At 41.9% G+C, this 1,153,433-nt stretch overlaps 2 protein-coding genes, 2 long non-coding RNA genes, 1 other non-coding gene and 9 pseudogenes across 10 annotated transcripts; 6 read left to right on the top strand and 8 right to left on the bottom strand.

Moving 5' to 3' along the window:
- Positions 1–257,136: 257,136 nt before the first annotated feature.
- On the top strand, positions 257,137–259,614 carry LOC147826991 (52 kDa repressor of the inhibitor of the protein kinase-like; annotated as a pseudogene).
- A 406-nt stretch (positions 259,615–260,020) lies between these two features.
- On the bottom strand, positions 260,021–500,347 carry Srbd1 (S1 RNA binding domain 1). 3 transcript variants are annotated; one of them, XM_087216429.1, is made up of 21 exons: positions 500,271–500,347; positions 494,556–494,632; positions 489,904–490,084; positions 487,924–488,289; positions 472,535–472,701; positions 468,244–468,361; positions 466,686–466,824; positions 455,401–455,497; positions 453,933–454,068; positions 449,121–449,224; positions 441,371–441,478; positions 434,121–434,278; positions 429,256–429,346; positions 427,921–428,028; positions 361,617–361,708; positions 352,640–352,722; positions 300,478–300,584; positions 299,097–299,273; positions 295,747–295,929; positions 265,943–266,127; positions 260,021–262,203 (listed from the first exon to the last, which is right to left on the bottom strand). In XM_087216429.1, the coding sequence occupies exons 2-21, from the start codon at positions 494,630–494,632 to the stop codon at positions 261,914–261,916; spliced, it is 2,967 nt and encodes a 988-aa protein (XP_087072555.1). In that variant the 5' UTR covers positions 500,271–500,347; the 3' UTR covers positions 260,021–261,913. The 3 variants fall into 3 exon arrangements, with proteins under 3 accessions (XP_087072555.1, XP_021109474.2, XP_087072556.1); XM_021253815.2 differs by having other exon boundaries at positions 295,747–295,926; XM_087216430.1 differs by lacking the exons at positions 494,556–494,632; positions 500,271–500,347 and having other exon boundaries at positions 487,924–488,284; positions 489,904–490,037.
- LOC147826990 (large ribosomal subunit protein uL16-like) lies at positions 276,093–288,189 on the bottom strand (annotated as a pseudogene).
- On the top strand, positions 428,361–428,999 carry LOC110347966 (large ribosomal subunit protein uL24 pseudogene; annotated as a pseudogene).
- On the bottom strand, positions 434,285–440,742 carry LOC147826989 (N-acyl-phosphatidylethanolamine-hydrolyzing phospholipase D pseudogene; annotated as a pseudogene).
- Positions 449,245–451,327, bottom strand: LOC110348008 (small nuclear ribonucleoprotein G pseudogene; annotated as a pseudogene).
- A 31,202-nt stretch (positions 500,348–531,549) lies between the features above and the next one.
- Positions 531,550–539,390, bottom strand: LOC147826988 (iron-sulfur cluster co-chaperone protein HscB pseudogene; annotated as a pseudogene). Its single transcript, XR_015452985.1, has one exon. The product of XR_015452985.1 is annotated as an iron-sulfur cluster co-chaperone protein HscB pseudogene (transcript).
- A 963-nt stretch (positions 539,391–540,353) lies between these two features.
- On the top strand, positions 540,354–1,051,538 carry Prkce (protein kinase C epsilon). Of its 3 annotated transcripts, none has more exons than XM_087216080.1 (16): positions 540,354–540,716; positions 540,905–541,445; positions 726,775–726,838; positions 865,872–866,031; positions 868,666–868,700; positions 870,544–870,629; positions 874,429–874,558; positions 885,573–885,715; positions 888,469–888,565; positions 891,032–891,228; positions 895,794–895,967; positions 962,400–962,554; positions 1,014,828–1,014,966; positions 1,019,399–1,019,587; positions 1,026,433–1,026,579; positions 1,048,265–1,051,538. In XM_087216080.1, the coding sequence occupies exons 2-16, from the start codon at positions 541,098–541,100 to the stop codon at positions 1,048,409–1,048,411; spliced, it is 2,211 nt and encodes a 736-aa protein (XP_087072206.1). In that variant the 5' UTR covers positions 540,354–540,716; positions 540,905–541,097; the 3' UTR covers positions 1,048,412–1,051,538. The 3 variants fall into 3 exon arrangements, with proteins under 3 accessions (XP_087072206.1, XP_004839449.1, XP_004839450.1); XM_004839393.4 differs by adding an exon at positions 1,031,624–1,031,653 and having other exon boundaries at positions 540,379–541,445; XM_004839392.4 differs by having other exon boundaries at positions 540,354–541,445.
- LOC147826987 (U2 spliceosomal RNA) lies at positions 877,482–877,670 on the top strand. Its single transcript, XR_015453319.1, has one exon. It is a non-coding gene; the product is annotated as a U2 spliceosomal RNA (small nuclear RNA).
- LOC147826986 (large ribosomal subunit protein uL24 pseudogene) lies at positions 956,122–962,403 on the bottom strand (annotated as a pseudogene).
- LOC147826985 (uncharacterized) lies at positions 1,007,276–1,021,588 on the bottom strand. Its single transcript, XR_015452986.1, has 3 exons — positions 1,021,021–1,021,588; positions 1,012,908–1,013,021; positions 1,007,276–1,009,415 (listed from the first exon to the last, which is right to left on the bottom strand). It is a non-coding gene; the product is annotated as an uncharacterized LOC147826985 (long non-coding RNA).
- Positions 1,051,539–1,098,243: 46,705 nt separating the features above from the next.
- On the top strand, positions 1,098,244–1,121,501 carry LOC101713037 (serine/threonine-protein kinase PAK 2 pseudogene; annotated as a pseudogene).
- Positions 1,121,502–1,130,177: 8,676 nt separating this feature from the next.
- On the bottom strand, positions 1,130,178–1,139,454 carry LOC101713403 (tetraspanin-3 pseudogene; annotated as a pseudogene).
- A 7,009-nt stretch (positions 1,139,455–1,146,463) lies between these two features.
- Positions 1,146,464–1,150,750, top strand: LOC147826984 (uncharacterized). The gene is made up of 3 exons (XR_015453138.1): positions 1,146,464–1,146,565; positions 1,147,971–1,148,092; positions 1,149,187–1,150,750. It is a non-coding gene; the product is annotated as an uncharacterized LOC147826984 (long non-coding RNA).
- Positions 1,150,751–1,153,433: the final 2,683 nt, after the last annotated feature.

The raw sequence follows: 1,153,433 nt of genomic DNA, 5'->3' as shown, positions 1-1,153,433 counted from the left end.
GGTTGAAATCCAGTTTTTCAACACCATTTATTAAATTGGCTATCTTTCCTCCAGTGAGTGTGGTTGGCTCCTTTGTCAAAGATGAGGTGACAGAGTATGTCTGGAGTTGTTTCTGCATCTTCTAATCTATTCCACTCATCCTTGGGTTTGTTTCTTTGTCAGTACCATGCTGTTTTTATCACAGTAGCTTTGTAGTATAGCTTCAAGTTAAGTAGTGTGATACCCCCTGCCATGTCTCTGTTTCCCAGAATTGCTTTTGCTATTCTTGGTCTCTTCTGGTTCCAAATGAATTTTTGAATTGTTTTCGCTAGTTCTGTGAAGTATATTGTTAGAATTTCAATCAGCATTGCATTAAATTTATATAGCAGTTTTGGAAGTATGGTCATTTTCACTATATTGGTTCTTCCTACCCAGGAACAAGGGATGTCTTTCCATTTTCTTATATCCTCCTCAATCTCCTTTTTCAGGGTGCTGTAGTTTTCAGTGTAGAGGTCTTTTGCTTCCTTTGTTAGATTGATTCCTAGATATTTCATTTTTTTGGATGCTATTAGTTGTAGTTTTTTTTTTTATCATGCCTAGTTGGAGTTCTATATGCCTCACTTACGTGTATGTCCAATTCTCTATCTCTATCTGGGTAGTTTTCTACTACTACTTATGTGAACAGTTTTTTTATGTCTATCATACTTTCTCCTGCTTTTTCATTGACTCTTATCAGTTTTATGTTATTCTTCTTTGCATCATCTAGCAGCTGCTGGATTGATTTCTCGTAAATCTCTGTTTTCATGGTCACTAACCACAATCTTGTCTTCTATATCTGATATTCTTTGTTCACATTTGTTCAATGGAGTTTTTAGTCTCCTGGATATCTGTTTGAATCTGTTTTGTGGATTCCATTTCTTTCTTTTTCTGGGCATTTATGGCTTCCAGCATGGTTCTGAGTTCATCTATTTTTTTTAATCTGTTTCTGTTCTAGAGCCTCTAATCATGTCTTTCACTCTGCTCACCATCTCTGTAGTTAACTAGGAAATTATTTCTGTTTTGAATTTTTCTAAAGCCTCATTCATCTGTTTTGTTACTTCCTGTGCTATCAGTTCAGGGTGTTCAGATGGTTGATGATCAGACTTTTCCACCTCATTTCCCCCAGAATTTGCCTTTGGTGAGGTGGAAGTCTGAGTTTGTGCCTTGCTTAAATGTCTTCTCATTTTTGTTTTTGGTAGTGTCCTTGGTTTAATTCCTGGGTTGATATTTCAAAATTGCTTATTGTGAGTATCTTTGTTGCTTGTATTTAGAACCCTTAGCGAATGACTGCTTTTCAGAGGTGTCTTCCAAATATGGCTGGTCTTTAGGTTTTAAGTCTCTAATGACTCTGAGGCTATCTTATTTTCATTATACAGGAAGGACAACTGATTAGATCAATCACAACACCTTAGCCCAAGTGATACAATCAGCAATATCATAGCATCAAGCACAGCTTAGAAAATGACAATTTGTGGAAGTTATTAATCTATCACCTTTAACTGTGTGAATTAAATCAAAATTGAGGACCAGCCCAACATATGCTTATAGTGAATAAACTCTTCAATATAGCAATTTTACCCTTTGGGATGGGGAATTCGAAGGAGTTGGGGAGGGAGGGATAGATAGGTAGAAGGATAGGGAAAGGTTAGCAGTGAGACCAGAGGACACCCTGGCCTAACTCTAAGAAACTGTTGAAGATAAGAGGAAAAGACAGAATGAAAGAACAAAGATGAGAACAGAACAACCTAACAGCAAGAGGCAGGCTAGAAACTGTATTTACTTTCCTTTAAAACTAATGACAATTGAGAGAAGGAAGAAGAGAAGAAAAGAAAAACAAAGAGGACATCCAAATTAGGGCCAGAACAGGAACAAAAAGGGAGATGAAGAACAATGTGGTACAGTGAGAGAATGAGAGAGGGAGAGGGAGAGAGAGAGAGAGAATGAAAAGAGAGAAGAAAAGAAGAGGAAAAACATTTGAAAAGAGTAGAAAAAGCATAAAAATTAAAAATTAAAAATAAGAGTAAAAAAAATAATTTTGAAAATAAAAATGAAGGGCCTCCTTCAGGGTATGTCTCTGCTGTCACAATAGACACTGTGGGCAGCAGTGTGCAGATACAAGTCAATGAGTCTCAGCAAGCCAGTAGCAGACCATGAGATTCAGGCAGATTTCTGGCTGCAAGTCCCATGTTGAGCTCCCTGTCCAGAAAAACTGGTTATGTCATGAACCAGAGAGCAAAGGAAAAAAGCAAGGGGCCAGGGTCCCCCCATCCCTTTCAAGGGCACACTATCCATTGATCTAAGGATTTCCCATAAGGCCCCACCTTCTAAACATACCAGCATCTCCCAATAGTACCACCCCAGGGACCTTACCTTTACAATACATGAGCCGGGATGGTAAGGACCTTGGCCTAGTGGAGCGGGGCTCTGTCCCACCTGCACCCTGTTCCCTAGACACCAGCTTATCTGCCCGGGCACCAGTTTTGCTGTGTCACATGACTCCCACCAATGAGACCAAGCCATCACAGACAGGAACCAGCCAAACTGTGAGTTAAAATAAACTTTTCTTCTTTATAAGTTATTATCTCAGATATTTCATGGAAAGCTGACTAACACAGGTTACAATCTCTACTTCTCTTAAAACTTAACTCTAGGGGAAGATAGCCCTTCTTTATCCCAACCATGCCTTAGGCTATGTCAGTGCAAGCATTACCTGCACACCTGTATTCAGCATATTCTGGACCCCATGATTCCAGTTCAGCAGATGTTCTCAGGCATAGCAGAGGGGCCCTGGAAATTTGAACATACAATTTAGGATTAGGTTTGGCTACTAGCAATAGATATCCAAATAGCAGCAGATTGGCAGAGATGTTTGTTTCTTTCCCAAGCAAAAATTCAGAAGAACATAGTGTTTTTGCTATGTTCATTCCACTGAGATCTTCAGTTCTCAGGTATAGTTCCCTTCCTCCTATAGTCTAGGATAGAGCTCCACTTACCACATCTTTGCTTCAGACAGCAAGAAGGAGGAAAGAGGAAAGAAGTGGCACAGGGCATGCACCAACCATGTCTTCAGGAAGGTCTACAGAATCAGCCATATGAACTTCTGCATACATCCCACTTGTCAGTTTAGTTCCATGCCACACATAACTACAACAGAAGCTGGGAAAGTCAGTCTTTATTCCAGATGGCCATTTGCCAGTTAAAATTTTTCTTACTAGGACCAGGGAATTAGCTCAGCGGTTTTGCCCCCTGCCTTGCAAGTGCAAGGTCCTGAGTTCAATCCTTGGTACCAAAAAAAAAAAATTTCTCTTACTATATGTAAGAGTCAGGGTTCTCTAGAGAAATGGAATCAATAGGTGTGTATGTATAGAAAAATATTTATTTTGTGGAATTGCTCATACAATTATAAAGGTTAGTAAGTCCTGATATCAGCAAGATGGGCTGGCAGGCTGGAAAATTCCCTTGTTTTGGAGAGGCCAATCTTTTTGTTGTGTTTAGGCCTTCAATTGATTGGACAAGGTCCACCCACATTATGGAGGGCAATGTTTTAGCAAAAGTCCACTGATTTAAATCTTAATCTCTTCTAAAAATATCCTCATAGAAACACTCAGAATGTTTGACCAAATATCTGGGCAACCCCTGGCCCACACAAAATTAACATCATACTATGACAAAACCAAAGCCAGCTATTGGGGGATAACAGCAGTTTGGATCACACTGGAGATCAGAAGTACTGAACAGGGATGTAAAATCCCTGAGGGCCATGACTGTCACCATTGCTTTAGCACTCTTCATGATACTTTGCACAGAACTGGTAACTGCTGAGCCCACATTTTCCCTCTTTACAGAAAGTTTTATCTAAACCAGGTTTCCACAACTTCCCTGCCTGGCCTCTGTTTTGTTAAACTGTTGGGAGTCTTTCCCTTTCTTGTTTGGGGGAAATGGGAGGAAGAGACTGTGGCAATCTCAACAGAGCCTGCCATGGAGTAGGGACACACTAAGATTTAAGCAGGAAGATTCCTGAACCAGGACTCTGATAGCTGGGACTTGGCCCTGATTTTGTGGCAGTCATGAGCACAGCAGTTAGTACAAGATGACTTTGATCAAGCAATTTCACCTTCTGGTTTTCAGTGAGAAGAATTGTCCTCTCCCTCCTCTAGGGATACTTGAAATTAAGAATTAACATCTAAGGAGAACTTGAGAAAATTAAAAAAACAATTCCAATGTTAAATAATTTGCATTCACAAAATTTAGGGCTTCTGCTCTGTGCTCCCCTCTCTGTATTCATTTAGGAAATGCAAAAGCTGAGTGCCTGCTTTGTGGGGTTAACCTTGGCTTCCCTGTGCACCACACCAAGGCTGCCTTACTTGAGCTCACTCCACCTCCTTACTCCACTAGGGTACGGATGGCTCGAGGTTCACTCTTTCCTCCCACAACAGTGGTTTATCCAACTTCCTCTTCATCCTGAGTCTCCATGAATCTCTGAGGAAGAAATCAGCTCATACACTGTTTCAGATGCACTGTTCCTTCCACATGATGAAATGTACACAGAGCCCCTCAAAATTGGTGTTAAAAGCACATAAACCTCTTGAGTTGTTGAGATTCTAGCCCAAGCAGGGTGTGTGTGTAATATCACTAAAAGCAGGTATGATGGATAAAAATGAACGATGGCCCCTTCCAAACATAAACTGAGCTGCTCATCCCCCAGGGTTGTTTATAAATAGAGGGGGCTCCATTTACTCGGGATCCCAGCAACTCCATTTAGATAACGACCACAGTTCGTGCCCAGCCATCACTCTCTTGTTCACCAGCGGCCATTAATCAAACGGTGTTTTGGTTTCTCCTGATATACATCTAGTCCTTCCGGCTGTGAGTGAGCTGAAGATGCATGCCTTCAAGAGGTTATAGAACAGCCAAGCTGTACATTAGAAGGCAGGCCGGACATGTCAGGCTGGATGGGGCAGTGGGAACACTCAGTTGGAAGCAGCTGCAGGGGGTGGGGATTCCGGAAGTCCCCAATCTTAACCATGTCCCCAAATCCCCTGGATCTCATGTTCCGTGTAAGCAGAGTCCTAGGGGTATGAACTGCAATGCAGCAGGCATGATTACAGAGTGGGAAGAGGAAACTAAGAATGTGAGAGGGTTGCATTCATTGGTCATAGGAGAGTTAGATGGGGTGAGTGTCTGGGATAATTGGAGGACAAGGTCATCTGAAGGAGTGGTGGCCAAGGAATTGAGACATCTGGCTGTTGAAGTAGCTTTTTTTGCATAATTGTGGAACTATATCACATACAGGGGAAATGTTTATCTAACTCATTTGCCATGGACTAACCCCAGCTTTGATTTGGCCCCACTGGAGCCTACAATTTGCGAGCGGCTACCTTTCCAATCTCCATCACCCCCTTCATGTCCTTTTCTCCTATCCCATCTTAGATTTTGTGTTCCATGATTATACGCCCTTCTTTGCACACATCTTCAACTCCCTATCCCCTTTCTCCATTGTATCCACCTGGCAAAATCCTAATACTTTTAAAAATGGAACTTGCAGCTACTTTATGCCTACACCCAGGGAGTGGAGTACAGCCAGAATAACATAGATATATTTCCCATTCCTGTTCCTGACCACTAATTCTACCCTCAGTTCTGCCTGATAACCCTAGTCTAGCTGCTGTCCCACTTCCTAGATACTACCCTACTGTGTACACCGGGCAGAGGCCAGCTTCCTTCTTCTTTGAGAGAATTCAAGCAATCAAAGGGGATGTTTTCATGCTCCTACTCCCCTATTTACCCATTTACCTGTGCCTGCGCCTACACTCTGCCTTCCCTCCTGACACTGGGGAGGAACTGGCCCTGCTCTTATCTAAAGCCAAGCCCCCTTGTTCTCTTTACATTAGATAATTTATCTTAGCATATCAATGAGTTATAATATTGTCTCTGCTTAAAAACCTCTCTCCTGACCCCATGACCCCTCCACCTACCACTCTCCTTCCGCTATAGGAAAATCTCTGGGCTATCCCAGCTGCCTGATCCCTTGCTACCTCCTGAATTCACTCTAAGAAGCCTATCATTCTTATCATACCATCCAAACTTTTCTTGTCAGCTTACCAATGATCCCTATATTGGAAAGTCTGATGGCTAATTCTCCATCCTCATCTTACTTGCCCTACAGTAGCCTTTGACATGGCCAATCACTCTGTCCTCACTTGGCTTCCAGGCTTCTGTTCTGTTGCATCTTCTGGTAACAAATTGGCTACAGCTACGCCCTGGTAGACACCTTTGCTGGTTCTTTCTTATCTTCTCAGGCTGTGCACATGGACACAACCCTGGACAGTCCTTAGACCCCTTTTCTCTTGCCTACACTTACTCCCTCCATGATCTCATCTTCTCTCTTAGCTGGCAACTCTCATGTTTCTATCACTAGCCCTTGAATTCTAAATTCACTCAGCTAGCTACAAACAAAGACTTTCCACTTGGATATGGTATGCAAATTTAATGTGCCCAAAGAAGAGTTCCTTGTTCCAATCTCCATCCCAGCTTCCCTATCCTCTGTCCTTCCTCATCCCACAAAATAGCAACTCCTTCCTTCTAGTACTTAACCCAAAAGCCAAGACATCATCCATGACACCTTTTTCTCTCCTCTTCTCTTCTTTCTCTTCTCTTCTCTTCTCTTCTCTCTCTTCCCTTCCCTTCCCTCCCTTCCTCCCCCTTCTTCTCTCCTCCTTTTCTCTATCTCCCAATCATTAGCAGTCTCTGAGTTCTGTTCTCAAAATTCATCCAGAATCTAGCTACTCTTTACCATCTTCATTGCCAATACTGAGGTCCAAGTCTCTATACTCTCTCACCTGGTATATTACAGTAGCCCCAATTGGAGACCTCAGAACACCAACATGTAGCCACTTTATAATGTCCTGTGCTTTGTGACTAGGTTTAAGGCCAAGTGGATAGACAGAGAGGGAGAAGGAGAGGGGGAGAAGGAGAGATGAGGGGCAGGTACCACACTGAGGCACTGAGAACACTCAAGAAGTAGTCCTTGGGTCCAAAAGAGTTTATCAAGAGGAAGGAGAGGCAGAGAAGGAAACTGCACGTATGAGGACCCCAAGTTCTAGGCACTATCACAAAGTAAGCAGAGGGAACCTTGGGAATGAGTGGAACTTGTTGAGCAGAAAGGGGTTGGGGTTGTCTCTGAAGGGCCAGCGGGAATTGCACCATGAAGGAGAGGGGGTTCCACCCAAAGAGAACCACACAAAGGCAAGAGGGTAAAGGGCACAGTGAGGTCAGCAGCTGACAGACCAGGAAAGGGGTAGTAAACTGACTTCCCACAGATTCAAATCCTGCATCTTCCACTAACTAATTACACTTGGAGAAACTAGGTCATCTCTCTGAACCTGTTCTCATTTTATGAATGGGAATTACTTTCAGTCTTAAGAAAACTATCACAATGTGTGACGCTTAACAAACACTTATCTACTTTAAAATTATTTGATTTAAATTGCCCAATACAGGTATTTTTTTAAGTTTTAAAAGATAGGTCCAAACAATCTTCAGAAGTTTTTGTTTTGTTTTGTACTTCCAGAGTTTTAATCTAAGAAACAAAAGGAGAACTATTGAGAGCACGGAAGCAGAAAGGTTCATTTCCCCCCAGCCTGCCTTGAATCAAAGCTGAACAGCCTGTCTTGTTATACCTTTTCATCCCTATTTTCAACACAAAAATTCATTGCAGCAGGCCATGTGTGGATTCTGGAGCTAATCTAAGAAAGCTGTCCCACAAGTGGCCTGGTAGAGGCCAAAGTTCCTAGGTCCTGTTACCTTCTGAGATGGAGAGAGTAGAGGGAAAATAAAATGGAAATAAAAGTGTTTTTTTTTCTAACAAAGTTTAAAGTCTATACTGTTAGGGACGGTCCATATAATACCTGAGACCTGCCTTCAAGATGCTTACAACATGTAAAGGGCCTAGACTTAGAGGTCTAGACCGGAGTTGGACTCATAGGATGCAATCAAGCATTTCTAAGGTCAGAACAGGAGCTGGGATGTTGGATCAAGTTTTAGGACCAGCAGCCCCTTCCTGGCTGTCATGGTCTGAAGAGTCCAGGCTCTCTTACCAAGTCTGGTGCTGCTGAGGCAGATGGTGTCTCTCCTTAATCGCCTACTTCTTTTTCAGCTGTTCATTTCAAAATTGCAAGTTTCTGCAAAGGAAGTGTTTACTAGATCCTACAGTCATTAGGCCAGATCCATCCAAAGGCCTGTCCCACATGCTTCGAGGATTAGCATTGGTCTTACTTAACAATCTAATTAATGTTTCCATAATTTAGCAATTTTGTATGCTTTTGGAGGGCTTACAGGGCAGCAACCCTGACAGACAAGCCACGTTTTCTTTGTCTTAGAGAGATGCCTCTTCTGATCCCATCAATGAGAAACACCCTGTTGGTGCTGAGCCACATAAGGAGGAGCAGCTTCCCTGCTGCTGGGGCAGGGAGACCCCCAGCAGTGGGACCAGCGAGGTGTGGGAAGGTACGGGCTGAGCAAAGCAGAGCAGTGGCTGTCACACCAATGTCCGGGCACGGCCTTGTCCAGGTTTTATACTGTAGCCCCATCAGACTGTGCGGCACTGGGAAAGGCACTCTGGGTGCCAGATACAATCACCAACTTGCTGGGCTGCCCTGGACCAGGCTTTCCTTCCCCAAGGTTCAGTTTCTTCCTATTTCAAATGAACATGATAACCCTTATCTTACTGTTTCCATGGCTGATAAACAACCCATCCATCCACAGTGGAGGAGGGATTCCCAGATCACTGGGCAGTGGTGAGAGAAATTAAAATTAGGCCTCATTTGAAGATCCCAGGGAAGCCCAAGGACCAGGACTGTGATGAGGCTGCAAATGGCCCTCTGCATGGTGAGATGTGTCTTCCCAGAAAGGCACAACTAACTTCTTCAATTCGAACCAAACTCTACAGAGCAGGACTAGCCATGGGATGGACAAGGCTCCATCAGTGTCCTACTGTGTACCCTGGGTGCCAGCCAGTTGGCTTCCTTGAGCCTCTTCATCTGTAAGTGAGTGTAATTACAAACAAGCTGCCCTTCCTTTGCATCATCCAAAGTACACATTTTGGTTATTACAGCTCAATAACTCATATCCTCAACAATGTGGTCCAAATGTCAGTTACCATGGGTATTTACCATGACTAATTTCATAAAATACAGTCTTCTCTGCTAGCTCTTGAGTCCACGAGAGTCTGTGTGAACCACAGAGGCACATCATGATCAGCGGCCAATCACACCTCTGCTTTCAGTGCCTCTCTGCCCACCGGATACTCAGCCCATGCACACATGGCAAAGCAGGCAGCTCTGTTGCCTCCACGTCTTCAAGTGATAAATTCAGGATATTTTCACAAGGAAGATATTCATAAGAGCAACTGGCCAAGAAAGATGAAAGTGGAGCATCTTTAAATACTTGGTATTTGGTGAAAATCTTTCAAATTCCACTTAACTTGACTGACAGTAGAAAAGACACAGTTTCTAGGTGGGCTCAGGACCCTGAATAGACTTCTACTCTCAGAAAGATGTCAGCAGAAGATGGTCAAAGGCCCAGAGCCCAGACCACTTTCCCTGTCCCTCATTTCTCTAGTGAACCATGGATCTAAAGCACTGATTTTATAATCAACCCCAGGCAACATGGAAGGAGCAGTCAGGGTGGGAAATAAGGATTGCAAACAGTTTAGAAGACAAGCTCTATGCCAAACTGTTGCCTCCTACCTAAGAGACTTTCAGCAAATTACATACCCTCTTTAGACCTCAGTTTCCTCTTTTGTAAATTAAAGATAATGTCTACATACACAGTTTAGAGGTCCACATGCGATAATCTATATAAGACCTTTGCAGAGTCTCTGGCATATTGAGACTGCTCTATGATGTTTGTTACTAAGAAGCAATTATTCTTTTAATAAGGAGTATTCATATTCATGTAGAAAGTTCCAGAACATCAGGTTTTCATCACTATCCAAATAAAGGAATTCGGTCTTGAATTGCGCAGTACAAAGGATTTGTGTTGTTGGTACACACACAAACACCACACTTATTGTTGGTAAGCAGCTGTCTGTGCCAGGCAGAAACTTTAGAGCCCCTCCCACTGTGGGCTCCCACGACCTCCTCCCCCGAATTCATCATCCACCTCTGGAATGAGATGCTGCTGAGCTTATGATTTGCAATAAAGAGGAGCTTGCCTTCACCCATCTTCAATAGGTCCCACATTGGCAGGTGTTTTATTTCAGATTCTCTCCTAATGCTCCTTGCCCTTCCTTTTCATCACTGGCTAAGTCTTGTGAGGGGACCGGCAAAGGCTGAGGGCTGGTCTGTGGGAAGAAATGACTCTGAGGTTCTGACCACCCTGGGCCCTGTAAGTTCTTCCTCCTTGGCCTCTCTTTTACCACTGACCCTTGCTGGCACTGGGCATGTATCACAGCTTGGTTACCAACAGTTGTGTCCCCAGGCAGATGGTACATCCATGAGGGGACAGGGTCACCCATGATCTGCTCCTCTCTCCTGGAGCAGCTCCCAGTAGCTGTAAGCACTGTAAGTACCAGCTGATCTGTTGAGAGGAGGGACTGACCTCTCAAGGAAGTGCAATAGGAGATCTGGACTGGGAATGGCCCAGAGGTGAGGACAAAGCTTACATGCCCGAGTCCACATCTATATCATTTTTATCCCTTCAGCTGGCAGACAGAGTTTGCCACCTCTAATCAACCCTACCAAACAGGACACACCTGAAGGTGTCTCAGGAGCCTTCTTGGTTCTAAGAAATGGCGAAGTTGTGCTTTCTGGAGGCAGTGAGAGGGAAGGGGCTGATTCCTTTAAGGACCACAAGGCAAACTGGCCAGCTGCATACTTTACAGGTCCCAGCACAAAACGAAAATGAGGAGGGGGCTCTTTGTGTAAAAATTGTTACAAATTCTGAGATAGTGACTACAGAGCATTAAACCAAGTGTCAGCCCATTTTCACATGGGGGCCATTGAAGCTTAGAGTCCTGTACTGGCCGGGCCTCGGGCCCATGAAGCAGGCCATGCAGTGAATCCAGAAGCTGCCCCTAGCTTGAGCATATGCAGTCACTCACCATTCTACCTCTCCATGCCTCAACAGGCTTGAGATTCAGGCCCAGAGAAAAGGCAGCATCAGACTCCTTCTACCCTGCCTGAGGGTAGGGATGGGAACAAAAGGAATACTAGCAGGACTAGTGTGGTGTGCCCTCCACAAAGGCCCCAGCAGCCCTGCAGATGGAAATGTCAAACACAGGCTCAGGCTCTGTGTTTACCTGCATGAGGAAGGCAATTCCCTGCTAAACGGGCTTGGGAGTCACAGCCTCTCCTGCAACAATATTCACTCACTGTTGCCCTAAGCTCTGAATTCCTGGTGGTTTCTTTATAATATTCACCTTCAGAAGCAGCACAACCAGCTTGAGTCAATAGTGAGGCGCAAGTTGCTCTGGAGGAAAACTCAGGGACATCATGGCCAACACTCAGGTCCCTCTGCCCACTAGCATTTAGCTCTGAGAGACTATGTCTCCTCTAAGCTCTGTGAGATGACAGCAGCATCTCTTCCATGTATCATCTCTGCCCCTTGGTGGTAGGGCCATGCGAAGTTTCCCAGAAGGAGGGAGGGAGGAAGAGGACCAGGCCTGTCTCCTCTGCTGAATGTGCCAGGCTCTGCAAGTGGGGCTGGAGCACTGGGAGGGCTGGGGGGCCTCTGTTCTCCCCAAGATCCATGCATCCTGTCTCCCCAAGGCAGACTGGGCTGGCTGCAGTTCACATGTTGACTGTGGCCAAACACTTAGAGAGGATGAGTACTTGCCAACTTTATGGAGTTCCCCATGAAGGTGCCAAAGTTTTCCTAAGGATTTGGCTTGTCATGAGTGCATAACACCTAAGAAAACTCTGCATTTGAGAGTGACGTCCCAGAAAAGCCAGGTAATACAGGGAGATGAGCCTTCTGTCTACAGGAGCCAAATAAACACAATGTCCTTGTACTTCTCATAGATGCTTCTTCCATTCTGTTTACATTTGTGACAATACACTTCCTCTGGCTTGGCTTCTTCGTGTCATACCATCAACCTGCATTATTGGAATTAATGCACAGGTAATAAAAATTGATGTCTAACTAACATAGAGGTGACATAAAAGGAAAGAAATTTGTTATAAATTGAAATACTGTTTTATTCTATGTAATAGGCTATATTATGTATATGTACTATATATTTTATGGCACGTGTTATATGTGTGCTATATGACATATGCCAACGTTTTATATATATATCATATATAATATACCTCAGCTGTAATATAATAATATATAATTATATTCCATTGATTTCAGTTACTTAGAGATAATTTAGGTTTCCTTTTTCCAGACTTCCCAATACTTTCTGTCCTGATGGGTCCAGACATCATTGTCAAGTGATGGGTCACTTGACATCACATGAATCTACTGAAGAAGAGAGGTTTAATCTTTCACCTTGTGGCTTTATCAGACTGCTAGCCACTCTGCTCCTTTTTAATGAGATCCAATTACATAATAGTATATGTCAATAAATTTTCATTTTCTCTCTGTCTGAACAAGTAACTTATTATTACCCATTTCACTGGTAAGCAAGCCTGGCTGCAAACTCTCCTGTGTCTTTATGTACCAGGCAGTAATGGGACACATTACCCAGTATCTCAGGGATGACCACGATGGTCGCAGCTTTGTGCAGATGCAGGAGCCAATTTACAAAACTGAGTAGTAAACCACGCTTGCTACAGGACCAACTTGATTGCTCTCTCTGGTCATTTTACCTACAAGTTTTCAGGCATGGACAGTTTGGAGGGATTTTTTCAAATGAGGCACTCAATATCCATAATTCCCAGCCTATCCCCTCACCCTAAAACTTCTGAAATTTGTTTTGATCCACTGTTATCACTCACTTCATATTAGAAACGTCTTCTACACAAAGAAAAGGCAGAGAGTCTTGGTGACCTCTCCAACGTTCACCTCCTCCATTGTGTCCTAGTTAATGGACCTACCTCCCATCACAGAGTTTCAAAATGGTGGCTCAGGCCTTTGTGCATGACCCAATCCTAGACAATGTAACCTGAGAAAAAGTAAGCTGGAACTCCTGAGTAAGGGCTTCCTTCTCAAAAGAAGAGCAAGGGGAAATGACACTTCCTGTGTTTGGATGTGGAGCACGGTAAGTAAGAAAATCCACAGGCTGAGTTTGATGAAGCAGAGAACTTGAATGAGCCTGGGTCCTTCCTGTAGTCAGAGTCTCTGACTGAGCATTCCTACTTCTGCCCTGCCTCTCATTTTCTTGCTATGTGAGCTAATAAACAAATGCCCATGCTGCTCACACTTTGGACTTTGCATTTTGTTTTGCATTCTTCCCAACTAATAGCATTTACTGGCTAACAATGTACAGGGTACATGAAGGACCTACTATTAGGTACTAGAGGATGAATTCAAAAGAAATAGAAAATGTGTTTATTTCCTTCAGTGAGAGTATAACCTAATTGAGGGAAATAAAATACACCCACGAAGAGGAAATGGGAATCACCACCACATGTTCACCTGCAAAATCACACATTCACCTGCAAGATACTCTAGTGTAAGCTAAATACCATAGCAATAGCAAAAATCTCCGCAATGTTTCTTTAGTTTCCTCTTTTCAGCAGTATGTCTTCACACTGTTAAGAAAGCACCAAAGAAAAAGTAAATATAGAACATGGTTCTCTTTTATGAATCTGCTCGGAGGCTGACATTGCTATCTTTGAGAGTCATATAGTCTGACACTGTTTCAGAAAGTGCTGGAACATAAAATAGTTCTCAGACATAGACATTCCCCCAGAGAGCCTGCTGAACACACTTTCCTGTTGTTTTTTTTTTTAATTCTATTTGTTGCTTAGCAGTTGCCCATTATTAGCACAAATGCCAATTTCATGATTTAAAAAAAAACCCAGTAATTTTGTAGACTTCAGTTTACCTAGAGGTCACTTTTGTCAGGGGTGTTTTGAAGACGATAGTAGAGTACACTCATAGGTTGGTTTTTTACAGCAGTAATTATGATAGCAGCTTTGATCCTAATTTTCAGTGTTTGGTGAGCTAAGCCTCATTTGAAAGGGAAATGGTTGGTTGGCCATTACATTGCCTTCCCAGAAATACCATGAAATAATACCACCACCTTAACCCCCCTAGAAGAATTGCATGGGGTCTGGTAGCTGTAACCCAAAGAACACATGACCTGCATGAACTCTAGAACCTTCCACAGGTCCCTCTGTCTGCTACCTCAAGTCCTAGCCCTTCCCCACAGCCTTCCATCTGCCACCCTCAGTCCCACTTTGCCCCGGTTACCCCCTGAAATGGTACATCGTTCCTGCTTCCTGCCAATACTTGTGGAAGGCTACCCTTGGAGCGCCTGCCCTCCTCTACTCTCTGCCTATTCATTACAGCCTACTTCAAGCCTCAACACTAGCAGGCCCATCTCAGCCCTCACTGAGCTCTCTCTTCTTATCATAATAGTAATTAGCATGTACTAGCCAGAGTATGACAGGTAATTCACACACGTGATTGGTCATCCTCGCAATGCTCTTTTCGGGGAGGTAATTTGAGGAAATTGAGGTCCCATGGAATTTTAAGTGACTTGTAATAACCTATATAAATCAAACATCACTGAGCCCAGAGTCTCACCTGGTCTTCCTAGCTCTAGCTGTTCCCCCTCAGTGCTTCATACTCAAACAGCTCTGTCTGCTTAAAAGGAGAAGCAATAAGGTTTCAGCTCCCCAGAGTGCTCAGTGTGTGTCCCCAAGTACTAGGCACAGCATGAGGTGGAAGTGTGCTCTGGAAATGAAAGTCCACAAGGATGCAGTGCAATTTTGCTTTGCTTATACACTGGTCCCATTCCTCCTGGCCATAGGACCTGGTACGCAGCGCAAGGGTGTTTGGTAATGCAAGGAAGAAGAGCTACTCCTGAATCTCCACTGTGCTTTAGACTCTGGATGAAAGCTTTACCTGAAATAAGAAGGGCTGACTGTTCTAAGTGTATGGGGGGGACAAGGGCTGCCTCTCCCAATGTTTCAGTCAGTGCCTTGTTCTCAGCCAATGGACTTTCCGATTTTAGACTTTTGCAAGAAGTTTCCCTATAGACATCTTCCACCTTCTAACTTCCCTCTGCCAAATCCAATTTCTTGTTTTTTATCCATCCTGTTTCCCATATTAGGTAAAAAGGAAATCTGGCTCTTGAAGTACAGACCAAAAGAGGAACGGCTTGCACAAAGTAGGCATTTATTCATCTCTGTCTAACAGCTGAGCACAGTGTATGGCTATGGGGCAACTTCATATCTGGGAGCCCAGACTGTCTTGTTCCTCTGTGGTTCTCAATGCACAGCTCCCTTCTGTGATATGGGAGAGAGTTGCTCCAGCTCTCCTGCAATCACATCTACAGTCCAGCAGTGGCAAAGGAGATCAAAGAAGATAGGGAGACCATACTCTGCCCTTCTAGAGTCATGACCCAGAAACCAGATAAAGCAAAGGCCCAGTTAAAATTCAGGGATCTGTGATGAAAGCAAGAAAAGAGATGCATATTGGGAGATAACCTCTTCTTCAAGTCCTTGAGTCAGGTGCCTCTATTCTCAACGGCTTCCCCTTCCAGGACAGTGAGGAGATTCTGCAGTTTAGTACCCATTCCCTGCAAAACTTGGGCCAGACTCCCACACAAGGTTTCTTCTGTCCTTTCAGCCACTTCTGTGGGACAACTGTGCTCTGCCCTTATCAGGGTGAATGTGGTTTCTCCAATTCCAGTTCAATCTGTTTACGAGGAAGAAAGAAAGAAAGAAAGAAAGAAAGAAAGAAAGAAAGAAAGAAAGAAAGAAAGAAAGAAAGAAAGAGAGAAAGAAAGAAAGAAAAAAAAAGAGAGAAAGAGAGAGAGAGAGAGAAAGTGACTATCTTAGCAAAAGTAAACACATTTAACCAAAGCAACTCCTTACAATGAAGGTAACACAGTGCACTCTCTCCTGGTAGCGTGACTGTTTCTCCTGTTTTGTCTCTGCCTATTTGGAGTCAGAAGGCCTTGTCACACATGCCAAGGCACACTGGACTCCATCTTGTCCCACCTAAGCGGCTGGTATTATCCTCTCTTTGCCACCCAGGAGGGATGGCACCAACTCCTCTCCCCATTTTTTTTAATTCCAGGAAATGGGGTGTTCATGACAATGATGATAACAACTAGAATTTAGGTTCTCCTCTGAGTTCTTTTTTCTTTTTTTTTTTCTGGTTCTGAGGATTGAACTCGGACCTTGTGCTTGTGAGGCAGGCAGCGGCACCACTGAGCTAAATCCCTGGCCCTACTCTCTGAGTTCTTTACCTGGTTTACTTAATTTATTTCTCACAACAGCCCTCTGAGGTTGGCAGTTCTTTTCATCTTACAGATGGGAAAACCAAAACTTAAAAAAAAGGTTAACTTGCCCAAGATGATACAAGTTCCATGGTTTAGAGCACAAAAGGACAAAAGGACATTGGTTTGTATGTTTGTTTTTGTGGTACTGAATTAAACCCATGAGCTATGTCCCCAGCCTTTTAATTTTTTTTTTTTTGAGACAGGGTCTTGCTTAAGTTGTTAAATTGCCCAGGAAGGACTCAATGTTGCAATCCTCCTGCCTCAGCATCACAGAGTCCTAGAATTACAGACATTCATTACTATACCAAACTTTTGTGTTATTTTTAAATTAACAGTTATTGGGGGTTTGCCTAATTATCAATTTCACTACATAAAGGTATAAGGAAAAAATAGAAATCACCCATCATATCATTTTCACAAAGACAGCTGCTATAAACACACTGCTATATTTCCCGGTAGTCTTTTGCCTCAACAGGTGTATCTCTGTATTTATTCCTGGTTTGCTTTAATATCTAATGACACAGTTCTCCACAGAAACGCCACTCCCACCTTGTAGGCACAGTATGCTCTCCTCACTTTTTAAGTAGCTTCTTCAAAACTTTCAGTATGGCATGACCTTCAGAAATCACTCAGGTTGGAAGTAGCTCTGCAGGACGTGGCCCTTGCTGCCTAATATTCACACGGGGATCTGCCAGGAGAAGTTCTTCAGGAAAGAACAGTACTGCTTGGATGTTTTAAAGATGTCATGTGCACTCTTCAGTTGTAACTCAAATCCTCCCTGGTGACTGCCACTTGAACCCCAGGGCTTCAAGGAAGACAGGACATGTGGCTTTGGGCTCCATCTGAAGGCCTTAGCTATCAACAAGAAATTCCCTCAGAGACAATCTCAGGCTTTTAAAGGCAGGAGCCAAGAAATTGAATCACATGATGACATTCAATAATTGTTAAAAAAAAAAAAAAATGAAGCACACTCAGAAGGATAAAGTCCCAGGGCCTTGCATCACCAGGCAGTAGCTGTCCCCTGCTCTCCATGGTGTCAGGACCTACAGACCTGGGGAGGAAAAACACCTCAATAGGTTAAAGATGCCCACTTTCCCTGAAGCCAGTCGAGTCAGGAAATGTTTCCTCAAATGGTCTAGGCAGGTAGGTTAAACATCCTGTGGCTGTTCTCAATCAGACACATTCTGCCAGACTTTTGGGGTGCAAGAAATATTTCCAGGATGCTAAAGAGAACAAGAAGAATATTTTCAAAGTCTCTTTTCTCTCTGAAAGAATCTCTCATCCATTATTTATTGCTCATTCTTCTCTCTTCTGAACTGTTCTTAACATTAATTGATTCTTGGCAAAAGTTGCCTTGGCCTGTTAGTTATCTTTGAGCATGTTGGTGGCTGGTCCTTAGCACTTAATTGTGTATTCATGGAGGCCTTTCTTATGCTCCCATTGTCACCCTCATGGCCACCCTAGTGGCTGATCAATAGATATTTTTATTTGTTCCAGCACTAACTGAGAGGAGGCATAGCTGAATCCAGATATTCCCAAGTTCTCTGGACTGGCCTCCAGGGGCCCTCTTACCCCTGTTTCCTTCCTCCAATCCTCACAGTCCACAGTGAGGTAGCATTGCCCCTTTACCAAGGAGAAAGTTGCAACTCAGAGGAACTCAGTGATTTGCTGGGGCTCCCTCAGAGTGCATGGGGCACAACCAAAGCTGGAAGGACAATTTTCTGACCCCAAAGTCTCACTGTTCTTGCCAATGTGACAGCTGTCTTGCTTCTGGCACAATCGACTGCGCTGTGGGAAAACCTCAGCAGTGTAAGGAGGGGATGGAAGGGGCCCTTTGCACACTCACGTCTGCCTTCCTTGTCCATGGGTCCACGTGGGCCTCGGACAAGGCTCTTCATTTTCCTACTGATTCTTTCATTCCTTTCTCCCTGCCCCCTCACTTCCCTACCAAATACAGAAAGGACCCCAGGAATAAAATGTAACTGCTCAACCAACAGAAAGCAAAGGTTAGAAATTGAACGCCAGCCCTCCCGAAGCCAGGAAATTCCAGAGACATGGTTCTCATGGCAAGGGGACTTCAAGTTACATATTTTGCAGTCTGGCTCACTGGCTGTACTTTTCAGTGTGAGGCTTAAGACGGGGTCTGCCTGTGCCACGAGGGTGCCTCTGAGCTCTGAGACCCATATTGGATTGCATGCAGGCTGTACTGTGGATTAGCTGCGAGATTTGCAAATGTATAGTTTACAATGTGGTAAGAGCCTCGAGGCCTGAGCAGGCAGCTCTGAGGGCGGCTCCTGTGGTGTCTTGGGGAAGGGGGAATCTGTTACTTGGCCTTCCAGGCCACATTAGCACAGCTGGGGCCTGTGGGGCTCTCTTGCTGTAACAATCGGTCTACAGTACACCTAATACGATTTTCAGGGTCCTTCCTCCTCCCAGTGTAGTTGGGTGAGTTCCCTGGATAAAGCCTGCAATGTCTCACAAGTCCAGACAGGCAGGATGCCCAACACTTTAGAATCGGAGGCTGGGCTCCAGGAGAAGTAGTTTGTTCATCAGCTCTGAGCTAAATATGGAGTCCTGTGTCCCCCTCACCCACATCTTTAGCTTCCCAGCAAGTGGGCAAAGCACCTGTTCCAAATGTCAGGCTGAGCACCGCCCTCCCCACTCTTCCTCTGGCCCCAAAGCAGGACCTAGAGAGTTTACCAGCCCTCTGCCAGACACAAATCCTCACCCCAACCTGTAGAATGGCACTGAGGGAACCCTGAGCTTTTCTCCAAAAGTCACTGGAGACTTCTCTTTCCTGTTTTAAGCTGTCCTGTGGCCTCGTAGAGCAAGCCAAGGCCTCCACACATCCTTTCTCAGGCACCTTCTGTACTCTGCATTTTAGCAAGGGAAGCAAAACTGAATCTCAGACCTGAGCTTCCTTCTGCCAAGTTCTAGAGGACAAAGCTGGGGAAGCAGGCATTTTTCCAGATGATTCTGAGCAGTAAGCTGGCCTGTAGGCCAGAGATTGCGAACCTTTTAGAGCTTTCAATGATAGTAAACACCACGCTGTGGCACGTGTGCTATAGGTCCGCCACTACTGCATAGGCTCTTCTCCTTTGCTTCCTCCTCTCTTCCATTCCGGGAGTTAGTTGTTTGCCATGAGGCAGAGAAGTCGATCTGAAAGATCTGATTGCTAAAAGCAGGCCAGGAGCTGTAGTACCCTTCCCACATTTCCCCAGAGAGCGCTCATTCCCTCTCCCCTATGTGTTGCATGAATGAATGAATGAATGAGTGCTGCTCTCTTTGTTCACAGAGTGACCCACACCACTCACTCATGAGGATGGGGCCTTTGGAGCTTAATAAGAGCTAATTCATTGCTGGAGCAAGGTTCAATTAAGAAAGAAGGAAAGAAAGAAAGAAAGAAAGAAAGAAAGAAAGAAAGAAAGAAAGAAAGAAAGAAAGAAAGAAAGAAAGAGGGAGAGAGAGAGGAGAGAGAGAGAGAAACATAAGGTCCTATGGCTCGTGGTTGGAGAAAGCAACTTGCCAGAAGTCATTTTCGTTGACAGGCAAATCCTGCATGCAGAGGAAAATCAACACAGGCTGCCTTCTCCATAATTGGACTGGATGTGCCCTTTTGATGTAACTGGAGAGGGGCTGGAATAGGTCTTTTTCCCTGAGTATCACTCATATCAGTTTGTCTCTGACAGGGATTCCCCTATTAGAGATGCGGGACTTTGCAGTCTTAGGAGCCTTTTGGACAAGCATTGTCAACAGTTCTGTGTGTGATTGGCATGACACTATTAAGATACACTCATCTCTGTGATTGGGGTTGTGTGAAGATAGCATCATTATACTAATCAAATTAAAGAAAGTCTGTACAGGATGAGAGTCACATGCTTCTCATTTTCTGAAACTGAAGGCACTTTGCTAACTCAGGTCCCCACCCCACCCCACCTCACCATATTACCCTCTACATCAGCATACGGCTCAAAAGCACTTTCCACTGTTTAGGGCTCCAGCAGGGGAAAGTCAAACCCATGGCTTCTGAGACCAAAGCCAAGGAAAGGAAGGGAAGGTGTTTGAAGAAAAAATGGTGAAAACAGAAAGAGTAGGAGACAGAGGAAACAAACAAAGAGTAGGAAATAATAGGTAAAGAAAGAGGTGCTGGAGGTAGAGACAGGAAAGAGAATCATGGTGCCCACTTCCTAGAGTGAGGCAATGCTTCCTCCCTCCTTGATTCAGGCTCTGAAATATTTCCTCTGGACTCACCTTTCTCGGGGTCTGGAATCCCACTTTTAGGGATGCGCTCTCTTGTACACTAAACCTGTTAGCCAACTTCACAGCTTAGCCTGGGGCTGGTTCCCTGTGGCTCCCAGTCTGCAGGCCTCTTCTGCTACTCAAATTGAAGATCATAGTGCAGCAGCCCTGTGTAGACCAGGCCACTTATGTACATATTCTGTTCACATCTTCACAACCATAATGAAGTTTTAGGAAGAATTAAATGTGTGACTTGCGTCCAATCACACTGCTCAGTGAGACTGGCCATCCCATATATAGGGAAGCTGGTGTTAAAGTCCAGGAATTTGTTCAGTAGTGAAGACGCAATGTAGTTCCTCATGTATAGCATCCAGCTCACAGGCCTTCATCCTTCAGCATTTAGAGACCAGGGATAAACTGAGTGAGCCACTCTGGAGAACCAGGATGATGAGCAGTTGGTGCTTTGGCCATGTTCTTTTTTAGAATCAAATCCATACATAGATATTGGGTGTTTGGAGAACAGCCCAGACCCAGTGTCCGCCAATGTTAGGGGATGCAGCGTCCACCCAGATAGTGTTTCCTGAAGTGTTGACTCTCCAGGGCAAATGAGGATCTCAGTCAACATAGCCATAGGCTCTCAGTCTCCATAGCTGCTTCCCTAATATACCATTTGCAAAGTGTGCTTCACACGAACTGCCAGGGATTTGGGCCGCAGGAGTGGGGAAAGATTAAAAGTGATGCTTCTGGCTGGCCTGTAGCTCAGTGGCAGGGCACTTGCCTAGCATAAGCAAGGGGCCCTGTGTTCAATTCCCAGTACCGCTCTCCTCCCCAAAGCTACTTGACACATTTTCAGTACATTCTTTGTGGTTCCAAGAAGCTCTCTCCTTTCAGCGCTCTCCAAAAGAATCTTATTTCACCTGATGTGGATCTTTGAAAATGCTAACAAAAACTCAACAAAATGACTTACACCTTTAGCTTTCAACCTTCTTTCTTGCCGAGTTCCAACACATTTCAGCAGTAGCTCTTAAACTGTTTGGTCCAGAGTTCCTTTTCATATCCTAGCACTATTGGAGATTCCAAAAAGCTTTGGTTTCTATGAACTATACCTAGGAACAACTTCCATATTAGCAATTAAAACTGAGAAAATTTAAAATATTTATTACATCATTAAAATAACACTTCTAGGAACATAACTACATATTACAAAACAATGAGAAACCTGGCATTGTTTTCCGATATTTCCAATATTTTGAAAATATTTTCAATGTCTGATGGATTAGAAGTCAGTTTGATTTCCATATAGCCTTCTCTATCAAGTCTGTTGTAATGTTACATGCTAAAAATTCTAAAGCTCATAAGAGAATGGGAATGAAAAAAAGCAATAAATGTGTTATATATTTTTAGTGAAATAATTTTGGCTGTTAACCACTTTGTGAACCACTGCTTTATACAATTAGAGCTATTAGGCTTCCCAATACCATTTGCCTTCTCTTACACCTGTGAATGAGCACACACACACACACACACTCACACACACACACACGTGCACTCTTGAATGTGCTTGTCTATTCATTTTGTTTTGGTAACATGATGTTGTTGGGATAACTGGAGACTGTGTGTGGAGAATCAGCACCATGCATCAATAGCTAGTAACAGAATAGAAGTCATGGCTCCCATTTTAGAGTCACATAGTTCCAAGCTTGGATGCTGGCTCTGACAGTGACAAACTCTGGGGTCTGGGAAAATTATATAATCTCTTTAAAGTGTTGATTTCTTCTTCTGTAAAGTGGGAACAATAATAACTTCTCTCTACATGTTTGTTGGGAAGATGAAAGAACACAATGTATGTAAAATAAACATTGCACAATTTATAAACTGTAAATAATTATGATATCTGGTAGAAAAAGAATAGATGCTCAATTCATAATAGATACTGTTGTTATTATTAAAATACCTTTGTTATTCCTATTACTTGTAAGCTCCATTTTAGGGGCTCCAAGTCCAGGGGATTTTGTTCACTGCTATAACTTCAGACCTCTAGTTAGTGCTCTGGAAATGTGACTGCATGAATTTTATACAAATTTCACTTCCTTCAGAATCCATTAGCCTAACTCAAAGTTTAGTTCGGCATAGGAGAGAACAGGTAAGCCCCAACCCTGAGGGAAGAAAGACTCGAACATGAAAAACAGCAGTGACCAAAGGTGTGTGTAAAGAGTCAAGCAAGCAGAGCTGCCAGTTGCTCACAGATGGGAAATTCTACCTCCTGGCAGGGGGACTGGTGTTGCTTCCAAAGTCTATTTGCCTGCTGTTGGTATTTTAATCCCTCGGCAAATTACGTCCACAACGATGAAACAATGAGGAAATGGAGTAGATCATCCTCAAAAATAGTGACCATCAGAATCCTCTTTTGTGCATCCTCCTGTTCCCAGTAAGAGATCTATTTTATCTGGGCCAGCTCTGTGACTTGCTTTGATCAACAGAATGCTGTGGAAGTGATATTCTGGAGCTCTCAAACTCAGACCTTCTTAAGGAAGTTTCAGTTTCCTTCTTTTTGGATGCCAGAAGCCATGAGAGAAGTTCGACCACCCTAAACCCATCCACTGGGGAGAAAGCACACCAGGAGGAAAGGCCACATGGAGAAGCACATGGCACCAAACACAGCATGAAGCCTTTCTTGGCCTTCCAGCACAGCCCACCTAGCTGCCAAATGCCACTACACACAGACTCTGTGGACACTATGTGGAACAGAACAGAAACAAATAAATTGGTGACTTTTGACTTATTTTGTTTGTTTGAGACAGGGTCTCACTATGTAGTTCAGACTAGGCTTGAATTTACTATATAGGCCAAGCTGGCCTCAAACTCGCAGTGATCCTCCTGCCTCAGCCTCCTGAGTGCTGGGATTACAGGTGTGCACTACCACACTCAGCTTATTTTGTTTTGTCATTAAATGTTGTTATAGAGCAATAGAAAACTCAAACAAGAGGGCAGGGGCTGGGTAAGAAGAGAGAAAGAAGTCACTATACTCAAAAACCTTAATGTCTGGTAGGTGGAATCCTTCCCCTCCAGCTTCTAGCAGGAAGGAGATAGTCAGCATCCCTCTGTTAACTTATATCATCAAAGAAATCTCATAAACAATCATCAAGTAGGAAAAACATTTAAGTAACAGATACCAGAGCTGCCAGAACAGAGATGCTTCAAGTTGTCTTTAGTAAATTCATATACCCCCTGGTGGTAATCTCCACTACTCTGGTTTCTCCTGAATATTTGTACTTTGCATCACTATTTCACTCCCACTGGGACCCATATATCCCTGCTGCTGGGGCTTTACTCATGTTTTCCTCTCTCTCTCAAGACTGCCCCTTCTCTCTTTCTCTTCCAATCTAATCATCCTTCAAGATCCCATTTAACCATAGACTCTACTGCAGGATTTCGCTAACTCCAGTTCATGTCAGTCCCCCTCTCTCCTGAAGGCCCACAACACTGGTGTTCTGTAATATATGCTTTTCCACTTACAATCCAACCATCAAAGGTGGTGGGAGGTGACTGGATTTTGGGGGCACATTCTAGGGTAAGGAAGCTCAGGGAAAGCGACTTGTCCAATGTTCTTGTCATTAGTGGAGCATAGAATATCAATTCTGCAACTGTATAGTTTTGGTAATCCAAATTCACTAAATGTCTGAGGCCAGAGCTCATTGAGAAGCAGCAATTGCAAAATAAGCTTATACCTGCTGTTATATGAAAGGCAGATGCTAAGAGGAGGCAGTTCAGAGTTGACTTCTGTCAGACTGTACTGTCAATAAAGTAAGATATGCAGAACAAGCACCATTTGAGAAAAAAGATTAAGATAAAAACCAAATGGTATATGTGGTCAGAGCTTATAACCTGGACAGTTCTGCTGTAATGAATAGTATCCACATGTCTAAATCCCTAGTAGGCAATACAGGGCCCTTGAGTAGCACAAGCTTGGAAAATATTCTTCAGTGGCTTATCCTTGTCCCAAATGACAGCCGCCCACCTGTATTTGCCAGCTTAGCTATCTGAGAAAGGAACTCTGACTCATTAGGGCAGATGAGTGAAAAATCATACCCCACACAAAGAACTGAGAAATGCATTATTAGTATTAAAACAAAGAAAAAGAAGAATCACATTTAAGCATGTGATATTGGCTTTTTCGAAACCAAACTTAGTGTAAGTGAACTGATGAGTTTTATAATCCTCAAATTATTGTCAATTTATTTGTTAAGGCACTGAAAGCAATTAGGAGAATTTGTTATATTGGAATTGCGAAGATTTTAATTGCTCAAGTGTACAACAAATGTTTACTTGTTGGAGGGGAATCCAATTAGTTGACATTTTTCAGTTATTAGTTATTCAGTAGTATGTGAAGATTTTCTAAAGGTTAATTTGCTAAATGTTAATTGGATATCAATCCGAGTAGAAATCATTATGATCCCTCTCTCCATCTCCTGGAGCCCCTCAGACGTGACAAGCCTTGACTTCTCCCAGGGGAGGGTGCTCTCAAAGTCTGGTCACCCTCCAGCCCCTCCACTTCTTCCACCTCACAGATCTTACGTAACTATCTGTATTTATTTTCCATCACGGGAGCAGAGAGGCTATATCAATGATAGGGAAGCTTTCAGAGCTTTCAATGATATAAACAGCCCACTGTAGCACATGTGCCATAGGTTCACCACCCCTGGGCTTGTTCTTTCACTCTTCAGGGCAACCTCAAATTGCCTTATATTTTGTATTAATTGCATTTAACAAAATTGAATGGGACTTGTATTAGTCAACTTTCCATTCTATGAGACACAATACCTGATACCAACAACTTAAAGGAGGAAATGTTTAATTTAGCTCATGATTTGGGGGATTCAGTCCATAGTCAGCTGGCTCCAAGGCAGGAACACCATGCGGACGATCATGGCAGAGCAAAGCACCCAGTTCATGATGGCTGGGAGCAGAGCGAGGGAACCATGCCAGAGAGGAACAGGTGAGAAGCCATATACAGTAGCAAAGTCACACCTCCATGGCTCATCCAGACACGCCCAGGATCGTATTCTACTAATCTGCTAGGCATTTCTTAATCCAATGAAGTTGACATATCAAGACTAATGGTCCCAGGACTTTTAATTTAATGATAGCCATAGGCCAGGTTCTGTAAAGAACTGAATCAGGCACAGCCCTTGTCAAGAAACATCCCTGAGCGTAGGACACAGAAGGAAGTAGAGGGGAAATAGCACATAGCAGGAGAGGGAAAAGTGTGACAGGCCCATGTGGAATGAATGTTTCATGCCTTTGGATGGTGCTTGATAGGCGGGTTTTCCAGAAATGACTTTTCTTCACTTATAATTTACCATTTTCTCACTTACAATTTGGGCAGTTCTGATAGGTTCTGGCAGGCTCCTGAACTATCTTTTTTTTTTTTTTTTTGTACTGGGGATCGAACTCGGAACCTTGCATTTGTGAGGCAGGTAGCAGAACCACTGAACTAAATCCCTGGCCTCCTGAACTATCTTAAGGAGGAAGTTGTGATGAACCAATGTGGCAGGAATCATGGCTCTCACCTCTCCTTCCCCACCCCCAGCAGCCACTCACCCTTCAAGTAGGGACACGTGAGCCTTAGAGGGGAGGAAAGCCCAAGAAGAGAGGCAGAGCAAAGGTCAAGCAGACAGTAAGCTTGATGTGGGCAATAAGGCAAGGGGAGAGATGTGGGGAAGGCTGGCTGTGAAGGACGCGCTTTCAGGATTGCTAATGCTTACCAACTATGCTTCTAAACCCAGCTGGCAGGAACGCTCATGGTAAGGAAGGAAGAAAGAAAAAGGAAGAAAAAAGGAGTAGGGTGGGCCATAGGAAGAAAGCTGTCGCGTCCACGGAGAAATGAAGGTTCTGTGTCCTGAAGCGCAACAGGGGATCCAGAGTGGTGGACAGAAAAGAACAGAGCTCTGGAATGAAAAGTGGAAAATTGCTGGAGGAAGAAGGAGAAGGGGTCCTTTGGCCAGGGGACGACTCAGATGCAGCCTAGGAGACTGCCTGGCCTGGGGACTTGCCTAAGGTGAGAAAAATCATTTGAGTCATTTGCATGGCACCATGAAAACTGCAAGGTCGTGTTTTCCAGGATGGTGACATTTGGGACCAAACATTGTGAAGTCTTGCAAACCCAAGAAGGGTTTCTACAACCACTGCGAGACCTTTAAAAGTTAGTCCTTCTCTAGCGGATAAAGCCATCCCTTTATTTAAACAATCTGTTATTTTACTCTTTGGGGAAAACACAGCAATATGAGTCATTCTGTGAATCAGGTTGCCCTGGGAGAGCCAGTAGACACAACAGCAGCAAGCGTTTACAAAGCAGCTTACTGCAGTATTTCCAAACAAAGTCATTTCATCCAGGGAATCCACAGATAGCAACCCCAGAAGGACTAACTGATGTGCGAGGGCGAGCTGACTGCACAGAGAGAGTGCATACCATGGCCTTCAGCACTTCCCATGCACCATGTCATTTAATCCTCCTGACAAGGTCTTGGGAGATACTGCTATTTTATTCACAAGGAAGGAGCCTCAGCTCAGACCCAGCAGTGCTGAGGGAATAATGCAGCTTTTCAGATGCCAGCACTGAAGGGGACAAGTGACAGATCAGTAAGATTGTCAGGTAGGTGAGACCCGCGGGAGGACCACAGTGCCAAGGTTGGGCCTGAAACCATGGTGTGCACCTTGATTACTTAAGGAAAGGAAGAGCAATGTGCATGTTAGCAGCTAAGCCACTTACTGACTACTCGGGGTGTCCTGTTTTTCTCTGTTATTTACATTTTCGGGTATTTATTCAATAAGACCCACAGCTTCCAAAGATAGGCACTGTCTTGTGGGTCACTGACTCCTGCTTCGTACCTATAACCTGGGAAGCCCTTCAGTGAAGACAGCTGATTATCTCAATCCTCCTTGTGAATGAAGGACAATCAGACCCCCAATATTTAAAAAATATGATTAAAAATTATGTAAACAAGAGCCAGAGATTTAGCTCAGTGGTGCCGCCGCCTACCTTGCAAGCGCAAGGTCCCGAGTTTGATCCCCAGTACCAAAAAACAAACATGCAAACAATTCATTGGGGATTTTCTAAATGCTCTACCAGTATGAATTTAAAGATGTCTCAGGTTTTAATGGAACTTCTTTTATGCTGTTTTAAGGTCTATGTTTGATTTAAGTTTACATCATAGTTGGGCGTGGTGGCACATGCCTGTAATCCCAGCACTCTGGGAGGTTGAGGTAAGAATACGCCAAATTCAAGCCCAGCCTGAGCAACTGAATGACTTTGCAACACCTTGTCTCAAAATAAAAAATCAGAAGGGCTGTAGATATAGTTCAGTGGGAAGGTCCTGTGTTCATTCCCCAGTACTGGAGGAAATAAATGTTTCACCACACTTCTTATCAAATTTTCTTTTATATTTCAGTTGTTCTTTTATTGAGGTGATTAAAATATACATTCCAACTATCAAAATACCTTCTTGGTGCCATGCTACTATTCTAAAAGTTATGTTTTGATTCAAAGAAAAAGGTGTCTGTCCTTTAGGTTTTCTAATGGAAAAACTGTTGATATAATGTGGAAAGTATAGTCAGAGAGAAAGAGAAGAAAAAACCTTCACGTGCAGGATGCCACTCCTCCCGACACACACCTGGGAGCAGAGAGCTGACCTACCAGAGTTTGGAGTAGTTGAAGTACTGACATGTTCATGACTTTTTTTGATAAGATTCCATTTGTTACATTTTCTTAGCATCAAAATGGATAAAAGAAAATAAATCGTACTAGCTTCAGCAATAATTAGAATGACATTTTTCCTGTTGATGGAAAATTCTCCCTTCCGTGTGATGCCACGTGGGAAATTATGAAACTGCCTTGGGCTCATCAGAGAAGGAGTTAGTCTGGGCATTGTGTAGTCTCAGGAGAAAAAATAAAAATGTTTTCCTGAGGGAGAATTGAGCAGTGGTGAATCAACTATTGTCGTAGCTGACTGCAGGGAAGTCCAGCCTTAGGAAGGCCCCCATTTTGTGCAAACTGATCAAATACAGATGTTCCCAGGGGGTGACCTTATCGACTGAGACTTCACTGGGGATTGCATAGCAGACAGTCGCCAGTAGTGGTTTGAAGGCGTGTTTTGGTTGGAAAGTGTAAATGTATATACGAGGACAGGATGTGGATGGCACTTGACAAACATCTGTTTTACTGATAAATACATGTTTACTTCCACAAAGTTTTCTACCAGGAAGATATAGTGAAAAATAAATGTAGTTTGAGGCTTTGATAGGTGTTTCATGTGCACATCAAACTCTGAAAGAAATGAAGGGCAAAAAAATTATTAAAAATGTGTCCAACCTTCAGTCTTCCTGAAATATCAGATTTCATATAAAACTCATCAGCTGAGCTAAGTATTAGGTTTGATCAATGGCAGGAAACTAGGGGATCAAATGCTAATAAATCAGAAACAGATATCCCTTCTCGAGCAGAAACTGTATCACAAAACTGAAAACAAGGAAATCACCTGATGATTTTTTAATGCATGTTGCACGAAGAAAACTAGTTTTGGGGGTGCTAGATCTTATACAAGGACAAAGATTAAGACTCATACACACCCTAATCAGTCTTCAAGTTTAACAATACAACAAGCAAAAAAACAAAAAAGACCTATTTGGTGAATGGATACTGAAGTGTGATCTATAAGTGTTTGTGGGTGTGCAGTATTAAATGGCAAAGTGGACAGATTCAAACCTTGTTTTGTATTTTGCTAGATGATTCCTGCATTTTCTCTCTTTCAGAATTATGCCCTCAGCCCCAACCCTTCTGTCTTTTAAAAATGTACTGAATCAAAATTCTACTTTTTGGCTTCTTAGTACTTTTTCTCTTATTCATTTTCATTTTGAAAAGTAAATATTTAATTGAAATTAAAACTTATATCCAGAAAATGTACAAATCTTAAGTTCACAAATTCATAAATGCAATCAAGTTGCATTACCTGTGAAACCAGTGCCCAGCTCAACAAACAGACCACTTACAGCATCCAGAAATCCTCCCCCAGTGCTCCTCTGAGGGCAACCACTGTCCTGTCAGGTAACACTATAGATTAGTCTTTCTTGAGCTTTCTCCAAATGGAGCCATAAAGTATGTATTGCTGCCTCTGGTTTCTTTTGCTCAATATTACAATTGTGCAATTCATCCATGGTGGTTACTTGTATACTTGTTAAAATTTAAAATTGTATTATTTTGAATAGAATCGAATGTATTCATGTCATCATTGCCGTCTTATATGTACAAAATGTCTTTTTATTTTAGCAGGGTGATCATTCTCGGCACTCAGAGGAGAGTTCAAAAAAGCAACCACCAGCAAGAATCACAAAGAATCCACTGAGCTGAGTGATAAAGTTCTCCAACTGGCATGTGTATAAGTAAAAGCACATTCTTGAAAACACCTTTAAAACTTATTTGGTTCCCATTCATTTTTCTTTAAAAATGCAATGCTATTATTATTTTCTTTCTTTTATCCACCTTAAATAAGAACCCCGGGAGTGTAGTGCTGCTTTCTGAACGGAAACTGTGTGCTTCTGTGAAAACAAAGAGCTAAATTAAATTAGAAAATCCTGGTATTCAGTAGGACAGAATTTCCCTTCCTTCTTATTTTCCCATTCCACAATCTATCACCTAGAGTAATTAAGACCAGCGAGGTATCATCTTCATTGGATTAACCTTAACTAAATTGTGCTCATTCAACATGTGCCCTTTTGATTAGTCCGAGCAGGGCCTGCTGTCTCGGATACACCCACCTTGTAATTCTACACACTTAATTAATTTCAGATGAATAGAGAGGGGGATAAGCTAAATTCTCCAATTAATAAACTCTTAAGTCCTTCTGTGTATCAGAGTGGCTCCAGATTTTTATCCTCTTTTTATTTCTTTTCCTTGTGAAAGCTAAATGGAGATTGGAAGAAAAAAAAAAAGCAACACACAACACATACACACAGCTGCAATCATAGGAGATGGTTAAGAGGGGTCACAGAAACTTCATCATCATAAAGGACAGACTTTAAGAATTGTTGGAAAAATAGATTATTTTTCTGCCAAACATAATTTTTAATGTCTTTTTCCACCTGGACCTTGGTATTTAATTTTTACTGGCATCTATTTTCTGTTCTATGTACAGATTTTTGGTTATTAAAGTTCAATATTAATGTCACTAATTCTGTTTTTTTAAATGCATTTCTCAGAAGTAAAATATTATGAGTGGTCTGAGAACTAATGGTTTGAAATTACTTGTTTAGTCATCAAATTTAACACCTCTCAAAAATATAATAAAAATGTGCCCTGACAGCAAATAATTATTTCCTTATAATAAAACAGATCCCAAGAATGTTTATATGTTATATTTTATCTCACATTAAAAACGGGCTAGAAAATCATGGAAGATAGATTTATAGTCTCTCCTTCAACACACAAAATTTATATATGTACTTATTACTGACTTAAAAACTACTACTGATCTATATACTTGCATAAAAAGAGTTTCTCCAGTAGCTTTTATATCCTATGATTCAACTTCATAAGGTCAATTATATTTGGGAAATTTAAATTACTGATATTTAGGGGGAGACCAACATGGCTTTTAGTTTCTTATGTTGGTTTGCAAGGAATTCTAGTTACATAAGACAAACTATCTTTCTTAATACAGTCCTTTTTACATGTTTTAGCATGGTTTTTTTAAACATCCACTGAGTTTTTATGCAGAGAATCATTTAAGAACCAGCTCACCATTATCTTCAGATACATTGGTTAGGTTAAGCTATTGGTTAGGACTGTTCTGATTTTGTTTCCTAAATTTCGTCCTTTGTTTCAAAATGATCCTTTTAAAAAAATATTTTTTGAGTAATTCTGCTAGTATTTCCTACTAGTTTAGAAAAAATTAACTGTGAAATTCTTGCATGTCATTTTTAGCCACACTACAAATTCCCTAGTTATTATGTTTCTACAAATACTATATTCCTATAAATACTGAATAAATTCAATAAGGATAATGCTGCTTGATAATTTACCATTAAATGAGGAAGAGACTGCAGAAGATTTTACTGATTATCTCACTAATTGCTTACTTGTGAAAATTCTCAAGATGGTGTAGTCATTCAACTAACCGAATGAAAATATGAAAAAATTTTTGATTGATGACAGGCATGTGATAGGCACATCATTTTCCAGGTTTCTTCCTGGTCAGGTTTGCATTATCTCCTCGGCTGAGGCTGTACACACAAGAATTTTTCACTCCGGAAATCTTATTCTCTCTGCCCACCCTAAAATCAGATCCTACATCTGACCCTTAAAACACACACACACACACACACACACACACACACACACACACACACACACCCCAAGTAATTCAAATCAGCCCACACTTGCAGTCTTTTAAAATACTCTCATACATATGCTTAGCACATCCCACTCCTGAGCATTTCAGGTGCCTCAAAAGGACAGTTTATTCCCCTTAATGCACAAAATACTGACTTTGCGGTTTGTCTTTTTGGCGGGGTGGGATGGAGGGTCTGAGGAAAGCTGAGATAGTCTTCATGAAAGAGCAGCTATGCATGGCCCTGTATGATTTAGATTACTATGCAAACCAACAACTATTTTTGGACGATGGAATTAATTATTTACACAGGGGGAATTTGCCATTCTTTAGCTTGGTTCTGTCCTGCTGTTTATGTTACACAATCACAAACCGTGTGAATACTGTTTTAGGCATACATCACCAAGAATTCTTACATCAGGAAAGTAATCATATTATCTAGGATTGTTGGCTCCAGGGAAACTTGTTTAGCCAAATTCTCGCACTTTAAAAAATAACTGAAAAATTCATGGGAACGGCTCCCCATTGTCCATTCCAGTCTTCTCATTACCCTGCATTTAATCGCCATGGGTCTCCTACATCTGCGTTGGTCTCTTAACAGGGCTAATAGTAATAAATTCAAGTTTTGGTTTTTTGCTTACAACTGCCATTTCCAAGTCCTGCCGTGTCTGCAGAAAGAAATTAAGGGGTTGGATAGTTTTCCGATATTATTCAAAGCTGTTCATAATTCTGTCGTTGAGAATCGCTCCCTTCAGCACACCCATTGCTGCCGCCTCTCGGCTGGGTAAAAGAGTCTCCGGGCCAAGCCAGGTTGCTCAGGGCCAGTTCGCGCTCTTGTGCCTTGGCGCTCGGATTGTCCTAGCCCTCTCGTCGGTTTCCAGTAGGTCTCCGAAAATTTTTGATTGCGTGAAGCCGGTGGCATTTCCGCGCGCCGATGGAAAGGCAAGTGGAAGAGGTGGGCGCAGGTGCGGGTTGGGTGTGCGGCGCCTGCCGGGCTCACGTGGTCCTCAGCCCGCGGCCGGCGACAGCGCAGGGCTCAGAGGACCTCCATGCCGCCCGCGGCTCCCGCCTGGAGCGCTTCGCGCAGCGCGGCCCGGAGGAGAGGAGGGACGCCCGGGCCGGCGGCGGCTCAGAGTAGCGCTCGCAGCCCTGCGGCCCCGGTGCGGACCCTGCGGAGCTCTGTGCCCCCTCGGGCGAGGGGTGTCCGGCGGCTCGGGTGCGGTGGGTGCAGGGTGAGCGCCAAGGCGGGCGTCTGCAGCTCACCCGAAGGCGACCTACAGACCTTGCACCGGCCCTTCCCGGCTCTCGCGTCCCGGAGGGAGGCTGCTCCGGGAGCGGCGAGGGCCAGAACCAGGCGCGAAGGGAACGCCCCGGGCCGGGAGTGGCTCGGGGCCAGGCGTCAGGTCGGGCGGCGACCTTGGCCACTTCCAAGCGGTCCCCAGCTCCGAGCTCCGCGCAGCACCCACGGAGACCGGCAGCGGGATGGGCACGAGGGAAGGGTTCCCCGCGCCCGAAGGCCCGGGTCGGAGGCCGGCCGCGGGCCTGGGATTCCGAGCCGAGTGGGGCCGCCCTGGGAGAGGGGAGCGAGGATGGGCGTGAATGTAGCGGGAACCAGGCTCCGGCTCGACCCGACGCGGCGAGGACGCCAGTCTCCTTCCTTCTGTCTCCGCTTCCCCCCTCCCCCCGACCTTCAGCCGCGGGCCCGAGTCTGGCGGTTCCGCGGGCGCTCATCTGCCCCGAGCGCACGGTGCGGCCCGAAGGTCTCCACGCCGCGCTCGGGAGGGGCGGGGAAGGTGCGCGTCTACGTGGAGTGCGGGGACTCGCGGTCACAGGACCTTCCTTCGCTACTGTAGGAAGGCGAGGACGCCCAGGCCAGCCGGGTTCCCGACTTCATCGAGGCCCGACGGTCGGCGAGGGTGGCCCTCTCCCGGCCTCTTTAGAGAAGCAGCAGCGAGGGCGAAGGGGTTCACATCATTCCCGCGCTGCCCTTAAACTCAGGGCCTCCCTGACCTTCACTGTCACTTGGTGCGCACCTAGTCCTCGGAGACATTTCAGCCGGCGAGCGCACCGGCCCGGGCAGAGGGAGGTGAGGGGTGCAGAGGCCGCCCTCCTCGGGTGTCCCCCGCCTGGCCTGTCACATCTGTACTTATTTAAAGCTCGGCTGGTGGTCCTCGCTCTCTGGAATGCCAGTTGCGGGCCTGGCCTCCTACGACATTTGCATTGATCAGGGAGCCAGTCCTGGGGACGGTGGGAGCAGTGAGGGAGGCAGGAGGTTCACGGTACTCTGCCTGCCGCCTTCCCTCCAGCCTAGCCAGGAGCCCAGCGCATCGCACCGCCACCAGACTGCTGAGTGCATCAGGGAACGCAGACCTAACCCTAGAGAACGTTGGCTGTGTATGGGAACCGGCCATTGTTGTCAGTAGATTGTGATCCGGTGCACTCACAAGCCTAAGTCCCTGCAGTTCCCAAGTTCCCGCGTCTCTGTATCATGCCGAGAAGTAACATGCTATTACCCCAGTTCTAAAAGTGTGCGCAGTGTTGAATTTGCAGCTTCCTCAGTGTGAAACTCTTAAAAACTGTTTTCTGGTGCAAGTCCATAAAAAATGAAATTGACTTGCCTTGCTTAAAATACTGCACGCAAAGCACAGAAAAGGCACCAGCTACCTGCATCAGAGACGCCACCACAAGCAAAGAAGCTGGGTGCAAATTATTGTATTGGTGAAAAACAAGCTTCTGTAATCCTCTTGGGCACAGGGCAGGGTCCTTGGGAGCAGAAGAGAAGGGGAACTTTTTAAAAAGTTGCGTAAGCCTCAAAGAGTTTGGTCAAATTTTTGTATTTGCCTTTGGATTTGCCATAATTAAGGGTGAAAATAAGGCCCCTCTGTATTTCTATGTGCCTTTCCTCCTCTGCAAAGCTTTTACCCCGGAGGAAAGTTGTTTCAGTAATATGGGAAAGAGAAACCGTGTGCTGAGTCAGCAAAAGTGCAGCACCAGGCCAGTTCAGTTCAATAATACTGCTGTGTGTAATGTACACACTCTATATGCCTTTGTGGAAATAATGAAAAATATATTGGGATTTTCATGGCATAAGAAATACCCACAAAGCCTGTTGGCAGTGGAGAGGCCTGACTGAATAGGTGCTGTGTCTTCTAATACAAGAAAACAGGCTTTGAACATGTCTTCAAATGAGTGTTAGATACCATGTCACTTACTGTGGAGCAGACAAGAAAATACATTTCTCAAAACAACATAAAATATTATTTTAAAGCAGTTGTGTTGCAGAATATTTAAATGTTTCTCTCTGTGTTCTTGTGACAAGTGTTCAAGGTGTCTCTAGTGAACGGAATTCCTTTTTTCATTTTGCATCAATAAAAACGTTTCTCAAAAAATGTATTTTTAAATAGTCTGAAAATTCTTGCAAATCCCATTAGACCCTTGTTAGCCTATTGATCACACATTCACATTTATGTGGAAGGAGTAAATGTATTCAGAGTCATTTAGAATAAAACTCCTAAGCTGTTGAGCAATTGCTGATCAGAAAGATCGCTTTCCACCGTCCTAGTATTGACTTCAATTTGCAAAATCTGAGCATTTCAACTGTTGAACAACACAGTCCAAACTGTATTTTCAGTGACAGACACTCAGTATTAGGAAATTTCTTCCTGGTTCTTTTAATTCTTATAGTTTAGGCGCAAAAAGACACGTGTAGCTTTTTTCTTTCTAACTAGCACAATGCATAGAGAAACAACCAAAAGCTTACTTCTGTTTCGTTTGTCAATTATGCCTCAAAATTTAAATAAAATTAGTAGACCTTTTATGCTTCTACTATTTAAATTCTTTAAAATATAGCTGACTTCTTTAGGTTGTTTCAACATAATGCAAAAACATCTGGATGTGAAGTGAAAAATTCAATCTGTCACACAGATTCCAGATGTTTGGTACTACATAGACAAAACATCAGAATGAATGACTGAATTTTTTTTTCTCTACAACCCAGATGGTGTAGTGTCTGGTGCATCTATAAGGAAGCATATTTTCCTTTCTCCAAACATCACATCCTACTGTATCCCATGTAAGGCATGATTTACACTGTTTCAGTTGCAAAATGTTAGGCCATTTGGAGTGCGGTAATGCAATCAGTACTCTAAGTATATGTTTTGGTTAATGTAGTCCAAGTGTTAGAGTGTGCTTAGGAGGGGAGTCTGGAAGAAAATGGGATGGTAAGAGAGATCCTTGTTCAATGGCAGAACAGCATGGCTGAAAAGACACAGCCTCCAAAACTCCATCTATGGCATCTCATAATCTTAATAGGTGAAATGTAGCAGCAGCTTGGACAGGTCTGCTTTTTGCCTGAGATGCAACTGGACTACGGAATGTCATTATGCACTGTGATGCCCTGTTTTCCTGCTGTTCCTTCTTGGAGCATTATCAAACCAAACAGATGAATGTAATACAGCATTACAACATGGTTAGGACTCAAGCTTTGTATGGGGAGGGGGATTCTATGCCTGAAAGTAAGAGGGCAATATGGTAGATATTTTAATCACTCAAAAAGTACAGTGATGACTAATAGATTTCTCTTCGTGTGAAGTCTTACCGCATTTTACAGTTGTTAGACTGTGAAGACATTGAACAACATTTTTTCCTTCCCTCGAATCACGGTGATTCAAGGTCATAGCAGAGTCAGAGCTTTCTCAAGTCTTTTTGCTTTACCCATATTTTTGGGAAAGGAGGAACAGACAGGAGAGGCCCTTCCACTAGAATCAGTAGATGAAATCAAACCCAGAATGAATTCCAGTCTACTTATTAACCTCACATTCACTGGATTATAGGAGACTGTTTAGATAATGAATACAATGAATATTAAAACATCACAAAACCTACCACTTAACAATTGCTGCAGGAAAAACATGCCATTTTAAACAGGTCTTCTTACAACTCAGAATCTGAGCTTCGAATAATAAGACACAGGATTGTATACTAGCCCAAAATCAATTTTAAAAAATAGTTTATGGGAATCTGGTAGAATTTCAGGGAAACACATATTGAATAGGTAAGAAGCTCATAGGTCAAGTGGGACGCTTTAATACCATGTAAAGCAGAATCACAGTTATTTTTCAGGATTGCTATAATTGAATATTTTCATGACTTCTTGTGATACATTTACTAGAATAATAAAATGATAGAGCTGAAAGGGACTTTGAGCTCATCCATGGCTCCTCTGCCCTTTATAGATGAGTAAACTGGGGACCAAAAATATGAAAGAACCAATCCAAGGCCACACATGAGTTAGAGGAAGGGTCAGAAGTCGAATCACTGAGTTCCACTTGTGAATCACAGAATCCATCCCTCTATCCAGCACAGCTTGGCTTTGAATTATTGGAACAACACTCAGAGTTACAGATTTCCTGGTAGAATCCAAGGAACTGACACCCCTTACTACAAGTTGGAAATAGCTCCAAACCATTCATTTGTGTTACACATCTAAGAACCATAAAACAAAGCTAGTGTGAAGGAAGAGTTTTCCCATTTGTCTGCAGAGGAAGTCAGACTATTGCAAAAACAGAACTAATAAAACTCCATCATCACCAACAATTTGGCTAGAGATCTTGTTAATAGCAAATGACAGTTTAGCTTTTTATAGAGAACTTACTGCACCTCAAAAGAATGTCTTCAACAGAATCTGCTATGGCCTCTTTACTCCGAAGATGACACATCTGGGCATTCAAAGTAAGTAACTTTGGTGGAAAGAAGGGAGAGATGGCTGTAGTAACCCCTACTCCACTCTTTCTTTTCTTTTTCTTTTTTTTGCTGTACCAGGGATCAAACTCAGGACCTTGTGCTTGCCAGGTAGGCATGGTGCCACTGAGCTACATCCCCAGCCCACCCCTACTCCACTCTTTACAAATGACGTGAGTGCCAGTGGTCCTTCACCCAACTCAGAACCATTTCCACCTACTACCCCACTTGGTTTCAGGATGTATGGGGAACCCAGGTCAGAGAGAAACACCTGTTTAAGGACCTTTAGATAATAATTTGAAATGTGCATTCCTGATTTTAAGGACTAGGGCATCTCACTAGTCCCTCATGGCATGAGCCAAGGAAATGGACACACGCACAATGTCACCAAGTCTCTTCCATTTAATATTTTATTCAATACTAAATGAGAACTTTAGAAGCATTACAGTATTTCTAGGAAGGGAGGACAACTGCTTCTTCATGCGTGTTCTGGTTCAAGAGACACAAGGAAGGTTAACAATTAGGAGAGATGGGGGTGGGAGGAGTGGGTGAAATCAAGACCCAATATTAGCAACTGTGAGAAAAGAATACTTATGTTTTGATTGGCCTGAGGAGAGAGGAGATCCTAGTAAGGCCTTCTCTTCAAGATAATTCCTCAGAGAGGCAGGATCTGCCCAGAATTTGGGAATGGGGGGGGGGGAGTCTGACAAACTATATTCTTTTGAGATGCTTAGGGGAGCAGCTAAACCAGCAGACATTAAACCAAATAAAGTCCGTGTGCCCACTTACCTCTTTAATTTACTCTCCCAAATAGATCATCATTTGGGCTATTCCCCTCAAGTCAAGCATGAAATCTAGTTAGCTGGATAGCTACCCATTTCCTCTGACCTGCAAAATAGATGCTCTATTCTTTGAGAATCCCCAGGATGCCAGAATCCAGTGAAAACTTGAGCCACATGAGTAGGTGTACTGAGATTTTCCTACCCCTGTCCCGATGCCAGAAGAGCACATTAACAAAGATGGAGCAGACATATAGTACCACTCGCCCAGAACAGTAGCCACAGATCCATCAGCATGAGTCACTGAATGATTTTAAATTGCTATGGGTTGAAGAGGATCCTTTAGTTGACTGCAAGTTTTTAACCTTTGTTTTGCATAGGACCTTTTGGCAATTTTGCAAACCTATGAACTGCTTCTTAGAATAAAGTGTTTTAAAGCATAAATTATATTAAAATAGTTGCCAAGATATTTTTAAGAAAAAAGTTTGTAATATAGTGCCTGTATTATGTTTGCTTCCTTATTAGCACATCAGATGTAAGATCTAGAGACGATTGTAACTTCTGGATTACTGAAGTAATGATAAATGTGAATAATAATTCAAAATAACATCAACAACAATGTGATATGAAGATATCAGTGATTTCTATTAATGACAAAGTCACAGGTATTGCTATGCAACTGTATTTTGCTGTTTGTCTCCATAATTAAAAGAAATGCTAATTTTTAATTGGAGGTGTGTAGAAATGAAGATGTAAAATTTTCACAACCAGGCTTATGGACTTTTGTGATTACTTGATTGTACTTCCAAATGAATGATTCCACTTCCACATGAAGGACCTATTTGGAGGATGAACAGAGGATGAAAGTTCTGGTAATACTTTAAAGATATGCAATGAGATGGTCATAGCCATTTGACTGGGTTACACTGGACCCAAATTTTGAGTGTAAATGTTGAGCCTGCAATATAAGACCTTGTTTCTGGGGTGAGCTGTAACTTTATATTGTAATCCTGGAGAGCTGAGATCTTGAGAACCATTCCCTAGCTGAGAGGACACTGAAGGAGGTGTCAGGATCACCTGTCACAGCAGGTAACTGGAGCCAGGAAGGACTTGATAAGGATAAGTGAACTCCTCTGGTTGGTGAACATGTTCTTTGGTGGGAATCTGAATTGTAGAGGGAACTAGGGTAGTAGTACTGGCTGCCGACCACAGGCAGGGGACCCCCAGAAGGTTGTTATAGTTCCAGGCTTCCCATCCTGTGGTCTCAAGGAAAGGTCCAGGCATGAGCCAGGTAAAAAGAACTCCGTTTCTCCAAAGAGAAGTAGCAGCCTCAGTTTCCCTCTGGAATCTAGAGCAAGTGAATTGAGCAGGTATCCACAGCAGAAGAGCCCCGCAAGAAGGGTGGAGGAGGCATCTGGGACCAAAGACCCTGGGGCCAACAGACAGCAGAGAAAGAGCCCAAGGAAAGAGTGTCTTCCTGAAGAGCAACCAAAGAAATACTTGGTAATTGGAATTTCATTCCAACTGAGAACTTTCATTCCTCAACAGATAATCATTAAGTAAATGAAAAGGCAAACCACAGACTGGGGAGAGAAATATTCACAACACATACATCTGACAGGGGATGAGTATCCATAATATATAAATAATTCTTATAAATCAAAAAGAAAAATATGAACAACCTGAAGTTTATACATGTACAAAAGAGTCAATAAGTGCTTCATAAAAGAAGGTATCCAAATGGCTGATAAGCACATAAAAAAGGTGCTCAATGTACTTTCCTATCAGTAAAATGCAACTTAAAACTTCACTAAAAAAAAAAAAAACCAACAACACTGAGATGCACACATTGCAGGAAGCTAAATTTTTAAAAAACGGGAAATATCAAGTGTTGGAGAAAACATGGAGCAACTGAAACGCACACATGCGTGCACGCACACACACACACAAAGTGGATGGGAGTATATACTAGTACCACCATTTTGGAAAGCTTTCAGTATCTGCTAAAACAAAACACAAATTCATACCCCAAGACCCAGCAACTCCATTCCTAGGTAGAGGGCCCAGATTACATTCATCTATCAAAAGACATGGACAAGAATAAAGCTTAAATTTTTAGAAATATAAATAGTATATTCATTTAAACATTTATCATCCATATCCATTACATCACCAACTCAGACACAACCCAAGTTGCAACATATTTATAAAGTGGAACATCATATAGCAATTAAAAATAATAAACTACTGCTACACACAAAGTTGATGAATCTCATGGACATAATGCAGAGCAAATGGAGCCAGACACAAGAGTATATGTGTGCTTCCACTTGTATGAAGGATGGGAGCATGCAGGACAAATGTGTGGTGACAGAGGTCAGGAAAGAATTTAATTTTGTAGGGGGTATATTGACTGGGAGGGGACACAAGGGCACCTTCTGTGGTGCTGAATTATAAATATTATTGACTGTGTGAAAAGTGATTTTGGAAATGCAATCAAGTAAAAGCAGCCTGCCATACTGTGGACCCCTCCTCCTAACTCTGTGGTTTGATGTGACCAAAAGATTTCACTGGGGCCATATGAGCATGAAGAGAGTGCAAGGGAAAGCTGCAAAGCAGGAGAAGATTCTTAGAGAAGATATATCAGGATACCAACTGTAGCCAGTTAAAAATGTGCAAAGGATTCTAAATGCACTTTACAAGAGGATAACCAAAGGAAAGCTGCTTATTATCACTATTACTTTTTAGGAAAATGCAAATTAAAATTATCAAGTGATACCAGTATATACCCAACGAGAATGGCTGAAATCAAAAAGACAGGCAGTACCAAAGGGCAGCAAAGGAACTCTGAGTGGTGGAACCCCCTACACTGCTGATGGATGAGAGCTGCTTCAGCCACACTGGACCCCACCAGTGTCCACTACAGCAAAACTTGTGCCTCCCAGGTTAGGGCTCTGCAGGAAACATGTTAAATAAGAAGAAGGAGAGGGTCTGCCAGGCTTAGGAAACCCTGTTCCAAATGTTTGGGTTTTCCCTTAGGTTTCTAGTAACGTTCCTTATGCAAAACCCTAGCATTATCTAGCTTTAATTAAAGAGGGAAGGAAGAATTTATTGTTCATTATGGTAATGATAGTTAATAACAATATATTGTATACTTGAAAATTGCTGAGAGTAGATTTTAAGAGTTCTCATCACCAAAAGAGAGAGAGAAATACAAGGCAACGCACATGTTAAATAGCTTGATTTAGACATTCTACAGTGTATACATTTATCAAAACAGCATGTTGTACCAAACAAAAAATACAATTATACTTGTCAATTAAAACATTTTCAACGGGAGGTGGGAAGGAAGGGGGCGTCCCCATGCTTAGTTTGGAATATTGAGGAGGAAGAGAGGAAGGTGCACTGGTGGAAGTGGCTGAGCCTGTCAGTAGCACTGGGGAGGACCCTGGAATGAGTGGGCAAGTCTGGATGGCAAAGGTTCCCTACTAGGGGCTCCAAAGGAGAAGATGGAGAAAGCCACTCACCTCCTTCCACTGCTGTCCCCTGGGAGAACTCAGCTACTCGTGGGTGGCAGAAAGCACGTGGATGCCCAGAGCAGAAGTGCTCTGCAGCCTCTGTCCCCTGCATGTGACCAGCCAGTGTTGCAGGAAAGGACATGGGAGCCCAGCAAGAGAGTTGAGAATCCAGCTCGAAAAAGGAGGATGAAAGTGGTTCAGGAGAGCTGTGGGGGGAGGGAACAAAGTGACTGAAGAAGCAAAGAAGGCAGGGGCCAGCGCAAGCCTGAGGCCCAGCCTCCCAGCTCTCCTCTGGTGAGCCCATCCATCAGCACGTACTTCTGGCCACTCATCGAAGCTTCCCATGAAAATCAGTGCCCGGATGGACGAGCTCCAGGGTGACTCATAACAAACAGCAAATAGCAGAAGTATGGCTGGGGATTTGATATCTGTTCTGCAGCCCATAATTAAAACCTCTTTCCCCTAACTATGGAGGATGGTGATTGTAAGTGCCAGCCTTTGTGTATCACTGTTACAGTATTTCTTTTCCTGGTTTGAGAATTTTCTCAGGAGAAGCAACTTCCAGGTCACGTGTCAGAGTCCCGAGTTTTCATTATCTTATGGCACCTCGGTTCTTGAACAAAATATGAAGTGCAAGACACTAGCCCTCTCTCAAATGAAAGCTCTTTGTAAAAAGACACTATTCAACTTAGACCTGTTTACATGCCTTGTTTTGCTCATTTGGCTTTGAAATTTGGGGGCCTGATTTTTCAACCTCATCCTCATTGTTGTCATCATCAAGTGACATGTATTAGGCCTACTATGTAAAATGCAGAGTTTATTATCATAAAAAGGATGTGTATAAACTCATAAAAGGTATCAGTGGAATGATACAGGTCTTGTTACCAATCCCAAGATACCATAATGCTTTCAGAGGATGTTTAGTCAGCCTCCACCAGGTGCCTGGCACTATGTAGTTGTTGGTGACACCACAGAGAGCAGTGGAACAGAAACACTCTCTGCCCTAAGAACCCAAGAGGCCAGAGAGGGAGGAAGATTTTATTTTTCAAAAATCACTCCTCTCTACACAATTCACCTCTTCCCAACCCTAAACTACCTAAAGAACATCCCTGCCTAGCTTAAAACATCAGAGAAATCAGCTGAGTGGGCTGCGCCTCATAGGTTCATCCTGCATTGAAAGGAGTTTGGAGGTGTTTGAAAGGCGGGAGCTGTGGCATCCTCCAAACTAAGGGACAGAGTCCTGGAGGAGGGACTGCAGGGTGTCCTTGGCTGTGACAGGCAGTGCCCCCACATGGTTGGGAATTCCCAGAGCTGGCTCCAAAGAGGAAGTGGAATCTAGGATGAGGAGTGGGCAGTGGCTGCTCAGGGCAGGCAGAGACCCTGAGTGAAAGAAGGAGAACTTGGTTTAGTTTATCTCCACCTTGACCCCCCATCCCCAACCACATCTCCACAAGGAACAAAGGACAGAATTCAGCTAGCGTTGCTTCCCACCCAGGAAGGAAGAATAGACAATGTATTTGCAGCTATGGTTCAGCTCACAAACACCTTCACATGTTTGATCACATTTGGTTCTCTTAATAGTCTTCAAGGTAGGCAACACACAGGGTACTGAGGCTTCTGTCTAAAATAATTTTCACAATAACACACAAGCTATTAAGTGGCAGAGAGGAGATTAGAAGCCATGTTCTTTCCAGGGCATAAATTTTGTTTACATTTGCAGAGCCTAGATCATGGATGAGCCCCCCCACCAGGGAGCCCAGAATCTCCCAAGGTGAAAGTTTACATCTAATGTGACAAGTAACATTGAAGATGCTGCCGGGAAAGAATCTTGCCTTTGTGGGAACACGTCCCAGGGAGGCTTGTCTCAGTGTGCTGAAGACAGAACCGATGTTATGGACAGGCTCTCAGTCTCCACATCCAGTCCACTTTATGATTCTTTTCCACAGGCAGAATGAGAAAGTGGGATTCGTTCTTGTCAGACTGGGCCAGCTTATGCACATGGAAAATCAATGTCTGTCTCTGCCACTTGATTCTAGAGCTGAGATCAGCAAACTTTCTATAAAGGGACAGGCAGTAAATGTAGTAAGCTTTGGGGGCCACATGGAATATGTTACAGCTACTTAAATCTGCCACTGAGGTGTGATAGCAGCCATGGACAATGTGTAAATGTATGGGTGTGGCCGTGTTCCAATAAAGCTTTACGAACACTGAAATGAGTAGCTCATATAATTTTCGCATATCACAAAATAATCTTTCACTGATTTGTTTCAACCTCTAAAAAACATGTGCACAGCAGCAAGCTGTGGTGGCACTCACCTGTAATCACAGCAATCTGGGAGGCTGAGGCAGGAGAATGGCAAGCTTGGGCCCAGTCTGGGCAATGTGGTGACCCTGTCTCAAAATAAATAAATAAATAAATAAATAAATAAATAAATAAATAAATAAATAAATGACTGGGCATGTAGCTCAGTGCAAAGGCCCTAGGTTCAATCCCGCAGTACTGCAAAAAAAAAGAAAGAAAGAAAAGAAAAAGAAGAAAGAAAGAAAGAAAGAAGGAAAGAAAGAAAGAAAGAAGGAAAGAAAGAAAAAGAAAGAAAGGAAGGAAGGTGTACAGCATTCTTAGCTTATAGAACATACAAAACAGGCCTTGCTGACCCACTGTTGTAGAAGAGCTAAGAGGTCTCTCAGTCCCAAATATTGCCCTCACAGACATCAGGAATAGCATTACAGAGCTGGGAAGAGGAGCATATTAAATTCCTAACCCCTTCATTTTAAAGGTTGATGAATTTAGAAGGTAAGTCCTGTGAGTACCGGGCTTGGGCTTTTGTTTGTTTGTTTTGTTCACTGTCAAATTCACTGCTCTGTGCCTAGAACAAGAAATGGAGCTGTATAACTATGAACTGAATGGATGCACGTGCTTTCCATTCTAACCTGAAAGATTGGAGCCACCAGCAGGGATGGCCGGCACCCAGGATGACGCTGAAGCAACCACTGACTCATCTGCTGTGGGCCCTCGGCCTGTGTGGCACTGAAGTCTGCTGCTTCAGAAAGCCAGTGTGGATGCCCTACCGAGGTCCGGAGTTGCGCGGAAGATACCAAATCACCCCGCTGCAGACAGGCAGGGCTGCCCATACCTTACCGAGGTCCCGAGTCGCACAGAACACGCCGAATCAGCCTGCTGCAGACAGGGAGGTCTGTGCACGCCCTACCAAGGTCCCGAGTCACATGGAAGATGCTGAATCATCCCGCTGCAGACCGGCAGGTCTGCCCACACTCTACCGAGGTCCCGAGTGGCACGGAACGCGATGAATCAGCCCGCTGCAGACAGGCAGGTCTGTGCACGCCTTACCGAGGTCCTGAATCACACAGAACACGCCCAATCAGCCTGCTGCAGACAGGCAGATCTGTGCATGCCCTACCGAGGTCCCGAATCCCAAGGAAGACACTGAATCACCCGGCTGCAGACAGGCAGCCACCTGGTTCCACACTACAAAGACGCAGAGGACACCAGACCACCAGACCAAGGTACTGAGTCCCGCTGCTCCCAGCCCAGAGGTAGGGGCTTTTGAGCCACCGTCCCACTGTTCCTGGTCCAAAGGAAGGAGCTTCCCAGTCACCATCCCTCCTGCTGCTCCCAGCCCAGGGGAAAGGGCTTTTGGGCCACCTTCTGTCGCATTGCTCCTGGTCCAGAGGAAGGGGCTTCCCAGCCACCATCCCTCCCACTGCTCCCAGCCCACAACAAAGGGCTTTTGGGTCACCATCCCTACCGCTACTCCCGGCCCCTGTCCCACCTCTCCCAGCTCAGAGGAGGTAATCCGTGCAGGCGCTAACAGCTCCCCGCCCCAGTCAAAATGAGAAAACATGTAAATAAGTCTCAAAACCAGACTTCCAGATCACCTACACCAACCCCAAAGGGAAATGAGATGGAACACTCTGATACTCAACCACCTGGACCCACTCAACTGGCAACAAAAGGGGATCTGGAAAAAATGAAATCAGAAATAATTTCTCAGATAACAGGAGAAATTGTGCCCCTAGTGCAAGACATGGTTAATAAATCTAGAGAGGAGCTCAGGAACATGATGGAATCCCAACATAAGAAACAAATGGAATCCATAAAACAGATGCAAATAGATTTCCAGGACATGAAAAACTCCACTGAAAGTCTACACAGCAGAATGAGCCAATGTGAGGACAGAATAACAGATATAGTAGATAAGATTGCAATTAGTGACCAGGAAAAGAAACATTGCTTCAAAATTATAAGGGAACATGAGAAATCAATCCAGCAGCTGCTAGATGATCCAAAGAAGAATAACATAAGACTGATTGGGCTCAATGAAGAAACAGGAGAGAGTGGAGATGACATTAAAAAATCTCTTCACAGAAATAATGGCAGAAAACTTCCCAAGCAGGGGAAAAGACCTTGACATACAGATAAGTGAGGCATACAGGACTCCAAATAGTCTTGATCAAAAAAACCTACACATAGGCATATAATTGTTAAGATTCCAGAAACACAACAGAAGAAAAAAGTTCTCCAAGCACTCAGAGAAAAGAAACAAATCACATACAAAGGAAAGCCCATCAGAATCACAGCACACTTCTCAACACAAACCATCAAGGCAAGAAGAGCTTGGAGTGACATATTCCAAGCCCTAAAAGAAAACAGCCTCCAACCCAGATTGATGTACCTTGCAAAACTATCTTTCAAAATGGATGGAGAAATAAGATACTTTCATGACAAAGAGCACCTCAGGAACTTCATGAATACCAAACCAGCACTCCAAAGAATTTTACACATGATCCTAGGAACAGACATTAAGGATCACAACCCCAGGAAGCAAAGCAGAATGAACCCATCTGGCATGACAAGAAATTAAATGGAAAGGGGGAGAACCCAACAAAAAGAAAAAGTCATGGCAATGACAAGTCAATACATTTCAGTTATAACCATCAATGTTAATGGTCTCAATTCACCAATCAAAAGGAATAGACTGGCAGAATGGGTCAAGAAGCAAAATCCAACAATATGCTGCATACAAGAAACACACTTAATTCAAAAGGAAACTCATAGACTGAAAGTTAAAGGGTGGAAAACAATACTCCATGCAACAGGAGCCTGAAAAAAAGCAGGAGTAGCTCTCCTCTTGGAAGATCAAGTAGATTTCAAACCAACACTGATTAAGAGAGATAAAGAAGGACACTACATCCTTGTAAAGGGAAGAATCCAAGAGGAAGAGATGACAATCATAAATTTCTATGCACCAAACACTAGTGCACCCAACTATATGAAACAAATACTAACGGCCATGAAAAGTCATATATGCACTAATACAATTGTAGTGGGGGACCTCAACACCCCACTGTCACAAATAGATAGATCAACTAGACTAAAAATAAGTATTGAAATACTGGAACTCAATCAAACTCTTGAACAAAAGAACTTAACAGATGTTTACAGAGTCTTCCACCACACAAAATCAGAATACACATTCTTCTCAGCTGCACATGGGTCATTCTCAAAAATAGACCACATACTCACACATAAAACATGTTTAAGTAAGTGCAAAGGAATTGAAGTTGTCCCCTGTACATTATCAGACCATAGTGCGATGAAATTGGAGATCCATAGCAAAAGAAACTCAAAAAATTTCATAAACATGTGGAAATTGAACAACACACTTCTGAATAACCAATGGGGCACAGAGGAAATTAAAGAAGAAATCAGACAGTTCCTTCAATTAAATGACAATGACAATACAACATATCGGAATCTATGGGACACAATGAAAGCAGTCTTACGAGGGAAATTCATAGCAGTGAATACGCATATTAGGAAAACAGAACAAGCCTAATTAAACAACCTGATGCTGAACCTCAAGCTTCTAGAAAAAGAAGAGCAGGACAACCCCAAAGCTCATACAAGGGAGGACATTATAAAGATCAGAGAAGAAATCAATGCAATGGAGACTAAGAGAATGATACAAAAAATCAATGAAGTCAAGAGTTGGTTCTTCGAAAGAATCAACAAAATTGACAAACCCTTAGCCAATCTTATCAGAAAAAGGAAAGAAAAGGCCCAAATCCATGCAATTAGGAATGAAAAGGGTGAAATTACAACAGACCCAGCAGAAATCCAAAGGATCATCAATACTTACTTCCAAAACCTATACGCCAATAAGATGGACAACACAGAAGAAATGGACAGATTCCTAGATACATATGAATTACCAAAGTTGAACAAAGAAGACCTAAAAATTCTGAACAACCCAATATCAACCAATGAAATTGAAAATGTAATTAAAAACTTATCAACGAAGAAAAGCCCGGGCCCTGATGGCTTCACTGTTGAATTCTACAAGACATTTAGAGAGGAACTACTGCCACTACTCTTTAAACTCTTCAATGAAATTGAAAGAGAAGCAATACTCCCAAATTCATTCCTGGAAGCAAGCATCACCTTGATCCCCAAAACAGAGAAAGACCCAACTGAAAAAGAGAACTATAGGCCAATCTCACTAATAAACATAGATGCAAAAATCCTTAATAAGATACTGGCAAACAGAATGCAGAAGATCATCAAGAAGATCATACACCCTGATCAAGTGGGATTCATCCCAGGGATGCAGGGATGGTTCAATATATGCAAATCAATCAATGTAATACACTATATCAATAGAGCCAAGGACAAAAACCATAGGATTATCTCCATAGACACAGAAAAAGCATTTGACAAAATACAACATGCATTTATGATAAAAACCCTACAAAAAATTGGAATAGATGGTCTCTACCTCAAACTGATAGAAGCCATCTGTGAAAAACCAACAGGCAATATCATACTAAATGGTCAAAAACTGAAATCCTTCACACTCAAATCAGGAACAAGACAAGGATGTCCACTATCACCATTCTTGTTCCATATAGTTCTGGAAACATTAGCCACGGCAATTAGACAAGAGAAAGAAATAAAAGGAATAAAGATAGGAAATGAAGAAGTCAAATTGTCATTATTTGCAGATGACATGATACTCTATATAGAAGACCCCAAGAACTCCACACCAAAAGTCTTCTAGATTTAATAACCAAATTCAGTCAAGTAGCGGGTTACAAGGTCAACACACAAAAATCAATAGCTTTCCTCTACACCAATGACAGACTCACTGAGAGAGAAATAGGGCAAATAATTCCTTTCACAATAGCATCCAAAAAACTGAAATACCTAGGAATCAACCTAATGAAAGAAATCAATGACCTCTTCTCTGAAAACTATGGCACTCTGAAAAGAGAGATAGAAGATGATATCAGAAAATGGACAGACATCCCCTGCTCCTGGGTAGGAAGGATTAATATAGTGAAAATGGCCATACTTCCAAAACTGATATATAGATTTAATGCAATTCCAATTGAGACCCCAGCAGCATACTTCATGGACCTTGAGAAAACAATCCAAAAATTCATTTGGAACAAGAAGAGACCCAGAATAGCAAAAGCAATTCTAGGTAACAGAGACATGGCAGGGGCTATCACAATCCCCAACCTGCAACTCTACTACAAAGCTACTGTGATAAAAACAGCATAGTACTGGCAAAGAAACAGACTTGAGGACCAGTGGAACAGATTAGAAGATGCAGAAACAATGCCAGACACACTCAGCCATCTCATCTTTGATAAAGGAGCCAAACACCCTCACTGGAGGAAAGATAGCCTCTTTAATAAATGGTGCTGGAAAAATTAGGCTTCAACGTGCCAAAGATTAAAACTAGACCTGTATCTGTCACCATGCACTAAACTAAAATCAAAATGGATTAAAGTTCTAAATATTCAAATAGAAACTCTGAACCAGTTGGAACAGAGGTTAGGTAGAACCCTTGAAGACATCGGTGTAGGAAAAGATTTCATGAACAAAACCTCAGTTGACTGTGAACTAGCACAAACAATCAACAAGTGGGATCTCTTCTTATTAAAAGGCTTCTGCACAGCAAGAGAAACCATCAGCAGTGTGAAGAGACAACCCACAATGTGGGAAAATATCTTCACCTGCTCTTCCTCAGACAAAGGTCTACTATCTCGAATCTATAGAGAACTTAAAAAGATCAGACCTCCCAAATTTAAAGACCCAATCCAAAAATGGGCATCTGAAATGAACAGACATTTCTCAGACAAAGAAGTAGAAATAGCAAATAAATACATGAAAAAATGTTCAACATCACTGGTCATTTGAGAGATGCAAATGAAAACAATGCTGAGATTCCACTTCACTCCAGAAAGAATGGCTGCTATCATGAAATCAACCAATAACAAATGCTGGCAGGGCTGTGGGGAAAGAGGAACCCTGCTCCACTGCTGGTGGGAGTGTAGACTGGTGCAACCACTGTGGAAATCAGTATGGAGATACCTCAAAGAACTAGGACTGGAAGTCCCATTTGACCCAGCTATTCCACTGCTGGGGATCTTCCCCAAAGAATTAAAAGAATCATACCACAGTGATATATGTGTGCCCATGTTCATAGCAGCACAGTTTGTAATAGCTAAAACTTGGAAACAGTCCAAATGCCCATCAACTGGAGACTGGATAAAGAAAATGTGGGTTTTTTAAATAAAATGGAGTACTACTCAGCCATAAAGATGAGAAATTAGAGACATTTGTAGCTAGGTGGATGCACATTGAGGCGATACTCTTAAATGAAATAAATTGGACACACATGTATAAATACCAAATAGTTTCTCTGGTGTGAGAAACTGAAAGTGTAAATAAGGACTAAATGTATAATAGGTAATGTGAAATAGGAAGAAAAGGGGCAAAGGGGAAGGAAGTGGGAGGGCTAGGGGAAAGGATAGAAGGGAATGGGATTAATATGAGAAAATGGAAAAATAGGAACAAAATCTTTGTAAATAGGGAGGAGTGGAGGGGTTGAAGGGAGGGCTGGGCAAGGGTGAAAAATAAGAACCAAGAGAGACTATGTAAAGGTGCAAATTTCCAATGATGAATGTCATTATGTTGTATACCTAAAATGTACCAATGATTAGAATGAATAATCGAAAATGTAAAATAGGAAGAAAAGGTCCAAAGGGGTAGGGGTAGTGGGAGGGGCAGGGGAAAGGAAAGAAGGGAAAGGAAAAATGGTGAGAAATGGAAAAAATGGAAATAAATTCTTTGTAAATAGGGAAGGGTGGAGGGCGTGAAGGGAGGGCTAGGAATGGGGAAAAAATAAGAACCAAGATGCATTATGTAAAGGTACAATTCCCAGTGAGAAATGTAATTGTGTTGTATACCTACAATGTACCAATAAAAGAATTTAATACAAAAAAAAAAAAAAAAAGAAAGCCAGTGTGCTCAGAAGAGGCAGGACAGAAGGCCAACCAGAGTCCTTGGAGCCTGGGAAGGGACCCAGTGCCTTTGTACTGTGCCCAGAGAAGCAGCACCCAGGTCCAATCAACTCACCAGATCCATTTCAGTGGAAAGGCAAGATCTCTGCCAAGGAAAGCATTTGGACTTGACGAGATTTGGCAAGACCTTGAGACATGAGTCTGTGCAGTGTAAAGTTAGAAGGGCTTCTGGGAGATGAGACCAATCCGAACAGACGGTGGAGAAGTGTGCATAGGGTGCTCAAACCCACACCCTCTTCAGGGAAGTGCTGATGAAAGGCAAGAGAGGGCAGGAAAGGAGGAACCTCTCTTTCCTCCAGTCCCCAAGACTGGTCACAATTTTCCTGGGTCATACATGTCATAAAATGCTGTAGGGTTGAATGAATGCAATGAATGTGACCTATATTCTTATTTAAAAAAATGAGGATTTGGCACTGCAACAATGATGAAAAATATCAACTAGTTGCTTCCCAGATGGAAAAGTTCTTGTAGATAAACTGGCCCAGCAAGGGGGCTCTAGACTTAATTTCTCAGCCTGAGTTTTCCTTGTGTAGATCAAAATTAACAGCACTTGCTTATGGAAATTTGGAGCTGACTTGGTGATTCCCAAACTTGAACAGGGATGGAGACCAGATCAGCCATTTTATCACTGATTAGGTAAGTCCCACTAGGCCCTGTGAAACCTTTCAGATGTTGGGATGGGGTGAAGTTTCCACATACCTGTGCTACGAGCCCCAGGATGGGGAGATGTCACTGGGACATGCTGAGCTCTCCATTTGAGCTAGAGTCTGTACCTGCAGTTGTGGAGGACAATATTTGCACCAACCCAAGAATCACTTTTAGGAAGAGCCTGGATAGGCACATCTGCTACATGTCTCTTCCTTAAGATGCCCTCGGCGTCGTGCCACAGTAGCTAATAGTCTCCCAGACCTGGGATTGGATCTCAGACCTTGACCTTACTCACTTTGGACTTGAGGAAGTTATTTTACCTCACCTGGATTGATTGCACCAGCTGTAACAGGGGAGCGATATTTACTTAGTTGACTTATTATGAGGGTTGATTGAAATGAAATGTGTAATCTTATTATTAATGCCTGACTTGTAGGAAATAGGTGATAAATAGTATTCACCATTGTTATTTTGAACTCCAGTTTAATTAAAACAATTTCCATTTGCTCCTAGTTCTCAAGGCTTCCACTCCCCCATTCCCAGCATCTATGAGGAAAGGAGCCCTCCTGCCCCTCCTGCTGTCTTATCACCTGCTTCTCTAACTCATCTACCCAAGTTCCCCAGCATAGGAGAGCAAGAGGTAACCAGCTGGTTACGACTCAAAGTGGCTCTCCATTTTCATGAAATGTCCCTGAAGCTTCAGCATTAATTTAAACATCCCTACCAATTTTGTACTTTACTCCATAAAATGTTGTAATGTATTAAGCCTTATACATTTGTTCTCACAGAAGCTTTGAGTAATTCAAGGCTCTGAAAGACCAGTGTTCATCCTAAGCACATATCTCTGTTGCATGAGATAACATCCTTTTGCTTAGGGTAAGTCAGAGGTCAGAGTGGGGACACCCAAGGTAGACATCAGGTAGACTTCATGACCATGGCAAGACCCACGCTGGCCTGGTGGGCTTTGGATACATAGGGAGAAGGAAGAAATGTCATAAGCAAAGGTCTGGAGGTGGGGAACACAGCTGAAACTCTCAAGGAGCCATATAAAGAAACTTTATGCCAGAAACCAGGAATGAGGGCTTTTTCTCACCTGAAAGTTACTAATCTTTGTGTCTCCTTCCAGTAAAACCTGACCCCACAGGAGCCAGAGTTGCTGTCCCAAGGCCATCAGTCACCTTCAGCAGTCCAAAGTCTCTTCCCACCCTCCTACCTCACTTCTTGGACAGAAGCCCTGTACAAGCTAGGCCAGCGCCAGGCGGTGCTCATATCCCTCCCTCAGGACTTAGGCTCATTGAGAAAGTCTCACAACTAGCTCTTTGGCCCTGAAGCACCCAGCCTCCCCGCCCCTCTCAGGGGGCAGCCCTCCCTGAGGCAGGCACCTTCTCACACCCACCTGGGAACGGTCCTGGCTCCCCTCCCTTTGCCCTTCCTTCCTCCATGAGGATTCCTCTGTGGTGCTTCCTTCTGGGCCATCTTAACAAGGACTGGAGGCCAAAGGATGCATGGATTACAATCCTCCATCAGCTTCTGCTACATAAAATGTGCACTGCCACAAAACGCTGAGCTCCTATCATCAGACCAGCCTAATTTTTTTCTTCCAATTTTAGCCATCTTCCTTCAGGTCCAAGGGCAGATTTCCAGGAAACCAAGCGAGGCGATAATGTATCAGTTGGGAGATCTAACAATACCTTCTTCCCTCTGGATATTCACCTACCACCACTGAGGAAGCCTCGAGAGGACTCATTGGTGCAGGCTGCTGCTGCAGTAAGGGGCCCCTCTGTGCTCACTGGGTCCTTAGAGTTATTTCTTGGTGTTGGTTCTGTGTCTTAAAGTGACAGCCTGAACCTCTGGGGCTTGGCTGCAAGGAGGACAAGGCAAGTGGACATGTTCTCCCATATATTCCATAGCCAGTAGCTGCAGAGGGATCTCTCTCTTTCTACTTGCTCTCTACAGTGCTGGGTTATAATAACACTTGTTGATTTACAGCTAAGATGTTTAGAAATGTAGTCCTCTTCCACACGGACACCAACACCGAGCATCAAAACAGGAGCACCAACCCTTTAACTTGGAGAGACCGAATAGGGCAGCATGTGTTGGTATTTTAGACTGGAAAGTTGATGAAAAACAGAGAAGAGGCTTAGACTTGAATCCAGATCTTATAGCCTAACTCTCCATCTTCCAAATGAGGATAAATTACCTAAATGACAAGTATGCTGTGAAACAATTTCACAAAGTGAATATTTACCAAAGGGTTTATAGTAGGTTCCCCACCCTAATCATTTACTTCTCCCTGTCTTTGGTTAGTCATTAAATTCAACTGAGGAAATTCCAAATGGCTCTTTTGGAAGCTTAGGAAACAAGGAAGTGTCCATTGAAGACAGTGGAAAGCTGAGCTATGAAATTCATTCTTTGTAGAGGTGGCCCTGACAGAAATGCAAAGAGCACACAGGAGCATCCAGGTGTATGGTGATAGGTCTCTTGCTGGGTACATGGAGGCAGCTGTTCCTTGGATGCCCAGTCCATGCTCTGCCTTCTGAGGCTGTGCAGGGTGCTCCCTATTGCCACTTCTCCAAACTGTGCCTGGTGTCTGAGCAGTCCTGAGAGTCTATGCCAGATAGACCCTGGGGCTGCTGACACCACACAGGCCTTTCTTGGACTCTGATCTTCTTGTCCTCACTCTGACCAGCTAATTGCACAGGACTGGGCTTACAGGTAATAGGGCATAAAGAATGACTCCAGAGTCTCCATAGGGCTTTGGGGAGGATTGTAGAGATGCTTGAAGAGACAGAAGAGAACAGAGCCCACGGAATCCCATCTCTCCATGGTAAGGTGGGTCACAGTGGATAGTGACGATGGTACCACTGTTTCCCCACTATCAGGAAACTCAGGTGTTCCCTCTCACAAAATATTAAGTGCTGGAGGCAATTTTAGCCGATGCCAGGATTCTCCATCCGAGTGCACAGCATTCACCTGACCGCAGCTCTGACCGTGTTTAAGTTTCAGAGCTACACTGGCTAGAACTTTTCAGTATCTATTTAGCTTTGACAATCCCATTGAACATCAAGAGCAAGTCAAAAAGCAAGGAAATTGCAACTAGACTAGTTTTGTTTGGTTTTACTGCTGCAAGGAGAAGGCAAGAAACTACAGAATTTTGTAATCAATCCCATGTTTTGCTGAGGTTACCTTCATTTAAACAGCACCTTCTTTGCAGGAAGCTGGACTAGAATGTTCCCTGAGAAAGATGGACAGGAGGACCAGGGTGAAAAGTCTGGGTTTTCTGCCCAGATCACAGCAAAGGAAAGTACTAGGCAATGGAGAATCTGCCAGGGTGGGGGGCGGGATTTTCTGACTCCTACTTCCCCGTTCTCTCTGGCAGAAGTTATGTATTTCTTATTGAAACTTTTTCAAATTCAGCCTCAAATTTCAGCCCAAGACAAGTCTTGAAGACAAAGTCCACAATGTCAAAGCCCCCAGCTGCAAATTTCTCCCCAGTTTGTCCTTCTTGTCCTTTGCCTCTAGCTTCCCACAGCAGCCTCGGTGCTATCTGTGCCAGAGAAATTCCAGCACCACATTCTCTGCTTCTGTCTCTGCTTCCAGACAAACTTGAAAGGTTCAAGCAGTGTCATGACCAGGAAGACAGGACTGTTGCCAGGCCAAGCATCCGTCTTCTGCAGGTTTCTCAGGGCAGCTGAGCATGCTGAACATTGCATCCCTTTCCCTGCCTGCCTCACATCTCCCATCCCACTGCTTTCCATTATCTTCATCCCTACCCCTCACTGGTGCTCAGCACAGGAGCTCATTGTTCTTCCCTGAGAGGCAGCCAACACTCTCACCTCCCCTTACCACTACCTCAGGGGTTCTCAGCCATCATGCTTTCTTCCAGCTGTGTCCCAAGGCCAAGCCCTTTCTGCCTTTCCCAGGGCCTTGCTCCATCAGAGTCCCTCTATGGCACCTTTTCCGTGCCCCTTTACTGATTCCTACTTGATTATCGTTCAAGAGCCCATCTCCCAAGAAAGCTTTCCTTCCACCCATCACTGTGACACCTCGTGAAAGCCATGTCCAGCATTCCTCCTGCTGCCTCTGTCTCCCACATCCCTCCCAACCTCTCTTTCACTAGGAATCTTCCCCAGGAATAGCCACTGCCCTTCCCTTCATTGTCTAAGCTAATCACCTCGAGACCACTGTTCTTGGGTCTTCTCAAAGCACAGAAATATGTTCTGGCCTTTCTTTTCAGATCTCTCCTTCCTTCTCTCAGCTCATCTCCTGAGCCTGCAGATCCCTCTTGTCTGATGCAGTGGCTCCTCTTCATGTTCTGTCTTCCTCCTCCTTTGGTTGATTTCTGTGCCCTGCATAGTCCCTCATGAAAGTCACTGGGAACTCTAAGTCATGTACCGTATTGGAACTGTTGATTTTCTCCCTCCCCCAAACCCACTCCCCACCTTGGAGTTCCCGATCTCTGCCATGACCACAGTCATCTTCTGAGATACCCTGAGGTAAACCACTGGCTGGCAGCCCTCTTCCTCCTACCACATCAGACTGGTTGCCCAGCATCCATCCATCCTCGGCCTTGCAGCCTGCTTGCTCCCTTACCCAGGCCACTGAAGTAGCCTCTTGTCTACTGCCTGCAATGTCTTCTCTCCTTAGCTTGCCCTTGTTACGGCTCATATTAATGATCAGAGTGGGGAGGGGGAGAGCACAGAATCACCCCTTGTCCCTCAGCCCCATCCTCAAGGCCCCTACACCTTCACAATGTACCTGTTGTTTACAAAACAAAGCATGGCCTCTGGCCTGCTGATCAAGGCCCTCAGTGTAGCCCTACCTGAACCCTTTAATTCCATTCTCACCACCTTTCTCACCCTTGCCAACGCCCATACACACACACATCCCCTACCCAGATATACCCCACGGGCCGGGCTCTTACCTTACCCACTCATCATTCTATGGAGACAACTTTTACTTTCATACTTCCCTGTGATGCTGGCCCCTTACCTTGGAATGTCTCCCCTTTTGAAATTCTACTCCTCTTTCCGGGCTCAGCTCTTCCCTGAAACTTCCTCCTGCTCCTCCTGGCATAGCTCACTCTGTGCTGTGAAGTCACACAGCACATATTTCATCCTGGAGAGGGCAGCCCTTGCCTTTGTTATCCCTGAACCCAGAAAGAGTTCTGGCCCACAGTGGGACTCACTGATGACAGTTTCTACTGTCATACAGGGAAGTAGCTAGCAGAACCTTAGTGGGAGGCAGAATGCTGCTGTTGGGACTTGCACCTTGGTATCTCGCTTTCCTCAGGATCCCAGTGGAGACTCAGTGGAGGCCCTGACTCATGGCCTCTTTATTCTTCCTTCTGGGACATGAGTCTCTCTGCCCCCTTGCCCTGGGTGAAATTCTGCATTTCTTCTATAAATCTACTAGCTGTTATTTAGTCAAGAGCCTTCCTACATCTTCATAGGGTTGCAGCAAAGGTCCCTGTTGGCTCTAACACTAGTCTCCCACTTCTTCCCCCCACCCCAAGATTTCTCTCCTGACATTCAGACCCTAGTTAACTCCACTTCTTTCTTTATCACTCTCATGAAAAACTTGACCTTGCCCTTCATTGACACATGGGTGGAGATCCCAACCCTGGGTCTTCTTCCCGGAGACTTTTTCATCCAAGCCCCTTCCCTAGTGAAGAAATGAAAGATTTTGTCTTCTGTTACAGGCAATTGAGATTTAGGAAATGGGTGGGGGATTTCTGAGGGGCTGGGATCCTTCCTTAGGCTCCTGGAGTCCCACATGCAGTCATCTCCAGTCTCCCACTGCCCTAAATTCATGGAGGCCTAGAGCACACAGAGCCTTTCCCCTCCACCCTGTCCTGGGCCAAAGCAAGAGAGAGCCAGGCCAGACAGGACAGCTTGTAATCCTGGCTGCCCTGGTGGGTGAGTCAGCATTTACTCCGTCAGCCCCCTGGCGCCTCTCCACCAGCCTGGGAGAAAGTGCTGAGTCATGTACCTTGTGGGCAGCCATGGAACCAGAGGCTCCGAGTTGTTCTCCATCTCTCCAGGCCCAGTCAGCTTGTGAGCCTGGTATCCATGTCTTGCCTTTGGGGGCCCTGCAGGCTCCAGAGCAGCTGCCCACTTGGAAGGCCTCCATCCCTCTAGTGCTCAGGCCTTTGGGAAGAACCAAGCCATGGCTCTTGAGGCCAGGTCCTATAACTGTTCCCTTCCCAGGCAAAGCAGTGCCAGCAAGGACCATGTTCTCCAATTCAGGTTTCCATCCATGAACCTTCTAGAAATGTGAGGCTCAAAGGTCGGTAGCCTCCTTCATTAGGGCTTGAAGTAGTTTGTACACAGCAAGGCCAGATATATAATAGCAGCTCTCTATTTTCTATGAGAAGATTTATTTAAAAATGGATTACCTAAAGGGAAAAAGTTTAAAATAAGAAAAAAGAAAATGGAGGGACAGCTTTTCTTGTTGACTGGCTGCCAGAGATTGAAACATTAAGGCGGTCAGTCCCTTCGGAGGAGAGAGAGACAGCTGCACCATTTCAGGTGGAAAGTCAGCGAATTTCCACAGGCCTGCCTGCCAGAGACCACAAGATGGTTTCAAACAACGGCTCACTTCATGGTATTTGTGTGCGCATGCATGCATCTCTCCCTCTCCCTCTCCCTCTCTCTCTCTCTCTCTGTCTCTCTCTCTGTCTGTGTTTCTTAGAAAAAGACTAAGGGTGGGGGGTGGCACAGGGAAAGCTAAAAAGTGTCCTCATGCGGCCAGCAGAGTGGGCAGGGGCACACTGAGCAGATTAATGAAAATGTTTCCCTGGCACGAGGGGTTTGATTGCCCCACTGCAAAATTGCTTGCAGATTCGAAAACAGCATGTTTCATTTCAAACTCATTCTCTTGCCATACATTAGCACTTGTCAATGTAACCATTAAGCAAGGCAGTGCAGAAATTTAATTACAAAACCATTTATTTTATTGAAAGAAAAATAAACCCAAGCTACCTCAAATGCATTAGGTAGGTTCAAAACATGTTCAGCTGATAACACCCAAGGGTAAGAAGGCTGCTACAAGAATAAATGCGTCTTTCATGTGTGGTGGGGACTTGATATTAGAAACAGCTGCCTATAGGTTGCTCTTTACTTAAGTTCAATTATGAATTTAAAAACAACTGATTTAATGAAGGAACTTTTTATATCTGAAGTTACTGGGCTGCGCCAGCCATTCTTCTCTTTCCATTTTCACCTCCCCTTTTGAACAGTTGAATTTAAAAATGCTAACAAGGCAAACAGAACTTTTTATTGAATGGATCTCCCTCCCCATCCACTCCCTCCCATCCTATGCTTGTCTTTTGTTCTCATAATGGTGGAAGAATGCAAGGGCTGTGGTATTAAAGGAAGTCACAAAAATGTGCTAAACACATCAAAAAGTCTCCAATCTGTATCTTATTTATGCCTTCTTTCCTCTCTCCCCCATGTATGTCTTCTGCACTGTTGGAAAGCAGGCAGCACAAGGCTTTGGTGAAATACTAGATTTGGGTCAAGCGGTGGACTGATGTCATGCTGGAGACGGCCTCTCCTTAGCACTAATGGGCTGCCAATAACGAGTCTGTTTTACTATTCTACTGGAAAGGAAAGAGGAAAAAAAAGAGTTATAACCTTAGTGGTTTGGACTGATGGGTCAATTTAAAGCGCATTTTTTTTCCTGTCTGAGATATTTACCCACAATTTCTTACAGACATCTCCTCATGCAGTCCACTCAAAGGAGGGATCTGGAAAGGGAAGGTCTTATTTTTTATTTTTAATTTCTCCAGTGACAACATGATCTCCGAAATTTCAGGGAGGCATCATTTGATCATTTTCCTGGATGGAGTAAGGAACAAGAAGGGTAGGGGGATCTTCTACTGAAAGTTCATTTTTAGCTCTTGTAATTAAACTCATTCACTGTAGCAGACCTTTATGTCACTGACCCAATGATAACTTTGCCCTTGTCCTTACTTCCCAGGGTAAGACCCAAGAGAGGCTTCCTGGGCTGTTTCAGAGGGTCTTCAGACCCCTGCTGCCCTTGGCATTACCATTGCTGATGTCCCTGGGGGCACTCACAACCCTAACTGGGCTGAGACCCCTGTGGGAGCAAAACCTGAGCAGCCATACTGTCCCCATGGCTTGGAAATGGTGCTGCTCCCTACCTGGCTAGATGGCTGCCTCTGACCTGGACATCTGTTCCAAGACCCAGGGAGCCCGAGGCAGGAAAAACACATTCAGAAACAGAGGAACTGGCCTTTCCAGGTGGCAGATTCTTTGCCAATGGACTTTTAGATAATCAGTTGCTTGGAGAAGAGGAAAAAGAATGGAAGGAAACAGGATGGGAGAGTTGGGGAGAGATGTATGGGTAATAATTAAATATTCGAAAGGAATTGCCATTTAAATTGAGCTCTACAAACTGAGAAAGCCCCAGAGTACAGTGGGCCCCCATTTTGTTATCACAAGTGTTCCAGCAGAGAAAATAGCAAAGCATGACAAACATTCACTCAGGGGACTAAGAAGGTGACTCCCTCATCCTGACCCCACCATGAGAGATGCTCTTCCTCTATGACTATGTGTAATAAAGAGCAAGAGTGAGAAAGAAGACTGTGGGAAGAGAGGGTAGGATTGGTTAATGCCCTGTTACTGAAAGAATTTCTATTGGGGAATGTTCTGTAGACTTTCTGGTCCATAAAACCCCAGGCCAATGCCATGTGCTTCTACTGAACAGTCTTTCTATCCAGTATTTGGGATAGGAAGGCACTCCCCTAGGCTTCCAACTCCAGGTAAGTGAACATTTTCTAATTATGCTATGTTTCCCAGTCTGAGGTCCAGGCAGAAGCACACCAAAAATATATTCCAATTTTAGAAACAGGATTTTTTTTTTAATAAGGCAACTTGACAAAGTATTCAGGAATGACTTTTCTCTTACTCTCATTTTCAGGAGTAAGAAGTGAATTCACAGGAAACAAAATAAGTTCCTTTGGGATGGCAGAGTGGATGGAGTAAGCTCTTCAAAATCAACTTGGGACAAGGAAGCAAGAGGAGAGAAGGGTGGAATGATCTTGCATATGCACTGGTCTGCAGGGAAACGTGGAAGTCCCAGCCCTGAAGTGCACACAGCAGAGCATGTCTAAGGAAAGAGGGAGCTGGATGTGTTGGCCAAAGCCTCATTCTCACAGACAAAGCTGCTCCTCCCTAAGGAGCCACAGAAGCCATGGGAAGATGACGAGGGGCTCTCCTTTCAGATGGGCTAATGGCAACTGGAATGCCCTTTCCAATAGGGTTTTCTCTCCCCTCCTATGACCCTTCATCCCTCCTCACCTCCCTAAAGTTGATAAGTTTTAGCATTTAGTTATACTATTTGTTGGCATGTATTCATCCAATATCTATCATATATTGGGCACTATACTTGCAAGAACAATCAAGAAAAGGTTAGGTTTGTATCATGTTATGTTTGAAATCATGGTACAATATGGTTAATATCAATAAATCTTATCATCATGGATGTCTATTGTTCTTTAAATCCTGAGCTGTGGCCTCAAGTTTAAATAGAAAACAGTCCTGGTAGAATATGAACACATTATCCTAATGAATAACTGAGTAAACTGAAAGACTGACCAGCAGAAATTATCCAATCTGAAGACAAGAAAGGGAAAACATTGAAAAAATAAACAAGCTCCAGGTACATACGGTACAACAACCAAACATACACCGTTAATTAGAATTCCAGATAGAGAGGATAGAAATAACAGGACAGAAAGTATATTTGAAAAAATACTGGCTGAAGATTTCCCAAATTTGTTGAATGACATAAGTTATAGATCCAAAAGTACAGTGAATCCCAGACAGAGCCATTATGAATAAAACTACATCATAATTAAACTAGTGAAAATTATAGATAAAGATAAAATCTTGCAAGTAGTCAAAGAAGAATGAAATATTACATACCAGATGATAAGGCTTCAAACAGCTGTGGACTTAACAGTGGGGATGGGAGAGTGGTAAAATGGGCCAATGCTGTTTCTAAGTTTCTACATTTTATGTAATAAAACACACTCATGCCTTGGTATTTGAATGCTTTGAAACTCATTGAATTTGGTACTTGATGCATTTTGACATGGAAATTTTGTCTTAGTACTTGACATGTGTGTGATACTCAACTCAAAAGCTAGAACTTATTGGTGGTAATTGCCTTGTGGCTTGCTACCCCTTCCCCTCAAAACAATTTGTTTGACACTTGTTGTTTTGGGGGTTTTTTTTGCCTCTGGAACCAATTAATAATGAGTACTAAAGTACTACTGTACAATATTAACTCTAACCACACTGTGAAACACCTAAGGATGTTTATTGTAATCACCAGTTCAACAATTTAAAAATGAAATAAAAAATGATGTAGCTAAAAATCTACTAAGTTAAAACAAAATCATCAAATATATTCAAGCAATCCAAATGAAGGCAAGAAAGGATGAGTAGAGGAATTAGAAAATAGTATACGACAGAAAAATACAATCATAATATAGTTACATCAATAATTATATTAAATGTTAATGAAGAAAATACTCCAATTAAAGAGCAGAGATCACCAGAAATGGTATTTTTAAATGCAAGGCCCAAATACATACTCACCAGAAGATATTAACTTTAAATATAGCCAATTAACAAGGCAAACATAATAATAACCAATGCATACATGCCTAACAATAGAGCTTCAAGTTAAATGAAACAATAGTTTATGGAATAAAACAGGAAGCAGAAAACATTACAGTTGTAACAGGATATTTGAATATCTTCTCAGCAATTGATAGAACACAAGACAAGAAATTCAGTAAAACCATACAGGATCTCAGCAACTATATCAGCATCTTAATCAAATTGGCATTTACAGTTTTATTAGTAAATAAAACATCCATTTGTAAACAACCCATAGTGAAAAAGAAATCTTGTGGACATTATAAAATATTTAAAATTTAATCATAGTGAAAATACAATGAAAATTGTAGGATGTAACTAAAACTACTTATAAGGAATTTTATGGCCTTGAATTCTTACTTTAGAAAAGAAGAAATGTCTAACTAAAGTCAATGACTTAAGATTTCACCTGAAATTCAGAGTAATCAAATGGAACAAATAATCAAGATAAGAAAAAAAATCATTGTAACAAGAAACAGATAAGCAATAAAGAAAACTAACAAAGAACCCCCTCAAAATGACAAATTTTTTTATTAGATTGCTCAAGTGTGGCACAGCATAGGGTCCAAAGCAGGGGAGAGTGGTGGGAGATGAAGAAAGATGACGAAGAGACCAAGATCACTCTAGAAGTTTGGGACCAGGTGGAATCATAGCCTGATGAGCTAATGGCTGCCTGGCATCCAGTGCACTTTTTATTTATAGTGTAGGAAGGCGGGGTTACTAGTGCCATGTGGTCCATGTGGCCTAGGCTGAAGTGATTGTCTCATGATAGGGGCATGCACAGAAAAGAAACAAGGATACATAATGTAACTGTCTCCTGGGGCTGTGCCATCCAGGATCTACAATCTTAGACTATGTCTGTCTATCTTATCTAGGAGGAGAAAGGGAGTAGGGATTAGGCAAAAGACCATCTTCAGGCTTGGCCAGCAGCACTCAAGAAAAATGGAAAACACAAATTTGCATTATTAAGAATGAAGAGGAGATATCACTACACATTTTACCAACCTTAAAATGATGAGGGAATTTTAAAATGTTATAAAACACTTTGTTAATTATTTTTGCAAATTGATGATATGGAATATATATGCATTATATATATGTATATGTATACATAATGACTAATATTTACCGAAGATGAAAAAGGAAAACCTAAATTCGAGACTGCAAGTAATTTCACTGGCAAGTTTTATCAAACATCCAAAGAACAAATATAAAGTCTTCTTTAAAAATTAGGGGAACAGAAGAACAAGATACATTTTCTGCTTTGGTTTATATCATTAAAACCCTAATACTAAAACATGACAAACACATTATGATGAAAGAACACTATAGGTTAATATCCCTTATAAACACAAATACAAAAATCTTTAATAAAATATTATCAGATTAAATCTAACATTATATAAAAATATATATATCATGACCAAAGAGAGTTTATCCCCAGAATGCAAGGTTGGTTATTATTCAAAACTTCTTTTTTTTTTAATGTATTAAATTCTTTTATTGGTACATTGTAGGTATACAACACAATTACATTTCTCATTGGGAACTGTACCTTTACATAATGCATCTTGGTTCTTATTTTTTCCCCATGCTTAGCCCTCCCTTCACCCCCTCCACCCTTCCCTATTTACAAAGAATTTATTTCCATTTTTTCCATTTCTCACCATTTTTTCCTTTCCCTTCTTTCCTTTCCCCTGCCCCTCCCACTACCCCTACCCCCTTGGACCTTTTCTTCCTATTTTACATTATCGATTATTCATTCTAATCATTGGTACATTTTAGGTATACAACATAATGACATTCATCATTGGAAATTTGCACCTTTACATAGTCTCTCTTGGTTCTTATTTTTCACCCTTGCCCAGCCCTCCCTTCAACCCCTGCAGTCCTCCCTATTTACAAAGATTTTCTTCCTATATTTCCATTTTCTCATATTAATCCCATTCCCTTCTATCCTTTCCCCTAGCCCTCCCACTTCCTTCCCCTTTGCCCCTTTTCTTCCTATTTCACATTACCTATTATACATTTAGTCCTTATTTACCCTTTCAGTTTCTCACACCAGAGAAACTATTCGGTATTTACACATCTGTGTCCTATTTATTTCACTTAAGAGTATTCCCTCAATGTGCATCCACTTAGCTATAAATGTCTCTAATTTCTCATTTTTTATGGCTGAGTAGTACTCCATTTTATTTAAAAAACCACATTTTCTTTATCCAGTCTCCAGTTGATGGGCATTTGGGCTGTTTCCAAGTTTTAGCTATTACAAACTGTGCTGCTATGAACATGGGTGGACATATATCACTGTGGTATGATTCTTTTAATTCTTTGGGGAAGATCCCCAGCAGTGGAATAGCTGGGTCAAATGGGACTTCCAGTCCTAGTTCTTTGAGGTATCTCCATACTGATTTCCACAGTGGTTGCACCAGTCTACACTCCCACCAGCAGTGGAGCAGGGTTCCTCTTTCCTCACAGTCCCACCAGCATTTGTTATTGGTTGATTTCATGATAGCAGCCATTCTTTCTGGAGTGAAGTGGAATTTCAGTGTTGTTTTCATTTGCATCTCTCGAATGACCAGAGATGTTGAGCATTTTTTCATGTATTTATTTGCTATTTCTACTTCTTTGTCTGAGAAATGTCTGTTCATTTCAGATGCCCATTTTTGGATTGGGTCTTTAAATTTGGGAGGTCTGATCTTTTTAAGTTCTTTATAGATTCGAGATAGTAGACCTTTGAGGAAGAGCAGGTGAAGGTTTTTTCCCACATTGTGGGTTGTCTCTTCACACTGTTGGTGGTTTCTCTTGCTGTGCAGAAGCTTTTTAATAAGAAGAGATCCCATTTGTTGATTGTTTGTGCTAGTTCATGGGCAACTGAGGTTTTGTTCATAAAATCTTTTCCTACACCGATGTCTTCAAGGGTTCTACCTAACCTCTGTTCCAACTGGTTCAGAGTTTCTATTTTAATATTTAGAACTTTAATCCATTTTGATTTTAGCTTAGTGCATGGTGAGAGATATAGGTCTAGTTTTAATCTTTGGCAAGTTGAAGCCCAAGTTTTCCAGCACCATTTATTAAAGAGGCTATCTTTCCTCCAGTGAGGGTGTTTGGCTCCTTTGTCGAAGATGAGATGGCTGAGTGTGTCTGGCGTTGTTTCTGCATCTTCTAATCTGTTCCACTGGTTCTCAGGTCTGTTTCTTTGCAAGTACCATGCTGTTTTTATCACAGTAGCTTTGTAGTAGAGTTGCAGGTTGGGGATTGTGATAGCCCCTGCCATGTCTCTGTTACCTAGAATTGCTTTTGCTATTCTGGATCTCTTCTTGCTCCAAATGAATTTTTGGATTGTTTTCTCAAGGTCCATGAAGTGTGCTGCTGGGATCTCAATTAGAATTGCATTAAATCTATATATCAGTTTTGGAAGTATGGCCATTTTCACTATATTAATCCTTCCTACCCAGGAGCAGGGGATGTCTGTCCATTTTCTGATATCATCTTCTATCTCTCTTTTCAGAGTGCCATAGTTTTCAGAGAAGAGGTCATTGATTTCTTTCATTAGGTTGATTCCTAGGTATTTCAGTTTTTTGGATGCTATTGTGAAAGGAATTATTTGCCCTATTTCTCTCTCAGTGAGTCTGTCATTGGTGTAGAGGAAAGCTATTGATTTTTGTGTGTTGACCTTGTAACCAGCTACTTGACTGAATTTGGTTATTAAGTCTAGAAGACTTTTGGTGTGGAGTTCTTGGGGTCTTCTATATAGAGTATCATGTCATCTGCAAATAATGACAATTTGACTTCTTCATTTCCTATCTTTATTCCTTTTATTTCTTTCTCTTGTCTAATTGCCGTGGCTAATGTTTCCAGAACTATATGGAACAAGAATGGTGATAGTGGACATCCTTGTCTTGTTCCTGATTTGAGTGTGAAGGATTTCAGCTTTTGACCATTTAGTATGATATTGCCTGTTGGTTTTTCATAGATGGCTTCTATCAGTTTGAGGTAGAGACCATCTATTCCAATTTTTTGTAGGGTTTTTATCATAAATGCATGTTGGATTTTGTCAAATGCTTTTTCTGTGTCTATGGAGATAATCATATGGTTTTTGTCCTTGGCTCTATTGATATAGTGTATTACATTGATTGATTTGCATATATTGAACCAACCCTGCATCCCTGGGATGAATCCCACTTGATCAGGGTGTATGATCTTCTTGATGATCTTCTGCATTCTGTTTGCCAGTATCTTATTAAGGATTTTTGCATCTATGTTTATTAGTGAGATTGGCCTATAGTTCTCTTTTTTGGTTGGGTCTTTCTCTGCTTTGGGGATCAAGGTGATGCTTGCTTCCAGGAATGAATTTGGGACTATTGCTTCCCTTTCAATTTCATTGAAGAGTTTAAACAGTAGTGGCAGTAGTTCCTCTCTAAATGTCTTGTAGAATTCAGCAGTGAAGCCATCAGGGCCCGGGCTTTTCTTAGTTGACAAGTTTCTAATTACATTTTCAATTTCATTGGTTGATATTGGGTTGTTCAGAATTTTTAGGTCTTCTTTGTTCAACTTTGGTAATTCATATGTATCTAGGAATCTGTCCATTTCTTCTGTGTTGTCCATCTTATTGGCGTATAGGTTTTGGAAGTAGGTATTGATGATCCTCTGGATTTCTGCTGGATCTGTTGTAATTTCACCCTTTTCATTCCTAATTGCATGGATTTGGGCCTTTTCTTTCCTTTTTCTGATAAGGTTGGCTAAAGGTTTGTCAATTTTGTTGATTCTTTCGAAGAACCAACTCTTGGCTTCATTGATTTTTTTGTATCATTTTCTTAGTCTCCATTGCATTGATTTCTCCTCTGATCTTTATAATTTCCTCCCTTGTATGAGCTTTGGGGTTGTCCTGCTCTTCTTTTTCTAGAAGCTTGAGGTTCAGCATCAGGTTGTTTAATTGGGCTTGTTCTGTTTTCCTAATATGAGTATTCACTGCTATGAATTTCCCTCGTAAGACTGCTTTCATTGTGTCCCATAGATTCTGATATGTTGTATTGTCATTGTCATTTAATTGAAGGAACTGTTTGATTTCTTCTTTAATTTCCTCTGTGACCCATTGGTTATTCAGAAGTGTGTTGTTCAATTTCCACATGTTTATGAAATTTTTTGAGTTTCTTTTGCTATGGATCTCCAATTTCATCGCACTATGGTCTGATAATATACAGGGGATAACTTCAATTCCTTTGCAATTACTTAAACATGCTCTGTGTGTGAGTATGTGGTCTATTTTTGAGAATGACCCATGTGCAGCTGAGAAGAATGTGTATTCTGATTTAGTGGGGTGGAAGACTCTGTAAACATCTGTTAAGTTCATTTGTTCAAGAGTTTGATTGAGTTCTAGTATTTCATTACTTATTTTTAGTCTAGTTGATCTATCTATTTGTGACAGTGGGGTGTTGAGGTCCCCCACTACAATTGTATTAGTGCATATATGACTTTTCATGGCCGTTAGTATTTGTTTCATATAGTTGGGTGCACTAGTGTTTGGTGTATAGATATTTATGATTGTCGTCTCTTCCTCTTGGATTCTTCCCTTTATAAGGATGTAGTGTCCTTCTTCACCTCTCTTAATCAGTGTTGGTTTGAAATCTACTTGATCTTCCAAGAGGATAGCTACTCCTGCTTTTTTTCAGGTTCCTGTTGCATGGAGTATTGTTTTCCACCCTTTAACTTTCAGTCTATGAGTTTCCTTTTGAATTAAGTGTGTTTCTTGTATGCAGCATATTGTTGGATTTTGCTTCTTGACCCATTCTGCCAGTCTATTCCTTTTGATTGGTGAATTGAGACCATTAACATTGATGGTTATAACTGAAATGTATTGAGTTGTCATTGCCATGACTTTTTCTTTTTGTTGGGTTCTCCCCCTTTCCATTTAATTTCTTGTCATGCCAGATGGGTTCATTCTGCTTTGCTTCCTGGGGTTGTGATCCTCAATGTCTGTTCCTAGGATATGTGTAAAATTCTTTGGAGTGCTGGTTTGGTATTCACAAAGTTCCTAAGGTGCTCTTTGTCATGAAAGTATCTTATTTCTCCATCCATTTTGAAAGATAGTTTTGCAAGGTACATCAATCTGGGTTGGAGGCTGTTTTCTTTTAGGGCTTGGAATATGTCACTCCAAGCTCTTCTTGCCTTGATGGTTTGTGTTGAGAAGTGTGCTGTGATTCTGATGGGCTTTCCTTTGTATGTGATTTGTTTCTTTTCTCTGAGTGCTTGGAGAACTTTTTTCTTCTGTTGTGTTTCTGGAATCTTAACAATTATATGCCTATGTGTAGATTTTTTTTGATCAAGACTATTTGGAGTCCTATATGCCTCACTTATCTGTATGTCATGGTCTTTTCCCTTGCTTGGGAAGTTTTCTGCCATTATTTCTGTGAAGAGATTTTTTATGTCATCTCCACTCTCTCCTGTTTCTTCATTGAGTCCAATCAGTCTTCTCTTATTCTTCTTTGCATCATCTAGCAGCTGCTGGATTGATTTCTCATGTTCCCTTATAATTTTGAAGCAATTTTTCTTTTCCTGGTTACTAATTGCAATCTTATCTTCTATATCAGAAATTCTGTCCTCACATTGGCTCATTCTGCTGTGTGGACTTTCAATGGAGTTTTTCATGTCCTGGAAATCTATGTGCATCTGTTTTATGGATTCCATTTGTTTCTTATGTTGGGATTCCATCATGTTCCTGAGCTCCTCTCTAGATTTATTAACCATGTCTTGCACTAGGGGCACAATTTCTCCTGTTATCTGAGAAATTATTTCTGATTTCATGTTTTCCAGATCCCCTTTTGTTGCCAGTTGAGTGGGTCCAGGTGGTTGAGTATCAGAGTGTTCCATCTCATTTCCCTTTGGGGTTGGTGTAGGTGATCTGGAAGTCTGGTTTTGAGACTTATTTATGTGTTTTCTCATTTTGACTGGGGCGGGGAGCTGTTAGCGCCTGCACGGATTACCTCCTCTGAGCTGGATGAAGTGGGACAGGGGCCGGGAGCAGCGGTAGGGATGGTGACCCAAAAGCCCTTTCCTGTGGGCTGGGAGCATCCGGAAGAATGGTGGCTGGGAAACCCCTTCCTCTGGACCAGGAGCAGTATGATGGTGGCTCAGAAGCCCCTTCCTCTGGGCCAGGAGCAGCGGGACAGAAGGTGGCCCAAAAGCCCTTTCCTCTGGGCTGGGAGCAGCAGGAGGGATGGTGACCGGGAAGCCCCTTCCTCTGGACCAGGAGCAGTGGGATGACGGCTCAGAAGCCCCAACCTCTGGGCCGGGAACAGTGGGACTCAGTACCTTGGTCTGGTGGTCTGGTGTCCTCTGCGTCTTTGTAGTGTGGAATCAGGTGGCTCCCTGTCTGCAGCGGGGTGATTCGGCGTGTTCTGTGTGACTCAGGACCTCTGTAGGGCATGGGCAGACCTGCCTGTCTGCAGCGGGCTGATTAGGCATCTTCCGCGTGACTCAGGACCTTGGTAGGGTGTGCACACACCTGCCTGTCTGCAGGGGGCTGATTCGGCGTGTCTATTATTCAAAACTTAATCAGTATGAATTCATCACATATAAAGAATAAAAGAGAAAAACCACCAATCATTTCATGAGACAGAGAAAAAGCATTTGATACAATTTAACATGAATTCATATTTAACATTGCCAGCAATCTAGCAAAGAAGTTCTTCAATCTGATAAGGGCCATCTTTAATGATGGAATATTGAAAATTGCAATTTTCCTTGCAAGTTTAGAAACAAGGCAAGGGTGTCCACCCTCATCACTTCTTTTTTTTTTTTTTTTTACTTAATTTATTTTATTGGTACATGTTAGGTATACAATACATTTACATTTATCATTGGGTACTTGTACTTATACATGATGTATCTTGTTTCTTATTTTTTTCCCCATTCCCTGTCCTCCCTTCCCCACTCCATCCTTCCCTATTTACAAATACTTTGCCTCCATTTTTTCCCTTTCTCATAATTTTTCCTTTCCCTTCTTTCTTTTCCCCTTCCCCTCCCACTTTCCCTACCCCTTTGGACCTTTTCTTCCTATTTCAAATTATCAATTATTTATTTTAATCATTTTAATCCTTATTTATACTTTCAGTTTCTCACACCAGAGAAACCATTTGGTATTTATCATATTTGTCCTTTTTATTTCACTCAAGAGTATGGCTTCAATATGCATCCATTTAGCTATAAATGTCTCTAGTTTCTCTTTTTTATGGCTGAGTAGTACTCCATTTTATGAAAAAAAAAAACCCCACATTTTCTTTATCCAGTTTCCAGTTGATGGGCACTTGGGCTGTTTCCAAGCTTTAGCTATTACAAACTGTGCTGCTATAAACATGGGTGCACATATATCTCTGTGGTATGATTCTTTTAATTCTTTGGGGAAGATACCCAGCAGGGGGATAGCTGGGTCAAATGGGACCTCTACCCCTAGTTCTTTGAGGTATCTCCATACTGATTTCCACAGTGGTTGCACAAGTCTACACTCCCAGCCACAATGGAGAAGGGTTCCTTTCTCCCCACACCTCCGCCAGCATTTGTTACTGGTTGATTTCTTGATAGCAGCTATTCTTTCTGGGGTGAGGTGGAATCTCAGGGTTGTTTTCATCTGCATCTCTTGAATGACCAGTGATATTGAACATTTTTTCATGTGCTTACATGCTGCTTTTACTTCTTTGTCTGAGAAATGTCTGTTCATTTCAGATGCGCATTTTTGAATTGGGTCTTTAAATTTGGGGGGGGTCTAATGTTTTTCAGTTCTTTATATATTCTAGATAGTAGTCCTTTGTCTGAGGTACAGCTGCTAAAATTTTTTTCCCATATTGTAGGTTGTCTGTTAGCTCTGTTGGTGGTTTCTCTTGCAGTGCAGAAGCTTTTTAATATGATGAGATCCCAGTTGTTGATTCTTTGTGCTATTTCCCCTGCTACTGAGGTTTTGTTCATAAAGTCTTTTCCTATGTCCATGTCTTCAAGAGTTCTACCTAACTTATCTTCCAACAAATTTAGTGTTTCTGTCTTAATATTTAGATCTTTAATCCATTTTGATCTTAGTTTAGTGCATGGTGATAGGTATGGGTCTAGTTTTAATCTTTGGCAGGCTGAAATCCAGTTTTTCCAACATGATTTGTTAAACAGACTATCTTTCCTCCAATGATGGTGGTTGGCTCCTTTGTCAAAGATGAGGTGGCTGAGTATGTCTGGAGTTGTTTCTGCATCTTCTAATCTATTCCACTGATCCTCAAGTCTGTTTCTTTGCCAGTACCATGCTGTTTTTATCACAGTAGCTTTGTAGTATAGTTTCAAGTTGGGGCATGTGATAACCCCAGCCATGTCTCTGTTGCTTAGAATTGCTTTTGCTATTCTAGGTCTCTTCTAATTCCAAATGAATTTTTGGATTATTTTCTCTAGTTCTGTGAAATAGATTGCTGGAATTTTCAATTGGGATTGCATTAAATCTATATAGCAGTTTTGGAAGTATGGCCATATTCACTCTATTGGTTCTTCCTACCTAGGAACAAGGGATGTCTTTCCATTTTCTGATATCCTCTTCAATTTCTTTTTTCAGAGTGGTGTAGTTTTCAGTGTAGAGGTCTTTTGCTTCCTTTGTTAGATTGATTCCTAGATATTTCATTTTTTTGGATGCTATTGTAAAAGGAATTGTTTCCCTAATTTATCTCTCAGTGAGTCTGTTATTTGTGTACAAGAAGGCTATTGCTTTTTGAGTGTTGACCTTGTATCCAGCTACTCCACTGAATCGGTCAATTAAGTCTAGAAGCCTTTTGGCAGAGTTTTTTTGGTCTTCTATATAAAGTATCATATCATCAGCAAATAATGACAGTTTAACTTCTTCCTTTCCTATCTTTATTCCCTTCATTTCTTTCTCTTTTCTAATTGCTGTGGCTAATGTTTCCAGATCTATACTGAGCAGGAGTGGTGTTAGTGGGCATCGCTGTCGTGTTCCTGATTTTAGCATGAAAGTTTTCAGTTTTTGACCATTTAGTATAATGTTGGTTGTTGGTTTTTCATAGATAGCCTTAATCAGATTGAGATAAAGGCCTTCTATTGCAATTTTCTGTAGGATTTTTATCATGAATGGGTGTTGGATTTTGTCAAATGCTTTTTCTGCATCTATGATCATTTGGTTTTTGTCCTTGACTCTGTTAATATAGTGTATTACATTTATTGATTTATGAATGTTGAACCAACCTTGCATCCGTGGGATAAATCCAACTTGGTCAGGGAGTATGATCTTCTTGATGACTCTCTGTATTCTGTTTGCCAGTATCTTGTTGAGGATTTTTGCATCTATGTTCATTAGGGAGAATGGCCTATAGTTCTCATTTTTGGTTGGGTCTTTCCCTGGTTTTGGAATCAAAGTCACCCTTGCTTCCAGGAATGAATTTGGAAGTATTGCTTCCTTTTCAATTTCATTGATGAGTTTAAAGAGTAATGATGATAGTTCTTCTCTAAATGCCTTGTAGAATTCAGCAGTGAAGCCATCAGGACCTGGGCTTTTCTTTATTGGTAAATTTTTAATTACATTTTCAATTTCACTCATTGTAATTGGGGTGTTTAGAATTTTTATATCTTCTTCATTTAACTTTGGCAATTTGTATGTATCTAGGAATCTGCCCATTTCTTCTGTGTTTTCCATTTTATTAGAGTACAGGTTCTCAAAGTAGGTATTGGTGATCCTCTGGATTTCTGCTGGATCTGTTGTGACTTCACCATTTTTGTTCTTCATTGATGGATTTGAGCCTTTTCTTTCCTTTTTTTGATAAGGTTGCCTAAAGGTTTATCAATTTTATTTATTCTTTCAAAAAGCAACCCTTTGATTCATTGATATTTTGTATCATTCTCTTAGTCTCCATTGCATTGATTTCTGCTCTGATCTTTATAATTTCCTCTTTTATGAGCTTTGGGTTTGTCATGCTCTTCTTTTTCTGGGAACTTGAGCTTCAGCATTAGATTGTTTATTTGAGCTCTGTTTGTTTTCCTAATATAGGCATTCACTGCTATGAATTTCCCTCATAGAACTGCTTTCATTGTATCCCATAGATTCCCGTATGTTGTACTGGCATTATCATTTACTTGTAGAAAGTGTATAATTTCTTCTTTAATTTACTCTGTGACCCATTGGTTGTTCAGGAGAGTGTTATTCAATTTCCATGGGGGGAAATTGAAGCGGGGATTTGCAGTTTCTTATGTTATTGATCTCCAATTTTATTGCACTATGGTCTGATAAAATACAGGGGGTAACTTCAGTTCTTTTACATTTACTTAGACATGTCTTATGAGCTAGCATGTGGTCTATTTTGGAGAATGACTTGTGTGCAGCTGAAAAGAATGTGTACTCTGATTTTGTGGGTTGGAACACTCTGTAAACATCTATTAAATCCCTTTGTTCAGTGGCATGGTTCAGTTCTAGAATTTTGTTGTTGACTTTTTGTCTAGGTGATCTGTCTATTTGTGATAGTGGGGTATTGACGTCCCCCACTACAATTATGTTAGTGTTTATTTGGTTTTTCATGTCCATTAATATTTGGTTTGTATAGTTGGGGGCATTCGTATTTGGTGCATATATATTTAGGATTATCATCTCTTCCTCTTGGATTGTTCCCTTCACAAGGATGTAGTGACCATCTTTGTCTCTCTTAACTAGTTTTGGTTTGAAATCTGCTTTGTCTGCAAATAAGATTGCTACCCCTGCTTTTTTCTGGGTTCCTGTGGCTTGGAGAACTGTTTTCCATCCTTTTACTTTCAGTCTATGAGTTTCTTTTTGAATTAGGTCTGTTTCTTGTATACAGCATGTTGTTGCATTTTGCTTCTTAATCCATTCCGCCAGTCTATTTCTTTTGATTGGTGAATTGAGGCCATTAACATTGATGGCTACAATTGATAGATATTGATTCATCCTGGTCATGATGTTTTACTTTTGTTGGCTCTTTTATTTTTTATTTTTCCCCCTTTCCCTTTAGTGTCTTACCTTGCCTGGTGGTTTCCCTCTGTTGGGCCTCATGGAGTTGTGACCTTCATTTTCTTTTTCTAGGATATTGTTTAGAATTGCTTGTAGTGCTGGTTTGGTGTTCATGAAATTTCTCAGGTGTTCTTTGTTGTGGAAGTATCTAATTTCCCCATCAATTTTGAAAGATAATTTTTCAGGATACAACAGTCTAGGTTGGAAGTTATTTTCTTTTAGGGATTGAAATACTTCAGTCCAGAGTCTCCTTGACTTGAGGGTTTGTGTTGAGAAGTCTGCTGTGATTCTGATGGGCTTTCCTTTGTAGGTGATTTGTTTCTTTTCTCTAAGTGCTTGTAGGATTTTGTTCTTCTGTTGGGTTTCTGGGATCTTGACTATTATATGTCTATGTGTAGATTTTTTTTAATCGTGGCTAGTTGGAGTTCTATTTGCCTCACTTATCTGTATGTCCAATTCTCTATGTCTATCCGGGAAGTTTTCTACTATTACTTCTGTGAACAGTTTTTTTTTTATGTCAATTGTGCTTTGTCCTGTTTTTTCATGGACTGCTATCAGTCTTACGTTATTCTTCTTTGCATCATCTAGCAGCTGCTGGATTGATTTCTGGTGGTCCCTTACTATTTTTAAGAAATTTCTGTTTTCATGGTCTAACCGCAATCCTGTCTTCTATATCTGATATTCTATCTTCAGATTCCCTTAATCTGCTGTGGATACTTTCAACAGAGTTTTTAATCTCCTGAATATCTGTTTGAATCTGTTTCATAAATTCCATTTCTTTCTTATGTTGGGTGATCATGGTTTCCATTTCTTTCTTATGCTGGGTATTCATGGCTTCCAGCATATTTCTGAGCTCATCTATTTTTTTATCTGTTTCTGTTCTAGAGCTTCCAATCATGTCTTTCACTCTGCTCACCATCTCTGCAGATATCTGGAAGATTATTTCTGCTTTAAATTTTTCTATAGCCTCATTCATCTGTTTTATTTCCTGTGCTATCAGTTCAGAGTGTCCAGGTGGTTGGTTATCAGACTTCTCCACTTCATTTCCCCTGGGGTTTACCCTTGGTGGGGTGGAAGTCTGAGTTTGTGCCTTGCTTAAATGTCTTTTCATTTTTGTTTTTGATACTGTCCTTGGTTTAACTCCTGGGTTGATACTTTGAAATTGCTTATTGTAAGTATCTTTGTTGCTTGTAATTGGAACCCTTATGGAATGATTGCTTCTCAGAGGTGACTTCCAGATATAGCTGGTCTTTAAGTTTTGAGTCTCTAATGACTCTGAGGCTATCTCATTTTCATTATAGTAGGAAGGATCACTGACTAGATCAATAACAACACCTTAGCCCAAGTGATACAATCAGCAACACCATAGCATCAAGTACATCTTAGAAAATGACATTTTGTGGTAGTTATTAAACTGTCACCTTTAACTGTGTGAATTAAATCAAGGTCGATGACCAAGCCAACATATGTTTATAGTGAATAAACTCTTCAATATAACAAATTTACCCTTCAGGATGGGGAGTTAGAAGGAGTTGAGGAGGGAGGTACAGATAGGTAGAAGGATAGGGGGAGGTTAGCAGTGAGGCCAGAGGACACAGGCAAGAAGGAAAAAGAGAATAATAGAAAAATAAAGAACTCCAAATGAGGGCCAGAACAGGGACAAAAAGGGAGATGAACAATATTTGACAGCAAGAGAGTGAGTGTAAGAGAGAGAGTAGGGAAAGAGAAAAGAAAGGAGAAAAAAAGGAGAGAAAAACAAAAATTTGCAAAGAGTAGGAAAAAAATTAAAGATAAGAGGGAAAAAAGAAAAGAGGAAAAAACCCAAACCAATAATACTAATTTTGGAAATAAAAAATATATATAAAAATGAAGGGTCTCTTTCAGGGTATGTCTCTGTTGTCACAATGGACAACGTGGGTAGCAGTGTGCAGATATAAGTCAATGAGTCTCATCAAGCCAGTCACAGACCTGTGAGATTCAGGCAAATTTCTAGCTGCAAGGCCCAAGTTGAGCTCCCTGCCCTCCTGTAGGTTTGAACTCTGCAGGATTGTACTGCAGGTTCCAGCTGCCCTTCCCCTGAAGATAGTCCCAATTCTGATGGGAGGTGATGATCGCTCCAACTTACCCAGTACAGTGGTCTGGTGGTCCAGTGTCCTCTGTGTCTTTGTAGTGTGGAATCAGATGTCAGTACAGCCAAGAGGCCAGAGGAGTGGGGGGTGGGGGGGATGATCCAGTGGATTGCTGCTGGGGCATAGGCTGGATCAGCGTGTTCCGCATGGGCAGGGACCCTCCAACTGGGTCTGCAGAGGTGGGAGAGACTATGTTTTTAATAAGCTTCCCAGTAACGCTGAGGCTGGCCATGGACTGCACTGTGACTGGCAAGGATGGAGAACATAAACTCCCAGATGCAGTTTCTCTCTTCCCTTTCAACCAAGAGAGGGTTCAAGAAGAATAATACCTCTCCATCATTTTCTTCCTGGGAAGAAAAGCTTCAGTTCATCTCAATTCTCCTTGTGCATTCATTTATTTTAAAAATATCAATTAAGAATATTCTCTATTTATGGGAGTTTCCAGGCCAGCTGAAGGATTACAAGGGCCAGCTCAAGCTCATTGTTTGGTACCTGGCACCATATGACTGTTTTCATCTCCTTAAAATTCACTTGCTGAAATCTCCAAGGTGATGGTTTTAAGAGATGGGACATTTGACAGGTGGGTGGGACATGATGGGGACAAAGCTCTGAGCATTATTTCTTAATAGAAGAGGCCTGAGAAAGACCCCTTGTCCCCTCTGCCGTTTGAGGACACACCAAGAAGGCACTATTCTGACAAAAAGACAGCCCACACCACACACCAAAGATGCTAACGCCTTGATCTAGGACTTCCAAGCCTCTAGGACTGTGAGAAGTCAGTTACTGTTCTTTATAAGTAACCCAGTTTATGGTATTTTTTTTACAAAAACCCGAATATACTACCAAGTGTACTTCAAAAAAATTTGGGCACATGTATTTAAAGGTCATACCAAATTTTGTCTAGTGAAGGTAGGCAAGTAGCCCACCTCTTCTGTCTTCCTGGCCAGTTTGACTCTGGGCTAAAATTGCAAACCCTTAAAAAAGAACATGAAACAACTATCTGTTAAATGTCCTCCAGGGTCTCTCCTGATCATATTCACATGATCTGAGAGGAACCCAGAAAACACAAGGTTTTCATTTTGACATTGATACTAGATCAGCATTTTGGGGAAAGGCCATGTCCACCCCATCTTTTCATCAGTGTGATTGTATTCCATTTGCCCATACTGTCTACTAAGCTCAGTACTGAGAAGATATCCTGCCTCCAGCAGGTTTTCAATCAACACAAGGATAGAAGGCTTGCAGCTAAGCAATGGCAGTGCCTGGCTAAACCCTGGGTTGTGCTGCTCATAGCCTGACCACTGTGTGAGCAGAGACCAGGCACTGGCAGAACTTCGTGGAAAGGGGTGGGCCAGGCCTCAGGAACAGCAACATAATGTGAAACCAGACAGCATGAACCAAAGCCAGGGAGGAAAAGCTGCAGTCTGGAGAAAGGCACACAGGATCAATCCTGCAGGTGATCAGGAGCCAGCTCCTCCAGGTTTTCAGGGCCTCTCTAGCCTGAAGTTCCACAGACCTTTCCATCTTGCAGGCAGCCAGGTTGGGATATGTCATTCCACCAAAGAGAGGACCCAGAGTCTTTGATCTGAGTGCAAAAGACAGTGGAAAAACAATGTCTGAAATATTTCTAGAGAAAAAGAATGCAACCACCAATAATCTAGAAATTCTTAACAGGGCAGCCATTTAGGACACAGCTGAAATGACTTTACAGGGAGATAAACACCTTCCCGGAACTGTGATTATGGCCCCGTTGCTCTTCAGACAAAGAGAGCAGAGAACACTGCCCTGCAATCTTAAGTCTTTAAGGGACCAATTCTGCCTGCACCATCTGATGCTAAGTAAGTGGGGGCTTCTTCCCCATGGCAGCACAGCAACGCCAATTCCGTGTGTTCCTGCCATTTTTCTGCCTTGCCAAGCTTCAGGTCAGAGTAGTTGCAAGATTGTGTTCGTTTGTGATGTGTTTATGGAATAAAATACCTTCAGTTTGTCAGAGGATTGGGGAAAGATGAAACTAGGATGGCTGGAGCCCTGCTACTTGTAGGAATGCTCTTTGCAAGAGCAGAAGAAAGCAACTGCAGTGAGGCAGGGGGAAGCGTAGACCTCTCAGGGTCAGTTCCCAACTTGAGGCAGTTGCCCAGAGCCCCCTAGCTGCTAGGCGAAACCCTTTGGCAGGCAGGTGGGCCATGGTGTTTACAACTGTAGACTGAGTCACAACATGGGCAGGCTGCAAGTTCAGATGGCCAAGCGTTCCTGCCCCCACTGCTTGGGGCTCCTGCTCAAGAGGGCTTTGAGCCCCTTGGCTGCCTGGACATTCAGATTTGGGTGAGGAGAGACAATGGCAGGGACAATATTGCAGTCACTTCCCATAGATCCTATCAACCCTTAATGAACAGAAATTCACAGCCTTTACAATATGGGCCTAAGCCATGTGACCAACCCTGCTGTTCCCTTGCACATCACAACCTGAACTTCAGCAAGGCAGTGTTCTTAGTCCCTCACTGTTCCTTGATCTGGGTGTACCCTACCCCTTCCCTACCCTTTCTTAATCCTTCTGTCTTCAAGACCTGTGAAGCCTTCTGACTCTACAGACCCTCAGTAAGCTCTCCTTTCTCGAGGGCTCAGTTACCCAAATCCAGACTATGTGAGCGGGGCATGGGTAACTAAAAGCATTGTTTGAAAAGAATTTGTTTTCAGAAATTTTTCTTTTTAAAAACATCAAAACAATCATAATAGTTAAAATATGAACTTTCTTATACCTCTCTTATCTTATTGTTTATAGCATTGCATATATCTTAATTTTTGAGGATGTCATGGCTTATATCCAGATGTTCCCCCAAAGCCTCATGCACTCATAGGTGGGTTTTTTCAGAGGTGGCTGGATCTAAGGTGTGTAAACATGGATTAAGGGTATGTGATAACTAAATTAGTCCACTGATTGGTTCAGCATAGTTCTGGGTGTGGATAGTGGGAAGACCCACACTGGGTGTGGGTAGCCTGAATGGAATGAAGAGGGAAAGGGAGGCTCACTGCTGCTGCTTCATTGCCTCTGGCCTGCCACACCATGGACTATTTCTCCTCTGCCATGCTTCTCTACCATGCTGCCCTGCCTTGGAGCCAGCTGACTATGGACTGAAACCTCTACAAACTGTGTGATAAAATAACCATTTTCTCCTTTAAATTGTGGGTATCAGGCATTTTGTCCCAGCAGTAAGAAAAGTAACTAAGACAGAGGGAGACCCTACAATTTTTTCAAGGTTTAAATTCTTTGTACCTAAACTTAGCCTAAACCTCTCTATTTGCTCAGTGACTGCTGTCCCTCACATCAGGGACTTTAATCATATGTATCTTATCTATAGTTATGCAACTATTTGCTGTTTCACTTCTGAGGCAGGCACTTTTTCCCCTCTGCATGATTAAAGAACATGATGCTGTCAGAAACAGAGCCAGTCACACAGTATAAGCTTAATGCATGTCAGATATTGCTGGTATTATTATATGATTTTACTTCTTTGCATCACTCCAGAGAAAAGACTTTTATTTCCTTAAAATATGAAATATAAGCAACTGATTAAAAGCCTAATAAATAACTGCTAATTTTTGTTCCAATGATATAGTAAAAACTAAATTAAATGGTGGGTTGGAGACCATCATAGCTTAATGGTTAGAAGTAAAGTATCTGTCAGCATGGTATTTGGGTCCCAAATTCTGGCATTACTGTAAGAGCAGATTGCTAGATCAGGGATCTCTGTTTTCTTGACTGTTGTACCTATTTTATATGTTTATGATGAAAATTAAATGGATCGATATTTCCACAGTGCTTCCAACCATGCCTGGAGCAGAGAAGATCTTATGTAGGTGTCTTAAATAAAAACATTACTAAGGAGAGCTGGATAGAGCTTTACTTTAGAGAAAACATTTTCTAAGCAGTATCAAGAAAATTGGTGCTGTTTTATGGATCTGAGATGCTGAATTGCTCTTTTTGGCAGTATCATTTGCATATAAGCATCCAGTATGTTAATTTCATTGATTTCCAGTTCTCCTTCCAAACAAATGCAATAGCATCTGTGGCAGAAATTGACTAAGGACTGATTTTAAGGTCCGTATCTTCATAGATCCTTTGTATTCAAGCTCCCCTACCCCTGAGCATAGCAGCCACTGTGATATGCCAACATGTCCCCCATCAGGAGTGTTAGGCATGCTGCCAGCTTCCAGTGCTCCTCAGAAATCTGCCCCTAGTTGGAGAGAGCTCTCAGGGACAGTTACATTCAATGGCTGTAGATATGGAGAATCAAAGCCTGTCCCACTCACCCCAACTTGGGACACCTCTGAAGGTCATTCCAGCCCCAGATTCCCCTGTATAATCAGCTGAGGCCCTGGTGAGGTAGTGTGCAGTCCAGCTACACCCTCTGCCTGACCCTGCTCTCCTTGCTTCCCTCCCTAGGTGTGGATCCCAAGAACGCTCCCTAGTAAATGTGCTGCCCACTCACCTCCATCCCCAAATCCACTTTCAAGGCACACAGCATGGGACACTGGACAGGGCAAACTCTTTTGTTTTTTTGTTCGTTTGGTTGTTTTTTGATACCAGGGATCGAACTCGGGACCTTGCAGTTGCGAGGCAGGCGCCGGAACCATTGAGCTAAATCCCCAGCCCTGTTTTTTTATTAATTCTGATTTGACCTTTAATTTTAACTTCCTGGACTCCATCTGTAACTAAGGTGACTGTATGGCCTGGTTTGCCAGGGACAATGCATTTAGGACTTTAATTCCTAAAAAGTTTAATTGCTCATAGCAATGCCTTTTCCTTTCAAAATGTTCCCAGTTTGAACAATAAATTATACAGCCACCCTATCAGACTGATGTAGTCAGAATTGCCCAACTGTGAAGCTCAGCCTTTCTGCAGGGCTCTGTCTCCTGGCCCCACCTGCTTCCTCCCCAGGATACCTGAGGGACCATCGCAAATCCACACACACTGAATGGCTCAGCCCCACTCTCAACCCCTTTCTGAGTGAGCTGCTGCTCATGCCCCAGTGTTAATGGCTTCCTCCCTGCCCTCGGGGACCATGTCTCCCACCAGCCCTGTAGCTCTTGGCCATCAGATGGCCTCTGGCTGCTTTACCATTGGAATAGGCCCAGATGGCCCAGGAGACCCATGGATGCTCAGCCTAGACCAAGGCTTGAATCTCCATCCTGGTTGTTATTTATATGTTGCTGTCCTGTGAAGTAAGAAAAGAATCATGTTTCCTTTGCTAGTACACATTCTTGTAGCCAGATCCCTCCGCATAAGGGTGACCTTACGTGGCTGCAGTGGGTCTCACTTTTCCCACAAAACTCTTTCCCACTCAGGGAGACACGCAAGTGATCAAGTGGCCAGATCAGGTTAGGGTTCAATAACAGCATCCAAACTATACCTGGAACCCTTACTCCTACCTAATCTTAATGGTTCAGGGGTTTTTTTTCCCCAAAGATTTCCTCATAGTCTGTGTGAATTGGCACAAACAGATGTGAGGAAATTGTAATCTAACACCACATAAACCAGGTATGCATGCAGGCAGTCCTTACCTAGTGCCATAGTGCAGGGCCATAAAAATGATGGGTAAGTTGAAACCATGCTAAGTGATCTTAATAATCAAGAGGGGATTACAATCACTCTGTGACCTTTAAACATCTTTATTAAAATGCTAAAAGCTTTTACTGTTTGTTATAATTGCATAGGAAGATGAAAAATTAGTAAAAATAATATTTATTAAACCATAATTTAAAACATTAGAATTGATATGGTAGTGTTTTATTTCTGTGCAGAAAACTATCAAAAGTAATTACAGTAGTCCTTGCCCTCTTTCTCTTCTTGTATAACCTGCGATGTAGCCCAAACATCTTTTCCATTTAAAGTATGGTGGATGGCCGTACTTTAAATCTGGATCAGCTTTTGATAGTTTGTTCTTTGCTCTTGTGATGTCATCAAGTATCTGTAAGAGATTCTTGAAATTGAAGTTTTCTGCAGGCATCGCTTGGGATCTGGGTGCAAATTTCACAGCAGCATTCTTATCTGGACCAGTAGCTTGACCAATATCTTGATATCAGTTCAATTCTGAAAATATGAGAACAGCCTTCACAAGGTTCTTCTTCAGTCTTCTTATGACCACCATTTTCTTTCAATGTGATAACTAATTTCAGTGCTTTGACCTGAGTGCTAGCCAAACTAGTTAAGATTTTAAAGTACTAGTCTTTGATTCAAACTAGAAGAAAGGACTCCATTTCAACCACAAGCAGCCTTCTGTTTCTAGTGATTTCAACTAAAAAGACATTGATGTGACTTTATCTTGTTTTCTGTACTCATTGGACTTTTCCAATATGCTTGATATTGTAGCTTCCTGTAGGTCTATCTGTCTTTGCTCTGATACTACCATTTTCAAGTCTTCTAATCATGCCCACTTTCATTTGCAGTGCTACTGCTTTGTTGCACTTTTATTTTTGTTATCTTAATCTCTGTGGATTACCCATTTCTGTAAAACCTCACATAGGTTTATCCCTGGGAGACAACGCAGCAACAAAACTCCCCACTTTTCTGCCTGAGCATGAGCAGAATAATGATGTTTAGTGACGAACCACAGACAGACACTGAAAGAAGTGACCTGATCAGTCATGTCCTGACGTGTATCTGACACTCATGTAGTACAATAATACAGTGCCTCAGTTTACGAACACTTTTGCTCTCAAATAATTCGGTTTGCAAACAGAAGCATTTGGCAAAAATTTGCTTCTGTTCACAAACCCATATCAGGTGACAAGCACAACCACATCCATCTTCCCTGCATGAACATGAACGCAGCCATCTCCCCCAGAATCGTGGAATGAATTAAGTTCCTGAACTGAGGATTAAGTTCATAATTTGTGGATGACAGTGAAGTATGTGATATGCAGCATTAATAAAGCAGTCTTTGCTTTGCATGTCACTGACATGCATAAGTTTCCATTTAGTTAAATACTACAGGTCCCCAACAACCTGGTTCCAATCCCAATGAAGTTGGTATTTTGTTGCAATTATAGTTAATATACTTTGGTGATTAAAATTTGAAGCAGGTTATTGGAGAGTGGTAGTATTTATCTAACCAAAAACTGTGCACATCAGTGCTATGCCATGCAGAATCACCTTTATTAATGTTGTTTACCAAACAGTTGTGAGCACATTCACAGTGTTGCCAGCATCCTCCTTCTGGATAGGTAGATTCCATGTGACCAGCCTGGCCAGTGGATCCTGAACAGTTCAATTCCGAATGAGGATATCTATGGCATTTCTGGGTCCCTAAGCTATGAGTAGAGGCCCCTGCAGAGGTATAATAACATGTAGCTTAAGCAAGAAGTAACCCTTTGTTTTAAGCCCATAAGATCTTGGGCTGTTTGTTTCTGCAGCATGAGAGCCCATTTTGATTATTCAAAATGTACCTAGGGAGGAGTCTAGGAAGAGGAAATGAGGGAGTTGACAGAATTCAGAACACAGAAATTGGCAGCTTGTAGTCAAAAGGGCTCCAAATCAGAGGTTGTGGGGCTTAGCAAAAGAATCAGGGGCAATGTACTGAAAACGAACACAAAATCTTTGTATGGTTAAAAATAAAAGCCTGAATAGAGAAAATAGATGTATAATGCAATAAATTATTAAAGGGGAAACTCTTGCAAACTCTACCTAAATCAAGAAACAGAGCCCAGTTAGTACCCAGAAGCCCCCAGCATGCCCTATCCCACTAGATCCCACCTCTCTGCCTGCAATCCTTTAGGAGAATATTCTTCTTCCTTTCTTAGGCACATTGTCAATTCACAGGCACATCCCTCAGCATTGTGGTTTAGTTTACTTTTAAAATATTTTTGTCTCTCTTATTGTACAAACTCCACACACACACACTTTACACACCCTTTGTTTTATTTATTTATTTATTTATTTATTTATTTATTTATTTATTGAGTCATTTGTAGAGTTTCCCACGATGTAGATTTTGTATTTGCATTCTCGTGTGTTGTGTGTTCCTTTGACCAACGCTTATATCTCATAAATTGCTAATTGGATCTATACGTTTGATCCTATTGGGATTTGCTCATTTTTGGCAAGACAAATTCACAGATGGTGGTGGATTTGTTTACCCAAAGGTATTTAACCATCTACAAAATATATAGTATTATGAATAATCACCAATGTTCAATTCCAAGATTCTGCCTAGACCCATTCATTTCCTTGAAGTTTCAGAATGATGACATTCTAATTCAAAATATCTCCTGTTCTATTATTTGATTACCAGTAGTATAATTCAGACTGGAAAACTAGGATAAATTGATGGGCAAATTCTTGATATCCACTATCACCCTACCCCATCCTCCAGCCAGGGCTCAAAACTCTGTTACATCCAGGTAAGTTGCTAAGGTTTGAATTTGGCAAAACTGTTGTCAAGGCTAACATGGCCTCCATCATCCCAGCCTTCTCTTGCTCGGTCCTCTGACTCCCTGAGAGGTCACCCCAGGCTCTATGCATCCTCAGGGTCTTTCCCTACCTCACTATCTCATCAGAGTCCACCCTCACTTCCTCCCACCTTTTAAGATGTGAATGCTATAGCCCCCACACACACACAGTCTCTCGCTCCATCCTCTTAGAGTTGAATGCAAGTTTCCTCAAGCCCAAACCCACCCTGCAGATGTGTTTAGTTTTGCTTTTGCTTGTTATTTTGTCTTGTTTCTAAGCTGAAGGAGACCACACTAGGCAGGGGGCATACTATCTCCAGTTCACTCAGAGCCCACACCCCCTTATGTATTATATCCATCCTACACTCTGAGTTCCCTTTGCACTTGCCACCTCTGTGTTACAGCAGAGGTAGGTAGGGGTCATTGGCCACTGTAAAGAGACATGAACAGGAACTGGAGGATGCTGTGAAGGGTCTTTGGAAGGCACCAATAGGTAGGGGACAGACATCAAATGCTGGCAAGGACACCACAAGGCCAAAGCGGAGTCCCCAGTGGGAAGAACCTGTCCCAGGGCCTCTCCAGTCAGCCTGGCACAAGCTAAAACCCATATGCCTTTTTCTTCCCGTGCACAGAGACAGCTCAAGGAAGCATGACAAAATGAGGCCTAAGATAATATTTGGGGAGAAAGTTTATTTTTTTATGGTCTGTTTGCATTATACTGTCGGGCAAAGAGAGGCGGAGAAAGACTTGTCCCAAAAGGCAGGGTGGGAGAAGCACAAGTCCAATGTCAATAGTTAGAAATACAAGTGTTTGGTTTCAATAACTTCTTAAAAAACATTTCTTCTTTCCTTTTCCTGAGGCAATCCAAGAAAAGGAGCATGGGAGTGGAAGGAGACAGGGAGGGAGGTGAAAGCCAGCGTGGCCGGCAAGGGGACTTGTCTGGAGGAACTTGTGTCTTCAGTCAGGCCAGGAGGTTGGCAGGCCTACCTGCGAGCTGTGACAGCTGGCTGAAGTCACCTGGTTCCAGTGACTATGCTAATCACAGGCGGGAGAGGCAGTTTCAGCATTTATCCATGAACAAACTCGGTGACAAACTGAGTGAAAATGGACGAATAGTCAAATGAGGGCCAGCCTAGGGAAAATGATTTGTCTTCTGTGTTCTCCTTTGACCCCATTTGGTGACAGCTGTCCCCTTTCCCTCCCCTGCCACCATGCTGGTCTACCCCCAGGCAGAGGCCATATTGCAGAGGTAGAAGAGAGTGGGTTTATGTTGTTTGTTTTGTGTTTTGTTTTGTTGCAATACTAGGGATTAAACTCAGGGCCTTCACACTGAGATACATGCCCAGGCCTTTTTGTTATTTTTATTTTGAGACAGGGTCTCACTAAATTACCTGGGCTCAGCTTGAACTTGCCATCTTCCTGCCTCAGCCTCCCAAAGTGCTGGTACCATAGACATGGCACCATCACACCTGGCTGAGGGTAGGTCAGGAATCCTGGCTGCAGTTATGCAGCCTGGGTTTTCAGGTTCAAATCCCAGCTCTGGCATTTATTAACTGAGTCACCTTGGGCAAATTCTTTGTCCCTTAGTTTCTTATCTGGAAGTGGAGAAATGGTATCTTATGGGCTGTTCAGAAGATTCAATGGGAAAAACGCTTACAGTACCCAGCATGTAGTAAGTGTTCAGAACTCTATGATTTTTAGAGCTCTCTTTTTGCCACCCTTGTCCTTTCATTACACACCACTCCTCAGCAATCCCACTGGATTTGTCCAAACAGGTACATTACACAAAGAAATGAAATTGTGGGCTGGGGATTTAGCTCAGTGGTTCCGCTGCCTGCCTTGCAAGCACAAGGACCTGAGTTCGATCCCCGGTACAAAAAGAAAATGAAAATGCATTTTTTTTTGCAGGGCATTTTGCGCACTGTGCCTGCAGACCTTCTTACCCACTCAGTTTCTGCACTGCTTCATGGATACCATTTCCTCATCCTCATCAACACAGCTTACTTCATCTGGTACCGATACTCAAACTGCACTATTAATTCACCACCCAATCTGTTGCCCACCTTGCAACAGGATGCTTTCTGTTCCTAGAGAATGAATCCAAGTTAACATAAGAAAAAAGGAAATGCATTGGCTGCACAGTTGAAAAAGCTCAGAGGTAGGTCTGTCTTCAGTGATGGCTCAATGTAGGGTCTCACACAAAGTCATTGGGACCTGGTTTGTGTCTTGATCTTGCTTCCTGCTTATTGTCTCTACTCTTAGAGTCTATACTCCTGGTGGCAAGAGGTTTGTGTGCAGAATGGACCCCTGGTCCAAGCCCAATGAGAAAGAGAATTGCTTCTTTCCTAAGCCCTAGCAGATGTTGCATTTGTTACTTGTTTGTAATTGAGTCACAAGCCTATCCTTGGAGCAATCTTGTCATTTGGGTGTTGCAGGGACAAATGCGATACTTGCACCTGTAACTCTGTATGCTATTCATGGGCCAATGAGAGAAAAAGGGATGCTTCCTATAAGGAAATCGATGTAGTTTCCAAAATAAGGGAGAATGGATGCAGGGTATCTAAACTCCAGAAAATACAGAATACATGTTACTACCCATTCTATTCTCTTCCTGCGACTCCTGACCTAATTCTTTATTAAGCCACTAATTCTGATAAGGCCTTTCTCTTTTGTATCCTTGTGTTGGAAGGAAGTCTTGCCATGTCACCTATTCTGTGAGCCACTTTCACATGAAAACTATTCCTGTGTCCTTCACTTGGCAGTGAATCATGTACTGCCTTCCCGGGTGGCACTGCTATATATCTCTTATGGATACTGTATGATCGCTTACTGATATTCTTACTGATCCTATATCTGTATGCCTTCCTTTCATACAGATTGCAAACTTTTCCAGGAAAAGAGACAAGGATACATCTTGCCTAGCACCTTGCATATAAATGCTCATTACATGCTCTTGCTTAATCAAGAATTGAATACTACTTTTCTTATGTTCCACTGGTTGAATGTCTAGCAGATGGGCAAGTAGGCCTCATCCAATCCAAACCGAGCTCTGGGCAAGGCCAAAGTGAACCTTGTCCCAACTGGTTTCCAGGCCAATATTGGTCGGTTCTCAGCCCAGAAGGGCTTGGACTGCACAGTCTTTTCAGCTCTCCTCAGTCCTCTTTACTAGATGGAGAGGTTCCTGGGAGTCAGACCCAAGGCAGAAGCTCTGGTAATGAAGTCAACACAGCCCATTCCTCACAATAAACCCCCAACAGACATGTGCCACCTCCCACCTGTGCCTTCCAGGGGCCTTGGGCTGGGTTAGGGGTGGGGAGAAATATGGCTGTCTTTTTTTCTTAGGAAAATATAGAACACTTGAAAAGCTCCTGTCAAGAGACCTTGGGTCACATTCTCATCTTGTTGTGTTCCAGGTGCGTGATTCCACATGACTTCTCCAGGCCCAGCTGCATTTACCTAGGAGGGTATCAAATTAGAAATCTCCCTCCCAGCTCAAAGTTAGGGGATGATCAGTTCTGTTGATATGCTGTCAGTTGGGCCAATGAACAGCCATGGGCCACATCTCTAAGATATTTGAGTCCCTCAGGAGACAATTCTAACCAAACTCCAACTTTGGCTCATGCTATGGAGTAAAATGACAGTGTTGCCCAGCAGTGAAGGGCACCACCCTGGGGTCAAACTGCTGTTAGTGTTATAGTTTAAATCTAAAATGGTCCCCAGGTCTCAAGAAAACCAGTGGACTATAGGGAAGTCATAGCTGACTTTCTATGGGGGGGGGGGTTGTCCAGTCAGAAGAGATAGGTCAGTGGTGGCATGACCTAAAAGGGCATATCTCCCTCCCTGAGTCCTTCTTTGACACCCTGCTTCTTGATTGCCATGATGTGACCAGCTTTCCCCTACTAAATCCCTCCTACCATGCCATCCTGCCTTGGAGCCAGCCAACTATGAACTGAAAACATTAATCAAAATAAACTCCTCCTCCTTTTGTCATATATTTTGTCCCAGTGATGAGGAAAGTGACCTACACACATTTTGGTACCCAAGAAGTGGAGTCATCACTGTGACTAAACTTGGCCATGTGGTTTAGACACCTATGGAATGGTTTGCAGGAGGAATTTGGAAAGGTTTGGAGATGCCAGCTGGAGAAGCAGCCCTAGAATGCTTTAAGCTGAGCTTGATGGAAGATTCTGGTTGGAGCTCAGATGACCATAATGGTGATTAAAAAGCAGATGGAGGGCCGGGGATTTAGCTCAGTGGTTCCACCACCAGCCTCAAAAGCTCATGGTCCAAAGTTTGATCCATGGTACAAAAAAAAAAAAAAATCAGGTGGAAAAGATCAGGCTCAGGAGGTTTCAGTTGGGAACAAGGACTTCATTGGCTGTTGGATTCCAGGCCATATGTGTTATACTCTGGCAGAAAATTTGTCTACATTTTATTCACATCCTGAGACTGCAGGAGACATATTAAGCTTGGTGGATTAATTCATCTGGTGGAGGAAATTTCAAGGCAGCCCAATGTTGAGGCTGTTACATGAGTCTATTAGGGGCTTTTAGCCAGTTCTACATTAAGAATCAAGTATGAACAGCATAGCTAAGTGATTTTAAAAGTTTTGAGTTTCGGGCCAGGGATTTAGCTTAGTGGTTCCAGTGCCTGCCTCCCAAGTGCAAGGTCCTGAGTTCAATCCCCGGTACCAGAAAAAAAAAATAGTGGTACCCACTGAGGTTGTTAGGAGGACTAAATGAGTTAGTTTTTGGCTGGGGATTTAGCTCAGTGGCACTGTGCCTGCCTTGCAAGCACAAGGTCCTGAGTTCAATCCCTGGTACCACCAAAAAAACAAAAACAAAAACTGAGGGCCGAGGATTTAGCTCAGTGGTTCCGCCACCTGCCTTGCAAGCGCAAGGTCCCAAGTTCAATCCCAGGTACAAAAAAAAAAAAAAAAAGTTTTGAGTTTCACCAGAAAGGAAGTTCTTACAAAGTTGGAGCCTGTAAAGTTTTGGCCAAGGGGAGTTCAGTTACTGAAAAGATTAAAAAGAAGGCAAGTACTTTGAGTTAAAATAGCAGGAAGGATGCCTTGTATGACACAGCAAGACCCAACCCTTCACCCCCCACAAACGTGAAAGACATTGCTTTGAGAACAGAGCTCCAGGGCAACTTGGAGGAGAACAGCAACCCAGGGAATTGGTTCCCTGGGATTTAGTTCACAGTACTCAGCCACCTAGGCACTCAGAGACCTCTGCAGGCATAATTCAAGGAAACATGACTTCTGCTTGAGCTGGCAGCAGACCTTGGCATCATCCACATGGTGATAGTTTTACAGGCATGCAGAATACAAGGGTTGTGGAGTGGCACACCCTACCGAGGCCCCGAGCCATGTGGAACATGCCAAATCAGCCCACTGCAGACAGGCAGGTCTGTGCATGCCCTACCGAGGTCCCGAGTCATGCAGAAGATGCCGAATCAGCCCGCTGCAGACAGACAGGTCTGTGCATGCCCTACCCAGGTCCAGAGCCACACAGAAGACACCGAATCAGCCCGCTGCAGACAAGCAGGTCTGTGCACACCCTACCGAGGTCCCGAGCCACGTGGAAGACGCCAAATCAGCCCACTTCAGACAGGCAGGTCTGTGCATGCCCTACCCAGGTCCCGAGCCACGTGGAACATGCCAAATCAGCCCACTGCAGACAGGCAGGTCTGTGCATGCCCTACCAAGGTCCTAGGCCACACAGAACACGCCAAATCAGACCACTTCAGACAGGCAGGTCTATGCATGCCCTACCGAGATCCTGAGCCACCTGGAACATGCCGAATCAGCCCGCTGCAGACAGACAGGTCTGTGCCTGCCCTACCGAGGTCCCAGGCCATACAGAACACGCCGAATCAGCCTGCTTCAGACAGGCAGGTCTGTGCACGCCCTACCGAGGTCCCAAGTTGTGTGGAAGATGCCGAATCAGCCTGCTGCAGACAGGCAGGTCTGTGCATGCCCTACCGAGGTTCTGAGCTGCCTGGAACGTGCCAAATCAGCCTGCTGCAGACAGGCAGGTCTGCGCACGCCCTACCGAGGTCCTGAGTCATGCAGAAGATGCCGAATCAGCCTGCTGCAGACAGGCAGGTCTGTGCATGCCCTACCCAGGTCCCAAGCCGCCTGGAACATGCTGAATCAGCCCGCTGCAGACAGGCAGGTCTGTGCATGCCCTACCGAGGTCCCGGGCCACACAGAACATGCTGAATCAGGCTGCTTCAGACAGGCAGGTCTGTGCATGACCTACCAAGGTTCCGAGTCATGTGGAAGATGCCAAATCAGCCTGCTGCAGACAGGCAGGTCTGTGCATGCCCTACCGAGGTCCTGGGCCACACAGAACATACCAAATCAGCAACAATCCACTGGTCCCCCCCCTCGCCCGCTCATCTGTACAGCCACCTGGTTCCACACTACAAAGGCACAGAGGACATCAGACCACCAGACCATGGTACTGAGTCCCGCTGCTCCTGGACCAGAGGTAGGGGCTTCCGACCAACATCCCTCCTACCGCTCCTGACCCAGAGGTAGGAGCTGCTGAGCTGCAATCCCACTGCTCCTCGACCAGAGGAAGGGGCTTCCCAGCCACCATCCCTCCCACTGCTCCCAGCCCACAGGAAAGGGCTTTTGGGTCACCATCCGTACCGCTGCTCCTGGCCACTATCGCACCTCTCCCAGCTCAGAGGAGGTAATCCGTGCAAGTGCTACCAGCCCCCCCACCCCAGTCGAAATGAGAAAACACGTAAATAAGTCTCAAAACCAGACTTCCAGATCACCTACACCAACCCCAAAGGGAAATGAGATGGAACACTCTGATACTCAACCACCTGGACCCACTCAACTGGCAACAAAGGGGATATGGAAAAAATGAAATCAGAAATAATTTCTCAGATAACAGGAGAAATTGTGCCCCTACTGTAAGACATGATTAATAAATCTAGAGAGGAGCTCAGGATCATGATGGAATCCCAACATAGGAAACAAATGGAATGCATAAAACAGATACAAATAGATTTCCAGGACATGGAAAACTCCACTGGAAGTCTACACAGCAGAATGAGCCAATGTGAGGACAGAATTTCAGATATAGAAGATAAGATTGCAATTAGTAACCAGGAAAAGAAAAATTGCTTCAAAATTATAAGGGAACATGAGAAATCAATCCAGCAGCTGCTAGATGATGCAAAGAAGAATAAGAGAAGACTGATTGGACTCAATGAAGAAACAGGAGAGAGTGGCGATGACATAAAAAATCTCTTCACAGAAATAATGGCAGAAAACTTCCCAAGCAGGGGAAAAGACCTTGACATACAGATAAGTGAGGCATACAGGACTCCAAATAGCCTTGATCAAAAAAAATCTACACATAGGCATGTAATTGTTAAGATTCCAGAAACACAACAGAAGAACAAAGTTCTCCAAGCACTCAGAGAAAAGAAACAAATCACATACAAAGGAAAGCCCATCAGAATCACAGCACACTTCTCAACACAAACCATCAAGGCAAGAAGAGCTTGGAGTGACATATTCCAAGCCCTAAAAGAGAACAGCCTCCAACCCAGATTGATGTACCCTGCAAAACTAGCTTTCAAAATGGATGGAGAAATAAGACACTTTCATGACAAAGAGCACCTTAGGAACTTCGTGAATACCAAACCAGCACTCCAAAGAATTTTACACAATATCCTAGGAACAGACATTGAGGATCACAACCCCAGGAAGCAAAGCAGAATGAACCCATCTGGCATGACAAGAAATTAAATGTAAAGGGGGACAAACTAACAAAAAGAAAAAGTCATAGCAATGACAAGTCAATACATTTCAGTTATAACCATCAATGTTAATGGTCTCAATTCACCAATCAAAAGACATAGACTGGCAGAATGGGTCAAGAAGCAAAATCCAACAATATGCTGCATACAAGAAACACACTTAATTCAAAAGGAAACTCATAGACTGAAAGTTAAAGGGTGGAAAACAATACTCCATGCGACAGGAACCCGTACAAAAGCAGGAGTAGCTATCTTCTTTGCAGATCAAGTAGATTTCAAACCAACACTGATTGAGACGGAGAAGGACACTACATCCTTGTAAAGGGAAGAATCCAAGAGGAAGAGATGACAATCATAAATATCTATGCACCAAACACTAGTGCACCCAACTATATAAAACAAATACTAACGGCCATGAAAGGTCATATATTTACTAATACAATTGTAGTGGGGGACCTCAACACCCCACTGTCACAAATAGATAGATCAACTAGACTAAAAATAAGTAACGAAATACTAGAATTCAATAGAACTCTTGAACAAATGAACTTAACAGATGTTTACAGAGTCTTCCACCCCACTAAATCAGAATACACATTCTTCTCAGCTGCACATGGGTCATTCTCAAAAATAGACCACATACTCACACATAGAACATGTTTAAGTAAGTGCAAAGGAATTGAAGTTATCCCCTGTATATTATCAGACCATAGTGCGATGAAATTGGAGATCCATAGCAAAAGAAACTCAAAACATTTCATAAACACATGGAAATTGAACAACACACTTCTGAATAACCAATGGGGCACAGAGGAAATTAAAGAAGAAATCAGTTCCTTCAATTAAATGACAATGACAATACAACATATCGGAATCTATGGGACATAATGAAAGCAGTCTTATGAGGGAAATTCATAGCAGTGAATACGCATATTAGGAAAACAGAACGAGCCCAATTACACAACCTGATGCTGAACCTCAAGCTTCTAGAAAAGGAAGAACAGGACAACCCCAGAGCTCATACAAGGGAGGAAATTATAAAGATCAGATGAAAAATCAATGCAATGGAGACTAAGAGAACAATACAAAAAATCAATGAAGCCAAGAGTTGGTTCTTCGAAAGAATCAACAAAATTGACAAACCCTTAGCCAAACTTGTCAGAAAAAGGAAAGAAAAGGCCCAAATCCATGCAATTAGGAATGAAAAGGGTGAAATGACAACAGACCCAGCAGAAATCCAGAGGATCATCAATACCTACTTCCAGAATCTATACGCCAATAAGATGGACAACACAGAAGAAATGGACAGATTCCTAGATACATATGAATTACCAAAGTTGAACGAAGAGGACCTAAAAATTCTGAACAACCCAATATCAACCAATGAAGTTGAAAATGTAATTAAAAACTTATCAACGAAGAAAAGCCCAGGCCCTGATGGCTTCACTGCTGGATTCTACAAGACATTTAGAGAGGAATTACTGCCACTATTGTTTGAACTCTTCAATGAAATTGAAAGGGAAGCAATACTCCCAAATTCATTCCTGGAAGCAAGCATCACCTTGATCCCCAAAGCAGAGAAAGACCCAACTGAAAAAGAGAACTATAGGCCAATCTCACTAATGAACATAGATGCAAAAATCCTTAATAAGATAATGGCAAACAGAATGCAGAAGATCATCAAGAAGATCATACACCCTGATCAAGTGGGATTCATCCCAGGGATGCAGGGATGTTTCAATATATGCAAATCAATCAATGTAATACACTATATCAATAGAGCCAAGGACAAAAACCATAGGATTATCTCCATAGACACAGAAAAAGCATTTGACAAAATCCAACATGCATTTATGATAAAAATCCTACAAAAAATTGGAATAGATGGTCTCTACCTCAAACTGATAGAAGCCATTCATGAAAAACCAACAGGCAATATCATACTAAATGGTCAAAAGCTGAAATCCTTCACACTCAAATCAGGAACAAGACAAGGATGTCCACTATCACCACTCTTGTTCAATATAGTTCTGGAAACATTAGCCATGGCAATTAGACAAGAGAAAGAAATAAAAGGAATAAAGATAGGAAATGAAGAAGTCAAATTGTCATTATTTGCAGATGACATGATACTCTATATAGAAGACCCCAAGAACTCCACCAAAAGTCTTCTAGACTTAATAACCAAATTCAGTCAAGTAGCTGGTTACAAGCTCAACACACAAAAATCAATAGCTTTCCTCTACACCAATGACAGACTCACTGAGAGAGAAATAGGGCAAATAATTCCTTTCACAATAGCATCCAAAAAACTGAAATACCTAGGAATCAACCTAATGAAAGAAATCAACGACCTCTTCTCTGAAAACTATGGCACTCTGAAAAGACAGATTGAAGATGATATCAGAAAATGGACAGACATCCCCTGCTCCTGAGTAGGAAGGATTAATATAGTGAAAATGGCCATACTTCCAAAACTGATATATAGATTTAATGCAATTCCAATTGAGATCCCAGCAGCACACTTCATGGACCTTGAGAAAACAATCCAAATATTCATTTGGAGCAAGAAGAGACCCAGAATAGCAAAAGCAATTCTAGGTAACAGAGACATGGCAGGGGGTATCACAATCCCCAACCTGCAACTCTACTACAAAGCTACTGTGATAAAAACAGCATGGTACTGGCAAAGAAACAGACCTGAGGACAAGTGGAACAGATTAGAAGATGCAGAAACAATGCCAGACACACTCAGCCATCTCATCTTCGATAAAGGAGCCAAACACCCTCACTGGAGGAAAGATAGCCTCTTTAATAAATGGTGCTGGAAAAATTGGGCTTCAACTTGCCAAAGATTCAAACTAGACCTATATCTCTCACCATGCACTAAACTAAAATCAAAATGGATTAAAGTTCTAAATATTCAAATAGAAACTCTGAACCAGTTGGAACAGAGGTTAGGTAGAACCCTTGAAGACATTGGTGTAGGAAAAGATTTTATGAACAAAACCTCAGTTGCCCATGAACTAGCACAAACAATCAACAAGTGGGATCTCTTCTTATTAAAAGGCTTCTGCACAGCAAGAGAAACCACCAACAGTGTGAAGAGACAACACACAATGTGGGAAAAAATCTTCACCTGCTCTTCTTCAGACAAAGGCCTATTATCTCGAATCTATAAAGAATTTAAGAAGATCAGACCTCCCAAATTGAAAAACCCAATCCAAAAATGGGCATCTGAAATGAACAGACATTTCTCAGAAAAAGAAGTAGAAATAGCAAATAAATACATGAAAAAATGCTCAACATCTCTGGTCATTCGAGAGATGCAAATGAAAACAACACTGAGATTCCACTTCACTCCAGAAAGAATGGCTGCTATCATGAAATCAACCAATAACAAATACTGGTGGGGCTGTGGGGAAAGAGGAACCCTGCTCCACTGCTGGTGGGAGTGTAGACTGGTGCAACCACTGTGGAAATCAGTATGGAGATACCTCAAAGAACTAGGACTGGAAGTCCCATTTGACCCCGCTATTCCACTGCTGGGGATTTTCCCCAAAGAATTAAAAGAATCATACCACAGTGATATATGTGCGCCCATGTTCATAGCAGCATAGTTTGTAATAGCTAAAACTTGGAAACAGCCCAAATGCCCATCAACTGGAGACTGGATAAAGAAAATGTGTTTTTTTAATAAAATGGAGTAGTACTCAGCCATAAAAAATGAGAAATTAGAGACATTTATAGCTAAGTGGATGCACATTGAGGCGATACTCTTAAGTGAAATAAATAGCACACACATGTATAAATACCAAATAGTTTCTCTGGTGTGAGAAACTGAAAGTGTCAATAAGGACTAAATGTATAATAGGTAATGTGAAATAGGAAGAAAAAGGGCAAAGGGGAAGGAAGTGGGAGGGCTAGGGGAAAGGATAGAAGGGAATGGGATTAATATGAGAAAATGGAAAAATAGGAACAAAATCTTTGTAAATAGGGAGGAATGGAGGGGTTGAAGGGAGGGCTGGGCCAGGGTGAAAAATAAGAACCAAGAGAGACTATGTAAAGGTGCAAATTTCCAATGATGAATGTCATTATATTGTATACCTAAAATGTACCAATGATTAGAATGAATAATCGATAATGCAAAATAGGAAGAAAAGGTCCAAAGGGGTAGGGGTAGTGGGAGGGGCAGGGGAAAGGAAAGAAGGGAAAGGAAAAATGATGAGAAATGGAAAAAATGGAAATAAAGTCTTTGTAAATAGGGAGGAGTGGAGGGGGTGAAGGGAGGGCTAGGAATGGGGAAAAAATAAGAACCAAGATGCATTATGTAAAGGTACAATTCCCAATGAGAAGTGTAATTGTGTTGTATACCTACAAGGTACCAATAAAAGAATTTAATAAAAAAAGAGTTGTGGAGTCAGGGTGGTTTCCATCCAGATTTCAGAAGAAGGCCTGGGATGCCAAGCAGTGTGCCCATGTCAGGACAGTGCATGAAGCTGTGAGAGTGAAGCCAAAAGTGCAGTGGAGACCCCAGGAAGTTGGAGAAGCCAGGAATGTGGACGTCTGAGAACAGCCACAGGCAGTAAGAAAAGCTTATGGCAGGCAGTGCCGTAGGGACCGTGCCATTAAAGGCATTCGGAGTTCACATCTCACCACAACTTGCTCTGGATGCTAGACACAGAACTACTGGATTTAATGTTTGCCCTGCTGGTTTTCAGTATTGCTTTTGTCCCATTCCCATCTATCCATACTTTCCTCTGTTCTGGAATGGGGATGTTTACCCTGTGCCATTGTATGCTGACAGTGTGTAACTTCTTTTTGATATTTGTAGAATCTCATACTTAAGAGTTTGCCTTAAGTGAGAGGAAACGTCAGACTTTTTTGAAACTGTTAAAACTTTGTCAACTCTTAGAGATGGACTAAATGCATTTTGCCTAAAGAGATGTACATGAGTCTTTTGGGGTCTATAGGGGCAGAATATTATGGTCTAGATTTAAAATGTCCCCCAAAGTGGCCCTCATGTGTTTGGAAGATGACTGGATTATGGGGGCAATATAGCTGACTTGTTAGGAAGTTGAGTCTGGTTAGAAGAAGCAAGACACTAGAGGCATCTTCCTTCCCAGATCCTCCCTCGACTCTCTCCTTTCTGGCTACTATGATATGAACAGCTCTTCTCCACCCAGACCCTTCCACCACGACTTCCTGCCTTTTGGAGCTAGTCAATTATGGACTAAAAACATGAGCCCAAATAAGCCTCTCCTCCTTTAAGTCTCAGGTGTCAGGTATTTGACCCAGTGATGAGGAAAGTGACTAAGACAGAACCCCAGCTCTGGCCCCTTCCATGCGCCAGTCTCCCCAGCAATAAAATGCAGGTAGTTACTATCTTGTACACAGGGTATGAGATGAGTTAGGCAAAAACCTCTCTGAACAGGGTCTAGCACTTGGTAAATTCAGTATAAGGGTTGGCTGTCATTACCATTAATGCTCAGGAGTCCCCAAAGCTCTCAAAACCACCATTGGAACTGACAAAAAACCCTGGTTATGCCCCCTGCCCAGGTTTCAACTTGGAGAAAGCTGAATTCTGAGCAGACCCAGGCCAGGAGAAGTGGCTTTGATGTTCTCACTCTTACCTTGGAAGGTGAGAATTGGTCTCCCATCCCCACCCCTAGCTCCAGTGGGCAGCTGGGGATGTGCTGTTGACCCTGGACAGCTACACCCCACATTTGCACAGCACAGCCTGGGAGGCCAGATGTGGCCTCTTTTCCCAGCCAGACATGGCTCCATTACCCTCGGGTGCATTTCAGGCCTGCTCACTATTATCAGCTTCTCACTTTCAGCTGTTGGATCCTTCCCTTCCTCCCTTGGCCCCCAACCAGGTGTTTGTTGTCACACTGCCTGGACTACAGAGGTGAGCTGTCACCTGTTCCAGTGAGGAACCTGCTCATTGCCCCTCATCTCTGAAGTGGGAGTCTGACTCTCTCCTTCAAGCCCCAAGTGATTCCATCTTAAGTGATGCTGGGAAGTAAGGAAAGGGCTCGTCAAGCTATCCATCCCAGGCCTCCAGCAGTGCCAGGTCTCTGAGAGAAGCATCTTTTTCTGACAACAGCCAGGAAAGAGAGGAGTAACTGGTAAAATTATAGACATTAGAGTCACCATGTTTTCCGTCTGCCCTCTGCTCCTTCACTCCACTGCCTTCTGCCTGCTGCACCCATCCCTAAACAAATGGTGGGCACAAGTTGAGAGTCCCCCCTACACCAGGTCAGAAAACTTCCTTGTGCTAGATTAAGTCCTTAGAGGAGTGAGGGCAAATTCCATCTTTGAACAAACAATTCTTTCACCCAAGAACTCCACAGAGGGCCTTCCATGGGGAGGTGCCTATTTGGCAGCAGGTACATTCTCCTCCCCTGGGTCTTTTGTCCCCACTGGCACCACTCTGCTGCTCTCACTGCCATCAGGTCACTTTATCTGCCTCATTCCCCTGCCCAGGTATGGGCTGTACCCCCACTGTCTCACTTTGCAGAGCTCAGACAGGCTGGAATTCTCCAAAAATAACCTCAGAGAGAATAAATGAAATGAACAAATAGAACAGAAACACCTGAACATCAGACATGCTTAGGGCAGATGTCTAATCCTAAAACAACTAGTCTCACTGCCGCCACCACCACTGCCACTGGAGGGCCAGCCAAGTCTAGGCTCCTCCTGCCTACTCCTTGGACTTGCCAGAAAGAGCTTCTCAGGTCAAGCTTTCTGACACTCCCACCACCTCTGAGACAGGCAGAAGTGGGTAAGAGAAAGGGAAGGTGTCGTGCAGAGCACAGCAAGCAGCTGGCATAGTGTCAGCACTAAGACTGAAGGGCAGGAGGACCCCTAAAGTCTCTATGGGGAGCAGAAGCCTCCACACACACACCCCAGCCACTTGGCGTGACCTTTGCAGAGAGGGTCCTCACAGGCGGAGGGGAAGTGGTGAAGCCAATCTTTGAGCTGAGGCCAGGGTCAAGAGGTTGGGCACAGGTGCCTGGCACTAGCTCTGCATGCCACTCAGTCTCCCTGCTGATAAAAGGAAGAAGTTTGAGTAGATGATCTTCAGAGTCTCTTTCATCTCTAACACTTTCTACTTTTGCAATTCTCCATCTCCCTGGCCACCAGTTCGCAGAGATTTTGAACTCAAGTCAACTCAGACAGGTGTCATTGTGTGTAGTAAATGAATAAAGCACAAACTCCAACACAATAACAGCAAACCTTCCTGAATGCCAACCAGGCACCAGAAATTGTCAACTCATTTCCTTTTTGCAACAGCATGAAGCCTGGTGTCTCCATTTCACAGGTGACACACAGAAATACAAAGCCATTGAGTCGTGCACAGATATCCCCAGGTGACAACAATGATGGGCCCTTGGGCTTTGTGGTTGCTGAGGCTGGGCTTTGAACTCAGAGACCAAATTACCTTTTCACAGATGAGAATCTATGAAGTCCATACCAGACACAATAGTCCAAGCCAAATATCTGCCAACAGACAAATACATAAACAAAATGTGGTCCATTGCAACCCAGGTTTGGTGGCACATGCCTGAAATCCCAACACTCAGGAGGCTAAGGCTAGAGGATCGCCATGAGTTCGAGGCCAGCCTAGTCTATATAATGAGTTCAAGGCCAGCCTGAACTACACAGCAAGACCCTCAAAAAATATGGTCTATGCATTTGGTGGAATATTATTCTGCCTAAAAAAGGATGAAAATTCTGACACGTGCTACACCATGGATGACTTTTGAAGATGTTATGTTAACTGAAATAAGCCAAACACGAAAGGACAAATACTGTATGATTCCATTATGTCAAGCACCTAAAAGAGCCCAATTTATCAACACAGAAATAGGTTAGGAGTATCTAGGAGCTGGAGCAAGGGGATGGTGGGCATTGTATTGCTTAATGGGGACAGAGTTTCTGTTAGGATGATGCAAAAGTTGTAGAAATGCATAGTGGTGATGGCTGTACATTCCTAATGTACTTAACGCCATTGAATCATATACTTACCAACAGTTGAAGTGGCAGATTTTATGTTATGTTAAAAATAAGTGCTAAAAATATGTATAATAGAATACATAGAATTTATTGAGCACCTCCAAGACCCTATTGTACCATGTGCTTTCTTTGTCTCTTTATTTAACCTTTAGGACCATTTCAGTGGGGCAGGCTACCCCAGCATAATATTTGCTTCATAGCAAAGAACCCAAGACTCTGAGAATACACTCCCTAAGGGCCCACAAGCACCAAGTGGCAGAGCTGATGCAGACACTCATGTAACTCTGAGACAGAACCAGAGCAGAGGCTACTGGGGAATGTGAGACAGCTCAGAACAAGCCAAGGCGAAGCAGGGTGCAGGGCCACCTACACCCCTACCTGGCCTGCCAGGTTCCACAAATTCCTTATTTGCCTCATCTCACATTTCTCCCTGCATTTTTTAGGGTTTTGTCCCTCTGTTTCACATCACATCAGCACCTTCTTGCCCCACTTTTCCACTGACCCCACTACCTCACCCTGGACACCTCCTCTCCATGCCAGCCTGTGGGATTTGGGGCTGGGGAAGCTCATTCTGCACCAACGGAGAGAGGCTCAGTTCTCTACTAAAGGAGACCTGGAGCAAGCAACTCTCCTACATTCTCTGGGGTCCCACCAGGAATAGGGGTGGCTGGCTGAGGCTGGCCAAAGACCCCGTGGCTGCCAGGACTAGGTGTGTTCCTTGTTTATCTCAGTCTCAGCTGGCTGGTCACTGGTGTGAGCAGAGTCAGAGTGGCGAGTTTCTTCTGCTTCTTCAATAACTAAGACGTGCCCATCCCCAGTGAGGCATGAACATTTTGTGCTCTGTCACCCAGGAACACCAAGTGCATCTCCATCCAGGCCATTTGACCCATAACCCAGGAGGTGCTTGGAAACTCTGCACTCAGAAGAGGACCACATAATGTTCTAGTTGGGGATGGGGGAGAGTTATGCACGTGCTCTACAGCTTACCCTCCCTAGCCCTCTTTCTCAGGGATTCTGTTCCTTGTACCAAGATAGTGACTATAAATCCCCAGAAGATAACCATCAATGTGTTGTGACTCCTCTCAGGGGACTCTCAACAGCAAGCATCAACCCAAGAAATGATCCATGTGGGAATTCCATATCACAGGAATAGTGAAGGGGACAGTTTTAAACAAACATCCCTTTAATAATAGCCAGGAAAGGGGAGTCTCTACAAGAGGGTAGGATTAAAGCATAGGTTCCCCATACCCTTGGGAGAGTCACTAGTGCCCAATGGGGAGCTCTCTCATGTCCATTCCCATCCTTTGTTTATTTTTGATTGAATTATTTGTCTTTTACTATTGAGATATAAGAATTCTTTATGTATTCTAGATGCAAGTCCCTTTCAGATATATAATTTCCAAAATTTTCTCCCATTCTATATATTCCTTTGCACAGTTTTTCCTTTTCAGTTTTTTCCTGTTCAGTTTTTAATGGAATACTTTGAAGTAAAAAGTTTTTAATTTTGATTCCATTCCAAAATTTTTTACTTGTGGTATAAAAATTAGAAACAAAAAGATCATAATTTATACATAATATGACTGTATATCATGAAAATCCAAGAGGATATACCTACTGAAAAACTGTTGCAAACAAGAGAATTCAGTAAAGAACTAATAAAATTAATATCATAAAAATAGTCTTTATACATATAAATAAGGACCAGTTGGAAGATATGTGGAAGAAAAGACCCTAATTTCAATGATAACTAAAATATAAGACAGCTGGAAATAATCCTTATAGTACGTGTGAAGAAAACTTTAAAACACTTTTGAGGATCTAAAGGGAGTCTTGAGAAATGGAAAGTTATGCTATATTCTTGGACAGAAAGATTCATTGTCATGAAAATATCAATTCTCTACTCAGTAATTTTATAAATCCAAAACTATCTCAATAGGAAGACCTTTGGAAATTTCTGTAGAACTAGAAATGTTGATTCTGAAATTCATACAGAAAAATAAACAAGCAAGTATGGCCATGAAAACCAAGGAAAGAAGAGTAATAAGCAAGCTTTGTGATAGGAATGTAGAATTAAGGACTTTTTTGGCCCAGCTCTGCACTGACGAACTGAGGAGCTTTTATCATTCTGTTGGAGTTAGAGCTGCTTATCTAGCTTCCAGTCTAGAGGATGTCTACCTTTCCTTCTGCTTTAGAGTTTTAAGGTTGATTCTGTTATAAGACTGTTAGCTCAAACATTCCAGAGTTGGTTGGTACCATGTCTACTCAACAAGTCCAGGACAGCTCCACCTGGAAAAGTAACAAGAATGATGGCTAAGGAGGTGAACTTCTGGGACACTGAGAAGTCCCTTGCTGAAAAGTGGTCATGCGCTTACTGCAATTCTGTCTTGTATTGCTCTGTAGGCTTTCATCAATAGTTTGACCTGGCTTCTCTCTCCATCACTTGTCCGCTGAAGAAGCAATGTAATTGGATCTGGGGAAGCCCATTTTTTAGGAGGCAATCTAAATATGGGAAGAGAGAAGACAGAGACAGAGGCCCCAGAGAGGGAAGGTGAATCACCCAGGACAAAGAGAAGAGAAAGTGGAGACACAGAAAATAGTATCCCTAAATAATAGAACATCTCAGCCCAGGAAGTGCATTCTGAGAGGATCACCCCCATTAGCTGATCTAGAAAAACACATGCTAAAGCAGAGAACCCAGAGGAATGTTCAAGACCTAATCCTAGAGTAAAGTAAAATTAATGAATCAATATCTTTAGGTATGAAGGAGCAAGTGTGTCACAGCCGGGGCTCAGGACTTACCACTTTCACCAAAGCAGAATAATTGCACAAGGAAAAGGGAAAACCATCTTTCTCCCTCTACTCAGTCAGAAAGGACTTTCTGAAGAAGGCAAGATTTGAAAGAGTTCCTAGAAGAGAAGGGAAGAAGATGCTCTGCAAAGCTTCTTAGGTTTTGCTTTCTCCAAAATCTTGAGAAGTCAAAAGATAAAGAGATAGGGCTATTGCCAGAGAGCAAGTAAGAAATGAGCCTTCGCTTAAAAAGAGGCCAGGATCAAAGAACTGAGGAAGAAGTAACAGCCCAGGATTTTTAAGCACAATGGGAAATTCTACAATTGCACTGACAACTTGAAGTATATTGAACAACTTTTTCTACAGTGGGTGGAACAGTTAATTCCTCAGTCCTAGGCCCCTGCCTGGGAGTTTCAGAAGTAACTCCCTAGGACTGGTATAACTCTCTATGGTATGATATTGTAGGTCTGGGGAGACAGAGCCTGACCACCTTCCAGCATCCTTCACCTACCCTTGGAAATGTAAATCAAGCTATGGTATTACTAGCGGTCAAGCAATGGCTCAAATCCAAGTGACTTCACATCATCACTCAACTCCTACAATGAGTCCAGCCTCATGCTAAAGGCTATGGTGAACCAAGAGGAAGCCAGAGTCGGATCAATCCTGCTAAAGAGTTTATAGTTGGAAAAAGAATTCAGTATTGGAAAATTGTGTGATTTATATAATCTTCAGACATCTATAATTAAATATAAACATAAGGAGAAGAGTGAAGGAAGCAGGAATTGGTGGGGGGGGCGGGTTGCTCCACAGGGCAGATGGAATTCAGCCCCACTACATACCTACACAGGTAAGGCCAGCTCTCCTCCTCCCTGCTGCAGGCACAAGAGGACCGACCATGCAGGGGCCAGGGATGGAATGAATAGTGAATCTTCTGCAAGCTCAGCAGCAAAGCTCTAAATGAGAACCTTCTCCTGTCCTATCTTTTTCAGTATTGCTTGTTTGAAAAGGGAACAGATTTTCCTGTGACAACAGCCAGAAAAACAGAAAATAAATCATGAAAGGAGTGGCAGGGATGAGCCTGGAAATGAAGTTAAAATATCCAGGCTTGGAGAAGACACCATGGCCTGGTTTTCTCCTCATGGCAGCTGCTCAGCTTAGGAAGATGGCAGACTCAGCTGCACTAATGGGTCTGGGGACATATTCTTCCCTCTGACAGCCCCACCCACCACTCTTCCCACCCGTTTCCTCCAAAAGCCTTTTGCAGATGGTGCCTCTCAGTTCTGAGAACCAGTCTGGAGCAATGATTTAAAAACCAAAATTCCAGGAATCATTTTTTTCTTGTACATTTTGGCAAATACTTAAGCTACACTAAGACCGAGCGAATTATTTAAGAGTGACAATCAAGATACTGGAGAAAAATTAAGGATTTCCACCAGGCATAGGGCCAGTTCTCAAAAAGTAGTTTCTGGGGAAACGTAGGATTCTTTGGATGCTCTTTTTGCAAAAATTTCATCCCCACCGGGGCTCAGGCCTCCCTCCTGCCTCACTGGTTCCTTCCTTCCTTTCCCCTTCCCAGAGACAAGAACCATTTCCTTTTCTACCAGTGATCTACATACATATTACAGTTATAACCCGAAAAAAAGAAATAATGAGAGGCTCAGGAACTTATGGGATCAGGTAACCCTGAGGAGTCCTCACACGAAATGTTCCTTTGAAAGGAAATCGAGTAACCCAGTAATCTTTATCTTTAGTGATCATTCCTGATTATTTGAGAAGCTCTGTCAGAATGCAGTGGGAAAGGACAAAAAGATGAAAACAAGACAGATATAAAGATATGAAAGACAGAAAATAGAAATCATACTTGCAAATTATTGGTGATTTGAAGAAGAAACTTGAACAACAATCAAAACACAAGACTAAGAAAAAGATTGTAAATTGAGAGGACTCCTGCACTGCAGTCTATATTAGTTTCCTACAGCTGCAGTAACAAAGGACCATAAACTGGATGACTCGACAGAAATTTGTTCTCTTACCATTTGGAGGGCTGGAAATACAAAGTCAACGCGACAGCAGGGCTATGCTCCCTCCAAAGTTTCTAGCAAAGAATATTTCTTAGCCTTTTCCAGCTTCTAGTGGCCCCAAACGACCCTTGGTTTGTGGCAGGTGGCAGGTAACAGCAGGGTCTGTCACTTGGTCTTCTCTCTGTATCTCTCTCTGTATTCTTTCCTCTCCTTAGAAGGACATCAGTAATTGGATTTAAGGCCCACCCTAAATCAAGGACAATTTCAACTCTTAATCTCACATGCAAAGAACTGATTTTCAAATAAGGCCACATTATACGGCTCCAGGTATAATGAATATAGGGAAGACATTATTTAACCTTCTTCACAGATGAAATAAATTAAGAGACCAATACATAAGTAGACAAATCCTAGAATTTGCCAGTTCAAGTGCCTTCAGTTCAAAATAATCAATATATTGATGCAGCATATTTCCTGAACTCGTACAACTTGGGCACAATATACTTTCCCCCGTAGTATACCCTATGGCCAGCTCTCAAAGAATATTTGCTGAATGACATTAGATATGAGAGGTGAGGGCCAACATGGTCTTCCTGCAAGTTTAGCCACACTTCCTGTAAGTTTGGATTAGGTCAGTGGTCTTCACACCGGGGCATGATGGATGGCCAGGGGTAACCCAAGAACTTCCAAAAGATATGTGGGCACCGCTTGTTTTAAGGGAATCTGATTCTAGATGTTCAAATTCCATGCCTATTTTTCCCAAAACGCCTGCCTGAGACTGTCTTATGGTTAAAGCTCCTATGAGTCCTCCTTTCCCTTTCACAATCCCAATTAATTAAAAAAAAAAGGATTCCACTCATCCATGCTGAACCTTAATTAGTACAGTGCCTTGTTCCCAGGAGACTAAAGCCTGTGAGGCATCAGACAAAGAAAAAATTTAAATTGTATTTCACTTAACCATCTCAACTCTTCTATCCCTGTAATATTACTGTCAGAATGATCCTCTCTGTGGAGAGCAGAGCAGTGCAGGGAGAGTGCCAGAAGAAATACCAAAGGTGGCAGGCAGTCTCTTATTTCTCACAAGTGACAAACACACAGCCTCTGTTCCTTATCTTTCACTCGACCAGAGTCAGCACTCATAAATGAGGCTGTCTCTAGTGTGCATGTTGACATGTTTAGTTCAATTTAAAAATGGAGTCTGTCTGATTTGGCCATTTGGTTTGACAGTGAGCTTAGGCTGTAGTCATTGGTTAAAAGGTAAACAAAAATCCAAAAACTGAGCTTAATCAGCAGCTTCAAGAGTGTATGTTTATATATCTAAGTTTTTGTTGAGGAAAAACTTTGTTTTTGCAAGGTATATTAACAATATTTTGCTTTTTCTAACTCAGCCAGAATACATCAAGTTAAACAAGGCACTTTTATGTGGAAAAGCAACCACTTAAAGTCATATTTGAATCTTTGTGATATACTTCCTAGAAATTTGAAATCTGGATGAGTGTAATGACTAATAATTAATTTTCCTGATCAGGTAATTCTCCATACTTTGTATTCATCTAAATTGATGAAGAACCCACTTGAACTGTCAGCTGATACATCATTAAAATGACTTTTATGTGATTTTGATAACAACTTGGAAGAAGTTAAAAGAATTGAGTATTATTGCTATAACAAAACTCTCTGCCCATTATATTTTTTTTCCATTAAGTTTATTGGTACATTTTAGGTATACAATACAGTTATATTCATCATTGGGATCTTGTACCTGTACATGATGCATCTTGGTTCTTATTTTTTCCCCATTCCCCTGCCCTCCCTTCACCCCCTCCACCCTTCCCTATTTACAAAGACTTTGTTTCCATTTTTTTCCTTTTCTCATATTTTTTCTTTTCCCTTCTTTCCTTTCCCCTACCCCTCCCACTTCTCCTACTCCTTTAGACCTTTTCTTCCTATTACACAATATCAATTATACATCTTTTAATTACAATATCAAGATTTAGAGGACATTAACCACAGATTTTACATAATTTAAAAGGATACAGAAAGCATATTACAAAAATCTTTTTTGAAATAAATTTGACAACTTCTATGAAGTTCCTTGGAAGACAAATTAATGAAAGATTCTGGAAGAAATATAAAATTTGTATAGCACCTATTAAAGAAAGTGTATTCCTAGCTTGAAAACCTACCTATTTGACAACAGGCTCATACACATTTTAACTGATGAATTGTATCAAACACTTAAAGCAGAAAAAAGAAGGAACACTTCTCTCATTTTAGGAAATCAACATACTAAAACTGGATAAAGATAATAGAAGAAAAAGTATGAACATAAATAAAAGTTTATTTAACAAAACAAACTATTGGAAGTCAGATCTGGCAGTGTGTAGAAAGTGGTTTTATTATAGGGATGGCAGTGTTGGTTCAGCATTGGAAGATGCATCCCCATAAGTCATCATGTTAACAGAAGAAAAGAAAAAGCCATATGATCCTGTCAGTAGTTGCAGAAGAAGTATTGGACTAAATTCTGCAGCTGTTCATGGTAAAAGCTATCAGGAGTCTAGAAAGTACAACAGAACCTTCTCAACAGATAAAAGACATGTATACTCCATACTTCCACCAAAAATGCCTTATATGAATGGAAAAGATACAATGCTTTCTCCCTAAGGCGGGGAACAAGGGCAGATATGCCTACTCTTCATCTGTCCACTAAACTTTGAAACATAGACCCAAACCAAAATAGTCTGGCAATAAAAAGAAACAAATAGCATAGGATTGGCAAGGCAGAAGTAAAATCTTTATATGTAGATGAAATGATCATCTACAGAGAAAATACAAAGAAATCTCTAGAAGCCCCTAGAACTTGTATTAGAATTTAGCAGGATTAGAAAACACAAAGTATATATAAAAATTCAGGTCTATGTATACTTGCTATAAATGAAGAAGTGGATATTGAAATTTAAAAGTTATGTAGGAGTAAAAGGACTAGAAAAGTAAAAAGAAAAAAAATAACAGTGTTGGATAGCATTTATTACCTAATTTTAAGACTTCCTCTAAAGCTACAGTAATCAAGGCAGTGTTGGCATAAGGAAAGACATATAGATCAATGGAATAAAACAGAGAATCTAGAAATAGAACCACACATATATGATCCACTGAGTTTTGAAAGATTATTTAACATTAACATTTTATAGAACATAAACTCAACTCAAGAGCAGAGGAAAAGATAGTGTTTTCAGCAAATGGCACTAGAACACCTGGTATCCGTATGTAAAAAATTAACCTCAACCCTTTATTTCCATACATAAAAATAACTTGAAAGGATCTATGAACCTAAATATTAACGACTAACACTATAAAACTTTTAAGAAGAAATTATAAGGGAAAATGTTCATGAAATTAGGGTAGGCAAGAATTTCCTAGGATACAAAAAACATAATGTATAAAAGAAAAAAATTAATAAATGAGATTTCATCAAAATTTAGAACTTTGAAAGACATTTTTTTTTGGTACCGGGGATTGAACTCAGGTCCTTGCGCTTTTGAGGCAGGTGGTGGAACCACTGAGCTAAATCCCCAGCCCTCTAAAAGACATTGTTAAGAAAATAAAAAGTAGTCCTTAAACAGAACATATTTATAACACATATAACCTATGACCAGAATATATAAAGAACCCTTACAGTTCATTAATAGATATCCCAATTAAAAAGTAGACACATCAGGGGCCGGGGATTTATCTCAGTTGTTCCACCGCCTGCCTCGCAAGCCAAGGACCCAAGTTCGATCCTCAGTACCAAAAAAAAAAAAAAAGTAGACACAAGAAGATGATAAATAGCCAGTACATCACAAGGAAATGTGTACAATACTAGAATCAGAAAAATACTAATCAGTACAATAACAAGATTGTATTATACACTCATTTGAGAGATTAAGTTACAAGTTTTAAAAGAACAAATGTCAGCTTAGGTGTGAACCAGTTAGAACTTTCTGTTACTGCTAATGTGAATGTAAAATGATAAAACCATTTTGGAAAACAATATAGAAATTTCTTGTATTACTGTTAAGAACCAACAGTTCTTTTCTTAAGTTTTTACTTAAGAGAAATGAAAACACGTGTTTACAATAGATTTCTACATATAAATTGACTATCCCTTATCTGAAATTCTTGGGACCAGAAGTGTTTCAGATTTGGGGTTGAAATCCACTTGATCTGCAAAGAGGATGGCTACTTCTGCTTTTTTTCAGGATCCTGTCACATGGAGTATTGTTTTCTACCCTTTAAGTTTCAGTCTATGAGTTTCTTTTTGAATTAAGGGTGTTTCTTGTATACAACATATTGTTGGATCTTGCTTCTTGACCCATTCTGCTAGTCTATTTCTCGTGATTGGTGAATTGAGACCATTAACATTGACGGTTATAACCGATATGTATTGACTTATCAATTGTCGTAACTTTTTTGATTTTGTTGGATTCTCCCCCTTCACATTTAATTTCTTGTCCCGCCCAGTGGATTCATTCTGCTGTGCTTCCTGAGGTTGTGATTCTCATTGTCTTTTCCTAGGATATTGTCTAAAATATTTTGGAGTGCTGGTTTGGTATTCATGAAGTTCCTAAGGTGCTCTTTGTCATGAAAATATCTTATTTCTCCCTCAATTTTGAAAGATAGTTTTGCAGGGTACATCAGTCTGGGTTGGAGGCTGTTTTCCTTTACGCTTGGAATATGACACTCCAAGCTCTTCTTGCCTTAAGGGTTTGCATTGAGAAGTCTGCTGTGATTGTGATAAGCTTTCCTTTGTATGTGATTTGTTTCTCTTCTCTAACTGCTTGTAGAATTTTGTTCTTCTGTTGGGTTTTTGTAATCTTAACTATTATATGCCTATGTGTAGATTTTTTTTGATCAAGGCTAACTGCCTCACTTATCTGTATGTTAAGTTCTTTTCCCCTGCTTGGGAAGTTTTCTGTTATCACTTCTGTGAACAGTTATTTTATGTCATCTGCACTCTCTCCTGTTTCTTCTTTGACTCTGATCAGTCTTACGTTATTCTACTTTGCATCGTCTAGCAGCTGCTGGATTGATTTCTCATGGTCCCTTACAATTTTAAAGAAATTTTTCTTTTCCTAGTCACTAATTGCAATATTATCTTCTATATTTGAAATTCTGTCCTCACATTGGCTTATTCTGCTGTGAAAACTTTCAATGGAGTTTTTAATCTCCTGGAAATCTGCTTGCGTCTGTTTTATGGATTCCATTTGTTTCATGTGTTGGGATTCCATCATGTTCATCAGCTCCTCTATTTTTTTATCTGTGTCTTCTCTAGATTTATTAATCATGTCTTGCACTATGGGCACAATCTCTGCTGTTATCTGAAAAATTATTTCTGATTTCATTTTTTCCAGATCCTCTTTTGTTGACAGTTCAGGGAGTCCAGGTGGTTGAGTATCAGATTGTTCCATCTTGTTTCCCTTTAGGGTTGCTTTAGGTGATCCAGAAGTCTAGTTTTGAGACTTGTTTACATGTCTTCTCATTTCAACGGGGTGGGGGGAAATGTGTGCTGCTGGCACCCGAGTGGCTCACCTCCTTGGTGCTGGGGCAGTGGTATGGCAGCCTGGAAGGTTCACCTCCTCTGTGCTGGGGGCACCTCTGCTCCTTGGCACTGGGGGTGGTATTATGGTGGCCGGAAGGTTCACCTCCTCTGTGCCAGGGGCAACTCTGCTTCTCAGCACTGGAGGCAGTGGTACGGTGACCCAGAAGATTCAGCTCCCCTGTGCCAGGGGTAGCTCTGCTCCTCAACACTGGGGGCTGTCTGCCCATCATATTTTTGTAAATATATCTCTACCAGAACCATCTCTACCAGAAAAGAAAATAAGGGATAGAATTGAAGATGAACACTGAGCCAGTCTAATAATAAGTAATATTCATCCATGGATAGATAGAACAAACTGAGAAAAAGAAACTTTTCCCATGTTATTGAGATACATTTCCTATAATGCTGTATTTTGTCATTTATTAAATTCTGCACTATACTTATAGTATCTTCATCAACTATATAATAAAATTATTTTAATGGATAATCTAGAAAAATTTTAATATTTAGAACTATTGATCAAAAGTGGTTTGCAAAGTTAATTTTGCATTTTTATTACAAGGGATATAATAAACACAAATATACATTAGGATAAAATTTTATAGGGAAGTGGAATGAAAATGTAGACTCGAGGAGAAATACAATGTGAAATTTCTAAAGACTTAATAACAGCTTGTTCATATGATTTTAAACAGGTGATGGTAGCTATCAAATTGCTGTGGTATTTATATTCCATTGGGTATATTAAGAGAGTAATGTTACAGCTTTATTCCTGCTGAATTTTCAACATGGCAGAAATTGCACCCTTTGCAATTACTACATCAGTTTGTTATGACAGTATGTAGCTGGCTTAGCCCTACCCCTTATGGATACTACTCATCTCTCCTGGCCAGGGCAGCAAATACAGAAGGGCACAGGACTGGTGTGGCCCAACAAGACTAGCACTCAGAAGGACATGTGTAATGCGTATGGTGGGGTGGGAGTGAAGTGATGAGAGTTCACTGTTTGCCAGTGCAGCACCTGCCTACCCTCCAAGAGCCAAGCAGAGAGGAGTCTGAGCTGAGTCCTCTGAGCTGAGAACAGCAACAGGTAGTATCTGCAGGTCACAAACTCCTGCAGGTCCCTGCCTTAGTCAGTGATGCTCAGATTCCTTCTGGCAAGTGGGCGGAGGCAGGGGCACATGTGTGCCCTTGTGAACTCTGTCCACCCACCTACCACTCAACCCACCCTTCCCTCTAGTAAGGTTGGATAAGCGCTCTGGAGAGAAAAGGAGGGAGGATGGATCCACCCAGGTTGCTAGAGGAGACAGTTCTCATACAGAAGCTACAGGGTACAGCAGAATCTTACGCCATTCCCCATACACACATGGGTAAAGGAGAAAAATATTCACAATGTTTCTTTAGGGCCAGCTACAACACAAGAGAACCACCATATAATTGCAAAGCCATAATAAAAGAAGCAAAATCTTAGTGACAGGAAACACAAAAACACAGGAAGGAGAGAGAGTTAAACTAGTTTTTAAAGGTGATTTGAATCTCACAGAGGCTACCAATGTTTATTGTCCTCCCCCCACCCCACCCCAAATGTTCTCTCTGTGGTTAGGAGGTGTAACCTTGAAAATGTCAGAGATCAGCTGGAGACAGATAAGTCAAAAATTTGAGGGAAAGGAAGTGAGAAGAGTTGAGTGGAAAGAGGGGGAAAAATTCTATCTCAAATCCAGTAACACTGCCCTAATTCATTTCATTACCAGGGATAGACAGGGCTTATAAATGATGACATTATGAGCTGAAAGGCAATCCCCTGGGAAAAACTTATGAGCTGCCTCAGTAATTACAGATCGGCTTCCTTCTGCCCCTGATGCTGATGTGTGCAAGCACCTGGAACAACAAGCAGTGCCTTCCACCAAGACTGGTGACACTGTGACTGTAAACAGCACAACACCCACAGCACTTGCCTTTTTGCATAGCACTGGAATGGAGACTTGGCCCAGAGAGTCAGAAGACCTGGGTCCAGACACAGCTCCATGGCATGGCTGAGGTTCAGCTAGGCCCATGGTTCAGCTGTCCTTTCAGTGGGCATAGAGCTGTGGCATCCACCCACCTTCCAGCCCTCTTCTAGGCACTTGGGCCCCAGCCTAATTAAGCTGCTTGCTCCAGTCCCACACCTCCCTCCTCTGGGTTCTCCTACCCAGGCCACTTCTCTCCCGATACCCCCAGTCTACCTTCTACCATTCCTTCAAGTTCTGCCTCTCAAAGGCCTCTCTGATTTCCCATCACACTACCTTGTCCTTGGGCTGCAGATCATCTGCCCTCTTCTGAGCTGCAACACCTGAGCCTTTGACCTGTGATTTGCTCATGGTTATTTATATGGGCTGATCCCCCTGCCCAGGCTGGAGCAAGGATTACCAGCCCCTCTTTACTTCAATTCCACACACATGAACTTAGCACCCCCAGGGTACCACATACTGTGTAGATTGAAGTAATGAGGGAGAAGACACTACCCTACACCCAAAAGCTCCCATCCCAATAGGAGATCCAAGAGTTGAATGGCCAAGCCAAGGTGGCCAAGAATGTGACTTCCATGGCCAAGCTCAGTGTTCTTTCTACAACTTCAGCCCCTGGAGTGTGACTTAGTACCAGATGGTGGGAATAATTTCTTTAGTTGAATGCAGGCCAACCTGTGACTAGGTGACAGTTCACGGAGCAGTGGTTAGAAGGAGGTCTAGCAAATGCCTTTCTGGGCACTGAGTCACTGGGTGTGGGCTTCCAAGGAAAGGTGAACACACCCTCTGTCCTGGTATTTTATCTATCTGGAGGCCTGGAAGGGACCCTGAGAACAAGGATTCCTGCTGGCGCCCACACAGTTCAAAGAGAACATTCAGTTCACAAGCAGCAGGTGGTTTCTAATGTTCTGAGAAGCTAATGAAAGTTCAGAGTGTTCTGCCCAGAAGTACCCAAAGATACATGTGATGTGAGTCTGCTTCACACACAGTTTCAGGGATCACCTACTCACAGAAGCTGTCCATGGAGCCTTGCATCAGCAGTGTCTTGGTCTAAAGAGTAGGTTCTAAAATGTGGTTGCTGTGGAACACTAGAGAGAAAAGTACTCACTACAAGTGAATTGAATTAATAGATGACCTTGAACTTAATCAGGCCAATATCCCTAATTATGTTGCCTGATACCTCTCTCTGGTACTCTGGTTGAGCCAGCTCAAGACCTTAAGCCAGAATTCACCCATTGTGAAGGTAGGATAGGCAACCCCTGCATAGTGGCATTTGTGGGGTTGGGGGAACACCCTACTTCTCAAAACATCTTCCCCCAATAGTCTTCCTTTGGTTCCCCTGAGTTCTACCCTAACACAACCAGTAATATAACATCCCTTTGAGGCAAGAGTTCAGAATGCCTGGATTTAGAGAACCCCTATCCTCTCTCCAGGAGGAACCCAGGGGTTAAGGACAGAAGCTAAATAGAGGTGTAAAAAAGAGGAAGGGGCTTGGCGTAAAGCATGGGCTCTGCCTCCCCGCAAAATGAAATTTATACTATGAAGGACTGTAGGGACCTTACGACTTGACACCCTACAAGCACTAAAATATTCTGGAAATTTTTTGTAAGTTAATAAGAACTCTTTAAAAGCCCTCAGCTCTAGAAAGTTTCAATTTATCCAAACAGAAAAGGGTTCCCTAAAAGGGGTGTAAGGGACAAGTTTGAACATTCATTTGGTTTCTACTATGTGTAGATGGTCTCAGTAAATTATCTCATTTGATGCTCACAGTATCATTGAAAGTATGATTTTCCCCACTTACAAGTGCAGAAACTGAAGCAAACACGCTCAAAGTTACAGAGCTAGTAGGCTGCAGAGTCCAGATTCAAACTCGAGGTTGTTAATTTTCATAAGCCCATGAACTTTCCTACTGTAAAATAAATTGAGGGATTTTTGTTGTTGTTACTGTTGTTTTATCTCTGGACAGAATATAGACCAGCCCTGTGCCCATTTCAGCTCAGAAATCAGGGACAGTTGGAGGAGACAAATATTGTCCTGAATGACATCAACTTAAAAAATTTGGAGATAAGCCCAAACTCCACCATTTCCCATAAAATCAGTGCTGGTTTTAAGTGACACTGATATGATCTAATCACTTTTCTTTTTCAATATACATACACTGAAGACCCTAGGGCCTTGTAAGATCTGACAATTGGGATATGTTTCCTAGTGGCCTGGGCCCAAAGCTTCCAGGGGCCATGCCAATGTTAACACACACAGTTCTTCAGGGATGCCTGGTCTGGGGTCCAGAGAAGCTCGAAAAGGCCAATCCCTATGACTCCAGGTGAATGTGACCAGCAACTACACTATCTACACAATTTCTGGTATAAGAAAATCACCAAGTTGGGAAAATATTCATTTCCAGTACCCTCATTATTTCAATAATGTGTTTTTCTTTTTTAAAATTATCTTTATTTATTTTGCCTCCTTGGCATCTCCTTTTATTTACATGAACAAGTGCACCTCTATACATGTGATAGTCGTCATCACAGCTGACATCATCACAGCTGACATCATAACAGCTGACACCCAGGAATTCACATGCAGTCTAAAAGGCGCTTTCCAGTAAATGGCAAAGCATGATTAGAAGCCATCATCAAGGCCTGTAAGACAGTGTTGAGAGGAAGATAATGTTTTTCTTTTGCAATAAGCAACTTTTGGTATGTTTATTAATTTTCACTTCCATATTTTTCCTCCTCCTCATCTCATAAAACTTATTTTTAACTAGATTTTAAAAATAAATCGTCTCATACTGACTCCATTAGACAGAGAAATAAAGACTAGCCAAGGTACCAGTATCTACATGCAAATAATTTTTTGCACACCAATATTTTCAAACTGATGACTTTTGAGGTCTAGTTGGAAAGATTTACCAGCAAAAAAAAAAAAAAAAACATTCCAATAACTTTTTTTAAAATTCACTAATCAGAAAAAAATTCACTTATTAGAAGGTTCTGAAGAAAACATTTTGGGCACCTAAGTTGTCTTATTGCCAATCAGCTATTATTACAGAGGTTCACACCAGAACCATTTTCCAAAAGCTCTTTATCTAAGTTACATAAGCAGAATGGCATTTCAAAACCTTATTTTTAAAAGGCATTAGTCACCACTATAACAAAACACACGCTCTGAAGCAATAAAATTTAATGTTCAAATAAAAAATGCTTGTTTACATGCATTTTTATTTGCCTCTCTATATAAAAGAAACCATGTTTTCATAAGATACTCTTGTAATTGGTGGACACTCCCTCTCATTTCTCTGCCTGCTATGAAACCAGCCCATCCCACTACCACCAGCCCCAGAGAGAAGGGAGACCCCCAAGAGGGAGGAGCAGACTTGCTAGTTAAGACTTTATGATATGAAATTAACAGTAAGTAGCTCTACCTCCCCACGCTCCTGACTCATCTGGTATAAGAACTACTTCTACAGGCAGGTAGTTGTCTGAGTGAGTTTTTTCACAGATCTTTTCCCAGAATTCACCCACTTTGAGGACTCTGCAAGAGGGTCCTTCCTCTCTATGCCAGCAGTACCAGCAGTAAAGAGAGAACCTGGTACATGTATTATAACAAGAACAATAACGGACAGACTTTCTCTTTCTTTCTTTCTTTCTTTCTTTCTTTCTTTCCTTCCTTCCTTCCTTCCTTCTTTCTTTCTTTCTTTCTCTCTCTTCTAGAGATAGAACCCAGGGCTTCCTACATGCTAAGTACACACTCTGCAACTGAGCTCCATCCCAGCCTGCCTCCTTTTAACACTTTTCTACCCAAGTCCAGAGGAACTTTCCATCCAAACAACTGCTTGTTAAATTTAACTTTTTACTTCATCCAAGGTAACAGAACCCTATGAAGTGGGGCAATTGTTCGCTTTAAGCCATGCAAATTCAATTTGATATTTTCAGACTAAAAGTCCTCTTCCATTTAATCTAAATGTTCTAATTGAAGTTTTATGGACAAGCAGTATCCAATTTTTTGTCTGCTACTATGTTTGACTTATCCCTTCCACAATTCATTATTAACATGGCATACCGTTATAAACATAAATAAGGTCATTCATGGGCTTGTCTATGTGCTTAGCCACCATGGGAAAGGGTATCCAGAGTTAAGGATGGAGTTTCTCCTAGGAAATATTTTTCTTTCTTCACTATAAACCAAAGTAAGAATCGTATCAAGTAATATTTTCTTTTTCTAAGAGGTTAAAATTTTATTCAATAGCAGGTTAAATGATTCATTAAGCCTTTTTTTTTCTTTTGGGACCAGGGATTGAACTCAGGACCTCGTGCTTCTGAGGCAGGCAGCGACACCCCTGAGCTAAATCCCCAGCCCATATTAGGCTTTTTAATTAGACACTAAAGCCCTAACAAATAAAAAAAATTAAGCCTAATAATAACCAGGAGGGACTATAAGGGTAAATAAATATGTCTTGGACACTATTTTGTGTGTGCAAACAAGTACAGCTACCACTAAATCTTCCTTTACCTTGCCTGAAAGCCTTGCAAATTCTAGACAAACTACTTCTCTGTCAGAGTTCAGAAAGAGAATGAGAAAACAAAACTAAGCTGACACCATTTTTTGCCCATGATGTCATTTTCTGTCTTTCAAAGCCCGTGGGTCTGATTTTGATGTCAGGGTGTGTAACTCCACAGTGACAGCCCCAAATGTATTTGAAGAGGGAAATAACCTTTCAGCTCCATGGCACTCATTTTCCCCAAGAAGACAAATATAGCCCAGGCTGAAATCACTTAGTGTCAATCAAGGTAACCGGATCAGCTCAGTGTTAATAATGAATTTGGTCACGTGCCCCCATGGAGAGAAAAGTGTGAGATAGCTGAGCACTTGTTCCACGTGACACCCACTGGCTTCTATGTCAGGCCACAGTTCTCCCAGCTGGGAAGCAACAGAGTAATTTAATCTGTCACCCACTCTAATTGCTAAACTGAGAGAATTATCAAGGTTGCCAGAAAAGGGTTTCCAGAGCACTGGGTCCAGGCTCAGGAGCCAACATGCAAAGCTACACTTGAGGTCTTCATGAGGGGTACACACAGGTTTTGAGGGGTCTAAAGCTTATACAACTTGAGATCTCTCTTTAAGGATAAGAGTACAAAAATTATAAATACACATGCATGAAAGGGGCCCAGGCAAGTAAGAGGCCTAGAAGCTTAAGCTTAATTAGCATAATGGGGAAGCCATCTCTGGGTGTCATGGAAACTGAAAGTTCATTAACTCTTGTCTGTATCCTGGATTCTGGGTTGTCTGACTGCATGGCAATGCATTCTCTCTACCCTTATCATTTGCAATCATTTGTAATTTTCCATATTTTCTTACATAAAGATGAACTGTATAATACGAATCCTTCAGTCTATCTCAAATACATGTAGGAAAGTATTTTTGACAGGCACCGATTGCCAGTTGGTATGCCCTAGTTGTCCTCTATGATGTCAACTCTGAAAATTTTAAGGATATATTCCAAATACCCATAGTTTCCCCTATATAATCTTCAATAAAACCTCTGAAAAGAATGATCATAGCTTCCAGCAAAAGAAGCAAAATAGTAGAACAATAAAATAAGGGAGGCCCATAAAGCAGTCAGTTTTTCACAAGCACTACATGTCCTTATTAGTATTTATAAGCAAACCAGAAGTACTATTACCTTAAATGAGAAAAATTAAATAGAATTTATTCCCTACAATTTCATGTTCATTCAACATTTTAAAACAATGTTACATAGACTAAAAGAAAAAAATTGTACAATCATCTCAACAGGAGCAGAAAAATTATTTCATGACACTTCATACCCATTGTCAACAAATACCTACAGAGTTGGAAATAGAAGAAAACTTTCTTTTCTTAAAGAATTCCAGCTAGAAACTTGAGCAAATATCATACTTAAGGATGAAATAAGAATTATTTCTAATGATTCTAAGAATAAGATAATGATACCATCATGACTAATCCACATTGAACTAGAAGTCTTAGAAAAGTAAATGATGAGGAAAATAAATAAGATATAAAGGTTTAAAGGAAGAAACCAAACTTTCATTTTTTGCATAAAACAGAATTGTGTACCTAAAAATTCTGAAAGAACCTTCTGGAATAAATAACAGAATCATAGAGTTCATTCAATTAGGAGGTCAAGCACAAAATCAACATATGAAAACTATATTTTGGCCTCTATTCTACAGTAACTACCTCAAAATGTCATGAAAAATGATTTATAAAAATCCTAAATCTATAAAATACCTAAAATAAATATATGCAATATATCTTGCATACAAGAAAAATGTGCAAGATCTAATAGAAGAAAAATGATAAATTTTTACTAAAAGACGTAAAGAAAAACCCAGATAAGAGGGGAAAATGTTCACGTATCTTGTTGAAAAAACTTGGCACTGTAAAGATACTCATTCTCCCCAGCTCGATCTATAAATTCAGTGAAATCATACTCAAATTCCCAGTGGGATTTTTCAAAGCACTTATAAACTTATTCTAAAATTCCCCTAGAAGAGAAATGTGAAAGAACATCCAAGGAAATTTTTTAAAAAGAGGCTCTAAAGGAAAGATTATGCTGTTCTGAATTTCTGAAGTAATCCAGCCAAGGCCAACTGGAGGATGAGTGAGAAGGCCCCGCAGATGCAGTGTATGCAAATGGCATGTCACTCCCTGACCTTGAAGGATGTGAGGTTGCATTAAGTAGAGATGAGATAGGCTTCAGTGCTGGCCACTGTCAACCTGCAAGGATAAACCACCAGGTGATGAGAAGTCCTGAACAGCATTTTCTGGAGCATGGAGATCCCCAGCCACAATACCACAAAACTCCAGAATGGTTTGACAAAACCACTTTTGGCAAGCCACATTATCCAGACCTATTATCATGTTCAATTTCTGCCATATTGCTATCATGCCACACTAAACACCAATGAAATGAAAATAGACAGGCATCTCACATGCCTGGCTGCATGAAGACAATACAACAGGCCACATGGGGTGCCTGGTTATCATCATCATTCATCCCTAAGCCCGTCCTCTACTTCAGAAATGAAGAGAGCATGTTCTCTCTTTTAGAACTCCCTTTTCAAAATTTCAGGTAGGCACGTCATTTCCTTACTAGGAGGAATTAAGCAGGACAAGTTGGCCATTGCCTATCACAATATCAAAATATAACACAAAGCAATGGGAAACAAAGCATTGTGATATTGGTGCAAAGACTTTTAAAATAGCTCAATTGAACATAAAAGGGAACTTACATGTATTGCCATGAAGATATGGGAATGTATTATATGATAAATGTGACATTTCAAATCAATGGAAAAGATCAATTGATTACTCAAAAAATGGTATTGAATTCAGCAGTATATTGCTCATTTGGGAAAATTTTTTCCACTACTGGCAATTGAACCCAGGGCCTTCACAATGAGCTACATTCCCATCACTTTTTATTTTTTGAGGTAGGTTCTTGCTAAGTCTCTAAGTTACCCTGACTGGGCTCAAACTTAAAATCCACCTGTTTGTCTCCCAAATGGGACATCATTACTTTCAACTATTTGAAAATATAAGTTTCAGAAGGATTGAAGACTTAAATATAATTCAAAACCATAAACCATTGGAAGAAAATGTAATATAGGAAAAGCCTTTGCAAAAACTATAGAGGAAAAAATGGTTAAGTTTCACTTAACCATTATATAAAATTATAAAACTCTGCCACAAGAAATCACCATAAACACATTAAAAGAAATGGAAAAGATCAGAAAATATAGATTTGCATCATTTTTAACAAAGAATTGATATTAAAAACATAGAAGAAACTCCTTTAAGAAAAAGACAACTGGTCCAATAGAAAAATACGTGAAAGACAGGAATTGGTAATTCATAGACAAACTACAAGTTAGTATTATCAACAAAAAAGGTAGCCTCACTGCTCACTAGTAGTAGATTAATTAATACTGAGATATCATTTTTTATCATTTGCGTTCAACAGTACTTTTGTTTCTGAGGAAGTCTTTATTTCTTCCTTCATTTCTGGAAAATATTTCCACAGGGTAAAAAATTCCGACCTGACAGGTATTTCCTCCCAGTGCTTTAAAGATGTCTCCATCATCTTTGGTTACAAGCTTTCTGACAAGAAGTCTGCTGTAACTTTTATCTTTGTTTCTCTGTTTATAATGTCTTTTTCTTCCTACTCCTTTCAAACTTTTATCTTTATCTTCAGTTTTTAACAGTTTAAATATGATGGGCATGTGTTATTTTGGTGGGGTTTTTTTGTATTAATTTTCCTTAGTATTCACTGGACTTCTAAGATCCATGGTATAATGTTTGTAATTAACTTTGGAAAATGCTCAACCATATTTTTTCTTGAAATGTTATACCTCCCCTTTTCTCTCTGTCTTCTTCTGAGATTGTAATTAATATGTATGTTAGGTTATTTGATGTTGTCCCTCAGATTTTGCATCTCTGCTCTGTTTTTCTTTCTTGTGCTTTGTGTATATGTCCTTCAGTTTGGGTAACTTCTATTGCTCTGTCTCCATGTTCATTTATACTTTCATCGGCAGTACCAAGTCTACTAACGAGCCCACTGAAAGCACTCTTTTTCTCTGTTGCCACATCTTTTATTTCCAACATTTCCATTTGTTTTCTATCTTTCCATCGCTCTGCTTTGGTAACTCATCTGCTGTTTTACATTGTCTTTTCCATTAGAGACTTCAATATATAAACCACATTTATTTAAAATTCTCTGATAATTCAAACATTGCGTGTCATATCTGAGTCTAATTGTGTTGATTCTTTTGTCTCCTGATAGTATTTTTTCCCTTGTTTTTTTTGGCATCTTTCATAATTTTCTGATGAAAGCCAGGCATCTTATATATAATGAAAATGGAGGCAAATAGCCTTCATGTCTGGAAATAAATATGCCTTTCTCTCTGCCAGGCCTTTGCTATGGGATTTGAGTTCATTTAGGAGATGCTTTGGGCAGATATTGTTTGTTGTCTCTCCTTTCTTCCTTGCTAAGAAACTCCAATTATTCAAGTATGGAGTATGATGCTTTAGAAGCAAAGACAGCCTTCCTCCAATTTCAGAGCACGAGTCATATTTGGTTTAGGTTAATAATGGAAATCTGATTCTCCTTTCCTAGCGATTGGTTTAAAAGTAGGCATGTGACTAAGTTTACACCAATGATATGTAGAATGAAGAGTACAGGTAGGGACCTAGGAAAGATTCTCTCACACAATTAAAATAGAGGGTCATGGAAGAGACTCCACCCCCTTCCACCCTCTCCACCTTCCTGCCACATGAGGATATGATGTCTGAAGCTGTGATGCCAACTGTGACCATAAAGGGAAAACCAAGGGAGCCCAAGAGAAACCGATCTAAGACCCTGATGTGATGACCTGCTAAATCAATCAACCATTAAATCACCTGTCTTAAGATTTTGTCATTTGATAAAGTGAAAAAGTCTCTATCTCTAGTTTCTTTTCTGATAGGGGACTATAATGCATCCAAGAGAATAGAGTGCTTAAAAGTCATCCATTGACAGAGTAAACACAAGGCTCAGGGTAAGAGCTCTGCTTACCCTCAAAACGTTTCTCATCACTTCCTCCCCTCTGCTCTGTGCCCCAGCCATCCTCACCTCTGACCGATTTCTGTGCTCCTGATTTATACATGCTCTTCTCCCTGCCAGAAACTATCCTCTCCAACACCTTGGCCTTGCTAATTCCTACCTATCCTTTCAGCCTCACTTAGGGAACTGCTTTTTCTAGGAGGATTTTCTGGTCCTCGGGTACAGTTAAATGGCCATCCCCTAAACAGTACTTGTCACACTCGCTAGGCTGGAAGCTCTGTATGGCAGGGACCATGTCTGTTTCATTCACTGCAGTATTCTGGCATGGAATTCATGACCTCATACATGGTTAGTCTACAGTAAATATTTGTTCAATAAATGAATGAAATCTTACCATCTAGAAAGGAAAATAACCATACATATAGAACAGAAATAAAAGTACAAGTCAGGATATGCTAAGTGTCAAGTAATTCCCACTAACACTCAGAGCAACTGGATGGAGTAGCTAGGAGGTAAGAGAAAGCTGGACGTTGTAGGAATCCTATCAGGGGGAGAAGGACATCACGCCCAGCATGAGAGTCAAGTTTCAAGAAATGGGAACAGGAGGGAATAAAGCACTATGAATGGATCTAAGGTTCACGTTGGGTGAGTGCAAGTGACAAAGTTGGAACAGACTATGGAAGGTCTTGAACACCAGGTTACAGGGTTTGAGCTTTCTTCAGTATGCCAAAGGGAAGCCCTTAATGATTTTGAGTGGAACAGTGGCATATGAAGAGCTGAGTTTCTGACTATTAATAAATCATAGGCAGCATGGGATGGGCAGAAGCAGCAGAGATGGAGCCAGGGCGAAGCCACTGTGGTTCTCAGTGTGGGTGCCAGGGGATGGAGCTTGTGTTGAGTAACCCTCTACCAGCTTCAGCCTATCATTATGGAACAAAAACTGTGATTAGCATGAAAAGAAAATACAAGAGATGCTTTTTAGAAGACCAATGATAGAACCATTCTGGCAAAAATTATTCCCCACAACAACCCTGTACACCCAGGAAAAGAAGAAAGGAAGGTCTTATGGCAACTCCCTTGCCAACCAGAATGCGCTCTTTGAAGTCCTCCAGTTCTGCTAAGGCTGTAAGGAGAAACTCAGTTCGTTTTTGCAAAGTCTGGTGTCATTCATGGTGGATAGTATTTTCAATCACAAGACAATATTCCTGTTATCACTAAAAGCTGCAACTTTTCTTCAAACTATACAGTGAAGATCAAAATGATAACCAAAGTAGGTGAATGTGTTTTTCTCCACAAATGCCTTTCATAAAGGAGTGGGAGGAAAGATATTTAAGTAAGATTTTTTTTTCATCCCAGAGTACTCTAATTAAGGTAACTGTTTGAAAATTCCTAACACCTTTCATGTGAGGTGATCAAAAGCAATTTTATCGCACTCATGGTTTTATTTATATGCAGAAAATCTCTTCAGATTTCAGTAAAGAGGTGAGATTTATTATATATTTGCATCAAAGCTACCAACTCATATACCTGACAGCAAGTCATATTTTACCCAAAATGAAGCCTTAAAATTTTACTGTCATAAGGTTCCCAGTTCCCTCGTTGTGTTTTAGCATTCCTGCCAAGCTTGCCAAGAGGGAAGGCGCCTTGAACTCTTCTGACCTTATTGTGTCAAAAACATCTCTCAGGCACTTCCTACCTTGTCTCAGCTCCTTTTGACAGTCAGGTCTTAGGCTTAAGAAATTTTCCACAGGAAACCCCTCAACACACGGAACATACTTTCCATTCACATCTGGAGCCAGACACCAGAAACTGCCCTCCCAGCCTGGCTGCTGGCTTCTCCTGACAGAAAGAAAGGGATGGTAAACCCCTGACTGAGGAGCTGGCTCCCCTGGGTCCCATCCTCTCCTTGTCTCTCACCTGAATCCTTATTTGCCCTTTAGGAACCCCCCTTTCCCTTCTGGTGCTCAGAGTCCTTGGATATCTGCCCCTATTCTCCCAGCAACCCCACAAATATTTCTTCAATGAAACTGGCCTCCCCAGCAGTGCTCAGCTGGCTGTGGCCCATGCCTTCTGGAGTCAGGTGTCTTCACTACTAAGGAAAATGTACAAGAGCTGATCAAAAATTATACTTAGGAGGGCTGGGGATTTAGCTCAGTGGTTCTGCTGCCTGCCTCCCAAGAGCAAGGCCCCGAGTTCTATCCCCCATACCAAAAAAAAAAAAAAATTATAATTAGGAGAAGACACATTTCCATTCACCCCCCTCATTTTGAACACAGTTATTCTACCATTCTTTTCATTTTCTGGAGTAGTTCTTAAAGTCCTCCTTTGTGTCTTTACAAAGAGTGGTCAAAAATACAGTGAATGCTGCTATTGAGGGCTATTCACTGGCAAAGTTAGGCTCATGAAAACATTACAGTGTTTCTTCATCCACCTTATTGACTGAATCTGGCACTATGCAACTTCTGGCCCTTTTCCAAAGTCAAAATGACCATGAAAACAAATGTTTTGAATCAATTCAGGACATCAGGCAGCCATCCAGAACTGCTTCAGAAAACAACAAGAATGATGGGAGAAGTGTGTTTAAGGGAAAGGGAAGGATTTTCAGGGGGGTGGTCCCTCCAGCAAGTTATCTAGGCTTCCTAACTTGGTGGCTCAAGGCTGTAAGAGATTGAAAGTGGAAGCTGTCAGACATCTTAAAGGTCTCTTACAAGTGAAATTCTCTTGGCCAAAGCAAGTCAGGAGGTTGGCCAGGTTCAAGGAGGAGGAGAAATAGATTCCACTTGATAGGAGGCTCAAGAAGCACATCCAAAGTTGGGAAGAATCACTGGATGCCTCCACTGCAGATAATTTCCAGGCAGGCCCATCTGATGGCCCTATATTGTGTGTCTATTGACCTGAAAATCATATTATAAAATAGGTAGAGGGAATATGTTTATACTCCTGATTATCAATTCCTAATTTAAATTATTTAAATATTAACATAACCTCACACATATGCACATGAGTATATTTGTAAATAGATATTGTCGAATGTGATTGTTTTTTAGATATCTACACTAGTGACCATCAGCAAGAGATAAGGTTGTTGAATTTTAACCCTACAATTCCTTGGAGAGATTGTATTTATTGTATTTAAGATATAACTAGAAATAGGAAATAAGTGATACAATAGAAAAATAGCAGTTTTCCTCCATGGTGTCCTCACCCTGAGCCCATGGGCAGTCACCCAGTGCAGAGTGATGCATTTAAGGGCAGGAAGTGAAATGAGGGGTTCGAACCTACTTCGCCCAGGAAATTCCAACCCCAGTCACACTCAGACCTCCCCTTTCTGCTGCCTTGCCTTAGCATATCCGTTCCTTTCTAGGGGCTCTGCTTACTTTCCTAAGTCATTTGTACCCAATCACATCCTATGAGTTCAATGACTAGAGAAAGGGATTATCTTCTGTTTGTAAATTACTCTTCAAATAGAACTCAGGCTGGAATCTTTTTCTTGAAACCATGTCAAGAACAGTGTGACTAGAACCACAACTCCAAGTGGAAAGATTTGTTAACAATGGAGCTTCATTTGTTTTCACATTGTAATTTTACTGGTTAAAATTCCAGGACAACTGTGTGTATTTAAAAACCAGAAGCCAATCCATAAGAAGCCCCGAGAGGTAGTTAACAGACTTCTGGTCCTATAAAGTTTATAGGGGGAAATTGACATGAATGATGTCATAGGCACCACCATGTAGACTATACCCAGTCATTTACCCATCAAACAATTATTGAGCACTTACTACCTCCCTGATATGGTGTCAAACACTGAGAAGACAGACAAATAGGACTGCACTCTGGATCTAGTAGGCTTAGCAGGGGAGGCAGATTTATAATCCATTATATATATTACATTGCATACTATATAGTAAGTACTAATATATAATAATATAAAATATTTATGTAACATTTATGAATCAGACATTGTTCTAAATGCTGTCACTTATATTAACTCACTCCTCAGAATAACCCTATGTTATAGATTCTTTTATGATCACCATTTTATCAATGAGCAAACTAGGGCACAGACAGGCCAAACCATCTGCCCTATACAGGGTATAGGGCGAGAGCTGGGATTTATTCTCACATGGTCTGGCTGTAGTTGCCGCCACACAGAGGGAACAGTAACTGTGTACCTGAGGGCAGGCATTCTGGAAGATTGATGAGAAAGGCCAGTGAGGCCGTGTAGCCGGGGGTGTGGTGAAAAGCCCTTTGTCCCCTGACCTCACCCAGGGTGCCTCAGTAGATCCATTTAGGGACACCCAGCTCCCCCTTATACCCTGTTCAGAGGCCTCACCCCTAATTCAGAACCAGGTACTCACAATGACATGCTGGAATCTGGGAAAGAGAGATGGAAAATAATGCTCATAAAATCTGCATCCCTAGTTTCAAGTATGTCCTTCCACACACTTTCTCTTACCTATCCTTCGTGTTTTGAACTTGGGAAAACAGAAGAATAAATATCACTTGGTAAACAAGTACAGAGCCAGTCCTCAGATCCAGGTCTTGGAATTCCTTATCCAGTGTTCTTTCCACTGTGACTTACACCATCTAGCTCCATCACTGGACCCAAAAACCCCCAAGGGTCCACTCTGCTAGTCCTGTGTCTAGAGGGCCACTGTCACACGCACAAAAAGAATAGCAAGGACATTTACTGAGCCTCCAAAGGAGGCAAATGTATTCCAGGTGTAGTGAGATCCAGGAAACTTAGGTCTCATCAATGTCACAAAGTCGCAGTGTGGCCTGCAGGCCTTTATGTTCTCACCTGTAAAATAAGGCAAGATGATTTCCAAAGGCCCTGTCCAGCTCTATCTTTCTGCACTTTCATCACTGTCTTCATATAACTTCATTATTTTAGTCAACTGCTGGTTTTGGCCACCAGTGAGAGCCCAGTTCCATTCAAAACAGAGCTTAATTGAGAGACTGTATCATGAGAGCCAGGAGTTGGGTGGCTGGTACACAGCTGGGGCATGTCAGCATTCAAGCTGTGTTCCTCTCTTTGGTTAAAGCTAACCTAGAAGCAAGTAGCATTTCCATGGGCCACTGTGGGATCTGCTTTGTAGCCTGAAATGAGACATTTGTCTCCCTATTAATATCCTCACACCATTTGAATGAATTTTAAAAGCTCACAATGCTGGGCAACCCATGGGCCTGTTTTTGTTATTACTGGTTGGAGTCTTCCATACTTGCCTTAAAAATTAGCACCAAATCCAGGTTTATCTGATTGGGAAAGCACGAAATAGAGGGAATAGACAAATTTCCTTTGCAAAAACAGACACCCCTGGATGTGTTTTTCATGCTGGAGATTGGCAGCTACTTGAATGAATGGTAGCACTGGTTCTCATCAGGCAAGGTGAGTGCCAACGAGGTCACAGGGAGAGCAATGACTGAGGTCACCACCCATGGAAAGTGGTACAAGACAATGACCATGTTAACTGAATTTCCTAATCCATTCCCATCTATGCAGTGCTCTTTGGTTTTCAAAGAGTCTTTATATCCCTTGTTTCATTCAATCACCATGGCACGGAGAAGGTAAGCAGGGCATAGATCCAGTGAACAGAAGTGTAGAGACTAGCCAAGATAAAATGGAAAAGCAGGACTAGAACTCAGGATTCCTGAACCCTAGCCCAGTGCTCCCTCCTCTGCACACGCTGCCACAAACACTTGGATTCAAATGTGAACTTCACGAGGGCAGAGACTGCCTTGCTCATTGATGTGTCCCCAAGCCTTAGCATACAAATTCAAGAAATATTTGTTGAATTTCTTGAATTCTAGCTTGACTAATGAAGAAGACTCAAATGGGGACAGAAAAATGTCAAAGTCCTACATAATCTGTTCCTTGCGATGTCTTTGGCTTCACTTCCTTCTATATCGCTCAGTGGCTCATTTCACCCTGGTCTCTCTGTTCTTGCTGTTCCTTAAACGTGCCAGACACACTAAAGCCACAGGGCCTGCGTCCTGGTTGTTCCTCTTCCGGGAACACCTTTTCCCTAAAAGGCTAACTTCCTCTTCTCCTTCAAGTCTATGTTCAGATTCTACCTTCTCCATAAGCTCTGCCCCAAGTGTCTTATTTGCACTCATAACCCATTGCCTACTCCACTGTTTCCAATCACTCTCACCTTCTCTCTTCTATTCAATAACATTTTTTTGCCTTCTGTAGATATTTTTGTTTTACGATTCTTATTCAATGTTTTCCTATACCTATTAAAATGTAAAGTCTATAAAGGCAGGGATTTTTAATTCATTGATGTACCCCAAGGACCTAAACAGTGACACATAGTACACGCCCCATGAATGTTGTCAAATAAGCGAATGAATGAACGAATGGTTGAATAGGTTTGCAAAGTTACAACATACTTTTATTTCATGAAGAAATTTACTTTCTGGTCTATTGAAGGTATCTAAGGTAAAATGTCATATAACTAACTGGCCACTTGGTTCTATAGGGTTGTCAGGGAGCACCAAGTCTGTTACCTTTACAAGGGAAGAAGGAGTATCTATCTCCTCCCATTAGGCATGGCCCCTCTGCCTCTAGGTGGCATCTCTACAAGCAAGAATAGAGGGGCAGATGGCAAAACTTGGAAGACTCATCCCTCATCGTAGATAATCAGAAGGGCTCTCCCCTCACAGAATCAGGGTGCTACGTAGAGCAATTCTGGATACCGTGGTAGGGTCAGGATGTGGCACCAGACTCCCAAAACGAGCAGCACAGAGGCAGGATGGGGGTTTGGGACCATTCTGATGGGCAGGCATTTAGTCCCTCGGACGTGACTTCTGCCCCAGGCTGAGCAAGCACTGAGCAGGGGCAGGGGCAGAGGAAGGATGTTTCCAGAAGTTGTGTTAAGCCCAGGAACAAGCAAGCTGGAGAGCGGGTTTCGAACACTCTAATGTTGGTTTAGAGCAAGCTGGAGCTTGCTGTTGGAGGTCGAGGTCCTAGCTTGGTCAGTGGACAGGACTCAGCAGGCAAAGGAGCCAGAGCTCAGAACCAGGCTAGCACCATGCTCAGTGATCAGATGGGCAGCTGAGGACTCAGCACATAGCTCCAGAGCACCCAGCATCTCCTACCTTAGTTCATTCCTAGACTGAGAATTGGAGACCAGCTGAGCCAAGGTGGGAGGCAGCATGGACCATCCCCAGCTGTGGAGAGAAAGGGATGAAGGCAGGGCAGCTGGGCAAGGCTGACCCAAGTATTGAAAGGCCTCTTCCCATTTAGGGACAGCTAAGTCCAGTTCCTTTGTATTTGGCAAGGCACTGGAGAAAGAGAGAGAGAGATACTGTCCATGGGCTCTGGAGTGAGGGGCAAAGCCCCAGCTCAAATAGTTGGACAAACCCTTCCTATGGCAGAATTTAATTTGCTCACTCTCCTCTTAGGGCTGCTGGGGAAACCGAAGGAGAGTGTACAGGAGCCTGAAGCACGTGCCTTGGCCTCGTGTACACACTGAGGGATGCTGGGGCAGAGGGGATCCTTCCCAGCCCTCTGCGGAGGGACCGGGTGTCTGACTTCCTCCTCCTTGCCCCAACTGTGGCCCAAGCCTAGGCAGGTTGGAGAGAAGGAGACAGCAGCAAGCTGGGCCCTCCAGCTGACTCCCTCCCTCCCTGTACCCAGCCAGAGCAGTTTATTTGAATTAAAATTTAAATGTAAATATGCAACATCCCTTCCCTTCTTCTTCCACTCAGCAGGAGAGAGCGTGTGTCCACCCAGTTAGCCACAGCAAGAGTGCCTTGAGTGCCAAGATCCTATCTGCATTGAAGAGTGCAGAAATATTAAACGCAGCTAAATAAGAAAACACAGATTATTGCTGGAGACCCCTAAGGCCTACTTTGTCTGTGCAATAGTTTGTTTTACTTTTCACAGAATTTATTTTGGCTGCAGGCAGATTGATGGTGATTATATCTGAAATCCCTCCCACATATCTGTCACATAAACACTTCGTTTAATTCAGGTTTGTAAAAATCTACAGGCCAACAGGGAGCCGGCTTTCAGATTAATTAGCAGACACTAATGGCGGGCATTTTGTCACAGGGTCCAACGTGGCCCCCTTCTCAGGAGTCTGAGCCTTTGAGCTGGACAAGGAAAACCAAGGAAGGATTGGAACGAGGAAGAAGAAAGTGGCTCACTGTCTAGTCTGGTGGGGGGAAACGGATTCCAGGCTGCTGAGTGGGCCAAAGTCGCCCATCCGGGCCGGCCAGAGGGGAGATATTCATAGGCGTTTTGAAGTCGATACAAAATAAACCCCCAGCTTCCTCAGAGTTTCTGTTGATAGCATCACTGGATCCGACACCTCCTGGGAAGGGGAAGGGCCTTAGGGGCCAGGTGGGGAGAAAGGCCCCTGTTCAGGCAGCCAAAGGAGGATACAAGGCTGGAGTCTTGACAGCAGCTGCTCTGATTCCTGAGACCCCCAGATACCTGCTCCCCAGTTTGGGCCCTGGCTGTGCCTGCACTGGGCAGGATTTCCTTCTGTAGGATGGGAGCGAGCCCTGAACAGACTGCACATGCCTGCCAGCTGCTGCTCCCCCACCACAGCAGGCAGAGACAAGAAGAGCAGTATGTCCAGGGTCACAGGCCTGATCTGGGCACCTGCACCAGGGCTTCTCTGGGGCATGTTCCCTTATGCTCACAAAGGTCTTTTCTCTTCTTCCTATCCATTCATTTTCCTTTTGGCATGAGATTCCTCTACTGGGAGGCTGTGCTGAGAGTGTGTGGGGCTTCAATGTGGATATTTGGTTCCTAGGGGCTTTCTTACAACCTTACTCCTTTGGGAGAGGCCTTCCATCTACAGGAATGGTCCCAAACGTAGGAGAATCTCTGCTACGCCTAGAATGCATATTTTTGGAGAGCCAAAACCTCCAATCTTTATAGATTATACTGTCCCATGGAGTACAAAGTTCCAGGCACAGAGCCAGTTTTGAGCCCCATTTTACAGATGAGGAATGTAACAGAGAGGGAGAGTGATTTGCAGGCAGTAACCCAACTAGGAAGCAGGAACAATGTGGGCTCCACCTCTGCTGGAGCCGCATCTACAGCCCACCCCATGCTTTCTAGAAGGGGCAGTGGGCCTGGATGCCAAATTGCCCCTCCCTTGTCTTTGCTGTACATCTAACCAGGATGACCAGAATCGGGTCCCCTCCCCTAGGCTGGAGGCTCAGTTTCCTCTGTGTAAAGGCGAGTAGGCAGCACCTCCCCTGGCCCTGGCTCCCAGAGCTGCCTGCCTCAATTTCACCTCCAAATACCACCACCAGAACTGGGCCATCCCCAACTGCTCAACCTCCAGAGACACCGGAGGCCAAAACCCAGCTCCAGCCATATCCAGTTACTAACCAAACACTTGTCTTTCTTTCCTGCTGAAACTGAACGTGCCTGTCTGTTGCTTGGGGTTCTTGACCAAGAATAGCTCATTTTTAACCCTTTCAAAACAGCTATTTTTTTCTGCAGTGCATAAAACATAAGGCAATGAACTGTCAGACATAATCCACTCAGACCTCAGCTGGGGACGCCCTGTAAAGGAGAGAGACCTGCAGGAGCCCACAAAGGACACACCATTGTTAGCTTAGCCCGTCCTAATTTTTCACTCAGGGCCTTTTGGTAAATGTCACCTTGGAAGTGTGATTATTTCACCCTCCTTTTAAAACAAAGGGTGCCATTGTTCAGAGGATGGAAAAGCAAGGCTGGTTTGGAGAGGAGAAGGAGGGTGGACAGGGTACAGGCCTGTGTGTTCCTCAAGGGGAAGCTAGGAGGACCTGGGCTCCTGGGAAGTCCCCCACTTCGAGTTCCCACTTGAAACACCCCAAGTCGGTGGGGAGCTCCAATCTAAACACTTCACAGGGCCTCAGGACCATTAGTTCCTCATTCCTCTGACACTCTTCTAGCCACTGGCTAAGAGTTTTGTTCTTCTCTGCTGATTTTTATTGGCTTCCAAGACTTTTAAAGCGCTATCTCCAGCACCCAAACCAACCAAACAAAATAAAGCAACCTCAGGGGACAGGACTGTAGAAACAATGAGAATCCAAATTCCCAACCTCTTGGGTTCACCCTGGGATGAAGGACGTGACAGTCAAAGCCAGGAAAGCACGAGCTCGAGCACTGGCCTCCTGGCTCAGAGGCCTGATTGTCAAGCAGTGTTTCCAGATGCAAACTTCCTGCCTTTGCCACAGACTTCTTCTATAACAAACCTACACTGGGGTCATCCATCAATATATAAATGCACACCTGGGAGGTGGGGGACAAGCCCCCATTTTTCTGGCTTTATAAATACGGAACTCACATTTCTCCAATTGCTGTTTGCAGAGGAATGATCAATTAGAGCACCTTCCATCATGAAGCAATTTCAAATAAACGAGAGTGGGCTGATGCAGGATCTGCTCCCCACACTCCCTGCTAAGGGAGTTAGTCTCCCTCCAGCCTCTTGCTTCTCAGAGAACAAAAGCCCAAGCCTGGAGGAGCATTCCAGCTTCCAGTTTTCTACCCAACGAAGTGGGAAGGACAGTTCAAACTAAGTTCCATTTACCCTTCAGTACATGGAGGGACACGGAAGTGAGGGAGACTCATTGCTAGGTGAGTCCCTGGTGTCACTGGCCACAGGGACAAAGGGCAGCCTCTATATGCTGGCTGAGCAGGTAGCTGCCCAAACAGCAAGAAATGTGAAAATCACTGGTATTGTTTCGGTCCCAAAATGTCATCTGCACCTGGCCCCCAACAGGATGCTGTACGAGCCTTGTCCCTGTGAGTTATGTTGGCCTTACTTAGACATCTCTTTCTTTTCTTTTTGGTACGGGAGATCGAACTCAGGACCTTGGGCTTGCGAGGCAGACAGAACCACTGAGCTAAATCCTAGCCTGACATTTCTTTCTTGAGTAAATGCTTCAAGTGGGAAAATCCACGTGGCTCCTCACTCTACAAAGCAAAGAAACCCCTCAGATCCCTTTCCAAACAAGACCAGAAGAGACCTGCGCATTCCCACCTTCATTCTGTGTGCACTGGATAAATCTGAGCTCCTGCATGCCAGGGGCAGTGCTGGCCCCTCTGTGAGACAACCCTGAGCCAAAGCTGACGTGGCTCTTGCCTCTGTGAGCTTACAGTCTATGCAGGAAGACAGTCACACAATTGCCCAAAGACCAGGAAATGATGATGGTGACAGAACAAAGCAGGCACATGGGAGCCCATGACAAGGTGAGGAAGGCAGCGTGCATGGGCAAGGGGCAGCGCTGACGGGTGACAGGAGGCAAGTGTGGCTGCCCACCCCCTCCTGGGGGAGACACACCAGTCTCACATCCAAGGGGCACAAGTGATGACAACCCATGGGCAGTGCTCCTGCAAAGGGCTGAAAGCACGAAAGGACGAAAGTGCTAACCAGTGTTGGGGACCACGAGGCTGAGCCTGGAGCAAAATGAGGTCAGGAGGGCCTGGGGCTCCACAAGCTCCCCAGGGTGGCTGTGCACTGCTAAAGCCCCTGGGGACTAGCTGGCATCCTCACTGGATGAAGGGTCCTGGCTCAGAGCTCTCTTCATTTCATTTGTGGCTCAGAAACCAGCAGAGCAAAGCCCATACCTGGAATTACTGTGCTGATGGCCCCATTCATCCACCCACCATGAATAGTGGGCCAGACACAGCACACTTCCCATCTGACAAGCTGTCATGGCCTCCCACTTAATTATATTGTCACAGAAGCTTTCAGGGATCCAAGAAGACAGCTTTCTTCAGGGAAACTTAATTCTCCTTCCAGACAGTTCACTGGCTCCAATGCCCTCGCTGTAACACCCTAGTCTAAAAGCCCAAGGGAAAGTTCACAAAGTGCCAGAGGCCAGTTTGGTGCTGAAAGAAGCTAGGAAGGAGGAGAAGTCAACCTGCAGCCACCTCCACCTCAGACCTTTCTCTCCCAAGCACTCAGGGCTATGTCAAGGGTAGCGGTGAAGAAGCCACCATTACTAAGAGGATCCAAGAAGCAACAGGGCCAGAAAGATAAAGGCCACCCCATAGCTAGCAGGAGGGGCTCAGGCCTGTCCTGTCCCTGGTGGCAGCACCCCACTACCACCAGCTAATCCTCAGGACCCAAAACCCTTCATCTACATGGATCTCTACTGTTTTGAAGGCACTGCCACATGCCGTATATTGTATATCGTATTTCAGCTGCCAAAATAGTCTATGAGCCTCCCCAAAATTCTTCATGTACTCGCCTCACCTGGCAGTGGTTTTAGCTCTCTCACCATTTCTTGAATCCCAAACTATTGACAAAAGAAGACTCCACACACCGCCTTCACTTCATGACTCACAACCCTCCTCTACAGGGAGAGGAGCTACCTCCCCTAAGGGGACAACGCCTGTCCAGCTTCTAATCCCAAGGCCCTCTCTGGGTTCCCACTGGTTCTGTTCCTCTTGTTCCTGTCACCAGCTTCCAGTTAGCTTCCACCAAATTCCAGTCCACTTCCACCTTCACCTTCTTCCATCCACTTCTACATCCACCCATCCACCTCTACCTTCCCCTATCTACCTCAACCTCTACCTCCTCCTCCAACTTCACCTCCACTTTCACCCCTTCTCCACCTCCTTACATCTACCTCCTCCCAGCCACCTCCACCTCCCTGTTCTCCTCCCCTTCCAATTCTTCTCTACTCTTCCCCATCTTCCTGAGCCACCATGACCCCACAGCTGTTTCAAGCTCCAATCGGAACCACACTTTGATGTGAAAAACATTGCTGAATAGCTGCTGTGACCCTTTAAACAAATGTCATTACCACAGACAAAGACACCAACACACATATGTAGAGATAAACATGTGTGTTCTGTCCTCAAATCATTTTAAATAAATATTTCCACAACACAGCTCAGTTATGTAGACTTTTTTTTTTCAATCAATACTGCCTTGGGCTAGCAAATAAGGAAGGAAATCACTGGGAAATGCATTATTCATGAGCTCGCCAGGGCGCTGACTGATGCCTGGCAGTGATAAGAATCCCCGCGTGAGGGAGCGCAGGCTGATGGCTCCCTATCAGGTCAATCTACCCAGCTCGCTTCCTGTTTTTGGGAGCAGGAGATCGGCTCTCATCACTCTTCTCTTCTCCCTCACTGAGGAGAGGGGGCCATGCACCTGTGGGAACTGAACTTGTCTTTTGCTGGGGTCATGACACATGGGGAACAGGATGGAGCAGGGGAAGGAGAGAAGCAGGTTCCCTCGGGGGACAGTGTGATGGGAATTAATTACAGTTCTGGCCTCACAGTTCTTTAGCTCCTGCTTTCTTGGGAGCGGGGAGAATCTCTCTTAGCTTTTCAGAATTGTACCCAGCAAAGAGAAACAACCATCAATACAAAGCCCTTTTCTAATGAAGGTTTGGGAAGGGCTCTCAGAAACCCAAGCACAGAGCAAAGTTAGGAATACCTTGGGTCCTATGCACTGACCCAATTTGTTGCTGGGGGGGGGGGGGGAAGAAAGGAAGAGGAAAGCTGGGGTGGGGGCGGGGAATCCTAGGGCTACTCAGGATCCTCTACCGGCTCACTGAGCTACCTTGGGCAAGGAGTCTCACTCCCTCCTGGGCTCCTGAGCACACCTGCCCCTGCTAAAGTAAAAAGTCAGTGCAAGGGAAGAGGCCCAGATTGCTGCTCAAATGCTGCATGGCATAGAGGGGAGAGAGAAAGTTTTGGAATAAGAAAAATTCTGGTGTTCAAATTAAATTCCACGAGCAACAGAACCTTGTGTACGATGTATATCCACGTGAGAAATGTGTTATGCAAATGAACACAAAGTTCCAAGAGCATGAGTTCACAAGCACCACCACCACCACCACCACGAATATAGTGGTTGTGAGTTCCAGTACTGTCCATGAGGATCATTAACCTAAATGGGAGTCCTGTCTAGCCCTGGTGAAATAGTCGCAACTGTGTTTCCTGAGCTTCGGGAGGAAACTAAGAGTAGCTATAGAGTTTGTTCTAGGCCTGAACTCCCAGCAGGCCGGGTGGCCCATGTCTACACAGCAGTGTCTACATCAGGAATCACTGGATGCAGATTTGAAGGGAGGGGTGAGCAGAACAAGGTCCTAAGGTCTGATCTTTCAGCTGCTCAGGAAGGATACAGAAGAAAGCCGAAGCAGTCTTTTAGCCCTGGCTGGACAGGGCTCCCAGATGGGCACAGAGCATGGCCATGCTCAGTCTTCATCCAGCTGAGAGCGAATCAGCACAAGCAACGAAACCCCAACCACCCCTGTGAAAAGCCTGAGTTGCAGATTTCTTTCTTTTTCATGCTGTTCTGATATTTTCATATGCATACAGGGCTTGGACTATGGCTAACAAAGATCAAAACATAGAAAGAAATCTCATTGTCCCACTTACCCATTGCTTAGCATTCACACAGTTGATTGTATTCAGGTACATGGCCCTAAAGTATGACATCTGTTTCCTTAACCTAGCTACCTTTCCTCCTGTAGTCCTATCCACATGGCAGTAGTTAACCAAAAGACCTACAGAAATCTCAAGCACTCAGAATTAAATAATATCCAGTGGACAGTGACAAGAATATCTGAGGACAAATAACTTTCTCAAAGCTCAGGCACTGTACTCTTCAAAAGACTCTGCCCTTAGTCTCTTGCCCACATATGGCATTTAATCCAGCGGCTGGCAGCAAAAAGGGCAGCCAGCATAGACCTGTGACTAGCAGAGAGCCCAGGAAGTCTGAGCAAGTGGTTCTGCTGTCTGTGTTCTTTCTGGATCATGAATTAGGTTCATTTCAGGAAGGAATGGAAAACAAAAACAACAAATGCCCTCCCCTCCCCTTAATCATCTCAGGATGCATCCTGTGTTGTAAAGCATCATGAACAACAGAACACGGTACAGTATTAAAAGTCACTCTAAAAATCATCTGGTCCAATACTTCCAAAATTTGGGTTTCCCAGAACATTTTTTCTAAGAAATATTAATAGATGGGCAATATAAAAAGAATTCTATTCTCAAATTAGTTTTGAGATATATTAATAGATCCCTCATATATTCAATGCACATTGAAACATTAAAAGCACTGGGAAGTACTGCAACCGGTGAATTTAATTAATTAATTTAATTTGGCTTATTTAGCACCTAACAAATTTATTTAAGGCTGGAACAATGTTTTCATTAGCACAGCCAAAAGCTGCAGAATGATGTTATTTATCACCAAGATCTTAAAAAGTTCAGGTGGATGCTCAGATAAGGCTCTTAGAACACCTGCTTGAATAAGACAGGTTGTTGTTTATGGCTGATATTTTAATGGCCTCCATTCTTTACTCTGCCCTGTGTCCTCGCCCTTTGCCACATGATTTTGCAGTTCCTTTTCTCATCCCTTGAGTCTGAGCTCAACCATGTGGCTTGGTCTGATCAATAGAAGTACAGAGTGCTAGTGCCCAGGCTGCCAGGGGAGGGGTGTATGATTCCTCTGCTCTCTCCCTCCTGTGCCATTGCCATGAGAATATGCTCAGGTTACCCTGCTACATCACAGAAGGCACATGGAGCAGAACTGAGTCACCCCTGTTACCCTTCCTGAGGCCAGCCTAGATCAGCCGATGGCCAGCTGGCCACAGACATGTGAGTGAACCTGCCAAGAACAGCAGAAGTGGCTGGTGACAGTCACCTGACCCCAAAATGCTGAGCAATAGGCACTTCATGTTTGGTGCCACTGAGGTTTTGTGGTGTGTGTCATGTACCCTGCAGCACTATGGAGACAACAGGTAACTGGTATCAAGTAGTAGAAAAGACATGGGCTTTGGAGTCAGTGTTAGTTGTATTCAGTTCTAGTTCCACTGTCTGTCAGATGTGACCCTGAGCAGTCATGTAACTCCTAGCTTAGCTTCCTTATCCATTGAACAAGGTTAATCCCCAGCATGACTATCAGGATTAATAGACAACACAGAAAAGAGTCTAAATAGAATCTGGCACTTGATAGGTGATCAGGGAAAATGACTTCCTTTGTCTGCAATCTGTTTGTTGCAAGTACACAGAACTTACAATTAAGGCTAAATACTTTGGGCATCTTCGTTCACAGGCTGGAAGACTCTGGAATCAGTACTCACTGATTTCCTATGGATAGGGGCCACTTCGATGTCCACTTGGTGGTTTACTTGCATCCCTTAGCAGCAGAGCACAAATTTCCTTTCAGAGTTCTAATTTCTATCTCAATAGTCTCCCACACCATTTCTCAAAGCCACACAGCAGCCTACTTAGTGAACACAGCGTCTTATTTTACCATTTGGAATGTTTCCATCACCTTTTTCTCCACCAAATAAAGAGTAAGTGTACATTAAATACACAGATAGAAAAGGGGATGTAATTGTAAAATAGCATATAATGAAAAAAAGGATATCAAAGAGAAGACGAAGGCTTTAAAACTGAAGCGCAACATAATGGCTCTGCATCAACAAACATTTCATATCTCTGCAACAATTCTGTTGAAGAAGAGGCAGCTTAAAAATTGTCCCTCCTGAATGATTGATTACAATAGAAACTTTGAAGCCAGAAGTGGTGGTACACACTTACAGTATAATCTCAGCACTTTGGGGACTCGGGCAGGAGGATCACAAGGTCAAGCCCAGCCTGAGCAACTTAGCAACTTAGCAAGATCCTGTTGCAAAGTAAAATAAATAAATAAATAGGTCTGGGGATGTAGTTCATTGTGAAGGCCCTGGGTTCAATCCCTAATACTACAAAAAATAAAAATTAAAAATTAAAAATAAATTAAAAATGAAATCTTTGATGTCTAAAGGAAAAAATGCCTCAATATTCTGAAAAATCTCACTTCTGAGACACATGAAAGCCAGATAACTTAAATTTACTTGCACATTCTCATAGGAGAGGATGACAATACAGCCCAACCTTTTCAGATTGCAAGAGTTCAGACTGGTGGGACTGATCACCATGATGCTCACCCTTACAGACCTATTTCTAATCCTGGCCTTTTCAGGATGTTTGATAAACAAAGCAGCTGCCTTGATCCTGGTGAGAGACAGAGAGACAGAGAGAGATATCTGCCTTTCCCACCCACTCTGAGCAACCAGTCCTCTAAGCAAGCCATTTCCCCATTTCTGAACCATCTCATGGAGAGAGAGCTAATTCTGAACCTGCTGCTGCCAACTGGGCAGCAGGGCAGCCACAGGCCCTCCACGTCTCCCTCATTGCTGCAGGAAGTCATGCAGGCCTACAGCGGAAGTCCATTTCCAGTTATTACCGCTAGACAAATGGCTTTTAAATTACATCCTAAAAGGCTAACAGGCCATTTGTCTTTGTAAGTAATGGCACAGAAATACAGTATGACTGCCACTCTAGCCCTTCAGAGGGGGAATGTGGGAGGCTGGGTAAGAAAAAGGAACGGAAGCAAAAACATCCTGGCTAGGCGAGGATTGGACTTACAAAAGTTGGAGGCTCTGCTGGAGCCAGATAGGGACATGCACACTCACTAGACCTCCAAGAAAGCAGGGCTCAGCCACTAGGCTAGAGAATCTGGACTTCATCCTCAGAGATGCAACTTTGTGAGTCATGGACTTCCAATAAAGTGGCCTGCTGCCTGGCTGGCAGAGAGAGCTGCACTGACTCCATGCTCAGCCCTGGGGCTCCAAGCTTCCCTTCTCACCATCCCTGGGAGATCTTAAAAGCCAGGAACTGCTTTCTCTGCTGGGCCAGGCGTTACATCTGTGACATGTTATGAATAGGGAGACATTAAAGAAAGAATGCCAGCATTCCTCCTCTGTTCGCTAAAGCCTTTGTTTGCCTTATTAGTCGAGGCCTGTCAGTCCCCTGTGAGCTGACAGGTCTGGAGGTGAAGGAAGCTGTCACCGCATGGTTTCCACGCTGACAGTCTGTCTCGCCGGCCTCGAGGCACCAAGTCACGCTCCGTCTTTCAGATCTATGGTCTCCCTGGGGCATGGCGGGACCAGACCCCCAGTCTGGAGCCCAAAGAGTCCACAGAGGGGCCTCTGCATCTGCTGAACAAAAAGCTGCCCGCTTTCAGGGATAGAGACATCGTCTCATGTTGCTGGCCTCACCTCCTTCCTAGGGAGGAGGTACTGCTTATGGGGAGCCTTTTCCCTCCTGCTTTATTTCCTATAAGGATCTGAAGTCCATCCTTCATGGGAGCAGTGAGCAGCCTGCTATTTAGGAGGCTCCATATAGTAACTTCCTGTCCTTCAACTGCACTCACAGACTTACAGATACGCACACTGTACAACGCATAAATCCCATGTATATCCAGGAGAGTGGTGTTATAAAGGTAAAAGGTTTCTATACTTGAACAAGCAGAGATACATTAAAAAATAGGATGCAAAATTTTCATGCATTTTCAAAGATAACACAAAAGTCCAAAGTGCTTGACTCTTGTCGAAGAAGCTAAGCCCCTAGATTCCTGTGGTTCATGTTTCTACTCTTGTCTGCTAGGAGGAATGCTTTGGCAAAAGTTTAAGAACCACTTTACTAATAAGACAAGTTACAAAATAGCTTCCAGCAAGTCTACAGAATATGTCTGTGTCTCCAGTTCATTTATAGCAATAATAAATGAATATTTATATGCCCAGCTCCACTCTAAGCACTTTATGTGGATTATCTTCTTTAAACATGGCTGCCACCCAATGAAACAAGAACTATTATTATAACTGCTCAAAGCATTTAAGTGACATGCCCAAGGTCATGCTGCTTCAACTTGGAGACATTAAGATTTAAACCCGTAAATAACTTTCCAGATCCTGCTTTTTCAGCCGTCTATCTACACTGACTATAAAATGAAGGGGCAAGATCAAATGATTTCAAAGGTCTCTTCAGCTATGAACTTCGAAAGACAAAACCAAGGGAATATACTCAAATCAAGAGAATTGGTCATCCTTGGTTTACTCAACTCCAGTTTTGGGTCAGTGAGACTTTTGAGCTAGGTTTCCTATTACAGTCACATTATGCAAAATGGAATCTGGGGAGGTTTCTGGAGGAAGCCTGGAGCAGACTCAGAAGACATGGATCTCATGGGTTTCTAAAGCTTACACAGAGCAACAGAAGGAGCCACTTCTTTAAACTGGAAGTGGCTATTTAGTAGCCATACTTAACTAGAAAGCAAATGGAGAAGATGACTATCAAGTGATGATCAAGCTGGAGATTTAGCTCAGTGGTTCCGCCAGCTGCCTCAAGTGATGATCATGTGATCTGAAAGGAGCCAGCATAGCTAAGGAGTGGACCTAAGAGGAATGCCTGTCTTCCTATGGGCTCCTGTAGGGCTCTGTGCAAAGTGGTTTGGAAGAACAGGAACATCTGGTACCCGAGCTCCACTGCCCTTCCTCTTCCAAACCCTATTTTCTCATCCACGATGCTGACCCCAAGATCTTGTCCTTTAGGGCTTTCCTTATACAAATCACAATATTGGGAAGTTTGATCTATAAACTCAAGGGAAGAAGAAAATGTCCATGTAAGAGGCCCAAGGGAAGAGAAGACGGAGAGGGGTCATTACACCAGACACATGGACTTGGTGAGAAGTTATGTGCAAGGGAGGAGAGACCCCTGGACTTCTGCAGATGGCAGCAGGAACCAGACCTGGAACATCTGAGAACATGGAGATTTTTATTAGCATCAACCTGGAACTTTTCTTCACTCCCTGTTGCCGAACGCCCACCATACCACCAGTAGTTCCTGAGCTTCAGCTGCTTTCTCCCTGTAGTGGCCTAGAGTTTCCCGAGTGCAGGCTTAACACCTCCAAAGTCCACAGCACTACTTGGCCAAAGATGTGACTCAGGGAAGACTTCCAAAATACATAACTATTTATGATTTAGGCACCAACCAATCAGAACAGGATTCTCACTAAAGACAACTTTCTGTATTGACTCCCCTCTGGCCTTTTAGTTTTAGCCTGTAGTGACTTTCTCCCATATGGAGCAGGAAGTCACCCTTGAACTTACCTGCTGAGGATTCCCCCACGGGTAGCACCAAGCCCTCTTCCCTGAGTCTCTCCCCACACTTCACATGTTTCCCAGCTCCTGGCTCTGTCCAGCACAGGCCACCAAGCACATGACATGAACATCACTCATTCCACCTCCAAGGTGTAACTCAACTCAAGCTTGTCCCCTTGAAAGTGTCCTTTCTTCTCCTTCACTAGCAACATCTCCTCATCCTGAGCTCTGCTTCCAACTTCCTGACTATAATCATGATTCCCTCTACTCCACTGTGCTGTCTGTGTCTCTCCCAGGACACTTTAGCCTGGAACTGGGATTTGATGTTGTGAAGCCCAGCTCTGGTCTGGCTGTTGCTCTTTGGTGCTCCTTTAACTTTGTCACCCATTAGCTGTCCCCACACCCACCCTCTGAGACAGGATGCTCCCTTCTTCGGGGAAGGGAGCAGCCTTCAGGTTCTTCTTGTAACCATCACCCCAGGGTAGGACTGATCACTTTGCAAGTATTCAACCAAGTAGAACTATGCCTGGAATTGAGTCCCACCCTGATACTACCAGTCACCTCCATCTTGAGGCCTCAGTTTCCTCATCTATAAAACGAGAGGCTGAGCTATGGTTCCCTTGCAGAGAACCTAGAAAAAGTATCAATAGCCAGGCCCTGCCCCAGGAATGCTGCTGAATGATAGTAGGTGGGAGTCAACAATTCTGGTCCTTTTACAAAAGCATTCCAGGTGATTCTAAGGTGAACCACTGAATTAGATCATCAAAACAATCCCGTGCAACTCTATGATTTCCTAAACAGAACTGAATTGAACAGTATATATTCCAAGTGAGATCATCCCCCAGAGAAGGTCTGGTTTACAGCTCTTGTGATGCTGGCAGGGAAGGGGGCAGCCGGTGGGGGATGCAGCAACAGCTCACTGTCTGAGCTCAGTCCTGGCCATCACCAATGCCCAAGCAGGTCCTCCTCAGACCCATTTTTCAGTGATGTGTGTCTCCAAAGGACTCTTAGTCCTGAATGAAGGAGTTAAGGCTTCCTCCACACCTGACCCTTCCCCCAACATATTACGTGCTCTTTAAAGTGTCAAGAAAAGTTCAGGATTGCTGTTGGCAGTTAGTGCCAAAATTCTTGCCTGAACATATTGGATTCTAAAATATGTGGATATGACAAGCATATCTGACAGATCAAATGCCTTGTACTAAGATGATGTTTAAAAGAAAGGCATGTTTTTACACTGTTGTGGTTTAGGGTTTGGGGTTGTTTTGTGTGTTTCCTGTATGTTTTCATTTTTTTCACTTTCTTAAAATATGGTCCTGACATCAATTAAAAACTAAGCTAATAAAAAGCTAAACCCATGAGAGCACATTAAAGGCCCCTTAGGAAAGTTGGTTCCTGCTCCTTTTCAAAGCCAAATCTTGGACACCAAAATTATGCTCAATTACAGACCTTCACTATTCCTGGGGTATAAAAGTCTTTTTGTAACCCTCTCTCATATTGTGGGGCTGCATCAATGGGGCATATTCATATTCTCTCTTTCTTCCCTTCCCTCCCACCTGTCCCCTCCTCACTTGTTGAAACAAGCACAATAATTGCATTACCAGATTTCCAGGGTTAACTGTGGGCTCAAGGCAAAGAGCTTGGTTTGTGCGTGTATCTGTAATTAGAGGTGGAAGGCTAATTAGCTGTGCACAGCTAGCGGTGTCTACAAGGGGCCTAGAAGACAGGTCTATTTGTTCTGTTCCATCAAACAATTTAATCAAACAGGGAGTGCCTGGCATGCAGGCCTCGCAAAGCAAATATTTGCTGATTGATTGATTCATCAAACAACTGGTCAATTCAGTTAAACCAGCTCTTTGCTGTCCAGTAAGCCAAGGAAAGAAAACTAATTGAGCTAAGTCTTGTGCTTTTCAGATGGCTGCTTTGCTGCCTGACAGGAATGACTGCAGAGGAACACCAGGAAGGTGCTGAAAGCCACTCCTTGTTTCTTCTTCAACCTCTCTGCAAAATAAATGGTACTTAAGGACCAATTGCTCCACGCTGAAGCCCAAGGGCCAAATCTACAAGAGACAGTCATCGCTTGTCTAGTGAAGGCCAGCTTTGCAGCAGCCTGGGGGTCACGTACCTCCCTTCACTGAGAGGCCCCAAGTCAGTGCCCCTGCCTCCGAGCTCCTGACCTGGAGCCATCTCCACCACCCGAAATGCAGGTGCAGAGGCCATGAGAACAACACAGTCACATCGCAGGCTGTAGACAGGATGCCAAGATCCAGCTGCAAAGGCAGCACAGAGACCAGACACTCCTATGGCCCTTGCCCCCAGCAATCCCTTTGCTCTCTTTACCCCTCCTGAGCAGACTATAATTGCCTGCCTGCAACCCCCACTCCGCCCTCTGGCAGAAATTCCCAGTGGGGAGGGAAGTGTTTCAACAGCTCTATTTTCCATTCTGGAGCCACTGACCAGAGGCTGTTTGTCTGTGTTGGGCCCAGAATAAAGAAGTTCACCCCACAGCAGTGCAGGGCTCCGGCTGTGCCCAGAAATGCTGGCCTGCAGGCTCCCTCCCCAGGCTGAGGAACGCAGGGAGGCAGCTTTCCAGGGCAAGCAACTTACAGTGACACAATGTTGAAGGCCAGGAGTCCAGAAAAGGCAGACTGCCCATCACCTGTGAGTGATCCCCTGAGCTTGGGCACATTTAAAAAAATATCCATCCCACAAATTGTCCAGTGTTTAACCTGAAGTCCATTTGCTAATTTGGTAAATGCGGATGTGATATTGACAATGTGCCTCTAAGCCAGGCAGGAAGGAAGTATCAGGTGTCAGGCAGCTTCATGCCCTCTCCAGGCCCCCTCACCTGAAGGCCTGGGGTGCATAGGGGGGTAGGTGCGGGAGGGGAGGGACAGCTCAGACAGCAGGTGGAAGAGCAGTGGGGCCAGAAGGTCCTTAACCCTCCATGTGCCAGGAAATACCCCCTTAGGGTGGGGGAGCAATCTGCAGAGCTTCACTCACTGCCCTTAGCAAGATACAGCGGTTTGCAGTTTACCAAACACTTCTCATATTTCCTAACTAATTAAACCTGCAAGCCTGTCGTACAAGACCAGCTGTGATGGTTAATTTAGCTGGACTATGGTCCCCAGATATTTGGTCAAACAGTATTCTGGATGTCTCTGTGGTGTTTTTCAGATAAGATTAACATTCACAGAAATGGACTTTGAGTAAAACAGATTAACTTCCATGACATGGAATAGTGGACCTCATCCAATCAGTTGAAGGCCTTAATGGAACAAAGACTCAAGCAAGAAAGAATTCCACAGGTTGGCTGCCTTTGGAATTAGCTATCACACTTCCCTGAATCTTCTGCCTGCTGGCCTACCCTGCTGATTGTGAACTTGGACTTTCACAGTTGTATAACCAATTCTTTACATTTTTCTCTATCTCCCATCTCCTCCTATTTCTCACAAACACACACACACACACACACACACACACTCCCCATTGGTTCTATTTCTCTAGAAAAATTCTTCATACTACCCTGACAATGTTATTAACTCCATTTTATGGATGATGTATTAGTTAGCTTTTTCATTGCTGAGACACAATACCCAACACTCACAACTTAAAGGAGGAGAGGTTTAATTTGACTCACAGCTTTGGGGGATGCAATCCATGGCCAGGCTCCTCAGTTCATGGCAGCTGGGAAGCAGAGCAGGAAAACAGTGCTAGAGAGGAAGGTGCCAGGGATAAGCTATCGATCCCAAGGCCACACCTTATAATCCACCCAGACATACCCAGAAGTGTGCTTTACCAATTCCTAGGACAGATTCCGAAGCTAATCCAATTGACACTGCACCCTAACTGCTACAAATGGGGGAAAAGGCTTAGTGGGAATAGGAGCCAAGAAGATTGGATCACTGTGGTGTAATCCGGTCACTCAGAGGCAGGGTGTTGAAGCACATTTATACTTGATGATATCATCATTTAGAAACACAAAAGGCCAAGGCTGGGAGGTCAGGGCTTTAGTCCTGATGTCATACAAGCAGGTCTTGATCATATCACTTCTGCTCTTGATGACGTGGGGTACAGACCTGAGGTCCCACCCCCTCACCACTACCCCCTACTTCTCATTGCTCCTCCTCTCTCAGTTTTCCTTACTGCTGTCACTCACACTGCAAGAAAAGGTCTCACTGCAAAGCTTCCAGCAGGAGACTTCTGTGAACTAAATTACAATTTAGTGGCACAATCCTCAGAACACAAGAGATTTGCAGAATACACCAAAGAAATGTGCCAGCAGTACCTTTCGAAGGTGACCTGGGTTTTATAAGCCGAAAGCATTCTGCCGAGGTAAGGTGCCATCATCATCGTCACTATTGTTTCTGGGGATGTGGAAAGAACACACCATTTCCCAGATGTAAGAAGCAGAAGGCAAAATCTCCAAGTCCAAGTTTGCAACTGTGCTGTGCTAAAACTTAGTTTAAGTAAGATGTAATGAGATTTAAGACCCTGAATTTAAGAAAATAAATTCCCCTGGTTCAATCACCTTACTTTCCAAACCTTTTCATAGTAAAATAAATAGGTTCCCTTCTTTGTTAAGGAGAACTGTTTAGGCTGCAAGAAACAGAAACCAACTCAAGGCAGCGTACACAGCAGGGGTCTCATCGAATCTGAGGGTGAGAGCAGCTGAGTCTACAGGAACCAATCAGAAAATGGACCTTCTTTCTTCCTCTTGAAATGACTTTATTCTTATTTATTAAGTCAGTCCACCTGGTGAAGAAAAAAACCACCTCCTCATTTGTCCTACTTTTATGTTTCTCCTCTGTTCAAACATCTAACCAAGAATGAGATCACTGAGTACTTATTACAGATTTAAGGTAATTCTGATGGCGCCAGTTGAAGCCTCAGGCCAACTCCTATCCAATCAGCTGTGTCTGGGGCTGGTGTCAATACCACCAACATGGCAGGCAGGGGCCTCCTCCTGTGGCCCACGGCCGCAGGATAGCGATAGGAACACCCCTCACTAATCATAAACTCCACTAGTATTCCTCAGACCCGATTGGGAATCAAAATGACCTGGAAGTTTTGGAAACATACAAATTCCCTAAGCCTACACCAGGTCAGAGACCTTGCACTAATAGCCTCCAGCTGCAAATAACCTGTTTACTTTTCCTAGAATGTTCTGAGATTAGAATAATCAGTACATTTAGCAGTAGCCTCCGCCCTCTCCTCCATCCCTAATTCCTCCACATTAGCACCACCACCAAATGATTCTACACAACTGTTGGAAGAATACTTCTTGGGAAATCACCGTAGAATCATCACCAGATAATGAATAGGAAGATGGGCAATAACAATCTACTGACCCTGTGCAAACCTTTCACTGTCTATCAAGGGTTTTCCCTTTAAGTGCTTCTTAAAAGGTCACTGTGCTCAGCTGTTGGATAACAATCACATCATTCCATCCTCACAACAACCCTGTAAGGTTGTAGATGCTTTTGACTCCTATGGGACAGATGAAGAAAGTGAAGCTCAGAGAGGTTAAGTGACTTATCCATGTCACCCAGTAAGTGACAGACCACTTACTCTCACTTCTGTCTCTTTTACTTCCGTGAGGCCAGGGGGATACAGGCCCGCTTACCCACCAGGGCATCCCCAGCACTGACATGATACCTGACACAGAGCAGTCCTCCAACAGTGTTTGTGGGGTGAATGTCAAGTAACATGGCAGCTGAAGGTCTTCAGGCTAGGCCATTCTGTGTGTTCCCCCCACCGCTTTCCAGCCAGCTGGCCTTCTGCACCTTGCCAAGCCCCTACTGGTTACAAGTAGACCGAGCTATGTACCCCCTTGGCTGCTAGGGCCTCCAACTGTGAGCAATCTTAGCTCCTTCCCTTAGGAGGCCAATTATTATGTGGCTGTGTGTTATCGTTTGAGAAAGTGTGGGAAGTAATAACACAGTCTTATTTAAAGAATAAAGATGTACCCTACTGATTAAAAGTTGGGAGAAAGTGGGCTATACCCCATCGTAACCATCTTTGGTCTTCCAAACACCATTCTGCAATATTTGGAAAATATTCTGTGTCTGTCTTGGGGGAGTTACTGGATAATAATCTTCAAAAACCAATGGCCTCCCCCCTCCTCCCAGAGCACCTCAAGGCCTCTTTCCCCCTACTCCAGATTTAAACACAGATCCCAGCAGTGCGGGATCGGTAGATGTCTGCTTCCTCCAGTGTGGAGGTGCTGACCAAGGAGGAAGCCAAGGCCGACAGCATCTGGCATTCCTCATGTGGAACCCAGAGGCTCCGAGCATGATGCCAGGACTCTGAAATGCCTTTCCTGCCAGGGGATTATGTTCATTTGCACAGGATCTGAGACAGAAATTCCAAAGAGATGATACTGGAAACCAAAGGCCTATATCATATTAATAAGACAGACAGGAAGGCTCCCTCAGCAGCTGGTAGCAAACATATATTAAATAAAGGGACCTGGCCCCAGCCCAAGCCCCAGCAATCCAGCCAGGTCATTTCAGATTACAAATAGAAACAATTAAACCTTGTTAGGTTTATTGTAGACTTTGTCTCTGGTTGGCTATTGGGTTTCTGCACTTACATGCTAATTTCTGAGTCAAGGAATCAAAGATCTCCCCAGATTAGGTATCCACTACAGCTCAGCAGGCTGCAAAACTCAAGCTGGATTTACACTTTGCAGAGGATTCCCTGCCCATCTTGGGTGCTGCAGTGAGAGGAAGCCAGCATCAGCTGTGGGCCAGGTTACAAGTCACAGCAGAGAAAGTCAAGGCTACATTCAGAGGGCTCGGGCTGCTCCACAGCTCCACCACTGACCAGATGGGTGACCACAGGAGAGGTGGGCTGCATACTAGAGCACTTCTAACTTCAGTCTGCCCGGTTGCTCTAGCCCTCACCTTCCCCAAACACCAAATCCGGGGCCTCCTTCCTATACTCACCACTTCTCAGCCAATGAGGACCAAATGATCCCATCTTTAAACAGTACTGGTTCTGATGGAGACAGAACTTTAGCTTTCTCATCTATAAAATAAATGATAAGGACCCCTGCCTGGATTCTGGGCCCACTTGGGTTCCTACTCTTGCTCAGATCACTAGTTGTGTAATTTAACTTCTTGTGGCCTCCATTTCCTTATCCACAAACTAGGGATTAGCTCCTGGAGAGAAGGAATGAGATGAGTGTAATTTCTTTTCTGTACTTCTAACTCTTATCCTTTGCCAATTTATCTTTTGGGACACTTATCTTTTATTGATTTCTAAGAGCTTTTTATATATTATAAACTTTAACTCTCATAAATGCCATACTTTTTCTTAATTTATCATTTGTCTACAGTTACAAAGTGCTTAGAACCATGACTAATACATTGGCAGCACTTTTATTATTGGGAAAAGTCTTCTAAATGGGACTGTTTTAAATTAAGCTATCATTATTTGATTATTATCAACAGCTCCAAGACTGGAGGTGGAACTCCGCCTTCCTGGAGAACTGAAGCAGAGGGTGGTGTGGAGACAGGGTGGGCCTGGCTGCCACTGGAGACCAGGAGTCTTCAGGCGAGACAGACCCGTGGGGTCCAAACTAAGATCTTAAAACTGAAGGGCTGTGCTTGAATGAGACCACACCCCCACCACACCCCACACACTTGGAGAGGATAAGAAGGTTGTCAGTAGAGACCAGGCTGCATCACGCCACTGGAGGAAACAAGAGAGCTGCTCAGCTGAAGAGTCAGCCCTGGCTGGAACAGAAGTGGGTCTGAGAGGGTGGGATGCTTTCATCCAAATGAGGGTCATGGATGGTGCTTAAGGGGCAGGAAGGGGCTCTGAGAATGACAGGAAACTGGTAACATGACTTCCTGTCTGGAGGTAACACACGTTTTCATCCCTCTCTCTTGATTCTCAGAGCAGCCTCCAAAGGCATTCAGGATGGGTTTTTGCCAGGCCATTTCACAGAAGAAGAAACTGAGGCTCAACATTTCCATGCTTTCTTTAAAAACTTATTAACTGACAGCACCAGGGAAAAGATCTGGGTCTCTTGATTCCTATCAAATTATCCACTTGCCAAATCCGTACTCAGACACCTCCTCCACCCCGATGCGAGGCTCTTAAGTGGCAGGTCTGTGCTAGCCCTGGTCCCCAAGCTGTCAGGGTTTGGCACCCTGTCATTCCCAGGACCAGTCTCAGCTGGAAGAGTCCTGCAAAAGCCCCCTGGCCGGATGGCACGCCTCGGGGTCCTGTGAATGTCCTGTACTGTATGCCTAAGTAAACAGAACATTGTTCTATGGGCGACTCTGCCTAACCACTGAGTGTGCAGCTCTGATAAAGCCCCAGCTTTGGGTCACACAGCCCTCCGGTTTACTTGGTAGCTTTGGGGATTGTGAGTCTACGAAATATCTTTGGTTGTACTGCCCCAGTTGAAACCTCTTTTAAATTTTAGTTTCTGCTAACTCATCAAGATGAATGTGGCTTGGATGTAGGGGCTGGTGGGAGCAAGATACTGCTTGTCCCCAAACCCGGTTCACTGGCAGCCAAAGCAGCCCCTAGTGGGGTTCATCTCACTTCATTCTTCCAACACCCCCCACCACCAGCACCAGAGGAACTGCGCAGGGATCCATGAAGTCCAAGGCGGGCCAGGGCTCACTACCAGGAGGAGCTGGCCACTCTCTGGCCCTCCCTCTCCCCCTCCTTCCCTTCCTCCGGCCCCTCCCTCTCCCTCTCCTTCTTGTCTTCTTCTTCAATCTTCCTCCACTTTGGCATCCTCTCCCTGGAGAATGGCTCCCCTTTCAGGAGTCCAGTCAGCTGAGCAGGCTAGACCTGCAGTAACTGAGCTCAGACACTGGATCAGATGTCTGGAGGCCCCACTGTAAACTACAGGTCACATAATTCAACCTGATCACTTGCTCCATCCTACACTTTATGTGCTTCAGGGGATGCTGCTGATGGTGAGAGAGATAAGTCCCTGCTATGGGGCTGTGAGAGGAAGGACTACTCTAAAATAGAAATGTTACTCAGGTCCAACATGGAATGGCTAGTTTAAGACCTCCCAGAGGGGAGGGGAAAGGTACCATGGCAGGGGGGGTCCCCATTGCCAGTCTGCATTTATTTCCCTCTCTGACCCCATGAGGAAGCCACTAGCCTTCTCTTGCTTGTGCTCCAGGCAAGCCCCTCAGAACTGTGTCTGGGGATCATCTGTACCAGGGGACTGGCTCTCTACTGAGGAACGAGCTACAACATCAGAACATCAGTCCTGGGGAAGGACAGCCCCTGAGGTGACGGAGAAGGTTATTCTCCCACCTGGAAACCCTCTGACTGTAGAGAAAACACTCCATTGTATTTCCTAGTGCTGACACTGCTGCATGGGGACAGTGGTGGCCCAGGATGTTTTACCAAAGGGATATGTGGTGGTCATCTAAGAGGACAAAGTCCTCCACAGCCTTTCAGAGAGGGTGAAACCCTGGCAGCTTCTGTTTTCACAGGAAGGAGTCGGAGGGCCTTCCTTCTCTGACCCAGTGCCCTGGGAACCAATGGGCAGGACCCCTGCCCTCTTGTTCTCATCTGCTCATCTGTCTTGGGGATGAGCCAGCAGCCCACTCTGCTAGCAAGACTTTCTGCTTGAGGGCCTCAGACTGTCACCCTTGGGCCTGGCTTTCTGCTGGAGCAAACCTCTCTGGCCCAACAGTCATGGCTGGACAGGCCCAATGGAGGGGCTTCTGCACAACAACATCTAGACACATTGCTAAATGTTTCCAGCTGCTCCCGTGACCTGAATACTATATGAGGTGCGATTCTGCAAGGTTCCACCACAGAGGCGAGGACAGCCAAAGGGCAATCCCTGAACTTTTTTCTCCTGTCCTCCATTTGATGAAAGAGTTGTAGTTAAACCTTTATCTTCCATAAACACTGAAAATGTGGTTACCTTGATTTCCATGTCTCATTTTCATTTTATGAAAAAAATGGGTTCCTTGCCGTAAAACATCTGATACTCTGGATGCTCTGCAGAAAACAGATGTTTCTCCATGTAATAGACGTCGGCAGGCCTCTGTGTACCCACCAGGCCTCACATGCACACTCAAGACACACGTGCATACACATGAAACTCATGAAGGGCCCAGGCAGGGCTGGCCCTGCTGAGGGCAAAGAGTCTGAGCAGCCACAAGCCATAGGACTGCAGTCCCTACAGCTGTGAGACCTTTAGACTATGAGGCCAGAGGAAATGCAAAAGCATCAGCAAGAGGATAGGAGGCCTGAGACCGCAGATTCTGAGTCCCTGCTCTGTGCACCCTCATTGCTCATGCTCCTTGGGGCCTCTTCACTGCAAGGGGAGCTGGATGGCACATCTAAGCACCCTGGCTCTCTGTCTCTGTGAGGGACAGGACAGGGCTTAAAACCCAGCAGGTGTGATCTTCCTCAAGGGCACATGGAAAAACCTTGAAGACTCTGCAGAGTTCGCTTTGGGCAAAGTTCAAAGTGTGTCCCTTTCCCCTCCTTCTCCCCTCTTTCCCTGTCACAGTCCTAAGCTGGAGGGAGCCCCCACTGGCCTTGGGTCTTAGGAGAAGCCACAGCATTTAGTATCTCCACCCCAGGCACATAAACACTTGCCAGCTTTATGGCTTGGGCACTGTGACGGCCAGACTATTATCCCATGAATTTGACTCCCCATACCTCCTGAAGAGCTCTCCTCGAACTAGCTAAGATATCTGAGGCCTTCTGCTTTAGCAGGGATATTTGTTCTTCCACTGAGATCCTGAAAAATGAAGAGTTACCAAGACTCAAAGAAATTAATTCCCAACTGTTGATAGCCATGGTTTCCAGGAAAGCTTTTGTTGGACAGAAGGGGGCTCTGCCTGCTAGAGCCCCACATACACATTGGTCCCACCCACAGCCTGAGGGAAAAGCTAAAGAATTTCCCCTATATTGGGACACCTAGCTCCCTCTCAGCCTGCTTCTCTGGGCCCTGGGGTCCAGGCTCACCACTCCTCCTCACTGGGAGGAAGCTGCTTGCTGCTTCTATGAGCTCCTGCAGTTCCCAAAGCTGAAACTGTGCACCAGTGACTCTGCAAAACTACTTCCCTAGAATTATCTTTATTTATGTCCACCTCATCTTATTCCAAATGGGATTTGTGGGCGCTTATAGAAATGCACATTAAATGAAAACGAAAGGATGTTATAGCGAATGACTTAAAACTAGGGTAGAAAAATAAAAAGAATCGCAAATCTTTGATAAGGAAAACTAGACATTTGGCTCTGGGGTTCCCAGAAGCAAGAGCAAAAAGTAATACTATCAGTTGCAAGACTCTGGTCCCACTAAGGTAAATTACACAATGCTGCTTGGAAGAATCACAGCTATCCCTAGAGGGAGGACTTCAAAGCAATTTCTCAGATGGGTTTGCAAAGAGGATATTGAGGTATATAGTTTTCCAGTGGTTTTCATCTTGAAAATAACAACAACAAAAAAACCTTCAAACACCTGAAAAATTCTTTTTCAAACTAGTTCATAAAAATATAAAGAAATGAAATAGATAAAAGAATTGCTCTGGCTGAAGGGAAAAAGGGATCTAAATTGTGCTTAGGACACCAAAATAATCTATAACATTATTCATGGCTCAGTCAGATGGACTCAGCAGTGTACAAATCTGTTTCCAAACTTGGCCAGAGCCTTGAGTCCCCTGGAGAGCTTACTTAAGCAGAGGAACCCAAGATCCCACAGCAATCTGTAGCAGAATCTTGGGGAAGGAGACAGTGACAGGTGTGTGACCCCAGATGATCTTTGTCCAGGTAGGCTATGGAAATCTTGTCGCAGACAAATACCTCAGTCATCTGGCTGAGCCAGATGGTTAAAGCCTCATCCTGGATACGTGGCATTCATTGTTAGTGCTAGGAGAAACATGTGGGGAGACAGCAGGGCTGCAATGAGCCTCAGCTCCAGTAGCATCTCCCCTACCTCCATACCAGCTTCCCCTTCCCATCTTGCCCTCCCTACCCCAGCGGAAGTAGTTCTTGTTGTCCTCTCCTGTTATGCTTTTGATCAAAAATGTCCCCCCAAAAGTCTAATATTTTGGGAGTAGAAAACATAGGAGGCAAGTCACTGCGGGCATGACTTGGCAGGGTGCATTTGTGTATTCTTGTCCTTCTCCCTAGTTCCTCACTCTCTCTCTCTCTTTCTCTCTCCCCCCACTCCCCCTCCCCCTCCCCCCCTCTTTATCCTTTATCACCCCTTGCTGCTTTGAAGCTGGCCAACTATGGGCTGAAAACACTGGAACTATGAGACAAAACAAACCTCTCTTTCATTGCATTACAGGTGTTGGGTATTTTTTCCTAGTGACAGGAAAATGACTAATACAGAAAATTGGTACCAAAAGTAGGGTCGTTGCTGTGACCATACCTGACCATGTGGTTTGGAAGCCTTTGGAATTGGTTTTCAGGAGAAGCTTAGAAAGGTTTGGAGATGCAGACTATGTTCAATGTTGGGAGCAGTGCTTGATGTACAGTACTGGTTGGAGCTCAGAAGACCAGAGTATAATAGGAAAGGGGACAGGACAGTAAAGGCCAAGCTCTGAGGTTTCAGTTGGGAACAAGGACTCCATTGGCAGTTGGACTAGAAGCCATGTGTGTTACACTGTGGCAAAAAAAAAAAAATTGTCTTCATCTTGCCTGCGTCCTGACACCTTGCAGAAGATTGAGATTAAGGGCAGAAGGCTAATTAATCTGGCAGAGGAAATTTCAAGGTAGCCCAGTATTCAACCCTACTGTCCCTACCTCAGGGAAAGCAGTCTTACTTTCCTCTCCTCAGAGACCTGCCAATATCCGTAGCAAGAAAGTGGCAATCGGGAGACACACCATACCTCAGGTAAACTGGTGGGCATGGACATTGCTCTGCATCCCCTTTCCAGCCCACTCCTCAAATATAAGCCAGTGCAGGGTCCCCCAAACCCTGCTCTTATCAGGTTACCACCACCCAGAAAAGTCCTTTAATGACTTCTCACTGACCATGACTTCTATCAAAGCATGTCATAGTTAAGAGCAAGAGCTGTGGAGCCATATCCTGGGCTCATATTCTAGACTCAAATTTATGATCTATATATGCCTATTCAGAGCCTTGAATTTCCTCATTTGTAAGACAAGAGTACAGCAGAATATGCTACACTGTGCTGCAATAACAAAGAACTCCAAACAGTCAGTAGCTGAAAGCAGCAAAGGTTTATTTTTCATTCAAGCAAAGTCAGCTACCAGGGACTTTCCCAAAGTAATGGTCCTCCATATGGAAGTTCCATAATCCAGGTTGTTTCAATCATGTGTCACCCTATCTACAACATGCTTCCACAATTGGAAGAGGATTCAGGAGAGCCTCACAGAGACTACTAAAAGCATTGGCTCATATCACTTCCATATGCCAATCATTGATCAAAAGCAGCCATATGGTCCACCCTCCAGCAAGGATGTGTCAAAGGGTAATCATCATCCCAATGTCTGGAAAAGACCAAGATATGAGGAGCAACTAAACACGGTGATAATATTTAACTGAGTTCCAATGATAATGAAAGAAAATAATCCATATAAACCCTGACCGGAGATTTAGCTCAGTGGCACTGCACCTGCCTCGCAAGGGCAAGGTCCTGAGTTCGATCCCCGGTACCAAAAAAAAAAAAAGAAAAAAAAAAAAGAATCCATATAAACCCTTAGCAAAGTTTCCTCTACATAGAAAATGTTGAATAAATATTTATCTTTTGCTTTTTTATCCATTCTGGCTCTAAGTCCTTTAAGAAGCAGTTGCCCATTTCCTAGCTTGCAACTTCTTTTACCATCAGGCTCAGTTTTTGTAGCTTCTGATTTCCACGAAGTCCAGCATTCATCATAAAACTTGCATCAGACATTGCGAAGAACATTTGATGCTACCGTGGCAAGAGACCAAGGATGATCGATCATATAGCATGCAATCACCCATACACAGCACACACACTTGTTAAAGCATGTGTATTCCAGAGGTTGGTAATTAATATTTTATCTGCACTATCATTCTTGATGAATGCAGCTACTCAGGATCAAGGTACAGGAAAGGCCACCAAACACAGAGGAAAGAGCATTCTTGGGAAAAGAAAGACAATTCTAAACCAAAATGTCCACATGTGCAAAATGGGACTAATGCACTTGCCAGGTTCCCTGGGCTATTGACAGACTCCAACAAGGCAGGATCCTGGTCCACTGTGCCATACCATCTAAATGCAGAGTGGTACTCTCTGCCAGGTACCAGATCTTTTGGTCTCTGCCTCTGGGAAAACTCCTTTGAAGACCTGAAGTGCCACTCTCTGTCTCCTGGGGTTTCTCTCCTCAGTGGTCCCTGTGATTCTTATTCTCTTGGTTACTGACTGGCCATCAGACTACACAGCCTAGTGTTCTCTGTCCTGCAGCTCACCACGGAGGGGCTGTCTCGTTGTATCTGGGAGTGTACAAGGCTTCCTGAGGCTTTCCCACTGAGGCCAGCTCTAGGGAACAGCTCACTGCTGGCCTAATCATGACAAGGCTTCCTCCACCATTACACCACTGTAATGCCAGATTTTACGTGGGCATCTGGGGATATGTGTGCTTATGAGCAATCTGTAATGAAAAAAAAAAAAGACCAACCTGCAGCAGCCTGGAAAGAGAGGGCCCCCAAGCACCAGGGAAGACTCTTCACATGGGCTGCTCCAGCCTCTGGGGACAGGCCTGTTGCCCTGGGATGTTTAAGGCACTATTCGATCTCTTGTTAAGTCCCACATGGCTTCAATTTCCACGTACTCTGAAAGAGAATGGGATTAGAGTCAAAAGATCCATCCTGTCTTTCACAAGGCTGTGTTCCTAATCAAGAAAGAGGAGAAGAAAAGGGGATCCCCATTCATAGAAAGCCCACTATGTTACGGGACAATGTCAAGAGCTTTGTTATCTCATATGAGCCTCACAATAAGTCACAAAGGAAGATTTTGTTATTACCTTTGTGACAGATTGAAGAATATAGTCACAATGTTTTATAGCACATCCCATCAGGAAGTAGAGCCTATTTCTCCATTCTTTAGATCAGGTATTGACCATCTTCTTGCTTTGGCCAATGGGGCATTTGAAAACACAACGTAAGCAGGGACTTGAAATGTAATTTCACATCAGGGTTGCTCCATCTCTTGTTGCTTCAAATCCTTTGCCACCAAAGAAACAAGTGCAGGCTGGCTTCCTAGAGAATGGACCACATGGAGGAAGGCTCCAGCTCTTCCAGCTATTCCAGTTGGGGCCACCAGCATGGCAGTGAAGCCAGCCTAGACCATCAAGCCTAGTTGAGGCAGCCTAGGCCTGAAAACCTGCCCCCTCCACCTACAGATTGTGAGGAAAAGTCAATGTTTGTTGCCTTAAGCCATTATTTTGGACATTTGTTCTACCCTCAAGGAAACAGCACTATTAAATGGGTACCATATCTCTAAACTTCAAACACACACAAATTGTTTGCATCCTAACCTAGCCCACGAACAGGTGACCTGACCCTAGGAATACACATCCTAGATCATCTCGAGGACACCTTCCCAAAACACATAAATGCCCCGAAACATATACCCCTTGACCATTCAACCACTTCTCTAAGTACTTCTTTACTCTGCCTAATAAATCTGTTCTTCTCTCTCACCCCTGAAATGCTTTTCTGTGGCATTAGTTTGTGAACCATAGATGGGGTGACATGAGGTCTCCATCTCTTCTTTGGGGAAACCTCTTCAGACTCCCTATGGTGACATTCCTTGGTAAACCATCAGGAGGTAAACTGAGACACTGACTTTGCTAAGTTCAGCCAAATGCTTTGCTGTGACATAAATCGGTGAACCTGCTACATACTCCATGGGTAGAGGTGAGTTGAGATCTCCACCTCCTCTTTGGAGGAACCTTGTCGGACACCATACAGCACATTAATAGTCAGTTCATGAGTACAGATCTCCTTGGCAAAAATCCCATTATGCTTGCCAGTATCACCTTGTCTCCCCATAATAAAGTCAGGAGAGCACATCAGTTCTAGGTCCTAGGGCAATCCTCCTGCAGGATTGATTTAAGCAGAATTTGGAAACAACCACTGTTATCTGTTAGCACTTCTAGGCTTCTCTTAAAGCCCCTGGCTTCCTCACTTTGGAATAAGCCCCACCTTCCCCCCTTTACTCTTCTCTCTTCTAATCTACTTCCATCTTCCACTCTCATTGCCACCTAGCTGGGCCAGACCTCCATGGAGGCTTCCTTCTGTTGTCTCTATTTTGTTTCATTTTAACTACTTCCCATCTTCCATTCACATCATGCAGAAGCACCAGATATTTTTCACCTTGTCTCTCCCCTAGAAATGGCAGCGGATAGTCTATCAACAAGATCAAATCAGTTCTAGTCACATCTGGCATTTCAGATATAAACTCTCTCGTCTACAGTAAGGAGGGAGTTTGTACTTTGGTGTCCTTCATTACTTGAAGGCTAAACTCAGAACCTATTTAAAAATAAAAATGTATAAGGAGAAAGAAGTCTTCATATGATTTATGGGCTACTATATGGAATCTGGAATTTATTCTCAAAAGCAATTGTGTGCAAAGAAATTAGCAGATACTAATTGCTTGCAGGAGAAAATTGCATCTCATTACAAACTATTGAATTTTTTAAATGAGCTCCTTCCCAGCAGTGCGAACATCTGGATTCCCAGGGGCCACAGACAATGCCAGAGCCTCCCTTGCAGCCAAGACAGACACAGGTTTTGCAGGTTGCTGAGGAGATGCTGCATGGGATTCTGCATGAGAAACGCTGCAGCATGGGGAAGTGTCCAGTGTTGCTTTTTGCATCACAATATATTTTAAAACAGAGGGCTTTCAGTAACAAGCAGTTGTTTAAAATCTCTGCTTCAGGTTCAAACTCAACATAGCATTCAAGGCTCTCTAAATCCTGGGTCCTGCAGGCCTCTTTTCTTACCATCTTTTTTCCAACCCATCCCTCAATCTATTCCAGTATACAAAGAAATCTGCCACCCTTGAACAACTTTCCTCTTTCTCCACTGATCCAATCCCTCGGCCTTCAAGCCCCACCTCCTGCCTGCTCCTCCCTGGCCAGCCTCGGCCCTTCCCCAGGACCAGTGTAAAAGAAGTCTGCTGTTAGCTGGGTCTCCACCAGCCTGCCTCCTGCCACTGAGCCCCCAGTGAGAGTGAGGGTGAGGCTGGGAGAGTCTGAAAGATCAGACCCCTTCCACATAGGCAGCACCTATGCATATTCGGGAAGCATGCATATTCAAGATGGCCAGCCTGGCAACCCAGCACCTGAACCTGAAAGTGAAAGTGGACAAGAGACTGAGCAACACTCTGCCAAGATGGAGAACAGCCTGTGGCCCTCAACTCCCCCAGGCCTCTGTAGATGGAATGAGATCTTTGATAGCAGGAGGGGGTGGAGCAGGAGCCATCAAGGGTCATTCTCAAGAAACAAGGAACAGTCTCTAAACTGCATTTAAGGGCCCAATTAGCTTTAGGGTTTGGGTTTTACTGAGAAGGGAACATAAATTGGAACCTGAGCAGAATTAACTGCGTACAACCAAAGGAGAAACTACTGCTACCATGGAAGGTTCTCCCTCTGTGCCCCTCTCCCCACACAGCTCCACCTCTCCTCCAGATGAGAAGCAAATCTGTTAAAACAGTATCAGTCTTAGCAGTCCACCCCTGCTACCTACTGCCTGCAGCCGGGGCCCTGTTGACACAGAGGCCTTTGTTCCTCCTCCACTCAAGGACCACCAGGGCACACCCAGCCAAGTCACTTGCTCATGGGGAGAGACAGGAACTAATTCAAGCCTCAGTAGGAGATGCTCACCTGGGGCCTTCAAAGTGCACATCAACCAGGCCAGGGAGCTCAGTTCCCGGGCATTGTTGCTCAGATTCCCTCTTGCTGCTGGCAGCTTACAATGACCAGGTCACACCCATGCCCCTAGAAACTTCCCACCACATTGTGAGTGTCAGTTCTGGACTCTTCTAGTTCCTCCCGGATGCAGAGGAATAGGGGGTCAGGAGCTTCACTGAAGGACCTACTTCTGAGCCCAGCCAAAGGCAGAGCTGATTCCAGGATGGTCAATGCAGAAACAGAATTGATGTTAGTACCGTTTCTTTCCTGACCCCCAAGTTTTCCTAAGGAATTCAGGCCTTTGGGTTACTCCGGGAAGCCATTCTATTCTTAGTAGTGCTACCACACCAAACTGTAGCTGTAACCTTGAGCCCAGGGACCTATATGAAGGCCTGGCCTCCATGGAGGATGAACTAGAGCCTGGCATCTACTCCCCCAAAGAGCCTGCCATGCTCTGACAGAAGCAGCACCTCCCTACCACATGTTCCAACTCCAACCACTAACATTCTCCCAAAATGCTTGTATTTCCAGGTACCTAAAAGACTCTGGTTTGGTCCCTCAATTCTGGGCTTCGTATTTCCTGTCGCAAACACTGACTTTTGTGCAAGTCCTGCCTCCTCCAACGTTTCTTACCAACTCATGGTCACCTAAAAAAGTCCAATCTCTTGCACTATGTCAAAAATTCTATGCATCAAAGGACACAATCAACAGAATGAATGATAACCTACAGGATGAGACAATCTATTTGGAAATCATATACATCTGCAAAGCAGGGCTCAGTCCCTGGGAACTGTTGCTCAGATTCCCTTTAGTAAGTAATATGCAGAATATATAAATAACTCCTATAACTCAAAAACAATAAAACAAACAACCCAATTGAAAAATGGCAGAGGACTTGGAATAGACATTTCTCCGAAGAAGATATATAGATGGTCAGTAAGCACGTGAAAATTTGCTCAATGTTACTAATGCAAAACAAAATCATAAGATACCAGCTCATACCCATTAAGATGGCAGCTGTGAAAAAGAAATAAAAAAATAACAAGTGTTGGGAAGGGTGTGGAGAAATTGGAACACTTGTCCACCATTGGCAGGGATGTAAAATGGTATAAATGAATGATGAATAAGCAAAATGCAGTATTGCTACGGTCTAAATATTTATGTCACCCCAAAATTTATATGTTGAATTCCTAACTCCCAAGATGATGGTATTGTAAGGCAAAGACTTTAGAAGGTTATTAAATCATGATGGCAGAACCCACATGTGTGGAATTAGTACTCATAAAAGAAATGCCTAAGGGAGCTCATTTATTCCTTCTATTGTGTGAAGAAACAGTGAAAAAGAGCTGTCTATACACCAGGGAATTGGCCTTCACCCACCACACTTTAAAATCTTCTGGCACCTTGATTTTGGACTTCCCAGCCTCCAGAACTGTCAGAAATACATTTTTTTGTTATAATCCATCCAATTTACAGTATATTGTTATAGCAGTCCAAGTGGATTAAGATATACATATACACAAATGAATATTACTCAACTTTAAAAAGGAAAGACATCTTGATACCTGCTACAACACATGGATGAATGCTGAGGATATTATGTTGTGGAAAATAACCTAGTTCCAAGAAGACAAATACAGTATGATTCTACATATATGAGGTGCCTGGACTTGTAAAACTAATAGAAACAAAGTGGAATGGTGGTTTCCAGGGTGCTGAGGGAATTGCCATTTAATGTGTACTGAGTTTCAGTTTTGCTAGATGACAAAATTTCTGGTGATTAGATATACCTAATGCTACTGAACTGTACTCTTAAAACAGGATGGTAAAATGTATTTTACCATTTTTTTCAAAGAGAAAAAAAAAAAACCTTCAGATTTGAGTTTTCACAGAATGAGTTCCTGACTGCAGTGCTCTCAATAAAAAGGAAAGATACCCTTTCAAGGGTTCAGCCACCTGTGTTTCATCTACCAAGAACAAATATTTAAGAATGGTCACCTATTAAGTCATCTCCACGCCTGACTTGGGCACCACTCGGGCACCATGATATGTCTCCAGTATACCATCAACTAGTTATCAAAATACCATTTATGTAAACACATCAGATTGAGCACAGCACCGAAATGTTCCTAACAACTAGTAAAATGGCCAAAGGGTAATTGTGTTCTATCTAATACCCTATAATCCCTGGGTATGCTCTACCTTGGAAATTCTCATTTTTTGTCAGTTCTGACATACACATTGGGTTTAAGATGGCTGTTTAATCAAAGGAAGAAGATCACTTACTGGGGACATTTGAATTTCAAACAAATCATGAATAATTTTATAGTATAAGCCAGTGTAGCAAATATCTCAAGGGCAACCCCTATCCCTGACACAGCCTGGGAACACTAGGATTCCATGGAGCTCTGGCTGAAGCCACAATTGTGGACAATGTCAGTACCAGGTAAGGGATCAGAGTTGCTGAATACTGAGAGTCTTTCATCTAAGGATCCTGTGATTCCTACATAGGACACGGGTTGGGCACGGTCCCTGCCTGCAAAGGAACTCTTCTTATTTACTTCAGCTTAGGAGCCTCAAGCCCTGACTCTTACTACCTCCGAGCCAGCACTTTCAAGTGGCCACCATGACTTGATAATGGGCTTTGCCTCCATATCTGCATTACCTACCCTCAAGTCTGGAGCCTCCGATAGTTTTCTAGACCCATCATTCAAATGCTTCTGGTGGCAGCCAGGGCTCTGCAAGGCATTAAGCTTCCCTCAGAGACACCACAGACCAAGCTTGACTTGTAGCAGGAAGGCCTCAGGCTCCCAGAACCAGAATCCTTGTTGGGAAAGTAAGTGAGGGCATCCTTTCCTAAAAACAGTGAGCCAAGATCACCAGATGAGAGAGAAGACTGTTTAGTTTGGCCAAAGTCAGGACCAATGGGGAGTGTGTGTGATGACCATCTGAAGGTTCAGTTAGGGGATACAGACCAAGGAGGAAAGAGGAGCTGGGCTGTGGACTCATGCAATCAGGATGTGACAGAAGAGGGGAAATACAGTCTGAATCACAGGAATGTTCCTGGTTCACCAAATGGGTTGAAGTAGGCATGCAGATAAAAAGATAATAATGCTGACTGTAATGCAAGAGTCATCCTCCCCCCTCATCTTCTCTCCAACTTAAAAACAAAAGGACTAGAAACACAAAAAGTAACTTCTCTCCATTTCTGTCTCCTCTTAAAATGGAGGATAGTATCACTCTCATATCACTCCCAGGCACAGAGCATCTACCTAGATTAACTAGTGAGCAAATTGCTAGTCAAATAAATGAAGGCTACTGTCCTGTTAGAATTCTGTCACACTTGGAACTAGAATATTTGGGTTCAAATTCCCGCTCTGCCCTACTGACTCTATGGTCTTGAGTAAGCACTTGCTCTCAAAACCCTCAGTCTCTTTAACTATAAAACAGTATTCACAACTGTTTCAACCTCATCAGCCCATAGTAAGGGTTGAATGATGTGACATAGCAGAAAAAACTTGTAACTTCTAAAGTTACCTCCAAATATTAAACACCTCAAAATGTAATCCCACGGGTAAGTAGCTTATGCTCCAGCATTGTACTGTCCACAATGGTGGCCACTGGCCACATGTCGTTCTTGAACACTTGTCACTTGGCTGATACGAAGAAGTGACGTGTGCTACGTAAGGATAAAATACACACTGGGAGTGTGTGTGTTTAATATAAAATATGTTAAAATAGCTTGTTAATATGTTTTATATTAAAAAAGAGCATATTTTGATATATTGTTTTATGCTAAAAAGAGCATATTTTGATATATTGGGTTGAATAAAACATATTCTTAAACTTTCTCCTGTTTCTTTCTACTTCTTTTAATGTGGCTACTAGAAAATTTTAAATTACACATATAGCTCAAATTATATTTTCATTGGATAATGTTCGACTAGATGGACCACAAGACATGGGCACTCAGGTAGGAAATCAAGAATAATGCAAGAACCAACAATAAAATGTCAAGAAGCTCAATGTTAAGAGGGCTTCCCTACACTTCATTAATGTTCCCTGGTTGACCGTGAGAGTGATTTATTGGCACACAAATACTGACCTACCAGTGTTCCTTGAAATACAAACTAATTGTGTGTGTGTGTGTGTGTGTGTGTGTGTGTGTGTGTTTCTTTGGACCTCTTCTGATCAGAAAAGTAAACAAACACTTAGAACTCTAAGCAATATTCAGGACAATCCAATCCAACAATTATTTTTTTTAAATGAAGAATGTAAGGTCTAGAGAGGGTTGGGATTTAACCAACATCACACAGCCTATGAATCACCCCAGATATTTTCCATTACACTATAGTGTGGTTTTTAGAGTTTGTCAACTTTTTTTTTGTTTTTTTTTGTTTTGGGGGAGTTGCTTTGTTTTTTTTTTTAAATGAAGATTGTCCAAATCAAGTCTCCCAATAATTCTGGAAAATAGTAACCGTACCCACATTTGGCAGGTGAGAAAACTGTGGCCCTGAATGACTAAACACATGCAAATAGTTGCATCATTGACACAACCTCCCCCCACCCCCTCCCGTGCTCTCCCTTCACCACAGGCTCCCTCTCCAGAACCACAGGATGGTGCAGTGACACAGAGTATCCCCCTCATTCGTGGTGCCCCCTCCTTTCTCAGGAAGAATGCCCATGAGCATTCTTCCGCCTAATTAAATAATGGACCCACACTGATCTTTTCTTCCAAGGTCTGGGACACTGTTTCCTCTCCACCCCAGTTCTGCTTGGGAATGTTGATTTTGGAAAACAGAACTAAAAATACTCCAGCTCCAAATCAGAAACAGCCTCCAAATCCTTATTCAGCAAAGAGCAACAGGCTTGGAAGGGCTATGAAAGCCTAGAACCTCTTCTGCAGAGCTTTCAGAGACAAAATAGGTCATCAATCAGCTCAGCTGCACAGATGGATCCCAGCCTGATGTCCCAGTATTCAGAGAGGAATGAAATAAAAGTCCTACTTCCTTGTCACACACCTGGTCCAGTGAAGGGGACTGACATATTATTACTTGGAGGCAGAAGGTCGTGGGTAACTATGCTATGGGGACTCAGAATAAGGAGCCATGATCCAGCTAGGTTTCCCAGAGGAGTGGGGTCAGACCAAGTTCTCAGAGAATCAGAAGGACACTGTAGGCAGAGAAAGGAGGGAAAGACTTTCTGGGCAGAGAGGACGGAGATTGAGGAAATGCCTGTGTTGGAGGCTATGTGACGTGGGCAGGCTGTTCCCTTCTAGTGTCCTCCGGGGTCTACTGAGCGAGATTGTCTCCATAGCATTTGTGATAACTCCTTACCTCTCTGTAATATTGGATTCCTCACCTGATCCTACAGATCCTCACCAGCAACCCAGGAGACAGGCAGAGAAACTGTCATGAAGTCCATTCTCCAGATCGGGAAGCTAGCCTGCTGTCTGGTGTCACACAGTAATTTCAAGGGGCAGAGTCCAAGCACAGCGAGTGTTTTTGTCACCGCCATCTCTTCCCTCCCCGCTTCTGCACAATTCGGCAGCTGGAAATCATGATGCTCTGTAGTTTTCCCAACCTCCTCTATCTTAATGGAAACAGTTACTACCAAGGATAACTTATGGGGCACTTTGCGTGTGGCCTCACCCTGCAGCACTTCCTTCAGGTCTGTATCTTACCTCCAAGGTACGTCTTTTACCACTCCCAAAACCTGGAATTGTACTGGGCACATAGTAGGTGCTCTGTTGACTTATGGATTCACGGATCAGTAGACTAAGTGCATGGATGGTGTCACAAAGGGAAGAATGTGCTAGAAAAGGATTTTAAATACTACTGTCACTGTCCCAATTCATAGACACTGTCCTCAGAGAGCTTCAAAAAAAATAGAGCTCACTCCTAGCATTGTCTCCTCTAGCTTTATGCCCCTCCCCTGTCCATAAACATCGTCCTACTGGCTACATGTACCACTGTAGTCCCATGAAACTCACTTGCCTCCCTGAGATTTTGACTTTCAGGCTGGTGCATAAACAATGATCCATAAATCTATTTAACATTTTTACTTTGTGCACTAAGACAAACAATGGGTTGTGGGAGATGCAAAGGAGACATATAGACTTGTACTGCCCATTAAGCCACAGGTGGCTGTTGAACACTTGGGATTTGCCTAGTCTGAATCAAGATGAACAGGTATAAAATACGCACTGGGTTTCAAGGACTTAGTACAGAAGAAAGAATGTAAAATAGCTTGTTAAAAGTGAATGCATGTTGAAATGATATTTTAGATATACTAGGTTAAATAAAATGCAGTATTAAAATAATTCAACTGTTTCTTTTTACTTTCATAAACATGGCTATCAGAAAATTTTAAGATATACCTGTGGCTCACATTGTACTTCTGTCACACAGACCAACCTGTAGAGGGGTCTGATCTGGAAAGGAAACAGACATATGAACAATGCATTTGTATGGGGCCTGGAATATACAGAATGATGTCTCCTTCTACGTCTTGGTGTTGCAAATCTTAATTTCTTTCTTCATATTTTCCACACTTGGCCCCTTAGTCTGTCAGCCCAATAACAAATTATTTATATCTCCCACTCTCACCAGTCCAAACTCATGTGTTTCAGAATATAACTCAAGGGCATCAGTTACCCGCACCTGCCTGTACATATGTCCTCTGTCTGATTCCCTTTGCTGCTTACTGCTTATTTTGCACAACTGTTGCCTTACTAACCCCAGCACAAGGTCTGAGGATACAGCTTAGTTGTAGAGCACTTGCCTTGCATGTTCAAGGCCCTGGATTCAGTCCTCAGTCCCATACAAAAGAAAAAGAGACAAAAAACCCAATCAAATAATCTATGATTTAGGAAACCCCAGGACAAAGTGCCTGCCATAGGGTAATCCCTCAACACTAACATGAACGCATGGTTGAAAAAAAACAGAATAAATGAATAAAGAGTGTATAATGAAACACACACACAGATTTGTCTGTACATATGCCTTGTGTGTGCTACAAGCTGTTGACTTCTGCCTCATGACGTTAGTTAAGCTGTAGTGGCATGGTTTCTATATCAGATACTCAATATATTCTTGTTGACTAAGTCCTTTTTTTTTTTTCAGGGCAAAACCAGAGTCTCACTTTCTTCCTAAAGTCTCCATGACCTCATTCCACACAACTTTTCCTCCCAGTTCCCAGGCTGTCCCATACAGTGTGACAAATATGTCTTGGGTTTTCCTTTTACTTATTGCATGAGATTCCTGCATGCCCTTTAGCCCCCTGCTAACCTTTGTGTCTAGAATATCTCCAGAGGCCCCCATGTTAAAGGCTCAGTCTTCTGCTTTGGCACTATTGGGAGCTGGTGAAAACCTGAAGAGGTGGGCCTAGTAGGAGGTCTTCAGGTCATTGGGGCTGTGCCTTTCCACTTTCTTTTTTTTTTTTTTGCCATCTGGCCATATTCTATTACATGCTCCTGCCATAATGTGCTGCCTTGGTACTGCCCTAAAAACAACAGGGCAAACTGACCATGGACTGGGACCTCTAAAACTATGAACCAAAACAAATGTTTTTTTCTTTATATATTGATTATCTTGAGTATTTGTTACAATGATGCAAAGCTGACTAACACAGCCTCCCTCCACCTACAACCCCAGGGGACTATAAACTTCTTTAAAGCCTGAAAGTATCTTCTTTTAAAGCCCTACTATAAGGTAATTTTTCAATAACTTGCTGACTGGATGCTTAAAAGATGGGGTGGTCTACTCCTAAAGGTCTTCAAAAGGGATATTATTTTTGAAGATTAATATCACATTCCTAACTCCTCCCTTCTCCTAGCATTCAACTATGTCCCATTAAAAATTAAAATCAGCCAAATAAAAGCAACTTCAAAGGATGATCCACTGGAGTTTTGGCTACTGACTGTCTATGAGTTTTTCTTTGTTACACTCTCCCTAAAAACAAAGGAAGTGGTCTGCACGGTAACCAAGCACATTCAGCCTGAGGCTTCTGCCAAGAATTTCAGCCAAATCAGGTGCTGATTTCTCTATCCCTAAACTATACCAGCTCCTACCCTAGTGAGAATGGTGGCAAAAAGGCTTAGCAAGGGCCAAGAAGGCAGACGGGTCTCTGCAGAGTGGTGAGCTCCCAAACTCAGGCAGAAAACCCAGGGAAGATAGACTTCAGAACACCTGCAATACCACTCTCTCTACCCACCCAGAGCTCACCAGAAAAATCCCACAGACAGCAAAACTAGGTCACTCAGGTTCACAAAGCCAGCAGCTAGGACAATATAACCTGAGGACTGCACATCCTGTGGCCCAGTGAGTGGCCCTGCCTCTGGCTTCCGTGTGTCCATGAGAGCACAGTGGGACTTCCCTCTGAGGAGCAACACGCTGTCCTCTTAGCACCAGGCTGGCCGGGGTCTGCCCTCCATGCTCTGTGACAGCACCTTCTCCTCAGCCTGGATGGCCCTTGGGGCTGGGGCTTGGTCCCTGAGAGTCTTCAGTGTGTTCCCTATCCTGCCTTGGCCTAGGGGTACTAAAGAAACCCATCCCTGCAGTCTGCCCATCTCCTGGGGTAGCTGGAGAGTCCTGTGGCATCCTGCTCAGGGTGAGCTCGAAAGCACAGCCACCTGCTTTGTTTTTCCAGTCCCCTCGAGTAATAAGAGACAACAAGGAGCCAGAGAGAGAGAGTTGGCATGGCGGGCCACTGGGAGTGAAGGGAGGAGAGAGGATGGCTGTCTGGTAAGTTGAGGTTCGTGGCCCTCATGGCTTTTGTGAGTCTGACTCTGCCCCCCTGAGTGTCTCCACTGGATTGTAACAGAGTGGGTGTGTCATTAATAAGAATTTGCTTGAAAGTTTCAGAATAGAGCACTTTTGGAAGGGAGAATAGTTGAAAAGATAACAATGGTAGAAGCAGTGGTACTGCAAAGCTTGGTTAGTCTTGCTCACTAAACACCTTAGTCTGTTTTGTGTTTCCATGACTAAATGTGTGAGGCTAGGTAATTCTCAGAGAACAAAGCCTTATTCAGCTTGCCAAGGGGCTGAGAGGTCCATGGGTGAGGGGCCAGGTCTGGTGAGGCCTTTCTTGCTGGTGAGGACTCTGCAGAGTCCCAAAGGAGCACAGGGCATTACTTGGCAAGAGGGGAACATACAAGAGGCAGAGCCAAACTGACTTTTATGACACACACTCAATCTCAAAATCTCATTAATCCATGAATGAAGGAGGGCAAAACACCATGACCTAATCACCGCTAAAGACCCCATTTCTTATTACAATGGGAATTAAATTTTAACACAAGTTTGGTAGAAACATTCAAACTGTAGCATTGAGTTATCTCTGGTCATTAAGAGCCCAATAAGCTATTTCCCCAAACAATCATAGTCTTCCCTGCTGTGCAAACTCCAAGACCCACAAGGGACAGCGTACAGTAGGAGGCAGACATGGGGTGGAAGGGTAAGGCAGTCTTGGAGCAGAAGTGGCTCCAGCAGAGGACTGGAGTGCTGGCAGGTTTCCACTCGCTGAACATGTGAGAGGACATCAGCTTAGACGACTGTGCATAGGTAAGAATGGGCATCAAGAATGACTAAGCCATCCTGCGGCCCCCCAGCACCCGAGCCAGTGGGGCAGCCTGCGTGTGATCCCAGCCTCCTGCAGGGCCATTAACTGCAGCACAGGAAACACCTGCTACTGGCCCACGCCAGGTTTTTTATGCTGTCTTCATTGCTTTGTGCTTATCTCATTTATGATTATAGAAAAGATTCTTGGAAACTGTCATCAAATCTTGACAGTGTCTTTAATGTCCCTCATATATCCTGAATGTGTCAGCAATTCCATGCTGTACGTTTATGCATTTCTTTCACCAGAAATAAAATCTTAGAAAAATGTAACTAAGAACAGTAAAGAGCATAACACACACACACACACACACACACACACACACACACACACTTCTAATGCTTGTGGTAGGTGTGTGAGCAGGACTACTCCAGTGGGTCTGGGCTTCCTGAAATCAGGGGCTTGAGGAGATCCAGGCTGTGGGCATGGAGAGGTTCCCCAAGCAGGACAGGTGTCTGAGGTGTTGCAGGGCATTGGAGATGGCCTGGTGGGCCTTTCTCAGGGTTATGGACAAGGGAACATCATAGGTCATAAGCTCACTTATGGGCCTCTCTTAGTGTTAGTCACTGCTCTGTGGCTTCTACTTGGCTGTAGAAAGAACATGCTGAGGTCCTGACTCTGTCTCCCTAGCACCTTCCTGTTAGGGCCATGACCAGTCTCTTAAACTTGGTTATCTTTGGATTCGCCTTCTACAACTGGGGGGCTCTGGACAAGCATTTCAGCCCCAAGCCATTGACTCTGAGGTTGTCCCAGGACTTGGCCTAGCTTGTCCCCTGTGCTTCAGTCTCTGCACTGCTCCCCTAGTGGAGGGTCCAATTCATTTGAAACCTTGTTCTGGGTATGCTACCTAGTCTCCCAGGAATGGAGGTGTGCTCCTGGACTACTCTGCCCCCCTGTTTTGTGTGAGGGGCCTCTCTGATAGGGGCTCCATGGCTGCCTGGATCTGCCCCTGGCTTTACCAGCCTTCCAGATCATACGGGATGCCTGTTTCCCAACAGCCCTCCTTCTAGACCTTCTAACAAACACACAGTGGGTGCATGCTTTGTTGTTGGTTTGGCCTGTTCTCTGGGACCCTGGATGCCCAAATGTGGCCCATCTCATGGCCAACAGAGGTCTGTTGGTGAATGTACCTGTACCAAGGTCAGCCATTAATAAACTCATTTTGGGTGGATGCATTACCAGTTAGCCATTCTGGGAACCACAAGGAGGCATGGTGAGCAGAAAGCTTCTCCCAGCTTCTCTATCACTAACATTCCCTGCCCTCATACCAGACTATGGATTCAATGAGCTGAGCTGGCCCACAGGAAGCGCCTAAGGCACCAGCTGGTGTTTCTTTAGTGGACATCATTCTGCTTAGCCTGGAAGAGCTCTGGGTTTTCCACCAGCAGCTACCCAGGACCCTGATGGGCTGGAGCCAGGTAGGAGGATCTGGGACCCGGGAGCACGCAGCTCTTCATATTGCTACTGAGACCCCCGCTGACAACTCTGCACACTAAGTCCTCTGAGTGAGGGCTTCTGCATGGAGTTCTCAAATATTATGCATCTAGGAATCTCAGAGATCTAAGCACAGAACCCAGGCCACACCCCCAGAGTCCCTGAGTGCCTGGCACCTTGTGCAGGTTTCCAGGTGCTACTGTCCAGAACCACACCAAGCCATCACTGTGGAGTCAAGCAGGGACTCTTCTACTGTCACTGTGTATCCCCAGCAGCTTGCACAGTGCTTGGCACACAGGAGGTGTTGAAGAACCCTGACTTGTGCTTGATGTATGCCTCTCTGCTTCTGTGACCCCTTGGGCAGGCTCCCTCCTGGCTGCCTCTTGTAAAAGAAGCCTTCACTCTGACCTACCCTGGAGGCTGGGAGCACTCTCCCTGGGACCCCTCCCATACACTGACAGCCAGAGGACAGCCTGAGTACAGCTTCCAGCCCCGTCACACCCAGCACAGGCTCTACACAGCTATCTGTCACAACCACACCAGACATGTCCCATATTATTACCTGGCCTGAGACAGGAAGGAGCCAGAGGTATAAGCAGGTGGAGAGGGTGGGGAAGGAGGCAGTCTAAGCCCCAAATGGCCCGCTGGGCCTTCTTACCAAATTTTCAGCTTTTTCTTTTCTTTTCGTCTCCCTTCTCCTTCCCCATCTCTTCCCTGTCTTTTCTTTTTCTTTTATTTTTTTTTTTTGATACCAGGGATCGAACTCGGGACCTTGTGCTTGCAAGGCAGGCGCCAGAACCACTGAGCTAAATCCCCGGCCCCTTCCCTGTCTTTTCTTCATCTCTTTCTTCTATCGTTAGCCTTTTCCTTCCAGGTTTTTGTTTTGTTTTGTTTTCTGTATAGGGTCTTGAAGCCAGGGCTTCGCATATGCTAAGCCAGTGCTCTAGTAGGGCTGGGCTATATCTCCAGTCCTTTAAAAAAAAAATTTTTTTTTTTTTTTAATTTTGAGAGAAGGTCTGGTTAAGTTGTTTGGGCTGGCCCCAAACTTGGGATCACCTTGCCTCAGCCGCTCAAGTAGCTAGAATTACAAGCATGAGCCACCACAGCCAGCTTATTCATATTTATCTTCTTAAATATTTTTAACAAAGACAGGCACTCTTCAAAAGCCACTGAGGAGCTGTAGGGATTCTTTTGTTTCAGAGAAAGTTTTTTCAGACCCTTAGAGGGCATAATTCCTCCCAACATGTGACCTCTATCATAGCTTCTCAGACTGGGGAAGAAGCCTCTTGAGTCTTCCTTCGAAACCTGACTCCATTCTACACCCCAAACATGAGGCTCCTTTAGACACAGCACCCCCACCCCCCAGGCTGGGCTTATTTTTGTGGTGAGACACCTCTCGAGAGGTGTCTACTCCACTGTCCCTGCTGGAGCAAGCCTTCAGGAGAAAATGCCTGGACAGCAGGCTAGAATTATGTTGTTATTCTTTTCTTAAGGGAAAAGCATGGGGTAGATAAGGAAGACCAGATTTAGGCAGATAGAGTAAGCAGCTGGTGCTGAAAAAATTCTACCAAATATCTTTTTAGCTTTTTATTTTAGAATAATTCTAGATTTATAGAAGTTGCAAAGATAATGAAGAGAGTTCCTCTATACCCTTCATTCAGTTTCCCTAATGCTAACATTTTATATAACCAGCATATATATGCCAAAATTCAGAAATTCACATTGGTACATTATAATTAATTAAACTTCTTATTTTATTTGGATTGCACCAGTTTTTCCACTATGGTCACTCTTCTGTTCCAAAATCCAATTTGGCAAATAAATGGTTCTGTAATTCAACAAATTTGTATGAAGTGCTTTGGGTGCTGGAAACCGCCATTAAGGAGTCATGCCCCTGGATCTCTGCAGGGAAAGTGCTTTTGAGAACAGTCAATGACAGCAACTTTGGAGTAACTTTAAGGCTGTCCAAGAAGTGTTGTCCTTCTGCTTGGAACGACAACACTTTACTGTTAGTCCTAAAGGGTTTTTCCCCCCTCTTTCCTTAAACACTGTATATAGTCCAATCTCCTGGTGCATTTCTCTAATTTTTTTTAAATTCTAAATTAAAAGATTTGGGGCTTGTGTGTATTCAGGAAAAACATACTGTTTCTCTCTATACTTTCAATGTTTTTGACACCAAATGAATGGGAGGTTTTCCACACTAACAGTTCTTCAGCTTTATGCAGACACCAAACAGTTGTCTTACATTCAGTTCAGTTCTCATGCTACCTGAAGTTAGTGAGAGTTAAAGGCTCAGTTGTACAAGGCTTTCCGCCTTTCACCTGCCAATCACAAGTCCCACATTTTCACCTGTACTTTGGACCAACTGACTAAAAATTGGAGTTCCTGTGATCCCCCGCTCAAGTTCAGTAATTTGCTAACAGCTCACAGAAATCAGGGAAACATTCTCATTTTGCAGTTTATTACATAATAATGGATACAGATGAGGAACCAGATGAAGAACTAGGAAGGACAGAGTCTGGAAGGGTCCCAAGCCCAGGACCTTTTGCCTGGTGGGGTAGGGAATCCCATCTCCTACATAGGGCTGCATCCATCACCTAGAAACTCTCCAAGTCCCATATTTCGGGGATGTTTATGGAGACTTCATCACAGAGCCATGACTGATTGCTGATTCCATCTCCATCTCTTCTCCCCTCCCCAGAAGATGGGCAGTGGGGCTGAAAGGTCCAAGTTTCTGACTATGACTTGGTCTTTCTAATGACCAACTCCCAACCAGGAGCCCACCTGGAGTCACTTTATTAGAACAAACAACATGCCTATCACCAGAAAACTCCAAAGGACTTAGGACCTCTGTGTGAAGAATCAAGGTCAAAGATCAACTATTAGAATGAAAGATGATCCTAATACCTCTGTCAGTTAGGATATCACAGAAGTTTTAGGAGCCCTGCACCTGGAACTGGGAGTGTCACACTGCACCGCACCGACTCCTCTGTGTAATGAGAACCACAGGTATGTATCTGTCACTTTGTGTTGAAGGCTGTTTCATTCTTCTTTTGCACCTCCCCACAGTACGTGGGAAGGATTTCTACCCTCTGAATGAATGATGCTCAATCATTTCTCCTCACGGGTTCAGTTGATAGTGGTGGAAAAAGCCGTCACCTAGTAGGAAGAAGAGTCTGAGACTCCAAACAGCAGGGCCCCACCACAGGGACACAGTCATCTCACTGAGAGGAATGGTTGGCAGAGTATGCTGAACAGAAAGCTGGACAATAAGCACAGTGCCATAACGCCTCTATGAGATCAAGAAAAGGTGTGTGTGTGTGTGTGTGAGTGTGTGTTTTCTGGCCTTCAGTGAAAATTCAAAAGAGATGGAGAAAACAAGACAAAAGTCCCATTTTCTCTTGAGCTTGAGCAGCCAAAAACTTTGAATCCTTGACTGCAAATTTACAAAATGTTTCTGCTTGAATAATTCCCTTATGAAAAGAATAAGCTACTTCTCTCCATCTATTTATTGTACTGATGATCACTAACAGCCTTTCTGGGACTGTCCACAACCACTGGACTCTTGATGTTCATTAGCTCCAGCAAAAAAGGGTTCAAGCTGAAATCACTGTATAGGATGAATAAGGTTGGCAAAATGACCCTTGGATAGCAGTGCGCATAGTCGGTCATGTTTATTTGGGAAGGAGGGACAGGGGGTCAGGTCATACCACATACCACTGAGGAGCAGCTCAAATAGATACCTGTGGTGTATTAATCAATAACAGCACATCAGTGTCTTGCAGAATTGACTGGTCCAGACAGGCAGACCTCTTGAACTCTTTAAAAGAAAACTAGAAAGATTTTCTTCTTTCTTTCTTTCATTCTTTTCTTTTCTTTCTTTTTTATTTTTCTCCAAGCCTCAGAATATAACCTAGCAAATTTTAGGGGAACAAGATCAAGAAAATATACTGCTTGTTACCAATAATCAGCTTAAACTTCAGCCAAGCAGACTAATTGGTGGTTTACAAAGTGGATGCTGATGCCAGACTGCCAGCTTCTGATCCCCCACGACCACTTACTATGTAACCTTAAAGTCAGACTCCCTTTCTGAACCTCAGTTTCTCCATCTATAAAAAGGTTAAAAATAGTACCTGCCTCACTGGATGGTTGTGAAGAGGCAGTTAGGTAATTTGTGTTCAGTGCTGAGAACATTCCCCAGTCCAGAATGCTGCAGAAATGTGAATTTTGTTATTACTGGGTCCAATGTTCTCAAAACTGCCAGACATTCTTAGGCACCAGGCCCTGAAAAATCAAAATCTAAGGGGCCATCCCAAGACCCTTGAGGGCCAACAGCAAGATGAAGACTCTCTCCTCTTCCAGCCCTTCAGAGATTTTGATCTTGGAGGAAGATTGCGCTAGGAAGAATTTGGATTGAGAGATTAAATGCATTGTGATACATTCATATGATGGAATATGATATGGACATTAGAAGTAACCACGAGTAGAAGGAAATTCATGATATTGGGATGAGTGAAATAAACAGGTACTAGAACAGGACAGTCCATTTCTGTTCAAAGTAGACACGTGCAGCATGTAGAAAGGACACTCAGATATGTAAGAAACATTACGTCATTATTTTCTTTAAATCTACTCAAATCTGACTCCAAGTTTTATCCTGCTGAGCTAGTAGGAAGTTCACTCTCAGGCATCACTGGGGTTACTTCCCCTACCCGGAGCCACTAAGATCCTGCACCCTTGCAAGGTGTCCAGGAAACCAAGGCTGGCCTCCAGCCTCCTGGCCCACTAACATCCTCATGGAGGAGCACACAGGCTTCCTGTAGGCACCAGGCTGCTCTTGAGTGGGAGCTCGGGTCCACAGCCTGTCCCCTCAAGGCAGTCTTTCTCTGCAGGTATCTTTTCCTCTCTTTGGGGGCTTCTAGGATAGGTCTTACCTCTCTACAACTTGGGACTCACTGACTGTCTCTGTTCCTGACCACAGGTGGGTACTATGTTGTCCCCTCTCCCAGACCTCAAAGGCATCTCCCATGCACACCTGCCCTAGTTTGTAGCTTTGGGAACTGGGACTCTCCTAACAGACAGAGACTGCTCCTGCCTTTCCTCTCTCCAAACAACTCAGGCTAGAAATGGATAGGCTTGGAATAGGATAGAGAAGGAATCAGGAGAACCCAGCCCAGTAGGCATCCACTGTAAAGCACACGTGGATGTGTGTCACAGGGCCAGGTCTGGCTGGGTATGTGATCCTCTGTAGTTATCTCTGACGGAGGCAGACAGATTATGGGTGATTGTAGCTCCTCTCCTCTTAATTTCTCCACACTTTCTGTAATAAATATGAATCCTTGGTATCAAAAATGTTTAAATTTAAGGAAGAAAATGGTAAGGAAGCTAGGACTGTAGTGCATGTCCTAAGAATTAAACTCTTCCGGTCTACACGGAAATGGCTACACAGGGTAGGAGGCTGCTCAGAGCTCTATGTGGAGAGGTCAAGTAGTGGAGAGCTACTGCCTCCTCCAAGGCTCCATTCACCATCAGGAACCAGCTTGCTAGCAGCCCTGAGCCCTGACCACTGACTGCCCTGCAGGTGTGTGTGTGTGTGTGTGTGTGTGTGTGTGTGTGTGTGTGTGTGTGTGTGTGTGTGTGTGTGTGTGGAGGGCTGCATTTCCAATCTGCCTCCTTCCCAGAGTGCTTTAGTCTATCCTGTCCCCAGATGCAACAACACCCACAGATGTGGTTTTGTGTGTCACCACCTTCTGTCACCACCTTCTGTCACACCTTCACTGGATGACAAAACAAAGAGAAGCAAGAGGGGCTAACTAAGTCTTGCTCCTTCTGGCCTGCTCTTTGCGGGAGGCCTGGTTTGTTTGTTTTGGTGAGCTGGCCAGCTGTGAGCAGTTTCGTTTGGGGTTGTAGGATTAGGACTGTTTGCCTCCCTTTGTTTAATGGAGTCAGGTGAGAGAAAGGCTCCAGGCCTGAGAATGCCCAGCTCTCACTGCACTGCTTGGGGTTCCCCCCCACCCCGCCCTCCCAACAAATGTGAGGTTGCTGCCCTACAGGGCAGGACAGTTTGCCAGATGTGGACAGCTAGATGGTCCCCCAGGCCTGGGGGGAAATGCTCCGGGCCTTGGGACTTTCCCCAGGAGTAAGTAGGGTAGGAAAGTGCCTCTCTCAGCTCAGGTTCCCCAGTTTAGGCTGCTGAGATCCTAGGGCTGTCAAAGGCCATTTCCTCTACTTTCCAGCAGATTCTCAGCATCTCCAGGACCTGCAGTAAACAGGGTCTTCAAAGGCTCTTTGATCTGAAATCTACTGGCATGCCAGCCCAAAATGTCATTCTACCACCCCTGTCATTAGCCCTCCTGTGTGACAGTGTCTATGCTTTTAATTCTGACTTAGAGTAACAGTAGTTATATTCAGTGATTCCTCTGTCTGGGCTTTTACCTTTAACCTGATCGAAAGTTCTTTTAGAGTAGACACCATTTTGATTTTTATGTGTTGACCTTGTATCCAGCTACACTACTGAATTTGGTTATTAAGTCTAGAAGACTTTTGGTGAAGTTCTTGGGGTCTTCTATATTAAGTATCATGTCATCTGCAAAAAATGACAATTTGACTTCTTCATTTCCTATCTTTATTCCTTTTATTTCTTTCTCTTGTCTAATTGCCATGGCTAATGTTTCCAAAACTATATTGAACAGGAATGGTGATAGTGGACATCCTTGTCTTGTTCCTGATTTGAGTGTGAAGGATTTCAGTTTTTGACCATTTAGTATGATATTGGCTGTTGGTTTTTCATACATGGCTTTTATCAGATTGAGGTAGAGACTGTCTATTCCAATTTTTTGTAGGGTTTTTATCATAAATGGATGTTGGATTTTGTCAAATGTTTTTCTGCACCTATGGAGATGATCATATAGTTTTTGTCCTTGGCTCTATTGATATAGTGTATTACATTGATTGATTTGCATATGTTGAACCATCCCTGCATCCCTGGGATGAATTCCACTTGGTCAGAGTGTATGATCTTCTTGATGATCTTGTGCATTCTGTTTGCCATTATCTTATTAAGGAGTTTTGCATCTATGTTCATTAGTGAGATGAGCCTATAGTCCTCTTTTTCAGTTGGGTCTTTCTCTGCTTTTGGGATCAAGGTGATACTTGCTTCCAGGAATGAATTTGGGAATATTGCTTCCCTTTCAATTTCATTGAAGAGTTTAAACAGTAGTGGCAGCAGTTCCTTTCTAAATGTCTTGTAGAATTCAGTGGTGAAGTCATCAGGACCCAGGCTTTTCTTAGTTGGTAAGTTTTAAATTACATTTTCAATTTCATTGATTGATATTGGGTTGTTTAGAATTTTTAGGTCTTCTTCATACAACTTTGGTAAGTCTTATGTATCTAGGAATCTGTCCATTTCTTCTGTGTTTTCCATCTTATTGGCGTATAGGTTCTGAAAGTGGGTGTTGATGATCCTCTGGATTTCTGCTGGGTCCGTTGTAATTTCACTGTTTTCATTCCTAATTGCATGGATTTGGGCCTTTTCTTTCCTTTTTCTGATAAGGTTGGCTAAGGGTTTGTCAATTTTGTTGATTCTTTCAAAGAACCAAGTCTTGGTTTCATTGATCTTTTGTATCATTCTCTTAGTCTCCATTGAATTGATTTCTGCTCTGATCTTTATAATTTCCTCCCTTGTATGAGCTTTGAGTTTGTCCTGCTCTTCTTTTTCTAGAAGCTTGAGGTTCAGCATCAGGTTGTTTAATTGGGCTCACTCTGTTTTCCTAATATGAGTATTCACTGCTATGAATTTCCCTCATAAGACTGCTTTCATTGTGTCCCATAGATTCCAATATGTTGTATTGCCATTGTCATTTAATTGAAGGAACTGTCTGTTTTCTTCTTTAATTTCCTGGTGACCCACTGGTTATTCAGAAGTGTGCTGTTCAATTTCCATGTGTTTATGAAATTTTTGCGGTTTCTTTTGCTGTTGATCTCCAATTTCATCACACTATGGTCTGATAATGTACAGGGGATAACTTCAATTCCTTTGCACTTACTTAAATATGTTTTATGAGTGAATATGTGGTCTATTTTGGAGAACAACCCATGTGCAGCTGAGAAGAATGTGTATTCTGATTTTGTGGGGTGGAACACTCTATAAACATCTGTTAAGTTCATTTGTTCAAGAGTTTGACTGAGTTCTAGTGTTTCATTGCTTGTTTTTTGTCTAGTTGATCTATCTATTTGTGACAGCAGGGTACTGAGGTCTCCCACTACTATTGCATTAGTGCATATATAACTTTTCATGTCCATTAGTATTTGTTTTATATAGTTGGGCACACTAGCATTTGGTGCATATATATTTAGGATTGTCATCTCTTCCTCTTGGATTGTTCCCTTTACAAGGATGTAGTGTCCTTCTTTGTCTCTCCTAATCAGTGTTGGTTTGCAGTCCACTTGATCTGCAAAGAGGATAGCTACTCCTGCTTTTTGGGGGGTTCCTGTCTCATGGAGCATTGTTTTCCACCCTTGAACTTTCAGTCTATGAGTTTCTTTTTGAATTAGGTGTGTTTCTTGTATGGAGCATATTGTTGGATCTTGCTTCTTGACCCATTCTGTCAATCTATTTCTTGTGATTGGTGAATTGAGACCATTAACATTGATAGTTATAACTGATACGTATTGACTTATCATTGTCTATCATTGTCATGACTTTTCCTTTTCGTTAGATTCTCCCCCTTTGCATTTAATTTCTTGTTGCACCTGACGGATTCATTCTACTGTGCTTCCTGGGGTTGTTATCTTCATTGTCTTTTCCTAGGATATTGTCTAAAATTTTTTGGAGTGCTGGTTTGGCATTCATGAAGTTTCTAAGGTGCTCTTTGTCATGAAACTATCTTATTTCTCCATCAATTTTGAAAGATAGTTTTGCCCGGTACATCAATCTGGGTTGGATGCTGTTTTCCTTTAGGGCTTGGAATACATCACTTCAAGCTCTTCTTTCTTTGAGGGTTTGCGTTGAGACCTCTGCTGTGATTTTCATGGGCTTTCCTTTGTATGTGATTTGTTTCTTTTCTCTAACTGTCTGTAGAACTTTGTTCTTCTGTTGAGTTTCTGGAATCTTAACAATTATATGCCTATGTGTAGATTTTTTTTGATCGAGGCTAATTGCCTCACTTTTCTGTATGTCAAGTTCTTTTCCCCTCCTTGGGAAGTTTTCTGCCATTATTTCTTTGAAGAAATTTTTTTTATGTCATCTCCACTCTCTCCTATTTCTTCATTGACTCCAATCAGTCTTATGTTATTCTTCTTTCCATCATCTAGCAGCTGCTGGATTGATTTCTCGTGATCTCTTACAATTTTAAAGCAGTTTTTCTTTTCCTGGTCACTTATTGCAGTCTTATGTTTTATATCTGAAATTCTGTCTTCACATTGGCTCATTCTGCTGTGTAGACTTTCAATGGAGTTTTTAATCTCCTGGAAATCTGTTTGCATCTGTTTTATGGATTCCATTTGTTTCCTATGTTCAGATTCCATCATGTTCCTCAGCTCCTTTCTAGATTTATTAGTCATGTCTTGCACTATGAGCACAATCTCTGATGTTACCTGAGAAATTATTTTATTTCATTTTTTCCAGATACTCTTTCATTGCCAGTTCAGGGATTCCAGTTGGTTGAGCATCAGAGTGTTCCATCTTGTTTCCCTTTGTGGTTGCTGTAGGTGATCTGGAAGGCTGGTTTTGAGACTTGTTTATGTGTCTTTTCATTTCAATGTGGCGGAGGGGGCAGGATGCTGCTGGTGCCCATGTGGCTCACCTCCTCTGTGCTGTGAACCATGGCATGGCAGCCCAGAAGCCTCCTCTGTGCTGGGAGTGGTGGTACAGTGGCCCAGAAGCCTTCTCTATTACTGACACCATTTTCCCACAAGCCAAACATAGGTTCAAAACTATCTAGGTGCTTAAGTCACACTTATGGAGTGACCAGGCTAGGAGATGGACAGACAAGTGAATGGATGGAGGAATGGAGAGATAGAGGGATGGATAGATGCCAGACATCTTTAATTGAGGTCTTCCCTTAGCAGGAATAGCTTTTCTGTGTAATCATCCAGGAAATATTTCCTTACTATGTGTCAGCCATGATTCCAGGTCCTTGGGATTTATCAGTGAACAAAAATCCCTGACTTAAGAAACTAATTGGGGATGGGGACCCATAAGTAACAAACATTTTAACATAAGGACATGTATAGGATGTTAGGAAAGAATACTATAGAAGCAACAAAAAGTTAGAAGTAGAAAGGGTGAGGAGGGTTGGAATTGGGAAGGAAGGCAGGTTGCTGCATATAGGGGAGTCATAGCAGATCTCCTTGAGATCATCACATCTGAAGAAAGACATAAAGGAGATGTGGAAGTGGATCACAGGGACATTTGGGCAAGGTGCATTCAGAAGAGTGAACAGACAGAGCAAAGTTTGCCAAGTGGAGGGTGTCAAGGAACTATAGTGGGGTCAGTGGCTGGAGTGGAGTGGATACTGATGGAAGATGAATTCAGAGAGGTGAGGTAGGGACATCCTGGCAGATCCTGTAGGGCCTTTGGAAGTGGGGAGGCAATGAAGAGCCTTGAGAGGAGGAATGACATGATCCAATTTAAATATAAAAGTCTCCCTTTAGCTCTGTTTTGAGAATAGACTGCAAAGAGACAAACATGGAAGTCTACTGCAATGGCCTAGTTAAGAAATGATGAAGGGTCCAACCAGATGTTAGCTATGGAGATGACAAGCCTGAGCAACTGTAAAGATGAGACTGCCCTCAAACAAGAATAACCCCATGTTGATTCAGTAGGAAATGAACAACTGAAGATGACAGAAATGGCAACGTTGTGGAAGTGATGTCCTTGAGTGGGTGATGGGATGGGCTGCACTGTGTAGGTGGAGGTGCTGGGCACATTCATCCCCATTACAGTCAAGGAAACAGAGGGCAGATGCTGTTGGGAGTGGAGATGTGGCATCTGTGTGGAGAAGGAAACAGGGTCACCAGCCAGGAGTGATACAGGAGGAAGGTGTAGGGATCTGAAGAAAGGCATGATGGTACAAAGCTCTTATCTAGGACCGTGGGAGAGTGATGGACTCAGGACATGGTATATGATAACAGAGCAGCAACTAAAGCATCCTTGGAAACTGTGGGCATGAATTGAAAATGGGATCAGTCGCCATGGTTGTATTTTTCCCCCAAAACAACCTTGGAGTAAATGGAGAGCTGGATTTAACCATGGCTGTGGTTTTGCCAAGAGAGTACAAAGAAATGAGAGGGACACAGGTGTCAAAGGGATCATCAGGGAGTGATTATAATGATTGACCATGGAATTTCAGTTGCATTCTAGAAGGAAGGGTTTCCATTTTAGTAAATGGGAACATGTGAGGTCTTTCACTTTGCCAAGAGTGAGCTGTGGATGGAATAAGTCTGAGACGCCCTGCCTGGAGCCATCATTAACTCAGTGACACCCTGACAATTTAATGGAGGTGACCTGTCTCCTGAACTTGCTCTCATAATCAGCTTGCCAAGAGAAGGGATGTAGTACAGGGGCTGGCGGTGGAACAGGGAGGTAAGGAGGTGTCACATTTTACTAAACTTCCCATTAGATTGCCCTGAAGCCCTCCATTCACCACAAACCACAGTCCTTCCTACCAGTCAGCCAGTGTGTCCTCACTGGAGGTAGCTCCAGCAGTGACCTCTGATCTCAGCCAGGCCTCTCAGCTCCTCCAATCAGGGCTGAAGGAGCTGCACCTAACACTGCCTGTCCTCCTGCCTTCCTTCTTCTGGTTGATATTTTCCTGCCCACTTTACAGCTCACCTCACTTCATGGCCTCTGAATTCCCAGAGACGTGTGACCCTCTGGGCCTGGATTATCCACTCAAGTCCTTGGCTGTTTGCTTCAGTAAGCCCTCAACCCTTCCCTGGACCTCACCAGCCAGCCTCATTCCTACACACGCAATCCCAGGGTCTGTCGGCTCAGCCTTGCCTACTCACTAGCAGTCAATCTTGGGGCCCATTTCCAGAGTCATCCTGATGATAACCACAGCAGAAAGTACCACAAGATAATCACTAAGAACCTGATCTACCTCGCTCACCACTATGCACCTGTTCCCAGAACCTAGCACAAAGCCTTGCACATAGCAAGTACTCAATAAATATCTGAGGAAGGAAGAAATATATAAGTCCATCAAGTGCTTATTAGGGCCCAGGGATGGTCTGTCTTTTCTACATATTACTTAATTTTACAGAAGAGGAAACTGAGATGCTAAGGAATCAAACAGCTTATAAATGGCAGCAGATTTAGAACTTAGGTCTGTCTGCCTTTTAAATCCACTACTCGTACAGATCTAGCTTAGAGACTCCCCATGATCACTCTAGACATGCTGAGGACAGAACATGATATTACAAATCAGAGCCCCTCACAGGTCAAACTACAACTCATGACATATGGCATAGAAATGGAAGCCCATGGCTCCAGAAATGTCTTTGTCCTCACCCCACCCCCAGCTCTGGGAGGCCAGACTCCAATGCTTGATGGCCCAGCCCTCTTAGCCCTGCCCATGAAGTAACAAGGACTCCAGAGAGTCCTCTCACTGGTGACCACCCTCAGCCCCTCCCTCTGTAGACCTTCCCGCTGTGTGTTCCAGCCAGAGATCTCAGATGTGAGACAGAACTTCAGTAAGCTACCAGTCCAAATTCCTGAGGCAGATGCAGGTTACCAGTTGTTCCTGTTTTCTTTAGTAACAGAAATCCTAAGTGTTAGATGAGTATGTGGCTGCCCGGCTAAGTCTTGGGCAATAGTTTAACTCCAGAAGGAATGCGTGCTTTATCAACATCAGTGATTCTTAACTGAGGATGATTTTGCCTCCCAGGAAACATTTAACTATATCTAGAGACATTCCTCATCATCAGAGCTGGGGGCTATTACTGTTATCTTGTGGGAAGAAGCCAGAGATCCTAAACATGCTACAATGCACAAAACAGCCCCTCACAAAAAAAGAGTTACTTGACCCAAAATGCCAATAGTCTTAAAGTTGAGAAATTATATTCAAGATCATGCTCTTAAAAGGGATATGCATGAGTTCCTCTGATCCTTTCCACCTCTTCTCCAGCTACAAGTTGAGGAAACCTGAAACAATCTCTTTGGACTTAGAAATGCATGCTTGGGGATGGCAGAACCACCATGACAGTCCAGGACTACCTACCTCTAACGTTACCATGACAGAGAAACAATCTTCTCTCTTATCGAAGTCATTGTATCTAGGGGTCTTTCTGACATAGCAGCTTTGCCCACATGCTAAGGTGAGTCTACCTTGAAAAGTCAGTTTGCAATAAATTCCCAGACCTAATTGCTCTTTTATTTCCTTTTCTTAGGAATGTATGTCTGATACAACAGATTTTAAGAGGGTAGCAACCTGGAACCCCTGAAATTTCGTCCATAGTCATCAAGCACCATGCCTCTACCCTTCAACCCACTCCCCCCAGACCATCAACTAGTGCTTGTCTGAAATGATCTCTAATCCCAGGATAAACAGGGTTTCAATTTAGTTTCTATAATTCCTTTTCGCCTATCCTCTTTTCCTCATGTCCATTCTTTCTTTTTCCAGTACCCAATGGCAGGCAGAACAATGCCCCTAGCCAAAATGTCTATATCCTAATCTCTAAAACTTGTGAATAAGTTAAGTTATATCCCAAGGGGGAATTAAGGTTGCAGATGACATTAGGGTGGTTAATGAGCTGACAAACTGAAGAGTTTGGCCTGGCTTCTCCAGCCGGGCCCAGTGTAATTACAAAGGCACTTACAAGTGACAGAGTGAGGCAAGAAAGGGAGAGCCAAGGTGACTCATTATGAGAAAGACTTGACCAGCCACTGCTGGTTTTGAGGATGGAAGGGACCCCAAACCAGGGAATGTGGGCAACTTCTGGAAGGTGGAAAAGGTGAGGAAGCTTATTGTCCCAGAGACTCCTGAAGGAATGCATTCCTGTCCACACCTTAGTTTAAGCCCCAGGAAACCCATTTAGGACTTCTGACTTCCAGAACTACAAAATAACAAATGTTCCCTCAAGGACAAAGTGTGTGGTAATTTGTTATAGCAGCCATAGAAAAAGATCATTCATCCTTTTCTTCCTTTCTCTTCCTCTTTCCTTATATCCCTTTTTCCAATTTAGCTTTCAGGGACCTATTTTTTTGTCTATGAAAGTCTAAGCCAGCATGAAGGAGAGAACTAGGCCCCCAGTCGTCTTATATCTGGGCCTCCACAAAAGCTCCCCCCAGCAGGCTAGAAAGAACACCCAAGAGAAGAAACACTTGGGCTAGGTCCAGAGAGTCATGGATTCAGGGGTCATTCCTCTTAAGAGAAACTTGCTTTCAAAAACACATTCCATGGCACCCAGGGTCCTAAAGCAAGTTGCCCAGTCTCCTCCATATGAAATTCAGGTCATCAGTAGGATGATCTACTTTTCCCAAAGTGCTTTGTCCAAAACCAAGGGACCAGTAGGCAATAGCCATACCCAATGGAGGCAGAATTAGCCAACCCTCTAATTCCAAAGTGTTTAGCTTTGGAGCACAAAAAGTTAAACACCTTCTTGCAACACATTGTAAACATGTCAGTGTGTTTAACATGTTAACCGTGTTCTGTTCTCCTGCCCATGTGTTTAGAAAAGAAACAGGTTATGATGTTTAACTACTAAATGGATGTATGTGCTCATAGCAGCTAACACTTTTTAAACACTTGTGGATGCTTAAAATTATGATGTGTTTAAGATTCGAACACGTTTGCTTTTCTACACTCTTAATCCAATGAGTGCTAGCTGTACTTTTTTCTGATCATAAGGGTTTGTCCCCCTTGCAAAGCCTAGTCTGCAGTGACAAGTTCCTAGAGCTGCCAGTGGCTCTTTTTCATTTTTTTCTTAGCATTTTCTTTCACATTATGGACACCCTTCTCTGGTGAAAATACTGACCAGGTGAGTGTAAATAATAGACATTTTCTACAGGATGTCCAGAGCCCTGTTCAAATGGGTTTTACTGGCATCGACTGAAAGGCTTTACCAGTTCCAATATAAGGTTCAGAAAATGAAAACCAAGGCGACTCTAAGCCTTCGCAGACTGCACAGAAGTGTATTCAGGGAGTCGGAGGTGAAGTCAGGGCTCCCCATGCTATCTAGGGCTAGCTACTCATCTTCTCTATCCAGCCTTTCCAAGGCAGTAGCAGCAGAAGGCCTTGCTTCCTCCAGCATGGGCTCACGGTCTGCAGTCGCTGGAGAAGGTAAAGGTTGGGAAGTTCCTCTGGCTTTCCTCGGTGCCCTCCTCTCTCCTCTGGTCTTCCTCTTCTCTTATCTGATGACACCAATCATCTCCCTTCTAATCTCCTCACCTCCTCTTGCTTTCTCCCACTTCTGCAGACTGCACTTCTGATCCCAGCCCCTCTTGTAAGTGGCCTCTAAATGACCTAAAATTCTCTGCCATCACACACCTGTCCTCCCACTCTTATTTCTTACAAATTTCCCCCTCCATCCTTGTTCCAGCCATGCTGGCCTTTTTTTAGTCCTTAATACTTCCTGTCCTGAGACATTTAAAGATGCCATTCCCTGTGCCTGAAAGCCATCCTTTCTTGGTTATTCTCTTCAACTGATGATTTTAAACAGCAGTACCTCAGAAAAGCTTTTAGTCCAAGCCATATCCTTTCCTATACTTTTAGGTCCCCCCCCACACACCCCGTAGCACCTAATTACCATTTATTTAGGTTTGTCTTCCCTTACCAGGCTTAATTTCCAATGAGGGCATTGTCTCTGACCTGGCTGGTTCTCCATTGCATCCCGGCACCCAATGCCTGGCACATAGTTAGCACCTAATGAATGTTTGCTCCCTGGCCAGTGTGACTGCAGGCTCTCCAGCCAATCTTGAAGGGTTGGAAAGAAAAGTTGCATTATGAGTCGGGGCTGTAAGGGTAGTTTCTCACTTGGTGCAAGCTGTTTAATTTCTCTGCCTCTCCACCTGGCCACGTGCCAGATGGGAACTGGCTCAATTTAGCAAATGTTTATTGAGCTAGCAGTGTATAAGGGCTCTGCTGGGCTCTCTTGGTGCCTACAGAAATGAAAATCACAGTCCTTACCCTCAAGGGGCTTGTAGTTTAGTAGGCAGGAGAAGACTTCAACATAAATCACCACAACATAAGGCAAATGACAATGCTCCAGGACGATTGAAAGGATTAGAGAATGCATAGACTAACCCACTGCCAAGTGACAGACTAAGAAGGCTTCGTGGAGGAGGGGACATCTGGGCAACTTTTAGACAAGCAGGACTTCAAGGGTGGGGAAAATGAGAGAGAGTCCTCTCAGTAATGCAGGGACATTAAAGACACAGAGGTAGAGAGGCCTGGGACATGCTTGAGGAGCTTCTAGGATCCAGCTTAGCTTCCATGTAGGATAAAGAGGAGGAGATGAAAGTGGAAAGGCTGGAATCACATCAAGAGATTTAGTCCAAATCCTTGATGCTCCCAGGGAGCTCCTGGGAGCTATGAGCAGGGGAGGGACTGATGAGAGTTACATTGAAGGGTGGTTAATCTAGCAACTGGATTAGGGAGGGGTGATCAGTTGGGAGGCAGCAGGAGGGGCTGAAGGAAGGAGAAGGTACATACAGTGAGACAGGTGAGAGAGGAGGAGGGGCTGAAGTCAGGGAAAATAAAACAGCTGCAGTGAGGGGTGACTAGGTGTAAAGGACAAGGGAAAGCATGGAGCCCCGTAAGAATGTCAAGGTTGCAGGCCTGGACCATTAGGAACGTGATGCTGAAATGAACAGAGATGGCAATGAGAAGTAGGTGAGGAGCAGATAGCATATTTCAGACATGCTCAATGCAAGGCACTGATGAAGCCACCATGCAAACCTTTGCCGGCAATGGAAATGGTCTTAAAACTAGAACATTTTCTTACCTGGGAAAAGTCAAAGAAGATGATGAAACAACAGGTACTCTTGTATAAAGAAATCATGGAGTACAGGTAAGGCATAATGATTTTATAATAAAATATATATTTTAATGTTTCAGAATGAAACGGGAAATACATTGTGTCTCCTTTTAAAATTTAATTTTAGGGCAACTCATTCGGGAACCCTCCTGTCTCTCAGGAGCTATTCTTATTCCCCATTCCTATTCCCCAATAAATTCTCCTACTCTTAAAAAAAAAAATTTAATTTTATTTATTTTTAATTAAAATTTTTTTTTAATTTTTAAATTTTTTTGGTACTAGGGATCAAGCTCAGGACCTTGTACTTATAGGGCAGATGGGGTGACACTGAGCTAAGTCCCCAGCTAAAATTTTTATTTTTATTAGTATATATTCACAACACATAATGATTACATTCATAATGGGGGTTTGGTACATGTACAAACTAAATTTTAATATTTTTTCATTCCCTTCCTCTCTCCTCCTTCCCCTTCCCTCCATATCTTGATCCCTTCCCTTTTGCAAAAGATCTATCTCCTTCTTCCCTGTTATCTATCTTTTATTTTGTCCTTTAAATTATATATATTTTGGGTTTCTCATATAAGCACAATCCTGTGATATTTAAGCTTATGTGTCTGATATATTTTACTTAACATTATGGTCTCAATTGCAAATATGGAAATTAAACAACACACTCTTGGATAGTCAATGGATTATAGAAGAAATTAAGGGAGAAATAAGGCGGGTCCTAGAATTAAATGATAAGGCCAGTACAACATACCAGAACTTATGGAACACAATAAAAGCAATCTTACGAGGAAGTTTACGGCTGTGAATGCCCACATCAGAAAACAGAACAAGCCCAAATAAATAACCTAATGATGCACCTCAAGGTCCTAGAAAAACAAGAACAATCCAAATCCAGAGCTTGTACAAAGAAGGAAATTAGAAAGATCAGAGCAGAAATCAATGAATTGGAGACTAAAAAAGCAATACAAAGAATCTATTAATTGAAGAGCTGGTTCTTAGAAAGAATAATAAAATAGACAGACTCTTAGCCAATTTTACCCAAAAAAGGAAAGAAAAGTCACAATCAATGCAATTAGAAAGGAAAAAGGTGAAATCACAATGGACATCACGGAACTCCAGAAGATTATTAGCAGTTGCTTCACAGAACTGTAAGCTAAAAAGCTGGAGAATTCAGAAGAAATGGAGAGATTTCTAGATACATATGAAGTACCAAAGCTGAACCAGGGAGACTTAAAAAATCCCAAATAATACAGTATAACCAATGACATTGAAGCAATAATAAAACACCTACTAAGAAAAGTCCAGGACCTGATGAATTCACTGCCAAATTCTACAAAAACTTCAGGGAAGATCCAACTCTTCAAACTCTTCAATGAAATCAAGAGAGAAGGAGTGCTCTCAAAATCATTCTTGGAAGCTAGCATTACCCTGATCCCAAAACTAGACAAGGATCCAACCAAAAAAGAGAACCACAAGCCAATCTCTCTAATGAACATAGATGCAAAAATGCTCAAGATACTGGCAAATAGAGTGCAACGAATCATCAAAAAGATCATACACCATGACCAAGTAGTCTTCATCCCAGGGATGCAGGGATGGTTCAACATATGCAAATCAATAAATGTAATTCATCACATGCACAGAAACAAAGTCAAAAATCACATGAGCATCTTAATAGATACAGAAAAAGCTTTTGACAAAATCCAACAGCCATTTATGATAAAAACCTTGACAAGGGGCCAGGGATTTAGTTCAGCGGCACCATGCCTGCCTCGCAAGCATGAGGTCCTGAGTTCAATCCCTGGTACAGAAAAAAAAAAAAACCTTACCACACCATTTATCTCAATCTGATAAAAGCCATTTATGACCAACCTACTGTCAACATCATAGTAAATGAGGAAAAACTGAAAGCTTTCCCTCTAAAATCAAGAACAAGAAAATGATATCCACTATCAGCACTCCTGTTCAGCATAGTCCTGGAGGCTTTAGACAGAGCAATCAGGCAAGAGGAAGAAATACAAAGAAGTCAAAGTATCTTTATTTGGAGCTGACATGATCTCTTACCTACAAGACCTGAAAAATTCCACTAAAAGACTCCTAGAATTAATAACCAAATTCAGCAATGTAGCAGGATACAAAATAAACACAAGATAATCAATACCATACCTATACACTAGTAAGGAATTTGCAGAGAAAAAATATTTGGAAAAAAATACAATTCACAATAGCATCAGGAAAAATTAAATACTTAGGAATTAACCTAACCAAGGACATGAAAGACCTCTTCAACAAAAATTATATCACTCTGAAAAAGGAAATTAAGGAGGATATCAGGATATGGAAAGATATCCCCTGTTCCTGGATAGGGAGAACCAATAGAATCAAAGTGGCCATAACTTTCAAAACTAATATATAAATTTAACACAATCCCAATCAAAATAGCAACAGCATTTTTCACAGAACTAAAGAAAACAATCCTAAAATTCATATGGAACCAGAAGAGACCCAGAATAGCAAAAGCAATCTTGGGCAACAAGAGCAAAGCAGGAGATATCACAATCCCAGATCTGAAGTTATATTACAAAGCTACTGTGATTAAAACAGTATGGTACTGACCATGCATGGTGGCACACTCAGGAGGCCGAGGTAGGAGAATCATTACAAGTTTGAGTTCAGCCTGAGCTACATAGTGAGTTCAAAGCCACCCTGAACTTTCTGAGCCATCCTGAACTGTTTGAGTCTCTGATACTGGCACAAAAACACCCTGGTACTGGCACAAAAACAGGCATGTAGATCAATGGAACAGAAGAGAGGAAGCAGAAACAACCCCAGGAACATTAAGCTATTTGATCTTTGACAGAGCGGCCAAAAACATGCATGGAGGAAAGATAGCCTCTTTAATAAATGGTGCTGGGGAAAAATGGATATCCCCATGCAGAAGATTGAGTAAAGACCCATATATCTCCTCATGTAAAAGAAACAACCAACAGAGTGGAGAGACAACGCACAGAATGGGAAAAACCTTTGCTAGCTATTCCTCGGACAAAAGACTAACAACTAGAATATATAAAGAATTCAAAAAAAAATTAGACCTCCCAAAATAAAAGACCCAATGAAAAAATGGGCAAACCAAAATGAATAGATACTTCTCAGAAGAAAAAGTACAATTGCCCATAAATATGTGAAAAACTGTTCAGCAGTTCTGGCCATTCAAGAAATGCAAATTAAAACGATGCTGAGATTCCATTTTATTCCGGATAGAATGGCTGTTATCAAGAAATAAAATAACAAATGCTGGTGAAGCTGTGGGAGAAAAGAAATACTTCTGCATTATTGGTGGGAATGTAAACTAGTATAACCACACTGGAAATTAGTGTGGAGATTCCTCAAAAAACTAAAAGTAGAATTTCTGTTTGATCCAACTATTCCCTTTCTAGGTATCTTTCTGAAAGAATTAAATGCATCATATTAACAGGGATACATGCATGCCCATGTTTATAGTGGCAGCAGCACATTTTATAATAGTTACATCTTGGAAGCAGCTTATATGCCCATCAATGCAAGAATGGATAAAGAAAATGTGATATTTATACACAATGGAGTAGTACTTTTCCATACAGAAAGATAAACTTGAGGCATTTGATGGTAAAAGGTTGCAACTTGAGACCATAATGTTGAGTAAAATAAGTCAGCCATACAGGCTTAAATACCACTTGGTTTCTCTCATATGAGAAACTGATGAAATACATATATAAATAAAGAGCAAAATAGAAGATACATAACAAGGAGGTAGAGAGATTCTTTTCAAATGAATGGAGGAACAAGAGTTGGAGGAGAGGGAAAGAGGGTAGAAAAACATGATGAAAACAGAGCTTTTGCAAATAGGTAGGAGACTAACAACTGGAAGGAGCAGGGAGGGAGAAGGGCAGGTGATGAAAAACAAAAAAATGGAGAGAGAAAAAAGAATAAAGATGTATTTTGCCCATGTACCAACTCTCCATGATAATTTTAATCATTATGTACTGCAAACATGTACTAATAAAAATTAATTCATTCAGGGGTGAGGATTTAGCTCAGTGGCACCACGCCTGCCTGGGAAGAGCAAGGTCCTGAGTTCAATCCCTGGTACCAAATAATAATAATAATAATAATTCATTCATTTAAAAATTTGTGCCCCCATTTTCCTACAAATGACTCAAGTTGATTCTTCTAGATATTAGTCCTCTGTCCAAGGAATAGGTGAAGATTAGAAACTCAAAAGCTACAAGCTGCCAGGATTCTTGAAGGTTAAAACCAACACAGAAAGGACCACACTGGAGATCCTTGAAAAACACAGAACAGCTTCAAGTTCAGCAGAGAGTGGTGAAGGGGCTGAATAGGAGAAGGGGAGAGAGTGGTGAGGCATGACTGGCCTCATCCACCCAAGTCTTGCCTAGAGGTCCAGAGGCAGAAGGATTCCCATCTCCTTGGTGATGATCCCCATCACCTATGTACACACACACACACACACACACAACTAATGTCTAGGTTCTACCTGCAGAGCTCCAGGCTGTAAGTTTGGTTACTGTGAGTTCTGCCTGAGGAGAGTGCACTCACAAAGCAAGGCTGAGCCTTCGACCCACCATTAAGGAATTTGCCAAGTGAATGCCACCTGGTGGAGACCCAGGTCAAAGAGAAATGCATGTGGTCCTGAAGGGAGTCTTGGAGCATAAACAATCGCAGGCTTTCAAAACCAATATTTTTAAAACTATTTAACTCTTACTTAGAAAAATAAAGAAGAAACTTGTTTTCCAACAATAACACTCAGCCTATTTTCATTAATAAAAGCTATTCTAATGAAAATAGAACTGCAGACCCTGAATATGCCACTAATACTTTAGTGCATTTGGAACAGGCTCTCATTTTCCAGTTTCTTCATCACTCCAAAATGGACACCACTGGCCCTTTGCACTACAGTCTGAGTCACCTCTGTGGGCTGAGTTACAGTCACACTAGGAACATGATTAAATGCTTTTTATCCAGGCTTTCCATTCTCTGTAATGCCTTTGGCCTCAGTTCCCTGTAGGCCAGTTCCCCAGGAAGGAGCTGGAATTCTGCAGAGATACACAGTTCCTCTGCAGTTTTCTGAAGCAGGTAACTCCTTGGGAGGTATATTAAAATATTTAAGTTTTATATCATAAAATAAATCACTCATTTTCTGAGAATAGCATTACTTGCTGTGCAATTCAGTTCCAGAACTCCAGCCTTGGGCATTTGTCAGCTGACCAGTCTCGGGCCTGGCACACACGCTGTCAACCTACACCATGCAACTTTCACTTGGTAGTCACAGGGCCTAGAGACTGTTCCGCACCTCTTGAAGGCACCATGTCTGTGAGAACATGGTTGTTATGGTTTATATCTAGATGTTCCCACAAAGCTGCTGCACTCATAGGAGGGCATTTAGGAGGTGATTGGATTGTTGGGGTGCTATACTCATCAGTGGCTTAGTAAACTGAAGAGTTCATAGCTGAATGTGTTGTAAGGAGATGGAGTCAGAAGAGCAGGGTCACTGTGGGCATGACCTGGAAGGATGCATCTCCCTCCCCACTCCTCCTTTTCCCTTCACTGTCTGCTTCCTATCCACCATGACACAAGCAGCTTTCCTCCACCCACGCCTGTCCACCATGCTTTCCTGCCTTGTAGCTGACCAACTACGGGCTAAAAATGTGAACCAAAATAAACCTCTCCTCCTTTAAGTCATGGGTGTCAGGCATTGTGTCTCAGTGACAAGAAGCTGACTAAGACAATGGTAGGCTTTCTGTGGGTCCTCATGTCATCAGTTCTCATCCCCTTGCTGGCACACCTCTGTACAAGTACAAGTCTGTACTTCTCCAGCCCTTAGAGTAGAGCAGAGCCATGCATGGGCTCTGGCCATGGGTTGACAGAGGAGGGACTCCCAGGAAGCAGTACAGCCCACAGGGGGTTTTCCTCTCTCTTCCTCTGCCTTGTTTACTAAGGAAGCCCCATGTTTCAGCAATACAGCCCTCATGGCTCCCCAAGCTATTATATGGGAAACACCTGCCTCTCAGAGCCTCAGGACCAGTGTGAGAGAAAACTAAACCTGTGTGTTATAAACTAGGATATCTGAAGATTGTATACAGAAAGGTGATCATAGTTGGTTTTCCATTCCTTTTAGTTCCAATAATAGATTGGTGACTATGTTGATTTCCTATTGCTGCTATACCAAATTACCACAAACTTAGTGGTGTGAAACAACACAAATTTATTATTTTATTGTTGTAGAGGTCAGAAGTCCAAACTCAGTCTTACCAAGCAAAGGTCAACATGTTGACAAGACTGGGTTTTGTTGTTTGGTTTGGTTTTGGTTTTTTGGAGGCCTTAAAGAAAAATCCATTTCCTTACATTTTCAAGCTTTCAGAGGCTGCCCACATTCCTTGGCTTGTGACCTCTTCCTCTGTCTTCAAAACCAACAATGTAGCATTCTCAAATCTCCCTCTCTACTGTTGCTTCTACATTCCCCTTTATCAGCTCTCTTGCCTCTCCCTTATAAGGACCTCTGTGATTACAGTGGGCTCAGCTGGACAACCCTAGGTCACTTCTCAGCTCAAAATCTTTAATCAAGTCATATCTGCAACATCCCTTTTGCCTTGAAAGGTAAATATTCACAGGTTCAGAGAATTCAATCAGAGACACCCTTCCATGGTCACCTGTACAGTTGTTTATCCAATTGATCCTTAATCCCAGCCTGGCAGAATTTGGCCAGCATGATATGGTCTTCCCCAAGTAATATTCCTCCATATTGCCTGTTGCTCTGCATCTTTTCTTTTGAAATGTATACAGCTCTGCATGTGGGAAATGATTATGGGAAAAAAATCCAAAAGAATAAAAACTTTACTCATAAAGATGTTTATGAAGGGTTACAGATTTTTGTTTTTGTTTTTGTTTTGGTACCGGGGATCGAACTTGGGACCTTGTGCTTTCGAGGCAGGCACCAGAACCACTGAACTAAATCCCCGGCCCAGTTACAGATTTTTATAAGAAAACTTAAAAACACCTAAATGTGTAATACTAAGGAAATGTGCAAAGAAGTTCTATAATAACCCATGTGTGACTATTATGCAGCTATTATGAATGTTTATAAAAACTTTTTACAATTAAACTTTTTATGATTATTTTTAAAGCAAATTACATATGTGTGTTATCTGAACTCTGAGAAAACTCTGGACACATTTTTCCCAAACTGTGAACAGTGGGGGGTTTTTTTCCCTGAAGGTTACAAATTACTTTTTTTTTTTTCATTCTTTCACTTTTTAAAATCTGTTCAATGACTAGTTTTATGATGAGAAATCTCTACTGGTGGCCACAGCAGATCACCAGAGTGGGCAAGAGTGATCTGGAAGTCCCAGAAAATTCTTTTGCACCAGAGAAGGTGCTGCAGCTGCTCTCTGTAAGCACTCAAAGCCTGACAGCTGGGTGATTCCTGCTTCCTTATGAGCTCAGATCCTAAGTGTCCCCTCTTATTGTATTGGGAGAAGCTGGGATGGTGGTGGCAAATCTTTTAGAGCTTTCAATGATAACAAACAGCCAGCAGCACACATGCCATAGCCTTGCCACCACTGAGCTAGGATTTCCACAGAAGGTAGAGGCCCACTGGGGTACAGAGTTAAGAGATGTCACACCGTTACCCTCAGGCTCCTGTTCAGTTCAGCAAGATGATAAAAGGAAGGTTTTCAGCGTGGATATGAAAAGGTACACTGTCTTCCAAGGTGGCCAGAGGACAGATTTAAAACAAAACAAAACAAAAACAAAAAACAGTGAATCTCAAGCAACAGCTCTATGGTGCTGAAACAATGCTGGTCTGAGACCACCTCATGTACAAGCTGAAAATGAGTGACAGCCATGTAGCAGAGGGTGGGGGAAATGGCACAATGAAAGATAGCTAGAAGAAGTGCAGACTAGTTATGCTGGACTGCAGTCGAGAGTCTGGAACAAATCACAAAAATGTCTGTGTCCTGTGGCCCAGGATTTCCACTTGATGGAATTTATCCTAAGATAGGAAAGATAATAATCTAAATGTCCAGCTTTTTGAATTCCACACAGTGGAATACTATGTAGCCACTAAAACCACAGTTAAGAACACTTAAGAAAGAGATGATATTCATAGTATATTGATAAATTTTAAAAGCAGGATATAAAATTGTAGATACAGCATAATCTAATTTCAAAGCAATTAAATATATACAAATAAGGAAATAGATAAATAGATGCCCTAAAGAAAAGCCTGCTTACACTAATAGCATAAAATGTGGTAGAGTAACCGATGACTGGCAGGTTTGAGGTGAAGCTGGGTGTGGACAGATGTTTATCTGTTTTCCAAGATTTGTTTATAACACGTGTGTTGCTCTCAACATGGAGAAACCGCTTCTGAAATCCTTACTCCAAAGCTGCTTGTGCCTCTGGGCCCCCACTCTTCTCCTCTGTTCCCTGTCCTCCCTGGCCAAATCCGAGTGCTCACTGGAGACCAGGGACTCTGTGAGGACCAGAGCTCTTGCAGGCCCCGCCTCCAGGTGCAAGGCTGAGAGCCTATGGATGAATTTAAGGGTTGAATGGGATCTTTTAGGCCAGAGTTAGGGTTCCTTTGATCAAATAACATCTTCAAACACTTCTGAAATACTTTTGCTTCTGGTCACAAAATGTGTTAAAAACTACCACTGAAGTTCTTACATATTCCTAATTTTCTAGCCTACAAACTGTTCCTTCACCCTGACTGCTGACTTTGCCAATACTCCTAGTTCAGCAGCAACTGCTTGAGGCCATCTGAAATCACAGGCTTGGGTGGGAAGGCAGCTCCCTGAGGCCGCCTAGCCCAGCAGGTTCACCACCACTGTGGGGCAGAACAGGAATCGGCATCTGCTGTGTCAATGGCTGCTCAAACACCACTTACCCTCTGCTTCAGGTACAGGTACAGAAATACAATAGTTGGCCTTTCCAACCCAACAAGGTTCCAAATTACTGAACTCCCACTCAGTTGAGATCTAAGGCTTCGGTCAGGAGAGCAGGGCAAAGCCATACTCCCTCCCATCTGTGCTCACAGACCAGCAAATGCTAGCCTGGTTTCACTTTCCTCCTAAAAGATTTAGCAAATCCAACAAGACACAACTCAGCACATACTAACGATTTGACTCTTTCTCACCAACTCCCCTACTGCCACAGCCTCGGGCAGCAGAAAATCAGACACAGCTTGATCAGGTGTTTTGCCACACCACCAAAGGTCAGTCACTCAACAATAACTGAGTTTTACTTACTGGTTCCTCAAATTCTTTTCAGAGTAAGGCAGAGTCTGTAGCAAAACATCCACATGCCAGAGAATGTTGGCCTTGCTGGGTGACTACTTTGAAGGGGACTACCCTCACTTGGCTGTGTACATTTTGTAAATTTAGTTTTTAAGATGCCAACCTCATTATCAGATTAGTCATACTTAATAATCTCTTGCTCCATGTCTCTGTAGGGGGCTTTCACCGCATTTAATTGCTTTCCTCAAGAATTGCTGACAAGTGAACATGGGCTTGGCTGGGTTGATTATATCATGTATTAAGGTGTCTACACACAGCAGGTAGGCCCATCAATTCTTTCTTACATCACAATGAGGTGTCTAAGGCTGATTTGAGGTCCAGGATCAATTAGAATAATGTCCCTACCTCATTCCCTGACTTCTGTGCCTCAGGAAGAGTGTGGTGAGTCAGGTAATGTCTGGGGGTCTCATCCAGGTTCCCTGGCTTCGTCTCCTTCCCTCTTCTTATGGGTACACCTGGAAGGAAGAGCTTCTTTCTGGTACAGCCATAGGGAAGAGTCTGCTGTTTCCAAGAGAAATGATGGCAGTGGGGACCATAGCTTTGCAAGCGTGGAGGAGCTAATTCCAATGACCACTTTCATCTCCCTGGTCAGGAAAGTCTTTGCTAAAAGTCCAATGGCGGATGAACAAGTTGCCCGTGCAGTGTGACCTGAGTGCAGTTCAGGTCACACTGAAGTTCCCTGGTCTCCAGACTCTCATGCCCCCCTGAGGATCCCACCATCCCCATGAAGCCTCCTGTTCCTTACTCAGAAACATAAATCAGTTTCCTCTGTTAAGTGCCTATGTGCAAGTGGGACAGCTGCTTGTGTTTGAGGCTGCCCTGCAGTGAGGACCCTGGCCACAGACCCATCCCCAGCCTCTCCTCCCGCCTCCCCCAGCCTCCTTCCTCCCATCCTTTCACCCTTTCCCATGTATGTGCACCTTCTATGCCAGCTCCCTGGTCCGGCTTTGATTTCCAGCTCATGGATCTCCCTATTCAACCCAATCCCAGGGCCCTCTTGCTTCCTACCCTTTAAAGGAGTGAATTCACTCATTGCCAAACATCTCAAAAGAGCCCAGGCAACAGCTACTTCTCAAGGGAAAGGAGGCAGTGGCCCAAGGGAGACTCTGGGCAGGGGTAGAATGATGCCAAAGCCCTGCTCTGTCCTGCTTCAGGGCCATAATGGTGCCCACTGGGTTCCCTTGTCAATGACCTTCTTCCATCAGGTTCTAATCCTAAAAGTCCACTGGCAAGGACACTGCCTAGCTCAGACCAACATCTCCTTAGAAGGAAAAACCTGGCCACCTTCGGCACTAGACCAGACACAAACAGCAGTTTAATGTCTATAAGGAAAGGAGGGAGAGAGGAAGAAGGAGAAGGAGAGTACCCTCCTCACCCCAGCCTCCAGGCCTTCCTTCATGCTGACGCCAACAGAGGTGGCCACATATGAACCCTGGCCATGACCTCTCCCGCCATCACTGCTGTCCTCTCCCCCAGCCCCTCTTCCTGGTTGTGCCTTCACCACCCAGCCTGGCCTCACAGCCTACTGCACTGTGGCTGCTTGCTGCCTGCACCTCCGTCTTGGTCCACAACTCCACTGTAAGCTGTCCCTCTCACCTCTTTGTGATGACTAATGGACCCTGGCTGTAGCCTTGATTGATTGGGTGACAGAGTAGCCAAGGTCTGAGGCACTGTAGTGGCTCTTTGCAGAGGAAAAGGGAGTACAGGGCACATTCCAAGCCCTGTCAGTGCTGGCTGAGCCCCACGTGGTGTAAAATCTCACACCTGGAGCCCTGCACACTCCTGGTGCCAGCTGAAATTTTATTGGTGATCTGTGACTTCAAAGGCCTCTCTTTCTGCATGGCCAGGCCAGGAAGACTGCAAAGCAGAAGGCACATGCCCAGGGCACTGGGGAGCTCCCTGGAGACCTGGACCCATCCGCCTCTCCAGCCTGCCTTGTTTCCATCTTTCATAGCCACAAAAGCCATTCTGTGGCTTAAGATACTATTTCCATGGACTTGTATGCACAGGTTGGTAGGAAGACACTTCTGACTAAATATCTGTTCACTGTCCCAGTGAGAGAAGTTTTTTTTTCCCCCCTATAGAAAGCCCTGCTGCATCTGGACAGGAAGTGGGGGTATGGTCTGAGTAACCACTTTCTGACATCTCTCTGCCTCATCTGTCAAAGAGGGTGACACTAAGGTCTGGCCACATCCTCACAATTCTTTGGAGGTTCAAAGAGGTCAAGTGTGGGAGAAGAGGTGGCAGTCTCAGCAGAGGGCTCAGTCCACACCACTGGTGTCCCTCCCTGGCGGGCCTGAAACTTAACTCTGATGTGTCCCAGCTGTGCTCCTTTGGGAGCGTGACCCAACACCTCTGTGCTTCAGTTTCCTCATGGGGATTAGTCCATATTGATGAAGCACTTGAACAGTCCTTGGTATCCAGGAAGTGTTAAGGAAATATTCACTACTATTATTATGGCCACCCCTATGCCTCATCTTAGTTATTCATTCCACATGAGTACCTATTACCTGCCAATGAATGAGACAACATGCTTCCAATCTTTCATTTCTTTGCTTGCTTGCTCTTTCTTTTTCTCTTTCTTTCTTTCTTTCCCTCCTTCCCTCCTTCCTTTTATCTCTCCCCTCTCCTCTCTCTCCCTCTTTCCCTTTCTCCCTCTCTCCCTCCCTCCCCCGCTTTCTCTCTCATTTCTTTCCCCCAGAACACAACCCAGCCCAGCCTATGTGGTGGCGGGGACAGTCCAGCTCCTGTTCTGCCTTTGGACAAGTTAGGAAACCCCTGCAGTGTACTCATGAGTAAAGGGGATCTAAGAATAACCTGCTTCATTAAGCAGTAGAGAACACTCACAAAGTTTAAGTAAAACCACCAGGAAATATGAACAGAGCTGAGTGCCTCGCTGTCACAGGCATTTAGTGATTGTTTGTTTTCCCCAGTGCTAGGTTCACAAGAGCTAAAAAAAATGCTTGGTAGGCTGAGGTTCTTTCTGAACAGCATGTGTCAAACTGGGCAGTGGCATGAATCACTGTCTACCGCTGGACACACCTGCCATAGTGGTCTCACTTAGAACACAGTTGGCCCAATAGACATGAACTTGAGAACAATGACTGCATCCTCTCCCTCACGCTAGCCAACATCTGGTATGGTTCCATCCAAACCCCACAACATATGACACTAGCAGAAGTGGCCCTGGTTGTCTGAAATCTCATCCAGGGGAAAAGTAAGAGAAGCCAAAGAAGGACAAACTGCCTTCCAACCTACCCAGAACCTTGCTGGAGATGGAAACTAACATGGATGGAAACATGACAGCAAAAAAAAATACACACGTTTTGAATTCTGCCCACCTGGGAGTCAAGCCACATTGAAAATCAATAAGGCATCAAGGCCGGGAGCTCAGAGAGCTGACTGGATACCTGCATGGGTCTCATTTAAAGAAGGGGAAACCTTTGAAGTTGCAGATGACCAATAAAAATACAGCTGGCATTTACAGCTTCAACCCTCCTGCCTTTGCCTTTCCCTCCATTGCTAAAGCTGCAGACAAAGCTTCTCCATGCAGGAATCTTGGCCCAGGACCAGCGGGACAAGGCTAATGGCTCCCAGCATCCACTGCCTAGGGATTGATTAACTGTAGGCACACTGGTGCCTTCTCAGGACAAGCATGCCTTGGGCTCTAGCCATCAGAGATAATGGCTAAGGACCTCCAAAACACAAAGAGGCCACAGGAAGCTCCTGTCCTTGAGGAAGACCCCCCACTTTATTTAGTATGCTTTCCCATACACTACCTCAAAAGTGCTGACCTGTGGGAATGGCTCCCTCCCCTAAAAGAGGGAGCAATTGAAATATAAGTCCAGTAGGGTTAAGAGACTAGTGTGGAAGGCAGCAAAGGTCACCGTGAATGGGCACTAGCCCCTGACTCCCAGCCCAGTGCCTGGGGTTAAAGGCCCCTACATTGAGGCTCTTCTTAGTGCTCTTACATTTCTATTCACCATTCATAGAAAGCTCCACAACCTCACTTTTCATTCGTTAAGCATGTAACAGGTTCTCAGAACAGGCCTCCTGGTCAAGTCAGGGAGACAAGTCTTAGAGACAAAACATTCAGGAAAACCTGTCTCTGAATGAATGGGAGATCGTATACTATATAATACATATGAGCAATGTCAGGCCTAATGACCAAACTGAGCTAATGTCAATAAACAGAGAACTATTAGGAAATTCATTCATCAGGGTCTTGTTTATACTCCTATTTGTCAACCAAATTATTTGTTTGACTTGTGGCCTCATTGGTTTATTATGGTCATTTCTGTCATCAGCAGAGTGGGGCTGCTGGAATTCACACATAGAGAGGGCCACACATGGCATTGCTCTGCGTCCTCATGATCCTGCCTTCTCACAGAATCAGCACTCAGCAGCTTAAGGTCTGTCTTCCGCTAACAGTCACTCTTTATAATCCAATAGCGCACTGGACCCTAATTGATTTGCTAATCACAGCTTCCTGTTTCCAGGAATAAGCTGGGGAAGTTGACCTCTTGCTCTTAAGGGAATCTCATTAGGAAGCAACTCCCAGCTGAAAACCCAACAGGAGGACAACAGCTTTCCGAGGACACCTGAGGTCCTGCCCCACTGAGTCTGGTCTCCACAGTGGCTTCTCTCTCTGTCCTCACACCTCCCACCTCTATCTTTGCACCACCTGTCTCCTCACTTACCTCACACACGCTTCCCCATCCCTGTCCCAGCCCCAGCCCCAGCCCCAGCCCCAAAGCCGGTGGGAAGCTCTTCCTGTCTATGTAAGTCAGAAAGGACTCGTCTTGGCCCTAGCTTCCCAACTGCAAAGTCCAAACCACTATCTCTGCTCTGAAGTCACCATTCACACAGAATTGTGTAAGCTGTGCCCTTCACATGGGACACGGTGTGTACTTTGTTGAGGGTTGGTTGAACTTGTATGCCTTCTTCACTTTCATCTCCTACATTACACTAATTTCGGAGATTTCCACCTTCTCTACGCCTGTGCTTCCTGTTTTGAGAAATAAATGTGAAATGATTTCTCCATTAGCAGTGACAGATCACAGTGGGTTTCTGAGTAGAAGGCAGGGGATCATACCTCATAAAAAGTAGACATCCTTTATTACTTTGAAAGGAAAAGGGTGAAGAAGCTTGTAAGGAGTGGAACCGAGGATTGAATTTCTCCAGAATCACGCAGAGTAGTATCTATCCTCAGCGGCTGCCCTATGGATTCTGACACATCTCAAAAAAAAATAGGAGTCTGGAAAAAGCAGTCAGAGTCTGTTGCCTTCTGCAAAAAGCTACTGTGCAGTCTGTTCCTTTGTACTTGGGTTTTTTAAAACAGTCAAGCCATCTTGGAAAAATCAGAAAGCAGATGAGCCCATAATTGAACTTGGCAAGGGCAATAGAAACCTTGTTATGTGTGTTACAGGCACTCACACCTCAATTAACAGTGTGTGTGTGGGGGGTGTCTCTGCACAGCTGTCTGGGGAAGAGATTCTTCTAGGCAAAAGATTTAGGTGCCCTGAAAACTCTCCAGAAGCTAAAGGCCCAGGACCCCCACCAAGCTTCTGCAGCTGTCAGAGATGCACATCCAAGGGAGTTCCTGGACTCAGGGCCATCTCTGGTGAACCCCTGGCTACCCAGGCCACCAGGCCCACCCCAGCGTGGACCAGTGGAGCATAGCCCAAGGCTGGGCTGCTCTGACAGCCGTGACTTGGTGCTGAATTTTACTATCCACCGTTTACCATTCTGACGGGGAAAACAAATTTAAAACACCTGGAAATTTATGTCTCTGATGGGTTGAGTTGCACTGTTCCCTTATATTAAATAATCCAGGCTGTGCGCTTCAAAGGCTGCCAGGCTCCAGGAGGCCATGGGGTGTAGGGCCTTTGTCAGCCCCACCTGCACCTGAATACACTCTGCTGAGCTGGGTGCCTGGGGCCCTGGGTCCGTAGGCCCAGGACTGAGTGCCAGGCCAGAGACTGGGGCTAGGGGACAGGGCAGCCTTCAGACTCAGCCTCTTAGTGCTTTTGATTCTTTGGGACTTTGCCTTTCCTTGGCACACCCCCTCTGCTCACTCTCCACCTGGGCAGGTACGATGTCACTACGTGCATGGGCTTGGGTTCAGAAAGTTGGGGTTTTACTTCTTACCATGGTGCTTACTGACTCCACAACACAGAGATGTGGCATCCTCACCTGTGTTCACAGGATGTTGGTGGCAGGCAGCCTACCTCCTCCCCGGCCAGGCACTAACCTCAGTGTGCACTGTCCACCAGACTTACTCAGGGGCCAGAACCTAGAAATAGAAAAAAGAAAGGAAGAAAGAAAGAAAGAGAGGGGGGGAGGGAGGGAGGAAGGAAGGAAGGAAGGAAGGAAGGAAGGAAGGAAGGAAGGGAGGAAGGAAGGAAAAGACTCAGAACTTAGAAGGCCCTGAAATGCAATTTGTCTCTTCAAAGGATGGCACTGAAGGTAAACCAGCAGTAGTATATATGTCATAAGTGGGTCCAGTTGGTGTGGGTTTAATTCATTGGCCACAGAAATACTTAACTGAACTATCCTCAGGCAACTCACTGCCTTATCAAAACCTGAAAGTTGGGGTGGCCTCTTAAGCCTCCCTGCCATCTCCATGACACCTGACAGGTGGTGTCTCCCTGCATGTGTAGCCAACCATCCCTCCAAGCCCAAAGGTGCCCTTAGAGCTCTGACCTGGTTTTCTCTGCCCGTGAGCACATGAGAGAATACACCCGAAAGTCACTCCTCTGTGCACCAGAGTGGGAAGGATCATGAGGAGCAGCCAAAAAGTTCCCTATCTGAGTGCTTAGAAGAAATCCTGTGTTAACCCTTTAAGGACACTAAATGGCAGATGATGGAGCTTGAAGAGACCTTCAAGGAATCTGTGATTCAAGTCCAACCTGCAGGCAGGAAAGGTGCTCATCACCCTGTTACCTCGGCAGTAAGAACCCAAAGGAAGGGCTGAGCACGGGCAGCCCACCTGGTCTGCTCTGCTGAACTAGGGTACTTGTAATTAACCAGACTTTAGCCAAAGATGTGCAACTGACATGTATGGAAAGCTTTCCTTTCTTAAGTAAGAATGATAATACTTTCCCTTACAACATGCTCATCTCTACTGTGTTTTCATGGTGTGGCACTGTATGACCTCTTGAGATAGATAAGTGAGACAGGTATTAATATTGTTGTTTTACAGAATTGGCACCTAGTACAAGTTAATGCCAGGGTGAAACTGTACCGTAAGCCAGTCTTTTGAGTATTTGCCATCGGCTATTAATGAGTTCTCTCCCCAGGTTACAGGTATGCCATTTGCTTGCTCAAAGTTTTTATTTTTACTAAAAGGCATATGCTGTGTTCCCAGTCATGATGATAAAAAAAGACATAAAGTTATGTTTAAAGTATGATCCCAACTTCGAAGAAGTGCATGTGTTTATACTCCATAGAATAAAATAACCAAAATAAAATACATCAAAATATTAACCACAAGTGGTAAGAATGTGGTTGACTTTCACTGTCTTCCTTTTACCTTTCTATATATTTTAAGACCATTAAAATGAGCATGTGTTAAAATTTTGAATTTTAAAACAAGGCATTTTAAGGAGTGCACTTTAGCTCAGCAGACTACAAGAGTAAGCTTCAGTTTCACCCCATCTGCATCATTGTGAATTTTAAAATGGCACCAATCCAGTTGGGAAGGGCAATTACCAAGGAAGAGCTTGTAGTTTAGTACCCCAACCAAAGCCCTAAATTAATGGCTGTTAGCCATCACAATGGCCGATTTCTCAGGGATCACTCCAATTAGGATCTTCTCTATGGCTTACAACACCAGCCTGCTGACTTCAGACAAGGAGCATCTGTGGCACAGCTGGAGCAGCTGGATTGGAAAAATCAATCACTGCCCAACAACTGTGCAACTGATGGCCCATCAATCAGAAACATAAGGCGTTTGCTCCATTTATAAAACACATACATTTGCTTGCAAATCTGGAAATGCAATAAGCAGCCGAGCACCTCCAGCCCTGGAGAAAAGGCAGCGCCAGTCACTTTTGCCTCTAAAAATCACAGACTGGCACCTGGACCCAAAGCACTGCCACTTCAAGAGTCTGGGATGATCCCTGGACCCACACCCACAGGCCCCAAAGCTTCTGCAATCTATAGAGACCCTGAGTCTTCTTACTGCACTCAAGTCCAGCTTTGAGATTTTTATTGACCCTGACAACTGTCATGTTATAATAACTCTGTGAGAACACATGAGGGCTTGGAGAATTTCTTTGAGATCTTTTAAAATGCCCTTCCTGCCTGCCTGCTTCCTTCCTTCTAAAATCCAAACAATAAATAAGAAATGTCTTTTCTGCAGATCATGATCAAGTGAAGACCGAACTTGGGGAACTTAAAGTCTCACTCACATATGAACTAGTTGCTGAGGTGAACATAATTTTCTCAGTATCCACAAGACTTTGCTACCAGTCCCACATGAGATGCTCCTTCACACAGCATTTCACCGAATAAATGTATGAACAAAAGTCCTCACAGCCAAATCTGTCTACTTAAGATAAACACTTTTGTTCCCTCCTGGGAGACCTGATTCTGTAGGATAGTTAAGTGTCACCAGTCTCTGGAGAAGGCAGACAATCATCTAGCTTTGGATCCCCTCTGGAATAGAAAAATAGCCCAGCCAATATCCCCGATCCCTACAAAGACCATTTAATAAGTTCCTCTCTGAATAGCAGAGTGACAGTGACAGAATACACTCTTTGCAATTTATAGATTCTCATTTGATTCTAAGAATGCTGTGAAATAAGCATTGTCATCACCAGAAAAGGTGAGGAAAATGGAAGGGCACTAAGGGAAAAGAATATGGAATAGGAATCTATCAATGATGTGGTCAACATTGTGCCAAGCAATTTTCAAATGTGATATCATTTATTCTTTAGGACAACCCTGAAAAATGCAACATGTGTGTATTATTATGCCTCTTTTAAACATAAGGGATTAAGACTCAAAAAATGAAAAAAAGCCAAGTGTGGTGGTGCATCCTTATAACCTCAGCACTCTGGGAGGCTGAGGCAGGAGGATCATAAGTTTGAGCTGAGCCTGGGTAACTTAGTGAGACTCTGTATCAAAATATAAAATAAGACAGGGATGGAGGTGTAGCTAGCTCAGGGCAAAGGTCATGAGTTCAGTCCCCAGTACCATGAAAAAAAAAAAGAAGTATCAGAGAGGTTGTAAGACAAACCAAGGTCACATAGTAGTGATGAGGTTTAAATGTGAGAGACATTTGATTGCAAATCTTCAAAACTGCCCAACTACAGTTTTATTTTTAAATTGATATATAATAGTCATACATATTTATGGATACACATGTATACAGCATGTCCTGATCAAATCAGTGTAATTCTGAAAATAGCTCTATCTGTCAAAGTACGTTAGGGGGTGGTTCTTAAAGTCCTGTGTGCTTGGTTGGTTGATCCCTTTTCTGGAGGAGAAGACTGGACCAGGAATATCCCATCCTGGCCCAGCCTGAAGTCCAAACTCACTCCTGGGAATAGTTTCTCATGACCCACCTTAGCCCAACTCAGCACCAAGGCTGGAACTCAGGGTTCTGGGGTCCCATTATCTGCATACCATATACGCCACTAGATCACCTCCTCTTGGTCCTGCCCACTCAGGCTGTTTCCTGCAGAGGGGATGCTCCCCGAAACCCCAGCATCCCCGCCTGCACTGGTTTGGAGGGGAAAGGCTGAACTGTGTCTCCCAGTGGCTTTAGCAGCCTTTGGCCCAGTGGGCAAGGAGCTCATGCCATTAGGTGGCCGGAAGGGAGTGTGCACTGCTCCCTCCTGTTCAGAGGAACTAGCCATTATATTACACCACTATCAGAAGACTCTAGCGGCAGAAGCACACAGCTAAACCACACTATGCCTGGGGGCAAGCTGTGAAGCAACAGGGCTCGAAGTGCACAGGGAGCGTGGCTGGGTTAATGGTGTTCAGAAATAATAATTGTAGAGAGTAGTGGTTGAGCATTCACGTGTGCCAAGTGGAAGAGTGACTGAGCTTTTCCATACGGTTCCAAGAGGACACTGGGGAAGAAGCTAAGGGAGACAAACTTCAGATTGTCAAGGGAAGAACAAAACTGTGCAGAGATTAAAAAATAAAAGGCACTGTTGGTGGGTAGGGGGTTCTCATTTCTGGAAGTGTTCCTTCATAGGGTGGACAAGCCTTTGGTGTGATGTTGGAGACAGAATCATAGGATAGAGGAGCAGAGGGTAAGACTTGGAAATCTTTCATGTTCCTTTCAACAATGAGGTTCCTATGATTCTGCTTCTATGTTTTAGCTACCTGCCTCCTCTCTTTTCTCCTTCAAACCAAACATTTGCTGATATTTTCCAGCAATTCTTGGCAACTACCATGTCCTGGAATTCCTGGAGGGGCAGGAACATGAGGACTCCTTTTCCCTATGTCTTCCCACAGAGATTTAAGACTGTGCCCAGAACTCCCCATCAACATGGTGTCATTGGTTTATGGTTGGAGGCCTCCCTGCACTCCAAAACATGGATGAGAATGTTATAAAGACAGAGCTCTAGTAGCTCAACGCTGAATAAACACCTCTGAGAACTTGAAACCAGTTAGAAAGACAAGCTAGCGAACAGCAGCTTAGCTCTTGCAGGATGGTGAGCCCTAAAAGTGGGTCCTACAGAGGCCAAAAGCTAAACTCAGACCCATGGTCTACAGAGGTAGGGCTAGGGCTTCCCTCCCTTTGAAATGAGATGGAAAATAGCCCTGACTCCTTCTGTAGGCTCTGGGTGACCTGGAAAGGCAGGTGAAATATTGTTATCTCAAAGTCAGGACCCAGGCCCAGCTCCCATGGGCTCAGGATGGGAGACCCAAGCCATAGACACCGAGTCCAGGCTAGAGGGGGACACCTGAGACACAGGATCCAGAACCCCTGCAAATGCCAAAAGAGGAGGAGAGAGAGACAAAGAGCAAAACACCATTCAAAATGAGCTTCCAAGCGAAAATCCCAGAACACATGGGAAATCTAACCCTCAGTAATGAATTTACTCCAAATAAAATTCAAAAACTAGAGAAATATGAAAGCAAACTTAGAATAAGTATGTTTAGGTAAAGGAAGTAAAGGAATAAATAACATTTACATTTTAAAAACCATGTGACAGAAATTAAATACATTAGAAAAAGGAAGATATAAAAACAAAGACAACCAAAGGTCTTGGATATGAAATACAGAGTTAATGAAGCAAAAAATTAGAAGAATAGCTTGTACATGAGATAGTTTAAGAGCAAAGGCTGAGGCAGGAGGATCACGTTTGAGCCCATCCTGGGCAACTTATGGAGACACTATCTCAAAATGAAATTAAAAGGGCTACAGTGTGCTCAATGATGGGGTGCTGCCTAGCATGTATGAGGCCCTGGGTTCAATCCTCACTACTGCAGAAGAAGGAGAAAGACAAGGACAAGGACAAGACAAGGAGAAAGAGAAGGGAGACTGGCTCCAGTACCAGGGAGGAGCAAGGGCCCTGCTGCCACCATTCTTGGGGTGCAGGGGAGGTGCCCACGGAAGTGGCCCCATGCAGTAGCTCTGGGAAGCTGCATCAATAAGGCTCACCTGCTGCCCCAGCCCCACAAGCTCCTTATGCAGACTTTCAGAGCCATGGTAGCTCTTTCTGGTACAGTGGACCCTGGAGTTATGACCTGCCTGACATACGAACAACTTGGATTATGATTGGAATCTTAATTTTAACCTTCAACTAAAGTCTTGAGTTAAGACCTGAATGCCAGCTGCTTGTGCTTCCAGATGGTCTCAGATACAGATTTAACCCTTAAAAAGTTCTGGAAGGAACATTACAACATCCTTTCCTGTGTAGGGTTAATTGAGAAATCCTGAGCCAATGTCTCTCTAAGGACACTGAGATCTGCCTGTACACAGGAGAGAGACATTGAAGGCTGTGTAGAGGAGCCTGAGCCTTCAATTGGCCAACTTGAATTACAACCAGCCCTCCCAAATGAATTGAGTTCATAAGTCAAGGGTCCACTGTATTTGTGAGGAACACAGAATCCAGAACTGCTGTCACCAAAATCAACCCTGATTCTCACAGAAATGGGTCTTTTGGAAGGTGCTGGGTTCTTTTCCTTCCATTGCCAATTGCTGTTTTTCTTTACTTTTTAACTTTAAATTTTTCCCACAGTTTGTCACTCTGGAAAAAATGTGGAAATGGGGCTTGCACATTTGAGATGGAGAACAAACTCCTGTTGGAAAAAATGAAATATCCTACCTGGAGCCCCAAGCATGCGTCAAAGTTTCCACAGAATCAAGATCTCTACTTGCAACTTGAGAGGCAAAATTAAGTTGTAATATTCCAGCAAATAGCTGCAGCCATTCAGAATGCTACCCCTGGCTCCTCAGCTGGATCACAAACCAATGCAGAGGCAAATTTAATTACCTGTCAGGAACTAAATAAAAGGTTTGCTTCATCTAATACTCCCAGTGTGTGGGACAGCTATGAAAACAAGTCTGGCACTCAATCGATTTGCTGTTTACAGAGGCCCAAAGAGGCACTGAGACACTCAAGAGGGCTACGTGAAGCTTTTGGAAGTTTAAATATTGTTTAATGCATTTGTCAACTGCTTCTCCTTCCTGAGCTTGACTCAAAACCACTGCCTATCCCAAGAAGTCTTGTAGTCCATAGTTTTCCCTTTCAGAGGTCAGAAGTGGCTGGTAAGGTGAGTCCCAGTGCATCCGGTCATCCCCAAGCAGCACACTGACCTCTCCCAGAGAGAATCCTGCTTTCTGAATTCAGTCAGCTGCTCACCTAAACCTCCAGGCTACTGCTACCCCCAGCACCACCAGCTATCGGTAAGTCATGGTGGCAAGAATATTCGGACAGGGCCAGGGATTTAGCTCAGTGGTTCCGGTGCCTGCCTTGCAAGCCCAAGGTCCCGAGTTTGATCCCTGGTAACAACAACAAAAAAAAGAATATTTGGACACCAGGAGACTTTGACAGACAAGACTAAGTTTACATCCATTACTCTAAACCTCAGTTTCCCCAACTCCCACTGGGGGAGATGGGTCACATGCTAATTAATACCTACAGAGTGACTTCATTGCTTGGGGTTGGAGGCCCAGAGGCCAGCAAAGGAGCAATTTCTTTCTTCATGACAATGGAGATGGCACTATGCGCTGCCCACTGAGAGCAGGACTGTGGCGAGCATTTGCTGTGGGCTGGGCAGGAGGTGGCCAGTTTCCCGCCCACACTGAACCTGCCCATGCCAGCTGTTCCTCCAAGGCTTTGCAGAAAGCAGAGTCGGCCCACAGGCCACCTTGGCTTCAGGAGATTCTGGAGGGGCTACAGAAGTAGCAGTTGATTGAAAACAAAAGGCAAATCAGGATGGGGGTGAGGAAATCTATTTTTTAAAATCTTTTTTTCCTGGTCCTAAAGTCAGCAGTGTTGGCTTTCAGAGCCAGGACTCTGTGTTGCTGTATCACCTGGATGCACTCCTTACCTTCCCTGAGCCTCAGTTTCCTTATTTTTAAAACAGATGTTGAAAAAGTAAATAACTTTTAAAAATGAAACTCATTATGGGTACAATTCTTATTCCATTGCAGTTTCTGCCACTTTTCACCCAGGAGGGTTTCAGCGAATGAACAGACTCATTTGATTCCTTCTATGCTTAGGATGTTACAGAAAGGGCAGCTGGGGCCACAGGACATAGTTCAGAGCCATCTCAGTCACGTCAGCCCTGGCTCACTGGCCATACACTGTAGTGTATGGAATGGACTGAAGCAGGCTCTCTCCATCTTCCCCCAACCCTGCCACCACCCCCAGCACAGTTGAGCTTGCAAGACCTGAGGGGTCTCACACCCCTCACCCAACACAGCCCACCCAGACAGGCCTCAGCCAGTGCTTGACACAGCTGGACAGGGACCCAAGTCTGTGGCTCAGTCACCTCTGCTGGCCCTCTTGTGATTATCAGGGCCACAGCGAGCTCTACCCACATCGCCACCTCCTTGCCCTCATGACCAGCCTGAAGTGCGCCTCCTCTGGGCACAAGAGTGTCCTACTCCACAATCTGTCTTCACCCAGCCAGGCACAGCAGGCACAGGTTTCCCCAGCACAGCTGGCCCTGAACTGAGGGTGGAATAGACGTGGCCTTCTAGAGGACCTCTGACTCCCTTTTCTAGGAGCAGCGCAAAGAAAGATACTACTGTGCATCTTTAAGGATCTGATGATCAGGAAGACATGGCATTTAAATTTCTCTGCTTGGTGCTGTTTTCCTAAGCTGTGCTAATAAAATCCTAACCCACTCCACAGCCCCAGTGCTCATAAACTATTAGCTGCCCTCAGGCTGCACCAGTCTGTTTATATGATAACTAAGGGCTGGGATATGCAGCTTGCTCCTCTTGCAGGCTCCTTGGGGGCAGTAGGAGTGGAGCCAACCCCTCCCTGCTCCCTGCCACCCCCAGCTGGGGGAGGGCTGGCCAACCAAGCCTTTGCCTGAAGCCAGCTCCTTTGGACATTAACAAACCACTACAAGCACCCACCATGCATCTGTGGAATCCTGGTTTAATTATTTAGGAGGAAGAGCGCTTTTGGCCCCCTCCCCAGGTCTGCAGGCCCCCAGAGCCCACAGAATCATTGTTCAATGCTTATTACCGCCCCAGGCCCCCAGGCACGGCGTTGCAGGGACCTCATTTCAATATTTACCACTTAGATCACTTAAGGGCTGTCAGCTTTAATAACATTTTATCAATTGGATACTTATATTATTCACGGCTTCATAAAAATAACAAGACCTGCCTTGGCATTTCAATCATAGCCAGGCTAATTTTGGTGACTGCTCAGGGATTTCGTTTTTATTAACATTTAGATCCGCTGTGACTGATTCTCTGCCTGGATGTGCGGAGCGGGAAGTGGCCACACGGGGAGGTTGTGGCGAGTGATTGTGGGACTGGTCTCTTTCCTGCTCATCCCTGGGCTCAGCCACAACGGACTCTCTTCCGGGATCTGAAGGGCAGCACTTTCCTGCATGGCTGGGTGTAGAAACCTCTACCCTGTCCTCCAGAAGCCCAGGGTCACCTCTGCTGTGTAGCCCTCTGCTGCTCCCCAAAAGCCTGGCCATGGTCAGAGCACAGCGTGTGGATATGGGAGTGGCACCCCCGCTCCTCCGGGCCCCTTCCCACACAGATTCCAGTGTCTGCTTTTCCCTCAGGTGCCAGAGCTCTGGCCTTTCTCAAAGCCACCACGGTGCTTCCTCCTACTGCACCCCCTGCTGCCTAGAAGCTGTGGTCCATGGGCTGCCTGATTTTCCCCGTATTGTGCTGTCTAAAGGAAAAACTTGCAGACCTCTTCCTGCAGCGTCCCCAGAGATGATTTCCTTTGGAGGAAACGTCTCCGAGTGCCATGGCTCCCATCACTAACTCTCTTCTTTCTGCTCCCAGGCCTCCCATCCTCCTGCAGTCCCCTCTGGTGCCCCAGTAATGCTGCAGGCTCAACCCTCTCATGGGTCTGGCCTCTCCCCTTGGCCCTTCCCATCCATTCTCCTCACACAGGCCATGGCTTAAACCCTTCTATGGACTTTTATTGCTTTCACAGAATTCACTCGGGTCTTGCCTCTGCCCTCCATTTCTGGCCTCACCCCCAGCCCTCTCAGAGCCTTTGGGGTTCCCTCCTGGGGTGCCTTTTCCCCTGCTCAACACAGCCGGTGCTAGTCTTGACTTTAATGTCACTTAGAAAAGTCCTTTTCCTGTGCTCTCTCTCACACTGCTTTCTCCTTCCTGTCTTTGTTTGGTACCTCCTTGGGGCTAATCAAAACTTGCTATTTTTTAAACATCTTTGTTAATTTGTTTCGCTCTGTGAACTCAGACTATAGCTGGTTCATAGTACTTGCTAATAGAAAAATGTTGAATGAATGAACTTTTCCATTCCCTTGTTCTTTCTCCTTTGTGAGGATCCCCCATACTCAGCCATCTTCCTCTCACATCATTTTGAACACACAAATAAAGGGAATTGGGCTCATACAAATATTCACATGGCTGCAAAATGCCAGGCTGGTGCCCCCAGTTCGCAGATCGCATGCACAGGGGTTAGGGACAAGGGCTCAGGAGGCAGACTAGTCGGTCACCAACTGTGAGCTCTCTGGCAAGTTACTCCATCTTTCTGTTCCTCAGTCTGTTCACCTGCAAGTTAGGGTTAGTAACACCTATTTCACAGGGTCATTGCAAGAATGAAGGGGGTTAATATGGGTATGATGCTTAGAACAGGGCCTGGCACAGAGCAAGTGCTCCGAAAAGGCCACTTAGTATTGTGAATTTAGAACAGGCTCTCTGTTTCCCACAGAGAGAGTTGCACCCTTCCTGCCCCACCCGCAAAGCCTTAGAAGACTGGTTGTCATTTCCTGTTGAGCCCAGAGAGGACCCCAGTGAAGAGGGGACCCACTGATTCCCTGCCTTTGCTATGAGGCCAAGGGATGGGAATGGGGATGGGTGGAGTCGTGAACCTTCCCAGCAAGGTCCAAAGGCAGACTCTATACTGAGAGAGTAGTTCTCTCATAAAAAGCTGCTTCTTGCTCCTGTCTGCTCTGTAGAGGCAGACTCCCAAGTCTCTGCAGAAAGAGCACATTCCTTGAAAAAGGGCATGAAGGGAAGTTTCTCAGCCATCATTGCTCCAGAAAAGGGTTGCCACCTCCTCGTGCCCCATGGGGCAACCTGTGTTTGGCAGACAGTGGCTTTTGTGGTCACTGCAGGAGGAAGGGGAAAGCCTGGCCTCCAGCCTGTCTTCTGTCTGGAATCCTTGGAACAGAGCAGATTCTCCAAGACTGCCAGGTTCCATCTGTGCCCATAAGTGGCGCTGATTCTGTCACTTAGCTTGTCTATTCCCCAACCTTCTATGTGGATTACAGAGATGTTAAATGCCTCCCTGGCGATGAGCCACAAGGTTTCCAGCTCCCTGGCGCTGTGTGCATGGGCATGGGTGTGTGGGAGAGCTAAGGGAAGTAAGATCTATCTCTTTGACATCCCGGGTCACCTGGGTTCTGTGCTCCCAAGCGGTCCAAATTGAGGGAGAAATCACCCTGACAAAACCCCCCACTGACAGATAGTGTCTTTTGTTAGAGGTGAAGGTGTTGATCCTTCTCTAATCAACAGCTTAATTAAGTCTGTTGAGATGAGTCATTTTTACTTTGGGAGCTAATATTTATAGACAACCCTCTCCCCGGCCCCTGCACTGGAGGTGTTAACAACTTGAGAGCTAAATCAAATAAAAATTATAAAACTCATTTCTTCACTCTACAAAAATCACTGGCAAACTCAGGCCAAACTCTGCAGACTGTGAGCAGTTTTGTTCATGCCGTAGAGCCTCGTATGGGTTTTGGCATATGGTGAGTGCTCTGGAAGCATTTGTTGAATTTTGAGAGAGTGCAGAGTCTCTTTAGGTGGCTTTCTTCTCTGGCAGAGATCTCTATGGCATTGTGGTTAAGAGATTGGTTTAGGAATTACATCCTAGGAGTCCCACCACTCAGCTCTACGACCTTGGGCAAACTGATTAATCTCTCTGCCTCAGCTTCTATACCTACAAAATGGGTCCACAAAACCACCTGTCTTAAGGCCCGCAGTGCGGCCTTTGGCACAGGAAGCACGGTGGTCCTAGGTACTGAGAACAGACATGGTAGCAGTAGAAGTGATGAGTCAATCTCAGTCTCTGCTCCTACAGAAAGATCTTCTGGGTAGCTCTAAAGATGTCTTGTTTCCTAGCCTGCTCAGTTTCACTGGGGAAATGAAAATCAAAACCACAGTGAGATGCCACTTCATATCCACTAGGCCAGCCATCACAAAGAAGTCTGGAAAATCAGTGTTGGTGAGGATGATGAGAAAATCAGTGTTGGTGAGGGTGATGTTCAGTGGTACAGCCACTTGTGGGAAACAATTTGGTGGTTCCTCAAAAAGTTAAACATGGTGATGCAGGCCCATCATATCAGCTACTTGGGAGGCTGAGGCAGGAGAATCTCAAGTTTGAGGCCAGCCCGGGCAACTTTGTGAGACTGCATTTCAAAATGAAAAATAAAAGGGGCTGGGGTTGTTGCATTACTGAAAAGAAAATGCTAAACACAGTACCAGACATCTGGGAATTCTACTCGTAGGTATACATCTTAGTTTATTCAGGCTGCTGTAACAAAAATACTTTAGACTGAGTAACTATAAACAATAGAAATCTATTGCTCACAGTTCTCAGGGCTGGAAAATCCAACATGAAGGAGTTGGCAGATTCCATGTCTATTCATGGCTCTGACAGGTCCTCATATGGTGGGAGGAGCAAGGAGCTCCCTCAAGCCTCTAAGGGCACAATCCCATTCTTAAGGGCAGAGCCCTCATGTGCTACAGGCCCCACCTTTTAACATCACCACGATGGAGATCAGGTTTCAACAATGTTGAAAAGACACATTCAGACAATAGCCAAAATAATTGAAAAATGGACTGAGACAGATACTGTACATCAGTGTTCATAAGGCAGCATTATTCACAATAGTAAAAATGTAGGAACAACCCAAATATTAGTCAACTGATGAACTAAAAACAATGAAGTATATTCATACAATAGAATATTACTCAGCCATAAAGAGGAATGGACCTCTAATAATGCTACAACTTGGATGAATCTTAAAAACATGCTAAATTGGGCTGGGGATTTAGCTTAGTGGTTCCAGAGCCTGCCTTGCAAGCACAAGGTCCTGAGTTTGATCCTTGGTACCAAAAAAAAAAAAGCTAAATAAGAGAAGTCAGGCACAAAAATGCCACATAGTATATTATTCCATTTATAGAACATGTCTATGTATTGGTCAAAAGAGGTTTACTTTGATTCACGGTGTTTTTGTGTATGGTTATCTGGATCTAAGGCAGAAATATTATGACAGAGGAGCACAATAGAGAAAAGCTGTTCGCTTCACGATGGCCAGAAGCAGAGAGCAGGAGAAAAATCAGAGAGGAAGGGACCAAGGAACAGATACAGTCCCCAAGGCCATATTCCCATGACCCACTTCCTGTGACCAGGCCCATTCAGCTGTGAGCTCATCAAGGTGTTAACCCATGGATTTGGATAGTGCCTTAACAATCCAATCACCTATGCATGCACATTCCTGCCTGACCCAAGACATGGGCCTCCAGAGCGCATGCCCCCCAGGTCAGAGGGACAGAGTGCATGACACATCTTGAGAAATGGGTCACCTGATTTCCATTTCACCCAAGCAAAGAGTTCACCTCCAAAACAAGCTGCCCTGCTGATCTTGACACTGACTGACACCTCAAACACAAAAGAGACAGTCAGAAGTCCCTGGTTTCCCTTCCTGTCCTATATAAGTTTTGCTCCACTTGGAAGAAGGCTGGTTATGAAGTTCAGAGGCATCCAATCAGTTGGGTCAAGAAGAAAAGGCTAGCTGTACAGAAGCTGAGGAGAGTAAGGAGGGTTTCCTGTTCCAGGTGTTGGGAGGAAGGATGGAAGAAGGGAGGAAGGAAAAAACCAAGGAAGAGGGTGGAGAACATGCAATATGTGGAAGAACCCATGAGGAGTCCAAGCCTTCCTGGAACAAAAAAGGTAGTGATGAGGTGACAAGAGCAGAGGGCACGAGAATTACAAGGCCTTGGGCAGAAGGCAAAGGAGTCCTACTCTAGCAGGTCATGGGAAGTCACCAGGACTTCTTGAGTCAGGAACTGATAGCAGAAGTCTCCAATGTGAAATGTCCATGTGAAAAAGCCACTAAAATAAAAACATTTGCTCCTGGTCCTCAGATATTGCTTCTTTGGGAGGTCGTGAAAGGCTGTGTAGGTAGTCAAGTGGAGGTTATTTCATGTGGAATGGAACCAGTGGTGCGTATGCAGAAGTTTATGTAAAAACGTCTCACTGTGAGATGCTGGGAAAAGGTCCCAAAATCCTACTGCTTTTTTTCATAGGATCCCCCTAGTACCTCAATGGAATAGAATGAGCCTCGTCTGAACTGGTCAGATTCAGTATGCCCCAAAATAATAGCCTTTTTACTTATTCCCGTGGTCACCTTCACTGTTATCCTATCCAGGCTACACAACTTCTAGGTGGTGTCACCCACACCCCGGGTGGGCCTCCCCATTATTCATACCCAGAACTATACTAAATCATTCAGTGGTCTAGTTTTAGTACCACACACCCTTAATCCCAGTATCATACACCCTGGATCCAGGGAGCTCCAAAAAGCCTCACCTATGAGAACATGAAGCTTTGGGGGAACAAAAGCCATAACATTAAGTGTAACTGAAGAATGTGACATCTGATGGCCATGAAAACAAACAGCAGCCCAAGGAGTCAGTCCAGCAATTAGGGTCTTCCCACAGGCCCAGTATTGGACATGCAGGAGCAAGTGACACCAGGGACTTTGCAGCAAGCCTTCCTCATTCTCCATGGCTTCTTTACATTTCGCCTTTTCTTCTTAACCGGCTGATTGGATATCCCCAACTCTGCGTTCATCTAGATTTTAGGATTCTAGGACAAAATGCTAAGACTGTCTCCAGGAAGGAGTTTCGTGGTTGATTAGCAAAGTCATTCCAGACATAGGTAGGAAGAGTACTGACATAAATATTGAATATTTACGCACTAGCAACAAGGACCTGAGGACAGGGTCAGAATGGAAAGAGCACTGATGATACTTAAAGCTGTTCAGAAGCCAGGTGTAGTGGTACATACCTGTAATCCAATATTCAGGAGGCTGAGGTGGAGCATCTTGAGTTTGAGGCTGGCCTGAGCTACACAGTGAGTTCAGGGCCTGGACTCTTATAGAGAGATGCTATCTTAAAAAAAAAATCTGTTGAGTCCCAAGTTTGCACCAGAGCTGCCCTTGTCCCTCCTGTTGAATGACAGGCCCAAGCTCATAAGTAGGATGGGGAGAAAGACTGCCAAGACTGCTCCAGGTGGGACCCAGCCACAATCTCCAGGACAACAGGCTCTGGCCATTTATAAGCCCTCCAAACTGTGCTGATCCTTGGTTTTCCTCAGTTTAGGTGGTGAAGTTATGCAATCAGAAAGCATTCTCCAGAAGCAATTTTTACAGTGAACAAAAGGAGAAATCCATCTGTTTCAGGTCTCCAAACCCAACAGAATTGAGGGGTGGGGAGTCGGAAAAGGTGATGGTACGAGGATGGAAATAGTTAATAGGGAGATTGACTTCTATAATAAATAACTAGCAAAACATGTGAAGTGCCACTGTGTACATTTAAACGGGTCCCATCACTACTTGGAAGGTTATCCTGCATGTGAATCCTGTAATGGAAACTGGCAGGGTTTTGTCCAAGTGGTTTTACTGTAAAGAATCCACATTCTTAATAAAGCATGGGAAAGACAAGGGAGGCCACCAGGATGAACCACACCAAGGAGGAGGGCTGAGTATCTTGAAATGTTTGGAGCCTGTCAAGACATTTGAGTAGAATTTTATGTAAATTTAATCAGCTCCAAAATCAAATCACAATTATTTAACCCATTATCCCTGGTCCAGAGTAATGTCAGGTGCATTTTTCTCACCAGCCCCTCACCCTGTCGAGAGGAGGACAAAATAGGAGTGTTTACTTTCATTATTATGCATCCTGTTACAAACCCCACAGTCGCTAAGTACGTACAGCACCTTTAACTAAAGAAACTAATTGCAAGCCACTTTCAATATCGCTTGTTTTTTAATTTAATGCCCTCAGAGAGATATAATTGGGCTGGAGGGAAGAATTTTCACTGAAGTCATGAATTTGCTATATAAATACAAACAAGAAAGAAAGCTAATACAGTAAGGGAATATGGGATTAATTTTGAAATTGTCTGATTAGTGGATTGCTGCCCATCAATAATTGCCTTATATTTTCCCAAGGCCCTCTCTTTATTGGAGTTTGGCACCACATCTGCCCACAGTCTGTCAATCAGCTCATGCAGCTAGGAGGGTCTGGAGACACCACAATTGGAAGCCTGCTGGGGCGCCTTGTTAGACAAAGCAATATATCCCAGAAGTGAAAACACTCCCATTTTAACTCAGCTGCTAACGTCTTTACACTCAATCCTCCCACACTGGAACCCGGCCTCCATGGGACTAGGCCTGATTTTTAAAAAGAAAAGGAGAAAAAATCACAGTTGCCTGTTTACATGTATTTTACAGGTCTAGGCGCTGCTAGAGACTGAGGTCAGAAACACCTTCCCCTCACAGAGGCTCAGTTGCCCAGTAATGTTGTTGAGATGAGCTTGGCCACAGCTGGAATTTCTAAAGCAACATTAGCGTCATGGAGGGTGCTGAAACATACTTCATACATCCAAAAATGAAGAAAGATGATCAGAAGGGTACGGGCAAGTGTGCAGATGGTGGGTTTCTAAATGAATGCTTAAAATCTGGAATGTTCCTTAAGCCCTGAGAACATTTCCTGTCACTCCTCTCCAGGCCTGACGCTCTCAACTCCTTAAAGACTCTTGATCAGAGAAAAGAGAGAAGGATTTGTTGACTGAACTCTCCATAAACATCTTTGCAAACCACACACACTCGCACACATGCACACAAAGTTGCGGCCTGGCTAATGATATGTTTATGTTATGTCCATTTCCAGAAATATTTATGTCTATCGTGCCAGCAATCAGTCAAAATATACAAGAATGGATTTGCATGTGAAGATGTTGCATTTGGAAGACAAAATATAATGGGGCAAAGATGGCTCAGAGCATGCTCTTTTTGTTTAGTTATCATCTGCTGTTTGCCTTTCCTGTTTGGTAAACTGAGCATTTATTTTCAATGAGGATTTTATTCTTATGAGGTAGGAAATACAATGACCTGGAGCAAGGTCCCCGTAGAATGGTTTAGTAGCTACCAAAGGCCAGTTTCCTCCCAAAGGCCAGGTCTCTGTTCTGTCCCATGGCCAGAGCCAGTTTTGGTGCCATCCTCCATTCTGCACTGCAGACACTTGTGTGTGGCTCTCTGGGGCACCAGCAGCCCACTGGGCACCGAGGTCAACGTCAACAAGACACAGCTGGTGTCGAGCTCAGGGTGGCTCATGTCCAGTCTCAGCTCAGAAATCTCAGAAACCTACCCCCAACCTTCCCTCTACTTTCCACTGGGTCTTGGAGTTGCAGTTTGTTGTGCCACCCTATGTCTCTCCCAACAAGAGAGACAGGGGGCATTGGGTGCTGGTGCTTGGCCACCAAAACACCCCAGGTGGATGCACCAGTGACCTGAGCACACACTGCTACGGCCTTGACCACGAGCAGGCTGAGGCCAGTCTGAAAATGTATGTGCATCCAGTGGGAAAGGAGTACTTATGCCACAGAGGTGTTGTGACAAGCAGAGCTAGAAGGTTGGTAGAGACACTTAAAGCTCTAGTCTCAGGCCTTCCATGAAAGAAAGGGGACATTTTGTTATTGCTAATACTAGTAAACCTTGTCATGACTGTTCATTATAGCAGTAATCAAGGCAGCTGCCTTGGCTGCTTACTTTGCTTTGGAGGAACTGAGGCCACAGGTACGTGGCATTTGTAACAGTCACCTCCCCAGGTATAGGGCTTGTAGGCCCAGGGTGGCAGTGGGTCTTCCTCACATCTTTCTCTTTTCCAATGTGCCACCCCTCCAGTGACCCTCAGACACTGAACCACTTTCTGCTCCAACTTGAAGGAAATCACAATTTCTTTTCTTTGTGAGTTAAATCCCCCAAAAGGCAAAGCAGTGACTGCCAAAGGCCATCTCTCCAGGTCCTAAATGGGCTTTCAAGACCTCCACAGTGTGCTTTTGCTGCTCCCCAAATGCTTTCCCCCTTCCTCCCAGGCTGATCTCCTCACCTCCTGAGCAGGGCTAAGGTTCCCATTTGTTCTTGCTCATCCCTCACCTGCAATGCTTCTCTTTTTCCTCCGCTGCCCCAGACGGGTCTTTCTGTAAAGCCAGACACTGACTTCGTGGCTTTCCACTGCTCGCCCTCCCCTCTCCCCAATCTCACCAGCATTGCTCATCTCTTCCCCTCTGAGTCTTGTGGCATTTGTGGGTGTTAGATGTCACCAGGCAATGCGTTTAGTAGCTACTGAAGGGCGGTTTCCTCCCAAAGGCCAGGTCTCTGCTCTGTCCCATGGCCATTCCTTTCACATTTGTGGAGATTCTTCTGGTTCTAAGCACTGTGCCAGTGCAGAGCCACACCAGAATATACACATTTATATCACTTGCTGTTGTATCCCCAGTGCTTGAATGATGCTTGGTACATAAGAGCTACTCAAAGAATATTTGTTGAATGAGTAAATTAGCATGGATAAATGAATAAGGTCTAAGCTAATGTAATATTATTATCCTCATTATCATGTAAATCTTAACTCTAATGGAATAATTTAAAAAAACTGGGGTTCTTTGTGGGAAAAAACAATAGGTCCCCAAAAGAAAGAAAAACACTAAGACTGATATCACAGATTATAAAAAGAACTCCTAGCTCCTTTTTTTTTGTACCAGAGATGGAACTCAGAATCTTACGAGGTGGGCACAGTGCCACTGAGCTAAATCTCTGGCCTCTCTAGCTCCTTTAATAAAGCAAAAGTTGGGTCCTGCAGAACTTGGGAAAGCATGTCACAGAGGGAGGAGTGGCCAGACCAGGTGCCTGGTTCCAGCACCAAAGGCTCCCTCCCCTCTTCACAGTCTGTTACTGCCTTCGTTTCCTGCATCAGAGCTGAGACAAGTGTCCAGGGACACTGATGAAAGGCTCAGTTGGTAGTGAGTGCAGCCCCAGGTGTTGTGCAAGGAGCACAGAGGAAAGAGAGAAAAAAGTCCCAGGTTGCCCTCCACTGAGGGCCAGTTATCACTCACATTACAAGAGGGTTACTTTAGGAAAGAGAGAGTAAGATCCAGAAGGTGGAAGGAGGACACAGAAACAGAGCCAGGGAACAGATTTGTATTCTCATTCATTCATATCAATCTCCCTCACCGGTAACACAAGATAGAAATGGGAATCTATCTTTTATGAGTAAACACTGTGCTTACAGAATTGCAATCAGGTCTGTGAGACAGGAAAGCAGGAGTCTTTTGAAACACCTTGGATCTCCATCGACCTGAATCCTTTCTCTAGCTACAACCTACAAAAGACTGCCTGAGTTTACTTACATCACAGACACATGCACTGGCTTAAAAAAAAATAGTATCACCCTTGATTCCCCAAGATTCTCACACCAAAATGAAAGTGAGAGGAAAGAAAGTTCTGAAGCAAAACTACTCCCTAAACATTAAGGCCAAAACCTTGCTAGAAATGTGACTGATGATGTGATAAGAGGGTGCCCAAACCATACCGAATGCAAAACAGGAATCCCAAGGTAACTGACTACATATAAAGAACTAGGTAACTGATTGCATATTAGAAACAGTTTCCATTTACCTACTTGGGATGGAATAATCTGTAGCATAAAAGGAGGGTAAATTTGGCAGGGCTCACTGTGAGCTCGTGAGGAGGCATGAGTGGAGAGAATTCCTGAAAGGGATCCTAACTTAATCAATCACTTCAAGCAGGAGGCAAAAGCTGCCTTCAGAAATAGATCAAAGGGGTTGTATTGGCCCAGGCCTGCACACACTGTATCAATCTCTGGCCCTGGCCATGCAAGGCTCCAGGCTCACCTCACAAGCTGTGCCTACAGCAGCCTTGTAAATGCACAGGAATGGCCTGAAACACAATCCCAGGCGAGGCTGATGGGGTTGGGGCCATGTGGAGTAGGGGTCAGGACCAAATGGAAATTCCCTTGGATTGATTTTCCTACTGATTCCATTCCTATGGAATATACACTAAATTCATCTTCAAATGGATAATTGATGAGGCCCCATCTAAGAGATGGAAAAGGACCCAAGTCAAGACAGAAAGACCATAGCTGGCTTGTGCCACAGACAGGGGACCTGCCACTCTGGCCTGTATCTGCATGAATGTGACCCTTAGTAACAGAGGCCTTTCCTATCTCCCAGCTTTACTGCTCAAGGCTCTGGGCCCAGAAGCCAGCCTCAGCTCACCTATTTGTCTCTGCATATAAGCAGTTACATTAATAGCTTTTTTTAATACAAAAGGGATTAACTGTATATCTTGCTAGTTGTCCATCTTCTCACTTTAAAACGTTTTTTCACTTTATATCTTGACAATATTTCTCTATCAACTCAGGATGCTCTAAAGCAACAATCAATGTCTTGAATTAACTTCTGTGCATTCAGAATAGCACTAGTAATGTGCAATCCTTGGGAGAACTGAGAAAATAGCCTTTCAAATTACTCTTGATTTTCTAGGGTTCCAGTGAGAACCCTGCACTGCAGCTGAGTAAGTACTGTACTTAACATCCCATAATTCTTAAACAGCAGAGCTGAGCTTGGATCTGGCTTTAATTCTGCTCTCTTCCCTTTGCTCCCAGGAGTGAAATTATCTTGATGCTCAAACTTCAGGCCCATATTGGCACTATGACTTCCAAGATCTGGGATGGGGATATGAGAGTTAGAGTCATGTATTTTTGTAAAATACCAGGTGTAGAATATTGAACAATAGTTAAAAACCACTGTCCTTTGCATTCCAACTTTCCTCTTGTTGGGTGGCCTTTGAGTGGCTGAGAGCAATTTTAGGATCTTGCTAAAAGAAGGTTGAGTTAGGGGGTCATTTAGTTTAGATTTGGTAAGATATGATTTTATGATTTGCAATTACTGCCATGTAGAGCTAAGTTATTGCTGTCTGTGTGTAAAAACCAAATAAAACCAACAAAAGCCCAATTTTACTAACATAATATATGCATATAATGACAAATAAAATAGTACAGCTGCCTTAGAGAAAAACTGGATAGAACTAATAAAACGTATAACCAACACCAGTCCTTCCCAACTCTCTGAGATAATTATTTTCAATGATCTTGGTAATTATGTTCAATTTATTTCCATGTTTTTAAACAAAGTTCTAATACTTCATTTTTTAAGTAAAGAAAAACTTATGGATGTATAAAACTTTCCTGACATAAGTTCTTTAAAGCAATTTGACTTTGGTACATAAAAATATCTAAATCTGTTCTGAGTATTATAAAAATTAAATATCAAAGTAAGCTTTATAATATTTTATGATACTCTTTTAATATGAGAACAATTAGTTTCTTTTTATTATCTATAAAAGATAATACTCTTGACATTATCTATTGATTTCTTATATCCAGTGATAAAGCTATAACTCTCATGGACCTATTTACTTTCTCTCTCTCATTTTGTTTTTATAATTATGTTATAATTTTTGTTAAATCAAAAGAATTCACATTTTATATGACAGAGTTAATATTTTTGCAAACATAAAGTTACTGTATTTTGGTTTTCCTCAAATAATTATTCCCAGCAGAAAATGAGGCATAAGTTCACCAAGAAGACAAGTTCAAAAATGTTCCTAGCAGAATTATTCATAGTAGCCTTTTACTAAAACTGACCCAAATGCCCATCATCAGGAAATAAGTTGTGATATATACATATAACCAAGTACTCTATAAATGATAGTGAATGAACTACTGTTACATGCAACATGAATGAATCTTAAAAACATAATGTTGAATAAAAGAAACCAGACACATCATAGCACATAAATACTATTTATAACATACAAAGATAACTAATCTATTAAGTTAGAAATTAATATTAAATATTAAGTTAATATTAATTCAGTTGGATGCTCTTGGGGAAGTATAGTGACTACAAAGAAGCAAGAGAGAGGCTTCTAAGTGCTGGTAATGTTCTGTTTCTTGATGTGGGTTCTTCTGTAGGTGCATTCATATGTTCACAATGTGATTTCAGAATGCATCCCTTGCAATTTTTGTATTTTTCTGTTTTGCATCCACAGAAAGACATTTAAATCTCTATTATTAAATGATATCTTTTGACTTTCCAGCTTTTGAAGATTTTGTTTCACTTGAAAGATTTGTGTCTTTATCCCTTCTCTTCCCAACTTTCATTACTTTTATTTTTATAATATCTTGGTTTATAGTATTTACATTCTTTTCTGTAATCAAAAACTCCACATTTATTTCTGACATTAGATTCAGTGCTTACCACCAGATTATTATACTGTAGTTTTCCCAGTTTCTAAGTAATTAAAATACATGCTCTTATTCATCAAAAAGATTTTACAAAACAGTATTTCCTCCACTATGTTCTTGCATATTCAACACAGTTTGTTGATGGTTCTACTATAGTATTAGGATGATAGTTTGGCTGGGAATAAAATTCTTGAATCATACTTTCTCAAGAAAATATGTTCTATTGTCTTTTAGTCACTTTAAGTCTTGTCTGACAAGCCTCATACTTTACCTTCCATAACTAACTCATTTTTTATTTGCCTTCTTTCCCAAAGAATTCTTTGAATGTCAGTAATTCTATGAAGATATATTTCTAAGTTGACCATTTTGGCTCAGTATTTCCTAGCTGTGCTCTTTCCTCACAGAGATGTATATCATTCTTTTATTTCAGGAAAGTTTTCTTGAATTCTACCTTTACATATTTGTTCTGCTCATTATTCGATATTGCCATCTTTGAAGACCTACATTAAACTCCTTGGCTTGTCTTTTGTAACCATAATTTCTTTTCTGAGCTGTTCTACTCATCTGTTGCTTTCACTCTGCTATCTTTTCTCATTTCTGTCCTCTCTGCTACTAGCCTTAAATGAAGATTGCATATGCAGGCCAAAGACTTTCTAAAAGATATCCAAACATAGATAGTTTTAAGAACATCAATTTAGACTACTTTCAATTTCCACATGTATTCTTTCAAAAAAAATGTTCTGCTAGAAAATACACCTCAGGTTGATGTTGCATGAATTCTATTTCCCATAAAGCTTTCACAGTCATGTACTACTCATGTTGGTGAAGCCTCATTTAAAAAAGGTACCATAAGCCCGCAGCCTAGCTTATGTCTTCTCTTCTCTCATATACATTTATGTTAGGATTGGCTTTCCTCACTACAACCATAGTGCTTGGTGCTTTGTAGGATACTAAAGCCTCATTGGAGTGAGGCTCTTACTTCACTCAGGGACTAGCATAGTACTTGACTATGCCAGTCTTATATTCACCTGCACCACGGCCTTTGTCTCCCAGCTTGCCTGCTTCTACTCTGCCCTTATCTTGAACAACAAATAGGTGAGCTTCACAGAGGAAAAGATCAATTCCCTGATTACAGTACCTGGTATAAATTTTTAATCTCTCTGGCCTAGCTTGTTTGCAAAGGCCCTAGCCAAGTTCAACCTTGGGAGCCTTGCCTCTGATATCAGAGCTGATGGACCTGCTCTAGCAACTAACACTGCACCAACAGGAGGTCCTGCCTCCTCCACTACTTTTGTCCAGGTGCAGAGAAGAAAATGGAAGAAACAAGAATCTGACAAGTCTGATGATGACACGTGTATTAGTCAGCTTTCTATTACTGTGACATCATATCTGAGGAAATCGACTCTGAGGAAGAAGCTTTATTTTGGCTCATAGTCTCAAAAGTTTCAATCCATGGTCAGTTTGCCCCATTATTTTGAGCCTGAAATGATGCAGAACATTATGGTGGAAGTGCATGATGGAGAAAAATTCTTCACCTCATGGTAACTGGGAAGCAAAGAGAGATGGGAAGAGCCAGAGAGGAGGGGACTAGGGACAAATCACTCTTCAAAGCCACACCCTAGTGACTTTCTTCATACAATTAGGCTGCATCTCCTAATAAACCCATTGATCTATAAACTTAGCATTGTATTAATCTATTTGATAAACTTAGAGCTCTCATGAGCCAAACTTCCCAAAAGACCATTAGTTAGCAACCAAGCCTTCCAAACAATGAGCCTTTTGGGGAACATTTTGGATCTCAACTATAACAACATGGCTTTGATCTTTTTGATTAAACCTCTTTTGTAATATGTTCAATAAAACGTTGAACTCTGAAAAAAGAAAAAACACTGAATGAAGTAAGGCACCAGAAACTGAGAATTTTTCCAGTATTGCCATGTTGCAAATTCATTACAGGGTTGGGATAGCAAGAAAGATTTTATATTTTGTTTATTAATCTCACTTCTAATCCATAACTTTTGTCAGAATACATGACCCCTGTGGGAGGGTCTTATGAACGCATGCAGGGGAAAATTTATGACAAGCTCTGATTATTTTTTATCTTATCCGCAAATCCATAAATCTAAGAATATGAGTATTAAAACGATGTATTAATCTACCATAAGTTGTTCTTTCTGAATTTCCACCAATCTCAGAGAGGAGCTTGAAGAATATTCTCATTTACCCATGCCTTGGTCTATATCTGCATGATTTTGAAAAGGAAGAAGTGAGCAATTCTACACTAATTTCCAGTGCTCACAGTTAAGATTTTATATTTTCTTAAACATTTATTCAAATTGGTAGGAGAAACATTTTCATTAACTTTTGCCAACTCTGTATAAACTCTGACTTGAGCATATGTCTCCTTCTCATTGCCGCTAGTAATCCACATACTGCTCAATTATTCTTCTTCACCATGCAATTATTAGATTTATATTATTCTAACAGGACTATATTGTAGATTCCACTGTAAATAATACACATAGCAATACTTATTAATGGTTTTTATAAGCCCTCTGCTTACTGTTGACCCAGCACTTTCCTCTTGCCATTACTCTTCACAAAGTAGTTTAAATTGCATTCTAAAAAACTGGAACACCTTCCTCTGCACAGGTGTAGGATAAAATGTTCCCAAAACATATACTAGAACACAATATCCTGAACTTGACATAACCAATTTTATGTAATTAGGGATAATTCCTCCCTCTCATGTTGATGTGCTTTTATAATATCAAATACATAATTATAAACATGTTCCTTTTCAACCATTAAGTGAATTACTAGCTTATCTCTGTCAAGTATCAAAGTCTGTCCACCTGTCTGACCTTTTTAAGATATTTCATGATGTTGTAGAAAATTGAAATTCAACATGATTATACTTTGTTAATAAATACACAATTTCTAATTTTATGTTGTTCTTTTACAAAAATCTTTAAATAGGGCCAGGGATTTAGCTCAGTCGTTCTACCACCTGCCTCACAAGTGCAAGGTCCTGAGTTCGATCCCTGGTCCCAAAATAAATCAACAAAAAAATCTTTAAATAATTTGACCTATAACAATAAGGTCCCACTAAAATATTAAGAGTAATTAATAGTAATTTAGTAAGTCTTGAAAAGAATTTTTGGGCAAAATTACCAGAAATTGAGAAACTGAATGGCTCTACCAACTAGGAAATAAAGTCTTTTCCAAGTTGGGTAAGTTCTAATTCAGGGGTTTTGACAAATTGAAATAATCTTTGATTATCATTATATGAGTTTGGCATATACCCAGAAAGGATTTTCAAGACTTTAGTTATAATTTTTTAAAAGATTCATTTTAATGCACTTATTTATGTGAAGGTTTTCTACTTTTACAACTATAAATACTAAATAGAATTGATGCTAAACCTGTCTCAATTTGAAAATAAGTCATATGTATAGTTAACTATGAATACTTGAACAAACCAAAAAGTGCTTCACTAATTATTACTGAGTGATCATTTTCTAATAAACTTACTTTATAATTTAATCCTTATCAAAATTTATAACATCTGTTTAGTGTAATTATACATTGCTAATAATGCAATAACTCATTCAGAAGTAAAAACTGAATAATTAGGAGACTCAAAGATCCAAGAAGTTAAAAAAATTAAATTTTAGGTATGTTTTTTGTTGCAGAGAAATACAATAAGGTAACTAATAACATCTTTTGAACATAAAGATATTGTGTTGGGATAAAAATTACTTGGAAGAAGTGGAAAGGAAAAAGGAATACAAGGAAAACAGAGGGTGTACATAAAATAATTTGTCTACTAAAAAGAGCTAACATGTATATGTTGGTATTCAAATCTGAATGGGTAAGTTCAAAGTTATTCAAACCATTAAATGGCTCCTGGTTTGGAGTTTGCTGGTCCCAGGTCTAGACCTAAGAAAGTGATGGAGAAAAACTGTGAATCATGCAGATGAAACAAACATTTGTTCTGTCTTTAGCCATTTTATTGTGAATAGGAAAAGAGAAAACAAGAGAGAAAACAGTTTTCTCCCGGTTTTCAAAACTTAATCCATTTCAGCAAAGAAATTATTCAGGCTATTGGTGGCTGACGAGCAGCAGTTAAGTTGCACTTATGTCCTCATTATTTCACATTCATCTCACTTATTAGTGTAAAATAAAAAGTGTCAATCAACATTCCTATGGGACATATACTTGGCCAGCACTTGTTAAACTTTTCTCAGCAGCACACACTACTGGACTTCAATGTGTGAGTACCTTCCTTAATTCATCTCCCTTTGTAAACCAAATTTGGTCTTTTCTGCCATCAGTTATGCATTTTCTTCTTGCCATTGTGCCAGGGCTTACACTCAAAGTATCCCTCACCTCTGAGAAACATACTTGCTGGGCTAAAGTCTGCAGCAGTGAATTATCTTTGTGGTTTTCTGCATGTCTCCTGCTTGGGTTCCACAGCTTTCATTTTTGTTTTTGTCCAGTCTGAAAAATTACTTTCTAATCAAAGTATATTTAAATAACTACTGAGCTACTGGGATTTAAATTTTCCACCTTACTGTTTGTTTTCTATTTGTCCCATTTGTTTGGTGATTTTTTTTCTCCTTTCTTGCATTTTAAAAAAACTAATTAAATATATTTTATCACTGTACTTCCCCTATAAAGAGATTGTTAATTATACATTATTTTACTATTCTTTTTGTGGTTACCCTAGAGATTGTACCATACATCTTGATTGGCTAAAATCTGACATAAATTGGCATTTTCACTGATGCAAGGGTTATAAAATATTTTATTTCCCTTTAGACTCCTCTTGCTTCGTGTGCTATTATCATGAATTTTATTTCTACATGTCTTTTTAAATTAATTTTATTGGTACATTTTAGGCATACAATATAATGACATTCATCATTGGAAATTTGCGCCTTTACATAATCTCTCTTGGTCCTTATTTTTTCCCCATACCCCTGCCCTCCCTTCAACCCTTCCATCTCTCCCTATTTACAAAGACTTTGTTTCTAGTTTTTCATTTTTTCATATTAATTCCATTCCCTTCTTTCCTTTCCTCTACCCCTCCAACTTCCCTTTCCTCTTTGCCCCTTTTCTTCCTATTTCACGTTATTTATTATACCTTTTAGTCCCTGTTTACACTTTCAGTTTCTCACACTAGAGAAACTATTTGGTATTTATACGTGTGTCCTATTTATGTCACTTGAGTATCACATCAGTGTGCATCCATTTAGCTATAAATATCTCTAATTTCTCATTTTTTATGTCTGAGTAATACTCCATTTTATTTAAAAAAACACATTTGCTTTATCCAGTTTCCAGTTGATGGGCAATTGGGCTGCTTCCAAGTTTTAGCTATTACAAACTATGAACATGGCTGCTATGAACATGGGCGCACATATATCACTGTGGTATGATTCTTTGGGGTAGATACCCAGCAGGGGAATAGCTGAGTCAAATGAGACCTCAAGTCCTAGTTCTTTGAGGTATCTCCATACTGATTTCCACAGTGGTTGCACCAGTCGACACTCCCATCAGCAGTGGAACAGTGTTCCTCTTTCCCCACAGCCCCACCAGCATTTGTTATTGGTTGATTTCATGATAGCAGCCATTCTTTCTGGGGTGAGGTGGAATCTCAGCATTGTTTTCATTTGCATCTCTCAAATGACCAGTGATGTTGAACATTTTTTCATAGGTTTATTTGCTATTTCTACTTCTTTGTCTGAGAAATGTCTGTTCATTTCAGACGCCCATTTTTGGATTGGGTCTTTCAATTTGGGAGGTCTGATTTTTTTTAAGTTCTTAATAGATTCTAGATAGTAGACCTTTGTTTGAGGGACAGCTGGTGAAAATTTTTTCCTACATTATGGGTTGTCTCCTCACACTGCTGGTAGTTTCTCTTGCTGTGCAGAAGCTTTTTAGTAAGAAGAGATCTCACTTGTTGATTGTTTGTGCTAATTCATGGGCAACTGAGGTTTTGTTCATAAAATCTTTTCCTACACCAACATCTTCAAGAATTCTTCCTAAACTCTCTTCCAGCTGGTTTAGTGTTTTGGTTTTAATATTTAGATCTTTAATCCATTTCGATTTTAGTTTAGTGCATGGTGAGAGATATAGGTCTAGTTTTAATCTTTGGCAAATTGAAACCAAATTTTTCCAGCAACATTTATTAAAGAGGCTATCTTTCTTCCAGTGAGGGTGTTTGGCTCCTTTGTCAAAGATGAGGTGGCTGAGTGTGACTGGAGTTGTTTCTACATCTTCTAATCTGTTCCACTGGTCCTCAGGTCTGTTTCTTTGCCAGTACCATGCTGTTTTTCTCATAGTAGCTTTGTAGGATAGTTTCAAGTTGGTGGTTGTAATACCCCCTGCCATGTCGCTGTTACCTAGAATTGCTTTTGCTATTCTGGGTCTCTTCTTGTTCCAAATGAATTTTGGGGGTTGTTTTTTCAAGGTCTGTGAAGTATGCTGCTGGGATTTCAAGTGGGATTGCATTGAATCTATACAGCAATTTTGGAAGTATTTTCACTATGTTGATCCTTCCTACCCAGGAGCAAAGGATGTCTTTCCATTTTCTAATATCACCTTCAATCTCTCTTATCAGAGTGCTATAGTTTTCAGAGAAGTGGTCTTTGATCTCTTTTGTTAGGTTGATTCCTAGGTATTTCAGTTTTTTGTATGTTATTGTGAAAGGAACTGTTTACTCTGTTTCTCTCTCAGTGAGTCCATTGTTTGTGTACAAAAAAGCTACTGATTTTTGTTTGTTGACTTTGTATCCAGCTACACTACTGAATTTGGTTATTAAGTGTAGAACATTTTGGTGGAGTTCTTGGGGTCTTCTATACAGAGTATCATGTCACCTGCAAATAATGACAATTTGATGTCTTCATTTCCTATCTTTTTTCCTTTTCTTTCTCTTGTCTAATTGCCATGCCTATATTGAACAGGAATGGTGATAGTGAACATCCTTGTCTTGTTCCTGATTTTAGTGTGAAGGATTTCAGTTTTTGATCATTTAGTATGATATTGGCTGTTGGTTTTTCATACATGGCTTTTATCAGATTGAGGTAGAGATCATCTATTCCAATTTTTTGTAGGGTTTTTATCATAAATGCATGTTCGATTTTGTCAAATGCTTTTTCTGCATCTATGGAGATGGTCATATGGTTTTTGTCCTTGGCTCTATTGATACAGTGTATTACATTGATTGATTTGCATATGTTGAACCATCCCTGCATCCCTGGGGTGAATCCCACTTGATCAGGGTGTATGATCTTCTTGATGATCTTCTGCATTCTGTTTGCCAGTATCTTATTAAGGATTTTTGCATCTATGTTCATTAGTGAGATGGGCCTATAGTTCTCTTTTTCAGTTGGGTCTTTCTCTGCTTTGGGGATCAAGGTGATGCCTGTTTCCAGTAATGAATTTGAGAGTATTGCTTCCCTTTCAATTTCATTGAAGAGTTTAAACAGTAGTGGCAGTAGTTCCTCTCTAAATGTCTTGTAGAATTCAGTGGTGAAGTCATCAGGACCCGGGCTTTTCTTAGTTGGTAAGTTTTTAATCACATTTTCAATTTCATTGATTTTTCTTGATACCAGGGATCAAATTCAGGACCTTGCACTTGTGAGGCAGGTGGCAGAACCACTGAGCTAAATCTCCAGCCCTCAATTTCATTGATATTGGGTTGTTTAGAATTTTTAGGTCTTCTTCATTCAACTTTGGTAATTCATACATATCTAGGAATCTATCCATTTCTTCTGTGTTTTCAGTCTTATTGCCATATAGGTTCTCGAAATAGGTATTGGTCCTCCGGATTTCTGCTGGGTCTGTTGGAATTTCATCCTTCTCATTCCTAATTGCATGGATTTGGGCCTTTTCTTTCCTTTTTCTGATAAGGTTGGCTCAGGGTTTGTCAATTTTGTTGATTCTTTCAAAGAACCAACTCTTTGCTTCATTGATTTTTTTTGTATCTTTCTCTTAGTCTCCATTGAATTGATTTCTGTACTGATCTTTATAATTTCCTCCCTTGTATGAGCTTTGGGTTTGTCCTCCCCTTCTTTTTCTAGAAGCTTGAGGTTCAGCATCAGGTTGCTTAATTGGGCTTGCTCTTTTTCCTAATGTAAGTATTCACTGCTACGAATTTCCCTCATAAGACTGCTTTCATTGTGTCCCATAGCTTCCAATATGTTGTATTGGCATTGTCTTTTAATTGAAGAAACTTTCTGACTTCTTTAATTTCCTCTGTGACCCATTGGTTATTTAGAAGTGGGTTATTCAATTTCCATGTGTTTATGAAATTTTTGTGGTTTCTTTTGTGTGTGTGTGGTTTCTTTTGCTACTGATCTCCAATTTCATCACACTATGTCTGATAATATACAGGGGATAACTTCAATTCATTTGTACTTACTTAAACATGTTCTATGAGTGAGTATGTGGTCTATTTTAGAGAACAACCCATGTGCAGCTGAAAAGATTGTGTGGAGTGGAGCACTCTGTAAACATCTGTTAAATTCATTTCTTCAAGAGTTTGGTTTAATTCTAGTATTATGTTGTTTATTTTTTTGTCTAGTTGATCTATCTATTTGTGACAGTGGGATATTGAGGTCCCTCACTACTATTGTATTAGTGCTTATATGATTTTTCATGTCTGTTAGTATTTGTTTTATATAGTTGGGCACACTAGTGTTTGGTGCATATATATTTATTATTGTTATCTCTTCCTTTTGGATTGTTCCCTTTACAAGGATGTAGTGTCCCTCTTTGTCTCTCTTAATCAGTGTTAGTTTGAAATCCAGTTGTTCTGCAAAGAGGATAGCTACTCCTGCTTTTTTTTCAGGTTGCTGTCACATGGAGTATTGTTTTCCACCCTTTAACTTTCAGTCTATTTTTGAATTAGGTGTGTTTCCTGTATGCAGCATATTGTTGGATCTTGCTTCTTGACCCATTCTGCCAGTCTATTAGATTGGTGAATTGAGACCATTAACATTTATGGTTATAACTGATATGAATTGACTTGTCATTGCCATGACTTTTTCTTTTTGTTGGATTTGTATTTAATTTGTATTTAATTTCTTGTCATGCCCAATGGATTCATTGTGCTGGGCTTCCTGGGGTTGTGATCCTCATTGTCTTTTCCTAGGATATTGTCTAAAATTTTTTGGATTGCTGGTTTGGTATTCATGAAGTTCCTAAGGTGCTCTGTGTCATGAAACTATCTTATTTCTCCATCAATTTTGAAAGACAGTTTTGCAGGGTACATCAATCTGGTTTGGAGGCTGTTTTCCTTTAGGGCTTGGAATACATCACTTCAAGCTCTTCTTGCCTTGAGGGTTTGCATTGAGAAGTCTGCTGTGATTGTGATGGGCTTTCCTTTATATATGATTTGTTTCTTTAACTGCTTGTAGTATTTTGTTCTTCTGTTGGTATTTTGGAATCTTAACAATTATATGCCTATGTGTAGATTTTTTTTTGATCAAGGATAGTTGGAGTCCTATATGCCTCACTTATCTGTATGTCAAGTTCTTTTCCCCTGCTTGGGAAGTTTTCTGCCATCACTTCTGTGAACAGTTTTTTTATGTCACCTGTACTCTCAACTGTTTCTTCATTGACTCCAATCAGTCTTATGTTACTCTTCTTTGTATCATCTAGCAGCTGCTAGATTGATTTCTTGTTGTCCCTTACAATTTTAAAGCAATTTTTCTTTTCCTGGTCACTAATTGCAATCTTATCTTCTATATCTGAAATTCTGTCCTCACATTGGCTCATTCTACCCTCACATTGGCTCATTCTGCTGTGTAGACTTTAAGTGGAGTTTATAATCTCCTGGAAATCTATTTGCATCTGTTTTATGGATTCCATTTGTTTCCTCTGTTGGGATTCCATCATGTTCCTCAGCTCCTCTATTTTTTTATCTGTGTCCTCTCTAGATTTATTAATCATGCCTTGTACTATGGACACAATCTCTGCTGTTATCTGAGAAATTATTTCTGATTTCATTTTTACCATATCCTCTTTCATTGACAGTTTAGGGAATTCAGGTGGCTCAGTATCAGATTGTTCCATCTCATTCCCCTTTGGGGTTGCTTTAGGTGTTCTGGAAGTCCAGTTTTTAGTCTTGTTTACATGTCTTCTCATTTCAATGAGTGGGGGAGGGAGTGACTGCTGGCACCTGTGCGGCTCACATCCTCTGCACTGGGAGCAGTGCTACAGTCACCCAGAAGTCTCCTCCTCTGCACTGGGAGCAGTGGCACCTGGAGACGGTGGTGGCTGGCAAGGTCCCACAGGGTGAAGGCAGTCCCAGCCCAGGTGTCCCCTGTGCTACCAGCACAGTTTGCTGGCAGTGCCTGGCTGGGGCAGGAGCACAAGAGGCTGCCCCCTTGCTCCTGTGTATTGTTGTGACTCCAGCTATTTTCTGCTTGGAGGTTTGGGAGAAAGAAAAAGTACTGTACAAGTAACTAGAGTGGGGAAAGGAGTCACTGGGTGGTGGCGAGCCAGGGAGCCATGGCCCAGAAAGGAAGGGTGTGGCCCAAGGCTGTCACCTGCTTCTGCCAGGTGCTGACAACCAGGTGAAAAAGAGTATTTTAAAAAATAACCAATGTAGATCTGATAAGGGTCTAAATTAATAGTTGGAAATTTAAAACAATATAGGCTTTTCCATAAAAAATAAAAATTTTTCATTTTTTCCTTTTCTCTAAGTCTTTGTAAATAGGGAAGGGTGGAGGGGGTGAAGGGAGGACAGGGGAATGGGCAAAAACTAAGAACCAAGATACATCATGTAAAGGCACAAGAACCCAATGATGAATGTAACTGTGTTGTACACCTAAAATGTACCAATAAACTTAATGGAAAAAAAATAAAAATAAAAATTTTTATAAAATCAAATATGTAATTCCTGTTACTTTTATGTTTGTTTTTTCACTTATCTAGAATTTGTTTTGTGTATGAATAAAATAATTTCACATTTTCCAGATGGCTACCTTCTTATACTATTTATCAAATATATAATTTTATAGATTGAAATCACCTTTATCAGAAACTAGACCCCAATACATATTTGTATCTATTTCTGGGATGTCTGTTCATTTCCATAGAGCTTCCTGTTTATTGCTGGTACCAAACTATTTTAATTAATGTTTATAATACTTTTTAGTATGTAGTAAGGCTCGTTCTCCCTCATTACTCTTTTCTTGCTTTATTCCCAAAAGAATGGGGTTGATATTTTATTGAGAAAGTTATTTTTAGACTTAATTAGAGAGGATTGTCATTGTATTACCATCAACTCCATATTTAAGAATATGATAACATCCTAGTGCTTATGAAAGTCTGTTAATACAAATTATATCATATTTCTTTAGTATAAATTGAATATTTTCTTCCATTATATATTTCAGATGATTGTTGCTTATACAATGAACTATTAGTTTCAATTTTGTCTCAACTGCCTTACTAAATTATCTTACTCTTGATTTTTTTTTAGTTGATTTCCCTAGATGTCATGCCTTTGTATCATCTCTTCAGCAAATAATGTTTTCTTTCTTTTCCTTTCTAATCTCACATGTTTTTCCTTTCTCTTTTCTAATAACATGGGCTAGTATTGTCCAAATGATATTAAGAAATAGTGATAATAATATGCACACTAGTTTTTTTTTTTTTTATTTTAATAGGACTCAGTGTTTCACTGTATAGTTTCTGGACTTTGAAATGATATGTTTACTTTTCATGTCAAAAAATGACATATATTTGTATTTTACTGATATATTTTTTTAATTTAGAAGGGATAGCAAATGTTATTAGATACCTTTTCAGCATCTTCAGGAATATTCATGCAGTATTTCTCCTTAGATCTATATGCAAGTTGTATTATAATAATAAGAGATTTAAAAATATAACATCATCTTTGCAGTCTTAGTGTGTTTTTGCTTGTTCATGATATATATTTGACTAATGTGCTACTAGAGTTCTCTAATATTTTATTTACAATGTTTATGGATTAAACTGTTCCAGTGTTAAGTTGATGTGATGTTGGAGACTTTGGAAACATTTAAATAACAGCAGAATTATGTGTTTCATAAAGATTTGATGGAATTCACTTGTAAATTTTTTAGAAATTGATCAGTGTATATTTTGTCCTTTTCTGGGGTTAATTTTGATCATTTATATTTCCCTAGCTAATCATTACATATGTAATCATCCCTTTGTATCCATGGCTTTTACATCTGAATTCAAAGAACAGATCCAAAATACTTGGGAAAAATTTTTCTTCCGTAATAAATATGTAGGGACGTTTTTGTTTTCATTATTCCTAAAGAATTTTATGTAACAGTGTTGAGATAGTATTTGCATTATATTAGATATCATAAGTAATCTAGAGATGGATTAAGATATACAGAATGCTGACTAGATCGTACGCAAATCTATGACACTTTATATAAGGAATTTGAGCATCCACACATGTTGGTAGCCATGGAGGTCCTGAAACCAGTTTCCCACCAATACTTGAGGGGTGGCTGTATTTCCATAAGCTGAAAATGTATTTTCTTATAATTTAATTTTCTCAGTATTTATGCTTCTTTTTCCATAGTCATATTAATTTTTTAAAGAACATTCTCTGGGATATACTCATGTCCTACAATTCTCTTTTCTTCTAATTTTGTACTTGTTGCTTTTATCTTCATTAGTATCTCCCATCTTTTTTTGTTAAGGTTATTGTACTGTCCCCTTTCTAATTTATTGAATTGAACACTTAATTATTTTTATTTTCCATTTGTCTTTCAATAAATGGAGCTTTGTTAAAGTAGTTTTTTCAAGAAAGATTCCAAGGAACTGTGCTCTTTGAATATTTGTATGTTTGAAATCATCTCCATGTTGCTTTAATGCTTGAACTACACTTTGGCTGGAAATAAAATTCTTTAGTCATAGTTTTCCTAAGGTTTTTGAAGAGAGTGAATTTGTACAGTGTTGAATGTTGCTTTAGAGAAGTTTAAAGCCAACCTGATTTCTTGCCCTTTCCCTTGAGGCAATTTGATTTTCTGTCTGAATGATCATATCTTTGAAAACCAGTAACTTTATTTGCGTATTTTCTAGTGCTGAATAATCTTTGTTAGTTCTCCTGGAAGATGATGTGCTTGTTTAAAGATTCCGGTCTTTTATCTCAGAAGAATTTTCCTGAATTATACTTTTATTTTTTTTCATTTGATTAGTCTGATTTCCCAAAGAATTATGTAGCTGAATGTAAATTTTTCCTTATCTCTTTCATAAATATAATTCTTTAAAGCTCTTTAATTTTTATTTTATTTTGCTAAATTTTTCTTGTACATTTAAGAATATTGATATATCATTTTCTGTGCTTTTTAAAGTCTATATGTTCATTCTATAAACTGAAAAAATTTACATTTGGTTAAATTAGTATTGATAGCAATAATGATGAATTGTGGCTTCAAATAATGTTCTTGGAAACTCAAAAAAGGGAACATAATCCTGTGTTTTTAATTCAAGTACAATGTTCCAAGCATCAGTGTAACTCTTAAACCCTAAGAAAATTTTTTTAGGTTTTAATTGTTCAAATTTCTTATACAGTGTCCTGCACCCCAGGCTCATTTTTCTGGAACTAGAGATTAAACCCAGGGCCTCATACATGGTAGACAAATGTTCTACCACAGAAACATATCCTTAGGCCCTTGTTAAGAATGTTATTTTTGAGACAAAGTCTCACTAAGTTACCTAGGCTGGCCTCAAACTTGTCATCTTACTACCTTAGCCTCTTGAACAGCTGAGATTTCAGGCGTGGACCACCACAGGGTTTTAATGATGAGACAGGAGAGACAGGCCCAGTGCTCCACAAGAAGTTTTGGGTTTCTTGTTTTGTTTTTTTTTTACTTCCAGAGCTGCTCTGAAATGCCTTGCTGCCAGCCCAGCTATATCAGGCACCCCATGGCTGTTCCAGGAGACATTTGCTTTGGTGCTGCAAGCTTCCTTCACAGACCTATCCCAGATGACTACCCTGCAGTCACCCAGATGATTCTGCCTCTCTGCAACCACCTCAGTTAAGTCCAAGAAGGGCTCTGCCTCTACTCATGACCAAACTGAAAGTCTGATACTGCACATATGCAATCTCAACTTCTTTACTCCCACACTCTTAGCAGCTATGGCACGTAGCAGTGTCCCATACCCTTACCAGATTCAACCCATGCACTGTTTGCCTTTATGTTGCAGCATAAATCCTAATGAAGCCTCTTTCTGAATGGTATATTCTTGATTATTATTCATGATTTCTATCTCAAATAGTTCATACTAAACTGTTGCACACAAAGCTAGTAACACCAAGGTTGCTGGTGTCAAAAGTGCCAGTAGCTGGGGCTGGTAACACCAAAGGCCACTGGTATCAAGAGCAGCTGGAAGCCAGAGTTGGCAACACTAAAGATGTTTGGCAAACAGAAAGCAGTGGAGAGCAAGAAAGAATAGTCAGGAGCCATTGTCTCAAGCTGTCTGAAGAGCTTCCCAGCCTACCAGTATCTGCTTACGGGGGGGGGGGGGCACTAACACTGAAGGAGCTGATAGCTGTTGGCATCCAACATTTTGCCAATTCATTATTTCTGTACAAACTGAACAAGAACCCTCAGCTGATTGTCAACATCTTGGGAGTATATACTTGGTTTCTCCCCTTTAGAGGACCCTTAAGAAGAATGTGAGCAACAGCAATGGTCCTCAACAGGCTCAAGAACTAGTCCACATCTGATTTCCATCTTGTATGTGGCTAAGAATTCACAATATATAGATTATAAACATTATTTATAATATATACATTCACCATAGCATTAAAGTAGCTATATCCTTAACCATACTACCTTTTGATAAAATCTATTTCCTTTTGGAAGGTAGACTTCCTATGGCCTGACTGGAGCTAGCTGCTTTTGAAGCCTACCTCTCATGAGTTAACCTTGGATTTCTTTTTATGATGTTCAACTTGAAGTTTCAGTTTATTTCTTACATTTTTTTAGTGAAAAGAAATCTGATGATACTTTGATTCTTGATCTATTATGGCTATTTTTATTTAGGAATAATCAACATACAGTAAGTTACATATGTTGAAGGTGTACAACTGGATAATTTTGACATTGTATGTATTCATGAAATCATAATTTTCCCTTCTCTGCTTCACTCTGGAAACCTTCTAATGACTTATCATTTAGTCCTATCTATTCAGTTTTAATCTCTAATGAATTTTTTTATTTTAGTTGTTTTTAGTTCACAAACTCATATTTGATTTTTTTTCATCATTATTATTAATTCTAGTTCTCAATTAATCATGGTTATATTAAATTTATGCCTGGTAACTCCAATATCTGTATCATCTTTGAGGGGTTTCTGAAGTGTGTTCTATTCCTTGGTTTTGGTCATTTGATCCTATCTCTTAGCATGCTGGGTAATTCCTTGATGCCAAACCCTATAAATGAAAATTATAGATGTAATTTGAAACTCTGGCTAATGTGTTTTTCCAAAGAGTGCTCACTGCCATTTAGCAGGGAGTAGAGTTGGGATGGGTCATTTTAATCCTATCTGCAATGAGCTCATTTAAAGCTGGGCTTCAGTCTTTTGTGGCTGCTGTTCTGTTTCCATTGTCCCCATTTACCTGTAGGGTTTCTCTTCCAGAATCTTAACTGGAAGCCCAGTATGTATAACAGGACCCATCCTCATTGCTAGATACTGACCTTTAATTCTTGGCCCTAGCCTGAGAAGTTGCTGAAAGATCCCACTGGATTCCCAGTCTCCAAGCTGCTCCTCTTTGTTTTGTTTCTTCAACTGTGGTACCAAATCCATTTAGGACCAGCAGATTTACTGAAAGGAAAAGTTGCACAAAGTCTTTGTAAGTCTTAATTCCCAAGCTGTCAGTGACCTCTGCTTCCACCTTAAGGAATAGGAAGACAGCAGCAAATGTAGCCAAAGTAAGTGGAAGAAAGAAAATGATACAAAGGGCAAAAAGTGAAATAAAAAACAGAAAAATAGGGAAAATCCATGAAACGTAAAACATTTAAGGGAGAAACAAAAACAAAAGTAAATTTCTACCTAGACTGCTCAGGAAATACAAAAAGAAAACACAAGTTTTCTTTACAAGGAATAAGAGAAATAATATAACTACACAGTTTATTTATATTTAAAGGATTTTTAAAAGAGTAAATATTATGGTAATCAATCCAAAATTTCAGGACAATTCCTTGAAAGCACAAACAACCAAAGTTCACTGTAGGAGACATAACTTGAATTGTGCTATATTTTCTAAAGAGATTGAGTTATACTTTAAAATCTTCATGCAGAGAAACTTCAGTCTCACTGGAGAATTTTAACAACATTTAAGGAAAAATACTAATTCTACAGAATAATTCTAAGAATATTGAAGAGGAGACTATTTCCCAACTCATTATATGAAGTGAATATTAGTCTGATACCAAACCAAAATATATATGGATAAATATAATGAACATTGACTGTGTATATTATCTCAAGGTGTTTAAGATATTCCCCTGCTGGGTATCTTCCCCAAAGAATTAAAAGAATCATACCACAGTGATATATGTGCACCCATGTTCATAGCAGCACAATTTGTAACAGCCAAAACTTGGAAACAGCCCAAATGCCCATCAACTGGAGACTGGATAAAGAAAATGTGGTTTTTTAATAAAATGGAGTACTACTCAGACATAAAAAATGAGAAATTAGAGATATTTATAGCTATGATGCACATTGAGGTGACACACAAGTGAAATAAATAGGACACACATGTAAATACTGAATAGTTTCTCTAGTGTGAGAAACAGAAAGTGTAAATAAGGACTAAAAGGTATAATAGATAATGTGAAATAGGAAGAAAAGGGGCAAAGGGGAAAGGGAAGTGGGAGGGGTAGAGGAAAGGAAAGAAGGGAATGGAATTAATATGAGAAAATGAAAAACTGGAAACAAAGTCTTTGTAAATAGGGAGAGATGGAGGGGTTGAAGGGAGGGCAGGGGAAGGGGAAAAAATAAGAACCAAGAGAGAGTATGTAAAGGTGCAAATTTCCAATGATGAATGTCATATTGTATGCCTAAAATGTACCAATAAAATTAAATTTTAAAAAGTATTCTTTTTCTCCTCATACAAAGGATTTATGTGTTCAATCCCTTCTTTCATTTAAACATCTCAAATATATTTATTTTGTAATTTCTGTCTAATAATTCCACTATCCAAGGCCTTCAGGGTCTCCTTCAGCTCTGGCTTTTTCTGCTAGATCATACTTAGGGTGGCTCATTTCTTGTTTTGTTTTTTTGTTTTTGAATTCTTGACTGTGTTATATTTTTTGTAACTTCTCTGAGTGCATTCTCTTTTGGGAATCTGTGTTCACGTCAGCACATACCAAGGAGCATAGTCATTTTAAATAATAATCATGACTTGAGGATTTGAGGCTCACTCAGGTAATACAAAATCAGCAGTGCTAAACCAGTATTTTGATAGATTGTATTTTTTCTTGTTCTTAAAGTTACAATTTTAAATTATCAGTTTATTTTCAGCTTTGATTGATGGATTTTTAAACTTTCAAATATTAGCGGTTGACTTTTCCTACACTTGATCACCTACATGAGCTTTCCTCCAGGGAACGCTCACCATTTCTGCCTTATTCAGGTGCTGATTACCTCTTGCTCGTAGTAGAATAACCACTGCGCACTCTATTAACACCAATGTTATCTCCACACTTAGGGAAGAATGCTCATTGTCCGTTTTACTTTGTGTTTTATTTTAACTGTATATAGTGACCAGTCTAATCCAGATCTTACAAAAGTATTCCAGAGAAAAATTCACAGACAAAACCTCCTGGCGAGGGTATCAGTGGTGAATTGAGTCACCTGAATTCACCTGAAACAATAGAGCCCATTGAATCAGGGCAGTCAAACATGTTTCCTCTGAGGACACGGAATTGATTTGTTTAATTTCTGAAAGGTCAACTGCCCTGGGAAAAGGAAGGGGAACTCTGCATTCTCTGTAACCTCATCCTTGACAGCTGCAGGGACACGTGCCTGAGAAGAATCCCCCTGATCTCCTCGCTCCCCCAGCCCTCGGGTCCTCTGCTACTCACAAGGAACTTCTTGGCAATTTACTTTCATCACCAAATCCTGGGGTGGGCTTTACTTGCTGGACATTATGCTCTTCTCAGAGGCTTGCCATGGCACAGAGTCTCTTTCTGAGTCCCTCAAGTCACCACCCAGCATTCTTCTTTGGGTCCAACCTCAGACTGACCTCAGTTCACCAAATCCTGTTTAGTGTAGCTCTCCATGCCTGACTGTGCCAGTTCCTAACCACACTGACTTACACACTCCAGGTCCACAGCTGAAACAAAGAGCAACACGGGGCCAGGGATTTACCTCAGTGGTTCCCGCGCCTGCCTCGCGAGTGCAAGGACCAGAGTTTGATTCCTGGTACCAAAAAAAACCCCAAACCCCCAAAAGGAACACAGCCAGAAGGAAGCCAAATCCAGGCTCCCACTAACTTTTACCCTGACTACAGTAACAGCTTATCTCCCTGATTTCTATCCCTCCCTCCACCCCCAAAGCATTTACACATTTACACATCTGCCACAGAAATTGTCCTCAAATATCACATATATTTAAATGTCCCTCAATTTCTTTCTTCCACCCAATACTTTAGTGGACCCTCTTTGCTTAGAAAACAAGGCACAAATGAAGAGAACCAGAAATGACAGATAAAAAAGATAAAAAGTTTAATAAAACAAACTCTACAGATATATTCTTTTCTTTCTTAGTGTCTCCCCCACCCCACCATCAAATCAGGGGCACTCTGTCACTAAGCTACATCTTCAGCCCTTTTTAAAATTAAATTAAATTTAATTTTGAGACAGGGTTTCACTAAATTGCTCAGGCTGGACTGGAACTTGTGATCCTCCTGCCTCAGCCTCCGAAGCAGCTGAGATTACAGGAATGTGCCATCATGCCCACCTTCTTAGTTTCTTTAGTGGACATAAAACTACATAAAATAATAATCACACCAATATGTTGCTGGGTTTGTAATACTTTGAGATGGAACAACAATATGATATGATTTAACATAACAATAATATATAAAAAGAGGGTGAGAGAGTGGAGTAGTTATATAGGAATGATGCTTCTATACCTCACTGGGAATAAGCTAGTATAAATCTGAAGTAGGTTCTTCTAAGTTAAGATGTGGGGCCAGGGATTTAGCTCAGTGGTTCCACCACCTGCCTTGCAAGCTCAAGGTCCTGAGTTCAATCCCTGGTACCAAAAAAAAAAAAGATGTATACAGTAAGCCTAGAAGAACACTAGAATACAAATCCAAAGATATCAAAAGGAAAACAGAGACCAATATCTGTTATGAATACTGGTATGAAATCCTCAGCAAAATAACTAACACAACAAATCTAGTAACTAAAAGGATTATATAAGTATTCTAGGACTGCTATAACAACAAAGTACCAAAAAATGGGAGGCTTAAATAACAAAGTTTATTGTCTTATAGTTCTGGAAGCTACAAGATTGGGGTCAATGTGTTGGCAGAGTTGTTCCTTCCAAGTGCAACAGGAAAGGTTCTGTTCCAGAACTTTCTTCTATCTTCTGGTAGTTCCTTGGTTTGCACCAGCAAAACTCCAGGGTTTACAGGACATTTGCCTTGTACATATATGTGTTTAAGTTTCCCTTGTATTTATTCCCCTTTTAAAATATTTTTTATTTTCGAGAGAGAGCCTCGCTATGTAGTTCAGGCTGGACTTGAACTCACTATGCAGCCCAGGCTGACCTCAAACTTGTAGCAATCCTCCTGCCTCGGCCTCCTGAGTTCTGGGAGTATAAGTGTGCATCACCATGCCTGGCTAAGTTTTCCCTTTTTATGAGAACACTAGTCACATTGGATTAGGACTCACCTCAATGCAATATAACCTCACTGTAACTAATTACATCTGCAATGATGTTATTTGCAATTGAGATCTGATTCTGAGGTTCTGGGGGTTAGGACTTCAACATATGAATTTTTACAGGGTATGATTCAACCCACAACACCAAGTGGAATTAAGATTTGAAAATTAATGAATGCAACACACCATATTATAGAGGACAAAAACTTACATTATCATATTAATAGATGCAGAAAAAGAATTGGACAAAATTCAATACCCTTTGATGATAATGCTAAAAAAATTAGGAATAGAAGGGAACTTCAACCTCATAAAGGCTACACACACACACACACACACACACACACACACACACACACACCATGGCTAACATCAAACTTAATGATGGAGAACTGCTTTCCCCTCAAGATCAGGAACATGACAGTTCTTGACCATTCTATAAGAATTCTACCTGTTTTATCTATCAGCAGGTTCAGTATTTCTGTTTTAATATTTAGATCTTTGATTCATTTTTATTTTACCTTAGTACACACTAAGAGATACAGGTCTAGATTCAATCTTCTGCATTTGGATAGCCAGTTTTCCAGTAACATTTGCTAAAGAGGCTATCATTCCTCTGGAGTATGTTTTTGGTCCATTTGTCAAAGATCAGATGGCTGAGTGTAGCTAGAGTTGTTTCTGCATCATCTATCTGTCCCACTGACAGGTCTGCTTTTGTGCCAATACTGTTCTGCTTTTATCACTGTCGCTTTGCAATATAGCTTGAAATCTGGGATTGTGACACCTCCTGCTTTGCTCAGGACTGTTTTTCTGTTCTGTGTCTCTTCTAGCTTCATATGAATTTTAGGACTGTTTCCTCTAATTCTGTAAAGAATGCTGTAGGTATTTTGATCGAGATTGCTTTAAATTTATGTATCAGTTTTGGAAGTATGGACATTTGACAATAGTGGTTCTGCCTATCAAGGAACAAGGGATATCTTTCCATTTTCTGATGTCTTTTTCAAAATATTATAGTTTTCATTATAGAGGTCTTCTATTTCCTTTGATAGGTTAATTCATAATATTTAATTTTTCTGAATGCAATTGTGAATGGTATTGATTTTCTAATTTCTTTCTTATTGAGTTCATTATTGGTGTACAGGAATGCTATTGATTTTTGTGTAGTGATTTTGTGTCCTGCTAAATTTAGTTCTTAACTCTAAGCGTCTTCTAGTGGAATTTTTGGGCCTTCTACATAAAAGATCATGTCGTCTACAAATAATGATAATTTGACTTCCTCCTTTTCTATATATCCTTTTCTTTCTTTTTCTTCCCTGATTGCTCTAGCTAAAGTTTCAAGTAATATACAGAAGTGGTGATAGTGGAATCCATCCTTGTGTTGTTCTTGATTTTACAGGGAAGGCATTCAGCATTCATTCATTTAATATCATGTTGGCCATTGCTTTGTCATAAATGGTCTTTATCAGAATGACATGAGGTCCTTCTATACCTACCTTCTTCGGCTTTTTATCATACACAGATGTTGGATTTTTTTCAAAGACTTTTTCTGCATCTATTAAAATAATTATGTGATTTTTGTCCTTGCTTCTGTTTATGTCATGTATTATATTTACTCATTTGTGTATGTTAAACCACCCTGGCATCCCTAGGATGAAAATTACTTGGCCTTTTTGATGATTTGCTGCATTGTTTGCCAGTATCTTATTGAGGATTTTTGCATCTATATTCATTAAAGAGATTGACATAAAGTCTTTTTATTGTTGTTGTTGAGTCCTTGACTGGTTTTGGAATCAGTTGATTGTAGCTTCTAGGAATGAGTTTGGGAGTACTCTTTCCCTTTCAATTTCATTAAAGTGTTTGAGAAGTATTGCTGTTAGCCCTTCCCTGAAGATCTCATAGAATTCAATGGTAAATCCATTGGTTCCTGGGCTTTTTTAGTTGGTAGATTTTTTATTATTGCTTCAATTTCATGGCCTGTTATCAAATTATTTGGGATTTTTATATCTTCTTGATTCAGTTTTAATAATTCATATGTATCTAGAAATCTAACCAACTTCTGGGTTCTCCAATTTATTGGAGTATAGGTCCTCAGAGTCATAATAATCTTCTGGATTTTGGTGGTGTCTGTTGACATTTCACCATTTTCATTTTTAATTGTCTTGATTTTCATCTTCTTTTTCTTTCTTTGGTAAGATTGGCTAGTGGTTTGTTATTTTGTTTATTCTTTCAAAGAACCAGTTCCTTGGTTCTTTGTATTTTTTAAGACTCAATTTCATTAATCCTTGGTTTGATCTTCATAATTTCCCTCCTTGTACTATCTTTGGATTTGGATTGTTCTTATTTTTCAGGACTTGAGATGCATCATTAGGTAATTATTTGGGTTAATGGTTTTTCTGATGTGACCATTCACAGCTATAAACTTCTCTCATTTTGTCTTAATCAACACTTACTCAAAATGGCTCCCAATTAAACTGTTATATATGGCAGGCACTTTGCTGGATTTCTTACCAACTGTAGCCTGCCATGTGGAAGGAGTCACTTGCTGTTTTAGCAATTTACAATAACCATGGGCTTTTCTTGGGGCTATTGCTGCTGGCCTGGTCTTTTGTTTCTCCTTGGGACTTCCAACCCTCTCTGGGATTAACATGTCAGCACAGTCAGGTTTCCCTCCCTGGAAGCCAAGGTTTCTTCCCTGACTGCTTTGTTCTTTTCTCTGCATTACTCCATTTGTCCAGCCTCTCTGTATTTTCTAGTTTTCCTGTCAGCTCCCTCCTTATTCCCAGAGATCTACTTAATTTTTTTTCTCTCTTCATCAAGTTGTTGTTTTCCAGGTGTCTTGATTCCAGGTCCAAGAGATGTTACATTTTGCTGCTGGTCTTTATTCTACCATTTTTAATCCTCTCTAGCAGAATAATTAATAATGGGCAATGAGTGGAAACAATACAATGTCCATGAACTGACAAATGGATAAATAGGATGTACATCTATACAGCAGATTACTAAGCAATAAAAACAAATGAAGTACTAATACATGTTACAACATGGCTGAACCTTGAAAAGCTTATGGCAAGTGAAAGAAAATTGTCATAAAAGACCACATATTATATGATTCTATTTATTTCAAATGTCTAGAAGAGGCATGTATTAGTTACAGTTCTCTAAAGAACAGAATCAATAGAAAATATATGTATAATTATGCTCAGCATAATGGGATTTATTTAGGTAGTATTATAGGGTCAAGGGCAGAAGAACCCACAATGGGTATCTGTGGTACTGGAGAGCCAGAGGACCCAGTAGCCCACAAACCTATTCGTTGATGCTGCCCACACTCAGGGTGGGTCTTCCCTCAGTTTGCTGGCCTACATGTCAACCATCTAAAGAAACACCTAGAACCATGCTTTACTAATTTGCTAAGCATTTCTTAACTCATTCAAGTTAACATATCATGATTGCCAATCACAGGGCAAATTGAGAAAGACAGAAAGGAGATTAGTGGTTGCTTAGGGCTAGGATTGAGGTGGGATGTGGACCAACTGCTAATGAGTACAGCATCTCTTGTTAGGGTGATGAAAATGCTCCAAAATTTATTGTGGTGGTAGTTGTAGAACTCTGAGAATACACTAAAACCCATGGGTCTATACCCTTTAAGTGGGTAAGTAGTAGCATGAGAATTACATCTCAAAAAAACTGTTATTTTTTTAAAAAGAGCACGATAACATTTCTAAAGGTGAACTTTTGATCACAGACTATTTTCTTTGGTCATGGCCCTATTTACTGGGGCCAGCAGGCTGTAGAAATGAATAGTTGGCCAAAGCCCAAAGGAACTCTCTTGCTTTCTGCTTTGCTTTGAGCAATTTATTTTAAAATAACCCTTTGTGAAATTAGCTACACAGGGTTTAGTTTTGCATATCCTCTCCTAAGGCTTTTGATGTTTTTATCTTGCGGATGGGGCAAGACATGGAGAGTATGTCTGTTTCTTTGAAAGATGTGGTAGGTTAAGGGCCAGTTGTCAGCTTTGGTTTTTTTGGCCCCTGACTCATGTCCATGTTCGATTCCAACAGCTTCCAGTATCAATCACACAGCAGCCAAACACTCCATGGGCCGCAGAGATCTCCCCACAGCTCTGAATGTCTAAAGTTCTTTCTTGAATGGATGTGCAGCCACTGCTCAGTGTTTTTGGAGGACTGCAAAGGAGGGAAGAGATCCAAGGGAACCTTGTAAACAATGAGGAAATAGAGGCTTTTTGGCTTCTTAGTTACTGGATGTTGCTGCAAATTGCAACGCCAGTAGGTCCTGGGGCTCCTTTGCCTGGGGGCCATTTGGGTGCCCTGATAGGGTTTATTTCCATGAGTAAAGAATAAGAGCAAGGGATGACTATGAGAAAAACTGGGGTGGTAAGAGGAAGCTTATCTTAGGAAAGTTAAGTGTACTGAAAGAACATCAATCCTAATGCCCCAGAGGCTGTACTGGTCCTGTTTACAGGGCTCCCTGGATTTATTTCACCTCATATATAGCATCCCCAGCCCTATCCTCAGCCAATTGTTCCAAGGGAACCCTGGCTATTACTGTAGTAGTGCTGTTGGTTGTCTATGCTCACCTGAGCACAGGGTTGGGAGGCAAAGACCAGACTTCAGCGTGGCATCTATCACACTTGCTGGTGTGGGATCCAAAGTAGCCCATGCATAAAGATCTAATGTAACTGGACCAAGAAGCCAAGAAGAGGCCAAAAAATGAAACCTGGAAGTATGGAGAAATCAGTGCCTAGTAAGGGAAATCTTGACCAGTAAGAGACAAACAGGAGACAGAAGGCACCAAATAAACAAATATCTCTCTTACCTCCCTTCCACCCTTCCATTGTTTTCAGCCAGTATCATTCCACATGGCTTAAGACAACCTGGTGACTAAGAAACTGGCAAGGTTTTCTTACAAGGTTGTGACCGGTTCAGTAACACTGCCCTTTGTATTTGCTTTCTGTTTTTGTTTTTTTTTCCCCTTCCTTTTTTTTCCTGGGGTTATAATCCCCAATAAAACGTGAGTATGTAAGCTTTTCTCTGGCTCCATTTTCTAGAGGAAGTGAGCTAAGACAGAGACCAAAACAAACACTAAATCTGGAAGAATCAAAGTAGAAAGATGGAAAACTCAGAAGGCCTGATGAAGATGGGGTCAAAACTTTAAGGTAGACACATACATGCTGATAAGGAAAGATGTAAAGAGAAAAAGGTAGAACACTATATATAATATGATCCTAGTTTACTAAAACTTTATATATGAAGGAGAATTTGTACAGAAAAGAGCTGAGATATATAAAACTATAGAAGTGGCTACTGTTCAAATTACAAGAGATTTTTGTATTTTGTTATTTGTCTTTTTTATACCATATGTATATTTTTTCAATCAGAAAAAGGGTCACAAAGTTATAATGAAATGGCCAAAAATAATTTTGGTTGTTTCTCATGGGTCTTATTACAGGTAAACTTACAATATACCTTACTAGGAATTCAGCTGATTTGGTTATTGAAGTATCAAATTACATAAAATTGACTAAACTGGGTGTTATGGTTTAGATCTAAAATGTCTCCCAAAAGTCTCATGTGTCTAGAGGTTGGCTTTTATAACATTATTGGATCATGGGGGCACTATATTCATCAGTAGAAAAATCTGAAGGTACTTTTGGGAGATGACACTTGGAGGAGACAGATCACTGGGAGCATGTCTTTGGAGGGTGTTTCTCCCTTCCCAGGATTTCTCCATCTCTCTGCTTCCTGGTGGCCATGATGCGAAAAGCTGTCCTCCACCACACCCTTCTACCATGTGGTTGATACCTTGGTCCACCAGTCAGCCATGGACTGAACCCACTGAAACTGTAAGCCAAAATAAACCTCTCCTCCTTTTGAGTAGCTGGTGTTGGGCATTTTGTCCTGGCAACAGGAAAGTAAATAATACACTGGAATTTTGCATTTTAGCTTCATGGAATCACTTTAAACTTGTGAAGCAAAGAATTTGAGAAAACTTTAGGTTTTGACTTTCACTGGTGCCATCTCCTTCACTGCCAAGAGACTCAAATCTGGAAAAGACGTGGCAACGTCAAACGATCAAAGGCCAATCCTTGCACTCAGAGAAAAATATCCAAAGGTATGCATTCTTGGGCGAAATTTCCCTCATTATTTCAGGGCTATAAAGAGGCAAAGTTCTATCAGAATTTAAAAGCTTTCAGTAGCTGGCATTTTTCTATCTGTTACTTGATTGCTTTTACAACAGTAAAGCTGGAGACTTATCTTTGGCCAAATTGCCTGGATAAAATAAGATTCTCAAAACTTGTTTTTCCAACACAGCCTGTTACATTGCTCTCTCTCCTTCTCCCATCTTACTTTCCTCCATAATTCCCATAAGTTTAGCTTTTTCTGCTAGTATTGGGCTGCATAACATTTTAGGCCTGTTGATGGGCCATACTGTTATGAAAAACTCTCTGACACTGGACAGGTTCTCCTATGGTATTTAGATTAATAATTTATTTTCTTTCTTCAGTGTGAGACTTTTCTCCCCCAAAATATTTTAGGGGTGGCATGAGGCAAGAAAATAGCAAATCTTTTCTGGGGGTGGTTTTTAAATTAATTTTAGTGTTGATGGGCCCAGAGTCTGCTAATTTTGCTCTCTCCTAAATAAGAAACCCAGCCTGTGCAAAAAAATCATCCTCACTGTCTAGGATGGGTGAGTGAGGAGAAATCTCATCTTTCTTCCTGTGGAACAGGCTGCTTTGGCAATGAGCCCAGTCATTCAAGAGTTCTCCATGATCTGTTATTTAAATCCAACTCATAATTATGACTGGCTTTAGGCAGGAGGCCAAAATGAAAAGATTGACTATGTCTTTGGTTTTTCCATCCTATCCTTTCTTGGCATCTCCTATTTTAACACAAGCACTAACTCAGAGGTCAAGGTTAGAAATGTAGACACCCTAACACAAGTACTCCATTAATCCAAGGCTAAGCTTTCCAGAGTTCTGTGGCTTCAAGTGATATGGGATGCCTTAATATTCTGAAGAGGACAGTGGGCAGGTTAAACTTCAAAATGCCCATGATATTGAACTTAAAATATATTTGGCTGCAGCTTAAATTTCAACTCTCTAGAATGCAGACATCCTCCAAAGATGCCTTATTTATCTTTTGTCTCTAGCAGCTGGCACAGTCTCACAGATGTCTAGGAGAGTTCTCCTGAATAGAATTTTTAAGGTTATGGGCCCATGTTTTCAATATTTTTTCTTGCATTCTACAACCATAGCTACTTCGCAAAGCCCGACTATGGTGTTTTTTTGTAATATTTTATTTATGTATAATCCACCCGGAATTTATTTTATGTGTAGCATGGCAATATAATTTTGCCCCAATCTGAAATACTTTTAAACATATATTGAATTCTCATTGATTTTGAATTGTTTTATTCTATTCCTGTATTAATAATAAACTGTTTAAATGAAAGCAGCTTTAGAACATACTTTAAATATTGGATAGAGCTATTTTCCTCATAACTTCCAACTCAATTATTCTTTTAAAGTATTGATTTGACATTTTTACACATACTATTCCAAGTAAATTTAAATTTAAATAACAAAACCAAAGCTCATTGGAATTTTGGGATGTGTTATGTATTTCCTTTTTATAGATATTCATTTTTGAAGAACTGGTCTTTCTGTAATGCCATGTCTTCCTATCCAGGAACAAGGTATACCTTAATGTATTCTACTCTTATTTTATATTCATTAACAACATTTTATAATTTTTCATTTCAATCTTTTATGTTACTTGTTAGATTTTCTCTAGGTTTTTATAGTGTATTATAATAAACAGGAATCTTTAGTATGATCATCTACCATGATTTCCTGGGTATTTATGTTCAAGCACTTTACTGATCTCTCAATAGATATCCATTCATTTATTTATTCATCCACTTAATCAACCTTCCTTGAGTACCTATCACAGGTGGAGCACTTTTGTACGTACAGGGCATACAGTAGGGAATAACACAAATGTATATCAGGAAATGTGACTTGCTGCAAACCCCATCCTCTTGCTCCCAACTGAATGAGGAGTTATGTCTTTCACATATAATGTAAAGTAAAAAGGAGGCAGTCCAGGGCTGTTTTGGTTACTCCACAATGTCAATGTGAATTCAGGATCTTCTGTCTTTCTGTTTAGCAGTCCCTATTGTGTACCTGTCATTGTCTGACCTCCAGCACACCCAGAATTCTATCTGTATTCCAAGTAGGAAAGACAGCAAGGACAAAGAACAAGAAAAGCATGATAGCTGTGACTAATCTCCCCACCCTTTCTAACTCTCTAAAACCTTACCTCATGAGTTTTGCCTGTACTTAACTAGCCAGAACTGTATTATGTGGCCACATTAATCACCATTAGCCACTTTATTGTTCCCTTCAAGTAAGAATTCTCTTAGTTAGGAAAAAGGGGAGAAATAAAATACCTGCCCTTATGGAGAGATTCAAAGAATTTACGGCTGAATGTCTTAGATTTTCATTAACTCTTTTCTACTTTTTTTTCATCCATTCCACTGGTGATCTCATTCAGTCTCATGCCTGTGACTGCTAAATTTTGTTACAGTTCTCAAATGTACATTTCTAGTGTAGCACCTTGCCCTGAACTTTTAAAGTATGTAAATGCCTATTTGGCATCTCCACTTAGATGTCTAATGAGTATCTCTATTTAACTTGTCCAAAATGACCTTCTTCATCAAAACTGTTCCTCCTGCATCTTTGATTGCTCAGGCCAAAAACCTTGGAGTCATCCTAAACTCATATCTGTCTTACTTTTTTTTTTTTTTTTTTTTGAGACAGGATCTTGCTACGTAGTTCAGGGTGGCTTTGAACTCATGACAATCCTCTTGCCTCCTGTCTTACATCCTATGCCAGTAAATCCTGTTTGCCTCTACCCTCACCTTCCAACTATATCCAGAATCCCTCTATTTGTCATCATTTCTATCACTAAATTCTGATCCAAGCTACTAAGTCGCCTAAAATTATTCACATAGATCACCCTTTCTGAATTGTCTGTTCTTGACTTTCTCTTATGATCTTATCCTCTTCCTCTACTTCTGCTATGTATCCCATCATCATTCCCTATACTGTCATTAACAGAAACTGCAAACTCTCTAGCATCAGGGCCATGCATGTCACATTTGACAATCATCCTTGTCTCCCCATTGTTTTCTCCCTCATTCCCACTCTAATATCCCTCCAACTCCATCAGGACCCACAATTCCTTAATATTACAATTTTCTACTGCCCTTCACTTTGCCCTTACATTCCCACTTTTCTTCATACTAAGCTTAAATTTCAGTCAATAATTTGTCTATATGCCTTCAACTTCCTTGCTCTTCTCTCTATTGTACTCATTTGGCAAACTCGCAAGTCTGATTAGATTATCCCTCCACCTACTCTGAGCCTGTATCCACACAGTTGATATGTTTGGAGGAAAATATGTAATTGAGCTGCCTGATCCTACAGTCAAGTCATGATCAATGGCCTCAAATGGAACATTAAACACAGCCGAGAAATCATACTCAGTTTTCCTGACTTTTTCGTTTTCATTCTTTTCTCGTGTTTTCCTTTTTTCTCAATTCTCCTATGCTCAGTCTCATACAATGACATTCCTTCACATTTCAATGAGAAAAATGGAAGGAATCCAAGGAGTCCTTCAAAAAGGTCCCACATTTACCCACTACCTCTGTGCCTATACACTCAATTTTTTCTCCTGTTAATATGAACTCTTTATGTTCCTATCTTAAACCAACTCCTTGTGTGCTAGATTCCATCTGATCTCATCCAAAGATATCATTCTAGTAAGTCTTCTCTTACTAGATCGTTTCCATTTGTACACTCTTTTGTCTTAAAAAAATATAAAAATCCTTCCTTGACTCCACTTCCCTCTTCCAGCTATCATGTTATTTTTCTTCTTTTATGGCCAAACCCTGAAAGAATTGTTTATAGTCACTGTTTCTAACCTAACTCTTCTGTCCTCTCTTATATCCACTTCAATAAGGTTTACTCCCATTGTTTACTGAAAAACAGCTTTTCTTAAGGTCAACAGATCATTTGTTCTAGTTAATTTCTCATCATCTTTCATATCTCAGTCAAACTTCACCGAAACATTTTCTGGCTTTTCTAAGTTCATCAATACACTGTCACTGTTGTATCACTTGTGATGGCTGTAATTTTATATTTTATATATCTTAAATGATTCTTTTTTTCTCCCTCAATAGACTAAGTTCCATAAGGGCAGTCTATTTTTCTATCACAATTGTATGGTCAGTGTCTAGCACAATGTCTGGTACATGAGAATTCACCAATAAATATTTAGGGGGATAGTTTATTATCATCAACTTCATCTTAAATTTGGGATTGGAGACCCAAAGAAGCAAAGATACCAGCCCAAAGCCACATTGTGGATTATTGGTAGAAAGCTTAGTTACCAAGTCAATAAAACTTTACACTGTGACATGCTCTGGTTCCTGAGTCTGAAGTGCCTAGGAAGAAGAGCTCCTTCCCAAAAACATTTGTTAAGATTATATCACACTGGGGCAGATCACTCATCACTGACCTACAAATTATGAACCATGAAGAATATTGGGAAAAGTAAGTAGGAAGATGAATGTGAAGTTATAACATCATGATTCATTGTCAGCTGAAGACAAGTAAGAAACAGAGAAAAAGCAGTTCAAGAGTAAACTGCCAGAGGCTGGCCAGCCTGGCTCCCCTCCCTGGCCTGATGGGTGGGCGGGCTGCCCTGAGGAGGTGGGGAGGGGAGGACTGGGCCGGCGGGCGGGCAATGATGCTGAAATTCTGCGCGGCCCCCAACTGCACGCGGAAGAGCACGCAGTCCCACCTGGCCTTCTTCAGGTTTCCAAGGGATCCGGCCAGATGCCAGAAGTGGGTGGAGAATTGTAGGAGAGCAGACTTAGAAGATAAAACACCTGATCAGCTAAATAAACATGACTGATTGTGTGCCAAACACTTCGAGACCTCTATGATCTGTAGAACTATGCATTTTGCAGAGGCATCAGAAAACTAAAGAATGATTGAGTTATTTTATTTCTCAAAATTAATTGAAGCAGATACTTGTGAAGTCATTGGGAGAGTCCTTGTAGGACCGTTCTTCGAGACAATGCAATACCAACAATATTTGATCTCACCAGTCATTTGAACAATGCACACAGAAGACGCAGAAAACGAATAAAAGAACTGAGTGAAGATGAAATCAGGACACTGAAACAGAAAGAAATTGATGAAAATTCTGAACAGGATGAAGACATTTTACCTTTAACCCTTGAAGAGAAGGAAAACAAAGAATACTTAAAGTCTCTATTTGAAATTTTGATTCTTATGGGAAAACAAAACATACCTCTGGATGGGCATGAGACCTAGGAAATCCTGCAAGTTCTCTTTACACCTGATAACTTCAAAGCTTTGTTGGAGTGCAGGATAAATTCTGGTGAAGAAGTTCTGAGAAAGCACTCTGAGACCACAGCCGTTAACATTGTTCTGTTCAAAAACACAGCAGAAACAGATGCTAGAGATCTGTGAGAGCTGTATTAGGGAAGAAACCCTCAGGGAAGTGAGACATTCACTCTTCTTTTCCATGTCACTGATAATGTGGTGAACATGGGCGGGGCGGCGGGGGGGGGGGGAGCACTTACCTGTCCTGGTGAGGTTTGCTGATGAATCCCATTAACCTGAGAGAGGAGTTTGTGGGCTTCCTGCCTTGTGAAGCTGATGCGGAAATTTTGGCTGTGAAATTTCACACTACAATAACTGAGAAGTGGGGACTAAATATGGAGTATTGTCATGGCCAGGCTTATATTGTGTCCAGTGGATTTTCTTCTAAAATGAAAGTTGTTGCTTCTAGACTTCTAGAAAAATATGCCCAAGCTATCTACACACTGTGCTCTTCCTGTGCCTTAAACATGTGGTTGGCAAAATCAGTGCCCATGGTGGGGCTATCAGTTGCATTGGGAACAACTGAGGAAGTTTGTTCTTTTTTCCATTGATCACCACAACTACTTTTAGAACTTGACAATGTAATTTCAGTTCTTTTCCAGAACAGTGAAGAAAGGGGTAAAGAACTTAAGGAAATATGTCATTCTCAGCGGACAGGCAGGCATGATGCTTTTGAAGTTTTAGTGGACCTCCTGCAAGCACTTGTTTTATGTTTAGATGGTATAAATAGTGACACAAATATTAGGTGGAATAACTGTATAGCTGGCCGAGCATTTGTACTCTGTAGTGCAGTAACAGATTTTGATTTTATTGTTACCATTGTTGTTCTTAAAAATGTCTTATCTTTTACAAAGGCCTTTGGGAAAAATCTCCAGGGACAAACTTCTGATGTTTTCTTTGCAGCCAATAGTTTAACTGCTGTATTATACTCACTCAATGAAGTGGTGGAAAATATTGAAGTTTATCATGAGTTTTGGTTTGAGGAACCCACAAATTTGGCAACCAAACTTGATATTCAAATGAAACTCCCTGGTAAGTTTCGTAGGGCTCGACAAGGTAACCTGGAATCTCAATTAACCTCTGAGAGTTACTATAAAGAAACCCTGAGTGTCCCAACAGTAGACCACATTATTCAGGAACTTAAAGATATATTCTCAGAACAGCATCTCAAAGCTCTTAAGTGCTTATCTCTGGTACTCTCAGTCATGGGACAGCTCAAATTCAACACATCAGAGGAACATCATGCTGACATGTACAGAAGTGACTTACCCAATCCCGATACACTCTCAGCTGAACTTCATTGTTGGAGAATCAAATGGAAACACAGAGGGAAAGACACAGAGCTTCCATCTACCATTTATGAAGCCCTGCATCTGCCTGACATTAAGTTTTCTCCTAATGTGTATGCCTTGCTGAAGGTCCTGTGTATTCTTCCTGTGATGAAAGTTGAGAATGAGGGCTATGAAAATGGACGAAAGCGTCTCAAAGCATACTTGAGGAATACTTTGACAGACCAAAGGTCAAGTAACTTGGCTTTGCTTAACATAAACTTTGATATAAAGCATGATCTGGATTTAATGGTGGACACATATATCAAACTATATACAACTAAATCAGAGCTTCCTACAGATAATTCAGAAACTGTTGAAAATACCTAAGAGACTTTTACAGTGGGCTTTTTCTTATATTTGCTGTTTGAAAGAAAAGCTATAAGGGGTATGTAGGCCCCTAATCACTGAATATGTTAGCCCACAGGCCTGTCATTGAATATATTAGCCATTGATAATCTCCATATTTAAATGGCCCCTCTGAATCCTCGTGCACCTGAGACCTGTCTGTTCTTCTCCATGGTTCCACCGCCTGCCTCCCAAGCACAAGGTCCCGAGTTCGATCTCTGATACTAAAAAAAAAAAAAGAATGGCAGAAGATGGCATTGTAAGTGCCACACTTCTCTTTGGTGTGACCTCTGCTGGTGGCATTATGGAATTGTTTTAAGTCATTTTAGACAACACACTGTCATTGTGGATCCGCTTTCAAGTATTGAGTTGTCAGTTTTTGAAGAAATGAATTTTGAGGTGATGTGGGAGAAAATGCATCTTATAAAATGTTATGGTAAAGGACATCATTGACCTGTGATTAGTAGGAGTTTTAAGTATGTTATTAAAAACCTAATGGGCAGTTAAGGGAATTACTAAAGAGAAGTTTATGAGCCTACCAGATTTCAATGTAGAGTTTGTCTTCATTAAATGAGCTTAAAAGAAGAGGTTACAGTTTAAGCTTGAATAGAAGAGCTTGCCATTGTTATTCCACATCTGGTTATTGCTGTTTACATTCCTTTGTGGAACCTACATCTTCATAAACTTCTTAGCAGGTAAATGTTGAACACTTCTGCTTCATCGTCAAGGCAGAATCAGAGACCATCTATACAGGCAACTGACTTGTCTGTTTTCTTATCTTTTTCCATGACTCTTATCTACTGCCTCATCTTGATTTATAAGCAAACCTGAAAACCTACAAAATGAATGTTTTGTGGTTTATCTAGAAATAATACAGAAAATAATTGCTGTTATTTTTGGTGAAGAAAATTTTGTACAGTTTATTTCAATCTAAATAAAATGTGAATTGTTTAAAAAAAAAAAAAGAGTAAATTGCCAGAATTACAATGGGACTTGAACAGGATGTGACTTACACAACTTTTAAGGAGCCTGCTTCATTAAAATGATCTACAAACACAATCTGTAAGCCTGTATTTTTTGAGAATAGCAAACTGCCAGGTAGCACTGTCATGAGACATACAGTCAGTCACTATTTTTAAGTGACTACTATTAGCAGATGGGGATATGACCCCAAATAGAAGACTTGGAAGATAAAAAGAGGCACTATTAAAAAAGATGCCAGGACAATGGGTTTTACTAGTACTGTCTCAGACAAATAAATAGGAGTGATGACACTTCAGTTACCATTTTCCAGAAAAGCAGTACTCAATCATGCAAATAACTTCATTAGACAAATCAACAACAGCACCAGAAGTCAGGATAAGCTACCAGTCCAGTAGGAGCTTCACATCCCTTTGACACTAAATAGTCACACTAATACCATCTCTACTAAATAAACAGAGTTAAGAGTCACTTCCTTTATCTACTTGTTTTTCTTGCCCTTTCTCAGGCAAAAAAGACCTATATTCAATCTTCAGGGTGGTCATTTTTAATCCTCATTTGAAGTTAATCCTGATGGTTAAGAAGTAATATATCCTTCTATGACAAGCTAAGTCAAATAAAGTCACTCTTCAGATTTTCAGAGGCTTCCTTCTTCCCCAAAGGAATACTTCCGTGAACCATATCTTCTTTAATCAAGACTGACTTCTGGGTCATTCACTGAATCAACATAGCAAGTCACTAGCCACAAAACTTTATTGCAGAGATCAATACATATATATTTCAGAGTAATGTTCTGAACCATTCATTGGACAGCTACAAACACATCTGTTTCACTAGTGTATTTTTTGTTTGCGTGGCAAGGGAAAACAAAGATTGCAAAAATAATGTATCATGGCCAAAAGGCCTGATAATAACAAAAAAATCTATTAAATGGAAGTACTGTCATCTCTACTGTGTCAGCAAACATTGTATAATTCAAATCAAGAAGACAATCCCATATAAGTCCAACAAGGCAGATGCTGGCAAGCAGAACTGAGGCAATTTGTTGTAAAAAATGTAGTCAATGATGAATTACAAAAAATAAAAAATAAAGTTTTGATCAGAAAACTTACTACAAAAATGCCACATAAGGATGTCTACCAGTTATTTTCTTTAAAGGGAAAAGAAACCAAACATTTGGTTTTCTATTTACTCATAAGAGAAGAAGGAAAATGTTCAGAAAATACTTTTGATATTAAGCGATTTCTTTCTCATATGCTACCTAAAATTCAGGAATATCTTACTTATGCTTGTCAATCTGTAGAAATAGGGAAATAAAGGGCCGAGGATTTAGCTCAGTGGTTCTGCTGCCTGCTTTGCAAGCTCAAGGACCCAAGTTCGATCCCCGGTACCAAACAAACAAACAAACAAAAGAAATAGGGAAATAAAATCAGTGTCTGGCCTTCAGCAGAACACTCACAACACTCGAATAAGGTCCAGAGTAATCCTGGATCGGGGGATGTCAATGTTGAGGACCTGGACTTCCACTCTTTCTCCGGGGCCCAGTCCAAGACTCCTTCTCTTCTTTGTTTTAGAAAGTTTTGCTTCTGTTACATTTCGTATGGGAATCAGCCCTGATCGTCCCACTCCTATATCCACAAAAATCCCAAACAGAGTGGCATTCTCAACTTTGCCTGTCAGAATCATGCCAACCTGCAGATCTTCCAGGCATACTATGCTTCTCTTGAAATCAGGTTTATCAAAATCTGTAAGCAAAGAGGAAGTCAGTGTAACTAATAAGGCACTGTATTTTGTAGACACAACAGAACTTAGTGGATTAGCATTTATTGTGTGGATTATATGTGCAGACCAATATTAAGGTTTGAGGGGAATATAGAAGAAGCTGGAGACACAGGCCTGCCTTCAGAGAAAATGGGTCCTACAAGAAATAGCACTCATACAGTGGAAATAACTCAAGAAAATTCAACACTTTCTTCTCAATCTCTATTTCAATAACACGAACATTAGTACTATCTGAGAGGATAAAGAATGACAGATGACGAGAATGTATCTTTGATCAATGAATATACAAGGCTAAATCACAAACACTGAGAAGTTGAGACCCATGGAGACAGGAGAGTAGTTTTATTTTCAGTACCTGGATTCTTAAGTTAAAGGTGGTAGAAAGTACATTGACTTTTGGTCAAATGTGGATTTTGTTCCCACAACACTGGAAATTTTTTTTTTTTGTAGCATGAGTGCTGCGGCCAGCTCTTTATTCAGGTCCTCCCGGGCAGCGAGTGCACACGCACACACATGTCTGTGGCAGCCCATACACCCGCCAGGCACCGCTGGTGCACAAGCTGAGTGCAGGGCCTGAGCCCTCTGCTGCCACCGGGCTGCCATCCCAGGCCTAGGACCCCAAGGTGTGGGCTGCACTGTAACAAGTGCCTGGCCGGGAGAGGGGTGGGTAGGAGGGGAGGCCTGTGTCCTGTGCACCCCAGGCTGCCCTGAGGCTGGCATGGGGTCTGTGGTGCCACACTCAGTGGCCACCGAGTGCTGGGCGGCCTGGCAGCGCGAGCAGTCGCGTGCTCGGTGTGTGGCCTGGAGCCTGTCCTAAGTGTTTGCTGCTGTAAGCTGCTCTGCCCATGCAGGAAAGAACTGTGGGGCCTGTTGCCCCCTGTGGGTCCCAACAGCTCAAGTCACCGCTGCCCTCAGCACCTGTGGCTGGCAAACCAGGAGAAGTCCATTTCAAATATATTTATCCAAACAAAATGCATGGATTCTTGATTATCTGTGGCTCAGAAACCCAGAGCAGCTAGAATCTAACCTTCCTTCTTTTCTTTTAATTCAATGCTTCAAACATTTATAAATTCCTATCATTACCTCCTGGGGAGGCACTCTGCTGGGTCCCAGAGACACAAAGATGATCTTCGGACTTTGTTCTCAAGTTCCTTACAGCTCCTTCCCTTGCTCATCCCCCTACACAACTCTCTGCTCACTGACACTGTCCCCTAGAAGGTGGGCATAAAGCATGCCAAGGAGTCATTATGACTCTAGTTAAAAACAAAACAACAAACGTTTCATGAGGTAGTGAGAACTAACAGTTTTAATGGGGCTTGTGAATTATCTGTGGCCTTCATTTATCCACAGTCTTCTTGGCCCCCTTTCCTAGGATTACTGAGTGTTGACTCTGATAACAAAGAACACATTCTATGCTTGGATCTCTTTTTACTAAGACCTCATTTTCCCCCCGCCACCCAGCCCATTTCCTTTTCCTCCACAGCTGTTGGCTTTATCCTGATTACTTGTTAGAGCTATCCTTTACATTTGTATTAACAACTGGCCACCTCTTTTCTCCCCTCCCCCAGTCCAAGTATGTATACTAAAACCAGGATCTTTGAAAATACTAAACTCTTTCCTATAAAACAAAACAAAACTTCCTTTAAACCCTAACTCTCACTTTCTTCCTAAAAAAAGAATATGCTAAAATTGGAATTGATTCTGTAGAATTTCACCTGATGCTGAAGTCGTGAATTCCAAAAGCAAGAAACCTACTGTAACATAATACTACACTGGGCAAGGACTGTGTCAAAGCACAGTGAAATTAAGTCGTTGATCAGGGCCAGAGGTAGGATGGTCTCTGAGGCCCTATAAGGCATTGTTTTTATGCTTGGCAACTTTTTTCCCCCTCTTTTTCTTGCAGAGGTCCAGCTGCTGCAGATTCCCCAAGGGGTTCTGATCAGCTGCTTAGTTTAATTTTGCATGGAAAATCAGAGCCAGAAACTACTTCACATGTTCCTGAAGACAGTTTAGGCCACTGAGAAATCAGGAAATCCTCCATGCACGGTGGAAACTTGAACACTTTGATAACCATGGCTGTGTATTCTGTCCACTGTCACCAGAATGCTTCTGAGGAACTGCTCAATTCTGGAAACTCACTTGCAACCCAAGTGTTAATAAAAATGGAATCGATTATGTCATTGAGAAAACAGAAGACAGGATATGAGGAAAGAATGAGGCATTAAGAAAAGAAATACTTTCTTTTCTTAAAATGAAGGAAGAGATTAACATACCCTTATGTAGAAACATCTAAAATACCATCTACACTCTCAAAAGCATAACTTGCCTGCCTTCCCCCTTGGGGATATGTTTAATAGTAAAATGATGGGTCTCAGATATCTTGAAAATTATGACTTACACTAGGGCAAAGGTTAGTTCCAAAGTTTGCTTAAAGACACCTACTTGAAATTTCACTTGTCACACTGATAAACACTGTGGTAACTGGAAAGCTTGGTACAGAGTCCAGTGCCATTTGTGTTTTTGTTCAACAAAGGGCATCTCAGGTAAGGCCCTCTTCTTAGTGAGGTTGGTAACCTTGACCATATAATTTGTGTGTTGAGCTGAGTCTACAGTTTAACTAGATAATGAAGTAGTCAACAGTATAACAGAGAAAGGTAGACAAGAATATTCAGTACATCTAACATCTATTCGTCAATCCTCTAATGTAGTTGCATAGGGATATCACCCGAAATCTCACCCTATTTGGAAACTGTTCTGTTTAGTATTCTTCCTAGATATATCCCTGAAATTCACACAAAAGACTTCCAAAAGGAGATGCTGAAACAGCCATTTTGTGTGAAGGACCACCTGGATGCTTTCACTGTCACATTTTTGCCATAGGTCTTACTGGCTGTTTTATTTTTTCCCACTTTTATTTTTAACTCAAAATCTATAGACTAGTTGAAGACATAGTACAATGAACTTGCTGGGTGGTTAAATTCCCTTAAACTTTTTTAAGGAAGCATATCTAACCACTTCAGCACAGCCTAACAGAATGAAATGAGATAGGCTCTAAATATGGAATCATTAAAACTGGTCATGAGACAAGTGTACAGATTCTTTTAAATCTCAGGGGTTCCTACTCAAACTTCCTTAGGAAGTAGGTTATTTGATACCTTAATTCTCTTTCACTGGGTCATTGCTCTCAACAACTACAACTATTATACTACTCTCACCCTCTACCTGTGCTGCAAGCCGAGAGCACTTTTAATTAGAAGGAAAATCAACAGAAAGATATCATCTTATTTGTTCAATGTGCTCATTGACACAGAATCCAAAAACTTGGATAGCTGTAATTTAGAAAAAAGATTCACTTTTTAGCATGTGAATGGAATGCTTTACCTTGGACTCCTGGTTCTTAGAACACAAAAACAGCTTACAAAGGAATCGCGAAAATATAGCTGCTTTCATGCATAAGCAGTATATAGATGATGAATTTTAGTATAGTATAACAGCAAATAAATAGTGAAGGAGTTCAGAGACCTGGCTTCCAGTTTTAGCTCTGAACACTAATTATAATGACACTGAAGATTACTAAGCTTCAATTATACCATATATAGAATGAGAGAATCTGTCTTGCATATGGCATGGAGTTGTAGGAGAATCAAGAGGTAATATTAGCTATGCAAATCAGACACTGTATGTAATTCAAGTTCAACTTACCTGTTCGAAAGTCAAAGCTTTCAGGTTGGCTGAGACCATCTATGATGATCTGTAAGGTTTGTACTGTTGTTGTCAATCTTTCTGCAGCTTTCTCTATTCCTTCCTTCTCAAGAGATGAATTTATTTTTTGCTTCATTTCAGGTTTTCCAATCTCACACAGTGTCCCTCCAATGAATGATAAAAATCTTCAATGGAGAGAAAAGTCCAACATTTATTAATAACGTTACCTCTTTTCCAATCTCCTTACATAGATCATCCTAGAATTCATTCATCTCAGATTTATAAATCAATCATCTCAGATTGCTACATCATTATGGTCAGTCAATTAGTCTTTACTGAGAATCTACTATGTGTGCCACACGCTAATAGGCAATTACTGGGGGGAACAAGGCAGTGGGAGGAGAGGGAGTTAACTTAGAGTCATGTACTATTTTACAAATGAACCACCTGCCTCAGAGTCAGCACCAGGAGCATTTTGCAGTGTAATGCTCATCATTCCCTTCCTCTAATAAGGTTATCTATATTTACTCACGTTTCCTAAAATTTTAGTTAGGAAAACATTTAAATTTAAACCAGCTAACAGTCAAAAAATTAACTGATGACAGAAAAATCCAACAAAGTATGCATCAGGCACTGGCAACTTCTGAGAAATGATGTACTCTACCCATGTGTTATATCATTACTTCTGTGCATTATGATGGGAGTGGCACTTGTGCACCACACTTTCAGCCTAATAACTCAAATCCCAACAAGTCTCACAAAAACCAAGTTATATCAAGAACATGGAATATTCAGTCAGTAGGAAAAAAACATGGCAAGGGATCTGGGGGTGTAGCTCAGTGGTAGAGCATGTGCTTAGCATGAAGCCTTAGGTTCAATCTCCAGTACCAAAAACAAAAATAACAAAAAACGGGGAGGTGGGGGATATCTGAAAGAAAAAGTAACTTTCTTTCGAAATAGAAGCAAGGCCTCAATTATATTACTTAACGATGAACATTATCTTTATACACTTTATACATTACATAGCTGCAATATTTGCAAAATAAAAACAGCTAACTTCAAAATTTTCCTTCTGCAATAATGAAAATAGAACTTTTGCAAATGGGCAGAGGACCAAGAGTTGGAAGAAGAGGAGATTAAAAAAAAGAAAGAAAGGAGATGTATTATGTACATGTACCAATTCCCCACAATACATGTAATCATTATCTACAAACATACACTAATAACTTTTTTTTCCTTTTGCTATGTTCCCTTGCTTTCATAGCTGCCTCTCAGTTATGAAGTTTTGGCATTCAGAAATGAGTTAAGAAAGAAACAAGGAAAGGGTTAAGATGCATTTCCCTTCAATTTCATGTGAATACTGGGCTGTACCTTACTTTCTTGACATTCCTTGGCTGGGTATTTTTCTAGATCATTAAGTTCCATTTCCTATGATTAATGGCACTTTAAAAATGTCAACACAGTAATCGGACAGATAGTGATACTAATGCCTTCAAATCCTTTCCTCTAAGGATGTCTCTTGAATACAAGAAGAGAAAAAGGAAACTGTTGGAGGTTAGTCTAATGAGAATTAGGATATATCCCATTTGGCAGGTTGCTGGATCATCACAAAAGGAATGCTTGTGATTCCAAGTCTCTTTGTGGCCAGAAAAGGCCTCTTCAGTGATACTCTGGTATCTAGTGGAGAAAGCTCCTTCTCATTTCTCATTTAGCTAGGGCATCTCTCTGGGATTCAAATGTGTGATCCTCCTATATTTGCATAGCCATATGTTTTGTAAGAAAAAAAAAGACTCTCCAGCATCCAACTATTTCTCTAAAGAATATATTTTGATGCTTAGTATCCTTGTTTGGAAATGAGCTTCCATCTAAACCAGAGACCAGGGCATTGTCTCCGTGTGTCTGTGTGTTCATAGCTTCCCCAGCAGGCAGAGAGCCAGCTGGTTTTTGTCAGGACTGACGGGCAGCAGCACACCAGGGCCCTGGTGACAGGGCACAGCTGTTGGAGCTGTGACTAAAAGGGAAGATGACACATGACAACCTCTGCCCACAGCCAACTTCCTTATACAACATTTAAATAATTCATGCCCTGCTGACCAGGCTTCCCTGGTATTCACTGTCTTGGCTTTATTGATCTGCAATGGTTAAACAGAGTATCCTTGAAATCCTCAAGATTCTGGCTTATAAACATCTGTTAAAAAGCCAAAAAATGTATTCATGGGCTGTAAATACATAACCTTGAATAGCATTTCACAATTAACATAAGCGACTAAGTGGCAGAAACTTCCTAGAAGACTGTGACAAAAACACCCACTCAGCAAGCCACTAGGAGTCTTAAGACTGTGTGTGTGTATGTGTGTGTGTGTGCGTGCATGCTTGTGTGTGTAAGAAAGGAACTAACTGATACAAAAGTCACTTTCACACATAGAATTCTACTCCTATTGATTGCAGAAGAAAAAACTTGGCCTGTTTACCCTGAGTGCTTCTTACATCATTTTCATTCTTACTAGTAACTAAAACCAGTAAAAAATCAACAAGTTGTGCTCCTAGCTTAATGCTTCGTATTGATCAACCTTATTTTTAAATAACCATGGAACAAAGTTAAGTGCTTTTTTATTTTGAAAACTTTCTTAAAGTTAACAAAGTCACAGAGGGCATGGGGACTGACTGCTTCTTATTGGATTTCAAATATACTAACTGCATAGGGCAAGAAAAAAGGCTTTATGCTTAGTAGTTGCTCAATAGACATATGCTCCTTAAATGTCCTAAGAAAACTTTATTCTACATGTTCCAAATTTTTACTTTAGAATTGAAAAGCAATAATATTCAATATGAAGTACTTCCTAGTTCAAAAGTACCAAATAAAAACATACTTTAAGAAGCTTGGAACACAGATTATAAGTGAACATGTACTAATAAATACGTGCTGGGAATCATGCTAGGAAGATTTTCTCACTGAATCATGATAGTAATCCTAAAAGATAGGTATAATATTACACAGAAAAGGAAAATCGAGCTTCAGGGAGTTTAGATTACTTGCCCAGGGCCGTGCAGCTATTCCCACTAGCTGGAGTTTCATGCCACACACAAGGTATCTGTGCAACTTAAGGCATGTAAAAATTAATGTGTTATATTTGGTGAAGATAGAAAACAATACTTTTGGTAATATTTTACCAACACAATTTAATGGGAGATTACTTTTAAACATTAGACAGTTAGGGCCAGGGATTTAGCTCAGTGGTTTCGCTGCGTGCTGCACAAGCGCAAGGACCCGAGTTCGATCCCTGGTACCAAAAAAAATAAAACAAACAAACAAACAAAAAACATCAGACAGTTAACAATAAATCCCACAAATACACAAGCTTTTAAGTAGACAATTCTCTCCAAAGTCAATGAGTTAATAAAATCATATCTCACTCCACTGTCTCTGGAAGGCTTTTGCAGTTTGCTAAGGACTGCTGTTGGAGCTGCTGTTTTTATTTAATATGTAATTTCATCCATCTTACATAAAGTAAGAAAGTAGCATAAACGCAACAAATAAGCACATCATGTTCTTTAAGCACACATCTGCACAAAGTTAAAATACAGATCTTGCAGCAGAGATAATGCTTATTTTTCAAACAGATAGCTATATAACCTAAAGTAGGCTGATATTTTCAACAGAAACTTGTCATAAATGAAGGGCTTTTCCCCTCAAAATATAAGAAAAGTCTTTGTAGGATTTTTTTTCTCCCAAAGAAGAAGAAATTCTCAAGATTCGTAAGACTTTGGGCATAGCCATTCAGTTTTATGTAATCATTTCCAGCATGGAGATTTAGGGGCTGAGGGCTTGGTTCATTACATTAAAGCAACATGATACCCTACAGAGCACAGAAGAGCCATGGGGATGCAACACAATCACTTTAAAAACAGCTTAATATTAGCATGTGCTGTGTGGGCAAAACATATGATTTATAACTCCACCAAGAACCTAAAGGGCAAAGTACTTCTTGCTTACCCACTCTTGACACTTTCATACTTGTTTATTTTTATCCATTGCTTTTACTCAGTTTTACAGTAATTTCATCAATAAGCAAAAACTTAAATGCAGGAGCACAGACATCTTGGAAATGAATAGGAACAGACAGCTCAGGTCAAAATTTGAAATACAGGGAGCAATTCGGCGATTTAAAAAGAGATCTTATACCCTAAGAGGAAATCTGTCCTTTTAAACTGATTTGTAGGGTTAGTAGTGGGACACAAAAGAAAAGTTCAGCAATAATATTTTACTCTAAAAAACCCTTGATATTATTTGTATTTTCAAATCTACTGCTTTTAACATGAAAGACTATAAATTCAAATGTAGCAAAGCAGAAGAACCTGCTCCTCCTGGGAGGCTCTGCAGGGGAGCTGAATGGTACCGGTATATGGCAGCAGAGCGCTCTTCACCTTCAAGCAAGACAGCTGGCTTTACCACAGCTGCCATTCCAGCGGCCAAATCAAAGCAATAACAATGTAACTAGGCTTTAATCGCCATCAAAGAATCTTTACAACTTCTAATTTCCTTGTTAAGCCAAGACACTGGACTGGGCCAAAATTCTTCAAAATCTGTGCTGGTGCAAAATCCACAAGTAATTCTAAGTTCAAATAGAGTGTATTTATAGGAAGGCTCCACGAAGTTAGCACACAGATAATGAAAGTAATATCTAAATGGCTTTTCTTAGCATTTAATCTACCACAGAAAGAGCAAATAACTCTTCCTAAGAACTTATAGTGAACTGAAAAAAAAAAAAAGAACTTACAGTGAACTGGCTTTTAAAATTGAATACACTACAGGTAAGTATTTTCAAAATGTAACCATTTCCAAGAGAGTGATGTGCTTGTTCTAAAAGCTCTTCCAGAATGATATGGGAGTAGTTTTACATGGTGTGCAGCTATCTAGGCTAGGGTGGGGCACTTTAATGTCGTTACTTGGTTACTTGGTACCATGTGGAATGTCTTATACTGATTAATAGCAGAAAGTAACCAAGAAGATCCAACAGGAAGATGCTGTGGTGGATCAAAGAATGTGGGCTTTTCTTCCAAGAGACTTGCTTTATAAGCATTAGACTGGTACCTGGTTTTAACTTCTGAAGGGCTTGCTGAATGTTTTCCAGGGGTCTGTTATATATGCACAGAAACTGGATACTTGCTGCATGTTGCATTAATTGCATGTAGAAGAACACGTCCTTAGTTTTATTTCAACCTTTATACTCTTTAGCAATTTGGTACAGGGAATCAATTTTGTTTTAAAAACAAAAAGTGCCAGTTAAAAATGTCCTTCCATAGAAATCTTCTAAAAGTTTAAGATTTAGGATGATTTTCTCTTAGAAATAGCTGAAGCCAGTGCTCATAAAGTTACATCAGTGCATATAAGATCAGTATGATAACCAATGTCATAAGTAGCAATGATTATTTCCAAATTCACAATGTATTATATACTGTGTAATTATCACAATCTTAAAAACAAATGAGTAGGAATGTGCAAAAATGAAGGTATCTGGTGCTGAAATGCTGCTGTTGCTCTAAAGGTTTCTAAATTCCTGTTCTAGGAACTGCCTTAGAAATAAATTTACAAGTGACATTTTAAAAATCTGTTTTCTCACATTTTAAAACAACCCCTCCACCCCCCCTACACACACACAAGAGGAGGGGTGTCAACAACCCAATAGTACTCAAGTTGATCACCTTTCCAGTGAGTCTGGTTGTTTTTACATACACATCCCCCTACCTCAAGAAGGATTCAGATTTGCTGAAATCAAAGCTCTTCAAAGGAATGTAACAAAACGCTGAGTCTGATTAAAAATAATTTGGAAAAGCATGTGCTGCTTTATTCGATAAATATTTGACTCTTTGCCTTGAATGAACTACAGTGTAATGTTAGGTAATGACACTATAATTGAAATAAAGAGTTTCTATTTATATTTTTGCATTTTTAGAAGCAGCATTTTATGTTCAGATGAATAGATGTTATGAAAGTACTCAATAAAGATGATTTCATTTAATTCTCTCAAAAATTTATTGTAGATAAAGATTTGAAGAAAAGGGAACCAAACTTCAGAGAAGTTAAGTAGCCAGCCCAAAGTCACACAGCTGAGACCACAGTGCTGTGGCTAAGGCAAAAGTGATAATACATCACATCTTCATTAGCACCTCTACCTCGTTTTGGAAGACTTTCAATGCAGACAGAAGATTTAGATCTCAGATAAAATTTGGCACCCAGAACCACTGCCTGGGAGGAATTTATTACTACTTTTTAAACTAAATTTGCAAGAAAAAAACTTTGGTTCTTTTGAGTTACTAAGAGTTGGGCAAAATTAAGTTAGTGGTTTCAAAGGCTGCAGACTCTACAACTCAAAAACACTGTGTTTAGAATTAATATAATTTAATTTACTGCCTGTAAAGCCATAACGTGGATTAGTGCCTGTGACTATTTGAAAGAGAAGGGCAAATAAAGTATTCAGAAACACACAGGCTGGTGATAGAAGGGCTGAAATCAAACAATTCTGGCACTGCTAAGGATAAAGGCCACGTATTAGAGATAAAGGCCCATTTTTCCTTAGGAAACAGTGTTTTTATAACAAATGCCAATTTGTCAAAAAATACAAAAATGCTTAACATCTGCCATTTCATTATGTCCCTAGGTGTCCTCTGAATGGGCAGATACTGTTACTCCATTTAAAAAGTGGGCAACTGAGGTCAAGGTAACTTGCTTATGGCAACTCGAGAGAATCAGAAGATAGGCTAAGGCTAAAATCTATAGCTGGGTTGGGGACAGGAAGGGAAGGACAAGATAATGGGAGACTAAATCAATACCCTCCTGAGTTTCTGGCTCCACACAGAATAATCTAAACATGAGAAAGAGAAGACAAGCAGAAGGGCAGGCAAATAAATACACTGGAGATGGAAGAGACTGAGCGGCTGGCAACTTCCTCTCACTCCTCCTCCACTGAGTACCAACAGGTTCCTCTAGATCGGCAGGACAGAAACCAGCAAGTTCTCGTTTCCACAGCCATCAACTGAACATCAACTGCGAATGTTAAATGCTCCAAGTTACATCAAGATCACAAGGTGAGACAGCACATTTTTCCTTGGAGAAGATGTAACTTTTCTTTTATGGCTCAGCCTGCCAGCCCCTTATCACAACCAAAATAGCAGCAATAATGATAGTAGCTACGCTGTTCCAGGAGCTGAGTTTTCCACATACATTAACTCCTGTACTCATGAGATAGACAAGAAAACTGAGGTTTGTATGGGGAGTTCCGAGGTCAAACAGCCATGATCTGAGCCTAGGCAGTCAACAATGCACACTGCCTCTAGACTGAGCTAGCAGACACTTAAGTATAGTCTCGGGTCCTTGAACTTCCTAGAGTCCTCTACTAGTTTTGTCAGAAACTTGGTGTGGGCTGTGTTTGAACAGAGCATAAGACATTAAATGACAATCAAGTCCTGAGAACCCAATAGCCCGGTCATCTAATTCTCAAGTGGGTGGATTCTCATTTATCATTTTGCTCTTTTGTGAGAGCACTGCTGAGAATATGATGAATGCCACTTCCTGAGAACTACAGTAAGATGTCCAGGTTTTAACTATTAATAAGAAAAACAAAAATAAAAATCACTTTTAGTAATCTGTCTAGTTAACATTAGATTTGGCCTCTCTTGTATGATGCTACACCTCCATGAAAAAGCAATCTAATATTGTCTAATCATATCTCTAGTAGAAGTTAATGTAGGATAATTAACTGATACATATCCTAAGTTAGCTGATTATCAAAAGCCAGCAATGATTGTACCTTAATTTTTTGTCCAAATACTGGGAGTTCTTGTGAGTCAAGTCCAGAAAAATTTGAGATCTTGCAAATTTGTAAATAATCTCTTTGTTCTATCTACCGAATCATTGTTTATTTTACAGCATTTGCAGTTGGATTTCTTTTCAGGCACAATCCCCACAAAGAAACATGTTTTTAGCACCACCATAGTCAGGTGGCATGCCACTGCAGAAGACAGCTGTGGTGAATTTTACATGTGGGGAGTGTGCTCCACATATTCAGTAAACTAAGGGACACACACTCAGAAAAAATACAAATGACAGGGCTGGGGATTTAGTTCAGTGTCATCATGCCTGCCTCACAAAGCGCAAGGTCCTGAGTTAGATCCCTGGTACCGGGGGAAAAAAATACAAATGACAAGTCCTGGCTCTCTGGTGTTCACAGTTTAAACTATGAATATCATAGGTTTACTGTTGCCTTTTTTCTCTCCTTAAACAAAGCTAATTGAAATTCTGCTCTTACTACATCTGCTTATTAGCTAGAAAATGTCTTTCCCTGCTGGGCAGCAAAGTAAGGTTGAAGATAAGGTAGCAAAACTTCTAAAGACAATTTTAAAAGAGGAGTTTGGGGATGCTAAGTCCTTGCGCGGGAATGGGCAAGAGTAAAAAGCTAGAATGTGCTCTCTCACTCAGGGTTTTCAGTATTAGCTATTCATCACTATCCCATTTGACTTATTTTAAAGCTCCATGCTAGGGACCTGAAAGACAGGACCTCCTAGAGCCACCCCAAAATCAACCACCTCTAGGTAAGAGGGACTAGTCAGGATTCTTTTATTCATTTGTCTCATCAGGGAATCCTTGTATATCAGGTGGGTTAATTCTAATTTTGGTCTTAAAATTTTGACACAAATCCTTAGTAAATTAAAGATGTACTGCTTGGCTTTGGTACTGAAATTTATCTATTCCCTAAGTAAAAGTTTTGCCAGATTTATGTGATTATTCCTGTCTTAGAACTGAATTTTAAATTTATAGTTGCTACTTTCTAAAAACACACATTGCATTGATTCTAAGAGTCAAAAAGAGGCATGTTAGTAATACTAAGGGAAATACCCCAGCACTAATACTCAGTAGAGTAATGATACCAATTGTTCCTTGCTATACATTTATGTAGTCCATTAGAATGGCACTGCATGCCACATTCTTGCTTCACAGGCTGTTAACCACTTTTAGAAACTAGTCCTTACAAAAATGTCTCCCTAATGGCCAAAATAGAAGCAACAAATGCTAGCTAATGCTTTAACAAAATGAGTGCTGAGTGACAGTCTTGACATTAAATTTCTTGGCATTTTCCAAGTTAAATCAAGAGCACAATGACTTTCAAGCTTAACTATCTGGAGTGAACCAAATTCTCAATGCAGCAGATTCTTTGGGAGAGTGCCAGGTCTCACCGTGACACATACAAATCAGCATCATCTGCAGCACAAAACACTACCTCCTGGCACCTTATTCATAAAAAGGGAAATTGGATACATGCCTTGGCTCTCTAGATCAACCAAAATAGGAGAGCAAAAAGACAGGAGGCCTGGTGTGGGGGAGTCTACTTGTAGTATAGCAGTAATTTTATTCACAGCTTATAGGAAATCACTCACATGGGGACACACAATGATTTCTGGATAACAACAGAAAATGGGGAGAACTCCTCGTTCATGAACTGTCTTTGCTTTTCCTGCCTGAACACTAGGAGGCCTGAGTACTAGATACTCTGTGAAAGCCGATGGGATTCAATTTTAAGAAGTCCTAAAAATCCTTTCATTGCACTCAGGATTCTGAAAGTACCCATGATCTAGAATCTAGATATTCCAGACAGTCTAGATATTCCATCACCAGTGTTGCTTATGTGACTGTATTAATCTCAGCCAGTTTAGGCTACATAAAAAAATTTTTTTGGGATTAAACATTTAATTTTATTCTATTAAAGTTTCAATTCTTTACCTTTTCCTATGTTCTTCCATACAGTAATCTTTCATCTTCTATTTCTATCATTTATTCTTTCAAATATTACCATATCAGTCTTTGTTAGGTGCTGGAAATACAGAGGTAAACCTGATTCTTGTGATCACTGCCCTATTAAATTTAAATTTAATTGTCACTAGCACAGCAAATTGGGTGCCAAATTTTCAGATGCATTATTTATTTACAAGGATAAGGATAATCAGAAAGGTTCAGAGATTTACTTTAACTATGACACCTACTATGTCATAATTTTTTTTTAAGTGGGGCAGAGATAAGATTTATTGATGAACTTGTTAGAGGGGAGGAGCGGCACAGTGGAAGCCTTCGGGAGTGCAAGGCCAGCCACTTGTCCAGGGGACCTCGGTTCAGGATGTATTTCACCCCGCAGCCATCAGGGATGAGGCGCTTCTCAGCCATGTCTTCAAATTCCTCTGCACTAAACTTGGTGAAGCCCCACTTCTTGGGGATTTGAGTCTTCTGGCGGCTACGGAACTTGAACTTGACCCTGCGTAAGGCCTCGAACACATGTTCCTTCTTCTGCAGCTTGGTGGAGATGGACATGATGACCTGTCCAATGTAAACCCTTGCCACTGTGCCCTGGGGCTTCCCGAAGGCACCTCGCATGCCTGTCTGGAGCCTGTCAGCCCCAGTACTGGACAACATCTTGTTGACGTGGATGACGTGGAAAGGGTGGAGCCGCACGCGGATATGGGATATGGAAGCCATCTTGGCGGCAGCTTTTTACCATGTTCTTGTTGGCACAAATCCGGGCAGCCTCCAGTGCTTCCAGGAGAGCTGCTCATATTCGTCGGACACCATGTGGCCACACAGTGGGAACTCATCCACTTTTGCCTTCTTCTCCTCCAGGTCAAAGATGTGGCCCTTGGCATCAGGGACACCTCGGCAGAAGCAGGACTTTGGGTACGGCTTGTTCTTACAGTACCGGTAACCCCAGGAGGGCCGGTGTCCCATGACCACACCAAGGGTCTTCGCCGGCAAGCCGAAGGAAAAGAGCCTATGGCATAATTCTTTTGATCATTTAAGTCTACTATGGATATGTGGGATAGAGTACTAAGAGTAACATTAAAAGAAGGCTGTTCATTAAACAATCTTAACCTATTATTCTTTTTATTGACTTCATGCAAGATGGATCCCTGACCTCTAAGATCAGTTCAGTGTTCCTTAACTTTCTGTATTTTTTATGGTTCCAGTATTATAGATTCTGTTGGTGATGGCTTTATTCATGTAGAGCACTGTGGTAGGAACCAAAGAACATAAAAACAAATAGATGATTTATGCCTCAAGGAGCCAACCAGAAGTCTGAAGGATAAACTTACACTCCCAGATACTACAACAGAGGTAAATACTTACTTACTGCACTTTGTGAGGTATAAAGGTTGTTCATGGAGAAAGAGTTCATCACTAATGGAGGTATCATATCTTCAAGTCAAACTATCCTTATTCGAAGACGACACAATCCGTAACCCAGAAGCCCCAAAAAACTCAACCAAAGGATCCCTAGAACTAATAAACAAATTCAACAAAGTACAATACAAAATAAATACACAAAAATCAACAGTGTTTTGGCATACCAACAATGAAGTCACTGAGAAAGAAGTTAGGAAAACAATCCCATTCACAACCACCCCCCAAAATACTTAGGAATCAACCTAACTGAAAAATAAAGACCTCTATAATGAAAACTATACTATCTTTAAAAAAAAAATGTTTTTAAAGAGATACCAGAAAATGGAAAGATATCCTCCCTTCTTGGATAGGGAGAACTGATAGTCAAAATGGCCACATTACCAAACCTGAATATACATAATGCAATCCCAATAAAAATACCAGTATTCTTCACAGAACACACACAAAATTCTAAAATTTATGTAGAACCTGAAGAGATGCAGAGTAGCTAAAGTAATCCTGGGTAAAAGAGCATAGGAGGGGGCATCACAATCCCAGATTTCAAGTTATATCACAAAGCCACAATCTTAAAAGCAGCAAGGTATTGGGACATAAACAGACATGTGGATCAATGGAACAGAAGAGAGGATGCAGAAGGAACCTCAGGCATATCTAGTCACCTGATCTTTGACAAATGAGCCAAAAACATATGCTGGGGAAAAAAAACCCTCTTTAACAAATGTTGCTGGGAAAACTGGCTATACACATGCAGAAGATTGAATCTAGACTTGTATCTCTTACTCTGTACTGAAATAAAATCAATATGGATCAAAAACCTGAATATTAAAACAAACATTGACTCTGCTTGAAGATAAAAGTTAAAACTCTTAAAGACAGAGGCATAGACAACGACTCTGAATAGGACTCCAACTGCACAAGATATATCAAGAAAAAACAAATGGGATTATATCAAATTAAGAAGTTTCTGCCGGCAAGCGCAAGGACCTGAGTTTGATCCCCGGTACCAAAAAAAAAAAAAAAGAAGTTTCTGTACGGCAAAGGAAATAACCAACAGAGTGAAGAGACAACCTACAGAACGAGAAAAAATTCTGCCAGCTACTCCTCAAAAAAAGCATTAATATCTAGAATATATAAAGAACTCAAAAATTTAGACTCCTCAAAAAAAGACCCAATCAAAAATTAAGCCACTGAAATGAATAGATACTTCTCTGATGAAGAAGTACAAAAGGCTAATAAACACATGAATAAATGTTTAGCACTTTTGGCCATTACAGAAATACAAATTAAATGCAAATTCCATCTCACTCCACAAAGAATGGCTATATCACATATTCAATAAATAAGAAATGTTGGGAAGGTTGTGAGGAAAAGGAACCCTTTTACATTTTGGTGGCAATGTAAACTTGTACAACCATTATGGAAATCAGTACAGAGATTCCTCAAAAAAACTAAAAACAGAAATACCATTCAACACAGCTATGCCTCTTGTGAATATGTTCCCCAAAGAGTTAGACAGAATGTTACAGCGATAGATGCATACCCATGTTTATAGCAGCACAACTCACAATAGCTAAACCTTGGAAATAGCCTAAATGTCCACAAACAGATAAATGGATAAAGAAAATATAGTATATACATACAATGAAGTATTGCTCAGCCATAAAGAAGGATAAACTTGAATAATCTGTAGGAAAATAGATACTCCTTGAGACCATAATGCAAAGCAAAATAAATTAGGCACAGAAAGCTAAATATCACACAGCTTCTCTTATATGAGACTCAAAGTATAAATGAAGAGCAAAATAAAAGACAGATGACAGGAAACAGGGAGGTAGGCCTTTTACATATGGGAAGAGATCCTAGGGTTGGAGAGAGAAGGAAGAGATAGGAGGGGAATTAAAAAGGACTAAGATGCAATATGTATATTTTAACTCCCCATGATGAATGTATTTATTATGTATCTCAAGCATATTCTCATGGCTTGGGTTAAGGGTATAACACACTTAGGAGTCCGGTGCTTATGACAGTCCTTAAAGCCATGAGACTGGAAGAGATCAGCAGAGGAGGGATCACTGTTTAGTTCTTTAACTACTCTTTTCCCCTATCCTCTTCCAACACAGGGAAATTCAACTTCATCTTCTACAATGTCTCTGGTATTCATACTATTTTTTGCCATTCATAAACACTGTTCCTGTTTTTCATAACCTTCATCCAATCCAGACTGTCAGTATAACTGACTGTCTTCACTTTCAAAACACATAGAGAATCTGTATGCTCCTCACCACTTCTGCTATCATGTGAGTATCAGCCATCATGATCTTTCACTTGAATGGCTGCAGTTAATCTAACTGGTCTCCCTGCTTCTTCCATGGTTTCTTCTAGTCTGTTTTAACATAGCAGACAATGAGATTCTTTTAATATATACATCAACCCATGTCACTCTTCAGTTCAAAACCCAGCTATGGTTCCTAATTTCACTCAAAATTAGGGCCAAGTCCCTGTAACAGCTTCCCAGCAGGTTGAGGACGTCAAATGTAGCAGCATGGGTAAGTGATTTAAGAACGGAAAGAGGTCACTGGTTTTGACAGTCAGGAGGTCATTAGTTGAGAGTAATTTCATAAGAGGGGCAAGGATGGAAACCACATCTAAAAGAAAAGCAGGCAGTAAGAATTTGAGGAAGTCCTGAGAATTTTGCCAATAAGAAAGAACAATGGGCTAGAAGTTCTGGGGAAAAGTCACATAAGAAGTGGTTACTGTTTTTACCTTTCAAGGAGTAGGGAAGAGGGTATCACAGCAATAATTATGGGCCAAAATGATAAAATATGTGGTAAGGATACAGGAGATGGTCATAAAACTTTATAAAGCTAAAAGTATCTTATTCATTTAGCTGCTATTTTCCACCTTGCTTTTAGAGGTGGGACAATTATGACACAGATATCATGATAATAGCCAAGGTAAGAGTGCTCAGCAGAAGCCTGGGAGAAGTGAGGGTAGGGAGGGGAACCGAGCAGTAAGAACTTAGAAGGGAGGTTAGAGAATGATTGGACAGAATAAGGAAAGATGAGGAGACAATCTGAGCAAGGGGACTGCAGTGTAGTCTGAACTTTTCAGTGAGGTAGGAAGTGAAGTCACCAGGTAAGAGTGAGAAGACCATGAGACAAGTAAAAGGGACTTAGACTAAAAGGCCTTTGAAGGATTATCAAAGGAAAACTCATGTATTTCCCTTGTATCTTCTACAATATGGGTTCTTGCTTGTTCATCCTAGAGGCAGAACAGGTAGGTAAGTATAGGGGAGATTCCCTATCTCTTTCATCCTTATCTTCCTCATCCCCTAAAATGAGGAGAGAGCAAATGTGGGCACTATCAAGCTGCTGCTTACGTGGAAATACACATGCCTCAACACAAACAACAGAACAGGGAGGATTATTTTTAGTGCAATATTCAGGAAACACCGTATCTTTAGTCAAAAAGCATAAAATTCTACACACTCTGAAGAAAAATTCATTTCCTACAGATCCCTCACTAAGGAGAGTTTCGTTTATTGAAGGAGGTAACTTTTTTTTGAGAGTAAGGGCAGTCTAATTTCAGCCAGGTGATGATAGAGACTAATACTTAAGCCACTACAGTCCAGGTACAACACTCATTTTTCCCCCTTAAGGAGCACGTGGCACAAGGCATGTTTCTTTCCCATGCTGAACAACACATACTGTCTTTAAGAGTCTGAGAGACCATAATGATTACATTCGAATCTGCTGCTCAGCTAGTTGCTTTTTTACTCAGAATTGAGCTGGATGGTGGTGGTGCATTCCTGTCTTCCCAGCTCTTTAGGAGGCTGAGAAAGAAGGGTTGCAAGTTAAAGGCCAGAAAGACCCTTTTGCAAAAATTGGCTGGGGATGTAGCTCAGTGGTAGAGCACACATCACACATGGTCTCAATACCCACTACTGCAACAATAATGACAGCACAAAGAGCTCAGGTTTTGAAGTGACAGATCTGGTTAACATTTTAGTTCTACCAGCTCATTTGTCCTTAGGCAATTTACTTACCCTAGCTGAGACTTTGCCTAGCTAAGGAAATAAATATAACAATAGCTCCAATCTCATGAAGATTACTGTTAAGATTTAGACAGGACAGTGCTTCTAACGTGACTGTCAATGAGGAAATACTGGATACATGCCCGTTGCTTTTACTGGACTCTACCATGCCTCAAACTGACCTAAGCTACACCTTTCTTTCTCCGACCTTTTAAATAACTCTTTTCCTCTTCTGACTGAAATTCTTATAGATCTAAGCTCCTGTATGAAACCTTACAAGATTCCTCTGTCTAGACATGAGCTTTCTCTCCCTGAACAAGCTTTGTGCTTTCCTCAGGGCACTTACTATGATGATATTGAGGAGCACAGGTTTGGTCCTCCCTCCTTAGTTGGCTCCTTGAGGGCACAAACCAACTCTACTCTTTTCTGTGTTCTGCAGGAACACAATGCGCTCTGTGTATTCTAAGTGATGAATAAAATTATCACCAACAAAATTCATACAGTATTACTGGAACCATATAGAATACAAAAACTTTGGGACACTGGAATGCTCTGAGAGATGAAGATTTTAAGAGAAGACACATCTTATATAAAAGCAAGAAAAGAATAGATTTTACTTCATAAAAATTAAACATTTACATTTTAAAACATGGCAATATTACAAGCAAATATAAAGATAAACTAGAAAAATTTAAGCCATATAACAAGAGGGCTTTAATACATAAAGAAGCCTTATACATAAATAAGATTTTTTTAAAATATATATATTTTATAATAGAAATATAGTTGGGCCTCTGTTGTATCCATAGGTACCACATGCAAAGACTCAACCAACTGTTGATACAAAATATTTGGTGAAAAAAACTGCATCTGTATTGAACAAGTACAGACTTTTTTTTCTTGTTATTACTTAACCAAACATAACTATTTACATAGCACTTACCTTGCATTAGATATTACAAATAACCTACAGATGATCTGAATTGTATGAAAGCATATATGTAGGTTATATCCAAACATGAAACCATTTTATATGAGGAACTTGAGCACCACAGATTTTGGCATTCATGGGGAATCCTGGAACCATTTCCCTATAGGTAACTAGGAATAACTATAGTAATACATACATACATACTTCCTTCCTTTTTTTAAACCACTGAGTGACTAACACATAAGCTCAATTTTCCAAAACATGAATATGAGAGTACCATAAATGCAAAAGTAAGAAGACATAATCATTTCACATTCTGGTGCATTTCTGTGGGTGACATTATGGTAGAGTGACATTAAAGCCATTTAGTACCCAGCTGGGTGTGGTGGTGCACGCCTATAATACCAGCTACTCCAAAGCTTGAAGCAGAAGAATCACTTGAGCCCAGGAGTTCAAGACCAGCCTGGACAACACAATGAGACTTCCTTTCAAAACAAAGAAACAAGCAACTCACATACAAAAAAATTACTTTTCTATTACTTTTCTGATAAAACTAAAATACAATTTACTGCAACAGAACTTATTTTTACAGAACTGAAGTCAAACAAATGGTGATCTAATCACATCCTTAAATGGGACTTTGGGGGCTTTTTTCTCTTCCCTGGGAAGAGACTTGCGTGACACTATATGGGAGTATAAATTATCTGTGATGGGTGATGTCTAGACTAAATGTACTTGAAAGCCAAAAATTAATAGCTCCTAACCGTATAATGGGGATGGTAAGCTCAGTTAGGTATACTTCCAATTTTATCTCCAGGTTTTAAAGGTTGAGAGTTGAACTGTACATGCAAGAAATTTCCTATGAAATAATCTACAATTACCTTGCATCTGAGAGACCAGAATTCTCCCAAAGGAAGTACAGAGAGGGGTAAAATTATTAGGAGGGCATTTATGTTCCATATGTAGAAAATAGTCCACACAAAACTAGCAGAGAAGACCTAACAGGAAGAATTAAAGATTCCTAGGGCTTGAACACTGAGATGGCATTAAAACGAAAGCATTACATGGTGGTGTATGGCAAGAGCCACAAAAACTTTTAAATCTTTGGCAGAGTAATACTACTTCTAGAAATCCATCATAAGGAACCACTACTAGAATTACTATTACTAAGTTACAGTTCAACCACTTGATGAAATATTATCTAGCCTTTTAATAAAAAGGATATGTAGAAACAACAACAAAATGTGTGCTTACAATAGAAAGCAAATTGAAAATGTATAAACCATAGTACAACTGCATTATGGAAAGAAACAAAAATGTATACTAAAAGTGACACTGTTTTGCCCAGAATAAAATGTTAAGTTAGTTCCCATAGAGACCTTGGAATTATTACAAGAAATCTATGAATCCACGAGCACATATGCATCTTCCCAAACAATAAACACTAAAAAGTACAATTATTCTAAGAGTCTACATTTTTTGCATTAAAAAAATGGGAACCATGTCCTAAAGTTTAGAACAAGGTAAGAATGCCTACTCTTACCCCTCCTTTCAACACTACATAGAATATTGTGGCCACGGCAATAGGCAAGAAAAATAAATAAAAAGTATGATGATTAAAATGGAAGGAAACCTTTATTTGCTGGCGACATAACTGCTTAGATAGAAAAAGTAACAAATCTACAAACACTGAATCTAGTAAGTAAATTTAGAAAATCTGCAGGATATAGATTATTACATGAAAATCAATTATATTTTTATACACTAGGAAGAAATAAGTAGCCACAAACAAAAAATTCCATTTATGGAAATCAGAAATAATTACTCAGATAACAGCAAAGATTTTGCTCATGGTGCAAGACATGATTAATAAATCTAGAGAGGACACAGATAAAAAAATAGAGGATCTGAGGAACATGATGGAATCCCAACATAGGAAACCATGAAATGGAATCCATAAACCAGATACAAACAGATTTCCAAAAGATTAAAAACTCCATCAAAAGTCTGTGCAGCAGAATGAACCAATGTGAGGATAGAATTTCACATATAGAAGATAAGATTGCAATTAGTGAGGAGGAAAAGAAAAATTGCTTTAAAATTGCAAGGCAACATGAGAAATCAATCCACCAGCTGCTAGACGATGCAAAGAAGAATAACATAAGACAGAGTAGAGTCAAGGAAGAAAGAGGAGAGTGCAGACAACATAAAAAAACTGTTCACAGTCGTGCGGAAGACACCGAATCACCCCTCTGCAGACAGGCAGGTCTGTGCATGCCCTACCGAGGTCCCGAGTCATGCAGAAGACTCTGAATCACCCCGCTGGAGACAGGCAGCCACCTGGTTCCACACTACAAAGATGCAGAGGACACCAGACCAGCAGACCAAGGTATTGAGTCCCGCTGCTCCCAGCCCAGAGGTAGGGGCTTATGAGCCGCCATCCCACTGCTCCTGGTCCAGAGGAAGGGGCTTCCCAGCCACCATCCTTCCTGCTGCTCCCAGACCAGAGGAAAGGGCTTTTGGGCCACCTTCTGTCCCGCTGCTCCTGGCCGAGAGGAAGGGGCTTCCGGGACACCATCCCTCCCACCACTCCCAGCCCAGAGGGAGGGGCTGCTGAGCCGCCACCCCACTGCTCCTGGTCCAGAGGAAGGGGCTTCCTGACCACCATCCCTCCCACTGCTCCCATCCCACAGGAAAGGGGTTTTGGGCCACCATCCCTACAGCTGCTCCCAGCCCCTGTCCCACCTCTCCCAGCTCAGACGAGGGAATACGTGCAGGCACCAACAGCCCCCCCGCCCCAGTCAAAATGAGAAAACACATAAATAAGTCTCCAAACCAGACTTCCAGATCACCTACACCAATCCCAAAGGGAAATGAGATGGAACACTCTGATACTCAACCACCTGGACCCACTCAACTGGCAACAAAAGGGGATCTGGAAAAAATGAAATCAGAAATAATTTCTCAGATAACAGGAGAAATTGTGCCCCTAGTGCAAGACATGATTAACAAATCTAGAGAGGAGCTCAGGAACATCATGGAATCCCAACATAAGAAAAAAATGGAATCCATAAAACAGATGCAAATAGATTTCCAGGACATGAAAAAGTCCACTGAAAGTCTACACAGCAGAATGAGCCAATGTGAGGACAGAATTTCAGATATAGAAGACAAGATTGCAATTAGTGACCAGGAAAAGAAACATTGCTTCAAAATTATAAGGGAACATGAGAAATCAATCCAGCAGCTGCTAGATGATGCAAAGAAGAATAACATAAGACTGATTGGGCTCAATGAAGAAACAGGAGAGACTGGAGATGACATAAAAAATCTCTTCACAGAAATAATGGCAGAAAACTTCCCAAGCAGGGGAAAAGAGCTTGACATACACATAAGTGAGGCATATAGGACCCCCAAATAGCCTTGATCAAAAAAAATCTACACATAGGCATATAATTGTTAAGATTCCAGAAACACAACAGAAGAACAAAGTTCTACAAGCAGTCAGAGAAAAGAAACAAATCACATACAAAGGAAAGCCCATCAGAATCACAGCAGACTTCTCAACACAAACCATCAAGGCAAGAAGAGCTTGGAGTGACATATTCCAAGCCCTAAGAGAAAACAGCCTCCAACCCAGATTGATGTACCCTGCAAAACTATCTTTCAAAATGAATGGAGAAATAAGATACTTTCATGACAAAGAGGACCTTAGGAACTTCCTGAATACCAAACCAGCACTCCAAAGAATTTTACACAATAGCCTAGGAACAGATATTGAGGATCACAACCCCAGGAAGCAAAGCAGAATGAACCCATCTGGCATGACAAGAAATTAAATGGAAAGGGGGAGAACCCAACAAAAAGAAAAAGTCATGGCAATGACAAGTCAATACGTTTCAGTTATAACCATCAAAGTTAATGGTCTCAATTCACCAATCACAAGAAATAGACTGGCAGAATGGGTCAAGAAGCAAAATCCAACAATATGCTGCATACAAGAAACACACTTCATTCAAAAGGAAACTCATAGACTGAAAGTTAAAGAGTGGAAAACAATACTGCATGCAACAGGAGCCTGGAAAAAAGCAGGAGTACCTATCCTCATGGCAGATCAAGTAGATTTCAAACCAACACTGATTAAGAGAGATAAAGAAGGACACTACATCCTTGTAAAGGGAACAATCCAAGAGAAAGAGATGACAATCATAAATATCTATGCACCAAACACTAGTGCACCCAACTATATAAAACAAATACTAACGGACATGAAAAGCCATATATGCACTAATACAATTGTAGTGGGGGACCTCAACACCCCACTGTCACAAATAGATAGATCAACTAGACTAAAAATAAGTAATGAAATACTAGAACTCAATCAAACTCTTGAACAAAAGAACTTAACAGATGTTTACAGAGTCTTCCACCCCACTAAATCAGAATACACATTCTTCTCAGCTGCACATGGGTCATTCTCAAAAATAAACCACATACTCACAAATAGAACATGTTTAAGTAAGTGCAAAGGAATTGAAATTATCCCCTGTATATTATCAGACCATAGTGCAATGAAATTGGAGATCCATAGCAAAAGAAACTCAAAAAATTTCATAAACACATGGAAATTGAACAACACACTTCTCAATAACCAATGGGTCACAGAGGAAATTAAAGAAGAAATCAGTCAGTTCCTTCAATTAAATGACAATGACAATACAACATATTGGAATCTATGGGACACAATGAAATCAGTCTTATGAGGGAAATTCATAGCAGTGAATACGCATATTAGGAAAACAGAGTGAGCCCAATTAAACAACCTGATGCTGAACCTCAAGCTTCTAGAAAAAGAAGAGCAGGACAACCCCAAAGCTCATACAAGGGAGGAAATTATAAACATCAGAGGAGAAATCAATGCAATGGAGACTAAGAGAACAATACAAAAAAATCAATGAAGCCAAGAGTTGGTTCCTCGAATCAACAAAATTGACAAACCTTTAGCCAAACTTGTCAGAAAAAGGAAAGAAAAGGCCCAAATCCATGCAATTAGGAATGAAAAGGGTGAAATGACAACAGACCCAGCAGAAATCCAGAGGATCATCAATACCTACTTCCAGAATCTATACGCCAATAAGATGGACAACACAGAAGAAATGGACAGATTCCTAGATACATATGAATTACCAAAGTTGAACGAAGAGGACCTAAAAATTCTGAACAACCCAATATCAACCAATGAAATAGAAAATGTGATTAAAAACTTATCAACTAAGAAAAGCCCATGCCTTGATGACTTCAATGCTGAATTCTACAAAACATTTAGAGAGAAACTGCTGCCACTACTGTTTAAATTCTTCAATGAAATTGAAAGGGAAGCAATACTCCCAAATTCATTCCTGGAAGCAAGCATCACCTTGAGCCCCAAAACAGAGAAAGACCCAACTGAAAAAGAGAACTATAGGCCAATCTCACTAATGAACATAGATGCAAAAATCCTTAATAAGATACTGGCAAACAGAATGCAGAAGACCATCAAGAAGATCATACACCCTGATCAAGTGAGATTCATCCCAGGGATGCAGGGATGGTTCAATATATGAAAATCAATCAATTTAATACACTATATCAATAGAGCCAAGGACAAAAACCATAGGATTATCTCCATAGACACAGAAAAAGCATTTGACAAAATCCAACATGCATTTATGATAAAAACCCTACAAAAAATTGGAATAGATGGTCTCTACCTCAAACTGATAGAAGCCATCTATACAAAACCAACAGCCAATATCATACTAAATGGTCAAAAACTGAAATCCTTCACACTCAAATCAGGAACAAGACAAGGATGTCCACTATCACCACTCTTGTTCAATATAGTTCTGGAAACATTAGCCATGGCAATTAGACAAGAGAAAGAAATGAAAGGAATAAAGATAGGTAATGAAGAAGTCAAATTGTCATTATTTGCAGATGACATGATACTCTATATAGAAGACCCCAAGAACTCCACCAAAAGTCTTCTAGACTTAATAACCAAATTCAGTCAAGTAGCTGGTTACAAGGTCAACACACAAAAATCAATAGCTTTCCTCTACACCAATGACAGACTCACTGAGAGAAAAATAGGGCAAATAATTCCTTTCACAATAGCATCCAAAAAACTGAAATACCTAGGCATCATCCTAACGAAAGAAATCAACGACCTCTTCTCTGAAAACGATGGCACTCTGAAAAGAGAGATAGAAGATGATAGCAGAAAATGGACAGACATCCCCTGCTCCTGGGTAGGAAGGCTTAATATGGTGAAAATGGCCATACTTCCAAAACTGATATATAGATTTAATGCAATTCCAATTGAGATCCCAGCAGCATACTTCATAGACCTTGAGAAAACAATCCAAAAATTCATTTGGAGCAAGAACAGACCCAGAATAGCAAAAGCAATTCCAGGTAACAGAGACATGGCAGGGGCTATCACAATCCTCAACCTGCAACTCTACTACAAAGCTACTGTGATAAAAACAGTATGGTACTGGCAAAGAAACAGACCTGAGGACCAGTGGAACAGATTAGAAGATGCAGAAATAATGCCAGACACACTCAGCCATCTCATCTTTGATAAAGGAGCCAAACACCCTCACTGGAGGAAAGATAGCCTCTTTAATAAATGGTGCTGGAAAAATTGGACTTCAACTTGCCAAAGATTCAAACTAGACCTACATCTCTCACCACGCACTAAACTAAAATCAAAATGGATTAAAGATCTAAATATTAAAATAGAAACTCTGAACCAGTTGGAACAGAGGTTAGGTAGAACCCTTGAAGACATCGGTGTAGGAAAAGATTTCATGAACAAAACCTCAGTTGCCTGTGAACTAGCACAAACAATCAACAAGTGGGATCTCTTCTTATTAAAAAGCTTCTGCAGAGCAAGAGAAACCACCAGCAGTGTGAAGAGACAACACACAATGTGGGAAAAAATCTTCACCTGCTCTTCCTCAGACAAAGGTCTACTATCTCAAATCTATAAAGAACTTAAAAAGATCAGACCTCCCAAATTTAAAGACCCAATCCAAAAATGGGCATCTGAAATGAACAGACATTTCTCAGACAAAGAAGTAGAAATAGCAAATAAATACATGAAAAAATGTTCAACGTCACTGGTCATTTGAGAGATTCCAATGAAAACAACGCTGAGATTCCACTTCACTCCAGAAACAATGGCTGCTATCGTGAAATCAACCAATAACAAATGCTGGTGGGGCTGTGGGGAAAGAGGAACCCTGCTCCACTGCTGGTGGGAGTGTCGACTGGTGCAACCACTGTGGAAATCAGTATGGAGATACCTCAAAGAACTAGGACTGGAAGTCCCATTTGACCCTGCTATTCCACTGCTGGGGATCTTCCCCAAAGAATTAAAAGAATCATACCACAGTGATATATGTGCATCCATGTTCATAGCAGCACAGTTTGTAATAGCTAAAACTTGGAAACAGCCCAAATGCCCATCAACTGGAGACTGGATCAAGAAAATGTGGTTTTTTATAAAATGGAGTACTACTCAGCCATAAAAAATGAGAAATTAGAGACATTTATAACTAAATGGATGCACATTGAGGCAATACTCTTAAGTGAAATAAATAGGACACACATGTGTAAATACCAAATAGTTTCTCTGGTGTGAGAAACTGAAAGTGTCAATAAGGACTAAATGTATAATAGGTAATGTGAAATAGGAAGAAAAGGGGCAAAGGGGAAGGAAGTGGGAGGGCTAGGGGAAAGGATAGAAGGGAATGGGATTAATATGAGAAAATGGAAAAATAGGAACAAAATCTTTGTAAATAGGGAGGAATGGAGGGGTTGAAGGGAGGGCTGGGCAAGGGTGAAAAATAAGAACCAAGAGAGACTATGTAAAGGTGCAAATTTCCAATGATGAATGTCATTATATTGTATACCTAAAATGTACCAATGATTAGAATGAATAATCAATAATGTAAAATAGGAAGAAAAGGTCCAAAGGGGTAGGGGTAGTGGGAGGGGCAGGGGAAAGGAAAGAAGGGAAAGGAAAAAATGATGAGAAATGGAAAAAATGGAAACAAAGTCTTTGTAAATAGGGAAGTGTGGAGGCGTGAATGGAGGGCTAGGAATGGGGAAAAAATAAGAACCAAGATGTATTATGTAAAGGTACAATTCCCAATGAGAAATGTAATTGTGTTGTATACCTACAATGTACCAATAAAAGAATTTAATAAAAAAAAACCTGTTCACAGAAGTGATGGCAGAAAACTTTCCACGGAGGGGAAAAGAATTTGACAAACAGATAAGTGAGGCATATAGGACTCCAGCTAGCCTTAATCAAAAAAAATCTACACATAGGCATGTAATAGTTAGGATTCCAGAAATCCAACAGAAGAACAAAATTCTACAAGCAGTGAGAGAAAAGAAACAAATCACCTACAAAGGAAAGCCCATCAGAATCACAGCACACTTCTCAATGCAAACCCTCAAGGCAGGAAGAGCTTGGACTGATGTATTTCAAGCCCTAAAGGAAAACAGCCCCCAACGCAGATTGATGTACCCTGTACAACTATCTTTCAAAATTGATGGAGAAATAAGATACTTTCATGACAAAGAGCACCTCAGGAACTTCATGAATACCAAACCGGCCCTCCAAACAATTTTAGACAATACCCTAGGAAAAGACAATGAGGATCACAACCCCAGGAAACCCAGCAGAAGGAATCCATTGGGCGTGACAAATTAAACACAAAGGGGGGAGAATCCAGCAAAAAGAAAAAGTCATGACAAGGCTTTGAAAACTTTTAACTTCATCTCCCTAATGAGTGTATAATTCAATCTTATTATTGTACTGATTAGTATTTTTCTGATTCTAGAGTTGCACACCATTCCTTGTGCTATACCGGCTATTTATCATCTTCTTATGTCTACATTTTAATTGGGTTGTCTATTAATGAGCTCTAAGAATTCTTTATATATTCTGGTCCTAGGTTATATGCATTGTAAATATGGTCTGTTTAAGGACTACTTTTCATTTTAATGATGTCATTTAAAGTTCTAAATTTTGATGGAATCTCATTTATCAATTTTTTTTCTGTTATACATCGTGGTTTTTTTGTATCCTAGGTAGTTCTTGCCTACCCTGAATTCATAAATATTTTCCCTTATAATTTCTTCTTAAAGTTTTATACTTTTAAGCTTTCTTATTTAGGTTCATAGATCCGTTCAAGTTATTTTCATGTATTGCAAAAAGGGTTGAGGTTAATTTTTTATATATGGATACCAGGTGTTCTAGTGCTGTTTGCTGAAGACACTATCTCTTCCTCGGCTCTTGAACTGAGTTTATATTCTATAAAATGCTAATGTTAAATAATCTTTCAAAACTCAGTGGACCATGTATGTGTGGTTCTATTTCTAGACTCTCTGTTTTATTCCAATGATCTATATGTCTTTCCTTACACCAACACTGCCTTGATTGCTGTAGCTTTAGAGGAAGTCTTAAAATTAGGTATTGTCTTCCAACACTGTTTTTGTTTTTTACTTTTCTATGTCCTTTGTACTCCTACATAACTTTTAAATTTCAATATCCAATTCTTTATTTATAGCAAGTATACACAGAACTAAATTTTTATATATACCTTGTGTTTTCTAATCCTGCTAAATTCAAGTACAAGTTCTAGGGGCTCTTAGAGATTTCTTAGTATTTTCTCTGTAGATGATCATTTCATCTACATATTAAGATTTTGCTTCTGCCATGCCAATCCTATCCTAGTTGTGTCATTTTATTGCCAGACTATTTTGGTGGGGACTAGGTTTCAAAGTTTAATGGACAGATAAAGAGTAAGCATATCTGCCCTTGTTCCCCACCTTAAGGAGACAGCATTGTATCTGCTCCATTTATATAAGGCGCTCCTGCTGGAAGTATGGAGTACATGTCTTTAATCTGTTGAGAAGGTTCTGTTCTACTTCTAGTCTCCTGATAGCTTTTACCATGAACAGCTGTAGAATTTAGTCCAATACTTTTTCTCCAACTACTGACAGGATCATGTGGCTTTTTCCTTTCCTCTGTTTAAATGATTACTTTTGGGGGTGGATCTTCCAATGCTGAACCAACACTGCCATCCCTATAACAAAACCACTTTCTACATCCTGCCAGATCTGACTTCTAATAGTTTGTTTTGTTAAACAAATTTCTATCTATGTTCATACTTTTTTCTTCTATTATCTCTATCCAGTTTTAGGATTAGCACAATGTTGAGTTCCTAAAATGAGGGGAGAAGTGTTCCTTCTTTTTTCTGCTTTAATTGTTTGATATAATTTATCAGTTAAAATGTTTATGAGCCTGCTGTTGTCATATAGGTAGGTTTTCAAGCTAGGAATATACTTTCTTTAATAGGTGCTATTCAAATTTTATATTTCCTCCAGAGTTAGTTTCTTTAATTTGTCTTCCAAGTTATTTCTTAGAAGCTGTCAAATTTATTTCAAAAAAGATTTTTGTAATATGCTTTCTATATCCTTTTAAATTCTGTAAAATCTGTGGTAATGTCTCCTAGATCTTAATACTGTAATTTAAAAAATGTATAACTGATATTGTGTAACAGGAAGAAAAGGTCTAAAAGAGCAAGGGAATTGGGAGGGGTAGGGGAAGGGAAAGGAAAAAATATGAGAAGAGGAAAAAAAATGGAAACAAGGCCTTTGCAAATAGGGAACGGTGAAGGGAGTGAAGGGAGGGCAAGGGAAGGGGAAAAAAAAACAGAACCAAGAGACTCATGTAATGGTACAAGATCCCAATGATGAATGTAACTGTTATTTTATACCAAAAATGTACCAATAAACTCAATGGGGAAAAAAAATTCCATTTATGATAGTATTAAAAACCACAATGCATTTAGTAAAATACATGTAAGACCTGTACACTGAAAACTAAAGCATTAGAGAAATAAAAGGATACCTACATAAATGGAGAGACAGAGTAAGTCAATAGACCAAAAGGACTCAATAATATTAAGATATTAATTGTCCCTAAGTTTACCTACAGACTCAATACAATCCCAATCATAATCCTTACCTTTTTTTTTTTAATGGAAATGCAAAAGCTGATTACAGAATAAGTGCTAACCACCTGGAACATACAAAGCAATCTTAAAACTGGGAGAACTTACACTATCTAACATTAAAACTTAATAGAGAACTACCGTGATCAAGAGAGTGTGGTACAGACAATAAGAACTGAAAATCAGACCCATGAGGGCTGGGAATGTAGCTCTGTGGTACTGTGGTTGCCTAGTATGAGTTCAATTCGTAGTACTACCAAAAAGAAAAGAAGCTCGAAACAGTTCGATGAAACAATATAGTTAGAAATAGACTCACACTTACACAATCATTTGGTTTTCAACAAAGATACCAAAGTAGTAGGTAAAGAAAAGTTGGTTCATTTTTGTTTTTCTTTTTAAACATGGTGCTAGAAAGCAGAATGTTCATGATGGAGCAAGAAAATGAACCTGGACTTCAAATGAAATAAAAAAAGAATTTCAGAAGTATCACAGACCTAACTATAATGGTCAAAACCACCAAGCTTTTAGAAAAAAAATACTGAAGAATGTATCATGACTTGAGGTAGACAGAGGTGTCTTTAACAGAAAATGGAAAGCAAAAACAATCAGAGCAAAAAAAAAAAAAAAGATATATTAGGGCCGGGGATTTAGCTCAGTGGTTCCGCCACCTGCCTCACAGGTGCAAGGTCCCGAGTTTGATCCCTGGTACCAAAAATAAACAATTTTTTTAAAAAAAGATACCATTAAAGAAGAAGTGAGTCACAAACTGGGAGAAAGTATTTTGAAACATATTTGACAAAGGACTTTGTATTCAGAGTATATTTTTTAAAACTCCCAAAATTCATTAGTAAAACAGCAAACAAGTCAATCACAAAAAGTCTAAATGATATGAACTGATATTATTCAAAAGAAGATACATAAATGACTAGTATATAAGAAAGTTATCAATGCCATCAAGGAAATACAAATTAAAACTGTGAATGGCTAAAATAAAAATGACTAACATTAAATGGTGGTGGAAGTGTAAAATATAAAATGGTACAACCGAAGTTTCTAAGAAAATGTCACATTCATCCTATGATCAGCAATTCCTTTCCTAGGTATTTTCTAAGATAAGTGAAACCCAGTCCCGACAGCAACAAAAAACTGCAGGTGAATATTCTAGTAGTTTTACTCATAAAAGCCCAAAACTGAAAATACCCAAGGTTCCATGTGGTACTGAGAAATTTATATTTGGTCCTCATGGTGTTTCCCAGTGAAAAGCTCTTAAAGTCCTTGTAATCTCAGGATATGATTATCTTTCTTATGCTAATGAGATGTCTGGTGGTTTGGGGGCCCCTAAACAGCTTCAAGACAGTGATTGGTTACCTGAAAAGCCAACTCTGTGATTAGAGTTGGAATTTCCAGCCCCACACCTCTAAGTGAATTGATCACCAACAGCCAATATAATTGATCATGTATCCAAAAAAACAAACAAACATACAAAACCCCCAAATCCTGCAAAAACTATTGAATTGTAGTTAGTTGTGTGCATGTTAAAGACTTTAGGAGTCCAATAAAATCTGTAATTTTCTTTGAAAATGCAATGGTAAGATAAACTGAAGGACAAATTAGATGGATAGATATGTGGAAAACAGGTATAGTAAAATGTTAATGATAACATCTGGATATGGAAATAGAGGAATTTACCATAGGTTATTTTTTCAATTTTTCTGTTTTAATTTTTTCTCATAATAAAGTGTTGAGAAAAGAGAGAAACACTGTTTTGATGTTGCTAAAATATTATTTTTTACTTCTTTTCCCCATTTTCTAAGTTTTTATAATACAGTATACCTTTATAATTTTAAACATTTTAAAACAAATAAATAACAAGCAAATATAAATGATTTCAAAAAAGTTAAATACATTATTTTAGATTCAACAAAAGTTAAGCTATTCGGTATTTTAAAATCTACTTGTCATAATTTAGGAAGAGCCTTATAAAATTTTGATTACATAGCAAATCACTAGATTTGAGCCAATTAAAAATTTTAAAACTAAGTGTGCTATTAAAACATTTTTTTTAATGGCACACATTAAATTTCCCTTGTACTGAAAAGCCTCCCTGTATCATTCTATGTTAATGTGTGATTACCAAAAGTACACTATTTCTTAGACTCCCCAAGAACCTAGGAAACATGAGTTGGCTGTTTACTTTCAAATGGGCTTTATCTTTCTGCAACCACAAGGTTGTGCCAGGTGCTAGCCAATTGTATCTTGTTAATTTCCAAAATAAACAGAGAGTGCCATGCAATTTCCATTACACACACTGCACCATTAGAACCTGGGTTTACTAGCTTGATACTGCTCCAGGAATAATGGTTTCATTCCTCACTGAAATAAAATAATGTACCACATAACTCAGCAATGCGGAACTTCCAAAAAATGTTGTCATGTTAAACACGGTCATATTTTTCCAACCCCATTATGCCGAAACAAAGGCTGTTTGCTGTGACTCACCATGGGCATGGAGAATTCTTGCATGGGTCTCCGACTTACCTCATTGCTATGTCGTATGATTCTGGATGAATACAAGTCTGGTCCAGAGGATTTGGCTTTAGCATAGCATCCACTGAGGTTTTGTTCTTCTTTTTGCCCTGCTTCTCATGTGTGACCTCGACACCTGCTGAAGGTGTCACAGCAATTCCTTGAATATGGCTTAAAGATTCAGTTTGCTGACTACTGTAGTCATTTAAAACCAGGATAAAGAAAAAAGAAAAAAAAAGTTTTTAAAAAGAGAAGTTGGGGAGAAAAGAAATACACACAAACAACAAACATTCATTTCATAGAGACTACCATTCACTACACTAGTAGTACAATCCACTACTAACTGGACTGTTATTTAAAGCCAAAGAATTCTTTACTGATTCAATGTGTGTATTTGTTATTCTAGGAGAGAACAGAGAAAAATGCAGAGGAAAAGGAGGAGGAGGAGGAAAGCAAAGAGGAAGAGGAGGGGGAGGAAGAGCGGGAGAAAGAAAAGGGAGTAGGGGAAGAAGGGGGTACAGAAAAAGGAAGGGGGAGAAGGAAAAGATTATTTTTGAGAGCTGATGAAAAACCCAAGTTCTCAAAAGAACCTACTAAGTGCAGAATAGAATGAATGGGAAAACACTCATAGTTAACATATCATGGAGCACTTTAGAGTAGAAATAACTTTTTTTAAATCCCAAAAGGTAAGAGACTCAAACAGATTACTACAAAAGGAACTTGAACCAGACTGGTATCAGATTTCTTATTGGCAAACATCAAACATCAGAACAATACTTCAAAAGTTCAGAGAAAAAAATGACTTTGAATCTAGACTCATACATGTAGCCAAAATAGCATTAATTTAGGAGGGCAAATTTAAATCTATACCTGTAATTGCTTGGTGGAAAGAATTTAAGAATAAATTCCAGAAAAATAATGAAAGAGAAAATTAGAATATGGACTACATAGTGACAAGCACAGAAACCCATACAAAGATACTATGTTAAAAAACTGTTTGAAAGGAGAAGTTAAAAAGAATCAATATGTACATGTACCAAAACCCCATTATGTATTACAAACATGTACTAATAAACAATAAATAAAAGAAAAAATGAATAGCTGCTTTTAAATAATTTCACCCACACACACACAACCTACATAAAAATCTAAAAATCCCAGGTCATCTCATGACACAGGCATGAAGAGAGGAAGGTTGAGAAAAGTCCAAAGTTTCAAGTCTTGTCTGCAAGGATAGACACTTAATAACTCCACAGGTCAGTCCAAAACAAAATTAAAGATAATCATTAGAAAAATAGAAGATGTCCAACTTTGAAATTACCAAAGAGGTTTAAGGGTGTGATGGGAAAACAAGGAGAAAACCCGGTAAGTGATAAATCTAACAAACAGCAAAACAAAAAATCAGAAAGCATGATGGAGAGAAAGTATTTAAGAAGACTTAGTCCAAACAGATCAATATATACACTAAATATAAATATATTAATGTTAAATTAAGCAAAACCATAACATCCAACTATATGTTTATAAGACATAAAAATTACTCATAGAAAGTATGAAAATTAAAAATATCCAAGCATATTCTGAAAAGGCAAATACAGCAACAATGCAAGCAATCAAAATACATTTCAAAGGAAAATCATTAAATGAGAGCACTTAGAATAGTTCATAAGGGTATGAATTATCAAGATACAACAGTCACGAATCTTTAAGTATCTGATTACTAGTTGAAAAAATTAGGCTTTAAAACAACCAGAATGTTCATCAATAGGCACTGATTACACTAAATTATGGCTTATTCATGTAATTAAGTATTATGCAGACATTATAAAGAATAATAGATAAAAAGAGTAAAATTTTCTAATAATTTGAAGAGTCTAGGTATCAAATAGTTGTAAAGCATAATCCCTACTGCATGTATTTTAAAAACAATAAATACAGGGCCGGGGATTTAGCTCAGTGGTTCCGGCACCTGCCTCGCAAGCATAAGGTTCTGAGTTCGATCCCCAGGACCCCCCCCCCCAAAAAGACAATAAATACCTATATACAAGGGTATAAAAAACGGTTTTGAAGTAGGAGACTTAGGCACTTTTTGTTTCTTATTTCTTTTTAAATATTGTTTATAAAAAATACTGTTTGAATTTTTTAACCAGGTATTAAAAAACATAACCTGACTTTTATCCTCATTTTGTAGCTTCTCGGTTTCGTGATCTACTTGGAAATAATTTTCACCACTCCATTGTTCTGCAAGACTTTCTCATGTTTTCTTCTTGTACTTTTACAGTTTTACCTTTTACTTTTATGTCTACGATCCAACTGAAATTTACTTGGGTGTAAGGAATGAGGTGGGTCTATCACATCCTTCACATATATAACACTCCTAACAATTGTCAAACACTATGTATTGGATAATTATCAGCTGAAATGTAACCTTTATTAGAACCTAAATTCCAAGTATGTTTTGGTGGATTTCAGACACTATTCTGGTTTATTTATTTCTATATCAAAACCAAACTGCTTAATTATATGCCTGTTATTAAGTTTTACAATGCATTCACTGTACTATCTTGTGGGACTAGGTTTCCCTTACTTTAGTCTAAGAATAAGATTATTTTTCATATGACCTTTATTATAATTTTGTGGAAAAATAATTTATCAATGAATCAGGTAGTCCCAAACAGCAGATACATATAAGCTCTTCTTTCATGCTTATACAATGCTAGTATATTTATCCAATTTCTTTGTTTTTGTGCTGAGGACTCAAACATTAAGAATTTAGCTCTTTATCTACATGACTGAAAATTAATGCTAAGGAAAGAGCCACACCAGTATGAAGTGGTCATTTCTAAGTCACATTTGTCACCTCATCTCGTACCTTTCCCATTTACTATGCTCTAGTCATGCTGTTCTCCACCTTGCCTCTTGAATACATTGAAGTTGGTCCTACTGTGCACAGTTTGTTTTCCCTTCAATCCTTGTGTGGCTGGCCCCTTCATTTCATACAAAACTTTGCTAAAATAACTCTTTAATAAATAAATAACTCACCTAAAGCAGTTGCACTGCTCCCCAACACAGTGTTACATCTCCCTGTCTTAATTTATACAGCACTATTTACCATCTGAAACTACTTATTTTACTAGTTTATTGTCTACATCAAACATTAAAAATATAACTCCACAAGAACAGGAAATTTGCTGACTTGTTGACTGTTGCATTCCCAGTGCGTAGCAAAGAATAGACAGTCAACACATACTGAACGAAGGCAAGAACACTGGGCACCTACAATTTATGCCACTAAGCGGACTGGCTAATGGTTATGAGAGAGGAGGATGACAATACTACCAGCAGTGCACTTTTATAATCACCTGCAAAATGTTCGAATATAATCTTGGTTGATTCTGATAAAGCCAGCACACTGCTGGAAAGATTTTGGACCTAGCCCTTTCACTTTCTTCAGCTGTTCTCGGTTGATGAAGGGACCATTTTTCTCTCTCCATTCAATAATATTTTTGGCTCTGTTGGTATTCAGTCCCGCAATATGCCTAAAATAATAATAATAAAGTAAAATGAGCAAAGAGAAAGATCTCATCCACATAAAACACCTGGACCATAAAAATCAACCATGATTACATATTACTATTATGTCTAAGATAAATTAATCCAAAAGGGAGTTAAATCAAAAGGACAAAGAGAAAAGAACTGTCCATGAGGAAAGAAGGAAAACAATAAAAAATAATGACAAAACTACTTTCTGTCAAAGATGCTGGTTAACACTGATGCAAGAGAAAGAACTGACTCTCACACTGTCTCTACTCACATTCCTTATATTTCTGAATCAAAAGATAATGCTGTCTATTTCTGTTCAATAGCTACATTTGTGCTGTACTACCCTTTTTGCCTGCTTGTTTTCATTAATGTGAAGAGTTGAACTGTAGGGAGGTACTTATCCATGAATGTCGAAGTTAGAATAAAACTAGGAAAAATTATCATTAGCTTGATGTTAATTAAATGATTATTTTTTCATAGAATCTTAAGTCTACTATGGACCTAAGGATTTATAAGTAGACTTAAATTTACTCCTCTATATTTGGAATAATGAAATGTTTATAGCTAGGACAAAAAAGCAAACCTTATTTTTCATGATACCAGTTTTGGTGAAAAAGGTTCAGATCAGAGAATTTCACGCTGCATCAAAAGACTTGTGTAATAAAGGCAAATTACGAACATAAAAAAAGCAGCTCTTCTATAACTACAGGGAAAAAAAGACAAAGTACTGTATACAAGGTGCAATTGTACAATGGAAATTTTGATAGGTCACTTGTAAAATCATGGTAAAAGTGTGGTAACCACACCTTGAACTTTCACTATTTATGTTTTGGTTACAGCTGGTTTTGACAGACAGATGCAAGACACTGAACTAGTGAAAAATATCTACTGTCACGTGGCGGGAAACAGCTCTTTTCCATGTTAACCTTATTTAAATTCTATTAGCGACACTAATAGATTCAATGGTTACCATATGTTCTTCACTTTAGATTTGCAGTATTAAAAACGATAATGTGGACTGTTACAATTCTTTCCTTAAATGATGTCTTCCTTTCTAAATGACTGTCTACAGCAATGTATAAACCCATAGATTTTCTACACTGTGATTTTCTACTCACGTCCCCTTTTCTGGCAGGGTTTGAGCTAGACAGCCAGTTACTCAAAATTCTGTGATCTTCAGCCACAAATTTCTTTTCTTACCTTAACAAAACTTCTGAACAGATGTTAATATCCACTCCCACAAAGCTGACACATTCTTCTACAACACTGTCCAGTGTTGCCTTGAGTAAAGTCTGGGATACATCATGCTGAAAAGACAAAGATCAAGTATCAACCCAAAGTGAAGGATATGCAGTTTTTGGACTATTTCATTATTCTTCCTACACTACCAGTAACTGGCTAACAAACACCATGGTAAATTTCTTCATTTCTCTTAAACACACTGTAGAAGATATAATTGAGCTGAACTTAAGGAATCTGTGTTTTCTTAAACTCTAGGCTACTCCTACATTTGATTTGAAAATAATACCACCAGTATTTTTTCCTTGTTTGAAATAATTCTGCCTGGAGTAACAATTCATAAACTTTACCTTGCATTAAAATCACCTTTAGGGATTATTAAAAGATGTCCAAAGTTTTGATTCAGTATGTCTGGGGTAGAGCCTGAGAATGTGCATTCTAACAAGTACCCATGTGGTATTACGGCTGATGCACTGTGCTTTAAAGCATACTGGTTTCTATTACTCATGCATTGCCTTGTAGTGTTATCATCACTACATCAGATGTTCAAGAAAACATCAAGTTATAATAGGAAGCAATACAATAATAGTAAGTTGCATAGTAAATCAAACTATCATATTTTATCAAATTGGAGACAATGTTGCTTATATAAAACACCATTACTTTATATACCACTAAGAAAGAAAATATGCTGTCAAACCACCTCAAAATGCTTTATTGCTTAGAATTTTTAAATACTGAAGGAACCTTTCTAGACCTATTTAGAAAAATTTTAAAACATATATCATGCATAATAGTTATAAGCAATCTAACCTGGCTGAGGTATTCCTAACAACTCCTCACATGCATCATTTCACTCCTCTGAATCACTCTTACACTCAGAGCTGCAGGGGATCAAGGTTTTCCAAGCAGTATTGTCTTTTATGCTATCAAGACCCTTGGCAACATAGCATTTCTTTGTTTTGTTTTGTTTGAGACAGGGTATCACTATGCAGTTCAGGCTGGCCTCGAACTCACAGTGATCCTCCTGACTCAACTTTCTCAGTCCTGGGATAAAAGGTGTGCACCACCCTACCCAGCTTGCAATATAGCATTTCTTCACAGAGCTGTTCTCTTGAATTTCCTTTCAAGCTTTTGATAGTTATTCTTGAAAACTTTGATTGATAATAGTTGCCATATCTTAACAGAAGATATAAAAAGAAGAGATTTGGGGCCACTTTAAAATTCCCATTCCTTCCTTAAATGGTTTATCGTCCAAGGATAGTCAATTAAAACAGTAAAGGGTTTGGAGTTCAGTCATATCTTCAGGATTAACAAGCACATTCACACAGAAAGTTCACTAAGATTGACCACAAGGTCAATAGCAACTATAGGACACCATTGACTGTAAGACGTATCTTGATTTCAGAAATATTAAGAGATGAGAAAACTGTATCTTACAGTTATGAAATGCACTATTTCAGAGTAAATTTTGTTTACTAATTGAAGGTATGTTACTACAATGAATACACTTGATGTTAGTCATAATTCTAAAATTAATGATTTTCTACTTCTTGTTTTCAGTTATGAACTGTAGGTCAGCAAATTTCTCCAAATGTCCCAAGGAAACGAGGAAGGCAATATAGCAGAGTCCTCAGGTATTCTGATTACACTGTTATCATTTAATAACATAAATGTTTGCTCTGGAAGACTGAGAGTACAGAAGTACTTCTGTACTTTGGAGATAACTCAGTTGGTGATTATCCAGGCCACAGCTCAAAAGTTTGGATTATAATATTTAACAAGTAACCATAATCATGAAAAACACCATAAAGTAAAGCCTCAGGCTTCACTGAGAACTTGATTACTTCTGAACTGTAGCTTTTACGAAGCTAGTCTTTTCTGAGTAGAAGCGGAAGAATGAAAGGAGGACCTTTAAAATGACAGGATAACAATGTAAAGACAAGCACAATAATAGCAATAAGAAAATATAGCTGAGGGAAAGGCAAAACTATAAATAAGTTGGAAAAAGAAAGAGTAAATTTTGGAACTATTAAAATAAGGAAAAACAACTCTATATAATTCAAAGCACACCAGAAGTTGAGGCTAGCTAAACAAATAAGCTATGGTCCTATTGAAGACAACTTAGTTGTCTCTCCTACCTCTTATCTCCCAACCCCTTCTCCTTTCAAACTGAAGCCTGACTGTGTTTCATGGATCTACCCCACTTTTGTGCAGCTGTGTTCTTTGCAGAAGCTGCCCCACATCCACGAGATACGAGGCAACCTCAAACTGAGGGTTGGGTCAATTACTGGGTCATAAAATTAATTTAGTAACTTCCCATCAACATAGAAGATCAAGAAAGAAATAGAATGCACCACATACAGTATGTTTCACATATCTTTAATATGGAATGAGCAGCACAAGTCATATAGACAACTGAGATTAACATGTGAGAAAAAGAAAACAAGTTAGCCAGGAATAGGTATATGGTTCAAGGATATATCATCTGATATTCTGAAACATTATAGACAAATGAATCACTGTTTGATGGAGAGGTTTACAGTTATGAAGCAAAGTAAGTGAGAAATACATTTCAAGTTTAGTTAGAAACTGTGTATTTCAGAAAAGAGGTTCCTGATTATAACAGTTTTCAAAATTGCAGCAATTGTAATATGTTAACTAAGTACAAGTTGCCCTTAAAATGAATCATTTAAGCTTAGAAGAAAAAAGAATAATGCAGTAAGACTTCTAAAAGCAAGCTCAACTACCAGATTTAGGTTAATAGAAGGGTTAATAGAGAAAAGATTCAGAGAAAAATCTGACTCTAATTTAGTAATCTTTGGCATAACTGGAGACATTTTAAATAGAAAGGGGTAATTCTAAGACTTTAAAATAAACTTTATTTTCTAAAAAGTTTTACAAATACAGAAAATTTAATAAAAATGACAGATCCCAGATGTTTGTTGGTAATGATGTTCTTGTAGGTAACAACTTAACACCTGCAAAATTACACAACAAAAAATGACAGTTGCAAAATACTACCTCTCCAGGACCTGGAATTGAGACACCTGGAAAACAACAATTTAGTGAAGAAAAAAAAAGAAGTAGATCTCCAGGAATCAAGAAAGATCCAAGAGGAATGCACATTCTCAGACTTTTCCCAAAAGGAACTCAGGTGAGGAAAAGCCAACTCACTGGATGGCAGCTGGCATATAGTGAGATTGTTCTTCATGACACCTGGGCTTTGAGATTAACCAGTTCTACACTACCATTTCCTCTGGGTTTCTCGCAGTGACACTTTCTTACTGTTCCAAAAAGAGCCATAGATGTCCTTATTGTTCAAGACACTATGACCTGGGATCTCTGATGTTTTTCTAACTGAAACAGTCACTTTCACTAGTGGGAAGGTAGAAGCCATAAAAACAATAACCTATGTTACCAAAAGCCCTTGAAATTTTGTCAGCCTTGGAAAGCTTTACAATAATCATCTAGTTGATTCTTCACAACAATCTATAATATATTATATATATATATGACTTTGCATAGATCTTCATATATAAGAATTAATTTTAAGGAAATACACATGTGTATTTAAGGAAACAGCAAGACGGGTGTATGTGTGTAAAGTAAAAATCCACCTGGAAAATTCATACAAAATAAATGATAGAATAGCGCTAGGCGTGGTGGCACACACCTGTAATCCCAGCACTTGGGAGGCTGAGACAGGAAGATAGCTGCCAGTTTGAGGCCAGCTTGGGCTAATGAGTTCAAGGCTAGCCTGAACTATTAAGCTATTAAGCAAGACCCTGTCTCCAAAAAAAAAAAAAAAAAAAAGAACAGAACTGCCATACACTGAAGCACTATGAGGTTACTAAAAAGCACACAGCAGATCAGCTACTTCACCAAAATACTTAGCAAGGAAAAAGGTTAAGACAACATATTGAGTTAAAATTTAATTCTTCTAGCAGCTACTTATGTAAGAGAAATTTCCATAAGGACTGTTGTCGATTATAACCATAGATTTTGCTTACATTCTTTCCAAGCTTTTACCCAGGATAGTACTGAAGAGTTAACATTATTTTTTAAAAGTAAAAATCTTATATATTGTGGAAGAAAATATTTTTAAAGTTCCATACTGTGATGAAAATGACTTTGGCATTAAAGCACAAGCATTCACTTGGCCATTCTGAAAACATTTTCTAAGCAACTATTATATACAAGACACTGCACTAGTTGTGCTAGGTGTTCAGAGTACAGGGAAAATCATATGGAGTGCAGTCTTTAAGAAGCTCCATTTGGAACTGCTGAAAGCTGAGATGTGACAGATTGCCCTATGAGCAGTCACCAGTATGAGAGGTGAGGCCCCCAGGACTGACTGTGCTAATACAATCCCCAAGGACTTGATGCCAGGAAAAAAAGGACTGTCCCATTTTTAAAAAGAAGTTACGAAGCTCTGAATTGTGGGGCAAATTATCTGAACTGTGTAAACAGTTTCTAAAGTCAAGGACATACTATTTGGACAATTATAGTTTTACATAAAATTTATGAGATTTTTAAAAAGAAATATAAGTGGTCATTTATGCTAGCCAGCATTTTTGAGGTCAGAATCCACATTTTTATTATTACTCTACCACAAATGTCTGAAGAATTGCTCATCAAACTGCTGTGTTTTATTTTGTTCTGAAGCACTAAAATGATCTCACAATTATTATTTAAAAAGAAAGTCCTTCCGGACGCAACACTGTCTGTGGACTACAGCTTCTACAATGACAAAAAATTTTACTATATATATATATATATATATATATATATATATATATATATGCCATATTAAACTTAACTTTATTCCCCAGTATTTCTGGTGCAATATTCTTGAGTTATTATTTTATTTAGCATTACCACTCACATCCCTTTGTGTCCCTTCCTGTTGCCAAAATCAAAACACAGCTTGACACTACATGGAAAACCCACCCAATTTTAAATAAAAGAAAGTTTAGTTCCTCATTTTGCATCTGCTTTTCTTTGACTGACACACGACAGTTTAAAACAGTCGTCCAGGGGAGTGTGTGAATGACCCATGACAGGCAGAACTGACAGGAGAATGGGAAACATTTGAAAAAACAGAATACTGTGTGTAAAAGCAGCTCCTTCTGCAGCTCTTCAAATCCAGTACACAAGGAGTCTTTATGCCCTCTCTTTATGATGAGGACAGAGTTCAGCACCATAAAAATAATTTAGCTATTTAAAAACCTGGATTCTAACTCTACTGATCACACATGCAACAGGACAACTAATCTTGAAAAGAAGGCTTGAGAAAGATTTTTTTCATAAGCTCATTTTAAAAAAAAGATATACTTGGAATAAACTACAGTGAAGAACTTATGATACTTACGGAGTTCTGAGATGAAGACAGCAAATGGCACTGGTCTTTCAGCATTGGAGAAATTCTCCCCAAACTAGAAATTTGTACTAAAATATGGCCAGTTAAGTCAGGTATGGTGGTGCATACCTGTAAACCCAGCAGATGGGGAGGCTGAGGCAGGAGGAGTGCCAGTTTGAGGCCAGCCTGGGCTTAGTGAAAAGGTCCTGGGTTCAATCCCTAGTACTACAAGGAAGAAGGAAAGAAAGAAAATGAGGGAGAGGGAGAGGAAAAAGAGAGAAGAGAGGGGAGAGGAGACAAGAGGGGAGGGAAAGAAGAGAGAGAGAAAGAGAGGGGGAGGGGGAGAGGAGGAGAGGGAAGGGAAAGGAAGGGGAAAAAACCAGAACGACCAGTGGTCATAATGGGGGTGGGATCACAGGAAGAGGTTCTCTTTGCAAAACCTTCTGTGATAAAGCATAAGGAAGATGTGCAGAAGATTCCTCAATTGCTAACTCAGCATTGAAGCATCAGTTTTTGCATGAACTTATACTGTGTTATGTAAACCAATTAATTATTCAAGCCAACTTGATAGAAAAAACCCTGGAACAATGACTGTTTGGAAAATAATTTTTAAAACCTAACCATCCAGGACTCAATAGTCTCACTCCCAGGGCATGAATCTTTGAGAGTATCAAATGATTGTCCACACATGTTCAATGAGGCTCCCACTCTGAATGGCCAGAACTACTGTTTCCAGGGCACTGTGTACCCTCTGGAATCTACCAGATCTACAGCAGCTTTTCTGTGCCAGGCCTCATTGGAGTCTTAGCCTAAAAAAATGGGTCTGAATATCTGGCAACTGATTTTAGACATTAGACATCAGGCAATGTAGCACTATGATCCCAGAGACAGGAAAGCTACCTAGGACGAACCACACAATTGCCTCAGTTTTGAGTCTGAGGTCACTTTCTAGATGGTGCACAAGCAGAGCATAATAGTCTTAATGAGCTAGGGAAGCACAGACTGGTGGCAAGGAGCCCTGAAGCAGCTAGAATTTTAAAACCATACCAGAGAGAACCAAGGTTTGCATAACAGAACATCAGAAATTTGTTTAAGAGATATCTTAAGTATTTAGCAAAGCTGCACACAGCCAGGCACCAGGACAACTCCACAAGACCAGAGGAAAATAGCTGCTTGGAAGTTGTGAGTTGTACAGAGACTCCTGAGACTGCGTGGAACTTGGAGAAAAAACATGTTCCACCACTCTGAACACAGCACACACCTACCTGGTTGATACCCCACCAAGGGAAAAATGGGCTATTCTAGTCCCAGAGTAAGGGTGACCTTGTACTCTCCCTAACAGACTTAAAAAAGAAACCCTCAACCAGGTGAATTCTCTACAGAATTCTATCAAACATTTAAGGAAGAAATTATACTAATTCTTTACAATCTCCTGCAGAAGATAGAAGAACAGGAGTTCTAACTCACTCAATAAAGCTAGCATTACTCTAATGTAAAACCAGACAGACATTTCAAAAACTAATATCTCTCATTTACAGAGGTGCTAAAATAACCTCAATAAAATGTTAGCAAATAAAGTCTAACAGTGAATATTGTACCATAGCCAACTGATTTATTCCAGGTATACAAGTCTGGTTTGACATTCAAGAGCTCATTAATAGATTCCAACACATCAACTGGCTAAATAATAAAAACTAAATATCACTGTATTGATAGATGTAGAAAAAAATGATAAAATCTAATACCCACTCATAATGAAAACTCTCAGTAATCTAGGTATAAAAGGGAACATCAATTTGGTTAAAAACATCTACAAAAACTCCTGTAGCTATATCATACTTAATGGTATGAAACTACAGGATTTTTCAGTAAAATCAAAGACAAAGCAAGGATGTCCCTTGTCACTATTCCTTTTCAACATCATACTACAAGTCCTAGGTAATGCAATAAAACAAGAAAAGGAAATAAAAAGTATAAAGATCAGAAAGGAAGAAATAAAACTTTATCAGTGACATTCCTGTCCATGTAGAAAACTCAAATGAATTAACTAAAAAATTCCTAGAACTAATGCGTGATCATAGTAAGGATGCAGATGAATTGACAAGTCAATCGTGTTCCCATGTGTCAGCAATGAATGAGTGGCATTAAAAATTAAAAATAGGGCCAGGGATGTAGCTCAGTGGCATGACACATGCCTGGCAAGCACAAGGTCCTGAGTTCAAACCCAAGTACTGAAGAAAAAAAAGAAAAGAATTAAAAATATATTATCACTTATATTAGCACTCTCAAAATTAAAAAATTATAAATATATATTTTTATCTATATGATTTATCTGTCTGTCAAAATATGATCTATATGAAAAAAACTACAAAACTCTAGTGAAATAAATTGAAGAATTAAATGAATGGAGAGATATATTCCATGCCCTGATGGGACAACTCAATACTGTCAAGATATCGGTCTTCCCTATCTTGATCTACAGATTCAAAACAACCCTAATCAAAAGCATATGCCAGGCATGATGGCGAATATCTGTAATCTCAGCACTCAGGAGACTTTGGCAGGAGGATTAGGGCAAGTTCAAGGACAGCCTAAGCAACATAGCAAGTTCAATGTCAGCCTGAACTACATAATAAAACCCTGTCTCAAAAAACCAAAAAAAGAAAATGGTGGAGTGATAAACAGTAGTAAAACAGCCTCTCTGAGACTCAGAATCTAGACACTGGAAAACAACTTGGGGAAGAAAAGAAGAAGGAGGTGGATGCCCAGGACCCAGGAAGGATCTGAAGGGAGAATTGTATTTTCTCCCTGACTTCCAGCTCGAAGTATGAGAGAGAAGGAACAAATCTATGGAGACACAGTGAGGGTAGGTGGCCCCAGGGACCTCCAAGGAGAAATGCACCAGTGGAACGAAGCAAGTGGAGGCTGTGAGCTACAACAACTAGTGAGTGACTCCAGTCCAATACTCTGCTGTTTCCTGGAGAGGGTGCTTAGCCAGACATCATTTTAGCACAGTCTAAAAAAAGACAGACTGTCAAAACTGTTAATTTGCCACCTTTAACCATCAGTATAAGATTTATAGTGATGTAGCAAAATCTAAAACAAATCAGAAACTTTTACAATAGACATCCTCTCAGTAGAGTAATTTTACCTTCAGGGGAGAAAATATAAAAGGGACAAGAAGAAAAAATAGCAAAATAAAAGAAGAGAAAGACATTAGAAGGAAGGGTGAAGGAGAAAAAAAAGATTATCCAATCTTTGGGAAACTGGTGAAGACAGAGGAAGGAAAGAGAGAAGGAAAAAACAAAAACAAGAACAAGAAAACACATTCTTCTCAGCTGCACACAGGACTTTCTCCAAAATAGACCATTTACTGGCTCATACAATATGCTTAAGTAAATGCAAAGAACTGAAATTAGCTCATACAAATGATTAAATCATAGTACAATAAAATTGGAAATAAATGGTAAAATAAACCACAAAAACTGCAAAAACACATAGAAATGACTCCCTCCTGAACAATCAATAGGTCACAGATGAAATTAAAGAAAAAATTAGACACTTTCTACACTTAAACAATAATAACAATATGACATACTGGAACTTATGGAATGCAATGAAAAGCAGTCTTATGAGGGAAATTTATAGCAATGAATTCTCACATCAGAAAAATAGAGTGAGCTCAAATAAATAACCTAATGTTGAACTTCAAGCTTCCAGAAAAAGAATAGCAAGTTAAACCTAAGGCTTATATGAGGCAGAAAATCATAAAGATCAGAGCAGAAATTAATGCAATCAAGACTAAGAACAATACAAAGAATCAATAAATCAGAGTTGGTTCTTTGAAAGGTTAAATAACATAGAAAACCCCTTTTCCAATCTTACTCAGAAAAGGAAAGAAAAGACTCAAGACTATGCAATTAGGAATGAAAAGGGCAAAATCACAATGGATCATGCAGAAATCCAGAAGATCATCAATACCTACTTAAGAGAACCTGTACTCCAATAAGATGGAAAACTAATAAAGATGGGCAGATTTCTAGATACATATGAATTACCAAACCTGAATCAAGAAGATATAAAAACTCTAAATAACTCAATATCCATGATATTGAAGATTTAAAAACTGTCATCAAAGAAAAGCCCAGGTCCTGATGTATTCCGTGCTGAATTCCATAAGAAATTTAGAGAAGATCTAATGCCACTATTCCTCAAACTCTTTAATGAAATAAAAAGGAAGCAATACTCTCAAACTCATTCCAAGAAGCAAGCGTTACCCTGATATTGAAACCAGAGACAGATCCAATCAAAATAGAGAACTACAGGACAATCTCCTTAATGAACATAGATGCAAAAATCCTCCGTAAGATACTGGCAAACAGAATGTAGAAGATCATACACCTTGACCAAGAAGGATTCATCCTAGGGTTGAAGGGATGGTTCAACATATGCAAATCAATAAATGTAATACATCACACTAACAGAACCAAAGACAAAAAGCACATGATCATCTCAACAGACCCAGAAAAAGCATTTGACAAAGTCCAACACCCATTAATGATAAAAACTCTATAGAAAATTGGAAGATCTTTATCTCAATTTGATAAAAGCCATCTATGACAAACCAACAGCCAACATCATACTAAATGGTCAAAAACTGAAAGCTTTCACTCTAAAATCAGGAACAAAACAAGGTTGCCCATTATCACCACTCCTATTTAATAGCATTCTGGAAACATGACCTAGAGTAATTAGATAAGAGAAAGAAATAAAAGGACTAAGGATAGGAAATGAAGAAGTTAAATTATCATTATTTGCGGATGACATGATACTCTATATAGAAGACCACCAAAATTCCACCAAAAGACTCCTAGAACTAATAACCAAATTCAGTAGTATAGCAGGATACAAAGTCAACACTCAAAAAATAATAGCATTCCTGTACACAAATAACAAACTCACTGAAAGAGAAATTAGAAAAACAATACCTTTCCCAATAGCATCAAGAAAAATGAAATACTTAGGAATCACTCTAACCAAGGAAGTAAAAGATATTTACATTGAAAAGGACAGTACTCTCAAAAAGGAGATGGAAGAGGACAGGATATCAGGAAATGACAAGATATTCCTTGTTCCTGGATAGGCAGACCCAATATAGTGAAAACAGCCACACTTCCAAAACTGTTATACAGATTTAATGCAACCTGATCAAAATCCCAATAGCATAATTCACAGAACTACAGAAAACAATCCTAAAATTCACTTGGAACCAGAAAAAGAATTAGAAAGCAAAAGCAATCCCAGGCAACAAAGCCAAGGCAGATGGCACCACAATCCTTGACTTCAAATTATACTACAAAGCTACTGTGATATAAACAGCATGGTACTGGCAAAAGAAAAAAAACAAAAAACAGACCTGAGGATCAATGAAACAGAATCGAAAATGCAGAAATAACTCTGAACACATTCAGCCGCCTTATCTTTGACAAATGGGTCAAACACCTTCACTGGAAGAAAGACAGCCTCTTTAATAAATTGTCCTGGGAAAATTGACTTTCCATATGCCAAAAATTGAACCTAGACCCATCTCTCTCACCATGCACTAAACAAAACTGAAATGGATCTAATATCTAAATGTTAAAACAGAAACACTTAATCTGCTAGAAGACAGAACAGGTAAAACTCTTGAAAACATAGGTGTAGCCAAAAACTTTATGACAAAAACCCTGATCACATAGGAAATATTACAATGCATCAACAATTAGGATCAGATCACATTAAAAAGCTTTTGCACAGCAAAAGAAACCACCAACAGAGTGAAGAAACAGCCCACAGAATGGGAAAAAAATTTTAGCAGCTATTCTTCAGACAAAAGACTGATATCTAGACTATATAAAGAACACAAAAAATTAGAACCCCCCCACACACACACAATGTAAAGACTCAATCCAAAACTGGGCATCTGAAATGAATAGATACTTCTCAGATGAAGAAGTACAAACAGCAAATAAATATACAAAAAATAGTCATCATTACTGGTTATTTGAGAAATGCAAATTAAAACAACAGTGAGATCCCATCTCACTACAGAAAGAATGGCTATCATCAAGAAATCAAGTAATAACAAATGTTGGTGAGACTGTGGGGGTAAAAAGGAAACCTTTTCCACTGTTGATGGAACTGTAAATTGATACAACTAATATAGGAATCAGTATGGAGACTTCTCCAAAAACTAAAACTAGAGGTTCTACTTGACCCAGCTATTCCCTTTCTTCGTATCTTCTTGAAAGAGTAACAAGGATCCATACCACAGCGATCTATACATATCCATGTTTATAGCAGCACAATTTGTAATAGCTACATCCTGGAAACAGCCCAGATGCCCATCAGTAGATGAATGGATAAAGAAAATGTGGGTTTTTATATACAGTGGAGTACTACAGTGCCATAAAGAAAGATAATTTTAGACATTTTTAGGTAAATAGATACACTTGGAGACTGTACTTTTAAGTGAAATAAATTGGACACACGTAGTTTTTTAATTTTTTCTTTTGGTACCGGGGATCGAACTCAGGACCTTTCACTTGAGAGGCAGGCAACAGAACCACTGAGCTAAGTCCCCGGACCTGTCCTTTGAGTTTCTCACAGAATAGAAACAATGGAATATTTAAACATGTGTGGGCTGGGGATTTAGCTCAGTGGTTCCGTCGCCTGCCTCGCAAGTGAAAGGTCCTGAGTTCGATCTCTGGTACCAAAAACAAAAAAGAAAGAAAGAAAGAAACTCAAAGGGCAAATAGGGACCCAAATGAATGATAGCTATTGGGAAGAAGGAAGAAAATGTTCAAATGGGAAGGTGAACAAGGGAGAGGGGAGAGGGAAGGGAAAGGAAGGAATAAGGGTAAGAAAAATAAAAATGAATGGAAATGAGCCAGGGATTTAGCTCAGTGGTTTCACCGCCTGCTGCACAAGCGCAAGGACCCGAGTTCAATCCCCAGTACCAAAAAAAAAAAAAAAGAACGGAAATAAAACAATAGAAACAAAAATTTATAAAGGGAAAGGGAAGAAATATTAAAGGGAAGGGGGGGAAATGGAGGAAAAAAAGAATTAAGATACATTATGTATAGGTACATATTCCCTATGATGAATGCAATCATTATAAAAGTCAAATGTGTACCAATAAAATTAATTATAAATAAAGAAGAGGGCAAGGACAACAGAGCCTCAGGTACCAGTAGGACAAGATCAAAAAATATAAATAAATGTAATGGAAATCCTGAGAAGAGAGAATACAATAGATAAATATATGAGGAAGTTACAGTGAAAACATTCTGAAATTTTTGAAAACTACTATGTATAGACCCAAGCAGCTTAGTGAACCCCAAGAAAGATAAAAAGAAAAAAAAGCCACCTCTAGGAATATTAAAATCAAATTGCTGGAAAACAAAGATACAGAGAAAATTGTGGAAGCCATCAGAACGAAAGAACATATATACAATATATGGAAGAACAACAAAATGAATAATGCCTGAGTCCTTATCTGGAACAACAGAAGCTATGAGACAATGAAAAGGCACCTCTAAAGTGCTGAATTAAAAAAAAAAAACTGACAACCTCAAATTCTATCTTTCAAAGATGAAGGAAAACTAAAGGCATTTTTAGATAAAGGAGAACTCACTGCCAGCAGACCTGTCCTACAAAAAATGTTAAAGAGAATTTTTCAGACTGAAGAAAATTGACACCAGATGGGAAATAAATGGATAAATATAAAGTTGAGTGTGTGTGTGTGTTCGTTCTAATTTTACTTAAAACACATACTAGCATTTAAAGCAAAAATTATAACATGGTATTTTGGTATTATATATTTGTATATTGATATTTATATATGGAAACCATAGCAAAAAGGAAGGTGGTAAAGTGTTTTAATAACCACTATACCTGTGAAAGGGTAAGAATGTATATTATGATCCCTAGAATAACCACTAAGAAAAAAAATGCAAAGAAGTAGAGCTGAAACGGCACTAAAATTAAAATAGAAAACTAAATCTTCTGTTTTCTGCCCAAAATAGGTCATAAAAAGAAGAATAGAGGCAGTTAAGATAAATAGAAAGCAAATAACAGAATTGTAGACTTTTAGTCAAATATTAACACTTACATTAAATGTTAGTGAAATAAATGCTCCAATTAAAAGGGAAAGATGGTCAATAAAGACTCTCACTTAAAATTGTTGCATTTAAAAAAATTGTTGCATTTTGTTTGTAGATTATACCTTAAAAAAAACCTTCAGTCAACAAAAACCCAACTTAAGTTTCCAAACTGTTAGATCAGATAATTATTTTATCTTATTTTTTGTTTGTTTTTTGGTACTGGGGATCCAACTCGGGACTTTGTGCTTGCAAGGCAGGCGGCGGAACCACTGAGCTAAGTCCCCAGCCCCCAGATAATTATTTTAGAAGGGAACAGCAATGCCCTTAACTACCTGTCTCTTGGGTTTCATAGTTCTCAAGCAAGTGCCTGGGATATAAAATACAGAACAGTTGTGGGTTTTGTCCATAAGAATCTGATAGGTGATGTCCTCCCCAAATGTCTCACGTCTTGACTCTAAAAGGTAATTCTTTTCTATGTAAAGTAATTTTCAAATCATTCTCAGCATAGTTTCAGTAGACCACAAAAGAATTCAGTTTTTAAAAAGCATTCAGATGGCACAAGGATGGAGTTAGGAGTTAGTTTGGTCTCATTCCTTAATTATGAAAGATACTGTTTCTGTTTTAAAGGTTTTCAATGACAATTAAAATTTAAACAAAATGTATAAATTCCTTGAGTGATGAAAATAAAAAATGAGTCTTTATATATCTTATAACAGTCTAGTGTTTAAATTTTAATCTACTCAGTTTTTCATTTTGTTTTCCAGTAGGTGCTCTTGTGTCCCCTAGTGGATACAGGTCTGTATAGTGGAGACAGGGGCAATCCTGACTAAGTAAAGGTCTGCAAATACTAAATGCCTATCATGCCCACATATTTTTTCAAACCAATCTTTGGACTAACTTACCATATACAAGGAAAATATTTACATATCTGAAGTGGACCACACCTCTTTGCCCCCATGAGTGGTTACTGGAATAAAACATAATCCTGGCCCAGGACATAGGCACAAACCAATGCATAACAATTAGTGACACATTTTTAACCTGACATAACACAAAGAAGTTGACATTTCCACTGTAAATTTCTATTTTTAGAGATGTATGGCTTAGAAAAATTTCTGGTGCAAAGATTTAGCCACAAGAGAGAATTTTTCCTTCTAATAAACTAAAAGTAAAACAGTGTGTCAAAAATCTGATCTGAAACTATAGGAGTGGGAGGGGAATGCCCTCCTTGTATACAGAAAGTCTGACAGCCCAATGTTTAAAACATTTGAGGGAACAGAGATATAAACGGAGAAATTAATACAAAGTTTTTAAAGGGTTTCTTTATTTAAATGTAGGAATAAGGCTCTGCATTAACATTTCCAGTATAACTTCTAAAAATAAACTATATATATATATATGAAGATATGCAGTTGGCTATGAACTGGCTTCCATCCGGTATTATCATAGTTCACTTTTCCCAATTAGACCTGAGGCTAACACTGCCAGCACTGGATCCATGCCACATCACGGTGTTTCCACAGAGTCATACCTTAACACAGGAGGGCAAGGCTCTCTGATTTGTGTGCCCCTGCCTCACAGACAGTGGCAACAGCAGAGCCAAGGTGCTCCGTGTAGTCGGTACTGTTCCTCCATTCCTGGCTCCTGCACAGTGAGAGTGAAGAATGGGCTCCAAAACTCGGCCACCCCACACCATTCATCTTCACTTCCTGTTTATTGTCATCCATCTATGATCATCTGGTGCACACTGGTGTGTAGTAAATACATTTTGCTCACTGCTAAGTCATGGGACAGAAAGGCTCAATCTTATTGCTGTTTTAATTTGCATTCTCTGAGTACTGGTTTAGTTGAGAATCTCTTTGTGTGTGTGCTGGCCCCTTAGACTTTCCTTTGTATTTTCATGATTCTTAGTACATGGAAGGAACAGCCAGGGGCAAATTTCTAGCAGTACAGCTTTTAGATTCTTCTTGTTGAAGTTGGGAATTTGGTTTAAGGAAAAGAGTTGCCCAAAAATAAAAGGAGATTCAGGTGACATGACATGGAATTATTAAGGGAATATTACAGTAGCACAACCTAAATTCATATTGCAGAAAAATATTTTTAGCAGGTCTAGTCAACAGCAAACTCAGAAGGGGAAATTTTAAAATAAAATCTAAGATGCCTTAACATAACCTCTTAAGACTGACCATGGCCACAGTCTCGCCTGCTCACTTTGACACATGCCAAATCCTCATGCAAATGATTTCTCAAAACAGAGTTCCTGTTAGCTGACACCCTAGTCAGAATAATCTCTGATGCTTTTATTTAGAAACACTTTGGTCTTTTTCCTGGCAATTCAATAAAATTTAAGCTTCTGTCATTTGATGTAGCATCTTTTCATACAATAAAAAAGACAAAAGAGTCAGGGATTTAGCTCAGTGGTTATGGTGCCTTCCTCACAAACTCAAGACCCGGAGATCGATCCCCGGTACAAAAAAAAAAAAAAACAAAGAAACTGGAAGATCTGGAATCAAAACACAAAGAAAACACTACAAAGTCTTCACTTACTAGCTCCCAGGTCAACTCTAGGGAAACGGGAAATACACACTTACCATCTCATAGGAGATGGGGTCAAAATCTAATCAGGCACAATTACCAGTAAGGTCAAATGGCATCTCCAGATACAGGTGTGTATCTTGAGATATAACCAGTAAGTTTGAGGAAAAAACATTTTTGATATTAAAAAAATGTTGTATATTTAGATACAATATTTAAAGGTTCAGTGTAAAGTGGACCCTTGATTTACGAATTCAATCAGTTCCCGAAGGCTGGTTGTAACTAAGTCAATACAGCTGAGATCTGGATGTTTCCCTGGGTACACACTATAGATAACGAGAGGCAGGTGAATCTTCCATTAACCTAATTAATCCAAGTTATTCATATGTCAGGCTGGTCATAACTTGAGGGTCCACTGTAGTACAATGACTTGTTTTCCTGAAATATCTCTATGGGTCATGATACGATTAGTCAAGACCATATTCATTTGACCCACAGAGTAACAGAGCTATGAAAAAGGCTAGGTTATAGAATTAAATTGAAAAACTGAAGACTTCTTGAATTTAAAAAGGGGACATGAATGTTACTAATTTCTCTTTACCAATGAAAGAATCCTGGAACATAGGAACTAAAAATCTCTTCAAAGGATCAGGTACATAATTAAGATCAGGCATCAAATAATTCCTTATTTTATTAATTCTCCAAGCCACCAAGGGAATATTCTATTACAATAAATCTCAGTTTAGAACTGACAGTTTGTTTTAAATAACTCTGAGTTTTAAAGTGAATTAGCAACTTATTTCCATCTTAGTTTGAAGCTTTTTTTTCTGATATTGAGAAGAAATGAGAAGAAAAAAATTTTAGGCTCCTCCCTTTTGTAACATACTAACAAAACTTATTTCCTTTTTTTTTTTTTGAGACATTAGTGTCTGGTTTACAAAAGATTTATAATAAATATCTGCTGTTCTGAATGGAAAATTTCAGAGGCAACCGCAGTCCTTCATTCCAATGGGAAGAAGTAGTGAGCTTTACCCTCTCTAAAAGTCAGTCAAGCCTGGGTATGTACCTGATGGGCAGAGCACTCACCTAGTTTACCTGCAAGATCCTTCCCCAGCACGACAAAGGAAAAGCTATCAGTGACCCAGATCAACCTTAAGGAAAGTGACACTCCATCATTAATTATTGTGACAGACAGACCCTAGCACAGTGATGGCGAACATAGGCCTGCAGGGGGATATTATTACCAAAAGCTCTAAAAGGTTCAGCCATCACTGTCCTAGGGTGATCGTCAGTAATGGGGAATATTCCTTAGATACCACCCCCGCAAGCAAGACCTGTGATGCTACTCCTAAACAGATGTAGCAAAGGTGATAGGATGCCATTCCTGTGTCTAGTTATCTTATAAGGTAAAGGTGAGTCTCCTAATGTCTTGATAAGTAAGCAGTTCAGTTGAAGAAGACCACACAGCAAGGAGCTATGAGTGGCCTCCAAGAAGAGCGTGTTCTGGGGTTTTAAATAAAAATAAGTATTTAATGAGGTTTGCAGTATATTAATTGGGTGAATAGTGATGGCACTAGTAGAATGGGGAAGGATGGAGACAAAGTAATTACTAGTTTAAATTGGGAGTGGGTAGTGAAGGAAGCTTGGGAGTTCTTTTTTAGACATGTTAAGTATGAGAGGAACTTAGAAGCCTACTACACTTCCAAATTGTACGATCAACTGGCAGGTAGATATATGGAGGTTGGGGTACAGGGGAGAGATCTGTAGTGAAGCATTTAAAGGACAGTCTAGCATGCAGGTGGGAGGAACATAATAAACACTAAAGCCTTGGGAGGGAGGGAGGGAGGGTGTGGTATGAAAAGGATCCAGACATCAAGGGGAAAGTAGAAATGTGCCTACTGCAAGTAGGAAAATAAACAAAGAACTCAGTACAAATCTTTTGCAAGTAGTATAATGTAAATAATTCTGAAATTTATCTGCAAGAAGGAAAAAGTGATAACTAGCTACTGTCTTATAAGGATGGCTTCCAAAATTATTCTTATTTACATCCAATAATTTTCACTGGACAAGGTGCTTAATCTTTAATGATATATACTCAATAAGTAAATGCCTATCATAGGGCTTAATGTTCAGGTCAGTAATTTTGTTATCTGTCCAGGTCCTTAATTTTGCTCAGTTGTCTTTCACATGAGGGGACAAAATATACAGGGAATCTATATAAAGTCATGAAAATTCTTCAAAGTTCCTATAAAATACAATTCATTTTTTAGAAATAATATCAGAACACATTTGTATTGGTTGCTAGTAGCTATCTGGAATTTTTACAATACTGACTTAATTTGCCCTCAAGACTCTGTCGGGTATTAAATATCATTATCGGGCCAAGGATTTAGCTCAGTGGTTCCGCCACCCACCTCGCAAGCGCAAGGCCCTGAGTTTAATCCCCGGTACCATAAATAAATAAATAAATAAATAAATAAATAACATTATCTCCACTTTACAGAAGAGAAAACTGAGGTACGGTTAAGTAAACTGCCCATGGTTATAGTGGTAGAGTATAGTCAAGTCCAAATGATTTACCTCTTGAGCCTAAGCTCTTAAACATGATGCCCTTCTGTTTCTCATAAGTAAAGTAGCATCACTTGATCTAGCAGTGCAAACTCCGCTCCCTTGCTTGGGTTGCAAAGAAAACCCACTGATTTTACCTACTTTATTTTTTTAAGGAAAAGTTTTTAATAACACGTTTTGTTCGTAAGATGCTATTTTCTATCCATTCACAAAGGTTATCATGACTAAAAATGTTTTGAGGAAACAGATATACTTTTAAAACTACCACACTGTTCTTATTACCAACCTTATGTAAGAGTTAATACTGTGCAATCTCAGGGGGAGAAAAAGATAATTGATTTCTGAAGAAACTACCTGGCAACTTGCTTTAACAGGGCACTAGTCTTTTCTATTATAAAACTATAATTTGCTTTCTACTGTTTCCTTTCCCTGCAATCTTTTTATCCTTCTGTCACCAAGAAAGATCAATTGCATCATTTTATTTGACACATTGAAAATAATTATGATTTGCCACCTAACCAGCTCAACTATGAATGACAGAGGCACTTCTTTCTCAAAGGAAACTTGACTGCTTTGGGACAGACATTTCCATCACTCGTTGGTCCCATCACAGTGGAGATAGTGGAGTACCAGTAAATATGGAGATCAGGATGTAAGTATACACACAGCAGGGTTAAGAGGGAAAGTAACATGTTCCTTCAACTAAGTTTTTTCCCCCTCTTTCTCCTTCTGGGTAATTGTATTTACAAGATTCCAAACTTCATTTTAAACAATTCCAGTTTTTTTAAATGGAAAGGGCAAAGATTTTTGTGATTATCATTTCCCTTTTGTTGGCAAAAAGTACAGGAGAAAAGAATGATGTCTAATGGTCTTCTTTTACAATCTCAAATTTTTAGGGCTAGAAAGGCTTATAGGGATCATATTATAATATTCAATCCACAGATGAGAAAATCTAAGCCCAGAGAAGCTGGATAGCATGATTAAAGTGTCTGTATGTGTTACTGTACTTTTCACCACAAATAAAAAATACAACTTGAGTTTCCCCAGCTTGGTTTTTGTATAGCCACAATTCAAAAGACAGCCTATTTTCCTTTATCCAGCAAACATCTAAGGACAAAAAATGGGCAAAGTTGAAAATTATTAATTGAAATGCATGATGTAGTTCCCAAATGCCAGTTCATGACAGTTTTCTGAAGTCAACAGCAACATGCAAGATAAAAAAACAATGTAACATGTTTTTCACCAGGCTAAATGTTTTCCATTTAAACACTCTTCTGTAATATATAATTATGACATTTCTACAGTTTTGGTGCTGATAGTCCTTTCACTTTTCTTGGTCTACCACAAGGAAAAACTTTAGATATGTCAGCTTTCTAGTACCCTGCTGCATTAGTTATTAAATGCTGTGTAACAAATTATCCCAAAGCTGGCAGCTTAAATACTTATTACCTCATACAGTTTCACCAACAGCTTAGGTGGGTGATCTGGCGTTCATGTGGGCCTCCCAGGAGATAGCAGTCAAGAGGTAGGCTGGGGCCATGGTGCATAGTCATTTGAATACCTGGGCAGATCAAAGGGTCCTTTTCCAAGATGGCCCACTCACATCACTGTTGTCGGAAGGCCTGAGGTCCTCAGATGCTGCTGGCCAGAGGCCTCAGTCCCTCTCCATATGAGTCACTCCACAGGGCTGCACATGACACAGAAGTTGGCTTCCCTCACAGTGACTAATCCAAGAGAATAAAAGCATCCTGGACAGAAGTCACATTATCTTCTATCACTTAATATCACTCCCACCATGTTCTACTGGTCAGAAAGACCAAAACAGTGAGGGAAAAGGGTAGACCAGGGAGGGAATACCAAGAGTTGAGGATGGCTAAGGATCATCTTGCAAACTAGCTATCACAATTAAAAAAAAAAAATAGGGCCGGGATTGAGCTCAGTGGTTCCACCACCTGCAACCCAAGCTCAAGGACCAGAGTTCGATCCCAGGTGCCAAAAAAAAAAAAAAAAAAGCTGGGTGTGGTGGGTACACACCTGTAATCCCAACACTTGGGAGGCTGAGGCAGGAGGATCACTTGAGACTAGCATGGACTACATAGTGATTCCAAAGTCAGCCTGAATTACAGAGTGAGACCTTGTCTCAAAAAACAAGAAAAAAAAATTACTTTACCAGTCCAGGAAATCAAGTCTGAAATCTACTGTTAGAGCAAAAAGAATATAAAAATTACAAGTTAAAAGAATATTGTTGTAGTTATAATTGAAACACCAGTAATGGATAAGTCACTTAATTTTTAAGGCTTCAGTTTCTTTAGGTAAACAGAGGTTGGGCTTGATAATCTCTTATACTGTCCTCGGTGATAACATTCTAAAATTGTAATTGTACACTAGCAATAGTCAAAATGTGAACTCAAGCCGCTAGGTTACCTTAACCTTAGGAAATAAATGAAAATGAACACAGTAAAAAGTACACAAGTAAAATAATGCTTTGCTGCCTTACTGTCACTAATTGTAAAATGGGGGGAAAAAAATCCCGTACCATCCTTATTAAGTACTTCATGGGCACTGTTTTCTTTTTCTTTTTTTCTTCCTGGTACTGGGGATTGAACTCGGGTCCTTGAGCTTGTGCAGTAGGCAGCAAAGCCACTGAGCTAAATCCCTGGCTCACTAACTGTTTTCTTTATAATTACTGACTTAGGCATTCTTTCATTGTAATGGCCCATTTTGAGGAACCTCTCTTCCTATCAACTTGTAACATAACAGTGTTCTGCATTATAGGAAATTTCCACTTTAAAATCACTATGCTTATTATTATGGTATCAATTCCAGTTAACCGTGGTAAAGAAATGATAAGCTTGCTAATATCTACAGTCATGTAAACCTTCTGTATAGACTTGGAGTAGGAGAGGTGGAATAATGATAACTTTTTATCTTTTTTTTCTTTATTTTTTTCTTCTTCTGGAAACCACTCTTAACTTCTTGAAGAAACCCTGCAATAGCTTAGTTTTTAATGAATCTTTTTGTTTGTATGTTTTTCAAGGAAAATATCAAATGCTATGCAAATAAACAGGCAAAAATCATACTACAATGATCTAATGTTTTTTATCCTTCTCTTTTAGTTAACAAATAGCATATATATGCTAGTTGGCATCATAGCAGAATAATTTCAGTTATGTGTTTTTCTAAGTTTCTTCTGAATGTACTTCTCACTCCCCTAAATACTAATGCTCTTGTATACTGAAGTCAGAAGACTCTCAGATGGAGGAGCACAACTGGTATCAGTGAGGGACAAGGAAAGCCCTCACCCTGGGATTGATTGTTTGTTGTTTAGAAAAGACAAAGTTCTGGCATGAGAGCAAGGCCAGAAGTCAGTCCAAAAAAGTGATGCAAAATTTCTCAAAAACATTGCCAGAGGATAAACATGAAAAAACAGAAGACAAATAATATTATCAAATTGGCTCTTCAATTTAGGAACTCAAGGAAAGACCAAAGTCATCTTGGGAATAGTAAACATTGTTTCCACTGCTTTTAACTGATACAGCAGAAAAAGAATGTAAGGCTCAGGCATCCAAGAGTGACAACTGTCTTTCAGACAGTTGGAAAGGACTTGAGAAAACATTTGTTGGAATGCGCTTTGGCTTCTGTGGTCAAAATTTCTGGGACTCAGCTGAAACAAGATTCTGGGTTAAGACTTATATGGTTTTCATCACCCCATAAACATTAGCATTATTGATGCAGATCTGTCACTTGAAATATTTTACCCATATCCTCTACTGCAAGGAATTTTCTTTTTACCCATTCATCTCTGGTGACAAATTTGTGGCACTTACAAATTTAAAAGGCTGTCAAAATCTAATAATGAAATCTTGGGGGGAGTCATGTGGAGCACAGATCAGAAAGAACTAAAATTAATTTCAGAGGATTTACTGCACAGGTTAGGGGTCACACTGAGGCAAGTTTCTTTCTACAATGTAAAATCTCACATACAATACTTTCCCAGAGGTAAAGAGAAAGCAGAAAAGGAATTAGTGCTGGTCAGGCCATGGAACAAAGTTAGAAACACATTAAAGAAACCAGTGCACAGACAACATGGAAAACCACATGTTTTCTAGGACTTAAACCATGCCTGGGCCCACACTTATTTTAATAATGGCTATTACTAAGAGTCAGGCATACTTTTCAACTACTGATATCTCACCTATGAAACTTTTTCATCTCAACAGGGATTGAATTTATGGAATTGAGTTTTACACCTCCCCAGTGAAGGTTCAACAAAAATGGAAACATGCTTTAAAAAGAAAAGTGGCCAAGATTTTTTTCCCTTGCTGAATTCTCTTTGATGTACCTGCTACTAGGAAGCTCAACGGCTCTGAGCAGACATTTGCCTCAAGGCTTTAGTAGATGAAGAAGAAAGTGAGGAGGAAGTTGCAGGCTGGCACATTCATGCAGGAAACCCAGTTGAGGAGGTTGCTAGTAAGTCAGGCAGAACCTCTAGAAAGCTATGGCTTGGGGTATGTCAGAGATCACACTGGATAAGACCTGGGGCATTAACTCAAAGGCTATAAAACTGTTGCTTCTTAAGAGAGATAAGAGTTCATGTTTCCAGGTCTCATGCCCAAAAGGCTGCTTTCATAGAGGAGACAGCCTTGTGCATTGCACCAGGGGAAGAGTAGTCAAATGCTTAAAACAACCAATCCTGATAAAGAGCTGCAGTGATTAATCAGATCCTTGTTTCATAATGTCCCCAAAGCTGGAACTTCTGGTCTTAATACCCTACTCCACTTTATCATGCCATGGGGAGGGCTGGTAGGTCTTGAATCATTAATGCCAAGGTAAAAGAACAGGAAAGGAGGCAAAAGTTCTGCGACATCCTAGCACAATTCAGTGTTCCTACTTCTTCCCTAATCATTAAGCCTAAAACTCCCAGAGTCTAAGGTACGGGAATCTTGCTCCCAGTATAAGTTCTCTAGTCTAAAATTTGGTCCTTTCAACTTCTTGCAAACAGTCCCCAAAAGCAGACACAACCACAGCAAGAGATGCCGTACACATACCTGGCAGGGCTACTGAGTTCTGTTTGCTATACACCCTGGTTTTAGTTTCCTAGGGCTGCTGAAACAAATTGCCATGAGACTGGGTAGCTTCAAACAACAGGATTTTATTCTCTCATAGTTGGAGACTAGAAGTCTGAAATGAAGAGGCGTTGGCAGGTCATTCCCTCTGGAGACTCTGAGAGAACCTGTTCTGCGCCTGGCATTGCTGGTAGCCCTTCGCATTCCTTCCCTTGTAGCTGCATCACTCCAGTCATCCTTCACTTGGTGTTCTCTGTCCATATATCTGTATTTTCTTACCTTATAAGGACAATGGTTAATAGGTCAGGCCCTACTCTAACCTGGAATGGCCCCAATTTAATGAATTTTATCTGCAAAGACCCTCTTTCCAAATAAGGTCATGTTTTGAGGGTCGGCATAGACATAAATTTGGGGGTGGGGAGACACTACTCAACCAGCACACCTCACAAAATCACTACAAGCAGCATCCAAAATATTTATTCCACCTACACAGCAAATATTTAGTCCACTTCCCCTCACCAAAGGAGGAAATAAAAAACTCTAACGTTGTTTACTAAGGAGACTATAAAGACATCAGGGAAAAGTTCTCTTGACTGAAATTTGACATGTAGACATTTCCCATCTCCTCTCGCAAGATCCTCATAAAGCAAAGTCTTCTAATGAAACAAGGCCTGCCTATATAAAGTAAAGCTCTTTTCAACTTTGTATGACCATATTCTCCAACAAAAAGAAACCACGTCAGCTTCCATAAGAAGCTGAAAAAAATCCATCTTAAGAGATATCAAGAAACAAAGAAAGCGAACCACATACACACACACACACCAAAAAACGAGAAGACAAAAAGCAGAGAAATCCCTCCGGTTTACATTCTTTTTTTGGTATCTGGGCTCAAACTCAGGACCTTGCGAGGCAAGTGGCAGAACCACTGAGCTAAATCCCCGGCCCTCTGGTTTACATTCTTTAAAAAATTAAAGAAAATACAACTTAAAAATAAAACAACAAAAAAACAACATAACAACACACAAAGGAGTTAGAAATCAAGAGAGTATTTTCTTAAGATATTAAAAATTTCCTTAGAAATTTTCTTAGAAATTAAAAATAGAATTACCAAAATGAAATACTGAAAATAAAATGATTAGAAGACAAAATTGAGATGCACCTTTAGAACAAACAATAATAACACAAATCAAGAGCTGAAAATTTTAGAAAAAAGAGACAAAGTCTTTCCACCAAAGAGGCCCAAAATCCAAATTACTGGATTTAAGGAAGAAAAAACAGAGGACCAATCAAATACATAGCAAAGGATTATTTCCCCAAGATTAGGCACATCGGGCCAGGGATTTAGCTCAGTGGTTCCCAAGTTCGATCCCAAGTACCAAAAAAAAAGATTAGGCACATCTTCAGCTTTCAAGCATGATATGAGAGGGGTCCAGCCCAATGAATAAGAAAAGACAACATCAAGGCATATAAGAAGATGTAAAAACACTTCCAGAAATTAAAAGCACAGATTGCTTTTAAAGAAATGAGAAGCAGATCACCATGAATAGCACTAGATGGCAACGGATAATAGAATACAGGTAAGAAAATCTCCAAGGAAAATTTATTTTCAACCTGAAAACCTACATCCAGTGAAAGTATTATTCAAACATGAAAGTAAAATCCCTTCCTCAATATGCCAACATTTATACACCTCCCAACCTCCCTATCCAGCCAGGTTAGATACTTGCTTATTCTTCTAATCTTCCATGTACTTTCAGTGTGACTCACATTTTGCATTAAACATGTTAGAGTTTAAAGCAGAGATTACTTCTGTGACTTTCTTTCCCCATCACTTGTAAATAACTACTTTTAAAATGGCATGTCACATTCTAAAAGTGGGTCTCAGATACAAAGAGTTACATGACATAGCCTTCATGAGATTATTACAAATTTTGGAATACATTTATTTCTTTGTTCCATATAAAAGCCAAATTTTTCCCTCTAATCTGAACCTCTAAAACCAGTTTCTTTTGCCAAAAGAAAATGAAAAGAAAAAACCAAACATATATTTGAGATAACAGGCATTAGGAGTATAAAACTATGCAAGTAGAATATTAAAGTATTTATCAGAAAGTTTGTTAGTTATTGTAGGGATTATATTGTTTAATATGTTTTGTAATAAAAGCTAAGTATATGAAAAATACCAATTGGAAGCTAACATCATTTTATACAAGAAATAAGTATACTATTACTTAGTACCAAAAATAATATTTGTATCATTTCCATGTAAACAACTGCACTTCTTCTGGATATCTCAACCTAATGTATAATAAATTTAAACTGAAAATAATAAATTTAAAATGAAATATATTTATAAGAATATAAAGAATAATATTAGAAACTTCATCTCCTTTCTTTTTTGACATGCATAAACAGGAAAGGCAACTGTTACTAAGTACTCTCTCCAATAATATATGCAGCATGGTTAAAGACTTTTAATAATACTAAAATATAATCATCATGTAATTTAACTTAGCTAGTAAGAGCATGAGTTTTGAATCCAAATAGACTGACTTTCATATCTTGACTACTATTAACAGATTCTTAATCTCTTTGAGTTTAGTTCTTTTATCTATAAAATAGGGAAATAATAGCACCTTGTCACACAGGATTAGACACAATGATTTATGTCTTGGGAGGGACAGAGTGAGACTGTGTGACTTTAAAATTGTATTATTTTTACTGATAATATACTGTAAGGTGCTCTATATTAGACATCCTCTATATTAATAAATGATTGAATATGGATTTCATTTTATAAGTTGTTGGGGTGCAAAACAAGGGTGAAACACCAAAATTGCAGGATAACATTAAAGCTATCACCTTGGCCAATATAGCAGTCCGCCCTTTTCTGCAGTTTTACTTTCCATGGTTTCAGCTGACGCCATTAACCATGGTCTAAAACTTTTAAGTAGAGAATTCAGAAATACAAACTCTCCAGTTTTAAATTGGGTACTGTTCTGAGTAGTGCGATGGAATTTCACAGTCTCCCTCTGTTTCTCCCAGGACACGAATCATCTCTTTGTCCAGTGTATCTATACTATATACACTACCTGTCTGTTTAGTCACTTAGCCATCTCAGTTATCAAATGACTGACCCAGTATTGTAGTGCTTGTGTTTAAGAATCATTACTTAATGGGCCCAAAGTGCAAGAGTAGTGATATTGGCAATTTGGATATGCCAAAAAGATGCCTTAAAGTGCTTCCTGTAAGTGAAAAAGTGAAAGTGCAATAGGATTTTGAGAGATCATATTCACATAATAAAAAATAACAATACAAATTATTCAAATTCATTAGTTACTGTTGTTGATCTCTGTGCCTCATTTATAAATTAAACTTTATCAGAGGTATCTATGTGTAGGAAAAAACAAGAGAAAGAGAACAGGAAGTAGAAAGAGAGAAGGAGGAATTGGAAAGAGAGAAAGGGAGGGAGAAGGGAGAGGGAATGAGAGAGAGGGAGAAGGACAGAGACAGGATCAGAGAGAGACAGAGACAGAGACAGAGCGACACTATGGACAATTTCAGGCATCCTTTGATGGTCCTGGAACTTTTTCCTGGCAAATAGAGTATGGGACTGTATTTTCAACCTTGAATGTCTCTTTTTCAGAGCTGATAGAATAAAAGTTTAAAACTGTATCTTATGGCAACAGTCTCAGAGATCATACTGCGAAACACTAGCTATGTTGTTTTGGATATGCCTTTATTGAAAAATAAAGCAGCAGTGATAAGCCAGCTATAGTTAATATAACCTAAGTAACTCTCCTGAGCCAGCTGTTTCAATACAACTTTAGGTGTGTAAGCTAAGAAGGTAAAAATCAGTGCTTCATAAAGTTGATCAGGATCTATAATGATTACCTGTCCTAGCTCTCTTTTAAGATAGACTGATTCTAAGCATCCCATAAATATATTCAGGGTGAGTTGTCCCATGTAACACAATAGTGCCCAAATACTTGGAAGGGAAAACAGATTTTTACATTTCCCTACAGACAGCAGGGGACCACATAAAGAAGCACGATAGGCCTAGGATACTATCTTTTCCTATTCATCTCATTAGAGTATCATATAGAAATCAAATTTAAAATGAGCTAGGCTTTGAAAAATTAGAAATCATTATCACCAAATAATGTTATAAATCAGTACATTTTGAAGTATTACTAGTTAAGTACAACAAGAAGATACTGAATTCTAAGTTCCTTGAGGGTATGGGTAAGATACTTTGTGATTCCCATGGTTGAGAGCACACTGCCCTTGAAACTCTCACTCTGATTGTTTAACAAATGAATAATATTAAACTATATTTGTATAGTATCATATGCAAAATATTTTCACATAATGAAAGAATTTATACCCCTAAAATGTTCCCCAAAATTACTCTCTAAACCAGATTTTAAAAGTTACAATGTTTCTAAAAGGTTTTATACTCTGTAACATTAGCTACAAATTAAGAAGTTCTTCTCAATTAGTAATACATCTTAAACTGAAGCCCTGTCTTAGTCACTAGACACTCAAGAGAAGAAACAAAAGAATGACTATATATGTATGTCAATTAAAGCAATTACAGAACAGAAAAACGTTGGGATGAATATCAATCAACTTAGTTTTAGAACACATAAGAAGCATCCGAGTTTTGGAGGAAAAAAAAAAGGCAAAAGTGCCCTATCTTGGCTGAGTAGCACTATTAAATTCAGATGCAGGGTTCTATTTAGTTTGGACAGGTCCCAGCCCCAGAACAAAGTCAGTCTGTCTCAGTACCATAACTGAATTCTACAAGTTAACAGCTTTTCATGAAAAGCTGCCATTTCAAAATGTCAATCAAATCTGAGCATAAGTGGGAACTCCTGCAGAAATAACCAGCTGCAGGTTTGAAAAACATTTTTCACTGAAAGTGGAAACACAAAAGATGTTTGAACGAGATCTCTTTTCATTCCTGTAACAGTAGACGGCCATTTTCACAACATCAAGGACAGAAAACAGGGGACAAAATTGCAAATAATGTCTTGAAAAGGCTATTTGCAGGAGTGATGACTGATTCAAGTTACAAATGACAGAATTATTGGCAAATGGGAACTCATTAATATGAAATTGTTTCTCATTCAGTGAAAATAGTCTCAGACTATTTATTTTATTGCACTCAAATGACTATGCCATACAGAACAAAATGTCACCTCAAGTTTTTGCATTTATTTTTAATTACTCTAGAGAACTGATGACAGTATCCCTTGATTTTATGAGAGAAAAATCCACTCATTAAGGTTATGAACAAATTTTTAAAAGAATCATTATTTTACTTTTCAGAATACAAAAGACAATAAAATACTATGTATCTATAATTGTACCTGTCTTAATTTTAAAAAGGAAAAAGAAAAACAAAACAAAAAATTATACTTGTCTTACAAGAAAAAGTCCCTCGTAAACAATTACATAATACAATGAGACTAAATGTTTCAAGTACTAAATGTGATGAGTCTTTTTCGCGAAAGAGAGTTAAGTTCACACACAGCATGTACATCAGAGAATAAGGCCGCGAGAGATTTTCCACCATGTGTATCTTCAGAGGCACAAAAGAGCAAAAAGATTAATCAAGAAATAGTTTTTATGATTGAAGGCATAGCTCAATGGCAAAGTATGTGTTTTGTAAGCTCAGCACATGCACACACACACATGCACACATACAGAATAAATGAATAAGAAAACACATTTTAAGAAAGTGGTAGGAGCATACATATCTTTCAAACATCTTTTTACATCACACACTTCAACGAATATTTTTCTTTCTTTTGCTATCAGCAATTAGGCTAAATAAGTTAACAGAAATGATGACTTCTCTCAACATCAATGCAATAGTCAGTCTGTGCAAGAAGAGAAGACATCAGTGTCAATTTTCTTTTATAGAAACGAAAGCTAAAACTGGATCTGTGGTTTATAAGTCACTACCCACACAGTAGACATGTAAATAGGTTCTGTTAAAATTCTGGAGGCTCTCATGAGTTAACTAATCTTTATTTATTTGGAAGACTTAGAGAACCTGTTTGAGCTTTGTTTATATATTTACCCCATATTGATGTCAGTATGAAATATGAAAACAAAAAGGAAGTCAGAATCCACCCCTCTAATAAATGAGGTACTGCCTATCAAAGTGCTTTCAAAGAGTATGGAGCACTTCAGGACATTAGAATTTGTCTTTTTAATTTTTTAAAAATGTTCTATCTCTCATTTTCAGAAATTTCCACTTTTACTATTGACAAAAAAAATTTGCACATCTAACTCAACCACAGACTTATTTGCTTTTAGTAGCTACAGTTTAATTAACATACTTATCTCTTAGCCAAATAGTCATTCTCTGGCATCATATACCTTTATCTACTTTAGAATCTCTTGAGCTCATAATCAGCAACAACAGAGACCCCAAATAAGCGTTTAATAACATCTGTAATATTTGTATGTAATATTAATTAAGCAGAGATATAATGAATCTCACTAATCTTCCCTAATCTTTCCCAAAGAGCCACAACTCATGTTTAGTTACATATCAATCACAATCATCACTGCAAAGAAAAATACTCTTCCTCCTAATTTGAGTAAGTGAAAAGTGTTTCTAAATATGAGGTAATAAAATCCTGACACAATGGTGTCTTTTGTATTTCCTTAAGAATTTTTCATCTACTACTATAGCATTCATATACCTTCCTATGAGAATATCCAGTATTTAATTCCAAATGCTTTTAATTCTTCTGTTCAAACAGCTGGATGAGGTTGTGGTGCTTGTTTAAAAAACAAAAAGAATTGGTTGCAATAGAGAGGGGGACATGAGCTGGTTACCAGTCGTCACCCAAAGGTAACAGTTGCATTTATTGGTGCATTACAGATGCAAATGGTTAATGTGGTGTAAACTGTATACTAAGTTTAGATCAAATGTCTAAAGCTATCACACAAGGCATTCATCTGCATTCCCTGTTTATGAGAATGAAATATGTAGTCATTTGAAGTCCACAATATGTATACTGTGTTTGTAATAACTGCAGATTTTACAAGCACATTATTCTTTCCATTAGGATTAAAACCTCACCGAATAGCAATTTGTGAAAGAATTCTAACAGGGCCCAGAGCCCAGAACTCTGACCTCTGATGAGATGCTTGGCAGCAACAAACTCTAGGTCTAGGCTAAACATCTGGTTTGAGTTAGACTTCCTGAAAAAATAGCCCCTGTACTGGGGAAACTGGTATTCACTCAGCTTTGTATATATACTTTGACTGACTTCAACACTGTTATAGAAAAAAAAAAAATGAAGAAGAAGAAAGACTGAAGTAGAATGCTTGTCAATCATGGCAGACTCCTTGGTGGCCCCTCCAGAGTTAATAAGCACTCTTATTAGCTAGAACAGTCTATTTCTTTCTATATTCCTCACATATTTTTCCATGTGATAACATACAAAATATACAATAATGTTAAAATGAGTCCAAGTTTGTTATTAACAAATCTAAATTACTTTTTCTTTAATCATTGTGGAGTAGGAATCACTGGGCAAATTAAAATTCATTTTGTTTATATACATAAGGGGAACAAAGATAATAATATGTTGAGGTTCTTATAAAATTTAGCAAATATTAAAACTCCAAATATTGGTTTCTAACTAGTGTTCCTTTCTTCTAAAAATTACAAATGTCAATGTGGTAGTGATGTTTATTGGGAGGAGGTTTTATTTTTGTTTTTCATCCTCTCTGCAAATTTGATTAAAAAAATCACAATTCAAAAAGCATTCCTCTACTATATTAGAAAAAACGCTTTGGGTTACTATGAAAATATGAAACAATCTGAAGACAGGACATTATTTAAAGGTTCTACTCATTTTTAATTTCTGATAAGCAGCTTTAGTAGGATAGATGTGTAACCTATCCACTGCAATTAACATAAATTTTTAGTTCGCTACAACCCCATCTAGTTCATTTTTAACCCATTTAATGATTACTAAACTATTTTACCTTTTTATCTGTACATACAGTCTTTTGAAGCAGAGCTCTCATATCAGACTGAAGATGCCCCAAAACTATGAATGGTCCTACTAAAGGAAAGGGCAGCATCTAGGGGAGCTGGTTTCTACAGCCAAAGGTTAATGTACAGCATAAAAGCAGGATATTCCAACATGGCATTCCCTACCCCCTGTGATTTGATTGGAGCGTCTAGTGAAAGCAAAAATCTAACACAATTTACACCATTGTCAACACGTAAGATCCAGATCGTGTGGGATAATGATTGGGAGCCTGATTCACTTTCAAGGACCTGGGAGAGTTTTGTCAATCTCAAGAGGTGGTAAATTGCCATTTTACTTTTCTATATATCACCTTAATTTAATTATTACCTTTGTGAGTAGAAGTGCAAATGTATTTAAATTTAGTCTTTTGAAAGAACAGTGTGGAATTGAATGAAAATTAATGGGTGCATATTTCTTGAGGTACAAATTTACTTTTCTACCCAGTGGCATTTCGAAGGACTCTATTGAATAGTAACATGTTGTAAAACATCAGTATCATTCTCCAAAAGGAATCAGCAGTTTGCAACCCCACTTTTAGCATACTTTAGGGAGCAATTTAGGAATAATTATGATTATTTATATTCTGCTCATGTGTTCAAAAGTCTTATTGACGAAACTCAAGTCAGATTCTGCATGAAGTTCATTCTGCAGCGTTTTCATGGCACACACACACTTGTTTGTCTACTTGTCACAAACAGCAAAGTTTTTAATATATGTCACAATTATAATTCAACAAGTCATAAACTCTGTACCATCTTAGCACTGGATAACTTTTTAAATGTTTAAAAGAACATTTATATTTCTACCATGAAGTCTTGCCGTTTCTATTCTAATCTGATCAACAACCACAGAAAGCCAAAAGTGGGGGCTGGGTATTTAGCTCAGTGGTTCTTCTGCCTGCCTTGCAAGCTCAAGGACCAGAGTTTGATCCCTGGTACCAAAAAAAAAAAAAAAAAAAAGGAAGGAAGGAAGGAAGGAAGCCAGGAAGGAAGCCAGCCAGCCAGCCAAACGTAAAACTTTGCGGGCCGGGGATTTAGCTCAGTAATTTCATTGCCTGCTGTGCAAGTGCAAGGACCCAAGTTCGATCCCCGGTACCCAAAAAATAGTAAAACTTTGCTTCTCTAAATCTTATTTCTTGAATCCATAATTTTTACATATTTTAACATAAAGTTTCCATTTGCCAGCACTGGATAAATAGCAGGTAGCTCAAATTTATTACCTCTTTACACTCTTGTGACCTCCTTTTGTATAACAGAACCACTTATCTTCCTTAGCACACTACAAAATTAAATGTTTCTCTAAATGTTCATTTTAACACAAATAAAAGTTAATGAAAGACAATATGAAAAACTCATTTACATTTTTGAGATACTATGCTGCAAAAGTAAATGTATAGTGGACCCTCAAGTTACAAACAGCCTGACATACAAATAACTTGGGTTAATTAGGTTAATGGAAGATTCATCTGTCTGTTGTTATTTATAGCATGTATCCAGGTAAGCATCCAGATTTCAGCTGTATTAACTTGCAGCCAACCCTCCCTTGAGAACAGATTGAGTTCGTAAGTCAAGGGTCCACTGTAGATTAATATGAGTAAATTTAGGTAAGGACATATTTGCTTTCCCACTCCAAAACAATGATAAAGTAAACTTGTTTGGTTTACTTCTGAAAGAAAACAGAGGCGTTGTTTAAAAATGCATACAGCCAGGGATGTTGAGTTTGATTTCCAGTACTGAAAAAAAAAAAATGCATACAGTGTTATCATACATATTTATATATAATCATACTGTGAATATATGGTATTGAATTTAAGGATAAAGTTTTATGAATAATTGCCTTTGACGCCTACAAAAATTAGTTTTTGAAAGACTGCCTTCTCTTAAACCTAAGTATGTAACAATATGCATTTGGATCAAAGCATAAACATAAATGTGCATGCCTTGATACATTTAGTTTTTCATTTATCTGGTGCTAATAGAGAAGAAAGTCATCACATTAATTCTGAAGGCCACTCTGACAAGAAATCTCTCTGAGTCACAGGGAAAGGGGCTCCTCTGTTATCCTCCTTATGACAGAAGTAACAAGTAAACATTTTCTCCCTGATACAACTTTGGAATGTAACAGTGAAATTCTGTGAAGCATGAATCAAAAATGCTGACTATAACAATGAGTAGAAAAAATAACAGTGGTGATTTTGTATTCTAGTAGTTGCACTGGAAATGAACAGCAAATTTTCTTTCCAAAAGGCATAAAGACCATGTCACTGCCAACGTTGTACAGTTTTTGAAAGCTATGGCCACAAAGGCACATTTATAAAATAAACCCCCACTTGTTAAAACTGTAACACTGCCACCATCACTAGAGTTTCACCTTAGTGACTTAAATAAATATAAACAAAGTAATAAACACTATATGTTTTATAGAGTTCCATGAACCAGGGAGAAAAAAAACTCACCTCGCTAAATAACCTCCTGGCAAATGCAAAAGAAAACCTAAATTTTGTTTGCTCATATTTTCTGAGTTCCGAGAATGTAAGAAGCAGGGGGGAGAAATCAAATTCAACTGAAAGACGTTTGCTTATTTCACATTCCACACTGGCCTTTCTGGAAAGTAGGGAAAGGGGGTGTAAACAAGAAAGGGTGAAATAATTAGAAAATAAAATAAAATAATATATAATAAAATATAATAATAAAATAATACATAACAATTAAATGTACCAAATATATATAAATATATAATAAAATATATGTGTATTAATATATTAAAATATAACAAAATAATTTGGGCATTTTAAAGATGTCTTTCATATTTTATGTTTTAAGATGACCCTGATGGAAATCCTTCTACTGCCTGCAGGTAGAGTTTGAAAACATGCTCTGTAAGAATCAGACACCATGGCCTGCCACCCCAGGTGGCCAAAGTGTCCAGCAAGTACAGTATTTGCTTGGCTTTCCCACCAGTGAAGTAACAGTAAAACTCTCCAAGCTACTTACTGTGGCTGTCCATGACTGTCATAGAAAACATTTTTTCAGAATTGAGGGCTAGAGCATACTAATGCCTACTGTCATATAAACAACTTTCCAAAATATATTGTTAAAAGACTTCTTAATATACTAATAGAGATTTTATAAAGTTTGAATACAATTTTCAAGTCATCACCTAGATGACATCAATAACAACACTTATTTAAAATAAGCCCAAATTATATACAGTTGAGTAAATTTTAATTTGTTTTCATTTAAGGTCTTCTAAAGTTGAGGCCAGCATGCTGAAGAAAAATATTAAACTATCTATAACCCTGTGTCAACATATGATGCTACTGGGAATGGTAAGTGAATTAATTTTCCAGGGAAAATTAATTACTTATGACTTACAGTTGTAAAAGCAAACAACGTAACTCTGGATTAGGGCACATTTAATTTCTGTTTGTAGTAGCGATTAAATTAATTTCATATAATTCATGGTATGTAATGGAAAGCAGAACAAAAATTAAATTCTAGACAATGACTGACAGAGAAAAACGTTTATATTTATGAAGCTAATCCAAAAATAAAGGTCATGGATATTAATCACTGGATAATAAACCAGTATTTTTAATGGTTCTATGGTAATGAATTTTTAGCATAGTTTTTTGAGAAAGCATTACCAAATAAAAATGTCTAACACAGAAATGAAATATAAAACTGTAATAATATAATGTCTTCTATAATGTCTCCTCTCCCAAAAAAGCCATTAGTCAGGATTTGTACACCTTTTATTTATAACTGATTAATTTTTCTGTATATAAAATTAGGGCAGCTAAAATTAAATAAGCTATTAAATAATTTGGAGATGAAGTTCTTAAAATTACAATACAGCTAAATTTTCTTCCTCTGATGCTCAAACAGTAAAGCGCCTTTAAAATAGATCATCTGTGATTCATTTGACTGAATTATGCACCTAAGCACTACTACGACAACAGATTTTGGCTGACTAATCGTGCTCTAAGAATATATGCACAGCTGCACACACAAAAATATTCACCTTCACATCCCATCACTTCCTACCTGCTCCAGTTAAGCCAGACATAATCTTTTAATTTGGATTCCAACTTAATACCTAGTATTTTAAGATAAAGAAATAAAATTTGCCCTGATATCAACTAAAATTAAATAATTTAAAGTAGTTATAAGATGTCATTCTTATGGTGTAGTTTTAAAAAACCCACAAAATCAGAATATTCCATATTCTGGTATTAACTGTCACTAGGGATCTGGTGAAATCAGTGATGGTCTAGTTCCCATTAACAGTTGGAATTATTTGGCTAGGAGATAAAAGAAGTTTGACAAATATTTTTAAAGTAAAATATATCCATGATTTATGCTTTCAGAAAACAGTAGATGTGAACTTCAGATGAAAGATTCAGTATAAATATAATGCAAATAATGAAAATAAAAACTACATTCATAAAATACACATTTCAAAATTTGACATTTTGTAAGCTTTAAACTAATGTACTTCTCATTGCCTCTATCACAAGACTTACTATTCATATATAACTCTCTTTTAAAAATGTGTATTAATAAAGCTATTGTTAATTTATGTAATACTTTTGAGATGAAAGAGAGAACAGTACTAAAAAAATTCTCAAGTCCTTTATAATTTTAAACTTGTCAACCGAAGGATAAAGTATAATGTTACTTTAGAATAGTAAGATAAATACAAATATGTTGACAATAAAAATTCATGGCACCATAGTTTGAAATAAGTTTTTTTAAAGTAGCTTTGCACTGTGAAAAGATTAAGAAAAGAAACCTTTCCAGGCCTGGAGAGACCATGACTTACTCATGATTAGAAAACATTTTGGCTCTATTCTAAAGAGTAAAACTAAATGAAGCACTAGAAACCTCACCTTTCTGGCTTGTTTTCCTAAAACACAGAGTTCCCCTTATTTCAAATGGGCCTCCCTCCACAAAGTCCAGATTGAAAAGGGGTCTGTTTATTAAAAAGCCTAGATAAGTGTCTTTAGAGTGGAAGGCACATCCAGCTTTTTTTCAGCAAGGTAAGCTGAAACGGGGACTCAACACCACCTTGGACTCTCAGAGAACTTTAACTTAATTTCCTTTCATTCTAGCTTCACCATCAGGACAATGTTTTCATTTTTGTTAAGACAGAAAACAAGCAACCAGGCAAGCATGTCCTTCTGAATCTGAACAAAACCTATTTGGCTTTATGTCCACATTGGTGCTGCCTGACTACATGCCTGGAAACAGAAAACAGAATGCTTTCCAGCTCGGCAACAGATCTACAACCCAGGGAAGGGTTGCACCAGTCTCCCTCCTTGGGAAACACACATGGAATACCCTCTGCATTCCCCTCAGTTTGAAATGAATTTCAGAAGTTTCTTCAGGCATCTTTCTTCTATTACAACTCACATTCATATTTCAGTAGAATGACTACAGGGGAATCACTAATTTTTTATCTAAACTATGACGTTTGGCAAACATTATATAACCGACTATAAATCTACAAAAGCCTCAAATACTAAAGAGATGGTAATTACATGATGAGAAACAGCTTGATTATGGGAGCAGCGAGGCAGGCTGTCAACAAACAGCTGTTTTTTATTGCCAACTCATAACTAGACCGTGCATCCTAACAAACGAAGGAGTTTGTGTCTGTTGTGTTTGTTTTTAACTACTCTGCTCTCTTCCACTCCTACCTACAAAGTACTGAGTCAATTTAAACATTAGAGGTGAACCACAACAGAAGAATCAGATACATGAGGATAACAAAGAAAGCACTATAGACTTACACAAAATTCTGTAGTTAATAACTAACAGAAGTTTAAAGTGTACTTTCCAATTCAACTTCAAATGCCTATCTTTCCCTGTGCAACACGTTCCATCATTACTGTTTACAAGAGGAAGCTCAGGCAATGGGCCTCTGCTTCCTCATTCCTGGATTATGACCACAGCAATGCTGCTGCTCTGGTCCTTTGTTCTAGAAGCTTTCCCCAGAATTGCTTCTGTCTCTTCTCTTTTAGCAGAAGAGAATGAACATGCTTACACTTGCTGGTGAGATCTGAATGACCCTGAAGGTCTCCTGTAACTTGAAATTAAATGATTCTATGAAGAGTGATAAGTTAGCATATGAATAAAGAATTAAAATAATGAGTACCTTAGTATCAAAGATTTTAAAAAATCACCAAAGTAAATGAAACTTGTTTATTTGACGGTCTTATGGTGTAAAATACAACCACTTTCACACCTGTACCTTCAGGCACTTTCATGTCTATTATTTTTCTTTCTCCTTTTAACATTCCTTCAGAAAACATATCAGTATCCTTATCTAATTTTCCAACAAGGCATGAAGAAGTAAAATTATTTTCCCAAGGTGTCATGGCAAAAGTAAGGCCAAGCTCTTTTCTTGTCCTGGGGCCCTCTGTTCTTTACACTGAATGGGCTGAAATGAGGATGGTGCCAGTGAGAATGTTTGTGCATTTTAAGCTTCACGTGGTCTCTCTGCCTGTGTAGGAGCACTACTTCAGCAAAATTCTAACCAGACACATCCTGAATCATGACTACTCAATTGCAGCATGGGCATAGTTAAGAGCCCCACGTAGAACAAATGACCAAGAATTTTAATCTAGAAGCCAAATTTTCTTTTACAAACTTAATGATGAATACAACATTTCTCCACAAGAAGATATTTTGTCTCACTCTTAACTACAAATTTCTGATTCTTTTTTAAATCATGCCTTTCCCATCTAGCAGGTTGGGCTTGGATGTCTTCTGTATTCTGCAGCTATCACTGGATCTCCATGCAGTTAATGCAAACTTTATTACCATGCCCATGAATGTGTATTCTGAAAAACCTCAAAAAGTTGCCTAAATTTGTCAACAGGTATCTGAGTAGATTTCAGATTGTAAAAGACTGTTGGATCATTTTGGTTTTTTTGAAGTCTGGTTGTATTTCAAACCATACAAAGGGGATCCTGAGTGAGGCACTACTGAACAAACTCTCTCTTCAAAAAGCAGCTCATAGGAAGTTGGAAGGGAGAAGACCAAAGGGCCATGTAAGCATGCAGACACCGCAAGAGGAAACACTGAGGAAGGCAGAGAAGAACACAGGGCAAGATTTGAACTATGCTTTCCCCATTATCTATGCAATAAACTAACTGCTCTGCTATGTATTGGTTTCTCATGGGAATTTAGAAGGAGAGAATGAAGAGTAACAAACTTTAAAAAATCAACTCCTAAGAATAATTTTTAAATCTCAATCCTTTAAAAAGTATAGTAGTAAAAATCACCAGGAATGTGCAACCACTGTGGAAATCAGTATGGAGATACCTCAAAGAACTAGGACTGGAAGTCCCATTTGACCCCACTATTCCCCCGCTGGGGATCTTCCCCAAAAAATTAAAAGAATCATACCACAGCGATGTATGTGCATTATAGCGGCACAGTTTCTAATAGCTAAAGCTTGGAAACAGCCAAGTGCCCATCAACTGGAAACTGGATAAAGAAGATGTGGGGGTTTTTATAAAATGGAGTACTACTCAGCCATAAAGAATGAGAAACTAGAGACATTTATAGCTAAATGGATGCATATTGAGGCCATATTCTTAAGTGAAATAAATAGGACACACATGTGTAAATACCGAACAGTTTCTCTAGTGTGAGAAACTGAGAGTGTAAATAAGGATTAAATTGATTAAAATGAATAATTGATAATTTGAAATAGGAAGAAAAGGTCCAAAGGGGTAGGGGTGGTGGGAGGGGAAGGGGAAAGGGAAGAAGGGAAAGAAAAAATTATGAGAAAAGAAAAAAAAATGGAAACAAAATCTATGTAAACAGGGAAGGGTGGAGGAAGTGAAGGGCACACCGGTAGTTGGGAAAAAAATAAGAACCAAGATTCATCATGTATAGGTACAAGCACCCAATGATGAATGTAAACGTATTGTATACCTAAAATGTACCAATAAAAGAATTTAAGGAGAACAAAAGTTTTCTTCTACTAGTGAGAAGACTTGGCAGTTTGAGGCCAAACTAATAGCATGGAAATGAATCCTATTTCTTTTTAAAATTATATTTCTACTATACTCTGGAATTATGAATGATCATTAATTAATCACATGACTGAAGTGGTCTTAAATTAGACACACTGTCACCAGGACTGCTTGGTTATGACTAAGCGACAGCCTTACCAGGTTGTTAGGGTGCCAGTGGTCCCTCCCAGGCCACCATATTTACAGAAATCATAGGCCTGGGCTACCCTCCTCTACACTCTCTTTATCCTACACAAATGGTGTTTCCCTTATATCAATTTTCCCAGGGAAGTGTATGATGGAATATCATAGTTTTTTTGTTTTGTTTTGTTTTGTATTGGGGATCAAACTCGGGACCTTGTGCTTTCGAGCCAGGCGGTGGCACCACTGAGCTAAATCCCCGGCCTGGAATATCATAGTTTTTAGAGTAAATTTAGGATTCTAAATAAAAATGTAGTATGCCACCCCAGAGAAGCAGAGTTAAAATATAAAACTGATTTTTATCCTTACTTTAATGGAATCTTGTAATGTTCCAGCTATAAAATGTCTTAATTAATGCTTGCCAATTAAATGCCCTGATGTCCAAGTCTTTCTGCCTACAAATGGTTGGTACTGGGCACATCTGAAAATTCAAGGAGTCTTTCAAAATCAATGCTGGGAAGATGACCTATTTTCACTTTCCTTCTAGGTAGGTTCACATCACCAGATGATGCTGGATATGGCTTAACTCCAAGGAAAACAGCCTTTTACTTAGTTGTTCAATGGCTGTTTATGAGTATACAACAAGTGCTTTATATACACTGGGAGCCTATTAGACGTGCAAATCCTCTTTTAACGTTACTCTAGAGCACACGTACCTCTATGGGATGTGACATCCTCACTCCTCCCACAATAGAGCCCCACTGGTGAGTAAACATATTCCAAAGACTCTTGCAAGAAAATGGATTCTCTTTTCTACCACAGTGTCTTTTTACAAATGCAGAATACAAAAGGGGAGGCCAAGACTCATTTTTCCCTAACTCCTCTCTGACTCTTGCCAGTTCTCCTCACTCATTGAGGGCTGAGAACACTGATTTATTCTGTGGAGTCCTCCCTGAGGTTCCTGTGGGGACCTGGAAACCAGAAAGATTCTACCTACTTCCCTAATGCTGCAAACATATGAGTTTTCACTCTCTTGTCCCCCTTAGCTAACTGCCAAGGACTGTTTATATCATTCATATTCAGTAAATGTGCACCAAAAATGGAGGAAAAATCCTGAGTTTAAAATTGGACAAAAACATTATAGGGGGAAAAAAGGAGTCATTTTATAGATAAACTTCATACTCTGGTGTTGAAAGTTAAGGTCCACAAATCAAAAAGCAGTCATGTCTACAGAGCTAGGCCTTTCCATTGCCCTCTCAGTGAATCACACTGCGGTTAGTTGAAAGTGCTGTTCACATAATAAATTAACCACCTCATTTCCTTCATCACCAAAATATACACAGCACCCCTATACAGATTTGTTTTAATAAAAGTAATAAAGCAAGTCCAGAGGTTAGGGCAGTTATGACATAATCACACCTCCGAGATTTGAAAACACTCACTTGCACATCATGCCTCAAAAGTCTTCACAAGCCCCCCTCCAACAAAACCTAACTGTACTCATACCTTCTGGCCCCGTTTATTCAAAATAAATAATAAAACAACAGCCTTGAAAAAGCCAGGAGCAAATTCTCCCTTTCAATTATACATCTGAAAAGAACATACAATTTTTAATAATATTGCTAACAAATAGCTTGTGTATTTAATCTGGTTTATTAAAGAAAATATATTACTACAGTTAACAGTACCCTAAGAAGGTAGCCAACTGCCTAGTCTCACCCTAAAACAAAAGTATTTTCTAAAATTACTTGTTCAAAATGACAAGCAACACACGTATTTCTTTATGTGAACTGAGAAGCAATTTTCATTCTATACAAATCAGGCAAATGAACTTTCCTTACCTGGTAATGATGTTTAATTACTGAGAAGAATCAAGTGGGGGAAACAACACTCATAATTTTAATTTGTTCTGAACCTTGATTTTCACCCCTAAAATTCCTTTCTATGATCACCAGAATGAATGACCTTGTAATACAACTGTCCACAGGGTAAGATGGATTTTGGGGGAGTAATGTGCCATGAGTGAACTCACGCCGTAATTCAATGAGGCCAGTTTTCTTGTCTCTGCATCACATTATAATCACTTTGCACAGGCAAGGTTCATTGTTCACCTAAACTCTACATTCCCAGTCCTCACTGCAAGACTATGCCTTCTATAAATGCTGTCACTATGACAGTGATGAGGCCTCCCCTTTGAATGCAAAATGTAATTCAATCTTACTCGTAATTAAATTTATCTGTGCTATTCTGAAAGGCCATGGTTAACCCCCTTGTACACATATATACACAAAAGAATGAGTATATCAGCATTCCTGAACAATATCAGATAACAGATCTTCAGGATACAGTTTTTAAATGCTCAGAGGTGGCTCTAATATATATTTTATTTCTTTTATCAATTGCTATATTTACCTAGCACAATCTTATAGTACATAGGTTTTCAATTTTTTCTAATGTAAATATTATATTACACGATTTTTTGACGAGTAAAGTTAAAAATTCCATTCAAAATTCTCTTATAGTATGTCAATTTTCCATAGAAAAGTTATATCCAAATATTCCACAAAACAATATAAAAGACAATGTCAATACCCAAGTTAAACATTTTTAGAGTAATTTTATAATACTATTTCTAGTCTATGGATTATCTACCTACACACAACCAGTATCAGACCTAAGAATTACACTGAAAACTTCCTTAGAGCTCTGAATCAAAGAAAAATAAACATATTAAGAACATCCATAAACTTACATTTTAGTAGACAATTTCACTTTAAAGGAAAGATGTTGCCGGGAATTTAGCTCAGTGGTGCCGCCGCCTGCCTCACAAGCGCAAGGTCCCAAGTTCGATTCCCAGTACAAAAAATAAATAAATAAAGGAAAGATGCTATTCCAATCAATCTCATTGCAACAAAGATTTTTCTTTGATAACGACACAGTATATTTTATTAGCTACTGATCCTTAGAAACACTGATTTGCTGATTATGTCACAATCAAAGTGCATTCCTCTGTTAGTGCTCCCTCTGATCCACCCTGGTAAGAATTATTTCCAAAGGGAACAGAATATGCATTATAGAGAGGAAAAAGGAATGAAGAGGTGTATGCTACATTAAAGAAGTTTAGTTCCTTCATCAATAGCGATCTTTCCTCAGTCACTCTCATTTCAACCACATGGCTATCTGAATGCTCTCTGTTCTTCAATTCCCAACTACTTTTCAGCACAGATGCTCCCACAGAAAGACCTAAGACGAAAGAGAACAAAAAGAGATACGATGTGCAAGACAGCGCTCCCTTATCCCAGTGAGTTGTTTACTTGCCAACTCACTAGAGAAAGAATTCATGTCTACTTTTCAACTCCTTCCCAATTTTAAAAGTGCATTATAGGAAAACAATGTTCTAACACATCTTCTGAAAAGACATTTCATATTCTTAAAACACAGGTTAAATGGCAAATTTAGTAAAGAAATATTGCAATAGGTTTCTTAAAGCACTAATTAGTAAGGAGTTGCCAGTGTCACCTCCATAACTGGACTATGTAAAGCAGTGTATCACAAGGAATGGTAAAAATGTGGCATTGCTTATTCTCAGCACTACCTCAGCTTTGAGAAAAATCACATCTTAAAAATGTAATAAAGTTTTTTTCACAAGGCCAGGTAAATGAAACTGAATCCAAGATTTTAAATCCATTCAGCGAAAAAATACTAAGGTACAAAATTGTAGACCGGATGAGTGTCACAGATTAGAGAATGTATAAACAAGACACAATATTTTTCAGGTAAATTAAAGGCTCTAAAAAAGTATACACCAATATAACATAATGAAATTAAGAGAAAAAAAGCTTTTCATGAAATACTAAACTGATTTTAGCATCATCTTTAAGCATTTCTTGGAACTGCCCAACCAAGTACCAATACTTTGCGTGAAAAAGAAAATGTCGTGCTCGCTTCGGCAGCACATATACTAAAAAGAAAATGTCATGTTTTAGATTACACATATATGTGGATACACACACACACACACGCACACACACACACACACACACACACTGTGGAAGTCAAAATTCTGATGGAAAATGGAAAATGATCCAGAGTGCAGTAGACTATGGTCCCTGTCCAGCCAAAGAAATGAACAAATTCTTACCTTAAAAATCAAAGACTTAAAGATCAAAATGTACAACTGAAGGAAAATGAGGATTTCCTTAGAGAAGTTTCATTAAAAAAAAAAGATATTAGTAGCTAATAGTCCAGATTTACCCAACAAAAATTTTATATGAAAAAACCACAAAAAATGTATATGTTGGTAACACAGAAATACAGTAAACATTAACTATACTGATAATCTACCATTCACTCATTCAGCAGGTCCTAGGAGACCTGTATACAGAGGTGGCAACACCCTGTCCTCTTATAAGGGTTTACATTGTATCAGATAAGATGGCAAACAAATGAGCATTGCAGTTTTAGAAATTTAAACCCCAGCTCTTCTCCTTTTGGCAGTGTAACACGAAGTTTCCACCTCACAGAAAAAGTAAAAACAGATAGGAAACAAACCCTCACATCCTGTTATCTTGTACCTCTTCACCACCACACAATGCCACACTACAGAGATCTCTCTTCTGAACTATACTTGTCCACCCACCCGCCCACACACACCCCTTAGGCTATTTCTCTAGGCCTCCTGTGCATGCCCATCTCTACAAGCATCCAGCTACCTCTCAGGCCAGCACCTTCAACTCCTCCTTTCCCTCACTGACATTTAAAGGTAACCAAATCCTGACTTCCTTGAAAGCTTTGTTTGCTTTTGTCTCTTGAATGGTCACTTTTCATTCAGTCTTGAATTTATTTTTGTCTGATTTCTCCCCCACACCACTCCAGTGATATTATTCTTATTATGGTCACCACTGACTTACTTTTTAAACTAACTTTGTATTTTTAAAATGTACTTATTTGTCAGTACGTGAAAACAAAAATGTACATAATTATGGGCTGCCATGTAATGTTTCAATATATGTATACATAGTAGAATGTTTAAATCAAGTTAAACATACCTATCTCCTCAAATATTTATCAATTTTTTATGATAAAACATTCAAAATCCTTTCTTCCAATTTCTTGAAATATACAGTACATAATTCTTATCCAGTCATCCTACTGAGCAATAAATCTTACTCCTAACTGTAACTTAGCTCCCACCAATCAACCTTTCCCCATTTTTCTTCCCCTTATTTTTATTCTATTGGTACATGTTTGCAATGCATGCAGTTTACAATTATCTTGGGGAATAGTTACACGTACATATTACAGCTTGTTTTATTTTTTAAATCCCCTTTCTCTCTGCCCCCCCCACCTCCTCCTCCTCAGGTGCCCCTACCCCCTTTTTCATGCTTGTTGGTTATTTGTCTTAGCTCATGTTTCCTCCCCCTATTTCAAATGATACATTTCTCAGTTCTTAGCCAATAGTTTTTCTTTGTAGTATTTTACAATATTGATTTCTCCTTCTTCAAGCTCTCACCCTTTGTCATTAGTATGTCCCAATTTTCTTCCACATTACATAAAACTGTGATGTACATTCAAGATACCTAGAAATCTATTTAAAATCGGGTTCTAATTCAGTAGGCCTGGGAGGGCCCAATAGGCTCTGAGTGGGGTCTCTGCTATTCACAGATCAGCAGCATTGCTGTAACCTGGAGCCATGGAGAAACAGACTCTCATCACCCACTCAGGTCAACCAACTCAGTATCTGCACTTCTGTAAGATCTCCAAGGGGCTTATATGTGCATTCAAGCTTGAGAAACATTAGAAGCCAGTTGTTCTCAAACTAAGCCAACAAATAGATTATAGGGTCCTACTCCCAAATTTCTCATCCTATAGGAAAGGATGCAAATAATTGTATTTCTAACAAATTCTTAGATGATATTGATGCTTCTGATCTGAGGACCATATTCTGAGAAACTTGGCTATATATTAGGATCACTTGCAGAACTTTAAAGTTTGTTGGTATGAAAAGTCCACCCTTCCAGACCAATTAAACTAATCCCTCTGGAGATGAAGTCTAAGTTATTTTTAAAAGCGCCCTTGCTTAATCTTAAGATTTCTAAGTTAGATAATTTAGGAGTTAGGAAGATTAGTGATGAAAAGAAAATAGAATATAGGGTGTATGCTAAAGGACAGTATCATTGCTATAACACATGATTACGATTTCTTAAACATCTGCTCTGACCAACTCTGCCCTATAAATAAGCTCTAGGAATTTAACAGGTTGTCCTGAGCCATTTCTCTCTAAAATTACCAATGGGAACAAAACAGATGATATTTAGTTGTTGTTATGGTTTACATAAAATATTCCCCCAACGGTCTCATGTGTTCAAAAGCGGGGGTTTGCGAAGGTAACTGGATCACAGAGCACTATATTCACCAGTGGATTAACCCATTCCATGAATCCATAGCTGAATGTGCTGTTGGAAAGTAGGGCCTAACTGGAGGGTTGAGTCACTGGGGGCATGACCTGGAAGGGTATATTCTTATCTCTGGTTCCTCTTTTCACCCTCTGCTTTCTGGCTACCACGTGGTGAACAGCTTTCCTCCACCATGTCCTTCCACCATGTCATCTCTGCCTTGAAGCAGCTGATCACTGACTGAATCCCCTTAAAATATGAGCCAAATTAAATCTCTCTTTTAAATTATGAGTGTTGAGCATTTTATCCCGGCAACAAAAGGACTAATACAGTCATAAAATTCACAAAAGAAAAACTTAGATTTCTAGGATGACAAGTTTCAAAAGACAGTATCAAAACTTGGCATTAAAGTATATTTAATTTAGTAAAAGATCAGGGTCTTCAAGAAAATCTATATGAACATTATGAAGACAAACATAGCCTATAGTACTAAATGTATTTTTAACTTTAACTGAAAAAAGAAAATGAACTAATTTTCCTGATTATATAAATACACTTTGTAAGCTCACACACAAATGTATATGAAAGAAATTAAAACCAACTGAAAATCAAAGTTCTTAAGTTAAAGAACCTTTATAATTTGACCAAACTTTCTTCTTTCTTAAAATTATAAAACATCAAAAAGTTAGAGTATAAAACAGTATAAAAGATATAAGGTACCCACCATCCTGCTTAAGAAATAAATGATTATATAAAAAAAATTGAAACTTTTAATGTACCTCTCCCAGATCCCATTCTTTTTCATTCTATGCCCTACCCAAAGTAGTCACATTCTTAAATCCCATGCTTATTTTTATATTCTTAGTATATATGTATTCATCAATAATAGTTTTTCATTGATTTTTTACATTTTAAAATTTTATATCAATTGCATAATTTTGCTTGCTCACTTAATATTATATCCTACATTAACATATGTAGCTCTAATGGGGTCATTTTCACTGGTATATAATATTACATATTCTGAGGATACCGATTTATTTTTCCATTTTCCAGATGATGAGCATATGTTTCCAAATGTTCACTACTATAAATAATGCCCTAATGAACTCTTCATACATGTCTCACATGTGCCCATGTAAGAAAACTTTTCTAGGTTATGTATTTCTACCAACAGACCTGCTGAGTTGAAAAGCATCTCCATCTCCCACTAATTACTAATTTCCAATACTCTCTAAATGGCTTATACCAATTTATACTCCTAAAAATAATGTATAGGATTACTAATATTTGCTTGCTGGCTAACATTTGAATTCCCATACTTTTTTGACAATCTGAAGGGTTCCTCTCTGCAGGTTTAGTTTGCATTTCCTCTGCCACTAGTAAAAGTGACATTTTTCATACCTTTATTGGTCTTTTATGTTTCCTTTTCTATGAATTGCCTTTGCCTATCTTTCTATTCAATGTTCTTTCTTTTCTCTTGAGTTGCAGCAGATCATTACATATTCTGGATACTTAAAGGTTGTATGTTGCAAATACCGTCTCTCGTACACTGTCTATATATTCTTTTCTGATTCGGAGACATTTTAAGATTTTAATACAGTAGAATTCATTAATGTTTTCCTTTATCGTCATATTTTTAATGTCATGTGTATAATTCATATTTTGTGTTTTAGGGTCAAGACCACAAAACCACTCTGGCAGAGAATCCACCTATGTGAATAATGACTCAGTTTTAGAACAGTTTTCTCGGTTTCACATTTGTGTTTTCTCTATTGCAAAATACTGAGTCTATGTGAGGGCCAAAAGTCTAAAAAAAAGTCACCTAAATGACTGTCTATGGAGCAGACTTTTCTGCATTCCACTCTATTATGACAAGTAATTTGGGGATTTAAATATTTTAAAAGATTTGAACAAATACAGAAAAAATGAGGAAACTTACCTTTTACAGACATGAACTAAAACTACATTTAATAATTCATGTGTTAATTATAAAACAGTTTTTGACAAAGTAATATTGCCACTGAAGTGTTATTTTGTTTTTGTTTTTAATCAGATGATCGCAGAGCGGGGACAGTGAAGTGAAATAGCAAATTCCTACCTTGTGGTTCCACCATGAAAAATTTCAGATGGAAAGATGATTTTCCTTTTACAGTGACTCTTCATTATCCACAATGACGAATAAAGATGGCCTGGATACAGAATCCACTAAGGGTGCCAAAAACTTATTTTGGATAACTGTTTCATTTTCTAACATCACCAAATGATCTAACAGACAGGCACCAAAGGAGGAAAGAGGGCTGTTCCGAACCTTTCCTACTTGACTGCATATGTTTATTACCAAATAGAGGTGTTAATGAGCATGAAAGTATCTAGAACACAGTTCAAGGATGAAATAAATAGCAAATAAATCCAACTGATTCAAGTTGTACTTTCAGGGTATGACAAGGCCAAGCTAAACCACCATTCCCCATGTCCCATAGAACTCAACCCAGCCAACCCTGCATCATCCTGCTCTCTCACCCGGGACTGTTTTCTTGGGAGGAACACCAAGCCACTTTCCAGCAAAGTCTTTAGGGGTCAGTTAGGGAGATGCTGTCATTCGACCACACTGGCTGCTTCTCTCTCCAGAAATAATGACAGGCATGTGTTTTTAAAATCAGCTCTCATTTTCTAAGACAAAGACTAAAGTGCTGCCTTTGGCATTTCAGCCATTTATTAAACCAAAAGAATTTCAGTTTCTAATGAAATAATATTATATTTTCTATTATTTCATCTATTAACATTCTTTTTCTGAACAGCTTCCATCTTTTAAATTAGCAATGTTTGTCCATTATTCAAATGAAAATGAATATAACTATTAAATTTATACTTAAAAGTACATCGAGATCCCAACTAAAAAGAAAGTCAGTCTCACTATGGTTATATTGGAAATCCATTGTATCCAGGCGTCAATTAAATAATCTGTTGCCTGAGTATTTTTTTTTTCTTCAATGTAAATGCGTATCTTTTTTTTTTTTTTTTTTTGGTGCCGGGGATCGAACTCAGGTCCTTGTGCTTGCGCAGGAGGCGAAACCACTGAGCTAAATCCCCAGCTATATCTATGTTCTTAAACCACATATTAGCTTTATTCCATAACAACTTTGGTAAATTTTAAATATGTTATGTCAAGAGCAATTTTTCATGTTCTTAAATTTTTCTTGAAACCCTGAATTTTTAATGGTTGTATATTTCAAGAGATAGACATACCATAATTTTTTAGACTATTATCCTATAAGAGTTGCACCCAGTATTTTGCTATTTGTATATACAACAAATACCAGCCATTCTTATCACTGTCTTAGAACTAGAGGGAGAATTTCCAGGTAAAAGGGATATATTTTTTAAAATTATACCTTCACAGGTATTCTATTTGCTAGAAATATTTATACTACCATCAGTGTATGTGAATGCTTTTTTCATTGCAGAGATTTTTATCTTTTATTAAAATTTTACTTAACTGTTAGGTTGAAATAATATCACCTTGTTCAATTTGGGTTTCTTTGATAAAGAGGGAAATTTTACTTCTTTCATGATTAATGGTATGTAGAGGCTCTATATATTTTATATAAGTGGTTTACATAAACCAATATATAACTATGTATAATTCAATAAGAAAAAATCTTAATAGTAAAATATGTAGTTATCATAATATACATACAAACCTGTGACAAACAATTTCTCCAATTCATCATTTGGATTTATGTGTTAGCAAATGACCTGTATGTTTTAAGCTGTAGCCCCATTAGGGTTTTTTGTGTGTGTGTGAGTGTGACTCTGCGTGGTTACTATCTTTCAGGAACTCTCATGATTTCCTTTCTTAGTTTTACTACTTGCTAAATAGTGTGTACTCCAATTTCATATTACTATTTCTCTTAATCTCAGACTTAAGTGATCCAACTCCTATTTGACAAATTTTCTTGAGTTTCTTACAGGGCTCTCAAGCCAACATGTCCAAAACTGAATTACTAATCTTACCTACAAAATTTGTTCTACTCAGGCTTCTATCAGAAACTTTGGATTAAATTGTTGACAATTTATTTTCCCTCACACTAAGTAGTCCCTACAAAACAAACTTCCTTCTATCTTTACTGGCATTAACTTTGCCTAAATATCATCATTTCTGACCTGAGCTAGCTTTTTTTTTGTGGTTCCGGGGATAGAACTCAGGACCTTGCGCTTTCGAGGCAGGTGCAGTGCCACTGAGCTAAATCCCCGGTCCTGAGGCCCTGTGCTAGTTTAACAGGCTAACTTACCCTACTGCTTCTCCTTTTCCCCTCAAATTCATTCTACCCAGAGTGGCCAAAGTCAGTGTTTAAAAACAGAGATCAGGTCATGTGACTGACTACACTGCTTAAAACTCTTCTATGATTTCTCCTTGCTGTTGGAATAAACTGCAAACATTTATATTAAACATCTCTAAATTCGAACTTGGAGATTAGGGTCATTGCTATTTACTTAAAGACTTCTTTGATGGAAATGGCTTATTAGCCTTTCTAGGTTCTATAAATTTAACATCTTTCTTTTCTTTATTCCATTATCTTGCTAAAATGTTCCATAATCTCATATTAAATTCATAACTCATGACCATCACCTATATCACACAAGTGCTATAGTTACACTCTTCTTACTAAGTTACATGAATCTTACTCTTCTCACACTAAGCATTTCTATCTGCCAGTATCTAGATTCTTCCCAAATGAAGAAGTCTAGTTAAAAGCCTGAAAGCCTCTTAGTCCAACTTACTATAAAATGGGAGTACTCACAGTTGAGTCTAAATATATGACAGGTTAATCCAAACTTTGCCACTATGTGATCCTGGGTAAAAATTCTTAACTACTCTAGGACATAGCTGTGTGTGTGTGTGTGTGTGTGTGTGTGTGTGTGTGTGTGTGTGTGTGTGTGTGTGTGTGTAATGAGAATGAGGAGTTAGGGTTATAAAAGCTCTAAGGTCTTTTCCATTTCTAGTAATCACAGGTTCTATCACTTAATACTTCTTCAGAGAAAGTGTAATATAGTACCTATTACTCAAATCCTATGAAAATTATACAGAGACTAATATTCTACTTCAGATGTAAGAAAGATTTTCATCAAAGAGGAAAGTAATTTGACCCAAACTTTCTGGAGACAACAGAAGCACCACATAACCTTCTGCTATCGCCATGGATCCTCTTTGCCTAGATTTAGTGCTGTCCTTAATTGCTCAAAGAACACATATAAGCTCAAAAAGTTGCAAGTACAGTACAACTAAAGCAAGTGCTACTACTACAAGTACTACACAGTAACAATAATTGGAAAGTTCTAGACTATTCCGGGTAATAAAAATAAACTAATTACAATAATCAAAGAGAAATGGAAAATGGGAAAAAATAAAACACAGCAGGCGCCAAAGGCTGCTTCTTGAAAGGTTAATAAAGATCAACAGTTCACATTGTTTTACATAAAAAGTCAACATGGCTCTCTATTTTATATTGTCTCCATTTTTACAATACTATTAAAAGAAGAGGCTCTCCAAATTGAGTTCCTAGTTTCATTTAATGTTTTAATAGTCTTGAAATCCAACTAGTGGTGGCTCAAAATGATTAACACAGGAAAAAAGGGGAAAAGATAAGAATACTGTCTTTCTGTGACAAAACTTTCACTTACCTTGCCACAAACAGTCCAAACTTTGAAAACAGAAGTGTACTCCCACTAACACTTAATTATTACACCAGGTTTCAATACAGTTCTTCGTATTGATGGATTTCATAAATTAAATGATCCACATTGCTTTACCTGATACATTCCAACTCCAATGTGCTTCGGCTCAATTTTCACTAGCTCAGCTAATGGATCTTGTACACGCCTTGCTATAGAAACTGAAAAAACAGAATCAGACAACAAGTACGACTTAATGTGAAAAGCAGCACTCAGATAATTACTTAGGTTAGTTCCTCATAAGTACTTAATCTTGTCCCTTTTTCTCTTCCCCTCCAAAGACCAACAATTTAAGATTTAAAGTTCTCCTTTTTCACTCAAAAATAGAATGCAAAATTTCAGGACTAGTTATATGCCAAAAGGACTACTGGGCCATTTTTGAAGCAAACAGAGTGAAAGAATTATAGATTCGGGAAAAGAAAACACTTAGTTTCCATACTTATACAATTACCTATTCATTCTTTAACTAAAGTATATTAGGATACCTCATGTTTAAAGAGAAAGTAGGGTTTTGTTTTGTTTTTACTTTTTTAAAACCCTGTATTATTAGAAATATGACTTAAATGTCAAATATGCTGATTAGCAATAGATCTTTATTACAATGAGTAAGTGATGGAATCATACTGGTTTTCTCTTGGGGGTGGAGGCTGGGGATTGAACACAGAGTCTTTGAACTAAAATACAACCCCAGCCCTTTTTTATATTTTATTTTGACAACAGGTCATGTTAAGTCATTAAGTTGCCCAGGCTGGAATTGAACTTCCAATCCTCCTGCCTTAGCCTCCCAGAGCGCTGGGATTACAGGCCTGAGCCATCACACCAAACTGGAATCATACCTTAATGCAAACAGAGACTGAGTCTGTTAGCTAATGAATACACTTGTGTGGCTTTGAATATAACTCTGAGGGTACACTGGGAAGTGCTATGTTATGGTTTGGGTCTAGATGCCCCCAAAGCCTGATGTGGTCATAGGTGGCTTTTTCAGAGGCGGCTGAATCTAGAGTATATATGCTAGGATACAGAGTATGCTGGGATTAAGGGCATGTGATTACTAGACCAGTACAATGATTGGTATTGCACCACCCTAATCCCAGTAGTCTGGATACAATAAAAGGGGCAGAAAGGTGTTGTTAAAGTCCCTTGTTGCTTTTGATACCATCTGGGTGCCATGAACTGTTTCTCCTTGTGCCATGTACTACTCTGCCTTAGAGCCAGCCAATTATGGACTGAAATCTCTACAAACTGTGAGCTAAATAAACCCTTTTCCCTTTAACTTTGGGTGTCAGGTATTTTCTCAGCAATGAGAGAAAAGTAACAAACATATGCTAAGAGTCTCAATTACTTGTCTCTTACACACACAGGTCTAATTTTATCCCTTTCTTGACCCTTACAATGCAAACTCAAGAAACCTGAAAATTAATTCCAAATATAACTTTATCTGTGTCATGATTTGCACTTGATCATCATTTACTGTCATCAATTTATTTTAGCAAATATTAATAAAATTTCATATCTAATTTAGTTTTTAAAGTAGTTTTAGCTATTGAATAATGATCATGAATATCCCAGATACTTCTGAAGCCACCCACGCTATCCACCCCCAAGTAGCATAGTTACTGTAAGTCTTGACATACAAACAACTTCTCCTTCCTAAATGTATAAAAGCTAATCAATGTCACCTACTCACATAAGTTGGATGGACTGTAAATTAATTAAGTGAAAACATTAAGACCATCAAAGGAAATCTTATGTTTGTTTTCATATTAAACTGTTTAAGGTCTGGTGGCAGAAGTCACCTCTCTACAAGCAACTATCCAATTCTCCGTTTGCTGATTTGTGCTACCTCTCTCCTCAGAGATAGGATCTACTAGGAATATCAAGTTCCCTGCATGGTTACTCAAGTTTTTTTGATATCCCTTATTAGCAGCCCTAACATACAGTAACAATAGCAGCTTGCAAAGCCAGCCAGCCTAAAACAAAAATAAGCTAGTGTCATACGATCTGTCTCTTTCTCTCACATAAGAGCTAGAGATTCCAAGATGTTCACATACAACTTCCTATCAAAAATCATAGTGCAAGCATTGCAGGCTACAGTAGAAATGCTTTCCTCTAATAACCACACTTATAATTATAGACTGAAAATACAGTGCTACCAGACATATGCTTGAATTTCTCTAAAGCAAATAGTTATATATCCCAACCTTTAAATCTATATACCACAGCAAGAATGATTTTCACACACACATACATACATTGCCAAAATACCTTTAAAAGTTATAAAAAAACTACAACAGTTAGCCAAAAATATAGGCATCAGAACACTTAATATATGGGAAAGCAGTATCAAAAATACAAAACAAGGACATCAATAATGGGTAAATCTCTCAAATCTATGCCTCTTGGGAAAGCTATATTAGAAAAATCTAAACATAGAAACTGGTCAGAACAGTTATATAATTTGGTAAGTACAGGCAGATTCTCATATTGTAAAATTTCTAAAATATACGAAAGGGTTTTTAAATTATTTTCTCTCTAGTTCACATCTGTGATCCTTTCCATTTTAATATTACCAAATGTAGAAGAACAATGGAATGAAAATTATGGCTCCTAAGTGACATATTAATTAATTCGACAGTAAGTCCAAAGATCCTCCAGAGTTACAGCATGCACAATATACAGCCTTGACAGAGATCCCAGGGTTTCCAGAACTGAAATTTCCCTCTCAGATGCTATTTACTATATGTCATATAAAAACCCAAGCGGTCCAGGAATGTAGCTCAGTGGCACCGCCCATGCCTGGCAAGTGCAAGGTTCTGAGTTCGATTTCCAGTACTGAAAAAAAGAAAAAAAACCCAAGCATAGAAAAGAAAAGGAAGCAGACAGAGAAATGAATGTTATTTCAAATAGAGCTCAACAGTACTGTGTCCAAGTTTCACAGAGAAGATGATGCTGATTTTCTGCTGGGAGGATCACTAAGAAAGAGTTACTCCGCACACAATAATAATTCAGAGCCCCAGGTTGAAAATGGTCAGGCTCGATATCAGAAAATGGAAAGACATCCTTTGCTCCTGGGTAGGAAGGATCAACATAGTGAAAATGGCCACACTTCAAAAACTGCTATATAGATTCAATGCAATCCCAATTGAAATCCCAGCAGCATACTTCATAGACCTCGAGAAAAAAATCCAAAAATTCATTTGGAGCAAGAAGAGACCCAGAATAGCAAAAGCAATTCTAGGCAACAGAGACATGGCAGGGGGTATCACAACCCCCAACTTGAAACTACTACAAAGCTACTGTAATAAAAACAGCATGGTACTGGCAAAAAAACAGACCTGAGGACCAGTGGAACAGATTAGAAGATGCAGAAACAACTCCAGACACACTCAGCCACCTCATCTTTGACAAAGGAGCCAAACACCCTCACTGGAGGAAAGATAGCCTCTTTAGTAAGTGGTGCTGGAGAAATTGGGTTTCAACTTGCCAAAGACTAAAACTAGACGTATATCTCTCACCATGCACTAAACTAAAATCAAAATGGATTAAAGATCTAATTATTAAAATAGAAACGCTAAACCGGCTGAAACAGAGGTTAGGTAGAACTCTTGAAGACATTGGTGTAGAAAAAGATTTTATGAACAAAACCTCAGTAGCCCATGAACTAGCGCAAACAATCAACAAGTAGTATCTCTTCTTACTAAAAAGCTTCTGCACCGCAAAAGAAACCACCAGCAGTGTGAAGACAGAACCCACAATGTGGGAAAAAAATTTTCACCAGTGGTCCCTTAGACAAAGGTCTACTATCTAGAATCTATTAAGAACTTTAAAAAGTCAAACCTCCCAAATTGAAAGACCCAATCCAAAAATGGACATCTGAAATGAACAGACATTTCTCACACAAAGAAGTAGAAATAGCAAATAAATACATGAAAAAATGTTCAACATCACTGGTCATTTGAGAGATGCAAATGAAAACAACGCTGAGATTCCACCTCACCCCACAAAGAATGGCTGCTTATCAAGAAATCAACCAATAACAAATGCTGGTGGGACTGTGGGGAAAAAAGAACCCTGTTCCACTGCTGGTGGGAGTGTAGACTGGTACAACCACTGTGGAAATCAGTATGGAGATACCTCAAAGAACTAGGACTAGAAGTCCCATTTGACCCAGCTATTCCCCTGGTGGGTATCTTCCCCAAAGAATTCAAAGAATCACACCACAGTGATATATGTGCACTCATGTTCATAGCAGCACAGTTTGTAATAGCTAAAACTTGGAAACAGCCCAAATGCCCATCAACTGGAGACTGGATAAAAATGTGGCTTTTTTATACAATGGAGTATTACTCAGCCATAAAAAATGAGAAATTAGAGACATTTATAGCTAAATGGATGCACATTGAGGCGATACTCTTAAATGAAATAAGACACACGTGTGTAAATACCAAATAGTTTCTCTAGTGTGAGAAACTGCAAGTGTAAATAAGGACTAAAAGTTATGATAGAAAATGTGAAATAGGAAGAAAAGGGGCAAAGGGGAAGGGGAAGTGGGAGGGGTAGGGGAAAGGAAAGAAGGGAATGGAATTAATATGAGAAAATGAAAAAATGGAAACAAAGTCTTTGTAAATAGGGAGGGATGGAGGGGCTGAAGCAAAGGCAGGGGAAGGGGGAAAAAATAAGAACCAAGAGAGATTATGTAAAGGTGCAAATTTCCAATGATGAATGTCATATTGTATACCTAAAATGTACCAATAAAAGGATATACAGTTTTAAAAAAAGAAAGAAAATGGTCAGGCTAACAACAGATTACTGATTAAGAAGTAGCTCAAGAAGAGTCTATTGGATGGCTGATTAAAAGAATTATAAGACAACGTTGCGGTCCCAAATTTGGGGAATAGCTACCATTTGAGACAGAGAAGGAAGGAACAATGGAAGAGACAAGGAATGAAGATGAGGAGACCCTAGTACAGATGTCAAAAAGACATCTGGAAAATGTTAACCATAGTGTTCTACATGCCCTAAAAATGTATTCTCAGATATACTCAAGAGAAATGGTATCGTAAGATCTGATACATGAATAGTCATAGCAGTATTATTCATAATAACCAAAAGAGTAGAATCAAACATCCATCAGCTGATGAATAAATAAACAAATGTGGTATATCCATACAATAGAGTATTTATTGGTAACAAAAAGGAATGAAGTGCTGGTACCTGCTACCACATACATGAACCCTAAGAACATTATGCTAAGTGAAAGAAACTAGTCAGAAAGGACCACATATTGTACAATTACATTTATATAAAATGTCCAAAGCAGGTGAATCCATATAGCTATGGAATAATGTCCAGGGTTGCTGGGGTGGTCGATGGGAGGAGGAACAAAAGTGACTGCTAGTAGGTATGAGGTTTCTTTTTAGGGTAATGAAGATATCCAAAAACTGGATTGTGGTGATAACTGTACAACTGATTATACTAAAAAACATTGAATTGTACACTTTAAAGGGATATTTATGTTATGTATATTACACGCCAAAGAAGCTATTATATATATATATTTATAATTCAGTATATCTAAATGTATCCCAAATATTGTTTTGTCCACATATGATATCAATATTTTGCTATATCACTGCTATAATTCATCACTGTTTGGGAAATTCTAGTCAATGCACTTTGACAAAAAAGGAAGATAACAAATATTGACATGACAGACACTGGATTATTATCAGTAGTAATATTTGCAGATAATGATTGGCTCCCTAGACTACTCAAACAGCAAGTCAATTGAAAAACTGCCAGAACTAGTAATCAGTCAAGTGGCTGATCAATCAATCAATCAAGATTCCAGTCAAGTGGCTGAATTTCAAGACATATAGACAAAAACTAGTATTCATATGCAATCAACAATCTTAACATGGAATGGAGAGTGAAAGAAATAGGGAAATGTTGGTCAAGCTATAAGTGTAGCTACAAGAGTACAGGAGTAAGTTAAAATTTTGACAAAAATGTTTAAGTATCATGAAGAAGAACCTGTTAATCATACATACATAAATTACTTATTATATAATTTGTGATAGTTAATTAATTGTGTTAACTCAAGTAAGAAATGTCCAACTAAATTGACTCAGCATAGTTCTGGGTGTGGGAAGACCCACCCCAGGGAAGGCTGCAGTCAGAATGGTATAATGGGAGACAAAGAAGAAAAGATTACTACTGTTTCTTTGGAGAAGCTCTAGTCTTCACCTTCACCCTGGACACTGTCTTCTGGATTCTGGAAGACTTCAGCCTTCCAGTGCAGACCCTTCAACTTTCCACTGCAGACCCTCTGGCCTCCTGATAACGGACTCACACGTGACACCATAGTGAGCTCCAGGCCTTCAACTGGATCCTTTGGATCTCCAGCACATAGGTGTAGACCTTTTGGACTCTTTCATATCTGACTCTGTGGGTGGCCAATGTAAGCCAATCTTGTAAATTCTTATATATTTGTATATCTTGTATTAACTGTTTCTCTAGTAAGTACTAATACATAATTTCACCCATAAAACCATGAATAATAATAAAATGTACAGAATCTGGATAAAAGTACAGATTTAACTGAATTTCACTCCACATTATGCAGAGTTTTTAAAGTATTTATAAACGAGTCTAAACTTGGAAAAAAAAAAAAGAAATACATAAGATGAGTAAAATTAAAAAGATACTTAGGGCCGAGGATTTAGCTCAGTGGTTCCACCACCTGCCTCGCAAGTGCAAGGTCCCAAGTACCAAAAAAAAATACTTAAAACAAATGCTATAGAAACTGAATCTTGCATTGTAACAGACTAAATAGACTTGTGGTAGCAAACCTATGGCGTGCATGCTGCAGTGGGCTGTTTGTATCTTTGAAAGCTCTAAAAGGTTCAACACACTGAGATAGAGCAATGAAAAGAAGGATTTTACTTTTATGACTGAAAGGGAACTAGCCATGTGCAGAAGGGATAAAAGCACAGAGAATGGCTTCTCTTGAGAACTAACTCACTCCACAAGACCAGCATGAATACGTTCCAAGACCAATGCCCTCATAACCTAATTATCCTGCACTAGGTCTTTACCTCTTCAGGATTCCACCACCTGTCAATACTGCCACAGTAAGGACCAAGCTCTCAGCACTTGACTCTTTGGAGGACAAACTACATCCAAACTAAAGGTGGGTTTAAATGTAAAATTCAGACCTATAGGTAGCTTAAGTCTCAAATAAGATCTCTCATGCATTAATCACTAGGAAAGAGGAATGCATGCAATAAGAAATAGGAGTTAAAAAGGAACTGGGCCCTAGGAAAGCAAGAGTGGAGACTCCAAGCTTTTTTGAATATTTGCCTTCAGGACTACTTTCAAGACCCCAAGTGTCTAGGCAGATGTTCTGGGTTGATATGGATTAAACATCATCACTGGCACACAGAAGCAAGCTGAGACACAGAAGGCAGGCACACCAGCAGTCAATCACAAACCGAAGATGCAGCTAGTGAGACTTGGAAATCAGAGTAATTACAGCCTTACAGTGAGCGATTCCCGTTTTTCTTGTCTTCTATTTTCAGTCTTGTTGGAATGTTATGATCTGGTCTTACCCATGATCCTATGACAGTTAGGTGCCCACAAGGTCTGACAGTGAAGAAGAAATAGCAATCACTTTAGCAGTGGAAGGCTTGAGAGAGCAGTGACTTCCAGAAAAACTGGCCCAAATATTTTTCACAACACCATGTTGGAAATTACTTTTACAGTGCCAGAACTTAGGAAGTTCTGGATTCTATTTTTTATAAAGTAAATTATCATTTTATCATAGATGTTAGACACACAAATATTATGTACACACTTACTGGCTGCTAAACTGTAGTTTCCTCATCTGTAAAGTGAAAGTAAAAGTCTCATAGGGCAATTGTGAGAATAGAACATAATCCTGGTAATGCATTTCCCACAATGTTTCATATATATTAAGTGCTTAAGAAAGATTAGAATTACCAGCTCCCTCCATGATTACTATTTCTACTCCTCCTACTGTTGTTATTACTATTGCTATTATAAGGCAAGCATCAAAGAGCACCTGGTAAGCAGGCAGCCATTAGGCTGAGAAGATGCAACAGGGAAGGGTTTCATAGAAGAAGCAAGACTGTATACTGAGATTTGAGTTTGAGAAAATGATAAATTTAGATATGGGATTGTGGCATGGAACAAACAACTGAAGAGAAACTAAAATCTTTCAGATGTAAAAGAAAAAAGTAGTTTTTAGATTTTGATTAAGGTAAAACTCTTCAAAAATACACTTCCAGGTACAGATTTCAAGAACATCCCAAGAAATCTGCTAAGAACATTTAAAGAAAAAACTAAATAAAAGGCCTATTGCTAACAAATTGATCTACATAATGCCTCTATTACACAGAAAAATGTTCTGCTCAGATCTAATATTTTGCTAATAATCAATTGCTTCCTCTAGATATATCAAAGTATTTCTTTAAATACAAGGTTTTAACTATTCCACATCATAGAAATCAAGCAATTAAATACAACTAAAATAAAGCAGGCTTTTAAAAGCAACATGCTATCAAATGGCAAACTCTATTAGAAAGCCAAGAGACTATTTAACAAATACTTAGCAATAAACTGAATGCCTGTGTATATTTATTTAGTGCACTTGCACTATGAACATTATTATGTTAACATATTACTTATTGCCAACAAAAGGCTCTAATAACTAGTATTTTGTAATAATAATAAAAGACTTTAGAGCATTTTATTATTTCTTATTAAAGCGCTGGCATTTAACTTTCCAAAAGAGGTTTTGTGTTAATTTTTCACTTTTCTCTAGAGTGCTATGTAGTATTCTTTAAAAACAAGACCGCATTCTTCTTTTCCATAATTCCAACTATTATTCCAATCAAACACTGTCTTTCTAACATGCCAATTCCTATGCACATGGTATATCATTTAAATTTTCTTGGATATTTAAAATATTTAGCTTGCCACATATGCAAGTCCAAAATAATCAAAATCACATGCTTTTGTGATAGTTTCTTACCTGCACTTCTCAAATTAGGATCCAGCCCTGGCATCTCTTTGTTGGCTTCAGGGCTCACACTGTAGATTGATGCTCCTGCTTCACTGACAATACTAAAAAACAAAAGAAAGAATATTATTTACCAAACTTTCTGCTTGATCAAAGAAAATAAATAAATGAACTAGCTACTCTAGGAAAAAATTACAGGGACAAAGTAATCTCTTTATGTCTCAATGACACCTATAGCATCTACTATTTCATCAATATAAACTGATTAACCAATGCCTTTTTTTTTCCACATAGCAGATACACAGGCTTAAATCCATGATGAACCCATTCTGTTGGGGTGTTTTTGGTACCGGGGATCGAACTCAGGACCTTGCGCTTGTGAGGCAGGCGGCAGAACCACTGAGCTAAATCACCGGCCCTCTGTTGTTTTCTCTGTCACTGGTAAAGAGACAGTTTACTGATGAGCAAAATGAATCCTTTGCTTCACCTGTGTTTCGAATCCATTGCTGCCCAATATTTATGATTTCCATCTGAATAAGTCATTCTACACCTTTTTGGAAAGCACATACTCATATGTGTAGATATGTATACACATGGACATACAAATAAAACACTGTCATAAATATTGATATTATTATCTGGTTATATCAATAACCGCAATATGAAAATGAAAGAGATCAGATAGGATGTCACCTTCTTTTCAGGAGGGTTTTTAATCATATTTTTAGTGAATCTGAAGCCTTTCACTTCAGGCAAGTATTAAACCATTTCCTGGTACCATTTATTTAATCAAAGCTTCATACACTTCATCCTCTTCCTTTCTTCAGTGGTTACAAAAACTTTACAAACCACAATGGGAGCACTCACTTAGAGCCGCCATTTATATGTATAGTGGTTACATTCGTACACATGTCTATTTACCAAACATTTTAAAAGTAGAGTTCTCCTTTACAATATCATATGCAAAGGAGTATCATCTATCTTAAGTATACACAACACCTATGACCCTACACCACATGATCACCTGAGTGCCAAGATTCAAAAACAGAAACATGGGCCGGGGATTTAGCTCAGTGGTTCCGCCGCCTGCTTCACAAGCATAAGGTCCCGAGTTCAATCCCCGGTACCAAAAAAATGAAACAAAAAAAACCCAGAAACATGTTAATGCTCCATTTTTAATCCACACATAGCATAGCAATCTTTCCCTTTCTCTGCTCCTCAGTGTTTACTTCAATTATTAGACAGGTTTCATGGATAGCTTTTTAACACATTGCCTTATTGTAATTATTGAATACTGAAAATACCATATATAAAAGTTGTTTGCTACTCCTTGTCTTTGGAGAACTAAATTTAATTCATTCCTTCATTCTTTCCTTCTTTTTTGTAAAGACAAGGTCTTGTTATGTAGTTCAAGATGGACTTGAACTCACTGTGTAGCTGAGGCTGGTTTTGAACTCCGAGCTATCCTCCTGATCCTCCTGCCTCTGTCTCCCAGGTGCTGGGATTGCAAGCAAGCACCACCATGCCTGGCCCAATATATTGTTAACCCTACTTTTTGTATATATGGTACTAGGGATTGAACCCAGGGCCTTCACACTGAGCTACATCCTCAGTTCTTTTTAAAACTCAATTGAATATGGATATACACAACTAAAGGAAACCACCAACACTTGAGAAGATTATTTTAGAGAACTCAAGATTTATCTTTCTGCAACCAAGACCTACTACAACATTCTAAATTTGTGACAGGAAAAATGAACACCACAATTGAAAAGCGTAGCTGTTCATCTTGTTTGTCATTAACAACATCATGTTACAATAAGAGGTTAACAATGTATATTTTACACCAACCAAAAAACCAAGCACTTTATAATAATCATCTTATTTAACAGATTAGGTCTTACTTTATAGGAAAACAATGTCCCCAAGGTCAAATGAGCTGGATTTAAATCCTAATCTGCTTGATCTGAGTATTTTTTCCCTTCCCAACAGCAGGGATTGAACTCAGGGTCTTTGCTTTGAGCTATGTCCCCAGACCTTTCATAATTTTTTTTTTGAGACAGAGTCTCACTAAGTCACCAAGTTACCCAGGCTAGGCTTGAACTTGCAATCCTCCTGCCTCAGCCTCCCAGAGTTCTAGGATTACGGGTGTGTCACCACGCTTGGTTTAAATCTGAGCTCTTAACTCACACAACCAATCAACTCTTAAAATGTTTCAAAACCGTTCATTAAAATGAGAACCCATTTTTTGGTGCCAAACTAATCTTTCCTAAAGAAAAACTACTTCAACAATAGATCTATAAGAACTCATCTCTATCTTTCATTATCTTCACTTCTGACTCAAAGATAAAGTGAGTTTTGTTTTCTTAAGTACCTAAGATAAAACATAAAGCATATAGAAGGTTAATATGGTCTAAAATTTCAGGGACCAACTTTAAAAGAAACTGTGTGTAGCCAGACATAGTAGAACACACCTATCATTCCAGTTGTCCAGAAAGATGAAGCAGGTGGTTCTCAAGTTCAAGGTCAGCCTGGGTAATTTAGCCAAGACTGTCTCAAAATTTTTTTTAAAAATCTTTTAAAAGGGTTAGGGTGAGCTGAGCATGGTACCACACACTCATAATCCTAGCACTCTGGGAGGCTGAGGAAAGAGGATTGAAAAGTTTGAGCCTAGCTAGCCCAGGCAATTTAATGAGACTCTGTCTTAAATTTTAAAGGAATTGGGGATACAGCTCAGTATAAAGGCCCCAGGTTCAGTCCTCAGTACTTGAAAAAAAAGGAGGGATTGTTTTTCCCCCCAGTAAGACTTGGATATGCTTCTCTTCTATATAATGAGCTAGGAGAAAAATAAAGTTTAAAGGAAAAAAAAATTATTATTGAAGAAAATTATTAGTGTGGCAAAATAATGTGATGCTAAAACTAGTATACTAGGGCCGGGGATTTAGTTCAGTAGTTTCGCCGCCTGTTGCACAAGCGCGTGGACCAGAGTTCAATCCCGGGTACCAAAAAATAAAATAAAATAAAATGAAATAAAAAATAAATAAAACTAGTATACTAGAAGTGACTTAACAGTTCAGGGGTAGAAGTGCTTCCTAACCCAGGGCTGCTGGACTACTGGGCAGGGAAAAACAGGATTAAGTAAAACTGTATATAAAATGTTTCTGTTGGTACATTTCTCCTCTAGGAAAAGGGGATATATCTTTCACTGCTGATTACTGAAAGAAATCCATGCCCCCAAAAGAGGTTATGAAACACGACTACAGGATAAGAATATTCAGTCACAGCTATGGAAAACTCCTTTCAAACACAAACAAGCACGCAATCCAATGAAGTCTGTTCTGAAAAACTGGTGTGTCCATGAAGTATAGGCTCTTTATTAAGAAAAAAGAATATTTTAAATAGTCTCACCACAAATTGATTTTCTACCATTTCCAGAAATCTCCAAAGTTACAACTACTTTAGCAAAGGGAACTGAATGGTAAATTAAAATTCTAATTATCTGTGGCTGTTTGCAATTGGGTACCTGAGAATTTACTGGGTGATTCACTGTCTCTTAGAAGTTATAATTCTCAATAGACTGAGGGGAACTGATGCAAAGAAAAACACTCAGATAATAAATATTCTTCTAAATACCATACTGCCACTTCTTTTAAACAGAGGAATACAAAACAGATGTGACACACTGCACCCAAAGATTTTATATTAACATTAATATTAAATGCAAAATGTAGTAAATTTTATATGCTTTAGTTACCAAATGGTATGGATCCAATAGACAGTGCAATACTCAGCATAGATCAGAAAGCTTAAATAATCTAAATGAACAAAAAAACCTCAAGCTGATTATTTCAATATAAAATATTTAAAACCTAAAAAGTATACGTGACCAGAAGTAAATGAAACAAATCAAACTGAGAGTGGTAATGATTTTATCCAGAAGAACTTGCTAAGAACAAAAGCTCTAACACGCCCCCTTTCCAACCTTTTCATTCCTACTTGGAGTTCAAAGATAGACATTCAACAGGAAGCATGCTAGATTTATAAGGCACTTTCCGTTTCAAGAGAAGTTTCTCAATAAATTATTGGGAAATACTTCAATTATCTCTGATATTCTGAAAAAAGCAAAAATGAACTCTGTATAATATTCATATATCTAAAGATTTAATAAGCATTGTATTTCACAAAATAAATTTCTTTCCTGTATAAACTAGCTAAACTCAAACTTTTACCAATTTGATTATTTTGTATATTTCACCATGAAGCAGACAAGACTGAGCAGAATTTATTTTGGGGGGAATTTTAACTGACAGAATTGTAACTGAACTAACATTTCAAGATTATTCCAATACTCTAAAGGCCCTTAAAATTACTGAAATTTAGACAATCACCTTAACACATAGTACATGTGGTATCTCAAGCTTAAATATATAAAAATATATTTCAGAAGCTAACATTAGAATAATATTTCCCACATCTATGTTAATGTGCTAATTCTCTCTAATTAAATGAATAACTTAAAATTTTTATCTAGTAAAGCACTACTTAGGATTTTTGGGGGGTCTTTCAAGTAAACTACACACCTTTATAATCTAAAAACCAATTAAAATAGCTATAGTATAGATCCATTTATTTTTAAATTCATTAAATGTTTTCTTCAAAAACCCTGTAAGTTAAAAATGCTATATTTTCCCCAAAAATGCTATATTTTCTTATCCCAAGTAAAATTCAATGCTGTTACTTACATAAAACTGACCATTAACCAGTATAATTTGTCTTTTTAAAAGATATACATTTAAATCACGGAATTGATATGTCTGGTTTCTAAGTCTCTTCTACCATGACAGACTGTATGTTTATTTCACCTTCATATTTTCAGGATTATTTTTATACATTCATTTTACAATCATCCTGGAGAGTGGGTACATGTATATAATACAGCTTGTTTCTTTTTTTAATCTTCTCCCTTTCCCTCCCTCTCCTTTTCTCCTCTAATTCTTCTATCTCAATTTTCATTCTTGTTGATATTATTAATCTCAGCTCATGTTTATGGCACATAATGTTTACATCCACTGAGGTCACCAGGTTCCTGTACATGGCATACCTCTGCAGTCCAAAACAAAACACTAACAGAGTGTATTTGAGAAGCTTTTAAAAATAGGTTTGTCAGGGAGACTGCTCTTTTACAAAAGGGAAGAGGACCAAGAGATGGGGGGGGTGGCAAGGAGTACAATACAATGTGTGATGTACATGTACCAATTCCCCACAATGAATGCAATCATTATGTAATGCAAATATAGACTAATAAAAACAAAAAAGCAGGTTTGCACATTCTCTTCTTACAATGATTACAGATAGTAAGATAATGTTTTTGTTTTGGGGTTTTTAATTTAATTTTTTACCAAATTGAAATAGGAAAGTAGGATTCTTTTCACCAGAAAATAAGACAAGGTTTTCTTTTGTTTATCTTTTTAAGCTACTGGGCTAATCATTTTCACATTCATTTCTAAGGTTACATGAAGCCTCTGTATGAATCTCTTCCTCTTTCCCCATTTCGTAAAATGAAAATAGTTTTATTGTTTCTTCTGATTTTAAAATAAATTACATGTTACTTATGCTAACAGAAGAATTTAATTCAAAGGCAATTTATTTAAATGAATATGTAGTTATTTAGCAAGATATGAAAAATAGCCAAGAATTATTTCCTAAACTAATACAGATTGATGTTTTTAAATTCTTAAAAGTATACTAGAATCCTTAAGCCCTGTCACCATGTAGCACCTTCCTCTTCTTTCTGCCTGCCAAAAAAGTATGTATGAAATAGCCCCTATGCTATCTACAGACTGTTCTTTCAACTTTTAAGACTGGAAACATTCACATTGAGGGAGGTTAAATGAGTTAATTAGACTCAACAGGTAACAGAAAGCACTAAAAATACCAACACAGATCTTAACTCTTTGGTCTGCATGTGAGGTAATCTGCTCTGCAGAGTGAAAGGACAGCCATGTGTATTTTAGTGATGCAAAAGAAGGCCAAAACTCAAACCACCATAAATGGAAGGAGCACCGGCATTTAATGTTTAAGGGATACAGCTTACTCTAAGAAAATATCAAAGCTACTTTCAATTTCTTTACTTAAACAATGATTATCATTTCATGGACTTTAACAACTAAGGCAATCTGCTGATGAAGAGGATACAGTGAAACGAACAAAATCAAATGTTGATAAAGATGTTTAACGGTAGGACTCTCTGATGATAATCTGAAAATTAGAGCAAAAGTCAAAACTAAGTGCCTTCTGTCTGAGCTAGCTATTTCTAGGAATTTATTTGAAAAAAACTGAGAATCACACAAAAAGTAAATAGCACTACTCATCATAGCCTAGCAGTGAACAAACAAAACAAAACAAGCCAAAAAATTAAAATGCCTGTCATTAAAGAGTTCATTAAATGGAAAGCTATGCTGTCCTTAACAATTATTGTAAAATATTTTAATCTCATGTAAAATACCCATAAATCATTAAGTGGAAAGATGATATCACTATAGATTTGTAACTAGTTATAAACATATAGTTATGAGACCAACATTAACAGTTTTTACATATATGTAAACACTAAAAGAAAATTTTTTATGTAATATATTAGCAATAAACATGAATTACTCCATTAATTACATTCTTATTTATTTTCTGCAATAACCATGTAATATTTATTTGTATTTTTAAAAGTTTAAAATTAACCACAATTATTAAATTGACCAGGAAATCTGGCATCTGATGATGGGCAACTTTTTAAAATGTTACCCAACTTTCTTTTAAAGTTATTAAGGTTATTTTTAACTTAAATCAGGTAAAAAATATCATTTGATAATAAGGACTTCTGAGCCTCCCCATACTTTAAGATGTTGTTATGATAACATAAAGAACAGTGGCCAATGGTTACCCACTCGGGACCCCTCCTGTCCCTCAGGAGCTTTCCTATCAATAAATATCTTCCCACTTAAAAAAAAGAACAGTGGCTAAGCAGAAAATTCAAGAACAAATTTTCAATTTTTACATACAGATCAGATGAGAAGCAAATTGATGAAAATTTTACCAAGAAATTACATTTTATATATCTATGTTCTACTTAGTCCTTAGCCTCTTGCAATCATCTCCCAAACTGCCCTTCTTGATCCTAAAGGTACAACCAGCTCACTACCCACAAAATAAAAGATGGGAGGCAATGCAATAGTGTACTAGGAAGGTAGTATGTGTGTGAAGAAAACCCTAAGGGTAAGATACAGTGAAACTTGGGGAGAGATTACAACTCACAACTTTGGTATTTCAAAGCAGTTCAGTTTCAAATATGTCACACTAGCACCATCTGGTGGAACACTAGTTAGAAGCAATTCAATTACCAATTCATTAAAAAAAAAAAAAAAAAAAAAAAGTCTTAGCTATTATTTCCCCCAAAATGAGCATTTTCTAAAGAGGACAACTTTAGTAATGGTACAGTTACCACACAGATGATCCATAATAAGCTTGGGGGAATCTGAAAAGTTCATGAATCAAGATCCCAGATGGATATCCATTACATCTTATCCACAGAGCCATACTTTTAACAGAATAGAATTCCCTTGGCTACTTTTTCCTTTTCCTGTTTCCATACAGATGAAAAGATCACTTTCCAGCAACAAAAGAATTCTAAAAAGGGCAGACCCCCAAATTACCAACTACTAAGCAGAACTTTAGTGCAGGGTTTCTCAAAGCACTTGCTGCTTTGCCATTAAAAATATTGAGTCTTCAATCAGAGAATCTGATTCTCCTATTGGCACATCAGATTTCTCTTCACAATGATGCCGGTTGCTATGATGTACCACAAGTGTCAAAACACTACATTTAAGTCACTTTTACTGCTGTGAGTGGGCCATTCAATGACAGAGTGACAGATTCAATGATACCTTCAACTGCTGTCAGAGGAGAAAGAAAATCAACAAACTGAAGGACAAAGAAGATGGAGAGCCTGTAGGGTGAGAACCTCTACTGAGGGAGGTAGAAGCAATTTTCTGACAAAGAATGGCAGGAGCAGAAATTGTCCTTCTCCATTACCTTCCACAGTAAGCCTCTCTTCCTCAACTCCATCATCTTCTGCTTTCCTTTGAAAACGTCCTTACTTTATTCTTCCCTTTGTATATGAGACCAAGAGGAAGTTGTTACAAGTATTACATGATACCACTAAGGAAGCTGAGGATGGCCCACAAGGCCTGGTGAGCAAAGTGGCATTAGACAAGGCAAAGGGAAAAGTGCAAAGGGCAGGGGGCATTGATTCTGTGACAGGTAAAGCACCTCAGGAAGAGGAACGCTACCTGTGGGGAAAATCACTTTCTCAGCAGGACTGCAAACATTCCAGGTTCGCCACTAAAATGACACACTCGGAGGGCAGAGATTTCTGAAGGCTGAGGCTTTCTAATTTTACAACTAAAATGTTCTTTGGTCAATACTTTGAAACATACTGACCTAGAAAATATATGTCAGTCTATCTGCCATCCCCTCAACACATTCAAAAGTGTGATCTTCCTGATTCTTACAGTTAACTCCAAAACTATCAATTTTGTATGTACTCATGTGTATTTACACATATAATAAGAGACTGACCACATTTAACCTTCCTCAATTGAAATTTGAGAGGTAATGTGAAAGTTGAATAAAGAATTATAAGAATAGTTTTTTTTTTTACAAAGGGGAAACGTTTGCTTCATTCACTCTTATACGCCTTCTAATTTTTTAATTTTTCTTGAGTTTTAGCTCAAAGCCATGGAAGTTTGTCAACTAATAAATATGAGGAATTCAGATTGCTCTTATACAAATTATTTAGAATGATAATTAGTAAGTATTCTGCCCTTCCCTCCCTTTCCCCCCGTCTTTAGAACTTGGGTTTGAGTCCAGGGCCCCTGCACTCAGCTCCATCACCAACCCTTCTTTGTGTTTTATTTTGAGACAGAGTTTCCCTAAATTGCCAGGACTGGGCTTGAGCTCCCAAGCCTCCTGCCTCACCTCCCAAGCCACTGAGATTACAGGTGTACGCCACTGCCCTGGGCCCTCTACTCATTTCTTAGCTATGTAACAACAGAAGTCAAAATCAGAATAACCGAATGTGAGGATATAATAGTTTAATACTTTGCAAATAGGGCTCAATAATACTGAGTTTTAAAGCTTTTATAAAGATCAACAACAATAACAACAAAAAGAAAACCACAATCCAGAGAGAAGCAAAAGGAGACAGTGAGAGGTAAAATAATTAAAAAGAGAGTTTGTTGGCAACAAATAGCCCAGTTCTTTTTACCTACAACTAAATAAAGTTTTAGCCATAACAATGGCTTGTGCTACATTCTGTAACACTCCTCTAATAGTACTGCTAACAATTTCACTTCCACTAATGAATGGCACACATGTATTGATCTTCATGCCCTGATCCCTTTTCCCCCAACTTTTACATTTGTTTTATCCCTCGCCCAACTACCTCCAGTTTGATCTCCAGGTCCTATTCTGAAGCAGCCTCCATCATCTGAATTTCTTTTGGTTATCCATCCAGTGAATTCTGAAAGCACATGCTGTGTATACAACCGCTACCCTAAATCAAACTTCTTTTTAATTGTGGTTTTTAAAGTACACTGAGTAAAGGAAGGAGAGAATGACTTACTCAACCCAGCTGGCTGCTCCATTTACTTCTTTATCTATAGTCAGATCTTTACTTTTTTGGGATCACTGCACATTTCTGGCTGTGCTATATTACACTGAGTAAATATTTAGGAGAAATAATTCCTTTCAAGGATCTAAACTTCCACTCTCGTTACGGCAAATGAACCTGTTTATGCTATGTTCATTAACGGCAAGCCTAAAAGGACACAGGAATTTACTAACATATGTGGTACACAAACATCACAATCATAAAGTTTTTCAGGAGGACATATCAAGAACATGAAAGACTAGTTTATTTTTACTCACACTGCCCTGTAATTTCCTTTAATTCTACTAGAACAGTCCTTAATTCAAACCTTTCTTGCAGTTACAGGAACAGGGAAGACTGTACATAAACAGTACCAAAAAAACTACACATATTTCATTTAATTTTCCTTGATTTTTGAGCTCTAATTCTCAAACTTGAACCTGTGTCAGAATCAGCTGGAAAGCCTGTTAAAAACAATTTTCTGCCCCCATCCCAGTGTTTCTGCCTCACTGAAGCTGAGAACCTGCATTGCTAACAAGTTCACAGGCAACACTGAAGCTCATGATCCTAGGACTGCACTTTTGGTTGTAAGGTTTTTATTGAGATATAATTTACATTCATAAAATTCACCCATCATATGTGTATAATTCAATGAAGGTTGGTAAATGTAAAAACATCACCAGAATTCAATTTCTTTCTCAAAAAGATCATTTGTGACTATCTGCAGTCAATCCCCATTCCTGCCTCTGGCCCCAGGTCCCCACTGATCTACCCTCTCTACACTCACCTTTCCTGGACATTTCATAGAAATGGAATCATACAATGTGTGTTTGTGTTTGGCTTCTTCAATTAGTACAAGCTTTTGAGATTCTCCATATTCTCCTACTTCCTCTTATTGCCGAATAGCATTCTACTGTTAAGGTTATGCCACATTTGCTTATTTATTTCCCACTTCTTTTGGTATTATAACAGTGCTGATACAAATATTCATACAAATTTTTGCATGGCCATACATTTCAACTGTCTTGAATGGAGGATTCCCAAGAGGAGAAATGCTGGCTGCAAATTTAATGTTTGAAGAAACTGCCTAGGTGCAATGAATAAGGGCCCCAGTTTGTTCATTTCTTGGTAATGCTTGTTATTCATCTGTTCTTTTGACTATAGCTATTCTAATGGCTATAAAGTGGTTTCTATTTAGTATTTAATTTATATTTCTAATGAGCTGAATATGTATTCAATGTATTTTTTGGCTTTTCCTAATTGTTAATGGAATATCTATTCAAATCTTCCAGTCATTTTAAATTGGCTTGTCTCCCTAATAGTGAATTATAAAGTGTTCTTTGTGTATTCTAAATACAGATTTTTTATCAAATACATAATTGGCAATTATTTTCTCCCTATTTTCAATTTGTCTTTTCATGCTTGCAAGTGTTTTGAAACACATAAGTTTTAAAATTTGATGGAGTCTGATAACCACTATTCTAAAGCCTCAAAAACTCAAAATAAATAATACATGAATAAAAAAAAACCCACCAAGTCCTTGAAAAATCTAAAAACTTAGTGGCTTCCCATAGGAATACATGTCATTTATATGCCATATATCATAACAACTGATTTCCTACTTTGTTTTAGAAAAGACTATCACAACAATCAACCTAAACATATCCTTTTTAGGAGGAAGAGAAAGTAAAACTTGCAACTGTTTTTAATACATGATGGAAAGAACAGATTCAGCTTCACATGGGCCAAAGTTACCACCTCGAAACCCTGGATGGAGGGTTGCCACTAAAAACCATGGCCTTCTGAGTCACTGTTTTCAGAATCATTGGCCAGTCCTACAGCTTTTGACACCATGTTTTTAAAAATGTAAGACGTATGTCCCCTCTGCAAATTAATCAGAAAAAGATGAATAACACACCATGGTAAAGATTACAAAGAAAGGCCATACATTTGATTTATCTTGGCATTTTTGTCTAATTCTATTACTGTCTTTCACCTCAGGGCCTTTTAAAACAATTCACATACCACAAAACCCCTTCTTTGCTGAAAATCTATTGCACCTTAAACTAAGAGGAAGCAAAGATGGTGGCTACAGTTGAAATCTTGTCCAGAACCTGCAAATGTAAAACCACATATATATGCTTTAAGAAACATAAAATGTATTTGACTCAATAAAAGCAATACTAAGATTGTTCACTTCCAAGGTAAAACCACAAATACACATTTATTCCTTGATGATTATCTACACTCAAAAAAAGCAAATCCTAAAATGAAAACATACACAAATGCTAGAACTATAACCTAAGAGACATATTTTGTGACTGAAAAAACTGTTGCAATTGGAAGGATCTAATTAAAAGATGAAGAAAGGCAGTTTAAATGTGCAGTAAAAATCCATTATATAACTCAAGTCTATCTAGAACCCTGAGCAAAAAGTTTCATTTACTGAACTACAAAGTTTCTACTGTAAAATGTTTTCAAATATTTATGGTCCACTTCATGGGTCTCACTGATAACATTAGTCATTTGTCTTCATTGCCTTCTGATTGCTAAAAATGGATATATTTCTAATAATCCTTTATTATTACACAATAAGAAACAACCCTATTGGGGAATATTCATTCTTCCTTAACACTGTGCCACTTTAAGCCACTTGAGAAGCAGGTTTCCAAAGATGTTAGTGGATATGGTTTCACATGTCTCAATATGCTGTGGCTCCCAATACTGTAACTTTTAGGTTATCGTCTCATCCAAACTCTTTGTGTTTTGTAATTCAAAAAGACTAGAGTCACTGGAACTTCTCTGCCAAATTATACATTAGACTATCATCTTTGTGATATCAGTGGACTTAAGAATTAAGACAAAGATAACATATGAGAAATAGAGGAAACTGTTTATTCAATAACATATGGTCAATTATAATTTATCCATAAGATCATAAGGTAAGAATAAGTAAAATAATACTAGTTTTTAAACTTTTCATTTTAGGGCCGGGGCTTTAGCTCAGTGGTTTCGCCGCCTGCTGTGCAAGCCCAAAGACCCGAGTTTGATGCCCGGTACCAAAAAAAAAAATTCATTTTATAGCAGAGTTCAACTCCCTTTTTCAATCAATTAAATACTAGTTACTAGGAGAAACAAACTTACCAAGTTAGCACTTCTTTTCTTCTTTAATTTACCAACCAAACCTCTAGTCAGAACACTAAGATGGTTTGAGGTGAGAAAGAGAGGAAACAGCAAGGCCCTCAAACAGGAGATCCTACTCCTGGCGATTTAAGTCTTGACAGTCATGAGAGTGTATATCTGTACAATGAAGAGACCCTAACAGAAGCCCATCCTCAAATACCTCCAATTTCCTACTGAGGTTTTTAATAAAAATGAAGAGTAAGGATATGAATCACTCTCCCAATTCTTGTCATTTACATATCCAGAAAACAATTGTTAAAACCTTTGCTTATACAGGCAGCAAATTAGTATCATATCAAAGAGGTGCAAAAGAGAGTAAGAAAAACATAACCAAATCTTCTACACAAAATCTGTGTGGGCTCTCTCAAAAATATCAGAACTGTACCAGCAATTCACCCATCTATGCCAGAACGCCCTCAGCCTATTCCTGAGACAGAGAAGAATGATCACTCATATCTGTCTTCATCTTATCTGAAAATCTTGACATTTTTCAGCAAGTAAAGGTTCCAAATGGCAGGTGTCAGAATGTCTTAGCCTCATATGTGGTGCTAGAAGGCAGAAAAAGCAGCAACAGCATGTGGTCATGTCAGAGCCACACAGAAGCTGCCCAGAGAGCACATTCTGAAAAGAGCAAACTTCAGACTCAGTTAAATCACCCAAGTGCCAGATGGCCACTATCAGAACAAAGCTGTGATGTTGAGGATTAGCTGCCCAGAAAACATTCAACTCAAACATTTCAACTCTCATAAAATGGGAAAACAGCTGAGTGCAATGGCTCCTGTCCATGTCCTGTCTGTGTAACAATTTGGTCAAACTAGCTCCAATATAGAAAGGGAAACGGCCATAGAATTCTTTATTTAGTCTCCTAGAGGGTGGTTTTTTGGTTTTTAGTTTTTGGTTTTTTGAGGCAGGGTCTCCCTTTGTAGCCCAGGCTGGCCTCGAATTTGCGGCGATTCTCCTGCCTCAGCCTCCCGAGTGCTGGGGAGGGTATATTTTCTCAAGATCATTTTCAGTTATTCTAAAGTAAATAATATGAATCTCCTACACTTACATAATACAGTCATGTATTGCCTAATGTCAGGAACATGTTCAGAGCAATGCATTGCTAGGTGATTCTGGCACTGTATGAACATAGCAGAGTATTCCTACATAAACTATAATGGGTATGATCTGCTACTCGCTAGTACAATCTCACAGGACCACCACTGTATACATAGTGCGTCCTTGACCAAAATGTTGATCTGCAGTATGAGGCTGTACTTAGAACTTTCTGAAAGCACAGAAAGAGCTACTAACTCATTTTAATATATAAAGCCCGAAAAGGAACTGAGGATAATAAGGAATCTATTTTTTGGAGAGAGACTCAAATAGTTAAGTAATGGTAAAATCAAGACTGGAGAACTAGAACCTTGCCTCTGGACTGTCAGGCTAGATTTCTTTCTATATTTAGATATCTTCCTTCTGCCCAGACCACTCCTCTTGACCTTCTTTTTTAACAGGTTTTCCCAATAATGAGAAAGCTTTGGAGGCTTTTTAAAGTAACCTGCCAAGGTCAGTAATTAACATTTTTGTTACTAGAATTTAACATAATTGGCATGATAGCCTACTTTGTTGCCCCTCAGACCTGATCTTATAAACAGTAATGATGTTTGAGGGGTCCTCAAAACTAGAAATGCCAGAAAAGCATACAAATAAATCCTTTGTTTAGCCAGTGATATTCACTACCAACCTTTCTGGTCAAGTGCATCAGAAACTAAACAAATGAGGAATCACTTAGATGAGCAATACATATTGATGACATAGTCCATCTATGGAAAAGGCAAATCCAGTATTACTTAGGTTTCTGTATTCTACTGGACCAATGACTGATATTTCGAATCCACCTGGTTTCCACCAACACCTCACAAGATGAAACACAAAGAAGAGCTAAACACAAAGGACTCCATTTGGATTCAAGTTAGTAGGTCTTTTAACATACGTAGCATCAATGTGAGGGCCTTTAAAAGCATCTAGAATATGTGTGATCTTCTAATTCTCTCTGAAATGAGATTATTTCTTTTTCTTGTACCACACCACTGACTTTTACTTATTTGCCATATACTTGTGTCTATTTTCAGCCTGAAACAAGCCCAGTGGAGCTTACAATGTCTTGTCTGAACTTTTAAGCAAATGGTGAACACTCTAGGCAGATGCTTGAGTTATTTCTCATCTTCATATTTGTTGATCTTCTTATAAGGCCAATTAAAATATAAGTATGAAAAGAATAAAAATATTAATTAGCATATAGCCATTATATATATGTACATATATTATAGTTTGGATATAAAATTAATAAATAATATTAAATGAAATAAATATTAAATAAAGATGAAATTTTCTAAACATTTCTTGTTTACCATTTAGTTCATAAGTTTCCATTTCTGTAAAATATGTTATTTTGATATGATTTCCATGTCTGCTGTCTTTTTTCCTACACCCTTTGCTGACTTAATTCATTCCAGACTTTCCAGAATCACTTGTTTTACTGTTTTACACATTAAAATAGAAAGGTCTTTCATTAATGTGGATAAAAACCAATTTGCACTTATGTTTAAAGACGAGTATGGGGAAGTTGTCAGGGAATGTTCATTGCTTAAAATCATATAAATGGTAAATAAACAACTAAAAATGAATAAAGAACACTAGAATTAGACTTAGTACACACTTCAACTGAAATACAGGCAAGAGTAGGAAAGCCAGACACTAGTATCTCATAATCTCGTTGCAGAGCCATATTAACAGTTATCAGTTTTCCATTGCTCAAAAAAGCAATGAGACAAACTAAGGCATTTAAATATTACTTGGCTAATGGCAATCTTGATCAAGCCAAAGCACAAAAGACTACACATATTAAAGTCACTGAACATTTTCTGAAACTTGAAAACAAATCCATATTCAGTCAATTGAAACTTGAAGCCACTAAAATGTTCTGATAACTACCCTTTGATATCCCTGGTAATTGTAAAATTTAATTGAGAATATTCACAAATATATTTTATCTCAATTCTCAATACTAAAATGAAATCCTAAGTAGCGGAATGAGAGACCCTAAAACAAACAAATGTGTAAACATAACCTTCTGACCCAATCTTATATATATCTTTACCCCTTTTTGGAGTTTCCTACCCAAATTCTTAAAACTGGCCAAGAGATATGTACATAATCTTTAAAACAATACACTAAAGAAACTTAGACTGTTGTTCAGATATGCAATCATACTACAACTTAACAGCAGAGAGTCTTGAAAATTAAGAACATAAAAATAACACAAATTAGAAGAAAGTGGTGTTCTTGAAATTTCCAAAGGTGAGAGAGAAAAAGAAAAGTTATAGCTGTCACTTAATACATACTTAATACCATGTGTAAAGAAAATCTACAATATAATCTGATCGTGAAGAATTTAAACTACAGACTCCCTCCTTCCCCAGTGCTGGAGAGAACCTCCAACAGGAACTGCACGATGGCTGAAAGAACCTGAAGATTATTTTGCTTGCCCTTAGTTTGATTTAAGTATAAAGTCTCCATTCCAAAGTTAAGTTTAAATAACTTGATACTGTCCTAAAAATATGATATTTTATATCAAAGAACTCCTTTCTCCCCCTCTACCCCCACCAGGGATCAAACTCAGGACCTTGCGTTTGCGAGGCAGGTGCAGGGCCATTGAACTAAATCCCCAGCCCTCAAAAGACTCCAATTAAATTTTTCCCTTTTGACTTCAAGTTTTCTTACTCAAATTTAGGAGAATTTAGAAGAATTATAAAGTAATATTAATGTAGCATTTCACACATTTAGAATCATGTTCCAAAATAATTTTCATTTGAAAATTTAAAAAGCTATTAGAATACAAACTCAAATATATGATATGCTATGTTAACTTCAATTCTTCCATTCTTAGGATTTTTTTTTTCTTAAGAGTTGGTGTTTCTACTTTGCGAGCAATTTTAACCAATATATTGCTAAATGTAATAAACAAACGAATTTAAATAAATGTAAAATGATTTAAATTATAAGTCTCATGAAACAAATTACTTATAGTCAAGGCATTCTAACACAATGATAATGAAAGATATTAGCCAGGGATTTAGCTCAGTGGTTTCGCTGCCTGCTGCGCAAGCGCAAGGACCCAAATTCAATCCCTGGTACCTTAAAAAAAAAAATCTCTAATATTTAAATAGCAGAAAAAAAGATGGGAAGAAAAAGCAGATAATAAATGTGTGTGTGTGTGTGAGAGAACACACACTTACATGACTGATAAAACCATTAAAATGTTATTTTTTTCACTATAAAACATAAGACACGAAACTTGTTAAAATAACATCAGTGGAAATAAATAATGGTCATTATCAGGCTGTAAACCATGACACAAGGACAGACTAGTCTTCCAGTGTTTACAGGAAACAGGACAGGGATGGTACGATTTTGCAGCATTTAATTCTGAGCTCTGCACATTATATGGTAGACACTAAAACATGCCCACTCCCACCCACACACATCAAATAAACTTTGAAGAGATGCTTCATTGATAGTAAAGAAGATTTAAGACTGACATTGTACTTTTGCAAAGATACACACAACACTAAATAGGAAAATTCTTACACTTTGGGAAATTAAAATTACTGTACCTAGTGGTAGAAACTAATATTCAAGAAGTTCACACCTTGGGAAACTCAGTCTTTAGAAATAGTGCCCCTTAGCTTCTTAATTTTATTTGTTCCTAGGCCAAGGATTTAGCTCAGTGGTTCTGCTGCCTGCCTTGCAAGCGCAAGTCCCAAGTTCAATCCCTGATACCAAAAAAAAAAAAAAAAAAAAAAGTTGTATGTTCCTATGTTTGCTTATCAATTTTTCCAGCAACAATTTTTGTAGGACGAAATCTATCATTTTCTTTCATTATAATATGAAATATAATATTTATACCATACAAAAACATCCAAGGGTTCATATAAATAGCTATATAGTCTATGTCTATGTTTTCTGCTTTTTAAAACAGTATCTCCTAAAATAAAGTGACTGAGGCTGTAGCTTACTGGTAGAGCTCATGCCTAGTATGTGCAAGACCCTGGGTTCAATCCCCAGCACCAAAAAACAAAAACCCAAACAAAAAAGCAGCACATATACGAAAATCAACAGTGAAAAAACGCTGTTTGGGTTGAAGAAAATTGGACAAATCAGGTAATTGTCATTGAAGTTAAGGGTTTTTCCTTGGGGTTGATTCAAAAACATTCTGAATAAATTTTAATAAGATTTAATGAGCAATGATAAAAAAAAGACAAAAAGCTGGCTTGTAAAAAAAGTAACAGAATGTAACCAATAAACACTAAGAAGTCTACTTTTCCTAATCCTCTTACCCTAATTTCAGGAGGGTGCACCGATAGTAAAATGAATATGTTTTTCTCAGTTGGAATAAGTCACTATTATCATGTGCAAGTCTGATCGATTTCTAACCTTACCTAGTGGTTAACATACCTTTACCTATTTGAAACACAGATGCATACAAAGAAGAACTAAAAGCCACTTTCTTCATCTTTTAATCTATTTCCAAGTCTTACAACCCAGGCTTCTGTTATCAGATATTTTTCAAACACCTATTTCATTTCCAATTTGGTCAGTTAAATATTTCTCCAAATACTTAGGAAACACAGGCTTCTAAGACAATTTTTCAGAACTAAATTAGAAGTAAAATGGAAATTTCCACTTTTATAGATTCACAATAGTACAAAAAATAACTTTCAATTGAAATTAGAATATTCTACCACTTTTCAAGCATGGAAGGATTTTTAAATCAAATAATACTTTTTAGAAAGATGTAGTCTATATAATTAAAGGATAAAGGGGCACACATATAGATTTTGATGTATATGTTTTATACCTAAATTTACTGTCCCCTGGAAATCTATGTTTTTGTCAAACATCAGAACTTATTATATCACACCCCCACAAATCCTAATATCTATAAGAAAACAGTCCTACATAAAGAGTCTTGTAGTGAAGCTCCTATAAAAACACCTGCCAGGTGGCTTGAACCATATTAGATGGGTCACGGGGTTTACAAAGTACTGCTGACTTTCAAAGGCATTCCCTGTACTGAGAATCACAACCATAGAAAGAGAAGACTGCACTTCAGGCACATGTCTAAGTCATTTCCCTGAATTGTTTCTTGTCAAATTAAAATGTCAAAAATTATTCTATCAAATGCTGTCCCTAAGGAACCTAACTCAATCCAAAGAGCAGCTACCAATTAGCAAAGTTAGGCCTTTTAAAGAGGGGAAGGATGATTTCTTTTTCTATTGATATGTGAAATTAGCAGGATCCAAAAAGAAAAGTTTCATCTCAGCAGTTAGTTTAAGTGCTACTGATAGCTATAATCACATGCAGGCTGCAATTCCTTTTGAAAGGCTTTTCAAATGAACAAATACAAAGAAAAAAGAGAATCACAAGTGTTTTCATAGTGAATGACTGCCTAGGATTACAGTTATAAAAAGCCAAGGTTAGAGATCCAGACATCCATGAGTATTGTGAACTAACAAACCAAAGTCAAATGAAATCCTTGCTCACTCTTTTGACAAGGTCAGTGCACCCATCCCTTAGCACAATAACTGAATGAATTTCAGGTTGCAGAAGATGCTCCAAGAAAATGAAATCCACGACAAATCATTTAATGTTTTCTACTGCCTTGAATGAGCAAATAAAATCTTCTGAGAAAAACATTTCCTATTCACTATGTTGTTCTGCAAAAGCTGTATTTCACTCAAAAAACTGCCTAGAAGTGTTCATTCACTAACAGCATAAAGGTGCAGGTGCAATAAATGTTCTTGCGTATCCAATCATATTTATATCTTTTTTCACTTGCAGGTTCAGATGAGTGTTTATAGCATTCATAATTTAGCCATGTTCACCTATGGAAAAGAGCTATGATCATCCATAAACTTTCCTCAAAAATTCTAGAACTTGGGAGTTGTTCAGGGTTATCCGTTATCTCCTGCCCACATCCATCCATTATCTGACACTGAAAAGTCAGCATTAGGAGTCCCGCGGAAGACGCCGAATCAACCCGCTGCAGACAGGCAGGTCTGCCCATGCCCTACAGAGGTCCTGAGTTGCACAGAACACGCCGAATCAGCCCGCTGCAGACAGGCAGGTCTGTGCACGCCCTACCGAGGTCCTGAGTCGCGAGGAAGACACCGAATCACCCCGCTGCAGACAGGTAGCCTCCTGATTCCACACTACAAAGACGCAGAGGACACCAGACCACCAGACCAAGGTACTGAGTCCCACTGTTCCCGGCCCAGAGGTAGGGGCTTCTGAGCTGTCATCCCACTGCTCCTGGTCCAGAGGAAGGGGCTTCCCGGTCACCATCCCTCCCGCTGCTCCCAGACCAGAGGAAAGGGCTTTTGGGCCACCTTCTGTCCCGCTGCTCCTGGCCGAGAGGAAGGGGCTTCCGGGACACCATCCCTCCCACCACTCCCGGCCCAGAGGGAGGGCCTTCTGAGACACCATCCCACTGCTCCTGGTCCAGAGGAAGGGGTTTCCTGGCCACCATCCCCCCTGCTGCTCCCAGCCCACAGGAAAGGGCTTTTGAGTCACCATCCCTACCGCTGCTCCCGGCCCCTGTCCCACCTCACCCAGCTCAGACGAGGGAATACGTGCAGGCGCTAACAGCACCCCGCCCCAGTTAAAATGAGAAAACACGTAAATACGTCTCAAAACCAGACTTCCAGATCACCTACACCAACCCCAAAGGGAAATGAGATGGAACACTCTGATACTCAACCACCTGGACCCACTCAACTGGCAACAAAAGGGGATCTGGAAAAAATGAAATCAGAAATAATTTCTCAGATAACAGGAGAAATTGTGCCCCTACTGTAAGACATGATTAATAAATCTAGAGAGGAGCTCAGGAACATGATGGAATCCCAACATAAGAAACAAATGGAATCCATAAAACAGGTGCACATAGATTTCCAGGACATGAAAAACTCCACTGAAAGTCTACACAGCAGAATGAGCCAATGTGAGGACAGAATTTCTGATATAGAAGATAAGATTGCAATTAGTGACCAGGAAAAGAAAAATTGCTTCAAAATTATAAGGGAACATGAGAAATCAATCCAACACCTGCTAGATGATGCAAAAAAGAATAACATAAGAATGATTGGGCTCAATGAAGAAAGAGGAGAGAGTGCAGATGACATGAAAAAATCTCTTCACAGAAATAATGGCAGAAAACTTCCCAAGCAGGGGAAAAGAGCTTGACATACACGTAAGTGAGACACATAGGACTCCAAATAGCCTTGATCAAAAAAAAATCTACACATAGGAATATAATTGTTAAGATTCCAGAAACACAACAGAAGAACAAAGTTCTACAAGCAGTCAGAGAAAAGAAACAAATCACATACAAAGGAAAGCCCATCAGAATCACAGCACACTTCTCAACACAAACCATCAAGGCAAGAAGAGCTTGGAGTGACATATTCCAAGCCCTAAGAGAAAACAGCCTCCAACCCAGATTGATGTACCCTGAAAAACTAGCTTTCAAAATGGATGGAGAAATAAGATACTTTCATGACAAAGAGCACCTTAGGAACTTCCTGAATACCAAACCAGCACTCCAAAGAATTTTACACAATAGCCTAGGAACAAACATTGAGGATCACAACCCCAGGAAGCAAAGCAGAATGAACCCATCTGGCATGACAAGAAATTAAATGGAAAGGGGGAGAACCCAAAAAAAGAAAAAGTCATGGCAATGACAAGTCAATGAGTTTCAGTTATAACCATCAATGTTAATGGTCTCAATTCACCAATCAAAAGAAATAGACTGGCAGAATGGGTCAAGAAGCAAAATCCAACAATATATTGCATACAAGAAACACAGTTCATTCAAAAGGAAACTCATGGATTGAAAGTTAAAGGGTGGAAAACAATACTGCATGCAACAGGAACCCGAAAAAAAGCAGGAGTAGCTATCCTCTTTGCAGATCAAGTAGATTTCAAACCAACACTGACTAAGAGAGACAAAGAAGGACACTACATCCTTGTAAAGGGAACAATCCAAGAGGAAGAGATGACAATCATAAATATCTATGCACCAAACACTAGTGCACCCAACTATATAAAACAAATACTAATGGACATGAAAAGTCATATATGCACTAATACAATTGTAGTGGGGGACCTCAACACCCCACTGTCACAAATAGATAGATCAACTAGACTAAAAATAAGTAATGAAATACTGGAACTCAATCGAATTCCTGAACAAATGAACTTAACAGATGTTTACAGAGTCTTCCACCCCACTAAATCAGAATACACATTCTTCTCAGCTGCACATGGGTCATTCTCAAAAATAGACCACATACTCACACATAGAACATGTTTAAGTAAGTGCAAAGGAATTGAAGTTATCCCCTGTATATTATCAGACCATAGTGCAATGAAATTGGAGATCCATAGCAAAAGAAACTAAAAACATTTCATAAACACGTGGAAATTGAACAACACACTTCTGAATAACCAATGGGTCACAGAGGAAATTAAAGAAGAAATCAGACAGTTCCTTCAGTTAAATGACAATGACAATACAACATACCGGAATCTATGGGACACAATGAAAGCAGTCTTACGAGGGAAATTCATAGCAGTGAATATGCATATTAGGAAAACAGAACGAGCCCAATTAAACAACCTGACGCTGAACCTCAAGCTTCTAGAAAAAGAAGAGCAGGACAACCCCAAAGCTCATACAAGGGAGGAAATTATAAAGATCAGAGGAGAAATCAATGCAATGGAGACTAAGAGAATGATACAAAAAAATCAATGAAGCCATAGTTGGTTCTTTGAAAGAATCAAGAAAATTGACAAACCTTTAGCCAAACTTGTCAGAAAAAGGAAAGAAAAGGCCCAAATCCATGCAATTAGGAATGAAAAGGGTGAAACTACAAGAGACCCAGCAGAAATCCAGAAGATCATCAATACCTACTTCCAGAACCTATACGCCAATAAGATGGACAACACAGAAGAAATGGGACAGATTCCTAGATACATATGAATTACCAAAGTTGAACGAAGGAGACCTAAAAATTCTGAACAACCCAATATCAACCAATGAAATTGAAAATATAATTAAAAATTTATCAACTAAGAAAAGCCCACGCCTTGATGACTTCAATGCTGAATTCTACAAGACATTTAGAGAGGAACTACTGCCATTACTGCTTAAACTCTTCAATGAAATTGAAAGGGAAGCAAGACTCCCAAATTCATTCCTGGAAGCAAGCATCACCTTGAGCCCCAAAGCAGAGAAAGACCCAACTGAAAAAGAGAACTATAGGCCAATCTCACTAATGAACATAGGTGTAAAAATCCTTAATAAGGTAATGGCAAACAGAATGCAGAAGATCATCAAGAAGATCATACACCCTGATCAAGTGGGATTCATCCCAGGGATGCAGGGTTGGTTCAATATATGCAAATCAATCAATGTAATACACTATATCAATAGAGCCAAGGACAAAAACCATATGATTATCTCCATAGACACAGAAAAAGCATTTGACAAAATCCAACATGCATTTATGATAAAAACCCTACAAAAAATTGGAATAGATGGTCTCTACCTCAAACTGATAGAAGCCATCTATGAAAACCAACAGCCAATATCATACTAAATGGTCAAAAACTGAAATCCTTCACACTCAAATCAGGAACAAGACAAGGATGTCCACTATCACCACTCTTGTTCAATATAGTTCTGGAAACATTAGCCACGGCAATTAGACAAGAGAAAGAAATAAAAGGAATAAAGATAGGTAATGAAGAAGTCAAATTGTCATTATTTGCAGATGACATGATACTCTATATAGAAGACCTCAAGAACTCCACCAAAAGTCTTCTAGACTTAATAACCAAATTCAGTCAAGTAGCTGGTTACAAGGTCAACACACAAAAATCAATAGCTTTCCTCTACACCAATGACAGACTCACTGAGAGAGAAATAGGGCAAATAATTCCTTTCACAATAGCATCCAAAAAACTGAAATACCTAGGAATCATCCTAATGAAAGAAATCAAAGACCTCTTCTCTGAAAACTATGGCACTCTGAAAAGAGAGACTGAAGAAAATGGACAGACATCCCCTGCTCCTGGGTAGGAAGGATTAATACAGTGAAAATGGCCATACTTCCAAAACTGATATATAGATTTAATGCAATTCCAATTGAGATCCCAGCAGCATACTTCATAGACCTCGAGAAAAAAATCCAAAAATTCATTTGGAACAAGAAGAGACCCAGAATAGCAAAAGCAATTCTAGGTAACAGAGACATGGCAGGGGGTATCACAATCCCCAACCTGCAGCTCTACTACAAAGCTACTGTGATAAAAACAGCATAGTATTAGCAAAGAAACAGACTTGAGGACCAGTGGAACAGATTAGAAGATGCAGAAACAATGCCAGACACACTCAGCCATCTCATCTTCGACAAAGGAGCCAAACACCCTCACTGGAGGAAAGATAGCCTCTTTAATAAATGGTGCTGGAAAAATTGGGCTTCAACTTGCCAGAGATTCAAACTAGACCTATATCTCTCACCATGCACTCAACTAAAATCAAAATGGATTAAAGATCTAAATATTAAAATAGAAACTCTGAACCAGTTGGAACAGAGGTCAGGTAGAACCCTTGAAGACATTGGTGTACGAAAAGATTTTATGAACAAAACCTCAGTTGCCCGTGAATTAGCACAAACAATCAACAAGTGGGATCTCTTCTTATTAAAAAGCTTCTGCACAGCAAGAGAAACCATCAGCAGTGTGAAGAGACAATCCACAATGTGGGAAAAAACCTTCACCTGCTCTTCCTCAGGCAAAGGTCTACTATCTCGAATCTATAAAGAACTTAAAAAGATCAGACCTCCCAAATTGAAAGACCCAATCCACAAATGGGCATCTGAAATGAACAGACATTTCTCACACAAAGAAGTAGAAATAGCAAATAAATACATGAAAAAATGTTCAACATCACTGGTCATTCGAGAGATGCCAATGAAAACAACGCTGAGATTCCACTTCACTCCAGAAAGAATGGCTGCTATCATGAAATCAACCAATAACAAATGCTGGCGGGACTGTGGGGAAAGAGCAACTCTGCTCCACTGCTGGTGGGAGTGTAGACTGGTGCAACCACTGTGGAAATCAGTATGGAGATACCTCAAGGACCTAGGACTGGAAGTCCCATTTGACCCTGCTATTCCACTGCTGGGGATCTTCCCCAAAGAATTAAAAAAATCATACCACAGTGATATATGTGCATCCATGTTCATAGCAGCGCACTTTGTAATAGCTAAAACTTGGAAACAGCTCAAATGCCCATCAACTGGAGACTGGATAAAGAAAATGTGGTTTTTTACAAAATGGAGTACTACTCAGACATAAAAAATGAGAAATTAGAGACATTTATAGCTAAGTGGATGCACATTGAGGCAATACTCTTAAATGAAATAAATTGGACACACATGTGTAAAATAGTTTCTCTGGTGTGAGAAATTGAAAGTGTAAATAAGGACTAAATGTATAATAGGTAATGTGAAATAGGAAGAAAAGGGGCAAAGGGGAAGGAAGTGGGAGGGCTAGGGGAAAGGATAGAAGGGAATGGGATTAATATGAGAAAATGGAAAAATAGGAACAAAATCTTTGTAAATAGGGAGGAATGGAGGGGTTGAAGGGAGGGCTGGGCAAGGGTGAAAAATAAGAACCAAGAGAGACTATGTAAAGGTGCAAATTTCCAATGATGAATGTCATTATATTGCATACATAAAATGTACCAATGATTAGAATGAATAATCGATAATGCAAAATAGGAAGAAAAGGTCCAAAGGGCTAGAGGTAGTGGGAGGGGCAGGGGAAAGGCAAGAAGGGAAAGGAAAAATGATGAGAAATGGAAAAAATGGAAATAAAGTCTTTGTAAATAGGGAAGGGTGGAGGGCGTGAAGGGAGGGCTAGGAATGGGGAAAAAATAAGATCCAAGATCCATTATATAAAGGTACAATTCCCAATGAGAAATGTAATTGTGTTGTATACCTACAATGTACCAATAAAAGAATTTAATACAAAAAAATAATTCTAGAACTTGATTTCAAAGGATAGAAATACAAGGAACAGGACAAATAAGCTCACTAAATAAGTCTGTTTATCTGAGGAACATACATGAGTTGCCAAGCCTTAGAGATTGTCAAAAATCATTACATGACCTATGGATACTAGAATAGTGAACAATGTTCTATTTTACTTATGGCAAGGGACGACATTAAGAGCAAAATCTCAATGTTATATATTCCTACGCATATATTTCTTCTGCACTTTTCATAAAAAGTCTCTTAGACTTGAATTTTCAAGCACTTCCCAATGTTGATGGTTTTTAAAGTCTCCTTTCTCAGTACCAAGTTTCCTGGCTTTGTGGTTCAAGCAATGACAAACAGAGCATTTCCTATTCACTCTACTTACCTCATCATCAACAACTGCAGGATCCAGTTATGTAAAGAATTATTTTCAACAGCCACCTTCAATTACAAATGTTTGACATGATCACAGACTTTCAATGCTAATCTCCTTTCAAGCTGAAATACCCACACAAGGGCTCTTTGAGACACACAGCATGGCTATTTTCTCTGCTTTGCCTTATCCTGCAAAGAAGCTGAAATACATGGCCATATCCATCTCTTATGCAAAATACTATGCAGACCCACAATCTTTTATTAAGACCTGAGTCTTGACAAAGGGATTTTTCAGGGCTCACACACTGTTTGCCTACTGTGAGTCTAAACCTGAAGGCTATTTGAAGAAAGCGAAAGAAAATCTTCATGTAATTGACTCGTTTCTCTAAGCTTTTCACTTACAGACCATACTTCCTTCATTTAGATACATTTGTATGACCTGAAATATTTAATGTCAGGGCCCTACTGCTAACTTTCAGTGTGGTATAGTTCAGACAAAATACTTACCATTCACCCAATCAAAAGAAAAGGTGAGTCTATGAAAGATAATCTTGTCAACAAACTAAATGATACTTATCTGTAGAAAAGAGATATTTTAAAATTTCAAAGAATAACACCTTTCTGGCAAAGTAAATTCAGGCACCTTATACCAAAGGATATACTGAACTTTACTATTTCTGTATAACAATCAACTGAGACTCTGAACACACAAAAAATGATTCTCTGTATAAGCAGATTCAAGAAAATCTGCTCTTAAACTGAGTTTTCAAAAATCAAATTTCAATGTAAATGCATTTTACATGCAACACAGGAGCTCACTAAAGGAACTACAAACTAAAATTTTTACAGTGCAAAGAAATCATTGGTAAAGTGACTGATCACTCTTTTTGTGAGCTTTTAACTTAGGATTACATATTTAAAATTTGCATAAGTGAATAATACTTTTTCTTATGATTGTATTATACCTACACTAATTGTGACAACACGAGCCTGTGTTCTGCTACAGGAAAGAAGGACCTGATCCCTTAACCTAAATCTAGCTTATGTTAAGGGAAGTGGGAAGAGATACAAGCCTCATGCAAAGAAGAACCAAGCAAGCACACAACAAACACTCACAAATTATCCCCATAGCACAACTGGAAAACAAAAAAATCAAGCTCTCCTTTCAAATGGTTTCCTTTCTGGTCATGCCAGTATTCTTCCATAACATCTATCCCATGGTTCCAGCAAGGTGATACCCACAGGATATCATGCCAGATATGGCAGAGAGATCTTCCGTTTCTTCCTCCACGTTCTTCATCACATAAAAGTGTGTTAACCCAAAGGTAATTCCTCAGAGATTTCTTGCCATCTGCTAAGATTACAGACACTAATAATGTCCAAGCACAATGAGAAAAAATGACATGTAATCTTATTACCTAACAAGTGTTAGATTACTCCTTGAAAAATCAACTCCTCTTCTAGAATGTTCCCTTAAAAAAAAACCTGACCAGTTAATGAAATACTTAATAAGTTAATGAAATAATTAATAAGTTAAAACCAACACTAAGACAAGTTAAATTCATAATGAATTCTAAAAAGTTGAAGAAAATGAAAAATTCAAAAGAGGCATTAGATTCTACTACTTTAATAAAAACCTATTTGAAAGAGTTTTAGGGCCTATAAAAAGTACTCAGCATGGTTTGACCATTGAGTCTCAGGTCCCTAGAAAGTGTAGATCCTTAAAGGTATTCTGACTCCAATATTATTTATGATTTAGGGAAATTAACGGTAAAAAACATAAAAATTACTCTAAATATAAACTCACTCATGTTCAGAAGTTTTTCTTGTTGATGTTTTTCCATTGTCCTCTTAGACAAAATCAAGGGTGTTACGATAAGCTTATTCCTTCAAGACAAGCTTCCTGGTAACAGCTACCATATTTGAACAATGGAACAGATGAAAAAGCAGCGCACTGCTAGAAACAGCACAAGTTTTAAGATCAGATAACCTGCACTTAAGTCTCTTCTCGTGATGTAGCTCAGTGTAAAGGCCCTGAGTTCAATCCCCAGTACTGCAGAACAAAGCAACATTCTTGATTTTTTTTAGTGTAATAACTCACTTAAACAAAAATAAACTATCTGAAACTCTTACTAATTAAAAAAAGTAATTCCTGTAATTTAATTATTCAGAAACTTTCAGCTTACAAAATCATATTCTATAAAGTGGTAAACTAGTGACAAGGCAAAAAAAAAAAAAGCAGGAATTTTCTCCTAAAGTGAAAAAACATTCAGAAACAGATTCCAACACAGCGAAATGTCAAGCTAAAGTTAGAAGCATAATTTTCTTACATACCTATATAATCCATGGCTAAAATGAAAGCAAACATAGGTCACACTTGTAGACCGTTCTCAGCAAAAATAAAATGAAATAAGGAGAGTCTGAACTGTCCGAGACATTCGGGCTCCATCATTATGGAAATCAGTAACTGTCTGAGTCAGGCTTTCCAAAGGAAACATTTCTTTTCATCACAGTGCCTGTGAAATACTTTGCAAAGTGTTTGAACTCTCATTTGAATAGCTTTAAAAATTATTAACAACTCCCTTACACCTTACAAATGTAATAGCATTACCAATTTTCAAAGCATTTCAACGAAAAGCTCCAAGTCTGTCTAAGATTCTAGATAGATATAACAGGCTATATTCTTTATTGAATAACCTTATATAACCCTTTCATCAGTGGATGTCACTCTTTAATTCTAAAAGGAATTTCTGTATCTTGTAAGAAAACATAACACTAAGAATATAGTATGTTATGAAAGAGATACATGAAAATGAATAACATTTTAAGACCCAGAACAACAAATTCAGGGTTGGGGAAGTAACTCAGTGTTATAGCACTTGGTATATGCACAAGGCCCCAGGTTCTATCCCCAGCTATAAAACAAAATACACACACACACACACAAACACACACACACAAATTTCAGTGATAACCAAGAAAAAAGAGAGTAGATGAAATTATATCTTACTAGATACTAAGTGTGGAACCACTTCAGAATTAAAGGGAGATTTCTTATTAGCGCCGAGTGTTAACATTTACAGTTTACGTTGTCTGACCCTATAAACTATGAATCAGTAGCTAATAAGAATGCTGTGCATTAATTTCTTTAATCTTCACAATACACCTACTACTGTACCATATAACAGCTGAGGAAACTGAGGTAGTACAGAAAGGTCAGGTAATTTGCTGAAAGTTACACAACTAGGAAGTGGCATCTGCACATGTCAATCTGACTCAATAGCCCAGATTCTTAACCACTATTTTAAGCTATATATATTATATTCACCCCAGTATTAAGATTTCACCTGAGACAAGGGTTATTATTCTCATTTTACTACCTAGAAAACTGAAGGTTGGAGAAATTTGCCTGAAGTCAGCCAGCTAGCAAGGAGAAAGGTAAAGTTAGCACTGTACCACAGTGACTCCACCACAGCATCCCAGCCCATCACCAATACCTGTGAGACTTATTTTTCTTTCTTTCTGTCTCACGGTTATTACTGGCATAGTAGGGTAGGAATGAAAAACAATATAAAATTTCTGATGAAAAATTAGCAGGCAAGAAAGACATGAAAGATCATTTAAGTATTGTGATACTCATAAGTCATCTCTAGACAAAAAGACGATTGTCAACCACTTTTAAACTATCATCAGGACACAGGTCCTAAATTCATCTTTTCATAATCACTGTGCATGGTGACTGCAACACGACAAGTCCCAGAGATGTACTACAAAAGGAGCCCCTGGGTGCAGCTGTGCTCCTCTCAGCAACCCCTGCCTCACTTCCTTGCACTCCAAAACCACTTCCAGGCAAGTACTCAGCCTTCCCTTTCAACCCACAATAAAGAAAGGGGAGAGCTCTACTAAGCTCATTTCAAAATGCCAAGAACTCAGTCTATTCGATTCAAAAATAAGATTTGAGAATAATCTACTAAATAGATTCCACCCAGAATTAAAATGAGAATATTTTACTCTTAAGGAGACAAAATACATTCCAAATATATAAACAAAAATTTAAGAGACTTGGGCATGGTGGTACATGCCTGTAATCCTAGCACTCAGGAGGCTGAGGCAGGAGGACTGCCATGAGTTCGAGGTCAGCCTGGGCTCCATAGTGAGTTTAAGTCAAGCCTGGACTACGTAGCAAGACCCTGATTCAAAAAAATGTAAAAAAAATTTAAGACTATATTATTATTTTCAAAAATACATATTAAGGACTAGCAGCACTTGGCTTGGTGCCTCTGCCTAAAAACCTCACAATCAGAAATTGAACCTTAAATATGTACATATAACAAAATGCCACTCAGAATTTTTTTAAAATGATATTTTTGTAAAATAGGAAGAAAAGGTCCAAAGGGGAAGGGGAAGAGGGAGGGAGAGGAGAAAGGAAAGAAGGGATAGGAATAAATATGAGAAAAGGAAAAATTGGAAACAAAGTCTTTGTAAATAGGGAGGAATGGAGGGGTTGAAGGAAGGGTAGGGGAAGGGGGAAAAATTAAGAACCAAGATACTCATGTAAAGGTACAAATTCCCACTGATGAATGTCAGCATATTGTATACCTAAAATGTACCAATAAACGTCATGAATTTTTAAAAATGAGAGTAAAAAATGATATTTATCTATAACACACTGAGGGGAAAGACAAGTATCCATTAATGTTAAAATATGTAATTCACACACATATATAACAGATAAACTTAGAATCATGTTCACCAATGGAATAATAATTGTTAGCCCTGGATGGCAGGGTACAAATTTTCTACATTGCTTATTGGACTATTCTATACTATTTAAATTGCTTATAAGAATACATATTTCCTCAGGGGCCAGGGATTTAGCTCAGTGGCGCCATACCTGCCTTGCAAGCACAAGGTCCTGAGTTCGATTCCCCGATAACAAAACAAACAAAAAAAAACCCATATTTCCTCAAAAGCATACTCCTGCTGGGGATTTAGCTCAGTGGTTCCCGCGCCTGCCGCGCAAGCGCAAGGTCCCGAGTTCAATCTCCGGTACCAAAAACAAAAGCATCTTCCTTAGTCAGTATATAAAGTATGCAAGTATAACACACATTTCAATTTCACACAGGTTTTCAACAGGTTTTTCTAAAAAAAAAATGCTAAGTATTTTCACCATTTATTTGCTATATGGAACTTTAAAGTGAATCTGGAAGGAAAGGCATTTTGTAAATATAAATGCAAACCAAGATATACTAAAATCCTTAAGTTCTGAGTATATAACGTAGCCAATGTAGGCATTGGCTTATGCCTGGAGATACATCAGTAAACAAATAGTCAAATATGCCCTGCATATTTGGGGCTTACATGATATCAAATATTTACAAGTCTTTAAACTTTAAAAAAGTATAAACTCAACAGCAGAAAATATATATACTGATAGTATATAATGGTATGTATACCACAGCAACAAAAGAAACTGAAATTTACAAAAACAAAACAGAACAACAAAAACACAAAGCTCTCCAGGAGGGCTGTACTAATTCTTATATAATCTATGACACTGTCTCATGATAGAGGATAGCACACCGCATACAAACCAACATTAAATATTACTTAAACATTTAAAACTCAGTGCAAACAGTATTCAACCATAGTTTTGGTCCAATGTTTTGTTGTGTTTACTCTACCTTTTAACTGGTTAGCTCTGTTTTGGCATTTTCTTTTTTTTTTTTTGTACCGGCGATTGAACTTGGGACCTTGGCGCTTGCAAGGCAGACGCCAGAACCACTGAGCTAAATCCCCGGCCTCGGCATTTTCTATTGTATTTATTGATCTCTATTCCTATTTTCATGAGTGTCACACTGCTTTGCACTATTTTTTATTTCAATTAGAACTCAACTTTTATATTAGTGAGCGATTTCGCTGTAATATAGTGTAGTAATAAACAAGTGTCTAAATAACAAGCAGGTTACAGTAAGGCAAGTGAAAGCAGGAAAAGCTGCTCAACTCAGAATAGATGAAAGCTATTTCAGAGCAAAGAGAGGCTGCTGTGACAAGCTTTGAGCAAGTCTACAGCTAAGTCACTGAGCATTAATTTGTCAAAAAATTCCTGCTGACTTTAAGTCAAAGTTAACTCAGTCTTTGAATATGTATAGTTTCAGAAAATAACTTGCTCAATTTTACTTTATACTTATTATGTATGTAAAAAGTAATGACAAAATATTTGTCTATATAATGCAAAAATCTCTGATGAAAAAGTATAATGATATAATTTAATAGTTTTTTCTTAAAGATATATAAATGGTATCTTCAAATTGATAATATCTTAGATTCACTGATACACAATAATATATTCAGCCTCCATAATACCCTATTATTATTATCATAACCATTTTTACAAGTAGGAAAACTGAAAGGTTAAGTAATTCAGCCACAGACATAAAACTAGCAAAATATCAATGTTGAACAAGAACCCAGAAATCTACCTCTGCTATGCAATATTGACTCTTTAAAGGCTCTGGTGAATACTGAAGTAATTATCTACCACAACCACCTGCCAGCTAACTTGACCACTGCTATAAGAGATGATTTTGAGCAAAATGAACAACAGAATAGTAATGTATAGTAATTTCCAAGCTGGAATGGTAGCACTTGTCGATCCAGTTGTTTGCTGAGTAGTAAAGAAATACCTAAGAGACTGAGAGAGGCTCAAGGACCCAGGTCATGTCTCTTCCTTAATCCACAGCACCTCATGGGAACCCTGAACCATGAGTAGGCAGGTAGCAATCTTCTACTTCACATTTTCACAACATGCCAGGGCTTTTCTTAGCAATCAACCAAGGAAATGATTTATGTTTTGGGCAGACTATAAATGGATACTTTGGAAAAGGATAGGTTATAGAAAATGATTTACAAATTTCCTATATGAAGGATATAGCTATATTCAAACAACTAATTCTCTTTACACATATCTAACTTGACTTATTTTGTTTACATTAATGACCCAATAACTTAGAAATTGCCAAAATATGTATTTATTAATTTGTTCATCTAAAAAATTTAATTCGTTTGTTCATCTAAAAATATTTTAGTTTGTTATTTAAATCTTACTTTTCCCTGAGAGAGGGCATATTTAGGCTTTTTCAGGGTGAGATACTAAAAATGATTAAGGCTTTTTAAAAAAGATATGAAATTCTTTGTCTAATAGAATTTTGAGCAAAGCATACTGAAAAGGCCTAGAAAATTGATGGTTAAGACAAAAAGCTGTAATAAAATTTAAAGATATTCTAGGAATAACTGCAAGCTATAATTTTTAAATCAAATCACATTTATAGCTCTAAAAAAGTTATGCTTGATAGATCTTAAAGGGTGGCACTAAAAAGAGAAACAAAATGTTTACTTTCCTCAACTATACAAGTAACTAAAATTATCAGTTATTCTCAGAAAGACAAAGGGAAAAATTTCACAGCCCTCATCATCCTGTCACACTGCAGGTCTTCAACTGTACACAAGAGGACTCCTGTGCCCTCACCACCTCCGCTCTTCACAACTGCAACTCAATCTGGGCTCCACTGATCCAGGGAAGGGAAAGTCTTGGCACAAAAAGAGACCATAAGTTTATCTGGCCTACGATGCTTGCAAGGGCCCAACTGGTGGCTCCTTAATGTTAAAAAGGGTATTTTTGTTTAAGCATGATTTTCACTGTGTCCCCTGTCCCCAAAGATTCATTAATCCATTCATATTCTTTTAGTTTCTTAAATATTTGAACATATTTATATTATATCTCTTATCTGATAATTCTAACAACTAGTGTTTGATAGTTCAAAAGAGAATTTTTAAGTTCTACTGACAGAGGAGCACATAGTATGACTTTAAAAAAAAAAACTGTACATTCATTTTCCCTACCATCCAGGACTAGCCTATATGCCAATAAGGCTGAAAACACAGAAAAAAATGACAGATTGCTAGATATATATGAATTACCAAAGTTGAATGAATAAGAACTAAAAATTCTAAACAACCCAATATCAATGAAATTGAGGGCCGGGGATTTAGCTCAGTGGTTCCGCCACCAGCCTCACAAGCACAAGGTCCTGAGTTCGCTCCCCAGTATCAAAAAAAAAAAATCAATGATATTGAAAACATAATTGAAAACTTACCAACTAAGTCCATCCAGGACTAACAATTATTACCCCAATTTAACATATGAAGAAAATGAGGTAAAAAGGGTAAAGTAAAACGATCAAGACCAAAAAGCTAAGAAGTGCTACAGTTAGGATTTTAACTTGGGTGGATTGGATATAAAAGATGCCCTTAACCACTTCCCTGACCAAGTCCTTCCCACCAAGACAAAGTGGCACCCTTTGTTTAATGAGTCCATGCTGTATGTACTACCTGCCCGATAGGCACTTAGCGGCTTTCTGAGTTATCGAACTGACTGTGACAGTATCACAGTGCTTGTGTTCAAGTTACCCTTATTCCACTTTGTAATGGCCTCTCAGCACAAGAGCAGTGATGTTGGCAATTTGGATATGTCACAGAGAAGATGAAAGGACTTTCTTATGGTTAAAAGGAAAAGTACAATACGATTTTTTGAGAGAGACTGAGAACTCATATGACTTTTCTTATACTATTATAAATAGATGTTACTGTTGTTATTAATGTCTTAGTGTACATACTTTATAAATTAAACTTCAGAATAGTTCTGTAAATATAGTATAGGAAACAGCACAGTGCACGCAGGTTTCAGTAGTATTACAGTGTCAAGAATCCACTAGGGATCCTGGAACATATGCCCGACAGATAAAAGGGGATTATTGTGTCTAAAGCATAAAGAACAAAAGTAAAAGAATAAAAAAAGCAACTACTAGTCAAAAGAAAGTGGTTCCAGATGTTAGCCAAGTAGAGCTCAACAAGCTGTGACTTGTAGCCAGCAAAGAAAAGAGATTATAAAAGTCAAAAATTAGAAGATATTACTACTGACTTTATAGAAATTAAACTATTATGAAGGAATAATAATAAATGAAATAGCTCACATAAAATGGACACATTTTTTGAAAAGATAGAAACTTCAAAAAGTGACCCAAAAAGAAACAATCTGGAAAGATCAGTAACAAATAATGATACTAAATTTATAACTAAAAATACACTTGTCAGCAAGTCCATGAGTGGATGTCTAAACACTTGAGCTGATATTTAAATTAGGCAACAGCCCATTGTCATTCAGTAGACCAGTTGGTCCTGCCAGAATAAAGAAGATTTCAATTCATATTTCAATCTAATGATGCTGACTTTAAACACACAAACACAGAAACACAACACACACACACACACACACACACACACGTATGGCTTCACCACTGAATTCTATCATTTAAAGAAAAGAATTAGCTGGGCACCAAGGAGGTGAGCCCCTAGGGCCACTCTACCACTATCCCGAGCACCAAGGAGCAGACTCACCCCCCCAACACCAAGGAGGTGAGCCTCTCAGACTGCAGTATCACTGCCCCCGAGCGCAAAGGAGCAGAGTCTCCCCTAGCGCCGAGGAGGTGAGCTAGGCGAGCGACAGCAGCACAAACTCCCCACCCCCACCCCACAGCTATGCCTAGCCATTACCTGGATCCACACCGCAGAGTTGCAGGGATAATAAAGGACACTGTTCTGAGCTATAGAAGATAAGCAGAAGTGAACAACAGAAAGAGGGTCTCTCTGAGGCTCCTTGATGAAAATTGAAGTCCACTGAAACACTGAAGAAAATCTCTGCAATGAAGGCACACCAGACCACCTTAGGTGGGGGAGCAGCAGTGTGGACCAGAGCAGCATGGCTGAAAGCAGATCCCAGCCAGGGCTTCACACCGAATACAGAGGCTTGGGCACACCTGACCAAGCCAAAGGGCTGCCTGGAAAGAGCTGCACAAGTGCACAAGCAATACCAGAAGTAGGCCCTGATACCATTGGTAAGGGCGCGAGACCCTAGCAAGAAGCTTCTTCACACAAAAGGAACTGGAGTGCACAGCCCCCACCCAAAGGCCTTCCCAGAAAACAGGTACATAGGGGCCCTAGCCAGAGGCACACCTAGATACCATCCCAAGTGTGCACAGGCCCCAGCCAGAAACCCGCCCAGACAACAGGTCAGCTCAGGAATACAGAAGGCCACCACTCTGAATCCAGGAATTAGTGTACTGGTGAGCAGCAGATGAAAGGCTGCTCGGTGGCTTGCTGAGAATTGAAGAAAACTAGGTGTGCAAAAAGTTGCCTCAACAAAGGCACAGCAGGCTGCACCTGTTGAAATAAGAAGACACGTAAATAAGTCTCAAAACCAGGTTTCCAGATCACTTAAGGCAACCTCAAAGGGAAACGAGATAGAACAATCTGATACTCAACCACCTAGACTCCCTGAACTGACAACAAAAGAGGATCTGAAAAAAATGAAATCAGAAATAATTTCTCAGATAACAACAGAGACTGTGCCCATAGTGCAAGACATGATTAATAAATCTAGAGTGGACACAGATAAAAAAAAAATAGAGGAGCTGAGGAACATGATGTAATTCCAACATAGGAAACAAATGGAATCTGTAAAACTGATGCAAACAGATTTCCAGGAGATTAAAAACTCCATTCAACGTTTACGCAGAAGAATGAGCCAATGTGAGAACAGAATTTCAGATATAGAAGATAAGATTGTAATTAGTGACCAGGAAAAAAAATTTCTTTAAAATAGTAAGGGACCACAAGAAATCAATCCAGCAGCTGCTAGACAATGCAAACAAGAATAACATAAAACTGATTAGTCAATGAAGTAACAGGAGAGAGTGCAGACGACATAAAAAAAAAAAAAATCTGTTCACAGAAGTGATGGAAGAAAACTTCCCAAGCAGGGGAAAAGAACTTCACCTACAGATAAGTGAGGCATATAGGACTCCAACTAGCCTTGATCAAAAAAACAATCTAATGTAATATATTTGGAAACCCAACAAAAGAACAAAGTTCTACAAGCAGTTAGAGAAAAGAAACAAATCACATACAAAGGAAAGCCCATCAGAATCACAGCAGACTTCTCAACACATACCCTCAAGGCAAGAAGAGCCTGGAGACACATATTTCAAGCCCTAAAGGAAAACAGCCTCCAACCCAAATTGATGTAACCTGCAAAACTATCTTTCAAACTTGATGGAGAAATAAGATACTTTCATGACAAAGAGCACCTTAGGAACTTCATGAATACCAGACCAGCACTCCAAAACATTTTAGACAATAAACTAGGAAAAGAAAACAAGTATCACAACCCCAGGAAGCCATGCAGAATGAATCCACCAGGAACAGCAAGAAACTAAACGCAAAGGTGGAAAGCCAACCAAAAGAAAGTTATGACAATGATAAGCCAATATTTATCAATTATAATCAACCATGTTAATGGTCTCAATTCACCAGTTAAAAGAAATAGACTGGCAGAATGGGTAAAGAAGCAAGATACAGCAATATGCTTCATACCAGAAACACATTTAATTCAAAAAGAAACTCATGAACTGAAAGTTAAAGGGTGGAAAACAATACGCCACCCAACAGGAACCCCCCAAAAAAGCAGAAGTAGCTATCCTCTTTGCAGATCAAGTGGATTTCAAACCAACACTGATTAAGAGAAACAAAGATGGACACTACATCCTTGTAAAGGGAACGTTCCAAGAGGAAGAGATGACAATCATCAATATATATGCACCAAACATTAGTGCGCCCAACTATATGAAACAAATATTAACAAAAACATGAAAACTCATATAAGCACTAATACAATAGTAGTGGGAGACCTCAATACCCCACTGTCACAAATAGGCACATCAACTAGTCAAACAACAAGCAACAAAATACTAGAACTCAATCAACCTCTTGAACAAATGAACTAAACAGATGTTTACAGAGTGTTCCACCCAACAAAATCAGAATACACATTCTTTTCAGCTGCACACAGGTCATACTCCAGAACAGACCACACACTTGCTCATAGAACATGTTTAAGTGAGTGCAAAGGAACGGAAGTTATCCCCTGTATATTATCAGATCATAGTGCAATGAAATTGCACATGAATAGGAAGAGAAACCGTAAGAATTTCATAAATACATGAAAATTGAACAACACACTTCTGAATAACCAATGGGTCACAGAGGAAATTAAAGAAGAAATCAGACAGTTCCTACAATTAAATGACAATGACAATACAACATATCAGAATCTATGGGATACAATGAAAGGAGTCTTACGAGGAAAATTCATAGCAGTAAATTTCATATTAGGAAAACAGAGTGAGCCCAATTAAACAACCTGATGCTGAACCTCAAGCTTCTAGAAAAAGAAGAGCAGGACAGCCCCAAAGCTCATACAAGGGAGGAAACTGTAAAGATCAGAGGAGAAATCAATGCAATGGAGACTAAGAGAACGATAAAATCAATGAAGCCAAAAGTTGGTTCTTCAAAAGAATAAACAAAATTGAGAAACCCTTAGCCAACCTTATCAGGAAAAGGAAAGAAAAGAAAAGAACCAAATCCATGCAATCAGGAATGAGAAGGATGAAATTACAATGGACCCAGCAAAAATCCAGAGGATCATCAATACCTATTTCGAGAACTTATACGCCAATAAGGCTGAAAACACAGACGAAATGGACAGATTGCTAGATATATATTAATTACCAAAGTTGAACAAAGAAGACCTAAACATTCTAAACAACCCAGTATCAATGAAATTGAGGGCTGGGGATTTACTCAGTGGTTCCACCACCAGCCTCACAAGCGCAAGGTCCTGAGTTCGATCCCCAGTATCAAAAGAAATCAATGATATTGAAAATTTACCAACTAAGAAAAGCCCGGGTCCTGATAACTTCACCACTGAATTCTACAAGACATTTAGAGAGGAACTACTGCCACTACTGTTTAAACTCTTCAATGAAATTGAAAAGGAAGCAATACTCCCAAATTCATTACTGGAAGCAAGCATCACCTTGATCCCCAAAGCAAAGAAAGGCCCAACCAAAAAAGAGAACTATAGGTCAATCTCACTAATGAACATAGGTGTAAAAATCCTTAATAAGATACTGGCAAATAGAATGCAGAAGATCATCAAGAAGATCATACACCCTGACCAAGTGGGATTCATCCCAGGGATGCAGGGTTGGTTCAATATATGCAAATCAATCAATGTAATACACTATATCAATAGAGCCAAGGACAAAAACCATATGGTCATCTCAATAGATGCAGAAAAAGCACTTGACAAAATCCAACACGGATTTGTGAAAAAAACCCTACAAAACATTGGAATAGATGGTCTCCACCTCAATCTGATAAAAGCCATCTATGAAAAACCAACAGGCAATATCATACTAAATGGTCAAAAACTGAAATCCTTCACACTAAAATCAGGAACAAGACAAGGATGTCCACCATCAGCACTCCTGTTCAACAAAGGTTTAGAAACATTCACCACGGCAATTAGACAAGAGAAAGAAAAGGAATAAAGATAGGAAATGAAAAACTCAAATGCCATTATTTGCAGAAGACATGATACTCTATATAGAAGACCCCAAGAACTCCACCAAAAGTCTTCTAGACTTAATAACCAAATTTAGTAAAGTAGCTAGATACAAGATCAACACAAAAATTAATAGCTTTTCTCTACATGAACAATAGATTCACTGAGTGAGAAATAGGGTAAACAATTCCTTTCACAATAACATCCAAAAAACTGAAATGCCTAGGTATCAAACTAACAAAAGAAATCAAAGACCTCTTCTCTGAAAACTACAGCACTCTGAATACAGAGATTGAAGAGAATATCAGAAAATGGAAAGACATCTCTTGCTCCTGGGTAGGAAGGATCAACATAGTGAAAATGGCCATACTTCAAAAACTGCTATATAGATTCAATGCAATCCCAATTGAAATCCCAGCAGCACACTTTATGTACCTTGAGAAAACAATCCAAAAATTCAATTGTAACAAGAGACCTAGAATAGCAAAAGCAATCCTAGGCAACAGAGACATGGCAGGGGTTATCACAATCCCCAATTTGAAACTATACTACAAAGCTACAGTGATTAAAAACAGAATGGTACTAGCAAAACAGACCTGAGGACCAGTGGAACAGATTAGAAGATTCAGAAACAACTCGAATCACACTCAGCCACCTCATCTTCAACAAAGGAGCCAAACACTCTCACTGAAGGAAAGATAGCCTCTTTAATAAATGGTGCTGGAAAAACTGGGTTTCAACTTGCCAAAGTTAAAACTCGACCTATATCTCTCAACGTGCACTCAACTAAAATCGAAATGGATTAAAGATCTAACTATTAAAACGGAAACGTTAAACCGGCTAGAACATAGGTTAGGTAGAACTCTTGAAGACGTTGGTATAGGAAAAGATTTTATGAACAAAATCTCAGTTGCCCGTGAACTAGCACAAACAATCAACAAGTGAGAACTCTTCCTATTAAAAAGCTTCTGCACAGCAAGAGAAACCACCAACAGTGTGAAGAGATAACCCACAATGTGGGAAAAAATTTTCACCTGCTCTTCCTCAGACAAAGGTCTACTATCTCGAATCTATAAAGAACTTTAAAAAGTCAGACCTCCCAAATTGAAAGACCCAATCCAAAAATGGACATCTGAAATGAACAGACATTTCTCACACAAAGAAGTAGAATGACAAATAAACATATGGAAAATGTTCAACATCACTGGTCATTTGAGAGATGCAAATGAAAACAACGCTGAGATTCCACCTCACCCCACAAAGAATGGCTGCTTATCAAGAAATCAACCAATAAAAAATGCTGGCGGGACTGTGGGGAAAAAAGAACCCTGTTCCACTGCTCGTGGGAGTGTAGACTGGTACAACCACTGTGGAAATCAGTATGGAGATACCTCAAAGAACTAGGACTAGAAGTCCCATTTGACCCAGCTATTCCCCCGCTGGGTATCTTCCACAAAGAATTCAAAGAACCATACCACAGTGATATATGTGCACTCATGTTCATAGCAGCACAGTTTGTAATAGCTAAAACTTGGATGCAGCCCAACTGCCCATCAACTGGAGACTGGATAAACAAGATATGGGGTTTTTTATGAAATGGAGTACTACTGAGCCATAAAAAATGAGAAATTAGAGACATTTATAGGTAAATGGATGCATATTGAGGCGATACTCTTAAGTGACTTAAATAAGACACACATGTAAATACTGAATAGTTTTTCTAGTGTGAGAAACTGAAAGTGTAAATAAGGACTAAAAGGTATAATAGATAATGGGAAATAGGAAGAAAAGGGCAAAGGGGAAGTGGAATTGGGAGGGGTAGGGGAAAGGAAAGAAGGGAATGGAATTAATATGAGAAAATGAAAAAATGGAAACAAAGTCTTTGTAAATAGGGAGGGATGGAGGGGTTGAAGGAAAGGCAGGGGAAGGGGGAAAAATAAGAACCAAGAGAGATTATGTCAAGGCACATCCAATGATGAATGTCATTATATTTATTGCATACCTAAAATGTACCAAGAAAATTAATTTTTTTGAAAAAAGAAAAGAATTAGCTGGGAATGCTGGTCATGTTCCTGAAGACCCAGATACTCCGGAGGATGAGTCCAAATCATAACTTCAGCCCAGGTATTTGAGGCCAACTTGGGCAACACACAGTGAGATTCTGCCTCAAAATTAACAACAACAACAATAATAATTAACACTAATTCTTCACACACAGATTCTTCCAAAAAGTAAAAGAGGTTAGAACCCTCCCCAACTCATTCAATGAAGCCAGTATTATTCTGATACCAAATCCAGACAAAACTACCACAAGGAAACTGCAAACCAATAACTCTTTTGAATGTGCATGCAAAAATTGCCAACAAAATACTAGCAAGCCAAATCCATCAACATATCATATCGAAAGAATTACACACCATAGCCATCTGGAATTTATCCAAAGAATGCAAGATTGGTTCAGTATCTCAAAAGCAATTAATGGAATACTCAATATCTCAGTAGTATAAAGAATAAAACTCACATAAGCATCTCAACAGACAAAGAAAAAAAACATTTGACAAAAGCCAAATCTTTTTATGGTAAAAATCCTCAAAATGCCTAGAAGTAGAAGAAAATCCCACAATCGCATAATCAGCAAGTAAGAAAATCCCATAGCTAACATCATATTTAATGGTGAAAGATTTGACACTTTCCCCTAAGACAGTAACAAGATCAGAATGTTTGCTCTTGCCACTTCTATTCAACATTGCATTGGAGTTTCTAGCCAAGGCAGTTAGGTAAGAAAAAGAAATAAAAGACATACAGATTGGAAAGGAAGAAATAAAACTATTTCTATTCATAGATGTCATTATCTTATCTATAGGAAATCCTAAGGAATTTATTAAAAAATTCACAGAACTAATAAACACATTCAGTAAGGTTGCAAGATATGCAAGATCAATTACAAAAGCCAGTTATTTTTCTACACTCTTACAATGAACAATCTAGAAATGAGATAAGAAAATTACATTTATAATAGTATAAAGAATAAAGTTATGAATGCTATAAAACATTATTAAAAGAAATTAAAGAGGATCTAAATAAGTGGAGACTTCACATGCTCATGAAGCAGAAGACTTAATATTGTTTTTTTTTCCCCCCATTAAGTTTATTGGTACATTTTCAGTATAAAATAGTTACATTCATCATTGGGATCTTGTACCATTACATGAGTCTCTTGGTTCTAATTTTCTTTTCCCCTTCCCTTACCCTCCCTTCAACCCCTCCACCCTTCCCTATTTGCAAAGACCTTGTTTCCATTTTTTTCCCCTCTTCTCATATTTTTTCCTTTTCCTTTTTTCCCTTCCCCTACCCCTCCCAATTCCCCTGCTCTTTTAGACCTTTTCTTCCTGTTACACAATATCAGTTATACATTTTTTAAATTACAATATTAAGATCTAGGAGACATTACCACAGATTTTACAGAATTTAAAAGAATATAGAAAGCATATTACAAAAATCTTTTTTGAAATAAATTTGACAACTTCTAAGAAGTAACTTGGAAGACAAATTAAAGAAACTAACTCTGGAGGAAATATAAAATTTGAATAGCACCTATTAAAGAAAGTATATTCCTAGCTTGAAAACCTACCTATATGACAACAGCAGGCTCATAAACATTTTAACTGATAAATTATATCAAACAATTAAAGCAGAAAAAAGAAGGAACACTTCTCCCCTCATTTTAGGAACTCAACATTGTGCTAATCCTAAAACTGGATAAAGATAATAGAAGAAAAAAGTATGAACATAGATAGAAATTTGTTTAACAAAACAAACTATTAGAAGTCAGAGCTGTCAAGATGTAGAAAGTGGTTTTGTTATAGGGATGGCAGTGTTGGTTCAGCATTGGAAGATCCACCCCCAAAAGTCATCATTTGAACAGAGGAAAGGAAAAAGCCACATGATCCTGTCACTAGTTGGAGAAAAAGTATTGGACTAAATTCTACAGCTGTTCATAGTAAAAGCTATCAGGAGACTAGAAGTAGAACAGAAACTTCTCCACAGATTAAAGACATGTACTCCATACTTCCAGCAGGAGCGCCTTATATAAATGGAGCAGATACAATGCTGTCTCCTTAAGTTGGGGAACAAGGGCAGATATGCTTACTCTTTATCTGTCCATTAAACTTTGAAACCTAGTCCCCACCAAAATAGTCTGGCAATAAAATGACACAACTAGGATAGGATTGGCACGGCAGAAGCAAAATCTTTATATGTAGATGAAATGATCATCTACAGAGAAAATACTAAGAAATCTCTAAGAGCCCCTAGAACTTGTACTTGAATCTAGCAGGATTAGAAAACACAAGGTATATAAAAAAATTCAGGTCTGTGTATACTTCCTATAAATGAAGAATTGGATATTGAAATTTAAAAGTTATGTAGGAGTACAAAGGACATAGAAAAGTCAAAAAAAAAAGACAAAAAACAGTGTTGGAAGATGTTTAGTACCTAATTTTAAGATTTCTTCTAAAGCTACAGTAATCAAGGCAGTGTTGGTGTAAGGAAAGACATATAGATCATTTGAATAAAACAGAGAATCTAGAAATAGAACCACACATACATGGTCCACTGAGTTTTGAAAGATTATTTAACATTAGCATTTTATAGAATATAAACTCAATTCAAGAGCCGAGGAAGAGATAGTGTTTTCAGCAAACGGCACTAGAACACCTGGTATCCATATATAAAAAATTAACCTCCACCCTTTTTGCAATACATGAAAATAACTTGAAGGGATCTATGAACCTAAATAAGAAAGCCTAAAAGTATAAAACTTTAAGAAGAAATTATAAGGGAAAATATTTATGAATTCAGGGTAGGCAAGAACTACCTAGGATACAAAAAACATGATGTATAAAAGAAAAAAATTGATAAATGAGATTCCATCAAAATTTAGAACTTTAAATGACATCATTAAAATGAAAAGTAGTCCTTAAACAGACCATATTTACAATGCATATAACCTAGGACCAGAATATATAAAGAATTCTTAGAGCTCATTAATAGACAACCCAATTAAAATGTAGACATAAGAAGATGATAAATAGCCGGTATAGCACAAGGAATGGTGTGCAACTCTAGAATCAGAAAAATGCTAATCAGTACAACAATAAGATTGAATTATACACTCACTAGGGAGATGAAGTCAAAAGTTTTAAAAGCCTTGTCATGACTTTTTCTTTTTGTTGGATTCTCCCCCTTTACGTTTAATTTGTCACGCCCAATGGATTCCTTCTGCTGGGTTTCCTGGGGTTGTGATCCTCATTGTCTTTTCCTAGGGTATTGTCTAAAATTTTTTGGAGTGCCAGTTTGGTATTCATGAAGTTCCTGAGGTGCTCTTTATCATCAAAGTATCTTATTTCTCCATCAATTTTGAAAGATAGTTTTGCAGGGTACATCTATCTGGGTTGGAGGCTGTTTTCCTTTAGGGCTTGAAATACATCACTCCAAGCTCTTCCTGCCTTGAGGGTTTGCATTGAGAAGTGTGCTGTGATTCTGATGGGCTTTCCTTTGTAGGTGATTTGTTTCTTTTCTCTCACTGCTTGTAGAATTTTGTTCTTCTGTTGGATTTCTGGAATCCTATTATATGCCTATGTGTAGATTTTTTTTGATTAAGGCTAGCTGGAGTCCTATATGCCTCACTTATCTGTATGTCAAGTTCTTTTCCCCTCCGTGGAAAGTTTTCTGCCATCACTTCTGTGAACAGTCTTTTTATGTCATCTGCACTCTCTCCTCTTTCTTCCTTGACTCTGCTCAGTCTTATGTTATTCTTCTTTGCATCATCTAGCAGCTGCTGGATTGATTTCTTGTGTTCCCTTTCAATTTTAAAGCAATTTTTCTTTTCCTCCTCACTAATTGCAATCTTATCTTCTATATGTGAAATTCTATCCTCACATTGGTTCATTCTGCTGCACAGACTTTTGATGCAGTTTTTAATCTCTTGGAAATCTGTTTGTATCTGTTTTATGGATTCCATTTGTTTCCTATGTTGGGATTCCATCATGTTCCTCAGATCCTCTATTTTTTTAATCTGTGTCCTCTCTAGATTTATTAATCATGTCTTGCACCATGAGCAAAATCTTTGCTGTTATCTGAATAATTATTTCTGATTTCATTTTTCCCAGATCCTCTTTTGCTGCCAGTTCAGAGAGTCCAGGTGGTTGAGTATCAGATTATTCCATCTTGTTTCCCTTTGGGGTTGCTGTAGGTGATCTGGAAGTCTGTTTTTGAGGCTTGTTTATGTGTTTTCTCATTTCCACGGGGGGGGGGGGTGTGCTTCTGGCACCCACGCAGCTCACCTTCTCTGACCTAGGAACTTGGGATGGCAGCAGGGGAGCTTCCTTCCAGGTTCTGGGACCAGCTCAGCTTCTCTGCTCTAGGAGCTTGGGATGGCGGTGGGGGAGCTTCCTTACGGGTGCTGGGACCGGCTGAGCTTCTCCGCCCTAGGAGCCTGGGATGGAGGCAGGGAGCTTCCTTCCGGGTGCTGGGAACGGCTCACCTTCTCTGCCCTTAACATTGTTAAAATGTCAAAAATCCCCAAACTGATCTATCCAATGCAATCCTCATCAAAATTCCAGCTGTTCATAGAAACTGACAAGCTGATTCTAAAATTCATATAGTATTGGAAGGGATCCTGAATAGCCAAAATAATACTGAAACAAAGTAGAAGATTCACACTTCTCAATTTCAAAACTTATGAATTTGTGTCAATGAAGACACTATGGTACTGGCACAGAATAGACTTATAGATCACTAGAATAGTTCTGAGAATCTACAAATAAATTCACACCCCTATGGTCAACTGATTTTGATTTTGGTAGAGTGCTATGACCATCCAATAAGAATAGAATAGCCTTTTCAATAAATCATTCTGGGATAACTATATAGCTACATGCAAAAGAAAGAAGTTAACCCTTATTTTACACTATACGCAAAAAAATTAAATCAAAGAATAGAATGTGAGAATTAAAACTACAAAACTCTTAGAAGAAAACACAGGAGGTCTTTATTACTTTTCTCACTACTGAGACAAAATACCAAATACCCAAAGTTAAAGGAAGAATTTCAGCTTACAATTCATAGAAGTTTCAATCTATTGTGCTAAGTAAAAGAAACAAGTTACAAAAGACTACATATGATATGATTTCATTCATATAAAAAGTACGGAACAGAGAAATCTACAGTAACAAAATAGATGAGTGCTTGTATCAGTCAGATTTCTGTCATTATAATACCCAAGGCAGTCAACTCAGAAGAAAGACTTATTATGCCCCACAGTTTTGAAGGTTGCAACTCATGATCGTAGGCCCCATTTTCTAGACTTCACTACCTCTAAATAGCACCAAGTCTTTAGCACACAGAGGGTGACACTCATCCAAACCACCACAATGATAGCCAAGGACTGGGGTAGGAGAGAAACAGGGAAGGATGAGGGAGTAGGAAATGATAGCTAAAGGATAAAAGGTTTCTTTTTTAAATAATGAAAATGTTTTAAAATTGACAGTAGTGACATATGCACTTATCTTAGACTACACTAAAAATCAGTGAGTTGTACACTTCAAATGGGTTAATTACACAGTGTGTGAATTATATCTCAAGAAAACCACTATGTAGACAAAATAAATGAACTTAGACCTCCATAAACAAAACCAAAACTGACCCAAATGCCAAACTATTAAACAGAAAAATGTTTTATAATTATGTAATATAACAATGAATATCCCAAAATGAATTACTCTATGAAATAATCTTTAGGAAAAAATGTAACTCACAGAAGAATATATGCAAGAGGGTTCTATTTATGTAAAGGAGCCATTATGTAAAACAGCAAGGAAACTCAGAACTCAAAAGAGTAAGTATCTTTGGAAGGGTAGACGGAAGATGTGGGACAGTCAGGGGCTTTAGCTGGAGCAGTAATGTTGTATGCGTTAAGTTGAGTGGTGTTTCTGTGGCATGAGAATGTTCTGAAATGTGTAGATAACACTTGGTTTTATCTGAAAAGCATACCATTTACTTTTGTATCCTCCATAACCCTATGGCAGTGCCTTTACTGAAGGGTCGTATATGCTTATACTCATACACTATGTGCAGGCTGGGGAGGGAATAGTTTTAAATCAGTTCAAATTCCAGAGTACCAACTTGGCCAAAGCGGGGAACTAAGTGCTATTCTAAAGGTATGAACAACACTGACCTGCTGATCATCAATGCTCTCCAAATGTTACACAAATGAGTTCAGTATAAAGACTATATATTAAGTGTCATAGTAGAAATACACAGAAAGTTTTACACCCATACAGAGGAGGATAAGGTTAATTCCAACCTGAAACACCTAAGAGAAATTTCATGGAGAATGGAATTAAGATAGGCTGTGAAGGACAGATAAGATTTTGACAGAGAATGAAGAAAGGGTATTCTAATGGAGGAAAACAGTATAAGTAATTATTATTATACATTTAGTAGTTATAACACAAATAATAGCAACTGACAGTTATTGGTTGCATACTATATGCCAAGTGCTATTTTAAGTATTTTTAATGTCTTGGCCAACTTAATCTTCAAAAACACTCTATAAAGTAGATACTGTTATTATCCCGACTTTAGAGATGAAGAGACACAGAGAGATTAACTTAAGCACAGTCACTGTGGTAGTAAGGGGTAAAACTGTAATTCAAACCTGGCTCCACACCCTGAGGTCTTAACTACAAAAGAGGTAGGAAAAACTCCATATATGTTCAAAGAACAAATATCCCAATTTACTTGGCCTACTGGGCTCTAAGAATACCAGGTAGGGGGGTAGGAAGTACTTAAATGGAAGCCACTGAAAAGAAGAAACAAATTTTCATTGTAAGTAATAGAAACAGATCAGGAGATTTAAATGAGACTACTTTGAAAAAAAACCCATTAAAAATGGATTTATACTAGCTTGTATTTAATAAAATATAGGATGTAATTCTAACTCTGTGATAACACCATGAGAAGTTTTTGGGTTTTTTTGTTTGTTTGTTTTTTGGTAGTGCTAGGGATCAAACTCATGTCATGCACATTAGGCAAGTGCTACACTGTCAGCTCCCTAATTTTTATAATAAATAAATAAACCATATATTATATAGGTAATTTTCTAAATTGTGAGTCCTTCATGAATGACATCAAAGGCATAATGTAAAGATGACAATGCAGACTCAGATTGTGAATGTTTGAATGACTGATACTAAGATTTAGGTTGAAAAGGAAGTATCAAAAGATTATACTGGAAAGTGGGTTTAGGCTAGCTCATGAAAGCTTTATCATCTCAAAGAAAGATGACTGGCAAACCAGAATCACTGATAAAAAGAGAGAAATGGAAGAAACATTACAGAGATACAACATAATCAACACTTAATGATAATTTGGAATGGGTTACGTGACAAATAAGAAATCAAAGATTACAAACTTCGTGCCCAAGAGAAAGAACTGATAGCCCATTAGCAAAGGAAGTAATTATAAAAAAATTAAAATTTTTTAAAACACAACATTTGGGTCAAAGCAAGAAGTCTGCTGCTGAAAAATCAGGCATCAGAAAGATACTGGCAACTACTAGCACAGGAGATTTAAGATCAAGTGTCTGGAGAGAACTGAAACAACAATGTTGATGTCAAATTCACATAGATGCAGAAGATGAAGCCCCAGGAGTGGATGAAGAGATTATCAAGGAAAAAAGAGAAGGTGAAAGGAATAAGGAAAATATTTGGCATTTTGTCTAAATTTAAGAACAAAGAAGAGGTACAAAAATGTATAGAAAGAATGGTTAACAAAATTAGATGGTCAAAAGGTGGTAAAAGAAACAACAGTGTAACAAATTGGAAAGGAGTTCAAGTAAGTTTGGCTGCTATAGTGAACATAATGTGATACCATCCAACTCCAAGAGCCTAACAGACTGAGGTACTCACTCAAATTTGTTTAATAAGAAAATAAATGAATTTTAATAATCAAAAGAGAAGACAATTATCCAAATAACCAGAAGATTCCTGAAATGTTAGTGAAGACAATAATTGTGATATCACAATAAGGTCTTAGGCTTTATGTTGTAGAGAGGAATTAAAATGAAGTATTTCGCTTCTATGTAATGCCAAAAAAAAGATGCTGTGCATATACTAGATTTTGAAGACAAATTTTCTCCCCAAGACATTAAATTCAGAAGACAGATACATTTTACATTTTTCCACTAAGAACAAACCTGTCACTTCTCACTAAGGAAAGGTAGTCAGAGGGAAGATGGAAAAAACAGCAGTTTAAAAAAATGAAGATGAATAGAAACAAATCAAACCTGAATGATACAAGATGCTTCAAAAACCAATGTGCTCTTGCGTTATTCTCAGGTGTGCTTTCTTTATCTATTTCTCATACTTTCCTGACCAAATCCCTGAATAAGAAAATGTCAACGTCCACAATGGAAAATATGAACAGGAATCTGTAATATCTTCCCAGTATTTCCGCACTCAACAAAAAATTCCTTAAAATAGAAAAAAAGACCGATTTCATGGTAGAAATTTTTGTTACTTGTCTCACCAAAATTTAAACTATCTTAAAGTAGCACCTCCCTTTGAGAACCAGTTATAAAATCTTCCAAAGGACTTGAGAAGTGGAAGATCCTCAAAAAGATGGGAAGATTTTTTAAAACAGCCATCTAGGCTCCTCTTTTATAAATGAAAATAAGCCTAGGATCTTGAGAGAAGTAAAGTATTGAATGCTAGAAATTAGAGTTATGTGGATTGAACAGAAATGGACATTCTTGAAATAGTTCTCATTATTGAAGACATTACAGAGGGCTCTTTGCATCCAGAGCCGACGAAGTGTTAGCAATACCAACATCTGAATTCTAAGCCAGGAATACCACAAATATATTGCTGAGCATAACTTAAAGTAACATAACTTAAAGTAGGAAGTGAAATATGATAATGCAAGTGATGGTGGTGGCATGGTTTTAAACAACAGAACTATCTAATTCAAATTTGTCACAAGAGTATAGTTTAGCACAAGTTTTAGGGTCATAGTCTTCAGATTCATGAAAATCACTATGTTGAAAGGAAAACTAAAAATGCCTTTTAAGAATAGCAGGAATTTTGGGTAAACCAGGTAAACAAATACAACCATGAATCAGTCCAAAACATTCATCAACTGCTACGTTGTGACTCATTTGTAAGTTCAAGTTGCTTATCATGAAGTACTAATAAACGTCACCTAATGATCTATGATGATCCTTACCAATCAAGCTTTAGACTAACTTGTAGTTAATATAACAACATATACAATACTAGGGCCAATGTATGTATCACAACTGTTGATCCTGAACTGGGCAGGATACACAAAATCCCAGAATCTTAAAATCAAAAATCAAAAAGTCACCAAAGCACTCTACAACTCTTTACCTCTGGAAAATTAAAATGCTAAAAAATAAGATCTTAACTTTCTAAGCAGTATTGTTTCATTGTCTCTCAATTATCTATGACTATGAGAGCTCAAATAAAAAAAGGATTAAAGGAACATATGCTATCTATAAAGGAAGATGCTATTAACTGTGAAAGACGTAGGAGGACAGAGGTCGAATGGCAAAGTGGCATGAATAGAAAGATAGATAGCTTCTTTCTAGCATCATTCTTCTACTTATTTCCTTGTATCTATCTCTCTCAACTCTAGAAGTCATTCTTTCAAATGTAAGAGGTAAGCCATAAATGGTATATGGCAATAGCAGCAAGAAGTTCTCCATGGCCTGTAGCACCAAATGAGCAAGACACAGCTCTCCCATCTGTCTTCTGTAAGCAGAGATTCAGATGGTAAATAAACTGCAAACACTGATCATTCCTTACACATACTAAACTATCGCCCTTCATAAAACCCCAAAAGAGGCCTCTGTACCTCATTCTATATTGACAATTACAATCTGTCTCAAATAATCTGCCTAGCTTGAGGGGTAGGCATTATCAAGCTCCTCTCTGTTGGCTGAGGTGCTTTTTCTTATATTTTATGGGACAAAATCTTTAGTCCAATAAATTGCCAAGGCCAGGTCTGGGTTGAAATTTATTTTCATACCATATACGAATAGAATGTTAAACAGGTAACTGCTAACAAAATTACAAAACGAGAAGATATTATTTTTAAAATATTTTAATACTTTTGGGAAGATATCCAGTAGGGAAAGAGCTGGGTCAAATGGGACCTCTAATCCTACTTCTCTGAGGTATCTCCATACTGATTTCCACAGTGGTTGCACCAGTCGACACTCCCACCAGAAGTGGAGCAGGGTTCCTCTTTCGCCACAACCCCTCCAAGCATTTGTTATTGGTTGATTTCATGACAGCAGCTATTCATTCTGGGGTGAGGTGGAATCTCAGCATAGTTTTCATTTGCATCTCTCGAATGACCAGTGATGTTGAACATTTTTTCATACATTTATTTGCTATTTCTACTTCTTTGTCTGAGAAATGTCTGTTCATTTCAGATGCCCAATTTTTGATTTGGGTCTTTAAATCTGGGAGGTCTAATTTTTTTAAGTTCTTTATATATTCTAGACAGTAGACCTTTGAGGAACAGCTGGTAAAAATTTTTTCCCACATTGTGGGTTATCTCTTTACACTGTTGGTGGTTTCTCTTGCTGTGCAGAAGCTTTTTTTTTCTGGTACCAGGGATCAAACTCGGGACCTTGTGCTTGGGAGGCAGGCGGCGGAACCACTGAGCTAAATCCCCAGCCCCACAGAAGCTTTTTAATAAGAAGAGATCCCACTTGTTGATTGTTTGTGCTAGTTCACGTGCAACTGAGGTTTTGTTCATGAATTTTTTCCTATGCCAATGTCTTCAAGAGTTCTACCTAACCTCTCTTCCAGCCAGTTTTGCATTTCTGTTTTAATATTTAGATCTTAAATACATTTCGATTTTAGTTTAGAGGTCCCATTTGACCCTGTTATTCCCCTATTGACCCTGAAGATTCCCTTTTGGGTATCTTCCCAAAAGAATTAAAAGCATCATACTACAGCAATATATGTGCACCTATGTTCATAGCAGCACAGTTTGCAATAGATAAAACTTGGGAACAGCCCAATTGCCCATCAACTGGAGACTGGATAAAGAAAATGTGGTTGGTTTTTTCTGGTGCCAAGGATCGAACTCAGGTCCATGCGCTTGCAAGGCAGGCAACAGAACTACTGAGCTAATTCGCCGGCCCCAGAAAAATGTGGGTTTTTTATAAAATAGAGTACTACTCAGCCATAAAGAAGGAGAAATTAGAGACATTTATAGCTAAATGGACGTACACTGACGCGATACTCAAGTGAAATAATAGGACAGACGTGTAAATTCTGAATAGTTTCTCTGGTGTGAGAAACTGAACGCGTAAATAAGGATCAAAAGGCATAACAGATAATGTAAAATAGGAAGAAAAGGTCCAAAGTGGAAGGGGAAGTAGGAGGGTTAGGGGAAAGGAAAGAAGGGAATGGAATTAATATGAGAAAAAGAAAAAATGGAAACAAAGTCTTTGTAAATAGGGAGGGATGGAGGGGTTGAAGGGAGGGCAGGGAAAGGGGGAAAAATAAGAACCAAGAGAGATTATGTAAAGGTGCAAATTTCCAATGATGAATGTCATTATATTGTATACCTAAAATGTACCAATAAAATTAATTTAAAAATATATTTTAATACCATACAAATACCTAAAAATAAATGTTATTTACAACATTTTATTACACTAGATTTTAAAAGACCTCTACAAGCCAAGGTTACATTTTTAAATTGAAAACAAAGTACTGGTATAAATCTAAAGGCAAGTAAACTTCATTTTCCAAAACACTACATAATTTCTATTTTTCACTATTCAAATTATGGAAATTCTATGATAAACATGATAGGAATAGATCCACAGACAACTCTGGTGAGAAGCTAAGAAGTAAGGACTTTGAAATATCTTTTCTTAAGTAAGGAGAAACAGCCAACTAATATTGGTGAAACAAAAAAGGTATCACTTTCAAAACTTAGAGCTACAAAAAGTTCTATCCTCATCTATTCTGCTCAGCACAAAGAAAACAGCATTTAAAAGATGTGTTTATGGGGAAATAAATATTCACAATATACATAGCAAGCCTTGTCTGGTCCCACTTCTTCTGTTCTTTCTTCAGACTCAGTTTCCCACATTACTAAGTTTATAGCTTTTCTCATATGACTCAGTAAAGAATAAACAAGCTGTGAATTTAAGCTAGCTAAACAACATCTGAATAAGATAATGGCATTCTCTTTTATTCTTTCCTTCAAAGGGTTGAGGATTTTCTGTGGCCACCCTCTTAGCAACTGATAACCAAGATAAGTGGCTTCTTCTGCTCATAAACACTCTATTGCACTAAAGATTCCTCACCCAGAAAAACATAAAAACAATATTGGGAGAAACACAGTTGAAAACAGTACGCTCTTAATCTCTCGTTTATGTTCTTCTCTGGCCAACTATTGCCACCCTACCACTATGATCACTAGCATCCCCTACACTACTCCCACCAAGACTTGAAACACCCCCTTTAAATTTCTTTTAGTGCAGCAAGCAATAGCTTGTAAAAGGATGCAAATCAGCTGAAACATTTGACAAGACAGTGTTAAATACCAGGGAATTCCTATCGACCACTTTACTTTAAAAGGTGCTTTGATGTTGGCCATCTTTCATGTACCTCTTTCATGGCACATTAATAAAGAAAACGAAGCTGAAGTAAATCAAGACCCAAGGTCACATCTAGAATTACAGCACTGTAGGTACCTGATGAAATACCAATTAATGCTGCATGAGTAGTGAATAAATAAAAGCACCTCAACTCACCAATCAAGGAAGTTTTACAAGTGCTTCTGCACTTTATTCTGCAACTAGCCCTGAGACATCTTTAATCCTCCATGCCCTGAAACCTCATTATCATAATGTGAACCCAAATGTTAGGGTTCCTTCAAAATGTAAGTGCTATGAAGCGGAAAAGTAATGGAGATTAAGCTGGGTGTAACCTTAGAAATGTACGGATGTGGGGAACTTGAAAGTGGTATTTCAATAAGTTAGGAAAGCATAATACAAAGATTTAACCACATAAAATACATCAGAATCAAAACCCCCACCCCACCACCTCTCAATGCCAAAAAATACAAATAAGGCTGATTCAAGAACTATTTCTGGTCCCTGAATCTTCAAGTCCTATATAACCAAATAAAAAGGATCTCAGCAAAGGATTCCAGCAATTTTGAATTCTTATAATACAAACTGAAATGCAAGGACAGAGAGAGAGACAGAGAGACAGAAACACACACACACAGAGAGAGAGAGAGAGAGAGATCACAAACCTAGAGCAAAAACGTAACAGGAGTAGTAAGAAAAAACTTTTAACTGTTCCTCAATAATTAACTGAATACTTATTTGGAAAAGTGTTGGCCAAAAGTGAGGGAAGACAAACCAAAGGTGAAGGAAAACAAGCCAAAGGTGAGAGAAAACAGAAAGCTGTTTTAATGCTATAGAAAAGTAAATATGAATGAGAATAGGCTGAAGAGTCAATAATCTCAAAATAAAAATGGTTCCATTATTAACCACTAAACATACACTACTATCCCTTACATATTAATTTATTCTAGGAACTTTGATCAAAAATAATTAAAATTATTTAATATTAATACATCTATCTTGTATCTACTACATATCTGTGTTGACTACAACACAGAACCGAGCATAAACCATAACTATACTGGAGCTTATTCACAGAGATGGTTACTAAAAATCCCCAAAAATGGATTCTACAACCCTATAACATAGTGCCTTACTTTACAAAGAACACTACTTATACAAAGGTCTATGTATAAATATTTCACCTATCTATTTACAAGCATTAAAATCTTCAAAACTATCCTTTCTATTCAATTGTATCTCTGCAACAGAAAGTACTGTTAATCTGATGTATATACTTTAAGAGAAAACAGAACTGTAGATATATGGAATTGGTGAACTTTATGCTACCTTCAAAATTATAGTAAAATTTCAGTTTGGAATAGTACCTAAATGTAAAATTGTGCATATACAAACTGAGATTAGGCTGAGAAAAAATGTTAAATAATTGCTCAAAATAAGGCATTGTTTCTTTCATTTCTAAAAACTATCAAAAACAATAAAATCCCAAAGTTCACCAATTATTACATTACTGCTGAACATTTTATCATTTAATTTACATTTTAGGTCCTGTTATAGCAAATACACTTGTCTAAACAGAACATCTGTTTTGGTTATACTACACTGTATCTTTGGCAAGAACTTATAATAAAACTAACAAAAACAATCAAGAATCTGTATTGGAACTGGCAACAAAAGCAGATTTGTAACCAAAAACCTTCAGAGGAGAAAGGACCATCACTGGGCACTGAGCCAGTTCTAATCTAAGTCAATAAACAAAGATCTGCAAGAAGGGCTACAGTTAAGGGTAGGCTGGGATAACTCCTACAGATACTTAAATTGGACTTAGGAACACAAAAACACATAGGTTACAAAACTGGTAAAACATTTTATTTTGATCAAAAACTGTCAAACTGAATTCAGATCCAAACAATATTTTAAAACCAAATACACACTCTTGAATTATTTATTCCTTATGCCTCCTTTCCATCAACACTCCCCTAAAAGTGGGTTTAAATATGTATTTTTAAAAGTACTTTGGCCTTTCAACAAAATGAACATTTATTTTAAAATTTACTTAGTACCATAAACACTCCTACAAGGAAACCTTACCAACAAGAGGAGAGTGTTTATAGTAATCACAGGAATGGAAAGAGAAACATCAACATGTGAAAGATAACAAAATTCTGCAATGTCACTTACATCTTCTCAAACCTTAAGTGAAGAATTTAAATATCATATCAGCTTAACTTGTTCTTAAGCACTATAATCAAATTAATATCCACAAAACAATGTAGGCTGTCCCCAGTTCATGGTCTTCATCATTGAGGAAAGTTCCCCAAGTGAAACAGGTAAAGCAATGCACTCATAAGAAATAAATAACAGCAACCACAACTTTTCCTTCTTCTAAAACAGTATTAACTTCATTACAGGCTTTCTATGGCTAGATATATCTTAAGTTGTATAGCTATGCTTACTGAAGTGTTAGAAAGTAAATTTCTTTAAAGTAAAACAAAAAGATCCAGGTAGTTCAGGGCAGGAGATATCTGCTGCATGTTACTCTGACAGAATGATCCACGATCAGAGTAAAAGAAAGAAATCTTAGAAATCACACCACCAAAATCTCTACCAAAATACCCCCTAGCATCACAAAAGTCATTTATCCAAATTACAGTTCACAGAGGAAGATTAGGTCCAAAAGCTAATCTTTCAGATACTGATTCTAACAAATCTCAATATCTACAAATTTGAAAATTAGCCCTCCAAACCTAGACTAAATTATTGACTAAAATATTAACTAACCCAGTGTCAGTGGCATGGCGCTCAGGCCCTCACCCCACACATCAATCCATTTGCTAATCAGCATCTTTTGGGGAGCCACATAACCAAGTCTCTAGCTTATCTGTAAGGGTGTCAAGACACTGCCAAACACTGTGCCAAGATCCGGATGTGTCTATCAGTCCAGTTTTCCTAACAGAAAATGAAAATGTTTTATTCATAAGAGCATGCATTCTTTCTTCTAGAGTTCCACTGTTCTTTCTCACTTGCTCATAAACCATCCTCTCATAATAATCTTGCCTGATCAAGATTATATTCAATAATCATATGTATAATCTATTTTACCTTTGGAACATCAAAAAACTATTCATCTCCAAGCTTTCACAATTTATCAAAAATAGAACAATATCAAACTTTTATTCATAAATTCACCCAAAACTTTAGAAAATGTTCCATCTGGACCAGAAGATAAAATAAGAAATAGACACTCTCTTGATATCATCTTATTTTAATCACATTCTAGTTTTCTTTTATTGATATCTAGTCTATCATTTCAGCCCTAAAATCTTTTTTTTTTCCCCCTTTTAAGACTAGGCCCTCAGTTGCCCAGTCTGCCTTTGAACCCGTGATTCTCCTACTTCAGCCTCCTGAGTGCTGAGATTAAAGAATCTAGCTACTGGGGCTTGGTTCTCTAAAATCATTCTATCTCACAATCAAAGGAAGTGAGTAACAGTACTTTCTTTTAGACACTGATTAGATTATGACAATCAATTAGGACTATCTACAAGCAACAAGTTCCCCTTTCTAACTATCTTTTCCTTGAGGCAATTGTTAAAAGCTTTTTTATGTTGTACACTTTGAGGGAAGAAGGTAATAGACGAAATTAGGTCTTAAGCTTTCATCTTCCAGTACTACTTTTGATAAGTCAGTGAGTCCCTTCTTGCACATATCCTTAGTTACTTACACATTTTTCAGCTTTGCATACATCCTTATAAAATCCATTTGGCAGAAAGTCTGCAGTCACAACACACAAACTGGTTTACTTTTAGTTCCCAATCTTTTCCTAGTGGCAACCCCTTGAAGTCAATGTCTCTACTCAGAACACAATGGAACATATGCATATTATAAAATCTGCCTAAATACATAAGAGCTAAATCACAGATGAGATCCTAGAAGACATCAAAAGATTAAAAAAAAATAATACAGTAACACAGAAATTGTTCCAAACTTGGTCTAACAAAGAAAATTCACAATCTTCTAAAAAAACTAAATAAAAGCATTCTTAACAGAATGTTTAAACAATTTTTCAATGTACTTTAATGGATATAAGACTTGTTCTACAAACCAAACTCCTAAACATTTTTGTTTTTCTACTACAATTATTTTACCTTCTCTATTCTATAAAATTGTGTTAACAAGAGTGTCTCTGAATTGGCCTACTTGAAGCCTTTTCTCTTGAGATAAAATTACAATAAAACTTTGACATGTGTTAATAACCGAAGTGTTTAGAAAGTTCTTCTTTGACATGAGGAATCTTAACTGAAAAAATTCTATCCATTAATTTCAACTTTTTCCAGGGAACCTGTAAAGCATCATGGTTCAGGTTTTTACTGGTAGTCCACATTTATCCTGCTCACATATCTCAGTGTGGCCTGTGAACCACTGCCCTATTTATATTGTTAAGAAGATGTTCTGTCATTTTATAAGATAGTCTAAATTATATTTCTAAGAGCTTCCCTCTTTCTTGTTATAGACTCTTGCAGGCTAATCTTTGTTCTGTATTATTCACAGTTCAAAAAGTTTTGAAAAGATGAAAGGTTACTGGATTTCATACAGCATGCTTCTCAGATTTTTCTCACCATCATCAAAGAAATACACTTCACACAGCAACCTGGTACAACATATATATGCAATCAATGCAAATATTCATGAGACAATACTTAGCCTACTACAGTATTCTTTTATATTTAATTTGTTTTTGATTGCTTATTTATTTGCTTATTTGGTTTTTTGGTATTGTTTTGTTTTGCTTTCCTTGACAGTACTGGGAACTTAGGGCTTTCACATTTGAGCTACATTCCCAGCCCTTTTTTATTGCTTATTTCAAGCCAGGGTCTCACTAAATTGCTAAATTGCCCAGGCTAGGCTTTGAGCTTGCAATCCTCCTGCCTCAGCTTCCCATGGTGCTGTGATTACAGATGTATGTCAACACACCCTGCTTTAACTTTTTTCTAAAATGCTAATTTGGGTCCACTAATTATTACACCTTTCACTAATGACTGGGTTGCAACCAACAACTCGAAAAATATGGCTCTAAAGAGCTCATGTGACACAACAAAATGAGATGCATCTGGATGATATGAATGAGAACATAAATTTATCACATTTTACTTGAGCCTGGGTGGCTTTCTTCCTTCTCTGCGGGGGGGGGGGGGGAGAAGGTGGGGGGTGAGACAGGATTTCCTGATGTAGTCCAGGCTGACCTTGAACTAGCAGTGAACATCCTGCCTCAGCCTCACAGATGCTGGGATTATAGGCAGTGCTACCTCACCTGGGTAGCCTGGGTGGCTTTCTTAACATAGATCTCATATAGTGCACAAACAGAATTCATATCACCAAGAGATAAGAATATCTGTTTCTCTCTCTCTCTCTTTCTCCTTCCTTTACTCTTAATCTCTGTATATAGATTTATCACTAGAAAAATTCATATTCCATGAAAAAAGCAACTGTATTAGGGCCACCCAGAAGGCCCTACCCCCAACTGTAACTATTCCCCCTTCCTAAGCCTATGCTTCTTTTCCTCCTCCTCTCCTCCCCGCCCCCCCTTCTCCTCCTCCTCCTCCTCCTTCGTCTTCTTCCCTTTGAGGCCTAAATTTGGAAGGATCAAAAATTCAGCTATTGAAAGGAAAAGCGAGAGTGTATTAGGCACCTTTCTACTGCTGGGACAAAATATCTGACATCTGCAACTTAAAGGAGGAGAGGTTTATTTTGGCTCATAGTTTCTTTTAAAGGTTTTAAGTCCTTGGTTGGCTGGCTCCAAAGCAGAAATGACATGGTGGAAGGACCTGCCAGAGGAAAGCTATTCAACACATCGGAGCCAGGAAGCAGAGAGCAAAAGCACGTGCTGGGGTGGGGTGGGGGAGTGGGGGTGTGGTATTAATCCACTGAATTTAGCACCCCATGATCCAATAACCTTCCAAAACCCTACTTCGGAACACTTCAGACATTTTGTTTTGAAACATTTTAGATCTAAACCATAAGAGAGGAAACTATCCATGTCATTTACAAATCCTACGGTGAAGCAGTACTTTCCAGATTGAAACTTATATCAAGTTGGGTGCTCCTATTATTGTACTAGAGAAATATTTCAATTGCTGAAATGACACTGTTGTAATGACTGAGAGGAACTGAAACATCTATGAGATCTGTCCATTATTCAGGACAGATTCAGGTTCATCCCTGGATGAATCTGAGTTCACTCAAACAGAGTTAAGGAGTTGGAGTAGTAAAACAAAGTTCTCTTTCTGCCTTTCATTGAATCTATCTCATTCAAGTAAACATTTATTTACATGTGAAAAATACTTGCTGAATGAATGGGTACACAAGTAAAACAACAAGAAAAACAATAAAATATGAACACCATTTTTTAAACATCATTTTTGAGTACTGAGACTACAAATTATTTTTCTTTTCCTCTGTATATTCCTGGATTCTTCAAAATCTCTTTCTGGGGCATACTTTAAAAACAGAACATTAAAACTGCCAAAGGATAAAAGCTATGCCATGTACATGTTTCAATATGCAGCTCATAAGCTAAGCAAATAAGTAATTCTTAAATGTGTAAACTAAGGTGATAAAAAAAATTATCATCTTTAAATTTTCTTTTATGATCTCATCTGGTTTTGGTGGCTAAAAACAACAAATTTTAAATTTAAAGTAAATTTAAAATAAAAAACAAAGTACTAACCACCTCAGTTTCCCAGTAGTATGACAGATTACCTACCTGGGTTAATCTATTATTCAAAACAACTAAAAGTCCTAAATACACTTACTGCATCTTCTTAAATGCATCTGTGATTTGGCAAAAAGAAATACTGAAGGTAAAAATAATGCAGTATAAATGGGAGCCTTGACTTATGAAGCTGACTTTCGGGCAAGAGCATTTGCTAAACAGAGTATTATTTATTTTCCAGCTTCATGGTCTCACAGAGTTTTCACAGAATATGAGAAATAGAAGACAAAAACCAAGGTCCATCTAAGATAGATATTAACAAGAGATTTCTCCACCTACCCTCATCTGTGTAAAGTTGGGATCCCAAAGGGTTAACCCCTTGGTAAAAGGGTAAAATAGAAATAAACTCACTACATCCTAACCCTAGGAGATCACAATGGATACGAACTATCTCAGACCTTGTCACAGGCTGATGGGAGAATCGCTGATGAGAACATGGAGCCATAAGCTATCTTTCTAGTTTGCAGCCTAAATTCACACTACTTAGGTGGTCAGGAAAAAAAGCTCAAGCCGAGAATTTAATTTAAATGACCCCAAATTGGTTGTACAGTATCTACAGGAGCCTGTCAGAACCAAATGCAAATCCTCTTTGAAGCAATTTACATCAGTCCAGGCCTCAATGAATTCCCACAGAAAAAACTCCCATGAAAATCAAGAGTTTATAATAAAAACTGAACAGAAGAGGAAACAAAGCATCATAAAGCTGAACCAGCAGTTACAACAGATAGCAGAAATAGACTTTGGAGAAACTATCACATGGCTGTAAAACATAATGCTTAATATAATAAAAGAAATAAAAGAAAAGCTTGAAAACATGCTCAGGAATAACCAAAAACTGCAGGAATAATCAAGCAGATTTGAAAAAGAAAACTTCTAGAGATGAGAAATATACCTGAAATAAATTAAATGGACAGATGTAAATTCTTTAACGATTATGGACTTAAATGAAAGCTAAAGGTATAAAATTCCTAGAAGAAAATTATAGTGACCTTGATTTTGCCAAACATCTCTTAAATAGAAAGCAAAAAGCAAAGCTATTTAAAAATTGATAAAGAAGACTTCATCCAAATTAAAATATTTTGCTATTCAAAAGATCCTGTTTCAAAAAGAATGAAAAAGTTGGGCGTGGTGCCACACACTTGTAATCTCAGCACTTAAGAGACTGAGGCAGAAGGATCACCTCAAGTTCCAGGCCAGCCTGAGCTACATAGTGAATTCAAGCACAACATGAACTACATATTGAGATCCTGCCTCAAAAGCAAACAAACAATGAAAAGCTAAAAACTGGTATATTCTTTACAAACATTACCCTGGCAAAGGACTTCTATTCAGAACAAATAAAAAATACTCTTATTTTAATAATAGGAAAGAAAACAATCCTTTTTTTCAAATAGGAAGATTTAAACAGATACTTCAGCAAAGAAGACACAAGATGACAAGTAAACAAATAATGATGCTCCATACCATTAATTACTAAGAAAAAACAGATTAAAACCACAATGAGGTGGCATTATACATCCATTAGGATAGCTACAAATAAAAGGCCATAATTTTATGATTCCATTAAGATATGAAAAAAGTAGAATGACACTCTGCAGGTGGGAATGTAAAATGGTACAACCACCTTGAAAAACATTTTGGCAATTTCTTTAGTTAATTGAATACCTGTCACACAACACAGCTTTTCCATATCTGGTTATTTACCAAAAAAAACCAAAAGCCTAAGTTTACAAAAAGACTTGTCCACAAATGCTTATGTTCCTTTATTCGTAAGAGCAAAAAAACTGGCAACAACCCCAATGTCCACCAACAGGTGAATGAATGCACTAATTATGATACACTTGTACAAAAGAGTATGTGTCAGTTAAAAAAATGAACAAATTGTGTATACACTGCAACACAGATGAATCTCAAAATAATTATGCTGAGTTAAAGATGTTAGTAAAACAATATATGCTGTATGATTACATAATATTTAAGTGTAGAAAAGACAAACTATAACCTTTTATAATTATAGAAAGCAAAGCAGAGGTTGCATGGAGGAAGGTGGAGGTAGAGAGAGAAAGGCGGATTAAAAGCAACACAAAGAAATTTAGGAGAGTAATAGGTATGTTCATTATATTGATTTTAATAATAGCTGCACAGGAGCACACGTGTCAAAACTCATAAAATGGTAGACTTTATGTGCAGTTTCTCATGTCAATTATCTCTCAATAAAGCTAAAAAACTAACAAATAGAACTTCTAAAAGACAGAGATATAATAACCAAAATTAAAAATTCAATGGATGGATTTGACAGGTGAAGGAAAAGCTAGTGAACTGGAGAAAAGAACTGAAGAAATCAACCATAAAGCAGTGAAGAGAGATAAGAGATGGAAAATCAAGAAAGGTTAAAATCCAGAAAGGATGGAGGGAGAAGGCTGAATGTTATCCTCTGGTCTTCATTTTTTAAACTTAGTGAAATAGAAATCAGTACTTATAAACAGTTGTGAATAAAGAATACTCCTGAGCACAAGCCATTTTGTGTAAATAAGAGGTTAGAAGGGACAATTACCCAGAAGTGAAAGGCCCATGAGTATACAATTTTGATAGTTTACCAAATTGTGTTCCAGAGAAGCTATAACAAATTGCATTTTCGCTATAATGTATTCAAGTATCTATGCCCCAACACTGACATAGTATGTTGCTAAACTTTATTTCTGCCAATCTCATAGGTAAAACATGGTATCTTTTTAAAGTTTTGATCTGTATTTCTTTCATTGTGAATGATAAAAATCTTTTCATACACAGTATTGAGAAGTCATTTTTAATCTTTTATGATCTGTACTCTTTGTAATAGTTCATTGTTCTTTTTATTATTGATTTCTAAGAGCTCTTTATATAGCATATTTAGAAAACAGTCTTCTGCCTATTTTATAATTACATAATTTTCTTCCTCTGCTGTCCTGTGGATTTATTTATATACTCTTGGTCATATTTAAAGCCAGAAGGAAAACTGGGAAAATCATTTGCAACAAATGTATATGCTTATATAACTATAAATTTGCCCAAGATGACACTATCTTTAACTAATTTCACAATAATTATAAATACATACAAATTATATTTATAACAAGGTAAAAATATACATAGAAATACATTCTAATATACACAAACACTGTATTGTTTATTAAAAATTTGCTATTTTGCCCTACTATATGTTATTTTACATTTAATATTCCTAAAACTCCTATGAGGTAGGTATTCTTTTCTTCATTTAAAGATGAGGGGGAAAGTGAAGATAAGAGAAGCTAAGAAATTCTTCTAAATGCATAAAGAGCAAACGATGAAATCAAAACATGAATCCAGATTTGTCTGACTCTGTGGCTCATCCCTTCTTGTGCACTATCTAAAGTTCAATAGGGCCGGGGATTTAGCTCAGTGGTTTCACCACCTACTGTGCAAGCGCAAGGACCCGAGTTCGATCCTCAGTACCAAAATAAATAAATAAATAAAGTTCAATAAAGGGACACTCTACAGCAATTTCAGGTGAAACTGGGCATATTTTCACTAAATATGTTTTATTATTAGAAAGTTGCAGGCTGGGAATTTAGCTCAGTGGTTTCACCGCCTGCTGCGCAAGAGCAAGGACCCGAGTTCGATCCCCGGTACCAAAAAAAAGAAAGTTGCATTTGCAATCGCTACAAATGTACAGAAGATATTTATATCAAATTAATGTGAACTAGTAATAAAAAGATCAGAAGCAGGCCGGGGATTTAGCTCAGTGGTTTCGACGCCTGCTGTGCAAGCGCAAGGACCCGAGGAGTTCGATCCCCGGTACCAAAAAAAAAAAAAAAGTCAGAAGCATCGCTTGAAATAAACAATCAGTTCTGTTAAGGGCTTGTATTAGGTTCTCAAAAGGACTGGATGCAGGTTTGTAATTCCTAGAACAGGGAAAATCCACAATATTCCCCAGGCCAGCTAGAAGAGGAAACAGAAAGGGAGAGGGAACAGAAGAGGGAGAAGGGAAAGAGCTCAGGGGGACTTTTCAATTTGGTCCTTTTGGGAAACACATTCCCATGGCACCTAGAGTTTGTATGACCTTCTCCTAATCCTCTATGGTTACCCTCAGTTTAGTTTCCTGACTTATTCTGAATATATTCTCACCACATAAAATACTATACTAAATACCTGCCCCTCACTAAATTATCACCCACTATAACTACCCTCTCCTAGAACCAAACCTTTCAAGGCTTACTATCCCACTATAGTTTGGAAAAGGTAGAATCAACTATTTGAGGTCCAAACAGAAAGTAGGGCAACAATGGAAAATGAAAACAGAACTCCTACAGATGGAAGGGCAGGCATAAACTTGGTCATGCTAATCCACAGCTATGCAGAAGTTACCTGTATACCTGTATAAAATGAAACCTTGTAACCAGGAGACAAATGAGAATAGGGCATCAGAAATACTTTTTAATTTATAATACTTACTTTGGCTCTCTGTTCTGAAGGGCAATGATACACAGGCTAAAAAACTCTGGGGAGAAGGTGAAGTTATCCAATCTATCCATATCTGCTAGCCTGATGGATCAAACTACTTAGCAGTCAACACTTAATGAGGGCCCTCACCCAATACACATACAGTCTGAAAAATCCCACAAAAATGAGTAAGGCCCCACAGACTACCTCTGTGAGGGTTTTCAGGACCTTGTTCTTCTCTTATCATTCCTGTCCTAAATCTCTCCACAAGACAAGACAATTTAGATCATCCTGTGAAGCTCTTATCAGCAAGAGGTAGTGTGGGGAGAAAACAAGACACATATCTTAAAAAGAAAAAAGAGAATTCATCACCAAAGAAACTTCAGAAGTTACCATACCTCTCCAAGAAAACAAATATTCCTAACATCCTTACCAGTAAACAACATCCAGTGGGGCAAAGTAATTTTTCATTATCAGGTCAGCAAAGTAAGCTTCAGTTTCCCGGCAGGCAGTTCCATTTCCAATCACCACTGTGCTGCAGCTTCAAGGGAGAAACAGAATGAGAAACCGGATGAGCTCAAGGCATGCTCTGAAATCAACCAGAGGAAGTGTACAGAATGCACAAATACTATTGTATAATGCTTTTATTCTCTCATACATCCAAGCAACCTCTCCATTATTTCACAAGGGAAAAAGACATACGTAAAATAAAAAGACAATGCCTTGCATTTGGAATGCAGTGGAGAAATAGTACACTGTTGTACAATTTCAAGAACAGTCAGTCTGCTTCACTACCATCTACAAGGAACCAAAATTATACCTATCATAAAGAATAAACCCTTTTGTGATCATCACTGGAGCTGCAGAGCCAAAATGAAATTCAATCTTTTTGTGACTTCAGACTGAAGAAAGAACTGTAAAAGGCATTTCAATCTACCTCCCTACATTTGCAGGAAGATTGTGTCTTCCCATCTTTCCAGAGTGGAGGTGGAAGTACAATGCGGAAGTACATCTATGCCCAAGAGGATGATGGGTTCAGGTTGTGCAAGGACACTATAAAGACCAGCAGATTGGCAAAACAGTCCAGGTTTACGGAAAGAAACACATCATCCACACTGAACAGGTGCAGCAGGAAAAGACAAATGGCACAACTGTCCATGTGGGCATTCACCACAGCAAGGTAGTTATCACCAGGCTGAAGACAAACACCACAAAAAGATCCTGGAACAGAGAGCCAAATCTCTCCAAGTAGAAAAGGAAAAGGGCAAATACAAAGAAGAAACAACTGAGATGATGCAGGAATAAAGTCCTCTTAAATAAAAGGTTAATTAAAAACTGCCAAAATGAGAAAAAAAGAAAAAGTAAAATCTGGAACATTATGAACAGAAATAAAGACATTATGTATAAAGACATAAGTTATGTTGGCAATTTTTGAAATTTCTAACTACTAGCACACCCATCCCCCAGAGGAGGAAGAGAAAGAGGAAAAAAAGAAGGAAAGGAGGGCAGGTCAGATGGTCGGTCAAAGAGAAGAAATAAATGCTCACATTTGCCCACATCACCACCCCTCTTTGTGAAGGTGGCACAGAAAGGGAACAATGCTTCTCCAGGGTACAGTTTTGCAGTACTTTGCCCCAGGAGAGCTTTACAAGGTTCCTTTTCTCTCACCAAAGCACCTCCCTCAATCCCCCCTCCAACTTTGGGGCTTTGGAGTTATTTCTGATTGGCTGAGCCACTGAACTACTCAAAAGATTACTTATTTACATACTTGAAATTCAGCAAAAGTCTCTTTATCTTCTCTGCCTCTCGGAAACCTTGTCCACAATGCAGGTAAACCACATCAGTATGAAGTATCTGACCTTTAAAAACATGGAAAAAAATAAGCAATTTTTAAGAAATTACAAAATATAATTCACCAATGTTCGGAATAAGCAAATTTTAATAAAAAATGGGATTGGCTTATCTTTCAAAACACAATCTGAATCATTCCCTAGATCAAATATGGACTCTGAAGCAATGTTACTTTCAAAGTGTCAAGGAGTCCATTTTGCTTCTTAAAACTATTATTAACTGTATACTATTCCATGACAATCTAAAAAAGAAATGGTTTTCAGTAACACCTAACATCAGTAATAGTGTAGCTAACATTTACTGAATGTGTGCTAAATATCAAACACTTGTGATACTATTCTTTTTCTTCTTTTCAGTTGTAGATAAATGAATTTACTTTGTGTAATTCTTTGAGCTGTATGTTAAAGAATTGAAATCTTAAGACATTGGCATAGGAAAAGACTTTATGAACAAAACCTCAGTAGCACAGGAACTAGCACAAAGAATCAACAACTGGGATCTCATCTTATTAAAAGGCTTCTGCACTGCAAGAGAAACCACCAACAGAGCTAAGAGACAACCTACAATGTGGGAAAAAAATTTTAGCAGCTGTACCTCAGACAAAGGTCTACTATCGAGAATATATAAAAAATTGGAAAAAATCAGACCCCCCCCCAAATTCAAAGACTCAATTCAAAAATGGTCATCTGAAATGAACAGACATTTCTCAGGCAAAGAAGTAAAGGCAGCAAATAAATATATGAAAAAATGTTCAACATCACTGGTCATTCGAGAGATGCAGATGAAAACAACACTGAGATTCCATCTCACCCCAGAAAGAATGGCTGCTATCAAGAAATCAACCAATAACAAATGCTGGTAGGGGTGTGGAGAGAAAGGAACCCTTCTCCATTGTTGGTGGGAGTGCAGACAGGTGCAACCACTGTGGAAATCCGTATGGAGATACCTCAAAGAACTAGGACTAGAGGTCCCATCTGACCCAGCTATTCTCCTGCTGGGTGTCTTCCCCAAAGAATTAAAAGATTCATACCACAGCAATATGCATGCACCCATGTTGATAGCGGCACAGTTTGTAATAGCTAAAGCTTGGAAGCAGCCCAAGTGCCCATCAACTGGAAACTGGATAAAGAAGATGTGGTTTTTTAATAAAATGGAGTACTACTCAGCCATAAAGAATGAGAAACTAGAGACATTTATAGCTAAATGGATGCATATTGAGACCATCCTCCTAAGTGAAATAAATAGGACACACATGTGTAAATACCAAATAGTTTCTCTAGTGTGAGAAACTGAAAGTGTAAATAAGGATTAAAATGATTAAAATGAATAATTCATAATTTGAAATAGGAAAAGGTCCAAAGGTGTAGGGGTGGTGGGAGGAGAAGGGGAAAGGGAAGAAAGGAAAGAAAAAATTATGAGAAAAGAAAAAAAAATGGAAATAAAATCTATGTAAATAGGGAAGGTTGGAGGGGGTGAAGGGTGCACAGGTAATGGGGAAAAAAATAAGAACTAAGATACATTATCTACAGGTACAAGCACCCAATGATAAATGTAAATGTACTGTATACCTAAAATGTACCAATAAAAGAATTGAAATCTTTTCAGCATTGTTTTATACAGAAAATATTTTATTTTTAATTAAAATTATTTATAAGAATTTGAGGATAATCACTTAAAGAATAAAAATAAATGAGTTAAGGGCCAGGGATTTAGGTCAGTGACACTGTGCCTGCCTCACAAGCACAAGGTCCTGAGTTCAATCTCTCGTACCAAACAAAAAAAGAGCTAAGTAAGTAACTTACTAAATTAGGAAATGAACAACAAAATAAACTCAAAGAAAACAGAGGTAAAAAAATGATACTTAAAAACAGAAATTAATGAAATGGGGAGAGGTGGACACAACAGAAAAGCCTAATAAAATTTAAAGAAAGTTGGACATGGTGGCACATACCTGTATTCCCAGCACTCAAGAGGCTGAGGCAGGAGGATTGCCACAAATTTGAGGCCAACCTGGGCCATATAGTGAGTTCAAGGCCACCCTGAACTACAGAGTAAGATCCTGACTCAGAAAATAAAAGAAAATTTAAAGTTAAAAATTACTTAGAAAACACATACTTTCAGCAATGCTAATCAAGAACAGAAGACACAGGGCCGGGGATTTAGCTCAGTGGTTCTGTTGCCTGCCTTGCAAACCCAAGGACCCGAGTTGGATCCCTGCTACCAAAAAAAAAAAAAAAAAAAAAAACAATAGAAGACACAAATATACTAGAGAAGAAGAGTATATAATTAGAGATAGAGCACAGATTAAAAAAAAACTATTAATTATGTTAAGTTAAATGATGAAACAAATTCCTAGAAAAATGTTATCAACACAGACTAAGTACATGTATGTGTTTAATATTTTAAAAAGAATTATCCTATAAGCAACACAATACTGAAAACTGAACTACCAACATATCCAGAAGAAAGTATTGTAGTACTGTGACCATGTTGAATTTATCTAAAGAAAGTGTAATTTGACATTTTTTAAAGCCTAAAGAATATAATTCATCACAGTAACACAATAAAGGATAAAAAGCCATATAATATCTCAATAGGTGCAGGAATAAATGATAAAACATATCCCACTTATTATAGAAATGAATGGCACAACTAGAGTAATAAAGCAAAAGTTCATGACTATAACAAAGGTAACAAAACACCTCACAAAACCTAAAACCTGAGCAAGTGGGAATAACGCACTGACAGCTAACAGACCCACTGGCATGTGGAGAGGAAGCCAAGAGAAGCAGAGAGAAGAAACAGAGTATGTGATGGCCCTGAGAATGGAAGAATCCCCAAAACGTCAAAAAATACTTCTTTGGAAATTACAACAATTAGCTTGAGAACAAGAACTGAAACTGGGGGAAATTCAGGTTGCCCAGTAAGTTCTGAAAGACTAGAAAACTCTGATCCCTAACTCCTGAAACTAAAAGAAAGATCTCTTTTGAGGAGAAACTGCTGGGAATAACATCCAAAATGGTCAAGATAAAGAGAGTATAAACAAAAGAGAAAAAAGCCCACATACAAGAGGCATAGAAGCAGATTCCAAGAAGTATAAGACTATCTCTCTATCCATAAGAATTGTGCTTATTTTTTCAAAACTTTGGGGAAAGTAGAAGGGAATATTCTAAAGTCAAAAAGTGAGAAACCCTTTCTTAGCCCAGTATGTCCTCTCAAGAGTTGGGAAAAAGTAATTTTACGTAAAACCAATCAAAAGAATAATGGCCTAATTCTACTCAGGATGATTTTTTAAGACAGGAATTTTTTTTTTAAACCTAGTATAATGTCCTTACAGAAAGATGTGCCCACAAAACAGAACCTAATAAATGAAAACAAGCTTTACAGACAACCATTATAGAAAATGAGAATAACAAACAACAGAATTAGAAAACCTCTGGAATTATATAAATTGAGAATTCAATATGAAATGAAAAAATAGTTCACAAGTAAAAATCTAAACCAAAAGAAAGACAAGAACACATAAGTATAATAGTAAAGGTCCTAAGAAAAATAAGATAAAAGGAAGAAAAATTTTAAAGATTTAATTTTTTAATTACTAAAAGATGAAGTTCACCAAGGAACTACAATTTATTTTGTTAAGTATCAAATGAAATTCTAAAACTGAAAAACAGTAACAATTAAAAAATTCGATAGGCTTAATAGTAAATTAGATATAGCAGATAAAACAATAAACTTAGACAATCAATAGAAAATAAAACAACAGAAAATAGAAGAAACTGAAAGATCTAACAGATACATAATATACTTTTTATAGAAAGTGACGCTAAAAGTGCCACGTGAAATTCGTGTCAACACACGCACAGACACACAAGCACATCATAAGAAAACTTCTCAAAAAAAGCATAAAGCAAATCTTAGCAGTCAGGAAAAGACATATTACTTTCAAAATGAACAATGTTTTGGCTAACTTATCAACAAAAAATGTAGCCAGAAAAAGTAAAATAAAAATGGAATGATATAAGTAACTACCTATCTCCAATTCTATACCCATTAAAAATATTTTTCAGTGGCTAGGAATACAGCTCGGTGGTAGAATACTTGCCTACCATGAGCAAGGCCCCGAATTTGTTCAATCCCCAGTACTATCACAAAAATAGCTTCAAAAATGAAGGAAAAAGAGAGACTTTTTCAGACAAACAAAAATAGAGACAATTTCTCATCAGCTGACCCACATTAAAAGCAAAAGTAGGGCCAGGGATTTAGCTCAGTGGTGCCACCACCTGCCTCGCAAGCACAAGGTCCCTAGTTCAAACTCCGGTACCAAAAAAAGAGTGAAAGCAAAGAGATTTTCAAGACAGAAATAAAATGTTTTCAAACAGAAACAAAGAAATGCAGAAAGAAAACTAATAGGAAGGGTAAATACACAAGTAAATAGAAAAATATTGATTGGACAAAATAAAAATATTTTTTGGTATTAAAAATATATATAGAATTAAAGTATATGCAAATACATCACAATAAACAAAATTAATGGGAAGTAGCAGAGTTCAAGTCTAATCCTAGTTAAATCTCCAGTATCTCTACTGAGACATAGGGAAAGCAATAAATGATGGTCATATGTTCAGTTTTTTGATCAAGAAAAGGGAAATCTGATGTTTGATTTTCTGGTTCCCATATCCCTATGAAAAAGCTTCAAAATTTAACATTATTTCCAAATCCTCATGAAATCTATAAAGTGAAACTTATGACTGTTATATGAAAAACTAAAAGAGAACTTACTGGTAGGAGAAATTATAGCTAATTTGCAACCGTGTTTGTAACCAGGATCTACTCCCATCAAGGTGCGCCCTGGGACAGGGCTTGTTAAAAGGAGTTGACGAAGGTTCCGTCCAAACATCATTACTGATTCCTTCTCTGCATCTGATGTCAGTTTGGCTCTTTAGAAATAGAAGAAGAAGAAAAAGAATAAGAAATAGTACTTAGCTTTTCATTCATCCACATTGTTTTTCCAGAAAAAAAGCAGAACATATTTTGTTCAATATTCCTCACAGAAACATTTAATAGAACAAAAATACCGAATAGTTTCTCTAGTGTGAGAAACTGAAAGTGTAATAAAGGATACAGACGGATGGAATGGCCTAATAACATATTTCTCGGATTGTGTTTCCATCGCATGTCATATGACTGTAACAAAATTTAAATTAGAAAAAAGCTTGGCTTATGTGGAGTCTGCTAGCTAACTGGAGTTATTTTCCAGAACACTATTTGTTCAATGTTGCTTTTGGGGATCTTTCTGAAACAAATCACATCCTCTGGTGTCTTGTTGGTGCTTGAGATGCTTTTATAAGTTATGTGGAAAAATGTTTAAGTGCTTTTTCAGTTTTGTTTTGGTTGAGTTCTACTATATTTGAATATTATTGTAGTTTTTATTCCTTGCATTGTTCTTCTTTGAATGGTTTTAATTTTTGTATGTGTGTGTGTGTTTGATAACAAAGTTATTTTTTTAAAAAAAAGAAGAAAAAGATCACATAAAAATTATATTAAGCTGGGGATGTAGCTCAGCAGCATAGCATCTGCCTGGCAAGCGTGAGGTCCTGAGTTCAATCCCCGGTACCAAAAAAAAAACCTATATTGAGTCTACTTTAGCTAATCACCAAAAACAATTCTGAAGCAAACCTGATATGTTTGTCATACCTACCTTCTGCTCACTACTATATATAAAAGCTGTATGTAGAATTGTGTGTGTGCACACACATGTGTGTATGAGAAAGAAAAAAAAATAAAGATTTGGATGTCATATGGGATGTGAAACCCAAATTAATATTTATCAAATAATTAAAAATATAAACACAAATTAAAATGATAAATTACTGAATGATAGGTAGTTTAACAATATTTAATTTTATACCTTCACCTATAAATATCTCAACGTCCTCATCTCTATTTCACCTGTCATTCTCACAGTGACACAACATGACCACAGATATTAACACTCAGCCCAGAACCATGCCTCATATAAACATCTTCCCAGTTTTACCCAGAGATGTTACTAAAAGTATATTTGTAAAAACTTGTAAGATATGGTCCGGGGATTTAGCTCAGTGGGACTATGCCCACCTTGCAAGCGCAAGGTCCTAAATTCAATCCCCGGTACCAAAAGAAAAACAAAACAAAGCAAAACAAAAAATTTTTGTAAGATAAAATTAGGTCTACTATGTATTTAAAGGCATTTAGCAAACAAGTTTTAGGCACTCATCTACTTAAAGAAGCTCTTAACATATTAGGGCCTGAAATTCATTAGAATTTATAAAAAGTATATCTTCTTTATTAAGCCAAGTAAAAAACATAAGCCATTGCCCAGGGGAAAAAAATTAAAATAATTAAAATAATTTAAAGCACACTGCACATCAGGGTTGAGGTAGAATTTCTTTTTTTTTTTTTTTGCTTTTTAAAAATCTCTATTAATTTTACACATTTTGGAGGTAGGTCAAAATTACCCTCTTGTTGCACATGAGGAAGAGGCACAGTGAGCATAGTGACTTTTCAGGCTACAAAGAAAATTCAAGATGAAACGATGAAAATTAAAATTCAGATTCAGTGGTTAATGTGTCATGCATGCATCCGTGCAAATCCAATTACAGAACAATGCCTAGGTAACATTTGGTTTAGAAAAAGTGTTATTTTGTGTGAATAAAGTACTTCACTAAGCCTATGGAACCGGAGCATGGAATGGCCCTCTAATAGCATCTAACACACCTCCCTGGTGATCCTCCTGCCTCAGCCTTCCAGAGTTCTGGGATTACAGGCATGTGCCACCATGCACAGCTGGTTTAGAGCAATCAAGTGAATACAGAGCCTTATTAACCCTAAAACTCAACTCAGCTGACACCCAAAATCTTATTTTAACAATCACTTGTATTCCACAAAGGTACTATCATACTTAGAGGTCATTTGATACAAAAATATATGACATCTTAATCATATAAAACAAAATATTTATAAAACAAATCGGGATTAGTGCTAGCAAACCAGAAAAATGTGTATATAAAGAAAATGGGAAATGAAGAAAGTAAGTCAAAGTGTATTGTCACATGTAAAATCTACACTTATCTTCTCTGAAATACTTAATTACAGCTATATTTGTGCTTAGCAGGTGTTTCATATTAAAAATAGAAAATTTCATAAATCATGTTCTCATCACCATACCCTTTCCCTTCCTCTGCCCAGATCAGTTAGCTTTTAATTTGGGGATCATTAATGTGCAATAGAATATACTGTTCCCCTCTTTTAAAACTTTTAAGTCATGGTAGTCATGAGTGCATAAGAATGTGAATATACTTAATGCCAAAAAACTACATTTTTTACATGGTTAAAATAAAGTTTATGTTAGGTATATTTCATCAGAAAAAGTAGTATTACCATTTAAAAATGGTAATTTAGCCCAAACATCTATGTTTTTATGCTTACCAAAGTACATCACCTAACATTTGGCATGTAAGCTAATCATGACAGAGCAAGAAATGCTATGTTTATAAGCATGTGGGAGTCAACTGTATCACTTACTACAATGTGAATATTAGATGTGTGTGTAGGCCTCTGAAAAGATGTGAGGAGACAGCCTTGACTTACCTTGAAGGCCCTAAAGAGAAAAACAGATGGGTCTTTAATAGCAGTTTTTCATAACCTCAGAAAATTCTACAACCACTAAAGTATAGTGCTTTAGTTAAAAACTGTCTACTGAAATGCTTATACCACTGATATATTTCTATATCCACATTGGCCAACTCATTATTTACATGACCCACCCCTGAACTACCTTCATAGTTTTCATAAGCTGGTCATCACACTGGTAAGCAAGTTATTACATAAAACATAAAACACACTTGCAGGAGCTGTTTGCTAATGAAAAAGTCTTTAACACTCAGGAATTTCTTAGTCTTTTCATTTGTTTTCCAATTTATATCAAATGATGCCTTTTTCATTAAAAGCTTCTGTGCTCATCTTTATTCAGAGTTTTAATTATCAGTATTTAAGTACCTTGATTCTCCATGCTTCAAGACAAAAAAATCTTCAGTCCTAAGTCCATATCTTTCCAAAGCTTCACTCAGTTTCACTGGAGGCTCTAAGTAATGCTCATATGCTAAGGCAAAAGTTCCCCAGTGAACGGCCACAGATTTCTTTGCTTGAACGTCAATGTGAATCCTTACGGCTTCTTCTGGGTTTACACGCTGGTATTTCATAAACCACCTTGGCTCGTAAGCGCCAATGGGAATAGCTGCAAGGTCAAAAGGTCCAAATCTCTTTTCTATCTCTTCAAACGCAGAGCAATAACCAGTATCTCCTGCAAAAAAAAAACCGATTCCAAGGCCCCAAGACAGACCAGCTGCCCCATAGAACCTTGTTGTCATCCATGAGAGTCCTTTTGCACCAGTGCTGCGAAGGCGTAAAGACAAAGGTGACCTTGTAGTGGCCAGGGACACAATTCTCCTTCCACCAGTTCAGCTCAATGACGTTCTCACAGCCACACTTCTGCATCCAGTCAAGGAGACCCAAAGGCACGAACCACCTCAGTTCATTTCCAAATCACTTGTTCAAGGCAACGTGGTCATAGTGGTTGTGACTGATGAGGATGGCATTTATCGGGGAGAGTTCCTCTATCGTCCACGGGGGAGGACGAAACCGCTTTGCACCCAGGTACTGGAATGGAGAGGCGCAAGACAGCTGAAGATGGGATCTGTGAGGAAGATGAGCTTATCCATTTCGATCAGCAGTGTCACGTGGCCCAGCCAGGTGACCCATAAGCCTGCCTCCCACACTCCGGCTTCTCCAGGGTCATCAATAAAATAGGGTTTAAGCACTGGGAGCTCTTTGTCAAGTTCCTCTTTGCAGCTCAGAACACTGCTGTGATTCTTCTCCATGATCAGCCACTTGAGAGTGTTGGAAAAGGACGGATTCCTCCATGTGGTCCACGGGTTAACAAACCTCCCATCTTTGCCCTTCTTTGATTTAGTTACATCTTCCTCTAGTCTGTAATCCAGCTTGAAGCTTTTCTTGGACAACTTAGAAGAACCACTTTCACCAGAATCCCGTGCTGAATTTTGTCCTTTTTGTACTGCATCATCGGGACACTGGCCGCTTGTCATCCCTGACTCGTTACTTTCATTTTCATCCATGTCCATTGGTGAAGAAAGTTTATAGATGTTTCAGTGCATAGCCGACTGGCTTCAAGGCAGGGCAGCATGGCAGAGGGGCATCAAAGAGGGGAAATAGTCCATGGCAGGCAGGCAGGAGGCAGCCTAGAATTTCTATATACACAAAAATACACACAACTACGTCTCGAGATTAGTTGCTAAGGATTTTCTCTCATCTTCTCTAACACTTCACTATCACAATCTCACATCCAAACAAGATAAAAAGTCTCACTGAAGGTATTTCTAAATCTTCATTCTTAACTTTATTTATTTGGAAGCATTTGCTGACAGTCTGACACAAGGTACCATAAACGATATAAGATACAAAGCTGAAAAGATAAAATACTTGCCTGAATATCACAGTGTCTAGTGGAACAAAGAAAGAAAAAAAAAACCAGGCAAGTCAAAAGCAGTGATATGAAGGGAACTCATGAGAGGGACAGCTAAATTAGGAAAACTTTCTAGAAAAGATGTCTTCTCAGCTAAATCAAAAAAGAAAACTAATAAGCAAACAAAGGTGGGGACCGTAAGATGGAAGGCAGGGAAAAGATACCTCAGACACAGGAAGCAGTATATAAAGGTCCATGGCTCGCTATAGAAAAAGTAAGTAATTTCATGTGCTAAAGTAAAAAACAAATAACAAAGACATAAAAATTGCAGAGACAAGAAAAAGTTAGATCACACAGAGTTGGTCATATATGTTCCTCTAAAGAAATTGGATTTTATCTTGAAGAAAAAGAAGATCCACAGAGGTATTTTAAGTAGACAAGCATCAAACAATGAAATGAGAATGTTGAAAGGGCGATGTAGACTCTATACTGGAAAAGACAAGACAGAAGGCAGAGATCTTCTATGTCTATAGTACAGTAATCAAGAAAGAAATGATGATATTCTGAACTAAGACAGTAACCATGGAGATACAGAGGAACAATTTAAAATATAATAAAAGATAGCAAACTAGAAAGCACTCGGTAACTGACAAGGAAGAATTGATGAGAGAAATAGATGTGAAAAATGACACATGGATAAATGATCATGACAGTCATGGGAGGTAAGAAATGCAAAATAATCATCTATATAATCTCTTAATACACATACAGGAAAAGAGAAAACTAATTGCAATTACAGGGGTTTTTTTCCTTTGTGCATTACTGATTCTATTTTTCAACATACCAGAAAAATTTATTTTCAACTAGAAAAATAAAACCAATGGGGACTCCTCTCCTCAACTGCTGTTCAAATAAGTATTTCTACCAAGAGACTCATCTTGAGACAACACCTGCAAACTAAGGAACTGAAATAAGTTGTATTGTTTGAACCACAGGCATTTAAGAAAAAGAGAAGTAAACTGCTATTGCTTCGCCATTTCCAATAGAAACCAAAAAAGGATTACATATTAAACAATCCCACACTAAACTCTTACATTTGACCTGAATGAAATTATTCTACATGAAGCAAAGCCATTCAAATAAAATATATGCAAAAATGTTAAATACACAACTGGACATTATATGAAAATGAAAACCAAGATAAGAATAAATATATAAAAAGGAATTGAAATTTTAAGTAAATTTTCACTACAAACAGAACCTCTTAAAGTGTATGCCCTCGCACTCAAACTCAAGAGATGTTACTTCAGACTTGAAATAAAATTTGAAAAGGAACAAAATTTTTAGCGGACATCTAGGCTAAAAATGACCAGAGAAGTCAGGTGTGGTGGTGCATGCCTATAATCCCAGCCTTCTGGGAGGCTGAGTTCGAGCTCAGCCTGGGCATTTTAACAACTTGGTGAGACTGTTTCTCAAAATAAAGAAGGCTGAGGTTGTAACTCAGTGCAAAGGCCCTGAGTTCAATCCCCAGTATCACCAAAAAAAGATTAAAAAAAAAAAAAAAAAAGATCAAACAAGAAAATGAATATTGCTGATAAACAGAAAGTGGACAATGGAGTTACATATGTTTTTAATAGTATCTGCTCATTCCCTGCTCTGAACACCTCTGAATTCAATAGCCGAGCTCAGCAAAAGAAGAACAAACACTACCTAGTCTGCTAGAAATTCTAGTGAGGACGAGGAGATGGCTAGAACTCCACAGTGCTCAGGTAGTCTTTGCTGAAGCCTAAAAATTTTAAAATGCAGCAAATCTACCGCAGATAGGAATACTATACAAGGAAATAGCCACTTTCTAAAAAGTAAGTACCAAGACAAAGACTAGAGAGTACCAGGAAAGAAGACTTTCGCTTTCCTGTATTTCTTTTCTTTCCATCTTCTCCCATCTTCACTTCATCTCTTTTGTAGTTTTCACCTTCATTACTATTAGAACTTCTGCTAATTCACTGACATGGTTATTTCAATAATCTCCTGATATCTGTTCATCAATGCTGATAATTTTCATCCACACAATTCCCATCTGGAGATTTTAAAACATGTATTAGCTTTCTCTCTTTATAATAATAAACTCATACTCTCTACTATCTTCCTTATGTTTTCTTTGGCTTTCTTCTAAAAAATGCCACAAAGTAACTTCTCCAGTTTGTTTCTTCCAAGCTAAATCTCTAATTAATAAAACTAATTGTTTGGTTGTCAAATTGCAAGGCAAGTATTGCAGAAGTGGGAGGGGTATGCATTAACAGGTCAAGATTTGAGTATATCACAATTAAGAACATTTTAAGATCTATGCATGTAAATGTATCTTTAGATTGAAACCAAGGATTAAATTTAAGACTTTGAGATTCTAAGTTCTTTGGCTTAATCAATCAACAAATATTTACTATATGCGTTAATTGGACCAGTGCCATACATAATAAACAGTTTACAGAATTAAACAAGACAAGATGCATACCTGAAATCTCTACAGAGGAGAGGATAAATAAGGCGTTTAAAGGAATCATCCAGTGAATTATGTAAAATCTTCATTAACTCTGGCCTTGCAAAGCCACGTGGTCTCCACCTGCAAAAAAAAAAAAAAAAGCCCATACTAAAACTTATGTGATAATGAGACGATGAAAGGGCACCTGGAAGATGAGAGGTATGAAACAGGGAAAGGGGAAGACTTTATTGAAGCCAACATAACAATCTGTGAGAGAAGGCTGTGGTGTCTGGAAGTTGTTACTATAACATCTGGAGATTTTATTTTTAAAAACCTGGTAAATAAGGTCAGACACAAAATTTAAGGAAAAACTACTCTCTTCTGGGAAGTCTCCAAAGTCACCAAAAATTATTATAGCACTGCTATGAACTAAATTGTGTCCCTCTCTAAATTCATACATTGAAGCCCTAGCCTCCAATATGACATTATTTAGAGGTGGAGCGTCTGGGAGATAATTAGGTTTAGATGACGTTATGACATCAGAGAACTCTCTCCCCACGTTCCCTGTCTACCACGGGGCAGCACAGGAAGAACCCTGCAATCCAGAAGAAAGTCCTCCTCAGGTACGAACCAGTCAACTCCTTGATCTCAGACTTCCCAGCCGCCAGAACCATAAGAAAGTTAATTTCCATTGGTTAAGCCAGTTGGTTAATACCAGTATATGGTATTTTGTTATGGCTAAGATGAGCACTATATTCTCTTCCCATTTCCTTCTCTCTTCCTGAGAGTCAAATGAGACTGAGAAAAGGAGGAACTCTGCTTTAACCTTGCTTCTGAGCATTCTTGAACTTACTGCTCAGGGCATAGTATCAGATAGCATCTGCATATAAACTGGGCAATGTAAATGCCACAGAACCAATCATTAGTGGACACTGGAGAAAGAAGAGAAGAGAAAAATGCAAGTGGAAAAGAACAAATCCAGCCCTACCCCTTTTGTGTTTTCATCTACTTACATTTCTGTCTTTGCCTTTCACTATGTCTTGAATAGAAACCATTAATAAAATATTAATAACTTATAATAAACCATTAATCTACCTGAAGGGTACTCTCATCTCTCATACTTATCTCAGGCTAGGAAATGAACTAATTTCAGCAAAGATTTAAATATTTACAATGTGAATACCAAAGCTTATATAACAGCAAATAACTGAGCCTTTTCCACAAAGGGGTTACTTCAGCAACACACAGCCTTGTTTTTTAACTTGAATGAATGTGCTTTTAGGTAGGATATACATTCTTTCTTCCACCCAATCACTACTACTCCCTGCTGTCACCTTCATAAGAAAAAGAAAGGTACAAAGGAGCAGGGTAAGAATTAAACATACAAGTCTCCCTTTCAATGAGACAAATGTCTTAACAAATGTATCACAAAATAAGTGTAAAAATAGAAATACGTAAAAGATAAAGATATACAGAACTCAAAAGCAGGGGTGATAGGAGTACAGCATACTAGTTATAAACAAGATATGAGCCAGACTGCCTTGCTTCAAATTCTGCTCTACTTTTTTCTTGGGGATTTTTTTTTTTCCCCCTTGGGGATTTTACTAAAATACATCTGTACTGTACTACTATTTCCATATCTGTAAAATGGGAATAATAACACCACTTCGGTAGTTGCCAATACAGTTTTTTGCACATTTTATTTAAGCATTGCTCTTATTATCATCACCACCACCACCACTACCATCATCATCATCATCTTAGGAAATCCAATGTTTAGGAAGACTTCGCAGAAGAAAATATCTGATACGTGTTTTTGAAAGTAATTATGGCTTACCAAGCAAGACAAATGAACACAATTGTTCTGGAAAGAAAACACAGCATATGTAAAAGCTCAGAGGCATGAGAGAGCATGATAAATTCAAGTAACTACAAGCAGATTAGTACTATACTGCTAGGTCATAAAGTGGTAGGATCAAGTTAGGGAAATATGAACCTAGAAAATATGGCAATGAAGAGATTATACAGGTTCTTATACACCAGGCTATAGAGATTAGCTAGTTAAGAAAGAAAATATAAGCCGGGCATAGTGATGTACACCTGTTATCCCAGCACTTGAAAGGCTGAGATAGGAGGATCATAGCAAGTTTGAGGCCAGCCTGGGCTACACAGTGAGACCCTGTCTCAGAGAACAAAAAGAGAAAAAAATTAAAAATAAGAGATAGTTCTGGATTATAAGACAATAAACTAGGAAGATAGTTCTCAGATGCAGGAAGATTTCAATGGAGGGATTTTTTTAAATGTATTTATCTGATAAATCTGCTAAAGTCATTCCTTTTCAGCCTCAACAATTTACTATTTGCAGGAAAAAGCTCAAAGTCCTTAAGATTCTCTACCTCCATACTCTTGAGGCCCCAATGGTCTTCAACCCCCAAAGATCCTCCTTTGGCTTGGACTGTTTTGCTCCCCTCCCTGGAACAGAGGACTGTGGGTCTATTTTATATGCAAAGATGGTCATTTATTCATACCTTACCTTTAGGTCACTGGACTCAGTCCTGAATCATTATAATCATATCCATTTTCTGCATTATAGAAATTCCTTTATATTCTTTACCCAACAATAATTTCTGCCCTTTCACTGGTTTCCTGGGATCTATTCATGGCACTTGGCACAAGGGACCTGAACTAGTACAGTGAACTCAAAAATCTTATTTATATGTTTAAACTAATACAAACAATTTGCCTTATAGGATATCATCTCAAAACCTGATTCTTCCACTACCCTGATAGCTAAATACCTCTGAATAAAACTATGAAGTGCTAGAGAGCCAGGGATGCAGCTCAGTGGTACTGTGCCTACCTGGCAAGCGCAAGGCACTGAGTTCGATCCCTGGTACCAAAAAAAAAAAAACCCAAAAAACAAACTATGAAGTGCCTCACTTAATCCAAATTCCACAATGCAAAACATATCCCATGTGAGATGCGCACAACAAAGCACAAAATTAAGGTAGGTGTCACAAACTCACATACATACAAGGGCCAAGACAGTACTAGAAACAACTGGTAAGACCCATGCCCTAAAGGAATGTGCTCTTCCAATTTCTTCTACGTGAGACCAAGGTAGGCTTTCTCCATCTTGTTTGGACTTTTCCACACTTAAGAAAAAACTGGATACAGGAGATAATTCCCCTTCAATCTACCACAAAAAAGGCACAATTTCAGAGAAAATAAATTTACTCATCAGGTCAACAACAAAAAAATCTGCAAACTCAAAAAGACAGATTCTGATCATTATACAATCCAAGTCATGAATAAGGACCTGCTGAGATCATCCCTCACATGTGTTTTCGTTTAAAGAGCAAATGCAAAAACTTGGATTAGAAGCGTTCTCACAAACACAACTATTATGGCATCTGACAAGCTCAGAAATCTTCTTCATATTTACCCTCTTAAACTAGATGCACACAATTTCAAATAAACTATTCAGTTGCTGAATTTATTCCTAGGTATTACTTTTGATATTAACACATGAGCAATAAGTTCTTACTATTACTAATTCGATAATAAAATTTCTATTTAACTTATTCTGTGCTAATTATATAGTTTATATAGTATTTACAGAATGATAATAAATAGTAGCATAGTCATTTATATAGTATTTACAGAATGATAATAAATGGTAGCATCATTTATCTTGCCATTTAAGCCTTACAAATGTCATGCTTCCCTTTACCTCTCCCTCACCAATCTACCCACCATTTAATCAGACAGCTTGTCCTACCTCAGTAGACTACTTCATACTTCCTATTACTACCATCCTCAAAGCGACCATCATCTCTTGCCCCCACATCTACTCTTGGTTCTTGCCAAATAATTCCCTATACTGCAGCCAGAATTATCTTCTTAAAATCCAATTTGATCACAACACTCCTCTTTTGAAAACTTTTATTGGCTTCCCACCACCCTAAGACAAAAAAACAAGATCCTCAGCATACCTAGAAAGCTAGATATGTACTGGAGCATACTGACATTATCAATCTTCATTTCCTGTCATTCTCCTCCCATGTCCATTCAGAGACGTGTGTATGTCTCTGAGCTACACACATGACAAGCCAAATACATTAGGGCTGTTACAAATTTTTTCACATATGCTGTACTTTTGCTTTGCAAGTCAACATACTATTTTCTCAGTGTCACTCTCATTAAACTTCATTATCATCAAGAACAGAGTATCTGGGCCGTTTTCAGGTGAATCTCCAACAGCTGACACACAACCTGAATGGATGAGTAGGTGAAGGTGGAGAAGAGTGGAAGTAGTGTGATGAAGAGTAAAAAACTAAAGAAGATTTATCAAGTAAGTATCTCTAGTCATTCTAATATGTTTAAAGGAAAGAAAAAAAGTCCCTGAGAACAGTCCTTTAGTTCCCAGAGTTTTTCAGCTCTTAGAATTACCTACATGAAAAAAAAACTTGCAAATTTGAAAATTATATTACTGTACCAGTGATGTAACATGTTATCTTGTAGAGTAAATATTATTACTGACTATTCAACTGGAGTAGAACCAAATAAAATAAAATACAGAGAAGTCAAGAGGAAATAATTAAATTACTGTAACAAAAATCATTCCTTGATTTTTACCTAGCATAAAAATAAGGTTAAAACTATAACTAGTAGTTCTATATTGGGGACGAACTCTAATACTAAGAATTATGAATATTTATAGAAAATAAATCTAGATGTTATCTCCAGTTTACTAAAACATTTTTAAAGAGGGAATAAGCACAATAATCCCACAACTCTACAACAATAGACACCATCAAAGGTCGGTTCAAAACCAGGAATTATACCACAAAATTACACAGGGGCAAATTTAACTCACTCAAATTTATGAGGAAGGTATTCACCATTTTCAAGATAATAAAAGCAAGAAAGAATTTAAGTAACATATCCATAGTCACATGGGTAGGAAGTAATATAACTGGAATTCACACTCAAATCTATCTGCTTCTTAGGATCTTCCTCTTTCTATGAAACTTTTAGAGAAAGGATCAAAGTGAATCTCATTTATTTTTATTTTCTTTTTTGAAACAGTGTCTTGTTATGTAGCTCAGACTGGCCCTGAACTCCCAATACAGCCCAGGCAAACCCTGAACCCATGATCCTCCTGGCTCAACCTCCTGAGTGCTAGGATCATAGGCACTCGCCACCACACCTGGCTGAGAAACTAACTTATTATGTACTTTTTTATATATACTATTTCTTTTGAGAAAGGGTCTTGCTATGTAGCCCAGGCTGAACTCAAACTCACAGCAATCTTCCTGCCTCAGCCTTCTGGGTACTGGGATTACAGGCATATGCCACCACACCCGGCTTTTAACTCTATTTTGAGACAAGCCCTCACTAAGTTGCTGACTCACCCAAGCCGTACTCATACTTGGAATTGTCCTGTCTCGGCCATCCGCATGGCTGGGATTAAGTGTGTGCCACCATGTTCAACTAATGTTCATTTCAATCATCCTTAATGTGCAAAATATTCTAGTTGTATCTTTAAACATACAATTTGTTTAAAGATTTATCTCATAAATTATATTTTTGTCTCAGTTATGCTTACAGAGTAAAATATTTCAGTACAATATTATTGTTAATTCATTTTTAAAAACATACACTTTATAAACAATTCAAATAGTACAGAAAAGGTCATGCATTGCCTATTAATGGAGGTAAGTCCTGAAAAGTGCATTAGTAAGCGATTTTGTAGCTCAGACCTAAGAGTGTGCTTACACAAATCTGGATGGCATAACCTACTACTCTGCTAGCCTACAGAGTGTATAGCCTCTTGCTCCTAGGCTACAGACCTGTGCAGCAGATGCCACTGTATGGAATACTGTAGGCAACTGTAACAAAATGTAAGTATCTGTGTATCTAAACATAGAAAAGATATGGCAAAACCACAGTATACAAGATTTAAAACTGAGTCAGTCATGATGGCACACATGTGTATTCCTAACACTCTGGGAAGCTGAGGCAGAAGAATCACAGGTTCGAGCCCAACCTGGGCAATTGAGTAGGGCCATGTATCAAAATTTTTAAAAACCTTTAAAGGTTGGGAATGGAGCACAGTACTCCCTAGGTTAAATTCCTAGGACTAGAATGAATGAATAAATGAATGCATGTGTGAGTAAGCACACCTGTATAGAACACTTGGCATAAACGGAGTTTGCAGGATGGGACCCTGCTCTGGGTGAATCAGTGAGCTGAGAGTGCATGTGGAGGCTTTAAACAACTACAGACTTCACAAACTCTGCATACTTAGTCTGGACTACATTTTAATTCTTTTCTTTCCTCAATAAATTAGCCTACTATAACTATTTTACTTTATAAACTTAATTTTAACTTTCATTATTTTTGTATTAGGTTAGCTTAAAACACATTGTATGTATAGCAGTACAAAGTTTTTTTTTATATTTTTATTCCATAAGCTTTTTCTATTTAAATTATTTTCACTTTTTAAACTTTTTTGTTAAAAACAGACACAGGGCTGGGGATTTAGCTCAGTGGCTCCGCACCTACCTCGCAAGCACAAAGTCCTGAGTTCAATCCCTGGTACTAAAAACAAACAAACAAAAAAAAACTGAAACACAAACACAAGCGCGCACGCGCACACACACACACACGCACACACTAGCCTAAGGCTGCACAGGTTTCACCAAAAAAAACCTGAGACACACACACACACACACACACACACACTAGCCTAAGGCTGCACAGGTTTCACCAAAAAAAAACTGAGACACACACACACACACTCACACACACTCACACACACTAGCCTAAGGCTGCACAGGTTTCACCTGGACATCTCATCTCACTACCTCAAGTGAGGAACACATGGGAGCCAGTGCTGTGATGACAAGGCCTCCGCCTGGAATCCTCCCAAAGGACCTGGGCAGGCTCTTCCTGAGAAAGAGTCAGCTTTTCAGAAACATGGCTATAGTGGTCTGCTAAGTTCGTTTCTTTTCCGTTCATCAAAGATTTGCTTGGAAACAGATAATGTTCCATAAGCATTCCCGTCTATTAATAAAAACCTTTAGTGTTGGGGTCTGTGCTTTCAAACTTTTGAAGGAGCCTTTTGCAGTCTGCAAAACTTCAGGTAAACCTTTCAGTGTGAATTTTCTTGGTGGTTCTGCTCCACCCACCCAGTCATTTTTTATTAGTTATACAGATTAATGAACTTCCTTTTGGCCAATGCATATAATATAACATACTTTGGTCATTTTAAACACCCTTCTACCCTCTCTTGCCCTATCCTTCTCCATAGGATCATATTGGGGGGAGGTTTCAATGTGTATAATATCCACTGTCCACTTATATCCCCTCCTCTTCCTTCTTATTCCCTTCCTTGGTGGCTCTTCTCTTTCTGCAGTGACTTTTTCTCTTACCTCTTATTCCACAATGTGTTCAGTGAGCAAGAAAAACTTTTCAGCTCCGTAATAATCTTATGAAACTAATGTCATATACACAGTTCATCACTAATCCTTGACTGAAATGTTACCCACCACATGTCTATATTAAAGTAAAAAGTTCCTCTTCCCAGAGATAATCATTATGAATAATTTCTTATGGCACCTCCTAGATATTTTCTACTTAAACATACATAACAAATATAGTTTCTAAATGCAAAAAGGACATTATGTACATTATATAAATTATATACATACTTTTTAATATACATAATAGATATCTTTCCATATCAGAACAAAATGATATCAGAATGGTATTTTACCTGTTTTGGATGCACCACCTACAGAATTCATTCTTTATTCCATCAGAAATGTTGACCTTGACTGTCAGTATCTTCAAATTCTCTCCACGGTTAATTGCTAAAATCTGAAAACAAACATATGGTAAAGACTAATCCACAAAATATGTAAGTGATAAATGTAGTCAATATTTATGAAACAGATGAGGCAGCTATCTAGTTGAGAACCGTATCAACTTTTTATTTTATTTACCAAGAATGTATGCAAAAATAATGATCTGTATAGTTTTTTTCAAGTAACCTATCTCCTTCATAGAGAAAACCATAAAGTGTTTTTTGAGAATGTGAGAACAAAGCCAATCTATCAATCACATTCACAAAGACTTTTGTGATCTAAAAATTTCAATGTCAGACTCTACTAACTAAAAATTCTGATCATCTAGAGTTGAGAGGGGATACTTTTTATATCAGTGAAAAGATTATTTGTACTAAGATAAATATGTAAACATATAAAGTCCTAAGATAAATCTCTACTAGCTACTAATTTTTACCATCCACTGAGCATTTAGTAATTGTAAAACTTACCTGAGTACATACTTTGAATGCATTATCTTTTTGTTTACTGTTACAAAAGTTTATTTAACAAAAAATTTAATATGATAATGTATATGACCAAATTTTCAGTCATCGTGAAACTAGCCCTTTGGAGAGGGGCATGGATTTCTCTGCTGAACAGTCAGTCATCATTTAAACTCTTTCCAAGGCTTCCAACATGATTATCCTACTTCCCAGTATTACCACCATTCCAGTATTGTCCTGTTGTCCTCTAGTTGCCATCTCACATATTCGTCTATCACAAGATTCACAAAGAGATCAAACCCTTGCAATATTCCTTGGACATGTCTGGCACCGTTTAATTTCAATGATGAACTTCTTGTCCATACATTTTTTCAGCTCAGGAGGGTGAGCGTTGCAAATCTTGTCTAGTCTGTGGGCTCAGAATTTTTCTTTTTTTTTGAGACAGGGTCTTGCAATGTAGTCCAGGCTGGCCTCAAACTCATTATATAGTCCATGCCAGCCACAAACTCATGGCAGTCTTCCTCTTCTATGTAATGTGCTCATTTGATATAATAATTTTTCTGTGACTAACTTTCCCAAAGCTAGCAAGTATCAAAGGAGGAATTTAAACTCAGATCCTGCTCTTAAGTAATATTGTATTAAAAGACCAATTCTTTTAAAACACATTAAAAACACTCCTTTGAGAAGGACAAAGCTTCAAACAAGCAGAAGCAAGGAAATAATAAAGAACAAAGTGAAATTAACAGAAAATAGAAAACCAAGAGAAAATATCCTCAAAAATTAAAAGCTGGGTTTTTTGAAAATAGCAAGAAAACCAATGGACCTTTTGCTAGACTAACCAAGAAGAAAAGAGGAAAGTTAAAATAAAAATCAGGAGCAAAAGAGAGGCCATTACAACATGGATCTTATAGAAATGAAAGGTCATAAGAGAATACTTGGAACAATTATCCCAAGTTAGAGAACTTAGATAAAATAGACAAAGTCCTAAAAAAAAAAAAGATATACACACACATACATTAAAAAATGCCCATGAAAAAATGTCCAAGCTCAGGCAGCTCCCTCCTTGAATTCTACTATTTGAAGAAGAAATCATTGTCATTCATCAAAATTTCCAAAACTATAAGAGAAGAGAACACTTCTCAACTCACTATGAGGTCTGTATAACCTTGATTCAAAACCAGCAAGACTTCACAAGAAAACTACAAAGTCTTATTAGGACTACAGATGAAAATCCTCAGCAAAATACTACCAACACAAAGCCAGAAAAATATAAAAAGCCATACACCATCCCTGGTACCAAAAAAAAAAAAAAAAAGTCATACACCAAGATAGCATAAGATTTATTCCAGGAATGTCCAGTTGGTTCAACATCCGAAAAAGCAAGTAATGTAATAGATTATATCAACTGAATAAAAAAACAAGTCACATGATCACCTCAAAAGATTCAGAAACAACATCTGACAACATCCAGCAGCACTTCATGATAAAAACACTCAAAAAACTAGGAACAGAAGGTAAGTTCTTCCAAGTGGGAAATAACAGTTTGAGACAGAAACTGAAGATAAAGTGAGTAGTAGGGTAAAGTGGAATTACCGTGGATGACAGCAATGGACAGGAAATAGGTAATGTAAAAGGCACTGGAAGAGGGACATCTGTGAAAGAGGCAAAACACAAGAACAGGAAAGACTGGTCTCCTAGGAGGATGTGAAGGCCATCTTACATATTCATGGCATAGTAAAGACCTCACTAAGGGCCAATTTGGAGAAAGAAAACAAAATGCAGCCAGAAGAAGTCAGTAGACAGGTGTAAAACTTATCTCCACAGTACATGAAGACATTCCAGGCAATGTTATTCTTTTACTACTAACTTTCATCGTTTTCTGAGGAAATATATGCTGATACATTAGCACAGGGACTGAAAAACAGGGTTGAGAGCTGGGGATATGAGGTCTCAACACTATAGGAATGGGGAAGCTATCTTTGTGACCCAGCACATTATTCCTCCAGTCTACAAAACAATCAAGAAGCAGCAGTAGCTGCAGGAGTCTATGTCAATCATATGCTACATGTGCCAAACACACTATTTAAAATGATAAAACCATTGCTTTTAGGCCTTTTGGCTAAGATCAAGTGTAAAATGCTAAGACCACCAAGGCATGGTGGTACATGCCTGTAACCCTAGCACTCAGAAGCTGAAGCAGAGGGATCACCATGATTTCAAAACCAGCCTGGACTACACAGTGAGCTCAAGGCCAGCCTGATCTACATAGTGAGACCCTGTATCAAAAAATAATTAATTAATTAATATAAATAAAAATAAATAACATGCTAAACCCTAAAAAATATTTTCATGCAAAGATTTGGTTGGGCTGTTTGTTACAGTTCAGGTCTAAATGTCCATCAAAAACTCATGTGTTCAAAAGCTCATGGGCTTTTTGGTTTTTTTAGGACAGGTTTCTGGAAGGGGACTGGATCATAACAGTTCTCAACTTCATCAGGGGAATAGTACATGGATGAGATCATAATTTGATGGCATTATAGGGAAGTGACAGAAACAGGAAGTGGGGCCTAGTTGAAGGGAATGAACCATAACTTTGGGAACTATATCTGGTCCCTGGCCCCCTTCTTCTCTGGCTCTTTCCCTTTTCTCTCTGCTTAACTGGTTGCTATTAGGTTAGGAACCTTCCTCCGTCACATCTTTCTGCCATCTTTCAGACTCACTACAGGCCTAAAAGTAATGGAGCCCATGACCACAGAGTGGAACCTCTGAAACCATGAGCCAAAATAAATCTTTCCTCTTCTTAGATGTTTTTCTCAGGTATTTAGTCACAATGATGAAAAGGTGACCAATATACTGGTTTTAATACAAGAATTTACTTGTTTTCCAAGCTCCAATAGATTTTTTTTAAAAGGGAACAAACTATAACATCAAAACTCTGCAAAAGGAATTTTAAACCAAGTATGATGGCACAGGCCTGTAATCCCAGCACTCAGGAAGCTGAGGCAGGAAGATTACCATGAGTTTGAGGCCAGCCTGAGCTACATAGTGAGACCCTATCTGCAAAATCAAGTTTTAGAGATTGGCTACACAACAATGAGGACTATACAATGGTACCTCGGTTCAAGAACTTAATTCTTTCCATGATTCTAGTTGCAGAATTTGTTCCACGAGTTTGGTAGAATGAACTCGCAAGCATATACAAGCAATTGCAAGCATATTCTGGTTGCAACCACAGTCATGGAACAAGCTCTGCGATCAGAATCATGGAAAGAATCAAGTTCATGAACCAAGGTACCACTGCACTGTACACTTAGTTTAAGAGCATATTTTTTATGTGAATTTTACTATAGTTAATTTTTTTTCTAAATAATAGGAGAAATTAAGACTTCCAAGATAAACAAAAACTAAGGGAGCTTGTCTCAAGGAAACCTATCCTACTGAAAATAGTACAGAGAAGGCCGGAGATTTAGCTCACTGGTTCCGCCGCCTGCCCCCGCAAGCAAAAGGACCCGAATTCGATCCTGGCTACCAAAAAAAAAAAAAATTCTAAACATCTGGGCCGGGGATTTAGCTCAGTGGTTTTGCCACCTGTGCCTGCTGTGCGAGCGCAAGGACCCAAGTTCGATCCCCAGTACCAAAAAAAGAAAAAAATAGTACAGAAAAGTCCTTAAGGCTGCAATGAAAAGACACTGGGCAATGACTCAAAGCCATACAAAGAAATAAAGAATACTGGTTAAAGTAACTACATATATAAATACAAAAGCCAGCACTATTGTATTTTTTATTTGTAACTTTTTCCCCCTCCCCTTTATTATTTAAAAGTCACATTCTATACTGTACATATAGCCTATCACTACATTTCAGAAAAAAATTAAGACACTGAAAAATTAGAAGACTCAGATACAGTGACTATGGACAAACCAACTAAATGAGATCTTTTACACTTTATTCTAAATCATCTGATTGATATTGCATGTGGAAAACACTTAGAATTGAGCTCAAATCCAAGTATATGAGGAAGCACATGCTTAGCAAGAAAGATCACCAACCAGGAAACAAGATACCTGCTAAAAATTCTCAGTGGCACTTACAAACTTCTCTGAGTCTTCAGTTTAGAATTTGTGAAATTAGGAGACTATGACAATCCCGTAATAATTTTATGTTTAAAAACAAGAAAATATTTGACATAAAATTCTTCAAATCCAAACTATTGTCGTGTTACTACTATCAGTATACATAAGCAATTTCCTTATTTACCTGATGGTGCTGAATGTTTCTTATGTTGCATGAAAAGTTCTGGTATAGTTGAAACTTATCAACATCTTTCTCATTTACTTTCTTTGAGGATACTTTGGCCAGAGATGACTGAATACAAATGTATCTATTTTGGCACCTGCTCAGATACACAAATATTCAAAACACAAGTAGTTATTAACAAGTACTTCAAGTTTGTTAAAAAATGTTATATGGAAATAAGGACAGCAAAAAAGTTAAGCCATTACCAAATGATATTTGTTTAATGATGTTCCAATATGAAAATGATGTTATTAACTCATCAAAAGGACTCTGCCTAACATGCTAGCATAGGTCCTACAGATCTGCTTATACATCAACCCAACCTCCCCGCCATGCCCAAATAAATTCAGATACAATCTACAGTTATGAATGAGATCAAAACTATCTAAGGAATCAGACCAATAACACTAGTCTAAATATGATCCTTCTCTAAATTAGGCAGTCACAGTCAATTAAAAGCTAAAAAAAAAAGTGAAACAAAAGGATGTACTAGGACAGCTTTCAAAAGCAATCTGTAGAAGTGAAACAAATTTCAGCACCATAATTACTTAAAAACATACATTTTTCAACCCGAGCAATTATTCCACTTCATCTCACTCCTGCTAGGGCCACTGAGAATATAGAACAGGTCTTTCCCTTGTATTAATTACTCAAAAACCCTAACAAGAAATAATGTCAACTGGTTCATCACATTTCCTCTGCTTTGCATGGTCCCACAGCCGAGATGTGGGGGAAGGGAGGGAGAGATCTAGTAGAAACCTGTCTTCTCTTCTAACAAAGAAGAAAAATGACAGAGTACATAAAAACAAGGTTTTAAAGGGGTTTTTTTAAAGGTTTTTTTTAATGTGGCATAAATCTATAAGCCCAAGTAGATCCAGCAAAGAGCTTTAATCAACCTGAAAATTCAAAAATGTGATGTCGTGGATAAGCTGCTCTCTGCAATAGCTGAAGTTCATTTTGATGCCAGCTCTCTTATCCATACCTGATATCACCATTCTAAATCAACCCAATCACAGGTAAACACCAAAAATGAAATATTATAGAAATATTATAAATTAAGCACACATATCACACTTAACATGTTTAAAAAACAATGGCACTACTCTAAATGAACATGAGTCTCTCCTTGGGATAAACTGTGAAAAGCAGTGGTTTTTAAACTCTGTGCATCCGAGCCCTCCACTGAGGTGCCTCAGTGGAAAGAAGATGAGGAGGCAAAGTTCCAGGCTCCCTGCTCAGAATTCAATTAAAACAACTTTTCTTTTATCTGTTTTATATATTAGGGTTCTGTTGTTTGAACAAAGAGTTCTGCTACTTAAAAAAAAATTCTGAATACAAAGTTTTTAATGAATACTGGTATTAGCACTAACCACGTGACCCTTAACAGCACGAGTCCACAAAGCAGAAAACTCTATAAAGAGTTACTCACAATTTCCGAATGAAGTCAAGCGTGTCTTTGTCTTTAGCAATCATGTCTGCTAAAATATGCTGCACTCCTGTCTCAATATCCTGGAGCGCAGAAAGCCCTTTAGGAAAAGGGGCAAGGGAGAACAAAAACAAAAAGTCTAACATTGGTTTTAAAGTCTATAATTAAATCACATTAAATTAAATTCCAGTCAAAATAAAATCTTAACAAACTTAAGACAGAAAGGAATGATGGCGGTGACTAGCTTCAATATGTAACAAAAACCAGTCTTTAAAAGCAATAACAGAAGCCCTTTACATAATACATTGCCTAGTAGAGAAAATGCAGTTTTTGACCAGTTCCACTACTTACCAATTGTTAATTACTAGACAAATTACTTGACTTCTCTACCTCAATGTCCTATAAAAATGGAATAAGAGTATCTCCTTCATGAAATTGTTACAAAAATCAAAAATATATTAATTGTCATATCCCAAACCACATAACTTGTTACAAAAAATTCTCCCTTATAAATAGTTTTATTAATATCTGTATTTTAGGTTATAAACCATTTATTCACATTTCAATGATCTATTTGAATTCCTTAAGTCTAATCAATACAAGAGTGACCAATCAGGCAGGTGTTCATTATTACAATTAGATTAACTACTGATGGTTAAGTTCTCTCCAAGCACTTTCAGTTTGCTAACTCACAGGAGTGAGTCTTATACATTACAGCCTCTATAATGTCAACTTATACACAGGCAAAGAACATCTGCATTGCTCTCTTTCATTTCTATTGTCATTATTGTATTTGTATCAAAGCCTTACTACTGTTGTTGTTTTACATTTAGGGTTGAGTTAATGAGTCTCATGGATATGTTTTTCTATGTGTATAGTTTTAATGAGTAACAGGTACAAAGACAATAGCAGAACAGACTTCTGGTGGTACAATTAATAAAAAGAAAATGCCCATTTGGGGGGTTGTATTATGACAGTAAAAGCCAACTACTGAAATGATTGTATTTCTTTTAAAGAAATTTAAATAAAAAATTGGTCACTGAAATTAATAGGAATTCTATTCACACATTAAGAGAATTTCTCTACAAGAAAATTTCTCTACAAGGTAGAAGACTGTATATATATATATATGATGTAGAGGACTTAGAACAGCTGTGGCACAGAGTAAGCATTCAATATATGCTTAATCTTATGTTAGCCACCTCCCTAGATCAATCTTCATCTAAGAAATTGTTCTCTATGTGCCAGATGTAGCGGCGCATGCCTGTAATCCCAGCACTCAGGACACTGAGGCAGAATGATTACTGCAAGTTTGAGGAGAGCCTGAACTTCATAGTGAGATCAAGCAAGACCAGTCTGAACTGCACAGCAGGACACCATCTCAAAAAAAAAAAAAAAAGAAATTGCTCTCTATGCAATCAGTCCTAGAGCCCAAAGCACCTCAGAGCATCATTATACAAAGAATAATGAAAACACAATGCTGATAAGTCAGTAGTAAAGATGGAACCTCCAATGCAAACCATTACTGAAAACAAAGAAGAAATGTTACACATACCTATAACAAAGGACCTTATAAAACCGTATCATATGAAGGGAAATACAATTTCAGAGTTTTTTGTAATTAATAAACTTCATGTAATTAAAATAATATGAGCTCTGCTGCGCAGGTGCAAGGACCCAAGTTCAATTCCCAGTACCAAAAAAATAATAACAATATGAGATCTAGTACACAGTTTTGAAAAGTATGGTCTGAGGACCTGAAAATAAAATATACTAGGTACTTGTAAAAAATATACATTCTAATCAAAGCTTGGATCCCGCAGCCTCTTCTGGTTCCCTCTGCTCTTGAGTGCTCCCTGTGTGATTTTGCATGGCCTGTGCTGTCCTCTCCTCTGGACTGTGAGTACATATGACTAACAAGTTACCATCCATTGCATCTGGCTGGTACTAACTGTGCTGCATTCAGCCACTCTCTGTTTAGGAAAGAGACTCCCTTTGCAACAATGGGCAATTAGAGAGGAAAAGAGGCCCCCAGCATCAAGCAGCTGAGCCTTTTGGCCACCCATACCACCACTCCCAGCTCAGAGGAGCAAATGCCCCCAGCACCGAGCAGCTGAGCCTTTTAGACTGCTGTACCACCACCCCCAGCACGGAGGAGCAGAGCCCCGCCCAGCACCAAGGAGGTGAGCATTGCAGGCGCCAGCAGCACAAACCCCCCCAATCCCATTGAAATGACAAAACATGTAAACAAGTCTCAAAACTAGACTCCCAGATCACCTAAACCAAGCCCAAGGGAAATGAGATGGAAAAATCTGATACTAAACCACCTAGACTCCCTGAACTGGCAATGAAAGAGGATCTGGAAAAAATGAAATCAGAAATAATTTCTCAGATAACAGCAGAGATTGTGCCCATAGTGCAAGACATCATTAATAAATCCAGAGAGGACAAATAAAAAAATAGAGGAGCTGAGGAACATGATGGAATCCCAACACAGGAAACAAATGGAATCCATAAAACAGATGCAAACAGATTTCCAGGAGATTAAAAACTCCACGGAATGCTTACAGAGCAGAATGAGCCAATGTGATGACAGAATTTCAGACATAGAAGATAAGACTGTAACTAGTGACCAGGAAAAGAAAAATTTCTTTAATAGTAAGGGGCCACAAGAAATCAATCCAGGAGCTCATAGATGATGCAAAGATGAATCACATAAGACTGATCAGAGTCAAGGAAGAAACAGGAGAGAGTGCAGATGACATAAAAAAATGGTTCACAGAAGTGATGGCAGAAAACTTCCCAAGCAGGGGAAAAGAACTTCACATACAGATAAGTTAGGCATACAGGACTCAAACTAACCTTGATCAAAAAAACCTACACATAGGCAAATAATTCTTAAGATTCCAAAAACACAATAGAAAATTCTACAAGCAGTTAGAGGAAAAAAACAAATCACATACAAAGGAAAGCTCATCAGAATCACAACAGACTTTTCAACACAAACCCTCAAGGCAAGAAGAGCTTAGAGTCACATATTTCAAGCCCTAAAGGAAAACAGCCTCCAACCCAAATTGATGTAACCTGCAAAACTATCTTTCAAATTTCATGGAGAAATGAGATGCTTTCATGACAAAGCACACGTTAGGAACTTCCTGGATACCAAACCAGCACTGCAAAACATCATAGACAATATCCTAGGGAAAGACAACTAGGATCACAATCCCAGGAAGCCCTGCAGAATGAATCCACCCAGCATGGCAAGAAACTAAATGCAAAGGGGGAGAATCCAACAAAAAGAAAAATTCATGACAATGATAAGTCAATAGGTATCAGTTATAACCATCAAGGTTAATGGTCTCAATTCACCAATCAAAAGAAACAGACTGGCAGAATGGGTCAAGAAGCAAGATCCAACAATATGCTGCACAAAAGAAACACACTTAATAAAAAAGAAACTCATGAACTGAAAGTTAAAGGGTGGAAAACAATACTCCATGCAACAAGAACCTGGAAAAAAAGCAAGAGTAGCTATCCTCTTTGCAGATCAAGTGGATTTCACACCAACACTGATTAAGAGACAAGGAAGGACACTACATCCTTGTAAAGGGAACAATCCAAGAGGAAGAGATGACAATTATCAATATAAATCCACCAAAACATTAGTGCGCCCAACTAAATAAAACAAATATTAACAAAAACATGAAAACTCATATAACCACTAATACAATAGTACTGGGGGACCTGAATACCCCATTGTCACAAATAGATAAATCAACTAGACAAACGACAAGCAACGAAATACTAGAACTCAATCAAACTCTTGAACAAATGAACTTAACAGATGTTTACAGAGTGTTCCACCCAACAAAATCAGAATACACATTCTTTTCAGCTGCACACGGGTCATTCTCCAAAACAGACCACATACTTGCTCATAGAACATATTTAAGTAAGTGCAAAGGAATTAAAGTTATCCCCTGTATATGATCAGACTATACTGTGATGAAATTAGAGCTCAATAACAAAAGAAACCACAAAAATTTCATAAAAACATGGAAATTGAACAACACACTTCTGCATCATCAATGAGTCATAGAAGAAATTAAAGAAGAAATCAGACAGTTCCTTCAATTAAATGACAATGACAATACAACATATCAGAATCTATGGGACACAATGAAAGCAGTCTTACGAGGAAAATTCATAGCAGTGAATTTCATATTAGGAAAACAGAACGAGCCCAATTAAACAACCCGATGCTGAACCTCAAGCTTCTAGAAAAAGAAGAGCAGGACAGCCCCAAAGCTCATACAAGGGAGGAAATTATAAAGATCAGAGCAGAAATCAATGCAATGGAGACTAAGAGAACCATACAAAAAAATCAATGAAGCCAAGAGTCGATTCTTCAAAAGGATAAACAAAATTGAGAAACCCTTAGCCAACCTTATCAGGAAAAGGAAAGAAAAGTCCCAAATCCATGCAATTAGACATGAAAAGGATGAAATTACAACCGACCCAGCTGAAGTCCAGAGGATCATCAATACCTACTTTCAGAAACTATACACCAATAAGATGGAAAACACAGAAGAAATGGACAGATTCCTAGAGACATATGAATTACTAAAGTTGAACGAAAATGACCTAAAAATTCTAAACAACCCAATATCAACCAATGAAATTGAAAATGTAATTAAAAACTTACCAACTAAGAAAAGCCTGGGTCCTGATGGCTTCACTGTTCAATTCTACAAGACATTTAGAGAGGAACTATTGCCACTACTGTTTAAACTCTTCAATGAAATTGAAAGGGAAGCAATACTCCCAAATTCATTCCGGGAAGCAAGCATCACCTTGAGCCCCAAAGCAGAGAAAGACCCAACCGAAAAAGAGAACTATAGGCCAATCTCACTAATGAACATAGATGCAAAAATCCTTAATAAGATAATGGCAAACAGAATGCAGAAGATCATCAAGACACCCTGACCAAGTAGGATTCACCCCAGGGATACAGGGATGGTTCAACATATGAAAATCAATCAATGTAATACACTATATCAATAGAACCAAGGACAAAAACCATATGATCATCTCAACAGATGCAGAAAAAGTATTCGACAAAAATCCAACACACATTTATGATAAAAACCCTACAAAACAATGGAATAGATGGTCTCTACCTAAATCTGATAAAAGCCATCTATGAAAAACCAATAGCCAGTATCATACTAAACGGCCAAAAACTGAAATCCTTCACATTAAAATCAAGAACAAGACAAGGATGTCCACTATCACCATTCCTGTTCAACATAGTTTTGGAAACATTAGTCACAGCAATTAGACAAGAGAAATAAATAAAAGGAATAAAGATAGGAAGTGATGAAGTCAAACTGTCATTATTTGCAGATGACATGATACTCTATATAGAAGACCCCAAGAACTCCACCAAAAGTCTTCTAGACTTAATAACCCAATTCAGTCAAGTAGCTGCATACAAGGTCAACACACAAAAATCAATAGCTTTCCTCTACAGAGACAACAGACTCACTGAGACAGAAATAGGGCAAACAATTCCTTTCACAATAGTATCCAAAAAACTGAAATACCTAGGAATCAACCTAACAAAAGAAATCAAAGACCTCTTCTCTGAAAACTATAGCACTCTGAATAAAGAGATTGAAAAGAATATCAGAAAATGGAAAGACATCCCTTGCTCCTGGGCAGGAAGGATCAACATAGTGAAAATGGCCATACTTCAAAACCTGCTATAATAGATTCAATGCAATCCCAATTGAAATCCCAGCAGCATACTTCACGGACTTTGAGAAAACAATCCAAAAATTCTTTGGAACAAGAAGAGACCCAGAATAGCAAAAGCAATTCTAGGTAACAGAGACATGGCAGGGGGTATGACAACCCCCAACTTGAAACTGTACTACAAAGCTACTGTGATAAAAATAGGATGGTACTATCAAAGAAACAGACCTGAGGACCAGTGGAACAGATTAGAAGATGCAGAAACAACTCCAGTCACACTCAGCCACCTCATCTTCGACAAAGGAGCCAAATACCCTCACTGGAGGAAAGATAGCCTCTTTAATAAATGGTGCTGGAAAAATTGGGTTTCAATTTGCCAAAGATTAAAACTAGACCTATATCTCTCACCATGCACTAAACTAAAATCAAAATGGATTGAAGATCTAAATATTAAAACAGAAACATTGAACCAGCTGGAAGAAAGGTTAGGTAGAACTGTTGAATACATTTGTGTAGGAAATGATTTTATGAACAAAATGTCAGTTGCCCATGAACTAGCACAAACAATCAACAAGTGGGATCTCTTCTTATTGAAAAGCTTCTAGGGCCAGGGATTTAGCTCAGTGGTTCCGCCACCTGCCTAATAAGTGCAATGTCCCAAGTTCAATCCCCGGCACCACAAAAAAAAAAAAAAAAAAAGCTTCTGCACAGCAAAGAAACCACCAACAGTGTGAAGAGACAACCACAACGTGGGAAAAAATTTTCACCTGCTATGCCACAAAGATTTACTATCTAGAATCTGTAAAGAAATTTAAAAAATCAGACCTCTCAAATTTAAAGACCCAATCCGAAAATGGGCATCTGAAGTGAACAGACATTTCTCAGACAAAGAAGTAGAAATACCAAATAAACATATGAAAAAATGTTCAACATCACTGGTCATTCGAGAAATGCAAGTGAGAACAATGCTGAGATTTCACCTCACCCCACAAAGAATCATGAAATCAACCAATAACAAACGCCGGTGGAGCTGTGGGGAAAGAGGAACATTGCTCCACTGCTGGTGGGAGTGTAGACTGGTGCAACCACTGTGGAAATCAGTATGGAGATACCTCAAAGAACTAGGACTGGAAGTCCCATTTGACCCAGCTATTCCCCCACTGGGTATCTTCCACAAAGAATTCAAAGAATCATACCACAGTGATATATGTGCACTCATGTTCATAGCAGCACAGTTTGTAACAGCTAAAACTTGGAAGCAGCCCAATTGCCCATCAACTGGAGACTGGATAAACAAAATATGGGGTTTTTTTAATAAAATGGAGTACTACTGAGCCATAAAAAATGAGAAATTAGAGACATTTATAGGTAAATGGATGCACATTGAGGCAATACTCTTAAGTGAATTAAATAGGACACACATGTAAATACTGAATAGTTTTTCTAGTGTGAGAAACTGAAAGTGTAAATAAGGACTAAAAGGTATAATAGATAATGTGAAATAGGAAGAAAAGAACAAAGGGGAAGGGGAATTGGGAGGGGTAGGGGAAAGGAAAGAAGGGAATGGAATTAATATGAGAAAAAGAAAAAATGGAAACAAAGTCATTGTAAATAGGGAGAGATGGAAGGGTTGAAGGGAGGGCAGGGGTATGGGGAAAAAATAAGAACCAAGAGAGATTATATAACGGTGAAAATTTCCAATGATGAATGTCATTATATTGTATATCTAAAATGTACCAATAAAATTAAATTTAAAAAAATGAAGAGCAATTAAAAAAAAATATATATATATATATGTGGAGAGAGAGAGAGAGAAATTCTAAGCCAGGCATGGTGGTACACGGGAGGCAGAGGCATGAGGATCACCTTGAGTTCAAGAGTAGCCTAGGCTACATAGCAAGACCCTGTCTAAAATATATATATATATATATACACACACACACACACACACACGTGTGTGTGTGTGTGTGTGTGTGTATATATTTCCAGACTGTGGGATTACATTGTTTCACAGAACATCTCAGATGATTCTCATCTTCATTAAAGTTTAAAAAAAAAAAAAGAGGCACTGCTAGGGAGGTGCCTTGAACCCTCTCAGAGAAGTGGTCTCATGGGTGGCAGAAATTATCAGATCAGCTGGGAAGCTCTTTGAACTCACATATCCCTCTCAGCTCAACCAGAAAAGAACTGGAAAAGAAAGCTTATCCATTTTGAAAAAGCTCTTTCCCCAATCACACAGAATTGATCATTGGGATTAGTAAGACACACGAGGATAACAAAGAGTTCCAAAAGTTTAGCATTTCAGTGAAATCAGGAGGAAATATGGCCCACAGAATCCAAAACTCATATCCCTTCCTCATAATGTATTCTTTCCAACAACAGAATCTCCAAGCCACCACACCTGTAACAAAAAATTGAACAGTTTTAGCTTCACTTTGCTGCCTCCTATTTAGAACAGAACCACCACCTGCTCCTGACTGGGTATAACCCCAGGATGGGCTGGCTCTTCAGGATACAGTCCATCTGTGGCACAGGAGAGCTTCTCAATTTGTTATGACTTGTGTCTAGATGTTCCCACAAAGTTTCATGGGGGTCATAGGTGGGGATTTTTCAGAGATGGCTGGATCTAGAGTGTGCGCTGCTGGGATTGATTCATGGTGCAATGCTAGGATTGAGGGCACTAGGACTAAGGGTGTGAGTGCTACCTGCCCTAAGTAGTCTACACAAGATAAAAGGGGCAGAAAGAAGGTGTTAAGTTCCCTTTTGCTTTTGCTACCCTCTCTCTGCCATGAACTGTTTCTCCTCTGCAAGGCCTGTCTGCCATCCACCCTGCCTTGGAGCCAGTCAATTATAGCCTGAAACCTCTATAAACTGTGAGCTAAATAAACTTATCCTCCCTTAACTTGGATGTTGGGTATTTTCTCAGCAATGAGCAAAGTAACTAAGACATAATTCAAACCAAATTCTTGTTGGTCTGTGGCAAGCAAGAAGTGTTTAATGGGAGGGAGGGGCAAAATAACTGGTTTCTTAAGTATTTCTTTGAGGAATGATGAGAATGATGAAAATGTTTCTTTAGAAAAACAATAACAGTGGAAGGTGGTTGTGTGTATGCATGTATTATGAAGCACGAGGGTGCAGCAAGAAGAGAAAAACATTTCACGTGAACTTTAAAAAGCAGTACCTAGCTTACTTGTAATTAATTATAATTCTTCTACATTTGCAATCAAGATAAAAGAAAGAGGGAATAAGCAAACAGAAAGTCCTGTTATGGCTGTAAGTACTACTATAACTATACTGGTTCTGAGCTATCCACATGATCAGAAATATCAATACCTGGTGTTCATTATCATGTACCCCAGGAATATTACCAAACACAACAACCAAAAGAGATATGGTTATCAAAAATCTACCCAGTAGGGGACCGGGGATTTAGCTCAGTGGTTCCGCTGCCTGCCTCGAAAGCGTAAAGACCAAAGTTGGATCCCCAGTACCAAAAAAAAAAAAAAAAAAAAATCTACCCAGTAGGAACTCTGAATCTGTAAGAACCAAGTAGACCTTTGAGCCAAAGGAGGTGGGAAACAGAAGGAAAAGAAAGCCATAAGGAGAAAATAGAAAATAAAACTTTGTGCATCCAACATTCCAAAAGCTTCAATATTCCATTGTAATAAAAACACACCATGATGAGCATAGATAGTTTTTACTGTGGTTAACCTCAAGGCTTGACTCTTCAGTCTCAGCTATTATTAAAATATTAAATGTTGCAACCATTTGACATCTAATTATAAATACTTTTTAAATTAAGCAAATTAGTGGGCCAGGGATTTAGCTTAGTGGCACCGCATCTGCATTGCAAGCACAAGGTCCTGAGTTCAATCCCCAGTACAAAAAATAAATAAATAAATAAATAAATAAATAAATAAATAAATAATAAAATTAAGCAAATTAGAATCTTACTTATTTCAACCATCTCTAAATTCAAATAACATCATTTTGCTTTTTCTTTTCATTATTGTCTATTTTCACAGACTGAGATATATGTTTGTATATGAACAGGTAATTGTGTTTTACATGCATACATACTCAATTTTTAAATCACAAATTTAAATGTTAAATAATTTTCTGGATTATGTAAAATAAAAACAGGTTATGGTATGCTATGATTTTCTACAGTTAAGTACAAAACATGGATTTTGTTATGAGAGAGTGCCCCCTACAGACACTTACGTCTCCCAGCCCTAAGAATCAACAGAAGGCCAAAAGAAACTAGAACTAGGTTAGGGAGATACAGGTCAGAGTTGCAGACTGGTAATTCAGCTGAATAAGGCTAGAGATCTAATGTACAGCCTGAGGATTACAGTTAATAGTGTTGTATTATATACTGAAAATTTGCTAAGAGTATGTTTTACCACCAAAAAAGTTAACCTTGAGATGATGGATATATTAATTTTATTATCTACAGTACTGTTTAATACAGTAATCATTTATATATATCTGTACATATAAATATATATCAAAACATCATGTTGTACTCCTTATATACACTTTTAAAACACAAAAAATAAATATTTTTTAAAAGAGAAGTAATCACCAGGCCATTCATCTCCCCTCTCAATCCTAAAGGCAATTCTGAAAATGAGCCACTGTTATCCAGAAAATTCACACTGTAGTGTTCATTTTGACAATAAAACCAATGCATTCTGACATGAATCAAACTGTCATTTCCTTGGGTTTCTCTCAGAAACATCTCTCCCTTACTCCCTCCCTCTCTCATTCTCTCCCACATATAAAAGGACAGGAAGATACACTTGGAGGTAAATTTCAGAAAAAGACACTTTATTCCCTACAAAGCAGAAGTGTAGGAGTGGAGCTTTAATTTATACCTTGTGCATGTCAGAAGTATTGAAATTCTTTTAAAACAATAAAAATGAATTTTATAATTAAACTTTTAGAATTATAATAAAAGCTTTAAAAGACAATATACAAGAATCTTTATAACCTTAGGATATGAAGGAATTTCTTTAAAAAGAAAAAACCAATTATCTTAAAAGATTAATAAAACTAAGGCCTTCTATTTTCTAAGAAATGGCATAAAAAAAGTAAGAAGACTGCGCCTGCTTGGCAAGTGCAGGGTCCTGAGTTGAATCCCCAGCACACACACACACACACACACACACACACACAGACACACACACACACACAAGAAGAACAAGCTGGGAGAAAAGATCTGCAGCACTTATAAGTAACAAAGACTATTTTTAAAAACTATTTTTCAAATACTTATAAACTATTAAGAAAAAAAGAAATAACAAAATAAAAATGGGCAAATGACTAGAACAAGCACTTCTTCAAGAAAGAAAAGTTGAATGGCTAAGCAATAGGTCTGTCACAGGACCTGTTTTATTATAATCACTTATTCTTTGCATGCTATAATATTCTTTTGTGTGGACATTACTTAATGAAGCCATTTCTAACAAGTTTTTGAATTAAAAAAAGGAGGAAAGAAAGAAAGCTGATCTCTTTAAAGCTGGTACCTTTAACATCAGGTCGAATGTAAGAGAGCAGATTGAGCTTCCCTGGATTCTCAAGTAGTGTCCAGGCTGCTGTTTCTAATCCCAGCTGCTTTGCTCTTTGGGCTTTTGTGCCTTTACTCCCAGTTTTATATGGAGCAGACTAGGGAGGAAAGGCAGAAAACATAACACAGGATTTGGTTTTTAAATGAAAAAGTTAAAACTAGCATGCAAATTAGAAGCCATACTGAGAAGCCTGAAATCCTTTTTTCCACCTTTTCCTCTTCCTTCAGAGATGAATTCCTACTAAGTAGCTAACACTTGCTGCATGAGGGTAGTATGTGCCTTATCTTACTCTTCATACTTTTTCTATATATTTATTTGTTTGGCTTTACTCATATAAAAAACTCACTGCTTGGACTGCAAGGCCCTCTCCTCAAACCTTGCCAGCTCCTCTAAAAGCTGTCTGGACACGATGCTTTGACTTCTTAACCCACATTCACTCCTCCACCCAGCACCATCTGGCTTCTCTTCTCACATACCTTGCTCAACATGGTATCATAAAGATCCACAATGATCTCTTAATTACAAAATATAGCTGTTTGGGCCTATCTTGCCAAACTTCCCTGCTGCATTTAACCACTGATCATTACTACTTCCTTCTAAAACCCTATTTCCTACTGTTTCATGTAACATCACCTCCAGACTCTCCAACTATATCTCTGACCATTTTTCCTGTATCTCCTTAGGTTCTCCCCCTTCATCCACACTTCAAAAGCTGGTGTTCCCGGGCCAGGGATTTAGCTCAGTGGTGTCGCCGCCTGCCTCACAAGCATAAGGTCCTGAGTTCGATCCCAGGTACAAAAAAAAAAACCCTGATATGCTCACTCACAAACTCTCCTCAAGTAAGCTCTTCCATTCTCATAGTTTGCAAAACAACCCTGCCACAATATCCATGGGAGTTTGGTTTCTGGAACACCTTCCCCAGTCTTATAAATACAAAAATCTTCAGATGCTCAAATCCTTTCCATAAAATGACATAATATTTGCAATACAACTTATGCATATCCTCCCGTATGCATTAAATCATCTCCAAACTACTTATAATGCAAATGTTATGTAAACAGTTACACTGTATTGTTGAGGGAATAATAACAAAAAACTCTGTATGTGGTCAACACAGACATATTTTTTTTTTCAAATATCATCAACCCACACTTGGTTGACTATGCAAATACAGAAATCACAAATAACTGCAGAGTCAAATGTACCAACTATTGTACCAATTACCTACACTCATACTTGTCTCCAGTTCAGTCCTCTCAATTGACTTTCACATTTCTATAATCTATTCTCCTTCCCCACTTGACTGGTAACTCCTTGAAGGCAAGGACTACGTATTATCATATTTGGAAACCAAAGTGCCGAGCATAAAAAAAAAAATTATTGGATAAAGAATAAATGTTTTGATGAATTAAATAATGAAGGTCAATGAACTGGCCTTTAATACCTTAGTCTTAAATTATAAAAAGACCAAAATTATAATATATTCAGGTACTAAAGTATAAAAACAGTCTCTTACCACATGTTCTAGTTCTTCGAAACTTTTACAGTTCAGCAAGGCTTTTAACAAACACTCAGACATCTTTCCCTCCTTCTTAATCTTCTGGATTGTACTATGAACCTTCTTTGCAATCGCCCTGAAAATAAAAACTTTTATAATATGTAAGACCTGTATGGCAAAACTTTCTGAGGCTTTCTCAAATTTATAGAAAAATTTCAGGTAAAGTAAGAAGAATCCCTTTCTTTTTAAATCATTTGAGAGTAACAGCATCCCCAAATACACTAGTGTACATTTTCTATAAACAATAATCTCCTACAAAATCACAATGCAACTATCATAACAGGTTATTACTGATATTAATGCTTATATTGATATCATCTAATAATTAGATGATCTATTACTAGCATCTATCCTTAGAACTGACACTTTATTCAAATTTTACCAAGTATGTCAATAATGTCCTCTGCAGTGTAGTCCCTCCAGAATCAGGTGTTACGTGTAATTGTCATGTATGTAGTCTCTTCAAGGTGAAACAGTATTATAATCTCGCTGATTTTCAAGGCCTTCATACTTTTGAAGGCTATAAGAGTTATTTTAGAGTTTCTATGATATTTCCTTACAATTAAATTCCTGTGTTGTCACTCTGCAGGAATATTACAAAAGTGACACTTGTTTTTCTACCACATCCTACCAGGTGGCAAATGATTTTGATTTGTCCCATTACTAATCAACTTTCATCACTTGACTAAGGTAGTGTCTTGTGAGTTTCTCCATCGTAGTGGCATTGTTTATTCTCTTTTAATAAGTATTTTGTGGAGAAGTATTTTGGGACTAGGTAATTATACCATTCTTGATTAAGCTTTATTCACTCATTTATTTATATCATTATAGACTCATGATTTCTTTATTTAGTGGTTATAATCAATTTCTATCACTTTAATGCTCATATTGCCCCACATTTAGTCCGAAGTAATCCTGTTGTATTCTTCTGACATGTCCCCATCATTTTTTGGGCATTTTTCATTCTCTGCTATAAGATAGTCCCAACTCATCTTTACTTTCCTTATCCCAGGCGTGGAATTAGGGTAATGAGGCTTGAAAACCATGTTACAGGTACTAAATATGCTGATTACTACTGAAGTATCACTGCTCAAATTGGGTACACCTGGCACCCACAACTGTTTTCTAAATACCATTCTCCACTAAGAAGAACCAGGACTCCATGTAAAAAAGTTTATTCCATGGAATATACAGAAATCTATATACTTATACGGGTAAGGGAAGGGGTGGACACAGTAGTTTCCCCGCTTTACAATGGTTTTTCAATGTAAATATTCAATCTCATTTTTCACTTTGTTTTGTTTCATTTTGTTTCCAATAATGGGGATTGAACCCAGGGACTCACATATGCTAGGCACTGAGCTCTCTCAATGAGCTGTATTCCCAGCACCCACCCCCCTTTTGAGATAAGATCTCACCAAATTGCCCAGGCTGGCCCTGAACTTGAGATCTTCCTGTCTTAGCCTCCCATATAACTGAGATTACAGGCACATACCACCATATCAGGCTGAATCTTACTGTTGTATCTAATGCTTCTCATCCTATTTTATTACATGTTCCTATTTATAGGATATGCCCAATAATTGTATTGTTAAAATGATAGGCAAAAGTTAGAAATGATCTGAACTATTAAAAACTGACTGGTGCAAATTTAAATCTACCTGTATTTTTTTTTTTTGGTACCAGGGATCAAACTTGGGACCTTGCACTTGCAAGGCAGGCGGCAGAACCACTGAGCTAAATCCCCAGCCCATCTACCTATATTTTAAAAAACTTAAGGCAGAAGATTGTCAGTTAAAGGAAAGAATATGCAGAATATGAAGTTAGATTACAACCTATGTGTCTTTCATAGTCCTGGTAGCCCAAAACTGTTGTCAAGGACTAACAGCTGCCAGGGTCATTATGACACTATGTCAAAATGACATTATGTCACTATGTCCTGCTGGCCTGAACATAAAGAAAAAAATAGGTAACTTTAAAGAAAAATGCAGGCAACTTTTTTTGCTATCCCAGAATTATATTATTTAACTTCACAATGGGACCATAATTCATATGCCTTGCAGCCATGTGGCATTAACCACCAGTGCTACATGCATGACTGTACAACTTCTACCACTGGTAAAACAAGCTGCCCGACAGGATGGATGGTCATGCATGTACCACCGGTGGTTCAAGCCAACAGGAATATGTTAATTCACTTTCTAATGGCAATGCATACTAAGAAATGTATTTTATTTTCCAACCCAATTTATACATACATATGTAAAACTGAAACAATGTTTCATGAAATATGTACTTCTACTATGAAAACTACATTCTTATGTTCTCTATTCTCTTATTTCATTTTTTTTAAGTGGCATGACTTATTAAATTGGCTTCACTTCTCACCTACAGGTAGCAATTGGTAGTTGAGAACCAAAGCTCTAGTTCTAAAAAATTCTGAGCTTAAGAAAAAGTAGAGACCACATCTCATTACCAAAAATAAATGTCTATCTTCTGGGAAAAAAATCTAAGCCCCAGGCAATGCCCCCACTTATCTTAAAGAATACTCCTGTACGAATATTCAACTATTCCTCTATTAATGGAAATCCAAAGAATGGAATTTGGCAGAAGTGTTTATTTAATAGAAAAAGAAAACAATAATAATAATCTTGACATCAAGTTTCTATTTGCCTCCATACAATGATTGTTAGAATACCTAATTGTTTTAAGCAAACTATTCTTGTTTGTGACACTTCCCCCAATTTCAGGTCCAAAAACCCTCACACTTTATCCATAATATGCAAGCTTTAATGCAGAAAGCTTACTTCAAAATCTGCAAACTCCTGGCCTTCCCGATGTGCCCTGTGGATGGTTTCATTTGGTTCAGAAATGTTTTTACATAAAATCCCAGATTCCCAACTTCTTCTCAGAAATAGGAAGCTCTAGCAAAGTGGGCAAACAAACAGCCCTGCACATCAGTGATCTGCTAGAGAAGAGTCAAGGCTCTCATTTTAGACAGGATTTGTAATTTCCAGTTCTTATGCTCTGATGCTGGATTATACCAGCCTGACCTGAACGATTTGCACCTTTGATTAGCAAGTAATTTTTACTTCTAATTGGCTAATTGATTCTGCCTCTCAATGAAATACAATTCACTACAAACTAGTATGTTAATTCTTCTGGCACTAAAAGAACTTCAACAAAAGGGGCAGAAAGGTTAGCGGATACCGGTTCCCCAAACATCACAGAAAGCTTATCAGGATTATTATAAAGCTAATCCTTAGTACTTTTCAAATAGCTTTATGGAAGGGTAATATACAATTTTAATCAGATCCTTGTTGTAGAATTGAAGAATATACACATTAGCAATTCAAAATCTATAAAAGACATGCAATAAACACCTAAAGAGTAAACAATGTTTTGACAAATGCTTCTGAGTAACATGGTTAGTCTTACGGTTCTTGTATGCATATTTCTGAGTTACTATATTATATTCAAAGGCATAATCTTTTAAAAGCTACTGTACTTTCTATTATGTAACCATACAAAACTTATAATTGACTAAGATTAAATTACCATTATCTTTAAAAGAATAGAAAAAGGACATATATTTCCTACCAAACTCTATAGAACACAGGACGCTGTAGAGTATGGGTTATTTACCCTTGTGATCACATGGCTGACTGAGAGCAGGATCACAAGAGAGCATCCAACAGCATAAAATGCTACCCTAGAAAACAATTAAAATTCAAAATATTCAAAGTATGGCTTTTACTGAATACTTATGGTTTTGGCCATCACATAGTCAAAAAATTGTTATGTCAAGTTAGTACAGGTTGGAAGCCATCTGGTACTTCCAAAAAACTCTCCATTTAGGGATTATGTAGTATTACAAAGACAGTTTTATACAAGCTGTTGAAGATTTAGACCAACATGTACCTTTCTGCCTTTCCTGCTGAAAATGCTAATTTTGCCCTTATACTCAATCATTTCTGAGAGAAGGCAATAGTCAAACCCAGAGGCACACAGTTACCTTTCAACTGCTACACACCCATGCTATGCATACACACACCAGCAGAGGGACTCCATACACTAAGTAAATTAGAGCTGATTTTTCTCAGTCAGAAGAGGAATACCTTCAAATGACAATAATTCAAGAAAAAGAAACCCCAGAACTGTCAAAATATACAGCCATTCACTTTGTCCCTGATGGATCACACAGCCTCTACCCCCTTACATTAGGCTGAGCCCTTCTAGGATTTCTTACCGCAACTCTTCGAGGGTTTGTCGAACTTCTCTCAAGGAATCAGCATCCAAGTTATTGATGAGCTCTTTTCTATAACGTACAATGAAGGGAATTGTGTTATCATCATTAAAGAGACGAATGATGTTGGCACAAACCCAAAGTTCAATGTTAGTTCTCTCAGATAAAACCTGCAAATAAAAGATATATAGTGATTTAAAATAATGAAAATTAAGCATCTACGCTCTAATGTATAGTTTCAAATATATATAGTACTAAATAGTGTTCTCTAGTCACATAAAAACCATTTACTGTGGTTTCCAAAAGAAGAAAAGTATATAGATTACATATGTGTACTGACACTCATAATAGTAAAATAGTCATTTCACTAATTCAACAAAATCTAGTCAAAACCACTGTATGATTCAAATTCCACAGCGCTCAATAAGAGCACTTTTCAATAATGCAATGATGCCCTTTTCATCTCTGAATAGCAGTGAAGACAGAGGAGTAACTCATTGAGTCAGCATGCATGCAGGGAAAAGACATTTAATCATTGCTAGTGAGAAGATACAATAGTGTGTAATATCTAGAAGACAAACAATTTGGCAATACATATCAAAATTTGTAAGGTTGCCAGACATGGTAGCACACACCTGTAATCCCAGCACTTAGGAGGCTGAGGCAGGAGGACCACTGCAAGTTCTAGGCCAGCCTGGACTACATAGAAAGACCCTGTCTTAAAAAAAAAAATAATTGTAATGTCTAAATTCTTTGACCCACCAATTTCACACCTGGAATTCATCATGATATAAACATACCTCTGGTAAATGCAGTATTTGCCATTTATTAAAGTACTAGCTGAAGAGACAATTTCAGGGCAGCAATCTTAACTTTTGTATTAGGTAGGTCAACAAAAATTATTTAAACTAGCTTGAGATGGCTTCTCTCTTACTATAACCAAAAGCATACTTAATCAATGGCCTCAGCATCACTGTGTGTTCTCAACCACACCCAGTTACTCTACCACCTAAGAGGCAAATGAGGCCTCTATTCCCTCCTCTTGAAGGAGGATAGAATAAAGATAATAGGAAGGAAAATCATAATTTTTAAATTGTAACACAAAAGTTACTCATGTGTTTTTCCCTTCCAGGAAACTCATTCCAAAAATAATTCCTAAAGGATTTTGGGGGGATGTGTATTTTTTTTTCTGATGGTCCTGAGATTGAACACTGACCTACATATCTAGCTCATTTTTAATTTTTTATTTTGAGATAGGATATCACTAAGTTGTCCAGGCTGGGCTCACACTTGCAATCTTCCTACTTCAGTCTCCTAGAGTGCAAGCTCTTAAAGACAACAAAAAGCCTGTAAATTGGCCACTTTTTGAGTCAAAAAAGCCTTTTCAATTGTGAACAGGCCATCTACTTTCACCTAAATGGGCCTTTCCCCTCTGAACTGGCTATCACCCCTCACCTGTAACTTGAACCTCTGCTTTGCATAGGCTCACAAATTCCAGATTTCTAACCCCAAATCCAAATAAACACACTCAGCTCCTGATGAAAATGAGTCTCACTCTCTGAAGGCCTCCACTCCCTTCTAAGTGTGTATTTTCTTCCTAAACAAATCTTTTCTGTGCCTGCTGACAAATCCTGAAAATTATTTTTTGTGATGGGAGTCAGGGACCTGACTCTGTGAGTGGTGTGAGTGGAGCTTCGCCATCAACTCAGGAACTTCCTCGGACTGTGTCCATTTGTCACCAGTTACTTAGGTCCATATGCTGGCTGCTGACCAAATCTAAGAAGGTCATTTACGTTTGGTAAAAAGAAAGGAGAATTTATTCAAAGCCAGCTCCAAGGCAATGGAAGGGCCCACTTGCCTCGGATGACTATCTCACCATGGACAGGTGTGTTAGGGTCTTTTCACAGTAAGGGGGGGGGGGGGGCGGGGTACCATCCCTTCCTGAAACCAGACCTCTCCCTCCCTTCCCTGGGAAAATGAAACTAAACTTTGATTTTCTGGTGCCAACATCTGCATACTCTGTCCATTTGTCTGAGATGACAAGAGATGAGGGTAGCCAGTTATATCCCAGGCCTAAGGAAGTTTGGAGAAGCAACTCGTCTCCAAAGGAAAAAAATCTAACTTTTAAGTTCTGTTTTGCAACACCACTTACATGTTGACACTCTCAAGCTGCTTTTCCACAAATAGCAACTTTCACCTCAATCACATACACAGCAGTTTGGTGTTATTCTCTTTGCTTTCCATCACACTTCTCTACATTACTACTCATTATACAGTATTTCTAAAATAATCCAGCTTTTTTTTCTTTTCAATTTTTGAATATAAGCTCCAATTATTATAAACAGCTAAGTTAGGTAGAAATATTATAGGCTAAGCCCTTGAAGGAGTCAGTGCAGAAGATGAAAATACATTACAACTGTGGCCAAAGGTCCATCTGTCGAAGGCTAGGCCTCAAAATAAAGACAGAATGACCAGGCCTACGTGCCTCCCCAAGAGATAAGCAAAAAATTAAAGATTATACTATAATTGATATCACCTGGTACAATAAAGTCTAGATAGACATCAGTCACCCAGGTGGGTGACTAGGACCTCCTGATCCCAAAAGGTCTTTGTTCTTTCCATGCACACTTGCTAAGTGACCTGCTTCCTTGTTGGATCACTATTACCTAAGCAGCTATACTTGTAATCTTTTCGGTTAATGATAGTTTTGATCCATGCTCTATGCACTGCATAATTTTATACAGACTTCATGATTTCGCTCTATAAAACTTCCTTCAGGTCCCCTCCTGTCTCTCAGGAGTGTTCTCTCTCTCTCTCTCTCTCTCTCTCTCTCTCTCTCTCTCTCTCAATAAAGTTTTTCTATTCTTAATCTCCATTGCTCCCTAGAATTCATTTTTCGATTTTGGGGAATATGAACTTGGTGTATTTAACATCTAACAGGCTGAGAGTTATATTTATTTCCCCTGTATCCCATTGACTCTTCCCACCTACTAGTAAAAATTCAAACACTGTGGCATAGTTTTAAAATCCCTTGCCAAGCTTGGACCCAAATTTTCACTATCCTCAAGAGTCAGCCATCTAAAAAGGAAGAGAAAACAGTAATGGAGCCTGCAATCGCAGAACCTGGGGAGGTTTAAGCAGGAGGATCACCATGAGTTCAAGGCTAGCCTGGACTATAAGTACAAATAAAACATGCCAAGCAGTAAGAGGTATCAAGCTTTCAGGGAAAAGCACTGCTCTCTGGGATATTCAAGGAAAACTTGTTGTAGAAGTAGCACTTCAGTTGGCCCATGAAAGACAGATAAGATACTGAAACACTCCCACAAGGAGTGAATACTGTCATACCTGGCCAGTGAGGCAACCCAGAGGGACTGTGTGCATACCACCCAGGTAAGGGCACAGCCTCAAGTGTGCCAGGAAGCCATCAAGCCTCTTCAGGAGAAATACAGGAAACCTCAAAGAACAAAAACAAGATACCTGCTGTCCCAAAAAGAGTGACCTCATTCTATCTGGCCCCCAAATTCCTCAAGGCAATAATCCCACCTCTTCCCTTTAAATTCTTTGTTCTCTGCCCACTCCATGCTGAGTCCAGTCAGGGTCCAGACTCAGCCTGCCACAGGCACGAATGAATAAACTGTCTCATTGTCCATACAATGCCTGCCCAAACAGCCTCTCTCTAATACAGATCAGACCAAAATGCTCAACATTTTGCAACTATGTGAGTGTTACAGCAGCTCAGGGTCTCCCCTAAACTACCTTAGCTATGGTTTAAAAAAAGAAATCTAAGACTGCAGCCCCACATGTTTCTTTGTGTTTGTGCTTTTTGTCAGGCCTAGCCCAAACCAAGAGGACAAAGCAAATAGGCTACTTTTAGCAAACAACAGCAGCTTCTGAGTAAATAGGACAAATCGACTCAAAATGAAGTATACAACCCCCCTGGCATCAAAAGTCCAGTAATTGTCTACACACCTGAGCAGACTGTACTTGGGCATCTAAGTCATAAACATTTCACCCCAAGGGCCAGGGATTTAGCTCAGCGGTGCTGCTGCCTGCCTTGAAACCACGAGGTCCCGAGTTCGATCCCCAGTACCAAAAAAAAAAAAATTTCACCCCACATTCCTTAGCCCCTTCAATACCTATGTAAGCCTAATTCCTTTCCCAGTTAGTTCTAATATCTCTCTCTCTCCTGGTGTCAGCCTATCTACCCACAGATGAAATCTTTCCCAGCTAGCTACTAGACTCTGATTTTAGTCTCTATTAACTTGAATAAACTTTCCTTTCAAAAGCCTATTTTTGACATGTGGATTCTTTATAACCCAGCAGTGCTTCATAATGTGTGGTGCTAAAACTTGGGAATAAAAACACCATCTAAGGACTTGTAAGAAATGCAGATTCTTGGGTGCCATCTAACACTAAATCAGATACTCTGGGTAAAGCTGAGCAATCTGTGTTTTAGAAAAATGAAGCAAACAACAAAGAAATAACAAAAAGTGAAAAGTAGAGAAAAACCTTGGGGATGGGAAGTGGGAGGGCAAGGAACCACTTATAAACTACTTATAAACTTACATTTATTACTTTAACTTTTTAAAAAATTTACTGGTAAAAAAAATTTACTGGTAGATAGGAACGAGTAAGAATTTTTAAAAAGGAGTCTTGAGATTGTTTTTAACCTCTAAGATTTAGGGAGGCGTTTTTGTGACCATTGGTTTATGTTAACACTGGTAAAAGGCATATTATGTTCCCAAATATTCTTACATGCTCAACATTACCTCATCTACACTATCTTGAGACCAGAGATTAGGACATGGCAAAGCTGACTGGGGAAGTAGGTATGACATGTTAATTACAAGTTTCCAGAACACTTGTGCAGAACAGTGCCCAAAACCCCGCACATAGACTTCTCCTGAGATCTCCAGCAGGTCTTCAATAGGATGGCTAGATCTGATGTCAGCTGGAGGCATAGGATCTCAGCACCACCCCTCAGGTCCTGTAGGGAGAAGTTCTCAGTTTTCTTGAGATTTGGACAACATAAAAGGACACATACCAAGAAGAGCTTGCTATCAGGCTTTCCTGACGAAATCCTGCCCTACATCCTCCATAGTGTACTTCTGTCTCGCTTTCCCCCTTACTAGGTCCAAGCTCACTCTGCAGAGCGAGTTTCTTCCTCACTCTTCACTTTTACTTTTTCAAATAAACTTTGCTACCATTTTTCGCTCCTTTCATCCAATTCTTTATTCAAGATAAGAAGAACCTGGAAAACAACTCCAGAACAAGATGGAAGCACCACAAAACCCAGTAACGTTTACTTGGTGAGCCAATTTCTACTAGGAAACTACCTGGTAACAATATGAAGTAGGTAGTATGATTATTCCCATCTTATAGACACAAAAATTAAGGCCCAAAGAAGTTAAATAAATTGCCCCATGTCCCACAAGCTATATTACCTCTTGAAAAATTTGATTTGTATGCAAAGCAAGATGATTTTTCACACAGAAATACAAAGTACTCAAAATCACCTCTTTTCTCTTCCTGAGCACTCCTGCAGATAGCAACACAGTATTTAATACAGCCCTCTGGCTGTCCAAAACTTCCATCAAAATGCCTTCTGCTGCACTGTCCTAAGATTTACTCCTCTAGAAGGAAATACTATCCTTTCAGTTAAAAAGAAAACACCTGGCCATCAGCAAATACACTACAGCTTTAATCATCCAGGCAGCAATTGCATTTTAAAATAACATCAAAATTAAATGACTCTTACTGAGTAAAACAGACAAGATTTTCTATTTAGAACTACTCCCAAACCTGCAACCTCCATTCTGAAAAACTATTGATTCCTGCTGTTCTCTCCCTTTACCTAGAGAGTTTATTATATCACTTATTTTATCAATCACAAAAAGAGTTTCCCTACGGACTGCAGAAAGAAAAACTAATCTATGCTATTAGAAATTGAGAGTAGTTATAGAAGAGTATGAGGATTCTGTTGTCTGACCTGGAAGCTGGTTACGTCTTTACCCTTTGGATTCCTCTTGGGCTGTACACTTAAGTATAATTTCCTGTATCTATGTTATACATTGAAAAAGGTTTCTTTAAACCGATAAGAAACAATACTGAGACAAAGGATTAGGGTGTGGCAAAACTAGCTGGGGAAGTAGGCATGACCTGTTAATTACAAAATCCCAGGACACATGTTCCCAATGCCCTGCACATGGAATTCTTGCAAGAACTCCAGCAGGTTTTCGATAGGATGGCCTATACCTGATGTCAGCCTTAGGAGTGGGTGATACAAAAAGGACAGACAACACTGAGTTTTTACTACTGTGTATTCTCTTGCAAGGTAGCCCACCCTCACACTGTAGGGTATATTTTTTTCCTACTTTCACTTGGCCCTAACTCACTCTGGAGATTTGATTTATTTTCCTACCTTCAATAAAATTTTCTGCTTATCTTAACAATACTTTGCTCAGGACAGAAAAAACGTAGACACCAACTCCAGGAGGAGACTCCAGCATCCCTAACCACGGTAACATGGCCAGCTAAATCACAATAACAAAAGATACTAGTACAAGTTTCATTTAACTCTCCTGGGAAAACAGTTTACAGCTACCAAGTGAGAAAGCTTCCTTTCCATCCCACTTCTTTCCAGACTTTTGTCATCCTTTGCATGGTCTTTTTCACCCACATAATTCCATGCCGTATTTTGAAACAAAGGGAGACATGGTATTAAAATGGTTTTCACTTGCTTTTACTAATTTAGCAAATGTTACTAAGACACATACAGCTACATCCACTACTCACAAAATAAACTATATAACAGTAATCCCAATTTTGGAGCAGTTTAAACTTCTCAAAATGGATTAGAACTAGTCATTTCTTTAGATTCTTACAGAGTTCAAAATGTTTTATGTTTGCCTAGTAAAAAACTAGTTTCTCTTGGCAACCTTACATTTGCAGTTTAGGAGAAAGGGATGAGAAAGATAAACTTGCTTCTGTCAAAATGATCTAGTAATCTCCAGCCCCCAATCAGGAAACAGACACAAAATATGTTCATAGGTAAAGTCTAAAAATAAATCAAGTGTTGGTTATATAGCTTTCCCTTCCCAAACAACATGGTGCTGTTTCTAAAAAAGCAGTTTTCAGAGTTGAGGAACACACCTGAAGGGAAAAAACAGAGGACCAACACATGGTTGAACAGGGGACATGGGGTAGCACATACAATAAAGGAAATATGTGACATTTTCAAGTTATTCAGTTAGTAATAATTAGTAATTTATATATAATTAATTTCTATTTACATTCCTTTCAAATAGGTATACTATTCAGGATTCCACCCCCCTAAGAAAAAAACTTGGACACATTGTATTCTGTGGCAGATAATATGCAAATTATAGGCATCTCATTCAGTCTGGTTCTTATCCAAATGTTCGGGGATCCACTTGATTTTGACTTGATATTACTGACTCTTCTTCCCACTTCTCTGTCCTTTCAGCACCTGGCACTGTTTGGAATCATGCTTGGAAGCAGGAATATTATTTTAAGACAAAATTATTTACTCTCCCACAAAGCTCCCCTTGTTTATAAGGAATCTAAAACTATCAGCTAGGCTTGGTGCATACTTGTAATCCTAGTTCTAAAAAAAAAAAAAAAAAAAAAAATATAGGAAAGGAAGGGGCTGGGGATTTAGCTCAGTGGTTTCGCCGCTTGCTACGCAAGCTCAAGGACCCAAGTTTGATCCCCATGCCAAAAAAAAACAAAAAAAAATATATATATATAGGAAAGGAAATCCACATATGCCACAAGAATTGTAAAATTAAGTTAGGGAAGGATGGTCACATTTAAATAAAAAGAACCCAAATACATAAATTCATACTTAACAGTTTCCCAGGCAATGTCCCTAAATCTACCTGAAAAATGCTGGCTTAATAGTTCGATCATGTTGCTGAGCAAAAGTGGTAGCTGTAACAACCACTTTTCCCAACTCACAGACAAGGAGCGCCCAGACACCGTAAGAGCAGGCTTTTAGCTGTCAAAAATCTCTTCTAATAAGGAAAACATTGCTTGGAATTGAAAGGAAGGACTAGCATACCTACATTTTCCAAGTAGGCTAAAGGCTATAAAATATTTTTAGGACTTTAAAATAACTTGTTTCCATTTGATAGTCCTACAACATAACAATGGACAGTGCCACTATGGCTTTAAAATGAAGTTTTTCTCCCTGCCTGTCTTCGGCCACTCACCCTCTGGCAGCCAGATAGTTAGTTAGCTCTCACCACACCTTGCCCTCCTCATCCTACTCAGCAAGTAAGTTTACCTTCCCTTGGACCTTGGAATGTATTTCCCAAAAGGTTTCATTTAGCTGCTATCTTACCAATATCACAGAACTCACTGGTGAACCCAGGTAATCACTCCTATTAAAATATAAAAAGTCCAAGTTAACAAACGTCTAAACAAACTTTCTTCTCTCAAAATCTGAATTCAACTTTAACTATACCTATTAAAGAAAGCACACATTGGGCCGGGGATTTAGCTCAGTGGTTTCGCCGCCTGCTGCATAAGCCCAAGGACCCAAGTTCGATCCCCCGTACCAAAAAAAAAAAAAAAAGAAAGGACACATTTGCACCTGCCTGACAAGTGCAAGGTCCTGAGTTCAATACCCGGTACAGGAAAAAAAAAAAAGGACACAAACTATAGAAAGTAAATTCTACAAACACTTTGGGTTAATTTTCAGTACTTTTTAACTTTAAAATAGTTTCTTTAGCCTCTATTATACAAACAAAAATGTTTTCTGTCTATTCTAATTCTAGCTATATTTGATTTTTAGATTATCCATTATTTCTAATAATCCCTGATAATAATGAATAAATAAAAGAATGTACGAATTGTGTCTGGTTTGGAACCTGGCCCATGATAAATCATCTATAAATAAATGGCAAGTATTATTAGCTTTTATCAATTAACGTTATATAAGCAGAAAGAAACCTCTGTAAATCTTCATTACATTTGTAAATATACACTGTAAAGCTGGATCCTGAAAAAGATACTTTCAGGTAGTTTATAAACACCTTCCTTCCCTTAGGGATCCTTCCCACATATATAAACAAATACAGGTACATATTTCCACAGTAAGGTGAGGCCTCCACACCCGAGGCAGTGGACTAGAGGTAGATACCTGTCCAAATTCAGCCAATCAGATTGTTTTCCTGAAATCTGTAATTGGAATGAAGAACTGAAACATCAGACTATATAACTAATACAACTAATGGCAAATGAAATGAAGAGTCACCTTCTCTCCTCTGTAAACAGCAGAGAAAGATGGTCTGCTAGAGAAAATAATAACTCAAACAGAGAAGCTTCCAAAATTGGTGATCCTCACCACTCCTGTTCAATATAGTTCTGGAAACATTAGCCACAGCAATTAGACAAGAGAAAGAAATAAAAGGAATAAAGATAGGAAAGGAAGAAGTTAAACTGTCATTATTTGCTGACAATATGATACTCTACATAGAACACCCAAAAAACTCCGCCAAAAGACTTCTAGACTAAATTGACAGATTCAGTAGAGTAGCTGGATACAAGGTCAACACTCAAAACTCAATAGCTTTCTTGTACACAAATAACAGACTCATTCAGAGAGAAATTAGGGAAACAGTTCCTTTCACAATAGCATCCAAAAAAATTAAATATCTAGGAATCAATCCAATGAAAGAAGCAAAAGACCTCTACATTGAAAACTACAGCACACCAAAGAAAGAGATTGAAGAGGATATAAGAAAATGGAAAGACATCCCTTGCTCCTGGGTAGGAAGAACCAATAGAGTGAAAATGGCCATGTTTCCAAACCTGCTGTACAGATTCAATACAATTCCAATTGAAATCCCAACAGTATATTTCACAGAACTGGAGAAAACAATTCAAAAATTCATTTGGAACAAGAAGAGACCTAGAATAGCAAAAGCAATTCTAGGCAACAGAGACATGATAGGGGGTATCATAATCACCATCTTGAAATTATACTACAAAGCCACTGTGATTAAAAACAGCATGGTACTGGCAAAGAAACAGACCTGAGGACCAGTGGAATAGATTAGAAGGTGCAGAAACAACTCCAGACATACTCAGCTACCTCATCTTTGACAAAGAAGCCAACCACCCTCACTGGAGAAGAGATAGCCTCTTTAAAATAAATAGTGTCAGAAAAACTGTATTTCAACCCGCCAGAGATTAAAACTAAACCACTATCTTTCACCATGCACTAAACTAAAATCAAAGTGGGTTCAAGATCTAAATATTAAAACAGAAACACTAAACTTGATAGAAGATAGGTAGAACTCTCAAAGACCTTGGCATAGGAAAAGACTATGAACAAATCCTCAGTAGCATGGGAACTAGCACAAAGAATCAACAACTGGGATCACATTGTATTAAAAAGCTTCTGGGCTGGGGATTTAGCTTAGTGTTTCCACCACCTGTCTCGCAAGTGGAAGGTCTGGAGTTCGATCCCTCGTACTAAAAAAAAAAAAGCTTCTGCACTGCAAGAGAAACTAAAAACAGAGCTAAGAGACAACCAACAAGGTGGGAAATTATTTTTACAAGCTGTTCCTCAAAAGTCTACTTTCTAAAATATATAAAGAACTCAAAAAAATCAGACCCCCCCCCCCAAATATAAAGACCCAATTGAAAAATGGGCATCTGACATGAACAGACATTTCTCAAAGAAGTAAAAGCAGCAAATAAACATATGAAAATATGTTCAACATCACTGGTCATTAGAGAGATGCAGATGAAAACAATACTGAGATTCCACCTCACCCCACAAAGAATGGCTGCTATCAAGAAATCAACCAACAACAAATGCTAGCAGGGTAGTGGGGAGAAAGGAACCCTTCTCCATTGTTGGTGGGAGTGCAGACTGGTGCAACCACTGTGGAAATCAATATGGAGATACCTCAAAAAACTAGGATTAGAAGTCCCATTTGACCCAGCTATTCCCCTGCTGGGTATCTTCCCCAAAGAATTAAAAGCATCATACCACAGCGATATATATGCACCCATGTTTATCGTGGCACAGTTTGTAATCGCTAAAGCTTGGAAATAGCCCAATTGCCCATCAACTGGAGACTGGATAAAGAAGATGTGTTTTTTTTAATATAAAATGGAGTACTACTCAGCCATAAAGAATGAGAAACTAGACCTTTATATCTAAATGGATGCACATTGAGGCCATACTCTTAAGTGAAATAAATAGGACAAACATGTAAATAGTGAATAGTTTCTCTGGTGTGAAAAACTAAAAGTGTATATAAGGATCAAAATGTGTAACTGAAAAAAAAATGTGTAACTGGCAATTGAAATAGGAAGAAAAGGTCTAAATGAGTAGGGGAAGTGAGAGGGATAGGGGAAAGGAAAGAAGGGAAAAGAAAAATAACGTAAGAAAAGGAAAAAATGGAAACAAAGTCTTTGTAAATAGGGAAGGGTGGGAAAAAAAAAAAAATGGCGATCCTAAGGTTCCAGAGAAGAGAACTGGGAGTAGGTTCTCCAAGTCCTCCTGGTTTTCTAATTTCTGGCTCATGTCCTTTGGAACATTTAATCATATTCTGTTCCTTTTGTCCTCTGAAAGACCCCCATATCTTTGAAAATAAACTCTTTTCTGCTTAAACTCATTAGAAATAAATTTCTATTATAAAAACCTAAGGACAAAGGACTGACAAGGGTATTTTTCATCTCTTTCTTTGTAATAAAGTCTAGGGGATAGGGTGGGAAGCAAATTGTTCCAGAGTAAATGGCTCCTAACTTTAAATATGAATAACTTATGACCAAGTCTCAAAGACCAGAGACTTCATAGTCTTGGAAACTTCCCTCCCTTCCTCCTGCACACTGTCAACTACCAGAGGTGAATCTATGTAAACAAGAGGAAAGAGCTTACAAGTACTAGTAAAGAACAAGAAGAGGGAGGTGGGACATGTTCACTTGCCCCTGTAGGTCTGATCCAGGACCAAGAACTCAGCATTTTCAGAAAGCCTTCAGGGTAAATCTAGTACAAGTAATCCATGATACACAATCTGAAAACACTGAATTGCAGGTCTAAATGAATAAAGAAAATGAAGGCATAAAAAGACCCTAATTATACTGTTTCTGCAAGATATTTGGACTATTTAGTCCAGAAACAAGAGTGACAGAAAAGTTAGGAGGTACCTTTCTATTTATTGCTTAGTGGACCAGAGAGAAGAAAACTTATGATTAAAAATTACTGATAAGGGCCAGGGATTTAGCTCAGTGGTTGCCGCCTGCTGCGCAAGCACAAGGACCCAAGTTCAATTCCCCATACAAAAAAAAAAAAATTACTGGTGACATTCTGCTAGTAGGTAATAAAAAAAAGTCACACTTGTAAAGCAACATTCCTCCAAAGAAAAATGGTGACAGACAGCTCCAGACTGAGTAGTATTATTAGAATTCACCAGAGACCATAGGATGTACAGTAGCAACTTGAAGCAAGTACATATCAGAACCCTCATAAGACAGACATCAGGGAGGAAGGTCACTGCCATCTACTCTGAAATGGTTCCAAAATGTGTTGGGGCAGACAAAAAGCTAAGAATCACTATTCAGGAGCCACTGTCCTGGTCCTCTCCACCATCCCCAAAGCCAGCCCCCCCACACACAAAAAAAATGCAAATACACTGTTATTCCAATTTTTAGTAATTCTATTTAAACTGTGACTTCCTTTTTTGTTTTGGTGCAATGTTTTGTTATCATTTAACCTCAGGATATTCAGACCAGCAAGACTGTGTTGCTGCTCGAAGTTTCAACAGTGTTTGTACTGTCCCCTCTCCCCTTCTATTCATGGTCATATGCTCACTGGCTTTTCCATCGATCTGTTAGTGTTGTAAGCTGAGAACATTCCTGGACACTAAGTGAAAGGGAAGTAGGGATTCCCATATTTGAAATTCTGGACCAGCTGATTCTTAAGGGTTTGATCCAGAAACCCTGGTGCTTCCCAGGCAGATACTGTTTTCCATTTGATAAAGTAATTAGTAAATGTGTTCACTTAGAAATAGAAAAATTCTGGGCTGGGGATTTAGCTCAGTGGTGCCACTGCCTGCCTCAAAACCTCAAGGTTCTCAGTTCGATCCCCAGTACCAAAAAAGAAAGAAATAGAAAAATTCTTATACAGTTAAGTTTTGTATTTAAAAATCAGTTGGCCATTTGATCAGGGATTTTTCTACAAACATTAAGTGAATGTGTGCTTTTTATCCCCTGGATGTACTTCTCATTTCTGTGACCATGAAACATCAAACACATTTCTTTCATTATAAGCCACCATTTAAAATCACAGTGTATAATGGTCATACCAGTGATTGTGGTACAGTCTTCACAAAACTTATTCCTTGCTTTAGTTTTTAAAGGTCTTTTACTTTGCTTTGTTTTTTTGTATGTCTTTAAATAGGTATGTGTATTTAAGTGCTGTCCGAACAGCTCATCTTCAGCTATTTGACTTCACGCTATAGTTTACATGCCGTGTCAGGACATCATCCATATCCACAAAACCAATACAAAGGGAAAAAAAAGAAAACTCAAACAGTATGGACAGAGAGGAAGTTTAATTATTTGGTTCCACATAGAAAAGCAACCACTTACTGGAATCCTTCACTAGGATTACTTTATCTTCTTGAGTAGAGTAATTATGAACTCTGCCCAGCAAAATTAACATTTAAGAGACTAGGTCACAGGTATGACTTGATACTATCCATATGCCTGACCATAAGCAATAGGTTGAAACTGCATACCTTTTTTATAATCATAATATCATTTTATGAATGTGGAGAACTACACTGGCACACAGAAAATCTATGAATGAAGAAAAAAATTTAGCTGCTATTATTTTCCTCTTTATTCTCTCTTGCTCTTGTTTAGTTTGAGGAAAAAAAGTGGCCTTAGAACTTTCCTTTGGATGCAAAAAGTTTGAAATTGAAAATGTGGGGCCGGGGATTTAGCTCAGTGATTTTGCCGCCTGCTACACAAGCTCAAGGACCCAAGTTCAATCCCCGGTACCAAAAAAAAAAAAAAAAAGAAAAAAGAAAATGTGCACTGTTTGGCACACAAACTTTCATTCCCTGAGTAAAATTTTACTTTCAATGTTTTTGTTTTACACAATAAGAAACTCAGTAGGCAGGGAATATGTTTTTGATAAGTTAACTATGAGAGCTTTTTTTATTTTTGTTAAAAGTGTAACAGTTTAACCCACAAGAAAAAAAAAGATTGTATTTTGTACTCTTGTTTGAACCCTGTGGGTTCCTTTTGTTAATAAAATGATTCTACTTAAAAAAATGCAGGGAGTGGAGGGGTGGGGGTAGAAATTCAATGTCCTCTCTTACAAGAAATACCATTCTGGCACCTCAAGTTGAAAATCTTTCAAAGTTTTAGTTTAAAAAATTGCAAGGCCTTGTTCACTATAGTACACTAAGAGTTAAAGAGATGCATGATCAAGCAATAAGCTAATCTCCTGCACTACTTTCATAGGGAAATACAGCCCATGTTCAAAGCAAAAATTTAATAAACCTATGCAGGTCCAATCTGTTGGTACAATCTGTCTGCATGGCCTATGTGTGCTGTGGTTGAGTCTGGGCTTTCCCCAAAGGCCAATATGTTAAAGGCTTAGTTGCCAATCTGTGGCTCTACTGGATGGTGAAGAAATCTTCAAAAGGTGGGGCCTACTGGGAGGTCTTAGGCCACTGGAAGGACACAGTGGGACCTTGGCCCTCCTCTTACTCTCTTTGGTTCCTGGCTGCCATGAAGCACATTTCTCCAATATGCCCTCCCACCATGATTTATTGCCTAGACACAGGCCCAGGAAGCAATGGGACTAAACTAACCATGGACTAAAACCTCCAAACCCCTGAGCCAAAATAAACCTTTTCTCCTAAGTTTATTTATCTCAGGAATTTGTTACACCACAGAAAGTTCACTATCACATGCACAAAGACCCGCCTTGACTGTGACTTGAGGTCACAGCTCTTAGCCAAGAACTCATGATAATAAGCCATAAAACAAAACAGTATATCCAAGAAAATAACACATGGCCAAAGCCTTAAGCAATTACTGGCAAGGGCCAAGGATTTAGTTCAGTGGCACTGCACCTGCCTTGCAAGCGCAAGGTCCTGAGTTCGATCCCTGGTACCAAAACTCACTAGCAAAACTGAAAACTCCCAACCTTCCCTTTAGTCAGCATAACTTCTATAATAATCAAAAAGAAAGAAATGAACTAGGGCCGGGGATTTAGCTCAGTGGTTTCGCCACCTGCTGCACAACCGCAAGGACCCAAGTTCGCTCCCCAGTAGCGAAAAATAAAAAAAGAAAGAAAGAAATGAACTAAAGTAACAGGAAATGGCTGTACATACCTGTACTATGTCCCAATTCATTTCTACCTCCTCTTTAATAGTGTTGGCACTTGCTGGAAACTTGACAGGCTGCCCCTGAGGACACATTTCCGTCTTCATTCTCTTTAATGGAGACTGGCCAAATGTGAAGTCGTCTTCATTCTCCTCCTTCTTGCAGACACCTTCCACCATGGTGCTGGTTGATGGTATCTCTGTACTGTTACTTTCACCCGCTAAGTTGCTCACTTCGCTGGTTTCTTCATCAACTTTAAGCTTTTTCATCCTTTGAGCTGAATTTTTCTGTTTTGTCTTTGCTGTTTTCAGAGTCTGTGCAGTATTCAATTTATTCTCTTCCAAATCAACATCAGCAATAGCTATAGACCTATTCTATCAAACCACAGAAAAACATGACAATTAGAGGATTAAAAACCAATTGCAAGGCCAGGATTTAGCTCAGTGGTTCTGCCACCTGCCCCAAAAGTGCAAGGACCCGAGTTCGATTCCCAGGACAAAAAAAAAAAAAAAAAACAATTGCCCTGAGCCGGGCGTGGTGACACATGCCTGTAGTTCCAGCACTGGGCAGGCTGAGGCAGGGGGATCACCACAAGTTTGAGGCTAGCCTAGGCTACATAGTGAATTCAAGGCCAGCCTGCACTCCACAGCAAGATCCTGTCCCCAAAAAACAAAACCTAAAAAGAGAGAACTACCATAAGACCATTCTCACTCTAATGCCCACCTACCACTACCCCCATGTGAGCACGAAAATGATGCATACTAGATAGCCCTCTGAATATTAAATATTTTACTTGAAACATAATAGACCAGAACAGAGATAGGAGCTGGATACAATGGCACATGCCTGTAATCCCAGTAGAGACTGAAACAGGAGGTCACAAGTTCAAGGTAAGCTTGGGCTATATAGTGAACTCAAGGCCAGACTGGACTACACTACACAGCAAGACTCTGTATCAAAAAAACAAAAGAACAGAGATAGAAATATAACACTGAGAACATAAGAATTGATAATAACTTAACCAAATGAATTGGTACAACTAAAGAAAGAATGTGTCAATCATACAGGGAATTGTCAGCCACAGAGGAGCAGAAAAGCAAGAAGTAGGAAAAAAATCAAATACAATCAGCACCTCATAAGTAATGTGCAATAAAGAAAAAAATCTCAACAAATAGAGTCTGAGTATTTTGTTCCCCATGGTAAGAGAACCCTACTCTGAGATGGATACTTCAGATTACCTTAGCTCTGCGCAATTAAAACATTTACTGTCACTGTGACAAACACAGCACCTACACCACAGTAGGCCTTCAATAAACCCAGATGAACATATCTAATTCTCCTATTCTGAGTCCATGTTCATCAAGCAAAGTTCTGATTCACATTTAATTTCCTTAGTTCAGCCTCCAAGGAGAGAAAGTGCTGGTCACAAGAATTTCAAGTGCTTGTGATGATTATTTCGAAGTATTAATTATTAAACCAGCACCCTAGTTGTATACATCACTCTTGTGACCATGGCTGATGTAAAAACACCCATGAGAGGTCTACCAGTTCCTGAAATGCTGACCTGGAAATCCAGCTCCCTCACTTGTATGTGTGTGGCAAGCAAGTCACTACATACACATCTCTTGCCACTGCTTTCTTATCTGTACAGTCAAGATAACAAGAGAATCTGCCCCAATAGTTCTTGCAAAGATTAAGATCATATAAAAAATGCAGAGACTGTTGCTCAGCTAAGTACTCAGATATGTACTAATATTGCCATCATTACCACTACTGCCATACCTAACCCAGCACACAGGAGAGGAAATAGAAAGCAGATGAAAAAACACAGTGGAATCTAAGGGTATTATTCAGACCCATGACAAAGGACACCACTGCCCTGTATTTTTCATCATTTACATGTTTTGTCCTACTCTGTGTAAGGAGGAAGTAACACCCCCAATTAGGAAAACCCTTCAGCCTTCCTCCTACCAAGCCACAGCACCTACCAGCTCCTCCTTAACAGCCACGCCCTCTGAGCCACCACTCTTCAGTGTTATGTTCTTCTTCCCCCGAGGCATCCTCTTTGGCTTGGATTCCTTGGCAGCAGGCTGCTTCCGGGCTCTAGGGACTTTCTTTTGAGGCTCCCAAACACTATCTTCTTTGTCATCTTCTTCAGAGGCAGATGACCTAGCATCAAATTGACAGAAGAATTTCCAGGAAAAGCAAAAGCAAATGTCATAGGTGGAAAAGAAAGACACGTCCTTCTTAAGAAATAATAATAGTAACAATAAAGTCAGAAGTATTTCAGATAAAAATGGAGTGAATAAGCACAATCCATGAAGTTACTACTAAGAATTAAAACAACAGGGTTCATCAGAGACCAAGATAAAAATGCTCTAGCCTAAGTCTCTTCACTTTTGTGTCACCTAACTGATAGCAAGTCACGTTCCCTTGTGATGCAGGAAATCATTTAGTGCTTTAAGTAACTAATTGGGTCAAGTTAGTACAGTTAGAAACAAAGAAGTTGAGAGCACTCCCTTCCCTCCATTTAACTATAAACACCACCGCACAATTATTCCTGCTCCGATTATCCTAAGAGAGGTACAAGATGAAGTAACAAACACCAAACAGATGCCATACCCTAGGTGGCACTGCACTAGCACCAAGACAGATTCGGTGGGAGGTACCTAAAGCCAGGGGTGCCTGGCCTTCAAATTCTGAAAGCCTGAGTTATTGGCCCTTTTTCCCCCTTTTCCTGTTGCTACTGCTACCTCTCCCGTGATCTTCAACAAACATAGCTACTGACTACTGGGTATAAGCTTGGCGATTCTTTCCTCAGCGTACACAGTACCTGGACTATTATTGGTCTATTCAACTGTAACATCTCACACCACAGTCAATGTGAGCTTTCAATTTTAATAATGAAGAACACTTAAGTAAGTGCCTAAGTCCTAATCAGATCATATAAATTGTACTAAGTTATTCAAGTCAATGAAATTAGTAGAAAGGGGCTCTAGGAAAAACCTCAAATTACATAAAAATCCATCACCAAGACCCAGCTGTTTTTATTAACCCTTTTTTTTCCTTTCAGAGAATAAATTTGTCTCCTGATTAGATTTGATCAGGTACAGCCACCATATTTCCCTAACCACAAATCAAATTCACAGTAAGAGCAGAGGAAAAAAAGCCAGGATCAGGGGTGCATGTCTCTAAACTCAGCACTCAGGAGGCTGAAGTAGGAAGATCTTGAGTTCAAGGCCAGCCTGGGCTACACAGGGAGACTGTTTCAAGAGAAAAAAAAAAAAAAGAGCAGCGAAAAAGCAGCCATGTGAATTGTATTGAAGAAATCTTTAATACTGTTCTCCTGACAGCCCAGTTAATCCTAATTCTACCCTAATGTAAGAGGTCAATGTTGGTGGGAAAGATGACCTCTTCCTTCATGGAGACTAGTGAATAGGGATGTCAGGTTTTCGAATGGTTTAAGTTTTTCCTGAAGATAAAAACCTGATTGGATAACTTCTTAGCTAGGAAACCATAATTATGAAGGGCCAAACTACTGACCTCCTCAAAGTGAATTCTCTTCAGAGGCAAATGCTAAGCCTAAGCCTAAGCCTAAGCAAAAAACAAAAGAACACAACAGCAGTGGGCTATAAAGGAGCCAGAATGAGAAAACCGGGGTTCCCTCCTATTATTATCAAACCAAGCAAGAAGGCCTCTTTCCACCTCGGACTCACCACCTATCAAGCAGGTGTGCTGACTAATCTATGTCATATGGGTATGTGACCAAAAGCAAAGGGCTTTCCTTACTATGAACAAAACACAAGTGCTGGAATCATTTGTTACACAGGAAACAGTTCAGAGGCTGCTACTCAACTCTCATTCCTCATCATGGGTGAGCTCTGACACTCCCCCAAAAGGGTGTCTTTTATGTGCCTTCTGGGAAACCCATTCCCCTGGTGTGTTAGTTACTTTTCTCTCGTTGCGGAGACAAAATACCTGACACCCAAAGTTGGAGGCCAAGGGGTTTATTTGGCTTCCAGTTCGTAGAGATTTCAGTCCATAATCAGCTGGCTCCGAGGCTGGGATGGCAAACAAGCATTGAGAGGAGAAACAACACAAGGCACACACAAAGCAGCAAAGGCAACAAGAGAGGGTTTAACAGAATCTTTCTGCTCCTTTCATCTTATTCAGGCTACCAGGATTAGGCAGTGCCAAATTAATCACTCATGTATAGTAGTTTAGTAATCACATGCCTTTAACCCCAGAATCACACATTCCAGATTCAACTACCTCTGAAGAAGAAAGTCCCACCTCATCCACACAAGCCTTTGGGGGGACATCTAAACACAAACCATAACACCTGGTTTCCCTCCTACTGGCTCAGTTTCCACTTAGTCCCTTTGACTCCCTAACCTGTAAACATTGGAACCTCCCTAGGCAAAGTCCTCAGCCCTCTCCTCTCCTTTCTTCTAGCTCTCTTGCTAGCTCATCTCGTCTTATGGTCCAGTATTGGAATCTCAGTTTTCTGTCTCCAATTTGACCTTTCCCCTGAGCTTAAGACTTGTATATCCACTTTCACGTGGATGTCCAGCAATCACCTCAAACTCACCAAGGCCAGAAAAGGACTCGTGATTCCACCACATTTATTGGTGTACCCATTCCTTTTCTAGTCTTCCCAAAATGCCAGTCTTTCCTTCACACCCCAAATGTAACCAATCACCATCCTGACCTGTCAATTCTACTTTCCAAACACATCCCAAATTAGACCATTTCCCACCATTTTCACTTTTAGAACCCTAGGTTTCTACAATCATTTCCTTAACCTACCCCACTCCTCTGCTTCTATTCTACATACATACACAGTCTATTCTCTGTCAAGAAGCCAGAACATTTTACAAAGGTAAACCAAATCAAGTCACAACCCTCCAGTGGCTTCCTAACCCACTTCAAATAAAACCCTAGCACCTTCTCACAGCTTCTTAGATCCTACCCATTCCAATCTCATTTCCTATCACTCTCTGCCTTGATAACTCTGAACTGGCCACACTGGTCTCCTTGCTGTTCCCTGAACATATCAAACTCTTTCCTGCCTCAAGATCTTTGCATTTGCGGCTCCCTCTACTTGGAACATGTTATGGCTTGTGTCTAGATGTCCCCCCAAGCCTCATGCAGTTGTAGGTGGGGCTTTTTCAGAGGTGGCTGGATCTAGAATGTGTGATGATGGGAGTAATGGTAGGTGGTTACTAAATTAGTCCACTGATTGGTTTGGCACCCTCCCTAAGCCCGGTAGCCTGGATAGAACATAAAAGAGGCAGAAAGAAGCTACTATTGTTGCTTATGTCTTGCTTCCTTTTTTCTTCTGCCCACCATGAACTGTTTCTCCTCTGTGATGCCTGTCTACCATGCCACCCTGCCTTGAAGCCAGCCGATTATGGACTGAAAATCTCTATAAAATGTGAGCTAAATAAACCTTTCCTCCTTTATCTTTGGGTTTTGGGCATTTTGTCTCCACAATAAGAAAAAGTAACTAAGACAGAATACTAATCCCTGAGATCTTTGCACAGAGTTTCACTTCTGTGTTTGTCAGCTATACATCACTACAACAAAATACCTGAAACAACTAATTTAATAAAGAGAAATGGTTTATTTATCTCAGAGTTTTGGTGTTGCAAGTCTGAGATCAGGCAGCCCCATAATTCTGAGCCTCTCATGAGGGTAAGAGATGGCAAGGGCAGAAGCATATGTCAGAGCAAGTGTTCACATCAAGGCTACAACAAAGAAAAAGAAGACAGGCCCGCGTCCCACAGTCCCCCTGGAGGACACGTCTCCAACAACCTAAGGATCTCACCCTGGGCTTCACCTCCTTAACGTCCCAACAGCACCACCCTAGAGACAAAGCCCTTATATATGGACCTATGGGGAGCACTTATCTCAATCACTGCAATTCCCAAACCTCTTGGCATATCCTCCAAAGAACTCCCTGGCTACTCTGTCCACTACCACAGCCTGGCCAACTATGCACCATGCTCTCTGACCAGTGCCCTCTTTATTTTTCTTTATATACTTATTTTGACCTAATATTAATCACTCATTTATTTAACAAATACCTTAAGAGCACCTAATACGGTCCTCTACAGCAAAGATTCTCAACTAGGAACAGTTCCCCCTCACACACATCTGGCACCGTCTAAAGTCTTTTTCATTGTCATAACTAGAAGAGATGCTACTGGCGTCTGGTGGGTAGAGGTTAGGGATGCTACTAAACACCCTACATGGCAAAAGACAGACCCACACCAATAAACTTAATGGAGAAAAAAAAAGGAATTATCCTGCACACGATGGTGCAGATTGAGCACTACTGCACTAAAGCAATGAAAAAAAAAACCTCTTCTCATGGAACTTAAGTTCTGGTACAAATATGCTATCTACTTAGTTGGTTACTTTCTGTCTTTACTTAACATTTTATTACCAACATTAGAGCCTGGGACACAGCATGAGTTCAACAAATACTTGTATGAATGAATGAAAAAGGCATGGTGTTCTTTCACTCCAGTGATTTCAAAGCTTGTGACAAAATGCCTTACTTCTAAAAAAAAAAATGCCTTACTTCTTAAAATATTCACCATTCCCCACCACTACAGTAAACAAATATGCTTACAGCTCAGAGAAGTAAGAAAATTCATCTTTGGACACTGTAGTCTGGACCTGTATTTTTGCTCTTCTTGGCAATGACATCTGGAAGAGAGAGAACACGACGTCAGCATGGCTGGAACAGTCTGATTGCTTCAGCTGGCTACAAAATGGTTGCTGTTTAGAACTCATGGTTCAATAGTTCTGCCGCTAGAAATCCCACAGAAAAAATATGAGGTTTATTCCCAAACCTTAACACTGGTTTACCCCCCTATACAGATGTCAGTTAAAAGAACAGCTAATGACCAGGCCTGGTGGTGCATCCCTGTAATCCCAGCACTCTGGAAAGTTGAAGCAGAAAGATTATAAGTTTGAGCCCAGCCTGAGCAACTTAGCGACCTAGCAAGACCTTGTCTCTAAATAAAAAATAAAGGTTCTGTCAATCCTCAATATCAAAAATCAAAACAAAACGAAAAAGAGAAAGCAGTTAATAGCCTACCAAAAGTTTTAAATGCTTTATGTGTATGGATCATCTTTTGAAAAATATAAGCTCCCACAGAGTAACAACTCTTAGGTATTCTAGAATTACACGCTTGAGTATTCTCCAAGTATTAGCTGATGATGATGCTATCAGTTACCAAATTATAAACTATCAAAGCAACATTTTTCTTCTAAATCTTCTTAGAGAATAAGTGGAGGTATCTCTACAAAGTTGACAGTCAAATAATTGATGTTTATTGAATATGCAGCAATGTTATCCCTAAAACAAGATAAGCAACCTCTTATAATAAAAGTTCCTAATACTTAACTAAAGCAATTAATCACCATGCTACTAAAAATATTTAGCAGATGGAAAGCCTCAGCTCTAAAAAAAATAAGACAAATAGCAAGAATCAAATAATTCAGGAAATAAATAAATTTATTTACGTTGATAAGATTTCCTACCTAAAAAATGTGAGTCAAATTGCATTATGTGGACATGCTTGGACCCTTAAACAAGTTCCCAAGCCAGTTATATATTATAACCAACCAAACAAAACAACCAAACAAAACAGGGGAAGTTAGTGTTTGACAGGGGTGGGGTATTAGCTACTTTCCCATCACTATGACAAAATATCTGATAGCTGCAACTTAAAGGAAGAGAGGTTTATTTTGCCTCACAGCTTTCAGAGTGTTCAGTCCATGGTAACATGGCTCGAAGGCAGAAAGAGCATGGTAAAAGGGTATGGTGAAGGAAAGCTGTTCAACTTACGACAGCCAAGAAGCAGAGTAAGAAGGGAGGAGCTGGGCATAAAATACAACCTTCCAGGTATCCCTCTACCCAGTGACCCACCCCCTCCTCCCAGGCTCTACCTCTAAACATAAGAAGGGGAGCCTTTTAGATTTAAACCATAACAAGTAGCAATTCAAACCAGAGCAGGGCAGAATGGATTATCCAGTGAGTGGTACTGAGATAACCAGCTATTCCTCTGAAGGAAAACAAGTGTTCAATTTCTATCTCTACATCAAGAACAAAAATATGTTTCAAATAACGGATTTTAAAATACATAAAATAAAACTACAAAAGTACTACAAAAAAACAAGATGATGTTTTTCATAATCCTGAGTAGATGCAAAGGAATTCAGGTTTTCCTAGGTATAACTTTAAATTCCAAATCCCAAGAAATTAACAGGTTTTACTATATAAAATTTAAAATTCCAAGACAGTAATGGGAATATGTGAGAACCAAACCAATTTACCCTGAAATCTCCTTAAAACAAAAACAAAACAACAACAAAAATCACAGTAGTAGTCACTGATACCTTTTGAACCAAGGTTGGGGTTGGGTATAAAGTGTCTGACACAAAGGAGTACCCCACATGATGCAACAGCGCCAGGAAAGAGCCTAGAAGTGTATTCTCCAGAGTCGGTAAAATTAGAGACCCTATACTAGAGGACACCAACTGCAACAGTATGCATGGGAACCATACAGACTGAATGATAATGCAGAGTCCCCCAGTACTGATCTTCCACTAAGACCCCAAACACCACCAGTCAGATCCTTACCCTTTATGGAGGAGAATGAGAAGGCCTCTCTGTGGAGAATCTGACCATTCCCAGAGCAAAATCCACCACTGAACAACGCACCCAGATCACCTTACAACCACTCTCACCATTCCAATCTACAATATACAGTAGCCTCCCTTATCTAAGGTTTCACTTTCTATAGTTTCACTTGCTCTCAGTCAACAGTGGTCTGAAAATATTAAACAGAAAATTCCAAAAATAAACAATCCATAGGCTTTAAGCTGCATATTCTTCTAAGTAGCATGGCAAAATCTCCACCCAACGCCATCCAGCTGAGAACATGATCATCCTTTTGTTCAGTGTATCCATGATGTATATGCTAACCCCATCCATTAGTCATTTAGCAGCCATCAAAGCTGTTAGATCAACTGTCACCATAGGGCAGTGTTTGGGTTTAAGTAACCTTTATTTTATTTAATAATGGCCCAAAGAACAAGAGTAGTTAAGACTGGCAATTTTATTATAAGACATTGTTATAACTGTTCTATATAACTATTATTAATCTCTTACTGTGCTACTGTGCCTAATTCATAATTAAATTTTATTACAGGTATGTATGTATAGGAAAAACTATGGTACATATAGGATTCAATACCATCCAGGTATCCACTGGGGGGTGTTGAAAAAATTTCTCCAAGTAGGGGAAACTACTGTATCTCAATTCAAAACATTCTCTCACATACCTCCATACACCAATTCTATCTCCACACCTACACCTTAACAGAAATGTGTTTAAAAGTAGGAAAGACAAACCCTTAACAGGCTTTTGTTTTGATTAACTATTAGCCTTAAGAAAAGGCTTCCCTAAAACAAGTATTTCCAACTGCCCCTTTATTAGGAACAGTGGGGGCAACGTACCACGGAAAACTGAGTAAGATGTAAGTATTTTTTTTCACAAGCAGGAAAAAATATGAGTGTTAAAGAACAGGTAGGAAAGGAGACTCTACATGAACACACAGGTCAATTTCAGATAGATTAATTTGAGAAAGAGTATATAGTTGACAGCTACTAATTATTCCTAAAAACTATCCATGACGGAGGTACAGATGAATCCTCCAATATAAAGACCTATGTTCTTAAGGCCTCGTTTCTCCATTTCCACTCCTCCCAGATCCTCTTACTTCATATCATAAAACCTGTTATATTAGGCAAAATCTCATCCATTTCCATGTTTTAAATAAAGTCACGCATAGCTAAACATCAAGGACATATGATGAGAAATGTGTCATTAGGTGATTTGTCATTGTGCAAACATCATAGTGTACCTACACAAATTAAAGACGGCCACAACATCAACAGGGGACATAATCTTATGGGACCAACTTCTGTCATATATATATCCATCACCAATAATCATCATAACTATACGTACATCATCTACTTATTAACGATCTTAATCCCTCCATGCCTTTAAGATTCAGATTTACATAATAAACTGCCTCCCTCTGAAACTACTTAGCTGTCGCACAGTTATGTAAAATTTACCACATCATAATAGAACTCTAGATAACTACTCCTTGGCCTAAAACTCATTCCTACCCGAATCTTTCCCATCTCAGTAAATGGTACCACCCTTCATCTATTTGCTAAGCCAGAACCTTGGGAAAATTTTCAACAACTGGTGTGCAATACAATGCACATGTTGAAAGTGTGATAAGTTCTGACACACATACACATAATCAAGGTGATGAACATACCTATTACCCTCCAAAGTTCCATTTGCTAAGCCAAAAACACTGCAATCTTGTTTCTTTCATCTCCCAAAGCCAGTCTATTAGTAAGTCACAAATACCATCAACATACAAATTTTGGAATTAAGTTTCTAACTTGTGAACTTTTGAGGGACATACTCAAACCACAGCAGTCCCCATCTCTCATCTGGACTACTGCCAATAGTACTTTACCTACCCTCCCTGCTTCCACTCTTGTCCCTACAGCCCATTCTCTACACAGCAAACCAAAAGATCATTTAGAAAATGCTTTAAAGGGCCAGGGATTTAGCTCAGTGGTTCTGTTGCCTGCCTTGCAAGCACAAGGTCCTGAGTTCAATCCCCAATACCAAAAAAAAAAAAAAAGCTTTAAAAACATCAATGACAGGCCGGGGATTTAGTTCAGTGTTTTCGCCGCCTGCTGCACAAGCACAAGGACCAGAGTTCGATTCCTGGTAGAAAAAAAAAAAAATCAATGACTTCCCACTTCATCCTGCAATCAAGACACAAATTATCTTTGCCCTCTTTTTAACCACATTCATCAGTTCATCACTTGCTATAGCTCCTCAGCTCTAGTTAAATTCTTCCAGTGCCTGCAACAAGCATGATTCTTTCCCACTTCAGGTTTCTTCTACCTAGAGCTCTCTTCCCTGCTCATCAAATGTGTCTCATTCCTCAGATCTCAACATTTTAGGCCTCAAATGAGTTTCTTGGCCATACTGTATTTTAAAAGAACTCTATTTTTTACACAGTAGTATGTAACATAATCTAAAATTATTTTACTTGTTTATTCTCCAAATCCCCCTTAATTCATTAACATGAAGGGAACGCATCTGCCTTACTCCCATATCATACAAAGCCTTGCACTTAATGGCTGCTCTAAAACTATTAAACATAAGAATACATACAAATATGGTCTCTACAGAAGAATGTAAAATTTATTTTCCATCACTATTAGCCTGTGCCATACATTGATCTCTTGAAAAGGTGATGACACTTAAGAACATCGCTATTCTTTAGTGACTCTTCGTATTTTTCCCTTTTGCAAGATATCTTTGTAGGCATATGAGCATATTCCAAATCAATAATTTGGAGGTTGCTGTGATGTTACGAAGGGAGAAGGTACTAAACCAGGGCAAGTAGGGAGAAAAGGACAGGTCTCACACACACACACACACACACATATGGAAGAGAACCTAAAACTTCAAGGACAGTGGACAAAACAACTTAAGAGGCACTTAAAGAAGTTTCTCTGAAGTAAGGAACAGAAGTACTCGGAATGTTAGCACAGATTCTCAAGTCATAAGAACAAAATTCGAGAGCTGCAGAGCCTCTGAGATCAGAGAGCCTTGCTGTATTATTTTACGAGAGGCGTGAGACTCAAATGATGTGAAATGATTTACTCAGAGAGAGGAGATGCATGGCAAAGGAACAGAACCTAGAACCCCAAACACCAAAACTAGCTTTGTTTCCCATTCCACACGCATCGTATTAACGACAGGCTGTCCTGGGGAGGTTCTAGGAAAGCTTCGTAGAGTTCCATTCAGTCCTTTCCTCAACAGTTATTCAAGCGCCTCCTAGACGCCCTGCTGAAGATGCAGTTGATGCAGACAGAACCACGATCAGAAGAGTGACAAAAGTGCTTCCTCCCCCATCTCTGATCCTTTCAGGTACAAAAACAATCTAGGTTTGCCCCGGCTTTCCCCTATCTGCCCTATCCATAAGAGCTGCTTCAAGTAGACAGAAGACGCGCCAGATGACATGTGGCAGCCAGAAAGGATGTTTCCGGGTGGAGGTTGTTGAGAAACAACCGCTGAAAAATGTAATAAAACTTTTCATTTTTAAAAAGGGCCATTATTTCCCATACTTGCAGTCTGAACTTTTTAAATGGCCCCAAAAATACCGGAGCCCGGACGCAGGCTCGGGTGCGCCCGCAGGACGCCGCCGAGGCGGAAGCACAGCTCACCTTGGCGCCCGGCTCGTCAGTGGACCCGGGATTCTGTGTTTTACCGCATCTTCCGGTTCCCGCCGGAAGTTTTTCAAAAGCCGGAAGTCCCGCCTCGTTTCCTCTAGACGGACCTGTCAGAGGAGGGCGGAACCAAACTGCGCGGAAGAGGGTCCAGAACGCGGACTACAGGGGAGCGCCTGGGCGGAGCTTTGTTTCCTGGATCCGGGAGAAGGTGGGGTCCGAGTGCGGCGAATGCGGCCCGCCTCCCGTTTTTGCTTTCTTTCTTCTCTAGACCTGCTTTACTCTTTTCATCTGTCATTTTAAAAATTCAGTCAAGGGTAGTTCTTCTCATTGTATCGTTTATTTACAGTGAAAAATGAAAAACAAGCTTTATTGTCAATGTAAAATGTTATTTAACTTCCACCAGGTTCTTAGCGTATTTTCATTATGCCCTAAACCCTGAAATAATAGGTTTTTTTGCTTCAGTCTTGTGGAAATATCCAAATCTTGCTCCCCCACCCTCGTTTCGTTTTTAGATTCCTGGAAAGTGCTGTGACTAAAGTCCTGGTAAATAGTATTTTTAGGGGTTGGGGATTTAGCTCAGTGGTTTCGCAGCCTGCTGTGCAAGTGCAAGGGCCCAAGTTCGATCCCCAGTGCCAAAAAAAAAAAAAGTCTACATTGTTAAGGCAATGTAGAAATTAAATAGTATTTTAAGTGAGTCTCCTTCCATATCACGCATATCCATTTCCCTTGCCAGAAAGCTCAGAAGTAGCCTCTGCTTGTTAATTTGATCAGACCTAAATATCTTACCGCCCCTTACATTCTCTAGGCCCCACTTTTTTTCACTAAAGACTTGTTTCCCGGAAATTCTTTTACCTCGAGTACATCTCAAAATCAGTTCTTAGTAGAAATGGAAAAAAACGACTTTGGTCTTTTTTTTAGCAGCCTGGTTTTTACTCTACATGCTAAATTTTAAGTTGACAGAAATAGCCAAAGAAATTGTCATAAAATGAGAGAAATAAGGATGTTGTTCGTCTAGGTTAAAGTTTAGCAGATCAAAACCTCATGGACTTGTTTTAGAAGATTCTAAAGAGCAGCTTTCCATTGTTGATGACTCATTTCCAGGGACTTCTGAGTCCTGAAGAGCCTAGAAAGGTACCAATGTGACTCATTCCCATTGTCAGGTATGTTGGAACACACCCATAATCCCAGTACTCAGGAGGCTGAGGCAGGAAGATTGCCTGAGTTCAAGGCCAGTTTGGGCTGCATAGTGAGTTCAAGGCCAGCCTGAGCTACACAGCAAGATCCTATCTCAAAAAAAAAAAAAAACAACAAACAAACAAGAAATGACCCATTCTCACCCAAATTGAGTGTACATTTTACTGGATAGTTTTTTTGTGCTGGGACTCTTTTTAAACTTGGTAAGTCTAATCTTCTATATCTCAAATCATTGACCATTGAAGATCAGTTTCTGAGACTGTTCAGGAATTTTTTCCCTTCTGAGATTCCACAGGTTTATGTCACCTTTTGCAGTTGTTCCAGAAGGTCTGGAATTGTCTGCCACAATCATAGTCCACTCTGCAATTTATAATCTTGAAAGAATACTAGAGAACACATTACAGTCCCCGGTTATGGGAAGACAAAAAAGGTCATAAAAACCAAAAACAATAATTTACTTTTCACTTCTTTTTCATAGCATTGTGCTAGACAAGAAATAGAGTCAAGATGAATTAAGATTCTACAAGGTCTTTTGACCCTTTATGTCCTGGAGAAATTTACAAACAAAACTGAAAAGTAGATAGAGCCACAGGATACAGAGATCCAAAGATCCAAACAAGACAGTTCCAGACTCAGGGGTTTAGTTAAGTAGGTAGTAGCCATACTACACAATGAGGAGGACAGTAGAGGTTGACCAACATCAGGGATATTTTCATTTCACCTGGTAAAGAAAAGAGATTACTAAAGTGAAAAACTTTGTAAGATTTTTGACATCAGACATCTGGGAAAAATAAAGCTTGAGGCAGGGACCTTTAAAATTAAAATATGTAGGAGATGGTGGCCCAAAGACAAGTAAGACTGTCCAGAGAACATTTCCCTTGGAATTTTGCAAGAGAACCACTCCCACTACAAGCTGTCAAGGGAAATTCTTAATCACTTAAGTATAAACCAGACACCAGCACTAAAACTGCCTTTTTTCTCTAGGGCCTTGCCCAATCTGTTGTTTACCTTTGAATCTTAAATGCTGAATTCCAAGAAATTCATAGGATTAAATTCACAGCCGGAAATAATCTAGACATCCACCTGAGACTATGCAAGAAGGTTTAGAAGTAATGAAAACATGTTTTGGATTTTCTTAGAGGCCATTATTTTATTGCTGCAAAACATATAGCTCTTCCCATGGTATTTACTGGTACATTATCATTTGTAAGTTATTGTCTGTGTTTTCAAATCCATTTCCCATGGGTTTTGCCTCCCCCGGGAGAACATGAAATAATAGTAATAACTTACATTTATTAATCACCTTTAATGTACCAGGCACTAAGTTAATGGTTTTCCATGTATTTGTATATGTAATTCATATATCAGCTAAATGAGATGTTGCTTTCATAAACAGAGAAAAATGAGGTATAGAGAAGTTAATTCATCTGGTTTCACATCAGCCACTAATTGCAGATCTGGGATTCAGGCCCAGTGATCTGCTCTACTCCAAAACCAGTACTTTTAAAGACATCCATATACTACCAACTTGAAGCACTTTTTTTTTCTTTTTCAACAATGGTGGGCTGCACAATACTTTGTATCCGTGAGAACCGTTGTACACTAAAAGTAATGTCCAAACATTGGCAACATAGCAAAGCCATTCTCTCTACTGGCTTCAAATAACAGAAGTTCCACAAGATGAAAAATTCCTAATATAGTTGCAACTATTTTGCTGACTAAATTGTAAGCTACTTATATCTAGGAAGTAGGTCTTGTCATTTTTTATCCTTACCTCCTCCCCACTTTTCCCTCCACCTGCACAGTATCTAATAATGATAAATACTACATACTCAATAAAAGACTAACTCCTGGACCTAAGAATGTCTTGGAGTGAAGAAAAATACTTCCTCATACTAGAACAGTAATCTAAAGTTCTTGCCACACAGAAGGTAGATCACCATTTTTTAAATCAACTGTATATTTAGCCAGATGTGGTTGTGCATGCCTGTAATCCCAGCACTGTGAGAGACTGCAGCAGCAGGATCACAGGTTCAAGCCCAGCCTAATCAACTTAGTGCACCCTGTCTCAGAATAGAGATAGAGATATAGAAAGGCTAGGGATGTTGCTCAGTGTAAAAGCCAAGGGCTCAATCCCCAGTAGGGAAAAAAAAGAAAATTTTTTTTTGAAAATTCAAGCATTTTGTCCCTTAGAGTCACTCAGTGGGATGATTAATTTTCAGTGTGTCAATATGACTGAGTTAAGTGATACCCAGATAGGAAAGTATCATTTCTGGGCTTGTCTATGAGCGTGTTTCCAGAAGACATTGGCATTTGAATTTAGTGGACTAAAGAAGACTTCCTCATCCTATGAGGCCAGACACCATCCAATTGGCTGAAGGTCTGGATAGGAAAAAAAAAAAGGCAGAGAAAAGATAGATTCTCCCTCTCTTCTGGGGCTGGAATACCCTTTTCTCTTGCCTTAACATTAGAACCTCAGGTTCTCAGGTCTTTGAATTCCAGGACCTGTGCCATTGGCCCATCCACTTCCCAGGGTTTAGACCTTGGACTGAGAGTTACACAATCAGCTTCCCTGGTTGCCTGCCTTTCAGATGGCTTATCATAGAACTTAGCCTCTATAATTTCATGAACCAGTTATCCTAAAAAATTTCTTCTCATCTGTCTGTCTGTCTATCACATTGGTTCTGTTTCTCTGGAGAACCCTAATAAATAGCAATGGTAGGAGAATATTTCACACTGGAGAATGTGTAACTAAAACTGAACCTTATTTCCTAAATTTGCATATTAGCTTCTGCCTCTCAGCTTCTCCCACTGTCAGAAGCTCTCATTCCTAAACAATAAAACTCACTGCTTCAATTAGTTTTTCTGAAAAATTCAGCCAGTAATTCAGAGATTTTCTGCAAAATCTACTAGGCCAGTAAACTGAGAGTAGACTGCCTCTACTTCCCTAATGAGAAGAGAAAGGGATTTCTTGTTAAGTGTGGTAAACTAGGGAGGTAGATGAAGTTCCCATACTTGACCTGACCTATTACTCTTTCAATCGGATTAGAAGCAGCAGCATAATTCCAAAGTGCTAGTCTACTGTTGAGGCTATTTTTTCAAGCCCAAAGTAAGGTTGTCCATCTGTCTTATAAGAAAGATTCAAGGAATTAAAATCCTGAATCTTGATTAAATATTGAATGGATCTTGCAGATGCATAAATTATACCTGAGAAATTTAATTATACAAATTTTCCAAGTGGTATCAAAGAGATTGCACATATTTAAATTTCTTACATGAAGTAAAATTATGGGACCTACATATTCAATTAGAATATAATGTCTAAAATTCATTTGGAACAAGAAGAGACCCAGAATAGCAAAAGCAATTCTAGGTAAAAGAGACATGGAAGAGGGTATTACAACCCCCAACTTGAAACTATACTGTGATAAAAACAGCATGGTACTGGCAAAGAAACAGACCTGAGGACCAGTGGAACAGATTAGAAGATGCAGAAACAATTCCAGACACACTGAGCCACCTCATCTTCGACAAAGGAGCCAAACACTCTCACTGGAGGAAAGATAGCCTCTTTAATAAATGGTGCTGGAAATATTGGGTTTCAACTTGCCAAAGACTAAAACTAAACCTATATCTCTCACCATGCACTAAACTAAAATCAAAATGGATTAAAGATCTAAATATTAAAACAGAAACACTAAACCAGCTCAAAGAGAGTTTAGGAAGAACTCTTGAAGACGTTGGTGTAGGAAAAGATTTTATGAACAAAACTTCAGTTGCTCATGAACTAGCACAAACAATCAACAAGTGGGATCTCTTCTTACTAAAAAGCTGCACAGCAAGAGAAACCACCAACAGTGTGAAAAGAACCCACAATGTGGGAAAAAATTTTCACCTGCTGTCCCTCAGACAAAGGTCTACTATCTAGAATCTATAAAGAACTTTAAAAAATCAGACCTCCCAAATTTAAAGACCCAATCCAAAAATGGACATCTGAAATGAACAGACATTTCTCAGACAAAGAAGTAGAAATGGCAAATAAACATATGAAAAAATGTTCAACATCACTGGTCATTAGAGAGATGCAAATGAAAACAATGCTGAGATTCTACTTCACTCCAGAAAGAATGCCTGCTATCAAGAAATCAAGCAATAACAAATGCTGGTGGGGCTGTTGGGAAAGAGGAACTGCTCCACTGCTAGTAGGAGTGTAGACTGCTGCAACCACTATGGCCTTCAGTATGGAGATACCTCAAAGAACTAGGACTGGAAGTCCCATTTGACCCAGCTATTCCCCTGCTAGGTATCTTCCCCAAAGAATTAAAAGAATCATACCACAGTCATATATGTGCACCCATGTTCATAGCAGCACAATTTGTAATATCTAAAACTTGGAAGCAGCCCAATTGCCCATCAACTGGAGACTGGATCAAGAAAATGTGGGTTTTTTATAAAATGGAGTACTACTCAGCCATAAAAAATGAGAAATTGGAGACATTTATAGCTACGTGGATGCACATTGAGGCGATACTCTTAAATGAAATAAATAGGACACACACGTATAAATACTGAATAGTTTCTCTGGTGTGAGAAACTGAAAGTGTAAATAAGGACTAAATGTATAATAGGTAATGTGAAATAGGAAGAAAAGGGGCAAAGGGGAAGGAAGTGGGAGGGCTAGGGGAAAGGATAGAAGGGAATGGGATTAATATGAGAAAATGGAAAAATAGGAACAAAATCTTTGTAAATAGGGCGGAATGGAGGGTTGAAGGGAGGGCTGGGCAAGGGTGAAAAATAAGAACTAAGAGAGACTATGTAAAGGTGCAAATTTCCAATGATGAATGTCATTAAATTGTATACCTAAAATGTACCAATGATTAGAATGAATAATCGATAATGTAAAATAGGAAGAAAAGGTCCAAAGGGGTAGGGGTAGTGGGAGGGGCAGGGGAAAGGAAAGAAGGGAAAGGAAAAATGCTGAGAAATGGATAAAATGGAAATAAAGTCTTTGTAAATAGGGAAGGGTGGAGGGCGTGAAGGGAGGGCTAGGAATGGGGAAAAAATAAGAACCAAGATGCGTCATGTAAAGGTACAATTCCCAATGAGAAATGTAATTGTGTTGTATACCTACAATGTACCAATAAAAGAATTTAATAAAGTGCAAAAAAAATAAAATAAAGTGAAGTCAGACACACCAAGCTAAAATATCACATAGTTTCTCTTATATGTAAAATACAAAATACATATACTAAGCTAATAAATATATAATAAACTAATACATTAAATATATGTACTAAACAAATAAATATATACTAATACTATATGTGTATATCCAAATAAAGAGCAAAATAGATGAGCAATAAATAGGTAGAAAGCGAAGTTAAAATACATCCCTATATGACATATTTCATTGTTTCAAAAATATTTTAAAATATGCTAATTTATTTCATTTAGACTACTAGTTCATCTTAGTTCATTGAAAAGAAAGTTTTGTATTTTTACCTGTTTCTCCTTTGAAGATAATGATGCACAATGTATTACCTATTATTCTCCTATTATTTTGTTATAAAATTTTGTTTTATTTTTTCATAAAAAGGAGAAACAATAATTGACTTAAGAAAAGCAAAACATAAAACGATGATGATGTGGCTGGTTGGTTGCAAGGAAAGATTAAACAGCAGCACAGTGGAGACAGACAGCATAGTTTAGACAGGAAAACTCATCTGGAGACTCTATCTATCAAAACTAGATTTTAGATCTACTGCCTTTGGTCCGTATTCCACCTTAACCAACTGAAACTGTCCAGAAAAATGCTTGCTTGAAAGACTCATCCAGAATTTTAATACTAGACCTTTTACACAGTAACTGGAATTCAAAGACATTATATGTCAGATCAGCCTATGTCCAAGTTTGTGTGTCCTTTTTTAAAGTCAAGTTTATTGAGGTAAAACTCAAAACTTTTTATTTTGACAAACACTGTTGTTTAACCACCAACACAGTCAACCAAGATGTAGAACACTTCCAGCACCCCTCAAAATAAAACGCCCTTTTGTTGACAGTCTCCTCCCCGTCACCCAGCTGATCACAACCACTGACCTACTTTCTGTCCAAATAACCTACCTTTTTCAGAATGTCATATGAATTAGACAGTATGTAACCATTTGTGCCTGGTTTCTTTCTGTTAGTGTAATATATTTGAGATTAGCCCATTTGGATGCATGCATCAGTAGTTTGTTTCTTTTTGTACCAATTTAGCATTCCATTGAGTGAATACACAATTTGTTTACCTATTCAGCTGTTACATATTTACATTGTTTTCACTTTAGCCATCATGAATAAGGTTGTTAGGAACATCCACGTATGTGCAAGTTTCTGTGGGTACATATGTTTTCATTTCTCTTGGGTAAATAAATATCTATATACAAGGTTGCTGACTCAGATGAAGTGTGTGTGTGTTTAATTTTACAAAAATCTACTAAATTGATTTCCAAAGTAACAGTACCATTTTGTATTCCCACCAGCAATACATAAGAGTTCAACATGGATCATATCTTTGTCAGAACTTGATGTGCTCAGGGTTGTTCAAAATTTATTTTTATCATTCCAGTAGGTATATACAGGTATCCCATTAGAGTTTTAATTTGTATTTTCCTAATGTCTGGTGATGTTTATTATAATGTGTTTGCTTGCCATCAATATGTCTTCTTTGGTGAAGTATTTGTTCAAATCTTTTATCAGTTTTTAGTTGTATCTTTTGATTATTGAATTTTAAGAGCTTTCATAATTGTGAATACTAATCTTTTATCAAGTATGACATCTAGCTTTAACAACTGAAATTTATCATAGGAAACTGTCAACATAGTAATACGTAGAAAATGAATCTTTCTTTGGCCACAAAGAAAACTTGACCACAGCTAAGCGTCCTTCAGGAAGCTGGCTGATGATAAAGTCGGAACCACCAACATTTTTCACATACATGAATTTTCCTGACATCACTGTAAACAGAAAATAGTCTTTTTAGAAAAATGACCTACTTTCACGGTAAAGGTGATAAAAATATAAACTTAAGATACATTTTACCACTTATTCTAAAGAATACTTTAAAATGAAGACAGTGGCACCCATATACTTTAGGAAACAATGTGGAAAGTTACCTGCTCTGTTACTGGGTATCTGTTTAGATTGAACTATGATCTGAGTATAAGAAAATCCAGATAGTTTACCAAGAAACTGCTGTTGCATCCTGCAACTTAGATTTTTTACAAGAAGTAGGTATTATATGTACATGGGCCTTTCAGAACTTTCCATCATGAGCTTCTGTCAGTTTGGAGATCTCAGGTCTTCGAATCCTGTAACTGCTGGGCATGTTAACACACACCTGTAATCCCTGAACATGGGAGTATGAGGCAGGAGGGTTGCTGTGAGTTTGAGGCCAGCCTGAGCTATATAGTGAGTTCAAGGCCAGCCTGAATGAACTACATAGTGAGATCCTGTCTCAAAAAAAATAAAAATAAAAATAAATAAAAACTGTCAGGCTTGTTTCTAGGAATTATTGGCTAGTACCTCTCAGATTTTAATGCTCATAAGAATCACCAGCAGAGCTTCTTTTAATGCTAGTTCCCAGTCCCCAGCCTTCAAGATCCCAAATTAATTCATCGAAGGTGCTGTGTATATGTGTACGAAAACACAACATATCCCAATGTGATATTCTATGCTCTACAAAAAGACTCCCTGAATATTTAGTGGGTACTTGATTTAGAAAGCTTAGGTGACTGATCTGTGTTGCTATGGTATCTAGATAAAGCATTCTGTGGAGCTTAGCCCTAACATGCCCTTCCAAATGTAGCCCAGATAGTCATAGCTCCTGTATATTACCATAGTGTCATTTTTAAATTGAAAATAATGAAAATAGCTAATATGATTACTTAATGTTTGCAAGATTCTGTAATAAAGACTTTATATATTTTTAACTTTTTAAAGTTTTTTAAATTTTTTGTTTTTAAAGTAACCCTTTGAGGCAGACTTATTTATCTTCATTTCAAGATGATGAAACTGAAGCTTAGGAGTTTAAGTAATTAACCTAGGTTACAGAGTATAAGTAAGTAAATGTATGAAAAACTGCAAGAGCTAATGGCTACCATTAAGAAATCAAACAATAGGGCCGGGGATTTAGCTCAGTGGCTTCGCCGCCTGCTGCCCAAGCTCAAGGACCCAAGTTCCATCCCTGGTACCAAAAAAAAAAAAAAAAGAAATCAAACAATAACAAGTGCTGAGGAGTCTATGGAAATGAAGAAACCTTCTACAGATGGGGACATAAACTAGTATAACCATTATGGAAATCACTATGGAGATTCCAAAAAAATTAAAACTAGAAGTTCCATTTGACCAAGCTATCCCCTCCTAGGTATCTTCCCAAAAGAGTTAAAGGCATCATACTCCAGTAATGCATTTATACCCATGTTTATAACAGTATAATTCATAAGAGCTAAATCTTGGAAGCAGTCTATATATCCATCTACAAATGAATGGATAAAGAAAATGTGATATTTATACACAATGGAGTACTATTCAGCCATCAAGAAAGATAAATTTGAGTCATTTTTAGGAAAATGGATGCACCTTGAGACTATAATATTAGTTAAGTGAAATAGATATACATGCTTAAATATCATATAACTTTTCTTGTATGAGAGAACCAAAATATAAATAATTTCAAGCTAATTTAAAGAACTTGCAAGATTGGTGCAAGTTCAAGCCACAATGGGCTACATAGTGAGTTCAAGGCTAGCCTGAACTGCATAGTAAGACCCTGTTTCCAAAAAAAAATAAAATAAAATAAAATTGTTATATCCAACACCTACTTCAATAAATATGTATTAGTTATTTCTTGCTGCAAATTACCCCAAAATACTTTTTTCAGTACCAGGAACCAAGCTCAGGACCTTTCCCTAAAATATTTTTAATATCACCAATATTTTAAATAATCCACTGGCTCTTCTGGCAAATGAAGTAGATGAATTGGAGTCCATAGAGTCCCAATATGGAGCTAAGAAGGGTATATATAAAAAGATATGTGAAAAACAATATCCTCAGACTATTTCATAACATAGTAAAAAATCGAGTTGATTTTACTTTAAAATTTTTTTTTAATTTAAATTAAAAAATTTAATATTTTTCAGTATGGGGAATTGAACTCAGGACCTTGTGCTTGCCAGGCAGGCATGGTGCTACTGAGCTACATCCCTGGCCCTAAAAATTTAATTTAAAAAATGTTTAATGCAGTAGACTTCTGTAGAAGAATAATGCTATTAAAATCCTTACAAGAAAGTCATACTATATTGATAGTGTCCACTCAATTGAAGGATAAAAAGAGCTATACCTGAGAGTGCAATGTTCAAATGAACACCAGAATAAATTTGAGTTTAATGAAAGGAAGAAAAGAAAGGGGAAGAAAAAAAGGAGGAAGGAAAAGAGGGGTAGAGAGTAAAGGAGGAGGAAAGGGAACTTGGAGGAGAAGGTGAGAAAGGGAAGGAGAGGTGGAGAAGAAGAAGAAACAAATTATTCCTCTTTAGTTTTTGTAAAATTCACACAGCGTTAGGATCTAGGCAGAGCCTACGTATTGTCTATGACCATAGTCACAGGTATTTCTGACAGACAACTGAATTCTGAAATCCGCATGAACTTCACATAAGTCTGTGGGGTTGATGGGAGTGAAACTCTTTTGGCCATAAGCTGCCATGCTCACTCTATCAAGCCAAGCTCAGCGCGCGTATCCAGAAAGTCAAATCAAAGGGATACAAGGGTTGACTTAACAAGTGCCAATGCAATTGGAACCATGAAGTAAGTGTCTGAAAATCACAAGAGATTTTGACATTATTTAGATCTTCAAGAAAATATCCTATGGCTTTTTTTTCAAGGTGTTTGAAATAATTAGATCGATGTTGATAGAATTATATTTGTAAATATAATTGACCCTGAGGTGCTGAGAGATTGAATTATTCAAAGAAATAAATTACTCACTTGCTCTTTGTTTTAAACTCGCTTACTACTTCTCCTACCTGCTCTCTCTCTTCCATTTTTCTAGTCATAGAGAGCTATTCATGGCTTATATCTTCACCAAAAGATGAGGAGGGAAACTTAAGCATATTAAATATGCTATGATATAGTTTGCATCTTACAGGTCCCCTAAATGTTCATGTGGTAAAGGTTCTCTCCCAGGATGGCACTATGGGGAGACGGTGGAGGCTATAGGAGGTTCAGACTGATAGAAAGTCATTGGGGCATGATGGGAAGCCACTGGGGCCTAATGGGAAGTCATTGAGGCCTGATGGAAAGTCACTGGGGATGCATCCTTGAAGAGGATTGCAGGAATCTGCTCTCCTCCTCTCTCCTTTGTTACCTGGCCATAAGGTGAGTGGTTTTGTGATGCCACATGTTCCCTCCATGATATTCTGCCTCACAGAGGCTCAAAAGCAGCAAGGTCAACTAGTTCTGGATTGGACTCTTCAAAACTGTGATCCAAAATAATTGCTTTTTTCTGTATAAATTGATTATTTCACGTATTTATTATAATGATGGAAAGCTAACTAACACATGCTACTTGTTACTTGGTTTGTGGAAAGACAATTGAGATTTTGATTTTTTGTAAAGAATTAGGCAGGACTCCCAGTTATGGTGGAATAAAGAGGTCAGCAATTTTTTTCCCTTATCTCCATCCAAAAAAAAGAAAGAGAGAGAGAAAGAAAGAAAGAAAGAAAGAAAGAAAGAAAGAAAGAAAGAAAGAAAGAAAGAAAGAAAGAAAGAAAGTTAGTTGTCAAAAAGAACTTTGAGGGGGTCAGGGGTTTGAGACAGGGTTTTGCTATGTAGTTCAGGCTGGTCTTGAACTTGTGGCAACTCTCCACAGGTAGGCACCACTATGCCCAGCTAAAAAGAACCATTTTAAGGACCCTTGATATGTATCACAAATTTTTTCTGTTCATCATTTGTCTTTTAACTTTACTTATGATTTTTTGTAATGGCCTTTATTGTTTTTTTATTAGTACATGTTTGCAGTACATAATGATTATATTGGTACAAATACATACATTTTGCTTATAATGATTTTCTACCAGAAATTTTTCATGTTTACATGGATGATCTTTGGGATTTATGTCATAATTTTAAAGAACTTTTTTATCGTGAGAAAAAGTCTCAGTCACTGAAAGACCAATTCACATTAGTCATTATCTTCCATTAGTTTTATTTTTGGCTTCTTGATGACATTTGGCACGCTATTTAGAGTTCTAGTGGGAGACTGAGATAATGCTGTAGTTCCCTGGTAAGATTTGAAAACAAACAAATCAAAACAACTTTAGTTTTATTTGAAAAATTGTCTACTGTGACAAGTTCCCTCATTTTGATGTGTACAGGTATCCCGTGGAAAGCTTGTGTATGATAGTCTTTTTTTTTTTTTTTTGGTACTGAGGATTGAACTCCAGGACCTTGCGCTTGCGAGGCAGGCAATGCCACCACTGAGCTAAATCCCTGGCCCTGGAAAGCTTGTATAAAATACTGGACACCCTCACCCACCCAGCCAGCCTGACTTCCAGATTCGAACTGGGCAGGGCCTGGAAATTTGCCTTGTAATCAAGTTCTAGAGGATGGTGATGTGATTGTCTACCTGCCACACTCTTACACTCTGGTTTGGAGGAGGGCCTTTTTCCAGTTTGCTCAAATTTAGAATAGGTCTCCTCCAGGGGAGTATATTAGTTAGAGTAACAATAGGTGATGATGTTGAGCTTGAATTAAGATAAACTGGAAGCCTGTGGGCTGGGCAAGGGAACTACCGGGAAAGGAAAGGATGCTGCTTCAACCCCTGGCCTGAAGGGGGGTGGGGAAGGGGGATTACTCCAGGCAGAGAAAGTCCTGTAGAGTTGACCTCCATTAGGGAGCAGTGACAAGCCACCCGGAGTCGCCTGAAGTGGAGAATAAATACCCTCACTTCATTCCCTTGCCCTGACTTCCTCCCTGAGATCCTCAGTAGCCAAACTGATCTGAAACCTGTGGGGTGGGAGCCCTTGAGGCTACCCATAAAGGTCAGTGCCTGGGGCAGAGTGGAGGGTGGAAACAGGGGACAAGCGTGCCTGCAGGGACAACGAGGCTATCTGGCAGAAGGCCTGTAGGAGGATTGTACCATGGAAGGCAAAATGTGTGAGAAATAAAAGCCACAGTGGAACAGGCAAACCAGTGATACTTGAAAGGAAATTACAGGAGAGAAAATCAGTAACAATACTTATGATCTGGAATGTAAATAAGAAATCACATTTTCTGTACTGTAGATTGGAACAAATTGTCTCTTCTTTGGTTTTTGGGTTTTTTTGGTACTGGGGATCAAACTCGGGACCTTGTGCTTGCAGGGCAGGCAACAGCACCACTGAGCTAAATCCCTGGCCCAAATTGTCCTTCTTTAATATGGAACATTACTACATGAAGTGTTTTATGTTAGTTGCACATTAAATTTTTAGTCTTATTGAAGAGGAAGCTTATATAAAATTAGGTATGTCTGTCCTAAGTCTAGAAATTTTATTATATCTATAGCCCAACACAAAAGTTGTTCATTTTACTCCTGGACCTTAAGGTTGCTCCACCCTACATCAGTTTACTGATAAGCATGAACTACAAATACCAACAGGAATCAATGGTAATCTCCTGCCCTGGTAATTGCCCTTTTCCACACCCAACAAGTGTTGGCTTGGAATTGGTTTAGGCCAAGCTTGAAAGCTTTGGCCCTGTAAACGTTAACTTTTCTCTGTATTAAAGTTTTTTACTTATTTTTGAAACAGGCCTGACATCTTAGCTCTGCACTGGTTATGTTATTCTTTACTACTCAGATTTCCAGGATTGATTTTACTTCCTTGAGATTTAATGCTTATGACTTTTTGTGTGTCTATAACCTTCAGAATGGTCTGAAAAGTGGCTATTTGCATTTCTAAATATCAACAGGAGTGAATCAGCACTGGTGTTTTACCAACAGGTGTAACTGCCCAATCTTACTGTCACTCTTTGCAGTCACCTCCTGATTCATTTAGCAAACACTATGTATGAGCTATCATGGTAGCTCAATTACTATCAAGTGCACTGGCACCAGTTAAACTGTTTTTCTTTTCTAAGACATTTCTCTCCTCTTCTCCCTGGATGCTGTTCGTTGGTTCTGTTGGAAGACAAAACTCTAGTAAAAGCAGAGTATCAGATAAGTTTATACATTTCCTTATGGAACATTTTTATCAATGGGAAGGTAAAGGAAGCAATGAGAGAAATAGTTATACAGTATTGAACCTAGTTTTGACCAGTAAAGATCTGGTTAATGGTTTCTAAGTGCCTGACACCTTGGAAGAAGGAATGACATCATCTGGCACCATGCTGGACCTTGGCTGAAGAGCAGTGTTTGTAGTGGCATACTCCTGCCTTCCTCTGCCCACTGCCCACTGACCATTACTGCCTACATAAATCCATGGTGTCTGAAGGACTCAGTCCTGTTGTACTTTTAAAATTTGAACGTATTGTTCAAACACATTCAATATTTTATTAAAGTGGTTATGTTATTCAACATATGAAAGATACAAAGGAAGATGCAATAAATTTTGTCACTGCTGTTTCCCAGCCACCTCATTCCCCTACCTAAAAGCAATCTATTTTATTATTACCTTGATTTTGATTCCTTGAGATTTAATACTGTATGACTTTCCAGAGAAAATGCTATGCATATGCAAAAAATGCAAATAATATATATATTCAACTTTATTCTTTTTATTAGTACATATTTGTCATACAGATTGATGACATTTATCACTGGGAATTTGTACTTGTACATAACACCCCTCAATTATTCTTTTCTGTCCCCCTCTCCTCCTTTCAATCCTTTTTCCTCTCCCCATTTACACAAGATTTGTTTCCATTTTTCTACTTCCATTCTTTTTTTTCCTTTTCCCTTCCTTCCATTTCCCCTACCCCCTCTCTTGTTCCCCTTCCCATTTGAACGTGTTCTTCCTACTTCCCAATATCCATCCTCCATTATGCTCCTCATTTACAGCTTGGGTTTCTCACACAAGAGAAACAGTACAGTATTTAAACTTGTGGGTCCTATTTATTTTACTTAAGATTATGGTCTTGAGGTGCATCCATTTTCCTGCAAATGATTCAAATCTATCCTTCTTTATGGCGGAGTAGTACTCCATTCTGTATAGATACCACATTTTCTTTGTTCATTCATCAGTTGATGGGCATGTGAGTCGTTTCCAAGATTTAGCTATTATAAATTGTGCAGCTATAAACATGAGTATGCATATATCACTGCTTTTAACTCTTTCGGGAATATACCTAGAAGGGGAATAACTGGGTCAAATGGAACCTCTAGTTCTATTTTTTTTTTTTTTGAGGAATTCCCATACTGACCTCCACAGTAACAGCTTACACTCCCACTAGCAATGGAGAGGGGTTCCACCAGCATTTGTTATTGGTTGATTTCTTGATGATGGCCATCTTTCTGGAGTGAGATGGAATCTCACTGTTATTCTAATTTGCAATTCTCAAATGATCAGTGATGTTGACCATTTCTTCGTATATTTATTTGCTGTTTGTACTTCTTCATCTGAGAAGTAACTATTCATTTCAGATGTCCAGTTTTCGATTGGGTCTTTAAATCGGGAGCGGGGGGTCTGATTTTATTTTATTTTTTTAGACTGAGATAAAGACTTTCTGTTCTAATTTTCTGTAGGTTTTTTTTTTTTATCATGAATGGGTGTTGGACTTTGTCAAATGCTTTTTCTGCATCTATTGAGATGATCATGTGGTTTTTCTCTTTGGTTCTGTTAATGTGGTGTATTACATTTACTGATTTGTGTAGGTTGAACCATCCCTGAATCCCTGGGTTGAATCCTACTTGGTCATAGTGTATAATCTTCTTGATGATTTGCTGCATTCTGTTTGGCAGTACTTTATTGAGGAAGTTTGCATCTATGTTGGTTAAGGAGATTGTCCTGTAGTTCCCTTTTTTGGTTGCATCCTTCTCTGGTTTTGGTATCAGGGTAACATTTGCTTCCAGGAATGAGTTTCAGAGTGTTGCTTCTCTTTTAATTTCATTAAAGAGTTTGAGGAGTAGTGGCAGTAGATTTTCTCTGAAGTTCTTGTAGAATTCAGCAGTGAATCCATTGGGACCTAGGCTTTTCTTTGTTGATAGTTGTTTTCTTCTTCTTCAATATCATTGACTGATATTGAGTTATTTAGAATTTTTATATCTTCTTGATTCAGCTTTGATAATTCATTTGTATCTAGGAGTCTGTCCATTTCTTCTGCATTTTCCATCCTATTAGAGTACAGGTTCTCAAAGTAGGTATTGATGATCTTCTGGATTTCTGCAAGATCCATTGTGATTTTACCCTTTTTACTCCTAATTGTATAAATTTGGGTCTTTTCTTTCCTTTGTTTGGTTGGCTAAGGTTGGCTAAGGTTTTGTCTGTTTTGTTTAATCTTTCAAAGAACCACTCTCCAATTCATTGATTTCTTAGTCTCAATTGCATTAATTTCTGCTCTGATCTTTGTAATTTCCTTGTAAATGCTTTGGATTTAGCTTACTCTTCTTTTTCTAAAACCTTGAGGTTGAACATTATGTTATTTATTTGAGCTTGCTCTGTTTTTTCTGATATGGAAACTCACTGTTATAAATTTCCCTCATAGGACTGCTTTCATCCCATAAGTTCCAGTATGTTATATTGGCATTATTGTTTAATTATAGAAACTGTCTAATTTCTTCTTTAATTTCATCTGTGACCAGTTGGTTGTTCATAAGAGTGTTATTTAATTTCCATGTGTTTATATAGTTTTTGTGGTTTCTTTTGTGATTGATTTCCAATTTCATTGTGCTATGATCTGATAATATGAATGGGATAATTTAAATTCCTTTGCATTTACTTGAGCATGTTCTATAAGCTAGTATGTGGTTTATTTTAGAGAAAGTCCCAGGTGGGACTGAGAAGAATGTGGATTCTGTTGTTATTGGGTGGAACACTCTATTGATATCTACTAAGTCCATTTGTTCAAATGTTTGAACATTTGTTGTTGTTGTTGTTTTGTCCAGTTGATCTGTTTATTTGTGACAGTGGGATATTGTGGTCTCCTATTACATTTGTATTAATGCTTGCATGATTTTTTCATATCCATTAATGTCTGTTTTACATAGTTTTATGTGCCGATATTTAGTGCATATGTATTTATGATTGCTTTCTCTTCTCTAGGATTGCTCCCTTAACAAGTATGTAGTGACTTTCTTTGTCTTTTCTGATCAGTCTTAGCTTGAAATCTACATTGTCTATAAATAGAATAGCTACCCCTGCTTTTTTCCAGGTTCCTGTCACATGGAGTATTGTTTTCTATCCTTTGATTTTTCAGTCCATAAATTTCTTTTTGCATTGTGTTTCTTTTATGCAGCATATTGTTGAGTCTTGTTTCCTGATACATTCTGCCAATTTTTTTTGATTGGTGAACTGAGACAATTCACATTGATGGTTATGACTGATATATATTGATTTATCCTTGTCATATTATTTTCCTGTTGTTGATTCCCTTTCTTTCCCTTCTGTTTAATTGCTTGCCTTGATGCGGGTGGATTCATTCTATTGGGATTCATGGAATTGTCTTTTCCTCAATTATCCTTCAGAACTTTTTTGGGGGGGGTACTGGGGATCAAACTCAGGTCCTTGAGCTTGCAAGGCAGGCGACAGAACCACTGAGCTAAATCCCCGGCCCCTTCAGAACTTTTTAGAGTGCTGGTTTGGCGGTCCTGAATTTCTTCAGGTGTTCTTTACTATGGAAGTATCTTATTTCCTCATCAATTTTGAAAGTTAACTTGGCAGGGTACATCTTAGTTACAGGTTGTTTTCTTTTAGGGCTTGAAAAACTGCACTCCAAGCTCTCCTCGACATAAGAGTTTGTGTTGAGAAGTCTGCTGTAATTCTGATGAGTTTTCCTTTATAGGAGATCTATTTCTTTTCTCTAACAGCCTTTAATATTCTGTTCTTGTGTTTAATTTCTGGAATCTTGGTAGTCACATACCTTGGTGTAGATTTTTTTCTGATCATGGATAATTTGAGTTCCATATTCCTCAATTATCTGTATGTCTAATTCTTTTTCCATGCTTGGGAAGTTTTCTGCTATTACTTCTGTGAACAGGTTTTTATTTGTTTCTTTGTCCGGTTTTTTGTTTGTTTGTTTGTTTTGGTGGTACTGGGGATCAAACTCAGGACCTTTCACTTTCGAGGCAGGCGGTGCCACTTAGCTAAATCCCCGGCCCAGTGAACAGGTTTTTTAATGTCCTCTGTGCTATCTTCTGATTTTTCACTGATTCCAGTTTATCTTATGTTATTCTTCTTTGCATCATCTAGCAGCTCTTAAATTAATTTTTCGTGGTCCCTTGCTATTGTTAAGGAATCTTTCTTTTCATGATCACTAACTGCAAACCTGTCTTCTAGATCTAATAGTCTATCTTCACATTGGTTGATTCTGCTGCATATACTTTCAATAGAATTTTTAATCTTCTGGTTATCTATTTGAATCTGTGTTATGGAATCCAATTCTTTCCTGTCTTGTGTTTCCTAACCGCCTCTTTTTTTTTCAATCTGTATCTACTCTAAATTCATTCACTGTGTCCTTCATTATGTTCATCACTCCTTTAGTTACCTGTGTAATTACTTCTGATTTGTTTTTTTCCTAAAGACTCATTTATCTGCTTTGTTACTTCTACTGCTACCATTTCAGAAAGTTCATCTGGGTGGGTGACTTTTGATTTCTTCCACCTCATGCCTGCTGGATTTGCCTTAGGTGAGCTGGAGGCCTGGAATTCCATCTTGCTTCTGTGTTTTCTCATTTTCTATTTTTTAAATCTCTTTTCTGCATTGATACTTGTAAATTGCTTATGGTAGATTACTTTACTAGTGTTGAGACATCATTAGGAAATGAGTACTTTTCAGAGATGTCTTCTAGGAATAACTGGCTTTTGGCTTTTGAGTCTGTCCCCAAGGCTATGCCTTTTCAATTTATTAGGGATGAGAGGTTGCCCTAGCACCCACTTCTTGGTATTGGACTATGGTATTGTTTATAACCCCCAGACAATCTTGGTATTGGCATACAAGGAAGAACAACTGATTCCAACAACTATGTCACCTTGGCTCAAGTAGTACAATCAGTAATAACAATAGCATCAAGTACAATCTAGAAAATGACAAACTATGATAGCTGTCAATTTGCCACCTTTACCCATAGGTACAAGATTTATAGTTATATAAAAAAATCTAAAACAAATCAGAAAATTATACATGGTAAATATTCACTCACTAGAGCGATTTTACCCTCAGGGGAAAAATTTTAAAAGGAATAAGAGGAAAAAATAGAGAAATAAAAGAAGAGAAAGAGATTAGAAGCAAGGACAAAGGACAAAGGAAGATTATCCAATCTTTAAGAAACTGTTGAAGAAGAAAGGAGGGAATGAAAGAAGGAAAAAAACCCAAAAAACAAAAAAATGAAAAATATTCACAATCATGAAAAAACAAAAGCAATCAAGACAAAAAGCAAGGAGAGAGAGAGACAGAGAGAGAGAGAGAGAGAGAGAGAGATTTCTCTGTGATTTCCGCCTATGGTTATCTTCTGGGGTCTACAGTCTTGTGGTAGTGTCCACTTCACTACATGACTCTGCTACATGATATGCGAAGGAGACAGACAGAGCCCAGATCCATGTGATCATCCCAGCAAGTCTGAAGTCAGATTAGGGCAGAGTGTTTATTCTGGTGCTTTCTACTCCCTAGAAGTTCAGGCTGGTCCTGGCCTCTGATTGTGGGGTTGAGGCCTTAGTTTTTCAGTCTACAACACTCAACATTTTTCTTGTCAGTGAGACCATAGCTCCTTGACCCTGGTCATTTCCCATGGTTTTTCTTCACCTAGTTACTTTGAGATTTCAACATTGGTAACCCTGAGATGAACCCAACCCATAGCTGTTCTGAGTTCCAGGTTCAGTTGGCCCCTCCTTAAAATGTCATCTGCGCAAGCGCAAAGACCCGAGTTCAATCCCCGGTCCCCCCCCAAAAAAAATGTCATCTTCCCAAGCACCGTCTTCAGGGGACATGGCAATTGATTGCACTGGAGTTCTCACCAGGTGTTGTAGTATCCAGGATTCATTGCTCCGTTCCACTGGTACATTTATCCATGGAGGGCTCTATATTCACCTGCTTTCAATGAGTCCCTATAGATTTGATCCTCCTCTCTCATGCCATGTGTCTGGGATCCAGGGAGAAAATGCAGATTGCCCCCTCCTTTTTCTGCATTGAGGTCTGTCTTTTCACTTTCTCTGTGGACTCCAGTTTTCCCTTCAGATCTTTCCTGGGTCCCAGGGATCCATCTCCCTCCTTTTCTTCCCTAAGCTGTTACTTTCCAGTGTCTAGATTCTGAATCTTGGAGATATTGCTTTGTTACTGCTTATTGCTCTGCCATCTTCCTGGAAGACTCCGCAAATAATACATTTTATCAAACCTAAGACACCACTGATTACCAATGCACCATTGTTATGTATATTACTGTGAAATAAATTTATAAAAAGCTGTGCCAATCAAGCCAATATTTGCCATCTATTAAATAATGCATTGTAGTTGCAGAAACATAAAAATGTGAAAATAATTAAATTTCACCAAGAGAATGAAAGTAAGTTAGTATGTTTTTAAAATGTGAAAAAATCCAGGGTATAGTCCCCTGTAATCCCAGCACTGTGGGAGGCTGAGGCAGAAAGATCTCAAATTCAAGCTTAGCCTGGACAACTTAGTGACTTTTAGCAGATTCTGTCTCAATATTAAAAATAAAAAGGGGCTAGGGATGTAGTTCAGTGCAAAGGCCCTGGGTTCAATCTCTAGGAGGGAGGGAAGGAAGCAGGGAGGGAGCCAGAAAGAGAGGGAGGAAAGCAGAGAGAAAGAATATGAATGAATGAAAGATAACAGAAGCTGATGCTTGAATGTACTGGTAGAATTGTTGCTGTGGAGGCTTCCTACATATATGAGAAGAAAGGATGCCTCCTTAGGAACATCTGAAGGCATTTGCTCATGTCGTTTGGGATCCAGCTCAATCTGCAGCTCAGAGTGGATCTGAGCTCTTAAGTAGGTATAAAGGGATGTTCTCTGTACATCACAATATACGCTATTAGAGTTGAGGATCTCTGCCCAATGAGGCAACAGCTATCATCATGGTGGAGCAAGGATTTCCACACAGATGCTCTCTGCATCTGCACTGGCCTCTAGTTTTCAGTGGACTTTTGTAGTGTTGAAACCAACACTGTGAGGAGAGGGCAGGGATGACTCACGTCTTTTGTAGGATAAGGACAATGAGACTCAGAGCCATTAAGTGAGTCAGTCTAAATCATACAGCTGGTGACTGGTTAGGCAGGGACTTAGAACCTGGATCCTGTCTATGTTCTAAGAAAAATATAAAACAGGAAAGCTGAGCTGCAGGTAAATCAGACCTGCTGGGGTAGGGGCGACGAGCAGAGTCTTTGGCAAATTTCAAAGTTAATTAAAGAAAACAAACCAATGAAGAAGAAATCGGCTTTGACCTGTATCCAAGCCTTTTCCCAGTGACAGCCTTCCACCTGCCCTTCTGAACCAAGTTTATTAACAGAAGTACATGCAGAGCTGTTTGGCTTCCAGACTGAACCCTTGGGCAGTTTCCTTTCCCGGAAAGGGACAATTATTGCCTAAGGAAGTCAGGAGGCAGTGAGAAAGGAAAACATAATTTCCTCAATCTGTGGAATCAAAGAGAGAAACTGGTGAAAACTCTGGTCTAAAAATTTATATTCCCCTGGTAAGCTTAACCTGTGTTTCTGGAAAGCTTAGCTGCTGCTTACTGGGAAATTTCTTAGGATGGGAGACAAGGGAGACCCAGGCTTTGTTCCTAGTTATTCTGACCCTAAGTGGTTCAGGATGCTATGTCCTGCAGGGTGAAGGGGAGTGAGTTGGGATACAGGAGAAATAGAAAATGAAAGATCAACAATGATGTCTCCTTTTACAAATTAACTTTTGGTTCTTTCCCATCTATACAGGTCTCTAGACTTGGGTGAATTAAGCCTCAAAGCCCCAGGTAAACAAATACTCTTATTAGCTTTTCATTTGGAGTGACCTGTGGTCCCAAAGGAATTCATCCATGTTAAAGCTGTGTCATTCCATTCACAGAGTGACCTTTCTACCTTACCAATCAGCCAGATCCCTTTCATCAGTGAGTAGGCGACTCCTTTCCAGGGACTCTGAAGACATTCTTCTGTTGTCTGTGGGGCAAGAGTGATAGAATTATGAACCTAATGTGTTCCTCATCCATGCTTTGCCTTCAGCCTTGAACCCTTTCCAGCTTCCAAAGGGAGCTAGAAATCCCTGTGGAAGAAAGTGTGGGTTTTGGAGCCAAACAAACAATCCTGAGTCTACTTTCATCACATATAAGCTGCGTGGTCCTAGGGACATTATGTCCTCTCTGAGCCTGTTTCCTCGTGTATGAACTAGAAGACTTCTACTACTTACTTTATGATATTCTTATGAGATCTGGATGAAATTATGTATGTTTTACCTAACATGGGTCTGGTTCATGATACTTGGAGAACTCACACTAGTTTCTTAGTCTCTGATTTCTGTTCCTGCCTCTGCCAGAGTCTCCACCTCTGTCAGTTACCTGGGCAGATTCACCTGAGGAAGTGAACACCTCTTTTATGGAAACCTAAAGGCTCATGGAGAAACAGGGTGCTCTGTGTTGTACCTCTAGGAATGAGAAAAATTAGTAATGGCTTCTTTGGGTCTAAGGGCAAGCAACTTAAAAACTAATTGCCAGGGTGAAGAGCTCCTTCTACAATGATCACGATAAAATGCATGGCTAGTGGATTCATGAGTTGGTCTTTGACTATGGAGCAAGGCACAGGTTGAGTGGCTCAAGCAGGGTCAAAGCTAAGACTGCTGCAGTTGACTAACAGCAAACTTGTAGAGTCCATGAGATGTTCTGCCTGACCCAATTTCCCTTTATAGGTCTTTATTTCATTTAAGGACTCAGCAAATCTCTGTATTAGTTTCCCATGGATACTGTAACAAATTACCAAAAAATGAGAAGGTTTAAAGAAAAAAATTGAAAAGCAGCTTCTCTGATAGTTCTGGAGGTGAGCACTCTCCCGGGAACAGTAGGAATGACTCTTTCCTTACCTCTTCCCACTGCTCATGGATGTCAGCATTCTTTGGCTTCCTTTGCTTCTGACTTCACAACTCCAGTCTCTGCCCCTGACTTCACATATACTGTATTCTATTGCTGATGGATGGAAAACACCTCAGCCTCCCAAGTAGCTGGGATTATGGGTGTGCACCACCACACTAATCTCCTAATTTTACATACTACTGAGAGATTTTTAAAAATCTTACGAATTCCAGTATGACAGTACTTTCTTATCGTGGATTATAAAATGTTAATATGTGATTTTTAAAAATTATTTTACTTTATTTATTTTTTTGGTATTAGGGATCAAACTCAGGACCTCGTGCTTGCCAGGCAAGCACGGCACCACTGAACTACATACCCAGCCCTCTAATATGTGATTTTTTAAAAATGTGTATATGTCTCTTAGAATCAGAGAAATAAGGAAAATAAAATCTATTTTGTTGGGCTATTTTGACAATTAAAAAAGTTGTTAAATGTTAATGACTGGTATGCTGTTCTCAAATAGTAGTTGTTAGCTATTGTTGTTGTTGTTGTTGTTACTATTATTATAAGAAATGAATAGTTGGGGCTGGGGATTTAGCTCAGTGGTGCAGCTGCCTGCCTTGCAAGCATAAGGTCCTGAGTTCAATCCCTGGTACCAAAAAAGAAAGAAAGGAAGGAAGGAAGGAAGAAAGAAAGAAAGAAAGAAAGAAAGAAAGAAAGAAAGAAAGAAAGAAAGAAAGAAACTTGGCAATAAATTGTAAAATGTCTCTCCCACCCCACCCTCTATCTGTATGCCCTACTGGCTTTGCTGTTGAATTTTCAAGCTCAGGCATGCACAAACACAGAGAAGAATGAGGGAAACATTACCACTTCCCAGTTCTTATTGGAGAGAAACCACAATGACATGCTAAGTACGGTGGCGGCAGGGTCAGCTCTTGCATTGGCATTGCATGCACCCCGGTTCTCACAAGATAAGTGAGGGAAGAAGGAACTTGACCTACTTGAGCAGCATGTGCATCAGTTCTGCAGGAATACTGGGACAGGACATCATGTCCATCAAGGACATAGATCTGGGCCACAGTTCTGAGTCTGCTGCTTGCCGACCATGGCACTTTAAGCACATGATTCAATGTCCTTTTGGACTCAGTTTCTTCTCTGTTAGACAGAGATAAACAATTACTACTTTCCAACCTTGTGAGGGGAAAGCATAAATTAGGGTTCCTGTTGGGCTAAAGGCTAGAAACTCAACCACAGCTGCACGAAGAAGCTAATAAGCCACATTATTTTTCCTTATATTTTTATTTATGTTATTGTCTTAGTTACTTTTCTCGTTGCTGAGACAAAATACCCAACATTCAAAGTTAAAGCAGGAAAGGTTTATTTAGATCACAGTTTGTAGAGGTTTCAGTCCATAATTAGCTGGCTCTAAGGCAGAGTGGCGTGGAAGACAGGCCTTGCAGAGGAGAAATAGTTCACGGTGGGGAGAAGGTAGCAAAGCAACAAGGAACGACCACAGACTCTTTCTATCCCTTATTTCTCATCCAGACTACTTAGGGCAGGTAGCACTCACACCCTTAATCCTAGTGCCCTTGAGCCTAGCATTGCACCATGAATCAATTCCAGTGTAACACTCTCTAGATCCAGCCACCTCTGAAAAAGCCCCACCTATGACCACATGAGGCTTTGGGGGACATCTAGACACAAGCCATAACAGTTATTATTCAAGTTCCTTGAATTTTCGGATGCAGTCCTATATCTTACTGTAGGAAGGAGCAGTGTGTAGGGCAATACCCAGATCAGGTTTTAGAGCCCAGGGAAAATCCCTTTGTTCCTTATCCTCCACACCCCAATCTATCATCCAGGAGCTACCTTGGGCAGAGATAGCTGTCAGTGTTCATGATAAAAGGATTAAGAATACACCTGCCTTGAAAGTGCAAGCAAGGTCTCCAGTTCGATCCCCAGTACAAAAAAAAAGGATTAAGAATGAAGTGTTCCTGCCAGGCCTGGTTGTGCACACCTGTAATTTCAGCACTCTGGGAGGCTGAAGCAAGAGGATTACATTTAAGCCCAGCCTGGGCAATTTAGTGACTTAGAAAGACCCCATCTCAAAATAAAAAGGAATGTAAAAAAGACTGAGGATGTAGCTCAATGTTAACCCTCAGTACCACAAAATAAAGTAAATCAGAAAGTGTTCTATAGGGAGAGCATTTCCTGAGAACTACCTGTGCCACGTATTGTCCCTACCCTTAATTCAATACCCCTTATCATTCTGTAAGGTGTTACAACACTCTGTTACATTTGACTAAATGGGGCCGGGGATTTAGCTCAGTGGTGCAGCTGCCTGCCTTGCAAGTACAAGGTCCCGAGTTCGATCTCTGGTACCAAAAAACTGAAAAATACATTTGACTAAACAGAGGCCCATTGAGAGGCAGGCAGTGTGTCCCAGATCCTAAAGCAAAGTCTCAGGGTGCCCAAGCAGTGTTCCTCCTGCATACTGTGCTGTGCTAAGGGACAGGCATATTATGCTGAGGGACATTATGCTGAGGACAGGCACATCCAGCCATCCGATTGCCTGAGTGACAGTGCTGAAGATTCTTAAGGGGAACCATTGGTCAGCTAAGACCTAAACCTCCTTTGTTGTCTTCATTCTTTGATCTAAAAGACTTTTACAGTGGACCCTTGATTTACAAACTCATTTCATTCCCAAGGGCTAGTTGTAACTCAAGTTGGTCTATTGCCTTCAAAATCTCTCTCTCTGTCCTGTATAATTTTAGGCCACAGTTTCTTCCAAGCAGATCTCAGGGTCCTTAGAGAGACATTGGCCCAGGATTTCTCAATTAACCCCACACAGGAAAGGATGTTGTAATGTTCCTTCCAGAACTCTCTAAGGGTTAAATCTCTATCTGAGACCATCTGGAAGCACAAGCAGCCAGCATTCAGGTCATATCTCAAGTCTTTGGTTGTAAGTTAAAATTAAAATTCCAGTCGTAACCCAAGTTGTCAGGCCGGTCATAACTCGAGGGTCCACAGCCTAGCAGGTGCTGTGGACACTAGGAATACCTCCAAGGAACCCAACCTGTGGTCCCTGATTCAGGGAGTTTTCGGAGTAGTAGAGTAGTGTGTCTGTTTTCTGTAGCTAATATCAGAACACAACAGCCTGGATAAGTTGTAAGAGTCACAGTTCTGGCTGTATCTTGTGATGTCCTTCATGCTGGCATGGTCCCAAGGTGGGAGGAGCCCTGTGGTGTGTGCATGCGTGTGTGTGCGTGTGTGTGTGTATGTCTGTGTCTGTGTCCTTCGTCCTCCTCCCTCTTCTTACAAAGCCATCGGGGGCTCTACCATGATGGCCTCATTGAAGCCTAACAACTCCCACTTCTAAACATCATAATCAATTCAGTTTCCACCCTCTTAAACCTCATGATGGGGATCCAACTTTGACTTGAGTTTTTTGGGAGGACTAACCATATTCAAACTGGAACAAGTGGGAAGGGCCATGTGTGGCCCAGGTTTCTTAGGCCTGAAATTTAAATACCTTGAAGAGCTCTCTGCATGAAGACAAGTACAAAATGAGGAACAGGGGATAAGTGGAGTAACCCAGTGGTATAGTGCATGCTTAGTATGTGTGAGGCCCTGGGTTTCATTCCTAACACTCCCCTTCCTCCAAATAAAAAGAAAGAAAAGGAAACAACGAACCAACCAGCCAGGATTCAGGCCTTGGAGGGAGAGGGTGGTAAGGACACTTATTAGTGCTGCTATTGTTACCAGGTTCTGGGGTGCTGAGGTCTCCACTTCGAGATAGTTTCTAGGTTCTTTCTCTCCTAAGCAAAGAATTGATCAAGACAACTGCAAACAGTAGCAAAGTTTTATTAAAGGTAGGAAAAGAAACAGGCTCTGTAGAGCAAATTTGGGTCAAGTAAAAGTATGGAAAACCACCACACAAGACAGAACACTGGCAAAAACTCAGTGTGGCCTTTCCTTTTTGTATCACCCATTTCTCAGGCTGATATCAGGTCTAGGTCATCCTATTGAAAACTTGCTTAAATTCTCGAGAGACAGTCCACATGCAGGGCTTTAGGAACTGTTTTGACCATGTGTCCTGGGATTTTGTAATTAATAGGTCACACCTAATTCCTTAGCCTGTTTTGCCACACCCTAATCCAATGTCTCACTGTCACTCTGCATTAGGGGAAAACAAAGGAGTCGGCAGCAAGGAGAGTAAAATGTACCCAGGGCTGCTGAGGACCAAGGGAGCCTACTGGGAGAAGTGGTGTCCATGTTGAAACTCAGAGGCTGGAGCAGAGAGTACTGGCAGAGGGAAAATGAGTGCACAGCTAGAAAAAGGAACTGGCATGGTTTCCTGGGAGCGCAAGGAGAACATCCTTTTCTCCTTCCTTACTACATCCAGGGCACCAGGGAACCAAAGTACCTGGCTCCGAGTTGCCACATCCTAATGGTTGACAGGACCCTGTCCTAGGCAGCAGGACTGTCACCTTTCCTCTGAGCTCCCTGGCCAAGCTCACGTCCCAGGAAAAGTCTCCCTTGCTTGGTCCCTGCACTCCAAGAGCACAGTCCTGCAGTAGCCACGCCTGGTTGTGCTTTCCTGGTTAGCTTAGGTTTGTATTTGCAGAATAAAATGATCCAGGAAAGCATCCTCTGTCATGAGTTAACCTGAGACGCAGTGCAACAGATTCAGAGAACCGAAAGAGAGGGAAGGGGAGAGGTGGAAAGACTACTTTGAGCAGAAAATTCTTCAGTGAGGTAGAACTTGAGAGACATCTACTCAACTTAGAGGAGGGGTAAAGGTAGTTGTCCCCTTCTGGCCCCAAGGGAAGGTTTCAGCAGAGTGCCCTAGTGGCTCTGAGTTCCTCAGGGGGCAAAGGTCATGTCCTGAATGCCTTTGTTTCCTGTGTGCAGCTCAATGCCCGTGGCCTGAATCATGATTGAATGGGCTTCGGCAGCGCTCTTTCTAATGCTCCAGTCCCCAGGCCAGGTTGGCAGTGAGAAGTGGACAGACGACCTGTCCAGCAGAAGCAGCAGCCTTTGGGTACAGGGCCATGGTGCCTCCTTGGAGGCTCAGAATCCAGTGACGTTCTGGGAGGCATCCCCTGAACATTTCTCAGATACTGTGGGCAGGCTGGTCAGGGCAGGGACGGCCCCTCCAGAGTCTGGGGAAGCTGGCTCTCCTCTGGGCTCTGATGCACTTGAGCCCTTTACCTTCTCTGAGTTTCAGTTCTCCGACCTGTACAATATCATGACACTTGCTCTACACTTGTGATTGAGGAGGGAACAGTAAAGAAGGGAAGAATGTAAAAGCTCCCTAAAAATGATTTGCTATTACTCAGTCTGAAGCTTGTGCTGAGTGACTTGCTCATCAGCCCACACTCCACCACAGCGTCTCCAATGGCATCTGGAGGAAGGACATTATTCAAGTTCACTTGTGGGTTCAGAATGGACCCTGCCCCCAGGAAACAACAGACAAGGCTTCCACCACACCGCACCTCTTAACTAGGAGTGGGGTCACCTTGGCACTGCAGCTGGCTGGGAGGGAGAGGATGTCCAGTGCAGACACCTGTGAACACACTGCTGGTTTCTTATCTGCACCCTCACCTGCACCTGAGTCTCATCTCACCACTGCAGTTTTGGGGGTCTTGTGGTCTTTTTTTTTTTTTTTTTTTTTTTGCATAAGATAGGGAAAGGAAGAAGAAAATGAAGAGCGGTTTGAATTTGCAATCAGAATTCATTTTAGGCTCCAGCAAAGGGGAAAAGATCCTACTTGGAGATACTGCTCTGTGGTCACTGCAAGGCAGAGCTCTCTTTCTCTGAACCTGCAGCCTCTTGCAGTTATATATGGTCATGTGACCAACTCTTAGCCAATGGGATGCGAGTGACTGGTCTCTAAAGCCCTCCTAGTCTTGTTCCTTAGTAATCATTTCTCTTTCTGCATGGTTCCATTAGCAACAACCCCCAGAGTGACTATGGAATCCTGGGAGGGATGGGGCCATTCCAACCTGTTCACTTACCCAATACTGCTGGGTGAGCAGGAAATAAACATTTATCAGGAGTCTATGCCGATCAGTAGAGCCCATGAGCCCTGTCAGCTCCAGGTGGCAATGGTGATTGATCTCTGCCTTCCTCTACCACCTTTCCCTCTATCAATATTACCTTACCACACTATGCAATCATTGTGTGGGAATGTTCAGCAAAATTTAAATTAGGGGAGCTGAGGATTTAGCTCAGTGGTTCTGCTACCTGCCTCATAAGTGCAAGGTCCCGAGTTCGATCCCTGGTACCAAAAAATATTTAAATTAGGGGCTCATGTCCTTCTTTTCAATTTTGTGCCATGCCTACCAAAGTTCTGGCTTAATAGTCACTGGGGTAAATCTTACTTTCAACATCCTGTGCAATCCATGGGAAGTTCCTCCATCAGGAATGTCTGTTCCTTTTCCCTGCCTCTGAACTTTTGCTCCCTCACCCATACCCGGTTTCCACCTCTCCTCTGTAGGGTCTCTCCTTGTGGCCACAGGGTTCTAACTCTCCTTCCTTCAAAGTCATAGCACCTATGGTCACTTGATTGACAATTTGTTGAGATAACATTTGCATTATTGTCTTAGCGTGTGGCAGGGTAACCATAAAATAATGATGCATTTAAGAGATGGGCAGGGGGAGAGAAGAAGAAGAGAAACTGAAAAGGAGGAGTCAAGGAGGTAGGAAGAAAATAGGCAGAGCTCAGCTGTCATGGAAACCAGGAAGAGAACATTCCAAGGGGGAGGTGACACCAGATGATCCACCACAGAGACAGTGAGTGGTTAAGAAAGATAGAAACTGCAAAAGAGGGGTCTGGCGGGGTGGAAATGAGACACGTGTCAGTAAGCCCAATGACGTGGGCTGAGGAAGGAATGAGTAGGAAGAAAATGGAGACAGGTAAAATAAACATGAAGATTAGGAGGAAGAGAAGAGGGTTGAGTGGCAGCTGGAGAGAAGTGTGTGGCAAGGAAAGATTAAAAACATTTTCTTTGAGGTAAGTGAGACTTACTGACAGGAAGTAGCCAGCAGAAGGGAAGGGGTTAAAGAAAAGTAAGGAAACAACCAACAGAGCTGAGTTCCCGAGCACCCTGAGCAGTGGGGCTCGGTGCTGGGCCCCAAAAGGCGGAGGGACCTAAGTCTGTGTTCACCCATGGGCTTGCAGGAGTGGCACTTGTCCTTCCTTCCTGCCTAAGTGGTGGCTAGTTTGGTGTGAACCAAAAGATGAGCCCCCAGCCAATGGCTTCCGTGATTTTCAGAACAGGAGCAACCTTGGGGTCCCCGTGACCCATCCCTTCCGCATACTTCCCATCCCAGGGCACCTTTCTCACCAACCTTCCTCCAGCCAGGAGCTGCCCTGATGTCTCCAGGTAAGAACAGTGCAGGGCTGGTCTCTGAGGTCTCCATTCAGGCCCTTTGGAGTCTTTTACCTTCCTGGTTTAGCTTCTTGAACACCTGGACTACAACTCCCTGATCTCAATTTTTCCTGGCAAACAGGTGACTTATTGCTGTAAATAGTGATCAGAAGGGAATTCTTTTAGCCAGGCATGGTGGCACAGTGCTATAATTCCAGCACTCAGGAGGATGAGGCAGGATTGCCTTGAGTTTGAGGTCAGCCTGAACTGCATAGCCAGACCCTGTCTCAAAAAACAAAAAGCAAAGCAAAGTGAACAAACAAACAAACAAACACCGAACAGAATTCTTCAGTTTAAGAAGTCTGATTATTAAATTATAAAAAAGAAAGGCTTGGCAGTTTTGCACACAAGTTCTACGCCCCCCCCCCCGCCCCCCGAACCCTCAGCCTTCTCTTTGAGCTCTATCCTGTTTTAAAATTTCTTATTTTGAAACAGGGTGTAAGTCACTAAATTGATCTTCCTGCCTCAGCCTCACAGAGTACTGTCATTACAGGTATGTGCCAACATGCCCAGGTTGTCCCTTGTTCATGATGGCCATGTGAGTAATGCCAGTGGCCCCAGGCTCTGTGACTTCCCCTTGACTTGTCCCTTAGGGACACTTTCTAGGACACGGCTAAGCTGTTAGTCCACCGATCTTCAGAACGATCCTACACAGCATTACTGGTCTCCACTCCAGGGGAAGTGAAGCTTCCAGAGGTGGGTACGCACAGGGCTTCATTGGGCTGTCCGACCGGCTGCACTTTGACCCCATGGGCTCTGGGTGTCTGCCCTGACCCCCTCCGGGACCTACTGCACTGGGGTGGGGGTGGCAGCTCTGTGATAGCTCCGGGGCCCCGCCCCCGCCCTTCTCTTCTCCAGAATTAGCGGCTGCTGGCGGTTGCAAACCCTCCCAGAGGGACTCTTCCTGCCCCTAAGCAGATGCCAGACTGGCCGGACGCCTTTTTAGACCCAAGGCTCTGTCTTCACTTTTGAGTCTCAAGCTGGCTTGGACTGAGGCGACCAGAAAGACCGGGGTGCCACAATGAGGAAGGGTCGTTGCCCCCACCCACCCGGAGCAGAGACAGCGGGGCGGTGAGGCCGGGGAGCGACAGGGCCATTGGTGTCCGCCAGGAGGCGCTGTCGGCTCGCGGAGCCGGGTTCGGGGCTGCAGCTTCAATCTGGGCGCAGTTGGGAATGCGGGTAGAGACACACCCATCCCAAGGCGTTGCGGGGTCTGAGCGAGAACCGACAGGAGGACCTTTTGTGACACTCTTCTTTTTCAAATGTTTATTGACCAGTTATTAAAACAATAGTCTTTTGTTTTAAAGACATCACCAAAGCAAGTTTAAAGAACTCTATCAATATTGTCCTCCCATGAAAATATTATTTTTAATTTAGTTTTTCCACACTTTTATTAGTGCATAGTGGTTATACTGATCGGTGGGTTTTGTTTTGGCAGATTTGAACGTGCACATAACTAGTACTTTGATCATTTCCCACACCACCCTCCTTCCCCAATTTCTCCATTAGTTTCACATTTTGGGGAGAGAGTGTGATACGTCCAAGGCATTTTGATCATATTTATCCTCCCGTATTATTATAGTATGTCCAAGATACTTAAGGGTACCAAGGTGACTCACGCTGGGAGTCCAAACTCAAGACCCCTTTGGGACTGGCAGAGTTGAGTCTGGTAGGAGAGGGAAAGTGAGGATGAAGGGGTGGGAGAGCTGGGGGGGGGCGGGTAATAGCTTCAGCTGGGGGAGGGATCCCCGGCCCAGGGATTCGGCCTTGAAAGAAGGAAGGAGCTGCCACCCGCATCCCGTCATTTGTTGCAACAGAACCTGTGGACGTTCTGCCTCTGCATGTTGTTGGATCAGTGACAAAGGGCACTATTCCTTGCCCTCCAGCTCCAGCTTGTTGATTTTGTTGTTGTTGTTTGATTTATCTTTTTGCTTTGTTTTTGTTGTATTTGGGGGGGCTTTACCTTTTTTTTTTTTTTTTTTACTTTTAATACTTTAGCAGTTAGAGGCGAGTCTTCTTTAACTCGATCTTGTCTTCTACATTTGAAAAGTATCTCATGCCTGTTAAAATTTCCTTGGCTTTTTCAGAGTCATCTTGTTCAAAAGCTTTCCTCAAATTTTGAGTAAACTTGCTCTGTTTAGCTCTGACAGTGGATTCAATCTCTTTTATGGCAGCTTTCTTTTGAGCTTCTGCGAGTTTTTCATTAATTCCCATTATTTCCACGAGGAACTGATTGCCCATTTCATAATCTGTCCCTTCAGGAATCTCGATTTAGCTTACTAGGTAAAGTCCCCTGTTCAGGGGGGCCAGAAAAGTCTTATAGGCATCATTCACCAGGGTTGAATGCTTCTCTGATAATTCCTTTTCAGTCTGAGACCTCTGGCTGAAGAGATCTGGGTAGACAAGACACCGTAGTTGCTGGTACCTATGCTGGAGCTTTGTGGTGTCCATGCTGAAGGAATGGTTGCTATTTGAGCAGTGTGTCCCTCCCCCCAGCTTGTTGATCTTGAGAGGTAAATTAGAAGTGGAAATGGATGAGGCAAATGTTAAGAATATGCTAGAGACAGGGGACCCAGTCTGAACACTCATTCTGCTAATTGATACAATATCCACAGGGCAGCCTGCAGGAGCAGCTGTCACACTTGGTACAGATATCATAAAACTGTATGCTGGAAATACTTCAATATATTGACTGGTGCGGGGAGAGAAGATACAAGGAATAGAAGTTGGGGAATGATAAGTCTTTCTTGTTTTAAAGATTTGTTTTGTTTTTGAAGTTTGTATCATTGAAACAACTGAAGAACTATATTGATATTATTGCACCTCTTAGAATTATTATAATTATAGTTATAGCTTATACTATATAATTATTATTATATTGTGCTGGAATAGGGTGTTTAATTTGGAATCAATAAATTGAAACAAACCTAGACCTTGTATTTACAGAATTTTTTTTAAAAAAGTTTTTTTGAGGGCTGGGGATTTAGCTTAGTGGTACTGCACCTGCCTCAAAAATGCAAGGTCCCGAGTTTCATCCCCGGTACCGCACACAAAAAAGTTTTTTTGAAACAGGGTTTCCCTGTGTAGTCTGTGCTGGAATAATTGCTGATTTAGAGTGAGTTCCTTGCCTACCTGCTATGTGTGAAAGGAAACTTTTGCTATTTTAATACCTTGAGATTTGGGGATTACTTGGTAAAGGAACATGTCTGTATTAGTTGCTTTCCAGTCACTGCGACAAAATACCTGACACCTACACTTTACAGGAGAGGTTTATTTGGCTTACAGTTTTCAGTGGGTTCAGTCCATGGTTGGCTGGTTCCAAGGCAGAGGAAAGCTACCCATCTTATGACAGCCAGGAAACAGGAAGGAGCCAGGGACAGGAATAGACCCTTCCAGGTCACCTCCAGTGACCCACCTCCTAACAGCACATTCAGCCATGAACTCATCAATGGATCAGTCCACTGGTGAGTACAGCATCCCCTGATCCAATCACCCAAAAGCCCCACCTCTGAACACATGACACTTTGGGGGACATTTTATATCTAAACCATACCAATGACATAGTCAATTTTGATTAATGAAGGATCAGTCTTGACTAATAAACAACTTATTGTATTAGTCTATTTATCTTCTTGATTGGTATAGGAATTATCCAGTGTCTATCTGTCCTCCTTACAGCACCTATCTTGTACATGGAGTTATTTAGTAAAGATTGTTAGGTTCATATATGTCTATAAAAGTTCCAAGAAACAGTGCAACATTTGAGCCAAAGAAGAGGGTGTACATGGTATTATTTCCCTATGTGCCCCTGGCTGGCAGTGCAGAGGCCTGTGGAAGCAGGCTCTCCAGGCCGTCTCTTCCTGTAATCCCTCTTTAATCTCCATCAGGTCTACCTCTGACCCCACTGCCTCCTTGCAGTGTAAGTAAAGCCTGGCCTGAGTCACAGGGAGAACAGTTCAGAGCAGAGGTGGGGCAGAAATAAGAAGGCACGGCAGGCCGGGCAAAAGCCAACAACAGGGCGGTGGACCTGGGGTGAAGTGAGGAGTAGTTTGGGAAGAAGGTGGGTGCAGGGCTGGCAGAGCTCTGGAAGGTTTCTGTGTCATTGCCCTACTACACATTCCGCCCCGCGCCCCAGGTGGCTAAATTCTGTTCATTGGAGCATGCGAGGAATGTATGCTGACCCGTCCGGGCAGACCTTGCAGAAGCCCATTAACATTCTATAAATGGCCATGAGGAGCACAGCAGTGGGGACATGAATATTAACACGCTGGCCTAAGGTTCCGACCCCTTTCTCTGCTGCATTTAGCCTGCTAAACAATGCCTACAGACTGTTTCATTTTTGATCAGAGCATCAATCAGACTTGGAGCATCTAACACCCTTTTTTGAAATGAGTCTGCTGGAGGAATGTTACAGAAGAATCTCCATCAGCCACAAAATTGCTTTTTTAAAGTATCAACTCCATTTATGTTGCCCTCCTGCTAGAAGGCTCACTGTTTCTCCAGGAAACAATTCAAACGCATCTACAGGCCCTAAGAGGCCTCAACTTCCAATCTATTTCATCTCCTCTGTCAGGCACCTGCTCCCTTTTTCGTTCTGGAGAGCCATGGGCTCTACCTGTGAGTTGTGCACCGTGTTCCCTTTGGGGCCAATGCCTTTCCCTTCCCTTTCCAGGTCAAAGGCTCCTACAGGTGATGCCTTCCTGAACTCCTAGGAAAGGGATGCTCCCCTCCCAGGGTCTATGCAACACCCATTGCCCTGCCCTGGGGGATGTTTGCTTCTTTATCACTCCTTTTCCTGTGAGCCACAATTTAACTTTGTTTTGTTTTGGTCTTGCTATGTAGTTCAGGCTGGCCTTGAACTCTTGGTGATCCTCCTGCCTCAGTCCCCATAGTCCTGGGATTACAGGTGTGTGCTGCCCCACCCAGCGATCAGCCCTGATTTTAAAAGAAGGGCCTTTTATGAAAAAGTTAATACTACATAAAGTAAGAAATAAAAGAGATAATAGGAAAAATGAGAGACGGGGCAAAAAAAGTTATTGTAGCTCTTTCTGCTGTTGGTTTCTAGTTTTACTCCACTGTGGTAAGAGAGCTCACTTAGGAGGATTTCCATTTCTTTGGCTATGTTAAAGTCTTTATTGTTACTATCAGCATGGTCTATCTTGAATAAAAAAATAAATAAATTCCTAGACTAGGAAAGTCTTTGAAGAGAATAGCTCTGTGATTGCCTAGATTTAGGGGGGAGGGATTGGGAGATGAGAGCTAGTGGGTAGAGTGTTTTGCTTTGGGATAATAAAAATGATCTAAATTTGATTGTGGTCATAGTTGTACAATTCTGTCAATATGCTAATATCTACTGAATCATACCCTTTAAATTTGTTAATTGCATTGTGTGCAAATTTTTGTTCAATAAAGCTGTTATTAAAAAAATGAGGACCCCCATCTTGATCTTTATTACATTTTTTTTTCCTCATTCTCCTCTTCCTTCTCTTGTAGATAATGAAACAACCAGACCATTGTTGGGGGCCAAAGAGCATTTTACTCAACATATACACAATTTACCGTCCTGTCCTGTCCCTTAGCGTGGTACACAGGGGCCAGGAGGAGGAAGCAGGCCCTTTTCCGATGAAATCTGGAGCAGTGGGTTATTTTAGGCCCCCTCCCCTTCAGGGAAATTTAAGAGGTCTCTGGCACGTCCACACATTTTTCATGTGGCCAAATGTAAGAGCAAGAGTAAGAGTAGGAAGATGATTTTTTTTTTTGGTACTGGGGATCAAACTCAGGTCCTTGAGCTTTCCCAGCAGGCGGTGAAACCACTGAGCTAAATCCCCAGCCCAAAATGAGAGATTTACTTAGAAATAAGGATGTAATAAGGGCAAAAAGCTAGGAAGTTTGCATGCAGATTATCAGCATTCTCCTCCCTGCCTCTAGCAACTGGGGACTGAAACCCAAGGCCTTCAAACTGAGCTACATCTTCAGCCTTTTTAAATTTTTTTGTTTTGAGACAGGGTCTCCTAAATGACTAAATTGTCCAGGATAGGCTTGAACTTGTAATCCTCCTGCCTCAGCCTCCCAGAGTGCTGAGATTACAGGTGGTCTCTTTCTCTCTCTCCCTCCCTGTCTCTAGACAGGGTCTCAGGATATATCCCAGGCCAGTCTTCAACTCATGGCGATCCTCCTACCTCAGCCTCCCTAGTGTGAGTGCTGGGATTACCAGCATGTGCCACCATGCCCGGGTATTTCTATTTTTATATAAGCATTCATTCAATACAAAGCAGGCATTTTGTTTGACCAAGTCTTTTTGTATCCCCACCCTGAAGGACTTGTAATAGATTTTTTTTTTTTTTTTTGGCGGAACCGGGGATTGAACTCAGGACCTTGCACTTTCCAGGCAGGCACTGAGCTAAATCTCCAGCCCTAAGACTTGTAATAGAAAGGAGACTGATGGTGGTCACCTCTGAGAACTGGTCTGTTCCCATGGAAGAAGAGTTTGCTGAGAGGCAGATGCCACTTTTCTAACCCTTATCCAGGACACGGAGCGGAGCGTAGGTTATCTGTTTTGTTTTGTACCAGGGTTCGAACTCAGGACTTTGTGCTTATGAGGCAGGCGGTGACAACACTGAGCTAAAACCCTGGCCCTGAGTTACCTGTTTTAAGATAGTCACTGAGGTGGGAAAAGTTTCTGTTTAATATATTTGGGGGTCTTGCTGGGGTGGAGAGTAGGAATAGGATATGCCAAAAGTTCAGTGTCCATTCTACCATATTTTCTGTTTAATACACTAAACAGGAGGGATTTAGGTCAATGTTTTTCAATCCCATGTATTTCTGTTTGCATGTAGGATTTGACCCACCCCAGCAAGTTAGAGAGATGGTGTGGAACGCGAGCTAGTCAATGGTCCCTAAGACATCCTGGATATCTATCTAGACTTCCCAACAGGGCTGGAACTAGGGTAAGGCCAAGACTTCTGTTTGGGTATAAAATGCAATGGGTGCCAATGAACTCAGTAACAAATAATATTTAGTGTAGTAGTTAACATTTTAAAAATGTGGATATCCTGTCATCCTAAAAGTTTACATTCTTATTTATAAAACATTGCATTAAACTATTCATTTTGATTAATGAGTTCAAAGTTTGCCTGTTTGTAAGGTACCTCACTCATTTCATTTTAGTCCTGCCCCTCTTTCCCAAATGCATTTCAGACGTTCAAGCCCTATGAGCCATTACCTTCCACTACATGCCCTGGGAAGGGGAAAAAAAGTTTAATTAGAATTGAATTGTGGTGCCGCCATATTTGGGAGGCTGAGGGAGGAGGAAGCCGGGGAGTTCAAGGCCAGCAAGGTCAGCTTGAACTACATCGTGAATCTCCCTCTCTCTCTGCACTCGCACACACGAAAAAGAAAAAAGAAATTGTGGAACTGAGAAGCAAGGGAGAAAAATTCCAGTTATCAAAGAAATGCAAATCAAGCAGCAATGAGATAGAGATATCCCCGCTTGTACTTAGCCAAACTGATGATTTTAAAATATCACACCTCCAGTTGGTGGGAGTGGCCATGTAAGGCACACTTTTTTTTTTTTTTGGTACCGGGAATTGAACTCGGGACCTTGCGCTTGCGAGGCAGGCACCGGAACCACTGAGCTAAATCCCCAACCAAGGCACACTTTTAAAGGCGTTTTACGTTTGAGCGATCACAGCTGTCCCCAAGACTGCTGTCGGCACCATCTCTACCCAGCTGCCCGAAGCACTGGGCCGGCTCCAAGGAATGCATACTTGTAAGCCCCGGGAGAACGACCGAAAGCATCAAGTTTTCTGGGGCTACAGGATTTCCCTCAATGGCCTTGGGACTCTTCTGATTATTTTGGGGATCTGTGTGCTGCACCTGACGTCCAGTTGTTCCAGGGGACTGCCTCCTTCCTCGCCTTTTTAAGCCATAGGGAAGGGTAATCTTTTTCTAAATTTTGGTCTATACTATTTAAACCCGCCAGATAAACTCAGCTCACCGCGATCCTCACAAACTCCCCAACTTGACTTGGTGTAGGAGCGAAGGTGGCGGTTTTCTCTTGCCACTAGGGCAGCCCGGGCTCCAGGTCGCCCCTTCCCCAGGCGACCCCCGCCCTTCCCGGTTCCCCGTCCCCGGCGCGGGGCTGCCCCTCGCTCCGCCGCCTTCCCCGTCCCGGCTCCCGCGGAGGAAATTCTCCCCCGGCGGCCCAGCTCGCCCCACGTGACCAGCCGCCGCCGCCGCCGCCGCCGCCGCCGCCGCTCGGGCGAGAGTTGAAAGGTTACGGAGGAAATCGGCGTGGACACAGCCCCTGCCCCCCGCGGGGCGCGCCCGGCTTTCCCGCTGTCAGCGCGCGGGTGCGAGTCGAGGGCCCCTAGGGGGCGCCGCCGAGGCCCAGAGTCAATCGCGGGAGTCACTCGATAAAAAACAAACAAGACACACGAGCCGTGCGGGCCAGGGCTTCATACCAACCTTCCGCTCGTCAACAGGTTCTCGCAGCCCGAGAAGTCCGGGACACAGCCCGGCGGGGAGAAAGTCCCGAAGCAAGGGAAGAGCTACAATCACATTTAAAACTCCCAAGCCGGGCCCGTCCCTGCTCGGGCCTCCCCACCGCGCGGCGCCGAGGGTCCCCGGAGCGAGGCACGGACAGGCCGGGGCTCCGCAGGCCGCTCCCGCCGGCGCTGCCAGGGGCTGGGCTCCTGGAGGCTCGGAGTCTTCGGGGGCCACGCGACCCCCGCTGCTTCTCTGTCCACGGCTCCACACGACCGTGCTGGCCGCTGAGCCCGAGCGTCCCCCGCTGGAGATCGGCAGGGCGAATCCCGTCGCACCAGCGCGCTCCTCCCTGAGTCCCCGCGCGGGATCCCCGCCCGGCTCTCTGCCCTTCTCTCCTCGGCTCACTTTTCCCGTATTGCTCCCCCAACCGGTAAAACTTTCTATTTCCCCAAACACTGGCGCGCGCGCGCGTGCACACATACACTCACACACACACACACACACACACACACACACTGACGTCTTTTGCGCATTTCCTGCACTGGAGGGAGGGAGGCTCGATCGCACACTGAGGCGCGGAGCCCGCGGGGACAGCGGGCTGGCGGGCGGCGAGCGAGCGGCCGCAGAGAGCCGGGACGCGGAGAGCTCGGCGGGCGGCGCCGGCGCCGGGAGGTGGGGCAGCCGAGTCGCCGTCCCGGCCCCGTCGCCGCGCTGCGCACCGCCCCGAGCCGGCCTGCGCCCCGAGCCCGCGCGGATGTGAGGTTCCGGGCTCCTGGCGCCTCGGGATCGCCGGCTGCGGCGCAACGCTGCTGCGCCCCGGGGGCGGCGGCGGCGGCGGCGGCTCGGCTGGCGGTGCGGCCGTGAGTCTGAAACCTTTGGCTGCGCAGAGGACCATTTCCTCTCGACATGCATCCCTCCGAGTAGATCGCACATCCCTCCGCCCGCCCCCCGCCCAGCGCGGTCAGAGGCAGGCGCTGGGTGGGCGAAGAGGATCCGGGTTGAGATCTGCGCCCCCGGCTCTCGTCCCCGCCCCGTCCCGCCGCCCCCTCCCCCTCCCGGAGTCGAAATTTCGCGGGGATTATGTTTCGGAAAGGTAGGTAAGCGCCGGGCGCGGCGCCTGCTCTCCGCACCCGGACCGAGAGCCCGCGAGACGGCGAGGCAGCCCCGGCTGGCGGCGGGGCCGAAGCGCGTCCCCTCCCCAGGAGGTGCCGGGCGCTGGAGGGAAGAGAGCGCTCCAAACGCGGACGTCTCCTAGCTCTCCCCCTCCCTGCTTTCCGTTAGGAATCCGACGAGGAAATTCATGCGCTCGCTGAGGATCGCCGGCGCCGGGGCGCAGCGCCACAAGGTGTAAGGAGCGACGGGGTGGGGAGAGAGGGGACCCAGGAGTCCCCGAGGCTCGAGCGCCCGCCGTCCGCTGTGCATTCCTGCCGGCGGGGCAGACGGAGTGACCCGGCCCCCGCTCCCCGCCCCGACCATGGTAGTGTTCAATGGCCTTCTTAAGATCAAAATCTGCGAGGCCGTGAGTTTGAAGCCCACAGCCTGGTCGCTGCGCCATGCGGTGGGACCCCGGCCGCAGACTTTCCTTCTCGACCCCTACATCGCGCTCAACGTGGACGACTCTCGCATCGGCCAAACGGCCACCAAGCAGAAAACCAACAGCCCGGCCTGGCACGACGAGTTCGTCACCGATGTGTGCAATGGGCGCAAGATCGAGCTGGCCGTCTTTCATGATGCCCCCATTGGCTACGACGACTTTGTGGCCAACTGCACCATCCAGTTCGAGGAGCTGCTGCAGAACGGGAGCCGCCACTTCGAGGACTGGGTGAGTCCGGCCCCTCCAGGTCCCGGTCCCGGTCCCGGTCCGGGGAAGTGGCCGTGGGGTAGCGGGGAAAGACTCACTGTGCGCCGCCTCGGCAATGGGGATGGATCGTCGCGACTAGGGTGTGTGCTCGTGTGTATGTATGTGTTACCAGTTTGTCTGGAGAGGAATGTTTCACTTGGTAGGTGGGGAGAAATCGGCATTGGGGTGAGGAAGCTGGAAGGAGGGTACGGCCCTCTGCCCTCTCCGTGCTCTTTTGACAGCGGGTGCTGCAGGGGCTCACAAGCTGGTGGAGCCAAGGCCGCTGGTGCTGAAGGCTGGCCGGGACCTGGTGTCTTCAGCAGGAGCGTGGTGGGCTGGCTGTGAGTGACTGTGTGAGTCCCTCTGTCCTTGGAGAGGCACGTGGAGCTCAGATTGAAGGGTTTTTGCACGTCTTGCTTTGTCCTGCGTTGCTGAGTGAGGAGTTGCTTTATTTTTCTCCTGGGGAGAAACCTTGCCTATTTCTATTCATCTGCAAGGTAGTTAGCCCATCTTCTGACAGAGGGGGAGAAAATGTGCTCTTCCCCAGTTTGTCCCCTCTAAAGTTCCAGAAATGTCAGTCCACCTTGGTTTGCCCAGTTCATTGCTTATTCACCCAGAACTGTTGTATTTTTAAAATGGTTCTGCTTACAGGTATGGGGGAGTCAGTGCTTTGAATCTTAAAGTTACATTGTCTTCCTGTTTTGATTGTGAAGATAATGTGGGGTGAAATACAATTTCTGAGATTGAGTTAATCAGTAATTGATTACACCGTCAAATATCAGACACTTGGAAATAGGCCTTGTCAACATACTATTAAACAAACACTACATTCAACCTTGGCACTTGGACAAGTAGAGAGAAGCAAGCTTTTTTTTTTTTTATCTCTTCTTGAATGGAAGGTGTTAAATTAGGAAATGAATTTCTGTATTTTCAGGTTTGTTACGTGCTTCACTCAGAGCCAGTGTTGCTCTGGATGAATATTTTCAAGATTCTTCCATCTGCAAAGGAGAGATAATCTGCATCTCATGAAGAGATGTAGAGGAATCCCTTTCTACTGGAAACTAGATAATTTCATGAATATCCTAGAGGTCAGAGGTTGCATCTGAACCCCCTTGGCATATCACCTTATGTATTTTTGAGGAAAAGGAGTTTTAGGGGGAAAATAAGAAAAAAGATCTTTTTATGCTCCTGGGTGTGATGTAGCCTGCCTGAAACCATGGTTGTGGAAACTCCAGTAAAGTACACCAGTATAACCCTAGGAGATTTGTAGTTCCCACTTTGGAAAGGAGGCAGACCTTCTGGACATCCCTAAGAACTCAGTGCCATCCCACTGCAAATCACTGTTGTCCCCCTCCTTCCGAGTTCCCACTCATTCCCCATTTACTCTCTGTATATGGCCTTTGGTTCTTTGACTTCTGTAAGCAGTGAATGTCCTAGGCTAGGGGGAGTGAGAATAACTAATTTCAGAACCAGACTTCAACACTGAAAACCTGTGATCTCAAAGTTGTTTTTGTTTTTGAACAGGTAGGGGAGAGAAAACTTGCCTGTGGTGGCAAGGAGATGGGGCCTTCTCCATGGTACACAGACAGGATGGGCAGTGGGCAGAGAGCAGGGAGATGGTCACAGCAGGGCTGTGTTTAACCACAGGTGTCAGTTGGAGGTAGTGTGTCCGAGTGACTCTGGGGACACTAAGTGGGGGTTCACCCCAAACTCTGGATGCCTCAGGGCACCACCTGCTCCCATTAGCACTTCTTCTAGAGGAGCATGCAAATGAGGATGTCTTGCTTGGTTATCATTCTCTAAGGTTCCCAAGTTCATGGTGGATTTGGCCCCAGACCAGATCGTCTAGTGCACAGGCCAGTGTCACAACAAGGACATTGAGTCTCAGAGAAACTAAAGGGATACCAAAATCATATGGCCAGGAAAGGTAGGTTGGAAGTTGGGCTCTCACCTCCAGTTGCCTGTTGCTTGCTTAGCAGAGAATAGCCCATCTGGCTTCCCAGGCTGTTTGTTCTCCTTGCAGATCCATGTGCTGTGTTCCTGACATTTTTATTGTGTGTGGTAACTTAAAAGTGCTTTCAAAGTCATTATCTCTTTTGCCTTATAGCAAGTGTGAATTAGGCCTGACAGGTATTGGACAGATTTAAAAAAAACTTGAGACAGAGAAAAACCCAAAGGCATAGGATGAATCAAGTTGTAGAACTTGTTCTGATGGCTCATCTTGGGGTGTTTTCACTAGATGCTGCTGTAGTCACTCTCTTTCCTCAGCCTGAGCCTGGGGATGCATTGGCAAAGGTGACTGGCCTTGGAAACGGACACAGTTGCAAATGGATTGATTCAGGCCACTTTTCCCATCCCCATCGTCCAGGGTGCTCCCACACAGTCACCTTTGGGTAGAATTTCCTGGGCTCAGGCCTCTGTACGGGACACACCATTTTTGGGTGTGACTAGAAGTCTGGCCTGAAGGAGATGTGGAGAGCATGAATAGTGGCAGAACATTTCATTCAGCTGCACTCTGAGTTAATGTGTATTCATCCAGGACCTGCTTGGTACTCAGATCCCACTAGGGAAGCTTAGCATTGCAGCTAAGGTAGAGGTAAATGGGCCACAGGTTACTGTCAAAGGGCTTGCATTTCACTAGGGAAAGAATGCTAAATAGATACATACTGACACTTAAGTAGCAATTAGTTTCCAAATAAGTGGTACCATAAGTAGGTTAAAGAGTTTAAAAAAAAAGAAAGACAGTGTGATAGGAGAGCTGGGAGAATCAGGAGGATCCTGGAAGGAGGCATGAACTGGGCATAAAAAGGTGGGAATCATTTAAAGATACATCTACCAGAGGAGATTGTGCGGTTTATGGGCACCACTGGGGTAAAGGCAGAGAATGCCTGTGATCGGGGTTGGAGAATTGACAAGCAGGGCTGACACCCAGGGTACCTACTTGAGAGACCTGGACAGGACAAGGTTTCCCAAATCTAAGACTTTTATCTGAGTACTGCCTGTGCTATTATTTAATATTTTAAAAAATTGATTCTTTTATTTTTCCATTTAGTCTTTTTCTTAAGCCCTACCATTCATCATAAAATCACAGGTTTGGATTTTGCAGTTATAATTTTTCTTTGTTCACATTAAAATAAATATGGCTGTAAAATAAAAAGAAAACAAATTCATCCCCGGTGCCTCTTAACATCCCTAGTGATGTGGGGCCACATTTTAAAACACTGAATGGAGTAGGAGAAAGTTTGGAAAACTGAGGTGGATTTGAAAATGTTTAAAAACCATGCTGAGGCAATTATTCTTCACATAATGAGAAAATATTTCAGGTGTGATGACAAAGGGGGTTGCTTTAGAGAAAGCTTATTATAGGGAGAAGGAAAGATTTTGCTTGTGCTTGAGGCAGAATCCATTAAGGCTCTAGCTAGTTTTTCTCTGAGAATTAGAAATAATTGTATTCAGATTTCTGTGTGCATAAGGACCACTAAGAATCAGTAGGGAAGGGTGTTAAAAGTATAGATCCTCAGCCGGTTATGATGGCATGTTATAACTCTGAAAGCAAGATTTACATAGATAACTGCAAACTAGAAGTACTGTATTGGGATTCATGTCTGAGAGGCTGAAAGAATGCTGGAGGGGGAGGCATTTATATGGGGAACAAGGGAGAGAGTTTTGAGCTGACTGGCCTCTTCACACTCTGGATTTTGCTGTGTTCTTGCTCAGTAATCTATGTACTAAGCTAAATTCTCCTTTGTTCTACTGTTCATCCCTAAAGTCATCTTTGGTTTGTGTCACTCCTTGAAGTCCATGGAAGAGGTGTTTATTTAATAGCACATGCAGTGGATTAATCCACTTGCGATTTTAGCACCCCACGATCTAGTCACTTTCCAAAAGCCCCTCATTGAACACATGAGCTTTTGGGGGGACATTTTATTTTATTTATTTATTTTTTTATACTGGAGATTGAACCCAAGGACTTTACAAAGAAATCTCCAGCCCATTTCTAATTTAAAAAAATTTTTTTTTTTTAATTTTGAGACATGCCTGTTGTGGTGGCATACACCTATAATCTCAGCATTCAGGAGGCTGTAGTAAGAGGATCACTGCAAGTTCGAGACCAGCTTGGACTCCATAGTGAGTTCAAGACTAGCCTGAACTACATAGTGAGACCCCTCAAAAAAAACAAAAACAAAAACAAAAACTTAGTTTGAGGCAGGGCTCACTAAGTTGCTAGATTGTCCAGTATAGGCTCAAACTTGGTATCTTTCTGTCTCAGCCTCCCAGAGTGCTGGGATTATAACCATGTTCAGCATACCTGGTTTGGGAGATGCTTAAGATCTAAATCATAACAATAGACTAAAAATAGATTTAATTTATTTATACTTAACAACTCTTTCTTTCTTTCTTTCTTTCTTTCTTTCTTTCTTTCTTTCTTTCTTTCTTTCTTTCTTTCTTTCTTTCCTTTCTTTCCTGACAGGATCTTACTGTGTAGTCAAGGGTGGCTTTGAACTTGCTATGTAGCCCACCCTGGCCTCAAAATTGCAATCTCCCTGCCCCAGCCTTCCAAGTACAGGGATTAAAGATGTGTACCACCACACCCAGCCACAAACTGCCTTTGTGATAATAATTGAATTACTTGAAATGAAATTGTTTGGAAGATCTTGGAGTTTTGGCCATTATGGATAAAATTTATTTACTGAAACATGTAAGTAATTGGAAATAGGAATATGTAGGAACTGGTGGTTTTTTTTTTTTTTTTTTGTACCGGGGATCGAACTCGGGACCTTCCACTTTCCAGGCAGGTGGCGGCACCACTGAGGTAAACGCCCGGCCCTGAACTAGTGTTTTTGGTTTCACTGTACTAATTTTATCTAGTGTGTTATGGACTTAAATACATTTTCAGTGCTCTTAGCTTTAAATTCTTAATTCTAGGCCATAGCCACCACTGAACTCTAGAACTCATACATGGGTCTCCCTTCTCATCATCACTGTTGAACTGTAAAAAGGGCATCTGCTACTCAGTATCAATATCATATCCTTAATCTCCCTCTCCCCAATCTAAGCTTATCTTTCCTAGACCCAGAAATGACAACTCCATCCTTCTAGTCCCCCAGGCCAGTAGCCCTGAGGAGTCAGTGTTGATGCCTGTCACTTTCGCTCACCTTCCTCCAGTCTTTTAGCAACATCTTCTGTGTTTGCCTTCGGAACAGATTCCAAATGCAATCATATTTTCCATACCTCTGCTGATACTACTGTGGCCACTGTCAACTCACACCTGATTATCTCAGCAGCCTCCTAATTGCTTCCCCCTTTCCCAGCTTTCTCAGAAAATTCCTCATGGGAAAAACTCCAAGTCCTTACCATAACCTGCAGGACCAACCTGGACAGGTCTCCTAGTCTGACCTCCCTGACTGTCACCTGCTGCTTTTCCTGGCTCGCCTCAGGACCCCTCTTACTGATCCCTCCCCTCCCTTCTACCCTAATCTTTAGTCTTTTCCAGCTCATTTTTCTAAGAATGTTGCTTCCCTTGATAGCTTCATGGCTTCAGGCTTTATTCAAACATTACCTTCTCAGTAAGGCCTTTTTGGGCAATTCTATCTACAACTCAACTCTTCCTGTCCTCCTGGGCATTTCATATGCTCCTTCCCAAGGGACCCCCCCACCCCCGTTCCTATGTCTGTCTTTAACACCAGAATATAAGTTCTATAAATGTAAAGGTTTTTGTACACTGCTATATTCTTGGCATCTAAAACAGTGCTTAGCATCTTGTTGAATGAATGAATGAGTGAATTTAATTAAACAAATGTGCATTCTCCCAGCATTTATGATGGCCAGGCACAAGGCGAGATATTAGGGGCTTGGGACAATAAACTTGGGTATAACGTAGTTCCTGCCTCGGAGGTGCCTGAGAGCAGGACACTCAGGTGAGCGGAGCAGCTTGGTGAGCAGGCAAATGAAATCCTTCCAGAAACCTTGACAGAAAGAATTGAGCAAGAAAGGAGGAAGAAAAGAATATTAGTCTGTGAGAAAAGACATCCTTAGAGAGAATGCAGTATTTTTTCCATGTGGCAATCTGCATCAAGTGGAAGAATTTCATATCAAGTTTGGAGTTTCTAAAGGTAGAAGCTGTGTACCCTCTGGGTGCCCAGGGCCTGTGCAAGGTGCATTGGTGGGGACATAAGCAGCAGGCCAACTTTTTTTTTTTGCAGAGTTATATTTTCATCAGGGTATATTTCCATCATACAAAACCCTTTGTGTTGGTAGTGACAAGAAAAGAAATTTTAGACGCCAGCCCCCGAACTCACAGAACTTATGGAAGCATGACCAGTGGGTTCATTTAGGCTAAGAGAACTCCAGAGCAGGCCTGTGGTATTTTACATAAATAAAAGCTACACTCGGCAACACACACTTCTTTCCAAGTTCCTCTGGGTGTATATGGGCTTGTTAAGTAATTACAATCTATTATAATGCTAATCAGTGAGGCTGCACCTGTTTGAAATTTAGTTTTCTGGCAAAAACCTGTGAAGTGGCCAAAAGCCTGCACTGGGGAAAGCGAGAGGCCAAGGAATACTGTTGTTCATTGCAACTCACCAACATCTAAACCAAATCAAAGCTCCAAAGGGAGTATGATTGAACTCCATAATATTGTGCCTGGGAAGAAGAGGAAAACAAGCCTGTCCTCAGCCCAGGTGTTGAAATGAGGTCCTCCCATTTCCCCTCTCTTCAATGTCCTGCCCCTCACCTTGAAGTCTCTGAGAGGTGGCTTAGTGAAAAGTCACTTTTCTGTGCCAGCAAGGAGTATACACTTACTGAGATCCTGAACCCAAGAGGTAGCTAAGACTAAAAAAAGTAAACAAACTCAAGAAGAGGTTGGAAAAGTCATGGTAGGTGAATCTATAATAATTAATTATTGAGGGAGAAAATAGACTTCAACTTTGCCTAAGTCCTTCCTGAATGGATTTGTGTTTCCCCAGATGGTAGCATCTCCTGGTGCAGTGGTCTTGCCCTGGGCAGATGGAAGTCTTCTGTGAGCTGCAAGAGTCTTCCCTCTCTGCTCCAGGCTCTCCAGTCAGACAGTGAGCTTCTCAGGAAGTCCCTGGAACCCACTCGAGTGCAGGCTGGCTGAATAAAAGCCTGCCTCTCCAGGTCTGTCTTGCAGAAACTCAAATAGGCAGCAGTCTTTCATCTAACTTAGGTGGAGCTCTTAGAAGTTTATCATCTGGTACAGAAGGAAGAGGGTGGCCTCACCAAAGATTCTAAGGAATGGACAGAGTGATGAATTCACTCATTGTCTGGCTATCCTTTCACTCAGTGAGCATGTATTTATTGAATACTTTCTATGCCAGGCACCAGGTTGTGTAGGGGACCACAGTCTTGTGGGAGACACAACATTAATCAAGGAATAACATAAATAGGCTGGTATGTAAAGTTAGAACTAAGAAGAGTACATCGCAGTTTTTTTCAACGCCTGGAGATGCCTAGACCTGGCTGCTTCAGGTCTTTTTTTTTTTTTCTGAAACTTTTTCCTGAAATTGAAACTTTTTCCTTTCCCTGGGAATTTTATTGAAGAGGGAGTTGGGTAGTTTCTATCAGTCAGTGGTGTTGGGCCTCAGAATGCACTTTTGTAAAGATAAGGAGTTAGTGTAGTCCAGATACTCTGTTAGGTCCCTGTTAACAACAATCCGGATTAAGCTCTGCCCCCGAATTTTGGGCCTTGCCCACACTCATTCTGAGTGTTATTTTGGTGTTATTTTGTCTCTTGTTTTCCCCGAACCAGTCTTTTCTCCCCTGCAAAACTGCAGGTTCTGGTTTTCTCCCCCTCCTCATCCTTCTGCGTTGTTGCAATCAAAGCCACAAAGCTATTTTTCATAGCTTGCTTCTTTACCTAGTGTTCAAGGCCCACAAAGAGTAAGTTTATTTTAAAGATAGAGTCCTCTTGGGCCAGGCATAGTGATGCTGCTGCCTGCCTCGCAAGCACAAGGTCCCAAGTTCAATCCCCAACTCCCCGGTACCAAAAAACAAACAAACAAAAGTAGAGTCCTCTTTCTGTATTATTGAGCTATCAAGGAACATCAAAAGACAAACAAGCAAGCAAGCAGAATTTCTCAGATGCAAGATCGCTGAGTCTGTCTCCTCACCTTTTGCACTGGTGGTTATCTCAGCATTTGAGGTAGCTGAGGGAACCACTGTCAGTCATCCAGCATGGAGCAGATAATCACCCAGCGTTTGCCACTGTCTTTCAAGGGGCAGGGACTCTGTGATGTGTTCAGGTCTCTGAGATCAAACTGGGTAGGAAGTGTTATCGAGTCGAATGCCTGTTAGTGTATTGGAGACTTCACCATGGTGCACAGCAAAGGGAATCACACACATCTAGATAGCCAGCCACTTCCCAGACGCGTTTCGTCACAGAACATTCTTGTTTGTGAAACATCAAGAGCGAATGTTTTGTGGTCCTATTTTGAAAAAACAGTATAATTAAATAAAAGAATAAATGGTCTTCCTTAAGTGGGTCACTTGGGAAATCTAGATGAACACCCTTTTATGAAATTGTGAATTTGAAGAACTATGGAAATTGAAAGGAGACAGGGATTAATTTGGGTTCTGCTACTTGGCAGGGGCTTTTGGGGAAGATTTTGAGCCAGGCTTTGAAGAAATACAGACTAAAAAAGGGAGCCCTTCTAAATTGGAAGAAGAATATAAAAATTATTGTGTGTGTGTGTTTGTGTGGGTGTGTGGGTGTGTTTCGAGACAGGGTTTCACTATGTAGTTCAGGCTGCCCTTAAACACATTGTGTAGGGCCGGGGATTTAGCTCAGTGGTTTCGCCGCCTGCTGGGCAAGCGCAAGGACCCGAGTTCGATCCCCGGTACCAAAAAAACAAAAACCGAAGAAACAAAAACCACATTGTATAGCCAAGGCTGGCCTCAAACTTGTGGTGATCCTCCTGCCTCAGTCTCCTCAGGGCTGACCTCTTAATCCAAAATGATAAAAAACAGTTGTCTAGCCAGGGATGGTGATGCATGGCTGAAATCCCAGCACTCTGTAGGCCGAGGCAGGAGGATCACTGCAAGTTTGAGGCCAGCCTGGGCTATGTAGTAAGATACTGTCTCAAAAACCAAACCAAACCAAACCAGACCAAAATGAAACATAAAACCCCATGCAATCACTTTATTAAAACAACAACAAAAAACCCACTTAAAAAAAAATAAAAAGCTATGTAAAGAAAGGGAACAAGGGACAACATAGGTCCTTATCCATTGATCTATCCATCCATCTAATCAGCCTACCACCTAGCCAACAAATATATATTCAACAAATATATATTGACTTTCTGTGTTTGAGGAGCTTTTCCTGAAGCAAAGTTGTGAATAAAATCACTCATACTGGGGCGAGGATTTAGCTCAGTGGTTCTGCCGCCTGCCTCGAAAGCACAAGGACCCAAGTTCGATCCCCGGTACCAAAAAAAAAAATAATAATCACTCATACTAAACTCTTAGTTATTAAGAAATCTAACCTGAGGGCTAACCTCAGACTTCTATCCTTCTATCCTGCATTCCCAGTGAATTTTCTTTTTTCTTGTCTTGTCTTTTCTTTATTTCCTTTTTTTTTCTGAGACAGGTTCTTGCTACGTAGTTCAAACTGGCTTGAACTGATTATGTAGGTCAGGCTGGCCTCAAACTCGAAGCAATCCTCCTGCTTCAGCCTCCCTTGTGCTGGGATTACAGGGATACACCACCATATCCAGTGTAAATTTTGTTTTCTTTCTTGATAGGCCGAATAGGGACGGAGAATAACTTCGTAGTACATCCTTTACATAATGAAGGGTGGTGGTTTGTCCAAGTTTATGAATCTAAAAAGAGTAGTGTTAGCTTTGGATTTCATTAGTCCTGGATTTGAATTCTAGTTTTGCAAGTTTTTTTTTTTTTGGTACCGGAGATCGAACTCAGGACTTTGCGCTTGCGAGGCAGGCGGTGGAACCACTGAGCTAAATCCCCGGCCCTAGTTTTGCAAGTTTTGACTGCATACTACTGGGTAGTTATCTTATAGAGTTATTATAACATTAGAAAAAATGTGGAAGGGCTTACCTTATAGGAAGTTCTCAAAAAATGGTAAATAGAGCCTGGTAGAGTGACACACACCTCCCAACACTCTGGGAGGCTGAAACAAGAAGGTCACACATTGAAACCCAGCCTGGACTTAGCAAGTAACTTAGCAAGATCCTGTCTCAAGATAAAAACTAAAAAAGGATTGGGGATGCAGCTCAGTGCAAAGGCCCTGGGTTCAATCCCCAGTGACAAAAGAAAACAAAACAAAACCACTAATTTTTATTAGTAATTGCCCGTGATTAATATTTATTCCTAGATACAGATAAAATTGTGCTTTGATCTGAAGGTTTGGTAGTCATAACCAACTGAAGAATTAATTGCCAGCAAAACTTTTCCAGTGTCTCTTCCATACCATCTCAGAAATGAGCTGGCCACGGGGTTTGGGTTTGGTGACTTCCGAGTATGCTGAAGTAGAATTGTACATTGGCCCCTCTTAGGTAGCCCAGGGTGGGAGATGAGGGGCACATGGATTACCTGCCCCTGGGCTTGCTTAGTCCAGGGGTGGGTTTACCTAGAGTATTTCTTCTTCTTAGAGTTTTCAGAAGCTGAGACGATGTTGCATTTTGACCTGAACATGGGGTGGGGGTGTTTGTATGTTAGCTTGTGGGCCTGGTGAAGAAACAGGTTTGAGGCTTTTTTACACCCTGTTTTGCTGTGGTCCAGGTATGTGTCCCATTTTTCTGGCCAAGGCGTCTGACTTCCTTGTCCTACTGTGTGTCTCTTGCATAAGCCCAACCTTTAGTGCAGTGCATAGCCATTGTTCTGTGGTCCTGGCCCAAACATGGACAGTGCATGGTGATGAGCAAGACTCTGCTTTTGACAGTGTCAGAATTGCTAAGGGTGCAGAGGGTTGAAGAATAGCCCCTCTTTTGAAAAGATTAGTGTAGTCTCCCAAGGAGCCGTACATCACTTGTTAATTGTATGTTAAGCCTCTTGATCTTTAAGCTCAGATTTCATTTTAGATGATTTATATTTAAGGAACAAAAATAAATGTAGCAAATAGCTCTTCTGACCTCCAGTGAGGATCAGTTTTCAGAAACTGCTTTTGCTTCCCCTCTTAAGCTATGTTAAGTCCTTTGTGCCTTCAAAACCTTTTTCACGATTCACCCAGTGACAGGCAGCCTGGCCCTTCCGCTTTGCAGTACTGTGACTGAGAACGAACCTCCCCAAACTTGTGTTTCCTAATTTATGAAAAGGGTTAATGATAGTCATCCTTCTTAGCCTGCAGAATTGGTGTGAGGAGTGAGTGAGATAAATGTAGGTGAAAGTGCTTGAACACTTAACCATCAACTCTGTACCGGGTTGATGACCAACTGGGATGTTTACAGAGTTCCCGTATCTTTTTGTTGTTTTTTGAGACAAGATCTCATTATGTAATGCAGGCTGGCCTTGAACTCACTGTGTGGCCGAGGTTGGCCTTGAACTCATGACAATCCTCCTGCCCCAGCCTCCTGAGTGCTAGCATTACAGGCTTGTGCCACCACGCCCATATCTTGAAGTAGACTTTAAAAATAAAAACAACAGCAAACCTTTGGCTTTGTTGGTAGCACAGCGCCTTCGATTGTACCCTTCTTGTACCCTTTGCTGCTATCCAACAGCTCTCTTGTTTCTTTTGCTGGTGACCTGGGCCCAGAGTTGCCTATAAAATACAGGATACTCAGTTAAATTTGAATTTCTGATAAAGAGTGAATACTTTTTTCTCTCTTTCTTTCCCTCTCCTCCTCCTCTTCTCCTTTTTAAGAAAAAGAAAACCATTATGCTTTGAATATTGCACAGAATATACTTCTACTAAAAAAGATGTTTATCTGAAATTCAAATTTAACTGAGAGGCCTCTTTTTAGCTTCTAAATCTGCTGACCTGGCCCTCTGTTCCCTACTTCCCTGATAATGAAACTCAATCAGGAATGGATCTACTGTATCTTGTCCTTCTGAGAGCCTCTTGTTCAAATAATTCTAGCATTCACCGTAAGTAGAGAACTTTTTTGTTTTTCTACAACTGGGGATTGAACCCAGGGCCTTTGAACTGAGCTACATACCCAGCCCTTTTAAATTTTTTTAAAAAAATTTTATTTTGAGACAGAGTCTCATTATGTTCCCCACGCTGGACTCAAACTTGGAATTCTCCTGCTTCAGCCTCCCAAGTAGCTTGGATTACAGGTGTGTGCTCCACCTGGGAGAACATGTGTTTTGATTAGAGATCCGTTTCATGCGCCCCTAGCATCATGGAGAAGACGTAAGCCTTGCCATTGGGAGATCATTCCATCCTGTGAGCCCATCTTGTGCCATAGGACCACTTCTGTCCCCAGGGTGACTGTTAGGGCTGTGCTGGCAGAAAGTGTGCAGTCCCTGATCATGACTTCCTCTCTCGGTTAAAACATATTTTCTTCGTTTTATCTATTTTTAATTGTTATTATTTATTTATTTATTTTTGAGATAGGGTCTTGCTCTGTAGTTCAGGCTGGCCTTGAACTCATGGTGATCTTTCTGCCTGAGCTTCCCAAGTGCTGGGATTGATTTACTTCATTTTGGAAAGGAGTATCATATTTAAGCTCCTGGGCTCTGAGTACTCAGTCATGGCGACAGCTGTACGGTTGGTTTTTCTGTCTTTATTTGTCTGCTCCCCTGGAGTCCAGAGATCAGAAAGCTGCATTAGGGTCGCGACAATCAGAACAGAACCACGGTTGTCTCCCACCAGCCCAGCAGCTGTGGGACAGGGTCCAGCCTCCTCTTCCTGCCTCACCTTTAGGCCGTGTATCCCCACTTTCATTCTCTACCAAGTGCATCCCTCATCCTTGGGGCAGTGAGCCTCCTCTGAGGGCTGGTTCCTGGGGTCCGTATCTTTCCTTCTATGTGCTCTGCTCTCCTATGCCCCTGTTTCTAGAATGCCCTGGCTCCCATTTGGATTGCCCTCCTCTTCGGGTGTCATTCCCAGCATGCCCCTACAGCTCTCTTGGTCCCTGGAATCCCGGGAATGGTTATTGCTTGTGCCCGCCTCCATTTACAACCTCTGATGTCTGGTTTTTATGATCTGGTGCTTCCTGTCTCTTCTCAGCAGAGCCCAGAAAGGTCCTGGAGAGTAAAAGCTCCTGCCTTTTAGTGCTAACCCTGGGCATATTGCTTTCTACATAATAGATGCTGGCCTAGTTCAATAAAATTTTAACATTAAATTATAATAATATTGATCTAAATAGTAGATACTCTTTAGATATTTGTGCTGGAGTGTTCTTCCTTCCATAACAAAGTAGAACATAGTGTTTAAAAAAATACGCTTACATGCATGTGCACACAAATGCCCATATGTACTTTAAAAGTGAAAAAGGGAAGATGCTGATATGTAGGAAGATTTTTATTTTTTACACATATTCTAGCATTACTTTTTTAAATGATAAACTTTATTTTTTGTGTGCAGTCTTGAGGCTCAAACGCAGGGCCGTACACATTGTTATGGCTTGTGTCTAGATGACCCCCCAAAGCCTCATGCAGTCATAGGTGGGGCTTTTCAGAGGTGACTGGATCTAGGGTGTGTGATGCTGGGATTAAGGGTGTGATGGTGGAATTGATTGTGGGGCAGTGCTAGGATTAAGGGTGCCCACCCGAGGTGTGTGAGTGCTCCCTGCCCTTAGGATAGAATATAAGAGACAGAAAGAGGGCTGCTGTGGTCACTTGTCACTTGCTACTTGCTGCTTTTGCTGCCTTCTGCCTGCCTTGAACTGTTTCTCCTCTGTGATGCCCTCTGCCATGCCACCTTGCCTTGGAACCAGCTGATCATGGGCTAAAACCTCTATAAACTATGAGCCAAAATAGACCTTTCCTCCTTTAACTTTGAATATCGTGTACTTTGTCTCAACAATGAGAAAAGTAACTATGGCACCCATGCTAAGCAAACTTTCTATCACTGACTTGCACCCCAGTCCAAATTTTATTCATTATTATTTTATTATTACTGTAACTTTTTGAGATAGGGTCCCACTCTGTTACTAAATTACCCAGGCTGCCCCGGTGCTTGTGATCCTCCTGTCTCAGCCTCCCAAGATTCTGGGATTACAGGCATGTGCCACCATGCCCAGCTGTCAAACTTTATTTTTTTTAGAGCATTATTAGGGTTATAGAAAAACTGAGCAGAAGGTAAAGAGAGTTTCTATATATCCTCTCACCTCCACACAGTTTTCCTTGTATGTATAATAATATGTATAATAGTAGAAAAAAATCAAAAGTGTAAAAGAAGGCAGTGTGCAGCCATTGAAGCAGGTGGCATGATGGTTAGGTGCAAGGGCTTTCATCAAAGGGACCTGAGTTCTAATTCTGGTTCCCCCAAATGGTTAAGTGGTGGAGTGCAAGGGATTCACATTAGAAGGAGTGGGTTCTGATCCTTTTGCCTGCACTGAACCAGTCCTATGACTTTGGGTACATTGTGTCATCTCTGGGCCTTCATTTCTTCATCTGTAAAACAAAGCCAGTAAGATTTAACTAATTGTGTGTATTGCAATAAACAATATAATGCATATGCAGTACTTAAAAAAGTACTTGTCACATGATAAACACACAAATAGTTAATATAATTCTATTGTAAAAAATAAATTGTGGCTTATGTGGCTTGAGACTGATTATGTTGTTAAAGAGTCCATTTGATTTAATTCTATGTGTCTGAGGGGTGCTTGGGGTTATGGGTTGCTTTTCATCGAAGGCCATGTCTTAGACAGATGGTAGTTCTCATTATAATGAGTTACGTAGGAAATGGTTGTGGTTTGCCAAGTTTGTATTTGCTGCCCGCTTTCAAGCATTTATAGGCCAGTGTATACTCAGAGTGCGGCATTCACAGTTTGCTTGTTTATTTTTCACCAACTCCGCTTTACCGCTAATGAGCTGTGTGACCTTGGGGAAGAAATGTAACCTCTCTGATCTTCAGTTCCTTCAACTGTAAAATTATCCTGTTGGCTCTGCCTACCTCACTGGGTTGTGAGACTCATTTCATACGCCTCTGACAAGTGAAAATGCCACACACACTTGGAGGGTGGGGGGTGGCATTTTCATCCAAAGTGTGCAAATGAGGGCATTGGAAACAGAGGCTAGAGAGGGACTCAGACCCTGTCTCGCCAGGTTCCTGATAAGGCTGAGCAGCATTTGGGTTTTTAGCCTGCCGGCCTCACTCTTTCATGTTGTTAGGCTGAAGGTTTCCAATTTGTTTCTAGACAGCTGGCTTCTTGAAGTCCACCCCCCATGCAGGAGGACACGGCTGTCTCCCTGCTTCCTTATCCCTACTTGGCTTTTTAAATTTTTCTTTATCACTGCTTATCGTATGACTGTGCACAGACACCCGCAAAGCCAACTATTTTAAGGGGGAAAGGGGAGGAAGACAGATAAGATAGTGATTCAGGAATAAGCAGGAAAATGGAGTCATGTGGCTGCCCCTTGTGGGTGGGATTCACAGCAGCATCTTAGGCTGCTGGAGCCTCCTTAGCGGCTGTGGAGCAAATGAGGCCCATCAGGAATGGGCTGGACAGGACAGATGGGGCGGCCTCTGCATGTCCTGAATGTGCCTGGCCCCACTGGCACAGTCCTTCAGGGTGGCTGGGCCCTGCTCTGCACCTGCCACTGCTCTGGGTACACTGGGGGCTCCCGAGGTGAGGGCAAATGGAACAGGGAGAACTGTGCCCCACTGAAATGACTGATCCAAGAGAGAAAGCTGGGTCTTCCACCCCGTTGGCAGAAGGATAAATTAAAAGCACTTTTTTGGGAAAGTAACCTGGCAGGTAGTATCTGAAAACATTAAAATATATAATAACACAGCTGGGAGTGGTGATGTGCACCTGGTACCCTAGCACTCAGGAGGCTGAGGGAGGAGGATTGAAGGTTCAAGGCCATCCTGGGCTACACAGTGATTTCAAGTCAGACTATATAGTGAGACCCTGACAAAAAAAGAAATATATAATGAAGATGATCAATTTCATTTTTAGCATCAGTCATATGTGTGTGTGTCTGTTTGTATGTGTAATAAACTAACAGTATTTAAAATTTGGATGTACATGGTTCGTCTCTGTTGGTTGAAGAGGTGGCTCCACAAAGCCTCCACAGAGTAAGGCTGCCATGTGACTCCTTTAATGGGATTTAAATTTTAGGTAAGTGAGCATCGTTTGACCCTTTGCAAATTTGAATTGCTAAGAACTTTTAGGATTTATGCACTTTTTGTCCAGGTTCTATTTTCATTCTAGAAAAGAGGAAGGACCACGAAACAAAGAAAAGACACATCTTGAATGTAGCCTTGGTTTTGGAACTGTAGGGTAAGACACCTCAATTAAGGTCATGAAATCAATTAACTGGATTGATTCCCCCTGCACATGCTAAGCAGGTGCTCTGCCACAGAGCTATATCCCAGTCCTGATTAAGTGGATCCCAAACAGGAATTTTAAACATGGAAGTAGAACACTCTAGTTATTATCAAAATGCCTTGTGGGCAGTAAGGGTAAATATTGCCTTATAAAACTTCTGTTTCAGTTTTGTTTACATGAGGATGTATGCTCTTGATGTTTACTGTGAGTCCCAGTTTAAAAACAAAATTGAGCAACAGTGCTGTAGAACCGAATTTCTCATTCTACATACTCCTAATGTGTCTCAGTGAGATGCAGTAAGGAAGTGAAGAAGAAGAGTTCAGCCATGTGCAGTGGCTCATGCCAGTGATCCCAGCACTCTTCGGGGGCAAGGCAGGAGGATTGAAAGTTCCAGTTCCACCTTGGGAACATAGTAAGACCCTGACTCAAAATAAAAAAAATCAAAAGGGCTGGGGATGTTTCTTAGTACAAAGGGCCTGGGTTCAATCCCCAGTACCAGGGGGGTGGGAGAGAAGACAGGATCTTTGCACTCAATATGCTCACAGTTTACAACTCCAAGAGTTCCAATAAGGAAGATGGGTAGGATGGTTCAGGAGAAGATGGAGAAAGGCTTCCTGGTGGAGGTGGCTTTGACCTTGGCCTTGAAGGATGGGTAGGATAGATTGGTTCTGAAAGCCTGCCTGAGTGCTGCTCAGGAAGGATGCAGAATCCCTAATGAACTGAAATACCTTCAGTTCTCTAAGAGCCCCCATCCTTGAAACCCCTGCAGGTGGCACTCAGCATCAGATAGTGATGCATCAGGGCGTTGAACCTTTGGAATTCAGGGTTAGAGAGTTTAGTTCATGTCTTACGATATGCACCGGATTTCCCCAGTGCAAGCTAAAAGTCAACGAGCCAGAGGAGTTTTGCACCTCCAGATCAGGAATGCAGGGACTGCGGAAGGCAAGGTGTTTTTTGGCCTCACCCTTCAGGAGATTGTTCGATGTTACTAAATTTATTTCACAGCGTGCCCTTTGCCTCTTGATTCTTCCATCAAACTTATAGGGTCGTAAGCATGTGTTCTTCTTAATTTGACATTTAAGGACAAGACCCAGGGAAGTTAAAGGATGAATTGGTGGCTAGGCAAGTAAATGAGCCCCTGGGTCTCTTGGTTTTTAGGACAAGGCTATTTGCTGTACACTCACAGGTATATAGTTTCCCCAAACAAACTGGGTCCAGGAGGCCTGGGGCCTGGTCTGGGAGGTATTGACATCAATACTGTTGTACATGTAATCCCATTATACATTTATGCATTTCCACTGTGTTCAAAAGATGCTCTAATGGGTCAGGATTTCTTCTTACCTTCTTTCCCTCCTTTTCCTTCTTCCTTCCTTTTATGGAAGATCAGGAGGGGAAAGGTCCATGGAACATTTTCTTCCAGTTGAAAGAATGAAAACTGCTATCTAATACATATTCATTAAACCTTCATTTATAAATGAAAAATATGAAATTTCAGAATTAAGTGATTTGACTGAAGTGCAAAGTCCAGTAAAACCAGGTGTGATGACACATGCCCATAATCCCAGCACTCTAGGAGACTGAGGCAGGAGGATCACATGTTCAAGCCCAGCCTGGGCAAGTCAGCAACTTAGTGAGACTGTGTCTCAAAAATGAAAAATAAAAGGGCCAAGGATGTAGATCAGTGTGAAGGCCCTGGGTTCCATCCCCAGGACTGGGGGAAAAAAAAGTCCAGTAGATAGAAGAAATATGAGAAAGCAGGTTTCCCCTTTCCTACTAAGGTGCTTATATTGCTGTAACCCACTGTGTCCAGCCATCATCTGTCCATCATGGTTCCATCATCCACCATCCATCATCTGTCCACCCACCCATCCATCTACCCAGTCTCCCTCCCTCCCTCCCTCCATCCTGTCAGTTTATAGGGGATGTAGTTAATGCCAATACCATATGTCTAGAATCTAAAGATTAAAGTAAACTAAAAGAGGCAGATTCATTTATTCTTTTGATTTGCTCTTCAGCTGTTTCATGAGGTTGGGACAACTGATCAGACCACTCTCTGGGCTGATGAAAGTTGGAACTCATCTGGTTGAGACAATCACTTGCCTGTCCCTCAGTGGTTGTGCTTTACATGCTAAGAGGAGTGGTAAAAATCAGTTAGCACTGATGAGAGTTTATTTTTTTTTATTGTATTTTTGCAAGATTCATCTTTTCTTTTGATTGTGCCCTTTTTTGTGCCTACTGTTCCCAGAATTCTTCAGGGTGTCAAGATGCATTTACTTTTGTAATTCAGTCAATCAGCCTAGCAAGGCAGAGTCCTTCCTTCTGAGTGCTAATGCTTCCCCAGGAGCAGAGGTTCCTAGAATGTGTTCCACACAATAAAAGAGGTTAATTGGTTGTACACACTCAAAAATGAGTGCCATAATCAAATAAATTGGGAAAATCTTGGATTAAATAAAGCTAAACACATGTTGCAGGACTTTTCAAGCCTTCAATCTAATTTTTATCCATTTCTTGGTGGCAGTGGAGTGAGTAGTGTTTCCAGACCCACTCAGTCATGTGACACTGCTTTGGGGACAGTATTTATATCTCTTAGTGTCACTTGGGAAGCACTGTCTTGGAAGCTGCCCTCTACTATTTAAAGCAAATAGTACATTTTTAGGGCTCTTGACCAGTGGAGACTAATGTGGTGAGCAGAAAAGGATTATTATTAATTTTTGTTAATGTTTTTATCGTAAATGCTAAAGTTTTATTTCTACCATATATATAAATTTTTTTTTTGATACCGGGGATCGAACTCAGGACCTTGCACTTTTGAGGCAGGCGGTGGCACCACTGAGCTAAATCCCTGGCCCACTAAAGTTTTATTTCTAAAGGTAGGATCCTAACTGTTGTTTATAGGCCTCAGACACTAAAGAAGAAAGAAGAGCATAGATTGAACAAATGTTTGTATTTGAAAATAGGAATGCAAACAGGGCAGGATTTTCCAGATTGTATTCTAGGAGTTCATCCTTGCTGTGTCTTTGACCAGTGACATTTGTAAAGCAAAGTCAATGTTGTGCTTCCAGAGACTGTTCCTATAGAGTTACATGGAGTGAGGCCAGGCACACACTTCCTCCTCCTTCCCAAATCAGGTCAGGGTGAACATTATCCAGGTGCAGTTTAACTCTTGCTGCTTCTCTTCAGAAATCACTTGTTACTTAATGAGACTCAGACCATTTGCTACCAGTCGACTCTATTGTGAAAGAGTTTCAATATTTCACTTCCTTTTCTTTATTAGAAAAGACTGTAAAAAAGCTACTTGCAAAGATGTGAATGTGACCGCTGTGGCTGACCCACAGCCCAGTATGAAGGAGGCAGACTGAGTTGCGGTTTTCATGACCTGGGTTCCACCTCTAAGCCTCCACTAGCCAGGGCCTCAGCTGGGACTCCTAGGTTGCTCCTGGTTGATGAACTCACTCACACTGAGGTATGTGGACAGAATGACATTTCAAAGGGTGGAATTTTAGAAAACTGCTGTGGAGGAGGTTTTCTTCATCCCACAGGGGAACATTTCAACCTCTGGAGTTTTTTCACATTGTCAGTTACAAGTGAAGATGGATACTTTTTTGGTCAGGAGGACTCTTTCAAATCAGGTACCCACTTATGACTGGGCTCTGACTGAAACTACTCTGTCACGGTGGGTCAGGACTCAGCTTTCTTTTTTTTTTTGGTACCAGGGATCGAACTCGGGACCTCGAGCTTGCAAGGCAGGTGGCGGAACCACTGAGCTAAATCCCGGGCAGGACCCAGCTTTTTATGTTGAATGGACCTATTTCTAAATGACTTCATGTTTGCAACGCTGGTCTCCCTACTCTGTGAGAGACTAGTGCTCTTCCACTTTAAAGAAAAACAGGCCATAAATCACTGCGAAATTTTATGGCACAGTCCAAAACTCAAAGTGTAAGCCAAGGCATCATAAAACTCCAGTGTCTTTAAGGAAAGTCAGATGGAAAAGAGAGGTTGCTTCCTAATGGAAAGGGGGATGGAGGTGATGGTGATGGTGGTGGTGGTGGAGGAGGAGGAGGAGGAGGAGGAGGAGGGGGACCACCTTGAGTCAGTCCATAGAAACTCCTATTCTGGTGTCCTTGAGGAATTCATGAGAATGCTGGGCCTCATCTTCATGATCTTGAAGGCAAGGTGGAGCAGGCAGTTGAACCTTTTATCTGGGAAATGGACAAGAGAAGTGATTATCTTTGGTAGCAAGATTTTTGTGTGTGCTTGGATTATGCCTGTTATAAATCCAGCCTTTATTTCCATTTGCCTTGGGTCAGCCCTATACCTGTCTCTAGTTTGCTGCTAGATAAATGTTGGTTGGGGAAGGAAGAAAGGGGTGAGGTGGGAGTGTCAGAGGCTGCTTGATCAGGGAGAACACAGGCAAGTCCTGGGCACTGGACTTCCTCATCAATCACAGGACAATCTAGAACATTGAAAGTTGCAAAACAGAATAGGTCTGGCTTGAGGAAGCACTCTGCAGACACACATTAAGCAGTCTCCTTTCCAGTAGTGTTTCCTGACTCCAGGGAGACCCAGCATGTCCATTAGCATCCAAGCCCCTGTCTTTAACTTTCTTTTCTCAGCTCTCCTTTTTGTCCACTGACTAAAACCAATGCTGTTTTAAGTCTTGGCTTTTGTGCGTTTACCCCATGTTTTACACAGGGACAGCGAGGGTGCTCATGACCTGTTTTAGTGAGATAAATACAGTCATTTTGCTGTCATTTATCCTTTTAGAACCAGAGTGAATCTAAATGAATCATCAAAGATTTGTTTAATAAATGATTCTCCTGGATATTGGCTAATTTTAAACCAGTGTGACAGGTTTCAAAGTCCATGTAGTTTTGGGGGAAATTCAGTGGTGCATTTTCCAGTTTGGTTGCCCCTTACTTCCTTTCAATCTTGCTCCTTTTCAGCATGCTGGCCGACTTGGCCTAGCTATCTTTCATCGTCTGAAGTGGGGAGGAGGGGCAGGAGCTGGGCTGGAAGTCATGCACAGAGACCAGGCCCGTGCTTGTCACCCAGAACCACTTAGAATTCCCAGGGATCTTTGGTGAGCTGTCCTCCAGCTCACAGAGCGGCTTGGTCCTAGGTGGGAGGGAGGCAGCCCTTGGCCAGGAAGCCTCAGCTGGGCTCTGGGAAGGGGTTAGGGAGGAAGTACTATAGCTTAGCATCTTGTCCTTTCTTCACAGCTGCTGCCCCTGCTCCAGGCTCTGACACACTAAACTTCTGTTGCTGGCAGTAGGTGACTTTCCTGCCTTAGCTCTACGATCGTGATGAGTAATGGAGACCAATTGTTGAGTTGGTTGGTTTTTGAGAAGTTGTTCACCACCGGAGTAGGGGGCTCTTCTTGGCCCCGTGAAGTTCAGGGAGCCCCAAGATGGCATCACCAGTAGTGTTGTTACCTGATCATTCTCACTGGCAGGTTTCCTGTCTGAGGATTTCGCGCCCTGTCACTTCTCTGCTGAGCCTTTGGCTCCTTTGACTTTGCGTGGCTCCCCTGTGCTGCCTCCCTAGAGCCTGTAGCTTGTAAGTCTCTGCCTCTTAATGCAAATGTCACAGTGATTGAAGTGTTGCTCTACAGAAGAGATTTTTAAAAACCAAGACAAGTGCAACAAAAACAATTTAAGTTCTTAAAGGATACAGAGCCCTTTCCTCTCTTAACACATGCCATTCAGAATGACACCAAGAAGGCTTAAATTTTTACCAGAACAGGAAAACTAGGTCTAAGTCTAGAGTGTGGATAGAGAGGAAGTGGCTGTGCTGTGAAATTAATCCTGGTCCATACCTCAAAGAGAGGCCGGAAGGGATGCCAGTGGGTGCTAGTGCATGGTTGCCTCTTGTATTTTCGACAGGACACACATTGGTCCAATGTGATGGAAGGCTGTTACAATGCAAAGGGGAGTGGGAAGCACAGCCCAGCTAACTAAGAGGTGAGGGAGGCATCAAGGCAACTGTGACTGACTTCCTATTTTCTAGATCATTTCTTCATTCAACAAACCACTTAGGTGCTCTTGCCATATCCTAGGTGTTATGCTTGGCCCTGGGGACGTAACTAGGAACGTGATAGCTGCTGGCCCTGAGGTCAGAGGACTTATGCTCAAATTGGAGGATAGATAACCAAAGGAGCAGTTATAACATAGTATGAAAGTGCTGTGAAGGCTGTCACCAGAGCACTTAAAAGGGAGTCCAAGTGAAACGTGTGGGTTGAGAAGGCTTTGGGAAAAGGTAAAATTCAAGCAGAGACCTGAAAGGAAAAACTGAAAACTGTTCAGTGAACTGAATGTGAAGCATGGTGGTTGGGTGAGAGTGAGTTGGAGGCACAAGGACAAGGAAGATTTTTTGTCAGCTGGGATCCACCTTCCTCCCTCCCCTTTTTCCGAATTAACTCTGGAGTCATAAGGGGCCACTTAGAGTGAACAGCAATTTGGGAGTTTGGGTCTTATTCTGAGAATAATGGAGGAGACAGTGAAGAAGGACTTTTTTTAAGCAGGGAAATAATCTCAGCAGACTTGATTTTTATTTATTTTCCTGGAGAATGGTGGGGGGCTGTCTCAAAAAATCAAACCCAAACAAAAATACCAAACCGAAACCAACCAGGACAACCAAACTGAGTCTGGCTTACTTAGTGGATTAAAGATACTATATCCTGAAATCAGGCATTACCGGGAACCTGATTTCAGTAAAGGGTAGGCTGTGGACTGTCAGGCAATTGCTTTAAGTATGCTTTGGGAAATTCTGTTTGAGATAATAGCTCTGTAAGGGGACAGTCAGAAGGTGGGTGGAGGAAGATTGAAGAGGTAGTGGGAACTGGTGTAAGAACATCAATAGCTTTTCCCTACTTTTTCTCTGCCCCTACAATATCAGTATCAGCATTACTTCACATGAAGTTGAGGACTCTTATTTTATTAAAACTTTTATTAGTATATGTTTGCGATATGTAATAAATATATTCATAGGAGAATATGTACATCTTAAATCTTGATCCTTATGATTTCCCCTTCAATCTAACAAGTGGGTGGGTAGTCTACCGATCCAGGAGGATCATTTCTTTGCTGTGACCTGGGACTTTCTACCTACTTGAATTTTTTCCCTTCGCTATTCCTTCTTGGGAGCTGGTTGTGTGTCATATTGAAGCTTTGGGTTTCCGTTTTAGAATTTTTAATATTGTACTTATGTTCAAATGTGTCCAGATACGGATTCATGGGTTCAATCCCCAGCACTGAGGGGGAAAAAAAAAGACATTTTGTATTATATAATTTTGGTGTTCTGGGAATTGAACCCAGGACCTTCTCAATGAGTTATATCCCTAGCGCTTTAAATTTTTTTAATTTTGAGACAGAGTCTTGCTAAGTTGATAAATTACCAAAGCTGGGCTTGAACTTGCGATCCTCCTGCCTTAGTTTCCCAGAGTTCTGGGATTACAGGTGTGTGCCACCATACTCTGGCTCCAAAATATTCTTAAATTGTCTTTTTAAAACAAATTTAAACAATGAAAGAAACCAAAGATGTTTTATTTTGGCAGTTGTTACTGTTTGTAATGTAGAATTTTGATAATATTATTGAGGGATCAGGTTTAAAAAAATTCCCCAATGTTGTTGCATTCTTTTTTTCTTTTATTTTTTGTTTGTTTTTTTTTTTTGGTACTGGGGATCGAACTCAGGACCTTGTGCTTGTGAGACAGGCACTGGAACCACTGAGCTAATGTTGTTGCATTCTTAAGATTGCAAATGTTTTGGAACCACTATTGCCAAATTTAAAAGGCCTTTGCTAGTTAGAGTGGCCAGCCATCTCCAAACTGCATAGTTGTATGGGCACAGAATAGACACCTGTGATTTAGGGCTTGAAATCCGTATTACATGAGGAAATTTTATAGATGAGAGCAAGGCAAGTATGAGTCTAGAATAAGGGAAAGTTGGAGGAATTCTTTCAAAATATCTAAATTGAGCCACATATGGTGGTGCACACCTGTAATCTCAGCATCTGGGACTGCAAGTTCTGGTGCAGCCCGGGCAATTTAGTCCAGTTAGCTAGATTCTGTCTCAAAATGAAAAGAACTGAAGATTTAGCTTAGCGTGAAGGCTCTCAGTTCAATGCCCAATACTGAGAAAGGAAGAAAAAAAAGATACTTATATTAATGACCAGAGTTTATTCTGGATTACCTGAAAACTTTTCATTTCTCTGAGTTTTAAAAGCTCAGCCTCAGTGGACTCTGAGATTTCACAAATACAGTACAATTTTAAATTTCCAAAGTCATTCGAAGAGGAATGCAACTTTGGAAATTTATGACATTCAAAGCAAGAAGAGTGACAGGATCCATATTCTTTTGATTTGCACTCTGTTCCAATTCCATTATCTCATATTATCAACAAGGTTCATCCTTGGTGAGGCTTAGAGGAGTGGAAAGTTTCTCATTTTGAAGTTAGTTATTTTTTAATTGTTCACACAAAAGAAAGGCTTACGTTGATTTTGAAAGACAAAACATGTCATTTGTTTTTGTTTTTTTGTACTAATGCACAATTTCTACATGGCTGACTGGATATTGTTCAAATTTTCCAAAAGAAAAATAAAAAAGAGGGACAGAGAGAAATACCCTTATTTTGGATCTGAAGCCAGTCATGGAAAATTTCCTCCTGAAAGGATAATTTTTCATAAATATGCAAGCAGTAAATGGCAGTGTGGCTATGACAGGATCCACTTCTGGACTTCCACAGACAATACCTTTCTACAAATACTGAACTGCAGACACACATCCTAGATCTGAAAGAAAAATACAGCATTGGAAGCCTAATTATGCATTTCCCCTGAGACTGAGATAGTTTGTCCCTGTAAGATCCACACTGGGGAGGGGAAGGGGAAGTAAAAAGATTTAAGACGTGCCATGTACATATGCCAAATACCTGCAATGAATGTAAACACTATATGTTGTAAATATGAACTAAAAAAATAATAACAATGGTAAAGAAAATAGGGAAAGAGGATCTAGAAATGGAGGGAGGGGAAGGGTAATAGATGTGTTACATACGTGCATCTGCTCCCTTACATGAATGTAGTCTTCATGTATTGCAAACATGCACTAGTAAAAATTTTAAAAATCCGCACTGGGGAAGGCAAGGGCTTCTGTCTCTCCTGTATTCCACATGAACTCAAATGCTTTTACAGCATGCCTGCTGTGTTAAAGGTGGTGCTGCCAGGGGACACTACCCTTAGTTTGCAATCCAAATGGAAAAATAAAGTACACGTATATTAATATTGACTTCTGTTGTACATGCCGAGTAGATGATGTAGACAGGAAGCAGTATGGATCTGAGGCATCAAGCTCATAGGCATATAGGATTGGGATCTTGCATGGAGCCAGGTGCTTGTGAGATGCTTACCTGAAGAGCTGCTCATAGTCAATAACAGGGATCCTGGAGCTGGCCGGGTGTGTTTTTTGGGGGGGGTACTGGGGATCAAACTCGGGTCCTTGCACTTTCGAGCCAGGTGGCGGAACCACTGAGCTAAATCCCCGGCCAATAATTGTGGTTGAATAATTGTGGTTGGTTTTTTTTGTTTTTTTGTAGCTGTGCGCCTGCGCTTGTGTGGTGTGTGTGTGTGTGTGTGTGTGTGTGTGTGTGTGGCCTTTCTGTGAGTTTGCTGATTGACCTCTGTAAGCACTTTGACCTACCTTTATCTAGATTTCCTCCAGCTAGGGTGGACAGGGTTGGCTCCGCTCCTCGCTCAGCTCTTCCAAGTCTGCCCAGAGGGCTGTGTGACATGAAGGTGAAGTCCCAGTCAGGCAAAGGGCCTGGGCGGTTTCTTTTCCTCATCCAGGCTCTACCTGTTTCTAGAGTTTTAGTTCATGCTGTTCGATGCAGGAAGACACTTAGCACCTCTCTATGTTAGGGCATTTTGAGAGATAAGCAGTAGTGCGCTGGGGTGAAGGGTTGGGGCACAAGTCTCAGGCTGGTGTGCACAGAGCAGCTGGCTGTTTTAGGTGCAGTGAAGTCACTAGACAAAGCATGAAGGGTTGCTTTGGTCAGGGCACTGTGCACCTCCCGAGGTTCCTAGCTTTGTTGGACTTGAGTGGTGAGCACCGTAACCTCGGGAGGGCAAGCAGCGAGAGTGCTTCTTTCCAAGTTAGGAGATCTGCTTTGTGAGGGCTGACAGAATGGAATAAGCGCGGTTGAAGTGGTAGGTCCTTCTCCCCAACTGGGATTTAGAATGGAAAAACAGGATCGTGCTCCTGATATCCCAAATACAAGCTAACCTGTGGTGGGGATGCTTACTCTGGCCCTTTAGGCTCTGACCTGCTCCTTTGAGGGTTTTACAGTATTCAGGGTTAAACATTAAAGTTGGACTGTTTACATGCTCAGGACACGGACAGCCAAACTGGGAAAGAAAGATAAAGACAGTCTGATAAAGCACAGCATCACGCCCCCAACTCATGCACTCGGATAGATACATTCATATATATCCAAGATGTTTTGCTTGCTGGCAAATGATTTTTTAAGAAAGTAGAAAAACCTTTCCACAAGCATGCATAGTATTACAACTTTCCCAACTGCTTGTACCTTTCAGCTTGTGAAGATAGATAAGAAGATACGGTTTTGTCTCACAGTGATTATAATGAAAACCAGACTAACACATCAAACAATTAGAGACTTGATTTAGATCCTTGAAAGTTCTACAGCATATTTATTCCTCTTTCCACAATCAGCAATCAACAGGCTGCCTACTCTGTATTCCAGGTTAGATGTTAAAAATCTAGGATCTCAGGTATTAATCTGTCAATGTCCTTTAAAGACAGCATTTTCTTCTCTGGCCACTCTTCATTTGCTTCATGGTGGGAAGTAATTGGGATTGAGTGTCGAAGGCAATGAAGTTATCTGAATTTTAACCAGGTGGTTTTTAAATTGCCATTTGAAAAATGGTTCTATTACCTCTGTCTATAAACTGACTCATGAAGTTTTCAGAGCACCCTGGTAGGAATTTATGATGCACCTAAACAGAGGCCGGTCAGGACTGTTTTAGCTTTGGTGTTTACACAGGCGATAAATGCCCCGGGGACCCTTTGAACAATTTCATCTGGGATTGTATCCCCAAGTGACTCTGCTGCCTCTGTTGGCTATTATTCCTTCCTTTGCCTGTGGAGTGAGACCAAAGAGACCAGAGCTGGGACTGTTGCTAGGTGACATAGCTGCCGTGGCCACACAAGTGGACCTGAGTGGACACCGCTTGTGAGAATCCAAACCCGGGAACTGTGCGGGGGAATGCGTCTCCACAGGTAAGACTGCAGAATGGCTGCTTCTCCCTGTGCAGAGTCAGCAGTCGCTGTTCTTGTACTGTGCCTTGTCTGAGTCACTGACTTGACACTTACTATATCCTGTCCTGGGTCATTAGTAACTTTTGCATGCATTTATTTCCCCTCCCAGCTGCATAGCACCTGCCATGAGGATACAGGGTCTTCTTCCCCATTCAGTGTCCTCACTGTGCCCTTTGGGGAGCAAACTTGATTTCTGTTATTATGAAATCAGGATTGTTTGTTCAAATAATTATACATTGACAAAAAGAATTTACTTTTAAAAATCAGCTCTATTGAGACATCTTTGACATATAATTAACCTTTGGGTTTTTTGTTTTTGTTTTTGTTTTTTTGAGTGTTAGGGATTGAATCCAGGGCCTCACACTGAGCTACATCCCAAGCCCTTCTTAAATTTTTTATTTTGAGACAGGGTCTGGCTAAGTTGTCAGGGCTGGCCTTGAACTTGTCATCTTCCTGTCTCCGCCTCCCAAGGAGCTGAGATTATAGGTATGTAGCATCATTTGTGGAGCCATATATTTAAAGTCACTTTTTTGGTGGTACTGGAAATTGAACCTAGGGGCTCCACATTAAGCTACATCTCCAGCAGCCCTTTTTAATTTTGAATTTTGAAACAGGGTCTTGGTAAGTCTCTAAATTTCCCAGTCTGGGTTCAAACTTGTGATCCTTCTGCCTCAGCTTTCCAGAGTGCTGGGGTAACAGGTGTGCACCACCATACCCAGCTTAATGTCATAATTTTTTTTCCGGTACCGGGAACCGAACTGAGAACCTTGCGCTTGTCAGGCAGGCGCAGTGCTGCTGAGCTACATCTCCAGGTGGAATGTCACAATTAAAAAAATTTGGACTTGGTAACTTGATTTCCCTGGTTTTGTTACGTTACCTGTTTGAGAGCATGAGGCAGGACTGCGGAATGGCAGTTGTGCTGGTCCATGGGGGAGTACTTCGGCCCCCTGATGAGGTTCACATTCTGTTTAGTTCTGTGGTGAGTTAAGGTGTTCCTAGCATGCAGTAAACCCTGGTCATGTGTGTATAATCATAAAATCTTTCTCTCTGTGCCTTTGAAAAAAACGAATATGTCTTTTATCTATTCTTACACTGGGGAAAAGTTTATAATGGTGTCAGCAACTTTGGGTCTTTTATCCTCTTGACAAATGGAGCCAAGATTTCACTTCTTGAGTGAAGGGATCTGGCTGGCCAGGGCTTGGTTGAAAGGTTCAGAGCAGAGAATAAGTTGATGTTTGTGTCATTGCAGAATCTCTCTCTCTCTGATTCTTCTTTGATTCTCACAAGGGCTGAGCAAGTCCCGCAAGGTAATTCAGTGCCAGAGCAGCCCAGTTGAATCTTAATTGATTCTAATTAGCACCCCCCATAGACTGGAACAATTTTTTCCCCCCAAGCAGCAGCCAGGTGGCATTAGGAAATGTGAGACATCTTTCTTTGGAATCAACACAAGGGTGAAGCTATTCCAACTCAGCCTCTGCAAGTCAGGCCTTTCTCAGAAATAGGGAGGAAGTGAGATAAGGAAACACAAATGACCTGGGGCACAAGGTGCTGGGTAGTGAGCCTTCTAGATCACTTGTGGGCTTAGTGCAACAGGGAGAAGAAGTTGAAGGTCTTGTTTTTCAAAGACCTTTGAATCTAGTTGGAAAGAGTGGGATATGGGATGTGACTCAGCCTGGTGTTTCGTGGGAGCTCGGGAAGTATGTCTTGGGAGCAATGTTTATGACCATTTCCAAAGCACCTTTTTACCCTAAGCAAGTCATTAGATGTGGAACTGCACACTGATGGCAAGAGAATAAAAAACCAAACAGTCCACAGACAGTGTGGTACACATCCCCCCCATAGCCACACTCCGTCTTTGGTGGCAGCCTTTGGTGGCAGATATGTCAAGTCTCTCTCCCCTTGGCTAGATGCACATTTTCCACTAGGGGACAGCTAAGTTGGCATCCAGTGCTCAATCACTTGTGACAGTGGTAAGTGACAGAACGAATGTGGGATGCTAAATTCACTATCAGCCCAAGGCTTATTAGCCAACAGTTTGAATCTTCCTTGCCATTGAACTCCATAACAACCTCTGAAGCTGAGCATGGTAGGACAGGCCTGTAATTTCAGTACTGTAGGAGGCTATGGCAGGAAGATTGGAAGTTTGAGCCCAGCCTGAGCAACTCAGTTAAGACCCTGTCTCAAAATAAACAAAAGTAAAAAGAATTGGGAATGCAGCTTAATGAGAAGGCCCTGATGCCACAAACAAGCAGCCAACTTCAGAGTGCAGCTGGCTTGGCACTGGCAGAGGTGTTTGAGGGCACGGGTTGTGCCAGAGCTGGGCAGAAGTGGGAAGTTAGGGGAGGGCCTCTTCACCTCTCCTCTCTGTTCAGGAAAGTGATAGGCTCTTTCTGCCTCGGAAACCTGCGCTCAGCAACATCTACAACCTGCCACTCAGTTCCTGGAATGACTAGGAGTCTGTGGGATCCCTTTTTCGGAACTTTGCCTTAGCAACTGTGTATGGAAGGCTCCTAGCGAAGGAAGACCAGGAGATGAGGGGATGGTAGCACACTCAGGAGCATGTATGGAGCTGACCTGGACCTCTGTAGAAGGCATGCTCTGCACTGCACACAGGAAAGGAAGAAGGACACTCACCATGACTATGTGAGAGGTGTCTGCTCTGTAACCTATTATTTTACTTAAAAAATATGTTGGTGGGATCTACTCCATAGATTTCACAACCAGCTCATGGCACATGACCTTGGGGGCCAGGCCAGGCTGGTGTTTTGGGTCCCCTGCACCTGAGTGTCCCTGTACCGAGGAGCAGCAGGGGCAGCCCACGGGCAGCATGCACCCATCTGAAGCACCAGGAGGTGCCGTGTCACTGGCGAGGAGGACTCTGGCCAGAGGGAAGAGGGATGGCCATGTGCCCCTGGCACTGGTTCAAGTGTCTGTCCTTGGCTTTTCCTCTGTCCCCTGATTCTGCTCTTTGTGGTTTGAAATGAGGACCAGGAAGCTGCTGAAGGGAATGAGAATCAAAGGGCCTGGGGAACCCATATACTAGCCAGGGACTCTTAGGTACCCAACACTGGCTGAAGGCAAGAGCTGCATTTCTAGCTGTATAAAAGATAAAGAAAGATCACTTCTGTGTTGAAAATGAAAGTTATTGTTATTAAGTTGACCAACAGATGTTGGAAACTTTCTGTGTACCTGGGTCTGAGTCAGAGCCTAAATTATTTAAATAGCTCCTTATACTTACTAAGTCTTGCAGTGATTTTTATTTCAGAAAAGATAAGATTTGCCCATCTACCTGAATGCCCTTATTTGAATTCCATGACTTTTCTTCACTTCTGGCCACTTACTTAGTATATATTTCCTGAAAGTGAGGAAACGCCATTGTCAAGATGGAAATCATGGCTCTGTGCCCCAAGGGAGCACCAGGGAGCTGCTTACAGCTAACAGACAATTGCCAGCTTCTCTGGGGCAAGAAAAATACTTTAGTTTTTCCCTGTTCTCTTGATGACAACATGTAAGATCATTCCTTATGTGTCCCTCAGAGTTTACCATTCAGCAGATACCACATGTATCGAACATCCGCCGTGTCCCAGGATGCTGAGTGGTACCAGGGATGGAGCAGGACTGACAATTCCCTGCCCTGGGGGATGGGGCAGAGTTGAGGCGAAGGTAAGGCTCCCTAAGGTGCGAGCTCTAGAAAGGGCTCTGACCCAGTTAGGATAAGAGTGTCTGTATCCAGCAGAAAATTCAAATTAACAAGAGCTTAACGATGCCAGGTTGTATTTTCTCAGGCATAGCAAGTGTCAGTCAGGACTGGTATAATGTTCCAGGAAGCCATTAGAGATCCAGGTTTCATTCAGCTTTCTACTCTGCCATTTCTAGAGTACAGCTCGTTTGTACATGGTACAAGATGGCTACCAAAGCTATAGCTCTCACTTATTCATTCCAAGAGAAAAGAGATAAGGATATCTTTCTTGTTTTTAAGGAAGTTGGGAAATATTTCTAGGTATTCCTATACATGGCTTAAACTTGAGTCGTTTATTACTAAGGAAAAAGGGGAGTATGGGTACTCAGGTAGGTAACTACCATAGTCTTTGCCCAAATATGGGGTGCAGTGATATGGGAGAGCTTTGTAAGTGTGTGGGATGTGACCCAGGCTTTCCTGGACTGGGTAGTATTTGCATGAGACTGGCTGACGCCTTATCCACTGCAGGCTAGATCCCTGTGATGTTGTACCTATGCTTAGAATTGAGCTTGTACTTTTATTTATTTATTTATTTTAATTTTAATTTTATTTTTTTGGTACCGCGGTTTGAACTCGGATTCTTGTGCTTGCACAGCAGGCGGCAAAACCACTGAGCTAAATCCCCGGCCCAAGAATTGAGCTTGTAAAGGTCCCACTCTAGCAGCATAGTCCTTACCTACCGATGGAAAGAACCATGACCCCAGCAGTCCCCAGGCACAAGCTGTAGCTTAGCAGGCTTTGATTGTTCTTATTATTTGGAATTCAAGTGCAATAGAGGCAGGAATAACAAATAAGGAAGTTCACACACCTGGCTCCATAAAGCATGGCACATTTTAAAGCAGAAGGGGCTCGGTGTGGTGGCACACACTTGTAATTCCAGCACTCTGGCAGGGTGAGATGGGAGGATCAAAAGTTTGAACCCAGCCTGGGCAACATAGTGACTTAAGGAGATGCTATCTCAAAAGAAAGGATGGAAAGAAGGAAGGAAGGAAGGAAGGTAAGTAGGTTGGTCAGTCGGTCTGGGGAACTTTGAGTTCAGTCTCCAGTACCCAGATAGATAGATAGGTAGATAGATAGATAGATGGAGTGATTGATTGATTGAAAGAAAGGAGAGGCAAGCAGAAACCCAGAAGGCCTTGCTAGGGGACATGCATTTGTGGGACCTGGAGAAGATCTTTTCCTTCCCAGTAATTTTGCTTTTGTTCTGTTTCACTCAAGATCCCAGGGCACAAATCAGAAATTTGATTTTCCCTCTCTCTCCACCTCACAGGGTTTGCAGAACACAGAGCCAGCAGGATTACTTGGGTCTCAAGGGGTCATGCTGCCAAAGATAAGTTAGATGTCTTTTCCCCTTTCTTTAGTACACAGTGTCCATGAGAACTAGCTGATGTGCTTGGATAAAAGAAATGTAAAAGTATACATGTCAAAAGCAAGAGGTGCTATTATAATTATGTGCAAAGAATATCCTTATATCCTATATGATTACTATGTATCACCAATACTAAGAGAATATAGTAAGGTGGTTTGGTAGGAAATTCATATCCAAAATAGCCTTGGAGAAAAACAACCAGATAGAAAATAGAATGGAAGCAAAGACTCAATTATAGTTGGGATAAGTCAGAATCATAAAGATAAACTAGCTCTGCCAGATATTACATACTTAAACTATATTAGATATACTTAAGTAGTACAGTATTGATACTTGAATAGCCAGAGAGATCAGCACTACAGAATAGAATCCAGAACTGGACACCAGTGTACGCAGGAAACTTGTCTTTAGTCATATTTTGTATCAGTAAGGAATTGATACGCAATAAAGAATTTGGGGGCTAGGGATGTAGGTCAGTGCTGGAGTACTTGCCTAGCACGCTGAGGCCCTAGGTTCGATCTCAACATTGTAAAACAACAACAGCAACAGCAGCAACAACAAAAAAGGATTTGGGAAAACAGGGCATGTCATCTGGAAAAACAAAAATTCCGTGCGTTGTAGGTCAGCATAAATGCAGATGGATCAAGAATTTAAATATTAAACAGCAGAAGAAAACAGAGAAGTTTTAAAGTCTTGTGGTAGCACGATCTTCTTGATCTATTAATCTTAAAAAATATTTAAAAACCCAGGTTGGATGGAACCCGAGTCCTTGAGAGCTTCATGAACCACAATAAATAAAGTCAAAAGGCAAACAGTGAACTAAGAATCACGTGAGTCCTCATGGAGGAATGATATCATGAACTTGTAAAGAGCTCTAACAAATTAATAAGAAAAGATCAGTAATATAATGGAAGAATGCAGAGACGACAACCAGATAACAACAGAAAAAGAAATTCGGATGACTCTTAAATATATAAGAAGATATTGAACTATTGGACTTATAATAAGTTATCTTCTTTTTTAACTATCAGAGTGGTAAACATAAACTTTTTTCAGTGAGGGTGGAGGGAATCAGGCATCCGTGGTTAATAGGAGCATAGATTGGGGTGGCTTTAGTAGCGGATGTTTTAATAATCTTTACTGGTGATTGATCTAGCACCTTGTGTATGTTATGGATGTGCTCTACCACTGAGCTTTGTGCCCAGCCCAAAAGGTCTCTATCAAAATGACAAATACACATACACCCCAGAACTGTTACCCTACAGCCATGGGCGTGTGACAGTATGGGAGTGTTCATTGCAGCATCGGAATGTCCTTCCTTATCCAGGCTCTGTACTGCTGCACTGTGAGCAGGGAATGATGATTGTAGTTTCCTGACACTTGACAGGATTGGTAGAGGAGCATCTTAGCAGCAAGGTAGGCTGCCTGGAAGAAGAAGAAATTCTTTATGTTTAGGACATAATTCTGGGATTTCAGAAAAAGGAAGAGTCCTAATTATCAGGTAATTACCCTGGGCTTTGAAAAGGGTTTCTCTCTACATCTCTACCCTGGCAACCAGTGCCCTGCTTGGAAGTATTTTGTTGGCCAGGGTGATGAGGGCCCTTTTGGCATTGGCCTTGGAGCTGGAGTGCCAGCACCCAGATAATGTGCCCCACCCGATTTGGGGGCAGGGGTGTCCAGCTCTGGTCTTCTGGCAGTGCCACCAGGGGGAAGCTCCTGTAGGGCCATCTTCTTGGGTTCCAGCAAGTGAGGAACCCTCTGATTGGACAATGTTACTTTCATACCCACATTAATTTGACTCACTTAATGATGCAACCTGTTGCCCAGCCTGTCAACATAATTATAGGTAAGGAAATTGCTCAGAGAGGTCCCTAAGCCGTTGGAGGCCAGAAAGAAATATTTTCAATTAATTAATGGGTGGGCAGATAAAAAAATGTTAACATGAAAAAAGAAAGAATTCCCTGGAGTAAGAAGACATCATAGCTGGTATCTGTCCAGAAAAGGGTAGAAGAAAGTAATTTTGATGTTTATATTTTGGTTTTAAGCTCTTTTCTTCTTTAAGATATTATTTTTACAGTGCCATGCTAGGGTTCCTGCTTTTTTCTCCCCTTAACCCCAAAGTAAGCTCAAATAAAATAGCTATTCTAGGAGTTTATAAACAGTAGAGGCTAGAATTTAGCAAAATGAAGAGAATTTAACTTGGATTAATGTGTTATGCACAAGAAATAGAGCATCTTGTCTGGGCTTTGTTAATGGCAAATGCCTAAACCACCAAACGATTGTGTTGATTTTGCGGGTTTCTTGAAAGGGACCAAGTATTTAGACTCTCCCTGACTTATGTAACATTTGAGCTATTAGATTTCGAAGTCAGGAAAAATACGGAACAGAGAACAAAATAAAGCTTCATATCTGGTTTGGAAGAGTATGCTTTCTATTTATTTGTCGTCATAATCTTTTACATTGCAGCTATTGTGAGTGCAGTTGGTCTTTGGGTCTGTGTGCATTAGCCAAAGAGGCTGTCACACTGGAAGGCTTCGGAGTGGCCTGTACCAGGCGTGATCTAGTGGTTGTGCACCCACATCTGAGGCTTGCTTCCCAGCCTTTTGGGAGCTCATGTTTCAAAGTGGATAGCACAGATGCGACCAGAACCCAAGACCGTAAGGAAAAATTAACAAAATGTCACAGGCACAAATGACATGGGCTCTACTTTATGTAGTTTAGGCAGACTACTTAAAAGAAAAGCAAGGTTAAAGAAACTTAGTAAGTTGGGGATCATTTACTTGAAGGGGCTTATTCAAACACAACTCTTGTAGCGTTTTGGAAGTTGCATTTGTTGTCCTCCCAAATGATAATGGATCCCTTATTTAAAGCATGTCATGTAAATGAAATAAAGACCAGTGGTGCTTCAGGTAACTAGGGAGTGGATTTCAGGTAACCTTGGGCAACCTGCACATGATTATGAATGAGAAAACATGGTGGCAAAGGAGAAAGAACGGAAGTGAGCTGGAGGGATGGAGGTCAGGCCTCCTGTGACCTGGTTTCCTCACTGGTGAAATAGATAGTTTCAGGGTCTCTTTCCTTGCTTAAAAACTGAAAATGTAATACATTTTAACAAGGATTTCCATTGCTAAGTATTGCAATATATTTATATTTTAAAATATTTACGTATTTTAATATTAAAATTAATACACGTAGTAAAGGATTCAAACAGTAAAAAAGCCTCCGGAACCCAAGGAACTGTGTTCCCATGGCCAGGCTAGTCATGGTTCTGTTCCCACTGTGCAGGAAGACTGGGGCATTTGCCTTTCAGAGGCAGGAACAGCTCCCTTGCCACCCCCCAGCTTTGCTTTCCTCACAGAAGCAAGCCTGCTGCACCTGTTGCTGACCTGCTGTTGTCTCTATAGGGATTGTGGATTTTCGCTGTGACTCATGAGGATTATTTATGGCCAGCCCACTGGTGGAGACCCACACACAGGGTGATGCAGGCTCAGAGAGTCTCCCCTGTCTTTGCCAAAGGGTTTCTAGAATGTTCCCACATGTTGGTTTTAGGTGTGTGTTCAAGAAAGAGAAAAGAGAAGAACTCACCACCTTCCCAGATGTCTCCCCTGTCCATTGTTCCCAAAGAGCTCTGGGCTCAAATGTCCACTTTGTTGACTTGAAAATGGTTCAGTGTCAATATTGGCACCTTGGTAATTATGCCCTGCTCCTCTTTGCATCTGAGGAGAAACATGGTCTTTATCAGCCATCCCTCACCACACCTTTTTTAGTAGATCTAATTTCTGCTGGCTGGTATTGGAGGTCATTAGCTCTGTGGAACAGAGCCCTGTGCTAATGAAGACAAGGTCATACAGCTTTACTCGGGGCAGACAGCCTCTTTCCTGTAGTGAACACCCACAGGCTGGACAGCTGCTTTGACAATGTTTCCATGAGGTTTGGGGAAGCCGGATGAGGAGGGGAATGGATGGCTTAAAACTCAGCCCATCTCTGGCTTTCTCTGGATCCAGAACACAGAGAGTCTACTGATTATGTATCAGTAGCTGTATCTCAGAAAAGGATGGTTTAGATATGAACATGAGGCTTGATTGAAAACTGTGATGAATATTTAATTAAAAAAATGTATTACTGTAAAAGACATATTGTCATTAATCCCTCTCAAAATCCTCCCCTTTGTTTTGAACACACTTCGCCCATCATTCTTGCCACTTTCTGAAGCAGTTCTGGAAGTCCTCTTTTGTGAGTGTCTTAGTTGTGTTACAGTGGCTGCCTTGATCAATTCCTGAATTGATTCACTTATCTTTCATGGTCATTTTGACTTTAGGGAGGTCACTTGGTGCAAGATCCAGTAAATAAAGTGGATGAGGACACACCGTAATGCTTTTACATGCCTGCCTTTCTGTTGAATGAAACATGTCAGTGGCAGTCATCATATTTTTGATTACACCTAGTATTGCTTTAGAAAGCGGCAAGAATGTTAGGATAAATGTGTTCAAATCAAGGAAGAGGGGTATACATGGCAATGTATCTTTTACTGTAATAAACTTTTAAAAGCATTTAAACATTTATGGTATATTTCAATCACACCTTGTATAACACTCAACTTTCAGGGATTAAGTTTTAGGAAATCGCGGGGGGCCGGGGATTTAGCTCAGTGGTTCCGGCGCCTGCCTCACAAGAGCAAGGACCCGAGTTCGATCCCTGGTACCAAAAAAAAAAAAAAGTTTTAGGAAATCTTCACTCAAGGCGGGAGTTCCTTGGGTTGCACGGTTTTTTTTTTCATGAATTCACTAAGAATCTAATGAGTTTCAAGGACTCTGTGGACACTCATGGCTCACAAAGAGCAAATAAGATGCAGTTCTTACCTGTTTTGGTTTCCCAGGGTTGCTATACTACAAATTGGGTGGCTGACTCCGGCAGAGATGTATTCTCTCAGAGTTCTGGAGTCTGAAGCCTGGAATCAAGGTGTTGGCAGGACCATGCTCCCTCTGAAACCTGGAGGGGAATCCTTCTTAGTCAGTTACAGGCCTGGCAGCCCCAGGCATTCCTTGGCTTGTGTTAGCACAGCTCTACTCCTGCCTCTGTCTTTATATGGCTGTCTTCCCTCCCCGTCTCTGTCTTCTTTTAAGGATAGCCTGTCATAGGATGTAGGGCCCTCACTAATGACCTCATCCTAACTTGATCTCAACATCTGCAAAGGCCCTTTTTCCAAATCAGGTCACATTCACAGGTACTGAAGTTTAAGGCTTCAATATACTTTTTTGAGGGGAGAACACAATTCAACCCGTAACACTACCTGTCCTCAGGAAGCTTCCAGTTTAGTGAGAAAACTGATGGGAAAAAGATGGTAGAATCAGTGCCAAAAGAGGCCCAAGTGCTGTACACACACACACACACACACACACACACACACACACACACACACACCCCCCTCAACACCAAAAACACATGTGTGGAATGATGCAGAATTGCTAAGTTACAGAGGCTCTGTAGAGGCATTTCCCTGGCATGTGGCCCTCAAGGAAGGGTGGAATTATAGCAATAGAGACGAGGGCAGTGAAGGGCGCTTCAAACTGAGTGTGCAAAGTTGTAAACACACACATATGTTGTCAGGCCTGGGAAGGAAAGTGCTTCTAGTAAAATATGAGGGATGAATTGGAGCCTTCCCGAGAGATTTGACAAAAGGCCGGTGGACAAAGTCAGGAGGACCTGGACTTAGGAATGGTGGTGGATAAGAAGTCAGAGGCAGACTGTGAGGAGAGTATGTGCGGGGGTGGGGGTGGGGCTGCTGGTGGCAGATGGCACTGGGTGGGTAGGTGGGAAATGGGTGGAGGAGAGCCCACTCAGGTGGTGTTGACTGGGAGACTGGTGAGGCCTTCAGCCAGGATTGGGAAGTCAGCAAGTTTGAATGGGAAGATAAGTGTCCTTGTCAGTACGTGGACTTTGAGATAATTGTGGCCCAGCATGTAGGTGCCCAGCATCAAATTAGCAACTTGAGCTTGACATTAGGGAGAAGAGGTCAGGCTGGAGGCAAGGCTGCCAGCGATAGCTGAGACTGTGGGAGTGGCTGAGGTGACCTAGAGAGAAGGTGGACAGAAGCAGTGGAGAAGCTGGGCAGGGCCCAAACCCCAGAGAATGCTCCTGGTGGGCCAGGGGTAGGAGGCTGTGCAGCCCACACAGGCATGGAGGAGGGAACTGAGAGGAGCTGGAGCCCCCAGCAGGCTGGCAGGCCCTGTACCAGCCCGGAAGAAGGAGAGGTGTGGAGATCGTCAGATCTGATGGTTGATGTTCTGAGAGGCGGATCTCCAGAAAACTCAGGGAAGTGACTGGGGTAGAGTTCAAGCAGTGAGAGGTTAGGGAGGTGAGCAAGGCAGGCAGTAAGTGTTGACTGTCACTCTTGAGAAGCTTGGCTCGGTGAAGCAAGAGGAAATGGGAAGCAGGGGAGAGAGAAGGGATGTTTTAGTTTGTCAGGAAGATAGAAAAGAGGGGATAATTATTAATTCATGAGGTGAGTTCTAGAAACAATGGCAGGGGTGGCATTAATAGCAGGGCAAGAAGTTTAATGGGAATTCTGAGGGGGAATCTTGGGAACACTAAGGAGGGAGTGTGAACGAAGTCTGAATCATGTGGATATTTTTAATCTGTGAGGGTCACTCTTGCAAGTGGGCTGGGAAATTGTGGTTAGTGATCTCTGCTGTACCCTCCTGACATGGGGCCTGAAGCTTGTCCCCACCTCTTGGGGCTTCTCCATGGATTCTTATGGGTGTTTCCAGAACTGAGGGATAGTTCTGGCTCCCCAGATAGGCTTTCTCTAGCTCACATATGAAAGCCAAGTGGAATGTTTCCTCTTGGAAACAAAGAACTGTAGGAGCCTGACCTGCAAATAACAGCCAGCCTCTCCCATCACCATCCAGGGGAACAGCTATGTTTTTCTCTTACCTTCCCCTTTGTGGATCCGAGTTTCCGGACCTCAGGAATGGACAGCAAAGATGGGATCAGGAATCCTGGGGTGTGTGCAACTTCAACCTTACACCATGCTCACTGGGTGCCAAAGGCATTGAGTCAGTGCAGCCTCGTGTGAAGGGCTAACAGACAAGATGCTAGGGCTGGCCTTCCTGCCTTCGTAGTACCAGCACAGGACTTGCAGCCTGTCCTACGCTAGTGGGCGAGACAAAGGTTCCCTGGGAAATTCATATGTATAATTGTGTATTTTTTAAAAGAAAGGCCAGGCCAGTTTTGGTTAGAGTAGTGGAGAAAGGTTCGTGAAGGATGGGAGGAGGACTTTGAATGGTGAGTAGCTGGGAAATGGAATAAATGCCAGCATTCTGGAGCCATGTAGCATGTCCTGGAGACAATAAGGCTGATCAGACTAGAGAGGAGCATGTCTGGCAGTGAACTGTGATCAGGTGGGATGCACCTGGGCATTGGAGGGCTTTGAATATCACTGTGGACCTTTTCCTGAGAGTGAGTGGGAAGGAAAAGAGTCACATGAGGATGTCAGTTTCTAGAAAGAGGACCAGCTCTCTGTGACTTTGGTTTGGCTGTGAACGTTTCAGCGCCTTCTGCAAGATGCACGGGCCATATTCCTTGCCCTTGTGGAGCTCACACAGGAGATGGGCAGTCCTTCCTTCCTCTCTGTCCCCTTGGAGTCAGGGAGCTTTCCTGGGAGCTTGCGCTTATTCCTTCAAGCCATGCAGGTTATAGTAAAGCCGAAGGAGGAAAATCTGCCTTCCGTCTTGTCTTTTTTCTTCTTCTTTTCCCTGTGACTTTGTTCTCCTGCCCTTAGCCTTTGTGGATCTTGGTAACATTCCTCTTTGGACTTTTCCTGTTTCCACAATGATTTTAATGAAGCCCTCATCACCCACGGAAAAGAACCCAGCCCTGGGCTGCAGGTTGAGTGCTGATAGCATTCCGGTGTTTCTTTCCTGCAGGGAGATGGTGCCTGTGTTAGATAAATGCACCATCACTTCACAAAATAACTGCCCATCACAGAGCTCCTCGAAGAAATCCTAAAATAACAATAACAGAACATGTGCCATGCTTGTGGGATGCAAGGGCTCATGGGGAAGGAAGGGGGTGGGGAGCAGAGAAAAGAAACAGATTTTAATGTCAGGCTGACAAGAGTTTATTATACACATCAGTGGTTAAAATAATTACTTTTTTTTAATTATGAAAAAAGCTTTCTGGGGCCCAGTAAAATACCAGCTGCTGTTTCTTGCAGTGAATTTGCTGGAGCCTCAAAAGAGACACCTTGTTTTTCCAGATCCCCTTGAGGATTTTGGCAAGAGACAGTGGAGTCGAACCTGTTTTCCCCTTGCCCTTACCTGGAGTTCCCCCTGAGGTGCTCTGCATGTCCTTGCTCCACTTTCTCCCTTTCAGGTCTTGAATTTGAGATTGTCTTTCCCTCAGAGCTACATAGTGAGTAAAGATGCCACTTGGCATCATCTTTTCATTTGCTTTGAAATATTCAGTGCTTGTGAACAAGCAGAAGCCATGGAAGGCGTTGGTGGGGACAGATGGAAGCCCGAGAACCTGAATCTCCGTTTTTCCAACCAGGTAAAATCTTCTCAGGAAACTAAGAATGCGGATTGTTAGGTGGTTCCACACAGGGAAATCTGGCTGTGCTGTGGCCTCTTGTTCCAGTATCAGACCTTTTTTTAGAATTTTGGGCTCATCATAGAGCTCAACGAAGCTCTGATGCCCTTGAGTGGGAAGGACAAGACCAGAAAATGACTGCTAGGACTCCGTTGATCATGTGGCTTGTCATGTGACTACATCCACCTGATCACAAATCTCCTATACTTCCTTTGGGGCCCCACCAATGCCCTCACTTCCTTTTTTTGTGTGGTACTGGGGGGGTCAAACCCAGGGGAAATATACCACTGATCTATTACCCCAGCCCTTTTTATATTTTATTTACTAACTTCCCCAGGCTGGCCATGAGCTTGCAATTCTGTTGCCTCAGGCTCCTGAGTAGCTGGGATTACAGCGTGAGCCACAGTGCCTGGCCCCACTTTCTTTTTCTTTTTTACTTTCTTTCACCTTCGGGTTTTCTGTTCCGTGCAGAACTGCAAGCAGATCCTTTTGTGGCACTCTTCCATTGGTGTCCATGACAATAGTGAGATTGTCCCCTAAGACTGAAATTATCCCCTGATATCAAAGGTGGAGCTTGTTCTAATCATCAGAAGGATACCTGCAAATGAAATGAAATGCTCCCAGGTAGCTGATGGTGGTTACATTGTTCTTTCAAAGAGCCAGTGCCCTGCCTGCGGGGTGTTGTGTGTGTTCGTTCAGGTGAGGAGGGGCATGCTCCCGCTGGCCTTGCCCTGCCCTCCTGGCTGCCCATGACCTGCTTGGTTCTAGTCCTGAGCTCTTCTTGGGATTCTGGAGGGCTCTGTTCCAGTGAATACCATTGCCTTCTCTGCCCCTTGAAATGGTGTTCTGACTCTCTATTGTTCTTGGCTGAAATGTGGGTGAAAATCCATTTTATTCTTTATTTAGCCCGGACAGATAAGAACTAACAAATACAAAACAAAATCATGGCAAAAAAGGCAATTGGATCCTTCCTACCAAAAGCAAAGAAATGGAGGGGCAGAGAACCAGCTCTCAATTCCATGTAGAGTGGTTGGCACCATGGAGGTGGCATCTCTACTTCTTTCACTGTAGCCCTGATGAATTCACTCCTTAGATATTCCCTGTGCAGGTGCCATCTTTACCCGGAAGCCCTTAGCCCTCACCTGCCTTCATTCCCAGGAGCTGCTGGAAGCTGCTTCCTGTGTCAGAGCACTGCCCATCCCTTAGGTTCCCATCCGGAACTGAATGGTGAGTCCTGCTCCAGTGAGCTCTGGTTGATGAATCAGCATCATTCCTGCAGGTGGCCAGAATGTATTTCCTGACCCTTCAGTTCCAAGATGAATGTAATTATTATGTATCACAAACATATACTATGAATAAAAAATGCTGTGTGTTACATTGGCATCAAAAAGTTTGGATTTCACAGCATTTGGAATTTTTAGATTAAGAATGTTCAACTGTAAGTTGTTGGGTTTTTTTGTGTTTTTTTTTTTTTTTTTACCTTGAAAGAGATTGAGAACATTTAAACTCTTGTACATGTCATTCCTAAACAGAGTAAATGGAAAGCAACCTTTTGACAGAAGGGAGAGACTGGTTTCTAAAGAGCTGCTGAGCATATGTCATCTCTCTGTAGACTTAGTTTCAATTTCCATGCAGCTGCAATTGGAACAGACATCAGCCCGTGCTGGCTTTATTTTCCATAAATGCTCCATGGGGTGCTACATGAAAATGTAGTGTTTGGCTGCAGGTCAGGCAGTCTACTCCCATTTTGTAGGTAAACTTCTGGAAAAGTGGTTAAAACAAGGTTTTGTGTGTGATGAGCTACTTTATAGATTTACATGAAAGTACTCAGACTAGGTGAATTTGGTTATTTTCTACCAGAAGCTCAGATCATATTTGGAATTGTATTTTGGCAAAATCAACATAGTCTGGCTATCAGATAGACAATACAAGTCACCAGTTGAGGGTGTGGGCTGCTTAGGGGGAGTGCCCCAGCCAGTGGAGACGTGGCTCTCTGGGGACGGGGCTGGGGCCAGAGGCTTAATTTGCCCAACAGCTCTGCTAATGATGTGGAGCCTAAGTAAACAGCAAGTTAATGGGCTTCCCAGATCCATGAAATTCAGCAGCTGCTGCAGACACCGGTAAGCCCAGGAAGAACCAAAGTTATAAAGGAAGGGAGAGAGGAAGAGGAAGAAGAGGACGAAAAGGGGAAACAGGTCAGCAGTGTGATCAGGAAGCAACAGGGCTGAGATCCAGCTTTTGGAATGCCAATTCTTTCATCTGAGCACGATTGCAGATGCCATGTATTCTGGGGGCTCATCTGGAGAAACAGCCGAGCTGAGACCATGGTGAAGGGCACCCTGTGGAGAGAGTTGTCTGGGTGTTTTAGGGTCTGGTTGTGTGTGTGCACATAAGCAGAACAGGCATTAGAGACCAAAAGTCTATGTGGTCATTCTCTCTTTTGAGGGAATTAACACCATGAGCATAAACATTCACCATTAATAGTAGGTCAAAATTTATGTATCATCAAGGGAGTGGTAATGAATTTACACCTTGTCAGCTAATTACCATCCCTTTGTAAACTGGCCCCCATTCTATCTTGTTTAGCTTCATCTATTTCTATTTTTAATAGACACCCTACACCTCAGACAAGTGATTGGGTTTGCTGTTCCTGTGACATAGTTTTCTGTCCCTCTGCTTAGAAGCCCTGCCTGGCACTGCTCCCCTGCCACCCTCCTCTGGGTCTTACTGTCCATCCTTCTCATTGTTTGCTTCCTTGTCTGTGAATCCTCAGAGCTGAGATGCTGGAGAATAGGAACAAAATAGGCCTCTTTTTTTTTTTCTATCAACTCCAGTGTCCCAAATTGTGTCATTGACTATCGGAACTCAAGAAAGGTTGCTGATGAGAGGGTGAATGGTTGACAGTGAGTTGGAAAGTGAAGATGTGTGTCCTGGTGGATGGCCTGCCTCTGTGGTGCCACACAGAGCCCCTCCGTGTGCTGAGGAGCTGTGGCATGGGCGAGGGGCACATGGGTTTCCTCAGTAGTCACCATGCTGGGTGGGTTGCTGTAGACATGGCTTGGCTGTCCTCCTCGGTCCAAGAGCTAAACTTGTTTTAACTGCAGTGACTGTTTCAAGCTGCTCCCAACGCAGTCTGGTTGTGGAGGATGCATTGATTGGGGGTTCAGCATGTGGTATTGAAGGTCTGAGATGGGATCCTCAGGAAATACCGGTTTAGAGGAGACTGTCGTGGTTGCTGGGGGATGTGATAGGTGTGCAGTGGAGACGTCCTTGTGTCCTGGGAGGCACCTGTGTGGATGCTGCTCTCCTCCACATCTGGCAGTGTGAAGATAGGCACTTTGAATCCTGATGACAGCTGGGGAGTTGAGTGCAGGATGTAGGTGGGGGGTAGCCCTGTGATTGCCAGGTGCAAGTGGGCTTGAAGGGAAGGCAGTGGAAGCTGGAAAGTGTGGGCCCCAAAGTGGATGCCCACAGTTAATAACCAGGCAGCTTGGGGTGAGAAGGAAATGGGTGTAGGAGTTTGCCTACCAGAGAGCAGGGACTATACTTTCGCCCCTTCCAAGAGCCAGAGTCCTCAGAGAAGTGAGAGACACTGTGCGTGTCGCAGATGGCCCCTGCCCTAGCAGGCTGTGAGAGAGGCATCTATCCCCGAGTCCCCAAGGGATGGGAAACTGCAGCTGTGGCCAGGAGAGCCCTGATGGAGAGAGATGGTCTGCAGAGATCTTGCAGAAAGGGGCTCTGAGCTGGTGTGGGAGGCCTGGGGGGAGGATCTTGGGGTCAGCAGGCTTGAGCCAAGGTGTGCAGGAAGTGCGGGGCAGTTAGGTGAACAAGAGATGCCCAGAGCTGAAGGAGCAGCAGGGAGAAGTGTGGCACTGGCATCTTTCCAGGTAACACGTTTCCTTGGGGTTTGAAGCTGTGCTTCTGCGTGGAGAGGATAATGTCAGGGAAAAATGAACTTTGCTTTGACTGAGATCTCGTATGCCCTTGAGTCATCAGTCTTCCCAGGTGGGTGCTGTGTTGAATTTTGATCCCAGCAAACAAATTATGTTGAAGCCCTAGCCTCAGGACCTCAGGATGTGGTCATACTTGGAAGCTGGGTCTCTGTAGATGCAGTTAAGGCAAAGTTACTTGGGCAGGCTCGCGTTCACTGTGATTGGCATTCTTAGAAGTAAGGGACATGTGGACATAGCGTCAGACTCAGGCCCTGTGTGGCCCTGTGTGTGTGTGTGGGGGCTTGGAGTGAGGCTGTCACGAGTCAGTGAAGGCCTAGGGCTCCCTCGGAAGCTGGAGGAGGCAAGGGAGGACCCTTCTGTAGAGTCTGCAGTGGGAGTGTGACCCAGCCAACACTTTGACTCTAGAACTTTGAGAAGATGCATTTCTGTGTTTTGAAGCTATCCATTTAGTGACTTTGTTACAGCAGGCCTCGGAAACTTAAGACAGTAGGGGAAGGAGGAGAAATGAAGGGTTGTGTTGAAGATTAAATGGAACATATTTATACCCAGGACAAGGCCTGGAACAGAATAGGTCCTCTATGAATAGTAACTATTGTTGTCTCATGGGGGAGGACACAGTGGCAGATGCCATTTTTGTGTGGAGGTGGGGTTTGCTTTTGTATTTATTTTTAGAAAAACTGGAAATAAAGGTTAAGTTGGGCTAACACACTCCCCCCGACCCGCACACACAAACACATGCATGCACACACACTGGTAGCCACCCTAGATAATTCTTTATTTATCTTTGTTCCTGTCAGTCCACCCCTGATAAGTCTCCAGCTTCATCATCAGAAGACAGAGCTTGAAAATACAGGTAGATCACAGCAACCTGAAGACAGTGCTGAGAGGTAAATGACTGAGCCCAGGTCCTTTATAGGGGACAGTTTGCATACTGAGAGCAACAGCACTAGGGTGATCCAGGCCTGAAGTACCAGGCTGGGGGAATCCCAGAAGGGGTAACACAGTGACCAAAGCAAGTTGTATCCACATCCTTGCTTCCCCCAAGCATGATCCCAGGTGAAGGCGGGTTTTTCCTTTTGGTTCAGGCTGCTTCCCATTCCCACTTAAATTCTAGACTATTGCAGTCTCAGGCTCATCTTCTACAAATTCTCAGAGACATCACTGAGTCTAGATTATTTCTTCCTTCCTCTCTTAGTATCTGAGATTTGGGACTCCCCATCACAAAGCAAACCCAGTCTGAGTTATCCATTGAAATGAGAGTCATCTGCTGAGGTAAGGAAGTAGCGATCAGCCTGGTCTCAGAGCTAGAGAGGAGACTGGTGCCAGCCAGCCTGAGGTCCTTGTCCCACCTCTTGGATGTGATTACTTGTCTTTCCTTCAAAGGCAATTTCTTATCTCTGAAGTGGGGATGACAGTACCTATCCTCTGCAAGCTGTCCTGGTGGTGATGATGGGACGAGAGAGCATTTGTAACCTGCCTAGTTGGTTGTTTGGCCACAGTAGACCCTCAGTCCATGAGAATATTTGTGGGTTGTGTCTGCCCTGAGCAGTGGGCTTTCTGCTTCCCGAAGGCTGATGGCTGGGGGTAATTAAAGCATCTGGTTCTTCACCTGGTTCCATGCATATTTAAATGAAATTTAGTGAATATGCTACAAGGGTGCTATTTTAATTATTATTTTGGTAGCCACCTCCAATGCAAAGCTGTAGGGGTGCCCCAGTATGGCATGTAAATGGAAAAGGAATTTCTTTCTTTGAAAGCAGAGTGAGGACCACCTCTTTTTGTCACTGTTCCCTTTCTTTCATTGTCTCCCAGAAGGAGCCATTTTAATATCATATGCTTGGAGCAGGCTGGAACTGAAGATGGGGAGAAGCGGATTGTCCCACAGAAGGACTTCTGGGCCTTAGAGCTCCTGAGAACAGCTGTCAGATGACAGCTATCAGCCTCTATGGATAGAACCTCTCCTGGGATTGAAGTTCTCTTGAGAAAGCATTTTTCCTTGTAAATCAGTCCTTATTCCTCAAAGTCCTACACTTCAGTATTCCTTAGCAGAGGTGGAACATGTTAGACCTCAGACTCTGCCTGAGTATTTTTGGTATTCCTGATAACTATTACAATGTCTTCCTGACCCGACTTAGAGGCTCCAATGCCATTTGCTTCTTGCCTACATTTAATGTCTCTAACAGATAAATAAACCACTGGATGAGGAGCTCCCTAAAGGTAGAGCCACTTCATCTGGAATTTCCAGATCACTTCCCCTTGGAAGGACAAACATAGGCCTTCCATGCACAAAACTGGTTCTTCTTGGGTTTTCTTTTATTGCCCTACAAAGAAATCTCTACTTGTTCTTATAAAAATTCTTTCCTAGAACATTTATTTTGTGTTGTTATTTAAAAAGACAATAATTGGGCTTCTGTCACATATTTTAGAAAACTATCTGAGCTATGCAGCCTGTTCACTTGAAACCAACAAAAATATTCATATTCTTTCATCCATATGTTCACAAGATAAAACTAAAATAGCTTGTTTTATATTACTGGGATTAAGATGGTAAATATGTCCCCAAATATCAAGTGGGTAGAGCAGTGTAGATTTAAATTCCACCTGGAGTAAGAATAAGAAGCATTATTTCTGACATTATTAGTTCATCTTTTCATCTGTCCGTCATCTGTCCACCCATCCATCCATCCATCCTTCATTCATGAGCATTTATTAGTGCAAAGCTCTGAGACTTGTGGGTGGTACACACATTTGGAGAAAAAGACCAAGGAAGTCCTGGCAGAGGGCAACATTTAATGTGTTGCATTATTAGCATATTACCTCCATGTACTCTTTCATTTTATTTAGGATTACATGTAGAAAACAAATCTATTTGTGCTTCTTATGTATATTATATCTCAAGGAAACTATTCGCTAAATATGTAGGAATTGGTTCTTCTGGTTTGCACATTTTTCATTTTTTGTTCTTTCTCTTATTCCTGAATATTCTGTATCTTCTTTGTCCCTCCCTCATTAGAGACTGAGCAGTTGGAGAGGGACAGGAGAGGAGGGGTAAGTTTTGCTTTTTATTAGCCACTAGTTCAGAACTCAAATCCTAAAGTTGGATTTCTGTATAAAATGTAACCTGGGATATTTGGGGCTTCCTTAGCCTGGCATTATGGTGTGGTGCCCTGGCCTTTGTCAGCAGATTCACCAGATTCCTAACATCAACTTTCCCAGTTACTACATGGCTCTCTCATCTACTGTGTAAAAAGTGAGCACCACACCAGTCTGGCAGAGGTATTGTGAGGAGGAAGTGCCTGGTGCAGTGTCAGGCATGTATGGTAGTTTGGTTCATGTCAGTCTCTTCCTCCTCACTCTGATTTTTCAAGATATCAGGAAGTAGGTTTCACCTGAATGTCACCCTGAGGACACTTTGCTAACAGGTCACTGCATGCTGTGGTTGGGACAGGGTTTGAGTGTGTCCCTCAAAGAGTCATGTGTTGGTAGCGAGGTCCCCATTGTGGAATGTGAAAGGTGGCAGAAGCCTTAGGAAGTGGGACCTAATGGGTGGTGGGTAGGTCGCTGGGACTGCTCCCCTAGGAAGGAGTTGATGCTGCCATTGTGGAGTGAGTTCTTGTGGGAGTGACTTGTTACAAAGTGAGGCTGCCCTACAGACCCCCTTTTGCACATGACCATTTTCCTTCCTGTTCCTCTGTCACGTTGTGATGTAGCTAGGGAGGCTCTCGGCAGAGCCTGAACAGATGGTGCTGCCCAGTCTGGACTTTACGCTTCCTAAATTGTGAGCTTAAAAAAATCTTTTCTTTATAACATTCCCAGCCTTGGGTATTGTGTTATAGTAACAAAGTGGACTAATATGGTACCCTATTTTAAGATTCATTTTAATTCCTATGCTTATTACAGGGCTATCACGTTTGGGTTAGGAAGACCAGAGGTCAAGATGGTGGTCTTGGCCTTTCCAACTAACATATTGTACGACCGTATGGAATTCTTGGCCCTTCTTTTGCTCCAATTTTACGATCTGTCAGATGGAGCCTGAATGGTCACCTCTTCTCCTCAGAAGCAGCTGCATGACACAAGTGAGATAAGATGGGCAATATTTTGAGATTGTTTATTTGCTGATACACGGCAGAGACTTAACTATCATCCCTGTTTGGTTGTGTCAGAATTAAACTTCAGTTCCTCACTCAGTATAATTTTTGTAGGCATGTGTTTAATATGCCTTGTTTAATGTATCTGTGTCCCTTGGCTGCAGGTAATGCCAGGGGCCTGAACTATTGTTGCACACTTGAGACATAATTTTCTACGGAGAGAAACAGCAACCTTTATTTCACCTGCTGAAAACTCCAGTTGCAGAAGAATTTGGCTCAGACTTTCCAAAATAAATTTACCTTTGGGCTGAGTCCAGGAGTGGAAAATTTTAGCTGGAAACAATAGCTTGTCAGAAAAAACAGAAGTGACTCCAAACTGGGGTCTAGGTACCCACGAGAAAAGGCTGGGGTGTAACTGCAACCATCCTGTCTCAGCCCTCCTCACCCACAGGGAAGGCTCAGCAGAGGAGGGGGCACGAGAGTCTTAGGGTTTGTCTGCTTTTTCCCACTGTCAAACTCAGGGCTTTGCCCTCTGGAGTGATGGGTGGGCTTGCTTTCATTTTGTGGGCTTGATAGCATTTGACTGTGTAATTATTCCTCTCGCTGAATATCCCCGAATATCCTTTGACATGATGGTGGTATAGGTAGCTTTAGCAAGCATAATTCCTATAATCCATGGAGTGTCAAGAAGGTACTTATTTTCAGATCAAAAGCTGCTGACCTGATTAAGCCTTCTTGGATAATGAATTTCTCCAGTGCAGTGGCTGGCAGGACTTGGGGGTTTTTTGAAGATGGTTCTGAGCCGGGGTGCTGAGTGGGGCTTTTATACAAGCTTCAGATGCTCCAGGTTAACGTCAGAGCCTCGTCTGGCTTTCTAGCCATTTTCACTATCCCCCAGATCATGGTAGCAGATGAAGGATCTCTGGTCTTTTGCAGTTGGTCCTTGAAATTAACATTATTTTGGGGACTGGAAATCATTTCTTCTAGGGATTTCACCTGCAGAAGCATGTTCAGGTGAAAGCTTGAGGCTGGAGTAGGAGGCGAAGGGTGGAGGCTCTGGGGGAAAGGATTCTGAGTTGATGCTGGGGTGGAAATGCCTGAGGCTGGCCAGGAGATTGGTACTTCATGGCTGCAGTTGTAGCTGGCAAGAGAAAGTGGCTCTGAAGTGAAATGTTGTCCAGGATTGCCTTCTCTCAATGGAAGACTTTCCTTCCTCTTCCAACAAAGGAAATAAATGCGCGTTAATAATGTAATGAGAAAAGGAGGCTCTGAAAGTGCCTGTTTCTCTTCATTCTCAGATTGCTGCTTTCCCCCAATCCTCCTTGCTCTTGTTTCCAGCCTCATTTTGTGGTTCTTCTCTTTGTCATTCAAGTTCAAGGGAACTTGGAGCAGGGTCTGTGAAACAGCTGTGAACGAGAGGTCTGAAAGGCTTGGGCTTTCCTCTTGCAGGAATCAGACTTGAATCCAGAATGATTTTAGCTCGCGGTTCTGCTTTGAATTAATTAAAAATCTGCCCGTGTCACAATCTCTGGGGTCCCATCCCCACAGTATCTTCTCTGTTATCCCAAGAAGAATTTTGTCTTGGCTGTATGACAAGTTGGCCCTTCCACAGTGAATTAAATTTCAGCAGCAGGAAAATTAGAGCTCTTGTCTTCTATGTGTGAGAGAATCTAGGTACACTGCAGGTGGCTTTTACGGAAGAGATTTGATCAATAGCAAAAACACCTTTCATCTGAACTGTGTCTTAGTTACCAAAGTGCCTTCTCATTTCTTATTCCTATGAGGAAGAACCTGTGGCAGAGGGTCATTAAGTATTTTGCTCAAGCTCCCAAATCAAATAAATGATGATACACATAAAACTGGCTTACCTTTCACAGGTCAGTGGGAAATTGAATGGGTTTTCCACTTTCACTTGGGAGCTAGCTCATTTCCCGCAGGACAAGGGTCCTGGCCAACAGAAATCTGTGATTTCATGACTGTCGTGTTTCTCACAGTCTAACAGGCACCACATCTGAGTCTGCAAATGCTGGCTTTTGATGATTGCAATGGAATTCCCCTGTGGGTCACAGTTCATTATTTCCCAGGTGTATATTCCCTGCTTAGAGCATGTGTCCTGGAACTTGCTTTGTCTGTAGATAGCACAAGCCTGTGTATTAGTTTGCATCTGTGTTTCCTCCACCATAACAAATACCTGAGATAATCAACTTACAGACAAAAAGTTTATATTGGCTCACAGATTTAGAGGTTTCAGTCTATCATTGGTTGGCTCTGTTGCTTTGGGTGAGAGAACATGGAGGAACAAAACTGCTTACTTCATGGCTGGGAAGCAAAAGAAATAGGAGACCAGACTCCCCACACTCCTTTTCAATGTCTTGACCCCAATGGCCTCAAGCCCTGCCTCTTAAAAGGTTTCACCACTTCTTAGCAGCCCTCCCCTGGGGTCCAGGCCTCCAACACTGGCCTTTTGGGGGATATTTAAGATTCAGACTATCTATGGCACCATCTCTGCAATGTGGAGGCTGCTATATTTCTTCTACTCATCGCGGAGCCCTCACCAAGATGGTAATTGTTAGCAAACATCTGAATTTACTAGAGAGGCAGGAAGGGTGAATGGATAATAACACCTTATATTCCCATAGAAAGCTTTTCAACATCATTTAAACATTGATTATCTCATTCTAACTTCAGAACAGCCTTTATTATCTCCATTTGACAGATGGGGAAAAAATGGAGGCCTATAGAATTTCTCACATGCCCAAGGTCACCACGCAAACTTATAGCTGTTCTTGGTTCTTGCTGTTTCCTCTGTGCTGGCTTCTGAGGGAGGCTTTGTCTGTTCACTGAAGTCAAGGGTGTTCCTTTCACATGTCTGTCCTCAGCCCCTGCATCGGAGAAGCTGCCGCTGGGGAGGGTGGATGTTGCTTCTGTGGCTTCTCATGTCTGCGGGACACAGTTCGTGATGACTGTGAAATAAAATGGAAACAGCTCCTGCTTCCTTCCCACACAGACAAGTGGAGAGTCTGCCTCTGACATGAGAGCTGGCATGGAGGGGGAGGTGGCCCTGGCTGTTCCCTTCTCCTTGGTTCCTTGTTGCCAAGCTGGGAAGCGGATGTGGGAATCCCAGGCATGAAGCTCTAGCTTGCCAGCCCAAAGTGTCCCAATGCACTGCTTGTTCCTGGGACCCCGCAGGTTGCATGGCACCCCTTTACCCATGCAGCCTCCACGTGCATTGGCAGGTGTATGTGAGGGACACTGAAGATGCTGAGGGAGCTGTACACTGTCCTCTCCATCAGTGCATTCCGAAGTCCATCCTGTCATCCTCCCTGCACATCATAGACTGGACACTGAGGGCCATCAGATTCCTTTTATTTTCTTCTTGGGTGGAACAGTTGATTTGTGCATTAGATCCAATCCTGGACCATCCAGTGCCACAGAGCAAAACCATGAGATCACTTGTAGCTAAGACAGCCTCTGTGCCCAAAGAAGCTTATGTCCTGGGCAAACAGCTAGACACAATATCTCTTATTACTTTGTGCCCAGATGTGGCTGGGTCTGACCATGTGGCTAAATTCTGGCCAGCAAATGTGGGTGGAAGGCACAGTTATCTCTGGGCCAACCCATGGAAACCTCCTGTGCCAGTGCCCCTGGTACTTTCTCCTTGCATTGGCTTGATGCAGCCAGTTGTGGTGGTCTTGGCCATGGGTTGAAGATGGCACAGTCGCAAGGGGGAAGGAGCCTGGGTCTCTAAATCCCTGCATGGGCGTAGGGGTGGAGTCATTTCTGTGTGGAGAGGATCATATAATTTTTACTTTAGTTGCATTGAGCCATTAATATTTAGGGACTTGCCGGTTACCCTAGTGGAGTAGTTTCAGGAACAGATGCTGACTGGAGTCAGGAATGTGGACTCATTCTGGATTCGATAGTTGAGATTTGTAGAACTTCTTGGGCTACTTCTTCTGGATTAGTGAGGGGCACACTGGGTGTGAAAGTGTAGCAAGTGAGATAAAGACCCTTTAAACCCCATTTCTGAAAAAGGAAATTGGGCCTGTGGCCTCTAGGGACTGCCAGACGTTGGTGGCAGGTGCTAGTCAGGAGTGCCCTGGGCTGGGGCCAGCACAGTCAGTAGACCCTGCCAGGCCAGGGTGGCAGCTGCGCCAAGCAGGCCGAGTCCCATAAGCTGTGCTCTGAGCCTTCCTGGGTTAAGCTTAGAGGGTTGGTGTGGTGGAAGATGCCCTAGTTCCAGTAGATCTTGGCTCTTGCCCCATTCCCTACATCTGCCACCTCTGTGACCTTGGACAAGGCCCTCCTCTGGCCCTCAGCATGATTTCCTTTCCTGTGCTGGGCGTGGACTGGATGATCTTGGATATTTATGAGTGTGAATTTTGACAGCTTTAGCATAGGCTAGTGCAGTCTTCACCCTAGGTTTCTAGTGTTCCTGGGCCATCCCACCCCACCCAGATTCCAAGGCCATGGCTTTGCGTTAGCATAGTTTCTGCAGCATGTGTTTGAAAAGCACTTTGATTTTCCCTGTGATCCTAAATCAATGACTTCAAAATTTAAACTCTTTGAAAAGAAATAGTACACATCTCATGTCTACCCTCCCCTATTAACCTGGATATTATATTTCTTCCAGTGGGGAGAGACGTCTCATGTTTCTCTCAGCCCATGTATCTTATTTACTAGACATAATATACCATGCTTCCTAGGTGCTAGATGCTATTTTCAGAACTTTCTATATATTCACTCAATTTGCTTCCTGTAATAACCAATGATGTGGCTGCTATCTTTATCCTCATATGACAGGTGAGAAAACTGAGGCCCAGAGAGATTAAGGAACATGGTCCAGATCTTTCAGCCACTTAAGAGGCCAAGCTGGGATTTGAACCCAGGGAGTCGGACTTCAAAGTCCAAGCCCTTGACTGCAGTGCTACACAGCCTCTCTAAGAGACCGTCAAAGTCCATGCATCCTCTTGAGCCCCTGTGGCAGCTTGCTGTGGGCTTTGGCCTCTTGCTTCAGAGTCACAGCTCTAGATGGTGAAGTCTCAGCTGAACCCTGGTGAATTTATTTTTTTAGCTCTGTTTTCTTCTGTAAAATTTCCTGCATGCTTTCCTCTTTGTGAAGCCAGCCCATAGATTAATGATCCCATCGCCAGGCCCCAGGCCAGAACTCCCAGTCCCACCATGTGGCAGCAGAACGCTCTGGACATTGTGGCTCCAGAGTATGCCTGGGGCCTGGGGCGTTGCTGTCACTGCAATTTACAGCTGTACTAACAGGCATCTTGTTTGTGCCAGGACCAGTCAGCACTGCAGGGCCAAAGTGAGATACTGTTTTTTGCCAACCTCTTGTTCCCAGACCCTCACTTGAAAGGGACTGGGGTGTTTTACTGCCTGGTGGACGTAGACTGGTTTGGAGCTGAACTTGGGTGCTGGAATAGAGGGCCAACTTGTCTTCTCTCTTCTCTGCTTTGCACCGGTGAGGGAAACTGGCCAGGCAAACACATTCCATCGGATGGGCCCCTCTGCCCAGGGTTCAGTCTTTGTTCCAGGTTGCTGCTCCCTCCTGGTTCCTCCCCCTGGTTTTCGTGCTTTCATAATGAAGGGAGAGGGGAGGGCATTTCAGAGTCCGAATGTTGCAGCCACATACCCCAATTTACAACTCAACGACTTACTAGTTTAAAACCTTAGGCAAGATGCTAGTCCCTCTGGGTCTCAGTTTCCTTATCTACAAAACAAGGATTAAACAATGACTATCTCATAGAATTATTGTGAGGATCAAAGTGACAGACAGTAGTTGTTGGGTACTTAGCACAGTGCTGGACATACTACAACCAAGAGGCTATGGACGTACGTAATGACCAAGCATAGGGACTTGAGCCGGACTGCCTGACTGTGAATCACAGCTCTGCTACTTCCTCTTCTGAGACCTGGTGTAAGTTACTTATCATTTCTGTGCCTCAGTTTTCTCATCTGTAAAATGAGGATAATGGAGGTCTTATTTCATAGGATCATCCTGAGAACTAAATGAATTAGTATTTGTAAAGCCCTTACAATGATGGTGCTTTTGTTAAATAAAATACACAAATACTCAAAAAATATTGGTTATTATCCTTATTATGTTTCCATTATTAATAGATTTATAATAGCCCCAGAAACAAAGCAAGAGAAATACTGTTATTTCACTTTGCACATGAAAGGTTAAGTAACAAGGGCAGACCCTGTTGAGCTTCTTGTCACTGGTCTCAACAGTGACATCGGTCTCTGTGCCCTGGGTGTTCCTGTGAACCCCTCACACCCTGCTGCCTGCCCTGTCCTCCTGATGCCTGAATCTGGTAATGCTGTTCCACCTGTAATGCCCCTGCTGGCCAGCTTCCTGTTGGTGGCCTCCAAGAAAGATTTCCCTCCTTAGCAAGGTCTGCAGCACTCATAGCCAGTGGTGCTGGCTGATCCTGCTGATATCTGCAGCCCCTTCATAACCTGGTGCGCCACTGGGCCTGAACACTGTTCCTGCCACCTTCCGCTTCCACTCCATGCAGCACCAATGTCAGCTCCTCCTTGCTCCTGCACAGGGTCAGGCTGGCCTCTACTGACTACCGTCTGCTTGGGTGTCATACCCAATGGTGTGATCCTCATTTGTTTAGGTCTTTCAACTCTTCCATTACACTTTTCTGTCCTTGATGGGCAGGGACCATGCATGATTTGTCTTTGTATTCACTCCACACTTCTACCTCCTCAAGGCTCGAAGTACATCTGGCATATGGTAAGTGCCCAAAGACTTTGAATGGATACATACTCATGATAATGTCAACTCTGTCACCTTATCTCTGTAATATTATTTTAAATCATGATTTTAAAGCACTCACACCTTTGATTTTCTGGTCCTGGCATGGTGCTGACTTGCAGCCTTTTTGTCTATAAACCTGCACATCATTCCTACCTCATGCATCAGGTAAAGAATGATTGCTTCTTTAAGAGTGAGTTTGGAAGTGGCTGCTTATTTAAGAATGACTTTGAAATTGAGCTGCAGACATACAGAGGGTGTCACTGTTTCTGCACATCTTGCCCTTGGACTGTGTGGCTGATCACCTTGCCAGATGGGAACAGCTGCTGGAGAGCATAAGCCTGAGGGTGGCTAATAATGAGGACTTTACTGTGCCCTACATAGTTGAGACATACTTGTGTCTCCTCGTGGTAATGGAGAACCGAAAGGACTCGTTAGGTCCTATGTGGCTGCAAGGATGCTCATCCTCCTCTGCCATTGCTGAGGGGCAGGTTGAGCCGACAGAGATCATCCTGCACTGACGGGTGGACTTCCTGTAGGGGAGCTGAGGATGGGGACACCCAAACCATCAACATGGTGCAGAGTGATTAATGCAACCAAATACAGTTCTTCATTTGAAGAAAGGATCCATTGGCCTTTCTTTAAAGAACAACTCATAAATTTTTACAGATTGAAAAATTAAAACCTAAATAAAAATCTAATTTAATAAAGAGCTTGGCAGGCCAGGAACAGGGAAGGCAGAAGCCTAGATCCATGGCATTAGTGTCTGCTGGGGGTGAATGAGAAAGGAAGACATATACCTCTGAAAAAGTATGCCTCTCTGCAAATAGAGGTGGACTTGCAGACATTCCATTTTCAGGCCTGTGTTTCAGAAGCAGGTGTGTAATTTTCACACAGACTCCATAATAATCTTTATTTACACAAAAGGACTTTTATTCTATAAAGCAAACTCACCTTTCTTTTTTTTTTGTATTAAATTCTTTTATTGGTACATTGTAGGTATACAACACAATTACATTTCTCACTGGGAATTGTACCTTTACATAATGCATCTTGGTTCTTATTTTTTCCCCATTCCTAGCCCTCCCTTCACGCCCTCCACCCTTCCCTATTTACAAAGATTTTGTTTCCATTTTTTCCATTCCTCATAATTTTTCCTTTCCCTTCTTTCCTTTCCCCTGCCCCTCCCACTACCCCTGCCCCTTTGGACCTTTTCTTCCTATTTTACATTATCGATTATTCATTCCAATCATTGGTACATTTTAGGTATACAATATAATGACATTCATCATTGGAAATTTGCACCTTTACATGGTCTCTCTTGGTTCTTATTTTTCACCCTTGTCCAGCCCTCCCTTCAACCCCTCCAGTCCTCCCTATTTACAAAGATTTTGTTCCTATTTTTCCATTTTCTCATATTAATCCCATTCCCTTCTATCCTTTCCCTTAGCCCTCCCACTTCCTTCCCCTTTGCCCCTTTTCTTCCTATTTCACATTACCTATTATACATTTAGTCCTTATTTACCCTTTCAGTATCTCACACCAGAGAAACTATTCGGTATTTATACATGTGTGTGCTATTTATTTCACTTAAGAGTATTGCCTCAATGTGCATCCACTTAGCTATAAATGTCTCTAATTTCTCATTTTTTATGGCTGAGTAGTACTCCATTTTATAAAAAAACCACATTTTCTTTATCCAGTCTCCAGTTGATGGGCAGTTGAGCTGTTTCCAATTTTTAGCTATTACAAAGTGCGCTGCTATGAACATGGGTGCACATATATCACTGTGGTATGATTCTTTTAATTCTTTGGGGAAGATCCCCAGCAGTGGAATAGCAGGGTCAAATGGGACTTCCAGTCCTAGTTCTTTGAGGTATCTCCATACTGATTTCCACAGTGCTTGCACCAGTCTACACTCCCACTAGCAGTGGAGCAGGGTTCCTCTTTCCCCACAGCCCCACCAGCATTTGTTATTGGTTGATTTCATGATAGCAGCCATTCTTTCTGGAGTGAAGTGGAATCTCAGTATTGTTTTCATTTGCATCTCTGGAATGACCAGTGACGTTGAACATTTTTTCATGTATTTATTTGCTATTTCTACTTCTTTGTCTGAGAAATGTCTGTTCATTTCAGATGCCCATTTGTGGATTGGGTCTTTAAATTTGGGAGGTCTGATCTTTTTAAGTTCTTTATAGATTTGAAACTCACCTTTCTTGAAACAGTAAAGTATTTCCTCCCTTCTGCCCCCGAACCTGAAAAAGAAGGGACTGATCTAGAGCTGTGTTCTTCCAATTTTACCCAGTAAGATTTTGAACAAACATTAACTCTGAATTATTTCATGAAGAAATGGAATATTTACTTCAGTAATTGAGTATGCATTTATTGAGAGCCAGAATGCCCCAAATGTACTAAATGGTGGTTTATTAATGGCAGAGGACACAAGCATGGCCCCTGCTCCAGTGGGACTTAGAATTTGGTGTAGAATGGGTATGGAACAAGCCAGCAGAGAAGCAAATGTGAGTTAAGGGCTCTGAAGAACAGCACAGGGCCAAGATCAGTGTGAGCAGAGGAGGCCCACCATCTGGTGGCATGGCCAGGGTGGCGACTCTGGAGGGAACAACTAAATTCAGACACAAGAAAGAAAGAGCTGGAGATGGAAAGTGTATGAGGCAGAGGAAACTGTATGTGCAGAAGCTCTGAGATGGGAAAGAACATGGTGTGCTCAGGATCACAAAGCAGAAACAGTAAGATAGACACTTCCTAGAATAAATAACGGCTTTTTAAATTAAATATCTTCAGCCTTATGAAAACTTAGAGCAATGTCTTTCTGTCTTTTGTTTTCCTCCCTTCCTTCTTCCCTCCCCTATTTTGCGTGGCCTAGTGAAAGGTTTTCTTGGCTCAGTACTTTTAGCCCTATTATAGAGGTGCTTTCCTTTATGTGTGGAGGCAGGGATCGTGTGGGAAGCATGGGGCATCAAAGTTGGACTTAGTGGATGTCTTCAGGACTTAGGGGACAGTGCCCCTCAAGCCCAGTGACTCTGTCCTGGAATCTCTTTGGTGTTCTTGGAGGGTAATTTCTGTGTCCCTCAGAATGAAGGTAGATCTGAGGCATTGGACACTACCTGAGAGTAGTAACATAGGCTTGTGGTGTGGGCACTTGAGTGAGTGGACAGCCAGGCAGCCTTTCACTTCTGGGCATCTGGGTTTGTAGCATGTGCATGGTCCTCCGTAGGGTTTGTTGTGTTCTTAGAGCAGGCTGGAATAGTTCCCAGCACCACGTGAGACTGGCCTTCATGGAACTTTTCCACAGGCCGGCGACTCAGGCTATGAGTTGAATGAATAACTCATTTGCTCACTTAGCAGACATTCTCGAGCCATGATTGTGTGTCCCTGTGTGTGGGTGCTGTGGGGGCTCCATGGGAGTAGAGGTGCCACCTTCAGATACCCCTGCTCCACACTTCGGCATCTTTGCCTTAGACTGTTCCATGTATAATGTTCTTGGCACTTTTGCCAGCCCTAAACTTCTGGTGGGAGGAAGGTTCTTGTCTCCTGCCTTTCTGATCCCTTGAAACCCTAGTAGGTGCTAGCGAATCTTGAATTATATCACTGAATTTCAGAGCCTCAGGGAGCTCAGAGCCCTGAAAGATGTGACTCATTTTTCCCTGACCAATTTTGGCTCTTCTGCTTGGAGGTAATCCCTTCCCTCTTGCTTTCATCTCTCCATGGTCATGGAGCTTCGGAAAACCAAGGGACTCCAGCTCATCTCTCCAAAGACATGGTTTGTGTCGTGGTTAATCTTGGCTTTTACTTTGATTGGTTTGAGAGACACCTAAGAGATGAGTAGAGCACACTTCTGGATGTGTCTAGGTGAGTCATAACAATGGGCACTGTCTCTGGTTCCTAGCATTTTCCTTTCTTCTCTGCTTCCTGATGCCATGAGATGAGCAGCTTTCCTCTGCCATGCCCTTCCACCATGATGTTTCTACCTTGGGGTTGGGTGACCATGGACTGAAACCTCTGAAACTATGAGCCAAAGTAAACCTTTTGTCCTTTAAATTATGTATGTCAGATATTGTGTCCCAGCAATGGAAAGCTGACCAATGCAGCTTTTCTTCTTGGATCTTCTATAGGTAGCAGTCTATTATCTCCATAGAAACAGGCTATATATTCTCAGGACTTGAATCCTTTTTAGAAGTAAGATGTTTATGGGGAGAGGGGATGAAGAAGTGGTGAGCTGGGAATGGAAGAACTGTGTACAGATGCATTCATTCTGAGAGTCCTTTTGCATTTCCTCAGGTCTCACACTGCTGAGATAAAGGTGTTGTCGCTGCCATCTTACAGAGCAGGAAAGATAGTCCTGGGATGTGAACATCCTGCCCAAGATCTCTCAGGCTCTCAGTGGTGAGAGCAAGGTTTAAGCCTGGGTCTCTTGGTCTCTAGAGTCTGAACATGCACCACACCAGGACACTGTGTTCCTGTGCTGGACCAGGAGCTCTCACTGGTCCTGGTGAACAAGGGCTTTGAGAAAGATTTGTTTTACTCTTCCCCACGTAGCCCATTTTGTTTTGTTTCTCCTTTCCTTCTATCTTCTGATTGCTAGATTGGTTTGGCTTGCTTCTTGCCCTCCTTCCTTATCATATAAACTGCCTTTCTTGAGGAACTCATTTGTTTTTTCTCTCTGCTGTTTTTGGGGCAGGAAGGGGTCTGATAGTTTGGGACAAGTTGAGCAATGTTAGTGAAAGGCAAGCACAAGCCCCCAAGGCCTGTCTGCATTGCTCTTCCTCTGCTTTCTGCAGCACCCCTGTGGCTTCTCATCCCCAAGCACCCCCAAACACTCCTCTTGGCTAGAGACCCAAGTGCAGTGCACCCAGGACTGGGCCCACATCTCAGCTGAGTCTCACCTGTTAACCTTATTTCAGTTTTTAATTTCTAAGGTATCTTTCATAACCTGCCAACCCCTCGTCTCCCTCCCTTGTCTTTTGTACTTAGTCTGTTATTACTTTCAGTTGAGTAAGAGCCCAGGCAGCACCAGAGTCCTTGAAAGGGTGATCTCTCCCATCTTCAAAGGTCGAGGCTGGTGCCATGGTGATAGCCCTGCTGTCCTGAACCTGTGCTGGGACCTTGGGTGAAGGGATGGGGGTCCCACTGTGTTTGCCCCAGAATGGGCTGGGTGAAGACAAGCAAGATGTAACTGCCAGGAGGGAGGAAGAGCTTCCTTCCCTCCTTCGAAGCTTCTCTGCTTTTTGGTGGTTTGTGTGTCTGTCCTCTGAAATGGGAAGGAGGGCTTGACCTGTGAGTTAAGGAGCAGATACCAAACACTTTTTCATCAATCAATCAGTCAGTCAATCGTCAATCTCCCTTTTCTGTCTGTGTATCTACACACAGGCACATACGGGTACGTGTGTATTTTGGAGACTTTTGCCTGCATCAGAACATGAGCATGCCTAGTACTTATCTCCAGGTTCCCTGTCCCTTCTGCCTGAGTCTCCAGTCTGTCCTACCTGTGAAAAGGTGCCCTGAGGAGTCTTGTCTCACAGCTGTGTCTGCGATGGTGGTGCTGATCCTGAGGCCAGTGAAGTACATGCGGATGGCCGGACTCTTGTTTTTGCCACTGTGCTGGTTCCGAGGACAAGGAGGGGGTTGTGGGACACATGACTCACTGGCCTAGCTACTTCCACAAGCTGCTCATTAATAGTTGATCAAATTAGTGTCAAACAGCAGAAATGGCCTCCTGTGGCTGTTACCTATGGGTAGAGGACTGGGCAGAAGATGCCTTAGTATCACAGGGTCACTGTCTAGATAATGGCGTTTGTGCCCCAGCCCTAGGCGGTATTTGTTGTGTAAATTAAGGGAAAGGCAGAGATGGGTCCTCTGGAGAGCCTGATGGCTAGTTGCCAAGAATCTTTTTGAGGTGGGACTCACTGTTTTAGTGAATTTACCAATATTTGCAACTTTTAACCTTGGTTTCTTGGGTTACCAGGTTTAGCACCACTGACATTTGGGTCTGATAAGACCTGGCCATGGGGGTGTCCTGGGCATTGTAGGATATTGAGCAGCATCCTTGACCTCTGCCCATGCCAGCAGCACTTTTCTCCTAGTTGTCACAACCAAACATGTATCCATATATTACCAAATGCCCCTCATTTCCCAGCAGGACAAAACTGTCCTCAGTTGAGAACCACTAGGTTAGTACACAACAGAGAGGCTGCAGCCACTGGGGAGAGCTAATGGTAACCCAGTGTTTGCAGTTGTTAACCATACACAGCCAGTATGCCAGTTTAAAGTACAAGGAGAATTGTGTGTTTCGCCGCTGGAGCCTAGGACCTGTTCAGTAACCAACAGCACTAGAGGCAGGCTCTGCAGAAAGCCCGGCTCTAATGCTGAAGTCAGACTCAGGAAGATGGGTTTAGTGAGTCCAGGGAGTTCCAAGAAACACTAGTCCTAGGGGCTGTTCATGATTCCATAAAGAAAGAATTCGATAGCCAAATGAGTTTGGGAAACACTGAGTTAAAAGTTAAACAGATTTCTTTATCTCAGAGCTTGTCAGAGCCTTTAATAAGCCAATTTGGGTTACAGGTCTCCTAGAAACTTGATACTCACATTGGCCAAATTTATTAAAACTCATGGGCCACATTTGGAGACTATATTTCACAATCTAAAATTTGGGAAAATGGTTTATTAGCAACTGTTTGAGGCAGTTCTTACCTGTAGTCAGTACTAGGATGGGGGCTGTCATTGTATACTTGGGGACTTCTCTCTTCCTCAGCTCTTTTGGCTGGTCCCCCTGCTCCAGGTCCCATCCCAGCCTCCAGCTTTCTTGAGATGACGTTAATATGTTTAACCTGATGAGATCTAGTGTAAATGATTGCTTTTGCTTATCTCTGCACTGATTCACTATTATGTTACTCTTAGGGTTTTGTTTTCAGAGGGCAGACTATGTGTTTTACTTAAACTTCTTTTCTTAATAGGATTATCAGTGGAGGCCGACTTGCTGACATGCCTTTAGCCTGTATCACCAAGCTATGTTGTGGAGCACAGGAAAGACTGTTTTGGGCTCATTCCTTCCCAGGGAAAGCAAGGGTGGGCATTTGGCAAATATATAAGAAGTCATGGATGGATAGATGGTGGGGCAGTGTCATATTTGGAAGGACCAGGGTTTTATCTAAGAAATATCTCAAGGTGTGGTACATCTGAAACATCTGTGCATAATGCAGGCTGTGTCGCTGTTCAATAGGCATGGCATGTGCGCATGGCTTGCAAGAAATTTTCTTTGCCCTTTGCAAACTAGATCACACGATCCCAGAACATGATTAAAATGCCCAGATTGTCAGTAGTGACCTCACATGGGGCTTGTTTGGTGGGGTCCCTTCCTAGGGACCAGACAGTGGAATCTGAATCCACATAGGAGCAGCATTCCTTGGCTGCTTCCTGTCTTCTCTGATTTGTAGGCTGCTTGCCAGAGGCAGGGGGTGGGGTTGACTAGAGGGGTGCAAAGACCTGTAGCAAGGTGTGCTGGGTGAGAGAAACAAGTCCCCAAACCTGAGCTGGGAACTGCCACTCTCCTAACCCTGTAAGGAGTTAAGATAAAGTGAGGGGGTCAGATAAAGTCAAGCAGATGCACTGTTGTTTCAACCTGTTGCCTGCTAAGAGAATGATCTGAGAGGCTGGAAGAGCTGGCATTTTTCTTAGGAATCTAAGGATTTCTGAACACCACCTTGGAATGGCTTGAGGACTGGGGCCCCTCTTTTTCTGCAACTAAGACAGAGGCATCACAGAAGTGTTAGGATACCAAGATCATAGAGTTCATGTCTGAGATAGAAATCTGTGGCATTTGGGTAGATGAAACCTTAGATATATGCCTGCATGCTAAATGTCCATAATTCTTGTTCACAAGAAGCCAGTAGCCTTCTTTGCCCCCACTCACTTGCAAATGCCCCCCTAGGGGAGCAGTGCCATTCTCTGATTCATGTGTTGTTTATTCATTCTGCTCATGCTATGGAGGCTCTTCTGTCTGTCGTGGCTGTGCAGTTGAGAGGAAGATTGGTCAGCCTCCCAAATGCTGTTCTGTGCTTGGTGCTTAAGATCATTCTTGCAGTTAGATCTCAGAAAAACCTGCAGCTAAATGGTGCTGGAAGAGCAGGTAATTGCCCAGATTTCAAAGGAAGTCTGCCTACTCTGCCTTTTTTTTAAAAAACAAAACAAAACAGGATCTTGCTATGTAATTGAGGCTGACCTTGAACTCACTATGTATCCCAGACTGGCCTCCAAATCACAGTGATTCTCCTGCCTCAGCTTCCTGAGTGCTGGGATTACAGGCATGTGGCACCACACCTGGCTTAATCTGCCTTTTAGAAACAAGAAAACTGAGACTCCCTGACTTGCCCAGGGTCAGCCCACTAGTTTGAGCAGAGCTGGATTCAGACCCATTTTCACAGTTCAGAATTGCCTTGGAGAAGCAAGACACACCCAGAGGGACAGTTAAATGACAACAGAAGTTATATAACCCAGGACAGCAGTACAGTAGATGTCACAGAGCAGTGTTAGGTGAAAGCAGGGTGGCAGGATTCATACAGGGCTGGGGCTGTGTCATTTAGAAGACTGGATGGAGCACATAGGGTTGAACCAGACTCAGCAATGCTGGATAGGGTCTAATGGACAAGAAGCAGCAGGTAGTTCAGGTTAATTGTCTCAAGAGACACAGAGCCAGGCGTGGTGGCACATAGCTGTAATCCCAGCACTTGGGAGGTTGAGGCAGGAGGATTGCTGTGAGTTCGAGGCCAGCCTGGGCTACAGAGTGAGACCCTATTGAGAGAGAGAGAGAGAGAGAGAGAGAGAGAGAGAGAGAGAGAGAGAGAGAGAGAGAGAGATGGAATGTGAGGATCATCCTTATAGATTGATGGTTCTCAAACTTTTGGGTCTCAAGACCAACATCTGAATTTTTTTGTTTTTGCTTTTTTTGGGGGGGGTACTGGGATTGAACTCAGGATCTTGCACTTGCCAGGCAGGCATAGTGCCACTGAGCTAAATCCCCAGCCCCAACATCTAGATTTTTTAAAAATATTTTTTAAAGTACTGAAGACTGCAGAGAGACTCTGTTTATGTGGGCTATCTCTGTCAATATTTACCACCTTAAAATGAAACAGATACATTTTAAAATTAATTTTAAAATTAGCTCATTGCATATTAACACAGAATACATTTTCATGAAATATAACTACATTTTCCAAAACAAAAGTCCTAGAATCATGGCATGGTTTTGTATTTTTTGCAAATATCTGTAATGTCTGGCTTAAGAAAAGTCAGCTGGATTCTTATATTGGCTTTTGCTTTTAGTTCATCATGATATCACATGTATATCCCCTTCAGAGTAGAAGGGACAAAAATGTGTTAATATTATTATGAGAATAATTTTGACTTTGCAAAATAACTGAAAAAGTCTCAGGCACTCCACCTCCTACCATCCCTTGCAGGAGTCCCAGGAACATACTTTCCAAACCACTGTCTAAACTTAAGCCTAGGCAGAAGAGGATGCTGAACTTAGGTATTGGTGGAGCACCCATGGGAAATGCGAAGAAGGAAAGCAGATGGTCCACCATCCATTCACTTCCTGGCACCATCTTGTGGTCAGACTCCCCGAGTCTGGTGTCCTGACCAGACTGAGTCAGGTGTGAGTCGGGGCAGTGACAGGTTTATCCTACTTCCATTTGGAGTTCTTAATGCCACTGTGTCCATGTAACAGAAGCACCTCATGACTGTCTTTGTGGAAATGCTGGCATGCAATGTAGTTAGAAGATAAGGTGACAGCATTTATTCTCTATTTCTTGATGGTGGTAGACACAGTATGAGAAGCACCTTATGCCTCTCAGAGCTTTTAGTCCACATGGTTTACACGTGTGGTTATTCTGCCCCTAGAGATTCTTGGTAGAAAATGCTGTGAATCCTCCCTTTTGAAAAATGCAGTGGGGAAAGAGAGGCCCCTCTGAGCGCCAGACTTCAGTTTGCATGTGTTTCCAAGGTAGTAATTAGAGGGGGCTGTAATGAGCCTCAGGAGTCTTTCAGGGCCTGAGGTTTAAGTGTTAATTTCCAGTGCAGATGTGCTTCTGGGCTTCAGGGCTCTCTGCTAAGTACTGTAAGTCCTGCTTGGAGCTGTTTGTGGGGAAGATACTGTTCCTTCTCCTAACCAGTTTGCCCTGTGGATGGCCATGATTCAGAGTTCACTTCTGCCCAGTGTGGGTTTTCTGCTACTCAGGACAGCTCACTGTTTTTTGGGTTTAACATTCCAACACATGTTCTTTTAATTTCTTCATGCTATGATGACATGGCCTGTTCTTTTAGGAGACCCTTCTTTTAGTTCTTGTTTTTGAGCAGTTTAAGCAGCCAGGAATCTCCAGTTACTACTGCCTGGCTTTGCGTTCTGGACAGTGTGCTGGCATCTTAGCTATATAGTTTTGATTCTCAAGATATGTTTCTTATAAAAATATTGCTGATTTAAGGAATCAGTTATGTCCTGGGACACTGGCCTCTGACACTGTTACCTTGTTCATCATTCTTCCCTATATGTACGTAACAGAGAGCCTTCTAGGATGGCCGTAGGGTGGGGAAAGGGGATTAGACCTGCCTGACTTTGCTGCTTGTTAGCTAGGTGATCTTGGGCAAGCCCCTTAACCTTACTGGGCCTCCCTTTTCCCATGTGAAAAAGTACTAAGAATGGATATAAAGCTGGGATTTAGCTCAGTGGTTCCACTACCACCTGCCTTGCAAGCTCAAGGTCCCGAGTTGGATCCCTGGTACCAAACAAAACAAAACAAAACCCAAAAAACCAAATAGTATAGTCTCTTATCTGCCCAAGGTGAAATTAATTTACATGACTGGGTGCAGTTAATCTTTATTAGATAAATAGTGCAGTCTTCTGAGAAGAAAATTATGTGTCTGTAAGAATAGCTTACTTATCTACTTAGGGGACAGTTATTTATTCAGTGTAAGTCAAGTGCAAGGTGATGTAAGAGGTACTGTAAAACCCCCTGGAAGTCTGTTCATGAAAATATGTTTTGAGGCTAGGAAAGGAGCAGTAGCAGAATGTTCTGAATGTCCATGAGTTTTGTGAGTATCTGGTGCCTATGAGTTTTGTGAATATTTCCAATGGATGCTGGGTTATAATGGGCCCTTTAAGGAAGACAGGGGTTTGAAATCGCCCTTCCAGGACAACAGGATCTGGACTAGAAGGGATTACTGGGAGCTTAGAGGGTTTGACAAAACTTTTGTACATTTGCCACGCTACCCGGATGTGCTAGCTGTCATTTGAGTCTTGATGACACTGGTGCCATGGCAGTGCATTGGTTTCTGTTTCCTGGCTTCACATTTGGGCCATATATTTTTATACTCTACCAGAATTCTGGGAAACCAAGGAGGAAGCTAAAACTTCAGCTAGGCAGAGGGAGGTGGTGCATTACCTAAACACCTTGCCCTGCTCTGTTTAAATGTATGTTTTACAGCGTGCCTTCATATTCTTTCTGAAAACCTTTTTATCTCATCCAGGGAATAAGATGATAGGGAAGAACCTATTCTACATAGACTAAAGGCACTATTGGTTTTGGCTTCAAAGGACAAAGACCAAGATTAGGGGAAGGAGAAATCTCTCCCTTTCGATTTTAGGCAAAAATCTTTTTATAAGACCTTAATTCCTTGCCCAATATCTAGATAGCCAGAAACATTCCCAAAGGCTGGTCTAGTAGACCAAAGAATAGCAATATAAGCAGTGATATTTGTGGTTAACCACCCCTTCCCTGGCAGCAGCACCTCCAACACTCCCACACCCTAACAGGCACTCATCACTTAAATCCTGTTGTGCATGTTACTTCCTTTGATGGTGGTGAATGTGCTATGGGTGTCACTTTATAGTATAGTTCTGATGCCCAAATGACATTTTTAAATCTTTATATCTTAGTCACAGACTTCTAGAATGTTTGAGCTGGAAGAAAGTTTCATTGTAAGTCCTTCATTTTACAAATGGGAACTGAAAACTCAAGTTGTCCGACTCTGAGTTCAGGTCCTTCTTCACCAGTTCATGTCCCTCCCCTCCCCCAGCAACTCAGCTGGGGTTTTTCACCTGCCCCTTCTTAAGGTTTCATGCTGAGTGCTTTTCACGTATCGTGTCATTTATTTTTCATAACAAATGTATGAGGAAAGTCTTATCAGCGTCCCTCCTTTGAGGCTAGGGAGGTTGAGTGATGTGTTTAGACGTTGAAAGTACTGTAATGGCACAGAGGTTCCAGCTCCGAGCACAGTGACTCCACAGTACCAGCTCCTACCCAGCTGTGCTGCCCTGTATTGTCCAAGGAAAGCTTTCTCTGATCCTACTTCTTCCTCTACTTCCACTGCTCTTTTCCCTCTCCCACCAGGAACCTCTTTACTTGCAAAGGTAGAAGTCCTACCATGGCTTCCTTATGATTCAGGAGCCTTGGCTTCAAAGGAAGGTGCTGCAAAAGTCTTTTTTTTCCTTTTTTTTTGTGGTACCGGGGATTGAACTCAGGACCTTGCACTTTAAAGGCAGGTGGTGGCGGAACCACTGAGCTAAATCCCTGGCCCACAAAATCTTGTTCAGAGGTTTGCAACCCTCATCCTTGGGACTTAAAAGAGCTGTTTGCTCATCACTTACACCAGGAGCCCATGTTAGTTAATTCAGGTAGTCAGGGCAGTGGAAGGCATGATGCAGTCTGTCCTCGCATTATGGGCTTATGGGAGACAGAAAGTTAGAGTGGGGAGAAAGTAGATGAAGATTCCAGGAAACTCACCTTCAACTCAAGCACATGTTCTCTTAGCAGAGGTCAATTGCATTGCCTTTATCATCAAGGAGTAGGATTCTGCTACTATAATGGGACAGGCAGTGTGGAGCTGACTCTCTGGCAGCTGAGCGGCTCCTAGCTGCAGCCTCTGCCATATGGATATCTGTGTCTCCCTTTTGTTCTTTCTTTCTGTTTTCCTTCTACCCTTCCCACAGCAATGGCCTGTAGGACACTACTCAGACCCTGTGAGGCTATGATTATTGACTTCTGGCGTATGTGAAGTTATGTGCAGTATTGAAGGCACCTGCCTGCTCAGGAATGTAGCTGTTTTTCATTTGGAGGTGTAATGGAGGCTTTATCCTTCCTAGGGGCTTATTTTTCAGGTTTGAGCAGGAAATGTCCCAAGGTGCATTGTCAGCCTAATTGATAAGCCTGCATACTGACTCTGACCAGGCCATTGTGGAGGCCTGGAGCTGCTCTGGTCTTCCTTTAGGGGAGAACTGCTGCTTTCACCTCACCCCCAACTTGGCAGTGATGTAGGAACCCATCTACCTGGAGTCCAGGTCCTAGACCCTGTCTAGATTTTTGTTTGTTTGTTTGTTTTTTGGTACTGGGGATCGAACTTGGGTCTTTGTGCTTGAGAGGCAGGCAGCAGAACCACTGAGCTAAATCCCTGGCCCTCTGTCTAGATTTTTACAAGAAGAATAAAATTTAAAATAATGAAATTTTTAAAAAGTATACAGTATAAGGGCCGTGGATTTAGCTCAGTGGTGCCTCTGGCTGCCTTGAAAGCACAAGGTCCTGAGTTCGATCCTGGTACTGCCCCCCCCCCCAAAGTATACCATACAGGGTCATAATTTTATAGTTACAAAAGATGCTTTTGAGTCTTTTAGTGAATCTTGGATTAGAAAAGAGGAAGACAAAGGGGAAATCATACATTAAAAAAAAGCAGAGCCCTCTGCACATTAACAGAGCACAACTTTAAACTCTTAAGAACTTCTAATTTCTTTTCCATCTCTGATAAAACTTTTTCCAAGAAAGTTTCCATAAACAACACAACAATAATAACCAAACAAAATTTGCATGTTTGCTCAACAGAACATGGGAGATAGAGAGCTATTATTTGTAAAAATTTCTATTGAAATAAATTCTTACATTCATGGAACATGAAAATGATGTTCCTTGTGGTTTGCCTAAAAGGAAGCCAAATCCCACCATTGTGAAAGGTCACATGAAGGTTGTTAATGAAAATTTTGAGATGAGAGAAATGGGAGTGTGGAATTAGCAAAATCTTGGGCATTTTCTAAGCAGGCAGAACTGTCAGGCAGAAAGTGTGTGCTGTAGACAGTTTGTGGACGATAAGAAGTTGAGTTTGAGGGCCAGTTGATTTCTGTAATCAGTTAGTATTTGCCTTTGCTTTTTAGAGAGGAGGATATTATTACTGGCAGTGTCAAGACAGCAAAGTATACCTTAAGTAAGGGATGCACTGTCTTAGCCTGTGATTGACACACAGTGTTTTCCTGTCATGTAAAAATGGAGGCTACTTACTAGAGAGATTACCTGCCTTTCACAGTTCAGCCTCTGGAGGCAAGAACATTCCCTTACAAAGAGCAGCCTCATTACCTATGATTTTCCTGTTGGTGTTTTCAGATCATCAGTTCTGTGGCCCATGCAAGCTTAATGCATAAACGTGTGGCCTGAGAGAGATGCCTGAAGGGATGAGGGATGGAGACATATAAAAGTAATAAACATGTGTCAAAGGATTTTTTCATTTACTCTACAGGAATCAGAGAAGTTAAATTTCCTCCTTTAGTTCACGTATTCATTTTAGAGATGAGAGAGAGATTGACTGAGTGTGTTGGTCATGAATACGTCATTACTAAGTGGAAAACCTAAGTCTAAAAATCAAGGGTCTTGAATTACTGGATATTTAAACTGCTGCATGTTGTCATCTGTGATGCAAGTTAGGCTTTGGGGATGACCTTCTCCTTTCCATGGATGCCTTTTCTGCAGTCTACCAGAGTTCTGAAATTCCACATTTAAAAAATCTTTCCTGTAATGTATACCTTGTTCTGACTAGGTTGAAATACAGATACTATCTTACCAGTTATTTGAATATCAGTGTCAGTGAAATTTATAGGAGCTTTGCTTGAGGCAGTTGGATGGGAGGAGAGAATCTATGGGCTCTGGGCATCCCAGGGCAGGCAAAGGGCACCACATGGAGACATTGAAGACAGATGGATATCAAGGACTTGTGTTTCTCTATAGGTGATCCCTGAAGGCCATCATAAAAGCATCTGGCAGATTGGTAATATTAAGGTATTTGGATGTGTTGGGGCTCTTCATGTGTTTGTATTAACTCACAGGGTAGCTTTATGTAGCCAGGAGATTATTAAATATTCAGAGACAAAATTATTGGTCATTGCCCATGTTATTTAGGCTTTTGGCATTCATTGATATCTATCTTTTTGGGGAAAAAAGGTTTCAAGTCAGTGTATTTTGTATGTTTTACAATAGCTTGTTTTGGGCAGATGTGATAGCAATAATATCTTACATGTCACTTCCTCCAGGAAGCTTTCCAGGATCCTCCAAACTGCTATGTGCAGCTTTCTGTGCATTTCTGTGGTATCTTGCCTGTGTTTCCTGTAGTCAGTACCTCATACAGAATTTGGTATTTTCCTGTTTGTTTGCTTATCTGTCTCTTTGACTATTTGTCTCAAATAGGAATCCTCATCTGGACCATAGAACAACAACAAAAATGACATGAATGTTTTCTTGCTTCTCCTAAGAGTGGTACTTAATGTACAATTGTGGATGAATAGGAGAGAAGCTACTTCATTATAATTTATAGGTTTCCTTGATCGGGGTTGGCTACTTTCTTAGGGTCAGAAAGTAAATATTTCTGGCTTTGTGGGCTATGTAGTCTCTGACAAAGCAACTCAGCTGTACCACTGATTGCAGAAGCAGCCATGGACAATTAAAAGAAGTGAATTTATTTACAAAAAAACAAGCCATGGCTGGGATTTGGCTCTGAGCAATGGTGCGTGGTTCCTGTGGCTTAGCTGTAGGGCTTCCCCTTCTCTCCAAACCTGGTAGAGGAAGTGCAAGGCCAACTGACTGGGGGCTCTATAAGGGTGGAGGTGCTGGTCATCCTGGTACATAGGAGAGTGCTCAGTAAATATTAGGTGTTAATCACTCATTCACTCAACAAGTATTTATGGGAGTTACTATGTTCTAGCCATCATTCTAGGAAATTGGGACACATTAATACAGAAAGCAGACAGGCTCCCTGTCTTCATGGAGCTTATATTTTAGCCAAGGAAGACAGCTAAAGAATAAATGTATTAAATAATAAATGATTCGGTGTGTGAATAGATGATAAAAGCCAGGGAAAAAGAAAAACTATCAGGCAGACGAGGTAAATGGTGTTGGAATTCCCTGAGCTGCAGTGCTGTATAGGCCGGTTGCACTGGCTCCTTGGGAGGGGGCAATTTGAGTAAAGACTTAAAGAGGGTCTGGCTTGAAACACTGTTTCTCCTCCCTCTCACTTTTCAGCACTTAGCCTTCTTTCTACTCAGATAACAGCTTCTCTTCCCTAAAGTCAGGTGGCAGGGAGGGTTAAGGCCTTAGAGAGGCTGGATACCAGCATGACTCTTCTGGGGACCCTGAGTTTCTTTGCTTTGCTGTATCGCAAGGCTACTGGGGCCTGCTGATCCCTCTTCCTCGGAGCAGTGACTTCCTCTTGAGCCTGTGTCACATGAGCCTGTGTCACATGTTTCCCCAGGGACCTTAGCTGCTCTGGCAAACCTTCTTGAGGGCAGGGGTCACTTTCTACTTTGTCTATACATTGGATGGCAGGTGGCACAGTGGGCCTGGGTGGGTGACTGTGAAGTGGTTCATAATACATAGTTTAGGTCATTCAGGTTGAATGCTAGTAAGTGGAGCCAGTTAAAACCATTCAACTCTGAGATTGTGGTTAAATCTCTTTTTACATGATGATGGCAGTCCAGGCCAGCACTATGCTCTTCATGTTGGTGTGGGGTTGCCTGTATCATGGGACTTGAGTGCTGGACATTAACCAGTGTCAATGAGAGAAGTGGCATTGATGGGCGAGCCAGAGGGGACAGGAGGGCCTAGGCCCAGTGCACAGGCTTCTTGGAGCAGCAGGGCTTTGGGCTGGGCCTCTAGCATGTCCCCGAGCCTGAGTAGGGGTGATTCTCTGAGGCAGATCCCTCACAGGCCCGGAGCATACACTCCCCTGCATGGAAAGCTTACCCAAGTCCCTCCTCCCCAGGACAGCTGCCCCAGCAGAAGAGAGCCCAAGGCCCTACCCCTTCCTGCTTGTGGCCACATCGAAAGCCCCATTTATGGGGAGTCAGAAGGTCCCAATTTAAAACAGTGCTGCAAGGGCATCTAGCTGCAGTGCTCCCTGAGGATTGGCTGAGACCCTTGCTGTGACTTTATCACAGCCCAGGCTCTCCCTCTGCCCAGTCCTGCTCCAGTCCCTCCCTCCCTAGGTGCTGAGCCTGGCGGTGGTCCTCAGCAAAGCTTTATGTAGATCTCAGGCTCAGTTACTGGGCCAGGCCAGCATCTGGTAGAGACAGGCTGAGACATGGGTAGATCCTCCAGATCCCTCAAGATCCTAGGTGACCACATGCTGTGTATGGTCATTTACTCTTGTGGATGGCTGGTTTCTCTGGCAAGGCTGTCCTCTAGGTCTTCCACCACTACAGGCTGACGTCTCTAAGTCCAGCAGTGACCTCCTGGTGCAGAGTCCTTGGTGAATGTCAGTTTCAGTTGAACAAACATGTCAGAACTATGTGGTTTCAATAAAGAGTAGTTGTAGAAGCTGTAAGGCAGGTGAGGTGGTCCGTTTGGGGGTGAGGCAGTAGGCTGTGGGTTCGACTCTCGGCTGTTCCACACGCTAGCTTTATGATTTACCTCTAGATGATTTACCTCTCTGCAGAGGGCTGCAGAGAAAGGGCCTGCAGAGCGGTTCGCACACACCTGTTGGTGCTTAACAGATTGGTGGGCAGGGAAAGGGGCACAGAGGAGACAGGGTGTGGCAGAAAAGCAGAGGCTCTGGAGGACCCAAGAGAAAGCAGTCCTTAGAACATGATCATTTTATCTGAAGATGTACGTGGGAACAGATGGGAAGGAAGGCCAGACACTCCTCATGGGAACCACAGGTACTGGGCAGGAGGTGCTACTGTAAAGACCCTGGGTTCAGCTCTTGAGTTGTGTGTGTGTGTGTGTAGGGGGGATTAATACCAATTGGATACTTCCTGTGTGCTAGACTCTGTGCCACGCCTTTCTGTAGCTCGCTCCTTTCATTCCTCACCATATCCACTTGGCCTACCCTCTTTCAGTCCTGTTTCATGGATGGGAAACCGAGGCTGAGAGAGACCAATTGCTCACCCAAGGTCAGAGTACTATTGTGGGGGATTAGGGAGCTGGGAGGCAGGTCTGTGCCTGTGACTAGATCACATTGCCTCAGTCTTTGTTTCAGTGGCTTTGTGGGCTACACAGAGTGCTGTCATGTGCCAGTGCTAGAGGGGCACAGGAAGAAATCAGTCTGAGGCAAATGAGAGAGACCTAGAGAGGCCACCCCTGGGAAGTCTTCCTGAGCTCCCTTGCCCTGGAGTCTGCGCCTTGCTTTGCCGCTCTGGCACTGCCTTTGTCTCCAGTAACTTGACAGCTCCTCTTACTTTCTGCCAGCTAGGGGGCTGTCCTCAGTCCTGTTACAGAGTCACGTTTCTGAGGACAGAGGTGGCCACATGTCTTTCTACTTGTTGTCTTTTCCTGAGTGTCCTCCAGCAGGTGTGAGGATGTTCTGGGGAAAGAATGAAGTAGTGGGGGGGACCTTGGATAGGGACTAGATTCTCCGACCTAGGGGCTTCAGCAGTAAGGGTGCAGGGTGATTAGACCCCCATCCCAACCCCCTGGTTGGGGGGATAAGAGGGATTGGGGGGCTGGTAAGGCAGAGGGAAGAGTGGCCCAATCATTCTGGAGACAAGCTACCACCTTCGGGGACATGGGCAGCCATCACTCACATACCCATGAACCCACCTCTTTTGAGTGCCGCCAGCGCCTCACCTCCTGCAGCTCACCCTGGGGGTGGGACATCCCCCCCCCCCAGGAGAGTGCAATTCCGCCAGCCTTGCCAAGCAGAGACCAAATGCTCCTCCCACGCAGCTGTCTTCCACATGAAATCCTGACAGGGAGGCGGTTGAGCGCAGAGCGAGCGAGCATGAATTACCCCTGGCCCACGTCTTGGCTGGCTCACAGGCTGCTGGTTGCTTGAGCTTTCTCTGTCTCTGTGATAAATCAGGATCTCCCGGTCACTCCTCCTAGCACCCTCCTCCCTCCCGCCTGCAGTCCCAGAACATGCTGTGCTTGTCTTGGAGCTCTCAGGCATGCATTACCTGGGCAGGCTCCCAGTGGGCGCCTGGGGAGTTGGGGTGGCAGCGATGGCCCCATTCACAGGGCAGGAGAGCCGGAGTGGGGGCAGATTTGCCCAAGGGCCCAGGGTCCTGCTCACAACTTCCTGCCAGAGCACCCTGGCTCTTCTGTCTCTTTCACAGGCCTCTCTCCTCTTGCTCCAGACGTGGAGATATTCCCAGGCAGCTGTCATTACTGGGCCCTTCTCCCCTGGCGTTGTAACATATATGTCAGGGTTGAAGGCATCAGGTTCAACCACATACTCTGCTACTCTGCGCTGGTCTTCCCACCACCTTCTTTTGTGGGGGAGGTATATTGGGGTCTGAACCCAGGGAGTGATGAGCTAAACGCCCAGCCCTTTTGATTTTTAAAGTTTGAGACAGGGTCTCACTAAATTGTCCAGGCTGGATATGTGAGCCTCCTGCTTCAGCCTCCCAAGTAACTGAGACTACAAGTGTGTGCCACCATGCCTGGCCCCACCACCTTCTTTCTTGCTCTGTTCGAAGAGCCCTCTTTGCCCACAGCTCTGCCCCGCCTCTGCCTATGTCCTGACATTCATGCATCTGCTAAGTTGTATGCATTTTCAAATGCTTCATGGACATCTCAGCCTGGACTTCACCCCAGCACCTCAGATTCAGCAAGTTGGGGAATGGACCTACCTGAGCCTGTCTTCCTGCTTGTTGTAATGACTCCATTCTGCCCATGTCCATGGCTTGACCCCTTTGGGCCATTCTTTTCCCCTGTGTCCCCTGTCTGGTGTATCCTGAAGGCTGTAGTGGCTTCCGTTCCACAGCACAGCTGCAGGTACCGTACGTAACCTTATGGGTGGACTTGGGGAATTTCCTTTTGACTGGCCTCCCTGCTGCCAATCTCTCCCGCCTCCAGCTTCATCCTACAGCTATTACAAGATTTATAGCTTTAATTATGTTAATTAAAATCATTAATTAACAAAATTTTAATTATGTTATTTTCCTGCCTAAATCTTTCAGGGTTTTTCTCTTTGCTTTAGAATTAAATAATGCCTTCGTGCCTAGCAACTACAGTCTTTTCGAGTATTTACTCAGCCTGACTTAATTTCTTTACACCTGTAGATAAAGCCTACCCCAGCCCCCAGAGCTTATTTGCTCCCTTCTGAGTAAACTATGTAATCCCTTCTCTGTGTCTTTGCTTGTGCCTCACCTAGCCCGAAGTGGTCTTCTTTCCCTCCGTTGCTGCAATCCCACCCATTCTGAAGTACATGTCTTCAAGGATTTTTTTGCTGATTTGTCTTGCCAGATATTTTTTCTCTTCATTTTGGATTGCCTTTTTGAAGGATGTAATAATATCTTGTTAATCCTTGTAGAATCACGGATTCTGACCTGGTACACTGTTCTCAGTCGTGGCTGAGTTGCACTGAATTTGAACATCTTGGGAATGAATGGTCAGGGTGAGTTTCTCTGAAGCGTAACTGATGCTGATAAATTGTAGATGTGTGGTTGCCATAGGTGGCATATGTGCTTTGCCTTTGGACTTGGAATATTGGAAATTAAGATATGATCACTCTCATTTGCCTGGCATGGGCAAGGCTCTAGGTTTGATCCCTGGCATGAGAAATTGTAAATAGAGAGGCTGGGGACGGTGGCACTGTAGTCCTAGCTACTCAGGAGACTGAGACAGGAGGATCACTTGAGCCCATGACTTCAAGATCAGCCTGGGGAACATTGTAATAAGACCTTGTCTCAACAACAGCCACAACCACAAACACAACCACCACCACCACAACAACAATGCCATCACCACCAGCAAAAGGTATGATAGCTCTTAAAGGTACAGAATTAGGAATCATATTTCTAGAGACTGAAATAGATAGAATTTTATGTCATTATTATCTGTTGCTTATTTCTTTTATTTAATTTTTGGTTTTTTGATACAAAGTGTCACTCTGCAGTTCAGGCTGGCGTTGAACTCACCGTGTAACCCAGCTTGGTCTAGAACTTGCAATGATCCTCCCGCTTCAGCCTCCCGAGTGCTGGGATTACAGGCATGTGCCACCTCGCCCAGAAAATTGGTTATTCATGGATCTGTATCACAAGTGTTAGTCTATGATCTTGCAACACCTCTAAGTAGTAGATTGTTCTTGTGTTATTTTTTATGAAGCAAAGTAAGGAACTTCCCTGGTCCATGTAGTGGTCAGGGATTGATGGAAGCAAAGTTGGCTCAGTGTGCTCCCGTCACGTCATCACATTGCTATTTTTGCCTCTCTAGACTGCTGACTTCGTTTTGGCTATATTCTCAGGCAAAATCTTCCCAAGTGGTGGCAGAAATGGCACAAACAGCTCCAGGCTTAAAATCGATTCAGTGTTTTTGGAACCCATAGAATGAGAAGAGAAGAGTGTCTTTCCTGGTGGCTTCAGCAGAAGTCACTGGAAGGGTCCATCTTTGAATCCGTTACTGTGGCCCAGGGCACAGGGGCTTTGATTGACTGACTTCATTGGACAGAAGAGAAAATTATAAGCTCAGAAAGGTGAAGTGACTTCGCCAGGATCACACAGCAGACTGAAGTGCATGTCTTCTGACTAAAGTTCATGTTCTTTTAATTACCTTGTGTTGCTCTTGGACAATTAGTGTCTTTTTGTAGCTAAATGTGAACCCATTGTAGAATGTACAGGCATCTCTGGGCCCAGAGGCAAAGATGGAGGAGTGTACATTTTCGGCTCCTGCTTTCCTTTCTTAGAACCCTTTTATGGCCTGAGGACACAGCTGATGCCCAGTTCCTTTAAGTTCCATTCTTCCCAGCTTCTTTAAAACCCAGTGTTGATCTCAGAAGTATTACATTAAGCGAGAGAAGCCAGGATCAGAGGCTGTGTACTGTATGATCCTAAGTATGTGATATTCTGGAAACGGCAGAACTCTAGGTTGGAAAAGAGGTCAGTGGATAGGGTGGGGAGCGAGACCAAAGGGAAACAGGGAATTCTTAGGCGGTATTCTGTTTTATATCTTGATGCAGTGGTGGTTACAAGACTGTGAGTATTTGTCAGAAACTGTGGTACAATACACTAAAATGGGTGCATTTTATAGTCTACCAATTGTACCTCCATAAAAACAGCCCAGACTCTTATCTCCTGTTAAGGCTTGAGCCACAGTGCAATTTTCATTTTGAAAAGCATCCAACTTTAGGCTGTGAGGAAATGAGCAGCTTTGAGAGACCACCATAATCTAATATCAAGAATAAGAAACCGCAAAACATTAGACTCATTCAAGAATAATTGGCTCCGCTTCCCTGGAAAATGATCACGTTGGTCCTGAGCTGAGTAGGTCAGCAGCTCTTCTGCTGCCACCACCTTCCAGTTAGGGCAGGGAAGCCATACCCCAGCTCTCCTCCCTCGGCTGGGTCGGGGGTACAGGCTTCCTGGGAAATGTAGGAGGCAAGATTGAGGCAGAGGGCTTAGGCACAGTGTGGGACTGCAGAACCAGAGAAATAAATGTTTGGGAGGAAGCCCTGGGGCTTCTACTCAGATGGTGCTGCGAGAACAATGCTTCCAGCCAGCCAAGAGGCGGGGTGGAGAATGGGAAAGTCTCGTGTTCACCCTTCTCCTCACTCCCCTCCCTCCTTACACCTCCTTCCTGGCCACCCTGCCCCTTCCTTAGGACCATCACAGATATTCCCTTCCCCCACAGTTGCAAGTCGCCTTCGGATAGCCAGATGCGGCTCCAGGAGACTCTTTTTAGTCTTTTCCATGTCAGTTTTCTTTTTTCTTTTTTCCTTCTCCTTCCCCCTCCCTTCTTCTTCTTTTTTGTTTTTGGTACTGGGAATTGAACCCAGGCCTTTGTCCTGATCTACATCCCCAGCCCACCCCTTTTTAAATGTCGAGACAAGGTCTTGATAATCACTTAAGTTGCCCAGGTTGGATTTGAGCCTGCTTGCGATCCTCCTGCCTCAGCCTCCCAAAATGTTGGGATTACAGGCATCTGTCACTGCATCAGCTCATGCCAGTTCCTGCATGCCCCATTCTTCCAGACTCTTCCCCAGTTCCTCATAGCTTATCTCATCCTGATCTGGGCATTTTGCTTTTTCATTGGGGCCTGATTATTCACTTCTGCCTCCCCCAAATGCTTCGATCTCTTCCTGCCCAGCTGTAATTCTATCTGATTTCATCTCAAATCATACTTGTCTACAATGCAGCATTGCAAGGGAATCCTGTGTAATACACAAATTACACAGTAGCTTCTGAAATGTTAGTCGTCTTCTGCTCAGTGAAAAGTCTTTACTGACAGGGAAGTAATAAATACTTTCAGTTATACATAAACATTGATTTAAAACACTTGATCAAAAATATATGAATTACACACAATTTTAGTTTTTCTGAAATGGCCTTCTTGCAAACAAACCAACAAACCATGTTGCTTACCAACTGCTGAAGCTAAATGGGGGAAGAACTTGAGTTAGGCGTTGGGAAGCAGTGACAGTGGGTTAAGTGTGAGGGCTTCTAACTGTGCCTGGGGAGGAGTCACTGCTGAGGGGAGCAGGCTGCTGGGCTGAGCTGTAGGAGCCCCTGGGTAGACTGTGAGATGGGGAGCAACAAAGGAGATTTTCCATGAGCTGGAAACTGAGAGTGAACACTATGCCCTGGAAGTGGGCTGATCCTCTAGCTGCATAAGCTTCTGAGAAACATTTCCTCATGGTTGTTTATAGTTTGCTTCCAGCATACACAGATCTGACACTTTCTGGCTTTAAAGTTGCACAAAGCACCCTGTCTGTTGTAGGGGGTTAGACAGGGTCTCGGTCCAGCTGAGGACAAATACCAGGGCCTTCCTGGGGCTGATCGCCCCAGAAGAATGGAGCCTGGCTGTGGCAGATAGGGAGGAGTCTCCTCTGTGCGAAGCCAGCAGTGTCCTCTAGCCAGGCCCCACCAGTCAGCACGGAGACCACACTGGCTCAGCGCAGCAGATGCAGATGGCATGTGCACTCACGTTTTGGGCCTATGCCCGGGCTGGCCGGTGTTGCTGACAGGCTGTGGGCTGTGGTCTCGGAAGGGCAGGTTCAAGGGGTGGCTGGATGCTGATGCAGCTCGTGCAGGATTACCGGGAGGGCTGCCAGCAGGAACGCCGCTGTGACCAGAGAAGCTCAACAGGCCTTCGGTGCTCCAGCAGGGCCCTCTCAGTGAGCTTATGCAAGGCTAACAGGAGGCCATGAGTGCTGAGGGTCTCCCATGTAAAGACAGAGGTCCCCTGTGGTGCTTGCCTTCTGTTTGGCCTGTGAGGGCACCCAAGTTTCTGTCCTGTGCCTGAGAGATTTCAGAGAAATGGGGTAAGGTGACATTTGTGGAGGGCTTTCAATGTTCCTTCTTTCCAGTGTTCTCTACCTCCTTCTCGGGGATGTTCTGCATAGAGTGGTAAAAACACAGGCAACAAAAGCAACAATAAACAAGTGGAACTACATCAAACCAAAAGGCTTCGGTGAGCAAAGGACGCCTTTGAATGAAAGGGTAACCCTTAGAATGGGAAGCCATATATTTGTAAATTATATATTCAAGAAGGGGCTAATATTAAAAGTATATAGGGAATTCACATAACTCAGTAGCAGAACCAAAATCCAAAAACCAACCAAACAACCAAACAACTCCAAAATCAATTTACAAAAGGGCAAAGGACTTGAATAGATATTTTGCCAAAGAAGATATACAAATGGTCAAGAGATATTTGAAAATATGATCAACTTCACTAATCAATCAGGAAAACACAAATTAAAACTACAGTGAGGCATCATCTCACACCTGTTAGGATGGCTACTATGAAAAAGTCAAAAGAATACAGTTTTCCTATGTTAGTAAGGATGTAGAGAAAAGGAAACCCTTAAACATGGTTGGTAAAAATGTGAATTGGTATGGTCATTATCACAAGTAGTATGGAGATTTCTCAATTAAAAATATAACTACTGTGTGATTCAGCAAGCTCCTTCCTGGATATACGTGCAGATGGAATGAGATCCCTGTCTTTTTTTTGGTACTGGGGATCGAACTCAGGTCCTTGCGCTGCAAGGCAGGCACCAGAACCACTGAGCTAAATCCCCGGCCCAAATTCAACAATCTTTTTTTTTTTTTTTGTACCTGGGATCGAACTCAGGTCCTTGCACTTGCGCAGTAGGCAGTGAAACCACTGAGCTAAATTCCCGGCCCCAAGATCCCTGTCTTGAAGAAACATCTGTGAGCATGTGCCGTATGGAAGCCAGCCAAGTATCTGTCAGTGGATGAGAGGGTAAAGGAAACCTGGTATGTACTTACAATGGAGTATTATTTGGCCTTATAAAAGGAAGTCCTGCCATTTTTTATAATAGGGATGGGCCTGGAGAACATTATGCAAAGTGAAATAACCCAGTCACAGAAAAATAAATTCTGTGTAATCTTCAGTTACACATGGCATCTAAAAAAGTCAGAGTCTAGAATCAGAGAGTAGAATGATAGTTTTCAGGCCTTGCAGAGTTGGAGCAAAGGGGAAATATTGGTGAAATATAATCTTGGAGTTATAAGATGAATAATTCTGGATACCTAATAGTGTATACAGCATGGTGACTCTAGTTAATAATAATGTACTGTATACTTGAAATTACCTAAGAGACTAGATCTTAAGTATTCTCACCACTAAAAAATAACTATGTGAGGGCGATCTGTTAGTTAACATACTGGTGATAACCATTTCATAATATCAAAACATCACAGAGTGACCCAAGTGTCATGGTGCATGCTTATGATCCTAGCCTTCTAGGAGGCTGAGGCAGGAGGATTGAAAGTTTGAGCCCAGCCTGGGCAGTTTAATGACTTGTTATGAACCTGTCTCAAAATAAAAAAGATCTGAGGATGTAGCTCAGTGGGAAGGCCCTAGGTCCAGGTTCTAGTATCTCCCTCATTCAAAAAAATTCAGTGTGCGCCTTACATATATGCAGTTTTTAATCAGTTACATATACCTTGGTAAGTTGAAAGAGGAACTTGCCGGAGGTCTCCCCTTGCTATTCCTACGCCTCACAGACAGAAGTCCAGGAGCCTTCCAGGCTAGCCCGCTGCTTTTCTGCCTTTGAAGTTGCTCCGGAGACGGGAACCAGAAGGAGCTGATGTAGGAAGTTAGCTCATCCCTTCCCACTGAGCCAACTCTGGTTTATCTTTCAGCTCCCGCCCTGCCCGGCCACATCTGTGTACATTTACTTATTCCTCACATCCGCATTGTGGGCGTGGGTATTCCCACCCCACTGCTGCTTTTAAAACCCTGCCCCAAGCAGGAGGCTTTTTAGACTGTGTTTAGTCCCAGTAGTTTGAGCCAACACATCCACATTAGCAGACTCCACAGAGGCCTTGATTCCGGCTCTGGTCCCTACAGATGTTCTGTGAGCTCTTGAGCCACAGACATAGGAAGCTGGCCTGATCAGAGGTGCCTGAGTGCCAGAATGACCTCATCACCGGGCCCAGTGAAGGGCGTGGAGGGCTGAACCTGCCGGAAGGAGCCTGACCTGGAGAGCTAAGTGGATTGTGGATTTTTTTTTTCTGAGATAGTGCATCTAATAAAAATGACATATAGGAAAGAGGCAGACGGCCCTGGGTTCAGATCCTGAATGATCACAACCTGGACAACCTTGATGTTTCTGAGCTTAGATCCTTGGTCTGTAAAATGGGAATATTGATACCAACCTTGATGATTATCGTAAAGAATAACAGATTATATTTTTGAAGTACATGGCCCAGGCTGGGACCCTCTCCGTCAATAGTATGATTATTGTTAGGATTGTGTATCAAGTGAAGAATTTGCAAGGATCGCTTTCCAAAACTTTTTTTTCCTAGAGAAGGCAGTGTTTTCCTCTCAATTCTGGCCACACATTGGAATCACATGGAGTAGTTTGAAAAATGCACTGGCCTGGTTTTTTAATCTTGGTGATTCTCATCTATGAGTGGCACACAGTGCTCTAGAATCCATGTTTTTCAGAGTGCTCCAGGTACTTCCAAGATGCCCTCTGGTTTAATAAGAGGAATGAACTGCCCCAAGTAGAATTTTAGGCAACGGTGTGGGGTGCTCTGGAGTGGTGGGGGAGGCGTGGTTTGCAGGGCAGGGAGGCCCGTTTTCTGGAACACTAAGATTAGTCACGTCTTGTAATTGTCGCTGTCTGTTACGGGCATCCTGGAAACAGTTCCATTCGGTGTGTTCTCCTCCTTCCTGCAGTGATAGAGGCAGGTGGTGGTGGGAGGGCTGGGGAATAGGCCCTGGGACACAGCTGCCTCCCCTCCTTGGGCTCTGACGGGCTCATCCCACCGTCCCCCACAACACTCCAGAGCTCCGACTGGAGTCCAGGTATGGAGAGCTGTCTTTCCCCGTCTGTTCCTGTTGTTCCCCGTTCTCATCCCTGTTCAAAAGCCCCGTGCCCCTCTCAGCACTCACTCTGCCCCGCGGCACTGTCTCTGGACCTCGCAGTGTGATTCCACGAAGCTCTCTGGTTGCAACAGAAGAATGTGAAGGTTTTTCTTTTTTTCTGTGATATGGTCAGCACACATAATTGCCCCCAAATGGAGCTGGGTATGATAGCTTTAAAAATTCCCGTCTTGCTTATAAGCATGGTTAGTTTTGTTTCTGGTGGCTAACGGGATGGCTGGGAGGTAGAGAGTCAGGGCCTGATGAGCCTTCTGTGTTTCTCTCCCAGGGAGCCCAGGGACGCAGGTGACTCTGGCAGACAGGCTCTGTGAGGTCCTCCAGCGACTGAACAGTAGGCAGATGGGGAAACCAGAATAATATCAGGGTTCCCGTCTCTGTATTTCAGTTTATTTGGCATCTAATTTCTTTCACTGTATTTCAATTCTCTCTAACCCTGGGCTATTGGACTAACTTAAATGGATGGTCTAAGGGGTCATTATTGATGGAATTACAAGCCTGTGGACTTTTACCATACTAAGATTGTTTTCTCATTCATAAATTAGTATGTCGATTATCATGTCCCCACAAGTGATAGCTCAAAGAAAGCAAACAGTACAACTGAAGGGAATTAGGCAGAAATTCGAAGTATCCCTGTCTTTGCTTTCTGAGATATTCTCTTTTCTCCCTTCCCCTCCCCCCGTCTCATCTCCTTCTTTCTTTTTTTTTTTTTTGGTACCGGGGATCGAACTCGGGTCCTTGCGCTTACGTGGCAGGCAGCGGAACCACTGAGCTAAATCCCCGGCCCTCCTTATTTCTTTCAGCTGTTATTTGTATTTGTAAGGATGATTTTCAGCTATCTCCAGTCCCATGGGCTTAAATACCCACTCCGGATGATGATTCTTCATTGTTTACTTCCGTCCACACCTTTCCTCTGAACTGGATGTGTATGTCCAACTGTCTGGGTCCCTGCCAGGCTTCTGCCACTCCACCTGTCCAAAGCTGAGCACTTGGTTTCCCTCCAGATATCTGCTTCCTGCACAGTCTTTCCCATCCTCAGGGTCAAGAAAGGTGCCTGGCACTCAGTGGGTAAATAATTATGGAATGAAGAATCAGAAAATGAAAGGTTCATAGCTGTATGCATGGAGTCAGGCATGGATGCAGTCCCAGCTCTGCGGTGCATGAGATGTGTGTAATAGGTGAGGTGCTCCCTGCTCTCTGTGGACCGTGCTGTGGATTGTGCTGGTTTGTACCAGGACAAAGGCGAGGATAGGGCTGTAAAAAAGGCATGATACTGTGCACCTTCTCCATAGCATCACAGGGACATTTTAGCCAGCCTTTATTAAAGACCTCTTGACACATGCCTACCCTGTCTACCCAAATGATTTGCCACACGTGCTTCTCTCCAAGGAGACAGGCTTTCTCGTTGTCTCAGGAGTGGGCCCCTGCATTCCTTCCCTTAATCCTCGTCTCTTGGTCCTAGCCCTGGGGTGGCCCCTCTGTACCCCAAGCCCTTCCAGACTCTTCTCACCTCTCAAGGCTCAGTCCCTGCTGCCTCCCGCAGGGCCCCCCTCCCTGCCACCACCATGCAGCTGTACTGATTACGCACTTCTCTGATTTTTCAGGGCTGATCCCCTTTGGGGTTCACCAGGCCTCATTCTGCAGTGCTCATTTCATTTCTTCAGAGACTGTAACCCCTTGAGGCCACGGCATTTGTTTCTCATTCTCTATACGAAGCATGAAACAACGGGATTTTTTTTTTTTTTTGGCAAATACTAAAAAACCGCGGTAAGGCACACATAATATAAGCTTTACTATTGTAACTGTTTGAAGTATACAGTTCAGTGGTGTTTAGTGTACTTGTGTGATTGTGTGTCTAGTCTGGAACTCTTTTCATCTTTCAAATCTGAAGTTTCACACCTCTTGCTATATAGTTTGGATGGTGAACATTTCCGAAGTTCTTGTGGGAAAGGCTTGGTCCTCAGGGCTGTGCTGTTGGGTGGTGGTGGAATCTTCAGGAGGTTGGGCTGAGCTGGAGGTCCTTAGGTCACTGGAGGTGTGCTGTTAGTGGGGGCTGTGGGACCCTGGACTCGTCCTCTTTCTCTTTGTTGCTTCCTGGCCATGAGGAGAGCCGAGTGCTCTGCCAGAAACTCCCTCCCGTGGCCACTTGCTATACCCACCAGAGGGCTAAAGCAGACGGTCTGCCTGATCTTCATTGGGACTTTCCATATGGGGAGCCAAAAAAGCCTTTTCTCTTTCCAAGTTAATTATCACAGGTATTTTGTTACAGTGACAGAAAGCTGACTACTATACCCCTTAAACACTAACTGTTCATTTCCCATTTCTTTTACCCTTCTATTTTCTTTCTCTATCAGTTGACAAGTGTAGGTATGTAATATATGAATGGAATCATACAATGTTTGCTTTTCTGTGAGTGGCCTGTTTCACTTCACATAATACCCTCAGGATTCATCCACATTATAGCATATGTCAGAATTTCCTTCCTTTTTAAAGATTGCATGATATTCTAATGTGTATATATATATAAAAATCATATTTTGGTTTTTCATTAATGGATGCTCAGGCCATGTCTGCATTTAGGCTGTTGTGAATAACATACCTGTGAACATAGGTGTACAAATATTTCTTCAAGATCTGTTTTCAATTTTGGGGGGTTTATACCCAGAAATGAAATTGATGGTCATGTAGTAATTTTATTTTTGATTTTAAGGAACTGTTGAGCTGTTTTTCATAGTGGTTGCACCATTTTACATTCCCATCAGCTGTGTACAAGAGTTTTAACTTTTCTATACCTTACCAATGCTTGTTATTTTATTTATTTGATAGTACCTACCATTTGCATTTCTGTAATGATTAGTAATGTTTGGCATCTTTACATCTGCTTACTGGCCATTTATATGTCTTGTTTGGAGAAATGTCTTTCAAAACATTTGGCCATTTTAAAAATTGAGTTTTGTTCTTGTTGTCCAGTTGAAGGAATTCTTGTTGTTTTTTTTTTTTTGGTACCGGGGATTGAACTCGGGTCCTTGCGCTTGTGCAGCAGGCGGTGAAACCACTGAGCTAAATCCCTGGCCCTGGAGTTCTTTATATATCCTGGATATTAAGCCCTTATCAGATATTTGATCTGCAACAAGTAGCTACTTTTGATAAGGAGCTCATTGATAACCACTGGCCAAGTTTTATAGGAATGTGGACTGGAAGCTCCTGAAATGTTAACTGGCAGGAAATTTGAAAGAATATTTTTGTTTGTTTGGTCTTGCTATGTAGTTCAGGCTGATCTTGAACTCATGATGTAGCCCAAGCTGGCCTCAAACTTGTGGCAATCTTCCTGCTTCAATATTCCAGGTGCTGGGATTATAAGTGTGCACCACCACACCTGGCTGAAAGAATATTTTTGATCTCTGGATATATGGCAGGCATTTTTCAAACCCTGTTTCCTCAAACCCTGTTTTCCTCCAAACTCACGAAATCCTGTAAGATATGTGCTATCGCTTCCATTTCACAGATGAAGGCCCTAAGGCTTGGAGAAATCAAGTAGGTCCCCAGCTTAGTAAGTGACAGAAATAGGGTGTGAAGCCAGGCCTGTCTGCCTCTCCACCTTGCCTCCCCCACCTGCAGGCTGCATGAGAGAGCACGAGTGAACATATGGTGTTCATCACTCTTCTTAGCTGGCATTCATTCAAGAAACCCCCGTGCCTGGCAAGCAGGCCACTGCCAGCATCCCTGGCTCAGCAGGATGCCACCTTTCTCCAAGTGTGGGCCTCAGCATGACTCAGATGCTTACTAGTCCTTTCCTCAGCCTGCATGGGGAGGGCAAAGCCTCTGGCTTTTCCATCCATAATCTCCACTCCTCTGTTTTGAGCTTAGGTCTTCTCAGTGCTATTTCCTCACGTTCATGAGTTTGATTAACAGGAAGTCTGGGAGTGCAGTGCAGGCAGGCTGGGTACAGGGGGAGAGGAAGACAAGTCCCCACCCTGAAGCAGCAGCCCCTTTGGGTGCTGGACCAGGCAGCAGATAAAACTGGAGAGTAATGACAGATCTTGTGCCTCTGAAAACCAAGTAAATGGTGTAGTGCAGGCTCTCAGGACTCTGACAGCAGACAGGAAAAAGATTTTAATGTGTTCTTAAGTCATCTTCCCTCACCCACTGTGGTGTGTGCTAGGCAAAGCTGACCTATTCAATATTAGGCTGAGCAGAACATACTTAGGAAGAATATGTGCTATACACAAGTGGTACAGTGCAGCACATGGCTCTGAGATGTGATCTTTGGACCACGGTTTGTTCTGGCCTCAGTTTACTTGAGAATCAAGTGCACATCCTTGGCACATGGCTTGCAGCTCATGGGATGCAGTTTTCACTGGGCACTGCCAGCCTCTCGGAACAATGTCCAATACAAACTAAGAGGGCTTCACAGCCTCAAAGAGGAATTCCACTCGATGTGGAGTGGCATTCATCTACTGTGTGCTGTGTAATTTTAAAATTATAGCACACATAATGAGCGCTGAATAAGAAGTACTTTATGAACGTGGTCTTATTTAATTTTTCATAAAAATGCTATGGAGTATAGACACTGTTCTTAGCGAGGCACAGGGATTCTCCAGTCTCACAAGTGGTAGATGGTGGAATCCAGATTCCGGCCTGGTTCTAGTTTGTTTCCAAAGTCTTTGCCCTCCAAGGTGATGCTAAACTACCTCTTCATTAGCAGGGCTGCGGGAAGACAGGATGGGGCTGATAAAAGGAGGTCAGTATAAATGTTTCTAACCTTTCCCCATAGCGTTCTTCCAGAGATATTTGTAGGGGACAAGAACTGTATAAAAAGAAAAGGCCTTTTCTTGTGAGAACATGTACTTGGCATTAAAGGAAATCTTACTTCCTTACAACCTAAATTCTTTCAGTGAGGCTGGTTTTTTCGGCTCGTAAGCGGTGAATAATGTATCATCTTCCTCAGCTCTCTTGTCCCCAACCCAAAGGATTGTCCTGCCCTGTTGGGGGTTTTCTTTTTAAAAATATTGGTGAAATACATATAAAATATACCACTAGTGATAGTTACTATATTCATAGTGTCTTGTGCAACTATCACTATTATTTGGTTCCTGAATATTTTCATCACCCCAAAAAGAAACCCCGTATTCACTGAGTCATCATTCCCCATGCCTCCCTTCCCTGGCCCCTGGACACATTAATCACTTTCTGTCTCCAAGGCTTCACTGACTCCAAGTGTTTCATATAGATGCAATGATGCAATATTTGGCCTTGTGTGTGAGTTGTTAATTTTACCACCCCTGGTTCCTCTTCTCCATACCAGAATTTGCAGATGCATCGTGCTAATGTGGACCCTTGGGAGCTGAGTTACAGGGTAGAGGCAGCTTTGGAGTCAGAGAGCCTGAGTGGGACAAGGGCTTGGGCAAGTTATGTGACATCTTTGAGCTTCAAGGCTGCTGGAAGTAGTAAGTGAAGTGGTGTAAAGGTCCTTGCTTTTGGTCTTTGGCAAGTTATTTAATATTTCTTTACCTCAGTTTGCCTCCTTCATAAGATGGTACTATAGTAGAGTCTGTGACTGTGGGTTGGTCTGAGGATTAAATGAGGCAATCTGTGGGCATTGCCCAGTGTGCCTTAGTACTGTGGGTGTGATGAGCAGTGTGATAACCCAGAAGCTAGACCGGGCTCCACATCATTCACAGGAGCAATCATGGAGGCCCCTAGGAGGTCTTTCCTCTTCTACCTTCCATTACAGCCAGACTGAATATTGTTACCAGAGCAGCGCTGGTCATTCTATCTTCAGCTCAGGAACCTTCACTACCTAGACTAGGGAGGGGTTCTTTCTCTTCCCATCTGGTTCACCCAATCCACTCCCTCTCCCTTGTCTCTCACTGTCACTCCTCAGGCCCTCTGGGCCTTCCAACCTGTGGGCCTTTGCTCATACTCTTCTGTCTGTTGGGAATGACCTCACAGTCTTCACCCTGGGCAAAACTCTGCTCACTTCTTTGACTCAGGTTTCTCATCTGTCACAGTAGTATAAGCACCATAGGATTGTCTGATGCTCATGTGACGTAATACATGACCAAGATGATGCCTCATATTCAATAATGTTAATGAGATGATAAACATGTCTGTGTGGGTGACATCTGGCAGTCATTTGATATACTATTGTTATCCTGTCATCCTATTAGAGCCATTTCAAGCACCCGCCTTCCCAACTAGTCACAAATCCCTTGAGGACAGGACCATGTTTTCTTAATCTCTATACATCCCCATTTGTGCCTACCACAGTGCTCTTCATAGGGAAAGTTTTCATATTATTCACTGAGTTCAAATGCTATCCACCATTGACCCAGAGTGCTAAGCATGTCAGTGTGTGTGTGTGTGTGTGTGTGTGTGTGTGTGATCATCACTTGGCATCAGCTACTAATTTGGTTTCTGGACAGTTCCTGTGTATAACTCTGGCTTCTCTAATCAAATTTGAAAGTCAGGTCTCCAAAGGCCGGCCTGTGGATCTTCCACAGCACTTAGTATAAGGTTGGTTAGACAGAATTTGATTAATTTATCCCTGGTGAATATAATTGACTTGAAAAAATTACCCAAGCTACATTTTTGAAAATACGTTTAAAAAAAAGAAAATGAAAATCTCCTGTAAACTCACCTCGAATGACACTGTAGCTCCACCTTCCCAACACAACCACAAAACAAGTGAATATTCTAGATAATAGCTGACATTTATCGAATGCCTGTTATATGCTAAATGTTCATCTGTATCACTAGGATTTAACCTTATTCCTGTGTTGAGGCAGACACGATCATTCCCATTTTACAGAACAGAAAGCTGAGGAACAGAGAAATTAATTTATTCAAAGCCACAAGGCATGTAAGTACAGGAGCTAAATTCTTTTTTGTTGTTGTTTTTTTGGTACCAGGGGTCGAACTCAGGAACTTGCGCTTTCGAGGCGAGGCAGGCGGAGGCACCACTGAGGTAAATCCCGGCCCCAGGAGCCAAATTCTAAATGCAAGCAATCTGGCTTCAGGGTCTGTTGTCCCAGCTCTGGGTTAAGCTGCCTTCATGCCATGCTTGCTCCCAGCCACAGAGCCGCCTACACGCACCCTCCCAAGTTTAATTGCACACACTGAATTTGGGGGCCCAAGGAAGCTGGATTTTTTTTCTCCTGTGCTCTCACTGGCTGTGTGATATTAGCACAATCATTTTATCTCCTTGAGCCTGTTTTCCCATCTATAAATCTGGAGCTGGTCTCAGTGATCTCCATTATTTAGCCAGAACATTCTGTGATTTTAGGAATTAAAAACAGAAGTGAGAACTTGCTTTTCTGCACGTCCTTCCCTGCTCTCCTTTCTCCCGCACCTGCAGGCATATTATCTTCTGTACCATGCAGGCAGGCGGTCAAGTCACCCTGACCCAGGTCCCTCCCCCACCGCAGTGTGCCTGCAGACGCTGCCAGCCAGCTGAGTGAGAGCCCTGGTAGGGTTTGCTGAGGAGCAGGACTTGGTGGCTTATGTAAGCTGTTAAGATCTCATTGGCTTTAATAGAGTTTGCAGCCTTTGAACTGCAGTTGGGGCCCCTCCTGTTTATGGGGCTTCCAGGAGCATAGGTTTAGGAGCAGGGTCCTCAGAGTTGATGGGGGCTTTTTCAGGGGATGCACATATAACTGAGGCTGTCGATTTGTCTCTTCCCCTGCCAGCTTCCCTGGTCAAGGCAAAGTCAAAGAGTTTATCTGAGCACCATACGGGCACATGTGTACCTCTGCTGAGTGTGTGATATGTCCCAGAGTACTGTCTGGTCACCTACCTCCACAGAACAATGAGTCTCCAAGTCACTGAAAGCCTAATTAAAATGAACTATTTGGCCCCATCCACCCCAAAGTTTAAACTTCAGGGGCCTGGGACAGAGCCTGACATTTACCTTTACGTTTTTGTTGTTGTTTTGGGGATTGATCCCAGAGACTTTACACTGACCTACATCCCCAGCTCTTTTTATTTTTTTGAGTCAGAGATTTGCTAAGTCACCAAGTTACCAGGCTGGGCTTGAATTTGCTATCCTCCTGCCTCAGCCACCCAGAGTGCTGGGATTACAAGTGTGTGCCACCATGCCTAGCTGACAGTTTGCATTTCTGACAAATTCCCAGGTGATACCAAAGCATTGGTCCAGGGGCCACACTTGGACAGCCCTATACCAGAGTCTTACAGAGAACTTCGCTTCCCTTTCAATAGTCAACTGAAACGAAACTAAGACCTTCCTGGCCATGATTTTAGGTTAAAATCTATATACTGGCATCCTGATATACAGAGAGAATAACTGCTTGTCTTCTGTGTGTGTGTGTGTGTGTGTGTGTGTGTGTGTGTGAACTGGGTATCGAACTTGGGACCTTGCTCTTTCGAGGAAGGTGGCAGAACCACTGAGATAAATCCCTGGCTCATCTGCATGTCTTCTTGACACAGAGTCATAATTATGTCTGTACATTATTGTGGCAAGTAATTCAGGATGCCCTGAGACCCCCTTGAGGTCCATCCAGCCTGTTTGAATTGTTGCTTTGCATGCTGCATTTCCAGACCTTGGCTTTGCAGTCTACTGCCTCCCTCTCCCTGGCTGGTAACTGGTAGTGTTCTTCCTTCCCTGCCTGGAGCTTAAAAAAATAAAACTAAAAAATCAAAACTTTTTTATTTAGTTGTCCTCAACTATAAAAATAGGAAGAGTACAACAATCTACCCATCATCTAGATTTTTGACATTTTTTGCTTCTTATTTTCCTGCAGAAGTATTCTAAAGCCAGTCCAGACATCCCAACAGTCCTCTCCCAAATATTTCTGACTACATCTCTTTAAAAAAAGGACATTTTGTTACATAACCACAGAACCATGACCACAACTAACAACTCCACCAATAGTTTGTAAGTATCATCTAGTACTCAATCTGTATTCAGATGTCCCCAGTTGTTTCAAAAAGTCTTTCCAGTTGAATTAAGAGATAGACAAGACCTATGCTCACATGGCCTTGTATTGTTAGGTGTCTTTTCCTTCAAATTTTTCTTTTTGAGGGCTGGGATGTGGTGTCTGCTGTGGGTTGGGGGTAGATGCTGCTAGTTATGTGGGGCTGATGAAGTGCATCGAAATAGTAGGTTTGCAATTAGATAATTCTGATGCAGGGACCTGGAGACAGTTCCATTGCCTGCTTAGTTGCTTTTACTTTATTCTGTTTTCTTTGATCTGGACAGGCAGGGAAGCCAGGTGTGATTTCTAGACCAGTGAGTTGTGTGTCTGTGTGAGTATGCGCCTATTAGACTATGTTTATGGAGTGACTAAGTTGAACAGGGTAGGAAAGGCGATCTCGGCTTTTAGGACTCTTGATTATGGCTGTTGTAGTATTTGGGGGCATGTGCTTACCTTCTTCTCCACCTGTTTCCCCTTCTCCCTCTGCTACAAATTCAGCCTTCTTTGAGGCTCTGTGGATAGGAAATATTCCTTTGAGCTCCAGGCTTGAAAGTGTGCACACCTAGCCTGCTTGGGTGGCCTGGTTTCTTGCCAGGAGTATGATAAATAAATATTGATGCACTGTCCCCCCTCCACACCCCTCTGGCAGCCCTGCCCTCCTGCTCATCCCTTATGTAGGTGTTTTGAACATGTTAGAGAGTTCTAATTTAGCCTCCCATCCAAATCAAAGGTCCCTCACTCCAATTTAAATGCCATGGTGTACCAGAGGCTGGGGCTGACATGTATTGCAAAGCCAAGCCGTGCTGCGTCACACAGTGTCAGCTGTGCCACCATATGGCCCCCAAGGCTGTGCTCGGAGAGGCTGCCAACGTCAAGCTGGGTGAGGACGGAGGCGTGAGGCTACCACAAGGGTAGGACTTTTCTGGAAGGGATGGGATTGTTAGAGGGTTTTCTACCGGGAGTTCAGTGTTGGGATTGCTGTGAGTCATCTGGCCGGGCCAGGCCAAGGAAGGTCTGGAGTAAGGGGCATGTGCTGGACAATTGCCTCATTTCAGCCCAGGGTAGCCTCCTGCTCTGTCTTCCAGGCCCCTAGAGATGGGGCCACTTTGGGGCCCCACGTGGCCCTCTGAGGTCTTCTAGTAGGGCACTGGCCACACGATGTTACGGTGGGCTGTGGCTTTTCCTCACTACCTTGGGACTGGAGGATCCACTGGACAGCAGAGCCTCTGTTGACCATCTTGCTACTTGGTGTACACTGGTGCTCATAAATGCAAACCATTACTGCAGCCCAGGAAAAGGAGGGAAGTGTCTTTGTGGTCAAATAGGTTTCCTATCTTGAGCACAAAATAAATTCAAAAGTAAATCAAGGTGATGCTGAATGCCATAGTGTGCTGACACTGCCCAGAGGTGGGGCTTTGTTCTGGTGGGACCACTCATGGCTGCTGTTCTATTGAGAATGCTTATCCATGCCTTGCTCCCTATATTTTCCTCCCCGATGCTGCCAGACCATCACTAGATATAGTTCAAATTTCTTATGCAATTATTAGGTCATTTAGTAATATTTCAGTTGTCACCATGTCTTACCGCTGATGTCATATGAGGACAGAGTTTTATACTCACTTTTGCTTTCCATTCCAGCACTGTGGTTTCCACATGCTCACAGGGACTCACTCAGAACTCGCTGCCCAGTGCACTGCCAGGCACTGATTGCTGGAAATCTGGTTTGGAGAGTGCTTCTAAGTCCAGAGCAGGGAGCACTCTGGGGCCTGGATCATCAGGACAGCGCTCCTGAACGTGACTGGAGTGGGTAGCACTGGGAGGCTCTGAGGAAGGAGGTGGTGGATGGAGTGCACATTCCATGTTGGGAAGATCACAGGAGACTTTGAACCCCACTGCTGACAATAATAAGGAGGTGCGGCTAATTAGCTGGGAACCACTGGCTTCTGGGCGTTGACTAGACACACAGGGAGCCGCTGAGGACTGTATAGATGACCACAGGGAAGGGTGGCAACAGAATTCTTAAAACATGATGCTAACTCCTGTTCCTGGTGAGACTGATGGGGATGAGTCAAGCCGAGACAGAGATAAACATTTGCTTGTCAGAGGGTGATCACCCTATATTCTAGGTTCTTGGACTGCAGAGAAGCATGTCTTCAGACACCAGACAATGGAGCAGACCGGAAGGAGAGGATTAAGGGCTCCCACCCCCATGCTCTCGTGGTCTTGTTGGACAGGAAATTCTGGTATGGACTCTAGGGGATGGGAAAGTGCAAAGTTTCACACTTAGGCAGTAATTGTACAATCTTTTTGGAAATCATTTTGTTAGTTTCCTAAAAAGTTAAACATGAATTTACCACGTGACCCAGCCATTCCACCCCTAGCTATATATAGAGGTAAATGAGAGGTGGGGATAAACCTCTCCTTTTAGAATCTGAATAGCCAGCACTGGCCTGACTTACAAAAGGGTCTCCAAACACCTGCCTATCTGGGAACTCTCTCATATGCAGAATTGGGCAATTTCTGTTTCTACCTTTGTTTAGTCACAGTCTTTTTTTTTGGTACTGGGGTACTGAGGATCGAACTCCTTGAGCTTGTGCAGCAGGCGGCGAAACCACTGAGCTAAATCCCCAGCCCTGTTTAGTCAAAGTCTTGTACATGAATTTTTATGGCAGTTCCACTTGGAATAGCCCTCTAAACTGAAAACAATTCAAATACCCACCGGGAGAGAGTGGATAAACAAGTTGTGGTATATCTGTACAATGGGATACTATTTAGCAATCTGAGGGATGGATGGATGGATCTCAAAATAATTATGCTGAATGCAAAAAGCCAGACAAAAAAGAAGGCATAGTAGTATGATTCCATTCATATGAAGACAAGGGCCAGGGATTTGGCTCAGTGGTGTCGCTGCCTGCCTCATAAGTGCAAGGTCCTGAGTTAGATCCTCAGTACCAAAAAAAAAAGAAAAAAGAAAACTAATCTGTAGTGACAGAAAGTAAAACAGTGCTTGCTGTGAGATGGAGGTTGTGTGGAAGAGGCAGGAGTGAGAGATGATCGAGGCCTAAATGAAACTTTTGGGCCTGAAGGCTGTGTTCATAAGCTGGCTTTTGGTGAGAGTCTCAGATGCAGATGTATGTCAAAACTTATCAAAGGTTGCTCTGTAAGTGTCTTTAATTCAATAAAACTGTTAAAACCAAGTAAAACTGCGGTTGGGAGATTCAGTGCAGTTCAGTTAAACAAGCCATTTCATTACTGTGAACTTTGTTGACAGTTGTCCCTTGGTGTCCACAGAGGATTGACTTCAGGACACCCCAAACCCCAAGGGTACCAAAATCCAAGAATGCTCAAGTCTCTTAGAGAAAACAATGTAGTATTTGCCTGTAACCCATATGTACCCTAATGCAGTATAAATAATGGTTATATTATAGGAAATAATGACAAGAAAATGCTGTATATGCTTAGTACAGAGGAAAACAATTTTTAAATAATTTTGATCCATGTTTGGTTGAATTTACTGAGGTGGGATTCACAGATACAGAGAGGGCTGGTTCTACATTTCCACCCTTGAACTGGAATTATTTCATTTTAGTGAAAGTGAGAAAAATTGGACAACCCAGAACGTCAGGGAAAGACCGCATTACGAGGGAATATAAGGAAGGCAGGCCCAGATGTAAGGGATGAGTTGGTGGGTATGGGATCAGAGGTGGAGGTGGCAGGAAAGCTGCACCGAGAGGTGTTGGGTGAGCAAGTGTTAAAAGACAGACTCACCAAGCTGTGCTAAAGAATGGGGGAGAAGCGGACTGTGGAGAGAAGGCCGGAGGGGGTGGGGTGGGGTGGGTTGTTGACAAAGGTTCATATTAAGAACGGAGGCCTGATAGGCTAGATGCCCAGGGGACAGGACTGGAGGCAGATTGCCCAGCTGGTTGTCCAGGCTGCACACTTAAGAGCTAGACAACCTTTGGACAAATGACCTAACTTCTCTGTGCCTTAGTTTTTATAGTCCATACCTCACAGGGTTATAGTGAATATTAAATGAGCTAACATGGGAAAAGTTCTGAGAACCATGCCTGCATATACTAAGTGCTCAATAAATATTATTGCTGCTGTTATTATTATCTACTATTAAGCAGGATCTTGAATGCCAAGATCACTAAGAAATCAGCAGTGGACATAGTGGGAAGAGCCTCTGATAAAGAATTTAAACAAGTACAATATTCCGAGCTTGCCCCCCTGTCAGGGCCTTTGCACTTGTTAGGACAACTCTGATTGGAAGTTTTCCTTGAGATGCTCACCTGACTTATTCCCTCACATATTTCAGGTCTTTGCTGAAATGTCACCTGAGCAAAGAGGCCTTCTCTGACCTCCATACTGAAAATAGGTGTCCCCTCCCCTCCACTCCATCACCTAACAATGTATATGTTTGCTTATTTTTTCCTTTCCTCTACTAGAGTATAAGATCTGTAAGCTCTGTAAGGGTAGAAACTTCATTTTTTCTGCCTCTGTATCCCTGGGGGCTAGAATGCTTTCTGGATTGTAGTAGATACTCAGTAAATATCTATTGACTGAAAGACTTTTGAAGCTGTGTCCTGGAGTGAATCAGTTATCATCATCTACAGATTGTGGAAGTTGTGTACCTGACGGCTCAAGACAAAGGGATTTTGAGGGGAGTCAGGTGTGATTACTTGAGCAAGGGAGCACTATGATGAAGTGGCCATGGAGAGAGTATTAGAACTCCAAGGTATGGAGGGGATGTGGGAGAGAGCTTCCAGGGACAAGGGCAGTGGTTGTGGCCAGTAGAACCTCAAGATGTGTGGAAAGAAATGGACATTGCTTAATTCTGAAGTGAGTTCAGTTCTACAGTGAAGGACAAAGGTTTGAAGATCTTGCAGTCAGGCCTGTGCTGGATATTAGGATTCTAGGTACAAAGGATTCTACAGGTATAAGGTCTAGGGTAGTGCTTTGTGCATTTTCTGTTGCTATAACAAAATAGCTGAGACTGATTAATTTACAAAGGATAGAAGCTTATTTGGCTCACAGTGTTAGAAGCTGAGAAGCCCAACAGCATGGCACTGGGATCTGCTTAACATCTGGAGGGGCCTTCTTCTGCACCATAACATGGCAGATGGCCTCACATGGCAAGACAGCAGGTGTGCTAGCTCAGACCTCTCTTCCTCTTATAAAGCCACTAATACCATCATGGGGGCCTCACCCTCAAGACCTCATTAATCCTAATTAATTCCCAAAGTCCTGCCTCTAAACACCATTTACATATTTGGGGACTAAATTCCCAGTGCATGAACTGTTGGGGAACACATTCCAGCATTAGCAGCAAGTGTTACTCAGCCTGAGCCCTCCTACCTCGTGACCTTTTAACGATAACCTTACTGAGATGCAGTTAACCTACCATCCTATTCACCTGTCTAAAATACGCAGTTCAGTGGGTTTTAATATATTCACAGAATTGGGCAACCATCATCTCAATCAGTTTATAGAACATTTTCATCACTCCTAAAAGAAGTCTCACATCCATTTGTAGTGACTTGTCATTTTCCTGTCAGCCACCAGTCTACTATTTTGTCTCCTTGGATCTGCCATATTCTGGACATTTTATATGAACATTTTATATGTGGCCTTTTGAGTCTGGCTTCTTTCACTCAGTGCATTGTGATTTAGGTTTGACCTGTTGTAGCATGAGTCAAAAGGGCTCAGGTTCTTCCCGTGACTGGGTAGTGTTTTGTTGTATTGGATATAACACATTCTGTTTATCATTTCAGTAGTCGTTGGATGGCTAAGTGGTTTCCACCTCCGGGCTATGATAAATAATACTGCTGTGAACTACCACTTGCAAAGTTTTGTCCTTTTTCGAAGCTCCTGCCTTTTGAGAGCTAAACCTGTCATGCCTCCCACATGTTATTTGAAATAACACACTAAATCCCATTATTTAAAAATAACTTTGAATGTGACTTTCCAAACTCTCTTCTCTTGGCACTGGGGCACTGTGCTCCCTCCTTCCCCTGCCCTGCTTTGACATCCCGTTATTGACACATGCAGAACAGGGCTGTGTCACCAAATGACAAATGAGTGGTGTGTAGGGTCATTGTTTGAATATGTCATGAGCTGTTCCCGCTTTGAAAGGGAGCTGACTGCAGGTCATGTGCATATGGAGTGCATTAGGCTGAGGGGCGTAGAGGCAGGGAGAGAGCTGACTGCGTGTCAGAAGAGGAGCCAGCCAGATGACTGATTTCTCTGTGGCAACGCAGGGCTGGGGAAGCACAGCATGACTGAGGCCCTACCTAGCCCTGACCGTGGGGAGAAGGGTGTCTGTCCCCTAGCACCTGAGCTCCTGGGGACCCAGCAAGGGAGTAGTGGGAAGCGTCAGTGGCTCCTCAAATTTAGCAATTAGCACCATCTCTTTAAGGGCACACTGCTTCATTCGAATCTGAAATGTCAGTTATTACCCTCTTTGGATTTAAGTATAGAAGCACCTCGGTTCTGATCTCGGGAATAAGACAGAAATAGCTAGTCAGTGCTAGTGAGTAATCTTCTAAAAGCATTTGCAGGGATCGCCCTCACTACGGCATTATGTGCTGTTTAAAGTTGCAGTAAGTGCTCTGCAGTCCAGCACTGAGAGCTGGGGGAGGTGTGGTGGAATTTCCTAGGGAAGTCCTGGCTTAGTTATGGGTCCTCTCCCAGAAGTACCCACTCCTCTTTGAGCCCCTAGTGTGTGACTATAAGGAGATCACCTGGGAGGTGCTGAAGGCCCCTAGCAGTCCTGAGTCTCAGCTTAGGTGTGGTTAGGAGGAGGAAACCTATGAACACATGAGAGGATGCATTTGAGAGCGTTGGGTGAGGGGCTGCAGTACCTCTGGCGTTAGAGGCAGGAGAGATCTCTGGGACTGGGTGATTCGGGAAGGCTTCTGGGAGGAGGCAGGATGTAAAAAGGTAGAGATACTATGAGAAGAATGTTTTGCTTCCTCTTGGTTCTTGGCCTGCCTCTGTCTACTAAGGATGGAGACACCTTATTGCAAACGGCCTTGTACAATAAAGTTAACAAACATAAGTAGAAAATCCAGGCTGTTGAAAGAAAGACTCTGGCTAAGGTAGTTGGTCTCATTGGGCTCAAGACTTGGTCTGTGTTTGTTGGCAGCAAGGATGAAATGAAAACCAGGTTAGTTACATAGATCCCTTTGATCAGAAAGGGAAAAGTCTACCAGCTCCTTAGGGGAGGCAAAATTCTTCCTTACTCATTTGTAGAAAATTGTTTTCTCATTTAGGAGTTATTCTAAAGGACACAGTGGTATTATAAACATGGGTCAACCAACAATGAAAGTCTCCCCAGGGTGAGAAGATAATCCAGCCACTGGCCTAGCTGATAAGATTTAATCGTTTCAGGGCTCTGACTTGATGTAAAATGAATTCATTTTTGAAAAATGAAGCATTTTTAGAAGAGTAGATAGAAGACTTGTTCCTGATAGGGAAGAATGTGTAAAGAAGGGAAATTTCCTTGGCCCTGGTGAGATTATCCACAGTGAAAAGATGCGGAGGTTAAGCTTCCTCCCCACTAGGGTCCCATATAATTACCCCATCTGGGTATTGGATTTGGTGCCAGATGTCCTGGTGTCCAGGGGCAAAAATGGAAACACATATCTGATACCAGAGTTCAGTGCTGGCCTCATCTTCATTGCCAGCACCCTTTAGCACAGGAATCTTTATGTTATGAGGCAATCTTTATGTTTCTTTATGAGGCATTAAAACACCTGCTCTAGTCCCTCACAAGTTCACATCCACTTTGAAGTCTCAAAAGGGTAATTTTTTGCTTAAAAAAGAAAGTACAGAAAGGATTACGTGCTAGCAGGCTAGCTTTGCAACTACTCATGCTATCAATAGTCACCATTTGTTGAGTATTTACTCTGTTGCAAGAACTTTATCTCTGTCATAGTTATATCATTCTTGCAACAACTTCCAGAAGTGTGTGCTAGTATCACCTCCAATTTAGCAGAGAGTCTGGGGCTGGTAGGGATTTAGATATGTTCTCAATCCCCCATTCTGAAGAAGTCTCTAGTGTCCTCACTTTTGGGTCTGCTTGACCCAAACTTGGCTTCCCATCTCCTCTCTGGCTGTGGATCACTCTCCCGTCCCTCTGTGTGATGGCCAGCATCTTCTGTGCCAAGGCTGGCTAGGCCTCCAGCAAAGCTTTGGCCTCTTCTATGAGATAAACACTTTTCTGTCTGATTTCAGAGGTTTTCTATGGGACCTCACACTACCATTTTCTGTCCCTGGGGTCATGCCCTTTGCCCCCTTTCTGGTTTAGCCAGTGCTGTCTGCATCCCAACAGTCCTTTCCAAGAATCATAAAAGTAGGCTCCAAGTCTCCCTGTTTTTATGACCTGCCTTCCCTTCAGGACCACCCAGTAAGTTCCTGCTTCTCATATGGGAGAAGCTGCCAATCAGGGATTGTTGAAGATCAGGCCCAGCCTGGGTTCCACCCTACCCTATCACCTGGGTCCCCTGGTTGAGTATTCCACTCGGCCCCTCTCCAGGGGAATAGTTGCCATTGCCATTGCTATTTTATCATATCATTAATATTTTAAAATACTTTAAGATTTTCTTCCTCATCAGTAGAGGAGGAGGAGGAGGAAAAGGAAGAGGAAGAGGACGGCACTTTGTCATACTGTTACAGTTCTGAAGGATATGGGGATCTTGCTATCTTTGGTTTCTAAGATCAGTATGCATTTATTCCTGTTGGAAGAGATTGTATACCCGGGGATACTGACAAATTGATTCCATTAGGTTGGGAAAGCTGGTGACCACCTGAATAATGTTCAGCTTTATGCTGCAATTTCTGCCTTTGTCCCATTCAGTCTTGTTTTGTGCTCCCAGCTGATTTAATCACTTGGAAATGGAATGGGATAAGCTTGATGGGCTCAAATGCGTGTTATTAGGGACTTGGAGGGAGGTCTCTTTTGGCACACCAGGGCTGTGTTTTATTCTTTGAGGCTTTTGAAGGATCACATTTGTAATGGAATCACCATGGCCTCTTATGGCCGGCTCTCACAAGCTGCATTGTGAGAGACTCTCCTTGGGATCAGCATACCAGAGATGCATAGGTAGCTCCATCTCTTCCATTCCCATAATAGTTACCATTTACTGAGTGCTTACTTTATGCTGTGTTCAGTGCTAAGTGCATTAAGTGCATTTGCTTATTTAATCTACCCAGCAACCAAAGAGACAACTGTTCAATGAGAAGGTGGCAGGACCAGAATGGGTACTCTCTGTTTTATTGCAGGCCTTCAGACTGTAACACCCAGAGTGGTCAAAGAGCAAGCTGCAGGTGCTGAGAGAAAGTACTGTCCTCGCGAAGGTTTCTTGTTTAGTTATGTCGAAGTATAGATCTTAGATGTGCATTGCCTTGAACCTGCACTTGGGAAGGGGATTCCCTTCTTGATAAGGAACCTGAGTGAGTCTCATGGACCATTGAGCCCATGCTTCTGTTGAAGGGCCTGAAATGATCTCATAATGTTCCTCATCATCACTGTGCAAACCCAGACCCAGTGCTGTGCAGCCAGAAATGAGAAAGAACTGAAGGCTTTGGTCACAGCTCATCTCTCTGCCATAAAGTCCTTTCCAAATAACCTTAGCTCTTGTTGATTTCCTCACGCAAGTTCTCAGCATTGGAATTCTGTAATATCCTATCTGAGGGTTGATTCTCTAACCTCCCTTTTAGAACCCTCTTCTGCAGCTTCTGGTACCAGGGCTCCTCTGTTCTCTTCACTGCTCTCCTGCCCCGACGTGGTGAACCCTGGAGTCAGGAATGGCCCACATGATGAGGAAATTTGATCCACTCATGTTTTCAGTAGGGGAGAGTGAAGAGCAGCTATAGTCTCTTTGATGATGGAGGGGAAAGTCACACACAGTTTGCTCAAAGAACCCCAGGCTGAAGTAAAACATTGGGTAGCTTTGGTTTCTGTTTGTTTTAGTGCACTCTTTACTGCATTCCTGGGATTGCTCTTCTTTTACTTACATAGCACCGTTTCCCATTTTGTTTATGTTTTATTAGGCTTCTTCTGATTTTTAATATCACACCACAGAATCTCAGAACTAGAAGGAACCTTTGTTGTTCTCAAGTGTGATCTCTTTGCAGCACAGTCTTTGGATTATCACTAGAATCACTATTGTCATTATCTAGAAAGGCTTAGGGGCAGCAGTGGAATTGAGACCAGTACTTCCGTTATGGCATCCCAGGAGTTCTCATTATGATGAATATAGTATTCAGAGGAACCACAGCCCTTCCACTGTAAGAAGAATCACCTGTTTTTCTTATTTTGAATTTCTTAAAGCAAAGCTTGCCTAGATGAATGTCAATAGGTGAATGTGTTAGTCAGCTTTCTTTCACTATAACAAAATACCTGAGATAATGAACTTATAAAGAGACAAAGCTTATTTTGGTTCGCAGTTTTCCAGTCCATGATCAGCTAGCCCTGTTGCTTTGGGCTTGTGAAGCATGGGCCCTGTTGCTATGGTTCTACCTCATGGCAGGAGCACTTGGTGGAACAAAACTGCTTACTTCAGGCTGGGGATTTAGCTCAGTGGTTCCACTGCCTGCCTTGCAAGTCCAAGGTCCTGAGTTCAATCCCTGGTACCAAAAACAAAAACAAAAACTGCTTACTTCACAGCCAAAAAAGAGAGTAAGGAAGGGGCTGGGGTCTCACATTTTTCCTTAAGGGCATGCCCCCAATAGCCTAAAGATCTCTACCAGGTCCACTGTATTAAAGTTTCCACAACTTGTCAATTGCACCAAGCTGGAGACCAAGCCTTTAATACATGGGCTTTTCAGGGACATTTAAGATCCAAACTATAGCAGTGAAAATATTGGACCCGCTTAAATTACGCTTCAGCAGTACAAATTGGTGAAATTTTAACTTACCAGAGCACATTCATGTACATATTTTACCAAAACCAAAGAAAGCAGTGATTATGGTTGACAATAAAAGCCAGAATTAGGACCTTAAATAAGGATTAATTGATTAATTAATTGCCCAACTAGCCTCCTTTCTTTGAAACCAGAGTTGAATATTTAGGCATCAACTGTGTTTACACAGATGTATGAAAGTCACTGGTTGTAGCCAGAGGTATGGAGGTAACAGGCCTGGACCCAAACCCAACAGGGAAACTGACGCTGAGTGAAAGGGGTAGGTGTCAGTAGGTTTCAAGATTCTGAGTGTCCCTATATCCATTTTCCATATAATAATAAAGCTGTGGAAGATTTCTGTCTGCATTGAGTAAGCCCATCTAGAAGTAAAGTTAAATGTTTATTTGCACACCACAGGCTAAAGGTAAGGGTTATTATTATGCTTGGTGTGGAAAGCAGTTGCTATTAATTGTGTTGGAAGTGAATTGGACTATATAAATTTTAAATCAACATAATATAAAATATTTGTAATTCTTCCCTTAGTTTTTTTTTCTTCCCTAGTTTTTGTGATCATTTTCTTATGTCTTATGTCTCGGCATCCTATGTCTTATGGCATCTCTCAGATCTCTTTGCCATCAGGAGCAGACCCACTGAAGAACCTGGAGCCACAACTTCCTTCCCTGTGGCTTTGGCCTACAGCAGACCCAGGCTAAATGCCAGACCTTCCAGACCCATCCACGTACAAGAACTTATTTTCAACAAATCTTCAATCCTGGATGGAGGAAATGCCTTAATCTTCATATGTTCTTAAGCCATGCCAAACTTTAAGAGACGTTTAACCATGTGCTTCTAATTAAATTTTACTTAATTCTTCAGTGTTTGCTATTTTTTATTTTTTTAAACAGGAGATACCACATGATGAGTAAGCTTGGAAATCAAGCTTTCTGAAGATGTTTTTCTTGACAGATAATAATGATATGTCTAATGAAAGACAGACCCAATGGCCATAGTCTACTGAGCGTGCAAGTTGGTTTATAATGGTGTGAACTGCAGATGGAGTTCTGAGGGGATGCTTTGTATGGACTTCCTGGTGGACTCAAGTCATGGGGTAGCCATCTACAAACTGGCCTCATTCTCACATTCTGTTCTGGCCCTACCAGGTGGTGAGTGGATGGTAATACCTTTTGTGGTTTGCTTCCAGAGATCTTTGTTTCATACCATATACTTCTCCCAAAGCACTATCTTTCTCTTTTTCTTCTTCCTTGTTCTTCCCTTTTTTCCTTTCATTTAGGGCAAAGGCCTTATGAAAAGAGGTCAAGTGTCTTGGCTGAAGTTCTAATGGTGCTGGAAATAGAACTCTGAGCCCTTGACCCCCACACCCTAGACCCAAAGATGAGACCACCCAGCAGGATCCTGGGCTGCTCCCATGGCTCTTAGAAAAGCTTGCCTTTTAGAACACAGAGCATTAACGTGTTCACAATGGGGCCATGATTCGTATATCTCACTGCTGGGCATGTTGAACCCCTGGCGGTATGTGTATGACTGTCCCTGCATGACTTTACCACTTCTACTGCCAGTGGTACAAGCCACTCAATGGGATAGTCATGTATGTACCACCGGTGGTTCAGGCTGGCGAGAAGGTATTAATGCGCAGAAAGGGATTTATCCTTCATCCAGACAACTGTCCCCCTTCATCCAGTAGAGCCTGTTCTGGTTTAGGAATGAGAATGACCTTAGGTAACTGTGGGTAGTAGAAAGAATTAGGAAGCTTATTGCAATGAACTTGGAACTCCAGATATTGCTTCTATCCTGAGTTCCCTACCCCTATCTCTAAGTGGCAACTAGGCAAATTAAAATAAATACTGGAGATGGGAGAGAGATTTCAGGAGTTTGGCAAACACAGCAGTTCCCTGGTGTTGCTGGCAGGTATTCAAGTTTAGTCTGTGTTTATGGGAGTTTGCAGTATTGAGCTGTAGTGGATGGAAGCTTTCAGGTCTGTACATTACATAGTCCATTAACTTTCCTGCTCATCCAAAAACTTCAAGCCAAGATAATCAACTAGGGAAAGGGAAAGAGGAGGTTGTTTACTAATCTGAAGGCCTTGCACAAATGTTATACTACCTTTTTGTTTCTGCACACTGCAGACCCTGGTCAGTTCTGAAGGCAGACTTGAGTCAGAAGCCAGTGTGGGATCTCCTCACTGAGTAAGAGAAAGCTCTGCAGCCACTTGCAGCTTGGTTCTCTTGTCTTTTCCTCCAGTCTGCAGACCATCGATATTACTTTGGGCAAGACCAGAGACATTCTTAGAGAGTAGAGACACAGAGAGAAGTAAAGGTAGGAAGTGAGGCAAATGTGATAAATGAACTGGGGTAGGATAAAGGAAGAATCTGAGGTGTCCCTGCTTAACCACAAGAATAAATATGACGAACTTTCAGACCCTAGAATTGTCTTATGGGTGGACACTTTTTGATAAGGGTGAATAGCACATCTTGGACTTCTTAGTCATATTTCACAGGAGTCACTTCTACTTACATTCTAGCTTCTAATAATGGGACGAAAGAAAAAGTCTAGTATCTTGTGGGAAAATTTGGGAAAATGACATTGCTGTGCCCACTTTGGTTTTAGGATCTGCTTCCTGTGGAAGTGTAGTTTTTAATTTAAAAGGATCTGGGTGAATAATCACTGCACAATTAAGATGGAGGCAACTGTTTTCTCAGATATCCTTTCTGGAAAGAAGGTGGAAAAGAAGGACTCTAACCCCCTATCTGAAGACATTGAAGTTCTTTGAAGCTTTTTTTTTTTTGATACTGGGGATCAAACTCAGGTCCTTATGCTTGCGCAGCAGGTGATGAAACCACGAAGCTAAATCCTTGGCCCTGTAGCTATTTTTAAAAAGGAACAAGAAAGTAAAAAAAGTCTACAGACTTTTTAACCAATCTCTTTTTTTTTTGGTACTGGGGATCGAACTCGGGACCTTGTGCTTGCGAGGCAGTCGGCGGAACCACTGGGCTAAATCCCCGACCCTTAACTAACTTCTTAATGAACAATTTCAAGTGTATTCAGAACTTGGAAGAGTGTTTATTTCAGCGATATATATTGTCTCGGTATCCTTGCTAGGCATTTTCAAAAGTCTGAATACTCCTATCTCTTCTTATTCTAAGGACATTTATTTAGAAAGAGCATTCACACTGTGGAGAGTTTGTGGAGAAAGACTGGTAGACAGCCCTTGTCTGTATACATAAGAATTAAATAATCCAAACCCCTCAAACTACAAGGGCATATTTTCCCCTTTGAGTCTTACTAAAGATCAAGGAATAGTTTTACAAAGCCTGTGTCTCCACTCTCAGTGGACTTGCTGTCCACCGTGGCATGAGAAGCAACTGGGAAGGACTCATCTGTTGGATTCCTTATGGGACGGCTTGGCTAGAGGAAGACTTAGGCCTTTGTTTTTACGACTTCTCTTATCCCACCCAGCCTTTGAGGTGTCATGGGTGTTTGATTCCCAGATCCTGGGGAGCTAGAAACATTAAGGGATACAAAGCATTTGTGGGGATAATGGGGAGCCATGCAAAAATACCCCAAAGAGTAAAATTTGGTCTGGAACCAGGCAGAGGGGTTAAAACTCCCAGTGATGAGTCTCCAGAAGCTTTTTGGACAGGAGCTGTTTCTTGGCGTGGTGCCAGTGCCCTGGTGAGAAATGAAATTATTGACCAGGCCTCATGGATGGTTACTCAAACCGAGATGCCTGGATTCACGGAGCAGGAACTCAGATGGCCCAGCTTTTCACACCTTTTTCCTCCAGATGTTTTCTGAGGGGTGGATGTGACCTCTGGGTAAATTGGACAGTTTTGGTCATTTCAAAGAAGTCAAGACAATGAAAAGGCCTCAAAAAACCGCTACATTGTTGTGTACATTTAGGGAATGCTTTTTTCCTTTGCCTATCCTGGCCTGACTCTAATTATGTGCAGAGACCTCTGATTAACTCCAAACGGCATGGCCTATGTGTGAGTGCCATGGAGATGGGTTTTGGAAGGAACAGTCCAGAACCGTATCACAGTTTATTAGTCGGGCTCCTTCTTTCATGGAACTGTCCGATTTATTTGAGAAATGAGAGATAGTTTAGCTTTTGCTTACCTCTTTTCTTCTACGGACGTGTAACTGGAGGGTTAAGAGGATAGGAGAATTAGGAGGGACAGTTGGGGCTGGGGGCTGATATTAAGTAGTTCTTGTTCTTCTAACCTGGACCCCCACTGAATTATGGGTGAAATAGATGGGTGTAAGAATGGATATTGAGTGATTGTCCTCTTTGCCCTCTCCATTTATGTAAATCCTCTGTGTCCTTTACATGCCAGAGGAAGGAAAATCCATCTCCAACTCTAGTAATCTGTCCTTTCTCTGAATAGCTACAGTGATTATGGTATTTACCATGCAGTTTAACTCCAATTTACATGTCCTTATCGACTACTATTTCATATATCCGAATGTTCTGTCTCCACCTAGGCCACTGGAGACCCAAATGGATGGGGCATCTTTATATCTCTATGTTAACAGGACAAGACTTAGCCGCAGATATTTGTTGTGCATCTGTTTATTCTGCTGGTGACACATTAATTGCATCAGAGCCTGGTTTCAGTGCTTGGCAGATTCTGGGCAATTTTGACCGAAGAGCTGTGGGGCAAGACTTCAGTTATTTGTTCCCATTTATTGGTGAACTGGGCAGCCAAACCAAATTTAAAATTCTGTAATCAGATTAGCACATTTCTAACCATCGAGAGTCTGGCTGGCTTCGTTGTGTGTGGGAGCCAGCAAGGCCCCAACTGTTACACTGACTTCCTTTGTACGCTCTTGAAGGGGGTCTTTTCATCTTCGCCCACCTCGTGCCTTGAAAACTGTGAGTGAAGCTGTGCTCTGAGGAGCTTTTCTCTTTCCTCACCATGAGCACTTTTCAGTTGCCGCTTTCTCTCCCAGCCCTTTTGTTAGGTGTTAGGGTTTCACGGCAGTGCTTCCTGCCCTTTGGCTGGGTGGGAAAGAGAGTGTGTCTGTGGTATGTGTCTGTGTGTGGGTGCCTGTGCTTAGGTGTACATGTGTACGCACATAAACATGTGTATTTCCAACCGGTGTGAGTTTCGGCATGGGTTTGTAAGTATTGAGTGTGCAAGGACTTTATTGAGTTTGTATGTTATTTTCTTTCTGTGGGAGTGTTAAGTTTTCCACCACTGTAATGAAATATGAGAGATAATTAACTTACAAGGAGGAAGGTTTATTTTGGCTCAACATTTTGGGGGTTCAGTCAATATTTAGATTGCTTGTGGGGATATTGAATGGCAGTGGCAGGAGCAGGTGGCAGAGCAAGCTGCTCACTTTGTGGCCAGGAAGCAGAGGAGGAATGGGCAACAGTCCTATAGTCCCCTCAGGGGACCTAAGGAGCTCCCACTAAGCCTTACCACCCAGAGATTCCACTCCTTCCCCGTAGCACCACCCTGAGGACCAACCCTTTATTAACACATGGGCCTTTGGAGAACATTCAGCATCTAGACTACAGCAATAGGCTGTAGTCAGCTTGCCTTTAGCATGAAGTTTTTACTCTCTGCTTAGTATTTTCCTGTACTTTGCTTCTTGAAATTGTACCAAGGTCTAGAATCAGTGAGAAATAGTTTAATGTGTTCATATGTTGCATTTGCCAAGTGTATACAAATTCCAGCACTGTGGGCATAACAGTAGCAGGTGTGAGGAGGGACCCATCATAGGACCGACAGGCAAAAACGTGTACCAGCCCCAGTCTCCCATGGTTCCTTGCTCTCACCAGGGTACAGCAGGCACATAGCTACACGGTATTGTCACTCAGTCACTTGGACTCACATTCCTGGGGGCCTGGATGGTTTGCATGTCCATCACAGAGGATTTACAGTTTTGCAAGAGGTAGACTGTGAAGGATTCTCCTTCCACCATGCCCATAGGAAAGCACCCTCCTGCCTCACATCCCCTCCCTTAGGTGGTTCTGGTAGTAGCTGCAGCAGCATGAACTTGGATCCTTTCTCGGGGATTGTAGTCCTGGTAGGCAGTGTCCTGCTGCCCTGCCCTGCCACAGAACTGTCCCTTACCTGTGGGGTCAAGTACAGAGCAGTTAGGCTTAGTCTGGAGTGACTGTACAGATGTACCAGGAAAGTAGAGATCAAGCTTTCTCTGTCTGAAATACAACACTGGCTGTGGCTTTTTTATTTTAGGGGCATGATGTTACTCTTTTATTTCAGAAGCACAAGTACTATATTGCCCAGCTTCTCACATTCATGTAGATTGTCATGGTGGAGCCAGATTCTGAGATGTCACATATATGGCGTTCTTTCAGCCTTGTCACTGGGGCTTATAGGAGGGTGATCAGCCGTCTTCCCAGCAACCAGACGATAGCTTGTACCCTCTGAGGACCAGGCAGGGACAGCAGAGTGTCAGCCCTGGAACCACAGAAGCACCCTGTGATTTAGGCAAGTGGCAGTTGTGGTCATCTTTCCTTCATAGGTGGATGATGGCATTGAGAGGGCGAGGAGCTCGGGCCCAGGATGCCAGCTCTGCGACCGCACCCTCTCTCCTGACCTGCAGGTCCCCAGCGCAGGCTCCGTTCACAGATGATTTCTTCCTTCCTAAAAGGCCAGGCTGCCTTGTGCCACGCAGAGACAATGAGATCCTTAACCAAGGGTGGGAAGGACTGACTGAATCGAAACAAACAGGGCTTTTTAAAAAAACACTATTCTTAGGAAGTCATTAAAGAATTATTGGGCTGATTAATGTCGGTGGAAAATATTTAAGTTTGATCAGTGTTTTGGCTGGCCAGTTTGATTGCATTAGGAATTGACTTTCAGAAAGTGCTGGAGTGTCCTCTCCAAGCATCCCCTTAGCTCCGGGGTGCTAAGATCAGGTGGCCTCTGTGTTCAGCAGTGACAAGGGGCCCCAGTAGTCAGGGGTCCACTAGCAAATAATGAGCATGGGGGTGGGGAGAAGTTGGTCAGTTCGGAATTCCCTGCCAGGCCTGAAGTCTTCCTTGCCCTGTGTTGGTGAAGGTGATGATAGCCCAGAGGATTTGGAAGCTGAAGTGAAACAAAGGGAAAGACTCAGGTTGAAGGCAGAATGAGAAAAGTAAGCAGGATCTGTTTCTGTGGGGCTCTGAGAGGTTTGTATGAGGCACATCCTTCTGGTAGAGGCTGCCAGCAGTCGGCTTGGGGAAGAGCCTTTCAGACAGCTAATGAGAGGTTCCTCCATCCTGGCTTGGCCACCTCCCTCCCCAGTGGGCGGGGATGGGGAACCTGTCGCCCGCAGGTTGACCTCTCTCCCCACAGTGCCCTGCCCGGATGTCTGGGAGATGCAGGCGCAATGTGACACATGCCCTGCCTGTGGCCCAGGTTTCCCCTCCTCCTGAGAGCTGCCCATTGTGACGCGGACGCGGACTAAATCCTGGCCATCTTCCCCTTTTTCATCCTTTGTCTTTTCTTAGAACTTTTGCTCTGGTTTCTTGAGAGAGACACACACACACACACACACACACACACACACACACACACACACACACACACACACACACACTGTGCCTGTTCCTCCTTGGGGCAGGGACAGTGGATAGTGGAGCTCTGTAACAGCAGCTTCCGGGGTAATCTGCTCAGTCATTGCTACAAAAGGCCACCATCACCCCCAACTCTGAAAGCACACAGTGGGAGGGTGGAGGGAAGGGGCAACCCTTCCTCATATCACTGTATTCTTCCAAGGGCTTGTGGAGATATTGTCCCCAGTTGACAGCAGCGGAAACTGAGGCCCAAAAGCAACCGAGTGGCTTATTCAACCAGGTTAAGCAGGTAGTTTGGGCAATAGTCAGACTTAACACCCAGATATTCTAGTGCATAGTCAGTGTTTCTTCTTCATAAAGATAGTGAGCAGAGAAAAAAGCAGGGAGTAAAAGTAGCTCAAGGGGAAAGAGAAATAGAGGGATTGTTGGGAAAAACAAAAGCTGAGTGGTGGAACTGAGGAGGCAATGTAGGAATTAGGGAAGGTCATTCTCATATCTACACAGCAAGGGCCACAGGGAGAGAGAAATGCAATAAATGCATCTCCTAGTAAACACAGACATTGTTACCTTGCACTGGTTTTTCTGCATCACTTTCTCTAGTTAGTTTCTGGTCTTGTAGGCACACGGCCTGATCCAGGCTCTTCCTCGAGAGCCTGCAGCCATGGCTAGAGGACTGTGCTGGGAACAGTTAAGTGGCAGCAGAAAGTTGCTTACTGAAATGTGAGTCAAGCTTCTGCCCTGTGCTGTCACCATGCAGTTCCTTGCACGGGCTCTATGGGCAAGGCGTGGTAGGGCGTGTCTGGGAAACAGGAGTGGGAGCTGAAGAGGACAGCCCACTGCCCCTTCCCCACCGTCCTGCACATGGACAGGTGCTAGAGCGGGGTCCATAGCTGTGGCCTGCACCGTGACATCCTGTTGAGCCCCGTCTCATTGGGGATGTAGGAGGCCTCTGGTTGAACCGAGTGGCAATGGCAGGTGGCTGTGCATGGCATCTGGGCTTAAACTGGGAGGGCTTTCAGGGAGAGGTGCACTGTCACTCCCTGAAGGTATCTTCCCTCTGGCTCCTGTGTCCCTGCCCCTTTGGTTTCCTTGGACACAGGCTGCACAGTCCTGGGAGGGAAGTTTTTTTGAGTGGGAGCCCCTCAGGGTGGGTCTTTGAAGGCCGGGGCCCAAGGAAATCTGCCTTGGCCTCTGGGACCTTCCTTCAATGGCCAGGCCAGCCAGAGCGGGTATAGCTGTCCCTGGGGGAAGGGCCAGGCTGCTGATGGTGAGGCTCTATGGGAGTAGTGGCTGGTGGAGATCCTGCTCCTCCTGGACATCTGTGTTGTGCGGAGTGACACCACTCATTGTGCCTCACCCTGTGCTACTCACTTCCCGAACATCAGCTCACCTGCTCTTCCTAACTGCCCCATGATGGAGGTGCTGCCGTTCTCCTGGTGCAGATGAGGATACAGAGAGGCAGCGTGGGACTCCAGTCTACTTTTCTTGTGCCCAAGGTCTTGTGCTAATGACTAGGCCATACTGCCTCCCAGTTATTACTGCCGGCTTTCTTTCCTTGCCTGTAAGATTAGGACTAGAGTGAGCTGGCTGCTCAGTCCCCTCTTGGCACTGTCAACCTATAATTCTAGAGAAGGGGTGTCCCCTAGTAGGCAATGGCCTTGGCCTTGCAGGCAATGGTGCTTCAGAAATGAAGGGGAGCAGGAGACCCAAGTTGCTGAGCCCTGGTTTCCCCATCGTGGCCTTGGGCTTTTTACTGAATTAATATCTTCCCTGGGCTCCAGTGCAGCTTCCCTGGAGGGCACACCCTGGGCTAGCCCAGAGCTGCCTGGCCTTGGGGAAAGGAGCACTGGAGTGGCTGCTGGAGGCTTCCACTCTGTGGCCTGAGGCTCTTTCCTTATCCCATAGCCCCGCTTATGATGTTCTGAGTCAGAGCTGCCTGCTGCTGTTGTTTTGTAGCTGATACTGGCTGCCGTATCAGTTAGAAATAGAAATTCCCTTTGGGGCCCCAAAATGTGTCCTCTCACTCTGTTGCTGCTCACTTGGGAGACCTGCTGGTACTACCTTAGTGGGTAGGGCCCCTCAGGGGGAAGGGGCTGGAGGAAGTCTAGCACTGTCCTTGGCTGGGAAACCCTCGGCTGACCACCCCTTCCATGTCCAATCTGTAACTGGCTCCTAGGCTTCCTGACCTCGCGAAGGTGATTTGAGGCTGGCCTGGCAGGGTAGCCTTGGCCTGCCTCCTACAGTTCCCAGCCTCCCACTGTGGAGTTGCTCCCTAAATATGTGTTGAGTTGTGACCACAGGACAGGGCAGAATCCTGACCGGGCCATAAAGACAGGCTTGGCACAGCCTCCCACATTGTGTGCCCACCTCGTCCCTCTTCCCGTTGAATTCCCTTCCTTCCTCATCTCTCCTGTTTCCCTTCCACTGTGCCAAAGCACCTTTCGCCCCCTTCTTCACCCAACATGGCTCTCTGCCTTCTGGAGAAGTAAATTGAGGAGCTGGGTATGGCTATTTGTGTGACCCTCTGGATTAGGAAGTGTGACACGTGGCATTCTGCCAAAGGTGGCATTCTGAGGCCACAGGCCCAGGGAGACAGTCAGGCCGTGGCTTCTGAGACCGTCTGATCTCCTGCCCTGCCTCCTAGGTGCATCTAGCTGGGTCATCCTGGCTCTGACAGCCTCCAGAGGGCCCCGCCCAGGCAGCAGGGTCCCTGAGCCAGTGCACCTCGCTCCTATGTGGCTTGGAACATTGGCCCTGTTCCTCTTTTTCTGAGGCTGTCTCCAAGTTCAGAGTATCACGCCCAGCCCAAGGAAGCTCAGGAACAGGGCTCCAGCAGGGTGTGGTAAAGGAAGTTGTTTTTAGCTAATGGTAAACAGGATAGTAAAACAACAATAGCAACGTAGGGACTTCTCAGCTGTGTACAAGTGGACTCCTCTGCATGCTGGCTGATCTATAGCTTTCTCCTCCCCAAGGTGGGATTCATTCTCAAGGGGGCCCAGCACTGAGAAGAAAAGGGGTCTTGTGAGACTGTACTGTGTGTCAGGCATTGGGGGAGGCACTTTACCAGCATTTGTTCATGTGATTATCCCAAGTCCCATTTTGTGTGTGTGTGTGTGTGTGTGTGCACACTCTGTGTGTGCATGCATGAGGCAGACACATGATCAGATGGATCCTGTGCAGACCACCCATCCTCATGCTTCACCCAGTGCACCAGCATTTGAAGCTCACTAAATTCCCCCACCAGCAAGAGTCTGAGTTTCTAGGGGCATTTTAAATAGAAATAGTCCCAAGCCATTCCATGTGTAGTTGTTGGTTTCCACTTGTTTTTGTGCCTCCATGGGAAATGCAAAGGGGATGTGGAATTATTACAGATTAGGAAACTGAAGACCACAGAAAGAAATAAGTCCAGAATCTGACTCCTTCTGTCCATTTCCACTACCCCAGCTGAGGCACTAGTCTCCTGCCAGGATAACTGCAGTAGCTCCTAATTGGTCTCTTAGCTTCTGCCTGTGGCTTCTCCCTGCCTTCTGTCCCACCCAACTTGGTCACAGGTTATATTATTCTTCTGTTCGGATCCCATGAGGTGCCCTCATCATGGAAAAACCAAAATCTTTATAACAGCTTGCAAGGCCCTGCCTGGTGTATGCCGCAGCCCCATTTCATCCTGTGTTTTCCTCTCTAAAACCATTCTATTGCTTCCTGCTGCTCCGGAGACATGCTAGCTGCTCTCCTGCCTTTTTGGTGGCAGTTCTGTCTGCCTAGTCACCTGTCATCTGACCCATCTTCTAGTCTTTGCTCCAATGAGATGTTCCCTGAATACTCTGCTTAAAACCATAGCACCCTTCTACCCTGAACCTCTTGCCACTGTGCTATTTATTATTTTATTATTTTCTCCTGAGTACTCGTCACATTCTAAAACATAAGATAATTTGCTCATTTATTATTGACTGTAGGCTCCACAGAGGTAGTGCCATCTCTTTCCTTGTTCACCAATATATCCCAAGTACTTAGAACAGTACCTAGTAGTACTGTTTACAGTACTGGCACATAGTAGCTTATTTCAACTAATATTAGATGAATGAATGAAGTCACACAATCGGGTCAATGGGGAGTCATGCCTGAGTTTTACTCCCAAGATAAGGATTTTCCCCCACAACTTTAATGTTATATTTTTTTGAGTTAAATAAAAAGTTAATGTGGACTAGAAGGGTACTCCCATGTGCAGTGTATCAAATTTGTGACAGAAACAGTGCACATATGATCTCATATACTCTGATATCTTTCCAGGGGAAAGGGAGACTCAAGACAAATGGCAGGCCCATGACCCCAGCCACTCAGGGACAGATCTGGGTTTAACCCCAAGTCTGTCTGGCCTCAAAGCCTCCATACTGCACCTCCCCCAGGAATCCAACTCTACTAGTATGCTGGTTGCCTCTTACTGTCCTGGAGCTGCGTGAGACCCAAAACTGGGTGCTCAGCCCCAGCCTTCTGGGTCCTGCTCCTCTCTTCCAGCAGCATGTGAGCTGGTCCCCTGTCTTTCCATTGAGGTCTTTTTTTTTTCTAGTACTAAGAATGGAACCCAGGGCCTTTGCACTGAGCTACATTCCCAGTCCTTTTATAAAATTTCGGAGATAGGGTCTCACTAAGTTGCTATGTTGCCCGGCCTGGGCTTGAACTTATGATCTTCCTGTCTCAGCCTCCTAGGATGCTGGGATTGCAGGTGTGTGCCATCAGGCTCTGCTTCATTTATGGTTTCTGTGGCTGTGATTGCATCCACGTGGATGTTCATTAGGCATGTTGTGACCTTTGCTCAAAGTCCAGCTGCAGCGATCTAGGAGGGTCCAGACACCCAACTGCAGGGCTGGGCTAGTACCTGAGAGACACAGCAGCTGCTGGGCCCCACCATGGCCCTTCCCTCCCAGCCCAACTTTGTTGTTAGTTCCGTGAAGGGAGACTGCAGGCGACCTAGTGTCCTCATCCTCTGTTAGGCTTCTGCCTGCTTGAGCACATACCCATGCATTTCAAAAATGCACTCTTTGGGTTCTGTTGGGACCAAGGAAGGTGTAGGAAAAAATGAATTCATTCCTTTGACACAAGGAGTTATTGTTCTACTCATGGAGATTAGATACACCATACACAATTATGAATACAGTCACATGCCACGTAACAATGTTTGATCAATGGCAGACTGCATATAAGCCAGTGGTTGCGTGAGATTAGAATGCCTAGTGATGTCATAGCTAACTTAGTTCATGTAAGTACCTCGATGATGTTTACACAATGACGGAATTGGCTAACTACCCATTTCTTACGAGATATCCCCATTGTTAACTGACAACGTGACTACATTACAATTCCACAGATCAGAGACACACACACACATATATATATATATATATATATATATATATATATATATATATATAATCTGTGAGCTGTGTGCTTTGTGTGTGGTTTCTCAGCTGGTAGTTTGGAAGTTAAAATTACTATATAAATGTGTGTTGTTCTTAAGAATTAAGAGAGAAACTGGGCATGATGGTGCCTACCTGTAATCCCAGCACTTGGGAGCTTCAGGCAGAAGGATTGTGAGTTTGAGCCAGCCTGGGGTTTAGTGTGATTCTCTCAAAAAAAAATAAATAAAAATAATAAAGAGAGAGAAATAAGGACAATAAGGTAAAATGAAGATCAGTCCCTGGGTAGGGTGAGGGCACACAACCGACTACAGGTTTTTGTGACTGTGTATTTCTGACTTCAGAGGACCAGGTCAGCAGGGGCCGAGGGTCGTAGTAGCTCACACTCTAGAAGAAGATGTTCATTTAGCCCAGAGAGGCCAGGACAGCCCTCCTGGGGCTACTAAGAGAATAATTAGGAGCATCGAGTGCACCTTTCAGAACATTGGGTTCCAAAGAAGTGCATGTTTGGAAGTTTCCATGGAGACGAGAAGGCTTCTTTCGCACTTCCTGTGGTCATTCAAGGGCAGCTCTTGTTCCTGCCCATCTCAGGTACTGAAAGCCCCAGAGTGCCTCACTTCCCTGAGCCTCAAGCTCCTCGTGGGGTGTGGAGAAGGTTGAGTTGAAGCACTGAGAGTGGATGTGTGGAAAGGATTAGAAGGTACCAGACAGGGCAGATGATTTCTTCCTTTTGCACTGCTAGGATTTTACTTACTGCTGGGTTGTACAGATGAATAATACAGTTTTCCAGTATAATTAATTAGGCAAGGAATTCCACACATAACATGGGCCTGAATAATGACCTCTGGGAAGAGATGATTGAATGGGACTCCACTGAAATTCTCCCTCCTTTCTGAGCTGTTCTGTGGCCTTTTCCTTGTGGTCAGGGTCAGGCATCGTTATTGAAACCCCCTACATTTCAGTGCTTTTAATTGTGTGTGTTTGGTACCTACCTGTTGACCAGTGAGGAGCAAAACTGTGATTGCCCACCAAAAAGAATAACCAGAAACCTGCAAATTCAAGAATGAAGAATGACATCTAGTGCTAACCTGATCCAGCCTAGACTCTCATGCATATGACCTGGCAAGCTTTTCCTTAAAGGACTGTGATCTTCACCTCAGTGTTTTCCAGTAGGTGGTCTGCTTGCAAACTTAACGCATATTTCCTTTTAATCAAGACCTGCCTGTGAGAAATATTAATTCAGGTGATTTAATCAAAACTGCACAGGAGGTTTTAATGATGCTACTTTCCCCCTGACTCCTTCCCTTGATCCCCGCCATCCATTACACTGTGATTCTGTTTAAAGAAGCCCAAATGTGATTCCAGAGCCTTGGAGTGAACTATTAGAGGAATCTAGCCTCCTTGCCTTTTGTCATAGATGGTTTGGGATCTTTTCTGGACCCAAAGTCTCTAAGAAAACTCCTCCAAAGAGCTCAGAATATCAGCCTTCCTTCTGATCTGCATATCTTATCTGACAGAAGGCCCTCAGCTGCAATATGAACATTCTTACTGCATTAGACAGAACGAGGAGCCCTTAAGAGTAGTATGGTGTTGTGTAATGAAGTGGGAAAAGTGCAGGGCCCCAGGGCTGGAAGGGGTACCAGCATATTCTGGGGGCTACATATGCTGCTTCTTGGCCATGGTACAGGTTATCTAGGTCCTGTCTCTTGGTGCACTTTTATGTGAACACAGTTTATTCCACTTTAAGGAAAAGCAAGGAAGAGAAAATAAGGGAATAAGAAACACAATTTCAAGGATTGCTCACCTGGGGGCAAGGACAGGCAAAAGGATGGCACTGCACAGAAGTACACTGGTACCTTTAATGCTGCCTTCTAGTTTAGCATGGGTGTCTACTCCTTAGAATTCTTGTTGTGCTACATAACTCACATACATATTACAGATATCCTTAAATAGAAAGCTAGATGAGGGTGTAGAATAAAGGTCCTGCAGGCCAAGGTTTTGAATATTGCCCAGCCTCTTCCTGACTGTGTGGGTCTTGGATGAATAGCAGAAGCTCCCAGAACCTTAGCTTGTTCACCTGCAAAATGGGAATGGAAATCTACAATTAATGATTCAGGCGACATTCAGTATATATATTACAAAGCAAGTGTAGGCATCATGAGTGCACAGACAGTAGGATCTCACCTAGAAGAAAGGGGATAGGAGGAAGTGGTGCCCGGGAAAACCTCCCTGGGAAGGTGAGTTGTGAGGAGTGTTGACAGGTGTCTGGTCTTGAGTGGGCTGTCAGGACCTAGATCCTCTCCCCTGCCACTAGGATAAACATTCCAGAGAAACATGGAGTTTCAGAGCTGCAGAGAACATAGAGAACACTGTCAGGCTCTCCCTCTCCTAGCTCACTCTTCTGCAAGCTTTCCAGTGAAGGAAATGAAGCTCAAGAGGTAGCATGACTTGCCCAGGCCTCTCTGCTGGTGAGCGATGGGACCAGGACTAGGACACATGGCCATATTTGTGCCTGCTACCTGCCAGGCACACTTCTACCGCCGCATGTGCGCTTCACCAACAACTGTCTGCAGTGAGTACTTTCTTTGTTTACTGATGGGGAAACTGAGGCCCGGGGGGGGGTCAAATAATTCCCTCGAGGTCACACAGCTCAGGTTAGAGTCAGAATTTGAACCCAGTCTCACTGCAGAACTCTGCACTCCTAACCACCTCACTGTTCTTCCTACCAGAACCTAAATTTGCAGTGTTTCTACTGAGCCATGACATTTCCTTTGCCCTCACAGAGCTCTGACCTTGCAGGAGAGAGAAGATGATAGCAACAACTTGACACAGACATCAAACAAGGGTGCTTGAGATGGGAGAGAACATCAGGCCCAGGGACTTGAAGTGGGCAAGTGGGGATTTCTCAGCAGGAATAAATGCATGGCACAGAGAATTCAGAGGGGAGCAGTGGGAACAGCGAGCCATCACACCTCTCGGGCTTTGTTTTCTTCATTGGCAACACTGGGGTAGAGTGATGGTGAGGGTGAGTCCCACGGTATCCTCTGAAGTCCATGGCTGGCAGGTGGAGTCAGACCAGCTGCTGAAGATGTTGCTGCCAGGTAGAAATGGTCAGACTTAGTTCTGAGGCAGTGGGGAGCTAGTGAGAGGGTCTGAGCCAGGGGATGTGAAGAAGAAAGTATAGCTCAGAGAGTCTTTTTTCTTCAACCATGTTTCTCTGGAGACTGACCTCCCAAGAGGTCATAGAGTCTGTGCTGTAGCTGTCCCTGCCAGCAAGAGCCCCATTTCCACGGCTCACAGGAAGAGGAATACTGCTTTTCAGATATGGAAGGCTGAGTCATGGTTTGGACTTCTAGGAAGTTCTCACCCCTGGCTGGTGCTGCCTGTAGAAGAAGGTGCCTCCACTTCCAATCAGCAGCCCTTGCTCACCCACAGCTTTTGTTTCAGACATTCCTAACCACTCTGTAGAGAGACCTCAGATCCTCAGTGGGATTTCATGAGTGGTACTAGCAGATGATTGAGGGGGGTGCATTCCTCAGGTGAGCCTCTGATCCACTGTTATGGGGAGATCAATACAGAGCTCTTCTCCTTTGTATTATCCATATCAGAAAGATGTTTTCCCCTGCTGATGGCCCTCCCCTCTATTTGCATAATGACAAGAAAACAATACTGCCACCTAGTGGGAGTTTAAAGTGTGACCTTCGGAGCTCCTCCTCCTGACCCTGAATACTGTATTTCTGTTTATTAATATTTAAACTAATTGGCAGTTCCAGGTTGTGTATGACTCCATGTCGATTTTCAGGTCTACTTAATTTCTCAAAGCTCACAGGTGCAAGTCTCAGGCTATTTTGTGCACACTAGACAAAATTGTGCAGGGAATTTCCTTTGCCCTTGACTAAAGTCCCACTTCACAATGAGAAAACCAAGATTTAGAAAAGGTAAGTGGCCTGGAACTTTCCTGAGCACCTCATGTGTATCCAGCCATTTATGAGACTATCTCGATGTGGTGGGGATTATGCAGACACCAGGGTAAAATGTCACGGGGTCCTGGACAGTCTGCAGAAGAGGGTGGTCCAGCAATAAGGACTGGTGGAGAGGGAGAGTGTGGAGCTGGAATGGAGAGCTGGGTGGGTGCGAGTGCTGGGGGAGGCTGGGAGGGAGGAGGCCCTAGTACCGGGGGGTGGGGGGGTCCTGTGTGCAAGGTGAGGCCTGCCAGTGCCGAGGGGCACCAGGTGTCATGGGTGGAGGTCCAGGACAGGGAGCCCCTGAGAGCTGGCCAGGGCTCCTTGGAGTCACTGTGTTTGTGCCTGTGCTCCATCTGTGAACGGAGGAAGAAGACAGGCTTGGTGGAATAAGTTGAAACAATGCTGAAGTATATAAAGAACTAAAAACAAAATGAAAAAATACAACTCCCTTCAGTCCCACCTTTCCCCAGAAAATAACTAATAGTTAAAAGTTTGGTGTACGAATGGTCCCTGACTCAGGATTTTTTTCAACTTTATGATGGTGTAATAGTGATAAACATTTGGTAGAAGCCGTATTTTGAATATGTTGTTTGTTTTTGAGACAAGGTTTCACTGTTAGTCCAGACTGACCTTGAACTGGCTGTGTAGCCCAGCTGGTCTTGAACTCATGGCCCTCTTGCCTCAGCCTCCTGAGTACTGGGACTCCACCATGCCTAGCTCACAGTTTGAATTTGGATCTTTTTCCAGGTTAGCAGTAAGTAATATCCTCTCCTTCTTCTGGGTGGTGCAGCAGCCACAGACCTCAGGCACTCCGTAGTATATACATGGCCAAGCTGTGATACTCGAGAGGATAGGTATATTAAGTGTTTTGCCTTATGGTATTTTCAACTTGCAATGGCTCATTGTTATGTAAACCCATGGAGATCAAGGAGCATTGTCTATGCTTTTAGAAAATTCCAGTGCCTATAAAGCCATATATATGCATATATTTGTTTATTTATTTAAATATGTAAATAAATTCTCATTCATGTATGTATATGTATCTATAATGGAATTAATAGTAATATAAATTAATACAATGCATGTCATATAATTTATTTTAAATAGGATTATATTTTAACTGTTTAATAATTTACTTGTCATAAGAAATTTTAAAATATATTACAGTCATCTTCAACTTAAAGAATAGATTTATTATGGAAACATTTAAATATATACAAAAATGAAACAGTATAGTAAATCCAATCCCCCAGCTTCAGCAGTTATCAGGACATAGCTTCTCAACTGTTCTCCATCAGGCCCTTCAAATTGTAGTATTTTATTTCATTTTTTTTCCAAATTATAATATTTTAAATGAAGCCCTAGACATCACACATTGCATCTATAAATATATCTGTATGTTTCAAATTGTAAGGACACTTGAAAAATATAACCACAATGCCATTGTCACAAAAAGCACAAATTCTTTTTTTTTTTTTAAGGTACTGGGGATCAAACTCGGGTTCTTGTGCTTGTGCAGCAGGTGGCGAAACCACTGAGCTAAATCCCCGGCCCCTGAAAAGCACAAATGCTTTTATGTCATCAAATACATAATCAATGTTCATAGTTTTCCAATTGTCTTATAAATTTTAACACCTGATGTGTTTGAACAATGATTCCAGTAAAGTCTACATATATTGCCTTTGGTTGATGCTTTTAAATTCTCATTTATAGGTTTCTGCTTCTTCCTTTTTCAGTTTTGGCCAATTTTTTGAAGAAACTAGTCATTTGTCCTATACTGTTTCCTACATTTTGGATCTTGCTGATTGGATCCCCACAGTGTCTTTTCATCATCTGTTCCTCTGCCCCTGTATTTCTTGTGAACAGGTAGTTCTGGGCTTGAGCAGAATCAGACTTGATGTCCCGGCAAAAGTCTGGAGCTTTGTGGATGAGGAATGAGGTTACCCAGAGCGTGGATGGTGGGCAGACTCTAGGACAAGAGAGACTTCACAGTGCTTGCCCCAGTCCTTGTGATTTACTCTCCTTAGATGCAGGTTGGAGATGAGAGTAGCTCCCCACCTCCAAAGAAACCTCTGTAGGGTTGGCATCAGGGGTGCTCAGTTGCTGGGAGGTTGCATCTCATCAGAGCCTTTCATGGGGTCCCTGGAGCCATTTCATCCCACCGCCTGGTCAGCTGGGGCTGAGAGGCAGCTCATTTTCAGGACATGTGGAAGGCTATGGCCTCCTCCTGTCTTTGGTTGTACGTTTACTTTCTCCCCTACTTCCCAGTAGTATGTCTGCATTTTTCAAAAGGAACCATTAAAACATGTTTCTTTGCGATTCTCAGCCAGCTCATGCACTTGATTCTGCTGCGCCACTGAGGACAGCTTTACTATCTCAACTCGGGGCAGAGAAAGTCTAGACTGCGGAAATTGCCAGCACTCTTGAAACACTTTACACGTTGCATCACAGACTCCTGCACATGAATCACTTCATTTAGAATCCAGTGACTATTCCTGAATCCTGCATCCCACCTGTCCCTCGGAGCCTGCCTTCAGTCACATTTTTTAAAGCAGTCATACCAGGTTTTTCAATGTCTTTGATTAGCTTTCCTTTCCCCAACCATGGAAATAAATTACACTTCTTCATGACAACTTGCTTGCTATTTTCTATTAATCAAAGACTGATCCAGAGCTGCTCATTGCCAGCAGCTGATACAGAGCACCCTACACTGCCATGGTACGAAAGCTTTATTTGCTTGTGTTGGCTCAGAGAAATGCATGCTTTTCTTTATTCTTTCAGAAATATTAAAATGGTTCCATATTATCACTTTCCTGAGCTCCTAGGAATCTGGGAATAACTCTACCCTATGGTAGAGTTACCCTCTTTCTTGGAGGGGGTCCAGAAGATTACCTGGTCCAGGGTTCTGCCTTATCCATCCCCAATTTTAGCTTTTTTAAAAAATGATCTGAACCCTAGATAGGTTACATTCTTTCTCAGAATCAATAGGTAATAAATGGAAGTGAGGTGTGAGTCTAGTCTTCGATTATATCTGAGTTTTATCATAATTCTTACACACTGTATGATGTCTCTACAGAGATAAAGCCCACACTATGGGGTGCTCTTTCAATAGGCAGTCTGTATTGTGGGAGGTATAGCTCCTTAAGTCTGTCTTCCGGATTCAATGGAGCTGAGTGAGAAGAGGGAGGGATACTTTTTTGACTCAGTTCTGAAAGCTTCACCAAGCTCTCTCTGGCTGTCCTCTTGTCCATGTCCTTCTGACGCTGGCCCAGCAAGAACCCATAGCTTAGCTGCTTACTTCCTGGGCATTTGTGTTGATTTTAGAGACTGTGTCTAGGTTCTTTGTTCAGGCAGTGTGGTGTAATGATGCAGTGTGTAATGACACAAACCCAGACAGACTTAGGTTCAAATTCAGAGTCCCAACTTGGTAGCAATGTAATGTTGGATATGTCATTGAGATTATGACCCTCAGTTTCTTTATCTTTAAAATGGGCGGACAGTCCCTTCCCCAGGACTGGCGTGGCTATTCCAAACTATACATCTCGTGCCAGTGGCATATACCACATGTTTAATAGATAAGGGTTACTGTGATCCCGGAAGGACAGAGCTGAACCCAGCCTCCAGAGATAGGGATGAGCAAGACCTAAGATAGATGGCCAGTGTTTTCAGCATAATGTGTGCTTTTGTTTGACGCTTAGATTTGGGAAAGATGGCTGTTTTCTGATGGAATATCCACTTGTCTTTCTCACAAGCTATAAATTGAGTTGAGATAATAAACTCTAATATAATCTCTTGAGTATGTTTTTGGTTGATGGACTACACACACAAACGCATGCATGCATGAATGCATGCACGTGGCGAAAGGGAGAAAGTTCAGCACGTTCCTGCCCACAAGTTGCCATGTGATTTCTGGCAAGTTTGTAGCCACAGTTTCCTCCTATCTGAGTTCGGAAAGCAAACTGGGTTAGAAACAGTTCATGAGAAGCATGCCCTCAGATGACCCACTCAGGTACTTCCTCTTTATTATTTCATTACTTTCTGTCTCTGCGAATTTTGCTCTTACAGTTTCAAGATAATCAATTTATTTTTGTGCGCCTTCCCCGTCCAAATCAGATTACCCATATAAATAGCTGTGTGCGGCCCCTGGGCTGGCGTACACTCCCTGGCTGGGGCTTGGCACCTGAATCTGCAGGCAGGCTCGGGCTGTTTGTTTATTTTCAATTGAAACTCTAAGTGCTGGAATGACTTCCACCTCCTTTACACACAGTTATCTCAAAACCTTCTTTGTTTCCTGGTTGCAGAGGACAAAGACTTGGGGTTTTCATTAGCTGTGGTAAGAATGCCAGGCCCTTGAAATTGCCCTGCCAGTTGCTGTCCTATGGTTAGCCTTTTCGTATAAAAGTTTAAAAACTGCATGTGTGCCCCTTCCATACCCCCAAGGCTGACTTGCTGTCAGCTGTCCTAGGAGCAGAAAACACCAGTAGTCCTGGTGTAAGGGAAGCAGGACTAGGTCCCTGGCCAGAACTGGGGTTTCCTTTGCTGCGGTTCAGTTTTCCCTCATTGGCAATCTACTCCTATCTGCATTTTTTACTTCACCTTCACTTTTGGTTGCATGAAGGTGGCTTGCCCTCTCTCCCTCCCTCTTTTCTTTCTAAGTTGTTAAGTTGCCCAGGCTGGACTTGAACTTGTCATCCTCCTGCCTTAGCCTCCCAGAGTGCAGGGATTACAGGTATGAGCTACCATGCCCATTAAAAGTGGCCTTCTAATGTTGGATGTTACCTCCAGTGACAGGTAGAACCAACTAGAACACAAGTTAGGCTCCATGCTAGCCAGGACATGATTTTCCTTGGTCTTCTGGATGTGGCATTTCTTTTGGTGCATCGTCCAGGAGCAGGGTGTGTGTGTGTGCGTGTGTGCAGGCTCTTGAGTCCTACTCCAGTCGATCTCAGTGTCCAGTGGAGGGGCCAGTCTCTGGAAGCAAAGTCATAGAAACAGCAGAGATCTACATATTAAATGCCATGATGGAAGATGCTGCTGTCACCTCTGCTCATTTTAGTCTTTATCTCAAGGCCGTGACTTGGAATCTTGCTAGGATCCAATTGCTAGGTAGCTTTCATTCCATTTGAGTCATGTACACTTTCACTCACTGCACCCACTGTATCTCCAATGTCTTTTCACTTTCCACACAGCCTTCTCAAAACCCTGTTTCCTAGTTGCACAGCACAAAGACTTGGGGTTTTCATTAGTTGTGACAAGTCTACATTTGGCCCTCAAGGAGCCAGGGTCTAATTGAAGAGGTAAGTTGTGCTCATATTAAAAGAAAAGGACCAGTACAGGGCAAAGAAGGCCACGTGCAAATGTGTGGTTAAACTTAGTTTGAAAGGAGAGAAGCGGTGTTGGCCTTGAGTAGCCCTGAGGAAGGACACTGGTGGGGCTGGAAGTGGTCAGGAAAGCAATCCCTGCAGAGGGGCAGGTGGACAGCAATGTGGACAGCAGCCTGGGGGTGAGGTGCAGGTGAGGTGAGGAGCCAGGTCTACTAAGGACGAGGAGCTTTACTGGTTATGAAGCGCTCGGAATCTAGGGGAAGATTTCCTTTTGAGGAGATTAAATGATAATCAGATGGATTGTGATGTAAGGGAGAACATTTGGCAAATCACTGCTGTAATCAGCATCCTGTTGGGATTTACTGTTAGAATTCACTTTCCTAAATTCATACCTTCCCATTTCATTCATTTAAGGTGCTCCAAATTGTAGGCCTCATTCCACTGGTGGGTCTGGAGATTGTCAGTAAAGGACAAGACATGTCCACAAAACTGGCTGAGGCTGGAGAAAGTCCAGCAGGATGGGAGCTACTACTTGAGGGTACCAGAACTGACAAAAGGGTCCTGCTGAGAAATGATCTGTTCTTGACAGATCACTCTGACATTACTTGTAGTGTTTGGTTTAGTTTTTCAAACTCATGGTGAATTCACGCTTCCCAACCATTGGCACTGAGAAATGGCTGTGGTTGTTGGGGTCAGAGCATCTGTGGTGGTCTGAAGATCAGCCGGTCCAGGTCTGGACACAGAGCAGATGTTCGTGGTTCCACCAGGAAGCCAAACTCTGACCACTGCCTCCTGTGGGAACCCAGGTTGTGGGGAGGCAGCTGTTGGAGTGAGATATAGACCAAGGGTCAGGAGGTTGCTTCAAACCCTCTTTTTTACTCACCAGTTTCAGTGAGCCAGTACCTTCTAGGGCTTTGCTGCAGCTGCTGGTAAAATCCATCAGCCCTGGTACTGTCCAGATGCCCTTTTCTCCAGGGACTCGGAGACGTATGTCCATAGATATATGTTGGAATCTTTGTGTGAAATGGATAATAGTAGCAGGGCCATTGATTGCCATCCTCAAGTGCCTCATTTAAGCCCTGTGTTACTCCTTGCCTTCAGCTCCAGGGAGCGCTGGGCTTGTCGGCTTGCCTGTTCTGCATCTCTGTGTATCTTTAGCCTGGCCACCAAGAAGACTGTGTCCCAAGGCTCCAGTAGGAGTTACAGTGAAGAGACAGTTCAAGTGACAGTTGCTGTTTAACCACCTCATTCGTGGGGTTCCAAGAAAACTGTGACATCAATGAAGTTTGTATTCTCTACCCCAACTTGCGTTTCTGTGCCCGCCCACTCTTTCTCTTTCTGGCTGCTCCTAGTATCTACTTTCAGCCTTTTATCTTTAGGTTCCATCTGCACACTACCTAATCCACTGCAGCAAGACAAGGCAGACCCTGAGCCACCAGGATCCCCTCCCAGGATGGCAAGGGTCAGGCCGTGGGGTTGCAGGTACAGTTGGGAAGCAGAGTATTTTGTATGAGAGGTCAGAGGTCGGAGGTGGTAAGTGTCCAAGTTCATTATCAGATACCAGCAGCAAATCTCCCTGGGGCTTCACCATGGGTTGAGTGAGACTCAGTGCTCTATATGACCTCTAGGCTGCCTGATCTTCTAACAACCCAGCAAGGCAACCATTATTATTATTATTATTCTAGTTTTCGGTGCTGAGAATAGAACCCAGGGCGTTCCACATGCTAGGCAAGTGCTGTACCACAAAGCTATACCTCCAACCTAAGGTTATTAGTCTTGTTTTACAGATTTAGAGACCAGGGCTTAGACAGCATAATGTGTACGTGATTGATCACATGGTAATACTATAGCTGGGATTCAAATCCAGGTAGTCTCGTTCCAGAAGCTCCTGTTAACCTTGAGCTAGTGTTTCTCCCACTCATCTAGCAAACCAGTTCAGGCTTTGGTTAAGGCCCAGACTCCCCAGGTGTTTCTGCCCGGCTGTGACCCCTGGGCTTGGGAATCTGTACATGGACCCGAACCCTGAGCGATCTTACCCATTGGTGGTTTTAGGAACATCTGCAGTGGGCCATATGAAAGTGAGGTGCTGTCCCCAAGCTGTGAGCAGCTAGCTCCAATTATAGGCCCTGCTGGGAGTGCTGAGAGTCCTGACATGAGTAAGCTCAGATCAGGAGCTTAACCAAAGCACATTTCAGGCACAATTCACTTAACAGACCTGGATGCGGTGGGTATTGATTCGGAGAACACGTGGAAAGGGTGGTGGAGTGAAAAGACTGAGAGGCAGAGAGGGAGAATGGCAGCGACTTAGGACCCCAGGCCAGTCAGCAGCCTGGCCATGGTTGGCCAGAGCAGGACTGGGCCTGCAGGGGCGGGGGCTAGGAGGGAAGTTCATTTGTGGGCAGTCAGGCCAATCAAATGGTTTTCTAGCCAAGTTTTTTGTGGCCCTTTTTTGGGAAGGAGGAATAAGACAGGCCCATAAGTGAGAGCGTTCTTTAGCCTTAGATTAAATGTGCTGTTGAATGAGGGACACTGGAGAAATAAACCAGTGCCACAAAGTTCTGCTCTGTTGCATGAAAACAATGGTTTAAAGCAGGGTGCAGAAGAGAGAACGTAAGCATGGGTGGAAGAGGCAGCATGTGGAAAAAGTTGCAGGATGTGCTGAGAAAAACACACATATGTGTGTTCCAGTCTCTGCCTTGGATCCTCAAATTCACTAACAGGGCCTGTGGTATTTTTAGCCTTGTTATCAGTGCATAGAGCAAGTTTTCAAGGCTTGTAGGATGTATCTATTCAAATCATCTCCATGACCGAGTAGCCACTCGCTGTACCGTTTTTGTTCCATTGAAATACAATGGGAGGAAGTAGGGCTGCGGGAAATGGCTCCTCCACCAGGGCTCCAGTGCAGCCCTGGCCCTCCAGGGTTTACATGGGTCCCAGCCATGGTGCCTGTAACCGTGGGTCACCCTTGCTTTTTTCTGCACCTTTTCCATCTTCTGCAGACTTGGAGGGCTGTGGGGCTTGAGAGGGATGCATTGAGCTCTGGGAAATTGATTTGTGACTATACTTTGTATTGCGGTCTGTGCCTTCTGTGGACGTTTTCCAGAATGCTGGTTCTATAACCAAGCAGCTGACAGCACAATGTTGTGCTGCTGATGGTGGTGGTGATGATGGAGGGGGGATATGGCAGCGCATTTCTCAGAGGTCTGAGGCCCCTGACTGATTCGACACCTCTGGAAAGGCCCTGTGGTCTCCTGAAGATGCTAGGCAGGCATTTCTAGCCTTTCAGGAAACAGAGCAAGTATACATGCCAGCCCCTCCACCCCTGAACATACACACCTTTGTAGTCTATGGTCCGCTCATGTTGGTGACCCTGGGAAGGTTTAGTGTGGAAGTTTATGAATTGGCTTGTAGAGGTGTCAGCAAAAGATTAAAATTCACTAAGAATAACAGAGCTTTAGAGCTGGAGAAGGCTCCAAGAGTTGTCAGTCCAGATCTGTGGCTTTCAGTGGGCAGGGAGGCCACAGCCCCTGCCCAGGGTCCTCCTCCATGGAGGCAAGGAGCCACCCTCAACCTGGCCCTGTACCCCCAGGATGCGCAGCCTGCTAGCTTCAGGCACCCTCGTGGGCTCAGCATTAGACTGTATTTCTGTAACCCCCATTTTCTTTCCTTCCATAGCCTTTCCTTTTCTTTCTTTCTTGAACTGCAAGATCAAGGAATTGATCCTGAGTAACTAAATGGAAGTCTGGCTTAATACCTGCTGAATTAAATCCTGATAGTTTATTTGACCCCAGAATCGTTACAAGTAGCTGTAAGAAGTGGCTGTGCTTTCCTTAAAGGCGGCCTTTTCTGGACTTGGGGCTAACAGGCTGCTGTTGGCCCTTGCTCACCCTCATGAGGTACCAACGCTCAGCTGCTCCCTGCCTATGGTTAAGGATATAAGTGTGGACCCTTCTGTCTGTATGAATGTCCTGGCTCTGAGACATGAGAAACACAGGTCTCTCTGCATCTCTGTTTTCTCAGCTATCCAATGAGGATGATCATGGTGTGACTCCACAGGGTGCCATGGACAACCACATGCTGTAGTACATAGCTGACACACACAAACTACTAAGTTATTGCTACTTTCCTTGACTATCCCAGACACAATGCCAGGGAAATGCCCCTCTGCCCCTTCACCTCTCTTCTGCTGCTTCTCCTGGCTGTGACACACACAGAGTGTAGTGACTGAGGTTTCTGCTGTCAAACTGCATGTCCCATTTCTAGCAGTCACCAACTGTGTGACTTCAAACTACTGACTTAACCTCTCTATGCCAGGGTTCCTTACTTGTAAAATGGAGTATGAATAATTTATTGCTTCAAAAATTGTTTTTAGGATTAAATGAGAGAGTGCTTATTATAAATAGACCCATCCTGGTATAAGCACTGATAAAAGGTGAGTGGTATAATTAATTTCTTGTCTTTTGTTTTGTACCGGGGATTGAACTCTGGTCCTTGCGCTTGCACAGCAAGCGGCAAAACCACTGAGCTAAATCCCCGGCCCAATTTCTTGTCTTTTCTTATTCCAGAATAGATTTATGCAGGGCACAAAAGAGATATTCAATAAGCAGAATGTCCTGGGAAGCTCCTTGCTGGCCATAAAAGAGCTGTGAAGGACCTTGCCACTTGCTGATTTGGGGCGAATGGTGAAACACTCAGCTCCAAATTTCACTGCTCCTTGGTCTACGTCCTGTGCTCTGCTCTTCCTCACCTCTCCCTCCTCCTCCTTCTGCCATGATGTGTTCTGTGTGTGGTTAGATAGCTTGGGAGGGAAGCAAGTTGAGAGAGGAAGCAGGAAGAAGAAATGACACCCTGACTTCTCCAAATCCCATTCTTTGGAAACCCTGAAAGCTGATGTGTGCCCTGTCTCTTTGTTTCTCTGCAATGAAAATTACCAACCAGCCCGAGCTTTTGGTTGTTTTTCATGAAGTTTGTGTCTAAAGCAGCTCTGAACCGTAACCTAGGCTTACTGATTTTCTCTCTGATGCTCTTTCTTTGAGTTCTGTGGAAGCACACAGCGGGGCCCTGAGCCAGTTCTAGGTGTGGAGTTCTGTTTCCTCAGCCATGATCAAAGCCAAGTGCTCTGCTTCGATTGAGGCCATTGGCAGCCATCAACAATAGAAGCAATTGTTTAAATTTCCCTACTGGTATGTTTGGAACCAGGATCTGGGCTTGGCTGAGACCTGGGCTGGTGCCTGTCAAGGATAAGGACAATGTCTCATGCTAAATGATCAACAGTCTTGCTGAAAACCAGGCAAAGAGGACTGTTCAGTTATGAGTGTTCCAATTGGTGTTTGCATGTTTCAGATTGGTTCTGGTTATTGGGACATTCACAGAACCTAATAGATTTAGATCAAGTCTACAGCAATCCCACATCCCCATTCCTGAATCCCAAAGAATAGGATTCTGATTGTCCCAAGAACCTTGCCCATTGTCATGAGCAGCAGCCAGCGGGTCCCACTCAAGATGCAGGGAGACAAAGATATTTTAGCTTGCTACAAATGGAATTGTTGACCAGTCAATGCAGAAGTCTTCCTCAGGAGTATGGTTGCATTGATTTCTGAATTATGGCCCTTTTAAACTCTCTACTTGCCTTCTCAGGTATCGACGTTTTTAAAAAGCGATTTCTCATGTGGATCCCTTTCAGAAACACACACGGCCCTGAGATGAGCTCTTCTGCCAGCAGAAATGGAGTGGAGCCCTAGGGGCTGGCATTTCCTTTGAATAATGAATTATTCAAGGAGAGATTTTTGCCTTTGAAGATTGCAAACACATTGCCAAGGCAGAGAGGATAGAATTGCAGTGTGAGCTGGGTTTCTTCTTATCTTTTAGGGAGAGATTCACCAGCCTGAAGCAAGGTGCTTATTCCAACACAGACCCCCAGTGCAAAAGCTTTCCTGGGGCTTAAAGTACCTGGTGAGTGAACTGAGGATTGCTGTCACTTAGAAATCTCAAGAAGACCAGGGATGTGCCCGACAGGCGTCCCTGGAGGGGACAATGCCAGTCTAACCGTTCACTGCTCTTTCCCTTTCCTTTTCAGGGTCTCTGACTTCTTGTCCTCCTCTCACAGTGCCAATTTTGGACTGTGAAGATACTGGCCTTCTCCATTTTTAATTATTTGATGTGTTAACCACAACCGTAACCATCATCTGCTGGTCACTTTGGAACCTCATGGAGGAGGGGCTATTAGCCTGCCTGTCTGCCTGCCTTTCCTTTTTCCCTCCCTCCATCCTGCACCCTCCCCAAGAAACTGAGTCTAAAAGAAGAAGAAAGTTCAAGATCACAGAACTAATGAGAGCCAGTTGCTGTTGTTGGCTTGTTGTTTTCCAAGCTCTTTTTTTTAAGGTCTGCAGCACCCACCCCTACCTGTTCGGAAGCACTGTCGTGGCTGGTTGGTCAAGGGCCCCTCCCTATCTTCCTGAGAAGACAAAGGCAGCTCATCTTTCTCTTCTGGAGGTCTCCCACTGTGGTGACCACAGCATCCATGCTGACGAGACAATGGGCCCCAGCTCCTGGCTTCTGGCCTCCTGGGCTGGTGAGTCTGCTGCATGGACCAGGCTGTCCCTTGGGCTTCCACCCTTGAGGCATCTTGGCACATGCCCTCTGACCAGACTCTTCCCTTCTGTCATTGCCTTCATCCCTCCTCCACATCCATCCTCTGCTCACCCTCATGCCTTAAATGCTTGAACATTTTCTGTTTGTCCAGTCTACCACCTGCTGCCTGTCCACATTGTGTTTTCTGCCTGGCCCAGATGTCACAGTGAGCTGCTTCAGACCATACACCCTGGCTTGCTAGGCTTTGACCTCTTCCCTAGGCCCTCTTTGCCCTTTCTCATGTCATTCTCTGCTGCACATGCCCAGGTGGCTAGGAGCAGAGCAAGGGTACACAATGCCACAGGACCCTGAGCATCTGTTCATAGATCTGTGCCACTTTTAGCACAGCCTCACTGAGGCATGACAAGGCTTTTTAGAATTTTAAGGAAATGGAGGAGTTGAAAAGGATAGAAAAGTAAACACAGCTCGTTATCTCCCTGTAACCCTCCCATCCTTCACCCCATTCTCTCTAGCCTTACTTGCATTTCTTTGCAAACAGCGGTTCTTCATCTCTGTGTTTTTGTCCATGCTGTTCCACCAGTGTTGAATACCCTTCCTGCTCTGCTTGCCTAACTTCAGCTGTTGCTTTGACATCTGCTTCAGGATCCCATGCCCAGTGCCTGTGCTCTTCCATGCCGATGGAATATCCAGGTGTCATCTGTAGAACATCGTAGTTGATAGACTCTAGGGTCAGGCTGCCTGAATTCAAATCCTATCTCTTTCACTGCTGTGACATCTTTCTGTCATCCTCAGTTTCCTCATGGGTATGCATGTATGTATGGGTAGTAATAATTTCTCTTTCTTAGGGTTGTGATGAGCATGACATGAATTAATATCTGTTCTGAAAACAAGGGTTGCTGCATAGTGAATGGCAAATACGCAAGCTTTGGCTACTAGTAAGTCCTTCCTGATAGCATGTAGCATTTACAAACTGAAACTTGCTAACCTTGAATTTCTTGAGAGCAGGCACTGTCTTTTTTTCTTTCAATTTTTATTTTTTATTAGTACATGTTTGCAGTACATAATGATTACATTCCTTGTGGGGAATTAGTATATGTACATAGCACATCTTAATTCTTTTTTCATTCCTTTTTCCTCCTTTCCCTTCCCTCTCCCTCCACCTTTTTATCTCATTTCTATTTGGAAAAGATCTATCTCTGGACTCCCTAGTATGTGTCTTTTATTTTGTTCTTTATTTATAATTTGGGTTTCTCATGTAAGAGAAACTATGAAATAGTTAAGCTTGTGTGACTGATTTATTTTACATAACATTATCGTCTCAAGGTGCGTCAATTTTCCTACAAATGACTCAAGTTTGTCCTTCTTTATGGCAGAGTAATACTCCATTGAGTATAAATACCACATTTTCTTTATCCATTCATTTGTTGATGGATATATAGGTTGCTTCCATGACTTAGCTATTATGAACTGTGCTGCTACAAACATGTCTATTCATGTATCACTTTAATATGACATTTTAAAATCTTTTGGCAAGATGTCTAGAAGGGAAATTGCTGAATCAAGTGGAATTTCTAGTTTTAGTTTTCTGAGGAATCTCCATAATTGATATTTCTATGTAGGCTGTACTAGTTTACATTTCCGCCAGCAAAATGTTCCTTGTTCTCTGCAGCCTCCCCAGCATTTGTTATTACTTGGTTTCTTGATGATACATACCCCTTCTTTCTGGAGTAAGATGAATCTCAGTGGTTGTTTTGATTTGCATTTCTATAATGGCCAATGATGTTGAACATTTGTTTATTTGTTGGCAATTTGTACATCTTCTGAGAAATGTCGATTCATTTCATGTGCCTGTTTTTCAATTGTGTCTTTTATTTTGGGGAGTCTAATTTTTTTGAGTTCTTTGTATATTCTAGATGTGAGTTCTCTTCTGAGGAGTAGGTGGCAAAACATTTTTCCCATTCTGTAGGTTATCTCCTCACTCTGTTGGTTGTTTACTTTGCTGTGGAAAAAAGCTTTTTAATTTGATGTGATCTCATTTTTGATTCTTGGTACTATTTCTTTTTTTGTTGTTGTTGTTAAATTCTTTTATTGGTACATTTTAGGTATACAACACAATTACATTTCTCACTGGGAATTGTACCTTTACATAATGCATCTTGGTTCTTATTTTTTCCCCATTCCTAGCCCTCCCTTCACCCCCTCCACCCTTCCCTATTTACAAAGACTTTATTTCCATTTTTTCCATTTCTCAGCATTTTTCCTTTCCCTTCTTTCCTTTCCCCTGCCCCTCCCACTATCCCTACCCCTTTGGACCTTTTCTTCCTATTTTACATTTTCGATTATTCATTCTAATCATTGGTACATTTTATGTATGCAATATAATGACATTCATCATTGGAAATTTGCACCTTTACATAGTCTTTCTTTGGTCTTATTTTTCACCCTTGCCCAGCCCTCCCTTCAACCCCTCCATTCCTCCCTATTTACAAAGATTTTGTTCCTGTTTTTCCATTTTCTCATGTTAATCCCATTCCCTTCTATCCTTTCCCCTAGCCCTCCCACTTCCTTCCCCTTTGCCCCTTTTCTTCCTATTTCACATTACCTATTATACGTTTAGTCCTTATTTACACTTTCAGTTTCTCACACCAGAGAAACTATTTGGTATTTATACATGTGTGTCCTATTTATTTCACTTAAGAGTATTGCCTCAATGTTCATCCACTTAGCTATAAATGTCTCTAATTTCTCATTTTTTATGGCTGAGTAATAATCCATTTTATAAAAAAACCCACATTTTCTTGATCCAGTCTCCAGTTGATGGGCATTTGGGCTGTTTCCAAGTTTTAGCTATTACAAACTGTGCTGCTATGAACATGGGCGCACATATATCACTGTGGTATGATTCTTTTAATTCTTTGGGGAAGATCCCCAGCAGTAGAATAGTGGGGTCAAATGGGACTTCCAGTCCTAGTTCTTTGAGGTGTCTCCATACTGATTTCCACAGTGCTTGCACCAGTCTGCACTCCCACCAGCAGTGGAGCAGAGTTCCTCTTTCCCCACAGCCCCGCCAGCATTTTTTATTGGTTGATTTCATGATAGCAGCCATTCCTTCTGGAGTGAAGTGGAATCTCAGCATTGTTTTCATTTGCATCTCTCGAATGACCAGTGATGTTGAACATTTTTTCATGTATTTATTCACTATTTCTACTTCTTTGTCTGAGAAATGTCTGTTCATTTCAGATGCCCATTTTTGGACTGGGTCTTTAAATTTGGGAGGTCTGATCTTTTTAAGTTCTTTATAGATTTGAGATAGTAGACCTTTGTCTGAGGAACAGCAGGTGAAGATTTTTTTCCCACCTTGTGGGTTGTCTCTTCACACTGCTGGTGGTTTCTCTTGCTGTGCAGAAGCCTTTTAATAAGAAGAGATCCCACTTGTTGATTGTTCGTGCTAGTTCATGGGCAATTGAGGTTTTGTTCATAAAATCTTTTCCTACACCAATGTCTTCAAGGATTCTACCTAACCTCTGTTCCAACTGGTTCAGAGTTTCTATTTGAATATTTAGATCTTTAATCCATTTTGATTTTAGTTGAGTGCATGGTGAGAGATATAGGTCTAGTTTGAATCTTTGGCAAGTTGAAGCCCAATTTTTCCAGTACCATTTATTAAAGAGGCTATCTTTCCTCCAGTGAGCATGTTTGGCTTCTTTATTGAAGATGAGATGGCTGAGTGTGTCTGGTGTTGTTTCTGCATCTTCTAATCTGTTCCACTGGTCCTCAGGTCTGTTTCTTTGCCAGTACCATGCTGTTTTTGTCACAGTAGCTTTGTAGTATAGTTGCAGGTTGGGGATTGTGATACCCCCTGCCATGTCTCTGTTACCTAGAATTGCTTTTGCTATTCTGGGTCTCTTCTTGCTCCAAATGAACTTTTGGATTGTTTTCTCAAGGTCCATGAAGTATGCTGCTGGGATCTCAATTGGAATTGCATTAAATCTATATATCAGTTTTGGAAGTATGGCCATTTTCAGTATATTAATCCTTTCTACCCAGGAGCAGGGGATGTCTGTCCATTTTCTGATATCATCTTCAATCTCTCTTTTCAGAGTGCCATAGTTTTCAGAGAAGAGGTCTTTGATTTCTTTCATTAGGTTGATTCCTAGGTATTTCAGTTTTTTGGATGCTATTGTGAAAGGAATTATTTGCCCTATTTCTCTCTCAGTGAGTCTGTCATTTGTGTAGAGGAAAGCTATTGATTTTTGTGTGTTAACCTTGTAACCAGCTACTTGACTGAATTTGGTTATTAAGTCTAGAAGACTTTTGGTGGAGTTCTTGGGGTCTTCTATATAGAGTATCATGTCATCTGCAAATAATGACAATTTGACTTCTTCATTTCCTATCTTTATTCCTTTTATTTCTTTCTCTTGTCTAATTGCCGTGGCTAATGTTTTTCCAGAATTATATTGAACAAGAGTGGTGATAGTGGACATCCTTGTCTTGTTCCTGATTTGAGTGTGAAGGATTTCAGTTTTGGACCATTTAGTATGATATTGCCTGTTGGTTTTTCATAGATGGCTTCTATCAGTTTGTGGTAGAGACCATCTATTCCAATTTTTTGTAGGATTTTTATCATAAATGCATGTTGGATTTTGTCAAATGCTTTTTCTGTGTCTGTGGAGATAATCATATGGTTTTTGTCCTTGGCTCTGTTGATATAGTGTATTACATTGATTGATTTTCGTATATTGAACCATCCCTGCATCCCTAGGATGAATCCCACTTGATCAGGGTGTATGATCTTCTTGATGATCTTCTGCATTCTGTTTGCCATTATCTTATTAAGGAATTTTGCATCTATGTTCATTAGTGAGATTGGCCTATAGTTCTCCTTTTCTGTTGGGTCTTTCTCTGCTTTGGGGCTCAAGGTGATGCTTGTTTCCAGGAATGAATTTGGGAGTCTTGCTTCCCTTTCAATTTCATTGAAGAGTTTAAACAGTAGTGGCAGCAGTTTCTCTCTAAATGTCTTGTAGAGTTCAGCAATGAAGCCATCAGGGCTGGGCTTTTCTTAGTTGATAAGTTTTTAATTACATTTTCAATTTCATTGGTTGATATTGGGTTGTTCAGGATTTTTAGGTCTTCTTCGTTCAACTTTGTTAATTCATGTGTATCTAGGAATCTGTCCATTTCTTCTGTGTTGTCCATCTTATTGGCGTATAGGTTCTGGAAGTAGCTATTGATGATCCTCTGGATTTCTGCTGGGTCTGTTGTCATTTTACCCTTTTCATTCCTAATTGCATGGATTTGGGCCTTTTCTTTCCTTTTTCTGGCTAGGTTGGCTAAGGGTTTGTCAATTTTCTTGATTCTTTCAAAGAACCAACTCTTGGCTTCATTGATTTTTTTGTATTGTTCTCTTAGTCTCCATTGCATTGATTTCTCCTCTGATCTTTATAATTTCCTCCCTTGTATGAGCTCTGGGGTTGTCCTGTTCTTCCTTTTCTAGAAGCTTGAGATTCAGCATCAGGTTGTTTGATTGGGCTCACTCTGTTTTACTAATATGAGTATTCATTGCTATGAATTTCCCTCGTAAGACTGCTTTCATTGTGTCCCAAAGATTCCGATATGTTGTATTGTCATTGTCATTTAACTAAAGGAACTGTCTGATTTCTTCTTTAATTTCCTCTGTGACCCATTGCTTATTCAGAAGTGTGTTGTTCAATTTCCACGTGTTTATGAAATTTTTTGAGTTTCTTTTGCTATGGATCTCCAATGTCATCGCACTATGGTCTGATAATATACAGAGGATAACTTCAATTCTTTTGCACTTAGTTAAACATGTTCTTTGTGTGAGTATCTGGTCTATTTTTGAGAATGACCCATGTGCAGCTGAGAAGAATGTGTATTCTGATTTTGTGGGGTGGAAGACTCTGTAAACACCTATTAAGTTCATTTGTTCAAGAGTTCGATTGAGTTCTAGCATTTCATTACTTATTTTTAGTCTAGTTGATCTACTTATTTGTGACCATGGGATGTTGAGGTCCCCCATTACAATTGAATTAGTGCACATATGGCTTTTCATGTCTGTTAGTATTTGTTTTATATAGTTGGGTGCACTCGTGTTTGGTGCATAGATATTTATGATTGTCATCTCTTCCTCTTGGATTCTTCCCTTTACAAGGATATAGTGTCCTTCTTCATCTCTCTTAATCCGTGTTGGTTTGAAATCTACTTGATCTGCAAAGAGGATAGCTACTCCTGCTTTTTTGGGGGTTCCTGTCACATGGAGTATTGTTTTCCACCCTTTAACTTTCAGTCTATGAATTTCCTTTTGAATTAAGTGTATTTCTTTTATACAGCATATTGTTGGATTTTGTTTCTTGACCCATTCTGCCAGTCTATTTCTTTTGATTGGTGAATTGAGACCATTAACGTTGATGGTTATAACTGAAACATATTGACTTGTCATTGCCATGACTTTTTCTTTTTGTTGGTTTTTTCTCCCCCTTTACATTTAATTTCTTGTCATGCCAGATGGGTTCGTTCTGCTTTGCTTCCTGGGGTTGTGATCCTCAATGTCTGTTCCTAGGCTATTGTGTAAAATTCTTTGGAGTGCTGGTTTGGTATTCAGGAAGTTCCTAAGGTGCTCTTTTTCGTGAAAGTATCTTATTTCTCCATCCATTTTGAAAGCTAGTTTTTCAGGGTACATCAATCTGGGTTGGAGGCTGTTTTCTTTTAGGGCATGGAATATGTCACTCCAAGCTCTTCTTGCCTTGATGGTTTGTGTTGAGAAGTCTGCTGTGATTCTGATGGGCTTTCCTTTGTATGTGATTTGTTTCTTTTCTCTGACTGCTTGTAGAACTGTGTTCTTCTGTTGTTTCTGGAATCTTAACAATTATATACCTGTGTGTAGATTTTTTTTTGACCAAGGGTATTTGGAGTCCTATATGCCTCACTTATCTGTATGTCAAGCTCTTTTCCTCTGCTTGGGAAGTTTTCTGCCATTATTTCTGTGAAGAGATTTTTTTATGTCATCTCCACTCTCTCCTATTTCTTCATTGAGCCCAATCAGTCTTATGTTATTCTTCTTTGCATCATCTAGCAGCTGCTGGATTGATTTCTCATGTTCTCTTATAATTTTGAAGCAATTTTTCTTTTCCTGTCACTAATTGCAATCTTATCTTCAATATCTGAATTTCCATCCTCACATTGGCTCATTCTGCTGTGTAGACTTTCAATGGAGTTTTTCATGTCCTGAAAATCTATGTGCATCTGTTTTATGGATTCCATTTGTTTCTTATGTTGGGATTCCATCATGATCCTGAGCTCCTCTCTAGATTTATTAATCATGTCTTGCATTAGGGGCACAATTTCTCCTATTATCTGAGAAATTATTTCTGATTTCATTTTTTCCAGATCCCTTTTTGTTGCCAGTTGAGTGGGTCCAGGTAGTTGAGTATCAGAGTGTTCCATCTCATTTCCCTTTGGGGTTGGTGTAGGTGATCTGGAAGTCTGGTTTTGAGACTTATTTACGTGTTTTCTCATTTTGACTGTCGGGGGGCTGTTGGCGCCTGCATGGATTACCTCCTCTGAGCTGGGAGAGGTGGGACAGGGGCCAGGAGCAGTGGTAGGGATGGTGGCCCAAAAGCCCTTTCCTGTGGGCTGGAAGCAGTGGGAGGGATGGTGGCTGGGAAGTCCCTTCCTCTTGTCCAGGAGCAGTGGGATGGTGGCTCAGCAGCCCCTTCCTCTGGGCCAGGAGCGGTGGGAGGGATGGTGTCCCGGAAGCCCCTTCCTCTGGGCCAGGTGCAGCGGGACAGAAGGTGGCTCAAAAGCCCTTTCCTCTGGGCTGGGAGCAGCAGGAGGGATGGTGGCTGGGAAGCCCCTACCTCTGGGCCGGGAGCAGCAGGACTCAGTACTGTGGTCTGGTTTTCCCGTGTCCTCTGCATCTTTGTAGTGTGGAACCAGGTGTCTGTCTGTCTGCAGCGGGCTGATTCGGCATGTTCCGTGCTACTCAGGACCTCGGTAGCACGTACCACTGCTATTGATTTTTGTGTGTTGATTTTGTATCTTGCTACATTGCTGAATTTGATTATTAATTTTAGGAGTTTTCTGGTACAAATTTTTGTATCTTCGATGTAGAGGATCATTTCATCTGCAAATAATGGTAAGTTGACTTCTTCCTTTCCTATACATATCCCTTTTTTTCTTTCTTTTGCCAGATTGCTCTGGTGAATGTCATTGTACTATGTTGAATAGGAGTGCTGATAGTGGACCTCCTTGCCTTTTTCCTGATATTAGAGGGAAAGCTTTCAGTTTTTTCCCCATGTAATATGATTTTGGCAGTAGGTTTGTCATAAATGGCTTTTATCAAATTGAGATTAAGTCCTTCTATACCTGTTTTATTCAGAGCTTTTTTTAAAATCATGAGTGGATGTTGAGTTTTGTCAAAGGCTTTTTCTGCATCTATTAGGATGATCAAGTGATTTTTGTCCTTGCTTCTTTTTATGTGATGTATTACATTTATTGATTTGCACATGTTGAACTATCTCTGCATCCCTAGTATGCTTCCTGCTTGGTCATGATGTGTAATCCTTTTGTTGATTTGTTGCATTCTGTTTACCAGTATCTTGATGAGGATTTTTATGTCTATGTTCATGAAAGAGATTGGCCTGTAGTTCTCTTTTTTGGTTGGATACTTGTCTGCTTTTGGAATCAGGGCAATGCTAGCTTCCAGAAAGGACTTTGGGAGTACTTCTTCCTTTTCCATTTCATTAGAGACTTGGAAGTGAATTGGCACTAGATCTTCCCTGAAGTTCTTGTAGCCTTCAGCAGTGAATTGATCAGGAACTGAGCTTTTCTTATTTGGTAAGTTTCTTATTACTTCTTCAATTTCATTGCCTGATAATAGATTATTCAGGATTTTTATATCTTCTTGGTTCAGCTTTGGTAGTTCATATGTATCTAAGAACGTATCCAATTTTTCTGAAGTCTCTATTTTATTAGAGTACAGAGTTTCGAAGTAGTTACTATTGATCTTCTGGATTTCAACAGAGTCCATTGTAATTTCACCTTTTTCATTTCTCATTGTATTGTTTTGGTTCCTTTTTTGATAAAATTGGCTAAGGGTCTGTCTATTTCATTTATTTTTTTCAAAGAACCAGCTCTTTGTTTTTTTTTTATTTAGAGTAAAAAATTTATTACAGTACAATAAAAGACACATTGCCCATAGCCCTTGTTTAGAACACACGGATCCCATCATTCTGCCACTTTCTGTAGCAGTTCTAGAAGCCCTGCAACTTCTGGCTCTTCCCTAAATTCAAAATAAGCGTGAAAGGCAAAGGTTTTGAATCGATTTAGGATATCAAGGCAGCCATTTAGCACACCTAAAGATTCAAGAAAGAGAACTTCCAGAACTACTTCAGAAAATGGCAGGAATGATGGGTTAAAGTATGTCCAAAGCTAGGAGGAGTATTTTGAGGAGGATTAATGGCAATGTGTCTTTTATTGTAGTAAATTTTTTTTATTAAATTCTTTTATTGGTACATTTTAGGTATACAACACAATTACATTTCTCATTGGGAATTGTACCTTTACATAATGCATCTTGGTTCTTATTTTTTCCCCATTCCTAGCCCTCCCTTCACCCCCTCCACCCTTCCCTATTTACAAAGACTTTATTTCCATTTTTTCCATTTCTCAGCATTTTTCCTTTCTCTTCTTTCCTTTCCCCTGCCCCTCCCACTACCCCTACCCCTTTGGACCTATTCTTCCTATTTTACATTTTCGATTATTCATTCTAATCATTGGTACATTTTATGTATGCAATATAATGACATTCATCATTGGAAATTTGCACCTTTACATAGTCTCTCTTTGGTCTTATTTTTCACCCTTGCCCAGCCCTCCCTTCAACCCCTCCATTCCTCCCTATTTACAAAGATTTTGAAGAACCACCTGTTTGATTCGTTGCTTCTTTGTATCGTTATTTTAGTCTTAGTTTCATTAATTTCTCTCAGATCTTTATAATTTCCTTCATTGTGCTAGCTTTTGATTTGGATTGTTCTTGTTTTTCTAGGACCTGGAGGTAATATCATTAGGTTATTTGGATTAGGTTATTTTGGATTCACTCTATTTTTCTGATGTAGGCATTCACAGATATAAACTTCCCTTTTAAGACTACTTTCATTGTGTCCCATAAATTCTGCTATGTTGTACTAACATTATTGTTTAATCTTATGAACTGTCTTTTTTTCCTTTGATTTTTTTCTGTGACCCATTCATTATTCAAGAGTATAATGTTTAATTTCCATCCGTTTGCATTATTTCTGCTATTTCTTTTGCCATTGGTTTCTGGTTTCATTGTGCTACTTACTGTATGATCTATGGTATGCATGGTATAATTTTGATTCTTTTGCATTTACTTAAGCATGCTTTACTGGCTATTATGTGGTCTATTTTGGAGAAATTTCCATGGAGAGCAGGCACTGTCTTATCTTGGCTTGGGTAATGTAAGTCCAAGAATTGACCTAATCGTTCTGGCCTCATCTTCTACACCTGCAAGATGGGGCTATATGATAAATCCTTCATGGGTAGCTGGGAGGATGAACTAAGTAAACACAAAGTGCTGAGGACAGTGCTGTATGTTGCTGTCAGTACAGGTTAGGTATTGCTATTAGCTCTTATGCATTTCACCAGGTCAAGATTGTGGAGCTGGAAAGAACTTAAGGGGTTATGAGGGTCCTATAACTTTAAGATAAAGGTCTTAAAATAGTTAAGAAATCATTGAGGATCACATAGCTGTGTTTACTATTATTCAAGACTTAAAAGTACAAAAGAGTATGTGCCTAGGAGCATCAGAAATAGCTCAGGCAAGGTGGCCTGGAGGGGATGGGCGCAGTAATGCTTGCTGTAGTGTTTGACATCCTCACAGCCGACCTGTGAGCACCTCTTTGTGATAGGCTGGACAGTATGTTGAATGTTATTGTCCACGTGTGGCAACTGCTCCCTTGCTCATGTTAGCTGGCACCATACCACTGGTCACCAGGTCACCCTACGCCTTCTGTTATGCTGCTTAGTCTTAATGATCTAGGCCCCACCAAGACCGCTGGAGGTTGGGAAAGGGGGAGCCCTGGGTCTCCGAATCCTTACTGAGGTTGTTCAGGTATCATGGCTGAAGTGGCCTCACACCCTGGCTTGCCCAGGGCAGGCCAGTCTCCGCCTATGGACCCAGGAAAATGATGTACATTATGCCTATTCACTGTCAGAAGTGGCCCTTCCAGAGTCTGGGGCCACATATTATACCTTATTTTGTGACCTGCCAGCAGGCTTCTGTGCACCAGGCGAGGCCATTGTACCTCTCAATTTATTCCTTGTGCACCCCAGAAGAGCCCCCTGAAGAGGGACAGACAGAGAGCATCTTAACAGCCTGTCTGAGAAGGCACGCCCTTCAGGGCAGCAGCATTTTGGAAGTGCTGGCTAGAGCACACACCCAGGAAGGACTGTGTGGCACTTCCTAGTTCTGTCCCGTCAGAGCCCCATCTATGCCAGTTGGGCTCCCCTGCCCACCTTTGGCACTTTCGGCAGAAGTGCAGCCATTCTCACATGCTCTGCCTTGGGAAAGGTGAAGGGGATCCAGCCTCCTGTTGGAACTCTGGCTTTTAGCTGCATTTTTGCTGGAAGGAGAATGCAGTTTGGCAGCCCAGCAAAACAGGGCACTGAGCTTACTGAGTCTCTTGCTTTGCCAAAAGCCAGGAATGCAGACTTGTTCCCATTTCCTCATTTCATACAGCACTCCTGTGAAGAATTGTCAAGATGCTTAATATGAGAAATCCAGGAATGGGCTGTTGGTGTCCTGGGTAGAGAGGCCAGACTTCGCGAATGCATTTTCTCCAGCCTTCGTCACAAAGAGGGCAACAAGGTTATTTGTGCAAATATAGTGTGTGGTGGAAACCACTGTTCCACTGGATTAGGCTAAGTGAGATTGCAATAGGTAGATGGAAAGAACAAAGGTGGCTATAAAATTAAAAAGCAGGAATTTACATGTATTGAGCATATAGTATGGGCTAAACTTTACTATGTCCATTTTACAGGTATAGAAACTGAGTTCCGGAAAGATGTTATCTAGCTAGTACCTAGCAGAGTTGTGATTTGAACTTGGAAGCCAAACTCTTACCAATCAAACTAATCCCTGCTTCCTCCTTTGGGTCACACACAGACCATGCCTGTTTGTGGGATCCAGTGTATGCACTAATGGGCATCCACATACAGTGTGTCTGAATACTGAAATGTTTTAAGTCTAAAAACAGATGGTTAAAATATATTCCTGCCCCCTAGCTTTACAAACATACCTCCAGAACCAAAAAAATTTTTTAAGAAATGTGTAAAATCAGGGTTTTTTTATGATTGAAACTCAGCAAAATATCAAGTTCAAGTTTCATATCTGATGGGAATATTTTTTCATGTTAATTTTTATTGCTTTGATCAGTAATTAAGTCTTGAGTCTATTAAATCAAGAGTTTTGTAATAATAGTTTCAAATTATACATGGGCTGGGCTTAATAGAAGTCTCTTTTCTTCCATTATTTTTAGTTTTTACATATATAAGATGTTCATTCATTATTGATTTTCTAAAATTTTTTTCTTTACTGAGCTCCACTTTTTTATCTGTTTCCATCATGATCTCAAGTTATTCTCAGTGATGTAAAGAATTATACAATGAAATGTCATTATGTGCAAAGTATATAAATCAAGTATATTTTAAAACAAACATGTGAGTTGTAGTAAATAAAAAATTAAAATTATGTTAATGTTTTCAAAAGTTAAAGAGGTATGATCACAAAATGCTATGAATGTTTAAAGTTTTAAAAAGACACATTGCCATTAATCCTCAAAATATTCTCCCTCATGTCAAAAACACTTATCCCATCCTTCTTGCCACTTTCTGAAGCAGTTCTGGAAGTCTCCTCTTGTGAGTGTCTTTCACTACACTGTCCTGGCTGCCTCAATGTCCTGAATCAATTCACAGTGTTTACCTTTAATGGTCACATTTTGACTTTGAAGAAGAGCCAGGAGTCCCACAGCCTCAATCCTTCATGGCATTTGGATATTATCTTGGTTTGGAGGATCCTGGAGATATGTTTCCCTGGGACCTGAATTGTGCTAACTGGAAGAGTGGATATTTAGGGTGATGGGTTGCAGTATGTCCATGTTCAACACTGGCTTCTCAGCAACAGAACCACCTGAGGTTTAAAAAATGAATCAAACACTGGTGCCCAGTCTACAGATAGTCCTGCTCACACGTTTAGTTTGTTGGAGGGACAGGCTCAGTCTCCTGCTGAAGTGAGGAGTAGTCATCAGATCTGGGGCCCAGTGCAGGGTCCGAGCTCAGCAGTAGAGACTGGACCAGGAGGTAGAGTCGTTGCCAGCAGGCTGTAGCTTAGTGAGGAAGGCAGTATGCCCCTTGCTGTCTGGGTATCAAGGAGCATCTAGGTTGGGTGACCCCTTCCAAGCTGAGGATGTGAGTGGCCCCTGCCAAGCTGGATAAATGGCAAGGGGTTGTTCCCATAATGTATAATACTGAGCAGATGAAGCTATCGTTGTGGGGAGGAGGTGTCACAGGAGCACCAGGCTGCCTGAAACGAGATATGGTGTCAAGGCAGAGGCATCAGTCAGTGCTTCCAACTCCACACATGTTGGCTGAAAAGATGGGGGGAAATGTGCAGGCAAGAGACAAGAAGGAACTGACTAGCCAAGGGTGAGCAGTATGGGATACAAACTTTTGAGAGCCTGGGGACCCTGGCCTGAATCATGCTGCCCAGGCAGGGACACTTCCTTGAAGTCTCCCACTCAGGGCTCTGACCCTGGAAAGCATTTGGGTTATTGGGTCACTTGTCATGGTCCCAGTCCAGGCTCCAAGCCTCCAGGTAGACCTGGGTACCAGGCAGGTGCCAAGGGAGGTTTTAAAAGGAAGTTGGCTCTAGCACAGGAAATAAGAATGTAGTCTCGACTGGGGTCAAGGGCTGCCTGGGGAGAAGGACAAGAGAGATCCATAGTCTTGGCAGAACTGGGCTGCTGGGCAGAAGACCAAGCTCATGCCTGAAGCCCTGTGGGGAGTTTCAGGCTAGGGGGTTCAAGTCAGAAGAGCGAAAGAAAACTCCCACCACTGAAGTTAAAGGAATGTGGAGTGGAATGAGCAGTAAAGCTGGCTTTCTTCTTTCCACAAATGTACTTCAGCTGCCTCCCATGAACCACATGCTGCTGGGCACTCAGAGGTATGCCTGAGCTACGGTTCCAGCACCTTCCCCACCAGGTGACAAAAACCTCACCATTTGAGCTAGACAGAAGAATAGATCATTATACATTAAAACTTGTGCAGTCAGAAAGAAATGTGTCCCAATGCTTGGGCCAGTAAGGATTTCTCAGCTAGTCTTAAGATGGGTGACATCTCAGGCAGAGGGAGAGGTATGTGACAGCTGTGGATTATTCTGGGATTTTAAAGCTGTTGCCTGTACAGTGCTCAATGGAGGATGGTGACCAATGCTAGTGGAGAAGGATCAGCCCCACCTAGGCCCCTGGTTTGCTATTCTTAGGAGTCCTCATTTGATCTTAGGAGCCATGACAGGAAGAGTTTGAAGCTGAGGCATGGCCAGGAAAAGTTGGATTTTAGAAATCCCATTTTTGGGGCCTCATGAGAGATTGGGTTAAAGGATGCACTTTTCAGGGGTGAATTGGAAGAGGAGAAGGGCAGAGGAGGAGGGAAGGCAGTTAGATGGCTGTTCTGGAATCCAGGCAGAGGCGCAGTGATGGTCCAGTGATTGGGGGAGGAAAGAGGGGCGGAGAGTGCTTCCCACGTCTCACGGGGTGAAGACCAAGATGGGGGGCGTGGGGAACAAGGCACTGGCAGGGGCCAAGTTACCGAGAGGGAAGATGAGGGTATGGGTAAGAGGGAGGAGGGCTGGGGAGGAGGCTGTGCTCACCTGGAGGACACAACCAGAATGGGAGATTCTGTGGGCACAGAAGCAAAAGTCTCAGCAGGACATGCCTCCTTCCTCATGTCTGTGGCCGTCACTATGGGCAGGTGGCCTGGCCTGAGGGAGGCTGCTGGGGTCTAAGGGTGGTGCCCTGAGCTTGTCCAGAAACCCAACTCAGTCCCAGCATTGCTGTCTTTGTGGCTGGCTTCAACCTCACATTTCTGCTTTCCTTTTTATGAAAAGTAGGGGTAATTATACCTGCCACCGAGCCTGAGGTGAAAAGCAATATGGCATTTTATCAAGTCTAAGAGATTTTTATCACCTTTAACATCTATACATTCCAGAAACATCTTACAAAGGCAGCCTGTTATACTTTAATTGGCAGCATTTTTGCTCTCCTGATAATCCATAAAATCATGGCCCATCGTACACTGATGGGGTCTTTGGCTGGATGAATTGTTGTAATTAATGTGAGTGTGTTTTAAAAATCTCCACAGGGTGGACTCTTGTAAGGCCTTTGACAGCCAGCGTCTCACTGAAGGTGAGGCTCTGTCTTCTGCCTTAATCTTCACAACAACAAACAAATTATAATATATTAAGGTACAATTCTAAAAGCCCATGGCACAAACCCTCCAGGAAAGTAGGATTACTTTAGAATGTGCCGCTCGGCCTCTGCTTAGGCAGGGATTTGACAGTTCTCTAAAAGCAGAAAGCTTTGAATGCATATGGCTTCCTTTGTTCTCTCCATGGGAATCCAGTCCAAGTGGTTCTCAGAATTCTGTGTAAATTATCACTGGACACAGACATATGAACACACACAAATTCTATACTACATGAACGAGTTGTGCTTTTCTCAGATAATCTTGACTATTATGCAGCTTTTTTAGTCACTATCTGGAGAACAGAGTTCACATCTGGATATGTGACACTGTTCACCTCATCCCCTGCTTACCGAGTCACGTGGAGTGTCCCTTCAGCTGTGAGCAACATGGATAGGAACCAGTTGGGTAACTGTGTGAAAGGCATTGCAAAATGTAGTTTCGTGGGTATAGATGCATTTTTTTTTTTTGGTACTGGGGATCGAACTCAGGTCCTTGTGCTTGCACAGCAGGCGGCGAAACCACTGAGCTAAATCCCTGGCTAGATGCATATTTTTTAAGTACAGCAAAATGTAGCTTGAAAGGTAGCATTTGATTTGCAAATAATATTGCAAAGCAATTACAAAGGCAAATTCAAAGTTTAAAGTGTCTTATGGGTGAATCTCAGAGAATTAATATTAATAAACACCATGAGCCCCGAAGGAAAAGTAGAGTGCTTAGACACAGGAGAACAAGATTTGGTCCATACCCAGGTGTTTGAATTGTACAAGATTATGCAGTCATTTGGCTGGGACCATTTTGCACTGCAGAATAATTCATTGAAATTAAATCCTGGGATAAGAATGTTGGATAAGTGCTTTGGGGCCTGTTTGACATTATAAGAGCTGGTACTCTCCCCAAACACAGTCAAGTTTCCACTGTTCATTTCCTGCTGGGATTTTGCCACGTGGACAGTCTCAGCTCCTTTTGGGTGTGGGTTACCATGGGAAGACAGCCCATGACTGCTCTTCCCTCTGGCGTTATCGGAGGTGGTGGGAAGGGTTTTCTAGAATCCCTTTGGCCGTGCTCAGCACATTTGACTTACGAGAGTGGTCATGGGCAAGCTTTTAACTTTAATCCCGCTCTGGTTCCCAGCTCTGTTGGCCTATAATATTTATTGATGGCTGGAATTTGGACTGTTGCCTTCCTTAGCAGTAATGAGTGCTGGCTCACTCACTGTGGGTTATGCTCTATTTAGGTCAATGGAATAAATGTTTAGTAAATTGTTTTTGTGATGTTTTAGTAACAGATTGCTTCTCCACAAAGTATTGTACTCCCTATAAATTTAATTTTATAAAATGTATTTTGCTTTGTGGAGAGGGTCCCATAAAATCATCTAAACTTGCAAAGACTCTATAGAGAGGATGTTGTTTATGGGCAAAGCTAGAAGTTAGGATTCTCACATCCTCATCCTTACACCCTGGGAGAGAGATTTTTAGCTGCATTTTGCAGCCAGGCCTCAGGGTTGCTATCTTAAGTTTCTCTCATGGGATGGGCATCCCAGGTTGCCCAGAGTATCTGTGGTTGATTCATCTTTGTCACCACCTGTACAACACTCAGATCGGTATCATGCCTGCCATGAGTGTTCAGTGCATGCATCCAGGGAGTGCTTTGTGCAGGTGCTGTAGCCAGTGGAGAAAACTTACTGCTGTGTTACCAAGGCCAAGAGCTGTTGGGGGAAAATAATGGAGTGATCTCAACCCTGACTCAGCATCAGCATTATCTCAAGGCCCTTCAAAAAGTAGCAGTGCCAGATTTGCTGCCCTGAACCCTGGGGAGAGGGCCTGGGCATGCCACATGGAGGTGGCTGCAGGTCATTCTAGTGGCTTTCTAGGGTGAGAGCTCCTGGCCTCCATTGGGCCAGGCAAATCAAGAAAACCTTGGCCTGATCTGGAATCACTCCTCCTGCACAGAGTTGTTGGAGGGTGTGGGTAGCAAGAGGACCAAGCCCTGGGGAACCTCTGCAGCTATTCTAGAAAGTTTCCTGCCACCTGGGTTTTAGAGTTGTTCACTCCTTGTGGAGATGACTTCATGAGCCAGGAACATGGTTCCATGCAGAAAGCAATTCAGCTGTCCAGCTCAGAGGAAAGCTTTTTCCTCTCAAGAACCTAAGGTATGCAGAGACAGAGGTTCTCGGGTCTCTGGCAGTAAACTTGGCCACAGTGATATCTGGATGTGGGAAGTGAAGTGCACAGAAAGGCCAACCAGGAATCATACTGGACAGTTTCAAAGGCTCCTCTACTTGTTTGTTTCTTTGGGAGAAGATTTTGCTTGTTTCAAGCCTTTTAAAGACTCTTCAATTAAACTTATCAACTTTTTACTTTTTTTTTTTTTTTTAGCATTTACAGTGGTGCCTTGGTTCATGAACTTAATTCATTCCATGATTCTGGAAAACATGGCCACCTTTGTGTTTGTGTGGGAAAAATGGCTGCAGTCATGTTTATCACCCGATTCAGAGTTTGCAGAAAAAACCCAAAATTTGGCCCAATGCTTCTGTTTGTTAACCAAATTGTTTGCAAACAAAAGTGTTTGTGAACTGAGACACCACTGTACAGCACTCTTGCTGTGTTTTGTACAGAAAGAAGTGACTTTCTAGAATGAGGCAGGATCTATGGAAGCAAAGGAGAAAAAAACAGAAAAACAAGCCAGAGTCCCAAATATTAGAAAAACTGAGCCATAAATATTTTGTTCTCCTTTTCAGATACTATTCTGAGCACTAATTTATCTGATCTTTATAGGAACCTTTAGACACTGTCATTATATCCCTAGCTTATAGACAGAAAACAGACAACGAGAAGATAAGTTACTTGCCCAAGATCACAAGTTTGGATTTGAAGCCAATCTGGCAGCATGTTTTTCTGCTCATAACCATTATACATAAGGCCTCTTGAGAAATTTAGAGCCCAGTGAGAGACAGTTATACAATCAGAGACCAGCTTGCCCTTTGGCTGAGTTCTGTGTCCCTTCTTGGTGTTCATGCCCACTTGCAAAGTGCACTGTGGTATTATTTGCACTTGTCTGCTCTTTACTTGTCCTCCTCCCTGGGCCATGATTCATGGGGGATAGGAGTGAATCCTACAGCATAGAGCCTGGCAATTAAAGACCCTCCAAGAACGCTGTCACCGAGAGCTGATTCGAAACCATTGGGCTGGTGACTTTATTGATGCTATTGCAGTTATCCTGTTTGACGTAGAAAGGACCTTTGGAGAGGTCAGAGAACTTGCCCAGGGTCACATAGCCATCTATCATGTCTGTATTGTGCACATTTTTCCTTTTTCTTTTATTTCTTCTTCTCTCTCTTTGTAGTGCTGGAGATTGAGCCCAGGACCTTTGCACTGAGCTACCTCCTAAGCCCTTTTTTTAAAAAAAAAAAAAATTTATTTTGAGGCAGGGTCTCACTAGGTTCCTAAATTGCCCAGGCTTGGCTCTAACTGGTGATCTTCCTGCCTCAGCCTTCCAGAGTGGTGGGATTACAGGTGTGCTTCACCCCTCCTGACTCATGTCCATGCATTTGAGTTCTCTGTGTAGATCAGCAGATGCTTACTGAATTGACTTCCAGGACTAGGGCTAGGGCTTGAGATGTAGACATGTAGCTGCCTGGGAGATCTGAGAAGGAGAGGCCTAGGTACATAGCCACATCTTCTGTGGCCAAGGTCTTAATCCACATGTGCATCCTGGAGAAAGCAGATTGCAGAAGAGTTTGCCTCTGGGATTCCCTTCCAGTGCATCGGCCACATGAGCCACATGAGAGCCTGTGAACCTGAGCAGTGACCCACGGGCTCACAATGAGCTTCAGAGGTAGGGCTTTCACCCAGTTCAGCCCTCCTCCTCTCACCTCAGCTTGCTTGAATTTTCACTTCCTGTTGCGCCTCAGTGCGCCCTGGACATGGGAGGCAAAGACTGACTAGAATAGGGACTTGTGAAATCTCATTCTCTTCTTTCACTGAATCCATCCATCCATTCATTAAATTGAAAAATTGTGGTAAAATCCACATAATGTAAAATTTAGCATCTTACCCATTTTTAAGTGTGTACTTATTGGCATTGTTCTGTTAGCATTGTTCTGTTGCCATCACCACCATCCATCCATAAAACCCTTTCATCTCAGAGCCCTGGAACTCTGTGTAAGCAGACACTTACTGAGCCACCACCCCCACCCCCTGGCAACCACTCTTGTATTTTCTGGCCCTACGAATTCTCTAGGAATTTGACTGCTCTTGAGTACCTCGAATAAGTGGAACTGCACAGTGTTTGTCTTTTGTGACTGGCTTATTTCACTTTCCATTACTGGAATCTTTCCATCCAGTTATCTTCTGGTTGAGGGCAGAGGAACGAAGACTTGAGAGTAGGGAAGGAGGTGAGGGTACAGGAGGGACTGTCGTGTGTCAGGGACAAAGAGGGGGTGGGATGGTGCCGAGATTCCAGGGGACCTGTGGAAGTGGGGTTGACGCTTGCCACTCAAAACCTTTACAAGGCTGGCTTGGCGGTTAAGTCCCTGAGGACACTGAGCCTGGGGATCCAGTGCTAGCGGCCCTCAGTGACATTGACTGTTGTGCTATGAGAGCTTTCTGCAGATCTGGAGGGATGGAGCAAGAGAAGACACACCAAATGTGTAGGGCTGGCACCATCTGAGCAGCAGGTAACCTTGGATATGAATACTGGCTGTGGCTTTTATTCAGAGATGTGGTCTTGAGCAAGCTGCTTCCCTTCTCTGCCTGGATGTTCTCATCTGTAAAATGGGGATGACAGCCTCTCCCTAGCAGTGTGGATAAATCAAGTGGGAAGCACAGTGTCTAGCACCTAGTAGGCACCCACAATAGAATGACCTGCTGTAGACTCCTCATGCTCGTTCTGAGAAGATGACACCTCCAGCGAACAGTGTTTTCTGATCTTTTCCGATGTCCCAGAATCATGGCTGCTAATTTCTCTGATTTTTAGTGTGTTTCACACAGAAATGAGAAGTGGGAGTGTGAACAGACTTGGTAGATAATGGCTGGTGTCTGCTAATCTCCTTTACTTACAAACAAAAAACAGAGAAGGGGACGGAAAAGCCATTTGTTGAAGTGGAAAAGAGCAGGTGCAAATTAAACAATTCCCACTTCCGAGCCCAGCTCTGTCTCCTTGAGGAAAGACTTTCCAGAGCTCCTGGTGACACAGAATCCCTGAGCCTCTCTGGTCCAGACTAGGGCCTCAGTAGCAGTGTCCCCTGGGAGCTTGTTAGAAATGTAAGTTCTGAGACCTCCGCCTCAGACTTCCTCAGTCATAAACTCTGGGGCTGATAGTAGGCCCCGCAGGTAATTCTGGATCAGAGAGGCTCAGCCCCACCTCTCAGCCCACTCCATATCTCCTTCTCTCCCTGTGCTGCTTGGCACACGTTCATTCCTTTTGAAAACTCCAGGGGCATTTCCACCCTCACACTGTGCTGTGCCGACCCCGAAGCTGCAGCTGGATCATACTTGGAAGCCTATGCCTCCTCTCAGGTTGCCTTTAGACCCCAGCCTGGACTGTGCTGATCAGGCCTGTCTATAGTGTTCATTCCCTCCGTAATCATCTTGCCATCCAGTGCCCTCACTGCTGCTTTATATCCAGTGAACTGCGCTTGTACCTGCAGCCACAGTTGTAAGTGCTTGGTTGGCTCTTTAACATTCAATGTGCCTTTCCCCTGTGTGTGCACCAGTGAAGGGGACATGGCAGGCACACAAAATATACCTTTGGATTTATCGACATTTGTTAGCTTGGAAGTTAGAGAAAAAGAACAGTAGGAAGTTGCCAGGGGAATACGGTTCCTGTTGTCTCTGAGGGTACATCATGATCAACACTAGCAACCATAAGAAAGTGTTACTCCCTAGACACCCAACTGTTCACATCATTAGAGGAACTCAACAGGTGCTGCTGGAGAGCCGATTAAACAATTATCACCCCTCCTGGCTTCCTGTTTGCATACGGTCTGGAGGACCCAAGTCTTCCATGTGGCCAGCCCTTCCCTCTGCTGCCCAGATCTCTGCCAGGAGGCTGCCATGACAGAGCCACCATGGTGTGGGAGTGGAGGTGGGCGAGAGGGTGATCTGTGAACCTGGGCTACCCATCTGGAGATGCTCTCAAGGCTGCCGAGACTACGTTTTGTTCTTGGAGAAAAGAAATGTAATTTCAGGGCTGGGAATCATCTAGGCTCGTCCCAGCTGGGCCATCTGAGGGGAAGTGCTTTGCTTAGTCACACTGCTAATTAGGAGCAGAGCTGGAGGGGACACTAGGTTCTCTGATTTCTTCCTTTGTGCCTATTCTCCCTCTGTACCCAAGACTGGTGGGGACTGAACAGTACTTTGGGGCTTTCTTCATATTGCCTGCCTGCCTGCACTGCCAGGCCAGTCTTCATACATTAGTGCTGTATTTGTCCCAGTCTGCCAGAGTCTAGCACCCCATAGTCCTCATGCACTCTGGTCACATGGTCTCTCTGCAAGATCTGTGGGTGAGAAGCTGAAGGGAAGGGCCTTGGGATAGGTGGGTTCAGCACTGATGGGAATGACAGACACCTCCTCGTCCTAAAACTCTATAGGCCTTCATTCAAGTCTCAATACTTGGCTACCCTAAATTCTCTCTGGAGTAAAAAGAGTATAAATCACTAAGCTTGTGTTAGAACCTGGACAGCTGAGAAACATGTACTGATTTGTTATCCTGTAGCAGGAATGGTAATTAAATGTCATTCATAATTCTTTTTGATAATAATGGCCACCTAGAATGTGACCTTGAGAAGCTTTTTGAGTCAGGGCTGGGGGGGGGGCGGGGGGGGACCGTGACTGATTAATGATATTAATGATGTTTGCCAAGCTCATCCTAAAGTGGAGTTTGCAGCTACGCACAGATGAAATCACTACAGTCTATTAGTAACAATTTCTCCAGAAGTCATTTCATTGTCAGGTCTGACTGTAACAGAAAACCCCGAATCACAGCAGCTTGAAGAAGATAAACGTTTTTCTCACACATAAAAATCTGGGTAGAAGCCAAAGGAGGGCATAGTGCTGCAAGAAAACAGGGCCTGGGACTCCTTGTCACTAAGGGTGGTCTTGGTCTTATTGTCTGAGATGGTGGCTTCTTTGTCTCAGGCAACAGGATGGAGAAAAGGATTATTAAAGGATATATATATTTAAAGGTAAAGTCATGAGTGTCTAATCATATAAAATAATCACATGGCAGAGATTTTAACTCATTAATGAATGAGGGAGCCAGTAAGATGTTATAGCTGGTTCAGAGAAGAACTGAACATACATATAGGCCATCAGGAATGCTGAAATAAACCTCTAATTAGATGCAAACCTGATCACTATTCACTGCAATATCAGGTTCATTCTCCACTGGATATAGTTTGCATTTTTAGGATAAGGCACATATACATTATTAATCCTATTCTTTCCCTTCCAGAGTAGTAAAAGAGCTAAAAGAAAGCAAGTGAGATAACACAAATGTATGTTCTAGATGACCATTATTTTTATCCATTTCGAAGTCACTTTTTTTTCCTGACAAATGAAATTGAAGAGCATAAAGGGAACATATCTGCTTGATCATAAGGAAAGTTCCTAAAAATTCCTGTGTATGTGCATCTGCTTATATTCTACAGCCAGAATTTAGTCCTGTGGCCAGCCCTGGTTACAAGGGAGGTGGGGAAATGTGGCCTATAGGCATTCTGTTGTGTGAGGGAAGGGACCAGAGACACTGGGGCAGCCAGCAGCCTCTGCCTTGGACGTTAGCTGTGTTCATTCCTTACCTGCACTTGATTGCAGACAATGAGAAGCAACTAAGGCCCATTGGATAATTGTGGTATATCCGTATGGTGGAATACAATGTAGCCCTTAAAAGGAGGCAGTGACTAATGTACTGTGTGCACTGATAAAAAACTGGCAGAAGAGTGTACGTAACAGACTGTGGTTTGATTTGGAGAAAATAATATGGATATACTTGTGAATATATAGATTCTTGCTGAAAGGCAAAAAACAAAGGAATAACAGGTAACTGATAGGCTGACTTTGCATTATAGTTGTTTTTGGTCCTTTTTTGAATTGGTACTGTGTTCATGTATTACGTGTTGTTAATAAGACGAAGTGAAATGAGTGTTGCCATCTACATATGACTGGAAGGAAAATTGAGCCTGGGGAGGAGGTGCGATTTTTAACTGGCTACAAGTTGCCCAATTATGGGAAGAAGTGGGACTTAGAGAAGAATGTGGAATCATAAATCAGAACACACGGAGGGGGTCGGTCACTGCAGGTCCTTCTGTGGTTCTTGCCTTTCAAACTACTTGGATTTGATATTATTTTAAAATCTTAATAATATTTTAAAACATTAAATAGAAATGTATAGTTAGGGTAGCTATTACAGATATGTTTACATCTCTGCACGCATGCCCTCATGTGATTATTTCCTCATTCATTTATTCTTGTCTAACAGATGTCACCATAGGAGAAATCTCTTGGGCCTACTTGTAGTCACCTCTTCCTACAGAAGGAAGAAGACAGGCCCAAGAGTTCAGAAGCCTAGCTTTTGTGTTTTGGTGTGTGTGTGTGTGGGGGGGCAGTGATTTCTGTGCTTGTGAAAAATGTAAAGCATCGTCAAATGCAAAGGATTGCTATTACCCACTGAGAAAGAAGCCACAGAACTCACACAGGAAATTCTGCCCTTGGCCTCAGAAAGTGAATGTGGGACCTGAAGGTTGACAGGGAATTGTTGACCCGTTAGCCAGGCCTGAGGGGGCTCCGTGTGCAGGAAGCGCTGCATAACAGACCACCCATGACGACCTTGGGGTGAGAAGCCACAGCCCCTAACTGCTGGCTCCTCCTCCCACCTCGGGCAGGTGATTGAACCCCTCTGTCCTCAGGGTCCTCCTCTCTAAGGTGGGGTAGCATTAGTATCTCCCTCCTTGCTGTGAAGATTAAATGAGCTAATAGATGTGAAACACTCATCACCCCAGCGCTTGGCGTGTAGTAGATGTTGCGAGGTGATGGTAGTAATATCAATACTATCTAGTTCAGCATGCTGTGCTATTTAAATGTGCTGTTGCCTTTTAAAGCGCTGGTTGGTGTGCACACATTTCACATCTCAATCATCTTTGCTTCCCCTTCCCTTCCATCTCCCTCATCCTCACATCCCCTTTACAGCTCTATATCTACTAGCCTGTTAGCTATCATCTATCTTTTGTACAAATAATGTAAAGGGCAAAAAAGGGGTCGAATTTTTAATAACATTTTTCTCTGCTCTTGTAGAACTTGTAATTTAGTGGTGGTAAGACTCTGGTGAAACAATGCGTACTAGCAAAAATGATAGTGAGTTATTAAGCTTTGACAGGTTAACAGGTACCGTAAGGAGAGGTTTTTAGTTTTGTTACTAAAAAGCACAAAAGGACAAAAATGGGAAGAAAGTGGCTATTGAAAACTCCATTTCTAGGGTTTCCTGCTCCCACTAGCACCCCTCGATTGAGCAGTGTTTGAGATGGAGTTAATAAATGTTTGGCATCTAGTTCCGGTATGCAAAACTTCAGGGAATTCTGCGTTATCTCATCTGGTGCGCTCATCACCACCTTTCGGAGCACTTACCAAGCTGGGTTCAGGGCCACAGCTGCCTCCCTCAGGGGCCCTGGGTGGGCTTGTTGGCTTCACTCTGCCAGGGCCTCTTGCTCGCCTCAGCTCATCTCTTAAAAAGGGCCTCAGAGGGACTTGCTGGCTGCATTAGCAGGCAAGGGCACACCGGGGTTAATGGCTGAATGCAGATGGCCCCTCTGTGGTGACCCTCTGGTGCAAAGCAGATGGAGAGGCAGGTGCTGAGGAAGGGGTGTGTTCCTGAGCAGAGAGGAGACAGGAGAGAAGGAGGCACCATTATGTTTCCCCTTCGTCTTCCAGGGTGAGCCCAGCCTGTGTGGGAGGCAGGAGCATAGAGTTGGAGGAGCCCCAGAAGAAGCCAGCCCTTCTCTTTCACAAGAGAAAACAAAACAGGAGTCTAGGGAGGGACAGAGGGGTCACTTAGAGACTCAGGCCAAGCCAGGCCTAGCACTCAGGACTTCAGGGCCCCAGTCCTGGAGGCCGTGTAGGACAGCCAGGGAGAAGGACACAGGCAGAGAAGGGTGTGCATCGTGGCTGTCCTGAGTTCTCCTCTGCAAAATGGAAACAACTCGGGCTGGGCATTTAGCTCAGTGGCACTGTGCCTGGCATGAAGGCACAAGGTCCTGCGTTCAATCTCGGGTACCAAAACAAACAAACAAAACAAAATGGAAACAACTTATAGGCCAGTTTTCAGGAATCACTAAGATAATGTATCACTACCATCCAGGGAGCACATTCCAGAATGTCTGCCTTAGTTCTCAGCTGAGATTGGCTGAGTATTGGTGAAATCCCTCCAAGGGTACAGTAAATTTGTAGGTATATGTCCAACATGAATCATATAAATAAACCCTTTTTGGGGTACAGAGTAGGCAGGATAATCAGAGAAGGCTCCCAGGGGGGACATTGAATGGTGTGGGGAGGCGGATTTCAAGTTAGAATGATGTAGAAGGTAACCACCCCCAGCCATCATGATGAATCTTTACTCAACTAAGACCTCAGCAGGACTTTGGTGCCAGGTTGAGAAGAATCTTGAAGCCAGAGCTGGAGATTGGCAATGGCATGCTAGGTGGATTTGGTCAGATTTCCCTCACTGAGAATAATGTAGAGCCATTTGCCCAGAGAACCACAGACTTGAGTCTTGAGTGGCCCGGGATCCTCACCACGCAGCAGAGGCTCTATTGGAGCACTCCGAAGTACTCCCGGAATGGAAGTGGAAGCCAGAGCCCCGCCTCGGTCCAGATCTCTGCTTTCATTCCTGGCACCGCTCCGCTGCTGGGGGCCGAGCTCACTCTCCTCCAGGGGGATTTCAGGAATCTTTCGTGCTGAAAACAGGGAAGACAAAACTCATGGACAAAATCTGTAGTTGTATGTGGAAAAGGTGAGATGGAGAATCTCACATCACCACCAGTTTGGAAGGAAACGAGGAGCCCCATTCTTCTGGGGTGGGGCTACTTGGGGGTGTGAGCCAGACATCATGATTCCTTCAGAGCTCAGGCATATTTAGGAGGTGGGTGGGAGCCAAGACTGTTAGGTGCAGTGGAGTTGCTGGCCTGTCCTAGCCCCGCTGATGTCTTGCAGAGCCCTTTCTCCTCTCTAGGGAGAAAGAGAGTGGGTGGGGAGCCTTCTGTTGCATACTGGCCACAGTCCGCAGTTGTCCTGATGGATTCTAATGAGAAGAGAGCTGAGAATGAATCTTGGGAAGGCATCCCGCATCCTAGGCTTAGAGGCAGTGGCAATGGGACTTCTCTAAAATCATTTTGGCTCTCTAGCTCCATGCTTTGGGTTGAAGTGGCTTTAGCTGCTCTGGTTAGGGCAGGTTGGAGATTCCTGTGCTCACTGTGTTTCCCATAAGGAGGTACCCTCCCCGGAAGAGAATTACTCTCTGGTCTAGTTTGGTCCCCTAGCTAGAACTTCATTACAATTTAAGAAGACGCTAATCTCATAAGAGGATTGTGCAGGAAATTTGATACCCTCTCCTTTTGGCCTCTCTCCTTGGTAGTTCAGGGTCAAGAATATGACTTTTTTTAATGGCATGTTTATCAAGGAATGCATTTGGCTGATGGTTGGTTCTAGAACCAGAAGAAAGCAGTGTGTTCATTGTGCTTTAACCTTGTCAGGCAGGCCCTGACCCCAGCTCCTGCGGGGCTCAGATGTGTTTTCTCAGACCGTGCAGCCTTGCCATTCTCCGCCTTCACCCTGGCCTACAGTCCCTTGTTCTTGCTTTCCATTTGCTCATCTCTTTTTAGTACTCTAACTGCAAGCTGTATTCAGTCCTTATCTTCCTGGGTCTCTTCGATTAGATCTCGATAAATCACCCTCCCTCCTCAAAGTGCCCAAGCAGCACTTCCTGACCTAGCTGACTCCAGGGGCAAGACAGCCTAGGTAAACATCCTGGCAGTGATAAATAACCAGATGTTTCCAGCCAGAGTCTCCATCCTGAAGAGAGAATGCTTAATTGATAGACCATCCCAGGAAGTATACTACTTTTTATATCTTATTTTGAGAAAAATCTAGGGCTGTCAGTGAGTAGTGACATGGAGCTTTGAGTAGAAAATGACCACAGCTAGTATCTTGTACTGTTAAAACTAGGAGGTTCTGGTCCTACCTCTACCACTTTCCAGTTGCGTGACCTTTGGGCACATCATCCTCAAATGTCAATTTCTCAACTGCAAAATGAGAGCAGTTGTATTAACCCCACCAGTCTCAGGTCAACGCTGGGATTTTATGCAGATGCGAATGGCATAAAGTTCAGCTGAGATGCTAGAAGTGTTCACGGTACCTTTTTGAACTTGACAATTAAAGGAAGACACATCTCTAGTGTCTCTCATTAACCATTTTCCCTTTGTCTGTGAGCAATACTAGAAAGACATGTCTTTTCTTATGTTTGCATTTATTCATGTGTTTAGTTATTGTTATATATATTGAAATTCATAGTATTATTGTGGCCTGCCTGGTGCTGCATAGTACAGAAGTTTGAAGTGTGGCCTTTTCCAATGAGTGTGTGATTTCAGGATTTGGCCTGAGGGTCTCCATTTACCTCTTTTCTGATCCCTAAGCCAACCATGATGTGGAAGGATAATTATCCAAAATGACCAGGCCAAGTGGTTTTTGTTCATCATCCTCAGACTGTAGTGAGGCTTAAAAGTTTTGGGGTGCCCTAATGCTCTGGGCCTGGGAAATGAATGCTTTTTCATGGCGATGAGATAATGTGGCCTTTCTCTAGGTATCTGTGTGTGTGTGGATAGTCACTAGGCACCTCACAGGCCCTAATAGTAAGAGGTGTGCTTGTCTTTTGGTGTCAAGTAGGGAGACAGAAGCAATCCAGTGCTGGCTGGACTCCAAATTTCTTGTGAAACTCCTGGCTTTTGTTCATTTTGTTTTGTTTCAATTAATCTTTCTTTATCTTTAGATTCCCGCCATATTTTATTATAATTATAAAAGTGCCAGGTCTTTGTCTTTGAAACACTCCTGCTTTCCCTTTCTGCTTTCTTTCCTAAGCCCTGGCCTGTTCCCAAGGCCACAGGTCAATGACACTGCCCCTTCCTTGCTGTCCAGTTGCCCTTCTTCACTTTGTGCTATTCCCATCAATCCTCTCTTTTCCTGATGGGTGGAGAGTGAGCTGGCCCTAGGTGTGAACAGGGGGCAGCCTTAACTCCTTCTGGAGGCCTATCCAGAAGTTGGGAGAATTCAGTGGTTAGAATTGTCTGCAGTTACCTCTGTGAACTCCCATCATAGCAGTGTTTCTGAAAGTGCACAGGGGACAGAAAGTAGGAAAACACTGTTCAGTAAAAAAATGACTCAAATAATAGCCTGTGTTTAGGGGTCGGGGTAGGCAGATACCCCCACAAACAGGAGGGACTTGTTTTCCATACCCTTCTGCACTACCAGCCACAACCCTATACTTCTCATAATACCAGTAGCTCACCTCTGACTGGGCTTTGCAGTTTGTGTATAATAGGGCTTTATAGTTTTCCAAGTGGCAACTTTCAAATTCTTTTGGAATCCTCAAACAACCCTCAAATTCTACTGACACTGAGGCTCAGCCAAGTTCCGTGGCCTGTCTGAGGTCACCTTGTAAACAAGGAGAAGCTGAGAATATAGTTCTGGCTTTCAAGGCGAGCCTGTGCTCCCAGAGCAAGAGGGCTCGGGTGGTCATGTCACTGCCTGCTCACAAGGGTGTGGGAGGCAGGTTTCATCCAGCGGTGGTAGCAGGGAGATCAGGGTCAGTCTTCCTAGAAGTTCTCCTTCTCAGCCCTGAAGCTGGGCAGATTCAAGACAGTTTGGTCTTTAGAAAAGAGAGTGGCACACTTAATGATTCTGTGACATTTTTTTGGTGTAATAACAATTTCATAATCATTTTACATAATCAGTTGGTCTGTAGGGTAAAATTTATCATCTGTCATGTAGAAATGTAGGTTCTGTTTTTATTTTTTGGCATTCATAGGACATGTTTTTGTTACATCAAAATGTTCATTCCAAATATTTGGGATTGAAGCTGTAAGCACAAATTAATCTCAAGACTTTGTAGATTTCTATCTTTTTGGCTTTAAAAGAAGGATGGACTGGCTCCCCCATACCTCCTTCAGGATTTGAAAGTTAATGTTCATCTGAGCCATAAGGATAACATTTATTAGATCAATGCCCCACCAGAAGTCTTAGTAAAGAAAGAATAAATGGCCCCGGGTCCCAGTCATCATAAGAGATGTTTGCTAAGGAAGGCCAGGACTGAAGTGGACTTTCTGAAAGTGTGTTATTAAACAGTAACATCCAGAGGGTTCATTTACACTTTGGATTCAACATTCCTATCCTCTTTTCATCCTCCGTTTTCTCATCTGCTGTATCTCCTTCCCAGGTCAGCATTTGAAGCTGACATATTGAAATTAGAAGAACAGAAGGTTTCAACAAATCTCTGGCTTCAGTGGAGAATGACCACTGCAACTTTAATACAAGGAGGTGGAGACCTGTTTTTGATATTTTTAAGGCACTGTTTTCTCCTTTGCCCTGCCTCAACACTCACCACACATGTTTCCAAAACATGCCTAATGATAAAAACCTGTGTAAACATTCTTGACTTGGCCACCAAGTGGATTCGGTAGCTTGTGAGAATCTGGGGTGTTTGCTGAAAAAGAGAGCAAGGAAGTAAGGTCAGCATGATGTGATGGCTGGGATGCACAGATGGACACTGGGTATCTGAAGTGTTGGAGGCATGAGGAGGAGGTAGGGAGAAAAAAGGATTTCAGGAAGTTTTGTGTTGAGAGAGGCATTTGCTCCCCTGCCTACACAAGCAAAAGGAAGGGAGTAGTAATCATAATGACCAGGATGATGATGGTGAATGTTTACTCTGTGTGCATAGTTTCTATGCATTTTCCTATAAATAAGCTCATCAGACTGTCACAATAACCCTATGAAGTAAGTGCTCTTGTCCCCAGCTTGCAGATTGACAATGAGGCATGAAAAGAGTAACTGACTTACTCAAGTAGGCTGCTAAGTGGGACTTCAGCCCAGTGAGTCTGGCTCTTATGTCCATGCTTTCTACACCATGTATTGTGTTTTTTTCTTGTGGCTTGAGATCTCACCTGGCTCAGAATGCTGCCTTCCTTTTCTGGCGGTCAGTGAGGACACCACCCTTATGAGTCAGGGTCTATAGCATGGATCCACAAGGACACATTGTCCTCAGTTGCTTCTCCACAGAGCTGAGTGGCTACACTGTTCCTCCAAGCCTGTGGTTTTGGGGATGGTTCCTCCAGCTTGCTCTCTGCTGAGCTGGCTGGTGGATAGTATGTGGGTTATGTGTCCTTAGGCCTGGGACAAGAGTCCAGGTGATGGGAATCCAGCCCACACAGAGGAGATGTGGGAGATTGAAGGACCGAGGCAAGATCGGATGACACTCCATTGCAAGCTGGTCTGTGAAATTGTTTTACTCAGTCTTGGGAGCCACTGAATAAAGCTTTGAAACCCATGGTGGTACACTGGGAGGTGTGGAATGTACAGCAAGTCATAATTCATTTTTCCTATAAAGCTTCAGAATAGCTCTCTGGGTAAATGAGGAACAATGGTGAGACTACAGGGAAGAAACAACACAAGGAAATAATTGCCTCAAGATGGGTTTGGCCCTTGTCCCCATGCACAGCCCCCTGCCTGCATAATGTATGGATCTGGAGTGGCTGTTTCTTTGTAAAGTAATAGTTTAATGGGGGCTGGAAGTGCCCCTGGTCTGAGGAATGCAGAGGGACCCTGGATGAAGTGCTTTGACAGGGCTGAGATGAGCTCAGCAGCAAAGAAAGGAACACGTTGTAAGTAGGTTGACTCAAGGGCTGAATCTTCAGCGAAGTTTTCGGCTGAACGCAATGGAAACATCATGGAGCTTTGGTTTTTCTTTGTGTTACATAATTCAGCAAATACACATTTATCATGCACTTTTTAAGAGCTCAGCAGTGTTCTATGTGCTCCTGGCAGGGATAGCAGAAGTTCCAGAGCCCAACAAGAACGGTTGAAGTGAGATTGCACTGTGCAGAGTAGGGCCAATCCCAGCAGAGGTAGGCCTCAGAGTTTAGATCGATTTTATCTGCACTTTTTAGGGGTGGAGTTTGGGAAGAACAAGCTGTGCTGAGGATGGGTGGAAAGACAAGGGCCTGGGACCGTAGGAGGGCAATATGGCCCGGGCATAAGGGGGTGGGAGAGGTGGGAATTTCAGCGGGGACTGGGTTTGAAGAACGGGAAATGACAGTACGAGAGGTGACTTGTGGCAGTAGGAGTTTCAGACTTGGAGATTTTCACTTTGTTATTTGGAAGTGAGGTCATTAGTAGGCCTTTGATTTGGGTTTTGATTTGGATTACAAATACTGCGGAAGCAGCTTAGTGAGACCCTATCAAAATAAAAAATAAGAAAGGCTGGGGGATGTGCAGCTCACTTCCCAGTACTGTGAGGAAAAAACAAGCTGTCTTAAAAAAGACAGCTTAAGCATCAATAAGTGTAAAATTTTAGTGGCCTGAAATATGCAAAATTCATGAGTTAATAAGGACCCCCCCCCAAAAAAAAACCACAACTCTTTAAAAAAAAGTTCACAGATGAGGCAATAGAGGCTCAGTCATGTGGACTGTAGTGGCAGAAGGAAGATAAGAAGCCTGCCCTTTCCTCTCTCCCCTTGGCAACAAGTTGTAGCCTGATGGGGGCTCCCTCCCCTCCAGAAAGCATATCGAGGGCACTGAGGGATCTTCTTGAAGAGATCGCGGAGTCACCATCTCTGAACCTCAAAGCTTGGGGATACCACCCTCAGAGGAGGGGGTGGGGGAGACTGTATTCAGAACTTCTACGGCAAGTCTGAGATACTCACCCCGGCAAGTCCCCTGTGTCCTCTGTTCCTCTTCTAGGGTGTAGGCCCACTGGCGTTCTCATATTGGAAAGGAGCTGCAGTATTTACAAAATGTTTATGTCTCGATTTACTCAGCGTGAAACACTTTGAAGTTGAAGTAATGATTGTGGCAAAGGAGGCCACAGAGCATCACAGGCTGGAGTGGAAGAACGGAAGCTCTTAGGTGAGGGACTCTGTTAGGCCCTGGGGACTGAGGGACGATTAGAGGACCATAGGGTAGGTGATGCCCCTGAATCAGAGCTACTGGTGGAGCCTACCTGGGGGATCAGTAATACAGATGAGAAGAGAGTTCCTGATAACCTAGATGATGCTCAAAGCAAAGGAGTGGCTCAGATGGAGAATACTACACCAGTAGGGCACAAGGAGTCAGGATGCCCCCATCAGGGAACACATTTGAAGCCCAGCTGAAGGCTGATTTGGAGATTGCCGTGTGTGGGAGTGTTTGGGCTAGATGGGTCTAGGGGAGTCTGGCCAGAGCACTGAGCATTCAAAGGCCACAAAGCAGAGGAAGTAGGTGTCCACGTTGAGGAACTGAGTGTTACTCTGTGCGCCTGTGTGTGTGGGGGGGGCCACTGGGGATTGAACCCAGAGCCTTCACACTGAGCTACATCTCCAGCTATTTTTTATTTTATATTTTGAGACAGTCTTGGTGAATCACTAAGTTGGCCAGGCTGGGCCTGAACTTGCAATTTGCCTTTCTGTGGGTAGTTTGGAGAGAAGTCTGGGGACAAGGTGCCCCATGATGGCATCTGTATTGTAAATGAGTCAGTTGGGTTCCTACAACTGACTGGGTGAACTAGAGCTGAGAAGAAGTAAGGGGAGACCTAGGAACTATCAGGCCACAGGCTGTGAGGATGGCACTAGGAGTGGGAATGGGACCCAGAGAGGCAGACCAGTTAATGAAGAAGGACTTGAGGGGACTTAATGACCAACTAGATATGAGGAATATGTGGGAGGAACTGTAGTTTCCCCAAATGATGGGCCTGGGAGAACAGGCTGTAGAATGTTCTGGGATTTGTTCAGTGCTCTCTCTTTCCAAGTTATTTGTATTTGGGCCGGGGATTTAGCTCAGTGGTTCCGGTACCTGCCTCGCAAGCACAAGGTCCCGAGTTCGATCCCTGGTACCAAAAAAAAACACCACCCAAGTTATTTGTATTTATCTTTTCAGAAATTGTTGTATAAAGTCAGCATATATCAGTTATTGTGTATATCAAATCTGTGTGTGTACAGAGGCACATGGAATCAGGGAAGGTGTTTCTGTCATCTCTAAAAAGGAGAAAGCTCATTTTACAGTTTATGGAGGTCTTATGGCATTTTAAGAGGAGCTGGTTTACAAAGAATGAAATTTGAGCCAACTCAGGAGAAAAGTTCGATGGGCTCTTGGGAAAAATTAGAAAGTAGCCCATGTTGTGTACCCTTTCTGCAGCACCCCAGCAGATAAAGTCAGGGTGTCAGCCCTCTGGAGCTCCCCGAATCCTGCTACAGGGTTAGTGCTTGGTTTGGCTGAGCCTGGGTTTGGATGAGGGAGTGGCATGATTGCCAGTTGTCACCAAGTCTGCATGGTTATTTTCTTGCTTTTGCCTGGTTTGGATGCCCTGGGATAACTCAGTATAGTAAAGAGCTTTGTGTTGAGATCTGTGATTTCAACCTTGTTAGCTAAGATGACTTGGTAATTTAGTTGGAGGTGGGGGTGTATTCGGGGGTGTTGTGGAGCAAGAAGTGTGAATTGTGTCACACACAATGGGCTGTATAATCAGGAGCTATATCTTTCCCATAAGACCAACTTCTCTTTTCTGCCTTAGTTAGGAGTGTTTGCCTCTTAACCTTCTTTCTCCATAAGGAAAGTTGTCTCTTAACTTTGTTTTGGTAATGATTCCCTCATATAAAATATAAACTCACATTAATAATTACCTTTATCTCCCACTAAAGTGTCTGAGATTGATATAGCGCCAAAAGAAAACATTATTTAATGGGTTATCTATTTAGTTTTCTCACTTGGTTTCTCCTACTCACTTCTTTGTAACTAACACCCCTCACACTCATTGGCCAGGCACTGTGATAGGCCCAGGGAGATTAAGAAGGAGACCCTGTCCCCAAAGAGCCTGGAGTCCTACTGAGGTCATTGCTTGCTGTCTAACATTGTGCCCTGGTTGACATGGAAAGGAACCAAGTGGCATCAGGTAGGGTTCTGAGTATTGGGATTGATTCCCAGGGCTGGGAGCTTGGGTCGGAGAGGCTTTCCCTAGACATCCACATCCTTCCCAGAGCCTCACACTGCATACCTGGGAGCATTGGGTTTATCAGCAGTCGCTTTGACCTTCTGCTTTCTTGGATAAATAGAAACTGGAGTTGGTTAGGAAATATTTCACACCTAATGGCTGAGCTGTTGAATTTACATTCTCAGGCAGAGCATGGAAATCTTTGGATCCCATTAAGTTTGGAAATCTGCATTCACTGATAGACTAATGAACTAAAGGGTCAGAGAGCAACTTGACACCTAGGAAATATAGTGGTAGATTTTCTTGTAGTTGATTATTTGAGTATTATGGTGTGCTGACCTTTGGGATAGCCCCCCACCACCCCGTCCCCCAGCAATGAAGCTGAGTGGAAAAGGAAGCCATAAGTAGGCTGTGGTGGCAGGCATCCCCAGCTGCAGGGATTAACAGCTACCTACAGGTTTCCCAAGACAGCAGTTGCCATCTGCCTGTGACAGGGAGCTTCAGGTACCATAGCAATTCCTTTGGTTGCAATTTATTTCTTTCCCAGTTCCACCTCTGAGGTCACAAGGAGCTCTGCTACTGGTAGCCACAGAGCCGTCTGAGATGTATGTGCTCTGGTCTGATGCCTTTGTCCCCCTGCCGGAGGGTCACCCACCCTGAGGTGGGTGAGCACATGGTGTCTGGCTGGGCTGCACTGGACTGAGCTTGGACATACTCATGGATGGATGGCTGTCCCTTGGCATTGCTGGGAGGTTGGCAGGCTTATTTCACACCCCGGAGGTGGCCCTGGCCTCTGTCCCATGCAGTGCTGAGCCTGCATCCCGGGTTGTTTGTGGGGCACAGCTGAGTGGGCCAGTGGACGTTTCTCAGCTCCACGGTGGTAAGGTCATCTTGAGGCAATCAAAGGGAGTTAGGGGTCATTTGCAGGATTCAGCATGTAGTGCTGCCATTGACAGAACTGATTCTATTACTCTTTCCTGAACCCCAGTCATGCAAAGTGAACACATTGGCCTTGGAGTGAGGGAAACATCTTTATGAAAAAAAAAAAGGGTAAAATGATCAACTCCTTCTTCTACAAAGCACTTGTCATTGTGAAGCCTGAACAAGGCATTAAAACAACCTCACCCACTGTATCTGCCTGATAGGACCAAGAAAAGGACTTGGGGAGGGCCCTCAGGAGGCATGAGGATGCCCAGGGTGGACAGCTGTAGCCTGGGTCCCCATGGGCTTTGAGTTGGATTGATGGGAAGGACTCCACTCCCCATTTGAGATCTTTAAGAAAACCTAGGATTAGCCTTTGGATCCCACTCCAGTTGGGATATTAAAGTTGACCATTTATTCCCTCTTTCACTTCTTTCCTCTCTTCTGTTTCTCTTCTTTCTTCTTTTCTCTACAGTTTATTATGGAAAATTTCAAATTTACCAGAAGTAGAGTAGAAAAGGACTAATTTTCCAGTTGGTATTTAATTATTATCAATCCCTTCCTCTATGTGGATTTTATTTGTTAAATATTGTGCATCTGTTTAGGAATGAAAAGGTTCCTGGAACCTTGTCTCTTCTTTCTTTTCTTCTTTAGAAGTTGATGGGCCAAAGATCTGAGTCTCCATGGAGGGCTTTGGGGTCTACAAAGGAATAACCAGGGCAGTAGTGGCTGGCGAAGTGTGGTCGGGGCACCCAGGAAAAGGCGTAAGAATGTGGGCCCATTGGTGGGCTGGATGGATTCAGGAGTATGGCTTCCTTTTCATTGTTATTTTTCACTGCATACAGGTTACTTGTCTTTAGTGCACCTGCTAACACCAGAGCACTTTCATTTCCCAGAAATGAACAGGGAGACAGTGGCCTCCATACCAGCTGCCATGTCTGTGTCACCCTTACCTGGTTTCTGTTCTCAATCCGCTTATCCTGTGTCTTGTCTTAAGCCAGGAAGCTACACCGGTGGGAACCTGGTGACTCTGCAGCCTGAGAGAGCCCCTGAAGCAGGGGGTACAGGCACTAGCCGCTTGCTCCAAGGTTTTCCTATAATAGGCCTGTGACCTGGGGCACCCTTTACTTCATTCTGATAGAATTTGGGGCTTTGGCTGTTAGTGGTGGGAGATGGGACATGAAAATATGTTAGAACAGTGGCAGCAGGCAGACAGGAAGTGTCTTTGTGCCACTTCAAACATCACAAAAGTTGTACACTTTTTTCCTCACTACACAAACCCTACCTTGTAAAGAGGGCAGAGGGTAGTTCAGTGGTGTGTGAAATGAGTGTTGTGGCTGGATTCAGAGCAACTACTCTGTGTGTGTGTGTGTGTGTGTGTGTGTGTGTGTGTATATTGGGAGGGATGATTTTTTTTCTTTGGTGGTGGTTTGGAGGGAGGAAGGAGGGAAGTCACAGCAGACTCCACCCAGGGCAACAGGAGTAGGGCTCTATCCAAGTCTTTCCAGACAGCGGGGCAGATCTCTCCAGTCCTCCTGAGCTCTGTGTGGCAGGGCTGCTGGGGTCAGTCCTCATGCCTGTAGTTTCCTGGCCCAAATAAGAGATCCACATCCCTTACCCCAAACCTGCATGGCCAGATATGTTTAGAAAGTCTCTTTTTGGACTTTAGAAGATTACTATAGTATATAGTTTGTATATTATATAACACCCCCAGTACTTTATAGGGCAGCCCTTCGTGATCAAACTAATTAATTTTTCCATATCACAAATGTATAATTATTCACAGTACATGGAATAAATATAGATGATAAATACCCTTAATTTGGGTCAGGTGAATTTTAACCCAAACTTTAAAAATAAATTCTGGATTTAGAGCTTTTTGGCTGTCAGGATTGAGGGTCAGGGGTTGTAGACCTGTTCATCTATCTTCTGGTGATTACCAAATTTGGATCTGAAGCTTGGTCCTCTCCTTTGAAGTTCAGATTTATGGACGCAGTTAGTCCTGGCTCTGTCAGCTTAGCCTGTGCAAATGCTGTTCTGTTGCCAGGGTCCACCCTCTCTCCTCTCTGGCTTCTACTCAGCTAGGGGCAGCCCATAATGTGCTCAAGATAGAAGACTCTGCTCTGTCCTTAACCCCACCTCATCTCACAGCCCACCTGCACTCCCTCAGTCAACCCTTCAGAATATATGCAGACCCAGGCCACCCTCCCCTCCACACCCACCCCCACCATAACTGCTGCCCCTTCCTAGGTATCATACCCTCTTGCTTGAGTTATTTTTTTTGGTACCGGGGATCGAACTCGGGTTCTTGCGTTTGCGCAGCAGGCGACGAAACCACTGAGCTAAATCCCTGGCCCCTTGCTTGAGTTATTTTGATGGCCTCCTAAGTGGCCTTGTTGCTTCCTTACTTGTACCTAAGACTTATTCCCCACTCAGCACCCAGAAAGAAGGTGGGAGTCACACCATGCCACTGCCCTGCTCAAACTGCTCTGGCTCCTTGTGCCACTAAGAGACAAAGCCAGAGCACCTGCAAGGCTCTCCTGCTCTGACCTCAGCTCCTGCTCTGACCTCAGCTCCTGCTCATCTTCCCCCCAGTTATCCCATCAACCTCAAGTCCTCTCCCACCTCTCAGCCTTTGCACTTGTTCCTCTTTCTGCTCCCAGATATGCACAGGGCTGGGCCCTCCTGTGATCAGGATGACCTTAGACTAATTAACCAGCCTCCAAACTTTCAAATCTGCTTTTTTGCAAATAAGACATAGCAGAAAGTTCAACACATTAGGAAAGATCTGTTAAGGAAACTATGCTTCAGGGACATCTCCTCTGGGCAATCAGCATGGCATTGATTAGTGGAAGGACGCTTGCAGGTTTTAAACCTTCTTTTCTTTTGATGTCTTTGAGAATGAGAACTTCTTTGTGCTTGCTAATTGGTTTATTTCTTCTATTTACTTCAAGCCCTGCCCCCTCCTTAATTAATTAACAATTGTAAATGGCCCTACACTGTCCTCACAAACAGGATGTGAGCCTATAGAACCCCTCTCCAGTGGTCTGTAACACGTCACACATGGTAGAACACTTGTCTTTGCTGGCCCAGATGGCATGTGGAAATCTGATATCCAGACTAGAAAGCCACACCTGGAGGAAGCCTTCTGGCCGGCAGAACGCTGTTTTCCAGATGTCCTTTGCTGTGCGCTTCAGTGAATGTCTTCCCTTCTGGCAGATGCTGGTGTAGGCTTCAGTGTGGGAAGCTGAATTAGCGGTCTAGCTGCGTTAACCTACTCATTTGCAAAGGCCTAGATTGCCTAACAGTGAGAACACAAAAGAAGCACAGACCAGGCAACAAAAGTTGCTTGTTTTCAAAAACAAGGTAGTTCCAGTTTCATATGTAAGTTGTACCTGAAAACTTACATACTCAGGAAAAGAGAGCCACTTGAACTTTAGAACATAACCATTTGATTGTGTATAAAAGTACCCTTGTCCCAGAAAATAGAAAACAGTGACACACTTCTTAGTTACCTCCTCTTCACCATTCTGGTACAAATCTAAAAATTTTTAAAAAATTGCTATTTTCCTCCAACTCAGAGTCAATGGGCGAATATCTTAAGGAGAATAAAATATCACTGATTTTGACTGACCTAGTAAATTCCATTTTACTATACATTTGAGACCTATGCTTGCTTTTCTTAGAACCATGCCTTTTCTTTTTTCCTGTTTTTTTGAACATGTAAGACAAATGGGAGAATGTATTGCAAAGGATGATGAGAGAGTGACCCTTGCTAGGTGAGAGGCACTATAGGGTCACATTAGAACAGGAACGCTTGCCCATTCCTGATTAATAAAGTCTATGTGGTTATGCCAGTTTGTTACTTCAAAGGTGTTCCATTAAAGGTAACACAATATAAAATGTGAACCCCCACTCCACAAATGGAGGCCACCACCATTTAGAGGACCTCTGATCACAGGAAAGGACTTGTAGCCTAATATATTTTGGGGGAAGCTTTTCCTGAATATGTTCGAACTATCCAACTGAGGAATAAACCCAGCTATTTCTCATGCATTGTTTTAGTTACTTTTCTCTCGTTGCTGAGACAAAATACCTGATCCCCAAAGTTAAGGGAGAAAAGTTTTATTTAGCACAGTTTGTAGAGGCTTCAGTCTATAATCGACTGGCTCCAAGGCAGGGTGGCACATAGCAGAGGGGCAACAGTTCATGGTGGACTGATGGTAGCAAAGCAACAAGAGACCTAAACATCTTTCTGCCCCCTTTATCCTATCCAGCCTACTTAGGGCGGGTAGCACTCACACCCTTAATCCTAGTGCCCTTGAGCCTAGCACTGCACCATGGACCAGTTTCATCGTCACTCACTCTAGATCCAGCCACCTCTGAAAAAGCCCTACCTATGACCACATGAGGCTTTGGGGGGACATCTAGACCCAAGCCATAACACTCATATTTGGCAGTTAGGTTTGAGTAATGTTATTAACATTTGACCAAAAAATCATACCTTTAAAAATAGGCAGATTTAAAGTAATTTGTCTCATTTTTAACTTGTACATTAAAGAATTGAAATTAGGATAACAGTTTCTTTGTCCTTTCTTTCAGTTTAGGCACTTTGCATATGTGCTTGAATAAATTGCTTCATTTCATTGTGCCTCAGTTTCCTTATCTGTAAGTGGGAAGATTGAATTAGGTAATGTTCTGAAAGCAGTAACAGATTTACTTATTTTTAACCCAAAAATTACAGTAGAAGAAAAATAGAAGGTTTAGAAACTATATATATCCATACACACAAAATCACACATCATTCCACTACTGTGTAGAGAGCCTTCTTTTTCTTTGAATATATATCTGTGTCATACTCATTTTATTTTTGTGAAATTATATCACAGAGTACATGTTCCTTAGTAACTTCACCCCCACACTTAATGCCATACTGGGATTATCTTTTCGTTTTATTAAATGTGATTCTAAAGATTTTTTTCCCATAATTTTGTGGTATCTAGTGATTTGAATATGCTACAATTTGTTTAAATAGTTTGCTATTACTAAACAATTAGTTTCTAAAATTTACCCTCTTTAAAATCCTACAGTATCATCCTTGTAGTTAAATCTTTTTGCACATGTATGATTTGAGATAAATTCTGAAAAGTGGAATTGCAAGGTCAAGGGATTTTTTTTCTTATAATGCTAAAACACTACAAATTTTGTGCCAATTTACACTTCCCCAGCAGTGTGTAAAACTGCCTGATTGCCCCTAGCTCCCAGCAGCGCCCATATAATAGCATTTTAGATTACAGACATGTTTTGAGAATTTCCAATCAAGGTGAACTGGGAGCAACTGTGTGTTTCTCTGTTTGTGCCAGACTCTCTAAATAATAGAAAAGGAAGAAAAGTGGAGGAGTCTACAACACCCAGCAGCAGAAAGATGCTGTCCTCACGCTTTCAGTGAATTTCTGGGAGAGGAGAGGAGAGGGCAGGGTGGCAGCTGATACAGCACACTAGAGGACACTCGGGAGCCACAGCTAGAGCAGATTGCAGAGGATGTTAGGGCCTCATGTAGAGCCAGTTTCCTTGAAGAATTCAGACTGTCTCACCCCAGAGGGCAGGAGTGGGCTGTACAGCTAAAGACAAGGGCCCATTGGAAGATCTGTGTGTGCACCTTTGTATCCCACACTCTCACTGCAGAAGGTTCTAGAGCCAGACTGTATAGTTCTCAGGGTAAAAAAAAAAAATGGGGAGGTTCTTTAAAAAAGAAATGGTTTAGTGACTTGGGAAGAACTAGGAAGGCAGTATGGATGTTAGTTTTTGAGAAGAAAGCATTTCTTATTCAGGGGCATGAAGGATAGCCCCATGTCCAGCCCTAAGGGCAAGTGGGACTGGTACTCTTAGAAATGTGTTATGTTCAGAAAGAAAGGAAGGGAGGGAGGGATAGAAAAAAGAAGAGAACAGAATCAAAGAAAGTAGGAAGGCACTTTTGGAAACTCAACTAACATGTTGTCAAAAATAATCTCAGTAAAAAAATTAATCTCAGTGGAGCGATTACAAGACAAAGAAATCGCCTAGAAGACAAGATAAAACAAACAAACAAACTATATGTATATATTGACCCAAGAATCAGTCCTTTTGGTCCAACATCTTAATAATAGGAATTTCAGAAAAAAGAATTAAAACAGAGAAGAGGTCAATAACAACAAGCAAATAGAAGAATATCTCCCACAAGTACAGTTTTATACAGCACAGTGAATCAAAGAAGACTCCCTGACACATCACTGTGAAATTTCAGAACATTGAGAATGAAAAAGATCCCATGACTTCCAGAGAACAAAAACAAAACAAGCCAACTAAGTCATGTCCAAAACAGCAGTAGTCAGGCTGACATCAGTCCATTTTCAGTCTTACTGTTAAAGTTTTGACAGGTTATGATTTTTCATAACATTTATTATATGTAACATTTATTTATTATTATATGTATTTATTATTTTATTTATTTATTTGTTATATGTAGCCCAGCTAGAAAATTTGCTTTCTACTCACTCTTAATCACTATTTCAATCATAATTTACTAGTGAAAACAAGGAACTAACCCAGAACAAGGAAGCTAATGGATTCCAGGGAGAGTGACTGCACTATGGAGATGTGCTGCACTGTAGCTGTGGAACATTAGGAAGCAGTGAGGACTGGTGAGAGAGGGAGAACAACGAAGGGCTCCAGGAGGGCACATCCTGAGAGTAAAGAATCCTAGGAAAATGTGAAGATTTGATAAAATTAATTAGTAGAGTGAAAAATGAAGTTTCCATTTGGATTTGATGTTAAGTATATTGCCCATTGAATGGCATGTGGGTAATCATATTGGGCCCAGCGAAAGAAAGTGTATCTAAAGCTGTAATATGTAAATACTGTCAGTTAGTTTTCAGATTTTAGAACCAATGTATAAATAAAACATTAAACTTAACTATGGTTAAAGGATAGAATGTCCAGCAGTAAAGATACAAATGGCAGAGGTACAGGGAGGAGGAGACAGGCAGAGGAGGGGGAATGCTGGAAATACTGATGTCCTCTAGTTACAACGTGGAGAGCCAAGGAATATTGTCTATAGGTGATGGAACAAGGAACTGATACTTTAAATGGCTTTATTTATTTTTTGCACTTGTAGAATGGAGAAGGAACTGAATTTTTCCCCCCATTTTTTTCCCATTTCCCAGGGCCTTACCCGTGATAGGCAAGTGCCCTACCCTGGAGCAAAATTCCCTTCCCAAGTACTGGTAATTGTGATATCTAATTATTTTGTGGGAAGTAAAAGAGGACGAAGGTGTTGAGTGAACCAAATCCTCATCTATCAGCAAGGCAAGCGAGAACATCCCAAATAAGAAATCAGAAAATTGAGGTACAAGCATTTTATTTAAGGGCATGGCAGTGACCGCTAGAAAAACCCAAATAGGAATGAATTTAATTGGTTCCTTCTGGGCAGTGATGGGGCCAAGAACTGTCACTTCTATTACAAGCAGACATTTAGATTTTGATTTTTTTAAAACTGAACAATCACAATAGTTTTGGTTATATTTTAATAAATACGTAACACTGAAATACATACCTTGAAAGAAAATTTGGTTAGTTTGGTAGGCAAAAAAAAAAAAAAAAAGAAAGAAAGAAAAAGAAAGAAATCTTGCTCTTGTTTCAGTTTGTGTTTCTTTATGTAAATTGCTTATAACTCTTAAATTTCATGCTTCTGTGATTTTTTAAAAAATTTCTTTTTCTCAGAGGACATGGTTCTACCTTTACAAAGAAAAGCTATGGCCAAAAAAAAAAAAAGAAATTTGGGCAGGGATTTAGCTCAGCGGTTCTGGTGCCTGCCTCACAAGCACAAGGTCCTGAGTTCAATCCCTGGTACCAAAAAAAAAAAAAAAAAGAAAGGAAAGCTATGGCAAATAGGACTCCCCATACCAAATATCACCATAAGGAGTGATCCTTGGAGGGCATTTATTCTCCAGAGCTGGGCAGCCTGCATTATCATATCTGTTCCCATTGTTTGGGTGGCTTAGCTGTTTTGCTGTGGGTTTGGTGTGCTTTGAACTAAGAGCTCCAGGAGGACAATGAAGCGGCTTCACTTTCATTGTGCTTATGTCCAAGAAGCAACTCTGTTACAGTTATCCACAAAGTGTGGGCTTCAGGAACAGCTCGAAATGTGTTTTTTCCAGAGTCTCCTAGAGCACATGCTGCTTGCTGGGCAGTGTGCCAGGGCCCAGGGTAACAGATGGGAGCATTGGGCCTGGCGTTGGAGAGCCTTGCTTTCATCCATGCTTCTCTTCTTCTGGGTGGCAGACAGTGGACAAATTATTTCAGTTCCCAAGACTCAGTCTTATCACCCATGAGAATAAGGATATTGCCTCCATTAAGATATAGATAACAATGTAATGTGCTCAGTAAAACAGAGTTATCCAGAGCTGTGATGATTAAACACACAAACAGTCTCTTCTTGAGTTCAAAGGGCTACATAACCATGCTAATGTTTTAGATTTTGGAGGGAGTCAAGCATTGAACATCTTTGTGAACAGCCAGTGGTGAAAGGTTCTACTGGGTTGTGATATTACAGAACAGCAAACTCCGGGTGTGAAGATAATGTCTTTGGTCACAAAATCCTGGGCTCCCAACTGAGCTTCTCTCCCTATTCCACGTGGATTCGTTAGTTCCATTTGAGAGACTTTACTGATTGTCTGCCTTGGTCCAGCCCTGGATCAGGAACTGTCGAGCCCTTGAAAGGGGGATGTGGCTTTGCTTTTGAGGTACTAAGTCCTGGTGAGAAGTAGTAACATGGCCCGGTAGCTAACATTTGTGGGAAGCTGGCTGTGTGCTAGGCACATCTCCAAGAGCTTCGCCGTCATGTTAAATCCTCCCTGCATCGTAGTGATGTTCTCACTTTATAAGATGAGGAAGTCAAAGCAAGCTCCACACATCTCGTAATAGGCAGAGCTGTGATTTGAACACAGGTAGGCTAACTTCAAAGCCTTTATTCTCCACCACTGAGCTACATTGGCTTAGTGTGAGAAACAGGAAATGTAAAATGAAACACACATTTAAATACACCCAGGGAGAGAGATCATTTCAGAACAAAATGCAAATTGCAAAGTACAGATTGATAGCAAGAATTTTCCCTTCAAAATGCCTAGGGTAAGCAACTACATTTTATCCTGTTTGTGCTCACCCCCTCCTCCTTAGGATATGTAATCGTGCACTGCCACTTCCCTCAAAGAAGACAGAAACACTATATGGTGACCAGATGAAGCTTTGTAAATCATTACACACTCTCAACATTGGTTTGGGTGCTTTTGGGTTTTCTGAGCTCAGTAAAGCATTTGCACACACATGGAGTTATTTGTTTTCAGCCACCTTTGTCGTCAGAGAGAACCAATTCCCCAGGGCCATTTCTGACCCCCCCCCCCCACTGAACAGAAGAAACAGGTGCTATCTTGAGTTTACTCCATCTGTGGCATGTGGAGAGTCGGGATGTGTAATGTAGCCCTTTGGTCCAGACAAAAAGATGTTGGATACTGGTCAGTTGTTACCTATTACCTGGGTGGCTATGAATGATGGGAAAACAGTGTGCAACCAGATTCAAGGGGCATTTATTTAGATGTGTCTGGTAACTGAAGCCAGCTACACTCTGAGGAACTGCAGGTTAGAAAAAGCCAGTGAAGTTAAGGGAACATTTTCTTTTTTTAAAAAAAAGCCTTCACTTAAACTTTGTAACAAGTTATCTTGAAACACACTTTTAATACAAATGGTTAAAAAGGCTTAGAGTGAAGAGTAAGACCCCCTCCCTTTTTTTGGTACTGGAGATTGAACTCGGGACCCTGTGCTTGTGAGGCAGGCAGCAGAACCATTGAGCTAAATCCCCAGCCCGAGTAAGACCCCCTTTTGATTTCTGGCCCACTTATCCTGAGTGTTGATTTCTTGAGACAGCTCCTATCTCCTGACTAAAACTCCTCCTAGAGATAATCTGTCTGTAGAATAAGTGTGTGTGTCTGTACGTACACCCACATGGGTACTCTTTCTTTTCATACGACAACAAACACATTATGCTTGCTTTTTCCTTACTTGAAATGTAGTTTCATATCAGTCAGTACATTTTGATCTTTTTTTCCTTTTTTAGCACTTGTACAGTGATCTACCACATGAGGATCAATTTGTTGAAGCAGCCCCTATTCACATGTATTTAGGGGATTAAGATCATTTAAAAAGTTCTAGAGCATTTGGTCTAATTATCTTATCTATGAGTAAGTGGAGATCCACGCATATGGAGATGGATTTAAATAATTCAGTAGACTCTTGAACCTACTTTGGATGTGTTTTTCTTGCTAATATTGTATTTTGATCACAGACGACAGAAGAAGGTGGCTCAGCTGTGTGCCTGAGTGTGTTTGCACACGTGGGTGGGTGTGTGAATGTGTGCTCCCACACTGGTAGGTGTACATTATGTTGTGTGACAGATGTGAGCTTGAAAAACTCTGAATGAGTTCTTTTATTTTTAAAAATGGAAAATGAAATTTTAAGTGCTCTAAGGGTGGGAAGATGATGTGTTATTTAAAGGAAACTTGTAGAGGAATCCTTATGTGAAGTGAGGGGTTTTTATTTCCTTAAAAAAAAACTTCATTGAGGTATAGTCCACATAGGATTAAGTGTAGCCATTTAAAGTGTGTGGCTTGAGGCATTCAGCTGAATGTGTACATTCATGTAATTACCGTCATAGTATCTACTAAATGTCTACTAAATCCCTTTCATGTGTTAAGTAGTCAAGGTATTTGAGAAGGAAACAACTCTCTTCCCACTTATATTATGAAAACAAGTGCTCTCTTGAGCCTGTTATCAGAGTGGAACCCTGAAAATGTACATGTACATGTATAGTCTCTGCCTTTTTATCAGTCAGTCCACTTAGTGAGCAGCAACTTCCTCCTCAGATGAAGAGCCTTTCATTACATTAGGTGCTACCTGCAAAATCAGCACCCAGAAGCTACTTAAGCATTGCCCATCGAAACACTTTCCCACAGGCTGAATCTAGCAGGGTGCTTGTTGTATAAGTGTCCCACGTTCCATCCAACTTGCTTTCCTATGCCAGGGGGCCCTGCGGATGGAGTGTGCCTGAAGCGTGGGAGAGTGGCCTGCAGCAAGGGGGGTGCAAGACTTCGGTAGTGGATCTACTCTGGGAAAGAATCCTCCCTGTGTCTTCTCTCTAGATGGTCCCCCTTCCGCCTCCTTGGTCAATCCCCGTCCTTCTCCAAGTAACAGCAACAAAAAAGAGACAAATATATGGTAATCAGGGACCTAATTGTTGGAATAAGGCCAGCACATGCCTCTCTTCCTCCTCCTCCTTTCTGGATCCATTCGCTCCTGATGTTCTTCCTGCCTCCCACCTCCCTTCACTCTTCATGCCTGAAGATAGCAGGAAAAGGAAGTGAAACTCACATTCGGATTCTGTGACCAGTGCGCTTCTAAGGTTTGCTTAGAAGTCTTGGGTGAAAGCTGAGCCTGCGGTTAGGAGGAAACTTAACTTTGATTTTCAATTTCTGATCTCCCTTCCTTTGAACCTGATACCTCCCAAAACATAGCCATGCGACACCTATGGATCATTGGGGACTGACAGTTGTGTATAAGTGGCTGCCAGTGACAACTTGGCAATGGGGACATCCTTCTGATTTTGCTAACGTGGTTGGTAGAGCTCCTTCTGGCCAGGTGTGCTGTACTGGCGGGAGTATCAGATGGACAGTCAGGAGCTGAGCTTGCAAGTTTGAACTCTGCCAGTCACTTCTAGGCTGTCTTGCTATGGGACACATTCCCAGAGACAAGGTGTGCATGACAGTTCCTGGAGTCGTGCAGCTGGTGTGCCCTCACTAGCACACGATGACACTGATGCCTGCTGTCTTACGGTGGTTATGTCCAACCCACATGAAGCCCTGGATAGCTAGTAATGTGGCCCCATAAGATCAAAAACTTGTAACATTATTATATGACTTTTAGCATATTTTTCATGTCTCAGTTGCACAGTGCTGGATTGTGACATGGATGGGTGACAATGGGACACTATGTTGGAGAGGGTGCAGGGCATTGCTAATCCTGCTTCCTATGCCTGACACATGTAGCCAGTTGAATCCAAACTTGCATGTATCAGATGTCACATACCTTTGTGCAATTTGGCACATAAGATACAATGATTATCAATGATATATTTCAACCTACCTGCATGCACGTGAGTGTGTCTGTGTGTGTGTGCACCTGTGAAGACAGACATTTATTGTCATTAAGCAGACATGTAAGTTTTCCTATTTAAGGATTAAACTTGGCCTTGTAGTGTTATTTTTTGTTTGTTTTTTTGAGGCAGGGGTCTTACTATGTAGTTTAGACTGGCCTTGAACTCACTATGTGGCCCAGGCTGGCTTTGAACTCATAGGTCCTCCTGCCCCAGCCTCCCAAGTGCTGAGATTACAAGTGCGTGCCACCACTCCCTTGCAGTGTTATTTCATAAAATAATTTAATAATTTAAAATAGTTTTGTCACTTTGCTTTACAGTATATGTGGCTCAAGACAATTCCTATTCATTAAGTGTGGCCCAGGCAAGTCAAAAAATTGGACACCCGGCTCTTGCAGGTTTGTTTTGAGGAATAAATGAGATAACACATAGGAAGGGCTTTGAAAATAGTTAGGCACCACCCAAAAGAAGTCCCCTGGAAGCTTTTGGCTCTTTCTCCATTGCTTGGATCCTAGTTAATCCGTGGAGCTCCTTTCATGCTTGTGGAGCCAAGCTGTTTCACACATCACTTACTCTGCTTTAGCAAGGTCTGGCCGGGGAGCCAGTGGCATAAGCAGCGAAGACCAGCCTACCCCAGAACCAAGGCCCGGAGGCTGGAGAGCCTACCTCCCTGGAACAGGCTGCCAGAGAAGTCTCAGTGGGCCAGGTGTGGTGTCGGGGTGTGGTGGTGGCTGGGTCTGACAGTGACCTCTAGCAGAGCCCTCTGTCCTGTGCGTCCAGGCAGACCTGGTGGGATGTGCCAGCTGAATAGCTCTCTATACCCCAGTTTTCTCATCTGGAAAGTAGAGACTGTTCCCAGCCTCATAGGACGGTAAGTGAGCCAAGGCAAGTAAAGCCCCCAACCTACTGTCTGAGTCACAGTAAGTACTCAGAAAACCTGAGCCCACCCCTCCTTCCTCCTTCCTCATGAGCACCCTTGGACCTCCTGGTGCCTAGGTGTGAAGCCTTGTTTTTCCCTGTATTCTCCCAGGCTGGGTACAAACCTTATACCTCGGTCCTTTATTTGATCTTCACAAGACCACTGCAAATTCATCAGATATCTTAGAATAACGTGTAATAATAATTATCAACTTGGGACAAGAACATGCCTTTTTTTTTTTTTTTGGTTAGGGGAAACCTGTTATAGTAGAAAGACCACTGAATTAAAAAGCAAAAGGCTTGAAGACTTGGCCTTTTGATGGTAACAGCACCAGCAATGACTATTTGTGCCAAGCATGTGCTAAGTATTTTATGTAGATGATGTCAGAGAACCCCGCAACAGCCCAGACGACGCAGGACTTGATACTAACTCCATGTCACTGACAGGCAGTCGAGGCTTACAAAGGGTAGTTGCTAGCTTCAGCCCACCTAGCCAGCATGTCTTAACCATGACATGCTGAAGAACCTCTGAGTGGCAAGTGCTGTGTATTACATCTCATGGGATTTCCATGCCATCCCATTTTAGAAACGAAGAAGTCAGTAATTGTCAGTGGGTAAGGGATAAAATTGGGATTCAGTCCTTATCTGACTGAAGAGGCTGTGTTTATCTGCCCCACTGTTTGACAGCCTGGTTTCTGGCCCTAACTGGAGGGGTAGCCAGAGGCAAGTAACTTGAAAAGGATCATAGTCCAAGAAAACAGAGATGGTTGCTGGGAAGACTGTCATGGAAAGGTATGAAATCTGAAAAGATTTAATAAATAGAGCTCCATCGGGGACAACTGGGAGGAACCTGGAATGCAGGGTGCATTCAGAGCTAACCTTGGCAATATCCAGGAGGAGTGATGGGTTGACTTTTAGGTAGCATCAGCTGCCTGGTACTGATGTCCGTGGATGACTCGCAGGGTTATGCAGGGCTAGGCTCCTACCTTGCTTCACTATCTGGGCTGTGTAATCATGATCAGAATTTGTGCTAAAACAGATCTGGCTGTGAACTTGCACCAGTCTTTACCACTTTTTATACTTGATGACCCCTCCAGTCATCAACATTGAAGCCCCACCACCCTGGATGGATTCTCAGAGCCTCCTTGCTTGGCTGGCTGGGGCTTGGCCAGCTCTCTGTGGCCATCTGCTCAGGCTGCAAGGCTCTTTGTTGCTTTTGGCATGTTTAATAGCTTAATTTCTATTTTTTCTGTTGGGAAATGCTGTTCACCGGGATTGAGACAGCAGTGGGTGCTCAAATGGTTTCTGATTGCTATCTTGAATGTTAATATCCTAATACATTTTATTGTCAATGACCTGTCCTCCCTGCCATGAGCTTTCTTACTTCTCTGTTTTGCAAAGATAGGCTCGCTGCCTGCCTTCCACAGGCCTCGCTTCCCAGCTCATTCCTTTGCTGCCTCCCTCCCTGCTTTTCGCAGATAGCATTGTACTTTGCCAACAAAGCCCACAGTCGTGGGAAATCTTTGACTTGGAGGATATGAGAAAGTGTTTCGTTTTGCCAGAGGGGCTAGGAGGGATGATCTAATCTCTGAAAGGCACACATTATTTAAATTCCGTGTTCTGGGGCAGGCAGCAGCCTTGCCCCTGATATTTTTGAGCTTTGGCAGGGACAGTATTCTGGTTTGGCTCTCTTCATTAGGGCTGATGTTTGGTTTTCCTGTTTGTAATTCAGGGCAAGGGCTAGGTTCTACTTATGGCAGGGTCAGTACTAGTGGTGAGAGTTCTGGGGAACATTTTCTTTCATCGTAAACTTAAAATCATGGCCTCTCAGGACAGAAGGGGTGAGAAAAGTCATCCTGAGGAATCACCAGTTTGTCATTTGGTTACCATCTGGACCCCAGACTCAGGTGACAGCTCCTGTGGAGGGACTAGGAGACACTGCTGAGGTACTCACTGGCTCCTGTGCTTCCTGTACCAGTGGTCTCATCCATGAAGCATGGGAGATCTCTTCAGATGAAAACAAAATTTTGAGAAAAACCATAAGCACTCTTAACCATTAAAGGCAAAGTGTGGCAGTGCAGTGGGATTCCATGGCTTTGGACATGTGGATTATGTGTGGGGCAAGGTGGCTTTGGGGAGGGTGCTGGACACCATCATTTCAAGTTGAGTTTCTTTGCCTTGTGGGGACTCATATGTGTCATTCATGGTATAGCCACCTTGACCTCCCCTCGCCCTCCATCAAATGCCATTGAGTATAGAGTATGTGCCCTGGAGATGCAGGCTTGGAGGGGTGTGTGGCCCACAATAGGTACTGGAGGTCCTGAACCTAGAGCCTTTTCCCATCTGCACAAATGTGTCCTGGATATTTCCTAACCCAAAGACAGTGAGCTAAGATTGCAAATATGGTTATCATGCCTTCTGTTGAGCAGGGAAGATAAACAATATGTTACAGTTCAGTCCAAGCCATGGTGAGGACATCCTTAATGTGCAGTGAGAACACAGATGAGAGGACAGTGAATCTGACTGGGCATATCTGCAAAGGCTTCAGAGAGGAGGTGATAATTGTCTTTGACCTTGACTGGGGAGGTGTCCATTAGACTGCCTCTCTGTCTAAGTGTTATTTGCTAAATGTTTGCCTGCTCTTTACTGGGGATGACGGAGCAAAACAAGGGAGGAGGGTAGTGGTTCCTGCCATTAAGAAATGCACAGCTTGCTGGGGAGAGAGTCTGGTGCTTAGGATCCAGTTAAAGGTCTGTGTGGACAGATGGATTATGCAGGTGGGAGAGACTAAGAGGGAAACTTGGTGATCTGGGGTTTCCAGAGTTGCTACTCTGTCTTATGGAGAACACGGTTTCTGTAAGGAGAGTTCAAACCTTCCAAAGACATCCTAACTTTGAGAGGCTTAGTCCTCTGGTGTTTTCTCCTACAGTGCGATTTCACCAGGGTTAGCTGGGTTGGGAGCAGGTTGGATTGGGTGGAGAAGGTTGGTGGTATCCAGTTAACTTTGTTGACTCTTTCTGTACAATCCTGGTCGAATTTAGGATTTGCAAACATGAGCAGCTAACATACAACTGGAACATGGGTATCCCCAATCTTGCACAAGTGCCATGCACTTTGTGGCCCTTTACTTATGTTGCTTCCACATGGAATGCTTCCCTTTCTTGCCCATGATGACTTCCCACAATGCTTTTCTATACCTCAAGCTCTTGAGATATGTTACCAGTTGCTATCTGTATTAAGATGGGTTCAGCACTGTTCTCTGCTTTTTAACTCCCTGATGAGATTGCAAATGCCATGAGAGCAGGAATGGTAGCTTGTACTTGTATTTCCCCTGGGAGCAGGTTGTCTAGAATAAAGAATGTGAGTTTGTCAAGTCTTGGCATTGAATTTCAGCATTGCCAGCTACCTTGGAACTCAGAGCAGTTTCCTTACCTATAAAAGGGATAACACAGGACTTTTTAACCTTTACACTACTGAAATGCTTGACTGGATGATTCTTTGTTGGGGGAATGTCCTGTACACTATAGGATGTGTTGTACTTTCCTGGCCTTTACCCTTTAGCTGATACTCACGGGGCTGTGCTGCCAGTCGTGACAATCGAAAACATCTTCAGATGATTGCCAAGAATCCCCTGAGGAACAGAACCACTCCCAGTTGAGAACCACTGGGATGGTGCTACCTTTTGCATAAGCATCAGACCTTCTAGTACTGCATCTGGGATGCAGTAGATGTTCAGCCAGTGTTGATTTTTCTTCAGTCCTAATTCACCTGCAGCTTGACACATTGTGGGCTGAGACACTGCATGGAGCTGTGACTCTGGGTTTTAACAGTCTGGAGTAGATCTCTCAGGTTACCCACACAATGCACTAACAGAATCCCTTGTCATTTTCTTAATTTCAGATTGATCTGGAGCCAGAAGGAAGAGTGTATGTGATCATCGATCTCTCAGGGTCGTCAGGTGAAGGTAGGAGAGCATGACCTCTCATCCTTTGTCTTCTGGGTCTCTCCTTTCCCTTCTTGGCTGGAACATATCACAGTGACATTTAATTAATTGGCATACTTTAAAGGAGAAGGTTATTTTGAAGATGCTGTGCCTGTGTACCAAAAGGGATCAGCCATCTGTTAACTGGTGGAACAGACGGAAGATTTTTGACTTATCAAGCTAGGCCAGTAAAGCAGGTGTTTCTGCACACTGTGTGCAGGGCAGGCTTTGGTGGAGTGGCAGCTTCTCCCAGGAGGCTGTGTGGGGCTCGTGTGTATGCAACGAGAAGGAAGTAAAACCATTTGGTCCAACAGTATTCAGGAATGAAAAAAAAATAAAGTGTCAAACTTCAGAATCTTACTTCTTTAGAGCATTTATATATTGTTTTACCAGTCCTTTTTTTTTTTTTTGGTACTGGGGATCGAACTTAGGACCTTGTACTTGCAAGGCAGGTGCGGTGCCACTGAGCTAAATCCCAGCCCTGTTTTACCAGTTCTTTACACAGCAAACACCCTGCTCTTAGAGAGAAATAATGGGGTGAAGGAACCTTTGCTCCCTACTGGCTGATTTGACAGCACATGGATTTTCTACGATAGTTGGATTTTCCTTCTCTCTTCTTTTTTTACACCCTTCACCTTTGATTTTTTTTTTTTTCCTTTGCTTACTTAATACCTTTCAGGGTTTATGTTGGGTGGTAAGGACTGAGCAGTCAGAGCACAAGACAAGGCTGGAAAATAAAACCTTGTCAAGACAGGAGCAAGAATGTCATGGCAGAGGAGGTTGGGAACTTTCTCCTCCTCCTCTCTCTGTGGGCAGGGGACATAATGTTGGTTTTAATGAGATGGCACAAAGATTGAAAAATCATAGCTCGTTCTTGGCAGTGAGACAAAATGCTGTTTGGGGGTGGTGTCTCAAGGGGTAAAGATGGGCACTTAGCTCCCTAAGCTCTTGTGGCTGAAAAACTTAGGCCTTTTTCACACCTCCCCAGAATACTGTGAATCACAAGAAGAAAGCCCCAAGCCCACATATGGTGTTTAGGTGAAGGTTCAGTGATGGGAAGAAAGAGTTTGAAAGCAAAATCAAAGGAGCTCGTTGAATGGTACAGTACTTGATAGTGGTGCCTGATGACTTTCGTTTGGATAAGTCGTTGCCCAGTCTCAACAGGTGTTCAGAATAATGGTATAATTGTGCACATATAGGGATCATACTAGAATTTAGCCCTCTTTTAATAGATTTCAATGATTCAGGATAGGTTTGAAGCTTTAAATATCCTTTCAAAATTGGTTGCTTACATTTTCTGCTCTTTATTGCAATTGCATTTTGGCATTTCCAACTTCCTTTCTCTGTTCTCAGTGCAGAACATCCCAGAATAGATCTGAGGATTTAGCAATATTTAGTATGAAATATTTAACACCTACAAAGGGGCCTAAAGAAAAGTGAAATGAGCACCAGTGCACCCACTACTCAGATTAAGAAATAAAGCAACCTGGCCAGGTGCAGTGGACCTCCTCACTCAGGAGGCTGAGGCAGGATGATTCCTTGAGTCCAGGAATTAGAGGCCAGATTGGGTGACAAAGCAAGAATCTGCCCCCCCCCCCCCCGCAAAAACAGTAATATAAAGTCTTGTAGTTGCTTTTGACATTTTTAATATGTGTGTGTTCGAGATTCACCAGGCTTAAGGTTTTACAGTGGTCTTTGATTATAAACACTGGTTAAACATTTGATAGGCAAATCTCAGTTTCTTTTTTTCTTCCATAATCTTAACTAAGCATGCACTTCCTGTGCCAAGATGCTGGGCAACCAATGGCAGGCTTGGGTTACTTTATTTTTCTTCAGAAAGATTAACGACTTGCAAAACTATAGAAGACATTTTTTTTTTTACATTAGAGGGAAAGGAGATGGACAATGAATGAATAAATAAATCAGAAGCAATTGATTTTTTTCTTCTTGCTTCTTTGGTTTATTGCATGTGAATAGCCAAGGCAATTTTCATTGGGTTAAATTCTCAGTCTTTTTTTTTAAATCTCTTTCATCTAAAGAAATAGAGTTTACTTTAGAAATGCTGACACATGCCAGATTCTGTAAAGTGCTAGCATGTGTTGCTCTGAAGAAAAGAAGACATGTTTCCATTCTTTTTCCTTTGCTGTTCCTGGACTTGAGATCTTTTCTGTGGGTGTTGGTTAGACTTTCAGTAGTCCCTTCCTCAAAGCTGATCTCATTGTTTTCCACTTGTGTCGAACCCATCTGTCTCCACTACTTTGCCAGGACTGTGAGAGCTTCTGGCCCAGAGGTGGTATTGGTTTGGGAGGAGCTGAAAGAACGAGGAGAGGACCTAGAAAATGAAAAACCGCCTTGGTTACCTAGACAGCCTGAGGAGAGTCTGGGGTAAAATGTGCTTGTCAGGGCTGCTCTATTATATCTACAGACTGGACACTCACAGATCCTTGCCAAAGTTCCTTTCTTGAGTGCAGGCACCCAACTGTTTGGTGAAAGGTTGAAAAGAGAGTTGGAATGAGGCATAGCTGAGGTTTCACCACTCTGTATTTTGCCATCAGGCATCTCTGCGGTGCCTCTGTCTCCAATGCTCCAGCCCCATCAATGGAGAAAATATATTCATAGCAGTGGCACAAACTTTACAACACATGCAAATCCCAAAGAGTTCAGAGAAAGGTGTGGGGGTGGGATGGTGTGAACACACCCCCTTCTTCTAGGATGTGCCAAAGAATTCCTTTGCGAACATGCTGTTAGAAAGCCTGGGTGTCTACATCCGCTGCAGCTGGGTATAATGTGATTTCTAACCATCTAATAAAATTCCACTGCTTGCATATCCTGTGCAGTTCACCATAATGGGATTTGACCAGTGTGTGCTTTAGCTAAACCAGACCGCCTAACCCCAGATGTAAAGGGTTAGGCTGGGTGAGAGTGAGGTATAACTTGAATAGCATCTTGAGGGCTGGCTGATATCTTTGACAGGTAGAAGGAGTTGAAGAAACAGGTTTTTTTGAAAGGTGTGGTCCTAGACACTTTGCTTACATTATCCCAAGTATCAAACCTACTCACAGAGTGCCTGTGTATGCCCAGTCCGAGGTGCCTCTTAGTGTTTTGTTTTCATCTGAGATAGCAATCATATGGCTGCATAGTAAGCAAGATGCCATGGGCCTAGTACGTACTTAGAGCATAATTAACCCAGTAACAGAAATATAAATAGCAATGTAATTCTCAAATGTGAAGATGCTTCTTTCTTGCAGTTTACCTTGGTTAGTGTTCCTTGATTATAACATAATTTGTATATGATTTCTTATTCTTTATAATAATACAGCAGTGCACCATTATCTGCATGATAAGAGCATGTCAGAGCTGACCTGAGGCTTCTAGGTCCTTCTCCTGCCTTCCATCAAGGTGTGGGGCTTACCTAGGGAATTCTTTAGAGTCAAAATTGACAATGGAAATAGCAAGAAGTAGTCCTCATTGCAAGTTGTTTCTCCAATAACGTGCAGAAGCTGTAACATAATTTGAAAGGTTGTTGCAACACATACATCAGAGATGATACAGTTAAACCAAGGTCTGGAGGGCCTGCATTGCGGAAGCAGAAAATGAGAAGCAGGGAGCAGGTACCCCCCGCCTTTTCTGCAGCCACATTCTGTTAAGTGCTCTGGGAAGGAGCATGGCCTTAGGAGTCGCATCAACCTTAGATGTGAATCCTGGCTGTCATTCTTACTAGTCTGGAGCTTTACATTTCCTATCCATAACAGCACCTGTGGTACGTGTCATGGGAAGGTTGCTATAAGAATAGTACCTTGGGAGAGGAGGTGAACCTCCTGGGCCACCGTACTATCCCCCCGCCCCAGAATGGAGGAGGTAAGCCGCATGGGTGCTGGTAGCACCCCCCGCCCACACACACACCCTTGAAATGAGAAGACACTTAATTTAAGTCTCAAAACCAGACTCCCAGATCACCTAAAGCAACCCCAAAGGAAAATGAGATGGAACACTCTGATACTCAACCACCTGGACTGTCTGGACTGGCAACAAAAGAGGATCTGGAAGAAATGAAATCAGAAGTAATTTCTCAGATAATAGCAGAGATTGTGCCCATAGTGCAAGACATGATTAATAAATCTAGAGAGGACACAGATTAAAAAAATAGAGGAACTGAGGAACATGATGAAATCCCAACATAGGAAACAAGTGGAATCCATAAAACAGATGCAAACAGATTTCCAGGAGATTAAAAACGCCATAGAAAGTTTACACAGCTGAACGAGCAAATGTGAGGACAGAATTTCAGATACAGAGGATAAGATTGCGATTAGTGACCAGGAAAAGAAACGTTTCTTTAAAATACTAAGGGACCATGAGAAATCAATCCAGCAGCTCCTAGATGATGCAAAGAAGAATAACATAAGACTGATCAGTCAATGAAGAAACAGGAGAGGTTGCAGATGACATAAAAAAACTGTTCAAAGAAGTGATGGCAGAGAACTTCCCAAGCGGGGGAAAAGAACTTGACATACAGATAAGTGAGGCATATAGGACTCCAACTAGCCTTGATCAAAAAAAAAAATCTACACATAGGTATATAATAGTTAAGATTCCAGAAACCCAACAGAAGAACAAAATTCAACAAGCAGTTAGAGAAAAGAAACAAATCACATACAAAGAAAAGCCCATCAGAATCACAGCAGACTTCTCAATGCAAACCCTTAAGGCAAGAAGAGCTTGGAGTGACATATTTCAAGCCCTAAAGGAAAACAGCCTCCAACCCAGATTGATGTACCCTGCAAAACTATCTTTCAAAATTGATGAAGAAATAAGATACTTTCATGACAAAGAGCACCTTAGGAACTTCATGAATACCAAACCGGCACTCCAAAAATTTTAGACAATATCCTAGGAAAAGACATTGAGGATCACAACCCCAGGAAGCAAAGCAGAATGAACCCATCTGGCATGACAAGAAATTAAATGCAAAGGGGGAGAATCCAACAGAAAGAAAAAGTCATGCCAATTGTAGGTCAATACGTATCAGTTATAACCATCAATGTTAATGGTCTCAATTCACCAATCAAAAGAAATAGACTGGAAGAATGGGTCAAGAAGCAAGATCCAATGATATGCTGCATACAAGAAACACCCTTAATTCAAAAACTCATAGACTGAAAGTAAAAGGGTGGAAAACAATACTCCATGTGACAGGAACCCGAAAAAAAGCAGGAGTAGCTATCCTCTTTGCAGATCAAGTGGATTTCAAACTCATACTGATTAAGAGAGACAAAGAAGGACACTACATCCTTGTAAAGGGAACAATCCAAGAGGAAGAGATGACAATCATAAACATATATGCACCAAACACTAGTGTGCCCAACTATATAAAACAAATACTAATGGACATGAAAAATCAAATAAACACTGATACAATAGTAGTGGGGGACCTCAGTACCCCACTGTCACAAGTAGAGAGATCAACTAGACAAAAAATAAGCAACAAAATACTAGAACTCAATCAAACCCTTGAACAAATGTACTTAACAGATATTCACAGTGTTCCACTCCACAAAATCAGAATACACATTCTTCTCAGCTGCACACAGTTGTTCTCCAAAATAGACCACATACTCGCTCATAGAACATGTATAAGTAAGTGCAAAGAAATTGAAGTTATGCCCTGTATATTATCAGACCATAGTGTGATAAAATTGGAGATCAACAGCAAAAAAAAAAAACTGCAAAAATTTCATAAACACGTGGAAATTGAACAGCACACTTCTGAATAACCAATAGGTGACAGAGTAAATTAAAGAAGAAATCAGTCAGTTCCTTCAATTAAATGACAATGCCAGTACAACATATCGGAACCCATGGGACACAATGAAAGCAGTATGAAGAGGGAAATTCATTGCAGTGAATACTCACATTAGGAAAACAGAGCAAGCCCAATTAAACAACCTGTTGCTGAACCTCAAGCTTCTAGAAAAAGAAGAGCAGGACAAACCCAAATCTCATACAAGGGAGGAAATTATAAAGATTAGAGCAGAAATCAATGCAGTGGAGACTAAGAGAACGATACAAAAAGTTCAGTGAAGCTAAGAGTTGGTTCTTCAAAAGAATAAACAAAATTGACAAACCCTTAGCCAAACTTACCAGGAAAAGGAAAGAAAAGACCCAAATCCATGCAATTAGGAATGAAAAGGATGAAATTACAGTGGACCCAGCAGAAATCCAGAGGATCATCAATACCTGCTTCCAGAACCTATACGCCAATAAGATGGAAAACAGAGAAGAAATGGACAGATTCCTAGATACATATGAATTAACAAAGTTGAATGAAGATGACCTAAAAATTCTAAGCAACCCATTTTCAGTCAATGAAATTGAAAACGTAATTAAAACTTACGAACTAAGAAAAGCCCGGATCCTGATGTCTTCACTGCTGAATTCCGCAAGACATTTAGAGAGGAGCTGCTGCCACTACTGTTTAAACTCTTCAACGAAATTGAAAGGGAAGCAATACTCCTGAATTCTTTCCTGGAAGCAAGCATCACCTCGATCCCCAAAGCAGAGAAAGACCCAACCAAAAAAGAAAACTATAGGCCAGTCTCACAATGAACATATATGCAAAAATCCTTAATAAGATACTGGCAAATAGAATGCAGAAGATCATCAAGGAGATCACACACCCTAACCAAGTGGGATTCATCCCAGGGATGCAGGGATGGTTCAATATACGCAAATCAGTCAGTGTAATACACTATATCAATAGAGCCAAAGACAAAAACCATATGATCATCTCAATAGATGCAGAAAAAGCATGTGACAAAATCCAACGTACATTTATGACAGCAACTCTACAAAAAATTGGAATAGATGGTCTCTACCTCAATCTGATAAAAGCCATCTATGAAAAACTAACAGCCAATATCATACTAAATGGTAAAAAACTGAAATCCTTCACACTAAAATCAGGAACAAGACAAGGCTGTCCACTATCACCACTCCTGTTCAATATACTCTTGGAAACATTAGCTACAGCAATTAGACAAGAGAAAGAAATAAAAGGAATAAAGATAGGAAATGAAATCAAATTGTCATTATTTGCAGATGACATGATACTGTATGTAGAAGACCCCAAGAACTCCACCAAAAGTCTTCTAGACTTAATAACCAAATTCAGTAAAGTAGCTGAATACAAGGTCAACACACAAAAATCAATAGCTTTCATCTACACAAATAACAGACCCACCGAGAGAGAAATAGGGCAAACAATTCCTTTTACAATAGCATCCAAAAAACTGAAATACCTAGGAATCCACCTAGCAAAAGAAATCAAAGACCTCTGAACACTATAGCACTCTGAAAAGAGAGATTGAAGACGATATCAGAAAATGGAAAGACATCCCTTGCTCCTGGGTAGGAGGGATCAACATAGTGAAAATAGCCATACATCAAAAACTGATATATAGATTCAATGCTATCCCAATTGAAATTCCAGTACCATACTTCATGGACCTTGAGAAAACAACCAAAAATTCATTTGAAACAAGAAGAGACCTAGAATAGCAGAAGCAGTCCTAGGCCATAGAGACATGGCAGGGGGTATCACAACCCCCACTTGAAACTATACTACAAAGCTACTGTGATAAAAACAGCACGTACTGGCAAAGAAACAGACCTGAGGACCAGTGGAACAGATTAGAAGATGCAGAAACAACTCCAGACACACTGAGCCACCTCATCTTTGATAAAGAAGCCAAACATCTTCACTGGAGGAAAGATAGCCTCTTTAATAAATGGTGCTGGAAAAATCGGGTTTCAACTTGCCAAAGACTAAAACTAGACCTATATCTCTCACCATGCACTCAACTAAAATCAAAATGGATTAAAGATCTAAATATTAAAATAGAAACGCTGAACTGGCTGGAACAGAGGTTAGGTAGAACTCTTACAGACATTGGTATAGGAAAAGTTTTTATGAACAAAACCTCAGTTGCCCATGAACTAGCACAAACAATCAACAAGTGGGATCTCCTCTTATTAAAAAGCTTCTGCACAGCAAGAGAAACCACCAGCAGTGTGAAGAGACAACCCACAATGTGGGAAAAAATTTTCACCTGCTGTTCCTCAGACAAAGGTCTACTATCTAGAATCTATAAAGAACTTAAAAAAATCAGACCTCCCAAATTTAAAGACCCAATCTGACAATGGGCATCTGAAATGAACAGACATTTTTCAAAGAGTTAGAAATGACAAATAAACATATGAAAAAATGTTCAACATCACTGGTCATTTGAGAGATGCAGATGAAAACAATGCTGAGATTCCCCCTCACCCCACAAAGAATGGCTGCTATCATGAAATCAACCAATAACAAATGCTGGTGGGGCTGTGGGGAGAGAGGAACCCTGCTCCACCGCTGGTGGGAGTGTAGACTGGTGCAACCACTGTGGAAATCAGTATGGAGATACCTCAAAGAACTAGGACTGGAAGTCCCATTTGACCCAGCTATTCCCTTGCTGGGGATCTTCCCCAAAGAATTAAAAGAATCATACCACAGTGATATACGTGCACCCATGTTTATAGTGGCACAGTTTGTAATAGCTAAAGCTTGGAAGCAGCCCAGTTGCCCATCAACTGGAGACTGGATAAAGCATATGTGGTTTTTCAATAAATGGAGTACTACTCAGCTATAAAAAATGAGAAATTAGACATTTATAGCTAAATGGATGCACATTGAAGCAATACTCTTTTTTAAAAATTCTTTTATTGGTACATTTTAGGTATACAACACATTTACATTTCTCATTGGGTGCTTGTACCTGTACATGATGAATCTTGGTTCTTATTTTTTCCCCCATTACCTTTGCACCCTTCACCCCCTCCACCCTTTCCTATTTACATAGATTCCGTTTCCATTTGTTTTCTTTTCTCATTATTTTTCCTTTCCCTTCTTTCCTTTCCCCTTCCTCTCCCACCACCCCTACACCTTTGGACCTTTTTGTATTTCAAATTATCAATTATTTGTTTTAATCATTTTAATCCTTATTTATACTTTCAGTTTTTCACACTAGAGAAACTATTTGGTATTTACACATATGTGACCTATTTATTTCACTGAAGAGGATGGCCCATTGTGCACCCATTTAGCTATAAATGTCTCTAGTTTCTCATTCTTTATGGCTGAGTAGTACTCCACTTTATAAAAAAAACCACACTAAGGCAATACTCTTAAGTGGAATAAACAGGACACATGTGTAAATACCGAATAATTTCTCTCATGTGAGAAACTGCAACTGTAAATAAGGACTAAAAGGTATAATAGGTAATGTGAAATAGGAAGAAAAGGGGCAAAGGGGAAGGGGAAGTGGGAGGGGTAGGGGAAAGGAAAGAAGGGAATGGAATTAATATGAAAAAATTAATATAAAACGAAAAAATGGAAACAAAGTCTTTGTAAATAGGCAGGGATGGAGGTCTTTAATGTCAGAAACTTCTCCGCTGTGGGAGCCTGAGTTGTCCCATCCCTGCACAGTGCAGGCTGAGAACATGTAGTCCCCTGCTGTCACCAGGCCCTTGGTGAGAGCCCTTCATCTATTTGAAGACAGTTGTTAAATCTATCTTCTTCAGGCTGAATCCATGAAATCCCCTAACCTTTTTGAAGGGATATTTTAGACACCTTAGCTCATCTTTGCTGCTCTTTTCTGGACTGTTGCAAGTTGCACAGGGAGACAGATGTGATCACATCAGCTTTGCTTGGTTCCGGGGAAATAACACATGTAGAAATTGTAGCTTTACCCAGTCCTTGGCGCTGTCACCTTTACATGGAGATGGGAAGTGGAGAAGCCAAGTGATGTGCCTCAGAGCTAAAGGGTGGTTGCGAGGAGGTCACAACATGGCCATGACCTCCCACTGTTCTTTTATGTTAGTTTCTTAAAGCTTTTTATAAAAAGACAAAGCTGGAGTTCTTAGCTTTTAATCCGAAAGTGACCCAGGAGTCCCTTTCATAATAAGCAGATCACGTTTCCACTCTTCCTTGGTCCCAGTTCAGGAATGGCTGTATCTTTCTCGGGCTCTCTGTAATGTGGGCCCATAATTAATTCCTGGTTGGAAACCAGATGTGACTCAAATCCTAGCAGGACAGTGATCTTTTTTACTGACATTACTTGGAGATGTGAGAGTCTGATGTCCATGGCAGCATTGGAGTTCTGCCTTCGGGGTGGAATCTCCACCCTCTCCAGTGTGCAGCATCTCCCGGATTCCAGAGTCCTCCGGAAGCTTCCATTTATAGGAATTCTGCCTCTTCTAAATTTTACATTATTTAATCCAATGCCTTTGGCAAAAAGAAATCATTGAAATAACCAATACACTTCAAGAAATGTGCCCAGCTTGGTGTCTTGCTTGGTTTAGGGGAATGGGAAGTGGGAAGAGAAGTGAAAAATGAAATCGGGCATTCACAAGGATTAGAAAACATGGCCTTTCCTTCAAGGTGCTTGCAGTTTAATTGGAAATCAAAGACTTGCAGGAAAAAAAGCATTCGAGAACAATGCAAGCCAATAGCACATGGAGGGCTGAATTGGTTGTCACCAGGAGCTCTCCAAAAGGGAATGAATTGGAGCTGGACTAAGCCAGGAAAACTTCAAGGAAGAGGCAGGTTTGGACTGGAAAGGAAAGAATAGGTAGATTAGATTGTTAGGGAAGAACTGGAGAAGCCTTTCTTTTATCATTAAGGAGAGCTGGATAGGCAGGATAAATTAAATAGATGGAGTGTGTATTCTCTGGGAGCATCCAAACACAGACTGTCATCAGTGTTCTGGGCAGCAGTTTTCATGCTATGCAAGCAAGAAAATGAAATGCCATAAATGATTAATCTGTGTTTGAAGGTTGAAGGCATTTGTTCTGGATGTAAACTTCATGGTCAAGGCCCCTCTCCCTTCCAGACTCCAAGCAGGTGTGTTCTAGGTCAAACTTGGTCAAATCTAGGGCACTGTGCAGAGTGGCACAGAGGTGTTTGGAAAGTTAAGCCTAGGTCCAGGTGTCCCTTTGTAGCTTTTTAAAATGTTTTCTTTTTTTCCCCTTGGCAATCTCAGAGTCCCATGGTAATGCTAATCATTCTACAGTCCTAGCCTTTGCCTCCCCTCCAGCCTTCCTAAGGTTTCCCAGATCAAGCCTAGACACTCCCACACTTCCTCTTTTCAAGTTCAGTTCGGTCTCTATGAAGAAACATTGTTTAAGAGCAGAAGGTGAGCTTCCAGCTTCCTAAACAGAGGACTTCAAAGCCAGGCACCAGCTCCAAGGTGCTGATCTGTCTCCTTCCTGTAATGTGCCTTAGGCTATGGAGTTCTGGTCCTTTTCATCCCCTGGATTTCCCAGACGTTGTGGACTTGTCAGATTCTCAAGTAGTACATGGAGCACAGAAACCAACAAAATAACAAAATTTAGATGTTTAAAAACATTGATCTTACAAGATGTGCTCAGGATTCCCTGACTGCCTCAGCACTGTGACTTGTGGCCATTGATACTCAGGCACAGGGAGCAGTCCCTTTATTATCCAGACTTTTGGCTTTATCCTTGTGCCGATGAACAAATAATTATTTCTAGAAGTGACCATATGCACCAAATGAGACAGGGGAGTTGGCTTGAAAACAGCACCTAGTCCCCCTTAGGGAGTTTATAATGTCACAAAGAGACATTGCTAAATGTTTGATAAGAAGTAAGCCAAGAAACCCTCGTTTCCTTCCAAATAGCCTCTAGATGCACAGCAGTTCCTCTGAAGTGAATCATCCTTGGTTAACAACACCAAATGCCAACATTTGCAGATGAAAAGCAGCATAGAATCCGAGTGTTTGGAGAACAGAGCTCTTATGATCACTGTTAGAGCCTCCCTCCTCTCTGCCAGCATAGGAGCAGGAGCGTGGAGATATATATATATTTTTGTTGACTGCATGCCTGTTTTACTAATGAAGTAATTGAAGATGGAGTAGTTATGTGGAAGAAATAAGCTTATAGAAAGTGTGGATTTATAATAGGTCCTTAGCTATGCGTGGGCCCCATGTTTCCTCCCATTTTGTCTCTGTTGTCCTAATATATATCATTTCTGCGTCTTATAGAGAAGATTGTTTTGGGAAACTCATGTTTGCAGCGCAGATCATATTTGGTCAAAGTGGCCTATAATTTAATCATTTACTGTTGTTAATGTTCTTGTGATTTGGCTTAGAAGAAAAGGGTATTTCCATTCATGTAACCTAATTTAGAGAGTTGTCTTTCAGTACCAATTATTCTATTCTTTTATCTAGTTGAAATTGGCCAGTGCTGACAGTTTTATTGATGTTCCTTATTACCTAGATTTGTTGAAACATTCACATATTCACAATCAAGTGCATTCATGATCAATAATTGAGGGGTTAACACTAGGCCTTTTCTCTTCCTCCTCTATTGTAAGCCTTTGGTGTGAGCTTGTGTAGACTGAGGGTGGAATGTACGTGTGCACATGGGTGAGAATGAATGTCTCTGGATCCCCATTCTGCTTCCTCCTTATCCATTTCCTTCACTGGAAGCATGCTTTATTTTCTCATCTAATATACACATGGCTGTAGGGCTGTAGGGGGAATGAACATTGTCCCTGCTCACAGGAAGCTCATTTTCTGATAAAAGGAGGCAAGCGATCATGATAGTATGCTTTAAGTGTTGTTAGGACAGAGTACAGCTGGGCTGCCAAGCAGGGGTCTTTGCATTTAAAACTCAGTAAATGACATCCACTAACACTGATCCCATTAGATCCACAAAGCCGACCTGAAATGCAGGTACTAACCATTATCCTGTCTTTGGTTGAGGAAATAGCTTCTGACCACAGATGATCTCCCCAAACAGAAGATCAAATAAAGAGGAGCTAGGATGCATCAAACTTTTCAGGAGTCTTTCAGCATATAGCTATCTGACATCTACTGCTGCCAGTTACTCTCTTCAGTGCTGAGAGAACAGAAGTGAAAATGGAAACAGAGATCCCTGGAGGGTCATAGTCAAGTGGATATGTTTGTGCGTGCACCTGCGTGCACGTGTGTGTCTGTGTGTGTGTTTAGGCTGTTTCTGCAGTGATACATAGTAGCACACTGGGAATAGTGGTTGTCTCTCCGGAAGAGAAAAGAAGAATTTGGAAAGGAAGGAACATTTCTTGCCTAATCTATAATTTTGTTTTTCTTTCCCATGTATGTATATGAGCTATTTTAAAAATTACTTAGAAATTAAAAAAAATAAAGCGTGAAGTGTAATTGTGACTGTACTCTTACACATGGAGGCAGTGACTTACCACTGATGAGAGGCTACAGCAGGCTTCAGGAAATGCTGTCAGAGAGGGGTGAGCCCCTGAGTCTAGGGCCAGGGAGCACCGGGGTGGGTGTTCTGCCCACACTTCCTGTTCAACAGACCTTCTTCCTGCTGTGCCATAGCTACGCCTGCATTCTCCTGGTGCAGAGAGGTGTGTGGCCCCAGTGGCCTGGACTCCCTTGTCTGTTGGTGGCACTGTTCAGCATTTAGCATGTGCTACCTTGCATCCCAAGCGCGGTCATCTCCACAAATTGATGACCTCACTAGCTTTGGTACTTTCTGCCCAGCTAAGTAGGGAAAATGGCTATGGGAGGTGAGGGGTCATACCTAGGTACTTTCCAGGCATTCCAGTTTGTCTCCTGACATGACAGTCATAGGGATGGATAGTTCAAAAGGAGAGGCATTCTCTGTACAGGCACTCAGGACCTCTTCTAGTAATTGGTGTGAATTGTTTTGAAACTATGAGTAAAAATGAGCTCAGGGGAAGTTAAGTATGTGTTATTGAGACCTGAATTTTTGTTCCTGCTCCACGATTAGTTATTTGCTTAATTTACCAATTCATGTAAAAGACATACCAAGTGTATTGACTGCCAGACACCTTGCAAAGGGTGGAAGGAATAAAGAAGCCATAGGCCCTGCCCTCTGGGAGCTCCCAAGCCAGGGGGAGTCCAGCAAGTCATGCTCTCCACTTGAGCCTTCTGACTTGCTTTGCACACAGAACTAAGGACCCCCACTAGTTCTGTAATTCTGGGCCAAAACCAAAAGAATTTTGGACACAGCTGGGCACCTGCAATAGGGAAGAAGGAAGAACAAAAATTTTCAAGCTAGATCTCAATAGAGAGATTATTTACACCAATATGGATCTGCAGAAAAGGCTTTATTGTCCCTGTTACACACAGGGAAAATGAGACGTAAGGCATTTGAGACCGAATCACTAGCACATGCCCTGGAAATGCAAACTGACTCAGTGGGCCTAGGTTTGGACCTGAGTTCCACACTGCAGAAGCCCTGGCTTCCAGTTCCCAGATCACACTTTGAGAAGCAAGAAACTAGGCCGGAGATGTTCCCTCTGAGCCATGCACAGCAGGAATCAGTTTTTAGTTTGCTGGGAATCTACTGAGTCCTCTCTTCCCTTCCCTGACTCCCACTTAGTCCACTTTAGAGTTGATACCTTTGACTCCTTTTCCGTTGGAAGTCTTCTCCCTATTCTCCTTCCTTTGGGGGAAGGGGATTGAAAAGGCTGTCAGTTTTTTCAGGGAGGCTGGACAATGCCCAGGCCTCAGATTTTAGTCTTGGCTTTTGTAGTCTGCACAAGGTCAAAAGGGACAGCATCTGTGTTCTTCAGAGATGAGAACAAGAACCAATTTATACCAGGAAAACAAAGCACTAAGTAACCCTTCTAAAAGCCACCAGTCAGGATATTGGATTTTTTGTTTTTTGTGTTTGTTTTTCTATAAATACTCTGAAGTATTGAGTGGTGCTTGAATCTGATCCCACTGTGCTAATTTTCTCCTGATTCCTGGGGCTTTAATTAAAGTTACTGGCCCAGGGACCTTGCTAGAACTTACTTCTGCATGACCCTCCTGATAGGCAGGTTGCACCTGCTTCTTATGGAAGGAGAAATGCAGAGAGAGAGAGAGAGAGAGAGAGAGAGAGAGAGAGAGAGAGATGGGGGGGTATCTGAATTAAAGGCCGGGTACACAGCAAGGACATAATTTTTAGTTGTTGGATAAATGTGGAACTAAATGAAAATAACAGGAAAAAGTGTCACTTTTGAAGGAAACTATTGAGATAAATAAGGTGTTTGGCCGGCTTTGCTTTGGATAATCAGTTGTTTCATGTTCCAGTGTACAATCAGTTTCATGGGTAGGTTTGGGCTTGCATGTTGAAGCTTTCTGTGGCAGGTACTTATTAGGGCTTTTTGAGGTTACCTCACTGCCTTCTTATATACAAAATCACCAATTATGATTCCTTGTCCCCTCCCTTTTTATTCAGTTATTTCTCTCTTCTTTCAAAATTAGCTTGTAAGCTCACCTCCTCCTGGGAGCCTTCCCACACTGCCCCACACCCTTGCACCCTCTGGTTCATAACTCTGTGTTTGCCCCCAGGTTCCTCTGTCTTTCTTTCAATCACGGACTCTTGTATTTATAACTTGAATCCAGGTTGTGCCCTGCCTGGCCCATAAAGCGCAGCCATTCAAAGGCTGAGCTCTGCAGTATGAGCCCACTGCTATGAGGCCCCTCCTGGCCTCATGATCCAGCCACACTGAGACCTGGAGCTCCATCCCTCCCATTCTAACCATGCAGAACCAGTCTGGGAACAAAGCCCATCTCTGTGCTGGGGAACCAGACCTGGAGACAGACTACCAAAACCCCGTGAAACAGCACAATGAAGTCTCTGGGAACTTGACTCTTGGAGTTTCCCCTTAGTGCTCCTTGGCAGGGCCCTGACCCATTACGTGATTTCAGCAGTAAGCAGCTTTATGGTGAGGTGTAGTGTGAGTAACCTCTTCATTGCAATCAGAAGCAGGGATTCTGTTCCAGCCCAATGAGGGCGAACAAATCCCTCACCCACACCTGGTTACAGTGATGGTATTGATAGGCTATGGCTCAGCAGGTGCTGGGGATTTTGGAGTCTCAGGTTGAAGAGTTTCTGAATACAAGTATGAGTCAGTGAGTCAGTGTATCTCCTTATACTTACTACTGGGGAGCAAGGTCCACTTACTCTGGGCCAAAAAAGCAGTAGGTGTCACCAAGTGTGTGTATTTGAACACCTAAAGTGTGACCAAAGGGACTGGAACTTATTGTGTGGCTCCTAGGGCAGCTGTAGGATAAGAGAGGGGTTATGGGGAGAAAGAGAGGCGGATCTAAGTGTAATATACAAGAAAAGCCTATTACAGACAGAGCTCGGCGGCAGATAAATACTCTTGAATGGTAAGCAGGGAGCTCTCCATCTCTGGAGATACTCAAGTGGGGACTGAAGGACCATTTAAAAATATTGTACAACAGACTCATATTAGCTAGCGGGCTGGACTGGGTGATTGTAGTTCTTTTTCTGATTTCATGAACAAAAGTTTCCAGCCTTCTAATGATTTTTAAAGGGTAAGATAAGAATGTTTGTAATGAATAACATCCCTAAATACAAACAGATGATAATAATAAAGCAGCCCTTAAAAGTCCCAGGCCTGATTTGTGAATGGATGAAATAACAGAGGGGGAAAGTTGGATCTTAGCATCGCTTTACAGAATAGTTATATTTCTTGAAACTTTAGGCAGAAAAGGAATTGTTAAAACTTGAATCTTGTTTTCAAAGAACTAGGGAAGCTACCTGTCTGAATGGATCCTAAATTGTGTGAACCTCTCCTGTGAAGGCTTTTGAGTGAAAAACTATCTTGTGTTTCATTATTTGCTCCTCCTCTCCTCCCATTCTTCCTTCCTCACTTTTTCTTAGTCCTGGAGATTGAACCCAGAGGCTCACGGGTGCTAGGCACGGGCTCCACCACTGCTCCTCCTTAATTTCCGTCAACTGGATGCGAAGTGGCCCTTGTTTAAAGAGCTGCCCACTGGTGTGTTGCTGAACAGGCCCATCTGTAGGAAAAGACAGTGGCAACAAAAGCACTGCCTTGAGGAGGAACATCCTTTTGTCATGAATGTTCTGGTATGCAGTGAGGTCACGATTTCTCCACACACTTAGGAGAGCCTTGTATGGAAGCCACACACGTGAGGAGAGAGTAGGGTTTGCCCGAGGAGCATTTTGTAAGGCTCTTGCCCTGAGAAGAGGTTTTATTTGGAGGTAGAAAGCTCATGAGAGTGGGTGACGTAGGGCCGTAAATAGACTAAACAGTGGATCACAGTAGGAGGTGAGGACCTGTAGGGTGATGGACTCCTCCACTCCTAACATTGACCTACCTCCCATCTAATGTTTGGAATTTTCCCTTCAGAACATTCACTCTGATGGTCGGCTAAGGCCTTGATGCCCACTGTAAAGCTAACCTTCCCCTCTCTCGAAAGCAAACAAGCAAGGCTAACCGTTGTAGGAAAATGGAATTCTGAGCATTCCTTGAACCTCCTATGCATAAAGAACCAGCAGCCGGCTTTGTAGGCAGTCAGCTCCCTAAGCTTGCACATGATGCTCTCTAAAAATACATCTCAAAGCCAAAGCAATGAAAGTTGAATAATTGAGTTAAACGTTACGATGAGGGATTTCATTACCACAGAGCTAAAATGTATTATAAAATCCTCTCATTATGTCTCATTGTTTAGACACAATCTTTGGTAATATTTCCAGCATTTTGTGCTTTTTAAAACTATATTTCTTTCTCTTCACTTGATCATCTGGGCAGCATGTCAACCTGCGTAAATGCTAGGAGGGTCCCCTGGGGCTACAGCTTGCATGACTTGCTCTCTTGCCCTGTATTCTCCAAAGTAGAAGAGATCTAGCTTTCATCACAAGGGCTAATGTTCCCATTTTTTTCCCTATCAATTATTTTGATTTTTTTTAAAAAAGGGTAAGAGGCAACGAAATATTCAAATAATTGCACACACACACACACACACACACACACACACACACACACTGTGGTCTAAGCTCTGTGAAGGCGAGGCTGAGTCTGTTTTGATCCTCTCCTGTTCTTTCCTGGCTTAAGGCAGTGCCAGGGTACAGTGGCACTTGGGGAATAAATAGTTGAATGAATTAAGGGATGGCTGTGGTCCTGAGAAAATGGCAGAGCCGAGGAAGGGGCACAGATGCTTGCAGGCAGAAAGCACGCTGTGAAATGTCACTGACAGCTGACAGCTGAGCAGCCATGTATTGTCCCTGTGTAGTTGGAAGGCTACTCGGAGGAAGGTCAAGAATCGCCTATAATCGGTGGGTTTGGGGTCACCAGAGCTGTTGGCAGATCGGCTGGAGCTTGGAAGACAGACTTCACCTGCCTAATTACAGATGTCCCTAGAGCTGCTCGACCTCTCCCTGCCTATAATTATGGCCCTGGTGACCACTCTTCTGCCAGGCCAGCCAGAAACACCTAGCTCTGCCTCGGGAGGAATGTATTTTGTTTTTATTTTTAATCTTTGAAAATTTAAGTCAAAGCGGGCCCTTTAAACTTAACACTCACTTCCTATGCTACATGTGGCCTCTTCCAGGCTTCTTTCCTGAGAAACAAATGATAATTTCTTTGTTTGACCTAAGGGGAAAATATGCACTGTGATTTGGTTGTTTTGAATCAGCCTGTCCTTAATTAAAATCAGCCATGTCCTCCCTCCCTTCCACTATTTTTATTCTGAAATGATGGCTCACGGGTCAGCTATACCTATGACCCACCTTAAGAGAAAGACCTCTGTCGATCTTGTCTTCACCCTTTTCTCCCCCACAGGTAATTACTATCCTGAATATTTGTGTTAACAGTGCTCTTGCATTTTTATGGTGTAACTGCCTATATATATGTTTTCCTAAGTATGTCTCTTAGTTTCACCTACTTTTGACCTTGATTTAAATAGTACGTGTAAATTCTTTGTGATTTGCCTAACATCATGCCTGAATTCAGGGTTCATCTGTGCAAGGTTGTTGTGTGGCTGCAGTTCATCCACTTTTACCTCTGTATACTACTCCATTATATTAATATGTCAAAATTCATTTATTCTCCTATTCATGGACATCTGGGTTATTTTCAAATTTTTCCTACTAGGAAATGCTATTTTGGGGGCATATTTGCATTGTTAGATACAATTTAGGTGCTGAATTGATGGTCTGTTAGGTGTATGTATGTTGAACTCTTCTAGGTAATGATAAATTGTTTTCCAAAGTGATGTCCCAATGGATGCTACCTGCAGACTTATTTGCAATGCCATTTGCTTTATATCTTCATGAATACTTAGTATTACAGATTTTTAAATTTCTGTGAGTATGGAGGGCAGTACATCACTATGGTTTGAATCTGTATTTCTCTGATTATTAATGATATGGTGAATCATTTCAAACATGTGTTTGACCTTCCCTCAGAAATGTGTGTTCCCTCCTTTCCTGCACTTTTCTGCTGTTTTTACCTATTTATTTTCCTTCTTTTTTTTAGTACTGGGGATCAAACTCGGGACCTTGCGCTTGCAAGGCAGGCAGCGGAGCCACTGAGCTAAATCCCCTGCCCTAATAAAGTAGACTATTGTTTATTGGTACTAGGGATCGAACTCTGGTCCTTGTGCTTGCAAGGCAAGCAGCGGAACCACTGAGCTAAATCCCCGGCTTTACCTAGTTTTTTAATTGATTCAGAGGCAGTCATATGTGTTGCAAATTCTTCCTCTAGTTTGTGGCTGATGTTTTCATTTTTCTGGGGTCATCTGATACACAGACATCCAAAGAATGAAACTTGGTGGATCTTGAATAAATCATTTCACATGCTTAGGCTTCCAGAGGTGTTTGTGCCTGGCTACATGAGCACAGTGATGTTTCTTTCCCACTCTACTAGCTCAATAGTTCACGATGACAGAATGAGTGGATGTACATGGAAGGTTGTTTTGAAGGTAAAGCACCTCACACACATAGTATAGGAACTCTAGCTTGCTTTCTATGTTGTAATACTAATACACTCTCTGGGATTTTTTTGTTGCTGTTATTAGCACTTTTTTATTTCACTTATTGCTTTATGAAGTTATTAATTTGTTTACTTGTTTTCTGTTTGTTCTTTTAAAATGTCAGCTTTCAAGGGCAAGAGTTTTATCTGACTTGTTTGTCATTGTTTCCCTAGCAACCTAGAATAATGCCTGGCATCGCGTAGGTGATCAGTGAGTACTTGTTCAGGGAGTGATGGATCAGTCAGTTAGCAGTGGTCATGTTATTGCTACTATGTAACCATCCAAGTAGTGACATCAGGGATTGCTCTGTGTTCAGCTAACTTGCAAACTTATGCAGTCAGTCACTCAGTGTATCTCTGGCCTTTTCTCTTCCAGAGAGGGAGGGTGGAGCAAGAGGAAGGGAATTGCACTCTTGGGAGCAGAGAGCTCAGTTTTGAGACTTGTCGCTGGGGCCCCCTGATGGGCTGGCACTTCTCTGAGGGCAGATTTCTAGGGCCAGACCAGAATTTCCCAGGCTATTTTCTTTGCCCTTCTGTAGGGTCGCTGTCGAGTTTGCTGCTTTTTCCAACTGTTGGCTTTTGCTTTGTTGCTATAGAAACCAGAGCTGGTGGCTGGGGCTGTGTTTATGTGTGTGCTGGGGAGGGTGTCTGGCCAAGACAGTGGCTGTGGACACTAAGGGGGTGGGACCAGCAGAAGATGGTCACCATGGAAGTGTCTCTGAAGGCCCTTCTGCCTTTCAGAGCTTTCGATTCCACATTTGCACACTTGGGGAATAGCCTCCCCTTGTAGATCCCCAGGGCTCCCCTGGTACCGGTCCAGGCCTTCAGTGGAACATTTGGAAAGCCTTGGTTCCTCCTCATGCCAAAGCCACCAAGCCCTGGAGACAGAGATCAATGACCTCTTCCTGGCTGCTCCTTAACCTAAGTCCCAGACTAGTGTGTTTCTGGGAACCAGTGAGTAAGGAAGATCTCTGAGGCCAGGAGTGGGCGCTGCTGCTGTCACTTTCACTTCTGATAAACAGTGGGGAGAGAGAAAGGGCCTGGGCAGGGAGAGTGATGAGAATTGGGCTTTTCAGGAAATTACAACTCAAGTGGGGAGCCCTGTTTCCTACTCCCTGGTTTGCTGTCCAGGAAAACAGCAGACAGAGCTATTGTCTGATGTTAATGCTCCTTCCTGCTGGGGCTGACATTATGGGTGGAGGTGTGCTTGGGGCTAAAGACTGATTTGGCTCAACCTCCATACAGGCAGCCCCTGGGAGATAATTCTGAAGAAGGGCATGGTGATTTTTTATGCACATAATTTATAACACACTGGGGGTGCTGAAGATAGTGGAAAAAACTTACGATGTGTAATAGATTGGGGGTAAATATGCCATATAATTACCTGTTCTGCAGTAATGTTTTATAACCCATGTATTATTTTACGTGTTTAATAGTCATCACAATACACATACACACACACACAGAAAAAGAAGAAATACCCTTAACCTATCCCTCAATAAATTACCTCTTTGTACTTGGGGTTAGATCCCCAAGACCAGCTTATTTTCAGTGCCACTAATATGAGAGCTCTTTCATTCTTACTGGTTCCTTCCACATTGTAGATACTCGGTAAATATCATTTGAACTGTTGGTGAGAGTGAAACTGGAGTTCCCCTTTACCCAGACATTCTTGCGCAGGTTGGTTCTACGGGGAACCTACCCAAGACATGCAAAGAGAATACATTAAAGTATTGGAAACTAGCTAAATGTCTACAGCTAAGAGATGTTTTGCACAGCCCTATAATGGAATAGTAAGTAAGCTTTATATGTTTTTAAGCTTATTTTTATATATTGAGGGCAGATGTTCAAAATGGTTAAGAAAGTTACAGTAATAGATATGTTATGATCCCTTTTCATGAAAAGAAAAAAACACACACGCACATATATACATATACAGTCCATGCAACTAGACTTAGCACACATATAAAAAATTTTACCTCTGAAAATGGGAAGGGTGACTTAGGGACTTTTGCTTCCCTCATGTTCTTTTAACTTACGGACTTTTTGGCCTTGAGTGTACATATATTGGCAATCTGCTAGTCTGGATTCCTCATTTTCTTGCCTCTTGGTAAGAGGTGCCACCTCCTCTCCCCACAGCTGTCTCCTGGGCCCCTCCCCAGTGCAACTTAGCCTTCTTCTCTAAAGAGCCACATGGCTGCTGGTCATCCCATGGAGTGGTGCATGAAGCCTCTCAGAGTGGGCTCTGTGTAGGTTCCTCCAGCCAGACTGTCCCAGATGAATGTCATGCTGTGCACCAGATGATACTGGTACTCCCTCTCTTCAGCCTGTAGGCTAGGGGTATTTTGGCTGGCTCTTCTGGCATCCTGTGTCACTGGCAGTGCATTCTGAGCCCGTGACTTCTGAGTGACTCAAGGGCTGCAATGATGAGAAGTCTGTTGCTAGGTCAGCCTGAGGACAACAGGAGAAGGTTGCAATGCTCAGGGCTATGAGGAAAGCTAGGACTCAGCACAGACAGCTTATTCAACTGTTTTCGGCCCGAGGCTATGCATGTGTGTATGTATGTGCACCTGCGCACACACATCCATAGTCACCTGCGTATTGTGCTGCTGGGCCCAGAGCTTGCAGCAGCTACATTCATGCTGGAAACTCAGCCACCCTCCTGCCCTGGATTAAGCACTTAGGAAAACAGCCTACTGCTTCTCTAGTCTACTCCCTGGTGCCTGCAGGCTCTCCGCTCTCTGTTTGCTGGATCCCTGCTGCTGGGGAAGGCAGTAGATGGGGACAATATATGGGAGAGAGCAGCTGGGCTCACTGTGTGTCCTGTTACTGTGTGTTTAGGGCTGTTGAAAGTTGGGTATGCAGAAGGAGAGTCCCCTTTTCTTTACATCTCATTAGCATTCCTCCTCAACCCTGCTGTCCAGAGTCTATGCTGCATTATTTGGGAGAATTTGGGAAACACCCCCTGTGTTTCCTCTATCATGTGGCCCTTGGTACTTCCTACATAAAGTACTTGGTACTTCCTCATCTGTACCCACAAAGGATTAAAGTCAAGTCCTGTAGACAACCTTGCCTACAATAGTAGCAGGTGACAGCTCTTGCAAAGGCCCAGTGGCTCCTCCATTATGAATTGGGACCCTTGGGCTGCAGTAGTGCCTGCCTTCTCTCTTTTCTCCCCTTCCTTTCTCCCTTGTTAGGTGCTGATGGGTTGGGCTTACTCTGGGAATGGAAAGGTAAGCCACAGCCAGTCCCTGCTCTCAAAGAGTTCATGCTTTCGGGAGGGGTGATTTAAACAGATCTAGTGCTAAACAGTGTTGTGGATTTAGGAGCTACTTCTGTTCAGGACTCCTGGGGGGGCTCCAAAAAGGGGCCAACTCTAGGGCTTGGAAACAGAGATTTGGGAAGCACAGGAGGTCATGGGTGCAGCCTTATTCTGCGTGTGTAGGAGCCGAGCTCTGGGAAGCCAGGGCAAGCTAAGTAGGAGAGCAGGGAGGTGTGTGAGGCAGGACCGGAGAGGGCTGGAGCACAGCACTGTATGCTGCTGTCAGTGGATGGGCCAGCAGAAGGAAGTATGGAGGTGTAAAGCTTGACTCTGTCACTGGCTTACCTGGACTAGGCCTGGACTTTTGCAGATTTTAGCTTCCTTACCTGTAGCATGCTGGGAGTCTATGAGCTAAACTGCTACAGCCAGATCCACAGGAGAAAAGGGATACACATCTGTTGTGTGCAGGAGCATCACATGAGCTTAAGGGAGAGTAAATGATTTAGGGGAAAGATGAATGGGCCCTGAGAAGAACAGGTGACCTCTGTTACTGTCTCTCTCAGCATGGTGTCAACCTCTAGTCTCCTTCCTTGTGACTGGGGTTTTATCATCCCTGGTTGATGAGGGTCCCAGGAGGAAGGATGTTTTGCAAGATCTGTCTCTCTTTGGGTAACTTAGGGGCACTCAGAGACCACTGCATCCTGCACTTGCTGTTCCCCATGTGTCTGGGTTTGAAATCCAAAGTGGCATATTTTAAGATAGCATTTCCTGAACTTCAGTGGTGGCAGTAGAGCTGCTCTTCCCATAGCCACTTGTGTGTGGACTTGCACTGGTGAGAGCGAGTGAGCCAGGGTCCAGTGGTCTGAAGAGCGCCTCCTCCTCTTGCCTCTCAGAGTGCAGAACGACAGTCAGACCTGTTGACCCAGGGCCCCAACCTTCTGATATCACCTGCACAATTTTCTGTATATTCTGGTATTCCATTTTTTAATGAAGAAATAAAACAAAATTCCCTAATCAAATAATAAGAGGATAATAATAGTTACTGCACTGTATATCATTTTCTTCAAAGCAGTTACTCAGTGGTAATCATTTTAAGGGAAAAAGATCCATAGCTTTGCTCCTGTCCTTGGAAGAATTCAAAATCTCCAAAAAGGGATGAGGGGTGTGGTTCCATGGGGGAGTGCTTGCCTAGTATGAGCAAGGGTTTGATCATCCCCAGTGCCAGCAAAACAAAATAAAAAACTCACAAAGTCTAAGAATAGCTGCTCTGGAGTGGGCTTGGGTCCTACCATGCTGCCCTGGAGTAACATTTCTTCTAGTTCTTTTTTTGCCCAGCACAGTTTTAGGAAGGAAATACTTGATAAAATAGACTGTTCTAGGCAATTATTTTTCACTTGAAAGAAATGTAAAATGTTGCAATGGAAATATTTCTAAAATGTAAACTCAGCTGCCTTTTAAAGGAGAATGTACTGAACATAACTTAAGTGTTTAATGTTTGGGACATTTTTATGAACGCCAGTTATTGACTTGTGTTCTTCTAAGGAGGATGAGGGCTGTTAGGGTTTGTTCCTATGCCAAAGGACCCCAGGTTGCTTTCTTTCTTCTTTAATTTCTCCCCACCACTCCTATGGATTATAGAGATAGCTGACTTTATGGATAATTGTTTGTGTGGGAGCCTGGAGGATGACTTTTTTTTTTTAATTTTGAAGCAAAGTATGTGTTTGTATAATCACTGCTTGCTGCCTGGGCATAGGGAACTATGTTCCAGGCTCCAGAGGAGTGGTTCTCTTTTTTTTTTTTTTTTTTGGTACCGGGGATTGAACTCGGGTCCTTGTGCTTGTACAGCAGGCGGTAAAACCACTGAGCTAAATCCCCGGCCCATGGGAGCAGTGGTTCTCAAACTTGAGCATGTATCATTTGCACCCGGAGGGTGACTTAAACTACAGAGCTAGGGGCCACACACCAGAGCTTCTGAGCCCAGAGAGGGTCTGGGGAAGGGGTAGATTTTGCAGTTCCCAGGTAATCTGAGAACTCAGGTTGGGGGAACCAGCTTTGGGAACCACTTTTTAAGAGAAGTATTTCTCAAACTTTAATGTTCATAGAAGGCACCTGGGAGGCCTTGTTCAAATTTTAAAATTCTGGGTTGAATAGTCTGGGGCAGGCTCGGAGATTCTGCCACTCTGATCAGTTCCCAGGTGATGCTAATTTTGCTGTGCAATAGACAGACTTTGAAGCAGTGGCTACATGTTTGAATCAATAAGGAGCTTGTGGAAAAATGAAGAAGAGGAGGAAGAGGAGACAAAGATTATTATCCCCAAATGGATAAATCAGAATTTCTGGGCGTGGAGCTTAGTTGTAGCTTCCCCGGTGATTGGAATGGGCAGTCAAGGAGGAGAATCTTGTTTTCAGAATGGAGAGGTTGCTGGAAGTCTAGAGTGTTGCAGTATTGAATATTTGATTGACTAGTGGTATGGCTTGAATGACTCCCCCCAAATTCAGGGTTGCGAGTGTGATAATCCCAATGGTGGAGCCTTTAAGAGGTGATTAGGTCAGGAGGGCTCCTCCCTTGTGAATAGGATTATTATCCTTTTAAAAGAGGCTCCACCCAGTGCTGGATTTGCTTGCATGAGGACCTAGCGTTTGTCCCCTCTGGGAGGATGCTGTAATATGGTGCCCTCTTGGAAGCAAAGATCAGTCCTTGCTAGACAGTGCAACCTGCTGAACCCTTAGCCTTAGACTTCCAGCCTCTAGAACTGTGAGAGAATAAGTTTCTGTTTCTTCATGTTACCGAGCCTCAGGTTTTGTATTATCGTAGAACAAGTGGACTAAGCTAGCTGGTCATTGTTGAGCAAGTGTGGTTCCACATTTGAGTTATCTGGAAAGCTTTAAAAGATACAGATGAAGGGGCCAGGGGTTTAGCGCAGTGGTTCTAGCACTTGCCTCGTAAGTGCAAGGTCCCTAGTTTGATCCCTGGTACCAAAAAAAAAAAAAGATACAGATGAAATACCATGTCTGGGATGTGCCTCAGAATAACTTGAGTGGTGGGCTGGGGCTGGAGCTCAGAGGTGGGCCACTTGCCTATTATGCACTAGGTTGGCAGTTCAATCTCCCCGCTGCAAAGTAAATAAAAACAAAATAAATAAAAATGTAAAATAACCAGGTGGATTTATTTTGACAGCAGGGTGGGGTCCAGTATGTAGTCAGCAGCCTCCTGTAGTTACTGAAATTTAAATTAACTAAATATTTTTTTAAAACTTTCAGTTTCTCTGTGACATTGACCTCATTTCTGGGGCTCAGCAGTCACATGTAGCTAGCAGCTCCCATGTTGGACAGAATAGAACATTTCCATCATTGCAGAAAGCTCTGTTGGGCAGCATTGGTTTATGAAATGAGATTGACCATGAGCAGATAATTATTGAAGCTAGGTGATTGGGTCCCGAGGGGTTCATTCTCCTGTATTGTCTACTTTCATATTTCTAAATTTTTGCTTAATAAACTGGTTTTAAAATGCCAGGGCCTCACTTCAGACCAGCTAAATTAGAATCCTTGAGGTTTGGTGGGGGCTTCCGTGTTCTGGCAGCCGCCTAGGTGTTTCCAGTGTGAGGCCAGCGTTGCGCCTCGCTCGCCTCATGGAGGAGGTGTGCGTAAGACCGATGAGGCCCAGCTGAGTGCCTGACCTGTGTCACCTTCATGCTATTGGTTGTCGCTTGCTTGTTTTCTGGCCTGTGTAATGAGGATGAGGTACTTGTGCTGCTTGCCTCTCAAGTGTGCAGTAAAATCCAGAGAGAAAAATATTGAAGGGCTTTGACGGATGTCAAGCACTGTACACATGGAAGAGTTTTGTTGCTTTTCCTTATTTTAATTCTGGCCAAGTGAGGCCTTGGAGCATGTTGCCAGATACAGCAAGTAAAAAATTTGGGAGGCCCCATTAACTTTGAATGGTAGGCAGTCTGATGAACAATTTTTCACATAAGTATGTTCCAGGCAGTATTAGAGATGTGTAGTAGAAAATGGTTTGTATTTATCTGGCAACCCTGCATTGGAACCTCTGTCCCCACTACAGATGGTGGGGTGTTTGTACCTACAGGTCCACGGGTCTACTTCTGTTTGCAGAATTTGTCTGTTAACTAGTGTTGTTAGGAGATCAAGTCAACAGAGAATCAGAGTGTGCTTTAAAAGCCCTGTGGAGGAGAATCTCTGTTCATTTAGATCTTTGGTTTCTTGCATCAGAAGTTTGTGTTTTTCCTCCTATAGATCTTGCTCATAGTTTGTTAGTTTTATAACTGAAGGTTGTGGGGTTTGTGTGTGTGCCAGTGTAAGTGTTTTTAACTTTAAATTCCAATTGTTTATGACTGGTACACTTCTCACCAGGCAAGCAGTTGACATTCACACCCTATGCTTGTGCTGGAGGGAGTAGCAGAACTGAGGAAGTCCTGAGATAGGGTCCTTTAGGGTGCAAGCCTTATACCTCCCTCCCTCTCGTACAAGACAGCCCCTTGGAGAGCCCCTGGTTGTGTTTATTTCTGGGCTCCTGAATATTTCCCAAGCAGAGGAAGTCCACTTAAACAAATGCAGCTTCCCCTTTTAACCCTTCCCTGGGACCAGGTTTGCCTGTGTACCCAGGTGGTCTTTAGCTGCCTGACCCTTCCTATAGTGGTGGCCCTCAGTCCTGACTTCAGACTGAAATTATTCGTGAAACTGAAAAAAAAATTGGATGTCTAGTTTGGAGTGGTTACATGTGGAGTAGGAATATTTTTTGAAGTTCTCCAGGTGACTCTAGGGCCTCACTTTGCTTAAGCACATCCACCTTAAAGCCTCAAACACCAGAATTCCCTTTCCTGTTGAAGAACAAAACTCCTTTTTAGGGTAGTCAGTCCATCTTCGGTGCCAGAATAAGAAAGGGAAGCTGATTAAAGGGAGTGACACTAAGGTGTGGGTGTTTGCTAGCCCAATTCTCTGGAGCTTTTTCTTTTCCTCCCAAACTTTGAGTTTTGAATAGTTGGTAGAATTTTCAGCTATGTGGTCATGTGAAGATGCAAAGTTCACATGCAAAGGGCATAGATCTTCTCACCTTTGAGGCTCTTTGTGGGAGATGAACCATTTTAGAGCCAGGTTTAGGAGTTGATAGAAACATTTGACATAGCCTTTCTACAATACAGGACTAAATACCTCATACATAAAAAAACAGAAATTCAACTCGAAGGACTCAGATTCACTAACAGCTCTTGTCCTAAATGTTAGCTGCCTTTGTCGTTGTCATCAGAGCAAGTTACAGTGCATTCTAACTGTGTCCTTAGGGAAAAGAGGATTAGATGAGGGAACAAAATGCACCAGGTTCAATGTCCTGTTGAAAGCCATGGCTTGTATACTACTACTATTAATAAAAGCCACAAAATACTCCTAATGATGATTAAAATAAAAACCCCAAATCTTACCATTTATTAACCACTTACTATGTGCCAGGCACTGGACTGAACCTTTCATACTGTTTCTGATCCCTCCCCCCCATAACCACTCTACAGGAGGTAGGGACAGTTACCCTTCCTGTTGTCCTGAGCAGACAGAGGTTGAGTTACCTGGAGGAGCACACCAGGTAAGGTGGCCTTGGGTCTGCTTGCACTTGGTTGTCTGCCTTTGTGGTGCACTGTGGTCTTCTACAGAGGAGCAGTGGCGGGGGGTGGGGGGGGGGCTCTCTCCCGAGGGTCGAGTCCCCACCTGTGGGCTGTGGCATTTGGATTAGCTGCCTCTGCAGGGCTCCTCACCTTCCCAAGTCCTGTCCTTTGTGAGCACTTGAGTATTACTCTGCTCTTCCTGGGGAGGAGACTAGGGCTTCTAGAAACACAGAACCTGAGACAGTGCAATCTGGGAAACACTTCCCTCTGGCACTGTGTTCAAAGGGAAAGTCTCTCAGAGTCTGCCCTGGGCACCTCCCAGTATTTCTGTTTGGGTACTCTCGAGGTAATGGCCTTTTTAAAAGTTCGCACTGAAAAGAGAATCTTCATCCTTACCATTATTTACATATTTTAAATCAAATGTTTAATTTGAGCATTTAAATTACTCTTCAATGAAAGAAAAGTTACATTCAGGATCTTGCTGTTGGTAGCTTTCTTGTCAGATGCAGAGGGACGGTCCAGCCTGCCTCTCTGGGTGGCATCACAGAAGTGGTTTTGGTGGTGAGGAGGGGTGGAGGTCTGGGGTGTAGTTTCTGTGCCCTTTGTTCAGATTCTGTGGCTGTGTCACCTCAGGCAGGTTTCTTTCATTGCTCTAGGCCTGATTGCTCTGTGTGAATGGAGGAGAGCATCCTTCTGGGCTTGTGGTGAGTCAGTGCAGTGAATCAGGTGCCGGGCACTCAGGGAGCCCTCAAAATGGTGAAGACCCTCGATCTTTGAAGGGAGCCGATCCCATGGGATCAGCAGCATGCAGAAGGAACAAGCTTCTAGGAAATGGTGCCCATCTGTACCCAGGAGCCTTTGGGTACACAGTGGGGCCTGATTACGTGGGGTGTTGGCAAAGAGGCTTCTCAAAGGGCTTGCAAATGCTTCTTGTCTTCAGAGATTCCTAGGTGTCTTGTCCTTCTAGGTGGACTGTCATTAGACATGGACGGATAGAGTAGGCCCCTCAGTTAACCAGAGATGGGAGCCTTCCTGCCTTTGTAGTGGCCCGTTGGCCCCAGCTGCTCTCCAGGAAGCTGATGTACAGCTTTGCCTCTGAGAGCATCCCACTCCCTCCCTGGTGGGAACAAATGGAAGGTCGAGCAGGATTACACATGCACATTTGCAGCTTAGGTCCATGCTTTGTCCAGAAGACCATTTAAATAGATAAAACCTTTTTACCTGTTGGAGATTAAATGCTTGGGGAAACCTGTGGTTAGATAATCTAGCACTGAGGAAAAACACTATAAATAATTGCTTTGTTGTTTCATGCTGGTTTTCTCAATAGAAATTAAAGCTTGGTTCTCAGCAGCCAGAGCAATAAAAACATGTTCAGAGGAGGAGCTGGCTTTTTCTGACTCCTTGAGAGCAGATGATTTAGAGGTATCTCTATGGGAGATTAAATGGGATTCAGGTAAACAGCTGAAGGGTTTACATGGGATTAAGCTTTAAAAACACCATCCTATGGGGTGTTTTCCTTAGTGGAGATGAGGGTGTAAAGCAGGAGCTTTAGAGACTAGGTCAGTGGTGAGGATTTAAGGGACGGGGAGTGGACTTCTCCACAGCCCTTCCTGAGACAGGGCCTAGAGTTAGAGAGAAGCATCTTTCCCACCTTCCAGAACCTTCCCCTTAGACACTAAGGTGTCTGCCGTCTGGGTCTGGTGACCAAGTGGTCAGGAGGCAACCTCAGGACTTTAGACCATCCGGATTAGTGACACACACAACTCCTTCCCTCGTTCTACTAATGTAGGGCACCTGCCTGCTTTGTGCTGTGCACTGTAATACACATGGAATATAATGTGAGCAAAACAGACACAAATCTCTGCCCTGTGAACCTTACATTCCAATCAGGGAGACAAACTGAAGACAAGCCTATTTTTATATACAAGTATATAAAAATAACTGCCGCGGGCTGGGGATTTAGCTCAGTGGTTCTGGCACCTGCCTTGCAAGTGCAAGGTCCTGAGTTTGATCCCTGGTACCCCCCAAAAAAACAAAAACAAAGCAAGTAAGGGGAATATGATCCATGAGGAGGAGGGGAGTGTGAGATGTTAGGGGAACAGGGAAACCTTTGGGAATGAGGAAGTTCATCTTGCATGGTGAAAGAACAGTCTGGGCAGAGAAAAGAACAAATGCAGAGACCCTGCACACAGGAAGCAGAGTGTTCCTGGAGCAGAGAGAACTAGGAGGCACCTGGTAGGAAACAAAGTTAGAGAGGCAGCAGAGCCAGAACTTGGTAGATCAGTTAGGAGCTGGCCTTGGCTCTGAAGGTGCAAGCCATTGGAGGGTTCTGAGCAGAGGAGTGGCCTGATCTGAGATTTAATAGGATCACCAACTACTTTGTAAGAATGGACAGTATGGGGCAGAGGCAGAACCAGAGGCCAATTAGAAGCCACTGCCAAGTTCCAGCCCAGTGCTCACAGTGGTGCTGGGGAGAAGCAGTAGAGTTTAGATATGTGTGGACAGGTAGAGTTGAATGATATTGATGTGCAAGTGGTGGATTTCAGGATGATGGGAGAAATCCAGGATGACTCCAAAGTGTTTGGTCTGAGCAACTGGAGGGATGGAGTTGCTGTTAACTGATATGGAGAGACTGCAAGGGGCGGGATCTACTTGGAGCTCCATTTTGGACATGTTAAGTTGAGATGTCTGCAAGATGCTGAGGGAGGCTGGTGTGTGGCTATGGTGGCCAAGGGGGAGGCCCGTGCTGTCGATATAAATGGAGGACTCAAGCACGTGGGTGACCCAGGGACTTGTGAGTCTGGAGCAGCACAGGAGGCCTGGGAGTCAGAGGGTCATTAGTGACTTCCTGCTGCAACCTTCAGCTTGTGGAGGTGAAGGGCTTAGACCTTCAATCAACTGGAAGGTCTGAATTAGAGCCCGACTCTTCTATGGTTACCCAGACACTTCTTTACAGTGGTTTTATGACAGCTATAAATCTGGCAGAGTTGGCTGGGTGCATATACATGCACACACGATTGCTTAGTGTGGGACAGCCACTCCCTAGTTGCCCAACTCCGTCCCTAGAGTGCTACTCAGGAATGAATAGTGCAGCCCACGGACAGTCTGCGATAGGCCAGTGGAGAGACAAGACTAGAAACTCAGAGAGGAAGCATTTAGAAATTCTTGTGACAGCTCAACATTGGCACAGCATTCAAGGGCAGCCACCAGACTCATTGAGCAGAATGTGGACCAGTTTGGGTGGCCTTGATCTCATGGTGGCTCATTTATAAGCTGAGCTTTTTATAAATCACATGGGAGGACCATATAGTGGATTTCAAGTAAAATGAATCAAAAATCCTGAGTGCATCCCTACAGATGATTTGAGAGGCGTGGCCCCAGCACAATTCTCTGAGTGAGCTCTCAGTAGATACTTGTTAGGTCTAAGTACAGAATCTTACATGCCTTTCTCTGTTGTCTAAGACTCAGGTCCTGTCCTTTGCCCAATGATGATGCCAGCAGCATGCCTTGGCTCCCCTTTGGGGAAAGCTTCCTTGTCCCCCTTCCTGGATGGAAACTGTGGCTCGATGGTACCCTCTCCAAGGAGCCAACCTGTCTCTCAGCCCATGTCAAACAGTGTCTTCCCGAGAGCAGTTCTGCGCATCACTCCAGCCCTGTCCTCAAGTGTGAACTCTGCAGTGTTTACTGAGAGACTCCTAGGACCTCTAAGAACTGGGTCTCTCCACTTCCCATTCCAGCCCAGGGAGGAGATATATTATGGTTTCATTTGGGCACTGAGCTACCGTAGAAAGGAATTTGAAGGAGACAGATGTTGGACAAATGCCATTGTTGACATTCTTGAGCCTTAAACTTTCCCTGCCTATAAGTGGACCATGGCATGGAGACGTTGGAGGCTTAGGTGTGTAAGTGCTTGATACAGCACCTGGTCCTAAGGAGAAGCTGAGTGACATGGTACAGGTGACTTCCTCCATTTGAATCCAGCTCTGACCCCGGCTCCCAGCTTCTCTGTCTGAGGTCTGTGTGGCAGTCCCTTTTCTCCCCACCCCATTTTGTCTGCCTATAGGACTTATGATCAAGATCCCAAGTTTCCCTGGGAACTCCTAAGACTCTATTCTTGCTGGTAGTGAGAGGAGGCAGCTGCAGGGGCCTCTGCAATGACGGTGGCCTGCCTGCACTTTGCAGGTCCTCTAGCCTCCCTTCCTGCCATCTGCAAGACTGTATGAGGATGGAGGCAACTCAGCTGGAAGGAGCTGCCAGCTCCCAGTAGGTCCTCCAGACATTTGGACAGTGCCTCCTAGGGCTGTTTTCCCAACTTGTCACTCTCCTCTGAGCTTGTTGCCAATTGCCACTCTTTCTGAGCTCCCTGCCGACCATGCCAACTTCTCCTCCTCCTCCTCCTCCTCCTCCTCCTCCTCCTCCTCCTCCTCCTCCTCCTATTTCCTGGCTTAGGTCTTGGAGGGTGTAGCCATGGGATGTATCCAACATCTAACTTAGGTGCACCACCTGTCTTGTTAAAGTGTCATCTTAACCTTTGCCTTCAGGTGCTAAAGTGGTGATGAATGTGTAGCTGGTGGCTTATAGTTCTGACAAGCTGCATTCCACTGTTTACAGAGAGAGGATTCTTGCTTTCTGTCTGCTGCTGGCACTGGGTCTCAGATTTCAGAATATGCCACTAAGCAGATGGCAGTTGGGGGGTATTTGGGAATTAAATGCCTTGTTCTATTTGGCTGTGGCCTATTTTAATTTAGGGGTATAGCTTATGTCCTTTTGGGTTATGTTTCTGTGAAATCAGAGTATCTTGTCTCATTTCAGTAGGAGGGAATAGACATACTGTAGATATAAGTATATTGTTAAGGGACTATATGTGAGTGTAGAGTATTTACCACATCTTATATACACACAGAACTCCAGACAGGTGCATCTGGTCTCTGTGGGCTCACTAAGCTGCTTCAGGACCGAGAATGTGGATGACTTGGGCCCAGGGGCTGGTGGGCACTTGAGGCAGCTCTTCCAGGTGAAAACCTGAGCAGAAATGGTGCTTCAGAGTATGGGAGGAAAAAAGTGTCAAATGCCAATTTCCTTGCACCCTAGCAGAGAAAGTCATACCTTTGAGCCCAAGATTAAACCAGCATTATTGTAAAACTTTCACCCCTCTGCCTCAGCATCTGATCTATTGCTTCAGGTTGTGATTTAAAGCCTGCCAATTCAACGTCCACAACCACATGAAGGCTCTTTAGGGGTCTGTTCTGGTGTCATTGGTTAAGGAGGATGTTAAGACAGCAGAGCCCAACTTTGGAGGGACCAGGAGAGAAGTCTGCAGGCTCAGACTCATGTTTGGGGCAGAGACACCTTGTATGTCTTAAGCCCTCTCAGCAGTGATCTGCATGTACGAGAAGAATGTTAATGTAGGAAAAGGGCTAATGTTGTTCTGTCTCCTCAGGAAGATAGTAAAGGCCAGTGGGGTAAAATGGAAATGCAAAATAAAGATCTTCCCGTAGGTAGGTAGTTGAGCTGGCTGCTTTGTGGGAGTGGTGAGCTTGATCCCTGGAACCCTTCCTACTGCTGACCTTCTGCCTAAAAGAGGATCCAGCAGCTTGGAGTAAAGGAAAATGCAAACTCCTAGTTTTGCAAATGAATGACACATCTTCTCTTAGGTTATGGTTCCCAGTCTTTTGCATTTCCCAAAGTGCTAGGCAGATGCTCTGTCCTTAGAAGATGACAAGTAAATGCTTATTAGTACGATTGGCAGGTTTTAAAATTTCAGAATTAAGCCAATTTTGGGGGAGTTTGGTAATGGCTGTGGGAACAACCTTGTATGGGTGGTGAAATTCCACATCTGCTTCCAAGATTTTGGGCTTTCCTTCTAGGGAATGGGGAATAAGAATCTTCACTTCTCTGTACCTCATTGTATATGGGTAATAAAATACTGCAGTGGCTTTGGACACCTGTGGCCTAAATGATCTCCCTGCTTCCAATTTCCCTTTATTTCTTCTTCCACAACCTTGCCTGAGTGTTTTTACGTGCGTATCTCATCAAATCAGCTGATTTAAAATCCTTCAGCATTTTCCTCCATCATCTGCAAAATGTAAATCTAAATTACTTTATCCAAATACAAGCGCTCTGTCATCTGACTCTGTGGTTCTTTGCAGGTCTTCTCCAGCTTTTCCTCACCTCAGAATTCACACTCCAGCTATGACACCTCCAAATGGCCCAAGATGCTCTTTATTATTTAACATTATCTCTTTGTGTACATGTTTAAGTATATTGTTTTGCAACCTGGGGTCCTAGATTGTGTCTCTTGACCTCTTTCAATACTTCTCAACCATTTGGGACCCATTCTGGAGTTCTCTTTGGTCTGCCCCTCTAAGGGCTGGCCCAGCCACTGCTCCAAACTTGATTCAACCCATAGTTCCCTTTCATCTCTGCCTCTGACCACACTGACCAATTGGTTTTGGTTTTCCCCTGCTAAACCATTGTAGAAGTTGTTCCTTCTGCCCAGATAGCTATTCTTAGTCAATGCAGCAGCTTCTCATTCTTTGTATTCTATTTCTCCTGTAAATACTATTCTGTTGGATTTTTAAAAATCCAGTCTGACAATCTTTGTGTCTTAGAGTTTCTAGTCTATTTATATTTAATGTAATTACTGATAGGTTTGGGTTTAAAGCTAACATTTTGTTTTTTGTGTATGTACCCTGACCTTTTCCTTTCTTGACTTCTTTTGAATGGATTTAAATTTTTCTTGTTGTTGTTTTCCCTATTTACTAGTTTGGAAATTGGGCATTCTCTTTCTGTTCTTCTACTTGTTACTTTAGAAATTATCCCTTACATATATTTATGCCTACTTACCAAGTTTTAAAGTTAATCAAATATTAAACCTTTCTTGATAATATGAGAACCTTAGAACAATTTATATTTACTTTCATCGAGTTCATCTTATATGCTTTTATTGATGAAAGTTTTAATTATATTAAAGGAGATTATAAATCATCATAATTGTTTTTATAACAATATTTGTTAGCTATACATGTATATTAACCACTTCTTTTGCTATACTTCAAGCCTTCCACTTGGGACCATTTTCTCCTTAAAATACATCCGTTAAGAATTCCCTTGCTGAAATGTGCTGGTGGAAAGGAAACACATTCATTGTTTGAAAATATTTTCAGTCATCTTTATTCTTGGATGATTTTTTTGTTTTGTTTTGTTTTTTGCTGATAGAGATTCCAAGGTAGGGAGTTATTTCAGCATATTCAGAGTATCATTACACTCTCTAGTATTGTTGCCATTGAGAAGCCACCTGTCAGTCTGTCACTGTTTTGAAGATAATGTTTTTGTTTCTTAGGATTTCTTTAAGAACGTAATTCTTAGTTTTGGTGTGTATTTTCATAGTAGTGTGCCTCAGTGTGGATTTTTATTTTCTCTTTTCAGAATTGATGGGCTTTATAAACTTACATAATGATGTCATTCAAAAGTTCTGGAAAATTGCCAGCTGTCACCTCTTCCAATACTATCTGAAGGCCATTCTTTTCCCCCTGTCTCTGGGATCCAGATATACTCTATCCTCTCTTTCTTCTACATCTCTATCATCTTAGGTATCTTTTTATCTTTTCCTTGTTCACTCTGGATAACTTCTGACTGATCAAGTCACTTTTTACCTTCTCTAATTTCATGTTAAAATCTTCTGAGTCTTTATAATACTACATTTTTAACTGCTAGAAGTTCTGATTGGTTTGTTTTAAAATCTAGGTTACAGTTTTCCTGTGCTGACATGTTTTCAAACTTGTCCTTTTTTTTCTTCACCTCAGCATTATAAGCATGCTTGCTGTATAGTCTGATAATTCCAATTCCTGAAATTTGGAGTTCTGTTCTTGTTAGGGTTTTTGACTGGTTCTTGTTCATGGTGACTTGTTTTCTTATAGCCTTGGTTATCCTTGGAATGTTCACTGTGCTAAAGTTTCATTTGTGCCATGTTAGGAAGGCATCTTCCTCCAGTGTTTGCTTCTGCTAGGTGCTGGTAGTCCAAAGCTACCCTAAGCCAAATTCAGGGTTTGGCTTCTATGTTAGTTACTTTTGTCTCATTGCTGAGACAAAATGCCTGACACCCAAAGTTGGAGGGGAAGAGGTTTATTTGGCTTACAGTTCATAGAGGCTTCAGTCCATAATCACCTGGCTCCAAGGCAGGGATTGCAAACAGGCATGGCAGAGGAGAAACAACATGGCGTACACAAGGCAGCAAAGGTAACAATAGGCGTTACCAGCATCTTTCTGCCCTTTTTATCTTATTCAGGCTACTTAGGGCAGGTAGCACTTACAACCTTAGATCTAGTGCCCTTGAACCTAGCATTGCATCATGAATCGATTCCAGCTTCACATTCTAGATCAAGCCTATGACCCCAGGAGGCTTTGGGGGGACATCTAGACCCAAACCATAAGAGCTTCCCAGGTTACAAATCTGCAGAAGAGGTTAGTTTCCAGCCCACCTTTATCCTGAGGCTTGGTCCCTTTTTGGTCCTCATATATGGAGGGGAGGGTTTCATTTGGACCTCTTCTTTGAGAAGATCCTGATCTTGTATCGATCTTCTTCTAGGCTTAAAGTCTTCCAAACTAAAACCTAATTTTTTAGGACTAGAAGATACTCTCAGGGCAAAGTGACTCTTTGGGCTCTCATTTTCCTTTAATTTTCTTAGTTCTTTACTATCTTGTCTATTCTTAGAGGCCTTAAAGAAGAATTTTAACACTTTTATCTAGCACTTTTAGGGGTGATTGTTATTTTTAGTGCTACTGTTGGCTCAAAAAAACATACCATTACCAGAAATGAGGGGTCTCACTTTGAGCGTCATTCTTTCAGTAGAACTCTTACTGAACACAAACTTGATTAGGTGTCCTAAAACTGTTTTCTCCATCATGATATTTGTCTCTGTTTTAATCAGGAATTATAAATTATCTACTTATTCCCAAAGTGGTTAAGTGAGAGCAAAAATATATGTGTGTCGGCACCTCGCACAATGGCTAGTTCATGGTAGGTGAACAATACATATCCGGTTTCTAGAAAAATGAATGCAGCAGAGTATTTGTTGATGTGTAAGAGATAACTAGGTAGGTGCAAAGGACTGTCATGCTTTGAATAAAATCTTAAGCACTATTTGTCACTTTCGTTTTCATAGATTAAGACAGAAGAACCTAGGTATCATGAGCTCAGAACAGCTGTCAAGATTTTAGGATGCATTTGCCCTCAGGAATGCAGCTGGCATGTTAATGTGTCCACCCTCTCCTCTCCGTGGTGTTGCCTTGCGGGAGCAGGACCACAGGCTGAAGGCCATCCTTGTATACATCGCACTGTCTTTTAATTTAGTCTTGTGCGTACTGAAAAACCAAAGGATGAGACAAATGTTGCAATCTAGGCAAATGCATTTTAAGTAGAATTTCTAGGGCTCTGTACTGTTTTTTAAAATGATATTCAATACAGACAACATTTAAGTATCCAAATTAGAAATTTATGGATATTATTGCATTCACAGTCCTTAGTAGGTCCTCAGTTAAAGTGCATTAAGTAATGATAATAATAGCCGATGCTTGGTGCTTACTACAAGGACTATTCTAATCAAGCAATATATATTAATTCACAAAGTTACCTCACGATTGGTATGTGGTAGATGAAGAAGCTGGGGTCGGCATGATGCAGTAATTTGCCTTAAATTGCACAGTGAGAGGCAGAGCCACAATTCAAGCTCCACCCTTTTGGCTCTGATGTCTGTATTCTCATTCATATGCCCTATGGTTGTGGAAAGAAGATTGAGCTATAATTGGCTTTCCTGAGGCTGCCCAGAGCAGCTGTGCAGGTTAAATAGAAACTTGAAGCTCTGTAGAGCTCTGTGGAGCTGGAGGGGCTCTGGTGCACGAAGCTCAGTGTATCATTATCAGAGTGGCCATGGTAGAGATGCTTCCTTGCCCTGCATTAAAGTTAGAGATGAAATTATGAAATTATTGTTTTTTATGCTTTGGTGACTTGTTTCATGTTTTTCCGTCCTATTTCCTGATATCACTACCAATGTATGGAGGTTGGATTCTGAATTTTGGGCTGAGGGTGTTATGTTCATGGACATCCACAGAGATGCTGGGAAGCCAGTTTGGTTGTCATAGGAATTGTCATTTTGTGCTGTCCTGCAACATGGCTGGCCTATTTCCTGTACCTGTGTGGTCCTGGGCTTTTGTGTTGCTGCTGGTTTGTTTGTAAGGACACACTGCAGCAGGTTTATGCAACATCCTTGCCTCTCTCCATCACCCAGTGGGCTGAGGCAGGATAAGCTAGTCTATGGTGCCAAATCCTCCTACAACTTCTGAGGCTGAGGAACACAAAGGTTTCATAGAGATTTCCTCCAACTACAGTGGAGGAAAATGATGCTTGGACACTGCAGAATAAACTGCCTTTGATTATCTTTCTCCTAGATCCTTTTCCTTACTTGAATATTGGTGGGCATTTCTCTCTTGTTTTACCCAGAAAGTTGGCTTAATTCTCAGTGACTCCTTGACCCTGGGGACCTGCTTTCAAGAGAAAGATGAAGAAGAAAACCCTCCTTTGCCAGCTGGAATTCTTGATTCTTCTTGTCCCCCACCCCCCACCCCCGGGCTGCACTGAGTGTTCCTTTTTAATGTTTACATGGCACCCTGAGCCCTGGCTTCTGTCACCTCTGGCAGGACAGGCTTTTGCAGAGAGATTTGATGTTATTGATAGGCTGGCCACCGCTTAGGCACTATCCAGGTTCCACATGTGTTCACTTGGCAAAGCCAGCCTTAGTCTCATTAAAAAATGAGGGGGAAACCTCCCATATATTTACATTCACATTTTGGAACTTTTTGAGTACTGACTCATTCCTCCAGCCAGCCATACTGTATATTCCTGTGTGTGTTCACTGCATTTCAACCCTGCCACTTGAGGACTACCCTAAACAGATTGTTTGTGAATAGAGCCAAGTATGGATTTTGATTTTATAGAGATTAATTGGTCATTGAATTTGCATCGATTGAAAGCTGGAGCATTGCAGAGCAATCTGGAGGGGACCCAGACTCTTCGCAGGGTTACTCTTAGCTGCCCCTGTCATGTGGGTGAGTGTTCTGCGAATGCCCATTTATAGCCCTGCTACTGTCTCCCTGGTGGTGAGGTGAGTGGCTGATGGCCTGCAGGATCCAGGGGTGATGTCTGGAGCTCCCCAGCATGCCAGGGGCATGGGCAGGGCTCCCTTGCCTCTGTGTGTGACATCTTGATTGGTTCCTTCCCCTTGCAGTCTGTGTGGGGCTTTGCCTTTTTGAGATGGGAGGAGTTAAATGAACCTTATAGTTTTTACACATTCATAGTTATTCTCATGCATGAACTGAAGTAGTACCTAGGACTGCAGTGTCACTCTGCCCTGCCGACCCCATGATGTCTGTCAATTCTTTTGGCAGGAGTTTGTGGACTTTCATGTCCAGCTTTCTGTGCAGCTACTGTGGGACAGGGTATAGGTCTTGGCCCAGGCAAGGGAGTAGGTGGGAGACAGTCTCTTTTCCCTAGCCTGGGAGATGCTCGGGTTGACTTTGAGTCTGAGACTCTTGCCTTGGACCTTGCTTCCCTTCATGTTTTGGCAGAGCTGCAGCTTGGAATTTGTAAATGCTTGGAGAGTAGGTGGCCTCATGTCCTGCCATTAGACCTCTCTCCCTGAATCTAGTTTCTAGAGCGTTTGTTTTTGCAAATTGTTCAAACAAGGACTGTTGTGAACATCTGGGGTCCTAAAACCAGCATTGTGTCAAGTGAGGGGAAATCTCTTGATGTGGCAGCATGGAATGGCAACTAGGAAACAGGGCCAGGGGCTCTGAATTCAACTTCTGTGTTTATCCCTGGGCAAGTTACTTAACTTCTGAGTTCAGTTTCCTTTTGGTGATGTGAAGATACTGCTGTGGGCTCACTTGTTCAAAGGATGCCTGTGATAATTCTCCATTTTATGCTGAGTAAACCAAGGCCAGAAGCGACCCGATGAGGTGCACAGTGTGAAGACAGGATGGTGATCAGGAAGGAAGCCTGGGTTTGAGTCTAGGTCCTCCTGCCTGGACTCCTGTGGTTCTAGGCAGGTCATTTGGCCTTCAGAACCCATGTTTCTGTGCAGATAATATGGAAACAATGACTATCACAGGAAGGATCCTGTTTTGACACCTATGATGATGTGACAGGAATAAAGGGAGGTAGCATATGCCTTATAAAGTGTTAGGAATTTTACAGCTGGAAAACATTTCCACCTTTATAGACTGTTGGTGACTGAGCGGGTTAACAATGAGTTCTTCATATTCCTGGCCTAAGGGCTCTCAAAATGATTTTCTAAACATTTTTTATGGATAGTTTTTCTAATTTCAAAAGTTATACTTATGGTTAAAATTCAGCTAGTACAAAAGACTGAAAAGTGAACCTTTCATCAGTTCTACTCCCCAGACATGAACTCTGTTAACTTCACCTGTGTCCTTCCAGAGACCGTCTATGCTCCGTGCACATATGGGCTTGCACACATACATGCATCAGGTCATACAAGCTGCATGTGATCTACTAGACATGGGCCATTATTAGTATTATTTTTTTACCAAGAGCCCAGATTCGGAAGCTCCAGGTAGTTTCCAGATACTGGTTATTAGGAACAATGTCATTATTGAGAAGAGAGAGAACTGCTTAGATCTTGGTGGCCCTGGATTTAAGACAAATATTGAAAGCAGCACCTAGCAGCCCAGAGCTTTCAGAATTATCTCTTTTGCAGTTGACAGAATGAATCTCCTCCAAATTATGTTGTTACTACTGTGGTTCTCCATTGCCCCGCCCAGTTAAATTTCATCACACCATGTGACTTGCAAATAAAATGATGTGCATGTCTGGAGGAAAGGGACCTGACAAAGCTTCCTCTATTTTAAAGATCCTTGAGGATAGAGCAAAATTCTCTTCAGAAGGCCTGGCTTTATAGCCCTTCTGGCTGTGACATTTATATTTGTAGCTCATTCTCCCACGTCGTTGGAGGAAGCTGTTGCTATTAATCGAATTGCAGAGAGTGGCTATGTTTATTTTAAAATATATCTTCCTACACACAAAATAAGCCTGGTCAACTTATTTTTAAAAAAGTTCATCTACAAGAATCCATATACTGTATCTATTTGATTGCAGTTGACCTGCTTGGCTATTCGGCACAGTATCGTCCCGCCTATACAGATTTCTTTGCCTGTCCTTGACAACAAATGAGATTTAGTTTTTAGCTGGAGTAAAATTTAGATTTTTTTTTTCAGCACTGGGGAATAAACCCAAGCCTTCGCACAGAGCTGTATCCCCAGCCCTTCATGTTTTGCTTGGAGATAAGTTGCTAAGTTGCACAGTTTTGGTTCAAACTTTGATCCTCATCCCTTACCCTCCCAGAGTGCTAGGCTTTAGGCATCTTAAAGTGAGTATTTTGAGGTTGGAGTAAATCTTATGATTTCATGTTGCAGTGTGAAATGGTTTTACTCATCGTTTAAAAAAAAAAAACTCACAAATTTGTGGGTTTTGGTGCTTTGCTTTTGATGTTGATATTTTTCTAAAATGTCATGGGTAAGACAGTTTAAAGAGCTAAATTACCTTCTAAATGTAGGAGAGAGCCTAAAAGGAATCTTGTGGAGCTGTGCATTTTGCTTAATGAAGGCTCTTTGGGAAATGTAAATCTGAAAATCAGGTGTGGAAGGAATGCTGGGCACACCTGTCCTCAAGGCCTGGCCCCTTTCCCGTGGACTCCCTGACCCATGTCCTCCAACTCCTCCTCTTCCTCCTCAAGAGGCCTTCCTGGGCATCTTGCCACCAACACAACTCTTACTGCCAGGTGGAACCTTACCTGTCCTAGTTATGGGCTCACGGTTATCCATGCTAGGCCACCCTGTTCTGGGCCCTGGGGTGCTCCATGAGTTGCTTGCAGAACTGTCCTCTGCCCAGGGAGCACTGGCTGCTGGTGACTCTTGGGTCCTGTTGTCCTGGTTCCTAACCCACACCCTCCTGCAGGCCCAAGCTCAGAGCTCCTCAGCCCTGCTGAGCTACTGCCTCCTCTCTGCCTGTTGAGGGTCCCTTCCAGAGGACCTCTGCCTGGCATCTGTCTCTCTCTTAGAACACAATGGGTGTGAAAACAACTTGCTGAAGGGGGACACGACATTTTCAGGCTAGCAGTGAAGAGACCTGCCATTCTGATCTTTGTGAATCAAAAACTGGAGAAGCAGGAGTGATGCTTGCTTCAAAATAAAACCATGAATAGTTACAACAACAACAACAACAACAAAACCCAGAACTACCTAACTACAGGTACAGGAAACATCTCACTATTTTGCAGGACAGTGCAAAAAAGACCACGGAAGTAAAAACAGTAACCTGGCAATGACTCTTGATGATGCTGTTGAGGTGAGATGATTTTTTTAAAAAAACCTCTCAGCATTCAGCTATAATCTAAAGGAAGTGCTGCCGTGTGAATGTCCTGACTTTTTATGAAGCTCATAAAATTTTGTCTAAATCCCAATGTGCTGAGAAGTTATGGGTACTAAAGATTTAGCAAGTATCTTTCAGTATGGAAGAATATCTCTTTTATTATGACTTCTAGATGCTAATAAAAATAGTAGTAGTAGTAATAAATGTCCTCCTTTAAGAGAATATTTTTCCCTCAAATACCTTTCAGGCTTGTTCTCTTTCAGTCTTTCTATGAAGGAGGTGATATCAACATCTCCATGTGGCAGGAATGAGGATCTGAAATTGAGAATTTGCTGTGGGTTGCAGTTAGAACTCAGGTGTATTGTCCTTTCTTGTAGACTCTGCTGTCTGGGGATTTATACATGTTCTCCTCACAATAACTTACAACATAAACTTGCTCCTCCACAAGAGTTTCAGGCTTGTTACTGCTTGGGAGGTAGACATCTGAGTTGACCTGGCCCAGAGGACATGCTGAGTAGCAGACAGACAGTTTGGCAGGTGATGCTTTCAGCATTTTGGCCTCAGTCGGCCATGCAGTGGCTTCCCATCCGACTGGGACAGAGATACTGGTCTGTATTTGGAATCCTACAACCATTAAGATAAGGCTGAGAAATCTGATCATCCTGGGCTGAAGCACAGCCTGAGTAGTTGGGGTGTGGCAGAAAACAAAATTCTCTATGGCAAACATAAGGAAGAAAAGATTTATTGTAGGTTAATAAATAGCTTGAAGAATTATTAGGAAATTTGAGCCACATCTCTGGGTGCAGGTTTCAGGAACAAATGCCCCAAAAGCACACTGTAGAACTGGACCACCAAGGAAGTGGCTGCTTCTTCTACAGTCGTGAAGCAGCTTTCCCCAAACTATGATCAAGAGGCACCCACAATCAAGTAGCCTTTACTTTGGTCCAAGCATCATGCTATATCTGCCGTTATCAGCACCTGCAAACCAATGTCATGGCCTGGCTCTTGTGCCTGTGGAGCTGGTACCTGATGCTGGAACACTGCCTGATAAAACTGTCATAGAAGAGTCATCTGCCTCTCGGGCTTTGATTGTTGAGCAGATAGCAGCTGCTGCCAAAGTGTGGTTTTTGCCTTTTGTTTTCTAAATTTCACAAAAGCACATCTGATTAGCCAAACTAAATCATATTTGTAGGTGCTCTGAGGTTTAGCTTTCCATCCTCTGCAAGGCAGGTGGGCTCACAGGGAGGGTAGGATGCAAGTTAAAGCCAATCATACCCGCTGTGCTCCGTGATCAGAAATAGACCTGATTTCCAGAGTTAGATGAAGGAGCAGAACTGAAGTTATAGTCAGAGGATGAAGTCATTGTGAATTATTTCCTGGTGTGTGTGAATGACCCAAGAAATGGGCAGCAGAGAGTTAAAGGCAGTAAAAGGCCACAGGATTTTTTGTTTGTTTTGGTTTGGGTTTTTTTGGGTGTATTTTCATCTCCATTTTTTAAAATTTATTTTTTTCATTAAATTTATTGGTACATTTTAGATGTAAAATATGATGACATTCATCATTGGGAATTTGTACCGTTACATGATATATCTTGGTTCTTAATTTTTTCCCCATTCCCCTGCCCTTCCTTCAACCCTTCCACCCCTCCCTATTTACAAAGACTTTCTTTCCACTTTTTTTCTTTTTCTCATATTTTTTCCTTTCCCTTCTTTCCTTTCCCCTACTCCTCCCACTTCCTTCTCTCCTTTAGACCTTTTCTTCCTGTTTCACATTATCTGTTACACATTTTGATTCTTATTTATACTTTGTTTCTCACACCAGAGAAACTATTCAGTATTTACACGTCTGTCCTATTTATTTCACTTAAGAGTATGGCCTCAATGTGCATCCATTTAGCTATAAATGTCTCTAGTTTCTCCTTCTTTACAGCTGGTTTATGCTCCATTTTATAAAAATACCACATCTTCTTTATCCAGTCTCCAGTTGATGGGCAATTGGGCTGTTTCCAAGCTTTAGCTATTACAAACTGTGCTGCTATAAACATAGGTGCACATATATCACTGTGGTATGATTCTTTTAATTCTTTTGGGAAGATACCCAGCAGGGGAATAGCTGGGTCAAATGGGACCTCTAATCCTAGTTTTTTGAAGTATCTCCATATTGATGACCACAGTGATTGCACCAGTTTGCACTCCCACCAGCGATGGAGAAGAGTTCCTTTCTCCCCACATCCTCACCAGCATTTGTTATTGGTTGATTTCTTTTTTTTGGTACTGGTGATTGAACTCGGGTCCTTGGGCTTGCCCAGCAGGCAGTGAAACCACTGAGCTAAATCCCCGGCCCATTCGTTGATTTCTTAATAGCAGCCATTCTTTGTAGGGTGAGGTGGAATCTCAGCATTGTTTTCACCTGCATCTCTCGAATGACCAGTGATGTTGAACATTTTTTCGTATGTTTATTTGCTGCTTTTACTTCTTTGTCTGAGACCTGTCTGCTCATTTCAGATGCCCATTTTTGAACTGGGTCTTTAAACTTGGGGGAGGGGTCTGATTTTTTTAAGTTCTTTATATATTCTAGATAGTAGTTCTTTGTCTGAGGAACAGCTACTAAAAATTTTTTCCCCACATTGTAGGTTGTCTCTTAGCTCTGTTGGTGATTTCTCTTGCAGTGTAGAAGCTTTTTAATAGGATAAAATCCCAGTTGTTGATTCTTTGTGCTAGTTTCCGTGCCCGAGAGGTTTTGTTCATAAAGTCTTTTCCCATGCCAGTGTCTTCAAGGGTTCTACCTAACCTATCTTCCAGCAAGTTTAGTGTTTCTGTTTTAATATTTAGATCTTTGATCCACTTCGATTTTAGTTTAGTGCATGGGGAAAGATATGGGTCTAGTTTTAATCTGTAGCCCACAGGTTTGTCGTCTAGCTTTGGCTTAGCTTCTTTGGGACTGTTAAACTGAAATTGCATCATCCCAAAGAGAGTTGTCACTGGATGTTATTAGGGGAAACAATATATTAAAAAGTTGTCTTCATTGGAGATTCTCTAACAGGCTGTTTGTTGTGAATCTCTAGATGGAGTTACAGCATGTAAGAGTTCCCCAAACTTGACCACAGGAAAACCCCATTTCCAAAAAATGCAGAAGTAGTGTTTCCCAACATAAGTGGAAATGCTGTTTTGAAGAGGAAGTGGGAGAAAAGATGTACTTTTTTTTTTTCCCCATTAACTTTATTGGTACATTTTAGGTATAAAATACATTTACATTCATCATTGGGATCTCGTACCATTACATGAGTCTCTTGGTTCTTATTTTTTTTCCCCTTCGCCTGCCCTCCCTTTACCCCCTCCACCCTTCCCTATTTGCAAAGACCTTGTTTCCATTTTTTTCCTCTTCTCATATTTTTTCCTTTCCCTTTTTTCCCTTCCCCTACCCCTCCCAATTCCCCTGCTCTTTTAGACCTTTTCTTCCTGTTACACAATATCAGTTATACATTCTTTAAATTATAATATTAAGATCTAGGAGACATTACCACAGATTTTACAAAATTTAAAAGGCTATAGAAAGCATATTACAAAAATCTTTTTTGAAATAAATTTGACAACTTCTAAGAAGTACCTTGGAAGACAGATTAATGAAACTTAACTCTGGAGGAAATACAAAATTTGAATAGCACCTATTAAAGAAAGTATATTCCTAGCTTGAAAACCTACCTATATGGCAACAGCAGGCTCATAAACATTTTAACTGATAAATTATATCAAACAATTAAAGCAGAAAAAAGAAGGAACACTTCTCCCCTCATTTTAGGAACTCGACATTGTGCTAATCCTAAAACTGGATAAAGATAATAGAAGAAAAAAGTATGAACATAAATAGAAATTTGTTTAACAAAACAAACTATTAGAAGTCAGATCTGGCAGGATGTAGAAAGTGGTTTTGTTATAGGGATGGCAGTGTTGGTTCAGCATTGGAAGATCCACCCCCAAAAGTCATCAATTTAACAGAGGAAAGGAAAAAGCCATATGATCCTGTCACTAGTTGGAGAAAAAGTATTGGACTAAATTCTACAGCTCTTCATGGTAAAAGCTATCAGGAGACTAGAAGTAGAACAGAAACTTCTCCACAGATTAAAGACATGTACTCCATACTTCCAGCGAGAACGCCTTATAAGAATGGAGAAGATACAATGCTTTCTCCTTAAATTGGGGAACAAGGGCAGATATGCTTACTCTTTATCTGTCCATTAAACTTTGAAACCTAGTCCCCAGCAAAATAGTCTGGCAATAAAATGACACAACTAGGATAGGATTGGCATGGCAGAAGCAAAATCTTTATATGTAGATGAAATGACCATCTACAGAGAAAATACTAAGAAATCTCTAGGAGCCCCTAGAACTTGTACTTGAATTTAGCAGGATTAGAAAACACAAGTTATATATAAAAATTCAGGTCTGTGTATACTTGCTATAAATGAAGAACTAGATATTGAAATTTAAAAGTTATGTAGGAGTACAAAGGACCTAGAAAAGTTAAAAACAAAAACAAAAACAAAACAGTGTTGGAAGACGTTTGGTACCTAATTTTAAGACTTCTTCTAAAGCTACAGTAATCAAGGCAGTGTTGGTGTAAGGAAAGACATATAGATCATTTGAATAAAACAGAGAATCTAGAAATAGAACCACACATATATGGTCCACTGAGTTTTGAAAGATTATTTAACATTAGCATTTTATAGAATATAAAGTCAATTCAAGAGCCAAGGAAGAGATAGTGTTCTCAGCAAATGGTACTAGAACACCTGGTAACTGTATATAAAAAATTAACCTCAACCCTTTTTTTCCATACATGAAAATAACTTGAACGGATCTATGAACGTAAATATGAAAGCCTAAAAGTATAAAACTTTCAGAAGAAATTATAAGGGAAAATGTTTATGAATTTGGGGTAGGCAAGAACTACCTAGGATACAAAAAACATGATGTATAAAAGAAAAAAATTGATAAATGAGATTCCATCCAAATTTAGAACTTTAAATGACATCATTAAAATGAAAAGTAGTCCTTAAACAGACCATATTTACAATGCATATAACCTATGAGCAGAATATATAAAGAATTCTTAGAGCTCATTAATAGACAACCCAATTAAAATTAATTAGACAATAAGACAGTTAGACATAAGATGATAAATAGCCAGTATAGCACAAGGAATGGTGTGCAACTCTAGAATCAGAAAAATACTAATCAGTACAATAATAAGATTGAATTATACACTCATTAGGGAGATGAAGTTCAAAGTTTTAAAAGCCTTGTCATGACTTTTTCTTTTTGTTGGACTCTCCCCCTTTGCATTTCATTTGTCACGCCCAATGGATTCATTCTGCCGGGTTTCCTGGTGTTGTGATCCTCATTGTCTTTTCCTAGAGTATTGTCTAAGATTTTTTGGAGTGCCAGTTTGGTATTCATGAAGTTCCTGAGGCGCTCTTTATCATGAAAGTATCTTATTTCTCCATCCATTTTGAAAGATAGTTTTGCAGGGTACATTAATCTGGGTTGGAGGCTGTTTTCCTTTAGGGCTTGAAATACATCACTCCAAGCTCTTCTTGCCTTGAGGGTTTGCATTGAGAAGTGTGCTGTGATTCTGATGGGCTTTCCTTTGTATGTGATTTGTTTCTTTTCTCTCACTGCTTGTAGAATTTTGTTCTTCTGTTGGATTTCTGGAATCCTAACTATTACATGCCTATGTGTAGATTTTTTTTGATTAAGGCTAGCTGGAGTCCTATATGCCTCTCTTATCTATATGTCAAGTTCTTTTCCCCTCCTTGGGAAGTTTTCTGCCATCACGTCTGTGAACAGTTTTTTTTATGTCATCTGCACTCTCTCCTCTTTCTTCATTGACTCCAATCAGCCTTACGTTATTCTTCTTTGCATTGTCTAGCAGCTGCTGGATTGATTTCTCATGTTCCCTTACAATTTTAAAGCAATTTTTCTTTTCCTCCTCACTAATTGCAATCTTATCTTCTATATGTGAAATTCTATCCTCACATTGGTTCATTCTGCTGCGCAGACTTTTGATGCAGGTTTTAATCTCTTGGAAATCTGTTTGTATCTGTTTTATGGATTCCATTTGTTTCCTATGTTGGGATTCCATCATGTTCCTCAGATCCTCTATTTTTTAATCTGTGTCCTCTCTAGATTTATTAATCATGTCTTGCACCATGAGCAAAATCTTTGCTGTTATCTGAATAATTATTTCTGATTTCATTTTTCCCAGATCCTCTTTTGTTGCCAGTTCAGAGAGTCCAGGTGGTTGAGTATCAGATTGTTCCATCTCGTTTCCCTTTGGTGTTGCTGTAGGTGATCTGGAAGTCTGTTTTTGAGGCTTGTTTATGTGTCTTCTCATTTTCACGGGGGTGGGGGTGGGGTGTGCTTCTGGCGCCCACGTGGCTCACTTTCTGTGTCCTAGGAGCTTGGGATGGCGGCGGGGGAGCTTCCTTCCGGGTGCTGGAACCGGCTCAGCTTCTCTGCCCTAGGAGCCTGGGATGGAGGTGGGGAGCTTCCTGCCGGGTGCTGGGACCAGCTCACCTTCTCTCAAGATGTACTTGATTAATAGCAGCTGACCTTTTCTGTAGCCTCCTTCAGGAACATTTACTCTCAAATATGGCTAGGACTCTACCCTTCAAGGAGAACCAAAAGGCAGCAGCCCCTGACCTGGGAAACCAACCTGGGTGGTCTGAGAAGAGTTGCATAGGAATCCATATGGCCTGCCGGTGATCTTTAGGAGCTTCTCAGAGGGAGAAGCCTGTGATCATCATTAGAAATTTTAGCAATTATACAATGTTGATCAGATGTAGACCACATCTCATTTGGGTTCATCTGATAAAGAAGCAGTTGGTATTTTAACAAAGTAGTGTGCTCAGCTCAAGGAAGAGAAGGTCAATAGAGTAGGGAGCTCAAGGTCTCTGGTGAGAGTCCTGGATGGATGAGAGAACATTTAGGTTGTAAGTCTTCCCGACAGCTGTGGCTGGGGAGAAAATAAAATGCACAGAGGGTTGGAGAAGGCAGACCCTGTCTCATGAGGACTGGAACTGGAGCAGCCAAGTCCAAGTGACAATGAGAATTCAACCAGGTAGTTAGAATCAAACTATCATTCTCCAAAAATCAGATGATGTAGAAGGGGATAAGAACATTCCTTCTAGGATGAACTTGGGTTTTACAGAGGCACTTCCTTTGACTTTCGTTTCCTACCTTAACTGTGTAACAGAGTTTGTGTCTCATTCTCAGGCAAGTTCTTTTTGAGGTCTCAGTTTAAGCCTTTAACCAGGGTACTGGCTGAAGGAAAAGCACTCTGTCCTAAGCATACACCTCTGCTTCTGAACACTAGGTGAGTTTCTAGAGGAAGCGGGACATGCCTTAAATGCATTTATTTGCAGCCTTCCCAGGAATGGGGAACCAGGAGTTACAGAATTAAATGAGTTTGCTGGAAGGTGGAAACTCTGCCTGCACAGAATTGTCAGCGTGTTTCTGGCTCTGTAAATTTTGATGTGTTCTGAATGACTGAACTGGAAGTTATAGCACTGATACCAGCTTCATATGTAACAAAGACCTACCTTTTCTCCCCCAGTTACCCTAAAGATTCAGTGTGGATTGGAGCTGCCTGGGCTGTGCAGTGGATAGAATCAGAGTTCCTTCCCCTTTCTATGCTTTTGAGTTTAAGTGCTCTGGCGCTGCATTGCAGCCCCCCTCACTTGAATAAGTGCAGATCTAGCCTTCTTACCAAATTCCAGCTCTTTCTAATGACATTGAGCTGAGTGCTTACATCTGCCTGGGAGCAATTATTTATCACACAGTTACCAGAAATTTGAATCCACTCTCACTTATACTCTCAGAAATAGTCATTTAATTTTGATAGCTATGATTTAATCTTTATAAGTTTTCATGATGGGAAATTTCAATATTAGAAATAAAGGAAACAGTATAATAAATCCCTATGTCCCTGTGTATAGCTTAAAGAGTTATTTACTGGGTTCATTAGCTTTTGGGTACTATAAGAAATGAATGAGATAAATCAACTTAACAAAGAGTAAATGTTTATTTTTTGGAGCTTTGGAAGTTCCAGTACATGGTTAGTTGCTTGTGTCATTTTTGGGCCCATGACAGGCAGCATATCACAGCAGGGAGCATGTGGTAAGGAGAGTGCTCACCTCATAGTGGACAGAAAGCAAGAGAGAGGCAGAGGTGGGCTCAAGGTCTCAGCATCCCCTTCACAGGCATTCCTGTCACTTCAGCTAAGTCCCGCATCCTAAGGGGTGCACCACCTCCCAATAGTGCCACAGGCTGAGGACCAAGCTTTAAACACTCGGGCCTTTGGGGGACATTCAAAATCCAAACTATAGCCTCTATGCATGGCCAGTTGCCTTATTATACTGTGGTCCCTCAGTATCTGTGTGATTCTAGAACCTACAGATGCTCAAGTCTCTTACAGAAATTTGTGTATAACCTATACACATACCTTTATATACTTTTAATCATCTCTAAATACTTAATACCTAATACAGTGTAAATGCTGCATAAATGATTATTATACTGTATTGTTTAGGAAGTGATAAGAAATGTCTATATATGTCCAGTGTGGAAGCAATTATTTTGGAACACTTTTGATCTACTTTTCATTGAATCTGTATGTGAAACCCACAGATGAAGGCTTTGCTCCTTATGTCTTATCCTCCCTGGATTATTTTGAAACAAACTTTTTAAAGATGTATTTGTATATATTATTATATCTCTGTTCTTTCTCCTTACTTCTCAATTTTTTAATAAAATTATCTAAACATTGCAGAAAAAGACTTTTAACTTATTGAGGGGTTCTTAGAAGAAATAAATTTAGGTCACTCTCCAGGTATACAGTGTGTACCATGCACATGCACAAGGCACTATACCAGCTGAGGAAACAGGGCAAGAACAGGCTTTGTTGGAGGGAGGGAGGTAACAGAAATGTACTTCAGAGATGTCAGCCCCTGTGCTGACCACACTTGCAGACAAGTTCATCCTTGGCATATTGGCCAACAGCAGTGAGCACAAGTTAGGTGTTGAATGTTTCTGTCCATGTATGCTCAGCTGCTCATCAGAGCAAGAGACTATGTGGTGTGAGTATTGGGGAGTAAGTGGCATAAAGAATGGGTTGGATTTGATATTATCAGTCAAGCTGAACACAAGCAGTGGAAAGGGATTCTGACTAAATGAGCTTATTGGGCACCCATCAGGTAACTTAACAGTTTCCAGGCTGGAGCACCATACTCTGCCTGGCCATTGAAGCTCAACCTAAGTTGTACCACAAAACCTACCCCTGATGCTGGCCACCACTGCTGGATGCCTACTGTAGGACTGAATCCTTAAACCACCCCTGTGTCCTCGTCTTTCCCTCAAGTTTCCAAGTCCCAAGCAAGATGGTCCAACTGAGGCAAGTCACACACTTGAGCAAGCGGTCCCAGTGGGAAAAGAGCGTCAGACTCCTTCAGCTTCTGTGGCAACCCTGGGCCTGACTTCCATCGTGCAGTGAGGATTCTTCCAGGTAGAGAAGGGATTTCAGTGTTAAGCACCGAGCAGGGTGAATGTCTGCTTTGAAGATCACTGTCGTTGTGGATTGCCTTCTCTCACAGCACAGTCACAGGGTCTTTGCTTTTCTTGAAAATGCCATTTGTATCTGTGCTCTCCTTTTCTATTCCCATGGCAACTGTGAGAGCCCAGGTGCCTCTGAATCTTCTAAACAGATTTCCTGCTTCTAGTCTCATTCCCATCTCCAGTCCTTCCTATTGATGCTGCTGTAGCATTAATCTTAACCAAAGCAGTGTAGTGGTTTAAATCTTTAATATTCCCCCTGCTGGCTGGAAGATAAAGGGTAAGTCCTTACCTTGGCCCTGCCTTTTATAGTTGATATCTGGCCTCCACTCTCAAGCATATCTGTCATTCCAGAAACTCCCTGTCCCGCTCAGGAGGCCCCCAGACATGGTCAGCATTATGCCCTCTGTGCTGTGCTCTTTGATAGTTGTGTTGTCCAGAGGCCTTTCCTCAGTTCTTGGCTTCACACATCCTCTGTTCCACTCAGGTTTTCCTGACCTCTTCAGAGTGGTGACCATTTCTCTGAGTGCCCATGGCCCAGGTGTACATCACTCCCCAGGCCCTGATGTGTCTGACGTCTCTCTGTTTAGATGGATGAACTCACTGGACAGCATACTACCTTCCACATATAGTGTTGCTCTACTGTGCCAGCACAGTGCTGGACATGTGAGGACTCAGTAGATATTTGATGCTTTCTTTTTTTATAAGACCAAATACAAGCAAAATCAGGGACAGGGAAAGTGTATACTGCTATGGTAGAAATGCATAAATGATAGCTGAGGGCTTGAGTTGAGGACTCAGGCAAGCTGGAAGAGGGGAAGAGGGGGTTACATTTTTTTTGTTCTGTGAGTGATATAAACTAAATGGAGACTGTTTTATTGTATGCTTCCCGGATGAACTTTGAGTATATATCTAGCTTAAGAAATGTTCTAGAGTAGCCCAGCGTTGAGAAGCATGTCTTTCCCAAGATTTGAGCACATGTCTGTATAAATAAACATAAATGTGGCATGTGCTCCAGCAAAATTGGCTGTTTAATGGGATATACATGTACCAACACACAAACACACACCGATAGCGATGGACTGTCCTCACAGCTTGCCCCAGTATGGGACTTTGATGTGTACCACTGTGCTCTTTGCAGAATAAACAGCAAGAAACATGGAGACCCAGTCAGCAGCTTCTTCCTTGGGTTGCTGTTGAAGGATGACTTCTCAAGGGAGGGATCTCCATGTGGCTCAGGGAATCACCACAGAAGTTGGAAGGTGCCCCAAGTTGGGCTATTTGTGTCCCTCACAGAACCCAGAAGGCCCATGGACAGCAAAGATCAAGTTCAGAAGCATGAGAAGGGAGATTTTGGAAGGGTCAAGTCACATATGGAATGTTCAGCTGAGCAGCTGGATGCAAACAAAATAAAAAAAGTGACCTGTTCCTTCAGAGAGCAAGTGGAGATTTGGCGACAAAGAGAATGAACCAGGAAAATGCCAGCTGTATAATGGGATCAGTGTGATGGGAATTCCCAGAGAAGGGTGGTATCTCAGGGCATCATAGCCTGGCCCATGATCTCTGCTCAAGGCCTCCCTTCTGCTTACGGCAGCATGTCCTTCTGATTAGGGTTGCAGCCACTCCCTCCCACTTTGGGTGCCACACTTGTTTAGATGCTTCTTGGTTCCATGTGATAACTCCATTAAATCATAGGTTCTTTTCTTAGTGAACAGCCAGCCTTCCTAACTAGTGTGGGAGTTCCTGAGGATAGTGACTGGTTTCTTCTCTCTAAGCCTGAGGACTTAGGACTGTGGCAAGCAGCATGTGGGAGGCCTTTGCAGATTCTGGGCCTCGGAGACCACAATCCCAGCTTCTCTGCTTCCAGCCAGTGGACTTCTAGCCCCTGTAAACCTCAGTTTGCTCATTTGTAAAGTGGATATAAACATCCTTCAGATACGAGAGGTAAGGTGGTATTGCTTCTGGGAGTAGCAGGTATTCAACAAACACTGTCCTGATTACCCCTCCCACACCGTGGCCCGCACACGTCATCACAGAGTGGGTACTAACAGATGTTTAGTAAATGCATATCTGCTGATAAATGACAAAGAGTCCTTGTCATATCAGTTTTTGAAGGTCTCCTTTGGAGCCCTGATTTTAGCAAGCAAGCATTCTACCAGAGACACTGAGGCAGCCTGGAACTCGTCTTATTCCAAGTGATCAAGGAAACAGGTTGTTTGATAAAGGACAATTAAGGGAAAGATAGATTGGCTGAGTAATGAATAGCAGACGGAGACATCTTAAAGGAGAGAAAGTTAAGAGCCCAGTAAAGAAACCAATAGTGATTAATAGGGTGAACTTAAGATAGACGAGAAAGATAGGTTGGATGCTCTGGAAATTGGTGTTGCATCAACACTGAAGGTAAAGCAAGCTTTCGGGTGTCAAGTGAGATAGATCTGAGCAAGTCACTTACTTTGCCTGAGCTGTGCTTTCTATAATTCTAGAACAGGGTGACAGAGCATTCAAAGACAGGACTTGACCATCTGTGCAACTCCCTCCACATTGTACAGCACACAGGACTTCCATTTCCCTCAGAAACAGCAACAAATGTTTCTTTTAGAAGTGAGCTCATCAAGGCGGAGATCTCTCTCTCCACCTGGACCAATTTTGGAAAGCAGAGCTATTGCTGATGGTCTTTGTTGTAAAGATCTGCCTTGTGCTGAGGGCGGAAAGACCCAGAGGTGCCTCCTAAGACATGAAATTGAATTTTTCCAGACTGAATGATGTAAGAAGAGAGATGTTCACTTCTGGTCATAGCAGTAGTAGCTGTTCCCTTGGAGTATGCACAGCTTTAGTGATGGTGGTTCCCAGCAGCAGTGAGCCAGATGCTGCCTATGCTGAGTGTGAGGAATTTCAGTGAAAACCATTGGGCCTTTCTGTTAAAAACAAAAAAGCCTCTACTGTACAGTGTGCGTGTGTGTGTGTGTGTGTGTGGGTGTGTGGGTGTGTGGGTGTAGCGGGGGGTGGCTGTCTCTGTGGACCCTGACATCATCTGGCTGGTGCCAGGACAGTGGGGATAAATGGTGCAACTGACCATGGCAAGACAGCCATGTAGTGATTTAAAAGGGAATGGCTGCAGAACACCAGGAAAAGCCTACTTAATTCTCTGCTTCTTTAATTTGGTTAAGAGAAAAAACGGTTTTCTGAGTTTATGCAAAGCAGTTGTGTTTTATTCATTATTTGGTAGAAGTCACTCTTCTGGCATGTGGGGTGGATGATGTCAGCTCTTTCCTCTCAGCTAGAGTCAATGTTACTGAGTCTTTGGGCTCTGTTCTAGGGATGTGGAAAGCCGGTGGGAGAGGACATGGTTCCCATCCCAGGGTATTAGGAAAGCAAGAGTCCTCTCAGCCAGATGGGATCCATGTGGGTATGGAAGGAAGGGCAAAATTTGCACTGTAGCAGAAGCTGTGTGAGTCTATGCCCATGAGGAAGGGAAGGGTACCAGGGTTTCAGCCCTTTGTGGAAAGTCTCATGACAGGCACATTCTGGGGAAGTTGCCCAGGAACGAGCATTTGCTAACCTTGGTCTTTTATCTTTGTGGTGTCAAGGGATCAGAGTCCTGGGATGATCTTCAACCTAGCCATGTTACCTTGTCCAATTACTTAATCTTGTCTTGGGTGCACATAGCTCATGATACACACACACACACACACACACACACACACACACACACACACACACACACACATGCTGCCACCTGCCCAAGTCCAGGGAAAGAAACTGGGAAGTCATCAGCTTGCACTGGCTGTGGCTGGGAAGGAGCTTAGGAATGCTTTTAATTTACCCCTTATTGATGGTATCCAAGCTTGAAAGGATGGGAGTATTGGAGTTTCATCTCGGAGTCCACCCAAAGAGTTGTCATGACCATCTATACCCGTGTTTTCTTCAACTAACTTTCTGGGCTCCTCTTCTCTGGCTTTTGTTATATTAGATTTATGTTTTTAAATCAAGAAACTGGCTTTTCTGTGTTTAAATAACACAATGTGCCTATTTTCCTACAGGACGATAGGCAATTTTGAGTCATTATGCATAAGTGCTTTGATTTAAATAGATAATATATCTACAGATGGCAAAAGATGCCAAGCATGTGCAAAGCTGTGTGTTCCTAAGTAAACAGAGATGACCCACGTGTGTCCTGAGCTTCACGGGCAGCCTTCAAAGCAAGGGCATATGAGGAAAAAATACAATAACCATGTAAAGCTGCACTTTTAGTATTATTAAATGTAATCTTGGACACGTCTAACTTTGTATTAAACATATACTCAAATCATGTAGAAAACTGTCCACTCTTAAGTTTGGTAAGAAGTACAGACATTATATCTGCTCTGTTCCTCTAGCAGTCCACTGATCTGTCCACTGTGGGCCAGCATTCCCCTGACTGTCTCTTGGAAGGTGCCCTTGTGCCTTTAGACTTCTGGGGAGGACACAGGTTGGTGATCACTGCTGAAGCAGCATTAATGATGAGTTTGACTTGAGATTCCCTTTTTGGTCAGGTTGTCTGTCTCATTTGGTGCTGATAGAAATAGGTCATTTTGATTTTACATTTTTATTTTTGAACTTTGAGAAATGTATTTAGGTCAGAGGGATGAGTGACTAGCTAGTGTTACATAACAAGATACAATTCAGGATCTTTAGGGGAAACAAGGTGTGTTACTCAGGAGAATTGTCACATCATCTGGAGGCACAGGAGAGAATGGTGCCACACTTTCTACAGCCATATTTCCATAACTTTGGTGGCATAGATTACCTCTTTCCCTAGTCCTAGTCACTCCCTGGCTGAAGTAAGAGGAGTCAAGGTCAGTTTGGAAGGTACTGAGTGGGAGGGAATGTTGCAATATGGTATATGAGTTCAGAGAATTTGTTCCTTAGCCACCCAGTTATCTTCATTGGTCTGCATGAAACTCTATCCTGAGATTCAGTTCCTTAGTTAAGAACTGGCTTTTACTAGTTATCACTCTTGGCCTGGCTGTGTTAAGATGGACACCCCGATCAGCTGCTGGTAGGATATACAGTTGCCCAATCTCTGGTGCAATTGGGCAATATATGTGCAATCATTTCAGAAGTCTAAACGTCTTCTTATCCAGAATTTCTACTTCTGTTAGTTTATACTAAGAACAAGTTAGACAGGCACGCAAAAGGCCCATGTATGGTTCTTCACTGCAGGCTCCATAATGATGGAGATGATGGACAATAGCTTCAATCTCTTTTATAAAGAGATTAGTTAGATATATTTACGTACATGACACAACAAAATACTACATAGCTATTCCAAATAGTATTATAGTTATATATTTAGTGGCTTGAAATAGCATTCAGTATTGCTCAGTGATGAAAAGTAGATTCCAAATAGCATAACTCAGTTTTGTAAAATAAACACACAAATAGAAGACATAGAGAAAATTATATTAAAATGATTCTCTCTGGATGAGAATATGGGTAATTAAACTTTTTTCTTATCTGTACTTTAAATTTGTAATAAGATAAGCATACATGAGTGTTATAAAAATAAAGCATTTTAGGGCTGGGGATTTAGCTCAGTGGTTCCACCGCCTGCCTTGCAAGTACAAGGTCCCAAGTTCGATCCCCAGTACCAAAAAAAAAAGCATTTTAAAAGGTCATCTTTCTTGAACTGTAAATATTCCCCAAGTGATAGAAAACTGTATTAGGTGCCTATTGCTACATAACAAATTACCTCCAAGCCTAGCCACTTAAAAACAGTAAGCATTTCTCATCTTACCACATCTATGAGTCAATAATTCAGGAGCAGCGTAGCCTTGTTAGTTCTGGCTCAGGGCTTTCTCATGAAGCTTCAATCAGTCTTCTGACTAGTACTGTGGTCACTGAAGGCTTGAGTAGGGCTGGAAGATTTTGGACTTTCAAAATGGGTCTCCTCATGGCTGTTGGCAGGAGGCCTTGGCTTCTTCCCACGTGAGTAGGTGCACAGAGCCGCTTGGGTGTACTCACAGTGTGACTGCTGGCCTCCACAGAGAGCCGTTCAAGAGAGTAAGGATGAAGCCACATTGTCTCTGAAGTCTCCATCAGAGGCAGGTTACCAAGTCCAGTCTCCACTACAAGGGAAGGGAATTATGCACTATCCCTTGAAGGGAGGAGGATGGAAGAATTTGTGGGCATATTTTAAAACCATCAGAAACACACGAAACCATTTTAGTCTAGCACATATGATTAGGAGTAGTCCCCCAGGGTAATTAAGAGCAGGACAGGAGTTTTTACTTTGACATTAGTGTGTGCTTGGGTGACGTTTAAGGAGCAGGAAACCACTAATAGGAACAGGACAGGTCTTCGGAGGCTGCAAGCTTAGTTCTACCACACACTGCTCACCTAAGTCAGACTTCCTTGGTTTTACTATCAGGTTATCCAGAGGATCAAATACTTGAATGCATTTTCAAGTGCACAGTAGACTGTAGAACAGTAACTGAAGCTGGAAGTTACTATCATCACTGCTGTTGTTGGGAGTACAGTGTGGGTGAGGAGAAGTGGGGTATCCAAATGAAGTGGGGAGTGAAGAGAAGGAACTGACTGCTGTTACAGACAGACAAGTGTTTCTTGGGGCTGGCTCTGAGGCAGAAGTGGAGAAGGCCAGTCTTCACCATGAATTCACATGAGGCCTTTTGGTTGCAGGGATTTCTGTAATGGACTACTGCCTGGATCTTTGCTAAAACACTAAGGCCTAGTCATGAAAAAGGTAATAGAGCAGAATGCACCAAGCAGAAAAGAAGTCCCCAGCCTTCTTGGCTTATTGTTTCAGGAGATAGATGTTCACTGCCGGCCTGGGGAGACACAGGTAAGTGCACATGGCTCCTTCTCCTCAGGATCTGAGTCTGGGAGGATAAGCTGATGTGGGAATGTTTTGAGTGAAAGTCTGAGCTTTGGCTGGGGGCCTCATTCTCTAAGCTTGGATTTGAGCTTCAGAAAATTGTTTTCTCAGATGACCTTATTCTCTCAGAGGTCACATAGCTCTGAAAATTTTATGTTTTTGGAAATTAAATCCTTTTCCTCCTCTGATGTTTATAGGCTCTTAGAGTGTTAGGCAAAGATAAAGCCAGGCAGTTGCATTCAGATGATGATAATTTCCACTCTCCTTCCTTCCAAGTCTTAATGGGCAACACCATACGGTTTCCACAGCCCTTTCAAGCCCTTCCGGAAGCAGCCAGGCCTGAAGTCACTGCTGCACTGAGCAACTCCAGCCAGAGGTTCCTTTTATCAGAGGTTCCTTTTATCAGTGACTGGGGCCACTCACAGAAAAGGTTGACACCAATATGAGGAAAATGCTACACATTTGCTTCTTTTTTTGCTCACATATTTCTTGTGTGAGGCAATTGTAAGTATTCAGAAATAATCATTGTGCTATTCACCCAGAATGAACTGTGAAGAGTTAATTATTTTATTTGGCTATTTATGACCTCTGACTAAGCACTAAACCAAGTCAGCTCAAAGTTTCTTCTCATCAGATCTACTGATCTACAATAGACTTAACTGGGGACTGTTGCTTCAGAAGAAATGCCATTGGCAAAACAAAACAGAAAATAACAAGTGTTTACAAAGATGTGGAGAAACTGAAACCTTTGTGCATTACTAGTGGACTTGTAAAGTGGTATCATCACTGTGGAAAACTCTATGATGTTTCCTCTAAAAAGTACTGAATTACCATATGATTCAGCAACTCTACTGGGTTTCCAAGGACTGAAAATGGGGACTCAGGTGGATATTTGTACACAGATATTCATCACAATATTATTTAGGATAGAAACAAGGATAGAAACAACTCAAATGTCTATTGGATAAATGGATTTTTTCAAAAAGTAGTATAGACATCAGCCTTAAAAAGAAAATAAATTCTATCACATGTTACAACATGGTCAAATCCTAAATATCTTGTGCTAAGAGATATAAACAAGATCCAAAAAGACAAATAGTAAATGATTCCACTTATCTGAGGTCTGGAATAGTCAGTGCATAAATCCAGGAAGTAGAATGGTGGTTGCCATGTTGCAGGAGGTAGGGAGAATGTGGAGTGATTGCTCAAAGAATATGAGATTCATTTTGGGGAGATAATAAAGTTCTAGAGATGGATGATAGTGATGAGTTCACAACAGTGTGAATATACAGAATGCCACTGAATTGCATGCTTAAAAATGGCAAGAATGGTGAGCTTTATCTATTTTACAACAATAATGTATTGCTTACATTACATTGGTTACATTACAACAATATTGTAATTGGTTGACAAATTTAAGCTTGTGAGTCTTGATCTCGGCCAGTGGTGGCAAACCTATGGCATGCATGCTACAACTGGCTGTTTATCGTTGAAAGCTCAAAAAGGTTCACCATCACTGATCTAGACACTGGGACAAAATATTAAACCAGACCAAGGACCTGACTTCAAGGAGATCTTATAGATTATTTTCTACTGGAGAGATGGACAGTGAACATTTGAACATTGAAGACAACACTCGTGTTATATGGACTTTGAAGAAGACAAAATCGGATAATCAACATGATAGAGAACCATGTGGTACATATGTGAGGTAGGAGTGCCTCAGCTGGGAGTCTTTAATGAAGGACTCTGAAGAATTGACATGTAAGCAATAATCAAGATGGTGGAGTAGTGAGTAGCAGCAAAGTTCTGCAACTCCAAGATCTGGAATCCAGACACTGGAAAATAACAACTTGTGAAAGGAAAAGAGAGAAGTAGATTGGCAGGAAGTGGGAAGGAAAATTAAAAGCTACAGAGACGTTTGTGAGATGGACCACAATAGAGAGAAATGAATAAAATAGTCTGGACTCTCTCCCTGGCTCCTAGCTCACAACTCATGGAGTGAAAAGGCTGACTACGCAGAAGCAAGATGAGCGCTAGGGTCTCTAGGGAGAAATAGTGGTAGTGGACTGGGCTGGTGACAAGGGCTCCAGGGGGAACCCACGGTTATTGTGATCTGCAGGGACAGCACAAGGTTTTACTCTGAGGGGACTCCCTCCACAAAGAAGGCAATGTCTGGATAGGGATCCCAGCACAGGTGCCCACCATATTGCTAGAGATTGCTTGGTCAGGTGCCATTCTGGAAAGGGGTTGATTGTTTGAATCTGGGACTCAGAACAGCTGGGGGATGGCTTCACTTTAGGATTCTCTGTGTTACCCTCCCATGGTAACTGGATGAGAAACAGCCAAGGGAGACAGCTGCAGACAGGGAGCAGGGTGGAAAGAGACTCCCTGAGGGTTTTGAGCACAGGCTAGGAAGGACATGAGCCCCATCCTCTGTGGTGAGAGGCCAGGCCCAATTTAAGTTGTGCTGCATCTGAAAGTGCCAGCATTGAGTAGTTGGGCCTCCAACCTACTGCCTGCACCCAAGATAGCTCTGGGGTCTGATTGCCCTCCTTATCTACTGGTGTGAGCAGGAACATGTCTTGACTTGGACATTGCGATAGTCTGGGGTAAACAGGCCTCTGGAATTTGGGTTGGGGGTGCGCCTCACAAACCCATGCGCTGTAAGGCTAGGCAGAGACAACTCTGAATTCCTGGACTCAAAAACTGCAGATCCAGGAAGAAAACACTTATTTAAAAATATGAAGATTTTTTTTTTCTGTTTATTGAGGTCTGGAAAGAATTCCTGTCCTTCTTCCTTTTCCCTTTTATCTTATTACTCTCTACATTGTCTTTCTTTTTCTTTCCTCCTTTTTTTCTTGTGTCTTCTCTTTCTCATTTGTTTTTTTCTGTTACCATTTCTAACTCTAGAAATACTCTTCTACTCCTTAATAGAATCCTTTGTCTCACTTCTCTCTCCCCCTTCTCATCTTCCATTAATTTTTAAGAAATTTCCTCTTGCATTCTTCATTTCCCAACCCCCCATATCTTTAATACTATCACCATTGAGCTTTATCCTTTAGATAATTAACCCTCTGTTATTATTGTTGAATTCCTTTTTGTCATTAGTGGAAGTAAAATTGTCACATTTAGTACATATCTACCATATGTCAATATCTTGGTTGTCATAGTGTTTATACTATAATTGTAGATTTCCTTCTATGGCTAAGGGTGGTACATTATTGGTTCTTATGGTATATCAATATGCAATTTGTCTTGGACAGTATTATTTTTGATGATTTGTTTGATATGACCAGGGATGCATAATTGTTGCTATTAATGGATCTTCTCTGTAAGCCAGCACCAGGATTCTGTTACATTAACAATACTGTGCTCCATAATTGGAGAACTGGGTGTTGGGCTAATTGCATTGCATCCTTCTCCTCTCAAATTAACAAATAGTCAGATACTGGAACAGAGGCAAAGAACAATAGCCATACCTCGAGTGCATCAATGAAAAAAAAACTTACTAAAGAGGTCTTCATAGTAGCCACAAAGTCTTCCCACTATGACCACCCACAAATCTAAGCACAAAATAAAGCAGATAAACAACAACAACAACAACAACAAAGACAACAAAACAATAGAAACATGAGAAGACAAGATAATAAATGGCCTCCCTAAACCTCCACCTCCCCCAAAGCTGATCCTGGGAGCATTGAGAGGGAGAAAAGCAAAAGCCACACACCCAAATTATTCAAAAGGATAACAGAACAAATTAGAAAACAGATCAATGAGATTCTCTGTGAGATCACAGAAGATCTAATTAGACAGATTATGGAAGTATTAAAATGATGGAGCTTATAGAAGACATTAATGAAAAACTAGCTGAGCTAAACAAAATGAAAGAAAACATGAATGATCAATTTAGCAAAGATTTAAGAGTCTATGAAAAGGTTCCAAACAGAAATCCAGGAGATTAAGAATTATGTTGGAAGTATGGGCAGCAGAAGTTTCCAATGTGAAGACAGAATACACAGGGATGCTTTCAGAGACCAGTTACTCAGAGATAGTTTAAAAACAAGAGAACACCAAAAAATGGATCCAACAACTGCTAGATGCTGTAAAGACTAATCTGAGATTAGTTGGAATAAGTGAAAAATCAGAAGACAACATAAAGGGCATAAAAAATCTGTTTACAGAAGCAATAGCAGAAAACTTTCCAGATACATGGAAAGGAAATAAACCATACAGACAAGTGAGGCATATAGTACCCCAAATAGCCACCATCAAAAGAGAACCTCTCCATGTCACATTATAGTCAAAATACCAAAAGTTCAACACAGGACAGAGTCTTAAAAATTGTTAGAGAAAAGCAACAAATCAGAATCACAGAATTACCATCAGAATTACAACAGACTTTTCAACACAAACCTTAAAGGCCAGGAGAGCTTGAAGTGTTTCAAGCCCTAAAAGATAACAACTTCCAACCCAGACTTATATATCCTACAAACCTTTCCTTCAAAATTGATGGAGAAATAAAGTATTTCCATGACAAAGGGCACCTCAAGGAATTCATGACCATAAAACCAGCACTCCAGAAACTTCTCAAGGATATCCTAAAAAGACACAAAACAACAATGCTAAAAAAAAAGAAATCTAATAGAATGAATATAACCAGGTAGGGTAAGCAGTTAGGCAGAAAGGTCAGAGAATGAGGGGTGGAGGGGAGAGGGAGAGACTATGAGAATCAGCAACTGGAAAAATAAAGTAATAATAGGATAAGTCAGTAACTTTCAGTAATAACTCTCAAGGTGAATCTTCTCAATTCCCCAATCAAAAGATACAGATTGGCAGACTGGATCAAGAAACAAAACCCAACAATATGGAGTATACAAATGCATTTAATTAAAAAAGAAATTAACGTTAAAAATCAAAGGAAGGAAAACAATATTCCATGCAATAAGGACCTGGAAAAAAGCAGGAGTAGCTATCCTAATTTCAGACAAAGTGGATTTCAAGCCAAAACTGAGCAGAAGAGATAAAAAAAAATCACTACATATTAGTTAAGGGAACCATTCAACAGGAAGGGGTAACAATAATAAACATATACATACCAAGCACCAGTACACACACAAAAAAACACTACTGAACATAAAAAATCAGATTAACATCAATACAATTATAATGGGGAACCTCAATACCCCCATTGTCACAAATAGACCAACTAGAAAAAAATTAAATACCAGACTTGAACCAAACCTTCAAACAAATGGACCTAACTGATATCTACTATAGAAGGTTTCACCCAACAACCACAAAATACACACTCTTCTCAGTAGTGCATGGGATTTTCTTCAAAGTAGACCACACGTTAGTCCATAAAGCAAGCTTAAGTAAATGCAAAAGAATCCAAGTTATATTATACATATTATCAGATCATGTTGCAATGAAACTAGAAATTACTGGCAAAGAACCACAGAAAGTATACAAAGTATGAAAACTAAAGAGTACTCTCTGAACCAATTGGTCACAGAAGAAATTAAAGAGAAAATTAGTTCATAGAATCAAATGACAGTACCAGTCCAACATACCAGAACCTACGGGACACAATGAAAGCAGCCGTAAGAAGGAAGTTTGTAGCTGTGAATGCCCACATCAGAAAAACAGAGTGAAAAAGTAAATAACCTAAGGTCTTAGAAAAACAACAATCCGAATCCAAAGCTAGTACAAGGAAGGAAATTATAAAGATCAGAGAGAAATTAATGAAATTGAGACTAACAAAACAAAAAATAATCCATGAATCAAAGAGTTGGTTCTTTGAAAGAATAAACAAAATAGAGAAACCCCTTGCCAATCTTACCAAATAAGGAAAGAAAAGCCCCAGATCAAAACAATGAGAAATGAAAAAGGTGAAACTACGACTGACTGACGAAATCCAGAAGATCACTAGTAACTACTTTGAGAAACTGTTCTCTAATAAAATGGAGACTTCAGGAGAATGGATAGATTTCTAGATAGATATGAACTACCAAAACTGAAGCATGAAGTTATAACAATCCTAAATAATCCATTATCAAACAGTGAAATTGAAGCAGTAATAAAAACTTACCAACTGAGAAAAGCCCAGGTCCCACTGAATTCACTACTAAATTCTACAAGAACTTCAGAGATCTAGCATCAGTACTCCTTAAACTCTTTAAGGAAATGGAAAGGGAAGGAGTACTCCACGTCAATCCTGAAAGCCAGTATTACTCTGATTCCAAAACCATATAAACACCCAACTGAAAAAGAGAACTACAGGCCAGTCTCATTAAGGAACATAGACATAAAAATCCTCAACAAGATACTGGCAAACAGAATGCAACAAATCATACAAGCATACACGAAGTAGTATTCATCCCATGGATGAAGTAATGGTTCAACATATGCAAATCAATAAATGTAATACACCACATAAACAGAAGCAAGGACAAAAACCACATGCTTATCTCAATGCCAAAAAGGCCTGTGACGGAATCCAGCACCCATTCATGATATAAAAACCCTGAAGAAAATAAATATAGAAGGACCATATCTCAATCTGTTAAAAGCCATTTATGACACATCAATGGCCAACATATTATATGGAGAGAAGTGAAAGCTTTCCCTTTAAAATCAAAGACGACATGGACATATGCTATCACCACTCCTGTTGAATATAGTTTTTGAAACATTACCCAAAGCAATCAGGCAAAAGATAGAAACAAAAGGGATATAGATAGGGAAGGAAGAATTCAAATTATCATTATTTGTAGATGACATGAGCCTCTACATTAGAAGACCCAAAAAGTTCCTCCAAAAGTCTTGTAGAATCAATAACCAAATTCAGGAGCATAGCAGGATAAAAGGCAACACATAAAAATCAATAGTGTTCCTGTACACCAGTAATAAACTCACTGAGAAAGAAATTAGGGAAACAATACCTTTCATAATAGTATCAATAAAAACGAAATACTTAGGGGTTAACCTAACCAAGAAAGTGAAAGACCTCTATAATGAAAACTACAATACTCTGAAAGTAGAGATTGAAGAGGATATCAGAAAATGGAAAGATATCTCTTGGTCTTGGATAGGCACAACCAATATAGTCAACATGGCCATGTTCCCAAAACTGATATACAGATTTAATGTAGTCCTAATTAAAATACCAATGCATATGTGTATCAGGGTTCACTAGAGGATCAGATTTTATATCTATATATCTATACTTACATATCTATAAAATGATTTGCAAGCTAGGCTTACAGTGATTGCCTGCAGAGTCAAGTTTGAAAGAAAGCAAAAGGGCCATCTGTGTGCTGGAGATCTGAAGGATCCATTCAAAAGAGGAAGGCCTGTAGCTCAATGCAGTGTCCTGTATGAATCCATATCAGGAAGCTGAAAGGTATGCACTGGAAGGCTGAACACAAATGTCCAAAGACAATGGCAAAGACTGGCATTCCTCCAAAGAAGCAGAAACAAGATTTCTTCCTTCTTTCCCTTTGTATTTAATCCAGGCTACAAGCCTACTGGTTGGTGCCACCCACATGCAGTGTGGCTCTTCAACTCTTCAGTAAGTGCATCATCCAGACACAACCAGAACTGTGCTAAACCAATCAGCTATGCATTTCTTATTCAAGTTGACACCACAGTAAACTTTCACCATATAAAACCAAAAGAGACCTAGCATAGCAAAAGCAAGGCAGGGGCAAGGCAGGAGGCATCACAATTCTGCATTTCAAATTATACTATAAAGCTACAGTGATAAAAACAGCATGGTATTGGAATAAAAACAGCCATGTGGATCAATGGAACAGAATATAGGATGCAGAAATAGCTCCAGGCACATTCAGCTGTCTGATCTTTGAAAGATAGCCAGTTTCCCCAGTAGCATTTGTTAAAGAAGCTATCTACATTCAGAAGATTGAACCTAGACCCATAACTCTCACCCTGTATTAAACTAAAATTGAAATGCATCAAAGATGTAAATATTAAAAGAGAAACAACCTGCTGAAAGATAAGTAGGTAAAACTCTTGAAGATATAGGTATAGACAAAGAGTTTCTGAATAGAATCCAATTGCACAAAAAATAATACTAAGAATCAACAAACGGGACACATCTAATTGGAAAGCTTTTGTATAGCAAAGGAAACAACAGTGAAGAGACAATCTACAGAATGGGAAAAAATTTTGCCAGCTCTTCCTCATACAGAAGACTTAATATCTAGAATATATAAAGAACACAAAAATTAGATTCCCAAAACAAAAGACCTAGTTGAAAAATGGGCAACTGAAATATAGACACTTCTCAGAAGTACAAATGACCAATAAATATATGAAAAAAAAATATTCAACATCGCTGGCCATGGAGAAATGTAATTAAAACAACAGTGAGAATCCATCTTACTCCAGCAAGAATGGCTATCATCAAGAAATCAAATAATAACAAATACTGTGGAGAAAAAGAAGCCTTTCTACACTGTTGATGGGAATGTAAGCTAGTACAATCACTATGGAAGTCAGTATGGAGATTTCTCAAAAAACTAAAACTAGAAATTCTATCTGACCCAACTATTTTTCCTTTTAGATATCTTCCCAAATAGTTAAAGATATCATTTCACAGTGATATATGTATGCCCATGTTCATAGTAGCCCAATTCACAGTAGCTAATTTTCGGAGGTGGCTTATATGCCCATCAACAAATGAATGAATAAAGAAAATTTATGCACAATGGAGAATTACTCTGCCATAAGAAAGGATAGACTTGAGTCATTTGTAGGAAAATGGATACACCCTGAGACCATACTGTTAAGTGAAATAAATCAGCCACACAAACAAATGTCTCCTGTACGAGAAACCCAAATAAAAATCAAGAACAAAATAAGATAGATAATAAATTATTTTCTACATGTAATATTATGCCATCTGAGAATAGGGATTAATTTTACTTTTCCAATTTGAGTGTTTGATTTGTTCTACTTATCTAATGCCTCTGGAAGGAAGTAATTTCCAGAACAATATTGGATGAATGTGGGAAATATGGCCATCCTGGCCTTAGTTATGATTTCAGGAGTAATGTTTTAAACTTTTTCACAAGTGGATGTGGTATTAGATGTGAGTTTATCTCAAATATAAATTGTATAAAACTTGTTTTTATTATTTTTATCATTAAATTGTGTGAGATGCTATCAAATTTAAAAAAGAATTGAAATGTAGGGTAAGTCCTGAGTGAATAGAAATTATTATTATTACATAATATAGTTGAACTCCATTTTATCAGAAATCTCATCGAGGTTCTGAGATTCAGGGAAATTGCTATAAAATCCAAAACTTGCTACAAATTGTGCTTGCAAAGCAACAGCGACTTTCCTGAGTATTCCTAATTGGTAGTTGGGTGTTGAGTTGGGGACAAGCAAGGAATTAGGGTTTTAGAACATTAAAAGGTTTCTTACTGATAACCAAATGCTTAGACTTGGCAATGTTTTTACACAGAAAATGTACTAGCCACTTCCCATGTTTGTCATTTAAAATTTTCAGGAAGTAAATCTAATAAAGTTTGTCATGGGCCTTCTTAGAAAGACTTTTATGCATTTTAGAAAATAATTGATCTAGGAACCAGGAATTTAGCTCAGTGGTTCTGCCCTCTGCCTCGCAAGCACAAGGTCCTGAGTTTGAACCCCGGTACCAAAAAGAAAAAAAGAAAATAATTGATCTATAAAATCTGTTGACTCCTGATATTTTTTTTATTAATTATCATTTCAGAGATTAGTCTGTGTCACCTTGGAAACCAAGGGTATTTATTTAAAGCTCTGAGTATATAGGCTTGGAAGATTATTTTATAATTGACTTGAGATGGAAAGAAATATTCTTCTGGGACAATGAAGTGTACACAGTTGATTTGTGCAATGGGTTTAGATTTCCCATTAGATGTTTTTGAGTCTCGCCTGTTATTGGTCAGATTTTTCTTTAAAGTCAAAGTCTCTGGAAGACAAGAGCTCCCTGAAGAATTTGAAAATGCAATTTGAAGCATTAGAAGAAGCCTGTATTGCAAAGGCCTTTTTTCGAAATGAAGCTCACAGCACCATGTCTATAAAACCCTGAGGTCCAGCCAGGCACATTAAATAAGAGTACAGTGACCTCAGAGTTTGAGAATAGGTCATCTTGTAATGTTCTTTATAAGACTACCTGACTATCTTTGCCTTAGGATAGTGAAGTAGTGTTTGCCAAATGGAAGAATGGCAATCATTAGAATTTCTAGGTTGTACATTGCATAATCCATAATTTTGTTCTGTAAACTAAGAAATTATTTCGCCATCATGAAAGTCTGCAACCCTCTAAAGTCTTTCCTGCTTTCATTGAGTTCACTGAATTGGTTGAATTGGGGTCCTTGGCCGGGGAATACTGATGTGAGGTGTAGACAATGTGTGTCCAGAAGGCAACTTGAAGATTAATCATCTTTCCTTGTGGAGGAGGGAAGCCAGCTCATGGCTTTTAGAAAACCCATCCATTGTTTCTGACAGCTGCAATTATTGGAACATGGGTACAAGAATACACATTCTGTCTGCAAGGACTTGCAAAGGCCCACTTGATCCCCAGCTCATCTTTGTTTTTGGTACCAGGGATCAAACTCGGGACCTTCCACTTGCAAGGCAGGTGGTGGAATTCCCCAGCTTATCTTGCAGGAGAGTCTTGCCCCCAAGTCTGCATGAGGAGCCAAAATATGGAAGAGTGAAGTACACAGACAACAGTAGCAAAAGAATTGAAACAGGATATTTGTATTAAATCCTGAAGGGGTGGGATAAAATGTGTGCTGGGAGTAATTGCTAAATGAAAAGTCAGAGAAACAAGGAAGTAAGAGGTCAGTGTGGGCTAGAGAGGAGAGGGAAGTTTTGTAGAGATATAGGACTTGGATCAAACCTTGAAGGAATACCATGATTGAACAGCTCAAGGCCTGGGTTAGGAAGAATTCTTGGAGAACACAGGTCCCTAGACCTAAACTGAGTCTACAAAGAAGCATTAACTTAAGGGTTACTTATTTTTGAGAAACGTGCAAATGTTCATAATAGCCACAGTGTTCCTTGTAGAATTACAGTGTTCCCTATAGTATTAGAAGGGGAAAATGGAGGCCAGTGGACTTGGTGGCCAAGTAAATTTGGATTGTGCTTAAATAAGCAACTACTGCCAGACTTCTTGGACCTTTCCTAGGGTGATGTTCACAGTGATTTTTCCCAGATGGGCATATGAAGCAGACAGTTTCCTGCTTATTTCATCATAACACCATGCCATTTTCCAGAAGGATCCTGCAGGCATAAGAGTCCCAAATAACTGAGTTGGAAAAAATGCTAACATAAGTGATTTTATTTGAGTGTTTTTACATCACTACAATAGTCAATGTAGTCAGTGATTGAATACCCAAAGGAATCGAATAGAAGGATGTCAGAGGGACTTCATTTAAAGAAACCAATGAATGAGTAGTCCTCCGAGAGATCCCAGCCTGAAATAAAGTACCCGAGGGCTGTTTCAGTTCAAAAGTATTCCCCGATATATTAACAGACACATAATTGAGGCTTAAAAAAAAATACTGTGTCATTCATTTTCTTCTCTGGAGACATGGAAAAATAATTTGTGTTAATGGTAAGGCATTGCTTCCCTGTAAGCACCCTGGCTTACAGCAGCTGGGGCTATGAGGAAAAGCAAAACTCAAAGAGTTGGCAGGACTGGGATTGCCAGGTAACTTACAGCACACCCAGATAAATTTGAGTCTCAAATCAACCCTGCATCATTTTTTAGTGTAGTGACCCAGATATTACATGGGGCATACTCATTTAAAAATCATTATTGTTTTCCTGAAATTGAAGTTAAACTGGGCAGCCTATATTTTTATTTTCTAAGTCTGGCAACCCCATGCAAGATGTCTGGGGAGCCTAGACACACAGACTAGAAAGTGAATTAAAATGTGCGAGGCAAAATAGCATAGATTAGTTCCAAATTCTGGAGAGCCCAGACCCTCCCTCTTGGGAGATGGGTTTAATACATCCTTAAACACTCTCCCTGCCCCACTTACATATCCAGCCCTCATTGTCATATCCAGTCCACCTGGGGAGTGCTTATCTATAAGAAGTTGTAGTCTGGCTAACATTCTTTGTGGCTCACATGAAACAAATGGTATGATTGAAATTTTTGCCATAAAAGCTTTTTGAATTCTTTTTAAAATGCAGAACCAAAGGAATAAATATGAGAAAAGGAAAAAATGGAAACCAAGTCTTTGTAAATAGGGAGGAGTAGAAGGGTTGAAGGGAAGGCAGGGGAATGGGGAAAAAATAAGAACCAAGATATATCATGTAAAGGTACAAATTCCCAATGATTAATGTCATCATATTGTATACCTAAAATGTACCAATAAACTTAATGAATAAAAAAATTAAAAAATCAAGAATCTTAGTTTCATGGAAACAATCCACTTGCATGTGAATGTAGAAGTCTAGAAACCAAAAGGAACTGCAAGTTAGTTTCCTGCGCGTGATGGCCACTGTGATGGTGGGCATGTGTCCATCTAGGGCAAACTTCAGTGAGGAGGAAAAAAGATATGGTTTCTTAACCCTGCCACCTCGCCACTTTGAAATTTGGGGGTTTTTTGGTACCAGGGAATCAAACTCGTGTCCTTGCACTTGCAAGGCAGGCGGCAGAACCACTGAGCTAAATCCCCAGCCCACCCCACTTTGGAATTTAAAACATAAGAAGCATCAAATTATCTTACATGTAAGAATAAAACAGTAGTTGAAAAAGCTGTGTGTCATTGAATTGACTCTGGATGAGATGAGCATTTTGAGAAGAGAGACGCACTTGGTGTGGGCACTGAAGGCTGTGGGCATTTCTTCCCCTGCCAAGAAGTGAAATGGCTTAGCTCCACTTATAGTGATGATCACCCTATGGCCAAGCTTACTACAAGTGAGCTTTGCTCAGTGATCTCTCCTGAAAGAAAAGGAATCAACAGCTCTTTTTCTGGAAAGGTCTCCTATGACTTGCTGGAGGGCCAGACAGCCTGCTTCAGCCATATTCCTCTTTTCCATGACTTGCTCTCTCTGTTCTAGAAGTCCACCTTTGTCCCAACATGCTTCTGACAGCAGGGACCTGTGAGGGTGGGGCAGGGGCGGTGCTGTGGTAAGAGTATGTGTTGGCAGGGCTTGGCTATGGATGCTATGCATGTGGGCCAGGGTGTGGGGTGTATGGAGAGTGTGTAGCTTCTGTTGACCATTGTACAGACACTAGCAGGGGCTGCGAGTCACTTCAGGCACAGTGACAACAGGCACTCACTGGCTGCCGCCAATGTTAATCACACTGCCGGGGCGCTTGCTGTATCCTATGGCAACAGCAGCTCCTTGTTAATTCAGAGTGATGCTGGGGGCAGGCAATATTACAGGCTACTTCATGCTGGCTGGCACAAACCCTGGGTCATGAACATCTTTGATTTATGGCCAAGCCCCAGGAAGCCCCTTGCTTGCTTTCCAGCACACCCACACCCTAACCCAGTTTTGGAGTCTGGTAGTGGGAAGAGAAGGGCACTCCAGTAAAATTCTACTCTAGAGGCCACGCTGAACCCTGAATGATGAGTCCATTAGGTTCCACAATCGATACCCAGCTTCTAAACATTGTGTATATTGATGAGCTGATTGCTAGGAGACTGGTGCTCAGGGAATCGGAATCTGTTTTACTGGAGCCAAATTGGTTGTTGATGGGCCGTAGTAGACTATGGCTTTCTTGCTGTCTAGTAAAGCAGAGCTTAACACATTGGAGTCCTGTGTGTGTTCCTGAAAGCTGGGCAGACCAGGGTTCACTCTGGCCATGACGACCTATAGTCAGGAGGCCGACGGTTGGGAGGGATGTGTGTGTGTGTGTGTGTGTGTGTGTGTGTGTGTGTGTGTGTGCCCGTGTGAAAGGGGCCGGCTGTTTGTAGTGATGGTGCACTCTGACCTTCCTGTCCCACCATGCATGTCCAGATGGGGAGTGGACTTGGTGTTGTGGAAGCACACTGGACTCTAATACCAGCTCTGCAAATTCGCTGGACCCTGAGCCTGTGGCCGTCTGCCTTCTCCCCAGTGCCTCACAAGATATGGTTGCTCATGGAGGGAAGAGGCGTCTGCTAGATGATTGTCAAGGCCAAGTCGAAGAGCAGAGACCTCTGAAGCACTGCGTGTCTCCTGCTCACTTGAGTCACTGCTAGGCAGTGTGCTAACTCTGGGCGGCTGTGTTGCTTTCCAGGCACAGGCAGCTGTGCTTGGGGTGGGCCACTGCCAAGGTGCCAGAACAGTTTCCTGGAGGCAGGAAGTTGAAGGCAATTGGGTTAATAAACCCCTGCAGACCTCCAGCTGCTGAATTGCTCTGAGAGACCCTAAAGATTTAACACTGCGGTTACTAAGTAAAAGTCTCACAGTGAATCCAAAGTGAGCCCTTTCTCTGTGTGGCACCGTGCTGGGCTCAGTGTAGACAAGGTGGGGAGAGAGCAGGGTGTCCAGTGCTCTGGCTGGACGTCTCCCCTCTGATTCTGAATGTAGGCCTGGCTGCTGTGCTTCCAGGCTCATTCCTTGATTTTGCCCTCCACTGGTTGAAGGTAGGGGAGGCTACCTCTGCCTCAGCACAGTGACATGCTCCTCCATCTGTGTGCCCCACGTAAAGGGCAGCCAGAGCAAAGGACTCGGTCTGTAGCTGCCAGCCCAGCCTGGTTGTCGTTATTCTAGCAGCTTCTGAGATGGCTGGCTAGGCATGCCAGCACTGATTGGAACTTCCATCTGATTCTCAGAACCTCTCTGGACACTGGTCCCACCCTCCGTGTGACTGGGCAGACTTTTGCAGGGCTTCTCACTATCACCCTTCCCCAAGAAGCTGTGTTGGCCTGCGCTTGCCAGTCCAGGCCCAGAGAAAGTTAAGAGTGGGAACACAGACAGTGACCCCGAAGTGTTCCTGGGTGTTGGGCAGGGCAGTGTTCCTATGGGCTCCAAAGTAAAGTAGCGCAGACCCAAGTGAGGAGAGGCTGGTGGAAAGGGAGTCAGAGGACTGCCTGCCACATCATATTTCCGAAAGGCAGAGGTAAAATGGCAGGATTGCCAGCGTGAGTAGATCCGCAATGGGGGAAAGAACTGGAGAGAAGAGGAAAACAAGCCTTAAACGTCACAAAGCCTCAGAGAATAAAAGGATTTTTAAGTGGACTGGCAGTTGGCAAAAGGAGAAACAAATCAGTCCCTTATTGAATGACTTTCAGGAATTAGAAGCAGGCAAATTGGAGATCACAGAGGCATTTGAATGGGCTGGATCGTGTGTGGGTTAGGTGGCTAAAGACAGAGCTTGTTGACTCTGCTGTGGAATTGGGGGAAAGTGGTCTAGACTGATTTTGTCCCTGACAGGGAAGAAAGTGGGCAGAGCATGTGCCTCAGCTGCTCCATGAGACCTTCTTTCTGTGCAGCAGAGGCAGCCAGGAGGTGCAACTCAGCTGATCTTCCTTGTCACACACCTGCCATGTGTCCCAGAGCCACTTTCTGTGGTCATCATTCCTTTTTGGACTGTTCTGTCCAGAGAGAAGTAGCATGGGGCCTGGATGTGGCATGGGCTCCCTGCCAAGGCCCAGCAGAGCTGCCCCTCACCACCTGGGTGACTGTATACAAATTCCTTCATGCTGACTCTTCGTTGCTTAGTTCTGCAATGGGCATCATGCTAGCACCCGCTGCATAGCTTCATTCGGATTTGATGGGTGAATGTTTGTTTGCTAAGTGCTAAGGACAGTGCCATCTATCTGTACAGTATTAATAAAAAATAAAACAAAACCTGTCTCAAACAGTCTCTCCCAACTGCCCAGTTTTGTCTTCCCAGGATTCAGTCTTGTTTTATCATCTTCAAACTTCTGAGAAGTGGAGAGCGGAGTAGGGTGGGGTTGTCACTGCCCTTTTGAGACAGGGGAAGCACAGGAGGCCTTAAAGAGATTTCCTGGGTGCTGGTAGCTGGTTGATGGACAGATGGGACTGAAAACTAAGACTGCATTTGAACATTTTGCCCACAGAGGGGAAGGCACTGCCTTCGGGTCCTGTGGCCTTTCTCGGTGTCTCCATTTACCCTCCTTTACTTTCCCAGGCTCATGCTTGGCTTGGCTTTGTGGGCCTGTTTCCCAGGTAGAGGATGAAGGGAATTGAACAGATAAAATAACTCCTAGGTGCTGAGAAGAGAGAAAGTGTTGAAGAGGCAGCCAGGCCCAGGGCCCTGTTGAGGAGGAGGGCATTGTGGGTCAGGCACTGCATAGTTCTGCAGGGACCAGGGGCAAGGCTGTAGGGTTTAAAGACTTGAAGCCTTTGTCTGCTCCCAAGTGCTAAGAAAGTGGGACTAAAGTGACCCCCTCCGCTCTTTCACCCTTTGGATGAAGGCTTAGCACTGGAGACCTCCATTTTCCACACTGAAGGGCCCAAGGCCATGAGTTGTCTGGGCAATAGGAAGAGGATGCTGTCGTCTGAAGAGGCTGATCTGCCTCTCTTGGTGTAAGATCAAAGGCCTTACCAAATGCTCCGAGGAGCTGACTGCAATGAAGAACACCGGGAAGGAACATACCGGACAAGTTGGAAAGTAAAACAGACCTTTAGTCTGGCCAGACGGCACTCCCAAAGCAAAGTAGCTTAGAGAAGCAACTGGCTCAGAGTCCGAAGCTGTTTTTATAGGGGGTCTCAGAGGAAGTTGGCAAGCAGAAATACAAAAGGGGAGGAGAGAGATAAAACAGACCTTTTACAGATTGTCCTTAAGATAACATTCAGATATGGAGTTGGACAAGCATGACAGAACACTACGCACACAACATACCTTCCTGGCACAACAACAAGCACATCCCTGGAACTTGATGTCTACCTGGTGATCTGTAACAGAAGCAGAAAGTTGGGGCCCTATTACAAAGATGGAGTAACTGTTGTTCAGTCTTACGTTGGCTTCTGGCTGAAAACTGGTGCACTGGGCTGGCTTCTTACTAAAGGATCTAGATGCAGGGACTCATAAGGACCAAGGCAGGTGGGAGAGTTCACCATCAGCCTACTGAGGCATCTTCACTCCTCCCTAGCTGTTGGGTCCCAGAGCAGCACTGGTTCTCAAACTCTGATGTGCACACAGGTGACCTTATTGCTGCAGTTCGGACTGACTCAGCAGATGAGCTGGTGGCCATGGCTCCTGCAGTTCTAACCAGCTCCCAGTTGTGCCGATGCTGCTGTTCATAGGCCTCCTCTGGGTAGCCAGGGCCCACAGGACACATCAGCACAGCCAGCATGTCTTTCCCTTCAAGAGCCACCACTCCTGTGAAGTAGCGCTCCTTTTCTTCTCAACTCTGAGGTTTCTCAGCACCAGCCAGATGGCAACAAGGCTGGGTGAGGCTTATGAGGTCCCACTAGGGCAATGGGCAGGGATTCTTTGAGACAGTGTTTCTACAGTTCCTCTGTGTGGGGAGAATTATCCTCCAGGGTGGGCCGAGCCAGAGAGGAGGGAGCAGGAAGGCTGTGCAGCAGGCAAATACGTGCCTGCCTCCTCTTTCTACAGAGTCTGCAGCTCTCTGGTCAGGCAACTTTCTACTTTGCACTCTGATTTCTGTGTCCAATCGATTGACCACTCTTTGTGCCACATAAAAATGCATGACTGAGCCTTGACCTTGAAGCCAGATAACCATGGAAACCTCTTTCACTGTCCTCTTGAATTTAAAAAACGTTTAGGGGAGAAAAACACCAAACTATTTTGCAAAGATAATGTCATCATTAGTAATGCTACTTCTTCACATTAAATCCCGCATTCATTAATAGTATTGAAAATAGTAGCACTCCTTTCCATCTGTGGATTATTTTATGTTTTACAAAGCACTTTCATAGTCATTATCTTATTTGATACTCAAAACACAATTATGAGATGAAAGATGATTGTCTTCAGGAAACTAAGGCTCAGATTGGTTTATGAGCCTGCAGAGGTCTCAAAGCAGGGCTGGGATGGATGCTGTCTTCCTTCCTAGACTTCGTAGTGACAGTTCAACAGACTTGCTAATGCTGCAGCATGCCCTGTTCCAGGCATCATGATTCCACCCCAAGTAAGACTTAAGGTGTGGTCAGCCTGTAGCTGGATGTTAGGATTGCTCCCAAAGCGATACTGGTTATATTGTTCTTAAGATGCATAGCTGGGAATGCTCCAAAGTTGACAAAGGTGTTAAAATAGCAAATAAACAATCCTAACACAAATCAACAAAGACAAACCTAGGGAGATGAGGTAGGAAGTGTGTTTTAAATTATTCAATCTCTCTCTCTCTTGCATACAAACACACACATACACACACACACACACACACACACACACAAATGTTTTTTCCAGGAAGCCCGCATTCCAGAGTTAGGCATTTGGAAAAGCCATCCCAGGAGGAGTCTGTGGGACAGGGCTCACTTGTTGGGCTTGCTCCTGGAACATCACCTAGGTCACCCCACCTGTTTCCTTCTTTCAGACAGGCTTTCCAAGCCACTGTCCATGACCAGGTGGGGCAGACACATGGCCAACCACAACTTAATTTTCCCCAAACCTTATTTAGGCTTTAATTCAGCATGCTGCTTGGGGTTGCCATGGAGACAGTCTACTGCTCTCTTCCTGAAATAGAACCAGAATCACACTTCTGCCTATGTGCAAGGTAGAAGTGACAGAGTGGCATTTCTGTAAATGGCCCTTTCCATCAAACCTGGCCCCAGCGTAGTGCCCAGGAATGTGTGAGCAGGGCATCTAAATTCATGCTACAGGTACTTAAAAAACTGGAACAAAACACTTAAGAAGATCAAATTATAGTTCCATTTGTAGTTAGTGATTCTAGAAATGTCATTACTAAATTGCTGTTTTAAAAAAAATTATCACACACCACTACAGCGACACCATAAAAATGTCTCTGAGGTCATTGTCACTGTGAACCAATTGGTCTTGAGCTCAGGGGCTGTGTGCACAGTTCCAGACTAGGGAGCTGCTGGTGGTGAGGAATCTTAAAAGTGCTGAGCCAGGAGCCCTCCCCTGGAGGGATTCACCATCCAGAAAGGAGACATGGCATATGCTTTCTCTGTCCTAGTGCTGCACTGGGGTGCAAGCTCGGCAGCAGTGGGAAGAATGACCCGGAATCATCCTGCACAGAAGTGGACCAAGGTTTAAATCCTCTAGTCATCATCCTGGGGTCTTTGGGTGGGTTTTCGATATCTCAGAGCCTCCTCTGCTTTATACTTTGTAAGTCGGTTACACTATGTAAGTCTGTTACAAGCACTAAATGAGCCCAGCACTGTCTTTCCTACAGTGAGTGGCCCGCAAACATGAGTTCCTCTCTCTGCTCCTTCCTGCCTAGTGGAGGTCGTTGGGCAGTGGTGAAGAGGGAGGAAGGAAGTTTACCAGGTGCACGAGAACACAGCCTTGTGAGGAGCTGGACCTGTAAGCATCAGGGAGTACGGTGCATCCCAGCTGTGCACGACAGAGTCCCACACTGGTTCTGCCACACAGTGGGATGATGCGGCAGGAGGCCCCTGGCAGGGGAGAGTCCTAAGGGGTGTTTGTGGAGTGATTTGGTTGTGTGGAGGGGAAATGGGAGATGGGGTCTTGGAAATAGGGCTAAGATGATGCCCATCGTGGAATCCAAACTGGACCACCACCACAGTGCTTCTGTGCAAGGCCGCTGGGAGACTGCTATGAGCAGCTCCTCTCTGTGGGTGCCCTGTGTCCAAACAGGACCAAGCTGCCTCTACCCAGACACCACTGTTGGCAGTTCCAGCCTAAAGGGTTGTTTTTTGTTTTGTTTTGTTTTACAAATTTCCTATGCCTTAAATCTCAGAAAGATGCTTATCAGTAATGTTAGGATGAGCTGAGTAATTTCCTTCCAAGTCTTTTTCTCATAAACATCTTGCCCAGCCTTACCATGGTGGCCAGCTGTGTGTGTGTGTGTGTCCACTAAGGATGTGAGCTGTGGAGCAGAGGGCACCTGTGAGGAGTGTCCCACCTGCTCAGAAGCACTGAGCTATTCCATCCCAGAGCCTCTTAGGATAGTGGGTGACTGGGTCCCAAGTACAGCTTAAAGCAGCTATGACTTAGTTTCAGGGCTGCATGTGGTCCCTGTTGCCCGGTCACTCTGGTGACCCAATGAGAAATTACTTTTAAAGAATATGCTTTGTTAGCTCTGCCTGGGACCAGAAGGATGGGTGGATTGAATGACTACTCGAGGTCTCTAGGAATTTCTGAGACTTTCTCAGGCCCTCAGGATCCTCCCAGCCCCAGGATAATTGGGCTGCTGATGTTTCCGGGCTTCTAGGAAGATAGAGGAATTCTGGTTCAGTGGGCATAGCAGACAGGGAACTTGAATTGGACCTGTGTTTGGTCCTGTACTGCCACTTGGTATCTCTATTACTCTAACTTCTCCAAGGTTTAATTTTTTTATTTGATAAATGTAAATAGCAAAAATAGTGCTGGGGATGTGGTTCAGTGGCAGAGTGCTTGCCCATTGTGCATGAGGCCATGGATCTGATTTCCAGTGCCACAAAAAGGAAACATGGACACTATTATTATTTCTGTGCCCACCTAGTTAAGGTTATTATGAGCTATAAGGGCAACAGTATGTGTAAGTCTTAACAGACGCTGATATGTCGGTGGCCAGAACTGCTACTACTTACTGCTGCTGCTGGTGGTATTCTGCTGTGTTCTTGTTTTAATTTAGGATGAAAAAGAAACTAGAGGAAAGAGAGAATTTTCAGTTTGCCAGGGAGCTGGGAGGATGTCTCCTAAGCATTTTGGTAACTGGGTTTAAGGTAGCAAACCTGTTTCAGGGGCTGTCTCTTTTCCCTAGTTGGACTAGTGGGGTCTAGTAGTCACAGCAATAAGACTAATACCAGTTATAATGGCAAGCATTTTTCAGAGTCTCTTCATAATCTCATTGGATCTTCATAATACTGTAAAAGATAGGCAGAGACAGTATCTCATGTAATAGATGAGATGAAGCATTAAGTGTCCTGGCTGGAGCTACGTGGCGAATCATAAGAAATAGTAGCTCTGTGACTCGCCCTTGTGCACTGCCCCAGAGGTGAGCCTAGGTGGGAGGAGGAATAAGAGCGAAAAAAGAGGAAGAAACCCTATGTGGCCACCTCCGTGGGCCTGCCCTGCCTTCAGTGTGGAGGAGGGGTGCTTCCTGCCAGGAGTCGGGGGCTGGGGTTCTGCCCCATGCTACAGGGCCTGACTGTGAGGAGATGACAGCTTCTGGCCATAGACATGATTCAGGAGACTGGAAGGAGCCTCCCTGGGGATGGGGAGAGAGACAGGCTTTGCAGGAGGCACGAAATGGCAGGGAGCTTGAAATGAACCTCAGACGCATATCTTGCTGGAAAACTCCATTGGAGCTGGCAGGACCTATTCTTGGCTTCTGGCTTCAGCCATGTAGAACCCGAGGGCCTCTAACAGAGTAGGTTTCTAAGAAAAAGCTGTAACGAAGAGGGGAGTCCATCAGGTGAGAGCTTTGGAAATGACAAAATAGATTTGGTTATGGGATCTGGAAAGAAGCCAGCTGTGCATTTGCAGTCTGCTGCCTGGATACTTCCCTCTGGCCACCAACCACCCACACCAAAATCCAGAAGGTCGAACCTGATGAAGTTCAGGCATACACTTTCCTGGGCCAGTTTGGGAGCACTGTGGTTACATGGTGACACTGGATAAATGTTTGGAATTGGAGAACGCACTGTCAAACTGGGGAGACACTCCTGAGTAGGGTGTTTCCTTTAGTCAGCCACATAAGCACTCTTGGCTTTTGCCAGACTCCCTGCTCGTGGAGCTCAGGGATCTGGTGTTTCTTGGGTTGAGTGACTCTCACTTGAGATCTCCTAGGTGTCTATGGCATCTATGGCCTGGCCTATCTCTCCCACCCCAGTTGTTAGGTTTCCTGGCTGAAAGACCTCCTTCCACATCAGTAGGCCTGTTTCTCTGTCCAGTTGTCCATCTACTCATTACTTCACTTGAATAAGGCATACATTGAGCACAGTCCAGGCTGCTGGGGATATGGCCTGCAGACATTGTCCCTGCCACTCAAGTGTTTGTACAGTCAGGGAGAGGAGCCAGGTGTACAAACAGACAATTGTAGTACAACATAGTGCTTACTTTTCTTCCATGGTGTTTCTAGGACTTCCCTGACAAGGCTCACCGGCCAAGACTTCCATGTCTATTCCTCCCATCCTAGAAAACCAAGGATCCCCCACCATTTTTTCCTTTCCCCTTCATGCACAATTGAGATTTTATTTGTGGTCTACATACTTAATGGAGCCTAGTACTTGTCCTCCCAGATCAAAGCCATTAATAACGCCAAGAGCTGTTAGTGGGTATGGTTTTCCCTGAATGTGCAGCAAAGTGTAGTTCACATTCCACTCCCGAGATAATTCATTGGTGATTTAAAGTACACATGTGCATATGGTATCATGCTAGGTGCTGTGAGAGCATGAAAGAGTCTGCAGTATAATTAGGGAGATAATAAACCCATATGTCAATTTAAAAGACAATGCAAGGCAGGTTGAGGGTAAATGTGAGAGTGCTTAGAATAGCGAATATGACGAGAAGGTGGTGGGTCCTGTGATTGAACATGGGAACACCAGAGAGTGATGAGCTCTGTTTGGACTCATGGGGTTGGCTATATCTTGGGGACATACTGCTCAGAAGGCTGTCACTTCCTGAATCTGGAGCTCAGAGGACTATTATGTGCTCTAGGTCTAGATTAGGGAATTGTTTGTATATTCAAAATTTAGAAGCCATGACAGTCTAGGACAGTGGAGGAGAAACCTATGGCATGCACGGCACAGTGGGCTGATTATATCATTGAAAGCTCTAAAAGGTTCACCATTACTGGCCTAGGAAGTGTGTGTCGAAAATCTGCTGGACAACCAAGCTCAGGACAGAAACCGAGGAAGCCCTGAATCCATGGGACTGTCAGGGGAACAAGAGTTTAAATAGCAGATGGAGGAGGATCAGCCAAAGGAGCAGGGGTTAAAGCCTACGGGTGAAGTCTGATCCCCAAAGTAAAGAGCATTTTAAGAACAAAGGAGCTGGGTGTGGTGGCTCAGGCCTGTAATCCCAGCAATCCAGCGGCTGAGGCAGGAGAATGTTTCACCTTTTTTTTTTTTTGTACCGGGGATTGAATTTAGGTCCTTGCGTTTGCCCAGCAGGCAGTGAAACCACTGAGCTAAATCCCTGGCAGGAGAATGTTTGAGGCAAGCCTGGGTTACATAATGAGCTCAAGGCTAGTCTGAACTACATGGCAAGACCCTGTCTCAAAAACACAAAACAAAACAGAACAAAGGAGTCTTTATTAGTCCTCAGTGTTCCAGAATGGTCAGAATGAGAACTGAGGTTGACTGCTGGACCCTGTGCCCTGGAGGGGAGCAGGGTCAGCGAAAGTCACAGGCAGAGGCCAAATGGCACTGCATTAACTAGAAAGCAGGGGCAGCTGGTAGGGAGGGGGTGTGGGGGAGGTACTGGGAGAGACTTCACCTTCAGGACTGCAGGGGGAGGAGAAGGCACAGGGGAGGGGGAGCTTTTAATATCCCAATCCCAAAGACGGAGACAGTGTTTTTCTGTTTACAGAGGAGACTGAGCTCAGAGAAGAAAAATAATTTGTCTTTTTCTACATCCTTGTTATAAGAAGCCCCCACCTCATCCCAGTAAAGGTTATTAAAAATGTTTCCAAAAGAAAGTAGCAGAGTAGGGATTCAAATCCCAATATACAGTACTTGGCTCCAGAGTCTGGGAATTTGCTGTTCAAAATGTGATCAGATGCCCACCATGCCCAGGTCACCTGAGACCCGATTTGGTGCAGACTCTCGGCCCCACCATAGAGCCATGGAATCGCAGCCTCAAGATCTGGGTGATGTGCATGCATGTTAATGTGTAGGAAGCTTGCTTCGTACCTTGCCTTTTGTTACATTTTAGTAATCCAGGCATGCAGTAAAGTGGACCCGAATTACAGGTGATAAAAAGCAGAGAGGTGTGAGAAAGACACACAACTCCCTCCTTGCTCATAGCAGTGTGAGGCACCTGCTTGTCCTCAGCTGGCCTCACAGAGCTCACCTCTCCCACCAAAGGCACCGTGGCTGCAAGCCTTTCCACCCCAGCCTGCGGCCCAGCATCCACCTTTGCCATAGGATGATGGAGCACATTGAGCTCTGGACAAGTTTCACTACATTTTTAATTAACAGCCATTTTCTTGAAATAATAATGTAGATGGTAAGGGAAAAAACACCCTTTCAATCGCTAGTATAATTAAGCTACAGAGATTAGTCTGATCTTTGCTGCCTCTCCAGAGCTCTCCGAGGGAAGATAGCTCATGTGCATGGAGATTTTCTCAGCTGTTTTGCTTCTGAAGGATTCAGTAACTGCCTACTCATGATGTTTTTAAATTCTGGCTGCCAACTCTGAATACTTGTGTTTTGAATGAGCACTCACTGCCTTCCAAATTTCTGCTTGCTCCCTCCTCCTCTGCACCTAAAACAACCATACCACATGTCACAGTTCCTTTTTCCCTTTTTCTTGCCTTTACTTTCTGTTTCTTTGGGTTCTTAGATATAATATAGTTCAGCTATTTACAAAGTGATCTATTAGTGGACTGAAATAAATTTAGTCTCAACTAACTTTCTAAAAAACATGAAAAAATATGTCAAAGTGTATCACACATCAGGGCAATGACTGTTTAATGAAACTACCTTTCAGCTATATACAAATATGTATATCCTGACTTTCTTTACTATATTTTTCATGCTATGTGCCATGGTTCAAAAGCGTGAGAGATACAGATCCTTTTCAGGGATTCTCCATTTTTTTCAGTCATTGGAGATTTATATGGAGACTCATACGGAGAGTGTATTTTTCTCAAGTTACCTATTCTCAAGCAAGTTCCCATCCATTGGTTTAAATGTTCTGCATCTGAAAGCATTCCCAGAGATCCCAACCATCAGCTGTGTTTAAGATCTGATCTATCCTGACTCACATCCAGAAGAGGACTTCCTGTTACAGTATTTCCAGAAGGCCATAATCAAGCTTTAGATGGTGGTTTTTTTCTCTTCCTCATCACAGAGGTGTATGTCTGAAGAGCCTAGTTTGTGAACACCCTTCCTCAAAGAGCTGCATGCAGCCCATACCTTTGTGGGATGCACCTTCTCATTAGAAACTTCTCCCAGGGGCTGCCCTAAACCCTGCCTGACAGTAGCTCTCACCCTCACAGGCTTTGGTCAATCCTGTAGAGTTCTACAAATATATCCTGTGTGTCTTCCATCCTGACAGCCCCTTAGAGAATAACATGCAGCTGCTCTTTTCTCCCAAAGCTTCAGTTTTCTGCAGCTTTAGTTTTTCAGTGGCGTTTGCGAGAAGGGAGTTCTGCTTCTGCCAGGGCTAGTGATGTGACCCGGGGCCTTGATTTCCTCATTTGTACAGTGAGGCTACTTGGCTGAGTGGCCTGCTTTACAAAGCACTGGTTTTATTAACTGGTAGATGGGTATATGCCTTCCAACAGCAAATAATATTCTCATTTTCATGTTAAATTCAATGACCCATAATCAGATTAGGAATTTTTTAAAGAGTCTATGGGGTCTTTCGATGATGGGAAATTAATCAAGTGTTGCTTTTATTGGCTTGGCATACATAGGAAGTAATGAATACTGTGAATGACTGTCCAGGAGCACCTAGCTTTGGGGAGTTACACATGCATGCCCAATAGGAAATCCCTCTTCAAAACTCTATTTGCCCCTTATTATCAGCAACTGAAGAAAATATCCTTCTGCTAAGATTTTTCATAGTATATTTTAGACTAAAGAGATTTTTGTTCTTTTCTTACACCTGAAGTTCTGTGCAGAATAATGTAAAATAATGGAGGAGTAGGGCATGCTGTTCTTCCTGCCCTGTGAGTGTTTATTTTTTGTTTTGTTTTTTAGGGATAAGTAGATTTTTAAAATGTTTGGCCAGCACATCTATTGTTAGCCTCCAAGCACATCCTTAAGATCCATGGCATGAATTTGCAAGAAGAAAGGATTTAAATATTAATAAGAGTAGGAATCAACTGTTGAGTACTTTAGAATTTATTAACGCTTCAGTGAACCCTAAAGAACTCATTCCCACATCATGAATGATGTAGGTTCCCTCAGGCACCTCAGGAGCAAGTTCTTTCTACCTGAAGAGCCAACAGAGGACAAATGGAAGGCATTGAGGCCTCCTAAGGTGGATGCAGAGTTTCAAGTCTCCCCAGGGTTTTAGCAGATGCACACACTTTTGCTGGAGGAACAAGGATTCTGGGGTTGGCTTGGTTACATGTGCCCTTGATCTCAAGAAGGCAGTGGCTAAAGACATAAATAGAGTAGCAAAAATCTGAAAGAGAAAACAGGGGGGTGTGTTCTGCCTGAATCCCAGAGCATCTGCGCCCTCTCAAGACAGAATTGTCATCAGGGAGAAAAGTCAGGACATGTAACTGATGTGTCAGTGAGAGGCTAATCCTTACTGTGCAAAAGGAGGGTAGGACTCAGAAAGTGAGAGTGGCCTGGGGCTCGGGTGAGAAATGACTGTGTAGGAAGAGAACTCTTTAGACACAGAAGGATGATGTGGATCTGGTGGATTTTGCATGGATCTTTTCTATTGCTGCTTATTTTTCCTGTAAGATTGTCTACAACGTAGTATGTTGTGACAGGAGAGAGTGGTTCTTTTGTTCTTTATGCATTGCGGAAATTTCTCACTGGGCATCATCTTCGGTAATAACATTTTATTTGGGCAATTTCCATGTTCGTTCAAATTGAGCAGTACTTTAGCCAAATTGAAAATCTTGGATCTTAGGCTGTGCTTTTAGAAGAGCATACTGTCCAAACACAGTAAAGCCCCGTTACCAGGTGTCTTGCTCTTCACACATTCATTACAGCAGGTGGGATCTCCTGTGCATGTGGAGAAGGGGCAGGTGGTGCATTTCTTTGCCCGCGTGAGGGGGCATGTATGACATGGGCTTCAGCTTTTGTCTCTGGTCTGTTCTGGACCAGGACTTTAAGTTCACTCTTTTCCAAAACTTTAACTTAGTCGTTTATTTTTAGCTAAACTCTGATTGTACCAAGCAGTGTTACCAGCAGTACACATTTGAGATTAAACCTGTACTAGTCAACTCAAATTTTGCAAAAAGAAGAGAAGCAGAGCCCGGAATCAACTGGAAGTGTTAGCCAAGGTAGAGGGAGCGGCATCCCTGTTTTTAAGGCCCGTTCGCAGCCATGCATGCCTGGGTGATAACCATGGGAGATTATGTAGGATTAAGGGCCAGCAAAGGGTCCAGAACAATAAATGCAGTTAGAGGAACAAAGCCACCATATAAATCATTTTTATGTTTCTATAGTTACTTTAAAACCAGATGATTCACATTCAACCCAAATCCCTGAAGCTTTCATGGTTGTGTGTAGTAAACCAATCTGTCCACCAGCTGGAAGTAAAAGGCACATACTAGAGGCTGGAGTCCTCCATAGTAGGCCCTGAAGGCTGGGGGTGAGGCTCAGGAGCCTGGGAGGGGCTGAGCTTGGCAGTGGGAGGGAGAGGAGAGGGAAAGGAGCAGGGCTGCAGTGCCTGTCCCCTTGCCTGTGTCCTACAAGGAGGGATGGTGGTATCTAGAGGGTTGCAGAAGTTGGAAGGCCTGCACCGGCTGTTTTTTCCCCTTCTGTTGTCAAACAGGGATTGTCCTTGGGGAGTGACCTTTCTCAATGGGAACATGGGAGGGGCAGACCTGAAAAGTGGAACGAAACTGTGACAGTGTCTGTGGCATAACCCTCCCCCCAAGCCCCTGCCCCTGGAAATAACTCAAAACACTAACATTGTTGCTTTTGCATGGGGTCTTGAATTATTTTTCTTCCACATGTAATTTGCCAGATTTTCTTTGATGGTCTTTCATAGTATTTGTGATGAAAATAATTATATACATATGTGTATATATACATATGTGTGTGTACATATACATATATATATATATATATATATATATGTACAGTCTCAAAAGGTTTCACAGCCCACTGGTTGAGGACATGGAGAAAATGTGGGGTGGAGAAGGCTGCCAGAAGACAAAGGGCCACGGAGAATCAAGGAAGATGGCCCACAAGGTCACAGATCACTGTCACAAAATGCCTTTAAATCCAAGCCTTCTGTGGGTATAGGGTGGGGGCTGGAGAAAAGCATGGGATGTCACCTTGGGACACCTACCATGGCACAGGGGGGATCAGTTCTGACCCAGGAAAGCATAAAGAAATAGAGCAGGAACTCTGCTTTGCGGGTGTCTTTACTGCTCAGCAGTGCCCCTGCCACCTCCTGGGGCACAGATGGAGGAAGGAAGGGATTTGGGACCCAAGAACTGGCTTTGCTCATCCTGGCCCTGCTCATTGCTGAGTGACCTTGTGGATCTTCTCAGGCCCTGAGTCCACTTGCACGTGTGGTCCCTGCTGGTTTTGATACACCCAAGAGCCCGGAATCTCCAGGGCTCAGAGCCCACCCTCAGGGAGGACACAACTAGTGCTCTCTGTATAGGCAGGGTCTGAGCAATCCCACAGATGAGCTTCTGCTTGAGAAAAGTGGGCCTTAAGGTCTCATGGAGGGAAATCAAGTGTCATGAGCTTGGGGGAGAAATCAGGAAGATGCTGTGCTGGAGTGCATGCTGTCCTCCACCGGGACCTCAGTGGGAGACTTCCTAACTGCCTGCTCAGTGATTCCTCCAGCACAGGAAGAAAAATGGTGTACTGCTTTGGAAATCAGCCTGGCAGTTCCACAAATGATCAACCATGATTATCATATGACCCAGCAATGCCACTCCTAGGTGTAATCCCAAGAGACATGGAAACACATGTCCACGCAGAGACTTTCACATGAGTGTTCATGGTATTCATAGTTCAAGCAGAAACAGCCCAAAGTCCATCACCTGTTGAACGGATAAATAAAAGTGGACCATCCATACTGTGGAATATGGTTGTGCCATGAAAAGGAATGAAGCAGTGATATGGATGAGCCTTGAAACCACTTTGTTAAGTAAATGAAGACATGCAATGTATGATTCTGCTTGTCTGAAATGTCCATAATGGCCAAATCCCCAGGGACAGAAAATGGTGGTGCTGAGAGTAGAGTGGGAACAATGGGTTGGGTGACCCCATTGCTGAAGGCTAAGGGGTTTCCTTTCCAGGTGGTGAAAATGTTCCAAAGCTGACTGTGGAGACAGTTGTACTTACATGTGACTACACTAAAATCTATTGAGTTGTATCCTTTAAATAGGTAAATTTACAGCATGCAATTCATATCTCAAAGCTCTTTGGTAATAAATCAGCCAAATAATTGTGCTCCCCTGACCCTGTGTACATGTGTGTAGTCTAGGCCTGAAAAGGGACCAGCCAGGAACTCAGCTCATCACTCCTGAGGGGAGCAAGCTGGAGCTGTGAGGAGAGAGGGGGTATTCTCTGCAGGGGTCAAGGACGTCTGGAGGGGGCTCCTCCCCAAAATATTCACCTATGAAATATTTTCAAAAGATTCAAATAAACCGATGCCATAGCGGTCTTCAGTGAACCAAAGGGGGCTGAAGAGTATAGGTCACACAGGTGTGTGGCCGGGGAGGTGGTTGGTTCAACAGCAAGGCCCCAGGGGAATTCCTAAAGTTCCCGTGAAGAGCAGACTGACCCATAAACGAGTAGAGTAGGAGCTCCTGAATTCCTCTGGCCTCTGACAGAGGCTTGGTCAAGGTTTATGGGAAATAAAAATGAATGCATAAAGATTTAACACAGTTCTCTCAAAAGAAACAGGAACAAATAATAATAGTTAACTTTAATTGAGCACTCTGTGCTAGGTACTATCATAGAAGTTTTGCATTTAGCTTGTTCATCCCACAGTAGTCCAATGTGTTATTTATTATTAGTTTCTCCATTTTTCAGACTAGGAAACTAAGCCGCTGAGTAGTTGGGTCGCTTCTCCAAGGCCACATGGCTGGCAAGTGATAGAACACAGTACACTGGCAAGGTGGCCGGAGACCGGAGCTCTGCGCCAGTCATCTCTGGCTTGGAGCTACTCTGATATGCTGATATAATTTTCCACATGTGCTATTATAGGACACAGGCAGAGGGCACTGGCTGTCACCCTTCTGTGCGGCTTTTGAAGGGAGACGTATAATGATTTCACTTTGGTATCTCTTCCTGGTATGTTGCCTGCTGGTTTATAGAAAGGGCTCAATACATATTTATTCTCTTAGATTGAATTAATTTGAATGTATAATAAATGAAAGTGCTTAACTGATTTCTAGGTCGTTTGTGATGTTTAGTGGTGGGGATAGAATTATAAGTAATATATCTCCATATGCCCCTTATATGGGGAAAATGAACTGAAATTCAATTGAGATTACAGATGGGCAGTTGCTCTGCGATCACAAAAACAAACCCTCTCTGCACGAGGGAATTCTTTCTCCGTGTATTTCCTTCAGTGTATCTCATGGTGCAAATGTGGTTGCTAATGAGCTGATATTCCCCTGGGAGGTCAAGTTGAAAGATCATCGGTGGAGATGGCAGGAGTGCCTCTCTGTTGACATCAATTTAAGGTTATCTCTGACTCTAGGGGATTGCTGTAGCCTGGATAATTAAAATCCATAGAATCGGCTCAGGACACAGACTAGTTAAGAGCTACTATAAGGGCGCTGTCCCCAAGGAGCCCTTTGGCTTAGCGAGAATTGCTTTCCTTATACTTTTCCCTGCCCAGCTTTCAAACAAAACGTTGGTAAACTGGGTACTAGGAAGACTCCAACCTCTAGATCCCTTTTCCAGCAGCCTCTGCAGCCTTTGCCATGCACCTGCTACGGCTTCATACTGTCGTGCCCTGGTGTCTCTCTCCATCCACTTTGGCAGCTTTTTAGGGGAGGTACCTTGATTAATCATACTAATAGTGCAGCTCCATAGAGAGGCAGATGCTCCTGTGGATACACATTTTCTCATTTGCCCTGCACAACAGCCCTGGGGTGCCCTGCTAAGTACCACTGTCCCTTGTTACAGAGGAGGCACTGGAAGCGGTTCTTCTCAGGGTCCAGATCTGGGCAGTGATAGATTCTGATCTTTGGCCTGGGGCCAAAAGCTTCACACTCTGTCTGATCCTATGTTTTTGTTTCCATCCCCCACAGTATCTGGGAAAACTTGAGTTCCATAAAAATTCATTAGTGACTTCAAAATGCCTTATTAGCATTCCTATTGTATTTACTATTTGGCTCAGTGGAAAAGAGCTGGCCTAGAGGCTCCAAAATTTTTTGTACAGTCACCCCTCCATATGTATCCATTGGGGATCGATTCCAGGACCACGCCTTCCCCTGTGGATTCCAAAATCTGTAGATGTGGAAACCTCTTGTATAAAACAGTGTGGTATTTGCATATAACCTACACATATCCTCTCATGTCCTTTAAATCATCTCTAGGTTACTTATGATAGCTAATACAATGTAGATGCTATGCTGTTGTTTAAGGAATAGTGACAAAGTTCTGTGCATATTCATACAGGCGCAATTTATTTTGAAGCTTCTGATATGCAGTTGGTTGGATATGTGGATGTAGAACCTGTGGATACAGATGGCTGTATTGGCTGAGGTACTAACTGATGGGCTTCTAAAGCCAAGCCCCTTATGCCTTCAGGGGGAAAGCATCGACAGGAGGGAGAAGCATCCGCAGTAAGAGGCAACTGCCTTGGAGACCCCAGGAAGGGGCTTAGCTGCCTTCCCTGGAATTCCAACTAGTACCCATCGTGAATTTCTCCTTTATCTTCGGCATAATCTGTCTCCTGCTGGCCATCTTCACTAAGCCTTTCCTCCTGGGCTATTCCCACCTGAGCCCAGTTGGCCTGGGTTGTGCCTGACAGTGGCTACCCAGGGCGCCTCCCTCCCAGGCCTGTGCTTACTAGGAAGCCAGAGCAGAGCTCTAATAGAGACATACAGCTGATCCTCCAGCTGCTGTTGCTAAGCAGCTGGCTTTTGGTTGCCTGGAGATTATCGTGGAGTCGAGACTGTGGTGCTAGCATGTGGATCTCGTTCGGGCTGGGGATATGCTCCAGCACCAAAGCACTGCCAAACCTCTCTTCAAACAGCTCTGATGTTAGGCGAAATCCTTAAAACTAGAGGGGACACCCTTCATGACTTAGTTGTTGGAAATAAGAAGTACACAAAAGATCAGGTTTTGATCTCCCCAGGTTTACAAGGCTCAATGATTCTTCAGGATATAAGAGAGGAGAATAAAATACCACAGACCTTCAGTAAAGCAGGATAAAGAAACAGAAATTGAGCCTTTGTGCTTCTGATGGAGGAGAGGAAAATGGTGTTTTTGAATTTCCTCCAAGTGACTGTTTATTTTTATGGGGGAAATAGCCAGAGGAGTGAGTGGAGAACAGGGTGGAAAGGCCCCATAGGAAAGACTGTCATGCTGGAATCTTCTGGAGAATGTGAGATTATAGATCCCTGGTCCCCTGGGCTAATACTGTACCATACTACCTCCTCTGGAGGTTTTGACAGCTTCCAGAGCTGGAGCTAGGAAGATAACTTGGGGGAGGGGTCTAACCAGTCATGCTGCCAGCAAATGTTTGTATGCCCAAGGCTATGCCATGTGGAGAAGCCAGAGTCCAGCTTCCTGAAGCTCAAAATGGGGCCTGGGGTTGGAATTCTTCCTCCTGCAGAGAAAGTGTGCCATGAGGACAACAGGATGTATGATTCTGGCCTGCCATTGTCATTTTGTGACCAGTCTTTGAGATAGAGCAGAGCCCAGGGACACTTCTGTCAACCACCCAGTGTATTTGTCAGCTGTGTTGTGTGCTCAGGCCCTATTTTCAGTGGTATGATGGATACAGAGGTATAAGCCACATGATTCCACCTCCAGAGGAGTTGAGAAACCACTTGTGGAACATTATGTGAAGGTGTATAGTTAAGTGGCAACTTTCATAGCCCAGCCTTTGTGATATGGGAGAGTAGAGTGGGGAGCTATCCCTCAGCCCTCAAGGCAGTATGAAGATTCCACAGAGTGGGTAGGCTGGGCTGGCGATGGAGGATGGATTTCTATGAGCTGAGGGAAAGAGGGAGGAAGTGTCAGCCAGGGGGAGCCTGGAAAACAGAGATGAAGTGGTCCAAGGAGCTTGGAATGCAACAGGAATGTAGGGGGACCAAGCTGACCAGAGCTGACTGTTCCTGGGTGTGACTGGCACTGGGGAGAGAGGTGGTTACTGGAAGCTTTTAGAAGAAAGATGTGAATAAATCAACATTTAAACATGAGTTTGTTGCACTCTAAGCCCCTTAGATATTTAGAGAGACGGAGAGGGGATGGGTGAGCACTCTCTCCACAAACCTTGATTCCTAATAACCAAATGAATCCAACCCAATGAGCTGCCACATTCTCCCTTCTCTTCCTTGGCTTAAGTGTGTCAGGAACTTTCACTTGAACTCTTCTTGGTGGGTAGAGAATGAGCACTAGAATTAGCTGTTTACTCTTGGCCTGACCATTTAGTTGCTGATTAATTTTTTCCTTGATCCTTATTACAAAGTAAAATGACTACTTTTGTTTGAAATGATGTCCCCATATTAGATTGTTGTTATCAGAAAGATGAAAGCTGAAGGACAGAAATCAGAGGGGGCATTAAGAAAACAGTGGATATTGGAATGGATTGAAGGAAGCATTCTGCACTCAATGAGGTGTTTTGTGGAACCAGGGGCGAGGTTGGATACGGAGGCTTTGGAACAGACTGAATCCAAGCTCTGCCACTTCCTGCAGTGGACCTTAGAACAGTTATTTAACTCACTAGGGAAAATTATAAGACCCATCTTCCTCCCTCTTCTGGCTGTTGTGATGCTCAAAGGGACTAACACACATAAAGTGTGTGCAAGAACATTTGGCAGATAGAATATTCTCAGTAAATGTGAGTGACTGGCCTAAACAGTGCTTAGTGTTTTAATCTAAACTAGTGGTAGCCAGGAGTTGCACAGAAATGAATTCCTGGGAGAAGTCACACTGAATGCAGAATGTGGGTGGGGACAGGTACAGTAGAGGGCATGTCCGGAGTTTCAAAGCCAGACCAAGGTTGTGCAGAACCCAGCACAGCTCTGGGTCTCTCAGGGCCCATCAACCAGTGGGGATGTGGACAGCTATGACTACAGAGGACCCAGGGGTCAGCCTGAGGCTGCGTGGCAACCAGAGCTGATCAGCCAGAGTGCCTGGGTAGGCCTGAAGGGGAAACCAAGAAGACTGAAGGGGGTCAGGGGAAAGAGGCTGGACAGAGTGGGCTGGGTATCTAAAGTTGCCTGGCCTGCCTTCAGGGCAAGTTACTAAGCCTTTGGAGTGAAGAGGATAGTGAGAGCCCAAAATTGGGTGGCCGCGTCTTGAAAATTGTTCTTTAAGATGTCTATTTTCTCATTTCTGAGATCTAGGATTTCTATTACAGCTTCCCTTTTCTTTCTCGGGGACCCTTGTATGAGCAAAAGAAATCACCTTGGCACTTACTTCCCTTGACCCCTCTAAGCATCCTGCATTTTTATTATCAGTTAGATCGGCACATGTTTGCCCAGTACCTGAGACCCGCCCAGCTGAGCAGCGAACCCAGGGGAGAGTTCTGGAGTGAGAGCGTAGGCAGCTCTCAGGTAGACAAGGATCATTTAGAGTCAGGCAGGTTCAACCTGTGGCCTGTGGGTTGGACTCACCTGTGTTACAATTTAAAAATGTCTTAAATAAGCAAGTTTTATTACTTACAGACATTAACTGTATTATATATTTTACATGCAGCCTTTCTCTTCCCTCATTGCAGCTCAGACAAGCCAGGTATGTCCAGCCCACGGGCTGCAGGTTGGTCACAGCTGGAGTCTGAGGGTGCTGTTGTTGTGTTCGAGGTCTGTGGTGCTGATGAGAGGAGGCTGCCCTCAGTCACCATGGGCTGGGAAACCCGACAGGTTTTCAGCAACACCTGGGGCTTGGACTAGGCCTTAAAGGTTTTGCATGAGCAGACAGGAGGATACCCTGGGGCTGTAAGGGTCAGTGGAGAGACAAGGTGGGGGAAATCCGATTGGGAGAATTCTGTGGCTCAGAATATTGGAAGCCTCAGTGCCATCATTTTTGTGAGGTTTTTGTTGTTGTTGTTGTTGTTGTTATAATAGTGCATACTGATTGAACAAAATGATGGGTTTCTTTGTGACATTTGCATACCTGCCTCTAGTACCATCAACTTTTGGTTGAGAGTTTCTAGAAGAATGGTGTTCCAGTTTCTTCTACATCCCAGGAAACTGGAGACTGGTATCGCATAGACTTGTGCAGTATAAATAACTCAAAAACTTTGAGAAATGACAAGGTTGGCAGGCATGAATTTTCAGTCTGCTGCTCAGCAGCTGACTGCTGAGGCCTGCAGTGATATGCATGGAAACTTGGTTGGCAAAATTTGAATTTTCCTTCCTCCAGGGCCCTGGTCAAGGCTGTAGGGATGGGGGTTGGTGGTGGGTAGAGGAATCCACAATCCACAATTTGGGATTCGGGGCAATCACCACACATAACCACTTTCTTCAAAGGAAGGACTGTCATAATTTTTCATTGCACAGGTCAGAGAGGAGCTAGTAAAATCAGTGAGTTATGTGCGTGCCCACATGGTAAAGACCCTTTGTTACTATGGTAGGAACAGTGGTAGTGGTGGTAGTGGTAGCAATAATGATGGCAGTAATGGACGATGGCAGTCATTGTGATGATGTTGATGGTGGCAGGAGTAGTTATAATGATGGTAGCAGCAATCTTGGCAGTGGTGGTGGGAGTTAGGATGGCAGAGGTGATTGGAGTGCAGACATTGGGGTGATGTTGACAGAAGCAGTGTTAGCTCTCACGGTAGTGGTGGTGGTGGTGGTTTCTGTGATGCTGGTGGTGATGATGATGATGATGGTGATGAAGAGGAGGCCTTATATTTATGCAGCACTGGCAGATGACATGGCTCTCCCATACTGATACTCTTATTTAATCATAAAGCAAATCTGTGAGGGAAACAGAGCGGGTAGTATCTCCATTTGAAAGACGGAGGCTGAAATGCAGAAGGATCTGTAAGCCAGTGCTTTTTCTACTTTTCTTTTACCATGATGTCTCTTGTCATTGTTAAATGAATGACATGGACAGCCACAGATGGAAATCTTCAGACTGACAGACAGGCAGGCAGGCAGGCAGACAGGGGATCCTACAGGCCAGAGGCAGCATATAGTATTTCTAGAAATAGAATTTGATCTTGGAAGTCTGGGCTGAAAAGTAGTATACAGAATAATGAAACATACACACTATGTATATATGCTCGGGGAGTGTTCAGAAGATAAGGGAGATGAAGAGTTAATTTGTGAATTCACAGGTTTATTTAGATTTTCCTGGAATTGAAGTCTACAAAAGGAAAGGAAACTTCTCCCTCACTGACCCAGGGTCTGCACTAAGCACTTCTATATCTAATTTAATGCAGCCCACTTGCGAAGCAGCACATTTTATACAAGTAAAAATTGTTGCATGTGCAGAATAATTACCACCCTTGAGGTTACATAGTAAAGACACAGAAATCCAGGTCTGCCTGACCCCCAAGAGCTGTAGCTGTCACCAGCACCCTGGTTCATACCCGCTGCTCTATGCACGTACTGCCTGGAATATGGGACTCAGCCCTGTGGCTCGGGCCCAGGGGTGCTGGAGAAGAGATTTCATCTCCAGAGCTGCTGATCAGCAGGAAGTCAGATCTCGCCCACAGACCTGGTTCTCACTCCAGCAATGGATTTGAATGTTAGTCATCTCATTAAATAGGTAGACACAAAATTGCAAACTGTTGATGTATGCTGAGGAAAAATACCACTTTATTTTTCATTTGCTCTAGAAGGACTTTTCCACAGTGACTTCAGATGAGCCTGGAGACATCTGAGCCTTCAGGAAGGTGTGTGCCTGTCGGTTACCCACCTGTTATATAACCTTCACAGGCTGAGAGGCCACAGAGGAGGGCCCCTGGATGGCGCTGACCATCCCAGTGTGTGGATACTTGCCTTCCATGAACCCAGGGCCTGGGGACGGGTTTCTGACCTCAGGATGTCCTTTGGGCTATAAAGCAGTAACCCTAGCACTAAACTACTTGACTACCTTTTTAGTCTCTGGTTTTCTAAGTAATTCATGCAATGGTGTGACTCCTGGAGGAGGTAGCCTAGCCACAGTGACCTCTGCAACTTTGACTTGGGGTTTGTGATCATGGGTACGGTTCAGATTCACAACAGTCATGCTTTACATTTGAATATAGTGTTATACTTTTCTTTACATTCTTTGTCTCATTTGTGTCCTCCCAAACCCCGTGTATAGAAGTGTGATGGTAGATATTTTTAGCACAACACTGCCGATCCTGACACAGAGGAAGTACTCTTCCTAGAAGAGCAAAAGCCAGTGATGGAGAGGGGCTAGGCCAAAGTGGCCTCTTCCATGTATTTTCCTGCCTCCCACCGAAACAAATGCCTGTTTTTTTCCTAGAAAGGCCTGCAGCTCATGCATAGAGTACGTACGCATCCAGAATTAGATGATTCTGCAGCCAACAATTCTGTAGCTGATGGAGCCCCTGGAGCATTTTGTACCCAGGGCTGGCCACCTCTGCGGAAGCCTGGGGGCTTTGCTGTCAGCACTTTGCTGCACCTGTCTGAGCAATGCTTCTGTCCTCGTATGCTTGTTGTAGGCGGAGCAGCCTTATCCACATGCTGCAGTTTGATTTGGAATTGTGCGTTCTCTCTGCTTTCCCCTTTTAGACGGGATAGATTTAGCCCTGACATGCCAAATACAAACCCTCACTTCATCTTGAGAGCTCTTTCCGTCCACCCCTCCTTGGGCAGGCTATTTACGGACGTGCCCTGATCTGCTCGTCATCCTACCACACGGGTCAGTCAACCAGTGAAATGAAAGGAAAGCCAGCGAATTTGGGCAGATGATCCTTATGTAACACGTGCTAAAAATATGCAGCTAATTGGAACGGAAAAACGAAAAATGAGTTGTGCTCTAGTCTTAGTCTGAGTGATAGAGAAGCAATTTCTCCCAGCGAAGATGCCCATATAAAAATAATTTTACTCTTGTGCATACTTTCCATTTTGTAACTCTTAAATCATGTTCAGTTTGCACTCACCCCCACCCCCATACCCACAGGAGATCAAGTTTGGGCAACAGAAATCCGGGAGCATCAAAGCAAGATGAGAGGGATGCTGCCCCTTTAGGGCAGAAGGAGGCAGTGTCTTGGTGGGTGGGCAGGTGTTAGGATGATAAACAAAGCTTTCATTCTGACTTCTTCCAAAGCCAAATACCTAGAAAACTCAAATTATCAAAAGGTTCTTTCTACCCTGGAAATGCGTCACCATTGGGGATTTTTCTAAGGCTTGAAGGGAACATTATTTTCTTCTAGCTCCATCCCCGCCTGTCCCCACCCCAGACCTCACTCTACCAATGATCTCCTTCCCTTGCATCTCTCATCTTTGCCTCCTGCCTTCTGCCCACAATGTTCTGCCCTCCCTCACAGTGCCCTATGATGGGTGATCTGCGTGTAGTGTCTGCTGTTTCTGTTGACTATGAGCACCTTGAGGGCAGCACCTCAGAAACCCTTGTTTACAGGATGCCCAGTATAGTGCTTGGCCCAAGATGGCACCAAACACCTGCTTGTTGAATAGCTGAATCACTCAGTAAATCAATGAATAGACAAACCAAAGGTGGCATGTTAATGTTTCTGAAAAACTGAGTGGGAGAAATGAGCCTGATTCTTATTCAAGTCTGACATTGGCCTCCTCTGGCAGATGGATGATGCTTCTTCCATCAGGCTCATCAGTCACCTGGTTACTGTGCTGTGTGACATGACACCTTGCAAGTGAGGACACGGGACTCTAAAGATAGCAGAACAAGATGTCATGGGGTGAATGAGAAGAAGGTTAACTTAGACATTTAGAAAAGCACATGGGTTAGAGAATCATAGGTTGATAAGAGATTCGGAAATAACCTGGTACTACTTACCAGTTAAAAATGAAGGAATGAAAGCCTAGAGTGTTCAAAAAAATGTGACCAAAATGACACGGTTAGTTAGTGGCAGATCCAGAATAGTGCCTGGTGGCTCAGGCTGGATGCTGAATAAATCTTACAGCCATAGGGCCTGATTCAAGAATCCAACCCTGCCTGGACTCCACCCTGCCCCGCACTAGTAAGAAGGGGAGAATTCACTGATCCAAGAGGCAGGCAGCTCTCCCACGCCCAGGCATCTCCGAGGAAGGCTTTTGCCACCCACCTGCCTATTTGAATGGCTGTTCGGTCTGTGGTGGGTGTGGCAGGTGCAGTACTTGTAATGAAGTCTGTGGCTCCATGGTTGGGAGGGGGTCGCCATCACTTGAAGATTTATGGCACCTGGAATCCATGTATTACATCTGTTGTTTAGTTGGTTTTATTAGACTCAAATTTGCAGCTGCAAAAGAGATTCCAAGTGACAAATCAGAAATGTTTGATATTCAATCCCTTTGGAGCTGGCTGTGGGAAGATTTAAGGTACTAAAGGCAGGAGAGGGGTTGAGTTGTCCTCCTCCCTCTCCTCTGGGCTTTAGGGAAGGCAACTTATCACTCTTGCTGAGTACTGCTGGGAACATAATTGTGTCCTGCCTCCCATTGTTTCCCCAGTTGTACTTCATGCAGCTTATTTCATCCTCACATTAACCTTATGAGGTCACCGCTGTTCCCACTTTAAGGTCACAAAGCAAAAGCTAGGAATATTATATAACTTGCCCACGATTTGGTATACTTTAAGATGGAGCACTTGATTTACAGTCATGTTGCCTCTGGATTGATATTTTTAAACCTGGAGATGGATGTCTCGCTCTATTTTCCAGACTTACCTTAAACTCCTGGACTCCAGTGATCCTTCTGCCTCAGCCTCCTGAATAGCTAGGACTGTAGGCTTGTATTCTGTGTCTGGATAGATTGATATTTTTATCTCTTTATAAGTCCCAGTGTTCACTGTTAATACATTTATCATATCACTACCATGTAGTTCTAGTGTTATGGTGTGTTGCTATTAAACAAATGGCTTTGATATCTATGAGATACTTGGCCCTATGCTAGGAGCTATGATTTGTCCTAGAAATTCACCTAGAATTCCTGCTCTTGGGGAGCTTATAATTAAGGTGAACATGCATCAGATATTCCAAACAGGCCCTGCACAGTTAGATGCTAGGAGGAATGAGATAAGGGTAACTGGTCTAACAACACCTTATAGTGCATTAGCTCATTGACCTAAATTTCCCCACTCCTAAACAGTTCCCCGAGGGTGACTTACACTCTAGGTGAAGCCACATGCAATGTTTGGCCTCACTTCTCTGTACTCTCCTGTCCTAAATATTCTGTAATTGAATACTTCATTGTATGCAGTGCCACAGAGGACCAATTTTGTTCACTTTTTTATTAAAGTGACATAGACACAGAAGAATGCATAGATCATAAGGGTACAGACTGCTGAATTTTTGCTGAATGAAGATGCCATGTGCTCAGTGTCCCCATGAAGAAGTGGAACCTGACCAGTGGCCTGATGCTGTCTCATTTCCTGCCCCATCCTACCTTCTCAGTGTCCAACAACAGAATAGTTTTAAACTTTAAACAGGTGGACCCATGCAGTTTATGCTCCTTTGTATCTGCTTTCTTTCATTCAGTATTATGTTTCTGAGCTTTATCGATGTTGTGTGGCTTGTTGGCTTTCACTGTGGGAGAGTAGCCCATGGTGAGACCGTATCTATCCATCCTATTGACGGCATGTGGTGGCTTCCAGTTTAAGGATAGTACAAGTGATGCTACAGGGAGGGTGCTAGCTGGTGACCAGATGTACACATCAGTGTTGAGTGTGTACTTGGGAAAGGATTGTTGAATTCCATGGCTATAGCTGCTCAGCCTTAGTAGTTACTCTGTTCCAAAGCAATAGTACTGATTTACACTCTCACCAACCGCGGCTGAAGATTGCAGTTGCTCCATGTCCTCACCAGTGCTTATGGCTCACCTTTTTTCCATCGTTAGCTTTTCTGATGGATCTTTCTCATTGTTTTTTATTGTAAAATATATGTAAGATGAAGTTTATCATTGCAGCCATTTTTAGAGTGGCGTTTAACACATTCTTCTTACTCGGCAGCCATTTCTGCCATCCATCCCCAGAACTTTGTTTTGCCTTCCCCAATGGGAACTCCCTTGCTATTAGATACTCACTCTCCACATCCCCCACCCTCTGCCCGCCAGCGTTCCACTTGATCTCCATGAATTTGATCTCTCTAGGTGCATTCATGCAGCATGTGTCTTTCTCTGACTAGCTTCTTTCTTTTGGCATAATGTTTTGGGGACTGTAACATGTCAGAGGTTTTTTTTTCCTAAGGTGGAACTCTTCCATTGTATGTATAGAGCACATTTCGTCTGTCCATTCATCTATTGATAGGCATTTGAGTTGTTTCCACCTTTTGGCTATTGTGAATAATGCTGCTATGGACAATGGTGTTTAAATATCTAAGTCCCACCTTTCAGTTCTTTCATTGAATGAATGTGTGTGTGTGTGTGTGTGTGTGTGTGTGCGCGCGCGCATGCATGCTCAAGTGCTTCATTTGGTTTAGATATTCATCCCCTGGCTTCATTTTGACTCTCATTTTCATTTTCTTGACAGCTTTGTATTGCATTTCTCTGCAGCACCTTTTTACATGTGTATGGGCTACTTGGATATCCTTTTTTAGAAGTGCTTGCTCCAGTCTTTCACCATTTTTCTATTTGATTACTGGCTTTTTTCTTACTGATTTGTAGGAAGCCTCTATGAGTCTTTGTTGAATAGATGAATTGCAAGTACCTTCTTCCAATCTGTAGCTTGCCTTTTCCCTCTTTAGAAATGTAATATTTTAATGAGCATGATTTCCCAACTAATGTCCATTTTATCAACTTTTTCCTTTATGGCCTGTACTTTTTGTATTCTACTTAAGAAAGTGCTGCCCACCTGAGTCATTAGCATATTCACTTATGATTTCTTCCAAAAGCTTTATTGTTCTACCTTTCACCTGCCTGGCTGTGTTTTTAATTTGGAATAGTTTTTTTTTTTACCCTTGGGTAACTTGGTTGCTTACAGTATAAACACAGGATTTGGGCATCACCATAGTGAGCTCATGTTAACTTTGTTCAGTGGTAACCAGCTCAGGGTGTCGTGGAAGCATACGTGGGCCTGCTTCAGGTATCAGGTTTGCTTGATCATGTTGAAGAGTTGCATGTAAATTATATCTAACAGATTTGGCTATATTATAAACACTGAGCCTGTGACTTTTTTAGACATATCCATCAAGATTTAGGAGATAATTTTCCTAACTAATGTCTGCTTTAACTTGCTTAGTTGACTCTGCCCCCCCATTACCCCTGATGGGTGCTTGAGGTGCCCTTGAAGGCTCTTGGCTACAGCACATTAGCCTGTACTCTACAGTGTACTCTGTCCCATTGTTTTAATTTTATATTTCTCAAGAGCCACTTGTGTTTATTGTTCTTACTCTAATTACATTAACTTTGACTAAACCTTATTTAATGAAATGTGAATGAAAAGAAAACATTTCTATGAAGACTAAGTTGAGTGTGATAGAAAGAGCCCAAGATAAATTGCTAATAACATTTTCGTTGGATTATGAGTGAGAGAAAGAACAATAAAATGCTGGAAGAGTGGATAATAACGCATTAAAAGATTCTGAATTCAGATTTATTCATCAGTGTTGTTTTGCTCAGCTAGAAATGACATTGAAATTGGAAATCTTAGATAATCCATTATCTATGGGAGATCATGCAGAACTCAAAACAGAGACCATGCCTTCAAGACTTTGGCCTTCAGTTACTGGCAGATGAGTATACATATGTGTTTATTTTCAGATAAACGTTATAAGTTTGAATGTATATTGCCAAGTAAAATATTTAAAGTACATATGTCTTATTTTTGTATGATTCTCTGCTTTAATTTTTCATTAACCAAACATTGTTCTGTTCACTACAAATAAGGCCAAAGAGGAAAGGATTGCCCTTGAGCTGGCCTTAAGCTAAGAGCTTCTTTGTAGTACTGTTTCATGTAAAAACAAACCCCCAAAAATTAAAATTTCAGAAATCTGCATTCTACTTCATATTTATAAGAGTTCTTCTATGGTAGAAGTTGGAATGTCAATAGCCTCCTAATTAATCTACTGTGTCAGTGTGCATTTGGATCCCTTGTGCACTTTTAAATGGGCCCACCTTGTCAGTGTCTTGTGGTGCCTGGTATGCTGAGGGTTGTCCCCTGACCTCTGGGGGTCCTGTGTGTGCTGATAAGGACATGACTCTGTGGGTGTGGGAGACCCACCCTCTGTTGAGAGGTGCTGTTTGGGAGCCAGCCTGCTGCCCTGCATGTGAGGCTGGTTTTTTATCTTTGGCAAGTGGGCAAAGGGCCCAACACGTCATTGTCATTCCCGCCAAGGACATATGGTGACCCAGCGAAGAACAGGCAGGCCATTGCTCTGCACCCACCTGGCCCCTGCTTGCTGTCCACCAAAGCCCTCCTTGGGAGTTATTCACTTGCTCTGCTGGTGTCAGGTTAGGAGGTTATTTTATTTATTTGACTCTCCTCCCTGCACCCTGTGTAATAGGTGTTGCTGGGAAAGTGCTTAGAAAGCGAGGGAAAACCTTTGGGCTGGCACCCACAGTTTTGAAATACCCAAGGACAGTCCGCCTGAGTCACTGCCTTGGTGGCAGGGGGCCAAGCGAGGACTCATCCAGTAGTGCCTCTGTCCTCACTATCCTCCCTCCAACGTTCTTGCTGGAGAGGAAGCTGGAGAGAGGCCCCAGCTCTAAGGCGTTGACTCGTGCGCCCCCGTGTGGCCAGGCTGGTTGGACTCAGGAAATGAGGCCAGATTTCTGGACCTTGCTCACGAGGCCTGAGAGTGCAGCCGCAGAATCCACCTCTTCTTGCATAATCTTTTATTTTTGTCATTATTGCTTGACAGTTAAGTATCCCAAGGCTATGTTTCACTTGAGTTTCAAAAGCATGATATGGGGGGCCGTGGATTTTCTTTGGTATAGGGAATACCCACTCTACTACACAAACGCATGGAGATTGAATAATACATTATTAAATATTTGGTGGATCACAGGATAAATCAGGGAAGGAATTAAAAAGTTCCTAGAATCAAATGACAATGGGAGCACAACATTCCAGAACCAATGGGACACAAGGAAAGCAGTTCTAAGAGGAAAGTTTATAGGTGTAAATGCATATGTTGCTCTTGCTACCTTTGCTGCCTGTGCACCCCATGTTGTTTCTGCTGTGCCATACCTGTTTGTCATCCCTGCCTTGGAGTTGGCTGATTATGAACTGAAACCTCTACGAACTCAGACGGAAGCCTTGGTAGTAGCAGTTGAGCTCATCCAGCGCCCTCTGTCTCAGTGACTTCTTTACTGCCACCAGGGCCGCTGGGCTCTACACCCTTCTCCAGCTTTTTGTTCTTGACCTTCAGGGACTGGAGTCATGGCCTAGAGGGGTCAACGAATGCCAGTCACGCACCAGAAAGTACTGGCCCCCCGATGAACACACTAGCTGCAGCGGGAGTCCATGGCGCTCCTGCCACTACACACAGGTGCTCAGGCCTTGGTGTCCAGCTGCCACTGGGCTCGGCTCTTAGGCACAGCTACAACTTCTACTGTGATACTGAAGAAAATTGTGAGAAGAGAAATCTTTGCCATATTTCTGATCTCAGCAAGAAAGATTTGTGCCTCTCATGATGCATAGCAGCGATGGTATCCATCAGTGTCTTGTAGATGTTCTTTCAAGGCATACTACTGAGAATGTCCATTAATGAAATGTTGCTCCAAGAATGATATGGGCAGGGTCAGCTGAAGAAGCCACGATGCAACTAGACTCATGGTCCTTAATATTGAAGATATTTGAAGTCTTTATATTCTGAGATGGTTCGTCATGCAGTGATAATTGAACCAGGATGATGATTTCTGTGATGACATCAGGATCTGGGAGTTAGGGGAGGACAAGGAGCTGTGCTGCCTCCTCTTGGACATCAGACAGCCCCTGTGATGGAGGTGCGGAAGCCACACCAGCCCTGTGCACAGGATCTTGCTATGTATTTCGGGCTGGCCTTGAATACAGTATGTGGCTAAGGCTGACTTCAAATGCATATCCTCAGTCTCCTGATGCTGGGATTACAAGCATCATACACCACATCTGGAAGCAGTTAACAATTTTCTGGCAACACATGAGCTGATACCCTCTTCCTGATAAATGCTGCTGATCCCAGCTGGCTGCAGTCATGAAGGGTAAACAAGCAGTTCTCCGAAGGGGACTGTCCTGTATAAGCTGTCTTCTTCAGGTTCACCTCTTCGCAGATCCTGAAATCAAGATTTCCATAGCTCAACATTGCTAGTATCAGGTTGACCCTCACATAGAAGAAATTTGTTATACAACTTTCTAGAGTAGGCCCAGGGACACCATAGCCACATAAAATCCTCAGATGTACTTCACAGTGCAAAACAGCAAAACACTGGAGGAGCAGAGCCCCCCCTGCAGTGCCGAGGAGGTGAGCTGCGTGGGTGCCAGCAGCACCACTCTCCCCCACCCCAGTGGCTGCGCTGAGACAGTATTGGGATCCACAGCACAGAGGCACGGGGGTCATAAAGGACATTGTTCTGAGCTCCAGAAGATAGAGCAGAAGTGAGCAACAGAAAGAGGGCCCCTCTCAGGCTCCTTGATGAAAAGGGAAGCCCATTAGAAAAGTGAAGAAAATCTCTGCAATAAAGGCACCCCAGACCAGTGTAGTTTCACACTGAATCAGGCAGGATGGTATGTGACTGCAGTCCCAGCATGCTGGACAGCTGAGGTAAAGAAGGTCACATGGTGGAGTCCAGCCTGACAAATTTGGTGAGTTAGTGAGACCCTTAATGGGTATCTGGAGTAAAATGTCTGAGGATAGAGTTCATTGAGGAGATGCAGAGTACAAGCCCCAGTAATGCAAAAGTGAAATACTAACAGATAGATGAGAAATAGAAAAAAATATTCATAGATACTTAGATAAAAATAACAAAATAAGTGGCCACTGATTTATTTAGTATGAAGGAAAAATGTCACAGGCAGAGACAGGAGGAGTGTCTCCACAGTCCCTGGCCTGACTCTCCCAAGGACGCAGAAGGTTGTAGAAGAATCACATAGAGACCAAAAGCTTAGAAGCAAAGTTGTACTTTTATTCAGGAGCATGCAAGAGTACAGCTGCCTTCTCTCAGAGACACAGGCAGGGGTGACTGAAATGGAGCCACCATTGAAGGGGGGCTCAAGATGCTGATTTTATAGTATTTGGGACCTATCCTGCCTCTGGGCTGAGGGCGCCCCTACTTGACTGGTTAATGATTAACTTAGCTCATTACTAGGGACAACAGGGAAGGGTCTTTTCAGGGGCCTTTTACATCTTAGGGCCAAGGTTCTTTTTCCTTTTGATCTTAGCAAACCAAGCTTTGCAGGGTACAGTGTGAAGAGGAGGTGCAACCTCAGCAGACTGTCAGCTTTTTGTGAGTGATTAAGCCTGTTCTGCCAGCTCTCTGAACTCCTTTGGGGAGGGGCTCATCTCTCCCTGCCTAGGGGTCTCCAACCCTACAGGGCTATAGGCTTTTCTATTACATGGAGACTCAGGTTATGGAACCCCAAGTCATGAGCTCACTTCCTTGGCAACATCTCCAAACAGAACTTGGAACCCTTGTTAATGGGTGTCACAATCTAGTAACAGCCATCTCCCATGCTCACTTGGCCAGAGACGGTCAACAGCGAACATGCTGAGCTGCTTCTCCACTTGGAGAGGCTGCAGCCTCAGGACCCCAGGCAGAGAAAGTATCTGTGAAACATTAAGAAGATGGCTGACTCCATCTAGATGCTGCAGGCCATGCTGTAGTAGCTGCACGACTGTCACAGACACCCCATTGATGGTCTCCCCGGGAATGACCACCAGTGGCCTACCAAAATCAAGGTACCCCAGTGAAGTCTCCCTAAGCCCAAATACCAATGGCACAGAAACTGGGAAGAGCATGGGGCAAGTATCACCAGGCCCAGAAACACCCAGTAGCTCTGGGAAGGCCTCCCCAGAGCCGGGCACAGAAAACCTAGAGAGTCAAAGTCCAGGAGGGGGAGACCAAAGTCACAGCCACCGGACCCCGAGAGACACTGAGAAGCCTGGTGTACATCCATCCAGGCCTGGCCGCCACTATTGGAAACAACTTCACAGAGAGCCTTGCAGAATCCCAGCCAGTGTGGTCCCTGCAGGCAGTCAGGCTGCTCTCATTCTCTGAGCCCTGCCTGCCCATTTTCCTGGGCAGCCAACCTGTCTGTGGTCCCTTCTTCCCAGGCACCTCCAGCACCCACACCTCTACCCGATCAGCCCTGATTTTGGGAAGAGACACCATGACAAGATCTCTTGGGAATTCCATCCCCTTTGAGGGCCTGTGTGATAAAGATTGAGATGTGTGGTGTTTGGACAATAAACAGCTTTTCACCATACACTAGGTAGAGGAGGAAGGAGACCCATATACTGTGTCACCTCAGGTGGAGTTAGAAGAGGCCATTAGGCTCTTAATTCATTCATCGCCTTGTATACCAGAACATCCTAAAGTGCCTTGTCCAGGAGAAGAGAAATCCATCCACCACTGAGCTGCAGGCTGCTGGAGAAAGCTGTATTATGCGAATGGCCACACTTTTTAGGCCAAATGCTTCAGCAGGCGAGCTCACTGTGCTGTCTGCACAGACCATGTAGGGGGACTTGGCCACCAGGTATACAAGTGCACCAACTGTAAACTCTCAGTTCAGAAGAAGTGCCACAAACTTGTCACAATTGAATGTGGGCAGCATTCTTTACCATCAGAGCCCATGGTGCCAGTCGATCCATCATCCATGGCTTCAGACCCTGCACACACAGCGATCCCACATAACCTTTCAACTCATGAGGCTTTAGAACAAGTTGATGAAGAGAACGAGGCAGGGAATACCAGGGAAAGTGGCAAAGCTTCATCTGGTTTAGGTCTTGAAGACTTTGATTTGCTCCGAGTGATTGGCAGAGGAAGTTATGGGAAAGTACTGTTAGTCCAACTGAAAGAATCAAATCGTATATATGCAGTGAAAGCAGTGAAAAAAGAGCAGGTCAATGTTGATCAGATACAGAGAGAGAAGCTCATTCTGCAGCAGGCATCCATTTGTCCTTTTCTAGTTGCACTGGATGCTTGCTTTCAGACAGAAAGCAGACTATTCCTTGTTCTAGACTGTGTCAGTTGGGGAGATCTACTGTTTCATGTGCAGCAACAAAGAATGCTTCCTGAAGAACATGCCAGATTTTTTTCTGCAGAAATCAGTTTAGCAGTCAACTACCTTCATCAGCAAGGAATACTTTACAGAAATTTAAACTTGGAGAATGTATTACTGGACTCAGAAGGGCACATTAAACTCATCGATTATTGCTTGTGTAAGGAAGGCTTACAGCCAGGAGACACAACCCACACTTTCTGTGGCACTTTCTGTGGCACTCCTAATTTCATGGCTCCAGAACTTATAAGAGGGGAAGATTACAGTTTCAGTGTGGACTGGTGGAATCTTGGAGTACTGCTATATATGATGATGATCAGAGAGTCTCCATTCCATCTTAATGAGAGCTCTGATAACCCTTATGAAAACTCAATCAAGTATGTCTTGCAAGTAATTTTTGGAAGGAGACATTGTCATACCTCGTTTTCTGTCTGTACAAGCTGCAAGTGTCCTACAGAGTTTTCTGAACAAGGACCCAAAAGAATGACTGGGTTGTTATCCTCACAGAGGCTTTGCTGATGTTCAGGAGAATCCATTCTTTCAAAATGTGGACTGGGACATGATGGAGCAAAAGCAGGTGGAGCCTCTGTTTAAACCAAATATCTCTGAGTCATTCAGTTTGGACAACTTTGATCCTGAATTTACTAATGAACCTGTCCAGCTCACCACAGATGGTAGTGACATCGTGAGGGAGCTTGATGGATATGAATTTGCAGGTTTTGAGTATATCAATCATCTTACAATGTATGAAGAAGAAGAGGTCTGATCCCCATTTTTCAACTATGCATTTTGCTTATGTTGCCATTTAATGCTTGGAAGAACTTGTTACCAGCCTAGATAGAATTCACCATTTCAGAGATGTCTGGAAGCTAATTTTAATTTATTGTTTTGAAGCTATATTTAGGTGTAATACTTGATTCTTCTAGTCTATAGTAGAGAATATGGAATTTTTTGTTCATAGATTAGATTTTTATGAACTCATTGAAGGGACAATGAGGCAGTCGCTTGTTAACCACACTTGTATGTACATTCCATTTGTTGCGTGGGAAATAATGCCTAATATTTTTTCTTTTTACTTATGATACAAGAAAACAATTTGTCTTTTCAGTAAAATATCTTACTTATGCTAGTTTCTCTCCAACCACATTTTTGAAACTGACCACCTTTTGGGGTCAGTTTATGTAGTCTTCAGGAAAATCCAAAAAATACCAACAATTGTGAATAAAAACACATATACTTGTATCTTTTTTATATGAAGAAAATACAATATACGACTACAAGCTTTGGAAAGGTAATAGTTCTCATGAAATGAGCCATCTGAAAAAGATCAAAAGATAACTTAGTAAATGATTATAAATTTTAAATTGTTCTAAATTTAAAACTAGATCATTAACTAAAATTAAAATAAACTAAGATTGTACCATTATAACTTATTTACATTTAGATGATGATGGTTACCTTTCACATCCTTGGCATAAAATGATATTAAAACAGAAGGATGATATATAGCATCCTAATTTTAGTTAATGATCTAGTTTTAAATTCAGAATGACTTAAAATGTGTAAACATTTGAGAAATTATCTTTTAACCTTTTTTTGATGCTCCATTTCATGAGAAATGTTACTTTTCCAAAGCTTATACTCATGTATTGTCTTTTCTTCATATAATTTAGTTTGAAACTAATGAAAACATCAAAGGAAAATGTTTATAGACATTCACCTGCTCAGTTCCGAGGCATGTATGTTTCTCTTAATGCCTGGAACTTGTTTTAAAACAAAAAGCAGTGTTCACAACATAAACTTATAGAAAATTCTAACATGTCAGAAATATGTTTATGATCTTGCTTTTAAGGGTTGCTCTTTTCTGTAGGGCATTTCAGAGTGTAGAATAATCACCCAGGGTGTTTGTTTACCATGTTTATTACTGAGCCCACATAGAACTCTCTTGGACTTTTGAACCTCATTTTGAGAAACACTTTCTTCAAGATATTCTTTTGTCCTCCAGTTAAATAGTAGAAAGTGTCTTCATAATATAATATTTTAAGATGTTACAAGCAGAAATTTACAACTTTATGAACATTTTTGAACAAATTTTACATGAATGACTTCATTGATACCTTCCTTGTTCCCCTCAACAAAATCTTATCAGATTTCTGCCAATAATATCCAAATGATGAGCATTTTTCTTTGTTGAGGTTTTCACCATTATTCAGGGTGGTCCTTTGCTTTTCAGTTTTTTAAGTAATAAGATTAACTGTATATTTTATACAGAACTACATTACAAATATGTTTTCAACTATTTTTGTAGTATTTAAGTGTTATGTCAGTTCTTTTCATGTCATATAGAAATTGTCTCAAAATACTCTTTAGGGGAATAAGTCACTTTCCACCATGGTTGACATTCTGGTGTTCTAAAAATATTTATTTTGCATAATCCTGTATTTAGATCATTTTATGCATATGCAGCTTGGGTTAAATTTCAAGTACTGTGTTCAGCACTGGTATATTTACTGTATAAATTTGTTTTGTTTTGATTTCTGTCATGTAGAACACTGCCTTGGTTATCATAATGTAATCTGTGTTGTGTTCTTTCATGTTACAGCCTTTAAATAAAACATTTAATATAAATTCAAAACCAAAAAAACACAGAGAAAAAAACCCAAATCCTTAACTTATGTTTTGACCTTAACATGTAGCAAGTACATACATTTGGAAACTTTTGATCATTATAAGGTCCACATTTTACCATGTATGAAATCTTGATGTAATGCAATTATCATTATATTAAAAAACAGTAATGTGTTGGTCAAAAAAAAACATATGTAAAAAGAACAGAATAATTGTAAATAAATAACCTAACAATACAACTCAAAAACAATATAAATCTGAAACTAATGGAAGAAAAGGAATTAGAAAGATAAGAGTAGAAATTAATGAAATTGAGACTAAAAACAATACAAATGTTCAGTGAATCAGTCGGTTCTTTGAAAGATTCAGAAGGAGTCCTGGGGGTCGGGGAGAGATGGGAGGAAGGGAAGGAGAAGTAAAAAGGATCAAGATTTGGTATGTACATGTACCAGTTCCCCCATGGTGAATGTATTTACTGTGTATCACAAACATATACTATTAAAAATTGAGAAGAAAAACAGATATTTCCCCTTGTTTACAGTTTTATAGTTGTATGTTTAAGAAGATTCCTATTCAGGTAGTTGTAGCAGATGCCATTGGTTCCTCACCTGTAGCTCTCTTTTGGACTTCCAGAGGTCACCAGAACAATTCAAAGGCCTCCTGTTTCTCTGAGGGTGCCCTAAGCCACAGTGTTTTGGAGATAGAGGCCCAACCTGAGAGGTCTCACGTTGTAGGTAGTCTGAAAATACTTTGCCCAGGTGTGTATCATTGCTGTAACAGCAGGTACCATTACTAAGTGCCTACTGCATGTCTGGTACTTCATAATAACATAAATGTCACACCAACTCTGGGAGGTAGTTTTTATGAGGAAACTGAGGCAGAGCAAATGCCCACGGGAACCTGGAAGCAGAACACAGCTCTTACTAGAACCAAGGTCTGTCACACTTTGCTGCTATGACAGCCTCTCTGCAGTGAGGATGTCTGTACCCTAGTTGCCATTAGTGCCACTCCAAGGATCCCACCCACCAAGTATCAGTCTCTCTCCTCTTCCACTTTTCCTTTTTCTCCTCTTTCTGTTCCTCTTGCATTTTTAGGAGGCTGCGTGGCCTCAGGAGTGAAGAATGACTGTTCCCATTCACAGCTAACCATCTATTCTGCAGAAGGCAGGATTATGCTCTGCCTTAGTGCAGGGCTAATGGGGTGCTACTTGGCTTCTTGGAGAAGTGATGCGAGTGTGGAAGCCAGTGGAGACAGCCTGGGTGGAAGGGTTTTTATCTGGCAGTTCAGTGCACCCTGTGGGTTTTTGAGCACTAGAGTGATCTCCTAGTTTAGCCTCAAAGAAAGGGCATGGCTAAGAGTAAAAAGGGGTACTGTTCCCCACAAATATGAAATGCAGCCATATATTACCTACAGGAGACACACCTGAGAAAACAGGATGAGCTAGGACTGTCCTGGATGAACTGGGGCCTACACACTCCCTACTCACTCTGCACATACCCATGAGAGATTTTGGGGGTCCTTTGTGTATCTCAGGGGTCATCTTCACTGTTCCTGGCAGAAGCTAATTATTTAATCAAGCTATGTGTTCATTTTCTCTGGCCCCCTATTTGCATCCCCTCCTAGCTCGTGGATCCCTTCTTTTTTGCCTAAACAAACGCTTTTTCCTGGATATTTGCCTATAAACTCATTGTATTGCACCTTATTCACCAACTTGCCAAACAAAGCAATCAAATGTACAAATTTGCTTGTACTGAAGCTTACTAACTTATGCATTTTGTTTCTTACTGGCTTACAAGTCTCTAAACATTGTCCCTTTTCCACCACATTAGACAATAAACCCCTGAGGGTTGAGGTGGAAGCTGGGTCTTATCACCCAGGGGGGACCAGCTGGGTAACTCACGGGCACACTCTGAGCTCCCTGCCCTGCCCTTGTGGAGTTGTGTGACTGAGTCAACTCTCAGGAATCTGGTTCAGTAGGCTGATTCTGCACTGGCTTTGACCTCAGCCAACCCCAGTGCCCTTGTGAAATCCAGCTCAGAATGCCCTCGAGGGTGAAGGAGTTGCTGGACTGTAACTTTTCCTGTTGTTTCTTCTCCTGGAACAAATAAAACCCACCAAAAACAGACTTCTGTACATTACCCCCTTCTGAGTCTCACTCTGGGTCACTTGGAGGCTTTCCGGAAATAAAGGAGAGAGCATGTTTCAGGAAACACATCTGATACAAGTGTGAAATGTTATTAGGATCTCCAGGGTTGGTTCTGGTGGCTCCCCAGAAGTGACAGCCAAGGGACCAGCTGCTATACAACCAGCCCCACCGCTTCCTCTGGGATCCATTTCCTTCTCCCGGAAGTCACAATGTCAAGTGGTGGGGATTTGCGACTGACCTTGCTTCCATCTGCTGCTTTTCCCCCATTTTATTCAGTATTCTGGAGAGTGACATCCAGGCATCTCTCTGTGACCAGAGTGCTAAGACTTTCAGCCACATTTTTAAGACTCTGTCATTAAGAGCAGTGCAATGAATTTTTAACAGGGTGTTAACTGATTGACTCCAGCGGGAGTTAGCTAATGCACGTTTTAGGTGTGCTCGCTGTTCCCTGATGTGAGACTCTGCTGTCATTTCTGAAATGGGGTGTCACCCATCTCCTCACCTCACTGGGCTGGCAGTGAACATTCAGAAAACATAGAAACACTCCCCCACCCTGGTTGCGCCTCCCAGTCTCCTTGCTTACCTGACTTGATGTTTTAGAACACATCTCAGCCTCTTCCGGCCTTCCCCCTTTCTCCTCATTTTCTGGCTCCTAGAAATTGGCATCTGCAATGCAAGTAGTGGGATTCTTGTGTAAAAGAACATGGACCTCACTTCCAACTCATCATCTGATATTTGCTTCAGGTAATGCAACATCAACCCACAGCAGGACATATGTCTTTAGTTGCCCTGTCCTGGCTTCCTTGAAGTCTTGAATTAATAAAAAATATTTACCATTCATGGTCATTTTGACTTTGGGGGACAGCCAGAAGTTGCACAATGCCATATCAACTGAATAAGATGGATGAGAACACACCATAATTTTTGTTTGTTTGTTTGTTTTTGGTACTGGGGATTGAACTTGGGACCTTGCGCTTGCGCGGCGGGTACCGGAACCACAGAACTAAATCCCTGGCCCACTATAATGTTTTTATAAGCCTCTCTTTCCTCTGGGTGAGACACAGCAGTATCATTCACTGTATTTTTTGATACCTCTCATGTGTGTGTCTAGAAGCCTGATAAAAGATCAGATTAGGGGCAATTGTGGCTTAAAGGAAGTGTCCTGCAAAATGGAATTTGTATTCAGCTCAGCATAGGCAAGAAGAGCTACTGGGATGTGAGAAACAACAGACCTTCCATCTATATTCATTTTCTCATTGAAGAAACAAGAAAATGACTTGGCTTTAATATTTAACATATGGGCTGCCAGGAGTACATGTTTATAATTTATAAGAAAAAACATATAAAAGTTTTTCCTTGTTATTTGAAATAAAATATAGTTGGAGACTTCTGACTTAGTGAATCCAGGTAGGACTAAAAAATGGCAAAAGCAGAGTGTCACCTGGAAGGGTGTACATGTACTTGTGCATGTATCCCTGTGTGTTTACACAGTGCATATTTACACACTGTGTTCATACTCACATCTTTGCACTGACACACAGCTCACACTCACATACCACATCACACATTCTCTCTCTCTCTCTCTCTCTCTCTCTCGTTATACACCTTTGGGTAATAACCCACAATGTTTGAAAACTTAACAGACACTTACTCCAGGCTGAACAAATGACTTTTGCTTTAACCAAAAATGGAGACACTCGCTCCAGGGACTGGAAGGAGATAGGAAGCACTCATTAGCCCCCTGCTAAATGACTTCACTCATCCTGGGCTCAGACCTGGGTGGCAGCACCCAGCCTGTGCATAGTGGGTGGATCTCAGTGCCAAGGCCTTTTCTGTACAGTCAACCAGCATTGGGTGGGCACCACCAGTATTTTCATCCATCACGAGAGGTGATCTGAGGGTAGGTGAGAGGAAAAGTCTTCTGCTTAGGAAACCTAATACATGGATTGGGAGATAATCCAGACCTAAAACTTGGCTCTGGTGGATGTTTTTGAAGTGACAAGAAGGGTCACAAAAGATGGGTTAGTGGGAGGCTTTGAGAAAGACAAGGCACTTTCATTAGATCTGGAAGATGGATAGTTGAATTAAAAAGAAGAATGATGGGGAGATTCAGCCAGCAAGTTCCATCTGTTGAGGAACCAAGGACCTGCTGATCTGAAGTCACTTATCCGACTTGGTGCCTTGATCATTGGGCAATTCAAGGATGCACTAGAGGAGCCAAGGGATGACTTCAAGTAATCGAAAGTTATGAACTAGACAACCTGCAAGGTGTACTTGGGCCCTGGGATTTTATGACATAACAGCCTTCCCTGGCTGCTCCTTCCTAGCAGGAGAAAAATTCACTGATTATGGGGAGGCTGTTCAATGGGATAAGACACTTGCCTTTTCTACTCTGATTAAAACAGGAGACCCAGGCAAGAGCTAGCTGCAGGTAGCTGAAGTTTTATCTGAGTTAGCACCATCTTTCCAAAGAATTGTCCAGGCAAACTTCTAGAGACCAATGCCAGTTGCTGGTCTGAATCTGTTACCTCTTTTTGAGGTATGATACCTGGCATGATCCTTGGAATGTGAGCACTGTTTCTTAAAGAGATGTACAGAGTTCAGACATTAAAAACAAATATATTTTACTTTTCATGTTCCTCTGAGGCACTTCCTAAAGGACATTAATTCTGGTTCTACCTGTTAAATACTGGCAGAATGAATCATTGTGTTAGTTAAATTAAAAAACACTTCTTTAACATTTGTGTCCAAAGGCAGTGCCTATCTGGGTGTGCACTAAGAAGCCTAAAAAAATATACAGGTGCGATAAGATATGAACATCATACTAGCATTTGATTCATGATTTCTAAATTGTGTAAGTGAGAAAAAAATGAGACATAGGCAACATGCTCCTCCCTCAAATCCATTTAGGTGATATAAATGAGTAAACCTCTTATACATTTCATTATAATCAATATTGATTATTACATTATATGTGACATGCCATTTTATAAAGAATATCCAACCACAATGATGGGAAAGGTCTCAGGGTAGGACCTGGGCTGGCCCAGGACATGTACCTGTTCTTAATAAATAATGGGTTAAGGATGGAGTCCCCATAGGAAGGATTAGAACCCGAATTGAATAAAAATTCTCCCTTTTCCTGTGCTTTGCTATATAAGCATAGTCTATTTTCTGATTCTGCACTTAACTCTCGGGAAAGTCACTTAACCTCCTTGAGATTCAGTTTTTTCAATAAAATACATTATGATGTATTATGGTACATAGTGTAATTAAATAAATGTGTGTCTATAAAAACTTTCTGTGAAATTTACTTTAAAACATTATTTAAGAAATAAAAGCCATGTATGCTTATAGTAAGACATTTAACATTATTCAAGAGTGCTTGAAAATGTAAAATAAAAGTTGCCAGCCTCTCTAACTTACTCTTGTGCCCTAGGAGGTAGCTACTGCTGCAGTTCTGCTTTGAACTTTAAAGTGTTACACAAATACATGTGGCCAGTATTATTTATCTCAGATAATATTTCAACTTTAGTGGCCTTTTGTAAATTGTTAAAGCATTTTAGTCAAAGAGAACGATTGCTTCTTGAGCTAGGTCTTTGCAGTGAAGATTTGGATGGCTTTCAGAACTCATATTTGGTAACTTTTACTTTAGAATATTGTAGGAGGCAAATTCCTTTGTTAAAAGACACAATTAGATTTAACCTAAGCCAGACTAACATTTATTCATTTATTTCTCCATTAAAAAATGATTTTCCACTTACCCAGCCTACAAGAGATTAAAAGGACCACAATGTCTCAGCCAGGGGGAGGAGTTCTGTGCAGATAATACTGTCAGAGTATGTATGCCCCAAAAAAGGGTACAGGTGGGGACCCACAGGGCTTCTACATGAACCCCTGTAGCTGGGAACTTGGGAAGTGCTTTGAGGGGACAGCAACTCAGAATCATTAGAATCTGGACATGCAAGATGAGGACTGGGTTTTCTATAGAGGATCAAAATTGTTGACATTATACAGGTCAGAATTTCTTCTACCCAGAACCCTTTTTTTTCTTAAATGTTTTCCAGGTGCAAATGTCCTAGATGTCTTTGAGGAGGACACAGAAATACAATGTTCTCAGCACAGCCCAAGATAAAAAAAACAAGTCACTAAGTGACACTGTCTTAGAGTGAACTGAACCTCCTCTCCTGTTTGTTCTCTTATCAGGGGAGCTCCCAGCTTGCAGAGAGCAGTAGACAGCTGTAGCAGAGAGGCTGTGTCTGTATTAAGTAAACAAAAGAGAATTTGGAATCACAATGCAGTGAAAGGCCCCATCTAGAAGAACAACACAGCATTAAGTTGCTAGAGCCAGAAGACATAAAAATGTCTTCCACTCATTCAGTGTTTTACTAGTTTGGAAACTGAGGTACTGAGCTGCGTTGTAATCTATTCAAAGACAGAGCCAGCTGGTGGCTGAGTCGGGTGTGGAAAGAATCAGGTGATTCTTGGTTGAATCCATAGCATCTGCACTGGACAGTCCATGCGTACACCTGGATTCCTGGATTCCTGGATTCATTGACCCTCCCCCGCAAAGCCTCTTCGGACTGAATCACTCTGATGGCTCAGTTATATTCTCCATTCTGCTTATGTACTGTAGCTCCATGTTGCACTAGGACTTTTTGTTGCCCCTTTTGTTCTACATGTGGATGGCCTCTGGGTTCCGGGGCTGCAGGGAAGGGGTCTGTTGAATCTTGCTAGCTGGTATTTCTGACCTGTGAGACACCTTTGCCAGGGCACATCAAAGCAGTTCAGGTTAGGGCATGGCTACACTTCTTTATACAGTTGCCAGAATTCATTGACTTGTAAACTTAAGATCTGTGCATTCTACTTTATATAAATTAGTTTTCATCTAAAAACAAAACAAAACAAAACAACCTCATTCAAATGACCTTAACTTGTAAACCCTTGGACATTTAGGTTGGTGAATTCCTGGTAAGATGATTTTGCAGTGGCTATAGAAGTGGCCTGCAATTAAGTGGGGACACTTGTCATCATGCTCATATCCCTTTTTTTTACAGCCCTTTGACTATTCACAATGGCACTCCCACTTCCTGCTCCCCTTCCAGCCAGCACCCCACCACCCATCCCCCGCCAGCCTTTGGGAGCCCTTGGGATTCCCATTAGGCAGAGAGATGGCTGACACACCAAAGCATTGAGACTACGATGGGTTCTGGGAGGATTTCAGTTGTAGAGTAGGACCTAAGGAGAGGGATACTACACAATAACCCAAGCCACAGCAGTCATTTACCGAGCACCAACCATATGCCAGACATTATGCTCAGGATTTTCCGTGAATTACCCCAGTCAATACTCATAGTTGCCTATGGCTGAATAACGACCAAAATGACCAGAGTTTGCAGAACCACTCTGTAAAGGAACCAGAGGGAGTCTTGCATCTTGTAAATCCCTCCCACCACCAGAACCTGGGACTGCCACAGAGCCCTTGATAAGATCTTTGATGGCTGGGGTTTATACTCGGTCAACTGTGACTAACAGTGCAAGAAAACCATTTGGCCTATCTGCTTTCCCATTTGTTTTCTGGCTTACTTCTCTTGCAACCATTTAAATTTTATGGAAATGATATGGGTTATAAATGACCCAAGTCAGAACCTTGGGACATGCTGGCTTAGCAGTTCCCAGGGTTTGTAGGGAAAGCAGGTATGGCTGAAACATCTATCCATTTGAAGGGAGAGAAGGTAAGGGATTGGAGGGTGGATCTTTCTAATCCCAAAGCATAAGCTCTCCAGCTCTTATTCAGAGAAGGTCAAAGATGGTGAGGGACATCCTGCCAGTGAATGGTCTCTGGTCTTGATGAAGTCCATTTGGGTGCCCTGGGAAACAGCCAGTTGTAAGATGTCCTTGGTAGAATGCTACGGAGGAGGAGATGAATTAAAGGTCAGTTGAACCAGATTGTGATAAGGATCCCAAAGTGACTTGCTGGATTCATACCTCTTTGCCTGCCCCGTGGGATGTTTATGAGAAGAAAGTATTAATAATATTGAGTGTGACCATGTTCTGGCACAGTTCAGGATGCACAGCAGTGGAGACCTTAGTCATCACCACCCCTTGGAAGAGTCTCAACTCCTGAGTACCAGGCATTTGCAATGTGGCCTCATGGTGGCTTGCAGCAATTGGTTCCAAGGGCCTCTTCCTGATAAAGATTCTCAGCAAACCCAGTAGAACTAGTCTCTGAGATGTTGGGCTCTAGTATCTCTCAGCTACTATGAGTAACTCACGTGAGAATAGGGTAGACAGAAAACTCTAGGAACCTCCCTCCATCACCTGGTTTATTTATTTTTATAGTAAAAGCAGTATCATGTAAAGTATGATATATATATATATATATAATATATGCAATGGAATAGTATTCGGAAAAAAGGAAAATGAAGTAATGGTACATGCTACAGCATGGACAGACTTGAGAACACTATGCCAAGTGCAAGAATCCAGTCACATAAAATCACATAGAAACAGAAATTAATGACTGCCAAAGTTTGGAGCCTGGGAGAGTAGGGGATGCCTGCTAAAGGTATGGCACTTTTTGTGGGGGCGATGAAGATGTTCTGAGATTGACTACAAGGATGGTTGCATGACTCTGGCAATGGCACACTCTCAATGCATAAACTGTATGATATGTGAATTATCTCAATAAACTGTTATCCCAAGAAAAGATATTGAAGAAATAAATGATGCACTTTAAAAAGTATTTTTAAAGAAAAAAAGAGGATCATCTTTATAATACAATGCTAACACAGCTATTTTTATATGTTATCTGATCTTTGGCAATCTGGAGACATCGTCCTATGTGGTTAGAATCATAGTGTGCTTTTCAGAAACTTTCTTTTTAGCATATGTTTTGTCCATTTTGTCACATGGGTTTTTTAACTATCATTTATATTCTACTGGTTTGCTGTTTTGCTTAATATGTCCTACTTGGTAGGCATTCAGGGTTCCACATTTGTTGCAGTGATGGTTATTACTCTAGACGGCATTTCTATAGAACTAAAAAGTTTAGTTAGGTTTAGTTCTTGGGAGGGAAATTAGCAAGTCAAAATTTCCTGTGAAATTTATATTCCTAGTTGGGCATAGTGGTGAATGCCTGTAATCCCAGCAATCCAGGAGACTGAGGCAAGAGTACCACAAGTTTAAGGCCAATTTAGCATATTAGTGAGACTGTCTCAGAAATAAAAATATAACAGAGCTGGGGATGTAGCTCTGTGCGAAGGTCCTGGATTAAAACCCCTATGCTGCTAAATGTGTGTGTGTGTGTGTGTGTGTGTGTGTGTATATATATATATTTCTAACCTATAATCTCCAATAAAATTTGGCAGTACAAAAACGAATGAGATGCAGGATAAGATGAGAACAATGGGCATGTTAAGTCAAGAGCATTACCTTTGTATAGCAATTAAACTCCCTCCCTTATCTCAGTCTAGACATGTTGAGGCATTGCTAAGCTATATACATTTTCTGTCTAAATGTCAGGCACGACCTAATAACTATTGCTCTAAGGAACAGTTACTAAATTCATAAGTTGCATCAGCTTTAACATTGTACTGTGTGAGACAGTCACATGTTATAGCTCAGAAATCACACCTTCAAACTCTGTGCCCAGAGGTTAAGTCCTCACTATGCCATGTGTTGAACATGTGGACACACAGAACCTTCAGAAATGTTGGAAATATTTCAAACAGTGATGAAAAAGCAAGAATAATTTAGTGACAAAGTAATTACCTATTACTCATGGTTCACAAACACAAAGCCCTTAACATTTGCTTGAGATCTTTCTTGTTTGCTTTGGTGAAGAAGTAAAACTTGGCCAGGCGTGGTGGTGCACACCTGTAACCCCAGCACTGGGAAGGCTGAGGCAGGAAGATCACCATGAGTTTGAGGCCAGCCTGGGCTCCATAGTGAATTCAAGGCCAGCCTGAACTATATAAAGAGAACTCGTTTCAAAAAACCAAAAAGAAAACAAAACAAAACAAAACAAAAAGAAATAAAAATTTAGGCACAATTGAAGTCTGCCTTTCTTTCCCTTCCAGAGGTAATCCCCGGGCTGATGTTGGTGTTCAGCCTATTCATATGTGTGCACTTAAAAATATATATAAGTCCACAAATGTTTGTGTTGTGATTTGATTTTATATAATATACTGAACATATTCTTTTGTAATTTGTTTTTTAAAGGGTACATTAGTTTTAAAGATTTATCTGTGTTGATATTGTAGACTTCGGTCATTCATTTTAACTGCTGTATGAAATTCCTCTTATGACAATATCACACTTTTTAATCCATTTACTTCTTGGTGGACATTAAGTTGTTTGCAGTTTTTACTACCATAAACAGTGTTCCACTGAGCATTTTTCTCTCTTTGGGTGTATGTGTGCCACTTTTGCCTGGACCTGCTGGCTTGTAGAATATGTACATCGTTGCTTTATTGCTAAATTGTTCTTCAACATGGTTGGTTGTAATAGTTTACACCCACTACCAGCAGTATATAAGAATTTGTTTATAGCCCCACCAGCACTTAGTAATACCAGGTTTCAATTTTAGCCCTGGTTTGTATAACCATGGCAGGTCATTATTGCCTCAATTTATATTTTTCTGGTTTCTTGTAAAGCTGGGGTTCCTTTTAGGATAACTGGCAATTTTATATCCCCCAAGGAAAACTTGTTACTGTCCTTTGCTTATTTTTCTTTTTTAGCTGTCTTTTTCTTACTGAAGGTAGGAGCTTTTGTGTATATTGAGCAACTAAGTCGGACTCTGTTATTTGTTGTACATATCTTCTCTTAGTGCTTGGCATTTGTGACTTTGTTGTTGTAATTCATTTATGGTGTATTTTGCTCTGCAGATATTTTACATTTTAGTATGATTATATTTGACTTGTGCTTTTTGCATTCTGCTTGATAGGTCCTCTAAATTACACATATTTTCTTATTTATTCTTAAAATAATTGTGTTGGTATTTGGCTTCTTACACTTGGTTCTGATTCTGCTTTTCCTCCAGTTTGACAACTTGTGGACTTAGGACCATGTTATGATCAATTCCTGTTTCTCTACTGAACCTTCTGTTTCTGATTTGTTTTATTCCTATTGTCTGTTTAGTCCCATAAGCCAATTTACACCATTCTAATTGCTTTAATGGGAAGATAAATTCCATTATTTGCTCTTGTTTGTCAACATTTTTGATATTCTTTACCATTTTTCTTCCGTAAGTTTCAAGATCAGCTTCTCCAATTCTGAAAGAAACCTGTTGGGATTTAAACTGGAAATACATTAATTTTTGAACCACTGATTTTTAAAATGGTTGTAGATCTATTCACATTTTAATTTCTTCTGGAATTTAATGAAGCAAAACATTTGCCTAAAATAAATCCTTACAAAGTACATCCCTAGCTGGTATCCCAGGAAACATAACTAAATTGTTTTCTGCAAAATAAAATTTTGACCAAAAACAGTTGTCTTCAGCTATGTTATTGTTTTTCTTTTCTTTTTTTTTTTACCTTTAATGAAATCATTATATTTTCTAAAATCTAGTGGTTAGTTTTAAAAGAAGAAGTAAAAACAGGTCTCTCTTTATAGATCAGGTAATTTGTTACCCCACAATGGACATCAGCCACTCTCTGGTCGTTAGGTAAGTGCATTTGATTTTCACGTTTTATTATGAAGAGCTTTATCTTGAAATTCACTGGCAGACTTTCAGTTACACTTATTGAGAGCTAATTTATTTCTGCTTCTCACATTCTAATTTTGAGGAAAGCTGATAAAGATGTCTCAGTGCATTTGCATGAGGAGCTCTGCTGGGTAAGGAGAAAATAGCTGTCAAGGTCATTACCAGGGTCTATTCTTGACTCTGCCCCAGTTTCCCCAGGCATTACCAGAGCCCTGGTTTGATGATGTTCCAGGCCAAGTGTCTGACAAGCCCTAGAAGGGGAAAGATTCCCTCAGGTGCATGAGGTGTTGAGGGACGAGGGTGCAAACCAGCCCCATGTCTTCCCAGGGTGTCTTATTTGTGCTTCTCTAGGGTCAAGGTGAGATGTGTCTGAGGACCAGAAGTAGAGGCTGGTGAACAGGGTGAGGATTGGGTGCTTCTAAAATAACTCTGAGAACCCCGCTCCTCTCACTAAGTGTCATCCGATTTACCAGGCCCATGCCTTTCCTCTCCCTTTGTTGGCCTTAGGATTTTCTGCCTAGGACCATGTTCACTTGGCTAGCATGACTGAGACCCCAGTGGCGTCCATTTGTATCCCCTGGTGTTGTCTGTCCCTGATCATGATTGTGACTCACACTCTGGACCCCTCTGTGGCTTCATACCCAGTACCCAGAATGTGATTTTGAACCATGTTGGTCAGATACTGCATTAGTGCCTGTAGCTGTCCTAGGTAGCACAGAAGACAGATTCAGGCCTCAATTGGTGGGTTTAGGGGGAAACTCTGTGCTCTGTGCTTGCATCAGCTTCTCAGGTGACTCTGACAAGTGACCAGGACTTGGAACCACTGTTCTAGACAACTTTAGCCTAGGGGAGGAATTGGGTCATCCAAGAAGCAGCTTCATAAAGATGGTTCAGGAAGTCATGTTTCAAGTCACAGGTCTTTGGATGTCTATAATTTCAACTTAACTCTGACTTCTTCATTGAAATTAGGCAATATTATGTGATTTGTCAATGGCCCACGCCAAGGTGTCACTGGACCCAGAAGGGAGGCTCTTTTGACATGGGGCCACGTGTAGATGTTAGCCACAGATTTGTGTGCTGCTGCCCCTAGGTTTAAAGGTCATGCTCTTAGTAGGGCCAGGCTAGACCATGTAGCACCTAACAAAATGGAGGCTCCACCTGAACCAATGCAGCCTTGGGTAGGAGGCAGATATATCAAAGGCTGTAGTAGGATTTGTGCAGTGATTGTATAGGCTTTATACAATTATACATGGTGAGTTTTCTTTCCTATACCACATCCTCCAAGTTTGTGCCAAGCTTGGTCAAAGCACTAATAGAGTGGTTCTTGGACCATAAAACTTGACAACCTCAGATGATCCAGGCTCTCCAAAGAACCCTGAAATCCTATAATATCAGAGCTAAAAAGAACTTAAAAATCACTTAATCTGCTATTTCCTTCACACAGAATAACAAACTGAAGTCTAGAGAAAGAAATGAATCACCCAAAGTCATACAGCCAGGAACCTGGGTCCCCAACTCTTAATGATTATCCTCATTTCATTGTATCATGTTGCCCCTGGGCCTTGTAAGTATATACAAATCATCATTGTGGTGTGGTTCTCTCTCTCTCTCTCTCTCTCTCTCTCTCTCTCTCTCTCTCTCTCTCTCTCTCTGTCTCTCCCTCTCATTGGGTCAACACAAGAAAGCACCCTGAGGTTTAAACTAATAAAATACCCCTCCTCCTTTTCCTTTTGCTTAAAGTATCCAGTCTAAAGGAACAAATACCCCAGGCCCCCTCTCATACAAGCTCAAGTTAAAGAAGTATAAAACAACCTCCATTTTATACTGAAATCACCATGTTAAAATGTAGATTTACCAAGCAGTTGAATTAAGGTGTAATTATTAACATTACTAAAACATTTAGTCAGTTTTGAAAAGCTCTCACCACAGGGCACCCTTATATAGCATATAATGTGGCATATAATGTACATTTGCAATTAGGTTTGATGGATGGAAAGTCCACTGATGTGCAGCTTTCCAGGAACATAACTTTTATAGGAAAAAGGAGACTGAAAGTACCTCAAGTCATTTTGTGTCACAGAACACCAAGATCCTGTTAGACAACAAGCTTTTGTTTTCAAGGAGCATATAAAATATCAGGATGAAACACAGAAAGCCAAATAAAAGTGTAGGTGACAGTAGGAGAATGTTTTTTACACAGTAGGGTAAGATCACCCTGACAGCTCATTTCAAGGGCAAGAAGGTCAAGCCAGTTGCATTTCTTGCCATCACTGAGCAGAGTTTGAGACAATGAAATTCTCAAATGATGATAGCTCTACCCTGATCCCAGACTGGTTATTCTCAGACACCTGCATTTGCAATGCTGTTCTGAAGCCCCTTCCCTTTTGCCATAGATTCGGGGTGAACACACATTTAGCACCCTGGTGATTGTCATAGAGCACACCTGGGGGATCTCAGCACCAGATAGGAGATCCAGAGCTGTCCTTGTCATTTGATCTTGGGAAGAGAGGTAACCTCCTCTAAGGTCACATATCTGATTAGCGCGAGCCAAGACTTTCTCCCACAGCATAGGTGGGAGGTCCAATGAGTGCACTTTTCGTGTGCTTCTCAATTTGAACAGAATGTGTTCCCTTTTTCTCATTCTTTTTCTCTCACCCCTTACCTTCCCTTCTCCCTGCACACCCAGCCTCTCTCCTCTTCTAGATTACCTCCTGGAATCTCCTACTGAGTAGTGCCCATAAAATAAAATAGAAAGAAAAAGAACGACATTGAACCAAAATACTTACTCAATGTCCCTGGTGGCTGCTGAGTCAGACGCTTGATCAGGGCTCTTGTCCCTTGATGCCTCTCCAGAGTTTAGATGGCACCACCCGCCCCCTACCAGTGCTTCCCGATAGCAGCTACACATTAGAGTCGCCTTGTGAGCTTTAAGACAATCCCACTGCCGGGCTCCATCCCCAGAGACTGTGACTCAGTTGGCTGCAGCAGGGCCCAGGCACAGATTTGTCTCCGTGTCCCCAGGTAGGTATATTGTGCATCAGGGTCAGGAGCCAGTGTCATGCGATACTAGTTTTAATTATTTTGTGTACCTGCTAAATTTAATTCGCCAGGTGATATGGACGAAGCTCAGAGGAGGGTTGAGTTCTCAGAGGTGAATGGATTCACAGAAGCTTTCTAAGTCATGGAGGCTGTGCTGCATCTTCCCAGCAATCTTATCTAGTACCTTTGCTTCTTAAATTTAAAAAGATGAATTTAAATGCCATCCCTCTAGCTCTCTTGGTTCCTGGAACAAAACAGATGTCCTTGCTGAAAAACATGTTCTTCTCCCCAGGTGAAGGGAGGGATTATGAAGAAGGACAACACAAGCTTCTTGGGGCCCAAGAAGCACTGATCTGGTTCTCAGTGTTGGTTTTTTGTTTTGTTTAAATCACCTGGGAGGCTTTTAAAAATCCCTGTATGAGTCCCAAGGGCTGTTCCCAGACCACTGAGATGGGGATCTTTGAAGCATGGATGTGTTTTCTAGGGAGAAAGGCTCCCGTGAGGGCCCTGTAACAGTGTCACTGGGAGGACACAGGAAGAAGCTAATCATAAACAGAGGCTTCTCAGTTTCCATGCGGTGGGAGGGAGGCACAGATGCCCATAGGAGAGGTGAGGTGCTGGAAGGCAAGGTATCCAGGCCGTCAGCCCCTTCACCCTGGGGTACAGCATCCTACCTCCCTCGAACACTCCAGGGCTCTGCTGCACTTGGGCACACAGCAGGTGCTCTGTCCAGGGGTGGGTGGAGAATCTGGGTGGTTTCCTGTTCAGTAGCACTGTTTCCCCTTTTGTGCTTATGCCCTTCACTCAGCCCCTCCTTCTGTTCCTGAGGGCTTGTCACCTTCCCACCCCTAGTTCTGCTGCACAACAGAAAGCCAGAAGGTGTGGTGTTTTACTGGTCTCAGGGCCAGCTTAGATGCTGAAGAATAATCTTGGGGTATCTCCTATCTTGGCCCAGAGACATTCAATAATTCTGATGACCCAGAGAAGTACAGACAATCTACAGCACTGATTCCAGTCCTGGCAGCCTCCCTAAGGAATCGGCTAAATAGAAAATCTGAGGGAGGGACCAAGAAGTGTGCTGTAATAAGCCTTGGGAGGGTCATGGGATTCAGATGTGCCCCTGTCTGAGAACCAGTGGCCCAGAGCTTGCTGCTATAGTCTCATTTGCAAGCTTAGTTTGTCTACCTGGATATACCTCAACTCACATATTTAGGATATTCATAGAAAGGACTGGGCCCTGATGAAACTGTCAATTTGGGCAATGATGTCAAACTTCAAGTCTTTTCAGTACTACTCTCCCACACTGAAGGGCGCTTTGTGGCTCCCATGGTTCTGAGAAGCAATCAAAACAGTTCTTAAACTCCTTCAACCACAGGTCTGGCTCCATGATATTATTGAAGGATTGGGTATATCCAAACCAGATGAAGATTGTCTTAGTTACTTTTCTCTTGTTGCTGAGACAAAATACCTGACACCCAAAGTTAAAGGGGGAAAGATTTTTTGGCCTATAGATCGTAGAGGTTTCAGTTCATAATTGGCTGGCTCCAAGGCAGGGTGGCACATGGCAAGAGAGGCATTGCAAAGGAGAAACAACATGGTGCACACAAAGTACCAAAAGCAACAAGGGACGTTAAAAGCATCTTTCTACCCCTTTTGTCCTATCCAGACTACTGGGGATTAGGGCGGTGCTAAACCAGTCACCACATGTAGTGATTTAGTAGCCACACTTCCTTAATCCCAACATCACACATTCCAGATTCAGCCACCTCTGTAAAAGAAACCTCCCTCTCGCTTTGGGGGGACATCTAAACACAAACCACAACAAGGACTGATGGTGTCCTTATCACTGAACACTCGACACTGAGGCAAATAACTACATGCCAGTTAGAACGTTTCTGAAGAAAAGATAACTTTTTATCAATCTCGCATTGTCCATTTATCCTTTACTGTTACGATAACCAAAGAAAATCTAATGAAATATAACACGGGATTCCAAATATAATGGCATTAACCCAGACGATACTCTTCTTGCATCTCTGTTCTGCAGGATTAAAAGACTAATTAGAGTGGCTTATCTAATTTAAACATAAGCATGCATGAAAATGGGAAGCATCAGTAGTGGGTGCATTTTAACTCAAGACACTTGGGCACAGACTTCTAGGAAAGAAAATATATAGAATTTGATTAGTTTTTAAGAAGGAGGGAGTAGGAACCCTCATTTCAATGTGCTATAATATGAAAGAAATTTTATACATAGAAACAATTATATGTCAAGAAGGGTACTTACTGTGCTATTGTGAGTCCTTTATGAATTGTTAAATAGTTTAGAGCTGGGGATGGCTTTCATTTTGTGAAAAGAGGCTGTAGTCATATTGTAGGCAAAGCAAAAAACATGGCAATTTGGAGTGGCAAGTGGATGTATTACAATGTGTTTAGTACCACATAGCTTCTCTTAGCTAGTATTGTCAATACTTTGGTATTTCATTCAATTAACAATGATTGGAAGTAGCAGTGAGGGTGTTGGGGTAAGGATGGGGAGAAGGGTACAAAATAATCATAAAGACTTCTTTTCCTGCAGTAACTAGCAATCTTGCAGAGAGAACCATAGGAACACCCTGTAAAACACTCTGAAAGTCTATAATTAAATGTTTAATGGGTGAATATCAAGTTGAATAGTGAAGAATCCAAGTACCATGGTAGTTCAAAGAGGAGATCCCTGTGGACTGCTCTGGTAAGGGAAATTTTCGTGGAAGAGTGAGAGCTAAACGATGGAGAAGATTTTGATTAGGAAAGGGGAGAAAGACCGATGTGTAGGAAGAGGGAAGGTTGATGTGATGCGAAGCTTGGAGGATAGAGTTTGAGGAGGGAGGGGGGCTCAGTAGACCCACCCAGCTGGGTGGTGAGAGCGCAAGAACTAGAACAAAAAGCCCACAGATGAAGGTAGAAGAAGGCAGTGGAGAGGAGCAGGTTTATGCCAGGTACAGCAGCTTTCTCTGAGCTCACAGCACAGGCTTGTCTGCTCGGTGGCAGCCTCAGCACAGCCTATTTAAATGCTCCAGGCAGATGTTCCTTCTCATCTGCTGCCTTCAGTCTTGAGTAGTTTCTGACACAGGACCCAGGATGCAATTGGTCTTCCTTATTTCTTCTTTTTTAAATTAAAATTTAATTTATACACAGTAAAATTAACCCTTAGCATACCATTCTGCTACTTTTGACAAGTATATGTAACTATTTCCATAATCAAAACTTAGAATAGGGCTGGGGATTTAGCTCAGTGGTTCCACCGCCTGCCTTGCAAGCGGAAGGACCCGAGTTTGATCCCTGGTTCCAAAAAAAAAAAAACCACTCAAAACGTAGAATAGTTTTTTTAACCCCCAAATTCTCCCATTGTCTTTTCCCTTTCATAGCAAGACCCTTTGCCTACCCTCAGCCCCTAGTAAGCACAGATCTGACTTCAATACGTATCGCTTTGCTTTTTCCAGAATGTCGTTTAAATGGAAACATACAGTTTGATGCCTCATCCCAATTTAGCATGATGCATTGAGGATTCACCCCACCGTTGCCGGCATCCGTAACTCATTCCTTTTTGTTGCCGAGCAGACTTGCACTGTATGAATGTACATCAGTTTGTTTATCCATCCCCTACTTGAGGGAAATTTGATTGTTTTCAGTTTTGGGTGATGTATAAATAAAGCTGCTATAAATATTTACATTTAAGGTTCTGCGTGAACATAAGTTTTCATTTTATTTGAATAAATATGTATGAATAGCATTGCTAGGGTTGTGAATTGTAAGTGTGCATTTGATTTTCTAAGAAAATTTTCCAAAATGGCAGAGCCATTTTGTATTATGACAAGCAAAGGAGAGGTTGAGAATCACTGTGATGACTGGGAGGAAGGCTGGAAGGAATAAAGCTCACATCCTCCTCAGAGAAATGCAAGGACCAGGGAAAGTTGATTGTGCTACATAAAACAAACCCATTTGCTTTCTGGGAAGTTAACGGGGTTCATTTAATGAATTAGCACCTTGGATTTAATGACTTAACAATCATCTTTTCATCCTCTTTATTTTTTTTCTGTATCTCCTTTGTCTTACTCTTCTTCCATTCCTGTTTTTTTTTTTTTTAATTCTCTGACTCCTTTAAATTCTTCTTCTTTCCTAGGTAGTCTTAAAATAAATACTGACCCCATCAGCTTCATGGGAACCCTGCCCAGGACTCCAGAGCTCCTTGGGAGAGGTCATGAGTTTTCTTTTTTAATTTGAACTAATGAGACCTCAGAAGTGCCTTAGCAGAAGCAATTTGGGGGGTGGATAGTTTATTATGGTATCCGGGGCACCAGTCAGGTGCTTAATTCTGAGAAGCTCTGTGGAGTGAAGTAGGTAGGGGTCACCAAGCATTTGGGGGTAGGATTTTTAGCTCACTGCATTACTGCTGCCTGCTGCAGACTGGATGATGGAATAGCTGATATAAACAGTGTTGGAAGGGCATGGGCTTCTCAATAAATAGATCTATAACCACTTGTCTACAGTGCCTGACATTAAAGAGCTTGTGGGCAAGAATCAGACCTCACTTGGCATTGACACTCGCCCCTCCCAACAACCACCAGCCCCTGGGAACACAAAGACACCCAGCTAAGATTCCTGGCACGGTAGTCCCCGAGGCAGGTGTTAATAGCACACATAAACAGTGGGTGGGACCTGACCCCCTGACCAAGCTCCATAGCGCTCAGGTGCACAAGAATTCAGCAATAGCTCAGTTTCCTGTGATTCATCCTGGACATCACTGGCACCACAGGGACTCGAGTCCCTCCCTTGGGCCGGTGCCCCACTTGGCTGATTTCCCAGGCTGGGAGCCTTCTCCAAGCTTTCAGTAGATCTTTCTGGAGGCTGTTTTTCTCTGGTTTCTTCCTGGGGGTGGTGACTCTTCCTGGGTACCAAAGCCTCCACTGTGACCCCAACATATAACTGATGGGCTAGAGAAGAGAATGAATGCATTGCACGGGAGGCAGGCAGACTTCCTGCTTGGGTGGAGCCCCTCTCTCCAGCCCTTCTCCCATTGGGTGGTGGGAATGGGTCCCACCCCAGTCACTTGGGTTACCTTGGCGTGTACCAGTGCTGCCCTCTCTGCCCTGTCCATGTGTGGGGGCTTCACATGGTGTTGAGTTTTTTTTTTCCTTACAAAGCGCAGACTAGCCACAGTTTGATTTCTTTAACTAGACAGAGTATAAGCTTTGTCATGAACATAGCAAAGGTTATTCAGAAAGGGAAGGAGAGGAAGAAAAAAGCCATTTATATTAAATTTGAGATGCTAATCTTGAAATGCCACCAGTGCTCTTCTGATTAGATTATACACAGAATAAAACATGGGGACAATCCCAGGCCTCCCTCTCAGAGGCTCTGATGTACATTGTGTGACTCTGAGAAGATACAGATAGCCTGGAGCCATCTCTCTGAAGGAATTAACTGCTGTTTCCTCTTTCCTGTTTTGAACATGGATTTTTTTTTAATGCATTGTGTGAATACAACATGTAGGACATACTCTCTGGCGTCACATAAATATTTACTTAAAACCCACTGTCATGAAGAATTTATTTTACTCAAAAATGAAACCTATTTTCTTCAGTGAAAATAAAAACATAAGGCACTGGCACTTTGATTTTCAGGATCTTGTTTTGTTTTTCTTATATTGATCTTGTATTTTTTACCAAGAAGTCCATAAAGTCAAACCAGAGAATTATTAATAGGCAAAATTAAACTCCCCTGAAGTCCAGTTACAAGATGGCTTGGAGCTACTACCAACTTGGGACCCAAACAAGCTGTTGCTTTCCCTACTCTCGATAAATAAGAAACCAAAGGCCCAGAGAAAGTTTAAATGACTTGTTCAAGGACATAAATCAAGTTTGGAGCAAAAGTTTCCTAACACCTGGTTCAGCCATCTGGCAGAAAGAAGAGTCTAAAGCGGGAGCTCAGAAAGCAGAAGACCTCACAGAATACCTACTTTGAAAGGCCCCCGTGTGCCCTGAATGCTAGGAGCAAGTGACCATCCTGTGATGAGGAATGGCACTGGTGTGCAGAGAGAGCCAGCCATGGCTATTTGTCGAAGCATGGAGCAGACAGGGTTGACCCTTGAATTTGGCGCATGTACCCTGGGGGAAAGCTCTAGTGTCCAGGGGCTCAGACACCTGAGACTGTTAGAAATTCCCCACTGGGTTTTCCTAAACTTATCCAAGAAGGCTTGGGTTGAGTGTGCCTATGACCGCATGTATGGGGAGTCTTCATTTCTTTTAGCTCACTTTTTGCAGGAAGACATGTAGCCGGTGAGAAGAGGACAGTGGAGCCGTGACACCTTAGATAACCAGAATGGCCAGAAAAGTCTGGTGCCAGGGGCGGCCTCTGCTGGCATTGTTGAGTGTTCTTCTGGTCTAAAGCGAGAAGTCTCATTCTCAAATAAAAGGGACCGAGTGAGGTTAGATAAACAAAATAATAACTGCATGGTGCATGTTCCTTTTTGCTGTTCCTACCACTTGCCTGCAACCTGTCAGATTCTTCTACATGCTGGGACTGTTAAATACTCATTGATGTAAGAGCTCCAGGAGTTTGACGTTTACAGACTAATTGGAGGAAGTAGGAATCATTACTGGAATGCTGTTGGAGGTTGGCTTACTGCAGACCCAGTAGCTGGTAGCTGCGTCAGAGGATATTTCTCCTCAGCCTTATGCCTTTTGTGAATTCTTCTCATCTTATCTAGCCCCCCAGGCTTTCCATCTCCACAGAAAGTTTAACAACAGAGATAGAGCATGGTGGTAGCCTTTTCTGCTATGTGCCAGGTGCTTCCATAAAATAAGTGTTCTGCAAGAAGACCTTAGGTCTCATGAAAGGACATATAACTTTGGTTGGCTTTGAAGGCCAAGGCACATAAACAGTCCCACCAGCTGTGCATAGCTGAGTGAATCCAGTGGCAACCAGGAGTAGCCTTCAGAGCAAGTCCAAGGTGCAGGGGACTCTGGCTGCCCAGTGGACAGGGCACTTGACTCAGTTCCAATCCACAGGCAGTTAGGAAGCTGAGGAGATTTGTCGTCTGTTCTGCTGTACATGACAACCTCTGATGCCTCTTCCGTGCCTATCAGGGAGCCCTCCACTTCCACAGCATGAAGGAGCCTCCTGTTACCTAATGGTTTAGGTAGAGAACAAGCTTTAAAAAGTTATTAACATGAAAGAACTTTTTTTGGAATATTCAAAAACATAATCCCATCATTCTAGCATAGCACATGTCTTAATTACTTTTCTTGTTGCTAAGACAAAATACCTGACACCTAAAGTTAAAGGAGGAAAGGTTTATTTTGGCTCACAGTTTGTAAAGGTTTCAGTTCATAGTTGGCAGTCTGCAAAGGCATGGCAGAGGTGCATCACAAAGGAGAAACAGTTCGTGGCAGGCAGAAGGCAGCAAGCAGCAAACAGCAAGCACCAAGCAACTAGCAACCCTCTTTCTATCCCTTATATCTTACCCACCCTGCCCAGTATTAGGGCAAATAGCACTCGCACCCAGGGTAAGGCACCCTTAATCTAACCAGAACTATGCCAAACCAAACAGTGGGCTAATTTAGTAATCATACATCCTTAATTCCAGCATCACACACTCCAGTTCCAGCCACCTCTGAAAGGCTCCACCTATGACAGCATGAGACTTTGGAAGGACATTTAGATACAAACCACAACAGCATAATTCTTTTCTGTTACCTTTAACGTTCAGATGTGTTTTATGTAGGGTTGTGTTATTATACAGGCTGTTTTCCCAGTATTATACTGCATCTCTCCTGTTGTTCTGGTCTTTCCTCACAATTCTAAAAGTTGCTACAGATATAATATAATTATGTCATCAGACTAGTCTCTTAATGTTAGAGGAGTTATTTCTGTTTGTTGGCTAATATAGGTATGCATTGGAGGATAGCTCTAAGTTATGGAAATATAGCTTTCGGTCTCTGTTTAAGTATTAACTTAGATTTAAGGAGTTACCAAGTCAAAAGATATGAATCTCATTGCAGTGTTTGCTATGTATTGTAATATTGCTTTCTAAAACTGTATGTCAACTGGCATTGTCAGTAGCAGTGAAAGAATAAGTCAGTTTCCTAATAGCTTGCCAAAATTTGATGTCATTTTAAAAGAAGTGTGTTGGTTTATTAAATATTAAATGGTATGTCGAAGCTTCTCTGCTTTGCATTCTAAAGATTCCTAATAAGAGTGAATACTTTGCATTTCTCTTTTTGTAAATTTTATGTTCATGTCATTTTCAGTTATCCATAAAGATCTTGATGAATGTATTTGAATTGGTTGTTACACAGATTTCTGTACTATTTGTCCCATTTAATCTTAAACTAATTCAAATGGAATATTCTGTAAGACAGCCCCCTGGATTCTTCACAAATGTATCGCAGTTTAAAAAAAAAAAAGAAAGAAAAGAAACTGTTCTAAAGAAATGCGAATCTCATGTTCACTTCTGTAGCACGTACACTGAAATGTGGGTCTAGCAACCAAATCTAAGAGCTCTGTTTAACTCTTGGATTAAAATCTTAAGAAAACTACATAAAGGATATTTGGCAGACAGTTGGAAAACTGTATATGATGTGATGTCATATCAGTGTTAAATATCTTAATTCTGATATTGTGCTTATGTAGGACAAAGATAAGAGAATAGTTTTGTTCTTAGGTAATAAAAATTGAAGTATTTAGGGGCGAAATGGTTCAGCAAACTATATATAATGTATAATATATGTAATAATATATGCTGTATTATAGATCAGCATGCAGTATTACATAAAGTATATATATATTTGATGTGTAATGAAATGCATGTGTGCATGTGTATACACACACATTTATATTCCTGTTCCCTCATGCTTACATTCTATTCATACAATATGTTATCACTATCATGGGAACTGTACTTTATTTTCATCTAATTCATTTATTTTTATGGTAACACAATACACACCCTCTTAGCAAATTTTCAGGTATACAATACAGTATTGTGGATTATTTGGACTATGCTATACAGTAGATCTCTAGAACTGATTAGTTCATCTTGAATAACTGGAACTTAGTGCCCTTTGACTGATACTACCCTGACTGTCCTTACCCCCATGCTCTGGCAGCCACCATTCTACTCTGCTTTTTTGAGTTTGACTATTTTAGATTTCTTGTATAAGCAGTATCATGTAGAATCTGTCCTGTGACTGGCTTTTTTACTTAGCACAGTGTCCTCTGTGTTCATGTTGGTTGAGTCAAGTGGCAATATTTCCTTATTTTTTAGCTAAGTAACACACTACTTATATATTTACACTTCCCTTATCCATTCATCCATCAGTGCACATTTAGGTTGTTTCTGTCCCTTGGCTGTTATGAATCAAGCTGCAAAGAACAAGGGAGTGCAGATATCTCTTCAATAGTCTGATTTTTATTCCTTTAGACATATATCCAGAACTTGGCATGTTGGATCATATAGAAATTCTGTTTTTAATTTTTTGAGGGACCTCTATACTTTTCATAGCAGCTGGTTCAATTTCCAGTCTCACCAATAGTATTAAGTGTTTCGTTTTGTTGTCCTCCTTGCTAACACTTAATTTTTGTTTCCTTGTATGGTAGCCAACCTAATAGGCCCGAAGTGAGATCTCATTGTAGTTTTATGTATATTTTTCTTATAATTATTGATGTTGATCATCTTTTCATATACTGCCTACCCACCATTTGTATGTTTTTTTGGAGAAATGCCTTTTCAGTTCTTCTGCATCTTTGTAAATTGGATAATTTCTTTGTTTGTTATTTTCTAGAAGTTCTTTATACATTTTAGATATTAACCCTTTGTCAGAAATATAGTTTGCAAATATTTTCTCCCATTCCACATATATTGCTTTTCATCCTGTTGATGGTTTTCTTTACTGTGAAAAGATTTTTATTTTGATATAGCTCCAATTGTCTGTTTTTGCTTTTGTTATTTTTTTGGTGTCAGATTCAAGAAATCATTGTCAAGGCCAAAACCAAGAAGCTTTTCCCCGTGTTTTCTAGAAGCTTTTATGACTTTAGGTCTTACTTTAAGTCTTTAGCCCATTTTGAGTTGATGTTTGTACATAGCAGAAGATTGGCATTCAGTTTTACTTTTTTGCATGTAGACATCCAGTTTCCCCAATACTATTTATTAAAGAGACCATAATTTCCCCTTTGTAAGTTTGTATTGGGTTTGTTGTTTTTGTTTGAGACTTGCTATGTAGTCCAAGCTTGCTTTGAACCCAGTATGTTACCCAGACTGGCTTGGAACCAAGAATACCCCCTGCCTCAGCTTCCTGAGTACTGGGACTACAGGCATGTGCCACCATGCCTGGCATCAGTTGGCTTTTCATGGTTTAGAAAAACTATATAAAAATGCCCATACTTCTCAAAGTGATCTTCAGATTCAGTGTGACTCTTATAAAAATGCCAATGGATTTTTTTTTCCCCCAGAGAAACAGAAAAAAAAATCCTAAAATTCATATAGCACCATAAAAGTCTGAATACCTTGCTTCCACCACCTGCTTTGCAAGCACAAGGTCCCGAGTTCAACCCCTGGTAGCCCCCCCCCCCGCCCAAAAGTCTGAATACCTAAGCAGTTTTGAACAAGAAGAACAAAAAATGGAGACATCATACTTTCTGATTTCAAAATATATTACAAAGCTTCAATAATTAAAACTGTATGGTTCTTGCATAAAAAACAGATGTACAGACTTATAGATCAGAATAGAGAGCCCAAAAATAGACCCACACATATGTGGGAGCTGCATGGAAGTGACCCTTCATATTAGTTAGAAGTGTTGCAGAGATCCATTGCTGGTGGTGGATTCCAGGGCCCAGCAGGGAGGTCCTGGGGAGGGGATAGCAGAGGAACCTTGTGGCTTCTCTCTTCATGTGTGTGTTGTGTAGGCTGCTTCTTTCCCTGCCTGTGAGTGACAGGGCGGAGGGTGCTCTGGCCTGACCCTTGGCTTCTTTGTCCAGAGGAATGTGGAATTAGGATGTTCTCAACAGTTCTTTCTCCTGTTTCCTGCATGTTGCTTCCCATATGGACTCATTTGAAGCATAAAGTTTACCTGTGTTTTTCTGCTTCTGTTGCCATCTGTTTCCTTCCCCATGTCTTTGACTTAGAAGGAATACAGATGTGCTCTGTGGTTGGAAGAAGAGGCCCTCTGAGTAGTCCACTCTTAGGGGGGTTACCCTTGGCTCTCTGCCTAACCTTCAGGAGGTGGCCCCCACCCCTTTACACGGCTTCCCTCCAGCTGTCAGCTGCCACCAAGAGGTCCTGACAAGAATCCAGTTGAGTTCAATATTCACCATATTGCCCTCTTCCATCAGTGCATACACAGCTTAGAGCATTTGGTTTCATTGCTGATTTCTGTAAACACTTGAGAAATAGGAGCTCTGCAAAGTGGTGCAAACCTGTAATCCCAGCATTCTTAGAGGCTGAGGCAGGAGGATTGCAAGTGTAAACCCAGCCTGGGCAACTTAGTGACTTAGCCAGACCCTGTCTCAAAACATTGAAAGAAAGAAAGAAAGAGAGAGGGAGGGGGGAAGGAAAGGAAAGGACAGGAAAGGAAGAAAGAAAAGAAAAAAAGAAAGAAAGAAAAAGAAAGAAAGAAAGAAAAGGGCTAGGATGTATAGCTCAATGGGAAAGCTCTAGGTTCAATCCCCAGTATTCAAAAAAAAAGCTCTCAAGGGAAGGCTATTCAGTTATGTTATGGCAGCTTTCCTTAGAGAGAATTAGATGGGACTCACCACCATCTTAACTGAAAATAGAGTGTTCCAGGATGTAAATGACTAATAAATTTCTAAATCAGATTACATCTTAAATGCATTAGGACCTGACTTGGTGTGTAAATGTATTCTGTAGTAAGCTCTGTGAAAAAATGAAGGATGCTTTTTACAAAAGGAATTCTCTCCCATTTCCTAGCCTACTGTGCCCAAGACTGCACTTTAGGGGGCTAATTTTTGTAGTTTGTGTTTGTAGCAAGTAAAGGTTACTGAATAGATTTGATTTTTATTTATCACATCTTTTTCTTGATTATAGAAGTAGAACATTCTAAATATGATGAAAACATGACAGGGAAATAAAAATTACCTATAATTGCAGAATTGAGTGGTGATTGCCATGCTTCTGCAGTGCATGCATGCGTGCGTGCATGCATGTGTAAGTCTCTGTGTTACTGTTAAATCACCTGGGATTTTCCTGTGGACATTAGGTCAGTGAGTCAACCCCTGGCTTGTGGTAGAGTGGGTAGTAGGGAGTTTCCTCTTTCCAAAAGATAATTAGTATCTGAGGCTTTTGAAATAATAAGCACCAGTTGAAAAGAAAACCTAAGCAGACTGTAATAGGGAGGCTAAAGCAGGAAGATCACTAGGCAGCCTAGCCAACTTAGACCTTATCTCATTGCAGTCTTGGCTCTTGCTGCCACAGGCAAATCCCACAGCTGCAAACACAGGCGTGTACTCCCCACAATGCTGCAGGCCAGAAGCCCGACACCAGGGTGCCAGCGTGGTCTTGAGGACCCTCTTCCTGCCTTGTAAAAGGCTACCTTCTCACTGCATGCTCCTGTGACTGAGGGCTGCTCACTTGGGTCTCTTTTCTTATAAGGATGCTTCTTTCACCATGGGAGGCCCCCCCATCATGACCTCATCCTACCTAATTACCTCCCATTTCCAAATAACCATTGCAATGTGCTAGGGCGCCAACATATGAATCAGGGCACACACAAATCCACACTTTCTAACAATGATCACTACTATTTTTGTTGTTGTCTCTTGGTCCTCTTGCAAGGCCATCTCAAGCTTGGGGCAGTCTCAGAGGTCTCAGGGAGGAAGAAATCAGGCTTTTTTGTTTCCAGTGGGTGGTGGGTCTGGAACCCTTGGGAAGCTATCTGCTTTCACAGTGTTACATTTCCTTCTGCTTTTGACCTTTGGTAAAAAGTTCTTGGTTGTCCTGCTCTGGGCCTGAGAAAGGAGGAAGAAGCTAGGCATGTTAGACAGCTACTGCTCTGTGCCAGGCAACTAAGTAAGTGGAGGTTCACCCCATCTCTCCTGTGGGGGACCGGGAAGCAGTGTGGTCCATCTACTGAGGAAGATGCATACAGAGGCAGAGGGTGAAGGAACACCATATCCCCAGGGTCGCAGGACTCAGACTTCCGTCTGTCCTTTCTTCCTTCCTTCCTTGAACCTTGAGCCATTTGACCCCCATGCCCTTGAACATGAAGCTGGTGTGGGGAGGGACGGACCACTTTGCTGGGAGCAGAATGCAGATTGGGGTGGGCTCTGAGGACGTGCAGGCTGCCTCCCACTCAGCCCCAACTCCTCTCACCCCTGGGCATGGTGGCCTGCAGCAGGACGTCATTGTTCAGGTCCACTAACCCACTCTGTTTTCTTCTTTGCTCTGTCTTTCCCCAGCCCCTAAAGACAATGAAGAGCGTGTGTTCAGGGAGCGCATGCGACCAAGGAAGAGGCAAGGGGCCGTCAGGCGCAGGGTTCACCAGGTCAATGGCCACAAGTTCATGGCCACTTACCTTCGGCAGCCCACCTACTGCTCCCACTGCAGAGATTTCATCTGGTAAGCCCCTCCCTCCTGGGAACCTCTAGTTAGTGCCTCTCTGGCATGAAGGTGGAGATGGGGGTAGGAGGAGATGGGGAATTCACTTAACATGTTCCTGCTGGCTTGAACCCCAGTGGCACATGCCTGACAGTCCTGTGGGGCAGCTTGGACCACTGGTGGCACAAACAGATCTAATCACTTTCGTTGGTCTTTGTACTAATATATCAATTAAAACCCACCAATTGGGACATTTATGCATGTACCACCAGTGGTTCAAGTGGCCTGGCAGCGAGACATTCAAATTATGGGCCCATTGTGAATGTGTTAATGGACGGGTGTAAATAAAAGAGGGTATTTTATCGTGAAAGTTAATAATGGGTGAGGTATGAGTTTCTTCCAGACAAAATCATTGCATTTCAATTGGAAACGAAGGTGAGAATTCTCTAATAAAATTCTAGGTATGATGTATATTAAGTATGAACTTTGGAGGGTGGTTCCGAGTATAATTTTGATATCATTTTAGTATTCTGACTCTAAGGTTTAGAAGATATATTTTAATAAGGAAAGAGTATTGCCTGCCTTGAATTTTATGACAATACAGAGCTGGCATAAGCCTTGAAGAATTTGATGATGACAGCCAGCGTTTCCTTTAATAAAGCAGATTGTAGAACAGTTTCTCAGATTTTAAAACTTTCACTGGAACTGAAAAATAACAAATTTCAGATAAAAATAAACTTCACTGTGTGTTGAAAGAAGAAATATGGAAAATAAGCAGGGCTAATATACTTTATTTCTTCTCTGATTGCAGAGGACTTTTCCAGAGGGGTTAAGTGTGTGGGTGTGGGTATGGGGGGTACATGGTGGGGGGTTAATAAAAGAAGGAACCATGCTTCCAGGTCGCTGAGGAATTAAGACTTTATCACCAATAATGATAGTATGATTGTGTTTTGGGAAAGAATCCTTTCCTTTTAGAAAGATGAGTTAAATTGTTTCTAAAGGAACCATGATGTTTGGAATTTGATAAAAAAATAATTGTGGAAGGAGGGGAGATGGGCTGAGGGTAGTAATGATGTGGAGTTGGCCATTCATGGTTGGGTGCAGCAGGATGATGGTCCCGTGAGGGTCTATAATATTAGTTACTCTAGTATATATTTGAACTTTTCCATAACAAAAGGGGAAAATACTGGGATGCTGTTCTCAGTAAGCGTTCTAAATGTGCTCTGCCTGGATGCTGGGTTCTCAGAGGAGCAAGAAGGCAGCAGCATCTAGAATGGTCTGGGAAGCTGCCTGGAGGACATGGCATTTCTCCTGATTGGGATTTTGACAGAGTGAGGTATGGTAGGCCTCTGCGTAGTGGAGAGGACACAGGGCACCAGTCTTATACTTGGAGGAGGAATTTTAAGGAATATCCACCACATGCCAGGTCCTATCTTAAATACCAGAAATACCTAATTCAATCTTCCCATTGTCCTGCAAACTATGCAGTATGAGCTCCATCCCACTAACAGTGCCAGTCTCAGAAATGAGAGAGGCTCGCTTGCTGTTGTCTAGCAGGGAGGTGTTAGAGGCTTGTTTCCACCTCACCTTGGTCAGACTTTAAACTTTGCTTGACCTCCCACCAGCCTTTCTGGCAGGTACTCTGAGCTCTTTGATGCTGATGTAGTAGTGGCCCACATACTTGGGTCCAGCAGAGCAGAGCAAGTGAGGCCAGGTTTCACTGGGAACCCACCAAGGGGCCATGTGAATGGGGCTCTGAGGCCCCCCTGGATTTCTGAGTCATTTGTCTTACAATTGTGGTGTTATGAAGCAAGTTACTGAGGTTGGGATAGACATGGGAAACAACACAGCTCGGGGAGAACCCAACTCAAGCAGAAACAGCCCCTGCTCCCAGCCCAGCCATAGATGCATCATTCCCAGTACTTTCTCATGGCCTGACCACCATTGCCCACATTTTGATTGTGAATTGAGTGGTTGGTCTTACAGGTTGAGGGCTCCTCTAATTCTGTGCTGAACACAGCTGAGCTCTAGATTTCCTGAGGTGTGGCCCCATCACTTCCAGCTCCTCCTACTGGGCTGGGAACTGCAGGGAGTTCCTTGACCTGCTTCTGTTGGGACACTGAGGATAGGCATAAGGCTAGGTGGGCCTGATGTATTTTCATATTGACTTCCAGCCTTGCCTAGAAACTCTTCTCTGGCCATGGAAGGAACCTCAACTGTTGCTCTTCACCCAAACAGTAGATTGACCCCCCTCCCTCCCCAGTCCTGACCATAAACTTCTTAGCAGTCTTTAGGATGCCCAGGGAATATGCCTGCCAGCTGCAGCCCTTCCCCATGGTCATAGAGCCCACAGAGTGCATCCTGGGGCTGGGAGGGAAGTAGTTCCTGTTTCATCCATGAGGACAGGAATGTTGAGCTGCCCAGGGCCTGTCCAGAGCAGGAAGGCTCATGTGTAGCTTTCCGGTACACTGCTGCCCTGTTGGCATGACTGCCCCTGTGGCCTTCTTGAAGGAGGCATCTTGAGGCACCTTGCAAGGGGAGGTAGCTGCAGTACTGGACAGGCTCTCTGGGCTCAGTGCAGCAAGGAGTTGGGGGCGGGGAGAATGGGGTGGTTTGGTGTGTCCTTTTCTTAAAGGATTGTGTTCTTCTTTTCAGGGGAGTCATAGGAAAGCAGGGATACCAATGTCAAGGTAAGAGGTGCTTTGTGAATTGAGACTTTGGAAACCCATGGTCAGGTTTAGATCACTGTCACTTGGGGGAGGTGTGCTGGATCTAATGTCATTTAGAGGCTCTATACCGGGGTCCCTAACCCTTAGGCCCTGGACCAGTAACAATCCGGGACCTGTTAGGAGCCAGCTGCACAGCAGGAAGGTAGCAGGGCAGTGAGTGAAGCTCCATTTGTATTTATAGCTGTTTCCAGTTGCTCCATCACCACTTGAGCTCCGCCTCCCATCAGATCAGGAGAGCATTGGATCCTCACAGGAGCGTGAACCCTCCTGTAAAGTGCACATCTGAGGGTTCTAGGTTACACGCTCCTTAAGAGAATCTAATCCTGAAACCCCACTCTATTCATGGAAAAATTGTCTTCCACCAGACTCGTGCCTGGGGCCAGGTACCAAAAGGTTGGGAACTGCTGCTCTATAAGGTTGGCATGTTTATCCTCCCTCTCCAAGAAGGGAACCCTGCTTGCTTTGTCCCTGTCTGTAGTACTCCATGTATGTGTATTGGAGGTGGCTTGCAGACAGGAGACTCCCAACCCCGCAGTGTTCTAGTGTTTTTGCACCAGCAGTAGCAGGTAGCATTTTAATCTCTCCTAGGGAAACCATACACTGCCTCTTTGGAAGTTCTGTTTATACTGTGCAGGTCTGTGCCCTGCCAGCTCCCTGAAATTTTCTCACCTGCTTATTTTAGTCAAGATCACTGAACAGTTCTTGTTGACTCTGGGTTGTTTTTTTTTAATCTCTATTGTGGAATAGTTAACTCTGAAAATATTTAAAGCTCAGCCAGGTGTGGTGACACACACTGGTAATCGCAACACTTAGGGAGGCTGAAGCAGGAGGATCCCAAATTCAAGCCCTGCCTGGCCAACTTAGTAAGACCATCTCAAAATAAAAGAATAAATAAATAAAAGGCCTGGGAATGTAGCTCAGTGGTAAAACACCCCGGGTTTACCTCAGTACTACAAAGTAATAATAAAAAGTTTACCTCAGTACTACAAAGTAATAATAATAATAATAATAACAACAACAATAACAACAACAACAGGACTCACTTGAAGGTGTGGAACATTATTTTTTTCTAGTTAATTGACTATCAGTTCAAGGTTAAACTGTTCGGCACTGGAGGGGGTAAATACAAGATGGCTACGCTGAGGCTCTGCACAGTGACGGTGAGGAGGCTGGCCTGTCTCCTTTCCCAGCTCTGTGTTGCCCTTGGGAGGAGCAGGGTGGCTCTGCCGGCTGTTGCTGTGACTCGTGTGGTGTGTGTGCACACAGATAGCACTTCCCTCTTCAGCCACCAGTTGCTCATCCTGCCCTACGTACAGGCCGCTTTTTGTGGACACATTAAAATGGAACTTTTGAAAGTTTAGCATGTGAGGGCACAGCCAGATTTCCTAAAAATTCCCTAAGAACTTCAGTGTCATCTGTGTCATTTCTCCCTCACCCATCAGCTGCTCTGTGATGGATCAGGACCATAGGGAACGACATGACATCTTAGAAAAGGCTTCCTGGGAAGGAGGCAGGTGACAGCCAGCCAGAGGACTGGTGCGCTCAGAACTAAAGAGACCCTTCAGAGCCCTTTGGGCATAGCTGCTTCATTCTCCTGCAGCACGTGTAGGAGCCCTCAGGGCTCTGGTGGCAAAAAGCTCAGAAATAGCTGCATACAGGGCTCTCAGGAGGGTATGAAATTCAGGCTCAGCGGCAGGAGAGACATGGATTCCCCTCACTCCTCCACTGACAACTGACTAAGCCTTGGGGTGAAAGCTTTCTTTTTGCACTTGTCACTCACCATTCAGTTTCTTGCTGCTTGCAGTTTGCACTTGTGTCGTCCACAAGCGGTGCCACGAGCTCATCATCACGAAGTGCGCTGGATTAAAGAAACAGGAAACCCCTGATGAGGTAAATATGTATAGCATTGGGATTTTGTGCTTTCTTTTCCTCCATTTCCTCCCTTCACTGCCTCCAATGTGGTCCCCAGAAAACTTCTCTCTCAGCGATCCTGACACTATCTTTATTGTGCTGATCAAAAACGAAAGTAATTGTCCACGGTCTGCTGGCACGGGCCTGTGGGTATTATTCTAAGAATACTTGGGTCCCAGAGGCAAAGCCCATGAGAAAAAGTATGAGTTCTTTTATTTCATTATTTTGTCAGAGCCTGGAAGCAGCTGGGTGATGTCTCCATGGTTTATGCAGGTAGTAGAGACCAAGACGACGTACAGGTAGGAACCTGGTCCTTAAGGAGGTGATAGTGAAATGGAGTAGAATGGACAATCCAAGTAATACTCCAGAGGTAGCAATAACCCCACTGATAATAATAGGCAGCCTTCACTGGGCACTTACCTTGCCCTGACCTAAACACTTTAACATATATTAGTTAATCCCAAACCACCTTAATGAGATAGATGTTATTATCATCTTCATTTTCGAACAGAGAGACTAGGAACACAGAAACGTCAAATTAATTCGTCCCAACTCACATAGCTAGTATATGAAAGAACCACATTTAAACCCAGGTGGTTTACGTATCTATAATCCCAGAACTCAGGAGAATGAGGCAGTATTGCCAAGTTCACGGCCAGCCTGGGTAACATAGTCAGTTCAGGGCTGGCCTGAACTACATAGCAAGGCCCTATCTCAAAAAGCCAAAACACAAAAACTCACCACAAACCCAGATGGTCTATCCTTAAGTTTGAGCCCTTGATCACTACACTATGTTCTCTGTCAGTCTTGGAAACCAGCAGAGGAATAGTTTTAGGGAAGTTGCTGGGGATAAAGAAGTATGAAAATTCAACCAGGGAGGCAAATTTTTCCTAAATAAGCGATTGGAAGAATGATGGTACCACTGACAGATTGAAAAAGCTTTTCTAGGGAGATGGCAGGTATAATTGTGGTGTTATCTGTGATTTCAAAGGCATACTTTAAATTCTAGATTTAAAAACTACTGTATAATCATAGCCCACTACAATGGAGGGGGCTGAGTGGATTTATAACCAGCTGGGTTTAGAATCAGGTGGGTTTATCATTTGGCTTCCAGAGAGGTGACTTCCTACCTACTTCTTCAAAGTAATTTAACCACATTGTATCTTTGCATCTAAAACATTTCTCATCTCTTATTTCCTTTGGCTCCATACCATCTCTGGGACGCAGCAAGGGGCAAAGCTTAGACTGAGCCTTTGGTGCTCCTGAAGGGCTGGCTGAGCCCTGGGCACTGCAGTTGTTTGCAGGAGGTCTACTGTCTTGATTAAAAGTGCAAGCCCATATCTAGTCTCCTGACTTCATTACTTTCACAAGAGAATGAAAGCAAGAGACAGTCCGCCTGCTGTCTGACTTCCTGCCTGTGGACATTGACTGGATGGCAAGCATTGTGCCATGACCCACAGAAACAAAGAACACATGAGTCCTGCCTGCAAGGATCTCCCAAGTCTGGTTATCCGGCAACCTCTGCAGGTTTCTAAAGCCTGTCTTTACTTCCTTGGAGGGAAAGGTCCCACCAGAGTCAGTGTCATGCAGGTTAGAGGGCTGAGATATGGACTGCACAGCACCTACTTAATCTATGATCTACTTCTTCCCATCTTTCCTGGAAAATTGAAGAGTGAAGAGTCTCCAGTGAAGTATGTTTCCAAAGCTGGCCTATGTCCCAAAGGCCCTATAACCATGCAGTGAGGAAGGGGGCTGTGGGTTTCTTGGTGGAGTTGATTCCCTGTCCTGGTGTCCTTGCCTGCCACCAGCTCATGCTGCCTGAGACCCGTCATGGTGATGGATGTGCTCCTGCCCTGCTGGGAGCCAACCTTTGGGTTCGTTCCTTTGTGCACCACCTTCACTGTGACCCGCATGCATACATGAGTCTACACACATACCTCCAACTCCTCCAGCTCCAAATGCCATGCTTCTGATGCCCTCCATCCTGTCGCAGGGTGCTCTGCTGCTGCACTCCCTGCACCCTTCCCATCACGAGCACTTGGCTGCTTGGTAGCTCTGTCTTGGGTCTGTGTGTGACACTGAGATTCACATCCCCACAGGCACTTCTAGGTGTGGTAACCAAGGGACACTCCATCTCCACGTCACCTCCTTTTCATTCTTGTTTGAGCCTTACAATTCTATATTTCTGCCCCTTGTCCCCTCTGCGTTCTCCCCGTGAGTTCCACTCACCCCTTCATGTCTGCATCTTCCTCCAGCAGGAGTGTGTGTGGTCTTCTCCATCCCTCTGGCTCTGGCCCATGCTCTCTGTCCTCCTCCCTGTTCTGATACCTCAGAGTCCTTGGTGGTCCCCACAAGGGTCACTTAACAATCCCTAGCCCCACACTGAACTTATGGTAACCTGGGACAACTTCACCTCCGGCTGTCGTTTGTATCCCGCGGGGCTGTTCCTGGGAGATCTGCTTCCATTCACATCTTCAGGACTGCAGGACTCCAGTGTGGTCAGTGACCTCACCTGTCCTGAGAGGTCAGAAAGGCAGAGATACCTAAGCTGCCAGGCTGAAGTGTGGCTCCGGTTGTTCTCAGTAAACCTGGACGTCTTGTACCCAGGCAGGACAATATTGAGCCCGCATGTCTTGAGCAGGGTTGGTAAAGGGACAGTCATCCCCAGGGCGGGTGATGGGGAGCTCATTACTCAGGCAGGAGCCAAGGCACAGCTGCCCTCCCCCTCATCCCGGAGTCCGAGAGCAGCCTCCTTCCCAGCCCATCCTCATGCAGGTGCTGGTTTCCTGCCCAGCCGTGTGGCTGCTCCACTGCACACAGGCGGAGAGTGGCACTGTGGAAGGGCAGAGAAGACCCAGGCAGGTGGACCCACCCCTGCCATCTCTGACTCACCATCCTGTGACATTATATGGACCAGGAGAGTCACTGTTATTTGCCAGATGAGAAATCCCAGGCCCCAAGAAGCCAGGAAACCTGGCCCACAGATCTGACTCCTGGAGAGCTGGCCCTACGTCCTTCTGCTTCCGTCCTCTGCCTTATCTCTGCTACCTTTATGTAATGAGCAAATGGCAGTAGAGTGGCTCAGTGGCCTGAGCTCTGAATTCAGATGCATGGGCAGGAAGTTGTCCCTGCCTCTCATCAACTGCAGGCTTGTCTCTCAATCTCACCATGCCTTCCTTTGCTCAGCAGTGACCAGAGTCGCAATAGTCCTACCCCGTGGTGTGTGTGGTGAGATGATGGTGCCTGTCATGTGGTGACACTGGTACCTTAGCATCCCTAAGGCTCCGCTCTATTATCCGTCTCCTGTCTGACAACCAAAGTCTCTATAACACTGCACTGGGCTCATGCTGCCTCACAGTGTCCTGTGCCCCCTGAGCTGCGAAGGCCCCTGTCCCTGGGCGAGGCCTCCATGCACAAAGTAGCTTTAAAGACACATGGTGACATCCCAGGTATGACCCAAGTGCAAGGTGCGCACTATGGGCTGTGTATCATGATTGTGTCGAGTCCTGGAGAGGGCACAGCAGGGCCAGGCTTGGCCGGTGCTGGTGCAGCAGGCCATGAGTTAGGAGTGTCAGGAGTGAGAGCTTGACCTAGAGGGAGGCTGCATTCACCCTGTTTCCTAGGCAGCCTTCAGAGCCAGGCCAGGCCTTCGGGGGCCTACAGTGACACGCACCTTCCGAGGGGGAAGCTGGGTAAGAGGCACTGGGATAAGGCCGCAGGCCAGGAGGAGCTGGGAGGAGCCGGATGGGTGCTGACGCTGTGTCTTCCCTCCCTACAGGTGGGCTCCCAGCGGTTCAGCGTCAACATGCCCCACAAGTTTGGGATCCACAACTACAAGGTCCCCACCTTCTGTGACCACTGTGGTTCCTTGCTCTGGGGCCTCTTGCGGCAGGGTTTGCAGTGTAAAGGTGAGTTGCTCCCTACCCTCCCCTCTTCCCCCACTCCTGCATGTTTCCTTTTTCTCTTCTTTGCAGCAAATCTTGGTCTGTTTTTATAACCTAGAAAGTAAGCTCCAGAACTGGCTAGCACACAAGCCCTGGTTAATCTGTCATTTCTTATTGGGCACCTCTATTAAGAACTCTAGGCAAGGGCCTGGAATGTAGCTCAGTGACACCACACCTGCCTGGCAAGCACAAGGTCCTGAGTTCAATCCCGGGTACTAGAAAAATAAGTAAATAAATAAAAATAAAAATAAATTTAAAAAAGAACTCTAGGCAAGCCACGCTGGTGGTGCATACCTGTGACCTGAGCACTTGGGAGGCTGAGGGAGGAGGCAGGAGGATGAGGCGGGAGAATCTGGAGCCTACCTATATACCAAGTTCAAGCTGGCCTGTACTGTATACTGAAATCTGACCTCAAAACAAACAAACAAACAAACACTCACAAAAATAAAACTCGGCAGTGACCGTGACCATGACTGTAGAGAGGGAAACAGGAGGAAGAAGGTAGGAGCCGTCTGGTAAGATAGTCAGCAAGCTGGGACACAGAATGAGTCTACAAATGTCTAGAAATATCTAGTCTAGGAAAAGATACATTGGAGTAGAAAGGAAGAAATATTTTTGGAGTTAGGCTGTGAAATAAGCAGTAGATACAAACTGGGACTTTTCTCTCATGATCCAGCATTCAGAGCTTGTTCTGGGGAAGGAAGCACACTGGAATGCTGTCTCCTTAGACAGCTTTCTGATCTTCATGGGCTGTGACATGGATGATAGTGTCCCTTACCCCTGAGGAGGAAACTGAGGCTCTGAGATGAGTCGGTTGCACACATCACAGAGTTTATTATCACTTGAGCCTTGACCCTGGAGTTGCAGATCCCGTCCTCTGCTCCGTCACCTGTCTGCTCTGCTGAGGGTGCTGAGGGACACCAGCAGCAGCCCGTTGTGTGGCAAGTGGGGACATATTGGGCTTGAATAGAGGCTCCAGCACATGCTGGTCCAGCCTGACCGTGGAAGAGACTCCATATTGGGGAATAATATTATGTGGGTATCATTTTAAAACAGTATTTTATTATTTGTATTGAATATGTTAATAAATACACGTGGTGGAAAAATTTAAAAATAAGTAAAGCAGAAAGTGACAGCTTAGACAAATTGGCCACTGAAGGGATCTTAAAATTATCACATTGGAAATTAGGTAATGGCTGCAGTAGGAATAAAGAAGAGAATATCTTTAAAATATTGGAGAGGAGTAATTTATGGGACAGACAGACCAGATCCAGCTCGGGAGATACTGAAACATTCACTGAGATGGAGGGTATTTTAGTCAGATTTTGGTTCCTGGAATCATGTGCCTGACACACACAAATTGAAGAAGAAAAGGTTTATTTTGGTTCATGGTTTCAGTTCATGGTTTTCTGGCTCCAAGGCAAAAAGAGCCTGGACTTGACAAAGGAAAATTGCTCACCCAGTTCATGGTGGCCAGAAGTGGAGAGAAAGCATGAGAGCCAAAGAGAGAAGGGCAGAGCTGGGGACAAGAAAATACCCTTCCAGGTCACACACACAGTGACCCACCTATACCCAACAGGCCCCACCTCCTAACAGCACAGCCAGCTAAGAACACACTGGTAGATTAATCCATGGATGAGTATAGCACCGCCATGATCCAATCACCTTCAGAACACATGGGACTTCGGGGGACATATTTACCCAAATCGCAATGGAAGGACAGAACTGGAGGCAAAACTGTAGAGCTGATGTGGGGTCATGTTAACTTGAGGCTCCCTGGGAAGTGACATGGAACTGTCTGTCCCTTGTTGGACACAGTCATTGAAACCTGCGGGAGAAACCTAAGCACCTCAGTTTGGGTTTGTCAGTATCTGAGTGGCATGTACAGCCATGGAGTAGATGTCGTCCTTTGGGGTCAGTACTTTGGGTACTCATCTCCTTCCACCATTTCCTGACCTTAAGTCTTCTTGGTTATGCAAGCCCCTTATGCTGCAGAGAGAAGTCCTGGCCAGAAGAGACTAGCATGGGCCCTTGGTTGTCTGAATCTAAGCCTGGGTCTGCAACTATGATTACTACGAATAGATCAAGACATGGTGACCCACCAGGTCCTAGGCAGCCTGGCCCTGTGCCTGGCTCTGATCAGGGTGCTGGGTACAGATCTGCCATTCGGCCTGCTGGCCTCTGGCTGCAGTTTTGGTGCCAGGCCTACTCCTGGGAACAGGTTCCAGTACTTTAAGAAAAAACACATTTCTCAAGAGCTTGAGCTGTCAAATATGGGGTTGGATGTGATGGAAGCAAATGATGTGGTGTATGAGCCAGTGTCAAATGACTGGCAAGGAAATGGGGAACTGGATAGATTGGGCAATGTGTACAAGAGCTTCCAGCCAGCGACTTGTGTGGGGCCAGCCTTTGTTCTCAGGGTGATCCTTTCCTTCCCTTGGCCATGGAGGGGCCAGGCCCTGGGACAGTGCTCACACAATTGTTGGGTAACTGACCTCCTTAATCAAGGACAAAAACCTGGCACCATAGGAGCAGGCAGCATGTCTCATTCCTTACTCTTGTCTGAGATTCTAGCACTTGCCCTGTCTGAGCCTCTCCAGACTCATCACTGGGTCTGTCTGAGCATCTCAGCCACAGTTAAACATCTAGAAATTGAGTTCCAGGGTCTACATGTTTGCATCCAAAGTTTTTGGGGCATCTGAGCCCTTTGCATCCTTGACTTTTGCAGTCCTGCCCTCTTCATGGTCCTGTCACCTGGACAGTAGGTTCTCTGGGACCTGTTTCCCCCTAGGTTGTATTTCTCAGCTGACAGTGGGAGTTGGTGCCCCTGGAGGGAAAGATGCCTGCACCTTATGATTGCCATTTCCTTCTCTAAATAGAATATGGGGTAGCTTCTCAGCCTCTTGGCTAAGGTCAAGTGGAGTGTCTGGTCTTACTAGATAAATACCTGATTTGTCTTCTCTCTGACGACACTATATGAAATGGATTTTTGGAGCAGGAAGATAACAGAAACCTGCTCTGTCCACTCCGTGCATAGATCTGGTATTGCAGTGTCTCCAGGAATAGTGCAGCCCACCGAAAATATAAGTAAAGCAGATAGGGGGTTATCACAGGGAGACGTGGCCCACCCCAGCCCCGTTTGTCTTTTGCCCATGCTCCCATACTTACATGAGCACTACTGCCCTGAAGCCTTAAGGCACCAGGGGACAGTTCAACAGGAAAGCCAGACCATACTTACACAGCTTGCAGCCTGCCCTGTGGAAGCCCTGTTTTGTGTCACTCTGTCTAGTGTGACCCTCTGCATAGGCTGCATTTCTCCATGAGCTGGGGAGGAGCATGTGCTGAGAGAAGGCCTGGAAATTCCTTCCCGACTCCTCTCTCTATCTGAGCTCCATCTGCATAACTGCTCTGATGGACAAAGGCTTGGGGTGCTGCCTGCTCTCCATAGAGTCATGATGGATGGCAGAATCCCCATGGAAATCATAGGCTAGGAGTTGGGGGCACTGTCCTGTGCCTGGTTGGGTTCCTGACTGGCTAGGGGACCACATGCAGTTACCCCAGCTGGCCTCCTGCCTTCCGAATACAGAGATGAGTATAATAAGAGCAGTAAAAACTGTATGTAACCTTAGCTGCATACCTCAGGGGTGGCTGTGTGGACCCATAAAGGCCTTCCACTGTCTCTTCTTTCTTTCCTTCCTTCTTCCCTTTCTTCCTTTAAAAAAGTATATTTTGGGCCGGGGATTTAGCTCAGTGGTTTTGCCGCCTGCTGCACAAGTGCAAGGATACGAGTTCGATCCCCAGTACCAATGAATGAATAAATAAATAAATAAATAAATAAATATATTTGAGCCAGCATGGTGGTGCATCCCTATAATCGCAGCACTGTAAGAGGCTGAGGTAGGGGGATCGCAAGTTCTAGCTCAACTCAGGCAATTTAGCAGCTTAGACCATGTCTCAAAATTAAAAATGAAATAAGAAAAAAGGGCTGGGAATATAGCTCATTATGAAGGCCCTGGGTTCAATTCCCAGTACTGGAAACAAAAATACATAGTTTAAAGCTGGCTATGGAGCACCTCTGTAACTCCAATACTTGGGAAGCTGAGACAAGAGATTTGCAAGTTCAGGTCCAACCTGAACAATTTAGCAAGACCTTGTCTCAAACTAAAAAGACTACATTTATAAAAGGGGCTAGGATATGGCTCAGCGGTAGAGTGTCCCAGGTTCAGGCCCCAGTCCAGAGAGAGACGGAGACAGAGAGAGTCAGAGAGAGACAGTGAAATTATTTAAGTATTTAAAAACATAAAAAAGGATTTTTATTGTCATCATTTTTCAAAATGTCTTTTACTGTTTTTAAAACAACTAGGCCTCTTGTCATAACTTCAACTTTTATTTGTATTTTTAGAATTAAAAGAGCACCAGTGATATATAAATGCATTCTTGCTGTAAAAGATTCAAGCAACACTTAAGAGAGAGTGTATCTTTATATTCTTTTTCTATTTCCATGTCCAGACTTAATTGCTACTAAAATTTTTGTAGGTTCTTTCAAGCCCTATTGTGTATATTTGAGGCATGGGTATTTGCAAACAAAGCTTTAGTGTCTATTGCTGCATAACAAATTATCCCAAAACATACTGGAGTAAAACAACCAATATTTACTTTCTGAGTATCTGTGGCTGAGAAATGAGGTGCAGTTCAGGACATGGGGTGTGTGTGAGGCTGTGGCTGAGCTGCAGAAGCCTAGCAGGAAGAGCAGCTACTTCAAGTTCACTCGTGTGGCAACTGGCAGCCTCAGGTTCCTGCCTCACCACTGGGCCCCTCTGTAGGGCAGCTTGCAGCATGGTGGCCGCCATCCTTCAGAGCAAGCAGGCGAGAAAGTAAGAGGATGCCTGAAGGACGAACCCAGTCTTAGAACAGACATCCTGTCATTTCTGGCATTTTCTATCCTCGGAAAAGAATCACTAGGTCCAGTCATATTCTTCGGAGGGAGTTGGGTAAGGGAGTGAACTCCAGAGTCAGGGGGCAGTGAGGCCGTCTGAGGCGCTGCCCACTCTACCCAGACACGCACCCCCACCACCCACGAATTTGGTCACTGTGTCTGGCGTCTGTGAGGTCTCCCCCGACCAGCCTTTTAAAGATGGATACTATGAGCCCAGTGTCATGGTGCATGCCTGTTTTCCCAGTACTCTAGGGGGCTGAGGCAGGAGGATCACAAGTTCTATCCCAGCCTGGGTAACTTAGTGACTAACCAAGGCCCTGTCTCAAAATATAAAATTTAAAAAGGCTGTGGGGCCTAGGTAGCTCAGCACAAACCCTCTGTTCGGTCTCCAGTACTGGAGCGGGAAGGGGGACAAAAACACCCGACACTCTAATCTCTTCTTCATCTTCCTCCAGTGCTTTTTCCAGGCACTTAACACATTCCGATGTTTTATATTACTTATATGTTATTTTGTTTATTTCTCTCTCCCCATCTAACTACTAACTTCATGAGGGCAGAGATTTGTGTGTGTGTGTGTGTGTGTGTGTCTCTGTCTGTCTCTCTGTCTTGTTCTCTGCTATTTCCCTGGCATCTAGAAAGTACCTGGCACATTAGTACTCAACAGATATGCATTAACTAAATCCTACATGTGTTCTGTAATTTGCTTTTCCTACAGTATGTCTCAAAGTGTTTCCAAGGCAGTGCATAGATGTCCATGTATTCTACTCTTTAATGACACTGAATAGTCTCCATTATGGAGGTTTCGTGAGTTATTTAATCATCGCCTTCTTGATGGACATTTGTTGTTTCTGTGTTGTCACTGTTTTAATTCATGCTACCACACACATCCTCATACCCGTCTTTACGCATATGCACCAATAATTCCAGAAGAAAGGCTCCCAGAAGCCATATTTTCAAAGCCCATGCCTCCCACTTTTGTGTGTGTTTGAATTATATAAGGAAGCCATGTCATAAGGACTTTATAGTTTTAAAACAAACCATATGAGCTGACGATGCTTTTACTGCATTGGCATTTAATTTTGCATGGTCAGCAAAAGCCTGTGTCATGAGTTTGTGATTTCACTTACCTGTTACCTGCTGGGCTCTGGTCTGAGAGTGGTTGTTTATGATACCTAAGTATATGTTGTCATGTTCCACAGAGTTGGAATACACTGAAAAGCATGGCACCTGGCTTTGTGCAGGACATCATGGGGAACTTGGCGATACAACATTATTTTAGCTTTCTAAATGTGTGCTCTACTTGGGCTTACAATACGTTAAGTAATAGTAATAATTCAAACAGTGAATGTAGAATAAGTGTGCACAGTTCCAGGGCAGGAGAGACTGTTGAGTCACTATTGGAAATGGCAAAGGGAGAAACATTTGTTGATCACAGATAAAGAAACTCTATCTAGCTGTGTATCTATCTATCTGTCTGGAAGTCTACATGACCTGCCCAAGGTTGCAAAATAAGAACTCTTCTTCAGGTTTACATAATCAAAGAGGCTGGTGAGGCTGGGATGATCAGGAAAGGCTTCAGAGGAAAGGAGGCTTGAGCTACCCTGCAGGGAGGAGGCAGGGTTGGGAAGGTGTGGAGAGCAGGTTGTAGGAAGAGGACAAGAGGTTAGAAGGAGCAGGAGCAACTCAGCACTCCTGCCACAGGAGGGTTCTGGGCTGATTTGGAACCCTTTCCAGTGATGTTCGGCAGTCCCAGGGGCCCCAGTGCACCCCACTGTGCACAGAACGTTGGCAGAAGGGACAGTTTTTGTATGAGAAGTGCTGAGTAGCAGACAATTGGCCAGTAGTGACCTCTGGAAAGCATTGAGTTATGGTTCCAAGGAGATCACGACTTCCAGGGGATGTTCCTAGCCTGACCCCAAGGTCAGGCCCTCTGACCTTTCTCCTCTTCTGCCTGGGGCTCTGCAGGTTAGTCCCTCCCTGCCTCAGCCAACTTCCACTCCCCAGGTGTAGCGTTTCCTGGTTACCATCATCTGTTCGGTCTCTGAGCATAGCACAGCTGATGGTAACTTGTTAGGAAATCAAACTGTTAACCTGGCTTCACTTCAGGGACTAAATTACCTCAATCTAAAGAACTTCTGGAACACAGAGAGAATAAGTACCTGCCTAGGAATGGCTTTGTCATTGTCCTCAGAAAGTCTCCTTGCTTTAGAATTCCTGCTGGGCTGACCCTCCTCACTGCAATCATAACTTTAATTTCATCTAAGGATAGAAACATGGAAACAAAGTCTCCCCAAAGGATGGCAGAATATTCATTAGAGAAGATGAAGGTCAGTGCACTCATCCTCAAGCTGACCTGAGACCATGCTGCTGCTGCAACCCTGCCCAGCACATAGTAGGTGCTTAGCGAACACCCAGCTGGGCAGTAGTGGAATAGGGATGTTCCTTTTATAAGGGCTCTGTCCAGGCGAAGTGGCTACGGTTCTTTTTCATATTGCTTCATCCAGGTAAAACCCATGTGAATGCTCGTTACCAGGCATCTGGAAGAAGCTTTCCAGGGCAGCCCCAGGCTCATGGCCTTCGGCTTTGGTGTTCTCCAGAAGAATAGAGGAGGTAAACAGAGATGGCCAGTTGGACCATTCATGTGAATGCGTCCCAGGTTTCTTTTGGCTCCAGCTGGCATGTCCATGCCCCTCTTCTGGTCAGTGAGCCCCACCTCCTGGTGTCAGCCCTGCTCCCTCTGCTGTCTGAATCATCATGAGCTCCTTGTCCTCAGCCAGTTTAGCTCTTAGCTGTCCGGACTTTTCAAAGCACTTCTGCTGTCTCACGTCCACTCTAACTGACATGTGATTGGGAATTTAAAAACATATTAAGACAAGCACATAGCTCCTCTAGGGAAATAACAGAGCTTTTAAAAATAAAAAAGCAAAGTCCTGTAAAAACAGTTTTTACTTTGCAAACCCGTTGTCAAGATGGACTGGTCTGGCATTTTGACACCAGAGGGCGCCAGTGATTAAATTATGTGGACAAGTTAAATTGCCCTTGCCAAGAAATCCTCTTAATTTGGTCCCTTTATTTTTGTCTTGTTGTTGTTGCTGTTGTTTGTACTGTGCTAGACAAGCACTTTATCACTGAGCTACACTCCCTGTCTTTATTTGAGACGGGGTCTTAATAAATTATCCAAGCTAAGCTTGAACTTATAATCATCCTGCCTCAGCCTCCTAAGTAGTTGATATCTGTTTATCTGTTTGTTTTGAGACTGTATCATTTAGGCTGGGCTTGAATTCACTGTGTAGCCCAGGCTGGCCTCACACTCTTGGGAATCCTCCTCAGCCTCCTGAGTGCTGGGATTACAGGTGTGCACCACCATGCCCAGCCCAAGTAACTGGTATTATTACAGGTGTGTGTGAGATGGATAAAGGCTTTCGTGGGCTGGTAGGCAGAGCAGGTTAGGAGTCAAAGGGCAGCTTTCGTTAGGGGGAGTGGATAGAGAATTCCACCAGAGTGCTGCAGCCTAGAGTATGTGATCAGATTGAAGGTGTTAATGCATTCGTTAGGAAGAACTCAGCCCAGTCACTGCCCTAGCTGGGCTGCCCCCTGTCCTCCCCCCTACACCCTCGGCTCATCTTCCATTCAGCAGCTTACCTGAGCCCTCCAAAGTAGAGTAAGGGCCCTGTGTATTCCCTCTTTCCAGGCCAGTGACTCAGTTATGTAGGGCAAGCGGGAGGTCTGGCCCAGCCTGTCTGCTTTCATTCCGGAGGCAGTTTTATTTATTTGTTTGATTTTTATTTTTCTTACTGGATTTTATTTTTTAGAACAGTTTTAAGTATGGAACAAAATTGAGCAGAGTCCAGAGGAGTCCCATGTGCCCGGGCCTCACATGTGCATAGGCTCGCCACGCCTGCCATCAGCAGCCTATAGTAGACTGGCATGTGTGTTAACAGTTATGAACTTAGGTAAACATGTCCACACTTAGCACCCAAAGTCCTTCATTACATTAGGGCCTGCTCTTGGTGTTTATAACCCACGAATTGGACAAAGGTGTCATGACATATATCTGCCATTATAGATAGGGTCATACAGAATAGGGTTACTGCCTTAAAAATCCTCTGTGCTCTGTCTATTCACTCCTCCCTCCTAACCCATGCCAACCACGAGTCCTTCTACGGTTTCCACAGCTTTGCCTTTGGCAGATTGCCATGCAGTTGGAACAGTATAGTGTGCAGCCCTGGCTCAAACCAGCCCAGCAGCCCCTAGGAGGTGGAGCTTAGGCAGATGTATGGCTCTGAGGCCACTGCTGCTCTGAGGAGAGCCGCCTCCCAAGCTGCATTGCTTGAATCCAGTTGTCACCAGGGGTGCCATGTCTCCTAGTGTAGAACAGGCCAGGGTGCAGTATCACATCTTCCTACTCTTTTAAGTTGCAGGTGTGTTTTATGGTCCAAAATGTGGTGTATCTGGTAGATGTTCCATATGAGCTCAAAGAGAATGTGTACTCTGCTGTTGTTGGATGAAGTAGTCCGAAGATATAATTATATCCTGCTGATTAGTGTTCCTGTTGAGTTCAACTTCTGCCCACTGACTCAGTTTATCTCACTTAGAGGTGTATCGAGGTCTCCAACTCTAATAGGAATCGTCTATTTTTCAGTTTTTACTTACTATAGCTTGACTTTCTCTTGTTAGGTGCATACACACTAAGGATAAAGTCATCTTGAAGAATTTGCCTGTTCATCATTGTTATGCCCCTCATCAAATCTGATGAGCTTCTTTGCTATGAAGTTTTCTTTGTTTGAGAACAGGGAGATGTTCAAGATCCCCCACAGATGGTAGATAGTACCAAACCCTATATACACTGTGCTTTCTCCTATATATAAATACACCTATGAGAAAGTTTAATTTATAAATTAGGCATAGTAAGAGATTAATAATAATGACTAATAAGAAAATAGAACAGTTGGAACAATATACTCTAATAAAATTGCCAGCATCACTACTTACGTTTTGGAGCCATTATTAAGTAAAATAAGGGGTACTTGAATATAGGTACTGTGATACCGTTTCTGTAGTTTGGATCTTAAATGTTTTCCTTAGGCCTATGTGTTAAAAGGTTATCAGTTTAGCGCTATTAGATGGTGGTAGAAGTCTTAAAAAAGGGGAGCCTCTTAAAGCATATTAATCATAGTTGTTTTAAATTCTCAATTTGATAATTTCAACATCTCTGCCATATTTGAGTCTAGCTCTGACACTGTCTCCTTAAGCTATGTTTTTCCTTTTTATGTGCCTTGTAGCTTTATCTTACTAGCTAGAGATGACGCACTGGGTAAAGGAATGGGGGTCATGTCCTGTGGTGGCGCAGGACAGCACTCTGCAGTCCTCTGCATTGGTGAGTCTGTGTCTCAGGACTGTGACCTTCACCCTGGCCTCAGGTGGAGTAGGATGCCTGGAGTGGGCTGCCGTTAGACATTTCCTTTCCCCTGGGTCACTGAGGAGCTGATAAAATCCAGAAGTTCAAGCTCTGCTGAAATATCTTCTCCTTGGGGCAGGCCTTATTAAGAAGCACAGAATGCTCTAGCCTGTTTCAAAATGGTTAGTTTTCCCCTCCTCTCCCCTTCGGGGAGAATGCAGGGATTTTCCTCACCTAGTTCCTCATATAGTTACTGTGGAACACACCATGTGCACGCACCTTGCAGATGAGGAGGGAAGCAGGCTGTCTCCCTGTGACCTGTTTGGATCCAGAATTTAACTGACTTTTATTTCCAGAGAAATCAGTTAAGTTCTCCTTGAGTCATTAGTTTCTCCCCAAAAGGAATCTTAAAAGTGACATTTATTTGTTCATCCTCATTTCATATATGCAGAATGCCTGGAAAGAAATAATGAGAAACTGGTTATCTCTACGAGGTGATTTGATGGATGATTTTAGTTCTGTGGGATGGGATGAATGATGATTTTTATATTTTTCTGCATTTTCCAAATTCCATTATGTATTTTACAGGTTTTTTAAAAAAGTAATGCTTTAGGCCATGAACGTTTGAATGTGTCTCTTTACAGTCTGCAAAATGAATGTTCACCGTCGATGTGAGACCAATGTAGCACCCAACTGTGGGGTGGACGCCAGAGGGATCGCCAAAGTGCTGGCCGACCTAGGAGTCACTCCGGACAAGATCACCAACAGCGGCCAGAGGAGGAAAAAGGTAACCGGCTACTCTTGGTGTTTCTGCGCCTGGAGCTTGGCTCTGAGCTGGACTTGTTGCTAGGGTTACTGAGTGTGCTCTGGACAGAGAGAATGTTAGATTCCTGGGCTTGAGACATTTTACTCAAAGCAGCACCACTTAAAGACAAAAAGAGCCAGGCATGGTGATGTGTGCCCACAATCAGGAGGCAGAAGCAGGGGGATCATAAGTTTAACCCTCTGTGTCAAAAGAGAATAATATGGAAAGGTTGGGGCTGTAGGTCAGTGCTCCTTGGGTTCAATCTCTGGAAAGAAGGAAGGAAGGAAGGAAGGAAATAGAGAGAAAAAGAGAGAGAGAGGAAAGAAAGGGAGAGAGGAAGAGACCTTCAAAGAGAGGGGGAGGGGAGGGGAGAGAGGGAAGAAGAAGGGTGGCGAGAAGAGGCCAAGCAGTAATAGGAAAAGTCTTCTGCAGCTGCTGAAAAGAGAGTGAGAATAAAGCAAGGCTTAAGAGTTAACATTTGTCAGAGAAACAGGAGGTTTGAGGTGAGGCCTTTGAGATTCTGTCTAGACAAAGCATAACAGCTGCAGACAGAGTGGCGACACTTACCTGCCTGCGGCTCTGTCACTGAAACAAGGCCAAAGTCTGAGCTTCTCTTTGGTGGTGGTGTTGTGAAGATAGATGGACACAGGGCTGGAGCCACCTTCTGCTCTGCTCTGCTCTGCTCTAGCAGAAGCCGAGATCTGACGTACCAGCTCTGAGCTGCCTGGGGAATACTGTGGAAGCCCCATGCTGTGGAATATCAGGGCCTTTCTTTGCAGACAAAATCCCTGTCTCTATCCACATGATGCTTCGAGGGTCCATAGTAGAGCTGTTTGCTCAAGTGTCATTTTGGTAAATTGGGGCCCACAGATGTAAATAGAGCCAAAAGGTCTGTATCAGGCTCTTCTTTAACCTAACTCCTAGGATTGAAAATGGAAGAGGAAGTTGGCATGGTGAGGGACACCTGTAATCTTAGGAGGCTGAGGCAGGAACATCCCAAGTTTGAGGTCAGCTTCGACAATTCAGTGAGATCCTATCTCAAAATAAAATAATAAGCAAACAAATAGGAATCTGGGGATGTAGCTTAGTGGTAGAGCACTCCTGGGTTCATTCTGGTAACACACACAGGCTTTGAAAAGTAAGTATGACAGAACCAGAGCCGTGCAGCCTGGACAGGCTATCCTGATGTGAGTAGGGTAGGTGTGGCCCTCACTGCTCAATGTCAGGCATTTCCAAGTGCTTTACTACAAAAGCAGATTTGACGCTAGGGACCTGTATGGTCTTGGTTCCTAAAAGTTTTCCCTAAATTTTGCCCTGACATGCCTTCAGAGGTGCCCTATGTTTCCTAGCATCTTGATGGAGAACCTGCTCGTGTCTTCTCCCTGGTGCTGCCAGAAGAGCTCTTTTTTTCCTGACGGGAAGGTTGGACTATTTCCATCTTCCCTCCTTAGCTGGGAGATGTTATGTTTCGGGCAGCTCTTCTGGGTTCTGTAAATCTCACCAGCAGAAACCCAGCTTCAGCTGTTGACCCGAGGCACTGGAATTGCAAGCAGTACCCAAGTACCAAGACACTGGGGGCACCCAAAGCGGTGGATTAGATGCTGTGTGGCCATGATGTTAGATGGACACAGTTATGAGGTCAAGAGAGAGCCCTTCTCAAGGACAGGAAGTTTTCTCCTTGCTGAAGTAAAGTAAGATGGTCTCTTTCATTGTCATGAAACATATAAGAAAACTTAGCACCTGTCCTCTTTCCTACATTTACATGGGCTGCAATGCTAGCTACTGGCATCATCTGCTGGGTGTGCATTTGGGGGAACCTGGTAGGAAGAAGTCAACATGGAGAAATCTAGGAGGAGATGAAAGTGAAAGCTAAGGGATCGAGGTCCTGATATTTTTATTGCTTTGATGCTTCTGATGCAGAAGCTGGGAAAAAGCCAAGTGGCGCCCTAAGTTAGTATGAAGGACAGGAGTGACACTGTCAGAAGCAAGGTCTTCTTGCAGGAGTGTCAGACCTGCTGGGGCTTTGGTTCCCTCCTTATCCCAAAAAGGAAAAAGGTGCACTGTGGGCTGGGCACACACAAAGGCAGCAGGGTACTTGGGATCTCTCACTTCAAACTGCTTCCTGAAGGGAGACTTGAAGTGGGCATGTCCACACTCAGCCAGGAAACTTGTTCCACTGGGGGTATTCTGTCCAAAGCTGCAAACAGACAGCAATATATCAGAAAATATTTACTGAGTGCCTATTGTGAGTATTACTTTGTGCATGTCACTAGGGGAGAGGAAGGGCCAGATAGTCTCACCTTCAAAGACTGCGGTCCACTTGAGTAGAGAATCCTACACAATGTAGACATACATATGTTATTAAGGATATAAAACTGAATAAGGTAGTGAGTGTCAAACAGGTGGAAAGACAGCCAGCCTCATATTGTTTTGGGTGAGAGACCTGCCTTGCCTGGATAGGTAGGGGGAGGCTTGGATTGAAGAGGTTGGACAAGCTTTGCTCAGAAAGTTGTATTTGGAGAGAATAACCATTGAACAAACCAGTCTGTCATGTTCATCTCTTTCACTGGAGAGTGAAACCTTGAGTCTGTTCTTAGGGTATCCAGCCAGCAAGTGGTACAGCACACTGCATCCCTAACAGCTCTCGGTGCAGAGAACTTCATGCCCTGGACCTGAGGGAAACCCATGCCCCTCCTTTCTGATGCCTCTCTCCCTTCTTCCTGCCTTCTCTCTAGCTTGTTGCCGGTGCCGAGTCCCCCCAGCCTGCTTCTGGAAGCTCCCCATCTGAGGAAGATCGATCCAAGTCAGCACCCACCTCCCCTTGTGACCAGGGTGAGACCTCCAGACTTCCTTCTTCCCCTGAGCCTTTCGGTGGAAGGACCAAGGAGCGTGAGCCCAATCCCCCCAGGGGCGTGGCCTCAGCAGTGGTCCCTGCACACCCTCTCCCTGTTGATTCAACCCATCTTTCACTCTGTGATGCCCTCTAGAGAGTTGGGCACTAGATGGCAATGCTTTCCTTTAATTCCTTCCAGGCCAGGGTGAGAAAGAGCCAGTGTGTGTGATGTCATGGTTCTTTCTATTCCCTGCCTCTCTCCCTGGCTCCAAGGGCAGAGGGGAAGAGGAGTACAGCTGCTCCCCTCACCTTTGGCCCCAGTGTCTAGCTCTGAACTTTTTAGCACCACCACCAACCCCCGCCCCCAGCACCAGTAATCACACCCAAAACCTGACATCAGGTTGAGCTGGAAGATGGATAGGAGAGCTAATCTGTGAGTAGGGACAGAAAGATGGAGTTGTGAAAGAAACTGAGAGAAATGAGGAGTGAGCTTTAGGCCCAACCCGCCTCTTTAGTTCAGCTCTGGATATTTCTTTCTGTCTGAATATGCTTAAAGTAGAAAGTTCTACAGGCATAATATGCATAAACATAATAATTTTGCAGAATCATTGCAAAGAATACTGGGGCTGACCAGGGACTCACATATGTAAAGCCTTCTACTCTGATGCCCAGCACCAAACTTCTGTGGAGGAGGGACAGTCCTAACGCTATAGTTCCCAGATGTTCTGTAACTCCTTTTGTGTTTATTTTCCTAACGCCCTGTGATGGTTGGTTACTGCCCTCAGGATACAGGGTAAAAAGTGGGAGTCCAGGAGTTGAAAGCTTTATCCCAAGATCAAGAGCCAAGGTCGTGACAAAGGTGGGCTTGTGCCATCAAGTCCCACTGGAGATCATCACCAGTGACCCAGCCCTTCTTACCCAGGAGTGAGTCAAACAGCTTCAGGGACTGTGTCCCAATCCCAGGGCCACAAAACAATTGGCCTCATTGGTTCTTTGTGTTGCTCCAATTCACTTTCTGTGTCTTTTCTTCATCCCCAAGGAGATTTGACCCATTCATGAATTGCAGGTCTTATTCTGGACCAATGTGGGCATTTTTATGCTCCCCTTTTCAATACTGAGATATCCTCTGGGAGCTTCAAAGAGACAGGTGCAAATGGTAAAGAGACCCAAGTGAGAGTGATGGGCCCTGGTGTTCAGGCCTGGCTCCTGCCTGGCCTGCCTGCCACCTGCCACCTGGCCTTGGCAAGACACAGTACCTCTCAGGATGTCCCAGTAGGGACGTGAGCACTAGTGGACAGGAGAGTCCTTTTCACAAGATGAGGCGTTGTCACAAAACAGAAGTGAGCCATTTTTCCTCTTTCCTCCCTTGTGAGAACATAGACCATTTCTTCAAGCTTTGGTGTCCCACGAGTCTAAATTGTGTCTTTCAAAAACCACTTAATAATAGATTTTTAGCTCTATGGTAAGACTAATGTCAGACTTAGTGAAAACTGCGTTCACTGTTGGATTGGTGTGTAGGGTATCTGTAGATGCAGAGGCTGTCCCATCGTTCCCCTCCCCAACACAGCTACCCCCGGGCCACCCCGGAGGAGCTCACTCTGTATCTACGAAGCTCTCCAGAGTCCTAGGATAGGCTCTTACAGGCTTCAGTTCTTTGGAAAAGAAGCTTAAGATCTTTCTGTCAAGAGATACTGGGTCACTCACAGCTAATTCAGATTCCCAAGGGTAAATAGTCTCGGGTGCCCACTGTAATCCAAGTTTCGAGTATCTTTAAGAATTGGGTTATGCTCAAGATTCCTATTTCTATACAGTTGAGTGTGTGTTCTGGTGAATGAACTGCCAACCATAAAGTTTCTTCAAATAGAAAAGGTCAAAGTATCACCTCGTGTGAGAAATAATTCTTTTATTAATGAGAAGCCCATTGCCATTTTGTCCTATAGCCTGGTTTAAGTACCAGTATTTAGAGTAAATCCAGCATCAGACCAAGTAAAGACCTTTAGGATCTACAGAGGAAATAATTATATCAATCTGACTCTGATGATTGTTCTTGGTTAGCTGTTCTACCCTTGAAAGGGGACTTGGAGGGCAGTTGCCATTGTGACTCTACGGAGTTCCTGAGACACCTGGATTCTTGCAGTGCATGTGGAATTATGGGCTAGGCTGCCAGCTGGAGGGGGCTGCCAGAGAGGGCGGGTTTGCTGCAGTCTGAAGGAGTTGGCTGGCAAGGAACACCTCAAGGGCCAGGACTCTGTCCTCTCCTTTGACTAAGGCCCCTGTTGTACATGGGGGGCTGGAGAATGTGTTTTGGACAGATGAAGAAACTCGAAGAGTTCCTGGGTTGGTTGGATGCCACCTTGGGCTTGTTGCTCTGCAGAATTGAAAGAGGGTTCAGAGGGGTCCCCAGGGGAAGGGCTCATGGGATGTGCACTAATCCAGTACTATATCTTGTTACTCTTTGGCCCTAGAATTAAAAGAACTTGAAAACAACATCCGGAAGGCCTTGTCATTTGACAACCGAGGAGAAGAGCACCGGGCATCATCCACGGATGGCCACCTGGCCAGCCCTGGAGAGAATGGTGAAGTCCGGCAAGGCCAGGCCAAGCGCTTGGGCCTAGATGAGTTCAACTTTATCAAGGTGTTGGGCAAAGGCAGCTTTGGCAAGGTCTGTGGCAGTTGTGGGTGGCCCTGCTTATTTCTGTACCCTATGGTATTTTCTCTTCTCTTTGATCAGTGAGGAAGATCTCAGCCTGGTCTTTTCCTTCTTTGTTTTTCTTTTTAAAATTAATTTTATTGGCACACTTTTGATATACATAATAATCACAGTCATTGTAGGGAATTTGTACGTGTACATAATATATCTGCTTTCTTTATTCCTCATTCTTCATTCCTCTCCCCTCCCTTCAACCCTTCCTTCCCTCCTTATTTACAAAAGCTTTGTTTACAACTTTTTCCTTCCATTCTCTTTTTTCCCTTTCACTTCCTTGCCTTCACCCTCCCCCTTCCTTGCTCCCCTTCCCATTCAAACATGTTCTTCCTACTTCCAGTATCTGTCATTCATTTTGATCCTTATTCACACTTCCGGTTTCTCACACAAAAGAAACTGTGATATTTAAACAAATGTATCTGATTTATTTCTCTTAAACGTATGGTCTCAAGGTGCATCGTTTTACCTTTAAATGTCTCACTTATCCTTCTTTATGGCAGAGTAGTGTTCCATTGTATATAAAAATCACATCTTCCTTATCCATTCATCTGTTGATGAGCATCTAGGCTGTTTCTAAGATTTAGCTATTACAAAATGTGCACTGTAAACATGAGTGTGCATATATCACTGTGGTATGATGCTTTTAACTTTTCCGGGAAGATACCAATAAGGGGAATAGCTGGGTCAAATGGAACCTCTAGTTTTAGTTTTTTGAGGACTCTCTATACTTTTTCCTATAGTGCTTGTACCAGTTTATACTCCTACCAACAGTAGAAAAGGGTTCCTTTTTCCCCACAGCCTCCTAGCATTTGTTGTTGGTAGATTTCTTGATGATAGCCATTCCTTCTGGAGTGAGATGGAATCTCAGTGTTGTTTTAATTTGCATTTCTCAAATAACCAGTGAAGTTGAACACTTTTTCATATATTGGCTGTTTGTGCTTCTTCATCTGAGAAGTGTATTCATTTCAGATGCCCATTTTTCAATTGGGTCTTTAAATTTGGGGGGTCTGATTTTTTTCAAGTTCTTTATATATTCTAGATATTAGTCCCTTGTCTGAGGAACAGCTGGTAGAGGCGTTTTCCCATTCTGTGGGTTGTCTCTTCACTCCGCTGGTGGTTTATTTTGCTGTGCAAAAGCTTTTTGGCATGATGAGATCCCAGTTGTTGATTCTTTGTAATAGTTCCTCTGGGATCAGGGTTTTCTTCATAAAGTTTTTGCCTATACCTATGTCTTCAAGAGTTTTACCTATTCTATCTTCCAGCAGATTTAGTGTTTCTGTTTTAGTATTTAGATCGTTGATCCATTTTGATTTTAGTTCAGTGCATGGTGAGAGATACAGGTCTAGGTCTATCTGTCTTTCCTTGTTGAGTAGGAATGGGCTGAGCCCATTAATCGTAATCTTAATTGTGGGGCTTCTTCACACTGAGCTACATCCCGAGCCTTTTTTTATTGACACGGGGTCTTGCTAAGTTACTGGATTACTCAGGCTCGGGTTGCATCCAAATCTGCCTGCCTCAGCTTCCCAGAGAGCTGGGATTACCACGCCCAGCTACATTTGTTCTTCAAAATTCAGTTTTTCTCATTCGTCCAATGGGCTGAAATCAAGTGAGTACATCGCATGTGTGGAAGCACTTTGAAGGGTTTAAAACGCTTTGCATAAGATCCTATGCAGCGGGCCTGCGTTTTGCAGAGCACTGCAGCCTGGAGCCTCGCTGCGCAGGACATGTGCGCATGCGCCTGCGTGGAGGTTGCCCAGCGCCAAGCCTGTGTGCTGCCCACCATGTGCAGGCTATGCTGCAGATAGGAGCCCCCATGACTGCTGTGTCCTGAGTTGGATCCCATGTTTTCTGGGCACAGGTGAGCCACAGGTTCAACCTTGTGATTCATGGTAATAAAGACAACCCATAGGCTGGGGATTTAGCTCAGTGGCACCGTGCCTGCCTCTCAAGAACAAAGTCCTGAGTTCGATCCCTGGTATTGGAAAAAAAAGAAAAAAATAAATAAGGACAACTTATAAAAGCAAAGATGAAACCAATGAGCAGAAGATAGCGGACGCTTTAACATGCTAGGGTCCGTTACTGGCTGGAAAATGCCAGACCAGCCGAAAATGGAAGACACACATGCCTTAATCTCAGCACTTGGGAGGCAGAGGCAGGAGGATCACAGCAAGTTCAAGGCCAGCCTGGGCTACATCGTGAGTTCAAGACCAGCCTAAATTACATGGCAAGACCCTGGAAAATACCTATGGAGAACCTGACAGTCAAAATGAAGTGGATTCGAATTGTTCAAAATACACAATTAAAGATTTGCTCTGTAAGGGAGAAGTGGACAGAGAAGAAGATATTGCTCCATATATCCAAGACTTACATGGAGAGAAGCCAGGTGTATTAGCCACTGAATATTCACATTCTCCAATGCAAAGTGGTATAAAAGTTTACGATTCAAGAAGACCCATTTCATAAAAGAATAGTCTTTTCTTTGGGACATAGTTGCTTTATGAAGTTGTTGGATATAGAAAAAGGTTCTCATGTATTTTATTCCTGACTTTTTCCTTTTTCTTTTTCTTTTTTTGGTACCAGGGATCAAACTTGGGACCTTGCGCTTGCGAGGCAGGTGCTAGAACCACTGAGCTAAATCCCTGGCTATTCCTGACTTTTTAACACCTATTCCATGAATGTATTTTCTATCTTCTATGAGTCTTATTTCTTAAATGTACTAGGACATTTATACCACCTTGAGGTTACATTTGCACCATGTACACACAGTGGAAACAAGGACAGAGAATTTTATATTTAGTATGATAAAACTAATGCACTCAGCATTCCACTGTCAATAATGGCACCAATACCTTTCTTTCCTCCTTCAGAGATTAGTCTGAAATTCTGTTATTTCATTATGACGACTTTGAGCATGAATTCTAGAGTCTGTCCTCGGTGAAGTTAGGATCTGGAGAAAATCTTACCATGTAGTAATTTTGAAGTTAAATGTTGCTTAACTGATTTTTCTGGCATTTTGTAAGTGCTTTGTTTATCCTCTACATGTAGCAAGAGATTCGAATAACTATCTCATGTCTTAGATGAGAGTCCCTGACCTTGAGGGCATTGTCCACATCCAGCTCTGCACTGATGGTATGGGTTCTGCCTTTCTGTGTGTGATGCTGGTCAGCCCCCATGCTGATAGCTGGGTGAGATGCGAAGTAGAAAGATAGAAATCCAGTTAGCCCAGGAAGTTGGTTAACATTTTAACTCAGACTCGGTTTGCCCTTCCTCTTCTTAAAGCCGTGCCTGGGGGGCAATGAGAGTCAGCTCTCTGGGGTCCCGCAGATCAGAAAAGCTCTGCTCTGAGGATTAGGCAGCTGCCACAGGGTCACATGGCCTCGTGTGACCTGTGGGTCAGTCTGCTGGCTGGCTAGTGGTTGGCTGCTGGTCATTCCTCTGCTCTGCAGAGGGAAGGGCTGTAGGGAGTCCTCAGGGACCTGGGCCTGCTTCGGCCCCATCTTCCCTACCCTATCTTATTCTGACATCACCTGGCAGGACAGTAACTGGGGTTTACTGAAGAGGCAACAGGTGAAGCAATCACATTCTTTAGAGCCTGTCTAAATAACAAACAGACCCCAGGCCTCTGGCTTACTCATGACTCAGGCTTGTGAGCTGGACTTAGTTGAATTTTAAACAAGATTCACAAATGAATCAAATGAGCACATTCAGAGTTTCCAGGCTACTGTATGGTGTAGGCAGGATGAAACTTTGATGAGTCTGGATCATTTAGGTTGTTTCTTAGGAAAATTCTCACCTAAAGTTCAAGCCAGTTTAGAGCCTATATTTTATGTGGGTGGAGAAAAGTGTTCAGGTTAACATCATGAATTCCCTTAAATTGCTGCTCTTTAGCTTTGACAACTGACTTTGGAGTACTGTACTTAGGAGTTAATTACGTAAAAAGAGAAAGGCTTATGACATTTGTAGGTAAATGAGAGCAAAAATACCAAATGATAGGAAAACACCAAGAAACAAGAGACAAATAACTTACCCCAGAGACAAATAACTTACTCCCAAAACAAGAGACAACTTACCCCCAAAGAAATACAACTAGAAAATAAGTACATACCTGTATTCACTATATTCTGGTTGCAAGTTTAATAAATGTATATGAATATATGAATAATCATTTATCAGGTACGCACTGAACTTTTTTCTTTGCCGCAGCACTGTGCCAGAGATTAAAAATACATAAATAACATAATAATTATATTAGGATGGGTAGTTTCCCTAAACATTTTTTAATGCAGTTATATATTTAAAATTAAAGAAAAAAAGGAATTAGATTGGTTTATTTGGAGTTAATTTTTTATTTTTCTGGTACTGGAGATAGAACTCAGGACCTTGAGTCTGCCAGGCAGGTGCGGCACCACTGAGCTACATCCCTGGCCCTATTTGGAGTTAATTTTTAAAAGTATTTGGCATTGTGTTTTCTCCTTTATGTCCATATACACACAGTTGATGGGGACAATTTTGGTTAATTACAGGTCATGTTGGCAGAACTCAAGGGCAAAGATGAAGTGTATGCTGTGAAGGTCTTAAAGAAGGATGTCATCCTTCAGGATGATGACGTGGACTGCACAATGACAGAGAAGAGGATTTTGGCTCTGGCTCGGAAACACCCTTACCTAACCCAACTCTACTGCTGCTTCCAGACCAAGGTATGTTTGCAGAGAAGCTGACTGACAACTCTCTTGGAAAGCATGCCAGGACATCATGGTCTCTCAGCTGTCAGATAAAATAGCAGATTCAGACCCTCTGCGTTGGTCTCTCAAAGGCTTTGGAAGGTAAAGTGGATTTTACCCTTGAAGAGATCAGGGTATGTTTGAACACCTTCTTTTGAAGGTCTTGGGATTTTCCATTCAAGGCTTTGCTTGTGAAGTGATGAGGGAGGAAATGTAACTGGACAAAAACCAGATGGTTAAACCCAGTGTTTGTGCTTTGGGAAAACCAACAGGTGTGGTTGATCCTTGCTCTGCTCCTACCTTTCTATCTCCAGTCAGATCACCTAACTTCTATGTTGTTTTCAGGTCAAAAGAAAAAGAGTAAAGGACACCCTAATCGCTTCTAACTTATGTAATGTCATGTGAGGTAAAGGATGTAAACACATGCTTAAAATTCCACAGTGAAATACAAACAAGGTGGCAGTTTCAGAGTTACCATGCGGTTGCCCAGGAACCAGAGGTAGTAGTAAAGAAGTAAAGATAGTCTAACTACATTATAGAGTCTAATCTCTGATTTGTTACTTATTACTGGTAAAAAAGAAAAGAAATACACATGCTCCTCATGGAGCTTTTATTTTATTATTCTTTTTTTGTGGTCGAGATGGGGAATTAGAGTCTTCTAGGATATGTCATGGACTTGTAGTGTTGAGCTTCTTTAGATAGCAATGACAACCTCACCCAAACTCCTGCAAGTGTCCCTCTGGTGTACAGACTGTGTGAAAGAGACAGTGCGGGCGGTGATTTCTGGCTCCTTTGCATACTCCCACCACCATTTTATGGAAATGCCGGTCTCTCTACTTAGAATTTAACAGTTATTCATTTGCACACTCAGCAAAGTTTTATCCTGTTTTATTGCCTCTCTCCCATGTGCCTGGTCCTGTGACGAGGGCTGGAGAGGTAGAGATGAACAAGACCAGGGACTTCTCAGTTTCTTTAAAAAAAAAAACAACTACAGCCTTGGAGACACTGTGAAGATGGACTCTAGGGCCCATAGCTTGGGACCCTACAATATTGACCTCTCCTGGAGAGTTTCAAACGCATGTGTTTATTGAAGTCCCTGGGAAAACCTGCAGTGAAAAATGAAAAAGTTTACCTTTGTTTAATTTACTATTTCCCAATTTAATTGATCCCCACCACTGCACACACAGCACCCAATCCAAGTTGAGAAATACAGATCAAATGGAATTTGTCTTATTCTTCCAATCTCTTAGGCAAATAAGAAGCCTTTTCTAAAAAATCTCCAAGTCATTCTGCTTATCTTGCAAGGATATTTATATCTTTTCTTATGAAACTTTCTTAGACACTTGCGTTGAATAAGAATGCCTCCTTTTCTGAACTGGGTTTACTGACTGGCCTGTGTTTGAGGTATACGGTGTAATATTTATAGGTTAAGTGAGTTTATGTATGTGTCCAGATGTAGGTCCAGTGTGACAGCAGAGGCTCAGCAATGGGGCCCACTTTCTCCTTTTCTCCACTAGCACAATAATTCTAGATTAATGAGAAATGTATCATATCCTGTATGTCTTTATCTTCAGAGATACCTGTCATAGGACCTCACACTTGGTAAGTGCTCACTGTCAAAATTAGAGGCTTGGATGATGTGTTTTGGGTTAGTACTAGGGCTTGCACCGAGTTACATCCCCACTCCTTTATTTATTTTTATTTTGAGACAGGGTCTTGCTGTGTTGTCCAGGCTGGACTTGAATTTGTGATCCTTCTGTCTCAGCCTGCCAGAGTGCTGGGATTATAGGCGTGCTCCACAGTGCTCAGCTGAAGATTTTTTTTATTCTCCGATATGTACTAGTGAGAAAACTGGTTTTCAGAGAAGTTAAAATCTTTTGCCCCCAGACACTCCATAGGGGCAGAGTCAGACCTGGTATCTCATTTGACCTCTGGGACCCGCAACTCTGGAGGACCTCCACTCTGATGCCACTTTGCTACTCTGTGAGAATTCTGCCACTTCCCTGCCTTTACTGACACATCTCCTGGCTGCCTAGGCAGGGAGCCACACTGGCGTTCCTTCTTTAAGCATGTTGCCGAAAGGTCCAGTATCCAGTCTGGTGGTGAGGATTGTATGGAATGGTGAATTTGAGGAGGCCACTGTTGAAAGCCATCTTGGTGAATGACTGGGTGGAGTGGGAATGGATGTCTTCAGTGCCAGCAATGCTTCTTTTGTACATTTTAGAAATATCTAGGTCAAGGTTCCTCATTGTGTGACATCTTTTGGAACACAAAATGGTATTGAATGACACCAGGAATTTCATTTGCGGCAGAGTAATCCTCAAGCTGATGTGGATTTGGGCGCCTTGGGAGACTAGAGCATGAGGATGGGGAGAGAAGAAACATCCCTTGCAGTTCAGAGATGTGCTGATCTTTTCCAGTGTGAGGTGGCCATAGACAGAGGAGCAAGTTTGTGCCACCTTTCCCAGGCCACTTCTACTTAGTAGAACATTGTACTTTACATATGTGAATCTACCTAATTTTTCTAAAATGAATCGTAACAGTCTCAAAGAAGGCCCTTGACTTACTAATGGAAGGAACCTTAAGAATTATCATCTTACAAACCCACAATTTAACTTTTTTAAAAAATGACTTTTCCTATGGTGACCAGTAGTCACGGTTTTAAAGAATAACTATTATTCACCCGACTAAGGTAGGTGCTGGGTATGGAGTTATCTGTAACAAGAAAGCTGATTCACAAGTGGGAGAGTTGCTCAATGGGGGATTGGGCCGCCCTACTAACTTCCCCAGCAAAGAGCACTAGGTAGTCATGTTCTGTGTGGGGTCCTCAAACCCAAGAGGACTCAGGAATGGGTGCTCCTTGGGGTGCAGTGGAGGAAAGGAGCACAAGCCAGGCTTTGAAAGATGGGGAGGATTTGGAAAGAATTTGGGGTAGGAAGTGGAGTTTCAATCTTCAGTTTCACTTTTTCTTCCAAAAGAAAATACAGTTCCTCAGCCACCATGAACTTATTTTAACTAAGAGTAGTGCATGAATCAGGAACACAAAGACCTGATTTGCAATCCTATTAAGATTTCTTTCATTCTTATTTAATTACAACACACAGAGCATTGAGATTGTTAAGTCAGGTTTAATTATTTTTAGCCTTAGTTTTCAGTGTGTAGAGGGAAGTAGCTTTTCTGGAAACATCACTCTGAAAACTTCCAGATGGATTACGCAGAGCTTTAGGCTGAGTGGTGCGAACAGGTTGCCTGACAAGACTCGGAGGTTATGTACAGTGAGGGTCTCATATCAGATATGGCAACTGAGCAGAATGCATTTTGCAAACCCACTGGAATCAAGCATTATGAATGAGTCACAGTGAGAGACTCGTTTGGGCTTTTCTGTTTTAAGCCTTCCTGCCCTTGGGTGAGGTGCCATGGTCATTCTCCATGGGCTCTGCATTGACAAAAAGCAAATGACCTGGCACCAGCTTTCCAGGAATAGTGAGAAAGGGCCAACAGGCCAATGAATTGAGGCAATAACTATAATTTCAATCAAATTCAAACCATATATTTAACCTGAGTTCCCACTCTGCTGTGTGCCTTTTAGGACCCTACAGTAACCTGATCCAAGTCAGGGAATCTACAGAACTCCACCCTGAGGTATGGGTTGCATTGAAAAGAGGGTAGGAGCCAAGAGACAGCAATGAAACCTAGAAATTATCCCCAAATGTCATTTTCATCATTTTTCCAATGCTAGATAGATGAACTCACCACTGGGTGTCTGACTTCTTCAAACTAAATGATAAAAGGAAGGAGTGGAAGAAAGGGAGGGTATTTGGAAATAAGGAGAGAAATTCTGTCCCTGTGTAATCAGCTGCTGCTTGGTAGAGAGAGGACAGGGTAGGGCTGTGAGCACTCTTGATTGGGCTGAGCAGTGGTGAGGCTGGAAGTCTTGGACTTGGGCAAGGTCAGGGGTTACTGAAGAAGGGACTTAAGGAATTGCCTATTCCAGGTTCTCTCATCCATTGACAGCCAGGGATAGGAGAGGCACTGAGAGGTAGATTTGTTTTGTTTTTGTTTTTGTAGTTACAGGAAATAAAATTCCCAGGCAATTTTAGATTCTGTGTATTTGTATTTTATGACCCCCATTGCGAAACCATCTTCTCCAGAAGGATCCCACAAAACCTGTCTTGAATAATTTCACCCCTGCTTTTTGCTCTGTAAAACTTGTAAACTCCTACCCATCCCCCGCCCTTTGGCATTTCCTGCCAGGCCTGGGAAGCCAATTCCTGGAGGGCTTTGCTGTGAAGGAAAGGGCTGAACTCTTACAGGATCTCCTTTGGCCAGCCTCCCTCCCTGCCCTGGGGAACGTGCCACATGGAAAATCCTTAAAAAGCAACTGTAGACATTTTTCAAACTCAATTTAATAATTTCTCTGAGGTGGGGAGAGCTGCTAAGAGTGTTGACAATGTAGGAGAAAAACTGTAGTTTCAAGGAACTACAACGTTTATTGTTACTTTTTAAAAACTGTGGTACTGAGGATTGAACAGGGCCTTCACACTGCTTGAGCTCCAGCCTCAACTCAGTTTTTACTTTTTATTTTGAGACAGGGTCTCTTAAATTGCTACATTGCCCAGTCTAGGCTCAGACTTGCAATCCCACTGCCCCAGCTTCCCGGAGTCCTGGGATTACAGGTGTGTGCCACACTATGTCTGGCTTATTTCAACTTTTAATGCCAAAGAATAGCAAACCCTAAAGCAAAAAACAAAAACAGTGAAAAATTAGGTCACTGGTAGATTTTTTTTTTTAAGATGGCGATGTCAGACCGAAAAGAGCTGAGAAAGCAACCGAATGAAGTACGAGTCTCCTCCCTGCTACAGCACGGAGTCTGAGGCAGCAATTTAGAATTGGAGGGATTTTTGCCCCGGTTTGGTGAGTGTCTCATGAGAGTTGGAGGAGTTGGTTTGTGGATTGGGCAGCTACCAGGAAATTGATACAGTTGCCAAAGACTTGAAATAGAGAAAGCATGTGTAATAACAGCCCTCAGTGAAATGAGTCCCTGTGGAGGTCCAGGCGTTGTTAGCAGAATTGGTGATCCAAGGTGCCAGGCCCTGGGAAACTATCTCCTTGCTGCTGAAGACCATCCTTGCCAACAGCAGGTGGGTGGGGCAACGAAATTGCTTCAAAGCAGCCTCTAAGCACCTCTCAGTGGGGGTCTGGGGTCTGTGAATCCCTGCAAGATGTAGCAGAACTTTCACGGAGGGCAGCGTTCAAAGTCGTTGAGAGGTGTACGTCTATTGACCAGAGAATGGTTGAGGGATGGGCGCTTGAGAGCGCGTGCGCATGCGTACGTGTTTGGGAGCGCGCTTGCGTGCGTGCATAGAGGCGGACCCGTGTGTAGACAGGCCCTAAGGGCTCCTGCTGGTGTGAGAGAGGTCACAGATTTTCATAACCAAGCAGTCACCAAGCAGGAGAGCTGGTGGCCTTCACCAGGATCTGAAAGGTAAAGGTATTCCTTCCAGCGGACAGAACTAGCGCAAGATCCAAGGTCGCCTGCCTGCAGGCTCTTCATCCTCTCACGGCTGCCTCCTGTAACTTCCATGTGAGGACATCTTGCATTTGTGTAACACGGTTGCTCTTAAAAATGCCTTCACTTAGATCAGTCCTCTCCTCCCTGATGAGGTCTCTGCCAGGTTAGTACAGTCACTCCCTTTTCTCTTTACGCTTTTTTTAAAATTGTGAAATACACATAACGTAGAATTTACTATCTTAACTGTCTTATTATTACTTAACTATGTTTTATTATTTATATTTTTAATTGATCTGGGTTTTGGATTATTATTATCTTTTTTTGTACCAGGAATTGAACTCGGGACCTTGCCAGGCAGGTGCGGTGGCACTCAACTTCATCCCCTGCTTAACTGTTCTTTCTGTTTTGTTTTCTTTTTTGAGGCAGGGTCTCGCTATGCACTTTGAGCTGGCCTTGAACTCACTGTGTAGCCCAGGCTGGCCTCAAACTCACAGGGATCCTCCTGCGTCAGCCTCCTCAGTGCTGGGATTACAAGCGTGCCCCACTACACCCTGCTTAGGTTGTTATTATTATTGTTATTGCTGTTTTTGAAACAACTTCTTGCTCAATTGCCCAGTCAGGCCTTGAACTCACAATCCCCCTGCCTCAGCCTCCTGAGTAGCTGAGATTATAGGTGGGTGCCACCATGCCTGATACCATCTTAACTATTTTTAACTTATACAGTTCAATGGGATTAAATACATTTACAGTGTTGTGCACCATCACCACCATTGATCTCCATAGCTCTGTACATCTTGTAAAACTGAAACTGTATGCCCATTAAGCAATTACTGCTCATTCTCCCTTCTCCCAGCTCTTGTAACAGCCGTACTGTTGTCTGTCTGTGATTCTAAGTGCCTCAGATAAGTAGAACCACACACAGTAATTATCTTAGCAATCATGTCAAGTGTCGGAACCTCCTTCCTTTTTAAAGGCTGAGTAATATACCTCATTATTTTTATACAGTACATTTAGTATATCCACTTACCTGTTGATAGATACTTGGGCTGCTTTTTAGTTATGTATTTCAGCTATTTAGAGTAATGCTGCTATGAACAAATATATCTTTGAGCTGGGCAGAGTTGTACACACCTGTCCTAGCACTCTGGGAGGTTAAGGCAGGAAGATTGCTTGTGGCCATGTGGTTTGAAACCACCTAGGCTACATGGTAAAAAAAAATTTTCATTGAGATTCTGCTTTCAGTTCATTGGCTGTAAACCCAGAAGTGGGATTCCTAGAAATGATAGATCTATTTTTTAATTTTTAGAGGAGCCACCATTCTGTTTTCCATAGTGACTATACCTTTTCACATCACCACTAAGAGTGAAAGGGTTCCAGTGTCGTACTACTTGCCAACCCCTGTCATTTTCTGGGTGTTGGGGTAGTGGCCCTCCTGATGGGTAGGTACCACCTTGTAGCTGTAATTTACATTTACCTGATTAGTTGTCCTTCCTTTTTATAGATGAGAAAATTGAGGCCCTGTGAGGTCTTATAACATGTTTGTAACCAAAGCCAGGTTGGAATTAAGGTTCCCCAACGGCTTTTGTTGTTCACGCGGTTTTTCTGCCTGAGCCACCTCCCTCCTGCCCAAGTTCTTGACTCCCAGTATCCTGACCTCCAGATCCCTTCACTGTGGTCCCCCTTACTGTCACACACAGAGAAGGGACCTGAGGGAGGCAGCTCTGTTTTACTTGGCTTCAGTGAGATTGAAATTTAGAAAACAGTCAATGCCCCTAAGCTGGTGAAAGTAGTAGAGTCTGTCAGCCTTTTCTAGAAACGCTTGTTTTCTGAAAGAACAAGACAGAAGGGAGGAGAAGGGGGCAGGGGCACAGGGATCATGTTCCAGATGAACCAGAGCAGGACGGGCCCCTCACACTTGTCTACTTAGCATTGTTGAGCCTCTGCTACATGCTGTGTCATGAGATGCCACCCTGCCTGCTGCAGAGCGTAGTAGTGAATAGGATGGGGGGGGGGGGTCGCGGGTCTTGGCCTCTTGAACTTGAAGCCTCACAGGAACATGTCTGTTGCACCACAAGGTGAGAAGTGCTGGCTTCTCTCTGGTGCCCAGACCTCCATGCTTTGTTCTCCTTCAGAAGTTCTTGGCTTTGTCTTTCAAAAAGTATTTTGTCTTTTGGTTGTTTTGTTTTGTTTTTTGAGAGAGAGTATCGGTATGTACTTTAGGCTGGCCCTGAACTCACTATGTAGCCCAGGCTGGCCTTGAACTCATAGAGATCCTCCTGCCTCAGCCTCCTGAGCACTAGAATTACAGGCATCCATCATCATGCCCACTTTCAAAACTGTATTTTGTTCTTTGTCACCGGAGTATTTATTCATTATAGAAAATTTGGAAAAATGCAGAACAGGACAAAAAAGGAAATGAGAATGCTTCAAATAACTATTCCTAAAATTTTGATATATATATATTTCTACCTCTTAGAAAATAATGTATCTGTTCAAGTATATTTCTAAAACTGGTATCATGCTCTGTGGTAATCTGTTTTACTTGGTAACATAGTGTTATGATTCCCCTTCATACTCAGTAATCTTCAACCAAATGGTTTCCAAGGGTCTATAATACCTGAGGGCCTCTCCTAGAGAAATTCTGCATTTGGGTGTTACAAGTAGCCCAAGGTTGGCTTCCAGGGCTAATGTAGGTAGTGGGTAGACTGGAATGCACTGCCTAGTGTCGCCAGGTGAGGGCATTGGCCTCTGCAATGGAGCTGCCTCCTCTATATTTCTCTCTTTTTAGAATAGAAACTTGAGTACAATTTGTAAATAACCCACCTGAATTGACGTAAGACAGACCAAGAGTTAAATGCCTTTCGCATTGAATATGTATGCATGTGTTTTTCTGATGGGGTTTTCCATCTTTAAGGAGTATATTTACTCGTCCTCTGAGACTGTTTGCTTATTCTTCTAAAGCTGCTAGTTTTCAAATGAGTTTTTCTGGTGGTGCCTTGGCTGCTGGAATACGTGTGTTTGCACGTGTGTGTCTCGCCATGGCAGGGGGACCTTCATGCTCCTCCATCTACGGGGCTCCCCCCTTTCAACTGCTCCTCATGTTAGTATTCTAACCCAGAAACACTGGAAGAAAGGGCTTCAGTTTGAAAACAAAGTTTAAAACCATTACAACTTCCGGTGAGACGGTGGAGTTAGTCTTGAAGATTTCAGCTGCCCGTGTACACTCTGATGTTCCGATGCAGCCATCATTTCTGGAAAGTTTTTATTACAGATGTCCTTCTGTTAAAATGGGCACTTTCCTGAGGTTTGGGTAGAGATGGGATTTTGGAAACAGATTCAGGACTAACATTTCTTACATATTCTGTGCGAGTGCTATCTTTAGTCCGTTGTATCACTAATAGAACAACATGCATCTGATAGGCTCACTGCTGCCAGACATGGAAGCCTATGCTAGAGAGAGTGTGACTGGGGCATGACACCGTTCTGTTGATCACGAGGATCTGTTCTTTGCCTGTGTGTGATCTGTTCTGTTCTTTTTAAGTGTCACTGGGGGATAACTGGGACATGGACTCTCATGTTGAAGGAGAGATGACGTAATCTGTGTCAACTGGTGGCTGGAATGAAGGCACTGCGTGATAGAGGAAGCAAAATCTGATATCATTGAGCATCTACAAGGTCGTGACTCTTGTAAAGTTAATTCCCTAAACCTTTCCCAAGTCCCCTGTAGTGTAAGTATAGTCGCCAGTTCTTCCAACAGACAAGGAAACTGAGACTCTGGGAGGGTAAGCTACAGTGGACCCTCAAGTTACTATCAGCCTGACATAGGAACAATTTGGGTTATGGCTGGAATTTTAATTTTAGCTTATGGCCATAGTCTTGAGTAATGGTCCGAATGCCAGCTGCTGGTGCTTTCCAGATGGTCTGATACAGACTTAACCCTTAGAGTTCTGGATGGAACATTACCACACCCTTTCCTGTGTGGGACTGAGAAATCCTGGGCCTATGTTTCTTTAAGGACGCTGAGATCTGCCTGGATACAGGAGAGAGACTGAAGGCTGTGTAGAGGAGCCTGAGCCTTCAGTTGACCAACTTGAGTTACAACCATCCCTCGAGAATGAATTGAGTTCATAAGTTAAGAGTCCACTGTACTTGGTCAGGATGACACAGAGATAAGTGATCCAACTGTGGGCTGGGGGCGTGACAAATATGTTCTTCTGGGTTGTTGCTGGGCCAAGGGGAAGGGAAAGATGCAGCAAGTTTCAGGGTAGGGTAGGGAGAAGTTAGCAGGAATGGACTCCCAAGGCCAGAGTGTCCTTGAATATCAGGCACATACTGGGGAGCCATGAGAAAGACAAAGTTGTAAAGAGATTTTGGCTGAGTTGTAAAGTTTTCACAGTGCTAGGCAGGGCATCTGGACTTGCTCTGGAAGAAGATTCCTTAGAGATGCTGTAGAGAGGGATGACTTAGAAAGCACCACCCAGAAGCTCCGTGTAGTGTGGGAGAAAGAGAAGAACAGCCATGGTGGTGCACGCCTGTAATCCCAGCGCTCTGGGTTACCAAGGCAGGAGGACCACAAGTCAGGGCTGGGAATGTAGCTCAGTGCAAAGGCCCTGGTTTCAGTCCCCACCCCCTACCCCACACACCGCCCCCCAGAAAAAAGAGGAAGGAAAGAAGGTAAATCAGGGGCCTTGGTGAGAAGGCTGCTTCAGTAACCCAGGGTCCAGAGGCAGCATGGAAGGATTGGTGGAAGGACTGGCAGGGACCATTCCGTTTCCCCTCTGTGGCCAGGTAGGCCTGCTAGGCAAGAGAGCATCGTGCTCCAAGTGATGCTCTAGAAATACCAGGTGAGCCCTGGACTGATTAGAAATGAAAATTTAGATTGCTGTCACTTGCAATAAGCGATCTATAGACTTCTAAGGTGTCATTTCCCCAAAGTTCAATGGGTTCACAATGATCCAATCTAAATAAAAAGTTTCATCTTGAAATCCAAAACCAGAGGTCCAAGTTTCTAACTCACTCACCAAACAAAGCCAGTTTCCTTGTGGTTGACGTCAAGCCTCCCAATTTCCCCCATCTATTGGATTTCAGGATTTACCTTTATTTTTAGAGTGTCTGCTTTTAGATTCATTTGAATTTTGATAGTGGTCTAATACTTTCCACAGGGAAAGTCACATGAAGCTTTTTGTAGAGAAACTTCTATTCATCTATTGAAATTACTCAGCTGAGGCAATAGATTTTCCTCATATAACCTGAACTTTTTGTTCCAGTGGTCTCTGATACTTCAGATAACCCCACTGGCCCTTCCTACTCTGACTTTGAAGATCTTGCCAGGTAGTGGGTACAGCCCATTTGGCCACTTGAGTCCAAGAGTGCCTATTGATTTAGATTTGTAGGAAACATGAAATACACTAAAAAGAGCACATGAAACTGGGTGTGATACCTTATGCCTGTAAACTCAGTACTCTGGGAGGCAGAGGCAGGAGGACCTTTAAGTTTTAGACCAGCCTGGGCAACTTAGCAACATAGTATGAGACCCTAATAAAAAGGGCTGAAGATGTAGATCAATGTGAAGGCCCTGGTTCAGTCCTCAGTACCATGAGAGTGAAAAGAGAGACAGACAGATTGACAGACAGACAGGAAGAGGACACATTGAGTCCAGACTCTCCTTTCAAACTGGCTTCTGCCACTGCGAGTCTCTCTGAGACATTTCTCTGGGTATTACTTTCCTCATTCATAATCAGAGATGGGGCAGGTAGGGGAGGGACTAAGATGCCCCAGAATCTGACTTTAAGTGTCTGTGAACATGCAGCTCACTGGGAACCTTACAAGGCCCCTACAGGTTTATCTGTTGCTAGTGTAGGAACAAGATGAAGACAGTGAAGACAATGATGAGGGCAATGAGCAGTGCTTCCCCTTAGTGTCCTTGTTCAAAGCTCAATTCAGCCTCGATCAGTTCCTGCCTACATTAAAGCCTTTATGTTCCTAGGGCCATCACTGCACATCAGGGTTGCCAACTCAAACACACTTTTCAATAATGCCTAGTGGTCCTTAAAGATTTACCAAGAGCCATTCAATTGTCTCCTTAAAGCACAGCACTATTTCTAGCCCACAGAGGGCACAAAAACTTTTAGCTTCTGCCTTGTCCAGTTAGCAATTTCAACATCCTTTATGTAGATTGGCCCTGAGCTGGACTAAGAGCTTTGTCCTGTTCCTCTTTGCCTATAATGGTGACCTGTTCTAACTAGTTAGCCACCTGTTCATCAGAACTGAGGAACCACTGTGGGCAGACTTGAACCTTGGACATACAGGATTCATAACAAAATAAATGGCATTGCGTATCTGGTCATCTCATACATGGTAAGGAGAACATCAAGTGAGAGTGACCAAATAACTTCCCAGAAGTTATGCTTACCTTTAAGATGGGTGCTTTAGTGTATCAGCTTTGTTCATTATAAAATCTGTTTACAGACTGAGATCTGTTGCTGGTTACTGTGAGGACCAGACCTTGGACTATATGTCTCTAGGAGTTAGGTAGCTCATTCTTCAGACTGTTCAACCTGCTGCTGAACTGGGGCTAGCACAAGTGAATCACTAGAGCAGTGGTTTCTCCTGGCCCCTCTGAAGGCTTTTGCTTATCCAGGAGATTCCAGGGAATTTCAGCTGGATTTCTCTCTTTTTTCCTGGCTGAGGGAGGTCGCATATTGGGACTGGCGTCCTAGTGTGGGAAGAAATGTTTACTGATTCTAGTTGAGAACATCAGGGACAAACTGCCCTCTGGTAGCTTGTCTTTAGAGGCTGTTGATATAGTCTAAAAGGAGAAAGTAGAGGGGTCATGTAGGTGGGCTAATCATTGTCTTCTATATCAGGGTCATCTTTGGCTCAAAAATTTTAAAAATTTTGCAGAAATGTATATAGTACTTCTTACATGCCAGGTTCAGTTTCAGAGATGTTGCATGTATTAACTCATTGTAATCTCACATTAACTCTATGAGGTAGGAGCATCATCCTGAAGAGAGGTCACATACCCAGAAATAGCAGTTATCTACCTTCCAGAAACTTTTTAATGCCAAGTAGAGGGTATATTCCTGAGGATTGATGGACACATACCAAAATCCCAAGATACCAAGGTTCAAATAAAATGGCATATGGGTGATTTATAGTGGGATGACCAGACTACTGGTGTGTGTTGCACCGGGCACCTTTGAATACTGTACCTCTTCAGGGCTGGTATTTTAGGCAATCTGAGCTGTACAGGGAAAGCAAGAGAAGGAAAAGCAGACCCTCTGCTTCCTCTTCTGAAAATGTGATTTGCAAAGACAATGGGAAGTTGAAGTGCTCACTTTTGGCCCCTTTGAGCATTTTGGTTTTACCATTTTGTTTGAGCATTTTGTTTGCTCCAGGGAGAATGCTAGGATGGATCACAGGCAAAAAGAATTTTCTCAGTCAGCCCCCTTAGCACACTAAGGAGTTACAAATAAGCTCGTTTGTTGGGTCAGTCTAGTGCACGGTTGGGATTCATCAACAGTGCCTAATCCACTTTATCAGGAGCACTGTGCACATGTTGCTAGGGAACTGAGCTCATTAGCTGCCTCTGGCTCCTGCTGAGCCGCTGCTCTAAGGCTGGATTCAGGCCCTGCAGGATTGCAGCCTTTCCTGGTCCTCCAAGAGGGACTTGCAGGAGAGTGAGCCTGAGGGTCGGAGAGGTTGAAGAAAATAATCTTTGTTCTCAGTGTTTCTGCCACCATTTAGCCAACCCAGCCCTGTTTATTGCTTTTTTTTTTCCTTCTCTTTCAAGTAATAGCTTAAATCTAACCCTTCTCAAGCTTTAATTAGTGAAGACTTTCTAGATCTACCAGTGCTAAAACTAAAAACACGCTAATACAACCAAATGAAGCACATTTTACATGTTGAAATACTTCCACAGTCTAATTTACTCAGTTTTATATTTTTGCAAGAGTAGCTCAGACCGTAGTTGGAGGCAGATGTTTATGTAGCTCAAACTCTCCTATCCAGCTGCCTGGTCCAGTGTTGATCTGTGCCAGTTAAAAACCACAATAATGGGGGTTTGGGGATTTACTCCATCACCATAGGAACTGGTGCCATAGGCACTGGATAAGGACCGGAAGTCAGCACTTTGACACCATAGACCTAAACAAATTGGAGCCTTCCAAACACTTAAAATAATAGATTCTTCCAGCTCCAACACTGTGATTCTTGTGCATCTATGTCCTGGGAAGAATGGATTCTGCTTAGCGGTCTGAGCTGTTGAACCTTGCAGACACTAAGTTTAGTATAAAGTGCAGACATTTGGATGCCCCTTCCTCCTATGTGGGAAATGGCACTAACAGTTTGAAGGATTATGGGAGTCAGAATCCCATTGGATCCAAGCAGATAGGCATTTATGCAGGGGAGCTGACAAAGTTAAAGAGCTATGTGAAAAATTATGCAAATTATTCAGAGGTTAATGTGAAAGTTAAAATCTCAGTTCTATAAAAAGGGACATATTTAGACTTCAGGAGTAAAGAGAGACTGCACAAAACTATTAAGACAATGGTGGTTGGGGGAGAAACTCCTTTTCTGAAGATGGTATCATTTGGAAGCTGGGACTCCATTTCTTCCATCATTATGTCTACCAGAAACATCACTTTGATATAAGGAAATAATGTTTAGAGTGCAAAGGTGGGGGGAACTGACCACAGCTTCCATGTGTGTGGCAGTTTGTATCCAAGGAAACAGAATGCGTTGCTTGTTTGCTGTGTCATATTTTAAGGAGAATGTTTGGGAAATGTTTTGTTTATTTGAGAGTATTTTTAAAAGAGAAAGAAAAACCCATTCAGAACCGAGACCTGGGCTGGGGACATAGCTCTGTGTTAGAGTGCTTGCCTAGCATGCACAAGGCCCTGGGCTCTATCCCCAGCACTACAAAACAAAACACCAAAAACAAAACAGAACAAAACAAAAAAACCCCAAACCATGCCTTGAGCCATAAGAGGTAGTGATTAAAAGGGGGATATAGAGACCAATGGTAGAATGAAGGAAGCAAGCCGGAGAAAGGTATGTGCAACATGATGCCATGTGTAGCAAGTCCCCCAAAAGGCAAAACTAAGCATATGGTTAAGAGGTAAATTTATAGGTGGTAAAGCTCTACAGAAAAATATGGAGTGATGATCAGGAAATTTCCTGATTACTCCTGGTGGGGATGGAAGGACGGCATGCAAAGAGGTTTGAAGGGGCTTCCAAGGGCCAGCAGCCTGTCATATTGGTCAAGGTGGGTCATAGCTACAAGGGGTTTTGTTCAATATTTTTTCTCATATATATATAAAATATAAACATATGGTTTACATGTTCCTCTGTTATGTAATTTTACAATAAAAGGAAGAAGAGAACAAAAACATGAAGGTATCCAAAGGATCAAGACACTAACATTTTAATCGATGACATACCAGCAACAAAAAGAGATTTTAACTTTAATAAGAACTGAGCTGGAGGACGATGTCTGCATGCCCTTACATTGCTGTGGAAGTTTTAATTTTCCTGTTGTCTTTGGCAGTGAGGGCTGTCTCAAGGACAGGCAGTGTGGTGACTGGTCACGTGGCCTGTGTAGCTGGAAGGACCCACCCAGTCCCTTCACCCCTCCCAAGACCAGACCAAGATGGAGGTGCAGATCAGGGCTTCCCCTTCAGCCTGTCCTGGGGCCTCCCTCTTGACAGCTGAGAATTCTTAAGGAGCAACCCGGTCCAGCCTCACTCAGCACGCAGCTCTGACCAGGGGAGAATCTTTCCTAGTTGCCACAACTTTAGTGTTTCTCAATATTTTTTTAAGCCATGTGTTACAGTTAAGAAGATGAAGTCAGTCATTTCAGCTGGTAATTTGTAGTGTGAAAACCATAGGTAGCTTTCCATTTTTCATCTACAAAATTATAAATTAAATCGACCTTTCAGCTGTAGATGTATGTGTTCTTTCCAGAAGATTCTGGCCTGTCCTCTGGAGGACATGCCCCTCCCTGTGCCATCCTCCCCTATTCCTGCCACCTGTTGAAAATAACTGCTTTCCTTGCTGCCGTCATGGCAGCTGGTAGTTATACAATGCTTCCTATCAGTCAGTATGAGCAGTGGACAGTTTTACAGCACTTACTGAGTGCCTGTCATTTTCTAATGCTCTTTACATGTGTTGACTAATCCTTGCACTGGTCCTAGGAGGTAGAAACCCTAAGACACCAGGAGGTAGACTGACTTCTCCAGTGTCACTCAGTGAACAAGTGGTAGAACTGTGATTGGAACCACGGCTCTCTTTTTTCTGTCTTCCTGGTGCTCACAGTGGCATTGTGCTGCCTCAGATAAAGTACGACATCAGCACAGGTGTGATTTAGTCTCTTCTGCTTAGCTGAAAGTTTTATTATGCTCCTATTTTATGGATAATCATACTGAAGCTGGGAATCTCCATTGCACACAAGGGTGGAGAGCAGAAGGAGCCATGAAAGTGGCTTGGAGTTGGGAACAGTGATGATCCTGTATTTTCTTTGCCTTTAACACCCCCCCCACACACACATTATGTCCTCCCTGTGTGCCCCTGTGCCAGAATGAGTGGCTTCTACAGGAGGCAGCAGCAGGACTGAGTGCATACAAGTAAGCTTGTTCATGTTGCTTAAACACCATAGAAAGGGGTTTGTTGGATTATGGTTTTTTTGTAGGAAAGCATTTCATACAATGCTGGGTGACTCCTGAGCCTTAAAGTAAACAGCTATATCATCCTGTATGGAGCCAGAAAAAGGGAACTTCAAGAAAGTATCAAACTTGCTTGCTTTCTCTTTTTCTTAATGTAAGTGGAGGAAGAGGTGTTTAGAAGGATTTGCTGGGGTCTTCGTAATTGAAGGCCCTGTGACTAATACCCCCTTCCCAAGCTGGGTATCTGAATAAATGTTTCCCACACTGTACGTTTTATGAAATGCCCTCTTTGTGACATAAGGAGGGAAATGCACCGACAAACAACATAGCTAGAGGATTCTGTAAACCTGTTAGAAAGTTAAGTTATTTCCCCTCGGGGAGTCATGAAAATCTCTAGCTTCCAAAACTGCAGTGTTACCCCACCCCCACCCCAGATCCTTGGTTCCTGTAGGTGCACCTTTCTCACCAGTGTCTTCATCTAAAAACATGGACAGAATTCTAGACCTTCCCATTGCTCGTGGAGAAGACAGCATGAGAAAACCTTCCAGGTAGAGATGCATTCAGACTTACAGTAGACGTCCCCTAAAACAAGCTCATTTTCTCCCCAAGACACTTTTCCTCAGTTAATGCCCATGTCCTTAAAACCCACAGGAAATCTCTGGAGGGCTTTTCTGGCTCTGTTGCTGGGCTTAGGCATTTCCTGTCTTCCCAGAATACCTCAAGGCAATGGCCTTTGGCAGTGGGAGAACTGGAAGAGCAGAAGACAAAACTTATCATAATCACATGACTGTCCCAACCCTGCACCCACTGTGAGGATGGGAAGTGCTATCCCTTCTCCCAAGTCATAGTTACTTCTGAAAAGCCATTGAATCCTTAGCTGTGTACAGGAGTAAAGCTCCTACCCCAGAATCTCTCCTAGGGTTGTTGCTATGATAACATAATCCCTAGGAAATGGTAATTATACCCCAACAAGAAGGAATTCTCCACTTAAATGACTTTTCCTTTTCCCACTCCCAGTGTACCTTTTCCTTCTTCTTGTCCTTTGTGATGTGGGATAGTTCCAGTCTTCCTGCACCACAGAGTCTAGGATCCTTGCCATCTTTGTCATGCACAGAACAAGATATTTCTTCTCCCTGAAAATAGTTTTCATTTTGTGTGCTTTTTATGATTGGTGGGAACTTCTCTGGGTGTGTGTCTTACGCAGCCCTGTTTATATCATTCATTACCTGTAGGGCATCCTGTTTTTGAACAACTTTCTTATGAATGAGGTAGCAAGCTCTGTATGAGTAGGATGCATATTTAAGTGGATTTCCCCTAACTGCTATTTTGGATTGTAACAGCAACAGCAGGTTATAGTGGGATAGCCATTCAGATTTTTACTTGAAATGAGTCGCTCATAGTTGGAGTTTTACAGAAAGAACATAAGAGCTTGCCTGCTTTTGCCTCACTATTCTGAGACTTGGGTACCGCCCAGGGCCTGCAAAATAAAATATCAGTCTCTTCTTGCTCCTTTGTTGGCTTTCAACCTGCTCTCTTTTGTCTCACTATCCACCTTCAGGAAACTCTGGCATTGAAGTGCTGCTGCCTGCTGCCTTCACCGAGAATGACCCAGCCTGCATCTCTGCTTATCCTGACCTCCCACCACTCCTCTCACATCCTGCCTTTCTCTCATGAACCCTTCCCTTCATCCCAGCCTGTTTACCATCTATTAATTCCTCTTCCCACTTGGCACCCAGCACATATGACATGCCTCACTGTTTAGACTTGTATCCACAGATGTCTTATCTGCCCAAACCAATTGTAAGCCTTCAAAAGCAGACACAAACTTTTCTATCCTTCTGCACCCTGTGTATGCACATATGCCTAGGAAAGTAGGAAAACCACACTTACCTACAGCGAGTGCTCGGTAAGTGCATCCTGCAGCAGTGATATAGCTAGTGTGATTGTCCCCACTAAGATTAATTTTCAGAATTACAATCAGCTGTTTTAGCAGCTCCTGTCTTGCTGCTCATCCATCATCCTGCTTCTCTCAGCATGCGGCTAGCAAATCCTGAATATGTCGTTCGCTCCTCGCAGCCCCTACTGATGGTTTACCATTAACATAGAAGAGAATTCAAATTTGCTTTTTTAATATCCCTTCCTCTTAGACCAACTCCCCTCACAGCTCCACAGGAATTTAATTTTCAGGGAACCTATTATTTTATCTTTTAACTTCCAGAAAATATTTAAGATATTAATCAACTTTGGTTTCCTCCGCTACACAGTGGAAATAAATCTTCCCCTCAAGAGATTGCCATGAGAATTGGACTGACACCTGCACCCTTCAGCATAGTACTGGCCTGTCTCACACATGCAACTTTTAAGCTGTTTTCCAGAGTCCTTTGTGCAACATCTTCTCACTTGGTCTTCGTTGTACCTGTGAGGTAGGCAAGTGCTGGTAGATTTGTCTTTGATAGGTGAGGAAATAGACACAAATAAGTAAGGGGATTTTCTCCAAGGGCCCATGATTGTTAAAGAGCTGGGACCAGAACTGATCTTTTCAGGCCTGCTTAAATGTCCCGCCTCTTCCTGAGATGTTCATTTTGGGGAAGGGAGAAAGGGCAGCCTTCACTCACGGAATAAGCCCCAGCTCTCAGCTCCTGCCAGAGAGCGCCACCGTCCTTCTCCTAAAATGGGCAAGCATTTGCTGGTGGGACTTACTCTTTTTGGTTTTTTTTTGTATTGTGGTTAGGCCACCTCTTCACCTCCAGCCTTCCAGAACCTTCCCCGCTGCCCTCCAGTTGTGTGATTTGTTAGAGTACCATGTATTTTTCTCAGTCATCTCAGAGAGTTCCAGGATGACTTGGGAGTTTTTATTGGCGAGACTGAAAAATACCCAGGCAATGATGATGTGCTGATGTTTGGAGACAGATTGGCAAGAGCAAGAAGTGATTTATGAAAAGCCCTGTAACTCTAGAAGGGCCTAATCAGGACGCTGAGAGAAAGGGATAAAACATTTTAATCCTCTCCATAATTTCTTCATTAAGAATGACTCTTAATTAGTCAGGGTAAAGTTTCTCTTTCAAGGTGTGTGCCTTTTCAGATCATAAAATTTTTCATGTTTCTTAGCTGAGACTCCCACATCTGCAGCCTGTCAGTGTTTGTGGGTTTGAGAAAACAGCCCTTTGCCAAAGAGTTCATCATATACTGGAAACAGGAAAGTATGAATTGGAGTAGCTCTCGTGAGTGCCACTTGTAAAGGTCAAGGTTTCATGTCTAGGGCTAGAGCCATCCATTTGGAAGAGAAAGACCCCCTTCTCTATAACCTGAGTGGAAATTGTAGAAGTAGGAATCCAGTGACCTACTCATAATGAAGTGGCAAGAGGACAAAGATTAGCCATTTCTGGGAGGATGGAGAGGACTTAGACATGGACTTAGGTATATTGTTTTAGTCAACAACAATGACAACACATCTCTACATACATCAGTATTTGGGGGGCAAAAGAGAGGTCAAGTAGCTAGCACTCATCATCTGCCTCACCAGGGCATGGTGGTGAGAAGGATGGAAGGTTTCCTATGGCTTCACAGTGGTGCTCCACACCCTATTCTAGTGGCCTTTGGACATAGTTCTTGCTAAGCTGACTACTGCCTTGTCCCTTGTGGCAGGATTCTCAGACACTGGTGTGCAGAGGATCTCCCAGGGAGCTGGTCCCACCCCAGGAGATACTGGTTTAGCAGGGTTCAGGAATCAGCATTTTTCAGAGCAAGGTGGTTGTTGACCACACTTTAAGAGACACTGCCTAATAGTGGCATCATTCTCTACTGTTGGAGAGAGTTGACTTTGAATCAGTTGGCAAGTGACTACATCAGGTACTGTCCTACGCCTGACAAGATTTGGAAAAGATCGAAGTGATCTGAGTTTCACCTTCAAGATGGTGAGTATAAAATGGGATAAGCAGTGAAGATTTGACAGAATCCAGGCTGGAGGGTCAGGACTCATTGGCATGGGCATGGATGGTGGCATTTCTGTTGAGCCTGGACAACTGGAGAATTCCCATAGATGACTTAGGGGAAAGATGACGTTTCTGATGCTCAGAACATCAAGAAGGCATCATCGCCTTGAGTGTAGCCTTGAGCTTAGTGTCTCTTCAGTCTGAAGGCACATGTTCAATTTAGAGAAAACCACTGGCTTAGAGCTCCCTAAAATCTGGCACTAGTGTGCCTAGAACAAGCACCAAGTGTACCGCTAGCAGCCATGAGGATTTGGCCCAAGCCAGGCTGGAGATGGCAAGTTACACTGGGCTTCTAGAAATGTTGCTGTCAAGTCAAGGGTGTCTTGGAGCATCCCAAGAACAAAGGCTGTGGTCCTCAGGAGTTCAGAACCTCAGCACCTTAGTGGTGCTTTAAATATGTACAGATTTTTGGAACACTTAATTCAGTGTGATCCTTAAACAGGCACTGTCACCAACCCCACAGGGTGTAATGAGGTAGGCCCATAGTGAACAGTTAATAAATGATGGCAGTTATCAGGACCTTTCCTCTGCTGTCTCACAGAGGGAACTGTGTGCTTGTGCCTGCATATTTGATATCATGTTCCTCCTTGGTCAGGATATCTTCCTTTCCAACTCTCAATTTTGAAAACATTGTAGATTTCTGTCCAACAGTCCATCAAAACCCAAGAATACCAGAATTGCTGCTGCCTTTCCCCAGACCACCTTGCACATCTGGACTTTGCAGCCTTCACTTTGCATGACTGTGGGAGAGGTCTGAGGCCATGGGCTTATTCATGTGAGCAGTCTGGCATCTGGACCGAACCCGGACCAGAATTCCCACCTAGGCTCTGCTGCCTAACCACAGGAGTCCTTTGGCAAATCAACTGCCCCAGCCCAACTTGTGGGGCCATGGGAAGATTTGAACTATTGTTTTGTTTAAGATGAGCAAACAGCAAGCTGACTCCTTACTGATGGCAGGTCTGAGACTTGGCCTGCTTGCTCAGTGGTGCCTTCTGCTGTAGTTAGAGGGACCACGTGGCAGCCTCACTATACATGGTCTCTGCAGACTTCGGTTCTAGGGAAGGGCCACAAATCCAGACTAGCCCCAAAGAGCCTATTCTCAGAAGAAGCATGGGGCCCCATGGGTTGTACTTCTGGGAGTCTTCCTTCCCCTTTAAACATGGTCTCCTTCACCCTATCTCAGCAAAATCAGAAATGCCCTTAATCTCAGGGCTTTTGAGTTGAGGATACTGGCAGCCTCCACCCACCAGCTTCCCTAGGTCCCCACACACTAGGTGACTTCCCAGATCACAGCTTATGAGCCCACACCTCAAGGTTGGTCGATACGTCTACATGGACATCAGAATGGGAGCTGGAGGTGGAAACCTCCCTATGACCCTGAGCCACTAAACTTCCTTCTCACAGAGGCACAAGGTCCAGACCTCCTGGATGGAATGAACAAGAAGCACAGAGAGCCAGGCTTTGTGTGACAAGGTTTCTTTTGGGCAGATACTGACTAACTTGGGAGTCTGCCCCCTTTGCTTTCACAGAGCTACCAGTCACAATGCATCCTTGAGCCAGGTGTCAAGTGGGTGGCTCTCCAGGTCTCTTGTGAGTACAGGCCTACCCTGGCTATGCTAGAGATTGTAATGTTGGAGATAGTGTGATAGCAGGACACTTTGTCCTTCAAGGTCCCTGACTTCTCAGCCCCACCCCAAACCTGCCCTCTTCAGGACAGGGGGTGCCCTCCCAGCCATGGGGAAAGAGTGTGTGAAGTGAAAACCATCAACTCTCTGAGCTGAAGGGGAGAATTTTATTGTCATCTATAGGAAGTTATCCACTGGCCAGTTATATTTGTACTATAGTGTGTGTACATTCATAAATATATATATGGTGTATATATGCTATATGATATATATACATAGTAAATTTGTTTATATAGGTGCATAGTGTATATGTGGTATATAATATATAGAGACACAGGTATACATATAGCCTTACTCTATGGAGGCAAAAGAGCTATAATGACAGATAATCATTTAGCACCTATTTATCGTGTGTCTACTCTATGCAAGACACTGTTCCATGTCTTGAAGACTTAGCAATGAGCAGAACAGCTAGAAATTCTGCCCTCATAGAGTATATATTTATCCAGGGACAGAAAGGCAATACATAGATTTTTTCTTTTTAAATCTATGATTTCAGGTAGTGACAAAAATGAGACCAAGGAATAAGGGGCAAGTGGAAGTGCTAGGAAAGGGTGGGTATTTGTTGTGGTTTGGTGGGAAAGGTCACAGAAGTCTCTCTGATAATTGACAGGGACCTTTGAACAGGAAGGGCCATGAAGGAAATGGAATGAGCCATTCAGACATCTGGGAGAGGAGTATAACAGGCAAAGGAGGCAGTCAGTGAAAAGGCCCTGTGGCAGGAGGGCGTGGCATTTCTCCAGAGCAACTGAGGAGACCAGCATGGCTGGAGGCAACATGAGCTAAGGGGAGGGTGGGGGAGCAGATGGGTCAGAGGGAGAAGGGCCCTCACCTGGCAACTTAGAAAGGGAAGAGTACGGTTGAATAAAAACCCAAGTAAACTGCCAAGGCAAGATGCAGCATGAGAACACTCAGAGCGCATCCTGTCCGGGCTGTGTTGGACAAGGACGCCTCTGCAGGAGGCAGGTCTGGAATCGACGCCATACTGCAAACCAGGTGAATGCACACGAGGCTACTCCTGGCTGGAGAAATTTGAACAAAGCTCAAGGGAGAGTTTGTGTCAGGGCCTAGTGGAAGTTAAAGCCAAAGATGGAGGTGAGGGCTGTTTTGAAGGACATAGGTGACTGACAGAATTGTATAAAACCAAGGGAAGCCCATTTGTTCCACATTTTGCCCCACCGGCTGGGCAGTGTGGCTCAGGCCAGTCCAGATGCCAACTCTCAATAGCTTCCCAGAGGCTGCTGCGGCCTAGGCCCTTCCCCCACCTCCCTCCCCCGCTGCTGCCCATGGTGCCTGGGTTTAGCCCCTCCATGTGCTGACTCAGAATTTCCTGTACCCCTTCCAGTGATGACTATCTTTCCGCCAGGGGCACAGACCAAGTCCCCTTCCAGCCACAGATACAAATCTTCCAGCACAGATCTCTGAGGTCTGCAGGAATTCTCTTTCCACCTTTCTGGAATTCCACGGGCAAGGGGTGGACAGCTTGTCTGGTGAGAAGCAGTGCTGGGTTCTGGACTGGTGAGGCAGTGAGGTGAAGATCAGGCCCCTAAACTCCAAGTCAGGCTCACGTGCAAGCCAAACCTGCAACTTGTTCACCTCCTCGTTTCCATCACTCATTGCCTATGTGTGAGAAAAGCAGAGGGCATTCATTGTTACTCTATGACATGGCAAAAAGGGATTACCTGCTAATGCCATTTGGTTTGGTGATGCATTGTTACATAAAACACTCTGGAAGAGTCAAATATCCCCTGGGCTAGTGCTTACATCCCCAGGTTGGTAACCCTATAGCCGAGTATTGTTTTACTTGCCATTTTTCAAAAGAGGGAGGAAAAATACCCAAGCCATTATTCAGCTTGGTAATCAGACTTGAAGGAATCAACCACAACTCCCACATCTTTCTCAGAGGGCAGGACTTTGTAGACCTATTGTTCCTTCTCAGGCCACCTTTCAACCTACAAAAACTATCTGGGTGACAGACTTTAGGGGCTTTGGGAGTCGGAGAGAAGTTCTTCAAGATGGCATCCTAGCTCTAGCAAAGGGGCTACAAAGCCAGATGCATGTGAGACCACTATTTTGACTAGTTGACTTTGCAAGTTACTGCAACTCCTTGAATCTTAGTTTCCTCATATTTAAAAAAATAAGTGGGGATGGGGTGATAATGACCATTTCTTAGGGTTGTTTCATGTCAGTGTCTGCAAGGACTGGCTCTTGTCTAGCATCAGCTTTGGGGAAAAGAAGGAAGAGAGTGGAATGTGGTATTGGCAGGCTGGGGGCCCTTCCTCTATGTTTCTCTGCTTTATAAGTCATTTGTACACGTGGTATAATCTTGAGAAATGGCTACATAGCATTTAAAATTCTTTTTTAAGATATACTAGAGGCAAATGCCAAATTATTGAAGTTCCCAGACAAGAAAGCAAATGTCAGGTCTTGGCAATGTGGGATGGGGAATTTTCTGAGTGTGATATTTGAATAAAGAAATCTAAACTAGGAAAAAAAAAAGTTTCCCCAGATCTTATCACTGTACAGTGAAGAGTTGTATAAAAACTGTTTGTCCCCACTACATGTTTACTTACAGATGGGCAGGATATCTCTCGGGCCAAAAGTTCAAACTACTGCTCGCTCCCAAGTGATGTGTGAACTTAAAATGAACTGGTTTCAAAAGAGTCTCTAAAGCTCAGTTGACCCAAAAGCACCTGCCTCCCAAATGTCCTCTAGTACTTCATGGTTCTTGCTGATGTGGGGTTAAATATCTAGAAAGATGAAATGGAGCAATAGTCAGATATGTGTTCTCAAACACACAGGCTTTGTCGGGATCTTTCTTCTGACGGTCTTCTTCCGTTGCATCACATTTGTAAATTTAGCTGTATTACAGTGATAAAACAGAGCTTCTGTACCAACTCCAAGTAGGGAAATGCTAGAAATAAGTGATTTATTATGACTTTTTAAAAAATGCTGGTTTACTTTTAATTTTTCTATTTGTTGCCATAATAGCTATGAACATCTTCAACTTGGGAATCAGATCTTACTCATCAACATTTGAAGCACCAACACAGTTCCTGGTTTTTAGCACATATTGAAAAAATGTTTCCTGAGTGCAATTTATCTAGTTCCTTAGGCATCTGAAATACTATTAAAATGCAGTTGGATGTAGTGGTAGGAATGTAGCTTTAAATGGTGTCAATGTGGTTTAAATCCCACTTCTGCTCTATCTGTGCAATTTTGGTCAAGCTCCTTCTTTGGTTCAGTTCTTCCTTTGTGAAATCAAGATAACAGTGGTTTCTGGTAGGCTAGTTTTGAGCATTACATGAGTGGGTATAGCATAAAGTTTTGGGAAAAGTACATGTCATTCATAGTTTGCTGTGTTTTTAATTATCATTGTCTTCCAGTTTTGCCTGTCTTAGCCGCTGCTTCCTACCCAGTTCCTCTGTGTCTCATGCTTCTGTCCAGGGAGCCTGGGGACCAGCTGATAATCTGCTACCATTTTCCTTTCACAATTGCACTCGACCCATCAGAGCTTTAGGTCCCCGTGCTGTGCTGATGTTCCAGAGCACTGCTGATAAATAAGTCTTGATCTGGACCTGTCCTTCTAGCTCTACTGATCATAGTTTTCTGGGTATATTATTTATTTGTGTTACTTTAAATAAAAAGAATTTTTTGTGTTCTCAGGGCCTAAGTAAGAGCTCGTCAGGCATCCTTCCAGAGCTTGCCCTGAATAATATCTTTTCAAGTATTTTCCTCTTGGTTTTCCTGCTATTCATTGCAGAAATAGTTAAGAATGACAGTATTGACATCTAGACTGATGTGTACATGTGGACTCCTCACTGTTCACAAGGTACAGGCTCTCTGCATCCTCCTGGGCTGCAACCCATGTGTGGCTTCATGGTGTACAGGAGATTTTCAAGAAGTCAGACTCATCTGGGCCATGAAGGATGAGCAAGATGTTAGGTGTGAGGGGAATTCCAGGGAGAGAATGAACATGAAGGGGTGGTGGGTGGGAAGCAGCAGTTGGACAGGGTAAACAGCAATTAGCCTGCACACAGGAATGAGTGGAGGACAGACAGACAGACAGACAGTACTGCTTAGAATTTCTTAGCATGGTATTGCCTACTTTGACTTCACATTGGAATCACTTGGTTACTTTAAAAACGTACTCTCTCCTGCCCCCACCCAAGTTCATGCGAAACAGAAACCGCAGGCTTGGGCCTGAGGAACCTCTTGGAGGAAGGGGAGAGCCTCTGCCTAGGACTTCATGGACACTTACCAGAGATCCCACATCAGGAGACCTCTTTCCTGTGAGTTACTGACGCTCATGAGGAAGAGGCAGCAGCAGCCTCTACATCTTCCAAGAGAGAGTTCAGAATTTTAGAATGAACCTAGAAAGAATTGGGTGAAGATAATGGAAAGAGATCTGTTAACCCAGAATTAACTCTAAGGACGAATAAAGACCCTGTTGGGCAGTGCGAAAGACTAAGGGTCTACTGCTCCCACATTTCCCTTAATTGTATCCTCTGCATTCTGAAAACTGCTGATTTTCTAGAAGCTTGCAGATGGACTAACCTCGATTTTTAAATGTAATTCAGACTTTATCCTGTAGGTCACAGCTAAAGCTACCATATGACTGAGAAGTTTGCGAATTAATTAGGGTACTGTTTATATTTCCAGTACTCAAAATCATTACATTTCACTGTCATATTCTGACTTCTTTAAAATCATTTCACAAATTAATCACAAGTAAATGGCATGAAATCTTCATCTCATAAATAGGTTTGTGTTCTGCAGGTCTTTAAGTTCATAGCACAAACACAGTCTCATTGGTACCAGTTGTTAATCCAGAGGTACACCCATGTCCCATGCAAGAATTTTAAAGCAGCACTAAAGCAAAACAAAGTGCTTTTCATGTAGAGATTGGTTCATTTGTCTTTCTTTCCATAGTCATTACCCATTGCTTTCATGTTCTTAAGTCCTACTTAGAGAGCCACATACATCCTCTTGGAAACACTTGGGTTTTAAAGAGACAAAACATATAAGCACATTTTTCCCTGTCCTAACACAGGGGAAACCCATGCTGACTTGTAGAAGAAAAGCAGAAATGTTTACAATGCAGAAAGTTTCAGTGTTTGTCAGAAACATGGGCTTCTTGGCACATGGTCCTGGATGAACTTCACAAGTATTGGCTGATATATCCATGAAGGCAGCGACTTTGAATGTGTTTACCAAGTGGACTGCCAAGTTACAAATAATAACTTCTTTGCTTAACCCTGAATGAGTAACGTAGAACTAAAGCAGTTCTCGTGAATACCTTCCCATATGCATCGCAAAACACAGATCAGTTTACATTGTATAGTTTAGTTAAACTTAAAACTCTATGAACAGGAGAATTTGCTCTAAAATGCACTGCAAGGTCAACAATTCGATATTTGAAAAAAAACAACCCAGCCTCCATTTTAATGTTTCAGGGTGAAGAATCTTATTTTCCATACATAAAACATAGCATGAACTTTCCTTTTCAGTGGTGGACTTTAGCTATCAAAACATGATTTCTATGTCACAAGTCCTATTATAATTTAACATGGCAATCCCATTTCCAGGAAATCTCCTTTCAGTTTTAAATTGGATTTTTAAATATATGAGTTATAGCTAAGCCCCAAATGTTGACTATTGGGAATACCAACCAGTATATTGTTAACATTATGGAAGCCAGTAAGTTAATGCAAAAAGGAAGAGTCAGAATTGTTAAGCTAGAAGTTTATTACAGTCTAGTGCCTGTGGTCTGTATAGTGTGTGGTTTTTATGGATTCCTGGGCTACAGTATGGCAGGGATTCCATGCCTGCCCCAGACTGTCTCTGTGAGTTCTTCTTTGTTACTCTCCCCAAAGAATAATGCTGTCACTTCTTGTTCGTATTGAGATGAGAGAAAAAATTCTTCCCATCTGTTTACTGCCTGATCAGTTGGAGTTTTCAACAAGGAATATTGGTAAGGAAAAACAAAAGCAAACAGGAGAGGTTAGAGTCCAATACTCTGTTCTGAATTTAAATGTAGTCTAGCTACAGGTAGGTTGGGCAGCTGGGCTTAGAGGTGCTTAAGCCATTGCACAATCCTTTGCTTTGTCTCTGAGGAACTCCCAGACTCATTGGTACTTCGATTTAATTTCCTGAGCAGTATCCTAAGAAGTAACTACTGGAGAGGCCACCTCCCCCGAGGCAAGCCCAGCAAAAGAGCCCTTCTCCAATGGTCGTGGGTTGACCAGAAATGGGGCCACCAGCCCAAGCATGAGCTTCTTCATGGGCATCTTTCTTCCCAGGCCCTGCCCTGTCAGCAGATACCCCTGTACCTGCACTCTTGTTCTGCTATAGCATTTTTAAAAGTAATGTCAGATGCCATGTTGGCATCTCTGTAGGTCTTATCATTTCAAGGCCTTTTCAAATTGTGGCAGTTTCCTGAGAGAGCTCTATAACTTCATTCTAAACTCACAAGCCAACTTCCTGTCCAAATTCAACATTTGAAGTGGGAAAACTATGTGAGGCCTTCAATATAACAGTTTAAAGGTGTTCTGTAAATATGGGATTATTAATGATCATTGTGCCAAAGTCATTTTGAATAAAATAGTTTCAGAGCTGTACTTTTACTGACCCAAAGCCCTCTTTCATCAGAATTTTGTCCTTAATCTGTTCTAGGATCATTGCCATAATCTTGTCGCTCTAATTATAGCCCCCAAAAATGTGAACTATGTTATATAACACAGCCTGTTTGGACTTCTTATAGACTTGCTTATATGGCAAGAAAAACAACTTCCAGTCCAACAAAGAAGGCTAAAAATCATACATGCCATAACTATTCCGTTTTGGGGGGGGTTTTAGTAACATTAGAAGTGCCCTGTGGATGTCTTTCAAATATATTACACTGAGCTTTTTATCTTAAATGGCAGTTACATAGTATGCTCTAGAGATAAGTGGGTTAGAAAGCAATTGTTGTCTGTAAGGTATCATGGGAATAATGGGAATATTCATCAAGCTTCCTCATCATCTGTGAAACAAAGTGTCTTGGCTGTGTGTATGGGCCTCTGCCCACTCTCTGGGAGGCTGTGAAAGTGGGAGCATGGGTTTAGAAGTCACTGAGCTGATATATCAGAGACAGTGCCATCAGAGAGGGGTCCTGTTGCTTCTGCTCATTCCTCTGGATCTCCATTATGGAACTCCAGATGGAAGGAATCAGAAAGGAATATCCCTCCGTCCATAAATCATTATAACTTTGTTCTGAAAATGTGGCATCCATGCACTTGAATAGTGGCTTGTCATGTAGGTGTCTCCCATTTATTCCTATGGTGACAGTCTCACAGCAGATGCAGAATTCTGAAGGCAGAAGACTCTTCTGCGTAGGAAGGGTCATGAGTGTATGGCTTGCTGCCTGGAGGGTCCTGAGCATAGTAGCAGTGGGTGATATCATGGGCTCTGCCCTTGTTAGAACTTCACGCCAACTGCCTTGGATTATAGGCCAAAGTGCTTTTCTAATTCTGGTCACCAGTTATGCAAACTAAATTCAATTCTGTGCTCTAGGTATAGAGAGAATTCTGTGCAAAACCTTGATCCAGAAGCTAAGAAAAATATAAGCATATCTTGGAGGGCCAGGGATTTAGCTCAGTGGTTCTGCCGCCTGCCTTGCAAGCGCAACGTCCCGAGTTTGATCCCTGATACCATTTAAAAAAAAGAAATCTTGGTACTTGGTGGGTATACAGTAAGTATTTGTTGAGTGAGTGAATGAATGAATGAATGAGAAAGTCTGGACTTGACCTTTATTATTTAGTGAGTAAGATTTAACAAAATGAAATCACTAAAGGGTGTTAAATTCTCAATCATATAATGTGATTTATTAGTGAAAGGCACTATCTCTGGAACACAGGCTAGGATAGTCAGGGAAGGAATTTGTGAAGGAGGCAGAATGGTACATTTGGATTCCCAGAGATGAGCAGTGAGGAACACTACCAGCCAGACTGAAGTTTTGGAGACAACTATATATGGTATCACAGTAGGTTCAGGGTGAGGGAAGACAGTGAGGACACCCACCTGACCAGGGGAGTTGTCACAGGTAGGTTGGGACCAGATGATAGGAGACTGTGGGTCCCTATGGGAGGAGAGGCTATTCCAACCCTGGGTGACATGGGGCAAAGCAGAAATGTGCTCAGTCTGCTGGATTCCTCTGGCTGAAGAGACAGTTGTGAACCCATCAGTTGGAGGTGTATAGTGGCCCCACAACTGTGTACTCTGGCTGTTGTGTGGCACCATGTTCAGGCTTTGTCATCCTCCTCATAGCAGAGCGAGTATCTTCCTTACTAATTATGCAGGCAAGGAACTCTCTTGGTTCTTCCACTCAGTGGCCGCTGGTTTCTAAACCTCTCCTTAGGTCTCAGTCGAGACCAGCAATGGCCTTAGTGGAGCTCATCTGGGCTTCTGGGAACTTTGATTCAAATGTGATCACTTCATTTTTGACTGAAGACATTCATATAATAAATAGCATTTTGTTCAGCTGTGATACAGTCCCATCTTTTTGCGGTACTCAGAATTTTCACACTCTTGCTCCTGAGTGGAGAATTTGCTAATTTGGTATGATCTTAACTAAATTTGGAGTTTATGTCACTTAGCACTGTAGGTTCAAAGTCTCATAGGAACCTAGAATGCCTGCAGCCCTGGATAACAATAAGTATGCTCTGGGGTCACTACACACAAAGCTGTAGTTCCTTCTAATTCAAAGTGGTTAGCACATAGATAAGGACAAATGCGCTGAGTTCTTCCCAGCCTTGGTGGGACTAGTGGAACAGGTGTGCTAGTGGAACCGGGGACCTGCTTGGTGCTCAGGAACTCTTAGTTCCTCCCTGCAGGACCGCACTGCATGCCAAGTATGATTCCAATGCCTAGCTCTCATGTGTTTAGACCTTATAATTCTGTGTTGTAATTCATTGTATATGCTGAATACTTATTCTCACATTGAATTTTAGAGCAGTATACACAAAGCCATGTATTCTTTATAGAGGAATTAAAGCAGCATATTTCCGACTCTAGATTGTGTTTAATCAGTGGGTCACAAGATTCATTTAGTGCATTTCCATCAAACAGTAGGATAGAAAATAGGAGAATGTACCATATACATGGTAAAGGTAAGGATTACAGTGGGTAACTGAATTTCAAATACTTGTGTGTGGGGGTGACACATGTATATCACACACACACACACACACACACACACACACATACACTCTTATATTGGCCACATATGTGTCTACACATTTATATTTACCAGGTCATCAGTACTGCATGTTGTAATTAAGAAAATGAAATCCCCATACTTGGAATCCAAGCTACTCAGGGTAAGGCAAGAGAGCTGCGAGTTCAGGGCCAGTCTGAGCAGCTTATCAAGACTGTGGCTCAATATAAAAAATAAAGAGGGCTGAAGATATAGTTCAGTGGTAGAGTGCCCCTGGGTTTGAACCCCAGTACCAAAAAGGAAGCAAGCAAGAAAGGAAGGAAGAGTTAAAGGATATTTAAAGCAGTTTGACTACCCTTTGACATACAAATTTGCCTCCTGCTGACACAACTCCTGCCATTGCCAGAGACAAACTATCCTGGGGCCTGCTGGCTGGAAGAGATGTTTGGGTTGGTGATAGTGGAGGGGCTTCCTGGGCTCCGTGTGTAGGGCCTGTGTGTTCTTTTGTTCCTTCTCTCTTCTTCCTCTGGAGTATCAGGGACATCGTCCACTGTGCTGTGGAAATGGAACATGTTAGGCTGTAGATCTTGACCTAGTGTGCGGGTAGAGAGACAGTCAACAGGTGTGACAACAAGGTGGCATCCTTGGGGGGGGGTCACAGAAACAGGCCTGAATCTCAGTTGTCAGCCTTACCTGCCTTGAGCCGATGGTGTCTGATGGTAAATAAAATGCCTCCCCTTTTCCCAAGGACCAGGGTCCCACTCATCTATCAGGCTGTTGCTGGGATTTATTCCTGCAGTGAACACAGGCAGACCCAGGTCCTAAGGGCAAACCAGCTGCTGGGCCTTCTGCAGCAGTTAGGTACAGGCTACGGGATGTGTCCCACCTCTAGGGCTAGAAGTCATTTTCCCCAGCCAAACATGGTAGCACTCAGCTCCACGGGGGCTGTGTCTCAAAGACCGGGCCTTAGAACCTTTGCTTCTTAGCCATGCATAGTGTTCACACTTCTAGTCCTAGCAGCTACTTGGGAGGCTGAGGTAGGAGAATCTGTTGAGCACAGGAGTTTGGGACCAGCCTAGGCAACATAGCAAGACTTATCTCACCCATAACAAAAACAACCTTTACTTCCCATCCAAATTACCTTTAGATGCAGAACTCTGGGCCTTAGCCCAGATGATTTTAATAACTCTTCCAGGGGGTTCTTCTGTGTGTTCAAGTGTGAGAATCCCAGACTTGAGGTTTCTTTCATATACGTAGCACCTTGAACAATGGAGAAAACTAAGGATTTTTTATTTCATACAATTTTAAGATGGTTTTATTTTGGGTCCTTCTTCTTGGTGAGGGTTGACATTGTTGATTGAAACTTTAAAATGATAAAGGCCAATCAACCATTCAGCTACAAGAGTGGTGCTTCCCTGAGGGTCTCCACCCTGGGCAGGACCCCTTCAGGAGTCTTGAAGATACCTGCTTATAAAGAGCTTTGAGCACTTTAATAATCAAGCTCCCTTGGATGGGACTCAAGAGAGCTGTGCATTCTTTGTTTATCTTCAGTCTTGTCACAGAGTGAAACGGAGAGAAGAGCGCTGTTTCCATTTTCATCTACCGGCTAATGACCAGCTCTGAAAAGCTTACCAGGTGCCAAAAGCGAGCTTCCTGCTTCTGTCCTCAGCTCAGCCACCTTCCTATCCTCTCTCCTGAAAAGAGCTCCTTTTAGGCAGGAGAGATGGAGCTAGAATGACTTATGGGAGGAAGCCTGTGGCATTTTTTCCTGGACACCTAGGCTTCCTGGCCAAATCTCTCCCTCATTAGAGGAGTTTGACTGCACAGGATTAAGAACAGTCTGGGCCAGGGAGGCAGTGGCTACTTGTCCAGTTCCTCTTTGCTGAACAGTTTTCTAAGTACTCATTGGAAAAAGAGTACAGAAATCTTATCTCTATTTGGTCAGGGAAAGCCCAGCTACTTGAACTTGAGAAGATCTCATGCGGGGTTGATCAGCACAGCCAATACCTGGTGATGAGCCAATGTCAGGGGCTCTTTTATAGATCCAGGAACTTATGGGGCTGGACTAAGAGGAAGAAAAAACATGTGCCATGCAAGCATTGTTCTAAGAAGCTGTTAAACCCTCTACTGCTCACCCTGAGCTCATGGTGCTATGTGGGCAATGGAAGGAACGCTTTTGTTGGTACATCCTGCACAACTTGCTGAGTGGGAGACCACTCCGAAGATCAGACCCGTTAGTCACATGCTAGATGCTAAATGCTTGAGGAGCTTTGTATTTCACAACACCGAATTTGATTAAGACAGACTCTGGACAATGTCAGTTGTTTAAAGCTTCAAATCAAAGTGGCTCCCTGTCTCCCTCCCTTTATTTACTTAATTAATTTTATTTTTGAGTAAGGATGAGAAATAACTCAAAAACATGGGGAAATTTTTTCAAAGGAGAGTGTCTTGGCCTGAAATAAATCCCATCAAAGTATTTCCACTGATCACTAGTCTGTGACTTGCCTATAGGAAGTTTTCTGTCAAGTACCAAGGAAATCTTAGAAAATTGATTTTTAAAACTGCAGTTCTTTCTTGGCTTCACAAGGACCAGCTGGGTAGCTCATTAAATGTAAAAAGTGCTTTGAAAATTGGAAAATCAACACTCATTGTAATTATCATCATTAGTCATTTATATCAGTGTCTTTTAATGTTACTCATCTACTTCTGCCCAGTGGTAGAGCACACAGATATGTTCACCTGACTTCCTTTGAGGCACATAGGGGAGCAGGAGAATTAAGTTCTACTTTCTTGACTTTCTTGGACTTGCTGTAGGGCACCATGTCATCTCCAGGATCTCTTTGAGCCTCAGTTTCCTCATTTGTGAAATGAGGAACAACACTTCTTCCCACCTGTTATCATTTATGTCTAGATGTCCCCCCAAAGCCTCATGCAGTCATAGGTAGGGCTTTTCAGAGGTGGCTAGACCTGGAGTATGTGTTGCTGGGAATAAGTGTGTGATGCTCAGATTAAGGGTATGTGATTACTAAATTAGTCCACTGATTGGTTTGCCATAGTTCTAGGTGTGGATAATGGGAAGGCCCACGCTGGGTGTGAGTGCTACTCACCCTAAGGGCATGTAGCCTGGTTAGAATATAAGGGACAGAAAGAGGGCTGCCATCATTGCTTGCTGCTGCTTGCTGCTGTTTCTGCTTCCTACCTTCTGCCTTCCATGCCATGAACTGTTTTTTTCTTCTCCACGATGCTTCTCTGCCATGCCACCCTGCTTTGGAGCCAACTGACTATGGACTGAAACTCGACAAACTGTGAGCCAAAGAAACCTTTCCTCCTCTAACTTTGGGTATCAGGTATGTTGTCTCAGCCACAAGAAAAAAGTAACTAAGATACCACCTTTGTATCTTAGTTAGCCATCCTGAGGCTTAAATGACAGCAGTTTGAAAAATCCCAATATATTGATAGAATGGCAAAGTGTCCCTTTTGTATTGTAACCCCCATCAATTTCTGTTTTCTGGGGATTCACTCCCAAGATGCACCAGTGTGGGGTTCATTGGACTTGATGTTCCACTGGTACCCCTCAGCCAGTGCCTCCCACCAAAAAGTGGCTTTCGAAGCAAAGTCCACAGGTCTCAAGGCAGAAAGGCAGGTATGCTGAGTGTCAGGATCTGTCCAGATGTTCTTGATTCCTTTTTGTCCTAACACTTTTTTGCCCTTCTCCGGGGGAGAGAAGTGATGGTTAGAGGTGATCTCCTCTGCATAGGAGCTTTGGCCAGTTCTTACACTGGTCTGGTCAGGTGTAACTGGAGTCTCGTAGGTGAGAAATGCACTGGGATATGAATGAAAAGGGGCTGACCAGTGTGCTGAGCACCTTCTTTATTTAGGAAGATTCTGCTCATCCTTCAAGACCCAACTGAACGCAGCCTTTGCTCTCTTTCCCTATCCCAGAGAAAAGAGATTCTGCCCTTTCACAGCTCAGGATGCAGTAGTGAGCAGGCCTCAGCTGTAGTGACTCTCATTGATATCTAATTGATATCAATTGATATCATTGATATCTGACCTACATAAGAGAAATCCAGAAGGGATGTATAAGCAGTTTTGCTGGATTCTTCTCTGCAGTCTAGAGTCTCAGATATTCTCTTAGAATTCCCTGATGAATGGCTCTGCCATTCAGAATTAAGAGTTGGAAGGGCAAGAGGAAGAGACAAGGCCCTTATTTTCCCACTGGATTGAGCTTGAGACAGATTGTCCACCCCTGTGCTTCCTGGACTTTTATGTACCCCAGCCCTTTCCCTGTTGGGCAGTCACTGGGGCCTCAGGGTTTCAGCTGACTAGCCACAAAGCTCTTCGAGTTACTAATTCCAATGTAGGCCTAGAGGGCAATGAAGCCCCCCTCCCCCATGAATGGGTTCGCTCTACTCCCAAAGGTGCACATAGCCCAGTCTCTCTTGGGCTTACAGATCCTTTAAGCCTGTGTTGACTTTAGTGACCTGAGATAAGGCAGTAGGAGATAGACTTGCATATGTTAGATTGGTACAAAGCCCTTTACACACACAGTTTGCAATTCACTGTGAGCCTGGACCAGAGTCCAGCTTGTAGGCACCCGACTAGTTTATGCTTAATTGTTCCCAAGTGCTGTGGTCAGGAGGAGACCTCTGGACATTTGTACCTGGTGTGGGAGGTGCCTTTGGTTTCCTTGTGGCTGTGGGGGTCTCCAGTGTTAAGGGGCTTCCCTCTGCTTTTCTTCTGTGAACTCTGCTAAGTTCCACTTGCTCCGGAACATCTTCCTTGGCTTCCTGGCATGAGTGTCCTCTTGCAGAACTCCTCCTGCTCCATATCATCTTAGATCTTGTTGACATTATAAGTTGTGCAATTGATTTTGTATTGTTGTTTTTCCATTATAACTGTGATACTCTAAGGACAAAGACCATAGAGGTCCTCTATTTAGGATTCCAGTCCAGGGGTGGCCCTGCTGAGTCCCTTGAGAAGGTTCAGAAGCATTACAATCATGGCTAACACAGAAAGCCGGAGGGTGACACTGGCCTCACTTCCAGAAGGGATGACTTCATGCCCTTGCAGAGTTTGTGACATCTCCTCCATTGGCCTCCCATTCTTGGAGTGGCTGAGGTGAGCTCCAGGCCTGTGGTGCACCTTGCCAGATCTGCGAAGTCATTTCCCTTAAATCATGTTTACCTTTCACAAGAAAAGGGCCGAGGCAGGACAACTTGGCAGAGACACTGCCACCAAGATTGGAGCACTGGTAATTTCTTCAGCCCTTTGTGACTATAGAGTTTATGAAATGTAAGTAAACAGTCTTGGGCTAATCCCTGGGCCGTGAGAAGCTGTCTGAGGGTTTATTTGCCCAGTGTCCCTGCATGCCTGTGCTGTGGCACACCCTGGCTCCAGTGTGCCGCTTAGTAGAAGGTGTCTGATTTCTGTAATCACCTTGGAGTTTAGTGGGTTTATGCCATGTGGATTGCAGTGGAGGGAAAACATCATCTCTAGTGTTCTGGTTTCCGTGCCCACGTTCCCCCCCCGCAGTCTCACCTTGCCCCACCCTTGGGAGCTGCATGGATTATAAAATATTAGGTGTGACCCTGTAGGTTGGGAAAGAGGAAAGGTTGCTTCCCTCTCCCTCTTGTCTCTCCCCTCCACCCCAGTACTGCTCCTTGATGTGGTTCCATAGGTAACTGGGGACAATTTCAGGATGCTGCTACCCAGTGGCCTTTTAATTTCTTTTTGCCAGTCATGTCCAAGGAGTGATTTGGCAGCTAGTTGACACATTTCGGATATATCTCCCATTTCCTTTTTGTCAAAACCTCATTCTTTTATAGGGAAGAAAAAATCTAGCCCTGGTCTTTCCCATTCCCTTCCAAGGACAGAAATATCTGTGCCATCAGCTTGAGGCGAGGTCCCACAAAGGCTTGATTTTCAGTGACCCTCTCTCTGCTCACCTCCTCTCATTTCCGTCCTGGACCCACAGGAAGACGCCTGGAAGGGTCAGGATGACCTGTGCATCACGTCAGGCTGGGAACATTATCCCTTCTTGTGGACACCAAGCTCTGTGAGGCAAGCCCACTAGTAAGTACTGAGATGATTAGGGGTTGTCCCATAAGAATTAAACTGGTAACAAATTCTCCTTGTGACTACAATCCTCAGAATACCTTCAACTTTTTGATTATGTCATTTGATGCTCAGGTCTGACCTTCTCAACTGAGTGGGTTATAGGTGGGCCCTCATACAGCTCCTCCTCTCATCTCTGGGTACAGTCTTGGGTAGCTTTGGGTGATGGGCCCCTGGGCTGGCAGTTTCTGGTGGCCGAGGGCTGCCATCATACTTTGCTGTACCATCCACATGCTGCCACCCTCTCTCTCTCTGAGTCATTGACTGTAAAGGTTGGGAAGCCATAGGCAGGGCAAATGTTACGATCTGACTTTACAGATGAGGAAACTGAGAATCAGAGAAGTATGGCAACCCTAGGTGCAAGGCAGTGCCCTTGCCACACTTCCCCCCAGCTGCTTATTATAGGGTAGCTCTGATCTCTTCTGGGGAACCCTGAGGATATTTTCTCAATCTAACACTCTTTGGGGGCATGCTGCAACTCAGTTTCTCATGGGCTGTTTCCTACTCTCTTTGAGGGGCTTTCCCATCTGCAAACATTGTTTCCTCTATCCCCACCCCCCACCCCGGGGACTCTACATTATTGAAATAGTGGTGCTTTTCAAAGCAAGGATAGAGAGGAGAAAAGCCAGATCAAAAGTTGGATCACTGGGGCCAGGGATTTTGCTTTCGCTTAGTGGTTCTGCCACCTGCCTCACAAGCACAAGGTCCTGAGTTCGATCCCCGATACAAAAAAAAAAAGTTGGATCATTTTTCTTACAGTCCCTTTTCCTCCCTCTGATCAAGTGTGTCTGTTTGAACCACTTTCAGAAAGCAGTGTGTACAGGCATCAATCCTGTATGTTGAAAGTATGAATGAAATGTTAACATATGCAAAAACCTACAAAACTAAAGAATAAGTAGAACCAGGCCACAGGACATCATTTATATACTAGCAGTGAACAACCCAGAAGTGAGATTAAGAAAATAGTTACATTCACAGTGACATCAGAAAGATTTAAATGCTCAGGAGTCAAAATTTAGCAAAAGAAGTAGAAGACTTGTGTACTAAAATGTGCAAAACATTCCTGAGGGAAATTTAAAAAGCCTAAGTAAATGGAGGAAGAGTCCATGTTTATGAGTTGGAGAACTCAATGTTACTGAAATGGCAGTTACTCTCCCCAAATTGATCTATACACTCAACACAATCCCTATCAAAATGCCAGCAGCCTTCTTTTCAGAAATTAACAAGCTGATCTTAAGATTTTTACAGAAATGCAAAGGACTCAGAGTAGCCAAAACAGTCTTGAAAATGAAGAACAAAATGGGAGGGCTTAAACTTCCTGATTTCTAAACCTGCTTATAAAGTACAGTCATCAAAACAGCGTGGTACTGGAATAAAGACTGGACATTTAGGTCAGTGCAACAGAGTTGAAAGTCCAGAAATGAACCCTTACATTTATGGCCATTGATTTTTCTACCAGAGGGGCAAGAGCACTCACTGGGGAAATGATGGCTTTTAGCAAATGGCACTGAGACAGCTGGTTAGACTTTCCTCTTCCTCATCTCAGCCATGCTCAAGTGAACATTTCACTGGAATTATATACGTTCCTGATGTTGTACATCCGTCATCACCGTGCATCTCTGCAGGTCTTTTTCGTCTTGTGAAACCAAAACTCTACACCTATGAAACAACAGCTCTCCATCTCTCCCACACACATACATACACCCCACCCCGTCTCCTGACAATCACCACTGCACTGTTGGCGTCTGTGAGTTGAACTGTGTTAAATACCTCACATTAATAACATCCTACAGTATTTGTCTGTGTGACAAGCTTTTTTAAAAAAACATATCCTCAAGGTTCATCCATGTTGTACAGGTGTCAGAATTTCTTTCCATTTTAGAACTGAATGATGATGCTTCATTGTAGGGATAGACCACATTTTGCTGATCTGTTCATCTGTTGATGCATGCCTGATTTGCTTCCACATTTTAGCTATTATGAATGATGCTGCTGCGAACAGGGGTGTGTAGGTAATTCTTTGAGACCTCGCTTTCAGATTTTTGGTGGTATATACCCAGAAATGATATTAAAATTAATTCCTTGTACTACTTAATGAAATTAAAATTCTATTTTTAATTTTTTGAGGAACTACCATGCTGTTTTTCCACAGTAGCTGTACCATTTTACATACCCACCAGCAACAGCTACTGTACTTCTTATTTCAGAGTAGTCCTGTGTGTACTTTCTCTCACTATCTCACCCTCGTGGAGAGATAAGTGAATAATTATGATTGTCTGCACTTTAACTCACACTTATTTTATACTTGCTAGATGGAAGGTTCTATTCTGAGCACTTTATGAATTATTAACTTGTGGGATTTGCCAACAGCTCTAGGAGGTGGATACTATTATCACTCCTGTTTTATACTGAGGAAATTGAGGCCAGAAATGGCTTTGTGATTTGCAGCTAGTCAAGGAATCACTGAGCCCATAACCAGGCAGCCTGGCTCTAGGCCTCACCCAGCACACCCCATTCCACTTCTAATCACCCTGGTTTGATAATGGAGGACACTGAAGCAGGGAGACATTAATGGTTCATTCAGTTACACAGCAAGGTAAGTTTCCTGGCACTTTATCGAGGGTTTTTCTTCTGTTGGGTGCTGATTCAGCCTCTGCCCACTAAGAGTGTGTATCCATGTGTATAAAGTGGTAGGGAGAGAAGAATTACAGGAGGATGAGAAATCTTCAGTCCTCAGGACAATGCTTGCCCATTAGAGCCCCTGCAGTTTCACCAAGGCCCAGAATCCCAGGATGTGCAGATGTCTCTTAGAGGGCGTCTAGTTTACTCTCAGTGGGAGCCAAAATTCTTCCACAGCTGGTCTCCAGCTTCTGCATTTCTGCAATAGGAAGCTCCTTCCTGAAACTGTTGGTTCTTTTATACACCTACTGAAGAGGAAATTCTTCTTGTGCCACCATTGGTGTTAGCTTTCTGTGCTCTGTCCTCTTGGTCTGGTCCTGTGCTTCTGAACTGTGTTTACCAAGTCTGATTGGTCACACGTACAAGACTTAGGGGTCCAGCTTTCTGGGTTCCAGTCCTGACTCTGCCGCAAACACCCTCTGTAATGTTAGGCTTTGTTTTGTGTTGTTTTTCTAATTTATAAAATGAGAGCTAGTTGTGTAGGAGTGAATTAGGTAGGTGAAGCTGGTAGGAACTCAGCTGTTCCCTGTTACCGTATTTGGAAATAGTAATTACATTTTATCTTAATCATCTTCATTATTAATATCCCTGGCCCCCCTCCCCCCATATAGCTCCTTCAGGGGCATCACTTTCAGATTTCTCTCTTCTGGGTGTGCTTGTCTTCAAATACTGTCCCAGAAGACAGAAGCTCCATCCACCCTTCACCACAGCCCCTATTTTGTGAGCCAGGCATGTAGTGACTTTTACATAGAATTACAGTTTCCTTAAGGAGCCTGTGATACGCTGTTCTTTTCCTACGTATCATCTGAAGAGGTGGTATGGTACTTTTCCTAAATCCTTTCATCTTTGCTTTCTCACAAGGTATTATGTTAAGACAGAAATTGGCAGCAGTTAGTGAATTCAAGTGTTTCCAGACTTGAGATCTTTTTTGTCTTTAATCTATTCATTAAGAGCCTACCTGTGCATTATAAGTCACATTTTCTTTATCTCCAAATATTGGTTACCAGCAGTCAAACCTGGAGTTAGATCTTGTCATCATGCCATCCTTTAGAAAGTAGTGGCAGAGTTGAAACTACCTTTTCTTATTCTTAAAGATAGCTGTAAAACTTTTATCAAGTAATAGGATCTGTGCTTCTAATAGTAATGAGAAAATCCAAGTGAAAGGGGCCCCTCCTCTGACAGGTGGCATGTGGAATGGTTTTGATAACTAAGGCTGCAGAAGAAATAACCCTCGAACCCCAAGGCCCAGCATGCTGGCCATGGCTCAGGGCTTCTGTGTGGCCACCATCATAGAGTGGATTGAATATGTTGGAAGCAGCCAGTGTCCGACTGTGCATCCCCTCCCTGTGAGGCCTTGACTTGGGCTTCCTTGCAGCTTGGTGGCCTCAGAGCAGTGATACCACTTAAATGATAGCCAGCATTTTCAAAAGAGACAATTCCAGCCATGTGTGTTGGTACCCACCTGTGTTCCAGCTACCAGAAAGGCAGGAATATCTTTGGAGCACAGGAGTTCAAGGCTAGTCTTGCCAATATAACAAGACCCTGTGTCTAAAAAAAGAGAAACAGAGAGACCTAAAGAATATTCTGGTGACCAGTGTGGAAACTGCATTACCTTCCATGATGTAGCTTTGAGGATCATGTAGCATGACTTCTACCACAAAAGTCCATCCCATCTCCAGGACTATGTAGAATGAGAACTGTCATTGCTACTATCTTTGGAAAATACAGTCTTTTCCCCACCAAGATCTCCCCAATTCAGAGCTTTATGTTTTATAAAATTATTGGTATAAAGTATTAGAAAGTAAGATTTATGCATTACGAAAACAAATTCTGCTTCTAATTTGCTGAATTACTATATGACCTTGTGTTTTGTTTTGTTTGAGTCTGTGGTTTTTACTTAGGCCTTCAGGAGTTCAATTTGTTCCTCCACAAAAAATGAGGATCAGGATATAGTTATTTGTCTCCCTTCTAAGATGCAGTGAGGATATGATAAACAACCATTTGTGAAAAGATCTGAGTATAAGTATCGCTGTATGGATTACCCAGTGATTCTTCTTGCGCTGGCTAAAACACAGGAAAGGCAAAAGGACACTCATCAGCTGATGACAAAAAAAAAAAATGCAGTCCAGTGGCTTGGGAGGCTGAGGCAGGAGGGTTGAGGGGTCAGGGATTTAGCTCAGTGGTTTCGCCACCTGCTGCGCAAGCACAAGCACCCGAGTTCGATCCCCAGTACCGAAAAACAAAACAAAATAAAAAAGGAGGGTTGAAAGTTCAGATCCCACCTTAGGCAACTTAGCAAGACCCCGTCTCAAGAAAATAAAACAGGCTGGGGATGTATCTCAGTGTGAAGACCCTGGGTTCGTGTGGTATCAGACCTCAAGAGTTGCCTCTTCACCCAATCCGTTTTCCTGTCCCCTAACTTCCTGATAGGCAACAGCAAAATGATAGGTACATTCCCCCTTTCCTCATGACTTTGTAGGTCAAACTGGAAGAAGTTGAGGGGTCATCTAGTTCATTTCCTGTTTGGTGAAGTGACTGAGACAGGTTGGAGGGAGGGCCAGAAGCGTTTGCAGCTTCAGCAGATGTTATCCTTCTCTCTGGGACACAAATGTCCCAGGGTAAGTGGCCCATGGCAGGTCAAACGAAAGGAGATCAGCGAGCCGACCCAGCCAGTCCTCAGAAAACCTGGATCAGGACTGGCTGGGCTGTACATGCTCATGGTGTAGGGGTGGAATGAAATGTTTCCAGAGGAACCAATTCATTGTTCAGGATGCTAAATATTTACTTGATCGAACCAAACTTCAACCAAAGAAGCCAAAAGGCCTGAATTTTATTTTATTTTATTTTTTGGTACCGGGGATTGAACTTGGGTCCTTGTGCTTGTGCAGCAGGCGAAGGCCTGAATTTTAAATCCCATAAATTCAGCAGTGGAGGCAGGCAGTGGAGAAGAGGAGGCAAGAATTGTTTCAGGTGACAAAATTGTGGCAAGGATGTCAGTGCAGGATGGGTTGTACCTGTCTCCTGGAGGGAGGAGGTGGGACCACAGTCTGAGGGCTTATAGTTTCCCAGCTGTCCCACATGCCCTACTTCAGTCACCCTGAATGTCACTGCATCCTGTCACTTAACAGGGCACTTTTAAATAAAAGAGTATTAATGTCGATTTATCTGTACTTTTCTTTCTTTGATCAGAAAAAAATTTCTTTCACAACTGCTCAGATGCAGGGTCTTAGTCCAGGGGGCTGCATCAGCCAAAGACCAGCCTCGCCACGCAGCAGAGGTTGCCAGCACCACTGTTGTAACTGCCAGTCCTTACAGCACCAGGGCTTCTCCATTCTGTCCCCACACTCAGATTTACAAAACGCCACCTTCAAAGCCATTGCTAACACTGAGTTTGCTGATGGTTCCATGCAAATTTGAAAGGTAGTTCATCATTTTGTTTATTCCCTCTGCTGTTCAGCAACCTGAAAAGCCTGCGTTTGGTCCTGCTTATCTGCTTGCCACTTGTAATTTGCTCATTTAAGACAGTATTTGAATTATCTCTGAAATAAACTGAAATTGAGGAGATATTGAGCATCCGAGAGCTGTTTTGACATTTATTGCTTTCTGCTCAAGGCCATGTGTTTGCATCATTACCATATATAGGGCAAAAATTAAAACCAAATAAAATAAGCGTTTAAAGGACTAAAGGAAAAATGCACAGTGAATAAATTAAATGTGAATTATTCTGTATTATATTAAAGAACATCAGAGCATATCTTTGGCTCTGAATCGCATGCTATGGAAGTTGGGAGAAAAGTCACATACTATGTCTAGAGAACACACTGTGTCCTTTTGAGAATGCACTTTCAGCCCCCAGACCTGAAGTTAGTGACATGAGTGTCTAAGGTAGCAAGTTCATGTGCAGTCACTACCTACAAGGTCAAGACAGCCCTTGCCTTCCATGACCATTGCCTGGACAGCAGAAGAGCCTGCACTGTTGGAGGAACAGTTCCACACATGGTTTCATGGCACTTGCCATGAATGGGACTTGGGGTGGGCAAAGTGCAGGATTAAGTAAGTTGGCGTAGAGCTGCCCTGGCTGTGGCAGCCCCCATTCTCACCAAGCCAGAGCTGTGGCCAAGGTGGAATAGGCAGGACCGGAGAGGGCCAGCAGTGCCCACTTGCATTCCCACATGAAGCCTCCTTTCTGTCCGGGACCTCTAAGTGCCAGTGGGAACAGGGCACCAAGAGAGCTCCACATGAGACACACTTAGCACTCCCTTTTGGTAACTGCATCTGTACGTTCATCCCAGGGACCCAAAGAAATACCCTGTCTGGTCTTGTCAACCTTGTAGTCAGATTTTATTATGTCTTTAATGATATCCTATTCATTCTACCCACCTACCCAGGTCTGTTAGTTTTGTTGTCTCTGGTTCAGAGGAGGAGGGATCTCCAGGTTCATTGTTACCGTGCTGAGACCAGAGTGTAGAGTGTGGTTTCAGGCAGTTTTACTCATGGAATCCTTGCTTCAAGTGAATCCTGGTGCGGGCTAGGATGAGGCTCAGTGGCAGAGCACTTGGCTAGCGTGTGTGAGGCCCAGATTCTGCCCTTAGCATGGCGACACAGAGGTTTATGATCTAAAATTATAAAAGGGGAATCCCCCTGTTACTGAAAGTGCCCGGCCCCCGAGGTGCCTCCTAATTCTGTAAGGATTCTTGAAATAGAGTTTCAGCCCCCTCCCCTTTAGTTGTTGGGGGGAAAGGGGACTGGTGATCACTGCCCTGAGATGAGCAGGGTGCTTGCCTTCCTGAGCCCTCTTTCTGTATCTCCCTCTCACCCATGCACCGTTTAGATACTTCTTGCTCTCCTGCTGGCTATAAAGTGCTTATGTCAGGTACTGGGCATGTGGGGATGAGCAAGCTAAACAGTGGTTCCCACTCCCTTCCCCAGGGTAAGGTCTCAGACTCTCAGGAACACAATCTGATATGAAGGCTAGGTTTCATGTTCTGGTGACAGGTTCTCCCTGTGGGTGCATCCTGCGCAGATACATCTCACTCCATCTAGTCAGACTTTTTCATGCATGTCATTCTCCCAGAAGTCATGAGAACCCCATGTGCCAGAAATGTCCTGCTGGGAATCTAAAACTGTCCCTGGGAATTATGGACTGGGCACAAAGTATAGGGACTAAAAGGTAAATGATAAAGTTGGACAAAATGATGCCGGGACTCTCTGCAATGTTTTCTTTTTTGCTCGATTGCCCAACCCACCAGGCCCTCTTTCCCGCCTGTATTCTTTGTACATATAACTTTTTCCAGGTGCTGCACTGAGAATTGAACCCAGAATTGTGTGCACGGTAGGCATGTGCTCTTACAGTGCTACATCCCCAGCCCCACCACCCATGTTCTTTTAAGTAAGAATTGAAGGATAAAAGCTAAACTTATCAATGTACTTTTCCTACTCTTAAAAATATAATGGAATTATTCAAGCAGTTCTACTATTTTACTAAATGGATTCTTAGAAATCACACAAGAAAACGGGAGTGGAGAAAGTGGATCATGTTTTCTCTCTACCATCAAATTACTCCGTAGCTTGTAGTTAACTCTTTCTGCCACTAGAGGGCGAAGATAGTTGAAAGGCAGAGCTAAGTGGGCTAATATTGATAAAATTATAACTGGTTATTATGTTTGGTCCATCCAAGGCCAGGAACAGGAAGCTGAATACCTGAAATGCCTTCTATGTATCTAGCTGAGCAAATGTGCAACTTATGGAAGGAGAAACTTTCCAGCATTGTAGCATGCTTCCTTTTATATGCAAGATCCTAAAGTTGGACAGGAAAAAAATAGACAAAAAGTCAGAATCAGAACTGCCTTTTTAAAACACAATAGATACATAAGCATTCTCCTTGATTTTTTTCACTTCAAAAATGAAAACAGTTGAAATAATTTCTGAATTTTCCTCAACTCGAGAGCACGAACCCCAGGTTCTGAGACCTGGACCCTAAAGAACCCACTTGGTGAGGAATAGAGCTCATCTTTGGAAAGAGCTATTTGAGGCACTGAGAAGTGGCTCAAGTTTGTTTATTTTCCCTTGAATTTTCAAATAGAAGTCAAGCGTACTCCCAGAACAGAGAATTCAGCAACTGTGGCCGTCTTGAAAGGGTCAGGAAAGGATTTGCAAAGTGTCTAATTGGACAGAGACTCAATTCCACTTCCTTCTTCAGTAATTAGTAACTCCTCTGCTGCCTATATTAGAGTAGCATTTTCCTATTGAACTCAGTTAAGAAACAGATTATTAAATAACCTGGGAAGAGGGTGGAGCATTCATTACTAATGAATTCATGGGATCCCAGTTCCTCTCTCACTCCCCAAACTGTGGACTATCTGGGGCTGTAGTCCTCAAATCCTTTATTGTCTAATTATGTTTTGTTATCTAGGAAAAGGATTAACTTCTCATAATATATGTAGTCATATTTCTTTGACAACTGAAGTTACCTAATTACAAATGAAGTTCACATGTATTTTAGTTGATGATATATTTCTCAGTACTAATTGGCAACCCCAGAATAATCAGATTTCCTTGCACTGATGGTTTCTTTAATAAATGGAAGGACCATTCTTAGCTACTAATGTTGAAATCATAGCCCAAGGGATCAGATTATCATCAGCAGCCTGCACTAGAGGCAAAGTCTTACTGAATGCCGTTTTCTAGATTAGATAGGAAGGAGAATTAGGGAAATGCAAAAGGGCATTTTCTGAGGATAATCTCTCTTTTGGTGAATTATGGGAATCAGAAAATCCCTCATTGGTCTAAAACTTATAAATTGGTACAGAAGGCAGAGTAACATTTACAGAATTTTTAGTAACTCTCTTGGACTTTCTCTTTGCTTCTCAGTATTGACAGAAGTTTGTGACTTTATGCTTACTTGGGTCTCTATTGGTCTAAATCAATGGCCTATGGGCGTAGTCTCCTGTTTCCTATGGGTGTGGGGAGAAGGGCTGGGGACAGGAGGGCTGAAGCAGACCACCATTGCTCACAGTGAGCTTCATCTTTCTACAGATTTGGGGCTTCATTTTTAACCCCAGAATGAAGGAGAAAGTGTTGGCTTTCTAAGTGTAAGACCATGTTTTTAAATGATATGACCCTTATACAGTCTTGACTTTTCAAAATGTGTATTTAAATTTTGCCATACTACAAAACTAGTATTATGGATTATATGACGTTAATTCTCCAAGCTGCTTTTATTCAGACAGGAAAAGTAGTAGAGGAGAGGGATGGTGATGGAACTCCGGGATAAGTTAAACCTAAAAGCCACTATTGGTGAAGGGTGTGCAGCTCAGTGGTAGACCACTTGCTTAGTATGTGTGAAGCCCTGGGTTCTAACTCTAGTAATGCTAAAAATAAAGGCGACTATTAAGATAGAGAAAAAGGCGATATACTGTTGAAGTTCTGTGTCTTAAAAGAATGCTGTTTATGTAGTATTCCAGGGGGAGGGGGCTGTGCAACTCCTCGAAGAATCTCAGTGGCTTGGGTTTGCCATAATTTCTCACATGCTGTTAAAATCCCAAAGGAGGATTGAAGGTGTCACTTCTTGCAAGGACTTTCTCTGCTTCTACCAACGAAAAGCCACCTTCTCTGCTGTCCATTTAAACTTCAGACTCAGGACACTAACAAGGCCATTTTGGTAAAAGATTTGCTGTTCTTCCCATTGGAATAACCAGGAAATATTTGTCTCTGATGGCCACACAGTTCAGATAAGATCTGTTATAACTGAATTTAGAGAAATTACTTTTTTGATTTCAGCAGAATCCCCTTTACCTTCCTGCTCTAGAATTAGATATACTTCTGAAGGGGTCTTTGCTTTATCTTCATGATCAAGACCTGATGTCCCTAAAGGACAGAAACATATATGAAAAAGAAATTTTGAATTTTTCCCAATAGGAAGGTTATCCTAAAGTATCTTTATTTCCAAACCACAAGTGGTCACAGGTGCTTTGAGCCATGTTGCTGGTTCTAGGAAAGTGAAAAAGTTTAAAAAATAGAACAGACCAGTTGAGTGATGCTTCAGCTGATAGCATTGTCCCTTCAGAAACTAATTACACACATGCCTTATACAGATGGGACTGAGTGGAACTGTGTCTTAACTATGACTTCTGAGACTATATTTCATCCCCGTGCCCTGTCCAGTCATTGGAAAAGTCCAGAATCCCTTGTGAGACTGCAATTTCCTAGACATTTAGAAAAGGTCACATGAGCAGCCCAGCTGCCATTTTGAACTGGCATTTCCCTTGAGAGGGTGTGGGGGTTGCAGGCTGTGGCCTAGCGGAAGGACATGGAAATGGCAAGGGACTCTAAGGGCTGTGGGATGATGAGATGGCCCCTTACAATATCACATGAGGGGGAAGCATGTATAAACTCCTTTCCTTTGTGTTGTTGTATCTGTTTTCCCCTCTCTTTCTGCCAACATTCCTATTTGAGTGCTGGCTTGGCTAAAATCACCCCAAAGAAAATACTGAAGTAATAGAAGTGATATACCTCACTATTTATTTTGACATCACCTTCTTTCCTCCTCTTTCTTTTTCCCAAAATTTATGAATGGAAATAGATAAGTAGGGGTTGAATTGGCCAAGGCCATACGTTGCATCTTGACTTCCACTTTCCAGAGGAAGAAGGCAGGAAGCCATCTATTCACATTAGGAATCTAGATGTACATTCATTTAGCAACTTACATGACCCATTACCTTTTGTTCAAAAATACTGTGAAAATGTTACTTTCAGTGCTTGGGACATAGTCTGTGAACTGATCTGTATCTTTTTTTTTTCCCCCATTAACTTTATTGGTACATTTTAGGTATACAATACAGTTACATTCATCATTGGGATCTTGTACCATTACATGAGTCTCTTGGTTCTTATTTTTTTTTCCCCTTCCCTTGCCCTCCCTTCACCCCCTCCACCCTTCCCTATTTGCAAAGACCTTGTTTCCATTTTTTTCCTCTTCTCATATTTTTTCCTTTCCCTTTTTACCCTTCCCCTGCTCCTCCCAATTCCCCTGGTTTTTTAGACCTTTTCTTCCTGTTACACAGTATCAGTTATACATTCTTTAAATTACAATATTAAGATCTAGGAGACGTTACCACAGATTTTACAGAATTTAAAAAGATATAGGAAGCATATTACAAAAATCTTTTTTGAAATAAATTTGACAACTTCTAAGAAGTAATTTAGAAGACAAATTAATGAAACTAACTCTGGAGGAAGTAGAACATTTGAATAGCACCTATTAAAGAAAGTATATTCCTAGCTTGAAAACCTACCTATATGACAGCAGCAGGCTCATAAACATTTTAACTGATAAATTATATCAAACAATTAAAGCAGAAAAAAGAAGGAACACTTCTCCCCTCATTTTAGGAACTCGACATTGTGCTAATCCTAAAACTGGATAAAGATAATAGAAGAAAAAAGTATGAACATAGATAGAAATTTGTTTAACAAAACAAACTATTAGAAGTCATGACCTGTATCTTTTATAAAATTTCCACTTGGATAATCAGAGCAGTGCTTGCTGTGCTTTTAGGCTATGGCAACTGTTGTCACTGGCTAACCTTTGATTGTATGTCTGTGGGAACTGTGTCCTTGGTTATAGAGACGGGAAGAGTTAATGCTGTGGCCTGTCTCTGGATTGGTGGTGTGTTCCTGCTCATTATTGTCAGTGCTCCGGTTTTAACTAAATTGGCAGAGTTTTATCTAAACAAAGGTACACAGCAAAAGAAAACTAATTTGGGCAGTTAGAACTGGGAGTTGACCTGAACTATATGGAATATATTCAAAGAAACGACATTATTTCTTTATGTGAACAGGAATCATAATTGCTAACAATCTGTTTCCAGGCAGATGATAACTTACCATGATAAAAAGATAGTAGTTTTAATTATCTCATTTGTGAAATAGATGAGTGTTAACTGGTATACTCAGAAATGTACAGTGGACCCTTGACTTATGAACACGATACATTCCCCAGGGCTGGCTATAGCTCAGATTGGTTGTAAGTCAGTACAGCTGAGAGCTAGATGTTTACCTGGATACACGCTATGGATAACAAGAGACAGATGAATCTCCTATTAATCTAATTAACCAAGTTGTTCGTATGTCAAGCCAGTTGCAACGTGAGTGTCCACTGTATGTTCTTAAATTATTTTTTAAAATTGTATGCATTTGAATTGGCTGTTAATTGGCCAAGCAATGCATTTCTTTATAAAGATAAAACTTCAGGCTGATCCTATGCAAGATAACACCATATCAAGGCTTAGGTGTGTATCTCAGTGGTAGGATTAGTGTGTGATGAGCTGAGGGTTCAATCCAAGTATCAAAAAAAGAAAAAAAAGGGTTTCATATTATATTTGAGTAAGTGCCAAATGAATGGTGTGTACATCGTAGTGAGTCCTTGTTCGTCAAAATAACTTGTTTGAAATGATTTGGTGGATGGGAGAGGACTGTCACTTAGAATGGTCTGGGACCATGAGAATCCACCTGAGAAATCTGTGGGCCCTGCTTCAGAGGCAGAGGCAGAGGCAGAGGAAGGGGAGGACTTTCAGCCTAAGACTGAATTTTGAACTGTGTCCTTGTGGTTTTGCTCATCTCTTCAGCATGTTCCCTTCAGATTTAGGTCCAGTCTGCAAAGCACAAAACAAAGCCACAAGTATAATGTCAAGGCTAGACATGTCTTAAAATTCTGGGAGAAACATGAAGAAGAAACAGGTCACATGTTATAGGCACACTGCTGGCATCTAGCAGGTGCTCACAGATATCTGCAGAAGATTGACTGGCAGCCATGCACAGCCATGCCCAACACTTCCAGTTAGTTTACAGCTGAGCCTGGAGGTCCAAGTGGAGGGATTACTCCTTCTCAAGAAGCCAGTTTCCTTGTTGCTTAGCTGTCCTAACTAGGCAAACCAAGAATCTGACACATGGTGGGGGTACAGTAACTTATGGAAATAAACCAGTTTTCCAAGCACTTATTTAATTTCCTGGCATTGAATTGCTCATAGATCAGTATTGCACAGGAATGGTCTTTTATTACATAATATTGTAATTTATGTAATGTCTTACTGATTCTGTCCTCAACTGAGAAATTAGTCAGAAGGCAATTTAAAAATCTTTTGTTTTCATTGTTGGTGAGAGACTACAGCGCTGTTTTTTGCCTGCACTTTGACACTGTTGATGGGTAGAAGCTACCTTTGGGATTTGTTACGGTTTAGATCTGAAAATATCTCCCCCAAAAGTCTCATGTGTTCAGAGGCAGAGTTTTTAGGTGATTGGATCATGAGGTGCTGTACTCATCAGATGAATGCATTGGTGAGTTCATGGCTGAATGTACTGCTCCAAGGTGGGGCCCAGCTGGAGGTAGGTCCCTGGGGCATTTCCTGGGAGTATTGTCTCAGTTACTTCCTTATTTCTGGAACAGAATAACTGATACCTACAACCTGAAAGAGGAGAGGTTTATTTGGCTCATTTTTTTAGACGTTCAGTCCATAGTCAGCTGGCTCCAAGCAGAAACCATGGTGGAAGGGCCTGGGCAGAGGACAGCTGCTCCCGTCATGGAGGCGAGGAAGCACAGGGCAAAAGGAGGAGCCTGGGAGAGACATACACCCTTCCAGTCATGCCACCAATGACCCTCCTCTGCTCCCTACTCCCAACAGCAAATCAGCTATAGTGCCCCCGATCCAACCACCTTCAAAACACCTGAGTCTTTGGGAGCCATTTTATATCTAAACCATAATACGTATATTCTTGACCCTGGCTCCTCTCTCCATATTCTACTAGCTTTCCTTCATCATCCCCATCCACAGTGCGTTTCTGCCTTGAAGCCAGCTGACTTTGGACTGAACCCACTGGAAAATAAATAAATCTCTCCTTTAAGATGTGGGTGTCACCACTGAGCTAAATCCCTGGCCCATATGAAAACATATTTTTAGAAGAGCTGAACTAATAGAAACAGCATTGTGTGTGGAGGGGTGTTGGACAACTAATCTTGTAAAGATCTGATTTCTCCTGATATTAATATATCAAAGAAATTACAAAATTCCAGCAGGATTTTTATACAGATTGATTCTAAAATGTGATTGGAAGACTAAAATCTTTGACTAGCAAAGATAATTTTTAAAAGGAAAAGCTAAGGAGAGGCCTACCCTACCAGATATTAACATAACTTAGAAGTAAGTTAATCAGTGTAGAGTAGTGTATCAATGCAGAAACACACAAACGTAAACAAATAGAGCAAAATAAGGAACCCAGTGGCACACTCGTGATATGCAGAAATAGAGTGAACTAGGTGACCCCACAAATCCTATTAAAAATAGATCATTTTAGCAGATGATTTTGGGGAAGTTTGGCTCTCTTTATAGAGAAAATGAAATTAAATCCCTACTTCACAACATAAAAAAACCAACAACTCTAAATGGATTAAAGACCTTAAGACCTAAATCTGAAAGGTAATATAGAAACTATTAGAAGAAAATATTAGAGTAGTTTGGAGACCTAAGTTGCAGAAGATTTTTCTAAACAAGATCCCCAAACAAATAAACAATAAAGGGGAAAATGTTGAATTTGACTCCAAAAAAACAGGGTCAGGGATTTGGCTCAGTGGCACCCTGCCTGCCTTGCAGGTGCAAGTTCCTGACTTTGATCCCCAGTATAGAGAATAAACAAACAAACAAACAAATAAAGGTTATTTATTCCACAGATGACACAACAGAGTTAACAGACAAGCAATAGAGTAGAAGATGTTTGTGACATCCGCAATCAATGACATATTAGAATCCAGAATATACACAATGTCAGCAGCAGCAGCAAACAAAAAGAGCAAACCCAGTAGAAGGATGGATAGAGGTCATCAGGAGATCATTTTCAGAAAAGAAAACCTTAATGGCTAGGAAGTCTGTAGCAACATTCTCAATCTCATTAGCAATTTAAAAATACAAAATAAAATACTAGGATGTCTAAAAATACCAAATAAGATGTGGGTGTCAGGTATTTGGTCCTAGTGATGGGAATGTGACTAAGACAAGATGTTTTTTCAGTATTGGGGGTTGAACCCAGGGTCTTGCACATGTCTGATAAGTGCTCTAGTGTTGTTACATCCTCAGCCTTTTTCATTTTATTTTGAGACAGGGCCTCACTAAGTCACCTAGGTGGGCCTCAAATTTCCAACTCTCTGACCTCAACTACCCCAGTAGCTGGGGAATGCACAGTCACACATGCACAATCACACCCAGCCACTTTGGGAGTTTTAAAAGAAGGTTCATAGTTGGGAGGCTGAGACAGGAGGATTGTGAGTTGGAGGCCAGCCTGAATTGCACAGCAAGACCTAACTCCCCACAATGAACTTATTATGTAATGCAAACGTGCACTAATAAAAAAGAAAGGATCATAGATCATGATGAATATAAGTATGGGTGAATCACATAAAGAATAAGCTATTAATGTATAAGCATACCCACTCTGTTAGGTTCAGTAAAGCATTCAGAAAGGGATGTTAAGGTCTGCTGTGGTAGTCAAGACCATGACATGGTGTTGAATTGGATTATCTAGAATAATAGTGCTCAGCCACCTTGATAATTCAGATGATGATAGCCATGCAGAACTGAAATTAAATTGAATATATTGATTGACATGTTTAATCAGTAATTAATTATGTATTGGTTGACATTTGTGTAAAGCATAATTCCTGTTCTTCAGGACTGAGAAAGTCCAGTTGAAGAAGTAGGGTAGAAGCACCAAATTAAATAATCCTCTCTGATTTCAGAATACACGACAGTGACATAAGTTGTCATGTACAGAATAGGATTAATCATCAGACGAGTGGCTTAGACATTGCCATGAATCTAGAAGAGGAAGAATTCTCTAAGGGCTGCCTTCATTCAAGTAGTCATTACCAAGAAGAGGAGAATTGGAAGTGTTCAAGATGTGCAGAGGAGAATCTTGGATTAGTTGTTCATATGGCTCAACAGTGACCAAGAGCAAGGAGTAGTTGTGATATTAAAAAAAAAAAATCAACTCAAGTAGAGAGTAGGGAGTCATGAGATATCAGGTTGAAATTTAGGTTATTGACAATTGGGAGAAGTCTAAACTGGGTATTCAAATTGTAAGCCCTGGGATAAAAGCATTGCAACAGCTGGGTGGTTGTTAGAACGGCAGAACCTCATATCCTAGTCACTCAGAATATTTGGATGTGGCATCTGGGAATCTATTTTTTAAAAGTTCTGAGTTGGTTCTTCTGCATACTGCATACTGAAGTAGTGCTGCTGATCAGTTTGGGCTTTGTCCCCAGTGATGGTAGAGACCCTTTGAAAAAGAGAAGTGGCATTGAGACAGTGTCAGGCTCGGTGGCCTCTGCTGTGTTTTCCCTCACCTGCTGTCCAGCACCCACAGGCTGAAATCTGTCTACTTACTAAAGTTAAAGTTGTCAGCCTGTTCTCTGAAACGGTCTCTGAAAGCTGAGGGTAGGGCCTGTGTGGATGACAGTGATGGTATATGTCTACAAGTAGGGATTTGTTCTCAGGGGTGTACTTTGCAGAAAAGTATTTAAATCAGTAACAAGAATAAATACCTACATGGTGCTTATGGTTGAAAACATAAAACTCATTCATATGTTTTTTGAGCATTAAGAAAATCAGTTCCCACTGTCTTGAATCAATTTATTTATCAGGCATTTGTCAGGAAATTTAGATTTCTCTAGAGATACAAGACCACCTGTATAAAAATAACCTGAACAGAGGCTTAAAATAACCTGGACACACGCTCTGGAAACTTCACCTCACACATCTTTATTTTTGATGCATAAAACATGAGCTTTGTTGAATGATATTGAGGGTGACTCCTGGTGTCTTGGAGAGAGTTGGCTTTGGAACAGACCAGCCTGATCTCAGCTTCTGACTGTACTACTTACCTAGCAAGTCACCTATTCATGAGCTTGATGCCTGCTTTCAAGAGTTTAGCATCCATGAAAAAGTAACCCATACTCGACATGTGGTGCGTGCTCAATAAATGATAACCATTTTTACTTGTTTTTGTATCCTCACATTTGCCATGAGTTATAATTTGCTACGGGAAAAAAAAGAAAAAGGGCAAGAAGGAGCTGGTTTCCTCCATACAAACTATTGGCTAAGTTTACTAAGGTCAGAGATATCCCTGTGCCTTCGTGTTTTTTGTACCTGGAACCCAAACTCTGCTCATCTTGATGTTCTCTCCCTTGTAAGTCCTCCTTCCCCGTGGAGCTTTCCTTCAGAAGTAATACAGTACCATCCCTGGTGTGAACTCTCAACCGGAAGTTCTTATTCCTCTAACTAGATTACGGTCTTTTTGAAAGCCCTCTTAAATACAAATGAACTGACCAATTTCAAATCTGTCCATCACCGAGCCATATGCAGCTATAGAAAGGGGGACTGGTGCATAAGAAATTAGAACTAATATTTTCCTGAGCAATTTTTATGGACCAGGTGCCTACAGTCATGACAATCTCTTTTAATTTTCCATGTAGTAGCTATTATTGAATCTCAGTTGTGCACATGGGGATGCCAGCACCTCAGGTTTACACAGCCAGGGAGTTTGTCCAAGTTCACACAGCTGGGATGTAACTGAGCTAGGACTTGAATCCAGGCAGGCTGAGCCAGCAGCTAAGAAGATGGGAAAAAGCTGACAGAAAAAATTAAACGCTGGTGTAAAGAGTACTGTCAACAGGGATTGACTGCAAACTGATCATGAACAATTTCCATGTGAGTCCGAGGCGCCTGGCCTTTTCCTCATTCACAGCACTAACAGTCCTGTTAGAGAATGGATTTCTACATTGGGAGAGAACAGTCTCCAATTTGGATTGTTGGTCCTCAGTCCATTTCAGAACTTCAGCCTCATCCAGCAGCTCTTACCTGCTGTGTCTACATCTCAACCTTCCCAGGCAGCTGAGAACAAAAGGCTTGTGGTCAGATTAAACACAGGCTGTTTTTGTTCTGCCCTGCAAGTACCAGAGCCTACCTCGTGCAGACTGCATGGTGTGGATCAGAGTCTGTGCTCATATATCTTAAATAAACATGTTCGGGAATTCAGCACCTTCTTCCAATAGCACAGTGGTTCACCAATTCTTTGCAGAGGGCCTTGTGCTATTACACCAAATATTTACAGGTTTACCTCACCACACTGCTCACTGTTCAGAGTAAACCCAAGTGGAAATGTGTAGATCAAAGAATTTAATAATCCACAAACCTCCGTTCATGCTTTAACTGTCATCTAATGAAAGTATTAGTGAATTCGTATGGAAATCCTCTCCAGCATGCCTGCAGCCTCCAGCCTTGCTCTTTGAGATTTAAAACAATGTAACCCAGCCTTCAGAATCCAAAGAATTGAGGTATATACGTACATTAGTGTATTTTTTCCAAATTGCCAATTTCCCCAGATCAGCACATCTTAGTTTCACCTTTGTGAAAGCATTGAGAACATGAAAGAGGATTTAGCAGAGTGAAAATGTCACCTGCACTTTCTTGTTTCTTGCCATCATGAAGTGGTTTGGGGCAACCATGCATATGAATCCAACAACACGTCTGTAGGACTAAACCAGGGAAGTATGAGAAGGCAGCCCTTTCCCCTCTCTTTGTATGACGCCATCAACCTAAATATTCCCAACTAAGAGGGTTATATTTCTTTTCCAGAGTTGAAGAAAAATGTTGATATACCTTCTTTGTTTGGGGGTCAGTTTCCTGATGCTGGTCTTTAAAACTGTCACAACTTCCTCCTCCTCTCCCTCCTCCCTATTATTTTTTCCTCTTCTTCTTCCACTTCCTCCTCCTCTTCCCTCTTCCCTTTCCTCTCTCCTCTCTCCCCTCTTTCCTCTCCTTCTTTTTTCTTCTTCTTCATTGGAAATTGAACCCAAGGCCTTTGTACTGACTACATCCTCAGTCTTTTAAAATATTTTTATTTTGCGATAGAGCCTCACTGAGTTGCTTGAACTCGGCAGTCCTCTTGCCTAGGCCTCCCAGAGTGCTAGGAGCAGAACTTACATATGCTTAGAAAAGAAGTGATGAAGATTCAGTCACTTGTGTGTATGCAAGATTGAGAAAAGTTTCCTTGATTATCTTCCCTGAATTGACTGGCCATTTTAACATAGATGGAACACATTTTAACAGGATTTCTTTCTAAATAGAGTTAAGCAGGCAAAGAAGGAAGATAGAGAAAACAATAGCAGCCGTGATAAAATGGTTTAAGATTGACCTAATCCAGGACTGTAGGCTTATTTACAATAGTATTCAGCACACTGACCTCCTGGAAATCAGAACTCTAGTATGACCTGTGTTCTGTTGACAGAGACGATGATAAGGTGACTAGGAGTTTCTGGACCAGAGGAGCAGCCTCATGGCTGCTGCAGTGCTATGCGGGCCCACCTCCAGCAGCAGTAAGTTGGACACCCAGGAAACCCCTTCTGTTCTTTACTGAGCTATACAAGCACTGAACCTAAGCAGGTGGGGATTCTCAAGAAAGGGGCATTGTGAAGAGGACGTGTCGGTCACTTATGTCCTGCCAAGGACACAAAAACGTGTACATATAGACTGGGCAGAGTTTGGTGCATTCATCCCCTGGATTGTATGGGAGCCTGAGCTCATGGGAAGAGTGTGGTAAGAGGCAAGACCAATCATTGGGCCTTGGTTGACTTGGCAGATGAGAGTAGAATAAGAATACTTTTAGGCATATGGTTAAAAAGAATTGTGAGGAACTTTCCACAGGTCCTTAACTTTGCCTTCAAAAAGGTGACTTGATGCCAGTGGGTCCCAGTGAGAAACCCACTTTTTTTTTCCTTTCTGCTTAAAATATTTCTTGGTATCATCAAAGACAATTTTGCTTGTGTCATCCTCTTGACCATGTGGGTGGACCAGACTATACGTGAGCCCCAGGCTTAGCACAGAGTGTGAGAACTCTGCAAGGTGACTAGGCCTCTGAATTAGGCAAGAGACTGAGGGAAGGTACTACAGGCTTACTGCTTCCCTGGAATCCAAGTGAATAGCTGGGGACACAGAACAGGAGCCAGAAGCCATGCCTCACAAGAGGTAAGTGATAGAGAAGGCAGCCAGTGGAGTGAAGCCAGGAGGAAGCCAGGATCCTGGAAGATGGTGGGCCAGCCAGGACGTAAAGCAACGGAAGAAAGTAACAGTCTCCCCAAACAACACCACTCTGCTTTCCACAGTGGGTTCCTTGTCTGAACTCTGGATTCTGTCATTTTCAAAGAGAAAACTAACAATGCACCATTCCTATTTAACTGGAGATACTGCTGCTCTTCTGGCAGGAGACCACTCTGGTGCCCAGCCTGTGAGCCAGAGTCTGGTTGGGCACTGCTCCACTGGCACTATCATAGTGTGGGGTAGAAACTTTGTTTGCATTAGACATAGTTGGCCCCTATAGGAGTGAAAGTGTTCTCTGACTGATTGGACTGAAACTCTTCTCTTCTCCCCCTGGCTTTCACACCCAGAAGCGTGGGGGCCACCGAGGCAGGGGCTTGTGGTTGTTCCTAAGTGCAGCTTTGATCAGAATCAGGAAATGTTTATTTGAGCTTTGCCGAGTCAGTTTGGTGCAGCTTTAGGTCACATTAAACTTGGGCCATCCTGTGTAAGTCAAACCAGTACAATTTTAAGCAATTAGAAACAAATAATACACATGCATGAATGAAGTTATGCTTTCTCAACCAGCAGACTGAAGTGTGGAATTTTTACTATCTGGCCAATTGTCATGGTGATAAGGGTTTCCAAGAAAAAAGGTATCTATCCTTTGACTAAAAGTAGGATTGACTGCCCTCTCTGGCTTATGATAAGAAACAGCCACACCTGTGTGCAATACAGTATTATTTAGCCTTTAAAAAGAAGGCAATGCTATCATATGCAGTAATATACATGAAACTGGAGGGCGTTATGCTAAGTGAAATAAGACACACACAGAAAGACAATTATACATGATACTCCTTTATATGATAAAACTAAAATAGATGAACTCATAAAAGCAGGGACTTGCCAGATGTGTTGGCACACAACTGTAACCCTAGAGCTTGGTAAGCTAAGGCAAGAGGATCACAGAAAGTTAAAGGCCAGTCTGGACTACATAGTGAGTTCAACACCAGCCCAAACTGCATAGCAAGATCCTGTCTTGAAAAATAAAACAAAAGGCCAGGGACTAGAATGGTGGTTGCTAAGGACTGGGGGGATGGGGTTCAAGGAGGTATTGGTCAGAGTTCCAGTTAACTAAGCTGAGTAAGTTCTAGACATCTGAGCAGTAAAGTGCCTAGAGTTTGTACTACTATTTTATGTACCTTAAATTGTGCTAAGGGTAGTTCCTCTGTTGTGATCTACCTCACATACACAAATAGTAAAGAGGGTAGGAGATACTTTCAGAAGTGACAGATGTGTTCATGCCATCGAGTGTGGTGTTGCCTTCGCTGGTATATACTTATTCTCAAGCTCATCAGGTTCTGTACATAAAATATTCACAGCTTTCTGTATGTCAATCATAGCTCAATAAAGTGGCTTTTAACAAAATGAATGAAAATAATGCATTGTATTCAGAAAAAAAAGAAGCAACCATGTGAAAACCTGCTTTATATTTCCCAGACTTTGATTGGTGATGGAATTGGTCATTGCTATGAGAATTTGGTTGTAATAATCTGGAATTTGGTGAAAGGCCACATCAATGTCATCACTTGAGTGACACATTCAACAATGGGAGTAGAGGGTGTAGAAGGCCTTTTAAAAAGGCAGGAAATGTGTGAAAATGACATTTTTAAACATTATTAAGGTGATTGTTGTTGTTGCATAGGAAAATTTATATTATTAATGATCATTATTATTCAGATGAGTCTGATTTTCTCCGAATTGACAGATGAGTCTCCAGTAAGAAGAAAAAAATCCCTTTTTAGTATCTGTACCAACCTCCCGACAGTGACAGTGGCCAGATCTGTGACACTAGCATTCAGTGCTGCACCCACATGTAGAACGTCATGTTATGTCCACACGGATCGTGTTGGTGCCACAGCTGGAAAGTTGTTTGTTTATTACAGTGGCAACTGTTCTTTCTTTGTGGCTTAACAATCAATACGGGGAAAATAAGATCTGTTTGGCTGAGTGTCCCAAAGTTGTTGGATCTTTCTTTTGGTTCGAGCAAGAAAGTATAATAGTATAAGTATTATAATATTACAATATATAATATATGTAATATTATAATAGTATAAGTATAGAAAGTATAATAGTGAAGAAGGAGAATAGCTTATTTTCATTCCCTTTTAAAAATTTTTATTTTTTTCTTAGGCCATGTTTACAGTATCTAATGAATACATTCATTGTGGGGAATTGGTACATGTGCATGTGATATCATTTTAATGTCCTCTTCCTCTCCCCTCTCTTGCCTTTCCCTCCATCCCTAAATCTCCTGCACATCTGACAAATGATTATTTTCTTCAGGGGCCAAGAAGATAGATATAAACCACATACACAGGTTTTACAGTCTGATTCAATACCAGAGAGTTGAGTACATATGATATAGCATCTTGTGTTGCATTCTGTTGTTCTCCATGATCCATTCCTAGCTCTTAGAAACCAAAGCCATGGCTTACATCATTCTCCATATCCTTCAGGCACCTCACTGAGGGCTGAGCACTCAGGAAAGATTTGTTGAATTAATGAGTTAGTTGATTTAGACATGAAAGGGAAAAGGAGATGGTACACTGGAGAAATTGTTCATGCCATCACTGGTGCATCCAAGGCAGAGTGTTCCAAGTCTAGTCTTTTGTTGATCACTCATATGAAATTGACTCAAAAGTGATAGAATCTTTGCACATATAAACATCTCACAAATGATGGAGAATGTGTGTCCAAACAAACCCTTATGGCAGGACATGCCGTGCTGCCAGGAGGAAGCCTCTGGCTATCTGTCCATCACACCTTACGAGAGGGACAGGGTGGGCCTAGCTTTCCCTGCAGAGACAGGAAGGTTGGCACTCTGGCAAAGTGGTGCTCATTGGGAATCTCAAATACATGGTGTGGCCCTGTCAGCTCGTAGGTCATTATTAACGATTCTTACCCTAAATGGCCGTGACACTTAATCGCTCTCTTAATTTTATTATTTTACTTGCTATCACAAGACCGTAACTTTTTAGACATTCAAGGGAGATTAAGGAAGGAGGAGGTGGAATAAGGCTTTTAAAAGCTTTGATTACCTCAGAAAACATATTTGCTTACTTTACCAGGAAGTTGGTTTTTGTTTTGTTTTCTGCTGATGCCAAGAGGGGATTAATAAGTAGCTGCTGGGTTTGCCAGCTTTCTTTTGATTTCAGTTTATATAATTAAGTGGTTCCCAGAATGACTGGAGGTTCTCGCTCTGTATCAAAACATGCTTCTCAAGTGTGTTGGAGTTGGAGGTCAGCAACAAGCCTGACTCATTGAATAGAGGGAGGGGAAGGGAAAAATTTATCGTACTTTAAAACATCCCTGACATCGCAAAAAGGGTTGATTATGCTTTGAGGCCATGCACATTGAGCTGTATTGAGAGAGAGCAGGTTAAAACTAAAGTTCAAAGTGGGCTAAAGTAAGAATAGTTCAAAATGAGGTTAACAAAAGAAATAACATTGGAAACCAACTCTGGGTTATTTTTGAAATTCTAGCACTGGAATCCTGGGCCATGGTGGGCATTAAAGAACACAGGCACTCAAGACGGATACACTAGGGACCTCAGCTCTAAGTGCTGGAGATGCCCTAAGGAGCTCAAGCAACAAAAATTCCTCCTCTTCTGATGCTCAGTAGAGTGAACAGATTGTTCAGTGCCTACCTAGGCAATCTTGAGCTTATAGTCAGTGGGGTTGCTCAGGAGAATAAACTCGATTCTTCAAAGGGCCAACAGAACTGTTCCAGGCTGGATTGTTGATGCAGACAGACCCAGTGTAGCTGGAATGGTAGGAATGGTCACCCGTCTCCAGAGCCTGCTGACAGGAGGCATCCTGTGGCAGGCTGACTCTTCTTTAACTCATTAAACAGTAAAGACTTGCAGTAGTCTAATACAAATATTAGACTACCCTTTGGTTCTGTTTCTGTCTTAAAGCCCTTAATCTTTTTCCATTGTGACACTTACTTTTAAAGGGGAATTCTAGCGGCTTCTCTTTGGAGTCTCTAATTCCCTTAAAAACATAGACCAGAATTGCCAAGCGTTCCTACCTTCTTGAAACGTATAGACTGTTGGGCAGGGATCATAAATCAATTATACAAATAAGACCTCCGCTGAGCTGGATGTTGCTCATAATAGGGGGATTTGACCTTGTCAGAGAAATCAGAGACGGCTCTCTTGACGAGATTGCAGCAGTGAAATCTGAAGGCCGAGGAAGGATTCACTGTGGGAGAAGAGAGGGAAAATCATCCCAGCGAGCAGGAACAACATAAGTCAAAGTCCTGGGGCAAAGGTAACAAGGGACAGTTGGGAGGCAAATGACTCAGGAGATCATACAGGCCTTGAGACATATTAAGGAGTTTTCTATTTATTCTAAGAGTAGCAAGAAGTTTTTAAAAAAATTAAGCAGAGTGAAAGGAGGAAACTGAATGAATTGCAATCAGATTTCTATTTCAACAGCGTCCCTCTGCCTGTAGTGTGACCAGCATTTGGACGGGGACTGGAATGAATGTGGGAAGTATGACTAACAAGGTGACACAAGAATCTAGACAAGACATGACAGTTGCTTGGGTCAGACTGGTAATCATGATGGAGGAGATAGAAGTAGTCAGACGCGAGCTGTAGGGTCACAATAGGTAAAAGTTGTGGGGTGTGGTGGCAGAGGTAAGAGATGAGGGAGAGGAGGATTAAGGATGACTGCCAGTTTTTTGACTTGTAAAACTGGCAGAGGGCCAGCCTGCTGGGGAGGTGATGGAGTCAGTTTGGACATGTTGGGTTTGAGTGGCTGGGAGGCATCTGGAAGGAGGGCAGAAACACAGTTGGATAAGTGGAGCTTACAGGGGAATTCCCAAGCGGAGGTCTATGGTGAGCCTTCTGGGGAGAGGGCCTCAGAAACTGCAGGTGTGATGGTCCAACACGGGTAGAGTGAGGAAAGGAGAGGGCCTGGGACCTGGCCTTGTGAGATTCCTGCCCTTCATGGCTGAGGGGAGGAGAAGCCTGTAAGACAGGCAGAAGAGCTCCTGCTAGACACAGCAAGAAAACCAGTCTGAAAGCCAAAGGAAGCAGTGTTTGTGGAAAGAGGAGATGGTTGGGGAAGAAAGCTGGAGTGAAGGCAGAAAAAAAAATAGAGATTCAATAATCATGATAACAACTCTAGTACTGTTAATGACAGTAGTCACGGGCAACCATTGTGGAGTTATGAGCTCATGCTAGTTACGAGCCAGGCATTTTAACATATAATTTAATCTCAGAAGAAGTCTGAAAGGCAGGTTATATTACCCTTATCTTTACAGACCAGAAAACTGAGTACAGAGAGATAAAGTCATTTGCCAGAGGTCACACAGCCAGTGTATTAACTCTTCTTTCTCATACCTCAGCCCCTATCCTTAGATGTGTATTTTCAGTGCTGGTAGAATAAAGGCAGCCAGGAAGGAAGGCAGGGAGGGGAGGATTTTTCCTTTTTTTGGTTGTGGTTGTTTTTGAGACAGTCTCGTGTAGTTTAAACTGGCCTTAAACTCACTACAGCAGCCCAGTGCCACCACACCCAGCTTGGATTTTTTCCTTTTAAAGATTAGGATTCTTTCAAATACAGATAAGAAAATACTCCATTGTTGCTATAGCTCAGGTTCAGGATGAAGATGGTGAGGGTGGTTCAGCTATGTGATGGTGTGGTTCCTCTAGTAGGGCCCTGGTAATGAATGATGCCACCCCCCCTTGCCATGTGAAGGCCTTGCCCAGGTGCTCAAGGGCAGAGGTTCTCAAAGTGTGGTCCATGGACCAGCTACATCAACATCCGCTCCAAACTTGGTAGAAAAGCAAATTTTCATGCTCAACTCCAAATCTTCTGAATCAGAGACTCTGGGTAAGGGGTCCAGGAGTCCGGTTTCTAATCAGTCTCCATGTAACTCTGATACACAAGTTTGAGAACTCTTGTTCTTGAGAGAATCTTTGAAAAGAAAAAAAGGAATAACTTCTAATGTTTATTTCACACAGATGTAAAGTACTGGTTGAGAGTCTGTGGCCCTCTATCCTGGCCCCACGTTGCAATCACCCAGAGAGCTTTGACAGTTGCAGGGGCTCAGGCCCCACCCTTAGAGGTGCTGATTTCATTGGGTCAGAGTCACATTGGTTTCTGAACTGAGGATAGGAATGGAGAAGGGATGCCCAACTGAGCAGTCAGCAAGGTAGCATTGGACTTCCGAGTACAAAACTGTGCTGTAGGGGAAAAACCAGGCAGGCCTTGAAGGGGAAGCACAAGACAAACGGGAAGTTGGACCTTAGGCGCTTTGTGAATACCAGTGAAGCCTGAGTAATTCCTGAGATTTGGAGGGGGAGAAGGTGGTTAGGATTGGTGACAATTTTTTTTTTAATTTTAGCAGTTTTTAATTAAAATTGTATATGAGGGCTGGGGATTTAGCTCAGTGGTTCTGCCACTTGCCTTGCAAGCTCAAGGACCCGAGTTCGATCCCTGGTACCAAAAAAAAACCCAAATGTATATGAGATTACTTTATCCCTGCATCATCTCAGTTGTTTCTTCCTTATATTTTTCCTTTTCCTTTTCCTTTCCTACTTGGCCTGATTTGGCTTCTCATTCCAGGATCTTTTAAAGTCTTTTTCTAGTTGTAGGCTGTTGATGACCACCATGCTGGGGTGAATGTCCGCATGGACAGTTGTGCCGCTTGCCTTTCCCCTCTACACCCATTCCGTATAGATGACACATTTCTTCCTGTAAACCTGGACTACTTTGCCAGTCTGCTGACCTTTATAGTGTCCTCGAACAACCCGAGCCCATCATCCTCTTGGATGAGCATAGATGGAACCTTATACTTCTGCCTCAGCTCTTTGGAAGGAGAGGAAGACAGACTCTTCCTGCGAATGTGGGGACGTACATTGAAATGCCTTTTATGGTTCTTGCTTCGATTTGAAGTCACGAAGGGATTGAACTCCATTTTGGCCACTGCAGTTCTAGCAATGCCTGCAAAGGGTCTACTAACAATTCTTAACTGTGGACTTTTGTCACAAAGGTGAACATAATGAAGGAAGCATGCTTCCTACATAAAGCAGCACCAGGGATGACTATTACAGTCTAGATGGAAAACTATCTCCTTGGGGAAACTTCACTTAGACTCTGTCTATATGTTAACCATACACCTTTCCCTTCTTGTCCCTTAACCTTCCTTCCCAACTGACCTGGTCACTTTATTGGTCCCTAAGATACCCTGTTTCCATCTAGAACACTCCATGCATCTTCCACATCAGACAGTGGCCCTTTCTCCAAATCCTTTCGGCACCCACTGTCTCTAGTGTACTGTGCTCCTGGGCTGTTTCATTTCCATCATTCTTCCCATTCCCCATCTCCAGCCCTGGATTGTAATCTCCCCAGAGCAATGATGGCTAATATTTCTTTGCACAGCATCCCATAAGCTAGGCACTTAGAAAAAACAATGTCAAGAAACTACAAAAGTGGATTTCAATCCATCCTCTCTCCATGTTAGCATAGATTACAGATAAGGAGGTGCCACCTGCAGTGAGGTGTGGCTGTAGCTTGGCCGTTCGGAAGGATGCCTTAGGAATGAGCCATAAGAACCCTAGAAGGAACAATCCCCAAAGCCAAAAGTAGTCCTCACAGGAAATGGTCATTTCCTCTCTTTCCTCCTGTCACTGGTATTGCAACTTATTTCACATTACGTTATTTCAGGTTTCCTAGAGCTGCCTTGACAAATTACCACAAATTTAGTGTCTTTAAAACAATAGAATTGATTCACAGTTCTAGAGGGCAGAGTCTGAGGTTGGTGTTGCCAGGGCAAAATGTAGATGTTGGGCAATAGACCAGTCTCCTTCCAGAGGCTCTGTTCCTTGCTTCTTCTGGCTTCTGGTGGCCTCCTGCACTCTTTGACTGATGGCTGCACCACACCAATTTAAGCCTGGAGACCCACCCTAATCCCCCCTTCTCAAGATTCCCAATTGAATCATGTCTACAAAGTCTTTTTGTGCCCTATAATCATTCACACATGCCGCGAATCAGGACCCTTGTGGAGGACCATTAAACAGTGTACCACACAGGTGAAGGTACCTAGCACCTAGAGACTTGTCCAGTGCCACAGCTAAAGTTATGATCAAATCCAAGACCTGGTTCTCCTCTGTCAGTTTCAGGCTTCTTCCATTAGATCAAGCTGATGTCCACAAAAGTAAGGCAAAGACATTTTAACATAATATCCTAATTCATACCCTAATTTGTGTGCCTATTCCTTTATCTTCTCTTTTGGATTGTGTGCTACAAGCATTCACCCACCTCCAAGCTTTCTTCCCCTTGGGTCTTGTTAGCTTTTGTCAGTGTTACATCATGCTGGCTGGTGTAGGCAGCTGCTGGGAAATGACCTGATGGTATTGTCTTCTCTCCTTTCAGGATCGCCTCTTTTTTGTCATGGAATATGTCAACGGTGGAGACCTCATGTTCCAGATTCAGCGCTCCCGAAAATTTGATGAGCCTCGTTCCCGGTTCTACGCTGCAGAGGTCACGTCGGCGCTCATGTTCCTCCACCAGCATGGAGTGATCTACAGGTAGCCCCTTCTCTCCTCTTTCCTGAAACTCAGGAACAAAGACTTCTCCAGATATTTGCACTGACTTTGGCTCCTGCCCAACTGGTCTCCCAGCAACCAGCTTTAGATTAGTTGTTTGTTCCAATTTGCTTACAGAGAACTTGGGGGAGGGGCTGTTCATCACTGTGAATGTTAATATTTGAATGGCCTCCGGAGATTTGACCAACTGTTTGTGCCAGTTTTGATTTAAAGCTCCAACATGACGTTTAAAGGCTTGGTGCCGGACAACCTTGGGGTGACCTTCATTTCTCTCACCCCCCCACCCTCTTCCTTGAACATCAGGGCATTCGCTTGACTTTTTCCTTCTGTGCCAGGAACTTCCTCCCCTTCCGATCTCTTGCCACTTCCTCAGTTTGTTTGGCCTAGCTGTCTCCTGCCGATAGAATCAGGGAAGGAGGGAGCCACTTAGGGTCTAGGGGTTTATGATCTGGGGTGGGGAATGGCAACTAGACATTATTCGACAGGAAGTGACATTTTGAAGATCGTCCAGTCCCTTATTGCTGCCCAGTCCCTTTCCAAAGAATACACACACACACACACACACACACACACACACATTTTCCAGTAAGGGAGCATAAGTGCATAAGTATTTACACAGACTGTTCTGTGAGGTCAAGAATTCTGGGAGGAGTAAATATTTATAATTAGTAACAAGGACATGAAAGTTGCTTAAGGTTTTTTCAATGACTATCAATTTCTTTACTTGGTCTTTGCCCCCTCCATTTTTTTGTTTTATTTTATTCCTTTAATTGGGTGAGAGAGTAGCTGGTTTGGTTTAACCCAGCACTTAGTCACTCACCTAAACTTTTCTGGTCTGTTCCTGGGAACAGTGGCCTGGCCTAACTGAATGTTCTTTGGAGGCTCTGGTCAACCCCACCCCAGACTTCCTTCTCTCTGCATCTCTGAGCTTTCTAGAGTGAGGAAAAGGTGGCCAGTGCTTTCCTGCAGCCCAGATGAAGGAGCCCATGCTCCTCACCCTGCACTCGTGGCTCTCTACTTCGGGAGACCACGTAGTTATTCCTTATTGCCACATCAGCCATCACCACAAACTTTAGAGGCATTAACCCCGTTTATTCTCCTGGTTCCCATGGGTCAGGAGTACAGGCACACCTCCCTACATTCTGTGCTTGGGTCACCAGGCTGTGATCAAGGTACCAGACAGGCCCAGCTCTCATCTGCAGCCTGGACTCATTTTATAGGTTCTTGGACTGATGACAGAATTATCTTCCTCACAGCTTTAGAGCTCATGTGGCTATGGCTTGGTGAAGGCCAGCAAGAAAGTCAGTCTTCCCTGCTTCAAATCTTTAACCTCAGGGAAGGGCCAGATGCTCTTCTAACACTTTCCAGCTGGCCTGAAGCCCCTGTGGTACATGCCTGACTGTCCCATGCGATCCAATGGGACAGTCATACATATATCGCCAGTGGCTTAGAGCTGCCAAGCAGCAAGACACACCAATTACTGCCCCATCATGAATGTGTTCAAGGGCTCTAATCAGGTCCATCCAAGATCGTGTTTCTTTTGATTAATTCAAATGATTCAGAGCTTTAATTATATCTGCAAAATCCCTGTGCTTTTGCCATATAATGTAACATAATCACAGCAGTGACATAACATCACTTTTGCCACATTCATTCCATTGGTTAGGGGTAAGTCTTGGGTCCCTCGTACTCAAGGGGAGGGAATTAAGAGATTATACTAGTACATGGCCCACTGGGGGTTGCCTTAGGCTGTGTCTGTGATGGGCCAACACACCTCTCTTTCCTCCCACTCACCTGCCAGCCTATAGCACTCCTGCCTCCTCTGTGCCTCCTCCATCCAACCAGAGGCTCCATTAGCAAACTGAGTCTCTGCTTTGCCTGGTGGTGAATTTCAGTTTGAGGCTGTCATTGCTACACTTGGCCCTGGCCACCTTGGATTTAGGTTGGGCCTGTGGGGAATCCACCTTGCTTTGCAGACCCTCTGAAGGGCCATTCATTCTTCTCTTGTCACCCCTCAGTTTTCTTTCATTCTTTTTTTTTTTTTGGTACCAGGATTGAACTCGGGACTTTGTGCTTGCTACACAGGCACCGGCACCACTGAGATAAATCTCCGGCCCCTCTTCTTTCATTCTTAATCCTGCATGCTCTGGTCTTGCCCACAATAAAGAGCAAGTACGAATGTTGAGTCCCGTTAGTTTAAAACCCTAATCCCTACCCCTCAGAGTAATTCATAAACTAGTTAGGGCGGAAGACAGAAGAAGGGAAGGGGACATAAAAAGAATCAAGATGTGTTATGTGCCTGTACTGACGCCCCATGATGAGTATAATCATTACATACTGCAAACATATATTAATAAAAATTTGAAAAGAAAAATGAAAAGCTAGTTAGGAATCCAAGAGTCAGCTATGTGAAATCATCTGTACTACAAGGCAGGACCTCATCATTTGCCAATGGCCAGAAGAAGAACTGCCATTTCTTGTGTTGTCCCACACCATCTCTGTGAGAATGAGTACAGTTCCCACACTTTACTAACAGGGAAACAGCCTTACTTGGAATATTGGGCCTGAGGCCATACTTGGGACATGACTGATGCAGGAAATATAAATGACTGTTGACCCTTATCAGCATCCCCCTAACCATGCATCCTGCCCTCGAAGTCCTCCAGCTGACTTGCTGTTCTACACCAAGCACCACTCTAATTTCTCTGGGCCTTTCCCCACTGACCCCACTGATCACTTGTCTCGATCAGTGGTTCCCATTTCACATCCACGGTCTAACTGCCTCAGAGTCTCTGGTTTAAAAAAAAAAAAAGTGCAGATTCCGTAACACAGGAGGAGGAGAAGTAGACAAGGATACAGAAGATGGCCCTCTGAATTGATGATTACTGAATCTGAATGGTGGGGTCCTGGAGGTTCAGTTTTTTATCTATTTTTTTGTATGTTTTGTCTTCGTAATAATGACAATGCAGATTCCAAAGTATCATGCCTAAAGCTTTTGAATCAGTATGGGTTTCAGGAATCTGTGTTTTTAAAAGTGTTCCCCGGTGATCTGGGGACTGCACCTCTGGGAAGTTCCATTCTGCCTTCAGGACAATGTCATCTGCCCCAGCTGTGTGTGGCTTTCCCCGAACCCAGCCTGTCATGCCTCCCTGAAGACGTAGCATCTCTCTGTATCAAGCATTTAGCAGGTTCCCTTTGCTGACTTTGCGCTTTTATTTGTGACCCCCTATTCTGTGATGGAGAGCTGTGTGTGAAAGTGTTTACTTGGTGGCCTAGGACAGCGTCCTGCTTGTACTTGGTGTCTAACACACGTTGGTTCCTGTCTGTGTTGCCCCAGAGCCGTGCAGTCCAGGGGGCTGCAACCTCAGGGTGTGCCCTTGAAAGTCTTTGCTGAAAGCATTCCTGACAGCCAGCATACGAGCTTTCCCCTTGACCGTGAAGAGCACCTGATTCCTCTTATCTCTTACATTCTGCCCTCATGAGGACCACAGGATCTGTATGTCCCACGTTGCCATTGCCCACACCGCCCGCAGAAGGGCTATGTCAGGTAGTCAGTCTGCAGTTGATGAAGAGGCTGTGAGTCTGTGTCTTTGCCTGTTGGCTTCTGGCTGATCTGAAACCAGGCAGAGACCCATATTTTATGTGATACTTGTATGATGAAGGGGGTTATATGGGGAATCGACAAGACCAGGTTTTAGCGAATGAACTTCATGCTGAAGTTGAGATTGAATTTTCCAGCCTTCCTGCTGGAAAAGGTGGAAAGATGGAGATTTTGAAGAGTGGGCTGTCAGCCCAGAGCTGATTCCAGGGACTCCTCTGCATCGGGCTCAGTGCCCGCATGCAGTCAATAGCTGCCGACTTCCAGAGCCCACTCTTCTGTCTCCGTGCTCTGTGATATGCGAGGAGAGAGATTGTGATCTACCTAAGAGGGAGAGGGGAGGACCCTGAGCAGAGCTTGGCAGACAGGTGAGTACCTTTTTACTCTTGTGCAATCCAGAGGCCAAGTGCAACTGTATAGCCGAAGGTGGAAGAGCACACTGCACAATTCTAGCCCAGTGTCTTCCTGCTTTATTCCTCATCTATAAAATGATACCTAGCTCCTGGAGTTGTAGGCATTGAGTGAATCAGTAACTCTTAAGTGATTCTCAGTTGTGCCTACCTCACAGTAAATCCTCAAAAATGTTAGCTAGTCATGTTACGCTATGAATTGATTTGTATTAGGATATACCAAAATAACACTGGTGATCTTTTATCCAGTGCAGGCTCCAAAAGGGATTCTGGAACCACATTACAACATTGAATTCCTTCTTACTCCTTTTCTTTCCTTCTGATAAAATTGAACATTTTTCAGTGATAAAAGTAGTCATCATAAGACAAATAAAAATCTAAGCACGCAGAAAGGTATGAAATCAGCTTCTCCATCACCAACCGCATAGCTGTCCAAGGGTAAAATACTTTAACATTTTCCAGAGGATCTTTCCAGAGATCATGAGCAAGTCAGGGAACCTCTTTGGGACCAATCTCTGTTTGAGAAGCTCACATAACGCCTGCCTTGTCTCCTTCGGGAGGGAGCTGGAAGTCAGAGTGTGATAGAGCAGATGGAAGTGAGTGGGAGATGACAGCCATTTCATTTATGTACACAGTACTATGAGTGATTAACATTCTTCATTTCAAGCGCCAGAGAGGAAAGTGGTAAGTTATGAAGCCCTTCCGCTCCTTGACTTCCCCAAGCCTCCCCATCCTCGAGCCATTGCTATTACCCTGATACAGTCACCCTGAGTGTCTGTCATATTTGCTGTCACCCTGAGACTGGCCTCCATGGAAAATGCATATTGAGGTATGATACACATGTAGCCCTGCTGGTTAAAGGGGGAAGTGTGTGCCTGTAAGCATCTGCTCTTGGCGGTTGAGGATGTCCTGACCAGCAGGTCTCCAATTAAACCTGCATTAATACCTGGAAGGTCTCTGAAATCCCAGTACTCTGGAAGGCTGAGACAGGAGGATCGAAAGTTAGAGCCCAGCCTAGGCAACTTAGCAATTTAGCAAGACCCAAATATGAAAAATAGAAAAAGGGCCGGGGCTATAGCTCAGTGCAAAGGCCCTGGATTCAATTCCCACTACCAGAAAAAAACAAAACCAAAAGCAAACAAAGAGAAAAAATTAGAATATCTAATACTTAAAGCCCTATCTCCTTTCAACACATTGTCAGGTTATTTAAAGCTAATACAAAGCAGGGGTAGGGTGGAGTCATCCATTTCTTTGCCCTTCCAGTCTTCTAGGACCTGGTCACAGAGAACACTTGTTCAACATTTTCCCCTCAGAGCACTGTTCTTACCTGTTGGCTTGCCCTCTCCCTTTAGAATATTGTATTTTAGCTAGACACAGTGCCAAATGCCTATAATCCCAGCACTCTGGGAGGCTGAGGCAGGAGGATCACAAGTTCAACCCTAGCATGGCGACTTAGCATGCTTAACCGTGCCTCAAAATAAAAAATAAAAAGGAGCTGGGGATATGGCTCAATGTGAAGGCCCCGAGTTCAATCCTTAGTACTGCAGAAAGAAGGAAGAAGAAGGAAGAAGGGAAAGGGAGGGGAGAGGGGGAGTAAATGGTATTTAAGTATACAACTCCTGAGGATCTAAGGGCTTAGTTGCTGATGGGAAGATGTGAGGTACTAAGGCAGGAATCTCAAGTGAATGTTAAGTCAAGGGCCTCGGAAGACTATATAATCCAACTCCTTGTTTTTATAGATGTGGAACTTGGAAACCAAAATTGGGCAGAAACTATCCCAAGTTTACGTAGTGGAATAGTATAAAGCTTAAATATTATTTTAATCAAAGATATAAATAGTCATACAGATCGGTAAGGTTTTTATAGAAATAAGGAACAATTTTCTGCCCTCCCTCCATTTTCCTTTCCAAAGAAACAACCACTTTCAACTCTTTTAGCTTTCAGTATGGACCTCTATATTTCTAAATGCCATTATTTCACTGTTACTTGTTTGTATTTCAGCATTATCTAGTGCTTTTCCACTATGGAAGATGAGGATTTAGTTCACTTTCCCACCTACCACCCACCCCAACACCCCATCTTATACACAAACCCTCTCAACTCTGCATCCTTAATATAATTGCTGTAATTTTGGATAAGTAAATATATACTGTGTACATTATCATAACTGAAGTACTGTTTAGAATTATCATGTATGTGCAATCATTCCTTTTGGGTTTGTTTTCCTTGGAGTTAATAATTAGCTCTTTGTTTTCCGTACACTTGTTATTAATTCAACCACACTTTCTACAGACTGTCCACATCATCCCTTAGATTGCTAGATGCAGTCACTATTCTCTCAATTTTGTGTTTTTAAATGCATTTTTCCTGCATCTTTCTCAACTGTTCCATGTGAAGAGCTGCTGCCTGGGGTCCCTGTCACTGTTCCTCTGAGGACCCTTTTCTTGCTTTCCTGTGTAGAAGCTCCTATTTCCTATATCTCAGGTCTTGTCTTTCTTTTTTGTATTTTATTTTTTTAAATTATTTTATTGGTACATTTTAGGTATACAACAGAATTACATTTCTCATTGGGAACTTGTACCTTTATATGATGCATCTTGGTTCTTATTTTTTCCCCATTCCTAGCCCTCCCTTCACCCCCTCCACCCTTCCCTATTTACAAAGACTTTATTTCCATTTTTTCCATTTCTCATCATTTTTCCTTTCCCTTCTTTCCTTTCCCCTGCCCCTCCCACTATCCCTACCCCTTTGGACCTTTTCTTCCTATTTTGCATTATCGATTATTCATTTTAATCATTAGTACATTCTAGGTATACAATATAATGACATTCATCGTTGGAAATTTTTACATAATCTCTCTTGGTTCCCATCCTTGTCTTTCTTAATATGAAATGTGATAGAAATACATGGTGAAAGTCTAAATTTTAAAAATTATTACAATAAAAGATACATTGCCATCAAAACCCCTAACAATACTCTCTTTTGCTTTAATCACATTTATCCCATTGTTCTTGTGACTTTCTGAAGCAGTTCTAGAAGACCTGTTTTGTGAATGTCTTTTCAAGGTATGATCAAAATATGGTGAACGCTGCTGCCAAGTGCCATGCAACAGAAATGCAGGCTCATAAAAACACTATAGTGTATCTCATCTGCCTTATTCACTCTTATCTGTCACCATATATAACTTCTGTGTCTTCCCCCAAGTCAAAATGACTGAGAAAGGTAAACGCTGTGAATCAGTTCAGGGCATCAGAGCAGTCACATCAGTGCACCTAAGGATACTCCCAAAAGAGGACTTCAGAACTGCTTCAGAAAGTGGCAAGAACAATTGTGTTCAAAGTGAAGAGGAATATTTTTAGGGGGATTAATGGCAATATGTCTTCTACCATAGTACATGTTTTAGAAATTTAAACATTCACCGTATTTTTCAGTCACTCCGTATAGACTGCTTTGATGTGGTGACACATCTGCAGTAGTTTTGTGAGAAACAGTATGAGAAGTGAATTATTTAAACTGTCCCTTTATATCTAAAATCACCTTTTTTTTGCCAAATTTAATGAATAGTTTGGTACTTTCCTCACCCTCCAGGCTAAGTATAGAATTCTAGATTAAAAACTACTTCTGCTCAAAATTTAAGGGTATTGTTCCAATGTCTCCTAACTTTGTGTTGCTATTATGAAGTCTAAAGTCATTTTGATTCTTTATCTTTTGTATGAATCCATTTCTTTTTTTGCCAGAAATGTGTTAAAGCTTTCTGACTGTGTTACACTAAAATCACCTAATGTAATAGTGTAGGTCTGTTTGTATCCATTGCACTGACTCCTGGATAGAGTTTTTTCATTTTTGAAAACCAAGCCCTTCAGTACTAGAATATGTTGTATTTATTTCTTTAATGATTCCTTCTCTTCTGTTTTCTCTTTCTAAAATTATCATTTGCATTTTGGATGAGTCTAAATGGGCTGGCTACTTAGTTGGGAAAAGACTGTCAATATTTTTAGACTTTCCCCCTTGAAGGGCTTTCATTACCCTGGAAAGACATCTTCAGAGTCTGCCTAAGTGAGAAGTCCTGGCAGCGAGCAGGGTAGGAGCCAAGTGAAGGGAGAGGGCTGGGAGGGCCAGCTTCCGAAGTATAAGTATCCGTGTAATTCTCTGGCATTCAGTAGTGTGCCCTGGTGCTCAGCCCCCGACCCAGGTCTGAAGATCCCAGTTCTCTTCTTCTGAGAATAAAACCTGGGAGATAGTGAAGGAGCAGTGCAGGGGGAACAAGGGAATCTGGATTTGTAATTTTTTTTAAACCAAAACTCTGATTTTTCTGCATGTCACCCTCATCTTCAGAGGTAACTTGCTATTATACCTGAGCTTTAGAAGAGGGAGATGAACTTCAACAGCATAAACACAGTTCTCTTGATTTTCCCCATTGATAGTTCAGGATTCAGCTTTTTAAAGTCTATTCAGTCAGCTGTTACATATCCATTTGCTTTCCAGGTTTGAAAATCATGTGGCTGTTGTTTCTCCTCTTGTTCTCCCCATCTTTGTGTATAATTTAGGAAAGGAGACAAAAATAGTGGGTATTCGACATCCTCTTTATCCAGAAGTCAGCAATAATAAAAATAACAACTGCAGCAGCATCTACACCAACCCTATAAGGTAGCTGCTCTTATTACCCACAGGATTTATGATCTTCCCAAAGAAGGAGACCTCACCAGATCCCATTGCCTTTACTGGCACTGCCAGGTCACCCTGTCCTTATTGCTGCTGGCCTGTTTTGCATGGGAAGCGACATTGTATGTCGGAGACAACACAGAGCTTGGAGTCAGAGAATTGGATCTATATACTGAGTAGCTTCATTTGTGCTGTGTTTCCTAGGCAGAATAATTGAGCTGTTTAAATCTGGTTTCTTCACTACCCCATGGGAATTATAAGGCCAACCTCCTCAGACTGTTCTGAAAATTATGTGAGAAAACATGAGCGAAAGTGTTGAGGGTAATTCTCAGTACCTAGGAGGCTCCATCTGTATGGTTGGATGGATGGAGAGCACCAAGTTTTGGAGTCAGAGGGTGCTAAGAGCTAAATTGTGTTCCCTTTGCCCAAATTTATGTGTTGAAGCTCTAGTCCATAGTACCTCAAAATATGGCTCTACCTGAAATAGGGTCCTTAGACACATAATTAAGGTAAAATGAAGCCACTAGGATGGACACTTAAGTCTAAGATGACTGGTGTTCTTGTAAGAGGAGATTAGGACACAGAAAGTCACAGAGGGAAGGCCGTGCCGAGGCACTGGAAGAAGATGGCAGCCCAAGGAGAGAGGCCTCGAACAAACCAGCTGGCTGGCCTTGGTCTTGGACTTCTAGACTCTACAACTGTGAGAAAATAAATTTCTGCTGTTTAATTCATCCAGCCTGTGGCTTTTTGTTGTGACAATTTGACAAACTAGTACAGAGGACCTGAGTTCAAGTCTATTCGCTATGTAGCCCTGGGCAAATGACCTCATCTCTCTGAGCCAGTTTCCTCATCTATAAAACAGCACTAATAATAAATATTAAGTAAAATAAGATGGCAAGCCCTGTGGATTGGCATAAGTTACATGAGTCAAGTGAGCTAATGGACATAAAATGCTCATGGAGGTTGTTTTGGGGGATTGCAGACTACCTGCAGTGTTAGTGCTGTAAGGCCCTGTTTGGAGGAGCAGGGTAGTAGGTGTGCAGTCCCTGTCCTTTGTGCAGAGTGAAGGCCATCTAGGGTAGGGTCTCGGTCTCAGGACCAGGCACTATTCCAGAGAAAGGAGCCTTTCTTGAGCAGTATTCCATTCTGCGGGCAGTTTGGGGCCTCAGAGTAGGATATGTAAGTACATCGTCCCCCAGAATCTACAGGGGTTGTTTCCAGGGCTACCACAGGATACTCAAATCCATCAATACTCAAGTCTCTCATATAAAATGGGATGTATTTGCATGTAACCTATTCACATTCTCTTGTGTACTTCAGATCATCTCAGGATTACTTACAGTACCTAAAACAATTTAACTGCTATGTACATCGTTGTTGTATTGCTTAGGGAATAATGACAAGATGATTATCTGCACATACTCAGTTCACATGCATGAGGAACCCATGGATAGGAACACCAGCTGTGTTGATAAGTGTGCATGACAGGAACAAGCTGGAACAAACCCATAGATCTGCTTTGGTGAAGGCTGGAGAATCTGCCTTTAGTGCCTCAGCCTCCCTGTCAGGTTCCCTCTGCTGCTAGCTGGCTTCATGAGCTCCCACCCACACCCACCTTCAGGTCCCTTAGGTCTTAGAGCAAAGGAGCATTTTGGTCATGAGAGTCATCCTGTCCCTCTCCATGTTGTGTAAGTAAAGGGCTTATGCCCCTGATAAAGGAATGCTGTCAACCCAAGCTTTGGGGAAGGAGCCACATTTTTGTGGGTCCTAATTTGTGTGAGGTCCAATCCTTTCTGCCCCAGACTGATTTCAGGCAGTGTTACCTGCTGATCACGGTGTGGGGCAGTCACTGTGACATGACAGAGGGAGAAAGGAGGAGCAGAGATGGAGCTGGGTGGGATGAAAGCCAAGTTTACATTCTTTTGAGGAAGCTGCTTTATTGCTGACCAGATCCAAAGTAGAATTCTGACTCCCATTGACATTGGAAGTTCAGAGCAAACAGGAAGTTTGGAACTAGAGGGAAATTCCTGATGAAATTTGAGTGTCTCGGCTAGTAATGTGTGTTCAAAGAAAAAAATGGTCAGGGACTCTGTGACCTCCTAAATTTTGTCTGTCCTGGTACATGACGTAGAACTGAGGTTAAGGACATAACTCCAGAAGCCCTGGGCTCAAACTGGGGCTGCTCATTACTTATATGATCTCTGGCAAGGAACTTCTCTAAACCGCAGCCTCTCCATCTGTGAAATGGAGATATGACCTCTCCCCTAGAGATACTGTGAGAATCAGATGAGTTAATACATTTAAAGCATTATGTCTGGGACAGAGTAGGCACTCACTAAACATTACTGGCTGAGTGTATAGCTGATAATGTTCACTTTGTGCAACTCAATAATTTCACCATGGATATATCCTGCGAGACAGTAAAATGATGAAAACACTTCATGGGGATCTGTCCTATGAAGGGGAATTTTATATCTGTGTATTACTTTTATTTTATGACTTCACAGTGTTCTATACAAAGTAGAAATCTTGGAACAAGTTTTACTGCATTCAACAGTAGGGACTGAATTCTCCAAGCTTGAGTCATAAAGATTTTGTTTCTTCAATGTCTTTGGCTAATGATTGAGCTACTAAAAATGGGAATTGTTTCAGCAAACAATCAGCAGCTTTGCACCGGTAAGCAGAATCCTGTGTGAACGTCTGAGGCTGGGCTCCACAGACCTTCCCAGTTGACTGGATTCATTTCAAGATGACTCAGTCTGAGGTGGAGCAAGGAGGGGGCTGAGGGCTTTGGCAGTGAGTGGACGCAGTAGGGGCTTCTCTTTTTGGTCACATGGTAATAGGCTAAAGGAAATGCTGGTGGTCATGGCCACCTTCTTTCTTCTTGCCTTCAGGTCTCTTCTCCCACTATTCCTGGCTAATTCTCATAAATGAAGGACTGGGGGCACTTAATTGCTCAGAAGCTTATAAGGACTCCATGTTTTCTCCAGATGATGTCCAGACTCTTCTGCTTCTTAGGCAGTGCCATCCACAAGCTCCCTGGCTCTCACTAGTTTCATTTCTGGGATTTGCACACACGTCTCTTTCTGTTTCATAATCTTCCTACATGTTTCTCCCACCAACCTCCTCTTTGAGTCACTTCTTAGGCCTGAAAGGTGTGCTCTTTACCAGAGTTCTGACACAACCATGTGTAGGGTACCCTTACTGCCTTAGTCCTGGGTATTAACAGTTTCCATGACTCTGAACTTTTGCTTCAGAGCAATCTACCGATTCCTAGAATCTCTGCTTCATTTGTTTTGCTACCTCCTCCTTAGTCTCTGAAATGTAGGTTTGGCCCATTTTCCCTGGCCCTTTCCAACAGAATTAGTTGGTCCTCCTATTACCAGTGCATCTGCTGCATCATATTTTAGCATGACTCATACTGTATTGCAACAATTTATTAGTTGGATGCTCTTGTAAACTTCCACAGATTATGATAAATTGATAGCTTTACTCAATGGCCCAAGATTTTCTTTTTCTTTTTTGTTGTTTTTTTGTTTTTTTGTAGTTGTTGTTGTTGTTGATCCATTCAAATTTATAAAATACCTCCAGGAGGTGGGGAAATTGTCTAAGTGTACTCTTTGGCCACAGAACACATTTCCTAATGGACTAACCTTTCTCTGGCTTCCTTTCTGTGTGTGCTGCCCCATACTACACATCTTTTTATTTATTCATCAGTCAATAAATTACTGCTGTGGAAAGAAAATCAGGATAAGAATCAGGCCAGAACCCTAAGAAAACTGTCTCTGCTGGGTAGCCTTAGGCAAGTTACTACTTCTGGGGTTTTTTTGTTTTTGGGGGGTTTTTTTTGGTACCGAGGATCAAACTCAGGTCCTTGCACGTGTGCAGCAGGCAGCGAAACCACTGAGCTAAATCCCCGGCCCTGCAAGTTACTACTTCTCTCTGGGCCTCAGTTTCCCTACCCATACAGTATGGTTGTATGCAACCATAAAATACACAACCAAAATACAGATTGGATGTTCTAGCTCTGTAACCCTAGGATAGTTTGGTCTGGGAATGCCTCAAGCAGAATCTAAAAATACCACCTCAAAGTTACCTAGGAAGGCTCTGGTAATGGAATCCAAGGAGATTCCCCTTAGGGTTGGAATGTTTGTTTGTTGGTACTGGGGATCGAACTTGGGTCCTTGCGCTTGCGATGCAGGCGGTGGAACCACTGAGCTAAATCCCCAGCCCTGTTGGAATGTAAGACTTCCTTGGCAGGCTGTACTCTCTCGGTATCATCACCAGCAGTGGATCGCCCCTTTCAAATTTATGCAAAGTCCTCCATCTTAGACAAAGACTTTTTCAGGGTTCTGATGTTGCCAAGGTAAGTATTTATCCCTGTGGTGAGCTGAACTCTCTTGAGAGACTGCGAGCAACTGTAGGAGCAAGAACTCCTGGCAGAGGGTCACGGGTGCTTGCTTGGGAAGTCCTGGCCCTTTCAAGGTTGAGAATCCCGCAGCTCTGTGGCAACACCCTCTTAAAAGCAGGGAATGGGCTGGGGATTTAGCTCAGTGGTTTCGCCACCTGCTATGCAAGCGCAAGGACCCGAGTTCGAGTCCCGGTACCAAAAAAAAAAAAGCAGGGGAGAAATCTGCTCCCTTCTTGCACATCTGCTCTTGCAAAACCATTTGCTTAAAGGAAATTTCTTGGTTGGTGAGGAGCAACCAAAAAAACATCTCCGTTGTCCAGGTTTCAGCACACATATATTTGTGTGGTCAACAGCAGTTGGTCTATTAGGTGTAGCCTTCAAGATGCCATGTTAAGGAAAAGAAATCATCTCTGCCCTCTTGGCACTTAAAGTTGGGTGTGGATTGCAGATGATAAAACAAGCAATAACAATAAAACCAAATAAGAGTTACAATGAGGAAGCATAGCAAGATACCTTAGCTGGTCTGGAGGAAGTCAACTAGGGAGAGAAGTGACCTCTCCCAGAAGCCCAGTGAGGCAGGTGGGAGGTGGCCAGCGTGGAGGACATGGAGATCATGCCAGGGAATGGGGACAGGATGTGTAAAACCTTCCAAGGGCCTGGGGAGAACCCCAGTGGCCCCATGGCTCCAAGGAACTTTCTATATGCCTGGGTCTCAAAGTGCATAGGGAGGGCTGGTGAGCAGTGAGGTCTGAGGGGAGCCTAGGACCCCAGGCCTCAGATAGGGAATGAAAATGTAGTCACTTGATCTTGGACTGTAAGTCTGTAGGAACTTTGAAAGATAGATAGGCCTACTGTGTAATAGAATTTTAGAGGTAGGAGAAAATTTGGAAGGTTCACTACTCCAATTACATCTTTTATGGATGAATAAACCAAAACGCAGAGCAACTTACTCAAGGTCACTTATTCTCTTCATAACAAGAGACAGAACTCTGTGTCAGTGCTCATGTTTTGATGATGTGTGCTAATAAAGGCCCTCTCAAAAAACAAACCAAACAGACCTGAGCTGTAGCATTTGCTGATTTTTGTGGTATAAATATTCCCCCTGGGGTCAGTTTCAAGCTACCCACATTCAACACGCAGCTTACAAAATTCCTGAAAATTCTGCAGTCTGCTCTTGTGAGCTGGTACAAGCCAGCCACAGCACTGTAGAAAGCAAGCCATGTGGACCTCTGTCCAACTCCATGTTCAGTCACATCATGTTGATAGTTTGAAGTCAGCCACCACAGATGGAGATATTTATACGGTGGAGATCAGCAAATGCTGCAGATGAAGGTCTTCCCCCAGAAGAGCCATCATTAGATATTTAACCATACACCATTGAAATACACTTTCTGCTGGTCAGTAGCCAGATACTCCCTTGGAAGATAAAAGAAAGCATTTGGGGACACTGACTGTCCTACACTGCATTACCTGACAACTCAGGGCTTGATTTCCACATCTGTAGAGTGGGGATAAATGTCATAACTCAATAAATTTAAGACACTTCTTTTTTTAAGATACACCACTTTTTATTTAAATAAACTTTATTTTAGAAGAGTTTTAGATTTACATAAAACTTGCAAAGATAACACAGAAAATTCTCATAGACCCCACACCCTGCTCCCTCTAATAACATCCTATGTTAGCATGGTATATTTGTCATAGTTAATGGACCAAAATGATACATTATTACCAAGTCTGTATTTTACTTAAATTTCCCAATGTCATATTATATTGCATTTACTTGTCATGTCTCCTTAGACTAATTTTGCCCTTCACAGTTTCTCAGACTTTTTTTTTGTTTTGATGACCTTGTCCATATGAGGAGTACTAGTTAGGTATTCTGTTGATTACCTTCCACTGGGATTTGTCTGGTGTTTTTCCTGTGAGCAGAATATGACTATGAGTTTTAGAGAAGACCTCAAAGTTAAAGTACCATGTTCCTCACACCATATAAAAGGTACATGCTATCAACATGACTTATTGTTGACGTTGACCTTAATCAATATTTGCCAGGTTGGAAGTTATCCCCCTCCCCATATTCTATGGAAGGAAGTCACTATTCAAAGTCCATACTTAAGAAGTAGGGAATTACATACATTCCACCTCCTTGAGGGCAGAATAGCTACATAAATTACTTAGAATTCTCCTGCATGGGGGCCAGGGACCTAGCTCAGTGGTTCCAGCGCCTGCCTTGCCAAGCACAAGGTCCTGAGTTTGATCCCTGGTACAAAAAAAAGAAAAAAAAAAGAATTCTTCTAATTCTAGGGCTGGGGATGTAACTCAGTGTTGCCGCCGCCTGCCTCAAAAGCGCAAAGTCCTGAGTTCTATCCCCAGTACCAAAAACAAAAAAAGCTTCTGCAGGGGAGATTTGTTTCCTCCCTCATTATGTATTTGCTCATTTATTTGTATCAGTGTGGGCTCATGGACATTTATTTTATACTTTGGGTTATAATTCCATACCACTTTACTTATTTCATTGCTCACAGCATTCCAGATCTGCTCATTGGAAGCTTTTTCAGTTGATTTCTTTGTTTCCTTAACAACCCCCACAATTGCAGGTATGTTTTGTTTTAAGTACTTCCTCACTTTCTGACAGTATGAAATGCTGTAGGCTGTCTTGGTTGTGATTTTTTTAGTCAGGGGTGCAATTTTCCCATAGATTTGGCCATTTCCTGGCCAAATTATTAGAAATAATACCCCTCCCCTCAAGTCCAAGGCTTCTAGGAGAATCTAAAACCCTTTCTTCCTTCAAGAGAACCCCCATTTCCATTCCTTATAATTCAGAGAGAATTCTAATACATTGGCATGAGGGGTGTGTATGTGTGTGTAGGTAGTAGGTATGTAAATTAGAACAATTATCTAGATTACTCAAGCTAAAAAAATAAAGGCAGGAGTTGGAGAAAAAAGTATTTGAGGCCCTAATAGTATGTATTTGGAGACTCTCACCCCAAGATTGTGTATTCTAAAAGTTCCCAGAAAATCCTGTCCCACTGGCCTGGGCTGCTGAAAAATGCAGGGAAATTTCCACCAAGGCTTCCAGCCTGTCCCAAGTGGCCCTCCATACGGGTCATGCTGCTAGGAAATTGTGCCATTTGATACTTCTCCTTGACCACAGTACCACTCAAGCTTCAGCCCTGGAGACTGGCAGCTTCTGTTTTGGATAAGGTACCAGGGAAATAATATTTCACAGGTTATCAGCTATCCAGAGCGCGATGAAAGTTCTAAACTCAGCTCACCTGGGGCTCATGCTACCTACTCTCACTGCTTCCACCAGAAGAGGCTGCTTCCCATCTTTTCCAAGTTCCTGAAGACAGGGGAGGTGATTACCATTGGTGAGAGTCTGAAAACCTAACATTTTGCATAAAGAAATGCAAATCTTCAGTGGGAAGTTTCCAACCAGTCTTGTCCAGAGATTTGAGCCAACAGTCACAGCTGGAAGAACAAGCTGGGAGGTATAGAGAATCCGGGGAACCCCATTTTCCTTCAAGTTTCCCAACATTCTCCAGTGGGGACCCCTTCATCGTCTAAGGGCAAGCTGTGTGTCTGTGTTATCATCTTCATCATGACAGATGTATTGTGTGCACGAGGCCAGATTTTACAAGTTTCTCAGTGGGCATCACTGTTCACTTCAAACTTGTAGCGAGGTTTTGTGTGTACCCATCTGAATTATAAATCTGTGTTTTAGATGGGAGCATGATCCAGAGCTATAATTAGAAACTGGTCGGAACCAACCCAGGCTGCTTTCCCCACTATAATTAGCACCCCGTCCCAGAGAGTACCCTGGGGAACTCAGCTCACAGAGTGTGAGCTCCCACCGCTTGCCTCCTTTTCTTTTATCTTTGTACATGATTCTTCATCTTTGTTTTTCTTTTCAATATAAAATAAACAAACAACATTCCTATTAGGAACTTGTGGCTCCTAGTCAAACCAAGGCCCAAAGTTAGAGGGAAAGAGCTTGCTTTGTAATGTGACAGGAGCAGAAGATGAATGATCATTTACCTAGTGGCTTATGGAATTTCACAGTATGGGTAGGGATATAGGGCTTGCTCAGTATCGAAATGTTTCAGTTTTGTGAGTGGTGACTCCTCACCTAAGTTGTTAGCCCTGAGGATCAGAGACCATGAGCTTGCCTTCTTTTGGGTGTGCCAAGGTGCCCAGCTTAGGTTATGAACTGAGTACTAGGACGACTTCAGGTGACCCCACCACACCCAACCTAGAGAAGCTGTTTGGAAGTTCTCCACATTGTGCACAGGTAGATATGAGCTACCTTGCAACTATAATCCACAGGATTCTAATCTAAAACATTCCCATGACTGAGTAGTAAGCAATTCGGTGACCATGACCTGGTTGCTTTCATCCTAGTTTCAAATTAAATGAGACGATTAAGAATAATGTGAAAGGAGATTGGAGAGCTGCTGAGGTAAGCTGATACTATTGACACCTTGGAACAATTATGAAATAAGAAGGTGGGGTTATCTTGTGTATTTGTTCCCCCAACCCATCCCACTACACCCCTGATCTGCCCTCAACTCAAATCAGTTGAGACATTTAATGGCTGGTACTTGTTCTGTGCTAACACTTCCACACCCACAGTCTTCCTCTGCTCTTTTTGGCCCTAGGTAGGTGCTTGGCCCATACTCTCCTGGGGTTGGCCAGAGATGTGCATTCAATACCCACAACAAATGCTGTTCCTGAGAAAGATGCTCGTTCAAAGGAAAATGTTCCTTGAAAGGCTGCCTAGAGAAATGAGATGAATAAAAGTTTCCTATGCTGAAATTGAGAAGGGGAGGAAAGGTAGCAAACTACAAGCACTTGAGAGGTTAGGTCCAGCCTAACAAGGGCAAACAAGAGTGGCCAGCAGGTAGACATTTCCCTTAGAGAATCTAAAGAACTGTGTTAGCTGGGTGTGCTAGTGCACACTTGTAATCCCAGCTACTTGGGAGGTGATGGCAGCAGGTCACAAGTTTTAGGCTAGCCTAGATCTCTGAGTGAGATTCTGTCTTGAAATAAAAGAACAGAAAGGGCTGGGGATATAGGTCAGCACACAACACTCCCTGGGTTCAATCCCCAGCAACATCATTTGAAAAAAAAAAAAAAGGTTGCAAGGGAAGCCTGGAGTTAAGAAAGTTATAGGCCAAGTATAATATAAAAAAGAATATGAAACAAAAAATTTTATCTTGAATAGCGAAGAACCCAGTTTGATGTTTGAAGGTAAGAGACAACACAACCAACTATCAAAGGTGCTATAGAATCTGCCAAATTAATTTTTTCAGAAAGCATATGAGGACAAGGACATCAGGGAGCTGGAAGCCTTTCTATTTTGCCATAAGGAAACAGACTGATTACAGTAATTTTAAAGCAAACATACCAGAGTTTATACATCTCAATGAGTATTGTCCTCTCCTTTAATAGTCCTCTCAGGAGACTTTATCTTCAGGGCACAAATGCTGCCTTTAGTTTGAATATTTTTATATTCTTTTCTAGATTTTTAAGAGAGTAATCTCTTTTGTGGCTAAATACTCCTACTTCAAGAGTAAATCTGATTACTGAAGATCATTTTATATCCAAAATAATGTGTGCATATTAAGAGAAAAATTACTTTACTGAGTGGCTTTTAAACAGTGCATCTTGAAAGAGATTTTCCAGAAACCAAATAACCAGAAGCTTCAGTGCATCCCATATTCCCTTCTGGGGTGCCTGGCATGCAGCCTGGCTGGGGGATCCACACATGTGTGCCAGACACACTTGGGGGACTCTGGCTTCATTTGGAGTTTAGGGTTATTTCCCTGTGACCCTCAATTTTTTCACTTAAAAACTAGTATGGGACTGAGGTGTAGCTCAGAGGTAGAGACCACTTGCCTAGCATACATGAGGTCCTGAGTTTGATCCCCAGCACCCCATATAAATAAGTTCATACATCCCTGAGATAGTAGTGATATTTACCTCATGCGATCATTGTGACTAGTAAATGAGGTAATACTTGGAAAAACACATAGAGAGGGCTTAGTAATTGTTCTTTATTATTGTTAGAGTCAAGTTACGTGATCACTAAATATTTGTCCGTCAGTGCAAGGGTGATACCAAGGATGCCAGATTTGGACTTGAAAATCCACCTGTATTTGCAGAGTACAGTCATCTGTGGTCACAAAAACACTTCTGTTCTTGATCCCATAAAACTATTACAGGATGGTATTGGCCCCCCTCTATGGACTACTCCAGCTCTAACGTTGTAAAGTCAGGATGCTGAAGCACATGGGATAAGGGGATTAATATGAATGACAAAAAAAGATGTTGATAAATAGCATGGAGAATTGAAGAATAAACTGGCAGAACCAAGAACTGTAGAGGAACAGCTTAGAGGACAGTTTTATGGAATTGTCAACCAGAGAAGGTCCTCTTCAGTTCTGTCATTTAAGGAGATGAAGGAATGGTTTGCCAGGAGCAGGAGAGGCATTGCCAGGGGTAACCACCTGAAATTCTGCACACAGAGAAGAGTGGGCATGGGGGAGAAGAAACTGCCCAAAGGTGGCCAAAGATCTAGTCACCTTCCTATAATATCAAGTTAGTAAAGAAGGTTTTCACAGCTTTTCAGAAGGTTTGAAAGACTAGATACTGGCAGCATGAAAACACCACACTGGTTGCAAAAACTAGTGTAATCTGGTATTATAAGGAAGGTGTTAAAAAATTTTAAAAAATGTGGACACACATTAGAGAACACTTTTCAGGAAAAGCCTTGAAGTAGCAAAAGTGAATGGAAGTGGGCTACTATTTGATGGTTTTTGCATAATAACTGACTTCAAGAAGAAGGCCCATAATCCTCCTTTACAACAACAGAAGATAGAGCAAGAGAAGTGAACTTTAAGGGCATAGATGGGAAATGAGGCATGGGGAGGAAGACCTTTGTCCTTTGAAAGCGTAAAAATGAAGATCCCTAGTGACAGACAAGAGTAACTCTGGAATCTGGAGGCGTAGGCAGTGACCTGTCTAAAGGCAAGTCTGGAGCACTGACCCTGGGAGCCTGGGAATCTCTCCAAATCAGAGACTTGACCCAAGACCCTCTCATTTGAGCAACCTGTGGCAGATGGAGCAAGTGTTTCATCTTGGGATGCTGGCAACTAAACGGGATAGGAGTAGAGGGGGAAGGGCAGGGACCCTGCTCCTGAAGGAGGAGAACAAATAGCCCATGGAGATTTTCCTGTCTCTGGCTCCTTGGAACCATAGAGTCAACATGATAAAATTAGCAGAGCTAAGTAGGCAGATTTGTGGGTTTGGACACATAATTGGTCCTGTTTTTCTCTAGTCTTGACCTAACTGGAGTTCACTGGGTATGTAATGGAAAAAAAACAACCAGCTTGATATAAAAATACAGGAAATGCCTGCAATCACTGCTGATTACAGTAGCAGCTTTCCTTCTGTTATTTTTGTGAAGGAGAAAAAAATAGGGTTTGTCAAAGGGCCTCCCCCCCCTTTCCTCAATGGTAGAAACTACTTTCGAACTGTTCTTGTTCTTTTTAGGGAATTCTTTACTCTAGCTAAATGATGTCACTTAATCTTCATAAATAAGAAAGATGACATTCAAATTCTTATCGTAAGTAAAACTTCTGTGACTATAACATACATACAACTAGTTTTACATTTGGTTCCTCTGCCCTGGGGACAAATATTGACTGAGTTCCTACAACTTCTGATCTTTCTAGGCAGAACAGGATTGGTTTGGTGTTTAGCATAGCGCCTCCTTTCACAGATAGGTTTGCATTACCACTGAAAGGTAAGACTCTTTCTGGCAACTTCCCTCCCAGAAACCATTGCTGCTTAGTGAGTGAAGCCACACCTGCCGAGACCCTCTCACCCAGTGGACTACCAGATCCATTGTTCGAAGAGCAGAGAGAGAAAGCTCTAGATTCTCCCCAAAGTGGAGCTAGCAAAGAATGCTGACAGCATCCATTTAGCACATTGTAATGTTGGCTTTAAGATTCTCAATTCCTATTGCTGGAATTCAGATAGAGCTTTTGAAGTCCATAATTACAATGTTTTTTAAAACATCACCTTGGAATTTCTTGGCTTCTCCTGGTTTCCAGTTGGTGGGTACCCTGGGAGTTTGCAGCTGGGAGGCCCCTTGGGCACCCCTAGGAGTTACCATGCTCTACCTGGTAAGTCTGGATGCTCCTTTGTTCATCGATGACATGCTGTCATTCTGGGCAGTAGACAGGAAACTCAATACCCCAGTTCAAATAGAAAATAGAACTTGTTTCTTACATGGCAGCATTGTTTATGCAGAAAAGCAAGGAACTCCACTGTAGATACTCAGTGGCCATTTTTCTTCATCTTCCTGATGAGAATAGGTGATTGTTGATGTTTCTGTAGCACAGGGGTTCTCAATCACTGGTGGTGATTTTTGGCAATGTCTGGAGACATGTTGGCTGTTGAAACCGTGGGGATGGAGGAGCAGCAGTGTGCTGCTGGCATCTAGTGGGTGGAGGCCAAGGGTGCTGCTGCCCATCCTGTGATCCAGAGACCAGGCCCCATGTGCAGCCTAAAATGTCAGCAGTACCCAGGCTGGAAACCCTCCTCCAGCTCTCAAGTTCTGTGGTGAGGTGACTGAAGATTGGGGAGGTTGTGAGTTGATAGGCCCCCACGGTCCTCAGATGGAGTGCAGCCCCAGCTGCAGGTTTTCATATTCTGGAGCAGTCAGCTGGGGATAATGAAGCCTTTGTGCACTCTTAAAGATAGGAGAAGGCACAAGGGAGAGATTTCCATTTGCCATTTAGTTTCCTTTCCCTACTCAACCAGTTCTTACAATCTGACTTCTCAGATTGTATTGAACTTTCTTTCAGGCAATACCACCATCTTTGAAAAGCCAGAGGTTTTTTTCTATAAATATTAAGACAAAAATGGTTAATCTGTACTTTAAAAACTAGAATAATCTAAATACAACCCTCTCCTGATTGCTGTGTTGACATCACTTTGCTGTCACTTGCCTTTATATATATTCACCATGAATATGTGGCACTTCACCTACATGATAAGAAAGATTCTTTTTACTTAGCCAAGGCTTCAAAATTTATTGCCTACATAGGTATGTCATCCTTTTGATCTGTTTCGATCCATTTCCAAAATATTGAGTTTTGTTTTGTTACCGGGGATCGAACTCAGGACCTTGTGCTTGCGAGGCAGGCAACGGAACCACTGAGCTAAATCCCCGGCTTCCATTCCCAAAATAAAAACTATTTCTCTCCAGATAAATTTTGTTTCAAACAAAACATTTTTTTGGAAAAGGTCACTTTACCTTCACAATTTGACCCAGCCAGAGTATCTTAACTTTACCTATCCTTTCACCATCTTCTATGGGAAGTTTTTGAGAGTAAATGGTTTAGTGCTCTTGGGATTAAAAGAATTAAGCATACAAAGGTAGACTGTTTTCATTTCCATCTTGGTGCACCCATTGTAGAAATTGAGTTTGTTATGGCCCTTTGGAACCAGACTGCCTTGAATGTTTTATGGGATGAGATCTCTGAGGAGGAGTGGCCCCAAACTCTGAAACAGGCTACACCCTGTTCAGAGTGGAGTCTCTTCTGTTTCTTCTGACACCAGATTGCCTGGGTAATCCCTTCTCTGCCTTTGGCACCCATAAGTGGGTCCCTGTAAATACCTTCCCCACCTGTACAGCACCACACAGCAGGCTTGGAATGTTGTAAGTGCTCATAGGGACTTTACAGGCCTTGCAATGGTGCTGGGCTTGTAGGGATGCATAAAAATTATTGACCAGTTGATTGATGGGGAATACTGGGTTGATAGGCTAAGAATTAATAGAATAAGGGTCATATAACACTACACATTCAGCATGTGTCAGTGACCACATCTTCATTGGAAACAAACAAGCATGCATAGTCTCATTGCTTCATAAACTTAAATTATGTCCCCCAAGTGATACTCCTGAGTACCCTTGAGTATCTGATTGTGGAATAAATACAACACTATTCTTTCTTGCAGCTCTCTCACTGAGTGGGCTTTTGGATTTGCAGGTGATTATTTAATTTTTGCTCTGCTTGGAATTGAACCCAGGGCCTCAAATATGTGAAGCAATTGGTCTACCACTGAGACTCAGACCCAGGTATGCAGGAAATTTAAAAGGCTGAGGGGAAAATCATTTGTACTCAGCCCAACCCAGTTTTTACTTTCTTTTTCTCCCTCCCTCCCTTCTTCCTTCTCTCCTTTACTTCCTCATTTGCTTCCTTCCTCCTGTCCTCCCTTTTCTTTCTTTATTCCTGTTGAGATATAAGTAGGTCTTCAGTAAAGTGCACAGTTCTTAGCTGTGCATTTTTACACATTTCTTGGCCCATGCATTTTTACATGAATATTTAAATATGTACCCCAATTCAAGGTGTGAATATTCCCAGCATCCAGCAGGCTCTCTCAGGCCCTCCAGTCAGCACCACCCCCACCCCAGGAGAGGTGACCTCCATTCTGACCATAGATAAGTTCTACATTAAGTGTCATTTAAACTGACCTCAGTGGTCACACACCCTAAGTAACTCTCATTGTACGTTCTAACCTTGCCTTGGATTGATACACAACTCTTCTCACTATGATAACGATTAATAATTATGGTTGAGGGACCTGGAAATATGTTTTCTGTATGCTCTCTCACTGAACCCTGAGGAACACAGTCTATGAGGTAGATAATACTGTCCCCATTAAGAAACTGAAACAAAAATGTTCATGAAACAAAAATGTTCAGTGACCCAGAAGTAGGGGCCAGTGTTGGAACCCAACTCTGTACCAGCAAGCATCTGTCTCCATTGCAAGTAGAAGAGTCTTTGTCAGGCCAAATTATTTTTCATATAAAATTATTTCCTCCTTAGGCACATTTGAGAAGATTCCAGAGCATTTAGCAGACCTCCTTGCTTTGGTCACTGTGGCAGTATTACTGTCAATGGCCATGGTTTCTGAAACCACTCTCAGGAATGTATGCTTAAACTTTAAGTGACAAATTTACTTAGTTCACTAGCAAAAAACATACAACTACAAGGAAAGGAAAGCCTTTACAAAGGAAAGCACTTGAGCCTCCCCGCCTTTTTTGTCTATACACTGTTTAAAGGAAACTCAGGAAAAAGATGAGTAACTCTCACACTTTTATGTCGTGAACAGTTACTTCTAATTGTCAGGCCATAACTGGGGGAATAGTGAGACTGAAATAAGGGTCAACAAGATAAGGAGGATAAAAGAATTGAGGGAAAATCAAAGGCACTACAGAAAACCAAGGAATTACCTTTATTGAGAGAATGAATGATTTGGCCTATTTACTCTTGAACTGCTTATGAATTCTGTGTCATACAGATCAAAAGCAAAGGTGATGGTTTTTATGCTATGTTGTACCTTATTTGCTCTTCAACTCGCCTGTGTGTTTGGAGGTAAGGAATAGTGTCTTTTCAAACCCAAAGAAATCAAGGTGCCAATGTTGAATGTGGCCAGTCTGGACTATATAGTGAGACCCTGTCTCAAATAAACGAAAAGATCATGGAAATCTATGGCTCTGCATTTGTGTTTAGGCTTCAGAGAAAAGGAAAGAGATCGCATGCTTTGTTCCCATTTATAGGCTCTTTAAAGGCTGGAAAGGAATCTTACAGACCTCTGAGCTCCCATTCTGTCGGGCTGAGGTCCTTGTATAGTGTGTGGGGAGTGACATATGGAGGCGGGATATGATTACGGAATATCAGATGGCCCTAAACAATTAAAATATTTCTCTACTAGCAACCTCCACTTAATTAGTGGGTACAGTGGTCTTTAAAAGAGCCTGTTACTGGGCTGGAGATTTAGCTCAGTGGTGTCGCCACCTGCCTCACAAGTGCAAGGTCCAGATTCGATCTCTGGTACCAAAAAAAAAAAAAAAAGAACCTGTTACCCACATTGAATCTTATCTGGACAAAGGAGTGTATCACTTACACTATCGCACTGTGGCACAAATAAAAACACCTTGACAGTTACACTCAGTGATGTCTTACCTACTTCAGCCTGTAATGGCCTAACATTTTCTCTGCATAGCAGTTTCTCTGAGTTCATCTCTACTGCCAAGCTTAGCTATATGTATGTATATATACTTTAGAAAATTGGAATTCAATTGATGTACAATTAAATTTATCTAAATATTAGTAGAAATGTATTTGGAAAGTGTATTTGAGAAAGTGAATCGATGGTCAGTATTATAGCTCCTCCACTCTGTAGAGCTCTAATCCAAATTCTGCTAGAAAGAAAAAGTCATAGTCCCTGTTATGTGGTTTGACAAAGAGGATATACTGTGCTTCTCTAAAAAATTCTTTGGAACCAGCTGATAACAGTAACTTGTAAACATTTTAGGTAACAATGATTGGCCTTGTAAGTTTCAGTATATGGGACTCAGTTTGCCTAGAAAAGAGGCATCTTCTCTGAAGACTGTATATTGGACTGAAGTTTATTTGTCACATGCAGGGCATATATAGATAGGGGAGAGGTGGAAGATCAACTTTCGGGATATCATTCTTTTTTATGTATATTTAATTTATGTGCACATTTTTACTAGTGCTTATTGGTTGTACAGATTAATAGGTATCATTTTGGCAGATTTGCAGAGGCACATGTCCTACTTTAATCACCCCCACCATCCCACCACTTCCCCCTAAGTTTCACACTGGGGGGGAGTTCAATGTGTTATTGTATTTTGATCATATTCATGCCCCCTACTACCCCTCCTTCTTCCATTCCTCTTATCTAATTATAGTCTGTCTCCCTTCTACTTTCTTGTCATCTTTTTTAAACTCCACATATTAGGGAGAACATGATGTTTGTCTTTCTGAGATTGGCTTATTTCACTCAACATGATCTCCAGTTAAAAAATTTTATTCTTTTTATGGCTGAATAATGCTCCATTGTGTATATATACCACATTTTATTTACCTATTCATATCTTGCTGGACACCTTGACTGGCTCCATATCTTGGCTATTGTATTTTGTGCTGCAATAAACATGGGCTGGACATGATTATTTATCATGAATTAGTCACTGACTTCGTCTAGCTGAATACAACCGACTTACAGATTTTTTTCACTTTTCATTGTCTTTGAATAATCCCTTTGTATTGAATTCACATATACGATAAATACAGACATAAAAGAAAAATCTCCATTAACAGTACACAGATACCTAGTAGGTTATATAGAAAAGGACCTTCTGAGAAAAATTAATGTTAAGCTTATGCCAAAGAGCCATTCTTAATTTACATTGTGATTAAATAAGCATGAAAACCAGATTCCATATGTGATTATTGCCCTTACAAAATGAAAAGTGGATTAAAATCCAGTTGTACATGTCTTCATTGAGTCTAAATGAAGTGCCTGTTTTAAATGATTAAAAGTTACATAAGACAGGTGAATCCATTCAAGCAGCATGGCTGATATAAGCAAGAGAGTTGGTGTTGCCAAGCCAGGTACTAATACCCCGGCAGGTTATTGCTTGTCTCGTGGGATCAGGTAGTGTTGTGTTAACCATCTGGCATCCAAGTTTGGACACAGACAACATTAAGCTTCCAGAAGAAAATTATTTAAGGGATCTTTTATTAGGCACCTGCTATCTTTTTGTTGTTGTTGTTGTTGCTTAAGTTCTTTTATTGGTACATTTTAGGTATACAATACGTTTACATTCATCATTGGGTGCTTGTACCTGTACATGATGTATCTTGGTCCTTATTTTTTCCCCATTACCTATGCTCCCTTCACCCCCTCCACCCTTCTCTATTTACAAAGATGTTGTTTCCATTTTTTCCTTTTCTCATAATTTTTCCTTTCCCTTTTTTCCTTTCCCCTTCCCCTCCCACTTCCCCTACCCTTTTGGACCTTTTCTTCCTATTTCAAATTATCAATTAGTCATTTTAATCATTTTAATCCTTATTTACACTTTCAGTTTCTCACACTAGAGAAACTATTTGGTATTTACACGTGTGTACTATTTATTTCGGTTAAGGGTATTCCTCAGTATGCATCCACTTAGCTATAAATGTCTCTAGTTTCTCATTCTGTATGGCTGAATACTCCATTTTATAAAAAAACCACATCTTCTTTATCCAGTTTTCAGTTGATGGGCACTTGGGCTGTTTCCAAGCTTTGGCTATTACAAACTGTGCCGCTATCGACATGGGTGGACATATATCACTGTGGTATGATTCTTTTAATTCTTTTGGGAAGATACCCAGTAAGGGAATGGCTGGGTCAAATGAGACCTCTAGTCCTAGTTCTTTGAGGTATCTCCATACTGATTTCCACAGTGGTTGCAGCAATCTACATTCCCACCAACAATGGAGAAGGTTTCCTTTCTCCCCACACCCCTGCCAGCATTTGTTATTGGTTGATTTCTTGATAGCAGCCATTCTTTGTGGGGTGAGGTGGAATCTCAGTGTTGTTTTCATCTGCATCTCTCGAATGACCAGTGATGTTGAACATTTTTTCATATATTTATTTGCTGTTTTTACTTCTTTGTCTGAGAAATGTCTGTTCATTTTGGATGCCCATTTTTGAATTGGGTCTTTATATTTGGGGGGGGTCTGATTTTTTTGAGTTCTTTATATAATCTAGATAATAGTCCTTTGTCTGAGGTACAGCTTCTAAAAATTTTTTCCCACATTGTAGGTTGTCTCTTAGCTCTGTTGGTGGTTTCTCTTGCAGTGCAGAAGCTTTTTAATAAAATGAGATCCCAGTTGTTGATTCTTTGTTAGTTCCCGTGCTACTGAGGTTTTGTTCATAAAGTCTTTTCCTATGCCAATGTCTTCAAGAGTTCTACCTAACTTCAGTTCCAACAAGTTTAGTGTTTCTGTTTTAATATTTAGATCTTTAATCCACTTTGATCTTAGTTTAGTGCATGGTGATAGATATGGGTCTAGTTTTAATCTTTGGCAGGTTGAAATCCAGTTTTTCCAGCACCATTTATTAAATAGGCTATCTTTCCTCCAGTGAGGGTGGTTGGCTCCTTTGTCAAAGATGAGGTGGTGCCCGCTATCTTGAAAGTTGACTCTGGTTAGTTCACAAAAATTTTTCTGGGTCTCCCCTTAGCCTCTATGTTCATTCTTAGCCACCAGATAATTATTAAGTGCCCACTGTATCTCAGGCACTGTGTAAGATGCTCTGGGGATAGAGTGGTAAACCACATCCAGTCCCCTTTGTGGACCTCACGGATGTCTGGGACCCATTAGGAGAAGCATTAAACTTAAGGAGGAGTCCATGTGTGCTCCCTGCCAGAACTGATGGGAGTTACTGGCCATTGAAAAGAAGGAAGGAGTTACACGAAGAGGGAACCATTTATGCAAAAGTCCGAAAGTGAACATTTAGTATTTGAATCTTTTATTTTATATTTACCCAAATATGTATTTTCCACTTTAAGGCCAGATTAAAAGCCTTTTCCTAGGGGTAATTCTTTCTTAGCTTTCTTGACCACCCCCCGGACCCCACCCCCACCTGTAAGTCTAGCACAGACAGTCTGTGGCAAAGTATTGACAAATGTGAGTTCCCTTGAGCGTTCCTACTGGAGGATGAAGGAATGCTGCTGTCACAGCTTCCTTGGAAGCTGGTGGGTAAGGGCTGGAAAGAGCGCAAAGCCAGTGGGCACTGGAGGCAGGGAAAGACCACCACCAAGGACAGCCAAGGAAGCATGAGGAAAACCTGCACCAGTGAAGATGCACTGCCGTGATCTCATTTCCTAAAGGCCCTGCACTAACACACTCACCCTACATGAGCTCCTCCTAGGCAACATGGATGTTGCCTAGTTTAAAAATTGAAAGTCAGTGCTATTTTAAGCCCCCAGACCTTTAGCCTAGTAGTTGAGGGATAAACAGGCAAAAAGAAGGTCTTGAGTGCCAGAAAGCCTACAGCTTTGGGCCTTCCGGGTTTGTTCTGCTGCTTCAGTTTCCATTCTTTATTTAGATTGCAGGTTTGTGCGGCTCAACATCCTTGATCTTTGCCCCTAAGAAGTTCATCATTGATCTTACTTCATATGTCACTAAAACCCTGGATTCTTGCAGTCTTTGCAGTACAGCTTCCCACACAAGGATTCTTCCAAGTTTTAATATTATGCTTAATATTTTCTCTTATTTTCAAGTTGGAGCAGAAACAACTATATAGACTTTGTAGTGAATATGAGAGGAGGAGAAGAGAAGACAAGGAAGGGGGGAGGAAGAGAAGGGCAGGGCAGGCAGAGACATAAAGACAGAGACAGAGACAGACAGGGACAGGGACAGGCCAAGCCCTAAACTAGCGTTTGGCCCTAACCTCCTTGCTTCTGGATGGTCTTGTGGATGTTAACATACTACCCTAGCCTGTTCTCAGAGGATGGAGGCCTGGCCATGTTGCCCTTGATTGTGCACACAGCAGGTGATTAGCAGGTACCTGTGGTAACTATGATGTTCAGCGGGGCCTCTTCACTCTCATATGCATGACCCTGACTCTTGAGACAGCTCCAAGTTTGTAAGCCTTGGACAGTGCGGTGAATGGCTGTCATCATGGACAGTCTGCCTGCTCCCTTGGAAAAACAAGGGGTTTGGTCGGAGCTCTTTAGTGTAAGCAGAGCTCATACTAATTTGCATAGAAAAAGATTTTGCTGGGAAGACATGGAACAACTCACAGAAACAACTGGCAGGGTGGAAAATTAGGGGGCAAACGGCCAAGGAGCAAGAGGACCAGACACAGCCAGCCTGGTCAGACATAGCTGTGGGAAACCACAGCCTGCTCAGCTCACAGCCTCTTCACCTTTCTGCCACTGCCTCAGGAGTCACGGGAGTATTGAAATGGCTAAGCCTTGGGGTCCCCTGTGCTTCAGTAACTCTTGCACAGAGGTGCACCCCATCCATGAGAGTCTGCTGTGTTGGGAAATGAAGATAAAAACAACCAGCTACAGCCACCATTCTAGTTATCCTCAGCCTGATAACCCATTTATATTTCTTTGTTCCTTCCATTCTCTGCTTCTGGTTTTTGTTGTTGTTTGCTGTTATGCCACCTGTGATGAGGTCAGTCTAAAGAATAGATATTCAAGAGCCAGGGATTTAGCTCAGTGGTTCCACCCCTGCTCCACAAGCGCAAGGACCTGAGTTCGATCCCTGGTACCAAAAAAAAAAAAAAAAGAATAGATATTCAAATCTATTTATGGAACAGAGAGTAAGTAGTTTACTACAGGAGAGAAGAATAAGAGACTAAAAGTTTGACTGTCATGTTTGGAAGTTGCTCATGAAGTGGGAATTGGAACTAATATTTATTAAGCACCCACTCTGTTCCAAGAACCCTTCTGAACCCTTTTAGCTCATTTAAGTGTCACAGGAAGCCTTTGGAATGAGTATTTTATCCCCATTTCACAGATTAGGAACCTGAGTCTCCTTGAGCTTAAGTCACTATTGCCATAGGTCATTAATGATAAGTTAGAGTAATCTCTAAAATCAGCTCTGTGAGACATCATATTTTTCTGCTCAGTCCCAAGAAATTTTGCCTTCCTAATCATAACTAGCACCATGGAGGGTCTCTGCTTTGGTAAATGTTTCATAATCTTATATCCTTGATCTTTTAAGTGGTTTTCCAAGAGACCCCCCAACCTAGATTTCTGATTGACCATTAAAAATATGGCTGAGAAGAAGTCAGGGCTAGACCACCAGACAAGTGCCAAGGGGTCAGTATTTCCTGACCTTCTCTAGGCATCTGGCCCTGGGGACCTGGGGAATATGTAGACAGTGTAGTAGTGTGGGTCCTTCAAGAAGCTCCCAGCTTCCTAGGACCTCGTCTACACCACTCAGCCTTGGCTTCCTGCTCACTCTGGGGAGTCCTTCACCCCAATACTAGCAGTGAGCTTTGGGGCAAGGTATTTACTCTGTCTAAAATGGAAGTGATGATAGGACCCATTCAGACAGTTTTGAGGAGAACTGAATGAGCTCCTCCCCATGAGAGGCATTAGTAAATGCTCAGCAGGTAATGTTCCTGAGCATGGAGTTCTTATGATTTTTCTCTTCAGTTCCCATGTGGATGGCACAGTGCAGTCAGAACTCCATTTCCTGCAAGTCATCTCACAAAGATTCAGGCACACAGAAGGTGCTCAATACATATTCCTTGTAGAATGGAAAAGAAACAAGGGCATGGACCAGAGTGGATCCAGGCCTGAATGTCCATAGCACTTTCTCTCCTTGATGTTACATTATTTACTGCTATGGTAGCTGATCATGTCTTTCCATGCTCGAATGTAAGCTTCATGAGGACAGGGCCCTAGTTTCCACAGGGCCAAGAACAGGGCATGTGACACAATAGCAACTTTGTAGATATATGAATGCATGATAAGCATCTTAATTACTTTCCTCATTACTGGGACAAAATGCCCAACACCCACAACTTTTAAAAGGAGAGGTTTATTTTGGCTCACATTTTGTAGAGGTTTCAGTCCATAGTCCAGTGATTCCAAGGCAGGATGACATGGAAGAAGGGCATAGCAAAGGAGAGCTGCTCATGGTGTGGCAGACAGAAAGCAGAGAGAGCAAAGGGAAGAGCTGGGGAGGAAGATAAACCCTTCCAGCTCATGCCCACAGTGACTGTCTCTTCTAACTAGGTCTGACCTTCTAATAGCAAATCAGCTATAGCAGCCCTTATAATCCAGTCACCTTCCAAAGGTCCTGCCTGTGAGGCTTTCTGGGGACGTCGAGATATAAACCATAACACTAGGGACGATTTTTCCCTATGAAAAGAGGTAAGAGGATGAAGAATCTGTGGGCAGCTTCTGTCCTAGAACCTCCTGAGCCCAGATTGGCCATCTCCTGTCCCAGCCAGCCTCTACTTCTTGCTGGAGACCACCGCAGCACCTGCGTGTGCCTTGCCCCAGCACCTACAGGGCCCAAGGCAGAGTTCCGCAGGTTGGCAGCTGGTTAATTTGATGTTGTGAGACTCACTGTGAATTACTGCCATTTGGGTTTATTATTGTAATTGTTTTATAGTTTATAGTTGTGCCCTGCAGTGATTTTCCATTAAATCAGAACATTTATGTTCTCAAAAAAGAGCAGATATGGTTGTGAGTATTTATCTTAACAGCTAATCTCTGGCAATACACATTATTTGCCAGTCATCAACAGATTAGGAAATTAGCATTAGTTTAACCTCCATTAGGGACTGTTAATACATGAAAATATTGACTTTTTTTTTTTAGCCTGATGACAAATTCTGTTCTTGTATACTCTTAAAATTTTAAGGTAGTTATTTTTGTTGTTATTTCTATTTCTATTAGCATAAATCATTGGCCTGGTAAAAAATATATTGCAAAATTGGGAGGAGACCAACAATATTAAGTAATATAATAAATAACTTATAATTAAGTTTTTGATTCTGTATAATATATACACTATACAGTAATACCTCAGTTCACAAATGCTTCTGTTTACAGACAGTATGGTTTGCAAACAAAAGCATTTGACAAAATTTTGCTTAGGATTAGCAAAAATCTCTGCATCAGGTGACAAGCACTACCATGTCCATCTTCCCCCACACAAATACAAACACAGCCATCTTCCCCAAAATCATAAAACAAGTTTGTAAACCAATGTACCACTGTATATACATGTATTATATAAAATATAAAGACTATATAAATATGCTGAGTGTTATACATATTAATCCTGCTGTATTTTATTGTATATATACTTTATTGTATATAAATAATGTAACATATAACTTCCAATATCTCTATATATGGTATATATTAATCATAACGTAGACTTTATTATATATGTACTATATATATTCATACCTCAGTACTCATTAATTTGTTCCAGAACTCATGTACCAAAAACAATGAGTACAGAGTACAGTTTTCTCAAAAGAAATACTGTAACTAGAAATATTTGTGAAAATTGCCTAGAACTTTCACATTTTATTGGGCTCATATTAGCTTTTTACTGGCCTAAATAAGCCTTTTAGGCTTAGTGGTTTTACTCTTCACCTTTTTGGGACCCTTGATTAGTACTTAAAATGTACAAATGTGCAAAACAGTAAGGACGAACATGTAGGGGCTGGTATATAGTGTAAGTATAATCTATGATGTTCACATAACAGCAAACTGGCCTAGTGATGCAGTTCTCAAAACATGTTGCCATAGTTAAGCAATGTATGACTATATATAAGATTAATACATGAGGCAGACAGATTGAGGGGTATGCATTGCCTGGACTTATTCTCACATCACATAACTACTTTATTACATAATAGACTTTATTACATATAAAGGTACCACATGACTCAACATCTGTCTTGTTTCTACATCTGTATTTTTCATTAATCATACTGTATATTATACATTGCTTCATTCTATGTTATTATATATGGTTTTTTTCAAAAGACAACACTTACAGCACATTTAGTTATTGATCTAATTGGGCTTTATTTGAAATTCATGAGTTGCGTAGCCTCCATGCTGTCACTCAGAGTGAGAGTTCACACTAGGAAATAGAATCATGGGTTTTATAAGTTGAGAACAAAGAATCAGAACAATAGGGAAAATACCAGTTAGCATCAGGTTACTTTTTTGTAATGGTTAAAGCACATGAGACTTTTTCATCATGGCAGCTAAAACTAGCTTGTTTGGGGATTTTGCAGTTATCACTCCTGATTTCTGGGAAAGTTGGATAAACCACTTAGCTTCAGCTTGGTGGCACGGACCTTAAACATGAGTAACTCCATTTTGATTTGTTCTGTTGAGTTTGGTCCAGGAGGCGCTCAGTCCAAAGTAGTGGCTTCCTGTCTTTTCACTTAACAAATGTATGAAATAAAGGATACGTTCTAATCAATTTACTGCAGACATGTAGATACTTAGGGAAAGAGATCAAGAGTTACATGTTCCCTGGCACTTTTTTTTTTTTTTGGTACTGGGGATCGAACTTGGGACCTTCTGCTTGCGGAGCAGGTGGTGGAACCACTGAGCTAATTCCCTAGCCCTCTGGCACATCCTTATGAACATGTCAGCCACCTTCGTAGTTTTCAGTGACATCTCAGTTTTGGCCATAACACTCAGCATTATTTCTTTATTTCAGAATCAAATAGTTGGAAGACTTATGTATCATAGATTTAAACTACCCACAACTTGATTAAAGCACATGCCTTCTGGCTAAGGAGTGCCCCTTTTATTCTCCCTGTCATCTGTCTCCACTTGGTCTGGCTCATTTGCTGGTCAGCTAATTCATCCCACACAATAGCTTCATTAAAAATCAAATTAAAATATGAACTCTACACAGGTAGAAATTGCTTCTCAACCCTCAAGAGGCTCAAGAATTGTAAGACCATGCATTCTAAATGTGAAGGCCTTCAGTAGCCTGTGTGTGCACCCTAATACCCTTACTACCTTTCTGTGACCTGAAAGAGACTTTGTTTAAAAGCCAAGTGTCACTTTTTCCTGACGCAGAGGTGGGTGAGCCTGCCTCCACTGAGCAGAATTCAGTATCTTGTCCATACCTAGGGCCAAATCACGTACCCTCACATGAGGATCCATTTGGTGATTGTCAACAAAGCCAGGGAATAAACAGCTCTCTGAATTATAGCTGAATGACCAAGAAAACCCAAATGCTGCTCCAGGAAGACTGTAGGGTTAAAAAAGAAAGAAGGAAGCAGTGTCCTCAAGGCATGCAGGAGAGGTGAATCAAATCCTCTTGCTGTTAAGTAATGCCACCATCACCTCCACTGACTCTCCAGCCTCCTGATCCATGTGTGTAGGTCCCCTGAGAAAGTTAGTTTCAGGCTGTGCATGCCCACCTTAGCTCAATGACATTGAATAAACTTGCAGATAGTTCAGAAGGGCTCATAATGTGGAGAAGGATATATTTTAGTGAAAAAGAAGCATCCAGAGTACAGATCCCCTTGCAGTGGAGCAAACAGGTAGGAGTGCCAGCGAGGGCAGCTGGAAGGCATCAGGTGCAGAAGGGAAGAGGGCAAAGAGAGGGCCCAGGAATGCTGAATTGCTGTTCTGTAGGAAGCGCCACCCTGAGTAACCTGCTCCTTGGGGACAGCCGGGGGCAGAGGTGGAGGAAAAGCTGATAGATCCTTCTATGTTGGAGGACTGGCAGCCTGTGTAGAGCATGGAGCTCCCATGGGTTTTCTCTGAATGGGCTCCATCCTGCATGGGGACTCTGATGGCCTTGTACAAGGGTATGTCTCCTAGGGTCACTTGCAGAGTTGCTGCTTTCTTTTCTAGTTTTCCCTAAATGAAATTCGGGAAATTCCCTTCCTCTTTCCCACTGGAAGGTTTGAGGTTTATAGCTCTTGACTAAAGCTGTTCAGTGGGTCAGCTCTGGTATATGATACCTCTGTTGGTCTGGGAAAGTCTTTTCTCAAAAAATACATCTACTACTACTTCCTGGTATAACTTCTAAGTTGCAGGTTTTTCTTTATTGTTCTTTGTTTCTGATGCTGGGTCTCAAAGCCCAGGGCCTCCTGCATGGTAGGCAAGTGTGCTACCACTGAGCCTTATTTCTGTTATTATTTATAAGTGGGAATATCAAAGCTTAGAAAGAAAAAATAGGTAACTATAAATATCTCCCCAGGCCCGGCTGGTTGAAAGGCTCTCTGACTCACCAGATTTAAGAACCCTGTCACTGACTGACCATACCCATTGGTTAAGATTCTCCCTCATCCTGGGTTTCTAGACACCACAGTCCCCAGAGTTTCCTCTCTGGCTCTGCTGTCACAAGTCCTGGCCAGTCAATATTGGGCCTAATCACAGATCTGTCATAGTCCTCATCTATTCTCACACTGTCAACCCTCTCCATAGAAAATCTCACCCATGCTCACTTTCTCCATCTTAAACGTCTACCTCTACTCACCTAGTTGGCACATCCAGTAGGATGTCTCCAAGGTGCATCAGACACTGACCTCTCTGGTGCACAGAGGTACTCAGTGTATATTCATTATATGCAACAAGACAGTTCTTTTTTACTTTTTTTATAAAGTCCCCCAGATTGTAGTGAGGAAGACACGGAATCTTCTCACCCTTCCCCATCTTTCCTCATCCTCCGGCAGCCTCCTCTTCCATCAGCCCATCGCCTGAGCCCATAAGCCATGTGCAGGCAGGAGCACCCCCTTCCCCACGGGCATATATGCATAGGCACTCACACACACATACTTCTGACCAGCTGCAGTGCGCCATGGGGTCTGAGAGCAAATTTGGTCTTCCATAGCCAAATTAAGCAAATACAAATATGAGACTTCTTTCTAAAGAATAATAAATTCTGTTTTCTGTCCCTTCAGAGGTCAGTCCATTTTTGGCTCCCTGGCCTTGCAGGAGGCCTCTGATATCCTCCAGGCAACTTGGGTGACCCTGGATTTGCAGGAAGACGTGCTTTCCCTACATTCCCCGCAGAGTGTGCAGAGTTATATTTGTGTTTCCTCAGCTCTTTTTCTGGGTTGGGGTGACCTGCAAGGGGCTGACCGCTCTCCTAGCACGTGGCTGCTTATGTGCTGGACATGGAAGACGTATGCTAACCCTTTTTGGCAGATTCCAGTCCTGACACAGGAGCTGGAAGGGTGGTTTTCTGGCCTTCCTGTCCAGAACTTGGGGCCCTGTGTCACTCTGCAGACCACTTCCGCTAGGCTCCAGGCACACCCCCAGAAAGGTTACTTATGGTCCCTTAGCTAGATTGGGCCTTTCTGTGATGACAGAGCATTGGATGAACTAGGAACTGCACATCACTGAGCCCAAACAAGGCGAGCCCAGCAGCCATTGTCTTCTACAGGCAGGGATGCTGTCCCCTTTGTCCCTCTGCTGGGGAGCTGGCCATCCCCAGTGCTCTCACCTCGTGTCTTCATCTTCCTCCAGATGCAGGCGAGGCTCCTCCTTGAGGACAGGAATTGTGTCTTAATTCTCCATATCTTCAAGGTCTGGCATAAGAACAGACTCTTAAGAAACTCAGTAAATACTGTAGAAATATTCCTCATAGAGCCAAGTAGACAAAGGCTGTGTTAGTTGTTAAAATCCTCCACTAGGGCAGGGGATTTAGCTCAGTAGTTCCACCACCTGCCTCGCAAGCGGAAGGTCCCGAGTTTGATCCCCGGTACCAAAAAAAAAAAAAAAATCCTCCACTAACTAGACTATTACTAACGTGGACTTAACAGAGGCCCTGCTCAGTATTCCATATTCAGAACACAGAGTCCCAGGCACCGTCCAAGGATTCTGGGGACCAAACTGTGGACACAAGGATGTCCCTGTTCTCATGAAATCCAAGTGAGCCAGTAAGCCAGCAAAGTAGTTACAAACCGTGATCAGTGCTGCAAAGCAAGTGACCAAGGTGTCATGGCTGTGATTAAAGGGTGGAGGAGGGGGGATAGAGTGGCTGAGAGGTGTCCTTGAGGAGATGGGGCCAGGCAGAGACCAAAGTGACAACAATTCTGTTTTCCAGGGAGAGAAGTTGGTAATGTGGCAAAAGTCTCAAGGCAGGATAGAGCTTGGTGAGCATAAAGAATTGTCACAGACTTGTCCTGTTGGACAGAGAGGGAAAGTGGCACCAAACAACAGGAGAGGGACCAGTCCCAGAGCTGGAATAAGGCACATGGCCTGCTGACTGCCATGGAAGCTACTGAATGCTTAACAGAGGACCCATGATATGAAGGGATCTTCCTGAGGATAATGGATTGGCGAGTGCAAGAGAGAATCTGGCTTAGAACCTGTGATGGCTTGGGCATTAGTTTAATAGTTCTTAATACTATGTTTAAATAGTTCCATATATTATCTGGAAATGTGTGGCTACCTGGGGCTACAATTGGAGAATTGTCTTCTCTGTTCGCTTATTCCTTTATCTGCTAGACCAACAAGCATTGAGATGTTGGGAGGTGTAGAGCCCTGGGGAAGTTGAAAAGCTCTTTCCTCATGGAGTGGTCCATTGTGCAAGACAGAGGCACAGTGGCGCCAGTGCTAGGACATCAGGACAGGAGGCAACAACCAGGTGCCCACTTTGAATTGTGCAAGGATGTGATAAGGGATGAGGCTAGAGGTCAGGTTAGTGGAGATTCCATGGGATCTCACACCACACCTAGGAACTAAGTTTCTGGGGCACCATGGAAAAATGGAAGGAGGAGAAAGCATCGCCAGATTTACATTTTGTTTGAAAATGCCTGCCATTTTGCTCTAAAATGGAAAGAGAAATAGTAGGCAGGACTGCAAGTTTAAGCTTCATAGACTCCAGCCACCCACACCTCACAGCAGCTAAGACTGGATGGGTCCTTGAGGATGAACTCATCTCATTTTTGAGGACAGTATTGCTCAGAGAAGAAATTTTCCTGGGATCACTTTGGTCTCTGGCTTGAGTCTGTATAGTGAGCCTCAGATGGCTGTCTCAGTAAGCAAGTTGATTGATGGCTTGGAGAGAGAGAGGGGACTAGGTCTGAGTATCAGGATGGTCCTGGGGACCCATCTACATAATAGGGACATAATTCAGTCATGCCCATTTCCCATCACCAGACATTAGGACATTATCCAGGACTATTAAGGCTAAGAATATGCTTTACTTACTATGGATTTTTTAAAAGTTACTGAATAATCATGCAAACAGAAGGTGTTCTGCAGTGATTCCAAGTCTTAATTCCCAGGTACAGCCCCAGTATATTTTGGCTATAAACTGGGATGCTATTTGACACCTCAGGTTCCCAGCTATCAATATACTGGCTGAAGGTCTGTTCTCTACAGATAAGGGGCCATCAGTTTGGTGAAAATAGCCTTGTCTAGCTTATCTGTTACATCTTCTACATATGTTGCCATAAGTCAGAAACAGTCACTACCACAACACTACCCTAGTAGGGACTGCTCTCTGACCTCCAAAAAGGCATAGTGTGCACATAACACTTTTTTTTTTCTCCTCAAGCAACCTAGTAAAGTAGTTGATAGCATGGAAATGGCCCACAGTCGTTCAGGACTGACTGTTAGACACTTGCCCCCTGTATGTCCTGAACCAATTAAATACCCCCCTCCAAGCCCTTTTTCCTCATCCAGAAAATAGGGATACTAATATTCTTGCCAGCCAGTCATGGTAGTGTATGTTTGTAGTCTTAACACTCAAGAGGTTGAGGCAGGAGAATTTGAGCCCAAGAGTCCAAAGCCAGCCTGGGGGAACGTAGTGAAACCCAATCTAAACAATAATAATGAAAATAGTAGTCCTCCCAACTTCACAGAATATGTGTGAGATTAAATAAAATAATGGAGTCTGGCATACAAAAAGCATTTGGGAAAAAAGTTTTTAAAGGTAGTTCAAAAAAGTTTTAAAGGTACAAGGTATGATCTAAATATACAGTAAATGTTTAAGTTTAAACACTTTTTAATTTTTATTTTTATTAGTACCTGTTTGCACTACATAATGATTACAGGCATCATGGGTAGTTGGTACATCTACATAATGCATCTTAATTCTTTTTACTTTCCCTTCTATTTCCCTCTGTCCCATCTCCCTTTGTCAAAAAATTCTTATTACAGTGAAAAGCACGTTGTCATTCATCTCCCTTAGAATACTGCCCCTCACTTTGAACACATGCATCCTATTGTATTTTTCACATTCTGAAGCAATTTTGGAAGCCCCTTTTCATGTCTCTAAATGATATAATCAGAAATATAGCAAATGGTATTGCTCTATGCCATCCAGTGGAAAGGCGGGCTTGTAAAAACATTACAGTGTGTCCTTGTCCACCGTATTCACCAGATTTGGTAACATGGAACTTCTGTCTCTTTCCATAAATCAAAATTGACTATGGGGCCGGGGATTTAGCTCAGTGGTTCTGCTGTCTGCCTCACAAGCGCAAGGTCCAGAGTTCAATCCCCCGTACCAAAAAAAAAACAATGACTATGAAAGGTAAACATTTTAAATTGATTCACAACATCAGGGCAGCCAGGACAGTACAACTAAAGGTAGTCGTGAAAGAGGACTTCCAGAACTGCTTCAGAAAGTGCCAAGAACAATGAGAAAAGTGTGTTTTAAGTGAGGGAGCATATTTTAAAGGAAATTAATAGCAGTGTATCTTTTGCTGCAATAAATTTTTTTAAAAATTAGAATTCACTATACTTTTTATCATACCTCATAGTTTAAAGTTTTCTGAAAGGTATTTTGCTCCTAAATGATTGCATTTTCCTGTAGAACCACTTGGAGAAGGCTTTCCGCGGAGGTTGGCCCAGAATTAAATATTTCCATGACTCAGTTATCTGCACTGCAGTAGAGACTTTTAAAACTGCTTATCTTGGGCTTTGAAATGAAGCATGCTTTTCTTTTTGATAGAGAGGTGATAGACGCACCTTGCCTTGCAGGTTGGCCTAGGGTAGCCTTTGAGAGATTTGGCATGCCTAAGAATGCAGGGTCCATGCCACAGAGAATGCTGGAAGTGGTGCCAGCCCGTCGCCAACACTTGCCATCATGTTGAGAAGAGACTGACTATTGAACGGAAGAAATTGTCTTTCTCTTGACTGTATTGTCAGATATGAAGATGTTTGGTAAAATCTGCCAGAAGTGTTTTCCTTCCCATCTGATTAACCGCAGTCATTGGCAAGCCTCCAAAAATAAGTGGAGCTTCTTTATCACCTCCCTCCAGGCCCTGCTCTCTGAAAATCCCATCCGAATACTTACAATCTCTGAAGCCATTTTTCTGATCTCTTATCTCAAAGCAATCAGAGGAATTTGCTGTCATGCACATGGTACCCAGGCCTAAGAGTTGTGGAACTCACATTCCAAGGGAGCAGAGGCATTAAAATACAGGTCCGGGTGCAGAACACCAGGACAGAGGAGCCTCTTCATTCATGGCCAGTTTTCCAAGTCAGGCAAAAAAAATTTTTTTTTCTACTTTTTCCAGTATATGAAAGACTTGTGTACCAACCCTTCATTAAATGTGATGTGGTTTGCAAATGGAAATTTTTCTGGCCCTTGTTCTTGGGGAACCTACCATCAAATTGGCAAGTAGGAAAGGGTATGTTCAGATTTGACAGCTGAGGGCTCCAACCAGACATTGGACATTCAGGCCCCAGCTCACCTTGCTGATCTTGGCTCACTCACTACACCGACCCCAGAGAGCCCTGTATGATGGCACATGGTGGCTTTCCCAAGATGGAGGCCCCGGGGCTGAGAAACGTACGTGTCTGGAAGCTGTCACATCGATCCTGGTTATTAACACCTGTAAAGCTTCACCTTTTTTGTCTTTCAAGAACTTTGTGTTCTTGTTTCCCAGTGGAGTAGAGAGAGAGAGAGAGCCTGTGACTTTTCTTACTGGGCTAACCTAAAATATCTCTCTCTCTCTCTCTCTCTCTCTCTCTCTCTCCCTCTCTCCCTCTCTCCCCCCCCACCCCCCTCATCTATCTAGGTGGCTTATATTAAGTAGGCGGTAATAAACATTTTTCAAAAATAAGAGAAGAGCTAGCGATTTAGTAATTCTCCTTGGCAGGGCATGCGTACTAAGAAATGATTGCTGGTGTGCCCTGGAGCAGACAGTTTCTGGAGTAACTACATTTCTCAACCACTGGGTTAGAGCTTTCACAGAGGTTCCATCATTTCACCATGGCAATACTATCCCCACTGAAAAGACAAGGAATTTGAGTCTCAAAGATATTTTGGGCTAGCCTACTATTGTCCATCTACAAAGCAGCAGAGTTAGGATTCAGATTCACAGCTGCTTCCTTTCCTATGTGAATGTTGGGAAGAGAGAGTCAGGCACCCTCTCAGCATTTCAGATCATAACTTATAGGTGCTGACAACTTCTTACATAGAAACCAGTACTCGCAAGTTAGATGTACACATAGCTTCACCTTGGGGTCAAGTCTTGGATGCCAGAATATACAGTATTTCAAATCATTTTAGAGACGCTGCAAGGGATATCAATAGTTGGTTTCTTGTCTTACTTAAAACATACTGCTGGGGATGTACCTCAACAATAGAGTGTGTGCTTAATATGCACAAGACCTGAGTTCTATCCCTAGAACCTCCAGAAAAATACTTTTGTTCAGAGTATAGTCTGACCTACCACTGGTCTAATCCCATCTCCAATATACATCGCTGATACTAAGAGCTTTCCATACCAGTTCTCCCTTGGGTGAGACTCTATTATCCCCACTCCACCCCAGCAAACTCATTTTAGGGGTCTTAGTTTACTCATGGACCCCTTTACCACCCAAAGGAGTAAGTACAGTTGGCCTTAGAAGTCAAACTCCTTGCTTTTCCCCTGTAACTAGCAGCTAGAGTTTATTTTATTTTCTCTCATATCATATCATATATATATATATATATTTTTTAATTATTTAGAGAATTTCCTTTCCTGATATCTTTCGATTTTCTGGAAGAGGTCTGTACTCCAACCCCAGGGGTTAGGAGCATACTTGGTTATGCCATCCTGCCTCTAAATCAATCTGTCCTTGTCAATGGTTGTGACCTGGTAGCTGCTATGGTTCCCTTTTCACCACCGTCATCTTTTCCCAGCCCAACGTAATCTAAGTCTAAGCATCAAACAGATTTCCAGCTGGTGCATCTTACATTTTATCTAAAAGGCCATCGCCAATAGTCACATTGGTCAGCCTGGCACTGGCTCTTAACAGCCATGTGACTTTAGGCAGGTTACATTTTCTGAGCCTTAGTTTCCTCATACATTTTAAACGGCAGGTTGATGAGGATGCCAAATGTTAGCAGGGTTGGTGTGGTCAGGCTTCCTGTCTCCTGGAGATAAAATGGCAGAGGACACACCAAGCAAACACGCCCTTTCCTTTTAGCAGAACACTCCTCCCAAATCCCTCTTTGGCATCATGATCTGAGCCAGGCTGACTTTGAGCCTTTATCTCTGTTTAAGACTTGGATTAGAGACCCTGGAAGGAACATGTGGCAGTGTCTGGAGACATTTTTGGGTGTCCTAGCTGGAGGATGGTACTAATAACATCTACCACGTGGAGACCAGGGATGCCACTAAACACCCTGTGATGCATAGAACAGCCCTCACAATAAAGTAATATCTAGCCCCAATGTACAAGGGGTGATCAAAGTAGACAGTGAATGTTTAAATTTTTTAAAAAATTATTATAGTAAAAGATATATTGTCATTAATCCTCCTCAAAATATCCCTTCTTGCTTTGAAAATGTTATCCCATCATTCTTGCCACTTTCTGAAGCAGTTCTGGAAATTCTTTTTTCTGACTTTCTTTATGAGATGAACCAAAAAAAACACCAAAAATCAAAACCATAGTGAATGCCATACAGTGGAAAGGCAGGCTCATAAAAACATTATGGTGTGTCCTTAACTACCTTACTCACCAGATCTGGCAGCATGTAGCTTCTGGCTCTTCCCTCAAGTCAAAATGACCCTGTAAGGTAAACATTTTTTAATCAATTCAGGACATCAAGGCAGCCATGTCCCAGCACAACAAAAGGCACAAAAAAGGATTTCCAGAACTGCTTCAGAAAGTAACAAGAATGGTAGGATATGTGTGTTCAAAGCAAGGGGGAATATTTCTAAGGGAATTATTGGCAATGTATCTTTTACTATAATTAAATTTTTAAAAAACATTTAATATATTTTTCGATCACTCCTCATAATCTGCCCCAATATGTGGAGGCTGAAAATCCTTGTACTAAAGGGATATTGAAAAGCCTGCAGTTACCCTCTTGTGCCTCGCAGGCCGTGTCTAGCCCTCTGGCAGTTGAGGGAGGAAGTGTGATTCTGAGGACATTCTCACAGGCTTTCAGTCTATTGGAGAGTACAATAAAATAGCTGTCAGTTCAGGTGCCCAGCCAACAAGGGCTGTGATAAAGGCACTGGCCTGAAGGGGAGTGGCCTGCTGGGAGTGGCCCTCCTAAAGGGAGGCCTACAAAAGGTGCTTGCTGTCACCATTATTATTTAGTGCAGTTCTTGGGGTGCTAATCAATACAGATAAGAGAAGTGAATCAGAAATGTAAATACTGAAAAGGAAGAGATACAGGGATTATTATTTGCAGGTAATATGAAAAACCCAGAAGAATCAATGGGAAAATGTTTTTATAAAAATAGGGCCAGGGATTTAGCTGCCTCCCTCACAAGTGCAAGGTCCCAAGTTTGATCCCTGGTACCAAAAACGAAACAAAACAAAACAGAATTCAGTACGTAGCAGCGCAAAACATGATAAACAGAAGTCAATCACATATACATATTCAGCCACAAAGAAGATACTGAAAGAAATGATGGAATGACCTCATTTATGATAGGAGTTTAAAATACTAAACTAATAAGAGCTGGGTGCAGATTCCCATGTCTAGAATCTCAGCTACCCAGAAGGCTGAGGCTACAGATAATGATTTCAAGGCCAGCTTGGGCAATACAACATGACTCTGTTTAAAAGTAAATAAAATAATAGCTCTGATTATTTAGAAGCAGATCCAGGTACAATTAACATGTAAACCCCAAATAACAATGCTTTTGACAAAATACAAGCTCTTTTTTATATAAAAGTCATCTGAACCTGCCTAGGGTTTGGTCCTTGGCTTCGTGGTCAAGGTGCCTACTAGGATCAGGCATTATGGCCTCCATTAAGGCGTAGGAAAAAAAAGACATAGGAGAGAGGAAGGAAAGGAAAGCTTTTGCTTTTAAGGATGCTACATGTCTCATTGACTGGAACTTAGTCACGTAACCACACCCAGCTCCAAAGGAGGCTTTTAATTTTGGTTTATAGCTATGTGGTTTAAAAGGAGAAAAAAAAATTCTTTTACTTTTTTTTTTTTTTTTTAATTCTTTTACTAAGGAAGGAAGTGAGAATACATATTGGGACAACCAACAATCTGCCATAAAATGTAACCAGAAATAAACAAGATGTATATGAGAGAATTTTAAAATGCTTCTAAAGGATACAGATAACACTTAAACAAATGGAAAGACAAACAATGCTATTGGATAGGAAGACTCAAAATCATAAAAATATCAATTCTCCCTGAGTTAATTTATAACTTTAAACATGTTCCCCCAGTAAAAGCAGCACCGGGAATTTTTTTTTTTTACTAGACAGACAATTCTAAAGTTCATATGGAAAAATAAACAAGACTAGTCAAGAAATTTGAAAAAGAATAAGAAAATGACCAGCCTTTCTGGGTATCAAAACATATTATAAACCTGTAATAACTAAAGAGTATATTTTAGAGCAATGATACAAAGGGTGTAAAAGAATCCAAGTGCACATGGGGATTTAATATATTGATAAAGGTGGTAATTCAATCAGTGAGGAGAAGATGCACTATTTAGCATCTAGGAATATTTCCAGATATCTGAAAATGAGTAAAGTTTGATGTATATCTTCCAACTTTTATCCAAATGAATTTCAAATGCATCAAACACAGTTATAAAAGCTCAAGGACCCAAGTTCGATCCCCAGTACCAAAAAAACCCCCAAAAAACCACAGTTATAAAATTAAAGCAAAAGTATCAGGAGAAACCTTGAAAGAATGGTTTTATAACTTTGAAATAAATAAAACCTTTCAAATGAAAGCATACAATACCAAAACCATAAAATAAGACATCAATTCAGTTACACAAAAATAAATATCAGCAAAACCACCATAAGCCATGTGAAAAGTTAAACAGTAAACTGAGAAAAGTATTTGCAGTTCTTATCTTGTACAATGTTTCTTAATGTAGAAAGTGGTCATAAAAATCAATAACAAACACCACAAAAATTAGCAGCAGATAATTTACAGAAAAATATAGTTCACCTTCAGACATATTTTTAAATGCTTTAAACTTACAGAGAAACCTAAGAATACACTGAGATACTACTTTCACCTAATACACTACCAAAACTAGGTAACATATCTAAAGAGGCAGGCACTATTGTATATGGCTGATAGAAAAAAAAATTTTCAACCCCTAAGGAGGGCAGTTTGGTAACATCCACCAGAATATACATTCTTGGGTTCTGGGATTGTAGCTCACTAGCATGCACAGCCCTGGGTTCTATCCCAGCACTGCAAAAAAAAAAAAAGTCACATTCTCATAGTATCTAATTTAGAAATTTTTTTCTAGGAAACATACAGGATTCCTTGACACACAGGCAAAATATCATGCATACAGTGTTATTCACAGCAACACTGTTTGTAGTACTGTAATATTAGAAGCATCCTAATTACCCCCAGTAAAAATGGTGAAGCGTTATGCAGCCATAAAAAGAGAATGAGGAGGCTCTTTATATGCCAAGATAGAAAGATCTCCCAGACAGATCAAATGAAAAAGGTAAGATCCCATGGAGTGCATGTCATAAGCAACATTGTGTTTAAAGTGGGGGAATGAATATGTATACATATTTTCTTTTCTTTTTTGCTTATGATATATTTTTAAATTTTTTTATTAGTATATGTTTGTAGTAATGTTTATATTTTTGTGTGGAGTTGGTACACATACATAACACATCCTCTTCATTCCTTCTTTCATCCCCTTTCCCTCCCCTTTCTCCCCCTTCCTCCACCTCTTGATCCCTTTCCCATTTGAAAAAAAATCTATCTCCCTAGCCTATTTCCCTATCATCTTTTATTTTACTCTTTATTTCTAATTTAGGTTCTCATATAAGAGAAATCATGTAATATTTAAACTTATGTGTCTGATTTATTTCACTCAACATTATAGTCTCAAGGTGCATCCATTTTTCCTACAGATGAACTCCAGTTTTCTTTATGGCAGAGTAGTACTCCATTGTATATAAATGCCACATTTTCTTTATCCATTCATCTGTGTAAAGTTCACCTGAAAGGGTACACAAGGAATCAATAAAAAACAATTTTCTATAAGGAGAGAAAGAGGTATCTAGGGAATATCTGCTCTTTCATACTTTGGGGAGTTTTTTTGAACACATGAATGTATGACTACTAAAGATGAAAAACTGAATAAGTGAAGATCATGTTAGATCACGTACATAGAGAGATTTTTTTAAAACCCACTCCTTAACACATGCCCCAAACCTCAGACATGCTCTTGTATTTGAGGACCATGTAGACAGAGACTGCTATCTAGGCAGTCGTTCCTCTGCAAAGCTGTCAATAAACATGCCCAGCCCTGTCTTGGGCACCTAAGAACTCTCCAGAACTCACCACGTCGCACCCTGAAGCTGAATGCAGAGTAGGCAAGGCTGGGGCACCCTGGTTTCCAACCCTCCTGCCCAGGAGTCTTTTGAGCCATACCAAGGGGTGTGATCAAAAAGTAGAGTCAATATTTTAAATTTTTTAAAATTTATTACAGTGAAAGACACATTGCCATTAATTCTCCTCAGAATATCCCCCTAACTTTGAACACCCTTATCTTGTTATTCTTACCACTTTCTGAAGCAGTTCTGGAAGTTCTCTTTTGCAAGTGTCTTTAGTCATGCTGTCATGGCTGCCTCAGTATCCTGAATTGATTCAAAACATTTATCTTTCATAGTCACTGTAATTTAGAGGAAGCTAGACGTCACATGGTTCCAGAGCTGGTGAATAAGATGGAGGCGGATGCACCATAATGTTTTTATGAGCCTGCTTTTCTGTTGGTGGCACTTGACAGCAGCATTCACCATTTTTTTTTTAATCACATCTTGTAAAGACACTCAGCAAAGAGGATTTCCAGAAATCCTCTGCTTCAGAAAGTTACAAGAATGACGGGATAAGTATGTTTGAAGCAACTGAAAATATTTTGTGAAGTATTGATGGCAAATTGGTTTTTTTCATTAATACATGTTTGCTGTATATCTTTTACATTTATCTTAGGAAGTAGGTACATGCACATAATACATCTTGATTTTTTTTTATTTCTTTTCCCCACCCTACTCACTTCCTTTCCTCTGTCTCTACATCCTCTGACCCCATTTTCATTATTGCTATTATTAGTGTTAGTATTATTATTTTTAGTTCATATTTACGACAATTAATGTTTACATTCATTGTAGGCATTTGGATACGAGTACCTGCACATCTTAAATATTTTTACTTCTCCTTCCTCTCCCCCTTGGTCCTTTGGCCCCCTTTCCATTTGCAAAAGATCTGTCTCCCTGTTTCCTCTGTCGTTCCTTTGTTGTGCTCTTTATTTGTACTTTGCCTTACTCAAATGAGAGATGCTATATGCCTGCTGGCTTGAACCACTGGTGGTACATACAAGACCGTCCCATCGGGTGGTTCAGAGCCACCTGACAGCAAGACATAATGAATTATGGCCCTGTCATGAATATGTTAAGCTTGTGTGTTTCATTTATTTCATTGAACATTATGTTTTTCAGGTTTATCCATTTTCCTTCTTTATAGCTGAGTACATAACAGTATTCTATTATGTATAGATACCACATTTTCTTTATCCATTCATTCATTGATGAACATACAGGCTGCTTCTGGAATGTAGCTATTATGGATTGTGCTTCTATAGATATTGGTATCCGTGTATTGCTGTAATATGGTATCTTTATCTCTTTGGGGAAGATACCTAGAAGGGGAATGGCTGGGTCAAATGGAATCTAATTTTAGCTCTTTGAGAAATCTCCATACTGATTTCCACAATGGTTTATTAGTTTACATCCCCAATGTAGGAGGGTCCTTTGTTCACCACAGCCACACTAGCATTTGTTGTTATTTGATTTCTTGATGATTGTCATTCTTTCTGGTACAGTGTGAAACCTTAGAAGTAATGTGCATACCTCTCATGGCCAGAGATGTTGGATATTTTTTATGATAGTGAAAATATACTTTATTTTTAATATAATAGCTGCCAACAACATACTGGTGATGTTGGTGTTCCAGAGAGAGAAAAGAAAATACAAGCATTCTGATAAGCTTTCATTTGCCTATTCATGAAATTCTAAAGAAAATATTACAATTCTGTTCAACATTATGGCTTAGAAGTTGAATTTTTTGCCCATGACCAAAATATAATTTAGTTGCCCCAACACTGATAATTTGTAAAGGGAGGAACTTTTAAAAGCCTATAAATAAAATGAATGCTTCCTTCTCTTTGAATTAAACATTGATTATAACCAGTGTAAGAAATTGGTGAATCAATTAGCTTGATGAAATGTGTATCAAAATGTTCATGAAAAAATAATTTCTATTTTCTCTCATTTTTACTTTGTAGATATTTCCTAAATGGGATTTTTAAGTGCACAGAAATAAAAGCTATCTACATGCAATTCTGGAGAGATTCAAAACTCTACAGAAGTAAAAATGTCTAAATTCTAGTTAATCTACTTGTAAGACTAAATGTCAGTATGTTGGATATTTTTTCATGTTTATTGGCCATCTGTACTTCTTTCAAGAATTGTCTATTCATTTCACTTACTCATTTTAGACTGGGTCTTTTATTTGGGGAGGCCTAATTTTTTTAGTTCTTGTTATGTTCTAGATATTAGTCCTCTGTGAGGGAATAGCTGGAAAAAAATTTTTCCCATTCTGTAGGTTGTCTCTTCACTCTGCTGATCATTTCCTTTGCTGTGCAGGAGGCAAATTGTCTTTTACTGTAATTTTTTTTTTTTTACTTTGAACGTTCACAATACAGTTTGATCACTCCTTATGACTTTCTGTCAAGAGTAAAGAAATAGAAGTCACTAACTCTTCTATGGACTTGAATGTATGTAAGAAGTTAGGGTTTTGGAGGAATTCAGCAGAGGGGGGATTGGAGGAAGTGGATTTGGAGGGGATTTCAGGTATTGGTGGAAGGGTGATGGAAAGAAGTATTGTGGTCTGGGGCCTCCCTGGGCCACAGCAGAAGGTAGCAGCCTGTGCAGTTCCTACAGAACAGGACATGCTCTGCCAGGTGCACACACTGAGTGGACACACTAGACTGTCAGTGAGGGTGGCTTCTTCCTCTGGAAGAAGGAAGGCCAGGATCCAAAGGGATGGTGCACATCCTGGCCCAGTGCAAGGGTAGGAAGAGGGGAGCTGGAGGTGGGGAGAAATGAGACTTCAAGCTTCCCTTGGCCTCCCTAAAAAGAAAAGGTAGCCTGAGCAGAGGGAAGGGACCAGGATGCTCTGTGTCACAACCTCAGTCACAACAAGACTGGGTTTGGGCTGGCTTGGAACCTTTTGTGCAAAAAGTAGAATAGGGCTTTGAAAGAGCATGCAGTGTGGACTGAGACTTGGGCATTTTGTCCAGCTGTAGTGGTAGCTGGCCCTGCGAGAGTCAACCCTGTTAAGGCGTGGAGGTGTGAGACATGGGGGTGAGACACTGGCTTTTGGAGCAGGAGATCTTGGTCCCTTGAAAAAAAAAACAAAACAAAACACTTACCTTCTTCCTGCGTCCATTTACTTATTTCCTCAGGGTTAGCATAACAGCCGAGTGTGTGTCCTTCCTAACTCACTGTGGAATTCGGGACAAGAGTGTGGTTCAAGTCAGAAGGTCCTTTCCTCAAAAAGAAGCATTGCTCTTGTTACTTCTGCAGTTAATATTCTTACCGTGATTGCCATGCATGCCCTCTGAGCCTTGGAAAGGCAATTCTGGATTCTAGGGCCCAAAGGGGCATGTGACTCAACCAGGCCCAAGGGTCAGCCTCCCATTGAGGGAACATTTGCAAGTAGGCAGACAGGACACCCAGCTTCCTCTCACTCAGATTCCTCATGAAGGAATTGAATGGAGCGATGTCAGTGACCTTCACTTCACATACTTTATCCCTTTAGTCCTTTAAGCAATCCTGCAAGCAGTGTGTTATCCCAATTCTACACACCAAGAAACAGCCCAGCACGGTGACCAGAGCCATGCCATAGCTAGTGGCAAAACCCCAGGCTGCCTGGATCCCAGCTGAGCATTGATCCCTGCTTTTCCACCCCCAGCCAGAGCCAACCCTTGGCCACACAGAACTAGAGAGGGAGTCAGAGAAACTGGCCCAGTGGCTGGACTTGGTTGGGCTCAGTATTCTTTTTGCAGTTCACAAGCATGTGTTTAGAACAGCATATTCGCCTTGCTTACTTTTTTTTTCAAGGAGTATAGCTGTAAGCAGAAACAAGGTCGTGGATGCAAGGCAGGCAGGTCCTAAGGCGCTTCCTGCCCCACCTCTGCATTCAGACCTGGGTCCCCACCAGTGGCTGGAATTCAAGGCCAGATGCCAGCAAGCTTATGAGCATGACCCTTCCCGACCTCTGCATGCAAGGGAATGGGCATTCTTTCCCCCCAGCAAGATCCCCCCATCCCAGAATGGCTGCTGAAGGTGGCCCAAGAAGGGCATCTCCTTCTGGACAGTCTGGATTCTTCTTAAGGCCCAGGCTTGGGTGGTAAGGAAATTCTTAACTGGAATCTCAGATTTTGCATAAGACTTTACATAGAACCCAAAGTAAAACAAGCTACAAGGGAGCCACATTGGTTGGGGCACCATGCCCCATAGCCCTCACTTCCTGCACAGAACCAAAAGGCCCTGGAGGACCTTTCTTCCTACAGCAGGCCTTTGCTCCTCTCAGCCTTCTGCCCCCAAGGACTGATCTTCACACACATCGTGCTCCTACAGGCAGGGCTCACATTGCTCTTGGCACAGATTTAAAACTCCTCTTCCTGTCCTCAGAGGCTCTTTGAGGTTGGTTCCAGCCTACCTGTCTGGCCTAGCAGTTCTCTTCTCCAGCTCCAGCTCTCTGATCTGCACACCACCTTTTGCTTCTACCTCCTCTCCCTTGAATTTCCTCTTCATAGTCTAGCCAAAGGTTAGCCCCCACGTAAGTTTTTCTTGAGAAGCCCTCACTGCCTGCACCAGTTCTCCATGGTCTCCCTTTCTGAAGCCCTGCAGGTCCCATAGCCTATGCCCTGCAAAGAAGCACCTGATTCTTAGGTGGTATCATCTGCTTCCCTGATAATAATATGTGTCAACATGATGCCCTCATCTAGTTAACTAAAAAAGGAGGGAGGATAAGCTGCTGCTTTCTCTTGCAGCAGGGTCTAAATAACTGACTTGAAACTACTAAACTGTTTGAGTCATGACACATTCCTGGGGCTGTGGGAGCTCCTCCCTCTTGCTGAGGAAAATCAAGGCCCTACTGGGGATTGACCAGCATGGGAAAGAACCCTTAGGCTGAGGTTGGGTTGGGTCAGGTAGGGTAGGTCAAGCTTCCTGCAGGGCTTTCTCTTCTGGAGATTGTCCTTGAACATCTACACCTCTCTCTAATTCATGAAGATCCTGTCAGGGTGAGCAAGGCAGTAACCATGTGGCCTGGGCCTATCTTACAGGGATTTGAAACTGGACAACATCCTCCTAGATGCAGAAGGCCACTGCAAGCTGGCGGACTTTGGGATGTGCAAGGAAGGGATTCTCAATGGTGTGACGACCACCACGTTCTGTGGGACCCCTGACTACATAGCTCCTGAGGTAAGAACCATGTGCAAAGGCCCACCTCCTGGTGCCAGGACTGAGGCAAGGGCCTAATCTTGTGCACTAGGGTGGTCTAGTGGTGCTTGGAGAATGTTCTAGAAAACGAGAATGAATTCCAGGATGGAGAAACAGGAAGGTGAAAGGTTTGCTGGTTTCTTCATAAGGATGTGGTAGTGATGGGATAAGGATGATAAACCAAGAATAACAGGTATCTCCCACATCTGGACAAATTCTCACTGAACATCACTCCCATCATAGGCCAGAATCACCAATACAACTAGGACTGGGAGAAATGTGTTGGCTGTGTCATTGTTTTCATTTCTTTATGATCAAAATAAAACACCATTGAAAATGGCAACCATTAGCTTTATTAGCTGTAATTTTCCTTCAGTGAAACCAGGAATTATTTGCTATTTCCAATGTGGAGGCAGTTCTACATAATGGGCATCAGGGTGGAACAAGAAGAGGGAGTTATAAACAGAGACTAGAGATGTTCATATTTATCCTCACTGAGTTATCTTGTGTGAAAGCTGTTGGGATAGTTTGCTCATCATGCATGAAGTGTTTGTCTTGAGACCCTCCAGGTCAGTCTTGCCTAAACCAAGAGATACCTACTGTGGATGAGTCAGACTTAAGCCATGGCCCTTCATAGCAGTTTAGTCAAAGTGATCTTCATGGATACAAGATTGGAAGGAAGTCCCAGTCCCATTAAGCACTGTCCATGGTGGAAAGGTATTAGCACATTCAGACTTCCATTTCCTGTAGGTGGGCATTGTTTGAGCACCTGCTAGACACAAAGTGGAGATATAGGTCCCTCTTCTTGAGGAATTTTTGGTCTAGGGGAAGTGACAGATAAGTGAACAGGTAATTAAGCATAATAACAATAAAACAAGTTGGTATCATCAGGGATCAGGGAAGGCTTCTTGGAACATCTGGAGGATGAATTGGTTGTAAAGAATAAAGATTTCCTTTGACCTAAGGGGGGGCACAGATGGGATTCCTGAAAATCACAAGGAGAATCAGAACAGGGTCTGAGTAGGGAAGGAGATTCAGTATCCCAGGGCTCTAAATATTTCCGAGACTGAATCTGTGTTTCTAATCTCGGCACTCCCAGGATCCAGCTCACAGATCAGGCTTTTAGTAGTGGTTTGTTGGATGGATGGATGGATGGATGAGAACTTGTGACGTTTTAACATAGCCATAATCAAGGGATGAAAACATCTTGACCTTTTGCAGGAAAGTTACATAGTGTAGCATAAACAGCTTCTTAGTGTTATAGTAATGAATGAGATTAGAATAAAGGACCCAGGAATGTGGCCTTGATCTTATAGGATCTCTGGCCCACTAGAACCTCCTTGAGGAGGACCCTCTTCAGATCTGTCCCAGGAAGAAGGCAGGCCACAAGAGTGCAGATATGAAGGCAAAAAGCAAGGGACACACAGTTGAGAGTCTTCACAAACCAGGCAACACACTGGGGCCCTGAACAGGGCTTGGGAGTAGGGATGGTGAATTGTAATAGGTAAATTCTCTTCAGAGCTTTTATCTTCTAAGGCATTTGAAAAGTAGCTGTTTCCCTGGTAGCTTGTTCCTTTGGCAGGAGCAGTAGAAATTCAGTCTTCAAAGAGAAATAAATGAAAGTGAGGACACTCCGCTGGGTCTCACTTTTCTCATCTTCTTCTTTTTTTCTGTGTCATGAGAACGCCCCATTCCTGTCCCTCTGTGAGTTGATGCCAGAGTCAGAGGGCTGACAGCCTGGGGCAGTAGTTACAGACCCTGCCCAAGACAAACATTCACTTCACAATGAACAGCACACCCACCAGCTTCCATGCAAGGAGGCCCTGAGGTCTGTTTATAGGGAGGCCCAGTCACTCTTCCTTCCTGCTCTGTCCTTCATGCCAGTGTGCAGAACTGGCAGGATACCATAAATGGCAAACCATCCCTGGTCTGGTGACAGGCAAGTGACTGCTGATAGAGTAAGGTATTGCTGCTTTTATCAAGGGCTGGTGGGAAAATGACATGAAAGGTGACCTCTGACATGCTTAGCACAGTGCTTGGCCCACAGTGAACACTGGCTTGATCGTTGTCCACAGTGTTGGGTTATATAATAGGGCAGGAGGACCAGTCCTGAGAAGGACGATTTGAGCAAGGCCAGACTTGACCAGAATGCCCCCAGGTGCCCTTGACGAGGTCATGATTCATTTTTGAGCTTCAGGTTCATTGTCTTTGCAATGGGAACCCTGGTGTCTGCCCTACCCATCTGGGCAAGCCACATTGAGAATCTAATGAGATTACACATGGGAATGCTGCAAGAGGCATAAGCCTCTGTTCAAACAGGAAAGGCTGACCCTGAAACCAGAGCCACCTTCTGAAGTACCAGCTCTGCCTAAGGATTCTCTTCCCACCTGTACCCTTGGTTGAACTCTCTGGCACCCCCTTCCCGTTCTCCACAGCGGCCCCTGCTCACTGGGAAATGGCCGCCAGCCGTGGGCTACACCTGGCGTCACCAAGCCCAACACCTGCCCCTGTCTCCTACCCCAGCTCTGACCCACTCAGGGTGTTGGCTGCCACACCAAGTACCCCCCACGGTATGCAAACCCTTCCCCTTTTCACCATCTCCATTGCTGACAAGGCAAGTAGGAAGCAAAGAGTTAGGGCCAAGCCTAAAAGGAATTTTACAAAAGGTGTTACCTGAAGCAGTTGGGCTCTGGAGGGGGACCAGAGAAGGGCCAGTGGGACCATTCTGTGGTTTCTGTAGCACCATCCAGGCCACCTGGAGGCCCTCTCATCATGCCACAGAGTTGCAGACCCCAGGTGTCAACCTTCCTGAGGCTACAGGGTGGCCTCTTAGCACCTAGAGTCCCCTGAGCCCAGGGGTTAGTAAGGATACCCAGTAAGATACACACAGTGGGGATACAAAATGGCTGGAGGCTGGCTGTCTGCAGGGTCAGGATGGGTTGCACGGTGATGGGCTTAGAAGAATGCTAGAGCCCTTACTCTGGTGCTTAAGTGATGCCCTAGGGAGAGAGCTGGGCATGAAAAAATAACTAAAATTCAGTGATATGTGTGATGTGCCTGCAAACCTTAGGACCAGGCATGGTCTTAGGATGTCAGAGGACAAGAGAAAGAGCTGGGGTGATCTGGGAGAGCTTTCTGAAGGAGATAGGCTGTGACCATGACCTCAAAGGACAGAAACTGGTGGTGCCAGGAAGACATGGTGAGCCAGCATAGGTGCTGCATCTTCCAAGACTGAGGGAGGAACCAGCTTTGGTTTTTGAACAGAGCAGACTTGCTGGCTCTTTAGGACAGTGGATCCCTTGTCTCCAGCTCCTAATAATATAGAGCTGGCTGCATTTTTCTCACATTTCTTTTTCAACTCCAAAAGGAGAAGTTTCCTAAACTATGCATGTTTTTAAAGGCTTCTGCCTAAGTGTCTCTGTTTACTCCCAAGCACTTGGGGATTGCTCTAGAAGGACATTTAGCAGTAGTCATACATGCATTTAACCTAAGTGACTCTGACTATACATTTGGCCAGAGGAAAAAAAGAGAGACAGAGCATTAGTAAGACCAGTAACTACTGTCAAAGACAAAATGCACCAGACAATCAAGGAGATAATGTGATTCTGGCTATGAGAGAAAGGAGCAATCATTCATGAGGTTGGCCTCAGAGAAGAGGAAGGTGCCTGAGGCTCTTAAAAGGCAGGTAAATGAGGGGTTCATGACTCTCACGGGACTCATAAGGACCAATTTCTGGGAATACACAAGAGCACAGGGCTGGGGATTTAGCTCAGAGGTTTCGCCGCCTACTGTGCAAGCACAAGAAGCTGAGTTCGATCCCCTGCTACCAAAAAAAAAAAAATGCACAGTGTTTCTTGGTGGGTAGAACACAAACAGGTTGGGGAGACCTCTTTTCTATAATTTCCTTCCCAAGGACCCAGGGCTTGGGTCAATTTAACATTGTCACCATTTAAGGAAGACTGCAGCCCTGGCCTCCCTTCCACTCTGGCAGTGAGCACCCTGTGGCTACCTGTGAGATAGGAGACCTAAACTTGCACTGGCTCGTGTCTCTCTGTCTGCTTCTTGCTTTCTTGACCCCGATTTTAGTGTCAAAATATGCAGTTTTTTAAAATGTGGCTCTAAATCCAAGTCAGAGACTTCTCTGGTACTCAGAGAAAGAAAAAAATCCATTTGTTCCCCCTGGAGGACAGATTGTAGACTTTGACTTTGGAGAGATGATAGTTGACTTCCAACAAAGTGTCTCCAAACTCACTTCTCACTGAATGTGCTGGTTTCAGCCCCTCTGCCCATTAGGTAACAGAACTCTGCTCCCGTGGGGGAGGGCAAGTTGGAAATGAAGATGCAGCATTCCTGGCAGGGCTGTTGCTATGGGGCAGTCTTTGGTGGGCCCTGATGTTGCCTGTTTCCTGAACAGATCCTACAGGAGCTGGAGTACGGCCCGTCGGTGGACTGGTGGGCCCTGGGGGTGCTGATGTACGAGATGATGGCTGGGCAGCCCCCCTTTGAGGCTGACAATGAGGACGACCTGTTTGAATCCATCCTCCATGATGATGTGCTCTACCCTGTCTGGCTCAGCAAGGAAGCTGTCAGCATCCTGAAAGCTGTGAGTCACTGCCCTTACCTGGGGCTTTGTTCCTCGGGACACACACACACACACACACACACACACAAACACACACTCCTTCCTCCCTCCTTCCTCTTTCCCCTACTGTCTCCCCCTTATTCTGTCTCCTTGAAAACTCAGAACTTGCTACCTTCCCTGTGCACCCTTACCCTGCTTTGTTCATTCCTAACAGCATTTTCCTCTTCTGACATCCTGTATAAGCTGTCTGTTATGTTTACTGCCTGTTTGCTTGCACAAGGAAGTTAGCTCCTGAGGGCAGGAACGTTGTCAGCTTGCTTTGCAGAGGCACCCCTGGGGGCCAAGAGCCTGGTATGCACAGGCGTTGCTAATGCATTTGCAGAAGCATGGGATGCGCAGCTTCCAGCAAGAGCACCTCAGTTCTGAGCACTTTTCACCACAGATGCAGTTAAAGGGCCCCAAGAGCCAAGGTGTGATGGGGCATGTGACCTGGACATGGGGTCAGTGTTCAGGACAGCCCATACCTGTCTCAGGGTGTCCACTCCTTGGGTGCAGCCAACTGTTACCCCACAGCAATGGGGACATCATCACCGTCCTGGCTTTCAAAAGGAAGCCTGAAACCTAGACCCGCATGTAAAATTTCCTGTATGGCAAATGATTATGACTAGTTCAATCAAAAGGACTATGGGGCCAATGCAGCCTCTCAGGGGGCACCCTTGGGTGCCAGTCTTTGATCCCTGCCCTTCCTGTTCCCTTGCTGGTATCACTCATCAGTGCCTGTGTGTCCTAAATGGACAAATTCCAACCACTGCCTTGCTCTTCCCCAGGACTGAGCCCTGTACCCTCCACCTCCAGCCCTGTAGCCTTCTACCCCTGTGCTCTCTCCAGCCTGGCTCTCCCGTCTATTCTCAATACCATGCCCTGCCCCAGTATCAGTCAGCCCTATAGCTCAGGAGTGTGTGTCTCAGCCACATACCTCCAGCACACTGTCCAGAGGCCCATATTCACTGTACCCCAAAACTGAACTCATAATCATCACATCAAGTCTGCTCCCAAGCTCCTAGGTTCAGTAACCCCTCCCCCAACCCCGCACAGGGGAAATGTGGACCCACTCCTTGACCTCATCTTCTCCCTCCACATTTAGTCAATCACAGAGTCCATCCTCCCTCTTAAATGTTCCCTTCTGATGGCTTTCTCCATCTTCCTGCCACCCCCCCCCACTTGAGCTACCCCACATCTCTCTTGAGGGGCCACAGGATCTCCTTGTGGGGCCCCTCTTGCCTTCTCATCATCTCTGCACTTGGAGCATCCTCTGCCTCATGGCCTTTTTAAAACTCAGCCACAACCGTACACTGCAGTCAGAGAAAGATTTGTATCTTCAGTGTGGTCCAAGATCCCACGTGGGCCCCCTCTGCCACTCAGTGTTCCCTCCCTCGCTGGGCAGCCACACTCACCTGCACACAGGTTCTTCCCTGGAACTCTGCAACCTTCCCTGTCCCTGACTGCTCTCTGCCTGGCCCTCTGCCTGATCCTTCTCATGCCTCCTTCCAGTACCAGCCTCGGTGTTGCTTCTTTGGAGAATCTTTGCCAGCTTCCTTGCCCCAGAGAGACACCTCCCTATTACAGGCTCATAGACTGCTGGGTTTCTCTTGTGTCACTCATCTTGCATTAGTCACTTCCCTGTCCCTGGGACAGAATACCCAACACCCACTACATAAAGGAGGAGAGGCTCATTTTTGTTTTTCTGTTTTGTTTTGTTTTGTTTTGTTGCTCTATGTAAATATTTTATTTTATTATCTTTTTCATGAAGTTTATTGGTACATTTTAGGTATACAGTACAGATACATTTCATCATTGGGATCTTGTGCCTTTACATGATGTATCTTGATTCTTATTTTTTCCCCATTTCTCTGCCCACCCTTCCCTATTTACAAAGACTTTGCTTCAGTTTTTTTCCTTTTCTCATATTTTTTCTTTTCCCTTCTTTCCTTTCCCCTACCCCTCCCACTTCCCCTTCCCCTTTGCCCCTTTTCTTCCTATTTCACAATATCAATTATACATTTTGATCCTTATTTACACTTTTAGTTTTTCACCCCAGAGAAACTATTCAGTATTTACACATGTGTGTCCTATTTATTTCACTTAAGAGGATGGCCTCAGTGTGCATCCACTTATCTATAGATGCCTCTAATTTCTCATTCTTTATGGCTGAGTAGTACTCAATTTTATAGAAAAACCACATCTTCTTTATCCAATCTCCAGTTGATGGGCATTTGGGCTGTTTCCAAGTTTTAGCTCTTACAAACTGTGCTGCTATGAACATGGGTGCACATATATCTCTGTGGTATGCTTCTTTTAATTCTTTTGGGAAGATACCCACCAGGGGAATAGCTGGGTCAAATGGGACTTCCAGTCCTAGTTCTTTGAGGTATCTCCATACTGATTTCCACAGTGGTTGCATCAGTCTACACTCCCACCGGCAGTGGAGCAGGGTTCCTTTCTCCCCATAACCCCGCCAGCATTTGTTTTGATTTCTTGACAGCAGCCATTCTTTCTGGGGTGAGGTAGAATCTCAGCGTTGTTTTCATCTGCATCTCTCTCGAATGACCAGTGCTGTTGAACATTTTTTCTTATGTTTATTTGCTATTTCTACTTCTTTGTCTTAGAAATGTCTGTCCATTTCAGATGCCCATTTTTGAATTGGGTCTTTATATTCGGGGGGTCTGATTTTTTTTTTTGAGTTCTTTATATATTCTAGATAGTAGACCTTTGTCCAAGGAACAACTAGTAAAAATTTTTTCCCACATTGTAGGTTGTCTCTTAGCTCTTTTGGTGGTTTCTCGTGCAGTGCAGAAGCTTTTTAATAAGATGAGATCCCAATTGTTGATTCTTTTTTTTTATATTAATTGGTACATTTTAGGTATACAGTACATTTACATTTATCATAGGGTGTTTGTACCTGAACATGATGTATCTTAGTTCTTATTTTTCCCCCATTACCTATGCGTCCTTCACCCCTGCCACCCTTCCCTATTTACATAGACTTTGTTTCCATATTTTTTCTTTCTCATAATTTTTCCTTTCCTTTCTTCCCTTTCCCCCAATTGTTGATTCTTTGTGCTAGTTCCTGTGCTACTGAGGATTTGTTCATAAAGTCTTTTCCTATGCCACTGTCTTCAAGAGTTCTACCTAACTTATCTTCCAGCAAGTTTAGTGTTTGTCTTAATATTAAGATCCTTAATCCACTTCGATTTTAGTGCATGGTGAAAGATAGGGGTCTAGTTTTAATCTTTGGCAGGTTGAAATCCAGTTTTTCCAACACCATTTATTAAAGAGGCTATCTTTCCTCCAGTGAGGAAGAAGAGGCTTATTTTTGGTTCTGTTTCCATGGGTTCAGTCCATGGTCATCTGGGTTCCTGGGTTCAGATCGTCTGCCCTTTCCAAGGCAGAAAGAGCATGGCAGAAAAACATCGCAGAGGATTGCTGCCCAACACTTGACAGCCAGGAAACAGGGAGAGAAGGAAGGAACCTGAGGCAAGAGTAGACCCTTCCAGGTCAGGCCCCCAGTGGCTCACTTCCAGCCATCCCGCATCTCCTGTCAGCACATTCAGCTATGCACCCATCAGTGGATTAACCTGCTTATGATTATAGTGCCCCCATGATCCAGTCACCTTCCAAAAGCCCTACCTCTGAACACACGAGACTTGGGAAGGACATTTTAGACCTAACCCATAACACATCCCAAGCTCAATTAATTGATTGTTTGGGGAATTATCAGCACCTTTTCAACCTCCCGGACTCTTTGGCATGCTCTAGAAGGGCGAAGAATCCCTCCTGTCTCCACAGTGTCCCAGTCCTCATCACAGAGCGCAGTGCAGGACCAAGACTGACATGATCCTAGGAGGGTTCGAGGGGATAAGTTCTTGGTGTCCAAAGCCTGACACTGGCCAGCGCCTCCATGTTGATGCTCTCCAGGAAGGCTGAGTCTTGGCTGGGAAGGGCGCCCAGCACCATCCAGCAGGGAGGAATCTGCCTTAGGGGACTGAGTCACCCAACTTTTCACACTGAATTCTTTTCTCCTAGTTCATGTATTAAGACTTTACTTACTTCAATATTTTCTTGCTTTTTTGAATAGGTGATACATTCACATGGTTGATTGGTTGTTTGTTTGTTTCTTTGTTTTGAGACAGGGTCTCACTATGTAATTCAGGCTAGGTTTAAACTTGCTATGTAGCCCATGCTGGCTTCAAACTTGTTGCGATCATCCTGTCTCAGCCTCTCTAGTGCTGGGATTACAAAACTTTGCCACCACACCCGGCTCACATGGTCTTTAAAAAAGGAAAAACTATAAAAAAGGATACCTCAGAAGCTCTCTGTCCTATCATTGCTTTTTTATCTGTCCTTTCCTACCCCCTCAAGCCTGTGGGTAACTTTGTTTTATAGATTGTTTTTAGATATTTTTCCAGAACTTCTTTAGGTGTATATGAGCAATACAGATGTTGGTTGTTATTTTTACAAATGTTAAAAGACTCTACATATATCTTGTTTTCTCTGGATGGGGGATCTCAACAGTCAGCCCCTTTGTTCTGCCTGTCCTTTCACTTTGCAGCTGTGATTAGAAGCAGCTGCCACACAGGTCTCAGAGAGGGCTGTCCCTGGGTGATTGTCAGGGGTGGAGACAGGAACTTTCTCCTCCTCCATTTCACAGAGCCCCATCAGGCACCCAGGAGCAGCCTATAGCACCTGAGGAGCCAGGAGCCACATCTAGCTGAGCTGGCCACTGCCTGTGCCCTGACACCAGCTCAGCCACCTTCCTGTGTTCCCTGTGGACAACACAGAGCTGCAGTTCTTCACTGGGGGAGATTTTGCCCCCCACCCACCCACCCACCCACGCACTCATTTGGCAGTGTCTCCAGAAGTTTTCATTGACACAACTTGGCAGGGGGAGGGTTTGTACTTGTGTTCGAAGGGTAGAAGCCAAGGAAGTTGCCAAATAGCCCCCAGTGCGTGGGATGGTCCCCACAGCCGAGTGTCTGGTTGAAATGTCAGTAGCACTGAGATTGAGAAACTGACCGGAGAAGAGTCAGAAGTCAGAGGTCATGCTGTATTAGCTGGTTTGTGTCTGTGAGAAGGTGTGGCAGCTCTGGGGAGGCTTCCCAAGATGTTCCTCCCCGCCCAGTACACCCCACCCCTCCCACCCTAGGAGAGGGAGGCCAGAAGAGAGGAAGTGAGCAGGAGTCTTCTCCCCCCTTGGCCTTAGGACACTCTGCTTCCTCACATTGTCTCTTGATTCTAGAGCCAGAACAGATTTTCTATGACTCTGGGCATGAGCTGTCTGTCCCTGAGGACTGCTGCCTATGTGAAGGTGGCACTGAACTCTAGAGAAGGCTGTTTATATTGTAGAATTTTACAGTGTACAACCTATGCAACAGTAATTGTCCATCCCGCTGCCTCTCTTCTTCAGCACATTGCCTTCAGGCCCAGCCTTCAGCCTCCTACTCAGTCATTACAGTTTACTGAGTGCACAGTAAGAGGCAGGCACTAAGCCAGGTGCTAGACAGATTAGACTGAGTTCTAAATCATAGAGCTCACCTAGGGAAAGCAGTACTCAGATTAATTATAATTTATATAAACAGAAACATGAGGTCCAGGGTATCAACAGAGGAGAGGATCTGGGGAAGCTTCACAGAGGAGGCAACATTTTGAGTGGTTCTTAGAGAACCCTAGGACCTGGAGAGGGGCATTCAGCCCGAGGGATTAAAGTGGCAAAGGCCCAGTGAGATAGACAAGGTTCCAACTGCAAGGTCCTGTGAGGTAGGCTGAGAAGTGTAGCCCTCGTGGTGTGGGCCATCGAGGCTTTGGAGCAGGGGTGACCTCGCTGGTGGAAAGATTAGGAAAAGGAAAGGCATTGTTCCCATTCCAGTTTTAGTCCCCAGAGCCCCATCCTCTCTCCCTCTCCCCTAGCATTTAGCCCACCTGCTCCACTTTCCAGCCTCTCGGGCCAGGGATAGCAGGAGGAGCTCCCTTGCTGACGAATCCTGAAACTCAACCATTATAGACATATTCCTTTGGAGTGTTTTTTGTCCTGTCTAGTTCCTTTGTTTAGATACAGATGTGCAGCTTTAACCCTGTGAAGTGCCCACTTTGTCTCTGACACACACATATGCATACATATGCACAACATGTGTATGTACATGCATGCACAGCGTACACATGCCGGCATTCCAAATGGCTATCAGAAGTATTCCCACCTCTTAGCATTTTAGCTTACCTTATATTGATCTCAATGAAAGTGACTCATTTAATAAACTCCCCTGGGTGTGTGGGAGTTACAAGACACCACCAAAAAGTACAGGGCATGCCAGTGTGGTTTGATTAAAAAGTGAGGAGGGGCCGAGTCCAAGAAGAGGAGAGGGGAGGAAGTGTGTTTGAGTGTTTACCCGCTCGTGCATAACTAGTCTTTCCTCACCCCAAATGGACGTGTCCTCTCACTGTGAATGAGTTTGTCAGATCGTGAGGGCCTGGGACTCTGAAGGGGATCAGAGAGTTAATAAGAGCCTGCCACCGTAATCTCAACTTGGGACCTTGCTAGCTGTGTGACTGTGGCCCAGTTAATTAACCCCTCCCTGCCTCAGGTACCTACCTTGTGAAATAGAGCTTACTGGATGAGGAAGACAGAGGTGAACACCTCTCTGTGGTTAGGTGAGAAAGGCGGCTGGCGACCGCTGCACCTAGGTGAATGTTCACAAGTACCCTGAGAAGTAAGGGCCTGCACAGTTCAACAGCAGGCCTGGGAGGTGGCTGCGACGCTGCCAGGCTGACTCCGTCACCTGTGGGTGATTCTGTGCTATGTCCTCACCCCATAGTTCATGACCAAGAACCCGAACAAGCGCCTGGGCTGTGTGGCAGCACAGAATGGCGAGGACGCCATCAAGCAGCACCCCTTCTTCAAGGAGATCGACTGGGTGCTCTTGGAGCAGAAGAAGATCAAGCCGCCCTTCAAGCCGAGAATTGTAAGTCAAGCCCTGAGCCCCCCTGCCCACCCTGAGGGTTGGGCCAGCCACTTGCTTCTCCCTGCATGTGCCCCAGAAGTGAAGCATGTTTCGTGGCCCAGATGACATCAGCAGAGGTGGCGAAGACGCCCCCATGGCCAGTTTCTTATGCCAAAGTGTTGGCTGAAAGCACACAACCAATGGCAGGAGCCAGTGGCATCTTATGTGGCCACAGGCGAGCACCTCTTCCTTCAGTCCAGGTTTACGTTCTCCTTTGAATCAAACAATTCCAAGTGGTGCAAGCCTTCCGCATCCAGGGAAGATGTAAGATTTTCTTATAGATAGATGGGGCTGTTCCTAAAGGAGCCCATTTCAAGGAAAATCATTAACTAAATATGGGTCCTAGTCACCATGTGGCACTATCTCAAGCGTGCAGTCCAGGCTCCGACTGTCCAGTGGGAGCATGTGGGAGTCTCACCTGGAAGAGGTGACTTCCCAGGGCCATTTCAGATCGTCTTCTGCTCTCAGTCTGATGCAGGTGCGTGTGGTGCCTGTCACCAGCAGGTGGGAAAGGAGTATTTGGAGTTCAGAGGTTGGAGAGGAACTTGTCTCAGGAAACAAAGACCACATCTTGGTAGTAGCCTTCTGCTGGAGTGGAAAGGCCTGGCAGTGCACTTCAGGGTGGGAGGAAATGGTGCAGGGGGATCTTAATTCTTAATTTTTTAGCCCAGTGAGACCATCAGTCTTTCAGATGGAGAATGATAGCCAGCTGACCAGCTCTTGGAGCTGAATCGAGGACTATGACATAAGAGATTATTGGGCAGGAGCCCAGAGCTATGAGGCTGGGGTCCCAGGCAGGGAAGCCCCAAGATCATCCAGTCATGCCTGAGTTACCCACAGTCTGTCAGAGGAGGCCCCTTCCTACCACTCAGTACAGAGAAGGTGCCCTGTGGATCTGCAGAGAAGAATCCCATTCTACTTGAGCCATTATCAGTAGTGCTGCAGTTGCTAGAAGTGTTCCCTGAGGGTGACCCTCAGCTGACAGACACAGTTGAGCCTGGGTGCTTGATCCTGTCATCGTTCTTCAAATGTGTCCTCCTTTGGTTTGCATGGCTTTTGTGGGGGGAGCACATAACTTGGGACGGGCTAGAACTAGATTCATCTTTCTCTCCTGCACCCTGGACCTAACCACAGTGCCAGGTCCCTGTGCCAAGCCCATGCTGTGGGTTTGGTGGACTAGGAAAGTTTAGGGTGCAGGCTCCTCAGGATGACTCTTCCCCACTGCCACAGGGCTTCCTGCATGTGCCACCCTGCCTGATAGCTGGGAGCCTCCACAGGACAAGATTAACCAATCCCCCAACAAAATAGGGGAAGCATTCACCAGAGGCCTAGCAGAGGAGGAAAAAAAAGTAAAGGCTCAGACCTGAGGATGAATTTATATTAAATTTAATCTAAGTTAATCATCCCCAAGAAAATGGAAAGTAGACCTAAGTAAAGAGTTCAGGCTCACACAACAGAAACTCAGGATGAGATCAGAAGCTGAACAGATGTCACCACCGATCTGCAAAATGGCTAGACTCTAGGTTAACACAACCACTTTAACCAGGCTCAGGGAGCACCAGGTTCAGCTGAGCCAGACAGAGATGGAGGAGCAGCCCCTCTTGTGGGGTGTAGATTGCAGAGGTCAGGATTGAGGACATCGAGGGTGTGAGGGGGCACAGTAGCTGGTGTGGGAGTCTGCAGCAAGGTCTTCGGAGAGAAAGAAGGAGGGAAGAGCTTTATCCATAAAATCCGAAGGCCATTTTAATGTAGGGATTCATAGAGACAAGTCTCTCCCTGAGAGTAGTAGGTGACAGGATCTTAACTGTCAGAGGCCCCTCCTAGGTGTTCTTACTCAACCCCAGTGGAGGTGCACACACTGAGATTCAAACAGCACTGAGAGACTTCTGTCCTCAAACCCTTCACAAGGCCCCAGCAGTCCCAGGAGTTCCTCCCAGGGACTTGCGGCCTTTAGAGTAAGACATGTGCTCAGTGAGGGCATAGAACTCTGAGGAGTCACACTGCCCAGCCCCCCTCAATGAGGGAAATGAGGGGAAGGCTGTGAGGGGAAGGTGTGTGGGGACTGGGCATGAGGCTTGGGCAGAATTCAACACAGGAGAGAGGCCAAGAGTGAGGAGAGAACTGAGAGAAGGCGCACACCTCACCTGCGTGACAGTGTGGAGGCTTTGCCCTGCTCACACAGCCAGGAAGCTTCTTCCTGCTCCCCCTTGTGGTGTTGCTTCTGTGGGCAGGGATCTGAGGGGCCCCTGGGAGCCAGCAGGAGGAAGTAATTCCCTGGGCAGGGGTCCCAGGCCACTGGGACTTTCTGAGAGGATGGCAAAGAGAAAGGGCCTGTCCCATCCAGATGCTCCTAGCAGTCAGCTCCTAAAGATGGCCCTCACCATTGCCAGGGAAACTATCTTCCCACATCCCTGCTCTGCCCCTGAGACCTCAGGTTATCCTCAGCACTGGGGTGTGAGGGCCTCCAAGAAGAAGGCGTTATTAGGCTGATATGATTTCAGCTGGAGGAGAGAATTAGACATCTGGTAGCAGGGTGCATGAGACATTGTGCCGAGGGTGTTTCTGGTCACACTTGGCTGACACACATGGGTTCTCGCAGAGCACTCAGCTATAGGTCCTCAGAGCCTTGTTCAGTCTCCTTGAATACCTGATCATGTGCCTGTCCCCAGGACCTGAGCTTTCTCTCAAGAGAAAATCTAAGTTAGAAAAGAAAAGGGTAGCTCGTAGCTAGTTAGCTGTCCGGAGTGTGTCCTGACTGTGGCCCTAAGTGGAAGACTCTTTCTTGAAACAAGGAGCTGGCATCAGCCTGCATCACCTGTGGGCTGGAATTTGGCAGAAACAGATGTGAAGTTGATTTAAGCTACTCAGTGACTCAGAAAGCCCAGCAGAGCCAGTGTGAACATTCACACCAGGTTTATACAAGCCCCAACTCAGGGGTCCCTGGGTGTGTCCCCAGCTTGTATGGCACCAGTGAGGATACTTCTATGCTCCATAGGCAGGCGCAGCCTTACTGCAGACAGAATGGACTGCCACCCACAAGAGGTCACTGGGGAGGCACCGGGGAGTAAGGCAGGGCCCCACAGAAGTTGTCCTTCTACTCCTGGGACGGGAACTCCATCTCAAGCCTGGCTTTCTGCAGGCTGAAAGTGTCCTAGAACTTGAGTCCACGTCCGTTACCTTCTCAAGAGAGCTGGGGAAGAAAGGGCTTTGAAAGAGGGAGAAAGGTAAGCTAGCTCAGAGCCTGGCCCTGGCAAGGAACAGCCAGGGATGGTGTGAGGTTCTGGGATGCTGGGCCTCAGGGACAGACTCCAAGTCAAAGGAAAGACAGTGCAAGAAGGGAAGATCACATCTATAAACAGACATCACTAGCCCTGCAGTTGGAGGTGGCTGCAAGGAGATGTTGGGCGCGGGTTTAAAGAATCCAGGAAGGCAGGTGTACAGACACCCCCCATCTGAAGACTGAGCATCCCCCGGGTGAGGTGGTCAAGGACTGCAGCCCAGGAGGCAGCTCTAGGTATCCCCTGCCTGGGGCTAGCTCCTGAGCCATGTCCCTGTGACCTCACACCAGGATGCCACTGTCCCCAGAAACCTACTCAGTCTGTATTTCCCAGCCACTCAGCTACCTGTGCAGAGCCTGAGTCACCTGACGGGGGGATATCCTGTCAGTCTGGTTTAGGAAGGAATTGGTTTTAACAGGTGGCTTGTTTGGTGCTTCAAGTGAGGCCAGAGTGGTCATACTAGCCAGTCTCGGGCTTAGAAAGGCCAAGTCACAGCAACATGTTTTTCTACAGCCCCTGGCCCTGCCCTCCCACCACACACATGCACATAGACCCTGACTTCTCCCTGGTGGCTAATGCCCACAGGGCTGAGGATCTGTCAAGAGAACAGCTCTCGGGCCTGCCTCCCAACCCTTCTGCAGGACGCTCCTGCCCCTCTGAAGATAGGGGAAGTTGTCCAGGTTTGAGGCTAGAATTTGGCCTCTGGCCATGTTCCATCATATCTCAGCTGGCTGCTGTCCCTATGGGCTTTTGCCTTCCTGAGAAGTTTGCTAAGCTGAGATTTCTGCTTCTCTGGTGCACAGACCTCCCTGTGTAACCCCTGCCCTTATTTCCCCCTGCGTTTCCTGCCTTCAGGTTATCACCCTTTGTCCTAACCCCACCCAGCATACTTCTCAGTGACCTCTGCATCCGCATGGAGATTTCCCTCTCATTCGTCCTCCTCGTCCTCCTCGCTACTAGTTATATTCCTCCTGGCCACCCTGTGCCCACCCACACACCTGAACTGATTTTGTGTGAGTGAGGTGTCATCAGTACCTAACCAAAGACTTGGTGCCAACATTTACTCAAATCAGTGTTCTGGGAGTGGCTGGTTTCAGGGCAGGGGTGCACAGAGTGGGACATTTGATGGCATCACCTAGCAGTGTGGGGCGAGTGAATAGGAAAGCCAGCCAGGCTGCTGCCAAAGCCTTTGATACCAGAAAAAGTGTCCACACATGGGGCTGGGGATGTAGCTCAGAGGCACAGCGCCTGCCTGGCAACCTCAAGGTCCTGAGTTCGATCCCCAGTACCAAAAAAAAAAAAAAAAAAAATGTCCACACATGGAATCCACTGGTGTATCTGCTGGGGATTTTTTTCTGAAATGGTGGCATTATCTAATCACCAGTGAAAGTAGCACAGTCAGCTCTTGTGCTGTTGGTGGGCTTACTTTCTTTTGGGACAGTAGGGACAGAGTGACATGTTTGGTTGAAGAGATCGTCTGACCTTGCAGATCTGGGGGATATTCTGCTTGTTCCTGGCTTCCCTCTTGGATACCCATTCCTTGGCCCCTGGAGAACAGACTGTGAGACTAAGGCTTCCAGGGCTTCAGCACTGGAGCGGGGATCGCCAGTGTAGGAGGGAGAGCTCTGCCTCCCCAGAAACCAAGCTGTCCTCAGTGAGCACCAAAAGCAATGAGGGAAATGCTGGCCGAGTAAACTTCTCTTGTGTACGTGTTCTCTCTTTTCAAGTTTGCTTCAGTGTGAATGTCCCTCTTTAAGGTAAGGCTTCCAGAGTGGGGAGTCTCTCCAGGTAGGTGAGCCCACAGGCCTGGTGACATAGAAGCCCCTTTCAACCTCATGATCGTCTCCATCCAGCCATCCATGCTGCATGGCAGGACCCTGAGGGAGGCCCCTCCTGCATGCTCCTGCATGACCAGGCTGTGCTGAGAGAAAACCTGGGAAGTGGGCTCGTGACCCTCATACCCTCACTTACTGAGCGGCCGAGGAGGAGCCCAGCTGAGCTGGCAGCCCCAGGGACCCTGAGAGTGTGAGGCCAGGGGACCATTAGATGCCATTCTCATCCTCCATCCTGCTGGAGCAGGAGCAGGACTCACCAAGGACACCCCCCTGGACTGCATCCACACTGTGGTGAGAGCCCATACCCCGCTAGAGGCCATAGGCTCCCTCACAGAGTTAGGGCTCTCGCCCGGGGCTGGAAAGGTCCAAAAACCCAAGTTTAGTAGTTGGCTTAGGTGGTGGCATGGCACAGAGGACAGGGGACTGCCTTTGACTTCAGGGAGACCTGGATCGGAGTAAGACTGCTCTTACAGGACAGCCATGTGATCCTGAGGATTCACCTCCGACCTGGACCTCTGGCCTCCTTACCTGTGAAATGGGCTGAGAATACTTCCCTCACGGAGCTATAAACAGGGTGAATAACAAACCTGAGAAAGATGCTTTGTGCTCTGTACCTGCCTGGGAAACTGTAGAACCCCTCTCTCCCTTGGCCACCCCTTTCCTGAGCCCACACATCCCTCTACCACTCATCCCAATACTCTTAAGACACAGAGCTCAGAATCACAGCAGTGGTTGGTCTTTGGGCTCCAACTCAGGCAGGATTCAGTTTGGCCCATGGATCCTTGCAATGATCAGCACAGTGCCTGACATACATTGAGCACTTGGGATCACGAGAAGGCACCCGGAGTCTGAGGCTGGGGTAGGCGGCTGATATGGACCTCACTCCTGCTCCAGAGGGCTGGGGTGACAGGCATCTAGATGAGGAGGTTACACATCCAGCAGGGTGGCAGCCGTAAGCGGGAGGAAAGGCACATGGAGACCATGAGAAACATGGCTCAGAATTCTGTACAGAGCCTGTTTGGCCTAATCCTCTAAGACCACTGGGCTGAGTGGGGAGTACCTAGCAGGAGGCACAACAAGAGGCCAGCTCACCCCAGATGCCCGGCCCCAGCCTTTTTCCCCTTGAGATCATGTCCCAATTGTCTCCACAGTATCAGTGTCCTCCTTTTAGTCTACAGATTGTTCGGTGCCCAGCCCTGTGCTGGTGGTGGTCATCAATGAGATCCCTCACCAATACAGTAAGTTCCCAAATCCCACTAAGCTAAACAGCTATGCTGGGGCATCTTGGACTCTGCACAAGAGATTTGGCCATCTAAAAAGTCTTCGATAGCAGGAAATGGCCTGGGGGGGGGTGGCAACCCACCACCCACTACACCATGTTAATCCCTCCCTCACCCTAACTTCCACTCCAGGGAGAGTCAACCCATGGCTGGGCTGGCTTGGGCTTGGTTGATCATCTCTGTATGTTCCTTAGTTTTCCTTTATGACTCAATGGTTGTTAGATTGCCCTATGCCTTCAGAGGTTCATCAAAGTGATGTTTATTGAACATCTCCTCCTAGTCCCTCTGGTGCTTGAAGTAACACACATGGCCTACCTGGGAGCCCAGAAGGATTTGCTAGGCTCTGTGTGACGGAAGGAAAGAGAAGCAGGAGAAATCAGGACGGTTTCCCAGGGGGTGCTGAATCCACAGAGAAAAATGGGTAGGGCTATGGGGAAAGACATCCACAGGCCACCTGTAGTCAAAAGGGGTTTATTGAGATGTACTTGGCACATTTTTTGCAGCCCTGAAGGGGAAGATTGGCAAAAGCAGGGAAAGAACCCCCTGCCAACACCCTAATGGCACCAGCTTTGGAAGTTTAGGGGGTGGGAGAAAACTCTGTGATGTGAAATACTAAAGGAATAATGGGCAATAGGGTAAATTCTAGAACTTCACTAACAAAAATGTTTACTGGGGAAAGGAGTTTTGAGCCTTGCCTCTCACTGTTGGGGACAGAGGGTAAGAGATGCCATGAAGCAGGCCTCACCAAACAGGCTGAGAGTGAGGGCCTCTGTGGTCCCAGGAGCCTTGTCTAGCCACTCGCTCCTCACCCTGTGACTTGCAGAAGGTCCCATTGCAGTGGGGCCACATTGCTAGAGGAGCAGTGCCCTCCTGCAGTCTCATGGAGAGGACTAAAGGATGGAATGGCAGCCAGGAGTGCAGGACCATGCTCCTGTACTTGGAGGCCGGTTCAGGTCCATCAGAGTAGGAGGAGAAAGAACCCACACCTTCCCCAAGAAGGGGCTCCACCCTCCAGCCCATGAGCCCTAAAACCTGCATGTGCTCTTTGAAGTGTACAGGTGTGTTATACAATTCGACACACTGGCAGGGTCCCTGGGCCACATCCACCTCCAAGGCTAGGACTTTGAATGTCCAGGACCCATCTATCGTGGCAGAGAGGAGCTCCAAGGAATCCAGTTTTGCATTTGCGGGACCAGTGCCCTGTTTCTTTTCTTTGTGTCAGAGGCGGGGTGGTAGCAGAATTAGATTTAGACTAAACATTCAAGTATTTTTCTAGAATTCTGGCATTTGACAAATACACATTAGACTTGTGAAAGTTTGTTAAGGTTCTCCATGGACCTCTGTCTCTTCAAAGTGAGATGGCCTGGCTACACGAACACGGGCTATCTTCTCTCTGTGTTTTCCTAGCTACTCCTTCCTGGGACCTACTCCACTTTAAAAGAGATTTGTTGTTGTTGTTGTTGTTGTTGTTGTTGTTGTTGTTGTTTTCCTAGAGCACAGAGCTTGGATGTCAGTGGAATATTTCAGGTGTGTGAGCCCAGCTGAGTGTAGAGGAGGGTTGAGAACGTCTGGGCTGGTGACTTGCCCTCTGTAGGGCATGGAAAGATAAGCTCTGGAGAGTGGGGCCTTATTGGGTAAGATGACTTAGAAAATAAATCAGACCTGGGGACTTTGACCAGCGTCTCTGCTAGTGTTTGGCAGCAATGGGATTTGCAGTCTTTCTGGGGAGTCATGACAGACTTGGGTCACAGTTACCGGGGGTGTATAGGTGTTCCACCAAATGATTCAGAATAGTCACCCCAAAATAGAGGACTCCAGAATTATGCACCCACCTTGTAAGCTAAAGAAGGAAGGCTACAGAAAGCTGGGTGCTGGGCCCTGCTGGCACTCTCTGTGCTGCCCAAGCCAGTCATGGGAGCGCCTACTCCCTTTTTATAAAATGAAGAATGTAAGTAATCCTTAAGGTATCTTCCAGCCCCTACCCTTCCATGTAAACATGCTTTATAAGAACAGGGACTTATGGGGTTTTTAAATCAATTTTAGTGCAACAAAATTTATATCGGCTACAATATACCCATTTAAAATGTATAATTTTTCTGTTTTGTTTGTTTGTTTGGTTGGTTTTTGGCCATGCTGTTTGTACTACCTCTGAGCTACACCCTCAGTCCCTAACATGAATCAGTGTATCCACCCCCACACTGAATACAAAGAACATCTCTGTCCTCCCCCAAAATTCCCTGGTCCCATGAGCCCCAAGCAACCTCATCTACTTTCTGTCACTGGTGATGAGATGTGGGTTTTTTCTAGAGTTTCACATAAATGGAGCCACATAGTGTTATTTTATGTCTGGCCTCTTTCATTCACTCAGCATCATGTTTTTGAGATGTGGGACTTTTCCAGAAAATCCAATCATATACTAAAGTAGAGAGAACCGCCCTCTAAATCCCTGTGTGCTCATCGCCCAAGATCAGCAGTTGGCACCATGTGGTTGTTCCATTAAGGGAGGGGCTCGCCTGCCTTGTGCGCAGGTATGTTCCCAGCACTTGGTACCCTTCCTGGCTCACGGCAGGTGTTCATCTACATTTGTGAATAAATGAATTCTCGAGATCTATAACATTTGTCTAGAAAATATTTCCCAGATCCATCTCTAAATTCTCTTCTCTCCTTTTATGGCCCCAGACTGATTCCAGTCTATGCCTGGAAATTTGGGGCAATTAGATCCTGCATTAGGAAACCTGAAATCACTGCTGAATGGTGAGAGAAGGTGGATGACCTCAACTTGACACGAGAGGCGCATATTCGAATGTTTGCAATTCCTGTTTTAAAGCCAGCAGGCAACACAATAATAAATCCCAGGCCAAGAGAACTGATCTCTATCTAGAACATTTTCATAAATAAGGCAAGCGGGGGCGGGGGGAGGGGCGGTTGGCTAGTGGAAGAATATGACCTTTGCCAGGACCATCCTGGAAATGTCTCCTTTGGCTACCAAAAATATCCCTGGAATCGCTAGGCCCTAACAGCTATTAACAATGACACTACTTGAAAAGTGGATTCTAAGTGAAGAGGGGCTGCACCAGTAGAAGCAGAGTGAGGGCAGGGTGGCCACCGTTTGCCTGCCTGCTTGGAGCTGGAGACTCAGGCTCCCCAATGCACCCAGCTTGGATCCTGCTGCTGCATGTCCCCTTGCTCAGCAAGATCAGGCCCCAGGCAAGCCAAGTCAGGCAGGGGCTGCCTTCTCCTCCTAAGACTCTATTCCTGGATATCCATGCTGTGTTTCCTACATCATGTTTGGTCTTTGGACCCCCTGAGACCTGTTTGCCCTTTTTCAGGGTTCACCCAGTGTAGGTTGTCAGATCACTTTAATGAGTCAGATGCAGAAAAAAAAATGAATGAAGCACAGAATAGATGAGGAGAGAATAGAACAGGCAAGGAGAGGATAGAATGGGATGGGATTGAGTATTAGAGTGGAATACAGAACTTTTCCCAGGTAGTAAAGTAGAGTTTGCTGAGTTTTCTTGGGGGTGCTGACATGGGTTAATGTGCACTAGCTCATACATAAAATATATTTCTTACTTTTGTTCATAATATAGCATCTCTAAGGGCTATGCCCTGTTGCACCCCTGATGTCTAAGAAATGACCCCAAAAGGCCTACTGGGGATGGTGGCCTCATGAACTGTGGGGTGTGTGGAGCCAGAACACAATCATTTGTTTTTAATGCAGCACCACTGTTGGCAGCAACCACTGAACTAGAAGCCTGTGCCAGGCAGAGTGCTTCACAGGTGCATGCAGATGGCTGCACGGACGCCTCTCAGCAGCTCATGGAGGGCAGGATGGCACATGCCAGGGAACCCAGCCTCCGGGTCAGAAAAGCTGAACTCATGTCCTGACTCTGCCTCGCCTGGCATGGGCAAGCTGTATAACACCTTGGAGGCTGGTTCCCGTCGTCCCAATAATGGGGATGTGGCGAAACTGGCCTTCCCTTGGGGGTGGGTGTGAGGTGTGTGAGTCAGATGTCCAGGCACTTCGTGCAGTGCTAGCACCTGGCCAGGTCTCCAGCTAGGAACTTTACTGGTTTTTTCCACAAGAAAAAACGAAGGCTGTCCCTGGCATGTTACTGGGTGGGAACCCAAGGCAGATGCCACACGGAGCTCACCTAAGGGAGAAGACAGTCCCTAGCTGAGACATCATCACAGCCAGTTTCAAGAAGTGCCAGGAAAGAAAAGCATGGGGATGAGGGAGGTCAAGGTGTACGAAGGACCTTGGTTCCCAGGAAAAGTTTCCCTTCTCACACAGCTGCACCAGACCCTTGTCTCATGGCAGGTTTTGGAGCTCCTTTGCAGCACTGAGAAGGGGAATGAACCCACTCTGGCTCTCATTTTTGCTCTTGGAGGGCGGCAGGCTCAACTGCATGGAGGAAAGAAACCTGGTGCTCTCTGCTGGGCTCCAGGGATGGTTAGTCAGCTAGAGGGGAGCTTGCAAGGCCAAGCTGGGCTGGGCTCTGTTAGTGACAGAAGCTCCAACAGGACTACCTTGTCTAGTCAAGGGTGCCTGCCTTGCTAGGGTGCCAAAACTCAGGGGCCACCTAGATACACCTCTAGGCCACTTATGAATTCCAGACTGGGTAGTGTCAGTGTGTACTATAAGGACTGTGAGGACTCATCCGTGATCATGGGGCCCGGATGACCTTTAGCTGGAATTTAGGCTTTGTATTTTTGTTAGTAGAGTTTAGAGTCAAACATTTGGAGCCCCAGCATGCCTAGATGTGGACCAGGGCTGGGCTGGGAAGGCCTTCAGAACCACCCAGAATGATGTACTCACCAAGAAGAATGGGGAAAAGATGGCCCTGGAGCTAAGATGTTTGGTTTTCCTGCATTTAAAAGAGCTCTCCAGAGCTGGGTGTGGTGTGCACACCTATAATCCCAGCTACTCAGGAGCCTAAGGCAAGAGGGTCACAAGTTCAAGAGTAGCCCAGGCAACTTGGTGAGAACCTGTCTCAAAGTAAAATTTTAAAAGGGCCAAGGGTCAGTGGTAGAGTGCTTGCCTAGCATGCATGTGGCCGGGCTTCCTTCCCAGGTGAGAAAAAGATCCCTCTTCAAAGAACCTTAGATAGATACTCAGACTACATCTGGGGAACTTTCCCCAGCCAGTTTTCTATTGAGACCGGGGGGGGGGGGGGGGGGGGATGCTCCTTTCTGGGGACCCCTGTGACCCAAGGGCTGTGTAAGCAAAAGGATACAATTCAGATTCTGGAAAAACTTCCCAGGTCTCTCTCCTCTATGTGGATTCCTTAGGGAGGATTTTTGTACCAGAGAAAGTCAGCACCTTTATTAGGGGAAATGTTTAAATTGGTGTTTTAGGGTTTTGTTTTGTGCCGCTACGAGTTGAATCCAGGATCTCAAGAATGCTAGGCAAGCACTCTGCCACTGACCACATCCCCAGCCCTGAATCAGTTCTTAATTTAATAATTTCTTAACTTAAAATCTGTAAGTAAACTTTCCCCCCAGGAAAACCCAAATGTGTCCCCACACATAACTTACTTGTACTGTATGGCACAATGTTTGTGGAACCCTGAAGCCTCTCCTCGAGGGTAGGAGTCAGCATCCTGCAGCCAAATACATCCTATACTGTTTTTGTGCAGCCCACCATTTCTTTCAATGGCTTAAGAAAAATGCTTTATGACACATGAAAAATACATGAAATTCTAAGGCCAATGTCCATAGTTTTTGTTGGGACCCCACTGTGGTCGTGATACAGGGGTGGGGCAAGGGTGGGAATTCCAGGTTAAGAAACCTTTGGGTTCTTCATTTTTGCTTAAAATAATTGGGCCATAAGTTAAACAGGTAGAAGCAGGCTAAACCCACAATACATGAGGACCATGTTTCCTGCTTCTATGGGAGCAGGAGGCACCCAGGGGTTGAGTGTTGGGTCTTCCTTTCCTTCTGGAGGCACCCAAAAGTGCACTCCCTCCCAACCGTTGAGGGATTCCCTGGAACAGGTATTTGAATTCGTGTTTCATAGCAATCTGCCCTTCCCTACATTGGAGACCCCCAGCTAATTCATGGACAGTTGTAGCCAGGTGAACTCCTTTGATCACTGAAATCTTTTGAGTGTAAGGGAGGAGATAGGTGTTAGCTAATAACTGGAAATAGAGTTGGCTGTTATCTTTTCTTTTTCCAAATTAACTCTTCCAATGGAATTTGTTAAAATATATTTTTTATAGCTTAGCAAACAGTAACAAGGGGGGAGGGGAAGAGAGGAAATTGGTTGAATTCTAGTGAACAGCTGACCTGGCAGAATTCAACTGTGGTTTACTTGATCAGAATGGCTGGTAGTCTGCAGGAATGTGGTCCATTTTAAGAAATATAATAGTGGGCCAGGAATTTAGCTCAGTGGTTTCGCCGCCTGCCACACAAGCGCAAGGACCCGAGTTCAATCCCCGGTACCAAAAAAAAAAAAAGAAATATAGTACTGTATACAGACTGCCCTGGGAGTGAAGTAGCTTTCCCCTGGAAGCAGTTTAGAAAGGAACCACCAGATTGTGGGGAAGAGCATGCAAGAACCAGTGGAGGCCACTGGGACCCTCCCTTTCAGACCAAGGATTGGCTGAGAACTACCTTGAAGCTAATCATTTGTCCTTAAAAAGCAAATGGATCTTTCTTTTCTTTTCTCCTAAAAAGTAGAAGTAAGTTCACAAACTGGAGGATTGTGTGACCCATTCAGCTAAGAGAGTGATTTTTTTTTTTTTGGTACCAGGGATTGAACTCAGGTCCTTCCACTTTCGAGGCAGGCAGCAGAACCGCTGAGCTAAAAGAGTGATTTTTGAAAAAAATGAATTGGCAACACTTGAAAACCAGGAGATTTAATGTGAAAATGCAACTGGGGGCATTTCTGGGTCTGTGTCCCTGGTGGGGAGTGCCCACTGGGGAGGCGCATGCGCCCCAGTTTGCCTAGCTCCATGGCTGCAGTCGACTCAGACTCCCCAGTAACAGACACACAGCCCCCACTCACTACAGAGAAAAGGAGATATGTACTCAAAATAAAACCCATCTTCTTCCACTCTTCCTTTTTGTTTTTCTTATCTTGCCTTATTTCAGAAAGTTTAAAGATGGCCCACCAGGATATACCAACTGCATATTATGAATGTCCTGTCAGTGAAAAGAAAAAAAGAAAGATCAGGCAGGGAAAAAAATAACATTCTTTTGGGTGGCCACACGTGGGGCTCTTTGAGCAAAGACTGATTAGTTCTAGATTTAATGGACATGGGAGAGGCAAGCACTCAGGTTGCTTGGGTGAAACAAATAACTAACATCAAATAGAAATCTCTCCCTAAAGGGTCATCCTAGAGCAGTATTGTGCGTCATACCCCTATGTTTGTGATCCATGTTAAGGAGGAAACAAAGGTAATTTACCCTATGCCGTGTTCTGTTCTCACCACTTGAATGTATTATTTAATTCATAAAACAAATATGTAGGGAGGACTACTAATGTCCCCATTTAATGGATGAGAAAATGGAGACATAGACTAATTTACCCAAGGCCAGAAGGATTAATAATTGGAGGACCAGGAATGGAATCCACATGTTGGGGCTGTAAACATGTAGGCCAAACCACTTAGCTGCACTACATCTCAGAGGGTGACATTTAAAGAAACCAGTGTGATTATCCAGTAAGCTGTCCGATGTCTCATTTTATAAAAAACCATATAAAATAAGGAAGGAAGGAGTGAAACAGAAGGAGTGCCAATATAGAACATGAACTTGAAAGGAAGCTAAATCTAGAACAACTATGGGCTCCTAAACAGGCTTTTAGACATCAAAAAGGCCTTCTGAAACTGATAAGAAAAAAGAAGACAGATATCCACCACTCCTTTACATAAACTCAACTAGACTATACATCAGAATTACTCACAGAGCTTTAAAAAATTATCGAGGCCCAGAACCTACCCACTGGAGATTCCAGTTCTCGCAGTCTGGGGCAAGGCTCTGTAGAACTGTGTTTGGTTTTGATGCACAGCCAGCATGAGAACCATTGTGTTAAACAATGACAAAAAAACAAGGCTGTTATTTTACCTCCAAAGAGAAATATCTTCAAAATTCAAAGATTAAGGCAGTAATCACTAAGAGGGAACTGAAACCCAAGACAGATGAATGAATTAATTACATTTAATATAAATTACTCGGGGACTCCTACTCCATGCCCAGGCCAGATCCAGAGCGACCACACAATCTCTGGGGATGGGCCAGCATCATGCTTTAACTCCTGCAGGTGATTCTTCTGTGCAGCTGAGGTTGGGGTTCAGGGCCCAGGTTACTGAAGAATCTTCCATGTGATTTGGATGTGATGAAATAAACCAATAAAACCAAGTAATAGGAGACAGATTGTCTCTCAGTACTTAGAAGTAAGGGAAATGTGGATCTGGAATACTTTGAGGTTGGTGTTATTAAAGCAAGTATCTAGAAAATGTTATGAGAGATTAGTTATTTTGATGTTAGAGGGAAATTTAACTTCACAAGTAGTAGAGAACTGTTGTGGGCATTTGTATCCCTATTCTAGTGAAGCAATTGAAAGTCTTCCTGATATCATCCTCATGAACAAGATGAAAAACTTGCCCAGGGTTGGTGGATTCTCAGTGGACAACCATACCCCACAGAGAGATGCTGGGACATGATATCAGCCTCAGAGGAGACTGTTTGCAGAGGCCATGTTAAGTGTGTCCTGAACAGTATTTTTATAGGTCTCTTAATAGACTGGAGGTGTGCATGCCAATCACATTTTAAAATGACAAAAAGCTGCAGGATGTAGCAGTAAAATGGATGACAGATTTACAATAACATTTGCGTAGCATTTTGGAGTTTATCTGAGCTTTATCTGTATGTTCTTATAACCCTTGAGATAGAGTCTTGCTAATTCATTAAGTTACCCAGGCTGACCTTGACCTTTCTGTCCTCCTGCCTCAGTCTCTTGAGTGCTGGGATTATAGGCATGCACCACCATGCCCACCTGATATGAACAGTTATTGGTTAACAAAGGTATAAAGGGGAAGAAAGGATAAAGGATTATGTTTAGAGAAATTTCTAACTTGAATTAACCTGAAACTTTGGTCCATTCCTGTTTAGTGATTTATTTCATTTAATTTCACACATCAGCGTATATGTATAGTCACATGTACTCTGTTTATTAGAATGTGCAAGTATAGAGCCAGGGATGTAGCTCAGTAGCACTGTGCCTGCCTGGCAAGCACAAGGTCCTCAGTTCAATCCCCAGTACCAAAAAAATACAAAGAATGTGCAAGTATAGTGAGCATATGTATAATGTATGTACAGATCCAGTTCACTGATGACCAGTAAGTATTCTGATTATTTAAATTCTTGCATTTTCTGTAGAATATTATATAAAGGAGAAAAGTAGAGCTTAGATAAGAATATTTCTAAGCTAGAAAGGATTTGGTGAGTGAATTAATGTCAAACAAATGAGCATTAAGTGTCTACGGTGTACACTGCTTTGCAGTAGGTACCTCGAGGGCTATGAGAGGGGAACATGGTGTACGTGACGTATTAGAAATGGCCAAAAGCAGGATACAGGCAGTGCCAAGGAACTGGAAGAAGGGCAAGGTGTTTTTTGTCTGTTTGCTTGCAGTGCTGGGGATTGAACCCAGACCCTACCACTGAGCCACACTTCCAGCCCAGTGACTGGCTCTTTGGAGACACAGCATGGCTCATACTTCTGGCCATACCCACATGGCTCTGGAGGATCCCAGCTTAGGGTCAGTCTTTTACCTAGGCTCTTGCTGTCACTTGTAGTAAGCAGCAGGGAAGGGGAAGAGGAGATCAGGTACCAGCAAGGCGGTTATGTGAGAGCCAGTCCCATGGATCTGCTATAAGATCAAGGAGTCTTCTTGGTGCTTACAAACAAAGCCATCTATTGATCTTCTGGTAATCAGACAAGAGATAGCAGGAAAAAGCCACTGGCTCCTCCAAGAGTTTGTGTTTATGGCTCCAGTACATGAGGGTGGGATTGAGTTCCAGTAGCCGGCCAGTAATTGAGTGTTCAGCCACTCCACTTGGTGCTGGAGACCAAACGCTGCCACCCAGGCAGGGGCTGGAGGCCTTATGTATAAGGTGGCCCCAGGACCTTGCTTCTGGGATGCCATCTCTCAGCAGGATCTGGGGAATTTGAAATGATTCAATAGTTCTGGCTCTGTCTCCCTCCCCCATGCAGACACCAAGGATGGGCCCTTCCCTGATGTCAGCCTCAGGTCTCTAAATCCAAGACCTGAGCTCTGAAGAGATGCCAAAGGGAGCAGGAATGCTGTTTGCCCTTACCTCCAACCCTGAGGGTCAAAGACATACCTACCAAGTCCCAAAGCACGTTTCTCTTGATGGAATTTCCCCATGGTTAAAACTGTTTTTGTTTCTATCTTGTGCTGCAATTAGAGGACCTTTATGCCTGAAACACTCAAAGACACTCCGTTAATTAGGCCTACGCTTCCTGTTTTGCCAGCCCCCGGGGGTGTACCCTGCTCTGGGCTGTCTCACTGCAGACCTTCCTGAGCCAGACCTCAGCCTCCTCTCCTCCCCTCACCTCTGCTTCCCCAAATGAAAAAGCTCTGTCAGGACAGCAGCCACTGGCGCTGAACCCAAGTCACTCTGCTGGCTCCGGATACAGTAGCAGCAAGAGAGGTGCATCCAACCACTTCTTCCAGCAGATAGCTTGAGTAAACAGTACGTGCTGGGCTGGGAGAGAAAGCTGCGTTCATCCCAGTCCCTGCCTGCATGGAGCTCACAGAGCAGGCAGAAGGGACCCTCACTATATGAAGGGATGTGGTAAGAGGTCAGGAGGAAAGGTGAGGCACCTATCAGATGTTTGGCTCAAGCCACCCTCAGAGGGACAAGAAGGAAGGACAGACACACAAGAGGTGAGCAAAGGGAGCAGACATGGGCAGAAGGCAAGGAGGAAGTGGGAGACCCTGGCAGAGGAGCCAGAGGTATGAAGCTCGTGGCTCAGTGGTACCAGGGAGGTGGGCAGAGGCGAGATCATGGAGGCCTCGGGAGCAGGTGAGATAGAAACTCAGAACTTTATCCTATGAGCATTGAGGCACCATAGAAGAATCCTAGTCCCTGGAGGTAGGCCCCAGCTCCACACTAGTTCAGGACTTAGAGGCATACAGGGGAATATAAAAGCTCAGTCTCCAGCTTCCAGCAGCTCATCGACAAGCACATCACAGGGACTGTGCTGGGTAACACAACCAAGGCTACGTGGCAAGTGCTCAAGGCACACGGATGCTAAGATTTGAGGAGAGCAGGAATTTAGTTCCTGGGTACCCACTCCATGTCAGGCCTGATCATCTAACACCTGGCTTCTCATTTTGTATTCAAGGTGACCAATAGGGCATCTGTTTCCACCCTCTTTTTACAGATGAAAAGACCAAGGTTTACGGAGTTTGACCTCACAGAGTGCTATGATTGGGGAGGGAAAGTACCAGGGCAGGAGTTCAGCCAGTGGCCTTTCTGCTACCCCATGTAACTTTCCCCAAGTGTGAACCAGGGGCTATGGGGACAGCTTCATGGAGGAGGGAAGGATTGCAGCTGGAATGTTCTTCTGTTTCCCCAGAGTCATCTCCCAGGCTGTGCAGGGCAGGCTAAGAGGCTGGCATGTAGGCATTAGTGGGGTGACCGGGGATTGGGATATACAGTGTCTCTGAGTTTATCCATTGGAACTGTTGAGTTGAGTCTCATGCCTGCTCCATGAGGGGACAGCAGCGGTGCAAAGAATAGTAGCAGTGAGGGAAGGATATAATCTTAGTCCTTTCCAAATTCAGGGATGCTATGCTGCCTGCATACCAGTGCTAGGGGACAGTCTGCCTTGGGAATCTCTAACCAGAGTCAGGAATTTCACACAGTGGGGATGTTGTGATTTGAATTAGAAATGGATAACTGACATAGGGCAGGGGCCAAGTTGTGCAAGGGCTTGGGTGAGCCAGGCCCGCCAAGGTCAGAACAAGTGGCATACCCTCTCGAGTACCACAGGTGACTCGGGACCCCTGAAACCCAGACCTAAATGGATCTCTAAGCAAGCCCACCATAGAACTGGAGGTCTAGGAAGGGTATACCTAGTCACATTGACCAAGCCTAGTTCACTCATGCTCACTCAATAACTTGTGAAATTTGGGCACTGGAAACCAGTTTCTATCTAATGGACACTAATGGCTAAAGTCTGAAGCAGAAACAATCAAGAAAACAGGGAAAGCCAATGCCAGAGAGCTTATGGATTTTCAAGAATCTTCATATACATGCTATCCTTGAGCAAAGCGTACCAGGAAAGAGGGGTTCCTGCCCTAGAGAATTCCAGAGACCTGCTTTTCACGGCCCATCCTTAAGGATGGTACTAGTGGACTTTCCCTTCTGCCCATTCCTTGTCTGTCTTCTCCACCCTGCTGCCACCCCCTCCTATCCCCTCTGCTCCAGCCCCAGTGTGTGTGCCCCTTTGTTGCCTTTGGGATGACACCTGGTGCTTCTGGAGTTGCTGCCGTACCTCCCCACAGCATCCCTGCCTCTGGACTCACTTCACCCAACACAGCTAATCCACCCCTCCTTCCATAGAGAGCTTCAGAAAAGACCTTAAAACTCCCTTTCCTGAGCCACCACCCTCCTACTGTAGCATGCATTGCTGCGGGGATGCTTTGTGGTTCTTCTCTGAAGTCTCACTCAGCACAGGGCCTCCTGTCCCAGGCCAGTCATCCTGCCACAGGCCACTAAGCCATTCCTGAGCTTTTCCCATCTCAAGGGTCAACATGATGTCCTGCAGCTGCAAGTCCTGCTTCTGGGAGTCCTTTGGGTTTTCTGTCACCCTGCTTCCTCTTTCCAAGGTTCCTGAGACCTGAAATACTCAGCTTACTCCCAGAGAAGAAACACCAGACAGGACTGGTGTGCTGAAAAACAGGATGGCTGCTGCTCTGTGCTGTCTGATTCCAAATTCAATCTGGGGCTACTTAAGACAGATCCCCTGCCCATGGTATCCACTCTTCCCCAATCCACAGCTCTCCCCCACCAGCTTTGCCTATGGCAGAACTTTCTGGCTTTATTTTGGCTCAATGGCTTTTCTTAATGTCTCCTGGTGGTTGAATTTGACCTTTTGGTGTGCCTTCCCATTTGTCCAGTATATGAATTTCCAGACCTTCCACCCTGTAGGAGGCATCATGCTGAGATCTAGATCTGAGTTCCAGGTTTGCCTTTTCAGGCTCTGTTCTTTCTTGATTCTGGCCAAGCCACCAAACATCTTTGAACCAGTTTCCTCTACTGTAAAATCAGGATCATAATACCTACCTGTCAATAGGGTTCAGACAAGGGAATGAATACGAAGATGCTTTGTAAACCCTGAAGCAGCACTTCCCAAACTGCTCTGCAGAACTCTGCTCTCAGGAGAGATGTTAGAAAACTACTGGGGGAGCTGAAAAGAGTTGATCTCAAGTTTGAGGAAGGCTAGCCGAAACAAAGTGGGCCCAGTTTCTATGCTCTACAACTTCTCAGTGACTTTAATTTGCCATGTGCATGACAAGACAGAGAAGAGATACAGCTTTGACTCAAAGCCACTTTATTCATGGGCTACTTATTGATATCTCCTAGGTTACTGGTTCTCACAGAGCATAGAGTATATTAATATTATTTCTCCTACAAATAGTATTGCTGATCTTAGCAGGGCATGGTGATACACACCTGTAATCCTAGCACTCTGGGAAGCTGAGGCAGGAGGATCACAAGTTCAAGCCCAACCGAGGGAACTTAGCAAGACCCCATCTCAAAATAAAAAAGGCTGAGAGCATAGCTGATTGTAAAAGCCCTGGGTTCACTGTCCAGTCCTGGGGGAAATATTACATTGCTAACCTTTCCATAGGATATACTCCCTCATCCAAGTTATTCATCCCGGGTAGTACCAGTTCATCAGTGTCTTTAAAAAAAAAAGAACTGCTGGACACCTCCGGTCTTCCCAACGTTGTGCTGTGTACTTTACTGGGAGTGAGAGAGAGAAATAACGAGTGGCTAGTATTGAAGGCCTCACAGTGGGGCTCTAGTTTTACCTCCCACAATCCTGGGACTCTGCCCCAGGCATCTTGGCAAACCTGCTGTCCTATGTATACAATTTTAGTGTTCCTGCCTTTGTCCTTCCTGTCTCCCTGACAAGATGCCTTTTTCCCATCTCTACCAATACAATTGTACCCCATCCTTCAGGCCTTGTTCCAAGCCCTGACTTTCCTATGGAAGTTTTCCCAACCAATGCGGTATGTTCTAGACAGGCATATTGGCTCCCCAATGCAGCTGTAAACTCCTAAAGGCAGAGAGCATTATTTACACTTCCTGATTTTCTCCAAAACCCAAGATTTGTTTGTGGGCTGATTGATTGCTACTCTCTTTCTCCCTGCCACCCACCCCCCACCCCCACCCCCACAAACTGTAAGCCATACAGTCCTCCTCTGGGAACTTGAACTTCTAACCACTTCTTCCAGTCCTTCCGAATTGGGGGGTAACAGGTTTGCTCACTTCACTCAGGAGACACTAAGTGAAGCTCAATAAGTTTATTCCTTTTGTTCATTATGGAACCCAACATGACCTAGATGAGGTGTGTGCCTTTCAGGAGCTTGTGGGCTAGAAAAAGACATAAACGTATGGCAAGTCAGCATGCCGAGTGCAACGACAGTAATAGAAATGTGGGAATATAAACTCAGGTCCTGGTGAGCACAAGTAGGGGTCAAGGCAGGCTTCCCAGAAGATGATCCTGCCCCTGCCAATCCTCTGAGCAGACATGGCAGGGTTATGGGGTCTGGAGCACTGGAGACTGTGGGAGGTGGATTCTTGGGTCACAGGGAGGAAGGGCTTGATGCCCGAGGCTTATGGCAGATGCTATGAGTGGATGTGAGATGGGAGCTGTGCATCCTTCTCTCCCCAGACACACATGCACACACGCACATGCACATGCACATGCACACAGCCTGTGGGAATCCCACTTCCCTGCTTTTCCATCATCCCCACACACCCCTTCTTCCTTCTCACCTCAGCTCATTCCTTCTCTCCTCCTCCGCTGTCACCTCCTGGTCCTGGGGCCATCCATCGTTGCCTCATTGGGACAGCCCTGTGTCTGCTCCCAGTAGCTGGAGGCTCACTTTGGCGAGGGGCTGGTCCCCTGGATGCCCATTCCCCATGGGGGTCTCTCGGAAGGGAGGTCAGCCTTGACTCAGGGCTTTCTCTTGTCTTCCTACAGAAAACCAAAAGAGATGTCAATAACTTTGACCAAGACTTTACCCGGGAAGAGCCCGTACTCACGCTTGTGGATGAAGCGATTGTGAAGCAGATCAACCAGGAGGAATTCAAAGGCTTCTCCTACTTTGGTGAAGACCTGATGCCCTGAGAAGCCACTTGGGGTTGGCTTTCCCCACTGCTGCAGGGAGGGTGCTGAGAAGACCCCATGTTCCAGAGGCTCAGAAGGTCCAGAACTACTCCTCTTCCCAGAGCCCCATCCCATGCCATTCTCTATTTATTGCATTCCCTTCCCCCACACCACCTCTTCTCCCACCTCCTGGTGACCAGAAGGCACTCTTGGGTCTTGCCTCACTGGGAATACAGACTGGAGTTGGGTCAGCAGTTGGGTGTCTACACTGCCAGGGTTGAACTGTGTGTGGCAAGCCTCGTTCCACTCCATGGGGGCTCCTTGCTGTGAAGCAACTGCACTTCTTTCACTACAAAGCAAAAAGGAAAACATCAAACAAGAAGACTCTGGCTTTCCCATTGGATGTAGAATCCTGACACCTCTGCTTCTCGTTTCTTCTGTCCCCTTGGCCTGCCATCCCTGCCCTTCTGCCCAGGAGAAGAAGAGACTGCCACCTCCTCCACATGAGGGCAGGTGCCCTTGATGGAGGGGACCCAGGAGACACATGGGTTGGCAAGCTGCGTCGGTTTGCTCTGGAATAGCTCATTCTGGCTTGCTTTGGTGTCCGCTTTTGAGCATGCCAAAGTCTTACAAGTTTGTATCTCATGGAAGAAATCATTTTTGTGGAAAAAATAATTTTGATTTTTGAACTTCATTAACATTTGAAAATGTATTATCAAAATTAGCTAATTGGCCAAAAGATAGAAATTCCAGTATGAATACAGGTGGATATTAAAGGGCTAATATACAATGAGAATCCAGTCGTCCAAGATGAATTCTATCAATGCTTTAGTGACACATGAGAGCTGGTTGAATTGAAAGAAAAGGAAACAAGTAGCGCTCCTCATTATTACAGTTCTACCTGAATACAAAGGCCACCATAGCAATGGCCAGGACCCTAGGGTTCTAGCAAAACTGAGTTCCCAGTGTTGTCCTGAGTTCCTAGCATAAATGCTATTTATTTTCTTCAGCAATGTGTTATTTTGCGCTCTTCTACAAAATGGTAGTACTACTGTGTTGTGATTTTTAAACATTAAACATTTAAAGTTAATTATGAAGTGTCCACTTTGAAACAAGTGGAATGAGACTTACCGTGCATTGGGTAGAGGGTGTCAGGAGCCCAAATGGAACAGGTTTGCCAACTGACAGTGTGGCCAGATGTACTTGGAGTTTTATTTCCATGTGACATGCAGTGGCAACTCATGTGGACACTACTTATGGACGAGATGTTACCTCTTGTAGATACACTAACAGTGTTACATTCTTTGATTTCCAAGGTTTCTCTGTGGCTTTGTGTGTATGTTTCCTGGAGGTCATTTGATTACCTATTTTACTGAACTGATTTAGCAGGGAATGGAATCCATTCCAGCTGTTGCACGTGGATTTCCCAGCTATCCCTAAATATATATACTTGTGAGTGGCAAAGTGGCACTAATGAAGCTTTTTGCCTTTTGTACATTTGAGATTTTTGTATATAGTGTTTGCTGCAAGGCCTGTGGAATTAATTCATTGAATATAGAGGTATCAACTGCTGCATGTTCAGGCATATTATAGAACTTTAGTCTATGAAAGAATAATTATAATAATGTCCAAGTGCAATACTCTATAAGTGTATTGGTTCAAGTTACCGAGAGATAGGTGTATTCTTTTTTTGGGGGGAGGGCTTATATTGTTTATTTCATTTTGTTGTATTTTAAAAGATGTACACATATATGTGTATTAAGCTATATTAAATTTCATGTATAGTTCCCCTGTGCTCTTTTATTCCCTGATTGAGATGGGGGACAGAAAGGATTTTTTTTTTGGTACTGGGGATCATCCTCGGGACCTTGCACTGGCGAGGCAGGTGCCGGAACCACTGAGCTAAATCCCCAGCCCCAGAAAGGAATGTTTTCAATTGTGGTTTTAAAGCTTGATCAGTGACTATTTCGAGCCCATAGAGTGCATCCCTATTTGCATCTGGCTGATCACAGCCTTTGTTACTAACGATGACATTCAGTTCTCTTTTGTTTTTATTTTTTTAAAACTCAGGTGTAATTATTATGTTCTTATGATGATTGCAAATATTAAATATTATGCTATATCAATCCATGTGTTTGGCATACCAGTGAAGTGATGAAGAATATTGGATTAATTTAATTTATCTTCGGTAACTTGACATACCAGGGGCAGACTATCTTCTGAAGTGGAGTACAAGCACAGAAACATCTTCACGGTGGCATCATCTCATTTTTTAGGGAGACACGACCATACGCCCAGCATACTCATGCATATTCTCAATCAACCCTCAATCAACACCTCCCATCTGTCTCTCCTGCTTCCTTCACCACTATGAACTTTGGACAACCAAGCCATCTTCAACTGCAATGCCAAATGGCCTTGTCTGAGGGCTTGGTGGTATTTGCATGGCTGTAGGGGTTAGGCTCTTTCTGCAGGACAACAGGCATCTTTGCTGGGAAGTCAAATAATACATTCCACCTGGGAGCTTAGGCCCCCTTAGCACGCAGAGCCTGTGGCCAGGGATGCTCCACTGACTCTCACACAGGCAGATTGCAATCCAGCCTAGACCTGTGGGAAAAGGCTCCTGTGTTCTTGAGTACTTATCTTTTCATTTACTAGGATTTGGAAGCAGACAAAACTGTTGCATTTCTGCCAGTTCTTTATAATCTTTCCAGCTCTCTCTCAATCTCTCTCTTTCAAAAAAAAAAAAAACAGTGGAAAAAATGCCAAAAAAAATATGAAGGATAGCTATTCTCCTGTGTTCTCTCATTATAGACTTTGAAGTAGAAACATAATTTTTTCCTCCAAAGGTGAAAAACTAACACATTCTTGCTTTATAAAAACAAAAGAAGGCTAAAATGTTACCTCTTTTTAAATTATGTGCAAAATAATTCTGGCTAAATATACAACATATTCAATTTTAAGGGTTTTATTTTGTGTTGTGATGCTTTATTTGTACATTTTTTTCCTTTCTGGGTGTAATTTTAATCTCTTGCCATTCATTAGTGTTATTTCATTGTAAACATTGTTGTGCCAAATGTACTGTATTCAAAAGGATGTGAATGTGTATTGTTTCAGAACCTAATAAATACAATGATGTTGAATCTTACTTCTCGGTGGCAAAGGGGTACCACTCAAGCTTTTTGTCTTTTGTAAATCAGAAATTCCCTAATCCAAAACCTAAACAGGTTTCAGCTTTTTCCTTCTTTGCATGTGTACAGGGGCTGCAAGTTTGTGCTTTCCCCTGACCTCCCTGCTTGTCTCTGTGTTTCTGGGGCCCCGCGAAGAGGCTTGAGGGGCCTGTGCAGATGGGGTGCAGCCCTGGCTGTGGTAGCATGGAAGGATAGCATCCTATCTCCCTCAGAGCACTGGGAGATGGCAGGGAAGCAAGCAGCCCTTGTGTTTTTGGCTCTGCAAAAAAGAAAATGCACCTCCTTGTAACCAAAGTCCACAAAGGCCTCCCCGGGACTCAGTGTCTGGCTTGTTGCTCAGAATGCTGAGGTTCAGGACACTCCTTGTAGGCTGAGATCTCCTTGAGTTCTGAGCTGACAGTCAGGCTCTTGGTTAGCTTGCACTTCCCTTCGCTCTCAGCCCACGTCTGTGGCCATACTGGTGACTCCTGGACCCTGCGGATCCCTTTGTCACTCTGGGCTCCTTTTCTATTCCACTCAGGCGGCCCTGGTGCTACAAGGCTCCTCATTCTCCTCTTTCTACCATACTGGCTTCTCAAGGACTTTTTTTTTCTTCTTTTTGGCAGTGCTGGGGATTGAATGCTAGGTAAATGCTGTACCACCGAGCTACACTCCCAGCCTTCAGAAATATTTGACATTCAATAAAGTCCACTTTTGAGTACATCAGAAATTCCAACTAGCCAAAATTGTGTTCATATGACTTGCATTTTTCCCCACATTTTTTATTAGTGCATATTGGCTATATTGATTAAGGAGCTTCATTTTGGCAGATCTGCACACGTACAGTACATACTTTAATTATTTTCCCACTCCCTCCTACCCTCACATGTTAGGGGAAGGCTTCAATATGTGTAATGTATTCTGAGGTGGTTTGCTATTTGGCATCCTAAGGGGAGGGGCTAGCCTAACATCCTTTCTCACAGAAGTGATTTCACTTTTTTTCCCTCTTGGGCCATGCTAGGCATGCACTCTGCCACTGAGCTATACCCTTACTCTACCCCCAGTCACTTCCATAAAGCCCTCCAAGGACTGTGGTGTGTCATTCTGCAAGCCCTGCTTCTGTTTTCATCTTGGCCACATTGCCTGCTGCCTGGAGATACAGGCAGGGATCTCCAGACCTACCCCAAGAAGGGCATGTTTATCGCGTATTTTCCTCTCTGATTTACCAACTCTCTCTTAGTGACCCAAGATGAAGCAAACTTCCCACCAGCTTGTCTTGTCTTACCATGAATGTAAGCAATTAGGAGAAGCGTGGAACCTCTAGAAGCAGAGAGCAGTATGGTGGGAGCAGGGCCTGGGAGACAATGGGAGATATGGCCAAGGAGAACATCCCTGTTGGGAAGAATAAATTCTAGAGATTGAATAACACGGGGATTTGGTTAATAATGTGTACTTGAAAAGTGCTAAGACAGAAAAAATGTTAGCACAAGCAAATGAGAATGTGAGAGGATGGATATATTATCTGGCTTGATTTAATCATTTTACAGTGTATATCAAAACATCACACTATGCGCCATAAATACGTGCAGTTTTTATTTGCCAATTATACTTTACAGCGGAAAAACTTAGGAAAAATGGAAGGAGCAGTTCCAGGCACTGGGAGTGCAGCTTAGTGGTAGAGTATTTGCCTAGCATGTGCAAGACCCTGAGTTCAATCCCCAGCACACAAAAAAAAGACTAGGAAAGTCTAACTTTTATTTGAAATCCTTTAGCCCGACGGTGATGTCACATAAGAAGCATGTTAGTATTCAGCTGTACCTGAAGGATGATCAGATGGGCCCATCTGCTCTAGAGACGGACAGCTGATCACAGACAGCACTGATTCAGAAAGCAGCTGCCCATGGGGCAAGTGCGATTGGCCTCGAACAATAACTGGAGGATTTGCTGTCAGTACTAAGGGCTAAAAAAATGAGTCTCTGGGGAAAAAAGATGGCTTGTTAATGAGGATAAAGGGTGTTAGGAAGGTGGGGCTAGTGGTGTTTGAGGTAAGTATATCGGCAAAAACATTTGAAGACAACTCTCATAAAGGAAACGAGATCAGAAATGCACATGTAAATCAAACTGCAATATCACTTCACATCCACCGGATGACTAAGTCAAAAGGGGAGACATAGGATATGGAACAGTGGGAACTTAAGAGTTTCTGCTTTGAGTCTGAAGTGCTACAAATACTTTGCAAAACTTGGGCAATATCTGCCACAGCCAAATATGTACACCCTTGACTCAACAGAAAGGGATATCAACCATAGGATAGGGCAGTGGTGGTGAACCTACAGCACATGTGCCACATCGGGCTGTCCATGTCATTGAAAGCTCTAAAAGGTTTGCCATCATTGGGATAAGAGAATGAACTGTGGAATATCCACACAATGAAACACTATATAGCCACAAGAAGGAATGATTCACAACTATATGCAGTGGCACAGAGGGATCTCATAAAATAAGGCCAGGGAGAAAAGCCAGCCTGGGAGCAGCACATGCTGTAGGATTCCCTTTAGTAAAGTACAAAGACAATCATTGCTACTAGAAACCAGGACAGTGGTTACTCCCACAAGGAGAGGCGGTGGTGACTAGGAGGAGACACAGAAGAGCTCCACAGAGCTAGTTCTGTTGTTTTTCCTGAGCTGGGAGCTAGCAAACAGGTGGTTTCACTTTATCACAATTCACTGACTTTTTTCTTACAATTTGTACTTTTCTGTATGTGTGTTGTTATTCTTCAATAAAAAAACTGTGTGCCCACCCCATCTAGCCTGACCTTGTGCTATGGCCTGAATGTAGTTTGTTCCCTCTGAAACTCTCAGTGAAATGAGTTTGCCCCGGTGGCAGTATTCAGAGGTGATCAGGTTGTCATGAAGGATGACTGCCTCTCAAGCAGTAGTGAATTAATGCAAGTGTGGGTGGTTGTAGAGAAGCCCAGCCCTCCCACTTTCTGTTTTGCATGAGCTTACTTACCCTTCCGCCTTTTGCCAAGCTATGATGCACTTGCCAATGTCGCTGCTGTGCCCTGGACTCCCACCCTCCAGAAGGTGAGCAAAGTAAACCCCTTTCCATTATGAGTTGGTCTTGGGTATTCTGTAACAGCAATAGAAAACGGACCAAGATGCCTTTCCGCTTAGGGATGACACCTAGGCTGCACCTGTGCCTGTCTGTGTGCCTGTGCTGGCCCAAGGTATCTTGGCTGCCTAATTTCCATCTGTAGCCTACTTCGGTGGCTGGAACAGGGTTCTGTGTGCTTTGGTGGGCCCTTACTCTGAGGCAGTGTCACAAAAAGCTGGGACTTCACAGAGCCTTCAGAATGGCCCCAAGGCTCCTCTGTGCTGCAATGGCTGTCTGAGAAGTGGTTAGGGAATATGTAAGCCTCTCCTTCTTAACATGATCCAGATCCACCAAAACCAAATGTCTGGGGCTTTGCAGCGCACACTAGGGAGTCCACAGGCAGTGAGGCTTGACTCCATCTCTTTCACCTGGTGCAAATTACAGTACCTGTCTAAACCAGTTTCAGTTTCCGTTGTGTGTAATGAGGATAATAAGACCTACTACCTCAAAGCCTGTCATGAGATGTCAGTGAGATAAAAAGGTCCCAGGCACAGTGACAGGTAGTATCGATATGATTCCCCGCCACAGGGTGCAGCGCCCCTCACTCCATCCACCCCACTCTCCTTCAGCGGGAGCCCTGCACTGTAGGAACATGTGTCTCGGCGTGACATGGGCAGCTAGCTTATCTCTTCTCTCTCTGACCCGTTTCCTCCCATCCCTTGCCTGTCCTGCCTTTCAACACTCCCAGGGGCACCAGACACCCACCACCCCCACTCCTCCAGTGAAGGACCCTCACTGGGGCAGGAAGGGGGCACAAGCATCAAAGATACATTTGCCCTTAGCAAATTTGCAACCAGCAGGGGACAAGTCAAATCTCAGGCAGTAAGGCAAACGAGACGAAGGGGCAGAGGAGGGCTTGGGTGTGCCTCCTCAAGGCAGACTTCCTGGAGGAAGCAGTGGTGAAAGGGCACTGCAGGCCGAGGAGGGCAGGGACAGGCACAGGGCAGACGGCCCCTTGGCTTTGCATGCCATAGGCTTGGGGCCTGAGCTCCAGGGCAGGACTGCAGCAGCCTCCACAGCCTTTCCCGGGGTGAGACAGTCAAGGGCCCAGGAATGGCTGAAAGTAGTTTGAGGACCTTTGTAGGTGGGGCAGTCGCTGAGAGAGTCCAGCCCACCTCTTCACTAAAGGCTCCTTGTCTTTGTGTGTGAGTTCATGTTCCATAGCCAACTGTCCCTCAGCTGATGAGATGAGGGAAGCGCTGCCTGAGGGATGAAGTCAGAACCAGGCCCATTCTGGGACCACCTTCCTGCTTTCCTCTCAGGCCTCTGCAGGGAGGGGTGGGGGCAGCGCCTACCAGGACTGCTCTGAGAAGCTCGGAGAGGCTGGTTCCCTGGGCACCAGGGCAGAATCCCCCATCCATGCTTCCTCCTTTAGGCCATTAATAACCTAAGTTTATTGTCTTCCGTGTGCCAGACGCTTTACTTCTTCCCATCCGAGAACCTACTTAAACCTCACAAAAATCACAAGAAATAGAAATTCCAATTCTCCCTATTTTATAGATGAGGAAACTGAGGCTCAGAAATTGTTTGGCACCCAAATTCCATAAGACTGTTGTATTTATAGGCCCATTCTATGGATAAGAAAAATTTAAAATTGCCCGAATTTTCAAAGCCACATCTGGCTGACCTCAGAGACCATACAAAAACTCTTTACACACACAACCATTCATTCACTCGCTCATTTACTCACTTATCCCACAAATTTTCATGGAGTTGCTACTATGTGCCAACCATTCACCTAGACAATAGTGAACCAAAGAAATAAAAGTCCTGCCTGTATATAATTTGCATGGAGTGAGGTGTGGACAGACAATATAAGCATTAATTGTGACTATTAAGTAAATTGCCAACTAATATCTTAGAAGACCCAGGCTGCCCCAAACATTTAAACAGTAGTATACGTGGAAAATAGGGCTAAAGTTTTTCATACTTATAAATCAAACTATGGTTAAATCTGTCCTAGCTTTGTCCCTTTAAAAGGACACATCTCCACCAACCTAAAAGGCCGGTTTGAATTTAGGGAAAGCTGGCCTTGCCTTCAGCCTCTTTCTACCCTGAGCCATGTCTCATACCACATGGACCCTGCCATCTTTGCGTCCAGGTTCCATCCACATCCCCTGGGGCTTGGGTGACCCTAGGAAGGATAGGATTTGTGCAGTCTGTGACAGCAGCCTGGATGGACCCCAGGGCCAGGGAACCCCACATCCTGGGGCAGTCCTCTCCTGCCTGAGCCTAAGGCTGTACTGAGAAGACAGGTGCCATGGAGAGAGGAAAAGAAGCTAAGCTTCCTGAGTGTGGGTTTTCCTGGAGGCCCACAGCCTTGTGATTATGCAGTTACTGCCTAGGTCCTGCTCTGGGCTCAGGGCCTGGCTGAGGGCCTTGCCGAGGAATGTCCCTCCAGGAGTGTTTTAATGTTAATGTGCCCTTGAGCTGGGCACCTGGAAATGTTCACAGTACTGCCCAATGTATCAGCTCCCCTCGCTCCCACTTTATTGTCCTGAGAAAGAAAGATGGAGGATGAGAAGAGGGAGAGAATGAAGGAGAATGCCAGCTGCGTTGGGCTGTCCACTGCTCGGGGGAGTTGTGAGCCTCAGCGTGGTCGCATAGAGTGGTCACACTGCCTTGTGCTACAGCAATTTAGCTGCCCTAAGGCAGCTTCCCCTGCAGAGTCATGAAAGCCCATCCTAGTGGAGGCTGTCACTGAGAGCCAAGGGCAGAGACACAGAGGACAGCACACCAGGGGCCAGGAGTCCACATGGGGGCCAGACAGGAAGGTCCCTCCCTGGCTCCCCTGCAGCCCACTGCCTAGCTGAGGCCAGCTCCTGCAAGCTCAGGGTCTTGTGGGCATGAGAGCTATGGGCTTGGGTGACCAACACCTCCTAAAAACCCAGGCCTATGACATCCTTCCATAAATGGCCTTGCTGTCCCTTCCCTCTGTCCCTCTGTGGACCTTGAGAAGAGGAACTGAGATCCTGGTCCAAGAGGGTGGGGCTAAACAGGAAATTCCACCCTCCCAGCTGACCCTTCCTCCACTCACCACCTGGGAGGCCAAGCTGCAGACCAGAGTAGCCTGCAGGGTGCAGAAGGAGCCCAAGCAGATCTGTGAAGGGATCAGCCGAGCGCGATTTTGGCCAGGGTGTAGCTTTATTAGGTTGCTGGAAACAGATGCACTCTATATCCCTCTCCGCTCTGCACTAGGTCAGAGAGGGCAAGACTGACCTATTCCTCCTGGGAAGAGGTACTTAGGCGCTCACCCCCACACCCTTCATTTAAAAATGAAAGCTCCGAGGCTCAGAGACGTTGTCCAAACAACACAGCCAGCCCAGCGGTGGAAGGCAGCTCCTGTGCTCAATGATTTGAATCTGGGTCTGGTTCGGGCAAAGACTTGCCTCCTACCTGTGTGCCTCTAGACTCTGTCCCAAAACAAGCTACATGTTTTCTGCTCCATCTCTCCAGAGAAACTTCATCTGCATGTGAAATATATACAGTTGTTCAACACAACCAGATGTGTGCTGCACTCTCCAAAGGGTTTGGATGTGAACACAAAAGCCCAGCCAGGAAACAAGGCAGGGCCAGGCATCTGGGGCTCTTTCCCTCCTTTCCCACCCTTTTTCCTGTGCCACCTCCTAGCAAGGCCTTACAAGCTGGTCCTCAAGTCCAACAAAGCCTGCATCCTCCACCCCAGACACCCCGCCCATCATCAGAAAAAGAAACCGTCCCTATGGACTATTCTGAACAGGAAGCCGCTTTCTGTTCACTGGAAAACAGGAAATGCCTCAGAGGGTCTGAAGCCTTTTTAGTCACTGCACCCTCCATGCCGGAGCCGCGTCCCAGGCCAGCTGGGAGGACAGCCCTGGATGAAAGGATACATGCAGCCCCCTGCCCTAGGAATGTGATCCCAGGTGCTACTCATGAGTTCCCTGGACACCTGGACTCATCTGTCTCTGGCACCCCCACTCTGCACTCGGCATGAGGGTGAAAGAGCGCAGGATGCCAAGGATGCTCTGTGAAGCTCCAGATTAAGGAGCTTTGTAACAAGCAAATAAGGACAGAGATCTCACCCCAGCCAAACTGGCCTCTCCACTCACCAGAGATTGGCCAACCCCAAACAACCTTCCTATGGTGACGTCTCCATCCTGACTGTAGACTGACCCACTCACTTTCACCCTGTGAAAAACGAACCTTTAATCCTAGCAACCTAACTGGCCAAAGATCAAACTCACACACTTGCCAGCCCCCGTAGTCATTCCCAGCCATTCAGTGAGCTTCTACTGAGCATGAAGTGATGTGAGCCCGACACAGCCCTCATCACCCCTACAGAACAGGGGAGGTGGCAGCCCCATGCTCTAATCTCTCAGTTGGATGCCCTGATCTGTCTGTCTCTACCTGGCTGGCTGGGCCATGGTCTCCATGTGCTCCTCTAAAAAGGGACAATGTGTCCAAAATGTGCCTAAGGCCTTATCTTCAATGGCACATGCCAGCAGGGGAGGCCAGAAGTAGTCTGGGATGTGTTGGGGTTGGTGTTACTCTTAGGAAGAGAAATGCCAGACTCCTGGGGAGATGAGAGAGCACTGCCTGTTCTGCATGAGAGGAAGTAGTTTTCCTGGTTCCACACAGACTGTGGGGCCCTGATTGGATGACTCTGATTCTTCTTCCTGCCACAGCTTTTCCATCTATGAGAAGAATGGGGGTACCAGAAATTCAGGGTCTTTGCAGGTCAGGTGGATGGCCCTGGGTGAACATATGTTAATTCAAATAGACTGAAAGACAAAGTCAGGTATTGGCTGTGTGTTGGCATAAAAGGTAGAAGAAATAGGATTTGCAATTAAGGCCATCCAAGGCCCAGTGTAGGAGCTGCAAGTTAACACCTTGGTTCCCCAATGGGCAACAGGATGTGGACGAGCTGAGGAGGGAATGGACCATGACTCACCCTGCTGCAACATCCCTATTACCTGGACATTCCCTGCAAGTTAGACACTAAGGAGCAGCAGACAGATGTCTGCCTCTGGGACCAGCAATGCAAACCATTATGGTCACCCGCATGGGCAGGTTCCCTTACAAATCCCTCCCTGTACTGTAGACAGCAGGACATTGAAAGAAGAGGCAGATGCTGATTGGGCAGAACCCATGAGAGAAGATGAAGACAGAATTAGAGTAGCAGTTCTCAAAGTGAGGTCTGGGGACTCCTAGGGTCCTAAAATGCTTTCCTGGGGTGTATTAGTTATCAAATGCTGTGAACTAAATCATCCCCAAACTTGGCAACTTCGAACAAGAAACATGTATCGCATAGTATCTCCTGATAACTAAGGAATCCAGTGGCCTGGAGGTCACTCAGACTGCTCAAGATGTCCGCAGAGGCACCCCTCAGTTCTTTCTCTGCTGGGTCTTGCTATGGTGCAGCTTCCAACGTGGCAGCTGGCCTCCCTCAGGGGAAGAGGGCAAGAAAGTGCATGCTGAGGGTGGAAGTTAGTCTTCCTGTACTTCCTGTACAGTCCTCAGAGTGACATTCCATCACTTTTGCCATACATATTCCTTACAAGTGAATAATTGACTCCAGCCCAAATATGAGGGGAGGGATCACTGAGAGATATTTTAGAGGCTGTTTTATTACAAGGGTCCAAGAGCGACTTCTCTTGTCCAATCTCATATCTCTGTGATCTGAGATTTTCTTTATATACTTCAACCAAAATATGTCATAGGAGATTTAATGTGGAAGCAGATAGAAGAATCCACCTGCTTTCTATTAAGCTGCAAATTAGAGATTTATAGAAATGTAAAATAATGCCACTATAGTGACTGATATAACTCAACAAGTAAAAGCTCTTTGAGGCTCTTACAATTTTGGAGAGTATAAATAGGTCCTGAGATCCTCAAGACACTTGAAAACAACAGGTCTGGTATGATGGAGCTAGTGGGCATAAGGACGCACCTGTGAGAAGTCCCCCAACAGCCACACCAGTCAAGGGCTTAGGTCCCTAGGAAAGGAGGCCAAATGCAGCAAGTGGGAGGAGATGTCAGGCCTCCAGATTTTGCGGACTTTACTGCCTTTTCAGCATGTGTATGCTTACTGGTTCACTCTGCACGCGAAGACGTTGGTATGAGCATGTAAGTGTATCCATGGGTGTGTCTGGGCAGGCACAGGTCAGACTGTCCTGTGTTCATATATATATGTGCATGTGCTGCTGATTTAAGCACACATGTGCCTAGAGACCCGAGGAGCAGGCAGGGCCCAGCAGCAAGTCCAGGGGCATCCTGCAAGAGGAAGGGGCAGTGGAAAGTGAGGGGCATAGACACCACCACCTCCACACTGCGTTGCTGAATTCCCCTCAGCCTGCTGCTCTCAGCACAAATCTCAAATATTTTCATCTTCTATGGGAACTTCCTGTTGATTTTGGACTTTTCTTTTTTAGTTGTTTTTTTTTTAAGGTTGCAATTCTTTAATCTGCTTTTTTATTTTGCCCGGAGAGGCACTGTGGTCCTCAACTACCCCTGAGAGAGGAAGAAAAAAAAAAAATCTGAGCAGGTCAAGTCCTTGGCTGAAGTAAAAGGCTCCCAGGAATTGAGGGCACAGAATGAATTCCTCTTTCCATCAAAATAAATGAAGTCTTTCCAAATCCCTGCTTATCTTGTAGATAGATGTAGATAAGTGTTTCTGCCTGTTCAGTACCAGTGCCAGGGGCAGAGGGAGGGAAGGGGCCTCGGGGCAGATTGCTCCGAGAGTCAGGAGAGGACTGCCCTGAGGTTTGTAGGCACAGACATCCCTCAGTTATGCCCCTGCCTGTTCCTTTGCCTCCAGCCCTGAAGCTGTCAAGGAGAGAGCAGCTAAGAACTCAAAGCTTCCACTACTCTGTAGCACCTGTGGGCTCTGTGGCCCAGAGCCCAGCTTCACACCCCAAGTCAGTCTCCCTATCCAAAGTGGAGGTTCCTCTGCTAAGTCTGGGTGGTTCCCTGCCATCACCCTTCTTTTCCATCTGCCCATCACTCCATCAGCTGTCACCAAAGGCCTATGGATGCCTTCCTGACACCATAATGCCCACCTCAGCTTTCCTCTTCTCCACTCCCTCCCCGAGGCTTCCCCGCCCACCCCTGTCAAGATCCCCCAGTTAAGCCATCCTTGTTGTTCACTCTGGATTTCCTGTGCACTCCAGAACTGCTCCTCCCAAACAGTGAAACTAAGTAACTTGCTTTCCTTCCTACTTCCCTGTGGATGTTCCCCAATTTAGGTCCTGTGGGATTTTCTCATGGTTACTCTTCATCTACAAGGCTGCAATCTAGCACAATTGGTAGTTTCAGCTCCAGAAATGTACTGACAATTAATAGTGGATGCACCTTTTCCTTCATTCTGCCAGCCCAGTATTTCAGCTGGAAGGAAACCTTAAACCAGGCAATCTGTGAAGGCAGGGTTTGAGGCACCCCAAGAAGATGGGTGGAGGAAGTTTCAGTCAGGCCTTGCTTGCCCAGATGTGTGAAACCAAAGCTAGACCACACTGCCACTCCCACCAGTATCCTTTCCTGCCCAGAAAGGATACCAGTCTCCTCCAGCTGCTTGTGGCCCAAGAAGGCCCCTTGCCTCACTCCCAAAAGATAGAAACTAGCATTATTGCTTCCAAATATGCTCAAGTGAAAATCTGACTTTTGGGCCTCACTCTTAACTTATGATGTCAGAATCTGTGAAGCAGTGATTTAAGATGACCTCCTGTGCAACTAACTCATCCTACTCATCCTTAAAACATGAGACTGTCTTCCTGTAGACAGGGTATCCCAGGTTTCTAGCTGAGTGACTGTCATGGTAGGTGTCCCACAGATACTTGAACAGCTGACTGCAAGGCAGGGAGATACAGCGCAAGAAGTACAATCTAAGGGACCCCAGCAGGTCGAAGGTGTGTAGTTACTGGTCTCTTGGCCCTGTCCTCAGGACCAGGTGGGTTAGGGACCAGCATCAGCCATTTCCAGGTCTTGACTCCCAGCCATTGCCTGGGGTGAGGGGTGCTCCATGAAATCAGTGTTTGCGTCATTGCGATTGTTTCTCTAGGTAACCCAAACAAGCAGCATTTCTGAAATTCGATAATTATTGGCAGGGCTAAGAGGACAGGACACCACTTGTTAGTTAGGCCATCTGCACTGGACCTTATCTCTGCCCCTCACATGTATACACCTCCTGCCCAGACACCTTTGCCCCACAGGTGGCTGCCCTCTGAAGCCACAGCACCCTGCTGAGGTGCATTTGGGCTGCAAGTCCTTGGAGCCACGCCCTCTTCCAGGGAATTCTGCTTCTCCTGTCTGGAAACTTCCATGAAGACCCAGGGAGAAATCTTCAACCAAACCAGCTCAACTTCACCATCCAATTCCATTTGTACTGATAAAGCTCTCCACACCCCTGATCCCTAAAACCCCAAGGCAAGGATTTAAGATGATAGTTTAAAATTCTTTCTCTTCTCCCAGTCCTCTCCACGAGACTAGCTAACTGCCTTTCACTTCAGCCATGACCACAAATCCAGAGTCCTACCTCTGTGTTCTTTTCTTCCCTGTACTGTCTAGTCCCCTGCCAATTCCCTCCCTCTCAACCACTCCCATGGAGGCTCTGGGACCCCAGCCTACTACCAGCAAGCTTGCTATGCCTTCCTTCCAGAAGTCAGCCTTTGCCCTGCAGCCCTTCCACATGAAGGCAGGCTTTCTCTGGGCCTAGAGGTAGAGAATGTATAGTATTTTCCTCACCCACAATTGATCTTCTCAAGGTTTTTCAGTCTTTCCTTCCACATTCCAGATCCTGCAACTCTCAATCTGTTATTATCATGCTGTCTGCTGTCCCTCTACTGACTGACCTCACAGCTCCTCATCTCTAATCCTTAGCTCATTGTTTCCCTTCCCTCACTTTATTCTACGAGAATGTAATACCCACATGGCCATTCATCTAACACCCTGATTTCCAAGCTCCCTGCCCATCATGCCTCCAGCTTCTAATTCAGCCACACTTCTACCTCCATGATTACCTTATGGAGCCAGGAGAAGGGGACAGTCAAAGCCAAGAGCCAAGCACGTACTCTGGGTAAAGCACTCCTCACTGTCCTCAGAGAGGGATAAGCCAGCAATAAATAACTGAGCTCATGCTCCAGCCTATAGCCCACCTGTCTATCAGGTTTAGGATATCTCATGTCCTTCACTTGGATTATGGTGGTTCTAGACAGGTAATACACATAGGAGTCTGGCAGAGGTAAGAAAAGATGCATTGTCGAGGAAGATAGCAACATTCCAGGCATAAAATCATTCATCAAAATTATTCTTACATGCAGTCTACCAGTATTTAATAAAAAATACTCAAACACATCATGTGGGGTGGTGCACACTTACAACCTCAGATACTTTGAAGGATGTTGTAGTTTATACCCAGACATCCTCCCAAAGCCTCATGTACTCATGGATGGGGCTTTTGGGAGGTGATTAGATCATAGGGGCATGATACTCATCACTGGATTTGTCCATTCCCCGGGATGATCAGTCTGTGTTCAACATGGTGGCAGGTTAATTATATTGGACTACTTCTGTCATGGAAAGGGGAGTGCTTTGTTCTTACTGGCATAGACATTTATTCTGGGTATGGTTTCCCTGCCTTGTATGTAATGCTTCTGCCAGAAGTACCATTCATGGACTTACAGAATGCCTTATCCACCATCATGGTATTTCATACAGCATTGCTTCTGACCAAGGGACACATTTCACAGCCAAAGATGTAAGGCTCATGTTCATGGAATTCACTGGTATACTGTGTTCCTCATCATCCAGAAGCAGCTGGATTGATAAAAAGGTGGAAGTGCCTTTTGAAGGTGCAGTGCCAGCTAGGTAGCAATACCTTTCAGGCCTGGACAAGGCTCTTCAAAAAGCTGTATTTGCTTTGTTTTTTTGTTTTGGGGTTTTTTTTTGGCATATATTAAATTTATTTTTTAAATTCTTTTATTGGTACATTTTAGGTATACAATACATTTACATTTATCATTGGGTGCTTGTACCTGTACATGATGTATGTTGGTTCTTATTTTTTTCCCCATTACCTGTGCACCCTTCACCCCCTCCACCCTTCCCTATTTACATAGATTTCATTTTAATTTTTTTTCTTTTCTCATAATTTTTCCTTTCCCTTCTTTCCTTTCCCCTTCCCCTTCCCCTTCCACCACCCTGCACCTTTGGACCTTTTAATATTTCAAATTATCAATTATTCATTTTAATCATTTTAATCCTTATTTACACTTTCAGTTTCTCACACTAGAGAAACTATTCAGTATTTGTACATGTGTGTCCTATTATTTCACTTAAGAGTATGGCCTCAATATGCATCCGTTTAGCTATAAATGTCTCTAGTTTCTCGTTCTTTATGGCTGAGTAGTACTCCGTTTTATAAAAAAAACACAAGCACACATCTTTTGTATCCAGTTTCCAGTTGATGGGCACTTGGGCAGTTTCCAAGAAAAAGCTGTATTTGCTTTGAATCAGCATCTATTATATGCTACTGTGTCTCCCACAGCCAGGATCCATGGTTCCAGAATCAAAGGGTGAAGAGGAAATTGTACCACTCACTATTACCCGTAGTGATCCACTCGCAAAATGTCTGCTTCCTGTTCCAACAACCATATGCTCTTCTGGGTTAGAACTCTTAGTTCCAGACTGGGGAAGGCTTGTACCAGGAAGCTCAACAATGATTTCATTGAACTGGAAGCTAAGACTTCCCCTTGGTCATTTTGGGCTCCTCATGCATCGGAGTAAACAAGCTGAGAAGGGTATTACAGTGTTGGCAAGGCTAATTGATCCACACTATCAAGGGGAAATTCGACTATTACTTCCCAATGGAGGAAAGGAAGAATATACTTGGAGTGCAAGAGACCCAGCAGGGCCGGAATGGCTGCAGGCTAGGGAATGGGAATTGATTCCCCAGGATTGAGTTCCTTGCCCTCAGCCATCCAGGTACTCAGAGGCCTCTGCGCCCACCAGCATGATGCAAAAGGGGCTAGCTACTGGCAGTGGACCCTGGTGCCATCCAGCTGGTGCTGGTTTCATGAAAATGCAGAATGCAAGAGTTGTGGGCTCAGAGAGGCTCCTACCCTGGTTTTAGAAGAAGGCCTGAGAGGCCAGGCACTGTGCCCTTGAGAGGGCAGTGTGTGAAGCTATGAGGGTGAAGGTGGAAGCGCAGTGGCAACCTCAAGATGTTGGAAAAGCCAGGAATGGGAAACATCTGAGGAAAGCTCTAAGGAGAAAGCAAAGCCTACCTAAGAGAGACGCCATAAGGGCTCCAACCACCAACTACAATGCTGGAGGGGTGGGGCTGCTCAAGCCCTTTGGAGTTCAAATCTCACCACAGATTGCCTTGGGTGCTAGACATGGAGCTATGGGAGTTAATGTTGCCCTGCTACATTTCAGTCTTGCTGTGGGCTCATTCCTTTCTATCTCCCTATTTCTCCCTTTTGGGAATCTTTACCCTGTGCCTTTGTGTGTTGCCAGTGTTTAACTATCTTTTCATTTTAACAGAGGGTGGCAGCTAAGTGTTTGCCTTAAATCTCAGAGAAGATTTTGGACTTGGATTTTTCAGCAATGCTAAAACTGTCAGGACTTTGGCAGTTCTTAGAGATGGATTAAATGCATTTTGCATAAAGATGTGCATGAGTCATTTGGGGGGGGGCAGAGGCAGAATATTAGGGTTTATATCTAGATGTCCCCCTCAAAGTCTCATAGAGTCATAGGTGGGGCTTTTGGGAGGTGATTAGATCATGAAGTCATGATATTTATTATTGGATTAGTCCACTGACGAGTTTATGTCCTCCTGTGATCTTGGGATGTAAAGCCGGTTAGAGGAGGTGGGTCACTGGGGGCATGACCCAGAAGGATCTGTTTCCCTTTCCTTCCTCCCTTGATCACTCATGGCTTCCTGTCACCATGCCATGAGCTGTTTCTCCTCTGCCATGCCATCTTGCCTTGGAGCCAGCTGACTTCGGACTGAAATCTTCTACAAGTTAAAACTTGTAGAAACAATAGACTACAGAAATAGACCTCTTGTCTCTAGAAGTTTGAAAGAGAACGGCAAGACAGACTCCATAAATATATAGAGAAAAAAGAATAATGATCAGTGCAGGAATTAAATAGAAAATAAGCATTCAAAAGAGAGGAATTAATAAAATTAAAAGTGCCTCTTTAAAAAGACATAAGATTGGGCTGTGGATTTACCTCAGTGATTCTGCCACCTGCCTCAAAAGCGCAAGGTCCCGAGTTCCTTCCCCAGTACCAAAAAAAAAGATGTAAGATTGATAAACCTCTAGCTAGACTAAGAATAAAAGAAAGAATATGTAACAAACATGAATTAAAAAGGTCACATCATTTCATGTTCTGTAGATATTACAAAGATAAAACGATGCCACAAAAATGTCAATAAATTTTAAAATTATATAGTTAACTTCTAGAAGAACAAAACATTCACAAGAAAAATAGAAATCCTAAAACTGCATTACTATAAAATACATTGGCCCGCCAGCTTAACATATTCCCACAAAGAAAACTAACCTGTGGGTGTTCTCCCTAACATCTAAGGAATAAATCGTTGCAATCTTATACAAACTCTTCCAGAAAACAAGACAACAGTATCTCTATCTCATTTACAAGACTAAAAATATATTGATATTGAAATAAGACAAACATTGTTGGAAAAAGGAAATTACAGGCCCATCTTACTCAAATATAGATGCAAAGGCCCTGAACAAAATAAAAGCTAACTGAATCCAGGCATATATTTTTTTAAATTTTAAGTATCAGAAGCAACTTGGATTTATTTTAGTAATATGAGGTTCGTTTAACACAGAGTTTCTCAACCTGGGCACTATTGACTTTTGGAGCTGTTCAATTCTTGTGGAGACCGTCCTGTTTATTGTAATCACATCACTGGCCTGTACTCATTAGATACCAGTAGGATGTCTCTCCCCATTTGTGACAACCAAATTGTCTCCGTACATTGCCAGATATCCTCTTGCAAAATTGTTCCCAGCCAGGGCCAGGGATGTAGTTTAGCAGTGCAGTATCTGCCTGGCAAATGTGAGGCCCTGAGTTTGATTTCCAGTACCAAAAAAAAAAAAAAATTGTTTCTAGCCAAGAACTACTAATTAACATTAGAAAATCAATCTAATTCACCATATAAATTGCAAGCTAGAATCCATATAATGTCTTCAGTCAAAGAAGAAAAATGTTAAACATAGATGACTATTTATGATAAAGATACTTAACAAATGTGATGGTTAATCTTGATTTTCAACTTGATTGAATTAAGAAACTTCCAGAAAATTAGGAAAATACACTTCCAGGTGTGTCTGTGAGTGTTTCCAGAAATTGGCTATGGGACAACAAACAGGCAGGAAACCTACCCTGATGTGGACAGCAATATCTAACAGGCTGTGAGGCCAGATGGAATAAATATGGAAGGAGATAGCTGGCAGGCTCAGGCTTTCTGCCTTTTTCTTTCTGTCTTTGTTCCCCAGCTGCCATGAGGTGAGCATCCTTCCTCAGCCGTGCCCTTCCGCCATGATGTTTCTGCCTCACCTCAGGCCCCTTCCCACCTGCCTGACAAAGGTAGCCTTGTTTCTGAGCCCCGTAGGACTGGGTCTCCATAAAATTTCCCTTTGATTGATAGTAGTATCAATAACCTTTGGATAAATTAGGACAATAAAGAAATCTAAATTTGGCAGCACATATTATGTTTGATAAGTAAATGTTGAAAGCTTTCCCTTCAAAATTGTGAAGAAGGCAAAGATACCCACTGCCTCTACCTAATCATTTTCTCTGTTTAGCTTTGTCCCAGAATAGCCTCACTGTGCAATAAGACAAATCACAGACCAAATAAGAAGAAACAAGAAATGACACTTGAGAGTGTAGGGGAGGAAGAAATGAAATCCATTTCTGAAACAGATGACTGTATGTGAAGTAAACCCCAAACAATCTATAGATAGCCAACTAGAATAATTAGAAAATTTAGCAAAACATCTTCACATAAATTCAACTTTCAAAAGCAAATTGTGTCTCTATATACCATCAATAAATATGTATAAAATGAAATTTTTTTTAAAAGATACCATTAGCGATAGGATTTTTTTAAAACCCTCAAATACCAGGAATAAATGTAGGAAATGGCGCACAATACCAAGAAAACTGTAAAACAGTAAGAGACATTAATGAAGACTTTTAAAAATGAAGAAATTTACTGTGCTCATAGTTGGAAGATTCATCCAACATTGCAAAATAAATAAATAAATAAATAAACCTATCTGATTTTTTCACTCTTACAAGTTGCCTTTTATTTAAAGTAAAACGTCTTCATTATTTTATCGTCAACTTTTGATTTTTTACCATTTTTTCCCATGAATTCTTATTTGTCTTCTTTGTGATCATTTTGCACAAAAACTAATGTTTGTTGGATTTTAATTTTTAAAACATAGTGACATGTTTCATCTCTCCCTTGACATATTTTTCTGAAGAATGTTCTCCATCTAGTAAATGTTGCTGCCTGTTCCCACTGAGGTGGACATTCCTGGCAGGGCTATTTACAGGAGGGAGTTTAATGGAATTATTTTTGGTGGTATTTTCTGCAATCTACCCTGAGGCTGTTTTACTATTTCGTGCATATTTTGTTGTGCTTCTGCCATGCCTCATACTCTCTACCCATCCCCTCCCCCATGCCCCGAATCGTCTCATATCTGTCCTGTCCTTTTCAGATCTTGAAACATGTATTTAAAGGATCCATGTTTATAGCTACAGGATGAGACTTATGTTTTTGACAGAGTTCTCTGAGACCTGCTGCCTCTGAACTGTCTAGATACCATCTGCCGGTCTGCGTTATCCTTCTCCACCACAGGGTGCCTACTTGTTTCTTCACTATTCTTCAAATCGCACATTATTTCTGCAAGTTGCTTAGGTTAATTCTTTTCTTCATTCCCTTCAGTATGGTCAAGTTATATATTTGTAATATAATGGAGCTCAATTTTCACTGTATTGCAATTTGGGTTACACACATATTCAGATTGATTTTAATTGCTTCTATTGTTTCTTGATTCAATTTTTGCTTATCAAATCTTGTCAATTTAATAGTCATTTGTAAATACTCTTTTCCATCTGATATCTTTTATGAATGAAGATTCTTCTTCATTCTTCATGTTCTACAATTTTAGTATGTGTTTTGGCAGAAACTTTATATTTGTATCACTATATTTAGAATATATTTTTGATGTGAAGACTTTTAAACTTTCAGCTATTACCTCTGAAATATTACTTTTCTATCTTTCCCTCTTTTTCACTTTTGTTAAATTCCTTTTTGACTGTTGGACAATGTCAATCATCCCTGGATCTCCTAATTGCTCTTTAAGATTTTTTACCTCTTTGCCTTTTCATGTTGCAAGATGAATTTCACGGTGCTGTCTTTCAATTCACTAATTGTCTCTTTAGTTGTCTTCTCTGAAATTTGCCCTCTGTATTATGTTTTTTATTTGATTTTTCCATTTTAAAATTCCTTTTTTTATTTACTTCCCCCCCCCCCCCGGTACTGGGGATTGAACTCAGGACCATGCGCTTGCAAGGCAGGCACGGTGGCGCAGAGCTAAATCCCCGGCCCCTTAAAATTTTTTAAAACTTTTTTTTTTTTGGTACCGGGAATTGAACTCGGGTCCTTGCACTTGCCCAGCAGGCGGCGAAACCACTGAGCTAAATCTCCGGCCCCAACTTTTAACACTTTTAATGTGGGTTCATAACAGCTTATTTGAAACATCTTGACTTAAATATATTTCAGAACCTTTCACATTTTAAAAAGTAACAGTACATGTATCATGTTATCTATTATAGAAAAATTATAGCAGATTTTGGAGTACTATATCTTGGTCAAACATATTAAGAATATAAATGATGAAACATATTAAGAATATAAAACATATCAAATACAAAACACTAAGAATATAAAAATATATTAGAGAATATAATATATAATTACATATTATATAATTATGAAATATACAATATATTATAATATATTATATTAAGAATATAAAATATATTAAAAATATAAAATTTCACACAAACATTAAGACTATAGTTTAAAAATATAAAATTCACACCAAGACATATAAAGACTAAATAATTTCACATCACTTAACTTCAGGTTTTTCCATCAAATATGTTCAATTTGAGTCATGTGTCATTAACAAATGAATTATAAAGGGTTTTTGTTTTCAGAGTTTTACTGTGTCACAATATGCTTTAGAAATGTGGATCTTTATTTTTTTTATAGCTACTCATAACTGATTTATTTTTGCCTGTATTTTTTATGTTACTAAAAATCATTTCTTTAGTTACTTTAACATCCTAAAGTACTTTTTTGAGAGGCCTAGAGGTTTATTAGGCAGAATTTTAAAAGTACATACTCAAAGAGAATAGAATGTGAGCCCTCAAGAAAGAAGTGCCCTAAAATACTTAAAGTATTGTGGAAAAAATACAAACAAAAGCAAAGAGGAGAAATTTTTAAAAAAAGTACTGTCCTTAATATTCTAAGATAAAAGATGTTGCTATTTTAAAACAAAAATAGAATCTTATTTCGAGGCTGGGGACATAGCTCAAAGATGAGGGCTTGCCTAGCATGTGTGAGGCCTGGGTTTGATCCCCAGCACCACAAAAAAGTGTGTTATTTTTAAATGAGGTGAAGAATATTTACAGGACAATAAAAAAGAGATGAAGAGCTTTTAGAAATAAAAAAAAATCATAGAAAAATGCACTAGAATGACTTAAAAATTCCTAGCAGTTATTTCTTTGAATGGTGCTTTTTTTACCCATTCTAATTTCGTTCTGCTTCTGGGACCCCAACTATATGTATCTTGTATACTTGTTACTATGTTTTATATCTTTTTATGCTATTTTCTGATCCCCCCCCCTTCTCTTTTATTTCTGTTATTTGGTTTGGATATTTTTTCTAAATCTATCTTTGAGTTTCCTAAATCTGTCTTCTCTATGTCTAGTCTGGTGTTCAGCTTGCAAATAAAAATGTTACTATTTTCTTGTGAAGGGATTATACTCTCCAGTAACAAATAATCAACAAAACTGGTTTTGTACCTGTCCTAGTTAACAACTTCTTTTATCAATCAGACTTCTGGATACCAATCAGCAACAGCCTCACTAACAGTCTCTGCTTCCTTAGCCAGAAGTCAACCATTTTCTAAGTGCCTCTACTTCTAAAGCTGCTGATCCTGAACTTCACCTTTCCCCAAACGCTATGCAAGAATAAATTTATGCTTTACTCAGAGGTACCATGACTTGTAAGAACAGTACCGTATGTTCACCCTTATGCAATATAGTAAGTGATGCATCTTTGACAATCCAATCCAGTGAGTTCTGAATTTCAGGTATGTATCACACAGTTATTAGAAAGTCCATTGATTTTTTTTATCTAGCATTCTCTGTTGAAACAAACCACTATTCATCCATTTATTCATTGTCCCTCTATTTTTTATCATATGAATCATAATTATCTAGAAATCCTTCTCTGTTAACTCTGATGATTATACAATGGATGATTGACAAATACAGTGAATTTTTTAATTTTAAAAAAATTATTACAGGGCTGGGGATTTAGCTCAGTGGCACTGCACCTGCCTTGCAAGCTCAAGGTCCTGAGTTCGATCCCCGATACCAAAAAATTATTACAGTAAAAGACACATTACCATTACTCCTCTTCAAAATATTCCCCTTGCTTCAAACACACTTATCCCACTGTTCTTGGCACTTTCAGAGGAAGTATTCTGAGAAGGATTAATGACAAGGTGTCTTTTGCTGCAATAGATTTTTTTAAATTTAAGTGCATCATATTTTTCTATCACACCTTTTTTCTTTTCTGTGTCTATATTGATCTTTTAATTTTTTGGTCAGTGGTCCCTTTTCCCCTGGTTTCTTTTGTGATTACTAAGTTTTCAATGTAAATTGGACATTGTGGTTTACATATTTTAGAAGCTCTGGATTATGTTATTTTTCTCTAAAGGATTCAAAAAACTACATCCCAAAGATGCTTTTAAAATGAAGTCATGGATGATTTTATGTTTCAGTAACAGAGTTGAATAGTTGTCATAGAAATCCACAGTGTCCAAAATATTTACTCTATGATTCTTTACCAAAAAAAATGTGTCAACCACTGAACAAAAGTGTGCTGAGTTTTATTTTGAAAGGCAGATATATTTTGAAAGGCACCTTGATATTCTTTGAGCCTTTCTTTTCACCTTCATTGGGGAAGTTCTATTTTAGTTTGTCCTTTTTAGAGCATCAGTCTTACTTTTTTTTTTTGGTACCGGGGATTGAACTCGGGTCCTTGCTCTTGTGCAGCAGGCAGCAAAACCACTGAGCTAAATCCCTGGCCCAAGTCTTACTTCTATATTATGAATTTTCTGTGGTCTCTACTGAATGCCAAGAATGGTCTTTACTCTGGCCATAAAGAATCTCTAATGTCCCCCCAACACTAGACAATATCTAAGATCTCTGTTCAAAAGAAGATCTCAAGACAAGGGCTCCCAGAGTCTCAGTTTGTGCATATATGAGGATTAGGCTAAGGATTCAAAGAACCTTAACACATATTCGACACGCTGTATGTAGCTTTCTTGTCTTCAGCATCATACCCATCAAAATCCCACCCATTATTCAGCCTCCCTGAACTCTGATATCTATTTCCTCCATCCAGTATGACTTCCTCTTTCTGCTAAGGCTTTACTTCTTTGCAGTGTAGTTTGAAAAATGGTCCCAGGAAGAAGGTAAGGATAAATGTGGGGTTCACTTTGCATGTTTTTCTTTTTTTAAGGTTTGTATCCTTGTACTCTTTGGTATTTAGTGCCTTAAAATGGTTATTTTTTCCCCAAAAATTGGGGGCAGGCAGGTCAGTCTGATGCTCACTATTCCATCATGACCTTAAAGAGAAAGATTGAAGTAAACATGAGGAAACCTTCAGGAAAACAGAATAGAAAAACATTGAGATGACAAATAGGAGTACAAAGATTAGAAAATTCTAGAATTAGGTCAGAAGATTCAATAGCCAATAAGTGGAGTATTAATTATTTAATTATTATTTGTTACTGCTTATATGTATTTTGTACATATTAGTTATTGTGGATAGACTGTACTCACCAGCAATAAGTAATCACCCAAACTGGTTTTATATCTGCCTTGATTCATTATAATTTGTTTTCATAACCATATTTCTGAAAGCCAAAATCTCTGAAATGCTTAATTATATATTGCCACTTAAATTATTATTAATAAGTTTTAATGGCTTGAAACAATAATAAACATTTCTATCTCTTTTATTTTCTGTGGCCATGAGCTCCAGATGGACTTAGCTACACAGATCTGGTTTAGGGCTTCTCATGCGGTTCAGCTGGATGTTTGCCAGCACTACAAGTTTCTTTGGACATGACCATAGCTAAAGAATGCATTTCCAAGTAGCTCACTCACATGACTAGACATGTTGTGTGCTTTGCTAGGGGAAGGTCTTGTTTCCTCATCATGTGAGCCTCTCCATGTGTTGGCTTTAGTGACTTCTTGACGTAGCTGGCTTTTCTCAGAGCAAATGATTCAAGAGAAGAAGGAAAAGGTCTGAAATATATTTTATGAATAGTTTTGTAAGTCATTCACTGTCACTTCCACAATACCCTACAGATCATCCCTTTTAATGTTGGAGAGACATTTAAAAAAAAGCGTGACTACTAGGATATAGGGATCACAGGGAAGGGATAAAATAAACAAAGAAATAATAGAAGAAAACTTTCTATATGAGAAACATGAGATTCCAGGTTAAAGGGCTCTTTAAATTTCTAGCACAATGGATTAAAATAGACCCTCACTAAAGGGAAATGATAATAAAATTTTATAACTCTGAAAGTAAAAGAAAAAATCTCACAAGATTCTAGGAAGGAAGATAAAAATGTCATATACAAATATTTAGAATCATGTTTCATAATGAATAAAGACATAATGTATATAATGAGATAATGTATTTAAAATTCTGAGGAAAGAAATTATTTTGATACTATAATTTTATTCCCAAGACAAACTATTTGTCAAATTTTAGTGCAGAGTAAAGACAGTTAGATATGTAAGTTTAAAAAATTATCTCCTACACACCCTTTCTCAGAAACCTTGGGAGAACAGAGTAACCAGGAAACAAGGGATTCAATATAAGGAAGAGAAGGAAATCCCCAGAATGATGGAGGAAGGATTTCCCAAGATCAGAGCTATGTGCCAAGTGCAGAGGGCAAACAGAACAGTCTTGAAAGGGTAAAGATATTTGGAAAATTGTTCCACAAGGCTAAATCCATAGAAGACCTGCTGTATTTGAATATATGGAGAGGGGTTTTACACAACTCCAGGACAATCTAAAGTCAAGTTCATGCTGAATACTATAAGAGTGAGAAGAAATTTTTCTTTTGCCCCTGCAGGTTCTATAGAATAAACTGACAAAGATTAAACAGGAGAAAACACATATACATTTATTAACACACAAAAGGCAAAACTCAGGATTATCCACTGCTTACCATTACTCAAAAGAATATATACCCCTTTTTCCATAAGAGAAGGAGAGAATGGAGAATACAAATAATTTGGGGGACTTGTAAGAGATCATAAGGGGAATGAATGGCCCTGGAGTCAGTCTCTTTTGGATTTTAATGAGCACCAGAGACAAGAATTATTTGGTAGTGGAAGTTCATCCAAGTGTGGTTATGTACTGCAATTTTGGTTTCTGAAATTGACAGATGGGATTCAGGGTGGGAAGAAGGACAGCCATGTTCTCTGTTGCACTGTGGCCTTAATGCAGATGCAGCAATTCCAGAAAGAATCTTTCCCTTTACATAAAATTGCTCAGCATGTTACCCAAAAACCCACCATATTTTTGAATTGTTTTCTGAGCCCCAACTTTATATATATATGTACATTTTAGGTATAAAATACATTTACATTTATCATTGGGTGTTTGTACCAGAACATGATGTATCTTAGTTCTTATTTTTTTCTCCCATTACCTGTGCCCCCTTCACCCCTCCATCCTTCCCTATTTACACAGACTTTGATTCCATTTTTTTTTCTTTTTCATAATTTTTCTTTTCCCTTCTTCCCTTTCCCCTTCCCCTCCCGGCATCCCCAAACCCTTGGACCTTTTCCTATTTCAAATTATCAATTATTCATTTTAATCATTTTCAACCTTATTTACACTTTCAATTTCTCACACTAGAGAAACTATTCGGTATTTACACGTGTGTCCTATTTATTTCACTGAAGACTATGACCTCAATATGCATCCATTTGGCTATAAATGTCTCTAGTTTCTCATTCTTTGTGGCTGAGTAGTACTCCATTTTATATAAAAAAAACACATCTTCTTCATCCAGTTTCCAGTTGATGGGCACTTGGGCTGTTTCCAAGCTTTAGCTATTACAAACTGTGCTGCTATATACATAGGTGCACATATATCGCTGTGGTATGATTCTTTTAATTCCTTGGGGAAGATTGCCAGTAAGGGAATAGCTGGGTCAAATGGGACCTGTAGTCCTAGTTCTTTGAGGTATCTCCATACTGATTTCCACAGTGGTTGCAGCAATCTACATTCCCACCAACAATGGAGAAGGTTTCCTTTCTCCCCACACCCCTGCCAGCATTTGTTATTGGTTGATTTCTTGATAGCAGCCATTCTTTGTGTGGTGAGGTGGAATCTCAGTGTTGTTTTCATCTGCATCTCTTGAATGACCAGTGATGTTAAACATTTTTTCATATATTTATTTGCTGTTTTTACTTCTTTGTCTGAGAAATGTCTGTTCATTTTGGATGCCCATTTTTGAATTGGGTCTTTGAATTTGGGGGGGGGTCTGATTTTTTTCAGTTCTTTATATATTCTCGATAGTAGACCTTTGTCTGAGGTACAGCTGCTAAAAATTTCTTCCCACATTGTAGGTTGTCTCTTAGCTCTGTTGGTAGTTTCTCTTGCAGTGCAGAAACTTTTTAATATGATGAGGTCCCAGTTGTTGATTCTTTGTGCTAGCTCCCGTGTTACTGAAGATTTGTTCATAAAGTCTTTTCCTATGCCAATGTCATCAAGAGTTCTATCTAAAAAAAAAAAAAAAGAGTTCTACCTAACTTATCTTCCGGCAAGTTTATTGTTTCTGTCTTAATATTTAGATCTTTATCCACTTTGATCTTAGTTTAGTGTGTGGTGATAGGTATGGGTCTAGTTTTAATCTTTGGCAGGTTGAAATCCAATTTTTCCAGCACCATTTATTAAATAGGCTATCTTTCCTCCAATGAGGGTGGTTGGCTCCTTTGTCAAAGATGAGGTGTGAGCCCCAACTTTTCAATGTAAATAAAGTCCAAATAAAACAACAGAAAAATAAAGTAAACATTAATTTTAGAGAAAATCAAACATTATGCAGGAAAAATAAAACAATCTAATTATATGCTAATTACTATATGTCTTCTGTAGAATTTATTTACTTTCATAAAAATATAAACAGAATACTGGTCTAGTTAAATTATTACATAATTGTTGGGAAGACAGGAATAAAAACTGTGCATGTATGTGATAGAGCAGGTGAGCAGTGAAACAAAAACTGAATTATCGTTTTCCATTATGGGAAATTAATAGATATTTCCTAGAATGGAAAAAACAATAAATAGAAGTATAAGCATGTTATTTTGAGATATGGAGGGCAATACCATATGAATCAGCTTGAAATCTTTGAAACTCGTTGCCTCTAACCAGCAGTAATTAGTGGAGATGTGCTGTTTTTGTTTTTTGTTTTTTTCTTTCGGTTCCAGGGATAGAACTCAGGACCTTGGCAGGAAGGCACAGCACCACTGAGCTAAATCCTCAGCCTTGAGATATGCTAATTTTTTGTAATCAGCCTTATAGAACTAGTCCATTTTTCCAGCTACATTTGTGTAAATTAGAAGGCAAATGGAACTAAATGAGAACCCTTAAACCCAAGAAAAACAATGACAAATCAGGGGGTAGTTAATTGTGTTGAACACAAAGGAATAGTTAAGAAAGATAAGAAAATGAAATGAGGATGTAGCTCAGGTCACAGCATGTACTCTGCCTGCACAGACTCTGGGTTCCAATCCCAGCATCACCGAAAAACAAGCAACAGCAAACTAGAATAATTCATTAAAGTTGACAAAACATAAGTCATTGGTGACCAGAGGAGTAGTAGCTGTGGAAAGACCTTTAGTATTCAAAAAATAAGTAAATCAGCAATGGAAAAAACATAATGCCAAGAAAAAAGTACGAATATTAATAGACATCACAGGAAAAAGAAATATAATTATCAATAGACATGAAAAAAGCCCTATGTCTTAGCTACTCTCTTTTTTAAAAAATTAATTTTATTGGTACATTTAAGGTATACAATATAATGACATTCACCATTGGAAAATTGCACCTTTACATAATCCATCTTGGTTCTTATTTTTTCCCCGTTCCCCTGCTCTCCCTTCAACCCCTCCCCTGCTGCCTATCTACAGAGACTTTGTTTGCATTGTTTCATTTTCTCATATTAATTCCATTCCCTTCTTTCCTTTCCCCTACCCGTCCCATTTCTCCTTCCCCTTTGGATCTTTTCTTCCTATTTCGCATTATTTATTATACCTTTTAGTACTTATTTACACTTTCAGTTTCTCACACTAGAGAAACTATTTGGTATTTACATGTGTGTCCTATTTATTTCACTTAAGAGTATCACCTCAATGTGCATCCATTTAGCTATAAATGTCTCTAGTTTCTCATTCTTTATGGGTGAGCAATACTCCATTTTATTAAAAAAAAAACCCACATTTTCTTTATACAGTCTCCAGTTGATGGGCAATTGGGTGGCTTCCAAGTTTCAGCTATCATGAATTCTACTGCTATGAACATGAGTGCACATATATCACTGTGGTATGATTCTTTTGATTCTTTGGGGAAGATACCCAGCAGGGGAATAGCTGGGTCAAACGGGACTTCCAGTCCTAGTTCTTTGAGGTATCTCCATACTGATTTCCACAGTGGTTGCACCACTCTACACTCCCACCAGCACTGGAGCAGGGTTCCTCTTTCCCCACAGCCCCACCAGCATTTGTTATTGGTTGATTTTATGACAGCAGCCATTCTTATTGGTGTGAGGTGGAATCTCAGTATTTTTTTCATTTGCATCTCTCAAATGATGAGTGATGTTGAACATTTTTTCATATGTTTATTTGCTATTTCTACTTCTTTTTCTGAGAAATGTCTGTTCATTTCAGATGCCCATTTTTGGATTGGGTCTTTCAATTTGGGAGGTCTGATTTTTTTAAGTTCTTTATAGATTCTAGATAGTAGACCTTTGTCTGAGGGACAGCAGGTAAAATTTTTTCCCACATTGTAGGTTGCCTCTTCACACTATTGGTGGTTTTTCTTGCCTTGCAAAAGCTTTTTAGTAAGAAGAGATCCAACTTGTTGATTGTGCTAGTTCATTGGCAACTGAGGTTTTGTTCTGGTAATCTTTTCTTGTACCAATGTCTTCAAGAGTTCTACCTAACCTGTGTTCCAGCCGGTTCAGTATTTCTGTTTTAATATTTAGATCTTTAATCCATTTTGATTTTAGTTCAGTGCATGCTGAGAGATATAGGTCTAGTTTTAATCTTTGGCAAATTGAAACTAAATTTTTCCAGCACCATTTATTAAAGAGGCTATTTTTCCTCCAGTGAGGGTGTTTGGCTCCTTTGTCAAAGATGAGGTGGCTGAGTGTGTCTGGCGTTGTTTCTGCATCTTCTAATCTGTTCCACTGGTCCTCAGGTCTGTTTCTTTGCCAGTACCATGCTGTTTTTATCACAGTAGCTTTGTAGTATAGTTTCAAGTTGGGAATTGTGATACCCCTTACCTTGTCTTTATTGCCTAGTATTGCTTTTGCTATTCTGGGTCTCTTCTTGTTTCAAATGAGTTTTTGGATTGTTTTCTCCAAGTCTGTGAAGAATGCTGCTGGGATTTCAAGTGGGATTGCATTGAGCCTATAGCAGTTTTGGTAGTATGGCCATTTTCACTATGTTGATTCTTCTTATCCAGGAGCAAGAGATGTCTTTCCATTTTCTGATATCCTCTTCAATCTCTTTTTTCAGAGTTCTATAGTTTTCAGAGTAGAGGTCTTGATTTCTTTTGATAGGGTGATTCCTAGGTATTTCAGTTTTTTGGATGCTATTGTGAAAGGAATTGATTTCTCCACTTCTCTCTCAGTGAGTCTGTTTTTCGTGTGCAGAAAAGCTATTGATTTTTGTGTGTTAACCTTGTATCCAGCTATTTTACTGAATTTGGTTATTAAGTCTAGAAAACTTTTGGTGGTGTTCTTGGGGTCTTCTATATGGAGTATCATGTCATCTGCAAATAATGACAATTTGACTTCTTTGTTTCCTATCTTTATTACTTTTATTTCTTTCTCTTGTCTAATTGCTGTGGCTAATGTTTCCAAAACAATATTGAACAGGAGTGGAGATAGTGGACATCTTTGTCTTATTCCTGATTTTTAGTGTGAAGGATTTCAGTTTTTGACCATTTAGTATAATATTGGCTGTTGGTTTTTCATAGATGGCTTTTATCAGATTGAGGTAGAGACCATCTGTTCCAATTTTTTGTAGGGTTTTTATCATAAATGCACGTTAGATTTTTTTGTCAAATCTATTGAGATGATCATATGGTTTTTGTCTTTGGCTTTATTGATATAGTGTATTACACTGATTGATTTGCATATGTTGAACCATCCCTGCATCCCTGGGATGAATCTCACTTGGTCAGGATGTATGATCTTCTTGATGATATTCTGCATTCTATTTGGCAGTATCTTAGTAAGGATTTTTGCATCTATGTTCATTAGTGAGATTGGCCTATAGTTCTCTTTTTTGTTTGGGTCTTTCTCTGCTTTGGGAATAAAGTGATGCTTACTTTTAGGAATGAATTTGGGAGTATTGCTTCCTTTTCAATTTCTTGAAGAGTTTAAACAGTAGTGGCAGTAGTTCTTCTCTAAATGTCTTATAGAATTCACCACTGAAGCGATCAGGGCCCAGGCTTTTCTTAGTTGATAAGTTTTTAATTACATTTTCAATTTTGTTGATTAATATTGGGTAGTTTAGAATTTTTAGGCCACCTTCATTCAACTTTGGTAATTCCCACATATCTAGGAATATGTCCATTTCTTCTGTATTTTTCATCTTATTGGCGTATAGGTTCTTGAAGTAGGTATTGATGATCCTCTGGATTTCTGCTGGGTCTGTTGTAATTTCATCCTTTTCATTCCTAATCACATGGATTTGGGCCTTTTCTTTCCTTTTCCTGATAAGGTTGGCTAAGGGTTTGTCCGTTTCGTTCATTCTTTTGAAGAACCAATTCTGGACTTCATTGATTTTTTTTTTGGTATCGTTCTCTTAGTCTCCGTTGCATTGATTTCTGCCCTGATCTTTATAATTTCCTCCCTCATATGAGCTTTGGGTTTGTCTTGCTCTTCTTTTTCTAGAAGCTTGAGGTTCAGCATCAGGTTGTTTATTTGAGCTCGCTCTGTTTTCCCAATGTGAGTATTCACTGCTATCAATTTCCCTCATAAGACTGCTTTCATTGTGTCCCATAGATTCCAATATGTTGTACTGGCATTGTCATTTAATTGAAGGAACTGTCCTATTTTCATCTTTAATTTCCTCTGTGACCCATTGGTTATTCAGAAGTGTGTTGTTCAATTTCCATGTGTTTATGAAATTTTTGCAGTTTCTTTTGCTATTGATCTCCATTTTCATCACACTATGGTCTGATAATGTACAGGGCATAACTTCACTTTCTTTGCACTAAATATGTTCTATGAGCAAGTATGTGGTCTATTTTAGAGAAGGACCCATGTGCAGCTGAAAAAAATGTGTATTCTGATTTTGTAGGGTGGAGCACTCTGTAAACATCTGTTAAGTTCATTTGTTCAAGAGTTTGATTGAGTTCTAGTATTTTGTTGCTTGTTTTTTGTCTTGTTGATCTATCTGTTTGTGACAGTGGGGTATTGAGGTCCCCCACTACTATTGTATTAATGCTGATATGATTTTTCATGTCCATTAGTATTTGTTTTATATAGTTGGGTGCATTAGTGTTTGGTGCATATATATTTGGGGGTTTTGGTTTTTTTGGTACCGGGGATCAAACTTGGGTCCTTGTGCTTGCAAGGCAGGCAGTGGAACCACTAAGCTAAATCCCCGGCCCTGGTGCATATGTATTGATGATGGTCATCTCTTCCTGTTGGATTGTTCTCTTTACAAGGATGTAGTGTCCTTCTTTGTCTCTCTTCATCAGTGTTGGTTTGAAATCCACTTGATCTGGAAAGAAGATAGCTACTCCTGCTATTTTGGGGGGTTCCTGTCACATGGAGTACTGTTTCCTACCCTTTAACTTTCAGACTATGAGTTTCTTTTTGAATTAAATGTGTTTCTTATATCCAGCATATTGTTGGATCTTGCTTCTTGACCCATTCTGCCAGTCTATTTCTTTTAATTGGTGAATTGAGACCATTAACATTGATGGTTATAACTCATACATATGGACTTATCCTTGGCATGACTTTTTCTTTTTGTTGAGTTCTCCCCCTTCGCATTTAATTTCTTGTCGTGCCTGATAGATTCATTCTGCAGGGCTTCCTGGAGTTGTGATCCTCATTGTCTTTTCCTAGGATAGTGTCTAAAATTTTTTGGAGTGCTGGTTTGGTATTCATGAAGTTCCTAAGGTCCTCTTCATCATGAAAGTATCTTATTTCTCCATAAATTTTGAAAGATAGTTTTGCAGGGTACATCAATCTGGGTTGGAAGTTGTTTTCTTTTAGGGCTTGAAATATGTCAGTCTACACTCTTCTTGCCTTGTGGGTTTGGGTTGAGATGTCTGCTGTGATTCTGATGGGCTTCCCTTTGTACATGATTTGTTTCTTTTCTCTAACTGCTTGTAGAACTTTGTTCTTCTGTTGGGTTTCTGGAATCTATGTATAGATGTTTTTTGATCATGGCTAGTTGGAGTCCTATATGCCTCACTTATCTCTATGTCAAGTCCTTTTCCCCTATTTGGGAAGTTTTCTACCATTACTTCTGTGAACAGTTTTTTAATGTCATCTGCACTCTCTCCTGTTTCTTCATTGACTCCAATTAGTCTGATGTTATTCTTCTTTGCATCATCTAGGAGCTGCTGGATTGATTTCTCATAGTTCCTTACTATTTTTAAGAAATTTTTCTTTTCCTGGTCACTAATTACCACTCTATCTTCTATATCTGAAATTCTGTCCTCACATTGGCTCATTCTGCTACATAAACTTTCAATGGAGTTTTTAATCTCCTGAAAATCTGTTTGCATTTGTTTTATGGATTCCATTTGTTTCCTATGTTGGGATTCCATCATATTACTCAGCTCCTCTATTTTTTTAATCTGTGTCCTCTCTAGATTTATTAATCATGTCTTGCACTATGGGCACAATCTCTGCTGCTATCTGAGAAATTACTTCTGATTTCATTTTTTCCAGGTCCTCTTTTGTTGCCAGTTCAGGGAGTCCAGATGGTTGAGCATCTGATTATTCCATCTTGTTGTCCTTTGGGCTTGCCTTAGGTGATCTGGAAGTCTGGTTTTTAGACTTATTTACATGTCTTCTCATTTCAACAGATGAAGCCTGCTGTGCCTTTGTTGAGGTGACTTTTTGCTCACCCAGTGTTCTTTAATTCTCAGCAAGCCACCGAGCAGCCTTTACTCTGCTGCTCACCTTATGCCAATTCCTGGGTTCAGAATGGTGACCTTCTGGATCCCTGAGGTGACTTGTTGCCTAGGTGGGCTTCTGGCTGGGGCCTGTGCACACTTGGGATGGTATCTAGGTGTGTCTCTCACTGGGGCCCCTATGTAGCTGTTGTCTGGGAAGGCCTTTGCCTTGGGGCTGTGCACCCCAGTTCTTGTTGTCTGCGCAGGCTTTGGCTAGGGTCTCCACGCACTTATCAGTGATATTGGGGCGAGCCTCTGGGTATTGCTTGTGTGCCTGTGTAGCTCTTTTCCAGGCAGGTCTTTGGCTGTGGCCGATGGTATGGCAGGCCTCTGGCTGAAGCTTGTGTGCCTGTGCAGCTCTTTTCTGGTTGGGCCTTTGGCTTGGGTGGGTGTGCAGGAAGTCTTTGGCTGGGATTGCCTGCAGCTGTGCTGGTCTGGACCTCTCAGCTGCTCCCCGGAATCTTCCAGCACTTACTAATGGAATGGCAAGCCTCTGGCTTTAGCTACTCTCTTGTTGCTGGGACAAAACACCTGACACCCACATGTTAAAAGAGGAGAGGTTATTTTAGCTCAGTCTGTAGAGATTTCAGTCCATAGTCAGCTGGTTCCAAGGTAGGGCAGCCTGGCCAAAGGCCCTGTCAGGCAGAAAGCAGTTCATGGCATGGCAGGCATGAGGCAGTGAGACTTCCTTCTTCTTTCCCTTTTTATACTACCCAGGCTACAAGCCTATTGGTTGGTGCCACTCATACCCATGGTGGGTCTTCTTTCTTCAGTAAGTCCATCATCCACAGCCAGAATTGTGCTAAACCAATCCATGGACTAACCCAGTATCACACATCTATGATCCAGTCACTCCCAAAAGCCCAACCTATGAGCTCATGAGGCATTGGGGGACATTTAGATACAAGCCATAACATGGAGAAAAGTTATATTTGCTATGGTCTGGCACCAAATATTTGATGGTAAATAGAAAGTACTTAGCTACTTTCTCTAATGTATTAACCTATAAAACTAAACAATGGTTATGATTCCAAACAAAAATGCAAATTTACTATGCACAGTCTCAGTGGGCTGCAGTGGTGATGTGACATCTGGATTTAACAATTTTTATATGATTTTCCACAGTTCTACTATTCTTATCAATCAATTTAATCATGATTAAAGTAATCAACTTATAAAATACTATATTTATAAGTATCCTATAACATTCTGCTTTTATGTATTTTGTATGTTTTATCTATTGGGCTGCTTTCTAACAAGCTTTCTTTAAAAGTTATGTAATTGTTGGGCTAAAAAAAAAAACTAGAAAATTATATTCTGGACTTCCTTCCCCAGCTGGCCTGTACTTTTCTGATGCAACAAGACTTCAGTCCATTTGTCCTGGACTAGAATTCAGTAACCTGGGTGCCTTTCTTGGTTCCACAACTCATTCCCAGGGTGACCTTCAGGAAATCCCTCATCTTTGCTTAGATGTTCTTCTCAGTTGTCTGAGAACACCTTTCCATGAAGCCTTTCCTACCATTGTGGGGAGCAAGTGAGGTAACAAGTATATAAACCTGTAATCTGTGAAGGTTCAGCCAATGAAAAAGCTTTTATTTTGATAAGAAGGAGGATCCTCTCAGAGGTTATATATTTCTGTTTTCTGGTCTCCCCCCATTAGAGATGTGAGCCTGGGGATTTATTCAATAAACTTTAAGTGCTTTGGAGGGCCAGAGATTATGTCAGGGCAGGTGATCCACAACTGAAGCTGTCCCTGCTGCCTAAGATGTCACAGTTTGGTAAGGGAGCCAACCATTAATTACAGTAAACGGGAGAAACACAATACAATGGTTACAGGTGAATAGTAGGTGAGACTCAAAAGAGTAACCATCTCTGATTAGGGAAGACACTACTGATAAGGTGACATCGGTACAGTCTTACAGAGCATGAGGATGTTCCAGGAGGAACATCAGCTACTTAACTGGACCTAGGGTGTGGCTCTCACTGCCCTGGCTCCATTTCTCACCTATCTTTCTGTATTGGACCTTACCCATTCCAGCTTGTCACAGCCCCCAGAGACTTGCTTTCAGCTGCCTATGCTTTTGAAAATATTTGTGAGACCTTGCTTATAACAGGTTCAGCCTGTTTCCCTTCCAGGACTGTATGTGTTTGGGCTCAGAGGACAATGAGTCCCCACTCACAAAGGAATCAGTAATTTTTTCAAATTACAGTTTACATTAGAGAAGTACCTAAGTACTTATGGCCACAAACTAGTGCCAGAACATTATAAACATTACTTTTCTTCTTTGTCACAGTAAACCTCCCCGCCCTTTTCTTTCTCATAACTAAGGAAACAGAGGACCCAAATCACCAGTTAGTGACAGTGCCAGGATTCAAACCTGGGCCACGATCTTACATGTCCACTGGCAAGTTGGTTGTCACTGAAACCTTGGGAGATGAGTAGGAAGGAAATATTGTTCCCATTTGAGATGGGTAATCTGAGGCTTGAAAAGCTTTGCTGGGGTCCTCAGCTGGGCTTACCAACCCTACCCAGTTGAGGCTGTTACCTTGAAATGGAAGTCAGAGCCCTATCTGGCAATGGGGGAGAAGTTTGAGGTAGAGCTCTCTCCGTGGTCCTTCTCACATGTTAACTTGTGAGGAAGTTACCCAGGGTGGTATCAGGTGTGCCCTGATGGGCCTGGGACAAGGCTATTATGGAAAGCTGTATGGAAGGAGATGGCTTTCCCACTCTTTTTTTTGTTTTGGTTTGGTTTTTGTACTGGGGATCAAACTCAGGACCTTGTGCTTGGAAGGCAGGCAGCGGAACCACTGAGCTAAATCTCTGGCCCTCTCACTCTTAATTGTCCTCAACATAGTAGGAGGATGGAGTGGGGTGCTGTCCACCAGGCTCTGCTCAGGTGTACTGGTCAGGTTTCCCATTGATGGAACAAAAGGCCTAACATACATAACTTAAAAGTGGCTTATTTAGGGGTCAGTGGTTCTGCTGCCTGCTTTGCAGGAGCAGGGTCCTGAGTTTGATCCCTGGTAACAAAAAGAAAAAACAAAGTGACTTATTTGGCTCATGGTTTTAAAGGGTTCTGTCTATGGTTAGCTGGCTCCAGAGTAGGAACAGCATGGTAGATGGTGTGGGGGAGGAAAATTGCTCCCTTCATAGCATCTGGAAAGCAGAGCCCAGGGTAAGAGTGCCAATGAGAAATATACCCTCCAGGTGGGGGAAAGGAAAGAAGAGAAAGGAAAAATGATGAGAAATGAAGAAAATGGAAATAAAGTCTTTGTAAATAGGGAAGGGTGGAGGGGGTGAAGGGAGGGCTAGAAATGGGGAAAAAATAAGAATCAAGATGCATCATGTAAAGGTACAAGTTCCCAATGAGAAATGTAATTGTGTCGTATACCTACAATGTACCAATAGAAGAATTTAACAACAACAATAAAAGAAATATACCCTCCAAAGTTACTCCCCAAGTAACTTCCTCCATTAGGGCCCTACCTCATAATAGCGCATTCTGCCTTTAATCAGTATAGCACCTCACAGTCCAATCACCTCTCCAGTCGACTCTTAATCCAGTCAAGTTGACAATTAAGATTAACTAGCACGTAATGTTAACCCTTTCTCCTGCCCTTATTTAAGGATATGACAGGGACATTATAATGGAAGGTACCCCCTTGGCTTGAGGCAGCATTTAAGGTAAAAGAGAATAACTTCTTCTTTTATGAACCACTTGGATTAAGCCATTAAGAAAAGAACTTCTGTGGGTTTATAGACTGGAATAACTGAAGAGCTTGAGTAATGGTTATCTAGGATAGAGTCACATCCAAAGACATACTCCCTCTGCTGCTCCTTGGATACACCTCAAGCTCACTGAGTCCTCTTCTTTCTCTGTTCATCTATCTCTGTTGGTATCTGTCTCTCTTTTTCATAGGTTCTTAGGTGTAACAATGTTACCCCTACTGGTTTTTCAGTCTCCCTCTGTCTTCTCCCTCCAGATCTTAGTCTAGTCTTTCTCCTTCCCCCTTTCCACACGTCTCCTTATCCCCCACTTTAGTGACCTCATTGCAGACCTACAGGCATTTAGCATTCACTGTTCTTACTGAGATCTTGTTTAATTGCTTCTGTTAAAAAGCAGTGAGCCTGGGCATGGTGGTATGCACCTGTAATTTTAGCTATTCAGAAGGCTGAGGCAGGTAGATTGCTTGACTCTAGCAGTTAGGAGAGCAGCCTGGGTAATATGGCAAGATCCTGTACCTTAAAATAAAACAAAATAAAATAAATAGGTGAGTTGCACTCTCTATGGCTGAGAAAAAACAAAGTTGTCTTAATTTCACTTTTTCTCCCCTCTAGTCGTAGGCTCCTGGCTGGGGCAAAAGTAGGTCATCCCACTTCAGGTCCAAACACCACCCTAACCAAGCAGTTGGCCTGCCACTGGGGCTCAGGAAAGGCTCCCACATCTGAAAGACACTCCTTCCTCATCCTACCTGCCATTTCTCTATAAACTAAGGTTAGATTTAGGGCAGATCCCCAGCACATCCAGAGTCCCTGGTAAAAGTACTGGAGGTGGGGAAGGGGAATACCCCCAGTGGATCTGAGGAAAAATTGGAGGCACAAATTGGAATGGGTGGAGTTGTTTCCTGCCCTAAAGCCTCATTGGACAGCTCTTGTAAAGACTCCACCCACCCCACCCCCGTCCATGCTCACCCCTATTTTAGACTGCCCCTGGTATGGGTTGAACTGTTTTCCCTAAGAAATATGTTGAAGTCTTAATCCTAGTACTTATGATTTTTTTCCCATTAGGTTTATTGGTATATTTTAGGTATAAAATACAGTTACAGTCATCATTGGGATCTTGTACCTTTACATGATGTACCTTGGTTCTTATTTTTTTTCTCCCTTTCCCTGCCCTCCCTTCACCTCCTCCACCCTTCCCTATTTGAAAAGACTTTGTTTCCATTTTTTTCCTTTTCTCATATTTTTTCTTTTCCCTTCTTTCCTTTCCCCTACCCCTCTCACTTTCCCCACTCCTTTAGACCTTTTCTTCCTATTACACAGTATCAGTTACACATTTCATTTTATTTTATTTTTTAATTAAAAAAAAATTTTTTTTGGTACCAGGGATTGAACTCAGGACCTTGAGCTTGCAAGGCAGGCGCCAGAACCACTGAGCTAAATCCCCGGCCCCTCAATTACACATTTTAAATTACAATATCAAAATTTAGAGGACATTACCACAGATTTTTACAGAATTTAAAAGGCTATAGAAAGCATATTACAAAAATCATTTTTTGAAATAATTTTGACAACTTCTAAGAAGTACATTGGAAGACAATTAATGAAACTGACTCTGGAGGAAATATAAAATTTGAATAGCACTTGTTAAAGAAAGTATACTCCTAGCTTGAAAACATACCTATATGACAACAGCAGGCTCATACATTTTTTGTATATCCTTTTATTGGTACATTTTAGGTGTACAATATAATGACATTCATCATTGGAGATATGCACCTTTACATACTGTCTTAGTTCTTATTTTTCCCCCTTCCCCTGCCCTCCCTTCAACCCCTCCATCCCCCCCATTTACAAAGACTTTGTTTCCTTTTTTTAATTTTCTCATATTAATTCCTTTCCCTTCTTTCCTTTCCCCCACCCCTCCCACTTCCCCTTCCCCTTTGCCCCTTTTCTTCCTACTTCACATTATCTATTATACCTTTTAGTCCTTATGTACACTTTCAGTTTCTCACACTAGAGAAACTATTTGGTATTTACACATGTGTGTCCTATTTATTTCACTTAAGAATATCCAGGCACATACATTTTAACTGATAAATTATATCAAACATTTAAAATAGAAGAAAGAAGGAATACTTCTCTCCTCATTTTAGGATATCAACATTGTGCTAATACTAAAACTGGATAAAGGTAATAGAAGAAAAAGTATGAACATAGATAAAAATTTGTTTAACAAAACAAACTATTAGAAGTCAGATCTGGCAGTATGCAGAAAGTGGTTTTATTATAGGGACGGCAGTGTTGGTTCTGCATTGGAAGATCCACCCCTATTAGTTATCATTTTGACAGAGGAAAGGAAAAAGCCATATGATCCTGTCACTAGTTGCAGAAAAAGTATTGGACTAAATTCTACAGCTATTCATGGTAAAAGCTATCAGGAGTCTAGAAGTAGAACTGAACCTTCCCACCAGTAAGCCATGTACTCCAAACTTCCAGCACAAACGCCTTGTATGAATGGAGAAGATACAATGCTTTCTCCTTAAGGTGGGGAACAAGGGCAGATATGCCTGCTCTTCATCTGTCCATTAAACTTTGAAACATAGGCCCAAACCAAAATAGTCTGGCAATAAAAAGACACAATTAGCATATGATTAGCAAGGTAGAAGTAAAATCTTTATATGTAGATGAAAGATCATCTACAGAGAAAATACTAAGAAATCTCTAGGAGCCCCTAGAATTTGTATTTGAATTTAGCAGGATTAGAAAACACAAGGTATATATAAAAATTCATGTCTATGTATGCTTGCTATAAATGAAGAATTGGATATTGAAATTTGAAAGTTATGTAGGAATACAAAGGACCTAGAAAAGTAAAAAGAAAAAAAAACAGTGTTGGAAGACATTTATTGCCTAATTTTAAGACTTCCTCTAAAGCTACAGTAATCAAGGCAGTGTTGGCATAAGGAAAGACATATAGATCAATGGAATAAAACAGAGAATCTAGAAATAGAACCACACATACATGGTCCACTGAGTTTTGAAAGATTATTTAACATTAACATTTTATAGAACATAAACTCAATTCAAGAGCAGAGGAAAAGATAGTGTTTTCAGCAAATGGTACTAGAACACCTGGTAGCAAATGGTATTAGAACACCTGGTATCCATATGTAAAAAAATCAAACCTCAAGCCTTTATTTCCATACATAAAAATAACTTGAAAGGATCTGTGAACTTAAATATGAAAGCCTAAAACTATAAAACTTTAAGAAGAAATTATAAGGGAAAATGTTCATGAATTTAGGGTAGGCAAGAACTTCCTAGGATACAAAAAACATGATGTATAAAAGAAAGAAATTGATAAATGAGATTCCATCAAAATTTAGAACTTTAAATGACATTGTTAAGAAAATGAAAAGTAGTCCTTAAACAGACCATATTTATAATACATATAACCTAAGACCAGAATATATAAAGAACTCTTACAGCTCATTAATAGACAACCCAATTAAAAAGTAGACACAAGAAGATGATAAATAGCCAGTACAGCACAAGGAAAGGTATGCAACACTAGAATCAGAAAAATACTAATGAGTACAATAACAAGATTGTATTATACACTCATTAGGGAGATGAAGTTAAAAGTTTTTTGTTTTTTTTTTTTGGTACCGGGAATCAAACTCGGGTCCTTGCGCTTGCACAGCAGGCAGCGAAACCACTGAGCTAAATTCCCTGCCAAGTTAAAAGTTTTAAAAGAACAAATGTCAGCTTAGGTGTGAACCAGTTAGAACTGACTAATACTGCTAATGTGAATGTAAAATGACAAAACCGTTTTGGAAAACAATATAAAAATTTCTTGTATTACTGTTAAGAACCAACAGTTCTGTTCTTAAGTTTTTAATTAAGAGGAATGATAACACCTGCTTTTTTTCACGTTCCTGTCATATCGAGTACTGTACTGTTTTCCACCCTTTAACTTTCACTCTATGAGTTTCTTTTTGAATTAAATGTGTTTCTTATATCCAGCATATTGTTGGATCTTGCTTCTTGACCCATTCTGCCAGTTTATTTCTTTTAATTGGTAAATTGAGGCCATTAACATTGATGGTTATATCTCACACATATTGACTTATCCTTGTCATGACTTTTTCTTTTTGTTGAATTCTCCCCCTTTGCATTTAATTTCTTGTTGTGCCTGATGGATTCACTCTGCAGGGCTTCCTGGGGTTGTGATCCTCATTGTCTTTTCCTAGGTTATTGTCTAAAATTTTTTGGAGTGCTGGTTTGGTATTCATGAAGTTCCTAAGGTGCTCTTTGACATGAAGGTATCTTATTTCTCCATCAATTTTGAAAGATAGTTTTGCAGGGTACATCAGTCTGGGTTGGAAGCTGTTTTCCTTTAGGGCTTAAGGTACATCACTCCAAGCTCTTCTTGCCTTGAGGGTTTATGTTGAGAAGTCTGCTGTGATTCTGATGGGTTTTCCTTTGTATGTGATTTGTTTCCTTTCCCTAACTGCTCGGAGAATTTTGTTCTTCTGTTGAGTTTCTGGAATCTTAACTATTATATACCTATGTGTAGATTTTTTTGATCATGGCTAGCTGGAGTCCTATATGCCTCACTTATCTGTATGTGAAATTATTTTCCCCTGCTTGGGAAGTTTTCTGTCATCACTTCTGTGAACAGTTTTTTTTTTATATCATCTGCACTCTCTCCTGTTTCTTCATTGATGCCAATCAATCTTATGTTATTCTTCTTTGCATCATCTAGCAGCTGCTGGATTGATTTCTTCTGGTCCCTTACAATTTTAAAGCAAGTTTTCTTTTCCTGGTCACTAATTGCAATGTTATCTTCTATATCTGAAATTTTGTCCTCACATTGGCTCATTCTGCTGTGTAGACTTTCAATGGAGATTTTAATCTCCTGGAAATCTGTTTGCATCTGTTTTGTGGATTCCATTTGTTTCCTTTGTTGAGATTCCATCATGTTCCTGAGCTCCTCTCTAGATTTATTAATCATGTCTTGCACTATGGGTACAATCTCTGCTGTTATGTGAGAAATTATTTCTGATTTCATTTTTCCAGGTCCTCTTTTGTTGCCAGTTCAGGGAGTCCAGGTGGTTGAGTATCAGAGTGTTCCATCTTGTTTCCCTTTGGGGTTGCTTTAGGTGATCTGGAAGTCTGGTTTTGAGGATTGTTTATGTTTCTTCTCATTTCGACGGGGTGGGGGGGTGCCCTTTGGCGTCCGCATGGTGGCTCGGTTCCTCTGTGCTGGGGGTGTTGGTGATATGGCAGCCCGGAAGCCTCCTCCCAGGCGCTGGCAGTGGCTCACTTCCTCTGTGCTGGGAGTGGGGGTGGTACAGCAGCTTAGAAGCCCCCTCCCAGGTGCTGGGAGTGGCTTACCTCCTCTGTGCTGGGGGTGTTGATGGTACAGCAGCTCAGCAGCCTCCTCCCGGGTTCTGGGAGCAGCTCACCTCCTCTGTGCTGGGTGGGGTGGTGGTGGTGGGTGGTATGGTGGCCCAGAAGCCTCCTCCTTATGAATGTTATTTTATCTAAAAAATCAGGTCTCTGAGTTGTATTCAAGTTAAAATTAGATCTTTAGGGTGGCCCAAATCCAATATGACCAGCGTTCTTCTAAGAAGGGGGAAATTTAGATATAGACACACAGGAGGAATACTGTGTGTCAGCAGGTACTGGTGTGATGCAGCTGCAAGCCAAATCTCAAGGGGAACATGGCCCACTGATGCTTCCATTACAGACTTCTAGCCTCCAGGATGGGGATATGATGGGTCTTGTGCAATTTAAGCCATTCACTTTGTGGTGCTTTGTAATGGCAGTCCTAGAATGAATGCAGATCCCTTCCCCCATGCTCAACCTTCTAGGAAGACCGAGGAAAGAGGATGAAGGCAGTCTTTCTTGTTTCTCTCACCTGTCTTTACTCTGATCTCCAGACTCCCATCAAAGCTGCCATTAGCTGCTGATGTGGAGGAGACATGGGCTCCCTGTCCTTGACTCTCTCTTCTCTCCTGTGCCTGTACTTGCTCCCAGGACCAGCTTCTCTTTCCATGTCATACACAGCCATTCCAGGCTACGATGTCTGGCCCACCTCTCCCCACCTGGCCGTCTCCAGCTGCATGTCTTATGAGATTCTCCACCTCAACCCATCCTCTCCCTCCAAACCTGTCCCTCATCATGGTTTCTGCATCTAAGACTGACTGTTTCTACTAATATCCTATTGCCCACCCACCAACCTCCCAGCCCAAGCTATTTATCTCCTTCAGGTGGCTGAGTTCATTCATGCTTCCCTACCTCTCAGCTCTGGCCCCATTTCTACCTCAGACCCTTTCCACAGGGGCCCAGAGAGTCCCAGTCTGGCTGTCCTATATCCCAACCTCCATGCTGTGCCAAGAAGCTCAAAACTCATCCCTGTGCCCATGAATTAGAATTCCAGCTTTCTGCCAGCCCTTCCCAGAACTAGTCTCCTTATGATACTGATTGTTAAGACTGAGATCACTTCTGTATTGGGCTAAGGAAGACTGTTAAGGGGTAAAGAGATACCAGGCAATGAGTCCTCAACCACAAAGCTAGACCTTCTGGGAAAATCAGGCAACACCACTAAGGCAGAGCAAGGTGAACAGGATGGATACCTGGAGCCTCATGTACAGACAGGGCTCAGAGGCTGGGCCACCTTGTGATGCTCTTAGTTCTTCTGCTCTACCCTCAGAGAGGAATACATGCTCTTTATGCCTCTCTTCTCTGCTTTTTTATTTACATGGTCCCTACCAGCCAGCTGCTATTCTCTTTCTATCTCTACTTCCAGACCTTCTTCCCCTGAAAAGGAACTGTTGATCCCATTTGTCACAATATGCCTTTGGACAGAGATATCTTGTCAAGTTGTGGTTGGAGCAGATGCCCAGGCTGATCCAGGCAGGAGGCAGGGTGGTCACCATTTCCTGAGGTGGATAGTGGGTACCCTAAGGCCAGACCTGCCTGTTCATGGGCCAGGCTTTTGGTTACTGAGAATATACCATATTCTCCCAGCTCTCCCTGACGTTAATTATACTGTTCCCCTCACTGGGAACATGGACACTCAGTTGTCAAGGACAAATCAAGCTCCCTCTGTCCCCTCCTCCTCAGGAAGCCTTCCCTCAGCCCCCACCAGCTCTCTCCCGGGCCCTTGACCAGTTGCTTGTAACTTCTGTTAGTACTGATTTCTTTCTCTATTACTGTGAATCCTTACCAGCCTGTCTCCTTAGCTGGGTTACAAACACCATGAAACTGGAGACTGTTCTATCCATCTCTTTGTACCATCCAAGTGTCTAATACAGAGCATTGCACACAGTAAGTTGTTAGGTGAATGATTGGCTGGAAAAATAAATGATCTGGGATAAATCAGAACAACAGATGATCCCCAGATTAATTCTCTTCTCTCTTAGTTGCATCTTGTAATTTTTACAAAACAGATTTTAAAACCCAAAGGACTGAGAGACAAACCTCCTCCCCACATCTCCTCCTGCACCTGCTCCCACAGACCCAGGGTCCTTCCCCTGTCCCAGTGGGCCACGGGGACCTCTGCATGGAGGGCCTGCCTGGCTGGGGTGGGGGCAGGCAGCTCCAGCGTGCTTTCCCTCACGTTCTGAAGCATCCTGACTCAGCTCCAGTATCTTCTTTGTGGATGAATGTCCTGTTCCTGGACAGAGAGCCCATTCAGCCCAGCAGGGTTTCTGGAGGGCTCCCAGGAAGGGGAAGTCCGGAACATGAGGGAGTGCCGAGAAATTGGGGTGATGGCCAGTTCACTCCAGCTGCAGTTCAGGGCACATTCCCCCCGCCCCATTCTGCTGGTGCCTCAGCATTGCTCACCTCTGTGGGGCCAACAGGAGCCTAGGTACATCTTGGGGGCTACCAGTGGTGCCCTCGCTCCCCTCCTATTGCTTCTTTCCATCTGGGCCTAAGTGTGTACATAAGTGTGTGCTTGTGTGTAAGGGTATACATGCCTGATAGCAGATGAGGCCTCTGCTTCAGGGGGCCCCTACATCCCCTACCCTGGCTGCCACAAACAGAGCTGCAAAAGGAACGGGTCCCCTCAGGAGCTCAAAGGCAGGATTGAACCTATTTTTAAAATATCACTGATGCAATTATAGCAAAATTTAATATTATTTGATAAATTAGCATATCATCTACAGATCAATTTGATAATTTTTGATAATTTGGGTGCAACTCCTGTCCAAGTTACAGAAGTGCTCCATCTCCTTAAAAAGTTCCCATACACCCCTTTCTATTCATCTACTCAGACCTTCTCTTTCAGCAACCAGCTGAATGATATTGTCAAAAATCAGTTTTTCAGTTTAAATATTTTTAAAATCAGAGAAGATAACACAAGACTCTTTGCCATGTCAGTACGTATCCTGGCCTCCTACTTTTCTCTGGGCTCCCACTCCAGCCCCTGCCAGGTGCTGCATGATGGGACAGTACCATCAATAAACACCCTGGGGAAAGCACTAGATTTGGAGTCGGACACCTAGGTGAGGGTCCTGCATTGACTATGTGTGGGGCAGCGGCCTGGGTTGTCCTAAGGCTCCTTTGCTATGTAAATACTGTACTACTTGTAATGACTTCCACCAGTGGGTTTTGAGAGCCAGAGAGGAAATGGATGACACTTACAGGCCTCAGCCCCTCAGCAGATCTGTCCTCATACATTTCAGAATTAGAGTCACTGCTGCCTCTTGCACCCACTGTATTAGCCAGCTTTTTGTCACTGGGACCAAATAATACCTAACATGCAGAACTTAAAGGAGGAAGGGTGTATTAGACTCATGGTTGCAGAGGTTTCAGTCCATGGTGGGCTGGTATCAAGGCAGAAACATCATAGTGGAAGGGGAGGGTAGAGCAGAGCTGCTCACTTCATGGTGGTTGGGAAGCAGAGCCTGGGGGAAGAGCAGCAGCAAGTGATATGCCTTCCAAAGGCACACCCTCAGTGACTGACCTCCAACAAAGACCTGCCTCCAAACAGCACATCCAGCTTCGAACATCATGGATTAATCCGTCAATGAGTATATCGCCCCTGTGATCCAATCACCTCTCCCAGATTTTCTTAACCAGTCAAGTTAACAATTAAGCTCAGTTGTCATGCCCACTAAGTGTTGCACTACAGGTTCAAAACCAGAAAGCCCCTTTTCATGTCTGACTTGAGTCTCACTTGCCAACATCAAGCTCACCACTGACCTATAAACTGTAATATAGAACGTGTGCTCATCAGCTTTCCACCCTCAGGGGGCACCCTGAAGTGCTACGGCCCCTCCCAGTCCTAACTTGTAAGTTCTTGGGATGGAAGAATAGAAGGGTGCAGTGAAGGGTGTGGAGAGGGTGTTCTGATCTGCATCATCTTCCACTTTTAGCTCTTGCAGTAGCACCTTTTACCTCTACCCACTGTAGATTTGGCTCCTGCATCTTTATACCATTTCTGCAAGGCTTAGGGCGCAAGGGATGGGGGTGGGGTGGGGGGGTGGAGCAGAGTGTTCTGCAGAGTGAGCTGAGAGAAATGCCTGCCCTTTGACATAAGGACTTACTGCCTGCCACTGGACCTTGTTTGGGCCCGGGCCTCCTCCTTCCACACCTGTCTCTAGAGAGAGCATCATCTGCCTCACTGCACTAGCTCCCCTGGGGCTCAGAGGCTCTGTGATACCAAGGGGGGAAAGGGCTTAGCAAGGCAGACGCTGCAATTCAGCCCATATCTCCCTGCAGGCCTGGTTTGCTGACCTCTGGTCCAGGCTTCCCATGGACACCTGCCATAACCAGGCATAGGACAGACAGATGGACAATCCTACCCCAGTCCAGGCTAAGGGGCCCTCAAGTGGGTCTGTGCTGTTGCATGTGTGACTTCACATGAGCATGTGTCTGTGCTCTAGGGCACAAATGCAGATGCTCTCTGAAGGCAGTGAGGACTCTCCAGTCTACTGCGTGGCTCTGGAGCTCTATGTGTCCCACTGAATGGGCTCCTGTGCTTCTTGGTGACTCTATGTGTCAGTGCCCTGGGGTATCTGCCCAGGATTTGTGTCTGTTAAATGGAATCAAGGTGCCTTCATCTCTAAGCAACTGGAGGTGCAATAGTTGTGTGGTGGAGCATGATGGGGTGACCTCAGGGGCTCCAACCTAGTCCTCAATGTGAACAGAAGTCTCAGCCTGGCATTCAGATTCTCTATGACCTGGGGCATTGTCACCTATTCCTTCTGGACACAGCCACCTGGCTATGTGACTGGGCTTATCATGTCCCCTTTTGCACCTCATTCTCTCAAATACCAAATGAGCCAGTCTGTCATTTGCAGGCTCCAGAGGGACATTTTCTTCTGCTTGTGAGGCTTTGGGTGTTCTGTGCCTTTTCTCCTGCCATCTCCTATAAAGAGCTTTTCCGGCAGCCACAGCCCTCTGGCCTGGGTGTCCCGAAGGGTTTGTTCTTCAAGGATGGGGCCAGTGAGGGCTGCTCCTTCCCTCTCTTGGAGCCCTTCTCTTCCAGGCCTCCCCCTCTGACCCAGGCCCGGGTGGGGAGGAAGTGGAAAGCAGAGGGAAGACCATCCTACGAAACTATGTGGTCCTTCCAGTCCGTTCAGAAATCCCACTCCCACAGAGACCTGGACGAGGTGGGGCTGACCCAACAGGCATGGGCTGCAATGGCTCAGCTCATCTGACATTAGCTTCCCCCAGAGGCCCAGGGCCGGCAGTAGAAGGGGTATTCTGGGCAACTCAACAAATACCCAGGGACACAGCAAGCAGCAGGCCTGGAAAGAGATCTTGTAGGTACCTTTGCCACCCCGCAGATTGGGTGCATCTTGCTTGTATCTGGTACAAATATAAGATTATAAGTTCAGAAAACAGGGCTGGAGCCCAGCAGGGTTGTGTTAGGTCAGGAGGGAGCAGCAGGGTGGGACAGAGAGGCCTGGGCGGGCAGCCGAAGCAGCTCACCAGGGAGCTGGCACACACGATCAGGGTGATGGTGACACAGACACCATGCCGTGACTTGTTGGACATGACCTGCCTTGGGGTGGGCTCCTTACGGGTCCACCAGTACCCATCCAACAAGACTGTGGGCTCCAACATTGACAGTACCTTTCCAGATGTGCAGACGTGAGAATGCAACGTCAGAGGCCGTTTCCTCATCTGTACAGCAGAGATAGTAACTCTTACCCCTGAAGATGGTTAATTTTTGGTTTCGTCATTCTTTGGAATGAAATAATACTCTTACAAGAAACTCCTACTGTTTCTCTCATTTGAATGCGGTGGAATACGGTGCTGTTTGGAATCTGAGACTGCTATTTATCAAAAAGTATTTATTTTCTCTCAGCACTCTGCGAGGATAAGGCAGGAAGATTGCAAGTGGGAGGCCTTCCTGGGCAGCCGACTAACTGAACCCTGTCTCACGAAGGGACTTATTTTCTTATCAAAAGACAAAAACTGTATGATTCCACTGATACAAGCTACTTAGGATAGAGAGAATCACACAGACAGAACACAGAGTGCTGGTTGCCAGGGGCTGGGGGAAGAGGAGAGTACAAAGTACACTTTAATGGGTAGAGTTTCAGTTTCATGAGATGAAACATGGAGCTGGGTGCTGGTGGTGGTCCGACAGCATCATGATTATAATTAACCCTGTGAAACTGTACACTTAAAAATGGTTAACATGGCTGGGGATTTGGCTCAGTGGTTCCACCGCCTGCCTCAAAAGCACAAGGTCCCAAGTTCGATCCCCGGTACCAAAAAAAATGGTTAACATGGTAAATTTTGTATTATACCACAATGAAAATTTGCAAGAAAGTGCTATGTCCATGATTTTGCCCGTGTTGTATATTATAAGGGAAGCAAAGGTTGGCCTTCAGAGTCTTTAGGCTTTTCTGGAGAGGCCAGGTTGGACTTGGTGACAAGATTAGCTCTGGGGAAACAAGACCGTGCCCTGTACAGTCCAGAGCATGAACTGCATGGGCCACATAGCAAGAGCTGCAGTGACTCATATAAGATCCCCCATGGGCTGCAGGAACAAGGAGGCAATGGTGACAGGGAGTGGTACTGGAGTGAAACTTTAACTGTGTAAAAATGTCCAGGGACGTTGCAGATGGATGGTTTTTCTGCCTATCCTTTGGTTTTTTTGTAGTGCTGAGGGTTGACTAAACCCAAAGCCTTCACACTGAGCTCCATCCATAACCCTATCTCTCTGTCTATTTAGAGATAGGGTCTAAATTGCTAAGTTGCCCATGCTGGGCTGGAAGTTGTGAGCCTCCTGACTCAGCCTCTCAGAGTGCTAGGTTCACAGGTATACGCCACCACACTCAGCTCCTTTGAATTTTTTAATGTTAGTGTATTATTTATCTATTCCTGCCTAGCAGATGAACCCAAAAATTAGTAGCTTAAAACAATTGGCATTTACAATCTCCTCTGTCTTGAGGCTTGGTCATGCTGGGATGGGTTAGCTGGGTCAGAGGCTCTCAGAAGGCTACAGACAATGGCAGCCAAGCTGTACTGTCATCTCCAGGCCTTCCTGGGCTGGATGGCTCACTCTAATTCCTGCCTGTGACTGCTGGCAGCATGGGCCATTAGGCCAAGGCTGCTGTCATCCAGGCTGCCTATGTTGTGTTCATTACTTTTTACTGCTGAGTAGTATTCCACTGCATGCATATATTATTATTTGTTTATACATTCTCCTGTGGATAGACAATTGCATTGATTCTAGTTTGGGCAATTACAAATAAAGCTCCTATGAACATTTGTGTACAAGTGTTTGTATATACATAGGATTTCATTTCTCTTGGGCAAATATTTAGCAGTGAAGTGATCACCTTATATGGTAAGGTATGTTTAACCTCTTAGGATACTGCCAAACTATTTGGCAAAGTAATTGAACTGTTTACATTTTTAGAACAGAATATGAGAGTTGTTTCACCTCCTCACCAACACTTGATGCAATCAATCTTTTTCATTTTAGACATATTAAACTTAATAGGGGCATTTAACTGTGGCTTTAATTTACTTTGCACTAATGAATAATGAATTTAATTTCTTTTCACATGCTTATTTGCTATCCATCTATTCTGTTTGGTAATATCTGTTGACATTTTTTGCCTGTTCGTTTATTTATTTATTTACTTTTTTTTTATATTTTGGTACTGGGGATCAAACTTGGGACCTTGCACTTGTGAGGCAGGTGGCAGAACCACTGAGCTAAATCCCCGGCCCTTGCCTGTTTTAAACTGAGTTGTGTGTTTACTGCTTACAGAGGATTCTTTTGAGTTGGTGCCCAGAATTATTTTTAAAGCACACTATTAAGGTCTAATTAATATATAAGAAATTTTCTGTATATGTTTACTGTGTATAACTTGCTGAGTTTCGAGATAAGTATATACTCATGAATCTATCACCACAATCTATAGCATAAGTATATCCACACCTCCAAAAGTATCTTGCTGTCCTCTCCACTTATTACTACTACTATTATGATTAAGTTTTGAGAATTCTTCGTAGTATTTCCTGGCTGAAAGTCTCTCATAAATGTGATTTGTAAATATGTTCTCTCTGTCTGTGGCCTGTCTTTCCATACTCTTAAGTGCTTAGGGGTTTTGTTTTTGTAATGCTGGGGATTTAATTCAGGGCCTCATGCATGCTAGCCAGGTGTTCTACCACTGGGCTACACCCACAGCCCCATTTTTAAAAGTCTTTTAAAGGGAGGTTCTTAATTTTGATGAAGTCTAACTTATGAGAGGGAGGGAGGGAGAGAGAGAGAGAGAGAGAGAATGAGAATTTGAGAATTTGCTTTTGGTGTTCTATCAAGGAATTATTTGCCAAACTTTAGGTCATAAAGATTTTCTTTGAGAAGTTTTATAATTTCAGATTTTACATTGTGAAGTCTATGACCCATTTTGAGTTAAATTATGTGTGTGAGTTAAGGCATGGATCAAAGTTCTTTCATTTATATATGTTTTTAATTTCATTTTTGGGGATATATATCCAGTTTTGCCAGCACCATTTGTTGGAAAGACTATTGTTGAACATTAATTTTCCATATATCTGTGGATCTATTTCTAGACTTTTAATTTTCTATTGATTTATTTGCCTAGCTTTAAAATAAAACACACTATATTAATTACAGTACTTTACAAGATTATTTCCTATCTTTAAAAATTGATATATAGGGGCTGGGGATTTAGCTCAGTGGTTCCACCACCTGCCTCACAAGCACAAGGTCCAGAGTTCAATCCCCGGTACCAAAAAAAAAATTGATATATAATTCTCCTATTACTCATGTACTGAAGAATACAAGTCAGTGGGTGCTATATATAACCATGTTGTGCAAGCATCACCACCCAAGAAGAAACCTATACATTAATCACTCCATTCCTCTTCTTCTGAGACCTAGTAACCAGAATCTACTCTGGGTCTGAATTTATGTCCTGGGCTATTTTTCACTTCTCACAACTCACTTTCCCTTCTCTCCTCTTACATTAGGTAACAATAATTCTGAATCCTGCATCCTTCATTCTCTTGGACTCCTTTTTAATAGTTTTACTGTATCTATATAATTTCTTAAATAATTTTGCCTTCTTGTAACTTTGTGAAAATGTTGTCATGCTCTTTGGCATTTGGTGGGGGGCTTACTTTTTCACTTGATATTATCCTGCTGAGGTGCACTCACCTGCTCTCTATTGCTATACTTTTGTTATTTTGTTTTTGGGGGGTTTTGGTACCAGGGATCGAACTTGGGACCTTGTGCTTGCAAGGCAGGCACCCAAACCACTGAGCTAAATCCCCGGCCCTCTATTGCTACAGTTTATTTATTTTACCCTTCTCCCACCACATGAGAATAAACCACGGCATAACCTTCCACTGTCTGTGGATGAACATTTGGGTTGTTTCCAGGTTTTTGCTGCTCTGAACAGTGCTGCTATGAATACTCTTGCACATGTTTCCTGAGTACCTGGAAGTGAAAACCTAGGGCATAGATTATGTTAACTTTTAACTTTAGGAAATAATGCAAAATCGGTTTTTAGAAATGTTTCCAACAATTTCTACTCCCACCAGCAATGTACAAGAAACCCTGGATGTGGATGTGAATTGACACATTCTAAAAACTTAGCATTGTCAGACTTTTTAAAAACAATTGCCAGGGTCGGGCATTTAGCTCAGTGGTTCTGTCGCCTGCCTCGCAACCGCAAGGATCCAAGTCTGATCCCTGGTACCCCCCTCCAAAAAAATAATAAAAATAAAAACAGTTGCCAATCAAATGGGTGTAAAATAGTGTTTCATTGTGATCTTGATTTGATCTTGATTACCAAAGACATAGAACATCTTTTTGTATGTCTATGGCCCATATGGCTTCCTTTCTCTGAAATCCCCATTCAGATCTCTTGTCCATATTTCTATTGGGTTCATTGGGTCCATTTTCTTTTTCAAAATGGTAGTTATATATAAGAATATATTCTTTTTTAAAAAATTTAAATCCACTTTTTATTCTTTCATAGATTTTTAATTTTACACAACTTTTACATAAAGATAGTGAAATTTCAAAGATGAGGAGGCGATATATATGGCCTCTTCTATTCGTTCTTCAGGATGGAAGAAAATTTCCCAAGAGTACAGTGTGTGAGATTTAACACTGGAAAAATACATATGAAACTTATTTAACTGGTTGCACTTAGGACCAGGCACAGCACAATACATGTAGAGCTGCATAATCTTTTTAAAAGATCACTTGTAATTTTAACACATTCTTTCTACAGAAATACTATCAATTACCAATCTGAAATTCTACAACATATAGGTGGAGGGAGACTTACAATGAATGTCTGAGCCCAGTTTCTCTAGCATCTTCACATTCATACATCAACATTCTTAAAAGGAATGAAAATGTGCATCTCAAATTCAGGACAACAAAAACCAAACTTGGTCAATTAGTTTCTTCATATCATTCATGATGACCACAATTCTTGTTTGCTGGTAGGTTTAAAGTAGGAATAAAAAGTTTTTGAAATCCTTTTAACTTCACTAGTTTTAGTGCCTCTAGGTAGGAAGGAGGTCTCCATTCCTTCATCTTTGGGAAGAGGAAAGAGTATGTGAACATGTCTAACAATCTCAAATACACAAATATAATAGCATAAATAAAAGTATTTTATGCCTCACTATGTTATTTAAATTTTAATGTAATGCATTTCTTTTGTTCATATAAAGAAAGATGCAGCCAGCAGAGAATTCAGATGTAGTTTTATGTAAATTCTTGCAGGTTGCATGTTTTTACAGTGGACGGCTATTCAGGAAAGATATTCTTCCATACAACTTTTTTTTAACCTTTCAGAATATTGACAGGTAAGAATTATGCAGTGATTTGTTGAGATGTGGACTTAACGGTGCTGGTTAATCAGTTTGCTTCCAGTGAGACCTCCTTCCTACCTAGGAATATATTCTTGAAACTAATACTTGTCAGTGTATATATTGCAAAATACCTTCTTCCAATGTATAACGTGTCTTTTTTTTACTCTCTTTAAATTCCCTCTTGAAAAACAAAAATTCTTGATTTTAATATATTCAAATTAATTAATCTTTTATATATTAGCCAATGTTTTTGTATTTTAAGAAACCCTTTCTACTCCCAGGCATGAAAGATATTCACATACATTTTCTGCTAAAAATATTAAGCAGGGCTTTACTTCATAGAGTGCTTTTGATCTCACTTGTAGTCGTGACCATGGCCATCACAAGTTCTCTGTTCCATTCCAATCTTAATTACTAATATCTAGCTCTTAACCATCTTAACACACAAATCTCACAGCAACCAGCAAAATATAATGTTTAGGTTACAGAAAGAAAAAAGCAAAGAGCCTGTAGGTTTTAAAGAAACAATGGAAAGAGCAAGGACTATAAATTAATACAAATCTAAGAGTCACTGTAGGTATTCCATTAACAAACCTATAGCTGAGCTGTCAAGATCGAAGGGGTCCTGCATGGTTTTGAAGGGGCAATGTCAACAGCAGGGGATCATGCTGGGCTGAAGCCAGGGGACAGAGACAGAACTTTGTCACCTGGCAATATTGTGACATGTCCACCAGGTGGTCCGTGATAAGGTGACAGTTGTGTGCGATGCTGCGGTTGAAAGAGTTCTTCCTTGGATACATCTTGGGTTAAGGTGACTGCATCGTTCAATGGTGTAGTGTGTTTAATGAGCTTACATGGCTGGTATCTCTGATGTGGTCCAATAAGTCCATGTGTTTGGGTGCCTTCATTTAACTCCTTTGGTTCACAAGTGGCGATTTTTTTTATTAGCATGAATAATTCACTTATCAGACTGTGCTTTATGATCTGATGGGAGTTGTGAAACCATTACAGACTAAGATTCAAAGTGATTCTATCTTTTGTGTCCAAATTGAGTAACTCAGGGCAAGCTGAAGCCAGAAATCTACTTCCTTCTTTTTCCTATTTTCCTTCCTTTTTCTGTTTTGTGAACTCTTCTCAGTGATAACCATCCTGCCATTTACCCATCTATTGTGTTTTTTAATTTAAATAGTACATGTACATAACTAGTATTTCTACTTAGTTCTTTTTTAATGAGCTTTTCAAATAGCTGTCCATTTTGAACAAGGCTGATTTTCTCCTGAGATATTGTCTATTGTGTCAGGAAGTAACAAGCAGAAGGGGAGGGGCAGACCCTAGTCCTTGAAGGTTCTGAAGGACTCAGGAGATAGGAATAAAGGAAGCTTGGAGGGAGCCTCAGGTACCTGAACCATAGTCCCCAACCAGGGCCAAGTTATCCATTCGTCACAGCACACACAGTGCCTATAGCCTGCAGTATTTATTAATGTATTTTTGCAGTGCCTACAACAAAATCCAGGGCCTCATGCATAGTAGGCAGGTGAGTACTCTACCACTGAGCTACAACTCCAGCCTCTTCATGATTTTTTTCAGTACTGGGGATTGAACCCAGGGCCTTTGCACTGAGCTACATCCCCAGCTCTTTTAATTTTCTATTTTGAGACAGAGTCTCACTAATTTCCTCAGTTGCCCAGGCAGAGCTTCATGATATTTTTAAATGCCTACAGAAATGTTTTGTTTCTAATTTATTTTACTATCAGTAGAATAAAATTAATGTACTAATGATGAATATATAATAATGAATCCAGCCTAGATTATATTCATCTTTGTAGCAATGCAGTTGTAAAATATTTTAGGCATATTTTATGAAGGAAATGTGCATAGGACCCACCAAAGTCTCTGACCTCATCCTCTACAATGCAGTCAGTCACTATTCACTCTGTAAAACAACTGTCACCTCAGAGCTGCTCTTCACTCTCCCTCAGTGCCCCAGAGAGGTGAGGCATCACTTTTCCTCAGAAGGAGATAGTTCTGAGGTGGAAAGAGATGAGCTAGGAAAGAAGGCCAGTTGTTCCCCATTCATTTCGGGCAGCTCCTCTTAAGCCCAGAGGCCCAGGGCTGGCCAGGTTTTACTTCTGGCATTATACTTATGAGGGCAGGTTCCTTTTGACCCAAGAAGAAGGTGATAGAGAAGCCAGAGCAGAATATCCACAATCCCTTTCCTATTGTATCATCCCAGGGGGCTGGAAGCTGGAATGCTTCTAGCCCCAGGCCATAATCACCGCATCCCACACAACAGTCCAAATAGCTCCTGTCAGCCCAGGGGATCCTCACAGTTGTCTACCTCCTGGCTTGATCTTGGGGGAAGAAATCCAGCAGTTGAGCTCCTTCAAGATGCAAATCTTACTTTGTCATTTACCTGACTCAGGAGTTTTTGGTATTTTCCCATAGGGCTTTCAGATTCTGTATCTGCCTCATTTAGGAGGAAAGAGAATGTTAGCTCTGCTCCTGTCCTATTCTAAGTTTATCTCTGCACTTGTTCCTGGCTTTATCCCAAGGAAAGGTACTAACCTCAATGCGCAACCTTGACCATTGCTGATGTGGTCCCATGGGTTAGGAGGCATGAGTTATGACCCATCAACAGTTCACTTGTCTTTGTCCATCTGGCTGGATGGGCACCCTGACAGGCTTTTAGGCCACATCTTACTCTACAAACATGACTCTTTTCTACTTTTGATTTCTTGTATGTGGTCCCAGACGGAAGTTGATGAGCTCACGAACTTTCGATTAGGGCCTAGAGAAAGGTAGGCAGACTTCTTAAGCTTGGAGTCTAGCCTCATGTTTCAACCCAGCTTTTGCTCAAGACTTACACCTGGCAGCTATTAAGGGGAATTTTGATTTCTATTTGGCTCCTGTTCCTTCCAGGGAACTTTCTGGGGCTGAGAGAAAGAGAGAAGAAATCATCAACAGGACCGGAATCTGACCTTCTAGGACAGTGATGGCAAACCTTTTAGAGCAGTGGTGGCGTACCTATGGCATATGTGCCTCAGTGGGCTGTCTGTATTATTGAAAGCTCTAAAAGATTCGCCGTCAATGTTTCAGAACTTTCAATGATACAAACAGCCCACTGTGGCATGTTTGCTGTAGGTTTGCCACCACTGCTCTAGAATTTCTGACCACACACCATTAATTAGCAGCCATAGCTTTTTACTTGTGATGGTAAAGATTTTCCAGCCCCACTGTGAACGGGCTGCTGCTTTCTTGCCCTTTCACCTCAGCTTGTGGTGTTCCTAACAATGATCCCTTTTGCTTGTTTGCAACATTTACCATGGTTCCTACCCCTCGGTATGCATATGTACAAAGTTAAAGAGGTACTATTGCTGCCCCTAGGTCTGAGGAAGTCACCCAAAGAGGAGATGGAGACCTCACATCACTCCACCCATTGGGCAGTACTGGGTTCAGAAAAGGAATTTTCAGGATGTGTCAGTGAGAGGCATTAGAAAGAGTTATTAGGCAGAATTAAAGGAACACACACTCAAAGAGAACAGAGCACAGGTCCACAAGAGAGATTCTTTATAGTCTGAGGCTGGGGTTTTTAAATGTGGTGCTGGGGGTGTCTGGAAGGTGGTGATCTAGGATGTGTGTGCCTATTATTTTCAGCCTGCCCCCTCTATGGGCTAGATTAGAATGCACCATTTCCTTGTGTTTGAGGGTCAGAGATAAGCTGCCCACTTCAAAGCACTGCTTCCCAGAGGATGGAGGTCTGTGGGATGAAGTCCCCAGGCTCAGTTTACAGGTGAAAAGCACCAGTGAACCAATGTACAGGTTTACTGTATCTAGGAACTAGGAATGTTCTTTAGAGTGAGTTTCCGAGAAGGGAAAAAAGGCATTGTAAACTTGGGTAATTTTGTGTCTTGATGCTGTAGATCTTTTGAAAGTACAATTCAAAAACTACTTTTTTTCTCTGTTTTACCTATCCTTTAATTTACCTTATGGGGATTTCCTGGATGGAATTCAGAGAATCAAATGCATTTACCCAATGAGTGTTAGCCCTGGGGTTGACATCAGGAGGGCCCCTTTCTCTGTTCCTAGGCAAGGCAGAGCACTGTCCTTGGCATGGCCTCCCATCCAGAGAGGGAATTTTCAGCTCCCCCAAATTACATGCTCTAGCATAGACAGATTGTTCATCTCATCCACTTATCTGCTGTCTATCTTCCTTACTAGCAGCAGTACTATAAGCATAGTTCTTATTAAATTAAGTATGGGATGAAATCATTTCTTTAGAGGCTTTTACCTGTCCATTTCCCCAGGGCACTTCCTTATTAAGTAATTTCTCACATTTTCTGAGTGAGTCACGCTGTAATGGCTGCTGTGCCAGAGGAGCAGAGAGAGGGCAACAGAGAGAGCTAAGAAAGAATGACTGAGGAGAGTTCTGGACACAAGCAAGGGGGCAGAGAATATTTGCAGCTTACTGTGAAGGCCCTCTGCCCCAAAGAGCCCTAGGGAGCGATCCCAGATGCCCTCATTAGAAATGATGCCCTCTCATTCCCTTTGTAAGTGCTGGCTTCTCCCAGGAGGAAATCCAACTGTTCCCTGCTGGGGCAGGGCCCTCAGGGAGGAAGCAGAGCCTGTTCCCAGAGATCTGAGAAATCGGGTGGAAAGGCCCAGAGAGGAGAGGGAGGCTGCAGAACATGCCAGAGGCCAGACTTCATTCCAGGGAGAGTGCCCCCTGTGCAAGAGAAAACCTCCCGAAAGTGGGATTTGAGGCCTGACAGAGTGAAGGGACCAAAGAGCTACTACTCTGAAGACTTGAGATGTAGAAAGGCAATAAGGGAAATTCATGAAGAAGAGAGGCAAGTGACCTGCCCTTAGGGCTTGGCAGTTCTCTTGATGTCCAAGATGTGGCCCCTTGGTTCTCCTATAGCTCACTGGATGCTCTGTTTCAGCATCCTTGGCAGAATCTCCTTCATATTCTTGATCTTGGAGTGTTGGAGGATCCTAGGGTCAACCTCAGCTTTCTCTTTAATGTCCACTCTAATTGACTTCATCCAGTCTCACATCCAACCCTAAATATACTGATAACCCCAAGTGTATGCCTTAGGCTAGAACTTGAAGGCCGCTCATAGACTCAATTCCGGTTTAAAATGTCCATTTGGATGAGATTTCAAACTAAATACGTCCCAAACCAAACTCCCCACGTTCCCCATTCCTTCCTGTCCAGTATTTCCCTGTCTTAGCAACTTTCCAGTTACTCAAGCCAAAACCTGTAGTCATCCTTAATTCTTTCCTCTCTTGCAGTCATCCTTAATTCTCTGTCTCTCTCTCCCTCTCCCTCTCCTTCTCCTCTTCCCCTCCCTCCGTCTCCTCTTTTTCTATACATAATCTGTCAGAAACTCCAGTCAACTCTGACTACCTGTTCCCAAATTACCCATGTTGCACCTGGAGGCCTGCAACAGTGTGGCCCCTTTTCTTTGCTCCCTCCTGATCCCCTCTTCTATCCCAGTGGCTTGAGCAGGCCTTCTAACACATAGGTGCATCATGCAGTGCACACATAATGTGTAAAACTAAGGGTAAGCCCGACAGTGAACTATGGACTCTGGCTCATCAAGTTTCAGAGTTTGCTCATCAATGGTGTAGCAAATGCACCACATTAACATAAGATTAAGGGGAGGGTTCGTGGGAACCGTGTATTTTCCCATCAGTGTTTCTGTGCACCTAAGCTACTCTTTACAATTGTCTATAACTGAGAAAAAAAATAAAAGGAGAATTCAGCCCCATCACTCTCCTGCTGAAAACCCTCCTGGAGCTTCCATCTCATCTCTCAGCCTCTCCCTCCTCCTCTTCTGTGTCCCAGCCACACAGCCTCCTTGCTCTTTCCCAAGTACAGCAAGCCTCTCCCTCTACCCTACCTCTCCAGCCCAGGACCCTGCACTGCCTCTCCCTGTTGTCTGGGAAATTCCTCAGACTCTCCTTGGTTTGCTTCCTCATCCCGTCTTCACAACTCACCTGAAGTTCAAATTGTCCCTCCCTGTGGCACTTTCAGTCTCTCTCCCTCTCTCATGCTTCTCTGTGTGCAATGCCATCTGACTTTTTAATGTTGCAATAGCACTGTCTTCACTCCCTCAAGTCATTCTTCTACAGCTGAAAAATTAAAAGAACAAATTCCCAAGGCTTTACAGCTGGACCACTTGGCCTTTCTCTTCATCCCTTTGAATTCAGTATGCTCGTATCTTCAGCAGTCAGGATCAACACATTCACACCTCAGCACAGTCTTCTTTGTGCTTCTGAGACCTTCTGGAAAACTGGCTTTGCCTGCCCACAAGCCACTTCTGTCATGCAGGGAGCTCTCACCCTTCCAGGACCTCTTCACACTGTGGGGTCGATCCTTGTCATGGAAAGTTCTTCCAATGTGGAATATACTGACCACCTTTGCAGGATAGATGGCTACACAATTAAATGGGAAATTTGGCATCAGTCCTCTCTTGTCCTGCCTTGTTCTGCCTAAATTTTCTCTTCCTCTCTCTCTCTCTCTCTCTCTCTCTGTAATTCTCTTTGTCTTTGCTACTAGAATGCAAACATCTGAGCACAAGGACTTTGTACATTTTGCTTAATGCTGTATCTTTGCGGTCTAAAAAAGAGCCTGGCTTAGTAGTAAATATTTGTCAATTTAATGAATTAAAGAATTATTAGAATAAATAAGTTATTCTAGAGAGTCTGGCCTAGAAAAGCTCTGAAAGCCAGTAGCAATAGGGATAGTGCAACCAGCAGCAGGGAGTGATCCTTCACCAGTGTGACAGAGGAACCTCAGCATTTGTTGCTAAGGGGCTGAGTAAATACCGCATCACTACAGCTGTGTTGTTCCTAAACAAGAAAATATTTTCCAACTGGTGGTTCAACCTCTCTGAGATCTGCTATTTAGTGCATTTGAGGTTATTTGCTGTTCTTCACTTCTCTGGATTCTTCCAAAACACCCTCGTTACCAAGTTAACCCCAACATGTCTCCTTTGTTTGCAAACAGAAAGGACTAACTCATATAGAGAACAGCCTCATGCCCAGGTCTAAAAATTTAATACTATGTTAACAATTTTCTGCCTGCTTGTTTTCTTGTTTTTATGTTTTGTTTTGTTTTGTTTTCTGTTTTTCATGACCAGTTCCAACTTGTTCCGGGTTTCAGGGAATCAGAAAAAACAGATGATAACATTGTCTCAGAATCTTTGTTGTTATAAATAACATCTTTCGAAATAAATCTTTCTTTGCATTGGTGCTTATTTCCTTTAGCTCTCTAACCATAGAATGGTGGGGCCAAAGGCTATGTATGGATCCTGATTATGCACAAGTGTAATGTAGATTGTTGTGTTTTAGAAATTTTTTTCCTCAGAATTGAAGGAATTACTTGTCAGGTGCTTGTGAATGCTTTCATTAGCAGCTCTCTTTAAGTTACTTTTAACAACAAAGGTTACATAAACCCAATACTTTTCAACTTTGGCTGGAATCTTGGTTTGGGGTGGATTTAAGAAATGATGATTACCTGGTCCCACCTGAGACCAAAGATATCAGAAATCTCTGTGAATGGTGCTGGGCCTTGTTTTTTGTTGTTGTTGTTGTTGTTTTCAACTTTCCAAGTATTTCCAGTGTGCGACTAGGGCAGAGAGCCCTTCTCCCTAAAATGATCTCAATCCTTGCTAATTTTATATACTTTCAAAAGTCACTTCTCAGGGTCAGTTTCCACGGGGCTAAAGAAATTCCAACATAGACTTTGTCATTATTCTTGGGGGTGTGATTTCCTTGTCTTCTTATCAACTCATTCTCAGGAAACTGACAAGCTCAGCGGTACTGAGGTGTTGATAACTGATAGCACTTCTTGTGTTAGTTAGCTTTTCAATTCCTAGTCCTGAGTGTGGGGGACCATGGGGCCCTTCTGTATCCATGCCCCCTTCTCCCCCATCCTATGCTGACCACTTATTTCCTGTAAAGTTTGTCTGGATTCCTGAGAGGAGTCCTAGGGCTCCAGCTATAGAGACAGAGAGCTCCAGGGCCATCAGTAGGTTTGTGATCAGGGCAGTATCCCTTTAATTTGCTGCTGGGATTGAGCAGCATCTGAGATGAGAACCTTTGAAATATTTTTCTGCTTTTTATTTATCTGGGCAGGGTGGAGAGGCAGAGGGAGAAGAGAAAAGAGGTCCTGGGAACTATGCCTAGAGCCAGAGCATACAGGGAAAAACTGCTAAATTTGTTTGAATAACTTTTACTGTACTTTTTTATTATAAAAGTAACAAATAATTACTAGAGAAAATTTGGAATACACAAAAAAGTGAAAAAGTGTAGAGAGGAAAACAAATCAGCCATAATCTCACAGCCCAGACATATCCAATGTTAACAGTTTGGCACATTTCCATGTCAACTTTTGAGTGTACACAAGCACTTGTGATTATATGCAAAGCCATATCCTTTGCTTCTCCTTGAACAGCATATCATGAGCACATTCCCATGTCATTCAAAGTTCTTATAATTAGGACATAATTTGGAATGGCTCCATAATCATTTCTCATTTGTAATCTCACACTTTATTTAACTAGGTTATTTCCAAATTTCATTTTTATGAAGAATAATGGAACTAGCATTTGTTCAGAAGTGTGCTCATATTTCTAATTTTTGGTAGTCAGTACAGCATAGAGAAAAATATACTTGGGTTTTTTGTTTGTTTTGCTTTTTAAAAAAACTGAGACAAAAGTCATACAACATAAGCCAGGAATGCTGATACAGGCCTATAATCCCAGCACTCTGGGAGGCTGAGGCAGGAGAATGGCAAGTTCAAGCTCAGCCTGGGCAACTCAGTGACTTCGTGAGACCTTATCTCAATAAAAAATAAAAAAGGGCAGGGGTATGAAGCTCAATGCAAAGGCCCTGGTTCAGTACTCAGTGCTGAAAAAATAATTCATTCAACACAAAATTTACCATTTAAACAATTTTAAAGTATATCTTTGTAGTTTTTGGTACAATCATAATGTTGAGAAACTATCACCACTATATAATTCCAGGCATTTTTGTTACTGCAAAAGGAAACCCTGTACCCATTAAGCAGTGACTTCCCATTGTTCCTTCCTCCCAATGCCTACAACCACTTATCTGCTTGTTGCCTCTACAGATTAAAACATTCTATTCTATTCTCTCTTTTTTTGGTACCAGAGATCGAACTCAGGACCTTGCACTTGGGAGGCAGGCGCGGTACCACTGAGCTAAATCTCCAGCCCCCTATTCCTTTCTTTCTTATTATCGTTATATTTTGCAGTGGTGGGACTTGAGCCCAGGGCCTCATGCATGCTACACAATCACTCTCCACTGAGCTACAATACAACCCCTGCCACCAAAGCATACTGTTTTTGTGCTCAAGAATACCAGCATTCAGATCCTAATTCATTCTATCAACTAGACTTGTGACTGTAGGAAGGTTACTGAGCCTTTTTCAACCTCAAAACCATGAGTACTACTGGCATGAGTACTACTGGCTGCTTTTAACAGATTTACAGTGAGAATTGGGAGCAAAACAAAGAGTGAAAAGATTTGAAAAATTTGTAGTTTGGCCAGAAAAGAAGCATGGTTAGAGTCCTGGACAAAAAGTGTGTAGTTGCCGAAGAGATTAGTGCTGTTAAAAAGAAGCCAAGTACTTTGCAGTAGGACAATAGGAAAGATGCCTTGAAGGGATTTCAGGAATTGGCCAGACCTCAAAAATCACAGGCTCAAGGGTGTAAAAGAGTAAACTCCTTGGAAAGACTGCATTAAGAAGAGAGCCCCAGGGTTCCCTGCTGACTCAGGGACACCTAGGGATCACCAACTTCAGTTCTCCAGGCACTCAGGGATCATACAGCTGTGGTCCAAGGGGGCCCAGCTACTGCTTAAGGCAGTGGAAGACCTTGATGTCATCTATGTGGTGCTGGTTTTGCAGGCAAACATAATGCAAGAGTTATGGGGTCATAGAGGCTTCCACTGAGATCTCAAAGGAAGGCCTGGAAGACCAGCAATGTGTGACAGGGTTGAAGTCCCTTAGGCAGCCCCTGAAAGAGTGATGCATAAAGTTGTGAGAGTGAAACTGAAGTTGCAGTAGAGACCCCAGGAAGTTAGAGATTCCAGGAATGCAGAACATCTGGTGAGGAAATCTATGGGCAATGAGCACAGCCAGCCCAAGAAAGAGGCCATGTGGGCTGCAGTCAGCAAGGCTATAGGGGTAGGGTTGCTCAAGGCCTTTGAAGCTCACCTCATACAACGATGTGCCCCAGATGCTGAACATAGAACTACAGAATTTAATGTTTGTCCTGCTGGAATTTGGTCTTGCTTTATCCCAGTCCTCCTTTTTATGTCCCCATTCATCCCTTTTGGAATGGGAATGTTTATCCTGTGCCAGTGTATCTTGGGAATATGTAATTTGGATTTTTATTTTTATAAGTGTTCATAGAAAAGTTTGCCTTGAGACTCAAAGGATACTCTGAACTTGGACTTTTGGCCATTGTTATTGAGACTTGGGGACTTTTGGAGATAGACTGAATGCACATCCTATGAGATGAATGCAAGCCTCTAGGGGACAGGGATGGGTGTTTGGTTTAGGTTTGAAATGTCACCCAAACTCAGGTGCTAAAGGCTTGGTTGCCAGCTGATGGGCTTTTAAAGGAAGTGATTAAGTTGTGAGGACTCAACTTCATCAGTGGAGTAATCCATTGATGAGATCAAAATTTGATGACATTATTGGGAAGTAATGGAAATAGGAGGTGGAGCCTGGTAGAAAGGAGTGGATCATAAGGCATAACAATATCTGGTCCTAGGCCCCTTTTTCTTTAGCTCTTTGCCCACTCTCTGCCATGAGGTGAGTAGCTTTCCTCCACCATACCCTTCTGCCATGATGTTTCTGTTTGAGCCTAAATAAACCTTTCCTTCTTTGAGTTGTTTTTCTCAGATATTTGATCACAGTCACTATGAGCTAAGGCAGTTACAAAGGAAACATGGCCACTTTACAATGGGTATGGCTGGTAGAAACCACTTTAACTGAATGGCCAAGCTTGGCATCACCAATAATGGGATAAACTCACATCATTTGCTTCTTGACCAAAATTGCTGGCCTTCTATCAGGAGGAGACATCATCAGACAAATCCAGACTCAATCTTTAAATAATGGGCTTCAACTCTTCTAAGCTGTCTGTGTTGTCAAAGAAGGTACGTGACCTGTTGAAGATTAAGGGACACTGGAGGGACTTCACAACTAAGTGTAATGTGTGGATCTGGATTAGATTATGGATTTTAAAAAAGAAAAGTATTAAGAGAATTGGGGAAATCTGAATATGAACTATATATTAAATTATATTGCCTCATGTTTAATTTCTCAAATGTGGTGACTGTATTCTGGTTATATAGGAAGTCCCTGGTTCTCAGGCGATACATGTGAAGTGTTTAGGGGCTAAGGATCATGAATTTTGCAACTTTCAAGTCATTTAGCAAAAAAAGAAAGTGTATGTGACTAGAGAGAATGCTAAAGCAAGTGTGTACATGGATAAAATGCTAGCAATAGTTGAGTGTAGGTGAAAGGAATAAGGGCATTTATCTTACTTTTCTTTCCACTTCCCTAGATTTGAAATTTGGAGAAATAAAAATAAACTGAATCTAGGCCATAGAAATGCACAACTTGAGCTTAAGAGTATTAAAAAATTTTTGAACCACTATTTAAATATTAGGGAATTTCACTTAAAAATCTAATTCCCTGGGGCCGGGGATTTAGCTCAGTGGTTCCAGCGCCTGCCTCACAAGCGCAAGGATCCGAGTTCAATCCCCGGTACCCCCCCAAAAAATCTAATTCCCAGCTTCATAAAGAAAACTATCAGATCTGGTAACACTAAGTCCATGTTTTTCAGCAGGGGCAGCAGTTGGTGCTATTGAGTGATCTTATTTTGCCTTTTTTTTTTTTTTGGTACCGAGGATCAAACTCAGGACCTTGTGCCTGCCAGGCAGGCAGTATGCCACTGAGCTAAACCCCTCCCCCTTATTTTGCTTTTAAAAGTCTCCTACCTGCCACCAAGGATGCATGCCCAGGCCCATACACCCATTGGTATGGGAGCATTTGATCAGGAAAGCCTGGTCATGGATGTGGGAGGACTTGGACTTTAAGCTCCACATGGGGAAGGAGAAGATTCTGGATCAGAATCCCTCAGAAATCTACCACACAGACTGGCCCACTGACACACCTGACCAGATGAGCATGACCTAACAGCCTGACTACATTACTCCTGCCACACAGATGGCTCATTAGGATGGGGCTGCACCTCCTCCTGCAGCCTGGGGACTTGCAAAGACCCTTGTCCTCACCAGACAAGGGGCATCCTGACAGCAGTGACTGTAGATTTCTGCCCTATTTCCAGCAAAAGGTGTTGCCTAGGGCACATGTCATAAACAATAGGCATCTGAATAACATTGTAGGAATCCCAACCACACTGATATCCATAGTGACTACTCCTATTGGAATATTTCACTGAGAGGCCTGTGAGTTATTGGTCACTAGCCCATCACCATGGTGTCCATCATCTTGGCCAACCTATCACAGATCCCTGCAGGCTGGGGCAAGAGCACCACCCCACATCCTCACAGAAAATGATGACACTTAACTGACCAAAATGAGACTCATTAAGAGACACATGTACATGCCTCACATGACATCATACTAGGATAATGTCCTTGTCATTGATGGAGGAGAAAGAAAATTCCAATTCTGGGCTCAGCTTTACTAGTGACTCAGTCTCTAAGGCTGGGTGAGGCACTGAATCCGTTCTAACCCTCAGCTGCCTCACTGATCAATTGGAGATAATTGTCCCTGTCCTGCCTACTTCACAGGAAGGTTGTAATGAGACAATAAGATAATATGTAGGATGGTTTTGAAAAATACTAAGAAGTGCCAAAATGCCAGGATGTGCTATTTGGGGGCTGTATTGTTATCTTTTTCCCCCTAGAGATATCTTACCCATTCCAAGGTCATCTAGTTTGTTTTATTTTGTTTGCATTTCTCCTTAATCCAAACTTGCCTCTGTCTGCTCCTGCCATTCTTAAAGCTATCAGGGATGGCTTTCCTGGAAGATTGGGGCTCTGATACTTACACAGACGAGGCCCAGAGCTTGAGCTACAGACTTTCAGAGGAATAAGAATGCACCTTACCTGTCCCTATAGTCCTGGAATGATGTCAAGAGGCTCTGCCCCGGACCTGGTGTCAAGCAAGAGCTCAGTTTGTTTGTTGAATGAGTGAGTGAGTGACTTGGGGCTGCAGGTGGGTTTCTGCTGAGGAAGGGTCAGTGGGAAAGGCAGGGAACAGGACCAGTACAGCGCCAAGCTCTCCTGCACATGACGAGCGCAGGAGTGGTGAGGAAGGGGTGGGTTAGGGGCTGAAGGGGAGCAAGGTGGTTAGCTCTGTCTCATGGAGGAGGCTCCGGTTTGGAGAGCCTCCTTGTCTCCCACCCCAGTGCTGTGGAAGCCGGCTGGCTTGTGAAAATGGGTTCATAAAGGTCTACAGTTAGGCAGGGCTGAGAGCTCCACACCCTACCTGCGACCTGCTAGGAGGGGCCTCCAAAGCCCCAGCTCTTGGCTTTAGTAAGTGAAACAAAAAGCTTCACCTAAAGTTTCGCTTTTGGGTTTGATTTACATTTCTTTGGTGTGGGAGAGAGGTAGGTAGGAAGGCTTTGGTTCTGCTTAGGTATGGTTTCATCTAATGAGATTCAGCTTGCAAAACAATGGTCAAATGAAGGTGAAGTCCCCCCTTCCTGAAAGCATTATTCTCAATCCTTTGAAACCATCCTTTAAATTCGGAAAATCCCAGATGTTGTGTGAGACTTTTGAGGCAGAGATTAAAAAAAAAAAAAAAAGATTCCTATGGCCTCAAAGCACATCCAGTGACAAGAAAAGAACAGGACAAGCAAGAGGCAGACAAGAAAGAGACAGACACGAAAGAGGGATCACTTTGACCCAGTACCCTGGAGAGCATGTGAACAGGGAAGGGCATTAGATAGCTGTTTATAATCAGCCACTTTTTTTTTTTTTTTTTTTTTGAGACAGGGTCTTGCTATGTAGTTCAGGCTGGCCTTAAACTCACTATGTAACCCAGGCTGTGCTCAAACTCGTGATGATCCTCCTGCTTCAGCTTCCCACATGCTGGGATTATAGCCATGCCCTCCCATCCCTGGCCTCAGCTACTTTTTCAAAAACTATTTAGGTGTGTGTGAGCAGGTGCATACTTGTGATGAGAATAGTTAACATTTTAAAATCGTTGTTTATGATCTTAATCTTCAATGTTTCAAACAAAGAGTTGGGAAGATGTGATAGAAAATGTAAACTGTATAGGTACATATACAGGAGGGCAAAACAAGTCCTTGGTCTCCTCGGGTTATTACAGTTGCCCTCCTCCACGCAGATCTCTTTGATGCCCTCCAATGTGATACTTTCCCTTAGACAATCCCACAGCACCTGTTCTATAACTCAGCTGTGACTGGTTCATGTTTTATTTTGGTCTATGGTTAGGCAATCTTACATTAGTTGTTTCCTTCACTTAACAAGTACTTACGAGTGTCTGCTGTGTGCCAGCTACTGTTGTAGAGACAGAGAACAAGACAGTTTAAGAACTAATCCCTTGTGGGGCTAGAAACACGTAAAGAAATAAAACACACTATATTTCTAAAGTGTCAGATGTTGAAAGTGTTACAGAGAAACACAAAGTTGGGATGAGGAAATACGGAATGTGAGGCAGGGAAGGTGGTTCAGGGAGTTGAGCGAGTTACCGTGTAGCAATCTGAAGAGAGTAGAACAAGCAACAGGGGCTATAAGAACAAAGGCCCTTCGGCAAGGGGACCCAGCAGAAGTGGGAAGGCCCTGAGTGGTAGGGGCTGGGGAAGGGGGAGATGACATCACTCAGAAGGATGTCATGTAGGACCTCAGAGACCATTGTAAAGAGTCTATTTTAAATGAGAGGGAAATATTTTTAGCGGGGAGGGAGTGACATGAACTGAATACATTTTAAAATGTTTATTTACACTGAAGAGAAATCGTAGGGGACAAAGGGAGAGATGACAATGGCTTGGGCTAGAGTGTCTGTGGTGTATGTAGGTGAGACATATGCTCAAGCTCTGCTATGTCCCATTGCCAAGCCCATGGGTCTTGTTGATAAATGGAATGTGACTATGAAGGAAAGAATAAAGTCCAGGATGACTCTGAAGCTTCTAGGCAGGGTCTCCACTGACAAGGAAGATAAGGAAAACTGCTAGGTTTGGAAATGAGTAGGAATTTGGTGGTAGGTGTTTTGAATTTGAGAAATCTTTTAGACACCCAAGTAGAGCTGTCAGGTAGGCCGTTGTAGCTGAACACAGAATTTTGGGGAAGTGAGCCAGGGCAGAGAAATACATTAGACAGTCATTGAATTTGTATTATTTATGTAAATATGTCCATTTTGGGAAAAAAAAGTCTTATCTTTGAGCCTCCACATAACTTAGTGGTGGCTTGGTTATAAGAGAGAGACTCAATACTATGTATGGAATATGGGGATAGATCTATGAAAATAGGATGGATTTAGTTGTGATAACCATACTCTCTCATCCATATATTCACATGCATGGGTGATGGAAAAGGCACAAGATCTAGAAGAATGACCTAGACAAGGGTCCTGTTTCTGCTACTCACAGCAGCCTGGTTCTGCTGGGTGACCTGAGCCAGTTAATTAACCTGTAAAATGGGAGTCACCTCAACAACTGTGTCAAAGGTGGACTTATGTGCGTAATGCACAAGTGCCTTACAGATAGGCAGACACTGGGAATGAGGAGCCCTCTGCTCCTCAGGTTGATTGCTATCTTCCTATTCATCGGAAAGAGGTTTCGCCTGCAAGGATCACATAGGCAGATCAGAATGCAGTGGGTGGCCTCTCTGGGTCAGATCTTCCCCACGGCTCACGGGTCGGTTTAACAAAACTGCTGCTAGTCCTGCTCCACGCACATTGACAAGGTGCTCTTCTGGACCTTCTTAGCCCTGGTTGAATTCTTCCCCTTCTCAATCCTCCTACTTCAATGGTCTCCAAAGTGTCAATAGTTGTATAATATTGGGGGAAATCTAGAAGTACTAACAGATACACTCGTATTTATTTTTATCTTAAAATATAGAGAAAAATGCTCAACATCATTTGTTGTTAAGGACATCAAATTAAAATCACAGGGAACAGCGGCGCGCGGCGCGGCTCCTCACCCGGCCGGCCCTGCCCGCCGCACCCCGCCCCGCACCCCGCGCCCGGTGAGCTTGCACGGAGGCACCTCGCCAGGCGGGACTGCGTCTGCTGACCATTTCCTAATCCTGAATCAGGTCTGATAACGGAGAACCGGAAGACAAGCCCCCAACACCTCCCGTGCGAATGAGCAGCACCATCTTTAGCACTGGAGGCAAAGATCCTGTGTCAGCCAATCACAGTTCGAAACCCTTGCCCTCTGCTCCAGAGGAAAAAAAGCTCAAGAATAAAATCATCTCTAGATTCTCAGGCACGGAGAAAGGAAGTAGAAAGAAGGAAAAAGACTGGTCAGAGATTTCTCCTCCGTGTGATTTTGAGCGCACCATCCATGTTGGGTTTGATGCTGTTACTGGAGAAGTTACTGGTATCCCGGAGCAGTGGGGTTGCTTACTGCAGACCTCCAACATCACCAAACCAGAGCAGAAGAAGAACTTGCAGGCTGTGCTGGATGTCCTCAAGTTCTATGACTCCAACATGGTAAAGCAGAAGTGCCTGAGTTTCACTTCTCCTGAGAAGGATGGCTTCCCTTCAGGAACACAAGCACTGAATGCCAAGGGATCAGAAACATCAGCAGTGGTGACTGAGGAAGACTGACAGAAAAAGAAGGCCAAGATGACAGATGAAGAGATTATGGAGAAATTAAGAACTACTGTGAGCATAGGTGACCCTAGGGAGAAACATACAAGATATGAAAAAAATTGGACAAGGGGCTTCTGGTACAGTTTTCACTGCTACTGATGTGGCACTGGGACAGGAAGTTGCTATCAAACAGATTAATTTACAGAAACAGCCAAAGAAGGAATTGATCATTAATGAGATTATGGTGATGAAAGAATTAATGAATCCCAACATAGTTAACTTCTTGGACAGTTACCTGGTGAGAGATGAGTTGTTTGTAGTCATGGAGTACCTGGCTGGTGGGTCACTTACACATGTTGTCACAGAGACGTGCATGGATGAAGCACAGATCGCTGCTATGTGTGCAGAGTGTTTACAGGCATTGGAGTTTTTACATGCTAATCAAGTGATCCACAGAGACATCAAAAGTGACAATGTACTTTTGGGAATGGAAGGATCTGTTAAACTTACTGACTTTGGTTTCTGTGCTCAGATCACCCCTGAGCAGAGCAAACACAGCACCATGGTTGGGACCCCTTACTGGATGGCGCCTGAGGTGGTCACATGGAAAGCATATGGCCCCAAAGTGGACATATGGTCTCTGGGCATCATGGCTATCGAGATGGTGGAAGGAGAGCCTCCATACCTCAATGAGAACCCCTTGTGGGCCTTGTACCTGATAGCAACTAATGGAACCCCAGAACTTCAGAATCCAGAGAAACTTTCTCCAATATTTTGGGATTTCTTAAATTGATGTTTGGAAATGGATGTAGAGAAAAGGGGTTCAGCAAAAGAATTGTTACAGCATCCCTTCCTGAAACTGGCCAAACCATTATCTACCCTGACACCACTGATCATGGCGGCGCAAGAAGCAATGAAGAGTAACCGTTAGCATCACTGCCATGGCCTCATGCTCTTTTCTCCATTTTTCTAAAGAAGTCTTTTAATATATGAAAATTACTACTCTTAGGAGTTTAAAGAGATGGTCTGCATGAAATGGAGGAAAAACACAAAGTAGTCCCTGAAGATAACCAAGAGAAAATTGCAAAAAGATAATTTTGACTTTCAGACGAACCCCCTTCTTTAGGGTCCAAAAGGAGTGGTGGACTGAATCTCTGTGCTTCCATCTTGCAGCAGACAGCCTAGCAAGGCCATTTATCATGCTATTTGCATTTTATTTTGCTGACTTTGTTACAGTAGACCCTGTTCGGTGTCTCCTTTAGGATGTTTCCATTACTTGAATGGCAGATTCAAATTTTTCAGAGTATTTGTTTCATCTGCTGATCTTGTGTTCTCCTTTGTAGGTTTCCTTTTCTTTGACTTGCTCCATCTGAGTTGCTTTGAGACGTTTTTCTCATGCCTAAATTCAAACCAAGCATGATAGAAATTATGTAGCTCTTTATATTGACAAAGGAGGTTGATACAGTTTAACCTTTTTTAGAGTTAGGACCAGCTATTGTCACATGTAGTATTTCAGCTCAGAACTTGAACTGAAAGAAGGGGTAGAAAAGTAGGTGATTTTTACTTTTTTTTTTAACAAATGAAAGAGTCCTGTTTAGAAATTTCATGGTGGTCAGTTTGGCATTAGTTAACATGTACAGAAAGACTAATGATCTATATTTATAACTAAATCATTGAATCAGAAAAAGAATCCCATGGACTGTACATCCTTACAATTTTGTCTTCTTTGTCGACCTGTTTCCTCTTCAGATTTGGCTTCTGGCACCAGTTATTTGTTCTTGCTCCAACTTGGGTCTTAAGGCTTTGTTTGGTGCTGCTACCTTTCCCCTTCATCTTGGAAATATGTTTCTGTATATGTTGCAACTTTAGATGTTTTTGTTTTTGTTTTGATTAACCCTCTCTCACTTCACACAAACTCCCCTATTCCCTGTGGAAATAATACAATAACTGTTCAGTTTTTCAGAACTTAAAAGTTAACTTTTCTTACTTTATTTAAAAGGAAAAATATTTGGGGCTAGCAAAAACAAAACAAGAAACTTGAACCTTGGTGAGTTCTAAAAGAGAATCATGAGAGAAATGTCAGTATTACAGACATGCAGCTTATGACTGGCAGACTGTAAGAATTTATCGTAAGTTCCAATGTTACTAGCCCATTACCAATGTTTTACTGTTAGGACTTAATGTTGATGCACTCATGGGTCATTTGAGATACTGAATTATTTTAATTTTTTATTTATGTTTTTTTCAAATAAGTGGAGAGTATTCGTATAAAAAAACTGGAAAAGAAAAATGAAATGTTCTTATTGACAGTAAAACTTTTTTATTTTGAAGATTTAATAAACGGTCTGTGACCTGTAGCATTATTAGAGTGCCCTCTCTTCTCTCCTTCTCTCTCTTCCCCTTTTTTTCTTTTCTCTCGCCTCTTGTGTCGTTGTTGTTGTTGCCATTGTTTTACTTTTGGAGGAGGCATTGTCCCTTTTGAAATGCCATCTGTGGTTGGTTCTGGTGTTTTATTCCCACCATCCTCTCCCGAGGAACTTCACACCTGCTGGCCACCCCGTAATAGTACAAATTGTGAATTAAAATAATTTTATTATTTTGAAATATATTGAAAATTAGCAGGAGTTTATTTTCTGTTATTCCCATCATATTTGTGTTAAGATACCAGTATGAGGAGAAATGGCTGTTTTTTAATTGATAATGCAGGGAAGTTTTCAGAAAAATTAGGACACTAACAAGTGAAACTCAATATCTAGAATACTTAATGCTATCTGTTTTTAGTCTTGGTTCTCAATTTCATTGTTCTCTGGACCCTATTTGGCCTTCTATAAGCCATTCCTAAATTACAGAAACAAGCTGTGTAATTTCTGGTGGAAAGCTGTGGTACCTCCTGAGTTCCGGACTGGCACACCTTTTGTCAGCTGTTGTCTGGCTGGATGATGCTGAAGATGCTACCTTGAAAGAGCGACCAGCCAGACAAGGAGACTGAGCCTCCCGACTGCCCACGAAGGCACATCTGTCCTGAGCACAGAGACCAGGTCCAGGGAACATGCGCCGATGCCCCACGTTCTGCCGTGACTCCACAAAGGGCTTTCCTATTGGTAGAAGCAGTTGGGGCTTGTATTTGCCACTTCTTTGATGGATACCTGCGTGTCCATTGCTGGCAACGGACTTTGTCATTAAAACCTGACTCTTAGGTTAAGGGAGCTTCACTGTGGTTTATTCTTTACTTACCTGGATAAATTAACCAGTCACAGAAATATACTTTGGTTAATTATGAAAAAAAAAACCCAAAACCAAAAAAAAACCCCACAATGACGGCCGGGGATTTAGCTCAGTGGTTCCGCTGCCTGCCTCGTAAGCGCAAGGTCCCGAGTTCAATCCCTTGTACCAAAAAAAAACCCCACAATGAGATGGCACTATACATTCACTAGAATAGCTTAAAAAAAAAAGCAACAACAAAGAAACTGGTGATCCAAGTACTGAACAGAAATAGGAGCAATTAGAAGTCTCACATATTTCTAGTGAGGATGTGAATGGCACAACTTTGGGAAACAGTTTGATAGTTTCATGTAAACATACACTTGCCATATGATCTAGTAATCCTACTCTTAGTTACTTATCCTAGAGAAATGAAAATTCAGGTACCACATAAAAGCCTTTGCCTAGATGCTTATAATAGCCAAAAATAGTTGCCAAAAATTAGAGACAACTCAGTTATCATTCAATCTGTGTGGATAAACACATGGTACATCCATAGGATGGATGGAATACTACTCAGCAATAAAAAGGAACAGAGTATAGATGGATAACAAAGTAAAAATTTGGCTCAACCTAAAATATGTATTTAGAATATGTATCTCTAATGCCAAGAGACCCCACATTGTATGATTCCATTTATATGACATTCTGTAAGAGGCAAAAGTACAGGGACAGAGAATACATCCCTGGTCATCAGAGGACTTGATGCCAGAGGCAGCATGAGGCAATTCTGAAGTGATGGGACTATTCTGTATCACGTGTGGTGATGGTCACACTGCTCTATGTATTAGCCAAAACCGACTGAACTATACCTTACAAAGAGTACGTTTCTAAATTCTTAAAAATCAAGTTGTATAGTAACTCAAAATAGAACAGAAATTGTAACAAATAAACCTAACTATAACATGAACCAATAACATCACCACATTAAAGAGCAGTGAAGAAAAGGACTACACTACATAAGCCAGCAATCGGGATATTGACTAGCTATTATAAGGTTAAAGAAAAACTAACAATGTACAAAAAATGTAGTTAGTAAATGTACAAATAATGTAGTTAGTAAAGTGGTTTTTCACAGGGATGTGCATTAGCAATTCTGAAAATAGATACACTTGCTTTTACCAGTAAGTAAATATAGATAAAGAGAGCCTGGTTTCTTACTGGCAGAGAAAGAAGTTACAAATAAGGAAAAGGGGACTCTTGTATATTTTGTTTGATTCAGATCCAGAGGTGTCCACATTAACACATTTGTTTGTGGGGAAATACACCAACATAAGATAGACCATTTAACCTTTTTAATGGTACAATTCAATGACATTAATCACATTCATAACATTGCACAACCTTCACCACAGTTCATTTCTAGAATATTTTCGTCACCCTGAATGCAAACTGTATAACCATGAAACAATTAATCTCCATTTCTCTGCCTTCTTCACCTTCTGTAATGTCTATTCTATCTTATGTTTCTGCAAATGGGCTTCTTCTAGGTATTACATGCAATTGGAATCAGGTAACATTTGTCCTTTTATGTCATGCTTATTTCACTTTCTGGGTTCATCCATGTTGCAAGTACCAGAATTTCCTCCTTTTTAAAAATGGACTAATATTCCACTGTGTGTATATACCCTACACTGTTTATCCATTACCCACTTGTTTATGGGTACGTGACTTAAAATCACTTAAAATTATATATGCAGACAGATAGCTACAGAAACAAAATTAGATGCATGTGTATCCTATTGGTATACATACACACATCCTTCACTGGCTGGCTGTAGAAGATTGGTTCCAGATCACCCCACCAATCATTAACAATGGTGAGGCCACAGGATAAAAGGAAACTTTCTACATTGTTGGTGAAAATATAAACTAGTACAACCACTATGGAAATCAGTATGGTGCTGCCTCAAGAAACAAAAACTGAAATTCCATTTGACCCAGGTATCCCCCTTGTAGGTATCTTTCTAGAAGAGTTAAAGACATCATATTACAGTGAAACATGCATACCCATGTTTATAGCAGCCCAATTCACAATGGCTAAATCTCAGAAGCAGCCTATATATGTCCATCAATGGACAAATAGATAAAGAAAATGTGGTATATTCACACAATGGAGTACTACTCTGCCATAAAGAAAGGTGAACTTGAGTCATTTGTAAGAAAATGAATTTACCATGAGACCATAATGTTAAGTGAACTAAACCAGACACACAAGCTTAAATATTACATGGTTTCTCTTATATGAGAACCTAAATTATAAATAATGAGGAAAATAAAAGATCGATAATAGGAAGAAGGGAGAGAGATCTTTCTCAAATGGGAAGAGGATCAAGAGATGGAAAGAGGAGAGAGAGAGGGGAGGGAAAGAAATTAAATAAGGTATTAAGATAGGTTTTGTAACTATGGTACTCTGAAAAGAGAGATCGAAGATGATATCAGAAAATGGACAGACATCCCCTGCTCCTGGGTAGCAAGGATTAAAATAGTGAAAATGGCCATCCTTCCAAAACTGCTATATAGATTTAATGCAATTCTAATTGAGATCCCAGCAGCATACTTCATAGACCTCGAGAAAACAATCCAAAAATTCATTTGGAACAAGAAGAGACCCAGAATAGCAAAAGCAATTCTAGGCAACAGAGACATGGCAGGGGGTATCACAATCTCCAACCTGCAGCTATACTACAAAGCTACTGTGATAAAAACAGCATGGTACTGGCAAAGAAACAGACCTGAGGACCAGTGGAACAGATTAGAAGATGCAGAAACAACGCCAGACACACTCAGCCATCTCATCTTCGAAAAAGGAGCCAAACACCCTCACTGGAGGAAAGATAGCCTCTTTAATAAATGGTGCTGGAAAAATTGGGCTTCAACTTGCCAAAGATTCAAACTAGACCTATATCTCTCACCATGCACTAAACTAAAATCAAAATGGATTAAAGATCTAAATATTAAAATAGAAACTCTGAACCAGTTGGAACAGAGGTTAGGTAGAACCCTTGAAGACATCGGTGTAGGAAAAGATTTTATGAACAAAACCTCAGTTGCCCGTGAACTAGCACAAACAATCAACAAATGGGATCTCTTCTTATTAAAAAGCTTCTGCACAGCAAGAGAAACCACCAGCAGTGTGAAGAGACAACCCACAATGTGGGAAAAAATCTTCGCCTGCTCTTCCTCAGACAAAGGTCTACTATCTTGAATCTATAAAGAACTTAAGAAGATCAGACCTCCCAAATTTAAAGACCGAATCCAAAAATGGGCATCTGAAATGAACAGACATTTCTCAGAAAAACAAGTAGAAATAGCAAATAAATACATGCAAAAATGTTCAACATCACTGGTCATTCGAGAGATGCAAATGAAAACAACGCTGAGATTCCACTTCACTCCAGAAAGAATGGCTGCTATCATGAAATCAACCAAGAACAAATGCTGGCGGGGCTGTGGGGAAAGAGGAACCCTGTTCCACTGCTAGTGGGAGTGTAGACTGGTGCAACCACTGTGGAAATCAGTATGGAGATACCTCAAAGAACTAGGACTGGAAGTCCCATTTGACCCTGCTATTCCACTGCTGGGGATCTTCCCCAAAGAATTAAAAGAATCATACCACAGTGATATACGTGCACCCATGTTCATAGCAGCATGGTTTATAATTGCTATAACTTGGAAACAGCCCAAATGCCCATCAACTGGAGACTGGATAAAGAAAATGTGTTTTTTTAATAAAATGGAGTACTACTCAGCCATAAAAAACGAGAAATTAGAGACATTTATAGCTAAGTGGATGCACATTGAGGCAATACTCTTAAGTGAAATAAATAGGACACACATGTGTAAATACCGAATAGTTTCTCTGGTGTGAGAAACTGAAAGTGTAAATAAGGACTAAATGTATAATAGGTAATGTGAAATAGGAAGAAAAGGGGCAAAGGGGAAGGAATTGGGAGGGGTAGGGGAAAGGATAGAAGGGAATGGGATTAATATGAGAAAATGGAAAAATAGGAACAAAATCTTTGTAAATAGGGAGGAGTGGAGGGGTTGAAGGGAGGGCTGGGCAAGGGTGAAAAATAAGAACCAAGAGAGACTATGTAAAGGTGCAAATTTCCAATGATGAATGTCATTATATTGTATACCTAAAATGTACCAATGATTAGAATGAATAAACGAAAATGTAAAATAGGAAGAAAAGGTCCAAAGGGGTAGGGGTAGTGGGAGGGGCAGGGGAAAGGAAAGAAGGGAAAGGAAAAAATGGTGAGAAATGGAAAAAATGGAAATAAAGTCTTTGTAAATAGGGAAGGGTGGAGGGGGTGAAGGGAGGGCTAGGAATGGGGAAAAAATAAGAACCAAGATGCATTACGTAAAGGTACAATTCCCAGTGAGAAATGTAATTGTGTTGTATACCTACAATGTACCAATAAAAGAATTTAATACAGAAAAAAAAGAGATAGGTTTTGTACATGTACCGACTCCATACAAAGAATGTAAATATTATGTACTGCAAACATGTAATAAAACATTGAGATGTTCAAGTCCCTTACATAAAATGATACAATAATGGCATACAATTTGAGTAATCCTCTTGTATACTTTAAATAATCTCTAGATTACTTATAATACCTAATGCAATGTGCACACATCACTTCATTTGTATAGATTTGGTATAGTCCTTAAGGCATAGAAAATTCAAGTTTTGCTTTTTGAAACTTTCAGCAACATTTTTCCCAAATACATTTTCTATCTGCAGTTGGTTGCATCTGTGAAGGTGGAACTCAATGATACAAGAGGAAAGACTGAATATGTATTTATCTCTGTCTGCCAAGAGGGCCTAGAAGGAATAGCACTCCAGTAGAAGGGAGCATATCAACAGCCAACTTTTGGTTTCTAAATACTATTTCCCAATAAGGGCAGCCAGGGATCTTTGGAGAAACAATTAATTCTAGAGCTGGGGTAGGGAAAATATAAGATGACCCTGATGTATCATGTGGTGCTAGAAAAATGGAAACACACAAAAAATGTCAGAGAGCCATACATGAAGAAGCTCCCTATGGTCACATCTAGGATATCTGAGGAATAAAATAGATAGTAGTAAAGTTATTAAATGATAACCATGTAAATATCTGTGAGTTGACACTGATATAGGTAAATAACTGAAGAAATTGAATAAATGGAGGCGTAAAGACATCTCTTTCTTTCAGAAGAATTTCAACTAATGTAGGAAGAATGAATAAAACAGAAAACTTACTATTACACTGGTACAGTACTAACCACTGCAGGCAAGCTCTGTAGCAGACGGCAGAATGGACAAGTTTGAGGAGAAAGAAGGTATAGTAGTCTCAAAGTGTCTTTGCCAAAATATTGATGGATTACAAAGGTTAAAATTGTAGCTTGAAGCTCAGTGGTTTCACCGCCTGCTGCACAAGCGCAAGGACTGGAGTTTGATCCCCAGTGCCAAAAAAACCCCCAAAAATTGTAGCTTGAAAATGATATAAACCATTTGAACCAATTGATCAAGGTAAACATCAGTGATAAAAATATAGGGGCTTCCTATGGTTCCAAAGAAGTGTATATTGACTCTATGGTATTCTTGCCAAAAATGTATGACCACAAGCTAAACATCAGAAAACCTTATACAAACCCAGACTGGAGGGCATTCTATAAAATGTTATGGTCATTGTCTTAGTTAATTTTCTCTTCTGGCTGAGACAAAATACCCAACACCCAAAGTTAAAAAGGGAAAAGGTTTATTTGGCTTACAGTTCATAAAGGTTTTAGCTCATAACGGGCCGGCTCCAAAGCAGGGTGGCAGAGGAGCAACAGTTCATGGCAGGGGAAGACAGAAAAAGCAACAAGGGAAGGGGGAGGGGCCCTCAACAGAGTCTTTGTCCCTTTTATTCTTATGTAGACTATTTAGAGCAGGTAGCACTGACACCCTTAATCCTAGTGCCCTTGAGTCTAGCATTGCACCATGAATCAATTCCAGAAAAAGCTCCACTTGTGACTGCATGAGGCTTTGGGGGAACACCTAGACACATGCCATAACGGTCATGAAGAATAAGGAAAAACAGCAACTACCACAGATTTGACCGAGAGACTAAGGCAACAGGACAACTAAATGCAATCTAACTAAGTGGAATCCTGGACTGGATCCCAGAATAGAAAAAAGATATTAGTGGAAAAAAACTAGTGGCTATCCAAATAAAGTTATAGTTTGGTTGATAGTATCATACCAATGTTACTCTTAGTTTTGATAACTGACCTATGATTATGTAAGTCATTAACAAGAGGAGAAACTGGGCCAAGGGCATACTAGAACTCAATACTGTTTTCTGCAACTTTTCTATAAGTCCAAAATTATTTCAAAATAAAAAGTTTAAAAGAGAAGTAATAAAAGCTTTACTCCTCTTTGTATGTTTTGAAACCTATGTAGTACATTAGTATAGCGGTATAAATGTATTAATTTATAAGTTATGGAAATATTGGTCGTATGTGTGCAAAGATATTTGACTGGTGGGAATTCATGGTTGAACACAATTTGGAGATTACTTTCCTTCAGCATAAGTGAGAAGTAGAGTGGAGAACGAGAGTAGTCAGGCCCAAAGAGACAGAAAGTAGAACACTAGTTCCAGGGGCAGGAGGAGAGAATGGGGAGACATTGTCTAACAGGCACAGTTTCAGTTTTGCAAGAAAGGGCCCTGTGGGTAGATGGTGGTGATGGCTGCAGAGAAATGTAAATATTCTTAATACCATTAAACTGTAAAGGCTGTTTTCAACATGTAACTATATAAATTGTGCTGCTATAAACATAAGTATGCAAGTATTGGGGTTACATGATGTCTTTAATTCTTTTAGGAAGATACCTAGAAAGAAAATAGCTGGATCAAGCAGAATTTCTAATTTTAGTTTTTTGAGGAATCTCCCTACTGATTTCTGTAGTGATTATACTAGTTCACATTCCCACCAACAGTGTAGACGGGTCCCTTTTTCCCTGCAGCCTCGCCAGCATTTGTTATGATTTCTTGATGATAGCCATTTTTTTCTGGAGTAAGATGGAATGTCAGCTTTGGGTTGTTTCTTTGTTTGTTTGTTTGTACGAGGGATTGAATCAGCATCGTTTTATGTTGCATTTCTCTAATGGGCAGAGATGGTGAACCGTTTTTTCATATATTTACTGGCCATTTGTATATTATGTATATCTTACTACACTTATACAAAGAAAAGGACTGCAGAGTTTATCACTTGGTTCTGCACTATTTCATTTGTGCGGATTTCTTGGAGTCTGGACCTTTCTTCCAAATCAGTCTTCAAGGAGTCTGGGCATGGGATATACCTGTTCTGTAAAGCAGGGCCACCAGGCTGGGTATCAAGTCATGCTGAGTTCATAGACAGGGATCAACGCAAGATTGGAAAGGGCAAAATGGTGAAAGGAAAACTTTCTGCATTTGTTCATTTGAGGAAAACTATTATTGAGGTTTCACTGAAGATTATCTCAGTCTCCCAGAGACCAGACAAGCCTTCCCTCTCAGAGATCTAAGCTACACGGTGACTCTAGGCTGAGGGTAATGTGGGAGATACCTACCCCCATCTATCCTCCTCCCTGAGAGGACTCAGCTCTGATTCTGTGTTCCTTGCCTCTGTGAGGTGTTCCTCCAAGATTTTTGCTTAACTCAGCTATATTAGCAAACTTATGTTATGATAAGAAAATGATCCTTACATTTCAGAGGTTTTAAAACCCCAGAGGTTTATTTTTCATTGTACATGTGTGTCCCAGGTCAACTAGGGGTTCATCTCAGTGCCATCGTCCCTGTGTGATCAAGAACAATGCTGCACAGCCACTTTCTAGAATATTGTGGTGACCACAGGTGCTGCTCATAGCCTTTGACATACATTGTATTGGCTAAAGCATATCATTCAGCCACACATGACTTAAATGGGGGAGAAATTACAGTGGCCCTGCACATCCCTGGGTTCTGTATCCGTGGATTCAGCCAAACATGGATCAAAAATATTTGGAAAAAAATGTGCCTATACTGACCACGTACAAACTCTTTTTTTGTTGTCAATATTTCCTAAACAACACAGCCTAACAGTTATTTGTGTAGCACTTACATTGTATTAGGTACTAGAAGTAATCTAGAGATGATTTAAAGAATATGGAAGAAAGGATGTGTGCAGGTTGTATGTGAGTAAGAGCATCCTTGGGCTTTGGTATCCGCTAGGGTTCTGGGCTCAACTTCCCGTGGACACTGAGGCAGGACCGCATAATCCCTCCACACGGAGAATCACTGTTAGTGATTATGAGTAATAGAGTTCACTGCTACAGTCCAGTTTCTCCCTCCAGAATAAGTTTTGGTTCCAGAGAGATTACCTCCACTTGCTCCCTCCCTATCTGCCCACCTCTCCACTCTAAGAACCCTCTGCCTCCTGGAAGTGAGGCCTCAATGCCCAGTTAGGAGACTTTATTCTGGGTGATGAGGTCTTAGTTGCTCTTCTGAGAGTTCATGATTCTCCTCTCCCATTTGCACACTCCAGGCTGGGTGTGCCCAGATGCTGTGAGGGTCCATCCTGCTCCTGGGAGCAGTCTCGTGGTCCTTGATAAGGAACACATACGGGTTGCCTACAGGGCCCTCTGTGACTCACTGGCTTCCCAGCAGCTAATCAACAGCTGGTGGTGAGTGATTCTCAGCCCGTTTCCCTTCTGCCCTTACTCGGAACCAGCATCTGCAATCCTGGATGATGAAAATCCCTATAAGTCATGTGCATGCTTAAAAGCAACACCAGTGAGTTTTCTTTTAAAATTATGTAAGGTAATCTTTATTTAAGATTGGTCCCTTAGAAACAGATAAAGGAAGACGTGGGAGCGGGCAGTGAGCATGTATCCACATGACTGCATAATTTCTGAGATTTACCTGGATTTTCCCTTAACACAAGTTTCACAAATTACTTCTTTTCCATACAAAGTCACTGCATTTTAAAAATAGCCAGTTCTCATTGTGCATTTAAATTACTAAATTGTTTTTCTAAAAATCTGACGTACACCTAACTTTTCAGAACCACTGTTCCTTCAAAAAGCAAAGCCTTACTGTTCCTCAGCAAATTCCTAGAACCACAGACATTATGGACATAGAGGGTCTTAGATACAACAATTGGAGTGTTTGTGACTCACCAAAGACTTGCTTTCCTTTGGGGATGGGGGATTTCTAGCAGGGAGGAAATAGATTCATTCATTTGTTCAACAAATACTTGTTTTGCTAAATGGCTTCTAAGTACTGAGACAATTCCAAGTACAGTAGAAGATGCAAGGAAACTGACATTCATTACTCACTGAAGTTTATAGTATGGCTAAAGGTTCTCATTTCATTTGGAGGTCTTCCTCCCTACAGAGTTATTTTCTTGCCTCGAGACCAGATGAGAAAACAGACCTGGAGAGGAGAGACTTATTGCAGACTTATTGCACTGCTGGTACCAATCTTACCTTGTAGACAATCTCTACCCTTTTTTCCTCTGCATACTTCCCCTTGAAGTCATCTTCTGCAGACTGGAGTCTCTCACCTATCGCTGGCCTTGAGGGACCCAGCCCTTCCAAGGAACAGCCTGTGGCCCCAAATGAAAAAAGTCAATTCAGCACAAGGAGTGTCCAAGCTCAGGTTTCTCTATTTGGTGAAGTTAATCCTTGTTGTTCAACATTAATGGCTTACTAAGTCAGAGCCAACTGAACTGGCATGTGAGTGCTGGTAAGAGTAATGACTTTGCAGGGCTGGGCATAATTATGTTCTGGGGACAGAAGCCAGCACCTTGGTTTGCCTGTGTCCAGTGGCAGTGGCAGTAGCCTGGAAATGTTTGCTGGGACCTGAGAGGTCTGGTCAGTCACACTGTCAGGCAGGTGGGACTGTGGTGACTGAGAAAGACCCCCAAGAAAGGTCAGTGCCTTTTCTAGGGTCCCAGCATAGGTTGCCCCAAAGCGAAGATGATTCTAATAGGGGGAAAATAGTAAGAAATTGAGAAATTTCTCCAAACTTGATCTACTGCTTGGTTTCAAGACATTTTCTATGGAGCAGTGGTACAAATAAGCTTGGCTTCTTTGGAGGCTGTTCTTAGACACCCCCCCCATAACTTCTATAAGAACACTTGTGGTGCACATCATCTTGGAATCCCAGTAAAAACACACATAAGGAGGGTGCCAGTGTCTCCCTAAACCCTGCAGAAAGCAGTCCCTTTGGGTATGGAGGTGCTGGGCAAACAACACTGATTTGGGACATGTATGGGATTATTGTTTCTCCCTTTGAGGATTATTGCTATGACCATACACAGTTAAAGTTCGCAAGTCTGCAATTTTAAGAGGTGATCTATCAGCACAGTGCTCTACTTCAGGACAAGGTGACATTTAAACCGTGTGTTGTTGTCACTGGTGATGATGCTTCCATGCTTTCTTTCTCTCTGGACCATGCTGTGTCTGCCCAGCTTGAAGAAACATTGCTCCCTCCTTCCTGCCCTTCCTTCACGCCTCAGTTCCAGACAGCACAACATAAGTTGGCTGTAATCAAGAAAGTAAAAGGCAGGGATCTTGCATTTCTTGTAGTTCCAGACTAGCACAGCGCCCGTCACAAAGAGGAGGCTGAAAAAGTGTTGCTGAATTAAACTGAATGCTTCTCTCTGCTTGCCTGAGGGACTTGCTGGTCTGCCCCAATAGCTTCTTTCTATCTTCTCTCCACCAATGCTTAACCAAAATCCTCCACCCTAAAGCCCAATCTTCTGTGCTCAGAAATAAATTACAGAGATGGGAATGTGGGCTTCTTCCTCACTCTTTGGTTCTCTTGAGGAGGTCTCCTCCATGCCCTTCTGGTTGCTCTCTCTCCTTCATTATTCCTCCCCACAGAGGGGAACCATGGGAAGATAGTGGGTGAGCAGAGGCAGGCCTGTAGGGTGTACCTGATGGCAGACAGCCCACCCTCTCCGCTGCCCTGGCTGGATTAGCTGTAAAGGACCTACCTTGACAAGGGGGCCTATGGCTGAAACTGCTTGCTCTGCAGTATCTCTGTCCCACAATAAAGCTGATATTTTTACCCCAATCTGCCGATTCTGTATTTCAGAACTCAGATGAAGGGACATGAATATAGTAGTACTTAATTTGTTCTACATTTTTGAAAAAGACGGCCATGTTTGTGTTTGTGTGGGAAAGATAGCCACAGTCATGTTTGTCACCCAAGGCAGTTTGCAAACAAAAACAAAATTTTGCCAAACGCTTCTGTTTGCCAACCAAATTGTTTGCAAACAAAGGGGTTCATGAACTGAGGTACCACTGTATTAGATACTGACTTCCTCAAGTCCAAAAAGACCCAGAAAGAAACCAAAGAGGCATTTTAAATAACTATCTTCTGGCCTAGAGGTACATGGCAAGCTGAGCACCTGGGACCTAGAACCCCGTCTTAGACAGTGGCCACTGGGGCCTCTAAACCCATCCCCTGTGGCTTTATCTCCCTAGGGCCTCTTGACATCTACAGGCCTGGAGCTGGGCCCTGGGAGTTGCAGAATGGAATTAGATACCGTGTACAGCTCAGTGTCATTACCCAGGGCCAAAATGAGTCAGCAGGCAGCCTAGATAAAACCCACAGCTCCAGTCACAGGCCCTTACTTGCTATGCCCACAGCCTCCTGAAGGAAAGATCTGGGCAAAACGAGTGCCACCAGGGAGCTAGGCTGGCTCTGGGTGAGGCAGCAAGGATGAAGTGGTGTCTCAGGAACAAAGTCAGAACACCCCGCACCCATTCTTCCTTTGTGATAACGGCCTCACCCCACCCAGCTCTCTGGAGGTCAGGAATATTGGCCAATGCCTCCCATTCCGAGCACACATTTGCTGCAGCTGAGCTCTGTGGCCAGCCCTGACATGGCACCAGATGAGGGGCCAACATGTGTCTTAGGGATTTTAGATCAGGCTAAACTTTCAGTGTGTGTCTTTCCTGAGCCAACTGGGGAGGATTCTTAGCTTTCTATTTCCCTGAGGAATTAATACTTGATGACTCTCATGGAGTGGTGACTGCATAAATATACATACTCCTGTAAAAATAAAAAAGTCCTGAGATTTCTGGGTCCAACGTGAGCTACAAATTAAATAATTCTCAAAGACCACTCTATCTTCAACCAACTCTGTGATTCAGCTAACCAGGAAGCACACAGATCAGGGTGATATAGCGTGGTTAACTTGGTTAACTCCAAACTGTTACTTCTATGGATTGATCATTTACCTGTCTTTATAGAACAGTCCTGTCAAGCGAGCCTAATCAGTCCTCTGGTATTCTTTCTTTCTTTCTTTCTTTCTTTCTTTCTTTCTTTCTTTCTTTCTTTCTTTCGGGCTGATACAGAGTTTATTAAATTAAGTTTTTCTATTTACAACTAAGATCATGCCTACATACTGTTCTGCTAGTCTATATGGGTACATTATCTCTAATGAGCTTATGACTTATGAAGGTGGGCTTATTCCTACATACACTCACACTCATTGTTTTAAAACAGTAGTGTATACATAACCCTCCTCCTATAAAGCCAGCTTTGGTTAAAAGTCACTAGTTCCAAAGACCAGTCTGATTGTGAAGATGAATGAAGATACACACTGTGTGATCTAAAATCTATTGTAGTTGCTCTGTAGAGTTGCTGTCTTCACTTGATCTTAGCCAAAAGGCCAAAAAGCGATAGAGTTGGTATCTTACTGGACTAGAGTATATATATATATATATGTACACACACACACATATATATATATACACATATATATATACACACACACACATATACACACACACACACACACACACACACGTTTGTATTTTGTTTAAAAAGCTTTTATTCATTGTGCTCAGGGAAAAGGACAATCTCAATTTGTCGCCTAACCATAAATTTGAACTTACAGGATTCACTACTCTAGACACTGCACCTAGTGACAAGACAACTTAAAATAATCTCCCTTCCAGTCCCTAGGATTCCATGCTGAAAAAATAAATCTGTTGAAACAGCCAGTACTGGTACTTGCCCATAGCAAAATAAGACCAAGCCATTGAACCTGATAGCCCAGCTAGTACACATATCATTGGAACAAAGTCGTAGGCATCAAATTAGGGAGGGGGCAGGTATTGGTATTAAAAACTTACACTGGTTAAGTGTGTAGTCAACTACTATAATGCGAACATGTATGCCAGCCCCTAGCAGCTAACATGGAGCCATGGAAACAAACTTCCCTAAATCCAACTATCTTGAATATGAAAATCAAAGTGTGTATTTACCCCAAAAGTCTTTTAAAATCTAGATATAAAACTTTTCTACGTATCAGAAAGGTAAGCCAAAATGGCAACTTAGTCATGTTAACAAACCTAACATGCAAGCGCTATCGTGTTCACTGTCCCCTCCTTAAGTATGAACACAGAAATCCCTACTGAGCTCATGTACTAAAAGCAAGATCAACTAGTGTGACTTCTTTAAACTCACACTACATAGCTCTAAAACATCTTCCTAAGAAGGCCCCAAAAGAAAACATATTTATTCAATCTGTTGTTGGCTGTGACACATCAATAAAAATACAACAAAATTATTCTGCCACAATCTCTAATGTTCATCTTTTGACCAAACTTTGAAAATCTCACACTTCTGATAAAAATCTGTTTTAACTACTCAACACTACTTACAGTATATATATTTTAAAGGCACCATCTGGTGTTCACTTCACCACACAGCTGGCTCCCCCCAGTCCCTCACCCTGCAGCCTTTGGCCAAGAGTTCTCCATTGTGAATACAGAAAGGACCCAGCGATCCCACAGTAGAGTCTCCTCACTACCCCGAGGCCCATAGCCACCTTTATCCTACCAAGCTGTGCAACTTGCAAATGGTTTAAGTCCCACCAAACTTACAACCTAGAGGCAGGAGAGTCTGATAGAATGAGAGAAAGAAAGCCATAGGCGGGAAGGTAAGTGGGTGAAGCTGTTCTGCTGAACACCAGCGTTTACATGTTTCAACCAGAGAACTTGGGAGCCAGCGCACCAGACCTGCTCAGTCCACCTCCAAGCCACGCAGGACCAACAGCTCAGGCCCAGCCTCTGTTGGGTGTGGGTGTTTCAGTGATGAGCTCTATTCCTGCACAGCACTATGCGGGTGCACAGCATGCCCAGAACTGGACGGCCCAAAGCTCAGTGCCACCCCAATGACATGTACCATGGTCTCCTAGGAGCGGCTTCTTCACAACCAGAGCTTCACACCCTTCGATGTAGAGGTCGGAGGGGTGGACCAGGCTACCATTACAGTTGCTCTATTCTCTCTGCAACAGCTAAGAGGGACACTCTGGTTTTGAGTTTCTTTGACCCAATCTGTTTTCCCAGTCTGAGTAGTTATGAATTCTACAACAGGGCAGCCAATAGCCTGGCTGGCAGCATTGGGGTTGATTCCATTAAAATAAGTCCTATACACATCCTGAATTTTGTGGTCAACCTCATTTTCCAAGTCCACAGAGGCTTTTCCAGATTGTGGTGCAGCAGCAGATGAGCCTAATGATGAAAGCTGGGTTCCATGTCCTTGAAGAAGTGGTCATAGTCTGTGTAGGTGATGAAGACATAAGGGCCCATGTAGCATAAAATGCCAGCTCCCCCCACCCCCAAAGGATAAGGCTGAGGAAAATCAGCACCATCTTTGAAAGGCGATGCCAGGCTGGTCCATAGAGCCTGTGGCCATGGCCCCCCACTGGCCAGTATGGCAGCAAAAGGTGGCACCTCCTGCCAGAAGCTGCCCCCTCCAGCCTGGCTAGCAGGTACCCTGCCCCTCAGAGCAGCTACACAGCCCCGTTCCCTTCCCTTGCCAGAGATATTTCAAGACCTCTTGGGATGTTCATTCTTCCTGCACAGACCCCTGCTAAGAGAGTATGGGAGGAACTAGGGCATTTAGTCTAGAGGAAGGACCACTCAGCCTACAAATATAAAAAGGGCCAAAAATACATAGCACATCCCAGAGAACAGAATTGTGTCCACTGATGGAGTGAGTTTGCTGCCATGTTTAAAAAAAATGATAGCATATGTATCAGACAGGATATACGGAGCAGTGTTCATGTCACTCCTGAAGATTAGTCCCCAGGATGCTCATACCTATGATGGATTGAAAGTTTGCATTCCCCCAGAATTCATATTTTGAAGCCTTAACTCCCAGTGGGATGACATTAGATTAGACAGCAGTGCCAAGGATGGAGTCCAGGACATTCAACAAACTTCCAAGATATTATCAGAGAAAAGAAACTATGAATCATGGTGATTTGCCTTATGTTTATTTTATTTTTAATTTTGAAGTATTTTAAAGTCATAGAAAATGAAAAAAGACTAATACAGCCAGGCCCTATATTTCCACTGCCTAAAATGTAAGCTAAGATTTTAACCTAAGATTCCACATTGCTTCCCACATTTTATTTTGCATGAAATTACCATTTCAGACATTTTTAGTGCCCTTATAGTGATGCTCCAATCCTGTTCTTATGTATGTATGTGGTAGCTTTCTTTTTTGCCAAAATTGAAATAAGATAATTTTAAAATGACAAACTAGATACCAAGATAGTAGGGTCTTTTCAGTGCCTGGGGCGGTGTTTAGGAAATCTTTGCGTTTGCACCACACAGCAGTGACTTGAACCCAGCAGGGAGTAGAGACTGAGGACCCCTGCCCTCCCCTAATAGGGACACCACAAGGCCTGCGAGGGCTGTTTCCTAGAAAGGCCCACCCAAGCTTCCGTGGCCTTTCCTGCAGCCATTGTCGCTCTGGAAGGACCACGCCAGCCTGGCCTCACAGGGGGCACGTTTCCCGGACTCGGGGACCAGGCAGCCTGGCAGGGCTGCCCCAGGAAACACTGGCCAAGGAGTGGCATGTTCACCTCTGGTTATGCCCAGTGCCTGTTGAGCAGCGAGAAGGGAGACCCAAACCAGGCCTGGAGGTTTGCAGGCAAGCTGAGTTCACTTGTTGGAGCTAGCCAGCTAGCCTGCCTGCCTGCCTGCCCGCCCGACTTCCTCTCTTTAACCCCCCAAGATAGCATTTTCTACATGTATATATACTTCTTAAAGCTCTATGCTGAGCATTGGAACTACATAGATGGAACTACACTTCTGTTCATTTCTATTCACTCACTCACTTTAGCATTCATTCCTTCCACAAATAGTTTTCTGGTATGTACTGGCGCCAGGCACTGTTCTAGGTGTTGTGGATACAATCAGAAACAACATGCAGGAGTCCTTGCCTGGTGGGAGCTCACATCCTAGCAGAGGGACAGACAATGACTACTAGACATAGTAAGTCTGTTTATCACACAGTAGATGGTAAATGCTAGGAAAGGAAGGAAAGAGCAGAGAGGGGAAGGGTGGGGAAGGGCTCAGTGATGAGAGGGGCCAGCAGGCACCTGGGGAAGAGCATTCAGGTGAAGGAAGAAGGTACAAACCCTGGGGAGGGCAAAGTAGTACTCAAGGCATCCCGAGGGACAGGGTGAGCAGTGCTTGGCTGCTCTGGTCGCCCGAAAGGCTCCCTGGCCTGCCTTTGGCTGTTTAACAGACTGTATTCAAAGCTGCGGACTCCCGGGACACAGACTTCCTGTGAGCGAGAGACTGGCAGGGAAAGAGGCCCTTGTTTTAACCACAGAAAATGGCTGGTTCACGGATCATTGTTGTCTGAGAGAATAGGAGAAGCCGCCCCCTCTTTGAGTTTACCGCTGCCCTGGGTGCCAGGCTGGGCTGACCGCACAACTCCTGGAAACCCTGCTCGGAATGTGCTTCCTCTCTCTCCTGAGCACTCTTGAGAACTCTTGAGGCTGTGGCACCTTGGTAGGTTCTTCCAAAGAATGGCTGGCTGGCTGGTTTCTCACTAGCCAGCTCCAGTGCCGGTCCTGTCTTGCCGTGAAAGTCCCTCTCTGTCCTTTTCTTCTGATTCCCACCTTTGCTATCTGAATCCATGCCTTATCACCTGGGTGGCATGCAATGTCTCTGACTCATCATTTTGTCTTCTACCTCTATCATGACAATATCTGAATCACTTTCAGAGACTTCTCTTTCCCAAGTCACCTCTTTACTCAGATACTGAGGCCTGTCGTTGTCTAGAGGACAGAGTGCAGGCACCCAAACAGCATTCTCTGAAAACTGACCCTGATTTCCTTATGTGTGAAGCTCTTTACTCCTCTCCCTCACAAACCTCCAAGAGTCAGCTCACTTTCTCTCTAATACTGTCCCAGCTCTGTGCTTTGCTTTTCCACTCCCCTGAACCTCTCTACCCTAACTATCCTGTATACAAAACCTGCTCAGGCAGTCCTGCCTCTACTGTCTCTGAGATTGGTAAACCTAATGTTTATTTCCAGTGCCACTCATTTAATAATCAATTAGATGGTCAACCTTGAAAGTTTTAAGGTCCCTCCCACCCTGAAGTTCTGTTCTACCATGTGTTTTTGCTGCTGGTTTTTTTTGGTTTTTTTGGTATCAGGAATCGAACTCGGGTCCTTGTGCTTTCGAGGTAGGCAGCAGAACCCCTGAGCTAAATTCCGGCCCCTTGCTGCTGTGTTTCATGTTTGTGTCAGTTTTCACTTATGGAGTAAGAGACCTGAGGCCTGGACCTTGCCTCCCTTAGGCTTCACCTTCTGTGATTTGGCAGTGCCCGGCACATGGTAGGAGACAGAGCATGGGTTTGCTGATAGCACATTCTGAACCCTCATCCCAGGTGTGTCAGTTCTCAGTGGTTCCCTGGGCAGCTCTCATAAGCTGGGGCTCGCACATACATGCCTTCTGATGGGAAGCTGATAAAGATGTGTATAAAGGAGGATCGGAGCTTCGAAATGTTTGTACCCTGAAAGGGGGTCTGCATTGCAAAAGGTGCCTGAAAACAGCACTGCTTAAATAGCATTCAGCTTTAATGATGGGGCTCTAGTTATCAGTGAGGGAAGAATGGTTGGCTAGGACCCCTAATAGGAGCCATCTCCCTGCCAGCTGTAGATTAGGGGATAGAAGGGAAAGGGCCATTTATGAGGAAACTCATCACTTGCTCCTTGGCTCCATGCAAACCTTACCTCCCTACCTGCCATCCTGAGAGGAAACTGTGTGCAAGGGCTGTCAGGGGGAGGGAAGCAGGTGTCATTTCTGCTCCTCTGTCCCTGGCCAGCATGGCTTCCCCGAGCTTCTTTGGGCACCTTGCTCAGAAGGAAGCACTGTGGGAACTAGCTAACAGTCTTTTGGTCCAGCAGACCCACTCCCAACTGGGGAGAGACAAATGTTACTCCAGTGAAGGAAAGTCGATGCCAGAGGACTGTCAATGGTGGACAGGATAAGCTGGACGTGGTGGCACACACCTGTAATCCCAGCCCTTGCTGAGTAAGGAGGATTGCAAGTTCAAGGCCAGCCTGGGCTACATAGCGAGATCCTGTCTCCCAATAAAACAAGAAAGACAGGCATAAGCACAGGGGAGGGAGAGAGGGAGGAATAAACTTTCTGAACACTTGTTATCTGCCAGGCGCTGTGTTAGTCTCATCCACGTGTGTGGCCTCATCTAATTATCCCCACAAACTTGTGAGGTAATTTCTCTTTCCCAGAACAGAAGTTTATTTCCTTCCCCACCTCATCCCTATTGTTATCTTTCTCTTTTCTTTAAGTTCTGCTCATAAAGTAACTGTTCATTATAGGCATGGTATATGAAAATAATATAAAAACATATGAACAGAAATAAGAATCATATATAATCTATGGCCATGTTATAACAATTGTTAGTATTTAAATATGTATATTCCAGGTTTTGAAACTCACTTCAACATATTTGATATCACATTGTATCTACCATGTCCTATTGTCTGTTTAATTCTCTTTATAACAAAAATACTTCAATGTCATTAAAAAGCTCTTCCAAAGCATCCTTCGTGCCTTGCAGTGTCCCAGTGTCCCAGTGTCCCAGTGAAGATACAACCAGTTTCCCAGATTTCTCTGAATTCTGGACATCTGTTTGTCTATCTTTTGAAATAATGGTTCAATAACATCTTGGCACCAAAGATGTTATCATTTGCTGAAGTTCTTTTCTTTTAGAAATATTTTTATTGATTTTAAAATAAAACATAATCTGGAAGGAGAGATGATTTGGAAGTCTGCTAGCTAGAGTCGTGCCAGGTCAAGTGATTTCAGTTATTGGAGACAACGGATGCAGGAAATTCTGGAGGTAGATGGTCAGGGTTCAAATGCAGGCTTTTTTGTTCTAGCACTGGTGATTGGACCCAGCGCCTTCGTACTGAGCTACATCCCCGGGATCTGCTCCCTCTTTTTTGAGATAAGGGCCCATTAAGTTGCTAGGTCTCCACTGCTTCTTGTCTCCTGAATGGTGACAGAGATAAGGTCTTCTCATAGATTATTAAGATTAAATGAAAAAAAGCTAGAAGAAAATATTTCGAATGATTTCACCATAAACAAACGATAAATACTTGAGGAAACCATGTTTACCATCATGTCAAGACGGCACATGGCACTCCATCAATAAGCATCATTTTGCTGTTTTTCTGACTTTTTTAAAGGATAGGTTTAAAGAAGAATTACTGGGTCAAACAGTCTGCTTTTAATTTTAAATAGTAATTTTTAATTTCTAATTTTAAAAGTAAGGATTATTGGGAGAAATTTAGAAAATAAAGAAAATATTATCCATAACCTTTCACATCACAATTGTTAACATTTGGAGGTATTATTTTTCAATATTTTTTCTAATGGAATATATGTATAAAACATAGCTGCATAAAAGTGGGATTATACATCTTATCAGCAAGTATTATATTATAATTATTATATCATTACAGTGGTACCTCGGTTCACAAACTTGATTCTTTCCACGATTCTGGTTGCAAACTGAGTTGGATAAGAACTGAATCAAATTCAATATTGACCTTATGGGGAAATTTGATTCAGTTCTCATCCAGTTCAGTTTGTGATCAGAATTGTGGAGAGAATCGAGTTCATGAACTGGGGTACCACTGTAATTGTTTTTGAAAATGTTTTACTAGCTATATAATTCCACTTTTTGTTTGTTTTGGTACCGGGGATCGAACTCCGGACCTTGTGCTTGCAAGACAGGCAGCGGAACCACTGAGCTAAATCCTCGGCCTCTATATAATCCCACTTTAAGGATGCAATATTAAAAATCTAAGCATTCTTTTGCTCATAATTGTTTAGATTTGTGTTTCTAAAGCTTTCCTATTAATAATTATAATGAACATCTGTGAATATTAATCTTTGACCTCATCTCTGATTATATCCTTAAAACAGATTCCTAGAAGTGAAATTACTAGGTCAAAGTGTATAAGCAATGTTATTGTTCTTGGTAGATATGGCCAAACTGTTCAAAAAAATCATTGCTAGAAACCAAGGAGACATGATCCATCATATAAACCCTGGATGATACTGATTATTATAGATTAAAAACTATAGTAGGTTTTCAAAGGTAGAATGTAGTTTGTCTTTTCTCTTTCTTTTTGTGTGTATGTGTGTGTTTTGCTGGGGATTGAACCCAGAACCTCAAACGTGCTAAGCATGTGCACCAGCCCTGAGCTACACCTGTAAACCTTGAGTTACAACTCTAGCCCCTGTTTAGTTTTTATTTTTATTGGTAATACTACTAAACATATTTTAAGTGTAGTTAGCCACTTGGAATTATCTGGTTTTGTATTGGTGTATTTCTTGTTTTAGATGAACTCTATGTTTTAAGCATATAAACCCTATCCTTATTATATTCATTCTTGAAGAATTTTCCAAGTAAGAAGATATCTTCATTTTTATAGACAAGAAGGTCGTGACTCAATGAGGGAAGTGAATTATTTAAGATCAGCCAGTTGGGCAAATGATCAAGTTGAGATTTGAACTCAGGTCTGACTGGCTTCAGAGCTCTAACAAAAAGCAAAAACAGGAGGAGGGGAAACAGTGACACTATAACAGTGTCTGTGGAAGCCTTAGAGGTGGAACTTTGAGCATATTCAGCAGGATTTCTGGAGGTCAGCTGTTCGAGGGCCCCGGGACACTTATGGAGGAGGTGGAACAAAGGGCTAAGGCCAGCTGTGCTTCTTACCATCACTGCCTTCAAGCTCAGGGATGTCCCTACACCCATCACCCTTTCAGGATCCCTTCAAAGGGTGGCCTCCAGCCATCTGCTAGTGTCCTCTCCAGATCTGCCACATGTGCAGTAGCACAACCTTTAATTTGTCCTCACCTGTATATTCCCAAGGCTTTGAGGAATATATTTAGCACATATTTAGGGATGGGTGAGACTCAGAGGCAATACCCTCAGTAGAGTCCAGCATCTAAGGGCTTCTTTGATTATCTTGTGCTACCCAGCCACACTGATTCCACTCCACAGTTTAACTGATCCTTGCTGGTTGGCAGGGAGAGAAGGGGGAAGAGGGGAGAGAAGAAGGAAAAGAGAAGGCTGGATTTCCTTAGGATGGGTGCACCTGCACCTGGCCTCCTAGTCTGTAAGCTTCTTGGCTTCTCTGCAGCCGCTCCACATCTCTCTCTCCTCCTAGTAGAGTTTTGCGTTCAGTGGCCTTGAAATCCCTGGGGACAACTAAAAGGGATCAAAGTATTGCTGAAAAGGCCTTGGGGCCTGCTTCCCTCTGCCGGGAAGGAAAGGGGAAAAATAAGGATAAACCTGGTAATGTAATCTCACCTTTTGGGGTCAGAGAGGTGCTGTTTCAGGCTGGGGGAGGTGGACTAGGAAGGAGGAAGAGGTGAGGCCCCTTGCTACTTGCCCTCTCCACACTCTCATGGCTCCATCTGGATCTGTCCTTAGGGAGTCTGGAAATGACCACAAATTTATCTTGGCAGTTGTTTCACTGTGAGAAATGGTTGGAGGCTCGCAGATTTGGGGAAGCAAGGATGGAAGGGTGGAGATGGTGTTTTGTTCTGTGAAGGGGAGAGAACTGTGAAGTTCTACGTTTTGAAGGGAAACTTGACCAAAACTAAAGGAAAACAATCTACAGGAAAGAATGAAGAGCACTGGAAACTTGGGGTAACTTTAAGAGAGTCATCTTTTCAGCTCTTAATTTCTTTAAAAGACAATTATCTAAAGCAGTAAAAACAATAGCAATAATAATGGGGCTTAGACTCAAGAACAACATATATGACAAGAGTAGAACAGAGGATGGGGTGGTAAAAGGCATTATACTAGTTTAAGTTCTTAGATATGAATTTAAGGTAGATGATAGTAAATTAATGATGCATATTGTAACCCACAGAACAAACAGTTTAAAAGTAAAGAGATTTAGCTAAAAAGTGAATAGAGGTAAAATGTGATACTAATACTTGATTGATACAAGGTGTGTATGAGGAGGAAGAGCCAATGGAACAAATAAAAAATAAATAATAGCATTTATTAATTGTAATACCATCCAGAAAGAGACAAAATTATGTGCTCTCTAGGGTCTTTCTAGCCTTCAGTATCTCTTTTAGTCTGAATCTCACTGTCAATTCCCAGTGAGAGAGAAGCCACTTTAGTTGAAAGGCTGTCTGGGTCACTGAGATCAGAGGGGAAGGATTAAAGTTAGAGAAGATTGTAGTTTTAGCAGCCAAGCCTAGGAAGAAGGCACAACTTGCAGTCTGAGTATGCTCCAGATGATGGCTGGGTTCTGTTTTGTGGTCAGATCTAAGGGTGAAAGTGAGCTGAGCTCAGACTGGGTATGGAAGAGCTGACCCAGGAGGGCTTGTGCAGTCTCACACTACAGCTGTTGGTGTATATTTCCCATTGCTCATGGCCCCTTTTTCCTCTCTCTCACCAGGCTGTGAGGAGCCGGTGGGGAAGTGAGAGGCAGGGCAGCCTACCTACTACTAGGCAGCCTAGTGTGAAGGGGCAGAGAAGGAGCCAGGAGGCTGGGCCAGGTAAGCCACCAGGATTGTACCTATCTCTAATAGGAGGCCATCAGAGGCTGTAAGCTGGGAAGTGATATGGTTTCAGCTGAGGTCAGGAGACTGATGACTCTGGCTCCTCTGTAGAGAATAGCTAGTAACAGTGACAAAGGAAAACCAAACAACAACAACAACAAAAAGAAAACCCAGTGAACTAAGAGATAAAGTCCTGGATTCCTCAACAATTCCTTTGTGACCTTAGGAACGTCACTTAGCCTAATCTATCTTTAAAGTTATCTAGCTGTAAACTACCATTACTAAAATCTATGCTATTTATGTCATAGATACAGGGTAGGAATCAGTGATAGAAAGCTTTTAAAAAGTTACTTTTACAGAACAGAGAGTTATAAAAAAGCAAAGGCTGTGGTTATCTGCTTTCTTCCTCTGCATACAGGCACTTGCTAAATTCAATTCACCAAGTGGAATCTGTATGATAGTAGTTTTAGTTAATTCCCTTTATGAATATTGTGGTTTCTGAGACATTACTCATACAGTGGCTGGTTAGCTAATTTAGTTAATGAAACCAAACTCAACCATGGAAATTCATTCTCAGCCAGATTCTTTCCTTCAGTCCCCAGGCCAGGATAACTTTTAGTGGACTGTTGTTGATCACCACTGGCCCCAAGGGTTCCCCACCACTGCAGCATTCTCTGTGCAAAGAATGAGAGCCACTTCTGGGATCAGGGACCTGCTTCAAACCTGGCCCCAATTCTGGGTTGCCTCACTTGTGGCAATCGGGGATGTGAATTCAGCAGGAACTCCTGGGAAGTGTTCAAGTGTTAGTTGTGTTGTTGCTGAGCTAAGGTACAAGTATGCCCATTGACAGGGGATTGAGAAATACACCCTATGCCATATGAAGAGAGACACAGTTTAGTGTTCCTCCAGCAATAAAGTCAACCTGTGTCTAGCCCAATCCTGCAGGCCAGATGTCAATGCAAGGGCATTTTGCTTAATCATACATATACCCAAAGCAAAATATACCAAATCAAATGTGCACACAAAAAATGTAAGAAGCCGGGCACTGGACTGGAGATGTAGCTCAGTGGTAGAGTGCTTTACTATCATACAGGAAACCCTGGGTTTGATCCCCAAAATGGAGAGACACCATCCACAAGTACACTTTGGCTGATGGGATAAGTGATTTTGGTGCCAAAGCACTGTATGTGCATTCAAGCTCACTATCATTCTTCCCAAGTTGGGGACTTCATTCCCCAAAACACAAGGAAACTAACGTTAAAAGAAGTAAATGGATCTGTCCAAAGCCATAAAATGAATTTCAGAGCTAAGAGTAAGCCCAGATCAGTCTCATTTGTGGGCTCTCCTGTCTGCAGGTTTACGGTCCTAAACCATTTGTTGTGCTGTTTCTCTTTCCATGAAGGCCAGAGCCCCTGACATCCTGGAAACCCCTCAGGCCAAGGATGACTGAGGACAAGCTCAGCTGTTGGGGCTGGCTTGTCATTCCACCCATCAGAAGATACACGATCAATCAGCCAGCCTGAGGTAGGGGGCCAGTCATCCCCCCTCATAGGAGGCGTGCATCCCTATGGAGAATTCAAGAGCAAAATATTGTCATGTTTGTGCCTAGTTGGGGGCCAGGGACCCTCACTGAGGAAGGAACAGACCAGGGCCTGAGAGTAAGGAAGAGTTGGTGGCTACAACAGGGTGAGGCCTGGAAAAGGCCATGCCATGAGCTCAGCTGCCACCAGGAGGGATGCCAGGAGGCCTGAATGTTGTCCTACCTGGGGCCTGGTATTCACCAGCCTGGACCCCTCTGGAGCATAGGAGAAGCCCAGGCCAGGGCCACTGAGCATGTCCTGCACAGCCTGTACCTTCATTTCGGGCTCTTTTAACCTAACCCAGGCACAGCCCCTGTCTCTCTATCCATTCCCCCTCCAGAGCTAATGATAGGTTGAGTAACATAGGCTGCTAGTGTCTGGGTGCACCAATGGGGCTAGCAGTAAAGAGGCCCTGGGAACAAAAGGGAAGATCAGTGGGAAAGACAGATTATTCTGGAAAGATTGGTGGGGGGCCTCAGTGCGGTGCCCTCTGATGATGGGGCTGGGCTGACAGATCCCATGGGGTGACAAGGTGACTGGGTGTGGAGCAGGCAGGGAGGGCAGAAAAACCTGCCCTTCCTGTCAGATGCCCTCCCTGCCTGCCTGCCTCTCTCTCAACACTAATTTCAAAGTATAACCAGAGGCTCACCATGCCCCCACCTGTGGGCTCAGAGAGAAGAGTGGAGAGCTCACCTCAGTAGGGAGAGGCAAAGCTAACTTAGCCATGGCAAAGAGTAGGGGCAGGAATCTTTCCTAACACTCATAAAATGCTTTTGAATTTTAATAGAAACCAATTTAAAACTATCTTAAATAAAAACTAAGTTTGAAGATGTCCAAAATGTGTCTTACCTGAGGGTGCAAGAGTTCGTGTTTTTGGTTCCCTCTGGGACTACTTTACCTTGCTCACACTTTCCTTTGAAATTGCCTTATGGTATAAGAAAACACCATAACATTAATGATAGGCTATTAATAACCACATTTGTGTTATACTTTCCAAGATGCCTTTGGGCTCAGTATTGCATTTGACCTTGTCCCTAGGTCTATGAGATGGAATGATGAGAATTCCCACTTTGCAGACGAGGAAACTGGGATTTGAAGATGTCAGGCTGGTGGAGGACTTGAACCTGAGCTCCAGATCCTAAGAAATAGAGACCCAAACATTGGCTCCATCCAGCCTTTGGAATTCAAGCTCTGTCCCCACCAGTGCTCAGCAGCATCCTGTTATGCATGGACTTCTCAGCCCAAAGGAGAAAAGGCCAATGAGTATTTAAGTAGCCTGTTGCTTTAGGTCTAGCCCAGCTCAGCACCTGAGCCCATGCAGACCCTGTTCAGTCCAGTTCCAGCCCTTGTGTTTATACTGGGTCTTCTCCTTTTCTTTCTCCATCTTTTGAGGAAGTAGATAGGCTTCCTTTACTTTGGCAGAAAAATAAATTGAGGAACAAATGGGAAACGGGATTTTTTGTTCCTGGCATCTTCTCTGCCACACAACTCTAGTGTTCTTTGCCCCCATGCTCACCCCGGTGCTACGCCAAGACATGATGCAGTGCAGAGTTCTTGAGCACTGCCCTGAGGGACTTAAGCCCTCCACAGCTGACTTGGAGCACAATGCTCAGCACAGCTTCCCCTCCAGTTCCTCATAAACAGTCTAGCAGGGCCTGTGGAGTAGAGCCTCGTGATGCACTGTCTCTCCAGCACAGGAGTAATGGGAGTGGCTGGGAGTGGCCTTCCTATCTCTGTAACCACCATGGTAGTGGAAATTCTGGTCATTGAAATCTTTAGACTTCTGGAGAAAAAAAAAAGATATATTCACTGGGAAAGAGGAAGGAGGAAGGAGGAAAGAGAAAGGAGGAGTAGAGAATAGAAAAAAGAATAGGCACAGAGCAGGTGAGGGCTGTGCCCAGGTGAGAAATATAGTGGAACATTGCAGGGCCCAAAGACTTGCCTGAGGTCCTCTCTTCTCAGCTTGAGGGGCCTCCCCCTGGCTGCATAGAGCTTCGAGTAACTCCTGAGCTGGACCCTGAGGATAGTTTGACTTCCCTTTAACCCTAATTAACAGCTACCCATCTAATACTTCCAAGGCTACACATACCAATCAGTGTCCCTCCAACTTTAGGATGGCAGTACAGTCATTGGCTGTTTGCTTCAAAAGGAGCCTACTCCAGTTAGATTCTAGGACCCGCAGGAATTGGGCTGTGATGCTAATACCTATTGCGCAAAATGTTGGTATAAAGAGAACATTAAGGTTTTTATAAAACTTGTGCTGAATGAGAAACATACATTCTTCTTGTAGAAGGACTAAAGGAACATCCCCGGAGAGCTGAGCCAAGGGGCTGCACAAGGCAAGGCCATCTGTGCTGGATTCCACAGATGCTGCTGGAGTTTGCAGAGAAAGTCTCACCACGACTACCACGGTGGCCTCATAATTAGTGGGAACAAAATGAAGGTGAGAAAGCTAGAATGTTAGGACCAAAAGATGAGGGTCACATCCCACTCATGTGTAGCACGGGTATGACCAATATTCTCGATATGCTCTGGCAGGTGTCAATTTATGTATTCCAAGGACTGTACAAGCCATTAAGAACTGAAAACCTATGATGGCCAATAATAGCTAAACCTCTGCCAAGAATTTGAGTCACTCTGTATGGCCTGCAATTGGGTTTGAGACTTAAAAGAGAAGACTCTGTTGCTACCCTTGGACTGGAATGCTCTTCTTTGCCCTAATTGGAGAATTCCTGGTTACCCTTCGAGATTCAGCCAAGGGCCAAGGATTTAGCTCAGTGATACCGTGACTGCCTCAAAAGCACAAGGTCTTGAGTTTGAGTCTCAGTACCAAAAAAAAAAAAAAAAAAAAAAGACAGCCAAAATGTTACCTTTTCTAGAACCATTCCCTAACCTCTCCTCCCTCTCTCTTCGGTAACTAGGCGCAGTCATTTCCCATTCCGAGTTTCCAGAAAAACAGGATTTTAACCTCTGAGGTATGGTATTCCATCTGTTTAGAGATTTATCTCCAATGGCAGACTAGGAACTTGACAGGACAGAGCTCTGAGCCTTTCTAAGCTGACTTTCAATCACATTGATGAGTGTAGGCTGAACATTCAAATGGTATGGAACAGAAGAATGAATGGGTGAGATGAATTTATGAAACAAGAACCCAAATGCATGCAGTCAAAAGGGACAATGCCTTCAGTGCAACAGAATTTGAAGAAGGGCTTTGACAGGCTGCATTATGTCAACACTATCATTTTATTACTTTAAAAATGAGCTGTCTACTCTTTTTTTTTGGTGTGGGGCTTGAACTCGGGACCTCACACTTGGGAGGCAGGTGGCAGAACCACTGAGCTAAATCCCCATCCTCGGGCTATCTACTCTTAACAGGTAAAATTAGTTTGAGATTGTCTATGGTTTTTTCTACTACTCTTATAATTATGGCCTTAATTATTCTTTGAAACCTTGACATCTGAGCCATATTCTGTAATCTCTGATACACATGAACTCTGAGTTCTTCGCCTAGGAGTCATCCACTTAGGGCTTTACCACTGGCATGTTTTTAGGCCAGAAGGCATCTCTCCCCCATAAATTACTAACTGGCCAAGACTCATTTTAATTTAGTCTAAGATAGAAAAAAATTTGAAGAGCTAACCTGCTACAATATAAAATTAAAAATTAAGATATTGCAAAGCGAGACACATGGTCTAAAGGTTTGCTTTGTTTTTGAGGATTTTGAGACAGGATCTCACTATGTAGTCCAGGCTGGCCTTGAACTCCTACCTCAGCCTTCAGAGTACTGGGATTACAGATATCCAAAGATTTTGAAATGTCTGTATCTTGTATCCTTCCTCTCTGGTGGGCCATTGAGCACACTGGGCACACCTGGCCTTGCAACTCCAGGATTCATACACCACAGACTACAACCCTCAGGGAAGAACAAGTTTAAACTTCTAAGTGTTTTTCAGGCATTCTCAGCATTACATCCCTGGTTTTCTTCAATAGGCAAAGGCAGAGGCATGCACTCAAGAGAAACATAAATTTTACAGTGAGGTTCATGTAGGAAAATATTTCTTGGCTTGGTACCTGGGCAGGTACCTATGTATGTGTGTGTCCATGCAAGTGTTTTTGGTACTACATCCACGTGTGCTTTAGAAGTTCTCCCTACTTAACGCTAACACTTTAGAAGAACCCAGTTTCAATCCCCAGAATGAGACAAATGTAAAAGGCACTTACACATCCACTAGAAATCAAAGGATATTTTCTACATTATTTTTACTTTTTATATCTAGTGCTCATTTGATACCAGGTGCGTTGCTAGGCAATGAGGATGCCAAGTTATTTTCCCACCTGCTATCTCTAGCCTCACCCCTCTTGCTAGCCTGCCTTGGTCCCTCTAAAGTAGGGGGGAAGAAAAAGATTAAGAAGGGTCTTCTTCACTCTCTCCTTTCCCCTTTCCCCTTTCCCCACACCCTCTCTCTTTTCTTCTCAGCATAGGTACCGTTGCTTTTTAAATTTCCTCCAGTTATAAGAGGTGTTTTCCTCTTTGTTATCTTTGTGAGATTCTTGCAGTTCTCTCCCTGGTCCCCACCAACTGAGGTCTTTGTGGCTCCGAGAAGGCCTCTAGTTCAGAGCCACTTACAATCCTCTCTCAGCTTCTGCCTCTGATGACAACTCCCCCTTTTTTTTCTGAGGTCTCCTTGAAAACATTCATATGGACAGGATCCCCTTGAAAGCCCCAGATGGTTCCTCCTCTTGTGGTTTCCACATCTGGTCCCTGCATGTCATGTACCACACTCGACCCAGTGATCACTATGCAGATTTCCCCTCAGAAGTGTAGGACACAGTCCCCCTATACTGCCCCCTGTACTGCCTAAGGTCATAATCCTGCCTCAGGTCAGTGAACACCACTGACTGATCAATATAGGAGTAGGAATAGCCCGTCACCCCTCCTTGGGCCGACTCTGAAGGGCCATCTCAACTTCACATCTCTCTGGAGTTTGGGAGGACTTTGTTGAGGCTGTATAGAAACTCAACTTTTCCATGTGCCCAATACTGCTTCCTCTCCTGATCTCCTGCAGGTGCTAACCCAAGAGCACATTCCAATAAACCTCTCATGCACTAATCTTGCCCCTCGGGGTCAGACTCCAGGGACTCCAACCCACCCAAGGCATTGCCATGATGTAGGTGACTAGGAGTAACTTCCAGCTGCAGCCCTCCTCTTGGCTGCCATAGACCATATGAACCAGGCTTCCGGAAGAAGATGGCCTCCTACATTCTGCAAGTTTCTGTTAACCTCA

This window comes from Heterocephalus glaber, unplaced genomic scaffold (assembly GCF_053883595.1).
Source record: "Heterocephalus glaber isolate CG9 unplaced genomic scaffold, H.glaber_assembly_v1.0 deba00001457, whole genome shotgun sequence".
NCBI lineage: Eukaryota > Metazoa > Chordata > Mammalia > Rodentia > Bathyergidae > Heterocephalus > Heterocephalus glaber.
The sequence above is the reverse complement of the archived record's forward strand: the minus strand, read 5'-3'. Positions and strand labels throughout refer to the sequence as shown.

Excerpts from the sequence above, each read along its gene's own strand:
- Srbd1 (XM_087216429.1), bottom strand. The coding sequence starts at position 494,632 with ATGTCATTGCCAAGAAGAGCAAAAATACAGGTCCAGACTACAGTGTCC. Across the intron at positions 455,498-466,685 it reads CATTCGACCTGATGTTAAAG|GGCTTTCTGCGCTCCAGGAT; the intron begins GTACCAGCTTTA and ends CTTTTCCTAAAG. Across the intron at positions 361,709-427,920 it reads CCACTGGATGTTGTTTACTG|TATTGTCAGTGAAGCAGGAG; the intron begins GTAAGGATGTTA and ends TTTGTTTTTTAG.
- Prkce (XM_087216080.1), top strand. The coding sequence starts at position 541,098 with ATGGTAGTGTTCAATGGCCTTCTTAAGATCAAAATCTGCGAGGCCGTG. Across the intron at positions 874,559-885,572 it reads GCAGGGTTTGCAGTGTAAAG|TCTGCAAAATGAATGTTCAC; the intron begins GTGAGTTGCTCC and ends GTCTCTTTACAG. Across the intron at positions 1,026,580-1,048,264 it reads CGCCCTTCAAGCCGAGAATT|AAAACCAAAAGAGATGTCAA; the intron begins GTAAGTCAAGCC and ends GTCTTCCTACAG.